At 46.0% G+C, this 1,153,433-nt stretch overlaps 5 protein-coding genes, 1 long non-coding RNA gene and 1 pseudogene across 15 annotated transcripts; 4 read left to right on the plus strand and 3 right to left on the minus strand.

Annotated features, from left to right (window-relative positions):
* The first annotated feature begins 33,747 nt into the window (after window positions 1–33,747).
* On the plus strand, window positions 33,748–74,869 carry COMMD5 (COMM domain containing 5). 10 transcript variants are annotated; one of them, XM_061563760.1, is made up of 8 exons: window positions 33,748–33,841; window positions 35,455–35,609; window positions 39,583–39,764; window positions 48,541–48,569; window positions 58,734–58,784; window positions 61,156–61,251; window positions 72,990–73,065; window positions 74,152–74,869. In XM_061563760.1, the coding sequence occupies exons 2-8, from the start codon at window positions 35,483–35,485 to the stop codon at window positions 74,251–74,253; spliced, it is 663 nt and encodes a 220-aa protein (XP_061419744.1). In that variant the 5' UTR covers window positions 33,748–33,841; window positions 35,455–35,482; the 3' UTR covers window positions 74,254–74,869. The 10 variants fall into 10 exon arrangements, with proteins under 10 accessions (XP_061419744.1, XP_061419747.1, XP_061419748.1 ...); XM_061563763.1 differs by having other exon boundaries at window positions 33,770–33,841; window positions 35,463–35,609; XM_061563764.1 differs by having other exon boundaries at window positions 33,771–33,885; window positions 35,463–35,609.
* A 27,859-nt stretch (window positions 74,870–102,728) lies between these two features.
* LOC133349903 (LON peptidase N-terminal domain and RING finger protein 1-like) lies at window positions 102,729–204,028 on the plus strand. Its single transcript, XM_061563757.1, has 12 exons — window positions 102,729–104,351; window positions 146,749–146,867; window positions 167,047–167,169; window positions 170,286–170,432; window positions 182,351–182,597; window positions 183,877–183,985; window positions 190,934–191,048; window positions 191,998–192,119; window positions 194,354–194,512; window positions 196,735–196,897; window positions 197,678–197,827; window positions 198,518–204,028. The coding sequence occupies exons 1-12, from the start codon at window positions 102,860–102,862 to the stop codon at window positions 198,674–198,676; spliced, it is 3,105 nt and encodes a 1,034-aa protein (XP_061419741.1). The 5' UTR covers window positions 102,729–102,859; the 3' UTR covers window positions 198,677–204,028.
* A 28,056-nt stretch (window positions 204,029–232,084) lies between these two features.
* On the plus strand, window positions 232,085–243,781 carry LOC133350130 (uncharacterized protein K02A2.6-like; annotated as a pseudogene).
* A 119,733-nt stretch (window positions 243,782–363,514) lies between these two features.
* Window positions 363,515–879,497, plus strand: LOC133349904 (neurobeachin-like). The gene is given in 60 exon segments (XM_061563758.1): window positions 363,515–364,249; window positions 486,758–486,989; window positions 499,979–500,079; window positions 500,709–500,804; window positions 509,907–510,028; window positions 511,675–511,801; window positions 526,052–526,087; window positions 528,458–528,577; window positions 540,654–540,800; window positions 614,702–614,899; window positions 616,541–616,674; window positions 652,118–652,226; window positions 660,849–661,001; window positions 687,962–688,130; window positions 727,264–727,274; window positions 727,276–727,344; window positions 736,809–736,871; window positions 737,037–737,057; window positions 745,907–746,004; window positions 750,618–750,710; window positions 751,767–751,875; window positions 752,434–752,515; window positions 755,947–756,070; window positions 761,807–761,999; window positions 766,001–767,014; window positions 767,801–768,021; window positions 770,256–770,409; window positions 785,050–785,230; window positions 786,746–786,873; window positions 789,100–789,201; window positions 797,800–797,968; window positions 798,998–799,658; window positions 800,209–800,360; window positions 802,892–803,012; window positions 804,670–804,797; window positions 812,748–812,809; window positions 821,737–821,801; window positions 822,970–823,078; window positions 824,028–824,194; window positions 829,221–829,345; window positions 830,519–830,665; window positions 837,778–837,914; window positions 847,159–847,215; window positions 847,217–847,277; window positions 848,185–848,287; window positions 849,956–850,071; window positions 850,205–850,317; window positions 853,338–853,478; window positions 854,869–854,988; window positions 857,464–857,616; window positions 859,702–859,869; window positions 863,595–863,684; window positions 864,515–864,707; window positions 867,845–867,916; window positions 869,322–869,477; window positions 870,315–870,485; window positions 873,690–873,791; window positions 876,120–876,316; window positions 877,496–877,647; window positions 878,188–879,497. Coding segments are annotated over 60 exon segments (8,865 nt in total). The 5' UTR covers window positions 363,515–364,090; the 3' UTR covers window positions 878,279–879,497.
* On the minus strand, window positions 800,347–819,130 carry LOC133349907 (uncharacterized). Its single transcript, XR_009755997.1, has 3 exons — window positions 818,799–819,130; window positions 802,923–803,039; window positions 800,347–800,462 (listed from the first exon to the last, which is right to left on the minus strand). It is a non-coding gene; the product is annotated as an uncharacterized LOC133349907 (long non-coding RNA).
* LOC133350106 (protein mab-21-like 2) lies at window positions 839,162–842,274 on the minus strand. Its single transcript, XM_061564128.1, has one exon. The coding sequence runs from the start codon at window positions 841,812–841,814 to the stop codon at window positions 840,360–840,362; it is 1,455 nt and encodes a 484-aa protein (XP_061420112.1). The 5' UTR covers window positions 841,815–842,274; the 3' UTR covers window positions 839,162–840,359.
* A 3,463-nt stretch (window positions 879,498–882,960) lies between the features above and the next one.
* Window positions 882,961–1,033,016, minus strand: LOC133349908 (protein Shroom3-like). The gene is given in 13 exon segments (XM_061563770.1): window positions 882,961–888,072; window positions 889,280–889,552; window positions 890,573–890,732; window positions 891,608–892,204; window positions 892,969–893,195; window positions 895,439–895,629; window positions 896,267–896,414; window positions 896,984–897,126; window positions 916,487–916,580; window positions 919,781–923,411; window positions 925,188–925,319; window positions 1,032,648–1,032,871; window positions 1,032,873–1,033,016. Coding segments are annotated over 13 exon segments (6,240 nt in total). The 3' UTR covers window positions 882,961–887,796.
* Window positions 1,033,017–1,153,433: the final 120,417 nt, after the last annotated feature.

Here is a 1,153,433-nt window from a genome sequence, read left to right on the forward strand (position 1 = left end):
TTTTCTCCAGGTCCTCCGGTTTTCCATCCACATTTATAAACATGCGTTAAGAGTATTTGGCTGCTATAAATTTCCACAACATAAGCCGTTTCGGTGAGCTATCATTTGTTGGCAGGTCGCTTCTGAAACATAGCTATATAGCCCAGTGGGCCTTACCTGGTAAATAATTAAAATAATAGTAGTACTGTATAGCAGTAGTGTATAGTGACTATCTGACAAATCGAACTGTAGAGGTTTTCTTTATTTATTATTTAGGGTGCTTCACGCAGATAACTCGACTTGGACAGGGATAACGCACAGATCACTTGGCCCAAGGACAATGCACAAGTGACTTCGGCTAGGGATGGCACGCAAGTGGCGATGACGCGAAGACAGCGATGACGTAAAGACAGCGACGATGCGAAGACAGTGATGCGAAGACAGCGACGGCCCGAAGACAGCAACGGCGTGAAGACAGCAATGTGAAGACAGTCGACCTCGATCCCACGGCAGCCCCGAACCTCTCCTCTCACCCTTTTTATTCCAGGCATGGCCCTCACTATGCCCCCGGCCACGCCCCCTTTCTCGAATTGTCTCGCACGTTCCTGAATTTCCCAGATGGTTCCCTTCTGTAATTACCCCTCGTGACCACTCGGCCACGCACTATCTCTGCACCTGCACTCTCTCTCTCCCGGCACTGTCCCTACATCAATCCCTCCCCCTTCTCAAAAAAACAGTTGTATCGGCTAATAACGACAGTGTCCCGCGTCAGGGCCGAAGAACCGCATCAGAATTTTGTTTTATGTTTACCCGATGTCCGACGAACATGAGAGCACCCGAACTGCATAAATAACCGGATGCCCGACACACGTTAGGTCGGAAAAGCCCGCATGTGTAGTGGTGTAACGCGCAGGGATAGCAAAGACAGGGTGCAACTGAGGTCGCGCAGGTAAGCGGGGAGACATGGATTAGGCACCGGAGAGGAGGCAGCAATTAGGGGGAAAAGCATTAATTGAGCGGGTGCATTTTGGACGAACAGGTGTGAGCGTTGGAACACGGGGTAGACGCTGGAGAGGCTGGAGATGGCCGTTTCGTGAGCTTCAGAGACATGACGCAGCGTGACCTACAGGGGAACGGGCATGGCTGCTTTCTTCTTCCCGGAGGCCATACCCAATTGTGTCTCAATGGGGTTTTGTTTTCCCGTCCGTACATGAGAAAAAAACGGGGAGAATCCCATAGAGGTGTGTGGGGCCATCCTGTACACTTCCAGGACTCCCGGAACATGTAAATCCCAATCCGTCTGTGCCTCATTAACTACCTGACAGAACATCAATGTAAGGGTTCTGTGCAGGCGTTCCACCATACCATCTGTTTGGGGATGGTATGGCAATGTTCTAATCTTTTTTGTGCCCAGCACATCCCACAATTCACGCAGCAGCTTGGACGAGAAATTTCGACCTTGGTCCGTGAAAAGCTGCTCGGGGGGCCCCCTTATCCACATTACATAGCTGTGCAAAAATGCATCAGCTATGGATGCAGCTGTTTGGTCAGGAAATGGCCAGGACATTGGCCACCAGGAAAAATACTCAACCCCGACAGGGATACATTTATTCCCTTTTTGCGTAGTCGGGAAGGGTCCCAGGATGTTCAGCGCAACCAATTCGTTAATGCGGGAAACCATTATGGGCTATAACCGGGGTTGAGATTTTTGCGATGGCGGCTTGCGGCACGCGCAATCAGTGCAACCTTTGATCAAATGGAAGACATTGTTCGACATTCCCAGCCAATAAAAGTCTTTTGCACGGTTAACAAAGTTTTCTGATGCCTGAGGTGCATAAACTTTTCTGCATGCACTGCCCATGTTAATCTGCCTCGCAGGGAGGTGTTGACCACAATACACAACCGTCGCGAAACCTCCTGCCACCTTATCAGCAGACCTTCTCAAAGAATTAACTGCGAGATTCTCTTAGGCCAGGGGTTCTTGTGGTCAGTTTATGCGCGGAAGGCGCAAGTTCCTCCATCTGTAGCTGGCCCCATTCGGCATGCATGAGGCCCAACGTGTCATCCCTATGTGCGACCGCCATGGCTGGTAGCGGGTCACTACAGGCTACTACGACTCCCGGTGACTCAGCCATAGGCTGTTTACACCGGCCCGCACCCGACGAGCACACGCAGCATCTGTTCAGCGGCAAGCGGGATAATTCATCGGCATTACAGTGTCTCACACCACTGCGGTAAACGACTCGAAAGGAATACTCCTGGAATATTTACAACCAGCGTAAGAACTGGCCAGAAGGCTGGTCCACTCTCAGAGAGTACTGGAGGACCGCGTGGTCCGTGCGGACTACAAAGTCTCTGCCATAAAGATAAGGCCTGTATTACTGGATGAAGTATACCATGGCCAACAATTCCCTGCCAGTGACACAGTACCGCTCTCTACCCTGTTTTTTACCTGGGACAGGACAGCCCCTATGCCCATGTCACTAGAATCTGTGTCCAGTATGAACGGCAGAAAAAATTTGGGTAGTCAAGAGGAGGCGCGTTGGAAAGGCGATTGCACAGCGCAGCGAACGTGGCCTCCTCCTCCTGGCCCCATTTAAACTTCTGATTTTTACACGTCAGGGCATGTATGGGTTTTGCGGAACAAACCTCCGGTAATATGACGCAAACCCAACAAAACTGCACACTTCACCCACCGACTTGGGGATTGGCCAATCGCGTACGCACGCCGTCTTGTCCAGATCTGTGAAGATTCAATGAGCACTAACAATGTGGCCCAAATATCGCACCGAAGTCTGTAACAAATGGCAATTGACGGGTTTTAATTTCAGATTTGCCGACCGTACCCTGGAGAGCACTGTCTGAAACCTCTGTGAATGCTCCTCGAACGTGCAGCCAAACACGTTGATGTCGTCTTAATGTGGCAGGAATCCCACTGCCGTCCTACCAGCACCAACTCCATGAGTCGCTGGAAAGTGGCCGGTGCTGAATGCAATCTAATCGGGAGACAGTTAAACTGGAATAGTCCCTGGGGCGCTCGGAACACCGTTTTTGGTCCAGATGACTCATCTAAGGGAAGTTGCCAAAATCCCCACAATGAGTCCAATGTGGAGAAAAACCGAGCACCCGACAATGCGTCCGTCCAGGGAATTGTCTATATGTGGCAGCGGTTAAGCGTCTGCAACCAATACTTTGTTCAGTTTATGGAAGTCGATGCAAAACCGTAAGCTGCCATCCTGCTTTTTCAACCAATACCACCACAGGAGCTCCCAAGGGCTGGTTGATGGTGAAATTATATCCGCTGCCATTTCCCCCACTGCCTGGTGTACGTGCTCCTTTTCGACAGTGCTCGACTGATGTGAGTTCTGGTGAAAAGGAGCTGCGTCGCCAATATCAATGTGGTGTAGCAGCAGGAAAGTTTGACCATTATCAAATTTGCCCTGACTAAATACATCGTAAAACTCTCGAAGCAACGACCGTAGTTCGTTCCATTGTGCATGGGACAAATTTGGATTTCCTCCACACAATTTATCTGCCCATGTCCCATCTGACTCCGCTTGCTGTTGCACCGCCCTAATGACCTCCCCCGCCTCGGAGTCAACAGCCTCACAGCATGCCGCTGTCACGTGAGCTACCACTGTACCCGCCTGAACCACAGCCGTCCCCAGACCTACATTCAGGACCTGTAATAAACGTTCCTGATTCCCCCAAAGGATTGTCTGCGCCCCCACTAATGCAAGGCCACGGGTTGCTGTGTTAGATGGGGTAAGGAGGAATCCTGCCTCGGGGTCAGCCAACTAAACGCGTTTGCAGTAGCACAAAGGGACTAACATTTATGTTCCTGGCGGAATCTATATAGATTCCCTCGCCAAGGCCTGAACAGTAACGTTCGCCACGGAGTTCCTATACGGAGAATCCAAAAAGAACACCCGTTGTCCCAACGGCATCTTAACACAACCTTAATCCGTCAAAATCTTCAAGGGCATCCGTCTCAAAAAGTCTGTTCCTAAGAGGCAAGGCACCGCCAGGGTCTTTGAAATGAAAATGGGCCTCTCAATCTCCCCTACTCTTACGCATGCCTCTATCAACCCCACAATGTCCATGCTTCCCCCATTAGCCGCAACACACGCATTCTCCACCGGCATAACACGATGATTCCTTAAGGGCAACAAATTATAAATAATGTCCGAGATAATAGTAGCCGAGGCCCCTGTGTTAATCAAGACACGTATCTATATTCCCTGGATGGAACCAACTATTGCCGACGAACCAGCCACGGCTGCTATCACTCGGGGCGCCAATTTGCTCCACCGAGTGCTGGAATTTGGCCACCCATCTGTGATATGAACCCACTGTTCGCGCGCCCCAACCGGGGAAGGGGAGGTGAGAATACTGGACAGAGTGCGTGAAGGCCTAGATGCATGAGGTGGTGATGGTACGGGCCAAGTGTCCGGTGTGTTGCGACTTGCTTGCTGGGGAGCAGTCGTTGGCAGGATGGGGGATGTCGGTGAGGTTGTCCATGGCTGGGCGGCGTCCTGGCATCCCCGTGCAATGTGTCCCGGTTGTCGGCATCGGAAGGAGGAGATGGAGGGTCTGTGTGGCGGAGGGGTCGCCGCTCCCCTCAGGATCCGCCCTGAGGTGTCCACTCGCCGTCGAGGCCACCCCTGCGCCGCCGCCACCATCTCCTTTCCCAGCTCCGGATCCTCCTCTGCTGGTCTTGGGGCACTCCTTGTTGCTCGGGCGGTCAAGGTGTCACCCGAAACGGGCTTACCTGACCACACCGCCACCTGGGTCCACCCGTTCATGTTCTTGTGGACCTGCAAGGATCTGGCCATCCACATGGATGTCTGTGTCTCCTCCTCGGCGATGGGCAGCACAATCTCCATCTCTTGTGCCAGCACCAACAACTTTTCCATCGTCAGAGAGGCTATTGCCGCTTGATCTATACGCGGGTACGCCGCCTGCCCAAGTGCCATCAGTGCGCTGCGGTAAGCAAGGGGCGTCTCGGCCTCCCCTCGCCTCCGCTGCAGGAACTTTCTCCGCGCGGTGGATGGAGGATCAAAAACGGCCGCCATTTCTCCGTACGCCTGCCGAAGAGTGACCCACTTCTCTCGTGGGATTACCCAAAATGCTGCAAGAGCGTCGTCATCGAGGGCCATTGGCAAGGCCTGTAGAGCCTCGGCTTCCGTCCATGCGATAGATGAGAAAGCAACCTCAAAACGACGATTGAAGGTGGCCCAATGCCATGAACTCCCTGACAGGAGTTAGCTTTCTTGGTCGGTCCGTTGCTCCTCCGTGCATTGTCAGGAACAGAGTCAATGCCGCAGCCACCTGGATTAGTGGCGATTGCGCGGGCTCCGCCGCGTGAGCAATGGCAGCCGCTGATCGCGCATGCTCCACCGCGTAGAAGGTGGCTGCCAGCGACCGCGCGGGCTCCGCTGCATGGAAGGTGGCAGCCGGCGATCGCACGGCCTCGGCCGCAGGGCCGATGGCAGTCGACACCCGCGCGGGCTCTGCCCTGTGGCTGATGGTGGCCGACAACTCCGCGGGCTCCGCCGCGTGGGAAATGGCAACCGCCGCATGCTTTCCGTGGCTCCTCCACTCACCGCCGTCATGCCCAACAGCAGGGAGAGCTGCGCGACGGCCACAAGGAGTAGGTCCAGCCACCCCACCACCACGCGCCACCTCTCCGTGGCCCGAGGCTGCTGACCCGCAGCCCCTTCCTCCTCCGACTCCACGGAGGAGCATCCATGGGGTTCGATCACCAGGACCCATGTTCCCAGGGCTGCCTGGAGGGGGATCTCCTCATTGTCTTCACCCTCGTCCGAGGTCGATGCAGGTGGGTTTTTCTTCCTTGAATATAGTGACATACTTCTGACACCAGTTGTAGTAACTCACGGACAACTCGAACTGTAAAGGTTTTCTCTATTTATTATTTAGGGTGCTTTGTGCAGGTAACTCGACTTGGACAGGGATAATGCACCGATCACTTGGGCCAGGGATGGCACGCAAGTGGCGATGATGTGTAGACAGCAACGACGCAAAGACAGTGACGGCATAAAAGATAGCAATGTGAAGACAGTCGACCCCGATCCTGCAGCAGCCCAGAACCTCGCCTCTCACCTCTTTTTATTCCTGGCATGGCCCTCACTCTGCCCCCGGCCAAGCCCCCTTTCTCGAATTGTCTCGCCCGTTCCCGAACTTCCCAGATAGTTCCCTTCTATAATTACCCCTCGTAACCACTCGGCCATGCACTGTCCCTGCACCTGCACTGTCTCCACACCCGCACTATCTCCCCCCATGCACTGTCTCTCTCCCTCCCCTATTCCTACTGTCGTTAAACCCCAAATGCAATTATGGTTGACGTGGACAACATATTACAAATGGACTGTCAGCAATATACATTGCTGCTGTATCAAACATATTGATCAAATGTTTATTTGCCTGAGCAAACCTAATCCATTCATCACACAAAACATATTGACGTTTAAGCAATACGAGTAATTCGGATTTAAGTCTGGATAGATTCAGTTGTTATTTGCGAGCAACTATTGTGGTTGGATAGGCATGAGTCGAAGTGGTAAACATGATTAGAATTACACCCATGCCAGCTGGTCTTCCAGCATTATGTGCAGGCAATACAACTGCGTTAGAGAACTTTAAGTAAATGGGAAGCTGCTGTGGTTCACTGGTTAGCCCACTTGTGACCCAGAGGTCAGCGGTTCGATTTTCGGCACAGCAGTTGAAACAAGGTGCAAGTGTTTTTTTTTATTCCACAGCCTCTGTCCACCCAGCACTATACTGTGGATGGGTGCACTACAGATAATCGATTTACAGTTTGCGAGCAGTGGCGTAAAATGTCGGTATGTTTATGTGAGGGTCGCTGGCCCCCGAGATCCCTCTCTCTGTACCGCTAACGGCCGGGTTAACCTCATTATTAACCTCATTACTCGCCCCCTCGCTACTAGGCGAACCGCTGTTGGGTTCTTCACCCATGGGGTGAGAGCCGTCGCTCGAGGATTCCCCTCCCCCGCGGGTCCGCGTAATAGGCATGGTTAATTACGTACGCGCACACCCACACACAGCTCTGCGCGGCACTCACTCAATACAGACCACTCACGTTAGGATCGCGCACCTGTATTATACACGTAGTGAACGTGCGCGCACACACGCATACAGCTCCACACGCGATACCCACTCTTGCGCCGCTCTGCGCAGCGCTCGCCGCCTGCTGGCCGCTCACGTTATGATCGCGCACCTGGGGTACGCCGATTACGCACGCCGCGAGCTTACGCACACACAGTACCACACGCGTTCCCACACGCTCACACTGCACGACAAGATCACGCGAGACCACGCTTCGCTATTAATGATTTATTACCTGGTAACTAATGTTGAATCAGTGAGTCGACGAGGCTGGCCTATTCCACTAAACCGGCACCTATTCCCTATTTATCGGCTATTATCCTACTTCACCTCCCCACTCACTGTTTGGCGCCCGCGGAGGTTCGCTGCTCCCTGCGCTAACAACGTACCTCGATGCGTCTCACGGACGTCCGGGTCGCTGGCTGGAGCTGCTGCTGGTCCGCTGGCCTGGAGAGAAGAGAGCCCTTTCCCCCTTGCGCCCCCCCTATTTATTCTCCCTACCTCAAAGGGATGCTGCGCTGAACAATGGGCTCGTGCACCTCGAGCCCGCGCACGGCGGTTCCGGGCGCTTTTGATCTGCTAATCAGTGAGCGGCGTTAGCGGCGTGCGCGGCGTAAATCCTAATTAATCCCTTTCTCACGCGGGCCCCCATCATCGAGGTTCATGCGGCGGCGTCCATTACAAAGGTGCGCCGTGGGAATTTGTGCACGGCTGCCCGCGTGACCCCGCTCTCCAGGTTATTTATACTAATAGCCTTATCCTTTAACTCCCCTAACAATGGTGCCTGCGTGCCCGAGCGTAATTATGCCGTCACTCCGCTGCCTGTGCGGGGGTGCCTGATTATGCAGTTCAGATGCGCTGCGTGTTTTCTAATGATGCTCCTCCATCACAATGCTTATTCCCTCTGCCTGCCCCGTCGATACTGGCGTGTGTGGGGGGAAATGCGCCTCAACCGCGGTGGCCGAATGCCCCACGCCGCGACCATACCATATTAAGGCCGGTCGCAGCGCCGCGGCGCAACGTAGCACGGGGGAGGTCATCCAATTCCCTGATCGCCGGAAACCGTGAGAGTTGATCCCGATAAGGGTTTCTCGGATTAAAACCGGTCGGCCAGGCGACCTCCCCTTGGAGCTCTATGGGGGGGGGGGAAATGAGTGCGGGTGTGTTCATGTGAGGTGAGGTGAGGGAGACAAGGGGTCGGCTCCGTTGCTTGGTGGTGGCGAGGTCGGGGATTTGGCGCCTGCCGAACGGCTTCGCGGCGGCGGCATCACATTTACCTCTTCCAAGATGTCTGACCAGCCTGGTTGGCTATGTTAGGTGCAAAATATTATCACGGTTGTCTATGTATTGTGCTAAAGAAGTTCAACATACATACATACGGAAGAGTAGGACAAACACCCGATAAAGGGGCTCTCTAGAGCTCCCTCTGGTGGAGGCCCTTGTGCCAGTTGTGGTGTAAACCAGCATGTTGCATGGCTGCACTGTTACCTCTTGAATGTATGTTGAACTTCTTTCGCACCGTACGTAGCCAACCGTGCTCATCGGAGGTGTGTGGGAAGGACAACAAACTGAACACAAGTAGTTCTAAAGAAATTCGTTTTCAATCTATATTGAATGTTCTGCCTCATGGCAGGTGTTTTACTCGACAACCAGTGGGGGTGTGGGTATACAGGAATTTCCTGTTTTGAGATTGAGTTTGGTCACGTGACCAGGTAGTTCCGATTTGGCAGTCTTTCAACCACGAGGCTAGGGGTCCGCCATTACACAGAGTTCAAGATGGCGGCACACATCGCATCCCAGTGAAGCCAGCTGAAATTGGACATTGTGGAACTTTAAGAAGCATTGTCTGTAAGTTCATTTACGTTCTTGTAATTCTGGGAATGCTGTTATAATGTTAAAATGGCCGTTATAATGCTGTAAATGCCTTTATAATGCTGTTAAATTGTTATGATAAATACGAGGCCTAGTTAACAACGAAGCCTGCAACTTGCCTTATTGTGAATGTCACTTGTAATTGAATAAGTCGAGTCAAACTAGTACCCAAGTAACTATATTGCGATCTTGAGAGCAAGGATGACGAAATGTCTCATTCATAGTGCAGTGTTATATGCAGTGCTGTACATCTGCGGTGCAGTGTGATGATTGCAGGATGTGCCTTTGTTTAACACAGTAGCTTGTTCTCTTGTATAGCTGTTCAGTGCTGTTGTGGGTACCTGGTCCATCCAGGATATATTGTCAAGAAGCATGTTATCTAGGACAATGTTGTGATGCTGTAATGTTCATGCATTGTGTTGATGTTTCCAAGTATTAACAGATGGTGTATCTGTGCTGTGTTTTTCCACCAGTTTTACCTCGTTTAATTCAATAAATTAGGTTTGGAGTCGGATGTTCACCCTGGCTTTGAATGTTTATTGGATGCGAGGTTAACTAATCGGATAGCGGTGCAACGCAGCGCACAGCGAGGCCGAGATAGTAAAAATACACTCTTCTTGAAGCCTCGAACCAGCTCTGCAGCCAGCAAAAATACATTCTTCTTGGAGCTCCCAACCAGCTCCTCAGGCTTGGAGCTCTCAAGCAGTCAGCCTGCAGCAAGCAAGGATCTCTAAATCAGTCAGCCCTGCAGCAAGCAACCAGCTTTGCAACGAGTCTACATTAAAAATTGTGTTGCAAGCATCGCAGCATGGAAAGCCACCGTTCAGCAGGGAGAGATGCTGATGAAAGTGATTTAAGCAATCCAGGACCTCCCATCCTGCCTCAAGAGGACCAAGGGAGTTCAAGGCCCCAAAGAGAGGTCAGGTTGACACAGCGGGCCTTGGAAAGCTATGATGCTGAGAAGCAGGACCTTGGAGCCAGGATCCAAAGGGCATGGGACCGGGTTGAAGCAGATATATCTGAAGCTCAAAACGCCCCAGACACAGTGGCCTCAATTCAGCGGGCCATACAGCGAGTGAAGGTGAGCAGTTCAAGCTACAAGCTGCTGGCAAATAAATACATTTCCCTCCTGATGAAGGTGAAAACAGACAAGGGCATCGAGGGAGCGTGCATGCAAGAGCACTTCCTTGAACTGCTCGATGATAATGTGCAGGCAGTGATACAAGACGCAATGGACCGTGTGGAGGGCTTAAGAGAGACACGATCTCAGCACTCTGTCTCATCCAAGTCCACCACAAGATCTAAAGGCTCAACACACTCACAGATATCATCCACTAGTATGGCAGCAGCTCAGGCACGTGCAGCAGCAGAAGCAGCAAACGTCCGTATCTCCTACATGGCGGAAGAGGAAGCCATGCTAATTAAAAAGGCCTGCATACAAGAAGAAGCAAGCATAGCAACTGGTGCCGCATGGAAGGAAGCAGAGCAAGAGAGTATATTAGCAACTGCTGCCGCACGAGAACAAGAGAGTACATTAGTGGCTACTGCCACACGGAAGAAAATCGAGCTGGATGCTAAGCTAAGTACCCTATAGCTCTAATAAGTATAACCCGTGAAAACAAAGTTTTTCACTATAAATCCTTTATATGCTTGGCAGCGAACTTAATATAAAGGATTTAAAAATATATTCGCTTGTGGAGAACGCGGGGATCGATCCCGCGACCTTTGGAATGGGAAGCGAGGGCGCTACCAACTGCGCTACTCCGCTACGGCCTGTGGATGGGTTACGCTCAGGGCTCTTATATTGTGACGTTCAGCCAAAGCGACGAATGAGTTGTATTTGAATATATGTAAAATAAATTTTTTTTGCCTAAAAAGTGTAAAATTTTGGGAATTTTTTTTCACGAACATTAATTGTCTGGCACAACGAGTCTGTGTGGAAAATGTCAGCTCGATTGGATCACGGGAAGTGGGTTAAAAAACGACCGAAAGATTTGCACGGTCGTAAGCAAGCACGCAAGCAAGCAAGCATGCGAACTTAATATAAAGGATTTAAAAAGAAGCAGCTGCTGGTAGGGCCCAAGCAGAGGTGCTCGAAGCAGCAGCCAATCTGGATAATGAAGAGAAATGGAGTGAATTTGGCACCCAGATGCCTGTCAAGGACCATGATCAACTTACCAGAATAAATATTTTGGACTGGTCTGAACAATGCATCAATACTCCTCCACCAAACGATACTGAACAAAGGGTGGACGTTCAGGCATCACCATCTCCACACCGAATAAACATGAATGCTGTCTACGGGAATGGTGGAAATGCATATCCTGCCCCTGGCAGTTAATCGCCGACTCAGCGTCGCGCACATGGGATCAGACATGGATGTACCAAGTCAGACCCACATTTCAGACAGTCACATAAAGGTATCAAACCAACGTGATCGAAACCTTTTGGGCTCACAATCCAACACCATCGCGAATGACGGCATGCAAGGCAATGCAGCCAATAATGGCACCTCACAAGTGACAGTATGGACACACTCTGGATAAGCAGGCTTAGGGGACTTTGTGAGGTACCTGGCTCACCGCGATCTAATCAACACAGGACTCGTTAGTTTTCAGAGTGGTCATCAAACTTATCAAGCCTGGAGATCTACATTCAGGAATGCAACCAGATATGCAGACATCTCTGCTAGTGAAGAACTCGACCTGCTGGTGAAATGGTTAGGAAACGAATCTGCAGAGTACGCAAAGAGGATCCGGTCAGCAAACATAGACGACCCTGCCTCAAGCCTGCGTGCGGTGTGGGAGAGGCTCGAGGAGTGCTATGGTAAGCCTGAAACCATTGAGAAGGCTCTCTTCAAGAAGTTGCATAATTTTACAAAAATCTCTAGTAGAGACAATCAAAGGTTACGAGAGCTTGGAGATCTTTTGATGGAGCTTGAATCAGCCCAGGCTGACCCCTACTTACCAGATCTCATTTTCTTGAATACCTACCATGGCGTGAACCCCATCGTAGAGAAATTGCCATTTGACGTGCAGAAAAAATGGAGAACAGCGGGTTCAAGATGCAAGTCAGAGCATCAGGTTGCATTCCCCCCATTCTATTTTTTCTCAAAGTTTATCCGCAACCTCGCTAAGACCAGAAATGACCCGAGTTTTATGGTCGGCACCACGGGGATCTCCAGTCCAGATCTCCCAAAAATGGAAAGAGCAATTGCGAAACGAGGAACAGCGAGAGTGCCAATTTCCGTACACAAAACTGAGGTCTCTCCTGCGACATTCGCAAATTCCGTCCAGGCAACCACCACAAAAAAAAAGATAGAGGATCCAGAAAAGCAATGCCCATTACATGATAAACCTCACTCCCTCCAGAAATGCCGTGAGTTCAGGAGGAAGCCATTGGATGAGCGGAAGAACATGCTGAAAGAATTTGGAGTGTGCTTCAAATGCTGTGCTTCTACAAACCACCTTGCAAGGAATTGCAAGGCAGATATCAAGTGCCAGGAATGTGGCAGTGACAAACACGCAACTACTCTGCACACATTTTACTCCAAACCGAGAGGCACTAAGGCTTCCGATCCCGAAGAAGAGCATGGCGAGGGGCAAGGCGAGACCGCCGCACTCACTTCGTCAATCACAACCAAATGCACAGAAGTCTGTGGAGAAGGTATCAAAGGAAAGTCTTGCTCAAAGATATGCCTTGTCCGAGTGTATCCCAAAGGACATCCTGAAAGGACAGTAAGGATGTACGCCATAATGGACGACCAGAGCAACAAGTCTTTGGCAAGGTCAGAGTTCTTTGATCAGCTAAGCGTATGTGGGAATTCCTTTCCATACACACTCAGAACATGCTCAGGACTGATGGAGACAACGGGAAGAAGAGCGAGCAGCCTCATGGTGGAAACCATGGATTGCACCATGAAGCTAGCCCTTCCTACAGTGATAGAGTGCAATGAGATACCGGATGACAGAAGTGAGATTCCCACGCCCGAAGTCGCACGTCACCACCCACACCTGAAACCCATTGCAGAGTTCATCCCGCCATTGGATCACGGAACTCAGATTTTACTTCTGCTTGGCAGGGACATGCTGAGGGTCCACAAGGTTCGCGATCAACACAACGGACCTCACGACGCTCCCTATGCCCAGAAACTCGACCTCGGTTGGGTCATCGTAGGTGATGTCTGTCTCGATGGAACACACAAACCAGACCGCATTAGCACATTCAGAACAAGTGTGCTCACGAATGGACGCACGTCGCTCCTCAAACCATGCCCCAACCACTTCATGATGAAAGAGAAACTCGAAGAGAGAAGTCAAGGCTGTACCATGCAAACTTACAAAGAAACCACCACGCTCACCACAACTTCGCTTGTACATCCACCATCTTCGCTGGATTTTGTTCCTCCACGTTTCTCCAAGCCAGTCCTGACTGACAAGAAGAAGTCAAAGATGAAGCTGCTGCTTGTCGCTCTGCTGGTGGTCGTGGCGGTGGTCGCTGTGGCCGTGGCCTCTCCGTTCCTAGACCCGGAGCTGTCATCCGAGTGGGAATCCTGGAAGGAGTTCCACGGCAAGGCCCCACAACCAGAACATACCATCCCAAGGCTCGAGCTGTGTGGAACCGTTCGAGCTACAGAAATGGCGGAACTGATCTTAGACGAATTGGATATTAAACTTGATGCGGTCAAGTTCTACACTAGTGGTTCTTAACCGTGTTGGAGGTACTGAACCCCACCAGTTTCATATGCGCATTCACTGAACCCTTTTTAATTGGAAAAATAAAATATGATTTTTTCAAATTCATAACATAGGTATATGTTTTACTGGTGCACAAAATGAACCGTGCATCAACATCACTGTGTTCAAAGAACAAAACCAGCAAAACATGTTTTCACACAAAAACATAATAATGAATGCTTACTGCAAATCAGTGTAACTTCTGCTGTTGCCTTTCAGAGACCAGTTCAGAAATGCGCGGCTTCACCTTGGCAAGTGCCATTCTCATGTCATTTTCGCAACAAAGTCTGTTCCTTTTCTTTGTTTCTATTTCCAGCATCCTCGAAAAGGATTGCTTGCAAAGATATGTTGTAACAAACGGTATGAAAATCTCCAGGGCTTTCTCAGCAATAACAGGGTACGTTACCATTTGTTGACACCAAAACGTTCAGAGCGTTGTTGTTCTGAAGAGTTGCTGTTGAACCTGGCTCTGCTGAATTTCAATGATTTCGTCGAGGTATTCATCATTGACATCTGCTGTCTCGACACTAAACGTGAACGGCTGTCTCACCCATTGTGGATATGACTCTCTTGTAGGGAAGTATCCGTCGAGAGACTTTGCAAGCTCATCTAAGTGCGTGGCAATTGCTTGCTTCATTTCCGTGGGTACAGAAATGTCTCTGATTCTTGATACATCTTCCATCTTACTTACATAGTCGTCCAGCAGGGGGAAAGTTTGCGAAGTTATCGTCCTCTGTTCGTCGTTTCCATAACGGTAGCTTTTTTTGAAAAGCCTTCAGGTTTTCTTCCGCTTCAATCATGTTCACTCCACCGCCCTGCATCTGCTGATTGAGATGATTGAGAGCTGCGAAGATATCAGCCATGTACGCTAAAATGAGACTGAACTCAGAATTTTTGAAGCAATCTGCATGACAATGTTGGTGCTCTTGCAAAAACAGGGCTAATTCCACACGCATGGCAAAAACACGATTCAGCACCTGTCCCCGGGATAACCACCGAACGTTAGAATGGTACAGAAGTACCTCGAATTCAGAGCCCATTTCTTTACACAGCTCACTGAAGATGCGGTGCCTCAGAGCACTATTTCGCACATAGTTCACGCATTCCACTACAATTTTTAATACTTCTGTCAGTTTTGGAGGCAAGGTTTTTGTTGCCAACGCATGCCTGTGCAGAATACAATGCGTAACAATGATGTGTGGTGCATCGGCTTTCACTAGCGCACCAAAACCAGACTTTCTTCCCAGCATGACTGGAGCTCCGTCCGAACAAACTGCAGAAACCATATCCCATGAAAGATTGTTGTCTTTGAAGAAGTCATCCACAAGTTTCTTCACATCGGCTGCCTTAGTTGTTGTTGTAAGAGGCTTACAAAATAAAAAAAATCTTCCTTTATCACGTCGTCTTTCACATAGCGCACGAATACAGCAAGCTGGCTTAGATTGGAAACGTCTGTGGTCTCGTCGAGTTGCAGGCTGAATTTTGCCGGGCTTGAAATCAGATCTGCAACTACTTGAGCCAAGATGTCTTTGCTCATGTTCTCTATTCTGCCGCTGATGGTGTCATTTGAAAGAGGAATTTGGGATAACTTAACTTCAGCCGCTTTTCCCAGCATGATATTCGCCATCTTCAACACAGCTTGTTTTATGAGTGTTTCACCAATGGTGTGTGGTTTGCCCTGCTTTGCGATCAGGTAAGCAACTTCGTACGATGCTGTGAGGATCGGTTGTTGATGGGTACAAAGCCGAGAACAGGCAGAGTAGCCTTTTCATCGAATCTGGCTCTCTTCACCTTGAATTCAGCGAGCGTTGTGTTCTTGTATTCCCCATCTCCATGCAGCTTAAGGAAGTGTTCCCTTAGTTTTGCCGGTGCTAGACTAGAATTGCTCAACTTGGCATTGCAAATCATGCAGTTAGGACGCTGACTCCCATCACGTTCCGTTATACATGTGAATCCATATTGTACATATTCGTCCGACCACTTTCTTTTTTTGCTCGACATAATTAGTATGAAGTGATTAAAATATTAAGAAAGAAATCACACGACGTACCATCACGACAGTCACAAGTCGACTACCGAGCGCACCAAATTCCCTGCAGCACAGATAGGCCAAGCGATGTAGCGTGATCACTTGCAGCCAATGATGGCCAAGCCGGACGTGTCATCACGAATCCTATGAGTCGGGTGTGTGTCTTAACCTCCACCGAACCCCTGAGACTGACTCACCGAACCCCTGGGGTTCGATCGAACCCAGGTTAAGAACCACTGTTCTACACGGACAGTAAGGTAGTACTAGGCTACATAAACAACCAAATCAGAAGGTTCTACACCTACATCAGCAATAGGATGGAACGCATCAGGAGATCAACGCAGCCGGAGCAATGGAATTACGTTCCAACCGAACAGAATCCAGCAGATCTCGCAACTAGGTGCGTCCCTGCATCTCTGTTGAAGCAAACCATCTGGCTGACGGGTCCAGCGTTCATCTTGCGACGTGACGGTAGCCCATGCACTACCAAAGAGACCTTTGGACTCGTAAAGCCCGAGTCAGACAAGGAGATTCGTCCTCAAGTGACAACTTTCGTAACAAATGTGCCACCAAGAAGTCCACTGAGTCCACACCATTTTGAACATTTCTCGAAATGGACGACGCTCGTTCGAGCGATAACACATCTAACGCATATCGCAGACTGCTTCATTGCCCGATGAGAGGCACCACTGATAGCTGCAATGGATGGCATCACTGCACAGTGCCACGCACTGAAGATGAGCTTTCCAGAGCAAGGAAATCAATATTCCGCTGTGTGCAACAGGCAGCTTATGCAAGTGAGATCAAGGCCATCAACAAGAGAGAAGACCTTCCTATGGTTAGCACCTTCAGGAAGTGAAACCCCAGGATGGACAAAGACGGCTTGCTCAGGATCGGTGGTCGGCTAGGGAATGCAAAATTAGATGAGAATGAACGAAACCCCCTCATAATCCCGAGCCATAGCCACATTGCAATTTTACTTGTGCGCTACTACCACGAGAAGGTAAAAGCACCAAGGTCGGCACTTCACAGAAGGAGCAATCCGATCTGCAGGGTTGTGAATCGTTGGGGCAAAGAGGTGCATCACCAGCACAATCCACAAGTGTATCAGGTGTCGCAAGCTACAGTGAGGGAAAAAAGTATTTGATCCCCTGCTAATTTTGTACGTTTGCCCACTGACAAAGAAATGATCAGTCTATAATTTTAATGGTAGGTTTATTTGAACAGTGAGAGACAGAATAACAACAACAAAATCCAGAAAAACGCATGTCAAAAATGTTATAAATTGATTTGCATTTTAATGAGAGAAATAAGTATTTGATCCCCTCTCAATCAGAAATATTTCTGGCTCCCATGTGTCTTTTATACAGATAACGAGCTGAGATTAGGAGCACACTCTTAAAGGGAGTGCTCCTAATCTCAGCTTGTTACCTATGTAATGCGGGCGTAAACGGCCCTCCGGAGGTGACGTCATGAGGGGAGGAGTTAGGTCACGTGGGGGGAGAGGGGTTAAGCTATAGAGGGAGGGGAACCGGAAGAGGATGGGGAGTGACGGGGGACCAGGAACGAGAGAGGCCACGAAAGGCGAAAGCGGAGGGTGGCGAGATCGCCACGGGCACGGGGGGAGCGAGGATCGGCACCGTCGGCCAGCGGTGACCGACCCGAAGCAGCGAGGAGGCTGCAGTCAGCAGCGGGGCTGCATACAGAGTCAGCAGCGGGTCTGCACACGGAGTAGCAGCCAAGAGGGTCTGCATATAGAGTAAGCAGCGAGGTTCTGCATAGAGAGTCAGCAGCGAGTCTGCAGGGAGAGGACGGAGGTTACAATAGAGAAAGGAGAGAGTCTGCGGAGAGAGGAAGGAGGCTACAATAGAGTAAGCAGCCGGGGGCTACAAATACAGTGTCTATAAGAGAGTGCCGTGTGGGAGAAGACAAGAACCCAATAAAGGACACGAAGTCAGAGAGAAGCGTCTGAGTCCTTTTATTACACTGGAGTCAGAAGTGAAACGGCATGGCGAAACAATTGAGGAAAAAGAATATTCCATCTCCGGCGTCGGCTTCATCTTCCGACGACGACGATCTTCCTCCTGCAGTCGGCTTGACTTCGGCAGAGGAAGAGATCCGTGAAGGTCCGGGTGTCGAGGAGGTTGCCGCGTCGTCGGACCCATCTGCTCCAAAGGACGCTGATTTAAGATGGAACCAGATGGCGGAGCAACTGGTAACTCTCAAAAACGTCATCACACAATTGTGTGACCTTGTTACGCCAAGGGCGGCGTTGGAAGGTGATGGTGGTGATCGGCAGGAGCCCGGGTCGTCTTCGATGGCGCCGCCATCGGCCACGCGGCGCGAAGACGCCATCTTGGGCGTGGCGCACCACGGAAAGCGGGAAGCCGCCATTTTGGGACCGCCGCGACGGCCGTCCGCCATCTTGTCGACACCGCGTTGCGACGCCTTGTTGAATTTACCACCAGAGGAGTCAGCGGCGGAAGGCAGCAAGCCAAGGAGTCGCAGTCGTCACCTAACAACCGTCAAAGAATTCTCCATCGGGGGCGATTGGAGTGCGTTCGCCTGTAGATTTTTGGCGGCGGTACGTACAGCGAGGTGGACGGACGCTGAGGCACTGGAGGTGCTTCCGACTCTTCTTGATGATGAGTCCGTTCGTTTTTTTCGCTCTATAAAAGCTGCGAAGAAGAAGACTCTGCGAGGGGTGTTCGATGAAATGGCGGACGCGTACGAGCCACCGGATGACGCCCATCGCCGATTCGTGCAACGGCAACGCGCACCTGAGGAGTCACCAGTGGCGTATAGGGGCGCCGTGTTGGAACTTGCTATGGCCGCTTACCCGGAGACGGAGCCTGACCTGCTGGAACCTCTCATCCTGGGGAAGATGTTGGAGTTGTCCCGAGATCTTGGCATTCCTATGCCGGCGTGCGGTCACGAAAAGCTCACGTCCCGGACCGCGGCCAAGTGTCTGGACGCCCAGTTTAATCTCCGCCGCTGGAAACAGGTCACGGCGTGGACGGGCGGTCCTGTCGTCGATGGGGGTGCCGTAGGGTGGGACCCTACAAAGGCCGTGTACGTACCGGATGGGAGCGGCCAGAAGGAGTTGTCGGCTGCCTTTGCTCCGTGGCCGGCCCGAAGCGAGCCGGGGCCGCGGGCTGCGCCGCCGGTGCGGCCGCGTCGGGACGGGGTGCCCGCTGCGCGCCGCTCCGACGTCGAGTGCTTCCGCTGTGGCCGTCGGGGCCATTATGCCAGGGACTGCTGGGCCCGTGTTCCGGGTCCGCCCCAGCAGGAGGCCTCGGCAGTGGACACTCCAAAGAAAGATCCTCCAGCACAGGCAAGTCGGTGCGCACCAGACACCCGGCAAGGCCCGACACCTCACTCATCGCCGTTGTTGTGTGACGCGGATGTTGTTAAATACGGGAGGCCAGTATCTGCGCCTTGTCGCTCGATAACGCAGTGGCGTAAGCTGGCTCGACGGGTTGTCGCGGCCGCTACCGGTTCGTCCACTGTACCTGGGTCGATCCAAGGGGTGGACGTACGTATTTTGGTGGATTCCGGTGCGTCCGCGACTATTATTTCGGATGTGATATTCCATCTTTTGAACATCCCACCGGGGGCCGTGAGGCGGCTTACACTTCCTGCATCGCTGCAAACGGGGGTAGTATGGGCATCGTGGGCCAGGTGGACGCTAACATTTCTATCGGGGGAGTCTCGGCCTCGGGCGTTGTATTAATTTCGAGGTCCCTGGCGGTTCCTTGCCTGTTGGGTACTGATTTTTTGGCTAAGATGCCCATTCTAATTCGAATCAATGAAAATTGCATTGAACTACCGGGGGGCCGGAAATTGGCATTTTTACAGTCCGCCTGGGGGCGACCGGCTCCTGTTGCCCAGGTGCAGGCGTTATCGGAAGTTTCGGTTGATATTCCACCTGGCTCGCAGATGCTCATTCCCTTACGATATCGGAAGCCGGTTCCGGGTCGGCAGGGTGCTTTTGGGATTTTGCTGTCGCCATCCGCCGCTGTTACGGGCGGATTGGCGCTAGTGGGGGTGCAAACTATTGTCCGTCCAGATCAGCGGCCGTTTTTGCAGGTGCTAAATGCGAGTACTGAAAGCGTGTGTGTGCCGGCTGGTACCGTTGTGGCACATGCCACTACGGCGTTTACGGCTCAGAGTGATCTGCCGGACGGAGGGCTGGTGGGTGGTGTTTCACACGATGGAGGGGTGGATGATCGTTGGATCGCTGAATTATGTGGGGAAAATTCGACCCTTTCCGCCGAGCAGCGTTGTGCGATTCATAAATTATTATCGAGTTATTCGGATGTGTTTAGCTCCGACGATTTGGACTTGGGACGCACCTCGCTGCTTTATCATCATATCGACACAGGGGACGCTGCCCCTATCCGCTTGAACTCGCGTCGGATGAGTCCGGCTGAGCGTGAGCATGTTCGAGGGGCAGTGGATGACATGTTGAAAGCGGATATTATATCTCCGTCTAATAGCCCGTGGGGCGCGCCTGTTGTGTTGGTTAAAAAGAAGGATGGTAAATTGCGATTTTGTGTGGATTTTCGGAAGTTGAATAAAGTGTCGGTGGCAGATGCGTATCCCCTGCCGCGTATGGACGATTCTCTCGACGCCTTGTCAGGGGCTAAGTTTTTTTCAACGCTAGATCTCTCTTCGGGCTTCTGGCAGCTCCCCCTTGACGAGCCCTCGCGAGAAAAGACTGCTTTCCGTACGCCGCAGGGGTTATTCCAATTTAACTGTCTTCCGATGGGGTTGAATGCGGCCCCTGCCACTTTTCAGAGGTTGATGGAGTTGGTATTAACGGGGTTGCAGTGGGAGACATGTCTGATTTATTTAGATGATATTATTGTCTTCAGCCGCACATTTGATGAGCATTTACTGCGGTTGGAGGCTGTATTCACCAGAATGCGTTCTGCTAATTTGAAATTCAAGCCAAAGAAATGTCACCTACTGCAACACTCCGTTCGATACTTGGGACATATTGTTAGTGCGGACGGGGTGGCCACGGATCCGGAGAAAACTGCGTGTGTCCGTGATTGGGCAACCCCGGCCACGGTGGGTGATGTGCGTCGGTTTTTGGGGTTCGCCTCGTATTATCGGAGGTTTGTTCCGAATTTTGCTACTATCGCGAGGCCTTTGCATCTCCTTACTGGGAAGGGACACAAAATTGCTTGGGGACCGCCGGAGGAGGCGGCGTTTCGGAGCCTGCGCGATTTACTGGCTACTGCACCGACGTTGGATTATCCGGATTTTTAACATCCTTTCATTCTGGATACTGATGCAAGTGACACTGGTATTGGGGCGGTGTTGTCCCAGTCGAAAGGTGGAGTTGAGCGCGTGGTGGCGTATGGGAGTCGGGTTTTGTCTCCCGCGGAAACCCGCTACTGCGTCACTCGCAGGGAACTTTTGGCCATTGTTTTTTTTCTCCGCCAATTTCGACCGTATCTGTACGGTCGGTCGTTTATTGTCCGCACGGACCATGCAGCCTTGCAGTATGCTCTTAAGATGGACCAGCCATCCGGACAATTGGCGAGGTGGCTGGACACGCTGCAAGAATTTCCCTTCCAAATTCACCATCGGAAGGGTGTGCGTCACGCTAATGCGGACGCACTTTCCAGGTTGCCGCAACAATCCCCTTGTGCGTGTGCGTCGGGGACGCATAGGTGTGGACCGATTCAGCTCCCCCCTCAGCCTGTCGCGCTGGCGGTGGATGTTCTTGAAACTCCGCCTACACCGGGACCGGTTGATGGGGGACCGGCTGATGGGATTTTGCGTCTCCCGCGGTCTGTGTGGATTCGGGAGCAAATGTTGGACGATTCCTTGGTGACGTTACGAAAACAAACGGAGAAGGCAAGTAAGGGGCTCGGTGCGGGGGGTGTACCGGAAACTGCTCTCCGAGATGGGTTGCTGATGTGGAGGGAAGGGATACAGGAACACTGGCGTCTCGTTGTACCTGCGTCATTGCGGTACGAATTGATTAGATCTCTGCATTGTGACACACTTTTACATCTGGGGGTGCAGAAAACCCTATTGACGCTGCAGCGAGACTATTATTGGCACGGCATGACGACAGATGTCGTCGGTCACGTTCGCGCGTGTCCCGATTGTGCCCGCCGTAAGCCGCCTAAACATCCATATGTTCCGCCGATACAATCGATTCAAGTATCTCGGGTTAATGAGCTGGTGGCGTTAGATATTTTGGGACCCTTTCCGCCATCCGCTAAGGGAAATAAGTATTTACTGGTGGGGGTGGAGTACCTCTCCCGCTGGCCGATGGCCTGGCCTTTGCCTGACCAGTCAGCGGCGTCTATCACTGACGCCTTTCTATTTGGGTATGTGATGGACAAGGGGGCGCCGGAGAGGCTCCTTACAGATCAAGGGCGTAACTTTTCGTCCAAATTGTTGGGGGAGGTGTGTGCGGCTCTTGGAACTAAAAAAATACGGACATCCCCCTACCACCCACAAACGGATGGTATGGTGGAACGGTTGAATCGGACTCTGTCCGCCATGCTGTGCCATACAGTCGGGGAAAATCAATCTGATTGGGATTTGCATATCCCTGGGGTGCTTTCGGCGTATCGCATGACGCCGCACGCGGCTACTGGATACTCGCCGTTCTTTCTTATGTACGGCCGTGAAAATGTGCCGCCGATCAATGAGCAGTTGGGAACCGGTGCGAGGGGACCTGTTAAGCCTCTTCCTGAGTATATTCAGGACAACGTTCGCCGTGTCACTGAGGCGAGGGAAAGAGCCCGCATGGCTACGGCCAAAGCCCAGGCCAGGAATGAGCGGTGTGCCCGACGTTCAAAGGGGGAGTGCCCCTGGAAAACGGGGGACCTGGCCTGGCTTCATTGCCCACAGGTGCGGCCAGGTACCTCCCCTAAATTACATAAACCATGGCAAGGACCGGTCCGCCTCATTGAGGTTCCCAACCCACAGTCGGCGCGTGTTCGGGTTGGTTCGCGGCGCTGGTTCGTGCATACATCCCGGTTGAAGCCGTACATTGCCCCGCGACCGGATGCGTCATCTCCCGAGGTTGCCTTGCCGGGGTCTGTTGCTGCCGACTCGCCCTTGCCTGTGCCTGCTGACCTTGCAAGAGCGCCTGTCGTACCCTTTACAGACAAGCCGGCCGTGACGCCGCACGAAGGAGGACGTTCCGCTCGTGGGATGCCGACCGGAGCCGCAGAACCTACGGGACCTGCAGCTCTTCCTATCCCTCCGCGGACGCGATTACGGGACGTCTCTGAACGTGACCGGGACAGTGGCGGGCCTCCAATGGCGACGGATGAACTTGCTCCCGTCGCCCTTAAAATCCTGCCACGTTCCCGCTCGGCGGGTGGGCTGCCGGCCGTCCGGGACGGCCCGGCTACCCGTACTCGCTCGAAATCCCTCACGTTTCGTTAAATTGTGTTGTGTTGTGTTCTTGTTATATTGTTGTTGCATGCTTCGTGTCTTTTTACGTGTTGGTCCTTTACACCCGCATTGCTTGTCAAGTTGCATTTCAGCCGAGGTCGGCTGGATTTTCTTTATGGGGGAGGGTGATGTAATGCGGGCGTAAACGGCCCTCCGGAGGTGACGTCATGAGGGGAGGAGTTAGGTCACGTGGGGGGAGAGGGGTTAAGCTATAGAGGGAGGGGAACCGGAAGAGGATGGGGAGTGACGGGGGACCAGGAACGAGAGAGGCCACGAAGGGCGAAAGCGGAGGGTGGCGAGATCGCCACGGGCACGGGGGGAGCGAGGATCGGCACCGTCGGCCAGCGGTGACCGACCCGAAGCAGCGAGGAGGCTGCAGTCAGCAGCGGGGCTGCATACAGAGTCAGCAGCGGGTCTGCACACGAAGTAGCAGCCAAGAGGGTCTGCATATAAAGTAAGCAGCGAGGTTCTGCATAGAGAGTCAGCAGCGAGTCTGCAGGGAGAGGACGGAGGTTACAATAGAGAAAGGAGAGAGTCTGCGGGGAGAGGAAGGAGGCTACAATAGAGTAAGCAGCCGGGAGCTACAAATACAGTGTCTATAAGAGAGTGCCGTGTGGGAGAAGACAAGAACCCAATAAAGGACACGAAGTCAGAGAGAAGCGTCTGAGTCCTTTTATTACACCTGTATAAAAGACACCTGTTCACAGAAGCAATCAATCAATCAGATTCCAAACGCTCCACCATGGACAAGACCAAAGAGCTCTCCAAGGATGTCAGGGACAAGATTGTAGACCTACACAAGGCTGGAATGGGCTACAAGACCATTGCCAAGCAGCTTGGTGAGAAGGTGACAAAGTTGGTGCGATTATTCGCAAATGGAAGAAACACAAAAGAACTGTCAATCTCCCATCGGCCTGGGGCTCCATGCAAGATCTCACCTTGTGGAGTTGCAATGATCATGAGAACGGTGAGGAATCAGCCCAGAACTACACGGGAGGATCTTGTCAATGATCTCAAGGCAGCTGGGACCATAGTCACCAAGAAAACAGTTGGTAACACACTACGCCATGAAGGACTGAAATCCTGCAGCGCCCGCAAGGTCCTCCTGCTCAAGAAAGCACATATACATGCCCATCTGAAGTTTGCCGATGAACATCTGAATGATTCGGAGGACAACTGAGTGAAAGTGTTGTGGTAAAATAAGACCAAAATGGAGCTCTATGGCATCAACTAAACTCGCCGTGTTTGGAGGAGGATGAATGCTGCCTATGACCCCACGAACACCATCCCCACCGTCAAACATGGAGGTGGAAACATGCTTTGGGGGTGTTTTATGCTAAGGGGACAGGACAACTTCACCGCATCAAAGGGATGATGGACAGGGCCATGTACCGTCAAATCTTGGGTGAGAACCTCCTTCCCTCAGCCAGGGCATTGAAAATGGGTCGTGGATGGGTATTCCAGCATGACAATGACCCAAAACACACGGCCAAGGCAACAAAGGAGTGGCTCAAGAAGAAGCACATTAAGGTCTAGGAGTGGCCTAGCCAGTCTCCAGACCTTAATCCCATAGAAAATCTGTGGAGGGAGCTGAAGGTTCGAGTTGCCAAACGTCAGCCTCGAAACCTTAATGATTTGGAGAAGATCTGTAAAGAGGAGTGGGACAAAATCCCTCCTGAGATGTGTGCAAACCTGGTGGCCAACTACAAGAAACGTCTGACCTCTGTGATTGCCAACAAGAGTTTTGCCACCAAGTACTAAGTCATGTTTTGCAGAGGGGTCAAATACTTATTTCCCTCATTAAAATGCAATCCAATCTATAACATTTTTGACATGCGTTGTTCTGGAATTTCTTGTTATGCTGTGTCTCACTGTTCAAATAAACCTACCATTAAATTATAGACTGATAATTTATTTGTCAGTGGGCAAATGTACAAAATCAGCAGGGGATCAAATACTGTTTTCCCTCACTATACGTGGAAAACAGCAAGAACAGACAGCGCATCTAAAAGTGCTAGATCTAGCGACCGTCTTTGTTCGATGGTTAGCCAAAGCTGCTGCAAGGATGACTGGACTTTTGCAAGGAGTCATGTTTGCATAAAAGGTGTCAGTTTTGTTGCCAGATAGAAGGGTAAAGAACCAATTATCATATTTTTACTGGCAAATGAGGTCCCCATAGTGTAGATGCTTGCCCCGAGCTCTCATACTCTGATGGTGCATTGTCCTTGAGTTGTGCGCCTTTTGGCGTCATCTGGTCCAACCCATATGAGACTAGGCTCGAAGGAAAGCTGTCTCGGGTGTGGACCAATCAACTTCAGGGACAGTGCACATTATCAGAGTTATGTCTTTTGTTTGTATTTATGACTGCAGGTATTGCGGTCTATGCAAACATGACTCCTTGCAAAAAGGTGTCAGTTTTGTTGCCAGATAGAAGGGTAAAGAACCAATTATCATATTTTTACTGGCAAATGAGGTCCCCATAGTGTAGATGCTTGCCCCGAGCTCTCATACTCTGATGGTGCATTGTCCTTGAGTTGTGCGCCTTTTGGCGTCATCTGGTCCAACCCATATGAGACTAGGCTCGAAGGAAAGCTGTCTCGGGTGTGGACCAATCAACTTCAGGGACAGTGCACATTATCAGAGTTATGTCTTTTGTTTGTATTTATGACTGCAGGTATTGTGGTCTATGCAAACATGACTCCTTGCAAAAAGGTGTCAGTTTTGTTGCCAGATAGAAGGGTAAAGAACCAATTATCATATTTTTACTGGCAAATGAGGTCCCCATAGTGTAGATGCTTGCCCCGAGCTCTCATACTCTGATGGTGCATTGTCCTTGAGTTGTGCGCCTTTTGGCGTCATCTGGTCCAACCCATATGAGACTAGGCTCGAAGGAAAGCTGTCTCGGGTGTGGACCAATCAACTTCAGGGACAGTGCACATTATCAGAGTTATGTCTTTTGTTTGTATTTATGACTGCAGGTATTGCGGTCTATGCAAACATGACTCCTTGCAAAAAGGTGTCAGTTTTGTTGCCAGATAGAAGGGTAAAGAACCAATTATCATATTTTTACTGGCAAATGAGGTCCCCATAGTGAATAATTGAACTGTTAACCTTTTGATTGGGAGCCCAGCGCTCGGCCACAGTGCCACTCCACTACTTTGCATTGAACCATAACAAAGTAATTCCAATAAAAACATAATTTCGTAAATGCTAAATCTCTGTCAGATGCCAAAGTGCACAGTATATGGCAGCGTATTGATATGTAGTTACACTCAGATTCCCTAAAATCCATGTTTTATATTCTTGTCTTTATACAGACTTCTGCACCATTACCGGTACCAATGTAATGCACGTGAGAAATTAACGTGAGATGCACACAAGTAGAGCCGCAAATAGAGCGTGGATCACAATAGGCTCTTTGGATGATATCACAGGCCTTGGACAAGGTCACTGAAAATGAGCTGTATTACCTGCATTCTTGCAGAACAAAGTCAACAGAAATAGCACGAATCCACTTCTCACACAAAGTTTAATTATTAAACTGCAACTCCAAACATTTAACAGACTTTGCATTCATGTTTCCATCATGCAATTAAATTCTGTTTGCTGAGATTTGTCCTGTTAGTGCATATATGCATTCGACTAATCTCATTTTCTTCATTCATAGTGAATTGACGTTAATTAGTGATGAATTAAGAATGAATTTAGTTCTTTGCTTGACGTATATGCGAAGTGCATTCATACATTTAAGCTGAAGTTGTGATCTCATGATGTATTTTAGCGGTGACATGAAACCTAAAACCGATTGTAAAGACAATCCTTGGAAGTTGATTAAATTATACTTATGATGCCAAGCTGCCTAAACGCGTTTCGCTTAAGCATGCATTGTATGACAACTGTGTTTCAACATGTTTGAGGTAAATGTGAATTTTGGCAGCCATGAATGCTCTTTCATTTGTGAAGAGATATGCTTTGAAGCGTTTAGCAATACACAATCTCTCAGAGAGAAGGCACTTCATTTAAGTACATTATTATGATAAATTACACAGGAAAGCCCCACTAGGTCTTAACGCTTTTTCATGAGCGTCCTGCCAGGTTTCCGCAGGAGGGGGCGATGTTGTTGCTGCGTGTAATCCAAATTGATTGATTTTCAGGTCATTTTTTAATCCTTTATTAAATCCTTTATATTAAGTTCGCATGCTTGCTTGCTTGCGTGCTTGCTTGCTTGCTTACGACCGTGCAAATCTTTCGGTCGTTTTTTAACCCACTCCCCGTGATCCAATCGAGCTGATATTTTCCACACAGACTCGTTGTGACAGACAATTAATGTTCGTGAAAAAACACATTTTTTTTTACACTTTTTAGGCAAAAAAAATGTATTTTACATTTATTCAAATAGAACTCATTCATGGCTTTGGCTGAACGTCACAGTATAGGAGCCCAGAGCGTAACCCCTCCACAGGCCGTGGCGGAGTAGCGCAGTTAGTAGCGCCCTCGCTTCCCATGCTAAACGTCGCTGGATCGATCCCCGCGTCCTCCACAGGCGAATATATTTTAAATCTTTTATATTAAGTTCGCTTGCTTGCTTAGGACCGTGCAAATCTTTCGCTCGTTTTTTAACCCACTTCCCGTGATGCAATCGAGCTGACATTTTCCACACAGACTCGTTGTGTGTGACAATTAATTTTCGTGAAAATTTTTTTCCAAAATTTTACACTGTTTAGGGAAAACGAATTCAATATTTAATTACCAATTGCTTTATACTGGCAGACAATCATCTGACCCATAGATTGCAGCCATCTCAAGCCAGAGGACGAGAGGACTCTAGCCGCCACGCATATAAAGGATTTAGAGTGAAAAATTTTGTTTTTACGGGTTTACTAGTTCAGTATCGGGTTGTTTGGCCAATACCACTTGCGTTGTGTGTGGGGTTTTATGCTATGGGAAGAAACCAGAAAACCCGGAGGAAGCCCGTGTATAACAGGGGAAGAACATTGAAATTCCACAGTAACGTGCCCGAGTCGAGAATGTAACCCAAGACCATATTGCTGTGTGGCACGAGTGTTGCCACTGTGCCATGCTGCCACCCAAAAAAGCGCAGTGCATTTTTTATTGTAAAGTTGACTCATCCTTAAGCCCCGAGTTGAGAGTATGTGTTCATGTACGCATGGCAGGCTTGTTTAATTGAATTGTTAAGCTGTCTGGACGTGAGCCGTGGACGTGCGTGTGGGTGTGCATCTCTGCAGTGCGCTGTGCATGCTGATGAGCTGAATAATGCAATGGGACACCGACACGGTAGATTTATCACTGCGCAGATCTGTGGGGGTGATTGAAGAACGACAGGGACTAAACACCCAAACACCAAAGATACAGGAAACGTAAAATTATGAAAGCTGTATTTGTGAAAGAGCTGGCATGCACACAGGTGTAAGAATGGGGGGGGGGGGGGGGGGGTAGGGCTTTAGTTACGATTGGAAAATCAATAAGGGGAAATAATTGGGTTCGACAAAGCATTGTTCAAGCGAATAGCCACTAAGCTCAATATACAAATGAACTTCAAACGATCAACTATTATACTAACAACTATGCAGGTTATGTGAAACATCATCAATTACAATATCACCAAACGTATGTGTACTGGACACACTTTAGGATCCCATGCGCTCTCTGAATCATGGAAACCTCATACCTTGGTTTAAATTCAGGGGCTTAAAATAGTGCATGGGTTTTCACGACAATAATTAGAATAAACTTTTGTCGGGATAATCTGTTCCAACGGCTACACCTGCATTACTATACTCCGAATGCACAAACTATTTCCAGTGGGAGATAACAACCACTACATAAAACAATTGTCATGAACCCGCATGCCTGATAGTAAAAAAATCATTAAAACAGACTGTTTGATTGTCAGAGTAGCTCTTTTATGGCATTACTGCATCTGCACTGACACACTTCTGTATCATGTGCATGTACTCGCATTATGCAAATTATTGTGAATTTAATGGTCAATATTAAAAGTGGTTGCCCTATGGAGCGACTTACCCTCACCAAAATATTACAGTATGGAATTTGTACAGTGGTACGGTATACGTCGTTAATTCGTTCCAGAAGGTAGGATTTATACCGAAAATGACCTATACCAAACGATTTTTCCCATCAGAAATAAAGGGAAAGGAAATAATCTGTTCCATAGTATAATAAATGATATTTTATATGGCATATTATACATTAATGGGGTTGTATAAAATAATTTAGACACTACTTATTACTAAAATGCATACATAAATTAAAATAACTCCCCAAACAAATTCCTTTGCAGCGTCTTTGTTGGCACTGGCCGCCTCCCCATGCCTCACAACACTATGTGTGTCAGTCATCTTATTAAAATTATCAAACCAGCCATGGCTGTCTTTAAACACTTCACTAATATCTTCACTCGTTCCTGGCATGTCTTTTAAAAGATCAGCATGCAACATTTTTGCCTTCTCGAAAATTATAGCCTCTGAAACACTATCGCCAGCTAACTGTTTTTCATTTATCCATATTAATAACAATTTTTCTACTTGCTCTAATGTCTGTGATCTTTGTTTTGATATAAATTTCACCCCCTTTGCAACGTTAGCTAATTTGATGGCTTTTTTTTCACAATCGTCGACATTGTTGTTCTCGGCATACGGTATGCCACCGCAAGATCAGTGACGTGCATGCCGCTTTCATACTTTTCTATGATCTCTTTTTTCACGTCAATAGTGATCCTAACAATTTTCTTTGTAGCTTGGCTTTTCTCACTAACCTTCTTAGGACCCATCTTGAATTAATTCGCAAAAAAATCACGTTAAAATGACAAAAAACACGTGAAAATTCACGGAGAGTTATAGCAAGGATTGTGCACTGAACGAGATCTGCAGGCAGACTGAGGAGCGGCGCTATGTTTCAGTCGTTAACGGGGTATATGTGGGTACGCGGTGACTAATCCCGACCCATACAAGTTCTAGCAAGCGCGTCGTATCCCAAGCAAGACGTCGTATCCCAAGCAAGACGTCGTATCCCAAGACATTTTTTCGCGTCAAAACATGACGTATACCAAATTCGACGTATTCCAAAGCGGTCGTATACCGAGGTATGACTGTACATCCCTAGTTCAGGCCTTCACCTTAGAGGAAACACTATCCCATGTCTCGCTTGAGAATGGCTACGGATTAAATTGTAATAGGCTAAATGTCTATGCCAGCTCACCTTGTCCAGTGGTCATGTGACACTGGCAATTACATCACGTGCCTGCCTATTCTGAGAGGTTCACGAAGGGCGTGGCCTACCGTACCACCCATGTATCCTAAGGCAACAGTGACCCAGCAACATTCAGAAAGTTTAACAACCACGAATTATATTGTAGTGCGAATATATGCACCATTTATCCGTAACGCAACCACACTGGTAAAACTGCAATGCACACCCTAAGAGAGTTTATGTTTGAACAACTGTATCAATAGGACTGAACTCTTCATCTCATTCACAGCTGTTTTCATTCCTTTGTGTTTAATATATTAATAATCAAATTAACAAATTATTGTAGCCGTTTTTGAGTCCACTGCTGGATGAAGGCCTCATCATGCCATGTTGATCATGGAAGTTTGAATGATGCTGGAAGGCACTTGGCAAGGATGGCCAATGTGGTGGTGGTGGCGGCCCACTGGCTGTTTGAAGGACGTGTGGATCTGGGAGAATGCATCCTGCATTCGTAGGTTCAGATTGTGGAGCGTTTGTATGCCCATTTAATAACACGTAACAACACTTATGAAATACAATTATCGAAGGATGTTTTATTTTCAGCTTCATTGTGTCTAACGTTAGTAACATGTCACACAGTCGTAAACGCCGAGTGATAAACGCCAAGTGATAATCACTGCTCAGTGGTGTTATATTGCCCCCTGCAGTTACATGTGCCGATATCAAGCCTACAAAACACTCCCTAAAGCCCTCTTCGTCGTGGTGAACAGACCTCAACATTTGGCATCTAGAACAGCATATCTCGATGCAAGTGAAGCTCTAAAAATCAGGATGCACTATACCTCTCGACATGGTATATTAAGTCAAAATCAGTATTTAGACTCGAGGAATCCGATGAGCTATGAAGCTCTTTTTCACAGATGTCTCGTATGGGCGGGTCAGCAAGTTACAACAGCAAACAATATAAACACATTCCTGCGGAGGGAGCTGGTAGGAACGTTGGGTTCCTCGGTCAATGGCCAGGGTCAACGGCGGCGTGGTGTATTCCGCAAATATGCCCGACTGTGAGGGCGGGCACAAGCCGGCGTGAGTAGGTTAAACGTTGAGTTTTATAAGGGGACCACGGGGTGACCAGCCCCTCCCAACCCAGCCCCACCCGCCACCTAGCCCCTCCCCACCCTCCCCACCCAGCCCCACCCTCCCCACCCAGCCGCTCCCCACCCTCCCCTCCCCACCCAGCCCCTCCCCACCCTCCGCTCTCCACCCAGCCCCACCCCTCCCATTGTTGGATGCAGGACGGACGGACACAATAATACCCTGTGGGCTGGTGGAACCAGGAGGTTCCTACCAGTAATATGTCCGTTGTATCAATATTTGGCAAGGCAGCAAAAACAACAAAACATCTCTCTGGCCTTTATATCCATATGCTATGAAGAACGACCATTGCCCAGAACGTCACCTATCTATATATATAAAATCGCAAATCTGTTTGTCTGTCTGTGGGTCGCCGGACCATACGCAGTTTCATTGGACGGCGGTTGCCCCTGGCAACCGGTAGCGACGCCTTCGCCGCGGGGTGGACGCCATTTTTAATTCCCGTTAAAAATAGGCGCCCGCATTAACACGCAACTCTGAGGTAAATTCATCAAAGTTTCACGTCCTCTTCACTCCCCCCACCACAATGTGTGCAATTACTATTATAGGGTCGGTAGATTATAAAATTATAGCGATTAGACAGTATTATTGTAGCGCGGGGGGGGGGAACGGCACCCGTACCCAGCCTCTGCCGGGTGGGCAATTTAGGCGAGGCCGGAGGCTCTGCACGCTGCTAGGCCTCGACACCCACCACGCGACTCTGAGGTAAATTCATCAAAGTTTCACGTCCTCTAGAGAGTGGTGAGGGAGGGAGAGTGGTGAGGGAGGGAGAGTGGTGAGGGAGGGAGAGTGGTGAGGGAGGGACTCAGCCTCAAAACGAGTAACTGGTGTGGCGTATTAACATCGCCACTGGGGAGACAAAGGCGGCCGGGCGTGGTGGATCCAAGTCCCGAGCGAAGCCGGGTAGTACAGCTAGTTATATCTGTATAACCTTTCAGGACCACAGTGTTATTGGTTATTGGTCAGTTGCAGTCGAGATAGAGAAAGGGAAGTGATTTGGAGAAATGTGAACCCAACCTCTGCAGGGAACCATAAAGAAAGGAAGACCTCAGAGAATGCCTTGACGACGACATAAAAGATTGGTGCCAGAAAGGCGTGGCACTGCTTGAGTATCTTGGCATAAGACAGAGGAAAGTGGAAACAAATGACAAAATGTGCAGTGTACACTTACGGACTATCTGCTCATGGATCGTGCTGATGCAAACATGGTTGCTGGTAGGAACATTGGGTTGCTCGGTCAATGGCCAGGGTTAACGGCGGCGTGGTGTATTCCGCAAATATGCCCGACTGTGAGGGCGGGCACAAGCCGGCGTGAGTAGGTTAAACGTTGAGTTTTATAAGGGCACCACGGGGTGACCAACCCCTCCCCACCCAGCCCACCACTCCCACCCCCACCCAGCCCCTCCCCACCCAGCCGCACCCTCCCCACCCAGCCCCTCCCCACCCCACCCTCCCCACCCAGCCCCTCCCCACCCAGCCCCTCCCTGCACGACGGACACAATAATCCCCTGTGGGCTGGTGTAACCAGGAGGTTCCTACCAGTAAAACAGCTACGTAGCCCAGTGGACCTTACCTGGGAAAATTTAAATAGTTTTAGTTTAATTGCCAAAAGGTATAGTTACTGGGTTACATTTAGCAACCACGTGTTAAGAATGAAAACTCAGTTTTTTTTCATCCACATTTAGAATCAACATGCATACTCTTTGGTTCTTTCGGTAAAGTCACGTAGGTATAAAATAAAATAATGTAATCACGACGTTTCGGGCGCAACACAAGCGTCCGTCATCAGGTGGGACAACCACAGCAAGAAACAATTGCTGAAGTGGGCAAAAGGGCTGCTGTAACAAGAGGCTATATCGGTAAGAGAGGGGGGAGGGGCAAGGGGGGGGGGGGAAGAGATACAGAAGGGGGGGTAGGGGGAGGGGAGTGCTGCGAAAACGTTTAGAGGACGAGCAGACAAAATGCTGGAAATTTCTACGTGATAAGCCACTTCGTTGAGCTGTTATATGTGATGGCCAAGTCGCCTCTGAAAAAAAAGCTATGCATAGCTCAGTGGGGGTCTGACCTGCCCAAAAAAAAATTTGCTTACAGTTTAGTTTTGAGATTTGTGAATCCAATCTCTGATGAAACTCGGAGGGATTTCTCCCTCTGTTCTGGCACCGGGCTGAGGGCGCGTGCACTTGGTCACGTGACGCGTCACGCGCCCTTCCGTCGACGGCAGGAGTCGAAGCGGCGCGTCCCTCAAATCCGCGATCCCGTGGTAAATTCACCGCGATCCCACGGTGAATTCACCGCGATCCCACGGTGAATTATCCACGATCCCACGGTGAATTATCCACGATCCCACGGTGAATTATCCGCGGCGAGGCGAGCGAGAGTGCCGCTCTTGTCTGTGAGTTTGAGCTTCGTATCCCCGCCATTGAGTTGGTCCCGGCTTGTCGCTCTCTGTGCGTTCGTTATCATCGGGTTCTGGTATCCACTTCTTTGTGTTTAAGCGATTTTAAAACGTCAAGCGGCTAGCAACAAGCATCATTGAACGTCGTGCGCTGCTCAGGGTCGCCTTTGCTCACGGGATGTGGGGGGGCGACGTGGCGAGTATCGTTCGTGGGGCTGTACCGGCTTCTCTCACAACGCGCGGCAGCTTCGTTACCGTGGTTTTTAAATCCTTTATATTAAGTTCACTTGCTTGCTTACGACCGTGCAAACCTTTCGGTCGTTTTTTAATCCACTTCCCGTGATCGAATCGAGCTTACATTTTGCACACAGACTCGTTGTGCGAGACAATTAATGTTCGTGAAAATTTGTTTCAAAAATTTTACACTTTTTAGGACAAAACTATATTTAATTACCAATTGCTTAATGGTGCAATGCAATCATCTGACCCATAGGTGGCAGCCATCTCAAGCCAGAGGACGAGAGGACTCTAGCCGCCACGCATATAAAGGATTTATAGTGAAAAACTGTGTTTTTACTGGTTATACTTATTTGGATTATTGTAGTGGGAAGAGCGGCACGTGAGCGGTCTACATTGGGTGCAGTCGCGCGTGGCCAGGGTGTAAGAGTAGGCTAACACACGTTCTCGAGCAGGGAGTTCGGCAACCTGCGGTTCTTTAAGGATTGCTTCGTGACGTTATTTATTTAGGGCGGTCTTGTATTCACTACGTACATTGAGACTCTTGATTTTTTTTACAGAATTCGAAAAAAATTGGCAGTGCTGAGGTGTCAGGTGGCTCGTGGGCTGCAGAAAAATCCTGTCCCAATTGGGGTCTCAGCCAGGGCTGAAATGATATTTAGTGCTATCAAGATGTATTTAAGTCTGGTTTGAAAATGCATCTCTTTTAACTGGCCTTCCCTCTTTAGCTTGGTCGGTTGCCCTGGTTCTGTTTTTGTTTCATGCTTTCCCTGCGTTGCGCATTGAGATCCTAAGATGGAATGCGCATTCTAAATTTGAATGATTCTTGATGATATGTATTCTTGCACCGCATAGTCAAAATCAAAAGAGAGAAATGAAAAACGACTACGCATATGACTCATCGATTAGTTAATGTGTATACCCGTAATGTGAGCATTACATTGTTGGTAGAAATGTATTCGTTATTTATGCTAATTTTATGGCTTACATTACTGCTAATGTGACCAACAAATCTGAACAAAATACAATACAAACGAGACGGTAAATAAACGAAACTATAAAAATAATCCGTCTTTGGTTTGAAGTGCGAGTTAAATTCATGACAATTCATTGAATGGTGTGAAGGTGAATCCTACAAATAAATGATGGCTGGTTTATCCACGTCTTCAACTCTCTGAATGCTGCCTCCCCCACCACATACACCCTCCTCCTGCTGCTCATTCCCTTTCCACCTCTGTGAGCTCGTCAGGCTGGTGACCGCTCTTGCAGATGGCCATGGCTGTGGCCGTTGAGCAGCGCATCTCCTTCCTGGGCTTGAAGCCGCCCCGAGAGGTTGAGGTCATGGTGGGCCTTGTCCGAGATATGGACGCCAGTAGCTTCTGCCTCATACTCGATGGTGAGCTGTGTATGTGTATGTATGTTGAACGTCTTTCGCACCGTACATAGCCAACCGTGCCAATGGGATCTGCGCACGAGCACCTGGTGCCTGCTCATTTGGTGTAGTGTGATTACCGTTTAGTCGAATTTTGCCAACCGGGTCGAATCAATCTTTCCGTCATGTGGCTCAAGGTTTTCTCTATGGGGCGATGACGTGGCCCGTTGGTGGCGTGTTCGACGCTTGTTAGAGAGGTCCGTAGTTTGCATCGGGCAGGCCTCCGCAGTTATTACTGTGAGTATATGAACGGTAAATTACGATTAATAAACCTGCAATGAACGTTAAAGATCCCATGGCATTCTAAGAGAGGAGGCCATTCTGTAATGGCGTCATGGTCCAATTTAGCCATATTTGAAAATTACAGTACTTGCAAATGTCTTAATTGGGATTAAATTCCAATTAGCTCAACTGGGGTTATACATAGCAATGTCGCCACCGACTAAGAAATACTCCACACTATGTGAAACATAGAGCCTTTGTGATAGACTTGCGCTTTAAGAATGCTGCGAATACCAAATGTTAAATAATTGTTACATGATTAGTCTTTGATGACTGCGGTGCCTTTGTCATTAACCTTCCCTATATCCTGCATAAGCATCCCAATCACCACAACCTCGTTGTCTGCTGGCACGAATTGGAATCACTGGGGGCTTGTTATCTGCTCCACCACGAAGCCCTTGCTATATTTTCCATGCCATGTGCATCACATAATATAATTGTTGCTTGTTAAAAGCATTTTCCCCAAAATAGATTTCTAAGATAAACCGAAGAGTCACAATATTTGTATTTATCGTATTATCCTGTTTAGAGTGCACATTATGCGACAGTACATCACACTCCATTAAATTGACCCATTTGTACCTGGCACCACTCAAACAGCCTGTTATCTTGAAATTATTAACCACGTTAATCAGTCCCTCCAGAAAAACGCGGAGTTTTTTGGTGATTGTTGCGGGCAAAAATCGTTGATTATGCGGCACGTTTTCTTAAAAAATGCGATGGAATATGCGGGATATTTATGCAATTTTATGCGATTAAATTGCGGGAACTTGCAAAAACTGCGGTTTGATGAAAAAGAGAAAAAAAAGTGATTCCCCCAACACCCTATTCACTAGGCTACTACTTTAATGTAAAGAGTCATTTCTTATTACTTCCTATGATAAGCAAGCATACTACATCACAGAAAGGGCTGGGAATATTTAAGTTCTCATCTTGTTTTATTTCAGACCTTAACAAACAGATGGCTCAAACTTACAGAACATTGAGTCGAACAAGTTCTGTAGCTTTACAAAATGAATATGCTACAACTTCTGTAAAAATGAATAAATAAAATGTAAAAAAATAAAATGTGTGCTTCCTGTTTTACAGAGGTAGCTATACAAAACAGACATCTTCTGTTAAAATAAGTGTTTTTTTAGTGCACAGTAACGTAAGCAATACAGTAACAGTACAGTCTTACATAACGTTCCCATGGCAACAGGGGAAATGGCTGCGCTTGTGTGAAGTAAACGCAACATTTTTCAACTTTCTGCTAAGATATATGTGACTTTTTGCAACGAAAATGCGGGGATTATGAAATCATGCAAGCCCGCATATTTTGCGCGCGGAAATCTGCAATTTATGCGGCGAAAGTGCGGCGTATTTGAAAAAACGCGTTCCCCGCATAAATATGCGGACTTTGGCTGATTTTGCGTGGAATCTTGCGATCGCATAATCGCGTTTTTCTGGAGGGACTGGTTAATAGACAGAGTTAAAACCCAGCAATCCATATCTGAGTCATATGGCTGGAGATTAACCAGTTGTGCAGGTTATTTGATTGCACTAGTGATGTATTTTGTCTCCAGTTGGGTGGAGTTACAAGCAAGTCCTTGGCTTTCTAATTGAGGGAGGGAACACAGCAGTGGCATAATCATTCACTGCAATTCAGTTCAAGAATTATGTTTTGGTCTAATTTGTAAGGATATCAATGGGGGAAAAGATATGTGACCATACTCCACTCCATTGGTCAGTACGGATTATCTTCTTGGTTCTTTCGGTAAAGTCACGTAGAAGGGAAGTAATAAAATAATAAAAATAAAACATAATAAAACAATTCTCACGACGTTTCGGCCACAACGCAAGCAGCCGTCCTCAGGTGAAAACCAGGTCCGTCGAGGCGACAGAGTCTGAATAAAACAGCACACGAGCTTGGAGCATATATATAAGCTGGGCGCATTGACAAAGGAATTTGCATAGCAAAAGGAATTTAGCATATTTATGGGAAATGCAGGAATGTGATTAGTACTGCATATGCATGTGCATTATGCAGGATTAACAGCATCAAAGGGAGCTGCAGTTACTGCTGCTGCAGCAGTTGCTGCAGCATTAGTGAACATTAACAGGTTTAAGACATTGTTTTGCCCATTATAGAGTTTTTTTTGGGTTAGATCGCATAAATATATAAATGTGTCATTAAAACCCGCCACCACCCAACACAGTAAGGGTTGTCACGTGAACAGAACATGCCAATTCGTCACTAGTACAGCACACCGGTGTGTTGGAGAGCCAAGCCACAACATTTACAATCAGAGTTTCGCCAGTAATTACAACTAGCTTCATCTTCTTGGTTCTTTCGGTAAAGTCACGTAAAAGGAAAATAATAAAATAAATAAAATAAAACATAATAAAATAATTCTCACGATGTTTCGGCCACAACGCAAGCAGCCGTCTTCAGGTGGAGAACAGGTCTGTCAAGTAGACAGAGTCTGAATGGCACGCCCCAGGCTTGGAGCGACTATTTATGCTGGGATGGAGGGGCGAAGAGCGCTTGATATGCAAATTATTTTGTCAAAGCGCTCTTCGCCCCTCCATCCCAGCATAAATAGTCGCTCCAAGCCTGGGGCGTGCCATTCAGACTCTGTCTACTTGACAGACCTGTTCTCCACCTGAAGACGGCTGCTTGCGTTGTGGCCGAAACGTGAGAATTATTTTATTATTTTTTATTATTATTTTATTATTTTCCTTCTACGTGACTTTACCGAAAGAACCAAGAAAATGAATCCCTGCAGTCACGAAAGCTTTAAATCGAAATACAACTATCTTCATTTGGTGACAGCTAAATTTGTGGAGAAGTCTAACTGTTTCGTTCCTTATATGTGGGGACCACGCTTCTACACTCTTGCACAAAGTGGGGGGGGGGGGATTACTGAGTCAATGTACATTAAGCATGTGCATTTTGCGAGCCCTTTGAACTTGTCCTTCCTGTCTATTGTGTGTATTAAAATAGCCTACCAGCGGTAATCCCTATTGAAGTATACTGCCCTTTATCGGCATGCATTCAAATAATGTATTATTTGATGATTCGCAGCACTAAGGCGGTAGCTATCCGAACGGTTACAATTATTTTTAGTTATTTCGATAGATTCTCTAATTAGACTTGGCCAGTAGTAGCTAGTTTTGCATAGAACTTCAACATTATCAAAATCAATTGAGTGTCCTTGTAGGCACGTATGTTCTGCTACTGCTGACAGTTGTATTTGGGAGAATTTAATATTTTTCTGATGTTCTTTTAGTCTCGTGCTGATCATTCGTCTGTTTGCCCAACATAACATTTTCCACACGTGCGGTTAATCCTGTACACACCTTCTGTTGATAACTTAGGTAATACATCTTTTGTATCAGATATGAATTTCTGTATTTTATGTACTATGCCAAATCTGACTCAGATGTTTTGTTTTTCCAAACATCTAGCTAGTTTATCAGTTACTCCCTCAATGTACGGTATTTTGTTTGTTTTGATTACTTAGGCAGTTTCAATGCTCATGTTATTTGATTTGGTTTTGGCATTCAATGCCCTGTTTTGTGCATCATTTGCAGCGCTTCTTTAAAGATATTAAGCTTAAACCTAATTATATTCTCAGGCCATAGTCCTGTGTGTGAGAGACTCTCCCATTAGCTGGCGTGGCGTTGGGTGCTTTTGCAGTAGTGGCCGCATCTCTGGAGGGGCGCGACTGCTCCCGAGATGTGCAGGCGTTGGCCTCCTCACTGCCGCTGTCTCGTGAGCACCTGAGCCATGTCATCTCGGGGACATACACCATCCTACAGACCGCTCTGCGACTCTCCACGCTCAAACAAGAGGTTAATTATGGAAGCATGACATACACTATAAACTATTTACCAGGTGAGGCCCATTGAGCTATATAGCTCTTTTTTAGAAACAACCAGGCCACAAATGATAGCTCAACGAAGTGGCTTATCACATGGAAATGTATAGCAGCCAAATATTCGTAAATGCATGTTGATTCTAAATGTGGAGGAAAATACTGGAGGACCCGGAGAAAAATCCATGCGACTACAGGGATAACATGCAGACCCCAAATATGTAAGCGTCAGGGTCTGGATTGAACCCACGGCTTGCTGTATACTAGACACAAGGTATCTTCTTGTTTCTTTCGGTAAAGTCACGTAGAAGGGAAGTAATAAAATAATAAAAATAAAACATAATAAAAACAATTCTCACGACGTTTCGGCTACAACGCAAGCAGCCGTCTTCAGGTGAAGAATGAGACACTACCAAGCTAGGAGCTTATATATACGCTGGGTTGGAGGTGCAAGAGCGCCTTAACAAAAAGAATGTGCATATGAAGAGGAATTTAGCATATTCATGGGAAATGCGTAGGAGGTGGGTGGGGGGGTTTTCATAGTCATATTATGCCCATGCATTATGCAGGATCAACAGCACCAAGGGGGGGTGCAGGGAGTAGCATTAACAAAGGAAAGGAATGTTGATAGTATGTAGCTGCAGTTACTAAACAACAACGTAGAAAACTAAAGTATAAACTACATAAAAAACTAAAGTATAAACTGCATAGCACCATCAGTATACTTACTCTACTCTACAATAAGCTGAGTTACTAACAGCAAGTAATACATTACAATTCTACGTCGTAAAAATTATATAATATGCTTCCATCTAAACTTTATTCTCTTACATCACACGAGCATACACCGTACTATATACTGCCATAGATAAACCCAACATTAAATTATATCAGTTTAACACGTAGGCTTTCGCGACCAATGTTATTCATAATCAACGTTTTTGGGTTTAGATCTCGTTATTTATAAATGTGTCGTAACCCTCCACCACCCGACACGGCCAATCAGTAAAAAAAAGTGTCACAACATTTACAATGTGGCTTCAACACACCGGTGGGCTAAAGCAGTGAACTATTTGTCTTTGTCAACGTGACACTTTTTTACTGATTGGCCGTGTCGGGTGGTGGAGGGTTACGACACATTTATAAATAACGCGATCTAAACCCAAAAAACGTTGATTATGAATAACTAGTAACGTGCACTAAAGACGAATTACCTAAATTATCAACAGAAGGTGTATATCGGATTAATTGTGTATGTGGCAGATGCTATATTGGACAGACAGGGCGTAACGTTAGTGTAAGACTAAAAGAACACCAGAGAAATATTAAACTATCACAAACACAACTGTCGGCAGTAGCAGAACATGCATGCCAACAGGGACACTCAATTGATTTTGACAACGTGGAAGTGTTGTGTAAAACTAGTTACTACTGGCAAATACTAATTAGAGAATCGATTGAAATTGAGAGAAACAGAAATAACTTTAATCGCTCAGACAGCTACAGGCTTAGTGCGGCCTGGAAGCGTATTATTAAATAAGATACATTACAATTACTTATAAGGGAAACAACCACTAACTGATTGCTAATGTAGCATAATCACAATAAAACATATTCCAAATGATTACTAATCTACAACTCGCATTGTAACAATAGCCTGATTACTAATCTAGTATATAATTACAATCACCCCCCCCTTGAATCTTTGCACCTGATGAGTTAATGAGTTAATGATGACGTCACCCTGCTGCTGCTCTATATAAGAACGGGAGACAGCAGAGCCTCACCATTCTGGCGAATTGCCCGATGATGCTGGTTGCAATTACCAGCGAAACGTCGTACTCAAATTGTAAATGTTGTGGCTTCAACACACCGGTGGGCTAAAGCAGTGAACTATTTGTCTTTGTCAACGTGACACATTTTTACTGATTGGCCGTGTCGGGTGGTGGAGGGTTACGACACATTTATAAATAAACGCGATCTAAACCCAAAAACGTTGACTATGATTAAATTATATACTGTATTGCTATAAACCACCCTATACCTTATACATTTTAATATAACACTATGTATTATTCTACTCACCCTAATGTGTATCACACTGCTATATGTTTACTATACAATTACGATACTATATATTACTTTGTACATTGTATTAAGCATATAAATGTTATACTATTTGTTATTATACGCTGTACCATTGACCGTCGTGTCAATGGGTGAGTCGTGGGGGGAAAACTTGCAGCGGAGCAAAGAATCCATTCCCTGCGGAGAATACAATGCCAGTGAGTGGAACGCGGTCTGAAAGTCACCGTAAACGTGAACACAATCAGTTAAGATCCGAAATGGTTTATTACGTCCTTCCAATGATTGCTAAGCCAGAATCCATCTTCTCGGTTAAAATTGTCTCTGTGTTTGTATATGTGGATCGCCTCATGAACGAATCTCTCATGATAGCCAGATGGCTTGCAGAGAGCCTCTGTCTTGGAGAAGTCAATGTCATGTGAGCCCACTGAGTTGTAACAGTGATCTGCCACGGGCTGAGGTGTTTGTCCTACCGTGTTTCAGGTCTGCTTTATGTTCACGGATGCGGTCCGAGACATGTCGTTTGGTTTCCCCAATGTAACTGCTACCACAGAGGCAACTTAGTTTGTAGACGCCAGGGTACTGTATGTCTGGAACCACATCTTTTACAGACGGTACCAGATCACGGATTTTATGTACTGTGTTGAATCGGACCTGGATCTTGTGTTTAATCAGGATTTTGGAGATCTTTTTTGTGACCCCAGCAATGTAGGGTAAGGTGATGGTCTTGAAAGGCTCCTCAACAGGATCCTTCTTGATGGTTGGAGTGATGGCTTTGCGGATTGTGTAGTCGGAGTAACCATTAGCCTTAAGAGCTTGGCGTACGTGTTTGAGTTCACTGGCAATGTGTTCCTGGTCGGAGATGCATTGGGCTCTATGATATAGAGTCTTGATGAGGGAATTCTTCTGGGATGGATGGTGGTGGGAATCCGGTTTTAGGTAAGCATCCGTATGGGTGGCTTTCCTGTAGACAGAGTGGCTCATTGAACCATCAGGTCTCCTTTTGATTAGGACATCCAAAAAGGGTAGCTTGCCATCTTTTTCGACTTCCATGGTGAATCTGATGGCTGGGTGTATGGAATTGATGTGGTCGAGAAATTGGTCTAGAGTAGGCCTGCCATGTGGCCAGATGACAAAAGTGTCGTCTACGTACCTCTTCCATAAGGTCGGGCGTAGAGTGGCAGTCTGGATGGCGTCAGTCTCAAATTTCTCCATGAAGATGTTGGCTACAACCGGAGATAGGGGGGAGCCCATTGGGGTGCCCTCAGTTTGCTTGTAGAAAGTTCCATTCCAGGTGAAGTATGTATTGGTTAAGCAGTGTCTCACCAGGGGGGGTACTCCAGCATTCAGTCCTTCATGAACCAAGTCTTCAATGATTGCGATGGTGTCAGGTACAGGAACCTTGGTGAATAAGGAAACCACATCAAAACTGACAAGCAGGTCATCTGGGGACAGGGCAATCCCCTTGATTGTCGATACCAGGTCAGTAGAGTTTAGTACCGCAGAGGTGGTTTTTCCAGTGAAAGGCCGTAGGATTTCAGACTAAAAACGAGCCAATTCATAGGTGGGGGAGTTGATAGTAGAGACAATGGGACGAAGAGGTGTATCTTCTTTATGTATATTTGGCAAGCCGTATAATCTTGGTGGCCTGGCTGCAGAAGGTTTCAACGAGAACTGTTTGGTCTGATCAATTAATGCGGTTGAATCAGAAATGATTTTGTTGGTTTTAGTGACGAGGCTGTTGGTGGGGTCTCTTTTTATTTTTGTATAGCTGCCATCGTTGAGTAGTTCTTGAATTTTGTTGTTGTATTCTATTTTGTCCATGATGACAGTGGCATTGCCTTTGTCGGCTGAGAGGATGACAATGTCATCCCTCTTTTTTAATTGAGCTAATTCAAAACGCTCATCTTTGCTGATGTTGCTAGCTGGCATCTTAGCGTTTTTGAGGGTTGCAGAGATTTCAGATCTTGCTACGTCTGCAGCGATGTGACTCAAGCCCTTGAGAGCCACATCTACTCGAGCAATTATATCATTAACTGGTATGTGTCTAGGTGTGACTGCAAAGTTTAGTCCTTTAGCTAAAACGGATTTCAGACCTTCAGAAATAGAACTGTTACTGCGATTAATTACGACTTTGTTAACATCTAGCTTTTCAATGTGTGGGTCCGGTTTCTTGTTTGAGAAGCGGTTGAATTTGGAAATCAAGTTGTCCTTACATTTAGTCGACATAGCGGCAGCTGAAGAGGCAGTCATTTTTTCTACACGATCCCAATCCGATGTGGACATTGTTGCACTCAAAGATAAGTGTGATTTGTAGAGTGTCTTGTCTAACTGATCTAGTTCGGTGCGCGTAAGTCTGATATTCTCTGAGATAAGAGCTAAGCTAGTTCTAGACAGAATTTGTTTCGCATTAGAAGAAGTTACAGCAGCAGATGTTAGTGTACACATAACTTTGAGATCCTTCAACAAGCTCCGTGATAAGAAGGCTCAGCTAATCGAGTCTCTCACCTTTCTGAAGAGATGCCGCGACTCTAAGGTAATACCAAACGCATTTACACTAACATCTGCTGCTGTAACTTCTTCTAATGCGAAACGAATTCTGTCTAGAACTAGCTTAGCTCTTATCTCAGAGAAAATCAGACTTACGCGCACCGAACTAGATCAGTTAGACAAGACACTCTACAAATCACACTTATCTTTGAGTGCAACAATGTCCACATCGGATTGGGATCATGTAGAAAAATGACTGCCTCTTCAGCTGCCGCTTTGTCGACTAAATGTAAGGACAACTTGATTTCCAAATTCAACCGCCTCTCAAACAAGAAACCGGACCCACACATTGAAAAGCTAGATGTTAACAAAGTCGTAATTAATCGCAGTAACAGGTCTATTTCTGAAGGTCTGAAATCCGTTTTAGCTAAAGGACTAAACTTTGCAGTCACACCTAGACACATACCAGTTAATGATATAATTGCTCGAGTAGATGTGGCTCTCAAGAGCTTGAGTCACATCGCTGCAGACGTAGCAAGATCTGAAATCTCTGCAACCCTCAAAAACGCTAAGATGCCAGCTAGCAACATCAGCAAAGATGAGCGTTTTGAATTAGCTCAATTAAAAAAGAGGGATGACATTGTCATCCTCTCAGCCGACAAAGGCAATGCCACTGTCATCATGGACAAAATAGAATACAACAACAAAATTCAAGAACTACTCAACGATGGCAGCTATACAAAAATAAAAAGAGACCCCACCAACAGCCTCGTCACTAAAACCAACAAAATCATTTCTGATTCAACCGCATTAATTGATCAGACCAAACAGTTCTCGTTGAAACCTTCTGCAGCCAGGCCACCAAGATTATACGGCTTGCCAAAGATACATAAAGAAGATACACCTCTTCGTCTCATTGTCTCTACTATCAACTCCCCCACCTATGAATTGGCTCGTTTTTTGTCTGAAATCCTACGGCCTTTCACTGGAAAAACCACCTCTGCGGTACTAAACTCTACTGACCTGGTATCGACAATCAAGGGGATTGCCCTGTCCCCAGATGACCTGCTTGTCAGTTTTGATGTGGTTTCCTTATTCACCAAGGTTCCTGTACCTGACACCATCGCAATCATTGAAGACTTGGTTCATCAAGGACTGAATGCTGGGGTACCCCCCCTGGTGAGACACTGCTTAACCAATACAGTCTTCACCTGGAATGGAACTTTCTACAAGCAAACTGAGGGCACCCCAATGGGCTCCCCCCTATCTCCGGTTGTAGCCAACATCTTCATGGAGAAATTTGAGACTGACGCCATCCAGACTGCCACTCTACGCCCGACCTTATGGAAGAGGTACGTAGACGACACTTTTGTCATCTGGCCACATGGCAGGCCTACTCTAGACCAATTTCTCGACCACATCAATTCCATACACCCAGCCATCAGATTCACCATGGAAGTCGAAAAAGATGGCAAGCTACCCTTTTTGGATGTCCTAATCAAAAGGAGACCTGATGGTTCAATGAGCCACTCTGTCTACAGGAAAGCCACCCATACGGATGCTTACCTAAAACCGGATTCCCACCACCATCCATCCCAGAAGAATTCCCTCATCAAGACTCTATATCATAGAGCCCAATGCATCTCCGACCAGGAACACATTGCCAGTGAACTCAAACACGTACGCCAAGCTCTTAAGGCTAATGGTTACTCCGACTACACAATCCGCAAAGCCATCACTCCAACCATCAAGAAGGATCCTGTTGAGGAGGCTTTCAAGACCATCACCTTACCCTACATTGCTGGGGTCACAAAAAAGATCTCCAAAATCCTGATTAAACACAAGATCCAGGTCCGATTCAACACAGTACATAAAATCCGTGATCTGGTACCGTCTGTAAAAGATGTGGTTCCAGACATACAGTACCCTGGCGTCTACAAACTAAGTTGCCTCTGTGGTAGCAGTTACATTGGGGAAACCAAACGACATGTCTCGGACCGCATCCGTGAACATAAAGCAGACCTGAAACACGGTAGGACAAACACCTCAGCCGTGGCAGATCACTGTTACAACTCAGTGGGCTCACATGACATTGACTTCTCCAAGACAGAGGCTCTCTGCAAGCCATCTGGCTATCATGAGAGATTCGTTCATGAGGCGATCCACATATACAAACACAGAGACAATTTTAACCGAGAAGATGGATTCTGGCTTAGCAATCATTGGAAGGACGTAATAAACCATTTCGGATCTTAACTGATTGTGTTCACGTTTACGGTGACTTTCAGACCGCGTTCCACTCACTGGCATTGTATTCTCCGCAGGGAATGGATTCTTTGCTCCGCTGCAAGTTTTCCCCCCACGACTCACCCATTGACACGACGGTCAATGGTACAGCGTATAATAACAAATAGTATAACATTTATATGCTTAATACAATGTACAAAGTAATATATAGTATCGTAATTGTATAGTAAAGATATAGCAGTGTGATACACATTAGGGTGAGTAGAATAATACATAGTGTTATATTAAAATGTATAAGGTATAGGGTGGTTTATAGCAATACAGTATATAATTTAATTTTGGGTTTATCTATGGCAGTATATAGTACGGTGTATGCGCGTGTGATGTAAGAGAATAAAGTTTAGATGGAAGCATATTATATAATTTTTACGACGTAGAATTGTAATGTGTTACTTGCTGTTAGTAACTCAGCTTATTGTAGAGTAGAGTAAGTATACTGATGGTGCTATGCAGTTTATACTTTAGTTTTTTATGTAGTTTATACTTTAGTTTTCTACGTTGTTGTTTAGTAACTGCAGCTACATACTATTAACATTCCTTTCCTTTGTTAATGCTACTCCCTGCACCCCCCCTTGGTGCTGTTGATTCTGCATAATGCATGGGCATAATATGACTATGAAAACCCCCCCACCCACCTCCTATGCATTTCCCATGAATATGCTAAATTCCTCTTCATATGCACATTATTTTTGTTAAGGCGCTCTTGCACCTCCAACCCAGCGTATATATAAGCTCCTAGCTTGGTAGTGTCTCATTCTTCACCTGAAGACGGCTGCTTGCGTTGTAGCCGAAACGTCGTGAGAATTATTTTATTTTATTATGTTTTATTTTTATTATTTTATTACTTCCCTTCTACGTGACTTTACCGAAAGAACCAAGAAGATGAATCCCTGCAGTCACGAAAGCTTTATATCGAAATTTAGACACAAGGTAGTTAGCATCTTCTCACTGTGGCGCCCAACAAACGAGAAACTGAACAAACAAGGACCTGTGGAAAAGAGCAATGCCCTCGTGGATACTGGTAGCACTTGAGTGACACTCTAGGTTATATGAACTCAGTTCAGATGGAGATGCATTGGTTTTTGCCTTGGGGGTACAAAGTCTTCCTTTACAAAAAGACAACCAAGAAATACAATTGAATTGTTTCCCTCCTCATATTAATTCCCTACTCAACTGAGCTTGGAGTCGTGCTTATCTCCATTTGGTATCCTGAGCTGTTGAAAACTTCACAATTCTACGGAAAGAAGCAGTTTCTCAAGAGAGCAACCCCTGACCGGGATTTGCAATTGCAGCCTTCAGATTTAAGAGTTGAGTGCTCTGCTGCAGTACTACCTTACTGGATTGTTCAGAATAATACTTTCAACTTTTGCAATGTAACTGGAGATGCAAAACCTACTTCAATTGAAAATAATGTCAACTTTGGCTTGTCAATTTAATTTCTTGTCCCGGTACACCCTCCACCAATCCGCTTGACAGTGCCACTTAATGAGATACGACCATACGGTGGCGCTGTTGTAACACTAGTGCGGGGGTGGGCAACCAAAATAATGCATTTTTTGTCGATTTCGTTAACAAAAGCCGCAATGCTTGTGGTGTTCCTGAATAATTAACATCAGGAAGCAGCCCCTAAAAGAGCCGCATGCGGCTCCGGAGCTGCAAGTTGTCGACCACTGCACTAGTAGTGCATCGAATGTATGGTATAGCATTCAGGTACCACTGGCTTACAGCAGTGGCTCCCAGTGCTTGGTGTAAATGCAACATTCTCTAGGGAGAAGCCGCGTAATCTGCTCTGGCTCTCGCTCTCATGCGTCACAATTCATTTTGCCTGTCTCATTACCCATGATTTATTCACCTATTTTTTTTTTTTACAGATGTTCAAAGATGACCTGCAGCACCTCCGGTAATTACTTCTTATGCTTGTGATGTCAGTTCATTACTTCACGTTGTTATGCATCATCTCCTCGAAGCCTACCTTACAAGCGCATTGTGAGGGCGGGGGGGGGGGAGCCCTGGAGGAAACTAATATTTGACATTCTTATTTATCAATAAATGTCATCAGGGTTAAGTAATATGAATTTGTGCCAGGTCTTGGTTTAAAGAGGGCACACCAACTTAACGCTACTAACGAGTTGTTTAATATTCCGAAGGAAGATAGAATGTAAAATTTAACAATAACAATTTTTATATCAGTTGCCTTTAAATTTGCTATCGTATGTCACATTCTTAGCACTTTTTTTGCTTTGGTGTACTTGAAGTTTGAATGAAGAATGCTTAAAAGTTCTTGTGACGAGGTGAAATTCAAGAGTCACACCCCTAACGTCCCTCTGTGGTAGTTCTAGCTGGTGGGACAGTGGTTTATGAGTATAAGTGTGGAGAAACCTGATTATGCAGATTTACCTGCTATAAAAGGGGCAACAAAGAAGGGGTTTGGGGGCTTGGTGGTTGCAGCAGCCAGGAGCCGGACGCCTCTACCTACTGCTGGAGTGTGGAAACACCACACAAAAGGGAGGCAGCAGGGTTCGACATACTGTGAGTGCAGAGACACCACCCCAAGGGTGCCACCTGCTCTAAATACTGTTGATGCGGATACACCACCCCAAAGGAGCTTACCTGCTCTTATCTACTGCTGCAGTGTGAACAAACCACCCAAAGGGAGCCACCAGTGCTCTACCTAATGCTAGACTGTGGAGACACCACACCAAACAAGGCACTAAAGCTCTGCATATTGCTACAGGCTAACTATTAAGAACTGGCACACGCAAGACCATGAGTCCCTGTAAACGAGCTTGGCGGTAGGTGTATAAGGGTGATAGAGTCGTTTGGTTGCATTGTGTGCACAAACGGGTTTTCTTTTTCTTTATTAAATCACATACAGAGCACACAACTCGAACAATACTTGTGGCGTTCTGCCTGATCTATAAAAGTGTGACGAAACAACCAACCCGCCTGGTGTGTTACGTCTCTCCCCAAGGAATCACACTCCTTCCAACTATTCCGAATTGTTACATTTGTAGTGCCGATGGGGCGGGAGACAGGATGCTTGAGGAAGTACCTTCTTTATTAACACTTAGGTTCACAGGTTCACCCTCGTTCCTTCCAAGTCATATAGCCTAGCCTAGACACAACCTTGACACGCGTTACACTGACGATGGCGTCAACCGAGACAGTCAACAACGATCCGGCCGCGCAATTATTGAGTGAAGGCGGCGAAGAAGACAGTGACGACGAGATGAGTCCACTTCCCAGAACCGGCAGCCCGGAGCTCTCGCTCTCCGCTGCTTTTATCCTACTCGGCATGGCCTGGCTCCGCCCTGGCCGCGCCTCCCTTCTCGAACCCACTAGCGGGTTCCAGGGGCTGCCAGATGAGGTTTTCCGTGACCCTTGCCCCAGTTCCTCCGCCCTGCCAGCACCCCCGTGTATATGCTCAACGGCGTGTGCGCTAACTGTCCACCGCAGTTGCCTCTGCTGTCCAGCAGTCGCCGCTGCTATCCAGCAGTCAGCGCTACGTCACTCCAGATTTAAGGGGGGGAGGTCCAGGATTTGTCCAGCCGTTTGTAATTATTCAGAGGCATAGCTTCAGAGAAGTGTGATTCCTTGAGTTGGGAAAAACCACAGGATGGATTGCGAGAAAAATTATAGAACTTGAAGAGTTCGTGTTCGTGAACATAAGGCAGATCTGAAACAGGGAAGGACCAATACCTCGGCCGTGGCTGATCATTGTTTTCATGCGATGGGCTCACACACAGCCACCTCTCTCACAGAGCTCAAGGTTTTTGCTTTGTGATCTTCCATTAACATGCTAATCTCTCACATTAACATAGCCACTTTAGGGCACCCGCCGTGAAAGCCTCTCAACGATCTTACATTATCATGCAAATTTTTACTGGGCAGCCCTTTGATTGGTGGGAAAACCCACCACCACCGCGGTCACTGCCCACCACTTACATTAACATTGGCTGCTGACATTTGGGCTATGCCCATTTCAAACCTTTCTAAACAGTTTACCTTTAGAAGCTAACCCCCTATTCCTGATGACGACCGCCTGTGTTGTGATCGAAACGTTATAGTTTTTTGTTGTTTTTTTGTTATTTTCGTCAAACCTATCTACGTGACTTTACCGAAAGACCTAAATAATTTGAAGAGTTGCGTAAATAGGTGGAATTACTGGGATATCAAGGGCCAGAACTCCAGAAGTTTTTTTTTTTAATGGGAGGAAAGAGTATTACAGAGAGAAGTGAGAACGAGAGAGAAGAAGAGAGGAGAGAACAGCAAGAGTGGAATTGTAAGTCCTGAAAATAAAGTCTGAGGCTATGACAACTGACTAGGACACAGAGAGGACAAGGGTTTGAGACAACATCTGTGATACAAGCTAAGGCTAGTATTCTTAAACTACCACATTTTGAGGAATGCAAGATTGTTTGGATTCATTTTTTGTAATGATTCGAGATATATGCTGTTTGCCATAAATGGCGATTTGCCAGAATATCCTGGCGAATTTCTCGATTATGCTGGATGTAATTACCAGCGAAATATCGTACTCAAATTGTAAATGTTGTGGATTTTCTCTCCAACACACTGGTGGGCTGAAGTAGTAACTATTTGGCGTTTTGTTTACATGACAATTCCCTTACTAATTGGCTGTGTCGGGTGGTGGAGGGTTACAACACATTCATACTTAAGTGATCTAACCAAAATATCAATACGTTTTTGACTTACGGAATCGGTTGGAGGAGACATTTCAGCTCGCGCAGCAAAACCTTCAACACGCAGCAGCTAAACAGAAGCGACTACGACCCACGGACTAAGGACAGGAGGGTGGAAGTCGGGGACAGAGTGTTGTTGCTATTGTCTACTGATCACACCAAATGACTAATGGGATGGAAGGGTTCATTTGTAATAAAGAAAATTGGAGAGGCTGACTACGTCGTGAATGTAAATGGGACAGAACGCGTGTATCATGCAAATTTACTTAAGAAATGTGTCGAACGGGAAACTTGAGGGTGAAAACCAAACTGAGCAGCTACCAGTAGTCAAGTGTGGAGTAGTCCACGTGGAAATTGTGAAAATGCCGATATATTGCTGGATGCTGAGGTAAAGACCGGAGAGCTTGAAATGACTCGCATGCCATCTCCAGGACCTCGGGAGGCCTGGGAGGATGTCATTGCGAATTATGATTTATCCACTAACCAAAAATCACAATTGATCTCCATATTAGAAACATACAGCTGTTCTAACGGACCAGCCCGGTAAGATTAATTTGGCCGAATTAAAAATTTCACTTATTGATCCAAAACCAATTCCTCAACGTCCATATCCAGTGCCCTTGGAAATTAAAAACCAAATTGATAAGGAAATAGAGAATATGATTGACATGTCTTCTTGATTTTTTCGGTAAAGTCACGTAGAAGGGAAGTAATAAAATAATAAAAATAAAACATAACAAAATAAAATAATTCTCACGACGTTTCGGCTACAACGCAAGCAGCCGTCTTCAGGTGAAGAATGAGACACTGCCAAGCTAGGAGCTTATATATAAGCTGGGTTGGAGGTGGAAGAAGAGCGCCTTAACAAAAATAATGTGCATATCAAGAGGAATTTAGCATATTCATGGGAAATGCGTAGGAGGTGGGCGGGGGGGTTTCAAAGTCATATTATGCCCATGCATTATGCAGGATCAGCAGCACCAAGGGAGGGTGCAGGGAGTAGCATTAACAAAGGAAAGGAATGTTAATAGTATGTAGCTGCAGTTACTAAACAACCACGTAGAAAACTAAAGTATAAACTACATAAAAAACTAAAGTATAAACTGCATAGCATCATCAGTATACTTACTATACTCTACAATAAGCTGAGTTACTAACAGCAAGTAATACATTACAATTCTACGTCGTAAAAATTATTTAATATGCTTCCATCTAAACTTTATTCTCTTACATCACACGAGAATACACCGTACTATATACTGCCATAGATAAACCAAACATTAAATTATATACTGTATTGCTATAAACCACCCTATACCTTTTAATATAACACTATGTATTATTCTACCCACCCTAATGTGTATCACACTGCTATATGTTTACTATACAATTACGATACTATATATTACTTTGTACAGTGTATTAAGCATATAAATGGTATACTATTTGTTATTATACACTGTACCATTGACCGTCGTGTCTATGGGTGAGTCGTGGGGGGAAAACTTGCAGCGGAGCAAAGAATCCATTCCCTGCGGAGAATACAATGCCAGTGAGTGGAACGCGGTCTGAAAGTCACCGTAAACGTGAACACAATCAGTTAAGATCCGAAATGGTTTATTACGTCCTTCCAATGATTGCTAAGCCAGAATCCATCTTCTCGGTTGAAATTGTCTGTGTTTGTATATGTGGATCGCCTCATGAACGAATCTCTCATGATAGCCAGATGGCTTGCAGAGAACCTCTGTCTTGGAGAAGTCAATGTCATGTGAGCCCACTGAGTTGTAACAGTGATCTGCCACGGCTGAGGTGTTTGTCCTACCGTGTTTCAAGTCTGCTTTATGTTCACGGATGCGGTCCGAGACATGTCGTTTGGTTTCCCCAATGTAACTGCTACCACAGAGGCAACTTAGTTTGTAGACGCCAGGGTACTGTATGTCTGGAACCACATCTTTTACAGACGGGACCAGATCACGGATTTTATGTACTGTGTTGAATCGGACCTGGATCTTGTGTTTAATCAGGATTTTGGAGATCTTTTTTGTGACCCCAGCAATGTAGGGTAAGGTGATGGTCTTGAAAGGCTCCTCAACAGGATCCTTCTTGATGGTTGGAGTAATGGCTTGGCGGATTGTGTAGTCAGAGTAACCATTAGCCTTAAGAGCTTGGCGTACGTGTTTGAGTTCACTGGCAATGTGTTCCTGGTTGGAGATGCATTGGGCTCTATGGTATAGAGTCTTGATGAGGGAATTCTTCTGGGATGGATGGTGGTGGGAATCCGGTTTTAGGTAAGCATTCGTATGGGTGGCTTTCCTGTAGACAGAGTGGCTCATTGAACCATCAGGTCTCCTTTTAATTAGGACATCCAAAAAGGGTAGCTTGCCATCTTTTTCGACTTCCATGGTGAATCTGATGGCTGGGTGTATGGAATTGATGTGGTCGAGAAATTGGTCTAGAGCAGGCCGGCCATGTGGCCAGATAACAAAAGTGTCGTCTACGTACCTCTTCCATAAGGAGGGGTGTAGAGTGGCAGTCTGGATGGCGTCAGTCTCAAATTTCTCCATGTAGATGTTGGCTACAACCGGAGATAGGGGGGAGCCCATTGGGGTGCCCTCAGTTTGCTTGTAGAAAGTTCCATTCCAGGTGAAGTATGTATTGGTTAAGCAGTGTCTCACCAGGGGGGGTACCCCAGCATTCAGTCCTTGATGAACCAAGTCTTCAATGATTGCGATGGTGTCAGGTACAGGACCCTTAGTGAATAAGGAAACCACATCAAAACTGACAAGCAGGTCGTCTGGGGACAGGGCAATCCCCTTGATTGTCGATACCAGGTCAGTAGAGTTTAGTACCGCAGAGGTGGTTTTTCTAGTGAAAGGCCGTAGGATTTCAGACAAAAAACGAGCCAATTTATAGGTGGGGGAGTTGATAGTAGAGACAATGGGACGAAGAGGTGTATCTTCTTTATGTATCTTTGGCAAGCCGTATAATCTTGGTGGCCTTGCTGCAGAAGGTTTCAACGAGAACTGTATGGTCTGATCAATTAATGCGGTTGAATCAGAAATGATTTGCTTGGTTTTTGAGACGAGGCTGTTGGTGGGGTCACTTTTTATTTTTGTATTGCTGCCATCGTTGAGTAGTTCTTGGATTTTGTTGTTTTATTCTGTTTTGTCCATGATGACAGTGGCATTGCCTTTGTCGACTGAGAGGATGACAATGTCATCCCTCTTTTTTTTAATTGAGCTAATTCAAAACGCTCATCTTTGCTGATGTTGCTAGCTGGCATCTTAGCGTTTTTGAGGGTTGCAGAGATTTCAGATCTTGCTACGTCTGCAGCGATGTGACTCAGGCCCTTGAGAGCTACATCTACTCGAGCAATTATATCATTAACTGGTATGTGTCTAGGTGTGACTGCAAAGTTTAGTCCATTAGCTAAAACGGATTTCAGACCTTCAGAAATAGAACTGTTACTGCGATTAAGGACCAGGCTATGCGTTAATTGTGTGTTGACCGACTCTCTGTGTTGTATTACATAACATTTCGATATTTTGCTAGGTTATTTAATTTAGTGTGTTCTTTCTCCCTCTTCCCTAATGTTCAAGCTTGCGTAATTGACCACGCGTCGCCGCACTCATTGACATGTTCATATTTTCTCTAACCTCTCCCTCTCTCCGCCCCCGCCCCCCCCCCCCCCCCTCTGTCTATTTAAGGCCTCGCTACAGAGACGATCTCCCTCTCTGTGCCTGTGTTACTCTCTCTATGTATCTTGGTGATATCTGTCTGCTTATATGTCTATCTATAGTTTTCTGGTTAGATTTTTGTTGCTATTTCATTTATACCTGATGATGATTGCTTGTGTTGCAATCGAAACGTCGTATGCTAATATTTAATTTATTATTTTATCTTTATACGTGACTTTACCGAAAGAACCAAAGAGTAACCAGTTAAGCTCTCTCTAGAACCTTAGGCTGCTAGACCACCCAGGTGTTATGGCCTTCCAAAAATCCATGAAGAAGGTACCCCGCTCCATCCTATTGTCTCCACCATTAACTCACCCACCTACAAACTGGACCGATTTCTGTCTGAAACCCTGCTTCCTTTCACGGGCAAGACCACCTCAGCTGTATTTAACTCGGCTCACTTGGTTTTTCTAATCAAGGACATCTCAATGTCTCCAGATGATTTGCTTGTCAGTTTTGATGTAGTCTCCCTGTTCACCAAGGTATCTGTACCTGACACCATTGCAATAATTGAAGACTTGGTCCAACAGGGACTGAATCCTGATGTACCAACTTTGGTGAGGCACTGCATTACCAACACTTACTTCACCTGGAATGGTACATTCTATAAACAAAATGAGGGTACCCCGATAGGTTCTGCCTTATCGCCAGTGGTAGTGAATGTTTTCATGGAGAAATTTAAGACAAAAGCCATCCAGACATCCACCCTATGTCCCTCCTTGTGGAAGAGATATGTAGATGACACGTTCGATATCTGGCCACATGGCCTGTCAGCACTGAACCAATTTTTCAACCACAAATTCCGTACACCCAGCCATCAAATTCACCATGGAGGTGGAAAAGGATAGCAAGCTACCATTCTTGGATGTTTTAATTGAAAAGAGACTAAATGGCTCAATGAGCCACTGTCTACAGGAAAGCCACTCATATGGATGCCTATTTATAACCTGACTCCCACCACCATCCATCCCAGAAAAACTCCCTCACCAAAACTCGTAGAGCTCGATGTATTTCCGACCATCATCATATAGCCAGTGAATTGAAACATGTACACCAAGCTTTCAAGATGAATGGATATTTAGACTACACAATCCATAAAACTATTACCCCAACCCTTGGGAAATAACTATCTGAGGACCCAATCAAAACCATCACCTTGCCATACATAGCAGGGGTTACCAAAAAGATTTCCAAAATCATGAGCAACCACAATATCCAGGTCCGATTTAACAGAGTACATAAAATTCGTGATCTGATCCCATCTGTGAAGGATGTGATCCCTGACATGCAATACCCCGGCATCTACAAACTAAGCTGTGTCTGCGGCAATAGCTAAATTGGGGAAACTAAGCGACATGTCTCAGACCGTGTTGGTGGAACATAAGGCAGATCTGAAACATGGTAGGACCAATACCTCGGCCGTCGCTGATCATTGTTTTCATGTGGTGGGCTCACACGAAATGTATTTCTCTATGACGAAGGTACTTTGCAACCCCACTGGCTATAAACAAAGATTTGTTCATGAAGCCATCCATATATACAGACACAGACACAATTTCAACCGAGAAGATGGGTACAAACTGAGCAATCATTGGAAAGACGTTATCAACCAGTTTAAGGCATAAGTGGCTGTGATGTTCCCATCCTACCACCTTCGAATGTTAGTTGGTATTTTCGGCTTTCCGATTTTACATTAACAGGTTAAATTTCTCACACACGCTCACCTTCCCGCACCGACCTAGAGCTTATGGCTCTGTGATCTTCCATTAACATGCTAATCTCGCACATTAACATAGCCACCTCAGCGTGCTGGCCGTGGAGGCCGCTCACCGATCTTACATTAACATGCTAATTTTTACCTGGCAGCCCTTCAATTGGTGGAAAACCCACCACCGTCGCGGTCACCGCCCACCACTTACATTAACATTAGCTGCCCCGCCCATGCTGCTGACATTTGGGCTATGCCTATTTTAAACCTTTATACACAGTTTGCCTTTAGAAGCTAACCCCCTTTTCCTGATGACGACCGCTTGTGTTGCGATCGAAACGCCGTAGATTTTTTGTTATTTTCTTTGAACCTATCTACGTGACTTTACCGAAAGACCCAAAGAGTATCATCGATAAAAGTGTCAAAACGACCCGCCTGGTGTGTTACGTCTCTCCCCAAGGAATCACACTCCTCATAAACCTACTATTCCAAATCGTTACAGTTCTTCAACTGTGTTTCACTCATTCATCCTGTCATGTCTTCTAATTATTGAAAATGACAATCTGTTGTGAAATTGAATATGCCAACAGAAAATGTGCTGTCATTACTGGAAGGCCATTAATTACTCCTGAGTACTTTTTACAAGGCAAAAAACATCATGAATTGTTTTTGTGCACTTGCGTTATTTCCTGAATATGCTGTCGTTAAATAAAATTTGAAAGAACGTAAAATTGCCACAGATAATTTTGATATAACAATATTTTGCTCAGAGGACAATACGATTATCAAGGACCTTGTATTGTACGATCTATGTTGTATTACCATATTTCTTTATTACAGCATGCTATTACGCTGCTGATTCATAATACACAAATAAGCCACTTCATGAAGCACAGGACTGTAGTTCGACCGCCTCACTTCCATGTAGATGTCCATGAAATTTGGGATGTCAGTGCGATTGCCTCATTATCTGCTTATCTTTGTTGCCGATGTCTTGTTAATGAGTGTGTGTATAATGAGTGTGTATGCAGTCGTGCAGGAAGGGCAGAGAGTGTTTAGCCCAGTAAGTGGGGGGGGGGTCGCAGCACAGTTGGCAGCATAGTTGGCCAGGAGGTGCGAATTCCAGACTGCATAGACAGAAGTCAAGCAGCAGCTGACAGAGGTTTTCGAGAGAAAAACAGCTTTGTTACTGTTGCGAAGAGCACATAATGGACAGTAGATGATAGGGAGGAGATATGAAGGGGCCAGTTCCTTGAAAACTTTGAAGATTTTTAAGAACATTTTATTTTACTCAGGAGTGCATCAGGACCCAGTGGCGGAGGATTGGGGGGTGGTGTGGTCTAATTTGCCAGTGTGGGTGTGAAGTCTTGTGTTGGTGCATTGGGCCGTTTGGAGAGGAGGGATTTAGTCATGTTTAGCTGGGGAAAGATTGAACCAAATTAAGATGAGACTAAGCAGTATGAGATGACTGTGGTGACTCACTATTCGAGGTTGGGTGGCATTTTCACTATTCGAGGTTGGATGGCATTTTGCTTGATTTGGACTTGATATTTTGTATTTTTCTCATTGTTCAAATACTTTGAGTGATTGTAAATATTGCATATTTGCTAATGAATTTCCATTACCAAATTGTAAATTGGATTTGTTGCATGGCCATTTGGATTTTAGGCTGATACTGATATTAATTGCACATGAGAATCCATGTTACGTATGGGTTGTTATTCCTTGGACACAAGAATCGGCCGAAAAGCCTTTTGGCCCATTCAAAATTGTGGATTTCCCGAGTTAAAAACTCAACTATTAAATTAGAAAACAAGATATTTTATAATTATTGCCACATTCATTTGAAATGTTTTGTTTCAGGTTGCATGTAGATTAACACAATCTTCTGTTTCTGTGTTGTTTAATGATTTCAGGATACCTGAAAAACACGTGGCCGAGTTTGTGAATGTCCTTTATGGGAAAAAGTGAGTGCAATTAGAGACTTAAAAAGACACCTCGTTTACGTGGCTCGAAAACATACTTTTTTAGGAGATGCACAACAAGGCCTACCCATAACCAGTCTGATTTCTGTGCTATGTTTTGCAAAAGCCATTAAATGTAAATCAGGGCAGTTATGTCACTTGGACCATGTGTCCAATGGTGCGTGTTACGTAACGTGGCTCACATCACACGGCACTGCCCACATTGTTGGATGCCACATAACACAGTGCAGATTGTATACTCTGCATGCTCTGTACAAATGGTGATGTGTAAGTATTACGATTGTAGGTTATGCCTACAATCGTAATTTTCAACACTTAACTATTTGCCAAGGTCCTGCAAAAATATTGTAGTACTCAATTATGTTGTGGTTGTGGACCAGAAACTTCAAGCTTTGTTCAAACGTTGTGGTTTTCATTACTACTTGAAAGAAATCTTATTTTTTACGCATCTTTTTTATAGCATATTTTTAAAAAAAATTACGTGTCAAAATTACCTTTTCCAAACAGTATGGTAACATAAATAAAATATTTTTTTTGGGTTAGGTCGCGTAAATATATATGTCGTTAAAACCTGCCACCACCCGACACAGCCAACTAGTAAGGGTTGTCACGTAAACAGAACATGCCAATTCGTCACTAGTACAGCACACCGGTGTTGGAGAGCCAAGCCATTTACATTGTAAATGTACTAGTTGGCTGTATGGATGATATTGGTCGCGAACACCTACGTGTTAAAGCAGTATGGGAACAGTAATTATATGCTGGGTCTTGCGTGAGATGACAACTGCAATAATATATTGTTACCGTACCACCTAAATTAAATCACTGGCCAGACTTACCAACACCTCATTGAATGCTAATGCCGTTACTGATATGCTTTTATATTCTTGGATCTTTCGGTCAAGTCACGTAGAAGGGCAGCTGCTTGTGTTGTGGTCAAAACGTCGTGAGAATTTTATTGTTTTATTTATATTATTTTATTATTTCCCTTCTACGTGACTTTACCGAAAGATCCAAGAATATGAATCCCTGCTGTCCCGAAAGCTTTAAATTGAAATTTGATATTCTTTTGCAGTGACTCGGACAATTGTAACTATAGAGGTTTATTTATTTATTATTTAGGCACTTCACGCAGATAACTTGAAGTTGGACAGGGATAACGCACAGATCACTTGGGCCAGGGATAACGCACAGGTAACGTTGGTCAGGGATGGCACGCAAGTAGCAACGACACGAAGATAGCGACGGCCCGAAGAGAGTGATGGCATGAAGACAGTCGACCCTGATCCTCTCGCCTCCTTTTATTCCCGGCGTGGCCCTCACTCCGCCCCCGGCCATGTGCCCTTTCTCGAACTTTCTAGCCCATTCCCAAAATTCCCAGATGATTCCCTTCCGTGATTACCCCTCATGACCACTGGGCCACGTACTGTTCTTGCACACGCACTGTCTCCACACACGCACGCACTGTCTCTACACCCGCACTGTCTCTACACCCGCACTGTCTCTACACTTTTACCAGTTTGTAAGCAGATCACTTGTAAAAGGGGACACCAAATGTGACATGTTTAGCTTGGCACTTTATGGTATCGCATCTTGATTCGGATGAACCGTTAAGTTTATCTAACGTCGCCGTTTTGGTATCTTTTTCACGTCTTACGTTACGCAATATGGTTTATGTTACGCAGAGTCGTCAACAAAGCAAGTGGCCATATTTTAGTGTTAACATATGGGTGTTTAAGGCAACAGGAGTGCGTTACAGTGTGGGTATGAGAGCTTTGCTTTTAACGAAGCAGCTATAAAGCATCTTATGTTTCTGTACGTATAAGTATAGTGCTGTTGAGTTCATTGAAGAATAGGGTAATCAACTTTTAATTTTAGAATAGAAAAATTACGTTAAAGTGGTGCAGACGTAATTTGCCCTCAGGAGTTTGCGATACGTGGGGTAGATATGCAGATGTAAAGGCATTGTAGTGGCACGCATGTCAGGACCGTTCATCACCAACATTGCAAAAAATATTAATGATCTGCACAAACATCTTCACGTGACCTTGCCCATTTTTACGTAGCCTAAGCTAAATGTGAATTGAAGACCCTCGAGATTTTACGAAAGGCGCCATACAAGCTGCAACATTATTTAATTATTAATCATATTGGCTGCTTAAAACTATTTGTTGAGTCAATTTCAAAACCTTTAAACTATAAACCAAGCAGCTTCGACGTCAATCTTAAAAGCTTCGACGTCGTTTATCATTTGCTGCATGTGAAATGCTATGCGGAGTGCGTAGCAACATGCTAGCTATCATGGAAATGATGGAATAGGAATGTACCAACTGTGCCACCTGTGTTGATCCAGGCGAGAGGCCCTGGATGCCGCATCGCTGCAGCCGCAGAGGAGTTTGCCGCAGCTGGAGAGCTGCCGATGGCGAGTGGATGTGGCAATCTCTACCAGGTGCTTACACCTCCCATAGCTTTACTTTTATTGTTGTGAGCCACCTGTAATGTCAAGATCCGACTGTGTCCATCCGGTGCTCGCTGAACTGCATTGGCTTCCCGCTGCTGAACAAATAAATGATAAGGTTCTGCTCATTACAAAGTGCTTTCCACAAATGAACTACATGCCTTGCTGATCTCGTCAAGGAGCATAAACCATCACACAAACTCCGGTCTACCTCAGTGGCTTTTGTATATCCATCGAACAAAGAGTCACTGCATCGTGCACTTTCAGATACGCTTCTGAGGCCATCTGGAACGCTCTTAACGATATGAGGAAACCACTGGAGCTGTGAACTTTTAAATATAAGTTGAAAACTAATTTCATTTCGTGTTTAGTTTGTTGTCCTTCCACTGGACCTCCGATTAGCATGGTTGGCTACGTACAGTATAAAAGAAGTTCAACATACATACATTCCACTGCTCCGCCAAGTTCTCTCACCAGTGTCTTCCATTCCTTCTTTTGCTTAGCTGCTTCTGTCCAGTTTTGGCCTCTGAACTGTTGGTTTCATCTTGATATCTCTTCACCTCCGAGGTTCCCAGTAACGCCACAGTTGTAGGGTGTTGGACGGATGTTTAGACTTGCTTGGGGTAGAGGAGGAACACGTGTTTTCTCGTGCTGTTACTTACAGGGGGAGCCACATGTGGTTTATTTATGTGCTGCAGGATAACTAATGATGAATCACTTACAACTAAGCACAGTCACTCTAGCCAATGTGCTAACATGTTCACCACCCTAATCATTTTGTTAATTCACTGAAAGCAGGCACAGTGCTTTACCCACGATGAGTGATATCATGAGCCATGGAAATCCATGTTTTATTTACTGCAGTGTGTAGTTGTGAGTGGATCTGAAGCATTAATTAAAGATTGCATTTGGGTTATACGTTCATTCTCTAATTGGCCAGTTAAGTTACGTGTGTTCAACTCACTTATTTGCCAGTATAAATGGTGGCATTTAGAGGTACATTTGCATATACTATTTAAATTTACATTATATATTATATATAAGATTGCGATTAAGTAATGTAAATTCTAATTATGGTCGAAGGCATATACCGTATTTTCCCGCATATAACCCACGCAGTATACCACTTTTTACAAACAACAAGATTCTTTGGGGTATATGGAGGTGCGGGCTATTCCAAAAATATTTTACACGCGTGACATGTCATAACTCTCGATTTAAAGCTTTCGTGACTGCAGGGATTCATCTTCTTGGTTCTTTCGGTAAAGTCACGTAGAAGGGAAGTAATAAAATAATAAAAATAAAACATTATAAAATAATTCTCACGACGTTTCGGCCACAACACAAGCAGCTGTCCTCAGGTGAAGACCAGGTCGTCGAGGCGACAGCGTCTAAATGAACACCACGACGCTTGGAGCATCTATTTAAGCTGGTTTGGAAGGGGGGGGAAAATGCGCCTTGACAAAATAATCTGCATATCAAGAGGAATTTAGCATATTTATGGGAAATGCAGGAATGCGACTAGTGCTACTTGTGAAATGCGTAGGAGGTGTTTGGGAACGTCCCAAACAACAGACAGGCGCAGTCGTTCAGCCTTAGTCACTGGCCTGTTTTTTGGTGGCGGAAACTACGACGGCCTGTTTTGAGTTCTTATTAGTGACACCACGCTCCAGGTGGCTGCAGCAGCCGGAGCAGCCCACGCACGTCAACATAGCGTGGCCTTCATTTAGCAGCATTTACTACAAGGCTCACTTATACGTGTACGTCGCTCGTACCTTATATTTGAATACTCACCTGTATTAAGTTTCTGGTTTCACAAAATTTGGCACTACGTGGCCATGAGGAAAATTTTAATGCGGATGAGGATAAAAATGTTGGAAACTTTCTCGCGCTGATCAAACTCGTTGCTCAGTATGACCCATTGTTAGCAAAACACGTACAGCACGCAGGAGAAAATCCGGGATCAGTTTCTTATTTGTCACCGGAAATCCAGAATGAATTTATCCACATACTTGCGTCGACTGTAAAGAACCAATTGTTGAGTGATATCAGGAAAAACAAGTACTACGGTATCTTACTTGACTCAACTCCTGATCTAGGACATCGGGAACAGCTTTCTCAGGTCATAAGATTTGTGGATGTGGATTTTCAAACTAAAAAAGTAACTATCAAAGAATCATGTTTAGGTTATATCGAGATACATGCAAAAGATGCAGCAAGCCAAGAAAGAGTCATCGTCGAGAGACTGAAATCTGACAACATACCTCTAGCCGACTGTCGGGCACAGTGCTATGACAATGCTGCTGTGATGACTGGGCATATATCTGGCCTTCAACAACGAATATGTGACAACAATCACAGAGCATTGTTTGTCAACTGTGACAACCACAGCTTAAACTTAGCAGGAGTACACTCAGCTAAACAGGATCCACTTATCGTCACATTTTTTGGAACAGTTGAAAGTATATTTGTTTTTCTCTCGTTCAACAATTCGTTGGGAAGAGTTAAAAAAAAGCTGTGCCCATCACAGTAAAGCGGGAGTCTGAAACACGCTGGAGTTAGGGGTCGGCACGGTTTGGCTCAAACCACCAAACCGCGGTTTGAACCGAACCAAATCGGTTTGGTTTGGCTCTGTTTAAACTGGTTCGGTTTGGTTTGGGGCTACGAAAACCGACTCGGTTTGGCTCGGACAGGGTGGAACCGGCTCAAACTAGTTTGGTTGGTTGTAAAGGCCGAGTACAGCAATATCAAGGACATGATGACGGACATTCTCAACCAGCGCTACCCAGCATTGACGACGGACGCGGCGCCGAAGGCGTCGCCGCGTGGCGGCATTAACATCCTCTTTGACATGGTCTACGCGCCCAACGCTCACGACGGCGCCGCCTCCGAGGTCGACCGCTTCCTGCTTGAGCCGACTCAGGACCTGAGCATGGACGTCGTCGAGTGGTGGAAGCTGTACGGCGGCAAGTACCCGCGCCTACGACGCGTGGCCCTCGACTATTTGCCTATCCCGGCATCGTCTGTGCCCTCCGAGAGAGCAAACTCGGCCGCCAAGCGCTCCTTTCTCGACCGACCAAACCTGCACAAGTGCACGTTCAAGGCCGAGATGTGTGTGCGCTCGTGAGCGCGGATGTTGCCTAGTGTTGGGGTTTCACTGCCATTGAACTACCACACTGCGTTCAAGGACATTGGGCGTGCCAAGCTTGAGGAGATGGCTGTGGACGACATCGTCGTCCAGTACTTGCTAGTGAATCTCAATATGAAGAAAGCCTGCGTAGAAATTAGCGATTAATACACTTGATATTTGTATTGAATGCGAATATTGTTTGCCGCGCATCTTTTCGGTTCAAGCCAACTCAAGAGGTTTGGTTTAGCTTAGTTTGGTTTGGTTTTGGTTTGGTTTGGTTCAGTCGTCGCTGGTTTGGTTTCGTTTGGTTTGCTCAATTTGAAACCAGTTTGAGTCGGTTCAAACCGTGCCGACCCCTAGCTGGAGTGCACGATCAGAAGCTGTTAAAGCTATCTATGAAGGACTGGATGAACTAGTAGGGTTGCTAGACAAATTATCGGAGGACGTAACTATGATGCCTGAAACCAGAAGTGATGCAGAACAGTTACAGGCATGCGTATTAAATTTTAACTTCATAGTTTTATTACATTTCTGGAATGTCATTCTTGGGAAAATTGATCGTGTTCAGAAGCGCCTACAGGATCCTACTATGAATTTCAAGGAAGCAGCAACTGATCTTGAATCTTTGGAGCATGAATTTGTCAAGCTGCGTGATGATTTGAGCCAAGTTTCTGTAGAAAGCCTGGGGGATCGATGTGGACAGAAGAATTAGGTGACGTCGGAAGATGCCAGGAGAACTGGCAAGAGATGCAGGACTTTCAGCAGAAGAAGAAATTGTGCGCGTTATGAAGAGCGTATTTTATCGACTTCATCAGGAGATGTCAACACGGTTTTTACGACTAAAACACTTGAACACAAAATTTGGATTTCTGCTGGAAATTGCACAAATTTTGGAAATTTCTATGACACCGACATCAATGGCCACGAACTTTTCACAGAAATTGGAGATTGCAAAATGCTGCTCAGTAACCGGAATGAAGTTCTACCAGAAACTCCTTTGGATCTTCTTGGTTTTATTGTGTTTTATGGAGACGACATATTTCCGAATTTGCGAAATTCACTGCAAATTGTATTAACAATAGCAGTTTCAATTGCAAGCTGTGAGCGGTCGTTCAGCAAATTGAAACTTATTTTGTCGTATTTGCGTGCTTCAAACGGACAAGATCGTCTCAGCGATCTTGCTCTTCTTAGCGTTGAAAGAGAAACATTGGAAAAAACAGATTTTGATTACGTGATTGACCAGTTTGCGACAGTGAAATCAAGAAAAAATTATCTTTTGTAGACTATGTCAACCAGTCTACGACAGTGACTGAGTGAGCCATGTAATATAATTTCTATAAATTAGCTTCTTTAAATACAATGTTTCATTAAAATTTTAATTGTTATTCCTTATTCGATGTAATAGGAAAATGTGATTAAACGGGGGGGGGGGGGGCGGCAATTTTATAGTTGGTCCGCGGGCGCAAAATATCCTAGCTACGCCTCTGTACCCACCCAACTGTATACTGCTGTATATTCACTATACAATTACGATACTACATATTACCTTATACATTGTATTAAACATTACACTTTAATACTATCTTCTTGGTTCTTTCGGTAAAGTCACGTAGAAGGGAATAATAAAATAATAAAAATAAAACAATGAAATAATTCTCACAACGTTTCGGCCACAACGCAAGCAGCCGTCTTCAGGTGGAGAACAGGTCTGTCATGTAAACAGAGTCTGAATGGCACGCTCCAGGCTTGGAGCGACTATTTATGCTGGGATGGAGGGGCGAAGAGCGTCTTGACAAATTATTTGCATATCACGAGGAATTTAGCATATTTATGGGAAATGCAGATATGTGATTAGTACTACTTGTGAAATGCGTAGGAGGTTTGGCGAGGGGTTTAAAGTCATTATGCCCATGCATAATGCAGGATTAGCAGTATCAAAGGGAGGGAGTAAGGTTAGAATTAATAAAGGGAAGGAATGTTAATAATATGGCGCCACAGCAACTAATATGCTTATTGACTATACCTTGTCATATTACACTATGTTTTATTCTACCCACTCAACTGTATAGCACACTGCTATATATTCACTATAAAATCACGATACTATATATTACCTTATACATTGCAATAAACGTTACACTTCAACACTATTATTATATAATATGCTATACACTATTCCATAAACCGTGGCGTGAAAGGTACTAAGAGGAAGCAACGAAATATGTCAATGGGAGAGTGGTGGTAGGAAGCTTGCAGCGGATCAAAGAATCCATTTCCTGCGGAGAATATAAGATATATAGTCAATGTCAGTGAGTGGAACGCGGTCTGAAAGTCACCGTAAACGTGGACACAATCAGTTAAGATCCGAAATGGTTTATTACGTCCTTCCAATGATTGCTAAGCCGGAATCCATCTTCTCGGTTGAAATTGTCTCTGTTTGTATATGTGGATCGCCTCATGAACGAATCTCTCATGGTAGCCAGATGGCTTGCAGAGAACCTCTGTCTTGGAGAAGTCAATATCATGTGAACCCACTGAATTGTAACAGTGATCTGCCACGGCTGAGGTGTTTGTCCTACCGTGTTTCAAGTCTGCTTTATGTTCACGGATGCGGTCCGAGACATGTCGTTTGGTTTCTCCAATGTAACTGCTACCACAGAGGCAATTTAGTTTGTAGACGCCAGGGTACTGTATGTCTGAAACCACATCTTTTACAGGCGGGACCAGATCACGGATTTTATGTACTGTGTTGAATCGGACCTGGATCTTGTGTTTAATCAGGATTTTGGAGATCTTTTTTGTGACCCCAGCAATGTAGGGTAAGGTCATGGTCTTGAGAGGCTCCTCAACAGGATCCTTCTTGATGATTGGAGTGATGGCTTTGCGGATTGTGTAGTCGGAGTAACCATTAGCCTTAAGAGCTTGGCGTACGTGTTTGAGTTCACTGGCAATGTGTTCCTGGTCGGAAATGTATTGGGCTCTATGGTATAGAGTCTTGATGAGGGAATTATTCTGGGATGGATGGTGGTGGGAATCCGGTTTTAGGTAAGCATCCATATGGGTGGCTTTCCTGTAGACAGAGTGGTTCATTGAACCATCAGGTCTCCTTTTAATTAGGACATCCAAAAAGGGTAGCTTGCCATCTTTTTCGACTTCCATGGTGAATCTGATGGCTGGGTGTATGGAATTGATGTGGTCGAGAAATTGGTCTAGAGCAGGCCAGCCATGTGGCCAGATGACAAAAGTGTCATCTACGTACCTCTTCCATAAGGTCGGGCGTAGAGTGGCAGTCTGGATGGCGTCAGTCTCAAATTTCTCCATGAAGACGTTGGCTACAACCGGAGTAAGAGGGGAGCCCATTGGGGTACCCTCAGTTTGCTTGTAGAAAGTTCCATTCCAGGTGAAGTATGTATTGCTTAAGCAGTGTCTCACGAGGGGGGTACCCCAGCATTCAGTCCTTGATGAACCAAGTCTTCAATGATTGCGATGGTGTCAGGTACAGGAACTTTGGTGAATAAGGAAACCACGTCAATACTGCCAAGCAGGTCGTCTGGGGACAGGGAAATCCCCTTGATTGTCGATACCAGGTCAGTAGAGTTTAGTACCGCAGAGGTGGTTTTTCCAATGAAAGGCAGTAGGATTTCAGATAAAAAACGAGCCAGTTTGTATGTGGGGGGGTTGATCGTAGAGACAATGGGACGAAGAGGTGTATCTTCTTTATGTATCTTTGGCAAGCCGTATAATCTTGGTGGCCTGGCTGCAGAAGGTTTCAACGAGAACTGTTTGGTCTGATCAATTAATGCGGTTGAATCAGAAATGATTTGCTTGGTTTTAGAGACGAGGCTGTTGGTGGGGTCTCTTTTTATTTTTGTATAGCTGCCATCGTTGAGTAGTTCTTGAATTTTGTTGTTGTATTCTATTTTGTCCATGATGACAGTGGCATTGCCTTTGTCGGCTGAGAGGATGACAATGTCATCCCTCTTTTTTAATTGAGCTAATTCAAAACGCTCATCTTTGCTGATGTTGCTAGCTGGCATCTTAGCGTTTTTGAGGGTTGCAGAGATTTCAGATCTTGCTACGTCTGCAGAGATGTGACTCAGGCCCTTGAGAGCTACATCTACTCTAGCAATTATATCATTAACTGGTATGTGTCTAGGTGTGACTGCAAAGTTTAGTTCTTTAGCTAAAACGGATTTCAGACCTTCAGAAATAGAACTGTTACTGCGACTTTGTTAACGTCTAGCTTTTCAATGTGTGGGTCCGGTCTCTTGTTTGAGAGGCGGTTGAATTTGGAAATCAAGTTGTCGACCAAATGTAAGGACAACTTGATTTCCAAATTCAACCGCCTCTCAAACAATAGACCGGACCCACACATTGAAAAGCTAGACATTAACAAAGTCGCAGTAACAGTCTATTTCTGAAGGTCTGAAATCCGTTTTAGCTAAAGGACTAAACTGTGCAGTCACACCTAGACACATACCAGTTAATGATATAATTGCTAGAGTAGATGTAGCTCTCAAGGGCCTGAGTCACATCTCTGCAGACGTAGCAAGATCTGAAATCTCTGCAACCCTCAAAAACGCTAAGATGCCAGCTAGTGACATCAGCAAAGATGAGCGTTTTGAATTAGCTCAATTAAAAAAGAGGGATGACATTGTCATCCTCTCAGCCGACAAAGGCAATGCCACTGTCATCATGGACAAAATAGAATACAACAACAAAATTCAAGAACTACTCAACGATGGCAGCTATACAAAAATAAAAAGAGACCCCACCAACAGCCTCGTCTCTAAAACCAACCAAATCATTTCTGATTCAACCGCATTTATTGATCAGACCAAACAGTTCTCGTTGAAACCTTCTGCAGCCAGGCCACCAAGATTATACGGCTTGCCAAAGATACATAAAGAAGATACACCTCTTCGTCCCATTGTCTCTACGATCAACTCCCCCACATACAAATTGGCTCGTTTTTTGTCTGAAATCCTACTGCCTTTCACTGGAAAAACCACCTCTGCAGTACTAAACTCTACTGACCTGGTATCGACAATCAAGGGGATTTCCCTGTCCCCAGACCACCTGCTTGTCAGTTTTGATGTGGTTTCCTTATTCACCAAAGTTCCTGTACCTGACACCATCGCAATCATTGAAGACTTGGTTCATCAAGGACTGAATGCTGGGGTACCCCCCCTGGTGAGACACTGCTTAACCAATACATACTTCACCTGGAATGGAACTTTCTACAAGCAAACTGAGGGCACCCCAATGGGCTCCCCTCTATCTCCGGTTGTAGCCAACGTCTTCATGGAGAAATTTGAGACTGACGCCATCCAGACTGCCACTCTACGCCCAACCTTATGGAAGAGGTACGTAGATGACACTTTTGTCATCGGGCCACATGGCCGGCCTGCTCTAGACCAATTTCTCGACCACATCAATTCCATACACCCAGCCATCAGATTCACCATGGAAGTCGAAAAAGATGGCAAGCGCTACCCTTTTTGGATGTCCTAATTAAAAGAGACCTGATGGTTCAATGAGCCACTCTGTCTACAGGAAAGCCACCCATACGGATGCTTACCTAAAACCGGATTCCCACCACCATCCATCCCAGAAGAATTCCCTCATCAAGACTCTATACCATAGAGCCCAATGCATTTCCGACCAGGAACACATTGCCAGTGAACTCAAACACGTACGCCAAGCTCTTAAGGCTAATGGTTACTCCGACTACACAATCCGCAAAGCCATCACTCCAACCATAATGAAGGATCCTGTTGAGGAGTCTCTCAAGACCATCACCTTACCCTACATTGCTGGGGTCACAAAAAAGATCTCCAAAATCCTGATTAAACACAAGATCCAGGTCCGATTCAACACAGTACATAAAATCCGTGATCTGGTCCCGTCTGTAAAAGATGTGGTTCCAGACATACAGTACCCTGGCGTCTACAAACTAAGTTGCCTCTGTGGTAGCAGTTACATTGGAGAAACCAAACGACATGTCTCGGACCGCATCCGTGAACATAAAGCAGACTTGAAACACGGTAGGACAAACACCTCAGCCGTGGCAGATCACTGTTACAATTCAATGGGTTCACATGATATTGACTTCTCCAAGACAGAGGTTCTCTGAAAGCCATCTGGCTACCATGAGAGATTCGTTCAAGAGACAATTTCAACCGAGAAGATGGATTCCGGCTTAGCAATCATTGGAAGGACGTAATAAACCATTTCGGATCTTAACTGATTGTGTCCACGTTTACGGTGACTTTCAGACCGCGTTCCACTCACTGACATGGACTATATATCTTGTATTCTCCGCAGGGAATGGATTCTTTGCTCCGCTGCAAGCTTCCTACCACCACTCTCCCATTGACATATTTCGTTGCTTCCTCTTAGTACCTTTCGTGCGACGGTCAATGGTATAGTGTATAACATATTGTTAAATAATAAATAGTATTAAAGTGTAATGTTTAATACAATGTATAAGGCAATATATAGTATCGTAATTGTATAGTGAATATACAGCAGTGTGGTATACAGTTGGGTGGGTAGAATAATACATAGTGTAATATTACACTATTATTCTAAGACATAGGGTAGTGTATAGTAATACAGTATACAATTTAATGTTGGGTTTGTCTATGGCAGCATATAGTACGGGATAGACCCGTGTGATGTAAGGAAAAAGTTTAAAAAGTTTAGCTGGAAGCATATTATATTTTTTTGCGACCTAGAATTGTAATGTATTACTTACGGTTAGTAGCTCAGCTTATTGAGAGTTTATTTAGCATACTGATGATACTATGTAGTTTATACTTTAGCTTTTTACGTGGTTTTTGAGTTACTGCAGCTACATACTATTAACATTCCTTCCCTTTATTAATGCTACCCCTACCCCCTCCCTTTGATGCTGCTAATCCTGCAAAATGCATGGGCATAATATGACTTTGAAAACCCCCCGCCCACCTCCTACGCATTTCACAAGTAGCACTAGTCTCATTCCTGCATTTCCCATAAATATGCTCAATTCCTCTTGATATGCAGATTCTTTTGTCAAGGCGCATTTCCCCCCCCCTCCCCTTCCAAACCAGCTTAAAAAGACACTCCAAGCGTGGTGGTGTTTCATTTAGACGCTGTCGCCTCGACAGACCTGGTCTTCACCTGAGGACGGCTGCTTGTGTTGTGGCCGAAACGTCGTGAGAATTATTTTATTATGTTTTATTTTGAATTATTTTATTACTTCCCTTCTACGTGACTTTACCGAAAGAACCAAGATGCTGAATCCCTGCAGTCACGAAATCTTTAAACCCTCTAAAACAATTTTAAAAAATCATTGATCTAATTTAAATTTGTAAACTGGGAATTATGGTATGTGATTGATACCATTCATTGTTTCAGTGTAATTTCCAAAAAATCGATTTTGTCAACCCAATCGTACAGTCTAGTGATGCAACAATCCATCTGGCTGTAGCACACAAGATGATCTCATCTCTCCATCTCAGTGGCAAGACATCCTCTCTAGCGTGCTGCCTGCTTTGTCTGCCACTCCAGCCTCGACCGCAGGCCATCATCCCTTCTCGCAATGTGCCCTGCAGCAAGCTCACGTATCTTTGTTAACAGTGAATGTAACGTTAAATGTGACCTTGCTTAGGTTTTCTAACTCGTATGTTCCTTCTTCCTCTAATCGCTGTCATTCCAAGCATGCACCACTCCATGCTTCTTTGCACCCTTCTCAGCTTTTCCATTTTCTCTTGTCAATGGCCACATGTCTGATTGTCTTAGCAGGTAAAATACACTGATTAAAAACTATTTTTAGGCACATTGGTATGCTGTTTTTTTTTATGAAGTTAACATTTTAAAAACCACTCCAACTTGCTTTCATCTGCATATTAATTAAATTATTTTGATCCCCCTAGGCAGCATATGCTGATATTATATCTAGTTGTATCCATCCAGTAAATGTCTTCAATTGCTAAGCAAAGCCAATTGTGGCTATGTAATAACTGTAATATATATCTATTGCTGCTAGTTTATTGTTCATTAAATACATTGCTGTAAATCTTGCCTTAAAGCTTTTGTGATTGCAGGAATTCATATTCTTTGGGTCTTTTGGTATAGCCACATTGATAGAACAAATAATGAAAATAATAACAATATCACGACGTTTTGATTGCAACACAAGCAATCGTCATCAGGTGACAAATATAGCTCCCCCACTATATTTTTCACCTGATGACGATTGCTTGTGTTGCGATCGAAACGTCGTGATATTGTTACTATTTTTATAATTTGTTCTATCTACGTGGCTTTACCGAAAGACCCAAAGAATATAAATTGCTGTACCAACTTGATCTTCAAAATTGCTGCAAAATTTTCCAGTTTCTAGGCCTACAAGTAAATATTAGAGTTTTGAATTGCAAGTAAATGTACTTTGTCCACATTGTTCGTACTCATCAAGCAGCTCCCTTGTATTAAATTGTGCTTGATATAATGGATCCTGAGGCCCTTTGTATGTATGAACATTGAAAATCTTTCGCACCGTGCATAGCCAACCATTCACATGAGCCTTTGTTGCCAATGTGTGTGTATGCAGTGTTCTGGCTCGTGCCTTGCGTCCCTCCGTGTTGATGCAGTTCTCATTGACCGATGGCTCCACACACCAATTTGAGGTAAAATGAATGTACAGTATTCCTTCGTTCTACACGAATTTACTATCCACGATTTTGGCTATCTGTGAATCGTACCTGGAACTCTACACGACTGCATTGAGAGACAGAGAAAGAAACTGATTAGATACAGTGATGAATAATAGTTTAAACTATTATTTAATAGTTTAATAGAGGTACAAGAACAATGGGCTTGCATTAAGTGGTTTATTACCATATAAGTAACCTAACAGGCAATGGATACCCATTGTCATTTAAATGCATTCATTAATCCCCTCCCCCCATTTCGCTCAAGAAGGGCTCAAGAGTGATGTCATCACATCTCTATTTAAGGAATGAAACAGGAAAGATTTCTCCACAAATCTGGCTGTCGCCTGATTAATCTAGTTGTAATTACTGGCGAAACGTCGTACTCACATTGTAAATGTTGTGACTTTGCTCTCCAACGCACCGGTGTGCTGTATTAGTAACGAAGTGGCATGTTGTGTTTGTGACAAACCTTACTAATTGGCTGTGGCGGGTTTAATGACACCTGTATGGTGGATATTTAATGCTTTAATAACCATGTTTTATTAACTTTTTGTCTATAATTAAAAAATAGTGTTATGATCATTTTAACGTATTTAAGAGCTTGTTTACGTATTTAAAGTAATTCATTAAAAAATATTTGTTTTCGTAGGCCTATGTCATTATCTACGAAATGTGCTGGTCACAAGCATCTCTGGAATGTATCCCTCCCGAATAATGAAGGAATACTGTACAAATACATACATACATACCTAACTTGTAAACATGTATTTAAAAGAAATATGAAAAATCGGGCCTAGATATAACATTTCTGATGATTCAGGATTTTTTTTTATAGAAATGATGTGAAAATGTCACATGACAGAATGCAAGATTGGCATGCGCTGTTACATCAAGAGTGAAGCTGTAAGTGTATTCAAAATACAAATTCGGCCCCTGATCCTTTTGGTGGGAATTCCACATTTCTATGGAAAGGGACAATTGTAGGATGACCGCTGCTGACCTATCACAGAGTTAACTTATTTTGTATATATTTTTTGCATTTTCTTCCACGTTCACCAGGTCCCCGTGAGTAAGTTCCAGGAGCTGCGATACAATGTGGCACAGCTGCTCAAGGAGATGTCCGATCTGGAAAAACGAAGCATCCTCCGCATCCAGGACTGAGTTCCCGCCGGCCTCAAAATACTGCACCCCTTAACGTCCCAATCACAATCTAATCTAAATTATTTTATTTCACTCGGCAAGGCCCACTGAGCTATATAGCTCTTTCTAAGAAGCAACTTGTCCACAAATTGGAGCTCAACGAAGTGGTTTATGTGGAAATGTATAGCAGCCAAATATTCCAAATGCCCGTTGATTATAAATGTGGAGGGAAAAACCAGAGAACCAGAATAAAAATCCACGTGGCCATGGGGAGAACATTAAAACTCCAAATATACAGGGTTCAGGGTCGGGTTCAAACCCACGACCTTTTGCATACCAGGTGAAGGAGATATCATCTCACCACCGCAGCTCTTCAATCTACCCTCCAACATCCCGTTCGCAAACCTTCCCAATCTCTTATCCATCACCTGCAATATACTGTCCATTATACTTCACTTTACTGAAGCCAACTTAACTCTTAATGCGTAATGAACTCTGAATGCACCATTGTATATTCTGGAGTACTTCTGCTATAGACCACGTGGTGGGCAGCAGGGCGCACTGTGGAAATCCATTGTACTGTACAGGCAAATGTTTTGATGAAATTCTGATCCAATAAAGCTCACCAGTGGCTTAAGACTTTTCATGGCTGGATTTAACATCAACATACGACGTTTAGCTCAAACTGCTTCGAGTTTCTTCAGATAGCGAACTCTGGAATCGAGTGTGCTGCCTCAGCTGCCTTTGCCCTCATTTACCTGTCGTGACATCACCAATGGATGGGTTAAAATGTAATTAGATCAAATTTAAACCATAAAAGGCCTTTTATTGTTCAATTCCCAGTCACAGTTAACACCAGAGGTGCGTGATATTGGAACCAGGAATTCCCTCCACCAACCCACGCTGAAGAGATTGGTGAAATATGGTCAAACAACCTTAATGACTGACATGGTGTGGGGGAGGCTTCTATCCAGCAGTAGTGGATTGACAAAGGGCTGTAAATTATTTTTAAAAAATATTTTGGCATGATGTGCACATTTGGCATGCCAAACAATCATTCACAGAGCACCACAGAGTGCATGCATCAATGTTTATTTAAACAACCCCCAATAATTCTATTTGCAGCTGTTAATACTGGGTGTGGTGGTAGTACATTGGTCAATGCAAAGTTTTTATTTGTGATGACAGGGCCTAGCGTTAACATGTTTGCCGCTTGTTGCACGGGTCCACGGTTCGAATCCAGCGGCTGCCGTGGTAATTACAGAAACAATATATGTATTTATACTGGAGGAATCCGATGAGCTATAAAGCTTTTTTTCATAAATATCCAGTAGGCGGGTAAGAACGTTACAACAACAAACAATACAAACACGATAGTGCAAAGTACAGCAAAGGTTAACCGCTGAAAAACATACCAATAAAACTAAACCATCCCCATCCTACCAGGCAATGGCGGAGCCAGGATTTTCAGGTCGGGGGGGCAATTTTATTAGCAATTAAAAATGATAGAGGAGTTGTTTGTAAGTAAGGACTTGTCCCTTGCTTTTTATTCGACGCGTGTGCGGCGATTGCGCAGTCATCGATCGAGGGTCGAATTCGAACCGTATGTGATCGGCATCGCGCTAGCTGAAGGTATACCTTCAGGGAAGCCGTGTCCTGTATACGCATCTGCGGACAATTCTGAGTCACTTATAACTGCTTTGCCGTTATTGCCAATTATGGACTCAGACTATTATCTCATAGAATCCCTGGCACGTACTAATATGCCACAGAGTGGAAGTGGGGGTTGCAAAATGCCAATTTAGTACTAATAAACCCCAATGATCCGATTGAAATTAGGGATTTTGATCGGATCATTGGGGGGGCACGTGCCACCCCACTCCCCCCCCCCCCCCCCCCACTGGCTCTGTCAGTGCCGCCAGGCAAATCCCACAATCCCACTGAGTTTATTGGTGTGAGGATCACGCCGGAAAGTCAAACTTGAATTGCAGGTTTCAGCAAGAGGCGTGACACATTGTGAAATGTTTCCCACCTGATGGGCACGGCGGCACCTGAGAGAGCACTCCTGTAATGTGTTCAACTTAGTTATGCAACCATTCGCAATGAAGTACTCTGTTTTCCTTGCACTCTTCGACATGCAAAAAAAATACGACAGGAACTGATCAAACATCCAAGGCTAGATCAATAGAGTCTAACAGCTCATACGGTCACGAATATCGTGGAGTAGACAACACTAGTGAAACACTAAATATATCCATGCTGTTGTATGCACACCCAAAGCTTTGCAGCCCCATGAATAGTAGAGTATGAGAAACCCATGCATGCTCAGCTCAATGTGACAAGAAGTTATCAGTTGATTGATTTCCATCTTGTTGAACTTCTCTGTGACTGGGGGTGGTTGGTGGGTATTGTGGATGGGTTGTTATAGGTGTGGGTAGGGTTGCCAACACATACGTAAGCTGTTTGTGTTTAGTTGTCTTTCCCCGCACCTCCAATTACACTGTAACAATTTTTTTGTTCCTGGGTAGTGTTTTTTCCTAATTGCTTATGCCTGAAAATTACAGAAAATGGCTATTCCCCACAAACTTTGCTTTTGTGACCAGGACAGTGATATTTGAAATTTACCTATTTTCCAGAACATTCCAGATAGATTCAGTGCTGAGTAAACTTGGAGTAACTTCTAGAGCATTCGAGAACTTTCCAGTAATATAAATAGTATAAATACAGGGGCCTTAAGCCCACCAGTTCAGTTTAGTTCCAGCTGCCTAAGTAGATACATATCTGCATTTTTCTGAGATGCCATCAAGAGGCTGGCAAGCATCCGACAGACGCATTTTGAAATGTCTGGCCAATTTATCAAGACGAGCGAAAAACTACTCTGTGGAAGCATCTGCTAAGATGTGTGAGGCCGACAAGGCATATTTCACCATGCCTGTCGGGGATCAAGACAAACTAGGCACTTCATTTCACCTGTGAGCAATGCAAAAAAACTCTGAAAGGTAAGATGGACAATTGTTGCTCGGGATTTTATGTTAAAAAATTTGTAAACAAAAAATTTAAATTGTAAAAAGTTTTTTTATTTTAAAATGGTTTCAAATTTCCAATGTTATTTAAAAATATATATGAAAAATGTTGCGAGAATCTTTTACACATTAGCATGGGTGAAATAAATATATTTTTGTAGGATGGTACAAGGGGAAAAGAGGGCCATGAAGTTCGCTATTTGGCGGGAACCCACTGACCACTCAAGCAACTGCTACTTCTGCATGGTGGACCCTTCCAAACGTCGGACTGGCAAGAATGTACCTGCTATCACGTATCCAGACCTTCCTTCATCCATCGCCCCGGTGTCACACTGCCATGGGCTCCCCGTACCCACTCCTCCGGAGAGAGAGCAACCGTCTTTAGAAGAGAGCAGCAAGTCAGAGAGCGAGGAAGACGTAGATCCAGATGACAATTTCAGAAGTGTGGAGCTGAGGAGAGAAACCCATACTACAACCAAAAATACCTCAACGACTTGATCAGATATCTTGGTCTCACTAAGTCCAATGCCGAGCTTTTGACGTATAGGCTCAAACAGTGGAACTTGTTGGATGAAAGTGTGCAAGTCGTAGATCAGAGGAAGCGATGTTTCGGCCTCGCTGTCCGCTGCGTTGCACCACGATCCGAGTAGTTAACCTCGCATTCAATAAACCTTCATAGCCAGGGTGAACATCCGACTCTAAACGTTTTTAATGAATTGAACGAGGTAAAATTGATGGGAAAACAGCACAAAATACAGCATCTGTTAATACTTGCAATATCGATACAATTAACTAGCAGAAGTACCCGGCGTTGCCCCGGTGAAAAATATATTTCTTAATAACCTTACATATATACACAGATGGGCTGCTACCCCTGCCCCCCCCACCCCCAGCCACGATCTCCTCGGCCGCTGTGCAGTAATATGTACGGCCTATAGTGTGGTGGGGTGTCGAGGCCTAGTACCGTGCAGAGCCTCCGGCCTCGCCTAAATTGCCCACCCGGCTGAGGCTGGGTACTGGGGCCGTTACCCCCCCCCCAACCCCCGCGCTACAATAATACTGTCTAATCGCTATAATTTTATTATCTACCGACCCTATAATAGTAATTGCACACATTGGGGTGGGGGGGGAGTGAAGAGGACGTGACACTTTGATGAATTTACCTCAGAGTCGCGTGTTAATGCGTGCGCATATTTTTAACGGGAATTAAAAATGGCGTCCACCCCGCAGCGAATGCGTCGCTACCCGTTGCCAGGGGCATCCGCCGTGGAAAACCAAACGGACCAATCGCGTCTCGCAAATCCCTCACATTTCGTCCAATGAAACTGCGTATGGTCCGGCGACAAACAGACAAACAGACACACACACAGAACACACAGACAGACAGACAAACTGACAGACAGATTTGCGATTTTATATATATAGACTAGCTGTACTACCCGGCTTCGCCCGGGACTTGGATCCATCACGCCCGGCCGCCTTTGTCTCCCCAGTGGCGATGTTCATACGCCACACCAGTTACTCGTTTTGAGGCTGAGTCGACCTAGGGGAGGCCCAGGACCGGTTCAAATAATCGTCACGGGTGGTGGCCGTGAGCGGGAATGGAACTCGGGTCGCCGGGTTCATAGCGCGGCGCGCTAACCACGACACTACAATGCGTTACGCTTCCGTTGTAGGGTTTGTGTAAGGCGCGCCGATCCGTTGTAGGATTTGTGTGAGGCGTACCGATCCGTTGTAGGATTTGTGTGAGGCGCGCCGATCTATAATTTTATTATCTACCGAGCCTATAATAGTAATTGCACACATTGGGATGGCGGGGGAGTGAAGAGGACGTGAAACTTTGATGAATTTACCTCAGAGTCGCGTGGTGGGTGTCGAGGCCTAGTACCGTGCAGAGCCTCCGGCCTCGCCTAAATTGCCTACCAGGCATGAGGCTGGGTACGGGTGCCGTTCCCCCCCCCCCCCCGTGCTACAATAATACTGTGTAATCGCTATAATTTTATTATGTACCGACCCTATAATAGTAATTGCACACATTGTGGTGGGGGGGGAGTGAAGAGGACGTGAAACTTTGATGAATTTACCTCAGAGTCGCGTGTTAATGCGTGCGCCTATTTTTAAGGGGAATTAAAAATGGCGTCCACCCCGCGGCTACCTGTTGCCAGGGGCAACCGCCGTCCAATGAAACTGCGTATGGTCCGGCGACACACACACAGACAGACAGACAGACAGATTCGCGATTATATATATATATAGATGAACACAAGGAGCATCATAACATTGTCTTAGAGAACATGCAACTGAACAATAGTTTCTGGATGGACCAGGCACCTACATTAGAACTGAATAGCAATACAAGAGAATAAGCTACTGTGTTCAATAAGGTCACATCGTGTAATCACCATACTGCAGCCTAAATGTACAGCGCTGCACATAACACTGAACTGTGGATGAGGTACTTCTTCATCCTTGCTCTCAAAAACGCATTAAAGTTACATGGGTACAAGTCTGGCTCGACTTATTCAATTACAGTAACAAACTATATTTGAAGCTTTCGTGACTGCAGGAGTTACTCTTTGGTTCTTTCGCTAAGTCACGTAGAAAATAAAATCGAATAATAGAATACGACGTTTCGATTGCAAAACAAGCAACCATCATCCGGTAAGAATGAATGATAAAACACAGACACAGAAACAACATCGGCAGACACACATGCAGAGAGATACCAAGACAAACAGAAGGACAACGAATCTGTGCCGAGGCCTTAAATAGAGAGAGGGAGGAGGGACTGGGGCAGAGAGAGGACTGGGGAGGCGGACAAACGAGGGGACAAGGAGCAGTGTGGAATTCCGGACCACAGTGGTCGGAGGAGAGAATGGTTTAGAGCAAGAAAATTGAAAGTTTGAGAATGCAATTTTAGTCAAATTTCTCCTTGCTTGTCTGTTCCACACTTAACTTCTAATTTAGCAATCTTTGGAGGAACGTTAATCAACCAGGCTATGCATTAACTGTGTGTTAACCGACCCTCTGTGTTGCATTGCATTGCACTTAATTTTACTCAATTTGCTTTCTCAAACTTTCGATTTTATTGCTCTCAACCATTGTCTCTCCTCCGGCCACTGTAGTTTGGAATTCTACACTGCTCCTTGTGTAACACCCTGCCTCATGGCTTAGAGAATGTTAAATCGTTGCTTCCTGGTCACGTGACCAAACTCAACACCATATCAAGAAATTCCTGTGTACGCACACCCCCATACCTGCCGCGAGGAAAAACACTCCCCATCTGGTTTATTTTCCTATGTCATCAACAAATGTACAACAAACTTCAATGGGTCAACTTATTTGTCCATATCTGCCATTTATGTTCCTATGTCATAAACAAATGTACAACAAACTTCAATGGGTCAACTTATTTGTCCATATCTGTCTCAGCTATAGGCCTGACGAAAGTTCTTGCGACACCTTGCTTCGCTATCATAATCTCAACCTTTCGAACTTTTCCATCGGCACTGGAAATCGTCTTGAGGATGCAGCCCATTGGCCACTCATTCTGTTTGACTTGGTTGTCCTTCAGTAGGACGAGGTCACCTTCTTGGATGCCTGGTCTGTTCGACTGCCACTTGCTGTGCACTGGAAGTGTCGTAAGGTACTCGTTTTTGCAGCAACGCCAGAACGTGTTGGCGAAGCTCTGCACTTGTTTCCATTGACGTCTGTAGAGGTCTGCAGTGCTGACCTCCACGGTGGGTGCTGTGAGCACGTCTGTCTTCTGGGTAAGAAGTGTAGCAGGAGTCAAAATGATTGGTGACTCCGGGTCGGTTGAGACGAGGATCAGGGGTCTTGAGGTAATTATAGCTGAGACCTCGGCCATGAGAGTGGTCAAGACCTCGTGAGAGAGCCGTGTGGACCCGACATCACACAGCATGGAGTCGAGAATGCGTCAAGCAATCCCGATCATGTGTTCCCAGGCTCCACCCATATGTAAAGAGTGAGGAGAATTGAAGATCCATGTGCAGCCCTGGTCAATAAGGTATTTTCCTACAGAATCATCTTCAACATTTTCCGTATTGATCTTTACATGCTCCGGTGAAATTGGTTCCACAATCAGAACGGAGTTGCTTGGCCAACGCTCTGATGCTGAAGAATCTCCGGAGTGCATTTATAAAGCTCAAAGAGTCCATGGACTCGATGACTTCGATGTGTACTGCTCATGTACTCATACAGGTGAACAGCACTGCCCAACATTTGCTGTTCGCGAGCCCTCCTCTGGTGCAGCGGGAGATGACTGTCCATGGTCTGAACACGTCGATCCTTACAGAGGTGAAGGGAGGTTCCATACTGAGTCGATCAGCTGGGAGGTCTGCCATTTGCTATTCTTCCTGTTTTCCATGTAGCTTGCGACACCTTATACACTTGTGGATTGTGCTGATAATGCACCTCTTTGCTCCAACGATCCACAACCCTGCAGATCGGATTGCTCCTTCTGTGAAATGCGGACCTTGTTGCTTGACCTTCTCATGGTAATAGCGCACAAGTAGAATGGCGATGTGGCTCTGGCTTGGGATTATGATGGGGTTTCATTCATTCTCATCTAATCTTGCATTCCCTAGCCGACCACCGATCCTGAGCAAGCCATCTTTGTCCATCCTGGGGTTTAACTTCCTGAGGGAGCTGACCCTAGGAAGGTCTTCTTCCTTGTTGATAGACTTGATCTCACTTGCATAAGCTGCATGTTGCATACAACGGAAGATTAATTTCCTTGTTCTGGAAAGCTCATCTTCAGTGCGTGGCACTTTGCAGTGATGCCACCCATTGCAGCTACCAGTGGTGCCTCTCATCGGGTGATGGAAGGAGTCTGCAATATGCATTAGATGTGCTATCGCTCGCACGAGCATCGTCCAGTTCGAGAAATGTTCAAAATGGTGTGGACTCAGTGGACTTCTTGGTGGCATATTTGTGACCAAAGTTGTCCCTTGAGGACGAATCTCCTTGTCTGACTCGGGCTCGACGAGTCCAAAAGTCTCTTTGGTAGCACATCGGCCACCGTCACGTCGCAAGAGGAACGCTGGACCCGTCAGCCAGATGGTTTGCTTCAGCAGAGATTCAGGGACGGACCTGGTTGCGAGATCTGCTGGATTCTGTTAAGTTAGAATGTAATTCCATTGCTCCGGCTGCGTCGATCTCCTGATGCGTTCCACCCTATTGCTGATTTAGGTGTAGAACCTCCTGGTTTAGTTGTTTATGTAGCCTAGTACGACCTTGCTGTCCGTGTAAAACTTGACCGCGTCCAGTTTAACGTCCAATTCGTCTAAGATCAGTTCCGCTACTTCTGCAGCGAGAACGGCTCCACACAGCTCGAGCCTTGGGATGGTATGTTCTGGTTGTGGGGACAATTTGGCCTTGCCTAAGATGAACCCAACGTGCTGGATCCCTTCAGCACTTGTGGTTTTTAGGTAAGCTACAGCTGCCACGGCCATCATAAAAGCATCTTCAAACACATGTAACTCCTTACATTGGGTTACGGAAAGAGATGTGGGTGTGTAGGAACACGGCATCTGTAGCCTGTCAAGTACCTTTAATTAATTTATCCAAGTTTCCCATTCTTGTTGCCTTTCCTCAGGCAACGGGCTATCCCAGTCTTGTGTATCAGCACAAAGATCTCTGAGTATCTAATGGCCTTGAATGGTGACCGGCGTTAAAAATCCTAGTGGATCGTACAGGCTGTTTACCATCGACAAGATGCCACGTCGAGTGTAAGGCTTCTCTCCAATTGATGCTCGGAATGTGAATGTGTCCGCTTTCAGGTCCCAACTCAGTCCAAGGCTGCATTGGATTGGTGGTCTGTCGATGATAAGGTCCAAGTCTTTCAAGTCCTTTGAACGATCGTCTGAAGGAAATTCTTTAATCACTTCTGCGTTGCTGGATGCTATCTTAAGTCCCAGGTTAGCAGTTGCTATTATTCCTTGCGTCCTTTGGAGCAGATTGATGGCTTCTGAGGCCGTGGGCATTGATTTAAGTGCATTGTCAACATAGAAATCTCGCTTTACAAATCGCTTGGCGTCTTCCCAAAATTCCTGTTCTCCTGCTTGCGCAGTCCTAAGTTCATAGGTGGCTACCGCTGGGGATGGGCTGTTGCCGAAGACATGCACTCTCATTCTGTATTCAACAATTCGATCATCAACGTTGTTATTGCGGTACCACAGAAATCTGAGATAATTTTTGTTGTCTTCTCGGACAATGAAGCAGTGGAACATTTGTTGAATGTTGGCTGTTACAGCGATTTACTCCTTTCTGAAAGGGATGAGTAATCCTAGGAGACTATTGGTCAAGTCTGGTCCGGTGAGCATTACATTAAAGGAAACGCCCTTAAATTGAGCACTTGAATCAAACACCACTCTGATCTGATCCGGCTTCTTCGGGTGATAGACGCCAAAGATTGGTAAGTACAAGAATTCCTCTCCTTCTATAGGAGGGGTTGCTTCAGCGTGACCACTGTCAAATATGTTTTTCATGAAGAACTGAGGCGTTTTGAGCTTCAGATATATTTGCTTCAACCCGGTCCCATGCCCTTTGTATCCTGGCATCAAAGTCTTGCTTCTCAGCGTCATAGCTTTCCAAGGCCCGTTGTGTCAGCCTGACCTCTCTTTGGAGCCTTGAACTCCCTTGGTCCTCCTGAGGCAGGATGGGAGGTCCTGGATTGCTTAAATCACTTGCTTCAGCATCTCTCCCTGCTGAACTGTGGCTTTCCATTCTACGATGCTTGCAACACAAGTTTAATGTAGACTCGCTGCAGAGCTGGCTGCTTGAGAGCTCCAAGTGTGAGGAGCTGGCTGGTTGAGAGCTCCAAGAAGAGTGTCTTTTTAAATCCTTTATATTAAGTTCGCTTGCTTGCTTGCGTGCTTGCTTGCTTGCTTACGACCGTGCAAATCTTTCAGTCGTTTTTTAACCCACTTCCCGTGATACAATCGAGCTGACATTTTGCATACAGACTCGTTGTGCGTGACAATTAATGTTTGTGAAAAATTTTTTCCAAAATGTTACACTTTTTAGTACAAAAATATTATATTTAATTACCAATTGCTTAATGGTGCAATGCAATCATCTGACCCATAGGTGGCAGCCATCTCAAGCCAGAGGACGAGAGGACTCTAGCCGCCACGCATATAAAGGATTTATAGTGAAAAACTTTGTTTTTACTGGTTATACTTATTAAATCCTTTATATTAAGTTCGCTTCCTTGCGTGCTTGCTTGCTTACGACCGTGCAAATCTTTCGGTCGTTTTTTAACCCACTTCCCGTGATCCAATCGAGCTGACATTTTCCACACAGACTCGTTGTGACAGACAATTAATGTTCGTGAAAAAAAAATTCAAAAATTTTACACTTTTTAGGCAAAACATTTTTATTTTACATTTATTAAAATAGAACTCATTTATGGCTTTGGCTGAACGTCACAGTATAGGAGCCCAGAGCGTAACCCCTCCACAGGCCGTGGCGGAGTAGCGCAGTTGGTAGCGCCCTCGCTTCCCATGCCAAAGGTCGTGGGATCGATCCCCGCGTCCTCCACAGGTGAGTATATTTTAAATCCTTTATATTAAGTTCGCTTGCTTGCTTAGGACCGTGCAAATCTTTCGGTCGTTTTTTAACCCACTTCCCGTGATCCAATCGAGCTGACATTTTCCACACAGACTCGTTGTGTGTGACAATTAATTTTCGGGAATTTTTTTTCTCCAAAATTTTACACTGTTTAGGGAAAACAAATTAAATATTTAATTACCAATTGCTTAATATTGGCAGACAATCATCTGACCCATAGATTGCAGCCATCTCAAGCCAGAGGACGAGAGGACTCTAGCCGCCACGCATATAAAGGATTTAGAGTGAAAAACTTTGTTTTTACGGGTTTACTTGTTACTGTCTCGGCCTCGCTGTGCGCTGCGTTGCACCACGATCCGAGTAGTTAACCTCACATTCAATAAACCTTCAGAGCCAAGGTGAACATCCGACTCCAAATGTATTTAATGAATTGAGCGAGGTAAACCTGATGGGAAAACACAGCACAAAATACAGCATCTGTTAATACTTGCAATTAGGCCTCGGCAAGGTAAGGTAAAAGTTAAAATATAAAAAAACAAGCCTACCTTTACCTTATCTTTTACCTTACCACAATGCAATCACTCTACCCTACCTTTTACCCTTTAGCAGGTAAGGTAAAGGGTAAAAGGTAAAAAGCAACGAGCCTACCTTTACCCTACCTTTTACCCTTACCCCATACAAATTATCCGATTACAGGGTAATTACTAGGGTACTACTACACATGAGCAAGGTTTATAACGGTAAATGCTAGGTAGGGCGCTTTATTCACATAGAATACTCCCGATTATTCCAATTTTACACGCTTGTTGTCGTTGTTGTTGTCGTTGTCATCGTTGTTGTATCCTCAAATCTTGTAACTCAATTTTTACCCACTTCCTAATGTGGTATCGACTACAAACTTGGTATACTTATGTCATACTGATGACAACACTATCATTAAAAAAAGAATATATTTTTAAACATTCTTTTGTATATGTTATGTTTCGGCTTGGGTCTAATTGTCCACGCTTAACTGACGTTGGCTGTAAATCACCACGGTCCCTCACGTTATGGCAAGCTTTGCGGCCACTTCCTGGAGTCGTGGAGTTCTGCCATTACTAGTACATTTAATAAAAGCGTGTTTTTTTAAAAGTTGTTTTAAATATTACTTATTAAATGGAGGCCACGGACTGCGCCACGGAGCTTTTAGCGGTAAACAAGGTACTGTATTTACCGGGTAATACTTCGCGCTACCTTTACCCTACCGGGTAATTCTTCCGAGCTACCTTTACCCTACCCTTTACCTTACCCCTTGGCATGTTGACACCTTTACCTTATACCTTTACCCTTTTACCCGGTAAAAAGGGTAAATTACCTTACCTTGCCGAGGCCTACATTCCACAACTGAGCGCGTTCTCTGCTCACCTGCCGCGCCCTACTGGCCTCGCTCGCTCCATTCTCTCTCTCTTTCTCTCCGTCTCTCTCTCCCCGACTCTCCTCTCTGCTTCGCCTGTCTCGGCTTCGACTGTCTCGCTCTCTCTCGGCTTCTCCGTTTCTCTCCAACTGTCTCTCCCTCTCGTCTCCGTCTCACTCCAACTGTCGCTCTCTCTCGGCTTCTCCGTCTCACTCCGACTGTCTCTCCCTCTCGTCTCCATCTCGCTCCAACTGTCACTCTTTCTTGGCTTCTCTGTCTCACTCTCTCTCTCGTGTCGTCTCTGTTCCCGTTCCACTGCTAGCCTATCCTATCCCTCATCTCTTCTTCTTCTCCTGCTCCACTGCTAACCTAGTCTATCTCTCATATCTTCTTCTTCTGCTCCACTGCTAACCTATTCTATCTCTCATATCGTCTTCTTCTCTGTCTCCACTGCTAACCTATTCTTCTCTTCTCTGTCTCTACTGCTAACCTATTCTTCTCTTCTCCGTCTCTACTGCTAACCAATTCTTATTCTTCCCCCCGACTGTCTCCGTCCAGCTCCCAGCACAACTCCCCGTCTCACTCTCACGCTCCCATGTTTATCCCCGTCCTCATTAATTACCAATTAATTAACCGGCGTCCCCACCGACGCCCCGCGCCCACGGCCCCCGCCACCACCTGCTCCCATCCCCAAACTTGCTGGCGCCACCTTGTCCCTGACAACAACCGGCCAATCACTGCCCTGCGTCCCATAATCACCTAACGAGCCGTCTCTGTCCGGCCGTTATCCACCCAGCAACACCTGCTTGCCCTGATGCGACCCCACTGTCCATAACCCACACGTGCTTCCAATTTCCCCTCTTGGCACGCGTTAATCCACTACACAAGTACCCATCTCTTATTCTTTTGTTCTTTCGGTAAAGTCACCTAGATAAAAAATAAAATAATAAATAATAAAAAATAATAAATAAACAAACAAAAAGTCACGACGTTTTGATCGCAACACAAATGGTCGTCATCAGGCGGAGAGAAAAGAAGGGTTAAGCCTCTAAATGCAACTGTTTACAAAGATTTAAAATGGGCGTAGCCCAAGTGTCAGAAGAAGTGGGGGCAAGAGCCATGGAGCAGCATGAATGGACGAGCTAAAGTTGGGAGTGGGCAGGGCACAAGAGCCGCGGAGCAGCATGACCGTACGAGCTAGAGCTGAGCAGCGAGCGGCGTAGTCCAAATGTGTCAGCAGCATGGGCGGGGTAGCTAATGTTAATGTAGGAGAAGACAACGGTGGAGAGATTTGGTCCAACAATGATTGATTGCTGATGTACCGGCCCTGGTGAGACACTCCCTCACCAATACATACTTCACCTGGAATGGAACATTCTACAAACTGATGGCACCCCAATGGGTTCTCCCTTATCTCTGGTTGTAGCCAACATTTTCATGGAAAACTTTAAGACAGACGCCATCCAGGCATCTACTCTACACCCGTCCTTGTGGAAGAGGTAGGGATGACACGTTTGTCATCTGGCCACATGGCCGACCGGCTTTGAACCAATTCCTCAACCACATAAATTCCATACACCCAGCCATTAAATTCACCATGGAGGTAGAAAAGGATGGTATGCTACTTTTCTTGGATGTCTTAATAAAAAGAAGACCAGATGGCTCAATGAGCCATTCTGTCTACATGAAAGTAACCCATACTGACGCCTACCTAAAACCTGATTCCCACCACCATCCATCCCAGAAGAATTCCCTCATCAAAACGCTACACCATAGAGCTCAATGTATCTCCGACCATGAACACCTATCCAGTGAACTCAAACACGTACACCAAGCTCTCAAGGCGAATGTATATTCTGATTACACAATTCACAAAGCTATCACTCCAACCGTGAGGAAGGAGCCATCTAAAGATCCAATCAAATCATCACCTTGCCATACATAGCAGGGGCAACCAAAACTATTTCCAAAATCATGAACAAACACAAAATCCAGATCCGATTTAATACAGTACATAAAATTTGTGATCTGTGAAGGACAATATTCCTGACATGCAATACCCCAGTGTCTACAAACTAAGCTGTATCTGCGGCAGTGGTTACATTGGGGAAACTAAGCGACATCTCTCGGACCGTGTTCGTGAACATAAGGCAGATTTGAAACAAGGTAGGACCAATACTTCTGCCGTAGCTGATCATTATTTTAATGCGGCTGGCTCACACGAAATAGTTTCCTCGAAGACGATGGCACTTTGCAAGCCGACTGGCTATCAACAAAGATTCGGTCATGAAGCCATCCATATATACAGACACAGACACAATTTCAACCGAGCAATCATTGGAAAGATGTCATCAACCATTTTGGGTCATGACTTGACTTGTAATTTCTTGTCAACCTCCACCGTCAGAAGTGTGGATGTGTGGAGCGAGGTGCAATGCCCCCCATCTCTACCCCCTCTTTCTCCCCCTATCTCTACTCCCTCTCTCCCCTTATTTCTTCCCCCTCTCTCTCCCCTATCTTTCCCCCTATATTAACCCCCCCTCTTTCTCCCCCTATCTCTAACTCCCTTCTCTCTCCCCCTATCTCTACCCCCTCTCTCTCCTTCCTATCTCTCCCCCTCTCTCTCTCCCTATCTCTACCCCCTTCACTCTTCCCGGTTGTCTTCTTCTACATTAACATTAGCTGCCCCGCCCATGCTGCTGACACACTTGGACTACACTGCTTGCTGCTCAGCTCTAGCTTGTACGTTCATGCTGCTCCACGGCTCTTGTCCCCCACTCCTTCGGACACTTGGGCTACGCCCATTTTAAACCTATGTAATGCGAGCAAAGACAGGGTCACGTGAGTGTGGGCGGAGTCAGGGTCACGTGCGGAGGAGGAGGAGTCAGGGTCACGTGAGGGGGAGGATATAAGGGGAGAACCGGAAGGGGATCGGGAGTGGAGACAGAATAGAGAAGGGAGAGACCACGCGGAGTGCTGGCGAGGAGTGGCGCGATTGCCACGAGGCAGGAGTCACGGCACCGTCGGCCAGCGGTGTTTGTGGGGCAGCGCGGGTGTCTGCAGAGTGTGCGGGAGCACACGGAGCAGCAGGGTGGCTGCTGGGTGTGCGGAGTCACACGAAGCAGCAAGGGGGCTGCGGAGTGTGCGGAGCACACGAGCAGCAGGGTGGCTGCAGAGAAAGAGAGCGGGAGTAGAGGACTCAGACGACGTGCGGAGGCACGAGGCGGAGAAGGTGCGGGTCGGAGCGGAGACATCGCGGGGTGCGAGCAAGAACCCAATAAAGGACACGGAGAACAACATCGGCTGAGAGTCCTTTATTACACTGGAGTCAGAAGTGAGACATGTCGAAACAGTTCAGAAGAAAGGCCATACCTGCACCATCTTCTGCGCCATCTTCTGAAGAAGACGACGACCTCTCTCCGGCGGTGGCGCTACCAACAATGGAAGGCGGAGGCGAGACAGGGACGGGCGACGCACCGAGAGTCCAGGATGTTGCCGGCGCAGCGGGACCGTCTCCGGGGGTGGGCGCCGAGGAAGGGTAGCGACACGTGGCGGCCCAACTTGAGTTGCTGAAGGCTGTTTTAACTCAGCTTTGCACCCTGGTGACGCCCACGACAAGTCCGGGGAGCCCGAGCAGAGGGCAGCCGAGTGGGGCCTTGTCGTCGCTTCCAGCCCTCTCCGCCACGCGGCACGGGGCCGCCATCTTGGGCGTGGTCGGGGAAGAACGGCGGGAAGACGCCATCTTGCCGCCTCCAACGCGGGAGGACTCCATCTTGTGAGTGGTCGGAGACCAATGACGGGGAGTCGCCATTTTGAACACGTTGCAACATGACGCCATCTTGTCGCTACCGCATGGGACATCATCGGCGAATGAAGGCGGCGTGGGGACCGGCAGCCAGCGTCTGACGACTGTGAAGGAGTTCTCCATTGGTGGAGATTGGAGCGCATTCGCCTGCCGTTTTCAAGCGGCGGTACGATCCGCTAAATGGACTGATGCGGAGGCTTTGGAGGTCTTGCCAACGTTCTTGACGACGAGTTCGTCCGGTTCTTTCGCTCCATCAAAGCCGCTAAGAAGACGATGCTACAGGGGGTCTTTGAGGAAATGGCAGAGGCGTACGAGCCCCCGGACGATGCACACCGCAGGTTCGTGCAGCGGCAACGGGCACCTGAAGAATCGCCGGTGGCATTCCGGGGCGCAATGATCGAGTTAGCAATGGCCGCATATCCAGAGACTGAGCCCGATTTGTTGGAACCCCTGATACTGAGCAAAATGTTGGAGTTATCCCGGGATTTGGGCATCCCCATGCCCGTGTGCGGCCACGATAAGTTAACGTCCCGGACTGCGGCTAAGTGCCTGGATGCCCAATTCAATCTTCGCCGGTGGAAACAGGTGACGGCGTGGACAAGGAGCCCCACAGTCGACGGTGGTGCAACAGGAGGGGTCACGAAGGAGGCCGTCTACGTTCAGGACGAGAGGGGTCCTGAGGAGCTGACGGCGGCATCAACCCAGTGGCCGACTGAGGGGGGAGCGGGGTTGCGACCAGGGCCGCCGGCGCGGGAGCGACAAGACAGAGGGGGTGCTGCGCTGCACAGCGAGCCGATCTGGCGTGTTTCCGCTGCGGCCGTAAGGCCACTTCGCCAGAGAATGCTGGGCTCGCGTTCGACAGCCGCCCCAGCAGGAGGCCTCGGTCACGGACGCGACGGGGGAGGACCACCCACGACAGGCAAGTCGGTACGCATCAGACACCCGGCAAGGCCTGTCACCTCATGCATCACCATCGATACGCGGGCCGGGTGGTCAGCGTCGCTCGCTGACACAGTGGCGCAAATTGGCACGGAGAGTAGTTGCGGCCGCTACGGGCTCGTCGACCGTGCTGGGGTCGATCCAAGGGATCGACGTGCGCATTTTGCTTGACTCGGGAGCGTCAGCGACCATTATCTCCGACGTGATATTTCACCTCTTGTCCATTCCGCCAGGGCGCGTGAGGCCGGTTTACAACTCTTGCATAGTGACGAACGGGGGTAGTATGGGCATTGTGGGTCAGGTGGACGCCAATATATCAGTTGGGGGTGTTTCGGCTACTGGGACAGTGTTGATTTCCAAGTCCCTCGCGGTGCCCTGTTTGTTGGGAACCGATTTCCTAGCCAAGATGCCAATTCAAATAAGGGTGGATCATAATTGTATTGAATTGCCGGGGGGTCGGCGTGTTTCATTCTTGCCGTCACCCTGGGGCCGGGCAGCTCCTGACCGTCAGGTGCAGGCGCTGTCCGAGGTATCGGTCGATATTCTGCCTGGCTCGCAGATGCTTATTCCGCTGCGGTATCGGAAACCGGTGCCTGGAATCGAAGGGGCGGCGGGTGTTTTGTTATCACCGTCCGCTGCTATAACGGGTGGCTTGACGCTGGTGGGGGCACAGACGATTGTCCGGCCGGGTCAACCTCCGTTTTTACAGGTATTGAATGGGAGCGCGGAAAATGTTGTTGTACCGGCCGGAACGGTTTTGGCTCACGCTACAACTGCTTTCACGAGCCATGGCGATCATGACCGTTGAGGCCTTGTAGGGGGGGTATCGGTCTCAACGTCACAGGACGATCGATGGATTGCCGAGTTGTGCCGTCAAAATACGTCTTTGACTGCGGACCAGCGGTCCGTGCTCCGCGCACTGTTGGGGAGGTATTCCGACGTCTTTAGTGCGGACGATTTCGATTTGGGTCGCACCTCCTTGCTTTCCCACCACATTGATACGGGGGATGCCGCTCCGATTGTGATGAACCCGCATCGGTTGAGTCCGTCGGAGCGGGATCACATTCGCGGCGCAGTGGAGGAGATGCTGGCCGCCGACATTATTTCCCCGTCAAACAGCCCGTGGGGTGCGCCGGTGGTCCTTGTGAAAAAAAAGGATGGGAAGCTGCGGTTTTGTGTGGATTTTCGCAAATTAAATAAGGTGTCGGTTGCGGATGCGTACCCCCTGCCGCGTATGGACGATTCCCTCGATGCCTTGTCTGGGGCGAATTTTTTTTCTACTCTTGATCTCTCATCGGGATTCTGGCAACTTCCCCTAGATGAGTCCTCGAGGGAAAAGACGGCCTTCCGGACGCCGCAGGGATTGTTTCAGTTTAATTGTCTTCCCATGGGCCTGAACGCCGCCAGCGGCTGATGGAACTCGTGTTAACGGGTCTGCAGTGGGAGACGTGCTTGATATATTTAGACGATGTTATCGTTTTCAGCCGCACGTTTGAGGAACATTTGCGGAGGTTGGACACGGTGTTTGCCAGAATGCGTTCGGCCAATTTGAAATTTAAGCCCAAAAAGTGTCACCTCTTACAACGATCCGTGCGCTATTTGGGCCACATTGTTAGTTCCGACGGGGTCGCCACGGACCCGGAGAAGACGGCGTGCGTCCGTAACTGGCCGACTCCGGCCTCAGTGGGCGACGTGCGTCGGTTCGTTGGGTTCGCCTCCTACTACCGCCGGTTCGTTCCTAACTTTGCCACGATCGCGAGGCCGTTGCACCTTCTTACGGCTAAAGGCCGGAGATTCAGCTGGGGACCAACGGAAGAGGCGGCGTTTCAGGGCCTGCGCGATCGTTTGGCATCGGCACCGACGTTGAACTATCCAGATTTCACTCGACTTTTTATTCTGGATACTGACGCTAGTGACACCGGGATTGGGGCTGTTCTCTCCCAGTCTAAGAACGGCGTTGAACGCGTGGTTGCGTACGGTAGTCGCATGTTGTCTCCTGCGGAGACCCGTTACTGCGTTACTCGCCGCAAACTTTTGGCCATTGCACATTTTCTTCGCCAATATCGGCCGTATTTGTACGGTCGTACGTTTATTGTGCGCAAGGACCATGCGGCTTTGCAATATGCCCTGCGAGTCGACCAACCGTCTGGCCAATTGGCACGATGGTTGGAGACTCTGCAGGAATTTTCGTTCGATATTCAATATCGAAAGGGCACGCGTCACGCAAACGCGGACGCACTCTCCAGATTGCCGCAGGGGTCCCCTTGCGCTTGCGCTTCGGGCACGAACAGATGTACGCGGGTTCAGCAACCCCCTCGGCCTGTTGTGTCCGCTGTAGAAGTGCCCGAGACTCCCGTTTGCCCGGGACCGGTTGAGGTGCCCGGGGTTCCCGTATGCCCGGTACCAGCTGAGGTGGCCGAGGATCCCGTGTGTCCGGGACCGGCTGATGGCGTTTTGAACCTGCCACGTTCGGTATGGCTTCGCGAGCAATTGCTCGATGAGTCGCTGGGAGCCATGCGGAGTCGGGCTGCAAAGGGGACGGGGGGCCCGCTGTCCGGTGGGACGCCAGGAGCCGCTCTCCGGGATGGGTTGCTAATGTGGAGAGAAGGGTTGCACGATCGCTGGCGCCTGGTGGTGCCGTCATCGTTACAGTACGAGTTGGTTCGGACTCTGCACTCCGAGACGTTGTTACATCTCGGGGTGCAGAAAACCTTGTTAACGTTGCAGCGGGACTACTTCTGGCACGGCATGACGACCGATGTCGTCGGGCACATTCGGGCGTGTCCCGACTGTGCCCGGCGGAAGCCGCCTCAACACCCATATGTTCCACCAGTGCAGTCCATACAGGTGTCCCGGATTAACGAGTTGGTGGCGTTGGATATTTTGGGGCCTTTCCCGCCGTCCGCTCGGGGGAATACATTTTTGCTGGCCGGGGTGGAATATCTTTCCCACTGGGCTATGGCTTGGCCCTTGCCCGACCAGTCGGCGGCGTCTATCACGGACGCGTTCCTGTTCGGATATGTAATGGACAAAGGGGCGCCGGAAAGGTTGCTCACAGACCAAGGGCGAAATTTTTCTTCTAAATTATTGGCTGAGGTGTGTGCTGCACTGGGGACCAAGAAAGTTCGAACGTCTCCCTTACCACCCTCAAACGGATGGCATGGTGGAACGGCTTAATCGGACCCTGTCGGCTATGCTCTGTCACACGGTTAGCGAAAAGCAGGCTGATTGGGATTTGCACATCCCTGGGGTGCTCTCTGCATACAGGATGACGCCTCATGCGTCGACGGGGTACTCACATTTTTTTTTTATGTACGGCCGTGAAAATGTGCCGCCGATGGACGTGCAGCTGGGTACGGGGGCGAAGGGTCCTGTTAAGCCTCTTCTGGAGTACATTCGGGACGCCGTTCGTCGCGTGGCGGAGGCATGGGAGGGGGCCAGATTGGCTACGGCTAAGACCCAGGCCCGGAACGAACGTTGTGCTCAGTGCTCGGATTGGGAATCCCCCTGGAGAGTGGGGGACATGGCCTGGCTGCACTGCCCGCAGGTGCGGGTGGGGACCTCCCCTAAGTTGCACAAACCATGGCAGGGGCCGGTTGTGCTTATCGAGGTGCCTAGTCCGCAGTCCGCGCGTGTTCGTTTCGGATCGCGGCGCTGGTACGTACATACATCTCGATTGAAACCCTACGTGGCCCCACGGCCGGATGCGTCATCTCCTAACGTTGCCTTGCCGGTGTCTATTGCGTCCGACGCGCCACTGACTTTGCCTGTTCAACCTGCAAGCGCGCCTGTCGTGCCTTCTACAGACGGACCAGCCGTGACACAGACAGAGACAGTGAGTTCTGCTCCGGGTGGGCCTACCACGGCGACGGGGACACTTGGCCCCGCCGCCCCTCCAACCCCGCCGCGGACGCATTTGCTGGAGACCCCGGCGACGGGTCTCTCGGGGGTACGGGACTCTGACATTGGCGAGACGCCAACAGCGCGGACGGTTCAGATCCCGCTGCTCCTAAAATCCTGTCGCGGTCACGGTCTATGCGGGGGCCGCCCCCCGTTCAGGACGGGCCGGCGACCCGCACGCGTTCCAAGTCCCTTTCCTTTGGTTAATTGTGCTATTTATTGTTGTTGTTGTTGTGTTGTTGTTGTTGTTATAATCTCCGTTGTCTTGTTATGCCTGTTGCTGGACTTTTGCTCGCATTATTTAGCTCTGTTGCAGCCGGGGACGGCTGGGTTTTTCTACACGGGGGGGGGGGGGGGTCATGTAATGCGAGCAAGGACAGGGTCACGTGAGTGTGGGCGGAGTCAGGGTCACGTGCAGAGGAGGAGGAGTCAGGGTCACGTGAGGGGGAGGATATAAGGGGAGAACCGGAAGGGGATCGGGAGTGGAGACAGAATAGAGAAGGGAGAGGCCACGCGGAGTGCTGGCAAGGAGTGGCGCGATTGCCACGAGGCAGGAGTCACGGCACCGTCGGCCAGCGGTGTTCGTGGGGCAGCGGGGGTGTCTGCAGAGTGTGCGGGAGCACACGGAGCAGCAGGGTGGCTGCTGGGTGTGCGGAGTCACACGGAGCAGCAAGGGGGCTGCGGAGTGTGCGGAGCACACGAGCAGCGGGGTGGCTGCAGAGAGAGGGAGAGAGCGGGAGCGGAGGACTCAGACGACGTGCGGAGGCACGAGGCGGAGAAGGTGCGGGTCGGAGCGGAGACATCGCAGGGTGCGAGCAAGAACCCAATAAAGGACACGGAGAACAACATCGGCTGAGAGTCCTTTATTACACCTATATAAACAGCACTTAGAGGCCTACCCCCCCCCCCTCTTTCTCTCCGCCTGATGACGACCGCTTGTGTTGCGATCGAAATATCGTGAGTTTTTTTTTTATCTAGTATTTTTTTTTCTATCTACGTGACTTCATCGAAAGAACCAAAGAATATGAATTCCTGCAGTTACGAAAGTTTTAAGTCAAAATTTACCCGTCTCTTCCCCTGGCTCACTCAGTGCACCTCAAAGAGGATTACAAGAGCATCAAGACCTTGCTGGATACCTTGAAATATGATGAATACGGCTGGGAGGTCATCAAAGACTTCAAAATGGTGGCATTTCTGATGGGTCTTTAAGGTGGTTTTACCAAGTTTCCCTGCTATATTTGCCTTTGGGACAGCAGGGACACCAAGGCGCACTACCACAGGCAGGACTGGCCACAGCGGACCGAAAAACAACGTCAAGTGGGCGCCATTGGTGGACCCCCGGAAGGTGCTGATGTCACCACTGCACATCAAGTTGGGCCTTATGAAACAATTTGTCAGAGCTGTAGATAAGGAGTCGGTAGCCTCCAAGTACCTTCAAGACTTCTTCTCTAAGCTGTCTGAGGCAAAGGTCAAAGCCGGTGTTCTTCGTCCTACTACAGATAAAGATGATCCTGGAGCGCAATGAATTCCCCAAGAAGCTCACTGGTAAGGAGAAAGCAGCTTGGAACAGCTTTATCGCAGTGGTTCGTGGCTTTCTGGGCAATCACAAGGTTGAAAACTATGTGGAGCTGGTTGAGACTCTGGTGAAGAACTACGCACAACGGGCTGTAGGATGTCCCTCAAAGTCCATATCCTTGATGCTCATCTTGAGAAATTCAAGGAGAACATGGGAGCGTACTCGGAGAAGCAAGGCGAGCGCTTCCACCAGGATATACTGGACTTTGAACGCCGCTAACAAGGATAGTATAACGAGAACATGATGGGAGACTACATTTGGGGGCTGATACGTGAAAGTTATTTACATTATAATCTTAAATCTTGAAAAACTACTCACTTCTAAATCTTTTGTAGTCATTCTTACATTACTTTAGTATAAATATATGTAAATACTTATTCCTATGTTGTATTTTTCTGACTTTATTTGAACTAAAAGACACAAATTCGCCCGTTTTCGCATTGAAAATAGGTACATTTCTAAATATCACTGTCCTGGTCACAAAAGCAAAGTTTGTGGGGAATAATAGCCATTTTCTATACTTCATGGGACATCCTTTGCCAGTACCAAAATATGAGAACAGGTTTTCCCCTTTTTTCTGGCAACAAACAGGTGTTATGATGTTAGAACACCAAACTGAAACCTTTTAAAAGGAATCATGTCTGCATTAACCACAATGCTTGTGGTCAGAATGCAAACAAAAAACATACTCTGATAATATATGCATTGTCTCTTAAACTGATTGGTCCACACCAGAGACAATTTTCTTTTGAGCCTAGTCTCAAAATGGTGTTAGACCAGAGGACGCCTTCCAGGTTTCAGTTTGGTGTTCTAACATCTTAACATGTTTGTTGCCAGAAAAAAAAGGGGAAAACCTATTCTCATTTTATATACCTTTTAGGCATACGCAATTACGAAATAACACTACCCAGGAACAAAAATTGTGTTACATAGTGTTATTGGCTACGTACGGTACGAAAGAATTTCAACATACATTCCGGGAGTTTTTTTTCTTTTTACAAATATCCTATTAACATTTCCTGCATTGATTTGAAATAGTCACCGGGAGATTGATACAAATCCGGGAGTGTTTGCAACCCGACGTGTGGAAGGAATTGTGTGTGTATCCCCCTTGTCTTACTGGTTTTCTATTGGTCTGAGAGCAAATCAGGGAGTAGGGAGAGTAGGCCGCTTATGCACGAAGTGTGATATATTTTTTGTCTATAAATGCACACACGGGGTTCTAAAACAAACTATTTGGCGCGGGTGGGGGGGGGAATCTAGTGTTCAGCCCATGTACAGTAAATGGCAGGATGTGCCACGTATGTAAAACGAGTACCGTGTGCCATACATAGGTGCTGTCTTGCAATTATGAAACATTATGAAAGTACTCCGCCTCATTTACCCACAACTCATTTACCTACAAAGACGCTTCGGGGACGAGGCAGTTTTGACCTGCTGCAGCTATCGATACACGTGCTCACAAATGAGGTCAAATTACTGTATTATTTTATTTATATTATTATTTCTATTATTTGTATTATTTATTTTTACCTACGTAACTTTACCGAAAAAAACCTAAGAGTATGAATCATTGCAGTCACGAAAGCTTCACATCTAGAATTAGGTCAAATTACATTTTCATGGCTTTTTTTGGATGAAGGACCCCAACCCACGCTGTGTTTGTCACAGCGGGGGGTTGGGGTGGTTGATTGACCATACTTCACTAGGCCGGTCAAGTGTGGGTGTGGTGCTCAGAGCACAGCACTCAAAAGCCAAATGGCGTTCGCCGTGGCCATAAATGGCAAACTGAGAGGGGTTGCCGGGTTCATAGCGCACTGCGACAGCAAGCCCTGGGGGATGCACAAACACGGGGTTCGGCTTACGTAACTTCGGACTGTACGCAGTATTTCCCCGAAAATGTTTTTTTTCTTTTCCCCCGGAGTAGAGAGAGAGGAGGAGTAAGAGGAGGATGGGAGGGTGTAAACGGTATGGTTTGTTTTACTTTTAAACGAGGGTGAAACGTCGCGCGAAGATCTCGTCCCCAATTTAGAGAGGAAACCACAGAAGGGGAAAAAAACCCCGACAATATTTTCAATGACGAAATCAAGGACAAAGACGCTGAGAGTGCGACGGGCTCGGGAGGGGGGGGGGGTAGCTTCGTACACGTACTGAAACGTATGATGTACTCATATATTTGTGAATGGGTGCACGGCATCTGCTGATAGCTGCCGTGATAGCAGCAGCAGCAACAAGGAAGTTGTTGCTTCTTCTCCCTCTCGTAAGGCTGCCGATGTTAGACGCAGAGCAACAACTACAATGTCACATTCAGGTGTTCAAGCCAGACAACCGCAGCGTATCGCTGTTGGATGATACCTCCTTCGTATGTGTGGATCGGGGGGCTGGGGGGGGGGCATTGCGCCGTTCTACGTTGTACCACGGTCGCACACTGCCCGGGAAAAGTTGTTTTTATTATTTTACATTTGTGCCTCGGGTATCCGCATCTGCTGCCGTGATCTGTGCATAGCGTATGCGATTTCGGGTTGGAACACGAGCTTCGTGGAAGATCCAACCCAGTGAAGTGTTCTGCTGTTGTTGCTGAGAGCAGCAATCTCGAGTCTCGCCATGGAGGCGTCTGCGCGGTACAGTTCGAGGGGAGGGGTGAGGGGCGGCGGGGGGTTGGCGCGCGCGCGCGCATGCGCACATACGCGCGCGCGCGCGGGGTCGTCTGAGGTAACCGAGCGTCACGTGACCGCAACTCCAATGCGGGTCACGGGCGAGACGAGCGCCCGGGTGACGCGCATTCCCCCCTCCCCCCACGTGCCCCGCCCCTCACCCGTTGTGGGCGGGACCCCCCCACCCACCACTGCGCGTGCTCCACCCCCTCCTCCCATGGCGCGTGACGTCATCCCCACACAACCTCTCTGCCACACAACCCACAAGCCATCATCCCTTTGCTTGACACTACTATAATATGACAAATCATCATGATATGTTTAAGATGTTTTGGTTTCCCATGAATAACATCACCAATATGTGAAATGGATAACGTTACAATTATATCCTACAAACAGCATTCTCAAATCCCTGGCCCATAAGAAATACCAATGGGCAATGGTATTGATTGCTATAGCTGTAGGTGGGACGTATGGGATGCACAGATATGATAGAAACATATACTATTAATTGAAACTAAGGCGTTATCAATGCGATTAAATTATTTGCTTAAAACATGTTTTAGTGTCGTGTATGGAAGTTGTAACGTACGTATACATATGATATAAAAAATATGTTTTTCAGCTTTAATTGTAGGGGGTGGTGGTGGGGGAAATGCGACCTGTATACTCTTTGGTTCTCTCGGTAAAGTCACGTAGGTTGTCTCACCTGATGACGATTGCTTGTGTTGCGATCGAAACGTCGTGAGCTATTATTTTTTCGACCTACGTGACTGCACCGAAAGAACCAAAGAGTATGTATTCCTGCAATCACGAAAGCTTCAAATCAAGATTGAGACCTGTATACTGAAAAAAGTCAGCCATTTATCGGCAGAGGAGAAAATTAAGGTGCTGTATCAAGGAGGCATCATCACCGTGTAGCTGGGACAGGAGAATTCCACACAAATAAGGGGCAGTAGAGGAGAATGAGCGACCTCTCACTGAGCAAAGAGAGTGAGTTGACTGGAGTGAGTTGAGAAGGGAAAGGTAGAAGAGTTCACAATAAAGCTTTTTGTGGGGGGGTTCGATTGCATAAATATAAATGTGTCGTTAACCCGTCACCACACGACACAGCCAATTAGTAATGTTTGTTACGTAAACAAAACGTGGCAATGAGTTACTACGTCAGCACACCGGTGTGTTGGAGAGTAAACCCACAACATTTGCAATTTGACTTCGACGTTTTGCTGGTGATTACAGGCGATTTATCTTTTAGTTTTAAATAAAGTAAAGGTGATTTCATCACTGTGATCCTTATCACGTGAAAAGAACATACGTGATCTATCCAAAAAAAAAAACCTTTATTATGGTATAATATTGGTCGAGAAAACCTACGTGTGGAGGGGAGTCGAGAGAAATGAGAGGGGGAGTTCGGGAGGCTGAGTGAGGTGAGAAGGAAGATGTAGGCAGGGGAGAATCACGGATGAACTTAAAGATGGTGAGGACGATCTTGAAATTGATTCAGGATTTAATTGGTAGGTTCGATCTGTCAGCTGCAGGATTTTTTTACGGAATGGATTTTTGGAAAACCAGGCCAAAAACATGAATAAGGCAGAATTATTTTCTTTGGGTCTTTCGGTAAAGTCACGTAGATAGGTTCAACGAAAATAACAACCGCTTGTGTTGCGATTGAAATGTCGTAGTTTTTTGTTGTTATTTTTTGTTATTTTCTTTGAATCTTTCTACGTAACTTTACCGAAAGACCCAAAGAATATGAATTCCTGCAGTAACGAAAGCTTTAAATCAAGATTTAAGGCAGAATTACTTTTAGGGGATTTTACGCAAAATTCCGGGTAAAAAAAAACTCTATCGTGTCCATGAATCAGGCCATAGGTGTGCTCCCATTACATCACAACAAAAACACATGCAGGTACATTGACAGCCTCGGGTTCATCCATACCCGTTTTGTCTTTTAACACGTAACACTGCAGACAATGAGATTAGCCATGGTCTTCAGTGTCAATGAACTCTCCAATGTGTTTGAAAAGTGTGCAGTAGGAGAACGTTTTGAGGAAATACATAGCATTTTCCCCAAGGCAAGTCTGGGAATCTCACATATATTGGATTCTGATAGGGTTATTGTAACTAGACACTGTTAAATCTGGGATGTGGGTGATGTCGAATCACGTATTGTAGACAAACTATATATTGGTAGTATACAGTGCATAGCAGTACGGTATACACATTACCATGTAAGCTGTATACAATATGCACACATATCATATGTGCCTCTCAGCTTCTCACTCTAAAGGGTGGTTCAGATGTCTTGTGACCCCCATTTAATAATAAAAAACGTAATGTTTTTAAAGCTGAAATGAATATGCAAAGTAGACAAAAAAATTGGGACCACCCTGTACAATGGCTCTGGTGAAGAAGACTTGCATGGTGGCATAGCTTCCCCTTGTGCAGGAAACATCTCGCCATCAATCTTACTCCTCGTCCGATGGAGGCAGAGAACAAATCCAATGTGGATTCATTCTCTTTATGGTTATGCGACTCAATCCCTTTCTTTCCCACATACCTCAACCCACCCACCAGGCCAGTCGAATTCTCCCACCCCACTGTGGCCACTCGTAGGGGGTTGAGATATGCCGGTGGAAAGTGGAGGGAGGGTGCAGATGCGGTGAGGGGAATGAGGCAGAGGATGGCAGGAAATGGGGAAGTGGGTGAACAGGAGCGGTAGGGCTAGTGAGGTGGAAATGGAGGGCTTAGCTTTGATAGAAGAGTCAAGAAAAAGTAGACGGGAGGTGGGATTGGCAAGGGGGTGGCATGGGTGGGGATGGAACTGTGGAATTGAGAAAGTATTGGCGGTGGTACAGATACGAATGTGGCATGCATGGGGTCAGGGGTATCGATGGGTTGGTGATCATAGACAAAATAAAAAATATAAATAATGGGAGATCGACGTTAGCCAGGCAAAGATGTAAATGTGAGCACGCATGGGTGTGTATAATTGGACGTGCAGACAAGGATAAGGGTGCTGCTGATAATGCGTTGCTATGGCAGAGTTACTCGTGAACACTGCTACTGTAATATCTGTTGCTGTCTGTGTTGAGTGAAAGGGAACGGTGTTGAGGAGCGTGGGCGATGGAATTGAGAAAGTATTGGCTTGTGAGTCAGCGGCTGTGGGCCGGGCTCTCGCCTCCTCCTCCCATGCCCAGCGTGGTCCCTCCCTCCCACAAGGACAAAGGGCCCCCGTATAGCCTCAACAGACGTTTGGGGCAAGTGCTGTTAGCGAGTAGCAAACCACATATGAAGGCCGGCATGGTACACGAATAGGTGTGTTTGTCAGTACCAGTGGCGACGATTTTACACACTGCATCAGGTATACTCATTTGAGGCTGAGTCGACCTAGGGGAGGGCCCAGGACCGGCTCAATATGATCGCCACCCGTGTTGGTGGACGTGAGCGGGGGCTGGGGGGGGGTCGCCGGGTTCGTAGAGCTCCCCTCCCCACACATCCCTCCCACCCACTTCCTCATCACCCACCCACCCCCACCCACCCACCCCACCCCCTCCACTCACCCACCCCCAGCGCACGCAGCACCACCACCCCCACTCACAAAAGCCTCAGCATGGCGCGGTAACACACGGGTCCGAGAGGCTCGCTCGGCTCCCCTAGCCAGGGGTGGCAGGGGGGGAGAACAGCCGACTTGCCTCTACACAAACAACAACAACATCAACACTTGCAGCAGCGCACGGCGAAATGGCCACAGCTCCGGCGGGCCCCGCGTCTGCCCCGGGTTCCCCGTCTGCCAGGGACACCAACAACATGCTCTTCCTGGCAGCCGAGGCGTCCAGCGCCGGCAACTTCGAGCTGGCGGCGGACATCTACGGCTGCGAGCTGCAGAGGCGTTTGCCGCCCGGTTCGAGTCCCGGTCCCGATGACAGCGGCGGCGATGGCAACAGCAGCGGCAGCAACCTCCAGCATTGCCACCAGCATCACCAGCAGCAGCAGCACTGCCCGGCCACGCAGGAGCTGCTGCTGCGGCGCGCTGACGCTTTGGCCGGCGACGGCCGCCTCCGCGCCGCCCTCGACGACTACGCGGCCGCGCTGCGCCTCGGCCGCCTGCAGCCCGGCCGCCTCGACGCGCTCATCGACTGCCTGGCGCAGCGCCTGCGGGCCCACAGGGGACTCGGGGCCGCCACGGGGCCCGCGTCTGGGTCGGCGTCAGAGACGACTCGGAGGGGATCCGTGTCTGCGTTCGCAGCGGAGTCGAGGTTGGACACCGGCTCTCAGTCGAGTTCTGCCGCGTCCGTGTCCGGGTCTCGGCAGGAGCCCCCCCACCACGTGTCGGGGAATGCGTCCCCAACCTGCTGCGGTCACCTGTCAAGTTTGGAATCCGGTGCCGGCTCTGGGTCTGGTTCGGGGACCTGCTCCGGGCAAGGGTCAGCAGCGAGACCACAGGCTGCTGCCACCGGAGTCGGAATTGGGAATGCGGTTGGCCTCGATGCGGGGCAATGCGCAAATACTCAGCCGCCGGTGAGAACCGCGTTGAGAAGTAGCCCAGAGGCACCGACTGACACGCATTCTGAGACTGGGTCGGGATCCGAGCCGGGGGCTGAGGCCGTGCCGGGCAAAGGGGGGGCGGGTGGGACTCTGGAGAGCGGTACAGGACCCGGCTACACGCGGCCAGGAGGATTGGGCACTGGGGGGGCAGTAGGACACATGGAGGAGATGGCTTCTGGCGCAGCGGCCGAGCAGGGAATGAAGCTGGGCACTGGGCAGGTGCCCTCGTCCGTCCTGGGGCCTCTCCTGGGACCTGGTCACGGAGCGGGCCAGGCTGTGTGGCCGTGCCACGGCGCTCCGGGCGCCGGTGCAGCCATCGGGCAGTCGCACGGGGCGACGAGAAGCCGCGCTCAGCTCCTCCAGGAGCCCAGCGGCGGCTGCTGGGACCCATTGAGCTGCCCGCTGTGCCGTGGCCTCCTGGTGGAGCCGAGCACGGGCCCCTGCGGCCACAGCTTCTGCCGCCGCTGCCTGGAGAGGGAGGGCCCCGAAGTGTGCCGCGTGTGCGGCGCGGAGCTGAGGCGCATGGACGTGGCGGTGTGGCGGGTGAACGTCCTGGTCAGCGCACTGCTGCAGAAGCTCTTCCCGGCCGAGAGCAAGGCGGCCACGCTGCGCTACGAGGGCAACGCTCTGTGTGGCCTCAAGAGGCTGGACGAGGCGCTGGTCACCTACACAGAGGCGCTGAAGCTCGGTGAGCGTCGTCGCTCCGTTGGTTTGTTGCCGCTTGGTTTGGTGTGTCATGTCAGTGCGTGTTTGGGGAGCGGTGGTGTAGTGGTTAGCGCGCTGCCCTTACGACTCCTGCGCCCCGAGTTCGATTCCCTCTCACAACCAACACCGGTGACGATTATCTGAACCGGTGCTGGGCCTCCCCTAGGTCGACTCAGCCTCAAGTGAGTACGTGGGGTGGTGCGTAAACATCGCCACTGGGGAGACAAAGGCGGTCGGGTGTGGTGCTGGCCATCAACCACCTAGTGTGCCGTGCTGGCCTTTATATGTGCTACTCGCTAACATAACTTTCCCCAATAGTGTGTTGTGGGCATACGGGGGATCTTTGTGTGTGTGTATCTATTTTTTTGAATGAAGTTATGCAGTGTGCGTGGTCCTGCTGTGCTGAAAGGTGATCGATGCACCAACAAATAATTCAAAAAGAGGGACAATATTAGAGTTGTGATTCCGAGATGGCATCTTCCATGAGCACGATTGGCTACGTACGGTGCGGAAAAAGTTTAACATAAATGGCTCGGAGCATTGGACCGTTTTCTTAAAATTTGTGGAGAAGTCTATTTCGTTCCTTATATAGAGGCGTAGATGTGTTGTAACGAAACGGTAAGACTTCTCCACAAATCTGTCTGTCGCCTGATGAAGCTAGTAGTTGTAATTACTGGCGAAACGTCGTACTCGGATTGTAAATGTTGTGGCTTGGCTCTCCAACACACCGGTGTGCTGTACTAGTGACGAATTGGCATGTTCTGTATAGTGACAACCCTTGCTAGTGGGCTGTGTCGGGTGGTGGCGGATTTTAACGACACATTTACGCGATCTAACCCAAAAAAACCCTCTTATGGATGTTATTGGTCGCGAAAGCGTATGTGTTAAATAAGATATCCCGCTAACTCACAATCTTTGCAGAATGGGGACTGTAGGTTTTAAAAAAAAATCGTGAGGATGGTGAGATGGTCTGTTGAGCTTCAACCTCTGCCTTTGTGGTGGGAGCTGTCGATTAAATTAATCTCAATGCTGCTCTTTATCACTGGCAATTATGGAGAGCTTGGGGCCTGATTTGCCTGCTGGTGCAAGCCACTTTTATGCCGATTTTTGATACAAATTGCGTTTCTGCCAACAAATGTATGCCCTTGGTCTCTGCTTTGTCAAAATTAACTTAAGCATGCATGGTTAATTATTTTGGCCCTTTGTGCATTGTAATACTGTGCAGTGTGGTTTAACATTGTACGATTGTTAAATTACATTTTACAAAAGCTCGACACATTGGTCAATGACACTGCCCTAAAAGTATTTTTGTATAAGTTTAGTTTTGGGGAACAGCCCTTCTTCATCGCACAAAGAAGAGCACATGGTCTGTGTGCTATGAAGGACAATTTCTGAGCATGTCACCTATTATTTTTTTTGTTCATATTATAGGGCCAATGTTATTGATTAACGTGTTCTTGTTTCTTGTGCTAATACACCAATGCACTTATTGAAAAAAATGATTCGATTAGATTTAGATTGTCTACATTATAGATAACATCAGACCATTGGCTGTGCCCAGCACCCACATTGTAAATTTGTTTGCATTGTGTCACGTTGTGGATGGGTTGACCAACATAATTTTCCTAAGGTTCGTTTTTTAGTGTTTGATTAATTGTACATCAATTTCATTTTGAAAGGCAAACAGCTTAAATTTGCCTTAATGTGTAAACAGTTGATGGGTTTATTTAGCAAATTGTTATGTAATTGTATTTCTACCCATCTGTGTGTTCATATAATTCGACATGTAGTGGCATACTTTATGTAATCGGGGGTGGAGATAGTCAGTCCCTCCAGAAAAACGCGATTATGCGATCGCAAGATTCCACGCAAAATCAGCCAAAGTCCGCATATTTATGCGGGGGGCGCGTTTTTTCAAATACGCCGCACTTTCGCCGCATAAATTGCAGATTTCCGCGCGCAAAATATGCGGGCTTGCATGATTTCATAATCCACGCATTTTCGTTGCAAAAAGTCACATATATCTTAGCAGAAAGTTTAAAAATATTGCGTTTACTTCACACAAGCGCAGCCATTTCCCCTGTTGCCATGGGAACGTTATGAAGTGTTAGAGGCTACGTAGTTAGTTTTATTCAGGAGTTTATGCAACTTTACAGTTGTAAGATTGCACTTTTTTGTTAGTAGTATGTAAATTTACATTACTGTAAGACTGTACTGTTACTGTATTGCTTGCGTTACTGTGCACTGAAAACACTTATTTTAACAGAAGATGTCTGTTTTGTATAGCTACCTCTGTAAAACAGGAAGCACACATTTTATTTTTTAATATTTTATTTTTTTATATTTTATTTATTCATTTTTACAGAAGTTGTAGCATATTCATTTAGTAAAGCTACAGAACTTGTTCGACTCAATGTTTTGTAAGTTTGAGCCATCTGTTTGTTAAGGTCTGAAATAAAACAAGATGAGAACTTAAATATTCCCAGCACTTTCTGTGATGTAGTATGCTTGCTTATCATAGGAAGTAATAAGAAATGACTCTTTACATTAAAGTAGTAGCCTAGTGAATAGGGTGTTGGGGGAATCACTTTTTTTTCTCTTTTTCATCAAACCGCAGTTTTTGCAAGTTCCCGCAATTTTTGCAAGTTCCCGCAATTTAATCGCGTAAAATTGCATAAATATCCCGCATATTCCATCGCATTTTTTAAGAAAACGTGCCGCATAATCAACGATTTTTGCCCGCAACAATCACCAAAAAACTCCGCGTTTTTCTGGAGGGACTGGATAGTGGCGGTGGCGCATTGATTCTTGCACAATGCTATGAACTCAGGACTTCCATTCATTTCACAGCCACTGTTTACATAAGTTGCGAGTGAATGCTCTGCTGTCCTGGACAACCCCTCTAAGAAACTATGACGATCAACGTGGTGAAATATGGTCAAGCAACCCCCATGACTGACAGAGCATGGATAGCCTTTCACCCAGCAGAGGATTGACAAGGGACTGTAGATTAAGATTATCGCTTCATATATTTACGTCAAATGTTCTTTTTACATAAATGCACAAGTAATTAGCTACATAGAAAGGCAAATGGGGAAACCGGAGTGACCATGTTTTACTGCCTTTGTGTTCAAATACTAGGAATGTGTTGCTTGGCTTTCTTTTAAAATTCTAAATTAGTGCACGAAGAAATGTCACACTTAGCCTGACTCAAGACCATTGCATCTACACTCTATTTGCAGTGGCTTTGGTTGTGAAGCCTTATTGGGGAAGCTGCAATAGACGTGTTGACCAAAAGCCATTAAATAATTCATCCTCTTCTGGTCAGGCAGTCGAAACGTTTTACTGGTAGAAACCTCCTGGTTACACCAGCCCACAGGGGATTATTGTGTCCGTCGTGCAGGGGGGGGCTGGGTGGGGAGGGAGGGGCTGGGTGGGGAGGGTGGGGAGGGGCTGGGTGGGGAGGGGAGGAGCTGGGTGGGCAGGGTGGGGAGGGGCTGGGTGGGGAGGGTGGGGAGGGGCTGGGTGGGGAGGGTGGGGAGGGGCTGGGTGGGGAGGGTGGGGAGGGGCTGGGTGGGGAGAGGCTGGGTGGGGAGGGTGGGGCTGGGTAGGGGGGGTGGGGCTGGGTGGGGGGGCTGGTCACCCCGTGGTGCCCTTATAAAACTCAACGTGTAACCTACTCACGCCGGCTTGTGCTCGCCCTCACAGTCGGGCATATTTGCGGATTCCACCACGCCGCCGTTGACCCTGGCCATGAATGTGTTTCTCTGACCATGAAGTAGGAGTTCTGCGACAGCAAAACACCCCATAGATGTGAGCCTCATTCGGTGTAGTTTTGTGCCAGTGTCACATTTTTCCTAGTGGTGGGTGAGTTTTCTGATGCCATTGGCATAAATGTCGTTTTTCACTTTATGTATGTATGTTGAATTTTTTTCGCACCGTACGTAGCCACCAACCGTCCTAACCGGAGGTAAGTGCCCCCCTTTACAAATATACCCTCGCAGTGGAGCCCCCCACAGATATGTTGTCGCCTTTTCAGCGAGTCTGTGGGCTTCTGCGCCTGGGACAATGCATATGTTATCAGAGTATGTTTTTTGTTTGCATTTTGATCACAAGCATTGTGGTTAATGCAGACATGATTCCTTGTAAAAGGTTTCAGTTTGGTGTTTTAACATCTTAACACCTGTTTTGTTGCCAGAAAAAATGGGAAAAACCTATTATATTTTGGTATTGGCAAAGGAGGTCCCATGACGTGTCTAAATAGATTAGGATAAAGACAATAAAGTAATAAATGTAAGGATAACATTAGGCACTGACTTCAGTATGTCCAGTAATCACAAATTTTTTTTTTAATGCTCAGGATTGAACACTTCTGTAAGAGTTTTTTTGAGCATCGGTTTTAACCCTGAATGACAGCGATTTGGTTATTGAGCAAAGCACAACACATTGCTGTGTGTTTTTCTGTAGTTGTATGAAAAGGTGGTTGAGCATAATATCACAATAGCAAGATTAGAATTGGAGCTCAGTAGTGTAGTAGGGTGTGCCCTGGATTTTTAAACCAAAGACCAGAGTTTAATTCCTGGCCATGACCAACATCAGTGGCAAGTGATATCTGAACTTGTCCTGGCCCTCGCACCTTTATGTTAAAATATAACCCTAGTGACTGAAAATCTATGTGGGGGAGATTTTCATCCTGTTGAAAATTGCTAAAAGGGCAATTTTGTTAATTGATTGTATTGTGAATAGTTGCAATATTCAGCAATAAAAACTGTTTCAAGTGTCTACTTGTTCCAATTAGAAAAATGCAGCTCACATGCCTGTTGATAACCCAGGGCCAGCGATGGAAATTCCACATTTCTCCCATAGCGGGGACCTCTATAAATGACAACTGTTGACCTTTTACAAAGTGGCAATTTATCTACCAATCCACCACCAACGGGATTGTGCCAAGTTCCCCTCTCCTGGGATTTGAACTTCTAAAATGTAAATTGCAAGTGAAGTGCTCTTCCTTAGCACTGCCCAGCCAGATGAATAATAAGGTTAACTAACTAAACCAATTTAGTTCCTTATCTGATAAATAAAATATTTTCCACTACACTTAACAAGTTCACCATCACACACATGTTCAGATCAATATGCATATCCTTAAATGTGACTCAAAATGTATGCAATTATGTGATTCAGTCCAGATATTGAATGCTGACTTTCCATTTCAGTTAAGGATCTGGCCCTAAAGTCCAGGGGTTTTTCAAACCTTATGTATCTAATAATTTACACATTTGGATAGTGCAAAAGTTAATGGATGATAATTTATCTTTTTTTATTAACCTTGTGAGAACCCATTAGATTAATTATATCTTTTGAAAAGCATAACTGGGAACCTGGCATTACATTAAAGCGTTTACTGTTGTTTTGTATTACATATGTTACAAGACAAATGTGATTCATTGGATTCGACCTTGAACACTATGATAGTTTCCTACGAATTTTAATTAAATTTACAAATATTCTATGCTGTATGATGTGGTTACTCTGTTTTATTAACACATTTGAAACATAAAAACCTCATAAAAGCTTAAAAACATCAGAATGTTCAGTAATGTGTTAAAATTGCAATGCTCTGAGGTATTGAAGAGTTGTTTTTAATGTTTATATTGTTGTAAGAACACGAACCCGGTATAACGCACCAATTATTTTTGGAGGGGGTGGGTGACAGAAAAACGATGGGGGGAGGGGGGCTATCGGTGTGTTTCAGAGGCATATTCAGGGGGGGGGTATGCTCGATTGCTGGTATTGAAGACTTTCATCATGAGCATGTAAAGTGATACAATTTGTTCCAATACTCGATGAATTAATAACGTATGTAAAAATGACAATGTGTTTATATTCTTCTCGTTCGAAGCATTGTTTTGCTTACGTGAGTCATGTAATCAACCGGGGGGGAGGGGGGGGTGTTTTTATAGGGAAGCCGAAAGCATGGCAGGACACAGCGAGGATGGAGACAAATGGAGCAAATATGGTGCCCCCCCACAATTTCCTCTACCCCCTCACCTCAATCCCTATCCAACCCACATGTGTGTTGGCAGGTAGGTGCCCAAAGTGTCTAGAGGAGCAGTTTTGCCAAATTACACCGATGTAATCCTCTATCTTATTTGATTGCCATACACCTCTGCACCTGTAACTGTTATCGTCATTATTATCACCAGCATCAGCATGCTCTCATAGTCATCAGCACTCTTTCTATTAATTTAAACGGATTCCCCCCTCGTCCCATGAAATGACAAGCACTTCACAGTATCTGCACGCAGGAGATTCAGTGCACTCTTTTAACATCAAACACAGTCGTCGCTGGCAGCTTTGCAGACAAATTTGTCCACTTTTTCAGCGCAGTGACACTGAAAAAGTGTGTCATTAAAATTCACAAAAAGGAGAGGTGTGAAATTTAAAGAACAAAATTAAAGAATTTGAAATGAGCATGTTGGACATCTTAAAATCCACCGAGCCAACCCCCAGCCATGGATTGGACTGAGAAATTGCACATTGTGGGTTGAACCAAAGCAAATCTGGTAATGAATTTTGTTTTTAGAGCAATGCGTGTTGGGTAACCCAATGTGCCTTGGCTCAATCTTGTAATATTTGTTTATTCCCCTCTAAATAAGTAATTATCATAATGAGTCCCAAAGGCAAGGAACCAGTGGTGTGCAATTATACTCCCGTGCACAGCTGAAGAACATGCTGTGCAAAAAAACAAGAGTAATTCTAGATTTGAAGCTTTCGTGACTGCAATGATTCATATTCTTAGGTTTTTTCGGTAAAGTCACGTAGGTAAAACATTAAAATTAATACAAGTAAAATAAAATAAAAATCACGACGTTTCGGAGGCAACACAAGTCTCCGTCACGTTACCATACATAGAAGGCGTGACCAAAAAGATCTCCAAAATTTTAACAAACATAAGATCCAAGTCCGATTCAGTACAGTGCATAAAATCCGTGATCTGATTCCATCTGTGAAGGATGTCGTTCCTGACTTACAGTATCCTGGAGTCTACAAATTGAGTTGCATTTGTGGTGATTGCTACATTGGAGAAACGAAACGTCATGTTTCTGATCGTGTCCGCGAGCACAAGTCAGATCTGAAACACGGCAGAACTGATTCTTCGGCCGTTGCCGATCATTGCTACAACTCGGTGGGCTCTCATGAAATTGTCTTTTCCGAGACGAAGGTTCTCTGCAAACCTCCTGGCTACCATCAAAGATTTGTACACGAAGCCATACAAATATACAAACAGACATAATTTCAACCGTGATGATGGGTACAAACTTAGTAATCATTGGAAAGATGTTATCAACCACGCAAAAAAGACTTAATTACACATTTTTGGACCATCTTATCTGACAGGCACTATTTTACTTTACTTTACCGAGTGTTAACATCCCCAGTGTTTAACAGTACTCTCTTCATTGTTCAGCCAGCACTGGTATAAACATGGGCATTTTCGTTCTTTTCTATCATGTGTATCAACAGGTGCTTGTACACACATGTCCACGTACACTTGCACCCCACACTCTCTTTTGGCCTCCCCTCCCCCTCTCTGTCCAATGCGTTGGCGTGTGCAGCAGTAGTTGCTTGCGCACAACCACGTCCACGCCGCCGACTCTCGTGTACCACGTCGTGCATTCTTTTGGCCCCGCCCCCTCCCCCTCCCGATGCGTTCTACGTGGCACTTAGTGCCGTCTTTGAGCCCCGCCCCCTCCCTCCCAATACGTTCCATTCATTGGCTACCACATTCTGATGAGCTCCCCCCCCCCTCTCCTCCCCCCTCAACTTACTTTTAAGGGATTACATCTTGAATCATTGCCTCATTTGATGCAGCAAATCTGGCTGTGACGGTCCCACCTGATGACGGAGACTTGTGTTGCCTCTGAAACGTTGTGATTTTTATTTTATTTTACTTTTATTAATTTTAATGTTTTACCTACGTGACTTTACTGAAAAAACCTAAGAATATGAAAACAAGAGTAGACAAATAGTTTAAATAAACTAGCTAAACCAAAGTTATATACTTTAATACAGGTATATACTAATACTGCATTTAAAGTGTGGTTAGGATGTATATGACTAACTTTTAATATTGTGACAGAAATATTGGTCAAAGCAACTGGTTGTTAATGTAATTATGGAATTGCTTCCCATTGAAGAGAATATTCAGCCTTCAGATACGAATAATATTTTGTTATTTGTCATTCTATATATACAGTGAGGGAAAAAGTATTTGATCCCCTGCTGATTTTGTATGTTTGCCCACTGACAAAGAAATGATCAGTCTATAATTTTAATGGTAGGTTTATTTGAACAGTGAGAGACAGAATAACAAAAAAATCCAGAATAACGCATGTAAAAAATATTATAAATTGATTTGCATTTTAATGAGGGAAATAAGTATTTGACCTTTCTGCAAAACATGACTTAGTACTTGGTGGCAAAACCCTTGTTGGCAATCACAGAGGTCAGACGTTTCTTGTAGTTGGCCACCAGGTTGGCACACATCTCAGGAGGGATTTTGTCCCACTCCTCTTTGCAGATCTTCTCCAAGTCATTTGGGTTTCGAGGCTGACGTTTGGCAACTCGAACCTTCAGCTCCCTCCACAGATTTTCTATGGGATTAAGGTCTGGAGACTGGCTAGACCACTCCAGGACCTTAATGTGCTTCTTCTTGAGCCACTCCTTTGTTGCCTTGGCCGTGTGTTTTGGGTCATTGTCATGCTGGAATACCCATCCACTACCCATTTTTAATGCCCTGGCTGAGGGAAGGAAGTTCTCACCCAAGATTTGACGGTACATTGCCGCATCCATCGTCCCTTTGATGCAGTGAAGTTGTTCTGTCCCCTTAGCAGAAAAACACCCCCAAAGCATAATGTTTCCACCTCCATGTTTGACGGTGGGGATGGTGTTCTTGGGGTCATAGGAAGCATAGCCCCACAAGGTGTGGTGGCTGTTAAAGTTACCTATGTGGATGATAGGGTGGCTTGGCTGTGGTAATGCCAGACATGGCCATTCCATACTTGAAGGCTTGTAGACATTGACCACTGTCACGTCGTTGATCTTGATGGCGACCTAGTGTGGCGAGGTGTGTGGCACAACCTGGACCGTGTCCTTCAAGTCGTTCTTTACGTATGTTGCAAGGACATGTTTAGCATGGTTGGCTTGCAGCAATGAGAGTGTATCCGATATTTATCTTTGATCGAGGGCACTGTCGATCCAGATGCGTTTCTTCCAGTGCAAGGACGTCGACGTCCTGAAACTGGAGAAACTTCGCGATGCAATCGTATTTTGCACTGGAGAGGCCCTCGATGTTAAGCTGCATGATTTGCAGCAATGGGCCAGCATTCATCATTGCTCTCTTTGCTGTTGTTTTTCAGGCCGGGATACCTTTGTCGGGCATTCGGCCGCCAGTGTGATGACATTCGTTGTGCGTTCGCACGTAGCAGGGAAGACCGCGAGCAGCTTGTCATCTTCTTATTGGACATCTATAAGAATTGTAGTCCAACTTATTGGCAAACATGCTAGCTGCCAGTTGGAAGAAATATTTGTATGGTTCTTTGCATCGTCTTTGCCAGGGTAAAGGCATCAGCACACAGGTCAATTTTAAATTATAGGATAGGTACTGAAAATTATCTGCAGTATTTAAGAATTGCCACAGCTTTACTGAAAGGAGTAGCCTACTGTACAGACTAATAATAACACGGCTTAGAAAGGTTAATAACAAAATGAACGTGCTTTAAGCTGCCAAATATACTTGCCCCAAAAGTATATTTAGGCTATACGGGTATCTTTGTATTTGTTATAAAATCAAATAACAATCCTGAGGTATGAGTCATGCACTACACTGTAATAATGTAGTTTTATAGCATTATTTATATTCAGTTTAACACTCGTCATTCTTCACTAAACCTTCCGTGCTTGAGCTTGCAAGAGATGTCCTCGCGCGAAAGGTGCAGATGAAACCCAAGCTGCGCTTTCCCGGGAGCGCAGTGCGAGTTTGCAGAAATTAATCGTCTACAAATGCAGAAAACTGAAGCCGTGTTCCATTTTTTTTTCTCCATTCGCAATGTGAAAAAAAATCAAATCTGTGCCCTACATTTAGCAGGTTTAATGTCCTATTTGATATTGCGAATCTCTTTTTGGAAGATGCCAATATTATCTACGGAATGGAAAATAAAAACGCTCAAACAAATGCTGTATAATTAGCGGGGAGGGGGGGGGGGTCTACAGCTTATTTTACCTAAACATAATTAACAGGACGTTCTCACGAGAGTAAGAGTGTTATGCTGGCAAGGTCTTAACAGCCACATTCCAATTGCAAAAAATATTTTCGACTTTACTTTGGAGAAATGCTTGAAAGAGACGATGTCTTAATGACTTATGTTATGGCATTTTTGCTCGTGATGATTGCAATTGCAGTCTTATTTCCCATATTCATATTATGTTTTATGGTATGGGAACTGTGGGTTGCAATCGTAAAACTTGCATTCGCAAGGCTATGAGGAGTTATAATCCCAGCCGGGGGGGCGGGGGGGCCCCCCAGTCACCTGGGAGTGGTATGACGATTGCAACTTGGCAAGTAAATACTTTCCGGCAGTGGGTATCCTGGAGAGAGACGTAATTAATGATGGCTCTACACCAGGCCTCCTAAAACTGTAGATTCGCTATAAATAGCGCCACATATCTACAAACTAAGCTTGGCTGCGTCTACAAACTAAGCTAGTCTGTATAGTTTGTAGATATGCACAGTTTTAGGAGGCCTGACGTATACGTACATGGCAACAATCAAGAACGAGATGCGCTTCGAGCTCGCCATGGACCACGTCGGTGTCGGCATGTCGTTCCGTCAAACGGCTGCTGCCATCGATCATGCCAGGATCCGCACCAACACGCCGAAGCTGCAGGGCATGAACGACCTCATCGTCGCACAGTCAGTCCGTGTTCTGGTGGCCGTCGGGCTGCAGATGATCGCCAGGATAATCGACGATCCATCGGTGTGGGCCTTCTCTCTGGCTGGCGACGGCAGTACTCACCGCGGCTAGTCGTTCTTCGACCTGCGCACCCACGTTTGTTACCGCGGCTTCCTCGTCAATCTGCACCTGATCGCGATCCCTATGTTCGAGCGTCACACTGCTCAGAACATCTTCCGCATGCTCGTCAAGTTCCTCGACGCGCTGTACCCCAACTGGCGCGCCAAGCTGATCGGCTTTTCATCGGACGGCGAGAATACGATGACTGGGCGTCATGGGGGGCTGGTGACGCTCATTGTGAAGGAGGCCGAGAACGACGTCATTCGAATCTGGTGTCCGCCTCATCAGATCGATATTGTGGTCAAGAAATCCGCCGAGTGCGTCTTCGATGGCAGCTGGGTGAAGATCGTGTACGACTTTTCGGTGTACCTCCGCGCCCAAAACAACCTGATCATCAAGATGAAGGTCAAGTGCCCCAGGAAGGCTAACCGATGGGCCAATCTCGGGAACGTGCTCAAGTTCTACAAGCAGTACCGCCGAGCATTGATCGAGTACACTACTGAGAACAACCCCGCGAAGCTGCCCACCGCCGATTGGTGGGTTCTTACCTACGCGCTCGCGCCCGCCATCGACGCCATCAACGTCACTATCGTCCAGCTCCAGAGCCAGTCGCTGCTCATCGCGCAGCAGGAGGAGCATATTCAGTCGCTTATCGGGTCGCTCACCGTTTTGTTCAGTGTTGAGATTGTTGATGGCGTCACCAATCATGATGAGGCGTACGTGTCGTATCATGATCAGTCGATGCGCATCGCGTCTGCCGCGATCATTGCCCACATTGAGGACCAGGGATCGTTTGCGCAGGAGAGCTACGAGGGTCTCAATGAGGTCGACAAGACAAGGATCGTCAAGGAGATCTCGATATATGCGATAACGCTGATCGCGGGTCTCAACGACGTCAAAGCAGAGCGTAACGACGCCAATCGAGCTCTCGACCAGGATGCGGCGCCCGTGATGCCCGCTCAGCTCGTGAAGATGCGTCCTGGTGTGTTCGTGAAGGACGTGCTGGCAGTGCGTCGCGTGCATGTTACGAAATTCTGGTCAGCTGTGAAGGTCGACATGGTCGAGGAGGAGCATCGCCAACTGGTCAAGCTCTACAAGGAGGACACGATCATTCACGACGCCATCAACAAGCACACCAACACGACGACATTCAACGACGCGTGGGATGTGCTGCCGAGTGGTTTCGACAACCTCCGCGCTTTCAGCGGCGGGTTGGCATCGGTGCTCGCCAACACGACGGCGGTCGAGTCGGACTTCTCGATACTCAAGTGGGAACTCGACGAGTTCCGCAGTTCTATGATGCATCTGTCCCTTGAGGGCATCTTCCAGACAAAGCAGCATCGCCTCCTGGTGTCGTTGCTTCGTTAGCGAGCGTAAATCAATGAAACAATGGGGCTCTATAGATGATCTACATTTATTCTACAAACTAATCCTGGCGGTGTCTACAAACTAAGCTAGTCTGTATAGTTTGTAGATATGCACAGTTTTAGGAGGCCTGCTCTACACCACTGGCTCATGGCCACAAACAGACGAGAGCCCACCCAAATGCTTATGGGAGCAGGGAGATTCTTTGCCTTTTGAAAGTTGGATACCACCCCTCTTCCACGAACCTTTCACCGGAGTGACTTTTGCCATAATATGTGCTCGTATATACAGTCGTGATTACTGAAGATATATACGTGGCATAATAAAAACATACTTAATCAATCGCATGAAAAATTCAACCCACCATTGTACAATATGTGTACTCTTCCAGATTCACTGTAAACGTGGACCTTGGCATGTCCAATGAATCTTAAGTGTGACCAGGACTTGGCTCACAGCCTTCAGGCACAGCCACTGAATCTTAATAATGCTCTGGCTCTGTGCCAAGCATAGTTTCGCAATATATAACGCCTTGTCCTCAAATGCCCCCGTGCCGGCCATGATCTTTTTTTTTGCTGTTCGAGGCCGTTTGCAGAAAATGGCGTATTTTTCCTTCCCCTCTATTACCATACGTGATTATTTTTTTCCCCTGTAAAACTCAGCAACCGATACTCAAATAACTGTCAATGTTGTCCTGGCTCAAACAGGCGTGGAGTGGTGATCCTCTCTGTTGACGGCCCCGAGTCCGCAGGAGACATTCCAAATTATTATGCCAATGGTCGTTCTGTCCATAGGACAAGCAATGTTGACTCTTTAACAAAGCGGTATTTGCTTTGTCAGGCATAGGCGATTGGAAAGCTGAGTCAACCTCCAACCAGGATTTGAAACTTGATTCCGAGTACCTTGCTCCATTACATTGAAGAGCATGCACTTGCATTCCAGAACCAGTGCTTCTGCAGGTGGTGACGTTACAGTGTGCGATGCCATTCATAGTCACTCATGTCCATGCTCTTGTACCAAACAAGATTGGTGCCTCTTATTGGCCAACGCCTGGCCATATTATGTCAGAGATTGTAGCAAAACATTAGCACAGGACCAACCTTTGAGCCTCATGTCAATTTGTATTTATACTTGAATGAATTTGTTATGAATCATTCTTTGGCCGGTCAGTCTGACACTTAAAAGGCAAGGGTTCTCACCGTTTCTGGGGCAGAACATGTGGAGTGTGAAGTGTGCATCAGGTCAGAGACGCACACAAAATATATGCAAGTACAGTTACGTGGGTCCTAGTTATATCTGAGAAATTGAGTATGACTTTACCAAAAGAACCAAAGAGTAATCCCTGCAGTTACGAAAGCTCCAAACTAAGAATGAATGTATAACATAGGGGTTATGTTATTTGCTATGAATACCAACGAAAAGGGTGTGCCTTTTATAAGTTACTATTTGTACAAGGAAAGAGTCATGCCATGCATTTTTTACAGTTTAATAATTCTGGGGATGATTGGTTATAGACAGGTATCCGAGTATCCTGCGATGGAGTGAAATTAACAAGCTTTAGCATTTGAAGCATAACTTCTGCAGTATTCTCGACAAGACACTTCATTCCAACCGCCCCTCAAAACACGTTCTCTTCTGCCGTGAAGCTGATTTACGTCTCCCTGCGGTCAGCCCTTTTTTTTTCTTATAAACGTTACAGTGCGGCAGCCCACATTACGAGTGCCTCTCGCCTCGCATGACCCCAAAGCACGGGGGCCCGCAGGCAGCAGCGAAGCCCAGGCCGACTCCCTTTCACCATCAGGCCCCCAGACTCATAAACACATGCGGAATTTACAAAAAACTAAATAAAACGTTGGTACGTTTTTAAAAGGTGACATTTTAAGTGTGAAAATGGTTACCCTTGACCTTTGCAGTCACAGTTTTGAGCATTGACGCAGTAGAGGGATAGTCGAGAATGAGTGCTACTTAGTAGGAAGTCGAAACCGTGGTCACCCTGTGGAGATAGCGGTGTCTACCATGCGGATTTTCACCCCTGGCTCAAGCTTTGCCTGTGGAAACAAGTGCTGATGCTTGTTTGAGGAGGGTTACACAAAGAGTGACCTGATGATACAGGTAGCGATGAGAAGGAAACTGGCACTATTGGAACACACGTGTAGGATGGACAAGAACAGAAAAATTAAAAGTGTGTTCAGAAAAAATGAAAAGAACCGGAAAGAGAGGAAGACCTCCGATAATGGCTTGACGACAACATAAGAGATGGGTGCCAGAAAGATGTGGCCACTACTTGAGCATATTGGGCACAACACAGAGAAAAGTAGAAAAAAATTACAAAATGTGCAGTGGACACCTATTATAGGATATCTGCCCATGGACAGCTGTACTTAGCTCACTTGGTATCGATAATTAAGGACATCTCACTATCTTCCGGTGATTTGCTCATTAGTTTCGATGTAGTCTCTTTGTTTACCAAAGTTCCTGTGCCTGACACCATTGCAATCATTGAAGACTTGGTCCAACAAGGACTGAATGCTGATGTACCGGCCCTCACCAACACTTACTTCATCATGAATGGAACTTTTTATAAACAAGTTGAAGGTGTTTACACCATTGGAACCTCCTTTGCCAGTAGCAAAATATGATAATTGTTTTTTTACCCTTTTATCTGGCAACAAAACTGACCCCTTTTTCAATTTTGTTTCCAGATAAAGGGGTAAAAAAACAATTATCATATTTTGCTACTGGCAAAGGAGGTTTAAATGGTGTAAATGCTTACCCCGAGCTCTCATACTCTGATGGTGCATTGTCTTTGAGTTGTGCGCCTTTTGACGTCATCTGGTCCAACACCATGTGAGACTAGGAGACGAGGCTCTAAGAAAAGCTGTCTCGGGTGTGGACCAATCAATTTCAAGGACAGTGCATACATGATCAGAGTTGTGTTTTTGTTTGCATTCCGACTGCAGGTATTGTGGTCAATGCAAACATGACTCCTTGTAAAAAAAAGTGGTCAGTTTTGTTGCCAGATAAAAGGGTAAAAAAACAATTACCAAGTTGAAGGTGCCCCAATGGGTTCGCCCATATCTCCAGTTGTAGTCAAAATTTTCATGGAAACATTTGAGACAGATGCCATCCAGGCATCCACTCTACGTCCGTCCTTGTGGAAGAGGTACGTAGATGACACGTTCATCATCTGGCCACATGGATGACCAACTCTGAACCAATTCCTCAACCACATCAATTCCATACACCCAGCCAACAAATTCAGCATGGAGGTGGAAAAGGATGGCAAGCTACCATTCTTGGATGTTTTAATCGAAAAAAACCAGATGGCTCAATGAGCCATTCTGTCTACAGGAAAGTAACCCATACTGACGCCTACCTATAACCTGATTCCCACCACCATCCATCCCAGAAGAATTCAGATAATCAAAACACTACATCATAGAGCTCAATGTATCTCCGACCATGAACACCTAACCAGTGAACTCAAACACGTACACCAAGCTCTCAAGGCGAATGTATATTCTGATTACACAATCCGCAAAGCCATCACCCCAATCGTGCGGAAGGAGCCATCTTAAGATCCAATCAAATCATCACCTTGCCTTACATAGCAGGGGCAACCAAAGATATTTCATCTGATCCCATCTGTAAAGGACAAGATTCCTGACATGCAATATCCCGGTGTCTACAAACTAATCTGTATCTGTGGCAGCAGTTACATTGGGGAAACTAAGCGACATGCCTCGGACCGTGTTCGTGAACATAAGGCAGATGTGAAACACGGTAGGACCAATACCTCGGCCATGGCTGATCATTTTATTATGTGGTGGGCTCACATGAAATAGATTTTTCTAAGTCGAAGGTACTTTGCAAACCCTCTGGCTATCAACAAAGATGTATTCATGAAGCCATCCACATATACAGACACAACTTCAATCAAGATGATGGGTATAAACTGAGCAATTATGGAAAGGACTGTATCAACCAGTTTAATCCATAACTGGCTGTGATGTTCCCATCCTACCACCTTCTGATGTTAGTTGTTATTTTTGGATCTCTGAATTTACATTAGCAGGTTAAATTTCACACACTAACACAGCCACCGAGCTCGACGTTGTTGCTCTGCGATCTTCCATTAACATGCTAATTTCTCACATTAACATCACTAGCCCCGCCAACTTTGTTTATGACCCTTGGGCTACACCCATTTTAAACCTTTAAAACAGTCTGCCTCGGCAGCTTTCCCCCTCTCTTTTCCTCCTGACGACGATCGCTTGTGTTGTGATCGAAACGTCGTCATTTTTTGTTTGTTATCTTTTTGTTATTTTCTCTTAATCTATCTACGTGACTTTACTGAAAGACCCAAAGACTATGCAAATGTTGCTGTTAACTGGCTGCAGTAAGTAAATTAGCGGTACATTTTCGAGATTGATCCAAACACAACTCGACTCTACCCTCTTGTGGTTCGATATCACAATTTCTCAGTGCAGGTTACTTGCTATAGCAAATTTGTACATGGAAAACTTTGAAACCAGAGCACTTGCCTCGAGCACATTAAAACCATCCTTTTGGTTTAGATATGTGGATGACACTTTGGTTGTCTGGCCACATGGTAAAGATACACTTAACGATTTTCTAAACCATCTCAATGCACAAAACCCGGCCATTCAGTTCACCATGGAAATGGAGGTGAATAACACACTCCCATTCCTGGATATTTTACTTGGGCATGGCCTAAATGGTAAAATAACACACAGCGTTTACAGAAAGCAAACGCACACTGATGCCTATCTGAATGCAGATTCGCATCATCACCCAGCTCAGAAATCCTCTCTTATCAAGACGCTCATACATCGGGCTAAAACAGTGTCAGATGGTGAAAGTCTAGTGAGAGAGATTAAACATGTTAAAGAAGCACTAAGACAGAATGGCTACAATAATGCTCAAATTAACAGAGCACTAAATGCCAAATTACGATCGCAAAGCAACACTGCTGAAAGCGATCAGATTATTAAAACAATAAAAATACCATTTATCTCAGGAGTAACTGACAAATTAGCCCGTGTTTTGCAAAAGCAAAACATTACAGTAAGATTTGGTACAGTACACAAAATTCAACAACTAGTAACGTGCACTAAAGACGAATTACCTAAATTATCAACAGAAGGTGTATATCGGATTAATTGTGTATGTGGCAGATGCTATATTGGACAGACAGGGCGTAACGTTAGTGTAAGACTAAAAGAACACCAGAGAAATATTAAACTATCACAAACACAACTGTCGGCAGTGGTAGAACATGCATGCCAACAGGGACACTCAATTGATTTTGACAACGTTGAAGTGTTGTGTAAAACTAGTTACTACTGGCAAAGACTAATTAGAGAATCGATTGAAATTGAGAGAAACAGAAATAACTTTAATCGCTCAGACAGCTACAGGCTTAGTGTGGCCTGGAAGCGTATTATTAAATAAGATACATTACAATTCCTTATAAGGGAAATAAACACTAACTGATTACTAATGTAGCATAATCACAATAAAAACACATTCCAAATGATTACTAATCTACAACTCGCATCGTAACAATAGCCTGATTACTAATCTAGTATTAAATTACAATAACTCCCCCCTCAAATCTTTGCACCTGATGAGTTAATGAGTTAATGATGACGTCACCCTGCTGCTGCTCTATATAAGAACGGGAGACAGAGCAGAGCCTCACCATTCTGGCGAATTGCCCGATGATGCTGGATGCAATTACCAGCGAAACGTCGTACTCAAATTGTAAATGTTGTGGTTTCACGCTTCAACACACCGGTGGGCTTAAGCAGTGAACTATTTGTCTTTTGTCAACGTGACACTTTTTTACTGATTGGCCGTGTCGGGTGGTGGAGGGTTACGACACATTTATAAATAACGTGATCTAAACCCAAAAACGTTGATTATGAATACTTGCCCACAAACAGAGGAGCATCGATTCTCCCCGTGTGGCCAGTGCTGTGTGTTTTGGAGGTGATTGAATGTCATGGTTGTTCAGGTTTAGCCAAAGCTGACTTAAAAATAACATTTGAATTGTCGGCTATGATTTGCTGCGATTTACAAACAATAACATTTGCACCACCAGCTAAGTTTGAAATCATTGAAAAACTAAGCACAGCATGCCGCCGTCTGTGCCAGGCTGATGCTTATTCATGGCGCTAGCTTATCAGGTTTGATGTTAGTTTCTCTTGGAACTCGCTGTTGGTTCCTGTTAATTTATTTTGCTTTGGGGCATGTGATATGTGATATTGATGAAGTGCCAATTGCTTTGAATAAAACATTTATAATTGAAACGTTACCTACAAATATCTGTTTTATATCTCAGGTTAAAAAAATCTATATATCTCCCCTGGTGTCCCTGAGCCAGTGGAAAGAATTCCAAATTCCTATGACAGCAACCATATGACAACCACTGTTGACCTCCTATAAAATGATAAGCATTTTATGGAACCAAGTAGACGATTGGATGCATCGGTGTTGGCTATCATTTGAACTGTCAACCACTGAAAGTCTGTTCATCACTCTGTGACGATTCCACTAATCTGAATTTGTTTTGTATGTACATCAGAATGCATATTTTTGTTGACTCCTTTCAGGAGGGTCCTTCCAGGTTTTGATGCGAGTAATTTGTGGGTACATTTTTTTCAAATGTGGCACGTTTTCACCATGGCCTACTCTTGTGAATTATGTCACGGGATCTTTAATGTCTACTGTGAAGCAGACGGCCTGTATTTTTACGGTTGTCACACCCGTAATATTAACCAGGGCTGCCCCTGCTATCGAACCGTAAACCTCTCCAACAAGCGATGAATGTGCTACTGCACGAGGCAGTCACCACCCAATCTGATCCATGCGGATGTGGGGGACCAAATTAACTAATCTTCATTATATTACTCCACTTATCCGTGGGAAATAATCACGGATAATCGTGGATAATATGAATTTGCCACTCAGCTCCTTTTTTTCTGCAAAAAAAATGAAAATAGGAAGCCATTCCACAAAGCAGGATGGGTAAATATAGTTTCAGATAAGAACAGTTCTGTATACTATATCTGCTGTAGTCCACAGTATATGTGGAGAGAAGAAACATATTGGCCAGTATGTAGTCAGTGGGGCACCATGGTGGCGAGATGTTAACTCCCCCGCCTGGTATGCAAGAGGTTGTGGGTTCAATTCCGCCTGTATATTTTGGGTTTGCGTGTCTCTCTCCTCGTGGTCACGTGGATTTTTTTTTACAGTTCTTCCGGTTTTTCGCTGCACATTTATAAACACGCATTTCGAGTATTTGGCTGCTATCAATTGCCACACGATAAGCCACTTCGTTGAGCTAAAATGTGTGGCCATGTCGCTTCTGATAAAGTAGCTATATAGCTCAGTGGGGGTCTTACCTGGTAAATAAAAAAAATGGTTTATAGGATAGCGTGGCACTCGCGTGGGAGTTTGGTGTTTAATACCCACTGGATGTGGCAACTGACGGAGCGAAGCGATGTCCCTCCCACACTCCGCCTGAGCATTGGGGACGCTTACACTTAACCTTTAATTTCTGTGAATAAGAGCTTAATAGCTCATCGGATTTCTCCAGTATGAATAAATATTTGTTTCTGGTTGCATATACGGTATAGCTCTACGCAATCGAGGGGAAATACCTTTCGATTGATTGAAACAAAATACCTAAAACAGGCATTAAAAATGTATTTGTTCAAATTCTAAATTAGGATGTATTTGTACAGTGCCTTGAAACAGTGTTGTGTACTCCCTGTAATGTCACTTGGGGTATAAAATTGTCTTGTTAGCCAACTTCCCCGAGAGATGGAAAACTATTTTACGGTCGCCAGGATCGGTTGTGTTTCTCGAGAGCGGGCTGTTTGGCGTGAGGCCCGGCAAACATTGTTTTGTGTTTATGTATTTTAATGCGAAGTTACGAATGTAGAAATAATAGGATATCTAGCATGGTGCCAAAAACGGAATGGCATTCACCACAATAAAGGGTTGGACTCTCGACTACCGTCTATGGAATATGTCCTTGAATATAAAATATAAATATGCAAATTAAGCCTTGAAAGTGTGTATTTATACATTTTAAAAAAAGAAAACATATCCTGTCATCACATTTGTTTGTTTCTTTTTTTCTGCATGGAAGGTTAACATTGTTACGACGTCACCTCCACATCTGCCAAATACATACACATATCGCAGGTAAATGTGCCCACATGTTTACGACATGTTTTCACTCCGCACTTCCGATTAGCACAGTTGGCTACATACGGTGCGAAAGGAGATCAACATACATACAAAGTGTGTGTGTGTGCACAGCAACTGTAGGATGAGTTGGTATACCCATCTCCACTTGGTGCCCAGACGGGTCTGCACCTGTGCTCAGTCATAAAGAAAATAAGAGGAGTTGTAAGCTTAGGAATTAACATTATTTAGCTAACTGGTGTTGTTTGTTCATGTGCATTAACTGAGTGTGGCGGAGTAGCCCAGGTTACCGCTGAAAACACAACTTTTAAAAGTTAGCCACGAATACCGGTTCTTTGATTGGTCTATTTGTTTATTTATTTTCGTGAAAGAAAATAGAGACATTTCTTTCGAGGATTTGTCTCACTCGGTGGGGATTCGCTTTCATGGTCCTCCCGTCTCTCCCAGAGCCTTCAATCCCATCTCCACAATAACACCATATGTTCTTACGAAAATCAATAATACGATGAATTATTAAATGATAACATGTATTTTTGCTTGTTTGAATTTGCATTCAAAATGGCCTTTTTGGCCGAGGCCTTTCTCTGACCGCCCAAGTAGGGCATCCCCTGGTGACATAACCATCCATACGGGACTAGTTGGACTCGTTGGTCAGGCTGTAGAGAAGGGACTTTGAAAGATTTACAAAGCACCCACCATGTTGTCTAAGACATCAACATACGTGGCTTTCGTAGACAAGTTCATCTTGTCTTGGAAATGTGTACCTATTTGACTTGGAGAGAACAAAGAAGCAGCATCAGTGTGAGGATGTGGGCCAGGTTCTCTTGCAGATGTGGGTTTATTTTGCCTCAGTTTACAGTGTTCGAGCTGACCGGACGTGACTGGACATGCAGCCTGACAGAGGGGCTGCACTGTATGAATGTTGAACTTATTTCGCACCAACTATGCTTATTGGAGGTGCACTGCCACCCTTCACAAAAATACCCTCGCAGTGGAGTCCCCCACAGATACGCTGTCGCCTTTTCAGCGAGTCTGTGGGCTTCTGCATCTGGCCGTAAAATAAGTTATTCCCAGCTTCTATTGAAAGTGTTTCCTGGACTTGTGCAAAATACCTCATGACCAAACCCACACTCGGGGTTTGAACTAGGCATTACTTGTAAAACGTGTCCGTTTAAACATCCTGGTGAGCTCAATGAAGGTTGGCAAGCTCACAAGGAAGATGAGTGGGCTACACTAACACGTCATACCTATGATAATTGGTTCTTTACCCTTCTATCTGGCAACAAAACTGACACCTTTTTGCAAGGAGTCATGTTTGCATAGACCGCAATACCTGCAGTCATAAATACAAACAAAAGACATAACTCTGATAATGTGCACTGTCCTTGAAGTAGATTGGTCCACACCCGAGACAGCTTTTCTTCGAGCCTAGTCTCATATGGGTTGGACCAGATGACGCCAAAAGGCGCACAACTCAAGGACAATGCACCATCAGAGTATGAGAGCTCGGGGCAAGCATCTACACTATGGGGACCTCATTTGCCAGTAAAAATATGATAATTGGTTCTTTACCCTTCTATCTGGTAACAAAACTGACACCTTTTTGCAAGGAGTCATGTTTGCATAGACCGCAATACCTGCAGTCATAAATACAAACAAAAGACATAACTCTGATAATGTGCACTGTCCTTGAAGTTGATTGGTCCACACCCGAGACAGCTTTTCTTCGAGCCTAGTCTCATATGGGTTGGACCAGATGACGCCAAAAGGCGCACAACTCAAGGTGTAGATGCTTGCCCCGAGCTCTCATACTCTGATGGTGCATTGTCCTTGAGTTGTGCGCCTTTTGGCGTCATCTGGTCCAACCCATATGAGACTAGGCTCGAAGAAAAGCTGTCTCGGGTGTGGACCAATCAACTTCAAGGACAGTGCACATTATCAGAGTTATGTCTTTTGTTTGTATTTATGACTGCAGGTATTGCGGTCTATGCAAACATGACTCCTTGCAAAAAGGTGTCAGTTTTGTTGCCAGATAGAAGGGTAAAGAACCAATTATCATATTTTTACTGGCAAATGAGGTCCCCATAACGTCATACCTACACAAGATGACGGAAAAAAAAAACTTGCTCACACTTATAGTGAGCAGCGGTGTCGTCAATACAGAAGTAATGGAAAATACTTTACAATTGTCGTGGTTGAAGCCTGACCGAAATACACAGGTGGGATGGCAGTTTTCTTTCAGAGACAATATATGAACCCCTATGACTTACAAGTCTTAAGTATCTCACCATTTGAATCGGCATATAGCAGTTTTTATTTCTCAAAGCCCAGAGCTAGTGAGAGGAAGTTTTACATTTATATGTCTCGGCCCAGTCTCTGCGTAGGATAACCACCATAGTGATAGCCTTGCCTCTTTAGGGTTCTGTGGCTCCCTAGATGTCCTGTTCTACATTATTGAGGAAAATCTACACAATACTGTTTGAACACAGTAGAGGATGGAAAACGTTTCGTAAATGACTCGCTGCTCCAGCCAAAGCAACAAAAACTTGATCCATTTCCAAACAGCTTAACGAAGGACTGCATCGACCTGATGGTACCGCATGTCACAGATCTCTTAAATTCGTCACTCGCCGCGGGACTTGTCCCGACAGCATTTAAACACCCACACATCGTTCCTTTACTCAAGAAGCCTGGGCTTGCTGATGTTGTTGTGGGAAATTACAGACCAGCATTAAATCTTTCGGTGCTCTCGATTCCAAAACGGAATGTTTTTCGCCAGATGGAAGTTGATCTCGTTGAGGCCAGTGTCCTGCTGCATCAATCCACCTACAGAAAGAACCACTCGAAGGAGATGGCTCTCGCCAAGGTATGCGCTGACCTGATTGACGCCACTGACAGAGGCAACCCATGATTTGCTTGTTCATTTTGATCTGTCGGCAACGGTTGACAACTGTCGACCACGAGATCTTGCTTGAGCGCGACCACTGGCCGATCACAGTCAACCAGTTTCTTTTCGGTTGATCATCCACAGCACGCAGAGTCTGTGACAGAGTTCCTGTTCTCCACTGCCAACATCGGCAGTATTGCATCAAGAGACGGCACCGGCTCACACTTCTACGCTAAGGACCTTCAGATGTGTCAACCCCAATGCAGTGCAGTGCCATTTACTTGTCTGCATCGATGACATTGTCCTTTGATGGAGTCCAACTGACTGAAACTGATCCCATTGAAAACTGGCTTCATGTGGTAACAGCCACTGCATGTCATCAACAGCAACTTGAACACAGTTTTTCCCCTGTTCAGAGGTGCATCTGTCATGCCATCGCTCTCAGTCCATCACCTTGGCATGATACTAGTTTTGAAGCTTTCATTCAGGCCGCATGTAAGCCAGCAAGTCAGCAGATGCTTCTATGAACTACGGCGAATTAATAACTGTATTACTGCACTGCCTTTTCAAGCCATATAGACTATTAATAGCTTTGTAGTCCCTAGAGTCGAATCCTTAAATTGTCTGATGGTTTGGGAGCCTTAACCACTACTCGATTGCCTACAGTCGGACATGAATGCTGCTGCAAACTTGATCGTAGCAACCAGAATCTTGACCACGCTACACAGCTTCTGCGTGACGAAGACAATTGGTCCTCCGGTGTCAAGTTACATTTTGCTGACCTACAAGGTGCTGCACTGCGTACCAGTGTCCACCAATGGGCCCAGACGTCGCTTGAGGTCTGCTGGTGTATGGCGACCAGAGTTTTCTAAAGATGAAAACATCAGAATCAGAATATTTATACTAGAGGAATCCGATGAGCTATGAAGCTCTTTATCACAGTTGTCCAGTAGTTTTCACAGATGTCCAGTAGTCAGTGATCGCATGTTGCCAACCCACATCCGTGGAACAGCCTGCCACTGCACATGCAAGCTGCTGAGTTGTGGTCATCAATCAAAATTCACTCAAAACTACTCCCCTTGTCACTAGCCATGAGCGGTACTGCATCTATTTCTTATTATACTGAAGTAATGACTCATGTTTCCGTCATAAATTCAGCGCTGTTGTAATGCCTTGCCATGTTTGGGCACTCTAGACATGTATTTATTTATTTATTAGGTATGGCTACACAATTTTACAAACAGCATATGCCTGTAATAATTCATTATATTCTGAAGTTTATTTTTGGCCTACTCTTGCACGCTTGCCAGATGTCTTGGAAGAGGTGTGAGTACCCGATCGGCAAGCTGATGCACCCAGTCTCGTACTGCTGGATGGACAGAGGCAAGGGAGGATTGAAGTAACTTGCAGCAGTTTCAACTGCCTTTGCTGGGAGATCGAACCAGAAACCTATAAATTGCAAGTTCATTGTTGCTCATCTTTACACCACGGCAGCATCTCAGTTTCGATTTAAAGTTTTCGTGACTGCAGGGATTCATCTTCTTGGTTCTTTCGGTAAAGTCACGTAGAAGGGAAATAATAAAATAATAAAAATCAAACATAATAAAATAATTCTCACGACGTTTCAGCCACAACGCAAGCAGCCGTCCTCAGGTGAAGAACAGGTCTGTCGGAAAGACAGCGGCTGAATGACTCAGACGCTGTCTTTCCGACAGACCTGTTCTTGTTGCGTTGTGGCCGAAACGTCGTGAGAATTATTTTATTATGTTTTATTTTTATTATTTTATTATTTTTATTCTACGTGAGTTTACCGAAAGAACCAAGAAGGAGCATCTCAGTTGTCAAAAGAATGAATCCATAAATTGAATTGGAGAAGACTTAAAAGTGGACGCAGGGAAGGAGGAGCGGGAGGGACGAGGATGAGATTCGTCACAAAAATAAAGGACGCGAAACGCATCGTGAACAAAGCATTGCCATTATGAGGGAAACACAAGGGAATTGTGCACACGGCACCCACCTGTATGATTATGCGTTACCGCTTGCCTATGAAGTTGCTCCCTTAGTGTGCTCTTATGTTACCGGTTTCATTGGCCAAATGCGTACGTGCTGCAATGGCACCAGGGTTGCCAATGTGTGCAGCTGACGGTGGCTGACTGCTTCTGTTTCAGCCGCAACACTCGTTTGTGCACTACAGCATACGTGTGCGTGCTTTCATGTGCGTGCGACGTTGAACTGATACGCAGCAGTGGGGCGCTATGGCAGGGCATTAGGCTAATGATTAGAAGGTGGCAAGTTAAATTTTCTTCTTGGTTAGGGGTTGACCCCTCCCATCATCTCTCTTTTGGGTCAGTTACATGAGTAGTATTTGGGATGCTATGGAGAGACTGGCAAGCGCCATAGTAATTCAGAATCTATTTTAGTAGCTGGAGATAACACTGCTTTTTGAGCATGGATACACTTCAGCTTGTCTTGATTTTACAAAAATGTGTTCAAAATTAAAATGTTGAGTTCACAGATTTCTGACTTTTTAAGAGATCACAGGTCTTGTCTCGGACAGACATTTTTTGCGGAACAACTTTCAACAATTTGATGGCTGGAGTAAATAGGTGTAGGGCACCTATGTTGTAAATATTCTCCATTATTTAAAAAAAAAATTCCCAGTTTCTATCGTTGGTATGGAAAACAGCATTTTTCAGTTTGCTCACCACAGAAACCTGTTGGATTCATAACGTGAGTATAAAGCTCCTACTTGAGTGCGAGCCCCTGGGATTAATGAAAATAGGCTGTGTTGAGAACCAGCTGGATCCATGCCAACCATGCTGTAGTCACATGACGAGGCATCTGTGGGCAATCTATGAGCTCACTGGAAACGAGTCGTGGTATACGTAATATGTCTGGAATTTTGCAAACTTGCATGCAATTATTGAGGGCGATGGAGAGACCAATTTAACATGTGTTGAGCATATACTTTATGTGACTGGACATGAACACTGTAGTGCTCACTATCACAGTAAACCTAGCATCTCTTCCCCCTTGGGACTGGAAAAGGGGAGACTAAGAGATCCCACCAACCGCCTCGTTACGAAAACCAACAATATCACTGACTCGACATCTTTGATCGAACCAACCAAGCCGTTTTCCTTAAAACCCTCTGCTGCTAGACCACCCAGATTGTATGGCTTACCAAAAATCCATAAAGAAGGGACACCCCTTCGTCCTATCGTCTCCACCATTGACTCACCCATCTACAAACTGGCCCGATTTCTGTCTGAGACCTTACAACCATTCACTGGTAAGACCACAAAGCTGTACTCAACTCGGCTCACTTGGTATCGTTAATTAAGGACATCTCACTATCTCCAGGTGATTTGCTCATTAGTTTCGATGTGGTCTCTTTGTTTACCAAAGTTCTTGTGCTTGACACCATTGCAATCATTGAAGATGTGGTCCAACAAGGACTGAATGGTAATGTACCGGCCCTGGTGAGACACTGCCTCACCAACACTTACTTTACCGAATGGAACTTTCTACAAACAAGTTGAAGGTACGCCAATGAGTTCTCCTTTATCTCCAGTTGTATCCAATGTTTTCATGGAATTATTTGAGACAGATGCCATCCAGGCATCCACTCTACGTCCGTCCTTGTGGAAGAGATACGTAGATGACACGTTCGTCATCTGGCCACATGGCCGACCAGCTCTGAACCAATTCCTCAACCACATCAATTCCATACACCCAGCCATCAAATTTACCATGGAGGTGGAAAAGGATGACAAGTTACCATTCTTGGATGTTTTCATCGAAAAGAGACCAGATGGCTCAATGGGACACTGTCTACAGGAAAGCCACCCATACGGATGCCTACCTAAAACTTGACTCCCACCACCATCCATCCCAGAAGAATTCCCTCATCAAAACTCTACACTATAAAGCTCGATGTATTTCCAACCGTCATCACCTAGCCAGTGAACTGGAACACGTACACCAAGCTCTCAGGATGAATAGATATTCAGACTACACAATACTTAAAGCTATCACCCTAACCGTTGGGAAAGAACCATCTGAGGATCCAATCAAACCATCACCTTGCCATACATAGCAGGGGTCACTAAAAAGATTTCCAAAATCATGAGCAAACACAAGATCAGTACATAAAATTTGTGATCTGATCCCATCTGTGAAGGATGTGATTCCTGAAATGCAATACCCCGGCGGCCACAAACTAAGCTGTGTCTGCGGCAGTAGTTACATTGGGGAAACTAAGTGACATGTCTCGGACCGTGTTGGTGAACATGAGGCAGATCTAAAACACGGTAGGACAAATACCTCGGCCGTGGCTGATCATTGTTTTAATGAGGTGGGTTCACACGAAATTGATTTCTCTAAGACGAAGGTACTTTGCTAGCCCACTGGCTATCAACAAAGATTCGTTCATGAAGCCATCCATATATATGAAGTACTCTTGAAGACGCGTGGACAACGTGGTAAGGCACACGTATTTATTTGCACAATGTCTTACAGCACTGGAGGGATGTATCGGCCCCCTCACCCGTATAACTGGAAATTCACCCCTAGCTAGCCTTCCTAGCCGATTCCTCCGCTAACGGGCTAGGGGAGGCTGTCTGGCCCGACACTGGTCAGTCGGGCTACGGTACCCGGAATCCCAGAGGTCTAACTCTGGTTCCGGGACCACGCCACTGGCTCCAGCCTGCGCTGCCCTTACAAGGGCGGCGTCCCAGGGGGAGTCCAGGGCCTATCTGGCCGGTCTTCCGTCTTCCCTTAACTACACTAAGACTGAGCCCCGAGCTCTCTGGCTCATCCCTTTTTATACCCCCCTAGAGGATCGAAACCCCCCTCACGCCGTCCAGTGCGGACGTCGTTGCGGGCACCACCCCGTGTGCTCACGGAGTCCCCGCCCACTGTGTTTGTTATCCGTTAGCTCCTATGCAAACAGCCCTACACAAACAGCCCCTCTGTAACAGCCCTACATCACCCCCCCCTGTACAGCTCGCAGCAGTCCCGGCTGCAACAACTTCAATAAAGGTTATTTAACCCCTGGATCCCCGCGTGTACCTTAAAAAAACGTTTTTAACGCTAACATGAAGGGAACAACAGCAACAACAACAACAACGACAACAACAAAACCCACAACCCCGAAGGGAACAATCCGACGCACCCCCCCTGAATAAATACGAATACCGTAAGAGCGACGTATATATACAGGTTTAGCAGGGAACTCCTAGCACGCATGCAACACAACAAAAAAAATGTGGTAGGAGCTCCCCACCGACGCAGCACCACGCAACCGTACGTAAGAGAAAAAAAAATGTTCGTCCAATGCATTATAAGAGTCTGCGCATTTTTGCGCGTGTCCTTGCTGCAGGCCCGTCACACGGGGCAATCCCGGGTGGCGAACCCGCCGGTGGCGGTTGTTCATTTTGTATAGAGTCCGCGTCTGACGTCGCGAGACCCTCGGCATCCCTCGCAGCAGTAGGTGGGTGCGAGCTCGTCAGTCCCGGTGCACCTGTGGGTGGGACAGCCGGCGACACGTCAGGCGAGGGCAGTGAGGACGGACCCTTTGAGTCGGCCGACCCCCCACATGTTTGGCCATGCGTGTGTGGAGTGGGGCCTCGCACCGCAACGAATGGTTTTAGCCTCGAGGGGTGCACAAACCACCGGCGCTTCCCCCATTTGATGCGAACACACTGAGGCCGCAGAACCTCGACCACCTCCACAGGCCCCCTCCACGGCCGCGCCAGTTTAGGGGATGTTGCGAGCGGTACCTGGGGGCAGTGCAGCCATGCTCTGTCCCCCGGCTTCCACTGCAGCACGTGCGCGCGACCCAGTCTGAGGCGCTCGTTAGCTTTTTGACGCTGTTCCGAATTTAACATGGCAGCATCCCGTGCCTCCGTCAATTTTTCAAGGTTGAATTTGACATGGTCAATTAATTTAGTTTTACCCAGTGGTGTGGGGATCTGCAGCTGCGCCCGAATGGGTGGGTCAGGGTCGCGCCCATACATGAGGAAGAATGGCGAAAATCCCGTTGCAGCATGGGGGGCCAATCTGTATGCTGCCAAGACCCCTTGGATTTTCAAGTCCCAATCCGTCTGTGAGTCCGAAACCTGCTGTGATAACATAGACGAGATGGTACGATGCAGACGCTCGACCATCCCGTCAGTTTGCGGGTGATAGGGGGAAGTACGAATCTTTTTCGTTCCTAGGAGCTCACAAACCTGTTGGAGGAGTTTTCCGGAAAAATTTCTACCCTGGTCGGTCAGCAGCCGCTCCGGGGCACCTTTGTCCATGACATAGCCTTGGACAAAGGCGTCGACGATGGCTGCTGCCGACTGATTGGCCAGGGGCCAGGCCATAGGCCAGCGCGTAAAATACTCGACCCCGGTTAACAAGTATCTGTTTCCCCTAGGGGTGGCGGGGAATGGGCCCAGAATATCCAGCGCGACAAGTTCGTTTACTCTGGAGACCCTGATAGACTGCAAGGGCGGGTTAGATTCTCGCGCTGGTGGTTTTCGCTGTGCACACCGCGGGCATGAAGCCAACAGATCAGAGACATCCCTTGTCATTCCTTGCCAAAAGAAATCACGCTGGAGCAAGGCGAGGGTCTTTTGGGTACCCAGGTGGAGGAGGCGCTCATGAGCAGCCCACACCACCCTACCCCGTAAGCCCGAAGGGACCACCAGCCGGTGTCGGTGGGATTTCCCGTCCCAGTGCAACAGCAACCCCGCGTGCATTTCCCATGCGTCGGCATCACCCGATCCCCGCCCTGCCTCCCCGGCGCGACGACGCAACGCGAGGAGGGAGGTATCCTCCATCTGGAGGCGCCCCCATTCCTGGATGTGCAAACCCAGCAGGGAATCTTTCCCTTGTTGTTCAATGGAATTCAGAACAACTGTCCCGCCGTCGGCGGCAGCCGCAAGGCCCGGAACCGACCCGTCCCCTGCTGGTTTGCAACGTCCCGACCCCAGGAGGCACGCGCATTCCGAGGTGGTTGGCATGCGCGACAGAGCGTCTGCGTTGGTGTGGCGGACGCCCTTACGGTATGTGGTGTCAAAATCAAAATCCTGGAGGATCTCCAACCATCGGGACAATTGTCCCGATGGCTGTTGAACTCGCAGGGCGTACTGCAGTGCCGCATGATCTGTGCGGACGGTGAAACGCCGACCGTACAGATATGGGCGATACTGTTGGATGAAATAGACAATTGCCAACAGTTCTCTGCGGGTAACACAATATCTTTGCTCTGCTTGAGACAACACCCGACTGCCGTACGCAACCACCCGTTCGACGCCGTCAACCACCTGGGAAAGCACGCCCCCAATACCCGTGTTGCTCGCATCGGTGTCGAGCAGGAACGGCTTTGAAAAATCAGGGTAGATCAAGGGAGGAGCTTTTACCAAGGCGTCCCGAAGGGAGCAAAAAGCAGCCTCCTCCTCTTGACCCCAGTGGAACCGAACCCCCTTTGATGTTAATGCGTGTAGGGGTTTGGCAATTGTTGCAAAGTCGGCGACGAACCGTCTGTAATATGACGCGAAGCCGACGAAACTCCTGACCTCTCCCACCGTGGTGGGAGTTGGCTAGGAGCTGACACACTGCGTTTTGGCGGGATCGGTAGCAATACCCGAGCGCCCTACGATGTGCCCCAAATAATGCACGGAATCGCGTAACAAATGACACTTTTGGGGTTTGAACTTCAAATTAGCAGCCCGCATCTTTAGGAAAACCGCCCGCAACCTCTGGAGATGTTCGTCAAAAGTTTTAGCGAAGACAATAACATCATCCAAATAAATCAGGCACGACTCCCATTGCAATCCAGCCAAAACCAATTCCATCAAACGTTGGAAGGTTGCCGGCGCTGAGTGTAAGCCCATCGGCAACCGGTTGAATTGGAACAGGCCGTGCGGTGTACGGAAAGCAGTTTTAGGTTTCGATTCATCATCCAGAGGAAGCTGCCAGAATCCCGAAAGTAAATCCAGCGTGGAGAAGAATCGCGCTCCCGCCAAGGCGTCCAGCGATTCGTCCATCCGTGGGAGCGGGTATGCGTCGGCAACCGAGATTTTGTTAAGGCGCCGAAAATCAACGCAAAACCGCAACGAGCCGTCCTGCTTTTTAACCAGGACGATCGGTGCTCCCCAAGGGCTGGTAGAGGGAGAAATAATGTCGGCGGCTAACATGTCATCCACAGCCAATTTGACATGGTCCTTTTCGGCGGGACTCAACCGAAACGGATTTTGGCGAATTGGCGCGCTGTCACCCGTGTCAATATGGTGACGCAGCAGGTGAGTGCAACCCAAATCATATTTATTCCGACTAAAAACGTCGGAAAATTCCTGCAGTAGTGCTCTAAGCTGTTTGCGCTCTGAATTTGACAGGTCCGTCGATCCCGCACAAAGCGCGTCGAGCCACCCGTCATCGCTGTCCGAATGTGGGTGCAGTCGGGTGGCGGTGCCGACGTGATTCGCAACCGGTTCCTCGCAGGGCATCGGCGTCGCGTGCGCAAGCACCGTCCCTCGAGGAACAACAACAGGTTGCGATCCCACATTGAGGACCGCGATGAAAGGGTCCCCATCTCCCCTCACAACGGTCAGGGCCGGAATCAAATGCGGTCCACTAACCCCGGCCCTAGACGGTCCCAACAGGATCCCCTGGGCCCCGATACCCTCTGCGAAGGGCCGACGAAGTTTTAGAGGTACTAACATCTGAGCCCCCGGCGGCACACGAACGGTTTCGACGACGGACGCTGGTATAGTTACGAACGCCGTCCGAATCACCGAAGGGGAGGGTAAAAACGCCATGCGCCGTCCCGACGGGAGCTCAATACATCCCTGGTCTATTAAAATACGGATCGGCATTTTACCCAAGAAGTCTGTCCCCAGCAGGCACGGAACCGCCAGTGAGGAGGAGACAAAAATCGGGCCTGATAATTTGATATCCCCGATACAAATTTGCGCTCGAATTTGTCCAATAATACCAAGGGAGCCCCCATTCGCCGCATAGAATGGGACATTAACTGGTAGTAAGGGACGGCTTTGGACAGGCAAAATGTTGTAAATCAATTCGGAAATAATGGTCGCCGATGCCCCCGTGTCAACCAGGATGCGTACCTCAACCCCGTCAATAAGTCCCACGACGGCCGACGACCCTGACGATGCGGCCACAACGCGATGGGCCAACGCGGACCACTGCCCGGGCTCAATTCGAGTCCCCACAGTGGTACGCGCCGGCCCGTCGCGATGCGACGTCGTCCCCCCATTCGATGCGATGCGAGAGTGTGCGACAGGTGTGTGTGTTGGCCAAACATGTGTGGTGTCGCGACTCGCCGGATCATGCTGATGGAGCTTGGGAGGAGGAGGAGGCCCGGCGTCCTGGCGAGGCGTCGTCCCACGCTGTCGGGGAGAGCGGCACCCCGAGGCGACATGGCCCCGGACGCCGCAGTTGAAGCAGCGCGGAAGCGGCGGCGGCGATGACGGACGGTCGAAGCGGCTCGACCCATCCCGGGCCGGCCGCGCTCTCGTCCCCTGCTGCCGACGATGGTTGACGGCGAAGACCTCCTCCGCCGGAAGGGTGGCTGCCGCCACCGCACGCCCAGCCGCTGCCCTGCTGGCCTTCCGCCGCTGCGACAGCAAGTTGGCGTGGAGGAGTCGCGCCGCTTGTAGAGAAGTCATCTCAGTATCCTCCTGTGCCACGACGGCGATGTCCAGGTCGTCTGCTAGCAGGAGGATTTTCTCAGTTACCATGGCGTCGACCCCGTCCTCGTCCATGCGAGGAAAGGCTGTCTTGGCCAACGCCAGGAGGCTTGTTCTGTAAGCCAGCGGCGACTCCTTCGCGCCCCGCTGGCGGTCGTAGAACTGCTGCCTACACTCCGCGGAAGGCCCGTAGACTCCGGCCAGCAGCTGCAGCGCCATCGGCAGCGTAGAGCGCCTCTCCTTCGGCGCCGATGTTAGGGCGGCGAGCGCGTCGCCGTCGAGGAGCGCCGGCAGCGCGCTGAGAGCTTCAGCGTCTGTCCATTTGGCCATTTCTTGGTGGGCGAGGAAGCGTCTTTGGAAGCCGCCCCAGTCGCCCTCTGCGCCCACGAATTCTTTAAGCGGGGGCAGCCTTTGGTGCAGCGCAGCGGTTGCCGTGGAGTCCCGTGGGCTGCTGTCTCCCCGACTCGGCTGTGTCTCGGCGCGAACGGCAGATGGTATCGCCTGTCGCAGCCTTGATGACGCGCCCTCCTCCGTCGTTGACGCGGCAGCCCCAGCGCGGCCGATGTCGGACCCAAGGTTGAGGTCGGCCACGCCCTTAGCGGTTGCCGCGTCGATGGTGGGAAATTCAAAGTTTGAATCTTCAGAAATGGCGGGAAGGCGCTCCGGACGCCGGCTCCCCTCGCCCCGCGGTGGACCACCAGCCCCCAGCCGTGTGATGTTTTCCAGCGTGGCGGCAGCGGCGTAGAGCAGTTCAGCCAGCCTCTCGTGAGCCAGCCTCAGGTCGTCTGTCCGCGGCTCCTCTTCATGCCGACGCTCCGGTAAGAACGCGTCCGGCCCCGGCTGCACGTTGTCTAGTTGAGCCATCTCGGGCTCAACAATTTCGGCGGCGTCTTCCGTTTGCTGTACTTTGGCTCGAGCTGATTGGCGCGTGTCCATGTTCTTAGTTCTTCTGACGCCAGATGAAGTACTCTTGAAGACGCGTGGACAACGTGGTAAGGCACACGTATTTATTTGCACAATGTCTTACAGCACTGGAGGGATGTATCGGCCCCCTCACCCGTATAACTGGAAATTCACCCCTAGCTAGCCTTCCTAGCCGAGTCCTCCGCTAACGGGCTAGGGGAGGCTGTCTGGCCCGACACTGGTCAGTCGGGCTACGGTACCCGGAATCCCAGAGGTCTAACTCTGGTTCCGGGACCACGCCACTGGCTCCAGCCTGCGCTGCCCTTACAAGGGCGGCGTCCCAGGGGGAGTCCAGGGCCTATCTGGCCGGTCTTCCGTCTTCCCTTAACTACACTAAGACTGAGCCCCGAGCTCTCTGGCTCATCCCTTTTTATACCCCCCTAGAGGATCGAAACCCCCCTCACGCCGTCCAGTGCGGACGTCGTTGCGGGCACCACCCCGTGTGCTCACGGAGTCCCCGCCCACTGTGTTTGTTATCCGTTAGCTCCTATGCAAACAGCCCTACACAAACAGCCCCTCTGTAACAGCCCTACATATACAAACACAATTTAAACTGATAAGATGAGTACAAGCTGAGCAATCATTGGAAGGACATAATTGGCTATGATGTTCCCACCCTACCACCTTCCGATGTTAGTTGTGCTTTACGCCCATTTCAAACTTGCGCTTTCACAGTCACTTCGCGCGCCAACCTCTTGGTTGCGGCTCTGCGATCTTCCATTACCATGCTAATCTCTCTTTAACATACGAACTTTCACCTGGCAGCCCTTTCATTGGTGGAAAACGAACCACCGTCGGGTTGGCTGCCCAGCATTTACATTATCATTGGCTGCTGACAATTGGGCTAACCCTATTTCCAAACCCTTATAAAGTCTGCTTTGGAAGCTAACCCCCCTTTTCCTGAAGACGACCGCATCGCGATCGAAACGTCGTAGTTTTTTGCTATTTTTTGTTATTTTCTTTGAACCTATCTACGTGACTTTACCAAAAGACCCAAGAGTATGCTCTTACTTATCGGAAAGAGAGCAGCATGAGAGACTTTCACCAAGGGAATGTATGCAGGTTCTCCCTGTGGTCGCATGGATTTTTTTCTCCGGGTCCTGCAGTTTTTCCCTCCACATTTAGAAACATGCATTGAGATTATTTAGATTATTTTGCTGCATTACATTTCCACATGATAAGCCACTTTTGTTGAGCTATTGTTTGTGGCCATGTCGCTTCTGCAAAATAAGCTAAAAGGTCAGTGGGCTTTACCTGGAAATAAAAAAATACTTTCGTTTAATTTGTATATGTTTTTTTGTAATTTGTTGACCTTTTGTATATTTTGCACACCTATCGTGTTTTTGTGTTGTTTTTTGTTACGTCCTGACCAGCCCTACTGGACATTTGTGAAAAAGAGCTTCATAGCTCATCGGATTCCTCCAGGATAAATAAATATTCTGATTATGATTTTGTATGTTGAACTTCTTTCGCACCGTACGTAGCCAACCGTGCTAATCGGAGGTGCGTAACATTATTAAGTTGATTTCCTCCCTTAAGGACAAAGTTCAGAAGTAGTAGGTGAAACACTCCCACAAGTTATGAATTGAGGGCACTCTTCATTTAAATGCGTGGCTTCACATGATGGCCCACATGATGGCTGTACTTCCATAACAGCAGCAGCAGCAAAAGGCAGCCAAGTAGTTATGTGGTCGCTAAGTTGAAATTTACATTCGTCCATTTGTGTAGGACAACCCGATGGCTTCTAAGGCTCTTCTCTCGTTAGCCTTTTATTCCAGAGGATCCATCGGCCAACTTGTTATAAGCATATACAAATATAAAGGGCAGGAGAAGAGCAATGGGGATGGAGAGACAAAGGTGTAGGAATATATTTAGGGGACTGCAAGTTTCCCAGAGACTCTACCAGGTACTATACCACAGTACGGCCTGTGGTACTGCCTTTGAAAACCGGCAAGAGGAAGGTTTTAACTTAACTTTTTATTTTATTTTACCAGGTAAGTACCACTGAGCTATATAGCTCTTTTTCAGAAGTGACCTGGCCGCAAATGATAGCTCAACAAAGTGGCTTATCATGTGGAAATGTATAGCAGCCAAATACTCTAAACACATGTTGATTCTAAGTATGGAGGGAACAACTAGAGGACCCGGATAAAAATCCACATGACCACGAAGCGAGAGAACACGCAAACTCCAAATATTCAAGCCTCAGGGTTGGGATTGAAATTACGACCACCTGTATACCAGGTGAGGTAGTTAACATCTCGCCACGGCAGTGCCCTAAGATGAGAAGAGAACCGTGGGAGGGTGTCGGTGTAACAGGTACTGAGCGAAAGGAAGTTCCAGTCTGAGGTGACGGAACGATGAAAGGAGCGTCAGCCAAGAGAATTTAGATTAAATTTACATGTGGATATTAGGGATTTGTCAGAGGACTATAGCTAGTTATAAGAGGTATAGGGAGAGGTGCTTATGCCCCCATGGTGAGATGTCATTAAAAAAAATAGGACTTGTGGTGGAGCTCGGCCCAAGGTCATGTGCATTATATAACATTATATGCTGAAGGCTGCCTCGGGAGACAAGGTTTCGGGTGACTTTAAACCTAGTTTCTCGTCTTTTTTGTATATTCAACTTTTGTATACAGATGTGGCATGTCCTTTGGCAATGTGTCATGGGGTTAGAGTGGTCAACCCCAAAGCACAGAACAGCCTCTGATTGGCTCCACGAATGTGTGCGTAAGTTACTTGACACTCCCGGTTGGGGACAGTCCCACTGTGAAAAGTATTGGCTGTCCTCTGCCACCATTATATTCCTTGGAGGTCTAATTTCCTTCTTACCCATCTGCAGCACCCAAGTGACAATTGGTGTCCTCTGAACAATTCGTTGGATAAGTGCTCATCTTTTATGAGCAGCCCTGAGCCAGTTACGAGAAATTTCACATTCCTAGAATAGGGGCCAGTCTCTCCCTCTGAGGTCAACCACTGTTGACTTCGCACAAGTGGTCGTCTTTGACCTTGGAGGAATTATGGGCAAGGGTCATTCGAGGCTGGGCATGTAAAATCATGACCTTTCGATTGTAATTTGAGCACCGTGGCATGAAGCCACCGTAAATTATTTTCCGTACCTAGAGGCATTTTGCTTATAAAGATATTTCACTGCCAACGCTGCCGTGTCGTATTCAGGAATCCAGCCACCGCTTGGGCAGCACACAAAGCTGCTTTCAAGGAAGCGGTGTTGTGACTCATTGAGTCGGCATGGTGTCAGGGAAGCAGTGCCCTGAAGTAGCAGGTTTATTGGCTGTAGAGCTGGGCGGATTGGTCAATTCTATTAACAAAAAATCTCAATCGACTATTCTTTTGTTGTCTATTACGTGTGCCCCCTTGATGAACAATCTCCGGAGTAATCGGTGACTGAAATAATATGATTTTTGTAATAAATTACTACTATAATAATGTATACTAATAAGAGAAGATAGATATTTACACCATCACACTTAAACATCACCAAAACGTACAGCAAAAATCGAATATTGTTTTTTTTATTACCAAACCTTTGTAATGGTTAAATTCTGACCGACAATGAACCTGTGAGGTAACCATAACAGTTGTGCTCTGCCCCAGTTGAGGTGCCAGAGCCGTGACTATTGTTGAGCCTTATGTATTATTACTGGAAAAACTAGGATAGGAGATGGTGAATTAAGAGGGTCGCTCGGAAGTAAATGCACATATTTAATTTGTCTTCAAGGGTCGTCCTACTTGCTCATTTAATCTTGCGTTTGTAATTTATCCACTTTTTGATAGGATATTGAAACCAAATGTGGGTCGGATATAACTGATTATGTAACTCTTTGGGAATTAAACAATAAATGAAAACAATACAATAATTGGTTCTTTCAAGCATATATTTTTTGTATTTTTTTCGATTTGGCATCTTTCATGACTGTTATTTATTGGTCTTGTTCTGGGTCGACCGTATCAGATAGAGATGCGCAAAAAAGGAAGGCTGGCTGGTGACCTCGCTGTGAGCTGCAGCGTGCGAACATGACATTTTGGTCCTCTTGATCACAGCACGAATGCCTGCGTAATTTAATTGCGCAGTCAGTTCGATTAGCACAGTTGACAAGGTACGGCGCAAAAGAAGTTCGACGTACGTACATAAGAAACAACTCTCCAAACGAGAAGACATGTAGCAAAGCAAATATCGCTTGCAGAAACGAAAGGACATTGATCATTTCACTTCAGTTTGTACAATAAAATACTGATGTGGTCTTCATAAGATATTTATGAGAAAGAAATTTATGGGATATGAGGGCATTGTAAAATAACCTAAATTATTGATTGCACTTGGTGTTCAAAGCATCACTTGGGGACATCGATCGTTTCGATCGTCGGCCTTGAATATGCGATGCAAGTTTAATATTCGGAGCGCTCTCGAATTTTGGCATGGCCAATGTGTGGGACTCAGTGATCGGCATTACATGGCGGGTGACCATTGTCAATCTCACCTTTAACCTCTAGTTTGGTGGGGGGGGGGGGGTAGTGCTAGTGTATTGAGACGACTTGAGAGACACGACTGTAGAGGGTTTCTTATTTATTTCTTAATACTTTAACGATAGGATCACAGAGTAACATAAGCGTTGACTGACTTATAGCTTAGCCATCCATACAGCGATGTCGGCGACATACAACTATATAGCTGGCTGACTATATAGTGACGACGGCGATGAAGACTGTATACAGTGAGGGAAAAAAGTATTTGATCCCCTGCTGATTTTGTACGTTTGCCCACTGACAAAAAAATGATCAGTCTATAATTTTAATGGTAGGTTTATTTGAACAGTGAGAGACAGGATAACAACAAAAAAATCTAGAAAAACGCATGTCAAAAATGTTATAAATTGATTTGCATTTTAATGAGGGAAATACGTATTTGACCCCCTCTTAATCAGAAAGATTTCTGGCTCCCAGGTGTTATTTATACAAGTAACGAGCTGATATTAGGAGCACACTTTTAAAGGGAGTGCTCCTAATCTCAGCTTTTACCTGTATAAAAGGCACCTGCTCACAGAAGCAATCAATCAAGCAGTCATAAAGGGAGGAAGTAGGATTAGCAGTAATAAATGGAGGGAAATTTTAATAGTAAGGAGCTGCAGCAGCCAAACCACCACGTGGTGGTTTGCTAATCCTACATAATACACGAGCATAATATGACTTGGAGACCCCCCCCCCACCACCTACACATTCCACAAGTAGTGACTAATCCCATATCTGCATTTTCCATAAACATGCTAAATTCCTCTGTTGATATGTAAATTTCTTTGTCAAGGCGCTCTCCTCCTCTAACCCAGCTTAAATATACGCTGCCAAGCTTGGTGGTGTTCATTCGGACGCTGTCTTTCCGACAGCCCTGTTCTTCACCTACTTGCGTTGTGGCGGAAACGTCGTGAGAATTTTATTTAATGAAGTTTTATTTTTATTATTTTATTATTTCCCTTCTACCTGACTTTACCGAAAGAACCAAGAAGATGATGAATCCCTGCAGTCACGAAAGCTTTAAATCGAGAATTACTTCCTTTGTTAAACACATTCGTAATCATCATCAGTCGCGATCATTCCACTGCTGGATGAAGGCCTTCCCCTAAGCCACTGCTACCTCTAACGATCCTGCGATGCAACAATTTACCCAGAACCTGCTCATGAACAGTGACCGATGCGTTGCTGTTGAATGATCAGATGTTATTGGCAAGAGTCCACTCTAAAACTTCTCGGACCCCATTGCACGCAAAAATAAATCCCGTAAACAGACTCATTATGCGCTGTCACGGGCATCATGGATAAAACAAATATAATTATATCTGCAGTACTTAATGTGTGTGTGGAGAGACGGAATGGAGTTCTCGTTCATTGCATCGAGTCTTTGTGCCTTGCAGCTCACCCATACAAGTTCCGTAGAAAGTTTTCACTTCATTGTGGCAGATTTTAAGCTCTTATCTGGTTATTTAAAGCTGTAGTTTGCTCTGTTTAAATGCTGTTCTGTGTTCTCACTGGTGCAAATGGAAGGTAGATTTTTTTTTATATCTATAAAGGTGATTTGAAGCTTTCGTGACTGCAGGAATCCATACTCTTTGGTTCTTTCGGTAAAGTCACATAGGTAGAAAATAAAATAAAATAGATCACGACGTTTCGGGCGCAACACAAGCGTCCGTCATCAGGTGGGAAAGCACCTGATGACGGACGCTTGTGTTGCGCCCGAAACGTCGTGATCTATTTCATCTTATACATACGTGACTTTACCGAAAGAACCAAAGAGTATCTATAAAGGTACTTTATAATAATTTTAAACAATTACAGCCGTTTGTCAATCTATTGTTAGGTGGAGACTTCAACAGCGCTGCCAGTTGTGAGGGTTATATGACCATACTTCACCGTGCTGGCCAGTGCTGGTTGATGGAGAGTGGATAGGGAAGTCACATTAGTTATCCACCTTGGCTGGAGGCAACCCATTTGGCTGTTAAGTTCACTCAGGAAATCAACCACTCTATTTGGGAAATGAATCCGTTCATGGAGGTCAGCTATGTATGTATGTTGAATTTATTTTGCACCGTACGTAGCCAACCGTGCTAATCGGATGTGTGAGCCTATTCTGATAGGCCAATACCACAGTGGCTTGATGCTCATCTGAGGGGGGAGTACTGTCGTAAATGGGATTTGCCCAAAAAGTATTATGCTGCTTGCGTTGTGGCCGAAACGTCGTGAGAATTATTTTATTATGTTTTATTTTTATTATTTTATTACTTCCCTTCTACGTGACTTTACCGAAAGAACCAAGAAAATGTAATACATGTTGGGCATTCAGCATGGCGTTGCATGGATGAGCATGTGTGTATTGATGTATGGTTTTAATGACAGATATGGCTATGTTGTCTCATCGCTGAGCACTACTTGATTCTTAATTACCCATTGCTAACCGATTTTCATGGTCCATGAGAATAGAAATAGGCTTTTCAAGTGAATTTGTGGCAGTAGTGGTTTACTTAACTGCAAAACTTCACTGGTCCCATTTTAAGAATTTGAGTCACTGATTGTTATCACTGAGGACTTATCGTCTAATGAAGTGGTACACCAGGGATGCTTAGCAGAATCGATGCTCAAGTGGGATTTTGACTCGTGGTGTTTCGATTTGGGGTTGAGCACTCTGCCAAAACACCACGTGGCCGGATGTTACTGGTCAACATTGCAGTCAATGTGTCGTGTGTGTATCAAATGTGTGTACAATTCTGAACCATGGTAAGTCAATAGTGGTGATCAAGTGGACAAACCGCTGGCTGCCTGTGTTTCTCGTTAATGATGCCGCAACGGCATTGCATGTTGATTGTCGTCGATGTTATTCAGGTCACCGATGCACAAGAGCCAATGTTGTTTCATGGGAATCAATGGGTTTATTTCATCTGCTGATTAAGGAAAGGATACAACAAACAGCAACAAATCATACGCCTTACCCAGTTCTTGAAATAATCAAGTAATTTATGTTTGTGTTTGTTTACCAAGTAAAGCCTCACTGAGTACCACTGTTTTAGAGCAGTCCTGTCAAGTTTTCACAGTCGGGGGAGATTTTGCTATGTGCAATCTCTAATTAGTAATTTTTAGGTACTTTTTGAGCATTCGGATGTTTAGCCAATACCAATGAAATGTTATGGTTTTTGTTAGGACATTTGGCTAGTCCAACATACAAACATACAAATCTGGGAACCCAGAGGAAGCTCATGGGTGAACTTATAAAATCCACTCAGAAATGTGTTCGAGTCGGGAATCGAATTGAGGCCCTTCTTGCAGTGCGAGGCACAAGTGTTATTACTGCTGTTTTTGGGCTGTACCGTGTCTTGTTCCGCATGATGTCCGATGATGTCTGGCGTTTCGCTGCACGTGTTGCGAGCTTCTTTCGGAACCTACCGATTCCTGAATATCATTCCCGCAGAAGCGCCTCCAGCACAGGGAGAGAAATGTTGGACATCGTGCCGAATAGCATGCGGTACGACCCCCAAACTAACACATTAGAGCCAATGAGTGTAACATTGAGAGGCGACAGTCAAGGAGTTGTGCTGCCACACGTGGAATGAGCTGGAGCCGCTGTGCCTGTGCTGCGCACGATTTGCAGTGCCCCACGACCACCTGCTGCTCAGCAACCGTGCCCAGGTGCACGTGGCGAAGCGCAGCTACGAGGGTGCACTGTGCGACGCCGAACTCGTGTGCCTGCTCCAGCCGCTGTGGTCCAAGGTGGGTGGGCATCATCCATACCCTACCCAGCCTCACACACACGCACACCTGTTCTGCTGTTCCACAGTGGCGAGATGTTCACTACCTTGCCTAGCTATACAGGAGGTCGTGGGTTCGATCCAGACCCTGACGCTTGTTTATTTGGAGTTTGCATGTTCTCCCCTTGGTTGTGTAGATTTTTCTCCGGGTCCTGCGGTTTTTTCCCTCCACATTTAAACGAGCCCCACTCATCTGTTCCACCTGCAAAACCACCGAGGTTACTTACAAACAGTGCACGTGACTTCATGAAAGGCAAAGGTGCAGTCCTGCAATGTCATGGTGGCAAGATGTTAACTGCCTGGCCTGGTAAACAGGAGGTCGTGGGTCCGATCCCCACCTGTATATTCGGAGTTTGCATGTTCATGTGGATTTTTCTCCGGGGTCTCTGGTTTTTTCCCTAAACATTTAGAATAAACCTGTGTTTCGAGTATTTGGCTGCTATAAATGTGCACGTGATAAGCCCCGTCGTTGAGCTTTCATTTATGGCCACGTCACTTCTGAAAAATAGCTATTTAGCTCTGTGGGCATTACCTGGTAAAATAAATAGTTTAGTTTAGTTCATAATGTCATCCTCTTCCCGGGGCAGTGATATGGCCGAGCGGTAACGTGCTTATCATGTGTTGGAGAGTTTCACGGTTCGAGGCCAGCGGCCGCCCTGATTAATACTGTGGAGTTATTACCTAAAAGTATTGTGGTCTTGTCTGCGTCACAAAAATGGCGCGAATACCAATTGTATTCATGATTCTGTTTTCATCGTTTTTATCCGTAACATAATAATGCTCATTTATTCCGCTATGGTGAGATATTCTTCTTCCTGAGCTTTGTCCTGGAGTTTTATACCTCAGAGCTAGAAACCCTTCCCCGCAAATGACGAGAGTTCTAAAAGGGACAGTTGTTGCATTGCTCACGCAACGGCTGTCCCTTTAGTTTGGAAATCCCTTCCCCTGGTCATCTGGGCTGGTGGCCTCCTCTAACCTGTTCAAACCCGGGCTGAAGACATTACTAATTTGCTCTTCCTATAACCGACTTGTCTCTGTATCTGCCATCTCAATTTCGTCCACGCTCGACTGTAATCTGTTTTCTTCCTACCCTTTTCTCGGGTCAGTGGCTATATTCAGATGAAAGTTGTTTACCGCGTAAACCAGCAGCAAGTGGTCTTTACGTAACTGGGACACACGACACTCGGACTCTCTGAAAGTGCTTTCCCCCTTCAGGACTTGATGGAAAGTCACTACGACAGTGTACATACAGTATTGGATAAAACATTTTCTTGTACTCATCTGCAGATGGGCCTTTATTATAAAAACACAAGCACAAACTTTGCTGAATTTCTAGATAACCATTCAGGAATTGTTTGCCTGCAAGAGTTTGTGATCATTTGTCAAACATTCAAATACCCATTTCCCCGACGCAACTTATGCTTTTGCAAATATTATCTATTTTACACCAGAGATTCGGTATATCTTTGGTCCTGAGGGAGGGTGGGCCGATGATGCGGATATCACTTGCCTACAGCACAGCAGCGAGGTGCCTCTGAGGTAGTACAGCAACTAGGTCACTGAACTGTGAGGAAACTTTGAGTGGAGTCCCCTCGTATGTATCTAAACTAAACTATTTTTTATTTTACAGAGTAAGGCCCACTGAGCTATACAGTATAGCTCTTTTTCAAAATCCATATGACCACGGGGAAAACATGAAAACTCCAAATATACAGGCATCATCAGGGTCAAGATCGAACCTATGTCTTCCTGTATACCAGGCAACGTATGAACATCTTGCCATCATGGCGTTCCTAACTAACCCATTCAAACATCCCAACGCTGAAAATTTGCCTCCAAATTACTCATATGGGATTATCCGCAGCAGCATTGCCTCCCTCCTGTGAAAAACTTGACAGGACCCTCCTGATAAAGAATCTCGGTGAGGTTGTTGCTGGATAACATAATCGTGATAAAAAAAAATATATATATATGTGGGATTTCTCCAGGCACTCTGGTTTCCTCATAAAAGCACAAAACTATTCAAAAAGGCAATTACCAAACAACCAAGGTCACAGCATCCACTTGGATATGAGACTTGAGCCTCAAGAGGGATCTCGTGAGATAATTTAAAACAAGAGGCCCGTTATGTTCAATGCCAGTGGTGCCAATTGACCATAAAAGTGCATACGTGCATCACAAAAAAGTGAGAAAACATGAACAGCCGATGTTTGTGAACTTCAGGTGGTGCTCTTCATCCAATGCAAGAATGCACAATGCCCTTTGCAAGTGAATATTTCTCTTTACAGGGTCGATATGAGTGTTTCATTCCACAGGAGACGAAAACACCATTGCTGGGTCTCAGTCTTTGAGTTGTGACCAAGCCGTGTGTAGGTATAGCAATGAAGAAGCGCTGTGTTGGGTGGGGCATGTATGCAGGATAAAGAGAGGCTGTCGAAAACATAAATTATATTGGAACCCAGAAGTTGGTAAGTATGTAAATTGAACCTTGTTCGCACCATACGTAGTCAACCGTGCTCATCAGAGGTGCAAATGGTGGGACACTATAAACATACCTTTGCAGGTCAGTTGTGGGAGGTCCAGCCGAAGGAAGGGAAATTGCGGTGTAGTCGCATCAATTGCATTGACTTTGGTGAAGTGTTTATCCTCGAGTGTGTGCTGCTGTGCTATTCTTAGGTAATTGCAGCAGTGGAATAAGTGCATTCCGCTAAAAGTTATGTCATCGAAAATAACCTTCTTTGAGAAGAAGCCTCAAGGGAAGCAGACTGGATTTGTGCGTTTGAGCTTGCGCCCTCTCAAGCTTGTTGGACTCGTAAAGTTAATTGGTAAAGGTGCAGCCCTGCAATTGCACGCTCACGTCGCTACTGGCAGAAGGGGCTCCACTTGAGGGGGCTCTGGAGCAGTGGCAGAATTCCCTTTATTGAGGATGATTTTTGTTTTGGCCAGACAACATTCAGGGTCAGAACTCACTGCAATCGGTGGGGATACCCAGTCGTTACTCCAACACACGTAACCTGTCAATGATATCTGTCGTGTATTGGACATAGGCGAGTGGGTGTGGTGGGGGGTGGATTTAAGAAACTTGCACCACTGTTTCCAAGTGCCGCACCTGGAGATTGAGCTGGCGACCTCCAGATTGCAAGCCCAGTGCACCAACCGTGCCACTACCGTAGCAGCATCTGATGCGACAGTAACCTGGGAAATGTGCCAGCTTTCTATTTTCAGCAGCTGGAATCTGGCCCTGGAGCAGGATCAGTAATGGCATGTAGCTGCTCATTATGAAAGGTGAAAATGGAGGGCAACAATAATCGCTCTTGTAAAGGGTCTCGGCGTCCAATTGGTTCATATTCCGTGGAAGGTCACAGCGATCATGACAATTGCTAGAGGCTGATTGATCCGACAATGCCAGATCTGATTGGTCAAACGACTTTCATGATGGACAGAGTGTGGTGAGGCCTTCTTTCATAGTTGGATTGATTGTTGCATCCTGCATTTAACCACGAGATAAAATGATTAAGATAAATAAAACAAGTGGCATAAATTATTATCATTAGTCTGAGTACACATAAACAATACATAGATAGTGTACTCTCTATGCTTACAATTCATCCAGATTCCCAAACGTATCGTATATATGCACATAAACTATACGAGCACAGTATATTTAACACACACAACAACAACACCTGCCTTCTGTCATTACTTGGAGAGGTGATGGTTCCACATTCCCTGTGACAGACTTGGTGCACTTTGAGGCCACATGAAGTTTCAAGGGCTTTCTGGCAGGAGATTGTGGGATAGGTCCATGTGTTATGGGTCCATGTGTTGTGGGTCTGTCTATCTAGTACACCGTTCTCAAATGGGCTTTAGGATTAAATATCGCACCGTTATCGGGATACGGCACTTGAATGACAACGTGCACGTTTGCAACAAAAAAAATATTGGACTACAGTCCTTACACATTCCTTCCATGCACACTTCACATTAAAACAATCCACAACAACTTGTTATGTAACGTTTGTTTTGTATTGCCACTGCCTCTGCAGTGCAAGGGGCTGTCTCGTGAATATTTTATTTTATCTCGGTGGGTTCAGCCAGGTTCTTTCTCGGCTAAATATACTCGGTTAGAATATTTTTGTCAAACGCGGGTATGCTGCCATTTGTACAAAGGACGTCTGCTATCCAATTCCCTCCAATCCCCGATTTGGAAATCTGTAATTCACCGCTGTGAACAGTTCATTAATCACCCTCGTGTATGACAGTGAATAAGTTATTGCATTTATTTCCCCCATCGCACAAACTGTTATAGTTGTTTTTTAGCGTAAGCTGGATATCTTGTTTACATTGGATAGCATAGGCAAGGATTCATGTTATGCTGGAAGAGTGTAATGACTTCTGAAAATGGAATATTTTCAATTCATAAGCATAAAGCTTTTGTGTAAGAGGCACTGAAATTGCTGGCCTGCATGTAATCTGTACAAGATTTGTCCCTGCTGTTGTGTGAGGACACGTTACACCAATCCAGATAATTCTCAACTGGTTCGCTATCCAATCACGGATTGATATAACAAAGATCACCCACACTGTATTTAAAATCCTTCATTGATTCGCCCTCGCACAACTCTTTTCTCACATGTTGGTCTCTTCTTCTGTACATTCTGTTCAAGGACGCTGGGATTTATGTCAGCACCACAAATGAACTCCACTCTGTGGGTGGTCACCTGTTGTCTGTGATCTCCATTCCCTGCTGAGTCTGCCCCTAGTTGAATAACTTTGTCAACACCACAGTTGCCTCCAATCGTGACAGTCCCTCCACATCGCACTCTGTCCCACGATTGCCCTTTGCCACATACCTACCTAAGGGAGGGGGCGGTGGGGGCAATCGCCCACTTCCACCCTGATCATTTTCTAGATCCACCTCTGCCACTACTCTACATGTTATTTCATATTTGTCCTACATTCATGGTCGGAACCCATGCGTTTCCTAGTGTTTGCGATACATCGCCACCCATAGCGCCACCTAGTGAAATACCCTTCCCAACTGTCACTTCTGCCTTACGAAAGATCCAACGCAGAAGATTGATCTTCCACGAAGCTCATGAGCTACCCTAAATCACATGCACTGCACAAACCATGGCAGTAGATGCCGATACCAATTGCACAAATGGAAAGTTAATAGCTCTGCAGTGTGCGACTGTGGTCATCCAGAACAGACCATCCATCATATAACGACGCAACGCTCCGATCCACAAATATGAAGGAGATATCACGGCAATACACTCCGCTGCTCCTGACGTGGTTATCTGGCTTGACCACCTAAATTTGAAATTGTCGTTTTTGCTCTGCATCTACATCAGCCAAACGAAAGAAGAACAAGACTGCAAGGGTGAAATGTCCAGAGTGCCTGAGAGCTCCCTAGCTTGGACTTTTCAGTCTAAAAATATGTTATTGATATTATTCTAGCTATTCAATGAGCAATAGGATGTAGGAAATATTTTATCATCTGAGCCAGTGTACTTTTCACCATTTTGCTATTTTGGGTTTCAGGTTCTTTTTGTTGGTCTCAAATAATAATATGCCCACACTTTCAGCTCTTTTGAGTTGGTGGTCTAGAGTAGGCTGAGAGCATTACATATGCTATGTGGTGATCACATGGCATTCATGCAAGGCATGATGGGAGTCATACCTTCTTGCTGTTTGTAAGCACACCTATGCAGATACTTATTCTATGATTGAAGAACGTACATTTAGTTGAGATAACATTTTTGCATTTGGGATTTGGCGTGTTGTACCAAAAGACAAAATATATCACTGGTCTTTCCCCTCAATGTTACAGTGCATATGTTTCTATAAATGTTCTCTGTACTGTATAATGTGGTAGAAGTGGAATTTAACTCGTAAAAGCATTACATATGGTACTATATTTGGTTCCGCCAGGACTAGACTTTCATAGCAAAAACATTTCTCACTCCTGCCGTAAATGACTAGCAGATTACGATTGACAACTACAACCTTTTTCTGCTTGACCGAGGGTCTAAATGAGGTGGAATTGCAATCTATGTTCGTAATACTATTGCATGTTCACCAGCTCACTCCTTGTTAAAAAAATTTTGTTTTGAAGGTCTGGCTCTCAGAATAACTCTCCCAAATAATAAACAGATATTTGTAGTGTGCTGCTATAGACCGCCTAGTGGGAAGGATGTTGAAGCTGTGTCTGCACTGAGAGAGCTTCTTGGGGGCCTCCCTAAAGGTGAAATAGTTTTAGTGGGTGATCTAAATTGGAATTGGCTAAACCTGCCGGCCGTGGCCACAAATTTTACAGATTAATTTCTTCTCTTCTTTAGTGCTGCCTAACGGCGTGTGCGACTTCACGATGATATTGGTCCCGGTCTAGCACGGCGTGTAGAGTTTGTGCTGTTGTTAATTGTAGCCATGTTTTGATGTTACTGAGCCATGTCGTTTTTGGCCGTCCTGGTCGTTTTTTCCCTTCGATTTTTCCTTCCAGGATTTGCTTTAATAGCTGGTATTTGTGGTCGTTTCGGGCAATGTGGTATAGGTAGTAACACTTCCTGCTAATGATGGTCTTCAGCAGTTGCCTGTCAGTGCCCATATCTTGCAGAACTTGTGTATTGGTGGTTTTGGCTGTCCATGGGATTTTCAACATTCTTCGATACAGCCACATCTCGAAAGCACGAGCCTTTTTGTTGCTGTTGTTGTCAGTGTCCACGTCTCTACTCCGTACAGCAAAATTGACCAGATGTAGCATTTCAGTGTCCGCAGTTTCAGTGATGTACTCAAGTTGCGGTCTGCAAGGAGTGTTTTCCATTTAATAAATGCTTGCCTTGCTTGTTCAATTCTGCTCTTGATTTCGACTTCATGGTTCAACTGATCGTCAATGATTACACCAAGGTATTTAAATCGGTGTACTTGTTCCAATTTTTCGCTGCCCAGCTTGATTGTTATTTCGCTTGTGGTTCAGCTGACCTTCATAACCTTTGTTTTCTTTTTATTAATTCGTAAGCCCCATATTTGACTCTCTGTGGCAACCTCGTCCAAGATTTGTTGTAGGTCTTGTTCTGAATCGGCCAGCAGTGCAGTGTCGTCGGCATACCTGATGTTGTTGATGTGTTGTCCATTGACTTTAATACCAATGTTTTTATCTGCTAGTGTTCGATCAAAAATCTGCTCCGAGTAGATGTTGAAAAGACTGGGTGAAAGTGGGCAGCCCTGTCGTACACCTTTTTGTATTGGTGTTGGGTCTGTCAATTCGTTGTCATATCGGAGTTGGGCTGTTTGCTTCCAATAAAGAGCAATGATGAAGTTGATGTCGTTTTTATCTAGTCCCAGTTGTTTTAATAGAGCTGCTAGTCGGTCGTGGTCGACTGAGTCAAAGGCTTTCTCGTAATCTATGAAGCAGATGTACACTTCTTTCTGATGTTCGTAGCATCGCTGTAGTAGTATCTGTAGACAGAAGATTGCTTCTCTTGTGCCTAGTCCTTTACAGAAGCCAAACTGTGTGTTCTTCAATGCATTTTCGCATGTGGAGTGTATGCGCTGTTGGATCACCTTCAGGAAGACTTTCAGCACGTGGCTCATCAAGCTTATCAATCTGTAGTCCTCGCATTTCCAGCTTGTTGCTTTCTTTGGTATGGCCACAAAGATGGATGGTAGCCAGTCGGATGGAATTTTATTGCCATTGTATATTTGATTGTACCAATTAGTCAGTTGTCGTATGTTGTTGCTGTCTAATAGTTTGAGCAATTCTACATGGATTGTGTCGGGCCCGCACGCTTTGCCTGACTTAGCTGTTTTGATTGCATGTTCTACTTCTGATGTTAAAATGTGTAGAGCGTCTTTCGACATCTGTTGGTCTTTTTCTGCAGGTGTTCTCGCGGCGCCATAGAGCTTGTGTATATAGTTTGTCCAGGTGTCCATTTTTTTTTGTTTATTTAGGATTGGTTGGTTGTTGTCTGCATACAAGGTAGCTGTTGGGGCTGGTCTGTAGATGTTACCAGCTTCTTTGAGCTTCTTGTGCAGAGTAAAATTGTCATGTTTTTTAATTAGTTCTTCAATCTCGGCGCATTGTTCTTCCATCCACTTTTCTTTTGCCTGTCGGATTGCTTCTCTGATCTTCTGTTGCATTTGTTTGTACTTCTCCAAGTCGTTATTTTTGTACATTCTTCATTTGCTCATTAGATCGAGAATATAACGTGTCATCCATCGTTGTTTCTTTTTCGGTGGCTGATGTCCCAGCATGACTTCTGTTGTTTCTGTGATGCATTGTTTGAACGAGCGCCAGTACTCCTGAACATCTGCTGTTTCTGTTGTTATTGAGCGGATGCTATCGTTGAGATGTTGCTGTACTTGTCTTTTATCGGCGCTGTTCTTCAGTTTCTCCAGGTCTGCTCGTCTCGTCTTTGTACATTGTATTGATCGCAATTTAAGTCTTATTGTAGCTGTTACTGGGTTATGATCTGACGATATATCGGCTCCAGGGTAGGTTTTTGCTGTAATCACACTGGACTTAAACCTGATGTTAATTAGGATATAATCGATTTGGTTCCTGACGATGTTGTTGTCGGAGTCTTGCGGCGAGGTCCACATGTACAGTCGTCGAGGTGGTAATTGGAACCACGTGTTAGCAATACTGAAACGTTCTTCTTGGCAGAATTGAACCAGTCTGTCGCCTCGTTCATTCCTTGTTCCTAGTCCGTGTTCTCCGACAATGTTCTGCATTCGACCGTGGCCAACCTTGGCGTTGAAGTCGCCGAGGATTATAGTGATGTCTTGCTTCTTCAGCGGCTTCAGCGTGTTGGTTAGTTGCTCATAGAACGATTCGATTTCATGATCTTGTTCATCTGCTGTTGGAGCATAAACCTGTAGAATGTTCACGTTGACCTTATTGCCTGCTAATTGTAGTAGTGCTATTCGTTCTGATACTGGGGTAAAGTTGTTGACTTTATTTGCTAATTTCTTGTGTACTATAAAGGCGACACCGTATGTTTGTGTGGTGTTTTCTTCTCCTCCGGAGCAGAAGATGTGGTGTTCGCTCGATATAAACTTTTTTGTTCCAGGCCATTTAGTTTCGCTTAGACCGATTATGTTGATTTTAAGTCGATCCATTTCTTGTATGACATTGGCTAGTTTTCCGGCTTGAAGTAAACTTCTAATGTTCCAAGTTGCTACTTTGAAAGGGTTCTTTGACACAAGCTCGGAGATTCTTAGCACCCCTGTCCTATTTAAAGGACGCTGATACTCAGGGCCTGTGTTGATGTTGCTTGTCATCATTGAAGTTTTCAAGGGAGAAATTATCCAAGTAGTTTCCCGTTGCTTTCTTGGATCACAATTTATTTGAAAAGGTCATGTGGGGACCTTTCGAAACGGGGTTTGTCTGACGTCTCCACTGAAGTCTTCCCGCCTTGGGTGACCCTTCTGAGAGCACTAGGCTCTCGACGGTATAGCGATCAGCTTCTCAGACGTACACAAACTATCTCGCCGCATTAAGGCACCGTTTCTCGAGAGAGCAGATTAACTTAACCTATTTCAATTAATAAACGTCCCCACAAGACCTAACATAAAAAAATCCAGGACTGTCATCTCTGCTTAACGTCCTATTGACAAATGCCCCTCACAATTTAGCACTGACTGGTGTTCTGGGTAATAACCTGAATGATCACTCCTTCATATTTGGGGTGAGATTATCAGCCAGACCCAAAGCCCCCCCCTAAATTGGTTGAGAAGCACTCCATGAGACACTTCAGCTCTCAAGCATTTATAAATGATGTTTTTCACTCGGATATTGACAAGGTTATCCCAACCTGACTATGGCTTGGGAGACCTTCAGGTACACGTTTCTCCAAATTATTAACAAACATGCTCCGTTGGTTAGATTTAAAACTAAAGGCAACCGCCCACCATGGTTTGATCCTTTGATTACTAAGCTCATGAAAACTAGGGACAAGGATTGGGCATGTGCTCAGCAAAGTCATTTGGTCAATGACTGGCTAGAATACAGGATTTTAAGGAATATATGTGTAGTATCGTGAATTACAGCGGGAGACCACTTGACGGGTAGCACACTTTATTAACTCTTCTCTTGGGCACAATGACACGTGTGGACAACTACAGCTCTTCCTTAGCCACAATAACACGTGTGGACAACTACAGCTCTTCCTTAGCCACAATAACACGTGTGGACACTACAGCTCTCGCTACACGTTCCACCCGGCTACACACACACGGGCTCTCCAGCCCCGTAGCTTCCAGGGGAACCTATAGACCCACCCCAGCTTGGGTATGGGTCACGACCACTGGGTCCCGTGGCCCGGCCCTCACACGGACGTCCGGCCCCGGGTCCCAAGGTCCCGCCTCTGAGCCACACAGGGTCCCGGCCCTTACAAGGACAGCGGGACTAGGGGTCTCAGGGCCCTACCTCTTCTTCCTCCGTCTTCTGTCTTCACTGGTCACCAACTCCCCGAGCGCCCGCGCGCACCGCCTTATATAGCCCTCCGCTCCCGAGGAGACGGAGTCTATGCGGACCGCGATGTGAGCACCCACTAGTCGACCAATCACGACGCGCTGTTCCTACGATCCGTTTTCCCAGCGCGTGTTACCACCACACAACCAATCGCCCCGCGCTGCCACACGATCACTCCCTGTCAGCGCGCGTCACCAACACACAGCCAATCACCACCACATAACCCATGACCGCGCGCTGCCCTATGATCCCTCACCATCAGCGCGCGTCACCGACACACAGCCAATCACCATGCGCTGCCACACGATCCCAACTGTCAGCGCGTATCACCACTACATCACCCCCTCCCACATAGCTCGCAGCCGGCCCGGCTGCCAAAAACCAAAAAAAAACCCCACTCACCAAGTGTGCCCCGTAACATTAACCACTATGCAACACAGCAACACAACACAACAACACAACACCTGCACGTTAACTAGTAACAAGAACGAACTATGTACAAACCGACGAGTAACCGAATAAAAGTTATTTCTAAAAAGACCGACGAGTCCAGTGTCTCCTCGAATCCCGATCCCCCTCCCGCTTGCTCCTCGAACGGAACGATAGAGCGGTCGAACGGACGGGGAACGCCGTGACGAGACGATCCGGGCGACTCGTCCCGCACCTCCACCTCATTTATTGGGTCAGGAAAAGTTGCGCGATCTAGCGCGAGTCCGCCTGGCCGGTCCGTCGTACGGGACAGGACGCTGTCGACCGTCCGGTGGCTCCGGCAGCCCAGGAAGGCACGGATCGGGCCTGGAAGAACCGTCCGTGCCGCGGGGATCCGGTCGCCGGTCGTCGGCAGCCGTCAGTTCCAAGACACCTGGGAGTGGATCAGGCGAAAACATGTGAGGATCAGGCGGAGACATTTCCCTCCCCGGGTCGTCGGTCACATCACATGCCCGGTCCTCCCGACACAAAGGAAGGCCATATGGTGGCGAGAACGGTTTCAGCCGGGAGGGGTGAACGTACCAACGCCGCTTTCCCCATTTTATCTGCACACACTGGGGGCGTGCAACCCGCACGACCTCCATGGGTCCCCGCCATGGCCTCAATAATTTAGGCGACGTAGCCAAAGGTGCATGAGGGCAATGCAGCCAGGCCCTATCGCCCGGTTTCCAATCGTGCACGGACACCCTCCGTGCACGCAAGCGCTCGTTGGCGATTTGGCGAGACCTCGAATTAAGCCGTGCGGCCTCCCGTGCCTCGGCCAGTTTTGCAATGTTAAATTTAATATGGTCGGCCAACTTGGAATTAAGCCGTGGCACGGAAAGTCCCAGCTGAGTCTCCATGGGCGGATCGGCCTCCCGACCGTACATCAGATAAAATGGGGAAAATCCCGTTGCTGCATGGGGGGCCATTCTGTACGCGGCGAGGACCCCCGGGACCTGCAAGTCCCAGTCAACCTGTGCCTCGCACACCTGCTGGCACAACATGGAAGTTAAAGTTCTGTGGAGCCGCTCCACCATCCCGTCAGTCTGTGGGTGGTACGGGGAGGTACGCACCTTTTTTGTACCCAACAGGTCGCACACCTCCTGCAGCAATTTGCTCGAAAAATTCTTTCCCTGGTCGGTCAGCAAGCGTTCGGGAGCCCCCTTGTCCAAGACGTAGCCTTGGACAAAGGCGTCTGCTACGGCCGCCGCCGACTGGTTGGTGAGTGGCCACGCCATAGGCCATCGGGTAAAGTATTCCACACCAACCAACAGGTACTTGTTACCCCTAGGCGTGACAGGAAAAGGCCCCAAAATATCCAGCGCAACAAGCTCGTTAGTGCGCGAGACCTGAATGGACTGCAGCGGTGGATTCGGCGCAACGGGTGGTGGTTTCCGTTCGGCGCAATCCACACACCCCTTCAGTATATTGACCACATCGCTCCCCATCCCCGGCCAATAATAGTCACGCTGGAGCAGAGCGAGCGTTTTGTTTACACCCAAATGCAAGAGGCGCTCGTGTGTGGCCAGAACAACTTTGCCCCGCATAGCGGAAGGCACGACGAGTGCGTGCCGCTGGGACATATTGTCCCATCTCATTAGCAGGCCCTGCTTGAGCAGCCAGGAGCCAGCTTGCTTTCGACCCTCCTCGGGACCCCCCGCCCTGCGACGCAACGCGAGCAGGGAGCTGTCAGCCATCTGGAGTCGGCCCCACTCAACGAGAGACAGTGAGAGTAGCGAGTCCCCGCCCGCAGGGGTAGCGGGAATGTCAACCATCGGCGCATTCGCGGCCGTGACCAACTCACTCTCAGGTACAGCACCTGGCGGTTTACAGCGCGCCGAGACGGGATCAACATGTGCAATAAGGCGCTCCTCCGCAGGGACCCGTGACGCATGAGCAAGCACGGTGCCCTGCTGAATAACGGCCGGCCGCGAACCAGCGTTCAAAACCATAACAAACGGGTCCTCGTCAGCCCGAACCAACGTTTGAGCCACCCCCAAATCCAGACCGCCGACAGCTCTATTCGATGGACCCAAAAGCACGCCTTGTCCCGCAGTCTCTCCACCCAATGGCTTCCGCAACCGGAGGGGTATCAACATCTGCGAACCCGGGGGCACGTGCACCGTCTGTGTCGCTAGCGCTTGGATCGTCACGCACGCCGTCCGTATTTCAGTAGGGTTAGATAAAAATGAAATACGGCGACCCGATGGCAGCTCAATACAACGTTGATCCACGAGAATTTTAATGGGCATCTTAGCCAAAAAATCTGTGCCCAACAGACAAGGAACCGCTAGCGAAGAGGAGACGAAAACAGGTCCCGCCAATTTAATATCCCCTATGCAAATGGTCGCCCGAATCTGACCGATAATACCCAACGAGCCCCCATTTGCAGCGTAAAATGGCACGTCCACCGGAAGCAGAGGTCGACATTGGGCGGGGAGAATGTTATAAATGAGGTCGGAAATTATAGTCGCCGACGTTCCCGTGTCCACCAACACCCTGACCTCGACCCCGTCTATGAATCCCGTAACGACCGACGAACCAGCCGACGCAGCCACCATTCTGTGGCCCAACTCAGACCATTTAATTTCCCCCGGGCCCCGTACGAACCCCCCTTTCCGAACCGAATCCCCGGCCCCCAATCGCACCTCCTCTGCCGCAAAGCGACGGCCCATGTGTGTCGTGTATGTAGGCCGAGCATGTGAAGTGCCGCGACTTGCCGGGGGTAGTTGGGATGACTTGGGGCCATGTTTGTCGTCCAGCCGAGGTCCCGTGGCACGCTGACGTGGAGCGCGGCACCCGGACGCCACGTGGCCCCGAAGGCCGCAGTTGTAGCACGTGATGAGGGACGTCGGAGGTCTCGGTTGCTGCAGCTTGCGGGTCGATCGCAGAGGCGAACGACCCCCCGACCTCCAATCCCCCGGTCGTGCTGCAGCGAACGCCTCCTCCCGTGGGTGAACGACCTGGGGCTCGGTGACCACCGTGGCCGGAGCTGAGACCCCGGCAGCAGTGCAGACGACCACCTGTTTCCGTTTCAGGACCTCGTGCGCCTGGATACTCGTTGCAACACGCAACGAACATATGTCGACTTCGTCGGCTGTGTTGATGGGGACCCCCAGGTCGTGCGCCAACTTCAGCAGTTGTTCCAAAACCATAGCGTCCTGCCCCTCCTCGTCCATACGAGGGAACGCGGCGTCCGCGAGGGCCAACAACGCCGTGCGGTAGGCGAGCGCGGTCTCCGTGTCCGCCTTCCGTCGTTCGTAAAATTGGTGGCGGCAGGCCGATGGTGGGCCGTACACCTTGGCCATGAGGCCCAGCGCAGCCCTGAGCGTGGAGTGGGCCGATCTCGGTGCGGACCCGAAGGCCGCGAGCGCGTCGTCGTCCAACATGGCAGGCAGAGCCCGCAGCGCCGTAGCGTCGGACCAGGCCGACATCTCTTGATGGGCGAGAAATCTTCGCTGGAATGCGCCCCAGTCACCCCCTTCCGCTTTGAAGGCTGTCAACGCGGGAAGACGCTGCTGGAAAATAATGTCGTCCTCCGCCTCGTGACTCTCCCGCGCCGCCCCGTCGACATGCAAAATGGCGGCCCCTGTGGCGGGTGGCTGATGGCGGCCCGTAGCGCGCGATGATGACGCGAGCGGCAGAGATTGGAGGACCCCCGCCACGTGTTGCTCGCAGTTCCCGCCAAAAGATGGCCGCTCAGCAGAAATGGCGGGAATTTCAAAGTCATTTTGGCGGGAATCAGCAACGCGAGCCCTTTCAATGTCCGTCGACGTTCTCGCTCCTCCAGACGCGGTGATCTCCGCTAGGATGGACGCCGCGGTGAGTAGTAGTTCTGCCAGGCCGGAGTGCGCGTCGCGGAGTCCGGCATCAGCCCCCAGTCGCTCGTTGGGCGCCCATGAGGGTTCCTGTGGCGCCGGCATCTCCTCCTCTTCTCCCCCTGATGCCTGCTGGCCCAAGTCGTCGTGGTTTTCCTCCCGGTCACGCTCGTGAGTCCGATGAGTCTTCCTGGTATCCATGGCAGGAAGACTGTTTCACTCCTGACGCCAGTTGTAGTATCGTGAATTACAGCGGGAGACCACTTGACGGGTAGCACACTTTATTAACTCTTCTCTTGGGCACAATGACACGTGTGGACAACTACAGCTCTTCCTTAGCCACAATAACACGTGTGGACAACTACAGCTCTTCCTTAGCCACAATAACACGTGTGGACACTACAGCTCTTCCTTAGCCACAATAACACGTGTGGACACTACAGCTCTCGCTACACGTTCCACCCGGCTACACACACACGGGCTCTCCAGCCCCGTAGCTTCCAGGGGAACCTACAGACCCACCCCAGCTTGGGTATGGGTCACGACCACTGGGTCCCGTGGCCCGGTCCTCACACGGACGTCCGGCCCCGGGTCCCAAGGTCCCGCCTCTGAGCCACACAGGGTCCTGGCCCTTACAAGGACAGCGGGACTAGGGGTCTCAGGGCCCTACCTCTTCTTCCTCCGTCTTCTGTCTTCACTGGTCACCAACTCCCCGAGCGCCCGCGCGCACCGCCTTATATAGCCCTCCGCTCCCGAGGAGACGGAGTCTATGCGGACCGCGATGTGAGCACCCACTAGTCGACCAATCACGACGCGCTGTTCCTACGATCCGTTTTCCCAGCGCGTGTTACCACCACACAACCAATCGCCCCGCGCTGCCACACGATCACTCCCTGTCAGCGCGCGTCACCAACACACACCCAATCACCACCACATAACCCATGACCCCGCGCTGCCCTATGATCCCTCACCATCAGCGCGCGTCACCGACACACAGCCAATCACCACGCGCTGCCACACGATCCCAACTGTCAGCGCGTATCACCACTACAGATGCATCAAAAAAATACGGCATGCAAAAAATGCTTACTTTTCCTTCACTCTCCTGGAATCACATGGAAATGCCAGGATCTTCTGGAAAACAATCAAATGTATTGAAAAGGCATCCAACACAGATAATCTGCCCATTGTGCTTAACCAAAATGGGGACTATTTTTCAGAGCCCCAAAAAATTGTTGACAATTTAACCTTCATTTTTCTGAAGCTGATGACCTTTTTGATAATGTATTGGGAGTCACCCCTGCTCATGCAATTTCCTCCACCCCTGTCCAAACATTACGCGAATTTAGTTTCCAGCCTATCCATGAAAGTAATGTTCTGAAACAACTGTCCTACCTCAAAGGGTCCTCCTCTACCGGAGCAGATAGTATTCCCGTCTTTGCTCTGCTAACTGTTGGTCACCTAATATACAACCCTATAGCCCATATTTTCAACCTGTCCATCAAAGAAGCATCAGTACCTCTAGAATGGAAACATTCATGTGTTCGTCCAATTCTCAAAGGGGGCCCTGAAGATGATCCAAATAATTACCGACCTATCTCAATTTTGTCCCCGTTGATGAAATTTTTTGAAAAATTATTGAACTACCAAATTAGCAATTTCCTGTCCGACAATCTATTACATCCAAAACAATCTGGGTTCTGAAAAAAATACAGCACCACATCTGCTGCATTAGACTCTGAATCACATTTACAGTAGCCTTGATAATAAGTAGTACTTATTGACTTGTCCAAAGCCTTTGATACAGTCGACCACAACACCCTGCTTAGTAAACTAAGTTGCCGCCGTTTCTCCAAACACGCAGTAGAATGGTTAAAAAATTACCTCTCTTCTCGCACCCAAACTGTATTCACAGATGGTTGGAGGTCAAACAGTGTTAAGATAACAAAAGGGGTTCCACAGGGTTCCATCCTCGGCCCCCTCTTGTTTTCTCTTTATGTCAATGACTTGGGCACTGACCTGGATCATTCCAGGGTAAATCTGTTTGCAGATGACACGATACTGATTACTGCTGGCCGCTCACCAGATGACGTGATTGCTAAGTTCCAGGGTGATTTCAACAAACTACAACATCAGCTAGTTGCTCTTAAACTGGTTCTGAATACCTCCAAAACCAAGGTGCTATGCTTCTCACCAGGACTAAAGCAGGAATTTATTTTTCCCCAATTATATTCCTTAAGTAATCATCAAATAGAGCAAGTCAATATCTATAAGTATCTTGGGGTCATCTTTGATTCAAAACTGAATTTTCAAGATCACATTGATTATATTGGTAAAAGAGAAAATTAAAAATTGGTTTTCTGTATCGACACAAGCACTGCTTCCCATCTATGTTCTGCTTGAAATTGATAAAAGCTACCATAATGCCTCGATTTGATTATTGTGACATCGTATATAAATCAGCCCCCAGTACTTTACTGAAGAAGCTTGACTCAATTCATCACTCGGCCTTAAGATTTGCATTGAACTGCCCATATAGGACCTACCACTGCGATCTCTACATTGGGTCAAACTTAACTTCCCTTAATGATCGACGGCTTGTGCATCAGATCTTATTTATTCACGATGTACTTACAAAAAAATCAGCAGACTACCTGCTGGATCTCCTCACTGTTTCGAAGAACAAATGTGACCTAAGGTCTTCGCTCACTTACCAGCTTACATTCCTTATTGCCGTACAATTTCTATTGATGCCCCCAGGGTCTGGAATGCTATCGCCAATAAACTGCAATTTGGATCACTACCTGTGAGATCTTCACTCAAAACTGCTCTAGAGGAGTTGTACACACCTAGCTGCCACTGCTATTCAGAATGGCCTGAAATCAAATGTATCATTCCGGATGACCGCTGCAACGTATGATCTTGAGTTTTGATTGTGGTGTGCATGATCTTTAAAGGTGTATTGAGAAATTTGTATTCTGTTACTGATGCTCCTGCTGTTATGGAGTGACTCATGCAGCCAGCTATGGCTGCGGGGTTTGGTCGTACATGTTATGTATATCGTTTGTTGCATTTGAATCACAGTTTCTATGATCACTGTTACATTGTTTTTTTGGCTTTATTTTGGTGATTTTGAGGACGGTTTGGTCTGGCCATGTTTGTTTGTTGGAGTACAGAGTTGGCCTGATAACTTTAATCTACATTGTCTTATGGTTGTTTGTGTTTGACTTGCATCTCACTGGGATTTTTGCACACAGCGTTGAAATGCGGTGTTTTTTCTGGAAGGCTTTGCTGTTTTTTCCAGGATTTTTTCTGTTGAGTATAGTCACTTTAAGATGTTTCTTGTTCATGCTTTTGTTTTGTTGCGGTTGCACCCGAGTCAAGAGCCGCATGGCTCTTGAAAATGAAACTGAAACTGAAGAGCACCAATGTTGTACGGTATTTTAAATAATAGACCTCCTTTCGTCTCTCCACATACAAATAAAACACATTTTTGTCCATCACGGCATTCCGGATCCATATTTTACAACGGCGTTTGGTTAAACAAGAAAACTCTGGACCGATTTCGACCTTCAGGGTCTCATCAGAGAAATGGTAGAATTAGTTGATCCCTGACCAGGATTTTTTGTAAGTGAAATGCTTTACTAGAGCACAGCACTGCTCGTGCTGGTTAAATAAAAACAAGCCAACAAATCCAATGTTAATTTAAGACTACCGTCGGCGGACGGATTTTAATGTTCGAACAAACGGGGCTGGATGATGTGGGTCATTTGACATTGTTGCTCGTAAAGACATTTCTAGAAGAGTACACTACTTGCTGCAGGATCATTAGTGGTGCTCGGCAGGGCTCGCAATGGGGGGTATTTGGCTGCGGAGGGGGCTTTAGAGGTAGCAGTGGTATGCGGCCAGTCGACCCGTTGCCGCCGAGCTTAGGCCCCAGGGAGGGTGGCCTCGTGCGTGTTTCGCTTGCACCTGGTGCGGCAGAGCACATTAGCTCGGGTCCACTTCAAATGCCCACTCGGCATATATTGCCGCGGGGCATTCACTGCTGTAATGTGCATACGTAGATGGCAATAATATACTCTTAGTGGCACACTTGCAACACTTGCCTCATCCAGATTGTATGTAGCAATATTAGATCCTAACTGTTCTGTCAACGTGAAAAAAATCCTTTAGTGAGTGATTATAATCACGCTTCTGACCTCACCCCTTTAAATTTGCGGCCTTCTGTGCTGTCCTTTAGCAGTTGGCTTGGATTTTTCTCTCATGTCCTCAAGCTACATGGGGTGCCATGGTGGCGAGATGTTAACTACCTCGCCTGGTATGCAGGAGGTCGTGGGTTCGATCCCGACCCTGACACATGTATATTTGGAGTTTGCATATTCTCTCCCCGTGGGTGTGTTTTTCTCTGGGTCCTCTGGTTGTTCCTTCCACATTTAGAAGTGACCTGCTTTTTGGGTATTTGGCAGCAAAACATTTTAACACGAAAACCCACTTTGTTGAGATATCATTTGTGGCCAGGCCGCTTCTGAAAAATAACTATATAACTTAATGGGCATTACCTGGTAAAATAAATCTAGTTTAGTTTTAAAGTTTATTTTATATTCACCAAAACATGTTTACGAGTTTGCAATTCATGCTGTCATTAGAGTACAATTTTCCCATACTCAAGTTTTTGCGAATGGCCATCTCAACCAGTGGACCTCGAGGCAATGCTAGAAAATCCACATTCTTGTGCAAGGTAGCTATTCTCTCAAAAGATAAAACACTTGTTGGCCTACTAGTGGTGGCAGGATTAGCCTTTGCAAAAGGTCCGTGAATAACACTGCCGCCTGGCAGTTGAAAGCAGCTACACCCTAAAAACGACAGGAGGCAGGAAAGTGCTGCTCGTAATAACACGCAGGGCAACTAGATGGTTATGCGCATCAATTTGGCTCACCGGGGGAAAAGGTTTGCTGTATCTGCCAGGAACACATGTCTTTTAACCAATAACTGGATGTGTTCTGTGACCTGCCAAGGAGGCTTCACTACTCCACGTGGCCTCGAAGTATATCACTGGCAATTAGGCTTTTTTTTGGCGTATGCATGTGTTTTGGGTGTGTGCATGCATCTGTACGTACAGACACAGGAGTTTGTGTGTAGGGAGAGCTATGGTGCAGTAAATGTGCACTTCACAACAAACCCAGCAGCTTTGGTAACATCACTGACATTGGCCCTGTGTTGAACCCTGAGATTATGTGGAGTGGTGTGCAAACATCAGCATAGGGGAGAATATCACAGCCGGTTCTGATAACGTCCACATGACCGCGAGCACTCGGCACTTGTGCCTATGATCGTTTAAGGCTAAATATCGATGTTTATGTGCATGCGTGCAGGGTTACCTGCGCAAGGGACAGGCTCTGCGAGGCCTGGGCCAGGTGGAGCGGGCCCTCACGGCGTTCCTCACGTGCACGGCACTGGAGCCTGGCCTCCGTGCTGCTCGCACCGAAGCGGAGAAGGTGAGTAGGTGGCCCATGTCCCGGGCACCACCATTTCCCTCATGGCTACTGGAGGGGGGTGTGGGGTGGCAAGCCTTACCCTTTGAAATAAGTGCGACACGGGATGTTGCATTTCCCTTTCCTTTTTTCCACTGCTCAACTGTGCCATGCCGGGGCCATCCCGAGGCACAGCTTCAGAGGCTCCAGTTTGTTTTTCCACTGCAAAACATCTCGCTTATTTGTGAATTGACCTCGATGGTAGAGATTTAGGTTTAATTTAATTTGGCTGATATAAATGTTCACGTAATAAGCTACTTCGTTGTGATAGCTAGGGTGCTTCTGAAAAAGAGCTATACAGCTCAATGGGCCTTACCTGTTAAAAGAAAAAATGTTTAGTTTTAGTATAGTTTTAATTTGCCGGGAATGTTGTGCATAGCCAATAAGGGGGAATGATGGCACAACACGTGAATCACTACACCACCGTGGAGCTGTCGCATATGGGCACATAAGTGTTCTTTTAGCGCTGTGCCATTCCCCGGGTTTTGCCAGCAAAATCTAAAAGTGTTTAGTGACTGCGGCGACCGTTTAATTCTCACATTTTTGCACGGTTACTACGAGTTTGTAAAATGTGTTTGACCGTAAAGCGTGCTCGAAAGAAGTGAACATTTGGTTTGCTGTGCATGTTGCGCGTGCACACAGTACGCACATTTCACAAGCCGTCAAGGCCTCCCTTGGAGAGTTCTTAATGCAAAGCGTGCTTGCGGTGAACCATAACATTTTATGCAGCCCGATCCATTGCAGAGAAACGCAACTCAGCGCTTTCATGAATCCCCAGCCTGACCTGTGACAACTGCGGTTCAAATCGCAGCGTTGGGGTGGTATCCAGGTGGCTTCGGACATCTTAAGAGTGCTGAGCTGAGCCCTGCTGAGATCCAAAAATCAAATCCAGGCAGCCCTCGTGATTAAACTGGCTTTCGAGTGCACAGAGAGTTGATGGCGTCATCACGGACACCAATTGTGCATGAAAGAATCGTGCTTAAGTTTTGTTTTGCAATTAATTTAGCTACATTGAAGTTCTGATTATAAAGTAGCATTTTCACTGCCATGCGACAAACATGTATCTCTTTAGTAGAGCAAGGGTAAAAATTCTCTCCAATCGTGTAAACGAGGTAAATTACCTTTGAGAATTTTAGAATTTGTTACGTGATATCTTCTTTCTCAGAGTTTTCTAAAAGCACTCCAACCTGCTCTTGTACGCCACTTTGTTTCATCATTCGGAACCCGGACTGCCTTCCCTAACTGGCTGAGATACAAATACTCCAATGTGCTTTCCAGTTGTCTCTCTGTAGTGACTTGTAGCATCACAACCGTGTGGACCCACACACACACGCACACGTGACGTCACTACGCGGTGGAGCGTCACTACCACGCGGGTCCACACACATACATACATGACGTCATCATGTCTGGATGCGGAAATGACGTCACGGCCGGTTCGGGGGATCTGGAGGCCGTGGGTCAGTGCCGCAGGGGTTGTGTGAGGCCGTTGCCCTGGGGGCTCCGGGGGCACCTTGGGGGCCACGTGGACAGGAGAGGAGCCTTCTCGAGAGTTCTCGAAGGTGGGCGTGGCCATGGTGTGGCCCGGACACGCCGAAGCGCATATAAGCGGCCTCCGCACCGGGTTCGGGGCTGCTAGTGTCCAGGATGAAGATGCCTCATGAAGATGCCTCGTGAAAAAGAGTCAAGCCTCAAGTCAGCGTGGCCAACCCGTAGCCCTCCTGGCTTGGCCAGGCTAGTTGTATCCGAGAGTCAGTGTTAGCGAGCGATGATGTGTTTTAGCGAGGATAGATCGGTGGTCACTACCCTATGTTAAGAGTTGCCGTTGTGTTAAATAAATAGTGTTGCCTCCCAAGATGTTGTGTGTGCGCTTACTCTGAACCCATTACATCTCCAACAATTATTGCTTTTGTTCAATAAACTCGTGCATATCGAGAGCTATGCTAGTATTTTTTAAATCCAATTTTAACCTAAAATTTTATGAAAACAAAAACATATTCCAATGACAATTTTCGTGGGACAGACTCCTAATGTAATAAAAGCTGTAAAATAAACCAGAGAGATTCAAAAATGCATAGTGGCTTCCTAATATTGGAAGGAAGAGTGTTACAGACGGCCGCAGAAGTGCATCTCAAAGCGCATGATCCAGTGACCGTATTTGTTTGACGGTTCGCCAAAAGCCTGCTGCTGAGAGGATGACCGGAGTTCGCGTGATGGTTTATGCTCTTTAACGAGATCATAAATGTATTGTGGTTCATTTTTGGCAAGCACTTTGGATGTGAGTGCTTTAATTATTTTTTTTAGAAAAAATCACTCCAATAACAATGATAGTGGGGCAGACTCCTGTCCCACTATAATTACCGGTGCAGGTGCAGCCTGCTGGGATCGGACACCAGGCTTTACCTGGAAAGCTAAAATAGATTTATATGTGTTATATTTGTGATTTGTTTATCTTTCCTATACTGTGCGCTCATATTCTGTTTTTTTATTGTTTGTTGTTGTAACGTTTTGACCCGCCCCTACTCTATATCTGTGAAAAAGAGCTGTAAAGCTCATCGGGTTCCTCCAGTATAAATACATATTCTGATTCTGATGGGGCGAATGGGATGAGTCTGTATGAATGCAAGGTACCAGCGTCGTTCGTGGCCCGTTCTTTCCTATTTTCCACTGTTGCGGCTGTATTGAGCCAGCCCGGCGTGGGCCAGGAGGCGCCAGGTTGTTTTTCACTGCAGAAGCCGAGCTGTGCTGCCGACGTCACATGCAATCAACGAGTCGAGACGCACGTAGAGGACGCGGCGATGCCGTGTATTTGAGTTGCGTACTCGCGTCACACGCCCTGCATGAGCCCCAAGCCAGATTCGGATGTCTTGTAAGGCCGTCGTATCGCTTTTCGGTTTCGGCTTGGCACGCAAGTAGCCAGTGGAAAACCAGCCATAAACGGGAGGGCCCCCGCGCTGGCTCTGCTCGGATGTGCCAGTGGAAAATGGGGATTAGAATTCATCGTGGGAATGTGGAAAGGAAAAGAGGCCTGACCTGTCGTGTCTCCATGGGCAATCTCTTTTTTTTTTATTTTTTGCCAGATTCTGTGGGAGGTGCTCGCCCCCAACACGGAGAGCATGTGCGAGGGGCTGAGGCCCCCCTCTCCGCACAGCCGCAGCAAGGAGACGCTGTTCTTCCCTCTGGCCCAAAACCACTGGGACCCCCCCTTCGCCTCCGCACGTCACATTGTGAGACCCTCACTCGCATGCGTGACACCTAGCAGGTGGTGAGTGTCGCGTGGCCGTAATAATAATAATTTACATTTGTAAATCGCCCTTAAACAATCGTTCTCAAGGTGCTATGCATGGAAAGGCGGGAAATATCTAACAACAACCAAGTAAAGAAAAAGTGAGAAAGACGGCTGAAAATGACTAAAGAGAGAAAGCCATTTTAAACAGATACGTGTTTAGTTGAGATTTGAAGATTTGGAAGTGCTCTGCATTCGTGCCCTCGAATGGGCAAGGAGTTCCAAAGTTCAGGTGCCGCAATTGCAAAGGCACGATCACCCTAAGTGTGAATCCTCGACCGTGGGACAGTGAGCAATGTACAATCTGAAAATTTTAATGATCTAAGTGTCATGTGACTGTAGTGCTTTCAGCACATCGTGAAGTCTGCCTGCTATTTGCCCATCGGGTTCAGAAGCGTTAATCGATGCGGCTTGCGATCTGTCGCTGATCCCCTTCTGATTGTCATGTGCTGTTTAAATTGACAGCAAATTGCCGATTGGAAATGGTGACCTGGAAATGACATTGCATCTCACACGGCACGGAATTTGACTTTTGACCAATTCTACACTGATAAAAGTACCCAATTTCCAGTTTTAAAGGTTCTTAACTCAGGTCTGGGTGAGAGCTCAGCTCAGGCCATCGCATCTGTTGAGTCGACAAAACGGTGTAAATTTGTGTGAATCGTGGTGTGATCCTATGGAGAAATCTGGCCTGTACTTCATGTGGGTCAACCATACTGGCTGGGTACAATTATACACCCTCCAGGGTGGCTGGATAACCAGCGCGGTCAGTACCTGTGCCACTGAGCCCGGTTGCGTAGGTTCCGCACGTGTCCATGGTGGGCTCTTCGATGTTTTTAATTTTAGGCTTGTGCTGCGCATTGTTCGGCATTACGTCTGACGTTTTGCTACACCACGTGCGTAAATCAAATCACTGAAACTTCAGGAACTCGAATTCGGTTGTTGAAGAAGCTCGCGGGTGCATGGAACGAAATGTCGGACCTCGTGCCGGACAACACACACGGCATAACCCGAACGCATGTCGGTGAACTGTTACGGCACAACTGCATATACCTGGTCCTGTAGGTGGAGCACGGAGATTAGTATGTCGCCTGATGAGGTTGGTTGTAATTACCGGCGAAATGTCAGAGTACTTGAATTGTAAATGTTGTGAGTTTACTCTCCAACACACCGGTGTGCTGTACTAGTGTAATAAGTATTTAGGAGGCTTGGACGACGGGGTCGGAGGCACACTTATTTATTAACACCAACTCGTGCACAGTAACGGGTACACACAGTACTTAAAGGGATATCGTCCCCTTCACTCGTCTAACAGGGAGACACAACATCTAACCCCGCTAACCTACGCCCGAGTCCTCCACTACGGAGCTAGGGGAGGCTACCTATCCCAGCCCTGGTCAAGCTGGGATCCCGGCACCCTGAGTATCCAGACCGGCTCTTATAAGAACGTCAGTCTGGGCTCTCGGGGCCACGCCACCGGCTTGCCCTGGTCGGCCCTGACAAGGACAGCGAGCCAGGGGAGCTCCGGGGCCTATTTTAGCTGGTCTTCCGTCTTCGCTGGTTTAAGCTAATACTCGACCTCGAGCCCTCCGGCTCACCACCTTTTATAGTACTCGGCCCCCCCGGGAGGGGCCCGTGGGGGATGAGTGCGGACGTCGGTGTGAGCACCTTCTCTGTGTACGGCTCTAACCACGCCCCTAGTGTTTGTTAGCCATCCGTGCCCATGCATAAATACACCTCTACATCACCCCCCCCTGTACAGCTCGCAGCCGTCCCCGGCTGCAACAAAATCAGAATAAAGGTGCTCCCCACCCCAAAACCGTGTGTGCCTCGTGTAATTTTAACAAGAACAATGACAACCATAACAACAACAAGAAGAGAAAAAAAATAACCCGACGCACCCCCCCGAATAAATACCCCATTCCCCAAAACCAACATATATACACACACTCCGGACGCCTCCCCCCACTGTCCGCAAGGGCCCCCCAACGGCCGACCTCACAATAGTCTGCGCGTTTTGGCGCGCGTTCTCGCGGCGGGCCCGTCACAAGGGCCCGTCCCGGCACGCTCAGTGGCGGTTGTTGACGGTCCGGGTGCGAGAGAGTCTGGCTTGGCAGCCGAGTGACCCCCGACCCCCCCGGAAGGGGTTGGCGGGCGAGGACCCATCACTCCTGTTGCACCTGGAGATGGAACAGTTGATGTCAGGTTAGGCGAGAGCAGCGACGTCGGGGAGTCGGCGGACCCCTCACACGTTTGGCCATGCGTGTGTGTGTGTGTGAACCACGGGGCGGCGCAATGAACAGTTTCAACCTTGAGGGGTGCACGTACCACGGACGCCTCCCCCATTTGACGCGAACACATTGCGGCCGCAAGACCTGTACGACCTCCACGGGCCCCCGCCACGGCCGTACCAACTTTGACGAGGTCGCCAGCGGCACCTGGGGACAGTGCAACCATGCCCGGTCCCCTGGTTTCCATTTGAACACATGTACCCGCCCCAGCCTAAGCCTCTCGTTCGCCTTCTGGCGGAGTTCAGAATTTTGCACGGCCGCTTCCCGCGCCTCAGATAATTTGGCGATGTTAAATTTAACGTGTTCGGACAAGGTAGACTTCGCCTGAGGCACCGAGAGCTTGAGCTGGGTCGTCACAGGGGGGTTAGCCTCGCGGCCATACATTAAAAAGAAAGGGGAAAATCCGGTGGCCGCGTGGGGAGCCATCCTGTAGGCTTGTAACACACCGGAAATGCGAAGGTCCCAATCTGTCTGGGATTCCGATACCTGCTGGGACAGCATGGACGTGATAGTCCGATGCAGCCGTTCCACCATCCCATCAGTTTGTGGGTGATACGGGGAGGTCCGAATTTTCTCCTTACCCAAGAGGTCGCACACCTCGCGGAGGAGTTTCCCCGAAAAATTCTTACCCTGGTCAGTCAGCAGCCGTTCCGGAGCACCCTTGTCGAGGACATAGCCCTGGACAAAGGCCTCCGCGATGGCTGCTGCCGACTGGTTGGCCAGAGGCCAGGCCATAGGCCATCTCGTGAAGTATTTGACCCCTGTCAATAAATACCTATTTCCCCTGGGTGTAGCGGGAAATGGGCCGAGAATATCCAGAGCAACGAGCTCGTTAACCCGGGAAACCTTTATGGACTGCAGCGGAGGGTTGGACCCCCTCGCTGGTGGCTTCCGCTGCGCGCATTGCGTGCACGACCCCAGGAGATCCCCCACGTCCTTTGCCATGCCCGGCCAGAAGAAATCGAGCTGGAGCATGGCAAAGGTCTTGTGAACCCCCAAGTGCAGGAGCCGCTCATGCGCAGCCCATACCACCTTACCCCTCAATGCTGCAGGCACCACGAGCCGTTGGCAGCGGGATTTTCCGTCCCAGTGCATTAAAAGCCCCTGGAACAACCCCCACGAGTCAACGTTCGCCACCCCCTGACCAACCCCCCCGGTGCGACGGCGCAGAGCGCGGAGGGAGGTGTCCTCCATTTGGAGGCGTCCCCACTCCGCAACCGATAACCCCAGCAACGAATCCCTCCCTTCTTGCTCGAAGGCGCATCGGCGGCGGCCACGAAGACCGAATCGGTGGTCACGTTCGGGGGCCTACAACGCCCCGAACCCAAGAGGCAGGCGCACTCCGAAGTGGGTGGCAACCGCGACAGGGCGTCAGCGTTCGTGTGGCGGATGCCCTTACGATATGTGGTGACAAAGTCGTAGTCTTGGAGAATCTCCAACCATCGAGACAACTGCCCCGATGGTTGTTGAACCCGCAAGGCGTACTGTAGAGCGGCATGATCTGTACGGACGGTGAAACGCCGACCGTACAGATACGGGCGGTACTGCTGAATGAAATAAACAATTGCCAATAATTCCCGACGGGTAACGCAGTACCGTTGTTCCGCCGGAGACAGTACTCGACTACCGTAAGCCACCACATGCTCTACGCCCCCAATGAGCTGGGACAGCACGCCCCCAATGCCCGTGTTACTTGCGTCTGTATCGAGCAAGAAGGGTTGTGAGAAATCGGGGTAATTCAACGGCGGAGCCACCACCAGGGCATTCCGGAGGGCGCGAAAAGCAGCCTCCTCCTCCGGCCCCCAATGAAACCTGACTCCCTTGGACGTCAAGGCATGCAATGGTTTCGCGATCGTAGCGAAGTCAGCCACAAACCGTCGGTAGTACGACGCGAACCCAATGAAACTCCTGACCTCTCCCACCGAGGTGGGAGTTGGCCAGGAGCTGACGCATTCCGTTTTGGCGGGATCAGTGGATATCCCCGAGCGCCCCACAATGTGACCCAAATACTGCACCGATTCGCGGAGCAAATGGCACTTCTGCGGTTTAAATTTCAAATTGGCAGCCCGCATTTTTAGAAAAACAGCACGCAACCTCTGGAGGTGTTCATCGAATGATTTGCTAAAGATGATGACATCGTCCAAGTAAATTAAACATGAATCCCATTGCAAGCCTGCCAAGACCAGTTCCGTTAACCGCTGAAAAGTTGCTGGCGCAGAATGTAAGTCCATCGGCAAGCGGTTAAATTGGAAGAGGCCTTGCGGTGTACGGAAAGCCGTCTTAGGTTTGGATTCGTCATCCAGAGGAAGCTGCCAGAATCCAGAAAGTAAATCCAGGGTGGAAAAGAATCGCGCCCCCGCCAAGGCATCGAGCGACTCATCCATTCGAGGAAGCGGGTACGCATCTGCCACAGAAATTTTGTTCAATCGCCGAAAGTCGACACAAAACCGCAGTGAGCCGTCGTGCTTTTTCACCAAAACGATCGGCGCGCCCCACGGGCTGTTGGAAGGGGAAATGATATCGGCGGCTAGCATGTCATCAACGGCCGATTTGACATGATCCTTTTCGGCGGGACTCAGTCGGACAGGTCCACTGATCCCGCGCAAAGCGCATCCAGCCATCCGTCATCACAGTCCGAATGCGGTCGCGACGGAGGATCGGTGCTTACCTGACCCATGAGTGGTTCCTCACAGGGTACCGGCGTTGCGTGTGCAAGCACGGTCCCTTGAGGAACCACGGCCGTTTGCGATCCTACATTAAGGACTGCAATGAAGGGGTCCCCATCCCCTTTCACCATGGTCTGAGCCGCTAGCAAATCGGGTCCATTGACCCCGGCCCGAGATGGTCCCAACAAGACCCCCCGATCCGCAACCCCTTCAGCAAACGGCCGACGCAACCTAAGAGGGACGAGCATCTGAGCCCCCGGGGGTACGCGCACAGTTTTTGTCACGAGCGCCTGCACGGTGGCAAACGCCCGACGCTCCGTGGCGGGGGAAGACAAAAATGTAACACGTCGGCCCGACGGGAGCTCGATGCACCCTTGGTCAATCAAGATACGAATGGGCATTTTGGCCAAGAAATCCGTCCCCAACAGGCACGGAACGGCGAGTGAGGAGGAAACCAAAACAGGGCCGGATAATTTAATGTCTCCAATGCAAATTTTGGCGCGGATTTGCCCAATGATGCCCAGCGAGCCCCCGTTAGCGGCATAGCATGGCACGTCAACGGGGAGCAAGGGACGACTTTGAACGGGAAGGATGTTATAAATTAAATCAGATATAATGGTCGCCGATGCCCCTGTGTCAATTAAAATCCGCACCTCTACCCCATCAATATGACCGACCACGACCGACGATCCCGCCGACGCTGCAACGACACGATGGGCGAGCTCCGACCACTGACCCGGTTGGAGCGCTCGCCGCATTTCAGAACAATCCGACGCAACGGCCGTCGATTTTCGAACCCTGTTCGTTTCAGCGCGTGAGTGTGTGTCTGATGTGTGCATGGGCCAAACGTGTGAGGTGCCACGACTCGCCGTATTTCTCTGCTGGAGCTTGGGTGGAGACGGCGCGGCGTCCTGACGAGGTGTCGCCCCGCGCTGACGGGGAGCCCGGCATCCTGAAGCAACGTGGCCTTGAAGGCCACAGTTGTAGCACCGTGTGAGCGCCCCAGATGGCCTGGGCTGCTCCTGGCGGCTCGGGTCCGTTCCGAGCCTGTGGTGCCGCCGATCTCCATTCCCCCCGCCGCTCCACCCCGCAGACCTCCTCCGATGGGAGGGTGGTGGCCGCCATGGCATGGCCGGCCACCCCCTTGGCGGCCTTGCGACGCAGGGACCGCAAGCCCCCGTGGATGTGGCGCGCGACCAGCAAGGACGACATCTCTGCGTCGTCTTGAGCCAGGACGTTGACGTCCAGCTCATCAGCGAGTAGCAGTAGCTTTTCAGCCACCATAGCGTCCACTCCCTCTTCGTCCATCCGCGGGAAATCAGCCTTCGCCAGGGCCAAGAGAGCAGTCCGGAAGGCCAGGGGCGATTCGTTGGCGCCCCGATGACGATCGTGGAATAGCTGCCTGCAGTCCGAAGGCGGGCCATAGACAGCTGACAGCAGCTGCAGCGCCAAGTGCAGCGTGGCGCGCTTTTCCTTAGGCGCCGAGGTGAGAGTAGCCAGGGTGTCGTTGTCCAGCATCGCCGGCAGCGCGCGTAGTGCTTCGGCGTCCGTCCAGTTCGCCATCTCCTGATGAGCGATGAAGCGCCTTTTGAAGCCGCCCCAGTCTCCGTCGGCGCCCACGAATTCTTTGAGAGGCGGCAGACGCTGCTGTACCGCGACGTCCGTGGCTGCAGATCGCGCTCCGTCGTTCCCAGCAGACGTTACAGTGTGGGCGGGCTGCGAGCATGGCATCGCCGGTCGCACCGTTGTTGACGCGCTGGCCGGTGGTGATGATGTCATGGCTTGTGCTTGGCCCTCAGCAGTCACCTGACGCGGGCCGGCCCCGCCCTCTGCTCGCACTGTAGTGATGGCGGGAAATTTAACCGCGAGCCGCGTCGGGGTGGCGGGAGATGTCGCCGCGCGTCGGCTGCTGTCGTCGTCCCGCGCAGCCCCTCCAGCCCCCAGCCGCGTGATCTCCTCCAACGCGGCGGCCGCAGCGTAGAGCAGCTCCGCCAGGCGGGAGTGAGCCAGCCGAAGTCCCTCGGCCGACGCATCCCCTCCTTCCTGTCGTAGCAGCGCGGGTGTACTCGGCCCCGGCTGCTCCGATCCGACCTCGGCCATCTCTGGTGGTGATTCGGCCGTGGTGTCTTCCATCTTTGACTCTCTGGTACGTGTCGTCCCTCGTGTGTCCATCGTTGAACGTTTACTTCTGACGCCAGATGTAATAAGTATTTAGGAGGCTTGGACGACGGGGTCGGAGGCACACTTATTTATTAACACCAACTCGTGCACAGTAACGGGTACACACAGTACTTAAAGGGATATCGTCCCCTTCACTCGTCTAACAGGGAGACACAACATCTAACCCCGCTAACCTACGCCCGAGTCCTCCACTACGGAGCTAGGGGAGGCTACCTATCGCAGCCCTGGTCAAGCTGGGATCCCGGCACCCTGAGTATCCAGACCGGCTCTTATAAGAACGTCAGTCTGGGCTCTCGGGGCCACGCCACCGGCTTGCCCTGGTCGGCCCTGACAAGGACAGCGAGCCAGGGGAGCGCTGGGGCCTATTCTAGCTGGTCTTCCGTCTTCGCTGGTTTAAACTAATACTCGACCTCGAGCCCTCCGGCTCACCACCTTTTATAGTACTCGGCTCCCCCGGGAGGGGCCCGTGGGGGATGAGTGCGGACGTCGGTGTGAGCACCTCCTCTGTGTACGGCTCTAACCACGTCCCTTGTGTTTGTTAGCCATCCGTGCCCATGCATAAATACACCTCTACACTAGTAACAAATTGGCATGTTTTGTTTACGTGACCAAACCTTACTAATTGGCCGTGTCGGGTGCCGGCGGGTTCAACAACACATTTATATTTACGCGATCTAACCCTAAAAATCGTCTTATGGATAATATTGGTCGTGAAAGCTTACTGCTTGTTAAACAGTATTGGCTTTGACCTGCGAACACGGCCGAATAGTTGAACCTGTTTTGTGGGTCCTAGCCTTCTCGTTGACCCTGTGTGCAAATCTGTCACTGTGTATTAAAAAATGAAAGCACCCTTATGTAACAGTGCAAGCCGATTATTCCTAACAGGATGTGATGGTGGGGCTGTTGTCACGAGGTATCAGGGCTATGCATAGAAGAAGAGGCGCCCATACTGAAGCGTGTTTTCCAGAAGAGACAAATTAACAGCAGCACAAACCACAATTGTGGGATTGAAGACACCCATCATGCTTACCCACGGGTTTTCATCTGCTTGACGAATGAGAATTACGAAAATTACGAAATGGGGCATAAACAGTTGTCTGTCATTGGAAATTACACTTTCTGTTATTTTCAAATTTACATTTATTAAGTGACTCCTTGGTTTATACGTGGCTGTTGAGCTTTATTGTTTGTAAAAAAAAACAGATATACAGCAATCATATAAACAGATAGAAAGCAGTTGAAAGCCAGTGCTCATCACGTCGAGTTTTATTATTGTCATAAACCAAGTCAAATTGCCTGATTGCTCATCTCTATTGATGACCCTGAACCAGAGGATGTCATGTCTATATTTATTTTAGGACAACCACCAGTGTCTCCCTGCGCAAACATATATTGGGCCATTGCTTCCATCTGTTGGCAGTTTTGGGCTGTCATTGGAAATAACACATTCTCATGTCAAGGGCCTGTCTCTTTTACAAACTTCTGTCGAGTGGCTACAAAGTAGGACTCATTGAATGTGGAATTTCCCTGCGTAGATCATCGCTAATGTACCGTTATTTTAACACCTTACGAACCCCCCAGATCTCAACGAACGGATGGAGGACCATCTTGTACATTGTAAAATCTGGCGAGGATTTATATTGTATTGATTCGTGCGAGTGGCAGTGATCTCGCTGGGGAAAATGAATACGAGCATTGTAACTGGTACGAACACTAGAACTGGGTTCCCTACCTGACACCACCACTCCCTGTTCTAAACCGCCCACCATTCCACAGGAGAACCGCTTGTTGGTATTAGGGTGTTTGTTTCTGTATTATAAATTCAAACTATTTAAACAATACATTTTTATTTTATATTGCCAGGTAAGGCCCACTTATAGCTCCGTTTCAGAAGCGACCTGGCCACAAATGAAAGCTCAACGAAGTGGCTAATCACGCGTTAACTTTAAGCATCCAAGTATTCAAAGTCTCACATGTCACCCGGGCAAAGCGACCGTGAAAGATCTTGGCTTCACTCTATGGAGTCATGAAGATGAACTATGTGCTTGCACACTTGGTCATGTGGATGGTACCATCACCACACCTCTCGATCTAAAACTAAACTTTTCATTTTTCCACGTAAAGCCCACTGAGCTATATAGCTCTTTTAAAAAAAAGACCTGGCCACAAATGATGGCTCAGTGAAGTGGCTTATAATGCGGACATATATAGCAGCCAAATACTCTAAACTCATGTTCACTGTAAATCTGGAGGGAAAAACCAGAGTATCCGGAGAAAAATCCACACGACCATGGGGAGAGAGAGAACATGCAAACTCCAAATATTTAGGTATCAGGGTCGGAATTGAACCCACAACCTCCTCCATACCAGGCGATGGAGGTAACATTTCGCCATTGGTTTGGCATGTTTATCATGAAATTTTGATTCCACGGTCCATGATCTGGTGCTATGGTTGAGGATGTGGGAATATTTGGATAGTGTTGATTAGTGACTGTAATATCTTGGCACATGAGTTAAAGCGTCAGTGCAAACAAGTTGTTATTCAGAAACTTTCCACACTTTTTAACCCGTAATTAGGGGTCGGCACGGTTTGAACCGACTCAAACTGGTTTCAAATTGAGCAAACCAAACCAAACCAGCGACGACTGAACCAAACCAAACCAAAACCAAACCAAACTAAGCTAAACCAAACCTCTTGAGTTGGCTTGAACCGAAAAGATGCGCGGCAAACAATATTCGCATTCAATACAAATATCAAGTGTATTAATCGCTAATTTCTACGCAGGCTTTCTTCATATTGAGATTCACTAGCAAGTACTGGACGACGATGTCGTCCACAGCCATCTCCTCAAGCTTGGCACGCCCAATGTCCTTGAACGCAGTGTGGTAGTTCAATGGCAGTGAAACCCCAACACTAGGCAACATCCGCGCCCACGAGCGCACACACATCTCGGCCTTGAACGTGCACTTGTGCAGGTTTGGTCGGTCGAGAAAGGAGCGCTTGGCGGCCGAGTTTGCTCTCTCGGAGGGCACGGACGACGCCAGGGATAGGCAAATAGTCGAGGGCCACGCGTCGTAGGCGCGGGTACTTGCCGCCGTACAGCTTCCACCACTCGACGACGTCCATGCTCAGGTCCTGAGTCGGCTCAAGCAGGAAGCGGTCGACCTCGGAGGTGGCGCCGTCGTGAGCATTGGGCGCGTAGACCATGTCAAAGAGGATGTTAATGCCGCCACGCGGCGCCGAAGGCGGCGCCGCGTCCGTCGTCAACGCTGGGTAGCGCTGGTTGAGAATGTCCGTCATCATGTCCTTGATATTGCTGTACTCGGCCTTTACAACCAACCAAACTAGTTTGAGCCGGTTCCACCCTGTCCGAGCCAAACCGAGTCGGTTTTCGTAGCCCCAAACCGAACCAGTTCAAACAGAGCCAAACCAAACCGATTTGGTTCGGTTCAAACCGCGGTTTGGTGGTTTGAGCCAAACCGTGCCGACCCCTACCCGTAATCAATCATTTTTTTTTCATCTAAATTTAGTGGAATGTAGCTTGCTGTGTATTATCGATATCACAATTCACCTTATGACTAAACTTTATGCACGGAGGTAAAAAAACTGTTCAGATGAGTCTCTCATTCAGTGTTTAAATAAAAGTCGAACCATTGATGCGGTGCCATTGTCTTGGTACAAGCTTGAAGCTGTGGATTTGTTTAAATATCAGTTGTAAGGGACCAGTGGTGTCAAAACAAAGATTTGAATAAAAAGCCAATGTATGGCATTTATATTTTACTGTCAAAGTGTTACGTCGTAGAACCACGCGGAGACGGAACGTCTTGTAAGGGCTTTCGCCGTTTATTAACACGGTTTAAACACTTGGCTTACACCAGGGGTAGGTGTTCTCTATACTCGGTCCTTCCCATGGACCCCCAAGCTCTACTTGTCCTAACCTCGGCTATGCCTTGGGCTCTCTCACTCGGGCCCAGACGGGGGTTCATCCAACACCGCCCGGCCGAGGAGAGAAGAACCCCACTCACTCTCAGCCGATTCTCACAGACTTCTTCGAGCCCTACTCTCGACTATCTCTTCGGCTCTCCCACTCGTCGATCCCAGACGGGGGTTCAGCCAACACCATCCGGTCACGAGCGGGAGAGACCTCTTTCAGCCGATCCACACTCCGGGCTCCCACAATGAACCCCGCCTTCGTCATGGGGTCCCCCTTAAGTACCCCTTGGGCGGCTCCTCCCCTTTACTCGGACCCGCCCCTGTTCTCAAAGTTGTCTCCTTACAGCGCTCATGACATGACGTCATCACACCTTACAGCGCCCATGACATGATGTCATCACACTACTCCTCATTCATGTCAGTGCCATAATTGAAATCTGCTTCTGTGAATTTAAATATATCACCCCTCAAATCTCACCTTCTGTCCATTGGATGACGTTCAGATTTCCTCTAACAAGCCAGGCTTTTATAAGAGTTAAGTGACACAACTCCCTCTGTGTCCTCTGCGTCACGACATAGCTGAAGCCGCACATCTCCACTTTGCGGTGCAAGTTCAAGGACTCTAGCTTGGCCGGGACATCACCAGAGGTCATGATAGCAGCGTGTCAGAAAGTCACGGTGGTTTGTTGAGTAAGCTCCCAGGCTGTTGTCGTTGGATGCACATGCTAGCTATGAACGTACAAAATAAAATCGTTTTTTTTTGTTTGGGTTGTGTCTCCCTCCAAAGAATATCTGTTCTGAGCAAGATGGGGAGAGTTGGACTGAGCAGGAGGAGGGAGCTGGGTGCAGCGCCCGAGCAGGGTCCCTATGCAGTGAGGGCCCAGCCCAGGCCCCTGTGGCAGCTGTCAACGCAGCGCATGGCAAAGCGGCGCCGGCAGAGCGGGAGAGGGCGGCCGAGTTGACCGCCCGTGTTCCGTTCAAACGGAAACTCGGCGATGCGAAAGACGAGATCACCAAACGGCTCAAGACGGAAGGTGAGCGGCCTCGCTGCTCTCGCCGCCATCATCGTCGTTGTTGTTATCGTCTGCTTAAGTCGCGCTACTTTCATGGTTATCCTCGTCTTAGAATCCTCATCATCGCATGCAACATTGTCGCCATCGTTATAATCTGGTCAACATCATCATGATCATTACCACCAAAAATAAATGCAATCACAAGCACCACCGCAATAACCTCCATCATTTTCATCTCCATTAACACCTATAACTATCTTATAATCACCATCAATATATGGGGTTGAGATTCGTTCAAGGCCTTTGTTCTCAGCCATTGTGCAAAGCCTTAGTCTATCAAAATTTTTCTGTCATGAAGCAGTGCAAATGAAGAATGGGATGACCTTGCTTTGGAGTTTGCACTTGAATAATGCTTTGCTGAGTGAATGTGGCCAAACAAGAGCGGAGCGTGTTTGTGCACCTGTCTATCGCCGTGTGCTTGTTGGAAGACCCACAAGGTCATATGTAATATAAATAAATCAAGGGACTGGTCCAGTCCCTGACATTAACATCACTCTGAAAATCAAGGAGCAAGCACAGCTCTGAGCGAGTGGAAGCACAATAAACGATCCCAATAAGTGCTCTTCCATTGTCCAAACACATTCACTGTGTCACTTGCATGTGTTGTCAGTTTTTTAAAGAACTAATGCCTTTTATGAATAACTTCTCTGTATTTGCCAGTGGCAGTGTTAAGACTTTTAGAGACTGGTGCGCATTCGTAGAGTTAATTATAATAAGGCTTTTGCGGTACCCCAGGGAAGTGGTGACCCTTTAAAGTTGTTTAATAAGTCTGATACATAGCTATCCTAGTTACCTTATTAAATAGATGTGTTTTAAAAATTATTATATAAATGGCAATCGTCGTAACTAGCATAAATAAAAGGTAGAAAGTACTATGCTACAAGAAGTGACTTGGCTCAGACCATAATGAATGTGCAGGGGAAATCACATGGAAGGCCAGAATCACATCTTAAACGTCCAAAATGCACTTTTACGTGGGTGATTTGCCCCACCGACGATGGCAGAGACAGTGGCACCTCTTGTAGTTCAAAATTGGACGCGCGCAAATGCGTGACATTGGCTTTTTGCGGTGGAGCTCGGGGACACGTTTCCAGATGGCGAGACAAAGACGCGGGGGGGGGGGGGGATTGGTGGGGCGTGTGTCGTGCTGCCGTCTTTTCGCCTGCCACGTGGATCTGCGCCTGTGTGCAGAGGGGAAGGGGTGTGTGCGCCCTTTTGACAGACCGTCTTTGCGTCATAGGTGGTGAACCGGGAGCCGACCTGCAGCAGGGGGCCAGCACGGGCAGGAGGTGGATGGTGCAAGCCAACCTCATCGATGCCTCTGACCTGGAGTGCTCCCTCTGCATGCGGTGAGCCCATCGCTCTTTTCACAGATGTCCAGTAGGGGCGGGTCCGTTACGACAACAAACAATACGAAAACGCGAACAGGAGTGCAAAGTATAGGAAAGGTAAACATATCGCTTAAAAAATATATACAAATAAAACTACCAAAAAATTCGTATCTTTCCAGATAAAGTCCTTTGAGCTTATTAGCTTCTTTTTCAAAAGTGACCTGGCCACAAATGACAGCTGAACAAAGTGGCATTCACCTGAAGCTGCCAAACTCTCGGAGCCAGATTAACCCATGTGCAATTGTTGTGGATGTAATGGGCTCAAAATGTGCATCCTCATCATCGTCGTTGTCACCTATCCACTGCTGGATAAACGCCTCTCCAAGTCATTACCACCGCTTATAGTTTTGTTGTGCCACAATCTTGTCTTCACCTCCTCCTCCTGCACATGGGCTGATTTGATCACTGCATCTCCGCTGTGGTCTTCCTCTCAAGAGTGTTCCCCCCTGTGGCTGCAACTCTGTTCCACACGTTTCTTCAACTAAATGGCATTGACAAAATTTGCTTTCTACGATGCGTACACAGTTGGACGAGAACTTTAGTCCGCACCCACCCCCCAAAATATTTTTAGCACGTTTGGTTACGTACGGTGCGAAAGAAGTTAAACATACATATATACAGTCCACACGTACAATAAACATCAGCCCACCACACAGGTTTTATGTTACGCTTTGTCCCGCTTGTGCTTCATAACATTGGTTGGATCGTTGAGCATTGTCCTTGCATCATTTTAAGCATAGGGACTCCCAGCCTGGCTCGTGCAACAGAGCAGAATTAACTTGGAGCCATCGAGCTACATTATAAACATCCTTGCACAAGGACAGAGCCTGAGTCCTCTGGCAAAAGGTGAATGGGAACCTGTTACGAAGGTGACACAAGGGTCTGTGTGTATGGGACTTCCGAGTTGAAGTTCTCTTCGGAAAGCAACGACTGAGAGCCTCATTCATTCGTTCATCTTTTGGAAAGACAGCTTCCAGCAGTGTTGAGCTCAAAATGGTAAAGTTGTCAAACTTCTGTACGGATTTTATTTTACCACAAAAAACTTCAGTTATTTGGTTTCTGCCAAGACATGAATGTGACAGCAAGGGCGGATACACGAAATGAACAGATGGGTGAATCATCAGTCTGTTGAATAACGTATTTCTTAATGGGTTCCGAGTGGACTGTTTAAGCACAGGGTCGATCTGCTGGATTACGACCACACTTGATGCGCTGCTCGCCATGCGGCCCTCTCTTACTTATCCTTGTTAACTGATTTAATTATCTCAACAAGGTTCAGTTTGTAGGAAAGCGAGGATTAAATGACAGAGGCTCATGATATTTCCATTCATTTTATTTCTCCTGGATGAGGTTTGTTATTGTTTGCAATGGTTCCTTTTGGTGGCTAATACAATCCATGGTGTGTGTAGTGCAACGTTACTTCCGTGCCAATGTTTAAATTGCAGGAAAAGCCCATTGAGTGTTGGGCGTCCGTGCTCTCATGTGTAGAGTATTAAAATCACGGTGTTAAATGTGCTGGTGTATTGTTTATTATGAAAAACAAAAACAGTATTTCAGGAAACAAATTAATCTGGACTCTAATTATTCTTTGATTCATACTGCTCTCTTTTTCGGTGAGGTACGTCTACTTTAATTGATTGCCTCTTCATTAGCACAAACCAATACAGCCTTTCAGTTGAGTTCTTGGGTTCCTTTATCACCCAGAAATTTGTAAATTAATGAAAGGTAAATTAAGCTACGTGTATGCATGTGTAAGTCAGTTTCTAGGTGTCTAGCCTGAAATGGGAAAGAAAGATCGCAAAATAATTTCATTCAGGTTGCGGAATCTGACCGTTTCTATCAGAAAACGTGAAAAGGTCTCCCAGCTGAAAATATCTCTGGATGACAGAAATTCCACATTGTCTCATAGAAATCCCACATTCCCATGTGGAATTCTACATTTTCACGTGGAATTTCTACCTGTGGAACCGGTTTCTCCATAGAAAAGCGACCCTTAATGTTCCACAAAGCAGTACTCGGTTTATTGATCTGGAATCTATTCTCGGCTAAATTGCTGAACGACTGCAGATGATGTCTATGAAACACAGCAGCACCTTTGTGATAGCCCTAAGCTATACGAATGGCGTGAATACCAAATGTACTAAATAGTAATTGTTATGAAATTGACCGAATTTATATATGGCAACATTGCAATGGTGAGCCGATAACTCTGAACCAGAGTGTCGTGCAACCAGTGGGAGTCTCACTCATGAAATAGAATCAGAATATCCTGGAGAAATCCGATGAGCTATGAAGCTCTTTTTCACAGATGTCCAGTGGTGGCAGGTCAGAAAGTTTCAACAACAAACAATACAAAAACAACGATAAAAGTGTAAAGTATAGCAAAGCTACGTAAATCACTAAAACATAATTGAAAATTAAGAAATTTATAAACTAAACTATGTCTTCGTTATTTTTCATAAGCAGCCTGGCCACAAATGATAGCTCAATAAGGTGGCTTATCACATGGAAATGCATGGAAATGTAGCAGCCAATAAATCAACGATCCTGACAGCCCTGCCTCCAAATACACTCAAATGCAGAAGAGACCGATCATCACAGATATGAGTCACCACATCTAGAGTTGGCTTTGAGCTGAATGATTCAGTGTAAGGTTCTGCTGTAGGCACGGTCATACCCATTAATCATGAAATGTAATTTATTTTCAGCGTAATGCATAGAGGTGCTCGCAAGAAAATGAAATGACCACTGGGTAATGCTGTGGCAGATCTCTTGACCCAGAATTGGAAGATTGAGTGATTTCAGTTGGGGGTTGACTCAGCTCTTACCCGCTTTTGCGCTGATAGAATGAATATCATTATGTGAAAAGTCAGCGGGGACTGTGCTACATTATTTGCCATAGGGATGGGAAATTGTATTCACTGGCTCAGGTTCACCAATGACCCTGAGCACCAATCAATGTTTTTGCCAGGAGAAAATTCAACTTGATTCTTTGACTGATGTGGGTTTTTTCTTTTAACTAATTCTCATTTATATCTCAGAAATATGTAGCTGATTTTTGTTATGTGGTAATTCCATAATTCATAAACTTGACCAATTTACTTCGACAGCATGAGAAGACTATAAGCTTACAGGAGGTAGTCTCAAGCTAATTAAGACTGCCTCTCGTAGAGATATTGTGTTCACTTCCACTAATCCCTCTCCGCACTGCTGCGATGCAGCTGTCGCGCCAGGAAATACAAGACAAATGGGCTTCTTACGCAATTCATTTCGTACAACACTCCTGTGATGAATTAGAACGAGGGCACCACAGTTGTGCCAGATGCAGTGACAGTCTGAACACTGGTTCATTTTAAACTAGCTGTACTACCCGGCTTCACCCGGGACTTGGATCCACCACGCGCGGCCGCCTTTGTCTCCCCAGTGCCGATGTTCACACACCACAGCAGTTACTCGTTTGAGGCTGAGTCGACCTAGGGGAGGCCCAGGAGCGGTTGAAATAATCGTCACCGGTGGTGGTTGTGAGCGGGAATCGAACTCGGGTTCGCCGGGTTCGTAGCGCAGCGCGCTAACCACTAAACTACAATGCGTTACGCTTCAACATGCGCGGGTCACGTGACAGATTTGACGTCACAGCTCACTTGCCGTGCAAAAATATATGCATTATTGAGCTCCCCCCCCCCCCCCCCCCCAAAAAAAAGTGTATTTTTATAATTTTTGCATGGTGTACAGTCTGGAAAGTACCCACATGTCAAATTTTAAGTTTGTTGCATGTCGGGAAGTACGCTAAACATTTTGAACAGACACATATTCACAACTTTTCCTTTTATATATATATATGGAGACTACCTTTTTTTTTTTACTGCCTTCCTGTTTCCCCTCTATCCAGCTGTGATGAGAGCAGTCCGCTCACCATTGTTAGGCTGCAAGTTCAATCCCAGTTGGGGTTGCCACTCAACCCCGTGAGATATACGTACGCAGGACATATGAGAATGAACGTGGGAGCTTCCGGACACAAAGTCAAAATGTTTCCTCTCCTCTGAAAAGTGTGGCGTGGCATTCATCTCTGTCGATGGCCGTGAGTCACTGGCTTAAATTCCACATTTCTGTGGCAGGGGTCTTTCACGAGAGAGAACCGCGGTTGATTTTTCACAAAATTATACTCATTTGATACTCAAAAATTATACTCATTTTGTTGACCTTACAGGGATGAAGGGCTGAGTTGACCCCTACCCAGGATATTAACTCGCAACCTTATGACTGTGAATCAGGAGTTTTAACTAAAGTGTCAACAGTTGTCATGATGTAAAAACGTCTTGCATGATTTTCCAGCTCTGTTCCTCATGCTCAAAATTATATTATTCACCCTCTCGTTTTTATTCAATTCCACAGACATGTCATCTCCATCAGTCATGTAACTTATTTATATATAAACACATTATTTGGCTTTTGTAAATTTACACATGATAAGCCACTTCATTGAGCTATCATGTTTGCCCAAGTCTCTTCTGAAAAAGAGCTATATAGCTCTGAGCTTTACATTGTAAAATAAAAAAAATGTTAATCTCTAAAATAGTTAGTTAATCCTATCACCAAAGCACCCAGAATATGCCCAACCTGATCACATCTTAACCTGAGCAGTTTTTTAGACTGGAAAGTGCTTGGATGGGTAACCACCATGCATAGCACAGGCCTCAGAGGCTGCTGCTGGCTGTGTTTGTGCAGCAAAATCCATTGTTGTGGTATACTTGCTCCAGTAGTACCTACAACCAGCACTGACCAGCATGGTGAAGTATGGTAAAAAAAATTCCCATGGCCCGCATGCCTTGGGGAGGCCATTATCTAGCAGTGGATTTACAAAAGGGCTACACACACGTGCACACATTCACCGCGAGTGAACGTGAAATTTTATTGGATGCATTTTCCATAGCCTTTCTTTTACCCCTGGTACAATGAAAAAAAAGGCTTATTTGCTACATGGGAGGCTGGTGCTCCGGTCCCGATGGTGCCTTGCAGCTTGCAGTCTTGAGCAGTATTTTATGCAGGTGCCTAATCGGCAAGAGCCATCCTGGATTTCACTCCCCGTGGTTTTGGGTTCCGCGTGTCTTAAAAGAATGCATTCAAGCCTGGAAAACCAGGCTACGTGTCACTGCAGTGAGTTAATGTTCTTTGTGGGAGCTCTCCATAGAATTTCTCCTTAGCGTGGCATCGTCTTTTTGCGTATGACAGGAAAAGTTTAGAATGTGATGTCTAGGATGGCGATCCCCTCAATTGCTTCCCGATATGCTAAGTGGAGAAACGAAGTGCCTCTCACACCAGATCTCAGTGGGCAGGTTTATGCGATGTGTCTGGGACTCATGGCCACAGACACACTCGGGGTCACATGCTGGACAGGGCATGAAGTACCAGGTGTCCTCCTGCTGGTGCCGTTGAATTATCGTATTGCACTGAGCCCAGGGAAGACGCGGAAAGTGTTGTGATCTGGTGAGATAAAACAGTCAGTCTGGTAGGACCTTTAAACTATAAGCTAAACACATTTAAAAAAAAAATTATTTTACCAGGTAAGGCCCATTGAGCTATGTAGCTCTTTTTCAGAAGCAATCTGGCCACACATGATAGCTCAATGAAGCAGCCAAATACTCTAAATGAATGTTTCTAAATGTGGAGGGTAAACCGGAGGACTCGAATAAAAATCCACACGACCACGGGGAGAACACGCAAACTCCAAATATACAGGCATCACGGTCGTGATCGAACCCACGACCTCCTGCATACCAGGCAAGGTAACATCTCGCCACCGTGGTGCATGGGTGGAGGAATCGATGAGTGCTTGACTAAAAAATGGAAGGATGCGAGTTTAAATCAAACTCAACTTTTGGTAAAATGAGGACTACTTTGTAGGACACCAACCGTGGTTGTCCTGTGCAGAGACTGTGCCCTACTCGAAGAATGTGGAGTTTACACCACTGGCTGAAGCCTGCCGATGGATGATAAGCACCACCCAATGCTTTTGATTTAATATGAACTGCATTGAAAATTAAATGTGAACATTATTCTTGATGCTGTCGTCTAATCTAGGTCACTTGGCGATATTGTACATTATTCAAAGACAGGCTGAATTAATCCTCCAGAATCGAATTATGCACAGCTGATCCAAAGGTTGTGCGGTTGTCTAATCACGGTGATCGGTCTCATCTGATCGCCAGACGGTGCTGTGCCCTTTTACTTAAGCCCATAACCTGTGTCCGCATTACGCAACTATTTTCTAGGTCTCTGAGCATTCGGACCGCTTAGGTAACACCGCTTAATGGCTTACCATGATAGCGTCACTCCTCAAAACCCACATCAATGCATAACAATTGTGACTTGCCCTTATTTTTTCTGCTAGAGCTTTATTTTAATAGTTAAACAAAACCGGGTGAAGCATCTCTCCTCCGCATTTTCGAGAAATGGAGCTACACCCATTACTGTTCGCAGATCTTGAGCCGGTAGTGGAATTCCATTTTCCCATGGCAAAGGCCAGGCTTTCCATAGAATGATCACTTTTGCTGAATTATCACAAAGTGGTAGTAATTTTATTCACCCAGGATTAATGGTTGGTTGATTGAATAGTCTTATGTACCACATGTATATAGTCTTAATTATATCTGCTTATGAAAGTGGAAAGAATCCATGGTTAACAAAGTTGTGCATACCGAGGAAGGTATTCTGGGTAAGTTGGTTGTAGAAAAAATGAGTATATTGAAATATGAAATCCCCATCTATTAATCATGGGAGAAGATTCCACCAGCGAGTAGTGCCTTGGAGTGGATCATGGTGCGTCGTAAATGACCGTCCTTTGAGTTTGCTCGTCTATGTGTCGGACCCCCCCTACCTCCCCACCCACACCTCCTCTTCCCACTGCAGCCTCTTCTACGAGCCGGTGACGACCCCGTGTGGACACAGCTTTTGCCGGAAATGCCTGGAACGTTGCCTGGACCACACCCCCAAGTGCCCCCTCTGCAAGCAGACACTGGCTGAGGTGAGGCGACTGCACCCGACTCGCAGTCGGGAAATCAGAAGGCACTGAATTCAAATCAGAATATTTATAATGGAAGAATTCGATGAGCTATAAAGCTCTTTTTCACAGATTTCCATATCATTGCCCCAGGTGGGGGGGGGGGGGGGGGGTCAGCTCGACTCATCACGACTCTGGGGTGAAGAAAATTCGTACCCGTTTCGTGAAAAGTCAATGACTTAAACCAGGAGTGTAATTTACACTCTGCCATTGCAGGAAATAGTTTTGGGTAGAATTACCACTGTTGCCTTTCCATAGAGTGATACTCATTTTATCTACCCCAGAGGGATAATGAACTGTCGTCTACTGACTCCGTGACCTGGGTTAAATTTACAGTCATACACAAAATAGTGACATCGTGTAGGTCAACTCAGCCTTTAACAAGTGACCTGGTGCAGCGTGTAACATGAACCCGAGGGAGACGGATGCGGCCAGGTGTGGTGCTGGTCACAAGACGGCTTCATGTGCCACGTCAGCCTTAAAAAAAAAGTGCTCTCTCTCAGCATTTTTCACCCTGTGGGCTGTAACAGCCCTCTTCCACTGGCACATCAAAGCCACACCAGCGAGGTTCCCTCAAGGTGCAGGTGGTTTTCCACTGGCTATTTGCCGAGGCGAGGCAGAGCCAAAGCGTGAAACTGGCGTCGCAAGACATCTGAGTCTGGCTCGGGCCGAAGCAGGTCCAGGGGCGAGGTTAATCATTTTCGTCGTAGGCGCGCCTCGACTCGTTCATTGCATGTGACGTCATCAAATGTGGCTCAGGTTCTGCAGTGGAAAAACCCACCTGGCATCGCTTGAGCCACGCTGTGCAGGCCAGACACAGCTCCGGTGTGACCCTGTTGCACAGTTGAATAAAAAAATTGGTTTGAGACTAAACAAGAGCATGGGTGGTGGGCATGGTGCGTGTGCGCCGCAGTACCTGGCACAGCGGACATTCCCCCAGACTGTGCTGCTGGAGGACATCATCTCTACCTGCCTCCCTAACGAACTGGCCGAGCGCAAAAGCACACACGAGCAGGAGCTCGCTGAGCTCGCCAAGTAAGACCCAAAACCCCACACGCGCAATCGCTGTCCAGCAGCAGCAGGAGCTGAAGCAGCAGCAAGAGCAGGAGGAGCGGCAGCAGCAGGAGGAGCACCATTGGCACACAGCTGGCTCTGGCGGTTCACAACGCCCTCGTGCCAGCAGTGACTTTCATTTGGTTCATTTTTACGTTAAGAGTGAAAAGCCTGCCCCGCGGCTGTCTGTACAATACACACAGCATTGACACACTCGAACTACAACGTGCATAGGATAAGAGATGCGCTGTCAGGGACCCAGGAACGATAGTTTGCTTTTGCACAAGTTGAACAAGTAAACCCGTAAAAACAAAGTTTTTCACTATAAATCCTTTATATGCGTGGTGGCTAGAGTCTTCTCGTCCTCTGGCTTGAGATGGCTGCCACCTATGGGTCAGATGATTGTCTGCCAGTATTAAGCAATTGGTAATTAAATATTTAATTTGTTTTCCCTAAACAGTGTAAAATTTTGGAAGAAGATTTTCACGAACATTAATTGTCACGCACAACGAGTCTGTGGAAAATGTCAGCTCGATTGGATCACGGGAAGTGGGTTAAAAACGAGCAAAAGATTTGCACGGTCCTAAGCAAGCAAGCGAACTTAGTATAAAGGATTTAAAAATATATTCGCCTGTGGAGGACGCGGGGATCGATTTCGCGACCTTTGGCATGGGAAGCGAGGGCGCTACCAACTGCGCTACTCTGCCACGGCCTGTGGAGGGGTTACGTTCTGGGCTCCTACACTGTGACGTTCAGCCAAAGCCATGAATGAGTTCTATTTGAATAAATGTAAAATAATTTTTTTTTGCCTAAAAAGTGTTAAATTTTTGAAAAAAAATTTCACGAACATTAATTGTCTCGCACAACGAGTCTGTGTGGAAAATGTCAGCACGAATGGATCACGGGAAGTGGGTTAAAAAACGACTGAAAGATTTGCACGGTCAGTAAGCAAGCAAGCACGCAAGCAAGCAAGCACGCACGCAAGCAAGCAAGCGAACTTAATATAAAGGATTTAAAAAGACGAGGCAGTCGAGTAGGATAGCTCTCGTGTGGTAAATACAGCACCTATGGATTTGGAATTACATTTTCCAATTAAAAAAAGGGCACCTACAGTTATTAGTAGTAACTATTTGACACGAAATGAATACCCGATAGGCCTACTTCATGTTTTAGTATTTTAAAAAAACATAAAACCTCCTTGGCATGATGTTTATGATTGTGAATAACACTGATGTATGTATGTTGAGATTATTTCGCATCGTACGTAGCCAATTGTGTTAATTGGAGGTGCGACGGAAGGACAACAAACTAAACAAAAACGCTGTTCTCAAGATTTTTTTTTTCTGTGTAACATTGAATGAGCCCAACGAACCTTACTGGATAAATACATGACAATTTGCCTGGCTTTTGCAAACATCTTGCTGGGTTTAAAAAAATATATATATCATTGTTGCTTTGCACAGCCCCAAAGGTCCAAAACATCAGGGCATCCAGCAACAAACGGCACGATTGAAAATGTAACAGATGTTCGATCTTACCTTTCTTAAATTGAGCAAGGCTATATACGAAGTTGGGAAAATTAAGTTTTGGTGGAAATTCCAAAGTGGCGTATTGTGAGGAAACGAGCAGAAGGAGAAGTGTCATGACCTACAGTCAGGCTGCTAGACCAAGTCCTCGGTGTGGGTGGAGGAATCGTCGAGCATAGTTAACGGGAACAGTAGCAATCGTCATTGCACAAGAAGAGTCAAGTTTATTTGATTAGCCAGGTGAGAACTCAGGAGGCCAGGATGAGTCTCGTTTGCAAGAGGGACTCGAGTTACCATAATGACAAACGCAAGACGAAACAAAAAGTACAGCAATGAAGCAAATAGAAATCGGAGAAAAAAATACAATTTCACCCGAGAAGTCAAAAAAATTGCAAACACAGATTAACGTTAAATGATGCATTCCCTCTTATGGCGTAAGTCTTGCTCCAGCAGATTATTTTAGACCAATCATAGTTTAAGTACAATTATGCCCCTGTACAGTTCCCGTTCCACTAATGTGCATCGGGATGCCCACTTTTTATTGAGGGCGATATTGACACGTACAATAAACATTGAATGATTGAAATTGCAGAAAGCATCGCGCAGACACAGGTGGCCCGCAACTCTTGCGCCGTGTGCTCGTGTGTAACCGCGTGCGTGCGTGTCCCCCCCACCCTTTGCGGGTTGCAGCCTCAACAAGGACATGCCGATCTTCGTGTGCACCATGGCATTCCCCACCGTGCCGTGCCCCCTGCACATCTTTGAGCCGCGCTACCGCCTCATGGTGCGGCGGGTGGTGGAGGCCGGCACGCAGCAGTTCGGCATGTGCCCTGCCGACAACGTGCAGGGGTGAGATGGGGGAAGGAGAGGTGACCCCTGGCTCGGGGGCGGACATTGAGATGGTACCGCTAAATTGTGCGCACGAGTTGGCACCCCGGGTGTTCCAGTTACTCACATCAACTGAGTTGTCGAGCGCAGTGAGTTGATGGTCACTGCCTGGTCACCAACGATTGCACATGCGCACACACACAAAAAATTATCGACATCTTCCATGTTGTTTTATTTTAACTTGCAAATGTAGCGTTAAGATTCAAATAATGTAAATATTCTACCACCTGGCTGGGTTTTAATCATTTTGCCACAGTTACATTTGTACATATATATACATATATGTATTTCCATGTGAAAGGCCTTTAAGATACTTGAGCTTTAAAATACACCGATTCACAGGACTTCCACAAAAGTCGGTCTATTGAAGATGAAATAGGTATCCTGCTATTTTCTCAAGTATGTATTTGAGTGTGTACACCCAATGTGTGGACAGTGGTATATGTTTATAGGTTTCGATATTCTGCACCTCTGAATAGCACCTGCACCTACGATTTGCACGGTTGACTATGTACAGTGCGAAAGAAGTTCAACATATAGACATCCGTACATGCACATTAGTGGAATGCAGTATCTGAACATAGTCCTATGACTTCCTAGGTCAACTCAGCCTTAAATGAGTACTGCATGCAGTGTGTGAGCGTTCGCACTGGAGAGGCGTAAACTGCAGGCCATGGTGCTGTGGCCATCCCGTTCCCTATTGTGCCTGTGTTGGCTTTCGTAAGCGCTCGCTGTTTAAACAGCTTACGTGGCTAAATGGGGGATCTTTATCCTCTCTGTGCGTGTGTGACACATTGCAGTTGTATCGTGTTGCTAATGGGCCGCCTGCATCTGTGTTTATTTTTTTAGTCTGTTTGACCTCTCGGAAACAAGGACGTGTATAATGAAGCATTCCCTGGCTTCTGTGTGTTTATAGAGCCCCTATTTGGCAGACACAGGCAAGGAAGTGCTTTGCGCATTATAGTCTTACGAGGGGGGGGGGGGTGTGGTGGATGCAGTGATAACCTTATCTTAAGAATATTGGGGATCAGAGCCGATAATCAGTTGAGCTGTCTGTCCCATTTGTAGATTGCAGATTGCACGTGTGTTTAGTTTTGTTGTTGCAATGGCTATATAGTCCGGTTAACACTTTCAGGTGGCTCGTGGGTCATCTGAATGCATTATGGAAACAATAATTGACTGTGTGTGGCTCCGTCTTCATCATTGACTCAAGCACCATTCAACCTTGGGAGGTGTTAACTTGCTAGTGGCCCACACCCAAGCGAGTGGCCCATGTCGGCTAAAAAGGATGACATTTGTCTACTGTGGTAGTGTGAAGTGGAATGGTAGTTAGCAACTCGCATTACATTGATGTTCGCATACACAAGAGGGACGTGGTTCGGGTCTTCTCTGGGCCCCATTGTGCCCCTTACATGTGCCTCTCCGCCCTTCATAGGCACTCAATAGAATCCCCTGCTTTCACAGATCATATAGATAAACAGTGTGTATTGTTCGTGCATGTGAGGGATTGCACCGTGGTGTCACGGTTAGCACATTGGACCTACGATCCAAAGGTGACCACTTCGATATGCATCTCCTGTAGCTGCAGGTGCAAGTTTCTGACATGCACCGACCTCTGTCCATCTAGCAGTGTAAATGGGTGATCAGCAGGTTGTGTATCGTGCATTAAAGAGTGGAGTACTCCCACCTATTCAGAGATATCGGACCACAGTCAGAGAGTCCATCATCATCATCATCACGATCCGTGGGCAGATAACCCGTAGGTGTCCACTGCACATTTCGTCTTTTGTTTCCACTTTCCTCTGTGGTCACATCATTCTGGCACCAATCTCTTATGTCATCGTCAAGCCATTCTCTGTAAGGTTTTCCTCTCTTTCTGGTTCCTTCCATTTTTCTGAACAACACACTTAATTTTCCTGTTGTCCATCCTACATATTTGTCCAAAAAGTTCCTTTTCATCACTGCCTGCATCATCAGGTCTTCTATATGTGCAACCTTTTTCTTACTTTTACGTTGGTCACTCTTTGGGTCCAGCTTAAATGCAGAAGAGTAGGCGGTAAAATATCCTCCGGATGGGGCTGTCAACAGCTTCCTCTCTAGAGCTGTGGAACGAAGAAGTTAATTTCAGGGCTGCACCTTTACCTTGCGTGTGTATGGTACGGTGCATGCGTGTACGAGAACAGGTTTGCGGATTATGGATGTGTGCTCAAGATCCGCAGTGTGGAGTTCTTCCCGGACGGACGCTCGGTGCTGGACACGGAGGGGCTCCGGCGGTTCAGGGTGCTGGCACGCAAGCAGAAGGATGGCTACAGCACAGCCGACATCGAGTACCTGGAGGACACCAAGGTGAAACGCATGAATCACGCAGGCTTGTTAATGGCGCACACAACGGCAGTTCGCCCTCACTGCGATTCCACGCATTGCCTCGATTTGGAGGTCATGGTTTGACATGTTAAGAAATTATTTGTTCAGGGTCATTTATATGGTCCACCATCTTTGTTAACTTTTGTTCGTTAATCTTGGAGAACAATTTTCATGTAATTTGCATAAATTGTAAATATTCTATGGACAATTTAATGTTTGTATCATAAGTAATAGAATGTACAAGTTGATGTGTTGTTACATGTCCAACATATTTAGGTGCTGGCTATGTCCAATCCCTTTGGACATAATTATTTGAACCTGGCCTGACCTGCCACTATGTCAACTCGTGCAAATATGAGTGTCTGGTTTGGGGACTCTCCGAGGTCCACTCAACTATAAATGATTACCTGGTGCAGTGTGTAAATATTAGCAAAGACAGCAGAGCGCAGTGACGGTCAAAACACCCGCCTTGTGCACTGTTACGGCCTGCCTAGTGCTTGCTAACAGCACTTGCCCCAGCAGTCAATGAATTAGGCTACACGTGGAATCTTTGTTTTGTATGGATCTCTGTGTGCGAATACCTGGTGTGACGTGTAAACGTCGTCACTAAGGGAGAAAAAGGCGGTCGGGCATGGTGCTGGCCACCCACCTCCGCGTGTGCCATGCCAGCCTTCATAGGTCCTCACCAACAGCGCTTGCTCCAACAGTCTGTTAAGGCTATACGGGGGATATTTGTCTTTGTCCTCTCTGTGTTCACTGCAGGTGGAAGGAGCTGCGCTCACGGATCTATGTAGCCTGCACGAGTCTGTGTACAGCCAGGCGAGCTCCTGGTTCTCCATGCTCAAGGAAAACATGCGCCACCAGATCCTGCAGCACTTTGGTCCCATGCCGGGCAAGGAACCCGATCCCCAGGTACCCTGCTGCCTCACTGGCAATGTCTTTATACAGGAACGCACCATGACGTTAGAAGATACGCATCGGGCATTGAGAAGACCTGCAATGCTGTGCCGACCTGCGACGGGGAGTTTTCACAGTGCAAGGTGGTCAAATGTGGTGCTGATCATACCAAAGACGAAGAGACAAAGATCCCCCTGTATAGCCTTCACAGCCTGTTGGGGCAAGTACTGTGCAGTTAGCAAGCACCTGTAAAGGCTGGCACGGCACACGAAGGAGGGTGGGTGGCTAGCACCACACCCGGCTGCCTTTGTCTCCCAAGCAGCGATGTTTACACACCGCACAAGGTACTAATTTGAGGCTGAGTCGACCTAGGGGAGGCCCATAACCTGTTCAGATAATCATCGCTGGTGTTGACCGTGAGCGTAAATCGAACCTGGGTCGCCGGGTTCGTAATCCATCGTGTGACATACAACCCTTAATGGCGCTCCAGTGTGCTGTTTGACACGATGTCCGAAGTTTTTCAGCACATGCTGGAAGCTTCTTTGGGAACCCAAAATCACTTCGGATAGCTTAACAGTACATCTGAGAAAACCCCACGCAGTAGCAAGCCTTGACAGCTACTACCGACAATTCACCACTCTTAGAAATGTGTGGCTAAACATGGTATCTTTGTGCATACCTGTGTGTCTTTTATGTTGACCGAAGCTGGGCCCCGACGGACCCAGCTGGTGCTGGTGGATGCTGGCCGTGCTGCCGCTGGACATCCGAGCCCAGATGTCCATCACGTCGATGACGAGGCTCGTGGAGAGGCTGGTGGCGATTCGCCGTATCCTCATACTCATGACCCGCACACGTGCGCAATAGGCAAGACTGCATCGCGCACGAACATGTGATGAGGCAGCAGTCGCCTCCGCGGGACCGGTGTCGGATTGCTGCACGCCAGGCACATCAGTGCTTCCTCACCCTTATGCAAATAGCCATGATGTAGTCGCTGGGCACAGCGTCTAGTTTGGTAACATGACTGCGTTGTACTTATGCAGAACACTGGTGGGAGGGAAAAACAATGCCTTTCGGTGACCAGGCAGGGGCAATCAGATCATCTCCTGGATACTGAATTTCTGGAGAGCTGCGCGCATACCCTCCAATGGGCATCACCAAGTTCACTAATGGTCACTTGCCGTACCCAACCATCGATGCCTACTGATCTTAAGTGGCTCTATAGTTTTCTTGATTATGCAGAGAGCAGGTATTTGCTAGTTCGGTTGGTTGAATAATAAATGTACGGTTTAATCTGTTACTTCGTAGGCAATAGAGTGCTCTTTATGTACACAATAATTGTATATATCTGTATATAGTTGTGTGTGTGTATATATATGTTTGTAAATGTGTACATTTGTGTGTTAGTATCTGTATAGGTAAAACATTCAGGTGCAATGAAAGAATAAAGCATGGGCTGTACAGCTCCAGTAGATATGCCTCTGTTAGCTAACAGATTGGTCTCATAGGGATTGGACTGATCTCCCGATTGTCTTAGATGGTCATTGTGATTAATGAATGGGACAAATTGAAACGGAATGCAAAACTACGCAACGTTGAGAACACGGGACTCTGCTAACAAGAGACATCACAAATCACGCGCACTTAAGTCTTCACCCAACTGAGCTACACAAACACATCCTCGATGTACAAGATCAGATGCTGGACATAGTCTATGTGACACTCATTTATGCAATAAACTCTCGCACACGTGCAGTAGTTTTAACGCAGATGCTCAAAGTGACAGCCGTGGATTTTGTGTGCATTTTTTTTTAGTGTAATAGTAATATGCACACACGCACGTGGTAAGGCCGATTGATACATTTTTTAAAAATAAGGTGCCGTGGCCAGCATCACACTTGGCTTTCGTGTCCCCGTAGCCGATGTCGGCACATAGCACGAGTCAACTTAGGCTGAGTCAACATAAGGGAAGACCAGGCAACATTACATACAAAGATCCCCCGTATAGCCTGAACAGACTATTGTGCCAAGTGCTGTTAGCGAGCACCTATCAAGGCCGGCACGGAACATGAGGGGGTTGGTGGCCAACACCACGCCCTGCCGCTTTTGTCTCCCCAGTGATGATGTTTACACATCACACTTGGAACTCATTTAATGCTGAGTCGACCTAGGGGAGGACCAGGACCGGCTCAGATAATCGTCACATTACATATACACACTAAAAGAGATACACACACACAAACACATCCGTGTCTCTTTGACAATCCAGTATGCGTCTAATTTAAACGTGTGTTTAGGTGTGCTTTGTATCGCCTCTCGTGGCAAGCTCGGGCACAATTAAATACGAGCATTGAACACAGAGGAGGGGGGCTTCAAGTGACAAAATTGTCTGTATGCAATGTGAAGCATATTTTTTTCTATTCCATGCCTCACTCTTTCTAAGAGAAAATGCAGCCAGGAAGTGCTGTGGACATGACACTCGTTGAACGTTGACTGCATGTGTGATGTATCTCAACTCTTGCGAGAATATGTGCTGTGAATAAACAGTCCTGCAGAGAGTATCTCAAGATGACCCTATAAGTGTTGGAATTACATTTTATGCAGCAATTTTTTTCCGAAGGCTTGCGTTGCTCTCATTTTCGCCTGCTGCGATTTCATTTTAAAGCAGCTGCGGTACATTCAGCGTGCCAAGCCAAGCCCGTGCAATTATTGCAGTTGCGTGTGGTGGGTTGGAATTGGTCACGTGTTAAATGTGGGCTCATTGCATACCGGTGGAGTTATGGTGGCGTTTAAGCTCTTGTTTTGATGGGACACATTTAAGTGGTAATGAATGTGTAGAATTGGATTTAAAAGGTGGGGTGATTAGGAGCCATTACTTACTTCATTGTGTTACAGATGGGACTCATAATCTCTGTACTTTGCATCCCTGTACATACAGCTCACCTGACCCACTGATGCAAGGGTAAAATGGGTATTACAAAGCAGCGAACCATAGTATGCGAATGTCTGTAATTGACACATCAGATCCTTTTATAAAAACACATTTTGAAACCCTACTACAGCCCACCGTTGAATGTCGCCAAAAGTTGAGAATGTGGGGCAAATTTAGTCGGAACCTAACAATTTAAATTTGGTTTGAGAAGACTAATACACTTGGTTTGCAAGCTAGTTCCTTGGATAAAAGCCAATTTCCCTTTTTTATGAAGTTATGAGCAGATTCCTGAATTATAAAATGAAGTAACGAACCTTTTTATAAATCATGCCTGATCTGCCATACTAGAGTGACTTAGGGTGTTGGCTCTATACAAATCTGGATTTATATTGGTATCGTGATGCAAATTTATGGACGGAATGCTGCAGTAATCTCCACTGACTATGATCAATGGTGAGACAGTAAAATATGTAATGCCTTGGTTTTCAGTTAATTGGAAATGCACCCAAAGTCCCCCATTGTGTGGTTGTTCCATGGATTGAACCCTTGTCCCTTCACACAACAAACGTGTCCTCTATTCCTTTCGTTTAAAATAAGGCAGCTAGTAAACCAGACAGCCAAGCACGCTGTGGCTACATTGGACTCTAGTGAGGTCAAATCAACACGTCTTGCTATTCAAACGAGCAATGGTGCAGAAATCCGATTGGTTTTTTCAGCCCTGAGCCACAAAAACTTACACATTCATGTGGCAGGAACAAGCATATTCATAGAACAACCACCATTCGCTTAAATCATACGATCGACACAAGTTGGATAACTCGACCCCTAACTGTGATTTAAACTCGCAACCCTCTCGTTGCGAGTCGAACGTTGTAACTCCAGCACTGCCTGCCAGATAGGCCCCATATCATGATGCAGATATGATCATTGCAGCCCAACAAGTGCAAATAAGTCCTGGCTGCACCGCATACTTGTGTTGCACTCGCTCTTATTTTGCCATGTGCTTGTGTGACGGTCATGGGAAATTAAGTTCTCCAACACGTCTTACAAAACGGAGTTCTACAGCGATTGCGTCGGGAATGATATTTCTTTGTTAAGGGTCAAAACTGTGCTACAAAGGGACAAATTAAATTTCGTGGAAAAAATTGTCAATCGCTGATTGATTTGGGAACTGTCACAACCAAATCAAGTAATTTCATAACAAGCATACGAGCCGACAGTTGTGCTAAAAATCCAACCATTGCATCCAGCAAACTCACATTCATTTGTGATATCGGTGAGAAATTGCAGTCACGATAAATAAAATGATCTCATGTTAAGTTACTTTTCTTTGGGTGAATGCATAACGTTGTACAAAATCGGCTAAAAAGAATTGCGCAGCGTTGAATGTTGCTGTCAAAAACTGCAAAAACTCCAATGGCTAAAGACCAACGGTTGCAGCCCTTAAAGGCACACACATCCAGAGGAGGTTGCTCTCCCTCTCTGTAAAGTAAAACATAGTTCAACGTTGCCCATGGTTTAGTTATGATAATTCCTTGATAGTGTGAAAATACTTTTTTATATTCCATCTTGATACAGGGTATCAGCACGCAACTTGCATACCGCTACGTATGGTGCAAAAGAAGTTCCACATACAAATAGAGGTAAATATTTTCTTATTTAGTTCCAGTAATGGGAAGCAGCAATGTCTTGAAAAATATTGCGAGTTTTTTTTCACGTTCACAAATTGGCAAATAGAATGGCCTCCTGAAGGACGGGATAATTACTGCATTTGGAAACGTACCTCCTGTATTGTCTTGATTAGCACGGTTGGCTAAGTACGGTGGGAAAGAAGCTAAACATGCATACATAGACCCAGACCCCAACTGCACAGGCCATTGGCAACCCATGTAAATCTCCCATGAAAAACCCCATTGTAGAGTTAATATGCTACCCACACACACATAGGTAATGTACCACTCCGTTTATACATTCTAGATTTGAAGCTTTCGTGACTGCAGGGATTCATATTCTTAGGTTTTTTCGATAAAGTCACGTAGGTAAAAAACATTAAAAAGTAAAATAAAATAAAAAATCACGACGTTTCGGAGGCAACACAAGCTTCCGTCTTCAGGTGGTACCGTCACAGCCACGACAGCTGTATCAAGTAAATGAGAGATTGCAGTAGCTACCACTCCGTTTATATAATGGTTGGAGAAGATCGTGGGGCAAGGGGCACATACTTATTATTAATATGGTTAAGGTGAGGCTTAAGACTAAGAATAGACTGCATAACAAAGGCTGAGCCTTTGTTACATGGTTCCAAACCCTGTACAAATTGGTGATATACCACCGCCATACACATTTCCACAGAGGTCGTGTACCAACACCCTAGAAACCACACGGTTGTCATATATAATGTGAGGTTGTGGTGGTGGCGGTGTCACTGGCAGAATGTTGGTTTGGAGGGGCTGAAGGTTAGGTGTTCACGCAATAGGTGAGGTGGTTGTGGTGTGGGAGCAAGAAGTGGGCAGCCGGTTTGGCACTGCAGGCCACATGGCCCAGTAGTCTGCATACTGGCATTACTCTACAGGCCATATCGCTCAAATTTGAAACCGCAATGGCCGTGTGGACTACAGGCTTATTGGTGTCACTAAACGTGAAAATACATGTTTGTGCATCTGGTTTTAATGGGCGCAGTTCCTAGCTCTTAAAAGTTGGATGGGAAGTTACCTGCCCAGGCTCAAATAAAGAAATTATGCGCCGCAATCTTGTGCATCGTTCAGATTCGCATTTTCCAGAGCTATTGTATGGCTCGCGTGGAAGAAACTGCATTTCTGCATAAACTCGAATGGTGAGTAACTAGATCAGGGGATCACTCAATAATATAGGAAATAGAAACTTAAATGAATGCATCCAGAATAGTTGTATGCCTTGTAAAGGGTACAAACAGTTAATGAAATGGTGGCAGTTTTACCAATATGAATTTGTATTGACAAATTGTTCCATTGCAGTGTCTGGCCACAGTAGACTGAAACGTTAAAACGAAAAAGTCCATTTGAAGATGTGTTAATGGAACTGTAAAAGTAGGTAGTTATTTTCATATGATGGAGAAAATCTGTTTTTTAAACGACAATCCAATTACAGTGCATTTATTTTAAACGTGTAGATTTCCATAACGTCAGTTTTTCCCCCCGTACACGATACTGACAACGTATAAATGCATTGTGATATTAAAAAATTAACCCGTAAAAACAAAGTTTTTCACTATAAATCCTTTATATGCGTGTTCAATGGGCCACAACCCAGCCCACATTGGTCTTTGAAACGGGCGGCTAGAGTCCTCTCGTCCTCTGGCTTCAGATGGCTGCCACCTATGGGTCAGATGATTGCCTGCCACCATTAAGCAATTGGTAATTAAATATAAAAAAAATTTTACTAAAAAGTGTAAAATTTTGGATTTTTTTTTCACGAAAACATTGTCACGCACAACGAGTCTGTGTGCAAAATGTCAGCTCGATTGGATCACGGGAAGTGGGTTAAAAACGACCGAAAGATTTGCATGGTCGTAAGCGCGCAAGCAAGTGAACTTAATATAAAGGATTTAAAAAAAGTTTTACCCCGACACTCGAAACATCTGGCCCTGCACCACATCCGATAGAAATTCTTGGGAAAGCAGCAATATTTTTTTGGTTTACTACCAATGGTGGAAATTCGGCATTTGTCGTATGGCCATGTCATGCCAGTCTTTCCCGAGGACAACCATTGTTGACTTCACATTTCACAATCCCAAGAGATTATGAGACGAGTGGACTGAGATAATGTAACGAGATTCTTTCAGGTACAAAACAGGGAACATAGAAATATCGAGCGCAGCCGAGGCAGGAGAGGGGTGCTACATTTAGTTGGCGACTCCACGTGTCATTAGTTCAATACGTTCTCATTCCGTTTTTTCTTAAACTCCACAAACTCTTAAGCAATTCATGCAATTGGCAACCAAATCAGCATAATAGTGCTTTGTTGCCATGTGCAGGTCTTCTCTGGCTTTCCCTGATGCGAGTTCCTGCCCTCATGTATATCAGGTCACTGCTCTTTTCAGTGCAAACCTTGGGCTACCACTTAACTGTGCTTTGTGGTATAACTCACCGTTTTCGGCCGAGGGGAGTTGATCGTGAACACAGGAGTAGCTTTCGGAGCACGCTCGCTCCTCCTCACGAAGGTGAACATCGCCGCCCAGGAGAGAACTTTGTGTGTGAAGAGCAACAAGCTGCTTCTCGGAGTGACCCAAACGTGGCTGCACCCGCTGTCTGCACTTTATGAGATGCGTTGCAGTCTCCCGCTAAAGGGACTCGCGTGCGAACGCGCTGCAACTCGGGTTTCTGCAGTATGCCGATACTGTGATATTGTGCGACGTAAGACCCTACGATGATTGCATCGTCCATTTTGTAAAAAAAAATGATGAACGTGATCATTAATCGGTGCACGTTTTTTATTAAGTGTATGTCAAAACTAAATATTGAACAAGTGCAATAATTTATAAAAATAAAACATCTATGTATACTGCTGTTAACCATAACATCGGTCCTTTGCAAAATGTATTCCAGAATAACTGATTAGCATGGAGGTTATATGGCCTCATCATTCGCATGGTTCGTGTAATTAATTATTTTGTAACCCATCACGTGTGTTATGATCATGATAGATCGTTTGGTCGTAATGGTTAGATAAGTTACGGCAGGCTAATGTGCAGTGAACTGAAGTTTCGGAACATTTTTTTTACTAATCTTTATTCGCACTGGGAGTATAGCAAAACATAAATAGAAAATACAATTGTGAAATACAATTGCAAAGTTATTGGATACTGACATCACGACAATAGTCACACCGTTACAATTAATATTGCATCGTGAAAAATGAAGTAGCAGCAACCCGAGTTGCAACTCGTCGCTCGCTTAAAGACACGTTCTGTACTCGACCCTGCGTTTGCTCGAATACTTTGTAGACAACCGAGCGAAAGCAATGAGATGCTCCGAACGCGGCCATTGATGAGACATTTTAATCACTTGTGTAATATAGAGGGGGTTTTGAATTGAACAAAATCACTTTTTTAAATGGCCTCCACCAGTGGAACATATTGTGTGTGTGTGTGAAATCTAGAAAATACCCTCTCTCCACTTAAACTGACTGCAAAGCAGACAGGACATATCGTAGCTTGTTGCGGTAAATGCAGGACGGCTGCGGATGTCTCTTTTCGCTTGCTTGCTTGCTTACGACCGTGTAAATCTTGCGGTCGTTTTTTAACCCACTTCACGTGGTCCAATCGAGCTGACATTTTCCACACAGACTCGTTGTGCGTGACAATTAATGTTCGTGAATTTTTGTTCCAAAATTTTACACTTTTTAGGCAAATTTTATTTTATTTTACATTTATTCAAATAGAACTCATTCATGGCTTTGGCTGAACGTCACAGTGTAGGAGCCCAGAGCGTGACACCTCCACAGGCCCTGGCGGAGTAGCGCAGTTGGTAGCGCCCTCGCTTCCCAGGCCAAAGGTCGCGGGATTGATCCCCGCGTCCTCCACAGGCGAATATTTTTTTTTACATTTATTCAAATAGAACTCATTCATGGCTTTGGCTGAACGTCACAGTGTAGGAGCCCAGAGCGTGACACGTCCTTAGACCGTGGCGGAGTAGCGCAGTTGGAAGCGCCCTCGCTTCCCATGCCAAAGGTCGCGGAATCGATCCCCGCGTCCTCCACAGGGGAATATATTTTTAAATCCTTTATTAAATCCTTAATATTAAGTTCACTTGCTTGCTTGCGCGCTTACGACCGTGCAAATCTTTCGGTCGTTTTTTAACCCACTTCCCGTGATCCAATCGAGCTGACATTTTGCACACAGACTCGTTGTAAGTGACAATGCTCGTGAAAAATTTTTTCCAAAATTTTACACTTTTTAGGACAAAAATATTATATTTAATTACCAATTGCTTAATGGTGGCATGCAATCATCTGACCCATAGGTGGCAGCCATCTCAAGCCAGAGGACGAGAGGACTCTAGCCGCCACGCATATAAAGGATTTATAGTGAAAAACTTTGTTTTTACGGGTTATACTTGTTTTGCGGTGGTGTTGTGCTCACTGTGTGGTGTTTTAAGATCGTCTGGAGTTTTCGTGTAAAACGAATTCTTTTCGACATACAGGACCGACAGACAAAAACTGCTCCGTTTCATCACCGCGGACGTTTAGATCGCACGCTCAGCCAGAAATAGCAGGCCCCTCTTAAAGCCCCCGCTTCTTAAACCTGCGTGACCTACACTTTTCAATGAAGTCAAAAGAAATGGGGTGGGGGGTGGTGTGAACGGAACAATTCAAATCATAAAGTTAATTCATTTGTTAGTAATACAGCCTCCACGCTGTCCGTGTAGACCGCACATGGCCTGCGCTCACCACCAGTGTTGCGTTCTGTCATGTGGTTTGTATAAAAGTCACAGGAGGGGGATTGAGATGACCGTTGCCTCTTGCGCAATATGCACTCCCCTACCAGCCAGCCACAGAACGGCCTGCCGGGTACAGAACTCTACAATCGCAATGCATCGATTCACAATAACAGCTCGGCCGGACCCCTGTTGCGCTCGCCAAAAACACATAAGAGTCTGCAGGCAGACTTTTTTTTATATCAGGTAGCGTCTGGATAAAAATGGTATTGCTTCATGGGCTGGGACTCACCACAAGGATCCTCTGAATCCCAACAGCTTCAAATGAGTCAAGCCCCTTTGTAGTTTACCAACACGCAGCGCTGGTGTTTGTTGTGCGCGGCGCTGCTTGACGTTTGCGGCTTGGCCTCCCGAGTTCTGCTCGTCGCGTTTTTCTGCGTCGCTTGGTTTAGCAGTGGTCCCGCAGTGCCGCCCTCCTGTCCACTCCCTCGCCATGCGTCGCACGCGTTGGTGTTTTTTTGGAGCCACGGGGGGGGGTGGGGGGTAAAGTAGTGCACACAGGTGGCAGTGGACAAGAGAGGCTGGGTGTGAGGGCGGAGGGTGACGGCAGGATGATTGCATTCACCGTGAAGCAGTTTGTCAACAACTACTCGTGCGAAAGAGAGGCACAGGGAGTGTGTGCTGGTTATTTCTGCGTCCCACTTGTACTCATCACAGGAAAGTAGTGTAATCAATTACGCAAACTGTCGTAATATTTTTAAATAGTTTTGACTTAGGGGCCGTCCATGAATGACGTCACGCACCTGGGGGGGGGGGGGGTCAGACATTTGTGACGATGTGTGACAAGGGGGGGGGGGGTTAAGAAATGTGACGTCACATCAAAATGCGCAACTTTAAATAAATATAGACACGTTCTACTTAATTAAATACATTTTTTAATAAATGTTTTCTCCTACAACGTCAGAGTGCGGCGCCATATTAAATAGGCACTACAATGACAATAGTTTAAAGCGATTTGAAGCATGTTTTATTTTCTTTGGGGGGGGCAGAGCGTTGTGACGTCATATTTGAGGGGCGGTCTGACTTTTTGTGACGCCGTGTGACAAGGGGGGGAGGGGAGCAAAAATCGTCAAATCGCGTGACGTCATTTATGGACAGCCCCTAATCAATTTCGCAAACTGTCATAATAGTTTTAAATGGTTTTGACTTAACGGTCCCTGTGATCTCGGTCTTATAGGGGGCACAACATTGTATTGTGTATTTCTGTTTCAAATTCCCCAATATCGTATTTAACAACATCATTCTAACATCATTAACAAGAGAGTGAAATAAAGTGCTCAAGGGTTTCCAATTCCACCTCTGACTTTTATCCAGTTTCACATAGCGGCGGATAGTCTCCCCCCATTTAAATACATCTGAATTCAGTTGGGGGTAATCTTGGTGTTATTTGCTTGTGAACAATGTGTATGTCGGACTACAACGCACCCACTACCAAGGAAAACGTCTTCTGCATGTAAACGTGGACTTTCAATATTTTATGCTTGAGTCACTTTTGGGAGGTGCCAACACAGCCATGGTGTATTTGAGCAAGGTTACTTAAGTTTAATCAAACTAAGCTTATATACAGTATATCCAGTATTTTTTTGATTTTTCATTATAAACGGAATAGCGTTTATGTTTTTAAATGTGTTTACAACTCCAACCGTTCAGGCCTCAGAAGTTATAAGGGTAAGTATATGACTTGGTCCTGGCAGAACATTGATGCCAGGGCCCTGTTAAAACCTCAAGGATGGCTCCTTGTGCCTACAGGTGCCACATGCATGTTTGCGTCTCAGTCCCCATGGCCCCTCAATGACCATGGTTCTCAGCTACAGTCCCCTTGACGCTGCCACGCAGTCCAGCCTGTCATGTTTGCCTACCAACAGCATTACGCCGTGCACATCAACCTATTTTTTTCCCCGATACGTAACTATATATAACGGCGTCGATATATTTGGAGCACACCGTCCAGCCAGCAATATGAAAGCAACTTAATTTTAACGCGTGGGGTTTTTGCGGCCACTTGTAAGGCGAGTTTGGTTTTCTCTGGGAGAGGCTGCATGATGAGTAGTTCTTCGCTCGAGCCTTCGGCGAGTACTGCCACTGGCTGTTTCATGGGTTGAAGTCGAGGATGCCCGCAGTATTTGCGTGGCGATTTGCTCGAGGGAAGAATTTTCTCTACACCGCAGCCCGATCGCAAAACCATGCTTTTCAAAACAGTACCGTACAACTCTCTCTGACGAGTGGTAATTTTCTTGTCGTAAAGTGTGGGTAGCCTCACTACTTGTGACCCATCTGGCAGATTGATGCCCATTGAAACGATTGCCTTCTCATTGTGGCGTTCACAGTATGTGCAGGATCGACCTTTACTTTCTACCTCCAGGAAGATTGTCACATTGGTCAACGCGTTGTTGTTTGTTGTTAGACTGCATTCTAGGTGACGAGGTTGCGGGGACTTGAGTTGAAAACCGCTGCCTTACTGTGCCACTTATACCCATGGCATTAGTGACAACTAGAGCCAGATGAAATTCTCAGAGAACAATTAATCACTGCAAAATAAATATTTTAAAAATAATATATATTTTTTCTAGATAAAAGCAAAAAACACCTAAGCAGGTAAATCCAGCAAGCATGCAAAATTTTTACATTTGCTCCACTTGAAATCTAGCTACAAACATGCATCTGGACACGTGGATAAAAAAATATGACTACATAATTAAGGCGCTTCGAATATTCTCTGTGGATATCAGGTGGCTCTAGTGTTAACCTCAGGAATCTATTTTACACAACCCGTGGGAAAGACTGCCGGTAACGCTTTCTCCTGCAGTTGCCACCCCACACTCAACCCACACGTGCCACACATACACTGGAATCGTTGCTTGGGTGACTGACCAATATTGCCATGAAGTTGTGTATTTGAATCAAAACAAGACGAACGTATGTTTCCAATGTCATATTTCATAATGCCGGGTCACACACATTTCCATCTTGTTCGAAGTGTCCTCTCGCTTCTTTACTTTGCAGCTGGTGGTTTTTATATCAGTCATTGCTTGAATATACATAGCCCTGTGTACGGCGTTACAGGTGTGTCAAGTGTTTACATAGACGATATCGTTAGCTAAATTCTACGTTGACGTCAATAAGTTAAGGAATAACTTTCATGAAATGTTGCGATATTGACATTTATCTTTTGTTTGTATCGTTACTTTATACCTGTTTAATGTTGGCTTGCTCAGCATGCGGTGTGTACAGATGAGCATATGTTGTCATTTGAGCCTTTAATTTATTTGCATGTAGTTCAATAAATGTTCATCCCATTTATTTTGAATGTAAGTACAGTAGATACATGTCGCTATGAGAATGTGATTGCCAGCTTGTCCAAACATTGTTTTCGTAACATTTGTTGTAATGTTAGGATATTTATACACGTAAATAAAAACAAACTCTGATCTATTCCTCAGTCTTGTTTTGGATGGTTTTAACAAAGTGTTGTTCTGGGATAATAGAAAGTATTTGCCCACATTTCGTGAAGGCTCGGATAAAAGGAAGAATGTGGCATACAGGTGTAATAACTGACTTCCACGGCGATTGTTGCAAGTGTAATATCTTGAATATGGCGGGAGACGAGTTGACGGGGCAGCACTTATTTATTAACACGATTAACACAGTAACAGATACAGCCGAGATACAGCCTACGCTACGCGTGCCTAACTCGGCTACGCTCTCAGGCCCTCCGGCTACGTGCTTCCTAGGGGAGGCTATCTGACCCGTCCTAGCCAGGGTACGGGTCTTGAGCCCTGGGTCACACAGCCGGCCTTTACAAGGACGTCAAGCCGTGATCCCCAAGATCTCGCCACTGAGCCGCACAGAGTCCCGGCCCTTACAAGGGCAGCGGGGCTAGGAGTCTCAGGGCCCTATCTCTTCCTCAGTCTTCTTTCTTCACTGGTTGATGACTCCCCGAGCGCTGCTGCGCATCGCCTTACATAGCCCTCCGCGCCAAGGGGCGGGGCCTATGCGGACCGCGATGTGGACACCTGCCTGCGGACCGTGATGTAGCCACCCACTACGCGCTGTCTCACGATCCTCCCCGCCAGCACGTACCACCTCTACACAAGGGTGCTTCTGTATTAACTGTAGCACTGCATAGTTCCTCTCCTTCCCTCTTCGGATAATTTCCCTCTCGCAACGCCATGGACGAAGCGTCTTTCTCCGGTACATCAACGAGGTTCACTGGGGAACCCGCCACGTGGTCGGTGGCGAAGAGAGGAGATGACGAGCAGCGACGTAGTCCGGAATCCAGGCTCCCCACACCAACCACGAGTCCTCCCCTGCCCCTGCTTATATTTCCCCCAGCGGAGCTAGGCTCCGCCTCTAGCCACGCCCCCTCGTGGAACCTTCCTGATGGTTCCCGAAGCATCTCTCTCGACTCCTCCCGTCACCTTTGGCCCAGATGTTATTCCCTCTTAGGATTGGATGCCGATTACATAATAGTGCCGATGTAGTGGTGATACGCGCTGGGGTAGGGATCGTGTGCCAGCGCATAGTGATTGGCTGTGTGGGTGGTGACGCGCGCTGACGGTGAAGGATCAGGGGTCAGCGCGGGGTCGTGGGTTATGTGGTGCTGATTGGCTGTGTGCCGGTGACGCGCTTGAGAGGGAGTGATCGGGTGGCAGCGCGGTGTGATTGGTTGGGTAGTGGTAACACGCGCTGGGGAAAACGGATCGTAGAGATAGCGCGTCGTCATTGGTTAACTAAGGAGCGATGCTCACGTCGAGGTCCGCATCCGCTCCGTCTCCCGTGAGCAGGGGCTATATAAGGGGATGCACACAGGCGTAAGGGCAGTGTGTAACCAGCGAAGACTGAAGACGGGGACGAAGAGATAGGGCCCTGCGGTACCTAGTCCCGCTGTCCTAAAGGGACCGGGACTCTGTGTAACCCAGAGGCGGAATGCAGTGTGTGTAGCCAGAGGCATAGGGTCTACATGAGTCGAATGCAGTGTGTGTAGCCAGAGGCATAGGGTCTACACGAGTCGAATGCATTGTGTGTAGCCAGAGGCATAGGGTCTACACGAGTCAAGTGAAGTGTGTGTAGCCAGAGGCATAGAGTCTACACGAGTTAAGTGAAGTGTATAGTCAGAAGAATAGAGACCACACGTTGTATCGTGACACGTCAAGATTTAATAAAAAGTGTGTTACCCGTCAAGGAGTTCCTGCCGTCATTTCCAATACTTCAACTGGCGTCAGAAGTGAAACGGTCTTCCAAGCATGGATACAAGGAAGACCCGTCGGACCCACGGGATTGACCGCGAGGATAACCTTGACGACTCGGGCCAGCTGGCATCGGGGGGTGAGGACGAAAAATTGCCCACGCTGCAGGATCCGCTGACGGCGCCGGCCGAGCGACGGGGGACCGATGTCGTGCTCCGCGAGGCGCACTCCCGTCTGGCGGAGCTGCTGCTCGCCGCCGCGTCCATCCTGGCGGAAATCAGCTCGTCGGGAGGAGCGGGGACGGCGGCGGACATTCTACAGGGTCGCCCCGCAGATTCCCGCCAAAATGATTTGGCGATTCCCGCCATTTCATCTGTGCCGACTTTTGGCGGGAACGGACACCACCACGTGGCGGCGGTTCTCCAAGCGCGCCCGCTTACGTCACCAACGCGCGCTGCGGACCGCCATCAGACACCCGCCACTGGGGCCGCCATCTTACACACCGACGGGGCGGCGGAGAGGAACCACGAAGCGGAGGACGACTTCATCTTTCAACAGCGCCTTCCCACATTGTCAGCCTTCAAGGCGGAAGGCGGGGACTGGGGCCAATTTCAGCGCAGGTTTTTGGCGCATCAGGAGATGTCCGCCTGGTCCGACGCTACGGCGCTGCGGGCACTGCCTGCCATGCTGGACGACAACGCGCTCGCGGCCTTCACGTCCGCACGGAGGTCGGACCGCTCCACGCTTAAGGCTGTGCTGGGTCTCATGGCCAAGGTCTACGGACCTCCCTCGGCGTGTCGCCATCATTTTTATGCAAGGCGGAAGGCGGACACGGAGACCGCGCTCGCCTATCGCACGGCGTTGCTGGCTCTCGCCGACGCTGCGTTCCCTTCGTATGGACGAGGAGGGCCAAGATGCGATGGTTTTGGAGCAACTGCTCAAGTTGGCGCAGGACCTGGGGGTCCCCATCAACACGGCCGACGAGATCGATATTTCTTCCTTGCGGGTCGCTACAAGTATACAAGCGCACGAGGTCCTTCAACGTAAACAGGGGGTCGTCTGCAACGCTGCCGTGGCCTCAGCTCCGGGCCCGGTAGTCACCGAACCCCAAGTCGTCAGCCCACGAGAGGAGGCGTTCACCGCGGGACGACCGGGGGACTGGAGGTCGGGGGTCGTTCGCCTCTGCGATCGGCCCGCAAGCTGGAGCAACCGAGATCTCCGACGACCCTCATCACGTGTTATAACTGCGGCCTCCGGGGCCACGTGGCGTCCGGTTGCCGCGCCCCACGTCAGCGCGCCGTGGGACCTCGGCTGGACGACGACCAAGGCCCCAAGTCATCCCTACAAACCCCGGCAAGTCGCGGCACCTCACATGCTCGGCCTGCATACTCGACACGCATGGGCCGTCGCGTTGCGGCGGAGGAGAGCCGGTTAGGGTTCGGGGATTCGGTTCGGCGAGGGGGGTTCGGCCGGGACCGGGGAGACATTAAATGGTCGGAGTTGGGGCACAGAATAGTGGCTGCCTCAGCGGGTTCATCCGTCGTTACGGGATCTATTGATGGGGTCGAGGTCAGGGTGTTAGTGGACACGGGGGCATCGGCGACTATTATATCGGACCTCATTTACAACATTCTCCCCGTCCAATGTCGTCCGCTGCTTCCAGTGGATGTGCCATTTTACGCCGCTAATGGGGTATCGTTGGGCATTATCGGTCAGATTAGGGCGTCCATTTGCATTGGAGATATCAAATTGTCGGGACCCGTTTTCGTTTCGTCCTCCTTGGCGGTTCCTTGTCTATTGGGCACTGATTTTTTGGCAAAAATGCCCATTAAAATTCTCATCGATCAGCGTTGCATTGAACTACCATCGGGTCGCCGTATTTCATTTTTGACGAACCCTACTGAAATTCGGACGGCGTGCGCTACGATACAAGCGTTAGCGACACAGACCGTGCACGTGCCCCCGGGTTCACAAATGTTAATTCCCCTCCGGTTGCGGAAACCATGGGTGAGGGAGACCTCGGAACAAGGCATGTTTTTGGGTCCTTCTAATAGGGCTGTCGGAGGTCTCGATTTGTCGGTGGCTCACACTTTGGTTGGGGCTGACAGGGATCCGTTTGTGATGGTTTTAAACGCTGGGTCGCGGCCGGCCGTCATTCAGCAGGTTCACCGTGCTAGCTCACGCGGCACGGGTCCCTGCGGAAGAGCGGCTGGTTGCGCAGGCTGATCCGAGCCCCACGCAGAACATTAAACCGAAGGAGGACCTCGAATGGGTCGATTCGCTGTGCGCGGACTCTGACGATTTGTCAGCGGTACAGTTGGGTGCGCTGCGCGGGTTGCTGATAGAATTTTCTGATGTGTTCAGTAAACATAAGTATGACATTGGGTGCACGGACCTGTTACGCCACCACATTGAAACGGGCGATGCGGCACCGGTCAGGCTAAATCCCTTCCGACTGAGTCCTGCTGAGAAGGAACATGTTCAGTCGGCCGTCAACGATATGCTAGAAGCCGACATTATTTCGCCTTCTTCCAGTCCTTGGGGAGCACCTATTGTGCTCGTTAAAAAGCAGGACGGGTCCTTGCGATTTTGCGTAGATTTCCGTATCCTGAATAAGATCTCTGTGGCTGACGCGTATCCGCTCCCCAGGATGGACGAGTCCCTCGATGCATTGTCTGGTGCGCGATATTTTTCGACTCTTGATTTATTATCGGGATTCTGGCAGTTGCCACTCGACGAAGAGTCTAAACCTAAGACAGCATTTCGGACTCCAGGGGGCCTGTTTCAGTTTAACCGGTTACCCATGGGACTTCACTCCTCTCCCGTGACGTTTCAGCGCCTTATGGAGTTGGTTTTGTCGGGTTTGCAATGGGATACGTGCTTGATTTACCTTGACGATGTCATTGTTTTCAGTAAAACGTTTGAGGAACACCTCCAGCGATTGAGAGGGGTGTTCTTGCGAATGCGATCGGCTAAATTAAAGTTTAAACCGGCCAAATGCCACCTTCTTCGTAAGTCCGTTAGATACTTGGGTCACATTGTCGACTCTTCGGGGATTTCTACCGATCCCGCGAAGACGGACTGTGTCAGTTCATGGCCGACGCCCACATCAGTTTCGGACGTGCGCAGTGTCATCGGTTTTGCTTCTTATTACCGCCGATTCGTTGAGCACTTTGCCACCATTGCAAAACCCTTGCACGCTCTAACGGCGAAAGGAGTGAAGTTCCGATGGGGACCGGAGGAGGAGGCCGCATTCTGCTCCCTCCGGGACGCCTTGGTGGGTGCCCCACCCTTGCGCTATCCTGACTTTGCGAGTCCCTTCTTGCTAGACACGGATGCTAGCAACACGGGCATTGGGGGGGTGCTATCCCAAGTCGTTGGGGGGGTCGAAAGGGTGGTCGCCTATGGTAGCAGGGTGTTGTCGCCTGCGGAGCAGCGCTACTGCGTCACCCGTCGCGAGCTGCTTGCCATTGTTTTTTTCGTACAACAATTCAGACCGTATCTCTATGGTCGTCACTTTACGGTCCGGACGGACCACGCGGCGCTCCAGTATTCATTGAGGGTCACCCAGCCCTCGGGCCAATTGTCACGGTGGTTGGAAGTCCTCCAGGACTATCAGTTCACGACTACATACCGTAAGGGGTTGCGACACACAAATGCCGATGCTCTGTCGCGATTGTTGCCTTGTCACAAATGTGCGTGCTTATCGGGATCGGCGCGCTGTAAACCGCCGGTTACGGAAGGTATGGGGGCATTGGTTGCGACCGCGGGCGCACCAAATGGGGATGTTCCCGCTACCCCAGGGGGTCAGGACTCGCTGCTCTCACTGTCGCTGATTGAGTGGGGCCGTCTCCAAATGGCGGACAGCTCCCTGCTAGCATTGCGCCGCAGGGTGGGGGGTTCCGAAGAGGACCAGGAACGGACTGGCTCCTACGTACTTAAGCAAGGCCTGTTAATGAGATGGGACAGTTTGTCCCGGCGGCACGCGCTTGTGGTGCCTTCCGCTGTGAGGGGGAAAGTTGTCTTGGCCGCACACGAACGCCTCTTGCATTTGGGAGTAAACAAAACGCTTGCCCTGCTTCAGCGTGACTATTATTGGCTGGGGATGGGGAGTGACGTGGTGAATATTCTGAAGGGATGTGTTGAGTGCGCCAGACGGAAACCACCGCCCGTGGCAGCTAATCCACCGCTGCAATCTATTCAGGTCTCGCGCACTAACGAGCTCGTTGCGCTCGATATTCTGGGGCCTTTTCCAGTCACGCCTAGGGGTAATAAGTACCTGTTGGTGGGGGTCGAATATTTTACCCAGTGGCCTATGGCGTGGCCACTCGCCAACCAGTCGGCGGCGGCTGTGACGGACGCCTTTGTCCAGGGCTGCGTCCTGGACAAGGGGGCTCCCGAACGCTTGCTGACCGACCAAGGAAAAATTTTTTCAAGTAAATTGCTGCAAGAGGTGTGCGACCTGTTGGGTACTAAGAAGGTGCGTACCTCCCCGTACCACCCGCAGACGGACGGGATGGTGGAGAGACTCCACAGGACTTTGACTTCTATGCTGTGCCAGCAGGTGTGTGAGGCACATGTTGATTGGGACCTGCAGGTCCCGGGGGTCCTCGCCGCGTATAGAATGGCCCCCCATGCAGCAACGGGATTTTCCCCATTCTATCTGATGTACGGTCGGGAAGCCGACCCGCCCATGGAAACGCAGCTGGGCCTGCCCGCACCACGAACTAATTCAAAATTGGCAGAGCATATTAAATTTAATATTCATAAGCTGACAGAGGCAAGGGAGGCCGCACGGCTTAATTCGCGGGCTCGCCAAATTGCAAACGAGCGGTTGCGTGCACGGAAGGTGTCCGTGCACAACTGGGAACCAGGTGACAGGGCCTGGCTGCATTGCCCTCAGGCACCTTTGGCTACGTCGCCTAAATTGTTGAAGCCATGGCGGGGACCCGTGGAGGTCGTGCGGGTTGCACGCCCCCAGTGCGTTCAGATAAAATGGGGAAAGCGCCGTTGGTACGTCCACCCCTCCCGACTGAAACCGTTCTCGCCTCCATATGGCCTCCCCTTGTGTCGTGAGGGCCGAGCATGTGACGTGACCGACGACCCAAAGGGGGAAATGTCTTTGCCTGATCCTCACATGTCTCCGCCTGATCCGCTCCCAGGTGTCTCGGAACTGACAGCTGCCGACCACCGGCGGCCGGATCTGCGCGGCGGGGCCGGTCCTTCCAGGCCCGATCCGCGCCGTCTAGAGCTGCCGGAGCCACCGGACGGTCGTCAGCGTCCCATCCCATACGACGGACCGGCCAGACGGACTCGCGCTAGGTCGCGCTACTTTTTATGACCTACCACGTGAGGAGTCGAGGCAGCCGGAGCGCCTCGTCACTGCGTTTAGTCACAGAGACACTTGGCGCGTTCGTTTTCTGGAGTTCGCTTTTATTGTGTTGTTCGTCGGGCTGTACATTGCTTCTTATTTAAGTGTTGCTGTTGTGTTGTTGTTGTTGCGTTACGGGGCACACTGGGGGGTGGGGTTTTTTTTTTATTGTGTTGACGTTGGGTTGTGTTGTTGGTTAGCAGCCGGGCCGGCTGCGAGCTATGTGGGAGGGGGTGATGTAGTGGTGATACGCGCTGGGGTAGGGATCGTGTGCCAGCGCGTAGTGATTGGCTGTGTGGGTGGTGACGCGCGCTGACGGTGAAGGATCAGGGGTCAGCGCGGGGTCGTGGGTTATGTGGTGCTGATTGGCTGTGTGCCGGTGACGCGCTTGAGAGGGAGTGATTGGGTGGCAGCGCGGTGTGATTGGTTGGGTAGTGGTAACACGCGCTGGGGAAAACGGATCGTAGAGATAGCGCGTCGTCATTGGTTAACTAAGGAGCGATGCTCACGTCGAGGTCCGCATCCGCTCCGTCTCCCGTGAGCAGGGGCTATATAAGGGGATGCACACAGGCGTAAGGGCAGTGTGTAACCAGCGAAGACTGAAGACGGGGACGAAGAGATAGGGCCCTGCGGTACCTAGTCCCGCTGTCCTAAAGGGACCGGGACTCCGTGTAACCCAGAGGCGGAATGCAGTGTGTGTAGCCAGAGGCATAGGGTCTACACGAGTCGAATGCATTGTGTGTAGCCAGAGGCATAGGGTCTACACGAGTCAATTGAAGTGTGTGTAGCCAGAGGCATAGAGTCTACACGAGTTAAGTGAAGTGTATAGTCAGAAGAATAGAGACCACACGTTGTATCGTGACACGTCAAGATTTAATAAAAAGTGTGTTACCCGTCAAGGAGTTCCTGCCGTCATTTCCAATACTTCACCTGTACCCAGTTACCCTCTGGCACCCACTGGATGGCGCTCTCTCATTACACAGGTAATATGCATCGTGCAGAGTGCACAAATAATATGAATGAATCAAAGGCAATTGCTTGAGTGGTTTTGCAATTATGTCAGCAGTGAGATGGGGACGCATGTGCTTCATCTGTTGACCATTATCACCTGTGCATGAATCACATCCTTCCAAATTTTAATTGAACATGTATCACAAATTAGGAACAAGTTAAACTGTTATCCACTCAATTGCTTGTCCTCGGCTTTGGCAATTCACCATCGAGTTGGCTCGCCCTGTCCACGCCACACACCATCCCCAGCACCTATCAGATTTCATGAAAGCAGTCTGCTTGCCACTTTATACCTGCACACTTATTTTCCATCGGACATAAACAGAGAGACACGGACAAATTCACAAGCCCTGATGCACATGCATGTGTAATAAAGGTCGCGGAGGCAACTTCTGGAATCCGTGTTCTTTATTAGCTTTCTTCCACATCTCTCATCGTACGGGCTCCTCTGCTATCTGGCTCCTTCACGCTGTTGGCAGACAGCGTGAGAGGGAGGGATAGAGAGTGAGAGAGATGACTGTCGCGGTCACGGTGACAGTCTCTGGACCCCGTGCTCCAGCGTGGCTCCGTCCTTCATTCCAGCTCTGACCACGTGTTGCCCGTCTTCACCCCTTTTAATCCCTGGGTCATGTGGTGCCTCTCAGCCTATCCTGGGTAACCTCCCTGGAACCTTCCAGATCCCATCCCACGGTCCCAGGACCACGCCCCTAACTCGTCCCCCCATTGGCTGTGGCTGAAGCCAGCAGAGCCAATCATCTCCTTCCAGGTGTACCCTTCGCATTACGTCAGGGCCACGCCCCTACTCTTCTCCCCATTGGTTATGGGTCGGGACCGGTAGAGTCAATCATTATCAATCAGGTGTGACCACTTAATCACCCAGGTGTACCCTCACATTACACATGCACACAGAGATGGTTACTGGAACCAGCTGGGATAGTGATGCGCGAACGCTTCGGACTGCCACGCTCGCCCTCCCATATTCCACGGGAGAGTATTGCTCGCTCGAGTTAACGACACGCGATTGAACATTGGTGTAAAAAGCCAGCCGTCTCGGCTGGGAAAAGGGATGATGGGCCGATTCCTGTGATTAACGTTTAGGGCGTCCATGACGCGTAACAAGATAAGGTGACTAGGGCACTAAACAAGGCACAGATGAATTAAAACATTTCAGGGCACGAAACGATGTGCGATGGAAGAACAACATTAAGGCGCCCCTGTAGCGCGGTAACCACAGGGCGACAGACAGAAATGGCAACGGTGTTAGCGAAACGGGAGGGACTTTGATCGCGTATGCGACGCCGGTCCCTCTCCCTCCATGGAGCGTGGTTGCCTCCCCGACTGTTCAGTAGGGGGGTGCAGCGGAGAAGGAGTGGTTTCGGCGTCCTCCATAGATGGAACAGGCGTCGCTGGAGGTAGGTCGTCAGGGGCCTCGATGTTCTTCAGGACCTGTGTGTCTGCGGGGGGTAGAACACGACCCCGCTGGGGATCAATTGGCGAGGCAAGTGGCACATCCGGCACGTCAGACCCCGGCAGGTCAGCAAGTGGGGATGAAGGGCCAATGCGTGGATCAAAATACGGTTTGAGACGCGACGAGTGAACATACCAACGACGTTTCCGTACTGGATGCGAATACTCTGGGGATTCCGAACTTCCGTTAACCTCACAGGCCCCCACTAAGGCCTGTGCAGTTTAGGGGACATACCCACAGGCACCTAAGGGCAATGGAGCCACGCTACATCGCCCACCGACCAAGGCATGTCACGTCGCGATTGACGTGCGTACCTCTCGTTCGTGCCTGCGTACGGGCCGTTGCACTCCTGGCGGCCTCCCGCGCCTCCGTAACCCGTCAAAGCGAGTACCGCCCGTGGTCGGGCAAGGAAGGGGAAGGTTCCTTTCCCGCCGCACCAAGTTGCACATCAATCGGGGGCACGTTTTCCCGCCCATACATAAGAAAAAATGGCGAATACCCTGTGGATGCGTGCGGGACCATGCGGTACGCCAATAGGACGCCAGGTATGTGCAAGTCCCAGTCAGTCTGCTTTTCGCTCACCGTGTGACAAAGCATGGCCGAAAGGGTACGGTTAAATCGTTCCACCATGCCATCCGTCTCCAGGTGGTAAGGAGAAGTGCGGATTTTCTTCGTACCCAAAGCAGCGCAAACGTCTCGGAGCAATTTAGAAGAGAAGTTACGTCCTTGATCTGTGAGCAACTTCTCGGGCGTTCCTTTATCCATTACATATCCATTCAAGAAAGCCTCGGTGATGGATGAGGCCATTTGGTCGGGTAGAGGCCAGGCCATGGGCCAACGAGAAAAATATTCGACCCCGACCAAAAGGTACTTATTGCCCCTAGCGGACGGAGGGAATGGGCCGAGGATACCTAGAGCTACCAGCTCATTGATACGAGATACCTCGATCGATCGCAAGGGTGGAACGTAATTTTGGTGTGGCGGTTTCCGCCTCGCACAATCTTGGCATGACCAGATAAAGCTGGTGATATCCGCCGTCATGCCCGGCCAAAAGAAATCTTGCTGCATCGCGAGCAATGTCTTCTGCACGCCGAGATGCATCAGCTTGTCGGCGTGCAGCATGCGGATCAGATCATGGTGAAGGGATGACGGCACAACCAGGCGTGAACGGTCCGACAACCCATCCGTACACATCAGCAACCCAGCCTGGTCAGTAAACAACTGCCATTTCCACCCCGACAAGTGAGATCTCGGTTTCCCGACCAGATCCCGCAGTGGAGCCAAAGAGGCATCAGCCCTTTGTTCGCGCAGCCACACCGAGTGTGGCAAATGCAGCGTGCCATCGGCCCCAACGGGCGTACCACGGACATCATCCTTTGACATCGCACCCATAACTGGACAGGGCGGAGTAGGCAGTGCTGCACAGCGGTGCGTACCCGTCAGACAGGCACAGGGAGGGGTCTAGGGCAATCTGGAAAGAGCGTCTGCGTTGCCGTGGCGAGTACCTTTACGGTATGTGATATCGAAGGAAAATTCCTGCAACAATTCCAACCATCGAGCCAATTGACCGGATGGTTGTTCCAATTTTAATGAGTATTGCAAGGCAGCGTGGTCAGTGCGCACAAGGAATTTCCTCTCATACAGGTACGGCCAGTACTGGCAGACAAAATGGACGATCGCCAGCAATTCCCGGCGAGTCACGCAATAGCGCGTTTCGGCAGGAGACAAAACCCTGCTGCCGTATGCCACCACTCGCTCAACCCCGTCTTTCCGTTGCAACAAAACGGCCCCGATGCCGATGTCGCTAGCATCCGTGTCCAGGATGAATGGCTGGGAAAAATCAGGGTAGTCGAGTGTCGGAGCGGTGGCCAAGCGATCCCGGAGAGACTGAAAAGCACGCTCCTCTTCTGGGCCCCATTTAAATCTTTGATTCTTTCCCGTCAGGACATGCAGAGGCTTTGCCAGCGTCGCGAAATTCGTAACAAACCGGCGATAGTAGGATGCGAAGCCTATGAACCGCCGCACGTCGCCCACTGAAGTGGGCGTCGGCCACTCACGAACACATGACGTTTTTTGAGGGTCAGTGGACACACCGTCAGAGCTGACGATGTGTCCGAGGTAACGGATAGAACGTTGCAATAGATGGCATTTTTTCGGTTTAAATATGAGGTCAGCCGATCGCATCCTCTGGAAGACAACCCCTAGCCGTTGAAGGTGTTCCTCTGTTGTATATGTTGGGTTAAGAAAATTTGTTATGTTGTATGCGTGCGTGGGTGAAATTATTATGTTGTACCTGTGTGTTATGAATATTCAGTGAAAATAATAATTATTAAATGAAATCTGGCCAAATGTGTAATTATCCGGAAATATGTTAATTTATGTAATTACGCACATTTTAATTATGCCAATTCGAGAGGTAATCGGATTAATTATGCGAGTGGGTGTAATTATGATAATACAAGTCGTTATGATAACCAGACCCCGCCTCGGTGACGAGGGTGGGTTATCGATCGGAAGAAGGCAATTAATCGTATGCAGTTATGCAGGTGTGGTGTAAGTATGCAAGATTAACTTAGATTAACTCGGCATCGTTATCTAGGTTCGTCTCATTCTCGCTTTAACATTCCCAGAGTTTTATTCGTGGTTATATTTTTAGGTCCCCGGTTCACCCCGTTATCGCTTTAACATTTACTGAGTATGTATTAGTGTGTTTATTAAGGTCACCAAGTTCAAATCTCAACGCAGAAGCAGATCTTATGCATAGATTTCAGGAAAGAATCACACAACCACTTCTGTATTGATCAATTTATTACTAATTCAACCTTAACTATGATATAATATGCGAACTCTCAATCCCGGAACGTCAACACGGCATCAATACAGTATCATCAACGATTGTCTGATTTCACTTTGACAACTGCACATGGATCCCGCATAACGCGATGGTTGTTAGTGAGAGAGAGAGTCGTTAAAACACGCAAATACTATGCTAAGAAAACCTTAATGTTAATGAATGATTATACTCAATATTGTTCATAACGCGATGGTTGTTAGTGAGGGAGAGAGTCGTTGAAATATGCAAATACTATGCTAAGAAAACCTTAACGCTAATGAATGATTATACTCAATATTGTTCACGCAGTACCACACTCCTTATTGACCATACGCAACCCTTATCACGTTGTTAACACCTTGGGTCACGGGACAGTTGAATATTCTGTAGAGGATGCGAGTACGTGCGGCGATTATGACTGAAAGATACTTGAAAGATTATACGGCGATAAAAACACAATCAAAAACAGTTATTATTCTTAAAGGCACCAATCTCAACAGATACATCGGCAGGTTATCTGACAACAGAACGGCCCGGAGTAAGGGCCTGCGACGGTGCTCCTTTTCCGAAGCTCGTTATCTTATACCAAGTTTACTAATTGGGGACCAGATCACCTGATAAGGATCCGGTGGGCCACCACTCCCCACGTGAGCGTGGCTCGGCGGAAGGAGGTGCCAAGAATCAGTTCGTATTGATGGATCTGTTGGGAATTTATGCGATTAAGAGTACAGCCCACTAAATATTAAAGATAAAAATTAAGAATACTCTTATAAACGACGGAGGGCCATCACTCGGTCTCGTTGCGATGCTTTCCAGCCACGGATGGCTTATGGGTTCGAGTGTTTTTGAGTGGTAAGAGTTGTCTTGAATAGTCAGTGTTCGGAGTCGATTCTTTAGGTCAAACAGACGCCTGGTGGTCGTGTGGTGAGGGGGCGGTGCGCGTCATACGTATCAGTCGATCCCCTGTCACCGTGGCGAACTGGTTCGGATGGCTGTTGATACGCTGTCGCAGTTCGGAACCCGGTCGGTAGGTGGCGCCCACAACTCGCTCGCAGCGTGCAGCTCTGGGTTGTCGTCGAACAGCGATGCTCACCACTCCGGTGGCAGCAGAGACCCCCGATTCGGCAGAGGTTGACGAGCTGAAGATGAGTCGAGCCGACCCGCTGGTCGCAGCTCGCTCCTGAGTCGACCCTCCCGGTCGAGCTCGCTCCTGGGTCGACCCGCTGGTCGCCCTCGCTCCTGAGTCGACCCTCTGGTCGCACTCCTGAGTGGACCCGCTGGTCGCACTCCTGAGTGGACCCACTCTGGTCGCACTCGTTCCTGAGTCGACCCTCCCGTCGCACTGGTTTCCAATGCTCAGGATCCTTTACTTTATGCCGAAAAATCCCCCTGGATCCCGCCCACAAGGCGGGGCTTCTTCCGATTTTTGCTGTGTCAGGATCTGTCCGTAGGCAGGTGTGTCCATGTGTGTGTCCGTACGTCCGTGTGTCCTTGTGTGCATCACTGACGGTATATTCCGTTGTCACACTCCCTCCATAAAACCCACGAGCAAACAATCAGATGTTACAAATTGCCTCGAAGTCGTCTCTCTGTCTGGGTGCAATATTATCTCTTGTCTGGCCTTCTTCATGAACCCAAAACACAGACGTTACAAATCGTCTCATAGGCGTCTTTGTTCGTGTTGCACAACCTGGAGGGAGGGGCAACACTCTCTCCGACCCGGCGCACAAAGAAATGGTTAAAAGTTTTAAGTTAACATTTGTCCCTTACTATTTCACAGTTATGATTCTGTATGTAACCTAAGGTCTGTCGTTTCCCATCGTGGTGCTTGACTCCAGTGGAGGTGTTTCCCCGAGCGTATACACACTCCTATCCCGCGCTGCGGGAATACAAAGACGGCCGGGATCTCCCTTTCTCTCCGACCCTGGGTTTAACATCGTTTTTTTTTATTATGTATTTATATTCGACCTGGTGGTGATTCATCCCGTTATCCTGGCTTTTCCATAAGTTTTACTTTTGTCTTTTCATGCATATACTTATTACTATTAATTTATTTCCGATATCTTAGGTTAAGGGGTAAGTTTCTTGATCCTAGAAATTCGTATTCCTTGGTGCCTGCATGGTTATATAAGCGGAATATAGTTTACGGTGAATAGCGTTAACATTGATGTTATGTGCGATATTATGTATTGTGATGTCTTTAACTTAACTTGTTTGTCAGAGCTTTACTGACACGAAGTTGCATTTCATAGCCCGCAGTCTTTGCCCCACCCTATCTCTGCTCGCCGTTGTTGTTGCCGTCCAGCTGCCGTTAATTCAAGGCCTCATTAATTTCCGTCACTCCTGAGTAGGTGAGGGCGGTTGAACCTTGGAGTCAGTTCTGGTTTTTGTCTGCCTGCTTCTTCTTGTGTCCCCTGACCCCGGGAGTTATTATTCTACTTTATGGCCTGTCGAAGCCCCACTCGCTGTTGCTGGGCTGGTGTTGTTCCCGGCTTTTTGCTTACGTTTGCAGTTCGCCGTGCTCTTGATTTCCTTCCCTCTTCAACCTTATATTGACTATTCGCTCCTGTCTGGGTGCGATTCAATTTTGACTTAGGAAGGTTCTGATTGTCATATGCTTCGGGTCGAGTTGTATAGAAAGTATTAAAGTATGGAAATAACATTTCATATTGACTTAATAATGGTGATGGTTCAGTAGGCGTAACTTGTGGCCTGGTTTAATTGGAGTGGGTGTGAATATCAATAACTTTAGCCTACCCTGTTGTTAAATTCCGAATTTTGACGTTACTTTAAAACCATGCAGGATAGTTGGGCTTTTTGCCTTAACTATGTCTGGCTGACACTCCCACTGTCTCTGCCCTTGCACGGGTGACATGTGCCCGTTCATCAGACCTTATCTTCCCTTGAAGCAAGGTTGCAAATTCTGCCATCCTAGCCCTCCTCCGGTTCATTACTTAACAACACCTGGTGTTTTGCAGTTTGCTGCGCTTGGTGTGTTTCACTCATTAAAAAAACAAGTAAAAAGATAATATATAAAAATCATCAAATATTATTAATCTCAATTATGGAAGAAGGGTTAGGATACAACACCTCGAAGGTGCGGCTGAACACAATAATATCGTCCAAATATATGAGGCACGTTTCCCACTGCAGCCCTGCTAGTACCAGTTCCATCAGATGTTGGAACGTCGCCGGTGCGGCATTCAAGCCCATGGGTAGGCGGTTAAATTCAAACAAGCCTTGCGGCATGCGGAACGCTGTTTTCGGTCTGAACGCATCATCGAGGGGGAGCTGCCAAAAACCCGACGACAGGTCGAGAGTAGAAAAAAAATTTGCCCCCGACAAGGCGTCCAACAAATCTTCCATCTGTGGCAGGGGGTATGCATCCGCCACGGATATTTTATTCAATCAGCGAAAATCCACACAGAACCTCATCCCGCCATCCTTCTTTTTAACCAACACCACCGGTGCACCCCAAGGACTGTTGGACAGCGAAATGATATCGGCCGCCAACATGTTGTCCACCGCGCCACGCATGTGTTCCCTTTCCGCAGGGCTCATGCGGTGCGGGTGCATACAAATCGGTCCTGCCGCACCGGTGTCGATATGGTGTGACAAGAGCGAGGTATGGCCCAAATCAAAAACATATTTACTGAAGACGTCGGCGTATTTCGACAATAGTGAATGCAAGGCGTTCCGCTGCGTGGATGACAAAGACGTATTCTCACGGCACAATTCGGCGATCCATCGATCGTCTGAATAAGTGGGCCGTGACACGCCAGCAGCCATTACTCTCGGTTGGCCGCCATCAAAGCTAGTGAAATCGGTAGTGGCATGGGCCAATACCGCACTAGCCGGAACGACAACTCGGTCCGGGCCCCCATTCAACACTTGTAAGAATGGGGCTTGCTCAGGCCGAACGATAGTTTGAGCCGCAACAAGGGAGAAGGCTTTAGCCACGGAGTTCGACGGGGACAATACCACACCCACCGCCCCGTCCACGGCCTCCAACCGCTTCCGGTAACGCAGCGGGATGAGCATCTGTGAACCCGAGGGTATCTCCACAGTGACATCAACAATCGCGTTAACGGTGTTCCCTGGGGTTGACCGGCCCAACAGGGATGGCAAGAAGGACATCCTACTGCCCCCAGGCATTTCTAAACAACCCTGATCAACAAGGATTTTAACGGGCATCTGGCGAAGAAAATTGGTGCCCAACAAGCATGGAACAGTCAACGAATGCAAAATCAGAACCGACCCTGACGCGGTGATATTCCCTATAGCAATGCGTACATCCACTCGTCCCAGGATACCCATGCTACCCCCATTAGCAGCAATGCATGTGTAATGGGTTCCGGAGACACTTGTAGAGGTAACTTCTTTATTGCGATCCAACACTCCAACACTCCAACAGTCCAACTACTCTGTTACAGCCTAGGTACACAGCCTAGATACACTACTCTGGATACGCTCTGGAACTCACCCTCACAAGGACGTAGAGCCGGGAGTTCCAGAGTCCCACCACTCGTTCTCACAACATCCCAGGGTCCTGAGATGGCTGGTCTTGGGTCTTGGGTCTTGAGCTACAACTGGCCCTGATCGTCCAGGGAGCTCCCCTTTTATGCCTAGTCCCCAACGAGGGGTGGGGCCGTGTGCGCCCCCAGATATCCCACAGAGCACACACAGCCACCCCCCCCGTTGGTGGCGCCAAGCGGCTTAAGCGCCTGGGCCGCCCGGGAACCCAACGCCTGGCGCCAAGAGGCTTAAGCGTCTGACCCGCCTGGGAACTCAGCGCCTGGCGCCAAGGGGCCCAAGCGGCTGGCCCGCCCAGGGTCCCAGAGCCCCCAGCAGCCCCTCCCTTCTTATGTCACTACATTACCCCCCTCTACGTAGCCTCCAGCCGTCCCGGCTGTCAATAATTAGAAAGTTTAAATTAACGAAAAGGAGAGAAGAAAAAAAATACGCGAGCCTCAACAGGAAAAGAAAAGAGAACAAGAAAGCAACCATAAATACCATAACCAACCTGTACAACTTGACACTATATACAAGCATCAATCAACAAAAAGGTGAAGCAATGACACGTGAACAAACGACCTGCGGCACACCTAACTCTCCTCGGGATCCGCTTAGAAAATGGGGAATTAACAACAACAAATATACAGATTCCGACGCATTGGATGCACAACCACCGCATGGATGGCAGGGTTCCACACCACCCTGCCAGCCTCCCATCCGTCAGGTGGAGCGAAGGCGAAGACCAACATGTCGAGCATCCTTATACACAAACTAATCCGGACGTCTGTCTACGTCCCGGGTCGAGAAGTCGTACTTCAGTGCCGACCCATGTACTGGGCAAAGAAGTCGCACTTCAGGGCTGCTCCAGTATCTACATTTTAAAATATATATATAAAATTGACATGACACAAACAAAATAAATCTGCCTGCTCCTGTCCAGAAATGGTGGCCGCACGCGCGAACCGCATCTTTAAGGCATCCCGTGCTTGCGTCCCAGCAACCCTCAATGAGGACCACCACCGACATTACATGTCAACCGTTAGCACCCCCCGCCTTTCCAACGTGGCATCTCCATCCTAAAACCGCGCACGTCGGCCATATCGGGGGGGAATTTCCGTGTTACCACCCCACCGCCTTTCCGACGCGGCATCACAACCAGTAGCACGCGTCGGCCATATCGGGGGAACTTCAACCCAGTCTCTCTCCAAGACTCGCATCGCAGCATATAGCTGTACCGACCGAGCTGAGACCCAGTCTCTCTCTAAGACTCACATCGCAGCATATAGCTGTACCGACCGAGCTGAGACCCAGTCTCTCTCCAAGACTCGCATCGCAGCATATAGCTGTACCGACCGAGCTGAGACCCAGTCTCTCTCCAAGACTCACATCGCAGCATATAGCTGTACCGACCGAGCTGAGACCCAGTCTCTCTCCAAGACTCGCATCGCAGCATATAGCTGTACCGACCGAGCTGAGACGACCCAGTCTCTCACCAAGACTCGCATTGCAGCATATAGCTATACCGACCGAGCTGAGACCCAGTCTCTCTCCAAGACTCACATCACAGCATATAGCTGTACCGACCGAGCTGAGACCCAGTCTCTCTCCAAGACTCGCATCGCAGCATATAGCTGTACCGACCGAGCTGAGACGACCCAGTCTCTCACCAAGACTCGCATCGCAGCATATAGCTGTACCGACCGAGCTGAGACCCAGTCTCTCTCCAAGACTCACATCGCAGCATATAGCTGTACCGACCGAGCTGAGACCCAGTCTCTCTCCAAGACTCGCATCGCAGCATATAGCTGTACCGACCGAGCTGAGACGACCCAGTCTCTCTCCAAGACTCGCATCGCAGCATATAGCTGTACCGACCGAGCTGAGACGACCCATCGTTCACTCCCTGCACAACATGCACCCTAACAACTGAGGGATACAGTCCCAACGTAACGGGACAACTACACCTGAACACCACGAATCTCCAGCCCACTATTTCAACGTGCCTCGGAGTGTTTCAATCTCCGGGCCGTCAGGGCGAACCTACTGCTCCAGACGCACCACGGAGGGTCTCAACCTCCGGGCCGTCAGGTCAAGCCGTCAGCCATTCCATGACGGGACCACACTCTCCGAGCCATGTGAGCGCACAGCCCACTAGGCTAGACATGCCACGGAGTGTTTCAATCTCCGGGCTGTCAGGTCAAGCCGTCAGCCATAGCATGACGGGACCACACTCTCCGAGCCATGTGAGCACACAGCCCACTAGGCTAGACATGCCACAGAGTGTCTCTATCTCCGGGCTGTCAGGTCAAGCCGTCAGCCATAGCATGACGGGACCACAACTCTCGTGTTAGACACGCAACACCTGCTGGGCCATCCTGGTCAGGATCTGCACCCCAAGATATATGAGAGCCAGCATGACAATTCCAAATCCTTGGCAGCATGTCACCATCTCAAGATAAATGCCCCATACAGTCTATACATCGTTAACAATGACAGCACAAGCTATACATTAACAATCACGAACAAAGCTCAATACAAACCATACATTGTTAAGAATCACAAGCAAAGTTTCGCACACACATTGACAACACTCATGAGCGAAGATCCACACAGTTTACCCAACAACAATCACGACTCCCCGACGACAACGAAGAAAATGTCAACAAAAATCATTAATCCGGAGTGCGTAAATGGACGAAGTGTCAGGGGCCTGGTCTCCCGACCTCCAACCTTTGGCCAGAGCAAAGGCGACGACCAGCGTGTCGGTCGATGTGCCGGACCCGGCGATGGTTACAGTAAGAATGGCGCTCTCACTGTCCGGTCGCAGCGATGATGACGCGGTATGCTAGGTTGAAGACAGCTGTCGTCCGGCGGTGAAGGTCGCAGCGCTGATGACACGGTGTTGTTTGGTTTGACCCTGCTGGGCCTGGAAATGACGTTGCTCCCAGCGGTCATTGCTCCACCGGCAGAAGTGACGACACACCCGGAAGTGTCCCCCACATTTGTAGCGGGAACGGCGGTGGCGTCCACCATGTTTGTGGCGGCGGCGGCGGCGGGCTCGGGCGAGCGCTGCGCCACTTCTCTCCCTCCCGCCATCGCCTGTGAGTGCCGCATCTTGCCCAGGAGGGAGGCGGTGGCGCAGAGCAGCTCTGCGAGGTGAAGCAGCGCCTCCTCCATCCCTGCTCCCGACGCTGGAGAGGGGACGGTCGGCAGGAGCAGACAGCTGTTCAGCCGGCGGTGCGGCGTGGTTGTCGGCCGGCGGTGCAGCGTCGCTGTCGGCCGGCGTTGCAGCGTCGCTGTTGGCCGACAGTGCATCGTCGCTGTCGGCCGGCGGTGCAGCGTCACTGTCGGCCGGTGGTGCAGCGTCGCTGTCGGCCGGCGGTAGAGCGTCGCTGTCGGCCGGCGGTGCAGCATCGCTATCGGCCGGCGTTGGCCGCCCCATCGCTGCTTGCTCCTTGACATCGCCGTCAGGACTGAAGGTACGTGACTTACTTCTTGTCTCCATGGCCACTTCTGACTCCAAATGTAATGGGTTCCGGAGACACTTGTAGAGGTAACTTCTTTATTACGATCCAACACTCCAACACTCCAACAGTCCAACAGTCCAACTACTCTGTTACAGCCTAGGTACACAGCCTAGGTACACAGCCTAGATACACTACTCTGGCTACACTCTGGAACTCGCCCTCACAAGGACGTAGAGCCGGGAGTTCCAGAGTCCCACCACTCGCTCTCACAACATCCCAGGGTCCTGAGATGGCTGGTCTTGGGTCTTGGGTCTTGAGCTACAACTGGCCCTGATCGTCCAGGGAGCTCCCCTTTTATGCCTAGTCCCCAACGAGGGATGGGGCCGTGTGCGCCCACAGATATCCCACAGAGCACACACAGCCCCCCCCCCCCCCCCGTTGGTGGCGCCAAGCGGCTTAAGCGCCTGGGCCGCCCGGGAACCCAACGCCTGGCGCCAAGAGGCTTAAGCGTCTGACCCGCCTGGGAACCCAGCGCCTGGCGCCAAGGGGCCCAAGCGCCTGGCCCGCCCAGGGTCCCAGAGCCCCCAGCAGCCCCTCCCTTCTTATGTCACTACAGATGCATCATTAGCCGGTCGGATCCGCGACGTAGCGACGGATAGAAGATGAAAAATCACATCGGAAATTATGGTTGCAGACGCACCGGTATCAACCAAAATACGCACATCAACCCCTTCAATAGTACCCGGTACCGTGGAGGACCCCATTGCGGCTGCCACCACCCTCCGAGCCAATTTTTTTCACTGAGTAACCGTGTGCGGCACCTACCCAGCTGGCCCACAATTACCATCAGAAATACAAACAGGGGTGCGAGTGGATGCGTGAGGTGTTTGGACCTGCCGGGTGTCCGATGTGTGCCGACTTGCCCGAGGGTGTCGTGGATCCACGTCCGGTGGAGGAGATGGAGGGAGGCCCGATGGGAGCTGAGGAGATCGGAATCGGCGCCAACAATCGCGGGCGAAATGGCCCCGTCGGCCGCACTTGAAACATGTGGCGGCCGCCCGGCGGTCGGTCGCCTCGGGCCCCGCCCGTGGGCGTCCGGCCCCGTCGTGCTGCACGTCCCGCCAACGTTGCGGGACCCAGCGAGGAGCGGCAACAATCAAATCGTCGTCGCTGGAGTCGTCAGGGATGTGGATGACATGACGCAGAGCCCATCCCAACGGTTGACTGTCTTTCTTGGGGTCTCCCGTCCATGCCGCCATTTGGTCCCAGCGTCTGAGGTTGAATTTGGCGTCTAAACAGTGCGCAGCCCAACGAGACGTCAGTGGCTCGTGGCCGCACACCGGTAGCGAGATGTTCAATTCCTGGGATAGTTCAATCATCCTTGCAAGGATGAGAGGATCTAGGAGATCGGCAGAGGACTCGGGGTAGGCGGCCATAGCGAGCACTAACAGCGCACCGCGGTACGCCAAAGGTGATTCTTCCAGTCCTCAACGTCGCTGCATAAATTTACTATGAGCAGCCGATGGTGGCTAGTAAAATTCCGCCATTTCAGCAAAGGCGTCCCGTAGCGTCTTCCAACAGCGTAGGTAGAGCCTCTAGCGCTTCCGACTCCGTCCACCACACAGATCGGAAGGCGGGCTCGAATCGCCACGTGAATGTGCTCCAGTCGCCTCCAGCGACGAAATCTTTAATTTGAGGAAGGCGATGGCTGCGGCTACTGTCGGAGGCCTTGGGTGTGTCTGTTCCCGCCACCCGCGCAGCACGCGGCTCCGCCAAGATGGCGGCCGCCAGCAGTGTGGCAGCGGCCCCGCCCAAGATGGCGGCCTCCCCCTCCGCAGCAGGTGCAATGGCGGACGCAGTCACCCGCTGGAGATCAAGGTCGTCCACACTCGGATGCGTCGCACGAGGCCGACCCAGGGCGGTGGACGATGCGACCACCGTCACGAGGTTGAGCATCACCACCCGGAAAGACTTTATCTGGTCCGCCACTCGACGCCACCCCTCGTCCGCAGCTGGAGACGTCTCCGCGCCCTCCTGTCATTTCTGCGCAGCGTCGGGGAGACAGGCAGACGGCGGCAGTGGTCCTGTTGCTCCCAGCAGCTCATCCCCGTCCGCATCGTCATCTTCTTCCGATGGAGGGTCTGGTGGGTTTCTTTTCTTGAGGTGCTTGGACATTTCGGGTAGAGGTCCAAACGGTCTCAAGATGTACTGCTGACACCAATGTAATAAAGGTCGCGGAGGCAACTTTGGGAATCAGTGTTCTTTATTAGCTTTCTTCCACATCTCTCATCGTATGGGCTCCTCTGCTATCTGGCTCCTTCACGCTGTTGGCAGACAGCGTGAGAGGGAGGGATAGAGAGTGAGAGAGATGACTGTCGCGGCCACGTGGCAGTCTCTGGACCCCGCGCTCCAGCGTGGCTCCGTCCTTTGTTCGTTCCAGCTCTGACCACGTGTTGCCCCTTCTCCACCCCTTTTAATCCCTGGGTCACGTGGTGCCTCTCAGCCTATCCTGGGTAACCTCCCTGGAACCTTCCAGATCCTATCCCACTGTCCCAGGACCACGCCCCTAACTCGTCCCCTCATTGGCTGTGGCTGAAGCCAGCAGAGCCAATCATCTCCTTCCAGGTGTACCCTTCACATTACGTCAGGGCCACGCCCCTACTCTTCTCCCCATTAGTTATGGGTCGGGACCGGTAGAGTCAATCATTATCAATCAGGTGTGACCACTTAATCACCCAGGTGTACCCTCACATTACACATGCACACAGAGATGGTTACTGGAACCAGCTGGGACAGTGATGCGCGAACGCTCCGAACTGCCACGCTCGCCCTCCGATATTCCACGGGAGAGTATTGCTCGCTCGAGTTAACGACACGCGATTGAACATTGAAATGCATGCACTGAAGTCCATGCCGACCCAGTGGCTCTCAGTGCTCACCCCACATCGCGCCGCCGCATATCCGTCGTGAAACATCGGCCGTCCGGGAGACCACAAAATTCTCGTTAACCCGCAATCCTCCGATACATCGGGACATAAACACAGCGCCGCCTCTTCGCCTAAATTCACGCCACCCCTTCTGGATCACAGCAGCATCATTTCACGCCACAAATGCAAATAAAGGCGAGAGATGGAAGCAAGTCTGGACTGTGGCCAACGTCAAAAATAAGCATCTCGTCAGCGACCCTACCGTCGAACCTCCCCGTTTGAACCTTTCCACACTGCAATGGTCCGACCATCAACCGAACATACGGCGGCCTGCGAGTGCGGCCACCAATCCCAAACCAATGACCGCATTGTAAGTGTAGTGCTCGACTTGACACGACAGCTTCTTGTTTTTCTCTCTCACTTTATTTCGCTAATACCGATCAACATTCCTCCTGCTAACACCAATCAACATTCCTCCCCCGCGCTCTCTGCTCGCTCGCCGCGTTCCGCCGGCCTCGCTCGCTCCGCGTCTCTCCTCCGTCGACTCTCCTCTCCACTCTCTCTGTCACAGTTCAGCCGCTCTTTATCAGCTTTGCCGTCACACTCAGCCGTATCACTATCAGCTTCTCCGCCACTCTCCAGCCGCTTTCTGCTAGCTTCGCCGTCACACTCCAGCCGCTTTCTGCTGGCTTCGCCATCACACTCCAGCCACTCTCTGCTGGCTTCGTCGTCACACTCCAGCCGCTTCTGCTGGATTTTGCCTTGCTACTTTATACTTCTCCATTGCTACCCTATACTTCTCCACTGCTACCCTATACTTCTCCACTACTACCCTATACTTCTCCACTGCTACCCTATACTTCTCCACTGCTTCTGGCTCCGCTGCTTCAGTTCCAACATCCTTCTTCTTCTCCCAGGCACGAACCCCTCTCTCTCCAAAACCCCCCTCTCTTTATCCCCAAGCCAATTAAACTCCAATTAACCGGTGGCATCCCCCGTGACGCCCGTTGCCCCCTAGCCCCCGCTGGCACCTGCCATGTTTTCTCAGACAATGCGGCGCCGTTTAGCGACAACAACAACTTCCCAGCCAATCAGCGCCCTGTGTCCTAATCGCCCCCTACCCGTCTCTGGCCTTCTCCTCACGCCTAGCGACAATAACAACCTCGACCTCGTTTGCTCCCACTGTACTCTGCGTGCGCGTACATCCACACCCGCGTGTGACGCGTATTTCAGGCACTACATAAGCACTCCTTTAAAGGCGGAATGGACGAGTTCCACTCTGCTTCTGAACAAGAAATTGAGTGGATAACAAATCTAAAATTACATGTTTGATCTGCTGTTCTTAATCCATATGAAGGAAGAAGACAGAGACACACAGACAAATTGATGCAACAGATAGACACATATAGAGAAAGCCACACACAAACACGACCCACGTTTTCTTGCATGGAGGTCAATCAAAGTTGGTAGGATAGGCAAGGGGTTAAGGGATAGGAAACTAAATTATTCCGATTAATTTATTGTGTAGCGGCCGATTAATCAGGGATAAGAGGAAGCCTGTAAGTTGCAGGGGAGCTAATGCGGGTGATTAAAGAGATGGGTCGGCAGATGCAGTCGGATGTGGAATACAAGCATAAAAATTCATCTTGACTTAAAGCTTTCGTGACTGCAGGAATTTATATTCTTTGGGTCTTTCGGTAAAGTCACGTAGATAGAATAATAAAATAATAAAAATACAATTTTTTATAAAGTGAATAAAAAATAATAAAAATATCACGACGTTGCGATCGCAACACAAGCAATCGTCATCAGGAGAAAACAGAGGATGACGATTGCTTGTGTTGCGATCGAAACGTCGTGATATTTTTATTATTTTTTTATTAACTTTATTTTCATTTTTATTATTTTATTGTTATTATTTTTTCTATCCACGTGACTTTACCGAAAGACCCAAATAATATAAAAAAAGAAACGCATGCAGAGAGAGAGGGAGTGGCGCTAAAAGCACAGCTGGCCTGTATATTTCTACAATACTCTTATGTGCATTGACTAAGCTAGTTGAGTCTGGCTGTACCTCTGAAGGCAGAAAAGGGGGTGATTCTTGCCGGAAGAGGCAATTCTGTTGCCGCTCGTGATTGGCAGCAAAATGTTCAGGAGCTCGATGCCAATGTCGAGGTCTGCTGGTGGCCATGACGAGAGGGCTTCAGCAGTGTTCTGTGGTGCCACAGCGACGGGGCCGCTCTGCCGAGCCAGGGAGCCGCCCGGCTTCCCCCACCGCACTGCCCCCCATCACCCGCCCCACATAAGCACACACCCGCACGCATCCCCCCCCCCCCCATAGAGCTGGAAGGGAAGGTTACCTGATCGACCGGTTTTTATCCGAGAGACCCTTATCGGGATTAATTCTCACGGTTTCCGGCGATCAGGGAATTGGATGACCTCCCCCGTGCTACGTGGTACCGCGGCGCTGCTGCCGGCCTTAATATGGTGTGGTCGCGGCGTGGGGCATTCGGCCACCGCGGTTGAGGCGCATTTCCCCCCACACACACCCCCACGAGTCGACGGGGCAAGCAGGGGAGGCACGAGACAGCATGAATAGCGGGGTCACAGGGGCTGTTGCGCATAGTCATGGAGGGTTGGGATAATTGCGCTTGAGCGCGCAGGCCCCATTGTTAGGAAGGGTAAGGGAGTAATTAGGATGTACGCCGCCAACGTCGCGCACTGATTAGCATATCAACAGCGCCCGGGAACCGCCGTGCGCGGGCTTGGGGTGCACGAGCCCATTGTTCAGCGCAGCATCCCCTTTGAGGTAGGGAGGATAAATAGAGGAGCGGGGAGGGGAAATCGCCCCTTCTCTCCAGGCCAGCGGACCAGCAGGAGTTCCAGCCAGCGACCCGGACGTCCGTGCGACGCATCGAGGTACGCTGTTAGCGCAGAGAGCAGCGAACCTCCGCGGGCACCAAACAGTGAGTGGGGAGGTGAAGTAGGGTATCGTAAGCCGATGAATAGGGAATAGGTACAGGTTTAGTGGAATAGGCCAGCCTCGTCGACTCACTGATTCCACATCAATTCGCAGGTGGCATATAATAAATCATTAATAGCGAAGCGTGGTCTCGCGTGATCTTGTCGTGCAGTGTGAGCGTGTGGGTGCGCTGTGTGCACAGTGGTTTGCCACGTGAGTGAGCGCTGCGCGGAGCTGAGCGCGCGGGTTGCGCGTGGGTACGCAGTGATTCTGTGGTGCTGCGGCTCGCCTCGGGGGAGCGCTGCGCAGAGCGGTGCGAGAGTGGGTGTCGCGTGTGTTCACTCCGTGTGTGATACAGGTGCGCGAGTATAACGTGAGTTGAGTTGGAGTGCGCGGAGCGGCGTGTGTGTGGGCGTGCGTGCGTAATCGGCGTCCCCCAGGTGCGCGCTCATAACGTGAGCGGCCAGCAGGCGGCGAGCGCTGCGCAGAGCGGCGCAAGAGTGGGTATCGCGTGTGGAGCTGTATGCGTGTGTGCGCGCACGTTCACTACGTGTATAATACGGATGCGCATTGGGAACGTGCCGCACAGGGCTATACTGCGAGCACGGCGTTTGATCGACGATGATGTGCGCACGTATGCTCGCAGCGTGGGAGCGCGGCGCGAGGCTGTAACCGTAGGGGCGTCGCGTTCGAATGCCGGCGAAACCGTAGCGGGTAATAGGGAGGTGGGGTAACGTAAACGAATAGGGGATGCAGGCGGGAGGGACCCCGGGGGCCGACGGCCCCCACAAATTGGTGTCAGAAGCGGTACGGACCCCCGCGTTACCTCACGCTAAAATAAGACTAATATTTACCGGCCGGGGGGCCCCTTCGTGGAAGGCATTCGCCCGCAATCTCTTAGGGGCCAAGGAAATTAATGGATGGACGGACGCGCAGGCAGTACGTCAACTTAATATGAATCTTGATGGGCGGGCAGCCGATTTTGTAGAAGCGTTACCCGCGAGCGCACAGACACAGCTAGAGGAGCTGATGCGCCGACTCGATCAGCGTTTTGGCACGCGTGACGAGGAGGAAGCAAAATCGGCCTTAGAGGCGCGCCGGCGCCAACCTGGCGAAGATCTACGTGATTACGCCGAGGATGTGCGCGAGTTAACAAAGATCGCACGCCCGGGGTACGCAACTGATGTTATTGAGGAACTGGCCGCCGAGAAAATCCAGCGGTACCTGTCTCGCACGGCGTGGTGGCAGCCAGACATGAGCTGCCCACGTCTTCCCTTTAACACCCTTGTCGAGCGCGCACGTAAGTGTGAAAGAATTCACAGCGAACGCGCGCAGCTCCGGGGGCTGGGACGAGAGCGCGCCATTGCGAGCCTGCTCTCGGAAGACGAGGAGGAGGAACAGGAGCTCGCGAGGACGGTAAGGGGCCGGGAAAGAGAGCCTCCAGTGTCCCGCGAGACAACCCCGGGATGGGTTGCCGGTATACAAACGGGTATAAAGGATGTCTCCGGCCAGGTAACCCAGGTACGCGAGGAAACGAATAAAAATATGACCCAACTGCAATCCTCCGTTGAGACCATCCGATCCGAGATGGGGGAACTAGACTCCACGGTAGGAGGGCTAACTGGAAGGATAGCGCGACTAGAAGCAGAGTATGAGCAGCAGCGCACTGGGGGAGGAGGGAGTGGGCAGAGAGCCCATTACGGAGCCGCCACCCCTCCCCGGGCATGTTATATGTGCGATCGCCGAGGGCATCTAGTGAGGGACTGTCCTCAGGTCGCCCGAGCTAGACAAGAGCTAAGGTCAAACACTAAGGCCCCCCTAGAGAGGGGACCACCGGGGGGCGAAATCGACGTAGCCCCGACACAAACAAGCTGTGAGAATAATGGCGAGCGAGTGATCTCCACACAGGTTCCAGCAACAACGCCCACAGAAACGGTGACTCCTGGCGACTGGCTGCGGGAGCTGGTGGCGGGGATCACGGGGGCCACGTCGCTGGTGGAAGGGGAGGTAAACGGAGTGCGTACCTGAATCCTGCTGGACACGGGGGCGGTGGCCTCGCTCGTGAGCGCAGCGCACTGCAGCGCGATCGGGGTCGACGTGCGTCACCTGCAGGTACCGGACCGCGCGCTGCACACGGCGAGCGGAGCCGGAATGGGGCTGCTGGGGAGAGCCACCCTAGAGGTCCGCATAGGCAGCCAGGTGTGCACGCAGGAGTTCTACGTGTCGAGTGCGTTGTGTCACGAGTGTATCGCAGGCACCGACCTCCTAGAACGGTTGGGACTCAACGTGCAACCCCGCCAGCGATGCGCCACCATGGAGAGCAACGGCGAGCGGATACCGTTCCTGGGACGAGAACCAACGCACCGCCGCTTTGCACCTGTGGCCGCTATCCTGGCGACGGCAGTCACCATCGGCCCGCTCACCGAGATGCTGGTGCCGGTGGCAACATCCCCCACCGACCCCGCGCTCCGACCATCAGGGGAGGTAATGCTAACTCCTCACCCGGAGTTGGCAAAACGGTATGGGATAGTGGGATCCGCCACGTTGGTAAACGCAGATGGGGACCGATTGTTTATGCGGATGTTTAACCCCCACAATACCTCAGCGATACTGCGACGGCGCACCCCGATAGCCACAGTACACCCCCTGCACGCACGCCACTCTAACGACTCGGTGTTCGCACTCTGGGCTGAGGACCCCGGTCGTCCTGAGGGTGAGCAGGACCTGGCCTGGCGAGTCGACCCGACTCCCCGAGCCGAGGTCGTTCCCCTGCTCGACGCGTTACATGTACCATGGGCGGACTTACCTAAGGGAGGGGCCGATCGGCTGCGCGAGTTACTGCGGGAGTATGCCGACGTGTTCAGCGAACACGACTCGGACGTGGGTCGGACCGACCTTGTTAAGCATCAAATTGACACCGGTGCAGCCCGACCCATCAAACTCCCTGCGTACCGAGTGGGCGCACCCGAACGCGCCCAAATCAAAGAGGCAGTTGGGGACATGCTTCGCGATAACATAATTCAGCCCTCGGCGAGTCCCTGGTCAGCCCCGGTGGTACTAGTAACGAAAAAGGATGGGTCAACCCGGTTCTGCGTCGATTACCGTAAACTAAATGCAGTCACGCTCGGCGATGCCTTCCCCATACCTCGCATCGACGACACCTTCGACAGTCTCGCAGGAGCGCGGTATTTTTCCACCCTCGATCTGGCGTCCGGTTACTGGCAGGTGGAGATGACGGAGGAGGATCGGCCAAAAACAGCATTCACCACCCCGATGGGCCTGTTTGAGTTTCGAGTGTTGCCGTTCGGACTCACTAACGCGCCCGCGACGTTCCAGCGGTTGATGGAGTTGGTGATGCGGGGCTTGCAGTGGGAACAGTGCCTGATTTACTTGGACGATGTGATAGTGTTCAGTAGATCTTTGTCTGAGCATTGGTCCAGGCTTCGAGAGGTGTTCCAGCGACTGCGAGCGGCTCATCTCAAGCTCAAGCCACGTAAGTGTTACATCGCACAACGCGAGGTGGGGTACCTCGGGCATCGCGTCAGCGAGGCAGGCGTGCACACCGATCCGGAGAAGGTACGCGCCGTAGTGGAGTGGCCACGGCCAAGGAATCTGACGGAGATCAGATCATTTTTGGGGCTCGCCACCTATTATCGTCGATTTGTAAAGGGATTCAGCGAGATTGCACGCCCCCTCACCCAACTCACCTCCCCTAAGCACCCCTATCAGTGGACGGGGGCCTGCCAGACGGCCTTCACCACTCTCAAAGATCACCTCACCCACGCCCCCACCCTCGCTTTCCCCGATTTTACCACCGATTTTATTTTGGACACCGACGCCTGCAGCAGCGGGCTGGGCGCGGTGTTGTCACAGGTACAGGATGGGACGGAACGAGTCATCGCGTACGCCAGCCGGACCTTGAGTGGGGCCGAGCTGAACTATTGCGTGACCCGCCAAGAGTTGTACGCCGTGATTTTCGCATGCAAACAGTTCCGGCCGTATTTGTACGGCAGGAGATGTCGCGTACGCACTGACCATTATGCTCTGCAGTTTCTTCTTACATTCAAGGAGCCGCGGGGGCAGATGGCCCGGTGGTTGGCGCAGTTGCAGGAGTACAACCTGCAAATCGAGTATCGGGCTGGCCGGACGCATGCAAACGCGGACGCCTTGTCGAGGCGACCCACGGTGTACGCCGAGACGAGGGCGGAGGAGGCCTGCCCCTGTTTCACGGGGGGACGCTGCCGGCAGGCAACGGACCCCCGAGAGGCCGCGGCCACTGACCCCCCCCCCCAGCGAGAGAGAGTGCAGTGTGCGCCACGGAAACCCTCACAGGTGGCACTGAGGATCCCGTCGACCGCCCGGCAAGCGCGGGACCCGCGGCTCGGGACCCGATTGGACGGATCCAGGAGGACGTCGGCTGCGCCTTCCCGGGCCTAAACGACGAGCAGCTGAGACAGACCCAGCAGCGAGATCCGGATCTGGCGGCAGTGGAGGCGGCACTGCGGGAGGAAAAGAGCGCCCTACCAGGACCCTGGAGCGGTTTGTATGCCCGGTTGTGTGTGCAGAACGGAGTGGTACGGGAGTTAACCGAGGCCGGCCAGCCGGGGTGCATCTGTGTTCCTGCCCAGGTGCGACCCCAGCTGCTACGGCTGGTGCATGACCACCCACTCGGGGGCCACGATGGGGAACGACGTACTCGAGAGACCCTGCGTCGCCAGTATCTCTGGCCCAAATTGGCACAAGACGTGGCGGCCTGGGTACAGGGCTGCCGCGCCTGTCAGCAGTGCGGGCCGAAACCGGCATGATACCAGGTACCCCTAAGGCCGTTCCGCGTCAGCCGCACGAATCAGCTGGTCGGGATCGACCTACAGGGGCCATTCCCGCGATCCCATCGAGGCAACCGATATATCCTAGTCGCAGTAGAGTATTTCACCCGCTACCCCGTGGCAGTGGCCATCCCTGATAAAACGGCCTTGGTGGTGGCCCAGGCATTTGTGGAACACTACGTACTTAAGCACGGGATCCCAGAACGAGTCCTCACCGACCAGGGTAGCGAGTTCGAGGCCGAGTTGTTCCAGGCACTGTGCCGAGAGTTCGGAATCCAGAAGGACCGAACCACAGCGTACCACCCCCAGGCGAACGGGATGGTGGAGCGCATGAATCAGACCTTATCGGGGAAACTCAAACGTATGGCGGCCGCAAATCAACGGGATTGGGATGAACACCTCCCCTACGCCCTTTTCGCCTACGCCACCACCGTACACACGTCGACGGGACAAACCCCGTTTTTAATGATGTTCGGCCGTGAGTCTCGTTTACCCGCAGATCTGCTATTCGGCGTCCCTTCCCCCCAGCCGGAGGAGGGAAGCCGCCCCGTGGAACACCTGTTGGAGACCCTACGAGAAGCCCGAGGCCGAGCATACCCGCAAGGGGAAGCCGCGCATCGGCGGCAGGAACAGGGCACCCGACCCCGCATGGAACCCCCCTTATTCCTGACAGGTGCTAAGGTGTGGCTACACACCCCTCGCGTCGGGGCCGGGCAGGTGGGGAAACTGACGACCTACTGGCGGGGACCCTGGACCGTGGTGCGACAGATCTCCCCCTGGACGGTACTAATTGATGGCGGGGAGAGGGGTCGAGAGACGGTGGTCAATGTCCGCCGCTTAAAACCGTGGAAAGCGGCCCCGGCGAGAGAGAACCCCGTCACCCGAAGGCCCCGAAATCCCGGAGTACCCGCATCCCCCGTGCCCGGGGGCCTCGCGCAGTATATGGGCCCCACGGAGCCCAGGGCTCCGAGGGGCCCCGGGCGGGGCCGGGGGCGACGAGGACGGCGACCCTTAAACCCCACCGCCCCTGAGTTTGTTCCCCAGCCCGCAGGTGCCAGGGGCCGAGGGGAGCCGTTGGAATGGAGGAGGAGACCACCGCCGGAGCCCCAGGAGACGGAGCCGCCACCCCCGAGGCCAGCCACAAGGGCCGGGCGAATCCCGCGGACCCCGCGGCGATACCTCGTGGGGGCAACCCAGGCGAGGTGCTCAAGTCAACCCGGGACGGGGACTGGCACCCCGGGGGGCTATGTGGTGCCACAGCGACGGGGCCGCTCTGCCGAGCCAGGGAGCCGCCCGGCTTCCCCCACCGCACTGCCCCCCATCACCCGCCCCACATAAGCACACACCCGCACGCATCCCCCCCCCCCCCATAGAGCTGGAAGGGAAGGTTACCTGATCGACCGGTTTTTATCCGAGAGACCCTTATCGGGATTAATTCTCACGGTTTCCGGCGATCAGGGAATTGGATGACCTCCCCCGTGCTACGTGGTACCGCGGCGCTGCTGCCGGCCTTAATATGGTGTGGTCGCGGCGTGGGGCATTCGGCCACCGCGGTTGAGGCGCATTTCCCCCCACACACACCCCCACGAGTCGACGGGGCAAGCAGGGGAGGCACGAGACAGCATGAATAGCGGGGTCACAGGGGCTGTTGCGCATAGTCATGGAGGGTTGGGATAATTGCGCTTGAGCGCGCAGGCCCCATTGTTAGGAAGGGTAAGGGAGTAATTAGGATGTACGCCGCCAACGTCGCGCACTGATTAGCATATCAACAGCGCCCGGGAACCGCCGTGCGCGGGCTTGGGGTGCACGAGCCCATTGTTCAGCGCAGCATCCCCTTTGAGGTAGGGAGGATAAATAGAGGAGCGGGGAGGGGAAATCGCCCCTTCTCTCCAGGCCAGCGGACCAGCAGGAGTTCCAGCCAGCGACCCGGACGTCCGTGCGACGCATCGAGGTACGCTGTTAGCGCAGAGAGCAGCGAACCTCCGCGGACACCAAACAGTGAGTGGGGAGGTGAAGTAGGGTATCGTAAGCCGATGAATAGGGAATAGGTACAGGTTTAGTGGAATAGGCCAGCCTCGTCGACTCACTGATTCCACATCAATTCGCAGGTGGCATATAATAAATCATTAATAGCGAAGCGTGGTCTCGCGTGATCTTGTCGTGCAGTGTGAGCGTGTGGGTGCGCTGTGTGCACAGTGGTTCGCCACGTGAGTGAGCGCTGCGCGGAGCTGAGCGCGCGGGTTGCGCGTGGGTACGCAGTGATTCTGTGGTGCTGCGGCTCGCCTCGGGGGAGCGCTGCGCAGAGCGGTGCGAGAGTGGGTGTCGCGTGTGTTCACTCCGTGTGTGATACAGGTGCGCGAGTATAACGTGAGTTGAGTTGGAGTGCGCGGAGCGGCGTGTGTGTGGGCGTGCGTGCGTAATCGGCGTCCCCCAGGTGCGCGCTCATAACGTGAGCGGCCAGCAGGCGGCGAGCGCTGCGCAGAGCGGCGCAAGAGTGGGTATCGCGTGTGGAGCTGTATGCGTGTGTGCGCGCACGTTCACTACGTGTATAATACGGATGCGCATTGGGAACGTGCCGCACAGGGCTATACTGCGAGCACGGCGTTTGATCGACGATGATGTGCGCACGTATGCTCGCAGCGTGGGAGCGCGGCGCGAGGCTGTAACCGTAGGGGCGTCGCGTTCGAATGCCGGCGAAACCGTAGCGGGTAATAGGGAGGTGGGGTAACGTAAACGAATAGGGGATGCAGGCGGGAGGGACCCCGGGGGCCGACGGCCCCCACAGTTCCTCTTCCGTTAGAGCAGCGCAAGACTTCAGTGGTTTTACTCTATGCGGTCCATACGTTTGGGTTGCGTGGCCACAATCGCAATTAGTGGGGGCCCACTGGGTGGTGGTGGATGGGTGCAGAGAAGGGGAAGGGATTGTTGGAGACCTAATTGGCCAGGGTTGAAGAGAGCGAGGATCGGCACAGAAGCTGAAGGAGCGATGGCCGGCTGGGAGGAAGAAGGATCATTGTTTGTGTTCACCAGCATCAATCTTCTGGCCCTCTCTGTCGTCCCCATGGCACATTGACCTGTCCCGCGTGACCACGCGCTTGCCAGAAGCAAGCCTTCTTTCACACTTCAAGCGATGGCCTCAAGTGCACCATACCTTGGCACAAGCGATGTGGGGACGTCACCGCGGCTATTGTTGTAACGTCCTGACCCGCTCCGACTGGAAATCTGTGAAAAAAAGCTTCATAGCTCATCGGATTCTTCCAGTTTCAATAAATATTCTGATTCTGATGTGGGGAGAGCAGTGGTGGAGTGGTTACAACCCTACGACCCGAGTTTGATTCTCGCTCACAACCAGCATCGGTGACGAACATCTTGACCGCTCATGGGCCTCCCATAGATCGACCCAGCCGTAAATAAGTACCTGGTGGGATATGAAGACAGCTGGGCATTGTGCTGGCCACCCAGCCCCATAACACTGGTCTACAATATTTTAGACGTCTGCTTCAGAGATGAAATGTGCTGCTTATTATGGATTTTGATGTGCTGAATTCAAGTATGACAATTAAAACAATTGATTGGCTACTGTTCTCAATATATTTAAGTTTGTACAAGTTACATCTATTTATATTGTGTAGATAGAGTTTTACTCATAAATTGTAAAGCTAGGTGTTTTAATGTGTTTATGGTTGTTTTGCATGATAACATGTCACCGGTCCTGTTCATGTACCACTTTAAAAAAATCAGTAGATAGTTTAGTCCTTATTCAATGTCTACTCAGCACTTCTTGGCTTGTCTCTTCTATTCATTAAATGAAGCATCTCTTGTCACTATCCAGCAATAGTCTTCAAGCATTGATGGGCTCCATTTGCCCTGATAGCGTTTCTCCATTGTTGCAATGTCCTGGTGAAATCACTCGCCATGCTCGTCGCTCACTGCTCTGCAGTTCGGTGGGAAAAAATCTGGATGAGAATGCAAAAAATATATCTTTAGTGACATGTTGCAACCAAGGCTTTTGTATGCCTTGAGGAGGTTTGCCACCAACTCCCTGTAGTTGTCTGCCTTGTTTTTTTTCCAAGAAAATGTGTTGCTACAAACTGGAAGGCTTTCCATGCTGTCTTTTCTTTGCCACGCAGTGCACTGTCAAATACAGCACCTCGAAGAAGTTCAGGAATCTGAGGACCAACAACGACACCTTACTTTATCTTAGCTTCACTTAACCTTGGAAATTTTCCAGGGAGATATTTGAAAGCTGCTTGTCCTTTGACCATGGCTTTGACAAAGTTCTTCATCAGACCAAGCTTGTTGTGTAAGGGTGGTAACAAAATCTTCCTTGATTCAACAAGTGGTGGATGCCGAACACTTTTCCTCCCAGGCTCCAATGACTGTCGGAGTGGCCAATATATCTTGATATAGTGGCAATATCTCGCACGACTATCCCATTCGCATAGAAAACAGCAGTACTTTGTGTATCTAGTCTGCAGACCAAGCAAGAGAGCAACAACTTTAAAATCGCCACAAAGCTGCCACTGATGTTGGTCAAAGTTTATGCACCTGAAAAGTTGTTTCATGTTGTCATAGGTTTCCTTCATATGAACTGCATGACCAACTGAATTGATGGAAAAACATTGCCATTATGAAGCAAAACAGCTTTAAGACTCATCTTGGATGAATCAATGAACAATCTCCACTCATCTGGATCATGAACGATGTTAAGGGCTGCCATCACACCGTCGATGTTGTTGCAAGCTACAAGATCACCTTCCATGAAGAAGAATGGGATAAGATCCTGTTGATGGTCACGGAACAAGGAAACCCTAACATCACCTGCCAGGAGATTCCACTGCTGCAGTCTGGAGCCTAACAGCTTTGCTTTACTCTTGGATAGTTCCCAATCCCTGACAAGGTCTTTCAGTTCACCTTGTGTTATGAGGTGTGGTTCAGAGGAGGAGGAGGATTGGAGAAAATGTGGGTCATGTGACCTTGATGTTTCAAGACCAGATGTTTCATCCTCTTCCTCGTCTGACTCAAGTGAGAATGATTCTGGTGCATCAGGAACAATCAGTGTGATTTCAGGAGAATATTGTCTAAATTATCTAGTTCAAATCGGAGCAATCTTATTCTCTCTGAGATCAGGGCTATGCTGGCCCTGAATAAGCTCCATTTAGCATTGGGAGAAGTGACAGCAGCAGATGTCAATGTAAAGGCGATCGGTATTACCTTCGTGTCACACTTAACATTGACGGAAAAAAAATGTCTACATCTGATTGGGAACATGTTGATAACATTACAGCCTCTTCAGCCGCCTCAATGTCAGCTAAATGCAAATATAACCTGATTTCCATGTTCAACCTCCTTTCCAAGAAGAAGCCAGATCCACTCGTTAAAAAAATAGACATTGACAAGATTGTTATTAATCAGAATAGCATTCTAATTTACGACGGCCTAAAATCGGTTCTATCTAAAGGGCTGAATTTCGCAGTCACTCCTAAACACATCCCAGTGGATGATATCATTGGCCAGGTTGACGTAGCCCTTAAGGGTTTGGGACACATCACTGGAGACGTGGAAAGTTCGGAAATTGCTGCAATCCTCAAAAACGCTAAGACACCTATTAGCAACATCAGTAATGATGAGCGCTTTGAGCTTTCCCAATAAAAAAAGAGAGATGACATTGTCATCCTCTCAGCCGACAAGGGCAATGCCACAGTTATCATGGACATAACCACATACAATCACAAAATTCAGGACCTGCTTAATGATGGTTGCTATACAAAAATTCAAAGAGATTCCACCAACAGCCTAATTACGAAAACCAACAATATCACCGATTCGACATCTTTAATCGAACGAACCAAGCGGTTCTCCTTAGAATCCTCTGCTGTTAGACCACCCAGATTGTATGGCTTACCAAAAACCCATAAAAAGGGTACACCCCTTCATCCTATCATCTCCACCATTGACTCATCCACCTACAAGTTGGCCCGATTTCTGTCTGAGACCTTACAACCATTTACTGGTAAGACCACCTCAGCTGTACTTAACTCAGCTCACTTGGTATCGTTAATTAAGGACATCTCACTATCTCCAAGTGATTCACTCGTTAGTTTTGATGTAGTTTCTTTGTTTACCAACGTTCCTGTGCCTGACACCATGGCAATCATTGAAGACTTGGTCCAACAAGGACTGAATGCTGGTGAGACACTGCCTCACAAACACTTCACCTGGAATGGAACTTTCTACAAACAAATTGAAGGTACCCCAATGGGTTTTCCTTTATATCCAGTTGTTTCCAATGTTTTCATGTAATAATTTGAGACAGATGCCATCCAGGCATCCACTCTACGTCCATCCTTGTGGAAGAGGTACGTAGATGACACGTTCATCATTTGGCCACATGGCCGACCAGCTCTGAACCAATTCCTCAACAACATCAATTCCATACACCCAGCCATCAAATTCACAATGGAGGTGAAATAGGATGGTAAGCTACCATTCTTGGATGTTTTAATCGAAAGGAGACCAGATGGCTCAATAGGACACTCTTTCTATAGGAAAGCCACCCATACGGATGCACAATCCTTCCCAGAAGAATTCCCTCATCAAAACTCTACATCATAGAGCTCTATGTATTTCCGACCATCATCACCTCGCCAGTGAATTGAAACACGTACACCAAGCTCTCAAGATGAATGGATATATCAAACGACACAATCCGTAAAGCTATCACCCCAACCATTGGGAAAGAATCATCTGAGGACCCAATCAAACCCATCACTTTGCCATACATAACAGGGGTCACCAAAAAGATCTCCAAAATCATGAGCGAACACAAGATCCAGGTTTGATTTAACACAGTACATAAAAGTCGTGATCCCATCTGTGAAGGATGTGATCCCTGACAATACCCCGGCATCTACAAACTAAGCTGTGTCTGCGGCAGTAGTTACATTGGGGAAACTAAGCGACATGTCTTGGACCTAGTTCGTGAACATAAGGAGGACCGAGAGAAACACGGTCGGACCAATACCTCGGCCGTGGCTGATCATTGTTTTCATGCGGTGGGCTCACACGAAATTTATTTCTCTAAGACGAAGGTACTTTACAAACCCACTGGCTATCAACAAATACTCGTTCATGAAGCCATCCACATATACAGACACAACTTCAACCGAGAAGATGGGTATAAACTGAGCAATCATTGGAAGGACGTTATCAACCAGTTTAAGTCATAACTGGCTGTGATGTTCCCATCCTACCACCTTCCGATGTTATTTATTATTTTCGGCTCTCTGATTTTACATTAACAGGTTAAATTTCCCACACTAACACAGCCACATCGCTCACCAAGCTCGACGTTGCTGCTCTGAGATCTCTCATTAACATGCTAACTCTCACATTAACATAGGACACGGCGATGCCACATCTGGTTTGTATGCAACGAGTGTATCAAACAGTCATTTGGCCACATGGCCTGCCAGCATTGAACCAATTTCTCAACCACATCAATTCCATACACCCATCCCTCAAATTCACCATGGAAGTGGAGAAGGATGGTAAGCTACCATTCCTGGATGTTCTGTTTGAGGAGAGGCCTGATGGCTCGTTGGGACACTCTGTCCACAGGAAAGCCACCCACACAGATTCCCATCTAAAACCTGATTCCCACCACCATCTGGCCCAGAAGAATTCCCTCATCAAAATACTGCACCATACGACCCACTGCATCTCCGACCAATACCATCTAGCCAGTGAATTGGAACACGTACACCAAGCCCTCAGAATGATTGGGTACTTGGACTGGATTATTCACAAAGCTGTTTCTCCAACCATGGAGAAACAATCTCCTGAGAATCCAATCAAAACCATCACTTTACCATATATAGAAGGTGTTACCAAAGAGATTTCCAAAATCTTAAACAAACACAAGATCCAGGTCCGATTCAATACAGTACACAAAATCCGTGATCTAATCCCATGACATGCAATACCCTGGAGTCTACAAACTGATTTGTACCTGCGATAGCAGTTACATTGGGAAAATGAAACGACATGTCTCGGACCGTGTTCGCGAACACAAGGCAGATCTGAAACATGGCAAAACCAATACCTCTGCCGTAGCTGACCATTGTTATAACGCTGTGGGCTCGCATGATATTGTTTTTTCCGAGACCAAGGTACTCTGCAAACCTTCGGGCTACTATCAAAGGTTTGTTCATCAAGCCATCCAGATATATAAACATAGACAAAACTTCAACCGAGAAGATGGATACAAATTGAATATCCATTGGAAGGATGTTATCAACCAGGTAATGCCTTAACTTGGTGTTGTTTCCATCATTACCTGCCGGTTTACTAGCACATTTTTTATCTGTTCTTCCCTAGCTTCCCACTGCTAGCCCCGCCCACGCCCCCCCCCAGCCTCACGTCTTCTATCTGTTCTTCCCCAACTTCTCACTTATAGCCCCGCCCACCCCCCCCCCCCCCCCCAGCCTCACGTCCTCTTCCCCTAGCGCTCATGCCCCCCCCTCCCCCTACCCCCCCTCTCTCTCCCCCCTTGCCTCCTCCCCCCTTTCTTACCTATATAATCTCTTGCCACGGCAGCTCTCCCGCCGACTTCAGCATTTTCTTGCTGTGGTTGTCCCACCTGATGAGGATCGCTTGTGTTACGATCGAAACGTCGTGATTTGTTTTATTTTATTTCGACCTACGTGACTTTACCAAAAGAACCAAAGAGTATCAAACAGTAGTTATACAATTTTAGTGAGTTCCACAGAAGTGCACACTCGAACTTGGAGGCAACACGTTTATTCTTAATATAATGGGGTAACCATATAACCACTTGACAGGATAATGACTTAGGGTGGTGACCACCACGTTTAGCTACGTAACCACTCGACGGGATAACTATATATTTGGACCAGGTCAGCTTATACCTTGCCTGGTACATGATGCCGTGCGTGAAGCCCGAAGACCGAAGACGTAGCCGGCGGATTCCATTCCCAGAGACGAAGAGCCAAGATCGCTCTTGCGACTCAGCCTTTATGGGTTACGGCGTGGCCAGGCTCTGCCCTTGGCCACGCCTCCCTTCCAGATCCTTCTCAGAGACTCTAGGCCTACATCATGTGTCCCTCTCACCACCTCTTTGGCCCTCGTTACTACCTCATCCGGTAATGTGACTTCTCGGGTCCACCCAGACTACCATGTCCTCACCCGACCTCTCTCTCACTGTCACCCGAACTATGCCCCCTACGGGCCCTTCCGTTCTATACTCATCCCGGTGCTAGAGAGAGACTCCACACCTACAGTACCGCCCTTCTCTCGGTACTGGCGTTATACCACATAGACACTATACACGCCACTACACAATGTATGCTATTTGTGTTCTCTTGTAGATAAACTCCACACTGCAATATATGTATTCCCACCACCAATGATACATTTTGATTTAATGTATGATATAGTATCAACCAGGCTATGCGTTAACTGTGTGTTAGCCGACTCTCTGTGTTGCATTGCATTACATTTCCAAAAAAATTGCTACATTTTGTTTTCTCAAATTGTATATTTCTCTCTCTAAAATTTACCAGGCTCTCATAGGTCCATTCGCTCTTTCTCTCCCTCGGTCGCTTCGGGGTGGATTTCCACACAACTCTCTCTAAAATGTACCAGTCTTATTGAGTCTTTTAATGACATGCCAATTTCTCTGCTCCAGCAGCTGCTCCAGCAGACCCACCTCTCTCTCTATTTAAGGCCACGACACAGAGGCATTGGGTCTCCGTGTGTCGATGTTGTGTGTCTCTCTCTGTATGTCTCTGTGTTGTCTCTTTCTGCTTGTGTGTCTGTCTGTGTGTCTCCGTGTCTGTTTTTTGTCTCTCTCTCAAATTTAGTTCTACCTGATGACGGTTGCTTGTGTTGCAATAAAAACGTCGTATTCTATTATTTAATTTATTTTCTTTCTACGTGACTTTACAGAAAGAACCAAAGAGCAATTGCTGCAGTCACGAAAGCTTCAAATCAAGTATGATATAGTATGTTCTACGTTTCCCTCTGCATAAATGTCACCAAATCTTGAGGGAAAAGAACTTCAAGTGAAATTATTTCATGAATCTAAGCCACTGTTCTTCACTAATTTTCAGAGGGGGGCCACTTTCGCCAACAAGCCATCAGTAGTGTGAGGGTCGCCACCACCACTTGCAGGGGATGCTCTTGACATGTTGTGCATTGTTGGGGGCCACGCGTCATGGGCCGCACCGAAGGCCACCAGGGGCGGCCAGTGGCCCTCCGGCCTTGTAATGAAAAACACTGCTCTAAGCAATGCTTTGGGACCAATGTTATCAGCCTGTAACCTCCCGTTGCTGGACAAAGGCCTATCTTTTTCCAACCATTGTTTCCGTAGCTGTTCTCGTCCCCAGTTGTGGGCTGAGAATGCTTTGATTTAATTTTGCCATCTCCTCCACTGGCTTGCTCCAGTCTGCTTCTGTTTGGTCAATCGGCGTTTTATATCGAGCCAGGTAGTTGTCGTAAAGTGCCTGACTCGGAATCAGAAGGTTAACATTAAAAAAAAATTGCATTTGCAAGTTAAGTATGAGGTCGAATGTTGCATTCTCATTTGGAAGTCAAGTATAATAGTACGCGGAATAATGTTTATGAGAGGAGGTAACACCTTGCAATGAGGCGTAGTATGACAAATAAAGAATGGAACCAGCACATAATAAAACTAAAACTTTTTTTTAATTTTACCAGGTAAGGCCCACTGAGCTACATCGCTATTTTTCAGAAGCGACCTAGCCATCACAAATGATAGCTCAACGAAGTGGCGTATCATGTTGAAATGTATTGCAGCCAGGTAATCTAAAAGCATCTTTTTAAATGTGGAGGGAAAAGCCGGAGGACGCGGATAAAAATCCACACGACCATACAAACTCCAAATATACAGATGTCAGGGTCGGGACCGAACCCACTTCCTTCGAGATACCAGGTGAGGGAGATATAATCTCGTCACCGTGGCACCTATTTCACCTTCCAGATACAATAACAAAGTCATGCAGGAAATAAATTACGATACGTTCAACTTGTAATCCGTAGAGTATTTGCTCACTCACATCGCGAGGATAAGAGATGCGAGGAGGAGCCACAGACAGGCGGGAAGGCAGCCACAGCCACGCGGCGAGCCTGCGCCAAATTCCCCTCCTCCCCCCCAAGTTCTGTGGTCCTCTATATATCGAGGGGTTTAATCAGAAAATCAATGAGTGTTTACATGTGGGAGAAAAAAAACCGGAGCGCCCAGAGAAACCGCACGCATCGAGAGGGGGCAACACTCGATCCTATACAGATGGAGCTGGTGGATCCTCATTTGGTGTGCATCCTTCTCGTGGCAAGCCAGGTGTATGTAGTGTGGCACCTCGTCCCCTATCGGGAAGGGAGTTTTACAACAGTCGTGCGATCCGTCAACCGTCGCCTCCGCTGCGCTGGATACCAGGCGGGCACGCTACCACCGTCCAGATGGAGAGGTCAACAGGGCTGTGGCAAGAGTTCAGCTTCTGACGGATTCCCCAACGTTGCCTCATCTGGGCGTGTGGAACTAGCCAGGCCTGCCTGGAACCAGCAAGGATACAGCTTAGACTAAGTGCCGCACTGTGTACAAATCAAAGATCCCCCGTATAGCCTGAACAGGCTGTTGGCGAGCACCTATTAAGGCCGACACGGCGCACGAGGGGCTGGGTGGACAACACCACGCCCAGCTGCCTTCATATCGCACCAGGTACTTATTTAAGGCTGAGTCGATCTCGGGGATGCCCATGAGCGGTTCAGATGTTCGGCACTGATATTGGCTGTGAGCGGGAATCGAACTCGGTTCGCCGGGTTTGTAGCAGAAATATCTCCCGTATAGTCTGTAACAGACTGTTGGGCAAGTGCTGTAAGAGGAGATGGGTTGCCAACACCACGCCCGGCCACCTTTGTATCCCTAGTGGCGATGTTTGCACACTGCACCAGGTACTCATTCAAGGCTGAGTCGACCTAGGGGAGGCCCAGGACCGACTCAGCCTCAAATGAGTACCTGGTGCAGTGTGTAAACAGTGTGTACAACAACAACCGCCATTCGCCACTAAGAGGCGGTGACATCACCACGGCACTTGTGCCAGTCTATGTGTACGTTGAGGCCACGTGAAGTGTCGAACGCCCGCTGGCAGGTCATGGGGCAGATCCAGGTGCCATGGGTCGACTGAGATGACTGACTGATGCACCACCTGTCCTCCCTACTGCGCCAACTTGCTGTGTTCTAACCGCCCTGCGCTCCACTCGTTGTTGTGAGCGTCGCTCCTCTGCCCTCCGTTGTTGTTGGAGGGCGACTGCCTTCAACTGCCCAGTAGCAGTATCCTTCACGAGCCTCCTCCACAGAGGCCGATCTTGACACCGCTGGTACCAGTCATTGGCAAGTCCACTCAGCTCCACATCCTATTGTAACACACCACTCTATCTCTTCCCGTGCCGCGCCCGTTTAGCCCCCTCTATCCGGCCGAACAAAAGCTGTTTAGGCATATGGTGGCTGGGCATGCGGGCTACATGACCCAGCCAACAGCCTTGCCTGCCGAAGGAGCTCACCGATGGGACTTTGTCCAGATGTTTCAAGGATTTGTGAGCTCCTCACACAATCCAGCCTGGTTAAACCCAGGATGGATCGTAATCAGGCCGCCTAAATGTATCTAACCGGCGAAGATGTTCCATTACGAGGGGGGGGGGGGGGGGGGGTCCACGTTTCGCAAGCATAGAGAAGGGAGGGCATGACTGTGGCCGAGAAGACCTGAAACTTCGTGTGCAGCAACAGATCAGGTAGCTTCCACACAGCGTGATGCAACTGATGAAAAGATAATGCCACTCGACTGATTCAGAGCGAGACCTCTGCTGTCAAACCGGAGCCGATCATGTACAGACACACACACCACATTTGTGTTGTATAATTCATGGATCTCATTTAGAAAGTGCTTCATATCTCTGTCCACATTATGATGGGGAATATACCCATTGGGTTTGTATAGTTGTACAACAGCCACCAACGCAAACACAAAATGGTAGCGTTGTCACCGTAGCACTTGTGCGGGGTTTGGTGCGCTTTGAGGCCCATTTGGTATGTGCATACCTGTCAACCCCTTATTAGTGCCTACCTTATTACAGACCAATTCAGACCTTATTGGTCACCCTGTACCCGTATAAATCTCAACGTTCATCCTACCAAGTCTATCACAAGGGAGAAACACAAACAAATAGACAAAAAATGTTTCCCTTATTGAAACGGCTCTACGCCGTATGAACCTGAAAACTAAATTTCCCTGTACAAGAATAGCCATAAACCGTATGGGTTGACAAGTATGTGACTGGCACTTAAAATAGTCCCCCAGCAGTCCTCTATCGCCACCTACAGGTGAGAGGTGACTGGGATGACTGCTGGTGATGGGTGGAGTGCAGTGGTTCTCAAAGTGTGGTCCGACCTGACCTACCAGTGGTCCGCGGTCTGTGATGCAAACGCAGGTTATAGCGGATGTTTATATTATACTTACGGTATTTAATAATACAAAAAATAAGTGAGGTAAACTAACCTGATTAAACTACCCAAGTCCCTAAGATCTAAATGCCCCCCCTGAATAAAAATTCTAGCTGGCTTTTTTATGTTCCGGCAATATGAAACATTTTGTTTTGCTGGTAATTAGAGAGATAAACGACTGCGTTTTGTCACCAGTGCTGGGATGGCTGGGCAGTTCGCGCAAATATTTGCATCGCTCTATGTACGTACGTATGTATCGTCTGTGTGTATGGTCGTATGTATGTTGAACTTCTTTCGCACCGTACGTAGCCAACCGTGCTAATCGGCTGAGTGGTCCGCGGCCCAAACAAATATTAGGTGTCGTGCGTGGCTCCTGGCTACGGCTTGCACCGTCGCCAGGTGATGTGTGAACCGGTCCGACCCGCGCTCGCTGACCAGCGTGGTGGAGTATGGTCAAGCAACCCGCATGATGCGCACGTCACGGCGAGGACTTCGTTACAGCAAGTGGATTGACAATGACTGATATTTCTTCCTTGAACATTGCCTGGTTGCAACGTCCATTTGTTTAATGCTGCCATTTGTGAATTACTGAAGTTATTCATTTCATAAATTGTATTTGAGGGGGGAAGTAGTGTTATTGAATATTCAGCATTCACAGCTAGCCCATCCTGCCCTAATCAGCTGACAGTGGAACTAATAAAAACTACAGTATTATCTCGCTATTATTCTTTTTCAAAGTCTGCAGTGTTTTTGTTAGTGAGGTGCAATATTTCCGTCTAATTACGAATTATATATATTTAATTCTTTATTCTCACAAATCAATGGGCGGTATGTATAGCCTTTCAGTTGTTTAGCCGTTTCAAAATTAGTCAAGTCCTGGTTAAAGATTCATAAATCAGCTGCGTTCATACAGTACTGTAAACGCAATCCTCGATTTACAAAGATCCGGTTTGCGAAATTTCGCGTGAACGCAATTGACAAATTATGGACACTTTTCGATTCACGAAATAGAATTTCCACGTGAACGAAATTTCACTACGGCACGAGATCATCAAACAAGAAGCCATCGTGAGGCTGCGTTGTCATTCATCCACAACAGCGTCACGGTGTCCCTGCAGTGCAACAGTAACGCCTCCACATCGACTTGCCAGTCATTCCAACATGCAGCAGATCTTTTGGCGAGTCCCCTGAAAACGTTAATTATTTTAGTTTTAAATTAATAACTATTCAATCGTTTTTATAGTTATGTTTTAAATTGTAATTTGTGATGTGAAAAATGGTACAGGTGTATGTTTTTAGGTTGGGAGTAGAGTTAGAACGACTGTTCGAAACACATGCCTGACTTTTAGCATTGCATGTGTAGTAAGTTCGAGGAGACGAGGTCGGAGTTGAGGCACACTCTTTTTATTAACTCAGTGACAGGCACAATAGTTGAAGGGGTAACGGCCCCTTCACCCGTACTATGGGGAACCCACCCTAGTACTAAGCCCTCTGTCCTGTTCCCCAGTCCTCTAATGGGCTACGGGAGGCTGACTGATCTGGCCCTGGCAAGCACAGATCTCGGCACCAGCTAAGCCGGCCTTGCCCTCACAAGGGCAGAGGTCCGGGAGCTCTTGGGCCGCGCCGCTGGCTTACCCAGCTCGGCCCTGACAAGGGCAGCGAGACAGGGGAGTCCCAGGGCCTAATCTCCGAGTCTTCGATCTTCACTGGTCAGCTTCGTGTCGAACTGGCCTCGAGCTCTCTGGCTCCCCGCCTTTTATAGAGATCCCCTCAGAGGGGCGGGGTCGTGGGGGATAACGGATGCGGACGTCGGTGTGACCACCCGTGTGTGTGAGTGCAGACACCCCTGTGTTTCTCGTCCGCCATTTCTCCCGTAATAACCCCTACACATGAATGGGATGAGCAGTTCCGATTTACGAAATTTCGTGGTACATGTGCTTTTTTTGTAGAACGCATTCCATTTCGCAATTCGAAGGACACCTGTACTTGGATTGATCTTTTTGGGGAAATTGACGTTGGCATCATTGCCACTCCCACCGTGACTGCCCTTTTCCATCAGCAACACTGACAAAATGAATGTGGCAGACATAAAATAAACCGATGAAGACATATCGGGATCGAAGAAACTCAAATGGCCTCCGCTTAATTAGTAAACAGGGATGCGTAAAATATCAGCTCAAATGAATATTCTAACACACATAACAAGCTCATTGACATAAAAACACCATCTATCGCTATGATCTCCATCCTGTATGAATCATCTATCATCCCACCACATCTCTCATGAAATGATTGAATGTCTATCTTCACTCTATCTCGTTCCCAGGCTCGAATGTCCCTCTCTAGGCCTCCCTCGCACTGCGCCCAGTCTTGCTTTCAGTTAATTTCCCTTCTTGCTCCCCCTCACTGGAACAAACTCCCACTGCACATCAATCATCGTCACTAACCTGCTTCCTTTCTTCCATTAAAACCCATCTCTTCTCCCTAGCCCATCCTCCTGCTACTCCCTGACACCCCCAGCTACGACAAAGCTAACCCCAACCCATATCACTACCCTAAACCCTCCCTCCTAATCTCTCCCAACTTTCACCGTAACTACACCACTACTTTTAATAGCCCACCCTTTATCTCAACCACAGTCATCACATGTACCATTTGTATACATTTATGATTGCTGCAAAGCATCTTGGAATAAGGCCCTATGTAAATCTCAATACGATATATTGTCTGTATCACTTCTGTCATCTCACTGGAATTTTGTAAAGACAGATTTTCTGTGGAGATCTTCGCCGGCCAAATTGGTTTGCACCCCCACTCCTACTGTCCTACTGTCCATGATATTCTACCTAATAATACTACTCTGTGTTACATAATACGTTTTTATAGCTGACCCACATAATCATTGCAGCATTTATTGACGGCAATGAAGTTCAAAAAATAATAGATCACAACGTTTCGATCGCAACACAAGCAACCGTCATCAGGTGTGAAACAAACACAGCAGGAGGACTGCTGACGTAGGAGAAAGAGCTGCTGCAACAAGAGTTTATATAGGACTAGCTTATATACCCGGCGTTGCCCGGGCCAAAAAAAAATTTCAAAACTACTCTTAATAATCTAACAGCAATGCGTACTGTGGTGGTACCTGCTATGATTACAGCAGTGCATACCAACTGAACTGTGGTGGTACCTGCTATCACTACAGTAGTACATGCTTACTCTATAGCAGCATTTATCGACTCTATCGCACAAAGTACTCACCTGACAGAGTGACATGGTGAGGCCTAGTCCCGTGCAGAGCTTCCGGCCTCGCCTAGGTTGTCCAGCCAGCCGAGGTGGCACCTTGGCAGGCTAGGGCTGGGCTGCTACCCCTGACCCCCCCCCCCCCCCAGCCACGATCTCCCCAGCCGCTCTGCAGTAATATCTATGGCCTATAGTGGTAGCATCTACCGAGTGTATAGTAGTAATAACTGCACGCATCGGGGTGGGGGGGACATCACACAGTGAAGAATTAACGTCAGCGTTTATTGTATTTTTATAGCATTTTAACGCGAAAAAAATGTCCCCCTCACTCCCACCGAAGGGGTGCGACTTGTCATGGGCTGTCTCCCCCACCAAAGGCGCGTGAGTTGGTATGGTCGTGCATGTGTCATGAATAAATAAATACATGTGAAGCGCACAAAAATCGCACTAAATCGCTAATTAAACTAACTCAAAGTTGACGGATGTAAAAAAGGAATATCGCGTGCTCACGGCAGGGTTTACGGTGTAGTATCTGGCTATTTCTATTTTACGTAAACCCCACCATTGGAGAACGAAATCGTTCACAAGCGCGCGAACACACACAGAGCCACAAACCGACAAACAGACAATTTTTGACTTTTATATATATAATGTTTGGTGGGCCCAACCCAAGGGTAATTGAGCGGAGCTTGAGAAGGAATTTGTACATAAATCTTGATTTGAAGCTGTAAATGTGAAAGATTAGCATGTCAATGTGAGACGGCCCAACCAGCAGAGGTGTGCCAATGGAAAGATTAGCATGTCAATGTCAGAGAGCTGGGCAACAGAAACAAAAAAAACCTAAGAGCAAGAGGTACACATGATGAGAGAGAAACACACAGAGAGAGATACACACACACAGAGAGTCGGAAATAACAGCTGACATAGGCAGGTAGGATGGAAACATCACAGTCAGTTAAGACTTTACTTAGTTAATAACGTCCTTCCAATGATTGCTCAGTTTGTACCCATCATCTTGGCTGAAGTTGTGTCTGTGTTTATATATCTGGATGGCTTCATGAACAAATCTCTGATGATAGCCGGTGGAAAAATCTATTTCGTGTGAGCCCACAGCGTTAAAACAATGATCAGCAATGGCAGGGGTATTGGTTCTACCGTGTTTCAGATCTGCCTTGTGTTCGCGAACACGGTCCAAGACATGTCGTTTCGTGTCTCCAATGTAACTGCTGCCGCAGCCATAACTTAGTTTGTAGACACCAGGGTATTGCCTGTTAGATGGGATCAAATCACGGATTTTGGGTACTGTGTTGAAACGAACCTGGATCTTGTGTTTGTTTATGATTTCGGAAATATTTTGGTAACCCCTGCTATACAGTAAAACCTTGGATTGCGAGCATAATTCGTTCCGGAAACGTGCTTGTAATCCAAAGCACTCGTATATCAAAGCGAATTCCCCCATAATAAATAATGGAAACTCAGATGATTCGTTCCACAACCCAAAAATATTCATATAAGCATTTTTTATACAAAATACCTTTTTAGATTTTTATTATTTAAATTTAATATAAAGTAATCAAATTTATTAATTACATTTAATCGTGGCTGGTGTGAGGGAGATGAGAGAGAGGAGAGGAGGCGGCCATTGTTGCAGTACAGTTACTAAAGAACAGTCACTACACTTGGACACAAAATATAAAAAATGCTTTACGCACACACACGTGGTCACAACACTATAGTAAACAGTATACGCTCGCACGGATGTTGAATATACGAGTGAGGCACGCCGACTGAGACCGAGCATGGGAGATGATTACCCACAATCCTGCAGCAAGAGAGAGAGAAGAACCATCGGCTCAGTTGTGATCACGTGACACTTGGCAGACAAAGCGTATACTGTACGTACTACTCGTATTGCAAGACCTCGCTCGTTTATCAAGTTAAAATTTACATTTAAAAAATGTATTGTCTTGTAAAACACTAACAGACCAAGTTACTCACAATCCAAGGTTTTACTGTATATAGCAAATTGATGGTTTTGATTGGATCCTCAGATGGTTGTCTCCCAATTGCTGGGGAGACAGCTTTGCGGATTGTATGGTCAGAATATCCATTCATCCTGAGGGCTTGGTGTACGTGCTCTAGCTCACTGGCTAGGTGGTGCTGGTCGGAGATGCAACGGGCCCTATGGTGTAGTGTTTTGATGAGGGAATTATTCTGGGCTGGATAGTGGTGGGAGTCAGGATTTAGATAGGCATCCGTGTGGGTGGCCTTCCTGTAGACAGTGTCCCAACGAGCCATCAGGTCTCTTCTTGATCAAAACATCCAGGAATGGGAGCTTGCCATCATTTTCCACTTCCATGGTTAATTTGATAGATGTGTGTATGGAATTGATGTGGTTGAGACAAAGGTTCAGTGCTGGCAGGCGATGTGGCCAGATGACGAACGTGTCATCTACGTATCTCTTGCACAAGGAAGAACGTAGGGTGGATGTCTGGATGGCATCTGTATCAAATTTCCCCATGAAAACGTTTGCTACCACTGGCGATAAGGGAGAACCCATTGGGAAACCCTCATTTTTTTGTAGAATGTACCCTTTGTAACGGGTTCTGGAGACACTTGTAGAGGTAACTTCTTTATTACAATCCAACAGGACTCCAACACTCCAACTCTCCAACTCTCCAACAGTCCAACTCTCCAACAGTCCAACTCTCCAACAGTCCTGATACTCTGTAACAGCCTAGGTACACAGCCTAGATACACTACTCTGGCTACGCTCTGGAACTCGCCCTCACAAGGTCGTAGAGTCGGGAGTTCCAGAGTCCCACCACTGGCTCTCGCAGCGTCCCAGGGTCCTGAGATGGCTGGTCTTGGGTCTTGGGTCTTGAGCTACGACTGGCCGTGATCGTCCAGGGAGCTCCACTTTTATGCCTAGTCCCCAACGAGGGGTGGGGCCGTGTGCGACCCCAGATATCCCACAGAGCACACACAGCCCCCCCCTTTGGCGGCGCCAAGGGGCTTAAGCGCCTGGGAACCCAACGCCTGGCGCCAAGAGGCTTAAGCGTCTGCCCCGCCTGGGAACCCAGCGCCTGGCGCCAAGAGGCTTAAGCGCCTGGCCCGCCCAGGGTCCCAGAGCCCCCAGCAGCCCCTCCCTTCTTATGTCACTACACATTCAAGGTGAAGTAAGTGTTCGTAAGGCAATGCCTTACCAAAGTTGGTACATCTGGATTCAGTCCCTGTTAGACCAAGTCTTCAATGATGGCAATGGTGTCAGGTACAGGTACCTTGGTGAACAGGGAGACTACATCTAAACTTTGTCTCATCTTCTCATAGGCACGCCTCCGGTGGCTGGGCCATCTCACATTGACATGCTAATCTTTCACATTTACAGTTGCAAATCAAAATTTACGTACAAATTCCTTCTCTAGCTCCGCCCACTTACCCTTGGGTTGGGCCCACCAAAAACCTATATAAACTCTTGTTGCAGCAGCTCTTTCTCCTACGTCAGCAGTCCTCCTGCTGTGCTTGTTTCACACCTGATGACGGTTGCTTGTGTTGCGATCGAAACGTCGTGATCTATTATTATTTTTACCTACGTGACTTTACCGAAAGAACCAAAGAGTATGGATTCCTGCAGTCACGAAAGCTTCAAATCAAAAATGAAGTTCAACTCAAGGGGATACTTGTAAAAACTTTTTAAAAAATGGCCCGCAACCTGGTAAAAAGAACTGTTTTGCAAATTAAATCAGTTCGTCAAAATATAAATTGGCAAACGCAACCGATGCACTTGCTTCTTCATTGTATGAGCCAACGGTCCGATGACAGCAAACAAACTGGCTATGACGTTGATGAATAAATGCTTGTGTAGGACTCGTACTGACGCGACAGCTTCTTTGTCTTTCCTTGGTTCTTTATTAACTTATATAGTTCCACATCTCTTCCGTCGACATCATTCAACATTCCTCCATACACTCCAACTCACAACTCCCCGTCAACATCACTCAATGTCCCTCCGCTCGCTCGCTGCGCTCCGCTGGCTTCGCTCGCTCTCCTTTGCTCCTCCAGTAATTCTCCTCTCCGCTCTCTCTCTCTCTCCAGCTCGGCTGCTCTTTGTTAACTCTGTCGTCCCACTCCATCGTAACTCTCCGTCGTCTCTCTTTCCACTAAGGTCCGTTACTCCGCTGCTATCCTACGCTGTACTCGCTCCATCCACTGCTACTCTATACTGTATTCTCTCTATCCACTGCTACCTTATACTGCACTCTTCCTATCCACTGCTACCTTATACTGGACACTCTCTGTCCACTGCTACCCTATGCTATACTCACTCTATGCGCTGCTCCGTCTCTTCCATCCGTTCGTATCTCGTCCCAGGCACCAACTCCCCGTTTCACTCCACGCTCTCCACCTTTATCCCTGAACCAATTACCCTTAATTGATTGGGTCATCCCCCGCGACGCCACTCGCCCCCAGCCCCATGTGGCGTTGTTGTTGCAGACACGCCGGCGCCAATTCCAGACACCAATACCTCTCGTCCAACCACCGGCCTGCGTCCTCAATTACCCCCGGCCACCTGCAGCCCCCTTAACTATCACACCACCTTAATAAGTACAATAAGAACAGTAAGTCGATCAGCGCCCTGTAGCCTCGTTTGCCCTCACTGTCCGCCACGTGCACGCATACCGACCCAGCGCGTGACGCGTGTTTCTCAAGCCTTACATTTGCATTGGCCCCGAGAGATGTGGCCCGAAGAATAAGTCTTGTGTGTATTTTTTTGGAAAGGGAGTCCACGCGAGTCGTACTGGTCGGGGAACTTTTATTATTCTGTTGATACCAACACGAACACTTGTAGGGCAGGGCAAGAAGATTGGCAGGGCAGGGCACGAACACTGGCAGGGCACAAGCACTCACAGGGCAGGACACGAACACTTCTATTTGACTTCCAGTCTTTTCTGCCCTACACCTCTTTATAAACCATCTCTCAATGTCCTCTTTTGTCCCACCAATCCCCTTTTGACTTTTTAGCACATTTCTTCTCGTCGCCTTTACTTCAGTATTTTTTGTTACCCCTGAACGTGGTCCCTTGTCCCCTACACGTGACCCCCCCATATCTAACCTCAACGTGCCCTCCCCGCACGACCCCTCTACGTGCGTTCACAGGGTGATATCTTGACCTAGTCTGTCGTCAGTAGGGGCCTGTTGTTTCCAGCTACGCAGGCGTATACGTGTTCTGACCCCCCCCCCCCCACCCAGTGGTTCTCATCTCTTCTGTTAGTATTCTTGTGCTCACGACATTTGGTCTCCAACAACAGCCAGGGAAGGGGTAACGGTGACGCGCATTGACCCCCACAACGGAGGTGCCCCCTGAACATTTCAATATGACTGTGACTCGTGTGGAGACTCGGTCACGACGGAGAATGTCACGCGCGCGAAAATTAAATTGCATCAAATTCAAGGGAATGAGGCAACACCGTCTGTTGATAATGTTGTGAATGGTCACAATTGCATTTGTTAGTCGATGCAGTGTGACACACGTGTGGCGCTGACATGTGCGCAGTGTATATGTGTGTGTGTGATACAAGAGGAGGAGGAGTTCGTCGTTTTAAAACGCAGTTACATTGAGACTGCCCGATCCTTCTGATGCACTATCCCAGTGGTTCCTCAAAGAGTGGTCCGAGACGATCCTCCAGGTGGAGTGCGGGGGCTGTGACGCAAATGCCCAGATAGATCCGGACAATCATGACAACGTTAATTATACCCTTTTGTTTCGGACATTAATCAACATTTTAACTTATGAGATTTAATAACAAAAAACTAAGATAGGTAAACGACCTAACATCTAAATACGCTTCCGGAAAACAGCACACCCTTATAGCTGCGTTTAACAATAAAAAAAAATATCGGGTAATACGAATAATTTGGTATGACTGGTATTGAGAAAGAGAGATGAGTGAAAGAGTATGAGTGAATGTGTTTTGTCACCATGGGTAGGGGGGGGGGGGTTCGGCGGTCTGCGGAAATGTATGCACCGGCTGTGTGTACAGTGAGGGAAAAAAGTATTTGATTCCCTGCTGATTTTGTACGTTTGCCCACTGACAAAGAAATGATCAGTCTATAATTTTAATGGTAGGTTTATTTGAACAGTGAAAGACAGAATAACAATAACAAAATCAAGAAAAATGCTTGTCAAAAATGTTATAAATTGATTTGCATTTTAATGAGGGAAATAAGTATTTGACCCCCTCCAATCAGAAAGATTTCTGGCTCCCTGGTGTCTTTTATACAGGTAATGAGCTGAGATTAGGAGCACACTCTTAAAGGGAGTGCTCCTAATCTCAGTTTGTTACCTGTATAAAAGACACCTGTTCACAGAAGCAATCAATCAATCAGATTCCAAACTCTCCACAATGGCCAAGACCAAAGAGCTCTCAAAGGATGTCAGGGACAAGATTGTAGACCTACACAAGGCTGGAATTGGCTACAAGACCATCGCCAAGCAGCTTGGTGAGAAGGTGACAACAGTTGATGCGATTATTCCCAAATGGAAGAAACACAAAAGAACTGTCAATCTCCCTCGGCCTGGGGCTCCATGCAAGATCTCACCTAGTGGAGTTGCAATTATCATGAGAACGGTGAGGAATCAGCCCAGAACTACACGGGAGGATCTTGTAAATGATCTCAAGGCAGCTGGGACCATAGTCACCAAGAAAACAGTTGGTAACACACTACGCCGTGAAGGACTAAAATCCTGCAGCGGCCGCAAGGTCCCCCTGCTCAAGAAAGCACATATACATGCCCGTCTGAAGTTTGGCAATGAACATCTGAATGATTCAGAGGACAACTGGGTAAAAGTGTTGTGGTCAGATGAGACCAAAATTTAGCTTTTTGGCATCAACTCAACTCGCCGTGTTTGGAGGAGGAGCAATGCTGCCTATGACCCCAAGAACACCATCCCCACCGTCAAACATGGAGGTGGAAACATTATGCTTTGGGGGTGTTTTTCTGCTAAGGGGACAGGACAACTTCGCCGCATCAAAGTGTAATGGGTTCCGAAGACACTTGTAGATATAACTTCTTTATTACAATACAACACTCCAACAGTCCAACTCTCCAACAGTCCAACTCTCCAACAGTCCTGATACTCTGTTACAGCCTAGGTACACAGCCTAGGTACACAGCCTAGATACTCTACTCTGGCTACGCTCTGGAACTCGCCCTCACAAGGTCGTAGAGTCGGGAGTTCCAGAGTCCCACCACTGGCTCTCACAGCATCCCAGAGTCTTCAGATGGCTGGTCGTGGGTCTTGGGTCTTGAGTTACAACTGGGCCCCGATCGTCCAGGGAGCTCTCCTTTTATGCCTGGTCCAACGAGGGGTGGGGCCGTGTGCGCCACCAGACATCCCACAGAGCACACACAGCCCCCCCCCCCCCCCCCGTTGGCGGCGCCAAGAGGCTTAAGTGCCTGAGAACCCAATGCCTGGTGCCAAGAGGCTTAAGCGTCTGGACCCGCCTGAGAACCCAACGCCTGGTGCCAAGAGGCTTAAGCGTCTGGCCCGCCCAGGGTCCCAGAGCCCCCAGCAGCCCCTCCCTTCTTATGTCACTACATTACCCCCCTCTACGTAGCCTCCAGCCGTCTGGGCTGTCAATAATTAGAAAGTTTAAATTAACGAAAGGGAGAGAGAGAAAAAAAATACGCGAGCCTCAACAGGAAAAGAAAAGAGAACAAGAAAGCAACCATAAATACCATAACCAACCTGTACAACTTTACACTATATACAAGCATCAATCAACAAAAAGGTGAAGCAATGACACGTGAACAAACGACCCGTGGCACACCTAGCCCTCCTCGGGATCCGCATAGAAAACGAGGAATTAATAACAACAAATATACAGATTCCGACGCGTTGGATGCACAACCACCGCATGGATGGCAGGGTTCCACACCACCCTGCCAGCCTCCCATCCGTCAGGTGGTGAGAAGGCGAAGACCAACATGTCGAGCATCCCTCTACACACACTAATCTGGACGTCTGTCTACGTCCCGGGTCGAGAAGTCGTACTTCAGGGCCGACCCATGTACTGGGCAAAGAAGTCGCACTTCAGGGCTCCTCCAGTATCTAAATTAGAAAATATATATATAAAATTGACATGACACAAACAAAATAAATCTGCCTGCTCCTGCCCAGAAATGGTGGCCGCACGCGCGAACCGCATCTCCAAAAGGCATCCCGTGCTTGCGTCCCAGCAGCCCACAATGAGGACCACCACTGACATTACATGTCAACCGTTAGCACCCCCCGCCTTTCCAACGTGGCGTCTACATCCTAAAACCGCGCACGTCGGCCATATCGGGGGGCTTCAACCTAGTCACTCTCCAAGACTCGCATCGCAGCATATAGCTCTACCGACCGAGCTGAGACGACCCAGTCTCTCTCCAAGACTCGCATCGCAGCATATAGCTGTACCGACCGAGCTGAGACCCAATCTCTCTCCAAGACTCGCATCGCAGCATATAGCTGTACCGACCGAGCTGAGACCCAATCTCTCTCCAAGACTCGCATCGCAGCATATAGCTGTACCGACCGAGCTGAGACGACCCATCGTTCACTCCCTGCACAACATGCACCCTAACAACTGAGGGATGCAGTCCCAACGTAACGGGACAACTACACCTGAACACCACGAATCTCCAGCCCACTGTTTCAACGCGCCTCGGAGTGTTTCAATCTCCGGGCCGTCAGGGCGAGCCTACTGCTCCCGACGCACCACAGAGGGTCTCAACCTCCGGGCCGTCAGGTCAAGCCGTCAGCCATAGCATGACGGAACCACACTCTCCGAGCCATGCGAGCGCACAGCCCACTAGGCTAGACATGCCACGGAGTATTTCAATCTCCGGGCTGTCAGGTCAAGCCGTCAGCCATAGCATGACGGGACCACACTCTCCGAGCCATGTGAGCACACAGCCCACTAGGCTAGACATGCCACGGAGTGTTTCAATCTCCGGGCTGTCAGGTCAAGCCGTCAGCAATAGCATGACGGGACCACACTCTTCGAGCCATGTGAGCACACAGCCCACTAGGCTAGACATGCCACGGAGTGTCTTTATCTCCGGGCTGTCAGGTCAAGCCGTCAGCCATAGCATGACGGGACCACAACTCTCGTGTTAGACACGCAACACCCGCTGGCCCATCCTGGTCAGGATCTGCACCCAAAGATATTTGAGAGCCAGCCTGACAATTCCAAATCCTTGGCAGCATGTCATCATCTCAAGATAAATGTCCCATACAGTCTATACATCGTTAACAATGACAGCACAAGCTATACATTAACAATCACGAACAAAGCTCAATACAAACCATACATTGTTAACAATCACAAGCAAAGTTTCGCACACACATTAACAACACTCACGAGCGAAGCTCCACACAGTTTACCCAACAACAGTCACGATTCCCCGACGACAATGAAGAAAATGTCAACAAAAAAATCATTAATCTGGAGCGCGTAAATGTACGAAATGTCAGGGGCCTGGTCTCCCGACCTCCAACCTTTGGCCAGAGCAGCAAAGGCGGCGACCAGCGTGTCGGTCCATGTGCCGGCCCCGGCGCTGGTTACAGTAAGAATGGCGCTCTCACTGTCCGGTCGCAGCGCTGATGACGCGGTATGCCAGGTTGAAGCCAGCTGTCGTCCGGCAGTGAAGGTTGCAGCGCTGATGACGCGGCGTTGTTTGATTGGACCACGTTGGGCCGGGAAGTGACGTTGTTCCCAGTGGTCATTGCTCCTCCGGTGAAAGTGATGTCACACCCGGAAGCATCTCCCACATCCGTGGTGGGTACGCCGGTGGCGGAAATGGCGGCGGCGGGCTCGGGCGAGCGCTGCGTCTCCTCTCTCCCTCCCGCCATCGCCCGCGAGCACCGCATCTCGCCCAGGAGGGAGGCGGTGGCGCAGAGCAGCTCTGCGAGGCGAAGCAGCGCCTCCTCCATCGTTGCTCCCGACGCTGGAGAGGGGACGGTCGGCGGAGCAGACAGTTGTTCAGCCGGCGGTGCAGCGTCGCTGTCGGCCAGTGTTGGCCGCCCCATCGCTGCTTGTTCCTCGACATCGCCGTCAGGACTGAAGGTACGTGGCTTACTTCTTGTCTCCATAGTCACTTCTGACGCCAAATGTAATGTGTTCCGGAGACACTTGTAGAGGTAACTTCTTTATTACAATACAACACTCCAACAGTCCAACTCTCCAACAGTCCAACTCTCCAACAGTCCTGATACTCTGTTACAGCCTAGGTACACAGCCTAGGTACACAGCCTAGATACTCTACTCTGGCTACGCTCTGGAACTCACCCTCACAAGATCGTAGAGTCGGGAGTTCCAGAGTCCCACCACTGGCTCTCACAGCATCCCAGGGTCTTCAGATGGCTGGTCGTGGGTCTTGGGTCTTGAGTTACAACTGGGCCCCGATCGTCCAGGAAGCTCTCCTTTTATGCCTGGTCCAACGAGGGGTGGGGCCGTGTGCGCCACCAGACATCCCACAGAGCACACACAGCCCCCCCCCGTTGGCGGCGCCAAGAGGCTTAAGCGCCTGAGAACCCAACGCCTGGTGCCAAGAGGCTTAAGCATCTGGACCCGCCTGAGAACCCAACGCCTGGTGCCAAGAGGCTTAAGCGTCTGGCCCGCCCAGGGTCCCAGAGCCCCCAGCAACCCCTCCCTTCTTATGTCACTACAAAAGGGACGATGGACGGGGCCATGTACCGTCAAATCTTGGGTGAGAACCTCCTTCCCTCAGCCAGGGCATTGAAAATGGGTTGTGGATGGGTATTCCAGCATAACAATGACCCAAAACACACGGCCAAGGCAACAAAGGAGTGGCTCAAGAAGAAGCACATTAAGGTCCTGGAGTGGCCTAGCCAGTCTCCAGACCTTAATCCCATAAAAAAAAATCTGTGGAGGGAGCTGAAGGTTCAAGTTGCCAAACGTCAGCCTCGAAACATTAATAACTTGGAAAATATCTGCAAAGAGGAGTGGGACAAAATCCCTCCTGTGATGTGTGCAAACCTGGTGGCCAACTACAAGAAACGTCTGACCTCTGTGATTGCCAACAAGGGTTTTGCCACCAAGTACTAAGTCATGTTTTGCAGAGGGGTCAAATACTTATTTTCCTCATTAAAATGCAAATCAATTTATAACATTTTTGACATGCGTTTTTCTGGATTTTGTTGTTGTTATTCTGTCTCTCACTGTTCAAATAAACCTACCATTAAAATTATAGACTGATCATTTCTTTCTCAGTGGGCAAACGTACAAAATCAGCAGGGGGTCAAATACTTTTTTCCCTCACTGTATGTACGTCCTGTGCGTACGTTGAACTTCTTTCGCACCGTAAGTCGCCAAACCGTGCTTCATCGGCTGAGTGGTCTGCGGGCCAAAAACAGTTTGAGAAGCAGTGCGGGGAGGAGAGTGAGTGGTGAATTAATAAAGCGTACTGTGGTGCAATAAACGCAGATGTGTGATTGACAGTTGAGTTCACTCACACGAGGGTTAAGCACGCAAACACGCATGGCGACCCACGCTATCACTCGACTTGGGTGCATCGTCTGTGGAGGCGACGTTGTTGTCCAACCCTCTTCTTAACCTGGGGTGCATCTCTCACACCCTGGGGGTGCGAGATGCCCTTTCTGGGGGTTCGAGATATGGCCAGATCTGTTTTTAAGTAAAATAACTAAAGACAAATTAAGCACCGGCACGTAAATACAACTACATTGTTTCATCAACCTTATGTATTCATTAACATAAAAAAATTATTGAAAACCAAAGTGGTGCAAGGCTGCAGTAAAGGTTAAGAACCACTGCTGTAAATTATTTGAAACGCCTTGTAAATGGCTCTCCAAGATGGGAATGCACCAGTGACAGACATTTTGTGTGTCCGCCTGCAGAGGCAAGTGCAAAAAAACAACAAACGGTTGCGTTTAATGAGGGAATGTAACTCCCCTTTTTAAATCCTTTATATTAAGTTCACTTGCTTGCTTGCTTGCGCGCTTACGACCGTGCAAATCTTTCGGTCGTTTTTTAACCCACTTCCCGTGATCCAATCGAACTGAAATTTTGCATAGACTCGTTGTGCGTGACAATTTATTTTCGTGAAAATTTTTTTCCAAAATTTTCCACTTTTTAGGAAAAAAAATTCACTAACACAATCATATATTTTTCCTAAACACAGAAAATTATTCTGGATGTGTGTCAACACACTATAAAAATTAAACTCTTACTCAAGAAAAACAGAAATGAATAAAAAAATAAAACCGATGCCATGCATGTAAAGGATTCATAGTGAAAAACTTTGTTTTTACGGGTACATTTTTTACCTTTCTCGCTGCACGCTTGTAATACCTGCCCAATGCACAAAGCCTATAATGTATTTCCTGTACGTTGAACTTCTTTCGCACCGTACGTACCCAACCGTGCTATAATCGTAGGTGCGGGGGAATAACAAACTAAACACAAAAAATGACGGTTCTAAATAAATGAATTTTCAAACTAGATTTACTCCTAGGCTGTTGGGAAGCTCTCACACTCCAGCAACAATGGAAGGCAGAAGAGCGACGCTCAACAGCAACGAGCAGAGCGCCTGACAACTAAAACACAGCAGAGTGCCATTGCACAGTGAAGTGCAAATATAGTACCATCAGCGAGTCATTTCGGTAATTAAATGGCTTCGCAAATCTCATGATACAAAGTTCTCAAAAGACAACAACCGCCAATCGCCACGAAGTGGCGGCGATGTCGCCATGGCGCCTGTGCCAGGCCACGTGCACTTTGAGGCCACGTGAAGTGTCAAAGGCTCGCTGCTGGCAGGTCACAGGGCGCTCTGTTCGTTGTTGTGAGCGTCGCTCCTCTGCCCTCCATTGTTGCTGGACGGCGACTGCCTCCAACTGCCTAGCAGGAGCGTCCTTCACGCGTCTCCTCCACAGAGGTCGATCTTGACAGCGGTGTCACCTGCCGATGTCTTTTGACATCGGCAGGTGGCACCAATGAGCTAAATTCTGCTACCATCAGCCGCAGAAGGAGGTGGCAGTCTCCATCCGAAGCACGGTGGCACGTGTACTGCGTCACGTTCTAACGAATGTTCGTATCACCTTTTAATCATTTAGTTGTGGGGCGTTGAGTACAGCGTTTAACGAGAAGTCAACGATGATCATTCCATGCCAATAACTGTTCCCGCAAAGAGATTGTAAACCCGCCGCCACCCGAAACAGCCAATAAGTAAGGTTTGTCACGTAAACAAAACATGCCAATTAGTTGCTAGTACAGCACACCGGTGTGTTGGAGAGTAAACCCGCAATATTTACAATTCGACTACGACGCATCGCCAGTAATTAAAACCTGCATCATCAGGCGACAGCCAGAGTTGTGGAGAAATCCTCCTGCTTCGGTCTTAATAGAGGGGATAAATGTGAGTCGTCACTTGTGAGCCAATCAGGTGTGAAGGCCAGATTGGGGGGTGGGGGGGAGTAATGTCTGCATATACATTGTGAACGTTTCACCATTGGCTCAGAGCCATCGACAGGGGTTAACGTGGTCCCATTTATATCAGTAGGGACACACGAGCTTTGTTACTTTTTAAAACTTGGAAGATACCAATGTAGGATTGTTTTAAATTGGTTCACACCGACAAAGTGCTTTCTCTTGCAAAATATAATCACGGTCAATACAAGTTTCAAACTGACAAGCAATGACGAAAAGTTATGCAAATATAGAATAGCAGATGACCCCTTACTTGCTCATGATAAAAAAAATAAACATCTTAACACGGCAGAGGCGAGGTTCAGACTTTTTTGACTGAATCATTTGACATTAATCTGGATATACACGTATTACTGGTTATATATAAAACCCCGTGACCAGGACCTTAATTAACAACAATCACTGCTATTGATGTGAGTCAACCTATCAGAATTTGAACTTTCAACCTGTCGATTGTTAGTCAAGCATGCTGACCACAACACCACCGGTCCTCACTAATGGATTGTGCTCGTGTTAAATCTGTACCAGTTAAGAGTTTTTAACCTATAAGCCACTAATTATAGCTTCTAACTCCTTCTCCACACTCATTAAAAAAAGTATTATCCATGCTGCAAAATACTGGAATTGTTTTTCATTTGTGCCCTATGACGGATAGATCATTATTAATCTGACGATTGTAGGGCGATTCGGTGGCTTCAGGAAAAAGGCCGGGTCATCGGCACCCAATATTTGCAATATTTATTCATTCATTACCGTGAATCTCACCATCTATATTTTAAATGCAATTCTCTGCTGCTGTGCGATAGCAGCGTCTCTGGGTGGACGACGTGTTAGCAGAGGCACAGCAACGGAGGGGCGTAGTCCACAGCTAAGGAAATACAGTGAATCACATTCGTTTTCTCTCCTACTTAGCATGCAGGTCCCCTTCCACTGAGCCACCCGCACGTGCATTTATCTCTGGCCTGCTGTTCGGGTTGCAGGACAAAGGACAGAAAGTTGAACTTTTGAGCGAGTTTCTTCAGGCCATTACACCAAGATGGTGGAGCCTGCTGTAGTGGCTGAGATACTCACAAGGAATGCTCGGGTGGAAATGGGTTTCTTCTGTTGTCTCCTGCACCTCGGTGTCCCATTGGCAAGAGAAACGACTGCGTGATAGTGCAATCAGAAGGTCCAGCTCACCAAGCCATCTAACTGCCCTCTGTGTTAATATTTTATTTCTCCAATAACCACAATAGCTACAAGGCCCCCTGCTTTCGCTCCATTTTTACAATCATGGCAACAATACGTGCGCACCCCTGCATTGCAATGTAGACGCACGGATAGTGGAGACGCGCTCGGCATATGAATAAACATTCTGATTCGATGGAAACTTAAAAATGTGCAAATATACTTTAAAAGCAGTCTGGGAAATGTGGGCTAGAATATATATGTTTAATCAAAGTAAACATGCCAATTAGAACGTTTTACTTTTCAGCAATACATTGAACGTCTCCCCTTGATATACTTCAAATGCAACATCAAAACTGAACATGTACTTTAAAAAAGTATCTCACTCGCTCTGTCTTTCAGTGAACATTTTTTTGGCTTCACTGTTTTGTAGCTTCACTTTGGCCAAATACAAAAATAACTCATAACAAATTTTTTTTCGGTTTGATCGCGTAAATATAAATGTGTCGTTAAACCCGCCACCACCTGACACAGGCAATAAGTACGGTTTTCCACGTAGGGAAAACATGGAAATGAGTTCCTACCTCAAAACACCGGTGTGTTTGAGAGTAAACCCACAGCATTTACATTTCGAGTAGTGTGACGTTTCTCTGGTGATTAGAACAACCAGCCTCACTCATCAGGCGATTAGCCAGAATTGTGAAGTCCTACTATTTCGGTCTCAAATAGAGCAATGGTAATGTCATCAACGAGTCTGTGTGCAAAATGTCAGCTCGATTGGATCACGGGAAGTGGGTTAAAAAACGACCGAAAGATTTGCACGGTCCTAAGCAAGCAAGCAAGTGAACTTAATAAAAAGGATTTAATAACGTCCGTTATCTGGTTGAATTCGAAAGTGAAGGCAATATTCAATGCATCGCGAATTCAAAGTTAGATTAGCATAAAGTGACACATATCTAGTGGTGGGAATTCCACATTTCTATGACAGTGGCCAGACTCTCCAAAGGGTAATTACTCTTGACTTTGCACATTGTCATGCAAATTGTATCACCCCCAGAAGAGATGATAGGCTGTGGAAATTTCTAATGCCTGAAAGCTTTTGATCTTTCGAAATTCCATCAGGTTATGTTTGATGTGCTTATTGCACAATAGGTTAGGGTTTTTCGGTTTTGTTAAAATGCAATCGTAGCATAGCGCGCATATATCCACGACCAGGGGTCGGCAACCTGCGGCTCCGGAGCCGCATGCGATGGCTCTTTAAGGACTAATCTAGATTTGAAGTTTTCGTGACTGCAGGGATCCATACTCTTTGGTTCTTTCGGTAAAGTCACGTAGGTATAAAATATAAAATAAAATAAATCACGACGTTTCGGGCGCAACACAAGCAGCTCTTTTGCCCACTGCAGCAGTTGTTTCTTGCTGTGGTTGTCCCACCTGATGACGTCTTTAAGGACTACTTCGTGACGTCATTGATTAAGGACCACAGTATCGTATTCACAAGCATTGTGGCTTTTGAAATTTTGTGTTCTTTGACCGTTTAATAAATAACATGTCTCTTTTTGTTGGTGTTTGCCGACCCCTGTCCATGATCAATTCAGTGTGATCCGAGCTTATAATTTGCAATGAACAACGAGATTACAAGATAATTAAACATTTTGTAACCAGTGATCGTGTTGCATTCTCAGTGCTAATGAATTACATGAAAGTAAAAATGTATTGCAGTCCTTGGAGACGTTTCAGAGTGTAGCACTATTGAACTGTCAATAACTCCTGTATCAATACAGAGTTCAATCTTGATTTGAAGCTTTCGTGACTGCAGGAATCCATACTCTTTGGTTCTTTCGGGCGCAACACAAGCGTCCGTCATCAGGTGGAAAAACATGGTCCGCTGCTGAGGCAGACTGTTTTAAAATGTTTGAAATGGGTGTAGCCCAAGGGTCATAAATAAGTGGGTGGGGCTATTGATGTTAATGTGAGAAATTAGCATGTAACTGTAAGAACTGAGAGCGGCCTCCTCGACGAGGGCACGGAAGTGGCTATGTTAATGTGAAAGATTAGCATGTTAATGTGAAATCGAAGAGTGGTGCAATCCAAAGGCATGAGAGTGTAACTCAAAGGGTGCAATCTAACGGGCACGTGAGTATGAGAGTGCAATCCAAAGGACATGTGAGCATGAGAGTGCAATCGACAGGCATGTGAGTGCAATGCAAAGGACATGTGAGCATGAGAGATCTAAGAAAGAGGCATAGAGAGAGAGTGGGAGACACAGAGAGTCGGAAATAACAGCTGACATAGGCAGGTAAGATGGAAACATCACAGTCAGTTAAGACTTTACCTGTTTAATAAAGTCTTTCCAATGATTGCTCAGTTTGTACCCATCCTCTCGGTTGAAGTTGTGTCTGTGTTTATATATTTGGATGGCTTCATGAACAAATCTCTGAAGATAGCCAGTAGGTTTGCAGAGTACCTTGGTCTTGGAAAAATGAATTTTGTGTGAGCCCACAGCGTTAAAACAATGATCGGCAATGGCAGAGGTATTGGTCGTACCGTGTTTCAGATCTGCCTTGTGTTCACGAACGCGGTCCTAAACATTTCGATTTAAAGCTTTCGTGACTGCAGGGATCCATCTTCTTGGTTCTTTCGGTAAAGTCACGTAGAAGGGAAGCAATAAAATAATAAAAATATTATTATTTTATTGCTTCCCTTTTACCGAAAGAACCAAGAAGATGGGTCCTAAACATGTTGTTTCGTTTCCCCAATGTAACTGCTGCCGAAACCACAACTCAGTTTGTAGACACCAGGGTATTGCATGTCAGGAATCACATCCTTTACATATGGGATTAAATCACGGATTTTGTGTACTGTGTTGAAACAAACCTGGATCTTGTGTTTGTTTCAGATTTTGGAAATCTTTTTGGTAACCCCTGCTATGTACGGTAAAGTGATGGTTTTGATTGGATCCTCAGAAGGTTGTTTCCGCATGGCTGGGGAGACAGCTTTACGGATTGTATGGTCAGAAGATTAATTCATCCTGAGGGCTTGGTGTACGTGCTCCAGCTCACTGGCTACGCGGTGCTGATTGGAGATGCAACGGGCCCTATGGTGTAGTGTTTTGATGAGGAAATTCATCTAGGATGGATGGTGGTGGTTATCAGGATTTAGATAGGCATACGTGTGGGTGGATTTCCTGTAGACCGAATTTCCCAACGAGCTGGCAGGCCATGTGGCCAGATGACAAACGTGTCATCCACGTATCTCTTCCACAAGGAAGGACGTAGGGTGGACGTGGATAACACGTTCGTCATCCGGAGGTCCCGGAGAAAAATCCACACGAACATGCAAACTCCAAATATACTGGTGGGGATCGGGCCCACGACCTCCTGATTACCAGGTGAGGCAGTTAACATCTCGCCACCGTGACATTGTTTGTAAGTAACCTAGGTGATCGTTCAGGTGGAACAGATGAGTGGGGCTAGTCGGAAGGACACATTTGCAACACCCATTACCGCTGTATAATTAAATACCCATTGAGATACGAAGCCACTGAAGTATAGTCTGGGAGGAAATAGGCGTTGAGAAATATTTAATACCTTGTAAAAACGCTATCTGGGGAAATATTGGAGGCAAGGGCATAGCCACAATGCCAATTGCAGGTGGGTGGGCAAACTTCTGACTATCGGCGACAGCAGTGCACCGACAGTACCTGGGGAACTGGAACACGCTCCGTCCCCAGTGTCTTTAACCACATATATTCGTTGGAAATTCATGCTTTTTTAAATCCTTTATATTAAGTTCGCATGCTTGCTTGCTTGCGTGCTTGCTTGCTTACGACCGTGCAAATCTTTCGGTCGTTTTTTAACCCACTTCCCGTGATCCAATCGAGCTGACATTTTCCACACAGACTCGTTGTGCCAGACAATTAATGTTCGTGAAAAAAAATTCCCAAAATTTTACACTTTTTAGGCAAAAAAAAAATATTTTACATATATTCAAATAGAACTCATTCTTGGCTTTGGTTGAACGTCACAGTATAAGAGCCCAGAGCGTAACTCCTCCACAGGCCGTGGCGGAGTAGCGCAGTTGGTAGCACCCTCGCTTCCCATGCCAAAGGTCGCGGGATCGATCCCCGCGTCCTCCACAGGCGAATATATTTTTAAATCCTTTATATTAAGTTCGCTGCCACGCATATAAAGGATTTATAGTGAAAAACTTTGTTTTTACGGGTTATACTTATTAACGTTTGTGCTTACGGGCTTGAACATATGACCATAGATTTAAGTGACGATGGTACATTGTACACAAGGACAGCTACCATGGTATCGAAACACTCGGTGTAAGTCCTTTGTTAAAAAGAGTTCAACTTGGTTTGCCCCACGTGTTCCAAGGTGGTGCTTGTCTTCTGTACAACAAGAATGGAACCGCTGCTATGAGCAGGGGACGAGCTGCACATGAGAGTGCCTTGCTTGGCTGTTTTAACATCTTAACACCTGTTTTGTTTCCAGAAAAAAGGGGAAAACCTATTCTCATATTTTGGTACTGGCAAAGGAGGTCGCATGATGTAGATGCTCAACCCGAGCTCTCATTACTCTGATGGTGCATTGTCTTTGTGCTGTACGCCTTTGGCGTCCTCTGGTCTAACACCGTTTGAGACTAGGCTCGAAAGAAAACTGTCTTTGGTGTGGACCAATCAGTTTCAAAGACAATGCATATATTATCAGAGTATGTTTTTTGTTTGCATTCTGACGACAAGTATTGTGGTTAATGCAGTCATGATTCCTTGTGAAAGGTTCCAGTTTGGTGTTTTAACATCTTAACACCTGTTTGTTGCCAGAAAAAAGGGGGAAACCTATTCTTAGCGTGTCCGCTGTGCCTAAGTAAATATATTTAAACAAGAGGTTTATAATCACGTCGTAAAAATGTTTTAAAATTAATGCCGCATTGTAAGGGACATGACATTTCGACAATATTGAGTTAATATGCAATGTGACTGTGAATGATTGACCCGTATAAATAATTTATTGTGTTTTATCAGTTAATAGCCAAAAGATTTTTGATGGTACCGTTAAATTAAGACAAACGGTGAATATCTCTTCGTGTCTAAATTCTGCAGTCTTGAATTAGTAAGCGCATTCGTTTCTTAAATTAGGTTACATATTATGCAAATGTTATGATGGTACTTCGCGTTGCTGGCAATGCGTTTATTTAACACATAAGCAGGCGTTCGTGACCAACTCGTAATTGATGTTTGTGTCAGATCGCGTCAGGGAAATGCGTGTCCTACACCCTCAATCCACCTGACGCAGCCAATAATGAAAGTTGCCACGAGAACAAACGCGCTAATGTATCACTGTATCGCGACATGGGGCACCACGAGAGCGATACAAAGACTTCCCTGAAGAAGTCCCTCACTGCTTGCTGCATCGATCACCGTCAGTGGGCAACACAAGCAGCTGATCGCAACTCCTGGCGGCACACAGTCCACCAGGCCACCTCCTTCTTCGAAGATACCCACAGGGCCCGTATGGAGGACAAAAGGAGAAGGAGGAAGAACCATGATCCCTCAGCACCCATCCCAGATGAGACCTATACTTGCAGCTGTTGTGGCAGGACCTGCTTGTCCCGCATAGGCCTCTTCAGTCACCAGCGTGCCTGCAGAAGACGTGGATGTCCTTCCTAGATCTTCGTTCGCGAAGCCAAGCCATGATGGTGATGTATCACTGCCTCAGTACTCCGGTGTATTGGAGGGATAGCCACAACATTTAACAAGTGGGGAGTCTGACGGTTCGCCAGGAGTTACAACCGGCATCATCAGGCGATTAGCAGAATTGTAAAAACGCCCTCCAGCCTTGGGCTTGCAATTATAGCTTCATTGCCAACATGGTAAAACGTTATAACGCTGTGGATGTATTTTGTCCTGGGTGTTATTAATGGAAGATACATTGCTATTGAGGCTGCTATTTTATGAGCATAACACGTCCTCAGATGAAGGCTCTCTGGATCTCTACACCTGAAAATTGTACGTATGTTGAACTTCTTTTGTGTCGTACGTAGCCAACCATTGACATAATGACACTGATTCCTCTACCCATGCCAAGGACTTGGTCTACCTGTTTCGACTCATACACACTGTGTTCAACCACCACACTGCAGGTTCCAACATTTCTCTGTCTGATTCTTCTCTTGTGCTGCTGCATGTTGAAACGTCCCACTCCCCCCCCCCCCCCCCCTTGGCCGTTCGCCATCCCTTTCCCCAAACTCTTATGACCTTGTTCAACTCAAGAAACGTCTTTAATATTTATTTATTACAACTTTGATAGTGTCTACCCGAGACACAGGGGGGTTGCTCGACCATACATCGACATACTGCTCAGTGCGTGTTGACTAAGGTGAAAATTAGTTCCGGAACTGATTTAGTCGCCGCTTGCCTCCTACGTTAGCTGCGGCAGGGAAATGAACTCAGTTGTCTGCGTTCACAGTGCGATGGGTAAACCAATGCACCACCGCTCCACCGTGTTTTGTAACAATTACGCATATTTAAAAATGCGTTGGTGGACGGTTAGAAATAATTTTACTCCTTGGATCTGAATTCACCATTCTAAACACACGGTCGACACTTGTTCATTCGCCCGTGATATGTTGTCTAATCAGCATGGTGTGTTGTAATACGGGGCGATATAAAGGATCAAATTACATTGTTTCAGAGAATAGGTCATCGGTCGCTTGCGTGGTGGAAAATGATCAACCAACTAGTCATGTCTAGTGAAGTTACTGCATTTGACATTTCTCAACACTTGCCGACACAAATTGTGTTTGTGTCCTCTGAGCTGAAACCGGGTGCAAGGCAATGTTCAAAGCAATTCAAAGTGTCTCTCTGGTGAAAATATACACGGAATGGAAATTCCACATTCAGTTGGCATGGATTAGTCTGTCCACGAAGGCCAAATGATGTGCTCCGAGCAATGGTAGTCGTGGTAAGTGCACTTTTATCTCGGTGATTTGGGTTCAATTTGCTGGCCATGCACAACACCTGATGGCCTTGGTGTGTTATAGCTAATAATTGGCGTTGGGGAGACAAAGGCGGATGGGATCAGCTGCTGGATACACGTGGGCCGTGCCAGCTTCCTTGGAAATCGCTAAAAGCACGTGCACCTAGAGTCTCTGTAAGGCTTGGCAGGTGCATGTGTGTGTGTGCCATGTGTGTGTGTGCCATGTGTGTGTTTGTGGGGAGTGGTGGTATAGTGGTTAGTGTGCTGTGCTCTGAACCCCGGCAACCCAAGTTCGATTCCCGCTCACGGATAACACCAGTGATGATTACCTGGGCCTCCGCTAGGTCGACTCAGCCTCAAATGAGTACCTGGTGTGGTGTGTAAAAAACATCGCCACTAGGGAGACAAAGGCGGTCGGGCGTGGTGTTAGCCACCCACCCCCTCGTATACCGTTCCGGCCTTCATAAGTGCTCGACAGTCTGTTAGGCTATATAGGAGATATGTGTCTTTGTCTTGTGCAATGCAGGTATGTGGGCCTATAAAAAGCGTCACCGGTATATAAATGCAGCATTCGATATTGTATTGATCTCACTCTAAGTCACACTCACTGAAATATAACTAAAAGAGCGCCAAATATATGAATGCTTGGTTAATGTCACCAACAGCCCAGGTTGCACAACCACTGTGTTATTCTTACATAAATCATAACTAATCATTTCTAGTTGTCTTCCATGAGCACCTAATGTGCATGGGCGTGTGTCTACATGCATTCATTTGCAAGCGTATATTGCATCAAGTTATTAATATAATTTAACGTGTGTCTAAGTAAAGTAAAATATGCTCAGAACTGTTATTTTATAACATGAAATTGGCTGACTACATCTTAATTCGTTGCAATCTTATAAGTCAAAACATTGGTTTACATGACCATACTCTGAAAATTCCAAATATTGGATTGCCACTTTTGAAAACTGAAGTAATCTCGGAAAGCTTTCTCTCCGATGGTACCCATTCAAACTGTGAATACTTCAGTTGTTGTCAGCACACAAGATTACTATACATACGGTGTAAGATTTTGCAATTGTACAATTCATGATCTTAAATCAGTTTTTTTAACTCTCAGATGCCCCTCCACAAAGCGTTGGCCAAAATCACGAAAGCAAAGTTGTCGTCAAATCGGAGTTGCTCTGGAGAGCAAGGATCGTGGTGTTTTCATATTCGAGCATCACAAGCACCGCATAAGTATAGCATCAGTGCTCTGTGCACATCTTGGTGCACGATCACACCACCCAGGTGTTGTGCAGCTGCATATACACTTTTTAACTTTTTTTTTTACCAGGTCAGGCCCCACTGAGCGATACATCCATTTTTCAGAAGCAACATGGCCATAAATGATAGGTCAACGCAGTGGCTTATTATGTTGAAATTTATAGCAGCTAAATACTCTAAAAGTCTAAATGCATGTCTCTAAATATGGAGGGCAAAACCGAAGGACCCGGAGAAAAGTACACGTGACCACGGGGAGAACATGCAAACTCTAAATATACAGCAGGGATCAGGCTTGGGATCGAACCCACGATCTCTATACCAGGCGAGGTATTCAACATCTCGCCACCGCACAGCATGGTGCAGATGACTTGGGACCCCCAATGAAATTGACCCCTAACATTGTTTTTCCTTTGCATATTCATTTATTTTTAAATAAACCTTAAACAACATTACGTTTTAGAGAATTAAATGGTGGTCACAAGAAATGTAGACCACCCTGTACTTGTATAGATGTTAAGAATGATAAGGCTTTGTTTTTGATACAGTCCATCGTTCTTGATGCCAGGGCGTCTCGGAACGCCTTGCACGCGATAAGCGACTTGTATCTCGTATCTCTTCCCAAAACACATGGAATGGGCACAACCCCCAATGGCAGCTGTCCCTGTGGGCACAAACAGACTCGGCACCTGGTCTGAAAACGGGCATTAGTCTCCCAGCAGGGGGGGAGTGATGATTGTTACATGTAATTCCAATTTAGTAATTTTTGGGTAGCGTTTGAATTTGGAAAACACAATATTCTACCCTTGGGAATGACATCAGGGGATCTTTTAACATTCAATGTGAAGCAGACATCGCGTTGTATTATTTCGGCTATGACACACCACAGTAACGATCAGGGCAGCCACTTGATTTGAGCCATGAACCTCGGCAGTAAGTGGCGACTGCACTACCGCTGGGCAATTTCACTGCCCCAAACTAAACCCAACGTTCCCTCCAGGTACTCTGATTTCCTACCACATATATAAACACTCATGAATGGAGTTGGCCAAATATAGGACCACAGAGCTTTGGCAATTATTGGAACCAATACTGGCTTGCTTCCCACTTCTCTGTATATTCTCGTTCTTCACAAATTCTAGAGCTAAAATATTTTATATATAGTTATTAATATTATTCTTTGTCCCTTATATCTTGGTCAGCGGATGCTCATTGGCATTGTCTCCCTATGCCCTGTGGTGTCCAGTGCAACCTGGCTTTATCTCATCTACATTCATTTCATCTACGTTATTTTTAGCTGATGTATATTAATGGAAGAATTAAATATAACAATGGCATAGCACAGATTAATCAGATGTATATACAAGCCTGTGTAAGTATGCGAATATAATATGTAGTGGACTGCAAGGGCCATTTGTATATTGAAAATTAAATATATATTTAAGATATTTAAAGTGTAATTGCTTGTTACATGGTTTTCATTGTGCTAATGATGGGCTCAGTTGACCCCGTTCAGGATTTGAACTCGGGAAACCGATTGTGAGGCATGTGATCCAGATTCCCTGCATCACGTCCTGTGCAGGTCACACCTTCTCAACGTGGTCTCGGACAACCCATCATCCTTTCTTGACCGATCATAAATTGTAAAAATTTTGGAACCTTCGTTAAATATTAAATCCACGCTTCATGCCACCCCTTTCCTCAATTCATTTTTATTTCATGGAACAAATATAGGTAGACTGAAGAGGAGCACATATATTATACTGTGCATGCAGTAAATAACTAGGTTTAAATTAAACAATGGTTGTCCTGTTAAGAGACTGATCTCTGCCATAGGAATGTGGATTTTTTTCCACGACTGCGTTTGGGCTACTCCATCGCATAACGTATTTTTTTTACCAATACACAAAAGTCATTTTTGATTGACATTTTACATTGATTAAAAATGTCACATCTGCTCAAAGTTATTAGTTGAAAAACTATGAATGTGCATTTTTATTTAGCATTTTGTTTACGTTATTTTAATACATTTTGATAAAAGGTCTGGTTAATAAAGGGTCGATTTGACTGGTTGGCGTAATTGGTTGGAACATCACATGACTAAAACAAAGCTCGTTGACTGCAATGAAACAACATAAATACCATGGCCATTACCGTACATTAGTAGGGGTTACCACTACCCTTGAAGATTCGGCTAAGTTTCAACGTGGAAAAAAAGACTCCACTTGCACTCAGAAGATTGTGACTTCAGGTTCTGGTTGGGGATTGACTGAACACATCATCCCTTCATGCTCAATACAATTAGTACTGTTTTTTGTTGGGGTATAAAGTCGTTGTCCTATAGGGAGACTGTCCTCTAGCATAGGAATAAGGAATTACCACTTCTGGTTCGGGGCAACCGTGACAGATGAGCACTGCCCGTTGCTCATTTGAGCAGAGACACACCGATATGATTGAGTTCCTCAAAAATATGAACCTTCTTACAAAGCATGACCAGGGCATGCAATGCTCCATCATCGTTCCAAATCCTCGTTTATGGCATCCTGTCGTTTGAGTTTACCTATTTGCCGCCACTCATCTTACTTGGTAAGCTCCTCGGAGACAAGGACACATATTCATGTTCGAGCCACAACTTTCAAATAGTTTTTTTTGTCATTAACCAGTATCCATGGGTCACTGGGCCAAGGTTGTTCAACTCGCTGCACACATAACTTGTCAGCTGCCATCAGAGTGGAATAAATTCCATATCGCTGCTCCCCAGGGCCACGGTGGAATTAAAATCGGGATCTCGAAGGTCCCTCTCATGGAACTGAGACGGTGGTTTAGCCAACTGAGGCAGCCATCCATTCTCGTTTAAATACAGTAACAATAATAATAAAAATAACATTTAACACGTTTGTTTAAAATGGTATTAAATGTGGAGGTCTGTGATGCATGATTTCACTACCAAGTTGTTTTTTCTACACTTGACATACTGTGATCAGTTATATTTCCTCATGTTGTTTAGCTTAGCATGTGAATCTGTGAATTACAGTTAGTCTGTATACTGATTACATCCTTACCTAGATTGTTTTGGTGACTATCTTATTTGTTCCTCCACAGTAATTCGCTTTGTTGAAATCTGACGTGTTGCATTGCACCAGCCTGTGATCGATCTGGGGGTTGTGTCCACGAGAGTCAAGTCATAAATACTGACTCTAAATTTCACCATTTGGGGGTTCTATTTTCATTGTCTATAATCTTTGCTTTTGGAAAAGCTGTTTAACTACTCACCTCAGTGTCAGTCGTGTTGGTTGTTTTTGACCATAATTCCCATACTAGTCAAATGCGAGTTGGTAAAGAGGAAGGACTCCAGGACTGGTTTGGATATCACTCATGGTAACCGTGGCCAGGAATGAAACTCAGGTTGCCGGCTTTATAAGCACAGTGTGCTAACCAGTGCGCCACCACTCCACTCGATAGAGTAACGTGCTTATTCACTTGTCACGTTTTGAATTTGATACATTCGCACGCCGGTTGTTGGATAGAATTTGTTATAAATGTAACACACTGGATATATCTCGACCGAGATGCATTTGTCTCATATGCGGGGAGCGTCCGAATCCCATAAGGTGCCGTTTATTGTCAGAAATGTCGATGCTAAAGGACGTTTTGTCACAGGCTTGAGATCTTTAGAACTGCATCAATATTTTTTTTCCTCCGGAATTTAATCGTTAACTGTTAACCTGTCAAAGTACGCTATTAAATATTACATATCCATAAACAAGTCGGGACCTTTATTTAACCTTAAAAACACACACGTTATAAAGGATGGGATCCTCCTCTCGCGAATCAGAGGCAAAAGTCGAATTTTAATCCCAGGCAGAAAACTGGTCCCCTTCACGTAAAACATCAGCCCCAGGCCCACCCCATGCAAGCACGTGTTATCCCTAGGATGGTTCTCCGTTGAAGGATGATGCAGCCCCAAAATGAGTTGCTGCTATTTTGTAGGTAGCCTTTGAATGTGCCCGAGCCCGTCAGGTTTAAAAAGCTAAGCTGATTTTGAGCCTGGGCGAGTGCTTGGATGGACGACGATCGTGCTGTATCAACAGGTGTCGTTGGCTGCTGCTGCCGCTATGTTGTCAGCAGAGGACGGTGCAGCCAAATGCATTGTTGTACTGTACTATAGCCGATGTCAAACTCTCTATGTCTTCACCCACCCCCACCGACCAGCCTGGTTAAAGGATCGCCAAACAACAATCCCCATGACCCAACGTGGCGTGGGGAGGCGTACGTCCAGAAGTAAGTTGACTAAACGGCTGTGCATGCGCATGTTGTAGGACAATTATCACGAGCTTGAAACCTCGTTAATGAGAGAGGGGGGGGGGGGAGATGCGCCTTTGCGATCCACATCCGTGGCACGTTCTGCCAACATCGCAACCACTATGCAGCCCCTTCACCTCGACTATCCACAAGGTGGGAACTTCATGACCTTTGACCATGCCATGATGTGCGGTGCATGGTAGGAGTCATCTCCGTCTACCCAGCGGATTTTAAATCCGTAATGCCAGCACCAATGCACTACAGCCAGGAGCCAGGATTTGACAAGGGAATCGCCAATACAGAAGCAGATTTCTTCTGCTCAATTGCCATTTGGATCTGTATTATTTTAAAAACATAATTGGTGGCAGAAATCTTCTTGGTTCTTTCGGTAAAGTCACAAATAGTATAACATTTATATGCTTAATACAATGTTCAAAGTAATATATAGTAATATATAGTATCGTAATTGTATAGTGAATATATAGCAGTGTGATACACATTAGGGTGGGTAGAATAATACATAGTGTCATATTACAATGTATAAGGCTTAGGGTGGTTTATAGCAATACAGTATGTAATTTAATGTTAGGTTTGTCTATGGCAGTATATAGTACGGTGTAGACTCGTGTAATGTAAGAGAATAAAGTTTAGATGGAAGCATATTATATAATTTTTACGACGTAGAATTGTAATGTATTACTTACTGTTAGTAACTCAGCTTATTGTAGAGTATAGTTAGTATACTGATGATACTATGTAGTTCATACTTTAGTTGTTTACGTGTTGGTTTTAGTTACTGCAGCTACACACTATTAACACTCCTTCCCTTTATTAATGCTACCCCTCCCTTTGATGCTGCTAATCCTGCAGAATGCACGGGCATAATTAGTACTATTCACATACCTGCATTTCCCATATCCCCTCCCTTTGATGCTGCTAATCCTGCATAATGCACGGGCATATGTAGTACTAATCACATTCCTGCATTTCCCATAAATATGCTAAATTCCTCTTGATATGCAAATTATTTTGTCGAAGCGCCCTTTCCCCCCCCCTCCCAACCCAGCTTATATATATGCTCCAAACTCGTGTGCTGTTTCATTCAGACGCTGTCTCCCCGACAGACCTGGTTTTCACCTGAGGACGGCTGCTTGCGTTGTGGCCGAAACGTCGTGAGAATTATTTTATTGTTTTATTTTAATTATTTTATTACTTCCCTTCTACGTGACTTTACCGAAAGAACCAAGAAGATGAATCCCTGCAGTCACGAAAGCTTTAAATCGAAATGGTGGCAGAAAATTGTATTTTTGCTTGCATCTTCCTTTTGATGCAGTAATAAAATCTGACCCTACTTAGCATCTGAGCTCATCTTCTTCTTCTTTAGTGCTGCCTAACGGCGTGTGCGACTTCACGATGATATTGGTCCCGGTCTAGCACGGCGTGTAGAGTTTGTGCTGTTGTTAATTGTAGCCATGTTTTGATGTTACTGAGCCATGTCGTTCTTGGCCGTCCTGGTCGTTTTTTTCTCTTAGATTTTTCCTTCCAGGATTTGCTTTAATACCTGGTATTTGTGGTCGTTTCGGGCAATGTGGCCTAGGTAGTAACACTTCATGCTAATGATGGTCTTCAGCAGCTGCCTGTCAGTACCCATATCTTGCAGAACTTCTATATTGGTGGTTTTGGCAGTCCATGGGATTTTCAGCATTCTTCGATACAGCCACATTTCGAAAGCTTCGAACCTTTTTGTTGCTGTTGTTGTCAGTGTCCACGTCTCTACTCCGTACAGCAAAATTGACCAGATGTAGCATTTCAGTGTGCGCAGTTTCAGTGATGTACTCAAGTTGCGGTCTGCAAGGAGTGTTTTCCATTTAATAAATGCTTGCCTTGCTTGTTCAATTCTGCTTTTGATTTCGACTTCATGGTTCAACTGATCGTCAATTATTACATCAAGGTATTTAAATCGGTGTATTTGTTCCAATTTTTCGCTGCCCAGCTTGATTGTTGTTTCGCAAGTAGTTCGGCTGACCTTCATAACCTTTGTTTTCTTTCTGTTAATTCGTAAGCCCCATATTTGACTCTCTGCGGCAACCTCGTCCAAGATTTGTTGTAGGTCTTGTTCCGAATCGGCCAGCAGTGCAGTGTCGTCGGCATACCTGATGTTGATGTATTGTCCATTGACTTTAATACCAATGTTTTTGTCTGCTAGTGTTCGATCAAAAATCTGCTCCGAGTAGATGTTGAAAAGAATCGGTGACAGTGGGCAGCCTTGTCGTACACCTTTTTGTATTGGTGTTGGGTCTGTCAATTCGTTGTCATATCGGAGTTGGGCTGTTTGCTTCCAATAAAGAGCAATGATGAAGTTGATGTCGTTTTTATCTAGTCCCAGTTGTTTTAATAGAGCTGCTAATCGGTCGTGGTCTACTGAGTCAAAGGCTTTCTCGTAATCTATGAAGCAGATGTACACTTCTTTCTGATGTTCGTAGCATCGCTGTAGTAGTATCTGTAGACAGAAGTTTGCTTCTCTTGTGCCTAATCCTTTGCAGAAGCCAAACTGTGTGTTCTTCAATGCACTTTCGCATGTGGAGCGTATGCGCTGTTGGATCACCTTCAGGAAGACTTTCAGCACGTGGCTCATCAAGCTTATCAGTCTGTAGTCTTCGCATTTCCGGCTTGTTGCTTTCTTTGGTATGGCCACAAAGATGGATTGTAGCCAGTCGGATGGAATTTTATTGCCGTTGTATATTTGATTGTACCAATTAGTCAGTTGTCGTATGTTGTTGCTGTCTAATAGTTTGAGTAATTCTACATGGATTGTGCATGTTCTACTTCTGATGTTAAAATGTGTAGAGCGTCTTTCGACTTCCGTTGGTCTTTTTCTGCAGGTGTTCTCGCGGCACCAAAGAGCTTGTGTATATAGTTTGTCCACGTATCCATTTATTCTTGTTTATTTAGGATGGGTTGGTTGTTGTCCGCATATAAGGTAGCTGTTGGGGCTGGTATGTAGATGTTACCAGCTTCTTTGAGCTTCTTGTGCAGATTAAAATTGTCATGTTTTTAAATTAGTTCTTCAATCTCGGCGCATTGTTCTTCCATCCACTTTTCTTTTGCCTGTCGGATTGCTTCTCCGATCTTCTGTTGCATTTGTTTGTACTTCTCCAAGTTGTTATTTTTGTACATTCTTCGTTTGCTCATTAGATCGAGAATATATTGTGTCATCCATCGTTGTTTCTTTTTCGGTGACTGGTGTCCCAGCATGACTTCTGTTGTTTCTGTGATGCATTGTTTGAACGAGCGCCAGTACTCCTGAACATCTGCTATTTCTGTTGTTATTGAGCAGATGCTATCGTTGAGATGTTGCTGTACTTGTCTTTTATCGGCGCTGTTCTTCAGTTTCTCCAGGTCTGCTCGTCTCGTCTTTGTACATTGTATTGATCGCAATTTGAGTCTTATTGTAGCTGTTACCGGGTTATGATCTGACGATATATCGGCTCCAGGGTAGGTTTTTGCTGTAATCACACTAGACTTAACCCTGATGTTAATTAGGATATCATCGATTTGGTTCCTGACGATGTTGATGTCGGAGTCTTGCGGCGAGGTCCACGTGTACAGTCGTCGAGGTGGTAATTGGAACCAAGTGTTAGCAATACTGAAACGTTCTTCTTGGCAGAATTGAACCAGTCTGTCGCCTCGTCCATTCCTCGTTCCTCGTCCGTGTTCTCCGACAATGTTCTGCATTCGACCGTGGCCAATCTTGGCGTTGACGTCGCCGAGGATTATAGTGATGTCTTGTTTTTTCAGCGGCTTCAGCGTGTTGGTTAGTTGCTCATAGAACGATTCTATTTCATGATCTTGTTTGTCTGCTGTTGGAGCATAAACCTGTAGAATGTTCACGTTGACTTTGTTGCCTGCAATTTGTAGTAATGCTATTCGTTCTGATACTGGGGTAAAGTTGATGACTTTATTTGCAAATTTCTTGTGTACTATAAAGGCGACACCGTATGTTTGTTTGGTGTTTTCTTTTCCTCCGGAGCAGAAGATGTGGTGTTCGCTCGATATAATATTTTTTGTTCCAGGCCATTTAGTTTCGCTTAGACCGATTATGTTGATTTTAAGTCGATCCATTTCTTGTATGACATTGGCTAGTTTTCCTGCTTGAAGTAAACTTCTAACGTTCCAAGTTGCTACTTTGAAAGGGTTCTTTGACACAAGCTCGGAGATTCTTAGCACCCCTGTCCTATTTAAAGGACGCCGATACTCAGGGCCTTTGTTGATTTTGCTTGTCATCATTGAAGTTTTCGAGGGAGGAAAAATCCAAGTAGTTTCCCGTTGCTTTCTTGGATCACAATTTATTTGAAAAGGTCATGTGGGGACCTTTCGAATCGGGTTTTGTCTGACGTCTCCACTGAAGTCTTCCCGCCTTGGGTGACCCTTCTGAGAGCACTAGGCTCTTCACGGTATAGGGATCAGCTTCTCAGACGTACACAAACTCTCTCACCGCGTTAATATCAATTACAGTGATCATACTGTGAGTATAAGAAACTATCTACGTGTTTCATACTTGAAATGAAGGACGTGGGCAGGTTCTCCAAATCGAGGGCAAACACATTTATTGTGGTAATCTGTAAAATGCAACAGCACGTGTGCCACACACAGCAATTCTCAACCGAGTCGCCATTACCCACGTGACTGGTGTACCGATCAGGTTACTCAATAAGTTTCCTTTCAACCCAATGCCACTACTGATACACCATCTTTGTATTTAATCATAATCTTTACATTTCACTATTCGAATTTTACTTTAATCCTAAGCTGTATGTCTATATATACCATCCACTTATATTGATATCTTACACCCATTATCTGTATTGCATATGTACTGTACTTGTCACCATTGTACAACTTACTGCTGTACAGGTGTTCTATTCTTAATAGCATTGCAAGTAGTCGTACTGTGGGTGCATGGGCATGGTTATAGAATAAACAGTATTAAGGTTAGAGAATTACCGGTATTAACTACAGTACGTCATCCTTTACAGTGTTAAACCCCCTCCTATTGAATATATCACAAACTGCCAATTCAAAGCCAAGCTTAAAGACTAGAACATTTATATAACTATTAAAAACAACATTTGGATCCTTTATCTGTAAAATGCAACAGCACGTGTCACAGCAATTCTCAACCAAGTCGCCATTAACCACGTGACTGGTGTACAGGTCAGGTTACTCAATAACCCTGCCAGCCACCTACAGGCTCAACTCAGCATCGCATGCTGGTGTACACACGTGCCTTTATGTACTGCACAGCACATAAGGACCTTCACAAAACCACACTTTACTCCATTGCTGCAAGAGGAAATAATTAAAAGAGGGGTCCATTCCTAATGTGCCACATACGTAAAGTGTTAATGTGTCGTACATATCTCAAAGATGCAGTCATCATCACCCTGTACAAGAACAAAGGGGAGAAATCAGACTGTTCCAATTATCGTGGCATAACACTTCTGTCCGTCGCCGGCAAAATCCTTGCAAGAGTACTGCTGAATAGACTGGTACCCGCAATAGCTGAAGATCACCTCCCAGAGACCCAGTGTGGCTTTAGAGCCAACCGGGGAACCACAGACATGGTGTTTGTCCTGAGGCAGATTCAGGAAAAGTGCCGGGAGCAAAACAAAGCACTGTACGTCACCTTTGTGGACCTGACAAAAGCGTTTGACACCGTGAGCAGGCAGGGACTTTGGAAAATCCTGGACAAGCTAGGCTGCCCACCGAAGTTCCTCACCATGATCGTCCAGCTTCATGAAGACCAGCTTGGACAAGTCAGACATAGCAACAATCTCTCGCAGCCCTTCCCTATTGCAAACGGCGTGAAACAGGGCTGTGTTCTTGCTCCCACGCTGTTCACCATTTTGTTCAGCATGATGCTCCAGCAGGTCACAGAGGACCTCGACGACGCTGATGGCGTATACATCCGTTTTCGTCTCGACGGGAGCGTGTTCAACCTGAGGCGTTTGCAGGCCCACACAAAGACCATGGAGCAACCGATCAGGGAGCTGCTTTTTGCTGACGATGCCGCCCTCCTTGCTCATACAGAGGCAGCTATGCAGCGAATTACGTCCTGTTTCGCAAAAACAGCTCAGATCTTCGGCCTTGAAGTCAGCCTGAGGAAGACTGAAGTTCTTCATCAGTCCGCACCCCATGAGGAGCACCATCCACCAAGCATCTTCATTGAACAAACAGAACTGAAAGCTGTCCACCAGTTCAGCTACTTGGAGTGCGTCATCTCGTCTGACGCCAAGATCGACAACGAAGTCGACAACAGGCTGGCCAAGACAAACAGTGCATTTGGCAGACTATACAAACGTGTCTGGAACAACAGAAACCTTAAAAGAGCCACAAAGGTCAACGTCTACAAAGCTGTTGTGCTGACCACTCTCCTGTATGGCGCTGAGTCCTGGGTCACGTACCGTCGTCACCTTAGTCTCCTCGAGCGTTCCCATCAGCGCTGCCTCCGCACAATCTTCAATATTCACTGGAGTGACTTCGTCGCCAACACTGAAGTCCTCAAGTCAGCGAAGGTCATCAGCATCGAGGCCATGGTCCTCAAGACACAGCTTCGTTGGGCAGGGCACATCGCCAGGATGGAGAACCACCGCTTACCTAAGATTGTGCTGTATGGGGAACTGTCCTCTGGCCATCGCGACATAGGGGCACCACGAAAGCGATACAAAGACTCCCTGAAGAAGTCCTTCACTGCTTGCTGCATCGATCACCGTCAGTGGGCAACACAAGCAGCTGATCGCAACTCCTGGCGGTACACAGTCCACCAGGCCACCTCCTTCTTCGAAGATACCCGCAGGGCCCGTATGGAGGACAAAAGGAGAAGGAGGAAGAACCATGATCCCTCAGCACCCATCCCAGATGAGACCTATACTTGCAGCTGTTGTGGCAGGACCTGCTTGTCCCGCATAGGCCTCTTCAGCCACCAGCGTGCCTGCAGAAGACGTGGATGTCCTTCCTAGATCTTCGTTCGCGAAGCCAAGCCATGACATACGTAAAGTGTTAATGTGTCGTACATTGGCTGGGTGCTGCATATAAACTGGTGAACCGCTATGAACAGAGAATGTGCCAACACGAGTTATATATCTACATTGAAAGCTCATTTCTAATTTGAATCAGTTCTTTCGAACTGCGTGTTTAGTTTGTCATCCTCCCCCCGTACCTTCGATTAGCACGGTTGGTTACGTATGGTGTGAAAAAAGTTCAACACGTACGTAAGTTCAACACACATAGTTATCTCCAGCTTGCTGGAGATTTAGACTCCGAGGCTAAGGGCAGTAAACGCGCAGCCCTGGAATTTCCTGCTCACGTACTGCTGGCAGACGATGCCTGAACTAGGGCAGGGGTCAGAAAATTAAATGACAAAAAGAGCCGTTTTTTTCGAATTCGGTAAAAAAAACACAATATTTCAAGAGCCGAAAGGAATGTGAATACGAGGTGGTGGTCCTTAATAAATAACGTCACAAAGCAGTCCTTAGAGAGCTGCATGCGGCTCCAGAGCCACAGGTTGCCGACCCCTGCACTCGGCGAAGCTCGATAGAGCCTCACTAAATAATATTTTCATAATACAGGTTTTTTTTTGGGTTAGATCGCTTAAAATGTATAAATGTGTCATTAAACCCTCCACCTCCTGGCACAGCCAATTAGTAAGGTTTGTCACGTAAACATGCCAATTCATTACTAATGTAGTTAGTTCAACTGAGTTGCAGACGTACTCTTTGGAGGCAACACATTTATTGATACCAACACAAAGGGGTAACTGCCCCTTCACCAGATAACAACCTATGTTGTTGGACCACCAGGCTAACTACACTAATACACACGGAGTAGCTACAACGGACAGGACCCCAGCTTGGGTCCAGGTCCACGTGTTGGTGACTCTTCACGGACGTCCAATGTAGATCTTCAGATGACAACAGCAACGCTCTCCCCCGGTCCCTCGAGGGACCCGGCTTATATCCTCACTGGTTGTGGCTGGCTTCGCCCTTGGCCACGACCACCTTCTCGAATCCTCTGGCAGGATATCGCCCAGACACTTGACCACCCCTAGCCCTCCACTCAGGGCTGCTATGCAGACTTTACCAGTCATATGTCCTCCGGGATCAACCAGAGTGCCATGGCCTATAGTAACCCTATTCCATGGCTGACACTCTCACACCCCATCCTGTAGGGGTCGACACTGCACGCCGAGCGTGGTGCCACTCAGCGCTATGACTCAACGCTCACCTAGCCCCTCTAGGGCCGGTATTACACCCACATATACGGGGTGCCCACGATGTGAACACATTGCATGCTGTGCCTCTCTAGGGCCGGCCTTACAGTGACATCCGCGATGTCACTACACTAGTACAGCACACGGGTGCGTTGCACAAATCTGGCTGTCGCCTGATGAGCTAGTTGTAATTAATAGCGAAACGTCGTACACAGATTGTAAATGTTGTGGCTTGGCTCTCCAACACACCGGCGTGTGTACTCTCTGTCCACCACAGTTTCTGCTGCTGTCCACCAGCCGGCGCTATTACACTACATCATCCCCCCCTCCTTGTTTAAAAAAGCAGCCGTCTCAGCTGATACACAGAAATGTAACCGGGTGGACAGGCAGAGCAACCCCAAAACCGAGGAACGTAAAAAAAAATACAGTCGCAACACTCCCCGTGAACTGACAAGCACAACGACCAATCCACCCTAGCACAACTCGGCGCGCGGCACAGGCAAAAACCATCGGACAACAACACAACCGCAATGTCCCCCGCAATCCGACAAGCACAACAGCCAATCCACCCGGTCACACTCGGTGCGTGGCGCAGGCAAACTGCCGAACAACAGCATACAACACGATCCCTTCTCAGCGCCTATTACCCTTTATACACCTTTATCCTCAAATCACATGGCACAAAGGAAATGTTGCATTTACCGGAACGTAGCTCACATGAACCGGGTACCTGAGGCCGGTCTCCCGCCTTGGGCAGGATCTTGCACATCTTGGGCTCCGAGGAAAACACAAACGGTCTAAAGGGCACGGACCCTCCCTGAATTCATCAGTAGAACTTGACCAGGCTCCAGCCTCTGATCCCTCACCCGAAGCGACCTCGGGACATTTTCCGGGCATCAGAGGCTCGAATCCTGTGAGGCTTCGGGAGCAGTTGCCGGCGGGGTGGAGGGCGTTGGTGGTGCCGCCGACATCCTGCTGGCACCCTAGCACTCTCTTGCGACGTGGCCCAGCCGACCACACCTGAAGCAGGTGGCCGTGGGTCTCCAGGGTGGAGGGTGTTCATCTTCCCCCGACTCCAATTTAGAGGCCGTCCCCTGGAGCCTTTCCCGTGCTGCCCCTGGCCATACAACGCAAACGCCAGCTCCATCTCCCACAACGTGGGCCCCCATGCCCCTTTGGCATCCCCCGTCCAAGCCGCCACCTTGGGCCATTGCTTTAAGTTCTCGTGGGCCTGAATCTAGTGGGCCACCATCAAGGACGTCAACTACTCATCCTCCGTGATCGTCAGAACGACCCCCAATTCTTGCGCCAAAAATAGCAGTCTTTCCACTGCTAAGGAGTCGAGCACCGTCCTGTCCATGTGTGGATACGCCTCTTGCCCAAATGTCAGAAATGTGCTACGAAAAGCGAGAGACGTCTCGGCCTCCCTCGTTTCCGCTGCAAAAATCTCCTGCGGGCGTTGAATGGCGGGTCGAAAACAGCCGCAATCTGGGCATATGCCCGCTGGAGGGTTGACCAATCACTCTCCGGGATGGCCCGGAACACCGCCAACACATCGTCATCGAGGGCCTTCAGTAGGGCTCGCAGGGCCTCCTCTTCTGTCCACCCGACGGACAACCAAGCTGCTTTGAAGTGACAACGGAACGCCGTCCAATCGCCTCCTGCCGCCACGAACTCCCGGACTGGAAGCAGTCGCCGTGTTTGGCACGCGGCTCCTTCCAGTCACCGGATGCGACGCCTCTTTAGCGTCGTCCCGCGTCACACTCCAAATGGCAGCCGTCGGCCATGCCGTCCTCCCCGCAGGCGAAATGGTGAGCGACGACCACGTGGTCTCTGTCACAGGAACCGTCGCTGCAGACGGCAGCTCCGGTGGGCCCCCTCACTGTCCCCTAAATGGCAGGTGTGGACGCGGAGAGCTGTGTGACCAGCTAGCCGATGGTGACAAGGAGCAGGTCGAGGCAGCTGGCCACCTCGTGCCACCCATCTTCGGCACGTGACTGCAGAGGATCGGTGCCCTTCTCCCGATGTTCGGCAGCCCCTGCTCCTGTGCCTCTGGGATTCATAACCGGGGTTCTGGATCCCGGGGCTGTCGGAGAGATGACCATCTCGCCGTCCTCGTCCTCCGATGACATTACAGTTTGGGTTCCTCTTCTTGGTTAACTTCGACGTGACGATTTAACAACTTATAATGCCAGTCGTATAATTTCAACGACTTCTGACACCAGTTGTGGTGTCAGTGATTAGGAGGCGAGGTTTGAAGGAGGCATCTTTTATTTAGAACATCCACGGCCTCGTCTGCACACTCTCGACAGTCACTTAGCCTAGCCTATGCACAGCACTAGCCGTCTAACACTAACGGCGCTGACTGAGACAGCCAACTACTATCTAGCAGCGCAATATCGAGCAAAGACGGCAGGCATGACGGCAATGAGACGACAGCAGCGACGAGATGAATCCAATCCCAGAACCGGCAGCCTCGAGTTCCCGCTCTCGGCTCCTTCTATCCTACCAGTGTGGCCTAACTGCGCCTTGGCCGCGCCTCCCTTCTCGAACCCACTAGCTTCCAGACAGGGTCCTCTGTGACCCTTGCCCCAGTTCCTCCGCCCTGCCAACACACCTGTGCACACGCTCACTGGCATGTGTACTGTTTGTCCACCACAGTTGCCACTGCTTTCCACCAGCTAGCGCTATTACACTACATATTTAAACGATCTACCCCCCAAAAAAAACCTGTATTATGGATGATATTGGTCGCGAAAGCCTATGTGTTAAACAAATTATATATTGTTGACTAACCAACGCTGGAGGTGGAGTGCCTACACTTTACCCCACCACATGTCGTGGGTTCGATCCCGAGCCTGACGCCCGCTGTATATTTGGAGTATGCATGTTCTCCCTGTGGTTATGTGGATTTTTTCTCCAGGTCCTCCGGTTTTCTCCTCCACATTTAGAAGCATTACACATTTTGAAACAACATCACACGTTAAGTGTATTTGGCTGAGAAGTAATAAAATAATAAAAATAAACATAAACAAAAACATAATAGAATAATTTTATTATGTTTTATTTTTATTACTTCCCTTCTACGTGACTTTACCGAAAGCACCAAGAAGATGAATCCCTGCAGTCACGAAAGCTTTAAATCAAAATGTATTTGGCTGCTATAAATGTCTATACGATAATACCACTTCATTGCGCTATCGTTTGTGATAGCCAGGTAGCTTCTGAAAAAGAGCTAAATAGCTCAGTGGGCCATACCTGGTACAAATGAAAATTAGATTTTAGCTTTTATAGTTTTCACAGCTGCGAGTTACCATTAAAATGTACCAAATATACAACCCATGGGCTCTGTTTTCGGGCTTCTGTCCACAACATTTCTGTGCCCCCCCCCAACCCCTCTCCATTGTTATTGCTCGCGTTCTGTCCCGGGCTCTTGTCGAAAAAATACAATAAAATATTTTTTAAATCCTGTCTGAGATCAACACAGCCCATCATCTCTGCAGGGGCATGCCTACACGATGAAGGACCAACGCTATTGAAAACAGAAGCTACCCCACTAACCATAGGAATGTAAAACATTCAACACTGACTCAGTGCCTCGGTGCCTCATGCTCACTTGAGCAGGGCAAGTTATTTCATTTTCCATTTTCCATACATAATCAATAATAGTGGCTGAGTCTATATACAGTACCGTGGTGTTGTCTTCTGTGTACGTAATGCAAAGTAGAAATTGTCCTTTCTGGAAATAGGGTGGTTGGCCTCTTTTACAAAAAAGGTTTTTATAGGGGGTTAAATTGCGTAAAAGTGTCGTTAACCCGCCACCACCCGACGCAGTCAATTATTAAGGTTTGTCACGAACGCCTCCGCGTTAAATTGGTTGTCCCCGTGACCTCCAGTGCCCTTACTTTTACGCTGCCTTTCCAAGAATAATTTTGGGCTAAAGATCAATACCACGAGTGTGGTGACGGAATGCACTGACAATTGCCCATTTGTTTTGGATAATAGTTTGTGCCGAATGGCACCAATCTTTCCCAACAATGCTGGGTGTAATTTGCATTCACCTTGTCCGTCTAATCGGCTCTAAGAGGCTGACGTAACCGAACGAGAGTGATGTATGTGCACAAGTTGTTGTTGGGAAAATGGTTATTATCTGGACAGTCATTTTTGGCATTGGTTCGAGTGGAATCTCACGTTTCACCTCAAGAGATCACAAACAGTAGCTTTCGAGTTCTGGCTCAGATCCCCGGGATTGGTCTCCCAGAACTATAATGTAACCTCCACATTCCAGATGTTTCGGTTGCCAAACGAATACATTACAAGGTCCCACTCATTACACACAAAGTGCTTGTTACAAATGAACCACAATATGTTGATGATCTGGCCAAGGAACAGATCCGGTCATCCTCGCAGCAGCTGCTTTTGGCTAGCCATCGAACAAAGATGGTCACTGCATCATGTGCTTTCGGATGCGCTTCTGCGGTCGTCTGTAACGCTCCTCCTTTGGATATTAGGAAGCCACTGGAGCTGTACACTATTCAACCTACATTGAAAACGAATTTCTTTAAAATTAACTGCTTTTTGTGTTTAGTGTGTTTTCCCATCCCCCGCACCTCCGATTAGCACGGTTGGCTACGTCCAATGCGAAATAAGTTCAACATAACATATGTAGTGTGCGTCTCACGAGACACACGCAGAAGTCTGGAGGCACCACGATTTATTAACAACTTAACAGGGCTATGGGTTAACAATACTTGGGGTTATTCTAGACCCCCAAAAGGGGTCTCTACATAAACTGACGACCGACGCTCCAAGACCCCTGAAGCAACACCGCATGGTCAGCTCTTCCCGCCAGACTAACCCCGATCGCTCCGCCTCCGTCCCTCTTATCCCCTCGAGCGTGGCTTCGCTCCGCCTCCGGCCACGCCCCTTCCTCGGCCTCTCGCGACAGAAACCTGCTCTGTAGGGCCTGCTACCCCGCCACGTCTCCGTCGACCACATCGAGAGGTACGTGTGCACTCATTCACCAGTTGTGGTTGTAGTCGGCTTATATGCCGTAGAGACGCTGTTTACGTCTCTACACATACATACAATTTCAAACCCAGCAAATAGAGGATATTTGAAGGTAGAGGTACAGCCCGGCAACTGCTTTCTCGCACCACTGCTGGCAGAAGAGCCACTGCCAGCAGGGGCTGGAGATTTAAGACATTTGCCCAATATTTCAACTGCCCTGCCTGGGGATTCTGGACATGCCAGCGTTCTTGACAGTGGTGAACTGAGAATGGAGATTCACCATTTACCCCTACAAGGCACAGTGAAGGTTGTGAAACGCCAAAGATAAGGTCAAACTGCCTCCATGCTCAAATGAGCAATGGGGTAGTGCTCATCTAAATTGTAATCCTAATTGGGGGGGGGGGGGGGGAGGCATTCCACTTTCCAATGATAGTGGCCACATTTTATATAGTACGAGCAATATTGACTTAATGCAAAGTGGTACTTATTTATCAACCCCCAACCAGAAAATGGGCTCGCAACCTTCCAGTTTGAGTCGGTTGCTCTGAACACAGCGCCACCTGGGCTGCTATAAATTTCCACGTTATAAGCCACTTCGTTGAGCAATCATTTGTAGCCAGTTGGTTTATAAAAAATAGCTACATATCTCAGTGCACCTTACCTGGTGGTGGTAAAACAATATAAACATTTGAACTAGATTCTTAGAGTGAAGGTTGGGTAAAAGTTGTAGTCAGACCAACTATTAGTCATCCTGACATTTCACATCACACTCTGGGCTGCTAACAACTACAGGGGACCTCTGTGGCCACGTCTTTTTCCCCTGACAAATCATACTGCACCCCCCTCCACCTCCTGGGGGGCACAACACGTCAGCCCTCACCATCAAAGTGCTCCGAGGTCGCTGCTCCTGGTTTCAACTGCATGTGGCCCCAGCAACATTGCTGTGGCCCGTGGCCTGGGCATCGTGAATCGGTAATCGGAGGGTGTGCTGGGGCAGACCTGGACAGAACTGTCAGATCATAAATGGATTCTGTGGAAATCATTTTCCGTGTCTTCACGTGCGCATTTGCAAAACGAAAGTAAAAGATTAAAACATGATCTTACAATGTGTATTTGCTTTTTCATCGTACCTTTGTATTGGCTTTTTATCTTACCTGTATATTTGCTCATGTTTTTTTTGCTGTGTATTTGCTGCTAATATTAAACAAATCCTTTGGAATTGTGACGTTATCATGGGGCCTTGCACAATTGAGCGCAACGTGGAGAAGACGCCGTGGCATGTCAAATATTTGTGTTTTGCACCAGCTGCCAAGGATTCTGGAAATGTATGTCCTCTACCTTGCGCAAACCATACACTGTTCTCCAAAGTGTATCTCCGTCAGATGGAGTGTGTCAGTATATTCTGCGGTGTCCTCACAAAGTTCAATAGCCTTCAAAATAAACTATCCCACAGTCACGGTGCAATTTCTCACAGACCTCAATTGGCTGTGTTTTTCCCCGGACCGGAGATGGCTACTTAAGCAAAATGTTCCAATTGAAAAGTGGATCGCTCTGTAAGCTTTCCGGGGAACTATATTATTTTTGAACAGCCAATCGTGGAAGCCAGTGCCATTATTGCTCAGCTTAGAGACTGGAAACGCATAATGAAGTGCAATGTTTATCACAGTATCTACTGGATATGTGAAAAATAGCTTTATAGCTCATCGGATTCCGCCAGTATACATAAATATTCTGATACTCACATGGATGTAATCGAACACAAACGCATATGCACTGTTATGTAATGAATGTAGAGTTAGTCACTCACTGTTCATATGCATCGGCAAAGCAAGTTCATACTTAATTTTCTACCTATTGATACATATAATACCATATGCAATCCAACATAAAAAGGTAAATACATTTAAATGTAACACATGCTTACATATCAACAGTATATTCATTACGCATTCTCTATGCACACGTTTAATGAATGTGTAAATAAATGACTGCGTGTTCTGTCTCCTGAAATAACCAGGAGGTTGTGATGTGTTCTTGTTTTGATTTATTTCACGGTATATAAATATTTAAATATGCTGGACGTTACCCCGCCCCGCCCACCCCCCCCCCCACAAAAAAAGATCAAAATTAATTTTTGTTTTAAAAATCTTTCTGATGTCTGCTGCTGCCTGCTTGGGTATTTGACTCCGCATGCAGCTACCAAGCTGCTAATATAGAGAGCACATTACCAATACGTTAGGTGTAAGATGTAGAATATTAAAATAAACATTATGCCTTTGAAAGACAGCACTTGTTTTCATGACTGTTGGATTCATTCAATAAGGGGTGTTGTGCTCGGCACAATTTTATATTGCTGGGCTTGCAGGCAAGTGTCCACCAACTGCACTTCCTACGAGCAGTCATCATGTCTATCCGTGTACAAGCTCTTGTATACCACTACAGTCTTGTTCTATTATAACACCGCTGTAGTAGTTGCGTTCCTGAAGAACACCGCGTTATGGAAGAATCGTTCTAATAAATAATACATAGTAGTGTAGGGTAAAGCACAGGTCCACGATAACACGTGAGATGCTTACAGTATGCAGGCTGAACAAAGACTGAGGCGCGTGGGTAGCATCTAGAAGCATCTAGCAGCATCCCATCTTGTGGGATGCTACGTCGAGGCAAGCATACAGCCGCGTATTCCTACTCACGTGACGTAGTTCCATTTACTCAATCCCGTAATATCCAATTCGCATCCAAGTTATATATCAAAAATTCCCCTAATACAGTAGAACCTCTGGTCACGAACGCTTCTGACCACGACCAAATCGGGTTCCGACCAAAAAATTCACAAAAATTTTGAATCTGGTCACGAACACAAACTCGGGTGGCGATCAAACACCGCCGCGGCCGATTTTCCCTTCCTCGCCATTTTTTTTGTAAGCGCCAAATTTCCTGTTTGTTTACAAGCGAGACTGACTGAGCAAGCGGCAACACGTTGGTCGCTGTTGTTTGTTTGTTTACAAACAATAGCGATAAATAAACAAACAAACAACAGCGACCCACGTGTGGCCGCTTGCTCCATACATACATAGCGCTAATAATTAGCGGTGCAATTTTTCAGGTTTGTCAAATTTTGACCCAGATGCCGGCACACAGTGGCTTGCTTAATTTGAATGTCGTCACGGGATCATCAGCATGCACCGTGAAGCAGGTGGTGCACACAGAGTAAGGTCCATACACTCGCAGTCATAACCAGGGCGGCCTCTGGAAATCGAACCGTGAAACTCAATTGGCGGCTAACTGGATACCGCTGGGCTCTCACCCCCGCTCGCCCCGCCCCTCTTTCCTCCACTCACCCCGCCCCTCTACACCTCGCTCGCCCCGCCCCCTCTACCCCCCACTCGCCCCACCCCCCGCTCACCCCTCCCTCTCTCCTATTCTATGTTGGATTTATCTTGCTCTCTTTCCAGGGCACCTTACAACAGAGACCCACGGCGGTACACACAGGGGGCAAAAGGGGAGCGACGGGTGGAGTTAAGCGGCTGTCAGTGAGGGAGGTGACGGAAGAGATGGAAGGACAGGGGCTGGGAATGGAGCTGTTTATGTTGCAGGGGTAGGGAAGGAGGAATACGGTGGAGTGTGATGGTGAGTGAGGGTGACACATGGGTGCAACGTGGACGAGAGGTGCTGTGGCTGGGCATGGGTGAGGGTAGGCGAAGGGTGGTGGCCGGATAGTTGAGCTGAATGAGGAGCACAGCGGAGGGCTGGGGGAGAGACGTGGTTAGGTGCAGATGGAGAAAGCGAGACGTGGGAGCCGGGTCAGGAATTAGGGTCGTAGGATGAAGAGGGCCGGGGCACTGGGAGTGGGTTTTAGGCGGGGGAAGAAACGGGTAGCGAAAGGACGTGAGGGTCTCTATCCCCCGCTTGCCCCCCCCCTGCCCACACCCCCCTCTACCCCCTTTCTCGCTCGCCCCCCACTATCTCCCACTTATCCCTCCTCTCCACCTCCTCCCCTCTCCTCCCCGCTCGCCTCTCCCTCTCTACTCCCTGCTCGCCCCTCCCCCACTTCCCCCCACTCACCCCTCTCCCACTTCCCCCCACTCACCCCTCCCCTTTATCCCCCGCTACCCCCCCCCACTCGCCCCTTTTCCACTATCCCCCGCTCGCCCCTCCCCTCCACCCCCCGTCCACTATGCCATTTGGACACCCGAACTCCTGCGTTGACATTTTTGGATGAATCCGCCTCCTAAAACTTTTTCATTGATTATTTACTTGACAAAATATCAACAACAGAGGCAGGCCTCTGTTGTAACACTTTGACGAGTACTGCTAATGGATACTTTCCTCAAGGAGTGTAGAAGTGTACTTCGGTTTGAGGAAACAGCAATATTGCGCTTTGTGTTTTATCCATTCCGCACGTCAGCTGTGGTCGCTGTAAATGAAGAACGATCTTGGCACGTGGCGAAAAACGTCGGACATCATCGCAAACAATGGGCGCCACGGTGGCGAGACGTTAACTACCTCGCCTGGTTTGGAGGAGGTTGTGCGTTCGATCCCGACCCTGACGCCTGCTGTGTATTTGGAGTTTGCATGTCTGTGTCGCCGTGGTCGCGTGGATTTCGGGTTCTCCGGTTTTCCCTCATTTAGAAACAACGTGCGTTTAAAGTATTTGGCTGCTATACATTTCCATGTGATAAGCCACTTCGTTGAGCTATCATTTGTTTCAAGGTCGCTTCTGAAAAAAGAGCTACATAGTTCAGTGGGCCTTACCTGGTGAAATATATATTTTTAATAGTTTAAACAACACCGCAAAACCTGCACAGCATTTAAAACGCAGGGGTGTCACCTGGATTCTACCACAACTGACATGGCCAGTAAAATTAGAGTTAAAGATCAAAGCTTCTTCATCATCTCCCTTTGCCAGTCACGGGCATTCTCTGTGCTTTTGGCCATGAGCCATTGGAGCTATGCACTTTAAAATGTACTTTGAAAACTCATTCAAGTAAGAACTGCTTGAGCACGGTTGGTTACGTATGGTGCGAAAGAAGTTCTACATACATATAGTACAAGCAATGGCCACATGATGGACTGTTTCATGGCACATGCCAGGGCTAGGTGATGGATCATTGCGTGTCCATTTGGCAGGGTCATGTCCCCAAACATGATCATGTTTGGGGACATGACCCTGTGTGTGAATGTTATTGTAAACTTCATTGAGGCACTCCTACAAAAGATTTCTCAAGCCCCAGAGACAGGATGTGTGTGTGCCACCAGACCCATGCCTTCATGGAGTACGTATTCACCTGCACTTTCCACACCGCTAACAATGCACTCATTTCGTGTGATATTTTATTCATGCTATCTGCAGGTTATGAGGAATGTGGCATCAATATTTTAAAGATTTAATTTTTTCATTAAAAAACGATTGCATTTAACAATTTGGTTCAGAAATGAGTACAGCCTAATTTGTAATACCCTGCCATCAAAACCTTGGAAAATAACTTAAGGATTACTCAAATATAATTCTCAGTTTTTAGGACAAAACCTGGATCTGCAGTTGATGTTTAAAAATGTCACGAGTGTATTCACAATAATGATAATGTTACTCATCTATATAACTTCGCCTCCATGCTGTTCTTCATCAGCATAAACATGTAATTTGACACCTTCAAATCAAACATATTTACGTGCAATAAATCTTAGACCAAGGACAATTTCTAATTATATTTAAGTTTACATCATAGCGCCGCTTCACAAATCCCTTAATATTTAATGTAGGTAAATCATGAATTATGAAAATCCCTTTCCTGGAATTAATAGCCATCTTAATAATCCAGGATGTTGCATATTATGAGACTGGAATAGAGAGGCTAGCCATTGTTGACGGTTTTGCTCACCTGAAAGTCTAATGTGGGGTTTAACGATACCAGCATTGCACTCAGTTGCATGTTGTTGTACTCACGGTTTGGAGGTCAAATCAATACGAGGTGGAACATGCACGCGCAGCGACTGAATCGGACACAAGCTCTCCGATTCTGAAGTGCTACATATTCTGATTTAAAGGTTTCGTGACTGCAGGGATTCATATTCTTGGTTCTTTATTATTTCGTATTGTTTTAGATTTGTATTATTTAATTATTTCCCTTCTACGTGATTTTACCGAAAGAACCAAGAATATTGCTACATATTCGTCAAAATAAAGCATTGGAACAATGACGTTACTCGTCTATGCTGTGCTACTATCCAGTACAACCATACTGAGTCATTAAAGCTATTCTTAAAGCTATTCGACCATTAGTAAATAGATATTGTAAATAGATACTGTGAGCTCACTGTGATATATTTGTGTAAATCGGGAACTGCTAGACCACCTGCCTTCTTTGATGCCGTTAGATAATCACAATGCAATGTAGCTTCCCGTGGTGCCAAATGAAATAGGAAATCAATTATTAAAGGTGAGTACTGTAAATACATTTTGGATTAAACATTAAGAGGCGTAGAACACAGTCACACCAGCTTATGGAGAATGGTCATCATAACGCCATTTATTTTGCCGATAAGCGAGAGAGTGGTACTGATTCCCATTATCTGAGATGATGAAAGATGGAGCCTCGGGGGAGGTGGGAACATTATGTTGTAGGAGTCCATTCATAGGCGGTTGTAAGGCGCAAATATTTCAGTTGGGAGGCTCTCCAGATGAATGGGAAAGTCGCCCTTTCCCAACTGTGGATCTCCTGGGAGGAGAGGTGTATGTATCTGTGTGTTCGCACCGTATGTAGCCAACCGTACTAATCGGAGGTGCGGGTGTGATTACTGACGTGCATGACTTCAGCTGCAACGTGACCTCTAACCACAGAAATGGGGGCTGTCGACTTGAATAACAGATGAGGCATGCCAGCCCACAGGAGCTAGAATGCTGTCTATCATCTTTAACTGTCATCCAATCAGCAGATGCATGCCAGGATTGGTGCCATCTACAAGGACGGGAGGCACCTTCTGCTTATCACGGGGTTTGTCTCTCACTTCTTCATCCTAAATGCATGTTGCAATTAACACGCGAGACCACGTGAACACAATGCAAAGTTGTTTGGGAGTCCATAATTTTCTTTCAAAAACTCGTAAAACCACCGGTGCCCTTGAGATACATAATATGACCGAGCAGAGTGCTACTCTTATAATGCACGACGATTGGGAGTTCAAATCCCGATCGAGATTCGCCTCTGCTATTCATCCACACGAATAGCCGGCAAGAAATCAGTGGGGAAAACGACTTGCTGTACTCACTACGACAGGTGCCTGTTGGGCTCTGCATGTGAATGCAAGGGCGGTGATGTGGTTAAGCGGTAGTGCCTTCATTACGTACTGGCATCATGTTCCACATTTTGTCTCGTTTGTAAGATTACCCTCAAATTACTCAAATATCGCCCTCCACTGAGAAAACTTGCCAAGACCCTCCTGAAAAAGGAGTCATGAGACTCAGTGAAGCTATCCGGGACAAGCAAGCGTAATGTATGTGTAGTGTAGTAGAACGACACTACTGTATTGGCTCGGTATGGGGGCTGTAGGCAGGTGTCACGGGGGTCGTGTCGGGCCGTGACACTCTGCGTGAACCCAACAGGACACGTGACCGGATAAAGGGGGGCCAGGGGCCCCAGGGGGGTCACGTGGTTGGGGTTTGGGCCTTCTCGAAGGATCGGGAAGGGGGGCGTGGCCTGGGACAGAGCCGGCCACGCCGGAGTGGTTATAAGCGGGGCGTGGACAGAGATCGGGGCTGTTCTGTGCTCTTCTGCTGGGTCAACTCTGGGTTGAAGCCACCATCCACGATCCTCGGTTTCCGGTCCAGTAATGTAGTATCCCCGTGTGTTAGCTAAGTTAGGAACGGTGGTTACCACCACCCTATGTCGTTATCCTGTTAATGTTAAGAGTTACCCGTTGTGTTTAGCTAATACATAGTGTTGCCTCCAAAATTCCAGTGTGCGCCTGAATCCAACCCACTACATATGTACAGTATGTATGTTGAACTTCTTTCGCACCGTACGTAGCCAGCCGTGCTAATCGGATGTACAATAATAGTTGTGTATGATCGGGCTCTATTTTACATAATTTGGCATGTTGGATCAGTGGTGATCTCGATTAGATGCTGTATATTTCCCATAACTAATCAGTATGCTGTATTGTATTTAACCTGGAGAAATCCATTGAGCTATTACGCTATTTTTCACAGATGTCCAGTAGGGACGGGCAGCTGCAAACATCTACATCTATTTGTGTTCCACTAACCCCACCCATCTCCCAAGTTCCAGGATTACAGGAGATGTTACTGCCCACTCGAGTATGCTGTGATAAATCTCCAGCCTCAGCTGCAGCTCGCATTTTCTCGCGATTCTCCACTGCATTTGCTTTCGCATCATTTACCAGGTAAGGCCCCACTGAGCTCCTTTTTAGATTTGAAATGTCAACGCAGCAAGACACCGACGTGTATTTTGAAAGCACTCCCTTCTACACGTCAAGCACTTTGTAATACTGTAGTGCCACTCAGCTAGATCAATGTGCCGATATGATGAACAAAAACCTAAAGCCAGATTCTTACTACCGTGTTTTCCATAAGCTTCTCCAGCCTCATCATCATTCACGGGACAGGATAGTTAATTAAATAATAACGATCTGCCTTGATATCGGGGGTGTCTGGATATTGTAAATGACCACTCGCTCCAGATTGTCATGTTTTATCAATGAGGATTACAGATTGGACTGATAAAGAATGTTCGCACATATCCCTGCCACACCAGTGCTTGTAGCTACCTGCGTGGCTGAATTTCTGGGCCAACGCGGCAGCCCTTACAGATTTTTACACCCCAGTGAAGCAGACGAGCAGGCGAACACATGCGCCTTAATTATAATGTAATGTCGAGTTAAATTAGCGCCTTTGTTTGATCGTGGAATCTGTTTGTTCACGAAAACTGTACGCTGCACTGCTCCTTCGTTGGACCGGGGACGGACACGGTCTGTTGCTGAATGTAGCTCGCACAAATCGTCTCCTATTGTGAGCATCTGCAGCTATTCAAAGTAAAAGGCTGTCTCCATACTCAAACGAGGCGGGATCGGGAGAGAGAGGTCGTTAGCTCCCTGAATGGCCTGAATGGCACAGAGCGAGTGGATGAAATTATACATTCGTGTAGAGAGGCCAATCTCCCTTTAAGACAATCACCGTTGACTTATCATTAAATGGCGCTTATTGTATTCACCCCAGAAGAATGATGTTGGGTCGTCAAGTAGCCGCATCAAGTATTTTGTTGGTACGTTTCGTTAAAGTAAGCAATGTGCATGCTCATTCTCAGCTCATGAAATATATGATTTAAAAAATATCCATGTAATGGCTACATTTAATGGACAAAAATATATATTATTGTGCTTACAGTGCAACATGTTCTAGTCTAGTTTTCAAGAAAGCCTTCATCAAAAGTGATTTAAATTCATTTTTAATGAGGCAAAACTGTCTGCAGTAAATGCTGGGTGTGGTAGTAAATTTGTGTGGTCGTGAAAAAAATGTCAATTGAATAAAATGGCAATGCCAAGATGATGTTTGAGCCACATTTATCGTTGCTTTTATTGCTTACAATTTATATTATTGTGTTCACAACGCTAGTTTTATTACTGACCTGAGGAAATGTAATATCCTGCATTTCTGTTGGTTACGGCCAATTTTAAACCATTCATATTAACAAACGTAGCTGCGGAGAATAATTATATTGCACGAGTGAATGCAAGAGCAAATTGATTAATAATATAATTATCAAAGCTGAAAGTGTTGCAGAATCATAGGGGTGGCGATATTTGGAGTCATTCATGCAGCAGTGGATTGATGAAGGCTGATGACGAAGCTGTGCTTGATTCTTATTGGGCATTCACCTATAGTCCAGCACTTGGAGGCAGCGTTGGTGGATCGCGTGCTAATGCTTCCATCTGTTGGCCTTGGAGGTGGCTAGAATATGGTAGTTAAGCGAATATGGTAAGTTAAGTTGTTTAACCAAGTAATAACTCAAGAGAACATGGTGGTCTCCTTTGTAAAACTTACCTAACCGTAATTTGTTTTAGTGTTGCCACCTCAGAAATGTGCATTCTCTCCAGGTACTGTATTTTCCATCCATGTACAGAAAGATTTATATTTGAGAAACTGCCCAAATGTTAAATCTTGACTTAAAGCTTTCATGACTGCATGAATTCATATTCTTTGGGTCTTTCGGTAAAGTCACGTAGATAGGTTGAAAGAAAATAACAAAAAACTACGACGTTTCGATCACAACACAAGCGATCGTCATCAGGAGGAGAAAAGAGAAAAGCTGCTGAGGCAGAAAAGAGGAAAGCTTCAGCAGCAATGTAGAATCCTCACGAGAGTGTTGATAATCGGTGAGGATTCTTAATTTAATACTTTCATCTGCAGGAGGTTGGCCACTGCCATCACTCCCGACAGACCTCGAAAGCTAAGCGGGTGTGAGACTGGACACTGGTTGGATGGTTGACCACCGCACGCAATAGACGAGTGCAGTAGGCACTGTGAGGAAGGGCCTTTGCTATTGATGCCCACAGGATCTGGAATGCTATTGCCAATAAACTGAAACTTGAGTCACTACCTATGAGATATTCACTCAAAACTGCTTTAGAGGAGTTGTACACCCCTAGCTGCCACTGCAATTCAGTGGCCTAAAATACAATGTTTCACTCCGGATGATCGCTGCAAAGTATGATCTGTGTTTTGATTTAGTGTGCTGATCTTAAAGGTGCATTGAAAAATGTTGACACTCCGACTGATGCTCCTGCTGTTGTGGAGTGACTCATGCAGCCAGCTATGGCTGCAGAGTTTGGTAATACATGTTGTTTACGTCGTTTATTGTGAAAATTCGGTCACAGTTCCTATGATCACTGTTCCATTGCTTTTATGGCTTTATTTTGGTGATTTTAGAAAAGTTTTTCGGTTTGGCTATGTTTGTTTGTTGTAGTACAGAGTTAGACTGATGGCCTTAATCTAAGTTGTCTTGTGGTTGTTGTTGTTTGACTTGCATCCCACTGGGATTTTTGCACACAGTGTTGGTGTACGGTGCTTTTTCTGTAATATTTTGCTGTCTTTTCTTGGATTTTCTGTTTGCACATAGTCACTTTAAGATGTTTTCTTGTTCATGTTTTTTTTGTTGTTGCGGTTGCACCCGAGTCAAAAGCCGAATGGCTCACAGGGCTATACCTAATAAATGAACTTGAACTTGCACTTGAGTCGAGAGCAGTGCAGCAAAATCCATTGTTCTTCTGCACTCCCCCCCCACCACCTTCACCAACCCGTACTGACTGGTGTCGTCATATATGGTAAAATGAACCTTATGGCCCGGTTGATTGTACGAATTAAGAATATGTCTTCAAGAGGAATTAAGAAACTACGAGCAAATCCCTAGACAATTCCTTGTTTTATAAGCCTTTATTAGAATGATAGTGAGTGTAGACTTTTTCCTTACATCTCACATCGGATTCCTCCAGTATAAATAAAGATTCCGATTGAGTTTGTCGACAGCTTTGTCTTTAGCAGCGCTACTTGTTTAATAATTTGGAGCAGATGTGACACCTTGACCTGATGCACCTCCCTATAATAACAAGTTAATGAATGAGAGCCAAAACAATACGGTATTTAATATCTATGGAAAAATGGAAAATTTCAGTAAATGAGATGAGATTACGTTCAGGGAAATGTAAATCGTAGTGCATTCTTAACAACCCTCGTGATTTGGGAATTCAGGACGAATCTCGTGAAAATAATTATGCGTGCATCTGTGCAGTGCCTAACCATTGGCTGGAGCGCAATTAATGTTCAGGCTTTGATGCCTAATTAACTGTTGTTGCACATGCAACGTAGTGGAACAGATATATAAAAAAATTAAAGTTATTTTATACTCAAATGTACATTGAGGCGACAATAATCTTCCGTTTACAGCCCCGACGCCTGTGGTGGAAAATCCACGATCTTATTGCAGGGGGAAAATATATCCATAGGACAACCACTGTCGTTCGCCGCTCCTGGATAGGCCGAGTCAACCCTTGGCCGGGATTTTAACTCGCAGAACCTTCTCAATTGCGAGTTGCTCGCTCCAATGCCGAGCCACCTGGCATGGACAGAAAACAAACGAATTCAACGCTTGTAAAATGAACGCAACGGAGATGAGCATACTCAATTGAAAATGGAGACCTCTGAAGTATTTAGACAACAGACCGTCAAACAAAGTCACTCTTTCGCAGCGTTTAGTTTGTATGCAGCTGCCAAAAGTGTACTTATGGCTCGCCAAGTCTTCTCAAATACGGCCGCTGTATGATATTTAAAAGAAGCAGATAGTGCATGTTGTGAGAAAATTGCCTCCCCACCAAGATCCCAGTGTATTTTGTCAATAATTATTGCTCTCATCGAACATCACTATGGCTACAAACACCGAGCTCTGCTAATGGCGTGACCATGTGCTGTAATGCACCCTGCCCACCGCCCGTCGTTACAAGAGGACTCTGCTCGCCGCTGCGCACGCGGCCCAGGATTCATGCAGCACTTAGCATTCTGTGAAACAACACCTTGAAGCCTGAGACAAGTATATCAACAACGTGTCTCCTTTGAAAATGCAAGCACTGATTATTTAATCAAGCATCCTTGAGCCTACGTCCAGAATAACAGTATGGTTTCCATAATGCACATTCCAGCCTGGGTCCTTTCCCAAACCAAATCCTGCTCTTCCGTCACCTCGGCAGTTGTTGCTTTACCACCAGGAGCCACGCGAAGAATACGTTGTGCCCCCCCCCCCCGCACGAGTGTGTTGCACCACACGCAATGGTTCTGAACCTGGGGTACACGCACCTCTGGGGGTGCGAGATGCCCTTTCTGGGGTTGCGAGACATGGCCAGATTTTTCTAGAAAGTAAATAATCGAAAACACAAATAAAGCACGGGCACGTAAGTACAATTACTTTGTTTAATCAAACCCTATGTATTCATTAACATTATACTTTTTGTTCATTATTGAAAACCAAAGGGGTGCAAAGCTGCGGTAAAGATTAAGAACCACTGCACTACACGATCCTTGTCCTCACGTTCAACTCCACCGACGGCCCCCTCCTGACCTCTGCAATCTTCTTCTGCACCGCCCCGCCACGACCCACCCCTCCGGTGGCTCGCTCCACAGATATAATTATCTGGATAAATCCTCCTGGCTTCCAAGGTGCGCCACTCTTTAGGACAGTGTTAATTCACTCATTTTCAGAAGGGGGCCACTTTCGCTGATGAGACATCATTTGAAACTATCAGGGTTCTACAGTAGCACGGCAGTGGGGTGTTTTCACACGTTGTGCATTGTCGGTGATCGCACATCAGGGGCCGCACTAAAGGCCACAAGGGCCGCCAGTGGCCTGCGGGCCTTGTAATGAAGAACATCGATCTAGGACAGGACGCTCCCACTCTGTGGAAACACCAGGCAACTCTCTGTATTTGCAAGTACTGCATCTCTACATACTATGTTTAAATCATTCTCTCAGATCCCTGTAATTTATTATTTTCTCTCCTCCCCTTCCCTGCTCGGTCCCGCACGTCCCCCCCTGGTATCTCTATGCCCTGCTAGGATTGTTTAAAACTAAACTATTACTAGACTATTTCTAGTTTTACCAGGTAAGGCCCACTGAGCTGTACAACTCTTTTTCACAAGCGACCTGGCGACAAATGGTAGCTCAACGAAGTGGCTTATCATGTGGAAATGTACAGCAGCCAAATACTCTAAAAGCATGATGTTGATACTAAATGTGGAAGCAAAAACCGCTACCACGGGGAGAACATGTAAAATCAAAATATACAACAGGCGTCAGGGTCGGGATCGAACCCACGACCGCCTGCATACCAGGCGAGAGAGTAAACATCATGAATAAAGTACCGTAATATATTGTTGTAAAGATGTACAATGCAGATTGAAGGAATGAAAATGGTGAATATTTTTTTTGGTGCAGGTCAGCAAGCGTCACAATGCACCTCAAAGTGCACCTATCATGGCACAAGCGCCGCGATGACGTCACCACCACCACTCAGTGGTGAACGGCGGTTGTTGTTGATGCCCCCTCTGAAGGAGTGCCAACGCTGTGCTGTTAATGCAGAGTGGCGAACGGGCCTTACGCAAGCGTCATTGCAGATTCCCTGTCTGCGTGAGCCCACAGACAGTGATATATATATACGTACGGCAGGGGCTGCAGCACACCACAGTCACACACGGTGCTCTCGCCGGCTGTTTCACATTTACAATGCGGACTAAATTATTTAAGCTCGTTTCAGATGCATGGGTAGTGCCGCCGTCACACTGGGATGTGTAATCCGCTATCATAGTAATGCATGTAAAGTATGTTTGATATGCAAATGACAAAACAGCAAGGTAAATAAATACCCACATATTTAAGATGAATGCCGTTATGCCGCTTATAATTAGATGTTTGTGTTAAAATATTCGTAGTTTTTAAAATATATTTTTTTGGGAGGGTTTTTAGTTTTTACATCACGTGGTGGAAAGGGTATATTATACATTCATATTGAGCCAATTTAAAATTAAAGTGATTTCTTCCTCAAATGCGCATTGAAGCGGTGCTCATCTCCCGTTTACAGCTCTGAGCTAGTTGTAGAATTTATACATTGCTATGGCAGGGGAGAGTCTCCTCATAGGAATACAACTGGTCACTTCCCCAAAATGTAATACATATTTTATATTTTATCAACCCAGGAGGGATGATGGCTGAGTCAACCCCCAACCAGGATTTGAACTCGCAGACCTTCTAATGGCGAGCCGCTCACTCGAGCGCTGATCCACCTGGCCAGATTGATTTAATTTAATGTACTGTACATTAACTTCTGGCTCGATAATCCTATGGTTGCTGTACTTGACCCCGTCAATCAGCAAGATTGACGGGAGACTCAACCCACCGCTGTCGGAAATTAAATGTGACCGCTCGTTTGATGAACCGTTATAGGAATGTGGAGTTGTAACCATCGAATCGTGATAGAAGTGGCCCACACTAGGTTTTCTGAAGACAGGAATCTCTCATCACGCACTGGAATGTGATGGAGTAGTGCAGCACTGGAACAGATCACTCTTGAGCAGTGGTTCTTAACTTGGGGTGCTCGCACCCTGGGTGTGCGAGATGCCCTTTCTGGGGTTGTGAGACATGGCATATTTCTTTCGAGGGTAAATCATCGAAAACACAAATTAAGCACAGGCACGTAAGTACAACTACTTTGTTCCATCAAACTTGTGTATTTATTAACATTCTAATTTTTTTACGATTAAGACCCAAAGGGGTCCAAAGCTGCAGTAAAGGTTAATAACTACTGCAATCTATCGTAATAACGTTGCACATGTATACAGCATAACAATAACCTGTGCTGACAGCTCTTCTCAATCCACTGTTGTATGAATGCCTTCCCACACCGTGAGCACACTTTGAATGAACATGTTATGGACATACTCTTTGGTTTTTTCGGTAAAGTCAGGTAGGTAAAATATAAAATAAATAATGAGAACAACTAAATTAAATCACGACGTTTCGGGCGCAACACAAGCGTCCGTCTTCAGGTGGGGACAACGTAGCGAAAGCACAACCGCTTAAGTGTGTCTAAGAGATGGCTGTGACGAGGAATTATATAGTTGCGGGGGAAGGAGGGGGGGGCATGGTGAGTGTGGGGGCGGGGTGTGGGCTGGGAGGTAACCTGGAGTTCAAACTGAAGCTTTGTGATGCCGGGGGCGGAAGTAGATAAGAAAGCTAAGTTAAGCCGAGTGTGGGGGCGGGGTGTGGGCTGGGAGGTAATCTGGAGTTCAAACTGAAGTTTTGTGATGCAGGGGGTGGAAGTATATAATAAAGCTAAGTTAAGCCGATTAAAGACATCCTTTGTTATGCTGCAGGGGGGGTAAATTGGAGTTGTGCAAGCTAAACTTGCACGCTCGAAACGACGTGTGGCAATTTTTTTCTCAAGTGTTGGGAGTAGGCCGGGCTTAGAGCCAAATTTCATAGTGATGGTAGTGTGTAAAGCTGGGAGTAAAAGACGGGGAATATGGATATGAATATGAAAATAAATATAAACTGGCTGCCTTGCAGTAAACTGCACAGCAGCTAAAGTTTCACTTGGTTAATTACATCCTTCAAATCATTGCTCAATTTGAATCTATCCTCTCGGTTGAAGTTACGTCTATGTTTGTATATCCAGGAGGCTTGCAGAGTACTTTGGTATCGGAGAACACAATATCATGAGAACCCGCAGTGTTATAACAGTGGTCTGCTACGGCTGAAGAATTCGTCCTACTGTGTTTCAAATCTGACTTGTGCTTGTGAATGCGGTCAGAAATATGTCATTTCGTTTCCCCGATATAACAATCACCACAGGTGCAACTCAGTTTGTAGACACCAGGGTACTGTAAGTCAGGAATGACATCTTTTACGGATGGGATCAGATCACGGATTTTGTGTACTGTACTGAATCGGACCTGGATCTTGTGTTTGTTTAGAATTTTGGAAACCTTTTTGGTAACGTAGTGGGAAAGGTAGTGGAGTGTGTAGTGGGAAAGGTAGTGACCACACGTGTCAAGTGAAGTGTGTGTAGAGTGAGGAATAGTGACCACACGTGTCAAGTGAAGTGTGTGTAGTGTGAGGAATAGTGACCACACGTTGTATCGTGACAAGTCAAGGTTTAATAAAAAGTGTGCTACCCGTCAAGTGGTTTCCTGCCATCATTCCGAATACTTCAACTGGCGTCAGAAGTGAAACAGTCTTCCAGGCATGGATACAAGGAAGACCCGTCGGACTCACGAGATTGACCGCGAGGATAACCTTGACGACTCGGGCCAGCTGGCTTTGGGGGGAGAGGACGAGGAAATGCCGACGCCGCAGGACCCGCCGAGGGCGCCGGACGAGTGACTGGGGACCGATGCCGTACTCCGGGAGGCGCACTCCCGTCTGGCAGAGCTGCTGCTCGCCGCCGCGTCCATCCTGGCAGAAATCAACACGTCGGGAGGAGCGGGGACGTCGGCGGACATTCAACAGGGTCGCCCCGCAGATTCCCGCCAAAATGACTTGGCGATTCCCGCCATTTCAACTGCGCGGACATCTTTTGGCGGGAACGGCGAGCAACACGTGGCGGCGGTTCTCCAAGCGCGCCCGCTTACGTCATCAACGCGCGCTGCGGACCGCCATCAGCCACCCGCCATTGGACCCGCCATCTTACAGACCGACGGTGCGGCGGAGAGGAACCACGTGGCAGAGGACGACTTCATCTTCCAGCAGCGCCTTCCCACATTGTCAGCCTTCAAGGCGGAAGGCGGGGACTGGGGCGCATTCCAGCGCAGGTTTCTGGCGCATCAGGAAATGTCGGCCTGGTCCGACGCTACGGCGCTGCGGGCACTGCCTGCCATGTTGGACGACGACGCGCTCGCGGCCTTCAGGTCCGCACAGAGGTCGGACCGCTCCACGCTTAAGGCTGCGCTGGGTCTCATGGCCAAGGTCTACGGCCCTCCCTCGGCGTGTCGCCATAACTTTTACGCCCGACGGAAGGCGGACACGGAGACCGCGCTCGCCTACCGCACGGCGTTGTTGGCTCTCGCCGATGCCGCGTTCCCTCGTATGGACGAGGAGGGCCAGGACGCGATGGTCTTGGAGCAACTGCTCAAGTTGGCGCAGGACCTGGGGGTCCCCATCAACACGGCCGACGAGGTCGATATTTCTTCTTTGCGGGTCGCAACAAGTATACAGGCGCACAAGGTCCTCCAGCGTAAACAGGGGGTCGTCTGCACTGCTGCCGTGGCCTCAGCTCCGGGCCCGGTGGTCACCGAGCCCCAAGTCGTCAGCCCACGAGAGGAGGCGTTCACCGCGGGACGACCGGGGGACTGGAGGTCGGGGGGTCGTTCGCCTCTGCGATCGGCCCGCAAGCTGGAGCAACCGAGACCTCCGACGTCCCTCATCACGTGTTACAACTGCGGCCTCCGGGGCCACGTGGCGTCCGGTTGCCGCGCTCCACGTCAGCGCGCCATGGGACCTCGGCTGGATGACGACCAAGGCCCCAAGTCATCCCTACTACCCCCGGCAAGTCGTGGCGCTTCACATGCTCGGCCTACATGCACGACACACATGGGCCGTCGCGTTGCGGCGGAGGAAGGCCGGTTAGGGATCGGGGATTCGGTTCGGCGAGGGGGGTTCGTGCGGGACCGAGGGGACATTAAATGGTCTGAGTTGGAGCACAGGATAGTGGCTGCGTCGGCGGGAGCATCGGTCGTTACGGGATTCATTGACGGGGTCGAGGTCAGGGTGTTAGTGGACACGGGGGCGTCGGCGACTATTATATCAGACCTCATTTACAACATTCTCCCCGTCCAATGTCGACCTCTGCTCCCGGTGGACGTGCCATTTTACGCGGCAAATGGGGGCTCGTTGGGCATTGTCGGCCAGGTTAGGGCGTCCATTTGCATTGGAGATATTAAATTGTCGGGACCCGTTTTCGTTTCTTCTTCCTTAGCGGTTCCTTGTCTCTTGGGCACAGATTTTTTGGCTAAAATGCCCATTAAAATTCTCATCGATCAGCGTTGCATTGAGCTACCATCGGGTCGCCGTATTTCATTCTTGACGAATCCTACCGAAATTCGGATGGCGTGCGCTACGATACAAGCGCTGGCGACACAGACCGTGCACGTGCCCCCGGGTTCACAGATGTTAATTCCCCTCCGGTTGAGGAAACCATTGGTTGGGGAGATCTCGGAACAGGGCATGCTTTTGGGTCCTTCAAATAGGGCTGTCGGGGGTCTCGATTTGTCGGTGGCTCACACTTTGGTTCGGGCTGACAAGGACCCGTTCGTGATAGTTTTAAACGCTGGTTCGCGGCCGGCCGTTATTCAGCAGGGCACTGTGCTAGCTCACAGTGGCACGGGTCCCTGCGGAAGAGCGCCTGGTTGCGCATGTTGATCCAAGCCCGACGCAGAACAATCCATCGAGGGAGGACCTTGAATGGGTCGATTCGCTGTGCGCGGACTCGAACGATTTGTCAACGGTACAGTTGGGCGCGCTGCGTGCGTTGCTGATAGAATTTTCTGATGTGTTCAGTAAGCATAAATATGACATTGGGTGCACGGACCTGTTGCGCCACCATATTGAAACAGGCGATGTGGCACCGGTCAGGCTAAACCCCTTCCGGCTGAGTCCTGCTGAGAAGGAACACGTTCAGTCGGCCGTCAACGATATGCTGGCGGCCGACATTATTTCGCCTTCTTCCAGTCCTTGGGGAGCACCTATTGTGCTGGTTAAAAAGCAAGACGGGTCCTTGCGATTTTGCGTAGATTTCCATTGCCTGAATAAAATATCCATGGCTGACGCGTATCCGCTCCCCAGAATGGACGAGTCCCTCGATGCATTGTCTGGTGCGCGATATTTTTCTACTCTTGATTTATTATCGGGATTCTGGCAGCTGCCACTCGACGACGAGTCTAGACTTAAGACAGCATTTCGGACTCCAGGGGGCCTGTTCCAGTTTAACCGGTTACCCATGGAACTTCACTCCGCTCCCGCGACGTTTCAGCGCCTTATGGAGTTGGTTTTGTCGGGCTTGCAATGGGATACTTGCTTGATTTACCTAGACGATGTCATTGTTTTCAGTAAAACGTTTGAGGAACACCTCCAGCGGTTGAGAGGGGTGTTCTTGCGGATGCGATCGGCTAAATTAAAGTTTAAACCGGCCAAATGCCACCTTCTTCGTAAGTCTGTGACATACTTGGGCCACATTGTCGATTCTTCGGGGATCTCCACCGATGCCGCAAAGACGAACTGTGTCAGTTCATGGCCAACGCCCACGTCAGTTTCGGACGTGCGCAGTTTCATCGGTTTTGCTTCTTACTACCGCCGATTCGTTGAGCATTTCGCCACCATTGCAAAACCCTTGCACGCTCTAACGGCAAAAGGAGTCAAGTTCCGATGGGGACCGGAGGAGGAGGCCGCGTTCTGCTCCCTCCGGGACGCCCTGGTGGGCGCCCCGCCCTTGCGTTACCCTGACTTTACAAGTCCCTTCTTGCTAGACACGGATGCTAGCAACACGGGCATTGGGGGGGTGCTCTCACAGGTCGTTGGGGGAGTCGAAAGGGTGGTCGCCTATGGTAGCAGGGTTTTGTCGCCGGCGGAGCAGCGCTACTGCGTCACCCGTCGCGAGTTGCTGGCTATTGTTTTTTTGTACAGCAATTTAGACCGTATCTCTATGGCCGTCACTTTACGGTCCGGACGGACCACGTGGCGCTTCAGTATTCATTGAGGGTCGCCCAACCCCCGGGCCAATTGTCACGGTGGTTGGAAGTCCTCCAGGACTATCAGTTCACGACCACATACCGTAAGGGGTTGCGCCACACTAACGCCGATGCCCTGTCGCGATTGTCGCCTTGTCACAAATGTGCGTGCTTAACGGGATCGGCGCGCTGTAAACCGCCAGCTGCGGAAAGTATGGGGGCGTTGGCCGCGACCGCGGATGCACCGATCGGTGATGTTCCCGCTACCCCTGAGGGAGAGGACTCGCTGCTCTCACTGTCACCGATTGAGTGGGGCCGTCTCCAAATGGCTGACAGCTCCCTGCTAGCGTTGCGTCGCAGGGCGGGGGGTCCCGAGGAGGGCCGGGAGCGAACTGGCTCCTAGGATACTCAAGCAGGGCCTGTTAATGAGATGGGACAATTTGTCCCAGCGGCACGCACTCGTGGTGCCTTCCGCTGTGTGGGGGAAAGTTGTCCTGGCCGCACATGAATGCCTCTTGCATTTGGGAGTAAACAAAACGCTTGCTCTGCTCCAGCGTGACTATTATTGGCCGGGGATGGGGAGTGATGTGGTGAATATTCTAAAGGGGTGTGTTGATTGCGCCAGACGAAAACCGCCGCCCGTGGCGTCAAATCCACCGCTGCAATCTATTCAGGTCTCGCGCACTAACGAGCTCGTTGCGCTCGATATTTTGGGGCCTTTTCCAGTCACGCCAAGGGGAAATAAGTACCTGTTGGTTGGTGTCGAATACTTTACCCGGTGGCCTATGGCGTGGCCACTCGCCAACCAGTCGGCGGCGGCTGTGACGGACGCCTTTGTCCAGGGCTACCTTCTGGACAAGGGGACTCCCGAACGCTTGCTGACCGGCCAGCAGGTGTGTGAGGCACATGTTGACTGGGACCTGCCGGTCCCGGGGGTCCTCGCCGCGTATAGAATGGCCCCCCATGCAACAACGGGATTTTCCCCATTCTATCTGATGTATGGTCGGGAAGCCGACCCGCCCATGGAAACGCAGCTGGGACTGTCCGCGCCACGAATGAATTCGAAATTGGCTGAACATATTAAATTTAACATTCATAAGCTGACCGAGGCACGGGAGGCCGCATGGCTTAATTCGTGGGCTCGCCAAATTGCCAACGAGCGTTTGCGTGCACGGAAGGTGTCCGTGCACAACTGGAAACCAGGCGATAGGGCCTGGCTGCACTGCCCTCAGGCACCTATGGCTACGTCGCCTAAATTGTTGAAGCCATGGCGGGGACCCGTGGAGGTCGTGCGGGTTGCACGCCCCCAGTGTGTTCAGATAAAATGGGGAAAGCGCCGTTGGTACGTCCACCCCTCCCGACTGAAACCGTTCTCGCCTCCATATGGCCTCCCTTTGTGTCGTGAGGGCCGAGCATGTGACGTGACCGACGACCCAAGGGGGGAAATGTCTCAGCCTGATCCTCACATGTCTCCACCTGATCCGCTCCCAGGTGTCTCGGAACTGACAGCTGCCGACCACCGGCGGCCGGATCCCCGCGGCGCGGCCGGTCCTTCCAGGCCCGATCCGCGCCTTCCAGGGCTGCCGGAGCCACCAGACGGTCGTCAGCGTCCCGTCCCATACGATGGACCGGCCAGGCGGACTCGCGCTAAGTCGCGCAACTTTTCATGACCAACCGAATGAGGGGCCGATGTGGCCGGAGCGTCTCGTCACTGCGTTCCTCATCCGCTCGACCGCTCTATCATCCCGGTGGAGGAGCGAGCGGAGGGGGGGGGATCGATAGTCACAGAGACACTGGACACGTTCATTTTCTTGGACTTGCTTTTATTGTGTTGTTCGTCGGTTTGTACATAGCTTGTTGTCTAGGTGTTGTGTGTTGTTGTTGACTTTTATTGTGTTGGTTGTCGGTTTGTACATAGGTTGTTGTCGGGTGTTGTGTCGTTGTGTTGTTGTTGTTGCGTTACGGGGCACACTGGGGGGTGGGGTTTTGTTGTGTTGTGTTGTTTAGCAGCCGGGCCGGCTGCGAGCTATGTGGGAGGGGGTGATGTAGTGGTGATACGCGCTGGGGTGGGAATCGTGTGCCAGCGCGTAGTGATTGGCTGTGTGTGTTGGTGATGCGCGCTGACGGTGAAGGATCAGGGGTCAGCGCGGGGTCGGGGGTTATGAGGCAGTGATTGGCTGGGTATCGGTGACGCGCGCTGACAGCGATGGGATCCTGGGGCAAGCGCGCGGGGATTGGTCAACTAAGGGGGATGCTCACGTCGAGGTCCGCATACGCTCCGTCTCCCGAGAGCAGGGGCTATATAAGGTGGTGCGCACAGGCGCACGAGGAGTTGGTGACCAGCGAAGAATGAAGACGGAGGAGGAAGAGATAGGGCCCTGCGGCACCTAGTCCCGCTGTCCTTGTAAGGGCCGGGGCTCTGTGTGACCCAGAGGCGGGACCCTGGGACCCGGGGCCGAACATCCGTGTGAGGGCCGGCCCTCGGGACCCAGAGGTTGTGACCCACGCCCAAGCTGGGGTGGGCCTAGAGGCTCCACGGACGTTACGGGGCTGGAGTGCAGTGTGAGCATGCAGTGTGAGCATGCAGCGTGAGCCATAGTAACTACACGTGTCAAGTGGAGTGTGTAGTGGGAAAGGTAGTGGAGTGTGTAGTGGGAAAGGTAGTGACCACACGTGTCAAGTGAAGTGTGTGTAGAGTGAGGAATAGTGACCACACGTGTCCAGTGAAGTGTGTGTAGTGTGAGGAATAGTGACCACACGTTGTATCGTGACAAGTCAAGGTTTAATAAAAAGTGTGCTACCCGTCAAGTGGTTTCCTGCCGTCATTCCGAATACTTCACATGTACCAATGAAATACTCGAATTTTCGTGCTTTCTTTTTAAGATGCGCACGTTAATTTTCCTGACATTTATCACAAACCATAGCTGTAATGCGTTCGGTAAAGTTTCTTCTCTAAACGAAATCGCACACCCTAGAGTAACCTTTGGTCAGTAATGAAAAATACATACGTGATGCCTGAAACACAGCAGCTTAAAAACAACACATTTACAATGCAATAAAAGCTCCCTTGCAGCTATTACATTTTATAGGGACCGATGCGGCACAGCTCTAAACCTGTGCACTGGTTTGAGAAACAGATGAGGTAATCTGTGGCTAAAAATAGCGACCTGAAGATATGACGATTTTCTGGTGTCAGAAGAGAAGTGGAGCGATATGAACCAATTGTTTAAGCGGCAGACGATTTCACAAGCAGAGCCACTCCGTAGTTGTTATGAGCATCCCTGGAGGGGTTTCTCTGGCCCCTGACAAGTCCACGTTGTTTGCATCAATATCCAAATGAGAACATTTTGTATCGTTTGGCCTCTCGAGACCAAACGCCCTCAACGGATCTCAAAAGCCTCCCCCTGCACCCTTAACACCTAATTGTTTTACTTACGTAACAACCTGCTCGAATGCAAGATGCATTTATTTAGCAAGCGAGTAAGCATCTCAAGTATTGACACCCGCGTTGCAGTGAGTGAGCTGGGCGAAGGGGATTTTTAATAGCAGCACCAAGGCTCGTAATGCAACACAGATGTATTCAACATTGGGAAACTGTAAAATTGAAGCGACAGCTGTCAATGTCCGGTGCATATGACAGAGCGTTAACTGCAGTTGAATCAGAGCCTGTTTTTTTCATATCTGATCTGATCACAGAAATGGGTAGGTGAAATGCATGCACTCATTGTTTTAAGTACATGTTTTATTTAGATTCTTCAATTTTTTTGTACCTCTGTACACTAAATGTATGATGTGCCAGTTACACTTAATGGTATGAACGTGTGCACAAACATAAATGTTGGCTGAACTCTTCCACGCTATCTATATATATAAAATCGTTCATGTCTGTCTGTCTGTGTGTGTGTGTGTGGACTTTGGCCCATACGCACTTTCATTGGACGGCGGTTGCCCCTGGCAACGGCTAGCCACGCCTTCGCCGCTTTCATTGGACCTGGCAACGGCTAGCCACGCCTTCGCCAAGGGCTGCAGTTTCATTGGACGGCGGTTGCCCCTGCCAACGGCTAGCCACGCCTTCGCCACTTTCATAAGCTCCGTATTTAATTAAATAATAGCCATTACACAGTATTGTTGGAGCGCTAGGGGGGGGGGAAGGAACGCCACCCGTACCCTGCCTCTTCCAAGCCGACAATTTTAGGCGAGGCCGCAGGCTTTGCACGCTACTAGGCCTCGACACCCACCACGCCACTCTGAGGTAAATTCATCAAAGTTTTTCCTACTCTTCACTACACCCCCACCACAATGTGTGCTATTAATATTACTTTTAAACCCAACGCGCCAACAATCGATTACTTTAATGTTCACTGTACAAATACTCATTAAGCTGGGTGAGCGTACTGCCAGTCTATCATGTACACTGTAGCCTGCTTATTAAGCTCGGTGAGCGTACTGCCACTCTATCATGTACACTCTAGCCTGCTTATGAAGCTGAGTGCGTGTACTGGCAGTCTATAATGTGGACTCTTGCCTGGTTATTATAATCGATTCTTTATATGTTCTTTGTACAAACAGTCATTAAGCTGCTTGAGCGACCCCAGTTCGATTCCAACTCACGCCCACCACCGCTGACGATTATTTGAAACGGACCTGGCCCTCCCCTAGGTCCACTCAGCCTCAAAAGCGTAACTGCTGTCGTGTGTGAACATCGTCACTGGGGAGACAAAGGCGGCGGGGCATCGTGGATCCAAGTCCCGGGCGAAGCCGGGTCATGTGTATGTGTGTTTGTGTTTATGTGTATGTCTGTGTGTCTCTATGTATGTGTGTATGTATGTGTATGTATGTTTTGTGTGTATGTGTGTGTGTATGTATGTGGGTTTTTTTTATGTCTTTATGTGTATGTCTGCGTGTCTCTATGTATGTGTGTATGTACGTGTGTGCATGTGTTTGTGTGTATGTATGTGTGTGTCTATGTATGTGTGTGTCTATGTATGTGTGTGTATGTGTGTGTATGTATGTGTGTTATGTGTCTGTCTGTGTCTGCATGTATGTGTGTGTGTATTGTGTATGTGTTTGTGTGCATGTATGTGTGTGTTTGTGTGTGTGTGTATGTGTTTGTGTGTATGTGTGTGTATGTATGTGTGTGTATGTGTTTGTATGTGTTTGTGTGTTTACGCTCGCATTACACAAATGTGTTGCTGGTCTAAGGCGTTCCTCGCACAGCATTGCCGCTTTATTATTTCAGTCGTTTACTGCCTTACGCACCCTGAAAGTCGTGTGTGTCTGCAGCAAGCGCGTGTATGTGTACCTATGGACGCGCGCGCGTGTGTTGTGTAGGGGGAACGGTAGTGTAGTGCTTAGCGTGCTGTCTGTGTCTGTGTGTGTGTGTGTCTGTCTGTGTCTGTCTGTGTGTGTCTGCGTGTGTCTGTGTGTGTGTGTGCGTGTGTGGTGTGTGGGGAGCGGTAGTGTAGTGCTTAGCGTGCTGTCTGTGTGTCTGTGTGTGTGTGTGTCTGTCTGTGTCTGTCTGTGTGTGTCTGCGTGTGTCTGTGTGTGTGTCTGTGCGTGTGTGGTGTGTGAGGAGCGGTGGGTGTAGTGCTTAACGCTACGATGCGCTACCAACCCGGCGAACCCAGTTCCATTCCCGCTCACGGCCACCACCGGTGACGATTATTTGAACCTCCCCTAGGTCCACTCAGCCTCAAACGAGTAACTGGTGTGGCGTATTAACATCGGCACTTGGGAGACAAAGGCGGCTGGGCGTGGTAGATTCAAGTCCCGGGCGAAGCCGGGTCATGTGTATGTGTTTATGTGTATGTCTGTGTGTCTGTATGCATGTGTGTATGTATGTGTGTGTATGTGTTTGTGTGTATGTCTGTGTGTGTATGTATGTCGGTTTTGCCGCCGTGGTGGATCCAAGTCCCGGGCGAAGCCGGGTCATGTGTATGTGTTTATGTGTATGTCTGTGTGTCTGTATGCATGTGTGTATGTATGTGTGTGTATGTGTTTGTGTGTATGTCTGTGTGTGTATGTATGTCGGTTTTGCCGCCGTGGTGGATCCAAGTCCCGGGCGAAGCAGGGTCATGTGTATGTGTGTATGTGTTTATGTGTATGTCTGTGTGTCTGTATGCATGTGTGTATGTATGTGTGTGCATGTGTTTGTGTGTATGTATGTGTGTGTGTATGTATGTGGGTTTTTTTGTATGTGTTTATGTGTATGTCTGCGTGCCTGTATGTATGTGTGTATGTACGTCTGTGGATGTGTTTGTGTGTATGTATGTGTGTGTCTATGTATGTGTGTGTATGTGTTTCTGTGTTTGTATGTGTGTGTATGTATGTGTGTTATGTGTCTGTCTGTGTGTCTGCATGTATGTGTGTGTGTATTGTGTATGTGTTTGTGTGTGTTTGTGTGTTTACGCTCGCATTACACAAATGTATAATGCGGGTCTAAGGCGTTCCTTACACAGCATTGCCGCTTTATTATTTCAGTCGTTTACTGCCGTATGCACCCTGAAAGTCGTGTGTGTCTGCAGCAAGCGCGTGTATGTGTACCTATGGACGCGCGCGCGTGTGTTGTGTAGGGGGAACGGTAGTGTAGTGCTTAGCGTGCTGCCTGTGTCTGTGTGTGTGTGTCTGTGTGTGTGTGTCTGTGTGTGTGTCTGTGTGTGTGCGTGTGTGGTGTGTGGGGAGCGGTAGTGTAGTGGTTAGCGTGCTGTCTGTGTGTGTGTTTCTGTCTGTGTGTGTCTGCGTGTGTCTGTGTGTGTGTCTGTGTGTGTGTCTGTGCGTGTGTGGTGTGTGAGGAGCGGTGGGTGTAGTGCTTAACGCTACGCTGCGCTACCAACCCGGCAAACCCAGTTCGATTCCCGCTCACGGCCACCACCGGTGACGATTATTTGAACCTCCCCTAGGTCGACTCTGCCTCAAACGAGTAACTTAACTACTGTAGCGTATTAACATCGCCACTGGGGAGACAAAGGCGGCCGGCCGTGGTAGATACAAGTCCCGGGCGAAGCCGGGTAGTACAGCTAGTCTATATATATAAAATCGTTCATGTCTGTCTGTGTGTGTGTGTGTGGACTTTGGCCCATACGCACTTTCATTGGACGGCGGTTGCCCCTGGCAACGGCTAGCCACGCCTTCGCCGCTTTCATTGGACCTGGCAACGGCTAGCCACGCCTTCGCCAAGGGCTGCAGTTTCATTGGACGGCGGTTGCCCCTGCCAACGGCTAGCCACGCCTTCGCCACTTTCATAAGCTCCGTATTTAATTAAATAATAGCCATTACACAGTATTGTTGGAGCGCTAGGGGGGGGGGGGAAGGAACGCCACCCGTACCCTGCCTTTTCCAAGCCGACAATTTTAGGCGAGGCCGCAGGCTTTGCACGCTACTAGGCCTCGACACCCACCACGCCACTCTGAGGTAAATTCATCAAAGTTTTTCCTACTCTTCACTACACCCCCACCACAATGTGTGCTATTAATATTACTTTTAAACCCAACGCGCCAACAATCGATTACTTTAATGTTCACTGTACAAATACTCATTAAGCTGGGTGAGCGTACTGCCAGTCTATCATGTACACTGTAGCCTGCTTATTAAGCTCGGTGAGCGTACTGCCACTCTATCATGTACACTCTAGCCTGCTTATGAAGCTGAGTGCGTGTACTGGCAGTCTATAATGTGGACTCTTGCCTGGTTATTATAATCGATTCTTTATATGTTCTTTGTACAAACAGTCATTAAGCTGCTTGAGCGACCCCAGTTCGATTCCAACTCACGCCCACCACCGCTGACGATTATTTGAAACGGACCTGGCCCTCCCCTAGGTCCACTCAGCCTCAAAAGCGTAACTGCTGTCGTGTGTGAACATCGTCACTGGGGAGACAAAGGCGGCGGGGCATCGTGGATCCAAGTCCCGGGCGAAGCCGGGTCATGTGTATGTGTGTTTGTGTTTATGTGTATGTCTGTGTGTCTCTATGTATGTGTGTATGTATGTATGTGTATGTATGTGTTTGTGTGTATGTGTGTGTGTATGTATGTGGGTTTTTTTTTATGTCTTTATGTGTATGTCTGCGTGTCTCTATGTATGTGTGTATGTACGTGTGTGCATGTGTTTGTGTGTATGTATGTGTGTGTCTATGTATGTGTGTGTATGTGTTTCTGTGTATGTATGTGTGTGTATGTATGTGTGTTACGTGTCTGTCTGTGTGTCTGCATGTATGTGTGTGTGTATTGTGTATGTGTTTGTGTGCATGTATGTGTGTGTTTGTGTGTATGTGTATGTCTGTGTGTTTGTATGTGTGTGTATGTGTGTGTATGTGTTTGTGTGTATGTGTGTGTATGTATGTGTGTGTATGTGTTTGTATGTGTTTGTGTGTTTACGCTCGCATTACACAAATGTGTTGCTGGTCTAAGGCGTTCCTCGCACAGCATTGCCGCTTTATTATTTCAGTCGTTTACTGCCTTACGCACCCTGAAAGTCGTGTGTGTCTGCAGCAAGCGCGTGTATGTGTACCTATGGACGCGCGCGCGTGTGTTGTGTAGGGGGAACGGTAGTGTAGTGCTTAGCGTGCTGTCTGTGTCTGTGTGTGTGTCTGTGTGTGTGTCTGTGTGTGTGCGTGTGTGGTGTGTGGGGAGCGGTAGTGTAGTGCTTAGCGTGCTGTCTGTGTGTCTGTGTGTGTGTGTGTCTGTCTGTGTCTGTCTGTGTGTGTCTGCGTGTGTCTGTGTGTGTGTCTGTGCGTGTGTGGTGTGTGAGGAGCGGTGGGTGTAGTGCTTAACGCTACGCTGCGCTACCAACCCGGCGAACCGAGTTCGATTCCCGCTCACGGCCACCACCGGTGACGATTATTTGAACCTCCCCTAGGTCGACTCAGCCTCAAACGAGTAACTGGTGTGGCGTATTAGCATCGGCACTTGGGAGACAAAGGCGGCCGGGCGTGGTGGATCCAAGTCCCGGGCGAAGCCGGGTAGTACAGCTAGTCCAGATATATTTGAATGGTTGGGTGTACCCACACTTTATCCCACCACACGTGACCTGCCAATCGACAAACTGTGGTACAAGACATTTATATTGCTGCGTGGACAAAGGTCATCCAGTGACCTCTGGATTGCATGTCCAGTGTGCTCACCGTTCACACCACGGCAGCATCCCAGACAAATAGCAAAGGGAGTGATAAACCTTCATGTTTTGTCACTGGAGCAGGCATGTGTGGATTATCCACAGCAGCGAGTTGAGGAATCGTTAATCTATAATTGCTGGCAATTTTGTTTGGTTATTTATAGTGCACGACTTAATTGGGTCATTGTTGCACCGGGTCATTGGAATCCGATGGCTAGATGAACAGGTGCGCTAATTGATCCACACGGCGCTTGTGATTAATTCGCACCTGATGATGGAATTATAAAACCCATCTTACATGGATATACGTGTGTAGTGCTGAACTTGACATGACAGATTCTTGCTTTTCTCTCTCACTTTATTTTGCTAATACCGATCAACATTCCTTCCACTTAACATCAATCAACATTCCTCCAGCGCGGTCTCTGCTCGCTCGCCGCGTTCCGCCAGCTTCGCTCGCTCCGCGTCTCTCACTCTGTCGACTCTCCTCTCCACTCTCTCTGTCACAGTTCAGCCGCTCTTTATCGGCTTCTCTGTCACACTCAGCCGTGTCTCTATCGGCTTCTCCATCACACTCCAGCCGCTTTCTGCTGGCTTCGCCGTCACACTCCAGCCGCTTCTGCTGGCTTCGCCACTGCTGCCTTATACTTCTCCGCTGCTACCTCATACTTCTCCACTGCTACCCTATACTTCTCCGCTGCTACCTTATACTTCTCTACTGCTACCCTATACTCCTCCACTGCTACCCTATACCTCTCCACTGCTACCCTACACCACTGCTACCCTACACTTCTCCAATGCTTCTGGCTCCGCTGCTTCCACTCCAACATTCTTCTTCTCCTCCCAGGCGCGAACTCTCATCTGCTTCAAAACCCCCTCTCTTTATCCCCAAGCCAATGAATCTCTAATTAATCAGGTCAGGTGGCATCCCCCGCGATGCCCCTCACCCCCAGCCACCGCTGGCACCCGCCACGTGTTCCAGACAATGCGGCGCCACTTGGCGACAATAACAACCTCCCGGCCAATCAGCGCCCTGTATCCTTAATCGCCCCCTACCACCTGTTACCTTCTCCAGACAGTGTGGTACCCCGTTTGACAATAACAACCTCTCAGCCAATCAGCGCCCTGTGTCCTTAATCGCCCCCTACCGTCTCTGGCCTCCTCACGCCTAACGACAATAACAAACTCGACCTCGTTTGCTCCCACTGTACTCTGCGCGCGCGTACACCCACTCCCGTGTGTGGTGCGTATTTCAGGCACTACACGTGTAATGGGTTCAATTCAGGCGCACACAGGAACTTTGGGAGGCAACACTATTTATTATTAACACAACGGGCAACTCTTAACATAGGGTGGTGACCACCGACCTATCCTCACTAACACACACCATCACTCGCTAACACTCGCTAACCCTGACGCTCTGATACGACTAGCGTGGCCAAGCCAGGAGGGCTACTGGTTGGCCACGCTGACTTGAGGCTTAACTCTTCTTCACGAGGCATCTTCAGCCTCGAACCCGGTGCGGAGGCCGCTTATATGCGCCTCGGCGTGTCCGGACCGCACCCCGGCCACGCCCACCTTCGAGAACTCCCGAGAACTCTCTTCTCCTGTCCACGTGGCCCCCAAGGTGCTCCCGGCCCCCACCTTGATTGGTCACGTGTCCAGCCAGGTTCACCCAGAGTATCACGGCCTCACACAACCCCCGCGGTACTGACCCACGTCCTACAGACCCCCGAACCGGCCGTGACATCATTCCCGCAACCAGACGTGATGACGTCATGTGTGTGTGGACCCGCGTGGTAGTGACGCTCCCCCGCGTAGTAACGTCATGCGTGTGTGTGTGTAGGCTCACACGGTAGTGACGCTCCAAGTCACTACATATGATTAACAAGATTTGCTATTACCGTTGGCATACAATCTTTATTTTTTAAAAAGAAAATGATGCAACGGGTGCTTTGTTAAACTGATAATTACAGCAATAATAAATAGCAGGTTAGTACAATTCACTCTCATTAAAGTAACTTACAATGTATTGTTTAGTTTTTTTTAATTGTATAGTTTGTTCCCTCTTCGAATGTATTCCAGCATTACCAGAGAATTTGCTGAAATGTATTTCTGTTAGAGCTGAGCGTAAGGCCATGGTGGAGGTGGTGTTGAGGGCAAGGCCATGGTAGAGGAGGAGCTGATGGTAAGGCCTCGTGGAGGAGGTGTTAATTGGGAAGACCATGTGGAGAAGGATGAGCCTGAGGCCATAGTGGTGAATAAGTTGCTGAGGATCACGGTGGTGGAGGAGAAGAAGGAGGTGCAGAGGCCAGTTAAATTGGACATTCTAACTCTGGTCATGTTTGCCAATGGTGGAAATTCCATGTTCCCATGGCAGAGCCCAAAAATACAACACTGGTCCAACTAAACTGATCTGTTGCTGCCTACTAACGTGCTTATTTGTTATCAGATATGAGCAATAATCGTATACAAACACTTGTCACGTTTAATAAGCACAAATACGTGTCAGTGCCCTACAGAATGCCATTTACTCTGGTCTATTTTTTCTTTAGCACTGGTTACTCAGGGATATGCATTCCCTGGTGAAGAGCTGTATGCATTGGTGCTTAGCTATGGGTGTGATGGCTCTTGTAGCTGGCAGACTTATCGGGTCGTGGCCTTGGCTCAGAGAATTGGCACAGAACGGATTCCTCCTTCCTGCATATAAAGCAGTGTTTAACTGTTTAAGCCCTTATGTCGGTCAAAATACAACATCCCATTTAATAATAATGATACTAATTTCGTACAATTTGGTATTCGTGCCTTTCCTATAGCGCAGGGGTCGGCAACCTGCAGCAACCTGCGGCTCATGTGGCTCTTTCAGGACTGCTTCGTGACTTTATTTATTCAGGACCACCGTCTCGTATTCACATTCCTTTCAGGTCTTGAAATATTGAGTTTTTTTTAATATATACCGAATAAAAAAAAATATGGCTCTTCTTGCTATTTTGGTTGCCGGCCCCCTGTTATCGCGCAAGGCTATCATGAAGGAAGGCACTCTGTTTCACAGAGATTTGTGGCAGCTTCACAATAGCGGGGCGATGCTGTGTGTAATACCAATCGAGTAATTTGGCGGTAATTTAGCAACATTTGAAAGATAACGCCGGCATACAGCAGCCTACTCTTTCCGAACGATGTCGCGGGATCTTTAACGTCCAATCCGAAGGAGACGGCTTGTGTGGCTTAACTTTTTTATTTTTACGGCTGACACATCCCCAGGCATTAACAAGGGCTCTGCCTTCTGGATTCAATTCACGAGCCTCCGTAGGAATCGACAAAACGCCATATTGCCACCCTTTTATCTCCACCTCTTTTCAGTGCAGATTGCCACCTAACTATTGTAAAACGTCGTGTTGATGCGTTCCTGAAGGTGCAACGATGAATACCGAAACTACGTAAATCAGCGCCACGGTGGGGAGATGTTAACTACCTCGCCTGGTATACATGAGATCGCGGGTTCGTTCCCGACTCTGTCACCTAAGTTTGCGTGTTCTCTCTCCTCGTGGTCGTGTGGATTTTTCTCCGGGTCCTCCGGTTTTTCCCTGCATATTTAGAAACATGCGTTTAGAGTATTTGGCTGCTGTAAATTTCCACACGATAAGATACTTGGTTGAACTATCATCTATGGCCAGACCACTTCTGAAAAACAGCTATAAAGCTCATTGGGCCTTACCTGGTAAAATAAAAAAAAATAGTTTAATAGTTTTTTTACAGTTTTTAATGGTAACGTTTGATGATATCTCACCATGCTGGTTGACATTGAATAGATAGGCGCCCTAGTTGGGAATCGAAGTCAGGAATTTATTGTTGTGATGACAAGTATTACAACTGCGCCACCCTGCCACCCAAATTCCACTGTTGGCATGAGTGTCTCCACTAGAGGCAGTTATAGAGAGCCTCTCTCGTAATAACCACCCAGATCCATGCCATAGCCAAACAGCATTTCATATCTTTAGTTTCATATAAAGTTATAAAAATGTAAACTGTTGTTGTAACAAAAAAAATATCTCAAGGTCATGAGAAGACAGGTAAGACACGTGTTTCATTGCATCCATCAATGGGCCTTCATGACCAATGATTCCAAGTAATATTTATTTTAACGAAGCAATCTCCACATTTTTCTACTTGTTTGAGATTCAGAAATTGGTACAGGGTTTGCATCGTATAAACAATTGCTACAGGGAAACATACAGTACTCCAAATGGCCCACTCTTTAATAGACGTAAAATGCTATTTTACGTTGGTGATGCTACAGACCATTAACGCAATGTTTTTTGTTTAGTCTGGTTTGTGAGATGGGGTTATGGAAGTGTGCAGGTTGCACAGCATGGTAGTTGAAATCAACCAACCAACTGCTCAAACTCTATTTGTCAGCAGCAGAGAACCCAACGAGACAGTAATTTTCCTCAGCGAGGAATGCGGAATTGTACTTGCTGGCAGAGCAGCTGGTCAAGTGAAATTGGGTAAACATGGCAGAGCTACATGAGCCCCGCAGGCTTCCGGGAGTGCTTTCGCCCTCCTTCCAGTCTCACGGAATATCACAAATGGCCCCTCACACTTGCCTCAAGGACTTTCTAAAGTAAAAAAAAACCTTGTCGTGTTGTCCCTGACGTGACATTGGCTACGTATCTTTTTACCATTTTAAACTTCCCTCGGTGTCTTTCACCTTGCGACTTGTGAACACTCCTCTTCATTGTTGTGCGTTTTTAACCACTCACAAAATGTATTTTATTTTTGCTGTTGTAAAGTCGACTGAAAATACACTTAATTAATTGTCAATGTGTAACCGTTTCTCTCTATGTCCACTAATATATTTCCGTGCAAGCCTGAACAGGAGTTGTGTGAATATAGAACTCCTTTTATCCGCGACCCGATTACCCACAACTCTTCTCATCAGCTGGAGCTGTAGGGTACGCAAAAAAGTTGATTGTTCCTGTACATTTCTCAGAGATAAGTGGAGTCCCATGACAAAGTGGAGTAGATTTGTGGATAATCCCGCGGATAATAGGATCCATCGTTATGTCCCCCATATCACAACGGAACAGAGAATTTCTGCTAACGCAACAAAACACCGATATGAATATACATCATATACTCTGTATACACTGGATACTTACCAGTTAGTTAAGATATGCGAAAACACTCAACCTCATTTAAAATCCACATGAATAGCCAACAAGCAATGGCGACTTGGGATCTACGGATGAAATGTGCCTTAAAAATGTAAATTATTATTATTGTATCCACCTTTCAGCATTGGATATCATAATTACACTCAATAGTGAGGACACGACCCTTGATGATCCAAGTCCATTTTAATTGTTCATGGACTCCGTTGATCTCCAATCAAGGCTTACGTTTAGTAGTTAGACCGAACGCAGAATAACCCTGTGTTTGATCTTCCACGAAGTTCATGGTCCACCCTAAACCGCATACACTGTACAACACATGGCAGCAGATGCGGGATACCTGATGCACAAATGGAAAATTAAAAACTCTCCAGTGTGCGACTGTGGTCATCCAGAACAGATATATTACGATGCTGGCACTATATGAACACATACGAAGGAGACATCACAGTGATACACTTCGCTGTTCCTGACGCGGTTGTCTGGCTTGAACATCTGAATGTGACATTATGGTTGTTGTTCTGCATTTACATCAGCCGTACGAAAGAAGAAATTAGAGACGGCACCATCCGGCTTGTTCAGCTCTTTGCACAAAGTATATATTTCACTAATTATTATCTACAACTATTATATGCATTGTAAATTACCACTAACGTAGCAGTTAACATAATGCCATTGTTATATCCTGTGCAAAAAAAATATTTTGACACTATTTAATTTCAACAGCCATGCGTAGATTCACCCAATAAATGTGACCATAGTGATCCCCAATCTCCATTAATACAATGCAAGTGCCAGTCGAGATTGAATTTAACATAGTATGCAATGCTCAATTCACAAACATATATCAGCTCCACCTGAGATTTAACACGTAGGCTTGCACAACCAATATCATCCATAATAGAGTTATTTTTGGGTTGATCGCGTAAATATATAAATGTGTTGTTAAAACCCGCCACCACCCAACACAGCCAACTAGTAAGGGTTGTCACGTAAACAGAATGTGGCCAATTTGTCACTAGTACAGCACACCGGTGTGTTGGAGAACCAAGCCACAACATTTACAATCTGAGTACGACGTTTCGCCAGTAATTACAACTAGCTTCATCAGGCGACAGCCAGATTTGTGGAGAAAACTAACTGTTTCGTTCCTTATATAGAAGTGTGGTGACCACACTTCTGCGCTCTTGCCCAAAGTCAAGGGGGGATTACTGAGTCAACGTACATTATGCATGTGCATTATGTGAAGCCTTTGATCTTGTCCTTCCTGTCTATTGTGTGTAGTGGCATAAATGGAGTCACTATGGCGTTTAGCACCAGCTACTGTCACAAGTGTGGAGCTGTGTGTCTTGGGCCTCTCTCTGGCACCAGAGTTGGTATGCCATGGAAGCGGGCCCTAGGGGGCATAGTCCTGGTGACAGTGAGAGAGGTCGGGTGAGGACGTGACAGTCTGGGTGACCCCGAGAGGACACGTGTGGTCACCACATCTACGCTTCAAATATGGCAGTTGCCTGATGAAGCTAGTTGTAATTACTGGCGAAACGTCGTACTCAGTAAATGTTGCAGTTTGGTTCTCCAACACACCGGTGTGCTGTACTAGTGACGAATTGGCATGCTCTGTCTACGTGACAACCCTTACTATTTGGCTGTGTCGGGTGGTGGTGGGTTTTAATGACACATTTATATATTTACGCGATATAACCCACAAAAACCTCTTATGGATACACTGAGATTGTATGACGATAAGGCACGCATTTCCTCCTCCGCACTATTTTTTGTTCCAAAATAATTTTATTAACAAAACGAAATCAGGTACACAACACAAGATATGAAAGGAGGTTGACACCACAACACATTACAGATTACAGTGCAATGGAAACTTGTCTAAACCGCAAGTTTCAATAAACTGCTTCAATAAACTCTACAACCCCCTGGTGTCTTCCTTAGCTTTGATACCCCTGTAGGAGAAGAAAATAAAAGGAGGGGGGAGTGCCTAAATGCCCTAATGCATGCTCTTAAAAAGCAATGCCCACTGGAAGAGGTAGTGAAGGGGTTCAATGTTGGGTGGTAAGCCTCCTTCCTGCCCCTTAGTTTTGCACTTAGATGCTCTAGAGTGGCAATTTTTGACAATTTATTGGCCCATTCCTGCAGTGTTGGGGGGAACGTGCTCTTTCCAGTTGGCTATAATGGTGCATTTTGCCATAACATAGAACATTTGGAATAACGTATTTCCTCGCTGGAAAGGCCTTAAAGGTTCAACCCCAACAGGCACACTTCTAGTGAGGGTGAGACGCTTGTTTTGCCCTGTACAGTATTTGAATGCAAATTTTTGGCATGCATGTTTATAAATACTGATTAATTGGCTGAAAACATACTAATATAGAGAGGACTACAGAACTTGGGCAATTGTTCATGCCAGCTCACTACCGAGCTGACTTCCAGCTTGCCTGTGATTGTGAAATGCAAATTTGTACGAACGACGTTACTGTACATAAAACTAAACATTGTAATTCATATTTTTTACCCAGAGATTGCACCGGTTTGCAGAAGACATTTTATACATCTAGCTTTTTAAAATCATCTTCCAGAAGCCCGTTTTCACATTACTACCCAAAGGGCAGATAACCACTAAAGATGGAGTCGCAGCTAAAGGGCTTAAACATGGCCAAGAGGATGGATTGATGAATTCGGCTAGGGAGCTGTGGCATGATGGGAGTTGTTATGCAGAACTATAAAAGATGGCGATAGCTTGGTGAGGCGTTCATCCAGCAGTGGATCGACCATGGTCGATGGTTAATTGGATTTAAACAGCTGCATGTAATTCACACCTGACACGTGGCCACAGTGGCCCCCAATCTTCACATATGTAATACAATGATCATCGCATGTTGAATTGTTACTTGCCTGCGATTGAATTTTTTTACCCAAGAAGCTAACTTTTGTAATAAAATTAAAGTTGTTTATATATATATGTTTCATGGTGAAGTATCAATGATTAGCACGGTTGGCTACGTACTCTGCTATAGAAGTTAAAAATACATACATAGTGTCAACAATATAGAGACAGAGTTTCTAGGAGGCACTTTCTTTATTAACAACTTTCACGGTCTTGTCCGCACACTCTCCACAGTAGCTCAGCCTAGCCTGTACACAACACAAGTCGTTTAACACTGACGGCACTGACTGAGATAGCTGACTACTCTCCTTCATAGCGCAATATCTAGCGGAGACTTTTAGCGACGATAGCGACGAGACGACAGCAACGGCGAGACGAGTCCATTCCCAGAACCGGCAGCCTCGAGCCCCTGCTCTCGGCTCCTTTTATGCTAGCAACGCGGCCTGGCTCCGTCGTGACCATGCCTCCCTTCCCGTCGGCCTTCTGAAGTGGCCCATCCGGCACGGCCCATAGCCGTACACTGCAGCCACCATCTCTACCTCCCGGCACGTGGGCCCCTGTGCCTCTGCGTCCCCCATCCAAGACGCTACCTTCAGCCATTGCAGCATGTTCTCGTGGGCCTGAATCCACCGGGCCACCTTCAAGGACGTACATTTTTCATCCTCCATGATTGTCAGGACGACCCCTCAACTCCAGTGCCAACAATAGCAGCCTCTCCACTGCTAAGGACTCGAGCGCCGTCCAGTCCATGTGGAGATATGCCTCCTGACCCAACGCCAGCAGAGCACTATGAAAAGCGAGAGGTGTCTCGGCCTCCCCCCGCTTCCGCTGCCGCTGCAAAAATCTCCTGGGGGCATTGTATGGCGAGTCTAAGACTACTGCCATTTGGGCATATGCCTGCTGGAGAGTTGACTGATCACCTTCCGGGATGGCCCAGAACGCTGCCAACACATCGTTGTCAAGAGCCGTTGGTAGGGCTCGCAGGGCTTTCTGTTCTGTCCACCCGACGGACATGCAAGCTGCTTCGAACTGATGATGGCAGAGAGGAGAAACTAGGGTAAGGGTCATGGAGGACCCCATCTGGAGGCCCCTGGAAACTTGCTAGCAGGTTCGAGAATGGAGGCACGGTCACAGCGGAGCCAGGCCGCGCTGATAGCATAAAAGGAGCCGAGAGCGGGGGCTCGAGGCTGCCGGTTCTGGGAATGGACTCGTCTCGCCGTTGCTGCCGTCTCATCGCGGTCATCGCTAAAAGTCTCTGCTAGATATTGCGCTACGAAGGATAGTAATTGGCTATCTCAGTCAGCACCGCCAGCATTAGACGGCTATTGTTGTGTACAGGCTAGGCTAAGCTACTGTGGAGAGTGTGTGGAGGAGACCGTGGAAGTTGTTAATAAAGGTGCCTTCTATAAGCTCTGTCTCCGAATCATTGACACTACACATATGTAGTGACTGACTCAGAGACACTAAGAGTAGGAGGCACTCTGTTTATTAACAGCCTTCACAGTTCACACTTTAGTAATGCCGGTTCCCAGTCAGGACAGCTGGCAGACTGCAACACCGAGATGGTGAAGACGGAGATGGCAGCGAAGACTCCTGCAGCATGACGGGATCCCACTCCAAATGACAACCCCGAGGTACCCTCCCGGGGCCCCTCTTATACTGTCAGCATGACCTGGCTCCGCCCTGGCCACGCCCCCCTTCTGGAACCTACTAGCAGGTTCCCAATGTGTCCCTTCCGTAACCTTTCCCCTACATCCCCCTCTGGTCTATCACATGACCTGCTGGCAGTCAGGGCTGCTGTAGCTGCAAATGCCCTTTCTTGCCAGCAACCAGCACTATGCTGCTAAGTGACCGAATCTATGTCACTACACGTACATAAAAAAGTACTAAGTATAACTTTAGAGATACGATATCGCCGTATTCCCTTTGTAATCTGTATCGGTGAAGCGTGTACAACAATCATAGATGGAATACAAATTAAACTTCACATACACAGGAGTGGTATTGTGTTATCGATCGGCTTTGCACAAAAGGTATGCAGATTTGCAAAGCAATGAATGATGCTTAAACACACACTTTGGGAACAGGTTATTAAAATCCCATTTTTTTTAGATGCAGTGGGTCCAATCAGGCGCACACTAGAACTTGGAGGCAACACGGTTTATTAACTGACATCACCTAATCCTTAACGGAATAACAACATACGGTGGTAACCCACCATTCCTACACTTAGCTATATACACTTGGAGTAGATGGCTATTTAGATTCTGGATGGGCAACGACAAACCGGACGAGGTCAGCCAACGCGCTGACAAAGGTTTCTTCCAGCATCATCGACGCCGGTTCCCCCCCCCCCCCCCAGGGCTCGGCCAGGCCCCACCTTTGGCCACGCCTCTTTTCCCGATCCTTCAGGAGGGTTCAAGGCCCACCTCATGTGTTACACAACCCTGGCACCCCCCATCCACACCACCTCCAGTCACGTGCCCCTTCCTGTTTATCCAGCCTCCCCTGGTATGCCCATCTGGTGTCCGGGGAGAGGCTCCACCCCTACAGTACCACCCACACTATACTGTCTCTACACAACGGTACTCATATCAACAACACTACATAGATATACACTACGTTAAGTATATTAATACAGTGGTACCTCCGTATACGTCGTTAATTCGTTCCAGAATGTAGGACTTACAGTGAGGGAAAAAAGTATTTGATCCCCTGCTGATTTTGTACGTTTTCCCACTGACAAAGAAATGATCAGTCTATAATTTTAATGGTAGGTTTATTTGAACAGTGAGAGACAGAATAACAACAACAAAATCCAGAAAAACGCATGTCAAAAATGTTATAAGTTGATTTGCATTTTAATGAGGGAAATAAGTATTTGACCCCCATCTCAATCAGAAAGATTTCTGGCTCCCAGGTGTCTTTTATACAGGTAACAAGCTGAGATTAGGAGCACACTCTTAAAGGGAGTGCTCCTAATCTCAGCTTGTTACCTGTATAAAAGACACATGTTCAAAGAAACAATCAAACAGATTCCAAACTCTCCACCATGGCCAAGACCAAAGAGCTTTCCAAGATTGCCAGGGACAAGATTGTAGACCTACACAAGGCTGGAATGGGCTACAAGACCATCGCCAAGCAGCTTGGTGAGAAGGTGACAACAGTTGGTGCGATTATTCGCAAATGTCAAAAACACAAAAAAACTGTCAATCTCCCTCGGCCTGGGGCTCCATGCAAGATCTCAACTCGTGGAGTTGCAATGATCATGAGAACGGTGAGGAATCAGCCCAGAACTACACGGGAGGATCGTGTCAATGATCTCAAGGCAGCTGGGACCATAGTCACCAAGAAAACAGTTGGTAACACACTGTGCCGTGAAGGACTGAAATCCTGCAGCGCCCGCAAGGTCCCCCTGCTTAAGAAAGCACATATACATGCCCGTCTCAAGTTTGCCAATGAATATTTGAATGATTCAGAGGACAACTGGGTGAAAGTTTTGTGGTCAGATGAGGCCAAAATGGAGCTCTTTGGCATCAACTCAACTCGCCGTGTTTGGAGGAGGAGGAATGCTGCCTATGACCCCAAGAACACCATCCCCACCGTCAAACATGGATGTGAAAACATGCTTTGAGGGTGTTTTTCTGCTAAGGGGACAGGACAACTTCACTGCATCAAAGGGACGATGGACGGGGCCATGTACCGTCAAATCTTGGGTGAGAACCTCCTTCCCTCAGCCAGGGCATTGAAAATGGGTCGTGGATGGGTATTCCAGCATGACAATGACCCAAAACACACGACCAAGGCAACAAAGGAGTGGCTCAAGAAGAAGCACATTATGTTCCTGGAGTGGCCTAGCCAGTCTCTAGACCTTAATCCCATAGAAAATCTGTGGAGGGAGCTGAAGGTTCGAGTTGCCAAACGTCAGCCTCGAAACCTTAATGACTTGGAGAAGATCTGCAAAGAGGAGTGGGACAAAATCCCTCCTGAGATGTGTGCAAACCTGGTGGCCAACTACAAGAAACGTCTGACCTCTGTGATTGCCAACAAGGGTTTTGCCACCAAGTACTAAGTCATGTTTTGCAGAGGGGTCAAATACTTATTTCCTTCATTAAAATGCAAATCAATTTATAACATTTTTGGCATGCGTTTTTCTGGATTTTGTTGTTGTTATTCCGTCTCTCACTGTTCAAATACACCTACCATTACAATTATAGACGAATAATTTCTTCGTCAGTGGGCAAACGTACAAAATCAGCAGGGGATCAAATACTTGTTTCCCTCACTGTATACCGAAAATGACGTATACCAAATAATTGTTCCCATAACAAATAAAGGGAAAGGAAATCATCCGTTCCAGAGTATAAGAAATTATATTTTTTATGGCATATTATAAATTAATGGGGTTGAATAAAATAATTTAGACACGACCTATTACTAAAATGCATCCATAAATTCAAATAAATGCATAAATGAATTAAAATAAATTGAAATAATTTAGCATCACTTTACCTTGCTGGGAGGAGTTGATAGCCTACGAGGATGGTGGTGAGGAAGGGGAGGAGGAGATGTTATTTTTTGGAAGGAGAGTCCCCTTCCATTAAAACTTCAGGAAGCTGAAATTCTGGGGTTTTTTCTCTTTCTCTTTTATGTCTTTTTTCTTGACTTGGACCTGGTTGAGGCTCACCAGATTTGAGTTTTACTAAAAACCTGTCCATTGAAGTTTGTTTTTTCCTTCTTATAAGAATGTTCCTGAAGTGTGACATTGTCTAGTCATTCCACACAATACTGTTACAGCTTGTTAGATCCTTAACAGTATTGTGTACGCGGGTACTGTACGTGGTGACTCATCCCAACCCATACAAGTTCTAGCAAGCGCGTCGTATCCCAAGCAAGATGTCGTATCCCAAGACATTTTTTCTTGTCAAAACACGACGTATACCAAATTCGACGTATTCCAAAGCGGTCGTATACCGAGGTATGGCTGTAGTTCTGTTTATGACTTGGTGGCTCTCAGATCATAGCATTCTTTGACTCATTTGGGCAATTGTAAGTTCAAAATCTTCCAGCGTACTAGCAACTCAACCTATCATCCTCTTGCGTAAATAATTATTTTATACAACCCCATTATCAATTTTGTGCGAGATCAGCAGAGGTTGTTTGACAGAGACTGTCTACTACCTTGGCAACAGCCATGAGAGATGGTGATATCTCGAGGAGGCCTTTTAATCTAGCAGAGGATTGAATCAACTCTGCACATGTATTGACCACAACAACGCAGCATGCTAAGTCTCTACAAAGGGATCCTGCAACTTTGTGTGATAAAGGCTCCCAAATAAACTCAACATTTAGTGTGACTTTTAGTTTGTAGTATCCATCATTTACGTACAAACATTGAAATGTATGGTGTGTTTTCTGCAAGTGTAATCTGGCAAGTAGTAGTTAATTATCAGCCAGTGAATAAGGGACAGGCTGTAGAGTGGTCAAGACTTGAACAATTGCAACCACTTCCTCAACGTCCACATTTTGACGTGTCCACCTTCTACTTGATATCGTCAACGTGTAGACAACGCGATGTACTTGTGCAGCCCGTTTGGGTGATCCACTGCTGCACAGGGGCCTATTCGACACCGTGTCTGCCTTGGTGGGGCTTTTTTTGCTTGTTTTATTGCCATACTTAACCACAGTGGTCCGTGCCTGTTGATGAAGGCATGAAGCACAGACGTTAGAGCAAAGCGCAGAACAACAATGGATTTTGCTGAACTGCCCTCTGCGACCTACGGCGCCTGTGTCATTGCACGGTAGTTGCCCATTAGAGCACTGTAAAGGCTCAAACTTGCTAAAGCTTCGCTGATATGACGAGACTGGGCACAGTCCGGGTGAGTTGGTCATAGGCTTGCATATGCAATGACAGTAGAGTCAGCCTACGGTGTGAGTGGACTAGTGGCCACGGGAGGTAATGACAGGGGAGTCAGTCTACAGTGCGAATGGACTAGTGGCCACGGGAGGTAATGACAGGGGAGTCAGCTTACAGTGCGAATGGACTAGTGGCCACGGGAGGTAATGACAGGGGAGTCAGCTTACAGTGCGAATGGACTAGTGGCCACGGGAGGTAATGACAGGGGAGTCAGCTTACAGTGCGAATGGACTAGTGGCCACGGGAGGTAATGACAGGGGAGTCAGCTTCCAGTATGAATGAACTGGTGGCTACGGGAATGATCGAGAAAGGAGCGTGACCAGGTGACGGAAGAGGATGGTCGAATTAGCTGGTAGAGCGAGCATTCAGAACCAGCGAGAAGGTTCGGGAATGAGAGCGTGGCTACGGGCCGTATATAAGGAAAATGCGCGGGAGACTCATGGCCGTAGCAGTGGGGTCTCCGCCTGTTCAAGTGAACGTGTCCTCAATAAAATAAACCATCTCAAGAAAGTGTTTCAAGTCGTCTTTACACATATATAGTACAGTAATACAAAGGATTATCTCGCGTAATCATGTCATTTAGTCGATAATTAGCACTGCCACATCGAAGTAAGGAAAAGGTTTTGCACAGAAGAAGACCTGATGATGCAGGTAGTGATGAGAAAGAAGCTGGCACTATTTTGACACAAGTATAGGATGGACAACAACAGGACAATTAAAAGTGTTTTGTTCGGAAATATGGAAGGAACCGGAAAGAGAGGAATACCTCACAGATAATGGCTTGACGACGACGTAAGAGATTGGTGTCAGAACGATTTGGCCACTACTTTAGCATATTGGCACAAGACAGAGGAAAGTGGATACAAATGATGAAATGTGCAGTGAACACCTAAGGGATATCTGCCCATGGATTGTGATGAGGATGACGATGATGATGAATTAGCACTGAACAATAACGGTTATGACAATTATTGTAAAATGTCTTATTCTTGAGGCATTTGTGTCAGTCTGTCGTGGCGTCTGTAGTAACTTGTGTGTGTCAGCAGATGTCAATGGTGCTCTGTTTACAGTGCGCTAATAGTAGTTTCTCTGGGCTCACAGCAGCCACATCCCTTCGATTGCATTGACGAAATCATTTGGCAATTGTTAATATGTTATAAACTTTTAGTGCTGATATATGAACATAATTGGAAGCCACGAAATCGGCGCAGGTGGATTGTTGCACCGCAGAATGGCGTGGGGGTGCTTGGCGGCGGCTGCTTGAGAAGGCCCTCATCCAGCAGTGGATTGACCATGGCTCAAGATGATTAATAGTATATGACATTGTGTTATGCTCCCTACGATAAAGCGTACTGCATACAATAATCACAACTTACAGCCTTTGTCAGTCCTCCGTTGGATGAAGTAGGGGCTGGGCCACATTGGAGTAAATGATACCCGACGATTATTTGTTGCAATATAGATGCAGAGTAAACTAGTTATTTGCTAATGCTATCAAGAAAATAATGTTTGTCACGCTAATTTTAGTAAAGTGCTGATTATCCCTAAGACGTGGTTATATTTGTTTTTGTGAAAATGTTGAAGTGCACTCTCATGATTGTTGCTGTCTGCCCCCGCACCGTCCCCATTGCTTTGTAATGTGCACTAATGCCGACTTTATTGAGGGCGATATTGGCACGTAAAATACAGATTGATTGATTGTGAAAATAAGGAGTTTGAACAAATCAAATGTTGAAAAAAAAACAACTTGAGACTTTCAGTTTATACATCTTCACACTTCCAACTCCAGTTCGAAAGCATCATCTGTGTCACCGCCACCGACTCGCGTGTCTGTCAGTTCCCAGCGGAGGAAACCCATGCAGACCCGGGGGGAGAACATACAAACTCAGAATGCGTATGAGGTTGTTTTTTTGGGTTAGATCGCGTAAATATAAATGTGTCGTTAAACCCGCCACCATCCGACACGGCCAATTAGTAAGGTTTGTCACGTAAACAAAACGTGCAAATTAGGTAATAGTTCGGCACACCGCTTTGTTGGAGAGTAAATCTACAACATTTACAATTCGAGTGCAACGTTTCACCAGTAATTACAACCAGCCTCATCAGGCCACAACACACTGGTGTGCTGAATTCGTAATTAATTGCCACGTTTTGTTTATGTGACAAACCTAACTAATTGGCTGTGTTGGGTGTTGGTGGGTTTAACGACAAATTTATATTTAAGCGATCTAACCCCAAAACAACTCTCTAATCGACAATATTGGTCGCGAAGGCCTACGTGTTAAACACTCAAGTCAGGAATCGAACCCAGGTCCATGCTGTGAGGCCCCAGTGTTACATTGTGCTCACCTGCCGATGCCAATGATGTCACCAAGTCCCGCCGATCACCTCCCGACCAGCAGGAATAGAGGTGAGTCATCGTCGAAACGATGACGGCGACAGGAATCGGACGAGGTAAATAATTGGAATTCCCTGCTCAAAATGCGCTGCAAAGTGTACACGCATAGCGAGTAAACACATACCTCACAAACGTGTCACATTAAAGGATTTTAACTATGATTGCAAATACCGAACAAACACAAAGCTATCCACAAGGTTTCAACTTGCACAGGCATGATAACAAGCTACGCAGACAGCATATGCGCGTTTAAAAAGCATCCTAATAATACAGTGTTAGTGCTAAATTATGAATTGTAAAAATTTCTAAAGTATACATTTACATGATCCAGATGATAATTTTAAAGTTTTGGTAATGAACGATATTCTTTATTTTAAAATGGCATTATATTTCCATGACAAGAGAAAAACACGTTTTAACAGATAACAGATTGAAAAATTGACCAGAGCTGATAAGATATGTTGGCCCAGATCATTTACTGTGTATAGCAATGAGATAAGGGCTTTAAAGCCAGCCAACCCGTTTATCCTTTCATACTTTTATCAGTCCTATTGTCAACAGAGATCCCATGACACTATTCACAGAAAAGGCATTGTTTGCTGGTGTCATGGGTAAAATTGAAGGATTTTTCAACTCACCAGAATGTTTTCCTCAATTCCCAACAGGTTTAGGATGACACGAGTGAAATAGGACTCTCTATGGGTCTTCCAGAGGGCAGACCAACCCCATGGCATTTTTGGGGGGCCCTTTTAATATTAATATTTGTTTCAAGTTTAATGAACATTGGCTGTCTTGCCCACCAGTGGGTTGTTGTATGTCTCCCCTTAAAACAAGGTCATGCTAAAGGTTTGAAGAAGATACGTATACAGTATTCATTGTCATATTACTGCAATGTTACGTAGAGGGTGGGTGATTAGAGGACTCAAATTAATGGGCCAGGAATACAATTACCCATAAGTAGTCGGGTCCAATAATTTTATCATCTTTCTGGGGTCAATAAAATTAAGTAGCACTTTGTGGGACACCAATAGTGGTCACCTTTGCAAGTGCGCTCTGCGATTAGTTGTCTGGCTGTTCGGCACGGTGTCCGACGTTTCGCCGCACGTGCCCAGAGCTTCTTCAGGAACTGAACTAAGCAGCAAGCTCACTTTCTCCCGAGATTATATAACGGTGCCTGTGGTGCTTGCTGCAGGTGGCCGATTGGCTCGGCGATTCAACCCCCTGACCCCGAATGTAGCTCCCCAACTTTCCAACTGTGAGACGTGTACTGTGACACAGCTACACAAGAATTCTGCACGTTTTGAACATTTCATTACTATGTAAAATGCCCATATCTCTGTGAAATGTCATTAAAAAAATCTCTAATGGGCCAAACGCCTCGTGTTCAGCATGGTTTTCCCCGCTATGTATACGCTTGCCAGGCCTCTTTAATTCACATTACGGTGGCTGGCTGGCTGCTAAAGGCAGGGAGGAGTGGTTGGTGTGGGTGGATGGTGGGTGTGGTGACACAAGGCCCCTTGCGCATGGGCATAGCGGGCCGGCGGCCGCCAAGATGGCTGAGTGGAAGGGATCAAGAGAGGAGACGTGCGTAGGGTGAGGGGTGGGGAGGATGATATTCTCTAGCCGGCATGAGCACACCCACCAGCACCCACCAGCAGCAGCAGTATCAGCATCCCGAGAAGCCTCGCCCCTCCATCAGCCCCAACAGCCAATACTAACACGCCCACTCGGCCCGCACAGCTGATGCCGGTTCTTAAGGGGTTCACACAATCACAACGCAGTGACTGGCATTTTTTGCTCGTTTATAATGTTGAACTGTTTCTACCAATTTAGAAGAGGTCCTGTTTAATGAGATACCGTTTTTGAATTATGTATTAAAATGATTTTTTTTGCACCGGGACAATTTCGACCAGCCCTTACGTACAAACTGTTAATGCAAATGGTGTCCCGTGAATGTGATGATCAGTGTGATATACATAATGAGGGAAATTTTTAAAATAAGTGCCCCCCATGGCTGCCCCCATGACTAAGGCCATAATTAGAGTGGCGCTCATTGTCGTTTGAACAGCCTGAATCAATGGTGGAAACTCATTTTCATGACAGGGTTCAGGCCTCAAAGGAGCTTGGGTCTGTCATGGGGTTTTTTAAAACAAAATGTTGGCACATCTGGAGGAATGACGGGCAGAGTCAAACCCTGAATGGAATTTAAATGTGGAGCTTTCTGTCTTATGAGTCAAGTGCTCTGCTTATAGTGCCGTCTTATTATGGATTACATACTGCACTGTCAATTAAGATTAAATGAAGATTATGAAAATTTATGTTGACAGTTTTTAAGACTGACCACCACATTTGAAATCTTGAGTTTCAGGTAACCATTTAAGAAAGTGATCTGACATTCAACAGGTGCAGTGGTTTAATGCCGATTGTTTCCACAAACTCATATAAACTACATTACCTCAATTTTAGTGAGGTACATCTAAGCGAATACAAAATCTATTAGCAGATACATATTTAACAGTTATATACACTGTTAAAGCATGTATTTATCCATGGTACTATGACATGGAGCAAAAAATGAAATGTGCAAAAAAGCATGAAGAAATACATGCTGGGAAATAAAATGAGAGACAGAGGGACATCTGAATGAGATAATACGCGCAAGTATAATGACATGATTCAAACTGTTTAGAAAGTTACGTGGACTTTCAAAGTACACGTCACTCGAAGGGATGATGGACGATATAAATGACAAGAGTGGCAGCCAAATAAGGCAATGCGTATATGAGGATGTCTACCGATGAGATCGAGCCATGTAAATCTGGTCGTATGGGGGTGCAGTGTGGCTTACCCCGTGTCGGTATCGTGAGAGAAGCCAGCAGCTTGGGGAAGCATTTATCAAGCGGTGGATTGACCATGGCTGATGACTGTATCAAGTGGCCATTGCCCACTAAACCTTACTTTGACTTACATTTGCCTCTGCCCACAGCTGTTGAGCAGTCAATGCCAAATCTCCAAAGCAGTGGCGGCTCCTGCAAAATCTCTCAGGGGGGGGGGGGCAAATGCCTGGATGATTGATAAGGATAAGGTCCACCCATGCAATGGATAAATTAACAGCTTAAGCATGTAAAGGCAACTTCACTTCTTTAATATTAATGAAACATAAAGTGTCTCTTACAATACATCTTGTTTGTTTCTATACTCACTATTATTACAATCCACTCAGTTTCTTTTATTAAAGATTCCACTAGGTGGCGACAAATAATATTGTTGACTGAAACATGCTTACGTATGATGACGTAAGCCATAGAGAATGCATTGGAGTGCCCGCCGTTCGAAAAAAAACATCTTTGAATGTAAGTCTATGGGAACACTCTGGGCGATTCTCAGCCAGAGTGAAATCGCCCAAAAAGAGGCGGTACTCCTACAGAACGTGACATGACGCTGATTGGACTATATCCAGAGGCACAGTAACGGCTCGCGTAACTCTATGGTTCAATGACATTGGTGGTGCGTCGCCCAATCGTCCTAATGAAGAAACCGCCCCTGCTCCAAAGTCTGCTCGAACATTATTCCCTTGGTCACTGACCTGCGCTGGCCCACTCTGGCGCCTGTCTCTGTCACCTTCCCTTCCTGTATCGAGCAGACATTTCCCGTTGCCACATACGTCACACTGCTGAGGTTGATGCATGCCGTTAATGTCCCGTTCTCAATGCGTTTTAAACTACTCTGCATAAGCCCGTGCTCACTAAACTGAATAATTTGATTGCATAAAATTGTGAATAAAGTAAATTGGAAGCACATCACTGATGGGCTACGCAGGGAAACGTATTAAAACATTTGTTAAGCAATGCATAAGATCATTCATGCAAACGCGTAAGGCACATTACACTATGTAGCACAATTTTTGTTCCTGGGTAGTAAGTGTTATTTCGTAATTGCTTATGCCTAAAAAGTATATAAAATGGCTATTATTCCCCAGAAACTTTGCTTTTGTGACCAGGACAGTGATATTTTGAAATGTGTAATGGTTCGACAGAGGCAAACACTATTTATTTATTGCAACTGCAACACAACTGTAACACACCCTATACATAAGGTGGTGACCAACGTCCTAATCTCACTAACACTCAGGTACTACTTAGCGTGGCCAAGCCAGGAGGGCTCCTGCTTGGCTACGATGACTGGAGGCTTCTTCTTCAGATTCTTCATGAGGCGTCTTCATCCCAGGCAGGAACAGCCCAGCTCTGTGCTGAGCCGGCTTATAAGCCCCTTAGCGTGGCCGGCCATGCCCTGGCCACGCCCCCCTTCTCGAACCCTCGAGAAGACTCCACTCCCCGACCACGTGACCCCCAACGTCCACCGAGGGCCCCTGGCCTCCACCTTGATCCGGCCAAGTGTCCAGCCGGGGTCACTCAGAGTGCCACGGCCTGACACGACCCCCGTGGCACTCGTCAACAGCCTCCATACTGTAGTAATAGGTTTTTACCCTTTCAACTAGTACAAAAACTGACACCTTTATACAATGCATCATGTTTGCAATAACCACAACACAGGCAGTCAAAAATGCAAACAAAAAGAAACAACTCTGATGATGGTAATGATATGCACTGTCCTTGAAGTTGATTGGTCCACACCCGAGACAGCTTTTCTTAGAGTCTAGTCTCCATTGGTATTAGACCAGATGACGCCAAAAGGCGTACAACTCAAAGACATCTTCTTGGTTCTTTCGGTAAAGTCACGAAGAATGGAAATAATAAAATACAACATAATTAAATAATTCTCACGACGTTTCGGCCACAACGCAAGCAGCTGTCCTCAGGTGAAGAACAGGTCTGTCAGAAAGACAGCGTCTGAATGAACACAACCAGGCTTGGCAGCGTATATTTAAGCTGGGTTGTAGGGGGAAGAGCGCCTTGACAAAGGAATTTGCATATCAAGAGGAATTTAGCATATTTATGGGAAATGCAGGTATGTGATTAGTACTACTTATGCCTGTGCATTATGCAGGATTAGCAGCATCAAAGGGAGGGGATAGGGGTAGCATTAATAAAGGGATGGAGTGTTAATAGTATGTAGCTGCAGTAACTAAACCCACCACGTAAACAACTAAAGTATAAACTATATAGTATCATCAGTATACTAAATATACTCTACAATAAGCTGAGTTACTAACAGTAAGTAATACATTACAATTCTACGTCGTAAAAAATATAATATGCTTCCATCCAAACTTTATTCTCTTACATCACACGAGTCTACACCGTACTATATACTGCCATAGACAAACCCAAAATTAATTATATACTGTATTGCTATAAACCACCCTAAGCCTTATACAATGTAATATTACACTATGTATTATTCTACCCACCCTCCGGCTTGCCAATCTAGGTGAGGCCGCGGGCTCTGCACGGGACGAGGCGTCACCACGCCAATGTAAAGTACAATTTTATTCAATTTTCGCTAAGAACTCAGGTGTATTGTTTACTATTATTAAACAAATACGTTTACAAATATTACACATAACAACTCTGCTTCATTCTTTACTATTATGAAACTAATAAGTTGCCTAATACTCTATTACTATTAAAATGTTCGTGTGCAGAAACTACATGCGTGTGCCTAAAGTCGATGTCTGTGTGTGTGAGTACATATATGTTTGTGTGCGTGTAAGTCGATGGGTTTCTATGTGTGTGGGTCCATGTCTGTGTGTAAGTCCATATGTGTGTCTGTCTTTTTCAAACGGACAACGCCCCGTGTGTGTGTACGTACAAATGTTTGTGTTTGTGTGTCAGTCCATTTGTGTGCGTATCTGTCGCTGTGTGTGTGTTAGTCCACATGTGTTAGTCCATACGTGTGTGTTTCACTCGATGTGTGTAAGTCAATGCGTGTGTGTGAGTCGATGTGTGTGCATGGCTTCATCTGAGTGTGTAAGTCAATGTGCGTTTGTGTGTCTATGTGTGTCAGTCGATTTGTGTGTGTTAATCCATGTGTGTGTATCTAAAGTAGATGTCTGTGTGTCACAGTCCATATGTCTATGTGTGTGTAGGGCAATGTGTGTGTCAGTCTATGTATATGTGTGTAAGTCCATGTGTGTGTCAGTCTATGTGTGTAAGTCCATGTGTGTGTAAGTACATGTGTGTTTATGTCAATGTGTGTGTTAGTCCACGTATGGCTGTGTGTGATTCCATGTGTGTGTGTCTGAGTTGCTGTATGTGTGTACGTCCATATATGTGTGTGTAACTCCATGTGTGTGTATCAAAAGTGGATGTCTATGCGTGTGTGAGTCCATATGTATGTGTGTGTCAGTCCATGTGTGTGTGTGTCTTAGTCCATATGTGTGTGTGTAAGTACATATGTGTGTTTACGTCAATGTGTGTGTGTCAGTCCACGTATGTGTGTGTGTGAGTCGGTGTGTATGTGTGTGTGTGAGTCGCTGTATGTATGTACGTCGATATGTGTGTGTAACTCCACGTGTGTATGTCAAGTGGATGTCTATGTGTGTGTGAGTCCATATATGTGTGTGTAAGTCGATGTGTTTGTGTGTGAGTCGATATGTGTGTGTGTCTCAGTCCATGTGCGTGTGTGTTAGTCGCTTTGTGTGCGTTGCTCCATGTGGGTCAGTGTAAGTCCATTTCTTTGCGTGTCTGTATGTCCATGTGTGCGTGTGAGTCAATGTATGCGCTTTATTGACCTGATCAAGGCCTATGATACCATCAGTAGACCTGGCCTCTGGGTTGTTCTTCGTGCTTTCCGAGTCCCTCACCCACTGCTAACCATCCTTAAGGACCTTCATGATGGTGAGCGGCCCCGCATCAAACTACGTGGTCGTGAGTCAGTGCCATTCCCTGTATACCTTGGGGTGCAACAGGGATGTCCTCTGGCTCCACATTATTTTACATATATTTGGACCACGTAGTTCGTTAAGCCTTCAATGGCTGTACCGATAGAATTTCCATCTGGTACAGATACAATGGGAGGCTGATCGATGCCCGGGTGCAGTCAAGGGATGGCTCCCTATTGCTCAACCACGTTACGTATGCCGATGATCTGCTAATTGCTGCTCACTCGGAGGAGGAGTTCGAGGTGCTGCTGCTGAACCTGGAGCTTGCCACCAAGAGGTGGGGCCTTACCATCAGCCTCACCAAAACTAAGCACCTGCCTGGGTATTTTCTACCATCGGACACTCCACCCCCATAACTTCCAATTGGTGATGGGGCAGTTGTGGAGACAGTGGAGAGTTTCCCATACCTTGCCAGTGTGCTAATGACCGGCTCCGGTTTAGCAGCAGAGGTCTCACTCCGAAACAGTCGAGCCACATTATCTATTCATTGGTTGCGTAACACTGTTTTTTGTGTGGAAGCTACCTGGTCTATCACTCCGCATGAAGCTTCAGGTCTTCTCGGCCACGGTCATTCCCTCCCTTCTCTACGCTTGCGCCCCCCTAATAGAACATCTTTGCCGGTTACAAATATTTAGGATGGCCTGCTTACGATCCATCCTGGATTTTACCGGGCTGCATTGTGTGGTGAGGAGCTCACAAATCCTTGAAAGATGTGGACAAATTCCCATCGGTGAGCTCCTCCGCCAGGTAAGGCTGCATTGCCTGAACCATGTAGCCCGCATGGCCAGACACCGCATGCCTAAACATCTTTTGTTCGGCCGGATCGAGGGGGCTAAACGGCCCGGCACGGGCTAGACAAGACATGGAGTGATGTGGTACAGGAGGACATGGAGCTGAGTCGACTTGCCGATGACTGGAACCAGCCGTGTCAAGATCGGCCTCTGTGGAGGAGCCTCCTGAAGGATGCTACTGGGCAGTTGGAGGCATTCGCCCTCCAACAACAACGGAGGGCGGATGAGTGACGCTCACAACAACGAGCGGAGCGCCGGGTGCCTAAAGCACAGCAAGTTGCCACAAGGGGCACAGGTGGTGCATCAGCCAGTCGTCTCAGGCAGTCGACCTGTGCCATCTGGGTCTGCCCCGTGACTTTCTGCCAGCGGCCTCAAGGTGCACATAGCCTGGTACAAGCGTTGTGGTGATGTCACCGCCACTTACTGGCGAATGGCAGTTGTTGTTGTTCAGTCTGTGTATGTATGTGAGTCGATATGTGCGTGTAACTCTACGTGTGTGTTTCAGTCGATTTGTATGTGTAACTACATGTGTGTCTGCCTTTTTCGCCCGGGCAACGCCGCGTACTTACCGCTAGTACCTAATAAATGAACTTGAACTTGACTTGAGGCTGCCGACTCCTTATCCACAGCTCTGACAAATTGTTTCATAAGGCCCAATTTGATGTGCAGTGCTGGCAGCAGCACCTTCCCGGGGGCCACCAGTGGCTCCCACTTTACGCTGTTCCTCCCCACAGATAACTCCGCTGTGGCCAGTCCTGCCTGTGGTCGTGCGCCTTGGTGTCCCTGCTGTCCCAAAGGCAAAGATTGCAGGGAAACTTGGTAAAACCCATCATGAATGCCACCATTTTGAAGTCTCCGATGACTTCCCAGCCGTACTCATCATACTTCAAGGCGTCCAGCAAGGTCTTGATGCTGTTGTAATCCTCTTTGAGGTGCAACGAGTGAGACAGAGGAAGAGACGGGTACTGGTTACCATTATGGAGCAGCACGGCTTTGAGGCTCCTGGATGAGCTGTCAATGAAGAGGCACCACTCATTCTGATTACAGGTGATTCCGATTGCCCATCTTGACCGGTGAAGAAGCTGCAAAAAGGTTGGTGAAACTTCCTCTGATCTGCGACTTGCACACTTTTATCCAACAAGTTCCACTGCTTGAGCCTAGACGTCAAAAGCTCGGCATTGGACTTGGTGAAACCAAGATCCTTGATCAAATTCTTTGGGTCTTTCGGTAAAGTCACGTAGATAGAAAAATAATCAAGTCGTTGAGGTCTTTTTGGTTGGAGTAGTATGAGTTTCTCTCCTCAGCTCTGGCTGAAGGAAAGTCCAGATACGTGATAGCAGGTGCATTCTTGTCAGTTCGTTTGGAAGGGTCCACCATGCAGAAGTAGCAGTTGCTTGAGTTGTCAGTGGATTCCCGCCAAATTCTAGGGATAGAGAACTTCATGGCTTTCTTTTCCCTTCTGTACCATCCTACAAAAATACATTTATTTCACCCATGAAATGTGTAAGAGATTCTCGCAACATTTTTCATATATGATATATTTTTCCAATAACTCTAGATTTGAAGCTTTCGTGACTGCAAGGATTCATACTCTTAGGCTTTTTCGGTAAAGTTACGTAGGTAAAAAATAAAATGTATAGAAGTGTAATAAAAGGACTCAGACACTTCTCTCTGACTCCGTGTCCTTTATTTGGGGTTCGCGTTCTCCTTCCCACACGGCACTCCTCCTGAGACTCTCTCCCTGGCAGCCCCACATCTGCCTTCGCTCCCGTAGCCTTCCACGCTCCTGCAGCTCCGCTGCAGGCTCTTGGTACAGCCCTCTGGCTGCTCCCCCAGCAGCTCCATCTCTGCTCCCTGTTCCTCCGTGCGTGGCGATCTCGCCACCTCCCAATGTCAGCCCTTCGTGGCCTCTATGGCTATCTCGCCATTTCCTACCTCAGCCCTTCGTGGCCTCTGTGGCTATCTCGCCACTTCCTACCTCAGCCCTTCGTGGCCTCTGTGGCTATCTCGCCACTCCAACCTCAATCCTCCACTCTCTCTTCCACCCCGCTGGCTGGCGCCGTCATGAGCCCCTCAGCCACCAGGCTGAGGCACGGCGACCACCCAACGTGTTCACCACCCTTCACTCCCCCGACTGACCCAGATAGCTTCCTGTCTCCCCGCTATAACTTCTCCCCCACGTCACCCTGACTCCTCCCTCTCGGATCGTCATATCCGCCCCGCCCATTTACGCCCGCATTACACTACCCTCCCCCGTACAGAAAATCCCAGCCGTCCTCGGCTGAAACAGAACAAAATAATGCGGGCGAAGGCATCACAATCAGGAGTCCCCCAGACACAACGGAGATTATAACAACAACAACACAAGCAACGAAAGGGGAGGTATCAGGAACTGGAACAGAACACCGGCCTGTCCTCCGCGCAACATCAACAAGAATAAGAATGGCACAATGAACAAAACGGCAACTGACACGCAAGAACGGCCAACGCGCACAACCCAGAAATGTGATGTTTTAGTGCGTGTCCATGTTGCAGTTCCATCCGCTCGGCTCAAGTCCAACGTCAAAGAGCAAGTGGTAGAGCAGAATGACGAACGGCGCTCAATTGCTCCTTCAAGTCCTCATCCAGCTAGCACACCAGGTAACACCCAGTGCGACGGGAGCTGAAGAATCTGTGACGAGAAGGAGAATCCAATCCCCTGAGGCACAGCACAACAACGCACATCCGCATGTCGTACACGACAGCCACCCGGCCTCAGGGTAGTGGAGATGATGTAAATCCAGCCCGCTTAAAAAAAAAACTCCCCATAAATACCCAAAATAACGCAATGGATGCCCCAGTATTTACATTTTAACAACAATATTATTTACACGTGACAACAACAACAACAAAATTTTCTGCTCTTACCCACCAGCAGTCCTCCCTTGAGGACCAGCACAGACATCGCACGTACACAGCATGTACCCACGGTCACTCTCAGCAACCCAACAAAACGCCTAATCGCACACCCTCGCGTGGAGAGAGCCACGCTCCCCAGCGGTAATGTTTAACTCGCCCTAACCCCCACCGTGGTCATCAACCCACAGCAACATCCACTGACCATACTCTCAGCTAGTGCAATTTCGGGGATGAGCAGCAACTCGGCCACGCTCCTCCCTTACTATCCCATCAGAGATGGACACACACCAGCCTCGTATAGTCCGATGCTTTATAGCCCAGGGAAGGTTCATCCCCCAGCAATGCCAGACCCCCTGTACTCCCCCCACGGGGCAATGTTCTCTTATAGAGACAATAACACCCTAACCCAGATCCCGTGAGCCCCCGGCACACCAGGTTCAGTCTGCCACCGCACAACTGAACCATGACTCCCCGAGCCATATGAGCACATGGCCCATTAGTTTAAGACATACCACGGAGGTTTCGCCTCCGGGCTGTCAGGTCAGCCATCAGCCATAGGCCGATGTGACCACAACTCGTGCATCACCCAATCAACAATGGCAGGCATAACAGATGGAATATTTGCCCCACCCCGGTTTTTCCCGCGCGCTCAAGAATGGCGTCCCCCTTCGCCCAGCGCGTTCGCGCAATCTCTCGCGCGCACTCAAAATGGCGGCCCTTTCCGCAAAGCGCATCGTCACCATACCCCGCGTGCGCGCAAAATGGCGGCCCAACGTGCGAACACGTGGCCAGTTTTCTCCATTCGTGCACCCCAGCTTCCCTTAGCTGGGGGTCACAAGACGCATCCCCCGTCACGTTATAACAACCCCACCAACGATAGACGCACAGCCCCAGCTTGCTGCGCACAGCTGTCATATTGTGGAATTTTTAACCAATATTTTACCAACCACATTAGTTACACAACCCAACTCGCCAAGCAACTCGTGGTTGCATGCGATCAACCGAATACGCGACGCCACTTGGCGCCAATTTACGGTCCCATTAGCATTAACCTTTGAGACACCCACAACGGCGTCATCACGCACCCTCAAAGCGCGCTCTCTCTCTCAAAAAGCGCAATTACCCATAATATACACGAAATCTCGTGTGCACAACACCAATACAACCGAATTTTAGGGTCCCCCTCTATAATATACACGCAATCTCGTGTGCACAACAACCATACAACCAATTATTTGGGTCCCCCTCGAATTTGTTACCAATTTCCAACAGGTACGCACAATATAATAACAATCCCAATTCCAATAATCAACCACTGCATCGCACCCCATAACCATACAGAACGGTATAACAGCACATGCAATCAGCATATCGCGATCACACGCGTACATTTACATTTAAGCACAATAGCAAGCAGATCTGCAGGCAACCAACACACCATTAATCCTGTCGTAACTTTGCAGCAACAACACAATTATTCTCTCTCTTGCAACAATCGCATCGCACACATCACCTCGCAGCACAATACACCAAAAAATATATATATTTTTTTCCAATTAAGCCCATCACACAAGGTAACCCACAAATAATACAGCGCAAGATACCCGACGCTCCCAAGTTAATAATTAACTTCACCATCAAGATAACTCCACGCAGCAGCGCACACACACAATTTGACACTCAGCAAATACAGCAGACTCTCCGTCCATTCTCAACACACGCACACACTTACATTGACACCAAGCAACAAGCAGATAGCGCGTTCATCGTTATTACACACATATACACACAGTCCGAACCGCGCTCCGCACAATCGAGTCATAAGAGAAAACCAAAATAGCCCCCCGGCCCTCGAAAGATGAGTGAGGTGTGTGTTAAGGCCGGGTGCGTATCGTTATGACTCGCCCGGGGCTGCAGCAAGAAGAGGACGGCAGGGTGGCAACTTGAGACGCCTCGCAGAACTCGTTCGGCGACTTAACGGCTCCGTTGTCACGCACCCGAGCCAGGACGGGAAGCTCCCGCCCCAGCAGCTGCAGCATCGGCGTCTTCTCCTCGCAGCACCCCCTCGAAAAACAGCAGCTCACAGCAGGCTGCTCACCCAGCGGCACCTCCAGATGGCAGCGCAAGGCTGCCTCTCCGCCGCGATGTTGAAGATGGCGGCGTCCTCCCGCCGCGGTGAAGACAAGATGGCGGCTTCCCGCCTTTTCTCCCCTGCCACGCCCAAGATGGCGTCTTCGTGCCACGTGGCAGATGGCGCTGGCAGCGCAGGAAAGGCAGAGGCCTGCGGATCACCACCGGGCCTCCCCGACGCCGTCCTCGGCGTGGTGAACTCACACAGTTGCGCCAGCACGATTTTCAAGGTCTCCATCTGCGCCGCCATCTGTCTCCATCGTAAGTTGGCATCCTCCGGCACAGACAGGTCCACCAACGCGGCGACACCTTGCTCACCCGGACCCGTACTCGTTCCAGCACGGATCTCCTCTTCCATCGCAGGCAGGTCCACTGTCTGAGGAAGGTCGTCGTCGTCCGATGATGTAGCAGATGATGGCGCAGGAATATTCTTTTTTTCTTCTTTCTCTCAGTTGTTTTGAGATGCCGTTTCACTTCTGACTCCAGTGTAATAAAAGGACTCAGACACTTCTCTCTGACTCCGTGTCCTTTATTTGGGGTTCGCGTTCTCCTTCCCACACGGCACTCCTCCTGAGACTCTCTCCCTGGCAGCCCCACATCTGCCTTCGCTCCCGTAGCCTTCCACGCTCCTGCAGCTCCGCTGCAGGCTCTTGGTACAGCCCTCTGGCTGCTCCCCCAGCAGCTCCATCTCTGCTCCCTGTTTCTCCGTGCGTGGCGATCTCGCCACCTCCCATTGTCAGCCCTTCGTGGCCTCTATGGCTATCTCGCCATTTCCTACCTCAGCCCTTCGTGGCCTCTGTGGCTATCTCGCCACTTCCTACCTCAGCCCTTCGTGGCCTCTGTGGCTATCTCGCCACTCCAACCTCAATCCTCCACTCTCTCTTCCACCCCGCTGGCTGGCGCCGTCATGAGCCCCTCAGCCACCAGGCTGAGGCACGGCGACCACCCAACGTGTTCACCACCCTTCACTCCCCCGACTGACCCAGATAGCTTCCTGTCTCCCCGCTATAACTTCTCCCCCACGTCACCCTGACTCCTCCCTCTCGGATCGTCATATCCGCCCCGCCCATTTACGCCCGCATTACAGAAGTAATAATATAAATAAAATAATAAATCACGACGTTTAGGAGGCAACACAAGCTTCCGTCTTCAGGTGGAACCGTCACAGCACAATTGCTGTATCAAGTAAAGAGATACAGCAATTGTGCTGTGATGGTTCCACCTGAAGACGGAAGCTTGTGTTGCCTCCGAAACGTCGTGATTTATTATTTTATTTCTATTATTACTTCTATTAATTTTATTTTTCAATAACATTGAAAATTGTAAACATTTTAAATGAAAAACTTTTACAATTGTAAAAATTTGAACAAATTTTATAACGTCAAATTTCGAGCAAGAATTGTTCATCTTACCTTCCAGACTTTTGTTGCATTGCTCGCAGGTGAAATGAGGTGCCCTGGGTTTGTCTTGATCTCCGACAGGCATGCCGAAATATGCCTTGTAGGCCTCCCACATCTTAGCAGAGGCTTCCACAGTGTACTTTTCGCTCTTGTCTTGATAAATTGGCCGCAGACATAGCAAAATGCGTCTGCCGGATGCTTCGAGCCTCTTGATGCCATCTCAAAAAAATGCAGATATGTATGCACTTAGGCAGCTGGAACTAAACTGAACTGGTGGGCTTAAGGCCCCTGTATTTATACTACTATTTATATTACTGGAAAGTTCTAAAATGTTCCAGAAGTTACCCCAAGTTTACTCAGCACTGAATCTATCTGGAATGTTCTGGAAAATAGGTCAATTTAAAAATATCACTGTCCTGGTCACAAAAGCAAAGTTTGTGGGGAATAATAGCCATTTTCTGTACTTTTGAGGCATGATAAATTAGGAAAAAACGCTTACTACCCAGGAATAAAAAATTGTTTTGTTACACAGTGTTATTAACGGCGTTCATTGAGAAATCTTTCATAGACTCTATATTTACAGTGAATGTGTTTTTTTGCCACCACCTTGCACAGTCCAGTTCATTGCATTAATATTACACACATGGTTAACAAGTTTAATGCAGGAGAAATGTATTGTATCGTGCAATTCCGTGACCGCTGAAACATGGTGAAATAACAAGAGAAACGCTCACTGAGTGGCTACATTACCACCATATTTTGAGAAAAAAGGTATTAATGCATCAACAAATTAGGTGCGGAAAATGTTTGTTTTAAATTGTGACACTAGAAGCTGTTTCTTTTATGCGTGTAAAACCTTTAATGCCAACCGGGGTTCCTTGGAAATAAACAAAATTCATTGCATAATGAAAATATGCTGTAAAGCATTATGCAGTCTTAGCCAAAAAGAAAATGTAATAAACGCTAATAGGAATGAAGACTTTTTTCTTCAGCAATGTGATGATGTTATATTTTGGTTTAATCATTGTTCACTGTTAAACAGTGTGTCACTAAATATGTTACATAGTGAGTGTGGGGAGTGGCAGTGGAGCAGTTAGCCCGCTGCGCTACGAACCCGGCGACCCGAGTTCGATTCCCGCTCACGGCCAATATCGGTGACGATTATCTGAACCGGTCCTGGGCCTTCCCTAGGTCGACTCGGCCTCAAATAAGTAGCTGGTGAGGTGTGTAAACATCGCCGCTGGGGAGACAAAGGCGGCCGGGCGTGGTTGTTGGCCACCCACCGCCTCGTGTGCCATGCCGGACTTCATAGGTGATCGCTAACAGCACTTGCCCCAACAGTCTGTTGTATGTACAGTATGTTGAACTTCTTTCACACCGTACGTAGCCAACCGTGCTAATCGGAGATGCGGGAGAAGAACAACAAACACAACATAAAACAGTTCTAAAGAAATTAATTTTCTACGTAGCTTGACTAGTGCACATCTTCAGTGGCTTCCTAATATCGGAAGGAAGAGCATTCCAGACGGCCACAGAAGCACATTTGAAAGCGTGAAATGCAGTGACCGTCTTTGTTCAATGACTAGCCAAAAGCCACTGCGAGGATGACTGGGGTTCGCGTGATGGTTTATGTTCCTTGACGAGATCAGTAAGGCATCGTGGTTCATTTTTGGCAAGCACTTTGTATGTAATGGGTGCGACCTTATGTATTAGTGCGGCAACCGGAAGCCAATGCAGCTCAGTAACCGTCAAAAAGGCTATACGGGGGATCTTTGTCTTTGCATGTCAGTGAGTGGGGGTTGTGCTCTCGCCCAGCTTTTGCTTGAGATATCTCCTTTGTTTCGCATAACTCTTGACGTGACTTTTTGCAGTGGCTGACAGTATTCCATTGGTCACAATCCAAAACATCAAAATGAGATATTCACTTGCTGAATTTTATTCGGGGAATGGATTTAGCTGCTGGAAAACAGTCACGGTTTAGGCAATACACTTTTCACAGTGGCTACTACACATGTTCCATGGATCGATATTGCACTTCCGAAGATTCAAGTCAATGCAACAAATAACCTCTGACATACAGCATCATTCATACCGCGGGAAACAAATTATGGCTCCACCTGCAGGAGTATACGGAGGAAGTTTAATTGGGGCAGTGACGTCATTGCTAATGAGTAGGCTACTTGTGTGCCGGTGTTTATGATCAATATTTGAGCAAATTTCGAAAATGACCCATAAATGACTACATTTGGATGTTCAGAGCAGTCATAGCCCCGTACTGGACAGCCATGCCCAATTGCAGGCCAGGTGCTAAATCACTTTGTTGCCCACAGGGATAGCTACCACTGGGGGTGCCCTCTCAAATGTGTTGAGATGAGATGTAAGTCGCTGAACACGTGTAAAACACTCTGAAGTGCCACCGGCACTTCAGAGTGTCATCAATGGAACATTCAACAAGAGTTGCATGAAGAGAAGTTTCTCAACAAACAACAATATACAAATTGTGCAGAGTTTTTCTTTCTTTCTGAAATGCAAGACACTGCATTCAAGAGAGCAGCTCAAACAAGTACTTTTGATTGCAGATAGAGTGAATGGAGCATGCCTTGACTGGATATCATTGCATTTCCTTTTCCATTCATGTGCAAACAAGTTGATGCATGCATATTGTGGAGTGAATGTAAGTGAGTGTGAGTCTGTCGCCGGACCATGCTGCTGTAGAATGCTTGACGGACATGTAGAAAGTTGTGAGTTCAAATCCTGGCCAGGGCTAGATTAAGTTAAATATGGGCCTGGGGCTGTTCTCGTTTTGGGGGCCCTTGTTTGTATATTCACGTACTTCACTTTAGTGCGTTTACATGTTGAATACGAATTATAAAGATAAATGAAAGTTAAAACAAACTAAATTTATTTAAGCACAACACCAGTGAGGATATTGTTTGACCAAATGGCTTCTAAGATTCATAATAGTGCTACAGTATCACGTTTAAACCATTATTAAGCGTTATGTATTTTTGAAGCTCTTAAAATCGGAGGACCAGGCTAAAGTGTTAATCGGATAACATTGTGAAATGTCAATGGTTCTTAAGATGGGGTGCATGCACCTCCTGGGATTGCGAGATTCCCTTTCTGGTGGTGCGAGACATGCCAGTCATTTTCAGAAGGTAAATCATCGATACACGAATTAAGCATGCGCGCGTAAGTACAACTACCCTGTTTCATTAAACCTATGGATTTATTAACGTAAATTTTTGTAACGGTTGAGAACCAAAGGGGTGCAAGGCTGCCGTAGTGGTTAAGAACCACTGCATCTAAGGCTATACTTGGTCCCAGTCCAGGCACATGGAGTTTCCACAATTGGCTCAGGACCTGCAACAATGATGAGACATGCTGAATGTTCATTTGGTTATGAGAACGCTTTTTCTTTGACTTTTTTTGCATGTGCACAGCATTGCAGAATTTTCACAATCATTCCCAGCATCAGTCTCGACGATGTTCCAAAATGCCCATATGGTATTTAGGCTGTTGAGTTTTGATATTAGGTGTAACGCATAAAAGCAAGATATATATGTGTATATTATCACTTCATTTAATTGACTTATCTACTAATAACTACTACGTATTACAGTTAGGAAGGGCAATGATTGTAATGAAGAGGACTGCATTCTCCAGATTATAAGATTCCCTGGAAAGTAAGATACACCCAAAACCTGCGTTCCCAGTGTTAATAAAGTTAAACAAATCTCGTCTCACACATATCGGATTCTAAGATGCACCCCCAACTTTTGCTTTTCAATACAGGGGAAAACAGTGCACTTTATAACGTGGTGAAGACGGATATATTGTTACATAATTATTTCATGCAAAATAGCTGGGGTACGAAATTAGCATACTTAATTGTAATATGTATTGTTTCAACGTAATTATTATATTCCCAAAGATAGTACATGTGCAATTTTTTGCAAAAAATACTCAATCATTATCAGCCATGATCTATCAACTGCTGGATTCCAATGTCACACCTCACTGTTTTGTTATGCTATCTGGATATGAATTGAGATCATAACAACTGTTTCTGATCCATGGCATAGAAGGTTAAATGTAAGATTAAATCTTTATTTAAGCACATTAAAGTGGTTTGTTGATTTTTATTCTGAAAATAAATTTGTACAACAGGTATGATCAACAAGATATTTGTTGAGATGTAAACAGCTGTAAAACACACCAGAGTATGTATTCCGAGGGGAGTTTTTGAAGGCTGATTTGGATAAAAATTATGTAACAGAGAGGTGAATAAGAGCCGATTGGAATACTTTTGAAAGACTCAATTAAATAATGAAAAGCAACATACCCAAGTGTACGAATAATGAAGTGTGTAATCAGTGTGTGCGTTACCCGCAATGACATATGGATTAGCACTGCGGTCCATCTTGCATTCTGAATGCACGTGTCATAACGTATACATTAACGAGGCACAGGCATCCTTAAGAACAAAGAGACCCCAGCCCCGGCTCTGTAGCCTCCATCTCTCATTGGCTTTCAGCTGCACAAGGCGTGATTCGTGGGCGGGATGTGGCTGGGAGAGAAAAAAAAATCTTCTCTGCGCACATCATCCAAGCCTCCTCTCCTGCTGCTCTGAAGGCCGGGAGGGCTGCACCTGCACCTCCCACACCACCCCTCCTCCACCATCCCACCCCCACTACCCATCAACATCATCACCACCACTGCTACCACCAGCATCAGCAGCAGAAGCACCACCACCACCGCCCATCCTTCCCTCCCTCCACTCTGCCCTAACGGGCAAATCCGGCCGGATCGGCCCCGAGTTACACCCACCGTGCCACACCTCCCAGCCGACCCTGGCATCTACCTGCCAACCGACCTGCCTACCCACCTGCTTTGCCTGCCAACTACCATTCAAGCCGCAGCGTGGAGGCCTGGATTAGAGATCCAGAGAGAGAGAGGAGGGGAGAGAGAGTGCGAGGGAGGGTGGTCTGACTCTCGCAAGGAGCCCTACACGAGACGCGCGGACATCGCACAGCTCGTAGCCTGGAGACGACGGTGACGCGAGGCTGCGCGCAACCAAAAGGAGGAGAGCGAGCAGCAGGAGAAGAATTTGAAGAAGGACACAGACGGACAGACAGAGAGACTCAAGAGAGACACGGAGGGAGGCTGGGGGAGAGACACCAAGGCATGGCGGCGGCCGAGGCTGCCGCTGCTGCCGCCGCCGCTGGCGGCCTCGCGCCGGCGCTGCCGCTGCGCAACATGCGGATGAAATTCGGTGTCCTCATTGGGCTTATCCAGGTTGGAGAGGTGTCCACCCGCGACATCGTGGAGACCGTGCTCAACCTGGTGAGCTAATTCCCACGTACTCACCCCCCCCCCCATACCTCTCTCTCCCCACACTCCTCCGCGTGTCTGCGTTGTTATTGCTGCGTTGTTATTCCTCCAATTATAATAATATAATACCGTAGCGGCAGATTTGGATGTGTCCGTGCCCATCCGCCGGCCCCATCACCAGTAGGGTACACCTCAAGTGACAATGGGCATCTCTGGCTCGGGATCTTTTTGTGTCGCTTTGCAAATTCTGTGTCATATAGCGAGGCGCGGTACGCATGTGTGTGATGGACACTTCACGTTTCTATTCGCCTCCCCCCCTCTTCTGTAGTTACTCATCTCGGAAGAGATCGCCGAGTCTCATCGCTCATTTTCAGGAGCGGTCGTGCATTGCGATGATGTTTGGCCAGTTCCCGCGTTGGGGAGTGTTCCAACAGCGCATGCACGACGAGTTACAGTCCCCGCTGTAGCTGTGACCATTGTACAGGGAGTTGCTATTGATATCACGGCTGTCCTTCATTCACCGACGACTGTGAATAACACCGCCATCCACCTTTACTCCATATTTGACACACACACGCGTGCCCATCTCGCGTGTAAAAGTCATTCATTCATTCGCTCGCAGTGAATTCCCTACGAATAACGGACACATCATAACTGTCCGGCGCGGTACGTCCAGCAGAGCGTCTTGGGTAGGGCACTATACATTGTCACTGTTGTTCGTGGGATCATTGTGTCCTATGGATTTGGTCGTGTGCTCGTTTCGCACCACCCACCCGCGTTACGCACGAGCCCCGTACGCAGCTGACACGTCTCGTGGGTGCGTCTTGAAAACGGCAGGGACCAACAACCACGCGGCACGTGCAGCAGACGAGCACGGGCACAGTACTGTGTATGGAGGTTTACCATACATGTGACAGTGACGATGATGGTGATGCCGGCTGTAATTCTGACATTGCGTGTGATTACGTAGATTGTCGTGGTGCGGCGGTTAGCGCTGCGCTGTGAACACGGCCACCCGAGTTCGATTACCGCTCACGGCCACCACCAACACCAGTGAGGCTTATTATGACCAGTCGCGGGCCTCCCTTGGGTTGACTCGGCCTCAAATGAGTATCTGCTGCGGTGTGCAAAAATCGCTGGTTGGGAGACAAAGGTGGTTCTGGCCACCCCACCCCCTCGCCTGCCACAGTGCCGGCCTACATCGGTGCTCGCTTACAGCACTTGCCCCAATAGTCTGTCACGGGCTATACGGGGGATCTTCGTCTTTGTATCTCCCCTATCTATACGGACACCTCGAGCCACTCAATAGATGCGCGCACCCGACACGGATACGAGATTGACGAGCGTCGCGCACGCAAATGCCCACGTGCATCATTGCGGAGAGTGACCATGCGAATTTTGGGAATCCAGGCGGACTGGAGCGTTGTTGTGGTTAAAACGGTGCCCTTTGCGGCCATCCCTTATAGTGCCCGAGAGTCGTGTGTGTTTTTGTCCGCGCGATGTTTTTGTTTTAGTGGAGCGCATTGGCCTAGACTCGGATGGGTTGTTGAATGGCACGGAATCCTTGATGCCGCTGTCAGTGGGCGCAGCGGATATAACATTTGTGGGGTTTTTTTTATCGTAGCATTTTGTTTCCAATTGCACGGGAAACGCGACGTTGTTACAAATCGTGAATAGGGGACTATTAATACACGCGTGTTGCCACGTATGCGCCTAATCCATTGTCATGTTGTATGGCACTGCTATATATATAATGTAAGTGGCACAGGGTATTAAATGCAGTGCGGCATATGTCACATAAAGGAGAATTGTTCTTTTGTGCCTGCTGTCATTCTGTTATTCTTCTCGTTCGTGTGCACCATAATTGTGTATTGTCAATGTGAATGGGGCATTGGGCTTTTGTTGGTAGTGGGGTCGTGGGTGTGTGATTTCAGGCTCTCTCATTTGCATTGGGGTCTGGGACAGCTGGTCCCATAGGATCCCGGTCACACATACACAGCACCCCCCCCCCCCCCCCCCCTCTGTTCATGGTGACAGCAACTTGCATCAAGACAGCAGGAATAGCCAAACCAGTGATTCCTTTCGCTTTGGAAGATATTCCCTGATAGTGGGGTGGAGGGGAATACATATCATCCGGAGCTCAGCACCGGTCAGCTCCGGCTGAAATGAAGCTCTGATCCAAACCGTTGTCCATTCCGCCGCCAGCGCTGAGCTGGGACGATGAGGCTCGTAGACTCCACGTCTGTACGGAATGCAAGCAGTCCTGTATTCAATGTGCGTGTGGAGACGCCTTGCATAGCATCCAACGCACGACATCTTGCCCACTTTGTACAGTCGTCAGCCATGATCAATACACTGCTAGATGAAGGGAGGCCTTCTCGATTTCGGCGACGTGATGATCCACATATCGCCCGCACGCAAGCTGATTGTATCGCTCCATCTCGGCGGTGGACGTGCTCACACCGCACACGCGTTCGCTTCCTTGGCTGCAACTCCGTCATTCTTGTTTGACCAAAAGCTATGTATGATCCGTTTTATCAACGTGTCCTCCTCTCGCCCGCTGTATTGTTTGTATATTGTACACAATACTGTCGTGTGTAAGATGACGATGTGTGTTAGATGCATTGGACTTGTGGCTTGAGTGACAGCAGTTCAATGCCTTTAGGCTATTGTATTTGTAGAATATTGGATTCATTCATTAACACATGGCGTTTGAAGGTTGAATGTTGTGCACCATAGCGCCAGCCCACACTTAAGTAGGCGAATGAGCCCACAAGGTGCGGATTGTAGTTTGATTTGCCTGCCAATTGAACACCGTTGCACTACTTGACTTGGGTAACTGGGAAAAAAAATAATGCGAATACATGTACACAAAATAGATTGGGCACCTTCCCCACAGAAACCCGAATCACCCGATCCTACACCGAGGCCCCAATGTATTATTCACGACTGTGCAGAGCAACGGGAGGGTGCTGCTGCTGGTTGTGTGGTGTGTGTGTCTACACTGTGGGGAGCGGTAGTGTAGTGGTGAGCGCTTGCTGCGCTACGAACCTGGTGACCCGGGTTCGATTCCCGCTCACGGCCGACGCCCAGTGACGATTATCTGAACCGGTCCCGGGCCTCCCCTAGGTCGACGCAGCCTCAAATGAGTACCTGGTGCAGTACGTAAAAATATCGCCACTAGGGAGACAAAGGCGACCTGGCGTGGTTGCTGTGGCCCCAGCCCACCCATCGTGTGCCGTTCTGGCCTTCATCGGTGCTCGCTAACAGCACTTGCCCCAACAGTCTGTTATAGGCTATACGGGGGATCTTTGTCTACACTACACCATGCCGACGATGTACATTATAAAATGGGCGGAAAGTCCCCAAATCCCCTTTTTGGTTCTGTGTAGTCTCGAGGCGCGTTTCAAACAGGGGTATAGGGTATTTCCGCCCACCCCATACACACACAGTATGATAGTACACATCCACCAGTGTATGGCACGACGACGTGTGTGCATATATGTGTAATTGTGTAGCCCCTGCTCATCAGTCCACTGCTGGATTAGGGCATCCCCAAGCCGTGAGGGTTACTTGACCATACTTCACCACGCTGGTCGGCGGCGATTGGTAAGATGGGGGGGCGAGTGCAGCAGAACGGCATTGGGGGTTTGCTGCACCGTCCTCTTGGATTTGTGGTCGTCCCCAATGCTAGCACTTACATTGTCCCCCTGCTTGGCTTGCGATGTATGTGCTGGAGTCCAATGCGAGTATCCTTGTACTGGTGTTGCGGTGGTTGATGAACATTACAGAATACGCACACCTACAACCGCGTATGCTCACAACAGTCTACACCATACCTGTTCCACAACACGTGCGTGCCACGTGCGCGCCACTGTGTTTGGCCACTGGCTCAGTCCAGTTTCGCTCCACAGCACGTGCTGCCTGGGGTCACCTGCAGTGTGCAGGGTAGTGGTCCAGATGTCTCATGACCACCTCCCACCCGATTAATTGACCCCTAATGTGTTTCCCCCCCCCCTTTGTCTATTAATTTCTGTTTTAGAGAATTAAATGGGGGGGGGGGGTCACAATACAACTTGACCACCTTGTACACGACAGTAACCGCTACGCGCGCACTTAGTGTGAAAAAGGATCTTCATAGCTCACCGGATACCTGCGGGATGAATACGCATTCGGAATCTGACACAGCGCTACAATCCCAGGGTGTATCGATAGCGGCAGCAGCGGCGGATGCGGCAACAACAAAGGGCTCTGAGCTCGCTGGGACAAAACGCTTCGACGCGGCGAGCCGCGGTGTCTGTCGCGCTCCGCTCACCATTTGCTCCCTGTCTTCGCGGCGCGGTGGGGGTGATGCGTGGGAGCTGTCCACCCCCCCCCCCCCCCATTGTGCCTTAACTTTGGTAGTGGGGGGGGGGGCAGATACGCGATTTAGAAATCTCCGGCAGCTGCGCGAGCCTCGCCAATGCACGACGACTACGGCAGGTATCGCACCGCGGGACTCGTCTTGTTACTGGGCGAGTTAATGTCGTGCGGTGGGTGGTGGGGGGCAGCAGCGTCCTAACCATGATGATGTTGATTCGTCTGTGGTTGATGGTGGTGATCGTGACTCTCATGCCGCTATGCGCGTGTGCTCGTTTGCATTCTGAAATGAGCAACTCCGCAGTGCAGATGGATGGTTTTGCGGGTCTCGAAGCACGATCTTACTCGTAAGCCCCCCCTCTCTCTCTCTATTGTCTCTCTCTCGCCATCCGTCGCATTCACCTGCAGCGTTAATAACAACAGGATGTCGCTTCTTGTTCCTTGCACAGATAACCCCGCGAGTTCCATGCGTTTGACACCGCCACTTGCTTTTGTTCGAGGGTTCAGTATCGGCGGCTTTCACTAATAAGGGGCACATTTCTCTCTCTCTCTAAAGGTATATATCGCTTTCTCCGGGGGTAACGATAGCATCCGTATCTACTTAGCATTTCGCGCTGACCTTGCCAAGCAAACGAGGCGTCGTTTGTTTCCACGCTCTTAATGCCAGACACGTTCTAATGCTCTGCGGACGTGGTGCCGTTCACTGTGGTTTTTTTTCTGCATGCAAAATAAACGAGATTCCTCTTGTGTACCTCGCTGCCAAAGACATTGCACCGTACACACGCCAGCGTGTCCGCGTGAGTTGCGCCTGCACGGCATTACATACGCAATGCAGGTTACGTTCAACGTGATGGTACGCATAACAATAATAGTGGCTGAGATGTATGGGGGGGGGGGCATTGCGAATGTGGCTCATTTTCTGAATAATTAACTGCAATTGTGAAGCATGCACTGTGTGGCTGTACCTGTCGGCTGCAGTCCGTTTGTAAAGCCACTGCTCGACGGGTAGGGTCTTTGCCACACTGTGGAGGTCATGGGGGTTATTTGACTACATAGCACTCCACACGCTGGTCAGTGCTGGTTGTTGAATTCTGGCAGCATATTTGTTGGGGCATAGTACATCACAACAGTGTACAGGCAGTCCTCAACTTACGGACGGGTTACGTTCCTGAGACCCGTTCGTAAGTCTACTAGTTCGTATCTCGGAACTCAATATTTAATTGTACATACGGTCAGTGTTATACAATGTGTTATGGTTCAACAAAAAAAGGAAGCCTAGTTAAAGTGTCTATTAAATAAATAAAAAACACTTACCTTGACTCGATCGGTTCACTGACATTGTGCATCAAGTGTAATGCTGGGACTCCTTACATCTCGTGCAGGATCGCTCCGGTCTGGAAGCACGACCGAACATCCACAAGTTGGAGGGTTAAAATAATAGCACCTTATGGTGGTTCGTTCGTAAGTGCAGATGTTTATAAATCGAAAATTCGTATCTCGGAGACTACATGTGCAGTCAGTTTAACACGTATGCTTTCGTGACCAATATCATCCATAATACAGGGGTTTTTTTGGGTTAGATCGCGTAAGTTAAACTCGACCCCAGCACAGTTGGAGAGCAAATCCAGATTGTAAATGTTTGGAAATGTTGATTGTCAATGTAAATGTTGTGTATTTGCTTACCAACACACCGGTGTGCTGTACTAGTAACGAATTAGCATGTTCTATTTACATGACAAACCTTACCAATTGGCTGTGTCGGGTGGTAGAGGGTTTAACTTTTAAATGTGGCTGTGCAGTGTTGTAACTTGCTGTACTGCCCCCTGCTGACAACGTAGACCCAGGTGTTATCGCGTCACGAGCACTGCCCCTGCAATTTGCGTGGGACATAACTTAAGTGCATTGCAATCGATATGGATGTCTTGCTATTTCTTTCCCAGTGACACTCGCTGACCTACCTTCAATTTACATCAACACCAATAATGATTGCTTAGCCAGGCGCCACCCTCCTTGGCTTATAAGATCTGATGAGATTGGATGCATATCAGGTGAATTGGTCATAGCCAACTGCAACACAGTAACTGTACGTTGTGATGCTGTGTATACATTTTCAATGAAACTGGACACAGTCCTGCATTTTAAAACCACTCGTCTATTTATTGTGGCATGCATTGTAGGGTCTGATTGTGCCTGTGTTTGAGAAAGCAATTTTGGAGAATTGGGAATTTATTATTTTATGGTGTTGCATTATATATTTTCCACAGAACTTGCAATTAGATTTCAGAGCGTAACACATACGTAATCAACCAATGCAATTTGTTTATTTAAACTTGATTTTATTTGTGCCCATTGTATTAAAATGAATTACGTATATTTAGACCTCTGGTGGAAGTACTGTATCTGTCATGAGGTCGTTTTGGAATGTGAGGTTGTACATGTGCGTGCTATATAGTATTCCAAACACGTTAAATGCCCAATCCATGTAGTAATTAGGGATCATCATCCGTATTGTCCTGTTTTTTTAATATATGCTGTACCGTATATACTGTAGGAGATTCGTATGAGCATGTGGAACAGCACCGGCATGTGCATCTTTGGCAATGTGCCAGGATGTTCATGAGCACTTGCAGCAAACGTATGGGGGAGGTGTGGGGGACAAGTAGATATCGTAGCTGCTCAGATATCATGTGGCCAAGTAAGAAGACAACTGAACTCTATCGTTCCCTAACAGGTGGCATGAAAAGCGTTAATAAAGGAGACGGTGAGACAATGTTGGTTGGTTCTGCTCACGTGAATAGTGCCGCCACTGTCCGAGGTAGGTAGATATTAGCTGCATTTTGTACAAAGCGATGGGAATGCTTCGATGTCACACCTCTTGTGATTACGGTTCGCTCGGAGGCAATAGTCACGCCATGCGGATGGACGTGCGGTGAGATTTGTTAGCTCTTGCCCCATTCAGGCTATGATGGTGATGACAAGCAAGGAAATAATGGATCTCCCCCCTTTTTAAATGTAAGTGAGATGTGTATCATCTGGGGAAAAAAAGATGAGTTTAAAGTTTTGGTCAGTGGGGACCTTCATTGTCATAGACATAACTTGGCGATTGTTTTTTTTTAAAGAAAGTTATATCATTCCTTTCAAAGTTTTTCTTAAACATATGGGATACTGTATCGCTAAATAGTTTCCATGATGAAGTTTGTTTGCCATACTTTAATTGATGTCTCCGAGCCAGCAGTAGACATTCCACATTACTTCAGCGGTGGCATCCTTCGTATGATCACTGTCAGCTGGCAACAAAGTGGCACTATACATATCCATCTATCATGAAAGCCCGGCGTTCTGTTTGTCCATCAACTAAATGATAAGACCCTTTCAGAAGACCTGAATCAAAAAGTTATAGAAAGTAGACACCCCCCCCCTCTCAGATGTGGGGGTAAAAAGTTGCAAAAAATTGTCGCGACCCCCCCCCCCTTCAAAAAATTATATAACCCCCCCACCCCAAATAGATATTTGTTTCATAGGCTTATATACCTACACACCCTACATACAATAGTCAGTCAGTAGTGTCTGCACACATTTATGGGGGAGGGGAGAAAACAGAAAGGTAATGGGCAAAGTTGACTACCCAGTAGGTAATTTCCAACCATGTAGTTATGAGTTGAAAGCTCCTTCACAACATGGTCCGTTAAATAATGGCGTATTGAAAAATGTCGATTGATTAAAGTAGTTAATCTTCGTGGTTATAATATATTACATTTAATGTTATGACATCGATCGGGCGCTACTGGAATACAAAATTGAGAATGTAGAGGAGGCCACCTATCGTACACTATCTGAATCTTAGCTGCAATATAAAAAATGTGCATGTAGGACACATATGTGCTTGTAGCATCTCGGAGGTTATTAATGCTATTCATGTTTAATTTCGCCCATTAAAATTGAGAAACAAACTCTGCTGAACCCAGAGAATCAACCACCAAAAACAAAAAGCATTCCTTTGGGGCACAGATACATTGACTGCAAACTGATATGCGTTGTGGCGAGGCGATGTTTTAGTGAGGCAAGTGTTTGATGACAACAATGAAAAAGATCAATTGGTCAGTTTGTGTGCTTGTGGCCTGTTGTCATTATTCAATCCATTTAGCCCTAACCACGAATCTGATGTATAAATATTTAATTACTGGGTGGTTTTCTGGCTTTCTCTGACTTTTTGACATTGGCGCATCAAAGGGGCCGCTGGTATTGGTGTAAGGTACCATTATCTATACGATTTAACAGACTATCATACTCCCTAGAAGGATTTATTTAGCGTGCTGTATATCATGATTTACAATACGGTATCCCTCACCAGGTAGCACCATTAGATTGCGATGCTTCTTGGACAACATCCGGCATTCAGCATTGTTTCACAAAATTTAAATAATTACCGTGACATGGAATCTTTAAGTAGATAAAACTAAACTATCAACAATTTATTTTAATTTTACCAGGTAAGACCTACTGAGCTATGTAGCTCTTTTTCAAAAGCAGCCTGGGCACAAATGACAGCTTAACGAAGTGGCTTATCATGTGGAAATTTATAGCAACGCAATACTCTGAACCCATTTTTTGAAATGTGTAGGCAAAAACCAGAGGACCCGGAGAAAAATCCACGCGACCACAGGAAGACAGACATGCAAACTCCAAATATATAGTTGGGATCGAACCCAACGACCTCCTATATACCAGGCGAGGTAGTTAACATCTCACCAATGTGGCTATACAGATGCTCAGTGCAGAGATGTGCTTCTATCGGAAAATATTGTACACTAGATAGCATCATTCTTAAGATGATGTCATTCACCTGATTTTTCCATATGAAATTCTTAACCAGATGGGAAATTTACGGAATTCTTTTTTAAAATTTACGAAGGACAAAGCTTATGCTGTACAAGCACAATCAATAGTTGCTTTACAATCTTGATAAATTATAGACTGTCTTATAACAATATACAATACCTAGTATTTTTTCAAATATTAGGAATAATAATGCACAACTTTTTGTCAATCCACTTATGAATGAAGGCCCTCCATACGTCACGTCATTCATGGCGGAAGTATGACCATACTCGACCACGCTGGTCGGTGCTTGTCGGTGAAGGGGAGGCCCAGGACCAGTTCATATTTCTCTCGCCACTGATGTTAGACATTGCTGGGAGACAACCTCAGGCCGCTGGGTTCATAGCACAATGTGCTACCACCACTCCACCACTGTTGATTCACTTCCTTGTGTAGAATGTATTTGCTTTCGTATTTTCATTGGGAATTTTTACAATTTACACGTGGATAACATTACTTTTAACGGTCCCAATTTAAACACGTGACAGCCCACTCGGATGATCCCGTTTGAAAGGAAGACGTGGGTAAAACTGTAGCCTCATGTATTTACTGAAGCTATTTGCAGAATGGACATGGGTCGTGTTTCAAACAGCCAGCTCTTGTGAATGAAAACCACATGATTTATTGGCAGGCAGTATTATTTAGGGTGGTTTACTTCAAAGAAAGATGTTGTGGTTAGCTAATTCCATATTTATACAGCAGGTGCCCAGTCCAAAGCAAACCAACTGTTGACTTGGAGTCTCGTATAAAAGCTCGTGTTCCTTTATAGCGGAGGGAGCATGACGTGCGTGATCTAACGAGCAAACATCTGGATTAGTGCAAAGTAGGGGTTGCACAGTGAAATATTGAAGCCGGCTTGAGCTAATAACCATTCTAAATAGAGCTAGTGGGAGCAGTGTGACAGCGCCTTGGTGAGGCACATAAAGCACCCCCATGCTGAAAGTCTTTAAGGATCATGGGCTGTATTTGTTTTGTTGTTAAGGCACTAGAGGAGGGTGGGTGAGCAGCACCCTACGCTGGATCGTCTTTATTCCCTCTTCTGCATCACAGCGCTGCACGATTAGGTCTGGTTTCAGGCTGAATTGACCTGAATGGGAAGGCCTTCACAGGGTAAAGTTTCTTAAATTGAGTCTTGGCTAACTGTCATGGTTGCAGTCATGCTATCCCTTCACAATGTTTGCAAGACATGGATCCCATTACAAGTACAACTACAAGGGCTTGAAGCAGACTTGCTCTGCCTGCCCATCGTTCTGAGTCTATTTTTCTCTAGGTTTGATTATGCGAGCAGATTAAAGACACTAGAATAATGATTGGGGAGGAGTATGTACTTACACTGCCCTTTATTCAGCAGAAGATATGGCTCAACCATGTAGCCTTCGTGCCCAGCTAAAATTAGATAATAATCATCTTTCACCAGATAGAGATGGAATAATAGTGAAACCCGCCACCACGCGACACAGCCAACTACAACGAGCTTCATCAGGCGATAGCCAAATCTGACTGTCGCCTGATTAAGCTAGTTGTAATTACTGGCGAAACGTCGTACTCAGTTTGTAAATGTTGCGGCTTGGCTCTCCAACGCACCGGCGTGCTGTACTAGTGACGAATTGGCATGTTCTGTTTACGTGACAACCCTTACTAGTTGGCTGTGTCGGGTGGTGGCGGGTTTTAACGACACATTTATATATTTACGCGATCTAACCCAAAAAAACCTCTTATGGATGATATTGGTCGCTAAAGCCTACGTGTTAAACAGAGATGGAATAGTGGGTACAGCAATGGTTGGAGAAGCGCTGGATCGTCCTGTGCAGGAAGATAGATAACTAATGGGACTTGCTGACTCACGTCAGCTGAGACAGGGCCAGGCTCGGTGGAAGAGGGATGTGAGTGATGCTGCTTGGCAGCCGGTGACAGCCGCATTCCAGCAACAGCAGGTGGAGGAGTGACACTCAGTAGTGAATGGGGAATTCAAAAACATGGCGTCTCTTGCTTGAGTGAGTTTTGGGCGACGCTGGTCTCTGTTGGTGGTGGCTCTGTTGCTGGGTCAGAGTATGTATAAGACAACCATTAACCTACCACGTAGGGTTATTCATTTATCAACCGTGTAGGGTAGACGGTCGAGCTGACCAATAATTACGGTGAATTTTGAAACTCGAAACTTTCAATTCTGAGACGAGTCTCTTCGCACCTGTGCAACCTGGTCAAATGTAGCGATGAACAGACCAAATAGGGGTGCCACGGTGGCGAGATGTTAACTACTTCGCCTGGTACACAGGAGGCCGTGGTTTCGATCCTGACTGACACCTGTATATTTGGAGTTTACATGTTCTCACCATGGTTGCGTGGATTTTTCTCCGGGTCCTTCAGTTTTTTTCTCTCCACATTTAGAATCAACGTGCGTTTAGAGTATTTGGCTGACGTAAATTTCAACAAGATAAGCCACTTCGCTGAACTATCATTCGTGGTCAGGTCGCTTCTGAAAACGAGTTAACTAGCTTTACCTGGTAAAATAAAATAACTAGTAAAAATGTTTAGTAAACACAGGTGACTGAAATCCCCGTGATGCCATGAGGGCGTAGACACTCGTAACCTCAGGGCTTTGTTCCTGAGCTGTTTTGAACTTTCATCACTTTAGATCTTTCTCTCCATAGATCAAGACAGAGTACAGGTGCTGAGCCACTTGACAGTCGGACGGCAGTTGCTGTTTCTCGAGTGGTCTTAATGACAAAAAGAAGTTGTCTCTGAAAAACAGTTATGAAAGGCAGTGTCCTATTCCAACAGGGATTGTACCCAGGATGTCAAGCACTTCTAGGTGTGGTGAAGGGTTTTTAATGAAAAACCGCAGCAAAACGGTTGACCCTATCATCGTCATCATGTTTTAGGCACTGCTGGATGAAGGCCTTCCCGTACTTTTGCCATCCTCCATGACCCCTGTATACCAGGCGAGGTAGTTAACATCTCACCAGCATGGCTGCACAGATGCATAGTGCAGAGCTGCGAATCTCTTTAGAATAACATTGCACACTAGATGGCATCATTCTTAAGATGATGTAATTCACTTGATTATTTATTTTCCAAATTAAATCATTTACCAGATTAGAAATTGATGGATTTTTTTTTTATTCACGAAGGGCGAAGCTAATGCTGTACAAGCATAATCAATAGTTTTTTTTCACAATCTTCATTAATTATATTGTCTTCTAACAAATAATATGTGATACCTAGTACAGTATTTGTATTTGTTAATACACATGACCAGATCTTGTCATGCCATGTCCACGGTGCCATCTTAAGGTGTTTTCCCTCCTTTGGCCGATATTCTCTCACCAGTCTCATCCATTGGCCATCATCCTCGTAATGTGTCTTGCCCAAGTCCATTTACTTTTCTTCACGGGAAGTAAGATGACTTGCATTTGATTTTCATATTCCCATATCTGTCTCTGTGTAATGCCAAGCATTCATCTCCTCCATGCTTCTTAAATGTTTCGTATCTTTTGTTCCACCTTCTTTGTCAGTGTCAAGGTTTCTAATCCACATTCATAGTGGAGTATGAACACTGATTGAAAACTTCTGTAGGAACATTGGTATGTTGCTTTTCATGATAAAATTCAGTTTTATTTTTAAGTATTCATATCCTGCTCACCCAATTTCACCTTCAACAAATGTCCTCGGTATACAGTACACACTCCATTATTTCCCATTGGATTCCCCTTCTAATTATTTTGTTCCAGAAACTTATTGTCCATGACTTTTGTATTGTACATATTTATCCGTAGCCCAACATTTGCAGCCTTATTTGTTAATTTCTTCAGTAATTTACTGCAGTTAATTTCCACCGGTTGTTATAATGACTTGTCAGCTCAACACGAAATTGTTAATACTTTATCCGTTTATATTTAATACTTAATTTCGCCAATCCAATTTTCAGAAAATGTATTCAGATGTCTCTGCGAATGGCCTTGGTGAGATTTCACCCACGCTATTCAAGCAGATACATGTATTGGGTTGTTAACTCCACATCTGGTTTGTATTTTATAACTTGATACAGCCGTTGCATTTTAAACGTTTCTGTTGAATTCCGTTATATTTTTTTGAGGGCTTTAGTTTGTGAGCTTGGATAACCGCCTCACTTTCTCCCTTATCATTTGGCTTTTAGTCATCTACAAAATGCAGGCGCAGTGGTGTTTATATTAATTTGTCTTTTCCAGAATTTCATCGATACAGTAAAGCCAAAAAAGGGTTTGGGCTTCTGCTCACACAAGCAGCAACGTAGGGGCTCATCTCGTTGGCCCTGAACCAGTGGTGGAAATTCCACATTTATTTGGCAGGGGAAAGTATCTCCCTAGAAATACTCCTGTTAACTTCCCGCCAACTGGAGTCATCGACTGTGGAGCGATTTATAACGACTGTAAGAAAATAATCTAAATAAGCACAGCTATAAATACATAGGCAATTAGACTACGAACCTTCAGCTTGACGGTCATCATGACCCTAGTGGGATGAGAGCTCAGGTTTTGCTCCCTGGAAATTGCTCAACCAACCATTTAGAATTGCCTAGCAACAGACGCCTGCCTGCCCGCCCATAACTGTGCGCGAGTGTTCTGGATACGTTTGCACCACTAAATATATCGGGCATTTCCAACTCATGTAGGACTGCTTGAAATTTGAAGGTTTTTGTCTTGTACACGCTATAATTGTACTACCGTACAGCATGTCTAGCAATAAGGAACCTCGCTAAAATTGTTCCCCAACAGAATGGGAAACTTTCCTTGTCAACTCTTAGGGTTTTTGATATTTCCACAGGATTTGCTTCAAGTTGTTTTCTCTCTCAAAGTTGCAAAATGTCAAATATTGTTATAATGGTCTTCATACATACATACATATACAAAGGTCTTGATATTACATTTCTGGTATAATGGTCATGGAACAGTAAAGGACACCACGGGGGCATGTTTGGGCTAGCACTGTTACCATATTGGGTTGCACACACAGTATTGAGCCAAGCCATAGACAGAGAGACAGTCACTCTTTGACCACAACCAATTTTGGCGCCGAACATAAGCTTTACCACAAAATGCGGTTTAAAATATTGGAGTACTGTATGTAACCAACATTTGCTTGTTTGAGCCATAGAGTCCAGGATTGGGCATCTGTGTTCAAGTGCAGCAATTGATTTGGAGCGAGATCTGGTGTTGATAGATCAAGGCTGATTTGAGAAATGTGACTGGGATTGGTCTCCTGGGAAAGGTGGCAACGTGACCGACATGGTCTTCATACAGCATTGCACCTGTTGACTCTTGTAAGGCAAAAGTGGGCCACCCGATCCCTAGCGCCGGGCCTCCTCGTATGTACGTATGCATGCATGTTGAATTTATTTCACGCCGTACATAGCCAACCGTGCTAATCAGAGATGCGGGGAAAGAAAAACTAAACACAAAAAGCAGTTGTAAAAAATGTGTTTTTCAATCTATATTCAAAAGTGCATTGCTCCACTAGATTTCTGATATCGAAAGGAAGAACGGTTCCAGACGGCCGCAGAAGCGCATCTGAAAGTGCGCGATGCACCGACCGTCTTTGTTTGATGGCCAGCCAAAAGCCGCTGCGAGGATGACCGGAGTTCGCGTGATGGTTTATGCACCTTGATGAGATCCACAAGATATTGTGGTTTATTTGTGACAAGCACTTTGTGTGTGTAATGAGTGTGAACTTGTAATGTATTCGTTCGCGTGATGGTTTATGCTCTTTTATGAGGGCAGGAAGACAATCTGACTCGACAAACCATAAACAGTGATGTCATGCCCTATATTATAATGTGCATTCAGGCTGTTGGAATACTGTAGAGTATTAGCTAAATACTATACCAGGTTAATTCAGGGATGGGTTGCCACTGGTATATCAGTTTATTCCTTTCTCTCTACAAAGCCCTGTTATTTCCACCCAGACCATTCGGCCACCAATTAACAGCTTGTGATATTACTGCTGGGAGACTTGCACTTGCCATAGGAATTTGGAATTTCCAGCTCAGGGTTGCAAACAGGAAGGTGAGCACCATCTCAATGCCAATTTAAGCTTAGACATCACTTTCACATGGAGAATGACTGTCGAGTACAGTACAGTACTGCACGACAAATGGTTGAAACGTAATAGGATAGTTTAACACGTATGCTTTCACGCAAAATAAAGGTTTTTGGATTAGATCATTTAAGTAGGTGTCGTAACTCTCCACCACCCGCACAACGAGTAAGGTTTGTCACATAGTAACTAATTGACGTGTTGTTTATGTGACAAACCTAACTGGCTGTGTTGGGTGATGGAGAGTTGCGACACATTTATACTTACGCAATCTAACCCAAAAACTTTTACTATGAACGTAATAGGATTTTGGCGCCGCCACCGGAAAACGTTTCTGCACAATCCGCCTTCGCTCGTTAACATATGGCCGCATCTGCGGTAACTAAAGCTCTGGCCGCCTGCTGCCACATATTCGATGTTAAGCTTTTACCTTAAATCAACAGGAATGTTCAACCTTGATTTGAAGCTTTCGTGACTGCAGGAATCCATACTATTTGGTTCTTTAGGTAAAGTCACTTAGGTATAAAAGAAATCACGTAAATTATTTTATACCTACGTGACTTTACCGAAAGAACGAAAGATTTAGGAATGTTCAACCACTGTAGGCCCCGCCCCTTCCTCTTTAGGCTCCACCCCCTCATTCATTCAGCTCCACCCCTTCCTGATCAGGCCCTTCTCTTGCAGGTTTGCCTCTTTCCTCCTTAGCACTCTTCTTTAGGCCCTGCATCTTTTTTTTTAGGTCTCGCCATTTCTGCCGGGCACAACATTGGGACTGGTTTGGCTCGTGGTTGGGTTTGTGGAAGGCGGGGGGGGAGCACTGAGTGGGGACAGTAGAGCTAGGGGTGGGTAGGCTTCATGACCATGACCAAAATCCCTCTTGGAGCATAAATATAATTACAGATTCACATTACCTACAGATCATGTATCTGCGATGTCTGCTGATGATATCAAGGCCGCAGATGGGGCCATGTGGCTGGACATAAAATGTATTGCAATCAGTTTTATAACGCAGTGGTAATTGGGTTCCTGAAGAACACCGCGTCATGGAAAATCGTGTTATATTAATACATAATATAGGGTAAAACACAGTTCGCGAAAACACGTGAGATGTGTATGCAGGCTGAACAAAGACTGAGGGGCATGGGTAACATCTTAAAGCATCCAGCAGCATCCCACCTTGTGTGATGCTATGCTGAGGCAGCCATGCAACCGCATAGTCCTACTCGCGCGACATAGTTCCGTTCACTCAATCATGTTATATCCAATTCGCATCCGTGTTATAAAAAAATGTGTTCCCTGATACATTCATCGTGTTATATCCAATTCGTGTTATGAAAACACGCGTTACAATATTTTTGCAGTTATGTCTTTTTTACATACATGGTTCAGCAAACTAATGGAGTGATATATGTCCAAGAGAAACGTACACATTCTGCTGGTGAAAAGAGCTCGTATGGAGAAAAAATTAATGGGTCAACCATAGAAAGGGCGTTATGTCTTTTAAAACAGCCTGGTTAATTCGGGTGCAGTCGGGGTCTATTTGGCTACGCTTTTCAAACTTGACACTCCCGAGAGAAATGGTAAAGGTACTAAAAAAATATTTTAACTTTACCAGGTAAGACCCACTGAGCTACATAGTTTTTTTGTAAGTGACCTGGCCACAAATGAGGGCCCTATGAAGTGGCTTATGTGGAAATTTATATTGGCCAAATACTCGAAACGAATGTTTATAAATGTGGAGGGCGAAACTGGAAAAAAATCCACACAACCACGGGGAGAACATGCAAACTCCAAATATACAGCAGGTGTCAGGGTCAGAATCGAACCCACGACCTCCTGTATACCAGGCGAGGTATTGAATATTTCGCCAATGTGGTGCCCATGAGACGTAGACGAAGACTTATTTTTTAGAGTAATGTGTCTATGAAGTATTGCATTGGTCTTTGCGAAGCCAAATTAGATTTTCTTGCAACCGCATAGTGTGTTTTTTAAAAATTAAATAACCGCGAAGGTGCACCAAGATCCGTTATTTTCATGGAAAAAGGTACGTTGCGTCAAAGACTATATACAGAATGGGTAATTGCAATGCCAATACAAACTGGCTTGCAAAAAAGTCCACATGCTGTCAGATGAGGGTATGTATGTGATAGCCAGTTAATATGGTTGATTTGTCCACATTGTGTACGTAATGGCATTATTTTGTCATTTGGTCCACTGGCTGAAGGCTAATATATAAGAATGTAAGAGTAAGAGGTTTCGTAAAATGTAAGTGGAGTATTTTTTGTGTATGATGCACCTTGTTACAATTGACACAATGTGGATAGGTTGTGCTGCAGGTAAAATGCCTGACCTCAATATAAATGTATGAGTTCAAGTCCTGTTTTGGGGTCGACTCCGCCAACCATCTGTCTGGACTCTATAACTATGACTGCAGTTGAACTAATATTATCCATGGTGATTTGCGGGGATGAACATATAGTGGCTCTTGTTATCCGTTGGGTTATCTGTGAATTTACACCACTTAGCCATAATGTTTTTATGCAAATCTTTTTAAGTTCTGCAATGATGGGTAAAAAATGTGGATAATCGTTTGTAATTATAAGAATAGGACACGGATAATAGGAGTTTCTGTGGACCATACAGCTCCGGCGGATCATAGGAGTCACATGTAATAGGGTTACTGATAACAGGAGGTCTTTGTACTTCTTATTAAGAGGTTAGCATTAGTGCAGGGGTTGGTAACCTGGGGCTCCGGAGTCACATGTGGCTCTCCAGGGACTGCTTCGGGACGTTATTTATTCAGGATCACAGTCTCGTATTCACCACAAGCATTGCGGCTCTTGAAATGTTGAGGGGTTTTTTTTCTTACCGATTTCGGAAAAAATATTGCTGCTCTTGTTATTTTGGTTGCAGACCCCGTGGCCAAGTGGCTGTGTATGCCTGTTACCCAGCACTGTGGAGGAGGTGAGGTTTGGTGGATCACACAAATTATAAAATGTTGCGAGAATCCCTTCCCATGGGTGCTGAATTGCCATATCCTGGCTTGCCAGCAGAATGCAGTACAGTGAACTCTCTCTATCCGTCATTGAAAACGTAACGCAAATGCAGAATTCGCGGTCGCAGAAACCGCAAAATGCAGAAACCTTGATGCAATGGGGAAAATGGGGTTACGTTCCTCGCACAAATGAACATAGGAGGGAAATGGCAAATGTTTTATAACAATTACTACAATAAAGAAATAATAATTTATAAAGAAGAATGTGTTTTTTTAAATTATCTTTACGATGATGATTTGACGACGACGACGATGGAGGTGGTGGTGATGGTGATGGAGAATGACTCCTCGGGACATGCAGGTGTTGATAACACCGCACAGTTGTTATCATTCTAGCACTCTGGGGAGCGTCAGCCGCAACACTTGCCCTGATTACATTCACGATCTTTTTAATGAGTCTCAGTCGACTAGTTTATACCAACATGTATAAGCGAGTCGACTGCAAGTACGTGTAAAGTACAAATGCGCAATAGCGAGTTCAGAGCGGGATGACAGCGAGACTGAGATCTCAGCGGGCAGCCAAGGGGCTTAATCTTCGCAGACCGTTTCAAATGTAACAACATTCTGCACGCACCTCCCCCGTGTCGGCGGTCTGTAGGCATTCACGGACACTGGAGTTCGCTGAGTCGCGAATAGGGAATTGACATACATTTAGTAACTCGCAAATATGTGAAACTTGCGAATCCAGAACTCGCGCACAGTGAGGGTTTACTGTACAGCAAAGTGTGTATGTTTAACGTCTATACTCCTTGGTTCTTTCGGTTCAGTTCACGCATGGTCTGCTGCTGATGCAGACTGTTTTGTCTGCATCAGCAGCAAGCCATGCTTTCCCACCTGATGACGGACGCTTGTGTTGCGCCCGAAACGTCGTGATTTTTTTTTATACCTGCGTGACTTTACCGAAAAAGCCAAAGAGTATGGATTCCTGCAGTCACTAAAGCTTCTAATCAACATTGTTAAACGTCTTTCGCAACATTTGTAGCCAACCGTGCTAATCGGAGATTATATAATCTGTTCCTTCTGTATGAGAAATAGCGTTGCCCGCACGCATGCGTGAGCTTTCTCTGCGTGCTCCGGTTTTCTCCCACATATGGGAGAACATCTTAATATATAGATAACTGCAGAACAATCGTTGGCGCCGGCTCACTGCCTGGTAGCCTTCCAGCTCGTGTCTGTGGTTCGTCGGCGATTGTGAGATGCAATTTACCGGAACGACGCTATCTAAAATGAATCTTTTTTTTGAAGAAAGCTATAGTGCAATAGTGCTGTGCTGTGCTATAATGCAGAAATTGCACATCAAGGTTTTGAGCTGCCACTGACTTGCATGCCACGTTTGTCAATAACCCCGCCTTAACGTGGAAAACGACAATAGGTGACATTACTGGCGATGGTTTCTGCCATGAAGAAGGGCCATTACATGAAACGTCGCCTATTACAGTACAGAAAAAGCTCTGCCATCCGGCTCTCCATTAGGGATGTAGGGTTTTGGTTGATGAAATATACCGGTTATTTGAGAGTTATACTTATGGTTCACGACATTTTCCAAGCACGGATCACCTTTCAAGAGAAATTAAGCCTACACTTTAACTATGATATGTGAAATAATATACAATTTTACAGAGACACTTACCAGTCAGTTTTAGAGCGTTCTCAGTTGATTGTAGAGAAACCGTACGGTATACAGTAGCATAGTACTGTGGATACAGACTGCCCTTAGCACCACCACTTGCCAGCGCCCTTGAAGCTCCCATAAACAACAACAGCGCATCTATGAGCGGTGCACGGCAAGATGCCAGATGGCTATCAGAATCTTTTTCCCGGATATGTGAAAGAAAATGTGTGTTCCTGTCTATGACAGATGCCGGTTAATTGAGCATTGCTGATGGTAAAGTGCTGGACAGCAGAGGTTTTGCTGTTATTGATGAACGAGTGGAGTTTTTTGTTGTTTTGTGATCCGTGCTCTTGCACCACTGGAAACGCAGTTTTGACAAATAATTTGCATAATAACTTACACACATCTCCTTTCTGTCTCATAAGCAAGTGTACTTCTTAGCATAATTTGTATTCCGCTTAAACATCCAATGCTCAAAAGGGCCAAACCATTAATGCAATGCAGTTGGGAGGAACACGGTTTTTGCCTGTTCAAAGGCATTCAAGATCCCTTGAGAAGCCTGTGAAGTATCCTATAGTTTGGTGGAGCAATGAACAAATTAATGGCCAATTGTTAGAAGGCATATTCCCGACTGCAACCACTAATCAGGCTAATAAAGTTTGCCCACGCATTGTGTTCACATTTGTAAAAATGAGAACTTGTACAGACACACCGATAGCGCAACTGAGCTGCTGTTGCAATAATGACCTTGTAAGGAAATACTTTGCAGTTTGATGAAAGAGTTGTAAAATGTATTCTTTCACCTGTGATCCTGATTGTTTGTTTTATGCGAAGAGTGTATGCATTTTTTTCTAATCTAAATGTTACATTTTAGGCGAAGGACCTAAATGAGATAGAGAGAGCATGGAATAAATCACGGATTATTCAGACGGCACAAATGAGGATCTACAAACCAGACAAAAATATATTGGTAAAATATAAATAATTGAATCGAATAGCAATCTCGAATCATGGTGATTAATTGAGAGGTGAATTTCTATTTGTGTGATGCAGTTTCAACTTCAGTTCATACCTGGCCGTTTTGCATTACTGTGAAAATGTTCCTCGTTATTTTGTTGGGGTCAAGAATTAAAGGATAAAAAAATAAACCAATATTCATGGTCAATACCCTCTGCCACTTGTCCCTATAATGACTCTACGTGCATTATGTGAATAGATATTTCAAGGCATCTTGGCCAGTATCGAAGAATAGGCGAAAATACCTTATAGACGTTATAGATTAGAAGTTTTTCGTGACTGCAAGGATCCATACTCTTTGGTTCTTTCGGTGAAGTCACGTAGGTAAAAAATAAAAGTAAATTAAATCACGGATGTCTGTTTCTGGAGCTCCCTCCAGTGGAGGAGCTTCCACCAGCAGCGGTGTGTGAGGTAGCCATTGCAGGGCAGCCACCGTTACCTTTAAACATTGCACGTGTGATGAACTGGAACACAAAGAATAACATATCCAAATAACCCACGACTTGCATAATACAGTCAGTGCCGGATTAAGCCAGTGCGGGGCCTGTAGCATGTTATTAAGGGGCCATAAATAAAAAAAACACATAAATATTAAAACATAAATGTTTAACTTGCATAGTAAAGTAATTGTATTTTTTAAATTTGCTATACAGTCAGATAATACGACAAATCGCTAACCTTAAACACCCAGTCGTTCATAAAAGTTGAAGGCAGTATAGTACTATAGTAATAGAGCACGTGCAGAATCACTGAACCGGAATTGATAGCTTGAAAGAATTTAACACGGGGCCCTTGAAAGTGCGGCGCCCGTAGCATTCGTAGCATTTGTAGCTGTTGCTACGAGGATAATTCGGCACGGAATACAGTAGAACTCCTCTTAACGACCACCCCCGTTAACTAATCGCTTCACGATGGACCTCCATAGAGCCCAATGTATAGTGTAGTGTTTAGTAGTGCATAGTGTAGAGTAGAACCCCTCTGAACAACCACCCCTGTTAACGACTAATCAATCGCTTGACGGGCCTGTATAGAGCCCAATGTGTTCACTTACCGACCATTCCCCTGTTAATGATGGGCTGTTGTAGGTACAGTAACTAGTAATCAATGCATTGATTAACCATGTTTCTTAAAACATGATGTGTTTTATAATGTTTTTAGTATCTTCATGTATTAATATCCATTGTTTAAATATTATAAAGTAAGTTTTTTTGGGTGAAAAGGAGTAACTTTCGATGATATCTGAACGAATTCAGAAAAAAGTCGGGGGACTGCTTTGGTAGTGGGCGCCAGTAAAAAAAAATGAACAAATACAAAAAACCTCATGATCACATCTACATCGACGCCGGCACAACACAAACACGGATGGGGTATATTCAGTGGGAGGCGGATATTTGCTGGAAGTATTGTTTGCGGCAGTTGAGTGCTTGACTCACGAAAGCTCAACTCACCTCGCTGGGTTTGGTAAAATATAAATCAGCAGGGCTTGTCTTCTTCTGCAAACTGGTCCCTACCACAGGAATATGGAATTTCCACCAATTGTGCGCAAACCAATTTACCACCACTCCACCCAATATGCATTTACTGCACGTCTGCACTGGACGTCTGCACATACTACGCTATTTATAAAAGAGAACCCAAAGAATATGAATAAGAACCCTCTCTGTGTGTCACGTTTTGTTTTATTTTATTATCCTGACATTATTTTTGTTAAAGCTCAGTAATATGATCAAGTAGCGCAGGTCGCATGCCGTGCTGGCAGATGTCGCAGTCATTACACACAAAGTGTTTGCCACAAATGAACCACGATTACCTTGCTGATCTCGTCATGGAGCATAAACAATCACGTGAACTGCGGTCAACCTCGCAGCAGCAGCAGCTTTTGGCTGGCCACCGAACAAAGGCGGGTCACCGCTTCACGCGCTTGCAGATGCGCTTCTGGGGCCGTCTGGAACGCTCTTCCATCCGATATTAGGAAGCCACTGCAGCGATGCACTTTTAAAACATTTAGATTGACAAACTCATTTCTTTAACAACTGATTTTTGTGTTTAGGTTGTCGTCCTTCACCCATACCTTCGATTAGCATGGTTGGCTACGTACGGTGCGAAAGAAGTTCGGCACACATATACGTGCACGAGGGCTGGCATTGCTCCTATCGTTCATTGCGCCACGGGGCTCATTGTCCAGTGCTTTGTTTTTACAGTGCACAACCCGCATGAATTATCAGACTCATTGCATTACACGCACCACTCTTTCTGGCCATTGTGTCGAAGCGATGGCTGACCTTTGCCACTGCTCCCCCCATCCACAGATCCCCGTTTGTTTATGCGCGCATTCATTACGTTTTGCGTACATTGCCCGAACTTAAAACGTCGGAGACGTTTTTTGTCGCTGAACGTGAGCGCCGTGAGTGAGTATGTCAGGCGAGTGATGTCATCTTCTTCACAGTCGCAGCCTCAGTGCCACACCGGGCAGGAGAGGACCTTTGTTGGAAAGTCGAGAATCGTTTCATCCGGAGACCGTCGTTCGCGCCCCTTGCAGTGGCAAGTTGTGGCGTGACATTAAGGCGCGCGGGATGCGGAGAGAATCTCTCTGCCACCAGAAATGAAGGGCAAGGGACCTTCTCTCACGACTGACTACGTGAAGGGCCAGAGGTCTATTTTTGAACACAAGTGTGTGTGGGTGCTTTCGCTCGCTTGTCCCTGACGTGTTGTATCTGCAGTAGCTCTCCGACACGTGCTTGTAGGTGAAGTACCGGTGAAGACGCTTGACGCCGAGGTTGAGGCACACGTATATTTATTTCACAATACGACAGTGGGCATATACACACTCGAGGGGGTATCGGCCCCCTCACCCGTATAACTCGGGATACACCCCTAGCTAACTCTGTCCTAGTCCCGAATCCTCCACAAATGGGCTAGGGGAGGCTAACTGGCCCGACACTGGTAAGTCGGGCCCGGTACCCGGAGTTCCAGACCAGCTCTTACAAGAGCACCGGCTCTGGCTTTCGGGACCACGCCGCTGGCTCAGTCCTGTCCGGCCCTGAAAAGGACATCGAACTAGGGGAGTCCAGGGCTCTATCTAAGACGTCTTCAGTCTTCTTCCCTTAGCTTAAACATAACTGCCGAGCCCTTTGAAACATCCCCTTTTATACCCAACCCCTCCCTGAGGGGTGGGGCCCCGGGGGATCATAACGTTCGAACCAGCCCCCCCCCAGGGTGTCTGGCTCGGACGTCGTAGAGGGCACTTGCTCGTGCACTTACGTAGCCCCGCCCACTGTGTTTGTTTTCCATAGGCTGCCATGCATAACGGGCCCTCTCTTTAACACCCCTACATAGGTAGTGTATGACAATGCTGCTCTAATCGTCACATTTGGAATACAGGATAGCATTGTGTATGCACGTAGAACCGTTGCCTATGCACTCGGGGGTCAAACGATGATTGGTGCTGGAGGAAATTCAGTAGCACACTGCTACACTGTACTGTACTACTTTTTTCCACGCCATTTTAGAGGGTTGTGCAATGAAATGACGCTTTTTAAATTGTGCACAAGGGAAACGCTCACACAATGTGACAGCTGACGTCACCCCATAATGGCATCACCGCCATAACATTGCGTTTGGTAAATATTGCGTTTTGGAATTATAATTAAAAATTTATTTCAGCCTCATTTAATTGAAATCAAAATTTATTGAATGAGATGACACCATGGTCAGAACATTTATAATTTGGAAATGTTTGCAGTGGAAATTTGTGACACTAAAGTGTTGCGAGTTGAATGGTGGATTTTGTAAATTGGATTAAGACAGCGAATGCGTTAAATGTATTGTAGAATATGTGGTCTGGTGCCTCCAGTTTATAAACAGGAAGCAGGGATATCTCCTTGCACGTATGAATTGAAAACTCTCATTAAATCCTGCACGATATACAATATCAGACCAGAGTGATGTGGTGGTCGGTGCACTTGATTCACAAGAAGAAGGTTGAGAGTTCAAATTCATGTTGGGGTCCAACTCAGCTCATCGTCCCTCTGTGGTCAATAAGCGGTGTACCAGTGTGTGGGAAATCAGCAGTAGTCTTTCTAGAGAGTGACTGAAACCTGTGATGGGAATATGTAATTTTCACGATTGGCTCAGGGACGCTTACAAAGACGACTGCTGACATTGTTCATTCTGAATAGGGAGGCACTTTAATTTGACTGACAACATAATGCGTGCAGTATTATCGTGTGCCCAATATGGATACTTAATCAGAGACCCAGGGATTAACCTCCGGATGCAGGCAATGATGCTGCAGATTGTATTTATGTACGTCCAGCACTGTATATTGTGTGCTACCCCTCATGGGTTCACACCAAATACATCAGACCTTGTGCAATGGTATTAGTAGTCCCCATTAAATAATGGTATTATTAAAGAAGTGTATGCAGAGCTATGAAGATGATAGAAAATCTGCCCAATATATCCACAACCACTGGCTGCCATTTTGCAATACAATATAAAGAACCCCTCTGAACCAGCTCATAAATAAGGGCCTTAACTTTTCCTTAAATAAAGGAAATTGGGGGGAAAAGCACGGCATGCGATAAACATCGATTAATTTCATACTCTCGTGCATGTTGTGTTTTAATGACATTAACGATGGTCAATGTAACCATCGTCAATAATAAATGCGTGGCGTATAATGTAAATGTTTAAAATAGCAAATCATGCTGTGCAGCTCATCAGCTCATGAGGACAGCTGCTTGCGGCCGGCATGTTTGTCTTCTCCTGCCAGCATTTGAAACAGAGCAGAAGGATGACTGAAGACTGCCACGTATCATCATTATGAAAACTCACAAGTCGTGCATTTAACATTGCACACGTTTAACCGTACATATTTTGGAAGCTGGGCATCTGTGATAGGCACTCCGACAACTTGGTGAGATGCAACTCCGATGTTGATTGAGCACGTGAGAAAGCATTGGGGATGGTAATGTGTAAGCAAAACTTTCGTTTGTAAAAGTGCTCAAACAAAATGATCCGTACGAGTTAACAAAGCTTGTGTTTAAGGAAACCACCTTACGTGGATTTCAGCTGCACAGCCTGTTAATGAGTAGTCTCAAAGCGATTGCCATCTGATGCACAAACGTTTAAAACGCCTTATGGGTGGCAATCTCTGCTATTCTGTTTACTCTGTTTATGAGCAATCTGTCGCCTTCTAGTGTACATAGTGCGCACACCTCTACCTGGCATCTGTTACAGGCCTATCCATCACCGCACTGTGTTCAATCACAGCTGATGTGCTGCCTAAAATCCCTGGTTCCATAAAGACACTTATCGCTGTTGTCAAAAGCAAAATAAAAGATGTGCCGCTTATTCCCCCACCTGACAATCTCATATCAATAAAAAAACATGACCAAATGGTATAATTGACTTCATGCACTACACATAGCGCCTTTGATTAGCACAGTTGGCTATGTACGGTGCGAAAGAAGTTCAACATACGTACATACAATGGCAGATTTTTTTAAAGTTACCATCAACAAAGCTGGGGAGACTGGGAAGACGGCACTCAATAATAGATGGGAATGAATGCAGAAACAGCAGGGGGAATGGCTCAATACTGGAGGGAGATGAGAGTACTCATCATGGATTGCCATAAAGTCCACCATTGGAGTGTTGGAATTTCCACTGACTCGAGGCCACCCAGGACCACCTAACAATGCTTATTTGAGCTGTTTTATTATAACGCGGCGGTAGTTGCGTTCCTGAAGAACACAGCGTTATGGAAAATCTTGTTATGATAAATAACATATAATATAGGGTAAAGCACAGAACCGCAAAAACACGTGAGATCCGTACATAGGCTGAACAAAGACTGGAGCACGTGGGTAGCATCGAGAAGCATCCAGCAGTCTCCCGCCTTGTGCGATGCTACGCCAAGGCAGCCATAAATTTGCTTAATCCTACTCGCGTAACGTAGTTCTGTTCACTCGATTGTGTTATTTCCAATTCGTATCTGTGTCATTAAAAACGTGTTCCCTAATACATTAATCGCGTTATATCCAATTAGCGTTATGAAAAAACGCCTTATAGGAAAACAGACGTTATATCACGATCACAAGTTTATGTCCCAAGGAAAGCCCATATATGTATACGTGTGCAGTATAATTACAAATTTGTGTTGCACGTAGAAAAACTTTGTTTTAATTCTACAACGTGGTTCCGTGACTTTATGAACGGCGAGAGTGATCTCTCTCACTGGGAGCTCTCTGAGCTAGTTGTGGAAATTCGATTATCCCTGTGGTGGGACCAGCCTCAGTATGACAGCCACTCTGTAACTTTCTACCAAGTGGGAACTCCTAAGCATATTTTGGGATGAGTCTACCCTGACCTGGATTTCGCCTCGAGATAACCCAATGCTCGACTGAGTGATAACTCAAGATGATGGAAATAAAGACTTGGGAGTGAACCTGCCCACACATACATATTGGAGTCAAAACGTGGCAGCACCTCTCTGTTCGTGTGAGCATTGCTCAGTGCTCGTCACCATGATGGCCTTGAGCCAGCAGTGGAATTGCCCATTCCTACTGTGGTGGTCAGGCTACCTACAGGAATTCATACTCTTAGGGTTTTTCGGTAAAGTCACGTAGGTAAAAAACCTAAGAGTGTGAATCCTTGCAGTCACGAAAGCTTCAAATCTAGAATTAATACCTACAGGAAGACCGCTGTTTACTCTGCACAAACCGGTACTCATTTTCTCAACCCCCAAAAAGGGTGACTTCCTGCGTGGGCCCTGACGAGGGTTTGAGCTCGGGCCTAGTCACCGGGGCTGAATAACTTGACACGTAAGGCCATATTCAGATATTGATGAAAGTGCACAAACGCAATGGCATCGCATTTTCTCCCATTGTTGGTCATCGAAAAGTCTGCAGGATTTTGGTCAACTATTGAACAAAGAAAAATATTCGCCGACATGTGAGCTGGGGCAAGGGGTGTGCGCACAGAGGGGAACTACGTAAGAAGTCATTGTATTGCTTATGCATGTGCATACGGTAGGCCATTACATTTTTGTGGAATGTATATACACACATGCCTACCTTGTTAGATGGATTCCATCAAATGTTTATTCCATCATATGTTGTCTTATTTATGCTGCACATTTTGAGCATGTATGCTCTATTTTATTTACACATTTTTTTACACTGAGCTTCTGTTTATACCTCGACATTAATAATCAGTCATGTGCTCAGGCAGCATACTTTAAAAGATATATGAATAGCAAAGAGGGGCGAGCGGTGATGGTGTGGTTGGCACACTGCACTCTGGACGCACGGTGGTGAGATGTTAACTACCTTGCCTAGTATACAGGAGGTCATAGGTTCGATCCTGACACTGACGCATGTATATTTTTTGCATGTGTCTCTCCTCATGGTCCCATACGTTTTTCTCCGGGTCCTCAGGTTTTTCCCTCCACTTTTAAAAAGATGCTTTTAGATTATTTGGCTGGGATACATTTCCACACGAGCTATCATTTGTGATGGCCAGGTCGCTTCTGAAAAATAGCAATACAGTAAACCTTGGATTGCGAGTAACTTGGTCTGCGAGTGTTTTGCAAGACGAGCAATTTTTTTCAATAAATATTAATTTGATAAACGAGCGAGGTCTTGCAATACGAGTAGTATGTGGACGCTTTGGCTGCAGAGCGTCAGGTGGTCACAACTGATATACGAGTGTTTTGATATACGAGTGCTTTGGATTACAAACACGTTTCTGGAACGAATTATGCTCGTAATCCAAGGTTTTTTTGTATAGCTCAGTGAGCCTTACCTGCTAAAATGTAAAACATTGTTTTTAGCTCCAAATCTGAGTTCCATTCCCAGCCACGGCAAACATCAGTGGCGAAGTGACCTATGAACTGGTCTCGAGCTCCCCCACTTCACCAGCATGCACTGACAAGTGTGGTGAATTACGTCAAACAATCCCTCATGACCCACGTGTTTTTTATGTTATTTATAAACAGCACATGTCTACTCGGTCCCGTAACTGATGAACTGGAAGCAAAACAATATTTCGTGGAGCGAATTACGTCGCTTGTCGCCATCATGTCATAATAGATATTGGTTTGAGTAGAATTTCGGAAGGTTTTTGAATTGCTGAATTCAAGACAAACAGCTACAAAGGGGACATTCTTATGAAGTTGTTGTCAGGAATTAAGCATTGGGAAACAATGTTTGATCAGTATTTTTCAACGTGAAAAAATGCTGTTTTAAGTTTTATTTCACGACTAGCAATGTTTTGTAATTTACGGGGTAATTTAAAAATAATGTGGATAAAATGCAAATGTTACATAAAAGTGATTGAGCTTTGGGACCAAGAGGAAACACATTAAAAGGAGTCACGTGATGATTCTGTTATATTTTTCCTACTATCATAATTAGCCATCGTCTATTCGCTGGTGGTTGAAGTTTTTCCTTGTCAATGCAATCCCTCATGATTCTATAATGACGCAATCCATCTTACCCCATGCATCTAATTTCTCCATCTCGCTCCACCTCTGCAGTGGATGCCTTTCTTGGGTGTTTTCCGAGGTCGGCTGCCACTTTTTCAGCCTCAACTACCGGCCCATTATCCCTCTTGCTCTGCTTAAACCCAGATGACTTTCCAACTGCGATTGAGGACTTGCTATACAGTCACATCATCAAAGGTATGCCCACACCTTGGTTATGAAAAAAAAAGTGATACAAAAGCCCTTTCGGCCAAGGTGATAATGTCAAACACCTTGCATATGCATTTTTTTTCATGTTTTTGTTTATATTTTTGAACGAGTATTTTTCACCACTGGTTTTTATACAGCATCTCGAGTTGTTATATAAATCCACTTTGCTGTTGGTGTTGTTGTCACTTTGTGGCACGTCAACAGTGATCGTCTTACAGACAACACTGGGCCTCCAACCATAGCAATGTGTAATCTACACCATTACCGCAGGGCCTCCCACAAAGATGACTAGGACTGAACAGCCCCGCAGTCACTTCAGCATAGACACGTGACGACAATGCGGCACACACTCATATTCGACTCAAAACTCGCTGCACACAATAATGGGAATTGTCATCGGCTATTAACCTGTCTCGCGCCTGCCCGCTCCTCCCAATTGACCCTTGGTTTTGAGATGCACAGCAGGTGAAAGGAGAATGCACATCGCTGTACGATTACTTATTAACGACTTCTAAATCAACCGATCACTTGGGTGTCTCTCCAAGATTGCTATTGCGCTGTAGTTTCAATGGCATTGATTGCAATTACTCGGAAAAATACCTGATCGGATAAGCGGGAGGCCGCTTTATTCTGCGTTTATAAACGTGCTGTTAGCAATGAGAAATGCATGCTCAATAGGTCACAAGTGTCACCTATTTACTCTATACAGTGCTGGCTCAAGTCCAGGCTACATTAGTATGCGGCTTCGAGGAAGATGAATTGCCTTTCCTCCTGTTTGTTACATTTGATCGAAATAGTTCCCGAGGAATACTTTATTTTACTCGATCGTAAAAAATGAAACCCCATATAGCCCATGGTTAATGCACTGCTGGATGAAGTCGTCCCCGTTCCGTGCCGTTAATGGGGGGCTGTTTGACCATACTTCACCAATGCGTATCGGTGAAGGAGGCGGAGGGAGGTGGTGTCCAGGATCGGTTCAGATGTCGCCCACCACTGTTAGCTGGGACCCGTATTGGAACTTAGGTCACAGGGTTTATAGAGTTGTGCGCTAACCACTTTGCCACTGCTCCCTCCTTTTGATTTATAGAACTGTTCTTAACCACGGCCCCATTACCCGCAACAATTTTACTTAAAATGCTTAGTGAAGCGGCTTCCAAACTCTCGTGAATCTTTTGCTGATAAGATGAGTCAATCATTCACAATAATATTTTTTTATCCCGCAGATAGGAAGAGTAAAATAGAGAATAACGTCGTGGATAATAGGATCTGCAAAATTGGTCTCCCATTTTATTTCATTTAAAAAATGTGCATATTGGACATTTAATATATTTTTCGTTTACAACTTGAATTATTTGAAGTACAATGAATCAAAGTAATGTGTGCATTTGTGGTGTAGCACTGTACTTTTTCAGTGCTGTGCATTGCCGTATTCACAGAAGATGATAGATGTGTGCACAGACAGACGTCCTGACAAAACATGCATGAGAGTCAGTTGAAGTGCAATGTGCCGTGTTACGTAGGGGTGTCTATGTTTTATCTCGTGGGTTTGACAACTGTTATTCTAACTTGAATTTTGATGGATGGCACACTTTAACGGCATTCATGAACAAAGGGCGATGCATTTAAAATGCTCTCTTTTACAAGGGCAAATGCCAAGACCTTTCCCTTATATGCTCCTCTTAACGCCAATTAACCTTTATATACATATCCACTGCTGGCTCAGGGCCTCCCCACATTATCTGGGTTATGAAGGGTGTTTTTATTTACCATACTCCATAAGTGTACGTTAGGGAGGGCAGGCAATTTAGATATGGGAACATTGACGGAGGAATATAGATCCACAGCACGATGTATAAACCTCCAACAATGTAGCACCACTGCATACAAACTGTATTCAAAACACTGATTTGAAGTGAAAGCCATTATTAATCAATGTGTTGGCAAGATAAGGCTAATTATCCTTGTGGTTATAAAGCACGTTTAGACACCGTGTTATAATGATTGAGTTTGAAATGAATAGTGAATTAAAGTATTAACTAATATCTTGTCATGTTGCAGTTGGAAGCTTGCTACTGCAAATCTCAGTGAGGGCTGGACTCTCTGGGCTTTAAAAAGTAGCACAGTAGGGTTGTTTGTCCTGGGGGTGACTGGTCTCTGGCACAGAAATATGTAATTTCCATCAAGGAGGAGATGAGCAGGGAGCCACTTTCACATGACTGCTGAATATATCTTAGCCGTCACAGTTCAAGTCGATTATGGGAGCGTACCTCACGATTGCATCTTAACAGCATTCACCCTCCAGTGGCAGGTCCTCGGGCCTTCCCTGGGCCCAAGCGCCCAAGCGAGAACCCCCTTTATAGGGGTCTCTCTTGGTCCCAAGTGCCCCCCCCCTCCCATAATTAGTTCCCTTCCTTGGTTGTCCCTCCTGGCAAAAGCCTCCAAGACAGCTCCCGTCCTATCCCCCCCCCCCCCCCCCCCCAGAGTCTGGACGGCAACTTTCATCTCGGTCTCAGACTCTGCCACATTAGCTTACAGTTGGAGACCCATTCATCTCAGAGGTGCCCCAAGATTCTGTGCAGTCAAGCTCCCAATGATCTCAATCGAGCAAGAGAGGAAACCCCAATAACCCTGTGTTTGGTCAGCACCATGGATGCAGATATAAGGTTTTAAAACCCTGAGGATGGACAAGATAAAAACGCACACTGATGGAAATGTGATGCAACCTCAATCCTCAAAATACCTCTTTTGAACAGGTCTTCACAGTCATCACCCTTCACAACCTTGGCCCATGTCGTAATGCTTTGCACACCATCTAAAATCTATACAAAAGTACATTAAACTGTACAAGCAAAGCAAGGATATCACCGCTGCTGTTTTGAGATCAAGGCCCGGGGACACGCAGTATCCAGTGTCGGGTTTATTTTAAGGCCAGTAATCCGCGTGTCTCAAAACGGGGGTCACTACAGTGGGTCAGTATTTCAATGTAAAGTGCAGTAATGTACGAGGTAAGCGATCCAATCGTTACCATTCATTTCAAGTGCAGCTCCTGTTATATGGGGGGGGGGGGGGGGGGTAAAGCTGTTATATGTGGGGGGCACCGACCGTTTCGAGTATTTGGCTGCTATACATTTCCACACGATAAGCCACTTCTTTGAGCTATCATTTGTTATAGAGCTATATAGCTCAGTGGGCATTAATCTTTTGAAATAAAAATAGTTTATTGCTTGTTTTAATGTATTTTTTTCATTTGTAATAGTGATTAGCTGCTCAGGAGAGTGAATTTGTATGGCCTAAAGGGACATTTGGTGGTTGCAGTGGCTAGCTCGGTGCTGTCTCACTCACGTGGGCCATGATCCACACTCTGGACACTTCATGCAAAGTCATTCTGTATACAGTACAGGTTGGTCCAGATGTCTTGCGACCCCCGCCCCCCATTTAATTCTCTAAAACTATTTTTTTTGTATACCAATGAGTGGAGAAAACAGAAATGAATAAGCGAAGGAAAACAAATGTTAGGGGTCAATTATTTGGGGGTCATGCGACATCTGCACCACCCTGTACAGTGTATAAACATAGCCCCCCCCCCCCGCCAAAGTGTTCTAAATGTTACACGGGCTACAGTAATCTTCAACCATAACACACTACGTGATAAGGCACAGCCCTTTGTTTAATCCACTGCTGGATGGTGGCCTCTCCACACTGTGCACGTCATGCAGGTTATATGTCGATACCTCATTCTGGTCAGTGCAGGTTGGTGGAGGAGGATTATCAACCTTGCGCAAGTACAATATGACAACTGCCCCGTCCATGCATTGTAGATTAAACAGCCCATATGTGAAGCTTAGATCTTCGACCAAACTGCAGCGAGGCAATATAGTAATTAGTATGTTCTATATATATGTGAGGGTTTGTTCCGTATCAACATTCCCCTTAATTTTGTTAAGTGAAGTCATGCATTTATAGAAATCCGGATTGTGCTCACAAGAACAAAGGCTGTTTTTGTTTCCATTAAGCCAAAGCATGAGGATAAGGCATACTTTAAAAAAAGAGCCTCGGTATTTCCTCAGCCATCCTATTGGTTAATTATCAATTCATGGAAGTGTAACACACATAGGTGAGTAAAGCTGCCTCTGACCAAATCGCCTGGAATTCGTTTAAATCTCACCAGATCTAAGAAGCTAAGTAGATTTGAGCCTGGATAGCACTTGAATGGGTGACCACCGTGCACATCAGATTGTCATAGGTGACTTAGGGGCTATGTTTTGTAACCTATTTAAACTTTAAACACAATGAGCCCAGGCATGCATATATATGTATGTATGCTGAACTTGTTTCGTGCTGTACGTAGCCAACCACGCTAATCGGAGGTACAGGGGAAAGATAACTTACTAAACACAAAAAACTGTTCTAAAGAAATCAGTTTTCAATATAGTTGTAAAAGTGCATAGCTCCAAAGGCTTCCTAATATAGTAAGGAAGAGCGTTCCAGACGGCCGTAGAAGCGCATCTGAAAGCGTACAATAAAGTGACCGTTTTTGTTCGATGGTTACATTAGCACATTATCCGACTTATTACTGATTTCGTGAAATATGTACTCTGGGCTGGTACAGTAAACTGTTTCATTTTGAGCATGGTGCCAGATATGCCGAACTGTAATAATGTTCTATACAACAATCCTAATGTACTGTCCCCACACATCCTAGGAAAGAGACTTTTGAGTGTGGCACTCCCATCCCTGCAGAGGGTTATCCAATTATATATTCAAAAAAAGATTCTCAGCCAATCACACACCTTCCTTGGGTTGTGCTTATTCGTCAACGGCTCTTTCTAATCTCCACTTCTTTAACCTTCAGTTGATGACATTTTGAAAGGACATCACTAGTTTCCATGTAGGGTTAGAGTTAGGGTGTCGTACAGTACGAGTGTATGAAAAAAGTAAAAGGGGTTATGGGTTCACGGGTCGGGGGTTAAGTTTAAGTGTGAGGGCTTTCAGTTCAGGGGTTTTGAATTAGGGTTTAAGGTAGGGTGTTAGATCTTAGGGATAACACTGTGGTGCTTATTAATTATGTGTTTAAGTAAAAAAAAAATATTTTGAGATTTTCAGTTTTGTATGGACAATTTTTGGACGTTTTTCAGATTTTCAGATGTTCTGATCCACATTCTCTACGAATGTGAAATGTCTTCGTACTAACAATAGTGAGATCTCCTGATGCCATACGACAACACTCAACGGGGAAAAAATGTCTTGCCCCAGTATCTGCAGGTGGTTTAAAGTTGTACATTATGTGTATTTATACATTAATCATTAGTATAATTCCAGCATGGACCATTCCATTCTTTTGACAATTTTCACGAGTTTTTGTTCCATTATATTTACGAATGGCCACGTTTCAGATACGTACGTCATTTCAGATAATATCCATCGATTAAAGCATTTCTTCTTTATGCACATTGATACAGAACATTGGTTTTCATTATTAAGTTCAGAATGAAAAAAGATCCAACCTACTCTCATTCACCTGTATTCATTTGGTATCCTGGACCACCTTCACTAAGCTGTGTTTTCCAGTCGTATTCCACCAATAAAAACCAACAACTATCTGGCAAACTTGTTGTAATGTACATTGCTTTAATTTTATATGTTACTATTTTATCTATTCTGTGCAGGCGGTGTTCCATTTACAACCAGTCTGATTTAAAACGATCCACATTTACGACGTTTATATGATGCCACCATGGATCCATTTGCGACACAGAAACTTGATTTATGATGCGACTCCGAACACATTTGAACAGAGTTAGTCTGGTTTCTGATGCGACTTTGTGTGGAGCTTTTGTTATTCTGAAGTGGATTTTTACCTTTTAAACTATGTCAAATATGGCTGATGAAAGGAAATAAAACACATTGGCAAAGTGATGTTTCTGCTGTTTCTGCTGTCTATGGGAAAGCAGGGTCTTATTTACGACATTCCGGGGTTTCCAGGAACGCATTGTGTCATGGAGAGGAGGGACTGCCTGTATTATCTTGAGTCTGACTTTGCAGTCTTCTTCATCAAGTGAATGAACACTGAATGTGGTAAAACCATGAAACAACTCCCACCAGCACGTATGTCGTTGTGCGTGCCAGTACTTTATGCAAACACTGAGACAGGAGACGGCACAAAGCTGCTGATGCTGCAGCTGCCGCTGCAGTGCTAATACATCCTACACGTTTGGCTCTTTCAGTCACTGGGTTTTTTGCCGAGAGAGCTCTCGTACCCAATAAGGTCACAAAGGTACATTTTTACTCCCCTCCCCCCCCCCTGCGGTAAAGTGACACGGCCAGGCATTCCCAAAGCACGCCCGTCAGGTACACTCAATACAGGTAATTGAATGATTGATAGTCTTCATACAATTCCCATTAACTTGCCGAGGACACGATTGACGTAAGCCACCCAGTAAATAATAATACTTTATTACATTTGGTATTCCGGCGATTCTTAAGGCGCAAGACTATCGCCAAGCTGCTGTGTTTATCAGATAGGTAGCATCTGCAGTATTTTCATAGTACGGGGCAGTGTACGCATGTATGTTGAACTTCTTTCGCACCGGATTTAGCCAACCGTGCTAATCGGAGGTGCGATGTTGCTTTGTATTGTCACAATTCAATAATTCTGTGGGCAATATATATGTTTTTAATTTGGCGGCCTGTCGGATTTGAAAGCGAGCCTCTTCGACAAACGGTAAAGGCTCTTACCGCTGGGCCGCGTCACCAGCCGAAATTCCAAGCAAAATTCAGAGGTGATTCATGTGGCTCACGTTGACGCTTGTTTGTACGGAGGCAACGATCGTAGGGCCGAGACGTGGAGGACGCACCTCCATCGCGGATTCACCATTAACTGCTTGACGTGGATCTGCGGCTTGGAGGTACAACATTCACTGACATGCAGGCTCGTCTCTGCCCAAGAGCTGGGGCATAGCCATTGCCTTGCGTACGTATGTATGTTGAACTTATTTCGCACCGTACGTAGCCAACAGTGCTAAACGTAGGTGCGGGAGGACAATAAACTAAACACAATGCCAGCATTTGGTACGGAGTCAATCCCTCTGAGATATTAACTTCAATGTATGTATGTTGACCTTCTTTCGCATCATGTGAGCCAACCGTGTTAATCGGAGGTGCGGGGGAAGGACAACAAACTAAAAAACACAAAGCAGTTTTAAAGAAATTAGTCTTAAAATGATGTGTCAAGTTATCAAAGCAAGGGTCAATATGATGTGCATTTGCAACATTGAGTTTAATAATGAAAAGCAACATACAAATGTGCCTAATAACAAAAGTTTTCAATCAATCAATATTCTCTGCTATGACATTAGGATGAGAAGCATGGGGCACTGGCACAGAAGATTGAACAAAAGCTGAAAAGTACACAAAGAAGCATAGACAGATACATTATGGGAATTACACTGAGACAGACATATGCACCTTATAGCGGGACCCCGGGGTTCCGAATAAACGAAAGTCAAAATCGCAATGAATTAATTCATTATTGGCGACTCTGTCCCACCGCGCACATAAACGCCGCGATCCACCTGGCGCGTATCATTCTGTTGTCATGTCGTCCAAGCACAGCGAGGACGAATGTGCAGAAGAAACAAAACTTTGAAACTTTGATTAGCGCATCGTATAGAGCTCGTCGAGAGGAATAGACTGCCGTATCATTTGCCTTCAACAGACATAAAATGAGGTCGCAACACAGAGCCGGGAGAGAACAAGCACATCTTATCGACCGACATGAAGTGTTGGCAAGCTTTGGTATTGCACGCCACTAAAATGATGGTAAATTGATGAGACTGGTGACAGAATGACAGCTAAAAGAGAGAACGCAGGCTGAGAGGACGACTACCGTGGAGACGGAGTGACGAGAGCAGTCGCGAGACACATCGTCGTATCACAAGACTATGGGGGATGGCAGCCGTGCTGGCAGGCCTTCATCCAGCAGTGGATTGATCATGGCTTTTGATGATTGTATGACGCTGTGATTTGTGCCAATAGATACTCTCCACCGCACTGAGTATGGTACCCTTTGAGTGGATGACAACGTCTTCCCACCAAACAAATCCAACTATACTGCAGTGTTTCTTAACCTTGAGTGCAGCCTTGAATCCCTTTGTTTCTAAATCGTTAACATTTGTATAATGCAAAAAAATGCGCAGATTTGATGAAACAAATCAGTTGCACGTACATGCCCCTGCTGAAATTGTGTTTCAATGATTTACCTTCGAAACAAATCTGGCCATGCCTCTCACCCCCAGAAAGGGCATCTTGCACTCCCAGGGGGGGGTGTGTGCACTCCAGGTTAAGAACCACTGAATTCGAGTGTGTGGATGGTAGTGCACAGACTAAGGTCTCCCAGTGTTTGTGCGGTGTTGGTTCCATTCGTAACCTTGAGTGTCTGGCGCAAATAAAATTATTAAGTACTGTATACCGCAGCTGTGCTATTTTGTCACGCGTAGCTGCGTTTGACTTTCTAAGCTTGAAGCATTTCCACTGAATCCCAAGAGATTAAAATCAATTGATATATACGTACGTAAAATGTGTTTTTGTGTGCAAGAGTCTACTCTTGCAGAAATGAACATATAATGACAAATGCGGGTCCCACTGCAACAAGAATGACCGTGAGAAGATTATCCGACAATGAAATTGGATGACCTAAGACCTTTTTGGAATAATAATGTTTGCATAAGAATATCTGGAGTGAATCAACTACAAACATTACAACAGCCATTTGAGCCGACTAAAATTGCATCTTTAAGCCTTATATATATTATGAACTAAAGTGTCAGGTACTGTATAACATTGACTCAATGTCAGACAGACCGAAATATATTGCATCATTTAGATGTTGTCAAGGAACTGATAGACCATTTTCTGATTTTGTGACGCATAATTAAAAAAACCCTACAATATTTGGTCGCATCAGTATTCGCTGTATTATTTTGATGTAACCAAAGTCGATGTACAATTCAGCACAAGCCTCCACATCGAGAGCTTAATATTTCATCATTGTCCACAGCGCTTAGGTCACCATCGTGGTTCACTGCTTAAATGTCTCCCTCGCTGCTCCAAAGTGCGATGGGCCAGTTTGGCCATCTCCAATGATAGCCCTGAGCCAGCGGCAGGGCCAGGTGGAGGTTCTTGTGGGGGCACTAGGCACTTCTGCTTCGTAGGCCATCAGTGATAGCGTTCTCCAGTTGGTACTGCTGCCCTATGTTGCTGTCTCCAATCAACCATAGGATAACAAGGCCTTGTCTTCCCCTGCACTAACTACTCTCTGTTGAGAGCGAGATTGTGCGAAAAATACCATTTGAAAATGTCATGTCATAATTTTGCAATGTAAAATCTCTAAAAAGTTAATCTCTGGTGTTAATGTCTCTCAACTTACGAAAACAAAAACGATTGACATTGATATGACCCTGCTTCTTTGTATAGACACTGTGCCTATCCTTGCTATATGAATATATTTATTCAAAAATACATCTTGGTTACATTTTTTATCATACAATAAAAAGTCATATTTTTTTCGTAGGCCCCTTTAGTTTTTGTAGGCCCAGTAGGCACTGTGCCTATTGGATAATACTGCTATTGCCAGCAGTGCAAATTCCACACGTTCATGGTTTGATCAGCTAAAGCAAATCTGGATAATACGAATACAGTTCATACCGTTGCGCAGTTGGCTATTCTGGCTGTCAGCGCATCTTGGCGGTGCTGCTTAACGCAATACGTGTGGAGGGCCTTTTTTTTCTAAAACATATCCAGCTGGTTGCCATAGTTGCGAGAATGGTTAGCATCACCGCCCCCACCAGAAAACACAAAAAATAGAGCCCCTTTTGAATTTGCACCTGAAGATTGTCAAATCGGCTATGAAAAAATACGGCCTCTTCAACCGGCCTCCTCAACCCCCATGTCCCCCCTTTTTCACTTCAGGGAGCAGCTGTCGGGCAGCTTGCTTGGATTATGAATGCAGTCGTCTGATTGGCTGCAGCTGATACTGTGGGGGGCAGGGGGGGCAAGTCTCATTCATTGGTGCCACAAGGAAAAATAAAAAGCTCTGCACATTTATTCATTACTAGTATTTTTCACAAAGAAACCTTGCAACCTTCCAGGGAATTAATCAACTTAATGGCAACCCCGGGGGGCGAAGGGAAGGCATCAATAATCTAATACATCTTTATTGGCACATTTCCTATCCGTGAAATTATTGTCCACTGTACAGTCAGGAGGTTGTGCATTTCCTTGGCAATAATGGGAAGGCTGCTGCTAAATACGTCCTGTTTCTGGTTATGGCGTTAATTGCGAATTGAAACGAAGACCGTGCACATCATTTGACCGATTGGGTTTCAGCCAGTGCTGATAATTACAATTGTAGTGAGTCCAACTGAGTTGCAGACGTTATCTTGGGAGCAACACTATTTATTCCGCATTAACACATAACACAACACAATCTACACTCGGGACTCGAATGCCCATCTAACCACGCTACGGCTGAACTAGACACGATTCGCTATCCCGGTCCGGACCACAAGCTGGGTCCCGGACCGTGTGGCTAGAGGCTTCTTCTCCCCAACGTGGATCTTCCAACACCAACACTTGAAGAACCCCGAGCGCCTCACGGAGCTCACATTATATGCTCCCGGGCTAGGGCTGGCTCTGCCCCTAGCCCCGCCCCTAGCCCCGCCCACCTTCCAGGCTTCTCGAGCTCCTTCTCGAATGTTCCCGAGAGCTCTTCGGGACCACGTGACCGCCCCTCCCTCATGGCCAACACCAGTGACGATTATCTGAACAGGTACTGGGCCTAACCTAGATTGACTCGGCCTCAAATGAGTACCTGGTGCGGTGTGTAAACTTCGCCACTTTGGAGACAAAGGCGGTCGTGCGTGGTGCTGGTCACCTTCCCCCTCGTGTGCCATTGCGGTCTTCATAGATGCTTGCTAACAGCACTTGCCCCAACAGTCTGTTAAGGCTATACGGGTGATCTTTCTCTTGTAGGAAACGGTAAACTGCATGAAATATTACACTCACTTATCACTTCCATGTATTGACTGTGATTGTTCTGTTTGGTAACTGAACGTTCTGACCCAAATGTTTACAGTATTGTACTATTACGTGATCTTTTATTCTCTGGAAAGCTGCTGAATATATCCACTATCCATTTTTGAATGAGATTATAAGTAGCTGTAATGGATTCACGATAACCTCACCACACTTAACTGAGAAGTAATAAAGATGTGACAATTCGCAACATGTTGCTACATTAATTACGGTAAGCAATTTAACCTTCTTAAAATACGCTTAGATTATTCTGCAGATACCATAGCATGCTGTCAGATAGTTTTCCTCAGGATAACGTTACACCGTACAATTTGTTTAGCCTTGACTAAAATTCTAATATTTATGCACAAGTGAGCAATCGGTCCAATGCTTTTCTCTTTCCAGTGGTGGCAATTCCACATTCCCATGGTGGGGACGTGTTTATCCATTGGACAGCCACTCCTGACTTACCAAAAAGTAGTGCTCTTTAAAGGACACCAGTTGAATGATGGGCTGACTCAACCACCCCGACTGGAATTTTAACTCGCAAACATTCGAACCACAGGGCCATCCAGCTGCAGTTGAATACAAAATCTGAACAGTCAGCTGCTTCAGCTGTCTCAATCGGTTGAATTAATGTGCCCTTCAAAAGGTTGAGGCTTTAAGAGATGGTTGTGCTTCTGTCTTTATTTGAGCCACTTTATTTCAAATGCAAGATGCATCATGCGACTCCTGTCGTTAGTTTTGCCGAATTTATACGTCGCTCCGTTCAAGGCCCCGGTCGTGGCCTCGTCAGCGGTGAGCGATATCTGAACCGGACTTGGCCCTCGCTAGCACGCATTGACCAGCGTGGTGAAGTATGGTCAGACGATCCCAATATTCGTGGGGTTCGCCTTCATCCAATTGCCGTGGTTGACTATGTCGTGGTAAGAAGATAAACGCACATCCAGCAGTGGATGACCAAAGGGCTGTAAAAGTAAAACCTCTTTCATTCGTGGATTTGTTTTTCTTTTGCGAAATTCTCCTGTTCGCGTTTTCACATCGCTATACCGGTTTTAAGTTTTGCGCCTTCTTTTCCCCTCAACCGGTCGCGACTTGGCAGCGTGTGTTGTGTGCGTGCCCACGCAAGCCATCGTGTGGAAGGAACGCTGCTCACCCACGGCGCCAATCCGCACACGCACCGCCGTGTGTGCATCGAGCTGTCCAGCACGTTGAGGACGTCGGTCATTCGGGCGCCTAGGTGGCCGCGTGGTTAACGTTGGAGTGGTTAACGTTGGCGTGGTTAACGTTGGCGTGGTTAACGTTGGCGTGGTTAACGTTCGAGTGACCATGACGTTTTGTGTTGAGGTAAATAAAACCGATAAATTTACAATGTAATTTATTGATGTGGTTTATGCATTCTATTTTGTTGCATTATTTGTGTTATTATCTATTTGTATAGTACAATTGTATTAAGTATATGGGTGTTATTTGTGTGTACAGTACAGGATTAGTGTGAGGAAACATCTTCATTTTCTCCTCCCGTATATTCAGTCTGACACGGGAAGCTACCCCCCCCCCCCACCCAAAATGAATAGAGTATCTACATTCACAAATTCTACTTCTGCGCAGATTTCAAGAACCGAACCCTCAAAAATATCGAGGCCATATCATATTAGCATAAGGACTTGCAGTAGGCTTACACTGAGTGCTAATTGTGTTGTGAATCGCTGAAGCGTAATAGTTTTTTTTTGCAGAGCTCCCTTATGCCCTACTACACCGTATTGGGAAACTCAGGTGTGTTAATCGATAGGGCCCCCCTCATTGTTAATCTGTCATGCAGGACGGCAGTGGGGCCAATTGGCATGACCGTTCCAAAGCCCTGCTGCCTTGTAAGCACAAGCGCTGTCTGCCCTGCCGCCACACAGACCGCGCGCTCGTGTGTGGGCAAAATATGAGTTTAAGATTCAGACCACCTGGGCGTGCGATGTAGACTTCGCATTTTTTTTTTACAAATGCAATGGAAGTGGAAATTCGGAATAATTAAAATAGGGTAATCTCAGCAGAGCTACACATCGTGAAGTTAATTAATACATTCCTGTTGCAGGGCTTTCATTTTTTTTAAACCGAGGATCGCTCGCAGAAAATCCAAGGAACGCAGTAATCTGCAAACCGCTGACACATCGGCATTATACCTCACAGGCCTCCGTTTGTTTGCCTGCCACAGACTCCCTGCCTGTTCTCATGAATCGCCACGGTAATCATATATATATGTATTTTAATACGAATTCACATTTTATCAGAGACCGTTTCTCAGCCTTCTCTTGGGCTAAGTGACCGCCGGCCTTCGGTGGCTTCGCAACACCTCCCGGGGAAGGCGGTGGCTGAGTTAGAGCGCAGGTCAAACGTGGCCGACCAGATTCGACGTGAGCTGCACCGCAGACGTATCGATCGTGAAATTAAAATGTATTGAGCAAACCCATGGCGCGCCGACTTCTCTGCGGAGTTTTAAATCGAAGTCTGGTTGGGCAGCTGTGCCAAAACTAATCAAAAATCGTGCATCTCGTTGAAGCCACGTTACGGGAATAGGATTTGCACTGCGTCGAGCTGTGATTGTCGTCGAAAGTTATTTGTTATCGAAGCAAAGGTGGAGAGACTTCATTTGCCTACAGTATTGCTTCTCGCCCCATTTAATGTATGTTGAACTTCTTTCGCGCCGTACATAGCCAACCGTGATAATCGGAGGTGCACTCAAAGAGTTGGGTACATACAGGGCAATTGACACACGACTAGCTTTGTAAATCATGATTGTAAAGATGAAGCCCTGCAATTGCTCTCTTGCGCTGCTGTTGGCAGAAGGGCCTCCTTAGAGAGAGCACTTGGTCTCCCTTTGTCCAGACGTCTTGGAAGAGGTGGGAGAACCCACACTTGACTCCACTAAACACGATCTGCTGGTTAGCCAACTGTGGTGTACCCATACATACTTCTGGGGTGGGAAAAAAAAGGAGCTGATTAAATAAACCCTGCACCGTAGTTTCAACTGCCGTGCTGCCAGATCGAACCTGGTGACCTCTGCAAGTCCGGTGTACTGACCATTACACCACGACAGTATTAAATTTCGATGACAAAATATCAAATTGAGAGTACCTATCTGCTCAAGCAAGCCGTGGTGTAGCACCCATCTCTAAATTCCACCGTGTCGTGGAGGGATATGACTTTTTTCAGGACAACCACAATTTGGTGCAAATTTAACTCCGCAAGGAAAGATCATTGGCTGAGTTGACCTTAAATCCAGCTTGGAAATTATAGCATTTCAGTCGTGAGTCGAGCACCCTAAGCGTTACGCCACCCAGACCAATGTACTATTGATAAAGATCAAAATAAAGTTCATACTCCCGGTCCAGATTATGGCAGCCATCCCTTGCCCAAAAAAGGGAACTCCATTTTTGTCTCCAGTTGTTGAGCAGAAATTGGTTCACGAATGATTTTTTTCTGTGCAGCAGTGACCTCTCTCTTTGATTACATGATTTTCACATAATAGGAACCACTCACTTAGTCGCACACCATGCGGTTTTTTCAGGCCTCGTGCACACACGCACGCACAATCCATTAGCCTCACTCACAATGTGGCTTTAACAGCACATACAGACACACTGACACACTGACACACAGCGTCGACGTCCTCTTTGTGTCTTCGCTTAGGTGTTTCTGACACATGGCGATTCCTATTGGAATTAAGTGATGCAAAAATAAAAACGGCATTTGTTTGAATTTCACAATTACGTTAATGGAGGTGAAATCTGTCTGGCAGCCTCGGCCTTAATCTTTACAGCGAGATTTCATAAAGTGCATTCCTCGTGGTCCGCCAATCTCCCTCCGTTCAGATGAGACCGCTCGTTACGAGCAGCACGCATGTGCACCATCACGGTGCATGGCAAGTGTTGGAATTCTGGAAACTCTGCTTTACGTATTCGACACGAGTTCATTTAATTGTTTACTAAATATATATTTTTAATTTATTACTCTTATTGTTGTATCAGTTTGTAGTTTTGGACGTGACAGTTTTACGGTGATTGAGCTCTCATCTGCAATTGCATGACCGTGACTTTGATTCCGGTTCAAGGTCAGCTTGGCCTATCTGCGAAGTCGGCAGTGATCGTCCAGTGGAGAGACTGGTTCCCGTCATCGGCATGTGGAATTGTCACCACTGACCTCAGATCAATAAGCGGGACGAGCACTGCCAAATGCTCGTTTGAAAATGAGAATACGCTTGTGTGGCTCCTCACTTTTACCTGTTCGGCGCTCGACATTGCATTGTAACATGGGCATCGAGTCTCGTCTCCGGTAATCAACGTTGCCCTGAGCCTCAGAGTGTTGCAGACTCGGTTCGCATTTCATCACGTCTCTCGTGGGTATCCTGTTGCTTAAATGAATTCCCTGAGATGACACCTGAGTCTGTAGGTAAACGTGTTGAGCAGGTGTTGTGGCGTGTGGTTCAACTTTTCACGCGGTGCGTGCATAATGTTTCGTTTAATTGACTTTTTGGCTCTAAAGGGACAAGGGTCAGCTTCATCGTGCTGAATGGAGCCACTGCCATAATTTCAATGGAGCGTTCTTGCCAATAACACAAAATAATTATACCATTTACATTTTCTATAGCATCCAAATGTGACCGCATCTCCAGATGCTTCGCATGGAATCTAAAGCATTCAAAGAGTTTAGTGCAAACAGGGCAATTGACACAGAACATGAAGTAAAAACCATAAAACACATTCATTTTTTAGTTCTATGTGGACGAAAACAAACATGCCTCAATGCTGCAATCTGGCAATACAGCAGCATTCGTTAAACGAGCCTGATGCCGCTGATGAGACCCAGGAGCTCAAAACCGGTTCTGGGTTTCCTTGCTTAAACAAATCCTGCTTAATAATATTGATCTTGAAACCCAACAGACTGATGGACTACAACCTCCGATCAGCACGGTTGGCTATGTACTGTGTGAAAGAAGTTCACCATACATACAAAATATGTTTATTTATTTATTGAGACAGAATCGAAGTTATGCTTGTATACATATATCTATTTGCAGTGCTTTTCTGAGTGACCATCTTAATCAACAACAAGGAGAGTCTCAACATTTAATCATTCAGTTACGGTGTATGATGCGGAGTTTCAATGGATGTTTCCAAGCTGGTGTATATATGGGCATATGCGCATGGGTATGGAAGTAAATTTGTCACTAATACACAACCACTTTGGTTGAGCACTTTCGTGTTTAGATGTGGGTATCGGATCCGGGCAAGAGTAATATATTCGTTACCATAAGGGTCAGCTGTCTTGACTTGTAACGAAGCAGCTAAAACTAAGCTTCTAGCCTTTGGCTTTAAGCTATATATAAGGGGATGCTAACAATTTCATGGCAAGATGAGATAGCTAACTTCGAAGTTTATAATAGAACGTGGCAGAAAATCATTGTAGATGCGATCAGCAAGGCAGGGTTACAATGGATGGGGAGTGAATACGTGATGGAGAGAGGCAGATTTCTGAGAAATCGCAGTGGCCCCCAGAGTTCTGCGGGGAAGATCTAAAACCTGAATTGCGGAAGGCTCTCAGTTGCTGACTTTGGACACCAAATGTTGACCGTGCAACAGGTGCGGGATTTGGTGGGGGGGGGGTAACAACATCGGCATTGAGTGCGATGAGCCTTTTCTTTACCAAACTGTGGTTTGGGAGCTCGTGGTAATGTAGGAGGGAGGGCATTGTGAGACCTGAAAAGATTCAGAGATTCTGGTTAGCAGTCACAAGAAGTACCGCGTGATTTACACAAATGCCATTGTTTGGACGTTGATGTATTGTGTGTCAAACTACAGTTGGACGCCGCGAGGACAGATAGTCGACTCCTTGTTGCGTATAAAAATGTTATTCCGAAAAATAAATGGTCGCGCGGGTCACGCCGGTTTCACAATTATTAGCCGCTTCTCACTCGTCGTGGGTCAGCGACTCGGTGTGCTCACGTGACCACAGCAGACGCGTCTGACAAACGTTGTGCAGTCATAAAAATAAACACGGACGACGACCGTTGTATGTCTTCACCCCCCATTTGTCGTAAGTAAATAATAGTTTATGCATCGCTTAATTTACATGTGTTTTGCATAACCTATGTTTTTGTTTTATCTGGGCCACCTCTCGACCCTCCCATGATCTCGGGCAATCGAGAGTTGACCGTAAACATCAGACGACAAAGGTGCACGCTCCTCGAAGCTAATTATAACACTGTGTAACAATTTTTGTTTTTATTCCTGGGTAGTAAGTGTTATTTCGTAATTGTTTATGCTTCAAAAGTACAGACAATGGCTATTATTCCCCTCAAACTTTGCTTTTGTGACCAGGACAGTGATATTTAGAAATTTACCTATTTTCAATGAGAATGTGGGCGAATTTGTGTCTTTTCGGTCACATAAAGTCAGAAAAAAACAACATTACTCAAAATTGACATGTATTTATACTAAAGTAATACAAAAATATAGGTAAATGTCGCTAAGTTTGTGGGGAATAATATCCATTTTCTATTCTTTTTAGGCATAAGCAATTACGAAATAACACTACTCAAGAACAAAAATTGTGTTACATAGTGTAATCATCCTCGGGGTTTTTTTGAACACTTGTTCTGCTTCTGTTCCAGGATGTTTTTCTCGCATTTGTCTGGTCGGAATTTCAAATCCTGACCCAAGGGTTCCATCCAGCTCATCGTCCATCGGGGGTTGTAAAATGAGTTCCATTTGTGGGACGTCAACAGTTATCCTTTGTGTAGATTGGTGCCTGCCAAAGGAATATGACATTTCCATCACTGGCTGAAGGTAACCAGATGGGGATGAGCGTCCACTGCTTGTTTGAGTTTGGAAATTAAACTACTCTTTAGAATTTTGTATCAACGAAGCAAAAAAATTCCCTCGCCGTAATCCTCCTGTCATATAACTTGACGTTAAAAGCAGCATACCAATGTGTCGTCAGAGGAAAGTCTTTAACCGTTACACATTAGCTGCTCCGAGAGATTACACTTCTGACACAGGAACACGTGGATTAGAAAGCATACATCGGTCGAAGACATCATTTTGAACGTTGCAAGAAGGGTGCCGGGTGGATTTTGCACCGCAGGACATTGACCCAGCAATGGATTGATCATGATCGATGATGATAATATTAATATATGAGCCTAATTTTCATAGCAGAAGAAGGGACTGTGTACAGAATATAAAATATCGGCCGATTATATGTTTGGCTTTTTTGCTACAAGGTACGCTAATGTTGCTGCTTGTGTAGTTGCCTTCTGTATGTTCACACATCACTGCCAATGGCGTTTCTGTCGTAAGTCATGTGGCTGAGTGATTGCTTGGTTATTCCATGCCTCTCCATTTTAAATTTCAGCCAGAAGCTAAAGGCATGTTCAGGTCTTCAGGGTTGCTTCGTCAGCAAATTCTGGAGCCGAGCCTCCCACTCACCACTGTTAGGCACTTGTGTGATAGTATGGGGCGTGGTTAAAAACATGTCCCAATACTCCTTTTCAAATAATGTTGCGTGAAACATTTGCTGGGCCACCTGACCCAAGTAGCATCTTTTGGTAATTTTTGTTATAACGTACAGCAAGATAGTTATGGAATACAGGGTGATCCATTTGGAAATACACCACTAATTCTACTGACTCCGCTGTATTTCCAAAAGGCAAATTTAGTCCTGTATTAAGAGGGATGGCTATATAAGATTTTTTTGTGTTTAGAGAATCAATAAGGACATTGCTATTGCTGGGACATATATAGAGGCTTTTAAATTACATGTTGTTGCCCTGAATAAATTATCCCTGATATATTAGTCGGATATCTGTAAACGGATCACCTTGTACGGCCACTGATCTGATAAAGTTTTGGGTAGATTATATTTATCGGTCTATGAATGTAATGTTTTCGAGTGTGGTATTCAAATTTGAGAATAAATATAGGATCTTATTTTTATATCTAAAGCGCATGAAATCGCATCTGCAGCAAATTCTGGTTTCTCGACTGAGCTCCAGCCCGCAATGGAGAGTGCCCCCTGTTGGGTCGAGAGTGGAGCAGCCATTACAACGCCATCCAGTCCATGGCTTGTGCCATTGATAATAATGTATGGCTCCTATCACGTCTCCCCGTGGTCGCGTTGTTTTCTTTTTTCTCCGGGTTCTCCGGGTCCTCCGGTTCCTCCGGTTTTCCCCTCCACATTTAGCAAAATGCGTTTAGACTATTTATATTATTTTGGCCAGATCGCTTTTCAAATATAAGTGAATACCTCGGTGGGCTTTATCTGGTAGGATGGGGATGGTTTAGTATTATCTGTATGTGTTTGGGTGATTTGTTTACCCTTCTTGTACTTTTAATAAATATTCTGATTCTGTATAAAGAAATATTCTGATTCTGAATCTGACCTCTATGCCCAAAGCCTTGCTTCTGTGGCTGAGTGAAGACGAGGCCACTCCAGCAGTGTTGGCCATCATTGAGAATGTTCCCAGCATTCACGTGCTTGACCTGACGTAAACATTGAACACATATTGAAAATTGCGCACGCTTTGCCTGTTCCCCGGGCACTGGGGAACACGTTATATAGGAGTTATTAGGTGGAATAAAAACAAAGTTTTTCAATTAAAGAAAAATGTGTGTGGTTTACTCAAATGTTCAAAATGACATTTCAAAGTAAGCACGAGTTTTTTTTGTCAGTCATTTCCATGGTAATGGAATTGCAACATTAGAAAAGGGCACATGATTTGCTTTTAAATTATCCAAATACTAGTCTCCTATTTTAAAATGTGAAAATTAGATGTTTTTTTCCCCCCTCCTCTCAGATGAAATCATTCACTCCGTATCGATAGAGCCTGCGGCGTTTCTGAATGTGGAGCTCGCGGTTGCCTTTCCCAGAGGTGCCGTGGAGGATAACAGAACTCCTAAAGAGGGAAACATGTGCCACTACATCATGAAGAGACACATCCGTCAGAACATGTTGCCCCAGCAGTTACAGTGTGGCGTGGGCCAGGGGCGGTTTCTTCATTAGGGCGATTGGGCGACGCACCACCAATGTCATTCAACCACAGTCACGCTAGCCGTCACTGTCAGCCTCTGGATATAGTCCAATCAGCGTCATGTCACGTTCTGTGGAGTACCGCCTCTTTTGGGGCGATTTCACTCCGGCTGAGAATCGCCCCGAGTGGCCCCATAGACTTACTTTGAAAGATGTTTTTTTTCGAACGGGGGCGCTCCAATGCATTCTCTATGGCTCCGGGAGGGCAAGCCCCAACGTGCTTACGTCATCATACGTGCTTACGTCATCATACGTAAGCACGTTTCATCCAACAATATAATTTATCGCTACCGAGTGGAATCTTTAATAAAATAAACTTGAGTGGTTTGTTTTAATAGTGAGTATATAAACAAACAAGATGTATTGTAAGAGTCACTTTATTTTTCATTAATATTAAAGAAGTGAAGTTGTCTTTACATGCTTAAGCTGTTAATTTATTCATTGCATGGGTGGACCTTATCCTTATCAATCATCCAGACATTTGCCCCCCCTGAGAGATTTTGCAGGAGCCGCCACTGGCGTGGGCACGTGTGTGTGTGTCAATGCATAGTTAGGTGTGAATCCCACATTGCGGGTGAATAGGCAATGTTGAAACTAAACTAAACAATGTTTATTTTACTAGGTAGAAATCACCTGGCTATCAGAAATGATATCTCAACGAAGTGGCTTATCATGTGGAAATATATAGCAGCCAAAAATTTTAAATGCATGTTTCTAAATGTGGAGGGAAAAACTGGAGGACTTGGAGGAAAATCCACGTGACCATGGGGAGAACACGCAAACTCCAAATATACAGGCGGTTGGGATTGAACCCACGACCTCCTGTATACCAGGTGAGGTAGTTAACATCTCGCAACCGTGCCAAGTACTAACATGACACTTGTTCAATGTGACCACCGCTTTTATCAAATTTACTGGAGAGATTAAGGGACAATGACAGCATTTAAGGCGCCCACTTTTCAAGTTATACCAAAATGACCGTAATTTGCTTAAAATTGTTTCGGAACAATTATTCCGTTCATCAGTCGAAGTACGGAGTGATCTAGAGCGCTGGTGGTGTAAACCCACGAACACACGAACAGTTGTGACGTGCTTATACACCATGAACCCGGGCGTGGTTAACAGCTGTAGTGAATGATATGTGTGCGGGTTATACTGGTAGGAACGAAGTGGACCAGCCTACAATAGATTATATCGTCCGTCCGTCCGATGTCTGATTACGTGTAGCAACATCGCCCCCTACTGAAAACACTTGGCATGACCCTACAAAAACATTTAGACTCTGAGGCTTTCCTGGCTAAACAAGTGTAACATTCCCTTATAATTCCCTCAGATAGCTTTTAATTAAAACATTTAAATTAATGAGGCTTTCCTGGCTAAACACGTGTAACATTCCCTTATAATTTCCTGAGATAGCTTTTAATTTAAACTTTGAAATTAAATAAAAAACTCACAGCACCCTAAAGCCTACAGCTAGGCTTAAAGCCTAGAACTAGGCCTCAAAATCTCCCTTTCGGATCGTCCGATTAGGTGTAGCAACATCGCCCCCTACTGCAAACACTTGGCAGGACCCTATAAAAACCTTTAGACTCAGTGAGGCTTTCCTGGCTAAACAAGTGTAATAATACATTATGTTTCTATTCTTTGGTTATTCGTTCCTACCAGCCCACCCCGCAGGGTCCTGTTATTTAGTGATTACCGCGTTGGCAGTGGTGTCACACGTAAACAACAAACAAAAAACTCAACACATTTTTCAATGACACCGCCTTAATACACAGTTAATATTTTTTTATTGTAATGCGTTGAGTTTTTGTTTGATTTGTGAACTGGAATTGGACGCCCCCCCCCCCCCCCCGCTTCGCCAACCAGCTCTGAACAACGAGGTCATGTCCGATCAAATACTCCCTATGACTGACGTGGCCCAGGGGGGAGAGGCCTTCGTTCACCGGCGCATTGACAAGGGCCTGCACTTTATTGTGATTCTCTTCTGTTCTACTTCCAGTTAGATAGAGCACCAGGGAGCTTCATCTAGAGGGGGGGGGGGGGGCTATTGTGGCCTGCTTATTAACACTGGTAAGACGTCTGGGAAGAAGTAGGTGTACCTACAGTTTATCCCACCAAACGCAACTTGTTGATGGACGAACTGTGGTGTGTACCCACATGCTGCTGGGTGGATAGAGGTGGTGCGATTTCAGAAGCCTGCTCCACTGTTTCAACTGCTGTGCCAGGAGAATCAGAATCTTTATTTATACTGGAGGTAACCGATTAGATATCGAGCTCTTTTCACAGGTGTCCAGTATTTCCACAGATTTCCAGTACCGGTAACCTCTGGAGTATAAGTCCAATGCACTCACCATTACCCCATGGTAGCGCTCATGTACACACAGTACTATTATGAAAAGGCCATCTATATGCCGTAATAGCACAGATGATGTGTGACGTACAGCATACGACAGTCGCATGTTTGTTGTATTGTGCTTTCTGTACGGTATTGCACATTGCTTTAGATGTGAATTATTTTCTCAGACCGTGGCTAAGTGGAGGAGAACCGACTTTGTATTGAATATCTGTCAAAACATTTCTAGTCTTTCGGCATTGCGACAAAACATTCTCCAGCGGCCGTTTGACGGATGTCAGGTAGTAACCGGGTCCCTGGCTGAGTCACCGATACTTACACGGCCACACACAGGAGGATCTGTTGTCAGCTAAAGGACCCATTCATGTTTGCCTGCTTCAATGAATGCTTGCTACTCGTGCATCAGATCAGTGTAAGATCCCCTTGATTAATTCCTTTCCCACATTAAAGAAGGAAAATCTCAAGCTTTTATTGAAGGGCTTGACGATATTCCTTTGTGATTGTAGGCAAATATGTTTTGTTTATATTGTATTAACTTTTAATTCCATTGAATGGAAATGAATGCAAGAGGAATATTTTAATTTGCGAGGTTTACAATTGAGGTGTTTTGTACAGTAATTTGACCACTTATGTTTAAGATGCAGCATGCAAGACTGCCGATCAAACATTTTGAATTTTTTTTTTTATCTTGTGAAGTTGTTAAATTACATGAGATGTTTTGTTACGGGGAAGGAGGAATACAGCTCTGCATTTATTACTCTGTTCTACAAAGGCCTTAATTTGGTGAAATCAAATAAGTTATGTGAGGAATTATCCTTATAAAGCACAGCCATATTTGGCATGTTCATAACTCGGTAAACACTAAGTATGCTGTAGACAGAGTAAAACGTCATGTATCGTGCTTAGACAAACGTTTGGGCAAAATGTTGTTTTAACATTTTGGATCATGCAAGGAAAAGCAGACATGATATAAAGGTACCACCACAGCAAAGTATGGTATAGCAATAATGTAAATATGTCTATATTTTTATGTAAAAGGTCAAAGGAAACATTTTCTTTGCATAATTGACATTGATCCCATATTGGAGAAATTAGAGGCATGCAAATTTATTACACCGTTTTTAGTGGAGTGTGGATAAGATGTAATCTAAAAAGAGAAATAGTATAATACGTAGGTCCCTTGACCAATATACAACTTTTGGACTAATTTACCAGTCGCATTTGTTTACACTGTGAACTGGTCGATAGACTCCCATTTTATTTCACGTTGAGGTTTTCAGTTTAACAAAATAATTTTCCTCTCATAAAGATGGCAACATAATTTCGTGTCTATGGATTGCCCCGTGCCAAACAACTGCACCCGTGTATGATTCGGGTGCGCAGGGAGGATTCACGGAGACTCTGGTCTCTGCTAAGACTGTTATAATTACTGCTCTCTCCTCTGCTTGAGCCTTAACTAAACGCAGGGAATCGCAGATGTGGCTCTGTACTCGGGGCAGATGGGGCCCCATTATGATGCAGCTAATGGGAGTGAGTGGGTGGGGAGGGGTGGGGAGGGGTGGGTGGGGAGTGCAGCCAGCGTTGTGGCGTGCATGCGAGGTGCAAATGAAAGCAGCTGGTGCTGGTACGTTGTTGGTCCAGGCACCTCTGAGATAAAAAGAATAATAATGGGGGAAAAATAATATCTTACATCACTGGAAGTGGTTTGAGGAGAAGTATGTATGTGTGTTGAACTTCCTTCGCACTGTACATAGTCAACCCTGCTATTTAGAAATGCGGGGGAAGGACAACAAACTAAACACAAAAACCAGTTCTGAAGAAATTAGTTTTCAATCTATATTTAAAAGTGGCTTTTTAATATCGGAAGGCAGAACGTTCCAGACGGCCGCAGAAGCACAAGTTGCATGTGAACGCTTTGTCTCTTGGGTGCTATGAAATTGTCCAATTGCTCCAGAAAGACTTGCATATTCTCCCCGAACAGGTATCTCAAGGAGATCGAAATTCTGGTGAAAAACTAGAACAGGGTGGCAACCGTCGTGGCGTAAAACAAACAAAATAACCCCCCCCTCAACGAGGAGCAGTGAGAGCGAGTGAGAGTGCCTCCTGTCCTTCCCCACCACCGCCCTCGTCGGCTGTGTCCATTTCCTGGCCTATTTCCTGGCCGGTGGAGCCAGGCGCACGGCGTACACGAAGTGGAGCTTTGTCGTTGTCGTTGTCCCAGCTCTGCTCGTGCCACAGCAGGAAAGTGATGAGGTCAAATCCACTGGCTGGGGGGGGGGGGTCAACTGTGATAGATGAAATATAAAAAAGCAAACAAAATTATGTCACCTTGCAAATGGCAAATATGAGATATTACTGCACGTTACACGACGCTGAATAAGTAATAATTATTTGCAGCCCTGTGTCAATCCATGCCGTGTTGGTCGTAGAGGTTGTTTGACCATACTCCTCCACGCTGGTCAGTGCGGGATTAGTTCAGATGTCACTCGGCACCAATGTGAGCCATGGCCCGGAATTGAACTCGGGATGCTAGTTCATAGTGCAGCGCTCTAGCCACTGTGCCCCAAGTTACAGTACTTACAAAACCTGGAGTAGTTTGGAATCTGGGGCCCTACTATATTATCTCCCTAAGCTCACAATATAATTAAATCTCATACATGAGCCTATCAACATAGGAGCTATAGATATACAGCACAGTTTTAACGTTTAAAGCATATACATCAAATTGCATCTCAAAAGACGCCGAAGCGTGACGCAAAAGATCTGGAATAAACGAGTTTGTGATCCTCTTTCGTGCTCACGGTTGTCTTATTGACGTGGCTTCAGCGTGATTTAACGTGGCACGATTTCGAACGATAATTAATTACTCCTGAGGTAAAAATTGCCTTCACGCTTAATAGCAAAACAACAAGCATAGTTTTTTTTTAATCTGCATTGGTATTAGTTGTGTAACATTTTAATGGCCCCCTTTAATTTAATGAAGTACATTTTGCTGAGAGAGCCTAACATTTAACAACCCTCAATGTCACTGTGGTGAAGTAGAATAAGCAAATGATTTTTTTTTATCTCGTGCATAGTGCTCTGGGAAATTCCATCACTTGACGGGAGAGTTTACATTCACTCGAGGCGATATTAAAACAATTTAATAGTTTGGCATCTACTCTTAATTCATTAAGCTTATGTATTGTTCTTTCCATGACATTACGAAGGTCAAATATTTTTCAGGTGCATCAGAAGAAATACGAACATGCATGGATTAAGCGTGTCGTAGTTTTTGTGAGTGTAATGAATGTGCCACATGATGAATATCAACACGAGGCTTAATGATGAACTTTACTACCTTTTCCATTTTATTGTAAGCGTCTCTTGTACACAGTTGTAAGATATGCATGGCATCACGAGCTTATTCTACAATTACGCCATTTGTAAAACCAAATCATTTTATGATTATATTATCCAAACTGGAGCACATATTTCCTCCCAACAAAAATGCATTACGTTATCAAGCTCCGAGGCATTCACAAAGGGCCAGTTTAAACATTGCTAAAGGGTCTTTTGCTTGCTTTTTTTCAATTAAACCCTTTGCTTACAAAATGTGTCGTTAATGTACAACGGGGAGGCCCCTAATTTGCTCGAAATAATTTACCAGACCAGTCGGTATTACAGAGTTCTCACCAGCAACCATCTCCGCTGGGGGTCCCCCATCAGCTATGTCATCTGCATTGGTGAATATTGTCCACACATCCTTACAGTCCCCCTCCCCCCCCGACTACATAAAACCACCGCTATTATGTACCCAGTGTGAGTTTATGCATTTATCCAATTGGAGCTAATCAGCTGGGGTTAATTGAAAAAAGACTCAACGGAGAAGATCCCAGGGTTTGATCTTCTACGAAGCTCATGGTCCACTCTAAACCGTATCCGTACAAACCATGGCAGTAGATGCGAATACCTAGTGCACAAATTGAAAATTAAAAACTATCCGGTGTGCGACTGTAGTCATCCAGAACAGACGTATATGGATGCAATGCACCGATCCAAAAATACGAAGGAGACATCATCACAACGATGACACTCTGCTGCTCCTGATGCGGTTGTTCGGCTTGATCATCTGAATGTGAAATTGTAGTTGTTGCTCTGCATCCACATCAGACATACGAAAGAAGAAGACTAAATAATTAATTTAAAATCTGCATTATTATACACTATAAGCCTGAACCTGAACCCTGATAGCTGATGTTGTCAAATGAGTTTCACTGCTAACGAGAGGTGTGCCTATGACCAAATCACCGAGAATGCTCGCAGTCTCGTCGGATCTCGGAAGCTAAGCAGATGTTTGAGCCTAGGTTAGTGCTAGGATGGTTGATCACCATTCACAAAAGCCGGGTTTAATAGGCACTGTAGTCGGTTGAGGCCAGTGCAGGAAAATCAATTGTTCTGTGCTCCCACCTTCAACCCTCACCATTCTGCACGAGCCAGCATGGTGAACAGTGGTGGCTCCTGCAAAATCTCTCAGGGGGGGCAAATGTCTGGATGATTGATAAGGATAAGGTCCACCCATGCAATGGATAAATTAACAGCTTAAGCATGTAAAGGCAACTTCACTTCTTTAATATTAATGAAAAATAAAGTGACTCTTACAATACATCTTGTTTGTTTCTATACTCACTATTAATACAATCCACTCAAGTTTCTTTTATTAAAGATTCCACTAGGTGGCGACAAATTATATTGTTGGATGAAACATGCTTACGTATGATGACGTAAGCACGTTAGGGCGAGCCCTCCCGGAAGCCATAGAGAATGCATTGCAGCGCCCCCCGGTCGAAAAAAAACATCTTTGAATGTAAGTCTATGGGGCCACTCAGGGCGATTCTCAGCCGGAGTGAAATCGCCCAAAAAGAGGCGGTACTCCACAGAACGTGACATGACGCTGATTGGACTATATCCAGAGGCACAGTGACGGCTAGCGTGACTCTGGTTGAATGCCATTGGTGGTGCGTCGCCCAATCGCCCTAATGAAGAAACCGCCCCTGATGGTGAAGTACGGTCAAGTATCCCTCCCAGTCCACAAGGCGTGGGGAGGCCCTCATCCAGCAGTGCACTGACAAGCGAACCGTATATGCACATGCTGGGAAAGGTGTATGAGGAATGTGTGCTGTTTTTCGTATTTACATCGCTTGAGTGGAAAGTGTATCCATGCTCTAAGAAGCATAGATCAGTCCTATTCTCTGGCAATACTAAAGCTACATGACAGCCATCCCTGTAATCAGAGGGATGATGGGATAAGTGGACGCCTGTAAAGGCTTTGAACTCCGTACCATGCAATTGTGAATTGAAAACGCCACCACTGGATAGCGTACTTTTGTACTAAGGTAAATGTGTAGCGCAGCAATTATTTTCCCACTCCAATGCTGGCAGAGGGGGCTCCACTCGAGGGGACTATATAGAACCCCTCTAAATGGTATTTGGTTTACTCTTCCATGCTTCCCAGACATTTTTTGGCTGTGGTCTACTCATTCGTACTGTTAAACACTGGCCAACGCTTCAATGAACATGGTGACACTTTTACCTGAACACTTTTTTGAGCTACAGGCATCATTGGATATACTTTACAACTGCACAGGAAAACTGCACAGGACTTCTCCTTTGCAGAGCTGGAATTATCCACTGTTCTGTATATTCATAGATTCCATAAATCATGAACAATAAACTAAACCAATCTTGCATTGTACCAGGTCAGGCCCACTGAGCGACGTAGCTCTTTTTCAGAAGCGACCTGGCCGTCACAAATGAAAGCTCAACGAAGTTGCTTATCGCGTGGAAATTTGTAGCAGCCAAATACTCGAAACGCATGTTTATAAATGTGGAGGGAAAAACTGGAGGACCCGGGAGAAAATTCCACGTGACCACGGGGAGAACATGCAAACTCCAAATATGTAGGCTGTGTCGTGCTGCGCTGTGTAGGTCCCTCTGTTGAAGTGTAATCAGTTCTAGTAAAAAGGTCGGTTGTCATGTGGCTGTCGGAGTTGTCATAGAAGCTGCATAGCAGAACCATTAACTCAGGGTAAAATATTCTAACTTTAATGAAACCTGTTAATCAATTACTCGTGCGCATCAGTTTAATTGCTATGATTACAGCTTTTCTAGTTAATTCTTAACCAGATTGCTATCATCGTATAACGCCGTACGCTTAACTAAAGTGAGTTTGGGAGTATGGTAAAGAAACTAAATTTGCATAAGGGACTCACCCCCCCCCCTCCTTAGAATTTCAAATCTTTAAAGTCTGTAATGACGTTGCATCGCTACGGTCTCTGGTGCGAGTTTGGAAATGAAACTCCAAGGATTACTGATCTGGGTGCAATACGAACATGAATGCCGAATATGCTCTCGAGTGCAACCCGAAAACAGAGCGGGAGTGACGTTAGAAAGGAAACTCCGTTAGGATCCACGCACCGTGTCATTCATCCGAATGTAAACTCACGTGGAAGTTTAATCTGATTTACTTGAACATGCTATGATCTTGACTGAAACGTTTTCATTACTTTGGTAAATAAACTTGTAATTTACGGCAGTTAATAAGCGCGTTGTTTGACAATGTGGGAAGCCGCTGACGTCAGCCTTGAATCTTGCCCTTGTGTACAGAATGTTTCGGATGGAAAACATGGAAATCGTGTCAAAGTGCTAAAATCAACCCATTTTCTAATCGAGCCCAGTCAATAATGTTGGGTCTAGTTTAAGTGACATTTTAAGATGCTATGCAGTGTGTATATATGGAAGCCTATGTAAATGTTCAAACGCTTATTTGAAGGATCATTGTGAAAATTGGCAGTTCAAAAAATTGTTAAGTCTTAAGTACTTTTTTGTGTTTATACCATATCTGCATTACATGAATGTACGTTGAACTTCCTTGGTGCAGGGGAAGGACGACAAACAAAACACAAAAAGCCGTTCTAAAGAAATTAGTTTTCAATCTAGATTTAAAAGTGCATAGCTCCATTTGCTTCCTAATGTCGAAAAAATACTGCATTAGTAAATGCTTTACACGACTGTGCTAAAACAGACATTTTGCACTGGCGGGGCCACAATTTTATTCAACAATTGCTTTTCTATTGTGATGAATGTAGCGGCCTCTAGTGGCAGCAAGTGGTCGCACGAATCCATCGCATACAAAGGTGTACACTGCAAGTGTAAAAATCATCGAATTTAACGCGCGCAATTCAATGAATATGTAATGGATCGATTGAGGCGCACACTCAACTTGGAGGCAACACTATTTATTAACACGTTGCAACCAACTTGAACACTATACATAAGATGGTGACAGGCTGTCACGGACGAAGATCGGAAGCTAGAGGACCGCTGATGGCGTCTTCATCCCGGGGTTGAACAGCCCAGCGCTCTGTTCACAGTTCACACCCCGCTTATAACTCCCGTGGCGTGGCCGGCTCCGCCCCAGGCCACGCCCCCCTTCTCGATCCTTCGGGAAGGTCCGGGCCCCCAACCACGTGACCACCAAGCTCCCCCCTGGAGCCCCAAGCCCCCCCTTTGTCCGGTCACGTGTCCTGTCGGGTTCACGCAGTGTCACGGCCTCCGTGACACCCCGCCTCCAGTACCCGTACAGAGCCAACACAGGACTGACGTCATGTCACTACACATACGCATTATTTAGCGTGAGCTCAAGACTGCATTGTTACACCCCCTACCCACTAATTGGTGGTGGTGGTGGGGGGGCAGTTCCTATTAAACAGCGGTGGCCAATTACCCTTCACCCACCACACAGGGCGTGCGTGATTACTGGCGCCTGCGCTAATCCCGCACTCGGCCCCACCTTTAGAATCCCTGTGCCTCTTTAGCAAGAAGGGGACCCCACGTTGTGAAAGAAAATCCATGTTTTATACAGCGTTATGGGGGAATATTTTACCAAAAGTGTGCTCATGAATTATGAATCGTCGTTTAATGCATGGCCTCGCGTGTGCAGTACGCTACACGCGCAGATTCCACCGTGGAAACGAAGGCAATGCTGATTCGGTTGGAAGTGAACGCTAATCGGTGGTGAAAATGGTTTTTAAAGTAATAATCCCCGACTATATGGTAATATGCCTGCAGCTGCTTGTGTTGATGAACAACTGTAAGTTCAATGTTTTCCCACTGATACACGCTGCTAAATAAGCACTGCTTTAAACGATCATCCCTGCTCCCATGGAATGCCTTTTGCGCGTGCAAATGCAAATATAAACACGCGCGCTGACCTTTTTCTTAAACTATAATCAGATATTTGACCAGCGTGGTGAAGTATGATCAAATGGCTCCTACGATCCGCGAGGCATGGGGAGACCCCAACCTCTGCCATATGAATGTGGAATTTTCACCGCTGATTTAAGTCCACCGGTAGAAACGTACCACGCATTGCTCGTTTGTGCATCTTCAGGACTCCTTGATGGAAGAATATAAAAAAAAGTGTTGCCCGCACTGCTTACGTGCGGCAGAAGGCATCACCCACTCTGCTGATGGCTTCATACGTCTTTGTTGGGCAGAAAATAGAGCTGTTGCGTTATGCTAAGGTGTCTAGAAGCCGCAAGGACTGCTGGCTGCTATCATGGCCTTGCACCTGCGATGTATTTGTACCCGTGCAAGCGGCTCATGCTCATCTCCAAAACGATTTGCGCCCTGGAGTCGTGGGTGTGCACGAGCGTGCATTCTGTGCTGTCGGCCGAGCTGTGTGCGAGGCCCAGAAGCGGAGCCATCGTTTTATTCACATCAAGCACTTTAACCAGAACTGTTCCCCTCCAAAGTGACCTTAATAAAGTGCATTGCCATAAGGTGGCGTATTAACGTTTTAACAGGTTAATGCTTTGTCAGAATATTTATTTACAGCGTTGCACATAAGCAACTAACAACGCCGGGGGCAGGGGTCGCTTATATTTTTCGTTGCTTAACGGCATTGCCTTCCGGCGCACACGCTGAGCTGGCTAGCCATGTGAGCTCCGGGCCCTTTTCCGCTTTGCCATGAGAAAATCTACAATCGCTCGCTCATGCATCTTGAGAATAGTACAAGGTGCCATTCGGACTCCTCGAGTTCAGACAGTTGCCGACTACCCCGAAGCTAGTGCGAGGGTTCGTCGTCAATGCGCGTGGGACTTTGTAAGTTTCAAGAGTATCGTAGCCTTGCGCAGCCAGATAATTCTGCAATAATAAAACAGCATGTAATGCCGTGCTACGGTTATAGGTGTTGGTGCTTTTCATAAATTTATTCAGAAAGGAAATGAAAGATCTTTGAGTGTGAGGCCAGTAGTGGCTATACAAGGCAAAGGTGGCAACCCCGCAATTTCTCCTGCCACTGGTGGCGAAAGGGCCTGTATGAGAATATGCTCTAAAGTGGCCTTCTGGAGGGTATTTTTGGCCTACTCTTCCACGCGTTTTACTTGTTTTATGCCGGTTGGTCACCTACCCAAGCAAGCAGTGTCCAGGCTCAAACCAGCTGATCTTCTGAGGTCTGACGGGATCATGATTTAATTTAATACATTCTTTAAAACACGTATTACGTCCTGTACCTCGAGTAGAATACCATAATGAAAATAAATTTGGATTTATAAATTGTCTTCACACAATCTAATCATCTCTGAAGCCAGTGGCACAATGCAGACAGTTCAAAAGGTCACATCGCTCCCCTGTGATAACGAGCAATGGGGAGGCGCTCTTATCTGCCTTCATGGCCCTAGGCCAGTAATGGCAGTTGACTATTCCCATGACGGGGCCCAGTCTTTCCAAAGGACAACCACCGTTGACATTCACAAAGCGGTATGAATTTTGTCAACCCCAGGAGGATGATTAGTTGAGATGACCCCTCACTTTAATTGTCCTTCCACCTTCCAATTGGGAGTCATGCTATAACTACTGTACAGCACCATGAGACTGCACTAAAATAGCAGCACCAAATGGCAGTGTTGTATGCCTCCCCAAGTAAAGGACTGAGGGAACACATTTTCCAATGATCGTGCGGGCAGGTTGTCAGCGAATTCAACCTCCGGTGGCATGGGGATTGTAAAGAACATTTACGATTCTGCTGCCGGTTCCCAGTGGAAAGGATTCTAAATCAGGAAGGAAAAAGTGAAAAGTCCTTGTAGCCTGCAGTGGCCTATAGGGAGACGTCACCTTGGAAACGTCTGTATACAAATGTTTCCCGAAGGACGGATCAAATGTGTACACAGCATGGACAGTTGAGTCCCCTGTGAAGAAATATTTGGCAAGGATGCATTGTGTGTTCTACCATCTCACATCTTATCCTTAAGAAAGACGAAAAACTATTTAAACCTTTTTTTTACCAGGTAAGGCCCACTGAGCTCTATAGCTCTTTTTCAGAAGTGACCTGGCTATCAGAAATGTTAGCTCAACGAAGTGGCTTATCACGTGGAAATGTATAGCAGCCAAATACTCTAAATGCATGTTTCTAATGGTGGAGGGAAAAACTGGAGGACCCAGAGAAAAATCCACGTGACCACTTGGAGAGAGATATGCAAATTCCAAATATACAGGCGTCAGGGTGGAGATCGAACCTACGACCTCCTGTATACCAGGCGAGGTAGTTAACATCTTGCCAACGTGGAGCCCCAAACCAGACCACACCTCTACCTACCCTTTAGCTTTCGACCTAATTGACCGTTCCCCTGGCATCGCTTAAATACCTAGTATACTACTTGTAGAAAACAATGGCACTGCCATACGAATGAGGCATTTCCAGTATCATCGATGTGGCACCCACAATGCTCATTTAATAATGGACAAGTGTTCACTTATTGACCCGTCCTATAATTGTGCGTATTGATTTGATGTTATAATTTCTGTAAAGTTGAAACAGGGTAATTATGACTGGACTGTGCTGTTGATATGACTAAATGCGGGTGAATCAAGAAGTCACTTTGGAAAAGGCCAGATCATTAATCTTGTGACCTGATAACTGCAATGTGAAGTTTATTGAGATTAAAAGTTGTCATTGATCCTGATATAGGATACATGTTTTGCTCGTTCTGGTAAGCCATTACAGTATTATAAAAGTTTTACAGATTTAGGATGCTGTGAAAGTATTTTTTTATTGTAATTTTAGATTTTTTCCAGGTATGTAGTTTGGAGATTTTGAGTTTGACATTTTAGCCGAACCATTGATATTTAAAGAAGAATTTCACTCAAATAAATTAATGTCAAATTTTTTTATTGGTACATCTACGTACTTCATCTATGGCCCAGGGACAAATACAGCTTTTAAGATAAACATAATGGGTCTTAATTAATCTCAAGTATGGCAGCAAAGCAGCAGTCCTGTGCAAAATGTGAAATATCTGTGCACCTCAGTGCCTAAACTCCAACTTTATGGGTCGATTAGACCAACAATGACGGGTGCAACCTTCTCGAACGAGAGGCAAATGAACGGCTGTGAAACCTCGCGGTCAGTGCATATACACAAAACTAGTTAAACGCCAAATCAAACTCAGTAAATTATTCATGCTTTAAAAATAGAAAAAAACGCTGAAAAAAAGGTCAGTCGATAGTTGATAGCTATTGTCTAGATGAGTTTCTCGTAATGACTTGATTTGTAACAACGGAAAGAGAATCAACAGACCAAACTTTTCCTCACATAATGGAATTTTAAGTAGATGCTGTGATGGTATTACGACTGCCTGGATGGTTTCTGGTTTCCTGGCTTAAAGTCTTGTCCACACATCACCTGCTTGTGTGAAATTTGCCTCCTCCTCCCCATTGCTTCGTCTCGAAACATTGTGTGACAAGGTCCATGGATCTTTAAGGAAGACGATACAATATTCGTTGTAAAATGATCGACTGTTAGTTGTATTCTGATGATTAAAGCCAAGATCGTCAGTGATCTTATTACGATAGTAATATTAAACAGTGCTAATCTGGCATAAAAATGTCATGTGACACATTTTTTAACTCAATCGGTAACATGTCATACAGTTATTCATACTGTCGTTTATATTTACAGTCCATATTATTAGGTTAAATCTGCTGTTGGCAACTGAACGGCATGTGGGGGGAGATGGCACAACAAGAAACAAATTTCGATTTAAAGCTTTCATGACTGCAGGGATTCATATTATTGGTTCTTTCGGTAAAGTCACGTAGAAGGGAAATAATATTGTTTTATAATTATTTTATAATTTCCCTTCTACATGACTTTACCGAAATATCCAAGGATAAGAAACAAATTCTAATCATGGTTACATTTTCACTTCATCTTGACATTCTGTAAACCACAGAGTGGCACGCATAGTGACCAAATAGGCAGTATCTCTTGCAAGTGACACGATTGTGCGCCGAGAGCCAGAACACAGCACGGTATAGGTCCCCATGGTTCAGTGGTAATATTTGAGACTCGGAGAGCCAGTCTCGAGTGAGGTGCACAGTGCATGATTGATTGGCAGGTTGCGCGTGGTAGGGTAAAGTGTGGGGGCACCCCCCTCCCCACCTGTCTCAAAATGTACGGTCAGTGTGGAAGAGTAGGCCAAAATACCTTCTCAAGAGGAGCTCTCGAAAGTTACCTCGAGTGGAGGCCATTTTGCCAGCAGTAGCGTGGGGAAGCAATTAAAGGGCTGCATCTTTATCCTGGACTCTAAACTTAAACCAAACTCTTTTTTATTTTACCAGGTAAGGCCCACTGAGCTATGTAACTCCTTTTCAGAAGCGACCTGGTCGCAAATGATAGCTCAACGAAGTGGCTTATCACGTGGACAAATACCCTTAAACGCATGTTGATTCTAAATGTGGAGGAAGAAACTGGAGGACCCATAGAAAAATCCACGTGACCACGGGGAGAACATGCAAACTCCAAATATACAGGCATCAGGGTCAGGATCGAACCCACGATCTCCTGTATACCAGGCAAGGTAGTTAACATCTCGCCACTATGGTACCTCTGAAAGGGGGAATAGTTGATTGGTTGAAGGAATGTTGTTCCTACTTTGTATTGCTGTATTGGAAATTAAGTTAACCACATGAACAACACAGAAGTTAACTGTTAGGAAATTTGTGGAGGTCTCATTTATCATTTATAAGACACTTTTACACTTACCTGAGCAGGTTATGTGCGTGATTATGGAATTGATGAGTCTCGATGAAGTCGCCAATTCATCAGCAGTGCAGCATGCCTGGTGAGTTCAATCATGAGCAGAGGGTTGAACCGCGTGGGCTGAGATTAATTCAGAACGCGTAGAGAAAAGGGCGTGCATGTATCTTTGTATTCAAAACCGGTGCATGGCTTTATTTTAGCAGGAAACTAACCAATGGAACTTTCCAAACCCAGCCCACATTTCATAGATACGGGAAACCCTCCTCCCACACAATGGCGTTTCGGGGAATAGACCACCAGCAGCAGGACACTAACCACGAGAGAGGAGTGGACCACGGTGAACAGCCGAGCTGAATTCTGCAAACCGTGGCACTGCGTCACACGAGGCTGGGTGGTGAAAGGATGGTTGTATGCAGCAGAGCAGGGTCGTAAATGAAGAGTCCCCTGCCTAGGGCTCAGGCGGTGTCATCTGGTCAGGGGAGCAGCAGAGCCGCGCGGAGGTCAGAATTTCAGCAGTGGGCCGAGGGCAAGGAGGCCGCCTCTGGCACCATCATGCGGGTGGCAGAGGGGGGGGCAGTGTTGCAGTCGAGCCCACAGAAGCAATAATTATCTGCTGTCATTGCCCGACCCATGCCATTCACAGTCCGGCATTGTACTGCTGAGCATGGTAATTGTGGTGCATGTGAATTAGAAGGGGTAGTCCGGGGATTGTAGTGGACTGCATCTCGAGAAGAGCGAAACTGTGGTGAGTTGGTTTACCGTTTCGAGATCAACATCGAGTTCGTTAGTCATGGTGAGGAGTGCCATCTACCAGAGTGGTCCGGTCACTGTGTGAGCACCCAGTGGGAATACTGCAGTGTAAGGAGGTGTCGGATTAAAAGTGGAGATGTTGGAGACCCTAGCGCGGGAGGGGGGGGGGGGGTCCAACAACTCTGAAGATGCACTGAGAGTAGAATTGTGAAAGTGCAAAACCCAGCGTGACGCTCGCTCCTGTGGCGGATAGTGGGGGTGCCCCATATCCGGACGGATTGGTAAACAGTCTCAAGAGCCAACGGTGGCTAAGGTCGCCTTATCCGTGAGTGTACGAGTTCTGGAATGCGCTAGGACATCGGTGTGAGTGGGTGTATGTTTGGTTGTAACTGCTCATAAGATACTGTGTGTGTGTGACCTTGCTCTTTGAATTTGCGCTATGGCGTACAAGTGTGGAGGATGACTGGCCTACTATTAAATATTGTCAACCCGAGTGATGCGTCAGCCTCAGGTTAAAATTTGCCTCGTGCTCACACGGCTTAAGCCACCGTAGGAGCACTCGTGGCCTGGTTGACCAAATATACCATAGCGGCTACGTCACAGACACTAACAAAGATTTTTTGGCAAACATGCGGCAAGTTGGGAGCATTCGTTTTGTCTGAATGAGGAGCCGTGTAATTTCCCTTGAAGACAAACATTTCACACAATCCTATCTTGTTCAGTTTTGTATTTTCTGGCTAATCATAAATTATGGCATACGTTGCCTTAAGCAAGTCTCCCTTTAACAGTTTTTTTATGAATTCATAATAAATAAATGGATATACAATTAAAAGGGAAAGGACATCATTTGCGATGTTTTCAACTCCATGAGAATCACTTTGGCCCTCGGGTATATCGTGTTTTATTTGCCTGTCGTTTTTTTTCTAAGTTTAACAATGTTGGGCATATAATACAGGATTAAAAGCATTGCTGCTGGCAATAGTTAACCTTTAAGTTTGTGTTTCAAGAGCACAAATGTTTGTCGATTTTCCACACTGATACTGTCATTTAAGTATTACCAGGCACAGGCAAGGATAATCTGACTCAGCTTTCTTTTGGCAAATGATTATTGGCTAATATTGCATGATAGGCATGTAACAAGTTACCGTTTAACACCATTTCTCCAGCTTAGAAAAAGTTGATTAAATTCGGTGTGTGGAGGAATCGGTGACTCTTTTTAAGTCAGATTTTTATGTTTTACAAATATTATGTAACTGTCAAATTTATGGGAATTCAAGGAACGAGACTCCGAATGAGAGCTATTACACGAGGCCGTAAAAATGATTTTTCATTTGACCTGCGACCCCGAATCCTGACTTATTACTATCAACCTCACTACTACTTTGTTTATGCCGTACAAATCTAGAGGTTGCTGGTTCGATCTCCCATTGTGGCAGTTGAAGCAACGGTGCAACTTTGGGTTCAACCACAGTTAGTCGTTCGGCAAGTCAATTGTGGCGGAGTAAAGTGAGGGAACTCCCGTGTCTTCCAAGACGTCTGCCCAGCCTCGAAGAGTGGGCCAAATATTCTCTGGGGGGGCTCTCCAAGAGGTCCCTCTCATGGAGGTCCTTCCACGAGTCATGGTGCGAGCAAGCAAGGGCCGCACCTTTGCCTTTTAAAAAATACAATCATAACCCCCCCCCCCCCCCCCATTTGTGTCTCCCCTTTTTTACGTCGTTTCACAAATACGTCGTCACTTTGTTATTAATATCGCGATCCGATTTACGTTGCCTCAACCCCACGCTTATGTCGCTGACGGCATCGTTCGTCCTCTCTCGTTGTCCCTGGCCTCTCAACCTTCACCTCCACCTACTACTACCCTGTAAATCGCTTTGATTTACTCCGTTTCGATATCCGTCGTTGCACCTTTCAGGAACGCATCAGCCCGATATAAAGCAGGGTATAACTGCCCTGCATAATAACAACAACCATTGCCATTTCAGAACTAAATACAAAATAGCTTGAAAGTAAATACATTATACTTATTTCATGAGAGTACTGGTGAGTTGTAAAGAAGACAACCCAAATGATATGAACAAGTTAAGGCCATCCTAAAAATCTTTACTTAAAGCTTTCGTGACTGCAGGAATTTATATTCTTTGGGTCTTTCGGTAAAGTCGCGTAGATAGACGTTTCGATCGCAACACAAGCGGTCATCATCAGCATGACGACTGCTTGTGTTGCGATCGAAACGTCGTGGTTTTTTGTTATTTTCTTTGAACCTATCTACGTGACTTTACCGAAAGACCCCAAGAATACCGTCCTAAAAACTTGAAGCAGAAACGAAATTTATATTGTATCGAGATTAATACTGTACACTATCCTATTCTGACTATCTATGTATAGTATGTATGTATAAGGCATTTTAATTTAATCGGGAACTTTCAGTGTCATTCTAATATTTGTGATAAAGAATTAGAATTTTAATATACCAAGATTCAATTACGTAATCGTGATGAGTTCCCCCCTAACGTTCTGGATTCATGATTATAGTAATTTTAAAGTTATTTATATAAGAAATACTTTTTTTAATGTCACATTGATTCGCTGTGATCAAAGTCTGTGACTTGAAATTGTAATTTCTGTTGGTATTTCACGTACGTCCTTCAAAGAAGTCACTGGCCATCAATTTACTTTGATTTTTCTGTCTGCCTGGCATACCGCACACACCATTACGAGCATGGCATCACTTCTCTTGGCTTTCTAAGGACTCTGGCCATGCTGACATTGGCCGCTGTTACTTTTTAATATATCTGTATTTTTATGTTTTGGATGCTAGTTTCTTTTTTCGATTTTGGAAGCTTTAATAAAAAAGAATGTATTTAATTGTATTAGTTTTTTTCTCACACGCTGCACATTTGCAAACACGTCAAGGGTCAAGGGTCGACTCATTCTATCATCACTTTGGAGGAAGTTCGGAGAAACTGACCTCTTCCATAGCAATGTTGAATTTCCACGACTGACTCTGGGCCATTGGAGAGGAGTGCAAACCGACGGCTGGCTCAAACAGGCACACACTTTTGCTTAAACTTGTCACCGCATACATGAGCCCGGTTTTATGCAGTACAAGGACTCCTCTGCTTACGAACGAGTTAGGTTCCAGAGGTCTGTTCGTAAGTCGATTTGTTCGTAAGTCCAACTTTACTCCTGTCGAATCCAAACGCGTTGTACGGCATTTGCACTAAACACGGGGAATGGCGTTACAAGTTGTATAATCTCCTGTAGATGTAGATGCCACTGCTTCTTCACGTTCTGCAGATGTAGATGCCACCACCGCCATCTATTGCGCGGCGGTTGAACTTACGACTCTCGGTCCGAAACAGGCAACTGGATATACGGTCAAGTCTGTTCGCATCTCTGAAAGTTCGTAAGTCGAACGTTCGTAAGTAGACGAGTCCCTGTATCAGAAATGCCATGACATGCGACTCAGATTTCACGTGGAGTACTGTACTTATTAAAAACTGGCCAGAATCATTTGATGTGTTTGTCCATAAGAGGTTTTTGGCTTAGATCGCGTAAATATAAAATGTGTCGTTAAAACCCGCCACCACCCGACACAGCCAACCTAGTAACGGTTGTCACGTAAACAGAACATGCCAATTCGTCACTAGTACAGCACACCGGTGTGTTGGAGAGCCAAGCCGCAACATTTACAAACTGAGTACGACGTTTCGCCAGTAATTACAACTAGCTTCATCGAAACGTTGTACTCAGTTTGTAAATGTTGTAGTTTTGCTCTCCAACACATTGGTGTGCTGTACTAGTGACGAATTGGCATGTTCTGTATACGTGACGACCCTTACTAGTTGGTTGTGTCGGGTGGTGGCGGGTTTTAACGACACATTATATATTTACGTCTGTCGGTGAGTGCCGTTGCCGCTTCTGGAAAGGTAACATTGGCGCGCATACCTGAAAATAATGAATTATTGGCACCGTGATTCGGTGCATGTGTCGTTTGCATCTCGAATTGTTTTCCATTGATGCAACATTCTGGCCCGTATTATGAAAGAGGTCTCATCACGGTCAAGTATTGCATTTGTCATTGATGAAATGTATCCGTCTTACTGTGTCTTATCATATTTAAATGGTATGTTGCACACTTCATATTTCGAGTGCTTTCATTATTTACACAGGACGTTGTTGACAAACACAGAGTCGGACACGGAAGCTGAATTGGGATTGCAACGTCACGCTTTGGAGAAGCTCAATTATTAAAATGGATAATCCATATTTTATTGTGCCTCGTTGGCCAGAGCTCAAACATTGAGTCATCCAAGTCGGTAAGCGTGCATTGCGTCCCCCTAGCAGGCCATTTAAAGCGGGCAAGTGGGCTCACGTGTTGTGGGAACCGTCCACTCACATGGCCTGTGTCTCTGTGTGGAGCAAGGACACGGGGAATGCGTAAACGGTTCAGATTGTAAGGTGATATCATGGGATCTGTTTGTGTGAGGCGCACCTACAAGGCAATGACATTCTTGGCAGTAAAGCCACTACGTTGCAGTGCGCTCTATCCTGTATGTGCAATTAGAGTGCTTTCTTCTGCAGAAATATGGGTATTCATTATCCTCCTTTGAAGAGTGTTGTCACTCAAAGGAAATTCATGGCAAACAAATAAAGAACAAATTACATTTGATAAATGATTGTGCTTGCAAGGCTATGATTTCATGCTGTCGTATTATGTCCGTTTTTACTTGATTTCTCCTTCAGTACATTACAATAGTGATACAATAGTGGATTGCAGACTCAATACGTAAACTTGTTGGTGACGATTCCTACATATAAAGTTGATTTTGTAATTATTCACCTGACATTCTTTTCATATATTCTAACGTGACTCGTGACTAAAATTAGCTGGGTATTTCACTGGCAGGAATATCTTTTGGTGTAACCTTTTGTTGAAACAGATATTCAGGAAAAGCATGGCTTGTACAACATATCCATCTACTGACGATGAATTATTCGAGTTTCGCCAGATTTTTTGAAGCACACCTGTAACCTCACCATGTATTTAGACATGTAAAACAAAACTAAGCATGCAGATATTGTAATTGTTTCTAATTGTAATGTCAAGTGATTGCAGAGCTAATCGTACCCCATGCAATTCATGATTGCGGTGTCATTTTGATACAACCAGTTATTATCATTTGTGTAATCAGGTTTTTTAAACGTTGTTAAGATAAGAATGCTTGCTACTGAAATCATTCTGTTTAATTCCATTGCCATCGTCAGGCAGGTCTTCTCAAAACTAAACGTTTTACATTAGGGGGGACCACATCGCACATTCTGTAATGCGCTCGTGCACCACGGAGGTCGGGGCCTATAATCCGCAAAAAATTGACGCCGGCGCGATGTGCTATGGATTACAGGAGGAAATAACCACGTGATTCCATAAATCCGAGAAAAACTTGGAGATTACAGAAGAAGGGCACATGACGGGGGGATAAATTGATCTGTGTGTAGCGTACTAGTGACGATTTTTCTTTTGGGATTCGAATGGTGCGTACCTGCCACCGGTGGGCCCAACACGGCTCGTCTGCTGGTACGCAAAACGAAAAATTTCCGTAAAAAAAAAGAAACCCCTAACCTCGGCGGTTAGTTTGGCAAGATCCGCGTTAGGCCCCGTCCACTTCTATGGAGCACGGTTGCCGCTTGGCAAAGCGGGCTCTTGAATGAAAATAATAATTTTTTAAAAAGTTGGAATTCTGTGGTAATGACTAGAATCTTCGTCATATTTTGTTTATTCACTGATGCGTAATATGTATCCTATGCTTTGCATAATTTAAACTGGCTTGATGCAGTGTGAATTTACAATTTTACCTCCTCATTAATCATACATTGTAAAGTATTCTTGCTTCTCCAGCCTGCATTGCCACTGATTGTACCTTGAACGATCACTCCAGTTATTGATTTCCAAATTCTTAAACACCCTCGGTGAAAAGGTCATCGTGGTCAACATCGCTAACATCCTTATACATCATCGCTTCCTCCCTGCTGCTAGATTTCGCAGTCGATGCAAAGTCGACACGACCTCCAACGTCGATTCAGGTAATAGCCCACCATCGGGCTCTAGGTCACTTTGTCAATGACCTCTGGGTGCAACTCCCAATGTCTGTCTCGATAAACTTCCCCTCCGTCCTGTACATGTCCCCGGTCATAGCGAATTCTTATTAATTACATCTACCACGCTTTATTGCCATGCTCCATTCCGAACTTCCAAGTTGCATATCCTATTCTGAAATTAAAGTCCTAGAACCCATCTGCATCCCCCTCGGTATTCAAAGGCCAGACGCTGCCTTTCTAGTTGTTTTGTTAAAATTCTGCTTTATCATGGACTGTATTATAACAGACACTGCTCCTGCGTCACTGCTTTGAACGACTCGAAGGGACAGTGGTGGCCTGCTGGAGGTGATGAGGCGCCTCACATGCGAATGAGTACAAGCGGCGTGCTCTGCTTGAATGTGTCGCGCTTGAGGGGATGGGCAAGGGGCCATTGAGGTGTTAAGACTTTGAAATCGCTGCGTCTCCAGTGTGTTTTCAGGTCGTTACCGCGTGTTGTTCGGCATGTTGCCCAACGTTTTGCTTCGCGTGCTGGGAGCTTCTTCAGGAAACGAATTGAGCGTTTTGCTTTCTCCCACGATACCGTAGCATCGCCAGCTGCTGCTGGGATGGCTCGATGGCTCCTGTTCTCTGACGTTGGCCAGTTACGTTCGATGTTGTTTTCTTATCCAAGTGTAGAACTATGCATACAGTTTAACGCGTAGGTTTTCGCGACCAATATTATCCATAATAGAGGTTTTTGGGTTAGATCGCGTAAATGTGTCATTAAACTCACCACCGCCTGACAGCCAGTCAGTAAGGTTTGTCACGTGAGCAAAATATGCCAATTCGTTACTAGTTCAGCACACCGGTGTTTTGTAGATTAAACTAATTGTAAATGTTGTGGGTTTAATCTCCAACACACCGGTGTGCTGAACTAGTAACGCATTGGCATGCTTTGTTTACGTGACGAACCTTACTAATTGGCTGTGTCGGGTGGTGGCGGGTTTAACGACACATTTATATTTACGCAATCTAACCCAAACACCTTATGGAATGTTTGAAATGTTCGTCAACAACACTCCCCTAAAAAAAAGAATATTGCCCAAAATGTCAACTGTATATTATTTTCATTTGGGCCAGTGACGAATGTATGTATGGGTCTCTTTTTTTCATCATCTTGCCAAATGCGAGTTTATTTGTTGGTTGTGCTTGTGCTCCACTGCCAATGCACCACCACCAAATAACTTCATACTCGTTGAGAAAAAAGTTTTTCTGGCTGACTGGCAGGACGTCACGTCGGGAGGGACGGACAGACGGTCACGTTCAAATCACGTGCGGGCTGCCTTTTATTTACAATGGGTACTTGGCAGTAGATGGCAGTGGAAGGGTTTATGGTCCCATTTGGAGGAACTGCTATTTTCTTTGTTTGCACTGCAGTTAGAAAATATTTGAACAGCATATTGAGTGATTGGGCTATTTGAACCCCACTCCCTTATTCCTTGTGAGTGAACACATCTCTCAGCTTCAGAAGTGCCCATTCTGTATTCATAATTGCATTGCACGCCCGGCCTGGTGGTGCTGTGGAACATCACATGTAATGTGGTCATTGATCGGCTCAGCCCTTTATCCAGGGTCATTAAAATTAATGCCAATTCGTATGAAATTAGCAGAACTGGTCGCGATATAGAAATGTATAATGTCCACCATTACCGGAAGAAAAGAGGACTGGCCTAGCAATTTAATGTGGATCCATACCCAGATTGTTTTTTCACTTATAATTGACATTTATTGAAAATGTGTTGTTCATATTAGTCACGCGTTTTTTTGCTCTCTTAATAGGTGTTCATCTTGAAGTGCACCTAGCCTGGCACAAGGGCCGCTGTGACGTCACCGTCACTCCTTGGCGAACGGTGGCTGTTGTTAGCAGTGGCAGTCTTGTGGTTGACACACGATCGCTACGAATTCTGCGACCTGGGATCGATTTCCAGTCAATGCAAACTTAACTGTCATATATCTGGACCGATCGTCGGCTGCACCCCAGGTCTACTCGGCCTAAAATGAGTACCTGGTGTGCGGAGTAGAATAATCGGCACTGGGGAGACAAAGGAGGCAAGTGGGGGGGGGGGGGGGCATGCGTGCGTTTGACCGCACTTCCCGCTCGTGGGCCGTGCCGTCCATCATCGGTGCTCCTAGCAGTTGCCCGACCGGTTTGAGGCTACACGGGGGATCTTGTGTGTTTACATGCGGTTGGTAGAAAAGCCCAGCTGTACTGATGATGGGGGGGGGGGGGCTCTTCCCTAGATACACACTGGGGCCGGTGCCACGTAGATGATTAGCAGGGGGCCCAAGCGACAGTCTGCAGGAGATTGTGGCGTCCCCAGTCTGCCGGTTGCTCCCACTGGGGAGCTCCTCGTGAGCAGGTGGCATGAACCACGCTGAGCCATTCGCGTGGTTCACTCAACCTACCGCGCGCGCGCGCGTGCGTCACGGCCAGCCCCGCAGAGATTACTGCCCTTCCGGCAAATTAGGAGGCAGCGTGGATTTGTGCGCAGACGCGCAATTTCGCATTGCGCAGTAGTATTTTGCTCATTAATTGCAACTGCTCATCGGCGTGTTATTATTCCATCACCTTTCAGAAAAGTTAGTGGGCTCGGGCCACGACACGCCACGGCTAGAAGGGACGACAGCTGGTGGTTAAGAATAATGATGGCGTTGAAGCCAAGGATTGGAACGCGTTCCAGAGTACGTTCACCGGGCAGGTACTGGGTAGATTGATACATTACAGGGCTGTGAAAGATCGTGGCGGCGTGGGGATACTTTCATCCAGCAGAGGATTGACCATGGCTGATGGTGATTATTCAACAGCTGATGTGTTATCAGTTGGAGCAGCATGGTGTGTTTTTATTGTTTGCGTTACAATGGGATGGATGTGGTCTAGTTGCGGCCCGAATTAGGCTTTATTTCAACTGTTGAGGGGTCATACTCTTTGTTTTTTTGGTAAAGTCACGTAGGTAAAAAATAAAATGAAAACAACTAAAATAAAATTAAATTAATTCAAATTAAATTTATTTAAGTTTTTTCATTCTATTTAATTTTATTGATTACATTTTTTACCAACGTTACTTTACCGAAAAAACCAAAGAGTATGAATCCTTGCAGTCACGAAAACTTCAAATCTGTTGAGGGGTCTATAAAAGAGAAGTCAACGGTTGTTATTCTACGCAGTTCTTGGCCCTTCCATGGGAATGTGGAATTTACAGCTCTGCATCTTCATTGGAGATGAGTGCCACTCCATTGCTCCCGTCAGCAGGTAAATTTTAATTAAGAGGGGCCGTTAACCTGTTTTAAGGCAGTGTTCATGACGAACATAGTGACGGAGGCATTTTTGTTCATATTTAAGCTTGTGGTGTGCATGTGTCAACGTGATCATTAGCGGCGGAGTGGTTATTAGCACACAGTGCTGCACTCCTAATGACACTGTAATTTGGAAAACGGTTGCTATCCATGGTACCAGCCCCGCATGCTTCCGAGTGGAACGGGTCATATTCATTTCAGCAACGATCTTCCCACTGCTGGATTACAGCCCTCTCCAGGCTGCTACCCTTTTCATAATCTCGTGATGCAAAAACCATCTCGTTCCAGCGCCGCCTCTCCTCCTCTGGCTGCCATTCCCCAGCATGAGTCTCGACCACTGGCCATCACACGTTTCAGCGAAGTGTCCTGCACAAGCCCACTTACTATTCTTGACAGTGAGCCTGATGTTTCTAGCTTGGGTATGTTCTCAAATCCACGTGTTTCTTTTTCTGTCTCTCAGTGTAATTACAAACATTTTATCTCTCCACGCTGCATTGTTCACTTTGCAGCTTCTGTTTAATTATCTTTGTCAATGCCTACTGTTAGGATGAGACGCAGAGGGTGGTATACACACATTGCTATGCTTTTCATGTTTAATTCATGATATCAGTTGTCCAAAAGTTCTCCAGTCACCTCTTGTCCACCTTTATTTCATCATTTTGATCCTGATCCACGTGAAATAATTACCTGATGTATACAGACTCTGTGTTTTCCAGTCTCCATATCGTCAATCGTTAAAGCGCATTTTTTGTGTTGACTTTTATATTAGACTTTTTTTTTATCGTGAGCCCAACTTTCCCCGTGGTTAATTGAAATTGGTTGTTAATTTGTCTGTCGTCAGCAAATTTGAAATGGTGAATAAGTTCTCCATCTACGTTAATCATTTGTCCAAGACACCTTATGGAGAACATCCGCATGATGCTTTAAATAACTCTTTCACGAAGGTAATTGGGAACGGAGTTATGTAATTTTGCTTAGCGCAGGCAAACCAATCACACGAGCAAGTACAGTTTAGGAGAGGATTCCTCTCTGCCAAGAATCAATCAATCAATATTTATTTTCTGTGCCAATGTCTCCCTCAATAAAGTTGGCATCAGTGCACATTACATCAGAACGGGAGCGGTACAGAGGGCATAGAGGAACAGGAATGAAGAAATAAACCCGTCGCTACCTCAGCAGCTAACACAGACTGAGCAGAGTAAACTGCGACCGCACGCAAAATAAAAGTGCAACCGTGCGCAACGAATAATAAAAGAAAGGTAAGTAGTGAATACAGATAAAACAAGTCAAGAAACTGTTTTTTTTATTTCGATTTTATGAGAAGGCAAGTCTGAGTCGATGTGTCTTGAACAGTGCAGGACAATACGCATAGTATCAATCACATTCTGGCAAAGAATAGTTGATTATAAGCAGTTATTTTCGACTCTCTGAGTTACATTACCAGGTTAAATACCTTTACATTAACAGGCTAAATGTCTCACTAACACAGCCACCGTTGCTCGTTGGCCTCGATGTGGTGTTGGTTTTCGGTTTTCCTCCATTGACATGCCAATCTCTCACAATGCAATGGCCACCTCCTCTTCGTTTTTCTTACATTGACATGCTAATCTCTCACAATGCAATGGCCACCTCCACAGCTTCGTCGTCGTGGAGGTAGCCCAGCTCTCATATCTTACATGCAAATTTCATCTCTAGCCACTGCCTACTTCGCTTATGACCCTTGGACTACACCTATCTCAAACCTTTATAACACCCTGCCTCAGCAGGGCTCCCGCTATGTATTTTCACCTGACGACGATTGCTTGTGTTGTGATCGAAGCGTCATGATATTTAATTGTTTTTTAAAAATATTTTTCTATTTACGTGGCTTACCGAAAGACCCAGCGAATAGTTGATGTTTGTTCATGTGTAGTAATTGTTATTTTCTAATTGCTTACAGAAAATGGCTATTATTCTCCACAAAATTTGCTTTTGTGACCAGGACAGTGATATTTTGAAATGTACCTATTTTCAATGAGAAAACATGTGCATAAAGTCCTGGTCACAAAAGCAAAGTTTGTGGGAAATAATAGCCATGTTCTATACTTTTGAGGCATAAGCAATTAGAAAATAACACTTACTACCCAGTAACAAAAATCGTGTTCCATCAAACACCATTACTGTATGCCCCAGCCTTTGTATATTCTTGAAAGCATATAACTCATTGGAAGCTGATTCAGTCGTCCAAACTGTCACGAACCGAGAACTGCAACTACATTAAAACATATTTAAAACATTTACAAACGTGGAAAATGTACATTGAGTTTGCATGACTAAAAGTAAAAAAATGCATAGAAAGGCAACCAGACAAGGAGATGCACTTTTGGTTAAGATATTTACAGGGTCAATATAGCCGTTTACGAATAACTAAATTATACAAACAATCCCTGCAGTCACGAAAGCTTTAAATCGAAATTTAACTATACAATTTTTTATTTTACCAAGTAAGGCCCACTGAGCTATGTAGCTCTTTTTGCAGGAGTGACCTGGCCACAAATGATAGCTCAACGAAGTGGCTTATCACGTGGAAATTTATAGCAGCCAAATGCTCTAAATGCATGTTTCTAAATGTGGATGGAAAACTCGGAGGACCTAGAAAAAAGTCTGCGTGACCAAGCGGGGAACATGCAAACTCTAAATATACAGACGTCAGGGTCAAGATCCACGACCTCCTGTATACCAGGCACCTACTAACTTTGTCCCCAAAAACATTGGCCCCATCTCGATTTAAAGCTTTCGTGACTGCAGGGATTCATCTTCTTGGTTCTTTCGTGACTTTACCGAAAGAACCAAGAAGATTGGCCCCATCGTTATGACTTACCTTCGAGGAGCTTTTGTGTGATTCCATGAATGTGTTTGCACTTCCTTATCTGCCATTACAACCGTGATGACAAAACAGTAAAGGCAACCTGTCTGGTGATGCAATAGCATCGCCTTTGTCCAAACAAACTGTATGGATATTCAAAACAAAGTTGCGCAGGTGCATTGATGACAATTTCAATCCAAGTACCTTTTTGTTATTTCCAAGTGGGTCTGGAAATGTGTAAGGTATTTTGTAAAGGGGGGCACCACAGTGGCAAGATGTTAATTCCCTTGCCTGGTATACAAGAGGTCGTGGGATCGATCCAAACCCTGACGCCTGCTGTATATTTGGAGTTTGCTCGTTCTTGCTGTGTTCGCGTGGATTTTTCTCCAGGTCCTGCGGTTTTTCCCTCAACAATCATAAACGTGTGTTTACAGTATTTGACTGCTATATATTTCCACGTGATAATCCACTTCGTTGGGCTATCATTGGTGGCCAGATTATTTTCTGAAAAAGTGCTATTATAGCTCAGTGGGTCTTACCTGGTAAGATAAAATAAAACATGAAAGTCTTCCCCCGTGTGATGTAAAGAGTATTCTCTCAGCCAGTTGAATGGCATTGCCGCCTTCCCTTGTGCAGCGCCCACACTCCTCGCCCAGTATGTTATGCGCATTGATTTTTTTCTAAGCAAACGTATTACAGTCAAGCCAATAAGAAAATCTGGGTGTGACATAAATTACAGAATATGGTTCAAATGCTGCAGGTTTATATGAAATTCAGGCACCATACTGGAAAGTCTTTAAAACTAATGTCCCATTTCTAAACCGATGTTTGAGATTCTTTACTTTAACATTTTCAAAATGGTTTGTGTTTTTTAGATGAGCATTCATGGATTAAACCTAATTGAAATTCTGCTACTGAATTAAAGTGCATTTTCCAGGCAGGGAGTCAACTCAACCCATCATCGCTCCGTAACTGGCTCCCACCATGGGAATGTGGAATTTAGACTGCCAGCTTTAAATGTGTGCTATCCACAATGACATTTGAGCAGGGATACGCTTTCTCTCTTGGCCTAGAAGGCTAGAGACAGCATTTCTGAATGCATTGGCTGTGGCTACACGGTGTTAACTATGTACTATATATCTTCTTGGTTCTTTCGGTAAAGTCACGTAGAAGGGAAGTAATAAAATAATAAAAATAAAACATAATAAAACAATTCTCACGACGTTTCGGCCACCACGCAAGCAGCCGTCCTCAGGTGAAAACCAGGTCCGTCGAGGCGACAGAGTCTGAATGAAACAGCATACGGGCTTAGAGCATATATATAAGCTGGGCGCATTGACAAAGGAATTTGCATATCAACAGGAATTTAGCATATTTATGGGAAATGCAGGAATGTAATTAGTACTGCATATGCATGTGCATTATGCAGGATTAACAGCATCAAAGGGAGCTGCAGTTACTGCTGCTGCAGCAGTTGCTGCTGCTGCAGTTTCTGCTGCTGCTGCAGTTGCTGCTGCAGTTGCTGCTGCACTTGCTGCTGCTGCTGCACTTGCTGCTGCTGCTGCACTTGCTGCTGCTGCTGCAGTTGCTGCCTTATCCATTTTAATATAACACTATGTATTATTCTACCCACCCTAATGTGTATCATACTGCTATATGTTTACTGTACAATTACGACACCCCAATGGGCTCCCCCCTATCTCCGGTTGTAGCCAACATCTTCATGGAGAAATTTTAGACGGACGCCATCCAGACTGCCACTCTACGCCCGACCTTATGGAAGAGGTACATAGACGACACTTTTGTCATCTGGCCACATGGCCGACCTGCTCTAGACCAATTTCTCGACCACATCAATTCCATACACCCAGCCATCAGATTCACCATGGAAGTCGAAAATGATGGCAAGCTACCCTTTTTGGATGTCCTAATCAAAAGGAGACCTGATGGTTCAATGAGCCACTCTGTCTACAGGAAAGCCACCCACACGGATGCTTATCTAAAACCGGATTCCCACCACCATCCATCCCAGAAGAATTCCCTCATCAAGACTCTATATCATAGAGCCCAATGCATCTCCGACCATGAACACATTTCCAGTGAACTCAAACACCTACGCCAAGCTCTTAAGGCTAATGGTTACTCCGACTACACAATCCGCAAAGCCATCACTCCAACCATCAAGAAGGATCCTGTTGAGGAGCCTTTCAAGACCATCACCTTACCCTACATTGCTGGGGTCACAAAAAAGATCTCCAAAATCCTGATTAAACACAAGATCCAGGTCCGATTCAACACAGTACATAAAATCCGTGATCTGGTCCCGTCTGTAAAAGATGTGGTTCCAGACATACAGTACCCTGGCGTCTACAAACTAAGTTTCCTCTGTGGTAGCAGTTACATTGGAGAAACCAAACGACATGTCTCGGACCGCATCCGTGAACATAAGGCAGACCTGAAACACGGTAGGACAAACAACTCAGCCGTGGCAGATCACTGTTACAACTCAGTGGGCTCACATGATATTGACTTCTCCAAGACAGAGGTTCTCTGCAAGCCATCTGGCTATCATGAGAGATTCGTTCATGAGGCGATCCACATATACAAACACAGAGACAACTTCAACCGAGAAGATGGATTCTGGCTTAGCAATCATTGGAAGGACGTAATAAACCATTTCGGATCTTAACTGATTGTGTTCACGTTAACGGTGACTTTCAGACCGCGTTCCACTCACTGGCATGGTGCAGTGTGCAGAGTAATGTATGGTGTCGTAATTGTACAGTAAACATATAGCAGTATGATACACATTAGGGTGGGTAGAATAATACATAGTGTTATATTAAAATGGATAAGGCAGCAACTGCAGCAGCAGCAGCAAGTGCAGCAGCAGCAGCAAGTGCAGCAGCAGCAGCAAGTGCAGCAGCAGCAGCAACTGCAGCAGCAACTGCAGCAGCAGCAGAAACTGCAGCAGCAGCAACTGCTGCAGCAGCAGTAACTGCAGCTCCCTTTGATGCTGTTAATCCTGCATAATGCACATGCATATGCAGTACTAATTACATTCCTGCATTTCCCATAAATATGCTAAATTCCTGTTGATATGCAAATTCCTTTGTCAATGCGCCCAGCTTATATATATGCTCTAAGCCCGTATGCTGTTTCATTCAGACTCTGTCGCCTCGACGGACCTGGTTTTCACCTGAGGACGGCTGCTTGCGTTGTGGCCGAAACGTCGTGAGAATTGTTTTATTATGTTTTATTTTTATTATTTTATTACTTCCCTTCTACGTGACTTTACCGAAAGAACCAAGAAGATGAATCCCTGCAGTCACGAAAGCTTTAAATCGAAAAAAAAATATGTACTATATAACCGATTGTAATTCAATACAGCATTTGAAAAAAATTATCTGCAATATATAGTGTAGACAGGACAACGTCGCACATCCGGCCATCACACAGCTGCCATGACCAATTGACTGCCTGCATCGAGTGCAGAATTCGTGCACGGAGTGAATGTCATTTAAAAAAAAATAGATGTTCACATAGCTGACCTTTCCACGTCTGCCTTAACCCGAGTCCCCAGTGAGTGGGATATGTGACGTATTGTGCTGAGATTGCATCGTACACTGCAACTTCTCCCTGCCCGGTGTTGTCGACCCCCAACCCTGCAAGGAGTTCTGTCATCAACATCGACAGCCGTGAGGAATAATCGAGTTGGTCAACGTCATGTATTGAATGTTGAACTTCTTTCGCACCATACGCACGTAGCTAACCATTCTATCGGAGGTGACGGGGGAAGGACAACAAACTAAAGACAAAACGCAGTCCTAAAGATGATGAAAAAAGTCGTAGACTTTACCCCTTCCGGCAAGAACACAGGCGTTAGGATGTTCAAACACCCAAATAGACACCTATTACAAGGTATCAAGTCTGTATTAACCACATAATGGCACAACGTGAGGTGACCAGAGTTACTCAGTGAGGTTAGTGACGTTGACAATTATGTGACGACATTGGTGCGGTCTCCTCTCGATGGCTACTTTGTTCATGCTGATATAGTACTCAATGCAGCGCCACTGCACCACTGTGTGCTATTATGGTCATGTGCAGGCATCTGGGCACCCGGCCAACCATTATAACGTTCTAAGTTATTACTTGTGCTAACAAAGCTGGGTTGCGGCGGCCTGCTTTTAACGCTTTCATCAAGGGCTCGTTCACCAGCGCTTGTCTCATCGGCATAGCAGTTTGCAAGAGAAGCAACATACGGGCGAGTTGTGTTCACAGCTTTGCACATCTTCTGCAAAGAACAAGGCCCTTTTTATGATGAAATGCAAAGTTGATCATAAGAGTTTTAAAGTAGAGTGCACGTACTCTAGTTTAGCTACCGCGGTGTTAATAATACGTGAAGCAAAATAATACAATCAGAGTGATGATTGTGGCCCTTAACACGCAAATCCTTTCCACTTTGTGGTACATCAGCCCTGGTCATACATTTACATGATTGTTTCCTGAAGAAAAAGATGTATGTTTACCAGCAATTGCACATGTGTAATACTTTTCATGTCACGAGTTATTAAGGATGTCTTTCGTTCAACTACCATATAAAGTGATAAAGTTCTCTAATTACTATGTTAAAAAGAAAACTCGTAAAAACACAATACGTTCTTGAAAACCAATAAATGGTTTTTAAACTCCTGGGAAATTTGCATCGTTTATCACATTTTTGTGAGATAAAAACGATAATTCTGTGGCCTATTTTTTTTTACCAGTTCAAACCTCAAGAGACAAGTGACGTTTCCTTTTCTAAGAATCACTTGGGCCAATGGTGTTGTCCTTATTATAGCATTATATCGTTTTAACCTGGATTTGTCCTTTAGTCTGTGTGTTGAATTCCTTTCGCGCACCGTACGTAGCCAACCGTGCTAATCGGACGAGCACTACTGTAATACAATACTATATATACTGTAAATGGTGCACCCGAAAATGAATAGCTGCCTGTAATGAATGTGCCTTGGCATTCCATGGCATTCCTACGATACCTCCTCAACCGGTTGTTGTACCCTTTTCTCTCACGGTTGAAACTTGATGTTGACCTGCTGGCTAAACGATAGCTCTCATTCAACCTGTGAGATGACATGTAACAACATCCCCCCCTCCCCTGCAGCTCCAATGATAGCTTTAAGTTAAAGGAATGGATCGCTAGATGCCTTACAGCCATTTGTCACCCCAGGGATGCCTTGCTTGAGAATAGGGCTTGCTTAATTCAGAGTTTTCCTATTTGAAAGGTGAGAAAGTAAGCCAGTCGTCTGGGGATTGTTACCTCGGGTTTGTGTCACTCGCCAGACAATCCCAAGTTTCAGGGACATCATTGACTCTTTAAACTGTGGCAGAATGCTTTATTTGAAGGCCTGGTTTTCATTCGACACGGAGAAGATGTGTAAGGTATGTAAAGCAGCCCAATCTATACACAAGGCTTATGAATGGGCCTGTTGTTAATCCACGACGGGGGTGAAGGCCTCTCCATGAAATGTCGGTTCTTGGGGGTTGTTTGACCCTTCACATTGTTTGCGAGGCTTGGCCAAGAGCGGTTCGGACATCACTCGCCGCTGGTGTTGGCCCTGGCTACGAATTTTCATTCGGTTCGCTGGGTTAATAGCGCAGAGCGCTTATCAACACTGTACGACCGCTGCCATTTGTGGACATGCCGTACTCTATTTTAAATATCCAAAATGTGAGATTAATTTGAGCTCATTGCAGTTTTAACTCTCACCCGCATTGGTGAGATGCCATATCGTGTCAGAAGCAATATATTATTATCCGCAGGTGTGTGTATGTGATATGCAGTACTCCAAAACGCCGTGGTCATGTGGGGCGGAGGGGAACCTTCCTGCGGGCCCTGTCATCTGGAAATATTCCGAAAAATCCGTGACGAGAAATGCAGCCGCGTGGGGCTTGGTGTACAGCATTGTGCATTTTCACAACCAAATTGATCTGTGAGGATTGCTCTTCAACTGAGCGGTGGGAGGGCTAAAACAATGCTAGCTGGCGGGTTGGGGGGATTCGTGGCGAAAATTTGGCCAGATCATTACGCGGCACAAACTCACATGTCAATTATGAGTCTTATTATTGGCTGTTGAGATATAATATGGAAAAAAAACTGCATAACATGGAGTTGGGTATATTTGTTTTGCCCCTTTACCTCAATGTGATCTCGATTGTGCTTGCCAGTGCCAGTTCATGAAATGAAGAATCTGTTCAGAACCCCCTCAGCGCAGACAAATGGAGATACAGAAACAACCTTTTTGCTATCCAACAGGTCCACGTGTTGACGTGACCTGCTGAATAGTAGAGGTTTTTGTTTACTTGGATATTAAGTCTAAAAACATGCTGAATTCCTTGACTTTCAGATTTGCTTCGTTGTGGGTTCTGAGGAAAAGCAAAACTCCTTTAGCCGCTGACAATCCTTCACACATTATTCGAGTGGTTAAATGTGGGCCTGGCTGCTCTCGTAATCCGCAGTTTTTTCCGCAAATTAATAGGAGACGCACCATAATATTCCTAAAATCCGCAAAAAAGCCTTCCAAAGACAAAGATCTCCCATATAGCCCGCACAGGCTGTTAGGTCAAGTGCCGTTAGCGAGCTCCTATGAAGGCCGGTATGGCACATAGGGGGGTGGGTGGCCAACACCACGCCCGGCCGCCTTTGTCTCCCCAGTGGTGACGTTTACACCCCCACACCATGCACTCATTTGAGGCTGAGTCGACCTAGGGAAGGCCCATGACCGGCTCAGATTATAATCGTCACTGCTTCTGGCCGTGACCAGGAATCGAATTGGGGTGGCGGGGTTCGTAGCGCAGCGCGCTGACCGCTACAACCACCGCTGGCCACACTACACTGTGCACACGACACGTTAAATGCATGATAATTGGTTCTTTACCCTTCTATCTGGCAACAAAACTGACACCTTTTTGCAAGGAGTCATGTTTGCATAGACCGCAATACCTGCAGTCATAATACAAACAAAAGAACATAACTCTGATAATGTGCACTGTCCTTGTCTCGGGTGTGGACCAATCAACTTCAAGGACAGTGCACATTATCAGAGTTATGTTCTTTTGTTTGTATTATGACTGCAGGTATTGCGGTCTATGCAAACATGACTCCTTGCAAAAAGGTGTCAGTTTTGTTGCAAGATAGAAGGGTAAAGAACCAATTATCATATTTTTACTGGCAAATGAGGTCCCCATAACGTTAACTGCATGTCGTGTAAAAGCGTGCCCTGCTACCGTGAATTTTCTTCATTCATTTTGCCTCCAATGCGGGAGCGACGGCGCTGCCGTTCACTGCGCTCGCTCTGCGGAGGCCGCCCGCACATCGCCACGCAATAATGGGGAGGGTAGGGTGGGTGGTTGCGTTATTCGCCGGTGTCATTGAGTAAAGGTTATCTGACACAGCACAGCCAGCAGCAGCAGGCTGATTATATGCGCACGACAAGCATTTACAAGCACGGGATATTTGTATGCTCCACCCCGCCCCGCATCGCCAGCCGCTTTGTCGCAGTTTCGGATGGGAATATGATAATAGCCTCGTGGCAGAGTGGTTACATGAGCGTACTGGAGTATGTAAATACAGCATGGAGCATATGGGTGGGGAATGACATTGACACATTCCTCCCCCCCCCCCCCAAATTGATCACGATTTGTGCGATCAGTGTCGGAGAAGTACAAGAGGAACAGCCTGCGGAAATGGGTATAGCAGAACAACTTCTGAGATCCCATCCAGCGGGGCACCCTGCTACAGAGCAGTGTCCATCCCATGACGTATGCACGTGTGTATGTTGAACTTATTTCGCACTGTACGAAGCCAACCGTGCTAATCAAAGCAGTGTCTTTTTTTAGTTCAAATCCTGCTTGAAGGTTGACTCAACTCATCAACCTTTTGGATTAAATAAAGTGTGTGCCACTTTGTAGGAAGTCAGCAGCGGGTAATGTCGATTTTGGACTTATCCCTATCACGGGGATGTTTAATTTGCACAATTAGTTATATGTCATCCGTGGGGATAAACTGCACCCCAGCTTGTTTAAATATTGACTATTGATTTGATGACACATGTATTAATTATTTAAATGTTGGTTTAATTTAATGGTGTAGATACAGTACACTGTATTTTTTTCAAATTTTACTCAGCATTAACTGTTTCCGCAGAGGGGCCGTCCATAAATGACGTCACGCACCTAGGGGGGGGGGGGGAATCAGACATTTGTGACGATGTGTGACGAGGGGGGGGGGGGGTTGAGAAATGTGACGTCACATCAAAATGCACAACTTTAAATAAATATAGACAACACGTTCTACTTAATTTGACTTTTTAATAATGTTTTCTCCTACAACATCAGAGTGCAGCACCATATTAAATACGCACTACATTGACAATAGTTTAAAGCGATTTGAAACACGTTTTAATTTTTTTTGGGGGGGGCAGAGCTTTGTAACGTCATATTTGAGGGGGGGGGGTCTGACTTTTTGTGACGCCGTGTGACGAAGGGGGGTCAAAAATCGCGTGACGTCATTTATGGACGGCCCCAGAAAGAGAAAGTAGGTAAATGAAGTGGTGGCTTTTACAAAGTCATTAATTTGCAGTCGAGTCGATGGAAGTCATGAGTCTGGATTTGAAACCATGATGGTTTAAATGAATGGGGAACAGCGGGAATGCCGATACAGGGGATGTAAGCATCCGTGTAGAATAATACATATTCTGTAACTCAGAAACTGATGTGTGAATAAGATAAATGTTAACTACCTCGCCTGGAATGCATAAGGTCGTAGGTTCTATCCAGACTCCGATGCCTGTATATTTTGAGTTTGCATGATCTCCCCGTGGTTGCGTGGATTTTTCTCCAGGTCCTCCAGTTTTTCCCTCCACATTTAGAATCAACGTTGAGAATATTTTTCTGCTATACATTTCCACGAGATAAGCCACTTCGTTGGGCTACCATTTGTGGCCAGGTCACTTCTGAAAAAGACATGTATAGCTCAGTGGGCCTTATCAGGTAAAATAAAAAATAGTTTAGTTTTTAGCTTTAGAGAAATCATTGGTTTGTGGAGGAGAGGGATCCAGAGAGAGATAGCTGGCATTGGAGAGGTAAGCCAGAGGAAACCCTGAAAGATATTGCAGCCAGAAATGTAATTTATGGTTGCTCCTCCGGTGAACAAGAAGCACGAGTGAGGGCCAGAGTGTTGCTCTTTTGTACATTCCATTGGGAATCATAATTGTATCGTACAGTCGTTCACCTGAAGCGTGCGTCCGAGTGATTACGTTGTTGAAAATTCCGATGTTCAAATAACGAAGGCAGAAGGTAATTAATGTAGGATTGAGTGTTTCCAATTGAAAAGGTCGAAGTGGCATATGCTGTGAAGGTGGTAATAGGCACTTTTACACAGCTGAGACGTCCGTGTCTTTGTGTGATTTCTGAATTTAGGCACAGTAAGGGGTACAGCTGGTGCATCTGACAGTCATCTCAGTCAGCCAACCCATGGCACTGGCGGAGTCAGTGGGGGGGGGGGGGGGGGTGGCACGTGCCCCCCCCCCCCCAATGATCCGATAGAAATCCCTAATTTCGATCGGATCATTGGGGTTTATTCGTAATAAATCGGCATTTTGCGACCCCAGCTGCCACTGTGTAGCATATTATTACGTGCCAGGGACTCTATGAGATGATAGGACAATTGTCTGAGTCCATAATTGGCAATAAGTAGCGGCAAAGCAGTTATAAGTGACTCGCATAATTGTGCGCAGTTGCGTATACAGGACACGACTTCCCTGAAAGCAAACACCTTCAGCGAGCGCGATGCCGATCACACAACGCGGTTCGAATTCGACCCTCGATCGATGGCTGCTCCATCGCCGCACACGCGTCGAATAAAAAGCAAGGGACAAGTCCTTACTTCTTCTTGGTTCTTTCGGTAAAGTCACGTAGAAGGGAAATAATAAATTAATACAAATAAAACATAGTGTCCCCTGACCTCCTGTTTTATTTTTATTATTTTATTATTCCCCTTCTACGTGACTTTACCGAAAGAACCAAGAAGATGAATCCCTGCAGTCACGAAAGCTTTAAATCGAAATTTAAGTCCTTACTTACTGATAAAAAAATTCATTGCTGGAGGGGTTGCCCCCCCCCCCTACCTGAAAATCCTGGCTCCGCCATTGGGTCTGTCCCGTGACCTCCTGTCAGCGAGCCTTTGACACTTCACGTGGCCTCAAAGTGCACCTGGCCTGGCACAGGCACCTTGGTGACGTCACCGTCACTTAGTGGCAAATGGTGGGTATTGGTTTCTGAATTAGTTTTAAATACTCAGCGAGCACGGTTTATGTTGATCACCACACGGTATCTGCTGACCTGTAAGTTAACCTTCACGATGTATCTTATTTGGATGTGTACACAAACATGGTTTGCTCAACCTGTTTACGGGGTGGGACAATAGTTTTAACAATGGATTTGTATGCACAGCCAGAGACATGCTATGTCTGTGCTGCACTTATAAGCTCTCAACCAAGTCATGTATATCACTGCAGTGTTTGTATATTAACTTGGCCAGAATAAATAACGAAAATAAATAAGCAATTTACAAAGGTTGCCTCACCTTGCCCAGACTGTTGCGTAACGATAATTGGAATGCAGGTGACTGAATTAAATAAAAACCTCTCGGCTTTTAAGGAACCAACATCTTGTCAGCAGTCCACAACAACTTCGAGCCTTTCAGCCCATTCTGCGATCAGCGAGTAGAGTCCGTGCAGACATTTCACATCCGTTATTTTCTGTGGTCAGTTATCAGCAACAGTTCCCAAATATGATTCCAATTAAAATTGTTCGCAGCACTGATGGGCTGACCAATTCCCTGTGTGCCACGACTGAAGAAACCAATCAATTTAGTGGTTGATTTCTGTCCACGGATAAGCGGATGCAGAGATAAAAATTGGGTCACATCCCACTTTGTGAAAACATGTTTTATACATATACAAGGTACAGTGTGTGGCTACACACATGCACTGTAAGTTTTTTTTACTGTAATTAAAAAAACATCCATTTGTGATAAAAAAAAAAGATAGGCCTCACGTGGTGTATTTTTGGTACGTTTTAATGGTATCTTGCAGCTGTGAAAACTTTCACACGAAACTATTTTTTTATTTTACCAGGGAAGGCCCATTGAGCTATGCAGCTCTTTTTCAGAAGCGGCCTGGTCACAAATGATAGCTCAACGAAGTGGTGTATCAAGTTTAAATTTATAGCAACCAAATACTCTGGTCACACGTTGATTCTAAAAAGTGGAGGGAAAAACCGGAAGACCCGGAGAAAAATCCACGTGACCACGAGGAGAGTGAACATGCAAACTCCAAATATACATGTGTCAGGGGTGGGATCGAACCCACGATCTGCTGTATACCAGGCGAGGTAGTTAACATCCCGTCACTGTGGCGCCCCAAAACGAGTCTCAAGACTCAGTCAGGCTTTCCTCGGCCCCGGTAAAGTAGCGTTCCTAAATAAAAAATAATAATACGCATGTTTAATTCGTTTGATATTTTTCTGGCCATTGTATGTACGTATAACAATAAATCCGATTTTCAAAGTAAGTTTCCTTGGCGATTGTGTGGACATCGTATGGCGGGGCACTTTGTCGAGCTATCATTTGTGGCCAGGTTGGCTTCTGACAAATAAGTGAATACCTCGGTGGGCTTTGCCTGGTAGGATGGGGATGCTTTAGCTTTATTTGTATGTGTTTGGGTGATTTGTTTACCTTTTAAATACCTTGCACTACTATCATATTTCTGTATTTGTTGTTGTAATGTTCTTACCCGCCCCTACTGGAAATCTATGAAAAAAAAGCTTTATAGCTCATCGGATTCCTCTAGTGTCAATAAAAATTTGGATTCTGCATCAAAAGGTGGGGGGGGGGGGGGGGACACCAGTGGACTTAACTTAAAGGTCACGTGAAAGCCAAAGCGGGTGACATGCGGCAAGGGGACATTCAAGGGGAAGAAGAAGAGATGAATGAAACGAGGCAACGTGCAACAGCTGGAGGGAATACAAATGTGCACAGTCTGGGGTTGACGTGGTGCGCTCAACCGCATGTTAGAATGGAAGAAAACGGCTATTGCTGACGGCGATCAATTTGTCATGCTGTATGATTTGTATTATTAACGATAATAATAGCCGGAAGGTGACGCCTTCGACAGCACTCATTTTCTTTCGCGATTGATAAAATGGTTAACGTTTTGCGTGAAGTCACCAGTTGGTTTGTCCAGTGGATGCACATATTCCTGCCATGGAGTGTAAAGTATAACTCCCCCTGGATCCGGGTTGCCGGCGAAGATGAGCAGTGTCATATTTTACACATGTCTGAATGCAAGAAGAGACGTTGACTTTGAATACTCTCGTGTCTCTGAGTTAAGAGTCAATTCATTGGAATTGTGGCCATAGTCTTTTATTTATTTATTTTAGAAAAGTGCTTTTCTGTGCATGAATGATCTGCAAGTCTGAGATACGTCTCAACTATTTACATCTGGATGATAACTCGGGAATGAACATTGCAGGACAGAGACAACCAAAGCACTGGGTTTATAATAACCGGCTAATAAGATAACCGGCTAATAAGATAAACATTTCGTGATTTCTGAAAGGAAAGTTTGGAATTCCTTTCATTGGGGGAGCGTGACATTCGGACACAGGATGGGGTATTGCCTCTGCTGGAGAACAGACTAATCGATGCTCTAAATTTTCTGGGCCAGTTTGTATGATAAGAATGAATAATACAATAAGAAGATAAGTCATGTAATGTTTATTGACTTGAAAATCCGACGCTTCTGAAAAGATGCCCTCCGAGATTGCCGTGCGGCTGATGGATGTAAATAAAAGACTTTTAGATTTTTTTATGTGGAGATACACAATTGGGAAGGAGCCATTCTCTGATTTTATGTTGTTACTTTCATTTTAAACAACAGCGCTCAATAATTGTATTACAAAACTGACATTGTTCTGGAATGCAAAAAACAAGCTTAAACTCATTATGTGCTGTATAATGTAGTATGGTTAAATGCTTTACATTCACACATGCTTCAAGCACGCATAATTTTTTAAAGATGTTTCATGCGGCAAGCATTTGGATAAAATGTATATATCTTTAACAGGGATGTCGAACCACAAAGTGGAAGGATTGACGTTCTGTAGAAATTCAAATAAGAGTGACAAGATGTGTGTGGTGCACTCCTTTGTCATGTCAAATCATCTTTGCTGTACACAGATAAGATTGTCTGTTGGTAACTTTTCTAAAATATTGCTTTTTCCGGTAGCATTTCTTCAAGAAATGTAGTTTTTTTTTGGAAAAATGTTGTCCTGAGGCGTTGGTTTTTAGCAACCAATGTCACAAATCCGTATTTACAGCGATCTGCCACGCAATGTTAGTATCTTTATTTATTAATATCCATTATTTAAATATAAAGTACGTTTATTGGGTGAAAAATGGTAACATTCGATGCTATCGGAACGAAATAAGCCTTCAAAATGTAATTCCTATACTCTCTTAATGACCAAGTCGCTTGACGACCGGTTCGTACTAACCAATTGCCATCATTAAGAGGCGTTCTACTGTATTGTTGCCCCCTTTTAGCGCATGGGTTTTCTCCAAGTGCTCCGGTTTCCTTGCCACATGTCAACACTCACTAATTGGCAGATTTACACCTTAATATATAGAGGACCACAGAGCTTGGGCAATTTGTTGGAGCAGACTCGTTGCATTGCTGCCTTGCTGCTTGTCGTCTGGGTTCCCTGTGCCTCCTGAGTTGTTCTCTTCTCTGCGAGAGTGAGAAAATGTGCATGTTTCAAGTTAAAATTATTGTTATTATATTCTTGACATCACGAAAAATTTGCATTTAATTTATTTTTCCCAGAGGAAATACACTGTTTTTAATAAACCTGAGTCTGGGACCGCCCACCCCCCCACCCTGCTTGGGAAGTTTTGAGATCTGCCTCTGCTCATTACATATACACACGGCTGTTATTTGATGTAATTTTGCTCACGGAACATTGTGGAAATGAACACATGACAGGTGAAGGACTTAAAGCGAGAGGTTTTAAGAAATGATTCGTTACACAAGAACTCTGGTGAAATAGAGCCTAACAGCTCATTCTGGCCCTTTCTGCTGAAATAAATAAAATCTGAACAAATAATCTAAATATTGCAAGCCATGTCATCACTCCGTTGGCGACCTGGAGCCATTGGTGGAAATTCCACTTTCCTGCAGTGGGGGGCCATTCTCTGCATAGACCAGCAAACAAGATAACAGGAGCCATTTTCTTCGATTTCGCAAAAAAATAAATCAGTATTTCGACAGCCACGATGTACGTGAATACGAGCCACATGTGGCTCCGGAGCGACTGGTTGCTGACCCCTGGCATAGATAAACCACTGTTGATTTACAAAAAAACTCGGTGCTCACTTTATCTACCTCAGAGGGATGATGGACTGAGTCGACCCCCTGACCAGTAATTTAACTTTTGCCAACCTTTATTAGAGTTAGTTGAGTGCTATCCTACTCGGCTGTCATGCAACTTTAGCAGCAATGCATCCTGTGAGTTCTCCATTTCACTGACCTGTTTGTGCTCTTGTCGTTGGTGTTGTGTGCCTCGCTGTGTGACTTCCGTGCATCCTAAATGCACGTAGTGCCGAACTAAACGGTGCCTCTTTTTCCACTGCGCAACTGAGGCTAAGGCCATGCCGAGCCAGCCTGGCCCATCTAAGGAAGGCACCAGGCTATTTTTCTACTGCAGGAGCCGACCGTGCCGTTCGCGTCACATGCTATGAATGAGTTGAGATGCGTGCAGGTGGCACTGTGTCCTGACACTCGGGGGCATAACGACTTATTTCAACGGGTGGGCCCCACTACTCTCTCCTGACTCACTTTTACTGAAATAGCTACGGATGTCTTTAACCCATAAACAATAATACATAGGATATAACTATATACATTATCTTGATTTGAAGCTTTCATGACTGCAGGAATCCATACTCTTTGGTTCTTTCGGTAAAGTCACGTAGGTATAAAATAAAATAAATCACGACGTTTTGGGCGCAACACAAGCGTCCGTCATCCGGTGGGAAAGCATGGTCTACTGCTGAGGCAGACTTTTAAAAAAAGGTTTGAAATAGGTGTAGCCCAAGGGTCATAAAGAAGTGGCCGTGGCTAGTGATGTTAATGTGAGAAACGAGGGCACGTAAGTGGCTATGTTAATGCGAGAGATTAGCATGTTAATGTAAAATCAAAGAGTGGTGCAATCCAAAGGCATGAGTGCAACCCAAAGGGTGCAATGCAAAGGACATGTGAGCATGAGAGATCTAAGAGAGAGGCATAGAGAGAGAGACACAGAGAGTCGGAAATAACAGCTGACATAGGCAGGTAGGATGGAAACATCACAGTCAGTTAAGACTTTACCTGGTTAATAACGTCCTTCCAATAATTGCTCAGTTTGTACCCATCCTCTCGGTTGAAGTTGTCTGTTTTTCTATCTGGATGGCTTCATGTTCAAATCTCTGAAGGTAGCCGATAGGTTTGCAGAGTACCTCCATCTTGGATAAATCAATGTTCACGCACGCGGTCCGAGACATGTCGTTTCGTTTCCCCAATGTAACTGCTGCCGCAACCACAACTCAGTTTGTAGACACCCGGGTATTGCATGTCAGGAATCACATCCTTTATAGATGGGATTAAATCACGGATTTTGTGTACTGTGTTGAAACGAACCTGGAGCTTGTGTTTGTTTAAGATTTTGGAAATCTTTTTAGTAACCCCTGCTATGTATGGTAAAGTGATGGTTTTGATTGGATCCTCAGAAGGTTGTCTCCCCATGGCTGCGGAGACAGCTTTGCGGATTGTACGGTCCGAGTATCCGTTCATCCTGAGGGCTTGGTGTACATGCTCCAACTCACTGGCTCGGGTGGTGCTGGTCGGAGATGCAACGGGGCCCGATGGTGTAGTGTTTTGATGATGGAATTATATATATTATTTTAGTTGCACTGTGTATTTGGTTTCGTGGAAGACAGTCTTACAGTGACAGTATTAATACAAACATGTAAAGGTACAATACTCACAATTAAGTTATCATGCGTTTTGTTTTCATGCGCATGTGTTATCAAAAAAGCTGGGTGTTCAGTAACAAACACCAGTAGCGCTAGTATGTTCTACGTAGGTATTTTTTGGAAATATTCTTTTTATATTTGTAGCAATGTTTTTTTAGCATTCGTGGTCAATTGTTGAAATAAAAATAATAATAAATTATTTAATTGTTTTACTTGTTCATCTATTGATTTAGGTTCCCCTTGTGGCCGACTGGGCCCCTACGCGTCGCATAACGATGCTTACCCCACCGTGGTGCCCCTGCTGAGTGTCCTGACTGACATCACATTCGCGCCACCTCTGGCCCTGTTTGGCCCCAAGTCAGCTCCAGGTGTCTTGTGAGGGGCCAGCGTATCTGGCTTGGTTTGTCAAATAGCCATTGGAAACGTACTGTGAGACACCCACACTGACTCGTATTGATGTGGCAGGGGGAGCCATGGTAGTGTGTGATGCGTCCTGGTTGACTAATCAGTGGGCCGCCAGCCAATTAAGTCTAAAGACGTCAAACGTTCACACCTGTTTATTTTCCATTCAGGCATGTTGAAGTGCACTTTAAATGTATAGATTTTCTGTAACATGGATCGATGCACATCTGATAGCCATGCTGCATCTAGCAGAGACAGATGACGATGTTACATTTGCAGGAAGAATGTTGTGTCTCCAAATATATTTGTCTGAGCTTAGTCACGATTCAAAACCCATTCCAGTCACTACAGAGTCACAAAACACAAGCTTTTGTGTGATCAGGTTATTGCAGATGAATAAATACAGTGTATCAAAAAAGTGTTTTTTAAATATCTTTTTTCACTGGGCTAGGAGGGATTCTTTCACGTTGTTCCTCATAATAACATTCGACCTGCAGCTCTTTGGTCAATGTGTTATGCATATAATGCCAAGGTGATTGACACATGGATCATGTAACTCAATTCACACAGCATTTCTAAAAATGATCTTTAGTTGTGTTTTAACCTCGGCACAAAATGCAAGCAGGGGTTTACAAATATAATGCAAATCCATTGAAAAGGGTATCTCACAACAAATTTTTCAGTCGGGTTCTGCATTGAAATGTTTGAATATTTTTGAAGGAGTTTTTTTGTTCCATGGCAAGAAATCAGAATACCAAGCAAATTCCCATGCATACGAGGGGGTAACTTTCAAAGATCCAACAGATGGGCTCAAGGACCCATTTGTTAAACTTCCATCGCTTGGCCAGCCCATAGCCCAAGGGGGTTTCAAAGTCTCACAAATCTCTGATCCACCGACGCGTGTCTTCAAAGCACTGGATTACCTGGGTGTGCACCACCACGCACAGCAAATCAACGAGCGGAGAAGCTTGTGGCTTTTGAGCGTGGGTACATCCGGAGGATGCTGAACATCTCACGGCAGGATAAGGAGTAAAGCAGCTTAGAGGTTTGGAACAGAACGTTGCAGTAGAGCAGAGCAGGTGAAATTAGGAAGGCGGAATTAGGCAGGGTGTGGCATGGCGATCGAGAGAGGCGTTATTGTGGGCACCCTAATGATAGCGGCCATGGGGAAGAACTGAAGCTGAATGGCCGGATACTGACTGGAAGGACAGACCGTTGGAGGTTGGGTGCAGCGAGTGTTTTGGTCTGGCAGGAGGAAGAATGAAACAGCAAAGGTGTGTTGCAATTCATGGTGCTAGCCCTGCTGGCTTCTTGAACCTGAGAAGTTCTCAACGAGGGGTTCTTGTAGGTCTATCGCCGCACCACGGTGAAGGGCTGCAAAAAGGCTCAGGAGCCTGCAAGCCATTTTGATATCTGGGTTCCCCAGCAGCAGAGTCTGATGTTATGGTGGTTGTAAAGGGTGGCCAGTCCATTAAAGGTGGAGACTTCTGTAATTGCATGGGAAGATGTCAGTGATAGCACACATCATTCTGTTTTTTCCAAAACACTCGAGGCTACTCTCATTTACAAGAGCTTGGGAAATGGTTTTCAGTAATCAAGCCGCATTTAGCTTCGTGGAACCTCCAAGTATTAACTAATACTGGAACTGATAAAACATTCGTCCTAATGATGCACTCGTGCACAGTATATTTTTACAGCCGCCTGAAAAAGGTGAAGTACTATTAGGGGGGGAGCTCAGCTCTTATTTTCACGCAGGAACACACACACACGCACACGTGTGCGCCTACATAAAGATGTACACACGCTGCCTAATGACCAAAAGGTGCAGCTGCACAGTAGTTTGAGCGTGCAGTCCGTTCTTCGTATTGAGCGTAGAAGGCATCAGGTCGCCAGGTCGATGTGTGTTTGTGGAACAGTAATTGAGCGCAAATGGTTTGGCAGAGTTGAACAACATTAAATTGGGCTGGTATGATACATGCTGTCGCTCTTTGTTTCCCGTGAGATACAGCTGGCAAAGACGGATCATCATTTTTATTTTGGTCCCAATTCAGCTCTGCTATGTGTTCCTTCCAGGGAACACGCTGTATGCCTGCAATAGAGATTAGCACGGTTGGCTACGTGCGGTGGGAAAGAAGCGCCACGTACATACCGAATATGCAGGCAGTGCACGAGTTAGTATTCAGCGGGATATTAATTTGTGACTTAATTTTTAGTTGTACGGTGGTTGCGGTGGTGTTGGTTTTGGTTGGTAATGGCAGTAGTGGTGGCGACGATGATGATAGGTGGTGATCGCTTTGGTAGCAGTTTTGTAGTGGTGGCTATGAACACCATTTTGTGGGATGTCAACAGTGATCGTCCAATGGAGAAGACTGGCTGTTGCCATAGAAGTATTACATTTATACAACTGGCTCAAGGCTGCAAATGGATATGTGCATTGTTCCATTGCATATTTTTTTGCAGGGAGACGCTTTGACTCTAGCTCTGATGATACTGTATTGACGATTTTGGTGATAATGGAGCATAAACCATCACGTGAACTCCGGTCATCCTCACAGCGGCTTTTGGCTGGCCATCGAACAAAGAAGGTCACTGCATTGCGCGCTTTCAGATGCGCTTCTGCGGCCGTCTTGAACACTTTTCCTCTCGATAATGGGAAGCCACTGGAGCTATGCACTTTTAAATAGAGATTGAAAACTAATTTTTTTGGAAAAAATGTTTGTTTAGTTTGTCTATCCCCCACACCTACGATTAGCCTGGTAGGCTATGTCCGGCGCGAAATAAGTTCTACATACATGCATACAATGGATATGTTAGTGGCGGCAGTGAGGGCAGCACTGGTACATACAGCCCATTGGTGGTGTGATGCACATCATGGTGACGGCACAAGTTGTGTGTTTGTGACACCAGTCGCTTGTGAGCACCAGTGCACATGAACTAACTTCTGCAGAAGACCGTAGAGTGCCACTAAAGCTACGGATTCACGACAGTTAATCTGGATGGCAAAAAGTAAAATTCCCCAAGTAACGCGTGCCTTTTTTAAATCCTTTATATTAAGTTTGCTTGCTTGCTTACTTGCGTGCTTGCTTGCTTGCTTACGACCAGTGCAAATCTTTCGGTCGTTTTTTAACCCACTTCCCGTGATCCAATCGAGCTGACATTTTGCACACAGACTCGTTGTGCGTGACAATTTATTTTCGTGAAAATTTTCTTCCAAAATGTTACACTTTTTAGGAAAAAAAATGTAATATTTAATTTAAAATACCAATGTGATAAAAATGAAACTCTTACTCAAGAAAAACAGAAATGAATAATAAAATAAAACCGATACCACGCATATAAAGGATTTATAGTGAAAAACTTTGTTTTTACGGGTTAATTTTTTACACGCTTTTTATTAACTCACTCTGTTGTTGTTGTTGTTGTATCCTCAAATCTTGTAACTCAATTTTAACCCACTTCCCAATGTGGTATCGACTGCAAACGTGGTATATTTATGTCTACTGATGACAATACTATATTCTATCATAAAAATATATATATTGTTAAACATTTTTTTTTATATGTTATGTTTCGGCTTGGGTCTAATTGTCCACAGTCAACTGACGTTGGCTCTAATTGGCCACTGTCTCTTACATTATAGCAAGCTTCAGGGCCACTTCCTGGAGTCGTGGAGTTCTGCCATTACTAGTACATTTCGTAAAAGCGTGTTTAAAAAATAAGTTTTTTAAAATATTACTTATTTCAGCAGCAGCAGATTTTAGTGCGTATGTGCTGCCATTTTTAGATAATAACTTTTAACAGGTATTGATGCCGAACCTTGGCCACCTAATAACTACCCACAGTCTATATCTCATGTAAAGAACCCACTTTTCTCATTACCTTGGGAATCTTACAAACTCGCTCCAGCATATAATGCACCACTACAGTTTTTGGACGTGAAAATGAACGCTCTTGCTTTGACCCTGGCCCAGATTCTACTGCTTGTGTTACTCATAATGTTATTTTCAATTGTGAACATGCTCAGATTCATTAGGAGTAGAACACAATGTTGAAAACACATCGCTTGGACCCTAGTAGTCATCCTTGGTTGGAGGATAGAATGTTAATTGTTCATAGTTGGAGGATAAAATGTTAATTGTTCATGGGCTGGCTAGCAGATGGATTTCACTATTTAACATTTGTTGCGTGACCAGACACGAATATGTTGTGGCAGTGGTCAAGGTACATTAGTCTCTATTTTCCCACTTTCTTGGAACTATATTAGTTAGCATAGCTTATCATTTGCAGTTTACTTTGTGTAATGTTTTGTTTACTCTGCCGTAAAAAAAAACTGCCAAAACAGATTGAACAACTAAATGTAAAAACAAGAGTCTAGCCAAGTGTAGCAAGCCAAGTTAACTTTGTTGGCTGTACGAATACAACAACTGAAACTTCTCTTATCCGAGACTCTAGATGCTTCTTCCTCTTATCTGTTTCAACCTACACTATCTGCATACCCTCCCAATATCTGTGTGCTGCATTCACCACACTTTTTGGGTAATCACGTGGATAAGAGGATGGCGTGCAGAAGCGTCAGCAAATCGAAGGTCTTACCCAAGATAAGAGAAAGTCCCAAAGTTGTTGGCAAATCCTTGATATTATCTGCGCTTAGCCACAGCGGGGGAATATCCGCACAGATATGCGGACTGCACGCAAAATGTGTGGTCACCAACACATGACGCATTGCTGATTATGCTTCTCACCTGCTGGTGGTGCTAGTGGTGATGGTGGTATTGATGGTGGATTAATGATGGTGATTATGGAGTTGATGACGATGGTGGTGATTGTGGGTGATAATGATCATGGTGGTGGTGATGGGTACGATGGTGACAGTTTCTGACAATGGTGATGGTGTTGTCGCTGGCAATACCATCATCATCAGTTTTGCAACACTGTCAGCAAGTCGATGATGGTATTGCCAGTGACATTGCCCCCGCTGGAAGTCGTCGCCATGGCAATGATGACGCTGCACAATCACGCAAATGTGCGGAGTGACTCACCAACAGCAGCAGCAGCAATCCCATCGTGTTTGCAATGTTTATTCGCATCTTGCTGTGGGGAAGAAAATGCACATAGATAAACTGGGATATATATTTTAAAAAATAGCATCCATGTGCCCCAAATGCAATACGTATATGGAGATTACTTGCGTGCGTTATATAGATAATGTGGCCCTGCACTTAGTCTGTCAATGTCACGTTAAAGTGTCCCCCCCCACCCTGCTCCGATGGGCATGGGGCGGTCATCATCACGATCCATGGGCAGATAGCACTGGTCTACAATTTTTTAGACGTCGTCTGCTTCAGAGAATGTGTTTATCATGGATTTTGATGTGCTGAATTCAAACAGGACAATTAAAACAACTGATTGGCTACTGTTCCCAATATAGTCTGTAAGTGTCCACTGCACATTTCGTCATTTGCTTCCAGTGTGCTCAAGTAGTGGCCACATCCTTTCTGGCACCAGTCTCCTCTTATGTCGTATTCAAGCCATTCCCTGTGAGGTCTTCCTCTCTTTCATGTTAAAAATTCCACATTCCTTTGGCGAGGGACAAGACCGACAGATAAGAACTCCGAAGAGACATGGGCTAAGTTGACCAACAGACCCGGGATTGGAACTCACGACTTTCCGATTGCGAGCTCAGCACTCAGCGCTCTGGCCCATTGTCACCCATCGTGTCACCCAGGTGTGTGTGTGTACAGGGCAGGAAGTTCCATGGCCATCGCTCGTATATATCGTCACGGTGACGTGGTTTGTTGCTGTTGTTGCGGCCGTGGCTAATAGTTCGCCGCCGCCTGATCACGACACCGTTGCGGTGAGAACGCCCCGCACACGGAGATGAGAGTCGAACTCTTTGTTGTGCCTCCGCCGTTGTGCGCGCGTCACCGTCGTTGTAGTGTCGGCGTGCGAGTTAAACGCGGTTGTACTGCGTAGGCTTGTGTTGAGCAGACCGCTGTGCTGTCTGCTAATGAGTGCACGGTTTTGTAATCCATTAATTCGTGGGCAACAGCAGGAGGAGGGGAAAAATTATGCAGAGGTGAGGCATTGCTCCACTGAGAGGCTGAGTGATAAACGGCAAACGAATCTTGATAAGTAATGGCAGGAAATAGAGACCCCCCCGAACTCATTCATTCGCGTCTGCTATTCATTGTGGGTATCTGCTTGCAACTGTAGACGTGAACACAAAGACAAACGTGTGAAGGAAATACTGTAACGAGATGCAACGTTTAGAATTTAGAGCAACAGGTGAATCGCACGGGTAACGTATCGAATTCCACGCTCGAATGGCCTTGCTGTGAATGTGATTTTACACAGGAAATGAAGAAACGGGTTTGATTTTTTTAAAATCGCATTTTAGGCTCTGATTCACAGCATAACATCACCTTCATTTAAAAAAAGACTAGCACCTTTGGCAGAATGGTGTTGGTTCTTGGCTCATTCCCCGACGCTTTAAAAAAAACTGCGAGTTTTGTGTTACCTTGCACGGAGAGCGCTACAAGCGGTGTGTAAGCAGCACGGAGCCACCCACGCCAATAATGCCGCAAGCCGAAGATGTCGGCTGCCAGGGCCCTGAGGTGTGTGAAGTCGGTGAAAATATGACCCCAGTGGATGTTGAACTGGCGATCTGTCGTTGTTAGACACCATGGAGACAACATGTTTTGATCCATTTCAAGAGGTCCTTCGTTTTATCATGAACAACAACAAAAAACCCGACGAAAAATGAAGTCGAAAAATATAATTTATTATCCAAACATTACATAGCATGCATATTAATTATTTAGCTCAGCGTCCTATTTTATCACCAATCCTATTCCGTTGGTGCAATGGAAATCATTACAGTGAGCAGGGCACTATCTTGCATGGGGAGATTTGTCCCGAGAAGACTTCGTGAAGCTACTTCTGGAGCTACTTCTGGAGCCACTTCATGATGCCACTCGTCCAACTCTTTGCTCCGTATGTCACCTGCGAACCCTTTCTCAGGTTAAATATTTTGACGACAATCATAATAAGAACAACAAACATTTGACACACCTTTCTTGCCCTGCAAACAAGTGTTTTCTGCCAGCATTGTAGTCACAAAAATATATGTATTTTTTTTTGGAAAAACCAAAATATTACATGATTCATTTTGTGCAAACATTGATGGACCCGATGGAGGTCGGGGGCTATGTCAAACACTTTACGCGCCAGGATGTTGACCTCTGGAATGCAAGTGCAGTGTGCTCGCCATTACATCACGGCCTCCGCAGCACCATGGACTCCGATCTACCTGCTCTTAAATAACCAGTGTCGGCATTGGACAAGTTTACTGGGTTTTTTCTCTCTCTCTCACAATTCTGCTGCCTCGTTGGCCCTTATCTAATGACGGATTTACTCCCCAATCGTGCTGCCCCCCCCCCCCCCCCCCTGCATGCAGTCACGCAGCCAAGAACCCCCCTGCTGCCATTCTCTCTGCCGGTTGCCAGGAAACCTGCGATTTTAGGTGAAGTCTCAGCTGGGAGTCCCAGTGATGGTTGTTTGTTGTTGAATTGCTGACCGAAGAGGCACATTGACATTCAAGCTAGATTACCTGGGCTGTTTGCGTGCGCGTGTGTTCCCCTCTGCATTTATACATGACCAAGCTGTGTTCTGCAGTGGTACCGGCTCGACTTGTAAGTTTTAGTACGGTGTCGCTTAGAGTGTTTAGAAATGCCACCAGCAAACCACTGGGCCACCCTCACAAATGAAGCCGCTTCACTCCAATCCTCGGAATTCCTCCACTTGCTCCAAAGAGCATTTTTATACAAAACTCAGTGAACTAAAAAGTAAACTTTTTTTATTTTACCAGGTAAGGCCCACTGAGCTATATAGCTCTTGTTTAGAAACGACCGGGCCACAAATTATAGCTCAACGAAGTGGCTTATCGCATGGAAATTTTAGCAGCAGCCAAATACTCTAAATGCACGTTGATTCTAAATGTGGAAGGAAAAACCGGAGGACCTGGAGGAAATTCCACGCAACCACAGGGAGAAAGTGCAAACTCCAAATATACAGCAGGCGCCAGAGTCGGGATCGAACCCACGACTCCTGCATACCAGGCGAGGGAGTTAACCGTGGCACCCCCTGAAACATCGCCCTCATCGTCATCAAGATCCGCCATGGACTCTGCCGCCTTCCTCTCCCACTTCATCTCACTCTCCACTTAATGGGAGTTCTCATCTTCTCCACTGCTGCCCTCACGGTCTGGAACACCCTTCTCGTGTTCTCCTTTAATGCTGAATCCCTTTTGCAGTTCACATGCAGGGTCAAGATTGAGCTCTTCTCCATTGCTTGGCCATTTATTTACTTATTTCCAATGTCTTAATTTGTCAGCTACACTACGGTATACAGCCATTTCTCTTTCCATCCCCACGTCATTAATTAAACATCCCTCTTACGCAAGCCCTCATGATGTACTTATTTCCCTGCCTTGTGTAATGTGTGCTTATACCGTGACGTTGACCCAACCTTTTCCTGCAGCACAATGAACGGGATGTTTTTTCACATTTTCATTCATTCAAGCAATGTGTAGTCTGGATATTATTGTAGTAATTTTTGGTGCCACTGAAACATTGCCTATGTATCGCTACACAATGGCCAAAGCAATATGTGGCAGTATTTGAACTTGGGTCCTTCTTTATCTTGGCAACAAATAGTGCACCTCTGAGGCAAGAAGGTACTGTACATACAAGTCAAATACAGTCTGTTCTCCAATAACGCGGTAGTTGCGTTCTTGATGCACACTGCGTTATGTAAAAATCGCGATATAATATATAATATAGGGCAAAACACAGTCCGCGATAACACGTGAGATGCGTGTGCAGGCTGAACAAAGACTGAGTCGCCTGGGTAGCATCTAGAAGCATCCAGCAACATCCCATCTTGCGTGATGCTATGCCGAGGCAGCCGCACAACCATTTATTCCTACTTGTGCCACGTAGTTCTGTTCGCTCAATCACGTGATATCAAATTCGCATACGCATTACACACAATTTGTTCCCTCATTCATTCAGCGCGTTTGATCAAATTTGCGTTATAAAACATGTGGCGTTATAGGGGAACAGACTGTAGGTCAAAGCGATTCCCTGGTCAAATGAGAAATGGGGCAACGATGGTCTTCTTTGGTGATCCTGAGCCAGTGGTGGGAATTCCACATTCCACGCCGGTTTATAACTTCCCACAAAGCACTTATTATTTATCTTTACAACCATGGAGCTGGTCTGTGGTTAGAACACTCAATTCACAATGGGAAGGTTGGTAAGTTTCAAATGCAGTCACGGGTTTGCTCTCATCATCATCTCCCTGGGGTCGATACAGTGATTACCACTGAGTGAGGCCAGGTGGCTGCAAGTCGGCACCATTGAGAGCCTGGGTTTGAAAGCAGACATAAGACACCCACGATGAAACCAGGTTCTCAGCTGTAGTAGCCCCATTCACCAATGACCGCAAAAAATAACCACGGTGAATTATATTTAAAAAAATTAATTTGGATAAATTTAGGCGAAGCAGTAAGAATTAAAACATTTTGGTTTGATTGACAGGCAATGAAAAATACAGAATTAGCCCAGGATAAAAATGTGGGCCTAGAGCAGGGGTCGGCAACCTACGGCTCCGGAGCCACATGCGGCTCTTTACGGGCTGCTTCTTGACGATATGTACGTATGTACAGTATGTACTCAGATGCATTGCGGCTCTTGAAATACTGAATTTTGTACCGAATTGGAAAGAAATGGCTCTTTTTATTATTTTGGTTGCCGACCCCTGGCCTAGAGTGTGAATGAAGAGGTCTACTCATGTGAAGTGGTGACTTCAGTGCAGCGTTGTTACGCCGTTCTCCAAAACAAGATGATGCATTGTTACCCCACAGAGTTTGAGTGGAAACCTCTTCATCTCGTGAAACGAGGCTGAATTTAATTGTGGTAAAACGTCAAAAGAATATAACTTTTGAGAAGTCCAACGGAAGTTATCCCGCAAACAGACCGGGCCCCCCGCAATGGGCTGTTTTAAGGGAGATATTTTTTTCACCCTTGTTGCTCGTTCGAGTATAGAAACACTTCTTGACTTTGAGGTATGGCTACGGCTCACTGACGAGCGAGCCCTCGTGAGAGCAACACACACGAATGTTTAATGCCACGAAAGGCCTAATGCCGTTTTTTGCGACATGTTCGGTTTGAGATGTACGGTATTTGTTATTCGCAAGCAAGTTAAAAGTGCCCCTGCAGTGTGGTGTACAATGGAGACAATGCAACGACTGTAGTTTGACATTGTAAATGCGAAGCATAACTATTAAGGCGTGCGGTAGGTAGCTTGCTGCAAGAGACCCCCAGAGTTATGAACATAACTTATATGCATGGCTTTCCATGCGTGTCCATTGCAAGACGTCTATATGTTATATTGCGCCGGGGGTGGGGTGGGGGCGGGGGGGTTCCAGGGCTTTGACAACAAAGGCTTTTCAAGATGGAGCACAGGCTAAGTGTTTATTGTTTTAATTTCCGGTTGTGCGGTCTCCCCGCCCCCGTGCAATAAACAACACAACGGTATTAAAAGTTGGGGCGTTGTGTTTGTTAAAAAAAAATCGCATTTGTCAAGAGCCTCTCGAATAAATTGGAGCTTTTTAATGCCTGTTATTATGTTTCTCCTCTATGATGTACATGACATAGATTTTAATGCAGAGTAAAAAAATTAGATTGTGGATTTTAATCAAATAAACTTCGTGCAGTGTTCATTTCTGTTGGTGCCTTTTAGCCAGTATTATATATTCTTTATTCCCAAAGGAGGGAGACCACGGTGGCAAGATGTTAACTTCATAGACTGGTATACATGACGGTCGTGGGTTCAATCCCGACCCTGACGCCTGCTGTATATTTGGAGTTTGGGTGTTCTCCCCGTGGTCGCGTGAATTTTCTTTCGGGTCTTCCAGTTTTTCTATTTAATCCATGCAGAAACGATCAAGGTTTAATACTATTAACGTGTTTAAGCAAACAGCCCACCGCCGGACTATTTAACTCGTTTGAAGGCCAATGTAGACAAATTATAGTCGAGGCTTCACCCCCCCCCCCCCTGTTTCCTGTGCGTATGTACATTGTCAGTAGACCCCCCATAGGCAAGCGTATGCATTTGGGTTAATCCCCCCTCCCCCCTCCACGCGTACGTACTAAATGGATGGCCCTTTAGAGTGTTTGGCTGCTTATTAATTTCCACACGAATCGCTGATCCTAGATGCAGAGCAACAACTACAATTTCTCCACTTCGTTGAGCTGTCGTTTGTGGCCCGAGTCTCTTCTAAAATAAGAGCTACAGAGCTCATGGGGCCTTACCTGGTAAAATAAAATAAAAAAAAGTTTGGTTTTTAATAGCTTAGTTTATTCAATGGGCAATTACTGTTACGTTAATTGAATTACGTTAATGTAATACATTTTCAGTCGTCTGTCAACCCAATGCTGAATGAAGGCCTTCCCTCACTGGTGATGGGGGTTGTTTGACCATGTTTCACCATGTCTTGGCACGGTTGGCTACGTACGGTGTGAAATAAGTTCAACATACATACATCTTAATGCTTGTTCGCGGGGGAAGCGGTGGGGGGTTCCGATATAACTCTCCACGAATGTTAACTGTGGCCAAGAATCAAGCTCAAGTAAATGGGCTCACAGCGCAGTGCCCTTACCACTGTGCCACCACTCCACTCCCCGTTGAGGTTCTTTGTCAGTTAACCGCTGGGTGAGAGCCTCCTCATGCTCTGTTGGCTATGGGGGGCTGTTTCACCGCACGTCACCACATTGGTTAGTATGGGGTTGGTGCCCAGGACGAGTTTAGATATCACTCGGCGCTGGCATTAAATTCGGGTTGCAGGTTCATAGCGCAGTGCGCTAACCTCTGCGTCACCGTTCCACCTTGCATTCATATTACATAATACGACACATTTTTTTTCACAACACTTGAGGTGCTTGCCTTGATCACTGGATGTCTATCCACCAGGGATTTTGCACTGATCCTATGAAAAAAGCTCTCACTCCCAATTACCATATTAATTAGTCGATAAAAATGAACTTGTGGCCAAAGAAAGAAAATAGTTGCCGGTATCAACAGTGGAACTTACACGGACACCAACAGAGGTGTTTTCTGAGCGTCTGTTTTCCCGTGAAAAACAAACACAAGAGACGTGTGCCACCTTCTCTCATCTGACACTTGGTATAAACACCACGTGGTCAAGAGGTGATTTGTTAAGCACAGATTAAACACAATTAACGCCCGTGTTTATGTATACAACTGCTACTATGTATTTGCTTGGCATTAATTGCATATACTCTCTCAAGTCCAGTGAGATGCGGTGATTACTTTCCGTATGTTTGATTAACTTATTTCACACTGTATGTAACCAACCGTGCTAATTGGAGGTGTCGGGGAAGGACAACAAATTAAACACAAAAAAATCAGTTTTAACGTAATGAGTTTTCAATCTAGATTTCAAAGTGCCATAGCTCCAGTGACTTCCTAATAAAAGTAATCAATTTCTGATCCCTTAAGGTCACCAAGTAACATTACTTTGGTAAAGGTGCAGCCCTGCACTGTGTTTGGAACTCTCAGAGCAAGCAGAGCACCCACCTTGTACTCTTAAGAGACAAACATTTGACGCCTTTGTAGTTGATGATAATACACGAGTCTGCAAATTGGTGCTGCCATTTTCACACCAACCCAATCTGCTCGCGTGATCATTTTTTGGGAACATTAAAATGTATTTTTTTTAATACAGCAATCCTATAAAGTAGTCGAAAGGTAGAAACTCTATGCAATACACTAATCTGTTTGAGAAGGAATTTACGGTAATGATGAGCTTTCTGGTACTAACCTTCCGTAATGTTTACATTACATTGACCACTTAACAGCGCCGTGCATCTGAGCTGTTGTGTTGATACAAGCACATGCACGACTACTACTGTATGCAGCTGACATTATTACATCTACAGTGATACCTCGGTTCACGAACTTAATTCGTGAACCGACTCTGGTCGCGAACCGAATTGGTCGTGAACCGAGGCACATTTTCCCATAGGGTTCAATGTAAATCCGGTTAATCCGTTCTGACCTTTTTTTTTGGGTTTTGAAGCACAAAAATATGAAACAAATTACAATACACATTAGTACTGTACAGTATAGTAATGTATAAAGAGAGAACACTAACCTTGCTTGAGATGACTTCAGCAAGCACTCAAACGGGTGAACTGTACAATACAGTAAGTACAGTATTGTACAGTACAGTAGTACAGTACAGTACTGTATGTGCTAAAAAACACACCAAAAAGCAAAAAGTCACTGAAAGTGTCTTCACAGTACTCACAGTACTTCTTTCTGCGTCTTCCTACAGGAAGTCACGACCATGTGACAGCCTGGCAATAGCATTAAAATGGCCGCGGCTCCTGTTCGTGAACCGAAGCAGAGTTCGTGAACCGGAGCATATTTTTATGAACTTTTCTGTTCGTGAACCGAGTTGTTCGTGAACAGAAGCGTTTGTGAACCGAGGTATCACTGTACAGTGTTTATTATCTCTCAGGACGCTGTAGGTTAATTGGGCACTGTGGAAGAGCGCGTGTTCACATGCAGGTGTTCTTTGTTCCGACGCACAATTAGTCCGCAACCCAAATTCAACTTAAGACACTTATTTTTTCTCTTCCTTCGATCTGCGATTGCCCGCAGACTATTGCGTGTGATCGATTTGCCGAAGACGGAGAGCAAGGTGATATAGTCTCTCGGTGGAAACAATGGAAGCAAAGTTTCTTAAATTCCCGGCCACTCGGCAGTATAAATGTGTACACTGTGGTTAGTCGATCGGCAGGTCCCATGGGGGGTAAAGTGTGGCCCATCGATGAGTGGGAGTGGCCATGCAGTGGTTGGCGCACCGGACTTACGAAACCGACAACCCATGTTCGATTCCCAGTCACGACTATCACGCGTGAGTGACATCCGGACCAATTTTTGGGCCCTTCCTCTCACCCTTGGCTGTTCACTAACCTGCACGGACCAGTGTGGTGAAGTATGGTCAAACAGTCCTCATGACTGACTCCATTTGGAGAGGCCTTAATCCAGCAGTGGATTGGCAAAGGGCTGTAAAAGTCGTACTAACCCTTTTCAATTCCGATGTACGTCATCGGAATGGAATCCGAAGTAAAAAGCCATGTGGGGGAGGGCGTGTGGCACAGTTTGGTGCCAGCTATCATAGATTGCGGTCGTGTTGCTATGGTTCTCTGCGGTGAGTACAATGTCTTGAAAAACGGCCACGCGACGCCTCTCTTAATAAAATTAATGCTGAACCGCTTGCGCGTTCCGAGATTCAGCGGTGAACGGGGCTCCCCACTGCACACGGGAAAGGGGTTAAAAGTTTCGAGTCAAGGATAATTGGAAGTGCATTCCAAAGTGAGCACTGGGGCAGTGCTCTTCCTCCGTTGGAGGCCCTAAGCCAGTGGTTGACAATCCTAAATTCACATGGCAGGTGCCAGGCTGTACATTGGATGATCACTGACTTTCTGACAAGCCGGGAGAATTTGAACTCGCAACCTCCCGATTTGTGAGTTAAACGTAGTACGGTGACCACCTCCTTAAGGTAATAAAAAACAGGACATATGATAGTAAGTAAAATATATCAATACCAGTAAAGTGGTGAACTGTGCATCTGCTGTAAATGCATTGGCTTGAGTGGTGCGTGTCGTTTTGCAAGACTGACATATTTTCCAAGGACACATCCACCTCTGAAAGGGAACTTTCTCGGGGAAAGCCAGGACAAGTGGCTACCCCGGTTGAATGCTCTTTCAACATGCCCAACCGGCCAGATGAACATTGACTCACAGACTATGTATCCAACAAGTTTTTTCCTGCAGTTGCAATGATGTGCTTTGGGCTCTTCGTGAGAGATGACAGCAACTCAGCCCCCCCTTCTGGCCACAACGGGGATATAAAGAACCAACAACCCTGCTGATTAGTCCACGTTATGAGCATTGTGGTTATTCATTGGGCCAAAACCTAACCCCAACGTTCGTCCAATAAACGAAGCGTCGTTCATTTTGAATGTTAAGCAACACAAACAAATGTCTGATCTAAATGCGCCCAATCTCGCCAGATTTGGAAAGCTAAGCAGAGTTGAGCCTGCTTAGGTCCTGTAGTCGGGTGGGTGACACCACCCCGCCCATCCAGAGGTTGGCAGGAGTTTATTGGCATGGGATTGAGGAGGCCAGGAGATGACATTGCTGAGTTGTCACCCCTCGTACGCGTCGTGGGGTTTCACCTGGCACTCCGGTTTCCTACCCCATGCCAACGTCTGAGAGCAAGGACCTTGTGATTCTCTATTGGTTAATTAGTTGGCATTAATTGGATATTAATTATGGATATTTCATATTTCACAAATCCTCTCGTTCACGCTATCTGCAAGCTCAAGATATTACTGGGTTGGGGTCGTTCATTGATGGCTGCTGAGATCCTTCGGGGAAATTCCACATTCCCATGACAAGGGCTTGTCTGGGTAAATGCATATATATGAAGTCCACTTTATTTCTGATAAGGGGGAATTAACTTCCTACAAAGTGGCACTTTTAACGACCGTAGAGGGATCATGGGGCAAGTTGACCCTTGACTTGTATTCGCTACCAAGTGTCACTCGACCAGATGAATTGTTTTGATCTGGGTGGATTGTATTGTTCAGTATTTGTGAGGTATATTTGAATAATAGTCTGACATATCTTTAACACGAACAATTATGCTTTTTCGACATGGATCAAAAAGTTAGAACTTGACAGTAGGGTTTAACTTATTTGAAAAGCTTATCGAAAATGGATTTCAGTATAGTCTTTTGAATAACCGCTTAGACTGTGAACGATACTCTTGAGTTTGGAAAGGGATTGGGAGTTGAGCCAGTGTGCGTGCCGTGTGCCAGTGTAGGCACAACTTGACATCCTTGAAATAGTGCCACTTAGGATGTGTATATTTGTACATGGCACACAGCTTTTTTGGATTAAGCTAAGTCAAAGTATTTACAGTACAGTACATTGTAACAATATGTGAATTGACACACTTTATAGAATGTTGTCAATGTTGTCAAGTCATTGTCGTATCACCGTCTCTGTGCTCCATAACATGAGCACTGCTCTCACCAGGAAGATGATACCATCGAGTAATTTAATATTGAGAGGTGGACCTGACCATAAGAATGTGGAATTTCCACTACAGGCCCTGGTCTGCCAGCAGAGTTAAAGCTTCTTCCCCATGGGGACTTTTAATAAGTGAATCGCTTTAAACAAATTTCAAACAAATCATTGTGGTAATATAAACTCTGTGTTTAAATTAATCGGTGTGATTTTTTTATATTACTGTAACAAGATTCTGTTTGACAAATCAAAACCACATGGCTTTTGAGAGGGGGTGCTATACGGGACTTCATCACGAAATGAGCCAAAGCTTTTGTCCTACAACATGCTGGTAATTGCATGTTGACAGGATATCTCGAAAGCACATGCAGAGACAGAATATCTGTATGCTGTCTCAGATTAGCACGGTTGGCTACGTATGGTGCGAATGAAGTTCAACATACATGCAGTAAAACCTTGGATTGCTAGCATAATTCGTTCCCGAAACGTGTTTTGTAATCCAAAGCACTCGTATATCAGTTGTGATCACGTGATGCTCGGCAGACAAAGTGTATACGTACTACTCGTATTTCAAGGCCTCGCTCGTTTATCAAATTAATATTTATTTTAAAATTTTGCTCGTCATGCAAAACACTCGCAGACCAAGTTACTCGCAATCCAAGGTTTTTACTGTACATGCTACACTCTGAATGTGCTGTATACAGATACTTGTTGACCCTCATCAACTGGCATGGGAAATGTAGGTTTATTGAGAAGCACATATATGCATATAACAATACAGAAACGTATGCTTATTCTAAAAATAAAAAATAATTCAATGAATAATACTCAGCTGGAATGGTTGAAGGCGGTCTTGAAAATATTGCACGCATTTGTTACAGTTGATGCCATGAAGTCAAAGTATTCCAACACTAAAAGCAGAGCATTGGGTGGCGATGGAGAATTCCACACTCCCATGACAGGGATACGTCTACAGGACATCCACTGCTGAATTCCCACAAATGGTTACTTTGTTTTGATCAACCATTGGGGGATGGTGGACTAAAACTTCTATTGCGAAATTGGGACTCATCCACAGCGCCAGCCAGAAGCCTTCTTGTACGACAGAATTACCTCCTGTGGAGAAGCCATTATAATCAAGAACGGTGGCCTGTATTGGAACCCAGACCCTCATTGGTGCCAGCTTAGTGCCTGATATAGAATTAGCCACTTAAGTCAGCTCGTCTCCCCTTGGATGACATCTTTGTTTACTACCTCGCCTGGTGTACAGGCGAGGTAGACCCTGACGCCTGTATATTTGGAGTTTGCATGTTCTCCACGCGGTCGTGTGGCTTTTTATCTGGGTCCTCTGGTGTTTCCCTCCCCTCCGGGTCCTCTAGTTTTTTCCTCCACATTTGGAAAGATACGTTTAGAGAATTTGGATGCATCAAATTTTCACGTAATAAGTCACTAAGTTGAGATATCATTTGTGGCAAGGTCGCTTCTGAAAAAGAGCTATATAGCTCAGTGGGCCTTACCTGGTAAAATAAAAAAAATGCAGTTTAGTTTAGGATGAACATTAAATTATATAATTACTTGACTCATAGCAATTGCAATTATATTATCTGTTGGTAGCAAAAAAGAGACGTGTATGCTGAGTGTAATACCTATCGTAACACGTACGCCAGCTAATGCCCCACATAAATCTGGCCGAGCGAAATCTATATATATAAAATCGTGAATCTGTCTGTCTATCTGTCTGTCTGTGTGTCTGTGTGTCTCCGGACCATACGCACTTTCATTGGACGGCGGTTGCCCCTGGCAACGGCTAGCGACGCCTTCGCCGCTTTCATTGGACCTGGCAACGGCTAGCAACGCCTTCGCCAAGGGCTGCAGTTTCATTGGACGGCGGTTGCCCCTGCCAACCGCTAGCCACGCCTTCGCCACTTTCATAAGCTCCGTAATTAATTAAATAATAGCCATTACACAGTGTTGTTGGCGCGCTAGGGGGGGGGGGAGGAACGCCACCCGTACCCTGCCTCTTCAACGTGGACAATTTTAGGCGAGGCCGCAGGCTTTGCACGCTACTAGGCCTCGACACCCACCACGCCACTCTGAGGTAAATTCATCAAAGTTTTTCCTACTCTTCACTACACCCCCACCACAATGTGTGCAATTAATATTACTTTTAAACCCAACGCGCCAACAATCGATTACTTAAATGTTCACTGTACAAATACTCATTAAGCTGGGTGAGCGTACTGACAGTCTATTATGTACACTGTAGCCTGCTTATTAAGCTCTGTGAGCGTACTGCCACTCTATCATGTAGACTCTAGCCTGCTTATGAAGCTGAGTGGGTGTACTGGCAGTCTATAATGTAGACTGTAGCCTGGTTATTATAATCGATTCTTTAAATGTTCTTTGTACAAATAGTCATTAAGCTGCTTTAGCGTACTGCCCGTCTATTATGTAGACTGCTGCCTGCTTATTCAGCTGGCTGGGTGTACTGCCAGTCTATCATGTACACATTAGCCTGGTTAGGAAGTAAAGTTAGTCAATTTGTAACACGTACGCTTTCGCAAACATTATTCATAAACAACGTTATTGCGTTTAGATCGCCTTATTTATTAAGGTGTTGTCACCCTTATCCACCACCCGACACGCCCAATCTGCACAAAATTGTCACGTTCATAAAAGACTAAGACTTGACTGCTTTAGCCCACCGGTGTGTTCAAGCGGAAAACCACAACAATTACCATTTCTCATGAAAAAACTACTGTATAATTTTGTTTAAACCCCACGCGCCAATAATGGATTTGTTTAAATGTTCACTCAACAAATACTCATTAAGCTGGCTGAGCGTACTGCCACTCTAGAATGTACAGTGTAGCCTGGTTATATTTCTGGGTGGCTGCACTGACAGTCTATCATGTACACATTAGCCTGCTTCTTAAGTAAAGTGAGTCTTTTTGTAACACGTACGCTTTCGCAACCATTCTTCACAAATAACTTTATTGCCTTTCGCTCGCCTTAATTATGAATGTGTTGTAACCCTCCACCACCCCACACGGCCAATCAGTCAAAAAGTGTCCCGTTGATAAAACACTCATAAGTCTCTGCTTTGGCCCACCGGTGTGTACAAGCGTAAAACCACAACAATTCCCATTTCAGAGTACGTCCTTTCGCTGATGCTGGATGCAATTACCAGCCAAACGTCGTACTGTTCAGTTGTCTGTCCATCTGTGTACGATCGCTTGCGAGGGATTTTCCGGGAGGCACGTCCCGTGCCCCGCGATGGGAATAGGCATGTCACTGTGTATGTGTTTGTGTGTATGTATGTGTGTTTGTGTGTATGTGTGTGTCTGCGTGTATGTATGTGTGTGTATGTGTGTGTCTGCAGCAAGCGCGTGTATGTGTACCTATGGACGCGCGCGCGTGTGTTGTGTAGGGGGAACGGTAGTGTAGTAGTTAGCGTGCTGTCTGTGTGTGTGTGTGTGTCTGTGTGTGTGTCTGTGTGTGTGCGTGTGTGGTGTGTGGGGAGCGGTAGTGTAGTGGTTAGCGTGCTGTCTGTGTGTGTGTCTGTCTGTGTGTGTCTGTGTGTGTGTCTGTGCGTGTGTGGTGTGTGAGGAGCGGTGGGTGTAGTGCTTAACGCTACGCTGCGCTACCAACCCGGCGAACCCAGTTCGATTCCCGCTCACGGCCACCACCGGTGACGATTATTTGAACCTCCCCTAGGTCGACTCAGCCTCAAACGAGTAACTGGTGTGGCTTATTAACATCGGCACTGGGGAGACAAAGGCGGCCGGGCGTGGTGGATCCAAGTCCCGGGCGAAGCCGGGTCATGTGTATGTGTGTATGTGTTTATCTGTATGTCTGTGTGTCTGTATGCATGTGTGTATGTATGTGTGTGTATGTATTTGTGTGTGTGTATGTGTGTCTGTATGCATGTGTGTATGTATGTGTGTGTATGTATTTGTGTGTGTGTATGTGTGTGTGTATGTATGTGGTTTTTTTTGTATGTGTTTATGTGTATGTCTGCATGTCTGTATGTATGTGTGTATGTACGTCTGTGGATGTGTTTGTGTGTATGTATGTGTGTGTCTATGTTTTGTGTGTATGTGTTTCTGTGTATGTATCTGTGTGTATGTATGTGTGTTATGTGTCTGTCTGTGTGTCTGCATGTATGTGTGTGTGTATTGTCTGTTTTGTGTGTATGTATGTGTGTGTTTGTGTCTGTGTGTATGTATGTGTGTGTATGTGTGTGTATGTGTGTGTATGTGTTTGTATGTATGTGTGTGTATGTATGTGTGTGTATGTGTTTGTATGTGTTTGTGTGTTTACGCTCGCATTACACAAATGTGTTGCAGGTCTAAGGCGTTCCTCGCGCAGCATTGCCGCTTTCTTTTTTCAGTCGTTTACTGCCGTACGCACCCTGACAGTCGTGTGTGTCTGCAGCAAGCGCGTGTATGTGTACCTATGGACGCGCGCGCGTGTGTTGTGTAAGGGGAACGGTAGTGTAGTGCTTAACGTGCTGTCTGTGTCTGTGTGTGTGTGTCTGTGTGTGTGTCTGTGTGTGTGTGTGGTGTGTGGGGAGCGGTAGTGTAGTGGTTAGCGTGCTGTCTGCGTCTGTGTGTGTGTGTCTGTGTGTGTGTCTGTGTGTGTGCGTGTGTGGTGTGTGGGGAGCGGTAGTGTAGTGGTTAGCGTGCTGTCTGTGTGTCTGTCTGTGTGTGTCTGTCTGTGTGTGTCTGCGTGTGTCTGTGTGTGTGTCTGTGTGTGTGTCTGTGCGTGTGTGGTGTGTGAGGAGCGGTGGGTGTAGTGGTTAACGCTACGCTGCGCTACAAACCCGGCGAACCGAGTTCCATTCCCGCTCACGGCCACCACCGCTGACGATTATTTGAACCTCCCCTAGGTCGACTCAGCCTCAAACGAGTAACTGGTGTGGCATATTAACATCGCCACTGGGGAGACAAAGGCGGCCGTGCGTGAGTGGTGAGGGAGGGAGAGTGGTGAGGGAGGGAGAGTGGTGAGGGAGGGAGAGTGGTGAGGGAGGGACTCAGCCGCAAAACGAGTAACTGGTGTGGCGTATTAATATCGCCACTGGGGAGACAAAGGCGGCCGGCCGTGGTGGATACAAGTCCCGGGCGAAGCCGGGTAGTACAGCTAGTGAAGATGATAGATGCGTGATGTAAAAAATGTAGGACCCCGATATACAACGAAGCGACTAACCACTCATTGTGGTTCAATGTAACATCTCACTTGAGTGACCTTGCCTGATCACTATGACAAAGGGGAGAGTTAACAGGAATTATTGATGACATGCAGCTTTTCTGGCAGAAGTGTTTGGAGGTGGGGGGAAGGAAAAAATCAGTCTGTATTTTTAAAACGACATCATTGAAAGCTTAAGATGTTTATTGCTGTGGAAAAACATATTAAGATAATTTATGCACATTAAGCACACAGTCACATGTATCATTTTCACCATCATAACAGATGCTTAAAAAAAATTTACGTTCATAAAGGTATCAGCAGTGGTAATCTAGCACTCAACATCTGACAAGCATCTTAACAATGATTGGAAGTACCTTTGCACCCAAGTCAAATGTGTCCACGTGAAAATAAACATTCCAGTTGCATTTGCAAAGCGTGCGATGGGAATTTCCACATATCCTTGGAGGGGAGGGGGGGTCAGCGTGGGAACCCATTAATGATCAACCTATAAACACAGAGTGCTACTAAATGTGTAGGCCCCATGTGAATGATAGTGTAAGTTTTACCGGAGACTGAAATTTAAACCCGCAGCCTTCTTAATGTGAGTCGAGCCCTCGGATCAACATTGCCACTGAGACAGCTCTCTTGACTGACTTCTCACGGAAGAACATTTGGAATGAAGTCGATCTCTCAATGGAAATCCAAAGTGATGCAATTGCACTTTCATATCGAGAACTTTGGTTTAAGGCAAAATGTGACGAGAGGAGCAAGTTAGTTTTATTTTTGTTTTTAAAGCAAAACAACTTCTAAAAGCATGTATGAGCGCAGAACTTTGTTCTGTCTCCAAAACATGTTTTTTTAGTTCATCGAGCTATGGGCTTTGCAAACCAAGATTGTTCAGCAGAATTGGATTAAGCGAGCAAAGTTAGGTGGAGTGCTCTTGCCAATAACACTGGTACTCAACAGGCCTGGCTCTGCTGTTGAGATCCAGAAGATCTCGAGTTTACTTGCATGAAAAAATATTTACCTTCATTTGTAAAGGCAGCTTAAATGTAGCATTTATCCAATCATGACCTTCCACTCAGCCAACAAGGAGTGATAGAGCGGGATAGCCTTGTCCACACCATAGCTATGTGGAATTCCCACCACTGGCTCGGAGCCATGAGCAGGAGATGAGCACCAGCGCAATGAACTCAGCACTGACAAATCACCCTTTCCGGCTTGCCCTCGTGGCAGCGTAGGCTGTTAGACCGGCGGTGGAGTTGTATGAATGGGTCGGACATACTAATACGGCGAGGAAAATCTATGACATAACACCTGTCAGCTAGCCATGGCTTGTTCCGTGTTGAACGCTGGGAATTATCAGGCATTAGGTAAGTGTTCAGCAGAGGTTACGAGGGCTAGCTGGACCGTTCAAAGTGCTTCACTTTCACTTTTTAACTGCCTGAAGTTTGCAGTTATGATGCTCTTGAATCCGCACAAAGAACAGCTCCACTGTGCGGGTCGCTTCAACTGTTAGTTGGGACATTATACCCCATGGTGTCATCGTGACATCCATGCCAGCTCGAGTTGCTTTCAAATGTTTTCCAGGGAAGTGGCTGTGTTCGAAAGCTTTCTCCGTGCAATTTGTTTTTTTTCCCCCACTGGCGTGAAACATGCCCCTGACCCAACCTTTGCAGAAACAAAATAAAAGATTGGGCAGAAAAATATCACCCCCCCCCCCGCCTTTTTCTCGCCTGCACGGCAGAGCCCCCGTTAAGCCGCGGTGTGAGTGTCTGTCACTAGACGGCACGACCAGCGCTGGCACGCCTTTACCTCGAAGCAGGGGGCGGGGGGCAAAAGAGCCACGTTATAATGCGACACTGAGCCTCTTTCCTGTCACTTGGGGTTGCTGGACCCATTTACGAATCTCAACGGGGTCGGCTGTCAGCGGGCACACACGCACAAAGACGAGCCTTGTTCGGGCAGCACAGTAGACTCGGGAGGTAAAAGCCCTTCGCCCAATCGATCAAAGGCTGGCTCTCTCTCCTGGGTTTCGGGACGAGACACTGGGACCCCTCTGTGCTGGGTGGAAAGGTCACCACTCGGAGACACAGCGAGGGTGTTGGCAGTCCCACGATTGCAAAAGTTAAGCGTCGCCTAAAGGTCACGCAATTTCATAATGATTCGAAGGAACACGAATTAATGTGTTGCGTGTCAAAACAAATATTTCCTTATGCTGAATATCTAACTGTTCGATATGTATTGAGGGTTTTTTTCCCACCTCCCCCTGCCCCCAATGTATTATAGTTCTGCGGTGTCATGTCTCAAGGCAGAGAATCTATTCCGAAATCTCACCGATAGGATCACCTCGCATGTCAGAAAACTGCCCAGGGAAGACGATTTTTCTCAGGACTTTTTATATTTTACACAGCAGGTGTCGCAGTTATCCAACAAACTTTGCTACGAGATCGATTGTCTCATGAGATTCAAACCATTATTATTATTCATTGTCACAGCTGGAATTGTCGCCATACCAAGTGCAAACCAGGTTTATTATGACGTTCCATTCTGTTGTTGGAGATTGGGTTGAGACCATAAATTCATTACGCTTGAGACCTGGCTTAATCACATGCAGCTGCCTGGATTTGAACCCAGGTTCACAGCAGTGCCAACTCAGCACTTTGACCTCCGAAACACCGAATTTTGTATAGAGAGATTTGTATATCTATATAAATAAATACCTTAATCTGTATGTATATATGTCTCCAAAACCTATGGGGTACAAGGTAGAAAGCTGAAATTTGGTACATACGTAGCTTTTAGGACACAAACAACAGGAAAAAAAAATCCGAGAATTTTCATTTTAAGGCCCCCAAATATTGATTTTAAGTGGCCATAAATATGTTTGAGCGTGGTGTCATTCAGAAACCGTTAAAGATATAAGAATGAGTTTGATAGAGCGTAAACAGCAAATAACATTAAAGTACGAACCATTGTTATATCTTTCATTGTTTTTGAGATATTTCAGATTAAAGCGGTTTTGAATGGAAAAAACTGATTTTATGATGTTCAAATCTGAATAATTAGAAAACGGTAAAAGATAGGAGCTTCCTCACAGAGTATTAAGTTCATTATTTTTGTTCTTTCAAATTCAAAAGAACCGAATATTTCAATTGAGCGGTTTCCGATGGGGTACGTCTTTAAATATAACAAGTTCAATGAAGTCAACAATTTTAGTTTTTTTGTGTGAAAATTTTTTTTTCTTGTAGTTCTTCGTGTCCGAACGTAGATAAAAATTGTAAAAAATCATGTCAGGTTAATTATTAAATGATTGAAAACTTTTGCCTTGCGAAGAGAAGCTTGATGAACTCGTAAATATATGTTTGTTGTGCATATTCTGCATTGATATTTTGAAACTATTGCCGTATTTATAAAAAAAAATGCATTGATCTGTGCATATATAGCCAGGCAATGCGGTGCTTCAGGAAATCAACTGACAATTGTATTGTGCTGATTAGAATGTCGAGTCAATATTTGACTCACTCCATAATAGGTTCACGGTCATTTAAATGAGTACCCACTGCTTTGTTGAAAGCAAACGGTAGCTGTCCTCCGGAGAGACTGGCCCCCGCCACAATAACGTGGAGCTTCCACCAATGCTCAGGGTCACAAATGCGTCGTGGGTGCCACTCAATATTTGTTTAAGCGGTGAGGCAATTTGACGTGTTGATTCTATACCGTAGTATACGCACGTGTGTCTCAGGATCTTGTTCTGCACGTGTCGATTCCTCTGGGTGTGTGGTGCTATGTATTATTGTCTGTTTATATATCCCAACATCTGAATTATTTGTGCACTTGGGATTCGATGTGCATTACATTACTGTATATCCATTTGGACTATCTATCCACATGCCCATCCACCATGTAATTTTATTTAGAGGAGCCGATGAACATCTTGCCGGTGAACAGCCGTGACAGGGTGTTAACGGCATGAATGATCAGCCTTATAAGCGCACTGGTAATTGGCCTCTCGATAAGCTACTCCTGACTGCGATGCTGCCTAGCAACCGTTGCTATGTCTGTCAAATCTGTCAGGGCCACCAAACCGCAGTGATAAGTCAAAGGCTTTTTCCTAATGGTAATGTCCCAAAAAAACATGGGAAAATTAAATGTTTTTGTCCGTAATAGGTATTTTTTTCCCTTCCCTCTGCAAAGTACGCATTACATTAACAGCCCGGCATTTAACATCGGATTAGAATAAGCATCCCATTACCTTAAATTGATGAGCATTGCCATGAACAAGCATGGCATCCGGTTTTATCCTACTGCCTTGCACCGTGTCCCATAGGGGTGAAAGTGAATCCCAGGGCACAGTGATTTCCAGGTCTCGTTACCCACCTGGTTGGTGTTTCAAGGCTGTTGTATTCAAACTCGCGAATTCCAGGCCACAGCTAACATCAGTGGGAATGTCGAATCTGAGCCAGTCCAGCCCACCACCCTCCTCACCAACCTTCACCAACCCACATTGACAATGAATGGTGAAGTATGGTCAAACAGCTCCCATGGCCAACACTGTGGATGCGGCCTTTATCCAGCAATGGATTGAGAAAGAGAGGTAAATTACTATTCATTATTGTGCACTTATGATTGTTTAACATACTGTGCAACCTTAACTAACAATTGGTGAACTTCTCTCACGAATATTGCCAGGTGGCACTGCGGTTAGATTACTCTGAAGTTTGCACATTGATTGGCTCATCATCCCTGCTGAGGTTGAGAACATAGCTCCCTTTGAAGGGGATGCGAGTATTTTTGCCACTTGCTCAGGGCTGCCAATGAAGATGAGCTCTGCCCCACTCTGTTTTTTTGAGAAGGAAGACTCTCTGCTTTTTGACCATTTGCCTCTGATGGAGTTGAATCAATTGTCAAAACTAGTAAACGGCCAACTTCCCCCACCGCCCCTCTTCTTGAATGCTGCTATATTAATGTGCTGGCTGGTGCCAGTGTGCCTTCGTGTTGCATACAATTACCGTCCCGGGAAAAACACCACGTTTAGTTGGGGCTCATTACAGCGGTTCGCTAGGCGTTGGGGGAATTGGGTGATCATCACAGTTTGTGCTCGCTTAATAATAACATTGACTCTGGCCTGCTTAATATTTGACAATGCCAACCTGCCTGTGCCATTGTAGCAGGAGAGATGCATCGGTCCAACTGTCGAGAAGCAAGGCAGAGTGTCTCATTATTCAAATTGGAAATTAAGAAACATTAATACCATGGATTAGTATGTCAAAATCCATCTAAAGAGGCTCTACATAGCTCCCTTTTAGCAGAGGCCCCTCTACCAGCAGTGGTGCAAACAAGCAATTGCAGGGTTGAAAACTGAATTTATATTGGCGGCCTGCAGACCTTGGTAAAATCACAGATTCCTATGAAAGCAATAGGACAGTCACTGTTGACCTTTCCCAAATGAGTACGTTTGTGACCAATAGGCTGAGGTGACCATGAATGGGATCTGAACTCCGCAACCTTCCGATTTGATCGTTGAGCACTCCAGCCACAAAGCCCCTCAGCTGGACAATGCGATCGTCACAAGTTCTGCAATATATTTTACTCTGACATACGGTACCTACTCCCATGTGTGAAATATCCAGCAATTTTATTAAAATAAATCTACTCTTGTGTTTGCATTATTAAAATAGACTTCGATTGAACGGTAGCTCTGTTAAAATGCGGTTCCCCGTTGGCCTTTGGGCCAGTGATGCAAGCAACTGTTAAGAAACTGCTGTTGTTTGAATGCAGGTACTGCACATATGTTGACCTTCTCTCACACTGTACATAGCCAACCGTGTTAATCGGAGGTGTACATGCAGAGGATGCCAGGAGTTTCATAGCAGGATGGGATGAGCAACTTTGCAGTTCAGAATAGAAAGTGTGGAAAACCACTGTCGGTGTTATCGGTAGAGGGTTGTTGCAAGAGGTGGAGCGCACGTACAGGCTGGATGGAGACAGGTTACCAAGACAGGCATTGATGCCGAGTGTTTGGTGACCAAGGAGGCGGCCTACAGTCAGAAGATGTTGCTGTTATCAGAACACATCTTGAAGGTTGGGTGCCAACGTTGGACACATGTGGGATTTGGCAAAATTACAGAAGTGATGGCAAGATGTGGCAGCATTGTTGGCCCTGGCTGTGATGTCCTCTTGGGAATGTGGAATTTCTACTCTGGGTTCAGGGACTTCAACTGAAACAAGTGCTGCCCAATTGTCTCTTTTTTTGTACTTTTTGCTGACGCGGCGCCCGCACTCGTTTGTTCCCCGCGCCAACAGCTCGTCGGCGGAGAGTTTGACCTGGAGATCAACTTCATCATCCAGGACGTGGAGGGCGTGGGCTGCATGGTGGAGCTGCTGGAGCACTGCGATGCCACGTGCCAGGCCGAGATCTGGAGCATGTTCACCGCCATCCTCCGGAAGAGCGTGCGCAACCTGCAGGCGTGCACCGAGGTGGGCCTCATCGAGCTGGTGCTGCGCCGACTCGCCTCCACCGACGACATGATCGCAGGTAGCGCCGCGCACGTCGCACCGCCTGCTGTGTCGCACCGCACCTCTGGTTAGCAACGGTTGGCTACGTATGATGCGAAAGAAGATTAGCATACGTACACCCGCGCACGGGCACGTCGAGCCGCCCCGCAGTGCAGCAGCCACTCTCCCTCAGGCCCTGTGATGACAGGCCCCATGCCGATTTTCCTTCCTCAATCAAGCTACGGTATTTTGCACGCTCTTCCGAGTTTAACTTACGATGTGCCTGTATATGCTAAAGCCCAATCCACTAATGCTGCCGTTGGATTTGCAATCCGGAGGTCACCTGTTTGACCTCCTGCCGTGGTAGTTGAATGGAATCCAACTGAGGTCATCGGGCTCGCAGTGCAGTATGCTAACCACAGAGCCACCATTCCACCCTCACGACAGTTAGTGCACCTTGTAGAATTTTTATGAAAGGCCCAGTGTTTTCTTTAAATAACGCAAACCAAGTGTTTAACTAATTCAAGCTTCGTTTCACAAAGCCTGCGTCTTTATTCAAATCAATGTTGCACCCTCACGGCCTTTACCAGCTCCTGCTTTCATCAGCTTCACAGACGCTTCAGATGCAGTGGCATTTTGCAACACCGCTTCAGAGAAGGCTGAGCCACGAACAAATCAATACTTCGATTGCAACCGCTTCAGGGCAATACAAACGTAGTTCCGTGCATGTTTATGGCGGGATATGCTGGAAAAGCGGATGCTCCTCCTGCCATAGCAATATGGAATTACCATCACTGGCTTGGGGGAGGTAGCCATTGTAGATGAGAAAGTGCCCCTACGGGCGAGGAGATGGCCGCACGGCGTGCGACGTCACGCGACATCGACTCGTGCAACTCTGACAGGAATGTTAATCATCAGCCATGATCGATCCACTGCTAAATGAAGGCCTCCCTGAGCCTCCTCCACACATCGCCCACGCCCCACCTCCACCCCCACATGGTCCCGTGATGTAACGTTTCATCCAGCAACTGCAAACGAGCAGATCTCATTGCTCTGTCTTCGCGGTAAATGTACGTGATCGCCAACACGCAGTGTAACTGAATAATTGCCTGCAAATTACTCAATTGGGATGGCACACTGCAGCAACATCGCCCCCTACTGAGAAAATTTGGAAGAGGCTTTCATGGGTAAACAATTGGAATGCAGTAATAATGATAATAAATAAGGCCTGTTTGTTCTTTGACTTGCATGTTTTATTTTATGTATTCATAATGGCACACAGACGAAAAAATTATAATAATAATAGTTTTTTTGTAATTGCCAGCCTGAAATAAGAATCACATTTATCTAAATCTGTGCACAGCAAGAGATGGGTGAGCAGACGTGAAAATAGTTGGGAGATACAGAGATGTTCATACCGTGGGGATAATTTTATACCCAGACCAAAAAATTCAACCTCCAATGAAACATTCTTATCTTGTAGACATGTTGAGATTTAATGTAGATAGTGGAATTTAGCTTATTCAATACTACATAGAAACTTGTATTAAAAAGGTGCAGGTGTTGCGAATCCTTTTTGAGTTTTGGGTGGTGCTCCTCTTTGTTGAATAACAGCAGAAAGCTCGCATTCTGTGGCGAGCACAGTTAATCTACAACCTGGATAATCTTCCCGTTATGTCTAAGTATGTTGAGCTTCTTTCGCAGCGTACGTAGCCAACCGTGCTAATCAGCGATGCAGGGGAAGGACAACAAACAAAACACAGTTCTAAAGAAATTAGTTTTCAATCTCGAGTTAAAATTGCATTGCTCCCGTGGCTTCCTAATATCGGAAGGAAGAGCATTCCAGACGTCTGCAGAAGCGGACTTGATAATTGAGAAGTAACAGAAATTGGAATGTATTTGCTCTCTAAAATATTACAAGCATCTGAAAATGCTATACAGAATAACAATATTAATGTAAACAGTAGATTTAGATAACGCGAATAGTAAAGCAAGCAAAAACCTAAAATCAAAACACTGTCCACGACAAAGTGGCAGTTGAAAGCTGCTTTTAAAAGTTAAATCCTGCCGATCATCCTCGCGAATCCCAGCTGGTGGCTAGACGACAGCGGGGCCTCTATTACGCAATAATGCCGGGCTCTCGGAGGCTAACGTTCACTCGACGTTGTGACTCTGCGCGGGGTCACGATGGATGGTGGATGCGATGGGACTCCAGGGTAGTGTGGTACTATGTCACTTTGAGGGCGTTATTATGGTGGGACTGAAAAGTCGCTTGTCTCTTTCCGACAAGTCCCGTTTTTCTCATTCACGACAATTCAACGTCAGTGGGATTCGAGTCGGTGTGCGCCTTTTTGCAAAATAAGTGCTTTTTTGTTTTGTTTTTCAGCTCCATTCTTTTCGAAGGGGCTTGAATGATTTTTTTGTTCATGTCACGACGATAATGTTTGGGAGTTTAATACGATGAGCCAGAAAATCGTTGCTCTGTCCTCCCTCCTATATTGTTTATTCTTTGGGATATGGAACTTAACTGCCTCTGGTGTCTTATGTCCCTTTCAGAGGGGCTGATTAGGTGTCATTGTAATAAATGGTAAAAGAGTGAGCTCTGTGGTGAGTCAAATGGTGCAGCTTTCATTGGAGGGACTCCACATTTTCTGAACAGATATTACAAGGCAGGGGCGGTTTCTTCATTAGGGTGATTGGGCGACGCACCACCAATGTCATTCAACCACAGAGTCACGCTAGCCGTCACTGTCAGCCTCTGGATATAGTCCAATCAGCGTCATGTCACGTTCTGTGGAGTACCGCCTCTTTTGGGGCGATTTCACTCCGGCTGAGAATCGCCCCGAGTGGCCCCATAGACTTACATTCAAAGATGTTTTTTTTCGAACGGGGGCGCTCCAATGCATTCTCTATGGCTTCCGGGAGGGCATGCACTAACGTGCTTACGTCATCATACGTGCTAACGTCATCATACGTAAGCACGTTTCATCCAACAATATAATTTATCGCTACCTAGTGGAATCTTTAATAAAATAAACTTGAGTGGTTTGTTTTAATAGTGAGTATATAAACAAACAAGATGTATTGTAAGAGTCACTTTATTTTTCATTAATATTAAAGATGTGAAGTTGCCTTTACATGCTTAAGCTGTTAATTTATTAATTGCATGGGTGGACCTTATCCTTATCAATCATCCAGACATTTGCCCCCCCTGAGAGATTTTGCAGGAGCCGCCACTGTTACAAGGTTATGTTGACCGTATTTCAACGTACAATGTGTACATATTGTATAGCATACTCAGTGCATGGTATACACCGTTTCCAGTATATTAAGGGTCCATTTATCACTCACTTAAACAACCATATTGTAGAGGAGTTTATATCGTTCAACATGGAGACTTTTGCGATCAAAATCATCCATAATATATCTTTTGGGTTAGATCGCATAAATAGAAATGTTGCGTTAAACCCGCCACCAACCGACACAGCCAACTAGTAAGGTTTGTCACGTAAATAGAACTAACCAGTTCGTTACTAGTACAGCACACCAGTGTGTTGGAGAGCCAATGTTGTGGATTTGATGTCCAACACACCAGTTGTGCTGCACTAGCAACGAATTGGCATGTTCTGTTTACGTGGCAAATCTTAATAATTGGCTGTGTTGGGTGGTGGCAGGTTTAACGACACATTTATATATATGCGATCTCACCCAAAATATATATTATTGAGGAGTTTACATAGATGGCGTGGTAGTTAGCACATTGTTTCTATGAACCTGTATGCATGAGTTTGATTCCTGACCATGGCTAACATCAGTGGCGAGTGGTATCTGAACTGGTCTTGGGCCACCGTTCATCAACCTGCAATGATCTGCGTGGTGACGTATGGTCTAAAGAAACCCCCACAACCTACACGGAGGTCTTCATCCAGCAGTGGAATGACAAAGGGCTGTAAATTATAATTGTTTATAATTTTTACAGTTTACAGTAAAATGGAGATCAGTTACTTCTGCCCAGTGGTATTTACAAAAACATAGCTTACTGTGTGATTTATTAAAACCCATTCGCAGAGTTTGTATCCAGGATAAAGGTACATTTTCCGTTGAGTGATGAAGTGAGAGCCACTTCATGACAAATAACCTGTGACGGTCCTTTGGATAAACTTGGCCCCATCATAAGACTAGAATATTTACTACTACTATCATCTGAACAATTTTTTTATATTTCCAGGAAAGGCCCACTGAGCTATGTAGTTCTTTTTCAGAAGCTACCTGGCCACAAATGATAGCTCAACGAAGTGGCATATCATCTGGAAATGTTTAATGCACCTTGATTCTAAATGTGGAGGGAAAAACCAGGAGGACTCATAGAAAAATCCACGCAACCGCGGGGAGAACATGAAACTCGAAATATACAGGTGTCAACGTCGGGATCGAACCCACAACCTCCTGCATACCAGGCGAGGTAGTTAACATCTCGCCAACGCGGTGCCCTACCCTAGTGGCATCCATCTAATAAAGATCTAATAAAGATGGATGCTACCTAGTGCTAGCTTCGGTGTGGGGGCACGGACTCTTTTTGAAAGAATTTTACATAAAAAATGCATAATCACTTCTGGATGGGACACCTTTACAAGGAAGAGCAGGGGCACTGGGGAAAAATGTGAACCCAGGGCCTTCTCTCTGGAAAAGTAATTTCGTTCATGCACCAGTCCCTCTCTCCTGACCTAGGATTTGAGACGGCATATTCAAGGTGAAGTCCTGGTGGGAATGATCACATTTGAAATGCCACAAGCCCGCCAACCATTACCAACCCAGAGCATTACATATTAAAAACATTAATGAGATTGGGTCAAGCAGTCATCCAATGCTTTTTTTTTTTTCAAATAGCGATGATGATGGAGGAAATCTCTGAGCTGGATGTAATGCGTTAATACATCTCCTTGAGTACGGGCTGCGGCCCTCATCACTTTTACAATTGTGTCAAGCCAGTGTCTCCTTGATTAAATGCGCAAAAGCCAATGCTCATCTATGCTGTTGGTCCTGAGCCAGCGGTGGAAATACAACAATTCCATTGTAGGAGGCAGTTTGTCCACAGGATGGCCATTTTAGAATTTCCACAACTCCTTATTATACGGTAACCTCCGATGAGCATGGTTGGCTATGTACGGCACGAAAGAAGTTCAATATAAATTATAACACAAATTGTCAAAGACTAAGTTCCCCCGTATAGCCTACACAGACTGTTGGGGCAAATGCTGCTAGTGAGTACCTAATGAAGGCAGGCACGGTACACGAGGGAGTGGGTGGCCAGTACCACGCTCAGCCACCCTTGTCCCCCTAGTGGCGATATTTACACATCTCACCAGATGCTCATTTGAGGCTTAGTCAACCTAGGGGAGGCGCAGGACCAGTTCAGCCAATCGTCGCTGGTGTTGGCCATGAGCGAGAATCGAACCCGGATCGCCGAGTTCATAGAGCAGCGTGCTCACCGCTATACCACCGCTCCCCGCACTATACAGTACTCATGCATAAACACACGCACGCTAGTGGTTTTCAGAACGAGGATCCTGCCTTAGCATGAAATATTTCTGTTTGTGGGTTGGACATGCAAAAAAATAAATGCACATGCTCTCTGTGTACCCATGTGGCACGGTCTATATTAGGGTGCAACGTGACCTACTGACCCCTCATCCAATTGCACGCTACGTTGGAGAAGGCCTATGGGCTGCACGCTCGCGGTGAGGTTAGGGGGGTATCATGTGACCACGTGCACCACCCTTCCCCTGGCTGCACCTTTGACAGGTTCTAGAAGTCAACCCACGACGCACTTAAGGCGGCACGCGTCCAACATCTGCGCTGATGACGTGGTACGGACAGACTGCGACAGGCCGGCCTGAACCTGTCATGGTGATTACAGGCAGTTATGACACGACAATGTCGCCAATGACTGCAGCGGTTTGTAAAGCATCATATTTTTGTGGTGGAAGAGCAAGATAAACAATTTAATCAAGGTGGATTTAAACCACCAACATTTCCATTATAGTGTTCCCGACGATCATTGGGGGCCATTTATATTAAAGCGATCAAAAGAAAATGGGTGCATAGTTCTTCCAAGTCCGTTTTATCACCGTTTTTGCATAGAAGAATGATCAAGGGATCATTCAAATCTTGAAGTGTTTAATTTCTGTGTAAACATTTAGTAAAATAGGCTCAATAATTTTGCTCCAACAACTGGTCCGCATCAATTTATAATGCAACCAAGACGACGAGTATGCCAGGGTTATGAAACATGTCTCCATCGAGCACACATCCATAATATCAATCGGATTCTGGAAAAGAATAGTGAATATCAATCACCATTATTGGGATTTTCACTGAGAAACAAAGAGGAAGATGCATTAGCGAACATATACACGCAGAAGCATAATAGTAACCGTTCAAAAAAGTAAGTGGCCTTGGGTAGGACATGCTGCTGGAAAGGATGGTGGCCAGTGGTCAACACTAAGAACAGTCGCAACCAAAGAGAATAAGCCCAAGAGGACGTCCACTACAGAGATGGAGTGATGATCGGATTAGCTTCCATAAGAGGTATTTTGGGGTTATATCGTGTAAATATAAATGTTGTTAAACCTGCCACCATCCGACAAAGTGACTTAGTAAGGTTTGTCAACAAAACATGCCAATTAGTTCAACACACTGTGTGTTGGAGAGTAAACCATAAAATGTACAATTGGTGTACGATGTTTCCACGGTAATTACAACCAGCCTCACCAGGCGGCAGCCAGAGTTGTGTGGTTGCGAAAGCCTACATGTTAAACTGGAATTAGCTTGTGTGCAAGAAGACTCTTCATAAAACTTAGAATTCTTATTAGGTAGAGGGATAATTGAATTGTGGCACCATTCAAGATGGCGGTGTCTTGCATAGGCCTTCATCCAGGACTGGATAGATCATGACTGCTGATGAAGAACTCATGTACTGGCGAAGCACGTCATCTGAGGCCCAGATTTCAGTAAAGCCACGTTGCGTGTCAACGAAATCAAATTGGGTTCTTCACAAATTTGGACTGTTGCCCATCCCAAATATGAGAATAGGGTTTTCCCTTTTTTCTGGCAACAAAACAGGTGTTAAGATGTTAAAACACCAAACTGAAACCTTTTTACAAGGAATAATGTGTGCATTAACCACAGTACTTGTGGTCAGAATGCAAAGAAAAAACATACTCTGGACCGTTGTTTTTACTTCCAAGTACCATACATATTAATGCATGCGATTGTATGGAAGAACAGTGCAGTGTTTGGAGAACTGTTGATGAAATAAGCAAGCAAGAACCCTGTATTTCATAGCAAGTTGGGAGCCATGTTAAAAGTGGGAACAAATTGAAGGTTGTCCTAGTAAGTGTGACATTGCATCGACTAAAGAAATGAACGGGTTCTAAGCCCCCAATGTATTTGTTTGATGATTTATGAAGGTAGGACACAGTTTATATACTGAACCACGAATGTGTACAAAACGCAGTTCCTTTGTTCGTCATGTGTTTTTTTTTGCAATAAATTTTGTGTATTGCACATTGACAAAACACCAACAGAGCCACCGGTTGGATTGTGTATGAAATTATTTTATTATTCGTCGGGGACAATTCCATGCAGTGACAGATTAATACAATGATTAGTCTGAAAGCTTTTCAAATTTCAGCTTAGTTGATTAGTTTTTTACGTCACCGGAGGCAATGCAAAACGAAGAGAGGCAATTTTTATTGCCTACGAATTGTTGAGAAGTCAACAATACCCGAACTGGGGGTGAGGTGGCTCCGTGGTTAGGTCGCTTGGTTCCTTCATCCAAATTCCAGACGACAGATGGCTAAGGTCGTCATTACTCTGGGGTTAATAATCGTACTGATTACGTACGGATACTAAAAATGCAACATCCGAGCAAGACGCTCACTGTACGGGAGTGAAGAACTTGTTGTATTCTGGAGGGACTGGCCCCTGTTGCAGGAATGTGGAATTTTTACTCACGGTCCCAGAGCCACCAATGGAGATAAGCATATCCCCACGATGGTGTGAGTTCATTTGTTTTTTTGTCATTGCGTAGTATGTATACTTAAATGAATTTGTAATCTTGAGCCATTTATCCAAGAATTTCGCAATGAGGCTGGATACTTTTATGAGAGGCCTGCATTGTGATGTATGGTCAATTCTATTCTTAAGGAGTTTTGTATGTAGGAGGAAACCAGAGGACCTGTGGAAAAGTCATGCATATAAGGGGATAATAAGATGGGGGTCATGGACCCACCTGTTGTACTGCCATCTTCTGGACAGATCATGTGAGTTTCAGAAATCCACATGATTCACCAACTATTGCCTCCAAGCGCTGGATTTAAGGCTTGTACTGCCATACCTGGCTAATGTTTGCGATATGGGATAGCATGCATTGTGGAAACATTGCTTCCGGAGTGAACAGTGGTGATGAAGAGGTGCTAATTGTGCAGGTAATCTTCGACGCTGGCTCGATGTTTCGGAAGCAGTGGGAGTGCCCACATTCTACTCCACCACTATCGACCTGCCTGGTGTACCCATAAAACATTCTGCTGGGTGGGAGAGAGGCCGGGGTATTGAAGAAGCTTGCTCCATTGCCTCAACTGCCGTGCCAGGTGATCGAATCTGCGATCTCTCGATTGATCATTTATCCACAGGAGCAGGGGGATATGATAGCAGAAAAAGAAAAACCGAAAAGTCCCTATAACCAATTGGGACCCATGAGAATCCTAAAAGCTTGAGGGCAACGGCAGAGTTGTCTTTTTTTTCTAATCTTATTATTCCACTTTTGTACTGGAGCTCGGTGTAAAAAAAACTTTCATTTGGGATTTGTCAGATTAATTTCTACATTCCTGTAGCTCGCACAGCAAAAGGGTGGGCCCCATCTGTGAGCCAGAACGATACCACTCCCGGAATGTCAATGCTCCGCATATTAAAAGAGCATTGCTGGACTGAAAAATAAAATACTGTACAAGTTATAAAATGCACCCAAGCCAGTGGTGGAAATTCCACATTTATATGGTGGGGGCAGTCACTGTTGAACTACCACTCTTGACTTTCCCAAAATTAGCACGCATTTTTATCAACGCCAGAAGGATGATGGGGGAGTTGCATTTGCAAGCTGCTGATTGCGAGTCACATTCCCTCGCCATTGTGCCATTGGGCCAGATCATAAACGGCAATAAAATACAGTAATTTTGCATATTTTTTTTTCATTAAAGGTGGCAACGTGTTCTCGCTGTGAGTCTCTGCAATGTGCCTTGACAATGTAGCATTCGGCTCCCCACCGCTGTCCATTACATTTATAGCGATCAGCGTGGCCCAGCCTCGTCGAACGACTTTGCGCTTCATACGTCTGTCTTTGCCTCTCGCTGTGGTCGCCGTCCGCTTCGCACGCTCCGGCGCGGTCTGATTAACGGCACCGCTGCGATTCACAGTGGCCGGGGCAAGGAGGGTGTTGCCGTTGAGCTGAGTCTGGAGTAATGGAGAGCTGTCCTGTGCGTATAAAAAAAATCCGCAGATGGATGCGAGACGGACCAGGTTCATCGTAACGCTTTAGCGTTGGTCAATGACTGTGAGCGAAATGGAAGCGTGGACGGATGTCTTGGTGGCTTGACTGTGTTGGTGAGCGATGCGGGCAGCTATACGAGCTGATGGACGATTTCCTGAATTTATTAACGTTTGAGGAGCAGCATGGTTCGGGGAGATGTATGCATGTACAGTACAGTATAACGGATAGGTGGTGGATAACTAAAAATAGTATATTTTAATAGTAATAGCGATCATGTATTTTATTTGGCATTCATAACCACTGGAAGACTTTGACTTTAAACACTGGAATATGCTGTCCATTCTCTTTGTAATTCTTTTTCACCTTGCCTGAAGCTTCACTTTGCAGTTTATCTCTTTAACTTACGATGTGGGTTCACGTGTATACATTTGAGCAATTATATTCTGTATGTAAATATTAAACCTATTATGTATATATTTTTTAAACATCTCCAAAGTGTGATGTTGTTCATTGGTGGCCTTGACGCACTGCTGGAAATTCAACGTTCATCTGGCTGGCACAATGTCCATAGAGGAAGCTGCTGCCGCCGCTGACTTCCGATGCAGTGGTCTTAGAGAATAATTATTTTATCGACTTCTGACTAGGATTCGAACTCCGGTTCGTCCCATTGCGAGTCAGGCACTCCGTGCCACCTGGGCCAGTTCTATTCTTAATTAATAAACTGAATGAATAATGCGTGTTTTTCTATATATTTTTTATTTGTGCATACTACTTGATATATAATCTAGATTTGAATTTTTCGTGACTGCAGCGATCCATATTCTTTGATTCTTTCGGTAAAGTCACATATGTATGAAATAAAATAAATTAAATCACGACGTTTTGGGCGCAACACAAGCATCCGTCATCAGGTGGGACAACCACAGCAAGCAATTGTTTCCTGCTGTGGTTGTCCCACCTGATCACGGATACTTGTGTTGCGCCCAAAACGTCGGCATTTAATTTATTTCATTTTATACCTACGTGACTTCACTGCTATATAATATATAACATGAATGAAGTCATGAAGGAAAAACTTTAACGTGTGCAAGGAAGCACGGAGAGTTGCATGCTTGTGAATACATTAAGTGACAAAAAGAGGAACACGTGAATTAGAGAACATGAGGTTCAAGACATCATTATAACCATGAAATAAAGTAAGTGGGCTTGGGTAGGAGATGTCAAGAAGCGATGCTGACCAATGGTGAAGAACAGTGAAGTGGCAGGCAGGAAATAGAATGCATCCCAGAGCAAAGCCATCGAGGGAATGCAGCAAGGGAAGGTGCTGGCTGGATTGTCTGAACGTGGAATCGTGACAGATAGTGGCATCTTGGGCAGGCCTTCATCCAGTAGTGCATTGACCATGGCTGATGTATTTTCTTTTTTGCTTTTAAGTTGGCATCTGTGCTGCATTTGGTTGCTTCAATTTGGCTCCCGATACTTTGCCCTTCCATCAAACCCCAGCGGTTAAAATCCTACGAGGCTTTTTGAGCAAATAATAATAGTCACAACACATGCCGAGGGCAGATGAGTGCACTGGAGAAACCAAAGAAAAATCCATCTCTTTTGCCCATAAATAAAGATAAAGGTGCAACCTGCAATTTCCATCTCGCACCATTGTTGTGTGTATGAATGTTGAACTTATTTTGCACCGTACGTAGCTAACCGTGCTAATCTGAGGTGTGGGGGAAGGACAACAACATAAACGCAAAAAGCAATTCTAAAGAAATTAGTTTTTAATCTAGATTTAAAAAAGAGCCTCCAATAGAGGTAATCTCTCACGAGCCCTTGGAGAGAGTATTCTTCCACACTGGCATGCTGACCAAACCAAATGTAGTGTCCCACCTCTGCCGGGCGGATAGAGGTAGGGAGATTTTGAGGAGCCTGCTCCCTTGTTTCAACTTCCGTGCACGAGCAGATCGAACCGGCGAACCTCTGGATTGCAAAGTCCAGTGTGCTGACCGTTGCTCTCCTGTGGCTTCTGCCTAACGGGTTTCATTGAATTCCGCACGGGAGCTTGTGTTCAGGGCGGGCGGAGGAAGGAAAGCGGTAGTGCCATTTTTTTGTCGCAGCGTATGAGCGTCGTGCGGGGCGTAGATTTCTGCACGCGTTATTTACAGTGCTCATTACTCTCGCTGTGGAATGGACGGTTTGATGGATGGATTCGAACATTGTTGGAGCCAATTTCACACCCGTGAGCTCGGCGATCTCGCTACAGCGGAATACGGGGGGGAAATTTAAGCGGCGCGCTTCTTTGATTGGTCGTGTTTGTTTGTTTGTCTCGTTGCGGTTGACGAGCAGGCCCGAGTGAAATGCATTGCCTTCAGCTTTACATGCTGATTACGACGGTTAACCCCACGGTAAAGCGTGAGGCAAATAAATTAGAGTAATGGTCTGAATCAGTTGTACGGTGCCATTAAACAGTAAAGAGGATCGAGTAAACATGACTGAAAAAAACAGCGCTGATCAATCACGCTCAAAACCAATGCAGCCACTGGCAGTGGAGTTGGCTGCATTGGTAGCGTGTACAGTTCACGTAATACACTTCCACGACATGCTCAGCTTTTTTTGTAAAAAAATCAATTTGACATGCACACATGTAGTCCACAAACCCTCGCCTCCAAATCTACGACTGCAACCATTTGACTTCTCGCTTACTGGTACACAATTGTGCTCCACATTTTAATGACTCCGGTGCGAAGATGGGCCGTGCCTGTCCCCTCATTCTGGATTCGGCCCACTGTGCATTGTGGGGGGTCTACGTAGAACTGGGGTGGCACAGCCCTGCAATTACTTGCGCACACCGCTGCTGGCGGAAAGGCCTCTACCGGTGGGCACCGCGGTGGCGAGATGTTAACTCCCTCGCCTGCTATGGAGGAGACCACCGTGGGTTCGATCCCTGACCCTGACGCCTGTACATTTGGAGTTTGCATGGTCTCTCTCTCTCTCTCCCGCCGTGGTTGTGTGTGGATCTTTCTCCGGGTCCTCCGGTTTTTCCCTCCCACATTTAAAGACATGCATTTAGAGTATTTTGGCTGCTATACATTTCCACGTGATAAACCGCTTTGTTGCGCTATCATTCGTGGTTTATAGTTTACCTTTGAAGTTTTGTTTGGCCTCCTGTTCCACACTAGCTAGATGTTTTTGGAAGCGTTTGGAGTACCCACGGTCGACGGTGGGGGTGGTAGTGGGGGTAGCGGTGGGGTTGGCGTTGGGGGTGCGGGCTAACAAACGGGCCTGCCGTGTTGTGGGAAGTCACTGAAGCCCTGTGTGCTGACCATTACATCACGTCGGTAAACGGAATTGAGACGCAGATTAAAATCAATCCTCGCCACCAACATTGCTGTTTCTCTGTTTATAGTGGTGTCGGTCAATGCAGCGATTTGAAATGTGCTCCGCCACGTGCCTGACCGTGCGCTCTCTCCCTGCTGCCGTGCCGGCAGACCTGCTGGTGGACATGCTGGGCGTGCTGGCGAGCTACAGCATCACCGTGCGGGAGCTGAAGCTGCTCTTCAGCATGCTGCACGGGCACGACGGAGTCTGGGTACGGTCACACCGAGAGACGTGCGGGTGGACGCGGGCGGGAATCGCTGGCTGCGTGTGCAGATGCCATTGTGGAGGTTATCGCAGGGGTAGTGTGGGCAGGGGCAGTGGTGGTGGGAGCAGTAGCAGTGTGGGGGCAGTGCAGCGGTGGGTGGGAGTGGTTGTAGTGGCAGCGCTTGGTTACTGCGTGTCCAGGCATTCCCGCAAACGCACAGAGGAACGTGCATGTGAATGCGTGCCCGAAGGGGAATGTGCACATTGGAAGCCTGCATCAAAGTAAGCACTGGATCGGTGGTCATCTCCGCGAGCGGCCCTGAAGCCAGTTGTGGAAATCCCACCGATCCAGGAGTTGATTTCATCACAAAACGGGTACCTATTTTATTGACTCCGATCTGACGATTGCATCGTCCCTGAACCTACACACAACTTAAACCCATGGCCGCAACGTCGCCAGTTCATATCAGCTTGGAGTGGTGAACCGCGTGTGCCGAATTACATTTTTTTCGTTCTTTTCACCCCACGCCTCCCGTCGTGTGCCCCGTTGTGCCGGTATGGTCTCACGGTGGGGCTTTGCCGTCCTCGTTGTGGTGGAACGCGTCCTCCTGCCCGCTCGCCCACCTGCTCGCTCAGCCGCGCCACGCCATCAAGCTGCTCACGGTGCTCACGCAGATGACGCAACGTCAGGGCCCGGATACCTTCTTCAACTTCCCCGGCCGCAGCGCTGCCGTGAGTGGCTCGCATATGCCGACACGCATACACTATATGTATATAACATATATATTGTACGTTTGCCCACTGACAAAGAAATGATCAGTCTATAATTTTAATGGTAGGTTTATTTGAACAGTGAGAGACATAATAACAAAAACAATATCCAGAAAAACGCATGTCAAAAAGTTATAAATTGATTTTCATTTTAATGAGGGAGATAAGTATTTGACCCCCTCTCAATCAGAAAGATTTCTGGCTCCCAGGTGTCTTTTATACAGGTAACTAGCTGAGATTAGGAGCACACTCTTAAAGGGAGTGCTCCTAATCTCAGCTTGTTACCTGTATAAAAGACACCTGTTCACAGAAGAAATCAATAAATCAGATTCCAAACTCTCCACCATGGCCAAGACCAACGAGCTCTCCAAGGATGTCAGGGACAAGATTGTAGACCTACACAAGGCTGGAATGGGCTACAAGACCATCGCCAAGCAGCTTGGTGAGAAGGTGACAACAGTTGGTGCGATTATTCGCAAATGGAAGAAACACGAAAGAACTGTCAATCTCCCTTGGCCTGGGGCTCCATGCAAGATCTCACCTCGTGGAGTTGCAATGATCATGAGAACGGTCAGGAATCACCCCAGAACTACACAGAAGGATCTTGTCAATGATCTCAAGGCAGCTGGGACAATAGTCACCAAGAAAACAGTTGGTCACACACTATGCCGTGAAGGACTGAAATCCTGCAGCGCACGCAAGGTCCCCCTGCTCAAGAAAGCACATTTACATGCCCGTCTGAAGTTTGCCAATGAACATCTGAATGATCAGAGGACAACTGGGTGAAAGTGTTGTGGTCAGATTAGACCAAAATTGAGCTCTTTGGCATCAACTCAACTCGCCGTGTTTGGAGGAGGAGGAATGCTGCCTATTACCCCAAGAACACAATTCCCACCGTCAAACATAGAGGTGGAAACATTATGCTTTGGGGGTGTTTTTCTGCTAAGGGGACAGGACAACTTCACCGCATCAAAGGTACGATGGACGGGGCCATGTACCGTCAAATCTTGGGTGAGAACCTCCTTCCCTCAGCCAGGGCATTGAAAATGGGTCGTGGATGGGTATTCCAGCATGACAATGACCCAAACACACGGCCAAGGCTACAAAGGAGTGGCTCAAGAAGAAGCACATTAAGGTCCTGGAGTGGCCTAGCCAGTCTCCAGACCTTAATCCCATAGAAAATCTGTGGAGGGAGCTGAAGGTTCGAGTTGCCAAACGTCAGCCTCGAAACCTTAATGACTTGGAGTGGATCTGCAAAGAGGAGTGGGACAAAATCCCTTCTAAGATGTGTGCAAACCTGGTGGCCAACTACAATAAACGTCTGACCTCTGTGATTGCCAACAAGGGTTTTTCCACCAAGTACTAAGTCATGTTTAGCAGAGGGGTCAAATACTTATTTCCCTCATTAAAAATGCAAATCAATTTATAACACTTTTGACATGCGTTTTTCTGGATTTTGTTGTTGTTATTCTGTCTCTCACTGTTCAAATAAACCTACCATTAAAATTATAGACTGATCATTTCTTTGTCAGTGGGCAAACGTACAAAATCAGTAGGGGATCAAATATTTTTTTCCCTCACTGTATATACGGTGACGCTGCCGCTGGCAGTGGCGCGCGCAAGCACAAATAACAAAAATTCAACACGTTAGTCAATTAACACTGCCTAGGGTAAAAATATATATATTTTATCAGTGACGTTTTGGCACCTGACTGTGCAATGAAGAAGTCACCCATTGCATATGTGTTCCTTCAAGGCCGTGTTATGCACGAATGTGTTAACAATATGCACGGTATGTATTTTGTGCAGTTGAAAATCTCTGAAGCTTTTACACTTTGTAGCATATACCCTTTATCTTCCATAACCCAGTTTTCAACTGTACAGTTCAAGCTGCTGTCTCATTCTCATGATTAAACGATTGCCGATAATTTTCGTGGACGTGCTGCGCACTGTGTATTCATGATGGAATTTCCCTATTAGCCTCCTATAAATTTGGACCAAGGGCTGTCAGCAAGCACCTATTAAGGTTGTGAACTGGCATGTATATGATAATTGGTTCTTTACCCTTCTATCTGGCAACAAAACTGACACCTTTTTATAAGGAGTCATGTTTGCATAGACCGCAATACCTGCAGTCATAATACAAACAAAAGAACATAACTCTGATAATGTGCACTGTCCTTGAAGTTGATTGGTCCACACCCGAGACAGCTTTCCTTCGAGCCTAGTCTCATATGGGTTGGACCAGATGACGCCAAAAGGCGCACAACTCAAGGACAATGCACCATCAGAGTATGAGAGCTCGGGGCAAGCATCTACACTATGGGGACCTCATTTGCCAGTAAAAAATATGATAATTGGTTCTTTACCCTTCTATCTGGCAACAAAACTGACACCTTTTTGCAAGGAGTCATGTTTGCATAGACCGCAATACTCTGATGGTGCATTGTCCTTGAGTTGTGCGCCTTTTGGCGTCATCTGGTCCAACCCATATGAGACTAGGCTCGAAGGAAAGCTGTCTCGGGTGTGGACCAATCAACTTCAAGGACAGTGCACATTATCAGAGTTATGTTCTTTTGTTTGTATTATGACTGCAGGTATTGCGGTCTATGCAAACATGACTCCTTGCAAAAAGGTGTCAGTTTTGTTGCCAGATAGAAAGGTAAAGAACCAATTATCATATTTTTTACTGGCAAATGAGGTCCCCATAGTGTAGATGGCATGTATATGTTGTAGGGGTAGTGTAGCCCACACCACACTGGGCCACTTGTGTCTCACCCGTGTTGAGGGAGGCTCAGGTGAGGTTCACACAACAAGTATCGGTGTTGTGCATGTCCAACAATTGGACCTGGTTGTGTGGGATAATCACCATTACTCTTCCATTCCCCCCCCCCTTCTCATGTATGGTAGGATGCATTTACATGGAACTCTAAGAGGGATTGTTTATTAAACATTTGTATTCATTTCAATGAATACAGTTATGTAAATCAGAAATGTTCATTATATTTCGGTTGATTTATTTTGAGAATGCCCAAGCGTAATAGGATTTGCACGCACACCAAAAACAAGTCTGCGTGCCACCCTGCTCACGTGAGCATTAGGTAGTGGCTCATCTCCATCTTGGTAGCCTTCGGCCAGTGGTGAAAATTCCACGTTTCTATGGTGGGACCTTGCTGAATTCTAGGAAGCACTCATTGTTGGTTGGCTACGTACTGTGCAAAAGAAGTTCAACATAAATTGTTGATCTCCCACAAAGCGGTGTACCCATGTTTGTGAGCACAGAGGGATAGACTGAATCTAATGTGTCCTTTGCGAGTTGATCATTCTGCTATGGCCCCAGATTTGCCACATTTCTCTACGTAAATTCACGGTCGCTGAGGGTCGGGCTGAGAGGGCCCCAAACACCAAGCAGGCCAGTAATAAACGGCACTATCGAAGGTGTAATAGAATTTCAGCAAGGTGAAAAAAGAGCACTTGGACAAAATGTACGATGGGAAGCAATTCATATGTGGAGCAGTGCGAGGGAAGAAGCAGAACGAGAGAGGTGGGGTGACCTGCAGTGTGGTGACTGAACACGGTACGTGTGAGATTAGATATACACATACACACATTTACTTGGAAAATATCATTTTCTCAGCTAGCAGCTGAGATTCTAAGTGACATTATCTGGAATCTTGCAGGACCTCAATCATAGCTATTCCATTTTCCCCTAGCAAGGGTGTGAGGAGTAATGTGATTGGTACGCGTTTATTAGGTAGCAGAAACATCGTAGGGAGTTTAAAGGGCCTGAAATTTATATAATGTAAAATTATAAATCAATGTGCATATGTGCTAGACTGGTAATAAAGAAGCATTGGTACCATATTAAAGTTACGTGATAAAAACTATAATCATGAACTTGGGCTTTTTTCTTTTCGTCTGAACGATGTTAAAATATGAACATTTCACATCGGTACAATAAAATCTACATTTTATAGTCTAGATTTAATTAAGTATCCCAATTAAGTATCCCAAATAAATAGATTTGAAGCACTGGTGTCAATACAGTAATGAAGACATTCAGTGTATGGTGAGCAATGTCTATTTATGCTGGTAATTAATGATTCATATTGACGATTGTGGTGATGGATGGATACCGAGATGGATACCTTATCTATGCTATAATGTTACTGAAGATTGTCCCTGGTGATTTTAACCTTTTCCCGTTCCGAGACGTCTGCAAATTGCTGAATCTCGGGAACGCGTAAGTGGTTAGCATTAACTATGTTTAGAGATGCATGTTTTTAAAGACATTGCACTCACCGTAGAGAACTCTAGTGACACGATGATAGCTGGCGCCAAGCTGTGTCCAATGCCCTCCTGCATGGCCTTGTGGGATCCTCGGGACTGGTGAAGTTATTTTGTTGGTTTTTCTTCCGATTCCGTTCCGATGATGTATGACCTCTCGTGAACCTGCTTACAACTAAGATTAAAAGCCAAAACATCTTCTGTTATCCCAAAGGCATCAGATGTGGGGCAGTGCTCCTTTCATTGGTGGCCACGATCCAGCAGTGAACACTCCTCATTCTTATGGCAAGGACCAGTATCTATATAGGACAACCACTTTTTTCTCATAAAAAAGTCATATCTATCTTATTAGCACCAAAGGAATGTGGCGTTGAATTAACCCCTTACTAGAATTCTTTCCGATGATGTACAATTACGTTATCGGAATGGGAAAGGGTTAACATCCCACTCTGGGCTGCTGCTCCACGCTCCATAGCACACGATGAGAATTGCATCCCCATTTTGGTTCACTTCAAAATTGTCGACTTTTGTCATGCGGGTGAGCAAAACAGGATTCATAATCCCCGTATCTACGGTTCAGTAGCTGTATGTATTAAAGGGATTTTTGATTTTACACTTCCTATTTTGCCAAACTTCTCAAGACGATGGAGACACTGTGAAGAAGAAAGTCTAACATTCCTTGTTTTAAGTTGTGAAGAAATATCGCGCATAAATGTGTGGCCAGTGGTACACTCACATCCACATTGGTTAGTTTGACTATAACGGAACACTCACTTTTGCCCCTATCGAGTTACCCCAGAAGCCTTAACTTAGTGCTGAGATGAAATTGAACTTAGGTCACTGAGACAGGAGAACGCTTGACTTTAAATTAAATTCTAATATGGCTTGTGAACCTTTGCCACTTCACGAGAAAAGTCAAGTGGACTGGCACAGGCAAAGCCATCTCATTACCCTTTAGGGTGTTGAGAATTCAGCATAAGAGACCACTGCAACTAAATATATACATCAAAATGACAAAAAATGTATCTCCTTAGTATCTCTTTCTCCCTCTATTCCATTATCGCTGTATTATTTGCCATTGTCAATGAGTTGTTGTTTTGACGTGCAAGCTGAGAATTTACAATTAAGAGTTGCGAATCAATCGAGATCAGGTCTTCGTGTTCGTTGTTAATTTGTGTCCCTCCTTGCTCCCTGCGGATGTGGCCAATCTTATTCTATTAAGTCAACCTCCATCTTTCCTCGTGGGAATCCCACTGTGTACGTGCAAGGAGCTTGCAGTGTGTCACTTGACACACTAGTATGGAGAAATGACGCTCCCAACAAATGATTCATTATTAAGAAATGCTCAACCCTATCGTGCTGTCAGCGGCAATTTCTTTCTTTATAAATTTAGTGTTGTCAGTAAAACACAATTAAATTATGTAACTACACCTCTCAATCCACCGTGACAATCATCACGAGAGATAGGTATTATTAATAATAACTACTTTTTGTCTTACCAGGTAAGGCCCACTGAGATAGAAAGGTTTTTTTTTCAGAAGCGACCTGGCCACAAATCATAGCTCAATGAAGTGGCTTATCATGTGGACATTTATACCAGCCGAATACTCGAAACACATGTTTCTAAATATGGAGGGAAAAACCAGAGGATGCAGAGAAGAATCCATGCAACCACGGGGACAACATGGAAACTCCAAATATAAAGGCGTCAAGGTTTTCCTGTATGCCAGCAGAGATAGTTAACATCTCGCCATCATGGCGCTCTATGAATATGCACTGCTCCTCTGAGCTTAGGAACTTGTGTAAAATATAAAAATGGTAAGTAACATTTATGCGATTGGTGATTTTGCTGTAATAGTTGATGCCCACATTTTTTTAGCTGTTGGGGTGACTGACTGGTAGATACATAAAAATGCCTCTAAATCGTACCGTCCGCAACCATGTCATAATTCAAATCTTCCATTTGTCAAATTACCAATCTGCTTTGGCTTTGATGGATTATGTGTTGGCGTTGAATTGCTCACTGAATCTAATTGTACATATCATTATCTTAGAAAGTAGATGCTGTATTTCAACAGGAGTACCACTTATTTATCTGAAGAAGATAATAATTAATTTGCATAGTGGCAGATTAACTGTACCGCGTAATAATTTTCAGTGGCCCAAATGCCCTCTCATGAACCTGCTTATAACTAAAATTAAAAGTGAAAGTCAAACATCTCCAGTTATCACATAAGCATCAGATGTGGGGCAGTGCGCATTTGATTGGTGGCCACGACCCAGCAGTGAACACTCCTCATTCTTATGGCAAGGACCAGTATCTATATAGGACAACCACTTTTGTATTATAAAAAGAAGAAACTAGTATCTATCTTATTGGCATCAGAGGGATGTTGAGTTGAATTAACCCCTCCCTAGAATGTTTTTCCTGACACTCTCCTGCTGTCGCGAACACAATTGCTCCCTGGCTGGGTATCATTGAAATTTACAATTATGCAACGGGGCTACTTGGCCTTTACTGCTGTTTACATGCTGGCATTGACAACAACTGAGTACTGTAAAGAAACTGGCCAGACCCACTTGAGCTCGCTCCTATTAAAGCGTGTCACCGCAGTCAATGGTATTGATGGCACCACATCTTACGATGGCTTGCTTTCTTTTTTCCCAGATCCCACGGCTTTTGCATGGTCAACATCTGACCTCCTAAAGGTCCAATCTTATATGGGAAAAGCGGTTCACTCCGAATTTAGTCCAAAATCTGGCTTCCAATTTCCCCCTTGGTCACTGTGTGCCATGGTGGAGAGATGTTAACTACCTCGCCTGGTATATAAAAGGTCGTGGGTTCGATCCTGACCCTGACGTCTGTATATTTGGAGTTTGTATGTTCTCCCCGTGGCTGCTTGGATTTTTCTCCGGGTCCTCCAGTTTTTCCCCCCACATTTAGAATCATGCCTTTAGAATATTTGGCTGCTATACATTTCCACATGATAAGCCACTTCATTGAGCTATAATCTGAAAAAGAGATATATAGCTCAGTGGGCCTTACCTGGTTAACATTTTTTTATTCTTTAGTTTTTTATACTGGCCTCAGGGTGCTCCTCCATCCTGCACCCGTGCCCCCGCAAACCTCTCTGTCTAATTATATCTGGAGAGCTTTCCTACAAAATATTCGGTCCTTTAACTTAATAATTATACTAATTATTTAATATTTGACCAAAACTATGCACCATTATTTTATTATTTTCAATGGCTGGAATGTGCTGGACCATGGGATTGGAACAGGGAGAGGGGAAATATTTAATTACAGTGAACCTCTAACCAGAAGTTGAACATGCCATCTACTCATTGAGAGCTTAGGGCTCTAGGCACAGGGCCATCTTAGCTGGGTTAAGATTTTCGCAACAGAAAAAACAAATCAATTCAGTGGCGCTGTGCCAAAATGACGATGAGGCCTGTGCACTTCTCTCTCAGTGGTCTTGAGCCAGTGGAATAATTTCCACAGTCCTATGGCGGGGGGGGGGGGGGGCATATTGTCAATTGTACCACTGCTATTAACCATTGCTGGTAGAAGGGAACCAATGCAGTTGTGTTAGGGCGTGGAATCCCTCAATAATTGGCCAGTTTCGTGGACATCCCGGGCTGCTGATTCCCTTCTATTGCTGCATTTAATTAAGTTGTAATAATTTTACTAAATACATCTACAGTATAACTCTAAAAATGCCCTTTTGTGTGCCAATTAGACCAGAACCCTTTGTACTAAACAAAGAGTTTCTCCAAAGTGATTTGGTGACATTTGCAAATGGATTGAACGCCGTTATGCATCGGAGCATCGTGCCGTAAATGTGTGTGTGTGTGAGGTACAATTTTATTTGTCTTGCATCAACTGTGCCCGGTAATCGGTGGGCTGGAGCAGAAAGCGTGGCTTTAAAATTGTGTAGTTCATATGCGGACATTCCATGCTGTTCCCTCAGGAATGTGGTATAGCTCTAATTTGCAGACACACAGACATGCATAACACATTTTCTATATGTGTACAACAAAAGTTATACTTTATGTTTGTTTTTAATGCAAGTCAAAGTGTCTGGTATGTGCTTGAGTTTAAATTTAGGCGCATATGAATCGTGTTTTCAGGTTATGTATTCGGTTTATGCATTCCTAAGCAGTCGTGGTTTTTCATGACTGCATATTTTACGAAAAATGGCTTTCGATAACGTGGTCATAAGGAATCCATGTTTACGTGATAGAAAAAATGGAGAGAAAAAAATTATTGTTGGAAATGATCACATAACCATTTAAAGACCTTTCGCAAAACTCAATACCATACCAGAATAAGGAGATAAGGGTGGCTGATCGAGATTAAGGGAGAGAGATGATGAAATTATAGGAAATAATTGTTTTGTACGCTTTGATTTGGTTAAAATACCGTTCATCTTTCCTGATAGTTCGTGTAATTCCTTTGCTGTATTGCTGTATCATCATTAGAAAGGTATGCATGGTTGCAAAGCAAGAATATTTTACCGGTAGAAAATGTCTGTTATTCAAAGGAAAAACGTATCCCATTTTCTGCCACTGTTGTCGACTTCTGGGAATTTAACAGTAGTGTTTTTATCATCGCAAAATTTACCTTTTTTGCTTGCAGACTTTACACAAAACCTTTTATGTGAAACATTTTGGCAGCTTCACAGTAGCGGCAGCACTACTAAAATAATGTCGTCCCATACGGGATGAGACCACGAGTCTCTGTAGCTTGCTGTGCGCATCCCATTCTGTCAACAGGCGATCGCCCTGCCACCCATTGCCAAGTGGCCCTACCAGAATGGCTTCACCTTCAATACGTGGTTTCGCATGGACCCGCTCAACAACATCAACGTGGACAAAGACAAGCCTTACCTGTACTGGTACGTGCGGACCACTATTCCACGCGCACACTTTTGTTTGTGTGGAACGGTATCGACAAGGCTTGAGACGTCTGGCAAAAACATAACCAAGCTTCAGCATGCACAACATTCTCTGGCACGTACCGTGACGGGTACTGCAAAATCCAACCTGTGTCCATCCAATGCTCGGTGAGCTGCATTGGCGTCTGGTTGCCGAATGAATACATTGTGAGGTCGCACTCATTACACACAAAGTGTTTGACACAAATGAAACACAAAACCTTGCTAATCTCGTCAAGGAGCATAAACCATCATGCAAACTCTGGTCATCATCGCAGCAGCTTTTGGCTAACCATTGAACAAGACGGTCACTGCATCATGCACTTTGAGGTGCGCATCTGCGACCGTCTGGAACTCTCTTACTTCCGATATAAGAAAGCCACTGGAAATATACATTGTTAAATCTAGATTGAAAACTCATTTCTTTTTATGTTTAGTTTGACCGTACCCCGCACCTCATATTCGCACAGGTTGGCTATGTACGGCAAGAAATAAGTTTAACATGGACAGTGGTGCACAAGCACCTTCCTTTGTCAATGCGCCCAGCTTATATATATGCTCCAAGCTCGTGTGCTGTTTCATTCAGACTCTGTCGCCTCGACGGACCTGGTTTTCACCTGAGGACGGCTGCTTGCGTTGTGGCCGAAACGTCGTGAGAATTGTTTTATTATGTTTTATTTTTATTATTTTATTACTTCCCTTCTACGTGACTTTACCGAAAGAACCAAGAACAAGCACACATCAATTGACAGAAAGCTCAACGCATCTGTCAATAACACCAGTGCACTAAAATAAAAAAATATATATATTGGCCTCTCTTCTTCGCAGTAAATGATGATCTCGAAATTTTACTATTGTCCAAAACCTTCCCTATCCCTATTGTGTATTGATGGATATTACTCGTATATGTCTATCCTTTTAGGGCAATGTTATTGAGGAATACGTTGAGTTGGCTTGTTTCAGGGGAAGGGGCCACCCATAAAAAAATGAGGTGGATGGGAGATGAGGAGATGGCGGTACATGAATGAGCTTCCAGAGCCTTCTGTGCAGAGTTGTCAGTGGTATCCCTTCGTGTGTGTGTTTTCTCTCTGGGTACTTAGGTTTCATTGAAGTAAATTTTATTTGATGTCAAGAGCCGTGAGATGACTGTTTTTGATGTGCAGAGTGCACGATATGAAAAAAGACCGATTGATTGATTTCCTCCTACCTTTCTTAACATCCCAATGCAGGACTCTGGTGACAAAACGAGTCTTGAGACGCAGTGGAAGCTTCTTTATAAATTGCAAAGACATCTCATTATCTGTGACACGATGGTGATGATTGACGAGGATGATGACAATGACGAAAAGCGGTGCGTGTGTGTGCGCGCGCACGTGCTTGTGGGGATCGGTCGTCTAGTGGTTGGCGCCCTCCGCTACAAACCCGACGACCCGAGTTTGATTCCCGCTCATGGCTAACACCAGTGATGATTATCTGAACCAGTCCTCCCCTAGGTCGTTAACAGCACTTTCCCCAACAGTCTGTTAAGGCTATACGGGGAATCTTTGTCTTTGTCTACCGTTTGGTGAGGCTATAACGGGTGATCTTTGTTTCTGTCTCGTGTCTAGCTTCAGGACAAGTAAGGGCGTGGGTTACTCGGCCCACTTCGTCGGGAACTGCCTCATCGTCACATCGCTCAAATCCAAAGGGAAGGGCTTCCAGCACTGTGTCAAGTATGACTTCCAGCCCAGAAAGGTAACTGCATCCCCCTGCAGACCACATCTATGGTTCGTTAACCCCGCCCTCCACCCACACACTTTCAAAGCGCCGTTGGCGTTGAATCTGCAGCAAGGGCCGGCGCTCACGAACGCGTGAGCAGAGGTCGACCAAAGCGCGCACCCACAGCCACTTAAGCCACTCGCTTGGACACTCGGACACTTGGTCATCATTCTGTTCGTGATCCACCGGGGCTCCGCTCAGCCTGTTGGCAGCATGCAATGGGCTCGGCCTTGACTGTAGGAAGGATGTGTGAAGGTGGAATTTGCTGGTGCATTGAGATGCATGGTTGTGCTCCGTGCCAGTGACATCAAGTAGCAGATTATTTCAGCCGCCGGTGTTGTTTGTCGTTGGTTGAAGCTCATTGTCCTGCCGGGCAGTGCTGTGGTTAGAGAATGGGGTTGTGATGTGAGTCCGAAGGCTGTGCAGCTCACTGTCACATGTGGGGTAAAAATAATACAGTCGTGTCGGAAGTCAACAGTTGTTGTCCTATGCAAAGATTGTCTTCTACCATGGGAATGTAGAAATTCCAACATTGGCTGCTGGCATCAGTCGGAACTGGGTTATATACCTCATTGCTCGTTTGAAGGTGAGGAACACTCAGACACGTCACTTGTGTCGAGATCTAACAGCCAAAAACTACAATTTGGCAGATGTATTTTTCAAAGTCTTCATATAATTTGTTGCTATTATGGCCTTATTGAACTGATATTATTATTGATTGATATAAAAGATAATTTTGAGTTTCTTATTTGAAGGTAATGTGCGGTTATACGATTTCCCACATTTATTTCAGTATTGGCATGAATTCACGTCTCATCAGTGTGGTGACAAACCATAGGACCAGGAAGCCGGGCTCCCGTGTGTTCATTGCCAAACCTCAGAAATTTACGTGGAAGCTTTAATTTACAATGTTGAAGTTTATTGTATGATGTTCAGTCGATCCAACCGTACATATATTGGGTGCCCATGACAATTGCATAACACCACACCCTGCCCGAGCTGTTGTCGCACATCAGTGGAACACCACGTGTGTATTTTGAAGGCTTTATCATAATTCAATTTTTTGATCGTATTCTCTTTTCAGGCGAGGATTGTAGGTGTGTCGTACTGGGTGGTGCCCGACTTAGGATGGATTCCCACCGCTTTTTTGACTTTCGTTGCGACCTTAGAACATGCTCACTCCGCCACGGCGCAACTTAGCCAAGCGGCACGGTCTTACCGTGGCCCCCCATTCGGGGGAGAGTTTCCCAGAGGGGCACGTCCTCCGTTCACACGTTTGCCGCTCGCGAATTTGTATACCCTCCTTTGTGATCATGTTGCGGGTTCAATAAAAACATTAAGAAACAACAAAAAAACGAAGCGGCAGGGTGGCAGCGCAGTGGTAATACTCGTGCCTTGTCGCAAGAAGCGCTTGGGTTCGATTCCCAAATTGGGTGGTTCTCTGTATGAAGTTTATTCTCCACGGGTTTCCTCCACGTTTGCTAGGTTCCTCTCAAAGCACACAAACATCCCAATGCTGATAAATTACCTGCAAATTTGTCAATTTGGGTAGCACACAGGAGCAACATTTCCCTTGGCTCCACCCTTCTTCACGCCACCTCAACCCCGTTTGGCCTGCCGGTTCACGCGGCATTTCAAAAGTACACCATCTAGAATCTGGGACGCCCGTGACTTCACTTAAGCGAGATGTAGGTGGGACGTGGCGCGTTGAGTAACCCAGAGTGAACCCACCTTCACTGTTCACGTTATTGAAATGTCAATCAAGGGTGATCTCACGTTGGTCGTTTTTTTTGAGGCTGCTTAAATGAGTGGTTCCATGGAGAGACTTGCTCCCTCACCATAGCAATGAGGAATTTCCATCGCCGGCTCAAGATTGCCAACGGGGATGAGCGCTGACCCAAATGTGCGTTTGAGCGTGGAGACACTTTAACTCAGTTCCCAGTCAGCTTTCACCCGGTATAATTGAAAAGTATCCATACGCTCGTGCGTTTTGTGCACACAGCCGCGATGCGGCATTAAATATTCTCTCATCTAAACGTGAGGGCGAACAAAGCGTGAGGGTGTTCAATGGAAAGAGCCATTCCAGGGGTCTTGTGCATCCACCGCATGAACCTCTTTTACTCTCACCAATGGTACACCATTGCTCCTACAGCAAGTTCCGCCCACCATGCGTCTGCTGTACAGAGGTCATAGCATTTGAACCGACGGTGTTATTACGGAAAAGAAAGGCTGCAATCGTGGCAAGGCAATAAACCGTTGCAGCAGAGGCACACTCTGAGGGGCTCTTTTCGGTTGGTTGCATTAACATCACTTCGGCGTGACCAGAGAGCTGTGCCTCTTTTTAAAAATAAGGTGATTTCATCAAGGCTGGCCCCGTATGTGATCAGGGGGCCGTGAGTCTAGCTGTTTGGATATATGAGCTGGCTCTGACCTCATCTTGATCTACAAAGTCTGCGAATATTGCGCCTTGCAGCTTGCACGCAGGCAAGCTGCGCGAGTGATGCCGTAGCGTCGAGCTCGGTGCGCAGCAGCAATCCCAGTCGGCGGGCGTCCTTGCCTCTCCGATGTAAAAAAAAAACCCATCATCATCAAGGTGGGCGCTCTTCTCTCCTGGCGCCCACCACTGGCGTGCGGTGGAATCCACGTTCCCATGGCAGGGCCATTTTCCCTAGGAAAATTACTGTTGACTTTGTTACTCACTTTAGTACCAGTAATGGTTATTAGAATTGCAATTACAGCCTGGAGGTTGCCAGTTCAATCTGTCGGTGTGGCAGTTTAAACAGTGGCCATGTTTATTAATTCCTCTGGCTTCTGTCCACCCAAGTGGTATGAATGGGCACATCAGAGTTATCCGATTTGCCGGTTGAGGTTGGTGCGCGTTAAAGTCTGGGTACTTTCACCTCTTCCAAGAAGTCTGGTCGGTGTGAAAGAGTAGGCCAAAATACCCTCCGAACTTCAGTCCTCCGTGCGTGAGCTGGCATATTCCAGGGCTCCACCTTTACCTTCTTGATCCAGAAGGGAGGCACAGAGTAAATCAACCCATCGCCACGAGGTGGTAAACTCGTAATCTTGCAGATGTGAGTCAAGTGCTCAAAGCACAGTGGCACCCAGCGGGATGTAACATGTCTCGATAAGAGATCCGATATACTCAAGCCACTCTTTGTTGTCGAAATGCAATTTTGTTTCCCAGCTACAGGGAAAGTTTTCACAAACGCATCTGTTTACATCACTTACTATCTGGGCATGGGCCACAGCAAGAGTTTCTCCTGTCTGCATACTCTTTGGATCATTCGGTAAAGTCAAGTAGATAGATTTATAGAAAATATATTAAGTATTAATATATAAAATACGTATATAATTATATAATGGTGCCTATGTAATTATATAATAATTCTTAGTTTTCTATCTACGTGACTTTACCGAAAGACCCAAAGAGTATGAATCCCTACAGTCACGAAAGCTTTAAGTCAAGATTTCTCCTGTCCTTGTGTAACCAGCTTGGAAACCCTGTTGCCTCTTCCTGTCATGCTCACAGAGTTATGGCCTTTCAAGAAAAATCAGAAAACTTTCACCATTAGTTGGCTTATCTGCTTCACTGCCTGAACTCATTGTTTCCTGGATTTGCTGGCTCAGGTCCATGACATGGCCCATAAGTCCTTTGATCCAACAAAGCTGCCACTTTCTGTAATTTAATTGAAACTCCGAGGTGGTGGGGGGTCGCAATAAACGCCTAACCCCGAGGTGCAGTTTCGCTGGTGCGGTGCGTCGCGGGGTCAGAGATACACAGAATATTTCTGGATTTTTTTTCGTTTCCTTTAGAATTAAATTATAAGCTGACGGATGAACGATGCTATTGCCTCTTTCAGACGAAATTATGGATATGATAACAGCAGGATTGCTGATAGAACTGCATTTGGCACCGCGTATTATTATTTGTGACGTCGCATACATTGTATGGACAAATAAAATAAATCACACTGATTTATTTTATTTTATACCTATGTGACTTTACCGAAAGAACCAAAGCATATGGATTCCTGCAGTCACGAAAGCTTCAAATAAAGATTGTGTGGACAAGTTGTTGCTTGAGAGGGAATGGAATAAGGAAGCAATGGGGGAGGCTTTCACATCTGGTAGCTCTTGGGCCAATTTTAAGGCAGTGATTTTCTCTTTTGTGCCTCCTCAATGTTTGGGCCAAATAACATTCTGGCATAATGGAACAATAGTTTGTGAAATTGAATCATCACTTCAAATTGGAATGACTCATTTCACGTGAAAATGGAGTTTCGGACAAAAATAAATAAATATAAAACAATAAAAATTCATTGCCAGCAAATGAATGTAGCGTAGTGTCGCTAACGCTGCTTCCTGATAAACACACACCCTCTCTGCTCTGTGCAATAAACATTTCCCACACCACATATAAACACAGCTTGCTTATGTGATTGATACGCTGGCAATACAAAATGAAATGTGCAACAACAGAAATTTGATGTGTTCTTAGCTTCCAACAGGTTTTCGTCACCAATGCGATGCTCCGTATTCATTTTTGGTTGAGGCCACGTGGTAGATTTATGCCAAAATTCTTGCCGTGAACGAGGTGCGTTGATGTTGAATCCAGTCGTAAAAACTTTAATGGTTAGAATTTAATCAATAGATTGGCACCTATAAATAATATCTTTAAACGTGACTCCTGTGGCCTAACCCAGACCTCACGTCGAAAACATTTTGATAAATTAAGAATAAAGATGGAGACTTTGTAAATAAACAAATCCTGATTCGCATTATCCACATTTCCATAGCTGCTGCTTCGATACCTTTCCCAGACTATGCTGATATTGTATAAAAAAGGAACCTCTATAACCACAATGGAGATACAAAATCCTAACTTTCCTTCTGCGTAATGCTTTAATCTTACAAACTGGCCATTTCACTCATCACTGCGATCTGCGCTCCAAGACCAGTTAACTAACTCCCTTATTCACTTGAGGATTATTCAGAGCAACCATCGCCCCATTACTGGCAGAACGGTGCCTCCGGCCACTCCGTGAATTTGAACCTTCTCTCAGATCGGGGGGTCGATTCACTGGGCCAAGTTCATCTATAATGCACGCACAAAGTACATTTGTTCCTTGCCTACCCAAAGTGTTCAATCAGGACCAACATCCAAAAAATCTTACATGCCCTTATTCTCTGCAAATGCTCCAAACCCCATGGATATCCATCGCTTCCAAAACGTCCATGGTTTACCTTCTCCATATAAATTCACAAATTCGTGCCGAGCTGTCGATTGCAACCGCTTTCGACTCGTACACCCTTCTTTATATCTTCGTGCAATAGTCACCCTGTGTCCAGTATAACATTTCCGTAACTTGATTGTAATTATACTACGATTAGTCTAAACATACTTTATTAACGTTCTTTTATTTTGCAGAATATTTAGAATTAGTTACGTGACGCAGGTTTTTACACAGAATATAATTTTTGCCCTGATTTATTTGTTTTTCTTTTGTCATTTTGGTGACCCAGTGTCACTCTTGAAAATGAGACACACCCTGCTCTTTTGAGTTCTCATCTGGGTCAACAAAATGAACTTGGCAGCTTTAAACATGTTGAAATTATTTCCGCTTATGTACCGCTTGTTGGCACTGGATATATTTTTGTGTCCATTTTTCCAAGGGATCAAATAATGGAAGCTTGAAAAAAAAAACACTAAACAAAGAATTTAGGAACCCATTCTGATACGTTTCATATTCACTTGGCTTTCTGGAACACGGCTTGGTTCACAGCCGCATGTTGTATCTGAGACAAAGTGAGCTCGTCATAAATGCATTTCACTGCAGTCAATGTATTTATTCAGAGGTCAGAGGCGACAGTGGCAATAAGTAGGTTGACACGTTATGCATTGTACACTGCTTTTCCTGATTGCATGTCAATGTTGAATTATTTTGTGTATGTTTGCCTGCAATTTACCGTTGCTGTATGATTTTACTCAATTGTATTAACGGTAAGCTTTTGCAATTGATGAGTAGCAAATTTTTGAGACCAAAACGTACGGGTTCCGGAACAAAACGCTTATTAGAGATGCCATATTTATTGTAAATAAATGTAAGTGGGCTTGGCCAGGAGCCGTCGCGAGGGGAGATGATCGTTGATGAGCAATATTGGTGATGGAAATGCCACCAAATTGGAGAGCACGCATCAGAGTATGATCACTGCAGAGGTAGAGCGATGAGTTCAGATTATGCGTAGGAACAAGATACAGTATCGTGTCTCAGGATGGTGAGGAATGGCTGTGATTACTGAACAGATGATCACTTGATTGCATTTCTTATGTCATTATTCAACATCACACGATTGCTTAATGGTATTTTTTCACTCTATAATTAGCATTGCTAAAGCCCACCGCTGTTGAGATGTAAATGACCGGGGGCTTGGGTCTCCCAAATGAACTCGCACGACTATTTCCCTCGGCTTACCCGCTCCATATGTCACTCCGATGTGTCGGCACGCTCACGGAACACCCGAGCATCCATTCACGGCAAAAATATATTTATAAAAAATGTTATTAGAGAAAACCATATTGAGTACGTGGAAGAATCACGAACCCCCCTCCCATGCTCAATTGTTGTATACATTAGGCCCAATCTCAGCGCTGGAGCATCTGAGCTATAAGCTCAGCGACAAGGAAGAAGAATACACACGTGCATGGGGTCCATTCCTAAACCTTAGAACAGTCTTATATACCTGAGCCCAGAATGGCAATGCCCCCCCTCCCCCCTCCCCCAAAGAAAATCCCCCCCCCCCCGCCTGCTCTGACGAGTTTGGTGTGCCTGATACTGTCGATGCAACTGGTAATGCCGTCTAGAATGTCAGGATGTTGCAATGTAAGATATGAGGGAGGATGTGGAATAAAACATATTTTTACCTACGTGTTAAACTAAAAAATGTTTAATTAAAACAAAACATTTTATTCGAGAAATTAATACGTTGGGCAGATGGTAATTAATCTGCATAAATCCACACTGCAAAGGGACAATATTACTCCATCCTAAGGGGGGTCTGGGAACCGTGTTGGCGGAATACAGGGATGCACTTTATTGTAATATCGACTCCAATTACTTAAGAGTAACCACTTATTTCCCCTTGGAATAGTGAATGGCAAGCATCCTGTATATTAACGTCATCAAACTCTAATTAAGCTTTTGGTTGAGGGTGAACCATTATACTCAGTCTTCCTTCAGGTTGTGGCCACTATATTCCACCAGGCTGCAGGCAGCAGTAAGCAATCAAACTATGCAACGACACACACGAATATAAAAATGTTAAAAGGATTAGTTGTGCCATCGCACGTCGGTGCAACGTCGAGGGGATATGCCCCGATCTATCCTTGATGACGGGACGCAGAAATCACTGGGAAGTGCACGCTCGATGAAAAATCTGCGGCAGCCCCAGAAGTGGTTCCTCCACCTCCCTTTGAACATCAAACAAAACGGTTCGTGTACCATTGACACCGCTCTCGATCCGCAGCAGCTCTGGGGTGAACGGCCGCGTTATAGCACAAGCAATGGTTATTCGCTTATTTGATCAGGAGCTCGCAATAGCATGGCTGCTTTAATGAGGCTGATTGCTCGGTGTAGTCGTTGCTTTGTCGCGCTATTTGTGAAAGGCTTTGTGCTCCTTGAGGTTGATGCCTTGTGTATGCATATGAACGAGTTTCCTCTACGTGATGCACACGCCACCTATATTATGCAAGTTCAGTGGATGCTCAGCTTGGTCTTGGGTTTCATTTATTGAACATATTTGAGCAATCTACTCATTGTTTAATGACGCAGCTGTTGAGGAGGCCTTAGCCTGCCCAGCAGCTGCTGTCGCAGGCCCAGCTGGTACCGTATTCTCCAGATTATAAGCACATTTTATTTGGGGGAGGCGGGAGGGGGTTATAATCTGGTTGGTGTGTGACAAGATTTGTATAACCTTTAATGACACCCGGCACAGGTTTGGGGGCGCATCTTACTTTGCAGAGCATCTTATAATCCGGAGAATGCGTTAGACGGCAGTATGCACCAGGCAGGCAGTGAGCACCTGCAGGCAAGGAGTAGAAACGCAAGGCAGCAGCAGCATTGCTGATGACAATAACACGGCAGGGGCGGTTTCTTCATTAGGGCGATTGGGCGACGCACCACCAATGTCATTCAACCACAGAGTCACGCTAGCCGTCACTGTCAGCCTCTGGATATAGTCCAATCAGCGTCATGTCACGTTCTGTGGAGTACCGCCTTCTTTTTGGGCGATTTCACTCCGGCTGAGAATCGCCCCGAGTGGTCCCATAGACTTACATTGAAAGATGTTTTTTTAGAACGGGGGCGCTGCAATGCATTCTCTATGGCTTCCGGGAGGGCTCGCCCTAACGTGCTTACGTCATCATACGTGCTAACGTCATCATACGTAAGCACGTTTCATCCAACAATATAATTTATCGCCACCTAGTGGAATCTTTAATAAAATAAACTTGAGTGGTTTGTTTTAATAGTGAGTATATAAACAAACAAGATGTATTGTAAAAGTCACTTTATTTTTCATTAATATTAAAGAAGTGAAGTTGCCTTTACATGCTTAAGCTGTTAATTTATCCATTGCATGGGTGGACCTTATCCTTATCAATCATCCAGACATTTTCCCCCCTGAGAGATTTTGCAGGAGCCGCCACTGTAACACGGTAAGCTCTTTTGGCAAGCCCTGTGTCAGTGGTAGCCATTCAACGTTACTCTGTTCCGTACCAATCACCACTGCCTGCTATGAACATTGCTACCAATTGTGTCTCTTGTAATGGTAGTCCTTGACCAAGGCAATACGTGACTGTGATTTTGAACTCGCATTCTCTTCTGATGGAGCTCTAATCACAGCACCGTGCCACCAGTAAAATAGATCACTGTCAAACGTAACCAAAATTATTAGGTTATATACAAATGGCTAAGCGCAGACCTATGGGACTATACAATAGATATAATTTCCTTTGTCTTCGCAACTGAGTGGCAATAGCATAGCTGAAACCCATAGAGCCTGCTGGGATGAATTGGATTGCCATAGTGGTTAATGCACTTGCCATGGCATGTGAAGTCTCTCTTCCATCAGGCAGATGCTGTGGGGCGCCGTAAAATAGTGTCATCTGCTACACAGTGAGCATCACTGACCCTGACGTGGCATTTGTAATCGTATGTCTTTCTGCGCTTGTTATCTTCATTGTTAAAATGCCAGGCCTCAATTTGAACTGATGTACAATCGTGTATTTCTCCCGTTAGCTAGGAATTATCCAAATGTTCCAATATAGGATGCCGTTAAAATAGACTGGGCTCTTCAGATTCAGTGAGGCTTGGTTGAATAAATGATGTTATGGTATTATTAATATTATGCATCCCATTCTTGCAACTGACCAGGTGGCATTTTCTCAAAATCAGAAGGTTTGAAATTGAAATCTCAATCAGGTGTTGATTCAGGCGATCATCTCCTGCATCATAAAAGTGAGTACTGTCGTTAACCAATGGAAAGATTGGACCCGCCATAAGAACGTGGAATTTACACAACTGGTTCAAGGCTTCCAATGGAGATGAGTAGGGAGAACAGGGCTATGCCGGTCTCCGAGCTGAAAAGAGAAATCAATGGTACAACCAATTATAAATTACAGTGATATCAATTGATTTTAAAAGGATGATACCCTATCAGATATTGATTGGGAAAACATTGTCAATGGTTTGCATGGAAACATTTGACATCTTTTTTTTGCCTTTCTATTTTCGTTCTTTCCACGAGCTCGGTTGATGGGAATGTTGGGATGTTAAGAATACAGACAATTGGGAAGGAGAAATAAGGCCAGCTTTAGGTCCTTAGAGTGCACGACTTTATTCCTTAAATGTGTATCCTGGACATGCCCCTAAATTATGTTGCATTCTTCATGTTTGTGTGAATGTTGTTTATTGCCGTTCATTCCATTGGTCTGTGACAGAACATAATCCTGCTAAGCCTCGTGCAATCCTCAGCCTATGGGCAAGCTGGCAGAACAGCAAGCTTCGCCATTCTGTGACCGAGTTCTCATTTTAATAAGACTGGAGGACATAGCGTAGTGTCTTAAAATGACATACATCTTATCTGGAGGTGAGCACAAAACAGTATAACCCGTAAAAACAAAGTTTTTCACTATAAATCCTTTATATGCGTGGCGGCTAGAGTCCTCTCGTCCTCTGGCTTGAGATGGCTGCCACCTATGGGTCAGATGATTGTCTGCCAGCATTAAGCAATTGGTAATAAAAAATTTTTTTCTCTAAACAGTGTAAAATTTTGGAAAAAAAATTTCACGAAAATTAATTGTCACGCACAACGAGTCTGTGTGGAAAATGTCAGCTCGATTGGATCACGGTAAGTGTGTTAAAAAACGACCGAAAGATTTGCACGGTCTTAAGCAAGCAAGCAAGCGAACTTAATATAAAGGATTTAAAAAAACCTCCTGCAGCAATGGTCCCTCATCGTCACTTTACAGTTGGCACTGAGCATTTGCATAGATCTCTCTGAATGAAAAAGTAATTTGGATCTCCTTTCCACGTCTCCTTCTGCTGCTCCTGCCCCACCCTGCTCGTCCGGTGAGTTTTGCACGGGAATTCATGAACCACTTTAGAGAAGCATTACTGTCAACTTTAGCCTTGGTAGGTGTGTGTGTGTGTGTGCTTGAGCTAAGTGGGGAGCAGTAATGTAGCAGTTAGCACGTTGCGTTAAGAACCCGGCCACCAGAGTTTGATTCCTGCTCAGCCATCACCAAAGTGACGATTATTTGATCTGGTCCCGGGCCTCCCATAGGTCGACTCATCCTCAAATGCTCACTAACAGCATTTGCCCCAACAGTCTGTTAAGGCTGTACGGAAGATCTTTGTCTTTGTTTGAGCTAAATGGCTGCACGACACAGACGTGAACTCCATAAAAACTGCAGGAAAGGAAGCCTCTGCCTTTTTTATGATTTCAGGATCTGGCACGTTTGGAATATAATGTGGAATGATGGAACGGTAGACGTGAGGAAGATGAGGTTGTATCGTACGTGGAGTATCTGCGCAGAACTGGGTAGGCCGAGTGACCAAGAGAGGCGTTTGGTGGCATGCAGAGTGTGGTGGAAATGAGAGGAAGGACCAAAATCCAGATGGTGGGAAATTACAAGAGCCTATGGCTGGGATGAGTTTTGGTGTAGACGGTGCAACAACGACGAAAGGATCTGGTGGAAGAGTGGTGAGATGGGTTGAGAGTCAGCTGCCTTGGTGAAGGATTCACCTCTTGATCAACTTGCTTCGAAGCGTTTGTCCTGGTTCACTTTGTTAATGAGTGAGACATTTTGATTCTGCCCAGGTTGGGGCCCCTGGGCTGTTGTTTGCGCCAAAACCACAGGGAGAGGAAAAAAATATGCATCCTGTTCAGTTTCAGTTTGCATTTATTTGGTGTATAGCCCTGTGAGCCATTCGGCTCTTTAATTGGGTGCAACCGCAACAAACAAAAAACAAAAACATGAACAAGAAAACATCTTAAAGTGACTATACGCAAACAGAAAAATCAAGGAAAAAACATCAAAATCTTCCAGAAAAAGCACCGTATACCAACGCTGCATGCAAAAATCCCAGTGGAATGCAAGTCCAACAACAACCACAAGACAACTTAGATGAAAGCCATCAGTTTAACTCCGTGCTACAACAAACATGGCCAAACCAAAAAACGTTTCGAAATCACCAAAATAAAGCCATAAAAGCAATGTAATAGTGATCATCGGAACAGTGACCGAAATTTCACAATAAACAACATGTCCCACCAAACCCTGCGTCCTGTTGGTGGGTTGCTCCGCAGCGACGGCACAATCTTTATGACAGGCCCTTTTGCACAAATCCTTTGTTGGTTGCACCACGTTGCTCGTCAGCACCGGCACCTGCCAGGAGACTGGTTGTGGAGCCAAGCCCTTTGGAGACGGCAGGGAATTTGCCTTTATGCATGCACACGTTTAGCCACTTACACAAGAAAGCACTGCCACACAGCATCAGCCGCTCAAGTTTTTTGTTGTACGTATGTGTGCGTGCGTGTAAGTTCTGTAGATGTGTAGGTTTTTTGGGTCGTACTGGGATGGGTGGCCACTCAAGCACACGAGAGAGGCGTGGCAGGCAGGTGGGGCGGTGGGCAATGCAGCAACATCCATTGTTGTTCTGTACTTGGGACTGTGCGACGAGGGGAGGACCTCATCCAGTAGTGGTTTAACTAAGCGTACTGTGCATGCATGTGGTTTTTTAACCTTTAATCCTTAATGTGGCCTTAAAGTGCACATCGCCTGGCACAAGCGCCGTGGTGACGTCACCACAACTTAGTGGCGAATGGCGGTTGTTGTTGTATTTAATCGGCTCATATTACCACGTGGTTAAACAAGCAATTCACTGTTGAGTTGAATCATGGCCCTTAAATAGTGATTATGCATTGAACTGTGAGGCCGTTGAATAGTTGCGGGTCTCCTTTACTAATTATCGCGCTCATTACATGCACATGAACACTTAAAAGTGCATAAACCGAGACAGCCAAATAAGCCAAAGCGTCTCCCATCTCAAACAAGCAATGGGGCAGTACTAACCCGCATTAATGGCCCAGAAATATTTGCTGGAAAATCCACATTCTAAGGGGCAGAGCCCAGTTTCTTTATATGACAATCACTGTTGACTTCCTACATCGTGGTAGGATACTTACTTTATCAACCTTGCAGGATATTTCACCACAATTTGGATGTGTGAACTTCCTTCTTGTGAGGAAAACTCTAACAGCAGTCAATCCAGCCAGATATATCTGTTCGTACCTAGATTGCTGTACGTACGACTGTATTTTCCACATTTGTACTATTCAGTTTCAACTTATTACACTCATTTTACTGTACATTGCATCTTATAATTCACCAATAGATGTAAAGGTGCGTGTCCCTGCAATTGCTTTCTCGACAGTCTTCGGCACCGCACGGGAGACGTTCATTATTCTCTGCAACTGTGATAGCACATTCGATGTTATGCCCCTTCGATAGAGCCGCAATGTGGCGGATCAAAGAGCCTCATGCGGCTTGGGGTAGACGCTGGTTAGCCACCGCTGTCTGAGTGGAAGAGCCTCCACTAAGAGGTGGTTCGCGACACCCCCTAAAAGGGGTCTTTGGCCTACCCTTTCACGCTGGCCAGACAATCTTGGAAGATGTGGGGGCGGGCCCGTTTACACTGCTGGGTGCGCGAAGGCAGTAGGAATTTGTTTGTAGACTTGTTTATTTCTTTATTTCTCCTGAAAGAAATTCAGCTGGATAATTCTTGGAGATAGGGGGCACCTTTGTACTCAAGGGTGTTCGGGCAAACACATGGGGACACATGTACAGACGTTCATGCCACCTGCCCGTTGTTTCAACTGCCACATGACGACACGTGTACGCACGTTCATGCAACCTGCCCAGGAGATCAAATTGGCGACCTAGATTGCAAGTCCAGTGTGATAGCAGCCACTACCACAGCAGCAGCATCGCTCCGAACGCACGTACACACGCGTATATTTATATGTTGATGTGACTCGTTCACAAGCGTGCGTGCAATGTAATCGCGGCGTCAGTGTGTGAGTGATCAATGGTTGGATTATGCATTGCGAGAGAGTGATTTGAGTTGTATTAGCTGTGACGTGACGTGACTCTTAATTCCATTCAATTTCATCAGTGCAACAAGATATTTAATGGCCAGATGTGGCATCGTTTTCAACAGCGGTGTTTTTCAACAGATCTGCGGGTGCAGCCTTCATCATAGAATTATACAATGCATTTCCCTTTAGATAACCAGTCCTTACTGAATTTAGCATTTTTCTTCAATTACAGAATTTCTATTTTATTAGTAAATGAACTACCCATTGGATAAATTACTCAGTTGGGGTTGCGAATACCATTTTTTTGCCCTCATTAAAAAAAACTGAAGTTTGCATCGTAATTTTACCACATCAATCAATGTTATCTGCGAAATCATCACCTAATGACATGATGTACATTTCATCTGTTTTGTGATATGAACCGACAGAAATGAGATCCTGTGTCTCCATCTGTGTTTTTTGTGCGAGTCATCTTTTTTTTTAAGAGCACGGTGTGAAAAATACATTAGTAATTATTTGTTCATGTCTCCACATGTCTCCCTGTCTAAACCCTCTCCTCAGAGGTTTAAAGCTGCCGGTGCTGCAACTGAAAATTTGGTGCTGTATTTTTTTTGTTGTTTACAATAATTACCTTTGCTTTGTGAGCTTTGTTAGTCTCTTCCTTGTAGTGCGATACAAAGGGTGGTCAAATCATTCAGTGAATGAGAAAAAAAAATAGAAATAACATCATACGTGAGGACACTCGTAATTAACATGACTCCTTCCCGCGATGAATCGAAATTTTACGAAACGGGACCAGAAGGACTAAGAGAAAACCCGTTCATGCAACTCCGTGGCGTCTTGTGTGCACACTTCAAATGCTCATCACTGGAATTTGACCGCTCTGTGTAACTCGATAGCTTTTTTTTGCTCTCTTTCAAAAATCTTTTCTGGTTGTAAATATGATCAGCATTTATGGTTGTAAAGTTTACGTTTTATTATAGAATGTTTAATTGCATCTGTGGTTTACACCATCGGACTAATTAAAAGTGTGTTTTATGGTGATCCTTTCAATTACCGCAGTATTTATGAATTTAAATATAAACTCAATAAATGTCTCATTCTGTGCGGTATATGATTTACTTATCTACATGTCTATTGTTAAATGTGTTTCTGTTATGCTGCACTTTTTTTATTTCGCTGTGTTTCAAGTAATAATGCTTGTTTAGCTCTCAATGTTTAACCAAATGAAACATTACAGAGGATTATCTCAAATTGTGCATGGTACACATTTTTTTTGTCAATCTTGTACTGTACTTTCCATACCAGTTCATTTGCAGTGACTCAAATCTGGATAATTATTAATTCACTTTTAATTCCTTCCCAGCTTCATGCAATCCCTATTTATTTTGAAATGACTGATTGATTAAGTCTCTGATTCGTTGAATTTAATGTCGTTATAACTCGATCACTGCATGTGTGCGTTTATATAAAGAGGACAAATTTATATGACGTCTTACAAAGGACCAGCCAAACTGAATATGAGATGCGGGAAATGTCAAATCAAACAATCGTGTCATTGAGCATTTTTCGGACCTTTAAAATATTACATTAGTTGTGTTTAAAAGCACAAGGCAGTCGAGGTTGTCACGAGGCTTTGTTTCACACAGTATATGTATAATCAGTGCAATCAGAATATCAAAACCAGGAACCTACACTGGTAAATCCCCCAATGTTTTTTGTTTGTTAGCGTGCAATAAGATCGCCGCACCTTCGCGTGTACTAGTTGATTACTTTTGGTTATTACGTTCATGTTTGTAAAATTACAACATCATTTTGAAAACAGGTCAATGTTGGAAGCGATCGAAGTCGGCTGCTTCGGTTGATGTGGAAACATCAAGCAGCCAATGCATCGCAGTAAAGATTCATCAGCTGCTCACGTTTCTACCGAACACATGAATCTGAGTAAAGTTCATGGTAAAATTAATCAAGTAGTCGGATTACATAATTACAGTGCTTTGAAAATACCAAATATAGAATGATGTCACCTTGCTTCTGAAGGCTCACATAATCAGTGTATTCAGGGCGACTATTGAAAAGTAAGCCTTCCAGTGAGTGCGGCTTTGCAGAAGGGCACCCTTTGCGTTGTAAATTAATTTTAAAATTGAATCAAATTGGCCATCCATTTAGGCTTTCAAAGAAACTTCTCACGTGAGTTGGCATCGACATCTCACTTAAATTAGCACTGCACTCCGTGCGTTTGCGAAATGGTTGCACCTTGGTGTGGCCTCTGCAGTGCTGTTGCCAAACATTGAAAAGATAATCCTTGTGTTCTGCAGAAACAAGCACACGTCTGCAGATAAAAATTTTTTTTAAATTTGTTTTTCAAATCAACATTGCATAAATTGTTAGTGTAACATTTTAAAGAGAACTGAAAATTGTGAACAAATCAAGAGGTAGTGCTCACATATTGTTGGAATTCCCAAAGCCAGCGGCGGAAACTGGACATTCCCATGACGAGGGCCAGTTTATTCGTGGGCCTTTTCCGCAAAGTTGGCACCTCCTTTTTCTTAACCCTGGCGAGGGGAAAATTCGAGTCAGTCTTCCAATGGGATTTGAACTCAGCCTTCTCATTGAGTCAATTTCACCACTGTGCCACGGGTCATGACCACCGCAACCCAACTCAAAGCGCCTCCACTTTCGGAGAAACCACTTGTGCCATTGGTGACTCTGAGCCAGCGGTGGTGGTGTTCGTTTCGCTAATCACTTCGGTGATTAAAACATTAATAATCGGAAAGCTACATCGGTAAAATAGTCTACTTGCCCCATTATCTCTACCCTTATTAAGGGCCATTGTCCTAAACGTTTAGTTATCCAGCTGCTGTTGATCATGATAGTGGGGCGTTGGACTCGCGTTAAGCCGTATGTGGTTGGAACTTTTACCTGTCTAATGCGAGCTCTGCGCTGCTTCTTCTTCTCCCCTTGCAGTGGTACATGGTAACCATCGTTCACGTGTACAACCGCTGGCGGAACAGCGAGATCCGCTGCTACGTCAATGGGCAGCTCGTCTCCTACGGAGACATGGCTTGGCACGTCAACGCCAACGACGTGAGTCTCCGGCACCCTCTCGCGTCGCTTGAGATAATGTTTTGTACCATCACTCTCCACCCTGTTTCCGGGCTGCGCCACGTGTCGTTTGGCTCAAATGTCCGACGTTTCGCGTCACGTGTTGGGAGCTTCGCTGGGGAATTGAGTTGCAAAAGCTCTCCCGGCACATGGAACAAAACGTCGGACATCGTGCCCTAACTACATGCGGTACAACTGGAAAACACATCGCAGAGTTCTACAGCGGCACAATCGCGAAATCCTACGCAGTAGAATTTACGTGAGCTTTATACCTTTAGGCAAAGCCATGGGCCTCGCTCAGGCATCCCATTAGCACGGATGGCTACGTACGGTGCGAAAGAAGTTCAACGTACATACAGGCCTCTAACCTAGTTGGCAAAAAACTATGACCAACTCAAAAAGTCAAAGATGAAAGCAGTCTTCCTGTACAAATGAGCAATGAACAAAACTGAGCCAGTGGTGATAATTAAACAGTGGGGAGGGGGGGGGGGTGGACTCTCCTCAGATCAATTATTGTTGACTTCCTGCAAAGCGATAATTATATGATTGACCTCAGAGTGGGGATGGGATGGTTTGAACTTGCAAACCTCGAATTGCAAGTCAAGTGGTCCAACCACACAATGGTCTTGCCAGACATTGGGAAAATTATACTAGAATTATTGAAGCTATTAAAAGTGTCTTGATTTCTAAAAGGTTGCCCATTCATACAACAGTTGGGAATTAACTTAGCCCATCTTCCCATTAGGTTCATGAAGGTGAGTAACCCTTGTGGGTAGTTTTATGTCACCTTTTTGTTGACGCTGGTGCCACGATAGCCTTGTGGAATTACTTCCGCTGGCTCGGGGCCAGTGGCGTCACTAGGGGGGAGGGGGGGCCGCACCGGGTGACACCATCAGAAGGGGTGACACCAAAATGACTGTCTATACAATTTTTGTGCAGTGTTTCAACAGAAATGTCTTTTTTTATATATAAAAAAATATCCCTGTAGTAATAACAACAGACATTTTTTTCGTAAGTCCAGCTTACATGTACTGTATCAATATACCTACAGGGCTAAAACTCTATGCTAATTTTATTTTTGAACCTTCTAATGCGGTCAGAGGTGTCATTATTAACCAATTACAATAACGCTTCGAATCACGTGGTTTCGTCTGCACGCGCTACAAATACGCGCTGGTCGTGTTTTTATAGTCGCTGATTTTGTCAAATTTTTTTATGTTTTAGCTACAATATTGTGGTAATTAGTATTTGTTAACATATATGAATAACTTTTTTGAGAATGAAGTAGCAATTAAAGGAAAAGGAGAAAAATCTAAAAAGGCTTCCGTTCCGTTACTAATAATGTTGTAACTAATAATGTTTTAATTCAATGTAGAAAGATTTTACAAAACAATGTTGTTGGTATTCATATAATCTAAGAAATATTACATTTAAGCAATTTACAACTATATCACGTATTATTCTATGATAAAAATTATTAATAAACTTACACGTAGAACAATTTTCTATTATATAACTATTTGATAACTAAATAGAGAAATTGACAATTGAAAACATGAAGTGGGGGGAAATGCTCCATTTCTTGATATATGTTTAGAAATATAACTTAAATCTAAAAAAAATTATTTTAGTCTTTTAAAATTTTCTTTAAAAACATCAGTCTTGCAAATATATACATATGATTTAACGTAGTTCTTAAATGTTTATGCGTTTTTTACTTCGAATTATATTGTTTTCTTACCGAATTTTCACTTTAACCACGTTAAACTACGTAAAAGTAAAAACGTCACTAACATGCCATTACATTCAGTAATACACGGGAATTACGATTTACGATTAACATTAGTACAAAAAACATTACTAAGGATTCTATATGGTCTGGTATGGGCAGAGGTCCATGGGGGGTGACACCACGAGTTATCGCACTGGGTGAGACATCAACCCCAGTGACGCCACTGCTCAGGGCTACTACAGAAGATGTTGCGCCACCCCAACTCATTTGATTTGGTTAATGCAGAGTACATAGCGACAAAGTCATCTCCACTTCTCAGTTGCTCTAAACCAGCACTAATATGAACAGAATCCATCCAAACGACATAAGCTAGCGAGCTAATGAAAATGGATGTGAATATGCATGCTTATCTAATGCACTTTGCCACCGTCTGGCTCTACGTTGTTACATTATATACGACTTGTGTGATATTTTCAGGACTTGGGTCTTGAGTGTTTCACGTTGGCAAACGCTGACTATTGTGCACCTCGAGTTAAATAAAGGGATACATGTAATTTTGTACGTGAACATACCAAAAAAACGTTGAATGTGAGAGGTTGGCAAAGAAGGGGTGGTCCGGTGGTACGGGCTTTGCAGCCTTTAGGACGCTTTTTTGCCCGATTTTTCTCGTGGTGGTCCAGTGGAAGGAGGGAGGGGGGAGCCACTGCCAACTGCTTCCAGAGTGGCACTGAGAATACGGCCCACAAGTCCGTCAATTAGCGTGCCCTGTGCCTGAGGGCCCCCAGGATTGTGTTTCGTCTTTAGGGCACTCTTAGTTAAAAGATGTAACCTCCTAGATACTCGCGGCAACACACTTGTGTTTTTCAGTGTTCGTTGTAGTAATAGTAACAATAGGCTCCTGTGATAGCACTGCTCTCGTTTGACTGATCAGTGATACTCGGGCATTCCAGCACAATTTAGAAAAAAAAACATGGCCAATTTTTTACTGTATGCATTTTAGACATTCATTTCAATTTAATGTGTCGTGGAAAATATAAGAAAAAAACACCTTTTAAAAATGTATAACTTTGAATATATTTACCAGTGGTTGCCCTATAAAGGAACTAAACCTTGCCCAGGATAGTGGAATTTCCACAAGTGGCTCAAGGACACAGGCAGATACATAATCGTGGCCACGTGTAAATTTGAGCAACCAAATTCTTTGTGATTTTTTTGTAATATAAATATTTTCACAGTAGTTCTACAATAGATTATTTGTACCATGCTATCGGAATGTGGAATTTCCATTCCTGGCTATTCGGCACCAACGGATCATGAATGCTGTCCCACGCTTACTTGAGCATGGAGACATATTCACCCCCTGACTCTCTTCCTAGCGTAGACCAGGAAAGGCTATGGCATACGTGGTCCTAATGAGATGGATTTGAGAAAATTAAAAATTTCTGGAGTGACCGTGAAAGAAACCCTTGTGGTGGGAGCAGCTGGTGGAAGCAGACTAGGGCTATTGTTTGTCCCAGTGGGCCTAGAGGGTTTAATTAGCTCATGAGGATTACTCTTCTTTTTTTAATGCCATGGTATACGTAGAATTATGCAACGTGTGTGTATAATATATAAATGTCAAATGAGTGTGGGGCCATCGCTCCGGAGCCAGCGGTGGAAATTTCAGCTTGACATCGTGATGGCCGTTCTCTCCGTCGGACATCCGTCGTCGACTTCCCGCCAAGCATTTTTCCACGTCGACCTCCCATCGGAGTTTAAACTCTCAAATTTGTGACGATTGTGAGGCGCGCTTAAGTGCGGCACCATCCGCCCTCGCAGAATTGTAAAATGGACGGATTGACTCTGTATCCAGTGACATCACACGTTTCCCGACCGGTGATGGTTTTTTTGGTGCACTGTATTTAAACAAGGTCGTAATTCTGCCTCACGCCTGCCAGTGAGGTTAGGTTATATTCCCCCTCTGGTCCCGCACGGAGGAAAAAATCCCCACGTTTACCTCAGGGCCCCTGTGCGCAGTGAGCCGTGTGCTCCAACCTCACATGCAAGGACACATTTGCCTTATAATGCCACCCGAGGTGCCATTCAAACACTGCGCATGGGGCTGTCAGAAATCAGGACGTAGTGATGCAGTGTGATAGGAATTAAATGGAATTAAACGGATCACATAATGAATTGGAGCCCTATTGACCCAATTCATTTAAATTCTTGAAATTAAATTTTTTCATATGCTGACATGTACTCAGCCAAAATGGCAGGCATAAAAGTAGGTCATATTATTATAGTTATAAGATACACACTCTATACATTTTAGAATATAGGCTCATTGTACAGCCTGGGTTATGGGAAATTTACTGAGCCTGCTCTCCAGACTGTGCACTCTGAAAACTATGAACACATTCACAACTGGGAGCAATGCATCAGAGCCAACACACCCTGCCATCACTTCCTTATGCCAATTTCAACAAAAGCTCATCTCCAAACCCTGCTCCTGCAGTGTCTTAGCATCTCGGGGTCTTCCTCTAAGTTGCTGACCTCTTGCTGTCTTGGCCACTTATGGAATAAAAATAATGATGTGCGCACACGGTGACTTTCGAGAAAGAGGCTCGGATGTGCCCCGTTGGCCCGATTCTCCCATCACTCCTCGCATGTCACGTGACTACCATGCGGAATGTCCTGCATATTTAAATTCTCAGCGTTTCTTTTGCGAGCACCATGATTCAATTTGTTGTGGCCATATTATTTCTGATAGCAGCAGAACAATGATAACCCATTGGCATCCTTGCCAGACTGATCACTCTGGTGTTACTACCCTTGGTTCTTTCTAGCCTACAGGCACTTTTCTGCCTAAGCTTCTCATCATTTACATAAATGGTTGTAATTGATTTAAGAAAGCAATAGTTAATCAAATAGGTAAACTATCTGTATCATTACCAAAATATAATTACATTCGGTTAGTTGAACCACGTGGGCGAGTGGGTTGCATGATTGCGAGAAGTTAACTCCCTCGCCTGGTATGTAGAACGTCGTGGGTTCAATCCCGACCCCTGGCGCCTGTATATTCAGAGTTGGCATGTTCTCTCTCCCCGTGGTAGCATGGATTTTTCTCCGGGTCCTCCGGTTTTTCCCTCCACATTTTAGAATCAACATGCGTTGAAAGTATTTGGCTGCTATTGATGTCCACTTGATTAGCCACTTCGTTGAGCTATCGTTTGTGGCCAGATTACTTCTGAAAAAGAGCTATTAAAAAAATAGTTTTAGGGTCTTGCGAATTACTGTCTTAGAATTTGATTAAATAATACAACCCCTGCCTCAGCTTATCAGTCTCTGTAATGGTTTATCTTGTTCTAACAAATTCCATTGGGTTCCCATTAATTAGGCGAGAGCCATATTCCCAGTTGTGTTTGTTTTATGGCCACGCCATGAAGCTAAAACTCAGGATTTGAATTTTTTAACAAGTATTTGGTCCAGAGGACATATCGGTATAACGACTAAAGGTTACTTCATTTTTTCCACATTGAAACACATACCCGGTCCCCTTTCAATGACTGCAGTTACTATTTTTCTTATTTATTTCCTGGCTGGGGTAGTGTTGTAGATACTTCCAGCGTGGTGTCACATTTTTGTTTCATTAAATCGCCGAACACATTGTTGTAGCAGTCTGCCCCATTGCTGTTCCTGGAGACATTGCCGCATTTTTCCAAAAAGCAGATATATAAAGGGAACATTTTTCAACACGTGAATCTTGCCATGACAGTTGGTGATTTGTAAACTTCAGCAACGACGAATATAAATGCCCATTATGGTCAGGCCTTTCCCTGTTAATGTGTGATTCATGCAATCATCGCTTAATTGGTTAAGTGCTTTTCTGGCCAGTGTTTGTCTCGGCTGAGTGATATGCTTAATGTTGCTTGATTAGGGAAGGTTATTATCATGTACGGTACATGCGTTTGGTAAAGGTACGTTACGAAGAGTTTGAGTGCAGGTACAGGGAACATCCTTTCACTTACCTAATCGTCACCAGCAATTAGTGTCACTGCATAACAAAGCAAGCGGGTTAAAGGGTCCTTCATTACAATTGATAGCGTTTGTGATTCACGGCATTTACAGTCATACATTTCGGTCCACGTAGAAGAGGAGGCCAAATCCTCTCTTGAGGGCCTTTTCTGCTAGTAGTGGCCTGAGCAAAGCTACTGCAGTGCTGCTCTTTTACATTCAGGGCAAGTGGAGTGTCCCCTGGCTTCAGGAAGTGGCAGTGCTCTTCACTATTACCAGTCCTAGGTTTAGTGTCAGATATTCGACATTCCTATGGAAGGGACCAGTCTGCGTATAGGTTCATCTGCCATTGACTTCTCGCCCTTAGATGGTGTTGTCATGCATTTATGAATTAAATGTTTCGTAGTTGTCTCGGTCAAAAATAAAATACAATTTGAGTGCAGCATGACAAACGACGCTCCATTCTAAAGAGTTTATTACTTTCACGATTTGTAGTCTCAGAAGCTGTTTATCAGGGTGTGACTGTGTGTTTTGCAGAAGCTTAATTATTGCGGAGACGTTTTGAGTTTTGGACTTGACATTTCAATGTCATTCCTTTGACTCCTCTGCACAGAAATAGTCTCAGAACTCATAACCAAAGTTCTGTGCTCTGACAATCAATCAATCTTTTATTTTAAGTGGCAATATCGCTCTCAGTAAAGTAGGCATCAGTGCACATTCATGCAGCACGGAAATGGTACCGGGGGCACAGAGCAACAGGAATGAAAAAAAGAAACCCATCACGACCTCAGTTTTTGGACCCTTCTGTAATCTTCCACTGGAGGCTTTCATAACTATGAGTCAATAATCCTGTAAAAATGTGAAAAGTACACTCTGTCCTGTCTGTCAAAGATATGTTTAGAAGTGGAACGGTACACTGGAACACTCATGCCGGGTATATATTCATATATATTTAAAAATACTTGCAGAAAACCAAGGAGATTGACTTGTACAAGCTGTCACTAAATCGTTTTTGTCACAAAGTATAGCTGTATCACTAATCTGGCTAAGAAGGCATCAAAGAAGTTGCCTTCTTTCCTGCGCCAAAGCCTTCTTTTTTTTTACTCTGGAAAATTTCTAATGCTATGCAAATCATACATTTAGTCAAAGTTGGGATCCTGTTTTCATGTCTGGGGTGGAGTGTACTTAGTGACTACCTCACACTCTACTCGATATAATTCAACTTCAAGCAGTCCAGGGTGATTGATGATCCAGGACTCACTGAATCACTCCAGCCACTTGCCCAGGGTAATTAATCAGTCATTTCCTTATCACTGTCCTTTCTCGACTTCCATGGTTCCTGTTCCCATGAACTGCACTCGTTGATTCCAACCTGCATGTCGAGGGCGTCTGTCTGCCAGACAGACTGTTTCAGCCACGCTGTGTTCACCCACCCAGCAGATCAGCACCCTTCTCTTTCTGCTTCATTCCTAGTACACCTCGGCTTTGAATTTCCTTCCATCATCTTTAAAAAGATATATATATACCAAATGCATACAATATCCATGCTTAATTCAAGAAACGTATTAATGCTTATCCATTACAACTTCAATATTGCTACAAAATGGGACGTTTTTTCCATTATCAAAGTATGAAAAAATAAGAGTGGATTTTACCCTTTCTGTAAATTAAGCAGGTGTTAAGATGTTCAAACACGAAATAGAAACCTTTTGCAAGGAATCAAGTCTGCATTAACCACACGTTCTTGCGGTAAACATGCAAACATCCCCTGATCATTATTTCATATATCCATTGTCTTTGAAAGTGATTGGCCTACACTAGACAGCCTTAGTTAGGGCCTAGTCTCACCAGTGTCAGACCAGAGAACGGCAAAAGGCGAACAGCACAAAGACAATGCCACTATCAGAGCAATGGCGGACCCAGGATTTTCAGGTAGGGGGGGCAACCCCTCCAGCAATGCAAATTGATAGGTGCTGTTAGTAAGTAAGGACTTTGTCCCTTGCTTTTTATTCGACGCGTGTGCGGCGATGGCGCAGCCATCGATCGAGGGTCGAATTCGAACCGCGTTTGTATGATCGGCATCGCGCTCGCTGAAGGTGTTTGCCTTCAGGGAAATCGTGTACTATATACGCAACTGCGCACAATTCTGAGTCACTTATAACTGCTTTGCCGTTACTTATCGCCAATTATGAACTCAGACTATTGTCCTATCATCTCATAGACTCCCTGGCACGTAATAATATGCTACACAGTGGCAGTGGGGGTCGCAAAATGCCGATTTATTACTAATAAACCCCAATGATCCGATCGAAATTAGGAATTTCAATCTGATCATTGGGGGGGGGGGGGGGGGGGGGGGCACGTGCCACCCCCCCCTGGCTCCGCCCAGTGTATCAGAGCATTTTAGTTCGGGGTGAGCGGCTACAAAATGGGACGTTTTTGGCAGTATCAAAGTATAAAAAAAATAAGAATACATTTTACCCTTTCTGGCAATAAAACGGGCGTTAAAGATGTGCAAACACCAAATAGAAACCTTTTTCAAGGAATCAAGTCTGCATTAACCACACACATATATATAGCTGTGGTGTAGTTCATTTACATAAACATATTAAACATATCTGATCTTATAGCCACCATCAAAGTCTCACCCATGAGGATCCCCTCCGACTTTTAAAGCAAAACTTTTTAAAAGCAAAGCAAAGTAAACCACGCTGTTATCCCGAGGGAGATTTAAAAGCCCACAGTTAATTAGTGTTTTCACATGTTTGGATAATCCAGGGCTTGTGGTTGCGGCCCTTGCGCAGTATCATTGGGGATTACGTCCTGCGGTTACTGCATCTGGCCAAAAGCCTCATTCTATAAACCATGCGGGTTTACGAAATGGCAGCTCCAAACTAACATTGCACTGTTTGTTTTCAACTGCTTGTGTTTGCTTTTTTTTACTTACACGTGCAGAGTGTTGTTGGTCTTAATGCGAATACATAATCAGATAAAGTAATAAAAATCGCCCTGAAAATGTTTACGTGGGCTGCACATCATGTATAGTCGTCGTTGAAATTGGCCAAATCCCTCAGCTCGGCATTAAATTACTTGTCACCACGAATTGGCAAGAGGAAAGCGAGGGCATGGGAGCACACAAATTGCAGTGCACTGCGACGTGTTGTCAGGTTGTACCGTGGGTGTTATTCAGCGTGATGTCCGACGTTTCGCTGCACGAGCTTCTTCAGGGTCTGCAGAAATTTTCAGGAACGACATTGCACACAACGACAAGCGGCGCAATCCGAAAACGCATCGGAGAGTTATCCAGCAGAACTGTGAAAACCTAAATTTGAGGGTAAATTATATAAATGATCGTCCTGATAATTGATTACATTTAGTAAAAATCAGTTATTGTGATAGGTTCTGAGCAACTACTGATTTAGTGTTTTGAGCCAATTCCGTCCAACATCATTTTAGAAGCCCTACTTGTAATATCTCTATTAGGGAAACAATTTTTTTTGTATTTCTGCCACTTTCTAAAAAAAAACCTCCACTTCATAGGATCATGGCCAAGAATGTATTGTGGCTGGTGCCTTTTGATGCCATCACGACTGGGCCATAGCCTCCTCCTCCACTCTTTTGCCAGATTTTTTCCACTGTTGCCCTTCACCTCTGCACACCACTCAAATGTCTGCCGATGCCAACCTGCCCATTTTCCTTCCAGCACGCAGGGCCCCACCCCGTTGCAGCCTTCCTTTTCCTGATTTTCGTCTGCAGTTCTTGACTTTCCAAGTTCGGAGTCCGAACGTCAAATTAGCTTTTACCCTCTTCTGGTACAAAACCTACACATTATTTGGTGATTATTGTATTGGCAGTGGTCCACAAAGCACAGGTAAGAAGAACTTTTAAAAAACGCAACACGTTCATAAATAACACTGCCTTAAAAATAAAAAGTCGGTCATAGACAACATTTCGGACAGCAGCCCTCCCTTCAGCGCATACAGAGGCCAGAGAGGTGACCTCTTCTTGTGGTGTGAAGAAGGACCATTGCTCCAAAACCTCGGATCTGCCCTAAAATATTTCAGACATTTTTTTTTTAATACAAAATTGTAGCAGTTGCGTCTCTCATCACATAGCAAAGTTTATTCATTTGTTCAATACGTAGCTCAGTGGGTCAATTTAGGAGATTAGCCTCATGGCACTGACATGCAGTTGTAAACAGTGCTTAATAATGCTGACACTTCACTGCTATATGTGCATGTACGATAAACGTCTTGTCAAGTGCAAGCGTTGAAACTGGACAGGCACATCGATGTTACTTTTCTTGCAGGAAAGCCAACTTCACGATCGTACGTGCACTTTAGGAAACAGGCTGAAAATCTCTTCGAAGACTTGCTTGCTATAACAACCCTGTGCTCTTATTCTCTCTCGCTGTTGTGCACCATTGTCTACGTGTTATATGCTACATGGGAAGAAGTGGTTAACTATTTCCGCCAAGTTTCTCATTGTTAAAACAATCTGGGGCACTTTATGCTCCCTGAGAGACAATTGTTGAGGCCCAAACATCAATATTCTATTATATTAGAACTTACGCATTTGAGAATCACAGTCTCTAAGAGGGGTCAAAGAGTCCACCGGCTCCAATGATCGTTATTTGACGGTGCTCATCTCCATTGATGGCGTAGAGCCATCAGTGTTAACCACCAGTCAAAGGCTTAAGCTCAAGAGCGCATTAACGCAGACGAATGCAGAACTTTAACAGTTTCAATGGCGAATATTTGTACACATTTGTAGTCCATGACAAGGAATAGGAGGGCACTTCTGTTGCTCCAATCATTTTAAGTTTCTTAGTATGTGTGGTTGCGCATGTGTAAGTGTGCACGTGCACCAGGGTTACCACTTCCGAGACTCGACATTGCGCTTGTATCACGGTGAAGACAAAATCTCACGACACCGCAAAAGGGGAAAAGTATACATGTAGAGTACGTGCGTTGTGTCGAGTGGCGTATTATTACGCAACTGATAAACAGATCTCCCAGGACAGCTACCACGAATAGAGAATGTATGGGGAAAATGAGACCCTGTGACATTCCTAGTGTACACAGGCGTGTGTGTGTCTGTAGAATGCAGCGGAGCGGTAGTGTAATGGTTGACCCACTGTGCTACGAACCCGGTGACCCGAGTTCGATTCCTGCTCACAGCCAACACCAGTGACAATTATCTGAACCGGACCTGGGCCTCCCCGAGGTCGACTCGGCCTCAAATGAGTACATGGTGTGATGTGTCAACATCGCCACGAGGGAGATAAAGGTGGCCAGACGTGATGTCGGCCACACACCACCTCGTGTGCTGTGCTGGCCTTCATAGGTGCTCGTTAACAACACTTGCCCCAACAGTCCATTAAGGCTATATGGGGGATCTTTGTAGACTGAAGGCATAGTGGCTATTTTCTGTACGTCAGCTTAACCTGGCCTGTGGCCCCCGCCCTCGAGTTTTACTTCGCTGTAACTCAGCGGTTCTCAGCCTTTGGGGGTACGGGCCCCCCTTGGGTGAATGTCGAAAACCTTCTCAGAGGGGTCGCAGGTTGTGGCATTGATGCCATGCAGGATCAATCTTTAACTTGCGCGGGGAACATCAGCGCCACGTTGAGTTCAATGTACATCCTGCAGTCACGAAAGCTCCAAAATTAAGATTCAATGTACATCGTCGCAACAAAACTCGGCAATAGACAAGGCGATACGAACGCCTTGCTAGCACCGCATTGAGCATTGATCAGCGTTGTGGACGCGACCTCTGCCACTCGTGACATTGTGGCCTTGGCGAACTTGGTTGTATATTTGTTTTGCTGGGCAGGGGGGGGGAGCAGGGGGCGGGGAGGGAGGCATGGGGACCGGTTTTCTTGATTGGGGGGGCTACCACACAAAAACTGGTTGAAGCACTGCCTCAGAATTGAGTACCTCCTGCTATTTAATAAGGGTGACTTTGGGGAGGGAGACCAAGGCAGCTGAGTTTGAAAGCTTAAATGCAGATCATTGCCCTTATGTTTACGGCGTGTGTGTGTGTGTGCAATATGCTTATATCATTGGTTTAATATTGTATTATTATTCATGACTTGCTTACCTTTTCTCTATTTTGGATGTAGGTTGAACGTCTTTCGCACCATATGTAGCCAACCGTGCTAATCGGATAGGAGGTACACTCCTATTGTTTGTTTGTTGGTGTAACTTGCTGACCTCGTGCCCTTTACTGGACATCTGTGTAAAAAGAACTTCATAGCTCATCGGATTCCTTCTCCTGCAGTTCAAATAAAGATTCCGTTTCTGCTCGTACCTACCATGTGTGCTTTGCTTCTAGACCTTCGACAAATGCTTCCTGGGATCATCAGAGACGGCCGATGCGAACCGGGTCTTCTGCGGGCAGCTGGGCGCTGTGTTTGTGTTCAGCGAGGCGCTCAACCCAGCACAGATATTTGCCATCCACCAGCTGGGGCCCGGGTACAAGGTAACCGCGCGTCTCCCCTTCTCCTCACCCTGTCTCCTTCTCCCCCAGACCTCACTCCTTCAACGTTCAGCTCCCCCTTCCCAGGTCTAAGTGCAACACGTGCTGCGTCGTCCGTCCGCGACCCCTTCGTGAATATTGCTTTGGAGTGGTGGCGCGGCCCAGCGGAGATTGGCGGCACGAATCCGGCAGGCTGCCCTGGTCATTACTGGGGGTGTATTAACCGTAAGCGGTATTCGAAACGAGAAGGCCGTTGTGTGTCGGCATTGGGGTACATGTTTGCCAAGTCGTAGGAACAACCGGGAAATTACTCAATTGGGAAAACGCAGAGCAGCATCACCGCCTTTCCTGTGAAGTTGGTGCAGACCGCATTCGTGACAGCCTTGAGCTGTAACAACGGTGCGGATACCAAATGTGTGCCCGCAGCCTGCGTCGAAAGAAAGAGGCGGCAGCAGACGCCGCACACGGCGGTCGTGATACGAACCCTAAAATCAGAACGTAAGATGGACAAATATGTTGCAGAAGAACAATAGAACATACCTGGTGAAGTAGGAGGTGTTGGATTGTTTAATATGGCACGTCTGTGTTTAAATAAATGGAAAATAAGTGTTTGACCTTTGAATGCGGTTAATTCAGAGGATGCTCGTGATTTTATGGCAGAACTGTATGTATATATGTATGTTGACTTTCTTTCGCACTGTACATATGCAACCGTGCTAATCAGAGTTGCTTAATAGTGTGAACAACTTCAAAGCTAGTTTGCAGATTTGATGAGGAAGAGAAGATTGTGGCTGGGGGGGACGCGTGCATTGTGGAAGAAGGCAGGTGACTGAGGCAAGCATTGTACTGGGCATGCACATATTAGTAACTCAGGGTAAAGCCAACAGCCAACTCTATTGCGCAGACGTTGGGGATTGCGTGTTGAATGCACAACAGCCAAAGATCTGAAGTTAATGCCGAGGTGTTGTGACATCCGCAGCGATGGTCGTCATGACCTCTTGATCTTGACCCAACATAGAATTCTGTAATGTCCGACATTATCACTCCCCACTGTCTCCGTCTTGCTCAAGCTGTGCGTCTCCTCCATGTCTCTTTTATTGGCTCCTTTGTCCCCTCCCCTTTCTGTGTTGTTCCATCCTTCCCTCATTACATCTGTTCTCTCCCTTAAACTGCCTCTCGCAGTCTTCCTCGGCTGTGCTTCGTCCTTGCCTATTTCCTCTCCTCTCCATCTGCTCAGTGCTTGCTCATTGAGCTGCCTGTCCAATTCTCTTTAATCTCTCTCCCCGGCACTCTCCCTTTCTCTGCCTCCCCCTTGCCCTCCCTCCCTCCCAGGCCGTAATTGGCTCATACTGCACACAAACTCTAACCAATTGCACCAAGGCTGCGTTATGACCGCGTATACGTCCCCTTGCCATGCACGGATTGCCGATCCACTTGTATTAACGTCAAAACAAGTGACGCGATGTTAACCACTTCTGATAAAGCCTCATTTGCCAACGTGTCAAACCGCACTCGGGGGGGAACCCCTCGCCGTGCACTCGCTCGCTGAGTTGCTTGGGTGCACCGCAAACTGTGGGGAAGAATGCTTCTTTATCTTTTGACTGCACGACCTGTTGTCAATGTGACCTCTGACTAGAAACAAAACTAGGTACTTCCTACACTCTGCATTACGTACGCAGTATGTACGTAATTTATGTATGTTGAACTAATTATACATTGAATGGTATAATGTACATATGTGTGTTGAACTTCTTTAGCACCGTACGTGGCCAACCGTGCTAATCGGACATGCGGGGGAAGGACGACACACTAAACACACTGCCTTGTCCTGTGTTTTTAAACTGTGCGCACATGCTCTTGAATGCAGTGCTCGCGCAAGCCCGGCTTGCAAATGAGGGGCCCACAAAGCAAGGCGGGTAGTCCGTCATGCCAGAGCAAGCTGCAGCTCCCTGCCGCAGTTGACTGACACAGTGGTAGGGGGGTGACCTTAAATGTAACAAATGCGTGGGTTGTGTATCGGTTATGTGCACTGTTTATAATGTCTACAGCAAAGCGTGTTTAATAAGACAGACACGAGTGAGCCAAATATATTCCCGAAGCTACACAAAATAAATAGATAGATACATAAATAGACAGGTAAACATTAACAATAAATTCTAATCAAGCTAACGAGTGGTAGAATACAGCACGTGTGGTCGCTGACAACGATAAAGCTGTATACTTATTCATCTTGTGGAATCATGGAACCTGTGCGAATTCACTACCTCATGTCGTAGTGATGATAGCCGAGTGCTTCATCATATGTCAGTTGTCATAATGGTTAATTATAAAAATGTATTATAACTGTGATTTGTATTTGTTTTAATTGAACAAGTATTTATACATTCAGAATAGGACTCTGCATGAACACTTAATGTCGCGATTATATATCGCCCACTAGTGGGAAGTACCCGGCGTTGCCCGGGCGAAAAAGACAGACACACACATCGACTTATACACACAAATATGGACTCACACACAGACATCGACTTTAGATACACACTAATGGATTGTGCACTTTGAGGCCAAGTGAAGTGTCGAACGCTCGCTGGCAGGTCACGGGGCCGACCCAGGTGCCACGGTTCGACTGACTGAGACGACTGTTTGATGCACCACCTGTGCCCGCTACTGTGCCAACTTGCTGTGCTTTAGCCACCCGGCACTCTGCTCGTTGTTGCGAGCGTCGCTCCTCTGCCCTCCTTTGTTGTTGGAGGGTGACTACGTCCAACTGCCCAGTCGCGTCCTTCATGAGCCTCCTCCACAGAGGCCGATCTTGACACCGCTGGTACCAGTCATTAGCAAGTCCACTCAGCTCCACGTTCTCCTGTACCACATCACTCCATCTATTTTCTAGCCCATGCCGTGCCCATTTAGCCCCCTCGATCCGGCCGAACAAAAGCTGTTTGGGCATGCGGGCTATATGACCCAGCCAGCGCAGCCTTGCCTGCTGGAGGAGCTCACCAATGGGACTTTGTCCACGTCTTTCAAGGATTTGTGAGCTCCTCTCACAATCCAGCCTGGTTAAACAGGATTGATCGTAGGCAGACCAGCCTAAATGTTTTTAACCGGCGAAGATGTTCCATTAGGGGGGTCCACGTTTCGCAAGTGTAGAGAAAGGAGCGAATGACCGTGCCTGAGAAGAGCTGAAGCTTCGTGCGGAGTGATAGACCAGGTAGCTTCCACACAGCGTTACACAACCGATGAAAAGATAATGCCGCTCGACTGATTTGGAGTGAGACCTCTGCTGTTAAACCGGAGCCAGTCATGAGCACACTGCCAAGGTATGGGAAACTCTCACTCGCTCCACAACTGCGCTATCACCAATTGGGAGTTGTGAGGGTGGAGTGTCCGATGGTACAAATACCCAGGCAGGTGCTTAATTTTGGTGAGGCTGATGGTAAGGCCCCACCTCTTGGTGGCAAGCTCCAGGTTCAGCAGCAGCACCTCAAACTCCTCCTCTGAGTGAGCAGCAATTACCAGATCATTGGCATACATAACGTGGTTGAGCAACAGGGAGCCATCCCTTGACCGCACCCGGGCATCGATCAGCCTCCCATTGTGTCTGTACCAAATGGAAATTCCTCTGGCACAGCTATTGAAGGCTTCACGAACTAGGTGGTCAAAATAGATGTTAAATAATGTGGGACCTACCCGGGCCCGCTCACCATCATGAAGGTCCATAATGATCATGAGCAGAGGGTCAAAGCACGAAGATCAACCCATACTGATGGTATCATATGCCTTAACCAGGTCAATAAAGCAGAGCTGTAGGTCTGCTGTAGGAGACAGACAGAAAATATGGCATCTGTGCAGGACCGCCCCTTCCTGAAGCCACATTTGGGATCCGCAAGCCTCTCCTCAGCGTGCCTAGCAAGGCAATGTTGAATAATCCTTGCTAGGACCTTTCCCGGCACATTGAGGAGTGAGATGCCCCTGTAGTTGTTACAGTCTGTGCTGTCTCCCTTCTTAAAGAGGGGGGACCACAAGGGCATCCTTTCAATCCTGCGGAACCCGTCCAGCGGTCCAGACTCTTGTTATGATATCATGTAGGGCAGTCTGTGCACAAACACCACCCTCCCTCGGCATTTGGCTTGGGAGATCATCTCTGCCCAGTGCCTTTCCTGGTCTCAGACTCTGGATCACCTTCATTACTTCCTCAACAGATGGCACCTCAGCCAGCCACTCACAGGGGGTGACTTCCTCCTCCAATATTTGAGGCACCGCAGCCTCAGCAGGGTAATCCCCACTTTGTCCCACGCTATTTTCCTTGCTGAGGGATTTCCCCACCACCAGGATCTCACAGAAATGCTCAGCAAATATGCAAACCTGTTCCTGGGGATCGGAGATCGGATCACCGTTCTTTCCCCTAATAATGGTAATAGGTGTGGTGCTGCAGGTTACTTTTTTGATGGAGTTAAATAGGGATTTGTGATCGCGGGCCATTGAGTCAGACTCCATCTCCTCAGCAACCCGCGGCCGACTCCATCTCCTCAGCAACCCACTACCACCACCAATCCTTGCAGCGCCTCATGGCTCTCCGAACCTCCGAGCGAAGGCTGCGGTAAACCTCCTCATTCCTGATGTAGTATGCTGTAGACGATGAGAGTGGGCCTGTCGGTTTTTCTCAGCCAGCCTGAACACCTCCTCTGTCAGCCAGGGTCTCTGGGGAGGTCTGGACCACGTACCCAAAGCAGCCATTGCAGCTGCCTGAGTCATAGTCCTAAACTTCGCACATTTACCCTCAACATCTGGAGGAGTGTGGGACGATGCCAACCCCAGCCGCAAACGATGATGAAATTCTCGCTTGCAACTTCCATCAGCTAGCTGAGACCAGGCCACCTTAGGTTGGAATGGGGTCCTGGGTGTACACCCACCACCGGAGTGGAAGAATGGCAGGCGCATCTTACAGATGACAAGTCGATAGTCAGAGGGCAGATCAGCTCCACGGTAGGTCCTGGTGTCATTCTCCTGGCTCCGCAAAATGGGGTTTGGCCAGGAGACGTCATAGACGCCTGTCCCCCCAGGGCCTCCGGCACAAACTTATTAATTCGATATTTTAGACGTGGTTTAGTGGTAATGTATTGAAGGTTACCAGCCCCTCACACCCATCCAGAGCCCCCATTTAGCCACTGGGGTGGCTACAAACGCCCTGAGGGGAAAGGCCAATCAGAATTGGCCCTCCCCCCATGGCACTGTCCATGACAACATTGCCCATCCGGCACCACGAGGTAGGGGGTTGTTTTTGCCTCTCACACACACACATCGACTGAGACACAGACATATCAACTCACGCACACACACATCGACTCGCACACACCGACTGATACACACACACACGGATATAGGCACACAAATGGTGGCAGACACGCACATGGACTCACATGCACACAAGGACATGGAAACAATAATATATTGACCAAGTAAATTTAGAAATATTAGTTGTCAGCACACAAACAAAATATTTTAATATTTCCAAGGTGATTATTAAAATAATTTGTTTCTATGTACGTGAGTTTAGCAAAAGAAGCAAGGAATATAAATATTAGTTGTCTGCACACAAACATTATTAATGTAATATTTGCAAGGTGATTATTTAAATAATTGGTTTCTATCAACGTGAGTTTAGAGAAAGAAGCAAGAAAATTGTACTTAACATTGCCGTGGTGAGACCTATTCCCGTGCAGAGCCCCCGGCCTCGCCTAGAATGCCCAGCCGGCCGAGGTGGCACCTTGGCAGGCTGGGGGCTGGGCTGCTACACCCGCCCCCCCAACATCCCCCCGCCCGTGCTACAATAATGCTATGTAAGCGCTATAATATTAGTATCTAGCGAGCCTATAGCAATAAGTGCACACATTGGGGTAGGGGGGGCATGTAACTTTGAAGAATTTACCTCAGCATTGCGTGTATTTTATTTGCATTTTGAAGGCGAACGAGAAATCCCCCCCCCCTCCACCGATGACGCGTGTGCGTTGCTAGGGGCAACCCCCGGTTCGCCGAGTCGCGTAATAAATAAATAAATATCTCACACAATCGCTAAATAAAGTACTCAAAAGTTGACGGATGGGAAAACGGAATAGCGCTTGATCACCACGGGGCTTACGGCGTGGTACCTGGCTATTTTTTTTTACGTAAATCGCACCGTTTGAGAGCCAAATGCCTCGCAAGCGTGCGCACACACACAGACAGACAAAAATGCCTTTTATAGGTAAAAAAATAAAATATATTCCTACAGCCTCACCCATCCCTCACATTGACATCGTGAACACCTTGCCAATGTTACGAGGTGTGATACATTCCTTCCGAAGTCACGTCGTGCATAAGCTAGCACTGCATTTAAATCAATCACAGGGGCGTATATTGAACACACGGCTGTGAAACAAAAACAGCCGGCATCTCCCTGCTAAATTAAATTCAATATTTCGGGCCGTGGTTCGTCCTCGTTCCTGTGGCGGGGGGGGGGGGGGAGGCACAATACTTTTCATAATCGTGACTTCCAACGTCGCTGCTCTCAATGTTGTCGACACCAGAGATGCGGCTTGTTGAATCGACCCCCGACCAGGATTTGAACTTGCGATTGTGGATCCGAGTGGTTTACCAAAATCGCCAGCTGGCTGGCCACGTCAACTGCAGTGCTGTCGCTTCTCAACTCATTCATCAGTTGTCTGCCATATATTGCCTCGTGGGATTTTTTTTCTGGGTTTGAACCCTGCTATAGTTTAACATTCAGAATGATTCCCTTAGAGAGCATGCACAGTGATTGTTATTTGACACCGTTAACCTAAGAAAAAGGTTCATTTAGGCAGCTGTGGGTACATTAAGATGCATGAAGTTGCAAAGACAGCTACGAATAAACACAATTGCTAAATGGTGCTGAGGTTTAGTGATTTGCAGGAGGAATATTTGATCGACGGTCTGTGTCTCAGTGTATGCTGCTGTATGCAAACATTGCATTCGTTTTCGTGAGCCTGAACATTTGTTGTCATGCACTCGTAGGGGTCCAGTCCATTCCTAATGCGTGCCAACCACGCACAGTAATCTCTTCAGAACAACATTTTTTAAAAAGTCTATTGCCAAACTGGCTCAGAGCTCAAGGATGGATTCCGAAAATCTGCCGCCTGTAACTGGGGTCCAGGTCTGGGCCTGGAGGGGACCCCCCGTGAAACTGCACTGGCTGCATCGCAGGACAAGGTTTGCGCAACGGTTGGTGCGGCGGCAGCAACAGCGTGGGCTGCAGTTCGTAAGCGGCGTCGATTGTGGCCCGGCGGGGGGGGGGGGTACTGCTGATTGAGGCAGACTCCTCGATGCAGAGCCACAAGGGAGTATTTGCTAAGCAACCGATACAATAACCCGACGTGGTTTTGTTGAAAAATGGCGAGCTCACGCTGTGCTTCAAGCTGCACAAGAAAGGCAACATCATGCCTTGTTGTGTACCAGAAGCCTGTCACTTCAGCCAAACTTCTGTTCAATGCAAATTCGATTCAACGTTGATTTGAGGATGAACACCTATTTGTTACACAGTAAATTTAAAAAAAACTATATATAATTATAACATGGTCTCTATCATTTAAAAAACACTTTCAGCAACCATATTGGCATAGGTATAAGTGTATGTTGTTTCTCTGGCTCGGGCAATAAAAACGGATGTTCCTGCAAGTTGCTGACTGCTGTCAAACACATGCACTCGTTACGATGGACAGCATGCTCCATGAACGTCTTGTGCTCCCGTTAAGCATCCTCCACCACCTTCCAAGCCTCACAGAGCAGTTGTGAAACCTGGAACCTATTTTGCATCTTGTACAGTTGTGGTCGTGTGGGTGCACTCCAGTGGCTGCAGTGGTGAGATGTTATCTCCCTCGCTTGGTATGCAGGAGGACGTGGGTTCGATCTCAACCCTGACGCCTGTATATTTGGAGTTTGCGTGTACTTCCCATGGTCGCGTGAATTTCTCTCGGGGTTCTCCGGTTTTTGCCTACAAAATTTTGAACGTGTGTTTAGATTATTTGGCTGCTCTGAAATTCCACAGAATAAGCCGCTTAGTTGAGCTATCATTTGTGGCAGGGTCGCTTCTGAAAAAGAGCGAATAGTATGCTTGGAAAATAAAAAAAGAATAATAAGCAATTTTCAGCCATGGGATGTGAGTTGTCATTGCCTCCCGTGGTTCTCTGCTGAATGAAGGCCTCCTTCCCTTCTAATGGCTATTGCTTGTGGTATCTTATTGTTATATGGGTTCTCACTTCATCTCTCAATCTTGTCGTTTGTCATCCCATTGGTCACAGTTCCTTCAATTAGTTTTGTCCTCTTGAGTATTTTTCTTGTAGCTAAGTGCTGTGTGCAGCCCCATTGCTCATCATTACAATAATGAATCTGATGTAAGAAATAGTCATAAGTGTTTCTAAAACCAAATGAACGTTGCTTAATTTGTCTTCTCTGTTTCTGGCTCTGAGCCAATGGTAGAATTGTCACAATCTAATGGAAGGAACACAGTTTCCGCAATGTAAAACGACTCTTGATGTCCTACAGAACTGGTGGTGATTTCATCAAAGCCGAAGCGAAGATAAACTATTTTGTGATACCGCTTTGGCAGTGGTGCACAAAGCACAAATAGCAAAAACTCAACACGTATATCACAAACATTGTGACCTTAAAATGAAATTATATTAAGAGGGATGATCAGTTGAGTCGAGCCCCACATGGGACTCGCAACCTTCGGATAGTTTATCACTCCTCCGCAGTCCTATTGGGCTGGCTATTATTAATACAAACCGTATGAATTTATATCGATGTAAATGTAATGATTATCGTACTTTAACAGACGTGATCAATATTTGCAGGCCATGGTGAAAACGAGGCGGTTCGGCAGTTTGCGCTATTTGATGTTGTTAGGTTGTGTTTCGAAAAAGATGTAATGGAGCAATCAAGTGAGAATCGTGTGAGATGCCATAGCGCTCTCTAGTGCTGCAACTGCTGCCATTGACAATACAGGCAGAAAGAGCGCACGCTTCCCGGAGCCGATCAATTACATAGGGGGCATCTGCCAACAAGAAAGCCTGCCGTGGGACAATTATATTTGGTTCCATATTTAGAGGTTGCTTAATTACTCGAGGTTATGGAATACACTGCCAGCCGATGCATTAAAACCCCCACAAGATCAATGTGCTAATGTAACGAATGAATAAAAATGGTTGGAGGCTTATCTGCTGAAGCACACCATTAAACCCACTCTTTGATTAGCAAAGCCGGGCATCTCACGTTGGTCGTGGCTGATGCTTTCCTATAAAACCAAGGTTCATTTTCCCATAAAATCCATGGGCACCCTGAGAGTTCTGCAAAACCTGGCTCTAATGCATTGTGCTCAGCAAAGTGGAATATTAAGCAGCTTGTTGGGATGCCCCCGGCTCTACAACAGGGACCTCCGATTAGCACGGTTGGCTACGTACGGGTGCGAAAGAAGTTAAACATACATACAACAGGAAAACAATACTGTATACATTTATAAACATGCGCTTAGGTTATTTGACTGCGATACATTTCAACGTGATAAGCCGTTTTGTTGAGCTACCATTTGTGGCAAGGTCGCTTCTGAAAAAGAGCTAATAGCTGAAGTCGGCTTTACTTGGTAAAACATAAATAGTTAAACAAATAGTTTTAGCATAACCATGTAAATAAAACAGATTAGCAAGCAATGCCCAGCCGTGTTATCCGAGTTGTCATTGCCTCCGTTTTTTATTTATACTGCCAGAAAGTTGTCTATGAGAGGTTCTGAATAATAACGAAAAGTTACTTGGAGATTGAAGACTCTCTTTCAGGAAGGTCCTGCTTTGTAATGTTTGGCCAATACCAATTATATTGTATAAGTTATCTAGTTTTAGACGTGTGGCTGACATACTGGTCCAATCATCCTAAGTTGTCCGTTAAAGAGATCCGTGTGATTAACATGGGAAGGTAGTGATTTAAAATCCTAATCAAGGATTATCTGTCCACATTGTGGAAAAGCAACAGTGGCTGTCTTGTCAAAAAAATGTAAGGGAAGAGCTGCAGTTCCATAGCATCGTGCTCTTGCGAAATGCTGGCAGAATGGCCTATGCTAGAGGGTGTTCTAGAAACAAGTTCTATGGTATTTCGTTGACTTCTTCACACTGGCCAGATACCTTGGAAGAGGTGGGAGTTACCCACACTTTACCCTTGCCATAGGAATGTATAATTTCCCCCGTTGGCTCAAGCCCACCAAGAGAGAGAGAAAAGCGCCAACCATCCCGCACGCTTGTTTGGGCAGGGACTAGTGCAGGGGTGGCAAACACCTGTAACAAACCAAAAGGTACCCCATGAGTTCTGCAAAGAGCCAAGTATGTGTGTGTATATATTGACAGTACGGGATACATTCATTATTCGCGTGTGGAGGATTAAAGAGCCGCACAGAGCTCAGAAGACGCCAGTTGGCCACCGCTGGGACTCGTGCACTGTGTGGCGAGGCTGGCACTTGCCACAATAGTTTGGGATACCCATCATTGGCGAAATGCCTAATGTTCATTGTATATTACAATGAACATTAGGCAGTTTATAGGATCATACATTTTCAGGTCAATAATGCACCTCATAATGTCCCAAGGAAATGCCTCTCTGTTCATCGTAAAACAGTTTACTCTTCAAGAAAACAACACCTGAGTCAATCGCAATGACACCTACCGTACAGCTGCCAATTGCTAAGATGGGTATCATGTTTGGGCAATGAAATCGTTTTAACAAACGTCAAGGAAATGATGCTGCACGCCAACACGGTGAGCCTACAGTATATAATAGAATGTGGTGTGAATCTTGCGGCCGTTTGCACATCCATTTGCCTGATACCGCGATCATATTGTTTCGTGCGCAGTCGAGTCCCGCAATATCAAGTGGAGGCTCCCTTATTGGACTGGCTTTTGCTCGCTCACGAACTATTTATAGGGGTAAAGTATATTCTTAATAAAATGATCTGAAATTATAGTGCTGCCTCAATTACGGCTGCGCAGTGTAACAGCCATTGCCCAATTATTTACTGCGGAGAAAAGGCTGCCTGCGATTGCCACTGAAACGTTAGAAATGCATGAAAAAATAGTTAATCCACTGAGCCTCAATTGGATTTCCTTTAATGTTAAAGAAAAAAACCAGTTCCATTTGGCTGATAATATGATGCTTATTTTCTCGGTGGTGTGTTTTGTTTGTCAGTGCATGCTTTATTCTCATTATGTTGAGTGTTGCAATGTTGCTAATTGTTACTTACTCGAACTGTGTGGCCTGCATATACGGTCGTGCTGTTGGCAGTCTGCTTTCTCGTTTCTCGAATAGAGCAGCAGGAAATCGGAACACATGCCAGATACGTTGCGTAACAGATCCCTGTAATCATCTTGCTGGTGTCTGTGGCAGGGAACTCGGCTCACAGTCACAAGGTTCCACGTTAAAATCCTGGTTATGGATTGATTCTGTAACCACGCATCTGAGGTTTATAACTTGAAATCTATGTGGGCAGTCAACACTTTTCAGACTGATCCCGTCATAGAAATGTGGAATGCCTTCGACTAGCTCATGAAAATTGAGCATGAAACCAAACTCATATGAGTACAAAGACAATTTAATTCTATAAGTGTAATGATTTGCATTTATAGGTCGCTGCAATGTCTCCGCATCCAAAATAACCTTCCATCGCATCTCAACCATTCCGTTGCTATATGGCAGGCTAGCCTGGGGCCCTTCGGTGGCAACTGTTATTATACGGCACAAGGTGTATGCAGCACCGTGGCCTGCCAATGGATATCGCATGCCAGTAGCGGCCGTTATTGCATTGTCATTTTCCTCAAACTCCTGAGTTTTTTTTCAAATTTAGAAAATTTGTACCATGATGCAAGCACACGTGGGGCTACTATTTTTTCAAAAACATCATGGGATCTTGAACGTCTACTGTGAAGCAGACGGTGTATATTTTTTGGCGAATAAACTCACAGTATTAACCAGGGCAGCTGGTGGAGGATAGAGAGTATGAACCTCTTTAACACGCGGCGCACAAGCTTTTGTTTGGCCACGCTCTGTGGGGAGGGGGCGGTGCACATCTGTAATCCATGACTCAAGGCTCAGTGCGACTCACACTGAGATCATGCGCTTGAGACGCTTATCTGAAACGGGTATTGACGAGACGCCTGTAGGAGGCCTCGCAGCAATTTTGGCGCTGACCTACTTTCACAGTTGTAGTTTACTTTTCTTTTTCCGTACGGATTTTCTCCAGGTACTCTTATCTCACCCTGCACACACACAACATACTCGAAAATAAATTGGCCAAACAACCCCGACAAGAAACGCAAGGCTCTTCTGAGTAAAATGTAAAAGGTCAAAACGTCTCCTCGATCAAACCAGTATTGTGTATCGCGAATCTGCATTGACAGCCCTGGGCCAGTGGTGTAAATTCCATTTTCCAATAGTGGAAGCTATTCACTCCTTTCACACCGTATGTAGCCAACCATAGGGAAAGACAACAAACTAAACACAGAAACCAGTTCTAAAGAAATTAGTTCTCTATCTAGATTTGTTTTTAAATGATGAGCACTGTTGATTTCTCTCAAGGGAGTGAGTTACTCGTGAACTACGGATGGAGGATTGGCTGGCTTGACTTCCATCCAGGATAAGGACTTTTGTGGCCATGTGATTGTGAGTCCTGCCAGCGGGCGTTCGACACTTCACGTGGCCTCAAGGTGCACATGGCCTGGCACAAGCGTCGTGGTGACGTCACCGCCACTTAGTGGCGAATGGCGGTTGTTGTGAGTCGGGTGCTCTTGCCAGCAGTGCCATGCGGCCTATTGATTACTTTGACCCTGCGTTCGCCGTAATGTAAATCACGTTCGCGTCTCCAATCGGCGTGGCTCTGATGGTGGCTCACGGTTCGTCGGTTTTGCAGGCCTCTGAACGTGCGCGGCGGGTCGGGCCACGCAGTAAATTCCCAGGCGCGTTGCGCAAAGTGAAAAGTTCACCGCACGGCTAATCGCTCGCAGCTACCGTAAATCACTTACCCCCGATGCAGGACGCCGCAGGTCATTGCAGCTGGGCTGTTACATTTGACAATAGGACACCGCGGCAACGGGTTTTCACACCACGCCCGTGTGTCGCCTCGCGTGAAAGCCATCCGATCGGGCAAGCAATGTTTGACGAGCAAGAGAGGTTGAAGTCTGCTCAATTTGTTGGGAAGTTGTGTTTAAAGAAGTCTCTTCCGCGAGGCCTGTACGTACAATGGACTTGATTGGTTTACGTCCCACGTGCGTGTGGTCGTTGGTAGAATTCTCCATGAATTGCGTTCCAGGTGTATCGTGAGGTTTGAGTGGCAGGTCACGCACGGCTCGCAGCTCAGTGTAGTCAAGATGGTCTTAGAAGGTTGTGTGGGCCAGCAGCCAATCATGGTTGGGTGGCTCGAAAGGGGGGGAGGGGGTGAAGCCAAGGGCTCTGAAACAATTGATGCACACCACGTGACCCAGGTAGAGACGATGTTCCACTGCACAATGAACATCTGTGGAATTAAATACCTACAAAAGCAATCCTTTCCACATGCTTTATTGCAAGCTTTCTCGTTGCTATTAGGAGGGTGACGATGCGTCGATTTATCAATTAGAACTGATTCTCAGTTTAACACATAGCAGGCTTTTGCGACCAATATCCATAATACAGGTTTTTTGGGTTAGATCGTGGAAATATAAATGTGTTGTTAAACCCGCCACCACCTGGCACAGCCAATTAGTAAGGTTTGTCACGTGAGCAGAACATTTCAATTCGTTACCAGTGTAGTGACCATCTTGGACACGTTACTCATTGAGGCAATTCTTTGATTTAACACCGAGCACACTGTTACACACTCTCTGCTCTTACACAACGCTCTGTCACTCTCACTCAAACACAACTCTCTACTGGTTGCTAGCCGTCTGACACTGACGGCGCTGAGCTAAGACAGCCAACTACTGCTAGCAACGCAATCATCAAGTGGACGATGACAGCGGCAAAGGCGACAACGACGACGAGGGGATCCCACTCCAACGACGGCCCCGATCCCCCGTTCGGGGTCCCCTTTTATCCTGTTAGCGTGGCCTCGCTCCGCCCCCGCCCCGCCTGCCTTCTGGAACTTACGAGTGGGGCTCTCGACACGCCCCCTCCGTAACCTTACCCCTAGATGCCTCTCGGGTCTATCACGTGGCCTGCTGTCAGGGCTGCTTCACTCTGCAGCACACCATTGTGTTGGAGAGCAAATCCACAACATTTACATTTGGAGTACGACGTTTCACCGGTAATTACAACCAGCCTCATCAGGCTGCTGGGTTATTTATGTGGTAGTCAACGTACATTATGCGTGCACGTTATGCACCGAACTGATTCTTACTCAACCGATTCTTACACTTGAGACATTACGTATCAAACTGAATTGCGCATTTGAGGAATGAATATTTACGATTCATGCAAAGTCTGTGGTTGTTTTTACATTTCAAAAACCAGAGAGTTGGAAGAAAAAATGGGCCAAAAATTAATCATTGAATTGAATTGTGAGGACAAATCGTGACGGTTCATCGAATTGTCAGAGCATAATGACCGCTTGGTTGAATAATCGTTGTGGCACAGCTAAAATGGTACACTTATGTAGGAGATCTTTCCTTCACATCAGAGGGTCATGGCAGACAAAATTTTAGCCTTATTGACTACATTTATACAGGGTGAGTGCCCATTACGCTTAATAAATAAAAAAATATGCACACTCCTTCACTTCTCTCCACCCGGATGCTGAATCAATAAAAATGCATTATTTGTTGAAAGTTGGCATCAGTACCGTAATGGGTTTGGTCAAAGCCAGCTCTTCAATGAAGATTTAGATCCTGTGATGTAGCTTGTCAGGTTTACGGTCCAGTGCATCGTAGCTTTTGGATAACAAGATTCTTGTTGTGCATGAAGTGCAAACGCGCAGGTAACGTTGACTAATGGGCCCATTACGGAAAAGACAGTTTGGTTTACTCTCCGCGAAGGGTAGTTGAAGGCACTATGGTTAGCCATGTGTTCGTGTGAATGTATCGTCGTGAATGTACCTATCACAACATACGCACGTGCTTCTGTGTGCGCACGCTTGCGTGTATATGTGCACATGCATACATGTGCCAACAATTTTTAATGGTTAGCAGTTCATATTGAGGTTTATAGGAACTCCTATTTACGTGTCATTGGATGGTGAATTAGGCTATTTCCAGCACCACACTTAGCCACATTTGACCTGGTTTTAATGCAGCATGCCAGCTACTCGTATAAAGAGTGTCCAGTGCAGGGTCAGGATAAGTTCAGATAGCAATTACTAACATGGGCCACGTGCATTACAGTAATGCCTCGATATTACCATTACGTTCATGGAAAAATAAATAACGGAAAATAACAAATAAATGCACTGAAATTAATAACTAATGCAGGTATACATCAATAGCAAGATATAAATAAGAATCAAATTATAATCAGATACGTTTATTGAGCGTTGCACATGGTGATAGGTCATAAAATGTTGGTTTACATTCGTTTCGACCAATCAGAGTGCACTATGTTATGGAGAAGTGGTGTCTGATGGGAAATGTAACCTTGTGACTGCACCAAATACCACACTGGTGAGCGTGAATATATTTTACAGTACACTGTTTATTTTATTTACGTAATTTTTTTATTTTAATACTGTACAGTAGAATATATAATATTTTTTTCAACATACATTTTCTTTGTTTGCAGTATGAATGGTAAGTTTCAGAAAGTTGTATGTCTCCTCCTTCGCTTTGAGCCAGGGATATAATAATACCGGTTTTGGCTTTGTATGCTGTGAGTTGAGATTCCGTTGGGAGACGAGGCATTATAATAATTGGCAACCAAACGTTGATCTGCTTGGCTCGCTGCTCTCGCTGAGATTCTAATTTCTTTGCCTCACTCCCTGCTGCTTTAGGGCCGTCCATAAATGACGTCACGCGATTTTGGACCATTTTTGACCCCCCCCCCTCGTCACACGGCGTCACAAAAAGTCCTCAAATATGACGTCACAAAGCTCTGCCCCCCACCAAAACCATATTTACATTTTGAAAATTAAACATGCTTCAAATTACTTTAAACTATTACCATTATAGTGCGTATTTAATGTGGCGCTGCACTCTGATGTTGTAGGATAAAACACGTATTAAAAAGGCGTTGGAAAGCTTAAATTTAGCATAAAACTGCAGATGTTCAGAATATTATATTTAAATTATCTTATAATTATAAAATATTAAAAGTAATTATAACTATTAAAAAATACTTGAAACTTCGTAGTAGAACGAAGCAAAATGGAGAGTGCAATTATAACAATCACATATTCATTCCACAGAATGAAAAGTCCTGGTAGAATAATTAGAATCAAAATGTTTAATAACAATCATTAAAGTAATGTTCAAAGTATGCTTCTCCATTCTCCCATGTGGAAGCAAAATGCTCCATCATGGAATAAATAAAAGGTGACCTTAGTAAATTGAAATAATAAAATAGTTAATAATGAAATTAATAAAAATTCGTGTTGTTATATCAATTATATATTTATTTAAAGTTGCGCATTTTGATGTGACGTCACATTTCTCAAACCCCCCCCCCTCCCTTGTCACACATCGTCACAAATGTCTGACCCCCCCCCCCTCCCCCAGGTGCGTGACGTAATTTATGGACGGCCCCTTTGTCGTTCATTATTTCCCCAAACGATACAAACAGTTATCTGAGCAAACACTGAATCCTGAAAGAAAGCGACACACGTTAGGGTGTTTCCTTTTGATCATCTTTCATTGCACCAAGTGCAGCTGCGTTTGAAATTATGGCTCCTGTTTCTCAGTCATTGGAGGATTGCCGTAACTTCAATCGAGATTTAACATTAATCAAATGCAGCCAGTTCCTGCTTCATGTAGCAGCAACAATAAAGGGTTGTGGTGAGAAAAGATACCTTCTCGTAATGCCTTGCGCATCGCCAGACATGTTCGTCAACTTTTTAAGAAAAAAGTTCCATCGAGTTTTACTTATACACGTTTGCACATGGACGCTGTTATGGAATGTTACTATCTCCCCTGCATTCACAGCCACCTAATGAGCGAAACATACCACCAAAACTGTAGCCGCGTTGCTCTGAACACATAAGATTGTTCCCTGTTATTCCATTTTAGCGTGAGTCTGGATGCATTTAATTATGATGTCTTCGTGAACCTTATCCAATTATATTTGTTATTCCATCAACTAATTGACTTATCATATCAGGATATTAAGTAGTGGTCTTTTTGGGAAAATAATGAGTCCCTACTACTATCTTGGTAGAGCTTTCTGTCTGCATTAATATATTTAATACAAACCTCTTTCTACGTGACTTTACCGAAAGAACCAACGAGTATGTGCCTGTGTTTAATTTGTGTTTTGATTATTTACCTTCTAAAAAGATCTGGCCATATCTCGCAACCCCAGAAAGGGCATCTCGCACCCCCAGAGGGTGCGTGCACACCAGGTTAAGAAGATCCACTGTTCTAAGATATCTCCCTGCGTAAATAGCACGTAATAATATGTATATAGTCTGTTTTGTGTCTATAGCCATTTCAGCCCAATTTCTCTCTAATCACAGTATCGACACGAATGTCCCAGGGTCCTGTGACTTGTGCTTATGTATTGCCATGCCGCTTGGCTTTCTTCCAGAAATATGGCCCCATTCAAAAGTGCAAAATGTGTTTGTGGAGGAGAGAAGCTCCTTGTCCTCCATCAGCTCCTGTCGGCCAAGTGCAATAATAAAGCACAAATCCCAACCGCGAGTTGTTTTTTTTAAACCAGCGATAAACACAAAAAAACATGTTTATGACACCTACCATTAAGTCTGTCAAGCTGTCATAAAAGATGAGCAGCCTCCATCTAGGAATATGCCATGCCTTCCATACATGCAGGTACATTTATTTACTTATGTTTCAGAATTACATTGCTTCTCCACAACTAGCAGTAAAAAAATAAGAATATCAGAATTTGTCCATTCCGAGTGGAATTTGTCAAATTAATCAAGTATCTTTAAGCTGTTTGCAGATGTGTTCCAATGCTCTTCTATAAACACCCTTCCTGAATGCCAAGCTATTATGAACTTGTCTGTTGCAACAGAAGGGGATAATAAAACTGGGTGCCAATTTTTAAAAGCGTGTTGCTTGCAATTAGGTTGTAAGTTCAAATCCTGGTCATCGGTTAACTTGGTTTCACATCTCTCTGAGGTTAAGAAATGAGTACAACTTTTGGGAAGCCAACAGTGGTAAATCTATTTGCTAACTGGTTCCTACCGTATAAATATGGAATTTACACCTGGCCCAGAGCCTCCAATGGAGATGACGTAGCTGTAAAACAGGAACATTGTTTCAAGTTAAATTGACATCTTTGAATCAAGTGAAGCGGTCTGCCTGCTCAAGTGTGTGTTGGACAGTAATCATCTCCATTGGTGGGCTTGAGCCAGTGGTGGGAATTACACATTCCTATGGCAGGGGCCAGTTAACTTCCACAAAAGCAACAGTCAAATTATGAACTTTGTGGAAATGATGCACTGAATCGAGGCTCAATCATGACCTGAACATGCAGCCTTGTGATTGTGAAGCAGCTTCTCTGCCAGATATCTATAAATGTTTGCTCTCTATACACTATGTTAAACAAGATTGCTCCTCTTACACACGGCTTAATGTGTCTCCAGAAAAGGACAATGCTGTGCCCAATGCCAGAATGTCCCACTATTATCAAGACGGTCTCTATCTGGTCAGTTTATGAATACGTTCATTTGTATATGAAATTACAAAGGACATTCATTGTGTTGCGACCTTGCCTAAGGGTCATCGAATAAGGACATTTAAGAAAAGTTGCTTTTCGGCAGGCGTTGACCTCGTCTTTCCAGGAGGCAGTTATGAGTGTGTGATTATTTAATCTCCTTGAAAGGGCTCTTGAGAGACACTTCCTGTCGCAACATTTGCTAATTGTTTCCCGTGCAACTATTAACTAGCCTCTTCCACTCACCCTCCTCGCAAAGCTTTACGGCAGCCGGAGTATCCCCATGACTTCTGTGGGTGACTGCTATTTAACGCCCGTGTATGCTTTTAGCCTAGCTGTTAGCATCCAGACATTAAGACCACGGTCTGCTGGTATTGTGCACCGGCCCAACTCTTCAGAGTGAGGGTTCAAGCCTTTTGTGCTTTTTCATGAAAGCTAATGTATATATGAGAGATGGCTGACAAGGTTCCTCGCTTGACTTGAAAAGCAATGATTAGTGACCTTGCTGCAACTGGTTATTTCCTCACACGGTACACGTGAAGTGCACTTGGACCATCGTTTTGAGACTCCTCAAACCACTAATCCACTGCATTTCTCACGAGGAGATTGATTCTTCGATGGTGATTTGGGACGCCGCACTGACAAGATGTTAACTACCTCACCTGGTATACAGGAGGTTGTGGGTTCGAATCCGGACCCTGACACCTGTATATTTGGAGTTTGCAAGTTCTCCCCGTGGTCACGTGGATTTTTCTCCGGGTCCTCTGTTTTTTTGCCTCTGCATTTAGAAACATGCGTTTAGAGTATTTGGCTGCTGTGAAATTTCACTTGATAAGAAATTTCGTGAGTATCAATAATGGCCAGGTTGCTTCTGAAAAAGAGCTAATAGCTCAGTAGTACTTTCCTGGTAAAATAAAAAGTTTTTTTTTTAGTTTAAATTCCTTAGCTGTGGTCACACGTGAAGGGTTATATGGGCTAGGTCTGATGTGCATGGTTTTTCCTATAGATTTTCTTCTTACATATCTGCATATATTTTTTTCACTGGATTATTTGAATTGTTTACATTTTCCCATTAACAAAAACAAGACAATATCAACTACCCATAAAAATTGCTGATTATTATATATATGTAATCTACTGATAGCTAAGAAGTTTGGTAATCATAATCATTGATCTTGATTTGAATATGCTTTTAACTGAACATAACATTCATATTTTTTTTTGTATCATTCCTATGCTGGGCCAAATATATTTTGTTTACCACTTGAATCTTTGATAAGCTGTCACTTCCTGGTGATATGCCAACAGCAGATCAATGTCCATAGCAGTCTCTGTAAAGATGTGAGCTCTCCTTGGGTTCTTTGCGAACAGGATAATGCAAACATCAGCATCAGTGAGACACTGCATGCTAGAAAGGCTGCTATCAGGAATATTGTTCGATCACATCTGAAAGCTCTCCCTGCTGCTCTTTTCCCTTCTGACAGATGTCACAACTTTTTGATATCCAATGAACAACGTTACACCTGTCGCTTGACTAATTTCTCATATTGCGAAGAGTCAATTAGTGCAGAAGCTTTGCTTAAGGCCCAATTTTCAGACGTGTGTCATGCACTGCAAGCTGTGATTATGACGATACTAAAATACATAGCACGATATAATCTGCAGAATAATCGTATACTTTTCTCAGGGTTATCGTCGCTCTTTATACTTCTTAACTGTTTTTAGTTTTATGAGAAAACAATGTAATTAATTAAAGTTGTAACTCCATAGCTATCCACCATTAAATCAATGCTTTGCAAGAGGTATTTCTGAGTAATTGATGGCATGGGGGTTGTATGACGTCATCATTCAGTGGTTGGTAGTCCACTATTCCTGTTTTTACGTGCATTATAAGAATTATAGGTTGTAAACTTTTTATTATTAGAAGACTTGGCAGGCTTGTGTTTAGCAAACCACAATTTAATAACTTTTTAAGTGATCTTTATTCATTTTCGGATGTACTACAACAAACAAACACTTTAAATTAATACATACTACAAAGTTGTGGGAAAGTAATATTACAATAAGCCATCATATCAGAAAGTTTGCTACCGTATCGCACCATCAAAATTGAGATTGCTGCAACCCTCACGCCAGCACATCACTGCTGGCTTGATAGTAGTTTTGGGGTTAACCTGCAAGACTCTTCTTCTTCTTATTCCTAGCGTTGTTCCCGCTGTGGCGCAGGGTCCGCTTTTCGGCATTGTCTTCTCCATTTGGCTCGGTCCAGGGCATCTTCGGGGGATGCGTTGACCGTCTTCATGTCTTCCTTTATTCTATCCATCCATCGCTTCTTCGGACGTCCGCATGGACGGCGGCCCTCTGGCTCAATACGCATGGCAGTCTTGGCCACTGATGACTCTTCACTTCGCATCACATGGCTGTACTACCGAAGCCTTGCCTCAAGCATCTTGTCCGCAATGGGGGCCACACCAAGTCGCTTCCGAACGTCTTCATTCATGACACGATCCCATCGAGTGAGTCCGAGGCTCCATCTGAGCATCCTCATCTCCATGGTGTGGAGAGCTTGTTCGTGTACAGTTGTAGCTGGCCAGCACTCAGATCCATAGAGTGCCACCGGTCGGACGATGGTCTTGTACATTTTTCCCTTCAGCCTATCCGGCATTTTCCGATCACAGAGGACTCCGGTGACTTGCCTCCACTTCATCCATGCCGCATTGACTCGTGACCTCACATCAGTCATGATGCTACCATCTGAGCTGATGGTGGAGCCCAGGTACTTAAAGTCCGTCACTTTCTTCAGATCTTCTCCGTCAATGCTGATGGTGCCGTCGGTTTGGGGGCCACACTCCATATACTCCGTCTTTTTGATGTTGAACCTCATCCCGTTTTCGTCCAAACGTTCCTTCCACAGGCACGTTTGTCTTTCCACTTCTCCTCTCTCTTCATCTGAGAGGAGGACGTCATCCGCGTAGAGAATTGACCATGGCAGGGGCGTGTGCAGGTCGGCAGTGATCGTGTCCATGCACAGGATAAACAGGAGTGGTGACAGGGCCGATCCTTGGTGCACTCCAACGCTGATGGGAAATGGCGGTGATATGCCCACTGCACACCTGACTGCACTGGTGACGTTCTTGTATAGGAGTTGCACCCAATGCACGTAGGTTTCAGGGACTCCATGGGATCGAAGCGAGTGCCAGATGAGGTCGTGGGGGACCCTGTCAAATGCCTTTTCAAGTTCGAGGAACGACACATGCACAGCTTTGTTCTTCTCTCTGTGCCTCTCCAGCAGGAGCCTCGCCGCGAATATGGCGTCCGTAGTGCCACATCCTTTGACGAAGTCGCATTGGTTGGGTGATAGAGTGATGATGTTTCTAATCCTCGTGTCCAAAACTCGCTCAAAGATCTTCATCGCATGACACAGGAGCCGGATTGGCCTGTAATTCGAGCATTCTGCCACGTCCCCTTTACCCTTCCAAATTGGAACCGTCGTGCTGGTCGACCAGGCTTCTGGGACCTCACCGGTGCTCGTGATGGTGCTGAAGAGCTGGGTAAGGAGGGCAGCATCCTGCCTGCCAAGGATCTTCCAGGCCTCAGCAGGGATATCGTCCGGGCCAGTCGCTTTCCCATTCTTCATTCTCTTGATAGCTTGTTCCATTTCGGTGATGGTGATAGGTGAAACCGGACCGAGGACGTGTTCAGCGCTAATAATAGGTGGGTGGGGAAATTCCTGGTTGCAGATTCCAGAGAAGTAGTCGCTCCAGCATTGAAGGATGGCGGGTGGGTCTCTGAGAGCGCTGTGATTCTCATCCTTTATGCATTGGACCTGACCAATATCTTGAGTCGAACGATGGCGCGCCTCTGCCAGTCGATAGATCTTATTGGCACCTTCTGGGGTGTCCAGTTCGACATACAGTTGGTCGTATTGAGCTAATTTCACCGCTGCTACTACTCGCTTCGCTGCCGATTTGCAGTTTCTGTATTGTTGGTAATCCAGATCTGCGAGCGTTTGGCGCCACTTCTTGAAAGCTAGCTTCTTCTCTTTCACTGCTAGCTGAACTTCTTCGTTCCACCACCATATTTGCTTGTCAATGAAGTGTTTTCCCGGCTTAGTTAGCCCCAGTGCTTCCGTTGCTGCTGTGCACAGTTGGCCGGCGAGATCTTCCCAAATCGCATTCGCTGGTCGGTTGGTGTTCACGTCAATCTGATTGAGGGCGACTCTCAGCTGATCCTTGCATTCCTTCATCCGCCACCACTTTATTCGCTGCTGTCCCGTTGTTGGTGGGCGATGTCGCTGGCCAATGTCCATTTTCATATCCATGACCAGGATGCGATGTTGTGGGGCGATGTTGTCCGATGGTATGACTTTAGTGTTTGTCACTGTTTTCAGCTTATCCCGCTTGACAAGCCAGTAATCAATTTGAGTTGATCTCCCACCACTGGCGTACATAATGAGATGGGATGGTCTCTTCTTGAAGAAGGTGTTGGCGAGGACAAGATCATGGGCTTCCGCAAAGTCCAGGGCTCGGTTTCCCTCATCGTTCCGGGTACCATATCCTTGGCCACCATGGTTTCGAGGGTATCCATCCCGGGCGTTTCCAACGTGTCCATTTAGGTCTCCACCAATTACTAACTGCTCTTCTCCATTTATCGATTGCATGTGTCCATGAAATTGTTCCCAAAATTCCTCCTTGGTATCTGCTCGGCAGCCAGGCTGCGGTGCATAACAAGATACCACCCGGAGGCGTAGGTCGTTTGAGTCGATTTCGATGGACATGAGGCGGTCGGAAACACGGTGGACGGCCACGACGTTGTCTCGTAGATTTTGGCTGACTGCGATTCCAACGCCGTTCTTGGTGTTTCTTTCACCGTTGTAGAACAGTTTGTATCCTTCTCCAATCTCCCTGGCCTTTGCTCCACTCCACTTTGTTTCTTGGATGCATACGATGTCGATACGACGGGCCTTTAGGGCAGCTGACAATTCTCGACTTCTCCCTGTCAATGTTCCGATGTTGAGTGTTCCCAGTCGTAGTCGGACTAACTTCTTTAGCCTGCCCCATCCATGAGCAGGTAGCCCTCGTCCACTTCTCGCGTCGTTTGGGCGAGGACGGCGCGCGTTTCCCCCGGGGGGCGCCCTAGCTTGTTCCAAGTTGATTTGATGTTGCCATAGATGCGACACAGAAATACTTTGGCCGGTGGGTCACTCCATCTGACGCCAAAGACCCTCACCGTTGGTTGGAATCCAGCCGGCACCGCGTGGAGGTGGTGATGGTATTTTCGTTAACCAGCAAGACTGAACGAATTTATTCGAACAGATGTAATATCATGTGCCACACACAGATGTTTGTTGCACGATTGATTAGCTCAACCATGCTTGATGGTGTAGGTGAGACTCACTGCAGTAATGTGACGTCTATTCTATTATATGTTTGTATGTTGAACCTCTTTTGCACCGTACGTAACCAACTACGCGAGTCAGAGAGTGACTCAGCCATTTATTCTGCTGGGGAACATGGTCCATGCCATGGCAATGTGGAATTTATTCAACTTATTTAGGGCCATGAACTGAGATAAACGCCGCTCCACGCTTCTTGACTGGGGAACCGCTTAAATTTTTTGTTGTTGTGTAAATTAATTGTTTTATTCTTAGTAATGCAAAGGGCTTGTTGAAAATCAGTATTTCTTTTCCAAGTATCTGTCATTTGAGATTCATCGGACTCCAAGAATGCCAAGCCAATAATACTTGCACCACGAATAATACGCTGGAAGCACTGAGAGGTCTTAAATCCTGTCCCTTAGCTATCATATTATGTGCGTCCGACTGTTCCACTCACAATAAGCTGGCTGAAGCTTGCTCCTTATTTAAAGGTCGTTTAACAGATTATGTGAGAAGCAAAAAACTTTATTTAGGAAGTTTTTTTCCCACAGGTTACGAATGCAAACCAGCAAACTCACTTGCTATTCTAGAAATAATGTGGTGTTGTTGGAAATTGAAAGTCAATCATGTAAATATTTTTTTGTATTGTCTACTGACCAGCCATTTTGAATGGGCCATATAAGTCCCTAAGGTTTGGCTGCATGCAGTAATGCAGCACTCCCAGCAATACAGACCTCTTTATGTGGTTGTCATCATAGCCACATTACACGCACATTAGTTTTCAATGACTGTTCTACAGTATTCAAGCCAGTATGCAGTTGCAGTAGTGAGTGAGCAAGTCAAACCTACGTTGAGAGGTGGGCACAGCCATGAAATTTGTGGAGCTACAATTTGTATAGATGTCATAGTTGAATGTTCAGGTCCTTCAACCAATCCAAGGCGGCAGTAGATGGTGTATTGACTGCAGCGATACCACCAGGGTGCACTCGTCGGTGATGAGTTTAATGGTTTGGTGACTCTTTAATTTTCGCTTTTATGGAACAATGTGCAAGCCGCACATCTCCCGTGCTGCGTCCAAGTGCAGTACAGCGTGGTCCACAGCCTTCGCGAGAGAGATAATCCCAGCACTTCCATGGTCTGGTTCCCAGATTGAGTTTCCTTTAGTCCGAGGTTTCAAATTCTGGTCACAGTTTTATTCAGCGCGTCATCTCTGTGGGTTTGACAGTGCTTACTATGTTTGGGTAAGTTATCAGGGATAGTCATGTGGAGAAACTGGACCCTGACAAATGAGTGTGGAATTAATACCTCTGGATCTAGTATGACTGTTTTACTAATCAGAAAGACATTTTGATTTTTTGGTGGGATATAATTTCTAGTAGTGGGTAGTGTGTTTTGTGGAATGTTGAATTTACAATGATCTAGGACTGCCAATGCAAATGAGCGCTGCCCATTGCTGATTAGAGTGTGTCAATCCCACATTGGTTTTTACATTACACTCTGGCTGTCAGCCTGCTTTTGTACCTTACAAGGAAACTGAGCGTCACACTGCCTTGTCTCGATGCCACCCAGCCAATAGCGTTGCAGATGGAAGGCGGCAGCTCATAAAGGAAATCAAAATCCATTTTGTCAAAAAGATTGCTGATGAAATAGCAGCCTAATGAAAATAACTGTGGAACACAAGAAAGTCCGCGGTCTCTCTCTCTCTCTCACGCCTTGACGCTTAGCGCAATTTAGCTGGCATTGTAAGTGACAGCATTTTTATTATGTTGTATCATTGCAATGCTCACGGAACCAGCAGAATAATCGCACTCGTAGGTGTAGCTCAGACATGTAGGAGGACTTGCTATAACCACCCACATTTTGCAGGGATCGGACTGTTTTTCCACCAATCATTCAACAAGATAAAATCCCTTTATCCATTGCTTTAATCTTTTCACCGTTCGTTTAAGATACAATTGCTACAAATCCAAACGTGGGCCTAACGTTCATTGGAAAGCACGCCATTATATGCTCGGTGCACGGCAGTGACAGCTCATCGGTGGGTGATGGACAAGCTCTGTGGAGATGGCAGCAGGGACGGGTGCTAATTATACAGGGTGTTCCAAAAAGATGGACCCGATTTGAAATCGCTATGTCTTTGAAATTTGGTCCATCTTTTTCAAACACCCTGTAATTTAACTCTGCATGACACTGTTATTGTTCTTGTAGAGTGACTGTGGCCCAAAGGCCTCAAGATGGCTGCTGTCGCGCTTGTTGCACGTGCCACAAAGTGGAGCCACCTTTGTTCATCCAATTAACGTTGTCCATTACCCTCCACTTTGCTTTCTTGCTTGCAATATGTATTTTTTGTCAATAATTCTATAACACACATTTGCGTGATGAGTAATGTACGGATAACTTGTAAAGTAATTGTACACCATCATAGAAATAGGAACACAAATAAATGTTCGGTCTTCTGTTAGTTAAACTATGAAAAAGAAAGTTAGGAATTGCCGTGCATATATCTGTATACTTTGGTAAGCTACAAGGTTAACAACGACAAAATCTCGATTTGTGAAATTCAAGGCACGTATTGTAACAATAAATTGTTCTAAAAAGTGTTTGCCTTCTTATCTGATAAAAAAAACACAAGTACTCTACTATTATAGGTTAGAATGGCTGTTCTTGCCTTATGGATACATAGGAATGAAGGGCATGTCTTTGATGCATTGCTAGTGGTGTTTTGATCGTCGTCTTGTCAAGTCAGGGACAAAACGACGAACATTTTCGTATAAATTCGGAAAAAAATAAATTCCCGCTTTTTGTAATGCACGTGTAGTTAATTCAAAATAAAAATGGCACACGTTCTGCCACTTCTCTTGCCACAGTTATGGAATGGATGAAAGTAAATGCATGGTTAGGGGGGTACCTAACAGTGGCAGAATTGTTTTTATGTTCAGGAAGAACATTGCAGAAACTTTCTGCCGTTGTGCAACAATCTCATAAATCAATTGCCGGCTCACGCTGCAATTCGGTTGAAGTGTGAAAACAAACTGCAGGAATTGGGCCGAAATTGTCTACAAGACTTAACGAGCATCGGTGCCATGTTTCTCTCGATGGGCAGCCCGCGGCCAGTGGTGTAAAACTTTGCTTTCACAGAGCGGAGATGTCATCTTCCCCATAGGACAACCGAGGACTGCTTTCAACAAAGCAGCGCTTAAAAGTAATCACCCGCTGCGATCCAAACTTGTGACCTTTAAGTTACGCATGCTGTGCCACAGTGCTGGCTGGCCAGATAATGTGACGTAAATAACCGTGTTTGCTTACTATTGTAAGAACATTTACGCCCGCTTATTGAACTGTCGCTGGCTCGTCATGATCTTCCCCCAGTCCAGATTGCACGTGGAGCTCAGCGTAACTGGAAAGACCTGGATAAATCTCCCACGGGTGTCGATAATGTCAATCTGTGTGGTTGGTAACATGTCTTGAACAGAACCTAGACTTGTCGAAGGCTTTAGCCAATGTCACTGATATTTAGGTTCTTAGAAACAACGTCCGAGCACCATCCCTTGTTTTCATCCATGCCTATGCTTACAGCCATCCATATTTACTTATTACAATACGATACGTTATTTCTAAAGCTACAAAAATAAATACTTTTCGGTTACAGGTGGCTAGGCATATTGTTTGTATGTATGCTAAACTTCTTTCGCACCATATGTAGCCAAGCACACTAATTAGGGGGTGCAGGATAATGTCGCAACAGTTGATTAAAGAGCACGTTGCAATCATTATTCCTTCCCATTACCAAGGCTGAAGTTCAATGATATATGAGTGTGAATGAACTTTACAATGTGAGCGAGTGTGTGTGTGTGTCTGCATTATATATACAGCGATAACTTGACTTTTGTCACTTCGCTCTTTCGGCCATTCTCAACTTTAACCACATTTCAAATTTCGTCCACGCGTCTTTCCTCTTTCGTCCGATTTCATCCCAAAGCTTCCACGACGTTCCCACCACGCGCCGTCTTTTTCGTTCAGTCTTTGAATAGAAGCCGTTCAGTGAGCATCTCTTATATTTGTGTTTATTCATATATTATTAATACTGTACTTATGTGATTATATTGTAAACAATTCATAGTTATTTTTGTGATAACCGTATAATACTACGGTGTTCATAGTTATTTTCGTGATTATAAAACACGTGTACAGTATTCATACTGTGCTTATTTTTGTGATTACTGTCAAATACTTATTTTTGTGCTTTCATATATTCATAATGGGTCCTAAGTGTGGTGATAGTAAAGCTAAAATAACCCTAAGGTTCTCAATTTGCAAGAAAAGCTTGACATAGTCAAACTTAATGAGCAAGGCATGTCCCATGCTGATATAAGTTGCAAGCTCGGCGTACCTCGCAAAAATTTAAAGTGTTAGAGGAAATTAAAAACGCTACGCCAGTGCATATCAAACTCATTAGAAAACGTCACAGTTTAATTGGTGAATACAAATATTTAAAGGTATAATTTTGTTTATTTATTTAGTTTTGTTTATGTATTTAGTTTTGTTTATTTATTTAGTTTTGTTTATTTATTTTTTGGTTTATTTTTCTTTTATTTCTGTTTATTTAGGTTTCGCACGCACGTCTTATGTAGTTACTGTAGCTATTTGCATGTACGTTTTTATACTTACTGTATTATTTGAATGCACGTTTATATATTTACTGTAGTTATTTTCATGTACGTTTTTCACCGGCCATAATAAATTTGCAGGCTAAATTAAGGCTCTGCTTTGACATCTGTCCATTTTTGACATTCGTCCATGCTCTGGTCCCTGACTAGACGAAAGTTCAAGGTATTCCTGTATATGTGTGTGTGTGTGCTCCCTAGAGCGGTTAGCGCGCTGGGTTACGAACCCGGTGACCTGAGTTCAATTCCCGTTTACGGCCACCAAAACCAGTGACGATTATCTGAACCAGTCTTAGGCCTCCCCTAGGTCGACTTGGCCTCAAACGAGTATCTGGTGAGACAAAGGCGGTTGGGCGTGGTGCTGGTCACCCACCCCATTGTGTGCTCTGCCGGCCTTCATCGGTGCTACTCGCTAACAGCACTTGCCCCAACAGTTTGTTTAAGGCTATATGGGGGGTCTTTGTCTTGTTCTTGTTCCCACAGAAGGAAATTTCATTTTCCCACAGAAGATATTAACAAGCATGTATGACCTGATTAATTTGAGGATATGTTATGTGTATAAAAAATAACTTTTTTAGGAACTATGTTTAAATCACAAGTGTTTTGAGGTAATCTGGGTTCCTCGATTCTCGAAGCCAGCCACCAGAGTACATCACATCTTCATGCAACCAGTTTTACTCATAAAACGTTTGAAAACGTTCCAAAATGTTTGTTTAGACAAGATAAAAATTGAGTTTTGTAAAAGTAAATAATGAAACACGTGGTTTTGTGACTTGAGAATATTTTATGATGACAAAATCTATCCGTTGCAAATAAAAATAGGACCTTTTTTTGCCAGTATCAAAAAATGAAAAAATTATAATAGATTTTACCCTTTCTAGCAATAAAAAAGTGTTAAGATATCCCATTTTGTAGCTGCTCACCCCGAGCTATAAATGCCCTGAGAGTGGCATTGTCTTTGTGCTGTTCGCCTTTCGGCGTTCTCTGGTCTGACACCGGTGAGACGAGGCCCTAAAGAAGGCTGTCTCTGGTGTAGGCCAATCAGTTTCAAAGACAATTTATATATTATCAGAGCATGTTTGTTTGCATGCTCACCACAAGTACTGTGTGGTTAATGCAGACTTTATTCCTGGGAAAAGGTTTCTATTTGGTGTTTGAACATCTCAACACCTGTTTTATTGCCAGAAAGGGTAAAAGCTATTCTTATATTTTCGTTGCAAATCATTAATATCCTCGGGTTTTCTCCCTGTGACAAATGCCCTCGCATTCAACTAAATCTGGGAAATGTTTAACATGGCGGAGAAAACATCTTAAACAAATCTGTTTTAAAGCACTGCGTTGCTCATTGAAATGTATTAAGACACCAGCATTATTACTCGTGAAAAAAAGTTTCCTGTAGCTTAACTGGCTTCTCATTATTATATAAAACATTGTCTCATTCTATTTAATTGCAACAATCAGTCTTCTCATGCTCGTACATTTTCTTACGTTGGCTTTCCGTAGATGTTTTCCCAGTCGGTCATTTAAACTCAATGCACACATTTCAGAGCATGTTTGTATGCATGTTCACCACAAGTACGTGTGGTTAATGCAGGCGTAATTCTTTGCAAAACGTATCTATTTGGTGATGGAAAATCTTAACACCTGCTGTTTTTTTTGCCAGAAAGGGTAAACCCTATTCTTATTTTTCATACGTTTAAACTACTGTAGTCATCTAATCTAATTAAAATGTATAGAGCACATTCACGCATGAAAGAGTTGGACTGAACACAAGTTATTTTAAATTGATTTACTCCGATGTGGAGCACTGGTGTGGTGAACCTCTCTCGCGCGTGTAACCCGTGCCCAGCGTTTCTCGTCCTTCATGTCGTGATCCTCGCACAAAATCAAATTTTCAAAGTTCGGCAGTGCTCATGCGCTGTCCAACTTGCTCCTGCGCTGCGTGGCTCTGTCATTCGAGGGCCCCATAATAGCCGGTCGGTTGAACGGGCCATTGGAAGGCTGTACCATCTGCAAACAAAGACAAACACCTCCGTATAGCCTTAACAGACTGTTGGGGAAAGTGCAGTTAGCGAGTAGACCTACGAAGGCTGGCACGGTAAAGGAGGGGGTGGGTGGCCAGTACCACGCCCGACCACCTTTGTCTCTCCAGCGCACATATTTTTACGCACCACACTAGGTACTCGCTTGAGGCTTGCGTCGACCTAGGGGAGGCCCAGGACCGGTTCGCATAATCGCAACCCGTATTGGCCGTGAGCGCGAATCGAACTTGGGAAGCCGGGTTCGTAGCGTGGCATGCTAACCGCTGCACTAGCATCCCCCACTGTATCGCCAACAGCTGTCCCACGCGCAAGTCTTCGCATAACACCGCATACTGCCGTTTGTGATGTATTTTGCATTGATGGAAAATCCACGTCCTTCCTAAATTCCTCGTATTTAAAATATGGCACAACAACAGCACCGTGACGTGCCGTGGTTCTTATCCCGAAAGCTGCACAGGCATCACCCGAGGAGGAAGTGTCCTCGTCTTATTTTGCTTTATTGTGCAGTAATGTAAAACCCCCGGTTGCAAGAAAAGACTAACAAGGCATTTTAGTCGTTTCGTGTGTATGTGACGGTGGAGTGGTTCAGGGCCTTTAATCCTGTATAGAACACCTCACAATGATTCCATTCCTGAGGATACGTCGCACCAGCAGATATTGGTATCATGACCTCCTCACTTGCTCTGCTGTGAACGTGTTTGTCCTGGGTTTGCCCCAGGTTGACTCAGCCTAATATTTGGACCTGGCACGGCATGTAAACACTCACTAACACCATTAGCCATGACATTCTCGTATACTAAATAGTGGAGCTTTGCGTTTGTCGTGGGCGAAAGCATAATGCAGATTTTTATATTCAAATCTAACGTGGACCATTGACACATGGACCATTGTTACAGGCTGTGGTTGCCCAAGGACAGACGTACATGAGGTCTGAGTCTTTTGTTACTGGATAATGTGTTTGACCAATTGTTGGTGTGAAGTTGGTTGAATCTGCTTGCATTCCAGCCCACATGTGTAACCCAGGGTGTTTATGTATGCTGTGTATACAGCATACATTCCTTCTATGGCAATACAATACCACTTTTCGCAAGTCAAGTGCTTGCTCTATAGATTGAATGGACAATTTTATGCAAATGTAGAATTCGAACCAGTGGCTCCACGGGTTCCCAACAAAGATGAATGATGCCCTCTATGTATTTGTGTTGAAGCAAGAATTGTTAAGAATTATGTTCGATGTGGGGCTACATCATACAAGTGAAAACGTAATATGTTGAAGTACGTATTAACACGTAGATTTTCCCAGCGAATATTACGATTCAAAATCTGACCACATTTGTGTTCCTAAGATCCTCCACCACCTGACAGGTGCCAAACAAATTAGACTACCTCGCGTACAAGTGTTGAACAACGTGACAATTGTTGGTGTTTCAGTTCACCGATAATTTGAAGAACGATTCACACAATCAAATGTTGCAATAACATACAACGTATAATTTGAAACTACATTGAAACATTATGGGGACAAGATATAGGGAGTCGGCATGAACATCCGGGTATTTAAATCCAAGGGCCATTGTCCGAAAGGTCGCCTCTTGTGGATTTTTCCTTTAAAGGCCACGGTGTTATTGACGGACGGATTGAGGGTTGTTTTTGTTTGTTTCGTGTGCTTGTGCACCACTGCCAACTCGGTCGCATCACCAAATAATTTGTCCCAAAAAAATTCTAAATGTTGAAATACACATCATGATGCTTGCTCTGTGATTGTGTCTATGCATCGAAAATATCTGTGCAGCCAGTAGCTTCGCTCGCATGCGCTACCTTATGAGGTTAATGAAGAGGAAGGCTTGCACTCCAATGCATGGAGACTATTTTTAACATCTTATTTTCTGTTTCATTAACCTTGCTCACTAAAAATTTTCCAAATTAAATTAACACTTCTGAGGTCAATGTACGGGCAATAACTTAATAACTTTTTTTTTATAAAAAGCAATCACAAAAGTTTATTTTCATCATTAAATAATCCCATCAATTATGTTCTCGAAAAAATAATCCTCTTTATCTCACGATATGTGCATCAACTTGTGCAAGTGTAAGAATTGAAAAATTTCATTTGTATACGGTGATTGTGAGCGGTTCACTTCATCCCTGCAGTGAATAGAAGCTCTACATTCACCACAATGGCATGAAATGCAGCCCTGAAATTCCGTCACATCGTAATCATACAATTAGGTTACATTCATGCAACATTTTTAGATATGGTGCTGAAAAATAATGCATTTGGTAGCGATTGCCAAGGCAGGCATTTGAGTGGTCTCCACGACTCTGGTGACTGAAGGGAAGAGAATACCTGGGAGCAGACGGTGGTGCGAGACTATTTGGGCAGATCTTGAAGGTCATGCATCCTCTGTGAAGCTGCTGCATGACCTGGTAAAGAGTTTTGGCCAGGTGTGGCGGCATCAATGGCTTTGGTCGAATTGATATTATTGTTTAAACTAGATTAGAAGCTTTCGTGACTGCAGGAATTACTCTGGTTCTTTCGGTAAAGTCACGTCGAAAGAAATTAAATAAAAACACATTTGAATACGACATTTCGATTGCAACACAAGCAACCATCATCAGGTACAAATGAATGAGAAAACAAACATAGTAAATTTGTAAATATAATGCAATACAACACAGAGAGTCGGCCAATAAAACAGTGAACACCCCACCTGTTTCATTAGTTCTTCCAAAGATTGATAAATTTGAGACAAAGACAAAACATAGACACGGAGACACAGACAGGAATTCCACACAAATCCCCCTCTACCCCCCCGTCTCTCTCTATTTAAGGCCTCGACACAGAGACGTTGTCTCTCTGTGTGCCTATGTGCGTGTCTCTCTGTTTGTTTCTGTGCGAGTCTCTCTGCTTGTGTGTCTGTACGTTTTTTAAGTTTAACGAAAAAGACGTTTGCATAACCTTACTCCGACGTGCATGTGCATCGCTATATAAATATACACCAGCATATAAACATAGCGGGAGTATAATTTAAAGATATTAAAATGCCCCAATGTTAGAACTGTCATATAATTTAATAATAATAATGTGTAGTCTTTGTACAAGACACGTGCAATAATGTGTCTTGTAGTATAATCAGCCTTCATCTAGTGGGAGATGTAGCATGGCTGATGAGAATAATGGTGGTGGTGATGATTATTATTATAAATAATGATGTCCACAAGTACCATAATTTCACACCGAACTTGCGCTGGTGAAATTGCTCCAAGGGGAGGAGTCTGTAAAATTACACCATTACGATGAACACCATGCTTCTATATTAATAAGGGTGTGTCAATTTTAATTGGTATTGGTCTGCTTTCCAGTTGATAAGATCCGCCTCTGTGCCTATTTAATGTGGTGTGCACAATTGTATGGATCAAGAGCAATCGACTTCAATACATTTTATGGATCTGTGTCGTGATAAATGGGATCAGTTTAATTTTTTAAGATAATAATAAATTACATTTGTAATTCGCATTTTATCTGTAGATTCCCTATGCAGTATAATGAGCCATTGAAATGCATTCTTCATATTCAAATGCATTTCATTTCCTATTTACAGCAAAATACTTTGTTTTCCTGTTTCAACACTGGAAACTGCATGTGCAGTTTTACGAGATCATTAACAAACTGGCAAGGATTTTTCCCTAGGACTGCAAAAGTCAACCCGTGAAGACAGAGTCACATTTGTGACCTTTCTTAACAATAACCAATTACAATTCAATGGAATAATATGCGCCCACGAATTAATTAATGCCCTTCACCACTGACACACGTACAGTGAGGGAAAAAAGTATTTGATCCCCTGCTGATTTTGTACGTTTGCCCACTGACAAAGAAATGATCAGTCTATAATTTTAATGGTAGGTTTATTTGAACAGTGAGAGACAGAATAACAACAACAAAATCCAGAAAAACGAATGTCAAAAATGTTATAAATTGATTTGCATTTTAATGAGGGAAATAAGTATTTGACCCCCTCTCAATCAGAAAGATTTCTGGCTCCCAGGTGTCTTTTAATCAGGTAACAAGCTGAGATTAGGAGCACACTCTTAAAGGGGGTGCTCCTAATCTTAGCTTGTTCACCTGTATAAAAGACACCTGTTCACAGAAGCAATCAATTAATCAGATTCCAAACTCTCCACCATGGCCAAGACCAAAGAGCTTTCCAAGGATGTCAGGGACAAGATTGTAGACCTACACATGGCTGGAATGGGCTACAAGACCATCGCCAAGCAGCTTGGTGAGAAGATGACAACAGTTGGTGCGATTATTCGCAAATGTAAGAAACACAAAAGAAGTGTCAATCTCCCTCGGCCTGGGGCTCCATGCAAGATCTCACCTCGTGGAGTTGCAATGATCATGAGAACGGTGAGGAATCAGCCCAGAATTACACGGGAGGATCTTGTCAATGATCTCAAGGCAGCTGGGACCATAGTCACCAAGAAAACAGTTGGTAACACACTATGCCGTGAAGGACTGAAATCCTGCAGCGCCCGCAAGGTCCCCCTGCTCAAGAAAGCACATATACATCCTTTGCCAATGAACATTTGAATGATTCAGAGGACAACTGGGTGAAAGTGTTGTGGTCAGATGAGACCAAAATGGAGCTCTTTGGCATCAACTCAACTCGCCGTGTTTGGATGAGGAGGAATGCTGCCTATAACCCCAAGAACACCATCCCCACCGTCAAACATGGAGGTGGAAAAATTATGCTTTGGGGGTATTTTTCTGCTATGGGGACACGACAACTTCACCGCATCAAAGGGACGATGGACGGGGACATGTACCTGTCAAATCTTGGGTGAGAACCTCCTTCCCTCAGCCAGGGCATTGAAAATGGGTCGTGGATGGGTATTCCAGCATGACAATAACCCAAAACACACGGCCAAGGCAACAAAGGAGTGGCTCAAGAAGAAGCACAATAAGGTCCTGGAGTGGCCTAGCCAGTCTCCAGACCTTAATCCCATAGAAAATATGTGGAGGGAGCTGAAGGTTCGAGTTGCCAAATGTCAGCCTCGAAACCTTAATGACTTGGAGAAGATCTGAAAAGAGGAGTGGGACAAAATCCCTCCTGAGATGTGTGCAAACCTGGTGGCCAACTACAAAAAACGTCTGATCTTTGTGATTGCCAACAAGGGTTTTGCCACCAAGTACTAAGTCATGTTTTGCAGAGGGGTCAAATACTTATTTCCCTCATTAAAATGCAAATCAATTTATTACATTTTTGACATGCGTTTTTCTGGATTTTGTTGTTATTCTGTCTCTCACTGTTCAAATAAACCTACCATTAAAATGATAGACTGATCATTTCTTTGTCAGTGGGCAAACGTACAAAATCAGCAAGGGATCAAATACGTTTTTCCCTCACTGTACACCTTGACATGCTTGTGTTGTTGTTGCTGATAATTAATCAGCCACTGTCTGTTGAATGACCACCACGGGGGCACCGCGGTGGCTAGGAAATGTTAACGCCCTCGCCTGGTATACAGGAGGTCGTGGGTTTGATCCGGACCCTGACGCCTTTGCATGTTCTCTCCGTGGTCGTGTGGGTTTTTCTCCGGTTTTTTTCCTCTAGATTTAGAATAAACATCACGCGTTTCGAGTAGTTGGCTGCTATAAATGTCCCCACTTCGTTGGGCTATCGTTTGTGGCCCAGGTTGCTTCTGAAAAAAGGCTATGTAGCTCCAGTGGGCCTTACCTTGTAAACTAACAAAAATAGATACAATAGTTTATGGAAATAATGATAGTTTAATAGTTTATAGACTGTCTGATAAAGGCCTCCGCCATGTCGTTTCCATTCGACATTGTCCCGCGGTGCCACGATCACTCTCATCACCCGCGCATTGGAGTGACATTCCATTTCCCCGATCTCTGGGGTCGTTGTTGTCGTGAATTTTCTCAACCACAGCTGCCTTTTGAGTTGCTCAAGCTGATAAAATTATAATTCACGAGTTTTAACGACACGTCAGCTCGTGCCCCCCTGCTGATATGTCTAAGCCTCGCCAGCGGATTGCAGCCGTTGAAATCTCTCGGGATTTTCAAGGTGATTAAGCCATCCAATAACACAAACTTTTAGGTGTGATATTAATGGATCCACCTTATGCATGTCTCGAGGAGTTACCTTTATGCAATTGGGCCTTACCTGGTATGAATATATTTCATATATATGAACATATATAATTTAAATTGAGAAGGAATAGCAATGAGGGGGGCTGCCATACCTATGGAAACCAACGCAACAACTGAAGCAGTTTTCAGACGAGTTTGGTGATACGAACAGGCGGCAGTCGTTTGCTGCTGACGGGCAGGAGAGTTTTCCACTTCCATCCACCCACACGAAATGCCGATTAACTTATTTTGCTTGCGGTTTTGCCGAGGTAATTTCACGTAATGCTGTAACCGGTATCTTCATAGTAAAATAATCCCTTCGTTTTATCACTTTTATTTTTAACGCATTCCCAATTAATCTGGAAGTAACAGCACTGTGCGATGTGATAAAATATAATGGATTTATAACGCGCTCCATATCCCGTTATAAATAAATAACATAATGGGGAAAATATCTCATCAAACCACGCCATGAGTTTGTAAGCAGAGATGCCGCCTGACATGATTGTTTTTACCTGCTGAGAAAATAGGACGTTCAGCCCATCCACAATACTGTCCATGCTGTGCAAAACAGATGTTCTCAATTTACCATATGGCTCGTCACCGTGAATTAGTGCACACTTCGTGGTGTTTTACAGAGACAATGTTGCAGTGATTGCAGTGCGGGATGCGCATAACGTGTGGCCAGCCACGTAATCGGAGCAGGTGGTGCTGTGGTTATTCTGTTCAACTCGCGTTTGGAAGGTTGCGAGATCAAAACACTGTTTATGGTTTGAGCCAGCTCATGAATCCCTCCAAGGTTAATGAGAATGGGTCCCACTTTGTGGAAAGTCAACACTCGTTTGTCCTGTGGAGGAGTCACCAGACGATGCAATGCACGCGGACTTACCTCATTGCTCCATCTCCTGAGTGGAAGTCCTCTCGGACGCGTTCCATATCAAGGCTGCCATTCCATCATGATTCTTGCCCATCGTCCATCATCCCTTGGAGCGACGCGTATTTCCCAAACCAAAGCTTCTTTACTTAATAGGATGATGCCATCAACCTGCGCGTAACATACAGTACTGGACGTCTGTGAAAAAGAGCTTTATAGCTCATCGGATTCCTCCAGTATAAACAAAGATTCTGATTCTAATCTATTTGAGAAATAGTTATACAGCCATTCAATGTATTCATTGAATAACTGTTACACTGATATTTTGTTTGTATTTTGTTTATATTTTTATCTTTAAGTTTTTCCTATTAAACCATTGTATGCTTTGTGAAATAGCCTTCGTATTTTTTGTTGCAAAAAAAAATATTCCTCAATAAGCTCTCAAATTTCGTCTTTAATAAAGGATCTCAATGTACTACTATGGGAACCTCATTTGCCAGTAAAAATATGATAATTGGTTTTTTACCCTTCTATCTGGCAACAAAACTGACACCTTTTTACAAGGAGTCATGTTTGCATACACCGCAATACCTGCAGTCATAATACAAACAAAAGACATAACTCTGATAATGTGCACTGTCCTTGAAGTTGGGTGTGGACCAATCAACTTCAAGGACAGTGCACATTATCAGAGTTATGTCTTTTGTTTGTATTATGACTGCAGGTATTGCGGTTTATGCAAACATGACTCCTTGTAAAAAGGTGTCAGTTTTGTTGCCAGATAGAAGGGTAAAAAACTAATTATCGATCTCAATGTACTCGCTGAAAATGCAAGTCCATTAGGTCTATGCACACTCAAAAACTTAAACCAGATATGTAGTCGGTTCAGATATTCATCACCAATGTGACACGGGAATCGAAGTTGGGACGCGGCTCTTCGTAGTTCTGGCCACTCGCCACTGCAAAACCGCTCCCCCAAACACTCCCGGCACACGCACACGCAGAGCCAAACTCATTCACAATAAAGTGCAAATAATGAGATTGTAATTAATGTTTGTATAATTTAATAACTTAACACTCCGCAGGTGTTGATCCGATGCCTTTGAAATGCAAATTATATACTAATAAGCCCACAGGAAAGTGCTGTTTGTTGTGGAGTGCTGGTTCGACCTCGTATAAAAGCAGCCCGAAGATTAGAGGGAGGCACGAGCACACGGCACACATTCCATGTTAAGAGCTCACTTTTCAAAGGCAAAGTAGATTATAACACGGTAATCATTCTGCTGCTGTCAGTTCTTTTTATTTTAATGAAAACCCGCTGGGGCGGAGCAGTGGCTCAGTGGTTCGCGCACTGCGCTCTGCGCTCTGAAACCAACGACCTGAGTTGGATTCCCAGGCACGGTTAATGCCAGTGGTAAGTGATGTCTGAATCACCAACCTGCACTTACCAGCAAGTTGAAGAATAGGCAAACATCCTCCTACAGTCTGGGAAGCCTCCAATGAAAAGATATATAGAGCACACCACAATTTGTCTTGATAACATCCATGTTTAACCATGTACATGCATTCATTATTTGAGTTGGCACTTGCATCCCAATGAGTGTAACTAAACTGTGTAAAGGAAAATGCCCCGTTAATAGTGTAGTGTTTCATTGCTTGTGAGTTTTCAAACCAAATGATAACACATGCGTTGCTGAAATCCACATTTATGAAATGTCACATTCAAATTGTACAATTGGGCAGTGCTCATCTCTGTCGGGAGCCCAGAGCCGGCAGTGCAACAAATTCCAGACTGCCGCAGTGAGAGCCAGTCTCTCTGCTTGGCACCGCTGTTTACGAAATGGCATACTTGTGTGTTGTTGTTTTACTGACAACGAATAAGACTTTGAAATCACGGGTGGCGATTTTTTAATATTCGACGGTTAAAGGCTGTAAAGCCACATGTAACACAGCCTCCCTTGTATCTATTTTTACACAAGTAACAAATGCTGTTGATAAATTTAACCCAAGCAGAGCCAATTGATTACTTTGCACTTTCGAGGTGACCAAGAGCTATTGTGCAACGTACCGCATGTGCACTCTGTATATAAATAGCGTCAGAAATGCTGGCCTGTAAACTGGAGGCAGAGAAGAGAAAGCGTTCCAAAAAATGTTAACGGGTCATAAAATTTTAACGAGCATGCTGCAAAGGTGAACAATTACTCGTGGTATTAAAAAAATGAAATGTTAATGTTTATATTTCTCTACGGTTAAACCAAAACAGTTTCTTGTGCCCGTAATAGGGAAAGGATGAGTTTTGCCAAGAAAATTAATCTTGGCCTAGGAGCAATAATGTAAATAAGCTGCGTCAGATGAATGCTGTATCATAATCGATGTGTTTAATGAAACAATAGTATAATGTTTTATGCATTATAATGCTCCGACACAAACGCATTATTGATACAGAAGGGTATGTGCAATAGAAAATTGACCATATTGACTATCTAACAGAAAACACCGCTACGTCTCCGCAGGTGGTCCTCCTCTCAGGCGCGTTTCCCTCTGGTGGCTGCTATTCCGCCGCCAGTCTCATCCCCCACAGACAGCGGTCGGCAGCCTGTGGCTCCGGAGCCACAGGCTGCCGACCGCGCGCATTGCGGCTCTTGAAATATTTAGTCGTCTTTTTTTTTTTACGAATTCTAATAACAAAAAATGGCTCTTGTTAATTTGGTTGCTGACTCCACATCTCACCGGGTGGGGGCTATTGATAGAGGGCCACAGCTCGCGGTTGGAAGGTTGCAAGTTGTGATCCCTGTTTTTCGGTCGACTTGGCCAGTAATCTATTTGGAGATGGCACGCAGTAAAGTGCGTGCATGTACGTGTGTGAGTGTTTGACACAGAGCACTTGCTAACTGCCTCTGCAGTCAGCGAGAGATAGGGGGCCAGAAGCGTCAGCATGATGTCAGACACTGCTGGAATCCATCACAACATGTTCAAGTGTCTGATTTTCTTGGTAATGAATGCTGGCTGGTTAGTTGGATACTTTTAGGAAAATGTTTCAGAGCATGTCAAAAGACATCCGTACGTTTCATTCGTGGCTAGCATGGCACTTCCACTAAATAGCCTCCAGTTTATAGTGGCAGGCAATTTTCGCTTGAGTTGCATTAAATAAAAAAATTGCAGAACAGAAATGCATTTATAGCGGCAATTTAGAGGTGTGTGTGAAGCACTGTTGCAATGAAAAGGATGTTTCTCCCAAATAGATTTTGATATTGTTACATTGTAATTTCCATGCCATTATCTAGTAGAAGGTTCTTCTAAAATACGTTTCGCCTCACCGTGCAGCTGTATCACACTTGTGCCGCGTGCGTTAATTGTCGAGGTAGCTTGTGTACAGCTTTGCCATTGAGAACTCATTGCACTTGAGTGGCAGGAAAATATGGTTTGCTTTATAAAAACGCACCACATTAGAGCACACAATACAGAATCTAACGTTTCTCGACATGGCGCAATCTCTTTATGGCCCACATGGAATCGGAATTCATACGATACTGCCACAAATACATTCAGCATGATTTATCAAGGCAGTACTATAGTGAGGCTGGGCAGCGGTGTGGATCAAGTGCTCGAGTTAATATTGGAAGCTTGCAAGTTTAGATTCTGGTCAGAGGTTGACCTTGTCCATCATTGTTTCTGGTGGATAAAGTTCGTACATGTTTGTGGGAAGTTAATAGTGGATCTCCTGCCTGAGGAAAGTGCCTCCAATGGAAACATTGAGTGGGAAACGTTTGCGATTTGGCTACCCCTGTACCATTGTTTTAAGATTAGCTCACTCCCTGCTGATGAGATGCAATTGAATAGAAACTGGCACTGGCTTGTTGTACACAACTGGTGCTGGGAAACACGAATCTAGAGGCCAGTTTACTTCAGTCTCCTCGCTTGAACGAGCATTGGTGCGTCGCAATCAGGGGCGGTTTCTTCATTAGGGCGATTGGGCGACGCACCACCAATGTCATTGAACCACAGAGTCACGCTAGCCGTCACTGCAGCCTCTGGATATAGTCCAATCAGCGTCATGTCACGTTCTGTGGAGTACCGCCTCTTTTTGGGCGATTTCACTCCGGCTGAGAATCGCCCCGAGTGGCCCCATAGACTTACATTCAAAGATGTTTTTTTTCGACCGGGGGGCGCTCCAATGCATTCTCTATGGCTTCCGGGAGGGCTCGCCCTAACGTGCTTACGTCATCATACGTGCTTACGTCATCATACGTAAGCACGTTTCATCCAACAATATAATTTGCGGCCACCTAGTAGAATCTTTAATAAAATAAACTTGAGTGGTTTGTTTTAATAGTGAGTATAGAAACAAACAAGATGTATTGTAAGATTCACTTTATTTTTCATTAATATTAAAGAAGTGAAGTTGCCTTTACATGCTTAAGCTGTTAATTTATCCATTGCATGGGTGGACCTTATCCTTATCAATCATCCAGACATTTGCCCCCCCTGAGAGATTTTGCAGGAGCCGCCACTGGTCGCAATCTTCCAACGGCAGGCCCTAAACGAGTGGTGACAATTCCGCATTCTGGTTGTGAGGGTCAGCCTCTGGAAAGGACACCCAATGCTGATTGCAGAAAGTGTCACTCAGTTATCGACCCCAGAAATTTTGGGGGGCTTCGTCCTTCACCTGTGTTTTAACTTGCAGCGTTCAAATAGGTAGTTGTGTATCCTGCCAACAGCGCCACCTAGCTTTGATGGACGTAACATTGTTTTTATTCGGTCATGGTGATCTTTAACTTAACCTAAATGATCATTTAAAAAACATTTCTCCTGATGACGATTGCTTGTGTTGTGATCGAAACGTCGTAGTTTTTTTTGTTATTTTTTGTTATTTTCTTTGAACCCATCTACGTGACTTTATCAAAAGACCCAAGAATATGATAATAAATAATAATGAACATTTTTAAGGCGCATTTCACCCATAGATCCCAGTGCGTCTTATTCATTCTACCCTGTGGTCATAGACCTTGCCCCATTTGGTGCCCACGGATGGTGTTGACATTGGGGTTGCTCAAAACTACATCGATCCCAAGAAGGCTGGGAAGTCAACTGTGCGTGATCTCACCCAAGTGTCTGCGCTCTGAATGGAGAGCTCAAGTTAACCCGGCGACCTCAGTTCGATTCCTGCTTATGGCCACCAACACCAGTGACGATTATCTGAACCAGTCCTGGGTCTCCCCTAGGTCGACTCAGCCTGAACAGTGTACCTGATGCAGTGTGTAAACATTGGTACTCGGGAGATAAAATGCGCTCGGGCATGGTGTTGGCTACCCACCCCCTCGTGTGCCGTGGTGGCCTTCATAGGTGCCGTTCGCCAACGGCACTTACCCCCATCAGTCTGTTAAGGCTATACGGGGAGGGTCTTTGTCTTTGTTGTGTGTGTGTGTGTGCGCGCATGAGACGGGAGGGATTGACCGTGGTAAATGTGGAGGCATGTCTCGGTCATAAATAACGCGGCTAAAATAAAGCCGTCCCCGCAACGTGACCGTGACACCGAGGCCATCCAGGGCTCCGTCACGCATCGTGCTGCCATGACAGACGGGCTGCCCAGCTGAGCCGGGAATTATGGGCACCTATTTTGTCAGATGGAGTAGATCAGTGGCACGGTGGTTAGCACACTGTGCTATGGACCCAGCGAATTGAGTTTGATTCGCGGCCGCGGCTTGATGTCTGTGCTTGATATATGAACCTGGTGACTCCTTCCCACCTCCACTTCACCAACCTGCACTGACCAGTGTGGTGAAGTATGGTCAAACTGACACAGCGGGGGGGGGGGGGGAGGCTTTCATCCAGCAATGGATTGCCAAAGGGCTGTGAATTGTTATTGAAATTAAAAGACAAGCGGAAACGTTGGTTGTCAACACAGCCAGGACACACGTACAGGGGGATGTTACTGGGATTTTAAATAATTTTAGCTTCTTAGTCTTCTTTTGTCGTTGGCCATAATTGTGGAAAATAAGCTTCTGGGCTTTGAGTATGACTGCATCTGAAGGAAGCTAGAGGAAGAAATATGGCTGTAACGATTTGACGCATTTTCACACGTGCTTTTTGATTCACAACACCATTCATTCTTTGCCCATGCGATGCATGTATACTTGAAATAAGATGTGCGTATCTATTTTATAGTGGTAAGAAAGCGATTATCTAAATCCAATCAGAAACAGTCTTGAAGCACAATTTGGTGCATCTGTCATGATCTAACTATTTTATTTGAATGTCAGCATTTTTAACTCGAATGTTCAAAAGAGATTGTGGCAGGTGAGCACTGCACACCCTATCAGATTAAGGAGGTTGTGATGAATGGGGCAATATAATAGCACAGTACAGAGGATAGGATTCACTAGTAGAAATCCAACATCTCCACAGAGAGTGCCACTCTGTCTTTAGGACGTCCACTTATACCTACCTCTAAAGCGGTACAGATTTGATCGACCTCTAGTTGATCATCAGACCAGTTGACCCTGGAACAGCATTTGAACTATCAGCTCTTATTTGAATAAAAAGGCCAGGATTTGGAGGTACATTCTTCTGGTTTAATTGAATGCTCCAACCACAGTGGCCACCCAGCTAAATGATGAACGAAAATTAGACAGCGCTTCACTGGAATTGGAATTTCATTGTGAATATAGCACCAGGCTTCCATGTGAGCGCAAGTGATAGACCGGCTCGCTTATTTATGCTACCTAATTGGGCGATAACTTTTGCACACAATGCAAACACGGGCAGCACATTTCTTTGCTAATGTTTTTTGCCGCATCAAAGTCACTGTGGCTGCTTTGCCACGTTAAGGGGAATCAGGATGCCTCGTAGAGATGTATTCATTTGAAACGAGCGCCATTGCAGGTCGTTCTTGAGAATCCACGAAATGACAAGCTTATCTTGACACAGGACTATGGTCAGAAGGAGAAAAAAGGGTCTTAACACAAGCTAATTCATTCAAACAGTTGGAGTAAAATGCTTTAAGGCTACCACTTGCATTCGGGACATCAATTTCCAGGTGGTTGAGCGGATCAAGGGGCTCATCATGGCCTGATCAGTGCACTGAGCCAGCACCGCTCGAGATCCTCGGTTAGAAACGGGGGCAGCCGCCCACGATTACAGCTGATTGTCATGGGGAGTTTGGTAGTCCTAGCATGGTTGCCAATGACAGCAAATGCCAAAAAGTGGATTTTTTTCCGCCCACAATTCAGTTTAGGCTATCTCCTGAGTCACAAGTCAATAAGTGAAAGTATTATCTAATTAAACTCAGTGTTTATTTCCTTTTACAGCGCTTAGTAGAGTGGTAGAAATGATATGTTCGTGTGACAGGAGCCAGGGTCTACATTCGACGATTGTTGAATCTTCACACACACACACAGCTAGGTATATTACCAACCAGGGAGAGATTATGGGTTTAATATGAACTCATAACCTTCCAGTTGCAAGTCAAGCACTCTTACCTCATCGACACCAACCATATAATGAACAGTAGGGCACAAAATAGATGGGTTTTTATCGAGTGAATACTTATAGCGGATTGAGCCTACGTTAACAGGACAGCCAGAGAGTTGATTAGTACTTAGAGACTACATAAGTCAGGGTGTGGATACGGTTAAGATAAAGTTAATGTATGGAAAATGTTTCAAGAATAAATGCTATAGTTTTACCATGATGAAGTGATTAGATAATTATCACCACTTTAAATAAAGAGATTTTAAAAAACCAGAGAAGACAAGTTAGCAGAAACTGCAAAATGTCTGATGTGAATTGGATGAAAATTTCCCACAATAGATAGAACACACAACCATTCAGGAAGAAAATGACAACACATTAGAGAATGTGACATAACGATGATGAACGATGTCATAACACGTGGAAGCATGAGAAGCAAAAAGGAATTTTATGATTGTTAATTCCCAAAGAGTAGCCATTTGAGAGAATGATCTAGTCATAACGGATGATGGAGATGGAATTTCAAATGAAATTAATGTGGAAATTCTATGAAAAAAATATACACAACCCAGGAAACAATATTTTGAGGTAAAGAGGTTGTTCTAGATCAGGGGTGGGGAACCTTTTTTCAGCCAAGGGCCATTTGGATATTTATAACATCATTCGCGGGCCATACAAAATTATCAACTTAAAAATTAGCCTGTTATATTTTGTCAAACATTTAATTAACTCATCCCTAATGTGATGGCTGGAACTGCTTCTCTTTGGTGAGGCGTGTGATGTTAGCTGGTATTGATGACGTTGCTACTCGCAACTGCTTTTCCAGATTTGCTCCTAGATTTATTGAATTTCGAGTCCTGCCTGCGGTTGCCTTGGCAGGGCCACACCAAATGATTTCGGGGGCCTTGTACGGCCCGTGGGCCGGACGTTCCCCATCCCTGTTCTTGATGTTACATCTGAAGAGGTCATCACTGCCCGGCCTCTTTGGAATATATACGAGCATTATCAAAGAAATGAGACTAGCTGTGGGATGAAAATGATGACACCTATTTACTAAATGCCTACACAAAAACTAAACACTTCAATCGTGGAATGAAGGCTTCCTCAACCACTCTTCCAGTTCAGAAAACGGTGATAAAGCTGACCTGAAGAATTACAGTGGATAAATAACTCTTCATTTTGTTTTGCTACTCATGTCACGGTGCCATATGCATAGATCTCACAAACACTCGGTCTGTTAAACTGTCATACTCGAGTACACATTCACACAAATCTGGTTATAGACAACACTGTGGAGGTTACAGGCAGTTTGTAGCAGCAGTTCAAGGGCACAATGTGGGCCATCGACAGTGGACACAGGCAGGGATTTACGGAGCACTGAGCAGCATACAATACCGCATGATGACGTTTTAATGTCACAACTCAATATAATAGCAGCTGGCCCGATTCTCACGATTCCTAGTCTGGCATGATGATTCAATTTTCACGTAGAATATTATTAGAAATTGTATCATGGGTATTGGTGGAACCCTGGAACCGTGGATATGGGGCTGAGTCGTGCTAAGCCCAGTTGGCCAAGCGGGCAAGAGAGAAGGCTCATGGGGACATGGTAGGCCTCGTTTAATCAACATCGCAATATATGACTAATGCCTACGTAATGTCCTGGACAATTCTGGTTTATATCGACCACCTTGAACTGGCCAAAAATTATCTGGATAGCTAAAATTCTAAACAAATCGGAGGCTCAGCTAAGCTATATTCGCAATGCAATCTCAAAACATTTCCATTTCTCGTGCATGCATTTTCACAGGGCAGAATTTCTAAGGAATGTTGTTTCAAACATTGGAATCACCCATCTAAGAATTGTGATTCTTGCAGGGATGATCTCGGGCAGAATTGTTGAAATGGAATACTATCTCGGCACAAATTTTCCAGCTCTAGCCACCAACCAGAGTGTGGCAATTCCTCAGGGTATATTATTACAAATAGGTTTTTTTTCTTCAAATATTTTGAAATTGGTTTAATGGGAATGCATAAGTGGTGCTGTCACATCCATCAAACTTATCTATATCCGCCTGAATTCTAACAGACACTGTTTTAATACACTACCTTATGAAAGGCAATCACTGTCGGCCATAATCGTGATAAATAGTGAGGCTGATTGCACGCAGCGGGACTCGAAGAATGTAGCAATGTGAATCGTACGTTAAGGGTGCAGTAGCGATGTTTCGTTGGGTGGCATGAGCAGTCGCGCAACGACGAAACAAAGTCCTTCTTTGTTTAATATGGGTGAACTGGAAAAGTTTGGTTCATTAACATTCTTAACCTTTTTTTTTAAACTGCGTCCGTGAAATTACACTAAAGCGATTTCCATTTGTGTTTTTTGTAGGTTGCTACACACGGTAAAGAGTGATGTCAGTTTGATTTGCTGTTCAAATGAACATTGAGACAGTGCTCGTCTCCTGTTTACAGCCCTGAGCCAGTGGTTGAAATTCCACTTTCCTTTGGCAGGGACAAGTCCATCAATTAGGAAAACCACTGCTGGCTTTCACACGAAGTGGTACTCTTGTTTTCGACCCTGGAGAGATGATTGGCTGAGTCAACTTCCCCAAACCAGGATTTGAACTTGCAACTTTCTGATTGTGAGCCACTCACTTAGCTGAGTCACCTATTTATGAATTGCACTGGAGCATGCGTAGATGTACAAATAATGGTTGCGATATGCCCAGATATTACCTGTCTGAGTGGCGCTGTAGCATGATGATTGGCTAACAATCGGAAGGTTGCAAAGTCCTGTGTCCGAAGATGATGTTGCCCTTCATCCTGACGTGGATAATAAAACCAGTGCCAGATTGTGGGAAGTCAAACACATTCCTGCGGAGGGAGCTGGTAGAAACGTTGGGTTGCTCGGTCAATGGCCAGGGTCAACGGCGGCATGGTGTATTCCGCAAATATGCCCGACTGTGAGGGCGGGCCTAAGCCGGTGTGAGTAGGTTAAACGTTGAGTTTTATAAGGGCACCACGGGGTGACCAGCCCCTCCCCTCCCCACCCAGCCCCACCCCTCCCACCCCCCACCCAGCCCCACCCTCCCCATCCAGCCCCTCCCCACCCAGCCCCTCGCTCCCCACCCAGCCCCTCCCTGCACGACGGACGGACGGACAGAATAATCCCCTGTGGGCTGGTGTAACCAGAGGTTCCTACCAGTATAAGTGATTGTAAAATGGTAACTGGCTTCTGCAATAGGAATCTGGAATGTCCATTGTTGGCTCAGGGCCACCAACGGAGCTGAGTGCCATACAATGCTCATTTAAGCAGAGAGAGGCGCTGGCTTAATAAGCATTTGTTCATACACGGCAGTCATTCTTAATTAAACATCCTCGTCCCTCCGCATTCCCCAATTATTCTCGGCAAGCTCAGCCTTGTGCTTTTCTACAGGGCATTTTTTCGATAAAACCTTGCTGTTTCAGTAGGACCTGCCGGCATTGTCTTTAAATCACTGACCCTTGGCTTGATAATATAATTGCCACAACGAGTCAGGCCCCCCACGCCTACCCAAAGTCTGGTGCATTCAACCGGGACCCTGCCCATGAAACCAGTGCTTGTTTACCTATGTCTGTATGTTTGCACGTTTATTAGTATTGCACACCTTTTTTATCTCGCGAAACAAAGCATTTGTTAAAACCAATGTCTGTCATTGAGGGCTTTGGTGGAATCACACAACTCTATAATGATATTTAACGTTTGGCAATTTACAGGCATCATTTCAAGCAGCCTGACTGCTGATGAGGCATTGAATGCCAATGCCGGTGTAGCGTTTGCTTGTGTTGAACCAATGCGACTGATATTTTGCACTCCCAGAAGGCCGTGTGGCTGATGGGACACCCGAAAAATATTGACATTGTTTGTGTGGAGGGGCAGGTACGTGCAGGCGTATGTTGCTAGATATATCCTCCACAGCAATGCGAATGGATATATTGTGTTCTATAATTGAGCCTTCTAAGCTTTTATCTTAGGGAGTAGATATGTGGGAGACTGACTCAAATGTCTCCCATCGATGAGTCTGATTCCGGACTCACTGTAGCATGGCTTTCCAAATCTACACTGTAATGGTTTCTTGGCTGTTTGTAAATCAATTCTGTAAATGATGGGACAATCCATCATAACAGAAATGTAGCACAGGCCAAAAAGCACAATTTTCAAACAACACACAAAAACGTATCCAAAATGACTCTGCATATATACATTATGCAAAAAACAATCAGCGATTCTTGAAGAACTGCATTCAGGTCCCCTCGTGTCTGAGGTCACCATCAAATTACATTTTCGCAAATGTGACTGACTGAGGGGAACGCGCATCAACTTGTTGTTTTTGTAATATTTAGTGTGTTTTTTTTTAATATACAGTTGTTTGGACCAAATAAATGTAATTGTTCTGAAATGCACTTTATATGATCTGATAATATATCCTACTTTAAATAATTCCTTTTGTTTAGATAATTTTTACTTTTACTTTTGTTCATTATTGTTTAATTTTATTCCGGATGTTTTTTCCCCATGAATGCTTAAAATCCAGTTTTTTAAGGTATGTATACAGAATTAGTTTTACTCATCGATTTTCCGCCCGAGGTCTCCCTTTAAAACGCGACGTTCCAGTCTCATAGGGGCCTAATCTGGGATAGGGAAGTAGATGAAATTCAGATTTTATTACACATTGCGTTGTATATAAATTGGGAAACATGGAGGAGTTGTGAAATATTCCTTAAGGACCGTGCACTAGCTCTCTGCAACGTTGTTATCTTTGTTTTTTGTGTTGCTGTGCTCGCACATCACGGATTTCCCATCCAAAATAACGGGATTTAAACTCAACTATTTGTATTTTACCAGGTAAGGCCCCACTGAGCTATATAGCACCTTTTTAGAAGCGACCTGGCCACAAATGATACTTCAGTAAAGTTCCATATCATGTGGATATTTATAGCAGCCAAATACTCTAAACGCAGGTTGATGCCAAACGTGGAGGGAAAAACCAGAGGACCCGGAGAAAAATCCACGCGATCACGGGGAGAGAGACACGCAAATTCCAAATATACAGGCATCAGGGTTGGATCGAACCCACGACCTCCTGCATACCAAGTGAGATAGTGAACATCTCGTCACCATGGCGCCCGCATCCGTGTAACAAATACAAATAAACTGAAACTATATTAATAATACTCCACCTACTTATAAGCACATATTTACAAGGCAGTCATCACCATGGTGATATGAAATTTCGGCTGTTGGCTGTGGGCATAATTCCTACATTTTATCACTAGCAACAGGACATCATCTAAAATGTGTTTAATGTTTTATTTGTGTTTTTATCGAACATTTGGGTCATGCATACTGGTCGTAAAATTATGCAGCTATCTGAATCTCATCTTTACAATGCATTATAAAAATGGGATTTGTCCTTCCTGATAAATACATCAACTGCAAATTGGAAATTGGGCTGGAAATGAAAATGAGGCCAATAACCTGCCAGCAAGAATCTACACACATTCGCTTTATTTGAATGTTAAATCCAAGGCATTGAATGATAATCGGTGGTGCTGACGATCGACATTTCTTTTTTAATAAACAAGGCTCACTTTCCATAAATATGCTTTTTGTGAGCGAATATGTGGGGTTTAATCAGCTGCAGAGATCGAATTTCATATATTTATTATATTGTAACCATAAACATGGTTTTGTCTGTGTTTATGTTATTCCAACCAGTGTAGTATTGGTGGAAACTTCATACTCCTATGGCAGCGGTCATTCTTTCCATAGAATGACGATTGAATGATCATAGAATGACCGTTCTCTCCATACAATATCGACCATTGACTACCATCCATGAAGATCGTGCTAATTTCCTCAAGCCCCAGGAGAAGGTGGGCCCAGACTGGCATTTGAGCTTTGGCTTAAAAAAAACCCTCTTGGAACTGCCTACGCTAATTACATAGCTGTCTTCATTTGTTCATTAAAGTCACTACCCTTAATGCCCAATAGGGATCCTCTTACAGGTTACTGAGCCACGGGATGTATTATTTAAATGTTAATTTGGATGGCTGCGAGCTTGTGCAGCAGCAGCGGCGGCGGTGGCGGTGGCAGCAGCCAACGGTTACACGAGCAAAGCACATTTCACCCAGTCGTTTTATCTTCTGCAGCACTGCTGGGGGATTGTGGGATTTACTTGACATGCCTGCGGCTAAGGCATAAAAACTAGGCCAGCACAGCAATGTCTTTCTTGCACGGATGCCTTTCCATAGGAGGGAAAAAAAAAGACGCTAGGTTAAGTCACCTTAAATATGGATTAATCCAGAGTTAATGCCCACTTTTTGCCATCTTCATGAGCAGGGCTGAGAGCTAATGTAATGCCACATCGCATTTGCCAGTATTTTACTGCTTTATTTACAAAGGAGCATTGGGCCCAGAGCCTCAATATTTCTTTATTCATTATCCAGCATTGCAAGGCTCAGTACCAGGCAAGAGCATGACATTATTATTTGGTGTGGAGCCCTTTGGTCAGAACAGTTGAAATCCGTTTTTGTCTGACAGCGGTGGTATTGTTACTTGGTAAGAGGCTTCCTGTTACATAGTGCCTCCCCACTGAACCGCTAATTTAGTGACTTTAATAAGCAATTGTGGTCCTGAGCCAGTGGTGGAAATTTAAGTTCTTTTGAGGCAGGGAGTCGTTGCTCCGCACGACAATCACTGTTCACTGACCACAACGTGGTCTACATTTGATCAGTCCAGGCTGAATTGATCTCTGACCAGAATTTGAACCGGCAACCTACCTGTTGCGAGTCGAGTGCTGAAACTGGAGCATCACAATTCGAGTGTCTAGTGCTGTGTTTGAAGGCACCAGGGACGTTAGAAAGGAGAACACGAAGTGCTGACATGTGTATCGCATGTGTCCTTAGCCTATCACGATTTTATTAGCATCACTTTCCCTACTGCCCCGAAGGGTAATGTGAATGTATCGCCTTTGCAAAACATTAATAGAGTACCAATATCATCGTGAAGTTGCACACGCCGTTAGGCAGCACTAAAGAAGAAGAAGTTTAGAATTAATTTAAAGCGTCATTAATATCATGATTATACTGTAAGTCCTCGCTTTGTGTGTGTTCACGTGACGCCTTTTCGCCACAACGTGGTCCTTCTATTCGGGAACATGTTTCGCATAATGTGTAACGCGTCAGTTATAATGCGTAATGCACACCGTAATAACACGGAACGTGTACTGTTATAACATGAAACGTGCACCGTTATAACGTCAAATGCGCCCTTTTTAACGCGGTTTTATGAGCGCCCGATGACTAATTACTTTCCTGAACTGAGCGGTGTGGGAATTCTGGGTACTCTATACGCACGGAATGATACAGCATGCGGCAGCCTACCCGCCATAGGATGACTGCAGGCTTACTTTATAGTCCAAAGGTGATTCGAATTTGCATTGTTTTTTTATTATTCATGCCCCCTAATGTTAATACAGTAATTCCTCGCTTAACCGCATTTTCGTTGAATGCGGAGATTTTTTAGCAGCGTGTCTACTGTGTTCAAATGAGGAATAGCAGCAGGTGCAGTGAGTCGTGTGGAAGAGGTTGAGCCATCCTGACCTTTGCTCGTCTGCTTTTGCGATTGTCCTCTCGTTCATGAGATTGCACCGCTGCGAGCCACGTCTTTTACGGAGTGCCACCTTTGTAGTCGCGCCAACGTTCACAAAATGGCCAAATGCAATCCCGAACATCCAATCGCTTTGCCTACATTTTATTCCTCAATTTACATCTGCAGTCGGCGGCTTTTGGAAGGGCAATTGTGGCCCAAATAAGCTTGCTAAGTGGAATGCGCATATTTCACTTTGATGCTTAAAAAAAAAATAGCACACGATGAAGGTGCAATTTAGTGTACATTTGTTTTATGCTCCTTTTTTGTGGATTTAGTTCATTGCAAAATGTTTGTATTGGAATTCTTTAGTGACCTATTTTATATAAAAAAAAAATTATTCCAAAGCTGTTACAATCGCATGAACATACGTCTTTGTTAAATACATGCAAGTCATTGATTAACATACAATTTTAAATCTCACTTTCACACACCTGCATACCTTCAATTTCAATCCAAACACTTTAAATCATCCGGCTTTTGTTTACACTTTTCCCAAAAAATACACATGCATCAATAAATGTCCTTTATTATACCAAGCTAGCGCTCATTCATAACACTATTTAAGACAATTTTTGTTCCTGGGTAGTAAGTGTTATTTCCTAATTGCTTATGCCTAAAAAGTATAGAAAATGGCTATTATTCCCCAAAAACGTTGCTATTGTGACCAGGACAGTGATACTTTGAAATTGACCTATTTTCAATCATAAAACATTATCGAAAGTCAGAAAAAAAGCCATATGAATCAAAATTAACCTGTATTTATATTAAAGTAATAAAAAATGTACTACAAAAGATTTAGAAATGAGTCGCTTTTCGAGGTTTATAATTATACTGCAAATCACTTTCACGAATCAGACCCAAATGTAGTCTCCCATCATGTTCTCGTTATACTGTCCTTGGTAGCGGCGTTCAAAGTCCAGTATATCCTGGTGGAAGTGCTCGCCTTGCTCTTCTGAGTACGCTCCCATGTTCTCCTTGAATTTATCAAGATAAGCATCAAGGATATGGACTTTGAGGGACATCCTACAGCCCATTGTGCCGTAGTTTTTCATCAGAGTCTGAACCAGCTCCACATAGTTTTCGATCTTGTGATTGCCCAGGAAGCCACAAACCACTGCGACAAAGTTGTTCCAAGCCGCTTTCTCCTTACAAGTGAGCTTCTTGGGGAATTCATTGCACTCTAGGATCTTCTTTATCTGTGGTCTGACGAAAACACCGGCTTTCACATTTTCCTCAGACAGCTTAGGGAAGAAGTTTGAAGGTACTTGAAGGCTGCCGACTCCTTATCTACAGCTCTGACAAATTGATTCATAAGGCACAATTTGATGTGCAGTGGTGGCATCAGCACCTTCCGCGGGTTCACCAGTGGCTTCCACTTGACGTTGTTCCTCCCCACAGAGAACTCGGTCCGCTGTGGCCAGTCCCGCCGATGGTAGTGCGCCTTGGTGTCCCTGCTGTCCCAAATGCAAAGATAGCAGGGAAACTTGGTAAAACCGCCTTGGAGACCCATCAGGAATGCCACCATTCTGAAGTCTCCGATGACCTGCCAGCCGTACTCATCATAATTCAAGGCGTCCAGCAAGGTCTTGATGCTGTTGTAATCCTCTTTGAGGTGCACCGAGTGAGTCAGGGGAAGAGACGGGTACTTGTTACCATTATGAAGCAGCACGGCTTTGAGGCTCCTGGACGAGCTGTCAATTATTAGGCGCCACTCATTCTGGTTACAGGCGATTCCGATTGCCTCGAACAGACTGGTCACATTGTGGCAGAAGTAGAGCCCATCTTGACTGGTGAAGAAGCTGCAAGAAGGTTGGTGACGCTTCCTCTGATCTGTGAATTGCACACTTTCATCCAACAAGTTCCACTGCTTGAGCTAAGACGTCAAAACCTATGCATTGGACTTGGTGAGACCAAGATCTTTGATCAAGTCGTTGAGGTCTTTTTGGTTGAGGTAGTATGGGGTTTTCTCCTCAGCTCCAACTCTGAAATTGTCATCTGGATCTACAACGTCTTCCTCGCTCTCTGATTTGCTGCTCTCTTCTAAAGAATGCTGCTCTCTCTCCGGAGGAGTGGGTACAGGGAGATCATGGCAGTGTGGCACCGGGGCGATGAATGAAAGAAGGTCCGGATACGTGATAGCAGGTGCATTCTTGCCAGTCCGACGTTTGGAAGGGGTCCACCACGCAGAAGTAGCAGTTACTTGAGTGATCAGTGGGTTCCCGCCAAATTCTTGGGATAGCGAACTTCATGGCTCTCTTTTCCCCTCTGTACCATCCTACAAAAATACATTTATTTCACCCATGACTAATGTGTGAGAGATTCTCGCAACATTTTTCATCTTTGACATTATTTCAATAACATTGAAAATTGTAAAACATTTAAAAATTAAAAACTTTCATAATTAAAACATTTGAACACATTTTATGACATAAATCCGAGCAACAATTGTCCATCTTACCTTCAAGAGTGTTTTTGTATTGCTCGCAGGTGAAATGAGGTGCCCAGGGTTTGTCTTGATCCCCAACAAACATGCCAAAATATGCCTTGTAGGCCTCACACATCTTAGCAGATGCTTCCACAGAGTAATTTTTCGCCCTTGACTTGATAAATTGGCCACCGACATAGCAAAATGCGTCTGCCAGATGCTTGCAGCCTCTTGATGCCATCTCAGAAAAATGCAGATATGTATCCACTGAGACAGCTGGAACTAAACTGAACTGGTGGGCTTAAGGCCCCTGTATTTAAACTACTATTTATATTACTGGAAATTTCTCGAATGTTCTAGAAGTTACTCCAAGTTTACTCAGCACTGAATCTATTTGGAATGTTCTGGAAAATAGGTACGTTTCTAAATATCACTGTCCTGGTCATAAAAGCAAAGTTTGTGGGGAATAGCCATTTTCAGTAATTTTGAGGCATAGGCAATTAGGAAATAACACTTACTACTCAAGAACAAAACAAATAAAATGTGTTAGTGTTATAATCTTTTTTTTTGCAAAGCAGGTCTGTCTGAACAGTTGTTTACGTAATGCCTGTTTAAGTAATTTTAATTTATTTGCATGGATCTGATTACTTGTTTTGCACAACACGAGTGGAAAGTATCGTCTGAACCTGGTCTGGGCTTTCCCTAGATCATCTCACCTTTAAATAAGTGCCCGGTGCCGTGTGTGAACATTTTCACAGTAAGAATGACGGTGACTTCGTGTGGTGTCAGACACTTCTTCACCCCCTTCTAGAAGCACAATGGGAAATCTGTGTGTGTGTATATATCTACAATGTATGTGAGGACCAGTGCTGTAGAGGTTAGCATACTGCGCTATGAACCCAGCAACCTCGGTTCCATTCACTGCCATGGCTAACTGCCAAATGGTAGGTCGACTCGGACTTAAGTGCTAGATATGTAGCTGGTGCAGTCTGTAAACATCAGCATTGTGGATTTAAATGTGGCCATGCGCAGTGTCGTCACACAACAGCCTTGTGTGCCATGCCAGCCTTCATAAGGTGCTCTCTAACAGTACTTGCTCAGACAGTCTGGAATGGCTATGTGGGAGATTTTTCCCCATTTTTTTCCCATTGTGCGCTGTATCACAAGTTTGTAAATGTGTTTGGTTTAAGTGGCTTTAGGTTTACTGTGAGGCTGCATCAGGCATTTGCACTGAATCAAGCAAATCCCAGGTTGCCGACTACTACTCGCGTTGCCCCAAGCCAGTGGTTCCATTGTACGAAATCATAGAGTCAAAGGTCACAGTCAGAATGCTCTCTACAAAGCAAAGCATGGGGACATTGCTCTCCTTTCTGGAGAGCCCTATGCAAATGGTGGCAATTCCACACTCATATGATGGGGGGCAGACAACCCTTTGACAAAGACTGTGTGCTTTGTACAACGTGATACTCGTTTTAACAACTATAGATGGATAGAAGGACTGATTTGTCTTCTGACCATTATTTGACCTCCGGACCATCCAAATGTGAATAAAGCAGCCTTAACGGATATGTCACTTTGCCAGATATGATATCAAAATAGCAATGATCAACAAATAATGGATATACAATTGAAGCATCTTTATTTAATTTATGGACAGACAGATACATTGTTAGATGTAATGCAAACACATGCATATTGTGAATGATGATGGAACTGTCATACTTACCATGTCAGCTTTAATGATAGCACTGGCTTGTCGATTTATTACTGAGTGAGAGATTTTCTGTTCCACTATTATTCAGAACCATAACCTCACTTCACCTCGCTTAACCGGACAGAGTTCAGAGGGCCTTTTTTCCGCTAATATGACTTGGCAAATATATACACACTATGATAGCAGTTCCATTCTGCAGGCAACGTAAAATCTCGCATAAAGTCATTAGAACCTGAAAAGGCCATTTGGCACTCCAAGGAATATTTATCATATACTGGGTAGGCACGTGGTGTTGATCAGGCCAGTGGCGATTGGCCTATCTCAAGGCCTCGACAGAGCACTTTCATCTATGTATCTCTCTTTCTGAACCCCAGTAATAAATAGGGATCTCTGACCATTCTACATGATAGATCTCTCGACACTCCAAAACGTGTTACTCTTTAATATTGCTTGCCTATCATCAAACCCCTGTTTCTCGGTGCTCTTATTCCACTTTACCAACTCATCTAATTTCTCATTAAGTTGAATAATGCAATTTCCAGGCCCAGCACATTTTGCAATTTCCAAAAATGCTCGCAAGAGATGTGGTTCCAAAAACACGAGGAAAATCTACACTTATATTTAATATACCCATAGCCAGGGCTTGGTTAGAGTCTGCACAAGACCTTTTACAATGTCTCCATCTCGTTCATCCTGATTGCCTTATTGCTGTGCTAATGAAAGAAGCCTTGCTTGCTCCTTTCCCATTGACCACGTTCATTTATAAGTGGTTAGTCACCGCAATTGGATCACTTGTAATGTCACGCTACAAACCCCGTGTCGATCTCTTAGTGCAGTCAAAGTCATTTCCTACAGAAGCGAATCCGGAACGATGCCCATCTCGTATTTACCACCCTGTGAGAGTCATTGTAATTCCACATTCCTGTGATGGGGGTTAAAGAAATGTACGATACACGTTGCTTTAGCATGTGCATTGCCCGGCGGCTCGACTCTAGCGTTGCAAAATGTACAAGCAACTGTTTCTCTTTTCTTCAAAACCTCCTCAGAAAAGTAGAATTTCCCCTTGGGTCACCTTCTGCTCCTGAGTTTAAGTGCAGTGCTTCATGTTTAACGCTGCATCTCCCTTGGTTTCCTTGTGTGCAAGTACACTCGGCACCCATTTGCAGCTTGTGGGGGTGAAGTGGTAAAAGCAGTAACATGCATCGTGTGCTTTAAGTAGCACCACTTTGTTTTTGGAGGGCAGACTGGGCATGGGTGGGTTTGTTAAACTTGCTTCGATGATCTGGCTGCTTGTGCCAGGTTTACCATCATGCTGTGAATCCAAGTGTCAGTTGGGGTCAGCTCACTCCATCGTCCACCCACTCTCAACGGTATAGTGGTCGGCCTGAGTAGAGACAGGCCTCCATTATTAAAATGTACGTTATGAGCGCATTCTTAAAATTGTAACAACCAGTAATGCTGTTGCTGGGCCCAGCCTTGGAGACGATGTTTATGCATTTCCATTCCTATGGCATTAAAGAGTTGACTTGCAAGAGGCTGTCTGTCAGGTCTGAATTCCATTTCTAAAAGAAACACACTTTTTGGCGAGGCACACTATATATTTTCCGAGAAACCGGTGCCAAGAAGAAAATCCCATTTTCTCTGTAAATGAAATTCTGCTCTTCCACCTATAGCCTAAGTGCTCATTGTTTATTACATTACAAGCAATCTGCTAATATAATTCGTGCAATGTAAATAGAGCTGTTGCGGTAACAAAGGTAATCTTCTCCAGCTCATCTCCATTGGCAGCTTTGAGCTAGTGAGATATGTATTCCACATTTCTATGATGGAACAATTCTCTTCATAAGATGACCTCTGTTGACTTATCAAACTCAGAAAGATGAGAGGTGGCTTCTGGGATGTGACATTTTCTACATTGTTGGAGGCATTCTAGCAATCACGTCTCCTGGCCAAATGTATACAAATAATATTTTTTGGAGCAATGTCCTGTACACTGACTTAACATTATCGACCTAATTATGTTTAGTTTCAAATGTACCCCAGTGTGTGATGGTATAATGACCAAGTACCCATTATTAAACGTCAGGCCTTCATTGTAAATTAGACATGTGTGGTTATAATGGATTTTAACTGCCTAAACTTTGAAGGAAAGTTAAGAAAATGCATGGTGGCAATAATTCACCTTGCACGCAACAATTTCAGTCAGCTCATTTTACAGTGCTGTCGGGGACTTTTTGTCTTGGAAAATATCCAACGCGCGTGTTTATTAACCTTGCTCACAAGTCACGTAACTTTGGTGACTTTGATGTTGCAAAGGCTTCCAACTTCCACAATACATACTTAAAACATATTGGAAGGATGCAAATGTTGGGTGTGAGAGCATTCTTGTCATTGATCATCATGATCTCATTGATTTATAATTTCTAAGAATGTGTTTTATCGTATGTGTGTTTCTATTCATTCTGTCCATTGTATTAGTGTTTATAGTTTTAAATATTTAAATTTGAGTCTTTGTTTTTAGTCCTGCGAGGAGGATTGTCGTTCGTGTCATAAGTTAGTTTGCTCCAAGAGGCAGTTCCCCTTGGTAGCATCACGTTGTGAAAACGCTGTAGAATGATCAGCCTCTGGGATATGTAAAGTTGTTGTTGGATTACTGTTACAGTGAGAGGAAATAATATGAATTAAAATGTATTCATCTCCTTGCTGATATCATACGTAACTTATTTAATACTAAGTGGTGTCCCAATGATCCATGGTACCAGTTTCCGTTGGCAGTCGTGAGCCGGCGGTGGAAAATCAACATTTTGATCATTGGAGGAGTCCCCTTATTCATCGATAGATCACTGCTGACCTCCCACAAAGGAGTACTAATTTTAACAGTCCAGGAGGGATGATGGGCTAATTCAGCTCTGCCGCCGCTGTAATCTGACCTCGCAACCATTTGAATGTCAGTTTACCACGTACTAGGCTTTCACGACCAATATCATCCAAAATAGAGGTTTTCGGGTTAGATCATGTAAATATAAATGTGTCGTTAAACCTGCCACCACCCGACACAAGCCAATTAGTAAGGTTTGCTCACGTAAATAAAACGTGGCAGTTTGCTACTCGTACAGCATCACCGGTGTGTGTTGGAGAGTCTCGTACAGCACCACCGGTGTGTGTTGGAGAGTCTCGTACAGCACCACCGGTGTGTGTTGGAGAGTCTCGTACAGCATCACCGGTGTGTGTTGGAGAGTCTCGTACAGCATCACCGGTGTGTGTTGGAGAGTCTCGTACAGCACCACCGGTGTGTGTTGGAGAGTCTCGTACAGCACCACCGGTGTGTGTTGGAGAGTCTCGTACAGCATCACCGGTGTGTGTTGGAGAGTCTCGTACAGCATCACCGGTGTGTGTTGGAGAGTCTCGTACAGCACCACCGGTGTGTGTTGGAGAGTCTCGTACAGCACCACCGGTGTGTGTTGGAGAGTCTCGTACAGCATCACCGGTGTGTGTTGGAGAGTCTCGTACAGCATCACCGGTGTGTGTTGGAGAGTCTCGTACAGCATCACCGGTGTGTGTTGGAGAGTCTCGTACAGCATCACCGGTGTGTGTTGGAGAGTCTCGTACAGCACCACCGGTGTGTGTTGGAGAGTCTCGTACAGCACCACCGGTGTGTGTTGGAGAGTCTCGTACACAACCACCGGTGTGTGTTGGAGAGTCTCGTACAGCATCACCGGTGTGTGTTGGAGAGTCTCGTACAGCATCACCGGTGTGTGTTGGAGAGTCTCGTACAGCACCACCGGTGTGTGTTGGAGAGTCTCGTACAGCACCACCGGTGTGTGTTGGAGAGTCTCGTACAGAACCACCGGTGTGTGTTGGAGAGTCTCGTACAGCACCACCGGTGTGTGTTGGAGAGTCTCGTACAGCACCACCGGTGTGTGTTGGAGAGTCTCGTACAGCATCACCGGTGTGTGTTGGAGAGTCTCGTACAGCATCACCGGTGTGTGTTGGAGAGTCTCGTACAGCATCACCGGTGTGTGTTGGAGAGTCTCGTACAGAACCACCGGTGTGTGTTGGAGAGTCTCGTACAGCACCACCGGTGTGTGTTGGAGAGTCTCGTACAGCACCACCGGTGTGTGTTGGAGAGTCTCGTACAGAACCACCGGTGTGTGTTGGAGAGTCTCGTACAGCACCACCGGTGTGTGTTGGAGAGTCTCGTACGGCACCACCGGTGTGTGTTGGAGAGTCTCGTACAGCATCACCGGTGTGTGTTGTAGAGTCTCGTACAGCATCACCGGTGTGTGTTGGAGAGTCTCGTACAGCATCACCGGTGTGTGTTGGAGAGTCTCGTACAGCGCCACCGGTGTGTGTTGGAGAGTCTCGTACAGCACCACCGGTGTGTGTTGGAGAGTCTCGTACACAACCACCGGTGTGTGTTGGAGAGTCTCGTACAGCATCACTGGTGTGTGTTGGAGAGTCTCGTACAGCACCACCGGTGTGTGTTGGAGAGTCTCGTACAGCACCACCGGTGTGTGTTGGAGAGTCTCGTACAGCACCACCGGTGTGTGTTGGAGAGTCTCGTACAGAACCACCGGTGTGTGTTGGAGAGTCTCGTACAGCACCACCGGTGTGTGTTGGAGAGTCTCGTACAGCACCACCGGTGTGTGTTGGAGAGTCTCGTACAGCACCACCGGTGTGTGTTGGAGAGTCTCGTACAGAACCACCGGGGTGTGTTGGAGAGTCTCGTACAGCACCACCGGTGTGTGTTGGAGAGTCTCGTACAGCACCACCGGTGTGTGTTGGAGAGTCTCGTACAGCACCACCGGTGTGTGTTGGAGAGTCTCGTACAGCACCACCGGTGTGTGTTGGAGAGTCTCGTACAGCACCACCGGTGTGTGTTGGAGAGTCTCGTACAGCACCACCGGTGTGTGTTGGAGAGTCTCGTACAGCATCACCGGTGTGTGTTGGAGAGTCTCGTACAGCATCACCGGTGTGTGTTGGAGAGTCTCGTACAGCACCACCGGTGTGTGTTGGAGAGTCTCGTACAGAACCACCGGTGTGTGTTGGAGAGTCTCGTACAGCACCACCGGTGTGTGTTGGAGAGTCTCGTACAGCACCACCGGTGTGTGTTGGAGAGTCTCGTACAGCATCACCGGTGTGTGTTGGAGAGTCTCGTACAGAACCACCGGTGTGTGTTGGAGAGTCTCGTACAGCATCACCGGTGTGTGTTGGAGAGTCTCGTACAGCACCACCGGTGTGTGTTGGAGAGTCTCGTACAGAACCACCGGTGTGTGTTGGAGAGTCTCGTACAGCACCACCGGTGTGTGTTGGAGAGTCTCGTACGGCACCACCGGTGTGTGTTGGAGAGTCTCGTACAGCATCACCGGTGTGTGTTGGAGAGTCTCGTACAGCATCACCGGTGTGTGTTGGAGAGTCTCGTACAGCATCACCGGTGTGTGTTGGAGAGTCTCGTACAGCACCACCGGTGTGTGTTGGAGAGTCTCGTACAGAACCACCGGGGTGTGTTGGAGAGTCTCGTACAGCACCACCGGTGTGTGTTGGAGAGTCTCGTACAGCACCACCGGTGTGTGTTGGAGAGTCTCGTACAGCACCACCGGTGTGTGTTGGAGAGTCTCGTACAGCACCACCGGTGTGTGTTGGAGAGTCTCGTACAGCACCACCGGTGTGTGTTGGAGAGTCTCGTACAGCATCACCGGTGTGTGTTGGAAAGTCTCGTACAGCATCACCGGTGTGTGTTGGAGAGTCTCGTAGAGCACCACCGGTGTGTGTTGGAGAGTCTCGTACAGCACCACCGGTGTGTGTTGGAGAGTCTCGTACAGCACCACCGGTGTGTGTTGGAGAGTCTCGTACAGCACCACCGGTGTGTGTTGGAGAGTCTCGTACAGCACCACCGGTGTGTGTTGGAGAGTCTCGTACAGCACCACCGGTGTGTGTTGGAGAGTCTCGTACAGCATCACCGGTGTGTGTTGGAAAGTCTCGTACAGCATCACCGGTGTGTGTTGGAGAGTCTCGTAGAGCACCACCGGTGTGTGTTGGAGAGTCTCGTACAGCACCACCGGTGTGTGTTGGAGAGTCTCGTACAGCACCACCGGTGTGTGTTGGAGAGTCTCGTACAGCACCACCGGTGTGTGTTGGAGAGTCTCGTACAGCACCACCGGTGTGTGTTGGAGAGTCTCGTACAGCACCACCGGTGTGTGTTGGAGAGTAAACTCACAACAACATTTGCCATTCGAATACCGTGACGTTTCACTCGTAATTACAACCAGCCTCACCAAGCGACAGCCAGAGTACTTCTGTTTCGGTCTTAAATATGTTAGTCCAGTGGTTTACCATCAGTGTCGCCTAACCAGAGCATGAGAATGTTATTGAGGTATTAAAAAAAGAGATATGAAAACCCTCAAATATAATCGATCATTATTTAACATGTTGAGATGACTATAAATACATTATTAGGAAGACAATATCATTGACGATGCCCACTTATGCACAATTTATTCAGGAAAGGCTCATTGAGTTTTCAGAATTTTTTTTCAGGAGAATTCTGATTTGGAAATTTGGAAGCAGCGAATGCACTACTTAAACCTACTCAAACCTCCTCCTCACTCCAACCTTGGGTTTGTTTCATCTTCTAGACGTGAGAGGGACACTCCCTCTAGTGGAGACCCTTCTGCCAGCAGTGAAGAGAGCATCACATTGACAGGGCCGCACCCCAATTACCTTCACTGAGGAAGAAGACGTTACATTTCAATTGATTACAGATGTATATTAATTGCTTAGATGCTTTGAGGACGGATTTTGGAGGTGAGGTTTCGACTGAGCTAGCGGCCACAGGGAGGAAGGGAGGAAAGCGGTGGCCAAGTATGGTGGCATAAATAATGTTGGCCATGACGATGACCTCTTGATTTCACGTTGTGTATAAAAGTATGCATGTTGAAGATATTTTTCACCGTACGTAACCAACCGTGCAAATCGTTGGTGTAGATGCTGTAAATTGATAGCATACAGTAGCAGTTGTGGATCGCGAATTAACGATGTTTTCTAATAGAATGAATGTCCTTGGGCACAACATACATAGGCAATAAGTACATATTATATTAAAACAAGGTTTCATGGTTTTACTGAACTGATGTATGCAATGTGTGTTTATAGTGAAACTGACACAATCACACTTGTGCAGGAAGTCTGGTTGTGAAGTATCTCATTAGTGCACTTTATTAGTGGGGCCAAGGGTGGGTGGGGTGATGGGAGATTGATGACTTTAAGTTGCAGGAAAGGTTTATCCATTTTTCAATATTGACATGAGAGTGAGGATGTCGATTTCTGCATCAGTGTTTATTTATTCCCGTTATATAGAATAGAATTGTGTTTAAACTAATTATGAGGACAACAGCCATAATAATATCATGTACAATAATTACACATGATGCATTTTGGCAATACATGGTTTGGCTTGGTTACTATTAAACTTTTATGTAACGATATATTTGAATGACCAATCCGTCCAAGCAATGAGCTGCACTTCAGTTATGGATCCCACTGGTTCTCTAAAGCTTTGATAACTCAATATGTGTTGTGGCACCAATGGATTGGCAGTAATCATATTAACCATGGATGGATTATTTATATTATCCACTAATTTTGGAGGATAATGGAAATGATGTATCAAATTAATTATTTTGCCTGCATTTATCCATTATGTCACCTGAAAGTGGTCTCCAGTTTTGCTAAATGATCCGGTTATCTGTATTTCTTCACAGGTAAAAGGAGAGTCCCAGAACTGGAGGCAAAATCAACCCGTTTATCTGTGTTTACGTGCAGATTATCATACCCATGTCAGGAGTTATTTTCGCACATAGGCACCAGTTTTAGGGTCTGTCATTAGTTCCCCTATGTGACCCAAATAAAAGGACTCTCATTGTGTTGATACACATTTGCATGTGGGTGTATATAGTGCGTATATAATGTATATATTTTACCACATAGGCTTTGTGCCGAGTAGTAGTGTCGTGGTTCGCATGCGGTGCTACAAACCCGGTGACTCGAGTTCAATTCCCTCTCATGGCCAACACCAGTGACGATTATCTGAACCAGTCATGGGCCTCCCCTAGGCCGACTCAGCCTCAAATGAGTGCCTGGTGCAGTGTGTATACATCACGACGCGGGGACAAAGGTGGCCGGGCGTGGTGCTGGCCACCCATACCCCCCTCGTGTGCCGTGCCGGCCTTCATAGGTGCTACTCGCGAACCGCACTTGCCCCAACAGTTTGTGAAGACTATACGGGGGAAGTTTGTTCTCTCCTGTGTTGATAATCGCTGTGTGTCTATGAATGCCTGTGCATCAGAAGCACAACTTCACGCCGCCCGACCTTGTTTGGTGCGAAGTGCATTCCCGGTTTGCCTGGCACAGCAGTCTGGTACCTCTAGGAGGTGTTGCCGCCCTACGAATAATCAATGTGGAAAAGTTTAGGGCTCGTGGCCACGGTGGGGCGGGGAGCTACGGGGAACTGCTGAGGTTGGCTCTGACAAAAGAAACTGTGACTTGTGCCTAGACAGCTGAGGGCTTCTTATGCCATGGACAGATCAACTCTTAGGCTCAAGGCATGCCCCTTTAAATCTGACATTACACTGGGCAGTAATTATTCTTAAAGATAGACCGGCTCCTACTGTCACGATCATTAGCGACGGTCAATGTCCACGGCTCCTGACACAGGAATGTGTAAAAGGTCTACCACAGATCAATGTTTGCAAATGGAGATGATCACTACCGCATGTGTTTGAGTAGGCAGACACTTGGACTTTGCCTTGCAGCTACATGACCGTGAAACTAGACGCACAAATAATGGCGGCAATGTCACCTTTCGCTCGGTATTTTTGTTTATGCAGCGCTGTTGCACGGTGTATGATAATCACAAAGTGCCCTCTGTGAGTACACGTAAAGGATGTGCGTGATGCCAAACGAATCGTACACATTGCGATGCAACACAAGAACTGCCTGCTTGTAATCGGAGTACAGGGAAGCTTTGCCCAACGCGGTTTACCGAACGCGTGTTCGGCCCTACACGTTGTACCTAATGAGGAAGGTTTTTTGGAACATGGTGGGGGTGGGGGGGCAGTGATGCTATGTCTGTACGCCGTTGGACGCTCTTAAGATTCTCCTGTCCACGTCGAACAAAGTAGTGCCGTGAGAGTGCTGCATCCGTTTGGACGGTGGGAATGAATCAACTGTGAGAATCATTTATTTACCTGCGCATGTCCTTTCGTGTGATAATGTAACACACTCCACACACACAACACAATTGTTCACACATCGCCATGTGCATCTCGTCATCCACTCGTTGAGGACGTTAGTCATGCAGACGCCTCGGAGGAGAATCGTTAACTTTCAAGTGACAGTGTTAGGGGAGAGCCTCGTCTTGGCAATTGTGACAGGGGCACAATGATCACTCTCTTTGTTTGACCAACTCTTCAAGATGCTGAGTCACTCTTAATTTCTTCTGTGTATGTGTACGCTCTTGATTTTTAAACTTCACCGAAACATAAAATCCCCATCTTCATTCCTCTTCCTGCACCCCGGCACTCAAGCCCAACGCTCGCTCCTGACACTCAATCCCCAGCTCGATGCTCGCCCATAACGCTGTCACTCGAACGCTAATGATTCACCATCTAGGCATCTGTCTAATGTCCTCAACGAGTGGACGACTGCGGCAATGTGTACACATTTGTGTTGTGCGTACGCGTGTTGAATGTTGCATGATTGCACAAAAACTGTAAAAAAAACAACAAATGAGTGGAAATGTGAGCAATATTATGAACACATTAATGCATGGTCGTCTTCTTTGGTTAAAGAGTCACGTGGCTTCAAATCCCCTCGATTATCCAGTCGCACTGCAAAGACAAAGGTTACGTGCAGATGAGTATCATAGAAACAGTAATATTTTACTAAGGCTCTATGTTCTGCTGGTCTAATTGTTTTATACAGAATATATATATGGGTGGAATGGTGGAGCAGTAGTTAGCACACTGGACCATGCACCCCGCTGCCTGAGTTCAATTCCTGGCTATGGCTACCATCGGTGGCGAGTGATACCTGAGCTGGATGTGGGCCTCTTCACCGATCCGCAACGATCAGCATGGTGAAGTTTAGTCAAAAATGAATTCGTGACTAACGTGGCGGCGACCAGAAGTGGAATGACAAAGGACCATACATTTTAAATATATAACTTTTTACAAAGCATGGAGCAAAGAAAAAAACATTGTGTGTCTGGAAGATACATTACGAATCTGATGGGTCTTGACACAATTGAATGTAAGTGCATGGAAACAGAAATAAAAGCCTTGCAAGATCTTCTTGGTTCTTTCGGTAAAGTCACGTAGAAGGGAAGTAATAAAATAATAAAAATAAAACATAATAAAACAATTCTCACGACGTTTCGGCCACAACGCAAGCAGCCGTCCTCAGGTGAAAACCAGGTCCGTCGAGGCGACAGAGTCTGAATGAAACAGCACACGAGCTTGGAGCATATATATAAGCTGGGCGCATTGACAAAGGAATTTGCATATCAAAAGGAATTTAGCATATTTATGGGAAATGCAGGAATGTGATTAGTACTGCATATGCATGTGCATTATGCAGGATTAACAGCATCAAAGGGAGCTGCAGTTACTGCTGCTGCTGCAGTTGCTGCTGCTGCAGTTGCTGCTGCTGCAGTTTCTGCTGCTGCTGCTGCAGTTGCTGCTGCTGCTGCTGTTGCTGCTGCTGCTGCTGCTGCAGTTGCTGCCTTATCCATTTTAATATAACACTATGTATTATTCTACCCACCCTAATGTGTATCACACTGCTATATGTTTACTATACAATTACGACACCATACATTACTCTGCACACTGCACCATGCCAGTGAGTGGAACGCGGTCTGAAAGTCACCGTAAACGTGAACACAATCAGTTAAGATCCGAAATGGTTTATTACGTCCTTCCAATGATTGCTAAGCCAGAATCCATCTTCTCGGTTGAAATTGTCTCTGTGTTTGTATATGTGAATCGCCTCATGAACGAATCTCTCATGATAGCCAGATGGCTTGCAGAGAACCTCTGTCTTGGAGAAGTCAATATCATGTGAGCCCACTGAGTTGTAACAGTGATCTGCCACGGCTGAGGTGTTTGTCCTACCGTGTTTCAGGTCTGCCTTATGTTCACGGATGCGGTCCGAGACATGTCGTTTGGTTTCTCCAATGTAACTGCTACCACAGAGGCAACTTAGTTTGTAGACGCCAGGGTACTGTATGTCTGGAACCACATCTTTTACAGACGGGACCAGATCACGGATTTTATGTACTGTGTTGAATCGGACCTGGATCTTGTGTTTAATCAGGATTTTGGAGATCTTTTTTGTGACCCCAGCAATGTAGGGTAAGGTGATGGTCTTGAAAGGCTCCTCAACAGGATCCTTCTTGATGGTTGGAGTGATGGCTTTGCGGATTGTGTAGTCGGAGTAACCATTAGCCTTAAGAGCTTGGCGTACGTGTTTGAGTTCACTGGAAATGTGTTCATGGTCGGAGATGCATTGGGCTCTATGATATAGAGTCTTGATGAGGGAATTCTTCTGGGATGGATGGTGGTGGGAATCCGGTTTTAGATAAGCATCCGTGTGGGTGGCTTTCCTGTAGACAGAGTGGCTCATTGAACCATCAGGTCTCCTTTTGATTAGGACATCCAAAAAGGGTAGCTTGCCATCATTTTCGACTTCCATGGTGAATCTGATGGCTGGGTGTATGGAATTGATGTGGTCGAGAAATTGGTCTAGAGCAGGCCGGCCATGTGGCCAAATGACAAAAGTGTCGTCTACGTACCTCTTCCATAAGGTCGGGCGTAGAGTGGCAGTCTGGATGGCGTCCGTCTCAAATTTCTCCATGAAGATGTTGGCTACAACCGGAGATAGGGGGGAGCCCATTGGGGTGCCCTCAATTTGCTTGTAGAAGGTTCCATTCCAGGTGAAGTATGTATTGGTTAAGCAGTGTCTCACCAGGGGGGGTACCCCAGCATTCAGTCCTTGATGAACCAAGTCTTCAATGATTGCGATGGTGTCAGGCACAGGCACCTTGGTGAACAAGGAAACCACATCAAAACTGACAAGCAGGTCGTCTGGGGACAGGGCAATCCCCTTGATTGTCGATACCAGGTCAGTAGAGTTTAGTACTGCAGAGGTGGTTTTTCCAGTGAAAGGCCGTAGGATTTCGGACAAAAAACGAGCCAGTTTGTAAGTGGGGGAGTTGATAGTAGAGACAATGGGACGAAGAGGTTTATCTTCTTTATGTATCTTTGGCAAGCCGTACAATCTTGGTGGCCTGGCTGCAGAAGGTTTCAACGAGAACTGTTTGGTCTGATCAATTAATGCGGTTGAAGCAGAAATGATGTTGTTGGTTTTGGAGACGAGGCTGTTGGTGGGGTCTCTTTTTATTTTTGTATAGCTGCCATCGTTGAGTAGTTCTTGAATTTTGTTGTTGTATTCTATTTTGTCCATGATGACAGTGGCATTGCCTTTGTCGGCTGAGAGGATGACAATGTCATCCCTCTTTTTTAATTGAGCTAATTCAAAACGCTCATCTTTGCTGATGTTGCTAGCTGGCATCTTAGCGTTTTTGAGGGTTACAGAGATTTCAGATCTTGCTACGTCTGCAGCGATGTGACTCAAGCCCTTGAGAGCTACATCTACTCGAGCAATTATATCATTAACTGGTATGTGTCTAGGTGTGACTGCAAAGTTTAGTCCTTTAGCTAAAACGGATTTCAAACCTTCAGAAATAGGACTGTTACTGCGATTAATTACGACTTTGTTAACATCTAGCTTTTCAATGTGTGGGTCCGGTTTCTTGTTTGAGAGGCGGTTGAATTTGGAAATCAAGTTGTCCTTACATTTAGTCGACATAGCGGCAGCTGAAGTGACTTTACCGAAAGAACCAAGAAGATGAATCCCTGCAGTCACGAAAGCTTTAAATCGAAGCCTTGCAAGAGTAAACTCTGAACACCAGTGTGTTGTTCTCACTTTTGAGAAGTATGCAGTGTAAAAGACAAACAGAGGGAAAATTGCCCCTTACTTTGGTGATCTTCTAAAATAACTCCATTTATCAGATATGCTCGTGGTTCCGAAGCAGTGCTCAAGGCTCTGATATAACAGAGTTGCGTCATACTGCAGTGTGTACCCAAAGTGAAATGGGAGTAAAAAATAAATGCTTCCCAAGCATGTGTCTGTAATACATGGAGAGTGGGTTCGCTACAAAGCACCAATATCCTGTGTCTTCCCGAGGTTGACAAAGCCTTAAACGAGTACCTATTAGAGTACACATGAAGGTTTGGGATATAAAAGTGGTTGGGTCTACTGCACGCCGCACCACTCACGCCTTCAGGGTTGTGATTCCAACCCCTGATACCTGTTGTATGTTTGGCGTTTGCATGTTCTCCCCGTTGTTGCGTCGATTTTTTCTCCTGGCTCTCTGGTTCTTCCCTTCACATTTAGAAACGTGCGTTTAGAGTATTTCACCGCGAAACATTTCCACGCGATAAGCCACTTCGTTGCGCTATAATTTGTGGCCGGGTTGCTTCTGAAAAAGAGCTGGGCCTTACTTGGTAAAATAAAGAGCTGGGCCTTACCTGGTAAAATAAAAATAGTTTAGTTCATGGTTTAGTTCAGTTGTTTGCAATGTCAGCTTTAATTCGTGACCAAAAATCGTACTTGCACCCACACTTGAGGCTAAAGAGGAGATTTCTGTGGTTTGTGCTTCTGTACTCATCCACTGTTGGTGGATTTTGAGATTTACTCATTTTAAAATATGAAGATGTAGCTGCTTCTCAAATCCCTTGAACAACTGCAGAAAATAAGCAATTTGTCAAATGGTCGAAGCAGCAAAAACAATCACATTCTCTATCTAATAATGACAAATGGTGAATCTTAGTATACCAGTAAAGTTTTATGTAACTTATTATACCTAAAATTTAATTTATAACTATACACAATGTATCTCCGATTTTGTTTGAGACCTGGTTGACTCTCAGTTTTTGACTATTTGCCTAATTATTTCAACAAACCCTGTCACCCTCTGGCCAACATTTGAGACATCTACAAATCGTGGGATAATTGGTTTTGCTTAAAGTGGACTTGAGTTGGTATTTTCTTGGGTGGGTGGAAGCTTGTCACAGAGTGGTCAACACACGAACAAAATATCGCACGTTAAATCCTGGTTGTGAATCTACCCAGCCTATTCCATCCTTTCTCCAGAGTCACTGAAGGCAACAGTATTCCGAGACATCTGCAAGTTGCTAGGTGGGAGTCATGTTCACCACTAAATCTTGGAATGTGCAAGCGGTAGCATTAATTTAACTTCGAGAGGCATAGCTCCGTTGTTTTAAAAGAGATTGTACTTTCCGCAGATAACTGTTGTGACATAACCGCACTCTATGATAGCTGGCGCCAAACTGTGCCACACCCCCTTCCGCGTGGCCTTGTGGGAGCCTCGGTATGTCTTCTGACCTGAAGTCATACTGATAGAATTATTTTATTTTAGTTTTTCGTCCAATTTCGTTCCAGAAAAAAATGATGATGTACACTTACGTCATCGGAATGGGAAAGGGTTAACGGACTCGTCCCCGCCATAGCAATGTGACATGTCCGTGACCTGCTCAGGGTGCAGCCAATGGAGATTATCAGCAAATAACCAATCTTTTGAGCATGGAGATACTTGATCACTTGTTCTATTTAAAGTTCAACTTGTTTATCAGTACCGTATAGAACGCTGCAGTCATGAGTTAATTCATTTCAAGCATGCTAAATGAATGTTAAGTTGTAAATAAAAGGAACATTAATCAACGTCTCGCCTGGTTCCACTTGCCCCCGCACAGCCGAGTTAGATCATTCACAAGTGCGAAAGGGTGTTTGTCTTTCCTGCTTTAGCAGTTCAGCAGTAATTTAAAACAGCTCATGTAATTTATAACCGTGTATCCTGTTGTATCAGATCCATTTACTGGCTTCCAACCCACCTGCATAATGCCCCCTCATTAGCTTTATAAGGCTCGAATACTTAGCTCCTACTTGCCCATCTTTGTCGCAAAGCTAATTTAATACTATCAAGAAGCTTTTGAAAAAGGCCAAATAATAGTTAAGAGCGCAGAATGATTCGTTTAAGCCTGTCATTCAAGCAAGATTCCTTTGTTCCAGATTGTATAGGTCGTGGCTTTATTAGCATTGGCCACCCAATAAAATGCTACTCAGGCTCATTTGATTACACCTAAGTATTTGACAATGTTTTTCAAATTTAACACGTAGTAGACTTTTGCGACCAATATTATCCATAAGAGGGTTTTTTTTGGTTAGATCGCGTCAATATTAATGTGTTGTACTCGAATTGTAAAGTATTGTGGGTTTGCTCTCCAACACACCGGTGTGCTGAACTAGTAACTAATTGGCATGTTTTGTTTTCGTGATAAATCTTACTAATCGGCTGTGTCGAGTGGTATTATGGTTATTCAAATGATTACTTTTCTATTCAATTTGTGTTATTAATGAAGCCAATTCATATCCCAAAAAAAGTGATTCGATGCTCAAATATGTATTGGACATTACTCTCCTCCTATGGTGCTCCTGAGAGAATGGTGGGAATGCCATCGTCCGATGGCAGAGATCAGTCTTTGTCTTTAAAAATATCATTAATGGCAACCAACAGAGTGGTATTCGTTTTCATAAACCCCCGAGTTGGATTTCAATTTGTGGCTTTCCTCTTAAAAGGCAAGAGCTCCAAACCAAAGTGCCACCTGTCCAGGCAGCCAAGGCAATTAGTGATTCTTCATCAGGTATCTCAGTGTGCGGAGCACTAAGCCAACCACTTAGATCCTGGTATACATCTACAGTAGAATTAAACTGGATTCTCAAATGTGATGAGTTAATGGTCTTGGTCCAGTCATGACTGACTGCACGAAAATACCATCATATTTAATTTGGTTTTTCACTGAATATGGTGAAGTTTCAGTTCAGGTTGACTGTCAAACAACGAACGTAACAGTCGAACCATGTGCCCCTCCTAGTGTCGATATGTGGATATATATTCTACGATGTCTCCTCTTGCAGGGATGGTCTCTAACACCCGGGGCGGCAGACTGCTCCTTGACAGTTCCCAATGTATACTTTGTCTGAGGACGTGATGCTGACAGCATTACTCGTATGAAATAAGTATAACCCGTAAAAACAAAGTTTTTGACTCTAAATCCTTTATATGCGTGGCGGCTAGAGTCCTCTCGTCCTCTGGCTTGAGATGGCTGCCACCTATGGGTCAGATGATTGTCTGCCAGTATTAAGCAATTGGTAATTAAATATTTAATTTGTTTTCCCTAAACAGTGTAAAATTTTGGGATTTTTTTTCACGAAAATTAATTGTCTCGCACAACGAGTCGGTGTGCAAAATGTCAGCTCGATTGGATCACGGGAAGTGGGTTAAAAAACGACCGAAAGATTTGCACGGTCGTAAGCAAGCAAGCAAGCACGCAAGCAAGCAAGCAAGCGAACTTAATATAAAGGATTTTAAAAAAGGCAAATTATTTTAAAAATATTTATCGCTGTGCATGTGTTTTTATTCCCCCCCCACCTTGCCCCATATATATTTCAGAGCACTTTCAAGTTCAAATCCGAGAGCGACATCCTGCTGGCTGAGCATCACAAGCAGGTGCTGTACGACGGCAAGCTGGCCAGCAGCATCGTGTTCACCTACAACCCCACGGCCACCGACGCACAGCTCTGCCTGGAGTCATCCCCTCGGGACAACGCCTCCATCTTCGTGCACTCCCCCCACGCGCTCATGCTGCAGGTGAGCACCCGTGTGGCCGCTCCAGAGGCTATTTGCCTGCCGTGCCGTGAAATGTAAAGTTCGGCTTCGTTTCGTTTCGGTGCGGGTGAGATCTCAAAAGGGGTCGGCATGGTTTCGTCTTGTAAGAGCGACCTGGGGCGTTGGTGGTCTGCCAGCAGTGGGCCATGATTGCTGCGTACTGTCTAATCCCAATCGAGAGATTTGCGGGTCATTTTTAAATTTGGCACATTTTGTGGACCCTGACACCGGGACACGGTGGCCTACTCTTGTGAATGACATCGCCAGGAGTTTTAACGTCCACTGTGAAGTGAAGTGGACGGTGCGTAGCACCATCACGGTGATTCCACCCGCAGCAATCACCAGGGCGGCTGCTGGAATCGAACCGTCAACCTCTGCAACAAACGGCGACTGCGCTGCCGCTGGGCTGTGTCACCGAGCCTGATTCATAACGAAAGATGCCCTATCATTGCCATCGATGATCCCGAAGATTGTTGCATTTCTTTCTGCAAAACTGCCATTCTTCCATTGTTCTCCTTGTAATTTTTTCGATTTTTTTTTTATACATTCCTGTATTTGTCAAAAACTTGTTGGTAGCCTTGTGTATATACTACCATTCAGTCAGTTAATAAAATTTATTTTGAAATCCATGTCCGATGCACATCTAACTGGAGCACAACACAAAAAACGCAGTCCATTGAAACGGGGCTTTTGAAAAATGGACTTAAACCTCTGTCACATGGTTGAACTGTCTCCTGTTTTCGGATAATCTGGCGAGGCAATCGCCCAGAAAATAATACGTGGTGGGAAGCACAAAAGCAATGATATGAGAGATTATAGCAGAGGGAAATGAAGACCAACCAGCAGAAGGATGCAGTGAATTGATATTTCTCACAGGCGTCACCTTTTCACACGTGGAATTATGTAATTCTCTTGATTGCTCGCTTATATCTGAATGCTCCTGCACTGCACAATTGCACATGATTAAATAAAAAGCCGTGGTTTGCGTTTTCAGTAAATTTTCTTGACTGTCCAATGCATTCATCTCACCATATGATTGCTGCAGGCTCCAAAAATGATGTAAAAAATATGTATATTTTGAATCTGCCTCCTGGTATTTTCCACTCGTCTTCCTAATCAGAGAATTGTAGGTACTTCACTCGTCTGCATTATGCCAGACAAGATTCACGAGATACCAGTTCACCTCTTCTCCATAACACTAAAAGATGGGGGCTCTCACCCCGCATGTCATCGTGCCATCAGAACGTCTTCGCCTGGATCATTGAGCAGAGTGCAGCTCCACGCACTCGTAAACAGCATATCTAACCATGGTTCAAAGATACAAGTTTGACATACATATAAAAAATGTTATACCATTAACTGAACATTATGGATTGTGATTTGTCCACCCATGGCCCTGAAACAGTGGTGGAATTTCCACATGCCTTTGACAAGAGCCAGTTTTTTCTTTTTTCATATGAACCTTATGGCAGGGCGACTCCGTCCCACCGCGCACATAAACGCCGTGACCCACCTGGCGCGGATCATTCTGTTGTCATGTCATGTCCAAGCGCAGCGAAGACGAATGCACAGAAGAGCTGAACAAGCGAATGCACTCCATGCTCGCGTGTCTTGCCTGCACAGGATGTCAAGGCCATCATCACCTACTCGATCCACAGCGCCATCCACTCCATTGGCGGAGTACAGGTCCTCTTCCCACTCTTCGCTCAGCTCGACTACCGGCAGCACAGCGAGGAGCACACGGACACCACAGTCTGGTGAGCGCCACGCACCACGTGTGCGTATGTACGTTGAACTTCTTTCGCACCGTACGTCGCCAAATCGTGCTGATCGGAGGTGCAGGGAAAGGACAACAAACGAAACAAGTGGACATTTAGGTGGGAGGGTGGTCGGATCAGGGTGGTTAATGTCTGTGTCGAAACACCGAGCCACATTTCTCACCCTGGTATTGTAGATTCGTCTATAGCAAATATGTAAAGCACAAAGTTTGGCTGAGATTGGAATAGAACTGCCATTTGGAGTTGAGCGGTCATCCAGTGGAAAGTCGTCCACCTGCTTTACGATTTAACGTTCAGCAACCCGCGTCAATTTCTCTCTCATCGTCGTTCTGTTTGCTCCTTGATACTTTGCTGCGGCTTCTTCTTTCATAGTCGTTTTTTTTAGAGATGTGTGCCTTGATTTCTGCCTTTGACTTCTCTGACGTGATCTGCACATTGACGCGTCTCGTACACAGTGCATGCAGCTGCATCAATTCAGTGTCTCACCTTTCATTCCTCGCACAGCACAGCGTTAATTTGAGAAATGTGTCGGCTCTCAATTGCCATCCTTACCCGAGTTCTCTTTGATGCTCACATAATTTGTATTACAAGCGTTGTAGCCTTTGTGTAACAACTGTGATTGCTAATAGAGTACACGTTCGTTTGGTTTTTTTTACTCCCAATTTTACTCAATCAACATTTTTTTGTTTTACTCCATTAGGGCACCATGGTATTGAGGTGTTAACTACCTTGCCTGTTTACGCAGGAGGTCATGGGTTCGATCCCGACCCTGGCGCCTGCTGTATATTTGGAGTTTGCGAGTCTCTGTCCCCGTGGTCACGTGGATTTTATTCCTGGTCCTCCGGTTTATCCCTCCACATTTAGAAGCATGTGTTTAGAGTATTTTGCTGCTATAATTTCCACGTGATAAGCCACTTCGTTGAGCTATCATTTGTGGCCAGGTCGCTTATGAAAAGAGCTATATGGCTCAGTGGGCCTTACCTGATAAAATGAAATTAGTTTAGTTTGTCGTCCTTTCACGTGTATGGACCATATGTCACATCTCATTTGCATATGCTTCGTTCAGTATATTTCCAGCTCGATAGATATTGTGAAGTGTAACGCACGCTGGCATCTGTCACTTTGTTGTTTGCTGCTCATGCCGCAATGTGGCGGTGGCCGTGATCGCTTGCCCAACGTGGGTGAATGTCCATCACTGCAGGGAGCAGCCGCTGCTGCTGCTGCTGCTTGCAGTGATGGGTTCAGGGGCTGTGCCTGAATTCTATGCACCTGTCCACTCCTGTCTGTGTCTCCGTGTGTGAATCCACACATCCCTGCTTCTCCTCCCCTGCCCATTTAATCTCCGGCCACTGGCGTGCTCACGACGTAGGAGGCAGTGGAGGCAGATGGTTGAATGGGTTGCTTCAGGAGTTCACCGTGCTCATCTCGGTTCACTGATCCAGCACTGCTGAGACCCTGGTTCCGAAGCTGGGCTGTCGCCCTTGATCACCTAATGGCACACTAAGTGATCCAGTTCCTTTACTTTCTCTGGTTCTATGTCAACATCCTCTCAGTGACAGAGCGTCTTCCTCCATGAAGTCTTCTTAGTTGGTGTCCTGTCATCGTTTTCTTGGTCTCTCCGATGCTCATCTGTCACATCCGATTAGGTCCCACACCTCCGATTAGTACTGTTGGCTACGTATGGTGTGAAAGAAGTTCAACATACCTACAAGTGGAACCCATTCCACGCACTGTTTTTGGTGTTCCCTCTCTTTACATTCTCAGATAATGACCAACCTATTCAAGCACCTCATCGTCTAACCGTTGTTTCAACCATGTAATAAAATAGCGTGAGTTGATGGATTTTGCTCAATGGACTATCGCTGCTTGAAAAAAAGCCTCTAATGTCGATTGTTGTGTACGCTATTTATTTAATCCAGCCTATCATCGCTCTCAATGCTGAAATGCAAAGCAACTATCATAATATCAACACATAGCAGCTGAATACTGTGTATAGGAGAGCTCTGTATCCCGCGGAGCCATTCCTCATGATATGAGGCAATGCCCGCACAACGTTCTCAACATCGCTTCGTTCAACTCGCAACGTTGCAGTGCTTCACTCGCCACAGCTGGACTATACTTTATAATCGTGTAAAACCAGTGTTCATAATGCAAATTAAATAATGCGCATTCCATCCTCGGATCCCAATGCGCAATGCATGAAATGCAGGAAAAAAAACAGAATCAGGGTAACCTACCAAACTAAAAAGTGAAGGCCACTTTCAAGAGATGGGGTTTTCAAAGCAGACTTAAATATATCTTCCGGCTCTGATTGCCCAAGTTCAAGTGGCAAGGCGTTCCATAGCTTGGGTGCCACGCTAACGAAAGCAGCGATAACCAAAAGAGCGCAACCTGGACCTGGGAGTGCTGAGCAGTTGGAGATCAGAACATCTTCAGGACCTTGATGGTCCACCCAATCCGTGCATTTGAAGTGTATTCTTATTTGGCCGTTTTCAGAATATCACGGGACTGATCCCCACAAGGACTTCTCATGTCAGAATGTGTGGCCATAGGACGGAATGCTTTTGTGGTCATGTGTTTAGTGTTTTAATAATTCTGCCTACCTATGCGCAACAGTCTAGAGCAGGGGTCCTCAAACTTTTTAAACAGGGGGCCAGTTCACTGTCCCTCAGACCGTTAGAGGGCCGGACTATAGTAAAAAAAAAAACTATGAACAAATTCCTATGCACACTGCATATATCTTATTTTGACGTGAAGAAACAAACGGGAATAAATACAATATTTAAAATGAAGAACAAGTAAAGTTAAATCAACAAACTTGCCAGTATTTCAATGGGAACTATGGGCCTGCTTTTGGCTAATGAGATGGTCAATGTCCGGTTCCATATTTGTCACTGCTAGTCGTAACAAGTGATGCAAGTGTGCATCCATTAGTCTAGATCTGGTTGGAGATTTCAAATGTTTCATTCTGGAAAAAGTCTGTTCACAGACATAAGTATTGCCAAAGATGGTTGCCATTTTGAGTGCATGGTTCCTGAGATGAGGATATGTCTCAGAGGGGAGAGATGCATAGAAATTATGAAGGCTGCTTGACTTGAATGCGTCTTTCAGAGAGTCACAATTCTGCAGTTCAGCCAGTTCCAGTTGGTAAATTGTATCCACATTTTCAATGTCAATAGAAAATGGGTTACGGAAAAGCTGTATGTCCTGTTCATGGAGATGAAGCTCTTTAAATACAAATTGGAACTCCTTTTGCAATTTTTCCAGTGAATCCACACGTTTTGTTTGGGAATGCAACCAATGTTTTTTCCGCTAACAGATTTTGAGTTGTGGGGAGATGGCAGAAGTTTTCCTCCTTCACTTGTTTGATGAGGAGGCCTAATATTACTTAAAATGCTTTGACATGTGATTGCATATCACAGATGAGCTTCCCCTTTCCTTGAAGTTGCACATTGAAACTGTTGAGTAGCTCTGTTACATCTGTCAGAAAGGCAAGGTGCCATTTCCATTCTGCATCATTGAGCTCTGGTACTTCTTTCTTTTTTTAAAGCAGAAAAGCTGTAATCTGTGGAAGTAAGTCATAGAAACGTTTCAAAACTCTCCCTCGACTCAGCCAACGGACTTCTGTGTGATACAGAACATCTTCATAGTCAACATTTAGCTCAGACAGAAATGCCTGAAATTGTCTGTGGTTTAGTGCATGAGCTCTAATGAAATTAACACAAGATACCACAAATTTCATAACCGAGTCCCACTTCAGTGATTTACTACACAGCGCATGTTGGTGGATGAGGCAGTGTATGGCTATTGGATGAGAATGGTTATGTTTGTCCATCTCTTGGTTAATGCGAGCAATTACTCATTTCTTAGACCCCACCATGCTAGGAGCACCATCAGTTGTCACACTGGCTAGTTTAGCCCAGTTAAGCTCCAAACCATTCACAGTTTGGCAAACCTTTTCATAGATATCCTCTCTTCTTGGTTCTTTCGGTAAAGTCACGTAGAAGGGAAGTAATACAATAATAAAAATAAAACATAATAAAATAATTCTCACGACGTTTCGGCCACAACGCAAGCAGCCGTCCTCAGGTGAAAGCCAGGTCTGTCGGGGAGACAGCGTCTGAATGAAACCGCACACGAGCTTGGAGCATATATAAGCTGGGTTGGAAATGGAGGAAAGAGCGCCTTGACAAATAATTATAACATGCAGGAATGTTATTAGTACTACATATGCAGCACGGGCATATGTAGTACTAATCACATTCCTGCATTTCCCATAAATATGCTAAATTCCTCTTGATATTGAAATTATTTTGTCAAGGCGCTCTTTCCCCCGCTTCCAACCCAGCTTATATATGCTCCAAGCTCGTGTGCTGTTTCATTCAGACGCTGTCTCCCCAACAGACCTGGTTTTCACCTGAGGACGGCTGCTTGCATTGTGGCCGAAACGTCGTGAGAATTATTTTATTACTTCCCTTCTATGTGACTTTACCGAAAGAACCAAGAAGATGAATCCCTGCAGTCACGAAAGCTTTAAATCGAAAGATATCCTCTCCTGTAGTTGTTCCTTTGATGCTTTGCAGTGCAGCAAGCTCTTCTGTGACTTCGAAATAGTCATTCGTCGCACGAATAAAAATTTGAAGTTGTGCAGAATCACGAACATCATTGCTTTCGTCGAGTGCCAAGGAAAAATAGGAAAGTTTTTTTGTGGAGTTTTGCAAATGCTGATGCAAATTGTCTCCCATTTCTTCAATCCTCCGTGTAATTGTAGGTCCTAAAAGACTCACTGTACTAAATAAATCGGCCTTCTCTGGACACATCTCTTTGGCAACAGAAAGAAGGCACTCTTTGGCAACAGAAAGAAGGCATTCTTTAACAAATTCTCCCTCCACGAATGGTCTGCCAGTGCATGCTATTAGCTTGGCAACTTGAAAACTTGCACGCAGTGATGAAATATTTAGCTGCTTCTGCTTCACAAAACTATTTCGCTGAGTTGTTAATGTATTTTTCAGTTTTAATATTTTATCTTTTCTCACTTCTCCGACCAAACAAGCATATTTATCTTAATGTTGAGTTTTATAGTGTTGACGTAAATTGTATTCGTTGAACACAGACACTATATTCTGGCATATCAGACACACAGCTCTTTTCTTGTACTGCATGAAAAAGTAATCATAAGTCCACTGTTCTTTGAATATCCTACACTCCGAGTCAATTTTTCTCTTTCTTGACATCATTGTTTCCTAGGGAGTCAAAATTGCTATTAGTAAAATACCAATATATATACAGCGCTACAAAAACAATATACCAGCAATAACTTTGCCCACACAGAGACATACAGACTGCACTGCCCATCAATGCAGTCTGATTGGGGGAAACTCCGCCCCCTCTCCCTCTTCCACCAATGACCGTCCTTCTCATGTAGAAAAAAAGTAACAGACAGGCAGCGGCGGCAAAAACACCCGGCGGGCCGGATAAATGTCCTCGGCGGGCCGCATGTGGCCCGCGGGCCGTAGTTTGAGGACCCCTGGTCTAGAGTGTTGGTTGGTTGTGTTTTTAATCGCAGAAGCCAAAAGTTAATTTTAAAGTCTGACAGTGTACATGGCATTCTTGGTAAGGGCACCAAGTTATGTCGAATATGTACGAGTCGTCCCGAGTGCCGTGATATACGCACGGCTGGGTAGACTCGCGGAGAGTGCAGTGGTCACTGTGCCAAGTGATATAGTTAGAACCCCCCACTGCCTGTGTTTGTTGCAGGGCATTACCAACACACGCTCCACCCTGCAATGTGAATTCTAGAGCGCCATTGCTATTCACCAAAGTGAGAAACTGTGTGCTTGTGCCGTGACCGTATGCAACTGATTGGGTACACACGCCAATAATAAGTGTTACCTGTAACTCGCAATCAACATTTTCAAATTCAAATCCTGGTGAGCCTATCATCTCTATTTTGTCATTAAAATAAGGTACCACTTTGTGGGAAGCAAATGTTGGCCACGGGCACCCGCCAATTACATTTCCATCACTGGCTGAAAACCACCACAAGCAGTAATGAGCACCACCCCATTGAGTGTGGATTTCATTCTTTGTATAGCTGGGTATTTTTTCACTTGCAGAATTGACATTGCATCTCAACATTGTCTTGCCTGTGTATCAGAATTGATGGAATCACCCCGTTGTGTCTGTTTCTAGTCATCCAGAAGATTTTCGAGACAGCCGCATCTTATCTGAAACTAAAAAGCCATCGAACACCTGAGTGTATATGGGTGATAATCAGATTCCGAGGTCATATAAGCAGAGGACAAAAGGTCACCTTGACCAAAACTGTTGATATCACTCACTGCACTTTGGCATCATTTCTGTCAGCTGCTGATGGTCTTGTAGAGTCGATACTCAACCTCCAGTGATCCGACTGTGGTTTTTCCCTGCAGTAAGTGTCACTCAGCCATATGTATTCTGCTAGGATACAGGTTCCCCCCTAAACTCAGCCAAAACCCCCCTAAACTCAGCCAAAGCCCCCCTAAACTCAGCCAAAACCCCCCTAAATTCAGCCAAAAGCCCCCTTCATATCCGCATCTCCAGTGTCTTTCTCCTCCCACTCCCAGCCCCGTGCACTTCTCCCCCCCCCTCCTCTATATCTCCTCCCTGGCTCCTCCCCCGTCTCTTACCTATGTAACGGGTTCCGGAGACACTTGTAGATGTAGCTTCTTTATTACAATACAACACTCCAACAGTCCTGATACTCTGTTACAGCCTAGGTACACAGCCTAGCTACACAGCCTAGATACTCTACTCTGGCTACGCTCTGGACTCGCCCTCACAAGGTCGTAGCGTCGGGAGTTCCAGAGTCCCAGCGCTGGCTCTCACAGCATCCCAGGGTCTTCAGATGGCTGGTCGTGGGTCTTGGGTCTTGAGTTACAACTGGGGCCGATCGTCCAGGGAGCTCTCCTTTTATGCCTGGTCCGACGAGGGGTGGGTCTTGTGCGCCACCAGACATCCCACAGAGCACACACAGCCCCCCCCCCCCCCCCCGTTGGCGGCGCCAAAAAGGCTTAAGCGCCTGGGAACCCAACGCCTGGCACCCAAAGGCTTACGCGTCTGGACCCACCTGGGAACCCAGAGCCTACAGCAGCCCCTCCCTTCTTATGTCACTACATTACCCCCCTCTACGTAGCCTCCAGCCGACCCGGCTGTCAAAAAAAAATACAATTGTACAAGAAATTATTTGTTAACCATCAGAATGAGTGTGTGACAATCAAGAAAAAAAAATGAGAAGAAAGCGCCTCTCCCCCTCCTGTGGTCACCGATGCAGAACAACACTGTATAAACACATATATGCAGGATGAACGCACGCCCCAATCGCCCACTATACATGATGGCAAGGTGAGTGGCGTCGCGTTGGGACGAGAGTTCGTGGGCGGGGGTCATGAAAATCGTTTGAGTTTTGAGCGAGTCCGAGTGGCAGGTCCATCGGTCGCGACGGAGGCGGGAGGGGACCGACGACCCGCTGTTGCGCTTGTGTCCTGGGTCGCTGATCCCGCGGGCAAGCTTGTTCCCGCTTGGTCGGCCGTGGCGGATTTCATTCCCAAGGCACCTGAGGGCGGGTCAGCGGGACCTGCCCGAGAGTTAGAAGCAGCATCATCGCGGCGCGGCTCGTCAGACATGTCGCGCCCTCGGCCCCGGAGAAGAGAAGGAGGTGTGTAGGGTTGAATGTAAGGTTTTAGACGTGACGGGTGCACGAACCAACGTCGCTTGCCATGCTGGATCCTGACACACTGCGGGCGGAGAACGCGAATAATAACAATCGGGCCTCTCCAAGGCTTAAGCAGTTTTGAGGAAGTAGCCAATGGTACCTGCGGGCAGTGGAGCCAGGCGCGGTCCCCTTCCACCCAAACGTGGCGGGATGTGCGGAGATTCCGCAACCGCTCGTTGGCAAGCTGACGGGCTTCTGAGTTATTTTGAGCAGCCTCCCGGGCATCCATGAGACGACGCACATTAGCACGGATGTGGTCGGCAATCTTAGCCTTAGGTGCGGGCTGTTTAATGTGCAATTGTACGTCGATTGGGGGGCAAACCTCCCTACCATACATAAGATAGAATGGCGAGTACCCCGTGGCAGCATGGGGCGCCATTCTATAGGCGGCCAAGACACCAGGTATGTGGAGATCCCAATCAGTCTGTGACTCAGACACCTGGTGGCTTAGCATGGAGGTAAGTGTCCTATGTAATCGCTCGACCATACCGTCAGTCTGGGGGTGATATGGCGAGGTGCGAATTTTGTGTGCCCCTAGCAGGTTGCACACATCCCGCAACAGCGTGGAAGAGAAATTTTTCCCTTAGTCGGTCAGCAGGCGTTCGGGAGCACCCTTGTCCAGGACGTAGCCCTGGAAAAAGGCCTCCGTAATGGCTGCTGCAGACTGGTTGGGGAGTGGCCAGGCCATGGCCCATCGGGTAAAATATTCGACCCCAACCAAAAGGTACTTACTACCCCGAGAAGTAGCGGGAAACGGACCCAAAATATCCAATGCGACGATCTCATTGACCCGGGAAACTTTAATGGATTGGAGCGGCGGGCAGGACGGCCTAGCAGGTGGTTTCCGCCGTGCACATTCTGTGCAACCTTGCACAAGGTCAGCCACATCGTTTGCCATGCCCGGCCAGAAAAATTCCAATTGGATTTTAGCTAATGTTTTCTGAACACCCAAGTGCAAGAGGCGACTGTGGGTTTCCCACACAAGTCGCCCCCGCAGGGAGGTGGGCACCACCAATGTGTGGGATTGGTACCCCCCATCCCAATGCATGAGGACGCCTTCCCGGATGACATATGATACGGGGCCCCCCTGCCCCCTGTGACCCTCGGCATCCCTAGCGCGGCGTCTCAATTTGAGGAGGGAGACGTCTTCCATCTGAAGACGTCCCCAGTCGTCCAACCCGAGGCCCAGCAATGCGTCCTGCGGAACTTGCGTGGAGAGAGCCCCGTGGTCCCCGACCCCATCCCCGGCCGCGGCCGCAAGGGATGGGGGCGGTACCCCGTCAGGCTGCCTACAACGCCCCGCACCCAAAAAACAAGCACAGCGCCCATTGTTCGGCATCCGCGACAACCCGTCGGCGTTCCCGTGTTGAATCCCCTTGTGGTAAATGACAGTGAACGCAAAGTCCTGGAGGATCTCGAGCCAACGCGAGAGCTGTCCAGATGGTTGGTCCACTCGCAAGGCGTATTGTAGCGCCGCATGGTCGGAGCGTACTGTGAAATGCCTGCCATACACGTATGGCCTGTACTGCTTTATGAAAAAAACGATAGCAAGCAATTCGCGGCGCGTCACGCAGTAACGTTGCTCCGCGGGCGACAGCACCCTGCTGCCATAGGCGACGACGCGCTCCACTCCATTGACAATTTGCGACAGCACCCCTCCAATTCCGGTGTTGCTGGCGTCTATATCCAGAATTAGCTGTACTACCCGGCTTCGCCCGGGACTTGTATCCACCACGCCCGGCCGCCTTTGTCTCCCCAGTGGCGATGTTAATACGCCACACCAGTTACTCGTTTTGCGGCTGAGTCCCTCCCTCACCACTCTCCCTCCCTTACCACTCTCCCTCCCTCAGCACTCTCCCTCCCTCACGACTCTCCCTCCCTCACCACTCACGCACGGCCGCCTTTGTCTCCCCAGTGGCGATGTTAATACGCCACACCAGTTACTCGTTTGAGGCTGAGTCGACCTAGGGGAGGTTCAAATAATCGTCACCGGTGGTGGCCGTGAGCGGGAATGGAACTCGGTTCGCCGGGTTTGTAGCGCAGCGTAGCGTTAACCACTACACCCACCGCTCCTCACACACCACACACGCACAGACACACACACAGACACACGCAGACACACACAGACAGACACACACACACAGACACACAGACAGCACGCTAACCACTACACTACCGCTCCCCACACACCACACACGCACACACACAGACAACAACAACAACAACAACAACCGCCATTCGCCACTAAGTGGCGGTGACGTCACCACGATGCTTGTGCCAGGCCAAGTGCACCTTGAGGCCACGTGAAGTGTCGAAAGCCCGCTGGCAGGAGGTCACGGGGCAGACCCAGGTGCCACTGGTCGACTGACCGAGATGACCGAGATGACTGGCTGATGCACCACCTGTGCCCCCTACTGTGCCAACTTGCTGTGCTTTAGCCACCCGGCGCTCCGCTCGTTGTTGTGAGCGTCGCTCCTCCGCCCTCCGTTGTTGTTGGAGGGCGACTGCCTCCAACTGCCCAGTAGCGTCCTTCACGAGCCTCCTCCACTGAGGCCGATCTTGACACCGCTGGTACCAGTCATCGGCAAGTCCACTCAGCTCCACGTCCTCCTGTACCACATCACTCCATCTCTTCTCCAGCCCGTGCCGCGCCCGTCTAGCCCCCTCGATCCGGCCGAACAAAAGCTGTTTAGGCATGCGGTGGCTGGGCATGCGGGCTACATGACCCAGCCAACGCAGCCTTGCCTGCCGGAGGAGCTCATTGATGGGACTTTGCCCAGATCTTTCAAGGATTTGTGAGCTCCTCACACAATCCAGCCTGGTTAAACCCAGGATGGATCGTAGGCAGGCCAGCCTAAATGTTTCCAACCGGCGAAGATGCTCCACCAGGGGGGTCCACGTCTCGCAAGCGTAGAGAAGGGAGGGAATGACCGTGGCCGAGAAGACCTGAAGCTTCGTGCGGAGCGACAGACCAGGTAGCTTCCACACAGCGTTACGCAACCGATGAAAAGATATTGCCGCTCGGGCCCGCTCACCATCATGAAGGTCCTTAATGATCGTGAGCAGAGGGTCAGGGACTCCGAAAGCACGAAGAACAACCCAGAGTCCAGTCCTACTGATGGTATCATAGGCCTTGACCAGGTCAATAAAGCAGAGATGTAGGTCTTTTTGGAATTCCCTACACCTCTGCTGTAGCAGACGGACAGAAAATATGGCATCTGTGCAGGACCGCCCTTTCCTGAAACCGCATTGGGGCTCCGCAAGCCCCTCCTCAGCGTGCCTAGCAAGGCGATGTTGAATAATCCTTGCCAGGACCTTACCCGGCACACTGAGGAGTGAGATGCCCCTGTAGTTGTTACAGTCTGTGCGGTCCCCCTTCTTAAAGAGGGGGACCACCAGGGCATCCTTCCAGTCCTGCGGAACCCGTCCAGTGGTCCAGACTGTTGTTATGATGTCATATAGGGCAGTCTGTGCACAAACGCCACCCTCCCTCAGCATTTCGCTTGGGAGATCATCTCTGCCCGGTGCCTTCCCTGGTCTCAGACTCCGGATCGCCCTCAGTACTTCCTCAACAGCTGGAACCTCAGCCAGCCACTCACAGGGGGTGACCTCTTCCAATATTTGAGGCACCGCAGCCTCAGCAGGGTTATCCCCACTTTGTGCCATGATGTTTTCCTGGCTGAGAGAATTTCCCTCCCCCAGGACCTCACAGAAATGCTCAGAAAATCTGCAAACCTGTTCCTGGGGGTCGGAGATTGGATCACCGTTTTTTCCTCTAATGATGGTAATAGGTGTGGCGCTGCAGGTTACTTTTTTGATGGAGTTAAATAGTGATTTGTGATCACGGGCCACTGAGGCAGACTCCATCTCCTCAGCAACCCGCGACCACCACCCATCCTTACAACGCCTTATGGCTCTCCGAACTTCCGAGCGAAGGCTGCGGTAAACCTCCTCATTCTCTGACGTGGGATGCTGTAGGCGATGAGAGTGGGCCTGTCGCTTTTTCTCAATTAACCTGAACACCTCCTCTGTCAGCCAGGGTTTCTGGGGAGGTCTGGACCGCGTACCCAAAGCAGCCATTGCAGCTGCATGAGTCACAGTCCTAAACCTCGCCCATTTACCCTCGACATCAGGTGGAGTGGGGGACGATGCCAACCCCAGCTGCAAGCGATGATGAAATTCTCGCTTGCAACTTTCATCAGCTAACTGAGACCAGGCCACTTTTGGTTGGAATGGGATCCTGGGTGTACACCCACCACCGGAGTGGAAGAAAGGCAGGCGCATCTTACAGATGACTAGTCGATGGTCAGAGGACAGATCAGCTCCACGGTAGGTCCTGGTGTCAAGGACATGGGTTCGCATCCGCTGGTCCGTCACTATGTAGTCCAGCAGATGTTCTTGCTTGGACCCGGCATGTATCCATGATGTTGTGTGGATGCGCCGATGCCGGAAGAGCGTGTTGGTAATTACAAGCCCATGGGCTGCACAAAAATCTAGCAGCCTCCTACCGTTATTATTGAGCTGATCTGGCCCATGCCTTCCAATCACTCCAGACCAGGTGTCAGCATCATGACCAACTCGGGCATTGAAGTCACCCAACAAGATGACTCTGTCCCGAGTGGCCACTTTAGCCAGCACCTGTGACAGGAGGTCATAGAAAGCGTCTGACTCATCGGCTTTGCTTGCATCCCTCCACGGATGTTCGTCTTCGGTGGGGGCATAAGTAACCACGACCACCACTCCTCGCCTCTGGTTGATGGGAAGGCGAGCCCAAAGTATCCTGGGGCTTACAGCTTCCCACACCTCACCGCCACGCTCCCACGCCCCCTTCATTCTTTTGTTCAGAAGAAGAGCCACACCCTGTTGTTTGGCAGTCTCCTGCCCCGAGTAGAGGACTGTCCACCCCTCATGGTGGCAGGAGCCAGAACCGGTCCACCGGACCTCCTGAATGCCACAGAGATCCAGGCGGTACCGGTCCAGCTCCCGACAGAGGAGTGGCAGCCTCTCCTCCGCAGTGAGCGTTCGAACATTCCACGTGGCCATCCGCAATGGTTTTTTGTTGTTTCTGGAGGAGCCCCGAGGGTGAAAATTCAATCTCCTGGCTCCGCCAAATGGGGTTTGGCCAGGAGACGTCATAAAAGCCTGACCCCCCGGGGCCTCCGGCTGTTTAATTCGTGGTTTAGTGGTAATGAATTGAAGGTGGAGGGGTTACCAGCCCCTCACACCCGTCCAGAGCCCCCGTTTAGCCACTGTGGTGGTCACAGACGCCATGAGGGGAGAGGCCAATGGGCATTGGCCCTCCCCCCACAGCAATGTCCACGACAGTGTTGCCCGTCCGGCACCGCGAGGAGGTAGGAGGTTGTTTTGCCGGACAGACACACACATAGACACACACACACAGACACACACACAGACACAGACAGCACGCTAAGCACTACACTACCGTTCCCCCTACACAACACACGCGCGCGCATCCATAGGTACACATACACGCGCTTGCTGCAGACACACACGACTTTCAGGGTGCGTACGGCAGTAAACGACTGAAAAAAGAAAGCGGCAATGCTGGGCGAGGAACGCCTTAGACCTGCAACACATTTGTGTAATGCGAGCGTAAACATACAAACACATACAAACACATACACACACATACATACACACACATACACACAAACACATACACACACATACATACACACAGACATACACATACACACAAACACACACATACATACACACAAAAACATAGACAATACACACACACATACATGCAGACACACAGACAGACACATAACACACATACATACACGCAGATACATACACAGAAACACATACACACAATACATAGACACACACATACATACACACAAACACATCCACAGACATACATACAGACACGCAGACATACACATAAACACATACAAAAAAACGCACATACATACACACACACATACATACACACAAACACATACACACAGACACACAGACATACACATAAACACATACACACATACACATGACCCGGCCTCGCCCGGGACTTGGATCCACCACGCCCGGCCGCCTTTGTCTCCCCAGTGCCGATGTTAATACGCCACACCAGTTACTCGTTTGAGGCTGAGTCGACCTAGGGGAGGTTCAAATAATCTTGACCGGGGGTGGCCATGAGCAGGAATCGAACTCGGTTCGCCGGGTTGGTAGCGCAGCGTAGCGTTAACCACTACACCCACCGCTCCTCACACACGACACACGCACAGATACACACACAGACACGCACACACAGACACACACACAGACACACACACAGACACACACACACAGACACACACACACAGACACAGGCAGCACGCTAAGCACTACACTACCGTTCCCCCTACACAACACACGCGCGCGCGTCCATAGGTACACATACACGCGCTTGCTGCAGACACACACGACTTTCAGGGTGCATACGGCAGTAAACGACTGAAATAATAAAGCGGCAATGCTGTGTAAGGAACGCCTTAGACCCGCATTATACATTTGTGTAATGCGAGCGTAAACACACAAACACACACAAACACATACACAATACACACACACATACATGCAGACACACAGACAGACACATAACACACATACATACACACACATACAAACACAGAAACACATACACACACATACATAGACACACACATACATACACACAAACACATCCACAGACGTACATACACACATACATACAGGCACGCAGACATACACATAAACACATACAAAAAAACCCACATACATACACACACACATACATACACACAAACACATGCACACACATACATACACACATGCATACAGACACACAGACATACACATAAACACATACACATGACCCGGCTTCGCCCGGGACTTGGATCCACCACGGCGGCAAAACCGACATACATACACACACAGACATACACAAAAACACATACACACACATACATACACACATGCATACAGACACACAGACATACACATAAACACATACACATGGCCCGGCTTCGCCCGGGACTTGGATCTACCACGCCCGGCCGCCTTTGTCTCCCAAGTGCCGATGTTAATACGCCACACCAGTTACTCGTTTGAGGCTGAGTGGACCTAGGGGAGGTTCAAATAATCGTCACCGGTGGTGGCCGTGAGCGGGAATGGAACTGGGTTCGCCGCGGTTGGTAGCGCAGCGTAGCGTTAAGCACTACACCCACCGCTCCTCACACACCACACACGCACAGACACACACACAGACACACGCAGACACACACAGACAGACACAGACAGACACACACACACACAGACACACAGACAGCACGCTAAGCACTACACTACCGCTCCCCACACACCACACACGCACACACACAGACACACACACAGACACATGCAGACAGACACAGACAGACACACACACACACAGACACAGACAGCACGCTAAGCACTACACTACCGTTCCCCCTACACAACACACGCGCGCGCGTCCATAGGTACACATACACGCGCTTGCTGCAGACACACACGACTTTCAGGGTGCGTAAGGCAGTAAACGACTGAAATAATAAAGCGGCAATGCTGTGCGAGGAACGCCTTAGACCAGCAACACATTTGTGTAATGCGAGCGTAAACACACAAACACATACAAACACATACACACACATACATACACACACATACATAGACACACACATACATACACACACACATACATACACACAAACACATGCACACACGTACATACACACATACATAGAGACACGCAGACATACACATAAAGACATTAAAAAAACCCACATACATACACACACACACACATACACACAAACACATACATACACACAGACATACACATACACACAAACACACACATACATGCACACAAACACATACACAATACACACACACATACATGCAGACACAGACAGACACATAACACACATACATACACACACATACACACACATACATAGACACACACATACATACACACACACATACATACACACAAACACATGCACACACGTACATACACACATACATAGAGACACGCAGACATACACATAAAGACATTAAAAAAACCCACATACATACACACACATACACACAAACACATACATACACATACATACACACATACATAGAGACACACAGACATACACATAAACACAAACACACATACACATGACCCGGCTTCGCCCGGGACTTGGATCCACGATGCCCCGCCGCCTTTGTCTCCCCAGTGACGATGTTCACACACGACAGCAGTTACGCTTTTGAGGCTGAGTGGACCTAGGGGAGGGCCAGGTCCGTTTCAAATAATCGTCAGCGGTGGTGGGCGTGAGTTGGAATCGAACTGGGGTCGCTCAAGCAGCTTAATGACTGTTTGTACAAAGAACATATAAAGAATCGATTATAATAACCAGGCAAGAGTCCACATTATAGACTGCCAGTACACGCACTCAGCTTCATAAGCAGGCTAGAGTGTACATGATAGAGTGGCAGTACGCTCACCGAGCTTAATAAGCAGGCTACAGTGTACATGATAGACTGGCAGTACGCTCACCCAGCTTAATGAGTATTTGTACAGTGAACATTAAAGTAATCGATTGTTGGCGCGTTGGGTTTAAAAGTAATATTAATAGCACACATTGTGGTGGGGGTGTAGTGAAGAGTAGGAAAAACTTTGATGAATTTACCTCAGAGTGGCGTGGTGGGTGTCGAGGCCTAGTAGCGTGCAAAGCCTGCGGCCTCGCCTAAAATTGTCGGCTTGGAAGAGGCAGGGTACGGGTGGCGTTCCTTCCCCCCCCCCCCTAGCGCTCCAACAATACTGTGTAATGGCTATTATTTAATTAAATACGGAGCTTATGAAAGTGTCGAAGGCGTGGCTAGCCGTTGGCAGGGGCAACCGCCGTCCAATGAAACTGCAGCCCTTGGCGAAGGCGTGGCTAGCCGTTGCCAGGTCCAATGAAAGCGGCGAAGGCGTGGCTAGCCGTTGCCAGGGGCAACCGCCGTCCAATGAAAGTGCGTATGGGCCAAAGTCCACACACACACACACAGACAGACAGACATGAACGATTTTATATATATAGATGAACGGAGTGGTAAAATCTGGATAAGACAGGGTAGGAGCATCGACCAGTGCTTTTCGGACGGCATTGAAAGATGCCTGTTCTAACTCTCCCCAGCGGAATTTGACCCCTTTGGCCGTTAATGCGTGGAGGGGATTCGCGATGGATGCGAATCCCGCAACAAATCGTCGATAATATGAGGCGAAGCCGATAAAACTCCGCACCTCCCCAACAGAGGTAGGAGTTGGCCATGAGCGCACGCAATTTGTCTTTTCGGGGTCCGTGGCAATTCCCGAGCGGCTGACAATATGGCCCAAATAACGAACCGAATCCCTCATGAGGTGGCACTTTTGCGGTTTGAATTTGAGGTTAGCCGTTCGCATTTTAAGGAAAACTGCCTTCAATCGCGTGAGGTGTTCATCAAAAGTTTTGCTGAACACGATTACATCGTCGAGGTAGATTAGGCAAGAATCCCACTGGAGCCCAGCGAGGACCAGCTCCATCAGGCGCTGGAACGTCGCCGGGGCCGAGTGAAGACCCATGGGAAGTCTGTTGAATTGGAACAGTCCCTGCGGCGTGCGAAAGGCCGTCTTTGGTTTGGATGCGTCATCAAGGGGTAGCTGCCAAAACCCCGAGAGGAGATCCAAGGTGGAGAAGTAATGCGCACCTGCTAAGGCATCGAGCGACTCGTCCATCCTGGGAAGCGGGTAGGCGTCGGCCACAGAAATCTTATTAAGTTTCCTGAAGTCAACACAAAAGCGGAGGCTCCCATCGTGCTTCTTAACAAGAACGATCGGCGCCCCCCATGGGCTATTTGATGGCGCAATGACATCGGCCGCCAACATATCGTTGACGGCCACCCGTACATGTTCCTTTTCGGCCGGGCTCAACCGGAATGGGTTTTGACGAATTGGAGCGGCATCACCCGTGTCGATGTGGTGGCTTAGCAATTTAGTGCAGCCAATGTCGAATTTGCTTTGACTGAAAACGTCGGCGAAATCGCTCAGCAGCGTGCGTAATTTAGCATGCTGTAATGGTGACAAATCGGCAGAAGTGGAGCAAAGCGCGTCGAGCCATCCTGTGTCAGGACCTGGCTTGGCAACGGAAGAGAACTCGCCCCCTACGTGACCCACGATCACATCTTCTGGCGGGGCTGGCGTCGCGTGAGCAAGCACCATTCCCTGACAGATAACGGCCGTTTCCAATCCCGCGTTAAGGACCTGGATAAAGGGGTCGTGGTCGCTTCGCACGAGCATTTGTGCACACACGAGGTCCGGCACCCGCTCAGCTGAACGCGAAGGCCCGATCACAGCACCCCCCATGAACGCGTCGTAATCAAGGGGTTTACGAAACCGGAGGGGAACTAACATCTGAGAGCCAGGAAGAATGTGAATTGTGCACGCCGCCAACGCCTGCACCGTCGTAGATGCGGAGTGCAACCGAGTGGGTGTGGGTAGGAAGGCCATGCGTCGGCCGGAGGGGAGCTCAATACACCCTTTGTTAATGAGAATTTTAATGGGCATCTTCCCCAAGAAATCTGTTCCGAGGAGGCACGGAACGGCGAGGGTTGATGAGACCAAAATGGGCCCAACTAATTGGACGTCAGCAATGCGGATCTGAGCATTGATCCGTCCGGTGATGCCCAACGAACCCCCATTTGCGGCATAGCATGGCACATCAACTGGCTGCAAGGGACGGCATGTATCGGGAAAAATGTTATAAATTATGTCTGAAATGATGGTCGCCGACGCACCCGTATCGATCAACATACGGACATCAACGCCCTCGATGGAACCCACTACGGCAGAGGACCCTGCCGCAGCGGCAACGACCCTATGGGCCAACTCGGACCATTGACCCGGTCCGAGCGCCCGGTTGTTCAATGATGGGCCCGAATCCCCCTCCTCCGAAGCATGACCCCCCTGTGTGGTGTGAGGGTGCGTGCTTGTTGTAAGTGGGGGCCGAGAGTGCGAGGTGTCGTGACTCGCCTGGGTATGCCGAGGATAAGGTGGTGGCCGAGGCGCCGGAGGTCCTGAAGTCCGGCGTCGGGGGACCCGGCAGCCGGACGCCACATGGCCCCGAAGGCCACAGTTGTGGCAGACGATGGACGCTCCGTCCTGGCGCGAGGTTGGCCAGTCCCGCTGGTGGTGATCTCGCTGGGATCGCCAGTTGGACGATCCGCGATTTTCTGTTGCTGCGAAGGCCTGATGAGGCCCCGAATGCACGTCATAGGCTTGTGCATCAGGTGGGCCTGCGCAGGCGGCGATGGTCGTGTCCTCATCGCAATGTAGGTGTGCTTGGATGCACCTGGCAGCACGTAGCGACGTGAAGTCGTCGTCGTCGTCGTCGGCTGTCGGCATGGCAACTCGAAGCTGGCGGGCCAAGCTCATGAGCTTCTGCAGCACGAGTGACTCCACAGCGTCTTCATCCATGCGAGGGTAGGCAACCTTCGCCATGGCCAGCAGCGCGCTGCGGTACCCCATCGCCGACTCGGAGGCCTTCTTCCTCCTCGCATCGAAGCGGTGACGTGCTTCGGATGGGGGTCCATAAATCAGCCGCATCTGATGAAGGGCATCCGTGAGCGTGGCACGTTTCACGCGTGGCACAGCAAGGAGTGCTGCGAGGGAGTCGTCGTCGAGCATGGCCGGGAGGCCCTGGAGCGCTTCATACTCCGACCAGCCGGACGTCTCTATAAGAGAGACGAACCGGCGTTCGAACGCTGCCCACTCACCCCCCTCTGAAGAAAATGCCTTGAGTGCCGGCAGGCGTTGTTGGACGTGAGCCAAGCTTCCGTTGCCTGGCAACCCGGCTGAAGCTGGCTGCGCGTTCGCAGCGCTCTCACTCGGCGGTTGCCAACAGCTGTCACCCGGCGGTGAGGGACGCAGCGCTGATGACGCGGCGTCATCGGGATGGCCCACGCTGGGCCCGGAAGTGACGTCGCTCCCAGCGGCCACTGCTCCCCCCGCAGAAGTGACGACACACCCGGATGTGTTTGTGTTGGAGCCGGCGGGATGGCGCGGTCGCTGCGCCGCCTCTCTCCCTCCTGCCTCCGCCTGTGAGCGACGCATGTCGTCCAGGATGGAGACGGTGGCGTGGAGCAGCTCGGTGAGGCGAAGCAGCGTTTCCTCCATTGCTGCTCCCGACGCTGGAGGAGGATCGGCAGGTGTGGTGGACGCCTGCTCAGCCGGTGGTGCAGCGTTGTTGTCGGCCCGAGTTGGCTGCCCCGTCGCCGCTTGCTCCTCAACATCGCCGTCAGGACTGTCTCCATTGCCACCTCTGACGCCAAATGTAACGGGTTCCGGAGACACTTGTAGATGTAACTTCTTTATTACAATACAACACTCCAACAGTCCTGATACTCTGTTACAGCCTAGGTACACAGCCTAGCTACACAGCCTAGATACTCTACTCTGGCTACGCTCTGGACTCGCCCTCACAAGGTCGTAGCGTCGGGAGTTCCAGAGTCCCAGCGCTGGCTCTCACAGCATCCCAGGGTCTTCAGATGGCTGGTCGTGGGTCTTGGGTCTTGAGTTACAACTGGGGCCGATCGTCCAGGGAGCTCTCCTTTTATGCCTGGTCCGACGAGGGGTGGGTCTTGTGCGCCACCAGACATCCCACAGAGCACACACAGCCCCCCCCCCCCCCCCCCCCTGTTGGCGGCGCCAAAAAGGCTTAAGCGCCTGGGAACCCAACGCCTGGCGCCCAAAGGCTTACGCGTCTGGACCCACCTGGGAACCCAGAGCCTACAGCAGCCCCTCCATTCTTATGTCACTACACCTATATAGCCCCTTGTTACAGCAGCTCTTTTGCCCACTTCAGCATTTGTTTCTTGCTGTGGTTGTCTCACCTGATGACGGACGCTTGTGTTGCGCCCGAAACGTCGTGATTTATTATTTTATTTCTATTATTATTTCTATCATTTAATAAAAAAAATAATTATTTATTTTTACCTACGTGACTTTACCGGAAAACACCTAAGAGTATAGGTTCCACTCACTCACATTTTTGCAGCCATGTTGGTGCTTAAATAAACTGCACACTCCAGGAGTACCCATGCTTTTCCCCTTGGGCTTGTGGGTAGAAATGTGCCTACCCCAGGGTAATTTTTGCCAATTGCTAATGCTGTGATTATAGAAGTGTGACAGCTCAGGTGGTAAATTGCATGCAACACATCAAGCGAACGAATTTGTCTTCTCCCTGCTACTCTTAAGTGTCAACATTGGAACAGTTTATTAAATGTTAATTGATGCCGTGTGATTTGTTTTCTCTCTCTCTCTCGTGATTTATGAATTCGGATGAACTTTTAAGTGGGGACTGATTGTGTCCTGATGCAAGAGCCGCAGTGCGTTTTTTTATTTATAAAGAGCACTCATTCCCCCAGTCTAATCGAGAAAATTGCAGCGACTCAACACCGATCATTTATACTTAATGTCAGGCCAGTTCAAATTATTTTTACAATAATTTGAATATAATTAATACCACTGATTGACAATTACACATACATGCATGCATGTTTCAGGGAATTCATTTTAGCATAGTTCATAATCCTTTTCGGAACTGGCTGGATTATATTTGTCAATGTATGGATGGACCTGCTCCCGTAATAGGACATATGTAGTCGCAATCGCTAAACAAAACTGCTTTTTACGCGAAGTGTGTTGTCGTACCCCTGCACCTCCGATTCGTACAGTTGGCTATGTACCGTGTGAAAGAAGCTCAATATAATACGTGTAGGGAATCATTCTGACTAAGACATTGCAGTTTCGGCTGTTTGCTTACCTTCCACTTTCAAAGCACCGGGCATTCATTTCGATGAATGCAGTTGAAAGTCGGACAAACATTCTCGATCTACCATTTCATCCATTTACGAAGCACTGAGAAAAAATGAGTGGTTTTGGGCCGAACACATCTTCTCGAAGGGACAATGGTGAGCGGTCACGGCTCACGTCAGAGTTCCAGCCCAAGGAGGGAATGCGTCTAGTAGAGTGTTCGCCGCTGAGATGGAGCGATCAAATCAGTGCATGAGTGTGTGTGGATTACTACATCACGGGACCATGAAAGCGGTAACGGCTTGGGGGGAGGCCTTCCTCCAGCAGCGGTTTGTTCATGACTGATGGTGATACGAGGTTGATTGTTGTTGTGCAAAGATAAAGTAGTTGGGCCGCAATGTAAGAAGAGGTCGAATTCCCCTATAAGAGGAAAGGACTTGATCTATGTTGGTTTGAGCACTTTCGGATTGGTAGCCTTTGCTATATGCCTCTCGGCAATATCATTAAAATAATACTAAAGGACAATATAGGCAGGCAGCTGGATTCTTCACATTGACAGTATAGCTCTGTGAATATAACAACGCACGTAACTGCACTGATAATTGTTCAATACCTGTCAAGTTGGTATCACTCTTGTTATTATTGTGAAAGAGTAACTTGGCATCGAGGCATTGTAACCGTTTTAGATTAACTCTGTTGTCGAATCCCATTCGTGTCAAGCATTATCGCCGTCTCCAGGAACGTTGTGAATACGAGTCTATTAGCTCTAATAGCTCGTGGTGTTTTTTGAAGTGTCGCAGAATGTGGCAATACAGCCCAAGTGATAGTGCCTTCAGTGATGGCCCTGATCTAGCAATGGAAATGCAATATTGCCATTGTGGAGGACAGTCGATCTGTAGGACCTACACAAAGGCATACTGTGTTTTTTTTATTTTAGCGATCCATAAGTGTGAGTGAGCTCTTAAATGTGAATTGAAAAACATTTTCATATCGTGTAATAACAATAATAATTTGTGACTGTGTAGACTTCACATTGGTCTCGCGTGGGTGATACAGATTTGCATCAAGCAAATAATGCACTGTCTGCGGAGTATTTTGGAGGATAAGATAAAAAAAACAGGTTCCTGCGGGGAGGGCTGGTAGAAACGAACAATTGAATGGCTATAATAAAATGAAATGGCAAAAAATGGCCGCCAATAAGTGGATGCCCCGTGGCCCCGCCCTCCACCCGCGTAACCCCACCCCGGCCACCCGTGGCCCTGCCCCATCTCGGTGTCCCCGCCCCCAGCTCGTTACCCCGCCCCTTACCGCCGTAACCCCGCCCCAACCCCGCGTAGCCCCGCCCTCTACCTCGTGCCCACGCCCCCTGCTGCCGTTGCCCCGCCCAGCCCCGCGTAGCCCCGCCCCCTGCCGCTGTAGCCCCGCCCAATACACCCCAAGCGGGGGAGAGATTCCCAGGCCTGGCTCGGCTGGAGAGCCGCCGACGAGGGGGGTGGTAGGGAGTTGTTTTTAATGTAAAAGCTTTAAATATAAAATTTTCTATTAAAAAAACATCAGGGAATGTAACATTGTTAAACATTAACTCCCTTTCACACACGCGGGGGTACGATACGTAGGGAGAGTTTGAGGCCTAGGTCTAGGCTTTAGGCCTAGCTGTAGGCCTTAGGCCGCAGTGAGTTAATTGTTAATATGTTTTAATTATTTATGTAAAAGCTTTAAATGTAAATGTTGCTATTTAAAAACATCAGGGAATGTAACATTGTTAAACATTAACTCCCTTTCACACACGCGGGGGTACGATACGAAGGGAGAGTTTGAGGCCTAGGTCTAGGCTTTAGGCCTAGCTGTAGGCCTTAGGCCGCCGTGAGTTAATTGTTAATATAAATGTTTTAATTATTTATGTAAAAGCTTTAAATGTAAATGTTTCTATTTAAAAACATCAGGGAATGTAACATTGTTGAACATTAACTCCCTTTCACACACACGGGGGTACGATACGAAGGGAGAGTTTGAGGTCTAGGCTTTAGGCCTAGCTGTAGGCTTTAGGGCGCTGTGAGTTTTTTTATTTAATTTCAAAGTTTTAATTAAAAGCTATCTCAGGGAATTATAAGGGAATGTTACACGTGTTTAGCCAGGAAAGCTTCATTAATTTAAATGTTGTAATTAAAAGCTATCTGAGGGAATTATAAGGGAATGTTACACTTGTTTAGCCAGGAAAGCGTCACTGAGTCTAAAGGTTTTTGTAGGGTCATGCCAAGTGTTTGCAGTAGGGGGCGATGTTGCTACACGGACGGACGGACAAACGGACGGACAAACGGACGGACGATATAATATATTGTAGGCTGGTCCACTTCGTTCCTACCAGTAAAAGCATACTTTTATTCAGAAGGTGAATCAGCTGATGGCATGCATTTTTCTGTTTTATGCACAGAGAAATAGAGAGAGATATGAATACAAGTTTGCGTATTTTATTATCATTTTTTTGCGTTCAATATTAAAGTAGATGGTCATGTTACTCTGGAAGCAAAATTACATTTTGCAGCGATACAAATAACAACAGAAGCCAAATTGCTCAGGCTGTGACTTAGCATTGGATGGGAAAGGGCATAGGAGTGAGGGGGTATGATCATCACTAAGTTGATGGTTGAGATGCAAGTGCAATATATGTAGTGGAATTTTCATCATCACTGGGGGGGGGGGGGGGGGTGCATGTGATTTGAATAGATGGGAGAGGGGTAAAATTGCTTTCACACGTTTCCACCAAAAAATCTCAGGCTTTGCTCTTTTTGACAACCGTCAGCGATTAAAATGTCAGGTGGTGAAATGAATTTGACCCATTTCACACATTTAGATGCTTTATTGTACGTATGCCCTTGACCATGGTTCCATTATTTATTTATATTTTCTGTCCATGGCTCAATAATGCATAATTAAAGCCAAGGGTGGCATTCTTTCAAACAAACTTTTAAATATTGTAGTTCTACCCTTTCAAAAAAGTCACCTGCGTCATGATATTATGAATGCATCTTTGTTCTTTTTTGTCATTGACACTTATACACACGCATACATGCACACAATATTCCTCTTTGTTCCTGTAACATATACACAACGTTCCCCCATAAAACCCATAGAGGCTGTTTTGGCGTTTGCTGTTTTTTAACGAGCACCTATTTTGCCCAACAGCGGTGGACCAAGGGTTGCTATGGTCAGAGAAACAACCGGTCCGTCTCCCCAGAGCTGATTTTGACACATGCAACCAGGTATGCACTCATTTAGGGCTCAGTTGACCTAGAGGGGGCCCTGCATAGATTCTGATGGCACTTGCCACTAATGCTAGCTGAAGCTGTGTATTGAATTCAGATCACTGGTTTCGTAGGGCATTGTGCTAACCAGACGGACACAAACCAGCACACATGTGGACAAGCTTAAGCTGGGTATTATTTGTAAACACATGGATGTATATAGCGTGTGTACAGCACAATTAGTATCCACATGATGCCATTATTGTTAAGCAAGAGAGAATGAGAAACAATCGCTACTTTGCGATGAATTGTTTATCAGGAATCTCGAGCGCAGTGAAAATATTGGTGGTGTTGTCGAGCACAACTTTTACATTTCCAGTATTTTATTAGTTTTGCAATAACCATAAAAAAGTACCGACACTCTACAAACCTATCGCAACGCGAGCCTGAAAGTAGATTGCAATAGAGGCCAATTGCCAGCAATTGGCCTCTAGGTGTTTCCCTCCACTTTCAGAAACATGCGCGGACGAGTATTTGGCTGCTATCAACGTCCACACGAGATCAGCCGCTTCATTGGGTTATCATTTGTGGCCAGGTTGCATATTTAAAAAATGGCTCAGTGGGCCTTACCTGGTAACATAACAATGTTTTTTTTATAGTTTATAGTTTGCACGTGGATGGGGTAGAATCTTTATCTGTGTAACACAGCAGCTTTAGTTGGCAGCAGCTCCTAACACAGTTCTAGATTTGAAGCTTTCGTGACTGCAAGGATTCATATTCTTAGGTTTTTTCGGTAAAGTCACGTAGGTAAAACATTAAAATTAATGAAAGTAAAATAAAATAAAAAAAAATCACGACGTTTCGGAGGCAACACAAGTCTCACACGATTGTTTCCCACCTGATGACGGAGACTTGTGTTGCCTCCGAAACGTGATTTTTTTTATTTTATTTTACTTTTATTAATTTTAATGTTTTACCTACGTGACTTTACCGAAAAAACCTAAGAATATGAATCCTAACACAGTCCCTGTGTCGAGGATTCGTGTGAGCAACCGTGAAGGGGCGAACAGAAGGAGGTGCAAGCGAGTTGACAGGCGAGGATGGCGTCACGTCACGGGTGCTGTAAGGGGGTTACTTGAGCGGGACCCCGTGACGAAAGCGGGGTCGTCGTGGGGAGCCAGGGAAGGAGAGAGAGAGTAGGGTCCGGAGTATTCGGTTGGGATCGGCTGGGAGAGGGTTTCTCTCTCCTCGTCCCCGAACGGTGTCGGAAGAGCCCCCGTTCTGGGCAGATGAGTGAAAGAGCCCTAAAGGATAGCCGAAGGCAGGACCAGGCACTGTTGAGAGTTCAGGGTGAGGACTCGGATAGAGAACATCGACCTCTGGTGTGAGTTAGAACGTTGAGTTTAACAGTGTTGAATAAATGACAACAGCCCTTTTCGTGAATCCCATCTCCGCGTGGTGTCACAGCACAACGCGTGTATGCGGTGTACCTGCCCCAGGGTGGAGGAGACAGCACCACCCCCACTTGTGGGCAGTAGATTGTTGCCGTCCATACTAAAACATCTGGAGAGAATCACATACATATCCTGTCCTTATTTTTGATGATTTCAGTCTCGTCCGTTTCATTTGTGCCTCCGTCCAAACGCCAACGTCTCAGTTTCCACGTGCCTCTTCTGTGCTCAGTGGTTCCTTGGCAACCTGTGGCACAGAGCACTTTTATTCACTTTCCGCGCGCTGTCGCACTGCTCCTGGAACCACGTGACCATTGTTCTGTCTTCCCACTTAACTCTATCGAGCAATCTTCGAATTTCCAGAGTCAGTCTCCCCAGTGCTGCTTAGGTTTACAATTGGTCTCGGCCTTTGTTTTGGAAACTTTTAATAAAGTAAAGGATTGATTTTTATTTTATTTTAGAAAAGCAGCGCAAATGTTGTTTCTTTTCAATAAGAAAGAAAAGTTACGGTTGTAACAAGAAATGCCGTGGTAACCAACGACTTCCTTTTATCCCTCACGGCAATTGTCACACCATTACAGTAACTCCTTTCATAACAAAATCAATTGCAGGCTGTCTAGTCGTATACGCATCACATTGGATGTGACAACATCCTATAAAGCTGAACAGAAATGTCAATTTGCACTGTATCAAAACTTTCATCATTTGTTGTGATTATTTCCCATGTGAAACATCTGCTGAATTCCAATAATGAAAGTTGTGTTGATTTTGTATAGTTAAGGAGGTATTGTTGCAAAAAGTACCTCAATGAGAAATGGAATGATTAAATCGTTGGATTATTTTCTTTTCCCTTTCCAGGGCCAGCAATGACGCCAACCTGTCATCGTGTTTGCTTGGCGCTCACGTTGTCGATACGGCATCGGCAGCCGGTTTGCAATGTCTGGTATAAACAACAGCCAGTTTACACATGCCAGAGGAAAACGCCTGTGAAAACCCTGGATGTGACATTTTTGGGGAAAATGTATGGTCAAACAAATGTGCTGCTGTCCTTGCATTAACGTGAATGTACTTAACCTTAAACGTCAATCAGGAAATTGTACTGGTAGGAACCTCCTCGTTACACCAGCCCACAGGGGATTATTCTGTCCGTCCGTCCATCGTGCAGGGAGGGGCTGGGTGGGGAGGGAGGGGCTGGGTGGGGAGGGGAGGGTGGGGAGGGTGGGGCTGGGTGGGGAGGGGAGGGTGGGGAGGGGCTGGGTGGGGAGGGTGGGGAGGTGCTGGGTGGGAAGGGTGGGGTTGGGTGGGGGGTGGGAGGGGTGGGGCTGGGTGGGGAGGCGCTGGTCACCCCGTGGTGCCCTTATAAAACTCGCCCTCACAGTCGGCCATATTTGCGGAATACACCACGCCGCCGTTGACCCTGGCCATTGACCGAGCAACCCAAAGTTCCTACCAGCTCCCTCCGCAGGAATGTGTTATGAATGTAACATTCGTTCACTCGTTTATGAGAGATATGTATGAGACCCCTCTGCTTTTTATCGGTGTATGCAGAGAGCGAGGAATTTTGCCAAGCAAGTTGGAAGTTCAAATTAGACTGTGGAAGGAGAGGAATATTGAAGACTAGGTTGCATTGCTTATGACACTGCACAGGAAGGAGGGGGGAAGGTAGCTGTTATTGAGACAGGCATTGAAGTAGCATTGACACCCAGCGGTCGGAGACCAAGGGGAAGTCATTGTTGGGAGGCTGTGTCAACTGTAAAAAAGAATCAAATCTGTGGGATTTATAGCAGAAAGAATGAAGTGATGGCAAGGTCTACATTCATTTTATCTAGTGCGGTGCAAGAATAGGGGACTTTGCAATTGAACAATGCGTTGCGATAGCTTACCAATGCATAAATTGCTACCATTTTATGTGGATAGCACACCTACTGTTTAATCTTGGATCTAAAAAACATTGTTTCTCTCTTAAAATGCACGTGCATTAGCGGTCTTTATTTTCAGGAGGACAATTATGTTGTCAGCATGTGATGTCTTTCTCTTATAATCTGCACAGCAAGGCTATTGAAAACATAACTATTCTTATAAATGCTCCGCATGGAATCGAAGTTGCTTATATATTATTATTAAACCGTGGCTCCTAGTGTGCTAATGTTGCCATTGTCCGGTTCGTAAGCTCACACACAGTCGAAGCACAATGCCGTGCAAATAAAATACTCCAACGATTGCAATGCGTAGACGCATTTGCACGTAAGCAAATGCCGTACGAGTCCACTATTTTCCCATACTGCCTTCCCCTGGCGATCCTGGCGATTCAGGATATGGTACCTTGACACCAACGGGATGGGAGTTTCGCAAGGTTCGTGTGATCCACGAACTCCTCGTTACCTCCATAGTGTTGGATTACAGGCCATGTGCATAGCCACCACCGGCGTTGAATGTCAATGTTGTTGCTGGGTTCCATTCACGAGGCAATTACACTGATAACTCTGTCACCACGGATGTACGATTGCATATTGACTATTTGTCTTGAAGCCTCGTCACAGATGTTAGCCCACTTGTATGTATGCTTTCTCACGGTGTTATGTCGTGAAATTAAAGTAATCGGCTTTCAACGGGAATAAAACGAAAATGACAGATTGAATGAAATTAAATAGACGATACTTGGGTCTGACTAGCAGATCTCATTATACCATCGTTAATGGCAAGTTAAAGTCACATAAATCATGATTGTAAGTACTTCGTGCATCGGCGCATAACCTAGACGCAGGGCCTCACGCTCTGGCGACGTTTGCTCTGGTTCAAGTTTCTCCTGAACGACGGCGTTGACAATGAAATCTGAAAGACTCGCTACTTACTCAGATGCTGTTCCAGTGTTCTTCACTCATTTTCGGGGGGGGGGGGTGTTTTCACACGTTGTGTATTGTCGGTGGCCGCACATCGCGGACGGCACTAAAGGCCACCAGGGCCCGCCAGTGGTCCCCCGCGGGCCTTGCAATGAAGAACATCGTGCTACTCCATAGGCAACCAAATCACACGACTGTGGTTAGAGCACTCACCTCAACCAAATGATTGCAGGCCTACTTTTCCTGCAGGTTCGATATTATGAGTAGTGCTTTGTGGGAAGTCAACAGTAAACATATTATGGCAGGACTGGGCCCCACCACATTAATGTGGAATGTGCACCACACTTACATGTGTAGAGGGGCAGTTTGAGTTGATTGGTCTTATATTTGTGATTTAGATATGTTTCACCTCCTTGATTATTACAATAGTAAATATGGGGTATCAACTTGGATTCGTTATTTTAAAACCGATAGAATTGAGGACCGAGGTTTCTGTCATCGTTTTTGAATATTAAAGTTATCCGACATTTGCCGAGCGCTTTCGTAATTGCACACGATGCACCGTGTGTAAACATGAGTGCACATTGCCCGGCTGTTGCGTTTACACTGGAATAGAATGCCAGGTGTCTTTAAATTAAAATCTACGCTCTGCTGGCTTCATGTGCAGCATAACCAGATGTTGTTTTGGCCGCTGTGAATGTAAATACTACTGTCTATACCTTGACTCCGTTTCCCCACACATGGCATGGTCGTAAAACACATGGCAGTCACTCCACTCCACTATCTTGCATGTACTATATAAATATTGTATATGTGTGTGAGCAGTTACCTCTGTCTGCACCTGATGCTGATGGTTATTATATATAGGACAGTTATAGAATTTGCTTGATGCATCGGTTTATGATGCATTGAATCATGTTACTATTTAAGGTTATTGAAGTACTACCGGCTCTGCAAGCTCATTACTCAGAACCCCTTAACTGTATGGCAAAACTCCTGTCGGTGTGCATTAATGTCATGCGGAACACACAATCCCCACCATGCATGAAGTCTCATTCATAATATCCCGGTGTTTATGCATGTGCAGTGGCTGGAGGCTGTGCTGCTGTCTTTGTTACTGGATTGCAACAGCCCAGCTGTGCCTTTGCCGTGACTTCAGCCTTTTGCCAGGTGTATCCGTCGAGCTGCACCTGGTCTGCATGATGCTACGGCTTGGCTTTTATTTCCAGTTTTCGAGGACTGTTCATTGGTTGGTGGACCGTAAAAGAAGGCAACCCATCCCAGCCATCCAGCTATCCATCCATGCATCCAGCCACTCCCCGTGTAAAAGGCACTTTCACAAAAATGGGTCTGCTCAATGCTATATCAGTTTGACAGTCTGAGATGCATCACTTCACATGGAGGGGGCTGCTTTCTTGAATAATGCATTTGTGCTGGAACCCTTCCTTTTCAATGTGGTTTGTGCTGGACCAGACGTTTTGCTCGTGATATGTACGTATGTTGAACTTCTTTCGCACCGTACGTAGCCAACCATGATAATCGGAGGTGCAGGGGAAGGACAACAAACTGAAAATAAAACGCAGCTCTAAAGAAATTAGTTTCTCAATCTAAATTTAAAAGTGCACAGCTCAAGTAACTTCCTAATATCGAAGGAGAGCATTCCAGGTGGCTGAAGAAGCGCATCTGAAAACACCACGTGACGCGTCACCGCCTTTCTTGGATGGCCATGATAAAACCACCGCTTGATAAAGCCTCCCAAAGCCATCGCCATCTTTCACAGCCCTGTGATGTAACAAACCACCGATAGCACCTGCACACTTGCAGACTTCAATTTACGGTAGTCCATTTCATTCAGCTAATGCAATTACAGGCCTTTGCAAGTCTCAATTCTGATTGTGATCAATGAAGCTTTTTCAAATATGAACAAAATAAATCTGAAGACGACGTCTGTTACGACTACACCCGCCTACAGAGGACTCTAATGACTTCACGCATTACCAAAAACAGGTCACGCTTTTTAAATACCGTCGCTCTAACATGGCACCCAGAGGGGGAGGTGGGATTGAAGGTTTCAAAGTTACAAAAAAATGTTTTAAATGGGCGCAAGCTTAAATAGACCACACGTTAAAACCCCACAAGCGTTGCACCTCATGATGTTAAAAGACATTAACGGGGTCACAGCCAAATGGGCTTGTGGGAGGAGGGCACACACATCACCAAGATGCAATCAGACGTACAGACAAATGCAAGGGAGCTGCAGGGCATCATATTCAAGTTGCCACCATTGTCACCCTCTGGTACATTCGGCAACCACGGGAAAGTTCAGAGGCCCGCGTTAAGAGGACTTGCCTGCAGGCTGCAAGGGTCTCTGCGTATTTGTCTGTATGTTTATTTGTCTATTTATTTATTTTGACAATATACATGCTGGGAATATACACTGAACTTTGTGCATATTTTAACATGAACGGCATCGCTGTTATTTATATATATACAGAAATACTTCCGTCTGCAGTAAATCAGGGCACAGCAGATGTTGCTCGTATCGTTTCTTCGGTGTGTATCAGGCACAATAAACAGAAAAAAGCTGTTGTCAAATGAGCAGCGAGCCATTTCATTGGTGGCTCTGAGGCAGTGATGGAAATTCCACATACCTATGAAGGGTTCCAGTTTATCCTTTAGCCATATATCATTGACCATGGAATGATGATTGGCTGCATCAATCCCTGATCCAGATTTGAACTTGCAAATTTCCATCTGTGACTTGAACTCAATTTGGCTAGATTACGCATATAAAATGCAGTATTGAAGCATTACGGGTTTTCTTTTTATACATCCATGCATTATTTTGGTATTGGACACGAGATTCGCAGTGGCTAGTTTTCACGGGTTGTCGAAAACGTACCTGTTTTAAATGGCTTTCTCTAAGTTATTTTCAAACGTCTTTGTCACTTATTCTTTCCTTGGTTGATGTTAAAGTATTTCCGCTTTTCCATGCATAGCGCCCTGAGAACGATCGTTTAAGGTCGCTTTTATAAACTTAAATGATAATTATTACGGGTGCTGTCGTGGGGTATATTTTAAAGCAAAATCATTCCATGGCAGTTAGCACTCTGCATGGCCACCCGGGTTCAATCACTCCGAAGAAGCAACACTGGTAGAAATTGACACTTGAACCCACGAGGCCATCACCTTGGTCAACATAGCCTCCAGTAGAAAGTAAGTGCCACTTGTGATTTATCAACGTTCGCACTTGATAGACAACGGCTGGACGGGTTGTTGGCCACACAAATGCCTCGTGTGCTGTATTGTCCCGAGTAGTCATCGTCACTTGTGATGTTAATAGTCGCGATGTGAACATTTAGGCGTTGGTGCTCATCTCCTTTTATGCAGCCCTGAGCCACTGGTGGAAATTCCACCGTCCTATGGCAGAGACGAGTCTTACCCATAGGACGACTACCGTTCACTTGACCACAATGTGGTAATCATTATATCGGTCCCCGGGGAGATGTTGCCCGAGTCAACCCTCCTAACCCCAACCTTAACAGAAGCTCACGAAAGGCACTTTTCCTCTGAACGATTTAACTGGCCCAGCAAGGCATTGTCGCTGTAGCTTTGCATCTGCGTGGTGCAATCTGTCGCCCAATTAAATAGTGCTTGGCAAAAATCCCGCAACATTTTCAGTCGTCACGTGTCTTCCGAGGAATAATTTGCGTATAATTACAGCTCGCAGTTTTTTCGGAGGTGTGAATGAATAAATAAAATTAATGTTTCATGTTGGGTGAGCCATTTGCCAGCCAATGGCGGCACACGTGGTAATTGGTAGGGCGCCTGCAGCTGGCGTTGTGATTGTGTGGCATTGTAGAGGTGCCCTACTGATGTCCCTTTCTCTGGGGCTTCTGTCGCTCGCACACCGTTTGTTTGATGCAGGTTTTTATTTATTTGACTTCACACCAGGATTCGGTAAACAATGTTGCATGTATGGTGTGTGTGTGTCTGTGCACACGTCTTGTGCATATGTGCTTGTACATGTGTAGCGGTTATGTCATGGTTAGCACACTACTCGATGAAACTGACGACCCAAGTTCAATTCCTGATCACAACCAATTACAGTGGCGAATATTTGAACCAGTTCTTGGCCCTTCCTCTGTCGGTTTGGTGCGTACTTCATAGGTGCCCGCTAAAAGCACTTGCCCCAATAGTCTTAAACACTCTACGGGGGATCTGTGTCTTTGTGTGTGGGATTGGTGGCGGAGTGTTTCCCGAACCGCACTACGAACCAGGCGACCTGAGTTAGATTCCTGCTTGTGGCCAGCAGGAGTAATGCATATTTGAACTGGTTCTGGCTGCTCCTAGATTGGCTTAGTTTTTCATCTCTCAGAGTATGATGAACAGAGTACCACGTGTCAACAGCGGTTCTTTGGAGTGATTATCCCCTGATCAGAGTATTCTAGAATTCATACCACCCACTAATGGCTGCAAATGTAGAGAAGAACAAACCCCGCTCTCGATTGGGCGGTGGGAAACTTTCGACTTTCGCCTCGATATAAATAACGAAGAGTCCAGCGGAGTTTGGCAGCGGCTCTGTTATTTGGCAATGGTAATTGTGGCACGACTGCTCATCACCCATGATGCTCTGCGTCCCCGGGGTTCAGTCTCCCAGGCCCCATCCAGGACGGCTCCTGCCGTGCGCCCATTTGCATGACGTCCGGTGGCGATTGATGGACTCCAAACGGCGCAATAATGAGGGGCCACGAAAAGGCCCCCCCCAGGTTACCTCCGAAGAGCCGCCGTGATTTAGCGCCGCGACCAGCGGCACACCAAAATCTAAGAAGCGCGATCGCGTGCCCCCAGACGCCCGCTTCGCCCCCCATTGGGGGGGGGGGGGGGTGGGGAGATGGATGGTGGGGGGAACAGTTGCTCACCCCCCTGGCAATTTGAGGAAAGATGCTTTTATCAGCTGCGGGGTTGATAATGCACAGCTCGTTCTGCTGTGATTATTCTTATTATTGACGACTGGATGGATGTATTGGCAATGGAAATGGCTAATGTGTCGCTTTTTCTGGCGTGATTTGTCTTTGTTAAATACTTACGTGCCATACTTATTGACCGCAGCTGATGAAGACAACAGCTGCCTTCCAAACCCATTGTGTGACTGTAATTGCAGTTAATAATAATATTTTCGTTTAATATACCGCCATTATTTCTAATAGCATCCCAATACGCTGTTGAAAGAAATTTTCACTTGCGGGATAAAGTATGTGTGTTGTTTGTGTGTGTGTGTGCACGCACATGAATTTGGAATTTCATATAAAAAAAAACTTAACTATTTTACCAGGTATGGTCCTCTGAGCTATCTAGCTCTTTTTCAGAAGTGACCAGGCCACAAATGATAACTCAACGAAGTGTCTTATCAAGTGTAAATTTATAGCAGGCAAATACTCTAAATGAGCAATTACCCATTGCTCATCACGCGGCGACCACAGAAATCCACGTCGTATTTCTCGAACATTGTGCGCAATGCCACTGTTGATGGTAAGAGCCCAATATGAGTATCTGATACGATGTATAATCAACATCAGGACTCTGGAAATAAAAGGTGGCCATTTGTGTTTTTTTTATGGCCACACCACCCCCAAATTGTGAGCTGGCCTCTGTAAGTTAAAACATTGGAACACAGAGCTTTGGTGGCCCAGGAAAGGCCCAGTTTCCAGTGTCCTAGGATAAGCGGCACGACCTGGATCCGCGTGGAAACTCATCACGAGTCCTGCGGCGCCATCTCCTTTAGCCCTGCCCTCTCTTTCCCCACTATGGCCAGGGATATATAGCGGAGGGCATAACTAAGTTTAATGTAGGCGTGGGTTAGCTTAGCCTTTACTATGTTGAGTGTCTATTTAATTTTCATATTTTGCTCTATGTGTATGTTTTAAATTTTTTACACGAAACTGGGCCTGAAGTTGAATCCAGTGAGTACCATCACAGACAACGTGCACTCTGTCAACGATGCCCCTTTGGCATCACAACTGATTCCAAGATTGATCCATGTAGAGGTGTGTAACTTGGTGTGCTGGGTTGGATCAGTGGGATAGCCATAGAAGCGTAGACTGAGCCACTGGGCCCCTGTTCTGAACCAAGATATCCTAAACAAATACAAATTTCTATATAAACCGGAGATGTGTTGTTTTTGTGTACATGTGTATTTACAGAACGCTAAATGCAAACCATGTTTATCGACAGACGCGTCTGTATTGCAAGTTTGTGGTGATAATGGCGTTGCTGCGTTTTGCTCTGTTTGTGTCCTGTAGCGGTACCCTGCTGGCATTTCTGCTGGACCTGCTCAAGAGCTCTGTGGCCATGCAAGAACAGATGCTGGCCAGCAAAGGCTTCTTGGTCATCGGATACCTGCTTGAGAAGGTGTGGTGGCTTCGCACATGAGCGCTCACACACGTGCGTGCACGTGTCGTACAACGGCCTGCGTGAACACGCGTTCACGTTCGTATGCGTGAACAGAACGATTGGGTGAAAATGTACCGAATAAAAGTTAACAGTACCCCTCCCCGTTCAAATGGGTAAATTGGCCTTGAGTCGTAGAGGAAATTGCACATTTTCACGCGCGTACTAAAGCCGGTTACAAAAGTCCTCTGTGTACACCACACGGGGCCACGTCACCTGTGCTCATTTCAATGGAGCTTAGCTATGCGAAGGAATAGGGTGAACGTACAACAAAAATTTACAATTGCGGGAAGAGCCAGCCTCAGTTTTTATTGCACACAGAAGTTCCTCAAAGAGCAGCTCCGTAGGACGTGTTGGCTGATAACATCGCAAATCAGCAACCCTGGGAATAAGCTAAGACGCAACAGTAATGGGGTTTGATTTGTCATCTTCAGGTTGCTTTAATGCCCCTTGACGTAATGGCGAGCGCGGACCAGTGACACGTTTCCATGGCAGTCATCGCAGCCTGCCGCTAATGAGGATGGATTGTGAGCAGGGCCCGCGCATCAATGTGAAATAGTAGCGATGGGGGGGGGGAGGTGTGGAACTCTGGAGGGAGGTGGTGACACGTGCTCTCTACAGCCAATGGCAGTAAGACAGATGCATCAGAGTGGTAGCGAGAATTAATAATAATTAATAATAATGTGCATCACAGCAGGTAGGCAGCTGATGAGAAGATGGTTTCTTTTGGAAAGCCATGTGAGACACATTTGGTTGAGTTGAAAATATGAGCAACCAGACTCATGCAAGCCGCCATGAGTCTGCTAGTAAGGGGCAACGATTGTCATATGGAATCCCAATTGAGAATTTTGTGAATAATTTTTTCGAATTTGGTAAATCTGGACCAGACGACAGATTTTATATGGTTAATATACCCGCAGTAATAACTATAGTTGCCTACCGGATTTGAACCACGAACCTCTGCAATACCACCTCCGATGATACTGTGCTGTGGCAACAATATGTCATACAGAGGAGACGTCCGATTTGCCGTTGCATGAACATAAATGCTTCGATAAATGATATTTGTGGTGGTGCATGCTTGTATTATGGCCCAAAACATTGTTTGTAAAAATTGCCCACAATTCTTTCTTTGTAAAATGAAATCTTTATGGTTAGCTTGGCTCTTCTGTGTTTTTTTTTTTTACAAAACATAACAATTCCATGAAAATAACTGCAGAATTACGATGGAACACAATGCATGAGCAAGCATTGTAGGCTTCTCATTAAAGCACAAATGATGGAACATCAAGTCAAAATGCACTGCCAGCTTTTGTTGAACTCGAGGTTAAAATGTAGGACAGACAAAATGTGCCAGCCGTGCCTATTCCACCAGTCAAAGTGAACACCGAGAATGCTGTGAGGGCATCATATTCATCCAGTGGAATTGTCCCCAGACTTAATTAATTGAAGGCTCCTGTTGTTATACTGACCTCCTTTTGTGGGGGCCCACAGAGCTCCTTCGGCCAATCAGTGCTGACCTGGTATTACATGTATCACTTCTGGGTGGATTATGGACAAATCGACCCTGACTGGGATTTAAACTCATAAACTTTAGGTTGTGAATAGAGGGCTCCAACCAACTGGCCAGATTGATATGAGCCACTATAGCTACCTTAAGACTTGTGATTTAAGCAAGTGGCCATGTGACTGGGACGATTACCCAAATTATCAAATCGAAGGGCTGATTAGCTGATGGCATCTGTACAAGTTGGACGCATGGATGTCTCTGCACCAGTGCCTTTAATGGTCCCTTTAGTTATTCCAATGCATGCCATGTCTTGTAATGAGCAATGCGAAATCTTTCTGAGAAAACATCTCTCCTTCCATAATGTCTGCCAGAGATACAAATAAATATTGATTATTTTGCCGTTTCATAACCCGCCCGGGTGGTGCTGTATCAGAGCGTTTGCCTCGCAATCATTTCATCGTTGTGAATTCAAATCTTATTTGGGGATTGACGCGGCCCATCTTCCAACCGAAGTTGATAAAACGACGAAACCCTGTGTGGAAAGGCTGCAGCGGTTGTCTTATGGAGAGCCTCGCCCTGGCTCAAGGAATAATGAATCTCCACCACTGGCTCCGTGCCAACAGCATTGATGAAGCACCCGCACAATGATTGTCTGTACAATGTAGGCTCATCCGCAATTATATCCAATTTTTAGATCAAAGTTACGTCAAGAACCAAAGATATATAATTATTCAAACCAACGTTCAGTTTCTACATCTATTCATAGGAGGAGGCTTTTTTGGCGGTTTCCTGGGTAATGATCGTGTTCATGTAATGAGCCAGAATCTTTGAGATGCTGGGCTCAAGGCAAAGGTTATTTCCCTGGATGAAATAAATACATATATACTCGCTGCCCTTATTCAAGGGAAGTAATAGAGGTCTGTTGAGTCCAGCAAAGGTCAACCAAGCTGCCATGTACAAATAATAAAGAAACCTTTTTGGTAAAATCAAATTCTGAAATATACGAGTCTCACTCACCAAACAATTGGGATATTGAGAATGATATTGAGTGAGCTGAGACCACAATTGGAGGTAAAAGTTGATTAAGAGTAATATGTGGACATAATGACATGAATCGAGATAAAGCATTTCAATTAAATATGGCTTGCGGAACTGGAAACCATTGCAATGTCTATAATTTATAATTGGACAGTGATTTTTATGAGACCATTCTCAAATGGCGTTGTTAATTTCATGAGCTCGACAGTAGTGTTATGGAGTTCACATGAAATAGGTCGTAGAAAAATCACTTTAAAGTAGTCCAGGTTAGCGAGGCATCGAGTAGCAGTGAAACACAAGAGGCTATTTTTTTATATTACTAATCAGAGGTGTGGACTCGAGTCATGTGACTTGGACTCGAGTCAGACTCGAGTCATGAATTTGATGACTTCAGACTCGACTTGGACTTGCATAACAATGACTTTGTCCCACCTCTGAGGTGTGGACTCGAGTCATGTGACTTGGACTCGAGTCAGACTCGAGTCATGAATTTTGATGACTTCAGACTCGACTTGGACTTGCATAACAATGACTTTGTCCCACCTCTGAGGTGTGGACTCGAGTCATGTGACTTGGACTCGAGTCAGACTCGAGTCATGAATTTGATGACTTCAGACTCGACTTGGACTTGCATAACAATGACTTTGTCCCACCTCTGAGGTGTGGACTCGAGTCATGTGACTTGGACTCGAGTCAGACTCGAGTTATGAATTTGATGACTTCAGACTCGACTTGGACTTGCATAACAATGACTTTGTCCCACCTCTGAGGTGTGGACTCGAGTCATGTGACTTGGACTCGAGTCAGACTCGAGTCATGAATTTGATGACTTCAGACTCGACTCGGACTTGCATAACAATGACTTTGTCCCACCTCTGTTACTAATAACTGTGCACATTCTCTCATTAAGTACGGCGTTATGGGATATAGCAGCTATCAAATATAATAGACCCTTGTTACAAATCTTGGTTCACTTTCTCAGTTAAGTGAAATGTCACGGGATGTAATAGTAGCGATGGAATATGAGATGCTCCTATTATCACAAACCACTGTGCACATGAACCAGTGGAGAGGAAGTCTGGGATAGAGTGGTCATCAAATACAACACTCTTAATTATTGTAATCACTGTGCACATTCTCCAGTGACGTGAGATAGTAGCTATCACAAGTCAGGGGCTCGCAGTGTCGCCAATTGCTGTGCACACTCTGGTGGAGTGGCAAAGCGGAAGAAGGCTCCATGCAGTAAGCAGAAGTTGCAAAGTTCAAATATCAGCCAGAGGTCAACTCGGCCTATCTTTTCCCAGAGCTCAAAAGAACCAGAATCAGAAACGGTTTTAATCGCCATGAAAGTTTGCACATACACGGAATTTACTATGGCCGGAAGGTGCATACATTCAACATGTAGGAATCTTAAAAACTTAAATAGGTGATATACAGTCTTACTATACTAACGTTACAAAGTATAACTAATACTAACGGGCTAAAGTATGTAAAATTATGAATAAGTAGACCATATAAAATGCGAAATGTAAAATGTGAATTAGCCGTAATATACAATCTTTGAATACAAAAATACAAATAAGATAACACGTTGTAAGTATGACAAGGTGTAATTATGTAGATAAAATGTTATAGTAAGTGTAAAAGTCATTTTAAGTGTAAAAGTCATTTTAAGCCCTTTGCGTTGTTTAGGAGGCCAACAGCGGATGGGAAGAAAATGTTTTTATGATGTGAGGTTTTGGTCCTGATGGACCGCAGCCTTCTGCCGGAGGGGAGTAGCTGGAACAGAGTATCCAGGGTGAGAGGAATCGTCCACAATCTTCCTCGCTCGCCTCAGGGTCCTCAAGGTGTGCAAGTCCTCAAGGGTTGGTAGATTACAGCCAATCACCTTCTCAGCAGTGTGGATGATACGCTGCAGTCTGCTCTTGTCCTTGGCAGTGGCAGCAGCGTACCAGATGGTGATGGAGGAGTTGAGGATGGACTCAATGATGGCTGTATAGAAGTGCACCATCATTGTCTTTGGCAGATTAAATTTCTTCAGCTGCCGTAGGAAGTACATCCTCTGTTGAGCTCTCTTGATAAGGGAGCTGATGTTCAGTTCCCACTTGAGGTCCTGGGAAAGAATAGTGCCCAGGAAGCGGAAGGACTCCACATTGTTGACTGGGGAGTCGCACTGGGTGATGGGGGTGAGTGGGGCTGTATTCTTCCTGAAGTCCACAACCATCTCCACGATCTTAAGAGCATTAAGCTCCAGGTTGTTCTGGCTACACCAGGTCACCAGGTTGTCAGCTTCCCTCCTATAGTCAGACTCATCCCCATCAGAGATGAGCCCGATTAGGGTGGTGTCGTCCGCAAACTTCAAGAGTTTGACGGACGGGTGACTGGAGGTGCAGCATAGTTTCTCTATGCACGACGGGCTCAAGGCCACTAATTTAGATCGGCAGTGCCCAACACTGCGAGCATCACCGAGACGCCTTGTTTCGATTTTTTTTGCCATCTGCAAATTTTGTCGTCTGATGAGAACACATTTGTACATTTAGGCTTGGAAAGGTAAATCAAATGGGGTATTCAGTCTATACTTTCACTCCAACTCATTCACTAGCAAACATATCTTGTTTTAAATGAAAACTTTTTAATTGCAATGTGCCTCATCGTCAGTGCAAAGCTGCTTTGTGAATCATTCTGGAGATAATTGTTCAATGCAAGCATTGGCCAGAGCATCTAGTGATAATTACAGATGTTAAAAATACACAAACGCATGTGTTGGCACAAACTCACACAATGGTAAAAGTCTTCAGTGTGTAGCTATCCAGACTGTCAAGGCAAGCACTTTTAGCAAGCACGCCATTATTGCCTGCAGAGTGCGCAAGGGCCGCTCCTACGCCCAGCGTTGTCTACCCAATGCTGATGGTTACACACTCAGATGCACGTACTCATTTAAGGCTGAGTTGACCTAGAAGAGGCCCAGGACAAGTTCAGATGCCACTGGTCCACCGGTGTGTATAGCCAGGAATCGAAAGTGGGGAAAAAAACACTCCTTCACTGCCCTCTCCGCTACACAAAATCACGTGCATGTGTGGACACACATTCACAAAATGAGCTGTACACTGTAGTTGAATTAAATTCTTCAAATATTCTGTAAATTTGATCAGTTTTCCAATTTATGGCAGAATGTTCAACGAAGATATGTCCAGTTGAAGACGATCACAGCTTCTCAGTGCTTCCTGCACGAAACCATGCTCCGAACATTGTAATGGACACGATTCCACGCATTGGTGGAAATGTTTCATCTCATGGCAAGAGAAGTGGTCGAATGGCTACGTTTTATGGGAACAATCATGATATGCACATACATTCTGAACGTTCTGAGTTTGTGCTAAAACAGCCATCATTCCGGCAAAAAAGTGGCGGACTGATGGCCAAGATAGCTACATCAATCGGGGCCCCTCATTTATTTCGAGACAGGTATGTGCGGCAAGGGAAATATTTCTCCAGAAGGGGACAAGCAGAAGGAGCAACCTCTTCTACCTCATGGTGATGGATGCAAGGTTAACAGAGAAAGAAATGTCTGTGCAGCAGAGAATTAAAATAACTTCAGCTCTCTTTCCTACTTTCAATACTGTCAGGAGGTGGTTTTGCAAATGTATATTGTGGCGGCAGCTTTACTGGGTACACTGGGATCCGAAGTAAGAGTAATTTATCTTCTTGGTTCTTTCGGTAAAGTCACGTAGAAGGGAAGTAATAAAATAATAAAAATAAAACATAATAAAATAATTATTTTATTATGTTTTATAAAAATAATAAAATAATTATTATTTTACTTTTATTATTTTATTACTTCTCTTCTACGTGACTTTACCGAAAGAACCAAGAAGATGAATCCCTGCAGTCACGAAAACTTTAAATCGAAATTTAAGAGTAATTTATTGACAACATGGCATCAGCCCACAAAATGCCATGGATTTTGATCCACAAGCCCACAGGCTCAGTGGCACCGCAGCCAAATCCTCAACTAGGCACAACAAATACAGCTGCTCATTCCATCCACAGTATTGAACCAGCAGTACCGTGCCCAAAATCAGAATCACAATCTTTAATTATGCTGGAGGAATCCACAGAGCTATAATGCTCATTTCCCACAGAGGTCCAGTAGGGTTGGGTCAGAAAGTTACAACAAACAATACACAAAAATGATGGGAGTACAAAGTGTAGGGAAGGTAAGCAAATCACGAATACATTTAAGATAAAATTAAACTTTTTATTTTACTGATTTTTCAGAGAGACCTGGCCACAGATGAGAGCTCAACGAAATAGCGTATCATGTGGGAATGTATAGCAGCCAAAAAATCTAAATCATCGAAATGCATTCTAGATTTGAAGCTTTCGTGACTGCAAGGATTCATACTCTTTGTTTTTTTCGGTAAAGTCACGTAGTAAAAAAAAATGAAAACAACTAAATTAAATCACGACGTTTCGGGCACAACACAGGCCTCCTTCTTCAGGTAGGGACAACGTAGCGAAAGCACAACCGATTAAGTGTGTCTAAGAGATGCCTGTGACGAGGAATTATATAGTCACGGCAGCATAACAAAAGGCTGCTTAATCTTAGCTTTCTAATCTACTTCCGCCCCCTGCATCACAAAGCTTCAGTTTGAACTCCATGCGTTGCCTCCCAGTGCCCCCCCCCCCCCCCGTGCCTCACAACGTTGCCTCCCAGTCCACAGCCCGCCCACACACTCACCATGGCCCCTCCCCTCCCTCCATCCCCCGCGACAATATAATTCCTCATCACAGCCATCTCTTAGACACACTTAAGCGGTTGTGCTTTCGCTACGTTGTCTCCACCTGAAGAAGGACGCCTGTGTTGCGCCCGAAACGTCGTGATTAAATTTAGTTGTTTTAATTTATTTATTTTAATTTTTTCACCTACGTGACTGAATCAAAATGCATGTTTGTTAATGTGGAGGAAACGCTGGAGGACCCGGAGCAAAAAAATCCACGCGAAGATGGAGAGAATATGGAAACTTCAAATATATATGTGTCTTCCTTTCCCCTGTCATACCAGTATTGATGCCTGCCAACGTAACATATATTATGGATGCGTGCTAGGGCACGCATTTCCCAGTGGTTGCGGCGTTAACATCTGAGTTCTGCGAGCTCCTTGTGCTCCATTGTTATTAGTGCCGTTAGTTTTATCGAAGTCCGAGGTCAAGGGAAGGTTTCTCCTTGCTCAAACAGGCAAAGGAGCTTTGCGCGATTCGGTTTGTGACTCTGAGCCAGTTTAATTGTGTCTTGTGTACATTTAATGGCAGTGAATCTTGCACAAAACAAAGTCATAAAACGCTTCACTGCAGTTCACTGTAGCACTGTATTAATGGCAGTGATTCTTGCACAAAACTTTCATAAAACACCTCACTTCATGTCACTGCAGCACTGTATATAATTGACCTTGAATTTGTTCAAATTCACTGCTCTGATAGTTTATTATCTTCTGCTTTCAGTCGCTGGGGTTCAAATACATTGGAAATCGGTACAACATCTGAAAAATCACTGAGAAATGTCTATTTTACCATAATGTAGAAGCATAAATTAGACTAAACACTGGATTGCTATGCAGCAAACACAACATGCAGGACGTACACAAAGTACGCCAATTGGCGTGGATGTGAGGTCTATTGAATATCTTCAACACAGGGTGAAGATCTCTGACACACGGTGAGATTACGCTGGGCAGCGTGGAACTTCCACAGAAAATGTTATTCTTCCCATGACAAGAATAATGTTGCGCAATCGCAATGAGAAAACAGTAAAACAGCGACAAACAAAACACGTTTTTGAACAGTGTTATGAAAATGATGTTCGTTTCCGCGCACACCGGCAACAAGTGGCGTCCGGGGTCTCTCGTAGGTCAACTCGGCCTTAAACGAGTTCCCAGCCCGCTCATCGCGTGCTGCCGAACCTGCGCCCAGCTGATGTTCTGTGTCTACCCCCCCCATGCTCCCGTGCCCCCCCTACGCCTCCCGTGCGATGCACAGTCCTCAAGGGCCCACGTGTCGCGCGCAGTGCTCGAGCACTTCCTGTCGTTCGCCAAGTACCTGGACGCGCTGCCCCACGGCGCCCCCATGCTCAAGCAGCTGTGCGACCACGTGCTCTTCAACCCCGCCATCTGGATACACACGCCGGCTAAGGTAGGGCTGACCCCCAACACAGTACTCCTCCCCCCCCCCCACCACCCCCCCCCCCCCCCCCCGTGAACTTCGCCCGTTGATACCTCCACCCTCGTTGAGGACCCCCTCCCCACGGGTCTATGAACGTGGCTGACGTCCAAACATCCCAATGCGGGACCCTCCTTGGAAAGAAGTCTTTGCGCTCGGCGTGAAATTTTCTGGGTGAAAAATTCTACCTGTACCGTGTTCGACCACGTGCACTGCTCTCCTCGTGTTATTTTGTCGCCCCCATCGTCTCTCGTCTCAAGCGCTTATCGCAACAACCTTGCTCAATTCAGGAAACGTGTTAACGCTTCCCTCCGACAATTTCAATGTAGTTCTGTTTGTTGCTGGCCGTTTGGCGTTTAACCTTTCAGCCTTTGCTCGGCAACCGTGTGGACTATCGCACCCACACTTGAGCTGAATGAAAGGCGTCACACGCTCATATGCATGCAACTAAGGTGCATATATGGCTTAGGCAATTTGGGAGGGCATAATGATAATTATGAACTGTAGCAGGGACCAGTATCGCACTTCTTGGCTTCTGCAAAATTGCTCCTAAATGTAATTGAGCCTTAAATGGATGTTGGGCTGAGTCGATCCCCGACCGAGATGTGTGCTCAAAAAGTTGTGCTTGCGAGTCCCGTGTACTAACCACAGTGCCAGCCTTTTGCTCGTCAGAGCGCGGAGAGACCCTTTGAGGATTGTGGCCCAGCGCTTTAACCGTCAGGCCACCGTTCCCCACTCACAGTATCGCGTGTGCACGCTCAAATGTGAGCGAATTTCACTCCGCTATTGGCGGAGCTCGCAGGTGCTTTTCTGCCGCCGTAATTGTAACAAGGCCCAGTACCTCCGTCCGAAATGGGCCCTCTTGTGTCACTGCCCGCGGCGGCCAGATGCGGGCTTGAAGCCAGAGTTGCACGTGAGACGATGCAGGCCACACGAGGTCCGCTGGGGGACGGCTGGCTAAGCGACTCGCGCGGCGGAAGAACGATTGTTACATAAAGCTTCATCGACCGTAAACGCTGTCTGCCGAGATGTACTGTAGAACTTCACAACCGCTTGATGCAGCCCATTAAACACGTGCGACGCAGCAGTGGGTAGTAGCCGCTTAAGGGTCCCCCGCACTTGACGGATGTCTCCTCTGCCGTGGAGAATTCTGTCAATGGACTGTGTTGATTGCTGCCAATATAAACGTGTCTGTGTGTATGTGTGTGGGGGAGTGGTAGTGGAACAGTTAGCGTGCTTGGCACCCCGAGTTTGATTCCCGCTCATGCCCAACACCAGTGACGAATATCTGAATCAGTCCTGGGCCTCCCCTAGGTAGACTCAGCCTCAAATGAGTACCTGGTGCAGTGTATAAACATCGTCACTGGGGACACAAAGGCGACCGGGCGTGATGCTGACCACCCACCCTCTCGTGTGCCATGCCGGCCTTTATATGTGCTCGCCAACAGCACTTGCCCCAACAGTCTGTTAAGACGATAGGGAGGTTCTTTGTCCTTTGTGTTTGTTTCAAGGAGTGGTCGTGGTGTGACGGTTAGCATGTTGCACTACGAACCTGGCGACTTGTGCTCGACTTCCACTTATGGACGGCACCGGTGACAATTATCTGAACTGGTCCTGGGCCTCCCCAAGGTCGACTCGGCATCAAATGAGTACCTGGTGCGGCGTATAAACATCGCCACTGGGGAGACAAAGGCGAACGGGCATGGTGCTGGTCACCCACCCCACTCGGAGTATCGTGCCTGCCTTCATACGTGCTCGCTAACAGCACTTGCAACCTGCATAGGGGGATCTGTGCCTTTTTGTGTTTGTGAGAGTGGCGGCACAGCGGTTAGAGCACTGCACTATGACCCCACTGACCCAGGTTCAAAGCGTGGCTGTGAACAACAGTGACAGGGGTGTCGGAATTTGTCATGTACTCCAGGACGTCAAACCTCCCATGAAATGACTGCCAACATCCAACAAAATAATGTTAAACTTCAACCACCGGCCCAGGGCGACCGACAGAGATGAGCGCAGGCTCACGCTGTCTTGAACGTGGAGATACGTCGACTTTATTACTTTATCAACAAAATCATCATCATTGAGACTTAAGACTCCCTGTCAAGAGGGTCTTACATTGCGATATTTTGCCTTTTGCTTTTTTTAAATATAGTATTTTAGGATGGAGGAAGTCACAGTATTCCTGAAAAAGCTTACACACACAGGGTCGTGGCAGGTTGTAATGAAGGATTTATATTTAAGCGCTCTAACCCCCAAAAAACTGTATTATACATTGAACTCTATTGGGGGGCAGGGGGAGGGTGGTTACACTCGTGAGTTGGCTTAGAATGGTGATAGTCAGCAGCTGCACTCTTGTGCCATACTGACCACAACAGTTGCTCGCCAACATCACGACCATGCGTACATCGTACAGAAATGCGGGCTCGCTTAGTTTTGTGTTTGTGTGGCGCGTAATGTGCGGTCGGTGAATGGCGTGGCCAGTCGGGCATGAGCAGGGGCAGCGGAGGGGGACCCCCAACAAGCTCTGTGATCGGATGGTGACACCATTTGCCATTGATTTGTGGCGATGGGAATTGATTGTGAGTCAAGAGAAGCGAAGCGCAGTGTGATGGCCACTAAGCCACTGTTCCCAGCAGCGCTCGCACACATTCACACACAACCAGGCACACTCACACATACACACACAACCAGGCACACTCACACATACACACACAACCAGGCACACTCACACATACACACACAACCAGGCACACTCATACATACACACACAACCAGGCACACTCACACATACACACACAACCAGGCACACTCACACATACACACACAACCAGGCACACTCACACACACGCACACACAACCAGGCACACTCACACATACACACACAACCAGGCACACTCACACATACACACACAACCAGGCACACACACACATACACACACAACCAGGCACACTCACACATACACACACAACCAGGCACACTCATACATACACACACAACCAGGCACACTCACACATACACACACAACCAGGCACACACACACATACACACACAACCAGGCACACTCACACATACACACACAACCAAGCACACTCACACATACACAACCAGGCACACTCACACATACACACACAACCAGGCACACTCACACATACACACACAACCAGGCACACTCACACATACACACACAACCAGGCACACTCACACATTCACACACAACCAGGCACACTCACACATACACACACAACCAGGCACACTCACACATACACACACAACCAGGCACACTCACACATTCACACACAACCAGGCACACTCACACATACACACACAACCAGGCACACTCACACATTCACACACAACCAGGCACACTCACACATACACACACAACCAGGCACACGCACGCACACAACCAGGCACACAACCAGGCACACACACACGCACACATACACACACAACCACAACCAGGCACACACAACCAGGCACACACACACGCACACACACAACCAGGCACACGCACACACACTCATACACAAACAACCAGGCGCAAACAACCAGGCACACACACGACCAACCACACACACGCACACACATAACTAGGCACACACGCGCACAACCAGTCACCCTCACATACACACACAACCAGGCGCACACAACCAGAACCACACACATGCACACACCCAGGCACACGTGCGTACATACATACGTGTAACGTCACACAGTTTCCCTTCGTGGCTTGGTTTGACTGTTGGTGTACGCTATTATCATAAACAGCTAAGACCGAGTCCCCTCCACGGTGCCAGGGCTCGCACTGCGTGCTGTTGTCTTGCCACCAGTTCTTTCGGTAAAATAAAATAATACAAATAAAATTCTCACGACGTTTCGATCGCAACACAAGCGGTCGTCCTCAGGTGGAAAAAATATCATCCAGCAGTGGAACTGCTGAAGCAGCGAACCAACCAGCGATTCCACTGCTACATTATATTTTTTTACGCCTGAGGACGGCCGCTTGTGTTGCGATCGAAACGTCGTGAGAATTTTATTTGTATTATTTTATTATTTCCCTTTTACGTGACTTTACCGAAAGAACCAAGAATATGAATCCCTGCAGTCACGAAAGCTTTAAATCGACAGACATCACAATATTAAGCAGAGGAAATCTCGAGGCAGTTCAATCCAGCTCGGGACCACGGATACCAATTACCACGAAGTTTATGCATTTAAATCAAACCTGGCGTTCTGGGAATAGAGGGCAGTGCCATAATCATTGTTACATTCCTACAAAGACCCCCCGTATAGCCTTCACAGACTGTTGGGGCAAGTGCTGTTCACGAATATCTATGAAGGCCAACACTGCACACGAAGGGGTGGGTGGCCAGCACCACGCCCGTCTGCCTTTGTCTCCCTCGTGGTGATGTTTACACACCCACCAGGTACTCTTTTGAGGCTGAGGCGACCTTGGGCAAGGTCTAAGACCCGTTCAGATAATGGTCACCAGTATTGGCCTTAAGCAAGAATCGAACCCGTGTCGCCCCCACTCATCCACACAAAAATACACGCACGCATACTCATTCTAAAACAAAGATCCCATGTTTAGCTGTTTAGGTTTTAGAAGCAAGTCAACAAATAACTACGAAGGCCAGCAAAGCGGAATTATACGATGTTAGTGAGCACCATGCATGAGTTGACCTAGGGGAGATGCTGGACAGGTCAAAAATACGATACTTGCCACCGATATTTGTCCATGGTTGCTAAACAAAGTCAGGCCTTTGGGATTATAGTGCAGCGCACGAGCCCGTTAGCTCTCTCCGCTCTACACACCGGACATTGCACACACGCACATACACACAGCACACACAAGCGCATGCACACAGACGCAGGCTGCGTGTGTGTACACGGGAGCACGTGAACGCACTTGAGCAGGGGACGTGGAGAAGGTGCGCCGGATCACTACCCAGACTGCTGCTCCAGACACGCACGGCTGGGTTTGTTTAGGCAGTGATTGATTCAGCTGCACTCACACGCTCAGGGAATATTAACCTTCACCATTTACACGCAGTGCTTGACGATTATTTGGCAAGTGTTTTCGCAGTTGAGTCGTTAAATACATCTTGAGAACAAACTTCAGATGTGCTCTCTTCTATTGGCCTATTTCAACGAAGCTCATTTCACAACAGGAAAGTTGGCAGCCTCGGCATATCATAACTCTGGGAATCAATAAAAGGAGTAACACTTTGTCAAAATCAGACTTGCCGTGCTGTCATCTGCTGGTACTGCACAGACCCCTACAGATGAGCGCATTATGTATAAGACCTCAGAGCAATTAATCAACTCTAATATCTAATGACTAGATTGCAGGCACGTGTCAACCTGCAATCTACAGTTGTGCACAGCACAATCCTACCGCTCGTGCTGCAGGGAGTTTGGTGGCATTTCTTTGGCGACTTTTGACTTTCTACAAAGTGGTACTTATTTTATTGACCCCCCAACGAGATGATCGGCTGAGTATCCCCAACTGGGATTTTAACTCTCTCTCTCTCTTCCCAATGCGAGCCAAGTGCTGCCACCTGCATGACGCGAGGACAGATATTGTGTACAATTAATATTTGACCACAAAACTCGGAACATCCCTCTGGAATTTTAGATCAGGGTTCGGGGTTGTTAAGGAAGTAGACACTCGTGCGTTAAAATTGCATTTAGCACTTCATCATATCGTGAAAAAAAGAATGTATTCTCTTTCATTATCTTAATTATGGAGCTTTCGTGACTGCAGGAATTATTCTTTGGTTATTATTATTTTATCTTTTATCTTTAGACGTGACTTAACCGAAAGAACCAAAGAATAACAACTCTTTCATTATATCTTTGTGGCAGTGACTAATGACATTCCTTAACAATAAATACAAATCACTGGCACTGATAGGAACTTTTTAACTTTAATTATTGTTTATCATCAAAGTCAACGATAATGTAAACGCAATGCCCCTGAGCACTTTCAAGGTATCACTTTGATGAATAATTGCGTGCAGATGCTTTGCATTTTGTAAACTACGTCCACCCACCACAGGTGTTAAATACCTGTCATGCCGCTGGCAAGCAACGCTTGTCAGACGGATTAACATCCCGTATTGAGACGGCAAATTAACATGCATATAATTCAATTAATTAACAACATTGATCATACGACTGCCGTGAAGACTGATAAACAAGAGCTTACCGAGTGACTGGGCTGTCACTGAATATTACCCTCGTTGGAGGAGCAATCTAAATTCTTTAAAGTTTCTAATAAAAAGGCCAGACCTACTATGCACCCAATCATTGCGAGGAATGCAAATTTGAATGCGGCAAGAAATTGACGCGAAGAAACAGGTGGCTCAGCGGTAGAGTGGAGCAGCTCTCGCATCCGTACGGTTTTCCCATGGATAGCCTCACCCCCGCCATAGGAATAAGGAATTTCCACAGCAAGCTCAGGGCTGTATGCATGTATGTTGAACTTCGTTCGCACCGTACGTAGCCAACCGCGCCAATCGAAGGTGCGGGGGGAAGGACAACAAACGAAACACGCAAAGCAGTTGTAAAGAAATTAGGTTTCAATCTAGATTTAAAAGTGCATAGATTCACTGGTTTCCTAATACCCAGAGGAAGAGCGTTCCAGACGGCCGCAGAGGTGCCCTTGAAAACGCACGATGCAGTGACCGTCTTTGTTCTATGGCTACCCAAAAGCCGCTGCTGCAAGGATGACCGGAGTTTGCGTGATATGTATTGGAGTGGCACTCAGAAGTCGGTAAGCAAAGGGAAAATCAAGAGGCAGATGGTCGCGTGTCAACTGCACAAGAGCGATTAGAACTGGCAGAAGGAAGGAAGCGACGGTGAGGTATCGTGGCATTGTCAGCGTTGACTGTGGTGACCCTTTGATCTTGACACAGGAAGAGTTCTTGTTAAACTGCCCCGATATTCTGTAATGAGTTATTTGATATAAAGGGAAATTCCCTTGTGTGCGGTCACACACGTGAAGTATGCAGTGGCTGTCGCGCTGTTGACAACGCCATAACCAACAATGGCACGGCTCTTGGGTTTTGACATTACTTTGAATAATGGAGGTAGGCACGCTTGCCAAAGGGCACGACTTAAAGAGCATTTAAAGGTGATTGTTAAGCTGCATGACTTTCACAGTTACATACAAGTTAATGCGGACAAAATCCGCGTGAGCATTTGCCCTTCCCGCGCCTTCTCCAGCCACCGAGTGTTTGAGGTTCGATAGCTTTATATATCGACTTTATATGTACGCGTGTAAGCTCTTAGCCCTGCTCGAATGATAACATTGAGAGACGCTTGCAAAGTCACAATCGGTCCACAACACCTCCTCTCCTTCACATCCCCCTGATCACCATCCCGGGGGGCCTCGGTGAACATTCCGCACACTGACATGGCCAGTGCCACTCTCTCCGGACGGTAAAACAAACTGTTGACTCCACTCTCATTGCTCCTGCGACGATTTTATTGAGTTCTGAATTAGTGATCGGCCGTGTCGAAGCCCCGACCAAGATGTGAAACTTGGAGCCGTTCGTTTTGTGCGAGCGATGCTGTGACGACAGCACCACACAGGACATCTGTGAAAAAAATTGTTTTATAGCTCATCGGATTCCTGCAGGAAAAATATTCTGATTCTGGATGTAAATGGGAGCTATCGATGAGTTCGGGAGCAGACACTGCAGTGACCTTCGTTAAATTGAATTTTGCAAACAATTGTCCGTATCTAGAGCGGCATTGTGGGTTGGATACGGCTATTAGACGGATCCTAATGCATAGCAACGTGAAATTGCCTCGCTAAATTGCGCCATGCACATAGGAGTGCAATTAGACAACACTGGCTATAATTCCAATTATTCGGATTGAAGTAGTGCAACATGATTGTGTCTTGGTTTGCAGGGACATTTCATTAAAACATATTGAAAGCAAAGGAAATCACATAAATTGCTTTGATAAATAAATGCAGGTAATTAGGCAATTTCATACGTCCATCGACCCAATTATTGTTCCCAGTGACAGAATCATTTGCTAATTCTGTTTTCACAAACGAAATGCGCTTATTTTTACGTCACTTTGTGGAAGGCTGCAGAATTTGCACCACTAAAGTTTAACGCTGGCCCGGTGCGTTATTAGGAAGCCACTGGAGCTACGCATTTTCCAAGCTAGATGGAAAACGAATTTCTTTGGAACTGCTTTCATGTTTAATTTATTTTCCTTGACCCACTGGATTGGTTATGTACGGTGCGAAATAAGTTCAACATACATACGGTCACAAACCGCCTCTCATGGAAAACCTCATCAGGTAATTATTTTGGGTAGCGGTGTAAATGTGAACCCCCTTTATACTGAACCGACTCATGTAGAGTTTACTTCGTGGAGTATTGTTCAGTCTGCAAATGTGGACCAGATCATTGGGGGGGGGGGGGTGGCGGGGGGAGGGCTTCATGATATTGGTTCATATGACATGGCAGCTTTTAACAGCTGATGTTGAATGTCCATGCCAATTGCTCTGGGACTCAAATGCTGTGCTTGAAATCAGGTTTAAAGATTTGTTTTATGACGAGGTGTAGCACCGTGATTAGTGGACTGCACTTTGAACCCAAAAATCTGAGTTTGATCCCCAGCCATGGCTAACACCAGCGGTGACTCCAAACTCGTTCTGGGTGTGCCCCCTTTCACCAGCTTGCACTTACCAGCATGGTGAAGTATGGTCAATCAAGCTCCATAACGGACGTGGTTTGAGGAAGCTTTCATCCATGAGTGGGTTGACAAAGTGCTGTAAATTATTATTATTATCATTTTTTGCACGGCAAAGTTAGTAAAATAGCATGTCAGGAGCGGTGGGCTGAATGTGGATACTCCCAACCTCTTTCAAGACGTCTGCCCTGAATGGAAGAGTAGGCCAACTTACCTTATAGAGGGGTCCATCCGAGCTCCCTCAGCCGTGGCATGAGCAACAAATTGCAGAGCTGCACCTTCATTCGGTGGCAGAGAACATTGTCTCCATAGGACGACAACAACAACAACTGTTTACTTCCAAGAGACCGGTACTCACTGCCTAAAATACAGTGGAGTGATGGGCTCAGTCGATCCCTGAACAAAATGTGAACTCGCAACCTCCCTGAATGTAAGGCGAGCAGTCTTCACCGCCGCGTATTCTGTTGTCCTTCGCCCGCAACTCCGATAAGCGCAGTTGGCTACGTACGGTGCGAAAGAATTTCAACATACATAAACTAGCCACCGTTGTGATCTTTTCTTTGACCTGCGACTTTGTACGTGCCACATGTATGCATGTTGAACTTCTTTCGCACCGTACGTAGCCAAACGTGCGTATCAGAGGTACGGGGGGAAGGACAACAAACTAACACGAAAAAGCGGTTCGAAAGAAACGAGTTTTAATTTAGACGGAAAAGTGCATCACTGCAGTGGCTTCCTAATATCAGAAGGAAGAGCGTTCCAGACGGCCGCAGAAGCGCATCTGGAAGTGCGCGATGCACTGACCGTCTTTGTCCGATGGCCAGCCAAAAGCCGCTGCTGCGATGATGACCGGAGTTCGCTGGATGGTTTATGCTCCTTGACGAGATCAGCGAGGTATTGTGGTTCATTTGCAGCAAGCACTTAGTGCGTGTAATGAGTGCGACCTCACAATGTATTCGTTCGGCAACCGGAAGCCGATGCAGCTTCGCGAGGACTGGACGGACACAGGTCGGATCTTGCAGTGCCCGTCACGACACGTGCCGAAGGATTTTGTAACAACTCTGCAGCTTGCTAATGTGTTTTTTTTGTGTGTGGAAGACGTCCAGTCGGGTAGTGAGTTGCAATATTCGAGCCTCGTCGATGTTACACCACACGGCCACTATCTTGGCCATGTCACGACTCAGCAGTGGTCGAACGCGTGTGTCGTTAGAGCCCTGACGTGAAGATTGCAGGACACTGACCTCTCCAATGGTTGTGCCCACATGGTGTGGCGTCAACGTCACACCGCTGCTCAACAGGGATGAAGACAGGGTCCGTTGTTAGTTGTGGAGACATCGGCACATTTTTTTTCCTGAAGGTATATGCATACATTTTTTTGCATTCTACCGACGTTTATTAAACGGATCGTTTGTAAAGCGTGAGCGGAGGAGGAGGTGGGTGCGTGCGATGTCTGGATGTACGTGGTTTCATCTGCCGTGCTTCTCCCCCCCCCCCCCCCCCTCTGTCACCGTTGTCGCGTGCGTAATTGCACCAAGCATGGCTCTGGGAGTACACGAGGCAGCAGCTGTAATTGCGGTAAATAACCCGGGGCACGCCGGTAATTAAAAAGTAATAGAGCCGCAAATGTCCCCTCTCCTGAGTTTGTTTAGCGAAAAGGATTTGATTTTTTTCATGAGGTTATAAGAGTTGATCGTTTAATTGTTTAAATCCTTGAAGCCCATCCACCTGTGCTAATCACTTGTTGATGTAATTGCATCATTGCCAGTACATGTTGTCTTGCTTACCCGGGTGTTTGTGTTGCGCTGCCTTCCATCGCCAAACACGTGATTACCGTGCCGTGCCTATTACTGGATGGTATAGGGCTACATACCGTGTCTCGATGAGCTGTATATGTTTTGGTGGTTTTTTTCCTTCCCGATTGATGGATGTCTACCTATAATCCCTCGGAGGTCGATAAAATTAATACTACTTTGTGAAACGTCAACGGTGGTTGTCCTGTGGGTAGACTAGCCTGGCAAAAGTTTTGCCAACGAGAGCACTTGCCACTGAGTGGTAGATGGTGGCTATAAAGCAGCTCCTTGAAGCTCCTCGACTTATTCGCAGTCCCCCGTCAACGCCTGCTCTTTTTAACAAAGATGTTGGCTTCGTGGACACAGGTGTGATCGCATTGCTATCGGGTGGCCCCATTGTCATTGTGGGGATTACTTAGCGGCTGCTTAGTATTCTGAGCCACATGCAGCTGCGGCACTAGCCAGCACAGATGATTTATTAAGTCGAGGGTAGACTGGCCAAAGAGTTGGCAGTGTGCTGTCTGAAAATATAACTTTAATGTCACCGTACTGTGGGCACAATTTACAATTTAGTGATTACAAAACCAAGTGGACTTGTTGGTGACCTGTCACCAGAAGGGATAATGGTCAGCGATCTGGAATAATGATGGAGTGGCAGTCGACGGTGGAAATGCGATCAAGAGGACATTTTACCGCGGAGTTTGACGATGGAACAATCCTGTATTCGGATGCGAGGTGTTGCATCACAGGATTGTGAATGTTGGAGATGATTTAGGGAGGCTTTCATCCAGCAGTGGATTGCCCATGGCAGATGATGATGATAACGATGATGAATATTATTGCATCAACATGGATTACATTGTGGTATGAAACTGGGGAGAAAAACGAGAACTCCACGAGGCAGGTTGTACCTCCAGCACAGCAGGTACAGATATCCAAAAGGCTCAATTATAATGTGAAACTATGACAGAGAGTGCTGTGTGACTTTGGAAAAGTTTGAATCTCGCGGATTGGAGGTGCGAGCCACGAAACCATGGCAGTATCACTGTGGGAGTATTGCTTTATATTTAAGGGTTTTTGTTTTGTTTATCACGATTGCTGAGTACAGTCCCTTGAGGCTCAACAAAAGTAGCAGCCAGTAACAAACAGCACCGTCGAAGTTGTAATAGATAGAAGTTAGTACATGCCTCGATTCGAGGAAGGTTACAAGCTTATTTAATCCGAGTCGGTTTGTGTGAGGTTGGAAAGACAAAAATTGAGGGAATTGTAAAAGGGAAGCTGCGAAGAGAGGAGAGAGAGAGAGAAATGATCTGTCATGCGGTGAAGAAGCTGCTCGCAGCGCAGATGAGCACAGTCGGTCAAGCGTGGAAACTGCATCCTGGAAAACAGCAATGCAGAAGCACACAAAGAGATGACAGATCGAGAGGTAAGGAGAGGTTTTGGTGAATTAGCCAACATAGAATGATCGATCAATCAGACAGACTACTCCTTCATCCGGGTTCAATTCTCTCCCTCGGAGCCAGATGTGTACCAGGAGGTCGATGCCAAATGTGGTGGCATTAGGACTGATGGAGATTAGAGAGGCACAGCATTTTAGGCCTGTAAATATCCATCGATTCACAAAGTAAAATGGATTCTTACGCTCGTGATACATGCATCGAATCACGCGCACCAAAAATTAATAGCGATGAGTTATTTTTGATAAGGTGCCATTTACACTTAATGCAGACATGATTCCTTGCAAAAGGTTTCAGTTTGGTGTTTTAACATCTTAACACCTGTTTTATTGCCAGAAGGGGTAAAACCTATTATTATAAGGGAATCGATTGTTTGAGATTTACGCACATTAAATGTAAACACTTTGCTCACTTATTTTCTATTTACTCCAATGGAGTGAACGAAACTGTACAAACCTAGACAAAAAACACAGACAATAACAGTTAGACAAAGGAGGATAGATTTCAAAATCTGACAGAGATGCTGAATCATTATGAGGTGGGGGGCTCGGTGGGTAATGGTTAAGTGTTTCATGTGTAACAAATAGAATACACACATTGTATATTTTTAAATAATTTAGCCCGACCAGTTTGACACAATGATGTATGTATGTTGAACTTCTTTTGCACCGTACGTAGCCAGCCATGCTCGACAGAGGTGCGGGGGTACGATAAAAATGTCAGTTTGAAAAGCGTGAGTTCAGGAAAACCTTGCCCAACGCAGTTTTATTGAGCACGCGGCTCTGACACGGAGTACCTCATGAGGTCTTTTGCGAAACATGGGGGTGATGTGTCGGCTGTATGCAGGTTTTGACTCTGCTCAGGTGCTAATCTCCTCATACAAAAATAATCCTGCCGCAGCGCAACACTCGTGAACACAATACCCACGGTGAGAGTGGGATTGGGATTTTGCCTAAGGAAACACTGGGCAGTGAATTCAGGATTTTTTTTTACGTTTTCCATGTCATTGATTAATACGTCTAGAGAAAGTGACGCGCTGTATTGCCTCAAGTGTTTGGCAGATACCATGTAAAGTTAGAATATCTTCCGTTAAAGCAAACATAAATCGTCCCATTATCTCCGCATATTGGTTGTGACAGACATTTTATGAGACGCACTTACGATTTAATAATACGTAGAACATAAATGCCAAGTTTTTCGCTCGTAATAAGTTTTAATATTCACGTATCATTTCCTTATAAAGGTGAATGTTAATTAACTTTACATTAAAAGGTCAGATTGGAAAACATCGGGTTATCCTCTTCTGTTATTAAAGAATCTCAAAAGGTACTCAGGCCAGGTCCTTGCATAACATCTCCTGCAATTTGGAGCACCTTGTAGTACTGCCATTGTTGGTCGGGGGGATAATTTTGGAAAGGAATCAGATTATCTTTGAATCAGATATTCTTAGTGTTGTGGATTATTGATCACTCAAGGTTACTGTTGACCGCCTAGCCAAGGTAATCTGATTACTTGAATCATTATTGTCTTCATATCATATTTAGAAGAACCGGAATTATACTACGATCACATTCATTGGCATTACTTACATGGCTTCAGCTCCTGCTTATATTCTCATTTTGTTTTCAGAATGTTTTTTTTGGGAAATTAAAGTAACACTGAATAGCAATCTCTATACAAATGGTCACTCCAAGTGTGAATTCTGTCCAAACACTTTTTTATGATGGGATGCTGCTTTGGCGTAACGGTTAACATGCTGGACTTTCAATTTAGAGCTCACCATTACAATCTCCTGGCACAGCAGTTAAAACAATGGGCAAGTTAATGAATCCCCCCCCCCCCCCGCATTTGTCCACCCAGAAGTTTAAAATGGGGGGGGCACCGCAGTTCGTCGATCAGCAGGTGACATGTGATGGAGTAAAGTGTTGATAACTCTCACTTCATCCAATACATTTGGCTACTATGGAAGAGAAGGCCAAAATACCCTCGAGGGTGGGCAGTGGTTCTTAACCTGGGGCGCACGCAACCCTCGGGGTTCGAGATGCCCTTTCTGGGGGTGAGAGACATGGCCAGATTTTCTTAGAAGGTAAATCATCGAAACACAAATTTCAGCACGGGCATGTAAGTGCAACTACTTTGTTTCATCAAACCCCTACGTATATATTAACATTATACAAAATTTAAGGCGGCAGTAATAGTTAAGGACCACCGCTCTCAGGGGTTCTCCAGTGGACTTTTCTAGTCCAGGCCCTTCTGCCAGCGGTGGCAAGAGCCAGCAATGTTGGGGGCTGCGTCTCTACCTCATACAAGGGCACTGACCTCGCCACCTCCGATTAGCACGGTTGGCTATGTACGATGTGAAAGAAGTTCAACATACATCGCACCACACGCCAGCTTTCCTTTATTTAACCTCAGATTTTATGACGCTATCAAGATAAAGGTGATTTAAAATCCTCCCCATGTAGATGTCCTAGTAATTGCTTTTAATGCACTCTGTTGCAGGGAAGTTGATTTTTAAAAATCTTTTCATATATTTTTTTGCAAGGAAACGTGTAGTTTGTGATTTTTCCCACTTGAAATGCATTTAAATAATGCATACAATCTAAAAGGCATGGGATGGAATATTTCAATTGCTAATTTAACATTAATGATTGCCCCCTTTGAGAATAGTCGCTGTCTAATGGGGAGTAATCATAAAATTAACATGATTAACAAAAGGTCAGCGAGTCATCGGGCTCTTACTGCTGAGAGCTGCACATGTCCCCATGCATGCACCCTTTCACCTGAGTGTGGAACAATGAATTCCAGTGGCCACGAATGCAGTTAAATTCACTGATCTTTAAAAATAGAGCTAGCGACCGTCTGCCATGGAGTAAGTAATAAGACCAACACCACCTCAAGTCATCTCTGTTCTGAGTCGTTGCCGTCATTGCAATGTGGTGGTGTAAGCCTTTCATTATTGGCCGTACTCATCAGTGGCAAGTGGCCTCTGAACCTGTCCAGTTATTGCCCTAGGTCGACCCAGCCTTCAATGGGGTTGCGCATAAACAATGGCCATGGGGGTGACTAAAAGCTAGGCGATTCCCACGGTTCCAAGCCTGGAATTGTGACTCGATTCTTAAAATAGAATACGATTCCTCGTGGGATTGTGGGAATGGTGGACTCGTGGAATCATGGAGTAGCTGGGCCGTGTGGAGCCTGGTGTGATGTTCGGGCAAGGAGGGAGAGGGCCTTTTGGAGCAGCGCCAATTCAATTGAGTGATGATTGAACTGGATGATCTCTAGGCTAGCTCTCAGAATCCCTACTCATTTAATTGAAGATGCAGGAATCGCCATTGAAAACAATGGGGATTCTACGAAGCCATTCCGAGCCTTTCAAAGAATCCCATTCATTTGGAATTGATCGACATGCTGTATGAAATGGGAACGCGCAGGCATAATGATACCTGGTTGAGTCATCCAGAGTTGAACTGTATTTAGATCTGATTCTGGTTTGAATTGCCCAGCACTAGTGCTTACCACACCATCACATCGGGTCCCAAACTAACCTTATTAGGTGCTCACCAACAGTCCTTGCCCATTGAACTTTAACATGGGAGTACAAATCCTTTGTTGTGCATAAAGTGAAGTGAGATGGGCGTTAATGGATGTTGCACTTCTCTAAGATTCCAGCAATATCGATCTAATTTCTGGCCACGTATTTCACCAAATACGTTTTTCGATATCAACCTGATCTGGGATTCCCCTAGGTCAACCCAGCCTATATTTGACCGGTATGACCGCAGCATGTGGTGAAAAAGACAGCCAGGCATGGTGCTGACCACATTGACCCCTCATGTGCTGAGCTTGCCCTAATAGGAATTTGCCACCAGCACTTTCTCCCATAGCTTATACTGAAAAATAACAGCACTGTGCATTTCTGTGAGAGCGTGAGGAGAAAGGGAGTATTCATTTCTGCAATTGTCATGTTGACCTGAATCTCCATGGAAAATGTCACATTAAAAAGTCACCTGTGTAGGCCTACCACCATGTCACCTGTGAAAAATATTAATTGGTTGATACCAGCACACCAAAAATGATGGCTTTGCAGATATTTGCACTTGCATTAGAAATGTTGACAAGGTTGCCATTTCAAAAGGCCAAAATTAATGAGGCTCATGAAGCAACATTGAATATCACCTTCATTACTACTCAAAGACTTATATACAAATATTAACATTCATTTCAGACACTTTGTATGTTGAACTTCCTTCACACCATACGGAGCCAACCGTGCTCATCAGTTAAGATCTGTCAAGATCAATGCCAGCTTGCAAGTCCAGCTTTACTCCTGTCGATTCCAAATGTGTTGTACAGCATGTACACTAAACACGGGGAATGTCTTTAAAAGTTGTATGATCTCCTATAGATGTAAATGCCACTGGTTCTTCACGTTCTGCAGAGGTAGATGCTGCCACCGCCATCTATTGCGCGGCGGTTGAACTTACGACTCTCGGTCCAAACAGGCAACTGGACATACGTACAGGTTTGTTCGTATCTCTGAAAGTTTGTAAGTCGAATGCTCGTAAGTAGATGAGTCGCTGTATTTTAATTAAGAGTGTCCTGCTCCGTATACACAATTTTGTTCCGGATAATGAAATGCACCAATGTAGAGCGTTTCTTCGATTTGTTTTATTCATCAGCCCAGTTATTGACAGTTGATGGTATAAATAATGTGCACCTTAAGTTATTTTAAAATACAAATCATCGGAGCACAGAGAATGAAGAAGCAGTACTGTGGAAGGTTTTACAAGTTTCAAGGGTCATAAGATTATCTGTGAAATCACGTGAATTGCGAGTAACGTGGTCAAACCACAGCACCGACCCAACAGATGTTTTAAATATTGTGCACTTGTAATTACAATTATTCCAATAGATTAGAAAAGATGATTATGGTTCAGTATTTAAGATAAATGCCCTAGATGTCGACTTAAAACTAAGTAGCTTCGGTCTTTCCAAAATTACCTCGAGAATATGGGAATTTATTTACACTTTAAATACTGCTGGATTAGTTTTGGATAAGCAACTAAACTTAATCACTATTAATTAAAATAATGAAGTCACTGATGATTGATTGGGAGGAAAATAGTGAAGGTCAATATGACATTATTTCCACATTGCAGATGCAACTTTTGCCATTGGGGAAAAAACTACTGAAAAAACACAACTCAATATTGCAATTGTGCATTCATGCATACAAATGACCATGTGAGCACCCATCCTGCTTCACCATGGCATTCATTGCGAAAAATGGGAGAGTGCACAAACAAATGTATCTTTACACCACCGTGCCATGCTTGGCCCGCGGCTTTCTGTTCCACTACTTTATTGTCCCCCTTACAAACCTGGAACCAATAAACCACCGAGGACTGGAACGGCTGCAGAAGAACACACGTATAAGTTATGACATGTTTGTCTTCTCCAGCAGAGCGAGCTTTGCAGAACGTTGCCACGCAGCCAGTGGATTTGGCAATGCGGGAATGTGTAAAAGTGTGGGCCTTGCACACTCAATTGTTTTTGGGTCTCCTTATAAATACAAATAACGAAATAAATTTCGTTATTTAACTGGATGAAAGCCCATGAAGAAACGTATCTTGTAAGGTGACCTCGTACCAGTGGTGACCGGTGGGTATATATATTAGCAGGCCACATAAACCCTCAGGGGTGGAGGGGGTATGAGGAGGATGAAGTGGCACTTTATAATCTGTATCATGAGCAGGGAAGTACATTTTTTTCATGTTTTACTTTTGCACCAGTGGGGCCAATGAAGAGGGGATGCCACAGCCTGGGACATATATGCAAATATCAGTTTTATTTTTTCTCGAAGCAGCCGTGTGCATTGTGGTGAAAGTACTTGAGTGCCATGAAGAATGCCTCGCATCCCGGTTTGGGGTTGACACAGGCTAGAATTTCTCCGGGATTATAAAATATATCTTTTGAGACGCCAACAGTGATTTATTGTGGCTTGGTATACTGTGGGAAGGAATTCAACTTGGTGTACACTGATGCGGTCATCCAAGCTTTTCACACATCACTGTCGAGACAATGTTTTTGTCGTTGAAAAGTTTCAAGGATACATGAATGAAATAGAAACATTCCTCTCGTGCTGTCAAAACATATTAATTGTAAATATAATTTATTATTTGATGTATACTCTACGTAGCATTTGCCATGATGGAGAAACTGCACCACATCCTAATCCTCATTTTTTTAAATCATGCTTCACTCACAAAAAACAAAGACAAAGATCCCCCGTATAGCCTTATACTGTTGGGGCAAGTGATGTTAGCGAGCACCTATGAAGGCCGGAATGGTACATGAGGGGGTGGGTGGCCAGCACCGCACCCGACCGTCTTTGTTTCCCCAGTGGCAATGTTTACACACATCACACCAGATTCTCATTTTAGGCTGAGTCGACATAGGGGAGGCCCAGGACCAGTTCAGATAATCGTCACCCGTGTTGGCCGTGAGCGGGAATTGTACCTTGGTCGCCAAGTTTGTAGCGCAGTGCGCTAACCACTACACTACCGTTCTCCACACACCCACAGGCACACGTTATATTTAACTTTTAATCTGTGCACCTTGAGACTTTTGACAAGACATGTCTCAGTGTGGGTATATGTATCCACTGTCACACAGACATCAATATGTCCGAATGGTTAAAGAGGATTGGATTGAAAATGAGATCTTGTTCTCATACTCAGAGAACAGCATGGCAGAATCTGGAGGATCAGGAAGGTTAAAGGCTCCTCCTAGCAATCTCGGAGATTGCGTCATTGAATCCTTGACAACCTCTTTAATCAGTTTTAGCTGTAAAATCAATGAAGTTCAGTTGGGCCACGGAGGTCAGGAGCAAAGGTCGCTCTGGGAGAAGCTAGGGTGCAGCATGTAATTGTGAGCAGGCAATTGAAGTCTGTGTAAGGTCTCAAACTTTTTTTGTTCCCATGCAGGCCATTCAAGTTTGAAGTTTTTTTTTTCCAGGTGAAGTCCACTTCGCTCTGTAGCTTTTTTTTAGAAGCGACCTGGCCACGATTGATTGCTCAAATAAGCGGCTTATCACATGTAAATGTATAGTAGCCAAATACTCTAAACGCACGTTTTGAAATGTGGAGCGAAAAACCGGAGGACCCGGAGAAAAATCCATGCGACCACGGGGAGGGAGACACGCAAACTCCAAATATACGGACGGAGTCGAGATTGAACTCACGAACCTTCTGCATACCAAGCTTAGGAGATAACATCTTGCCACCATGACACCCGAAGTTGATTTAACCAGGTGAGCGTCTGTCATTTGCAAGAGCGACTTAGCTCACCATAATTACCGAAGCAATGCCATGACACAAAGTACACAAATATTAATCTTAGCAAAAAACAACCGGACCACATTTTCAGGCATGAATACATGTTTAATTAAATGCATTTCCTTAAATAATATGTTGAGCATTGTAGCTCATGCTATGTAGGGTAGAGGGCAAGTGTGGTACAAAGTTGCGTGTGAGTCAAAAGATGTGTATTCACACGGTCGTACACAACAGACACAAATCCTCGTGTGTTATGGTTGCTGTTGGTAGTCGAAAGGGGAAAACGTCTCCTGGCATTAGCGATGGGGGCTGCTCGCCCTTTCCATTGGGAGCCATTCCACATTCCCGTGGCTGGAGCCTTGCTCTTCAAAGTGCTACCACTGTCGACTTTCTGCAAAGTAGTTCAGATTTAACCACAATGTCCATATAGTAATTTCCTCCTTACCCAAGGCATTATCCAAGGCACAGAGAAAATAAATATCAAAGGCTCGAACATGGTTAAAGAGCATCACTCTCCTGCAGATGAAAAGCAAATCACAACACCACAGAAGCAACACACGATTAATGTACACTTTTTTTTCTCCTCAACTGAAAAGAGAGAAAACAGAAAAGCAATTGCTATGAGTTCCAAATACAGCACTGTACAGCTCCCAATATTTTTAAAACCCCATTCTCAAATGCTCACCTTCCCCAGGGGTTCTTTTCCCCAGGACTGCAGATGTACAGACCTCCCGGGTTTTATAAAAAAAAAACACAATGGAGACCCGCTTGGGGTTCCCACGCGAGCTCGAAGCTCCCTGCAGGACATGGCCCAGCTGCCGGCATGTTCCAGGGATTGCCTGGTGGCATGTGCGCCTTTCAATTCGCTGTGAATGTGTCGCATCTTCCCATGTCCAGCTAACCACTGCAAATGTTGTGCATATCATTGTATAAAGCCGTATGTGGAGCAGTGTGTGTGTGTGTGTGTAAGTGGTAGTGTAACGGTTCACGATTTATGGCTGCAATGGAACGTTCTTGTTTTTTTCTCCCTGCAAAAACTAAAATATAACAAACCTGTGCTGTGAAATGTATTGCCAATTTCTGTCCGTGGATTTGATCTGTAATCCTCATGGTGAGATGGATTCACAGAGCATGCAGGCCTGCAGAGAATTAATAAACCAGTTCCATCTGGCCACGTATGACTGTAACTGTAATGTAATGCACTTTCTAATAATAATGTGTCATGTGCCACTGTTTTAACCGAAATTATATAATGCAATATATTTAGCGTTTTAAATTATTTGAAAGTATTTAGGGGACACGTATTTATGAGCTGAATAAGAGACATTTTACGGGAGGGAGGGACGGAGGGAGGGAGAGGGCATGTCGCAGAGTGACAAGAAGATCGCAATCTGGAATATGGGAAAAGGAAGGCAGTGGACAGCGAGAGATGGTCATTCAGCAAAGATGAAGAGGAAGGTCTTAGGCCTGAGCTTCAACAAGTGCAGGCTGTCCCTGTTTTTGTGTGTTTAGTTTCTTGTCCTTCCCCCGCGCCTCCAATTAGCACGGTTGGCTACGTGCGGTGCGAAAGAAGTTCAACATACATAGATACAGACGGGTATGGTCGCAGCAGACCTCCCATTGAGTGGATGTTGATCAAAGCTTTTGACAGAAGGCCGTTCTTGCGTAAGCAGATGGCAATGGGAGAGGAGAGAGGGAGATGAGGATGGTAGTTTCCCCTATGGAGAGGCAAAGTCAATGCGGTATTATGCTCACATGAACGTGCAAGTGTCCTTGAGCCAGTGATGAAAATTTCGCATTCCCTTTCCAGGTTCTGGTTTATCACTTTCTGAAGTGCTTCTCACTTTATCTACCCCAAAGAGATGAACTGCTGAGGGTGACACTCAAATGGATTCAAATTCAGCAGTCTTCCAAGTATGAGTCGAGCATTCTAAGCACAGCGCCTGACTGTTGCGAGCGTGCAACCAATAACGTAATAGCATTATTAATAATAACCAGTTGATTTACGACTGAAGCCCATTACTGTGTTGTAGGAGCAATGGATCCAAGCAAAGCCAGATTCAATTTGTCGCTTCAGAGCGCTTCACAGTCCTAAGCCAATGTCGACAGGCGTGGTGGATTCGGACATGTAAAGTAAATGCGTCCAAGGTGTCGTGTTTGTGAAGACACCTTAAATCACTCTACCATCACAATATCCCCATTAAAATTGTTAATCCGGCTTTATTTCGGATTACACACTGGCGACAGAATGTTATTACATCTGACAAATCCTTTGTGAACCACGGGCTCGGTGGCTGGACTTAGCAGGGTAAACAGGGCAATTGTGCCACTGTGAGGTGTCCCTTGGGTCATTTTAATGTCACGAGGATTAAGGAAATCAAGGTGGCATTAAAGGCTCCTGTCGTAATTTGGCCCTGAATCCGCAACCTCCTTATCACAGCCGCTTTGTGTGAACCAGGTTTTTAGGAATGGGCGTGTCTCTTCTTTGTGGGTGGCTCTGAAAGTCCCTGAGCATTTAATGGTGCAAGGCGGTTTTTTTCTTCTTCTAAGTTTTAAAGCACGTTTAAATGCCCTCTGCTTAGTTGAAGGCCATTGCGTACTAATGATGTGTTGTATCTAAAATATTGTGCATATTTTCCTACACTAATATGCGCATTGAAGAAGAACAGCTGCGATCGAAACGTCGTGACTTATTTTATTTTATACCCACGTGACTCTACCGAAAGAACCAAAGAGTAAGAACAGCTATTTATGATTATTCTCATAAACTGAGTTGGTTTCCTGGTCACAACTAACATTGGTGGCGAGCGATGATATCTGAACTGCTTCTGGCTTCCCAACAAGTGCTGATTAGTTTGAAGTATGGTGAAACAACCCCCGTGGCCGACGGGGCATGGTGAGGCCTCCATCTATGTATGCATGTATGTTGACCTGTTTTCACACCACACGTAGCTAACAGTGCTAATCGGAGGTGCGGGGGAAGGACAACAAACTAAACACAAAAATCTATTCCAAATAAATGAGTTTCAAATTTTGCACTTGATTGACAAAGGGCAATTCGTTATTAATATGACCAATCGGAATCTGGCTGTGTGTTGCACTGGTTAGAGGACTTTTCTCACAATCAGTGGTTTGAAAATTTAATTCCTGCTTGGGGTCAACTCAGATTCAATTCCTGGTTAGAGGCCATCTTCACTCTGGGGTCAAATTAATGAGAAACACTTCAAGAGACTGCAACAGTATTCACCCTACAGAAACACTGGCTCCCTCACCACGCAAGTGAGGAATTTACAAAACGCTCAGTGCCACCGAGAGAAATGGAAACCTCCCCACACGAATTGGAGCAGGCAGACCCTTTGACATTTCGGCTATTTTGAATTGGGCAAGAGCTCGGCGAAGTGGAATATGTCTTTAGGCAAATAGATGCCAGGTAGCAGACACTGCTGTTAAACACTGTCATCAATAGTGTACGGCAGTTAATTTCTCTTAATTCAGATTAAGCCCTTTTTTGATAGATTAGGTGTAACTGTTTTGTTCTGGTGTTTGGATTCATTCTCCTGTATTCCCCATAAGATGCTATGTCAATTGACTGACAGTTGAATCTGCAAAGGTTGAACATTCGTTCAAGTTCTGGCATTATTTGAAATATCGATTTGGCTACAGAGAGATCTGAACAAGTGCTCTGCAGGCAATATTGGCTTTGGGAAAAAAACCTGCATTTGGCAGTGGGAGACCTCTCAAACTGCACTCAGTGGCAGGTCCTGCAGGAACTTCATTTCAGGACATTGCCTCTCATTGCGATCTGCATTCAGGGCGCGTGAGAGCAAATGAGGCGCAGTGCCTCTAAGGGGAGGCGAGCCATTGATCTCATTGTCGGTGCATGCCTCATTGACTGCTGATGACACAGGGGTTGGGCGTTTTGTGGAAGGTTTGGTATGTGGGAATGAAATACAGAAAAAGAGTTTTCACTTTTCGCGGCATGATATGGTTATTGCCCTTTCAGAACAGTGACAGTGCCTCGGACCTCTTACTTGCGTGGCGTTGGAAGCTCATTGTACCGCGTTCGCACCTCTCAATTCACCAATATTATGATTCCATTGTAAAGTATCATGGGCAAATTCCATTTGATCATTGGAAGAGTGAACAGAGCCTGCCCTATTTCCGCAATGTTCATCTTGTGAGCGTGCAATTTTTACTGTTTAATAAACATCTTTTCAGGGCACGTAAAGGTGCACCACCTAAGTCTTTATAAGAAGCCTTTGAATGTGATTTAGCAGTGGTTTATTGGTATCTTCTGGAGGCCATTATTTGAGACAACCTGATTCACTTATTACCAATGACATTCCAATTATACATTTCTTTGTCTGAAAATAAATTCCAAGTAATTAGTGGTGTTTTTGTGCTGGTCAGATTCTGAGTTTATCTGGTCATGGTGGCTAAAGGCAGGTGCAAGTTGACCACTTCAGGGTAATTCTACAATCTTGGTAAACGTCCAATGGCAACGTGAATATTACCATTGGGATTAAAATTAATATTCCAGCAGCTGTCCCGGACTCTCGATAGTTCCTGCTGGGTGGTGTTGGGACGTTGTGGTGAAATAATTCATTCATAATGCAGGTTGGGAATTGACCTGATGTCCCCTCTGTTAAAGTGTAGGCAGATTATGATAGAGGAAAGGAGATTTGGGACTCATTCCTGACGTTAGCTTCCTTAGAGTAATAATTGAATGATTGTTGTTGGAAATGGCTTTAAATGTAATGTCTAATGATGATAATAATTACAGCATTAATTGTGATAAGAATTATAATGCCTTGGGTAATATCATGACGACAGGTCATTAAGTTGGAGTATGACCGAATTCCACTCAACAGTCTCAGCTACTAAATAAACTCTTACACTGTTGAGATCAAACAATCCTCCAAATAACATACTTGAGCCAATTAATTAAAGACATTTAAGAACAAAATGAATAATTTGCATTGCAAATTTGCATTGCCGGTAATAGTTATGATTGTTATGCAGATGGTGGCTGTTGTTATTGTTGGCTATGTAGTCGAGAGTGATTATGCAAAAGTAAAGTGGTATCGGTGGTGTTATTGATAATTGATGATGACCACGGTGGGTATTACTTCTATGGGATGTAATCCCAATGACAATGGTTATGTCAATGAAAGAAAATGAACACAGAGCTTCTGTACTGTCGCGTGTACTTCATGTCGAAATGTCAGCGTGTTTCCGTGCTCAAATGACCGATGAGGCAGTGTTCAGCACTTGTGATGTGGAAATTCCACATTGGTTTGGCTAGGATGTGCATATTCATACAATCATGTGCAATCTTTTGATTTTGAGTTGTGTGTTCTTTGCAATTAAAACTATGTAACTATTTTATTTACCAGATAAAGCGCACTGAGCCCATTAGCTCTTTTTCAGAAGCTACCTGGCCACAAATGTGTCAACAAAGTGGCTTATCATGTGGAAATTTATAGCAGCCAAATGATCTACACTCACGTTTCTAAATGTTGAGGGAAAAAAGAGAAGACCTGGAGGAAACTCCACGCGACCACGGGGAGGACATGCAATACATAGGCTTTGGGGTCGGGATTGAATCCATGACCTCCTGAATACCAGTCTTAGTTCTTCTAACATCTTGACTTCAGATTTCATCACTTCTAACATCTTGACTTGAGATTTCATCACTGCAGGAATTAATATTATTTGGGTCTTTTAGTAAAGTCACGTAAATAGAAGTTTTTTGTTTTGTTTTTTCTAAATGGAAATAAAGTAAATAAAAAAGAATACAAATATCACGACGTTTCGATCGCAACACAAGCAATCGTCATCAGGAGAAAAACGAGTGGGAAAGCTGCTGAGGCAGGCGGTTTTAAAGGTTTGAAATGGGTGTAGCCCAAGGGTCATAAATGAAGTGGGCGGGGCTAGTGATGTGAAAGTGAGAAATTTGCATGTCAATGTAAGATCGGAGAGCTACCTCCACGACAAGGGCGTGGAGGTGGCCATTGTATTGTGAGAGATTAGCATGTCAATGTAAGATGGCGGAACCGCCGACACATTGACGTGCTAATCTTTGATTTTACATTAACAGGTTAAATGTCTCGCACTAACACAGCCGCCGTCGCTCGTGTCCTCGATGTGTCGGTGGCTCTGCGATCTTACATTGATATGCTAATCTCTCACAATACAATGGCCACCTCCACGCCCTCATAGTGGAGGTAGCTCTCCGATCTTACATTGACATGCAAATTTCTCACTTTGACATCATTAGCCCCACCCACTGCGTTTATGACCCTTGGGCTACACCCATTTCAAACCTTTAAAACAGCCTTCCTCAGCAGCTTTCCCCCTCTTTTTTCTCCTGATGACGATTGCTTGTGTTGCTATCGAAACATCGTGATATCTTTATTATTTTGTATTCACTTTATTTTTATTTTTTTTATTTTATTGTTATTTTTTCTAGCTATGTGACTTTACCGAAAGACCCAAATAATATTCTCCTAAGATGTTTTTTTACGGAAAACAATAGTACTGCTGTAAAATATATTAAAGTGAGAAGATGTGAAATATTTAGAATGAGGTTAAAATGTCCACATGTCTGTATAACAGGACCCTAATAATGCAGGCAACAATTATCAAATTTTAATTGTTGCATTTTTCATTTTACAACTTTTAAACTTAAAAAATGTTTCCGTATGAATTAGTTTTCATTATTTATAGTTTTTACTCTTAATCTTTTGCTCAGGTATTGGTATAGTCTTGCGCAGGAGATACCTCCTGCTATTTTGGCACTTACCTTATTTTTCTCCTTTATCCTTCGACACTTCCACGAAGATTGATGTTGTGTGCGTGCGACACGATGGATGTTAACGAGCTAGCAAGGGAAGCCAAAATAATAATTAAGTGGCTGGTCTTATGCACCATCTCATGCCAGCCACCTTCTACTTTTCCATAAGAGCGACTGGCTCCGTGATTAATGCGAGTGTTTATTTATTTATGCAGTGACCCCTTCCTTTTCACACCATAGAATGTACAAATTAACACGTGTTTAAAGGTCAATTGTATTCAGATGCATTTGGTAGTTAATGGGGGAGGGGGTAGGGGCAGGACTTTTGCGATTTTAACAGTATGCCCTTTGTTTGCAGAGCCTCTTCAAATACAGATAAATGTATATACGCATATACAGGGTACTTCAAAACAAATGTGAATACTTCAGAGAATTTGCAACAACACCACAAGAAATGTGCGTCCGGGCTCTGGAGACCACCTGGAGAAGATTCCAGGCACGCGTTGACAATGATGGCGAACAAGTGGAGACTCTGACTTTTTGAAGCTATTAACATACATTTGTTATCATGTTACAGTGTATTATCCGTTCTTTTTCATTAAAAACAATAGTCCCATATAAGTGTTAACGGTTTTTTTTAAGCACCCTGTATACGTAAATACAGCGCGGGGTGAATCGAATCGACTCCGAGTGATGTAGAGCTCCGCTAAACTCCAAAAATGCAGGTAGCATAGAGACACGCACGGTCCTGCCCTTCGTCTCTTCCCTGTGGCTCGTCTCTACGCAGCAGGGCGACACAGTGAAGTTGCTCTGTTTCGCTTCACACAGGTGCAGCTGTCCCTGTACACGTACCTGTCAACGGAGTTCATCGGCACGGCCACCATCTACAGCACCATCCGCCGAGTGAGCACCGTGCTGCAGCTCATGCACACCCTCAAGTACTACTACTGGGTGGTCAACCCCACCGACCGCAGTGGCATCCAGCCCAAGGGCCTCGGTAGGGAGAAACGCGAGCCTGCACGAACACGTGTGCGCGCACATGCGTACGCACGAACACGCGGGCACACGCGGGCATACGCGTACACGCACATAAAACAAAGATCCCCCGTGTAGCCTTAACAGACTGTAGGGGCAAGTCCTGTTAGCGAGCACCTATGAAGGCCGGAACGGCACACGAGGGGGTGGGTGGCCAGCACCACGCTCGGCTGCCTTTGTCTCCCCATTGACGATGTTTACACACCGCACCTAGGGGAGGCCCAGGACCGGTTCAGATAATCGTCACAATGGTGTTGGCCGTGAGCGGAAATCGAACCTGGGTCGCCAGATTCATATAGCACAGCACATTGACCGCTACACTACCGCTCCCTACATGCACACGCACATGCACACACACATGCACACACACATGCAGAACAACAACCGCCATTCGCCACTAAGTGGCGGTGACATCACCACGACGCTTGTGCCAGGCCATGTGCACCTTGAGGCCACGTGAAGTGTCGAACGCCCGCTGGCAGGAGGTCACGGGGCAGACCCAGGTGCCACGGGTCGACTGACTGAGATGACCGAGATGACTAGCTGATGCACCACCTGTGCCCCCTACTGTGCCAACTTGCTGTGCTTTAGCCACCCGGCGCTCCGCTCGTTGTTGTGAGCGTCGCTCCTCCGCCCTCCGTTGTTGCTGGAGGGCGACTGCCTCCAACTGCCCAGTAGCGTCCTTCACGAGCCTCCTCCACAGATGCCGATCTTGGCACCGCTGATACCAGTCATCGGCAAGTCTACTCAGCTCCACGTCCTCCTGTACCACATCACTCCATCTCTTCTCTAGCCCGTGCCGCGCCCGTTTAGCCCCCTCGATCCGGCCGAACAAAAGCTGTCTCGGCATGCGGTGGCTGGGCATGCGGGCTACATGACCCAGCCAACGCAGCCTTGCCTGCCGGAGGAGCTCACCGATGGGACTTTGCCCATGCACACGCACTCGCACATGCACTCGCACATGCACTCGCACATGCACACACACATGCACACACACACATGCACACGTGCTCGGGATGTGTTCCCGATTTTTGCATCCCCAGTGCATGCACACGCATACAGGCACACACATCTCTCTGTGAGGCATGCATACAAAGTCAACATTCAGGTCAAAGTGTCCCTTTCACACTGACTTGTCTCTTTCAGGAATGATACATCAAGTTGGTAAAGAGTTAAATTGTACGGCGATGTATTATTATTTTATACAAAGAATGTTGTTTTATTGCACAGCCACGTTTTTTCCTTATTTCCCCATTATTGATATTGCTCATGATGAGGGATTGCGCAATGCATAGGGGATTGGAATCACGATCAGAAGATTATGATTTCATTTTGCGGTATGGGTTTGCTTCAGCCAATCTTCCCCCCCCCCCGGGCGGCAGGTTTGCACAGTGGTATCTCTTGTGCCTTGCTGTTCAGATATTCGTCACTCATGTTGCCTGCGAGTGGGAATTCAACTTGAGTCGATGTGTTCATAGCATAGTGGGCTCAACATTGTGCTTACGTTCCCCATTCCTGAAGGTATGGCCAGTGTCCAACTAACATATCGCTACATTGTCTTGAGCTCTTGCATTATGGTGTACACATTAATATTCCAAGTATATGCCACGTTAATATATTTATTTTCAGTTCAAACGAGCGGGTTGATTATCATGTCATCGTTCCTCCAAAATGCAATTTGATTTTTTAAAAAATTGTCTTAAAATTTTAATGAATATTTATGGTGCACCAAATGAATGTGCCCGTCGTCACATTGAGATTGTTCATGATGAATACAAAAACAAAATGCAGCCTCAATAGAAATGGCAATTTACTTTTGGCACCAGAGGGGATTTGCCGGTAAGCACACCGAGCACGATGGGACTTTACAGAGACGGGTATTTAAATTGCGATCTGCATTCACTCACTGTGCCATCAGGTGTGAACAAAACATTCCAAAAAACGCAGCTCCTACTATGCACACTTCATTCGTTTCCATTGCCAACTTTTATCATTTGCTTCATTTGCTCTGGCAAGATATTAACTTCCTCGCCTTGTGTACAGCAGGTAGTCGGTTTAATTCCGACCCTGACGCCTGTATATTTGGAGTTTGCATGTCATGGTCTCCTTGTGGTGACGTGGATTTTCTCTGGGTCCTCCGGTTTTCCCCTCCACATTTAGTAGTATTTGGCTGCTATATATTTCCACGTGATAAGCCACATCGTTATCGATTTGTGGCCAAGCCCCTTCTCAAAAAGAGCTGTATAGCTCAGTGGCCCTTACCTGGTACATCTTCAAAAAATATACAACAAATATCAGTAAATATTCTTAGCTAAAAATAAAAGTGTGGCCCTGTATTTTTCTGCTCATGCCACTGCTAGTGCAAGGGCCTCCACTAAAGGGAGCCTTGACACCCTGACTGTAGTCAATAGTAATGTTTTATCCACTGCTAGATTAAGGCCTCCCTGCGCCATCGGCATCCCGCACGGTCTAGCGATACCAAACTCCATCTTGCTACTGAGCTGCCTCTCGTCAGTCAATTCCATGGTCGCCATCCCTCTCTCTCTCGGCTGCGTTCCCTCTTTAGGCTGTCATTCCATAACCAGTCTTTTCCACCTGCTACCAACAATACATCTCGCCCAAGTCCACGAGTTTTCCTGAACAGCCGTGATCTTAATTTGAATCTTGATTTGAAGCTTTCGTGACTGCAGGAATCCATACTCTTTGGTTCTTTCGGTAAAGTCACGTAGGTAGAAAATAAAATAAAAATAAATCACGACGTTTAGGGCGCAACACAATATCTTAATTTTAATTTGTTTTCCGAGCCACGTGTACCCACCTATCTCTATCAGTGTAAATGCCAACATGCATATCTCCATGCGTCTTTTCAGCTTTACTTCTACATTCTTTATCGAATTTCACATATTTTTCATCCATATGTCATGGCAGGTAACATGAACTGCATTGATACTGGTTGGTAAGTTGTTTTGCATCATCAAATTTAATTTTACAAAAGCACTGAAACCTGCTCTTGCTGTTCTCTTTATTTCATAATTGTGTGATGCCCCATGGGTACTAATCACTGTGAGGACCAAAATAACGAGTACTACACATCCCTTTAATATAGGAGGGAAGTATCAAATGCACAAATTCTCTGCTCAATTGACTCATGGGCCAGCACCCTTGCCCATTGGCAACTCTGAGTCAGTGGTGGAGATTCCAAATTATCGTGGCAGAGGCCGGTCTTCCATGAGACAACCGCTGGTGACCTCTTCTCACAAAGTGGTAAAGATTGTATTACTGCCTGTGGTGGGGTGACGGGCTGAATTTTTGCCCAATTGAAATTTCAACTGTCAAACCTCCAATTGTGAGTCACGTTCCATAAACACAACACACCGTGCAGCCCGATTATTCTTAAAACACTTGTTTTGAAACAATAAAATATTCTACTTGGGTTAATGTAATTCCTACAGAATTATTAGGACATTAATATCTCCAATAATTAGGAGTAGAAAGCATTACACCTTTATTTTCAATTAACCGTTTTTATTTGTATAGAACTTTGACTTTAAAAGTGCGTTTTACAAAGTGGCTCATGCATTTGTCATAAAAGTGCAGCGATTCAAGATTAACGAGCTGCGTAGGAGTACAGAACAGCTAACTCTCAATTATCTCTCGCAAATGCAAAGTGGTGCGTCGTGTCCGTTGCAACAACGCGTCTCTTGCTTACCTACCTAGAACAGAGCACGTTGTCGTTGACGTGAAACAATCGCCCCCACGTGCCGAGATGGCTGCAGTCACTTGGGGCACACGTCACTGACCCTTCCACGAGTGATGAGCAGTTCATTGTGGGACCGGCCGACTGTCTGAACACATGTGCCGTGGGTGATTTGGCGAGCATTGCTATTCTGCAACTTGAATAATCTGCCCACGGGTAATCGAGTGTCCGATGGCAACCCTACTCTTGCCAGTTCAAGCAAACTGTTATTCTCCTCGTACATGATTTAAATTTGAGCTGCTCCCTCTGAATCATTATGATTTTCAGATGGGTTTGTTATGGCCGTGAAAACTCAATTTGCAGCTGATGTCATTGCCTTTTCAAATGTAATTGTGTCCCATTGATTATATCTAAAAATAAACCCCCAGCTGTTAATGTAGGCGGCCCTATAGCCTAATTAGCAAAATCCACAGCAATGCATGGGAGACGGTGTAGGAATAACAATGGTTGCTGTGGATGTGTATGAAGGAGAATATTAGCAAAGGGTGACTATGAATGAGGGTGACTAAACATCAATGAGATTTGTAGCTTGGAGTGACTAAATACGAATTATCATGGTAGCCATAGGTAGCCCACGAAAATGAATGTCAGATACGAGTCTCTGTGAAGTGCAATTAATAGCTATGAGTGTAAATTTTGATTTAAAGCTTTCGTGACTGCAGGGATTCATATGCTTGGTTCTTTCAGTAAAGTCACGTAGAAGGGAAATAATAAAATTAAAATAAATCTAAAACCAAAATTAATTCTCACGACGTTTCGACATCAGCTGTGGATTTCACACCTGATGATGATTGCTTGTGTTGCAGTCGAAACGTCGTGAGAATTTTTATTGTTTTATATTTTTGCTATTTTTTTTATTTCCCTTCTACGTGACTTTACCGAAAGAACCAAGAATAGCTATGAGTGTCTTAAGTATTCAATGGAATGGATGCGAAGGATGAGTACACGTGCATAAGATAAGAACAGTGATAACTGTAGGTTGTCTTAACTATGCAATGGGCAAGAGAATTGCGGATAAGCTATTTCCCGTGCAGCCTTCAGACTCTGGAACTCTGTTCCAGGAGATTTCAGAATCTCCGAGTCTGTGGAAATGTTTTCTCTATTGTTATTATGTTTTATTGAGCAAAACACGAGCCCGTTTACAATCCGTCGCGCAAAGTCAAGTCCAGGAGTCAGCAAGTCGCGAAGAGCCGTCCCGACGCAACTGAACCGTACATAGGAGATGGGGGGGGGGAGTTGGAAGAGGGGGGAGGGTGGAAAGGGGCCCCTGCTGCCCCAGCTGAGTGAGGCCATCAAGACGGGGGGGGGGGGAGGTGAAACTTTAAATGGGGGATGACGACCAGAGAAGGGAAGTATAACCAACCTAACGTGGCAAGATTAGGGTATGGGGGGGGGGGGGGAGAAACGGGAGAAATGGCAGAGGAGGTAATGGGGAGGGAGGGGGAGGATAAAGAAAACAACCCAAAAGCAGCCAACGTACACGCGACGTTTGATTGTTGCTCCTGTTCCTTCCCCTTGCCGAGTTCCTTTCTCTGTCTTCCGGCTCTCCGATCGGACTTGCATATCTCAATCTCGCCATGACGGGGGCACCACCTAGCCTCCAAGTCCTTCTCCTTTTCCCATCAACTTGTGACTCAGATATTCCACATGCCCAAATGCGCAAGAAGTGTGTTATGCCACTGTTTCCATGAAGGGGGGGGGCAGGGGAGGGGGGTGCTCGTCGTCCTTCCAATTATCCAGGGAAGGTCTTCCTACCTATTATGTTAAAGGTCCTGGAGTAGAGGTCTCGTCGCCGCACCTGGTTTCCAACCCCACAAGGGTTTCTTCAACCGTTGAGAAGAGAGAAGTTCGTGCCGCATCAGTCATTGAAATAACGCGACATTTCCAAGTGGAGTTTCGCGAAATCTGGGCAGTTGCCGGAAGGCATGGAGAGATTTGTTTGTATCATGCCCGGCAGGCATCCGTGGCCAGTCGGCAGTCGAGATTCTCCATAAACTTCGCCCTTATCTCATTTGTCATGTGTGCTCCGTGCACAAAAAGTCTGTGGACATTAAAAAAAAAACTCGTCTTGAATATTATGCATGTACATTTTGTTCATTCATTCTTTTAGCTAATTATTATTTGGCATTTTTTTCAGTTGCGTGAGTTTTTGTGGTGCTGAGTGCCCGCCATTGTGTCTATCGCGCTTTGAGCTCCTTGATGAAAGGTGCTTTTGCAATCCAATAAATTTTATAACTAAGTTGGTATTTAAACTTGGGATTGACAGATATAAAAGTTGAATTTGGTAATGAACGTACGGATTCTACAAGCGTAAAGGTCTATGCCACAAAGCCACTGCTTGCCTTTCATGTAGAGTGCTCATTTACGCACTTCAATAAAGTTGTAGCATTTCTATCACGTCCATAGAGCTTTGAAAAAGTTCTTCCCATCTGAAAAGGAAAAAACAATCAACTATTTGGGGTTGTTTTTGGCATTGCTAGGTTTTTTCAACAGCCCAGTATTGAAAGTTATTTCCAGTAAACAAATCTTATTCTCCCTGGTTGTTTTTTGTAGAGCCACTCATTATTTAAGAAGAAGTGACTCATGCAAGATGCATAAGATGCAGCAAGGCGAGAGACCATCTGTCCCATCTCCTGTGAAGACGCAATGGCTAAGGCCCGTGGTAGCTGTGCAGCCTCTTTAGAGTGGCCCATTTTACCATTACATGTACACAGAGAAGTAGGCATACAGACAAACCCCGGGTTGCGGAAGACCCGACTTATGGAAATAAGACCTTACAGAAATGCTCCCATTAATCATGTTTTAGAAAATGTCAATATGTGGAAATGTTTGCGTTAGCTACATACACGCGGTGAGGTTGCGGATGAATACCGTGGAGTGAGGCATAAGGCGGGCAGCATTGCGGTGGTGTATAGCCACTCTGCACTCACACTGCGACATTGTTACAGTGCATAAACCTGCCACATCGTCTCGTAACTTTCAGTGTAATATCACCCTCAATTGCATTGCCATAATGACTGGAAAGCGAGCAAGTGCTAGCACTTGGCTATGGGATTTTATCTTGATTTTGGGGGGAAATTGTTCAGTTTCTGGCAATCGGATCATAAGAGTTATGGATCAGTCTTGGGAACCTAACCTTTACATAACCCGGGGACTGTCTGTACTCATGTCATTCTACAGAGCCTGAATGAAGTTGCTTAAATTATGCTTAAGATTGTCTAAAATCAACAGTTTAATTTATCTCGTATATCATTCATTTTATTGATCGAGATTAATAATTACTAAAAAATTACTTCATTTTTAAACTGATGAATATTTAGAAAGCCAATTGCAAATATGATCAACTCAGTAATGCTTGATAATTGGTTCTTTACCCTTCTATCTGGCAACAAAACTGACACCTTTTTGCAAGGAGTCATGTTTGCATAGACCGCAATACCTGCAGTCATAAATACAAACAAAAGACATAACTCTGATAATGTGCACTGTCCTTGAAGTTGATTGGTCCACACCCGAGACAGCTTTCCTTCGAGCCTAGTCTCATATGGGTTGGACCAGATGACGCCAAAAGGCGCACAACTCAAGGACAATGCACCATCAGAGTATGAGAGCTCGGGGCAAGCATCTACACTATGGGGACCTCATTTGCCAGTAAAAATATGATAATTGGTTCTTTACCCTTCTATCTGGCAACAAAACTGACACCTTTTTGCAAGGAGTCATGTTTGCATAGACCGCAATACCTGCAGTCATAAATACAAACAAAAGACATAACTCTGATAATGTGCACTGTCCTTGAAGTTGATTGGTCCACACCCGAGACAGCTTTCCTTCGAGCCTAGTCTCATATGGGTTGGACCAGATGACGCCAAAAGGCGCACAACTCAAGGACAATGCACCATCAGAGTATGAGAGCTCGGGGCAAGCATCTACACTATGGGGACCTCATTTGCCAGTAAAAATATGATAATTGGTTCTTGTGAAGAGCATCGAATATTTACATCCAGGGGATTTCCATCTCTTACACCAGTGACCTGTGGTTGCTTACGGCTTTCAACTCAAAATACTGATCGGGAAAATTGACTCAGCCCATCAGCATTTGTGGTGTTTAAAATCATTAAAGAATAATGTGAGCGGAGAAATTAAACTGAGGAAGAAGTCATATCAGTGGTTATCCCATGAGTATGCTTACCAAATACCAACTACAAATTGTACAAATTTGGATGCTTTGCTTCAATGTAAGAGTGCCTTTAATTTAGTATAATTTCACACGTGTTGGTTTTTAATCATTAAAACTACTTGATTGCACTCACTTATTTTTACATGCGCAATTGAATTTTCACATTTTGATGCAAAATACAAGTACAATTAAATACCTTTGTAAAGTTTGACAACCGTGAAAAATGTACTGTCATTTTAAAGTGACGTTATCGCACTCAAACAGGTGGCAAGTGTCCTCTAATTCAAGGACTCATATTACATGTACCAATTGTTACGTAAAATATGTTATACTAAAGTTTGCGGTAAATTGCTTCTGGTATGGAGCAGTTTAACTACAATGGATATGGATGCATTTGTCACCAATAATTTCAAGAATAGCAATGTATTGTGCTCTTGTCATACATATGTAGTGAGTGACTTCCGAGACGCATCGAGTAGAAGAAGGCTTCTTATTTATTAAGAGCACACCGGGCAATGCATTGTGTAACACAGCTACACATAGGCGATCCTAACACGTAGCCCCATCTCCGGCTTCACTATGCAAGCTGTTCGACCAGCGACAGCAACGGACAGAGTCTTCAGAATATCAGCCACGTGGTCGGAGACGAGATGACAATGAGCAGCGATGCAGCCAGGACCCAGGACCCGTAACAACCACGAACCTCTGGTTCGATCCCCCTTATATCTATTCCGGTGCGGCTAAGCTCCACCTCTGGCCATGCCCCATTTCCAGAACCTTCGAGCTGGTTCCCGGAGCTCCGCCTTTCATCTTTACCCCAGATACGCCCCCCTTATAATAAGGCATTATATAATGTAGCTATGACCGTAATTACCACTCCCAGATAGCCGTCCCGGCTAACAACAATAACCAAACACACGTAAGGCAGAAAAAGTTCCGCCATAATTGGAACAATGTAACAAAATTCGTTTCTGAACCATCTGCAATAAAAGGAAAGGATTCAACCAGCAACCCAGAGAGGTAAGAGAACAATGATAGGAACAGAGTGGGGAAGAAGAGAAGAAGAAAAATTAGTTCGATAAAACACAAGAACGCAACCCCCTCAATCCCCACATACATACACACGGAACCAACGGCGTTATTGAAATTTGACACGCCGGTCCGTCCATGGGAACAATTTTCACATCCTTGACAGAAGACGTGGGCTCCGCCTGGAACCCCAAAGAAGGTGGTTTCCCTCCTGGCTTCGCAGGTGTCGCGGCTTCTATCTCGGTCAGCAACTCCGCGCATTCAGCGAGATCACAGGCCACGTCGGTTAGGGTTTCGGAAGCTGTGGGCGGCACAATACAGTCCTCCTGACACACACTCTCCATTGGTGTCTCCCCTGGCTGGTCGGACACAACAGACACCGGCCGTACACAATTTGGAGATGAGGTGTCAGTCCGAGGAGGAATATGAGGCTTCAACCGCGACGGATGAACAAACCAACGGCGACGGCCAACTCTTATGCGCACGCACTGCGGCTGTTTGACTTCCACCACTTCCACAGGACCCTGCCATGGACGGTACAGTTTAGGGGACGTTCCCAATGGCACTTGCGGGCAATGCAACCATGCCTGATCCCCCACAGCCCAATGCAACTCATGGTCCCTTTTTCACGAATTCTATTCGTTGGCCGCCTGCGCTTTGGCCGTGTTTAATTTTGCTGCTTCTGGAGCTGCCGAGACACGTTCCAGAATAATTTCCAAGGGTGCAGGCAATTTAGATTTTCCTTTTTTTCAGACAACCACAATTACATCTCTATAGGAGGTTCACTCTTCCTCCCGTACATGAGTAAAAAAGGCGAAAATCCAGTGGAAGCATGGGGAGCCGTTCTGTACACAGCCAACACTCCCCGAACATGCAGATCCCAATTGGTTTGGGATGTGCTCACTGCCTGATTGATCATAGATGTCAGGGTTTGATGCAGCCGTTCTTCCATCCCGTCCGTCTGGGAATGGTATGGGGATGTTCAACTTTCTTAGTTCCTAGCACTTCTCAAACTTCTCGTAGCAGCTTAGAGGAAAAATTCCGCCCCTGATCCGTGAGAAGCTGCTCTGGGGGGCACCTTTGTCCAACATGTATCCATGCAAAAATGCATCCACAATAGAGGCTGCCGACTGGTCGGGCAGCGGCCAGACCATAGGCCATCGCGAAAAATATTCAACCCCGACCGAGATAAACTTATTCCCCCCTGTGTGGCAGGAAATGGCCTGAGGAATCTTAGTGCGACCAACTCATTGATGCACGAAACCGAGATAGACTGCAATGGAGGCTGTGACTTTCTCAACGGTGGTTTCCTACGCACACATTCCGTGCATCCCTGAATGAAATGTGCACGTCGCTCGACATCCCCAGCCAATAATAATCGTGTTGCACCCCCCGAGTCAGCTTGCCTCGGAGGGCAGTGGGAACTATAACATGGTGACGGCAAGAACCATTCTCATCCATCATCAAAAGACCGTCCCTTAGCACCGGTCGCAGGCCGTCGGAGGGAGCGGACCCCTTTCGTCCTGCTTCTGCTTGATGACACAACCCCCCCCCCCCATTCGGTACGTGCAAGGTGCAAAACACTATCCCCCAGCACGACCTCCTCAGCGGGCTCTAATTTCTCAAGCGCCACCATGACAGCCGAGTGCCTCACCGCTGGAGGTGTACAATGACCCGTGTCCGACGCACACGCACAACTATTGCCTAGAGACAAGCGGGACAATGCGTCAGCATTCAAATGCCATATTCCTTTACGGTACATCACTCAGAACGAGTACTCCTGGAGAATCTCCAGCCACCGAGAGAGCTGCCCGGAGGGCTGATGTACTCTGAGGGAGTACTGAAGGGCCGCATGATGAGCGAACCACAAATTCCCTGCCATAAAGATAAGGCCTATACTGTTGTATAAAATATACAGTGGCCATCAGTTGCCTATGGATGACACAGTAACGCTGCTCAGCCGTAGACAAGACACTGCTACCGTACGCGACTACTCTTTCCACAGCATTTATAACCTGGAAAAGGATGATACCTATACCCATGTCGCTAGCGTCTGTGTCAAGAATAAAGGGCAGTGATAAATCTTGGTAATCGAGTGGGGGCGCGTCAGCTGAGCGTTCACGTAGAGCTATAAATTTGGTCTCTTCCTCCGACCCCCACTTGAACCTCTGGTTCTTAGCAGTCAAGGCGTGTAGCAGTTTAGCCACTGTAGCGAATTGTGGCACAAATATATGGTAATATGAAGCAAACCCAACAAAACTTCGGACCTCCCCCACATACTTGGGGGTCGGCCAGTCCCGCACACACGCCGTTTTCTCTGTGTCCGTGGCTACCCCGTTTGCACTGACAATGTGGCCTAAGTATCGCATGGAGGTTTGCAGCAAATTACATTTAGCAGGCTTTAATTTAATATTAGCCGATCGCATCCGAATGAGCACCGCTCGCAGTCACAGGAGGTGTTCTTAAAAAGTTTGGCTAAATATAATGATGACATCTAAGTATATGAGGCAGGAGTCCTACTGCAGGCCTACCAAACCGAGTTCCATCAACTGCTGAAAAGTGGCCGGGGCCGAGTGCAATCCCTTCGGAAGGCAGTTCAATTGGAAGAGTCCCTGGGGCATACGGAATGCGGTTTTATGCTTCGACGACTCGTCAAGGGGAAGTTTCCAAAACCTCGTTAACAAGTCAAGAGTAGAGAAAAAACGTGCGCCGGACAATGCGTCCAGGGAATCGTCCATGCGAGGGAGCGGGTACGCATCGGCCACCGAGATTTTGTTAAATTTTTGAAAGTCCAAACAAAATCGAAGACTGCCATCATGTTTCTTAACGAGCACAATGGGCGCTTCCCAATGGCTGGTAGAAGTTGAAATAATATCGGTGGCTAACATCTCATCTGTACATGTTCCATCTCCAGCGGTCTCAGCCAATACAGGTTCTGACAAATGGGGCCGGCCTCCCCTGTATCAGTGCGATGTTGCAACAGGGAGGTACAGCCAATATCGAACTTATTCTTACTAAACACGCTGCACCGGAGACAATTGCAGGTTCTCATGACACAACACTCTGCCCACGTCTCGTCCACTGTAACATCCTTTTCCACCGAGCCAACAACCTCGTCATGCACAACACCATCACCTTCGTGAAACGCGGCTGTCGCGTGAGCCAACACTGTCCCCGCCTGAACCACAGCCGTCTCCGGGCCTGCATTGAGCATCGACAGCAGTAGGCGTGGCTTCCGGCGAATCACCCCCGTGTCCTAAAATGGCGTACCCCGACCGCGCTTCTCCCGTGCTGTACATAATGGCGGCCTCCAGCCGCATGGTCTCCGCGCCACTCGTAATGTCGGCCGCTCCGTCCGTGGACATTTCCGCCCGCGCTTCGTCCTCCGGCGGTTGGACTTGTGTCCCCGGCGAGGTCCGTGCAGTCAACTCCGCCATCATGGTCGCCATCATGAGCTCCACCTTCTGCGAGACCGTCGCCCTCAGGAGCTCCAACTGCTCCGATACCATGCGCCATCCAATTTCAGGCTGCTGCCGCAGAGGAGCTATCGCCGGTCCCGCCGTCTCTGGCTCCGCCAATTCTTCCGCCACGGCTTCGGTAACCAGGACCATTGTCGACATCGATTTGTAAACAGAAAAATGTATTTAAACAAATCCGCCATTTTAAAATATTACCTCGCAGTCAAAAAGCTTTTGAAATCATACATTCAGAGAACTTTATTTGTTTATTATTGCATTCCTTTTTAATAATGCCAGCCTGTACGCCATTACGCCGAGTGCATTTACGTCAGTCGGTGTGTGTTTTGAAGATCGTCGGTCTCTTTGCAAGGCAGAAATGGAAAAAAAAACACCAAGTACACAGGCATGGGATAGAGACAAAACGGGTCAGGCTTGAACCAACGACCTCCTGCATACCAGGCGAGGTTTTCAACATCTCGGCACCATGATGAGATATTAAATCTGCACAACATTCACAGCACGTTTAATAATTATTATCAGTCGGCACCACACTAAATGTCCATGCCATGATGGGCAGTGGTCCTCTTTCATAAAGTGGTTATATATTGTGACCATCTTCAAATCTAGGGCACCTTACTGACAAGCGGACAGTAAGTAAAACAACATGTGTTGGCAACTGACAGTTGAGCTCGTGACATAATTGAACTCGAACGATTTGTAGGAGAGTGAGAAGATGGCAACATAAATGCACTGGCCAAAAACAAGTATTTTTGGAATTGTTCACCAAAGTCTTGAAGTTGTTGTCGCATCTACTTTGTTTCAGCATGGCTAGTGGGGCTTTACAGGGATAATGATGTCTCATGACCTGTGACATTGAAAAGGCACATTTTGAAGGACATATAAAGTTATAGGAACATACTGCATCTGTCATTGGTAATAGGTTTAACTATTGTAGTTGGTTACAATTCTAAAGGATTTAAACATTTTACAAATCCGTTTATTTACTAAGATGTTGTATTAGAGTTGCCATTGAGGGATGAATGTATCTTTACTATAATCGAAGCATGTTTGGTATAAAAGCAATCGGGTCATTTAAGTTGTCTAAAAAGTGTTATATTTTTTATATTATCACTGTGAAACAACCAGGAGGATTCTAGATTTGAAGCTTTCGTGACTGCAAGGATTCATATTCTTAGGTTTTTTCGGTAAAGTCACGTAGGTAAAAAAATTTAAATTAATAAAAGTAAAATAAAATAAAAATCACGACGTTTCGGAGGCAACACAAGCTTCCGTCTTCAGGTGGAACCGTCACAGCCACGACAGCTGTATCAAATAAATGAGAGATTACAAGAGCTACCACTCCGTATATATAATGGTTGAAGAGGGGAAGGGCCAAGTACGGCACACTTTTTATTAATATGGTAAGGTGAGGCTTAAGACTAAGAATAGACTGCATAACAAAAGACTGAGCCTTTGTTATGGAGAGGTACGGTTTGTGACCACGCCTAGCCTACATAACAAAAGTGTGAAAAAAGAAAAAACTAAACCTGGTAAAACAAAACTGGCTGTCTATCAATAACCTGTAATAGTTGTCTGTCAAATAAGATGGTCCAAATAAGTGTAGTTAAATGTTTTTTGCATGGTTAATCACATCTTTCCAATGATTACTCAGTTTGTAACCATCATCACGGTTGAAATTATGTCTGTGTTTGTATATTTGTATGGCTTCGTGTACAAACCTTTGATGGTAGCCAGGAGGTTTGCAGAGCACCTTTTTTACTTTTATTTTAAATTTTTTACCTACGTGACTTTACCGAAAAAACCTAAGAATATGAACCAGGAGGATGTTGTAAATGAGCGAGAAACATCCGTGCAACTTGTTGAACTAACTCCACAAAGGCATTCTTGGTCGGTTCGCAGCCAGAATCCCAGCCACCAGAGTTTGCTTCGAAGCAACTAATAAGATCGGTGACGAGTGATAACCCGAACCTGTCCCGCTCCTCCCCTCGGTCAACTCTGCCTTAAATGAGTACCTGGTATTATGGGTAAACGTGAGCAACTAGAGGGACGAAGGTGACCAGCCATGGAGTTGGACAAACTACTACCCCCATCCTCATGGGCTCTGCCGGCCTTAATCACAGTTCAGTCGGTGTTCATTTGGTATATTAGCTCTCCCAGCTGTGTGGAGACCTAGTAATATGTGTCCTGTGAAAGGAGAATAACATTCTAAGAGATGTATGCGATGAGGATTGTTATATGCTGTTGAGGGTTGGAATCCGAGACTTAAATATCAATCGGCTTGGAATCGGATGTGGGTTGTGATTGCATCAGAGCTGAACCAATGTCCGTACGTTGACTATGACAGAGATATTTTTTTGTCTTCAGGATACTACGTGACTCTGAAAGGACTTAACTGATACCATTTTTTCTTATACTTGTGGAAACATTGGCAGAAACTGCCTTTTTGCCAACATTTAAGTAGTCTCTTGGTGATTTGCCAAGACATTATGTTGCTAAAATTAAGTTTTGTTTGGTGACCCCTCCAGTTCAAATAATGACCAGTTTGCTTGTTCAACTTTTGTTTAACCAGGTTGCATCTCCAGAGACCAGGATAGCATCATTTGCAAGAGTGACCTCCTGGGTCACCAAAATAACATTAGATAAAATACGAAGCCACTGTATCACTTGAGGAATTGGAGGTGTTGCAAACATAAGTATAATATTGAGCAACAGATATAGATTTACGGTAGTATTACAGTACCTATCTAAAGAAACAGGGCTATTTGTCAAAAGATTAGCCTTTTGAAGTGTAACCATGTTATGACTGCAGGAAGATGTTATGGCGCACTCTGGACATTGCTATCAGGTACAAACGTGCTGCAATAATGTATGGAAGTGGATGGGATGTGGAAGAGAAGATAACGCTAATAAGCATATGGGAATTTCCACATTAATGGAATGACAAGATCAATGCAGGCGCACACTGGGCACATTGATGGAGTAGGCTGTTATGAATCGCACAAACCTGCTGTGTTAGGAATATTCAGAAATTCTAAAAGAAAAACGACACACCAAAAAAGCTTTGCGATTGTCACAGATTGTGTCGTGTGCTGGAATTCCATTGTCATGCATTAGACGATATGTCCACTTTACAGCTGGTAAAATTGGAGGCGTTAGATTTGGCTCATCCACCACAGTGACCCCATCTCATTGCGTTCCAAGGGTGCAGGGCTTCCACAGGAATCGACTGTAAGCAGGTTATTTTTTTTAAGTACCGTATTTTCCCGCATATAACCCGCGGGGTATCCCACTTTTTACAAACAAAACAAGACCCTGCGGGGTATATGGAGGTGCGGGCTATCCCAAAAATATTTTAAACGTGTGACATGTCATAACTCGTTTAATTGTTTCATGGTAGGACTATCCACTATGCAACACTTACCTTTGACTAAAGCACTGCTGAATAAACCACTCACACTAAAATTGCACATGGTATGACGTTTTAAATGATTCGCATTGTTTGTACAATGAAACGACAATGTTTGAAGTGAGTGCACTTTGTTTACCGTAATACTTTCAGTGGCTGTAGGGGGGTGTGAAAGTTTCAGCTGAGGCTATGGATTGCACAATGGGAAGGGCCTTAACAAGCGTCTACCAGACGCGGAATCATAATTGCTGAATCCCTTAGGCCGTTGCTATTAGCTGAGCACTACACAGTCGCGACCATGAGCTTTGTTTCAAACTTCCAATGGCTTTGTTGCCAGGAGGCAATGGCGTTACCGTAGTGCCGCTATTGTCTGCGCAGTGCGCAATCTACCAGTGATAAAACTATACAGGGGTAACTACCGGTCCAGTAGCTGTAACATGATGAGGTCGAATGCTGGTAAGCCTAACAGTACGCTTACTTTCGGTACTTATCTACCAGTTATGTGTTACTTATTTGGACATTTACTTTTGTTACTTTTTTACCGTTTTAAGTTCACTCGTTTCTGATTAGTTTGTTTTCTTTCTGCACGTTATGATTTTAACATTAACAATTGATAGTGGAATGTATTACAAATGTAAACTTTGTATTAATATGATGGAATTAAGCTGCGGTAACGACGTTAAATATATGAATGCATACGGGGTATATGGAGGTGCGGGCTATCTAAAATTAGTTTTACACAAAACGCTATTTTTGCGAGGTATATGCGTCTGCGGGTTATATGCGTATGCAGCCTTTTTGCGGGAAAATACGGTACTGACACCAAAGCTCAGTATAATGAGGTATTTCTCCGTCGGTGATCTCTGACTTTGAGGCAGTTTGCATAGCTCGAATAAAAACAACCTTATCGTCGCCATTCGCGATGACTTCATTATCATCATCAGCCATTGTCTATCCACCGCTGGATGAAGGCCTTCACGATGCTGTAACGAACCCTCAGTCCTGCGATGCCACAATCCACTACTGCATGTGAACTTATCTCACCACCCCCATCTCTATGGTGGATCATCTTGATTTCTAACAAAAGATGCACAATGCACGGTAATATTTTTGGAATGGCCCTTCTTTTAGGGCAGAGTAATGGTAGTCAGGATGCCTTCCAGTTGCACTTAATCAAATAGTTTCCAGGAAATCCAGGAAAATTTGAAGACGTTTGCTTTTTTTTCCACACTCAGATATACTGTATAACAAGCAAACACCACAAGTGAACGACTTAATTGGTGCGAATGAAAATATAGGTAGATTCATGAATTTGAGACTACTCAGCCGGATCATGAGATGTCAAGAGACAACATCCTGTTGTGGATGCTGCGTTTGAATTTGGCTTAGCCAGCTGCCGTTAAGTTAGCCCATTCACACCCGGGCTATTTGCAAATGTATTAATGTCGGTTGCCAACACGTATGTCCACACCATCGCCTGTTTTTTTTATATCCTCAAGCATGTTATGAGATTGTTTGTTTGCATTGTGATGGGTTTTTTTTCGTCTTTCACAAACGTCTTATTTTTGGAAACCCACTTCACAGATGTTGAAGTGTGCAGCTTCCATGGTAATTGCAGGGTGAATGGTTTTGGTAATGCGGTATTGATGTTTAATACGTAGGCTTTCACGACCAATACCATCCATATTCTTGGTTCTTTCGGTAAAGTCACGTAGAAGGGAAATAATAAAATAATATAAAACAATAAAAATTATCACGATGTTTCGACTGCAACACAAGCAATCATCATCAGGTGTGAAATCCACACCTGATGAAAATTTTCACATTTTCTTGCTGTGGATTTCACACCTGATGAAAATTTTCTAATTTTCTTGCCGTGGATTTCACACCTGATGATGATTGCTTGTGTTGCAGTCGAAACGTCGTGAGAATTGTTATTGTTATATATTTGTATTATTTTATTATTTCCCTTCTACGTGACTTTACCGAAAGAACCAAGAATATGAATCCCTGCAGTCATGAAAGCTTTAAATCAAAATATCATCCATGTTCTCTTTAGGTGACAAACCTAACTAATTGGCTGTGTCGGGTGGTGGCGGGTTTAACGACACATTTATATATTTACTCAATCTAACCCTCCACAAAAACCTGTATAATGGATGGTATTGATGTGTTGATTCTTTATCAACTCCCTGCCCGCAGACCATCTATTTCAACACTCAAGCTTGTATCTCGACACTGCTTCTTCTCTCTGAGCGATTGTCTTTTACTTCCAAATCTTTCATTTTTTTTCTCCTTACAAAACTTCAAATCACTCCATTGCTTTGAGCCGTTCCACTGCTGTGCGTTCAGCCTCTACCTGTATCACGTCACCTTTCCACGGATTAGTTTCCCTTCAATTAAAATGCCATCCACTTGCTATTCAAGCTTACCATGTTGTCTGGCACAAGTGGCTGAGCCATTATCGTACACAAGACAGGCATTAAAGTGCCCCTGTGTGTCTCTTTTCTCATCTCAATTGCTCATCTTTTTGCACCGATCCTTCATGAACTTTAATAATAATAATGCATCCTTAGCAGTCATACATAATAATAGCTGTGCTTTGAATAGATGTTGATGTATTTACCCTGAATAAAAAGCTAAAAATGCAATCGGCAGTGCACTCACAGCAGGGGCTAAAATAAAAAGTATACAGGAAACTATTTACACCCACAAAGAGAATAATGATGAAAACATTAAATAATATGCACAGAACTCTGGAAAGAACTATGAATGAAAATAATCGTATTTGGAATTGGTGATCTCAAAACCGATTGAAGATGTTCCATGATAATGGGGGCATGATAGCAGAAAACAGGATGATAATTGGTAAATCACAAATGCTTACAATTAATTTGATTTTAAAAAAATGTAATTTCAAGTACCACCTGGCTTGTGCAGATTCTAAAAAGGCACGAGGTTCAGTGGATATTGTTGCAGTCATCTAATATTTCACAAATTGAAGGAAACATGGATTTATTTTAATCCAAAATATAACCTAAATAAAGCCGTATTATGCCATATAAATTCAAGTAGTGAAATACGGAATGCCTTACATAGCCGTAAGATCTACTGCCCCCCATGTCAAGTCACCTTGACCTCTGTGCTGATTTATTTGATCTGTTTATTTCTACCCAGCCTGTGTTCAATGCTGCCTGCTGCATGCATCTCAGATGTACTACGGGGGTCATGCCTCCAATAAAATATTTCATCCTCATGTCTAACATATGACCACTGCTCGACGTTTCATTGACGTGTTTAAAAAGAAAATATTCTCAGATTTTTAAATAAAAAATTAGATTTTTTTTGTATCTCACCTTTACGAACATGCATAGGGTTGTGCTCATCTCCATTGGTGGCCCTGAGCCACCAGTAGAAATTCCACATCCATTTGGCAGGGGCAAATCTATGATAACGACTACCACGCTTGGCCTCCTACAACAATGACACCCATGTATCGTCCTTGGAGGGATGATGGGCTGAGTTGACCTCTCACTGAGAGCTGAACTCACAGTCATCTGATTGCAAGTCTCGTACCCTGCTGCAGGATCACCGCGGCCTGATGTGGTCTTATGGCACAGCACAGTGTCCGTGCTGTGCTTTGACAATAACTAAAGTGAAATCGATGTTGTTGTGGATTTTTTTTATGTTTAACTGTTTTTCCCCTCTTATTATTCAACGAGCTTGGTTATGAATGCCCGATGGGAAAAACTGTATCTTTCAACCTTGATATGGCTATAAATAAATGTAATGGAAATAGATACCTTCGTGCAATAATGTGCACATCAGCAAGTAAGTGACTGCACTGTTTTCTAAGGATTGAAAATATATATATATATATAGCTGACCCATCAGTATAACGTATGTAATAGTATTCACCATGTCAACATAATCTGGGTGGGTGGCACTGTAATCTGAAAGTGGTGAGTTCACATCATGCTAGGAATCGACCCAGCCCCTTCATTCTTCCTGGTTTAATAAAATAATTACCACTGTTTGAGAAGCTGATGGTGATTGTGCTATGGAGAGATTAGACATTGCAATAATGAGTCATTTATAACCATAGGCATTGCTGGAAGAGGCTTCCCCACTAACGACTGATGTTGGCTGTGGCTGGGAATCAAACTCGGCTCACCAGGTGCAGCCCCGCATTGTAATACTTGTGTGGAAATTCTATCAGTGGCTCCGGCCATTTGAACAGGAAAATACATTTGATAATTATTATAGCGCAAAAGCATGTGTGGCTGCACACAGTAATTACATTGTGCGCCACAATGTGAAATTGTTAGTCTTTGCAATCTGTCGGATTGACCTCGGGTCACGATAACTTCCCAGATAGCTGTTTTTCACAACAAAGAGATGGCTCAACATAAGTCACACTGAGAAGGGGTCAGAGATTATTGATTAATTATCTAGTAACGAGTGGTATACGAGTCAGATTTAGTCCATGCCTACATTTAATTTAGTGTCAAGCCAGATTCACATTTTCTTGATTTTAGCCTGTAATTTAGTGGCATGTGATTCATCGTCGGTGAAGGGCCAGAGTGTAGAGCTGTCGGCAATGCCACCAACGATGATTGACGCCACTGCTTTGAAAGAGCTTCCAAATGTGGCCAAATTGTATTCACATCGCCTGTATTCTGCAAATGTATGCGGGTATTTTGCTGGTCTTTTCGCACTGTAGAGGGCCCATCTCACAATGGGAATGTTGCAAATTGGAATCCTGGCTGGGGGTTTATTCAGCCCATCATCCTTATTTGGTTGTTAAAATAGTGCACAATTTTGTGAGAATAATTTGGTGGTTGTTTTACGCCTTTACTTCGTTTGTGAAGGGTTTTCCTGCAATTAGAGTGGATACATGAATTCACAGCATGGGGCATGTTTAGAGCATGCCAGTATGGGTTAACTTCAACGTTATTCAGGTGATAATGATTACATCAGCATGGGTTAATATACTGTATTCATGAAGGAATTGGCCAAACATTCCATTGCAGCATGTATCTAAAAAGTGCCTGTTTAGACTAAGCAAGGCTTTCTTGGATAAATCCAGTTCACTATTCGTATGGGTTTAGAAGCAGTTATAAGTTTTGTGATATGTATTACATTGATTTATAGATATACATGTTCTGCAAAATTGTTTATTGAACATAATACGATTATGAACCATGTAATTACTTATTATGGGCCATGGTTGATTTAATGTCATAGTTTCGTGAGTTAATAGGCATTTATAAATATATGTTGACAATGAAAATAAATGTAACATGCACAAAGGCAGGAAACTCCTTTTGGACATTCACACATAGTGAGTATTTGATCTACAATGATTTCACCACAATACTTTGTTCATTTCCAGCGTGTTACTAACAGTACGACGTAAGTGAGCTGTCCTTATGAAGATAAGCTAAGCGGACTGCCCGTTTCTATCGCTGGTTTTGAACAGTGATGAAATTACAAAGTATGTGCACGATGCATTTTGCAAGGGGAAGGTGTAATGTGGTTGTCAGTCATCTTCAGGTGATAAATAAACTCCGTGACAATAATAGTACAGCATTGCAGCACTGACAGCCATATACAGCATCGAATAAAATGCATAAAACAAACATTATGCACTTTTCTATTTAAAGCTTTCGGGACTGCAGGGATGGTTCATATTCTTGGTTCTTTCGATAAAGTCACGTAAAAGGGAAATAATAAAATAATAAAAATAAACCATAATAAAATTCTCACGACGTTCCGGCCACAATGCAAGCAGCCGTCCTCATGGCCGTCCTAATGGACGTCTCCTATTACCGCTGTCTTTCCGACATCTCTGTTCTTCACCTGAGGACGGATGCTTGCGTTGTGGCCGAAACGTCGTGATAATTTTATTGTTTAATTTTTATTATTTTATTATTTCCCTTCTACGTGACTTTACAAAAAGAACCAAGAATACATTATGCACTTGTAAATAATGTGTGGCTTTATTGAAGCTTATCAGTTCTGATATTTAATAAGTAAACAAAGCCTCCGTGTGAACTCCCTGTCTTCTGCATTTAGGGGATGTATTTGCGGTGGTGTGCAGACAACTGAAAGAAGGGGGAAAGAAACGTTGCACACGAATGGGTTCTGTAATGCTTTGCAACGTGCATTTGTTCTCACATGCGTTGCATTCGCGACCGTGTTACAATGCAAGCCGGCAACACTGAGGTGATGCTGCGTGGCGCCTGATGCGTCTCGATGCAAGATGACGTCACATTTAATGACATCATCGGGAGGGCAGTGGCTGGGGGTGTTTACTTTCAGCACTGGCTTTGTGAGTGCTTTTAGCACTGGTTTTTGGTTTTTGTCTCCATGGTTTGGGCAGCCATTTTATACATTTGTTCTTATTTTCTAGGGTAAGTCCCGCATTGCAGCACAACTTTAAACTCGAGAGTTACACAGTGCCCTTCCCCTGCTACACACAGGGCTAATGTATTAATTCTAGAATTGAAGTTTTCGTGACTGCAAGGATCCATACTCTTTGGTTTTTTCGGTAAAGACACACTTAAGTGTGACACACTTAAGTGTTTGTGCTTTCGCTACGTTGTCCCCACCTGAAGAAGGACGATTGTGTTGCGCCCGAAACGTCGTGATTTCATTTATTTGTTTTCTACGTGACTTTACCGAAAAAAACAAAGAGTAATGTATTAATGTTTAAAACCTTAGTTGGAAATCTATATATTTAAAAAATGCAGCACCTTTATCATTAACAATGTCTTGCACTGGGTTTCCATAAATAAATCATCTATTAAAATAGATAAATATGTATAATTAGGCAGCAGTTTGATCTGCATAGTTCAAATGTTGGTAGGCTATTTCTTATACTCATGTGGGAATTGTTTTGACCTAGACGTGTAGGTGATCTTGAACAGCACTTTTCAGGCCCACTCCACCAGAGTAGTAAATATTAATCACCTGGGACACATGATGTGATGCGTCTCAGTCAATGCCATGGTAGATATACGATGGTTTAGACGGATGAAACTCGTCCAATGTTTTTCTACCAAGTTGGTGTATTATTGGTCATCCTCACTACCTTCATGGACACCCTATATACTTGTAGATTAGTTTGCTATGTATGCTTTTGTGTAATGTTGTTCAGGTGTGCCCACTGGTTAAACAAAAATGGGTTACTCTTGGACCAGCCTCATTGCATTGTCTCGGCGTTCATTTCCCCCCCCCCAATAAGCAAAGTTTATTCGTAACAAAACATAATGAGAACCTAAATCAACGATGGTTGTGTTAATTACCTTTGCACATCATGCAGAAAGTGGTCTGTCAGAGTATCGTGCCAGATGTAGGTGAATACAACCCTCTTCCTGGCCTTCACGTGATACAGTTATCGTTGAGAGAACTGACGTTTCCTGGATAGTTTACTCAATACACAACATTAGAGTTTCTAATTGTAGAGGGCATGACTTTCTTGTAATTGCCCTAGGATTCTAATCGCCATCGAGGGCGTCTGGCTCTGGCCATTGGGAAGAGAAGTCCTGCTGTGAAGAAAACATCGTTGTCTTTTAAAGAGACATTTTTGAATGGCCTTTGTTCAATATCTTTGCACCATTGAATGAAAACAAAAGGCACGTGATTAATTATATATTTTTAAAAAATTGCACACCCAGGGAACACTTTGGAAGAAATTGTGGCACATTTGTACATTAAGTGTTTGGGAAATGTGTCGTGTGAATTCATTATAAAAATAGAAATGACTGGGACACAGGACACAAGATAGAATGAGCAATATGCAGTGTTTGATTGCAGATTTTTCACAACTGCAGTGTGCATTTTGCCAAAACAAACCAGCAAGGGTTCTCTTCAAAATATGAAGCCATTTATTTTTTTTATCTATTTGAGTCAAGGATTGCTTTTCTCCAGTGTTTTCTGTTTATTGGTTATGTTATTCTTGGTTTTATCCAAAACAAAATATATGTATATATACGTAGCATCATGGTGGCAAGATGTTAACTACGTCGCCTGGTAGGCAGGAGGTCGTGGGTTTGATCCGGACCCTGATGCCTGCTGTATATTTGGAGTTTGCGTCACGTGGATTTTTCTCCAGGTCCTCCGGTTTTTCTTACCTTCCCATTTAGAAACATAATTTTGGAGTATTTAACTGCTAGAAATTTCCACATCATAAGTCCATTCGTTGAGCTATCATTTGTGGCCAGGTCACTTCTGAAAAAGAGATGTATATAGCTCAGTGGGATTTACCTGGTAAAATACTAAATATTTGTGTCTGTACATGAATGCGTGCAGCAGTTCATGGCGAGTAGTAGTTCAGCGGTTATCGCGCTGCGCTATGAACCAAGGGACCTGAGTTTTATTTCCGTTCACAGCACCAGCACCAGTAACAATTATCTGAACCAGTCCCTGGGCCTATCCTCGGTCGAGTCAGCCTCAAATGCATACCTAGTGCAATGTATAAACATCGTCACTGGGGAGAAAAAGGTGGTCGGGAATGGTACTCGCCAACCATTATGGCTTTCAGAGGTGCTTGCTAACAGCACTTGACCCAACAGTCGGTTAAGGTCATACGGGGGGAGAGAGGGGGGTCTTTGTCTTCATAGTAGTTAATGTAGTTTACAAGCTCAATGAGACATTTTTGATTTCATCGGCGGTTTGGTAGTTTATTTTCTATGTATAAACACTCAGCTCATCATCCCCCCGGCCGTTGATTAAATAAGCACCATAAAACAGTTTTTTTTGGGTGAGATTGCATAAATATATAGTTAAACCCACCACTTAGTAAGGGTTGTCACGTACACAGAACATGCCAATTCGTTAGAGTACAGCACACCAGTATGTTGGAGAGCAACGCCACAACATTTACAATCCGAGTGCGATGTTTCGCCAGTAATTACAACTAGCTTCATCAGGCGGCAGGTCAAGGGTGGTTGCCTTGTGGAGAGAATGGTGCCCCTCCATAGGAACGTGGAATCTCCGCTACTTGATCAGAACTGCCATGGGAGAAGAGTGCTGCTCAACATTCCTGTAAGCGAGCAGACGCTGCGATTCCCGACATAAAGCAACAGCAGTTTCTGTTAAATCAGGACCTTTTATAATCAGTCAAAAGTTATGATGGCTGTAATATGTATTTGTAAAAAAACTCACACATTTACTTATATACCTATACTTGAGTGCATAATACCATGAGATAACCCGTCAGCCCGTCACTCTTTATTTTGCTATTTTACGACTTGGTGAAACTTTAAGCACACGTTTCTGAGAAATTGTTAAATTTGTTTTTTTCAAAAGGAGGTAGTCACACACATGCTTGCATGGTATGATGAGTTCTCCCAAGTAACCGTCTGCAACAATATGGCATTATTGAATGCACTGACTTAGTTTGAATGCAAATCTAAAGTATACTTTCCCATTAAATATACTAAATAAACTACTATGATCATCGATGTTGTGGACTTAGACAATGCATTTGACTCTGTGATTCGATTCCCGCTTAAGGCCAGCACCAGTGATGATTATCTGAACCGGCCCTGGGCCTCCTTTTATCGACTCAGCCTCAAATAAGTACCTGGTGCAGTATGTAAAACATTGCCACTCGGGAGACAAAGGCGGCCGGGCGTGGTGTTGGCCATCCCCTCGTGTACTGTATCGGCCTTCATCGGTGATACTCGCTAACAGCATTTTCCCCAACAGTATGCTAAGGTTATACGGGGGATCTTTGTTTTGTATCATGTGTGCCAGTGTATGCTGGCACAATATGCACAGTACATGCTAAAGGGTTGGTCTTTTTTTTGTCATTGGTGCATCTCAGGCCATCGCATGGTAATTCTGTTGTGTAATTGCTCCCATTGGGGCCCCATTTAATCCCACACTGCCGTGATGAGCAGCCCAACTCCACCGGCAACTGTGTGACCCGTACCATTTACACACGAAAACTAACAGCCATTATCCATTTGATTAATGAATATTTTATTTACATATGTTTGAGCTCTCCCACACAACAGATGTGTGGTACGTATAGGAATCGTTTTTTTTGTAAGCAGGGACGCTATTGTACGTAAGAGTATGTTATGAGGCTGTATCAGGATGCCAGTGCTGGTTTTAAATTGTAAATAGTCGTGCATTAATTGGCCTGTTACAGTCATATTTGGGATACTGTCGAGCTCGCTTTTGATTAAGAGTTGACAGTGCTATTAAATCTGCCCGTTTGGCCTCGTGTGTGAGGTTTGGTGCTGCAAGGTTGCATGGTTGCAGTCACTAATGACTTGGACTTGGTGGAAAGATATGTTTATCTTCTTGGTTCTTTCGGTAAAGTCACGTAGAAGGGAAATAATAAAATAATAATAAAACATAATAAAATAATTATTACGACGTTTCGGCCACAACGCAAGCAGCCGTCCTCAGGTGAAGAACAGGTCTGTCGGAAAGACAGCGTCTTTTTTGTCATAAAAGGACGGCTGCTTGCGTTGTGGCCGAAACGTCGTGAGAATTATTTTATTATGTTTTATTTTTATTATTTTATGATTTCCCTTCTACGTGACTTTACCGAAAGAACCAAGAAGATGAATCCCTGCAGTCACGAAAGCTTTAAATCAAAATTTAAGATATGTTTAGTTATTTAAATAATCGCCCAGAAATTTTCCCAGACATGACATGTTTTGCATCATCTTATTGTCGGGGTGGCATGCTTGCGATAAAAATACACAATACATTTTCTGTAATCGTGTCTAATTTGTAAGTGTTAATGTAATCAAACAACTGTCTAAGCATTAATCCGAGTACGCAATGTCTAGAATTTTATTAATTTCTCATAGCCTCTCAGCAATCACACTCGTTGTCTGTGTATTGATACATACGTCTTGTATAGAGACAATTGTACATTGGATGAAAACATTACATACATTGTACTTACAACATGTAAAACACATCACCTAATTTATACTTTTTTATTGATATTTTTTAAGCACCGTGAAAAGTAATTTAATGCCAGTCATTATTTGTTGATAATTCTAAATTTGATTTAACATTAGACGTCACATTTACATTTAAACCAATCTTCTTCCAACTAATTGATATTATTGTTAATAGTACACTAGTTAAACTGTAGAACGTTACGTATTCAATTATGATTTCGGGGTTGGCTATGACATCTGCAAGCAACCACTCTCACTTGAATACAATTCCTCGTGTTGTTGATGTCCTTTTTAGACCAGTTGGTATGCTTTGGCAATTCAGCAAAAGAGAAAATTGCTAAGCAACCAGAAAGTGTATTGCTGATTGTGTTAAACTCCTATTATGACCATTATTATTTTGCATTGTTATTTATTTCATCATTTATTTCTTTGTGCCAAGCACATCTCTTATTATGTGAGTGAAAATCCATCTTTACAACAGCAGTTTAATTCAGGCTTGTTAGACCTCTAATGGGATATATCAGCTTTTAAGTTTCGCGCACATGTGGTTTGCATGACAAATAAATATATATCGTGAAATTAATTTGGCAAACGCATTCATCTTGCTTCACTTTGCTTTCAGTGTGAACAAAATGTAAAATTGGTACCTGTCACCCCAGCTTATCACTGGCAGCCTCATTAAATTATTATTTCTGGCCTTTTGCTCCGCTGTAATGGTTTCGAAATGCAAATTATGCACCGGACAAACGCAAAAATCGCTTGCCTCTCTGCTTTGTGTGATCCCCTCCCAACTCATTGTATTGTCATCTGAGCTGTAAACTCGACGGTTTCAACCTCTCAGCTCGGTGAGCTGTTTTCTGACTTTCCGTCCAGGTGTCTCTCGCCACCTACCGGCGGTGTGGCTCTCTCGTCACGGCACGTGGCCGTCGCGTTCTCTGTTCGTGCCGCTTCAGGGCCATCCGTTCAGTGCGTACGCATGGAGGGGGGAGGTTGACCCAAATGCGTTCGCTTGCGTATGGGGGGGGGGTCTACTGACAATGTGGGTACGCATAGGAAACGGGGGGGGGGGGGGGGGATGAAGCCTTGATAATAATTTGTCTACATTGGCCTTCAAACGAGTTAGATAGTCCGGCGGTGGACTGTTTGTTTGCTTCAACACGTTAATATTATTCATCCTTGATCGTTTCTACGTGGATTAAATATCGTCCGTTCTATAGGATCCGGGGGGGTGTGTAAATAGTACGCGCGCGTACAGGGAGGGAGGGGAGTGGTTAAGTTTTGACGGATTTTTTGCGTAGCTACTAAATGGATGGCCCCCTCGTGCGTTGCCTGATTTCTTGTGCCCTCATGCTCTGCGTGCGGCTGTGGCTGGCTCGAGGGAGACCGAGGTTAAAGTCTCTGAACTTGTAAACGCGTGGCCCTTTTTGTTCCCATAGATCTGGTCTCCTTGGCTTGGTCAATCGGCCGGGTTATTTCGAAGCGATATATCCCACGTTGTTCCGGAAGAGGAATGCGCCTAATGTCGGGTTGTGTTGTTTTGTCGAGCTGGATCGGGTTCGTTTTGTGTCAAATGTGTTTAAATTAACTGGAAAAATGCTTCACGAGGATTTGTAATTGTCACGTGTTTTTGTGACAGGAAAAGGATATTGTGAATATGACTCTAAATTAAGGAATGCCATTAACAAAACTGCCATGACCTAATCAGCTGTTGTGAAATAATCATTCCTGTTTTATTGCAATGCAAGAAATCTTTAAAAACCTCTGTGTTTTTCCAATTAATTTTGGCATTGACAGATAGCAATTAATCATTGCCTGCCTCAGCGAATGTTTTTTTTCTGATTGCTGCAAATATAACGCACGTCGAAGTATTGTATGGTTATATCCACAGATGCTTGTGCCTTCAGGCATTAATTGTAGTGATTTTAAAAGGGACGTTACACGAACATAATTTGGTTTATTGCCTTAAGGATCAGCCTTGGATGATGAAAGCTGTTTCAATTCTGGGTCTTGACGGTATACGTACATCATAGATCTTTCCTAAAGAAGCCAGTGGGCTTTTCGCTGGGATATGATTGATTATTTTAATCGTAACCTCTTTCCAAAGTCCTTGCTGTCTCAACTAAATTCACGTAACATTATAATCGGCCTGGCACTGTTCGCCATTGCCTTTATCATCTGATGAGAGTGCCAAGCGTTGCCACGCAGTAACATAACATCCCTCGGGCTCGGGCAATATTTCATCTCATTAATTTGTTGCTATAGCTTAGCGGGACATGGAAACCCAGGGCTTGTTTATACATAGCTGCAGATGTGATGAGTGCAATAAAACACACAGCACAGCCGCTTGCTCAACAACAAAAGGCAGTGTTTTCAGGAGCAGATGTGGAATCGGTGCATCAGTGGCTGGCTCATGCTGTTTGTAAATCCACATGCAATGCACAGGAGGCGGATAAGCGAGTATATAACAGTGAGATTTTTATGAACCGTATACTTTCTAGTTTTTGCATTTTTTTATTGAATTTAATAATGAAAAGCAGCGTACTATTGTGCCTAAAGAGAAGCTTTTATCAACGAGTGCCTTTTACCGACTGTGTCTTGCGGAATAGAAATATGGGCACTGACATATATAATTTAACAAAAGCTGAAAAGTACACAAACAAACAATGGAGAGATGCATTATGAGAATTGTATAACCAGACAGAAAAAAGAACACATTGGTCAGTGGACAAATGAAAATCATATTAGGCAGGACATCCTCACTAGAAGCGACGATAATGGACGTATGAGACTGGTGATGCAATGGTCGACAAAGGAATGAGCGTGCCTGTCAGGGTGACCACTCAGGAGATGGAGATAAATTCACGTGCAATGTTGAGATGGATTGCGGCATCGCAAGACTGAGGGATGGTCGTGGATAGGCGGTGGCTGATAATGATGCTGACCTGCGTGTTTAGTAGTTGGAAAGCTTTCCAGATTTCAGGGTTTCACCGCTTCAAATTTCACTTTTGTTCCGTAATTCTTGAAGGTATTATCAACCTACTGAAAAGTGAAGAGTAAAATTTAACTATGAGCTAAACAATTTTTATTTTATTTTACCAGGTGAAGCCCACTGAGCTACGTAGCTCTTTTTGAGAAGTGACCTGGCCATAAATGATAACTCAACGAATTGGCTTTAAATGTGGAAATTTATAGCAGCCAAATACTCCAAAAACATGTTTATAAATATGAAGGGAAAAACTGGAGGACCCAGATAAAAATCCACACGATCACGGGGAGAGAGACATGCAAACTCCAAATATGTGGTAATCAGGGTCAGGATCGAACCCACGACCTCCTGCATACCAGGTGACGTAGTTAATATCTCGCCACCTTGGCACCCAATTTTAAAGTAGGAAATTATTCACGAAAATAGATGATATGCCGACATACAAACAGATATTGATCATAACAATTCCCACCCAATCCTTCCTTAAATGCCTCGTGTATAATAATACATTTTACTGAGCTCAGATAGCTTTTTCTTTGACTGAAACAACAGCAACTTTTCATGTACCGCAGATGCTTCAATGGCATTGGAAACTGTGGTCCGAGTTTCTTAAAAGCCCTACATGGTCAGTGAGGAAGAGTAGACCAAATACCTCCTCCAGGGACTATCAAGAGATCCCTCCAGTGAAAGCTTTTCCTTTAGCAGTGGCATTCGACAGCAATTCCAGGGCTCAAAATAATAACTCAATGAAGTTGCTTATCGTGTGGAAATGTATAGCAGCCAAATACTCTCAACACGTGTTCATTCTAAATTTGGAGGAAAAAAGCGGAGTACCCGGAGAAAATCCACGCAACCACAGGGAGAGAGACAATGCAAACTCCAAATCTACAGGTTTCAGGGTCGGGATCGAACCCACGACCTTGTGTATATCAGGCGAGGTAGTTAACATTTCGCCAAAGTGTACGTATATGTTTTCTGTGTGCCTGCATGAGAATACCTTCCCTGCTCCCTGCTTGTATGTAAATATATCATCTTTGCCCCTCGCTCACCACCATCCTGTTTCTCCGACACCAGGAGTACATCATGGGGCTTCAAACACTGGTGCTGCCTCTCTGTAGTGGTAATATGGCCCCCATACCATATTCCATCTGGCTACTTGCTTGTGGAGTTGTGCAATCAGCTGTGCATGCCTGGCACACAGGACGTGGATAGAGGCGAGCAGTATATATGCTCGATGCAAATTCTTGAGAGTACAGAGCTGATGTGCGGTCCATTGATTACAAATTTTTCAGGCCATTGAGACGGACTTGGACATTTAACGAACCTCGAGAGTGAACCAAGCGTGCAGGTTACGTTTACAGAGCGAGTATCTGAGCAAATATATCCAAGGTCAAAAGGTCAGCATCATCTCCTCGCGCAGAATGAGCAAAGGGGCAGCTCTTATCTCCATCTGTGATCCTGAAGCAGTCGAGGAACAGCCACAACTTTGTGCAAGGGCCACTCTTCCCACAATGTGGTGGTGCTCATTTTTCATTACTCTGCAAGGATGATAGACTCAATAGATCTCTGAATGGAATTTGGACCTATAATCGTCTGATTGCGAGAGTATTAGGAGTGTAATGATGCACTGATTCAATTAATATTGATTACAATTGGTCAACACACTTTTCTGGCATAAGGTATTCCAACGGTTTTAAGGTAATTTTGGGGTGCTGATTCCAAATCTGGCATCAGTTTTTGTCTATCACATCAGGTTTTTGAGATATCAAATATTGCATTTTCAATAAAAACTGCAGAAGAAAAATAATAAATAAATGTGGATATCTACATTAATGATATAAACACACTATCCTAAAAATACAGCACCATATTTTAACACTAAAGCAGTCACTGACTCGCAACAACTTGCAATCATAAGTGACAGTTAATTTCGGGTAAAATCAATGAAAATGGGGTATGCCGATAGCATTAAAATTATGTGATAGAGCAAATCTGAGATCAGATTTGGAATCAACACCCTGAAATTAGTCTAAAACAGCTGCAAAAGTCCAGGCCAGAATTTTTTTTTTGTTGACCAGTGTTATTTAAACTCATTGTATGCACGTAAGATCATGCATCTGAAAATGTTTAATCGATTGATATATTTTGTATTTATTGACTGTACATGCTCCCCGGAAGCTATAATTAGCTACTAAATTGGCCGCAGTGTTAAAAAAGGATGAATTCTACAATGAAACCACAACCCTGGATAGAAACATTCATTGCATCGCCAGGGAGGAAGGGGTGACGTGTTAGACATTCGGGGTAAGTACTGTTATAGAGTATTTACCTGGGCTAACAGAGAGGCGGGCAGACACGTGCTCGCGAGCATTATTGTGGACACGTGGAGCCAACGAGCAGCGTGTCTCCCTATTGGCTGAAAGAGCGCAATTCATGAATGAGTAGCTCACTCGCCGTTGGTGGAGGGGAGACGAAATGACGTCGGACGTACCTCCCGACGCAGAAAGTGAGAGGTCAGAAGGTGTGCGCAGCAGCGTATGGGAGACGTGAAGAGCTGTGACGAGGGACGGGAGGAGAAAAGTGATCGGATGGAGAGAAACTGGAGGAAAAGAACGGGGAAGAGAGGAGTGTTTCGGGGCGCTTTAGATGGTGGAAGTTGAAGTGAACGCACGCTGCAGAAGATAAAGCTTCTCACACCTTTTAAACTCAACCAACGTGTCGGAGTCGTTACGCTGTGACCACTGCTCTCCCCGGCTGAACGCGTGCAGCCCTAAGTGTCTTGGCAATGGTTGTATACAGTACTCGGGTATCATCAGATGTTATTTCTGTGTTGTTAACTGTTTAGCACCAATGGTATACACACCCTGCGTATCGTCTGCCTTGCGGTGCCGGCAGATGTTTCGGCCAGAATTACTGGTTACATTTGCGGACCATACGCGAGGTTATCTAACTGGCCATTCATAGTCGACATCTGATCTGCCACATGCTAAATCTGCTGCAATGGCCATCCCAGCCGCGATATTCAAGGTTTTAATTTATATGCGCTATTTGCATGTAAGTGCACGCCATGTGCACAGGCCAGCTGTGGAGGCTTTTCAAGGTCTCCATGATTAACCACGACTTTGGCATTGCCAAGTCCAATTGGTTGACGTGCGCTTGTGCTTGAAATTGCACGTCTTTATGACAGAGGTCAACCTCTGCAAAGGGCAGTCACTCGACTTTCTAATGAGGCAGTACTCGTTTTTTTTAATCAGTCGAAGAGGAACAATGGGCTGGCTTGACTCCAGATCGCTATTTGAACTCGCAACCTTACGACTGTGAAAGAGGCGTGCTCGCCATATCACCACACGTGTGATTACATTTTGCGCGAATCCACAGGTGTGCAACACCGCACTCTATTAATATTTGCAAAGTGCATGCTTACCTCTGCACAGAGCGTAGAGTGAAAACCTGCTTGCAATTCCTCTCTCTCGTATCCCTGCTTGCGGGAATCTCTGCGGGGGGGTCAACAGGTCGAGATATGTAGAAGGCTCCGATGCAGGATGGGGTGCGTGTGTGGCGCAGGTGTGGATGCTCTGGGGGTCGAGGTAGTCGTGACTTATTGCTCTCCGCTGACACGGCAAGGCCACCGCCCTCCCCCACATCCCGCACTTCGACTGTGATGAAGCCAGCGGCTGAGTGAGCTGACGGGTTGATGAAGACACGGAGCAGCTGTCAGTCTGTCTGCACGTACAGACCTGTCACCATAGGGGGGTCCAGTCTCCCGGTGTCACTCCATCGTTAACTCCAAAGTCACATTCACGGAACAAACCATTCAGCCCTCAAAGCTGCAGGAAGCCGAGTAGCCACCTGTCCCAGCCACATTTGACAGGACTGCTCCTCAAAGCATGGCAGTTGAATTTTGTTTGATTTCATTTCAATATCGATTCGTGCAATAGTCTCCACCGCACAAACGAACGTTTTTTTTTATCAACGTTCATCTTTTATTTATGGTCTCAGGGGCAGCAGTGGAAAGTCTCACAGTCAGTCTCTGTGTGGGATTACGACGTCTGTCCGTTGGCCACAGAGTGGCCGCTTATTGTACCGCAATGCTGGAGGGGATGATAAGCTGGGTTTGAAACTTCCCAATCTCCACACGGCAAGTCGCACCGCTCTGTTTCAGCACCCCTGGGCTACGCTTAATTATGGGCGTTACGTCATTACTCAGAGAGAGAAATGCATCCTGCCAGCAGCACGGATGCATCCTGGCAGGAGACTTACATGGATAAGGATGCCTTTGGGCCTTTTCCCCACTGTCTTTTCAAGGAGATCTTAACGTCCCTAAGTATGCTTGCTTCATCTGTGCAGGAGTCTTACATTTGGTTCTCGTTGACACTGCATATCTTAACCTCAGCAGCTGGATATAGCTTAATTCGTACGCATACCAATTTAATATGGGGTTCCATACAATGTTTTTTTTTTTTTATCCTGGGCTCAAACCATCAGAAGCACAAGACACACGAGTGGCATTTTACCACTCGTACTGCAGGCATTTATGCTGTAGGTGCTGGCATCTTACCTAAGCAGACATCTGCTTTCAAAATATGCAATTTTTTAAAAATGTTTTTAGCTATGTACCTTTTGAGTTTTCAAGCCAAAGTAGAGCATTGTGATAGCACTCGTTTGTGTCGTCGGCCCAGATCCAGGGGTGGAAATTCGACATTCCTATGGTAGGCACCAGTCTACTCATAGGATGATTCCTGTGGATGTCTCACCAAGTGGTATACATTTTATCGGCCTTAGAGGGCCGATGGGCCAAGTCAACCCCTGACTGGGATGTGAAGTGGCAATCTTCCAAGTGTGAGCCAAGAGTTCAGCCAACAGCTCAGCACTGTGACTTCTTACTTACTCACAGCCTTCATTACGTAGATTCGTGAGAGATTTGAATCAACACGTTGAGTTGAGTGTGGAATCAGGTGCTGCTAAAGCCATGAACAAATATACACCACAATGTTGTTTGTTATTGTTTCACATCCTTTATAATTCCTCAAGGAAAAGTATTAATTGTGCTTAATTATACCCATTACGGTGGTTCTCCTCTATAATGTCTCATCATTGTTGGTTCCGTCTGTTTGCCATTCGAATCCTGCCTGGTCATTAATTAGGGCAGTTGCTAAATATATTTTTTCCATACCGTGGCTGTTTAAGACCTCGTTACATATTTGTAAGACGAGACGATTGTATTCTGAAGATTACGGTTAGACATTTAAAATTAGTGTACTCAATTTTAAAATTGAGAAACATAAACACGTAATAATCCTATGCTTTCAGCACAATAATTGGGATAGAAATTAATGATTTAATTTATTCCTGCATACCTTATTTTATATGTCATTATGGAAAGCTATTATAGTGCTTAGGAAAACAAATATATGCAAGTCATTTGGGGCATTATGCAAGGAGTTTGACGATAATACGTTTTAGAGGCCTATTATATTTCATGTGCTCGCTGTTCACTGAAATATTCAATGGTAGCAGAAGGAAGCATTTTTTCCACCGGAAAATCAAAACGTAAAAAACGCTGCCAGTTCATGTCCAGATTGAATTTGTCAACTTAACCCATCATCCCTATGCAGTTGCTAAAACAAACACCGCTTTGTGGGAAGTGTACAAGATGGCTGCTCTCCTGTGCCATGAGTTGCGGATTCACCACCAGCCACAGAACTTGATTCACCACCAGCCACAGAACTTGATTCACCATCAGCCACAGAACTTGATTCACCACCAGCACACACGACTTGCCGTCCACGATGCCCGAACCCGACAAGCGCCAAACGAAATCGACGTCATTAAGGCTGATCCCCGACGCTGGAACGAACACACGTCGCTTCACCCTTTCCGCTCCCCGCACACGGAATTCATTTCCAGCAGATTTTTCACAACGAGCCAGCGGTCCGACGCACTCTGCTCAAGGCAGTTGCAGAATTATCCGCGCGGAAGGGCACTCGGGCGAAGCTCGGACTTTGCCCCGACGCACCCTCTGGCATGTGTTGGCGACTCGCTGCAATGAATCCTGCGCGCCTTATAAATCGGACACGTTTTAATTTATTATTGCGAACAACAGTTGTCTCGTGGAGAGGGCTGCTTCTTGAATCAGAATATTTATTTGTACTTGAGGAATCCGATGAGCTCTTAAGCTCTTTTTCAGTATGTCCAGTAGTAAGAACGTTACAACGACATATAGTACAAAAACATGATGGTAGTGCAAAGTATAAGAAAGGTAAACAAATTACCACTGGGTCTGGGCCACGAGTCAGTCGAGATGAGCGCACACTCGTTTACGGTCACTCGAGCAGAGAGACGCTCTTGAAGGGTGGCTTGAATGTGCTGCATTGAACGTCATTAAGTGAGAAATGTGACATTTAACACGGAAGCTTTCGCAACCAATATTATAATTCATGAAGTTTTTTTTGGGGGGTGCGATTAGTTGAGTTCAGGCCCTCTGTATAATTTATATAACATATGAGATGTTATAAATAGACATTATTTATTTATCTATCAACTTTCATGGGTCTTCCATGCCTCTGATGTAGAAAGCATATGGACACATTGTAATGAATACTTTAACATCAGTAACTTCTATGATGTCCGCTTAACCTTACACCGCATACTCTAACATCAAAATGTAATTGTCCGTTGTACTCGTACATGCAGTGCTTCCTTGACTTATTTGGTATGCAGTGCTGGCTATTTTATGACATTCTTTCATGCTCTACGGAGTGACCAGCCTCTGCCAGGGGAATGTGGAATTCACCCCTCTGAGTGCCTCCCAATTGCTCTCTGAGCTGGGAGACATTTTGAGAGGAATGATTTGAGGTTCCTTTGCATCACCTCGCGAGGGCTGTGGATTATGTTTACCTATACCTCACGCTTGAGAAGCGTCTTATCTTCTCCAGGCCAAGAAATAAGTAGGTGAATAAAAATTGCCAAATAGAATGCTTTTCATACATGCTTGGCTTGAATTCAAGCGGCGTCTCTGACAGCGCATGATAAAAATTTACAGCCAAAGGGTGCTATTATATTGGCTCCTGCAGTGCTGTCTGAAACGCTTTGTCCAACTGCTGCTGTTTGTCATTTACAACCAGGCCCTCCGAGTATTGCAGAGAGAGATGCTGCCGCTGGCAGGATTGAGAACATTACCTGAGCGGTGTTACATTAACACGAGTAGCAGAGGGCAGCGGTCGAGTTTGCACGCACAATATGTGCGCTCGTTAAAGGGAGCTTCGCGTTCTTAATTTTTTTTGCTGGGCGGGGTGCTTTGTTGCATCACAGGACCGTGAAAGGATGGCGATGGTTTGGGAGGCGTTCATCCAGCAGTGGATCGATCATGGCTGATGATGATGAGAATACTGCATGAAATAAAATGCTGCCACTGCCATTCAATTGTTGACCTTGCAGTGTTATGGTTATGAATTCAATACCAGCAATAGGTTGACTCAACCCATCATCCTTAACGAGTCCATAGAATTGGTACTAATCAGGTCTGATCGTTTGTCGAGGCTGAAGGCCTGTATGGAATTTTGTAATTTCCCACTCCTCTCAACGTGGGTGAGCACTGACCCTTGTTCATTTGAACAGGCAGGTTCCTTTGCATTACTATTTTAATGCAACAATTCATCCAGCACCTGTGCATGAACTGATTTCATCACTCCATCTCCTTCTCTCGGGTGCTTTACAATCATTGGCTGTCACACTTGACCATCATCCAGCAATGCTCTAGTGATGTCTTCATGCCCAATCTAACTTATTTATCTTAAATAGTGTGGATGATGGCATTAACCCGTGGATTGTCATTCATTATTCATTCAACACAACTCAAATTAGCACGGTTGGCTATATATGGTGCAAAAGAAGTTCTAAATACATAATTCATATTGCGTATAATAATAATGCCGATAAGTTTTCAACAATCGTTTTTATAACATGAAAGTTGGACACACCATATGGGTCCGTGAGGTAGGTGTGTGGACAGAATGCTTTCCCTGGAGCCTTGGCACTGACAGAAGGGAAACAATGATGAAGAGGCAATTTAGTTGTACAGCGCAAGAAAATCACACCACGATTAATTGGAAAACATTCTGCCAAGCAAGCAGGGACAAATGTAGTCGCGAACCTTGATGGGGATGGTGTGTAATAAATAGCGGAGAAGGGAGGGCAGGGGTGCATGGGTTGGATGGATGTTGCATTATTTTTAAATGGCGTTTCCACGAAAAGAATAAGGATGGCGGGAAAGTTTGTTAATAATCATGAGGACATCACAGTGTAGAAATAAATGGCGAACATATCCAGAAACCCAATGGAACCGTTATAAATCCATCGTCTATGATCATTGGACCAGGATAAATAGTTCACAGCCATTCTGTATGCAAACTAAATCGTGGTTTAGGATTCATTTCCTTATTTTGAATCCTATTTTTTTTCACCATTCTGGAATGCGTTGCTGCTCATTGCTGTTGTGCAAAGCTGCTGTGGCAATATCTCGCGTGCAGTGCTGCCACACCATGGAGTTAGAGCACACTGTCACGCAATGCTGCTGCACCAAACCAATGTTAGTGCACATCACCGTGGCAAGTACGATACATCACACCGCACAGATACCCGACCGTGGCAAGGAACATTATGCTCTTGAAAGATGGGGTGTGATTGTGCGGAGGGGAATAATGGAGTAGGCAAAGTACTAGACTGCCAACGAACAGCAGTTGATTTCTGGCCATGTGCATTTACAAAGTAACACATTCCTGCGGAGGGAGCTGGTAGGAACGTTGGGTTGCTTGGTCAGTGGTCAGGGTCAATGGCGGCGTGGTGTATTCCGCAAATATGGCCGACTGTGAGGGTGGGCACAAGCCGTCATGAGTAGGTTAAACGTTGAGTTTTATAAGGGCACCACGGTGTGACCAGCCCCTCCCCACCCAGCCCCACCCCTCCCACCCCCCACCCAGCCCCACCCAGCCCCACCCCTCCCATTTTTGGATGCACGACGGACGGACGGACACAATAATCCCCTGTGGGCTGGTGGAACCAGGTGGTTCCTACCAGTAAAATTGGTATCTGAACAAGGCTTGGTGCTCCTGCTATGTCAGCTCAATCTTGTTCTTGGTTTGGTGTGATTGGTATCAGCACTGGGAATTGGCTGGATGCAATGGCCCCACTTGGCCGCCTCGCATTTTACGACGGCCTCAATATGTGCTCGCGTACAAACCTTGCTATAGCAGCGGTCTCTGACTAAAGTGGTGGATCTTTGTGTGCTATGTGTGTTATGTGTGCGATGCGTGCGATCGACAGACGGTCCTCGGCCCTACCCAGAAGGAGGTGGTGTCACTCCGAGCCTTCATGCTGCTGTTCCTGAAGCAACTCATTCTCAAGGTAAGTGTAGCCCGCAATCCATTGGAGAACCCTCTTCTTCCCATGGAACAGCTGAGCCAAATTACGTGTGCAAAGTATCCAGAATCCAATGACATTAAATCTAAAGTAGGCAGAAAACTATATCTCCACTGTTAAGCCTCAGAGCGTGATCTTGTCCAGTCTCAAGAGCTAAGTGCAAGAAAATTCTGGTTGGTTAATGCAACATGGCGGGGAATACAAATGGATATCTGATGGTTGGTATAGAAAGTGGTGTGGGTTTTTGAGTTGTGGCTATCATTGCTGTCATCTTTGTTGCATCTATACCAACAATCAAGAAATGTGTCATATGCTCAACATCTTATGAACTGCAAAATTAATTTTATACATATATAATTTTTAAATGTTCACATTAAAATGTATTATCTAAAATTTGGCATACATAGGTGTTTAAAGTATCATCAAAATATTCAGCGACCTTCGATTTATTTATAATGCCATGTGGCAAAGTTATAAGATCGCAAGTTTGAATTTGACAATGTTTTGGCTCATCATCGTAACATCCGTATAGGGCACATAAAATTAGTACTATTTTGTGGGAAGTCTACTATTACTATTTGCTAGTATTTAAATTTTACCATGTAAGGCCCATTGAGCTATATAGCTCTTTTTCAGAAGCAACCTGGCCACAAATAATAGCTTAACGAAGTGGCTTATCATGTATAATCTATAGCAGCCAAATACTCTAAATGCACGATTCCAAAATGTGGAGTGAAAAACCAGAGGATCCGGAGAAAAATCTACGCAACCACAGAGAGAGCATGGAAACTCCAAATATACAGGAGGCGTCAGGGTCGAGATTGAACCCATAACCTCCTGTATACCGGGCGAGGTAGTTAACATTATGCCACCATGGCGTCCCCAAACAATGGAATTCTTCCCATCACTGGTTCAGAGCTGTCAACAGAGCTCAGCACCGTTCATTGCGCATTTGACCAGGGGGACGCTTGACATTTTACTTTGTCCATTGTTGTGTGTGGCGATTGCATCCTGGAATGACACTTACTATGATCCAACTGGATTGATTCTCGTGTTGATTCGCAGGTCTTGCTGTAAAAAAAGGTTTGACTTGTTATTGGTTCTCACCTGGTTGTAAGCAGAGGGATTGCCTTGGAAAAATATTGCAGATCGAGACTTGGGAAGGCAAAGCAAAATCTTGACTTTCCAAGATAGTTTTTGACAGTTCCAAATACACAATCACCTATTTGCACCCGTCACAATCAGACCGCGATTGCCCCCTTTGCTGAATGAGATAACCAATTTCCACTGTGGGCGAGCGTGCTAAAAAGCGTCCTGTGGCTGAGACGGCAAAATTTAAGTTGCAATATTTGGAGGCATTTCACGTCTTGAGCCCTGTTCTTGGTGGCCTTTGAGCTCAGGCCCCATTCAATTTGAGCCGAACAAAAAAAAAGTGTCAGGCAACGACTCAGGGGTTTGTTTGCAGGGACCGTGTAATGGTCAGCACACAAGGGGACAACGTAATTGAATGCGGATGAACTGCTACAAAATTGATCAATTGCAGGATATCTCATGAGTGTCTTCGAGGCAATGATGAAAACATAAGAGTGCACTGGTTGCAATACAGGTTCAATTGAAAGGTAGGTAAAGCAATAAAGCAAAGTGCGGGGGGGGGGGGTCTTACTGAGCAACACACATTCAAGGTGTGTGTACATCACAAGCATATTCTGCCGTGTATGGTACAATTGAGGTGCAGTATACGAGTTTTGTCATGAGACAACCTTTATTGCAAAGCGTCTTTAGTCAACAGCACATCATATTAGATATGGGGATGGGCCCTTAAGATGGACACCACATAAATTATTCTGAAATCTCTTCGATGTAGTTATCTCTCACGTGATTTAATTGGTCACTTGATAAAAGTAAGTTCTCAAAGCTTGTATATGCTTATACCAGTGGTGCTAGCTATACACCTCTTTGCACTTAGTCTTTTTTTAGCAAATCGCACCTTTTTTTTTAAACCTAACCAAATTCATCTTCAACATTGTCTTATAACAGAGACACACGCGGTAGTAAGTAAACAACCATATTAGGCCTTAACCTTCAGAATTGATAGAGGACAGCATACTGTAATGCAGTGCCTCTAAAACACTTTGAAATTTGAAGAGAGCTGCGGTCATAATAACAATTATGATTTGAGTTCATGTTGCATCTAGATTGTACGCATCTCAAGATGCTGCACAGGGCAAGTGCGTGCACGTATACAACACGTTCAAAGTCATAGCTGAAAACAAAAGGAAAAAACACACAAATTACGCAGATTGAGCAGTCAGTGGCGAGACACAGCGCACTGTTGTCATCTCGACCACTGCAACCTCACACAGTCGGTGAATTTCACGGCGAGATGTAATGATCGAGGGCACAATATCTCCCATTTAAATTTCGATTTAAAGCTTTCGTGACTGCAGGGATTCATCTTCTTGGTTCTTTCGGTAAAGTCACGTAGAAGGGAAATAATAAAATTTAAACATAATAAAATAATATAATAAATTAAATTAGTATTATGCTTCATTTAATAATTAAAACAAATTTTTATTATGCATTCGTTTTATTATTTTATTATTTCCCTTCTACGTGACTTTACCGAAAGAACCAAGAAGATCTCCCATTTACTCAATCAGAAGCAAAACCAGGAGGGGGAGATGATGTGGAAGGAGATGGAAGGGGAAGGGCGCATCATAGTCACGGAGTGATGAGGATGGAAGTGAAAGGCAGTGCACACGAGTCGTGCCGCTCACGGAATTTTATTGTTCCGCTCAGCGCCAACGTGAACACGTGGAGAGCACCTTCCCTATTGTTGACGTCCATCCTTTTCTTCTCCGGTGCCCCGAGTCTTTGTCTCGCATCTCCTTATAAACGCTCTCTTCTTCTCTCCTCTCTCCCGTCAATCTGTATGTTTCTGGATTTTTGTGGGGCGCCACGGTGGCTCGGAGATGTTATCTCCCTCACCTGGTATGCAGCAGGGCGTGGGTTCGGTCCCGACCCTGACACCTGCCTCTTCGGAGTTTGCATGTCTCTCTCCGTGGTCGTGTGGATTTTTCTGTGGGTCCTCCGGTTTTTTCCCTCCACATTTAGAAACACGCGCTATACATTTCCACATGATAAGCCGCTTCATTGAGCTGTCTTTTGTGGCGAGTTGGCTTCTGAAAAAGAGCTACATAGCTCAGTGAGCCTTACCTGGTAAATTAAAAAATGGTTTCGTTTTTCCCCCAAATCCCCTCGCGCCCTTCTTGAATGATTTCTCTGGGCGTGGTCCCGTGCCCTTTTCGTGACCCCCAGACTCAAACCTGGCGCGTCCTTGCAAGAACTCTACATAAGTATTCAGGGACAGAGGAGAGAAGGGTAGAGAATCAGCAGCGTGGTTATCTTCTGGGGACATTCTGAACATCTGAGGAGTGCCCTGCCACAGTTTGGATGTCAGATTTTAGGTTTCACCAAACAGTTTTAGATGCCATTAGTTATTGCGTAGCAAATGAAACCTTAAAGAGTAGAACATAGATAGGTAACGTTATTTTAATCCAAACTTACATCTCTCATATGTACAGTGCAGTGTCAACTTTGCTACATCATCGTGGCTCTGAAAGCCAGGTTTGCAAAATGCATTTGTGCAGTGTCCCATTGCGGCCATTGTTCAGTCAATGCTTTGGCATGAATACTTCAAACTGGAGCTGCCATCTGAGGATTTATTTAGACATTCCTTACAGGCTAAGTTGCGAACCGAGGGCTTCTGAAGTGCCAGCTGAGTTGGCTACGATTCATTACATTTAGCCCACAGCTGCCTAGAAAAGTGAGCGCGCCGTTTGATTTCCCTGCACTGACATGTAATCTTACCTAAATTGGTGAAATTGGGCCAGGGAGCGATCTTTAGGAATAAGTAAATGTTTCCTTAACATAATAAAAAAAATACCTACTCTGTACTCATTATAGATGTTGTTACAATGGATTTTTATATATCGTTATCTTCTTGTTTGGTATTTGTTGATTGTAGCTTCTTGAAATGCAATGACGAATGCACACCATGGTTATTTTTTTTTGTTAGCTTTACTACCCGGCTTTGCCCGAGACTTGGATTCTTGTCTTGGATTAATACACGGCCTACGCAGAGGGTGGGAAGGGGGTGCGTGACGTCAGCGGGCACACTGCGTGACGCTGCCGCATGCGGGTGACAGTCACAGATGTGACGTCACCCGCTCACTTGCCGTGCAAAATATATTCATTATTGCGCCCCCCCCCCAAAATACAAAATTTGATACGTTTTGCATTGTTTACAGTCTGGAAGCTGTCCACATGCCAAATTTCAAGTTTGTTGCATGTTGGGAAGTGTGCTAAACATTTCGAACAGACACATATATTCACAAATTTCCCTTTTTTATATATAGATATCCAACCCTTATTTCCCTCCTCTGCATGGGTGATGCTCTGGCTCGTGCACTTTGCCTCATATTCTGGAAGTTGGCACTTTAAATCCCGGTTTGGGGTTGCCTTAGCCCATCATCCTTCTGAGATCGATAAAGTGAGTACAGTAAAGCCTTTTGAATCCATGTACGGTGAGGCTCCTCCCCCCATTAACAAAAAATCAACGGCACGAGCGGCGTGGGTGCACTCATGAAGCTGCTCGCAGGCAAATGCGGCATCTTGTCGCCACTTTGCACCACTTTGCGCTACGGTGGCGAGATGTTAACTACCTCGCCCGGTATGCAGGATGTGTAGTGGGTTCGATCCTGACCCTGACGCCTGTATATTTAGAGTTTGCATGTTCTTCTCCGTGGCCACGTGGATTTTTCTCCAGGTCCTCCGGTTTTTCCCTCCACATTTAGAATCAACATGCGTTGAGAGTATTTGTCTGCAATACATTTCAACATGATAAGCCACTTCATTGAGCTGTCATTTCTGGTCAGGTCGCTTCTGACGAAGAGCTATATAGCTCAGTGGGCCTTACCTGGTAAAATATTCATAGTTTAGTTTGGCATGCGGCACCCAAGGGCACGTGTCCGTTGAGTGCCCCAGTCTATCACATGGCCTGCTATTGGTGACCTTGCACCCTCTCGTTTATAAATGTGTTTAAGGTTTTAACGAGATATATTTCTTTATCATTGCACTCAATTTATTGCGACAATCAATATTCCGAAAACGAAAGAGTGAACCTCAGAATTCTCACTCTGGTGTTTGTTAGAGACTCAATTTAAGCCATGGTGATGTTTGCACTGATGGTAAATTGTAAATATTTACTTACTATTCATTGCATGTTTATGCAATTTAAGTGGTAAGTGATAATTACATTTCATTCAAACGTAAATTTGCTGAAAATAATTTTCAACATGCTGGAAAACCACATTACTGGAAAGGCTGATTCCCCCCCCCCCCCCGCCATTATTAATTCATGACGACATTGTGAGTGGTCATCACAGGTTACCCTTGACTAGAGGCTCGCGCGAGCCAGAGGAACGTGAAAAGCTCACCACCGGTTAAGGCAGGGGTCGGGAACCTTTTTGACTGGGAGAGCCATAAAAGCCAAATATTTCTAAATATCTTTCATTGAGAGCCATATAGTATTTTTAACGTATAATAAATTAAATATGTCTTACTTTTAATGCGACTTCTGGTCACGGGACCCGTGACCCGTGAAATTTATCTTCATAACTCATTTCTGTTTACTTTAAAATGACACAGTATTATTAAGCAATATCACAAGTATTTTAAAATCAGTTTCAAACTGATTTATTTTTTTCAACTCAAAATTGTCTGGGAGCCATATGCCGTCACCGGAAGAGCCATATATGGCTCGTGAGCCATATATGGCTCGTGAGCCATAGATTCCCGACCGCTGGGTTAAGGGCTGCCAACAGAGATGCGCACCACTCTGGCTTGAGAACGGAGAGGCTTCTTCACTTGAACATCTCTTTCGCTGCCTCTCATTTTCCCACCACGTGCAGGCATGCTTTTTTTCTATCAACAGCGGCAGGCAATTTCTCTCTTAGTACAAACTATACACTGATACATCCCATGCCATAGAGGGCACCTGCTAAGTCAGATATCAGAGGGTGCTCCCCTGTTAAATCAGACGCTGTAGAGTGGAACAGCAAGAAGCCACACTGCATGATGCAGTACGCGCAGCCTTTGATGAAATTGCAAGAAACCATAGCAGTGGCATGGTGCAGCTTAAAGGCTCTTGTTGCTTCATGGACACGATTAGCTCAGTTGTCCATGTACGGTGCAAAAGAAGTTCAACATACATACATGCATACGTGTCTGTTGAATGGCGAGTGCAGGCATTGTGTGGGTAACCCGTGTATGATCTCTGCTTTTCTGGATGTTCCTCTGGCATTTCAATCTGCACTCTAGACCTGTGGGTAACTTCATTTTCTTCCACTGCATTGCTCAGACTCGCGAGTATGCATGAGATGTGCCACTCTTCGTGCGTTATGAAAATTACTGCCAGCTGGATAGCTCCTGAAAATAACAAAGTTCAGCGGATGCATTGGTTGTTTATCTGGAATATGTTGGTTTTTTTCCCCATGGTGAATGGCTTGGACAAGATTGACATTTAAGAAGTGAACTCTGCCATGGAAGGGGAAGCAATCTTTGGGGAGAGTTTAATTGCGAGCTCATGCATGCGTGTGCATTTGTCAGCATGGGTGGGCATTACAAGGCAGTGTTATGTACGCTTTCTGCACGCTGTCTCCAGCTTTGTTCTGTAAATCTTAATAATACTTCTGAAAATAATAAGTTACGATCACTCTTTTGCGAACTAGCATATAACTGAGGAATTGCTTAATATTATTTTTGATTGACCGTTATGATTCAACACCATGCATTTTCAAAACAACACAATCAGCCAACACAATCAGTACAGTTGGCTACGTAGAGTGCGAAATAAGTTCAACATATATACAGGATAACATATTCCTTTAATATCAACTCTTTATAATATATAGTTTATGTCATGTTCAAAAAGCGAATTATATAACTTCATGAACACTCAGCAGTCTTGCCATAACTAATTCGCTTATTTGGCAGTATTGGTTGACTTCTGTCAGCTGCAAGACAGTAGTGTACAAGGTTAAATACACGTTTCATCGGAAGCGTCACAAATTATTGGCACATGTGAAAGCAACTTGTAATCGTTGGCGAACTGTGCTATGAACTCATCCACCCCATGGCCTGGGTTCGATTCCTGGCCCTGCACGTGGAATTTGAACCTGCCCCGAGTCTCCCACTCTGTCATTTAAGCCTCAAATGACGAGCTGCAAATGGTGCTTTGTAAACATCAGCAGTGGAGAGACAAAGATGGCCGGTTGTGGTTCTGACCACAGCACACCCTTGTCCGTCGTGCTGTCCCTTTAGAAGGTGATTGCTCGCAGGACGTTTGCAGCTGTGGTCTAGAATGATAAACACGGATTTTGTGGTCTTCTGTTGCTGGCCATTTATGAACTTCTGTCGGGCTTTAGCACAATGTCAAATTACTGAGCCAACAACTCTTGACATCCAGTGACCTCATTAAAATCCAGAAATAAGTTTTAGGATATAAAGTTTGACTGTTTATTAATGATGTAATCAAAATGTAATTTTATTCCTGTAAAAAATAACTTTGCCTTTTTTTAATTATAAATAATAACCCAGCATAACAATTCCTTCTTTTTCATTTTAGAGATACCTATGCTGAAATAGTCCACTGAAATGCAAACATTTCTTTTGCAGGGATGTCCAGCCCCCATTTACAGAAGAAGACTTAAGTTTATGAGAAATAGCCAGGTAGGGGGTATTTTGTTGAAGTGAGAAAAACAAAGACTTGTAATATAATTTGTGAACAAAAACCGGGGCCATCATTCTCTGCTACGGAAGAGCGCCGCTGCAGGATCTTTCATATCCATGATATCGAGTAAAGAGTACTAAAGCTTCACCGAACTCAGAACACGTAAACATTTCTTAAAGTGCAGTATTATCTTTATTGTCTCTTAATTTTAGGCTATTAGCTTAAGGGAAAACAGTACTGCCAGTCCACGCACTGGGCAATCAAACACCACTTCAGTGAAAAACAAAAACATTTCCCCCTGATAGCCACGGTCAACACCAGGGCCCCAAAGAAGCTTAACGTCCATAGTGTTAAATAAATAAAACTTCCAAGATCACATTATTGCAGACACATTATTTGAGGCGATGCTGCTTCGTTAGCAGTGGTACAACAGGCACAATAAAAAAAAAATGTCAACACATTCGGCAATAACTTTTCGTGGCCTTAAAATAAAAAACAGGTGACGTTTCAGTGACGTTTCGGTCCCATTTTGGGCAATGGTTCTTTTTCAGTGCACATTCAGTCACGTTATTGCAGACAAATATGTTTCAATGTCACTCTAACGCAGTAGTAATATTTCATTCTAATTTGTGTGTTCGTTGTGTTTATAGTTTTACTGAAAATTAGCTTCCTTAACAGAGTATGGAAGAGTATGTGTAAGTGATGCGAGTAAGATAATTGGTTCTTTACCCTTCTATCTGGCAACAAAACTGACACCTTTTTGCAAGGAGTCATGTTTGCATAGACCGCAATACCTGCAGTCATAAATACAAACAAAAGACATAACTCTGATAATGTGCACTGTCCTTGAAGTTGATTGGTCCACACCCGAGACAGCTTTCCTTCGAGCCTAGTCTCATATGGGTTGGACCAGATGACGCCAAAAGGCGCACAACTCAAGGACAATGCACAGATGTATTTATGACTGCAGGTATTGCGGTCTATGCAAACATGACTCCTTGCAAAAAGGTGTCAGTTTTGTTGCCAGATAGAAGGGTAAAGAACCAATTATCATATTTTTACTGGCAAATGAGGTCCCCATAGTGTGATGCGAGTAAGTTAAAAGGTTTAGCAGAAGTGGTTGAATCAATCGAAATCTGAAATCAGATCTGATTATTTCAGGCTGGTCACAAATGGCTGCTGAAAATAACCAAAATAAACTTCCGTCATAATAAACGTGCCTTGTCACTTAATTTCGGAAATTTCAGCTGTGAAGTGAATTTTTTTGTTCTTTTGATTGCTATGCAACACACATTTTTGTGGTGCACATGAATAGGTGTCAACCATTGTGGATAAAAAGCCTACTCACGCGAATTTCGAAGTCGTTCTCTGATGACATTTTCTCGAGGCCTGTTGTACGGCACGTGCAGTTTGACGCAGGGATTCTGAACGTAAAATATCCCTGTCTCGTGATAAAACGCACCAACGGGATGTGATCAGCAGAGCAGAGAGACGTTTCGCTCGTCACATCGAAATGCAGCGTGCTTGTGCGCACACCGGCTCGGCCGGACATGCGAAGGAAGACAGAGAAAAATGCTTTTGCGAGGAGCGTTGCGTGCGTGCACGTGCGCGTCCGAGGATTCACGTGTGTGTGTGTGTGTATTGTCTGCGTGCGCAGGATCGGGGAGTCAAGGACGACGAACTACAAAGCATTCTCAACTACCTGCTCACCATGCACGAGGTGCCATGAGCCCCATGACCCCTCACCCCCACTCCGGTCCCTGCCGTCCCTTCTCTGCACGCACTCGCAGATTTCCACCGTTGCCACGGAGGGATGTTGACTCCTAATTTTGTGTTCTTTTTTTTTCTTTGTCTGGACCCCTCAACTTTCTTGTGCCAAAAACAGACAAGCAGAAAGAGCTGCAAGGTTGGTTGCATCTAGCATCAAACAGTATATGTTCGCTCTGATATCTCGAATAACAATGTAAGGGGACGTATTAAGAGACATGAAGGGAAGCATCAGTTTAGGATATGCTATATATGTGTTTGTGTGTACGCGTGAATAATGTGTACGCATGCACACAGGCACATATATGCAATCCATTCTGGATTCTACCTATAAACTGTGTTTACCACTACATGTTTTACATGTGTATTCCACTCTAGCCTTTTGCCTGATTGGCAATTTAGCAAGACTAGCAAAATAGTTTTGATTTTGCCCAATCTTATCACTTGGTGGGAAGTCAACCATGGCTGTTTTTTTCACAGATTGGCCATAGTCATGTGGAATTCTACCACTAACTTAGGAGCAGTATCAGTTAAGAGCACAATCCCATGCACATTGGAGCAGGAAGATATACGACGATTAAAATAATAGCAAAAACGAAAATGCGATGCAACTATGCATGATAACATCCTCATGGACAGATCCGTCTGATGAGCCGGTCATGTTCGGAGACGCTATGCAGATCTGCTTCTGAGTTTGCGAGTAAAGTCACGGTTAACTTCTGCCCTTGACTGATGGCACGGATAGAAAATTCTGCTCTCTTGGCTTTCAAATCTGTAAATGACGGGGGAAAAACCCATCATAGAAAACTAGCGCAAGCCCGGAAAACCGGCTGGCTTTTCAAGGAAACGCCATGAAAGTAGATAGTCTACGGCCCTCGGTTATTATTTCACAGAGATTGAAGCATCCCGAAAATGATTGCACTGATATTTGATATGGCATCTCTATCTCAGTGGGAACTAACTGCAACAGTGTGAATAGCATACATTGTGAAAAAAAGTTTTAAGCTACAGATAGCTTTTCTAAGAACTGGGTCAAGGCAGATTAGCCATACATTGGAAGCATTGATAACTCTAATTCCTGAATCTTTGCTTTTCCTGCACTCCATTCCATATGACATAATTTTAAATAAATACGGATTTATTGCATTCGGCAGCTGACCAAGATATGTTGTCGAGTGCATAAAATGGTCATATAAATGTGTTGGACCCGAATGTGTGGCATTGAAAAGCTCATAGTCCTCTTTTATTGTAACCCTATGGTGAAAGTAGCAGTAAAGGTGGCACTAGTTTCATCCCCCCAGGATAAATGATAAGTTGCCGCTGCCCCTGACCACAGTTTGAATTTACAATCTTCCGATTTAGAGCTGAGCTCTCTTAACCACAGAGTTACCCAGCCAAATGAAGTAAAATGATATCATAATGACAAAAAAATAGAAACTAATAATTAATATAAGAGGGGGGGTACATTCATTTGTGTGAATGTGGCCTCATGGGTGATGAATTTTTCATCACCCACTCGCTCCTAAGTGCATACAATCGTCTCAAATTGTTGTTTGAACTAAGTTTTGGTCAGACTCTATTCTGGGAGTCGTGAGTGACCACAGATACCCACTGACCAGTTAGAGCTGTGTACGTTTCCCTGTTAAAGATGGCCGGCCAGCATGGTGGTGAGTTGGCTGATGGGATTTGCCATTCCCATGTGGTGGTGTCCTCGGGACCCGTCTGCCACGAGTGTTGGTGTACTCTGCCCAAGGCTTACACTGCAACAACCTTGACTGGGATTGCTCGTGCCTCTGTGCGATACGTTTATGTTTAATGCACACATTATAGCCCTCCGATGTGCTTTTGGGTCGTACCGGGTGTTGTCAGCGTGCTGCTTGAAGTTTTATTTTGCATGCTGGGAGCTTCATTAGGAACTAATTTGGGTGTGTATTCCACTCCTTAATTGAGCGTTCGGTATTCAGCGCTTGAAGATGCTTCCAGAACGTGAAGCGAAATGTTATACATCGTTGCAGACGACGCGTAGTACAACCTTAAAGCACATCAGAGAGGTATACAACGCAGCCACAACATCTACACATTGGTCACGCAAGATGTATTCACGTATATAAAATATACGGTATATTTACCAAGAGAAGTTTTTTTTCTGGGTTTTGACGACTTCTGCAAAAGCATAATGAAACTGGAATGCCCCGAGGGAGACCCCCCGCACACATTCTCGAAAAGGTTTCCCAAACTCTGTGCACACCGTGAATATAACAGCTGCTTGATATCCCTCGAATTCTACCTCGCTGGATATGCATGTAAAACATGGGCACACACCACCACCAGTCAGTGTGGACAACTTGAAAGGCGACTTTCCCACAGATTGGCAGCAAGTCAATAAACCATTGGCCTCAGTGGATTGGTGCACTGCTCGGCGCTTGTAAACTGCCAGTCACGTGACGACAATGACAGGCTCTGTCAGACAGTGGGATTGACAGCGTTGTGGCACTCCCATACTGGCATTCTACTAAGCAGTCCAGTGGCACCACGATGGCCAGGTGTTAACTAACTCGCCTGATATACAGGAGATCGTGAGTCCGATCCTGACCCTGACGCCTGCTGTATATTTGGATTTTGCATGTTTCTCTCGCCGTGGTCATGTGTATTTTTCTCCAGGTCCTCAGGTTTTTCCCTCCATTTAGAGTGTTTGGCCGCTTAAAATTTCCACGTGATAAGCAACTTTGTTGAGCTATCATTTGTGGTCAGGACATTTCTAAAAAGAGCTATATAGCTCAGTGGGCCTTACCTGGTAAAATAAAAACATTTCGTTTATAGTTTCAGTTCACTTTAAGAAAGAGGGGTCCTCTCTACGCTCGCTCACAGCACGCAGCAGTCGCATGCATCGGTGCTCGTGTATTAACAGGGAGAGGTTAATGAATGGGACAGCCATAGAAAATAGGTCTCCTCCATTGTGGGATGAATTTAAAGTGACTATCTGCCTTGTTGAGGTTATTTATGGTGTAAACAAATATGGCAATGACTGTTATTGCCCTATTATCATCTTCCAATGTGCACTTTACAATATTAGTGGACATTGAAATTAATTTTTCCTTCATATATCTGCATGTGGCCATAGCCTGAGGCAGCCATATGTGCTTCAGTACTACACCATGTCTCTTCAATGATGCCTAAACTGCATAAGATACTTAAAGGTTAATGACTCAGAAAATGGAATGCATAGTTTTTTCCAATGCTCCCATGCCTGGTCCCATGGCATAAAAAATACAGGCGTTCTCTGTTTCGCAATGTCGACCGTTAAGCCACCTGCTGTTGACAAATGCAATTTTAAGAGTGAAACACGAAATGAGAGTGGTGATGTGGCCATCGTCACATCTCAGTGCTCACGTCTCACTCTGCACCTGCCTGGGCATACCCTAGGTTAACTCAGCCTTAACCGTTTAACTTGAGCAGTGTGCATTTAGGAGGTATGGATTGGTGGGTCGTCACAGGATGGGGGTTGCTGTTGCAGTGGCAGTGTTCACATCACCATCACTAACGCCTTCAGTCATAACCATCATTGTATTTTTTTTGTCTCAAGCATCCTAACGTCTTCGCTACCTTCGCTAGACATATATGCATACTGAAATTAAGATCAAATTGGGAGAAAAAGGCGTAACTTATTGTCAGTTTAAAAAGACATGAGCACAAGTGCTTCTGTAATTATCCCATGCAACAAAAAAACGATTCCGTAATCTTCTTTAACCACAGTGCAGAGTACCTTTACTTCCTCCACAGGCTGCCGAATAATTAGCAGTTGAGTGTCAGTGGGACACTGATGTTATAGGCCATTTGGCTCCTTCCTAGCTGTTGACTGGAAACCTGCAGCTGCGTGGCACAGTTGCTTATTTAACCCGCTGTTAATGAACGGTGTTCAGGGTGTGTGGAGATACAATTACGGGAGCCACCTCTCTGTTTATATATCCTGCAGGTCTCTACGTCTCAGAGAAGCTGCCATAATTTGTCTAAGACCCGTTGTTGCCTATTTATTCACATCAGCGGGAGACTGTCTACATTAAGATGGGACTTTTGATCTCCCGCTGGGGCAAGAAAGTGCCTCGCTTTGTGCGTTTTTGCTATTTCACGAGGATAGTATAGTGCAGGGAGCTCTTTCTCGAGGCATTTTCTCACTCTGATTTAAAAGCGTTTAGTTTGACGGTTGCAAAGATGCTGCAGGTCTGAGGTGGATGTCAAGAGCCCCAACTCTTTGGATAAGAATTATAATTCAAAAAGATGAAAGTGAGCGATTGTGACAATAACCTCTGTTGAGTCCTTAAACAAGAAATCACATTTTGGGTACAGAAGCAAAATAATAGCCGCATTAAAGTACATTTTGCAACGATGATTAAATTCCACTTGGAAATAAACAACTCTAAACGTTTCCGCTATCGCGTTGCGAGGGGTTAACAGTCACAACAGGGATGGGCACTCTTGCCTGACGCCCAGAAAGGGTTTGATGGAGAGGCTCCAGATGTCTTGGAAAGGCTTCTCCTTACTCTCAAATGCCAGGAAAACATTTTGCCAAGCCATCTGTTAGCTGAAGAGTTCTCAGCTTTTCTCAGGTGCAGAGGATACTGGCAGTTAGTTTCCATTCTATTTCGTAAATACACTTTTTTGTTTTGATGTCAAGATTGGAGCTTAGTTAATTTCAGTGATGATGTAAAATATTTCCTGTGAATCTGTAAAGTGATCATGCATATGCGAGCAGTAGTATTAACGGTTAGCGTGCTGCGCTACAAACCCGACGACCCGGGCTCAATTCCCACTCATGGCCAACACCAGTGACGATTATTGAAACCGATCCTGGGCCTCCCCTAGGTCGACTCAGCCTCAAATGAGTACCTGGTGCAGAGTGTAAACATCGCCACTTGGGGAGACAAAGGTGGTCGGGCGTGGTACTGGCCACCCACTCCCTAGTGTACCATTCCGGCCTTCATAGGTGCTCGCTAACAGCACTTGCACTTATACGGGGGGGTCTTTATCTTTGTATGTATATTTCTGAGAATGTCAGGCACGTAGTTGCTTTTTATTTTGGGGGTTGGGGGGGGCTAAGTAGTCGTGGGAAACCGGGTTGAGGAGCCAAGGGGACCCATGAAGGCTGTGTCTTGAGCAGGGTTCTAGCAAAGGCTTGATCTCCCTTTGATAATTAGTTACCCCTCCTCTGACTCTCTCCCGCCTCATGCTCCTCTGCTCCTAGTGCGTGTATTTAATGGACCGTGACCTTCGTTCACAATTTTACTTTTTGCAAAGTGGCACTTGTTTGATCAACCCACGAGAACGGCCGATTCAACCTATGACCAGAATTTGGACAGAAACCTTCAGATAATAGCAAAGCACGCTGTCACGCCACCGCGCCACCGCCTCGTCATTGTAAATCAGAATCAGAAAATGTATTTAGACTGGAGGAATCCGATGAGCTATTAAGCTCTTTTTCACAGATGTCCAGTTGGGGCACGGGGTAAGAACGTTACAACAGCGAGCAACACAAACACACGGTAGTAGTGCAAAGTACAAGAAAGGTAAACAAATCACTCAAACACAAACAAATAACACAAAACCATCCCCATCCTACCAGGCAAAGCTCACTGAGTTATTAACTTATTTTTCAGAAGCGACCTGGCCACAAATGATAGCTCAACATAGTGGCCCATCATGTGGAAATTTATAAAACAGCCGGGGCAAAGACGCAAACATTCACTGCATTGCACACGAATTGCATCTTCATTGTTACATCGCTATCATGCTTTATGAGATGTTCATTCGCCTCCTGTGACCTCGGTTAAGCCAACCACAGTGTCTGCATGCTGCTCAAGCTTTCACAGCCCCATCCCATCCTCACAAATCTTCCTCTCCTTGAAGCAAATTAATTAATTTACACAGTAACACGTGTAGATATAAAAATGTTTAAAAGACTGTTTTTAGCAATACTTTGGAAAGAGCAGTGGGTAGTCAACTCATCCCGTCATTATTCCAGGGTCAACAGAATTAGTATCACTTGGTGGAAAGTCATCAGTGGCTTTGCTGTGTTGCAGAAGATGATATCCTCCCAATGGATCTCAAACTATGGACCACACCGTGAACCACTGCAGTCTGCGCACCTTCACCAGAGGAGGAGGTCTAGCAAAACTACACAGAGTATTTGCTAAAGCCCTCTCGTCGTGGCTAGCGGACCTCGACATTGGCTGGCAATTAGATCCTCAAATGTATTGCCATACGCTCGAATAGAAACCTCCCCGTGCATGGTTGAGCGGTGAGACACTGATTTGATTTGACATTGTTTGCAGCCCTGCAGTTCAGGTAAAGCTCACCGATCGACATGGGTGGCAAGTTGGGAGAGCAGATTTCAATTCTATAATTCTGATATCGATAAAAATAGAAATGCCTCCACTTATTTTACGTGGGCTTATTTGTAAACACTTTCTTTTTTTACTCGTGTTGCCCTTTTATCAAAAGAAAACATATTTGTGGATCACCAAAACAAGGTCCATGTTTGCACTGATCACTGTGTAACAAAAAAAATCATTTTGTTCCTGGGTAGTAAGTGTTATTATCTATTTGCTTATGCCTCAAAAGTACAGAAAATCGCTATTATTCTCCACAAACTTTGCTTTTGTGACCAGGACAGTGATATTTTGAAATGTACCTTTTTTCAACCAGGTAAGGGTGTGTGTTGACTGTTGTGTTAGCTGGCTCTCTCTGTTGTATTGCATTACATGTCTAAGTTTACTAGGTTTGTTTTCTCATTCATTCTTACCTGATGAAAGTTTCTTGTGTTGCAATCAAAACGTCGTATTATATTATTTAATACATTTTCTTTCTACATGACTTTACCGAAAGAACCAAAGAGTATTTTCTATACTTTTGAGGCATAATCAATTAGAAAATAACACTTACTACCCAGGAACAAAAATCGTGTTACAAGGTGTATAGTTTTTACAAACGAAAGGAAAACACAGTATTGATTTTGTTTCCTGCTTATGTTTGTATGCATCCTTCCATTCACACCTCTCGAAGCAGGGAGATCGAGCAGAATACTCGCCTAGACAGCCAGGATAAACTGCATATAATTCCCCAGTTGTATGCATGCCGCACTGTAATACAACAACCTGAGATCTCCCTGTGCATCTTTACCCATCATCCACAGCCTCCAAAGAGCCGGCTATTCTTAGCTACTCCTTCACCTCCTGCCCCCGAGGAAATAAGCTCCTGCACTCTGTTTGAATTAAGCGTGTTCTGTATGGAACCGGCAGTGGTCCTTCCTCAACTCTGCCATCACTTTCACAGAGAATCGCTTCAACTGTTTGCTTACTAAGAATGAATGTCTAGCAACAGACGGGGGGGATGTGTTGTAGTGCCCGCTAGGAAAGTGATGATGCATCGATGGCATCAACAGCAATATGTATTATTCAGTTTCGCGTTGCATGCGTTGAATTGTGCATAGAAGAATTGCTTATTTTTCTATTTGTGTGTATTGTATGTAATAGGGTCATGTGAGATCTGCAGCCACTAGAAACACATTTTCCACGTAGATTTTTTTACAGAATTGTGATGATTCATTCCACCGCAGGGGGCACGGGGTAGGTAGGGGGGTACGAGTGTACATCCCTATATCTATCGTATCGTAGAATTCCAGGCACTCATGCAAACAGGTTTCCCATCCTGTACTCTCTGATGATGAAATATTTACACCTGTAGTTCACACTGTAGAGGATTCAGGCATTGCTTCACAACTTACCAGTGCTGGAAATTGGAAGAAAGTACTGGGGGAACTCATAAATGATTCCCCCCCCCCAGCCCCCCACTAGGAGGATGAGCATCACTTCATGTGTGTGTCTCTGTGTGTGTATGTGGGTCTCTGAGCATGTGTGTGGGGTTTTGTGTGTGTCTGTGGGTCTCTGAGTGGGTCTGTGGGGTTCTGTGTGTCTGTAGGTTTCTCTATTAGTCTAGGAGTCTATCTGTGTGTCAAGTGAATTAAAAAAAAGATAAATTCTTAATTCCTTACAAAACGCAGTCAGTCGGGTTCAATTTTTCACTCCCACCACGGCGTTCCAACAGATTCTGGCCCATTTCCATCACTGCAACATACATCACTAGAAAACCAGTCTCAGATAAGTTGATGTAAACTGAATTTTCTGTTTACAGATTACAAAAATAATTGCTTTGCTTACTAAAACTAGAGCATCAACAAAGTGCAAATTATAATGGGAATTAAATAAATGTATGCCTGAGATTGATAGTAAATATTGTGAACCTCACCATATTTAACATTCATTTCTCTATTTTGATGGCTTTTACTTATTGACTGTTATCATATGATATCTTTCACTTCACGACGAACAGGATCCTTTGGTAACAATTGACGGCATGCATTCGAGTAGATGCACACTGGTTGTGCAAGCAAGTGGGAACCCCTTGGAGGGAATGTTCCAAATTCCTAGAGGCCTAACATAGGCCTGTCAATGGACGTTGGCATGGCCCAGTAGCTGCGTGCGCTTGCCACTTTGATGCAGAGGGTCGCAGTCCAAACCCACCGGCCACTCTGGTTAATACTGTGGGTGCATTAACCACATATGCCACGCGCCGCCTGCTTAATAGGTAGACGTTGAAGATCCCGTGACATTATTCAAACGAGAGGAGGCCATGTGTGCCGGCGTGACGGTCCGAATTTTTAAGAACAACTCGCAAGTTGGTCATTTGGGGTAAAACCACACGGCAACATCGCACCTCACTGGTAGACTATACTCGTCTGTGAAACATAACGCCTTCCCGTTAGCCTTGCGCTGTAAGAATGGCGGCAAAGCCTATGGTTGCCGAATGATAATTATTACCGCTCGCTGTGCCATTGTGCGAGTTAACGTTAACCGCGGTGTGCTGATTGTACACATTAAGTGCTGGCGGGTGTTAACGGTTATAAACCAGGCCACTGTTGTGTCCTTGTGTCATCAGGATGAAAACCTGCACGATGTCCTGCAGCTTCTGGTTGCCCTCATGTCGGAGCACCCTGCCTCCATGATCCCAGCCTTCGACCAGCGCAACGGCATCCGGTAAGAGAGGGGTAGCATTTAAATCCCGACCACTGAAAGATATTCACATTGTGACAACCCACATCCAACATCGCGATGTCTTTCGTACAACCGTCACCGAGTGGGCTGAAGGGGCAACACTCCGCTCCACTTGGAGAGCGTGCTTTAGCTGTGGGTGGCTGCGCAGATTAAAAAAAAACTCACAACCTCAACAGAGGTCCGAGCCGGTGTCAGCCCGCGGAGCCACCCGGCCCAGCAGTGGCGTAGCAACGACATTATTCAACTTAAGGGATTGCGACAATCGGTCAGGTGGGACCCCCCCCAATATTTGATTTGTCTCACACGGTCGCACCTGAAGGCTATTACATATCGTGGCTCCTCTTGCCTAATCACATCATCGTTATGTTCACGGTCTCGAACATTTAACGCCGTTGGGGGCGCTCCTTCTTCGCAAAATGCCGCCACTACTGTATGAAAATTTTTCATAAAAAGTATGTAAACCGCGTTTTATACAAGTTTGTTGTTTTTTTACACTGCTGTTGAAAAACAATTCTCATGGTGGTTGTCAAGGGGAGCCCCAATTCGTAGCTTCGGCCACCAGCGTGGTGGGGGGGTGCAAGACACCCCCACACTTCATTACGCTACTGCTGCCCTTATTTCCAGGAGGTTTCCCCTTGCGCTCACCGCGCGGGTTCCCGCGTTCATGTCGTCTTCCCCTCGCCGTGTGCTCTACAGCGTGCTCTTGAGCATCGGCGATGTCGATGCCGACGCTCCTGACGTCCATTTCCCCCTGCGACTGGGCCCTCACTGTATGGGCTCCTCTCTTGCAGAGTATGGACACAGCTCACGCATGCTCGGCGGTTTTTTGGCCGTGTGTTGTTCAACTCTTTTCCGGCAGTGGCTCCGTGCCGTGCCACTCATGTGTGCTACCGGTGGTCATATTTGGCAAAGATCCCGAGGAAAAAATCCGCATGCTCTCTCCGCTTCAGTTCTCTTAATTAAAGTGGTCAATGGGTACTTAACGCACATCCTCGCTTACTTTTGTGAACGATATTTTTTTCGTCACGTTACGGGGAAAACGCTTTCGAGTGAACGTTGAGAATGGTTTAAACGCTATCAGAGTCTGATTTGAATAACGTTTTTTTTTTAACAACGATTGTTGCAAATAGCTGAGTGCTTTTACAGCTACAAATGTAGGGCATTGAAAATGGCCTGGAACTGAACACAGCTTTGTACATTTAAACTGACCATGTGGCTAATAATTGCATGTGCTGTGCTTATTTTTTAAACCTTATTTTGGTTTATATTTTGGATTAAAATATACGTATCAAGCGACTGAGTTAGCAGTTGTCTACAGATTAAAAGATAGAAAACGTGCCACCTTTGTCAAAAGGAATCGCTGTCTTATCAAATATATTTATAGTAGACTGTTTGATTTCAATGGTCTTTCTTCAAACAGAGCCATTACTCAAAACCGGCCTCTGCATAATAAATGAGTTTACTATATATACTTTTCTGATATAAGGCAGTGTCATTGGCGAAGGTGGTACGATTTATTTTTCGCTTCTATTTTGGGGAAAGGTAAACATTTTTGGATATCGGACCAAAATGTGGCAGCCTGTTTTGGGATGTTGCACGAAATAAATGTCGACTAAGCTTCATACAGAGGTAGAGAGGTGAAGACATGAAATTAAACATTTGAAAGTCATATCCATCAATCATAATGCACCGGGTTGTCAATTAATTTAATGTAATTTAACATAATGTGTCATCCTGCAAACCGTGCTCATGAGCTCAACTTAATTCCAGTTCATATACTCTTAACATCAATGCCATTAGTGTAATGTGTTTTAATGTATTTTCATAGCTTACACGTAGGGTCAGACCACATAAGCACACACCTACATAGGTAAAGCTTTATTCTCAGGAAGTTTTTCTATTATTTTTAACTTATTTTCATTATATAATGTATGAATACGATTTTAAAATGGCTGTCTGGAAAGTAGATATAAAATAGTGGGAGCATTGTGTCTCCTTTTGTTGGCTTTTTTGCTGGCGAGGAATGTGTTTGTGGGGAAATGTCAACCGTTATTAATATACATTGTTGTGAGTTCACAGGAAAGCCATAACAAAACAGCGGGAATGGGTCTTTGTTTACAAAGGTCTAGAGTAGACGCTGTTTTCACCGAAGTTATTTTAAGATGCCATTTCCTAAAAGGAAACAGTATTATGATAAAAAAAATGATACCCCTTCTTTTCTTCAAAAGTTACAAAATAGTGTCAAGTTTACAATGGATTATTTTTCTTCCAAAGTTGTCATTGTAGTTTTATAATACATCAGACCGTTAGTGTAAAATAAGGCTAACTGATGTCTGAAATGTCATAGCCCTGGGTTTGTCAATCATTTTCAACATTAACAAACAAGAGGAAACGTGATTGTGATACAAATACAAAGGCTTACTGGATATTTACCAAAACAGATGATTCGTCACCATAAATGTAACGTGTGTTCTTCATGTTCTTTTAAATTGCATTTGTTTAAAATAAAGTTTACGTGATTGAGTTTTATGTAACGACCAACATCTTAGATGGGCAGCACCGCTCTAGCTATATTTAGTTTGTAATGTGTTCATATATAGATATACATATACTCTTAGTGAAGCTGATTTTTAAATACAGCAAACCACGAGTAACTAACCTAATATTTATTTTGGCACATTATGGAACAACAATGTTTTATATTGGTGAGAAAGGATCCCAGAAATGGCACTGGAAGTTGTTTTGTGTTCAAGGGTTCTAAGAAAAATGATCACAAGCGCCTGGAGAAATAAACATTTTCATGAATGTACCAGTCTCTGACAATTCTTTCCCAAAATGCAATATTAAATAGGGCACTCAACAGAACTTTGTTCACCAAAACTGAAAGATCTTGCACATTTGACATGAAAACAAATTAGTCTTATTTCAGTTAAACATTTTTAGGCGGTAAAATAATTATCTATTAAATGAATTAAACATGTTAAATTATAACAATGGATTTATTTTGATAATTCACTCTTGTGAGTCACTAAAATTAATAAAATATGAGCTCACATCACAGCGTTAATGATGTCTATCCGCACCTCCATGAAATATTGCAGTGCAGCGTATTTTGTGTGCTTCGCAGCATCGTGATGTGACGGAGGATTGTGACGGCTTGTTTTGTAATCGGTTGTAAGCAAAGGACACGCTGCAACTTTCCCCATGAAATGTTGATTCCCGGTAGTCAAGTGTCCCTTTGAAGTCCCTGTTATTGCGTTTCATCTTATTGCTAGTCACGGCTAGCACCAGTGGCAAGCGATATCTGAACCGATCCATCCCACCACCCCCACCCCTTCACCAACTTGTACTGAACAGCTCGGTGAAGTACCATCAAACACCCCGTCGCCCCCCATCAATAGCTTTTAGAGAGATTTGATTGAAATGCGTGGAGTCGTTTTGTGTATTTTTAATAACACTTAAAGCAATGAAGAGCTATCAGTGTGCCCTATTCAGGGATTGAATATGTAACTACGTCGTGTGGCACAATGGTGAGAACTGGAAGGCCGTGCCTCACAGTTGGGAGGCTGTGTGTTTCACCCTACATTCTTCAAAGGCCAAAACAACAGAGTTCCATTCTAGATTTGAAGTTTTCGTGACTGCAAGGATCCATACTCTTCGGTTCTTTCGGTAAAGTCACGTAGGTAAAAAAATATAGCAATAAAAAATAAATGAAAGTAAAATTAAATCACGAAGTTTTGATTGCAACACAAGCAATCTTCATCAGGTGTGAAAATCACAGCTAGAAATTTTTTTGTAAAGTTTTTAGTAAACATTTTCTAGCTGTGATTTTCACACCTGATGATGATTGCTTGTGTTGCAATCGAAACGTCGTGATTATTATTATATTTTTTACCTATGTGACTTTACCGAAAGAACCAAAGAGTATGAACAGAGTACCACTTTGTGGGAAGTCAGCAGTGGTTATGTTGTGGATAGACTCGTCCCAACTGCAGGTATGTGGAGTTCCACCACTTGTTCCAGGATATAAACATGAACACCGACCCATGCTTGTTCAAGCATGGGTCGGTGTTCACCTCCGATTAGCACAGTTGGCTATGTACGGTGTGAAAGAAGTTGAACATACATGAATCTATACAAGTGGAAAACTGCTTTCTCTTAATTCATCCACCTGCCGTAAGCTAATGTGTCTTTAAGACTGCCTATTTTGATACATTTCTCACAAATTACTGAATTGGAAAGTCGCATCGCAGCATCGGCCCCTCCTGGCATTCTAATTCCCACTTTTTGGCTGTTGCTGCTGCTGTGTTCACCTTGTACCTCACAGGGACACCTGCCGCTGGTGGGTCCCCTGCCACAGGTTGCCTCGAGAGCTACTATATGGGAGGCGTGGTATAAATATTCAGTGATGACGATGTGTGTAAACTATTTCGTGTTTCTTGCTTTTTTGCTGGCGAGGAAACTAAACTATTATCCCACAGCCATGGACAAAGCTGCCTGAAATGACTGCTGTAAAGGAAAGCTGCCGTGCGTTTCTTGCCAATGCCCTGTGCGTGTGCTGTCTTTGGGCCGCACCGTGCCCCGTGCTGCTCTAGGGTTGTGTACAAGCTGCTGGCCTCCAAAAGTGAGAGCATCCGCGTTCAGGCCCTCAAGGTCCTGGGCTACTTCCTCAAGCACCTGGCCCACAAGTGAGTGCCACGTGGGCTGTGCCTGGGACCAACTTACGAGCGAAATAATTCCACCGTAGCCATCACTCGCTTTGTGTCTGTCTCAGTGGTCAAGCGTACCGGGATTTATTTAGCAATCTTATCGTTTCTTGTGTTGTTTTGTTGTAACTTGCTGACCCGCCCCGACTGGACGTCTGCGAAAAAGAGCTTCATTTCCCATCGGATTCCTCTAGGAGAAATAAATATTCTGATTCTGACTTTTAATTGGAGCAGTGTTGCAGTGGTCAGTGCACTGTGTTATGAACCCAGCAACTTGAGTTGTATTACTGTCCATGCCGATCATCGATGATGAGTGGTGTCACCACGAGGGAAACTAAAGCAGCTGGGCATCGTGACTCCACGTTTCACCGACCTTCACTGTACCAGCGTGGGGAAATACGGTCAAACAAAACCTCAGAACAGACAGTGTCGGAATGCTTCCACCTGGAAGTCAAATTCCAAAGGGCTCTGAATTATTCTCTTGTTTTTTTTATTCAGTTTAAGCATTCGCTGTGGCCAGTTGGCACCGCTGGAAGGGCACTCAGGTCAAAATCGGAAGGTTGCCAATTCTAATTCTAGTCGACTCGGTCGACTTCCTGCTAAACAGTACTTCATGTTGTTGAGCCTGAAGGCATAAAGAGCTGAGGTGAACCCCCCAACTGTGAATTGAATTTGACAACCTTGCGAAGGTGTGTTGGACTCTATGTTTGGCTGTTTAATTGGTTGCTGTGATTAAAATAATATTAACAATTATAAGAATGCAACAATCCTAAGTCATAAGTTAACATTACAGTTGTATGTCTATTTAATAGACGTGAAAATACGCGGAATATTTCAAACAATTTCTAAATTAGAGGAAGGCTTTCCCTCCATTGGATTCAAACCCCAGGGTAGGGTTCCTATTCCTGAGCACAAAAGTGCAAATATCGAATTACACAAAATTAAACTTTCACATTGGAGTTTCAATCGAGGTAAAGACGTCAGTACGTGTATGTATGTGTGCCTGTGTCTCTGCATCGGCCGTGCCTTGGTGTGTAGGCGCAAAGTTGAAATCATGCACACGCACAGCCTGTTTGCACTGCTGGGGGAGAGACTGATGCTCAACACGAACACGCTCTCCATGACCACCTACAACACCCTCTTCGAGGTATGCAAATTGCGAGACTTGATCAGAGGTCTCCTACATGACGCTAAGGCTGGTTCACTATGCTTACTGTAGCTAGCTGACAAAAATTACCAAACAATTACATTACAATGGCTTGGCCATTTTATGCTGCAGTGCCTCCACCCAATGTGTTCGCTTCCTTACCATTCCCCTGTTAACGACGGGCTGTTGTGGGTACAGTAACTATTAATTAATGCATTGATTAACCATGTTTCTTTTAATATTATGTGTTTATAATGTTGTTAGTACCTTAATGTATTAATATCCATTGTTGAAATATTATAAAGTACGTTTTTTTGGATGGAAAAGGGTAACTTTCGATGCTGTCGGAACGAATTAAGCCTTTAACGTGTATTTGCTATACTCGCTCAACGACCAAGTCACATAACAACCGGTTTCGTGGAACCAATTTCCGTCGTTAAAAGGGGTTCTACTCTACTCTGAACGCACATTTCTCATCGTATCGCTGTGTACAGCATTGCACAGCGAGTGTACTGACGCTTCGTCCGATTACAAACGGTGGTGCTGCTGTGCATGCAGATCCTCACAGAGCAGGTGTGCACCCAGGTGGTTCACAAGCAGCACCCGGAACCCGACTCGTCTGTCAAGATTCAAAATCCGAGTACGTGTCTCCTCCCCTGCACCAATTATGTTTATTTCTCGCCAAGTACGCTTTCAATGGTGCTGTTTGTTGCTGTGCTGCCTGACACGTTGGGACTTGCGTTCGGAAACCGTGATTGTTTCAAAATAAATTGTGCTAAGTGCAGTGGAATTCCTCTACTCTAACCTGAAGTCATAGCCAAGGGGGTGATCGATCACAGCCAGTGGCATTGGTGCTTCCGCACAATACCTTTGCTTCCTGCCTTCTTCAAGATACCTCCACTGTTGCACAATCAACACCTGGGTCTTATAAAATCTGTTCAAACATCATCCTACCATCGGTAATAGCTGAGCCACTCCATCGCCTCCAATGTCTTGGTAACTTGTCGATCTTAAATGTGTGCCCCACCTCTAACATAATGTTAAGATTTACTACAACAGTATGCGTGTTATACAATATTTATTATTTCAGCACCCTTGGTTAAACTAATTTGAAAATTATTTAGCTATATTCCTCAATTCTTTATTATATAAATGGCATAAGATTGCTAACCCTGTCGTCATGAACTTCACATTAATTTCCGTTGCAAGGGAACTGGACTATCAGGTTATAATTTACAGCTCTTCTGCTCATGTCCTTCTAAATACCACTGGTTGTGGACTGAGGGCCAAAGCCTTACATCATTTTTACACTGAATGTGTACGTATATATCCGTATAACTGCAACATGTTTTACTGCAGATTTCATTTATTGATTGTTTAGACGAGCCTCTTATATAAAGGTTATTTCTCACCACTCTGGGTCAATATTATGGATCAGTTTTCACATACAAATCTTCTTTCTAGGCTGATGTGTTGGTCGTATATTCCTTGGCTGCGGCGTTTTAAAATACATACTGGTCCTCTGTCACGCTGTGTAATTGACACACTTGCTTCTCCTGCATGAATCACCGAGTGAAGGGTGGGCAGGTGCCTGGCCGTGCTCTGTGCAGGTGGTATTTGTCCAAAAGACAGCGATTACTATATCAGGCGCTCTTTTTTGTGTTTACCAGGATCCCACTGGTCTGTGTTTGAAGACGTGTTGTGCGCTCTGTGCACAGTGGTTTATTTGTGTCCCTGAGAAACGGCGACCGCGTTTTTCCAGCCATTAGTGGCTTCGCACACTGATCTACGAACCTTATCAGCTGAGTTCGATTCCTGGTCAAACTAAAATAATTTGTGAGTGAAATCTGAACTGGCCCTTGGCTGCCCTTTCACCAACTTGATCTGACCAGCATGGTGAAGGTGTGGTCAGTCCCATGACCGAAAATAACATGGGGATGCCTTCATCAGGCAGCTGATTGAGAGGGATGTAGATTATTATTATTACTAAAGAAAAAATGTCAAGCCAGATGGTGCAGTTGCAAGAGTTTGGAGGTTGTGAGTTCAAAATCCCACCCAGGATCAGCAACATGATATCATCTTCTTGGTTCTTTCGGTAAAGTCACGTAGAATGGAAATAATAAAATAATAAAAATAAAACATAATAAAATAATTCTCAAGACGTTTCGGCCACAACGCAAGTAGCCGTCCTCAGGTGGAGAACAGGTCTGTCGAGGAGACATTCAGACTCTGTCTACTTGCGTTGTGGCCGAAACGTCGTGATAATTATTTTATTATGTTTTATTTTTATTATTTTATTATTTCCATTCTACGTGACTTTACTGAAACAACCAAGAAGATGAATCCCTGCAGTCACGAAAGCTTTAAATCGAAACATGATATTACTTTGTGGGAAATCAACAGTGTTGCTGTTGTCAAGAGACAAGCTACTGCCATAGGAATATGGAATTTCCACTTCTGACTCTGGACCTCCAATGGGGATAAATATTGCCCCAATCTTGTTTGGGCAGGGAGACAATTTCACGTTCCCTTGAGTAGATCACAAGGTATGGATTAAAACTTAATGGATGAAAAAAGTCTCAATCTGTGTCCATATTTACATTACATCAAAGATCTATCATTTGCTGAATATGGTGATTGGGAAACTTAAGCACTAGGTAATTGCATTTCCGATATCATTATTCTGCAAGGTTATTGTAAATGCACATTTTTAAATGCACATCTTACTGTGATGGGAGAGACATTGAATTGGCTGGAAGTGTACTGCTAATGAATTCTACGACCACCAACACCAAACATCACAACTTTGATACTGTAATGCGATATGTCCAGGGGGTCCTGTGGTTAGAATTCTGGGTCAGGCATAGCCACCTGCTAGTTAAGCCCACTGTCGGGGATCGACCCAGCCAATCGTTTTTTTTTGGGGGTCATTAAAATGGGTCTCACGTTGTTGGAGAGGTCAACGGCAGTTGTCCTGTGGAGAAACTGGCCCCCCCACCTTGGGGATGTGGCATCAGTCAAGGCTGGCAATGGAGCTGAGTGCCCCCAATGCTCACTTGCACAGGCAGACACTTTCGACCCAATTCATGTGGCCATGTTGGGCCAAAAATCCCCATTACATTGGCATTTTGTAATTCATGTGCAGCCAATTCCACCCAAAAGCGCACACATTTGCACCATTTGCAAAATTGCTAAATTGGCAACATTTGGGCATGGTTAGGGTAGAAATCATACTGCAAACTCGTGTGCAATCCGCAACTTTTTTTTCCATTCATGGAGTTTTGAATGCTCCTGAAAGGAGTGAAATGCTTGTGCAAATGCAAATGTATGTGAAGATGATCATGATGATGAAGCTAAAATATATTGATGAAGATGATGGTAATGGTGAATTATAATGCTGAAGTTGATGACAGTGATAAATGTAATAACGTTGATTATGAAAAATGCATGCTAATGATGATTCTGTACATACTGTACGTTTTATAATCATAACCTCCGATTAGCACGGTTGGCTGTGTACGATGTTGATTCATTAATTTATAACTTCAATCATATGTCATCTTAATTTATTATCATCTTGTGTCATCATCACTATTGCCTCCATAATTGTTTAGAAGTAGCATTTGGCCATCTTTTGCATCGTTCTACATTCCACACCACGGTGTCGGGCAGAGAATCCTCGACACTGACGTTAGCGGACGCGTGTGTGTGAGATGGACGGAGTCTGAATGGTCGGCTTGGGGCTCTATTCAGCGGTGAATTAGGTGTATTATCTTTTGCAACAATTGCTATAAATTCCACGAACGTACGAAAACAATGTCCGCATGAACTGAGCCCTCGTAAGAGTCATCGACAACAGAAACCTCTCCACAGTGCTCGCTATACGAGCGAGGCCGCCACTTACCATGGGATGTAGAACGTGCACTGCTGGCAGCAGAGATAAATGTCTTCCTCGTGCGTGTTTGAGGTTTGAGCAACACGGGGACGCTGTGAGCCCACCTGTCGAAACCCTCTGTTAAGGAGCTCTGACACACGTGGCTGTGCACGTGTGACCGACTGCCGCGCCCACAGTGATCCTGAAGGTGGTGGCCACGCTGCTGAAGAGCTCGGCGCCCAGTGCAGAGCTTATGGAGGTGCGGCAGGCGTTCCTCTCCGACATGATCAAGCTGTTCAACAATAGCCGAGAGAACCGCCGGTGAGCACCCAGCCCCCACGGCTCCACCAAGCTCACCCGGACTCATCCCACCTCATGCCACCTTCGTTCATGTTAAAAGTTGCGCGTTTAAAATGCTTGCGCACGCGTCGTTCCGTGTTCGCTTCGTGCGTGTCAGATGACACGCTGGGCACCGCGGCGAACGAGGTGCTGAGTCTCGAGGGATTTTTCAGGTGAAATGTTTGAGTTCATAAATGTGTCTGAAACCAGCCCTTAAATTCTGACTGCCTGCCTATCTACTCACATTCCCGTGAGGTTGCCCATTTTATTATGACAATACGTCCCGCTGGAAGTGTCACAGGGCATCAATTCATCGATGAATATCAATTGTTATGCCCTCTATGCATGAATCACAACGCATATATAAGGATCAGTGTTTTTAGATTTGTATTTGCTGTGTCATACGAGTTTATGTGACCCCTGCAGCCTCTAGTGACGGCTACATTCACCACGGTAGTACATAGAGAGATTCGATAATTTGATCGATTTGAGACAATTCGACGAATCGCCACAGGGCGAATCATTATGTTTCCACTGGCCAACTGTCATTACAATCGTTGCGTTTGTCTTTCTGAACCTCGAATGACTATCTGTCATTGCCCAGCCCTGTTCATCAGACCATCGGTGCCTCTGCGTCGTACGCATGCTCGACTTCTTGCGCACCGCACGTAGCCAACCATGCTAATCAGAGGTGCGGGGCATTATTCCCGCATGCACTCCTGCAACATAAATTTACCAGTGTACGTCAGTGTTTCACCTCATTGGAAACCAAGCGATAAATGTTCAAGGGTTAGAAGAGCTGACCGCGTTTGTGGGCCGAGGTCAGAGCTTGAACCCATGGACACTGCTACTGGGAGGTGAAGTTTCTGTACCAATGGAACACCCAATCACACTTGTCACTCTCCTCCACTGTGCACCTGGATATAAAAACAACCTGACGGTAGCGGTGTACGTACGAATGTGTGTCGAGCTTCTTTTGCGCCCCACGTAGCCACTCGTGCTAATTGGCTGGTGCACAGCAACAAGCGTACGCTTGTTACTATGCTTGTTGCTGTACCAACTCCCCTTCGGATTGCTCTGATTGTATTTGCGTGAACCCATTTGCATCGTGACATATTGTGCCTGCGATATGGATTCTTAAAGAACAAAAGGTGGTGGTCAGGGTTAGTGCCGACTTGATTGATTCGAGCACCACTTAGTGAGTCTCATTAGTTTCCTATTGGCTACAATCCAGGTTTAGAATTAGCTAACCCATTGAGTCACTTAGCTGTATACAGCCAATTTCAATTCCATTTCGAAGATAAAATATGGGCAGCATTGTTGCGTGATTGCTCATGCATATGTGTGTATATGTGTGTGTGGATGTGTGTGTTTGTAGTGGTAGTGTAGCAGTTAGCGCTGCTCTATGAACCCAGGGACCGGAGTTCGATTCCCGCTCAAAGCCAACACCTGTGATGAATATCTGAACTGGTCCTGGGCCTCCTCTAGGTTTACTCAGCCTCAAATTAGTACCTGGTGCAGTGTGTAAATATCGACACTAGGGAGAAAAAGGCAGCCCGGGTGTGGTGCTGGCCCACACACCCCCTCGTGTGCCGTGCCGGCCCACACACCCCCTCGTGTGCCGTGCCGGCCCACACACCCCCTCGTGTGCCGTGCCCGCCCACACACCCCCTCGTGTGCCGTGCCGGCCCACACACCTCCTCGTGTGCCGTGCCGGCCCACACACCCCCTCGTGTGCCGTGCCGGCCCACACACCCCCTCGTGTGCCGTGCCCGCCCACACACCCCCTCGTGTGCCGTGCCGGCCCACACACCCCCTCGTGTGCCGTGCCGGCCTTCATCGGTGCTCGCTAACAGCACTTACCCACTAGCCTGTTAAGGCTACATGTGGGGGTCTTTGTCTTTGTAGGAGTTTAACACTGATTACTACACTGACCTCTATTCCCAGAATGCCAGGTTTGATTTAAATGCATAAACTTCGGTGGTAATTGGTATCCCTGGTCCCTAGCTGGATTGAACTGTCTCGAGATTTCCTCTGCTTAATATTGTGATGTCTGTTATGGTTTGTAGGCAGTCAGGTGGTGCTGCGGTTAGAGTGCTCGACTCAAAACTGGAAGGGTTTCTTTCGGGTTCAAATTGTGGGGTTGCGAGATTAAAGTAGGCCAATTTGTGGAAGTGAACAGCGATTGGAAGACTGCAAATCACCAAAGACCGTGTACAAGGGAATGTCCACCACTGACCTAAAATGTGTTTGTCACATGACACTGACTTTGACCACCCTTTCAGAAATGTGGTGTTATCAACTTCGTTGAAGGAAATGTAATTTACATGCCGTGCAGGTCACGAGGGTTACTTAACCGTACTTCCCCACACTGGTCAGTGCCCGTTGATGAAGATGGGGAGCATAGACGTGCAGTACAACAACGGATGTTGATGCACTACCCCCCTCTACTGCTCAACATGTAGCCATATGACTAATTCACCCGCAATGCACCCAATCTCATCAGACCTCGGAAGCTCAGCAGGTTTGGGCATGGTTAGTGCTTGGATGGGTGACCACCGCAGGTTCGTCATAGGGTTTGCAGGGATAAATGCAGGTATTGTAACAAGCGGTATTGCAATTAACGCCACTTGTTGATGAACCAGCGATTCGACGCTGCCGGCCGGGGTACAGTAATTGTAAGGTGGTTCTGGAAATTGCACTTGCCAGAGTTCAAATGCCGTTCCCTTTTTCCTCTTCTAGCCTTAACAACTACAACAACTACAGCCCGCATTGTAATAATTGACCCTTCACCAATAAAACCGCAGCCTCTTATTAATCACATCGTAACATTTATATATATATCTTTTGTTTGTTAATTTTCTATGTAGCTGTGAATTGAAGGCTTTTTTTTTTTACAAAACACATCTCTAACGACATTCAGGTTAATTAAATGGTTAAGGTTATAAGGTCGACCCTGAGACTTGGACCAAAATGATTCCCCCAAAGTCATGTCCATTTGTTTAATTAAAGGTCGTGTTGGGGATGTGATTTATTGCACCGTTTAACGCCGCAGCAACGTCCGTGGACCTTGATTTTTGCAGGCATTATCTGAATGCTTGAAAAATGAGACAACATTTTAGTGCGGTGCAAATGTGTTGAGAATAAAACAAACACATCGACATACACAATCTGCACGCGCGCGCACACACACACACAATGAGCCAATTTCTGATTCCTAAAATTCACAACAACCAAGCTTCTCAAAGTATCTTGTTAATTTTATTGTGTACGTGCCCTCAGCAGATGTTTTTTGCCTAGGTGATATATATAATGCATTATTTATTCTGGAATCTGTTCTAAATACGTATTCAGTTGTTTTTCTTTTAATTTTTTAAAATCATGTCACCGCTGTTATGTTATTTTAACTTGGGTTTATCGGCAAAATACTTTTATCCTCGCTTCATGCCAGTGAACAGCCTCTCAAAAAGGTTGTCAGAGAACTACTTCTAATGTTACTACGGTCGCCTCTTGTCCACACTACTCGATTGCTGCACATGCCTTGCGAAAGTGGCTTGTTTTCACGTGGCAATCAAACCGAGGCTGAAGTAAGCCAACAACCATATTTAATGAGGGAAGTTTTTGTTTGACTTGGCTCAGATCATTACCTCTCTGCACTTGAGAATGTGGTTTCATTCTAGTTGGTTTCTTCGAATGCAATCCAAGATCTCAGTGGTGTCAGCTCGTTGCTCTGTTGGGGTATTACTGTTTTGTACCAGTTGAAAGGGTAAAAACCTATTACTATATTTTGCCACTGGTAAAGGAGATGTCTCATAGGTATTACTCTCCTCGTGGCTACCTCACAGAAGAGCTCAGATTGGTTGATGCAGAGCCACTTTAGAATTGCCGAATGTGGGTTGGAGGGTGTTCGTGATTGAGCCGAAATCTACTTCACGATAAAGTTATCTTTAAGTCATTTCCCATATTTAGTGATAAGAACAAAGGCACCCAGAGCTGGCGGTTCATGACACTTTCATTATTTACTCTTGAACCCACCCAACCACCCAGCAAACATGGGATCGTTAGGCCAACGGTGGTCCAATGCTTCCAATCACATGCCAATGTTGGCCCAATGTCACTTTTTTTTTGGCACCTCTTGGAGGCCACATAATAATATACATCTAAACTCAACATGTGGTATCCAGCATTTGCTGCTACTATCACTGTTTATGAATTTTTGTTAGACTTTCACTTGGTGCATTTGTAATTGTTGATTTTCCACAACTGCCAAAAAAGTTTACTGGGAACTGTGGGCAACACCATGAAGACTCGTGACCGATGTTTGCAAAAGTAGTTGTGCGATCTGTGTTGGAAACATCTGAACTTACCCCTGGACCCTGCCCTTTACCAACCCACACTGACCAGCATGGAGAAGTATGGCCAACAACGTCCCATGATAAGCCCAGAGTGAGGAGGCCTTAATCCAACAGCGGATTAGCGAAGAGTTGAAAATTATCTCCTTAATTAGTTGTGCTGTACGTTAATTAAGAAGGTAAATTCAGATTTGTGGCCAGTTTGAATCTCATTTGAGTACAGAGTGTAGTTTTTATTTTACTCTGCGTGGTTTAAGTTGAATTGTGATGGAACTACAACAAAGTTTTACACTTCATCTTCAAAATACGTTTTTTTAATATTCTGTTACCATTCCATTGTGCACGTTGCTCCATATATCTGTGTTTAAAAATCGTTCGCTGAAGAGAAACCTAGGAGGCTCAGGGCTACTGGAGCACTCATCCTATGCCGGTGGCCTCAGAGATCCTGATTTAATTCCCATCGTTGGCCGTTAATAATTTGGCAATGACTTCTTCGGGCAAAATGGTTCCCATGTGTAACAAGCTTTAATGGTTTCACACCATTGCACCATCGAAAGCCCAAAAATATGCATTTTTGAAAAAGTATTATTTCCAGTCGATTTGGCTCACCCAGCTTTGTGGACTTTGCTTTTATATTTAGTCACAGGGATAGAGCACATATTCTCCAGCTTATGTTTGCCTTATCATGTACTGGCCTTATTGGGTAAGCGGAGGGATTGGAATTTTTTTAGAGTGAATGAGCCCAATTGAATCTAATGTTGGTTCTAGGCTTCGTTGAATAATTCCACGCTATCGTTGGGACTATAATAATATTTAAAACCTTCCCTCGCGATATAATCAACGGAGTTGTGTATTTTCAGTGATTAATAAGGCAAGGCAGTAAATAATATACTGTACATTTCAATCCACTAGTGCATGATGTTTCTTCCAAATCATGCAGATGGGGATAGTCAGTTTAACACGTAAGCTTTTGTGACCAACATTATCCATAATAGTAATCGAGGTTTTTTTTTCTTTATGCATAGATTAACCCCCCCCCCTACACCTGCCTTCGCACCTGATTGGTTCACAAGTGACGACATCACGTTTATCTCTCTACTTTAGACCGAAACAGGATGGCTTCTCCACAACTCGGGCTGCCCACCAGATGACGCTAATTGTAATTACTGGCGAATCGTCGTACTCGAATTGTAAATGTTGTGAGTTTTACTCTCAAAAAGTTTTACTCTCAAAAAGAGCCATATAGCTCAATGGGCCTTACCTGGTACAATAAAAAAAATTGTCGGTATTTACCGGTATATGTTTGAAAGTGAGTCTGCACGCGGCGGGGGGGGCGCGGACGTGACTGCTTTACGTCTGTGCGCAGGTGCCTGCTGCAGTGCTCCGTGTGGCAGGACTGGATGTTCTCGCTCGGCTATATCAACCCGCGCAGCAGCGAGGAGCAGAAGGTTACGGAAATGGTGTACTCCATCTTTCGCATCCTCCTCTACCACGCCATCAAGTACGAGTGGGGTGGCTGGCGCGTCTGGGTCGACACGCTATCAATTGCCCACTCCAAGGTCAGTGCACGGGAACGCCGCGCAGTGCAAGAGGGGAGAGGAGGGTGGGGGGGGAGCGCCCCTCCTTGTGAGGAATGCAGTGCTGCTCGACACGGAGGACGTCAAGACAAAAGGGGGTGGTCGACAGTTCTCCTTCACGGCTCGTTTTCCCGGCACGTGAAACGGCAAGGCCTTACTCTTTGGTTCCTTCGGTAAAGTCACGTAGAAAGAAAATAAATTAAATAATAGAATACGACGTTTCCATGCAACACAAGCAGCCGTCATCAGGTAGAACTCAATTTGAGAGAGAGACAAAACACAGACACGGAGACACACAGACAGACACACAAGCAGAAAGAGACAACACAGACACAGAGAGAGACACACAACTTAGACACACAGAGACCCAATGCCTCTGTGTCGAGGCCTTTAAATAGAGAGAGAGGTGGGTCTGCTGGAGCAGCTGCTGGAGCAGAGAAATTAGCATGTCACTGAAAGAATCAACAAGGCAGGACTGGTACATTTTAGAGAGATTTGTGTGGAAATCCACAAGGCCTTGTTTACACGACAGCTTGAGTGGGCCCACCCGTCTGAAAAGGCATCGGCCTCGGGGGGCTGTGGGTGTTGTTATAACCTAGCGCGGTCCCGACAAGTAACGCGGTCATTTCAAGCAACACCGCTTTGCCGATTTGATACTTGCTCATGTCACTGAAGCCAAGGTCGAGGTTCAAATAAGTAATTGTGGCCTGCATTCATCACGGAAAGTTTCTTCAATACCTGCCTAACCTCCGAGATCCGCACTTCCAGTATCCCTACTCTTAGTTCTTTCGGTAAAGTCACGTAGGTAAAAAATGAAATTAATAAAAATAAAACAATAAAAATCACTACGTTTCGGAGGCAACACAAGTCTCCGTCATCAGGTGGGACCGTCACAGCCAGATTTGCTGCGTCAAGTATCCCACCATTTATCTGCATCTTTCCCTTGCTCACTTACCTCCGGGTGTCACTCCAACGTCTGTCAGGGTAAACTGGGGCATCATGGTGGCGAGATGTTAACTACCTCACCTGGTATGCAGGAGGTTGTGGGTTTGATCCCGACCCTGACTTCTGTATGTTTGGAGTTTGCATGTCTCTCTCCCTGTTGTCGCATGGATTTTTCTCCGGGTCCTCCGGTTTTTCCGTCCAAATCTAGAATCAATATGCGTTTTAGAATATCTGGCTGCTATACATGTCCGCATGATAAGCCACTTCGTTGAGCTATCATAGCCCAGTGGGCCTTACCTGGTAAAATAAAAAAATAGTTGAGTTGAGTTTGACCTGCACCATTCCTTCTGCACACGTGCCTCACTGATGGGAACTACACCTTCCTGGTCACAGCTGCAGCATAACCCTATCTTGCCATGTTATATTCTCATCAGAACTTCCAAGTTCCTTCTTCTACCCCTGTCATGGATTTCCTGGCGTCCTCCTTCTAAGTCTCTTTGACGACCAACTAATTGTACAACTGCGGATGAATTGGCAGCATTGGGAACAGTATTACATAGTGAAATCATCCGCTATTATGCTCATGTCACAAAACAGGGCAAGCCTGTTGCCATGTGCAGCATTGCATTGCATCACTCAACTTGCGCAATCCTCCACACCTCGAAAATCACCCGCAAATTACTAATTTAGGATTATAGCAATCATCAACCCCTCCCAGTTGACTCGCATCCCGCTGCCTGGTTAAACAAAATAAACTTGAATTCGAAACCTCAGTGCATGCCAGCGGTTTCCACATTTTTCATATTTGACATGCTCTCAGCACATTTTTACATCGAATCTAAATTCTCACCATGTAATGTGGCACGGTGGTTAGAGTGCTTGACTCAAAGCTGTGAGCTCAAATTCCAGTCAACTCAGCCCACAGCCATTCTGGGCAGATTAAAATAAGTACCAATTTGTGGAACGGTAAAAAGAGTTGTCCTCTGTATATACTGGCTCCCACCATCGCATTGTGGCAATGTCACCACTGGCTTAGGGTCTGTAGTGGACATGAGCACCCATCTTTCACTTTATTAGGAAAACGCTTTTTGTCACTGCTGTACGATTAGAATAAGCAACGCCACAACGACAATGGTCTCCAGTCAAGAAGCACGCAACACGTTCATGAAATATTGAAACAGCGGTAATCTTTTGAGTCATGCAAGTGTAGAAACAATGCCCCTTGCCCTCGTAGCACTTCACATCGACCGGCTGCTGTTCGTGCCGGGGATTCTTGGGGCCCAGGTAATGACACCGAGCTGGAGGCAGGAATTTAGTTTACTTGCTAAATAAGCCATGAGTGTCAGAAAACAGGGAGTGCATTGCTCTTTACTGCTTGCAGCTTGGCACCTCCAGGCCCTGGCACTGACATGGGCTCTTATAATAACCTCCAGAGCTTCAGCAGCAAGGTACAATTATTGTCCTACCTTGCTGAGAAGCAGCATCGGGAGTCCCATTATTAATATCAACCACTTGTCTGGCTGTATAGAAGTTGTAGGCCAATCTCATTCCATTGCTTTGTACAGCTTCAGAAATTGTTCATTCTGAAATATTCCTCGATTGTGTCAATTCGGCTGGTCTATCGTCACGACTTTAATACGTGACGTGCTCAATGTTCTGGATGTCATTCGATCATTACTTGTGTCCCTATACTGTGTTTGCTCACGATCTAAAGAGGACAAGTGGTCCTCATGATCCAGTAAGCAGTCAGTGTTGCTCTTCTTTGTGCTGTGGCCGTGAGCCATTGGTAGAAATTCCACATTCTTGTGCTGGGGCTAATCTATCCTGAGAGCAACCAATTTTGACTCTTCACAAAGCGGTACTCGTTTTCATTCTTCATCCTTAACCAGCCGATTCGTTTTTACAAAAATCATTTATCTGTATTTGTGTATATCTGCTAATGCTGCACTCTACTCCTTTGTGGCTTTTTGAAGTTTTAATAATTGTCTTTGCAAGAGAGTACGATATTACATTCGTATTTAATGCAGCGCAGTAGAACTCCTCATGTCTAAACTGAAAAGGGGATGCGATTGGCAGACCCTATGTCTCTGTTTATCCACACACTATACACCTTGTCCACTTGGAAATGCGTGGATAAACACAAGGACGTTTGGGAGCAACATCTCGGTCACTCATCTTGGCTGTGATTTTGCATGGATAATGAATTATATCCTCGTGGGAAATAACTTTCACGTCAGATGTGGGTTAGGTCTGCAAAAAAGCATGCAAAATAGGACGAATTCGCCATCCAATTCTGCGTTTTTTCATTTTATTCCTGCGTTTGCATGGATAATAGAGATGAATTAGTCGTGCCTGCAGTGACCACCTCTGGGTGACTCTTGTCCATGGAGAAATGTCACCATCATCACTTCTGCTCTTACCACTGCCTAGGCATCATCATCATTGACATGACCGTTGCTGTTGACTAGGCCAACCCACCACCTCCACCATCAGCACCGCCATCAGCACTGCCACCACCACCATCACCACCACCACCTCTATCACTGCCACCACCAGCACCACCTCCACCTTCACCACCTCCATTACTGCCACCACAAGCACCACTATCACCAACACCACCACTAATACCACCACCACCCCCACCACCATCACCACCGCCACCACCCAGTGAAATAATTCAGAATATAATGAATATTGGTGAAAAGTGAAAAATAAATGCAAGGCGTATAGACCGAGCCACTTAGTGATATTTTACGTTAAAATAATGGTTGATGGTCATTTCGGTAAGTAATATATCTGGCATTAGTAAACAAGGACCACTTTGTTGGACGTTCATAAATGCTCTATTATGAAGTGGCCGGCTCAATCCGTAGGAATTCACAATTCCCACCAGTTTACTCGGGTCCCATGACAAGCGCGCTTGCAACGATCGTCGCGTCACAAACAAAACGAGCAACAAGCCGAGCTGGCCGATGGAGCTCATGACAATCTCGCGCCACCCCGTGTCCCCCCCCCCCCGCCTCCCCCCCCGGGGTCAGGTGACCTACGAGGCGCACCGCGAGTACCTGGCCAAGATGTACGAGGAGTACCAGCGGCAGGAGGAGGAGAACATCAAGCGCGGCAACAAGGGCACGGTGAGCACCATCTCGGGCCTGTCGGCCGCCCAGCTGCGCAGCGCGCTCGACGGCCCGCAGCTGCGCGAGCTGGAGGAAGGGGCCGACGCGCGCGCGCACAGCCCCTCGGACGGCGAGGTCGACCTCCGGCCACCCCCCGTCGAGGTGCACAACTTCCTGGCGGAGAGCGAGACGGCCTCGGTGGGGGCGGCCATCGTGGCCGTGGGTGTGGCCCAGAGCCGAGGGGCGGTGCAGGCCGTGAGCAGCGGCACGCAGGAGCTGCAGGACCTGCTCGGGGGCGGGGATGACCTGCGTGCCGAGAAGGTGGAGGCCACGGAGGTGAAGATGGATGAGGCGGATCTGACGCCAGAGACGCCCATGGCCGGCATCCTCCTGCCCAATTCGATGCTCAACGACATCGACGCGCCGGCTCCTCGGCCGCCTTCCTCCTCGGCGGTGGACGGCAACGACATCTGCAAGCTGGACGAGCTGGGCGAGTCTACCCTCACCACGATGGTGCAGGGCTCAAGCGACCTGCTGATCCCTGGCGAGTTTTTGGTAGAGAAAAGAACATCTGAATTCCCCTGCATCCCTCCCCCCGACAGCACGAGCTCAGACTTGAAAATCCTCGACTCTGAGCCGGACCCGCCGCTCATTGACACCGATGAGATCTTGGAGGGTCCCCTCAGCACCATAAGCCCCAGCTCCGACCTGAAGCCTCCGGAGGAGTTTGACCAGCAGCTGGGGGCGGTGGCTGATGTCACCAAGCAGGCGTCGCTGTCCTCTGATGCAGGGGTGGAGTGTGCAGATGTGGAAGTCGGTGCCGTGAAGGCCATCTCCAACCTGGACGCTGCCAGCGTCACGTCGGACGCCGAGAAGTCCGACGATGGGAAGGAGGTCGGGAAGGAGCTCCGGAAAATACAGACGACCTCCACCCAGGTACCAGCTGTCCGCACGCATTCATCCGCATATTATGGCAGATCGAATTCTTGAGCTGCGCAGGTTTTAGACTGTATTCATGTTTTAGCATTAATCTAACTTGTCTCCGATTAGTGGTACACAGAGCATGCCTACATTGGTGGCTCAGAGCCAGTGGTACACATTCCACATTCCTACAACTCGAGCCAGATCATCTATAGGATAATCACTGTTTATTTATTGAATCAACTGCCACTCGTGATGCAAGCACTCTCATTGCAGTGCCATCCAGTTGTATACTTTTGGTGTGGATAGAACTTCCTAAAGTTTTTTTTTTCCTGAAGTGCAATGATGGATTTTGTGTTTCAACCAACATGTCATTGTTTAAGCTTATGTTTTCATAATCTTCCCACAAGCACGTTATTCCTTGTGAGTTAAGCTATATTTAATATTCTATGGCCTTTAAACAATATATGTTATAGGAGAGTGAGTAAACGTTTAACACGTCTAGTGGTGCTCTTGGCAGAGCGAGTGTTTGACTCCCAGTTGGAATTCCGTGAATTTAATTTCCTGTCTGGGTCAACTCAGCCCACCATCTCTCTGGGGTTAGTCAATTCACTCTGCGGGACACTAAAAGTGATCATCCTTTCGAGAAATCTACTCCCACCTCATTAAGAAATGCTGAATTGTCACCGCTGACCGTATTTGAGAACTGTCTCGGATTTATTTGGACATGGGAAACGGCTTACAGCTTGAGACTCTGAGAGTTCATAGCGGTTCACGCTCGTTCGAAATGCCCGCACGCAGTCGATGCAGCAGGGCAAGGCGGGCCTGGTGAAGGAGCGGGATCTAGGCGTGGACCTGGGATTTCGCGGGATGCCCATGACAGAGGAGCAGCGTCGCCAGTTCAGCCCAGGACCCCGCACCACCATGTTCCGCATCCCAGAGTTCAAATGGTCGGCCATGCACCAGCGCCTGCTCAACGACCTACTCTTTGCCCTGGAGACAGACATTCACATCTGGAGGAGGTGGGTGAAATCAAGAAAAACATGCGATTCCTCAGTGAGCGGTTGTTTGGAGATACACAATATGGAGGTCGTAAGGGATCAAGGTACAGGTGGCAGTCCCTGCAATTTCTTTGTCACGGAACTGCTGGCAGAAGGGTCTCCACTCGAGTGAGCTCTAGAGAGCCCCTCCAGAGGATATTTTGCCTGACGGAGGTCTTGTAAGAGGTGGGGAATACACACACTTTACTCCACTACGCAAGGCCTTCCGATCGTCTCACTGTGTTGTACCCATTTGTACTGCTGTATAAAAAGTGCTCGCAATAATTGTGCTCTGTTTTGGAAAATCGTGGGAAATAAATGAACAGTTGAATAGGTGTTTAACACGTAGGCTTTCACGACTATGAGTTAAATGGGTGTATTTACTTGTTTGGATGAACTGAGATTTAATCAGGAAAGCAATGGGACTTCCTGATCTGCCGGTAGCATTGTGTATACAAGTCAAACCCTGTGCTGGCTGTGACTCAGCCCTTCGTAAGCCACCGACACGTGACACACGGCGATTTGAACCCCACCATGTTGTTGGGTGGAGTAGAGGTCACTGCATTGCATTCATTTATTTTACCCGTAATTGACTGTAGTGTCTTATGCATCATCAGGTTGCACTCGTTACACACAGAGTGCTTTCCACAAATAAACCACAACATTTTTCTGATTTCGTTAAAGAGCATAAACCATCATGCAAACTCCGGTCATCCTCGCAGCGGCTTTTGGCTATCCATTGAACAAAGACGGTCACTGCATCACGCGCTTTCAGATGCGCTTCTCCGGCCATATGAAATGCTCTTCCTTTCCTATATTAGGAAGCCACTGGAGCTATGTACTTTAAAATCATCTATATTGATAACTCATTTCTTTAGAACTGCCTTTTGTGTTCAGTTTGTTTTCCTTCCCCGGCCCTTCCAATTAGCACGGTTGGCTACGTACGGTGCGAAAGAAGTTCAACATACATAGATCATGATGTTTCAGAGAATCCCGGCTATGTTTCTGATACTGAGTGTGGCATTAGCCTGATTGAAAAAAGTTAAAAAGATTGGTCCAAATTTAATGAAATGCCCATGTATGTTGAACTTCTTTGTTGAACTACGTAGCCAACCGTGCTAATCGGAGATGAACCGCAAGGCTAAAATCGCTCTAAAATCTCTCTAAGGAACGGGAGCTTGTCAGCGACGTTTGAGGCCACCTCCCGCTGCAATCCTGTATTCAATTTTAACTCGCTCAGAAATTCTCATTTTTGCCAGATAAAGCAAAAATCCCCGTAGGCTAGCATTCTTTAAGGTTTCTCGGCTGGAGCCCTTTCCTTTCTGTCTGGTTAGGTCTCACCTCCCTTGCAATCAAGGCATTGCCTTAAAGGCTGAAAGATCTGGGACTCTAACCAATGAACCTTGACCTCGGAGGCGCGGAAGCTACCACCAGACCGGAACGCTCGTGAGCGTTCGGGCTTTCATCGACCCGTGTTGTGAAATCATGACCTTGTTTCGGGTGCTGGAGCTCTCCGTAGTTATCAACAGCTCCTTTGAGAGGCGCTGCACTCGTCCCGAGCTGGCTGTCTCGCAAACAAACACAATGAGGGCTTCTCTTTTGTATGGCCTCGGCAGATTGGGGCCACATTTTACGGCACCTTCATGACACGTGATCAAAGGTGGCCGACGATCTCGGATAATCTGAACTGCAGCGTGTTGTGATGTGTCATTCATAACACCTGCGCTAGTGTTATTTTTGTTTGCGGTGTGCGGTGGGAGCTGCGGTGCAGCGGTTATCATCACCTCTCTGCCGCAAAAAAACGGTGACTTGAAATCGGTTCCATGAGTAACATAACGGAGGCGGGCGATATCGCAACGTCTCCCTTGGTTCACTCGCCCTTAAATGAGTACCTGATACAGTCTGTGAATGTCAGCACTTGACAGACAAACGTGGCCAAGCATGGTGCTGACCACCCCGTCGGGTGATATGCCGGCCTTAAGAGGTGCTCATTCAAAGTACTTTTCCCCCAGCAGTCTCTGTGGCCACAAGGCATTTTATGTGGTGGGTTTCTAGAAAAACCACCAATTAGTGGGACTGTGCCTACCTTCATAGGCGTCCGCTTACAACACATGCTGCGGCAGTCTCTTAGGCTATGACGGGGAATGTTTGCCTCTGTGTGTGCTCCTCGTGTACTGCCCCGGGAGGGTGCTATCAAGTGCTTCCTCCTGTTTCAGCCACACGACGAAGACAATCATGGACTTCGTCAACAGCAACGAGAACATCATCTTTGTGCACAACACCATTCACCTCATTTCCCAAATGGTGGATAACATTATCATCGCCTGTGGGGGCATTCTGCCCCTGCTGTCTGCTGCAACTTCCCCTTCGGTGAGCATCCCCCCCCATCCTCCTCCTCCTGCCTTACAGCTGCGCATGAAGCACCTTGAATCAGAATCAGAAAATGTATTTAGACTGGAGGAATACGATGAGCTACAAAGCATTTTTCCCCTGGTGTACAGGAGGGGTGGGTAAGAGCGCTACAACAATAAACAATACAAAACACACGATAGTAGTGTAAAGTACAAGAAAGATAAACAAATCACCCAAACACAAACAAACAACACTCAACCATCCCCATCCTACCAGGCAAAGCCCACCGAGGTATTAACATATTTTTCAGAAGCAACCTGACCACAAATGATAGCTCAACAAAGTGGTCCATCATTTGGACTTTTCTAGCACCAAAATAATCTAAATAATCTCAATGCAAACTTCTAAATGTGAGGAGAAAAGCCGGAGGAACCAGAGAAAAAATTCACGCGACCACGGGGAGAACATGCAAACTCCAAATGTATGTCTTTCACTTCTTACCCAAGACTCTAGTCCTGGACTTCACATCACGGTTGTTATGCAGAAGCATCATAATCATCATCATCAGCACTTTGTATTTTATGTTGTGGAGAACACGAGACACAAAATAAATAAGCAGACGATGTGCCTCCTTTCAATATCTGTCCCTCTACCAAAGAATATAACTGGCCCAGAGTTTGCTTGTGTTGTTTAAATTATGCATTCCCAGAAGGCTGTTCACCTGATGGGATGTGTCAGAAATCCTTGCGTGTTTTTTGTTGTTGTTGTATATCTAGAGACAGATATGTGAAGGCGGCGGCTTGTCTGCTGATTTATTTTATAGGACAGCAGCTTGGCTGAAAGGGGGATGGGTGACCCAGAATGAAGGACATAGTTACCTCAGCCAACAGTGTCATGGGAACAATACGTTTAATTATCACACGAGGTAGCTGAGTGCGTGCTTGCATGATAATGAAATACATTGCTCGTGTCAAGAGGCTGGATTTGAGAATGTGCACCAGACAAAAAACGGCAAGGCGACCAAACACACAGCCATCTAGCCCACACCACACAGTGCACGATAATTGTGGTACTATAAATACGATCTATTGATACAATTTGAAATCCGATTATAGAGTTTAAAAGCTCATGGCTGAGCCAGAATATTTACTGAAATTAATGATGCGCATGAAATTATTCTGATAGATTCATCAATTCAAATCAAGCACTTTGCTTCAAGTGCACGCACTGCATCACAAATTTAGGCACCCTTTACTCCAAACTCACACGTGCACGCGGTTCATGAAGATTCAAAATGTTTGTGTAAACTTCACAAAATATTCTATATTTAATTTACAGCTTTCGTGACTGCAGGGATTCATATTCTTGGTGCTTTCGGTAAAGTCACGTAGAAGGGAAATAATAAAATAAAGCAAATATATTATATTGTTTTATATTTTTATTATTTTATTATTTCCTTTCTACGTGACTTTACCGAAAGAACCAAGAAAATATTCTATATTGAAATGGAACCAAAATGGCGCATTGACAAAACTTTAACATTCACACTGCCTCGTATAGCATTCGGTCTTTCTAAAAATCACTGATTGTGTTTTAAAAAATGGTATTCAGTTACTGCTTGTTTTTGAATTAATCCGATTTCGTGTTCTCTCCTGTCTTTTGCCTTTTTCAGGGTTCAAAGGTCAGTAACGATTCTCTATTCATCATCTTGTCATCTTTCAGACCAGTAGGCTTGTTGACATTTACATACATTGTTATGCTTTGTGCTGCAATCAACGTTGCAAATGTTGTCTCATTGTGTGCCACTTCACCGAATTCGAAATAAATACCATAATGGTGCTTCCATTAATTTTAGTTGTATTATGAGCTTGATTGCCATGTGACTCGCATGGCCTTTGTTCACAACAATTGTCAACCATGCAGACCTCGAATGATGACATTGTATTAATTCCAATAGACGTAAATGTGTGGTGGCTCGAACACAAAACAAAAGTCTACTTTTACCATCCAAAATGTATTAAAATGTATTATTCAGGTCAGTGGTAGTATGGTTAGAGCGCTGAACTATATTGTAAGCAGAGTGAATTCAAACTAAGTGATGAGGTTGACATCGTGTATCATCCCGCCTGGGTTCATAAAATGGGAAACTCTGTGGTAAGTCAACAGTGGCCTTTTTGTGCAGAGCCCGGCTCTGCTACAGGAATGTGGAATTTTCACGACTGTCTCAGTGTCACTAAAGTTCGTGCTCCCCTCCCATTCAGCAGGGACACAATGACTTAATTTAAACACGACCGAGGTGCTTATTTCCCTAAAGAAGAAAGATTGTAATCGATGTGCAATATCTTGTAATAACACGCAAGGGTCAGAAGCCGTAGACATTGACACAAAGAGACGGAGCTAAAACCGCGACAAGTTGTGTAAAGCAGCACGGAGGGATGCATTCTTGGAATTAGACAAAGATGTAGCGTGAGAAACAACGGGATCGGAGAACATACGCAAGTCAGGGACACGTGACGGTGACTTTAAAGGAAATAATGTGGGCTTGGGCAGGACACGTTCGCTGAAGGGGAATGACTGCCAACGGGATTACCGGTGGCGTGTGTGACGGCCGAGAGAGCGAACCCCACCGAGAGGACGTCCGCCATGGAAATGGAGCGAGGGGATCAGGTGGCTAGGTGGATTGTTGCGTGCATTTCGAGGCTGTGATGTTTGGCATCCGCTTGCGGATACCTACATCCAGCGCCTCCGATTTGCACGGTTGGCTACGTACTTTGGGAAAGCGGTTCAACATACGTACATACAGGTTTGCTGATGATGATTGTGTCAATCCACTGCTAGATGAAGTTCAAGTTCATTTATTAGGTAAAGCCCTGTGAGTCATTCGGCTCGGTTATTTGACCAAACACTGCCATGTTGGTTTGCGGAGTATGGTTTTGGACAAATTCAGGTTATCACTAACCTTTGATGTTAGCCATGGCTGGGGAATCGAACTCAGGGACTTGTTTGTAATGTGTATTTGTTTTGAACTTTTGAAATCAATACGAATCGTTGCACATTGTGTTGTACCTTCTTCTTTGTATTGTCCACGTACTGATCGCTTGTGCCAAGTGTTCCATGTGCTTCACTCATCACACATTTATTTTCTCTCCGGTCAATGTCGGCAAAACTTTATCTGCCACCATTAACAAGCAATGGCTTTAACATAATCATCGCGCTTTTGTTAATTTATCGAATTTAAATGATACATTTATTAACAACTTTAATATCATTTAGATATCTGACTTTTGATGAGTCATCGTGTAATAAAATCTGAATGCATCCAATTTTCACCAATCTCATTGCAATTACTCATTTTCGTAACGGTTAATCTGTCTTCAAGTGATTTTGTTTTGAAATGACAACTTGGCCTCGTGCAATGGCAGAGCGCTAGAACCACTGCTGCAATGGGAACCGACAGAGCCCCTGTGTTGGAATCCAAGTGCTGGTTTGTGTATCAACTAGGTTTCGGGGAAATAGACTAAAAAATTGGCTTAAAAACAGCTTGGGTTTTGGGTGTAAAACAAAGTTAAGTTCTTTACCAGTTACCAACAACTTGACAAAGGAACCATTCAGTATTGCATTTGTTTCTTTCACTAATAATCCAATTCACTGTACGATTAAACATTGTGGTTTGATTGACAAAACATTGGGCACTATCAGGAGCCCCGTGCTGTATGGACGCTCAATAAATTCTCGTCACCAAATGATGTAAATGGAAGAAAAATGTAAAAAAGGGGTTTTCAGATAATTGAGTCATTTCATTTGCTGAACTATGCTTTCATCGCTTCAGTGATCACTGTGTGTGTGTTATCACTGTGTGTGTGTGTGTCATCACTGTGTGTGTCAACACACGCGTGTCCATGAGTGAGAAAGCAGAGAAAGCAGAGACATTGCACGTTGTAAATTGGACTTCTGATTATCGTTGCACACACACGTGACAAGAAAACCACGTTTTATTGAAGACAATTTCTTCAGCATTTTCTCAAATATGAAGTAGTAGTATTCTCAAGTGGATAATAAGCTGTGTCCTTGGATTCCAAGACATCCTAAAATAGAATTGTGATTTGAGGGTTGCAAGGAATTTCACGGCAGGAATGGGGTAAGCAACTTGTAAGTTTGGCACAGAACGTGGCTCGAATTTTCGTCGTTTCGGACGCAATCGGGAAAAAGAGGAGGTTGCGATGGGCTCAGTGCCACATGCGTTAGGTGAAGGGGCAGGAATTACGCGTCGCGCCCAGAGGTCGGATGGCGAGATACCGAGAGGGGGCATTGACTGATGGACTATGAAACAGCTGTGGGAGATGTGGGCAGTTTTCGGTGGCAACAATGGAATTGGCGATATTGACCGTTTGGATAAAAAAAAACAGTATTTGGGGGGGGGTGGTTGGGTGTGGATAACCAAAATTGGTTAAAATTTGCAAGAAAGCTATCCATAAATGACGTCACGCACCTGGGGGGTGGTCAGACATTTGCGACGACGGGGGGGGGGGGGGGGGTGAGAAATGTGACGTCACATCAAAATGCGCAACTTTAAATAAATATAGACAACACGTTCTACTTAATTAAATAGACTTTTTGATAAATGTTTTCTCCTACAACATCAGAGTACAGCTGCACATTAACTACGCACTACAATGACAATAGTTTAAAGCGATTTGAAGCATGTTTTATTTTGTTGGGGGGGGGCAGAGCTTTGTGACGTCATATTTGAGTGGGGGTCTGACTTGTTGTGACGCCGTGTGACTAGGGGGGGGGGGGGGGATAAAAAAATTGTCCAAAATCGCGTGACGTCATTTATGGACGGCCCCTAAGCCAAAGTAAGTGGACGGCGTGTGAGCAAGGTGCTGCCGTGCAGAGAAGGGGCGGGTTGTGCAGAGTCGATGAGAAACACCGTGACGTGACGCCACCTACAGCTCGTAACGACTCGGTGCCCTTGGGGGGGGGGGGTGGTGGATTTGCCAAGGAGCTTCATCAATAAAACAGTCAAGGCATCAGCCCTCTCTCATACACACGCACACCGCCTTGAACAAGCAGCACGCAGAAACGTTGTTATCGTCGCATTTGCCCTCTCTGCTTGACTGTAGCCGGACATAATAGACGGTTGTGATATCTGTCTGCTTATATGTCTATGTATGTTTCTAGTTCTGTGTTTAATCTCTCTCTCAAATTTAGCATTCTCAGGAAGAACGTAATCAACCAGATAGGGTGTTGACTGTTATGTTATGCGACTCTCTGTTGTATTACATTACATTTCTAAGTATACTAGATTTGTGTTTCTATTTAATTTATACCTGATGATGATTGCTTGTGTTGCAATCGAAACGTCGTATGCTAGTATTTAATTTAATTTATTATTTTATCTTTATACGTGACTTTACCGAAAGAACCAAAGAATAATTCCTGCAGTCACGAAAGCTCCAAATTAAGTTTAGACGGTTGGGGCTTACGCCATGGATTAACTTTGGACTTGAAAGAAGTCGTGATTTTGAAATTGTAAATCTTTTTTTTCTCCTCCGAATTTTCTGATAATTTACATTGTCAAAAAGATGTGACCCGTCTTCCTGTAACAAGCATAACGCCACGTTTTCAGATCAATCCGAAACAAAGGACATTGCATCATTCAAATGTATCTAGGCCTGAAATGTTCTGATTAATCCAAAAATCGGATAAACATCCCGAGCGTGCATATATCTTACACTAAATCATAGTTGTGTTGTTATTTCATCCAAACATTGTTCAGCATTTGGCCACTGCAAGTCAGTGAATGGTGGATCTCCGATCCATCCAAGAGAGTTTGTAATTCCCAGTGAGTTTTGTGCGTCAGCTCCTGTCACAAATATGCAAACCCGGATGGGATCACGTTGTCTTCTTTGATTTCACATCAGAGTACTCGGACTACAATTGCTCTGTTCCTTTCCATCCTCTCCTCTATAAATCATATTTACATCTCTAATGTATGTAATGTGTGTGTGTGCGTGTGAACCTCGTAATTTCTCATTACATTGAAAAAATTTAAATCGGCTTTAAAGTGCACTTAATTGCCATTGAAAACGTGCCGCTCTGCATCGCAATAACTCTCTCAATTATGGGGACCTCATTTGCCAGTAAAAATATGATAATTGGTTCTTTACCCTTCTATCTGGCAACAAAACTGACACCTTTTTGCAAGGAGTCATGTTTGCATAGACCGCAATACATGCAGTCATAATACAAACAAAAGAACATAACTCTGATAATGTGCACTGTCCTTGAAGTTGATTGGTCCACACCCGAGACAGCTTTCCTTCGAGCCTAGTCTCATATGGGTTGGACCAGATGACGCCAAAAGGCGCACAACTCAAGGACAATGCACCATCAGAGTATGAGAGCTCTTATACTCTGATGGTGCATTGTCCTTGAGTTGTGCGCCTTTTGGCGTCATCTGGTCCAACCCATATGAGACTAGGCTCGAAGGAAAGCTGTCTCGGGTGTGGACCAATCAACTTCAAGGACAGTGCACATTATCAGAGTTATGTTCTTTTGTTTGTATTATGACTGCATGTATTGCGGTCTATGCAAACATGACTCCTTGCAAAAAGGTGTCAGTTTTGTTGCCAGATAGAAGGGTAAAGAACCAATTAACTCTCTCAATGTTTCCTGTCGGTGGTGAAGAGTAGGAAACGAGAGTCTGCGTGTAATAGAGTGCAACAGTTGATACCGCGTTGGCTCGTCTGAGATAAATGTCACCGGACAAGACGAATGGTAGCGAAACAAAAGTCACGGAGAAAAAGTTTGCTCGACAATAACAGTGAAACGGTCGGTTTTCATTGGTGTTACGCCTCCACTTTCCTGCCTGAAACAGTGGCCTCCTCCATTGTGCATTGTATATTCATACATACCATTACAACGTTCATTTGTCTACATTATCTCGTCGTCGTGGTGCTGCGTGATATCTCCTGCTACCGTCAAAGCAAACTTGCAACGCATTTTTGTTGTGATTCACGAATCGAGCGCAAATGTCATATATTTGCCGCTGTTGGTAATATCAGCTCGCCTCGAAAGTTCAATTTTTGTTGTGCTTAATTGTTCATTGCTATCCACGCACATGCGCATGCATGCGTGGAAATCATAATGAGAAATCATGCATTTGTAACAGAATCGCTTTACAATTATTTGGCATTGCTATTTCAGTGCGTCATTTAACCCACTTAAAAGCCAATAATGGCGCAATGACTTGTGTCTGCACATGTATGCATAAGGCTGAGAATTATTATTCAGCGCTCTCTTCGATAACTAAGCCCCTTTACCCACCCTGCTTCCTCACCCCCCCTCCGCCTCACCCAACACCAGCCCACCCAGCCCATGCCACCCTCATCTCCTTTGCATTCCAGCACGATGCTTACATTAAACTTTTCCTATTCCCATGAGATTCCCCCATCAGGTGGACATGGATTGCACGTCTCTGTTGATTAAACTGTAATTGACCCTCTGACAGCATGTGTACTTTGTCTTGCAGTAGTTCCTGCTGAATAACTATTTCAATTTGTGGGTTCACTGGCAACCGTGATACCATTAAGCTCGGAATATTATACTGTGGAAACGAAAATTGCACTCTTCGTGTTTACAAGACTCTGGGTCATCAAATATTTTTACGAGTTTTTTTTTACTGTCAACTTTAATCAGAGGCGATGCAGTCCCACCTCGTAGAAGGTAGAGTGCATGCGGTTTGCATGCATGTGTGACAATGGCCCTTGTGTAACCATGAGACATTCAACAATCCAACCCAAGTGCTTCGATTAATAATTTTCGTCACAATTTAGCATCACGGTCCAATAAGAAGAATCGATCCTTTTTGTTACATTTTTACTGTCTCATTTGTATTGTTTATTGGGGTTCCCTCCCCCCTCCGTGCTTGTTTAGATGCCTGCATCTTGAACTGAAGGGTTTGTTACAATGGGTGAATTGGTGCCTTATTGCATGCCGCATGTGTAAGCATTGAATGTTATATGTACCGAACAAAAAGGCAGTGCACTATTATACATTCAAGGTCCTAGCTCAGTGGTGAGAGAGCCAGTATTTTTTCAAAACCAATCTGTACGTACATAGAAGATGTCGAGTACTCGTTATATTCTCCCTGGAAGGATGCGAGGCGAGACAAGAGTGGAGCCCCAACCAGGGTTTGAACTCGCAACCTTTCCGAGTCGGATACCCTAAGCACAGCGCACCACCCCACGGGATCACGTGTTTCTTACCTGTGTTAGCAACAACTGCAGTGGGATGTTTACAAAAGTGAGTCCGTTTCTTTTTCTTCCCTCCGCTGACCCAACGTTCTGTTCTTCGTGGCACCTCCTCATGCATATTAAGTTCATGAATTATTCAGTGGCAAAGTCCACAATGAATTTAGCATTCATCCATGTATGCTCATACCTATGCGTGCAGAATATGTACACACACCCCTGTCAGTCTGCAGTTGACATGAGTGACTGAAACCGTGTGGTCCAAGTGTCGCTGTGTAAAGCTCACATGAGTGTGTATGTTCCCTTGGTCATATGAGAGCGTCTTGCATGTCCCTCCGGTTATACATTCCTCAGCCTTGTGTGCATATTCGTGCTCAGTTTGTACGCGTGCTTGTGTGCACACTTTTGCATGTTGTGCACGTCACTGTGAAAGCAGAGCATTCTGTTGACGTGCGCACCTTTGTCCACACGCGTTGCACTGCAAATTAATTTGGGGGCGCATTATGGAAATTTAGAATACATTTTCAACCATAAAAGTTCAGCTTAATTTTCTAAACGGTTCCCACGTGCATTTTATTCACTGCTCTGAATAATATATACACGTATTTTTTTTAACTCTTTGAATTAATAACAGCAAAGGTGGCAGTGGGGTCCAAGGGCCAGAGGCACCAGTATCAGAACAGAGAAAGTTGCTCTTTGATCCTGGGTTTGGGCCCGAGGCAGGGAAGCTATATAATAAAAATTGCCCTCTATCTAAAACTGTTTCTACGTACATAATGTTGAATAGTTTCAAGGTGTAAGCGTTGACAATTGTCTCAAATAATGTTGTCTTCACACTTACATATGCATCGACTGTAATCACGGCCGTAGTTCTAGCTCGTTGTGTCATCGTCAGAGATGAGAGGCTCGACTGGCTGGATCGGGCTGAAAAGTGGTGTCTTTTTGAGGTTGTCACTTTTTCTGCAGGGGGATATTCCATTGAGGGTTGTGTTTACGTTGTGCGTCCTTTTGATCACGTGTATCGCTTGGGCAGAGCACGTGGCAAGGACGGGGACGATGGCCGGTAGTCAAGAGTAGTGGTGGATTGGCAGGCAACGGCTGCAACGCGTCCAGGATGTCATCTACTGTGGTGATGCAGAGATGAGATCAGCTCGTCGGGTGTACTCGCTTGGCGTGTTGTTTCGTTTAGAGTATTTGGCTGCTGTGACTTATCCATACTTTAAGCAATTTTATCGAGCTATAATTTGTGGCCAGGTCGCTTCTGGAAAAGAGCTACGTAGCTCAGTGCCGCTTTACCTGCTAAAATAGAAATAGAACCGTGAAGGATGGTGACGACTTGGGGAGGCCTTCATCCTGCAGTGGATTCACCATACCCAACGATGATGATAACGATTCATCACAGTGCTTTCTTTCGTATAGCACCAGGATGTGGATATCACGAATCCCATCGCAGTCTTTGACAATACGTTGGCACGTTAACGGTGCTGCTCTGGATACACTCTCATGGCAGCCTAGCGGGAATGTACGACTTTTTTTCTTGCTTAGAATTTAAATGAAGCATTGTTGAGCAAGGTTGGCACAGCCAACAAGGTCCAGGTGTATCGGTGTTTTTTCAGCGTTTACGTAAATAAAAAGGACACCATGGTATGTCATCTAGGCTGTTTTAATCCAGATTATCCCACTTTACTCAACATTCCAATACGATTCTCAAACGTGTCTTAGTTGTGTTACTTCGCAGTAATGGCTCTATCTTTAAGCCGTAGGAAGATACTTGGGCGTGTTTCAATTCACCACTCTCAGAATGTGGTGCATGGGAGGCTGCGGTGCAATTTGTGCATGATGGCATGACAATGCGTTGTTATGATTTAGGGTCAAGATTCCATTGAATAATAATGATTAGTTATTGATTATTTAATATTATAAGTTGTTGATCATTATTATCATGTTTTCAGTTGTGGTGCATCTAGAGCCTTAAATGACTGCTTCAGTTACACGAAGCTTTTGCGTGCAACAAATAGAAAGTCCAAATGATTGGTTTTCACTCACGATATGTAAAACTCAATCGTGAGCATAATACATTTGAATCTATGAATGCATGCATTGTTACATGCTTAGTAGGTACCCATATTTGGATTCGTAAGTATTAGTTTCCATTCATAAACCAATGATTTAAAGCTATCATTCAGCATTGTGTACTTTTTTCTGTGGTTATTTGTACATTATTCTATAAAAATTGTTAGATCCTGATTATTGATTACTCTGATTACTCGATTTTCTTTGATTTACATTTATACATCTGTGCAATTGTATCCTCATGTTGGTGAAGCCAAAGTAGGGTCTCCCAGCACATACTAGGGCTTGATTCCAAATGCGTGCAACTCGTTGCTTGACCTGGGCTGTCAATGTATATTCTGCATTCCTGAAGCAGAGGCCACGATCCCCATAAGATGTCCCACAAAGTGTTACAGAGTTTAGTGACCCAGAAAACGCGATGGGGGCCGAGTCGACTCTTCACCGAAATTTGAACCCGTAACTTCCTTATTGTCAGTCAAGTGCTTCCAGCTGCAGTGCCATCCAGCCGGATTATTTACACAAGCTTGCTCTTTGCAGTTGCTCTTTTTATATGAAGCCTGCGTTTATTGAGGCCAAGTGAGGCGTCCGTGGGCCTCGAGTTCACCAGAGAATATTGTTATTAATTAACAGAACATTATCCGCCCGTGCAGTAGTAATCAGGAATTATGTGTAGGTGATTAAACTTGGATTGGATCCAGGGATTGAGCACTGCTTTAAAATAATACCCACGGCTTTGTTAGAGTCAGAGGCATCGTATGATGAATGCGTATCCAGTCGTGCGTGCACCTATCTTCGCAGGCAATCAATGCGTGGGCTTTTTGGGAGATGTTCATTATCATAGTTTTATTCCAGGATGTATGGGATGTTACTATGGGTTCATAAATCAACCAATTTAGCATAGCACAATGGCCAAGGGAAATAGGTATTAAACGTGCTTGAATTATACTAGCGCATCCTGTGTGACCACTTGCAACCCTCTGCATTACTGTGCAGGATGCAAATATAGGAGGCCAAGGGCGGTCGCAGAGCAGAACGATGCATTGAGACGCTTGTGTGTATGTATGTTGAACTTCTTTCACACCGTACGTAGCCCAACCATACTAATCAGAGGTGCGAGCATTAAAGCTTCCGATCACCATCGCACAGAGGATCCCACGCCGTGATTACAATACGGACACGTCTGATTTGATTCCAAGTCGAGGGCAAGTTTTGTTTCGTTATTATCATTATTTTTCTTCTTCATTTTTGCCCCATATGATAATAATTGACTGATGTAATGTTAATTGGATTAAAGTATAAAAGATATTATGTATGGCCAGAAACGGTTGATGAGAGTAAATAGTGAGCAGAAGCAGTGCACCATTGTGACTAGCACATGATTCTTATCATTGGATATATCAGTTTGGTTATGTTTAAGCTCTGATGGTTGTCATTTACAGGTTTGAAATTAAGTTTCGTTCTTGCATCGTTTGATTGGGGGCCTGTTCAGTGGGGGTTGAACATCTGTGCTGTACAAGTTTGCAATGCCATGTATTTAACTGCAGCATTCACATGCCACTTGAAAACGCCATACGAACTAGTCTACCCTTGTTCCTCCGCCAAACAATTAACTCGCATTTAGTGCTCTCATCAGTACCGTCATCTTCCTCTCATCCCGTTTCTACCGAAAATGTCCTGACGTGTGTGGGACACTAATTTCATACTCAAGACGGATTGTCAACGACTCGGTATCACCATTGACCCTTTAATGATGATGGATGTCTTCTTTAAGTCTTAACTGCTTTTGCCATTGCATTATCATAATGAGCACGTCACTTCAATGTCACCGCGGGGAAACTTGCACATCGTATATCCAAGAATGATTGCAAGCAATGCGTTTGTAAGGATGCAGCATTTCTGTGAAGTTTTCTTGAACTTGTTATCAAGATAGAACCACACACCATTCGATGCAATGGTGCCAAATAACATAACTGAGAAGATACTTGACATAGCAGAAAGCCAAACTCCCTCTGTTCAAATTCTTTTGGGTCTTTCGGTAAAGTCACGTAGATAGGTTCAGATTAATAAAAATAAAGTTAACAAAACTACGAGGTTTCGAAGACAACACAAGCGATCGTCATCAGGAGGTAAAAACAAGCCCCACCCCACCGCCCCCCTTTGTTTTCCTGCAGTCACGAAAGCTTTAAGTCAAAAAAGTTTAATCTGTTCAAATTAAGATTTGTGTGCTTATACCTCCAAAGGCAGCACCGAGTTATTGCTGGAAATTCCATTAGTCCTTGACAGGGACCCGCCTATCCATAACGCTACCACCGACAACCTTTTACACGTGAATTCACACTTTATTGACCGTGGAGAAGTGAAAGACCGAGTTGACTCTGGGATGCTGATTAGCATGGTTGACTACGTACGGTGCAAAAGACGTTCAATATACGTACACGCATGCTCTTAAGCACAGCAGCTCCATCTGTCCGCGTGTTCACTGGAATTGCTCTCGGCTTAATGAGATGTCTCTGTGTGACGTCGGCCAAAATATGCGCTGGAAATTCAGAGGTTGTGGTGAGCTTTGGTGTTGTAGCTGCAAGGCAGAGATCAGCATATCTGTGTAATTTAATATCCCGAATCCATCGATACTCAATTTAATAAGGCTTTCCATAGAAGAGGGTAATAGAAGATCTCGTGTTGAGATGTATTAAATCAGTATCCGTAACATTCTATTGTGTGTTTTATATATTGCAATGATGTAACCCTAACATTAGGGTTTTAATATAGTTAGTGTTATTGAATAATAAATACAAGATAAGCATATTTTTCATACAGTAGAACGGAATGCAAGTGAAAGGTGGTTACTTAATGCACATTTAAAAAGCGAATGGTGTTCATGTAAGACGTTGGTTATGCTGATCTTTCTCCTCACAGCACCACGATTATTTTGTATGTTTATTCTATAGCTGCAAAGTCAGTCGTGTTGGTGCAGTGTAATATATTGCTCGACATTTCCTGAAGGCTGCTGAGAAGCCATTTCTCATTCCGTAAAATGAATAATGCATTGATGACATACGTTGTCCTGTGGCTGGGGACTGTGAACAGGAGATGAACACCATCCCATGCTCCTTGGAGCAGGAAACCACTTTGATTTGTTAATGTATGTTAATCAGAGGTCCGAGCAACTAAATGTGCGTTGCCGTGGCAACTTTATCATCGTCATCATCATCTTGCTTTAACCAAATCGTCGTGCAGATAGCTGCTGTGTTCTTTGCAAAAGGCCTGGCCTATATGGCAGTCTAAAAACAAATAAGATTTCTTTAAATATGACAAGGATTTACTACATTGCATCAGAGGGAATGGTATCTGTTTGAATTCTGAGCTGAAATAAGCACCGTCATCTCATTACAGTGTTATGCCGGAATCATAAACGCACTCCCTGGGGCTGTAAAATAAAAAGGGCCTCCGTGGAGAGCAGTGAGTAAAACAGTAATTGCGTCCGGGTATGGCTGCCGCTGCCTTGAAGCTTGACCTAATCAAATCTCGGGCGTCGTTCGGAGTTGGAACTTTTCTCTTCTGCTTTCTTTTCCATCCCAGTTATATTTCTATCGTGCCCTGCGTGTGAAGTCACGAGACTAACATTTTTTCCCGTTCCAAACTCTGGCAGCTATCAGTGCTCCATCCCGCTTTAGAAAACGACCTCGGGAGAATGTGAAAGAACTATGCCTCCTTTCCACAAATTATGGGGCGGCCTATTCTGTATGTCCTGGAAAGAGTGTTCCTTGAATATCAATGGCTCAAATGTGACTTCATAATCTTCAGAGCTGACATGTGCCAATTTAAGGGATATACCAGTTTTACTACGATACATTTGTTTGCGTGGTCATCAGCGACTGGGCTGTGACCGTCACTCACTACAGTTGAATGCTCGACATAATCCCGTGCACGTGCTCCGATTGAAACCTGGCATTGCAGTGCGGCTAGTTCGATGTGTTGACCCGGCATTTTAATCCCCTGCGTAGCCGAACCACCTGAGCGTTGGGGGGGATGGTGGGAAAGATGGCGGGTGGGATGGATGGATGGCTGGCTGGCTTGAGGATGAGGTGCAAGGATGGATGGAGAAAGACATGCAATTATAGAGGGATGGAATAATACACGGAGGATATGGGGGAATGTATGAAGGGGAGGGTTGGATGGAGGGCAGGAGGAATGAATTTGAAAAGTAATGTAGAGAAGGATGGATGGAGGGCTGACGGGATAGATGGAGGAATTTGTTGGAGGGAGGGAGAGATGGATGGAGGGAAGATAGATTTAATCGTGTGCGTGTTTGCGCACGGCCTGTGCACAGGGCGAGGTGGAGAGCATGGAGCCGACGCAGGGCATGTCGGTGGAGACGGCCGTGGGCTTCCTGCAGCGCCTTATGGCCATGGTGGACGTGCTGGTGCTCGCCTCCTCGCTGAACTTCAGCGAGATCGAGGCCGAGAAAAACATGTCCTCCGGGGGTCTCCTGCGTCAATGTCTGCGGCTCAGTGAGAGGCACCCTCCCACACCCGCGGCTTCTCTCCCCCACCGTTTGTGTGTTTGTGTGTGTGTGACGGACGCAGCCCGATTGATTGGCTCGGGCCGCCGGTGGGGCGAGGGTTGCCAATAGCAGCCGCACTGCCCCGATTCCCCTCGGCAGTCCTTCCTCTGCTGCTGCTGCTTGGCTGCGGGATGGGATGCCTTCTAGTCCACCCTGATAATTTGGGCCAAAAGCCTGGACATGGATGTGGTACAATGGCATCTGCAGAATCCCCACCTCTTGGTGGAATTCCACCGAGCGCGACACCAAATTCTACACGCGTATGGCGATACGTCTGCGTGTTCTCGTAGGTTTCGGTAATGGTGCTCTTCCTTGGCGCCAGTACTAAACATCTCAAGTTTCACTGGTGGGGGCCAGTAACTCCATAGGACCAACACCTCTATTCATTTTATTGTTCCTAAAAGGGATGATGGGCTAAGTTGAACCCCCTGTTGGGGTTTGCACTCGTAGTTTCCCGTTTGTTGAGCTGAGCACGTTTAACCAGAGGACTAACGTTTTTTTCCTTCAAATGTTGCAATTTACATAGCAACGTTAACACCTTTTCAAAAATAACTCCCTTCCTTCTCGCACAGTGGAGATGAGCAGCAGAGCCCAACGCTCGGCCGAGCGTGGACACTGGTGCTCTGTTTCCGTGGATGCAGCAGTGGCGGCTCTTTGCGTGTTACGAGTTGACCCACACCTCCAGAGTGTTGCGTTGCCCATTGCTAAGCCTTAGCGCGTGGGGACAGCCATTGACGGGTGACGGAGATGGAGGAGGTCAGGGTCGGTGTGTTGATTTACGAAGCCCACAGGGAATATTGGCAACAGCTTTCCCAGTGGAAAATCATTTTTCATCCTGTAATAAACACGTAACCTGGAAGTAGGTGTCAGCACCATATATAACGCTTGAAATCTATTAGCAATTACCTGGAAGCCACCTTCTATGGGATATAAATGTTTTAATTGGGATGCTGCTGTATTTAAATGGGGATTCTGGGTGGTGTACTTTATTTTAAAATAAATATCCACTTGCAATTTGATGGTGCAAATTCTAAAACCTGTGGACAATTACATCGCCACTGGCGAGGCAAAGGTGGCCGGTGTGGTGCTAGCCACCCACCTCGTACGCCTTGCCGGCCTTAATAGGTGCTCGGTAACAGAACTTTTTCCAACAGTCTGTTAAGGATATATGGGGGGTCTTTGTGTGTGTATGCATGTGTGGGAGCGGTATTGTCATGGTTAGCATGCTGTGCTACGAACACGGCAACTCAAGTTTGATTTCTGCTCACATCCAACACCAGTGGGGATTATCAGAACCGGTCCTGGGCCTCCCCTCGGTCGATTCAGCCTTAAATGAGTACCTGGTGTGCGCGTGCCCACCTTTATAGGTGCTTCTCGACAACAGCGCTTGTCCCAACAGTCTGTTAAGGCTACACGGGGGATCTTCGTGTCTGCGTGCGTGTCGGTATCGTCGTGCGCCCAGTCTGCTGCGTGGCCGTGCGGAACTGCCTGGACTGCCGGTCGCGGCAGCGCGGTCGTGGTGGCCTCACCCGGACCAAGTCGCAGGAGACGGTGCACAGCCTCGTGGGCACGGCCCAGAGCTCGCTCAAGGTACCGCAACGCGGCTCACGGGCCACGCCTCTGCCGGGGGCGGCAACGTGGCCGAGTTCGCCGCCCGTTCGTTGTGAGACGGGTCGCGGTTCGAGAACCCAGCGGCCGCCCCGATTAATACTGCGGGTGCATTCGTGCCGTTCGCTTCGCTGTGGGTGTTCAAGAAACTCGTGACATTCTAAAGAGAGGAGAGGACCACGTGTGCTGGCGTCACGGTCCAAGTTTGATTGGTTACTCGCAAATTAGGAGCACAGCCCCGTACTGGCAGACCAATACCCATTTGCAGGCCCGGTGCTGTGTAGATCTTGTGTTGCCACATGGGAACTGCTGCCACTGACGTTCGCCTCAACTGGACCGCAGCATGGCATTGGAACTGTTCTAAGCCTGTTAATGAATGAAGCAGTTATAACATTTCATCTTCAAACGACGCTGCATGATCGAGATCAAGAGGAATAGGTCATCGGTGCCACCATACCTCTTGCTCATTCCCTTCTCAAGGAGTCCGTATCTTTGTACTACAGTTTAGCTTCAACCTCCGTGGATAGTCTACACTGCAAGTGAAGTCGCCAAATCTGGCTGCATTAATTGGTGACCACTTAAGTGCAATTCCTGTGGCTGCCTCTGTAACGAGCCATCGTCTGTTCTCCCCATCCCAACCCTGACTTTCCGGGTTATGTCCACGAACTCAATCGCAAACTTGTATTCTGAATTCTCAAGTTGCTTACCTCTTGAACACACCAATGCTTCTTTTTGAGTTAATTTCTCAGAGTTCACTGACCTGTAAAACCAAAAAAAACAGACATTATTTAGATACTGGCATATTTACATAAAAGTGTAACCAAAGGGCTTTGTGTAGTCTGTAAATAAATTAATACATCTTCACGTTAAATCATAATTGTGTGAAGCTCTTCCCCAGTGCCTCCCGTGATGTTTTTGCCGTGTGAGATTGCATCGTGCCGCACCATTGGAGTTCATCGAATGTTTACATGATGTTGCATACCTACGCTGTGCAACAAAATGGCCGCGTGAATATCTTGTAAATACTGGGTGTGAAAAAGAGGAGGGACATTCTCTCGTGGCTACAATTCAGTGGGGAAGTATACGATGTAGAAGAAGACAGCGCCGAGATGGAACAGAGACACCAGCAGCATGCCAGGGGAGAATGACGACCCTTCCTCGAGACAAACGGAAGCAATGTGAACCTTAGAAATGCAGTGGAGGCATTGAAGGCATCCATTGAGCGCTCCCCGAGGCCGTGCTTTGGCTATCAGTCATGGACATTGACTTACGAGTTTCTACACAAAGCGAGAACAAAAAGAGGCAGACTCCCGGTGCAGTCAAGCAAATTGATTTTCCCCACGTATGAGCGCTTAATGTGCCAATTATTATGGTTTCAGCTCACCGGTAAGTTTAAGAACAATTCTCTCAACCACGTTTAACAATTGGTTAAGACGTTTCTCTTCAAACGGTCAGGTATATTCAGGAAATCCCAGGAAGTAGAATTAGCGTGTCATCTTTCCCGACTTTTTAAATTGGTGTCATGTACGTATATATATTGAATTTATTTTGCACCGTCCGTAGCCAATCTTGACCACACAATCTTGAAGCTTTTGTGACTGCAGGAATCCATACTCTTTGGTTCTTTCGGTAAAGTCACGTAGGTATAAAATAAATCACGACGTTTCGGGCGCAACATAATCGTCCGTCATCAGGTGGGAAATAACCAAAGAGTATTGACCACACAAACTCATGACCACACAAATTCTGCCAGATCGTTACTTGTGGCCTAACCAAAACAAATCCATTATGAATCATAATATTGGCTGGGAAAGATGTACGTGTTAAGAGACAGACAGTCATTTATAGGAGAAGAGGAAAGATGTAATCCTCACAGCGGCTTTTGGCGAGCCATCGAACAAATGCCGTTACTCTTTGATCGCTTTCAGATGCGCGACGATATTAGGAAGCCACTGGAGCAAGGCACTGTGAAATCTAGATTGAAAACTCGTTCTGTAGAAATGCTTGTTGTGTTTAGCTTGTTGTCCTTACCCCACACCTCCAATTACCACGGTTGGCTACGTAAGGTGCAAAAGAAGTTCAACATGCATACACGCATACGTAAGCCTGGACCTGAAAACAGGGGCAGGGAGATGGCAGGGAGTGCCGCTGGCCAAGTGACATCGGTGTGCACCGCTGTGCGCCGTGACTCGTCGTGTCGTTCTGCAGAGCCCAGTGGAGAGCAGCTGCATCTCCCCGGTGAAGGACACGGACCGATTGCTGCAGGATGTCGATATTGGCCGTCTGCGTGCCGTCGTCTTCCGTGATGTGGTAGGGCAGCGTGCGGCGGGTGGCACACACGGCAACACAGCGGGAGACACTCTCTGTTTGGCGCGTACTCGTCCGTCGCGGCACGTGGCAGCCAGCGCAAGCTGAGTGTGATTGGAAAGTATGTAGCCAGGCATTGAAATGGGCTGGCGAGGGAAGTGGAGAATGTAGTTGGACACAACAACAAAGGTAAATGTCGGTTATAAGTGTATTATTCCCAGTTCGTTTCGTCTGTGGCACGTCTTCATATGAAGAATCCGTTCGGAGCAATGCATCACCCCCCATAACAGAGAACAAACTGCAGAAGGAGATATCACAGAACTGCTTCTGAAAAATCTTCGCGTGACTCCTTATCACTCAGAGGCAGCACTTCTCACCTGCCATGTGATTGTTTGCCATGTGACCATAAAACGAATATTAATTCCAAGAGCTAGACTTTAGCTTACTGAAGTGCAAACCCAAATTTAACATAATGGTGGTGTTTGTCTGTGCAGTCAGTTGTGACCAAGCTTAGATAACCAACTTACTACACAGTTAAGAACCTGGGTTAATCATAGATGGCTGTCCAGATTTGAGGCCGGGATATGAGCATTTGTTACCTGCTTGGCGCTTTCACCTTTGAGGCACTCGGCCACCCAGCCACCGAAAATGCTTTACTTTTAGAGATTATGGAATTTTCAAAGCAGTTTATGAACTCTCTTTTATTTTACATGTACATGAATCACCGTGCATGTGCGTGTGTTGACTGTAAAATGGAGAAATCTGAAAAACTTCAGCGTTATCTGGAATTTTCCACTTTGAACAATCGCTTGTGGGGAAATCATTTTTATATCGACAATAAAGTTACTCGTGCTGTGAATAGAGTTTTAGTTTTTTTTCTTTTTCAAACAGGGACTGAAGCCTTGAAATAGAGAGATGGGGAGAGCATTTCGCTTCAAGGAGACTGGCTATAAAAGTATTAACAGTTTCATCAAGGCCAGTCGAGGCTTTCTTACTCAGGCCACAGACTTTTCGATTACTCCATCGTAGCATTACGACACCCAAGATCGGCACAGATTGTGCTTCTCAATATGCAGCCCCCGGGCTTGGCACGTTCGGCGCAGCCGAAACGCGCCACTCCGATCGGATGGGAACCAATCCCTCTTGTCCGAACGCTAATTTGCTATTTGTGGAATGTAAATAATAATGATGATGATAAAGAGGGGAAAAAATCAGGGGAAGAGTGGACTAAGATTAAGTGTCCCTCTGATCCCATTTGTATTGGGTGCCATTGTCAATGGACCGCCCTGGTTAGAATTCTGTTATGTCCTATATATATATTTAATATATAATTATCTGTAGTGTATTTACCAGTTGCTTCGTCAATATAGTTATTGGTAAGTCAATGCAAACTGGGAATCATCTTTGATTCAGAAAGGATTTATGTTATACAAATTTTGAATCAACATTCTCGCGTAATAATTCATTAAACAATAGTGTATTTGAGATCCCTTTGTGAAGAATACGTTTTAGTTTTTAACTTGAAACTCATGAGGGCTATCATAAAAAAAACACATTTTAAATGAACACGGATATACTTATGACATATACACCACCAACATGTCCTCAGCTATACGCTGCTGCTATTTACGTTAACCATAACGTTTGCCAACATAATTAGGGAACGTAATTCGATATAAAATGCATTCATTCTCACTACAACAGAGCCCCCCTCGCCAGCTGTCAGGCCTCAGTGTCTACAAGATCGCAGCCGTACTGTGAACTGGACCATGTCGCTTTACGGGTAACTGCACCACCGCGCGCTTTTAGATATGTGCTGCAACAGGATAAAATGAATCCGCGACAGAATGAATGACAAATTATGCTTAATTTTCTAGGCCCAGGGCGCTTTTGCAGCCGTCTGGAACGCGCTTCCTTCCGATGTTAGGAAGCTACTGGAAATCTATGCAATTTGAAATCATCTTGAGTGAAAACTGACTTGTTTAGAACTGTCTTTGTGTGTTTAGTTGTTGTCCTTCACCCGCAATCTCCGATTAGCACGGTTGGCTGTGTACGGTGCAAAGGAAGTTCAACATACAGTACACACTGGATACCATACTACCCATAGCATTCTAGAAATGGGGCACAATGAACGCACTGTGTTTTTTGTGCCGTTAAGTGGTGTGGGTTAAAAAAACATTTTTTAATCGTTTATCTCAATAACTAAATCTTGCAACTAAATCATTTATGGACACTAATGTTCAAAAAGCACTCGGCTTTTCCAGAGTTGAAGTTTTGACTGTTTGTGACGATTGCAGATTACTTGTTTTCGTGCAATTAGCATAAGTCATGCCAACCAGGGACCATCTCCCGTTAATTACCTCGCCAGGTATACAGGGGGCGTGGGTTCGATCCCGACCCTGACGCCTGCTGTATATTTGGAATTTGCGTATTCTCCCCTTGGTCTCGTATATTTTTCTCCGGGCCCTCCGCTTTTTCCCTTCACATTTAGAAACATGCGATGCAAGTATTTGGCTGCTGTACATTTCCACATGATAAGCCACTTCGTTGAGCTATCATTTGTGGCCAGGTCGCTTCTGAAAAAGAGCTATACAGCTCACTGGGCCTTACCTGGAAAAAAAACTAATTCAATTGTGATTTGAAGCTTTCGTGACTGCAGGAATCCAAATTAGTAATAATTTAAATTGTTTAATAGAACGGCCTCAATTCTATTTTGAGCAGGGAGGCACTTTTGAAGTTCATCACTGTATATGAGCACGTGCTTAATGGATGAGCATCAAACAACCAAACAATCCAAACACTTGAGAACACTATTAGGCACTTTTCACTTCTCAAGGAAGGCTCTCATATGTTCTTTGCTACTGTTATTAAAAAATAACAGAGGTCTGTAAGGCACATCTCCAATCTGATGACGTCAAACAGTGTTCAGCCACTTACTGCCGCCGTTATAGTTAGGACTTTCCCAATTTGGAAGTTTACCATTCGCATAAGGATGTCTGTGAGTGCCACCCCAACACTCTCCTGAGTGGGAAGACACTTTTGACTTATCGTTTTAGAGACGTAATTTTATAAACATTAATAAATAGTTATCATTCATAGCACCTGTAAATTGCATATATTGTGGGAGTAGGCCATAATATATGACGTAGATTTCTTCATGGTCTAAATACCGCTTCCACTTGTAATATGGATACAAATTATTATTAGGGCAATATGGAATTTAATTTAACTGTCATCTATAAGAAATGTCAACAGTATGGTGTAATTAAGTTTTCTTCAAAGGCTAACATCATTCCCGGAACTAGTGATAATCTCTGCATTGCTGATTGTCCTTTCTTTATAAAGCCACTCATCCTTTCAAATTTTGATTGACTTTGCATTTCCATAAATAGTGTTTAAATTCTATTCTCTTTAGATTTTATATAGCGCCTTTTAGCTGCTCAACAATGCTAAATCATTCATAGTTTATCATTCAGTTTTATGAATAGTTTTTTTGCAAACTTCACTATTACTGTCTGCAAAGTAAAACAAACGATAAAAAAATGAAATTTTATGCAATTTTGCATAAAAGTTGTCGTTAAATTTAATTTGCAGCCCTAGCAGAAGAGCGGCCTATAAAAAAGTAATGTTGACAGGCTGGCGCATTAGATTTATGGATGTGGGTAATGGGACACCGAAGCCCAAAAGGCCTTGGAACATTGGAAAGCAGTCGGTCAACTAACTCCGAGCAGATTGCCGCCGCTCGCTGCTCGCCCAAAATTCTGCACGCCGCCTTTGTGATCCAAAATGCTGTTCTGCCTGATGGACGGATGGCTGTGCTGCAATGCGATCAACTGAGCTTCAAAGTCGGTGTGAGATAGCAATGGGTTGTTTTTTTCTACGGCTATGGAGACGTGCTCAGCAGAGGGGTTGTTGCAAGGCCGTAGCCATCGAGTTAACATTGGGGGGGACCAAATCTTTCAGGGGGTCCCCCCCCCCTAGAAAAAAAATCTAAATTTGAAAAAAAAAATCCTGCCTAAAATCTTAAAAAATTCATTAACACATAGGATGGACTTTTTATATATTTTTTTACAATAATGTCTAATAGTGTATTGTATTACATTGCTCTGTTTTTTTCATTTTTTTTTACCTTTTTATGTTTCACTGTATGTAATGGCAGAGATTAGTGATTAATAAAGTACAACCATAACCACCATCATATAAACATAAATATATTTTCTAGCAATATATGGGGGGGGGGGGACATTTTGAGCATATTTGAATATTAGGGGGGAGATGTGTCCCCCCGCAATATATATTATAATTATGGCCTTGGGTTGTTGGGTTGTTGGATGTGCGGTGATGGGAGGGGAGGGGGGGTGTCATGAAGACAGGCATCGCCCTCAGTGTTTAGACCCAAATTGGACAACATGACACTCAGTATTCAGTCGAGATGTACCGTCATATTGGGTCACAAGTGGAAATTGCACGATCCCCGACACGTGTGACCTACGTGTTAAAGTGACATGTGAAATGTTGGTTCTGGTTACAATCAAAATTGATTGATCACATGACGTTGTATACATATTCTTTTGTTATGCGTTATGTACAGTATGTAATACAATAAGCTTTAGTATTGTTTTACATTTATTTATTAGATTAAGAATTTGTATTTGTGTCATTCATATTGGCTTCAGAGTGCAGCATGTCACATTCACTTAGATATATAATGTAACAAAACAAATATTGTCCTCTTTGTAAAATATGATCCGGACTATACTGGGCAGGATTGAGTGACTGGTTCTGATTGATTCCATGGAACTGTAGGTCGGATGAGTTGTGTTCAAAATCAGATTTTCTATATAATCCAGGCTATGTAGTTACGCAAAAATGGTGTGACACTCACTGCCTATGGGCATTGAGTTGCCGTGCCCACCCATTCCATCAGATGGGATGGAGTCCTGTCCCCTCGCATGCGCGGGTTTTCTGCATGTGCTCCAGTTCCCGCCCACATGTATAAAGAGTCATTAATTGGCTGAAAGCATCTTAATATGTAGAGAACCACAGATCTTAGGTAATTGTTGGTGCAGACTCACCGCCTGGCTGCCTTCCCGCTTGTTTGTGGTTTCTTGCGCCTCCAAGTTCTTCGAGAATAAGCGAATACTCTGTGAGTTAAAAGGTGATATTATTATGATTATTATGGTTAGATGTAAAAAATACGATATACTATTCAACAAACTATTTATTATTTTACCAGGTAAGGCCCACTGAGCTATATAGCTCTTTTCAGAAGCAACTTTTTCACAAATGATCGATCAACAAAATGGCTTATCATGTGGATATGTATAGCAGCATGTTTATAAATGTGGAGGGAAAAACCATAGGACTCGGAGAAAAACCCATGCAACCATGGGGAGAACATGCAAACTCCAAGTATAAACGTGTCAGGGTCAGGATCGAACCCACGACCTCCTGTATAGCAGGCGAGGTAGTTAATATCTCACCATTGCGGCAACAATCCTCAAACCTCTACTACACTATTCAACGATGTTATTGTGTCTTTCAGCAGGGAAACTCTGTATTGTGGCTGTGTTGCGCAGTGTGTGAGATGTTAAGACCACTTGGGACCAGTATTGATCACCACATGTGCATCACGAAGCCTGATTTTGTTGAACTGCAGATGGCTAGCTCCTCACGACAAGTTGTTTTTGTTAATAAAAAAAGATAAAAACTTTATTACGTGTGTAGAAATATAGCTTCATAAAAACTTTGGCAGCAGTTATAATTCCTCGTCAGGCATGATCTATCCATTGCTGGATGAAGGCCTCCCCAAACCATCAGCATCTTTCACTAACCATTCAAATGACCACTTGATTCACGAACAAATATCACTTAAAATGTAACTATTTTAATGTATCAGGTAATGCCCATTGAGCTGTATAGCTATTTTTCATAAGCGACTTGGCCACAAATACTAGCTCAACGAAGTGGCTTATCACGTGGAAATGTATAGCAGCCAAATACGCAAAATACATGTTGACTCTAAATGTGGTGGGAAAAACCAGAGGACCTGGAGAAAAATCCACTCGGCCACGCAAATTGTTGACTGGGATTGAAAATCTCAACCTTTCAATTGCAAGTTTAGCTCTGAAGCTACACAGTGCCACCCAGGTTAATTTTCAGATGCGTTGCCAGTATTCAGTGAGAGTAGCATGAGGGGAATTAATTGAAGAGTCATTCAGAAAGTGCACTCTTATGAGTCAATTATCTTTCGCATTCTTTTACTTCAGCGAAAGCCTGAAACAATTAACAATGTGAGCAGCGACTGGAGCTGCCATATAAACTTGTTTTTTTTTTGGAAGTGTAATTAAGTTGGCAATAGTATTTGTATTTAAATTAATCTGGACACTTTTTTTTTTATTCGGCAGCAGCTACAAAGCAAATCTAATTTAGTCAGTGAATGAAGGGAATAAATATCATGGGGGAATTGCATTAAATAATTTGAGTCCCCGTGCAGATTTGTTCTGGTCTACAGAGAAGCTTTGTGTGCACGCTGATGAACTGCTGTGGACTGGTATTTTTGGAGGCTGTTTGTTTACAGTGGTTGGAATATAAATGCATAAGTCTTGGTGTGAGACGTTTTCATCGTGCAAACCGAATTCAGCGTGTGGGCCCGTGTTCACTGCCCTGTGGAAGCATCGTGTAGAGTAGGAGCAGGAGTCGTTCTGAAAAGTGCCGGTGTACACATTTGGTGTTCTGCCAAGTGCATATGTTGGCCCATTTCTAGCACTGCTTGTATGGGAATTAGGGTTCTGACCTGTACAGTATTGCGGGGTTCAAGCACGAGGGAGGAGAAACTTGTTGAATTGTACAATAAAATGCCATGTCTTCTGGTAACGCGATGCTGTATGTAAACTCTGCATACGCCACGTTGAATACATGGGTTTGAGAATGTCACCTTTTGGGAGAATGAATGGCAATATACTGTATTTGTAATTTTACATGGAAAAGTCCAAAATTCCATGGAGAAGATATTCATAATATAAGTTTTTTTTTTATATAACCAATTTTTTTTTAAACATACTTTGTTAACTTCATAGCTGGAGTGGACTGACCGTTTGGGCTACGGGGCACAATCCAAGTCTCCATTGAGGATAAGAGCGAGCCCAAAAATGCTCGTGTCATAATTGTAACGCCCATCAGGTTTACAGAACTGATCATTTTTGCGTTATGCACTGGTTCATCAATACATCTATAATCGGTTTCAGAGTTCATTATCAATCCCAAAGTCACGGAATTGATAATTATCGAATCCGGTTCAATTCTATTCACGACCGGCACCAATTGTGATCGTTGAAGCCACACGGCGCATTCCAATGTGGTGAGTCACCTTTTCCAAAGAGCAAACCCAGAACATATTCCTCAGTCAGCCTAGGTCTATTATAAAAACAAAATTGTGCAGTGTGCTACACATTGAACTCATTTCTTTAGAAATGCGTTTTTTACGTGTAATATGTTGACCCCCCCATACATGCATACAACGCACACAATGTAATAAAGTTTAACACAAGACCGGTACCATATCTCGGTACAAATGAATTCCTGCCACCCGAACACTTTAGTTGCCAATTCCCAAACTCTGCAAGTCAAACCCAGACAGGTGGCAACCCTACAATGGATCATTCTGTACAACTCTTTGACCTTGAATTTATGGTCCGCAGCTGGTATACTGGTCGTGATACAAGCTTGTGCTACGTGACCGCACGCACTGCCAGTGTCAATATCTCTCTCCAGGCACTCGTTACATGCACACGCAGCATCACTGCATTTTTACAGGCGTGGCATGTTGTATTGAATGATATGTTTCATCTCATGCCTTAATGCCCCTTCCAGATCGAGAAGATATACTGTTGGACGTTTCTGTAATCATACACAACTAATGATACAAGGGGGTTGCGTCTGCAGTGACATAGACGTGTAATAAAACGTGTTATATGTTATCGAATTAAAGCGCCACCATCTGCATCTTGCAAGTTGTGAAGATGCAGATTCGTCAGTGTTGAGTGCCACCTAGTGGCGGGGCGTGGGTATGTGCGTGCTTACCTGAAGAGCTCTGATCTGAAGAGTTCTGATGCAGTACAATAGTACGGATGAGTTTGTCGGATTAAAAATACATTCTGATTTCGGATTGTTCGAAAAAAATGACATTCAGACTTTTGCATCATTTTCATTATGTTCTATATATATATATGTGTGTGTCATTGGGCTAACAAAATGGACATTACTCAATGCCATGTAACACCACTGTTGGTGGGAAAACAGAGGAATGTGACATTGTATGAGTGGCATCACTTTCCTTCGTGGAATGTTGTTCAGATTGTCCAAGATGTTGCATCTAGTGAAACTGAACCTTCCTGGGATGAGACACTCGGCCGTGGGGAGCAGCGGAACACAATGGGGTGGACGTGTTGAGTTCGAGGCAGGTCAGAATGAAAGGCCACTTGACTCGGTCTGGCTCTAGGGTGATCTCAGCCGCGCGGTCTCCGCTCAACGTGCCGCGCTCACGAGACGCGAGCTGCAAGTGGCGAACGTGCCGTCTGGTTCTTGTTGCGACGCTTGCAGGAGGACAGCAAACAGGCCCAGTTTCTGGCGCTGGCTGTTGTCTACTTCATCTCTGTGCTCATGGTGTCGAAGTACCGTGACATCCTGGAGCCGCAGCGCGAGATGGGCCGACGCGACAGCCAGCGCAGCAAGGGCACGCGACCCGACCTCAACTCCCCCTCCAGCGCAGGTACCGGCCTCCCCGCGTCCTCGTCCCACGCGCTCCATGGCTCCCCCATGTCAGCAAGTGCATCTCTTCTCGTGTGCGCACACGCACGAGGGCAACTCGCGTGAACCGAGGGCATCTCGCTCAAATGAAAGCGTCACACGCAAAGATGTTTTGCCCGGGTGAGGGCGTCTCGTTTAAACGAGCACATCCGATTAGCACGGTTGGCTACGTACGGAGCGAAAGAAGTTCAACATACGTATATACACTCGCTTAAACGAGGATATTTATTTTAGGCATTGCGGTTATGCTGCAGGGTGGTTAGTAATTTAGTAATCGTGCCAAATAGCTAGTGTGTGATTTTGATCAGTTGAATCCCCCTTTGTGGTGCATTATCAAAGTACATGTTCTGATGTGAAGTGGCCATTTAAAACTGTGATTTATTGTCCGAAATGAGTAAACGTGTCCCTCAAAGCCTTAAAAATCCAAAATTAAAACATGCCCCCGGATATGCTAGACAACATTAATATTTCAGCTGACCTAGTTGAAGCATTGGCTTCAACTAGGTCAGCTGTGCTTAACATGAGTGCCTTGTGTGGTATCATCACCATCGCAGGAGAGGCTGCTGTTAGGAGTGGTGCTGGCCACAACATCTACTATCTGTGTCGTGCTGACATGAGCATGTTGATGCCAACAGCACTTAATCCAGCTTGGTGCTATTGTAGTGAGTGCAATTTTGTGACCTTATGTATATAAGCTATAAGGGGACCCTTGTCTTAATATGAGGCTTTTTTGAAGCAGATGTTACATTGGAATGTTTGGTAATTTCTATTTAAGAAGTGTTTTGCTTTGTATGGGAGAAGACCAGAGTATCCGGAGAAAACCCACACGAAATGAGGTGATAACACTCAAGGGTCGACACAGATGGACTCATGAACACATTTGCTTCATCTGAGTTGCTGTCACACCTGGATTTGTATGTCCGCGTGACTACATGCGTCCGAGTTAAAACGCGCGTCAACGTGACTCTGCACGTCCGCGCGACTCTGCTAGATGCCGGTGCCCTGCGAGAGATCACGGGCAGCAGCAGCGGAGGCAGCAGGGACGTCACGTCCCCCGCCGCCGAGTCCCGGCCGGAGCTGTGCATTCCGCGCACAGACTCGGGCATCGGCGACGATCAACCGGGCAGCGCGCCCAGCCTGCTCACCTCCCCCGAGCAGCCGGACTCCGGCAACAACAACAACAACGGCGGCGGCGGACACGGCGGCGGAGGAAACGGCGGCAACGGCGCCGTGGCGACGAGCGGCAGCGCGGCGGCCACGTCGGCCGGCTCGGACGCCGTCAGCCAGCTGCTGTGCAGCCTCTCGGGGGAGGTGAGGCGGCCGCCCCCCGCGCCCTGCGCCGACGAGGCCACCAGCAACGGCACGGGCAGCGGGCCCGCGTACGCCCCCGGCTCCCAGCACGGCGCCCAGGGGCTCGCGCAGCAGGCCGCCGTCGCCGCGCCGCAGGTGACCGTCGGCGCGGGCGCGGCGCCGGGCGGCGGGATGCCGGCGGGCGGCCCTCCGCAGGGGAAGGGCGTCAGCGTGAAGGACATCCTGCGCAGCCTGGTGGCGGCGCCGACCGGGGAGCTGGTGGGACCCGCGGAGCCGGCGCCCAGCTGCGAGGTGGTGGAGCCGCGCTTCATGCTGCCCATGCAGTTCCACTCGTTCGACAGGTGCGCACGCGCCAACGCTGCACGCCCTGACTCCAAGCCTCATATATCCTCTTTACGATCCTAACTAGAAATTCAGGATCCCAGTCGTGAGTGTGATGACCCTAGGTTGTGCTTGTTTTTAGTTAGCCCAGATATTTTTTTTTGCACAATATGCATTCGTAGTTTGTTTAATTGTCACATAAATTAGCTTATATAATAGCAATTAAATGAAGAGCCCTCTTTGTAATGATGAATGTTACCTAACTGGGTAAGTTCATCTAAACTTGTTCCTCAAAACTAAGTACATTTTTTCGTGATACTGCATAGGCAATGGTGCACAAGCACAAACAACTAAAATCCAACAAATTCGTCAACAACGCTGTGGCCTTAAACATATCATTATGGTGACATTTTGGGTATCGGTCCTTCCATGCCCATGAAGGAAGGCCATTGCTCAAAACATTGCCTTTCACGTAATATTTTTTTCCCTTTTAAGGCCACACTGTGAAAGTGTTGAGTTCTATTCATTTACTTTGCTTTCACGCGTTTATGCACGTGCGTGTCTGCTCAGGAGTGTTGTGGTCCCAGCCAAGAAGGGCAGCTCTGGGGGGCTCGTGTCCACCACCGGGGAGCTGCTGGTGGAGGGGGCTCCGGGCAGCGCCGCTTCTGGATTCGCCAGCACCATCTCGGCGGCGTCCCAGCGTGCCATGATCAACACCACCGGTGAAACGCTGTGACCTGTCTGCCCTCTGCTGGACCCAGTGCCATCAGCAAGGCCATTTTCTGCGAGAGTTTGTAGTTCCTAAAAAAACTCGCCCTGGTGTGCTGAAATGATAGGAATTGGCACGTTAAAAACAAACGAGCATTTACGTGGCCAAATGCAACTATGGGTCAAAGTAACTTTTCATAAGCCACGGTCTAACGTTACTAGAAACCATCACGTGAACTCTGGTCAACCTCGCAGCGGCTTTTGGCTTGCCATCGAACGAAGACGGTCACCGCATTGCGAGCTTTCAGATGTGCTTCTGCGACCATCTGGAATGCCCTTCCTTGCGATATTAGGAAGCCATTGGAGCTATGCACTTTACAAATCTAAATTGAAATACATTTGTTTAGAACTGTTTTTTGTGTTTAGTTTGTTGTCCACCCCCCGCACATCCTATTTGCACGGTTGGCTACGTACGTTGTGAAAGAAGTTCAACATACATACATACAAAATCCAAACATCCAATGCCGACGATATGCTACCACATCCTGCCATGACTTTCTTGCTAATGCTGGATCACAAGGACGTTGTTGACACCCAACCTCCTAACTAGGCGATTACATGTTCCTGCTGTCCAGTTCCAGGGATTCCTTCCCCCTGATCACTGACATCTTAGTGCCGCTGCAGTGCTTGACTCTTCACCCGATGCATCATTTGAACTTGAATTATTTATCTTCATGTTAGTTCACTTACCTTTCAAGTGCTGTGTGCCCTGCCTATGGGAGGCGCGGTATAAATATTAAACGATGATCGTGACGATGAAAGGCATCGTCGTAAATTAGGTTGAGAATATTTGGTTACGGATTTTTGTTTTAGAGTCACATCATGTTCCATACATCCAAGTCGTTTACCCGACTCTGCCATGAAATTTTTACCATCCTTGTAGTGTACTTTGATGACTTGAGGGTAAATAATTAATGTTGCATAATCCTTCATTTGACATTTTAAATGTAATAATGTAAATTCGTAATCACATTCAGAAAAATTACATTATTAAATAAATACGTTGTGATTACTGTAAATATTTCCTTAAAATGGATGTTACTTTGAAAATAAGAACACTATTGTGATTGTCGGCTTTGCTGATATTTATGCATTCGTACGATCCATTTTTGTCCATATCTCCATTTAAATTGAAGGTATTGTTTTCAAGTACAACATGAGAGTGATCAAACAGTGCATTGTATATAATGATAATCTAATTGCAAGCTGAACACTAATGTACAATATTAGCGACATTCGACTTTGTTAGTCTGATTACCATAATGCATTGCTGCTTGTAACGCATTACTCCTCGACTTGGGCTTTAAGATGAAACAAACAAATTAGTGTTCTTTATTCAAGAAATCCTCACTGGGTCTCAAGAAATTTGAACTATAGAGCCCTTAACTTGGATGTTTTGCAAATGTATTTTATTTGAGTGCATGCTGGAGGAAACCAGACGAGCTGGGGGAAAAAAACCCAGACATATGAAGGGATTATACAAATCTACACACATTGTTTGAGAACCCATTTGCTGTACTCCCATCATCAATTGCCGAATAACCCAGCAGGATGGGAAATATTAACGTGTCATTAACCCACCACCATCACTCGACACAGCCAATTATATTAACGCGATCTAACCCACAAAAAAAGTAATGTTTCTGATGAGTAATTTTGGTCACGTGTTAAACAGGCATGGGAAATATCTCAATCCCGCTTCTCCAAAGCGCCAGGTTTGCACGCGTGTGCCACCACGCTCTGCGACTTTGCTCGCGAACATACCCCAGTGTTTAATCATCATCATCGTCGTCGTCGTCATCGTCGCACGTCCCGTATTGGGTATCACAAATTACTTGCACTGGACGACGTTAACATCCTAAAGAGGGAAAAGGGCCCTCAGGGCTGCACAGCGATTCATCAGCGCGGATCACGACGGTCATGTTCTGTCTCATAAGTCCGAATGTCTTCATAAATACGAGATAAAGAGACATAACATGCACATTCAGTCTCGCACACACACACACACACCACATCCCCAAGGCTGATAAATTATGAAGGGAGCCAACCTAGTTGTGGTACATTAAACATGACCCGAAATACCATGAACGTGAGAATTAATGACAAGAACCGAGCACCAAGCTGCTTATAATGTGTTGCACTAGGGAGACAAAGTTGGATATGGACGATTACCAAGTAGGCCCACAGCCTATAACACCCATTATGCACGGTGGCCGCCCATGTGAGTCGTCTTCAGGCTCAAACACGATTGATTACCTTCCGTGTCGCAACGAGACTCGGCCCATTCGATTAGCATGGTTGGCTAGGTACGGTGCGAAAGAAGTTCAACGTACAGACGTACATACTTTATGTGCGACTTGTTTACGGGGGAAATATGCTCGTTATTGCAAGCCGACCAGTCCTCGCCTAGGGCACAGCGCTGCATCGCAACGTTAGCGGGCGGTGGGGACACGATTCGAGCAATCGCGCGTTGGGTCTCTTGCAGGAGAGGTGGCCCCAGCCCCAGCTCCACCCACCTCCAGCTTTGTGAACGGAGCGACGAGTCGGAACCTGCCCGCGGTGCAGACGGTGGCGCCGCTCCCAGAGGACTCCATGGAGAACACCAGGTTGCTGTCCGTCTGCTGTCTGTCTCTCTGGCCAAGCGCAAAAGACCACGAATGTCTCAGGCGGCTTTAGAGACGTCGTCACCGGCGGTCGTTGCTGGTTTAAAGTTGCCACCCCACTTTCGATGTGGGGGGGAGGAAATAGCATTCTGCAGTTGCCCTAATCTGGACAAAACTGATTGCTGCTCCCAAGAATGGCCAACTGAACAAATCGCTCCACGGTTCTGCCCCACGCGATCTCGCTTCTCTTATTTATTATTGTGTCCCAACTCGGCCCCTGCGTTCACAATCTCTATTGTCCCTCACTATGTCCCCCCCCCCTCCCTGTGCTCAGTCACGTTTCTGCTCCTGTTCCCTCCTGGCTCCCCTCCATTGGAATAAACTCCCACTCCAAGTCGACCAGGCCACTTCACTCGCCATCTCTCCCTCTACTACTTCCCCACCTCGTGTTTAAAACCTTAACCATCCTCCCTCTTTCCTTTCGTAACCTCGCTCCTCCCTTTCCCTATCATCACCCTTCCTTGCCATCGCTTCCCATTCCCAACACTCAAACCCCATGCCTTTACCCCGATCAGCCAATGCAAATGTACCATTTATAATTATTTTAAAGCGCGTTGACAATGATAATAGGTTTTCCCCCTTTTTTCTGGCAACAAAACAGGTGTTAAAATGTTAAAACACCAAACTGAAACCTTTTACAAGGAATCGTGTCTGCATTCACCACAATGCTTGTGGTCAGAATGCAAAAACCCGATATTGTGTACTCTGTAGGCCAAACGTATTTCAAATGCGCAAACTAGTCAATAAAAGATTTTTCATTGGTGAGACAGAACTCGGCTACTGGATTCCATTGCCACCCCGTAGTTTCTCATAATACATGTCGGTAACAAGTGGCCCGTAATGAGTGCCCCAGAGTTTCCCCAGAATAATTACGGGCCTTATGATTTAAATGTTGACCCCCTCTCGCACACCTGAGAACCATTCACCGCAGAGATGACAGGTGGCTCACAAAGCCAATGCCCATATAAGAGGACTGAATCGGCTTCCTTGAAAACCTTTGTTCGAATCCTGGTATATACCACTCTTTATTAAACCAGGCAGTGAAACAGCGATCGGCAACCCAGACGAGTCGGTGGGCCGTGCGAGCAGCCCATCTTAACCTCAGCGGGCTGCAAGCTTGACATCGTGCTCTTCCACTAACCATGACCCCCACGTGTCACCCAAGATGCACTTAGACCAGGCCACCGTAAGAGGCGCTGCAGGTTGCCCACCACTGCTCCAGCACGTGACAAGATGATGGTATTCGTAAAATAGCGGTCGGATCATTATAGTCGAGTCCGAGTCATAGTGGCACTCTGGTTGGAACTTAACTCACAATGGAACATTTTCGATTTCAAATTCCAGTTGGGGATCGACACACCTCTGTGGCGCATAAAAAATGATACCGCTTTGTGGATATTCAACAGTGTTTATCCCATGAGGATACTGGCCCATTCCATAGGAATGTGGAATTTCTACTGTTGCCTCTGGACTGACATCCCTATAATGCTCATTGTGACAGGGAGACACGAATTACTCGATTGTTGTGTGTATATATACATTTGAGTGGCGCTATATACGTGGTGATTTTGGTCTGCTTTACGATCGTTTTTGTTGACAGCATCACGACCAAGCTGGAGCGTGCGCTGGAGAAGGTGGCTCCTCTGCTGCGCGAGATCTTCGTGGACTTCGCCCAATTTTTGTCGCGCACGTTACTGGGCAGCCATGGCCAGGAGCTGCTCATTGAAGGTGCAGAATCCAAGTGCCGTCTTCCTCCATTCCAGACGGGCCAAAGTTACTGCTCCACACAATGCAAACAGTCAGCCGCAGCATCACCATTGCCACAGCACCCTCGCCGCCATCCTTGTCGACACCGCTACAAGCACCGAAAAGGACAGAGTGTGGGAGCCGGGAAGGTGGCCCATGGGCTGATGATGCTTTGTGGCACTAAGCCGACGCTCGTGAGATCCTAGGTTTCATCCGTGTCTCAGCCTCCCGTAATTAAAATTAGTTCTCAAGTGCGGTGAGTTGATGGTCTCCTCTCAATGACAATTGACTCTGTAAAATATACTCATTTAGCTTTTTGCTTAATTTGGAATTTTATAGTCATGAGAATCCGAGACAATTTGTAGTTTTTGATCCTTTACGGCGGGCGCCTAAGAAGCAATTCAAGAAACCTCAGAAGTAGTTCTGTGATGATGTAATCTTCAAGAGATTGTCCTGCAACATGGGGTGATAAATTGAGCTCAAATTTAATTTGGTCTGATGACATGATACCAATAGCACGGCTAGAATATGTTCGGTGGGTAAAATCATCTATATTATAGAATAAGATAAAGCATCTCCAAATGCATCACATTTGATAGCCGTGAGCCAAGTGGTGGGAATCCGCACACTCATAGGAGGGACCAGCCTCTCCTTAAGACAACATAAATGGCATCCCACAAAGTGGTCCTTGTTTTAGCTGCCCAAGACGGATGACTGGGTCACTCCAAACTTTCTACTTACTGGCTGTGAGGCAAGTGCTCTAGCCCTAACTCGGTACATACAAACATGTATTCTGAAAGCATTTGTAAAACCAGAAATAGGCTAGCTTCCTCGTGTAATCACACTGGAGTCAGTACACAATGTATAAAGCCCGTTGTTCCAGTATTTTTTTTGCATATTTTAAGATGTTTAGGCAAAGAGTAACAGTTATATTTTGTATGCAAGCAACATATTATTGTCCTCAGTGGATGTCGAATTGCACATGAAGGATTTATTAAAGGATTCTCGGAATGTAATTGCATGGCAATATTGCCCCCGGGAGCGTCTGTACTACATCATGTCCTTTGTTCCTGCACTGACACCGTAATATATTCATTAGAATGCACGCACACACCTTATCTTGAGTGCAATCATCTCCACTGGCCTCATGGGTACTGCATGGCAATGCTGTAAACAATTGTGATGAAGTATTGCACGCTGGCCTCTGTAACAAAAGCTCCTCGTAAATTTTAACAAGTTGTCCGTGTGCAAACGTTTTGCAAAACGCTGATAATTGGCAAATTGAATCGCACGTTTCGCTTTGAGATGTCTCGATTTCGTGACGGACAACACCTTAAGAAGTAAGATAAGCAGGCCTTGTTATTTGTCGTCGGCGCCTCTACGTGTTTCTCATGACTGAAAATGCGTTCATGCATGAATAGATCTGACTTCATGAAAATGTAAATGTGGCATCCCCCCTGCTTTATATGAGCAAAGAGGCTTCTCTGTTGGCAGCCCTTGGTTCTTCGGGGAAACGTCATATGACTCTGGCAGTGATCACTATTGACTTTAAAAAGTGTCATTCATTTAATCAATCTCAGAGGAGGGATGGTTGTCTAAATGGACTCCCAAACGGGATTTCACTTCATGCCCTACTCTACCATTGTACCACCTGGACAGATAATACCACCTGGCAAGAGTGCAGACAGTGAAGTCTACAGAAAATGTCACCTATATATAATAGAGTCCCAATGGGTTTTAAGACTCTTTTAGGAGAGTTTTCTATTGCAGTTTTTGGCCATTTCCATTCAGGAGTGTTTGGCTTGTGGGAGGAAATCAGCGTACTCAGAAGAAAGCCATATATCTATGGCCATCTTGCAGTCTAAGCCTACAATACCTCCCATCTAAGGACTCAGCAGGCTCAACTCTCAGTAACTTTCCGAATCTGGATGTGGTCATAGGGAATGAATAAGTACCTCTTGGAGAGACTCCGTCCATCTCTGGCAAGCATTTGAACTTGCAGCATCCGACTGCTATTTTTATGTAATAATACGATTTACATTGTATATAAAGTGTTGCATAATCAGTGTATCTTCATGTGTTTACAAGTGTGCAAATATTGAATTACATTGCTGTTTGTAGTGTGGAAGAGTAGCCAGTGCTCAGCACTATGATACCAATATTTCAGATTAAATTTCAAGCCTACAAAAAGCAATGACTATTCGTACTTGGACCTGACCTTGGCATTCCGTAGGTTGACTCAGCCTAAAATGCATACCTCGTGTTGTATGTCTACATCAGCGATTGGGGTGAAACGGGTGCTGAACGTGGCATTGACCGTAACTTCCCACTCACTTATGGTAGCTTCAATAGGTGCTCTACTTGAGCATATTGGCACAAGACAGAGGAAAGTGGAAACACATGACGAAATGTGCAGTGGACACCGACGGGCAATCTGCCCATGGATCGTGATGATGAATAGTTGCTCACTGACAGTGGTAGCACTCGACTCACAATAGCGAGGTAGTGACTTCATAATGTAGTCTGTGGTAAAGGCAGCCCCTTACTCTTTTTGCATCAATTAACTACATAGCACTTTAGCTGAGCAAAGACTGGCCTCCACCATATGAATGTGGAGTTACCTCCGCTCGCTCACAGACTCTGGTGGAGATCAGATTCAGAATCTTTAGTTATACCTGGAGGAATACGATGAGCTAAGAAGCACTTTTTCACATAGTCCAGTAGCGGTGGGAGTCAGCCAGTTACATCAACAAACAATTACAACAACGATACGGGTGCAAAATCGAGAAAATGCGAGCAAGTAGAATCTTGACTTAAAGCTTTCGTGACTGCAGGAATTCATATTCTTTGGGTCTTTCGGTAAAGTCACGTAGATAGGTTCAAAAAAATTACAAAGAACTACGACGTTTCGATCGCAACTTCATCTCCACCTGATGGCGACCGCTTGTGCCGCGATTAAAACGTCGTAGTTTTTTGTAATATGCATGCAAGTCACTAAACAATAATAAGCACATATGTACTAATTGCATACGTAGATATTTTCCTGCCAATTTTTCAACACTAAATGCAAGCTTGGGCAAGGCAGCAAAAACAGTCGCAGACCACACCAAGACAACACGCAGTAGTCCCTCATAGAATTGCGCATGAAAATGTAACTATATCGATACACGGGTGGTAAGGATTAAAGTTACAAATCACATTTGCAATTATGGTTGTACCCAGTAGAAATCTTCTGCTTCAGGATATATTTTTGAAGGAAGATTTGCGGTGTTGAGGGTTAGGAAACAAGGTTGTTCCAAAACGATGGTTTTTACAACTGGGAGAAAGAGGATTTTTTGTCACCTACAATTATTCTTTGGTTCTTTCGGTAAAGTCACGTAGAAGTAAAATAATTTCAATAATAGAATGCGACGTTTCGATTGCAACACAAGCAATCGTCATTAGCTAGAAAACAAACCTAGTAAACTTAGAAATATAATGCAATACAACACAGAGAGTCGGCTAACTAAACAGTCAACACCCTACCTGGTTGATTACGTTCTTCCAAAGATTGCTAAATTTGAGAGAGAGAGACAAAACACAGACACGGAGGCACAGACAGATACACAGCAGAGAGAGACAACACAGAAACACACAGAGAGAGAGACACACAACATAGACACACAGAGACACAACGCCTCTGTGTCGATGCCTTAAATAGAGAGAGAGGTGGGTCTGCTGGAGCAGAGAAATTATCAGGTCAATGAGAGAGTTGTGTGGAAATCCACCCCGCAGCGGCCGGGGGAGAGAAAGAGCAAATGGACCTATTCAAGCCTGGTAAATTTTAGAGAGAGAAATAGGAAGTTTGAAAAAACAAACTTAGCAATTTTTTTGGAAATGTAATGCAATGCAACACAGAGAGTCGGTTAACACACAGTTAACACATAGCCTGGTTGATTACGTTCTTCAAAAGATAGCGAAATTAGAAGTTGTATGGAATTTGACAGAGACACACAGAGAGAGAGAAAACAAACTTAAATCATCCCTGTAGAGGTGGTTCAAACTTGAATTGAAGCTTTCGTGACTGCAGGAATTACTCTTTGGTTCTTTCGGTAAAGTCACGTAGAGAGAAAATAAATTAAATAATAGAAAGCGACGTTTCGATTGCAACACAAGAAATCGTCATCGGGTAGAAAACAAACCTAGTAAACTTAGAAATACAATGCAATACAACACAGAGAGTCGGCTACCACAACAGTCAACACCCTACCTGATGACAATTGCTTGTGTTTCAATCGAAACGTCGTATTCTATTATTTAATTTATTTATTTTCTACGTCACTTTTCTGCAGTCACGAAAGCTTCAAGTCAAGTTTTCTCCAATTATTGTTCTGGCCCATTGCTTGTTTATTTAGATAATTTTGTTGCTATAAATGTTCAATTGATGGGCCACTTTGTTGAGCTATTATTTGTAGCTTTGTCGCTTCTGAAAAGCAAGTTAATACCTCGATGGGGTTTTCCTGGTAGGATGGGGATGATATTCTTTGGGTCTTTCGGTAAAATCAAGGAGAACAACATTTTTTTTTAAACTGCTGCAGTCACGAAAGTTTTAAGTCAAGAATGGGGATGGTTTCGTGTTATTTGTTTGTGTTTGAGTGATTCTTTTACCTTTCTTGTACTTTGCACTACTATTTTGTGTTTGTATTGCTCGGTGTTGTAACGTTCTTACCCGCCCCTCGTGCACATCTGTGAAGAGCTTTATAGCTCATCAGATTCCTCCCGTATAAATACATATTCTGACTATGATTTTCACTTGACACTTAACAGCACTTCAGTTCACTCAAGACATACAAGGGGATGTGTACATTTGCGACGCCTGTGTGTCTAGCCTAGCCTGGGTGTTTACAATCACTGAACACGTTGTGCCACCAGCCATGGATTCTCTTTGCAAGCGAAGGGTTGATCGGCCTTCATGCTTCACCTTGAAATATCCATAGCGTACTTGCCTGCTGCCGCGATAGACGCTCGCATGACGCCGTGTGATCCATTTGTTGTGAAGGCGTCCACAGGCGCCGGCAATGACTCCCGTGTTGGTGTCCAACAGCAGGCGGCAGTGTTGGAACACATCCCGGAACGATTGAAAGCGATCCGTTTACAGATACCCCACCAAAATAATACGGAGATAATTACAGAGAAAACAATATTGGAATGTAAAGCCTCTTGCATGTCTCCCACCAATCCCACGACACTTATTCAATATTTTACCATTGTCCTGATAAGCTTTGTACAAAATAGCCAGTCCTTGTTGTGTGTTGCTATCAAAATATTCGGATTATTAGGAAACAACGGGGTATCTATAAATGGATCGCCCTATGATTTTTATTTTTGTTATGTTACCCCAATGGTTCATTTCACAATCCCGGCTGATATAAAGTAGTCAAATTACAACATAGCACCGCACCGTATATGTATCCACAATGCAATGTGGCATTGTAGAGTGTGCACACGAACCCTTTCACTTTGCATTATCACGAGCGATGGCGGTGGCTTGGGAAGACCTTCACCGAGCAGTGCATGGACCATACATGATGATGATGAGCGATGATGATGATGATGAATGTACCTGGGTCTCCAGACACTGCACAAAACAGGGGCGTCTGGCAATGGAGGGGGAGGAATTATTTTAGCGGTTATTATCAGAGGAGGGAGGAAGTGAGGGTAAGGGAAGCCAGGGCAGAGAGGGTCAGGAGATAAAAGGGAGTTGAATGTTGACAATTCATAAGCGCAGCAGGCGAAGGGAGGAACGTCTCGAGGCTGAACTTGATTATGGGGAGTGAGTCTGCAGGGCATATGGCCAGGAAGGTGGAGGGAGTTCCAGACTACTGTGTGCCATGAACACATCTGAGATTGAATGTTGCTTGTTACGACAATCTAAACATGTACAAAGGACCAGAGCGAGGGGCATGCCTGGAATTAAACTTTAAAACTTTTTTATTTTACCAGGTAAGGCCCACTGAGCTATACAGCTCTTTTTCAGAAGTGAACCTGGCCACAAATGATAGCTCAACGAAGTGGCTTATCACGTGCAAATGTTTCGCAGCCAAATACTCTAAACACATGTTTCTAAATGTGGAGGGGAAAACCAGAGGACGCGCAGAAAAATCCACACGATCACGGGGAAAACATACAATCTCCAATTTTCAGGCGTTATGGGGTGGGATGGATCCTACGACCTCCTGTAAACCAGGCAAGGTAGTTAACATCTGACCACCGCCACAAAATGACGAGATACTAACTATATTACCTTGACAGCAATGAATTGCATTGACGGCAAGGGGAACATGTAAATAAAAAAACATAAGCAAGTTAGAGTGGGCTTGGGCAGGACATGTCACTCGAAGGGTTTATAGCGAGTGTTCGAGACGAGCGACGGGAGTGCCAGGCAAAGAAGGAAACATCACGATCTAATCAGAGTTCAGAGTTCAAGTCCCAGTTGGGAGTCAACTCGGCCAACATCCTGCTGTGGTGAATAAAATCAGGATGTCACGAGTGGCTATACCCTACTTTGATAGACTAACCCTGCCATCACAATGTGGAATATTCTCCACTGACTTCGGACCACCAATGAAATCGAGAGCCATCCTATTGCTTGTTTTAGCAAGGAGATCCTCGATTCTGTACGGGTCCAAGACTCAGCCGTTCATGCTGCTAGCAATCATTACCTTAATAGGGGTGAAAAATGCACACCGGTGTATTTTATGCGGACGCATCAAGTTGCATACTTATATCAGCACAGTAAATGAAGCTAACACAACAGTCAACATTGTAGCGTATGCGTACGAGTAACTGTTACACCTCCTTTCAGTCCAGACATGTAATGTTTTATTCCAATATGCATCCAACTGTAAAGTTAAGCGAATTCTTTCGTGTATGAATACTCTTTAGCAGACGAGCCTTCAAATAAACAACTTGTCATTGGATATGTTTTTCCCCCGAAGCTGTTGAGATCAGCAGCAGTGTGCATTAATTGTTTAATGCAACGTGAACAGCACGATGTAAACCACACTGGAGAATGAGGACGATGATGATATCATTTAGTCGCAATGCAATACCTTGTGGACTCTCAACAGCTGCACATGCTGTGCTTCTTTTCACATCAATAATGCAGCTTCTTTGCAAGAGAAAAAAAATCAATACGTGAGTGCTTCCTAATGGGACAGAATATTGGATTGTGGGTGCGCGTGTGGAAGCCGATAGCTGATACGGATGCTTTGAAAGGATCCTGGCTCGCCCTGATGTCTGCCTCCTGCCGCCTGCGCCTCTAGTCGCCAGTGGCCTTGTATAGACCACGGCTTCATGAGGGTTGACTACTGTAGGTCATTTTGATGTCGAGAGAGAGTGCGTGTGTGTACGCTTTGTCAGTGGCACGTGTCCATTGGATAAACTGGTCCCTACCATTGGAATGGGGAATTTTCACCACTTTCTCAAGGCCGCGAGTTGAGGACAGCCCCAGTGCCCTGATTGAGCTGGTAGATCTATGAGTTTTGACTTTCAAACATCGACTTGCTTGTTGTAACAGTTGCTTTCGTATGCTTATGTTCTCATGCTTTTCAATTTAAATTAACAAAACTTATCTTTTTATAGGCTTAACGCTACATTGGCGCGACTTGTTGTGTGTGCAATTTCAAACGTTTTGCTCTCTTTTGTACACATCAAAAGCATATCAACATACATACCATGTTGGGGAAATCACTACTCGTAATCCTGACCCTGGCAGTGACTGCCCCTTCCCTCTGTGCCACAGTACAGCATCACCAAGGTCCGTGTGGGGCCTGGCTCCATCTGGCTTCGGCTAATAAAACAATGGTGTCAAATATGTGCAGTTGGTAGTTGGTGTTGGTGTTTATGCTGCCCCCTGACACGTGTGTGTGTGTGTGTTTCGATTCGCTCCAGGTCTGGTGTGCATGAAGTCCAGCACGTCTGTGGTAGAGCTCGTGATGCTGCTTTGCTCCCAGGTATACACACACACACGTGCACATACGCACACACGTGCACATACGCACACACAAAGACAAAGATCCCCCGTATAGCCTTAGCAGACTGTTGGCGAGCACCTATGAAGGCCAGAATGGCACACGAGTATTTGGGTGGCCAGCACCACGCCCGGCTGCCTTTGTCTCCCTAGTGGCAATGTTTTTACGCACCGCACCAGGTACTCATTTGAGGCTGAATCGACCTACGGCAGTCCCAGGACCGGTTCAGATAATCGCCACTGGTGTTGGTGGCGAGCGGGAATCGAACTCGGGTCGCCAGGTTCATAGCACAGCGTGCTAACCGCTACACTCCCGCACACACGTGTACATATGCACATCATGACATACGTAAACTCTCTGTGTTAAAGGGAAAGGTTTTATTTTTTACATGTTTTTGTGACTTGCTTACCTTTCCTATGCTTTGCACTCCTATCGTTTTTTGTATTGTTTGCTGTTGTAAATTGCTGACCCACCCCTACTGAACATCGGTGAAGAAGAGCTTCATAGCTCATCGGATTCCTCCAGCCTAAATCAAGATTCTGATTGTGAAGGTGCAGCCCTGTCGTAGTTGCGTGGTCACACCACTGATCACAGAAGGGCTTCCACTGGATGATTCAGAGAGCCCCTCTAGAAGGTATTTGGCCTAGTTGTCCATGCCGGCCAGATGTCTTGGAAGAGGTGGGAGAACCCACACGTTACTCCACTGCGCGCGACCAGCCAATTGAGCGACTGGTGAAACCCATTCATACTGCTGGGTTGGCAAAGGCAGGGGGATTTAAGAAACGTGACCCATTTTTTCAACTATCGCACCAGGAGATTGAACCGGTGACCCCTGCATTACAAGTTCAGCGTGCTTACCCGTACGCCATGGCAGCATCCGTACAATATACGTGTGTGTTTGCACTGAGATACAATGATCCCCTATTTATCCGTACAGACCACAGAGGCAATTGCTATCGGTGAACCTGTTCAAGGCTTGTGGTGTAGCCAGCACCACCCTGCTGCCCTTGTCTCCCCAGTGCTGACGCTGACCAATCGGCATCAGGTGTTCGTTTAAGGCTGAGTTCACATTGAGGAGGTTAAGGGCAGCGTTTATATGTCGTTATATGTCACCGGGATTTGAACCCAGGTCCATGTGATGGTAGTAGCACTGTGCAGTGACCGCTAGCCAGGGCTTAATTTTAGCCGGGTTCGCCTGGGTTGGCAAATGGGAAAATATTTCCGCGTCCGGCACACCACATCCACTATCATCATGATCATCACCACAGCCATGATCACTCCACTGCTGGATGAAGGCCTATCCTGCAAGTGTAGTAATCTGCCTCGGGGTAACTGTTGCTAGAGCTGTGGCTACCGGTCAGTTGTCTGCTCCAACCTGCCGGGGGCCTGGACAATATTCAGTGAGAAATTGAGCCCTCAACCTGCCACACGACTCCCTTTCCTTCCTTTTTTCCCCAGTGCAAAGACAAAGACAAATATCCCCATATAGCCTCAACAGACTCTTGGAGCAAGTGCTGTTAGCAAGCACCGATGAAGGCCCCAACAGTCTGTTAAAGGCTATACGGAGGATTTTTATATTGTCTTCCCGTTGCACACACACGCTGACAAATATTTGCCATGTTTTCCTTTACGGACCGACCACACAGATACCCGCCTAAACTGGACATTTGTGCAAAAGAGCTTCATAACTCATCGAATTTCTCCCAGATAAATAAAGATTCTGACTCTGACAACACAGTTTCACAGAACTTCCATCTGCGTAGTTATCTCCCACATCATTCACATCTCTGCAATAGGCAGATGTGAGGAATGGAGGACAAACGTTTGGGAGGTCTCAGTCGCCGATCTCTTTATGGCGCAGTTATCAATAACATCCCAATAGCTCCTCCTTGAGCGAGCTACCCAAGGTAAGTTAATTGTATGTTTAAGCTCTCTTTAGCTGCTATCCTTTATTTTACATTACAAACCAGGTTAGTCCCCAATTGGATAAGTGTTGCGCAATTACACCATCCCAAAGTTTAACGAAATGCTTCGAAAACCGTTTTATATTTCTTGAAGTGCAGCTGTTGCTTCAATCAATTGACTTACACCTACATCAAAAATAAAAGGACTATACCTGATTGACAATTGATTGAGTTTTGGTGCAGAGATGGAAGCTCCGCATCCCCGATTGGCACGGGTTTGGATACGTAACGGTGCAAAAGAAGTTGCATCCTGTATGGTAATAATCTCGAGGTCATATACAGCACACGCATTGATTCACATCATCACCTTTGGACGACTCCAGCCACGATGATTTGATTGAGAGCTGCGCGAGGATTAACGCACCTGGGCAATTGACCTGTGGACACCACTCGCCCCATAACTGGGAGGATTCTCGCGGCACGAGATCCCTCATCTCGGTTCTGCCTGGCGCCAGTTTCGAGAGGAAGGCATTTCCTCCTCCGCGCGGAGTCCCCGGGTAGCGCGTTGCTGATGGATGCCGAAGGTCGTGACTTTAGAGAGTGTGCATCAGCGGCGGTCTGCGATTCGGTTACGGGTGTAACTGCGGAGCAGCGCCTCCCTCCCAGATCCCGTTACGCTGAGCCCTGATCAAAGCCACAGTGAGCGGCAGGAAAGAGGCCTCTAATCGGAGCCAGACGGCAACTTTGACGCCCTCCTACTATCCCGCCAGCCCTCGCACGTGCGCCGTGAGCGGCGGTCGCGAGCTGGCCAAGCTGACTCCAACAGAAGAAATTTCAGCAACTGAATCATGCACGTTTCAGTCATAAATGTAAGACATATTTAAGGCATGTATAGCATGTTTAAAAAATAATAATTTCTTTCGTTTTTGGTAAGAGGTGACTGCGTTTTCTTTGCACTTTTCATTTAACACGGCTCCATGTGCGTTTTTCCACGAGCTAATTTCGAGCGCCGTGAGCAAAGCCATGCACAATAGTTTATAAGAGCCCACGTTGTTGCGTTGAGGCGGAGCGGTGGCGCCGCGGTTTGCGCACTGCGGTATGTGAACCCTTGCGACGCGAGTTCGATTCCCGGCCACCGCTCACGTCGCTCGTATCTGAATCGACCCCTGGCCACCCCCCCCCACCCCGCCCAGCCCACACGACCAGCATGGTGAGGTATGGCCAAACAAAATCCATGACTCGCACGTTGTGGGGAGGCTTTGCTCCAGCGGTGAATGGACATATGTGTGCACTGGTTTTATTTATTAAGCTACAAACTTACGTGTCGTGTTGAATCATGAACGTTTCATGACGGTGATCATAGTTGTTGTTGGGTTTGGTTGAGTGGTCGGTTTACGCCCAAAATCTCGTCGTTGACACTTCACCACCTGACAAGATTGTTACGTTCACAGAGATGTTCTTTATGCGAGGCCAAATGTATTGGACAAGATTTGTGGCACAAACCTACTGCGTGGCCGAACCCAAAATGAACATGTATTGTATTGGCTAAAATATAAATACTAATTTTAAATTATGCACTCAAACATGACTAAACACTCATTCCACAATTATATATTGTTTCATCACGACTGTTTATTTGTCCTCAAATGAACGATTAAACGTGACTAAGTTAAACTTTACCAATCACATTCTTCGGTGCCGTGCGTTATCGCAGAATTTGCTCGAAGCAAATAGCGTGTTCTTATTGGCACCGTCTCTGGCCAGTGGGGGCTGCGATTAGAGCGCTTGACTCACAAGTTCATATCCTGGCCAGAGGTCAGTACAGCCAATTGTTCATGCGGGGTTGTTTTTTTTATAATGAGCACCACTTTGTGTAAGGTCAACATTGATTGCATTGTGAAGACGCTGGCTCTGCCATTTGAATATGGAATGTGCTGCCAGTGAAGATTAGCACTGGCCTGTTCGCTCATTTGAACTGGGAGATGCACGAGCCGACATGTTTTACTTCCTGTGAGGCATTGATATCTTTGTCTGCTGTAAAGTGGTCATTAATGGCTGTGACAATCGTCTACATAAGCTATTGCGTCCTGATAGATTGGTCCTTATTTTCGATTTAAATGTTAACGCACATTTTTTTTTGTTTTGCTGGGGCAGGAAGGTCTTATGATAAATAATTAGGTTCCTCTAATGGCCAGACTGCTCAAAATCAGCAATGGGTGTACAGATTGAGACATTAATATCAATTATTTTACAGTCATATTACAGAATATCTTTGCGAGGTTGATGAATTAATGTATTGAATTCGGATAAAGCAATCAAGTTGGCTAGGTCTGCTGATCAGAGAAACATTTGTCAACTTAATAAAACTATGCAGAGCTCGTTGTAAAATATGGTTTTAAGCAACCACAAAACAACTTATTCATACTTGTTTGAGAGATAAATATTCATATGAAGTGGTTTCCTGATAACTATTATAATATTCTACTTGAATTATATTTGGTAAACTGAAAATATATAAAAAAAATTGACCTAAATATGAAATATTGCTAGTTATTAGACCGGAAAGGATACAACATTTAAGACGCATTGCTTTGTTGATGCAAATTCACGAAGCAGAATGACTAAAATATTCAGCCGGGGCCTTAAACAACAAAATGAGAAGTCAGAGGGGGAAAAAAGTTAAAAGAGTTAACCACCATCGTTATTAATTCCACTCACATTAATAAATTTAACCCATACTCTACCCAATATAAAAACAATTATCAGGTCAAGTTTGCGTTGCTGACAAGGATGGCCCTATCTTTCAGCTAAGCCGCTGTCTCCAGCATGGGAGACATGATGCCCCCACAAAGGCCCATCAGGCTGCCACACCCAGTTTTGAATCTCTCTGCATCAGCTTTAATAGAATCATGCTCTCTCCACGACCATCATTTGGATTGCGCTCATCCATTACGGCTCTAGAAACAGCATCTTTTATAACCATCATGCTATCACGATATCTCAAGCATTGCTATACAAGTCAACGTTTCTCCGTATTTAAACTAAGATTGCCAGTGGTGATAATTCCACATTCCTATGGCAGAGGCCAGTACATTCACAGAATGACCGCTGCTGACTTCTCACAACGTGCTTATTTTATGAGACCCTCACAGGGAGCGGTGGGTTGAGTTAACGCCCGACCGGGTTACAATCTTGCAACCTCCAAAATACGTTACAACCACACGCATACTCTTTGGTTATTTTGGCAAAGTCACGTCGGTATAAAATAAAATACATTAAATCACGACGTTTCGGGCGCAACACGAGCGTCCGTCATCAGGTGGAACAACCACAGCTAGAAACAAATGCTGTTTCTGGCTGTGGTTGTTCCACCTGATGACGGAAACGTCGTGATGTAATTTATTTTATTTTATACCCACGTGACTTTACCAAAATAACCAAAGAGTATGGATCTCTGCAGTCACGAGAACTTCAAATCTAGATTGAACCACAACACAACTTGGCCAGATCTGTGCATCACATATGAACCTAATTTGGTGTTTCAAAACTGGTAAAGCCAAGCCAAACATCTTTTCAAAATTAGAGTATAAAGAGAGCCCTTTTAGGAATGTTTTTCCTCTCAAATAAAATTGCATAGACTGGATTTTTTTTCTAAGCTGTTATGTTTCCTGCAATTTTTGAGGAATTGTGTAAGGGTGTGTGATGGAAAACACCATACATTTCCTCATTCTCAAGCAGGGCATGGCAACTCGGATATTAACTCGTGGTGCCTTCTACCAAAATAAATATCACTTGTGCCTTTGACTTTAAGGCATCTCTCGAATACATGACGTGCAAGAATTCAGGCCCACCAGTGGCGAAGCAGTCAATCACAGTCGCGGTTATTTTCACGGTGAATTGAATAAACCAGCAGAACACTGGTTCATGTAATTTCACGGGGACTGGCTTAATGTTTGCGAAAAAGAATCGCGGTGTACTCTTGCAATGCAATTACACTTAGCTTGTTTATGGTAATGAAACAACGTGCGTGCACTTGGGCTCTGTAATGCAAAAGGTGTTGCACTCACAGTTCTCACGTGGAGCCATCCATCCCTTGCCACTTGGTCCCCCCCTTCTTGAGAAACGTCCCAACTCTTGTCCGGGTTGTCCTCTCACGAAAAGCTGGTCCCGTCTCGTCACAGCAAGTAGGGTCCGCCGCACCCCCGATTTTAAATGTGCGCAATCATGCGTCTCGTTTTCATTAAATAACGCACATTGATAAATGGACTGATGAGCTGAAGGGCAAGTGGGTGATGGAAGTTAGCAGCGGGTACTTGTGCGGGCTACGCAAGTCACCGGCAGGACAAGCGTGCACGAGCCTGCATATGAGCGTGGCCTCTGCCACTCGGGGCTGTAGAGGGGTAATGATACCATCTGAGCCGGGGCTGTCTGTGGGCGAGAGGCTGCACTCTGCTCCCTCCTGAGGGCTCTTATCTGCGCGAGAACATCCCGTATCGATCATTGGAGGGGAAATGGAACGGGCTCGCTTCTCCCGCTCACATTTCAGCAAAGGGGAGGAATGGGGGGGGGGGGTAATCTAAAAAAGCACAGAGACGAAAAATAAAGTAATGTGTAGCGAGGATTATTAAATTATCCAAAGTGCCGCCATACGTTTGTGTGCGCTATTATTTGATTGTTAATTTGGTTCAGTTTTATTTCCACACTCTAGCTCCGCAGTCTGTGATGCCAGTGATAGTGTATCAGTCATGTTTAATGGTATTTTATTTATTTTTTCATAGGATGCTATTTGTATTTTATATTCTGAATTTTTGCAGGTACATTTAATCTGTCAGGTCAAGATACTTTTAGATAAAGAATTCAGGGAATTATTCTTCTACAAGCATTGACATTGCCATGTCATCTACATGACAATGGCAAATACAAGTAATGTTTTGAACGAGAGGTGTTCACATGTAACCCTTCATTGATTAAATAGTTGTTTCCTTAAGGCGTCACTGAGAAACAATAAAAGGAGCATTAACTCTTCGTAAACAGATTGTTTTGAAGAAAACTGTATTAATTATATGTTGTTCAATCGCACCCTTAAGCATAGTTCATGGTTAATCTTTGGGTCTTTCGGTGAAGTCACGTTGATAGAAAAACAATTAATTAAGTAGATAGAAAAATAACAATTATAGTTAATGGTTGTTTGCATTTTGTCGCAATAATACTGCAGTGCCGTGAAAAGGGTTTCTATTTGGTGTTTGAACATCTTAACACCCGTTTTATTGCCAGAAAGGGTAAATCATATTCTTTCCTTTTATCATTGTCCCAACTTGTTTATATGTTGCTTGCAAGCACTCCAAGTATAATGCTTTCCTCACGCACCGGCTGTTGTATAAGGGCCCGTGCAGGATAGATGGCCAGAGAGAGAGAGAGATGTGAGATTTTTGTTTGATCAACAAGGGAAGTGGCAAGAGATTTAGGCCGTCAATTCTAGATTTGAAGCTTTCGTGACTGCAAGGATTCATACTCTTTGGTTTTTTCGGTAAAGTCACGTAGGTTAAAAAAATCAAATAAGACACACTTAAGCGGTTGTGCTTTTGCTACGTTGTCCCCATCTGAAGTAGGACGCTTGTGTTGCGCCCGAAATGTCGTGATTTAATTTAGTTGTTTTCATTTTTTTTACCTACGTGGCTATACCGAAAAAAACAAAGAGTATTTTGGCCATTGTCTACTTCGCAGGCAGACGTGAGCGTCCATAATCAACGTTTTTGGGTTTAGATCGCGTTATTTATAAATGTGTCGTAACCCTCCACCAAACAGTAAAAAAGTGTCACGTTGACAAAAGACAAATAGTTCACTGCTTTAGCCCACCGGTGTGTTGAAGCCACAACATTTACAATTTGAGTACGACGTTTCGCTGGTAATTGCATCCAGCATCATCGGGTATGGTGAGGCCGTGTCGGGTGGTGGAGGGTTACGACACATTTATAAATAACGCGATCTAAACCCAAAAACGTTGATTATGAATAACATTGGTCGCGAAAGCCTACGTGTTAGACGTGAGCGTAGCGTTGCGTTGGCTGCCGTGTGGGCAGTGACCGCCGCCAGCCTCAGGCCTTGTTGATGCAGGATCCCTCGGGGGAGCTCCTTGTAACTGTGCACTGCTCTTCCTCACCACATTTGGCCACTCCACAAAACTAGCAGCTGCCCAAGAAAAGGCATTTTTCTATTTTTTTTTTACCACAGGGCATATGGCAACTTCCATTTACTCAATCTCAGATAAATTAGATCAACTACATTTTATTGTCCAGCAGACAAGGTCCGAGTTCATTGTCAGTCTTCAAGATGTTTACGATTGGATTTATCTTCGATTGATAAATTGTACGGTCCCACAGAAAGAAAAAAGACTCAGTGAGGGTCTGCTGGAGGAATGCATAAAATGACTTTTGCACGTCAAATAGACATTCGGTGACTGTAATTATTCATTGGTTAGATATATCCTAGTTGAAATTCCAAAGTGATTTGGGCCAAGCATACTAGGAATCATATTGACATACAGAAAGAGGAATACACCGATTAGATACATACAAGTGATTATCTTCAGTTTAACATGTAGGCTTTCACGACCTATATTATCCATAATAGAGTTTTTTTTTGGGCTAGATCGCGTAAATATAAATGTGTCGTTAATCCCGCCGTCACCTGACACAGCCGATTGGTAAGGTTTGTCATATAAACAAAACGTGGCAATTCGTTACTAGCACAGCACCACCGGTGTGTCGGAGAGTAAACCCACAACATTTACAATTCGAGTACAACGTTTCAAACTGGTTCTCAATAATGCACAGTGCGCTAACCGGCGTGCTGCCGTTCCTCCCTGAGTAATAATAATTACGTGCCATGCCAAGTTGAATTTGCACTAAAACTGGAGACAATGGTTAATTCACAAAATGTCAGCGTCAGTCGTTAACGTCTGTCGATGGTTGTCATCAAGTCTCGACTTTTCCATTGCCTGTGCAGGAATGGCAGAACTCCATCCAGAAAAATGCCGGCCTGGCGTTCATCGAGCTCATCAACGAGGGACGGTGAGTGCAGCTTTTTGCCATCGTGGGCTCGTACATGCCGCATGCTTTCATAACAATTTACAATGTACATTAAATCCACATTTTTCTTGCTGAAGCTAGCAGCGATATATCCTTGACGTAAACTCATATTTTTGATAGCTCTCATTCTATTTCAGTCAAGCTTAATTGTTGGTTACCTCTTCTTGTGTTTTAGACATTCAATTAGAAAAAAAAGTAACATTATATACTTTCCATTTTTAGTCTATTGATAACATACCTCTGAATGAGAAATTTTAATGAAAATATATTATAATGTTCTTATTATATTCGCTCCGACCCTCCACAATATTATTACGCTGACATTTTATGAGGTTGTTTCCGTGAAGTCAAATCTTACACTTCGTCACATGCACGTGTGTCGCACGTGCTGAAGCCAGAGTACATTCCGACACACACCACTTGTGTGTTGTGCAGAGTGTCGCTTTGTGCGATACCTCGTTCTCAGTACCACGGGTGCTGCGAGCACTATGCTGCTGCAGATTGCCGAGTGAGCTGCCTGTGGTGTGCTTCTTGCACCGCGTGCCGTTGCGTGCAGAGCGTTATTGTCTTGCCGAACACAATGTGCTGCGATCCAAGTGACGGCGCATTTCAAATGCCCGTCGTGCACGCAACTGGCAAATTGCGTGTGAACCCCCCCCCCCCCGGTCCCCCAAGGAAGACACAGCCTTAACTGCGTGCATTGCTGTCACCACGTAAATATCGGCACTGGATAGACAAACGCTCACTGGGCATGATACTGAGCAAGCCGTCCCCTTGGTATGGCACATGGCCGAGCGGTCGCGTGCTCTCCTCGCTGCTTGTTGTTGTTGTTGCAGGGGTTCGCGGTTCGTTCCCAGCGGCGGTCGCCCTGATTAATATCGCGAGTGTAATGACCATAAAATGCCCGTCACATGTATCCTCGGCATAGGTCCAAATTAGTTACATTTGAATTAAATGCTAACGCCCTCTACCTGCCAATCATTCCCGTCTGAAGCACAGCGCAATCGCGCTCGCTAGCCTCACTCCATGGGAATGGCACCAATACCGATCGTAGGAGCCGTTGCGTTGCGAGCGAGGCTAAAAGGAGCATCTGCGCGCCTCTGCGGCACGCCGTGTGCCCCGTGTGTGTCTCCCGCACGCCCGGCGCCAGGCTGCTGTGCCACGCGATGAAGGACCACATCGTGCGCGTGGCCAACGAGGCCGAGTTCATCCTCAACAGACAGCGCGCCGAGGACGTGCACAAGCACGCGGAGTTTGAGGTGCGTCCCTCCCGTGACCTCCCTCTGTGGATGAGTCACTGTGTATGGCGGTGTTCTTCATTGCAAGGCCCGTGGGCCAATGGCGGCCCCTCGTGGCCTTTAGTGCGTCCCCTGACGTGCGGTCCCCAACAATACACAACAACACGTGAAGGCACCCCTTGCAGGCGGTGTGGCGGCCCTCACGCTGATGATGTCTTACCGGCGAAAGCGGCCTCCCTCTGAAAATTAGTGACGAACACCGGTATATGGCATTGCTTTGGGTGGATGACAAAATAAGCACTCGATTTTAAATTCCCAACAGCAGTGGGGTACCCGCTCCACTAGACTGACACATGCTAGATATTTAAACCTTGTGAGGCTTATTTAATCTATTGCGTTGCGACAAAATTGTAATTTTCGTGGGTGCGCCCAGAGGTACTAATAACCTCATGGAGCACAGATCCACAAGTTTGATTTAGCTACGAATCTCATATTCGCTGGAAACATCCAACAAATCTTACTGAAATGTCAAGTGACTTGTCTAACTTTCCTTTAGTCCCATTATTAACAAAAACATACTTAAAACGCGATGCTATTTGGCAAAGTTTAAGTCAGTTTCCACAACACGGTCCCCATCTATGGGCTCTCAGATCGAAGGTTTAACTTGCACATCAAACCACACTCAATTGCACCCGGTATGCACATTTCAAAGTTTATTCTGCAGCATTAAACTTAAGTTGTGTAGCTTTCAGTTTTGATCTGGAAGTTGTTGTTTTTCTCGCTGTGAATTCCTGTAAACTTCGTGTACATGGGAAGTGCATGCACTTACAGCGTGCAAAGGGAAAATATCTATGGAGAGTATGTACATGGGGAATATTTGGAAGTGAATGGGTACAAGGGCTTAATGTTTTCATTCCCCTCTCTACCTCTGTTCACGACCTTCCACCTCCATCCCACCGCCTCCCCACAGTCGCTATGCGCCCAGTACGCAGCGGAGCGGCGGGACGAGGAGAAGATGTGCGACCACCTCATCGGTGCTGCCAAGCACCGCGACCACGTCACGGCGAACCAGCTCAAGCAGAAGATCGTCAACATCCTGACCAACAAGCACGGCGCGTGGGGCAACGCCACGGCCAGGTAAAGCTCGGGCAGCGACCACCACGGACGCGCGTGTCACCTATGGTCACTGCCTGTCCTGCCTTGCCGAGCAATCATACTTTCTTTGAGGTTGCTGCCCTTGGAAATGTGTGTGCGTGTTTCCCAGTACATTACAAGGTTTTTGTCAGTTCTGTAATTATGCATCGCTCAGGACATGGAATTTTCGTGTTGTTTCGATTTAAAGCTTTCGTGACTGCAGGGATTCATCTTCTTGGTTCTTTCGGTGGAGAGCAGGTCTGTCTACTCGACAGACCTGCTCTCCACCTGAGGACGGCTGCTTGCGTTGTGGCCAAAACGTCGTGAGAATTATTTTATTATGTTTTATTTTTATTGTTTTATTATTTCCATTCTACGTGACTTTACCGAAAGAACCAAGAAGATTTCGTATTGTTTTCCCATCCTCTGGTGTTGTGCGATATTTATGCCATCTATGATATGTCCTGGTTTTTTGTACATCAGTGGTAGCACTCCTAAAACCATGGGCATGTTGAGCATGGAAATATAAAGGAGATGGATTGGCAGAGAGCTGCCATCCTAACTTTTGGATGGTGGGGCCAAGCCTTTTGCTGTGTCACCTAAATAATTGTTTCACAGTCGTCAGGGGCTGCTACCTTGGCTACTCATCCTTTGATCCCCTTCTAACTTCAACATTGTTCCGTGCCACTGCCCCTGCACAGCACACTATTAATTTACTGGTGTTGACCCTCAAGTTTAATGTTTTGTTTATTCATGTTATGTAAGGGAGACACTATGTGATCTACTTGCACCTGATACACTTGGGATTTGATGCTATTATGCCTCTTCGTGCTCCTCTGGAGTGATTGGAGTGCAGCAGAAACCCATGCCGCTGGAATTATCTTGAGAAGCTGCTGCATGTGAACATTACGTAAATCCCAATTGCAAGTGTCATTCTGTGTAGTTTTTTTCCATAAAGTTTCCTGAATGTGAGATGCATTTCGATATACAATTCTGACCCTTCAACTCAAATTACATCAGCAAATTCATATTCACCTTTATTTGTCCGAAGCAACTTTATTTGTCTTTCATCCTGGCCATCTATCTGTCAAGTTTTTCTGGATTGAAAACTAATTTCTTTAAAGCTGCTTTTTGTGCTTAGTTTGTTGTCCTTTCCCCCGCGCCTCCGATTATCACGGTTGCCTATATAGGTGCAACAGTAGTTGAACACACAAGCCAGACCATTTACTTCGCTAATTTTTTTCATACAGTTTTCAGTTTGACGTTAGTCTGGCCAGGAGAATCCAAGGACCTACGCGATGGAATTGTAGCCGCGTGCGACATATTACTGATCGATAACAATACTGTCCGCTATTTGCAATGAGTGGTGCCTGCATTCTGCACATGCCTGGGTAAACAAGCGTGATAAAAATATAAATATATAATGCTAGCTCGGATTTGTGGCTCCACATGTTGGTGCCTGGGGCAAGGTGCCACCCCCGAGTGCTGGACTGCTGGGGCTTCCCAACCCGAAAGGGAATCGAGCCACCAGCTGTCGTAGCTTGCTTTGTTTCCAACAAATTGGCTCCCCATTCAAGTGGCGTCCTCCTTGCTTGTGCCACCTATATACAGTACTGCAGGGTAGCCTATGCTACACAGCGTAATAGTTGACTGGTGAGTGTCGGGTGAGTGTAAAGTGAGTGTGAGCATATGGTGCGTGGTGTCTGTTGAGTGTGATTGTCCAGTGAGTGTTAATCTTGCTGATGAGAGTCTGGTGAGTGGTGTACGTCATCCTGTCCTTTGGACAGGCTGCCCTCTGTTGTGATATATTTAAAAAGCATTGTTGGGTTATATTACCCACATTCTGCTGTCTAGGTGGGATTGTGGCTGATCACTTGACTAACATTCTGAAGGTTATTGTTAAAATGATCGAAGGTCAACTCAGCAACCATTCTGCATAATAAAATGAGTACCACTTTGCTTGATGTAATCAGTCATTGCCCACTGGATAGACTAATCCTGATCACACACATTTGGAATATTCACCATTGATTCAAGGTCATCAGTGAAGATAAGTATCATCCATAATTCGTTTTAACAGGGAAATACTTTGGCTGTGCTAAAACAGGATTGAAAATAAGTTGTGCATTCCTAACACGCTTCTGAAGGAAAAGCACCTCCTTGAACTATTAGTCAGGACATTCATCCAAGGCATGTTCCAGTGCTCCGACATCGAGGCTTACAATACATGTACTGTACTCCACACAGCAGCGGCAGTTGTGGTGGAAAAAAAATCCCCAATGCACGAACAGTCCTCTGATCTTGTAGACAACGAGCCCGGAGGGACGCGTGGAACGCAGACGATTGTTCTCACCGTCGTGCCCGACGCTGGGTTCTCGCTCACCCTGTTCACGTCTGCCCTAATGACTGTGACCCTCGACTTAAAAGTGAATGTCTGGTTCGTTGTTTGGCACCGAGCGTTCTGAAGCAACTTGTGATGAATGCATCCATTCAGTACAATTAGGAGTACTGTGGGAAACATCGTCCTTGCCTTTGAGTAACAGCTGACCAGAGCCCGTTTCTCAAGCCATGTCATGATCTTTGACTCCACTTACAGTTACTTGTTGTGTCTTTGGACATTCGATGGTTTTGGTAAAAGCCCTACTGCTTGTTGGGCAATGTTGACATGTTTGAGAGTATAAAGCATCCTCCACATACACCTGTACAAAATAGTAATAACAATAGAAACTCCTTTGATAATCCACTGCTGGTTGAGAGCCTTCCCATGCCATGTTAGTCATGGGAATTCTATGCCCATATTTCGCCATGCTGGTCAGTGCGGGTTGATAAAGGTGGAGGGCCCAGGACAGCTTCTGAGATCACTCACCACTGATTTTGCCCATGGCTGGGAATCGAACTCAGGGTCCAGCTCCACCCATACCAGATATCGCACTGAGACACATATTACCATGACTAGTTTAAGTCCGAATGCCCTCACTTCGCAACGCCTTATTGGTGGCCTGATACCATGGAAACCATGGGGTAAGTCATGCACAGCCGGTGGTGTTCCCGATCAATGTGTGTTCCTGAGCTTACCAGGCGAGACAGGAATGTGGTTGCTGCTGCTGTCATTTGTGGTGTGGTGCTTTAACTTGCACGTTGCCCCGACGACCGATGTGTATCTGTGTGACCACACTCATGTAACAGCGTATCTGTGTGACCAACTCATGTACGATTAAATAACCCTGATTGTTAAACCATTTATCCTCTCTGTGCCACGCCAACATTGCTCTTGATAGGCTTGCGATTGGTGATTTAAAAAAAATTAACGTTATTAATTCACGCGAATTGCATTTGTAGCAATCGGGTTGGCCAAGTGCTCTCCGATGGCCGGATTCGATGTCTCCAATGCGGGACAATTAGCAGGCGGGGGAATGTTAATAAATAAATAAATGCATTGTGGTTGTGCTAACACTGCTTTGATGTGTGCAGTCGGCAGTTTATATACAGCATGGCAGTGCGTGTCAGCAGTGCTGTTTTTTTGCTAGCTGCTTTTTGGTTTTGGGCTTTTGTGCCTGTGCTCAGCAACCATGATTTTTTTTTTTACCCATAAAAAAACATAATCCTTTTGGGTTGGATACAATTTTTACTACTATTTCGGAAGTCAGCGGTAATTTTTACCCCCATCAAGAGAGTCTGACCCATGCTATAGAAATCTCCTATTTCCACCCCAGGATTGGGTGGGTGGGGGCCAACGGCGGGGATTATTGCCGCAATAAAATTCGTTTTAGCAGGGTGGGGGGGGGGCGACACTTTACATTTTTTTATTGTTTTTTGTTTGTTACTGGATGACTGCCACGCTGCGATCAAAAGAATAAATCGGCCGCAATTTACGTTGGTGGAGAACGAAGCCCACGCAAATGGATGAAAGGCACGCACCGGTCTTTTCGACGTTTTCCGCTGCTCTTTTACACGTTAGATTGTTTTTTAACCACACGGTTGGCTAACGTTGCCGCCTTATTAGGGGCACATTACGGGCCTGGGCGCGAGCGTGGCCGTGGCCGCGTGCGCGAATGTTCTACGCCTGTGGAGCGTTCTCTCCCACGGGCACACGTGCGTAAGTGTGTGTGTGCGAAGCAATTTTAAAATCCACACGAGAACATTTTGAACGCTGTATGAGAATTCTGTCTTTCCTTGTTTCCCTCTGCAACAGTTTTCTTTAAATTTCCCCAGCCCTATGTACGATTCTGAGTGTTACCATTGCAGGAGGATTGGAACCATCGCAGTGTATGTGACCCGCTAGAAGAGCTGGGGGGGGGGGGGATATTGCCATTGTAACCATGCCCCACGGGATGCCCTGCACCAAAGTGGCTTGACCGCTGATTCCACTGCTCGCTTATTTGATTTGAATCAATGCCCAGTCTCAGATAATGATGAGCTATGCCTTAGCCGTTTGAGGTTGCAATGCCTGTGGAAGTGCATTCCCTCTAAATTATAGACAGAACATTGCATGCCGATGTGAAATAGGTTTGGAAACGTACTAAAGATACCCGACGTCAATATTCACATCGGTTAGTTAACCTGCATAAAATAAATTGACCAGAACGTGTTCCAAATGTGAGCAAGGGTCATGCTTTCAGATGCTTAATATGCCATGTCACTTCGAGATGAGGTGCATCTACTCAAATGGATGTGGGACAGTACTCGTCCATATTTGTAGCCCTAGGGTCTGTGGTAAAAAAAAGACAAACACTTTTTTACGGTGAAAGCCAGTCTCCATAGATCCACAAAGTGGTACCCATTTATTTGGTTGACACTAAACGGATGACAGGCTGATTCTACCCCCGACTGCCCTTTGCACTTGCGTCCTTCCAAATCTGAGTCACCCGATCAAACCACCGTGGCACGTCACCATTAACCTGGCCGACTTGATGCTCTCACACGGTGACAACCATCCCTCCGATTGGAGCTAACTGTCGGTCACTCCGCGTGCGCTGCACACCCGCGCGCATTGCCATCGGTCCGACCCTGCGCTGTCGCTCCCACTCAGCCGCCTGCAAGAGTTCTGGAGGCTCGACTACTGGGAGGACGACCTGCGCAGACGCCGGCGCTTCGTGAGAAACCCCTTCGGCTCGGCGCACTCCGACGCCACCCTGCGAGCGGCCATCGAGCACGGTGAGCGGCGAGTGGCAGCGCCGCGCCGACCTTGAGCCAGCGATCCCTTTGCGATTATTTCTATTCCACTGTCGGGGCCGCTCATTCGGTTGCGGTGATGTTCTCAAGTCAGAGTTGAGGAACATTCGGTGGTCGCGTCATTCGTTCGGCGCGAGGCTATCGTGAAGAGGCCGTGTTTTATGGTCACAGCCTGCAGGAGTATTATGGGGGGGGGGGGGGGGCCGATGTCGCTGTGCGTCATCCCAATTGAGTGATTAGCGTGTAATTGTTTGATGGCGACTTCCGACCATGGCCGGCCCACTTTGAACGAAGTCAGGAGATATTTAACGTGCACCGCTCTGAATCGGCCTGCACATATTTAGTGGTGGATACAAGCGCAGTAATAGCCAGGGCTGCCTGCCAGATTTTCCGCAACAAGGGACGAATGCCCTACCGTTAGCAGATCCGCTCTTGACTTATTTTGTTGACCCTGAACAAATTTGACCTCCGACTAGTATAGGAACGATTGAGTACAGCGCCGCGATGAAATATTGCAATGGCATTTATGATCGCAGTGGAATGGCCACGAGACGTTGGGCAGTTGCCACCTCCCCTGCAGGGGGCGCTGTCTCATTACACAGAGCCACAGTGCACGTGCCATCAGCCCTCGTAATCCCACGGTTATTTATGTGGTGCTCGTCTACATTGGGGGTTTGGAGCCAGTAGTGGAACACACAAACAAAACTAAACTTGCCAACCCTACCGATTTAAGCGTAGGCTGCTGATTTTTAAACCCTTTTACCGCACACCGATTTTTTAAAATTAAAGTGTAATACATTTTAAAAAAATCAGTCCTAATGTCTCTCTGCGGTTGATAAATTGTATACTCTATTTGTGGAAACAGCATTCCTTGCAGAGACTATTCCCCAGCCCAAAAATAAGAAATTGGCTCAGGGCAGTGAAGAGAGATGAACACCAACCTACTTTTCACTTTTGCATGAGTAACATTTCTCAATTTTCACACACAGTGCTCCACGCATCACCTTTATTCTTTATTTGTAATTATATTTGTTGGAAATTTTCGTATCTTATCAATACTTTTCCAACTTCCTTTTAAGCGGGAAGGTGGGTACCTCGACTCACTCTAAACTCCCCTCACCTTGAGCTCTGTGCTGTGTGGCGTTGCCTGTGCAGGAGCGGACGAGGATGTGATCAAGCAGGCCCGCAAGGCCTTCCGCGCCCAAGCCCTCGCCAACCAAAACTCAGAGAGCGAACTCCTCTTGGAGGGAGAGGACGATGCCCTCAGCCTCATGGAGGAGAAGGAACTCGACAGCATGACCGGTCAGTGGGCACGGCGGTGGGGAGTTGACGTCACGTAGCTGGTCTGACAACCGGGCAATTATTGTACGAACACGTGAGTGAGTGATTACACGTGTGGACGAGCGTCCTAAGGGGATATGTGGGTGAGTCCGTGAGTAAACGTGTCAGCAGTTGGATATCTGAATCAGAATCTTTATTTAGACCGGAGGAATCCGATGAGCTGTGAAGTTATTTTTCGCGAATGTCCAGTGTGGGTGGGTCAACAAGTAATGCGGCCTGGTAGTGGGAGTGCTGAGGTAAGCGGATGCATGAATACATTTCCTGTTTGAAGGTACAGCATCATGGTGTATTGACGAGGGGATTTGTGAGTGGGTATGGGATGAAGATTTTTCTGGTGAGCGGTTAGATGTGCTTGCGCCTGTGTGTGTTTAAGTAAGCAAAGAACAGTAATGCGAATTGAGTAGAATCCGTGGTCGTATTGGCGAGAGAGCCTGTTGATGAATGTGGATGGGTGAGCGTGTGATGAGAATCCAGCACGGTGGGAGAATGAGAGGGGAGGCAGCGGGATTGGTGGAATCATCCACAGCAACAGTAAGTGGGAACACAGCGTGTCCAAGGACCGTAGCTTCTGATTTGCAAACCAATATTTGGAGTACATAAAAACAATCGTCTAAATATGTCTTCTTTTCTGCAGTGCTGTGCACCTCGTACAAGCTCTGTCACATTTACCGTTAAATTTTACGTTTTATGGATGCTCCCTGAGCTTAGATGATGTGTTGGAAGAACGGCCATTAATTTCAGCACAGGTTCTAAGCACATATCCTGAGCGAAAAGATTCTCAGAAATCAACTGCAGAAAGGACCTGTGTAACAATGCTGCAATGTTACAGTATTTTGTAATATAATGGCTAATTGCTGCTATTTTCTGTATGTACATTAAGAAATGGTGGATACACCATTTCCATCAACACATTACTGAGTCTCTTATTCTTGAACACTATCCTTAACGTATCTGGTCTGCGGGATGGCTAAAGCTGTTTGCAGGCAGCCAGACTTTTACCGTAATGCCTTATTTGCCAGATTATAACAAGCTCCAGGAAAGTAATACGCGTCCCAAAACCTGTGCCCGCTGCCAAAAAAGTTCCACAAATCTGGTTACACTAACACCTCGACAAAGATTCCCCGTATAGCCTCTAAACGACTTGGGGCAAGTGCCATGAGCGTAACACCGATGAAGGCTGGTACCAAACACGGGGGGGTAAGTGGCCAGCACTACACCCGGCCACCTTTGTCTCCCACACCAGGTGCTCATTAAAATCTGAGTCGACCTAGGGGAGGCCCATGACCGGTTCAGATATTCATCAACGATGTTGGCCGTGAGCGGGAATCGAACTCGGGTCACCGGGTTCATAGCGCAGCGCGCTAACCGCTACACTGTCGTTCACACATACACATACACACACAGACACACATACACACACATACACACACAGACACACACATACACATACACACACAGACACACACATACACACACATACACACACAGACACACACATACACACACATACACACATACACACACAGACACACACATACACACACATGCACACACATACATACACACACATGCACGCACACCAACCGCATTACAAGATGCGCGCTCAGCTTTTGATTTAAAATGCATGAGGGGGGCAGTGCGTCATCAGCTGGAGAACACAGTGGACAGTGTTGTATTATCTTAATATCACGATATAAATCCGCTAAAGTGGTCCATGTGACATCCTTCTTGCTATTGTTTATGCTTGTTTACGTCGGTGAGCCATTGCATCACTTTTATTGTTTCTTCTCTTGTTTCAGCTTTTATGTTAAGGTTGTCGACTGCAGGCAAGTGTTGTGCTGAAGCAACTCCATCCTGCTGTTCATTTATTTGACCGGTCTCTAATGCTTTGGATAACCTTTCACTAACTACGCTTTTTTCCTTACCCGTAATCATTTGTTTTTGTTTACGTGTTTTTAACATTTGTTCATATAAAGGTTTATTTATTTTTATGTCACCGGTTGAGGATCTAAAGATACGTTGGCTCGAGTACTCAATTCACATCATGGGACCTCCTTTGCCAGTACCAATATATGAGAATAGGGTTTTCCCCTTTTTTTGGCAACAAAACAAGTGTTAAGTTGTTAAAACACCAAACTGAAACCTTTTACAAGGAATTATGTCTGCATTAACCACAATACGTGTGGTCAGAATGCAAACAAAAAACACACTGATAATATATGCATTGTCTTTGAAACTGATTGGTCCACACCAGAGACAGCTTTCTTTTGAGCCTTGTCTCAAAACGGTGTTAGACCAGAGGACGTCAAAAGGCATACGCCAAAAGTCCTTGTAAAATGTTTCAGTTTGGTGTTTTAACATCTTAACACCTGTTTTGTTGCCAGAAAAAAGGGGAAAACCTATTCTCATACTCAATTCACAATTGAAAGGTTCACAGGTTCACATACCGGATGGGAATTATCTCAGTCCATCATCTTACAGGGTTGATAAAAAAAAATGGGTACAACTTGGGTAAAAGTCAACGGTGGTCATCCTGTTCAAATACTTGCCCCGTTCAATGGAATATGGAAATCCCCCTCCCGGTTTAAGGTGTGACCATCTAAGTGTCACTCCAGCATCAATTGAACAGCGCAAGACGATGAGATTTGAGGTAGGGTCACCGATGACGGGCCTCTTGATCCAGGTGTGCACACAGGCCGAGTGGTGGCGGGTTTAACAACACATTTATATTTACGCGATCTAACCCGACAAAACCTATATTATGGATGATATTTGTCGCAAAAGCCAATGTGTTCAAGCACACAGGCAGGGCGCAGATGTTTGTAAAATGTTTGTGTTTGTGACGTTTTTCCAAAGCGTTGATTTTTGTTTCCGCCAATCGCGTCTCACTTTTTTGTACGACAAAAAAATGTCGCGTGGGTCAATGGTGTCCAACGCGTTTGGGCATATTGAGGTGTACTTCTGTACTCCTGTTGGTTATATGTTTGTAGATTTGAAGCTTTCGCGACTGCAAGGATTCATACTCTTTGGTGTTTTCGGTAAAGTCACGTAGGTAAAAAATAAAATAAATGAAAACAACTAAATTAAATCACGACGTTTCGGGCGCAACACAAGCGTCCATCATCAGGTGGGAAAGCATGGCCTGATGCTGATGCAGACTGTTTTAAAACAGATGCAGCAGTAGGCTATGCTTTCCCACCTGATGACGGACGCTTGCGTTGCGCCCGAAACGTCGTGATTTAATTTAGTTGTTTTCATTTATTTTATTTTATTTTTTACCTACGTGAAAAAAATATATGTTTGTACTTTAGTTGCACTGTTTGTTACACAGGGTTTTTAGCAATGTAATGGATAGTTCGTAAATGTGTGTTTACTGTCACATGTAACCATCTATAGCGGTAGAATGAATAGACATTGCATCTTTGCAATGTACCACTCACATTGTGTTTATCAATATATACACATTCTTTTTGAATTGCATTGATGAAACCAAAGGAGATTTGGTTATTTGAATGCAATAATGCTTTGAACAAGTGTGCTCTTTATATCCAGTTCCTAATTAATTGTATGCAACGATGTGCTACTCCAGTGACGGCGGCTCTAACGAGGAGGCATTGATAGACTTAGAGCCAAATCAGGCTATCGATTGAAACTCTTGCTCCAAGCATCCCAGACGTACATCTGTCTGTTTGACAGAGCAACCGGCCTGGCAGCTGACAGGCAACAGCTATCCTGACAGGGATCAGGACAGCTCAAACTGAAATGCTACGTGCAGCAACACGTTACTTTACATAAAGGTAAAGGTGCAGCCCTGAAATACCCTTGCTCTGGCCACTGCTCACGGAAGGGCCTCCGTTAGAGGGCATTCTATAGAGCCGCTATCGAAGGGTATATTGGCCTACTCTTCCATTCTGGCGAGACCACAAGGAGGCGGTAGGAGTACCCACACTTTCCCCCACCACACACGGCCTGCCAATTGACTAGCCGTGGTTGTGCACATTTATATTGCTGGGTGAACAGAGGTGAGGGCGATTCAATAAACTTGCAGCTTTGTTTCAAATACAGGAGACGTATTTTAGGGGTGAGACAATTGAACCCCACCTCCTTCGCCTTACGATTCCGTGATTTATTGTGATTCAGCGTTGCGATTCCATTCAAGATGCACTCTTTTTATTACAATGTGGTGAATATAGCGGCCTGAAATGAATGCGGTGGGGGGAGGGGTACATGTGAAGCCATTGCATCCGACGTTCAAGAATGAAGAACACAAGGATGTTTTCATATACGTGCACGTGCGGTTTAAGTGGATTAGATATATCACATTTTATCGTGCGGCATTTGTCAAATATTCATCTCTTGTTTTTATTTCTATAAGCAAATTGGCTTGTTTACAGTTTACTTAGTGACTAATATATAATAAGTCTGGTTTATAATACGTTTATCAGTATTACAATATGTAAGGTATTATTATTATTATTACGTGCTGAATAATGACACGATATATGTATTGACATCACGTATTGCTCACTGTGGGCAAGACAAATGAAGTAACTGTGTTGGCAGTAGTAGACAAGCACCAATCATCAAAACTCATTACTTTCAACACTGGCACTCCTCATGGCAGAAATATGTTTTCTCGGGTAACAGTTTGGCCGCTCTTCAGAGAGGCGACTGCAATGGAGTACATCGTATTGTGTCGAGGCAGCTTTAACATTAAAACGTTGCTTTTAAATGACCTCATAACAGGAGTCACACAATTCATGAGTATCATTTTGCACGCGAAGGCAAGGCAGATAGGTTGTAAAAAGTCCTGGATTCAGATTGAGCGAAAGCCTGAACAGCCGTCTCGGCGTACATTGAGGTACAATAAGGGAGAATCAACGCCCACAGTAACCAGCCGATTTATTTGAAGAGATGAAGGGGGCAGCCGTATGTCTTAGGGCCTAGGGGTATTGAAGTTATCTACCACAAAAACAGACATCATCTACGGTGCCTGGAATTCCGAGCAGGTTTCCACTGCTGCTCCGGAGTGCACCCTGAAACGACTCTTCGAGTATTGCATCAGTGCACAGGTTTGTGTTTAATGTCAGTCTTCTTAAATGTTTTATGCAATTTGAGAACCACGAGACATTGGCATCCAAGACACTTGTGAATTATTTAATTGCCGAATCTCATCTTTATTGCAAGATCAGCGGTGGTTAGTTATGGAGGGTAAATTGTATGACAGCAGACAACTGCAGCTTTTTGGAACTTGATCTGCCAAATCCATATTCATGGGAAATTGCACAGATGAAATGGATACAGAAAATCCTCAATTGCAGAGTCTTAAGGTTATATTTTCAGGTCGGACTGCATTCCATTGTTTTGGCAAGTTGTGATTTTTAAAGGGTGATTTTACATGTAGGAAAAACTTGGAGTGTTCGGAGAAAACCCCACGCATTCGCGGAGGTAACTTAGATCTTAACGCAAGCAGATTCACAACCAACTGCTGTGCTGCTATCTCATGCAACACCTCACAGTCAAGCCCTTGCCTCCAGGATGATGGGCTTCCACCGCCGTGTCCAGATTTTAGATGTCATTCATCACGTGCAGTTAGCTGTGACTGGGAATTTAACATGTGTCGATGGGTTCATTGCGCAGTGTGCCGAACACTGAATCACCGCGCCCCATTGAGAATGCATATAGCACATTATTCAGTGGTGGTCACACTGTGTACCAACACTCTCTTTTGGCATTTGAGTTTACAAAGCCATTTTTTGGCATCCTGTCTCATCCTGTTCTTCCGCAGTGGCGAGATGATAACTACCTCGCCTGGTATACAGGAGGTGGTGGGTTCGATCACGACCCTGACGGCTGTATATTTGGAGTTTGCATGTTCTCCCTGGAGTCGCGTGGATTTAAAATCAACGTGCGTTTAGAGTATTTGGCTGCTATAAATTCCCACATGATACGCCTCTTCGTTGGGCCATCATTTGCGACCAGGTCAATTCTGAAAAAGAGCTATATGGCTAAGTGGGCCTAACCTGGTAAAATAAAACAATGTGTAGTTTTAGTTTGTTCCGGGGAGGTTGTGTAGTGAAGCGTAATTTCCATGAGGAAGACTGCTTGATTGTGCAACAACTCTGCCTCGTCAATTCTGCCATTTAACAGTTATGATTGCCATCGTGGAGTCTCATCAAAGTTCGCCATTTGCTGTGAATTTGAATTTAAATATCCTGTGGCATCATTTAGAATCCATTGTATGTTGTTGAGGTCATAGCCCAAATGACGATACTTAAAATGTACCTACAATGGCTAATTTAACATTTAAATATCACATTTGCAAGCTGCACAGCATTGTAATGAAACCCAGCTTGAATAATCTTAGTGTACACGTATGCTTAATGTGTATGTCTGTGTGTGCCTATAAATGCACAAAATACCTATATGTGCGTGGCTACTTCTGTGTGTAGTGCATACTATGAGCATGCATTTGTGCATATACGTGCATGTATTAATGTGTACTTATGTGTGCGTACGGCTGCACACACGTGTGCGTGGTACATTTTGCCTCCCCGTGTGCATTGTGTGCCCGCACTCGAGAATTCCCCTGTGCCCTCCATTTGTTGTGCAAGTTGCAGTTTTTTTTAAACCAGGTGAGCGCTCAAAAGACCAGGGATAGTCTGTCATTTGCAAGGGTGTAACCTGGGTATGGGGCGATGATTTTCATGCGTAATCTCGATTGAGTGATCTGTGGTGTAATTCTCGAACATGGAAAAGTGGGACTCTGACGCCGGCGCACGATGGACCTTACTCTTGCGAACAACATCGGGGGGGATCTGTAGCGACGTCCGGCGTGAAGCAGACGGCGCGTCGTAGCTTTATTGCCGGTTATCACGCCGGCAGTAATAACCGGGGTTGCCGCTGGATTCGAACCGCGAACATCCGCGATGATTGGCAACTGCACCCCCCGCTGGGTTATTCCCCCCCACACCCCCCCCGACATCCCACCACATTGTGTTGTGTACTTAAACCTTGGCGTACGTACGGATGAACGAGTGGGTTTTGTTTGGTTCGTGCGTGCGTGCGAGCAGGACCAGTTGTGATCAGCACTCCCGCCCAGCTGGTGGCACCGGGGCTGGTTGCCAAGGGGACGCTCTCCATCACGGCCACGGAGATGTTCTTCGAGGTGGACGAGGAGGACCCGGCCTTCAAAAAGCTCAACCCCAAGGTAAGCTCCCTGCAAAACTGTAAACTCGCAAATGTGATATTTATAAATGCTAAATTACCTCCCGCACCTCCAATTAGCATGCTTGGCTATGTACGGAGCTAAAGAAGTTCCAAATACATATAAACCATTTTTTTTACTATTTAAATTTTACCAGGTAAGGCCCATATAACCCCTTTTCAGAAGCGACCTGGCCCCAAATGAAAGCTCAACGTGGAAATGTATAGCAGCCAAATATTCTCAACACGCGTTTATAAATGTGGAGGGAAAACCAAAATGTGTTTTATCCGTTTTTGTGCCGGGTTGTCTGTACGCTGTGTGCGGCCGCGTATCTGCCTCAAAGTTCAAATATCTCAAACCACGATTGGTGGCACTGAGCCAGTGGTAGATATTTCCCCGTTCCCATGGTCCGTTTATGCTGGGTATGTACTCGAATCTCGACTCAATCCATCATCCTCTAGGGGTCGATAAAATAGGGTTATACACCTGTGAAACGTTAACGGTGATTGTTCTTATGGATATGCGCTGGCCCTGAGTGGAAAGATGTGGAGGGTTATACTAATGTCTCTGGTCTGCCTATGAAGATGAGGACTGTCAAATAATTGATTATAATCAATTGAGGAATATGGGACCTTTTGGTGGCTATGTTTAATGTATCTTTGAGAAAGGCACCTACTCAGCCTGGTCAGCATCGTGCTTGATCTCCGATGCCTGCCCAGTGTTTATGTTGACCAGAGCTTGCCCAGTTACTCATTTTAGGCTGAGTTGACTTCAAAGCGACTCAGAACAGGTTCAAGCACCAACCGCTTTTGGTGTTGTGAGTGCCACGTGCGATGTGATGCACACTCACATGCTGACGTGAATTCCCAAGCCATCTTCAACTCACTGGAAGAACCTTACCAAAGTAGCTATTTAACATGGTGAGATAATTTTTTTTTATTGAGAGACACGGTAAATATTATAGATACATTACACTTCGACATTCCATCTACATAATTGTTTATAGATGTGCGTCATTTACTACATTGTTCATCGGTTAGTTTAGGTCTTGTACACAAATCAAGAAAATCACAAATATTCCTTTAAACCTTCATCAAGCGTCACACGTGTGTGCAATGTGCCACTCTCACATATACTAAACAAAAGTAAATTGAAGCTTAAATGTGAAAAATATAGCAGGAGAACTGCTCTCCTGCTATATTTTTTCACCTGAAGACGATTGCTTGTGTTGCGATCGAAACGTCGTGATATTTTTATTTTTTATTATTGTTTTTCTATCTACGTGGTTTTACCGAAAGACCCAAAGAATATGAATTCCTGCAGTCACGAAAGCTTTAAGTCATAAATTACTATGATAAGTCACTTTCTGAAAATGACACGGTCCAAATTTGTAATTTCCATTTTATGCTGTTATGATTATAGCAGCCTCTCGTGGTGGGGGAGGGATCACGTGAACACATTACGTCCAACACATACGGCTTAGAAAAGGTTGATCCTCCCACAGGAGTCTGTGTTACGTGATGCATTGATGTATCATCACACGCCTAATGAGTAGCTACCGCTGCTCACATGCAAGCTGTATGTGATGGCCGATCGCAAAGCCCGCGGGCCTCATCATAAAAAGTGGCGCCACTTTTCAATTCACAGCACAACCGTCGTTATCAGAGTCCAAAGCAATACATTGATTGTCATTTTTTGTTACAGCTAGTTCAGAGTAATCTTGCATGTTAAGGAAATGTGATCACTTTGAACGTTTCGTATACATCTGCAGAAGGGAATATCGATTCATCTGAGTGAAAATCTCTACTCACCGCACCTGGCTCCAAGTGACTTGCCAACCGTGTCGATTTGCTTGTGGGCAAAGCGATTTTACAGTGACTTTGTGCTGTGTGAATGAGTGGCTTGAGGTGAGCGATGACAAGTTCGAGCAGGCTGGCAATTCAACATCGGAGCATCGATTAACCAAGTGTATTGCACTTTAAGTGGACTAAACTAACCCATTTTTTTTATTTTACCAAGTAAGGCCCACTGAGCTATATAGCTCTTTTTCAGATGCGACAAGGCCACAAATGATTGCTCAACAAAGTGGCTTATCATGTGGACATTTATAGCAGCCAAATACTCTTTAAGCAAACTGTCTAAATGTAGAGGGAAAAACCGGATTAACCGGAGAAAAATCCACACAACCATAGAGAGAACATGCAAACTCCAAATATACACACGTCAGGGTCAGGATTGAACTCACGACCTCCTGCATACCAGGCGAGGCAGTTAACATCTCGCCACCGTGGACTCTATAAGATAAATAAAAAGAAACACCCACCGACACCAGTGCCTTCAAGGTCACTCAGCTTTCTCCCACGTCTCGACGACAGGCCACTGGCCGATAGACCGCCCCCTCGTACGCCGAACGTTACCCACGGCGCGCACAGCCGCCGTCCGAAGCCATCAGAGCGTGTCGACGCTCGCCGGGCCGGCGATGAGCAGCCTGGCCAGCCTCCACGCCTGCTCAGCCGCCCTCTCCAGCGCCGCGCCGTCCCCGCCGCGCAGCAGGTCCGTGCCGCGCACGAAGAAGTGCGGGCACCGGCGGCAGCGCAGGCACGAGACGAGCTGCAGCAGCGCGCCCAGCAGGCGCTCGCCGAGGCACGCGTCGGCCCACTCCGCGTCGCGCGGGTGCTTCTCGCACTCGTGCAGCACCAGCGTCCGCACGAGGTAGCCGCCCAGCGCGCCGGGCAGGTGCCTCTCGCGCAGCGCCGCCAGCACGGACAGGCACTTGCGCCTGCAGCCGCCCTCCAGCAGCAGCTCTTCGGCCTCCGTGAAGCGCAGCAGCCACGCGTCACCGTCCCCCGCTCCCGCTGCTCCGGGCGGCTTGGCCCTGCCCTTGCCCAGGAATGGGTCGTCCTCGGCAGACAGCAGGGTAAAGCCGGCCGCTTTTATCTCTGCCATTCGCCTTGGGCCTGGCCACTGATGCATCTTCTTCATCATCATGAATTGCTGCTGCTGCTCTTGATGATGGTGGGGGAGCTGCTGATGGTAATGCTTCAGAAGCTGCTGCTGCTGGCTGTGGCAATAGTGAATTTGCTCATAGTCACTCTTCTGCTGATAGTGACCCTGCCGATCGTGACTCTGCTGATGGTGGATGTGCTGGTGATAGCCCCGATGAAGAAGGCTTTCGTCACAGTAGCCTTGTTGTTGTTGCGGCTGCTGCTGCGGGAACCACTGCGAGGCGCACCGAGGCCACACGGTGCCCGAGCAGCGGAACGCCGGCGTGACCTTCACCACCCCGTGGTCCGGCACACCGATCAGCACCTCGCCCGCCTCGGAGGGCACGAGGCGCACGTCGTCCCGGCCGCACGGGAGGCGCCTGCCCAGCGCCTGCGCCACCAGGGCGTGCAGGCGGGAGCGCAGCTTGCGCGCCGACAGGCTCCCCGACGCCGTGATGAACTCCACCCACAGCGACATGCTCCTCTTGCGCCCGTCCGCCAGCTTGAGCAACGCCCGGCCGCCTCCCTCGTTGTCTTCGTCCACGAGGCTGAAGACTCCCGAGGAGGTCTGCAGGTTCAGGTAGAGCAGCATCTCGAACTCGGAAGAGGGCAGCGCCCCGTCCGTCACCCGCAGAAGCCCACCGCAAACGTCCACGGCCGGCCGATGAGGGCTTCGATGGGGGTGATGTTCGCCCGGCGAGATGACGAAGCGAGGCTCCCTGGCTCCGACCTCCCGCAGGACCGTGGCGACCGCTCGGGCGATGTCGCGCGCTGCCCCGCACGGCAGCTCGGGTCGCGGGGCGCAGTGCTGCCGATGGAAGGCGTCGAGTCGCACGGAGAGGCTCTGCTGCCACGGCATCATCACTCCACTGGGACGGCATAGCCTCGCTCGCTCCTCATCCTCCTCCCTCTCATCCATAGCAATGCGGCTTCTAACTTGACTCAAGACGCACACACGTGTGTGTGTGTATATATATACACACAGGCTTTTAAAGTCCTCGCCTCTTTGTTAGTAAGTGGTACCCAAATCAAGGGTACAATTTAAACTTTTAGCAGAAATGTCAACTTTTCTTGTGAACGTATATGCATACACTTGTCTCAGAATGTTATCCTGTAAACACTCAACATTGTATGTTACACTTTAATTCATTTTATTTTAAACCATAAATGTATTTTTCGTAAATTTCACCCGTGATATTTGACCATTTATCAACTTGCTACGTACTTTACATGAGACGGCGAAATAACAGTAGCCTGCTCTTGACGCACGACTTTTAAACCTACAAGCCAGGCTGCTCATTTACAGCAGCAGCAGCTGATCAACAGCGCATCATCAGCAGCAGCAGCAGTCCTGATGAGCAGCGCCACTGGTCCCGCTGCGCTGCTGGCCGCGTGGCTGGCTGTGTGAGCACCCTGGCTCCGGACACAGCCGCTTTTCATTGTGACCCCCCCCCCCCATGCTAACGAGGGCGAGGGAAGCCCCCCCCCCCCCTTGCGGATTGGGCGGGGCCTAGCAGGTAGTGGGCAGGTCTGTCGGGGTCAGTGGAGTGGGTGGGGGGGCTATGATGTGGGGGGCTATGATGTGGGGGGGCAGGGGTGTTTGATGGGCAGTTATGCGCTGACGGACATTTGTGTAAAAAAAAGCTTTGTCGCTCATCGGATTCCTCCGGTGTAAATAACGATTCTGGTTCTGTAAGCTTACTGCGTGTGCTTGCACGGTCGTGCTGCTGCTGTGGAGCTCGCCACGTGCTATGTGGTGGCATCGCGTGCATTATGGTGGAGTACAGGAGGTCGTGGGTTCGATCCCGACCCTGACGCCTGTCCAATATATTTGGAGTTTGCTTGTTCTCTCTCTCCCCATCGTAGCGTGGATTTTTGTCCGGGCCCTCCGGTTTTCCCCTCCACAGTTAGAAACATTCGTTAAGAGTATTTGGCCGCCATAAATTTCGTGTATTACGCCACTTTGTTGAGCTATCATTTATGGCCAGATCGCTTCTGAAAAAGAGCTATATAACTCAGGGGGCCTTGCCTGGTAAAATAAAAAATAGTTTAGTTTAAACGAAAATATAGTTTCATTCGGCATGGTGTCCTGGTAGCTTCTTCAAGGAGCGTGCAGGAAACTTCTTCAGAGCCTGTCCATGAGAAGCTCCCAGAATGTGAAGCTTAACATTGGGATATCATGCCTAATAGCATGCGCTATGCCTGGGAAACGCATCGGAAAGCTGTAGAGCACAACCGTGAAAACCCACACAGGTTACGATGGTGGGAGTAGATATTTTGGAATTGGGTGACAGTATCGTATGGGGCAGCTGAGTGTTGATCACCATAACATGGATAAAGGAATCCAAAATGTTACCTGCATCCATACATTTTCGGGTGTATGGCATTGACATTGTGGATCACGCTCGTTAAGATTGTTGCGCGATCTTTAATCTTCTCAGGCGGGGCAGCACAATCGGCTAAATGCCCACGTTCTAGATTTCTCCCTACCGTTGGTTGTACACAAGAAGCAGTTGGATTTGTTGGCGTCCAGTTGCCATCACGGAACAAGAGGAGGCGAATGATTGCTTCCAGCAAGTTGCGATCCCCGTTACGAAAATTTAAGACTTCTGCGACACGACAGGGCATACGAACGTCAGCTGGGAAGTGCGTCACTTGAAGTAATAGAATACGCATTCAGGCGACTGCGTGGTCGCAATAAACAAGCGCAAATCAAACAGAAACCTCTCTTCCATATTCATCGTTAATGCAGCTCAATAACAGAAACATTCACAGTGCATTGACAAGTCGGGCAACGGCCCTTGCTAGCGGAGGGCAGCCACGCAGCGCTGACATTCAGACCGCACTTTACAATGCGGTATCTTGAAAGCAGAAAAAAACGACATGAGATAAACACCATAGAACAGTTTTATTATTAAAATAATTGAATAGAAAACACGCTTTAATTTACTCTTAACTACTTAAATTGTTTGTTTGATAAAAATGTATAAATTGTTGTGCACACACACACACGCACACATTCCCGCGACTTAACAGTTATCACGTATTTACGTATGTATGTATGTTGAACTTCTTTCGCACTGTATGTAGCCAATTGTGGTAATCGGAAGTGCGGGGGGAAGGACAACAAACTTAACACAAAAAGCAGTTCTAAAGGAATGAGTTTTCAATCTAGATTTTAAAGTGTATAGCTCCAGTGGCTTCCTAATATTGGAAGGAAGAGTATTCCAGACGGCCGCAGAAGCGCATCTGATGCTATGGCGCTTTAATTCTAGGAGCATCTCTAAAATCTCTACAGGACTAACGGTTCACATGGAATAATGCAGATGAAGAAGCAGCAGATATCTTAGAAACTCTCTAAGGTGACTGAGCAAACGTCGCAGTGAAATGGAAAATTTAAATGGGGTTAAAATTGTATAAAACGTGAAAGCCAAAATGCAGCGTCTGGCCAGACATACGCAGTTGTCTTCTGCCCCAGAGCCTGCTCGTGAACACATTCTTGCGGAGGGAGCTGGTAGGAACGTTGGGTTGCTTGGTCAATGGCCAGGGTCAATGGTGGCGTGGTGTATTCCGCAAATATGGCCGACTGTGAAGGCGGACACAAGCCGGCGTGAGTAGGTTAAACGTTGAGTTTTATAAGGGCACCACGGGGTAACCAGCCCCTCCCCACCCAGCCCCTCCCCACCCTCCCCTCTCTACCCAGCCCCACCCCTCCCATTTTTGGATGCAGGACGGACGGACACAATAATCCCCTGTGGGCTGGTGTAACCAGGAGGTTCCTACCAGTAAAAACTGTTCATTTAAACCAAGGGAGGATTCACTTGATCAGCCTCAACAATGATAGCTCCCTGCTGATTGTGCATTATTCCAGCTTGATCCCTGATTGACTCTCTGGGCTGAGGAGTGGCTGAATGGGAAGGGGTGGGGGAGGAGGTGGGGGACAGAGGCTGAAAGGTGGAGTGATGGCGCGTGATGGGTGGCCACAACTATTGATTTGCGTGTGGTAAAGCGTGTGTATGGACGTGTGTGTGTGGCGCAAAGGTTAGCCCGCTGCGCTACGAACCCAGAGACGCGAGTTCGATTCCCGCTCACGGCCCACCAACACCGGTGACGATTATCTGAATGGGTCCTGGGCTTCTCCTAGGTCGACTCAGCCTCAAATGAGTACCTTGTGCGATGTGTAAAGATCGCCACTCAGGAGACAAAGGCGGCCGGGCGTGGTGCTGGCCACCTACTCCCTCGTGCGTTGTACCGGCTCCATCATAGGTGCTCGCTAACAGCACTTGCCCCAACAGTGTGTTGGGGCTACATGGAGGGTATTTGTCTTCTGCTCATGTGGAAATGTGTAACATTCACCGTAGCAGACACACAGCACTCCGAATGCGTTTGATTATTGGTCGTGGATGATGGCATCATTGGAAAGTGGTGTCGGCATCTGTTCCTCGTCTTCCTTAGGCCAAATCTGGTGTGATTGCAAAGTCTGGCAAATGAAGAGGCATAGATATCTGGGCTTGGTGCTACCCACGCCACGCCTTGAGTGTCGTGCTGGCCTTGATAGATGTGGAGCATTGCCCTGCATGACCCTGAGGTGGAAAATGCATCTTTTGCGTGTGTATCATCAAAGTGTGTGTTTAGCTGTGTGCACCGAATACAAGCAAGAATCCGTTTCGCACGTACATTCAGTATGCGTGGCTCGATCATGAGGACTCACTCAGCGTGTCACTTTCCTTGGCTGTGTGCGTGGCATATTTGCTGTAGCACGTAAATGTGACATTAGCAGACACATACATTGAGAATATATGGGAAGCCAATGTGTGTGTATTCTGTGTGTTGGAAAATTTGCATAGGCTGGGTCATAACAGTAAACAAAGGTGCAGCTTTAGCAGCAAAGTAACGCTAAGCAAAGATGTATATACGGAATGGAGATGTCGTCAATGTCATGCAATTATCAACATTCAAGAGAAATGCATACTCGGATACGTTATGCACTCACATCGTATAACACGGGCGAGAGTGATTGGGTGTTACTGGTAGGTCACCATTTGAACTGTAATTATATCACTAATTACTAAATGCGGCCAGTCGAGAGGGAAAATGAGCTCATGCCACTCGTTCGGGTTGCCCGTGTGTGTGTGTACATTAAACACATCGCAATACAAGTAATCATGACATCCGAATGCGCTCTCATCTAACTTGTATACTCAAGTCATCTTTCAGAGCCAAGGAGTAAAAGTTGTCTCGCTGCTGACGCAAGTGCTGGGGCATTGCTCCTGCAAGTGCCATTTAAACCAGTGGTAGAAATTCTTAAATCCCGTCAAAAGGGGCCATTGCCATCCGTGGGTCGATCACTGCCAAGTTCCTGTAAAGTGGTGGTAGTAGTAGTAGTGGTAATTATAGCATCACCACCAGAAAGATGATAGCCTAACTTGACTCGCGGTTGGGGGTTTAAAACTTGAACCTGCCGGTAGTGGATTGTGCACTCAATCCGCAGCGCCGTACTTAAAACGCACGTGCAGCGTAATGTAGACGTCTCCATTGTCGTCGTCAGCTACGGTCGATCCACTGCTAGGTGAAGGCCTCCCCAATCTGCCGCCACCTCTTGCCACTCTGCGATCCTATAATCTGCTCGTAGTATAATGAGTAATTATCATCATAATCGGAATTTATTGATAAGCCAACGTAGCTCTGTATTGTGGAGCCAAGAAGCTAAACCCATGCAATGCGCCTCTAATCCGGTTTAAATTTACCGACAACAAAATGAAAGCCGTTAGAAGAAGCTGCCACCTCAGTGACTCTGGCAAGCGTACGCCATTCTGCACCGGCTCTCTGGGCCACTAATGATGAGACAGATGAATGGGCAAAGCGGCTTTCTCCACTTTGGAGGTCTTTGCATGGGCACTGGAGCAGCTTGACGTCTGTTTCATTGAGTTACTCTCGCCTGAGTGGCCACAGCCAGGGCCCGGGCTAGAACCCCTCGGCACCTCTTTGAACACGGCGGTGGGTGAACCAAGACCCGAACTTCTGTTTAATGAGGGGAGGTTATTTCCTTTATTTTATTAACCCTCCTGATGGAGAAAAGCTCTTTGATGTTCTTGCATCGTCTGTGTACTTGCGAGGGAGACTTCGTGATCTCATTCGGCTCTTACATGGTTAATCATATTTAGAAAATATGTTACGATTGCACTGCAGCGCGTATGCTAAGTAGGTGCACGGTGAACAGCGGAGGTCTCCTCCGTTCAAGGTATCGATTCATCTGTCCACAGGTGCTGGCCTACACAGAAGGGCTGCACGGAAAGTGGATGTTCAGTGAGATTCGGGCATGTCTTCTCACGTCGATGCCTCTTGCAGAACTCGGCGCTAGAGATCTTCATGGCAAACAGGAGTAAGTAGATACTCAACAAAGACAAAGACCCCCCCCCCCCACGAATAGCCTGAACAGACTGTTGGGGCAAGTGCTGTGAGCGAGCAGCACCTGTGAAGGGTGGCACGGCACGCGAGAGGGTGGTTGGCCGGCACCATGCCCGGCCATCTTTGTCTCCCTAGTGGTGATGTTTACACATTGCACCAGGTACTCGCTTAAACACACACCGTCACGCATTAACACACATGCATGCACTAGGATCCTTCATAAAGACTACGCAGGCTGTTGGGGCAAGTGCCGAGAGTGGGCACATGTAAAGGTCAGGACGGCACATTTCCATGCAACAACAACAACGGGCGCCATTCGCCACTAAGTTGCGGTTTGACGTCACCATAGCACTTGTACCAGGCTAGGTGTACTTTGAGAGCACATGTATGCACTCACTCACACACATACGTGTGTGTGAGCATACACAAGCATGCGGATGCACACACACACATAAATGTATTTATTTACAAGTGTGCACACCATCACGCACGTATGTGTGCATATACGTAGAAGTGCACACGCACAGACACGCAAAGACAAATGCACACACGCACATCCATCGTTGTTAGAAGAGTGCTCATTATGAGGATCTTTAAATATTGAACAAGCTGAGTTGCTGTTCACATTATGCATTTACTAGCTGAGGTCAAATTGAGATTCAATGGAGTGTATTTGAAACTTTAAAAAACACTAAATAAAAAAGATTTTTTATCAATAAAAATCGAAATTGTGCATTGCATTGCACAACTTTTTAAAATTGTGTATTGCAAATGACAATTTTTATTTTTATTTATTTATTTTTAAAGTTTGCTTTATTTAGTGCTTCATATTGAATTACAAATCTAAATTGTATTAACGTATTGCATCGTTTCATTTCCAGCCTCGGTGATGTTCAACTTCCCAGACCACGCAACGGTCAAAAAGGTGGTGTACAGCCTGCCACGTGTTGGAGTGGGTACCAGCTATGGCCTCCCTCAAGCCAGGTAAGCCCCAGAGATATACGTTACATGATCAATAAAATATACTCACACTCACAGGATCGCACAGAGCAACGAAAATGCGCACGCATGCGATAACGACAGCAGTACCATTCACCGCTGAGTCAGGGACGATGACACGACCATGATCCTCGTGTCAGGCTAGGTGAACTTTGTGGCCACATGCAGACATCCATTGAGGCAGCAATGTGTCAAATGCGCAAACGTAAGAGACATTTGCTATGAGCGAGTTGCCTGTTAAGGCTGGGAAGATACAAAGGAGGTGGTGTAACCAGCATCATGCTCAGACACCCGTAATTATGTCTGCACACCATAATTAATTTTAGGCTGAGTTAACCAAAATCAAACTTACTTTTAAAATATTTTTTTCTAAAATATATATTTTGGTAAACAGGAGTTTGTGGGTTCCATCCTGACTCTGACTCCTGTATATTTGGTGTTTGCGTGTTCTCCCTGTTGCCGCGTGGATGTTTCTTCATCTCCTCTGGTTTTTCCCTCCACATTTAGCAACATACGTCTCGAATATTTGGCAGCGATGCATTTTCACACGATTCACCACTTCGTTGGGCTATAATTTGTGGCCAGGTCACTTTTGAAAAAGAGGTACTGAGCTTAGTGGGAATTTCCTGGTAAAGTAAAAAATTAAATAGTGACTGACACGTCGGAGCACAATCGTAGTGGTCAGGGGAAGCTCGCAAGGGGTACAATTGAGAGTTTGTGCGCAGTTATCTCTGTTGTAATTATTAGAATGTTTGTTTACCTTGGAAAGCCTCACTCAGTCTCATGACTCTTTGTTTTTAGGAGATTCCTGCCAAGCTTTCACTGCAGGGGTCGACATTGCGATGTGTAATCCCAATTGAGTGTTTTGCACGTATTTTTTTTAGTCAAATGCAGTACGGTAACCACTGTACCACAAATATTGCCTTGTCATACGAAAGTATTGGCGGTACACCGGTGCGCGGTATAATAAAAGCAAAATTTTCCCCATAATTATTTATTTTCCCACGATTCACAACCCCAGTTAGAACATCTTGCAGGGCGGTGCGTCAAAATCAGTTCCTGCGACTTCGAGGCAGTAGGAAGACGAATGTTATGAGCAGCTGAACATGAAGCTGTTGCCGTAGAGCAGCACCCAGCCTGATGACGACTGGCTGCTCCGCGTTCCAAAGGCAGATTTGACTCCTCGTGCCCAAGACTTGGTCGGACGGTTCCTTGATTCAACAGACCCAAATCAACGGTCAATAGACCTTTTTATCAAGTGTCGGTAGACTGAATAAACCTTGGAATCGTGTCAAACTGGGCGACATGGTCAATGAAAGACCGATAAACAGATTTGCTGATTCAAATTTAGATTTTACACTGTTTTATGAGGACTGGTGTGTTATGCTACACCGTCAATTTGTCCATATATTGCCACTGTTTTTGAATAAGGAGTTGCTGAATGGATAGGTGCACCGTTGCCATAGCAACGTTGAATTTTCATCACTGGCTCAGGGCTGCCATTGGAGTTGACCACCATTTTTGAGCAGGGAGATCATTTTAATGTTAATCATTTTGGAAGGAAATCGTTCTGTAATTGTGTGTTATTGCCTTGTGCAGGTGGTGTCCTGTGACGCTGATGATTGTTCTTACTCTGTCATGCCTCACTGGCAGGAGGATCTCGCTTGCTAGCCCCAGGCAGCTCTTCAAGTCGTCCAACATGACGCAGCGTTGGCAAAGGAGAGAAATCTCAAACTTTGAGTACCTCATATTTCTCAACACTATTGCTGGTGAGCATTCATCATACTAAACCTTTTCATCAGCAATACACGTCCGTCTCATGTCTGTGGTGCCACGTAATAATATAAAAGTACTTTTACACATCCCATAAGCCACGAACTGCATGCTTTTTTCTCTTCACAGGCCGTACGTACAATGACCTCAACCAATACCCAGTCTTCCCCTGGGTCATAACCAACTACGAGTCCGAGGAGCTGGACCTCACACTGCCCAGCAACTTCCGTGACCTCTCTAAGGTACATTCCACCTCGTGGTACATTCAGACCTCAAGGAGCCTTGAGTCCAGCACCTCCGCCGGCTGAGATGGGGCAGCTCGGCCTCTCTACAGGGTTTACTTGGCCCTTGCCCAACCAGAGCCATGTAGTCCTCGTAACTTATACCCATCCCTATATTTAACCCTTTCCCATTCGGAGATGCCTGCAAGTTGCAGGGTGGGTGTCCCATTCACCGCTGAATCTTGGAACGCGCAAGCGGTTAGCGTTAATTTTATTTAGAGAGGCAAAGCGCCGTTGTTTTTAAAGACATTGTACTCACCGCACATAGCTGTAGTGACAAAACTGCATTAGTATGACAGCTGGCGCCAAACTTTGCCACACGCCCTCCCGCATGTCCTTGTGGGAGCCTCGATACGTCTTCAGGTCGGATATTTTATTTTCCGAAGACTGAATCTGAATAAAAACTCATCACGTACATTTACGTCACCGGAATGAAAAGTGGTTAAGTTTGGAAGCACTGTCTTTAGATGTTGCTTTTTCATTGACAATAATCACAGCCAAATTTCCAAACATCTATGTTCCTAGATGGGATTTATTTTTTTCATTCAACGGTTTTACTTAACTTGGCTCCTATGTCGTGGTCAAATCCTGCAACCTAAATTTAGTCTACTTCCTGTTGTGCAATCAATTCCAAATTTTGCACACGTACTCAGATCTGGTGACATTGCATGCCCGTATCAAAATCGGCATCAATTAATCAATTCATTCGCTACTTTAAAGCAATTAACATTTTGTAATGGACGCCTTATTATTTACATATATATTTGTGTAGGTCAAAAACGCCGCCCAAGAAGCAGGCGCCACGTGTCTCAGGCGCTAGTTGTGAATAAAACCGTTAAAAAAATTTTTGAAGGAGTTTATTAAGTTCAGACCTTCAGTCATCAGTGTATTACTACAGTGCTTAGAAAGTAATCTGGAAGCAGATATAATTCTGCTGCTTGTCAGACAGTTGTTGAATTTTCTTACCCCTGGCACAAACTGATATTTTTCTAAGCAGTTGGTGTGATTAATTTATTTCTCAAATAAAATGCTGCTAAGTCAGATGTGGCCAAATCAACTCCTGTACAGCACAACTTTGACATCGTAGTGTTTCTGCACTGACAGAAACATATCCATGAGGGACCCTTTTGAAAATAATCTTAAGACTCGGGATTGCTTTTCTACACAATAAAGGACATCATTTTTAAACATGGGCTGTTAATCCGCGGCTTGAATCCGTAATCTCAAAAGTGTTTGCTTAGTAGTCCTCTTATGAAGGCAGCAGACCCCTCAACTCCGCACATGTCTACTCCGCTTGTACGTTTAGAACAGATAACAAAATGATGAATGGGGCATGTGCCAATTTTCCCCATGTTCCACCGTGGAATGTTGAGCCCAGTTGAAAAGTTAAGTCTTGTGTGTATACACGTATTATCCATGCAGGGCCCTTTAGATTTTCTAATTCACTTGTATGTAGAACATAGGAGTACCTCACAGCACTAAGAATAGATTGTGTCATCGTGTACAAGAAATGTGAGGCAGATTAATAATTGAGTGTGAGTTACGGCGCATATCCACAAGTGAAGCGCAGAGAAGCAGCGCTGCTCCCAGGCGCCGTGTTCTATAAACCCGGGTGACATTTTATTCAGGAAAGTGAGCGCTTGAATATTGACCATGTAACCATCGTAGCATGGTAGTTTGCAGCTATGGTCATGTAGTCAGGACGTGAGTGACCCAGGCTACTCATTTCTTACTCTCTGGTTCTTTCGGTAAAGTCCCGTAGATAGAAAAAATTATATAAGAACACGACGTTTCGGTCGCAACACAGAAATAATGATCTGCTATTGTGGCTTTATATAGGCACGGGAGGGGGGGGGGGAGGTTTGTAGAGTCGTGGTTGCAGGAGTTCACGAGGGGGGGGAGGGTTTGTTGTGTGCAGGGATGGGTGGGGGCTGGGGAAATGAGCATGTCCATGAGCTTGAGTCTCATTTCTTCACAATACATCTGTTTTGATGTGGCAGAGAATGAGCCTTCTCAGAGAGTGGCAGTCTCACACTTGCTGCATCCAAGGTTTAGCACAGGTTGTGAGTGTTTGAGATTGGACCTCAAAATTAGTAACGGCCTCAAAAGAGGAAAGAAAATAAATTAATGTGCAGACTACTATAATGTAATGTTTCACGGGACATTTTGTTTGCCAGTATCAAAGTATAAAAAAAAGTGTCCATAAAGAAGGCTGTGTCTGGTTTAGGCCAATCAGTGTCACAGGCAATGCATACACTATAAGAGCATGTTTGTTTGCATGTTCACCAGAAGTACGCGTGGATAATGTAGACTTGCTAAAGGGATCTATTTGGTGTTTTATTGCCAGGAAGGGTAAAAGCTATTTTTTATAATGTAATGCATTGCACTTTCACATCACAGAGGCAGGTCCCGCTGTGCTCAACGTACTGAGTACAGGTCCTGAGGACTCCTCTGAGCTATCTCCATCCATGCTGGCAGCGTGTAGCCTCCGGCTGCCCCCACAATGCGTGCCCAGAGGATTCATGGACGGCTCGCAGTGGGGGAGGTTGCAAATAAAAAATCTCGATCACAAGTCAACTCAGCCCACCGTTCTTCTGAGTTCATTAACATTAGCACCGCTCTTGTGGGAAGTCGAGAGTTGTTTTTATCGAAACGTGCTTCCACCATGGGTATGTCAAATAAGACATGCTCTTCTAGGGTCACCAGTGGAGAAGTGCACCATCCAAATATTTGTTCGAGCTTGGAGACACCCCTTTTCTTTGACTTGATATGACGACAGGCGGCATCATTTTATGAGTGATCGTGGCAAACGCTGAACACGTGGTATCTTCAGTGAGGTGAAGCCATGCTTGTGGACGGTTATTTACTTATTTTATTCTATCTTATATGAGGGCCAGCTTGTCCCCCTTGTGATCTCACGGTGAAGGCACCAGTGCTCCAACCTGCCCGTTGCTGCTCTCTCCTTCTCTCTTCGGTTGCAGCCGGTGGGAGCCCTGAACCCAAAGCGTGCCGCTTTTTTTGTGGAGCGCTACGAGAGCTGGGAGGACGAGCAGGTGCCGCCCTTCCACTATGGCTCGCACTACTCCACGGCCGGCTTCACGCTCACCTGGCTGCTAAGGATCGTACGTTCTCTCCGCGTGCGCCTCCCCCCTTTCACGAAGCACCCCCGCCGCTCTCTCACGCCCCCCTTGAGCGTTTGTCGCCGGCCGGCCTATTCGCCATACGCAACGGTGACACGGGTGCAGGCATCGAGAAACCTCTGTGTCTGTCTCTCCCCGGCTGCCTGTGTCTGCGTCTCCCTGCATGTTTCTCTTCGTGTCTCTCTAAGTTTCTGTCCGCGTATTTCTGTCTCTCGCTTATCTTTGTCTTGGTGTCTTGTTTCTCTCTGTGGCTCCTCTCTGCCCGTCTGTGTGTCATTCTCCCTCCATGTATTCCACTGTGTCTGTCTCGTATCCCTCTGCCCCTTTTTGTATTCCCCCCCATCCCCTAGTGCTGAACTAACCCTGACTAGGCAGTGCAGTATGTTGCTAAGTCAGAGTGCAGAGCTAGCATCTCTAACGTTTGTGGTTTTAATCCAGCCGCACTTCCGATTAGCACGGTTGGCTACATACGGTGTTCAACATACATACAGCCTTCTCAAGTTTAGTGAGTTGATGACCTCAGCATGCTCACCAAATGACTGCGCAAAAAAAGCATCGCGTAAAATTTAGTTGCGCACTTAATGTGGACAAAATCCATCTCTGATAATGAAAAAGGTGGGTTTGATGAACAGTACTCTTGGTGGCAGAGGAGGTGTCAAAGTGCTGCCTGCTACTCTGAAAATCAGGGGTCATTGTAATGCATCTCTGGAGGTAGTTCTGTAGTGTCTGCTTCCACTGCCCGAACGGAATGATTCGTCTCGTGACGCGACGGCGATAGCACAGACGGCAAGACAATGGGGAATGAAATCCTTAAATAACGACCACGTTTTGCATGCAATGTATGGTATTGAACAAATGTTTAACTTATTATTTGGGTCTTTCGGTAAAGTCACGTAGATAGGTTCAAAGAAAATAACAAAGTAGTCGATCGCAACACAAGCGTTCGTCATCAGCGACATGACGACCGCTTGTGTTGCGATGGAAGCGTCGTTTTTTTTTCTTTTTCTTTGAACCTATCTACGTGGCTTTACCGAAAGGCCCAAAGAATATGAATTCCTGCAGTCATGAAAGCTTTATCTGATTGTACTTGAACTAGTCCAGTTGAAGTTTAAGGTGTATTTGTTTAACCAGGGTGAGAACTCAAGCGACCAGGATAGGAGTCTCATTCCTAAGAGTGACCTGGATTACCAAAAGTGACACACACAAAAAAAGTGATACAATTGTACCAATCTTTGGCCCATCTTAATAGCAGTAGCAACAACAACAACAACAACGAAGTGAGCAAACTGCAGCAGCAGCAGCTGTGGGGATGTTGACCTGGTGCCAGTGCTCATGGCGCAGTGCTCAGCCTCCACTGTGACCTGTCCTACAGGAGCCCTTCACCACCTTCTTTCTCAACATGCAAGGAGGAAAGTTCGACCACTCCGACCGCACGTTCTCCTCCATCATCCGTGCCTGGCAGAACTGCCAGAGAGACACCTCCGACGTCAAGGTACGAGCCGACTGCACGAGCGAAAGAATTTCGTCGTTCAGAGCAAGGCAATGGGCCTGGTGAGATGCGTGACGGAACTTGCCGTGGAGGCGGTGCAACTGCACTGGGGTCCATGGGCCTTCCAGGGCCTAGGTGCCAGGCCTCAGATGGGGGACACATTTAGCAGGTGTCTCTCATTTCAATCCTTGCACCAGGGCCCATGCCAACCACGCTACGTCACTGATGGGAGACCTTTACGTAATAACACCTCATGATTAAACCTATTGCACCTCCGATTAGCACTGTTGGGTACGTACGTTGCGAAAGACGTTCAACATGCATACATAAAGACCAAATGGAAGGTTGTTGTCATACAACGCTGAATTTTTCAAGGAAGGTTTTTGGTTTGTAACTGCCTCAACGTAGAAACGCTGCGTTGCGATATTGAAAACACTCTGAGGCTTAGAAGTCACGGGTTTAAAATGAATATGATCATACCCACCAGTATGATCGGGAAATATAGTTCAAATATATTTTAAAGGTTTTTTGGCCAAACAATACACTTTATGTAGAAATATTTGTAAATATGTGTTGTGTTATTTGTTTACGCATGTTAAAGATCTCATGACGGTTTTTTTGTACAAGTAGGTTATTGTGTTCTTCAATGTGTATAGTTGTCCACAACTACACACAGAGATGCGTTGTGCTGTGAGGAAGGGCGATTGCCCAGAACGTCACCTATTCTTTTTTAAAATCTAGAATGAAAACACATTTTTTTATAACTGCTTTTTGTGTTTAGTTTGCTGTCCTTCCACTGTACCTCCGATCAGCATGGTTGTCTACGTACGACGCAAAATAAGTTCAACATACATACATCTACTTTTTAAAGGCACAATGTTATTGACAAATAGGTTGGCTTTTCTCGTTACATTGTTGTGAAATGTATGGTGCAGAGATCATTTTAAAAACGTATCCTCTAACAGTGGTGCAGCAGCAGCAGCAACAATATCTGCTGAGTGTAGATTCCCCACTAGAGGGTAGTAAATAACATCTTTACCAAACTATGTAGCGTGGGTGAGGCTTAATCGAATCGTGAGACTAAATTAAATCATAATCTTCACGGTGTTCTTATAAGAAGACGATTGCTTGTGTTGCGATAGAAACGTCGTGATATTTTTATTAGTTTTCTATCTACGTGGCTTTACCGAAAGACCCATAGAATATTTCTTGTAAGAAGTTACTGAAAATTGTTAATAAATAATAGTCCTCTCTCAGTCCTCACCAAGCTAAGTGGGTTTTCTGACTATGTCAGAGCATCAAGCAGGCGAGATGTTAACTCCCTCACCTGGTATGCAGGAGCTCGTGGGTTCGATCACGACCCTGGCGCCTGCTGCTGTATATTTGGAGTTTGCCTGGTCTATCTCCTCGTGGTCGTGTGGATTTTTCTCCGGGTCTTCCGGTTTTTCCCTCCACATTTAGAATCGACGTGCGTTTAGAGTATTTAGCTGCTATAAATGTCCACGCGACAAGCCACTTCGTTGAGCTATCATGTGTGGCAAGGTCGCTTCTTAAAAAGAGATAAATAGCTCAGTGGGCCTTACCTGGCAAAATATATATATATTTTGTAATAGTTGTAATATGTCACGTAGCTCAGTGCGGTTTGGGATAGAGGGCGTGGGGCAGAACTGGTTCATACATGTCACTCGCCAGTCGCCACTGATGTAGGCCGTAGCCAAGAATCTAAACTCGGGATACCAGGTTCACACCCCACTCTCACCCTCGCAGATTGTCGAGATCCTGCGTTCAGTTCAACAACAGAGCTACTCTCTGTAAACAACTCATTGTGTTTCTTGTGGTGGATTCTGGGTATTACGTGAACATATCAGCACATTGTCTGTGTCACTACATAAACGTTAAATAGCATTTTAGTCCATCAGCCTATGGGCCCTATGACATTACTACTCTGTGCATAGTTGTTCAATAAAGCCTTCACACCAATGATGTGCAATGCAGCATTTACCCACATGCGTTGTTACAATTAACTGCATGGGATCTAGAACTTATACAGAGTAGAGACATACTTTTCATTGTTAATACACGTATATGCACTGGGCAGGACATGTCACTAGACGGCTGGCAGTAGCAAATAATGATGGAGCGACAGCCAAATGACGAAAAACCGCCTGGCAGGAGGCGCCCCATCACGAAAACGGAGCGATGAAATCAACTCGCGTACAGGTGATAGGTGGATTGTTAGATCGCAGGACCATCAGAGATGGCTACAGCCTGGGGAGAACTTAATCCAGCAGTGGATCGAACATGGCTAATGATTTTGCCGCGTGTGAAAATAGGTGAACGTAATGACCGTGGTCCAAGTTCCCTGCTGCTGCTGCTGCGTGCGTGTGTGGGCCGTGTCCCCAAGTGCTCGCCAACAGCACTTGCCCCAACAGTCTGTTAAAGGCGACATGGGGGGTACCTTTGTGTTTGGTGTCCCAGGAGCTGATCCCCGAGTTCTACTACCTGCCCGAGATGTTTGTGAACAGCAATGGCTACACCCTGGGCGTGCTGTCGGACGGCACGCCGGTGTGCGACGTGCTGCTCCCACCCTGGGCCAAGACGCCAGAGGACTTCGTCCGCATCAACCGCATGGTGAGTGTCCTTGACCTCCGGGCCTTCGCGGCCTTCTGTCTTCCATTAGTCCTCCACCAAAACTTTCTTTCCTCTCCTCTGATGAACACGCTTGGCGACGTACGGTGCGAAAGAAGTTCAACATAATACCTCTTTTCTGTTACCCATTCGCTTCGTCTTCCCTCCCCCCGCCCTCCACTCCTTCCTGTCCCTCCCCCGACCCTTTCGTGACCCCAAAGTACCCATCAACCCCTGGCACTCCTTCCTCAATCATTGTACACCCCTGCTATCTAAATAATTCTGTTATTCTGTCACCGTCCTGTAAGTTACGTCAAGCGGCTTGAAAGAAGGTGCTCTACGGATCTAGATTTGATTAGGTGAACTAAAGTATGTTTTTATTTACCAGGTAAAGCCCACTGAGCTCTATCGCTCTCTTTCAGAGGTGACCTGGACACGCATGGTAGCTCATCGGAGTGGCGTATTTCATCATCATCATCACGTGTGGCAATTCATAGCAGCCAAATAAACCAAATGCACGTTTCTAAAAGCGGAAGGCAAAACCGGAGGCCCCTGGAGAGAAATCCACGTGAGCACGGGGGAGAGCGGGGCACCGTTCGTGTTGGGGTCGTACCCACGAGGGAGATAACATCTCGCCAATGGGGCACCAACTCCTCGGTGTAAAAGTTAAATTTATTTCAAATCGCCAACGAGGACGGCTCTCATCTCCGTGTGCGGCTTCGAGTCGTTTGTCGAAGTGTTATGTTCCTGTGGCAGGGGTCAGTGTAGAGCAGTGGTTCTTCACGTTTACTGCAGCCTTGCACACATTGAGTTCTCAATCGTGAAAAATGTGTAATGTTAATAACTACATAGGTTTGATGACACGTGATTGTACTTGCGTGCACGTGCTTCATTCGTGTTTAGATGATTTACCTTCCGAAAAAGTCTGGCCATGTCTCGCACCCCCAAAAAGGGAATATCGCACCCCTAGTAGTCATCCTGTACACCATTGGTGTACAGGATGACTGCTGTTGAATTTCCTAAAAAAATTATTTTCTTGACCCCAAAGTCGTTGTGGGAAGAGTTGTCCTCAGAACAAAGTTTGAATGAGCAACCTTGACAATGTAAAATACGCACTTTGACCACCAGCCACCAAGCATGATGTGCATAACCAACTCGTTAATTGAGAATGACCATAGTCGTGTTTAAACATCGTATTAATAAGAACTACAGCATGGGGTCTAAGTTAATTTGCCTCGTAACTGACTCATTTTGTTTCAATAAAACAACAATCAAATTGAATATACTTTTTTAAGATACAAATGTAATTCATAATCCCTTGCCATCAGGCCTTGTTATGCGTCTACCACACTTGCCTACTTTATCCAAATGCGCCATACGAGGGCATTAGTCACCACGTGGTGCCTCTCCTGATTGCTGGTTGACTCAGCCCTACATACCTTGACGGTCAATAAAATACGTGCTGCTCGATGGAAGTCAACAGGACCTGCCCTATTGAGTAACTAGCTTCTCTCCATATTGTCTGACGGTCAAAAGTCGCCCTTGAATGGGAGTTTTATAGTTCGATGGGCTGTACTCGAGCCATAAACGTCTGAATCAACGTCCCAAGAAATGTTGAATATCCGCCACATCCTCCGAGCTGCCATTGAGTTGAGTCTTGAATTATTGCGCATCTCGGTTGGCAGATACCTGGACTTGAAAGGTAAATGCATAGTAGATCAATGAAAACATTCTGCCTTGTCCATCGTTGATCTCATGTTGTGAGTCCCTTTCCTGTGTCTGAGTTCTCTGCGTCCATTTTATTGCCAGGCTCAGTGGGCCTTACCAGGTAAGGCCCAGAAATGAAAGCTCAACGAAGTAGCTCATTTTGTGGAAATTGATAGCAGCCAAATACTCTAAACGCATGATTCTAAATGTGGAGGGGAAAAACCGGAGGACCCGGAGAAAAATCCACGCGGCCACGGGGAGAACATGCAAACTCCAAATATACAGCAGGCGTCGGGATCGAACCCATGACTTCCCGTATACCAGGTGAGGTAGTTAACATCTCGCCACCTTGACCCCGCGTGGCCCTGCTTTTGCCCGCAGGCGCTAGAGAGCGAGTTCGTGTCGTGCCAGCTGCACCAGTGGATCGACCTGGTGTTCGGCTACAAGCAGCGCGGACCCGAGGCCGTGCGAGCCCTCAACGTCTTCTACTACCTGACGTACGAGGGCGCCGTGAGCCTCGACGCCATCACCGACTCGCTAAACCGCGAGGTACCGCCACAACACGCGCACACACGAGTACGCCGGGCATTGTCTCGCAGCCGTTGGTGCCCGAGGGGGATATTCTTGTAACCCGAGCTCAGTCCAGGGATGTCCAGACCTGGCAATGGTCACGGGGGTGGGGGCGGGGAGGGGGACAGATTCGTGTGGCTGTTTTTGCCGTCATTCTGCTACTTTTTGGCAGACTGGAGACCGTTTTCATGCAACCTTGGAAACATTCCACATTTTACGAATGGCGAATGTAAAAATGTGGTCACCATATCTGTCTGAGATGAACCCAACCCTTTAATGTAAAGCAATTCCTTGCTGTATGGCCTCTGCGGGTGAGCTTAATTAAAGCATGATTAGCTTAGATTGAAATTATTCAACACTCACACAGGTACAAGGCTGATGTAGCTGCACCAGTGTCCTATATGTACCTTGATTAGAACAGCAAAGAAATATAATGTAGGGCTAAAAACTCACAATTGCCTTCTAACAGAAAAGAATGTACCGTTTAATGGGCTAATATTTCAGGAATTAGTACTTCTGCAGATTATAAGAAGTCATTGCCAAAAATGTTGGTCTGTGATATGTTTTCGTTTGTGGTCGGGCAACATTAATCAGGAATGTGGTGGACTTCTCTTTGATTAGTTCTTGTATTTAAACAATAGTCTCAAGGGAAGTAAGGCATTCCAAACCCCTGTCGTCCAAGTATCCCCTTCTTCACTGCCGACTGGGCTTGAAATATTTGCTCCCCATACACGTGGGATCAAGGACCAAAAGCAATCACCTTAATGAAAGCTAATGGGAAGAGGTGATACGGTTCAGTTGGTGAGGAACAGCATGCACTGACACTGCATTCTGTTCAATATATACCAAAAAAAAAAATACTATTTGCTCACGAATAATCTATATTTAAAATTTTGGCCAAGAGGAAATGCCAGCTGACTGTAGGAGCCCCTAATTGTATGGTCAAGTACAACAGGGAAGAGACTGTTCAGGAATCTTTAATGAATATTTAATTTCCACATTCATTTTGACAGAGGGTAACTGGGGACAAGATTTTTTTTTTAATGTTTAGCTGTGACAGGTGCCTCCGAATTCTTTCACAGAATTCTGCGGTTGGTGGGGAGAATCTGTGAGTAGAGCACAGCACATGCCGAGGCTTTCTGCCTTTCAGAGCTGACCCGAGCTGATTAAACCAATCAGGCTTCCCCCATGGTACAGGTTAGCAGCAGGCGGCAGGTGCAGCTGTGGGCAAGCCCAGAATCTCAAACTTCTTCGCATATGATGGACAGAGCAAAGGAATTGCGGTCACGGCTAAACCGCGCTCCCTTCCAGCTGCTAATCACGTGTGCGGTCATGCGCAGCGGTGGCGCGATGTTAAACAGAGATCTCAAAAGAGGGAGCTTCACAGAGTGTGCCTTACTGTGCGGATTAAAGTTAGACGCCGCAATGGATGAAAGACGGGGGGAGGGGGTGGGGGAAATAAAGGGTAAAATAAATAAACAAGGAGTTGCGTTGTACGGGCAGGTAGTGGCGGGGAAGTGAACGCTGAGCGTGCAGACACGCAGACAGTTTCCCGAAATGAAGTGACCGCATTTTGTGTTGTTCGTGACCACATAGCCCGTAGTGAAGGCATAGCGGTTTGGTGTGACTTCACCAAAAGGAATTTGGTCAACTAAATAGCCTGAATTTGCGATGGGATACACGTGTGTTTAAAAAAACACCTGAGATAGAGACCTCGGTGTACTGGCTGTTGTCAAAGGGCTGCCAACTGTCATTAGAGTGTTTCAATGTCTGCATTAAAGACCAGAATTTTGCATCTTTGCAAAATAGGCAAAACACATTTCCTCGGTTACTTGACACCTAATTGTTTCAATTGAACCAAATTTTCATCTCTTGTTTTGCCCCAAAACATCTCCCTGTAAATGTAATCAACTCCGTTAATAATTAATGGCATCATTAATTAAAAAAATTGAAGTAGTGCACCCGCTAATTACCCTGTAGACAAGTGTTTAAAATTGGCTATCGGCAGAGGCGCTGTAATATGTGGAACAGGTTGCGGACAGGTCTTGTGCGCGCGTTTGTGTTTAATGTCACCACTGTTTCTTCTCTCCCCAAGATCCCCGACGCGTATTTTGTTAGAGATTCTTACACGTTCCTCCCCACTGCTGAGTTTTGTGAGGTACACACCCTGTGAGGTGCACACTCTGCCTGTGCCAGTGTGACCTAGTCGACTGCAGGAGAAGCCCAGCTATGATCCACCTAACACGGCTACTGGATTCTTAGCGGTTGCACTCCATCCGCAGTGAGCGTAATCGGAAACCAAGGACTTTGCAAGTGCTCCCATGCCAGTGGCATTAATACGCTCTCTCTCTCTTTGTGTATGTATATATAAAGTTATATTTGAGTGCCCAAGAGAAATGATTAAAGTTAAACGAGAAACTATTTTATGTTTTACCAGGTAAGGCCCCACTGAGCTATATAGCTCGTTTTCAGAAGCGACCTGGCCACAAATGATAGCTCAACGAAGTGGCTTATCACGTGGAAATTTATAGCAGCCAAATACTCTAAACGCATGATTGTAAATGTGGAGGGAAAGACCGGAGGACCTGCAGAAAATTGACGCGGTCACGGGGAGAGAGACATGCAAACTCCAAATATACAGCAGGCGTCAGGGTCGGCATCGAACCCACGGCCTCCTGTATACCAGGCGAGGTAGTTAACATCTTGCCACCTTGGCGCCCTTAAATTAGTCTTTGTTTATATTGGAACACACTGATATCCCATCGTATCTATGCTTTACATGTATCAAAGAGATTAAGCCCACTTGATGCTCGTTGGAACAGAGAGACACTGACCTCTTTCCCTCAAATTAATTACCATTTGTGGAAATCAGTGTTTTCTCTTAATGAACACTGCACAAGTAATTGTTTTCTTATTATATTCTTTATAACTGTGGAGCTTAGTACATTCTTTTAGGTGAGATCCATTTCATGAACGATTATTAAAATGTTTAAAAATGTTTATCCAGAGGGACTTGATTGAGTCCTGGACACTGTGACTGGAACCTGCTGCGCAATAACTCGACTGGTTGACCGTTTCACTCTATTTATCGAAAACACAGCAAGAGGTTCAGAAGACGTGATGCTGCCAGGCTTCGTGTCACTTTCTTAGTAGCAGTGACAATTCCCGTCTTGGTTGAGCTTCGTGAGCTGCCTAGTGCCCATAAAATAGACACGTGTTTAGTGAATGACACTACCAATAATTAATTCGAAAAATTGATAAATGTCCACAAAAAATCACTTGAAAGCAAATTTCATGAGTTTCCGAATGCGCCCGCCGTGGTATTAACCTGCTAACCCTCATGATGCTGGTGTGTGCACTCTGGACTTCGGCATGCGTGTCTCCTTCCTGCGTGCTGCCCTGGGGGTGGCTGATTTTTGCACGTGACCTTAATAACGCACTGCTCATCTCTCCCATCTTTGCCAGTAACACGCGGGTCCGATACACACAATGACGCGACCCGCCAAATAACAATAACCTGTGCGCCGTATTTGTATGCTTTCAAGCGTGTACATTCGAAAGCATTCTTACGCAGTCTTGCATATGGCGATGCTGTAAATTGATAACAAACTTGCTCTCAACCACAAGCAATAGCTGGTGGGCAATTTCTGAGCGGTGGTGAGCAACGCGGAGTGATTCACATCGTTTTCTCTGCTCCCTTTTAGGCCATAGAGTCTCAGATCCGGAACTTCGGGCAGACGCCATCACAGCTGCTCATCGAGCCTCATTCGCCTCGCAGCTCTGCCATGCATCTGGTGGGAACATCCCCGAGTGTCCCCTCTCCAACACATACACAAGCACAGCCAGCCACTTGCATCCGCACATGCATGCTGTTCGGTCGTGCACAGTCAAGGAGAAGCCGGGGGCATCTACGTACAACCATGGGCATCCACCCGTAACCATATGCACTTGGTCCAGCCCTTTGGAAGCTGAATTGGTGGATTACACAGAGAGCATCGTGTGTTGTGAAATTCCCATCCTCTTGGACTTTAAAGAAGACAGTTTATGGCAGTGCATTGATTCGGTTGCTGAACTATCTGTTACCGATTGTTAACTGTTGTTTTCTGGATGCTCCCAGTTGCTTTATTCCACACGTTTGTAAAAAAAACCTTTTTTGCACAATTGGCCAAACATCCGAATGTATGGCCGTTATTAAACTGGGTCTTGAAATTCAGTGGGGTTTTTACCTGGATATATCAAGGTTAAATTGTAATACAATTAAATAGGATTTTACATGTAAAAAAAATATTCTGGTTATTGTCGCGATAATCATATAAATGGTCTCATTTATGACACGTTCCAGCTTTATGTTTAATCACATTAAATGTGCCCTTATCAGGTTACTTCTTCTATGCTGTAATATCGATACTGTGTAATTCACCATATCAATTGCACCTTTTCCACCGTTCCTTCTCATTCCTGAGAATCCAGTAAAAAAAAAATATCTGACCTCATCACTTTTGTTCTCAACTGGCTCCGTTGTTTCGTTTCGCGACCACAAACTAACGCCCGTGCGCCTTCTTTGTCTCTCCCGCTGTCTTTTCCTTTTTTTTACCTTTTTGCCTTTTATTTTTTGATTTGAAAGTGTTTCCTCCCGCAGAGCCCGCTGATGTTTAAGGACCAGATGCAGCAGGACGTCATCATGGTGCTCAAATTCCCCTCCAACTCGCCCGTCACTCACGTCGCCGCCAACACGCTCTCGCACCTCGCGCTGCCCGCCGTCGTCACAGTCACCTGCAGCCGGGTCTTCGCCATCAACCGCTGGCACAACACGCTCGGTAAAGGCCTGGCAGGAGGGGCGTGAAACGCAGTAGGGAAGAGACGGCGGGTGGGTAGGTTGGTGGGGGGTGGTGCGGCGGAGAGACAGCCGCTGGAAGGGAGCAGCGTCGTGGCCGAGGGCCAGCGGTATCTTCCGCTTGGCGCGTGTGTACGTACGCGTACGTCATCGCAACGGTACTGAAAAGGAATTTAAGCTTAAATAACTTTACAGGTACCGAGCCTCCCACAAGGCCATGGGGGAGGGCATGTGGCACAGTTCCGCGCCAGCTATCATAGAGTACGGTCGTGTCGCTACGGTTCTCTGCAGTGAGTACAGTGTCTTTGCAAACAACGGCGCTACGCCCCTCTAAATAAAATAAATGCTGAACCGCTTGCGTGTTCCGAGATTCGACGGTGAATTGGACACCCACCAGCCTGCAACCTGCAGATGTCTCTGAGCGGAGAAAGGGTTAATACTGCAGGAGCCTCGTTAACCATCAACGCTGCACAGTCTGCTTCACGGGAAATGTTCGAGATCCCGTGAGGAGGCCGTGTGTGCCGTCGTCACGCTCCCAATCTGCCGTGTTGTGGAGAATTGCCCAAAAATTATTCAATTTGGGAAAACACAATAATAATCGCCCCCCCCACAGTGAAATTACTGCAGACGAGTGAAACATAGCACCTTCGAGATAGCCTTGCGCCGTGAGGATACCGAGCTTGCGGATGATTTGAAGGTTTGGTTTTACGGAAAGTGAAGGAAATGGAACGAAGAGGCAGCATTGCAAAGATTGGGGCAGCCAGGGGATAGTGAAAGAAAGAGAAAGTAAGAGTAACTGGTTTGTTGTTGTTGTTGTTTGAAGTCAAATTGTTTCCCTGCTCCCGAGTTCATGGGACAGTGCTCATTTCCATTGGCAGCATTAAGCCAGCAGTGTATATTTCACATTACAGTGGCAAGGTCTCATATCTCGATGTGACAATGGCTGTTGATTTACCACGAAATTGGACTCACTGACCCTAGAAGGATGATGGGGCCAAACCATACATGAACAAGATTTGAAATTGCATCCTTCTGCTGGTGAGTTTGAGTGAAATGCAGCTGTGCCAACTGGCTGGATTTGGACAATCTTTTTAACGTTTATTTTTTTTCCCCTTGCCATGTTATCTCTACTCTTACTTGAGCGTTACAAATTAACCGTGAGTGTTCTACGGTGAGTCTGGCCCCTTCCATACTAATGTAGTATTTAAACTACTGAAATAAGCAGTGTTGTCTGATGCAGTTGCATAAATGACACTCTCTATAAAAACTCGATAATATTATTATGACTGGACCAGGGTTGCCAATAAAGATGAGTAGTGCGGTATTCTCCTTGAAGCAAGGAGACAATTGCATTTTTAACACAGATTATAATTTTTGTTGTTGCTTAATAGTGATTAATAAGTATTTATTTGGTTATAATTTAGGTAAAGCACGTGGGATTCAGCATCGTATGTACGTACTGCATGTTGAGCTTCTTTCGCACCGTACGTCGCCAGCCGTGCTAATTCGGAGGTGTGGAACCATTGGGTAGAGAGGCACTTAGTGAGTGGAGATCGATGCTGAGCCTGAAATGTGAGACACAAGTGGGCCGATGCGGTGCCGGGCATAGGACGAGGGGTGTGCGGCGCAACACGGAGGAGGAGGGCAGCTGTCTAACGGTGGTGAGCAAGCAGCAGAGAGGAAGACATTTTGGAACAGAAATAGACATTTGAATTGGGGGGAATCTACACGGTGGGGGTGGTGGAGGGGGTGGGGGAGAAAAGGACACGGAGATTTCTGGGAGATGCAGAAGGCAGGGGAAGAGTCTAATGAGTGACAGGCAGAGAGGCATTAGTTCAAACTGTAGGGTAGATGTTTTCAGACTTTTAAAACCCAAGAGATCTATTAATGCAGTCAAAATACTCATGACCGCAGCGGCCTTGACTTGTGGGGTGACGTCTGAGCACAAGTAATTCTGACAATTGATGGGCTTCAATGTTGTTCGTAAAATTAACGAGTTTTTATTTTACCAGGTAAGGCCCACTAAGCTATTATTCAGAAGCGACCTGGTCACACATGATAGCTCAGCGAAGTGGCTTATCACTTGGAAATTGATGTCAGCCAAATTAAAGCGCATGTTTCTAAATGTGGAGGGGAAAACCGGAGGACCCAGAGAAATATCCACACAACTACAGGGAGAGAGACACGCAAACTCCAAATATACATTCTAGATTTGAAGATTTCGCGACTGCAAGGATTCATACTCTTAGTTCTTTCGGTAAAGTCACGTAGGTAAAAAAATGAAATAAAAATTTATAAAAATAAAACAATAAAAATCACGTGTCTCACTTGATGCAGCAAATCTGGCTGTGACGGTCCCACCTGATGACGGAGACTTGTGTTGCCTCCGAAACGTCGTGATTTTTATTGTTTTATTTTTATAAATTTTAATTTCATTTATTACCTACGTGACTTTACCGAAAGAACTGAGAGTAAGAATCCAAATATACAGCAGGCAATCAGGGTCGGGATCGAACCCACGACCTCCTGCATACCAGGCAAGGTAGTTCACATCTCGTCACGAGGGGCGCCCTGTTATTTTTTGGTGAATCTTGAACCCCTCCACCCCCGCTCCTTGGTGACAATGGGACCCCCCCCCCCCCCAGGGGGGCGGTGGGTCCACAGGTCACAACCTACATTGTGAGAAATGCTGCTGTAAGTAAGAGGAGAATGCTAAATGTGGGTAATTGTCAAGGTTGTATGTATGTATGTGAAACTTCTTTGCACCGTACGTAGCCAGCCGTGCTAATCAGAGGGTTCGGGGGAAGCACAACAAACTAAACCTAAAAAGCATTTCTCAAGAAATTAGTTTTCAATCTTGATTTAAAAGTACATAGTTCCAATGGCCTCCTTAATATTGGAAGGAAGAGCATTCCAGACGGCCGCAGAAGCACATCCGAAAGCGCGCGATGCGGTGACCTCCGAACGAAGGCCGGAAAATGGTTCAGAACACAGGCAAGCGAAGTGTGAGCATGGTAACGACATTGAGCCTTCCAGCTGTTTATCGTCACCTGCCATGAAACCTGCTCTTACTTGCCGTGCTTGTCATGTTGTAACTGACTCGTGCCCTTTGATTGTCAGGTCTGCGCGGAGCCCCAGGCTACTCCATCGAGCAGTCCCACCATCTCCCCATAGAAATGGACCCTTTGATCGGTTTGTACCCGGATTCTTTTAAATTATGGGTTCACAAAACTAGCTCAAGCTGCCTGTACCTTGTCAAAGTGTTTTATATCGGACATTTCCTGCTTTCACACACCTCGTGATTGATAGGACTTGGGGTTAAGGTAAATTCGTCTCCAATGCTTGGATTTTGCCTGTCTTAATGATGCTTTTAAGATTCAAATGTCGACATACCCACGAATACTAACGTCATCACCTCAGTGCCAATTAGTGCTCAGAGGCGATTTGACCACAGTGTAACCGTTTTAGCTCGGCACAGAGATCCAGCTATTGACTAGGCTTTCCAGTAAGCATGCAACATTGAATCAATCAATTGATTATATCGATTCTTATACTCACCGTAAATAGAAATACAAGCATGCAACACGGCATTATTTACGATTTGTGCAAATAATATTCTTGCGTTACATTTAGGCTCATAGAGTGAAGAAATCTGCACAACGCAGACAGGTGAGAAGAAATACTAACGAGGTGGTTAAACAAAAAAAATTGTAATTACTTAATTGAATCTTGTCACCATAATGTGAAATTGTAATAAATCTTCAAAATCATTACAGCGGATGAATCATTACAGTTGCAATGATGGTCGGAGCTGTACTCAACCAATGATCTCTCCGTGTAGAAGGAAATTTAGTGCCGCTTTTGTGTGAAGTCAGCCGTTGTGGATCGCCTGGTACCGGCTGCATGAACGTGGCATTTACATCACTTGCTCAAGATTGACAGAACAGAGATCAGCACTGGCCGATGCTCGTTTGCGCAGGGGAGAGCATTGACTTCTCTGAGCTGTCAACTTGGAGCTCCATCATCATCATCCATGGTCAATCTACTGCTAGATGAAGGCCTACCCAAGCAATCCATCATGATTATGCGATACAAAGGTCCACCTAGCTCCTGCATTTACCACCGACACTGCAACACAAAGTGACTTGGGTGACGCAGGGCCAGCTGGAGTTGATGTGTGGCCGTTGGCTTCCCATCAACGCAGTGGTGTCATTTGTGCAGCTCTAGATCAACTGTTAACAACAACAAATTAGGATTTATCCTTTCTGGCAATAAATCAGGTGTTAGGATGTTCAAACGTCAAATAGATACCTATTGCGAGGCATCTAGTCTGCATTAATCACACACACTTGTGGCGAAGCATGCAAACAAAGATGCTCTGATAATAACATATGCTTCGTCTTTGACACTGATTGGCCTTGTGTCGCCAGCGGTGTTAGACCGGAGAACAATCCCAAAAGGCGAAAGGTACAAAGGCAATACGAGCTTCGAAAGTATTAAGAGCTCAACCCGAGCTGACAAAAAAAGTTCCCGTAGATATGAACTGTTAAGCGTTGATCGTCACCTGGTGTGTCCACGTCGTTTTTTTTGTCTGCAGCGGCGAACACGGGCTTACATCGGCGGCAGATCACTGACCTGGTGGACCAGAGCATCCAGATCAACGCCCACTGCTTCGTGGTGACGGCCGACAACCGCTACATCCTCGCCTGTGGCTTCTGGGACAAGAGCTTCCGGGTCTACTCCACGGACTCGGGTACTATACCTAAGCTTCCCGAAATTAAGCTTGGCATGCGCACACACAAGCACGCACGCACGCATGCGACGTAGCAGTTATCACGTATATGTACGTATGTATGTTGAACTTATTTCGCACTTTACGTTGCTAACTGTGTTCATTGGAGGTATGGGGAAGGAGAGAAAATGAAACACCAAAAGCAGTTCTAAATAAATCAGTTTTCAATCAAGATTTTAAAGTGCACAGCTCCAGACTTCGACAGAAGCGCATCTGAAAGCGCCCAATGCAGTGACCATCTTTGTTTGATGGCTCGCCAAAAACCACTGCTGTGAGGATGGGTTGTCGCCTTGTCGTTGTAGTGAAGCTTGTGTGCCGCCATGACCCAGAGAGAAAAGCCGGCAGGAGCCTTAGGTTCCCAGCAGTTCCAACCATGCCGGACTGGTCAAAGGGTAGAGGACAGACGAAATGGACAACCCCTGGTTGTTATGGAAACTGCAACAAGAAAACATTTTCAAAACCAACTAAAGAGCATGGGCCTGTCTTGGGGTGAAGCAGAGAATAGCTGCAAAAAACCGTCGCGGCATGGCGTGGGCTTGTTGCGGCCTTATGCTCCACAGGGAGCGAAGAGGAGTAAGTAAGTAAGTGAGAATGACCGGAGTTCGCGTGATGGTTTATGCTCCTTGACGAGATCAGCTAAGGTATTGTGGTTCATTCGTGGCAAACACCTTGTGTGTACGGTGCGAAAGAAGTTCAACACACATACGTGTCGATGCATGTTCTGCAGAGTATCAACGTTGACGAAGCAAGTAAGCAAAGCAGCACGTCAGCATGTGAGCATGTGGCGTCTGCATGCAGGCAAGCTGACGCAGGTGGTGTTCGGGCACTGGGACGTGGTGACGTGCCTGGCGCGCTCTGAGTCCTACATTGGCGGCGACTGCTACATCGTGTCGGGCTCACGGGACGCCACGCTGCTGCTGTGGTATTGGAGCGGCCGCCACCACATCATCGGGGACAACCCCAATAACAGTACGTCGGGATGGGGGGGCAAGGGTGGCACCTTCTCGTTTGTCTGACTCCGGCGGTGGCCCATCATCAAAACAATATACCGTAGTTCTCTTTGACAGGCAACCTGTTTCGCTAAACAAGGGACAGTTGTGGAGGGGGCGGCGGAGGGTTGCAAATGTGTTGCTCGTATATGTAAATTACAAATTTGGACCGTGTCATTTTGACAAAGCCACTTATTATAGTAATTGATGACTTCAAGCTTTCGTGACTGCAGGAATTCATACTCTTTGGGTCTTTCGGTAAAGTCACGTAGATAGAAAAATAATTTAAAAAATAACGACTTTTTCGATCGCAACACAAGCAATCATCTTCAGGTGAAAAAAATACAGCAGGCGAACTGCTGAGGCAGGAGAAATATTATTATTATAACTTTACCGAAAGACCCAAAGAGTATAGTAATTAATGTCCCACTGCCGCTCGCCGCAGTTTTACAGCTATGTCGACAAAAGTGGTTTGAAAGGAAACCCCCAAAATGCTGTTACCAAACGAGCCATGTTGTACTGCGTACGCAGGACATGCCACTTCACTGCCGTCATCAAATTGCTTTCCCTGGAAGTTGTTCTTTAACGGCGGCAACACGTGTGAAGCGCTGGGAGGCCAGGCGTGGTGTGGGTTTACTCCAGATTTATCTGCATTAAGTTTTTTTTTGTTACATGATGGATGATGTCGTTTCGTCAGTTGCCCGGCTATTTTACAAGGGAGGTCTGGGGTGCGTGCGTGCAGCAACTAAACAAAGACAAAAAGCATTAACGTTGCAGAGAATGAGTACAGGGTCCTCAAGGAATATTGCACAAGGAGCAAACCAGGTATTTTACGGTCATAAACTCCTTGTCAAGATTATTTTCCACAATTATACATTTTCCAGGTAACATACAAATTACATGATTTCAAACACCTGTGAAAAACGTAATACAGCAGTTAATCTCTGTAATTGTATAATTTATTCCAAATACGTACATTCGACGTGGCTTGGCCCCCTTGGGCGCCGCCGCCGGCGTCGCGGCTTGGATCAGAAAAGTTCAAGACGGTTGCTTGACACTGCCCCCTGCTGTAGCCGCCGTTTGTTCACAAAGTAGCGGTCACTGCTACTGCTCAGTGGGCAGGTGCACGTGAGAGCGAGATGGGCGCCGTGGTAGTGAAATGTTATATCCCTCGCCTGGCGTACAGGAGGTCGTGGGTTCTATCCCGACCCTGACAATTGCATATTTGGAGTTTGCATGTCTCTCTCCCCGTTTGTCCCCTCCGCATTTAGAATCAACATCCGTTTAGAGTATTTGGCTGCTATAAATTTCCAGATGATTAAGCTTCTTTGAGCTATCATTCGTGGATTCTCGAAGCAGTCCTTACAGAGCTTTGAGGGTCATTCTTTGGTCTGCGCGAGTTATTTCTCCAGATAAGTCCGGTTCCTCCCACAAGGCAAACACTCAAAAGTGGAATTGGTCAAACATCACGGGACCCTCCAAAACAATGAGTCTTGAGACTCGGTGGGTAAATGAAGAACATTATTAGAGTCGTGCCACGCATCGCTCGGCATGACGTTTGGCACGACGTCCGACGTTTCGCTCCACGTGCTGGGAGCTTCTTCAGGAACTGGAGCAACACAGCGGTGCAGCACAACCACGAAGCGCTACGGGGTGGAAGAGCGTTATTCTTCTCCTTGCCGCAAGAGCGTGTCACACTTACTTACTAGCGGTGCTTGAGAGAGTCGCCTGCATGCAACAACAATGGGAAGGACTTGGCATTAATTCAGCAAAAATAGACGGGAGTGCATGGTGTTCTGGGTGTGGGCTTGGCAACCACGTGACATTGTCGAGGTGTGGCTGTGTCTGCTGCAGGGTGGCTGTCTGTGGTTTGACATCGCACATGCCTTGGCTACCCATGACCACATGATTTGAAGGCTTCAAAACAAGCAATTATTACATGCCAGCTCACGTACATACACGTAGGCCACAATGCAAAAATAAATAAATAAAATGTTTGGTTGTTTCAACTAAAAATGCACTGTTTATGTTCTTGAGTGGATTTTGAAACATTTATTTAATATCCACATAATTTATTTAAAATCGTGCATGTGCGGGGCCTAATGCTTAGGAGGAGATTACACGGTGCTGGCGTTTATCATTTTACTGCCACTTTCTTACAGACAAAAAGGTGGTCAGCACAATTTATGGTAGCACCGCACTCAAATGAGACGCGTGTGTGATCGGCGACGTTGTGGACAGTGGCCCTGTCCACTGCGTAGCCGGGAGATGGTCTGAGCGACGCTGCTCAGTTTGTGCAGCGCCCGCCAATGCAGTATCTCAAAAAATCAGTGCGAGTCTCCAGATTGTCCTGTTCCCAAAGGAGAAGGGTTCTCGAATGCTGGAGTTAAAGGGTGTACCCAGATAAAGCTCGCACAGTGAGGGGATAAGACTCAAAGGTTCGTGGGCCACATCAGTGCAGAATATGGGTTTGTAATTCAGTTCACTGCCGTTTATAAATAGTTATGCAGTACTGTAAAGACCTCTGCTATTGCGAAAGCGTGATTTATAGCCTTCTTTAGGCCCTGCAGTAGAGCCAGATGACTCGGATTATGTAGGCATTGGGTTTGCAGTGTTTTAAAAAACGTGTTTGTGTGTGCATGTGCATACACAAAGAGGCGGAGTTAGCGCACTGCTTTACTGTTTCTCGCAATATGGATTTAATTCCCACCCATGTACAACATGTGTGTGAAGTAGCATCTGAATCTATTCTGCAGCAATATGAAGACACGCTGAGTTGGTGTGATGCTGGCCTCACCACCCTCCTGTGTGCAATTCCGAATGAAGCAGGTGCTTCAACTGTGTGTACGTGCGTGTGAGAGCGGGTAGTGTAGCGGTTAGCGCGCTGCGCTACGAAACCCAGCAAACCCGAGTTCGATTCCCGCTCACGCCAGTGACGATCATGTGAACCGGTCCTGGGCCTCCCCTGTGTCAACTCAGCCTCAAATGAGTACCTGGTGCGGTGTGTAAACATAGCCACTGGTGAGACATAGAGGCGGTCGGGCGTGGTGCTGGCAGCCCCCCCCCCCCACCCTCGTATGCATGTACCGTCCTTCATAAGTGCCCTCTAACATCACTTACACCTACAGTCTGTTCATGCTAATTGGTTGATCTTTGTCTTCGTGTGTGTGTGATGTCCCTGCAGGCGATTACCCCACACCGCGAGCCATCCTCACGGGCCACGACTGCGAGGTGACGTGCGTTGCCGTTTGTGCCGAGCTCGGCCTGGTCATCAGCGGCGCTAAAGGTGCAGCACGCCTGCACAATGGGCCAAATCTCTTTCAAAGAGGACTCCGTGGCCAATGTGCCCCCGTGGCCAATGTGCCCCCGCATACCACCCACATCTTGCCGTCATTCACTTCCTTCCACGAGAGCTCCCAGCTTAATTTTTGCGCTCAGGGTTTGCCCACCATCTGGCTCCTGTCGCCCACATGTGCCCATTCCACTGCAACCACTGAAACGCCATCGCTTGCGATGATTTCTTGCGGCACGTTTACACTGCTGGGTATGCGATTGCTCGGATCATTCGCACGGAGCACTAATCGGGAGACCACGAATCCCTCTTCTCGTTGCTAAATCAATTGACAGCTCTGTGACGTGCCCACGCATTGCTCGGGCCGAACAAACAGGTCTGTGCGCACTAACATTAACCTGCGTGACCCGACCAAAGTGGTTTAATTTGCGTGTTAAGAACTGTTGATGCAATGCATCGTGACCTCCTTTTCACAAAAATGCAGTTGTATGCACATTACTGCTTAGTTACACAAAAACCTCACTTCAGACAGACACGGGATTCACCGTTTGTTGCTGTTGCCTTTCGAAAATTCAGTCTGAGGGTGTTAAAGTGTCAGTCCATGGGGATGTGGATGCGGCTGTGGTGTAGAGGCGAGCACACCGGACTTCGAATCCAGGTAGTTGCCGTTTCAACCTCCCGGCGCGTTCCTTCATTCCTCACACCTCTGTCCAGTATATATGTCCACCCGGCAGTCAGTATACACAGGGCACACCACTCTTCCAAAGAACACCCTTAGAAGCGCTCCTTAGAGCTCCTTCTAGTGGAGGCCCTTCCACGAGTAGTGGTGTTAACAAGCAACTGCAGAGCCTGTACGTTTACCTTGTACACAGCGATAGAGTAGAGCCCCTCGTAACGACGGCAATTGGTTCCATGAAACTGGTTGTTAGTTGATTTGGTCGTTAAGCAAGTATCGGAAGTATTCTTTGGTTCTTTCGGTAAAATCACGTAGAAAGAAAATAAATTAAATAATAGAATACGACGTTTCGATTGCAACACAAGAAACCATCATCAGGTAAGAATGAATAAGAAAACAAACATAGTAAACTTAGAAATATAATGCAATACAACACAGAGAGTCGGCTAACACAACAGTCAACACCCTACTTGGTTTATTACGTTCTTCCAAAGATTGCTACATTTAAAAGAGAGACAAAACACAGATATGGAGACACATAGACAGACACACAAGCAGAGACAGACGCACACAGAGACACACAGAGAGAGACACATACAGAGACACAGAGACACAACGCCTCTGTGTCGAGGCCTTAAGTAGAGAGAGAGGGGGGGGCAGAGAGAGAAGGGGGGGAATTGGGGTAGAGAACAATGAGAGAGTTGCGTGGAATTCCTGCCCATAGCGGCCGGAGGAGAGACGATGGACTTATAAACAAGCAAGCACGGCAAAAATTTAGAGAGAGAAATAGGAAGTTTGAGAAAAAAATTTTAGTTAAATTAGGAAGTGCAATGCAACACACCTGATGATGGTTGCTTGTGTTGCAATCGAAACGTCGTATTCTATTATTATTTAATTTATTTTCTTTCTACGTGGCTTTACCGAAAGAACCAAAGAGTAATTCCGGCAGTCACGAAAGCTTCGAATATAGTTTTATAGGAATTATATTTTAAAGGCTTAATTCGTTCCGATAGCATAGAAAGGTACAATTTTCACCCAAAAAAAGTACTTTATTATATTTAAACAATGAATATGAATACATAAAGATACTAACAAAATTATGAACATGTAATATTACAAGCAAACATGCGAAAAAATGCATTCAGAAATTTTTACTGTACCTACAACAGCCCGTCGTTAACAGGGGAATGGTCGGTAAGCAAACACATTGGGCTCTTCTTCTTGGTTCTTTCGGTAAAGTCACGTAGAATGGAAATAATAAAATAATAAAAATAAAACATAAGAAAATAAATCTCACGACGTTTCGGCCACAGAGTCTACTCGACAGACCTGCTACTCGACAGACCTGCTCTCCACCTGAGGACGGCTGCTTGCGTTGTGGCCGAAACGTCGTGAGAATTATTTTCTTATGTTTTATTTTTATTATTTTATCATTTCCATTCTACGTGACTTTACCGAAAGAACCAAGAAGATGAATCCCTGCAGTCACGAAAGCTTTAAATCGAAACATTGGGCTCTATGGAGGCCCGTCAAGCGATTAGTCGTTAACAGCGTTAGTCGTTAAGAGGGGTAACGTGATACACGCGGCATCGCTCGCGCTCACCAGAGCCACGCTCAACCCCGCCTCGTGTTTTCCGCGCACGCAGAGGGCCCCTGCCTGGTGCACACCATCACGGGGGACCTGCTGCGGGCCTTGGAGGGCCCGGAGGCTTGCCGCTTCCCACGCCTCATCTCCGTCTCGAGCGAGGGCCACTGCGTCATCTACTACGAGCGAGGCCGCTTCTGCAACTTCAGCATCAACGGCAAGGAGCTGGGACACATGGACATCAGCGACGCCACCAAGGTGGGTGGCGGACGCGTGTGGACTTGAGCGACGCGATTCCACTCGCCGAGTCGTTGCCGCCCTTCCAATGCAAGACCGTTCGGACCGTTGCGGCGGAAGAGAAGAGCGAAACGAGAACGTGGTTTTATCTCACTGGGCTGTGTGGACAGGGAAGGGACTACAGGAATGGCGATGGGGAGTGATCGGGAATTGAGGAGGAGCCGGACTTGATGAGATTGTGGAAGAGGAGCAGATTATATTAGAAGATGCTAGGCCATATCGTTTACTCTGGGCGATCGCTGCCTTCCGAGGTCAAAGTTTTACCAATGTGTGGCACTGTGCAATGAGACTCTGTGTCGTAGGCAGTGTCATTTTCAGCACTAGATATCAAAACAGCTTTCATCTGCTGCATTAGCATTACATATCCTATGACGCTGCTGTATAAGCGTGAGATTTTTAACACTGGTGTTTTATGGATAATTTGATGTGTATGAACAGTAGGAAATTGACAGTATTTTTCAAAGCAGATGCACTTGTTGATGTGCGGTGTTGGTGGTGATGTCTGCGTGCATTCGGTGAGCGAGAGCGTAGTGGATTGTGCACTGAACTACGACCATGATGACCTGCGTTTGGTTTCCGAAACACGCGCATGAGTGTCAAGTGGGCTCTGAACCTATCTTGAGCGACACCTAGGTCACCTCGGCCTTAAATGAGCACCTGATGCTGGTGTCATCATTGGGGGATACACTGCCAGGCGTGTGGTGCTGTCCCCACCGACCCAGTCAGCTGTTCCGCCAGCCTTGACCCTTTCCCTGTTCCGAGATGTCTGCAAGTTGCAGGGTGGCGTCCCGTTCACCGCCGAATCTCGGAACGCGCAAGCGGTTAGCATTAATTTTATATATAGAGACATTGCACTCACCGCAGAGAACTGTAGAGACATAACCACTCTATAGCTGGCGCAAAACTGTGCCATGCCCTCCCGCATGGCCTTGTGGGAGCCTCGGGACCGATAAAGTTATTTTATTTCACTTTTTATTCCGGTTCCGTTCCCATGACGCAAATATACATCATCGGAATGGAACGGTAAGAAAAACTGACGAGGTGTATGTACGTCATCGGAATGGGAAAAGGTTAATAGGTGCTCGCAAACAGCACTTGCCCCAACAGCCTCAGCGGTGGGTCTCTGTCTGCGTGGCGCAGGCAATGCTGATGAGCAGCGACGGGCAGTACTTGGTGATGGGCGGCGAGAGCGGCGTGGTGGAGGTGTGGCGCGCGTGCGACCTCAAGCAGCTCTACATCTACCCCGGCTGCGACGCAGGCATCCGGGCTCTCGACATCTCTCACGACCAAAGGTGCGCGCCACCCACCTTGCCTGCGTGTATGCGAGCGTGCGTGCAACTCAGCCTGTGGACAAGCCATTGAGCTTTGTGGCTCTTCAGTGGGCCAGTACGCGATACTCTGCTCTTGGGACGTGTTGCTAATATTTTGGGTTAATCCACGAACCTCTGCGAAACTTCACCAATAGCCTCCCTCCACACACACACACATCTCTCTCTCTCTGGCTCCGCACCTCCGATTAGAAGGGTTGGCTATGTACGATGCGAAAGAAGTTCCACATAGTACATACATGGGGCAGTGTTTGATGATGGTGTTGAAGTCTTTAAGTTTTGACCTTTGTAACACGAGTAATGATGAACTCTACACACGCACGGAACATTTAGCCCAGGGAAGGCGCAGTGCAGGTTTGGATATCATCGATCGAAGTGTGCTCGCCGCGATCACAGTGCAGTGCGCTACCCACCACGGCGCCACTCCCCATCACGTACGGACGTCTGCTGATGAGAGTGAACCTGATCTCATTGTTTTCTTCTCTTCCTTGCCCGTCTGCACAGGACTCTGATAACAGGCATGGCTTCTGGCAGCATAGTGGCATTCAACATTGACTTTAACCGGTGGCACCTGGAATACCAAAACCGGTACTGAACGGAGCACATGGCTAATTCCCACCCACCCACCCACCTGCTCGCGAGCTCCCCGGCCAGCCCTCTTCCATGTGCAAAACTAGCGACAATGAGGATGCCTCTGTGAGATTAGCCTGTGAGGCACCGCTGTGCATTGCCCTCCCTCAGAGGAGTATAAATACCTGAGCAATAGCAATGGTTGATGTGAGAACGTTAACTTAAGACTGTTGTTGAGCCAAGTATTCCTGATCACGCTGTACATGAAAAACAAAAACGAGTAAAAAAAAGGTCATAGTTTATCGTGAAGCACTGCAAGATACATGTCAATTAATTAGGGACACTAGCTTATATTTAAAACAGTTGCAACAATTGCATTAATGAAATATAGTATTTAAAGACAAAACTAAAAATTCCACAATTGTATGATCAATGTTTTTGACGTTAAAATTTATAAATAAATTAAATGATCACGGATGGAACACGATTTCTGATTTACTCAGTTGTTTAAAAATCACGAATTAAGATTGTAAACTTATGAACTATAAAAAGCGATGAATTTTTTGTCTGTTCTCTCGATGATTTGCCACTCCAGAATTCAATGTTATCACAAAACCATGATGCTGCATGTCGCAGCCAAACACTAATGCCCTTCCCTGGACTTCTGCGAGTTCAAGGGCCCATTTAATTTAGAATGGGCATTGAGACCCATCCTTGTGTACTGCCACTACTCTTATGAAACATGTACCCTGGCATACTACGGTAAAGCATAATATATTTTACAGAGATACTTTAATGTTAGTGGTTCTATGGTTTAAACCGTGGTGTTCTATGGTTTAAAAATACATGGTAAACCATAGTATTAGCATAGTTAATTTTAGCAATTGCACAATAGTACCATGGTGTACAATGACCAAAACGCCACTGTAAAATGTTTATGGTTACTGTAGTAAACCTGCTTTTATTTTTATAAGGGCAGGAAAATTATGGGTTAACTTATTTTTGTCCTGCAGCATTTCATATGGTTAGCCCCTTGTGTTGTTTCATTCATCTTGTAGACGTCTGTATTTTAAGGAGCATGGATCATTTAATATAATATCCTGTTTGTTGTGATCATTGAGAAGGTGGCTCTTAAGTGTTGGCTGTATATTTCAGTATGATGCAGGAGGGTCTTCTGAAACATATCATGTGTATTTCTTTTTGTTTGTAGATTGTCAAAATCGAATAAAGTCATATAAAGAAAATGACCCGATGTTACTTCTTTGTACCCGCGGGTTGCTGTAAACTTCAAAGGGTGACAGACTGTGTAATAGCTGCCTTGTGGAAGGCGGAGAGCCGAAGCCCGATTTATAGAACACTTGTTGCGTTCCCCCAAGTCAATGACACCGGGGGGGACGATCTGCAGTGCCTGGTATGTAGGAGATCGTGGGTTCGATCGCGACCCTGGGGATTACACGTTCTCTCCCCGTGGTCGCGCGGATTTTTAAATCCTTTATATTAAGTTCACTTGCTTGCGTGCTTGCTTGCTTAGGATCGTGCAAATCTTTCAGTCGTTTTTTAACCAACTTCCCGTGATCCAATCGAGCTTACATTTTGCACACAGACTCGTTGTGCGTGACAATAAATTTTTGAGAATTTTTTTTTTCCAAATTTTACACTCTTTAGGGAATTTTTTTTAATATTTAATTACCAATTGCTTAATGGTGACAGACAATCATCTGACCCATAGGTGGCAGCCATCTCAAGCCAGGACTCTAGCCGCCCCGATGCCATGCATATAAAGGATTTATAGTGAAAAACTTTGTTTTTACGGGTAAATTTTTTCTCGAGTATACTCCGGTTTTTACCCTCCACATTTAGAAACGTGTTCAGGTGATTTTGCTGCTACTTTTAAATCCCACATGTATAAGGTGATAAGCCACTGAGATGGGCAATTATGTGGCCAGTTGGTCACCTTCTGAAAAAGAGCTAATAGCCTCAGCGGGATTTTCCTGCCAATAAAGTTCCGGTTTACATCTTTTAATAGACAGGGAGATGCCAAGGAGAATTGTGGTCCATGAAGGTTGATGTCAGTGTGCTCGTCCAACCAGGAGGCAGAGCCAACCAAACAGACTGTTGGGGCAAGTCCCCTTCGCGAGCGCCTCTTAGGGCCAGCAGTGATGCATCCATTTGCGCGCAGTGCTCAGACCCAAGTTCGAATCCTACTCACGGCCACCAACACCAGTGACGATTGTCTGAACTGGTCCTGGGCCTCCCCTAGGTGTGTGTACACAACGCCACGAGGAAAACAAAGTCGGCCCGGGTGCGGTGCTCGCTAACATCCCTTAGGGGCCATCAATTTAGTACGTACGCATGGAGGGGGATTTAACCCAAACGCGTTCGCTTGGGTATGGGGGGGGGGGTCGACTGACATTGTACTAATTTGTTGACATTGACCTTCAAATGAGCCACAGTTCAGTTTATTCAGCTGTCAGACTACCGGGAGAAGTGGGACTGTGGGAGAGGTGTCACTTGTGTGACTGCTCGCTATCACACAGCTCGGCAAAATAAGTGGCCAAGGTACGCAACTTAATTCTTCAATGCAGCCGGCTGTGGACTATCTTTTTGCTTAAACACGTTCATATTCATATTCTTGTGTTTTTTCGGTAAAGTCACATAGGTAAAAAAAAATTTAATAAAAGTAAAATAAAAAATAAAATAAAAATCACGACGTTTCGGAGGCAACACAAGCTTCCGTCTTCAGGTGGAACCGTCACAGCACGATTGCTGTATCAAGTAAGTGAAAGTCCAAGAAAACCGTCCTTGTATATATACTGGTTGACGGTGGGAGGAGCCAAGGCAGGCTCCTGGATCGGAGTTTTGTATTATTATTAGTGCGAGGTTTAGCAGCGGCTTAAGCCGCTGCTAGGAATGAGCCTTTGTTGTGTAGACTGGTTGAACTGGGAGGTTCCAAGAGTTAAGGTGCGGCTGCTGTAAAGGTGCGGCTGCTGTAAATGGGACTGAGTCTTTGTTATGTAGATGAAACAGCCCTTTGCTACGTTGCTGGGATTAATTATAGATTTGCCAAATATGTGTGGTGAAACTTAAAGCAGGAAACCAGTTCTAGATTTGAAGCTTTCGTGACTGCAAGGATTCATACTCTTAGGTTTTTTCGGTAAAGTCACGTAGGTAAAAAATTTTAATTAATAAAAGTAAAATAAAACAAATTAAAAAATTCACGACGTTTCGGAAGACGGAGGCTTGTGTTGCTTCCGGAACGTCATGAATTTTTTAATTAGTTTTATTTTACTTTTATTAATTTAAAATTTTTACCTACGTGACTTTACCGAAAAAAACCTAAGAGCAGGAAACCAGTGTGTGAAAAAAGAAGAAACTGTACGGTAACTGAAGAATAGTGCCTGTCAAATAAGATGGTCCAAATATGTGTAGTTAAATCTTTTTTGCATGGTTAATAACATCTTTCCAATGATTACTTAGTTTGTACCCATCATCACGGTTGAACGTTAATATTATTAATCCTTGATCGTTTCTGCGTGGATTAAATATTGGCCGTTCTATAGGATTCGGGGGGGGGGGTGTATAAAGTACGCGTGCGTACAGGGGGGGGAGGGGTCAAGTTGACAGATTTTTGCGTACCTACTAAATCAGGGGTGGGGAACGTCCGGCCCGCGAAATAATTTGGTCTGGCCCTACCAAGGCAACCGCAGGCAGGACTCGAAATTCAATAAATCTAGGAGAAACCCTGGAAAAGCAGTTGCGAGTAGCAACATCATCAATACCACCTAACATCACACGCCTCACCAAAGAGCAGTTCCAGCCATCACATTACGAGTGAGTTAAACACATTCCTGCGGAGGGAGCTGGTAGGAACGTTGGGTTGCTCGGTCAGTGGCCAGGGTCAACGGCGGCGTGGTGTATTCCGCAAATATGCCCGACTGAGGGCGGGCACAAGCCGGCGTGAGTAGGTGAAACGTTGAGTTTTATAAGGCCACCACGGGTTGACCAGCAACTCCCCACCCAGCCTTTCCTCACCCAGCCCCACCCCTCCCACCCTCCACCCAGCCCCGACCCTCCCAAACCCCCACAAAGCCCCACCACCCTCCCCTCCCCACCCTCCCCACCAGCCCCTCCTCACCCAGCCCCTCCCTGCACGACGGACGGACACAATAATCCCGTGTGGGCTGGTGTAACCAGGAAGTTCCTACCAGTATTAAATGTTTGACCAAATATAACAGGCTAATTTTTAAGTTGATCATTTAGCATGGCCCGCGAATTATGTTATAAATATCCAAATGGCCCTTGGCAGAAAAAGGTTCCCCACCCCTGTACTAAATGGATGGCCCCTTATTCCAAAAGTCTGTAAAGGCTGTACAGGGGATCTTCTTACAGGTAAGAACAGTTCCACACGGCCCACCAGGGATTGTCTGTCTGTCGTGCATGGCCCCGTCCCACCAGAGCCCTCCCATTGGCTCGGGGGCGCCGACCAATGAGAGCGGTGGGTTGTGGTTGGTAGAGGGGGGGGGTTCGTGGTGGGGGGGGGGGGGCACCGCCGCGACTCGGGCCAATGAGGAGACGGAAGATGTTTCATTCACAAAATTGAACTGGGGGAGTGGTGACTCCATTCATAAAATGGACCGACTCGCACATTAATATATTCTCATTCACACCGAAGAAGTTGAAACTCAATGAATGAAACGAAGCCAGGAATTGAAGGCAAAGACTTACATTAATACAACTTGGCTTGGCAGTTTCAAACAATATGTACACAGATTTACAGAACAAAATAAACGAGTGAGGGGGAAAAACACATCTGAGCAAGCCGGTGGGTGCAGCAATCGCCGTGCTATGGAGAGAGGCGGGTTGCAACGTTGCAGTTGCACAACAGATTTCGCCGGAAACTATGAAAATGCAAAATGGTGATAAACCAAACACCACGAACGCAACAACAAGTTTGTGGTACGATATTCAGAAAGCGCAGGGCCGGGCATGACTGTTTTCACGACGCGGCAGCAATCTCGTGAAAGGTAATATCACTTTGTCAGGGAATTACACGTTTCAACAATTGGTGGTTTAAGACAATTACACGTCGTCGTCACCGTTCACCTGAACGTCAACGAAGAAGTAACTTTGAAACAAAAAAAACCGTAAAATGCCCACAGCATTATTTGAAGCAGGACTAACAAGATTTTTTTTTGTTACTTATTCTCAACATTAAATCAAAGTGTTGCAGCTTTACTCTGCTTGTTACTCAAGAGTGCACTTTTATATATATAACCTTCCAATCTTTGCACGGTCAGCATCACACGCAGAACTTTGTAGGGGCAGGGGAACATCGGGCTCACTCTGCGTGGCGCAAATGTTTACATCTACGAACATTTACACTCCTTACTCAGTCCCCCGTCACAGTGAAGTGTGCAAATATGAGGGCTTAATGTCAAAAGCTTTTCGTTGCCAGAAACTGAGCATTTTTTTTATCAATCAACAAAACACGAGTGATTCTTTTTTTTTACATTCCTTGCCTGCTACTTCAGAAACGGTACTCATATCAACTTTGGTGAATGCTCAATTATACCGAACAATTTCCATACACCGCACACCTCCGCCAAGTGATGTTATCAAACTGGAATATTTATTAAGCGCACGTTAACTTTCTGGATTTTTTTGGAAAAGTAGAAATATTTTTCGAAGAATTTTTTTTTCTGTTACGCACGAACAACATTCGACGTTTCATCGGAGCTCACGGTGCCAGCAACAAAAACCAGACCATTCAGTGGCGCTTGAGAAAAAGCTCGTGGCAGTGACTGGTGACCAAATCACACGCATACATGGCCATGTGCTGAACAAATAAATACAGCCACGTGTAATGAAATGCTCTTCGGGGGGGGGGGGGGGGATCACGCGGACAGACCCATGTTTGCATATAAATTATTCACACCGTGCTGTACACCTAAGTCAAATGATACCAGAGTGCAGTAGAGCTCCATTTTAATAACACGACATTGAGAGCCTTTGGTTGTAAGAGGTACACCGAGCCAGAGACGCGCATAATTTGAAGGGCTTGGCGGTACCCAGGTGGGCTCGACATTAACATGCAGTGCGCGCAAGGATGCCGCCAACTTGTTCCTACATTAACCCATACGCATGGCGATGTTCACCATAAGAGACAACCAAAATAGCCATCGTCAAGTGCGGGGGGGGGGGGGGGGTAGCGATTACTCAAGCCCGCCCCCCCTCGCAATTCCAGTCATTATAATGAGTTCTACTGCATTGCAATAGTATTACGTTGCCGAGCAAATTCATCTTCGATTGAGTCAACAAAGCAATCTCGGTTGTGTTTGATTACTCCTATGCTTATTTTAAAATGAAACCTTCCCATCATAGCCCATCCGGCTCTCAAATCGCAAATTACTTTCACCTTGCGAGTGTCCAACTCTGGTAAACATCGACAACGAAACACGACACATTTCGTGAGTTAGAAATCCAGATCCATCCATTACTATGGAACCAAAAAATATCAATGACCTTCCTATGACATCCAAATCAAACTACTCAAAAGGAGGCACACCATAGCACGTTACATTCCCAAGTAATGAACATCATAATGCCTCTAACAGTGCCTTGATACTCACATTGGCACTCACGAAAGTGAAAGAATGTGACTATAGAGGATGCAGCAGTGGGATGAAAGTTTTCTAGTTATATGCATTTAGATCTTTAATACGGACTAAGAGATAAACATAGCATCCTGTGTTCAAAACACAGGGCGTCACCAATAATAATCCCACGCGTGGACTGTATATTCATTTACGAAGTTTGTGTAATGAGGAAAAGGCATTTAAATTAAATCTATTTAAATTATTGACCAAACATATACCTTTATGTATATTTATATGTTGACGACTCCTTGTTGTCTCTTATTTTGTGTATTTTTAAAAAACAAAACAGCATATTCCCATCTAACTGCTGTGACAATACCTTGCGCTGCTGCGTTGGCCACCCTATTAGGGGATGCAGTGTTGTCTGTACCCTGTTACACCGCCTGCAAATGGCTGGGTCCATGACGTGCGATTTCATCTTCACAACCACAAGTGGCTACCACTTGATGTGAGAAGGCAATAAAACACGATCATCAGACGGCACTGCCTCCATAATATTGCCTCAAACACTTTCCCACCTAGTACTCGCAAAGTAAAATAAATCCTTTATGCAACTCCAAAAAGCACAGAAATTTCCACACACCCACACCTGTATTTAAACTGAACATAATTTTGGTTCCTAACACCACAGCCTTGGGTTAACGGCCAGAAAGATAATAACACATCATGAACTCTAACATTAAAACGCATGCTGTCAACGGAATTATCGAGTTATTGATAAATGGGATACTTATATCGATGTCATCTATCGTGCTAATGCTATGCACAGCCACAAGCCTACATGGCACGCTTGCGGAAAATGAAATCAAATAAAAGAGTGAATTAAGTAAAAGTTTCAGTACAGAAGCCACGTATAACAGCTATAAATATGCATGTGCAACAGTTGAAGGCACTACAGTATAATTATACAATTCGATCTCTCATTTTTTTATATTTTTTTAATCGTTTGCTAATGTAGTTCTACGACATCACGTTTATTGCCATGGTACAATTCTCATCCTTTCCCTTCCGCGAGTCCTTTTTTGCCAGGCAGCGCTCCTCCCAACGGCTGGCACGCCACACGAACCCGCGACACCACCGCCGTGGCACCACAGCGACACAACGGGCACGGTGTGGCCGGCCAAGTGTTCCTACAAGCGCACCACGCACCGTGCCGCTGCCACCTCCATTGCCACCGCCGCTGCCGCGCAGAGAATGTACCTTCGTTTTGTACACAAAGTTTTACTTTAACACTTTCATAAAAGTGGCAAATTTCGTTGCATAATTAACTTTACATCTGCCAAGCACCCACGGGCACCTTCAGTTTGCACGAGAACATCTCCGGGTAACTTTCCTCGTACGAATCCACTTTTGCAGTTTGTTTTGTTGCTTCTGGTTTTTTTTTCGTCAGGAAAATTCCTTTGTCCGCTTCCAAAGTTTAGCGTGGAAGTCTTTTTTCACGTCAATGGTTGGTGCTCATGCTTTGCAAGGATGCGCCGCGCAGATGTTCTCCGCTCATTTGGTGCGCGCTTCAAGAGAAGATTTTGCGATGGCTAATCGGAGAGACCACTTCCTCCGTCCACACCCTTTTTACAAGCAGAGCAGGCCTCGAGCGATAAAACGAAATTTGCAGCCAATATTAAGTGGGTTGAACAATTCGAGCATTTTCTACACCGCGAGCACATGTGTTTCAAAGCATTCTTTTTATCGTTTACATTATCTTATTTTTTTTAACACGCAATATCCCTGCGCTGGAATGCCAGAGCGCAGCGGTGACTTATTCTAGAAGCATCCCCCCCCCATCCTTGGCACATATGCCCAGACCATCTTGAGGCCAAAATATTGTGGGTTGTAATCACCGATAGACGGTGCACATCCACATTGCAGGAGAGCAAAAACACACACAAAGATTATGCTCTCGATAATGTTCAGTCAACCGGACCAGATGGAATTTCCACCAGGGGCTCGGGGCTGCCAATGACCATCCGCACAGCGCCACCGCTTATTCGTATTTCGCAGAGTGCATTCAAAACTTGTATAAGCACCGACTGAGGCTGTAACTCGAGGCCCAGGAGTTTTCACAAACGCATTACGTGGAAAGCGATGTCACAAAGTGTATGTTTTATGCATATAAAAAAATTAATCCTGTAAAATAATGCTTTGTAATACAATAAAAACGATAATGGTAAAATGTGAATGGACAATTCTAATCAAAGTGGTTTGTTTGTAACTTAAAATAATAAATTAAAACTGCTAACAAGAATAATGCTATATAAATACATTTCAAAGAAACAAAAATGGGCCACGAAGAAAGTGAGGAAGTCCATCAACTCCTGGCTCAACGAGCGCAGGGTGGCGGCGCTCGCTCGATCCGACCTATCAGAGCGAGCGGTGGAAATACCGCTTCCTTCCGGTGGAGGCCAGGCTTCCCACGTCAACCACCGTTGAATTCCCCCCACAGAGTGGGTATAACCAATGAGAAAAAAATAAAAATGTGAAGAGTGCGTGTAAAACAATAAAATTCATCTTGGGTGGCTCTGCGGTCATAGCACGCGCTTGATTCGCCATCAACTGGGCCAGATTCCTAACCCAGCCGGGGGCTCATCATCTCTCAGGATGGTCTGTAACATTAAAAGCCTCCACATTGTGGGAAGTCAACCGTAGCTGTACCGCAGACAAAGTGGACCTCCAAGATGGGAAGGTGTAAACTCCAGCGCCGGCTCGGTGACCGGCAATGGAGCCGAGCACCACCGCCACCCCCCCATTATTCCCTCGAGCACTTTGAAGACTCTGAGCAATCAAACAACGCAAAGGAGGAACCCACACTCTAACGGACGGTGGGTGGGGGGGGTGTGTGAGCCCCTCGCCCGGTGGCTACTGGGCGCTGGTTCCCGTCTCAGTTGGCATCTCAGTCCGTGGCGGCACGGCACTCGGACGGCATGCTCTCCCGCAGGCAGCGGAGCTGCTCCTCGCCCAGCTTGATTTTGTCGTCGAGCTCTCGCCGCTCGATGATCAGCGCCGACTTCATCTTGACAAAGTGGCGGTAGTCCTGCAGCTGCTCGGCGCTCAGGTGCTGCGCGAGGATCACGTCCACCGCGCGCTCCCGCCGGTCCAAGTTCTCCTTGAGCTCGCGCGCGTCCTCGTGCTGGCTACAAAGCAGCTTGCGTTTCTGCACCAGCGATTGCTGACGAGGGGTGGGTGGGTGGGACGGGGGGGAATAGAGGGACACGTAGAGGAGGGATTTCATTCGATGTCACGCCCACCACCCCCCCCGCCGCCCCACTATCTCTCCACCAAAAACATTGATTGTGTGTGGTTCAACTCCACCCATTGAAGCGCACAGATAATAAGTAATTTTTAAAAATACTTTTTTTTTTAAACAAGCTTTTATTAAATGTACCCTACTAGTAATGGCAGAACTCCACAACTCCAGGAAGTGGCCCCGAAGCTTGCCATAACGTAAGCGGCCGTGGACATTTACAGCCAACGTCAGTGGAAACATAACATATAAAAAATAATGTTTTAAAATATATATTAAATTTTTTTATGATAGAATATAGTATTGTCATCAGTATGGCATAAGTATACCAAGTTTGCAGTTGATACCACATTGGGAAGTGGGTTAAAATTGAGTTACACGATTTGAGCATACAACAACAACAGACAGTGAGTTAATAAGAAGCGTGTAAACAAAAGGGAAACAACTCATCTTCTAGCTACACACCTAGTCTGCATGTTCTACGCTGTCCACACATTTTGTAAATCTTTCATGAAAAAACGGACTTATGATCGGGAACACCATCATAGCACTCTAGATTGTAGTATTCTATGATCTTGAAGAATCTAAAACCTCCAAAGCCCTTCTGCACAAGTCATGTAAACAACGGGCACACCCCAAAGTGTTATCTCACGGCACGATGTTCATTGCAAATGCAGACGGAAACGTCGATTTGTGGAAACCTCCTCTGCAATCTGCAAGCTGTCTCAACGCAAGGTCCCAAGTAGAGCAAGGCGGCTATGGGCAGATGATGTCAAGCGAATGGACGGAGGCGGGCAGATCGACAATGCGGCGAGACCAGTGGAGGACAGAGACCAGCGGAGGGAGGCGCTGAAACGCCACCATCTAGAGCAGTGTTCTTCACTCATTTGCAGAGGGGGTTCCACTTTCACTGATAAGACACGAGTGTGAGGGCCACCACACGTTTGAAACTATTGGGGTTTGACAGCACTGATGATAGGGGGGGTGTTTTCACACGTTGTGTATTGTCGGTGGCTGCACGTCAGGGGCCGCACTAAAGGCCACCAGTGGCCCGCGGGCCTTGCAATGAAGAACACCGCTCTAAAGGCGGCCCGCGGCCACCGCTTACGACGACGACGAGAGCCACGCTTACCCTTTCCTCGGCGGTGGCGTCGGCGCCCAGGCTGTTGATGGCGTTGTCGACGCGCGCCAGCCTGCCTGCCAGCGACAGCAGCAGGCTCACCACCTTGTCGAGGTCGCCGACGAACATGCGGAACTTGTCGAGCTCGTTGGGCTTGCACGAGGCCTCGGCGGAACCCTCCACCTCGCGGCCCAGCTCCTCGTTGTCGCGCACGTCCTCCAGCAGGAGCTCGCGGGCCTCGCGCAGCGTGCGCAGCTTCCGCCCGATGCTGGCGATCAGCTCCGCCTGCCCGCACGCGGAGGTGGCAGCGGCCCGCGCTTGTGAGTGCGCGTGTAAGTGCGAGCGTGCGCGCGTGTAAGTGTGTGTGCGCGCGCACCGAGAATCGGTGGCACCTCGACGCCAATTCCACTGGCCCATCTGAGCCGAGTCGGCACCAGGGTCCTCAGCAGCTATTTGCCACACAGGGCCAGAAACAAACTGCGATATGCTGCTGAGTTCTGAAGACATCTGAATTGAATCTGGAACGTTAGTGGCACGGCTCGGCTGCAGTGGAAAAAATAAACCGGGTGCCTCCCAAGCCACGGCAAAACTTCATAAAGGTGAGCCCACAATGTGTTCTGTTATAAGAAAATGACGAAGGTGATAACGTTTTTAATGGTCTCACTTTATCCCTTACATCCATATCAAACATTGCCTTCATCTGAACATAATACAAGCTAAATTTGCCAAAGTGAGAACAATGTTTTACCTTTTTATCGCCCGATCTGAAAAATATTAACTCATAATAACTTGTTTTGGATAAACAACATTTCTGTGATGGACACTGTTAATGTGTCACAACGAGAATAATCATTTACGTATCTAGGAAAGCTAAATCAGCTATATCTCCATATAGTCCTGTAATTTTCCACTTGAGCAATTCCACTTTGACTCATGATCTGAATAAACTACGAAAAAAAAAATTCACCCACTGAGCTATGTAGCTCTTTTTCAGAAGCGACCTGGCCATAAATGATAGCTCAACGAAGTGGCTTATCACGTGGAAATTTATCGCAGTCAAATACTCTAAATGTGGGAGGATACTCTGAATGTGGGAGGAAACGGCAGTACCCAAAAAAAACCCATCGCAGGCCATAACACACAAACGCACCCACTGCATTGCCATCTCCTGTCCACCTTTCATTCCGGAAAGTTAGAGGAATCTCGGTACTAAATCCACGCGATTTACCAACCACGGGATGAGAGGTGTACACGCTCCACCCCCTCCCCACACCACGGGCTCTGCCTCCTGAGCGAGTGTCGTACCTTCTTCTCTGTGAGGTCCGGGTCGATTTCCTCGTCCGCGTCGTCGTCCACCGAGGGTACCAGGTCCTTCATCTTCATGAGCAGCTCGGCTTTGGGTGCGGACACACTATAGTAGGCCGGGCACGGTGGCAGCGCCGTGGGGGAGACCGCTTCTTCTCTCCTGCTCGTGCAACAGTTGAAATAAGATGCCACGGTTACATTTATAGAGGCTGATGTCCCGAACCAAATGTGTACCAACGAGCAACGATACAAATGAGATTGACAATGATATCTTCTCGTTTGTGAGCACCTATTAATTCACGGACGCATTTGATGGGGAGTATAATAGTGGGCATAAAAAAACATCAAGCCTCATCTACTGTGCACCTAAGTTCATTGACCGGCTCGAGATCGGACGCCAATTCCCGCTGCCTTTACAGATCAGGGAACACGACAGTTTTTCTGGGATCCCAGCACAGCACAAAAACAAACATTTCAAAGTATCCACAATCTCTCACACGCACACAGACAAACACCCACCCAGGTATCATAAAAATAAACCTTGCAGTTCACGTTTTCCAGAATTTCCTCCAAAAGGCTCTCCCCTTTTCAGGCGCAGGAAGTCAAATGAGCAATCATTTCAACACCGACTTGATCGGTTCCTGCACATATTATTACTTGACTAATTGTCTTGCACATTGTTCCAACTGTGCGTCAACATACAATGCTATTCCCAGTGCTTCTGATCTCACCATGGAAACTGTGTTTTCTTGCCGCATAGCGGCACAGTCCCCCATTTGCCTTCTTCATTCCATTTCGTTAAACTCGCTCATTATCCTCCTCTTGTCTTTCACACCTCAACACAACTTGGTCGTTTAGGCTTACACTTGCCACTTTCAGATCTGCATCGCCAACTTTAAATAACGCTCACAACAGACGCAGACTACGAATCCTCATATTCCAAGAAGTAAACAAATCAGTTTAGGAGCCAAATCGGCGACGCAGCGCGACGCAGCGCGACGCAGCGCGACGCAGCGCGACGTCGCGGACGCCCACCTCTCTGCCCCGTCGCCGGCGGCCTTTGCGGCACCCGCCCCCCGCGGCTGGGACTTGCGGCGAGCCTGCAGGGCCTCCCCAAGCGCCGGGTCGCTGTGCGGGAAGATGCCCTCCATGAGCTCGCGCGCCGTCCGAACGCCGGGCGCCAGCACGTCGGCGAGCGAGCGGTCTTTGCCGACGATCTCCTTGGCGAGCTGCTCAGTCTTGCGGTCCTCGTCCTCCTGTTGCCTCTGTTCCTCCTCCTTGTCCACCACCTGCTGCTGCTGCTGCTGTTGACTCCTGGACGGCTGGAAACTCACAAACGCCGACACCGAGCTCTCGCCTATCTTCTCCGGTTTGCCGAGCTCCTCCTCTGCCTCTTGGTTTGCCGTGGAAGCGCGCTCCGGGTTGGTCTCCGCGGCGCTCCTCTCTACGTTGGCACTGTTCTGCGCGGACGTCAGGTGCAGCTCCACGACAGAGGGCTCCGGCTTCGTGGTGGACACGAGGCTGTCGGGGGCAGCAGCTGATTGGTGGCTCCTGCCATCTTTTGATTCGGATCTGATGATCATCACTGGGACCATCTTCACAGCCTTGTTGTTGTCCATGAAGCTTTCAATCCTAAGAGAACAGCGGAAAAGCATCTGATGAATACGTAATACACAATTAGTAAATACTTACACGAGCAAATATTTTTACATTCTATAATAATATGTAGCTTGATCCAGCCAAGCTGTATCCCGTCACGAATGAAAGGGTGCAAACGCTAAAATTGCCTTGGCCCCAGATCACTCCTAGGTAAAAATAGCATACTTCTAAACGTATTAACAAGAATGTATTTAACACCAGAGGAGCAATGGTATCACCTAAGAGCTTAAAAGTAAAAACCTGAAGCATTTGTTCAATCGCACGAAAGCTTTATCTGCCCCCCCCACCTTCTCCCACACTTGCAAGTTTTATGAAAGGGGTCACTTGTCCGCAAACGATGACAGTAAAAAATACATTTCTGGGAGGCTCAGCCAGGACACATGATGATCCGGTAGCCTCCTCAGTGCATCAAACTCGCCAACTTTTACACAGCCAATCACCTGCCACACACAGTGAGTGGCCTTGCACCTTTGTACATTGGCCCTTGCTCTTGGTCAGAAGCACAGCCTAATCCCTCTGCCAACCCCGCCGACTACTTACTCTCAGTCACCGTTGCCCATCAGCATTATCGTGAGTTAAAAAACATTAAACCGGGGGGGGGGGGGGGGGGGGGACCATCCTGATTTTTACCGACATTTCAGAAAAACCAGGACGAGCCTTCAGCATCCCGGCTAAACCAGGGAATTTTCTGTATCCCTTAACAAGGGCAACGGACTGCAATGCCCTTTCGTACGCACCTGGGAGTAGCGGACGTGTCCATGGCTGTGGGGGGCCTGTCCGTCAGCTGCTGGGGGGGCAGCAGCAGGGACGGCGAGGGAGCCGGAGGGGGAGACGAGGAGATGGCGGGCGCCAGGGATGGGCGCGGTGGTAGGGACGGAGACGAAGGGGGGAGAGGGAAGTTGCCCGGTATCACCTCCAGCGTGGCGGGTGGCGGTGCCACGGGCTCGCCGCTGCTCACGCCGAGCTGGGCAGATTAAACAATCGAATGTCACGACGTGAATCACCTACGGTTGACTTCTGTTTTTTTGTTGCTTAATAGCCACAAATAAATACCTAACAGATAGCGTTTACACACTTGGCCAATTACCGCCGTAGCTTTAAAGGAACTCGCAAATCGAAAGGGTCGTGAGATGCAATCTCAGTTGGGGGTTGACGATCTATATTGCTGAATCTGCTGAACTACAAAATGTGATTGTCCAAACATGCGAAAGGAAAGGGCCTTGTGACTCAGTGAGGCTTTTCTAGAGAAATAAAATTGTTTAGAATTATCTTGGTAGGTACTGCCACGCCCCTTCCCGACCACTTCCAACAACCCACACTGACCAAAGTAGGGAAGTAAGTCCGACAGCTCCCGATAGAAACGTGGTGTGGATGAGGCCTTCATCCAGCAGCGGATTCATAAAGTGGCTTAAATTTTATAACGATTATTACCGTGACGAGGACTGCTTGCGTTTTCATAAAGTGGCACTAACTTTATCAACCTCAGAACGGTGGATGCCCACGGAGACAAGCAACCAAGAGCCAGAATAAGAACCTCCGCCCAAGTGATGGGTTAGACACACAAGTGAGCAACAGCAGCGAACATTACACTTTCTATTTGCTTCACCAATTCCCACTGTACCAAGCGAAGGAGGAGGATAACCTCATCGTTCATGCACGCGCGATGTTTTGGACTTTGCCAGCACAGATAGAGGGAGAGTGGTCCAACGCGCACACAATGAAACACACGGGGCTACATTTGCAAATATTGACACACGGACGAACTGATTAAAAGTGCTGGCTGCGTATTCCTATGCTTCGTTATTTTTCTTAACTGTACCATTGAGAGCATGGTCACCGTGAGCTGCTCTGCACAACGGGGTGACGTCAACCGTCGTTTGTGTCAGCCGTTGTTGTAGCAGTAGCAATAACAACGGCCTTTTATTTACCTAACAAAGCCTCATTGAAACTTCTTTTTTCAGAAGGGGTTTTTTTGCATTGAGGAAATTCAGCCATTCCCTTCAGGAACGGGAGGAAAACAATACCTGGAGAAAAACCCAGATTCGACGAGGGGGCAAAACATTCAAAGCTCGGCACAGATAGATTAAATATTCTACCGTTCCGCTAAAACCGTTTACTGGACATTGTACAGGCTAAGTCGACAACATTTGGTATTCTCAGGCAGTCTCCCATCCAATACCTTGGATCTACCTGGCTTAGCTGAAGACAAAATCAAGCACATTCGATTGGGCCATATGTGATGGCAAAACATTATCAAACTATAACTGTGATGACAGTCACCCCTCAAGAGAACAAGTAGAATTTAATTTCAATCAAACTATAAAACCAATCGATGTTACTGGTTTTTTTTTATGTTGCGAAGTATTGATTTCATCAATTCATTAAATTTTGGAAGTTTGTGCATTTCTATTGTTTGCATTGCGTACGATTTCATTTCGCCTGTAATTTCCCATGCACTTCGCCAAGATTGGCAATGCAATGGAGATGCGTGCCCCTCAATGGCCTCCCGTGTCTTTAAAGGCCATCTGCCCACACATCTGGGCAAGCGGTGCTCTAGCAGAGCACCCGACTTGCAATCAAAAGGCCCCCCCGAGTAAAAATCTGAGTTGGTGGGGGCGGTGGGGGGTAACAGGCACACAACGCAGCCCTTCGTGTCCCTGAGGACAATAAACTGAGCGCCACTGTCTGTGTGGAATGTCAAAACGGCTGCCCTAAGGAGAGCACGGCTCCCACAATGAGGTTGTAGAAATCCACCCTCCCCCCCGCCCCCCTCAGTGGAGCTCAAGAGGTGCCAATAGAGATGAGAGTCGCCACCAACGCTTAAAATAGCAGGCAGACATTTAGACTTTAGATCCTTCCCTTTATCTCTCTTAACCTTAGCGCAAGACCTAACGGCCAAGCTGCCGCCAACAGGTCCGGGCTGTTTACCATCACGTCACCCGTAACCCGAGTGCATCAACTCCTCCTCCTACTTTGCACGGACTGGCGTCGGTGTAGAGCAACGACCAGAATTGTACAATTATTGCAGTTGCTGCCTGGGCCAATCGCAGCGCTGAACCTTAAGCAGGCTTCATCCTTACCCGCCTAACAGACGCACCATTGTAATTCCCAGGTCCAATTATTCTATCCCAGGTACACCGTTCCCCTCCTCCCCCACCACTCCCCGAGGGCCCACAGTGCAGCTGGAGGAGCAGGTCAAGGCCGTACCTCCGCAGACGCGTCCACGGGGACCCCTCGGCGACGCTCGCCGTGCTCCGTGGCTCTGGCCTCGGGACTCCGCTTGCCCGCGCCGTCTCCTGCCGAGGTGGCGGCCGTGGCGTAGGGCTCGGAGCCGTCGCGCTTCGCCAGGAACTTGGGAGGGGGCGGCCTCTGCGGGGGCGCCCCTTTCTTGGTCGCTGCTGCCGGGGGGCAACAGACGCACGCGGGGCGGAGGGGTCAGGTCGGTGGCACGGCCCGTCGCGCGACGACCCGTCATCTTGAGAATTTAATTGGTTGGCTCACAGTGTGAAATGTAATTATCCCCTGCGGTAAGCCGTTCCCTTAATTGGAAAGGAAGAGCGCGCCAGGCGTTTTGCTCGCGAGGTAACAGCCAAGCACGTCGCTTTATAGTTTTCAACGCATCAACATTCGTTAATCTCATAATCTCGCTTTTTTCGCCGTTCAGCAAAGGCACTCGCATTATTTGTTACAACACAAAAGCCTTTCTTATTTAAGTCCTTGTTAGTATTCGTGCCCCAAATTCTTTGAAGTTTCATGTCGAGCTCTCGTGTACAATTCACAAACTTTATTGCATCGATGTCGGGAAAAAGGTTAGAAGAACAACTACAGACCGATTATATAAAAGCCTTTGAAGTACGTTTCTGAAAGACGGCAGGTTTCAATACAACGCAAACTCATTAAAAAAAAAAAAATCACACTTCCGGATCAGCATGCATCGGTCGCTGTGGCAACATTACGCAATATGCACTCGCAGCACCGTCGGGATCAATGGAAAATAGGGAAAAAAGATCCGACAATAACAGATATTGCGAATACCTAAGGGCCTCTGCGTAGAATCTTGGAGACGTGACGCTGCCGTGTGCGCGTCTGACCACGCCCCGGAGCTCACGCCGACCCCAGGCAGGTCCAGAAGCCCGGCAGAAGCAGCCCGCTCGCGCCGCAAACGCACAGAGCCCTCCGACTCCTGTAGAACAACGTCAGCCATTGTCGTGCCGTCAGACAGTCTAAATATTCCAAGTGCCCTCCTCCGCTCGAATGAGTAACGCGGCGGCGCTCTTTGCCAGCGAGATCCCTAAGACAAGGGTGGAAATTTTACTTTTGCGATGGCGGGGGGCCACAGCCTCTGAGGAGCGAATGAATGGGAAGAACTATTCGGTACAGAACCTCTCTGGAGTTAATCGAATTATGTAGAGTCTTGCGGAACATCAATTGCGGCTGTCCTATGCAGAGACTTACACTTGGCCCCTTGCAACAGGAGGAATTTCAGCCACTGGCATTGTACCGCAAATGCAAAGGAACACCGCCAAAAGACATTCTAGCGACTATATACAATATACCCCATCCATCAGGAGATAACCGCTCGCACAAAACTATATTAAACAATGACTGGAGCCTCCTACACTCGTAATGCAATGATGTAACCATTGTGTTATGTATTACTATTATCAGTGCAGTGTACAGAATGGAGATGTGTGGCATTGCTCAAGAAGCAAATGCAGATGCTCATATGAAGATCGCTGTTGACGGGCTTACCTCAAGGTTGGCACGCTCAGGCTTGCCACTGGAGTGGGTACCCCGGCCCCACCGGGCACCTCCAGCCGGAGCAGCGCAGCCGTCTCTGCTGGGTCCGTCTGGCTCCCTCACTCTATCCAGGCGCCCGACCTTCGACCAACTAGAAATTAACAAGACGAGAGATAGGGGGAGAGAGAGATGACATGTAAAACTATTTTATTTTACCAGGTAAAGCTCACTGAGCTATTAGCTCGCTTTCAAAAGCAACCTGGCCACAAATGATAGATCAACAAAATGGCGTATCATGTGAATATGTATAGCAGCCAAATAATCTAAACACACGTTGACTCTAAACGTAAAGGGTAAAAACTGGAGGACCCGGAGAAAAATTCCACGCGTTCATAGGGAGAACATGCCATTTCCAATATACAGGCGGAAGGGTAGGGATCGAACCCACGACCTCCTGCATAACAGGTGAGAGATATAACATCTTGCCACCGCGGTGCCCCAAAGACAGTCACCCAAACGCGTATCATTATCCAAGCTCTGTATACAAAGCTGACTCATCACAATTATATATGTTTTATACTGAAAAGGTTAGGTGCGTCCCGATCGGTATTTTGGTTGTGGGCGGAAAATCTCAAAAAGTGCACGTCTGGAGAAACTCGCCGCGCGGCTCTGAGGATCAGCGCCACATCCCTCAAAAAAAAACTCAACATGGTTGTAATTAAACTCGCACAGCTGCAAAGCTAATCTCATGGAAATCATCAAAACAATATTGTAGTTTCTCTGGCACCAAAGTCCTCTGGCCATTTTGACTAAGTGGAAATGTCGTAGTGTGAGCGATGTAATAGAGCAGCAGTTAAAATAAGTTACGGAGTTCGTATCGAACTATGCTGCATTGAAAGGCGCTACTGGATAGTGTTTACATCCAAAATATGAACCTCAAAACAAGTTGAAGGTATTTACACGAGTGCACGCCTTCCACGAGACACATTCAGCAGGTAGAGTTTTATCTTCAAAACATTATTTATATTCTTACTTTTTTTTGTACTCGTGAGGACTACTGATCCAGAAGATTATATTCGTTTCAGCGCACCACCTCTGCCCCAGGCTATATTCAAAGCTTGACAACAACAAAAAACACTGCAACCCTGTCTTACGCTCGAAGTCCTAGGTCTCAATACATAATACACTGTTCCAATGGAGCGATTATATTTTCTCAGATTGCCCAGAATTAAGAGTTGTATTTTCCTTCAATAGTTCATCTGGCATTTCAAAATGCCAGATCAATGATCATTTGTAACCAAAGCCTGCCACATTTGAAATGACTTATTTGTCAATAAATATAAAGAAAATGATCAAACAATGTGCCTCTTCATTCGAGCATCTGAACTTTACTGCTTCACATAAATGTACCACTTGTTCACTCCGAATTATTATATTTTTTTGAACAGTCTTTCCATTGAACTGCAACAATTATTTTACAGTGGAAGCATTCCATGTGCCATCTACTGAATATTTTTAGTAACTGCAGAAAAAAGCTAAATTTGGAGCAAAGTACCATCCTGTACTTAACACACAAAGGGGCAACTGTGAAGTGTAAGTGTCTCAAGTTCAATCAAATGTAAAGCTGTGTTCATCTCCATTGGCCCTGTGCCACTGGTGGAAATTTCTGATTCCAGGAGTTGAGACCAGTCTCTCCACAAGATGACCGACTACTGTTGGCTTCCCATAAAGTGCTACTTACTCACTTTTGTAATTCACAAGAGCCGATGGGTTAAGTTGACCACAGACCACAATTTTAAAGGAGGACCTCCCCTACTGTGCGACCCTGACAGAAGTGGACTCCACAAATTATCATGAGCGTGCAAATTTCACTCAATTTCGCTGCTATTGAACATCAGGAAAGGAAAGAGCAGTGCTTGAACTCATCATGTTCAACTTAGATGCAAGTGCAACAGATTACCATTGCCTGTTTTCTATCACAACATCACGACTACTTTAAAACACTGTGGCTTTTGTTACTGCATCATTGCTGCAAAAAAACATCTACAGTGGTGTGAAACTACATAGGGCAAATAGTATGCAGTGAAAATAGAAATTGTGTGCACGTACAATTGTGCTCGTGCTTAAAGTTTAGTTTAAGAAGTTAATGAATCGCCGGTGCGAGTCTGAGCAGGATTGAAAATAAAACATCGGATTCCCTGGCTGTGATCGCTGGGACAGTAGCGGTGGCATCAAACCCGCCCAGGCAAGGCCCAACGCCTCCGGCCAAAGAGCACAGAAATTAAATTCTATTGGATTTTTTTTTAATGAAAAATATATTAATATTAACGTCTTTGCATGGAATTTACTTGGGTGAGGGGGTTGGGGGGGGGGCGACATCATGCCATTGTTAGATATAAAAGTGTCACTTGTATAAATCTACAGTGTTGAGATCCAGTCCTACCTGCCACATTCGGATTAGAAGACCCGCATTTTTTTCCTGCATCTTGAATCAAAAGTTTGGGGTGTGTCTTTAACATCTGGTAGGTATACAAATGTGCGCGAGCACATTACAGAGACATTTGTGGTTCGTGTTAGTTTCCCGAGTGCCTTATAAAAACCAGAGGATATGGGCAGTTGGCATTTCACGCTGTACGCAAGTTCTGCACCAGCTCTGCTGTTGTTGTGAATTCCAAAAATGCTCAGAAGCTGCTTTGACACAAGGATACGATGTGCATTCAAATTGCTTTAATCAAAGCGCTGCGTCTGCCAGTGACTAATGAGATTGTTGCCTTTGTGCAAAGCTGTTGCAGACCTCTACAAACTCGACTGCTGCTGCTGCTGCACAGTTGCCTCGTTAAACCATCAGCATGCCCAACGATTGACGCGAGGCAGTTTGGCCAAAGGGGTTATCTGCACCCAACGACTCTACAGTTTCACCGCAGAGGCGTCTTAATATGTCAAGAGCTACAAAATATATATCCACTGACACACACGGAACAACATCGCATATCCAAATGTCACAAATCCACATTGGCCAATTATCCACCGCACCCAGTGCGGTGTGTGGGTGGTGCACTGGGTGTGCGGGTGTGCATCGCGTAACTGTCATCATTCTATCGACATTCACAAATACGACCTTTTCACACACGGTCGTTTTCTTAATCTGGCACACATTACATTTTGACTGGCACAATTTCGCTTACTTACTCTTTGGTTCTTTCGGTAAAGTCACATATCGTCGATTGCTTGTGTCGCGATCGAAACGTCGTGATCTATTTATCTTTTCTACCTACGTGACTTCACCAAAAGAACCAAAGAGTATGGATTCCTGCAGTCACGAAAGCTTCAAATCAAGATTCGCTTACTTCTCAAGCACAGCGCAACATGTGCCCATGTTTAGAGCAGTTTCGTGCTTTATTATTGTGGAATGACCTTTCAGTTTCTTGAGATGTATCAGGCGTTCTTTAGATGACCCTTTCCACAAATCCTCTCGACACCTCAGTCCCCTGCGAGTTGCATACAGGACTTGGCACTGGGCGGTGGTATATAAATAATGAGCTGTATTATAATGGCCTCGGCCATGGGGCACAGCAGCAGAACGTGCAGCTTGCAATCAGAATACTGAGTTCAAATCCCATTCGGGTGTTGACTCAGCCAATTCATCACTTCAGGCTAGATACAACAAGCATCACTTTGAAGGGAAGGTGACGGTGGCAATTTTGTCAGATGGTGGAGGGTTTTGACAAGCGTTGGTTAAACAAAAACTACACGGCCTAGATATGGATTATATTGGATACGAACACCTACATTGTAGATTAAGGCGACAGGGTGTCGACATGCAAAGACTCACCCGCACACCATAGGAATATGGAAAAGGCAGTTATTGGATTATATAATTAGCAGAGAAACTGGGTTGACAGTATAAGTATGACATTGGGTTGCTGTGGCATTTTGACTGCCGTTTATACCGAGGATATATATAGAGCGTATCATTTCCACTTCCCTGCTTTTTTCACTCACATATTTTTGTTTACACACTCGAAACTATAACACGCTAAGGCATGGATGGTCCCAGCAAGTATTTGAAATGCATTTAGGTATGTTGAACTTCTTTCGCGCCGTACGTAGCCAACCACTGATATATATTTTACATGGCACACCATACAGAGCAGAGTGGTTAAAATGAAGAAAAATGTTTAATGGTATCCGTGGTAACAGAGCAACTATTAAGGCAGCTCATAGTATTTATTGCCGATAAAGGATGCCATCAATGTAATGCACACTGTGAGGAAATGGAAGAGTTGATGTTTTATTTGTGCAAATAATGCAACCAAAGGAGCGCATGTTTTCTCACGTAAACACTGGAACCATCTTCCGTTTTATGATGGCATTTTTACAGTGCTTTCTAACTATGCCATAAAGCTTGTCAATAAACATCATGAGGGATTTATGCTTTTATTTTTTTCTGCTATCCTTACATTTTATGCCTTCTTCAAAACTGTTATTTGCAAGTTAATGGTTACAAACGTGGCAAAAACTGCAAATATGCCTTTCCGCCTCCATCTAAAAAACATTGGAAAACTATTGCTTACGACGTCTGTCAAAACTTTACTCATGACTACATCTTCTGGAAGAAAATGCCTGCACGAAAAAATAAAACATTTCGGGAATTAACCTCGTTCAACGTTCTAACGGGCAACAATGTGCAAAATGAAATAGGACTCAATACATTTGTTCGTACTATGATTGGAGCGCTTGATTTTCAATAAACTTTTTTTCACGGTCGATAAGCCGGTAGCACTTGGTGGAAAATCAAGAGTGGTTGTTCCGCTTGGAATGGGCCCCGCAATAGAAATATGGAATATTTCCACCACGGACTCAAGACCATGAAATGTTCAGAAGCGTCACAACGGTGCTTGCTTAAGCAGAGAGACTCTTTGCGTTTGCCAATTACATGTAGTCCGTGGAAAGACGAATGTTCAGAATAAGTGGAAGGGTAAGGAAAATAATAAATAAGGAAAATAACAGGGGTCACAAGACACATCATGAGAACAACTGACAAGAGGTGAGAGACAAAAATAACTCCGGAGGAGAGAACCAGAGGAAGACAGTGGAGAAGACAGCAACAACAAGACGACATTACACAATTCGGAAATCCCAAAGGTTGCTCCTGGTTAGCAGCAACTGGGAAGTTACAGGCAGACAACAATAACATAGCCCGTGTAAGTGTCGCCAAGGAACATGTTATACATTTTCAAATTAACACATCTGTGCAGAGTACGTTCACGTTATTTACATCTGAATGTAAAATACTTGACACTAAACAAACTAATTGAGCAAAGGGAGGTGAACGCCTCCTGGATCTCAATGATTTAGAAAACTTTAGCCGTACTATCCTTGGTACCGGCTTCACAGTGAGCATTACTGTGACACATCTCAACAGCTCTTGCAGTAGCCTCGGTACAAGCAGCGGAGAGAAAAGGCAGAGCGCGCTACTTGTGCGAGGTCGTGTTAACAAAGTCTGCTTGTCACAGCATGAGAGGCAGTGGCCCAAGACAGCCGCGTGTAAGACGCTCCAACTAAGATGCCATCGGTCAATGTAATCACTCATCCCGTTGGCATCCTACTCGTACGTGCTGCCACGAATCGTCTGTCATGCAAATCGATTCGAATCCCACTGCACAACTGCTGCATCGTTCTGAATGCAAATGATATACCGTGAAGATTATAAAAAAAAAGTGTGATGTGAAATAAAATAACAGATCATTGAAATTTCATTATTTGAGACTGAAAGAAACATGAGAGTTTGAAATTAAACTGATCTGTTTTTCATTTCAATGCACATTTAGAATTTGATTTATTCACCTCATGGCCAAACTGCCACTGAAACTTTCCATTTCTCCAATAGGTAATATTATAAGGTTCCTTTCAAATGACAGCTCCACTCGATACTGATAAATGGCCAAGCTGCGAAGGACTATGTATTCCAAAACACAATCCCGCACTGTAGCATATGGTGAATAAAATTACTTCTGTAAGTGTCCTGGCCAGGTGTTTCTGTCAGCCACTCACCTCGACACTTGCAAAACCACACACTTTAAAACGCTGCCTCAGCGTTGGCAGCCTCAACGTTCCAAGCCACAGATTCTTTCGGGAAATTAGAGTGGAACGAAATATAGACAATGAAGGAGTTCGGGTAGCTTAGGGAGGATTAAGCCTACGTGAGGGTAATGATCGAACATAACACAGACAGTAGGGGGTTCAAGGCCCAGGCCACTACTCAAGGTGAAGGGGTTATCTCATGTAGGGAGGAGTGAAACGATCTCAGCTGCATGGCTGACAACCGCACACAAAAACCCACGGTTATAAATAGGTCAAAATCAAGTCACCATCTCTGCTCAAACGTGTAATGGACTGAGCTCACGTTCATTGGTGACAGTAAGGTAGTAGTGATAATTCCACATTCCTATGCTGGGAGTTAGTCCATCCTCGCTCTAGGGATGAGGAAAAGGTATTCGAGGCAAGGGAAGAAATGTTCGCATGCACAGCAGGAAAGTGGCATCTGGCAAAAAAGTTAGAATTCGTCTAAAGTTTCATGGTGGGAGCGTTCATTGTCGACAAACGGTCTTCAGGAACTTCGAAGAGCCACATTCTTAGCAGATATTTGATTCCAAAAAGGTTTAAATATTAATTAGTAATTAATTGAAATTCCATGTCACAGGAACGTGGAATTTCCACTAATCGTCGCCAAGGGCTACGGACAGGAATGGGTACCACCACAAGTCTGACTGAAACAGGGAGACGCTGACTTGATTTTGAGTTAGTGATAAATAAGGGACCACATCCAAAATAGGGTTTAAAGAAAAAACCTCAACCCTTACATATATAGCAGTGACACCCACACTGCTTTCCGAATTAAGAATCTATTTTAGGAATTCAAGAACTATGTGTTCATGTTCCAAAGGGGTAATCGCTACAGATGTTTTTAGGCCAAAACTGGATTTTTTTCACCACCCCCCCCCCCCCCCCTTTAGCTTTCGTATCCCATTGCTGCAGGGGCTGATTACAAAGCAGACGCGTGCCCTTGTGTGCACGCAGACCCAGTCGCATGGAACAGAGTTCAAACTCCTGCGTCTGACTGCATGACAGGGTGAACCAGACTCGTTCTAAAGGGGCCTGCGAGTTGTGCAAACCACCACGAGACTTTTCTAGCTTTGTGTTGAGTTGTCCTTACCCCGCACCTTCGATGTGCATGGTTGGCTACGTACGGTGCGAAAGAAGTTCAACATACACACATACTAGGCTCTCGGCATCATTTGTGCACTGTATATTTTTTCTTTCTCAAACTAGCTATTGAATTGAACTCATTACTAAATTACCCCATTACATTTGCCAAGAAAATGCATATCTGTACGCAAACTTTTTTGGCAGGAAATCCATAGGAAGGACTAGTATATGTCACGTTACTTTTCATGACATTAAAAACACAACTGTACTTCATCTTACAAAGAAGAAGCATGGGCACAGCAACGGTAAACATAAAAAAACACGAATGGGCTGGTACTGCATGCCATGTACATGATGTGCAATCATAACTCACACAAATACACCTTGGAGGCCTCACTCCATTTTGTTAACATCCGCAAAAAATGTTTTCAAAATAAACAAATTCACTATCCGCGCATGGCAACACGCCGTGTTTAAGGATACCAGATATTATTTTGACCGTGAACATGTCCACGCACCGCCCAGCACTCTGTATGCAATGCTGCGCTGCATTTTCAGCCACACGTGATTTGGGGTCAAGATTTACACATTTCCGCCAATGCAACTTCTTCCTTCGTGCGGCTGATGTAGATGCAGAGATGCAGGGCATCCACATGAGATGCACCTCCGATGAGCACGGTTGGCTATGTATGGTGCGAAAGAAGTTCAGACTACAACTTCACATTCAGGTGGTCAAGCCAGACAACCACGGCAGGAGCAGCCGAGTTGTATCGCTGCGACGTCTCTGCCAATGCGACCGTTTAGTTTGCTGTCTTTCCCCCAGCGCCTTCCGATTAGCACAGTTGGCTACATACGTTCAACATACAGTACATAACCACACCTTTCCATCGCTTCCCCTTCCTTCTTTCCACGAGTTCCCACAACCGTCTCCCTACACGTCACCTGCTGCCCCCTCCTCGTTGCTAAAGATTGTGGGTATCATGAGCTGGAGCCATCCGAGTGTGGCCAGGAGTTGAAGATGCTAGGCCCTAGGATTGTGGGACTCTTAATTCGTAGAACAATCACCAACATGCACACAAGCCCTCCCATTTGGCCAATGGCAACCATACAACACAGCGTGGGAAAAGAATCTTGCGCCCAGACTCTACCAGGGTGGCGAGAGAACTCCACACGCTGGTGGGAACGTTGAGGAGAAACACCCGGTCGCATTCAAATACAAGAATCGGAGGCGACACATCCTTGATTGTGAGAAAATTGCCGTGCGGGATTAGTGCGAGCCATCTCACTTGTACAACACAGACCACACACACACACAGGTGGACAACACCCAGTGCAAATGTGAAATGTGCTTCGCCATTAACGTCAATAACAATTGGCAACAATATTGTAAAACAAAACAATTATTTTAAAAAAAACCTGTTGATTAAGTCAGCCAGGCATGCAATATGATGACTTCACGACAAAAATAATATTCCAGGGAGTGTTGATGTATTTAAAAACACCTCATCGTAACCTACTGGCAGATTTACAATCCAAGCTCCCACCTGGGCAGCCTGGAGGCTCGAGAGCAGCTCCAAGGAGCCGCTGTTCACCTGCTCGCCCCGTCATAGTTGCAGATCAACGCGCCGCAACTTAAGGCAATGTGACATACGCGAGCTTACATTTTCACTTTCATAGCCTCAGTGGCGGATGCAAATGCATTAAAATGAATTGCAGCAGAGGCTGCGATATGTCTAATCGTTAAAGGAGATTACTGTGGTGTAAAGTAAATTACCTTATCCACCCCCCACCGCAACACATCGGGGTACCTTGCAACAGTTTCCTCCGGAGCAAAAGTACACTTAGTCTATTGGCGAATTCCTAGGATAACATTACGCACAGTTGCACCCATTAATCCCCATCTCCTCTAATCCGTCACCTAACTCGAAGGGGGAAAAAAAACAGCAGTGGGATTTTGCCACTCGTGTGTGCCCGAGCTAAACACTCTGGCGCACTGTGAAGCCCCCGCCGCCCAATACACAGCAGCAGGGTCATTTGTAGCGGGGGACAGAACGCCAGTAACAGAGCCGATATTTACAGAGGAGTTACGTACCGTTTCTCTAACCCTTGTGCATTCTACAAACACTACGGTCGATTGGCAAATAGTGACACGATGTGATGTAGGGACCTCCAGCCTGTGATCCCAACTCCTCGATAAGGATTCAACTCCAGGGCCAAAATAACTAGGCCGCACTGTATGCCGCATGGAACGGTGCTGTGGCTGGTGTGGAGCTAGGAATATGAATATTGCGCTAATGCACACAGCCAAACAACACCAGGGGGCTCCGAATGAATTTAAATATAGGGGTGAACCAAATATACATTTTTATTCAAATTCTAATGAGCATAAACAGAATCGAATAATTATCTCTCACCCATATCTTGTCTAGTTCGCCTCTTCCATCTCACTCCATGCGTATCTCTACATCTCTGATTTCTCTATGCCTTTGTCTCATCTGTATCCCTACACTCTCATCTCAAGACGGTTATATCGTGTCTACATTGCGCTAATCTCACATCACTCTCTCTTGCCAATGTCTCTTCTGTCATGTCACTCAAGAGTTTACAAATGAAAAGGACTCCCCCCCCCCCCCCCCACAGAATGTTTTGCTTATTGCCCCATTGGGCCTGCACCAGCGCTGCCGCAGCAATATTTTCAAACTCAAGATGTCTTCTCAAACACACATGGGGCAGGGCCCAAACCAGTTGGCGGTTGGGAACCAGTGGTGGAAATTCCACAATTCTATGGCAGAGGCCATTTTCTCTACAGGGCAACCACTGCCTTCCCCATAAAGTGGAGCTAATTTTGACGGGCTGATGCTGAAAGTTGGATTTTCACTCATGATCTGTTTGAATGTGAACCAGTAATGGGTTACTGTGTTAGATACAAAGCATCCTCATCATTGAAATGCACATGTGGCCCAGTCACTGTGTGACACCACAACTAGTGTTTAAAACTAGACACAGGTAGACAAGAGAAAACAAGTAACGAAAGGGTTAATAGCCATGATGTTGGGACGCTTCAGTTTAAGGAAAGGTTGAGTTTACAATAGCAGAAAGCTTTGTCCACCATTGCCCACGAGGGGATGCCCATTGGCAAATAATAATCATCATCGATACACGGAGGATAAGTTACCTTAAGTGTACTAAAAAACCTGGCATTTGTGGTACGAGCAATATCGGGATGTATGCGACCCAAGTCAAACAACGCACTTGGTACCAGATATTGTAAATATGCGCATGGTGTAAAAAAAACAGGCTGCTGTGAAATACCCATGGAAAAATAAAGGCAACAGAAATGTCGAAATTCTGGACATGAAACGCATTGGGCAATGTAGCTGGGGCACAATTAAGGGTAGCCTAGCAACAATTCCACTATTTTTATGAGGCTTTTATTTGCTCAACAAATGGAAGGGAGCGTGTTTAAGTCCTGGTCAGGGGTCAACTCAGCCCATCACGATGTAGGATGATATAAATTGAATACCTCTTCAGAGGAAGTATTTATCCAATGTAAATAATGGTCTTTGCCGTAAGAATGTGGAATGTCCACCAATTACACAGAGCCGTTGATGGAACATCACCCTGTGTTTAATGGAGTAGAAAGAAATTGATTCTTCGCTTTGACGAGTACCATAACTGTAAAGTCTTATTTGTCCTAAAATTAAAAAATGTCAAGATATTCAACATTTCACGGTGCACTGAAGGTATGTCCAACTCGTCGACAAGTTCAAGGTGTCTACTTAACCAACATTTAAACTTGCTACACGACAAGAACACATCCCAACTGTGCACCAAAGAGGAAACATGCTGTGTTACACAATTCATCAGCAATCACAATTGCTGATCAAATCAATATGGAATTGGCCAAAACGTAGGAGGAAAAATTATTCTCAAAAATTTGAGGCCAAATTAAACTATGTAGCTCTTTTTCAGATACGACCCGACCACAAATGATGGCTGAACAAAGTGGCTTATAATATAGAAATGTATAGCAGCCAAATACTCTAAATGCATGTTTCTAAACGTGGAGGGAAAAACTTGAAGACCCGGAGAAAAATCCACACGACCACGGGGAGAGTGAGACATGCAAACTCCAAATATACAGGCATCAAGATTGGGATCGAAAACACGACCTCATGTATACCAGGAGAGGGAGTTAACATCTCGCCACCGCAACGCCTGGTTTAATAAAGGGCAGTAAATTGTTTTGGCAGTTAAACAGGCATGGAATACTGTATTAAAATAATTTGTTTAGAAGAGGCCTTCAATTATTTGCACACAAAAAGTACACAACAGAATCCATTCCTTTGTGCCATTTTTACAGAGGGGAAGTTTGCGTCACAACATCTTTGAGAAATACATTCAAGTTTGACCCACAACTAAATGGAACATGAACAATAGTTTTTCAAAAGGACCTTAGAAACGTGCGTAGACTATTATTATGCAAGCTCAGTTCAATTAGTCACAACGCAATTTAGTCTTGCTCAACAGCAAGGCTTCCCCTGGAGGCATTTCCATCAAACAACCATCCCTGTATACATGCAAGTAGTTCTGCAAGTTTACCTGGGTTAGACCTCCGTGTATATTTTGCCCCAGCGAGCCTCGTGTGACTTGGGAGTACAGAGTCACTAATTGCAGTGGTGCGAGTGTTTCCAACACGCAGCAATTCACAAAACACAACGTTGCAAAGCAGTGACATTTATCTACATCTCCGATCGGCCAGCCCTCGCCTGCCCTAGAGGGACGGCCACTCTGCATGAGCGCAAACGCCGTGCCAACTCCGGATTCCCAAGCCAAACGTTACCGCGCGAAGTTTGGCCAAACCAAAGTGTAAGATGTCTCTCCTTCGCTCGGAATTTTTATTTATAGAAAAAAAAGCCACCTTACCTCGGCGTTTAAGGCAGACAAGAGAAATAAGATCCGCGTGCGGAGCACCGCCGAGCCGGCGACGTTATCGGAGCGAGGGCGCACGCGCTCCTCGAAGCGTGCGCGAAGCAGGAAGCTGCTCAACTGCGATCACCACCGGCTGCCGAGCCCAGCCCTTGCAAAGAGAAAACTCTGCAGGGCCCTCCCCCCCCCCCCCCCTTTGGCAAACGCACGCCCACATGCGAACACGCGCACACACTCTGGCCAGCCCGTGCGTGCGCACACACACACACCTATCGTAAGCCCTCAGGCATGAACGCCACAAAGGCAGAAGGCCAGGCCAATTAAAGGGCAAATATTTCCATGAGATTGTGCCGCCGAAATAAGTGCACGGCAAAACTACAGGAGGCAGGCATAGTCAAAATGTGTCCAGGATGAAGTACCGATGTGAAAGTAATATCCGTTGTAAAAGCCCACAGAATCTCAAAACTATTTTATGTTGAGAATCCTATGTTAAAGGGTTTTTTGGCAAATTTCATGTTTAGGGTGTTACACGTAGGACTGACTTATTTTCACCACCTGTCACTTTTCTGATGTTTCAAACATAGTTTTAGTGACATTACATACAGCCACAAAAGTGATTTAAATATAATAGGCTATTAGATGATGAAAACAGCAAAAGCACATAGAAGGTTGGTAAATCACAAATCGTAGGCGTTAGAGACTAAAACAGAGATATAATGCACGTGACGGAATCGTAAAACGATTGGAGGAATGATATGAAGGTCTCTTTCACGGTAAAATTAAGACGACGTTCCAAAGCTATATTGGAGAAATAACGGGGCAAAGGTACAATTTTACAATATTAACCATCTCAGATGTGCACATGACATGGCGAACAGAAACCAACTGCAGGAAATGATCAAAGACATTTTCAAGAAAGGCTCCAATGTCGGGCTCGATAAAAATATCATCAAAACTCAAGCCACGTACAACCAGTTGGCTCAAAGATTAAAAATATTTTTTGGAGGGACCAACTGGAAAACACGCTAAAGTTAGCATAGCAAGGGTAGTTTTTTTTAAGGTGGACCGCAATCAAATTAATAAAATAAAAAGTGGTTGAGATCAGGTTGCAGTGCTTTTTGGGGAAAATAATGAGCTACATACCAATGTTTCTGAATCTTTTTTTTTGTTAATCAGTGCATATTTTTACCTGCATTGGCATGTGGATCAGAAACACGGACGTTGACAAAAGAGCAGAGGACAAAAGCTAAAATTGTGCAAAGCGGCAATGGAAATTGCATGCTTGGCATTACACGGAGAGACAAGAGAAAGAACAAACACACGGCTCAGAGAACACACGCCCAACAAGTCGGAGCCTCTGTATGAATACAAGTGGGTTTTTGGGGAAAGACATGCCGCTAGAAAGGACGATGGCCAGTGGTCAAGAACAACATGACTGGCCGCCGCAGGAGGGAAAGCGTCCGACAGAAGTCCACCAGAGAGAAGAAGCAATGAAGTCCGCTCATTGTGTGCGGGAGTTGGTTGGGAGTGCTGTATTGTGAGACTGGGTGAAACATTGTAAAAATGGCTTGGGAAAGAGATCCATCCAGCAGCAGATAAAATGGGCCTGGTGACGACGATCCGAAAAAATAAAATCCCATTGTTTTGTTTTTGTTGCACGTCTCTCCACCCCTGTTGGCGATACTCAGCGATGAAAGATATCCTACAAGTCCTGCAAATGTTTTTAGCAGCCATACCCAGGGAGGTATTCATCACCCAGACTGACAACCCTGCAGTATAATGAGAGATCATTTCCTGGACCCATCTCATGGAGGGTTTTTATAAAGAGGACTTATATGGCCCGACACGAATGTGCCACATCGCCTTTTAAATTAGGCACGGTATGCAATGCATTTGAGGGGACTACACTCTGCAGTAGAGTTTTCACATATTTCTAATTCTAGTGCAAATGCCGTTCTGTTTTGGGACAAGTATTACTGCTTTTTTCCCCATTGCCACATTCCTACTTGAGCGTGCTCCATAAATAATGTATGCATTTGTGCTTTTATACATATGACCGTATAAATGCGAGTACTGTTATGATCAACAGTCATTGTTGTATGGCTAGACCGGATGCATTGCAGCAATGTGGAATTTCCACAACTGGCTCAGAACTGAAAACAGACAAGTGCCAACTCATTGCTCGGCTGAACAGGGGACACACTTTGGATTTTTGTATAACCGATATAACAAATGGGACCGTTTCATCATTGGCCACATGTGTATTTATGTTATTTCAACTCTAGTTTTGGCTCAGGAGTAATTACTATGGGTCAACAACATGGTCAGCTGGGAGAATGGGCCATGCTCCTCGCTTCAACAGCGCCTGAGCTTTCACACATTGCGGCTGGTGCTAATGGCTCACATGCAAAGCTTCAAAAGCCTTGGGCACAGATGGGCCAAAAGCCTCCTTTTTGCACCCTCATGTACCCATACTGGTTTACATAAATCCAAGCTTTCAAAGCACAAACTCCCCTTCTTGTGGTGGACACGTGTAATGACATTTCCATACCACAAGCAAAAACATTGGAAAACTCACCACAAGGCTCAAAGTTTCACCACTTTGCACAACAGAGGGTTTCTAAAATCAAGTCGCTCTGAGAACAATTCAGATTTAGTCAATAAGCTCGAAACGAAATTTCACTCATCGTTCCACAATTCTGATAAGCGAGCAAAACGCTTCTAAAAATCTCTCACAATTGTCAGTTGCAGTAAGTTTAAAAGATGAGCACTGCTTGTTGTTGTGTTTTACCGCTTGGGAAGAGCCAAGACACATTTCCAGCATCACACAAGACAACAAGCAGGAATCGTGTACAGATGATGCTTCCTTATCGGCATTCGGGGAATTGGCGTTCAGTCCAAGTGGTGCAAATTTGGCGCTGGAATTGCAATATGTGCACTGGGAGGGCCTCTATATGGCTGCCCCCTGCACAGAACACGACTAATGGCAGGAAGCGATACTGGAGGGAATCGGAAGGTAATGGGTAAAGCAGCTGTGACAATGAGCCGCCTTCAACACCGCAAGCTGCTGCCCTGTTTTCCTTCACACATTCCAAGCGGGGAAATGCTATCTTATCCATCACTCTTCTTTCCGTAATCCCGTGGTCTGAAAGGCAGGGGTCGGCAACCGGCAGCTCCTCGAGAGACGCATGTAAGGGCTGCATTGGGATGTTATTTACAGGGTGACTAAAAAAAAACGGGCCCCAACTCTAATAGGCCCCGTGTGCACGGGGCCCGTTTTTTTTGGGTCAACCTGTATTAAGAGCAGTCTTGTATTTACATGCATTGTGGTTCTTGAAATCGTGTTTTTCTTACCGGATGGAAAAAAAAATGGATGTTCTTTTGATTGGGGTGCCAACCCCTCTAAGGGAAAGATTGAGGACCTAATGGGTCTCGGCCAATTAGAAGTGAGCTGAAGCACCCAACTCGCCGTTTGTTGCCAAGCCGCGGCTATTAATGCAAAGACAAGCACCGATTATAAACACACTGGTCAAAGTCACGAAAGCCTGTCCAAACGGCGTTGTGTCACACGAGTGCCAATATTAGCTCCAGTCATTTTTAGGGCTTGAGATTTTTCGACCGAAACCCGAACTATGCGAGTCAAACGTGATCAAGACTCGGCTCCATGAGACTGCGCCACAGCAAACGCCAGCAAGCACGGGCACACGAGTCTCTCCACCTGAGGCAGCGGTCTGTGAGCCACAGGTTGTTGGCAAATGCAAAAGACGTGAGTTTGCGTGTCAGTGCCTTGTGCCAACCCCGTCTATGATGTGGAATGAGTAAGATGTAGATTATCTTGAGGGCTTCCTGTACCCACGCCATTTCATCACCGGTGGCGAAGACCACCACATCTCAATCTCCCTCCTTGAGCAAAGTGACGACACTATTGTATACTTGTCTTCGGAGAGCCGTGTTTTATGAGTATCATATATACTGATAAAACAAGGTCCAAGTGACCTTCTGCTTAAGTGAGCATGGGACATTGATCATCACCATTCATAGTGTGAGTCAGCAGGTGGAAATTGAAGTCTCCTATGGCAAGGTCCAGTCTCTTGATGGGAAAACTACTCATGACTTCCTGCAAAGTAGTACTCTGACTACCAACCCCAGGAGGCATGAAAAGCAGAGTTAACCCCCAACTGGGATTTGAATTTACAACTTTCAATTGCGAGTCATGCAACTCGAACCACATTTCTGCCCAGAATATGGTTTAATAATAATAATAATAAAATATAGCACTTCCTCAATCCACTGCTGGCTGAAGGCATCAACACCATGCTGAAATCAGTCACGTGAGTTAACCATACTTTAACAGGTCACTGGGTAACAGTGCAGTGTGCTAACCACTGCACCACCGCCCCCCACTCCCCACCACCCAGAATGTGAGGTGCGAATTAAACTAACAGCGTCCAAGGATTTCTAAGTGATTGCAATAACAAGTCCGACCACAGAGGCAAAGCCGTAAGATCAGCTCTTAGCACAGAGTTATTATAAACCTTACTACCCTACAACAAGCGGTCAATGAACAGAACAATGCTCAAGTCCAAGTTCTAAGGTTTAGGCCTTGGCTTTCTTTCAGATTTTAACAAACGTGCGCCGCCTGCTTGCATATGTTAACAATCGCATCCAACTCCCTTTCACAATAGTGGTGAAGGGAGTGCCGATGTAAATGGCTGTGAATGTTACTGCAGAGAAACACCCCACGGACTCACATTTGGAAGAATGCAAGTTAAAATTTCAGTTCGTAGTCCACTGGGACCAGTTGATAATTTGATCAGATACGGTGTTGAGAAATAATGTCTGACAGTACACATGCCACGCACAAGTTGAGCAAAGTTTGAAAATGTGGATTGTGCCATGATCTCAGAGACCTTTCATAGTTTCAGGGACCTTATTGTAAGCCACAGGATCTGATCTAAGTGACTAACTCAATTTACTCATGAAGAATGATTGTTTGGTTATAAGCCACAGGATCTGATCAAGGCGACGAACTCAATGATCTAATTTAGACAATGATTGTATGGTTATATAACCTCGAAATGCCACCAAAAATGTTGCGTCCACAATTTTCACAAGGGACTGCTCTGCCTGTAAGCTTTATTTCAGCCAGTGAAATGTTTTTGGCCAGGCACTTTTCTTAAATAGTTTCCCACAACATTGGCCAACCACCACAACACGTTTACCTTGTTATTCCCCAAGCATAGTTGTTGATCACAGCTATTTGCATGCACTTTTAATAAATGAAATAAAATAACGGATAATGGATATATATATTTTTCTTGCACCCTTTTCACAAACAGAAAAATATCCTAGACTACATACTAGGAAAAATATATCTTAAGAGTATTCAAAATGTTGTAAAAATAATCTGCCATGTGCAATACGCAGAGATGAATGTGCAATAAAACATTTTAAAGATTTTGTTCAAATGGAAAAGTTACATTCATGCTTGGGACAACTTACTGTACCACAACTCGTGGTTTGCTGAACATCACTAAATAGGGCTGAATCACCCATGCATCTGAGCCCCACCTCAGAGTGAACATCACTCTGAGATTGCACATTGCAATTCAGACCATGTGCTCGAATGTTCCGCAGAGACAGCCAGTAGTTGTTATTGTTACGGACCGGATACTCCGCTGCTAGGGATGACATGCAGACGTGGGGGCACTGCACGTGATTGTTGTTGTTATTATTTGTGGTGTTTTCATCACATCAGGGCTGGCAAGTATCTACCTCACACGTGACCCAGACAACACTACAAAAACCACTTAAGGTTCATAAAAACAACCCGATGCTTTTATTCTCTCCGTTGGCTCAAAGTGCATTTTTCTAGTATGCATGCTGAAACAAAATAAAATTAACGATGCATTCTGCGCAATCCCCACAGGAGTGGGCACCGCGGTCGTAACGACAATATGTCCACGATGGAAAGTGCAAAAGGGAAAGACACTTTGCTTGAATGTTACACTTACCACTTAAGGAAATGAATGAGCCGAATGACACACCCTGCCCCTCCTCCCACGCCATGCGCCATTGCATCCAATTACAGGACTCCCAACCCCGCAGCAACAAATACAGCGGAACACCACTGCCTATTCCAGTCCACTAAAGGCACTCCCCCGACGGCTGTGGGTACAGCTCAACTGAATTCCAAACAAGTTCCCTCTTGCGCAACCAACCTCTGAAAAACTAAACACTTTTGTTACAACCATAACTACACACCACACCATTAGTCACAGCTTACATCTGGCTAATAGGACCAATGCGAAATGATCATCACAATCTGTGGTAGTTGATCTCTTCTTACGCGAGGTTACCCACAGAGTTACATCACAAATTACGGTATTGCACTTGCAACGTGCCACGTACACTCTTATGGGTACGTCAGTTGTGTGCTGCTTGTGGATTATTTTCTGACAAATATGTGCATATGTGCCGAGGTGTGTATAACAACGTGCTGGGTGGTGAATATACATCATCATCCTCGCACAGCAAGAGTGCAGTCGATGCATCTGCCAGCCACCGTTTTCTGTTAACACTTAACACCTGGGTCTGTCGTACGTTGTGTGCTATATGGAGCCTTAATCATTCCACATGGCCTCCAACTGCACCTAGTCTGGCACAGGCTCTATGGTGAAGTAACGGTCACTTAACAGCGAATTGTGTGCGTTATTTCTATTTATTTAAAAGCCGGCATTTTTTTTTCATCACTGGTTTAGAACAGATTGGTGTTAAAATTTAGAGCAATGTAAAGATCACATCAAACTCTGCCGTATCTCAAGATGAAAATGTTTAACGATCGCTACTCATAAACACAGTACTGTAATTAGCCTCTGTGATCATATGGAGGAAATGCTTTATTACATTAAAATGTTACAAAAACAAGATATACCACACCATGTATAAATTACAAAAACAATTACAATGTAGAAAATAAGTGGATAGTGTAATAGTCCATTTAAAAAACAAAGTCAAGTACATTCCTGTTCAACAAGCAATGGGGTTGCACTCATAACCTCTGGCAGCTCTAAACCATTCGTATCAATTCCACATTTCCATGGTTGGGGTAAGTCTAGCAGGAGATCCGACAGCGCAAATAATTCCCAAAACGTGGTACTTATTTCACAGCTTACGGGATGAGTCAACCCGTAACCTAGATTTGAACTCGGACATTTCCCCCTTGTGAGTCGAGCACCGTAAGCACAGTCAGAGTGTCACCTGGTCACAGGTATTGACTGGACGAGACCTCGGGCGCGCCGTTTGTCCTTCGCGACAACGACGACATCCACGGCGAGGTGACGATGATGTGGGGAAGTGGGGGGGGGTAAGTACCTGCCGCTGAGCCATGCTGCTCGGGGTTGGCGTGCACCGGGGCGTGGTCCTCATCCCTGCGGATCTCCAGCTTCCCGAGACGCGCCAACAGCTCCTGCTGGACACACGGGGGGAGGGGGGCAGCCGTGAGCAAAGCTCTCGCCGGGGCGAGCGCTCACTCCACGCGCTGCTCGTTCATTGCACACGCTCCTCCGCGTCCAAGGCAGGCCCCATTCCACATGTGAGAGGCGAGGCCTACACATTCCACCGCGTGAGTCCTATTACTAATGCCACTTGTGCAAGTGGTGCGCCGACTGGTTCTTGGATTGTTAGGCTTCTCCCCATATAAACTGCCGAAACCCACCTCAGAGAGATCTGCAACAAATGCACTTCCTGATGTCGATGGAAAAACCCAAATGGAAATCTGAGGTATTGCTAAAATATAACGCGATGCTGTTTGGGTTGCAACACATACGATGTGTATGTTACGTAATTTACTGCAAAATTTTTTTCAAAAAATAATACCTGCCAAATAAAAGAAAATTTGACAATAAATAGCGGAAACTCTTGCTCTTAATAGTTCAGGATAATGTGGCTCGGATTTAGGAAGTTTTTAACTTCTTGAATGAAATGGACAAAATCGGTTTCACTTGATCGGTTAATGTTGGCAAAATGTGAACGCACTACAAGTGCCGGACCTGAGAAACGCCACGTAAATCCCGGCAACAACACAATCGTCTGCCTCCCCACCACAATCCAATGAGTTGTCAATACTGACAGTCACAATTGAGACTGGAGATTCGATTATAATCGAGTGTGGCATGTTTGCAGGCTTTGGTCGTACTGTTTTTTGTGTCGCAAGCCTCATTTGTACAGTCTAGTTCACCCCGCTAGCTTAAACGTAATACAGTATCCCATTTGCACACGGGGTAAATCGTATGCATTTTTACTTATCGATTCTCAAATGCACGACCGTGAAGGCAAGAATCGACTTTATTTGACGAAACTACGCGTTGTCACGTGCCCAATAAAGAATCTAAGGAAGAAGAAGCGCGTCCTGAATGAACACCACGTGTTTGGTTTCGGACATTAACTTGATACTGACGTGACAGCACAACCGTTAACTCAGCGTCACGCGACCTTTGTGTCAGCAAGATCGGCAAATATTATTTGCTAACAAACACGTTAACCGTGGGCACGATGGCCAATTAAACCAGCTGAAAATTAGGCTTATGTAGAACACTGATACTCTAAGAACATTCGGTAAGCTGGTACGGCATTTTAAAATGTGATATTGCTTAAAATAAAATTCGATCTTTGTGTATTTTATTTTATTTAAACACTTCGCTCAGTAATAATGATTAACTGAAAATTAAGTACAATATTCTGCATATCAAATGTCTCAACTAGTCTCCAGACAGTGGGCTTCTTGGTAGAGACATATCTCAGAAGATTTCAGGAATTGTCTTTCAATAAATACATGTGCATTAAAGTATTTAAATAACCAAATAACAGTTTGTAACTTTGTGAATTCAAAAAACCATCTGCAAAGTAGATCAATGCATACACCTTGAACAAGTTTCGTGATTATCACGATGCCCACAGCACACATTCTGATAAAAATTCTGAGGCTAAATTATTGAAGCGCTATCAGGTCAATACAGAAATATACAGAACATGTAAAACAAACCACGAAAACGCATGCAACCACCCAAACATCATGCCACAAAATTCCCCCGTTATTATTTAGTGGTATCCATTACCCACTATCACTTAAGACGGCGAAGTACTGTGGGACTAACTTGGCATGGTGTCACGCTCTTGTTTACATACAAGTCCAGATTGTCAGCAACTGCCATTCCAGAGCCACGTCTAACATATTTTAGTACATTACCACCATGGTGCTGGGTGTAAGGAAGACTGCAGCTGTAAACAGCTTGTGCCGTTTATTGATGGAGCACTTTAAACACATGCTGGCAATGAATCGCTGCAAAAGTTTCACTATTTGTTTTGGCAGTGTCATTTCGAAGGCTGCATGACCAAAAGCCCACGAGATTATTTAATTGCCTGGCGCCCAGTACACAGCCTGACCACACATTGCACAAAGACAAATTGCCTACACAAGGCACAATGATGTGAAGGGCATTAGGGACAATTGTTAAAGCTTCCCCGTTGCAGAAAGAACACTGCTGACGAAACATTGACGCAGTTGCTCAATATCCCCACTAGGGGGTAGGAAAGGACCGACTGAGAGAGCGAGCGTGTCCGAATACCGCAGAGGATTTTCGATATTGCGCCGAGGGACGCGCTACAGGCCTGCTGTAAAAAAGCTAAAATACTACGGCAAAATCTCTATCTATCAGAGCTTTGCCAAGTCTCATCCAACGCCGATGTAAGTTATGTTTTGCACGTGGGAAGAAAAAACTGGCGTACTGAGAAAACCCACACACACAAATACGAGGGTTATATTCGGAGGTATGAATATACTGGGCCCATTACCAAATCGATCATCTCCTGACCACTCGCAGACCAGGTTTTTTTTGTGTTCCAAAATTCGACGCGAACCCGCCAACCCTTCGCTCCCTAAAGTGGTGCGCATTATAGGCGTGCCCCGCCACCACGCCCAGCTCAAAGCGTGCGCATGTAATACACTCGGGGGAGGGCTCCTCTATTCCTTCGTTGACGCAGGGCAGCTCAGCCGACCTTCACACCGGCTAACGTGGAGGTGGTGGGCCCATGCCCTCCGTATAGAAGAATGTCATAATTGCCGGTGATTTTCCATGCGGCTTTTGGGCCACGAGACCAACTCACAAAGGGGCCCCCCTCTCCCTTAATCGAGCGCTACCGGGGCCGGTCGGCCATTGCGGCGTCCTCACCAAAAGCGGGGGTGGGGGGGGGGGGGTGGGGAGGGCTGGAAGCAATGATTCGATTAGGTCCTGGGTGCACGTCATTACCGCAGGATTAACTCGAGTGGGGGGCTTTGGGAGAAGGGGGTGGGGGTTGGTTGGTTCACTGCGTGGGTCACTGCCTTTGAAATTGGAGGGAGCGTACAATAAACGCCGAGGGCCACCCCCGGCCACACGTGTCACCCACTCCACAGAATCTGAATCTTTAGCGGAATCATTATCTTTCTTAGAAAAATCCAATGATCTCTGACACTCCTTTTTCACGGATGTCCAGTAGTTTCACAGATGTCCATGGCGCACCCTCAAATCAGCACGGTTGGCTACGTACCGTGCGAAAGAAGGTCAACAACACGTAAAAAAACATACAAACGGGGGATGTAAGGGTGCTGGTGAGGGGGGCATGAAGACTCACCTTGCAAGACACCTCCGAGGTAGGCGAAGAGCGCGAGCGAACGTGCACGTGTCTCCTCCCGTCAGCCTTCCAGCTCGTCAGATTTTCGCTGGACACAAACTTTTCGGAATTTCGTGGGGGCAGCATCTCCAGGGACATCTGCTGCTGCTGCTGCTGGTGCAGGTGCGCCTGCTGCGACCACGACGGCTGCTGCAATTGCTGGCGCTCCCTACCACGGGCGCCCGTCGCCGTCTGATGATCGGAGTTGCCGAAGCCGCCGTCGTTAACATTCAAGTCGGAGCCGTAAGGTTGCTGCTGCTCCAGCCCCTGGGCACGGCCAGCAGACGTGAGCTTTCTCTCAGAGCCGGCGTGTTGCTGATACGCAGGAGGGCTCAAGTCGGAGTACGCGGCCATCGGTCTGACGTCCTCTCCGTGGGGCCTCCACAGGCATTGCTGCTCCGACGAGGAGCTCAGGCTGGAAGAGGATGACGAGGAGTGGCGACGGGCTTCCATTTTTGCCAAGCACAGCTCGGGATGACCGTACCAACCGTATCCATCTTTCAGTGCATCGTGCCGTTCGGATTTAGTGTTCGAAGAATTTGAGACATGCTGCTGATGCTGCTGTTTTGCCTGTGCCCTTTGCAGGAGAGACATCTTGCTGCCGTCCTTCTCGAAAAATTTCCGTCTGTCTGCGACAGAGCCGCGGTCACCATTGCTGTTGCCGCAAAGAGCAGCGCTGCCCTCCGGGTAGGCAAACGCGCCATCGCGCAACTTGCTTCCAAAGGCCGGGGAAGTGTCACTCTCTGAACCCACACCCACCTCGTTCATTTTCTCCGGCTCCGAATACGACCTCTTCTTCTGCTGGTCCGTCAGCCGCTTGCGACCACATATGCGGGGAACGTGGTGCGCCGGCAGGCTCTCTGTGCTCTGGAAAGCACTGTCCAGTTGGCTCCGAGTGAGCGGCGGGTTGCTCAGAGAGCTCGACCTGCTGTGATTGCCCTCCGAGTTCTCAAGCGTCCGCGACTTCAGGCTCGAGTCGAAGGGCAGTCTGATTTCCAGGTCACGGCGGCGGAAGGACGTCGCTCTGAGAACCTTGGTCTGAGCCTCCTTCACGTGCTCCTTGTAGGCCTCGCCGTACGCAGCATCCAGCGGGGAGTTGAGCTCATCCTTGGCGGACTCTCCTTTCCACTGGCTCGTTAGTGACTCCGCGGCTTCATTCTCTTCCTCCTCCTCCTCCTCTTCCACGAGCTGAGAGGAACTCTTGCTCTTCTGCAGCTGGGCACGTTTCATCTGGATCTCGTTACGCAGTGTGGTCGCGAAGCGGTCGCTGCGCCGTATCTGCTTGCCGGGATCACCGGCGGTCGCCGCCGCTGCCGCCGCCCTGCTGCCACCCTCTGCCGCACCGAGCACCGTCAGGTGATGCAGCATAGGCGTGCGCTCAGCACTAATCACGTTGCGCGTGCCCAACCGGTCCGCCACGCCGCCGCCACCGCCGTTGCGAGGGTCTTCTGCAAAGCCGTAGAAGCCGCCACCCCCCCTATCGAAGTCGGTGTGCGCCGACTGCCGGCCGTCGAAGCTGGAGCCGGTCTCGGCCGAGCCACCGCTCAACTGCCTCCTGCCGCTGCTGCTGGGGGGGCGGCCGTCCGTCGGCGGGAAGCTCGTGGGTTTCAGGTCGACGCGCGCGGCGATGCTGCCCTGCGAGCTGTGGCTGCTGCTGCTGCTGCTGCTGCCGCTGCTGTTGTAGCGCTTCCGGCTGGCCGAGTCCGGTCTCCGGATCTGGTCCGCGTAAGCGTAGGCCAACGGCTGGACGGCCTCGTCGTGCCACTGCCTGTACTCCCCCTTGGGCGGCGGGCACGGGGCCACCTCCACCTGCGTTGGGTGGTTCATGGAGATGCAGTAGTACCTCGCCGCCGCAGCACATGGCTGGTTCAGCTCCAGCATGCTGGCCGACTTCAACGGCTGCCCTCGGAGCGAACCGACGTTGGACTCCGCCGCCCCATCTTGATTTTGATACGAGCTCGGCGGGCCCAGGCTCTGCCTCCCGCCGCTACTGTAGGATCTCGGGGGCGGGCTTTGGCCGAAGCCACCATCCTCGCAGTGCCTGCCATGCTGAGGCTTCAGGCTCTCGGCTGTCACAGGAGGCTGATTGTAATAAACGTCGGAGCACTGCTTTCCCACAGCCGGATAGCCATAACCGCCGGCGCCTCCGGACACCGACAGCGCGTAGCGAGGATCTTGTTGCTGCTGCTGCTGTGCCGAGTAGACGCCTGTGGGGGCGAGGGGCTGCCCGGGGTAGGCCTGTGCGGGCTGCGGGGATGGCACCGGCTTGCGTGGGACCATGGGGCTGGCCTCGGGGCTGCGCTCTGGCACCGTGTTGAGCGGGTGCGGCTCCGAGAACGCCAGGAGGTTCGAGGCCGAGCTGCCGCGTGGCGGAGGCCGGGGGGTTGGCGCCGTGGCGTTGGGAGGCCCCGGCGCGACCGCCGCGACCGCCGGCGGGAGGTAGCCGTCGGGGCCCGACCACGACGGCGACTTCTCGTGGTTGCGCGTGGCGATGAAGCTGACGCTGCGGATGGGCGGCGGCGGCGGCGTCCCCACCGGCGAGGAGACCACGCTGTCCACGCTCACGGCCGCCTTCATCGGCGGCTGCCACAGCTGCCCGCTGCTCCGCCGACTCGACTCTGAGCACCTTCTGTACGACGACTGCTGCCCCTGGTGGCTGTCGCCGGCCTCCTTGCCACCGCCGAGCGTCTCGTCACAGCCCGAGTGGAGGCGCTCCTTGCCGTACCTGCTGGGGTAATCGAGGCTGTTCGCCTGCTTGCTGTTGTGCATCAAGCAGTCCTTGTTGCTGTAATGGTCCGCCCTCTTGAGGCTCTCCGTGTGTCTGTAGCCAAGCTCGGAGGCGTAAATGTCGCGGGACTTGCCCTCGCCCGGCTCGTCCTTGCCGTAGTAGTTCTTCATGGCGCTGTTGGTCAGGTTCTCCCTGATCTCGTACCGGGCCCTGGCCGAGCCTGCTCCACAGATGTCGCGGTTCCCGTTCTCGTACGTGGCGGCGGCGACACCGGTCGCGGATCCACGCGCCTCCCCGTTCCTCGGCACCTCAATTTCACTGCGCCGTGACGCCCGTGTCTCCGGCTCCTCACGCACGCTGCCCGCCTCTCCGTAAACAGTCCGCACAAAGCGCAGGTCAGCCGGTGGTGACAAGTTCCCACCGCCGCCACCGCCGCCGCCACCGCCGCCGCCACCGGTACCATCCCAGCAGCCCACCACAGGGGCGGCCGCCACATTCTCCGCCGATCCCGAGCGGTCGCTCACGGAGAAAGAGCTGTAGGCCGAGTCGCGCTTGCTGTCCACGCTGCTGGACGACTTGACGTGCTGATGGTGCTGCTGCTGCTGGTGCTGCTGCTGCTGTACGTGGGGATAGAAGCCGTGGTGCTGCCCTGAGGTGGGGTGCAGCAGCCCGTCGCTGCCGTGGGGCGGATGATGCTGGTTGTGGTGTGGATGGTGCGGGTGGAGGTGCTGGTGGTGCTGGCTCGGCTGCGTGGGGTGGTCGAGGCTATCCATGCTGCCCCGGGAGCTGTACTGGTCCGGGCTGAGGTGGTGCCCATATCCCGCCATGTCGTACGATCCGGAGAGGTCACTGGTAGAGGAGCTACTGCGAAACAGTCACATGGCAGCAACTAGGTTAGCGCTACGATACAAATCTAACGGTGAGTTTTATATATCTAGCGGCATGTCATGCAAATTGCATATCACAATCACCGAGGAACCACAGACAAGCTGGGGAGGCTGCCAGGCGTTGAGCCGGTGCCAACAATGGCTCTGCAGTTCTCTATATATTAAGATGCTTTCAACCAAATAGTGAATGCTTACACATTTGAGAGGAACCTGAAGCTGCCCGAAAAAAAACCCACGCATGCGAGGGGGCAACACTCTTTCCCACACAGAAGAGAAAGTTGAAGTTAAGTCCCCACACTTCGCTGTACTGCATTCTGCTGGCGAGCCAGGGTTACAGGCACCTCGATAACCACGGGAAGGGACCCTCGCGCCTCCAGTGCTGGATTACGGGCCACATGCAAGCACAGCCACCAACTGCCTGGCAAGGATGTGCAAACCATGACTGAAAGCTTGCGGACTTGGGCAGAAATGGAAGGTTGCAAGTTCAAACCCAGTTGAATTCGTCGAAGCCCAGGTTCTTTTATGGGCTCAATAAAATAAGTACTATTCTGTACAGGCAACCATTACAATGTCATGGGTAAATTGATCTCCAGAATATGAAACGTGGAATTTCCACACCTGACTCAGGGCCACTTCGCACAGACGTTAAAGCCATAAGGTAGCTCTCGTTTGAGCAGGGCGACACCTTTTCCTTGTATGTGAGAAAAGCCCTCACACCATGGTTGAGCTGAATTTGGCAATATATTCTTACGTGTCAGTAGGCGACCAGTAGATGGCGGTCCATCAAGTGGGTTGGTGAACCTTTCTGTACAGTACTTTTCCTTACAGGGCTTCTCAACGTACGACTCCCACATGCCAAATAAAAGTAACGATTTGGCCAAACATTGTACTGCATGCCCATCTCGAAAAGGGCCTCGACACCCACGGAGCCTCTCCTGTATACACGAGGCTACTATTAGCACAGTGTAAGGTTAAACCAACCTAAAATAATCCTTTAATGGCTTAGGATACGTGACACTAATCCGGCTCAATAGGGTACAAGGAATAGAACCTAAAACTCGACACAATTCAAATTTCCCTTGCTCAACCATCACCAATCTGCAGTGCCTAAAAATAGCTTCGGGTTTCAACTACACATTGTGTTGACCGCACATCAGTGGTCAATCCAGCGTCACTCTGCGGAAAGGCGAACCGTTACTGTTAGAAGCCGAGTGAGATTTGATTTTGCTTGAACCCCTGTGAGCGAGCATAGGCCTAACGGCACATTCTGTGGGACGCTCCGGGATTGTTTAACAAACCGCAATTGTAAATACTGCGTCGGAAACCACAAAGTATTAAATGAGGCCGCAGACTCATAGGGACATTAGCTATAAGTAGAATGAGTTTTAAAAAATTATGGTGTTAAATTTAGTTCCGTTTGATGAAATTAGGTCTATTAAAAAAATGTATTTGCTTCCAAGTACTCTTGCACATTTGGGCTACAGAAATGAGCGAATGCCTTTAAATTCCCCGCACTTTACGGAAGTAAGAACCACCCCGGTGAGTGCTACCGACAATGAAATCAACATCGACATACACATATATATACACACATGCGTGGTACAGTCTACACGATAACATCCAAATGCATATGCTGTATAATATGGTTATCCGTTCATATTGGTCTGGTAGATTGGGAGTACTTCGTGTGGTAGACATGGTGTACCTGCTGCGGTAGTGGAGCAACGCAAGGTGCGGCAGTGACCCGGCGTACCTGGTGTGGTAGGTCGGGTGCCAGGCGGTGCTGGCGCTGCCCTGGGAGATGCGCATCATGCCCGTCGCCTCCTCGTCCTCCTCGTGTTTGGTCGAGTGCCACGAGTGGGGGCGGCTCACAGGGTCGCTCCTCCTGGAACACGCGGGGGGAGGCGCAAAACGAGGGGGCGTCAACGTGGGACCCACGATCACATGTGCACACCATCGCCACCTCCCCGTCATCGTCATCATCATCATCAGGCACCTTCCTACAAATCTACTTGCATCTCATTCTAAAATTGCTCTCAATTAAAATTCCTGTGCCCATTTATCACCGTGCTGTGATACCAATGGCAAATCCAATCAGACAGCACTGTTGGTAAAAAGCTTTACAGTACTTACGATCAGAAATGTTAAGTGCTGGTCAGGGGTCATCGTAATCATCAACAGCCGCTCTCTATCCACTGCTGCGTGAAGGCCTACCCACACAGCCACCATCCCATCATGGACCAGCGCTGCGACTCATCCATCTCACTCCTGAACGTGAACTTAGAAGCCTTCTCTCCATCGGCCGCCACTCCCCGTAAGCAGTCTCATCCATCGTGCTACCCATTGCTTACCAACTCCAGTGCTCATGAAAACGAGTTATCGTTTCTTGGCATCGCGAGTCATATTTACAAGTGTTACAAGTCACACCGTGTTGCCAACCGTAACCACATATAATGTTAGCTACACTGGCACACTATGAAAACTAAACTAAAACTACCAGTTAAGGCCCACTGAGCTGTGTAGATAGTTTTCAGAAGCGACCTGGCCACAACTGATAGTTCAACGAAGAGGTTTTTTAGGTGGACATTTATAGCAGCCAAATACTCTAAACGCACGTTGATTCTAAAATGTGGAAGGAAAAATCCAGATAACCCGGAGAAAAATCCACGCGACCACAGGGAGAACATGCAAACTCCAAATATACAGGCATCAGGGTCAGGATCGAACCCACGACCTCCTGTATACCAGGCGAGGTAATTAACATCTCACCACTGCGGCGCCCCACGCAATCTCATGCTTCAGACCCAGTACTCCACGTGCACAGCCCAGCCCATTTCACCATCAAGTTCAGCAACTCATTTGAGCAGTGACAAAGCTACCATCATTCAGATATCAAAACAGGTTTATGCCCGTTGAAATTTTTCAGATCCGTGATAGTGATCAAGTAAACACTGAATTTACGGTAAAAACAGCCAATGCGGGGGAAGAAATGAAAAGGTCAAATCGAGAGACGTTTCATGGACGTGCGAAACGATTTTGCAATTTCCAGGAAGATATCAAAACAGGTGTATGCCCGTTGAAATTTTTCTGATCCGTAATAGTGATAAAGTAAACATTGAATTTACGGTAAAAACAGCCAATGCGGGGGAAGAAATGAAAAGGTCAAATCGAGAGACGTTTCATGGACGTGCGAAACGATTTTGCAATTTCCAGGAAGCGGCAAATCAACAGAGGGGTTCGGTAAAGCGCAAATCAACGTGCAGACAGCGGACGGCTCAGATGTCACTAGTGCTCGGGTGCAGATATACAAAAAAGAACGCTCGCCACGCACAGAAAAACCCACGTTCTGTGTTTGTGCCGCACTTTGCGACTCACTTTACGAGCACGCGGTAATGCACTAAAAGATACTGATGATAAAGCCAATCATTTTGACACATCTACAAAGTACAGGGTTGTTGCTGTGGTTATAATTCTTTACTGGTCTCCCTCGGAAGACGGACTTTTGTGTTTCATTGGGCTATCACGTGGTTACCAAGTTGTTAATTTACACTGAGGAGTTGAAAACCCGATGAGGTGTTGACCTTGTCCATCACTCTCCGAGGTTGATAAATAATTATACTTCGTTGGAGATCAATAGTGAATACTTTATTGCATTAAAAGCATAACATTAAAATAACTAGAGCACAGTAAATATATATTACAATAATTATTTGTATGTATCCACGTGAATATTACAAAGCCTGAATTTAATGAGGGTACATTGTATTTAAAACAGCAACGTTTTAAGAGACCAGTGTTGTTTGTGGACTGTCTAGTATAATTCATTAGTTTTAGATTTAAAATTGTGTGTTGCACGTGTATCGATAAAAACAAATCTGATGATGAAGACAAATGTTTGCCTGGCAGGGCGGTGTTTTTCCTGCAAGCAGGAGCTTTGAGCAGAGATCATATGTGCAAGACACCTTTCTGACCCGCCCCAACTAGATCTATAAAAAAAAGCTTCAAAGCTCATCGGATTTCTCCAAATAAAGATAAATTAAGATGCCGATTCTAAGATTGTACAGTTGCCAGAAGCTAGCAGTACGTGTCACCGAACTATGGCTTCATGCAGAGATTCTCTAGGGATTTCAGAATTCTCCCGAATGTAAGAATACCCAGTCACGACATGACCAAGCATATATAGCAGACTTCAAAATGGGTATGATATTCGTTGAGGCGTTTCTAAGGTCAATAAGGTACATTTATTTACATGCCAGGAACAAAATTTGACACTTTGAAGTGCAGAACTGAAACTTAAAAAAAAACATTACTCGTAGATCTATATTAGTAATATTTGGTGGAGTCTGCCGCATATTTTTGTTGTCTTCTATATTTACCAACCAAGTGTAGGTTAATGGAGTGAACATAAGGGCTGTTCTGTAACGTGCAAACACCCACCAACTATTGTCAAGAACAAAACCAAATGTGACATACGTCACACACGACCAATATTGGTGACATTATTTTATTTGGGGGGGGGGCCACATCGGTTAAGTGAAATATTGAGCCAGGTCCGTAACATGGCCAGATCCACCGGTCGCAAATGAAGGTCATTCAAATGAGCGGAACTCGATGCGGGCTTCACAAATAAGCAAATAAAAGATACCAAAACACGAGACATCGTGCACAGGTGTGAACGAGACGTTTTTTTTGGGGGAAAAACTGAACAAAAAATGTCTATTGTAAATAAGAGAGCAAGGGCCAAGCCTTGTTTTGGCATTCTTCGCGTCCATAAACATTGTGGAAAAATGCACAGGAAAAAATGCCCTCGCGAAAATTACGACGCTGGAATGGACACTCACAATCGGTGTTAAATGCCTCCTCTTCTCAGTCTTAGGCCACCCCTAACTTCCAGCAGTAAAACCATCCCATCCTCTGAGAAACTTGCACAAAATAAGCCAAATAGAACGTTCAATATCCGCCGGAAAAAAATCCCTTGCGCGTGCCATAAAGCAATTAAGAGTGAATTTCCGTACCGTGGAATTTTACAGCATGTAGTGGATTTCCGAAGACCGTTGAGAGGGAGACACTTTGTGAAGAAACTTTGTTACACGAGCGAATGATCTTGTTGAGTTCAAATAAATAAAAATTGTATTGCCAATTATAATTACAATAAATCTCCAGATCAGGGCTCGTGGTCTTGTTAAATCACCAACGTTTTGATACTCACATACATGCAAATTCCAGGTTTAAGATAAGGGCATCATCTCTTCACGATGATGAAATTAATCCCACTTTGAGGGACGTCACTTACTGTGGAATGTCCGAACAATGTGGAACTCTCATTTCTGGCTCAGGCCCCCAAAGAGGGAGATGAGTTTTGTCCCATTACTTGTTTGAGCCTTGGGTACCCTTTGACTATTTTAACCAACTCACAAGTAAACGTCAGTAAGCCACTACACGTGCCACTCTTGTTCATAGCCCTGGTCACACTTGCTGTATTACCGTCTGTGGTTAAGTTGATCGCGTCAACCGAGATATTGCATACTACAACTCAAGCGTCGAGAGCAAGCCGTCCCCCAAGCTATGGACAAGGCTGAGTTAATGCCGCTGTCTCCAACGGGCTGGCACTCTGTGATGCGGTGCCGACAACAAAGCGACAAGGTCGGGCTTGATCTTTCCGCAGGCACAATCGCTTTGCTTACAACCAACGGAGTGCCGTGCCTGACAGCCCGGGTTGTTTTTAACGCGGCATTAACGGACACATTAAACAACTTTCTTTGAGCAATAAAAGCATTCATTCATGTCACACGTTCAAGCGGTGCGGAGGGAGGACACGTCGGGGAGTGCTTCGGCTGAACACAGGAATGGCACAGCGCTACCACAAAAATCAACAATCTCGTCCGTCTTCAAAGACATGCGACGTTAGCCGTTTTAAGGATTGCATCACGCATTAACAGGCAACAGCGAGCGAGGGAGGAAATTACGCAGCGGCAGTAAAGAACCAGAGGGAACTGCGGAGAGACAACAATCACAAAGCAAAGGCACGAACGAACCAAAACAAGAAGCAGAGATGAAAATGCAACTAAAGCAACGTCCGAAACGTACTACATTCACTACGGTGCACGCAGAGTCGGAAGGGACGAGCAGAGGGTACAACTACTGGGCTGTCCCCCACGGACGACGACCACTGGGGGCTTGATCGGTAGACGCGGGCGAGCGATTCTGGGCGCAGGACAAGCGAGGAGCAGAATTACCTCATGGACTTTCTCAGGATCTTAGAGAGAAATCGCCGCGCCGACCCAACCGCCCTGTCGCACGGAGGCTCGCCGGGCTTCGAGAGAACGTCCACCATCTCGCCTCCCAGAGCTCTGGGTGCCCGGGGGCCAGCAGTGCAAAGAGCCGAGCGGAGGCGAGTAAGGAAAAATAGAAAGAGGAGGGTCTGAGGCAGACAGGAGAAAAAGCCCCCCTCCGGCCACTTCCATCCCAACCACCACTTCACTTTCCCACCCCCTTTCTCAGTACCCCCCCTGCTCAGTATCCAACCTCCCTCTTTCCCCTCCACTTGCTGCGTCCCACCCCTTACAAGCCCCCGCCTACTCCTCTTCCCCTACATCATCCTCCTTACCGTGCTCTGAACCAAAGGTTCCAACGCGTCTCCCTACTCAAACAAGCGTGGGGTGGTGCTCTTCTTTGTTGTGGTGGCAGTTTCACATTCCCATGGTGGGAGAAAATCTCTCCAGGGGCCTACCGCTGTTGGACTTCCAACCAAGCTGAAGTTCACTTTATTTGCCCCGGAAAGGATGGCAGGCCAGAAAAGCTGACTTCCGACTTAGATTTTCACTCGCGGTCATTCGATCGCGAAAAATCAAGCGCCCTGACTGGAGCACTGCCCAGTCGGCTGGCGTACACCTAACCGGACAAATACCGGGACGCTTCCTTGCACTCGGAGAGTCGCAGAGACAAACCTTGACGCACACACGCAGCGTGTGTACGTCGGCGGAAATGCGTGCGGTTCTATTGAAATTATGCTGCATTTGGAGTGAATCCCCAAGACGATGTTTGGGTTGGTTTTTTTACGGCCACACCCAACACAACAAAACCTTCCGTTCGAACATCAAAGTGCAATGTTTATCTAATGAAGCCTGTGCCGTTGGAATTTCCAAAAACGTTTTATGGAAAAATTATCAAATTAATGGTTCATTACGGTCTACATTTTTTTCACAGCGAGGTGACTATTACAAATGTTCTGTAGTGTGACTATGTTATTGTTACTTCATTCGGAACATTTTCTAAATCCATTGGGGAAATTCTTTCGTGACTAAAGGGCACTCATTCTGTAGTTTATGAAATAGAAAAACAAACACCCTCCCGTATGCCAAATATGCCGGTGACTTTATGGGCCAAACTAAACCAACGCCTGGCACAGACGAAGAAAGGGAACTCTGAGAGTTTTGCTCAAGGCAGAAAAACACTCGATGCACTTTTCAGAGCAGAAATGTATTCTCTCTCTCCCCTCTCAAAAGTCTTCCAGGGGGACTTTAGGGACCATTTGACATCCAAATTAGACGTGAAGTCCTGAGGAATGGATTTAGTGGTAGAATGCGACAGCCTCCAGAAAGGCCTCATTCACTGACCTACAATGAACGGCGTTTTTTCATATATGTTAAGCATATGAAAATAACATTAGCGCGGCGAACAAGGCTGTTGAAAAATTAGGATTGATTTCGTTTTGAAGGAATTTGTTTACTCAAGGTAAGGAATTAGGGCTCTTGTCCTTGTGTGTTTATGTAATCACACGCATGAATATCATTCAATATTGGTTGTCTCAATTTGTACGTTGATTAAACACTTTGAAAAATTAAACGGCCAGACGAGTTCTAAGACGCACTGCTGGGTTTGAGAAATGCTAACCCATGCTACGATTCAACATTACTGAGCAAAGTCAAGGTGGCTCCCATGCTCCAATACAGAAGGGGTGTTGCCGATCTGCATCCATCGCCCAAGGCCCATGGTGTAAATTGCACGTTCCTATGGCAGGGAACGTATATCCACTTTACAATCACTGCTGATTTCTAATGAAGTGTCACTCGTTGCATTGACCCCAGACGGCTAATGGGCTGAGTTAACCCAAGATTGCGATTTGAACTTTACAAATTAAAGCAATCGAACCGTAGTGGCAACATCTGGACTGAGCTCAAATTCAGAAGGCTAAAAAAAAAAACTATGAACGCAACTACAGTCTACGAAACATGTGCGATAACAGAGTGCTTACAACTAAAGTGTGTGCATGTGGTAGACACCGAACTGTATGCTATTTTACAGAGTAAAATGTTTCTTGTTGAGAGGGTGCACACCACTTCAAGAACGCAGGAGCTAATTTCCCTCCAACACAGCCTCATGTCTAACGGGCGAGGGGCATATCTCTTCGGCAAGTGGTTCCATGAGGGGCGAGGCCAAGGACACCAGACATTGCTTCCCCACGGATCTCATTAGCAACAGGAAGAGAAAGCCATTTGAGTGACCCTATCAGCGACCAAATCTACTGTACTAAAGACACCAGTCCCCGAGGCTCCGAATACCCAACACGAGATTTTTTGCTATAAAACATGAACCATACGATTCCACACGCGGAAGGCAACGGGTGTGCATCACATGGAGAGCTGCAAATGAAGTTCACACGTAAATGAGTTCTGGCGAAAATGCGCTGTTAGAGAATACATTAATTTCAGTCGTGTGGAAACGTACTAGCCAATGACACAACCGGTGTATATTGAAACTCCATAAAGGTAAACAAAGCTCGACAGGACTATAGAAGTTTATCCGCTTTCCGAAGAAATAAACATTTAAGCAAAAAATAAGCAAGCGCCTCTACGGTCCAAGTGGAAATTATCCGAATAAACAAATAACCGCCTTCAAGTGAAGAGGTTAACAGCTGCCTTCAGTGTTCCACACGTTGCAATCAAGGGACGAGATTTCACCTTTTTGCCAACGAAAGCCTGCCCAAATGTTTCACGGGCTAACGTTGTAGCTCCTCCAGGTGTACCAAGTGCCCAGGCTGCAGGGCAAAAACACAAGCATTTTATTGTACATTGTCCGACCACGCGCCATGGGCTAGTGGAAATGTCTCGAAACAAACGAGATTATTATTGGGGGAGGGGGTGGAAGGGATGGAACAAGAGGGCGAATGGTGGGAAGAGAAAGGTGGGGGGGAAGGTAGGAGGATTGGCAGGGGAGAGGGGATGGATTGTAATCCATCAAGCTACCCCCACGCCTGCCGACAAGCCAGAGTGTGGAAGGGTTGGCCCGGGCCAAATCTGGTCAATCGACCCCCGACCCTGACGACACAACGGCAAGGCCCAGCAGGGCCACGGTGTGGCAGCCCCAAGGTCAGAGGTCATCAACAGAGACACGGGCAGCTTTAACGGCCTGCTGGGCCCATGGTTGCAGATCCACTAATCAATCATTAACCCTGCAATCTCCAGGCTCGTTCACAGCTTGCACAGGCAATACAAAACGCTGTTCCAATTGAGAGCCAGAAAAAAACACAAACAGCCACAATTGTTGTTAATCATTATCACAGATTGTAAGTAAGGTGATGTAGAAAAAGAGAGACTTCAACTGTGATTTTCAAATGCAATGCGACAATGAGGCAGTGCTCATCTCTACTGACAGCTTGGGCCAGAGTGGTGAAAAATCTACATTCTTATGGCGGGGGCCAAGATTACACTAAACTCAACTATTTTCATTTCACCAGGTAAGGCCCACTGAGCTATGTAGCTCTTTTTCAGAAGTGACCCGGCCACAAATGATAGCTCAACAAAGTGGCTCATCATGTGTAAATGTATAACAGCCAAATACTATTTAAACGCACTCTGATTCTTAATGTGGAGGGAAAAAGGGAGGAAACTAGAGAAAAGTCCACACGAACACTGGAAGAGAGAGACATGCAAACTCCAAATATACATGTGTCAAAGATCTGGATCGAACCTACGACCTCCTGTATACTAGGCGAGGTAGTGGAGATCACACTACGGTGGTGCCTGAAAATTGTGCTGCCCAAAGTCGTCAGTGCAATTACACATATATAACTGGTTAAATAACGTCACCAGAGGCAATGATGACATTAATTGTAAAAAAGGGTTTAATTGGAGACAAGGTGAGGCCGTTTCATCTCAAACCACTGAATGATGAGGCAACATCGAGCTCTTTTCAACTGAAACATTAATTCGTGTGACCACATCCGTGGAGAAACACAATGTTTTGTCATGCAAATAGGTGAACTAATCTAGGTCACACATAGGGATGACAAACACGATGCATGTGGCATAAAAGGATATTCGCCCTCCAAGAATCTAAAGTCATAATTAGTACGGTTGGCTCTGTACGGTACGACAAAGGTTTGACAAAAACACACAAATTGTATCAAAAAACCAACCCAACAAAACCGATCCAATCAAGCACAGTTCGGATCGGATTTGAGACACTTAATGGGCTAAAACAATAACACAACACAATAATAGACTGACCATAATAATATCAGGCTAACACTAAAAACACAATACTGTCATAGTATTTTTATGCGGCTCCTCTTTAGAACTAACTTTAACTGCTTGAGCTCTCTAATCGAATGCGCTATTAGCATTGGGATCATACAACATAACAAAGCAACGCAATTACAAGGGGGGCATGTGCCTCCCCCTGCCTGCAGCGGCCTCATTCAGCACCAGTCACGGTCCAGTGGCTTCTGTTCAAGCCGAGGAATAAAGCACCATTAGCATAATCTCAGTGTCGGAGGTCACTTCGTAGGTAACAGCAAAGCAACTTGGCTTTAAGTCTCTATTTTCAGTTAATGTTATTCCATTTCACGGACAAATGGACATGCATTTACGTATTCCTTACGTGTCCATGATCCGCAAAAAACACACACACTACAAACACCTTCCCCACACTGCGTGCACCCATCTCCCACACGCATAACACTTCCCACTGCAAGTGCAACATTTAGCTCACGGTTCAAACCAATTATGCACTCCCTCTTAATAATACGTGTGGTGTTACCTTCTTCATGGAACCTCTGTGTGGCATTCCACTGTTGTAAACGGATTGTATTATCCCCCTTCTTTAAGCCTTGGATTGTGACGGCCTAGTTTTAGCGGCATCAATCTCCACCGAAATGAAAATTCTGACAAATGCCGTAGCTTGGAGTGCTCTTGGAAAAGTGAACTGAAAAATGAAAAGCAACGTACCGATAATGCTCCCGACAGAGAGAGGATTCAATCAGTGTGCGTCACCTGCTACGAAAGACATTGGTCAGCAAACGTGGACATTGGCAAAAAGAGACGAAACCGAAGCTTAAAGGTGCACAAAGCAAGCGTGGAGAGGTGCGCGCTTGGAATTAACACCGACAGGAAAAAAAAGCAAGCACACACGGAACGACGACCATGCGCAGGGCTAGAGACATCGGGTACAAAGACCTCTGAGGAACACCAAGGCGTTTTCCGCGAGGTGACGTTGGGAACAGGAACGGTGACGAGTGGTCAAGACTAATGACAGAATGGCAGCCCAAATGAGGGGGGCCATGCCCGCGATGACGGGGAGCGATGGAGGCAACTCATTGCATCGCGAAGGCGAGGGGATGGTGAAGGGCCTGAGGAAGTTCTCATCCAGCAGTGGTGATGATGATCATAGGTGGTGATGATGATGAGTGGCAGTACGACGTGCTCACGAAACACAACGTGGATAGAATATTTATACGGTTTGTGCAAAAATGATTCATTACATCACAGTTTTTCTGCGCGGAGACATAGGAAGAACCCATTCATTTACAATGAAAATATTTATACACGTAAAGTATAAACAGGGTCGTACATTTCAATATAAAACACGAACACTGCGCATTATTATATAATGAACATTCGGGCGCACTCAACAAAACAATACCGACATTTTCTATTCAGCTTCATAATCTATACGGCTAAAGAGCAGTTATTGAGGTGGCGGCAAGGCACACACGAGGGTGGTGTGGCAAGCATCACATCTCTCTCAAGCACTGATAATGCCCCCACCACACCAGGTAGTCGTACAACGACTGCGTTGAACTCGGGAGAGGTCAAACACAGGTCCAGATAACTACTCGTGCCACTGAAGGGCATGGACCAACATCAAACCCAACTCACCGGGATGGAAGTGGAGTGAGAGAATCCCACACACACTGGACCCTGCTTTCACATGCGTGCGCGCAGCCACAGACACACACTGCTCAACAAACACCCATTCAGCCAGTCGCCTTATTCTTATTCCCTTCAATTAAGCGGGCTGCGTACACGAGGCAATCCTCATATCGGGGGGGTGGGGGGGGGGACGTTCACGCTCGACCTGCCTTCGTCCAAAAAAGCCTTGCGCCGTCTCTTTAATTTCCCTCCCGCTTCGTCCGTCCCTCTCGCAGAGCCGCCGCCGACACCACCACCACCACCTGTGTCCACGCCGCCGTCACCGCTGCCTCGAAAGAGCCCCCTGCTCCTTCTCCTCCTCCTCCTCCTCTCGGTCGCCTAGCGACGCCTCGTCGCCTCGCAACCAACGCCGCCGCGCGCCCCCCGACTAATCCGCCCGTGTGCCCGTGGCCCAGATGTTTGCGCGTCGCCGCCGCCACCGCCAGCGCCAGCACACGCACTGTCCACACATCATCACACGCACGGCTCGCGAGGCCACAACCAAATGAATGTAACCGCAAAGGAGGGCCCCCCTCCTCTCTCTCTCTCTCTCTCCCCCGTCCAGCGACACAAATGATGAACTATCAACAGTTGCTTTTTTTTTACCCCTTCTGCAGCCTCGCCGGCCATAAACCACTGCTTACCAGTGACAGACTACGTCGTGCTGAACAGCATTGAAGATGCATTCATAATCAACGATTTTTGGGTTTAGATCGCGTTTATTTATAAATGTGTCGTAACCCTCCACCACCCGACACGGCCAATCAGTAAAAAATGTGTCACGTTGACAAAGACAAATAGTTCACTGCTTCAACACACCGGTGGGCTAAAGCAGTGAACTATTTGTCTTTGTCAACGTGACACATTTTTTACTGATTGGCCGTGTCGGGTGGTGGAGGGTTACGACACATTTATAAATAAACGCGATCTAAACCCAAAAATCGTTGATTATGAATAACATTGGTCGCGAAAGCCTACGTGTTGAAGATGCATGTTTAAGAAATGGCTGCAACGTGTATACATTTTTACATACACTCTTAAACCGGCATTCAGAGTGGACACCTCATTCGAGACCCATAACACCGCGCCTCCTGGCTTTGACACTCGTCGAAGACACTTGTGGACCCATCAACCACGACAGAACATCAACAGGCAACGCACGCGTTTCCTTCATACATGGAAAATGAATGACAAGCTGCAGTGGTGCGCTATTGCGGCCATGCAACCCAAATGTATAATAATATAGACAACCCACTGTAGTCTACACTTCTGCAACAGAGGAATAGCAATGAACTCTCTGCTGAAGCTCTCTCGTGGCTAGCCGACCACAGCATTTAGCTCCGGAACGTAATGCCATACACGCAAGCAGAGAAATGCACTCTTGGGAGTAATGGTACCACGGTGGTGAAATGTTAACTACCTCGCCTGGTGTGCAGGAGGTCGTGGGATCGATCCCGACGTTGACGCCTGCTGTATATTTGGAGTTTCGGTGTCATCCCAGTGGATGCGTAGATTTTTCTCCGGCTCTTCCGGTCTTTCCGTCCGCATTTAGAAACATGCGCTGAGAGTATTTGGCTGCGATAAATGTGCATACGATAAGCCACTGGGTTGAGATGTCATTTGTGGTGAGGTCGCTTCTGTAAAAGAGCTACATAGCTCAGCAGGCCTTACGTCGTAAAAACAAGTTGCTAGTTTTTAAGTTTTTTTATGTACTGCACTTTCAGGTGGTAGGCAGTAGAGGGCAGTACAGCAAAAAATCAACTGTTGCACTGTGCTTTCCATGATCCCTGCGTCGTGTGAAGAGGGCCCTCATATGCAAGTTGATTGACAACAGGGCTGTACTAAGACTGACTTGTCAGAATTTTATTTAGGGCCCGCTGTTTTGACAACAGTGGTCATGATATAGACAAACTGGCTCCCACATCCGGCATGTGGAATTGACACCATTGGCTCAGAGCCACCAAGAGAGATGAGCGCTGTCCAATTGATAACACTGGTTTAAAATGTCTTAGACGTCGTCTGCTTCAGAGATTAAATGTGCTGTTTATTATGGATTTTGATGTGCTGAATTCAAATATGACAATTAAAACAACTGATTGGCTACTGTTCAAGATATTAAAGTTTTTATATTTTACGTACATGTTTAGAGTTTCACGCATAAATTGTAAACCTAGGTCTTTTCATGTGTTTAATGTTGCTTTACACGATAACATGTCACCTGTCCTGTTCATGTAACACTTTAAAAATTAAATTTCGATTTAAAGCTTTCGTGACTGCAGGGATTCATCTTCTTGGTTCTTTCGGTAAAGTCACGTAGAAGGGAAGTAATAAAATAATAAAAATAAAACATAATAAAACAATTCTCACGACGTTTCGGCCACAACGCAAGCAGCCGTCCTCAGGTGAAAACCAGGTCCGTCGAGGCGACAGAGTCTGAATGAAACAGCACACGGGCTTGGAGCATATATATAAGCTGGGCGCATTGACAAAGGAATTTGCATATCAACAGGAATTTAGCATATTTATGGGAAATGCAGGAATGTAATTAGTACTGCATATGCATGTGCATTATGCAGGATTAACAGCATCAAAGGGAGCTGCAGTTACTGCTGCTGCAGTAGTTGCTGCTGCTGCTGCAGTTTCTGCTGCTGCTGCAGTTGCTGCTGCTGCTGCAGTTGCTGCTGCTGCTGCACTTGCTGCTGCTGCTGCACTTGCTGCTGCTGCTGCAGTTGCTGCCTTATCCATTTTAATATAACACTATGTATTATTCTACCCACCCTAATGTGTATCATACTGCTATATGTTTACTGTACAATTACGACACCATACATTACTCTGCACACTGCACCATGCCAGTGAGTGGAACGCGGTCTGAAAGTCACCGTTAACGTGAACACAATCAGTTAAGATCCGAAATGGTTTATTACGTCCTTCCAATGATTGCTAAGCCAGAATCCATCTTCTCGGTTGAAATTGTCTCTGTGTTTGTATATGTGGATCGCCTCATGAACGAATCTCTCATGATAGCCAGATGGCTTGCAGAGAACCTCTGTCTTGGAGAAGTCAATGTCATGTGAGCCCACTGAATTGTAACAGTGATCTGCCACGGCTGAGGTGTTTGTCCTACCGTGTTTCAGGTCTGCCTTATGTTCACGGATGCGGTCCGAGACATGTCGTTTGGTTTCTCCAATGTAACTGCTACCACAGAGGCAACTTAGTTTGTAGACGCCAGGGTACTGTATGTCTGGAACCACATCTTTTACAGACGGGACCAGATCACGGATTTTATGTACTGTGTTGAATCGGACCTGGATCTTGTGTTTAATCAGGATTTTGGAGATCTTTTTTGTGACCCCAGCAATGTAGGGTAAGGTGATGGTCTTGAAAGGCTCCTCAACAGGATCCTTCTTGATGGTTGGAGTGATGGCTTTGCGGATTGTGTAGTCGGAGTAACCATTAGCCTTAAGAGCTTGGCGTACGTGTTTGAGTTCACTGGAAATGTGTTCATGGTCGGAGATGCATTGGGCTCTATGATATAGAGTCTTGATGAGGGAATTCTTCTGGGATGGATGGTGGTGGGAATCCGGTTTTAGATAAGCATCCGTGTGGGTGGCTTTCCTGTAGACAGAGTGGCTCATTGAACCATCAGGTCTCCTTTTGATTAGGACATCCAAAAAGGGTAGCTTGCCATCATTTTCGACTTCCATGGTGAATCTGATGGCTGGGTGTATGGAATTGATGTGGTCGAGAAATTGGTCTAGAGCAGGCCGGCCATGTGGCCAGATGACAAAAGTGTCGTCTACGTACCTCTTCCATAAGGTCGGGCGTAGAGTGGCAGTCTGGATGGCGTCCGTCTCAAATTTCTCCATGAAGATGTTGGCTACAACCGGAGATAGGGGGGAGCCCATTGGGGTGCCCTCAATTTGCTTGTAGAAGGTTCCATTCCAGGTGAAGTATGTATTGGTTAAGCAGTGTCTCACCAGGGGGGGTACCCCAGCATTCAGTCCTTGATGAACCAAGTCTTCAATGATTGCGATGGTGTCAGGCACAGGCACCTTGGTGAACAGAGCACTGGACTCAATTAGCTCAATTAAAAAAGAGGGATGACATTGTCATCCTCTCAGCCGACAAAGGCAATGCCACTGTCATCATGGACAAAATAGAATACAACAACAAAATTCAAGAACTACTCAACGATGGCAGCTATACAAAAATAAAAAGAGACCCCACCAACAGCCTCGTCTCCAAAACCAACAACATCATTTCTGCTTCAACCGCATTAATTGATCAGACCAAACAGTTCTCGTTGAAACCTTCTGCAGCCAGGCCACCAAGATTGTACGGCTTGCCAAAGATACATAAAGAAGATACACCTCTTCGTCCCATTGTCTCTACTATCAACTCCCCCACTTACAAACTGGCTCGTTTTTTGTCCGAAATCCTACGGCCTTTCACTGGAAAAACCACCTCTGCAGTACTAAACTCTACTGACCTGGTATCGACAATCAAGGGGATTGCCCTGTCCCCAGACGACCTGCTTGTCAGTTTTGATGTGGTTTCCTTGTTCACCAAGGTGCCTGTGCCTGACACCATCGCAATCATTGAAGACTTGGTTCATCAAGGACTGAATGCTGGGGTACCCCCCCTGGTGAGACACTGCTTAACCAATACATACTTCACCTGGAATGGAACCTTCTACAAGCAAATTGAGGGCACCCCAATGGGCTCCCCCCTATCTCCGGTTGTAGCCAACATCTTCATGGAGAAATTTGAGACGGACGCCATCCAGACTGCCACTCTACGCCCGACCTTATGGAAGAGGTACGTAGACGACACTTTTGTCATCTGGCCACATGGCCGGCCTGCTCTAGACCAATTTCTCGACCACATCAATTCCATACACCCAGCCATCAGATTCACCATGGAAGTCGAAAATGATGGCAAGCTACCCTTTTTGGATGTCCTAATCAAAAGGAGACCTGATGGTTCAATGAGCCACTCTGTCTACAGGAAAGCCACCCACACGGATGCTTATCTAAAACCGGATTCCCACCACCATCCATCCCAGAAGAATTCCCTCATCAAGACTCTATATCATAGAGCCCAATGCATCTCCGACCATGAACACATTTCCAGTGAACTCAAACACGTACGCCAAGCTCTTAAGGCTAATGGTTACTCCGACTACACAATCCGCAAAGCCATCACTCCAACCATCAAGAAGGATCCTGTTGAGGAGCCTTTCAAGACCATCACCTTACCCTACATTGCTGGGGTCACAAAAAAGATCTCCAAAATCCTGATTAAACACAAGATCCAGGTCCGATTCAACACAGTACATAAAATCCGTGATCTGGTCCCGTCTGTAAAAGATGTGGTTCCAGACATACAGTACCCTGGCGTCTACAAACTAAGTTGCCTCTGTGGTAGCAGTTACATTGGAGAAACCAAACGACATGTCTCGGACCGCATCCGTGAACATAAGGCAGACCTGAAACACGGTAGGACAAACACCTCAGCCGTGGCAGATCACTGTTACAATTCAGTGGGCTCACATGACATTGACTTCTCCAAGACAGAGGTTCTCTGCAAGCCATCTGGCTATCATGAGAGATTCGTTCATGAGGCGATCCACATATACAAACACAGAGACAATTTCAACCGAGAAGATGGATTCTGGCTTAGCAATCATTGGAAGGACGTAATAAACCATTTCGGATCTTAACTGATTGTGTTCACGTTAACGGTGACTTTCAGACCGCGTTCCACTCACTGGCATGGTGCAGTGTGCAGAGTAATGTATGGTGTCGTAATTGTACAGTAAACATATAGCAGTATGATACACATTAGGGTGGGTAGAATAATACATAGTGTTATATTAAAATGGATAAGGCAGCAACTGCAGCAGCAGCAGCAAGTGCAGCAGCAGCAGCAAGTGCAGCAGCAGCAGCAAGTGCAGCAGCAGCAGCAACTGCAGCAGCAGCAGCAACTGCAGCAGCAGCAGAAACTGCAGCAGCAGCAGCAACTACTGCAGCAGCAGTAACTGCAGCTCCCTTTGATGCTGTTAATCCTGCATAATGCACATGCATATGCAGTACTAATTACATTCCTGCATTTCCCATAAATATGCTAAATTCCTGTTGATATGCAAATTCCTTTGTCAATGCGCCCAGCTTATATATATGCTCCAAGCCCGTGTGCTGTTTCATTCAGACTCTGTCGCCTCGACGGACCTGGTTTTCACCTGAGGACGGCTGCTTGCGTTGTGGCCGAAACGTCGTGAGAATTGTTTTATTATGTTTTATTTTTATTATTTTATTACTTCCCTTCTACGTGACTTTACCGAAAGAACCAAGAAGACTTTAAAAATTATTTAAGCGTTTGGACATGTTGACTTTACAACTAAATCCAGCCCTGTACAAAAAAAAAACAAAGGATCCCACATTTCATATCTCCACCTCCACCGGCTTCCATTATGTTTGTCAACCTTACAGAATCCTAGAAATGTGAACTAAAATGCACAATTTGGGCAATTGAGGTTGTTGCACAAAATGTAATTTAACTCGCCGATAGTTGTGTGGCAAGAAGAGGACATGTGCTAATTGAGATTGTCAAAGAGAATATAGAAAAAATAAATACATTTTTGGAACTTTCCATCAAGCGGTGAACTGCAAACGGTAGATAACAATGATTACATGGCGCTCATCTAAGTTGGCAGGTCGAAGCTCGTGGTGTAAATTCCACATTTCCATGATTCAGGTCAGTTTCACCGCTAGGACAACCAAAGTTGATTTCCCAAAACCACACACATTTCTATCGACACTTGAGGAATGATGGACTGAACACCCCATGAGTCCAGTGCTCTGACCAGTGTCACCTGCCCAGACAATACAGCAGGCTTATTTAGATACCATAGACTGTGAGGCCATTGTATTGCTCTACAGGGAAGAGACAAATCCCGCTGATAGAACTCATTACTAGTACATAATGGGATAAGCTAGAAACCGGTGTATTGGTGTATGTGGGGCATTATCATTAAAGGCATTTCTGTAATTGCGTGCTTAAGCATGAACCAATCATATAAGCATTCAGATGAGGCAGGGACATTAAGTCTAAGGCTTATTTAAAATGGAAGTCATCGATATCGTACCATTGAGAAAAAATATGTAGAGATCATTATAACAAGTGTTCAAACGTGCAGAGGGCATGTTCATCTCCAATGGCGGTGCCGAGCCAGGAGTATGCATTCTACATTATTGTGGCAGAGACCAGTCTAACCATAGGGTGACCAATATTGAAAAAGATTTCACCAATCATTGATTGATACGATGATACAACTTATCAGATTTAACCAGAATTACGTTTTTTGGGGTTAGATCATGTAAATGTGTCGTTAACCCACCACCACCCGACACAGCCAATTCGTAAGGTTCGTCACAAACAAAACGTGCAACTAGTTATTAGTTCAGCACACCAGTGTGTTGGAGAATAAACCCACGTTTTGCTGCTGATTACAACCAGCTTCATCAGGCGATGGCAATCACCATACAAAAAATTGTAAATGTCATGGGTTTATTCTCCAACACACAGGTCAGTGCTGAAATAGCAACTAATTGGCACATTTTGTATACGTAACAAACCTTACTAATTGGCTGTGCCGGGTGGTGACGGGGTTAACGACACATTTATATTTACGCGATCCAACCCACAAATTACCCCTTCATTAGGGATAATACTGTTCACGGAAGGCCACCACTACGTCTTGAACAGATCCAAATATGAGCGAGGGGTTGTACGAGGCTGCATGGGGAAGAGACGAAGCGTCGGTGTCACGACTTGCGCATCACACGTTGCTCAGTGTCGGCTGGAATTACACCGGGGGGCGGGGGGAAGGCAAATCAATGTTGAAGCTTCAAAATCGCCAACACATGTTGCATGTGCGATTGTGAACATCGCGTGAAGAGTAAACAAACGTTTGGTTTGAGAGCTGGGGTCAAAAGTGCAACGCTGCAAAAGTAAAGCTTGGATAAGTTGTAACTCGCTTACATTTTTTCACTATTATTTCAAGCTCAAGTTTTGTAACGAGTTCCACAATGCAGTTAGCTGTGAGCCTTCCAAATAACTTAAAAGCCTGTGTTTATTATTAGAAATAAATAAATCACCCCATTATGTTTTCCAAGGCCAATAAAACCGTTTTGGAAGCAGGATGCGAAAAGTACACCATTTTCGTTGTTCTTACTTTTCAACAGTAACCCCTCATTATGTCTCAATACAGAATTATGTAATGTACCACTATTACACAGAGTTTACATGAGGACCTCATTATCCAAAAGCTTTTGACTAAGCTGTGATTTTCTCTTGACAATGGTGGTACCCTAGCCACCAAATTTGACAACCGACTTTATGATGCTGTGGCCGATGTAGATTACAGATATTAACATGTGAAAATGTGCGAGAGCCTTCTATCAAAAACCTTATGTTTTCCCATCATACGCCTTAAAATACAGCAGGCAAAAGTGAAAGTCTGTCACTGCTCAAACAACTAATGAAGCGAATGTTCATCTTTAGTCGCAGCTCTAAGCCAGCGGTGGACATTCTGCATTCCCATTGCAAGGCCCATATTCTCCACAGGACGACCGCTGTTTAAGATCAACAAAGTGGTACTTATAATTATCAACCCCAGCGGGATGACAGGCTGCGAGTCATAACCTTCCGATTATGAGTTAAGCGCCATCTGGAAGTACACATTATAGAATATACCTGCGCATTCGTGTATAGGGGGTGACCACATGGATGGCCTGGTGATAAGTTTATTGCTTTAGATGATTTGCAGATGTAAATCTCCAACCGAGGCCACATGGCGGGCTGCCTTGAGGATAAGTACCGTGGCTATTGAATGAGCATGCCATCTGCTAATTTGTGTGGACACACGGACCCATTCGACAAACATTTATCTTTACATGCTCGACAACGCAGCAATTTGTCTTAATGAGATCAACATTTTCACAACAATTATGGAAAGGGGCTTTCACGTGCGCAAACAGCGAGACAAGTCGCAAGCCAGGCAAAGAGGAGACTGACTTAGTCTTTCGGAGGCATTTGCCGGGATTTGCCCCCGGCATGAACAGCTTGGTAACACATCCTCGAGAGGAGGAGAAAAAAACAACAAAACAAAAACAAGGAGAGGTGGCGACGGGAATGGGGGGAGGGAGAAGTAGGAATGTTCTTGAGACGGTGCCTTGACGGATAAGCCAGCCCCCCTGTTTAATCCCAGTAGGGGTACCACACAGCAGGGGAACGGGATTGAGAGGGATTACGTTTATTGCTAAATAACTTGCTCAGGGTGCTGGGGGAAAGCTCAGGAATTCCTGCACCCTGGCTCGCTCACTCTGTAACCTCTGCCGGGGCAAGCCTGCCGGCCCCCTACAACCTCCCACAAGCGACACAAACCCTGCCATTTATTTTCTTTCGAATCAAAATGCATTTTCCAAAACGGGGAAAATTTGTTCGAGAGAGGCAGCGAGGTGGGGGGGCTGGGTGGTCGCGCTACCGCACGAGGGCAGGGTCATGAAGGATTTGAAAAAAGGCGCGTGAAAATGCCAGCAGACTAACATCGAACCTAATTCCGCTCATGCCTGTTGCATTTCCCACAATTTGCTTGCCCTGTGATGGCAAAGTGCAAGATCGTGCAAAACGCAGAGGCAGGTCGGCTCAGTTCCTTAGGGCCCTCCTTTTACAAAGGAGCTCAGTAAAGCTTCCCTTTCACGCTGCATTATGGTCGCCGCGCTTGACATTACTATTATGAAGTTTAACCAAAACGGCGTGAAAAGAGCCACGATTTGGCATTATTCTACGGACAATGGCATGATGCAGGCACTATGGAGACGCACAATGGGCATATAGGCAAAGTTATTGTATAGCGCTGATGGTTGACTTGCTGCATGTGCTGTGAGTGTAGCCAAAAGGACAAAGTGAAACACTGTATTTATAGTTGCGAAGATTGCACCATACATGATAAACAACGCTGCATTGTGCTGTACAGATATACAGTATAGTACAGCACTAATGTACAGGGTGTTAAAAAGCCAAATATACCAGCAAAAGTGAAATATTTGTATGGTTATTCGAGATACGGACACAACTGTTATAGTAATATGTGCATTAGACATACGTTTCAGGTTGTTTTGGATATTGATTGGTACTTTTTTTTTCAGGAGAAATCCCATTTTCTGATATAATGACAAGTCCACACGCCATTTGATGTTTTTTTTGTCTCTGGGTTTTTTTTAAGTAAAGTCTGCAACTTGCAAACCAAGGGACCTTGAAGAGTGTAAACATCGTGTTGTTGATGCTGCTGCTGCTGCATCTGCGTCCTCCATCCCTGCAGCTGTGTTGGAAAATGTTTTCTCAAGAGTTTGAACGGCGAATTCGATTGATGATAGCGAATGATGGATGGCATGCGGAGGTTTATTAACAATTCGAGAATATCGAATCAAGAGCATAACAATTTTGAAATAACTCAAACATACAAGTCGATGACATGTATTTATATTAAAGTTATGCGAGTTATTTGAAGGACAGTAAAACTATATACTTGGTCAGCGGTCGGGAACCTATGGCTCGCGAGCCATATATGGCTCTTCCAGTGACGGCATATGGCTCCCAGACAATTTTGAGTTGAAAAAAAAAATCAGTTTGGAACTGATTTTAAAAATACTTAAATAAATTGCACGGGTCACGCCTGCATGAAGCTCAACCTCACCACGTATGAACCAGACTACAAGGCCATCAGCAAAACCATGCAGCACCAGAAGTCGCATTAAAAGTAAGATATATTTAATTTATTATACATTAAAAATACTATATGGCTCTCAATGAAATATATTTAGAAATATTTGGCTTTTATGGCTCTCCCAGTCAAAAAGGTTCCCGACCTCTGTTCTTGGTTCTTTCGATAAAGTCACGTAGAAGGGAAATAATAAAATAATATAAATATAAAACAATAATAATTCTCACGACGTTTCGACTGCAACACAAGCACTCATCATCAGGTGTGAAATCCACAGCAAATTTTCTTATTGTTTTATATTTATATTATTTTATTATTTCCCTTCCAAGTGACTTTACCGAAAGAATCAAGAATATGAATCCCTGCAGTCATGAAAGCTTTAAATCAAAGACAGTAAAAACTATTCAACGTTATTTTCGGTCTCTTCGTTTTCGGACACCCCGTGTATATATGGCTTATATTGCTGCATCTGCCATTGACGAGTTGTTTTTTTGTGGAACAGCAACCTATTAATCCGCAAAAATTAGCAAGAGGGGTCCCCCCCATCAGCCCAATCCATGGCGTTATCCGTGACTGCAGCATGCACAGGGCAGGTGGGTGGCGTCAGTGCACGAACGGACACGCCGCCCTCTCAACACGACGCCAAACAAAAAAGGAATATTTAAAAAGATTTTTTTTTTTAAACACGCTTTAATGAAATGTACCCTACTAGTAATGGCAGAACTCCACGACTCCAGGAAGTGGCCCCGAAGCTTACCATAACGTAAGCGGCCGTGGACATTTACAGCCAACATCAGTTGAGCGTGGACAATTAGACCCAAGCCGAAAGATCTAACCTATAAAAAGATTGTTTAAAAAAAAATATATTTTTATGATAGAATATAGTATTGTCATTAGTATGACATACGTATACCAAGTCTGCAGTCGATTCCAGATTGCGAAGTGAGTTAAAATTGAGTTACAAGATTTGAGGATACAAAAAAGTGAGTTAAAAGAAAGTGTGTAAAAAAAGGCGCAGAGTACAGTCGCAGCTACCTTGGTAAATTAAAACTGCACCGCACAGCGTCGTTAGAAACGCCTCAACAGCGATACAGCAGAAGGCAACGTTAATAATTTATACCAAGCGGTGAATGAATTAATAATGCAACAGCCGAGGCACCAGCCTATTGACTCGACATTCAGTCCCCAGGGTCACAGGAACACGTGGCAGAATGCAAACAGCAGATGCCCCATTTGCCATTAAAATCCTTTCGCCATGACCTAGCCGTATCATCCCTTGTGACAATGACGCACGCTTTAAAGCGACACTTCACTTAATTGCACGACCAGGTTTGTTTACTTATTAAATAGCGCCCGGCACCGTTTGATTTGAGCCCGAAAAAGGACCAGCGGAGACTAATGGTGTAAACGTTCGTGAAATTATTGTTTTTTTCTGACTCAGAATGTTTTAAATTGTTGTTACATTAGGGATTCTTTCAACACTGACGCATTACTACTATAATTGATCATCAGATTGCAAATATTATGATTCTCTTATTCAAAATATCCCTAGTACAGCGCTTATTACTTTTGAAAGTTATTTGGTAATGCTGCTGCATTGGCGGCAGTGCACAGAGGCACAAGTTACCGATAACAAAACAACTCATTTATCACCACTCAAATGTGGAGTTTGTTTTGTATATATTTCCATTGGTAGTTCGAAGCCAGTGGTGGAACTTCCATTTTCCAGGGGTGAGGCCTATTCCCCACGTAGGGCTTCATTCACAGAGCAGCACTGTTGCACGTTGTTAGCATTGTGCTCACGCGTTTGAACACATTTAAAAGTGTTTTAAAATATAACAACAATGCCCTTTGTTATGGTTCCGCACCTCAGCTTAGCACGGTAGACTTCGTTCGGTGTAAAAGAAATTCGACATCACATGTACTTGGTTATATGGATCGATCACATTTTGTACCTATTGCATTGGGGAAATTTCAACCTGCTGATGAGCGATTTGTCACCACAATGAATGCAATCCTGGACGAGTCCATTCGTCAACTGCGTATGAACACCAGACGTCCTGGGCGATGACTATTCCTGTAGTTACAAATTGTCAATCCACTGCCGGAAAAAATTCCTCCCAGCATTGCATCGGTCAGGGTGATTTATTTTGACAATACTTCCCCATGCTGGTAAGTGCAGGTTAGGGGTTGGAGGGGGTGCCGAGACATCTCTCGCCGATGATGTTAGTCATCGCCACCGAGGAATCGAGCTCGGATCGCAAACCCACTGTGCCACCGCTCCATATTATTACAAATTAATGCGTTAATATCCTCAAGTCTGCTTTATTCCCACCCCCTCAGGTGCCTTGTGGCATGCAAATAATTGAACAACGTTCCATTGTATGAAGGAAACATTCAATCGTGACAAAGAAGGCCAGGCGCTAAATTTCCAGTAAGCATGCCATTTATGCAGAAATGCAGAACAATGGACATTCTTCTTCGAGGCATAAAGAACTGCCCTTATAAGAACTGTGTGGCACATTCCTACCGCCACCAGTTCCCACCAGGTCATACCACCTCCTGCGGGCGATGGGCCAACATCATAATAGGAGGGCTTGTGAGTGACCTAACAGGAGCACACAAAGAACCGAGCACAACAGGTGAAATCAAAATATGAATGAAATTAACTCAACAATACTGGACGAGTTCGTTCGTCAACTGCGTATGAACACCAGACGTCCTGGGCGATTACTATTCCTGTAGTTACATACTGCAAGCACTGCAGGCCTTGTGCACACGGCAATACAAAGACAAACGTAACACCTCAAGGTGTCTGTACATGCACAGCTGTTCAAATCTAAAAGTAAATGGAAGGTGTCCAACATCTGCCAATTGCCCCACGATTGAAGCTGGATACATTTACGACGTGACTCCTTGCCAGTTCCCGCACCCATTTTTCACCACTTGTAACCACCAGGGAACACCTTTCAAACTGCACTCACAATCTGTAGTCACCAGAGAGCACGGGGGGTTGGGGAAAGAGGTCCAAAAAGGAGTGGGTGACAGATTCTTTGAAAGCCTCACGGCTCATAAACCTTTCCAACACACACATCAATCCGGCGGGTTGCAATTCCGTAATGAATGGTTGTTTGGCAGGGATCAGGTGTCTGCTTTTAGAAAGCGGAGGGCAACGCGCACGGCTCACGAGAATCGCGCGTTCGGACAATCTCCGAACATAAAGAAAGCTGAAGCATGACCGAGTTAACAAGGCCCACTGTCCGCCTGCCAACGGAATTAACTTCAGTGCCTTGGGCCAGCACGCATTTCAAACAGCGGACGCACGCACACTCTGGGCATTGCACGATATATATTGCCACATTTTTAGGATGTTTCATTTACAGCTAACGTGAAGGAGTTGCCAGGCGAGCTCAATCCAATCTCCACTGGCTGAGCGCCTGAGGGTGCCACTCGATAGCACCGTCCGGCTGGTACAGAGCTCCACACTTGGGCAATGTCGTTTTCAAAAAAAGTTGAAATGGTACCTCAGACTAAAAGCACATTATGAAGGCCATAACTAAATTATACTGACAATGTTTGTGCCATGAGCAAGCATCAAACGCGATTGAGAGCAATGCATTATCACGCTTGCATAAATAAGACAGGTTTGTGCGCGACTGTATTTCTGTCATAACCAAAAAAGTAGTCGATGCACATATCTATGGTTGTATGTACGTTGAACTTCTTTCACACCATACGTAGCCAACCGTGCTAATCGGAGGTGCGGGACATTTAATTTGAGATACTTAACATACAACATTTAACGTTTCCACAAAATATGATAAGTATGCACCTCCGAGGTCCAAAAATAGACGCGATGTTGACCAAAAACATTGTATACAGTATTTCTGATTGTGCTGACAGTCCCATATTTGTGGTTCTACGATAACGTAGAACTACAAACAAAAATGTATTTTTACAATCGCACATTCAGCGGTTTGCCAGATAATATAATGTTGTCAACTTAGTGTCAAACCTGAGCCAGTTATCTTACTTGAGCTGGCACTTGGGATGCTGCCGAGAGAAACCTGTTATTTTATTTCTTGAAAACACGTTCCCATTAACACGTTGACATAACCCTTTCACATTTCCTGGTTCGTTGTTCAATGCGACCTCGACGGACGGACATCACTGCTGCCCGTTGGCCTTTTGACTCTTGCCATGCCACCTTTCAACACTCAGCATTCTCACTGTGAGAATGCTGAAAATGCCCCATGCATTTCTCCTACTTTAACCTCTCTCTGTTAAAATGCGTGACAAAAGCCAGAACCCGCAGAAGTGGCGTCTCGTATGAAATGCATTGAAAAGAAGTGCACTCACTTTGTCTAAGGAGTTGAAAATGATATGTATTGTATTGCACATCCTGCAATAGCAAATCGGCACGAAGATCTGAGCAAATTTTCTCAAGTTTCTAGTGGCTCAAAAGGCTTGGAGCAATTTGTATTTTTAGGTTAATGCTTACCGGTTGAGTTCTTTAAAGGTCACAATAGCAAATAACAGCTTGGATTACGGTATTTTTGTGCAAGTCTAAAACATGGTGTGGCAAAGTGCCACAATTTAACTTTATTGACGCTGTTGTGAAGAGAGGGACCCAGGTTTTAAAGAGGATTGAGAAAATTAACGAGTTTATATTTGATACCTTTGGACTACTTCTAAAAAGAAAGACAAGAAAAACTGTATTATTATCAAGACATGCGCTGCACATATGTGGCCCATTTCAAAATGGTACTCCTCCCTAAACAAAACGGTTTCAGCATTTCACATTTGACGAGCCCCTTTTTTGTGGAACCACTCTCTAAACCATGGCCGCAAAAAAGCAAGGGAGAAGGGAGGCCTTCATACTGAACACGTCTATTAAGCTTTCCGGAACGTTTTAAACGTAGTAAAAACATTGCAGGTCGTCTTCATCCTCTGCTTGGAAGGACGAGAGGCGGCGTGCCATCGAAATGTCTGCGCCACTCGCTGGCATTGCCCGAGGGAATGAGAACTTAAAAACTTTCCTGAACACACAGCACTCTGCCTAATTCACAAACACAGTGCTGTAGCAACAAACCAAAGCAATCCCACGAATGTTTTACAGCGTACAGACTTACTCTATAATGAAATGGATACACTGGAGATAAATCTGGATTGAGGTCAGCATAACAGTAGAAGGTCCAGGTGGTTTAAGTTAACGCACTAGGCGGCCTGACCGGATGTGGCTCACTGAGAAAATGGAGGTAATGTCGATTTTTTTTCTTTCTTACAAAAAGAAAGATGTTAAATCTTATCCACAGGTCACTTCGGAACACCAGCGATGGGATCCATAAAAGCCGCTTGAAGAGAACGTAACGCCACGCGATTTAATAAAAGTAGTCAAAACTCAGCGTTATTCCTTCTGCTAATCCTTCCTTCCTGTGTTATGGCACAAAGGAGACCGAGTCAAGCCCTTACACGGCCTTCGAGCAGGGCGGCTGCTGATAAAACAAGAGAGGACAGAGGCTGTCCACAAAGGGCAGGAAATGTCCCCGAGTCTATTTGGCAGAAGAAAAAAAAAGCCACCTCAGTGCTCTAACCAGGGGAAGGTCGGCCATAGAAAATGAGGGACATAAAGAGACTTAGCCTGGGTTCGTGCCAACCCCCATGGGCAAGAAATGGTGCCGTTTGGAACTTTCTGCCAACAAAACTTGTTAGAAATTCAGCAAACATTTGCCCTGGTCGTGATACTATATTGTCCGAAGCGGAAAGCAGCGTTAATGCAGTGTTGTTTGCACAAGCACTTGCACACCCGGCAAATAAATGAGTAGCTCGATACGGCATTAAAATAAATTTCGCATTGAACCTCAAATATGAAGACCACTGGCAGACATTATTTCACCTTGTAAAGCTTCTCACTAAACAGTAACTTTCATGCCTTGTAGTTTATTTTCCATTCAAAAATGCATAAACAGTCTTTTTTCATAAATCCAAGGTGACAAGTTTCACATCTTTCAAATGCCATCGCAGCACAATAGTTAGAATGAGGGAGAAACGACTTAAATACCACCGCAATTACACTGAGCTCCTGGTAAGCTCCTTGTTTGTACACACATTTTCAAATGGGAGGTTCATTTAGGAAAATGACAGCCTTAAAATTCCAGAGTATCTCTTATCTTCTCCACAATGGCCTCTTAAAAGCTGCCGTCTTCCTCGCGCTGTACAAACATTCCCAAATGCTTTAGCCAAGATAACACAAGCAGCGGTGTTGTCCAGGGATTATGAAACTCAAAGACACAAACGCGGAGACATCAGGACCGGCTGGGAATTAAGGCAAAGAGCAGGAGGGGGTTGGAGAGACGACTGTGCATTATGTTCATGGAGGTAAACAACGAGTGGACCCTGAGAGTTTCAAAACCTTATTGTCCACGAAGGGCTTGTGTTGAAAAATTCAAGCCACAGGAAAAAAAAGGCCACAGGATAATGTTGCAATGCAGAGTAAATGTAAAACAAAGTTTGAATGCAGTCGCGGCTAGCGGCTTCAGTTCCTTTGAGCTCTCGGTGCCTGTTAGTTCAGGTGATTTTCTACAGAAATGTGAAGATAATATGTAAATAGTACATTTTGACAAAAACGATACAGTATGTCTAACAACATCCTAAAGGGCGGTATATCGCCTATTACAGTAACGTTTTGAAATTACTTGCTGTCGCCAATCTTCTGCAGCAGTCTTGCATTTTTGGTAATGAGCATTAAAGGAACCTAACCACCATTCATAAGACTTGTTTTTTTGATAAATCACAATGCAGTGCATTTTTTCATGCTCAAGCCTGCAAAAATGCCAATCACACGTCAACTCGAATTAAGCCACGCAGAACACTACTTGAGACCTGTATAATCAGTGGATTAGTCTGATACGATTAATTGCCGAAGGCATTTAGAACAAGAAGCTGGAAGGAAAATAAAATGCAGGAAAAATGTTTGGCTTGCAACATTGCTGCTTGTCAGGTCCTCGATTTTTTTCCTTCTCCGCTGGCTCCCAAGGCTGCCCTGTCCCCCGCCGCTTGATATCCCAGTCACAACCACAGCCTGCAGGCAGCGTCAGTCCCATCCCTCAACGCCTCTTGGTGCCCGAGAAGAGGAAGGATGAGAGACAAATCGATTGTTGGGAGGGTGGCGGTTGGCAGGGAGTCGGCGTGGCTGTCACGCGCGGTGGCTAAGTGGCCCTCCCCAACCCTGACGAGCTATGCCACAGTTCATTTCCTCTGCCAGAAGAGTCCGCTGCCAGCGCTGAGAGACACAAGCATGGCGCAGTGGTGGGAGGCACGGGGATAAGCACACTACCCCCAACCCAGCAGAACAATTTCATCTTGCAGAGTGAACGTTAAGCATTTTATAAAACCAAGTAACAGAGGATTATTATTTTTTGTAATACGCCGCGTGCCTGCATAGCCGAGCAAATATTACACGCAATTATCCATGAGGGGTATCATATGCCCAACAATGCATACAATATAATATATGTATCCAGGAAAGCCTAATTTTTTTTAGAAATTAGCTGCAATGGAATGTTTGGCCAAATTATTGTGGTCCACACAAACGAGGCATGAACCCATTTGCTGTACTGCCATCTCCTGACAGCTTTGGGAGTCTCACCCCACACGATACAATCTGCACAATAGACCAACTCCGCCTCCAATGCGCTGGATTAGAGGCAAGTGCTTGTTGTTCTTCAGCAAATGCTTCATTGATTAAAATGACAATGTCAGTTTAACACGTAGGCTTTCGTTACCAATACTATTCATAATAAAGGTTTTTGAGTTAGATCGCGTTATTCACCAATGTTAAAAGCATGTTATAAAATATAAAATAATTCAAGTGACGATGTATCAATCTCTAAAAGACAGCAGAAATGAATGAGCAAACGTTAACATGTTCCTTTTGAAAAGCATTGAGGTCATGCTTCTGTATCATCATCAGATAACTCAATTGGGATTATTGTATCAATTGTCACCTCCTACCAGCAGACTAATGCCCATTTGAAAGCCAGGTGCTGAGTTACCTTGTGCCCAGTGACACCTGCCACTGGGGGTACCATTTCAAATGGGTTGAGATGCAATGTGATGTGTATAGGAGGGCACAATATCAAAAACAAATCACTGTCATCATCTGCCCCCTTACGCCAGCTCATGAGCGACGATGGGGCCAAATGAATATAACCGCGGTTATCTTTCCTGAGCCAGCATTACTGCTGCGCTCAATCCCAATCCTTTTGAATCACAGTGCACTTTTGGAATGGCTTTATAGCTTAATCATACACCGCAGTTGAATATTGCACTTTTCGCACATCTCAAGCAAACGAGCGATGGGCATCTAAAGCAATGGCTACATAACCACGACGATAAAGGCAAGAGGCCACCATTTCTCACAGCCGACGCAACATTTACCCATGACGGTAGAAAGCAACATTTCCGCAACGTGCGTGTCTGTGTGGCGGCGGTGGTGTGGCACATGTGCCAGCGCGAGGAGCCATTTGCGACCGTGAAACATTAGCCTCCTTTGAAAGCGAACAGGCAGCCAGCTCAATTGGGAAGGGGAGCAGCCCCTGGCCGGGATTGCCCCCCGTGCCCTGTGCCCTCCACCGACACGTGTGGTGGTGTGCCCCCTTTTGGAGCCGGCACCCAAATAAGCAAAGGAGTTTAACGTGACGACTAAAAAAAGCACTCCCCCAGCGCCCGCCTGCCCGCCCGCCCGAGGGGGCCGTCTGCACTCTCAAAAAAGGTAAACACGGCAAGTCACCCAAAGTGGTTGGGCACTGCAGGCCTGTTTTAAATCACCATTTTGCTTTGGCAGCGAACAAGCAGGCGCTTGCATTCACGTAGGATTGCGTTTTTGTAGTTCCTAGGGCGGAGATACTGCATTCGTTCGCTCAGAAAATCACAAACATGCCCCCCCCATTATAATTGACGTAACCTGTAAACCAACAAAATCTGGACCCACAGCATCCCAACCATGCCTGGTATTTCCGACAGCCTTCCAATGTTCCAAACGAGGAGGGGGGGGGGCATATATCATGACCACTTAACTGCTTAAATAAGGTTGCAATCACATGTGTACACTTCACTATGCATAGTTTACAGTACAAGACATCAGCCGGATCTATCCATGCTGGATGAAGGCCTCCAACGAGTCTCTCTCGCCAGTGTTATATGTTAGAGTACTACGTAAATACAGTATGCTTAGTGTGTTATACATTAGCTGTCAATTTACGTGAATGGCTGAAGTGCTGTTTGCACGAGTCACAATTTCCCGTGACATTGCTTTAATCCCATAGCATATCACCAATACAAAGGCGAAATAATCCAGCCTCTGGGCAATGATGAGTTGCCTATTCTGATGATAAGACCTGCGCACCAACAGCTGGACTAAAGGTATTAAAACTCCATATCAACCTACCGAGATCAAGTTACACGTTCACACCACATGTCATCCTTCAAATAATTTCAGCAACTATGGGTCGTGTAACAATTGAAATCGGATATTTACATTGTCAGCCTACATTTTTTCCTTCAACGGTGAATGCGTCGATCGTGAATTTGAAAATGCTACAACCTGAATCGGTGGTGAGATTTCACATTTCCATGGCTGAAGGGGCCAGTCACCACTTAGGACAAGCCACACGAATTACTATATATAGTCAATTGCCTCATTAAATACCAGGCATCTGATTGTACAGCATCCCTTAATGTTGAACAGCAATGTATCTGATTCTGGTTCTATATTTAGAGTCCATTGCTTGAGTAGAGTTACTCTTTTGCAGTACTGTACAATAGCTGTCACATACAAAAGCTGGCCATGACAGCACAATAGTTCCTTGTGACTTGCTTTATATTATTCAGAATAACAATGTTTTCTTTTCCCTGGGAATCAGAGTTAAAATGTAACCCAGTTTAAACAAATTGCATGGTGCAGGTGTTCAATACAATCTGGCTTCAGTGTGCATCTAATGTCCGATGACAATGCTATTCTGTACTTTACGACTCAAGCCCTAGTAGTAGATGGACGCACACTCACAGAAAATGCACATTGTGAGAATATTTAAGTACATGTAAACAAATGTCAAACACATGAGAGTACTTTACAAGTACATCTGGGTGACTTTTGCAAAGCAGCGATGACAAACCCGTATCTTGCCTGCATTATAAAAAGGTACACTTTGCATCTATTGGCCAATCATTCGCCTTCAAACATTGTTCAATGCTAAAACGTGCTGCAATTCAAGCCTCCAGTTTCAACCGGCAAAATGGATTCGTTTTGCCTCTTTATGGAACCTTATGAAGGACAAAGTTCTTTCAGAGCAGGATAAATAAATTGCTAGGGGCCAGAAATTGCATAACCAATTACACAGCACTGGCCAATGGCAGAAAAACTACTTCCTTCAAAGAGACGAAAATTAAAACTTTTTTTTGCCTCTGGTTAAAATCTCTGTCAATGGTGGAGGGGGCTTAGATATTCGCGGGATCTCGCACTAAGGTTTAATTCACGTGGCTCCATTTAATGTTTTCTGAATTTTAATTAGGCGAGCGGTCTTAATAAGAAAGTATTAAAAACTAGGGAGTGCCATTTCCAGTGTGCCCGTGTGAGCACTGACCCAGGGATTGTGTGGGGCTCTCAATGCATGTGGGAAAAGGCATTTTAGACACCAAACACGTTTCATTAGTGCCAGCGCACACAAAAAGCCACACACATTAAACACCAGCGCCTTTCCGAGCAAAGTGATACTTGTGCCACTCGTGGCTAAAACTAACAATTTTTAATGCAGAAACGGCACAATGTGGTACTCTGTAAGTTATCAGTAACACGTTCCCTGCGAAAACACCACGTTACCCGTGTACACACAGCCTATACAGTGATAATACACTAGTGCATATATATTCTAGTGTGCTTGATGGCAAACAGTGAATGAATGAATGCAAGCTGCTGATATGTTATAAACTCCTGGCAATATAAACACACGCGTGCAATGGAAGTATTTAAACACTCCCAGCCCTTAAACAACGTGGAGATAACCTGCCCCCTATGAAGGCAGCAAAAGAGGCTGATGATGGGTAAATTCACAAAGAGGTCATCGCCGTGGGAGAGAGATGCAACCATAACTCACGATGGAGACATATAAACACACCATCTTAAAATCAGTGTAATCATGTTTGTGCAGTAATAACGTATACACACTTTTATATATACAATATATACACCCTAATATACTTGAGGGCAAACACGGTAATGTATCAAAGCTTCTGATATCTCACACACCCCCTAGCTATATAAACACACGTGTACGAACAGGGACGGAGGGAGTGGAGGTGTGGGGTGGACAGGGCCCGGTCATGCCTTCTGATCTGCTGTTCTAAACTCCCAACTTTTAAAAACCACAGAGCAACCTGCTCGCTTTGAAAGTGTCATTGAGTTGTACATCTCGAGTTCCTTTGCTTCAACCGACCCGTTACCTGCACTTACCTATGCTTTCTTTACTCTAGTTCTTTCGGTAACGTCACGGAGACAGAAAATTAATAGATCACGACGTTTCGATCGCAACACAAGCAACCGTGATCAGGTGGGACAACCACAAGTCTACATGACTTTACCTAAAGAACCAAAGAATATGGATTCCTGCAGTCACGAAAGCTTCAAATCAATATTGTACTTCCTTTGCTTAAAAAATCCTTAATACGTTGTGTGTGTGTGCAGCACATGCAGTGCAACTCCCTTGTCTGCGACTTCACGATGCCTGCGTGCTTCATAAAAACTCAAAACGTTTGCTAGAAGTTCGCAAATTTAGGCTGAGAACTGCTCTCTACGAAGAATCACTTAAAAATCACGGACGATTGGGAGTTTTGGCTATATGGAGACTCCCCACTCCACGAAAAAGCCAGTCTTCTTACGAGGTTTTTTGTTTGGTAATTTCAAACTCCTCCACGATTTGGTGTGTTTTCCGGCTATGACACCTCAAGGGATGGGCAGTGAGTGTGAGTGTGCCCCTTTTCCCTGCCGATGTGGCACTAGAATTGCACTGCCATGGTTCGCAGTGACCCGTGACAAGATGTTTCGAAGCAGGCACAGCATCACGTCCACATTCAGCAACGAAGTGTAACAAACACTGCGCCTTATAACCCCACACACAACACACCCACCAAAAGCGTGCCCACACACTGGGCAAAAATGTAGAGATTTCTGTGACTCATTGGCAGCCAAGTGCTATCAAATTATCAGGGTGGTGAGATTATACTTGAAAAGGTGATGACGGCCCACACACTGCAATGCACTCTAGATAATTGAAATACATTAAATCATTGTGGGCGTAGCAGTGCTTTACCGTAATCGGCTACGAAACCCGAGACCTGAGTTTGATTTTCCGATCAAGTCTAAAATCAATATTTGTGTTGAACTTCTTTCGCACCCTACATCGCCGACCGTGCTAATCGGAGGTGCGGGAAATCGGAGCTGTGGGGGGGGTGATTGATATCTCCTTCAGATATCAGATATCAATTATATCTTAACCAGACCTGGGATCCCCCCCCCACCCCCATTCAATCGGCACTGACCAGAAGAAAAATAGCCCTACAAATAACACAACGTAGGGTGGACTTCATCTAGAAGTGGATGAAGACTGTAAGAATCATAAACACTGCAGTAGAACTGATCATTGTCAAATTACGACGCGATATTTTACCAGCTACCACGTAAGAACTGCAACATCACAATGAAAGAATTATTCTCCAACAGGAAACCACATTCTTAGCTTTAATTGTTCAGCACATCCTACAAACTGCTGCTTTAATTAAGCCGAGGCAAACTCATTTTATCCCACCATTCTAACTAAAAGCCACATGTTCGAAGTTTCATGTAAAGTTTACCATAGACAAACTCTTTTCACAATGGCATTGTAAAAGAAGTCGCACATACCCAGTGGTAACTCCTCACATCAATACACGTATTAATAGAAGCACACTAAATGGGATTATTAGCACATCAAGAAGGTGCTTGGGCCCCATAACCAGAACTATGTACAGTACTGCACATCACATACAATGCCACACCAAACTAAAACAACTATGGAAATCAGAAGCACTTGTCACAAAAGACCACATACATAAATGCAGGTATTCTTTAACTGCATTAACCTATAGAGATGTTGGGTGTAAAAGCAAAGGAAAAGCCATGCTCCTGTACCACATCATAGAAAGTGTTCACCATCACATGGCACAACCAGTGAGAGCGTCTGAAAACAAAGCAATGCGTGTAACAGGACTCACCAAAAAAGATCAGCTTGCAGGTACATCGCCACTCCTGAGTTACATTTGAGTGAACAAAAAACTAATGGCAAACCAAAAATATTCTAAATACAAATCACACGGCCTTCAGGAGAACATGTTGGCTGGCTGGCTGGCAGGCAGCTGTGGATGGTGTAGATCGCCAGCGAGGAGACGTGGTGGTTACTGGAACAAACAAAGGGCTCTAGAGTTTTTCCCTTTCTCTGGGGAGTAGGGACGAGAGAAGCACATGGGTAAAGCTTGCCACTAGGAGCTACCAACACAGCCGGCAGCCATGGGGGGGGGAGTGGGTGAGGAGTGGGGTGGGTTGTGTGGTATGCTGGAGAAAAAAACTGTAAACCCAACATTGCATTGCAATGGGGATAAGCTTAGCATTTTTAAAATAAATAATCTACTGGTTGGAACAAATTGCACAAGTCAATAAATAAAGCTTATGGAATAAGTTTTGTTTTATAATAACGAAAAAAAAGGTTTTTCACTTTCTACAACATGTTCCACCCCCTGTGAGCTTCAGGTGGCGTGGCCCATGTTGTTGATTGGCTGTATCCCTCGGCTCGCCTCAAGTTTAACATGACAATGGACCGGCGGCTCTTCCCTTCAGACGAAATGCGCGAGGAATGCCAGAGGGCGGTTCGCATTTGAATGGAGTGTGTTGGGTGTCAGAGTGGCCAAGGTGACCAAAAATGCATTGGCTTGGATTGTTTGCTCTAATACATGACACGCACACACGATTTCACCTGGGTTTACAAAATATCGACCACCAAATCTATTAAGAAAATAATACACGTTTAAAATTTATCGACATGTCCCGGTAAAACAAAAATGGTTCTCAATGGTGAACTAAATAGTTATGCATTTGTTTTTATCGGGGTCACGGAGCCAATTTAAAATCCATATTCACATGGCAGAATCAATATCTTCATACTGCAGGTAAAATACATGTTCTAAGCTCAAATTAAAACTACTGTATCCTGCAGTAGTATCATAATCTTTGTTTTTAATACATTCCAATACAAAATACTGCAATATTATTTATATTCCTTAGTTAATTGATCTTAAACATGACATTTAAAAAGTAGTAAAAAAAGGTTACTGTTTTAAATTCCAAAATAAAACATTTTTTGGATCTTTCACACATTTGAACTATGGGCATTAGGAAGAGAGAACAATCATACATGCTTGGAATATGTCGAGGGGAAAAAAACTTGACTTGAAATAGCCTAAAATGAATTTACAAAATCCAAACCGACATTTGAATGCGTCAAATGTCAATGAAGCAGACCTTGTGAGGGTGGTAATTATCAAATTCAATTGTAACCTCATGTTTGTGACATGTGCGGCCACTGTAAATACCCACCCACATAACAACATTTCATTTTACAAGCATCTAAATGCAGCTACATCTCAAAATAGTGATTATAGCAGTGCAGCTTAATAATCAATGCATGGGAGTTTTAAAAGATTATCAATATTCTACCAGCAACCAACATTTAGAATATAGAGAATTCAGATGTATAAAGAAATATACTTGCACAATGCTGACAAAAGGGGAAATATTTTCCCTTCTCCAATAAACTTGGATGGTAAACATTTTGATTGTTGACCAGAAGCTAATATGTAGTGAATATGCTACATTTTCATAGCTGATGCTCGCCTCTCAATAGAATGACCACTGTTGACTTACGAGTGATGGCACTTGCAGTATTTTATCAACCACAGAGGGTTTGAGAGGCAATCACCCGCATTGCAATTGTACATTTTGATGAACGCATTCAAATACAGCGTGGGAAACAGATGTTTTAAATTTGATTTGCACCCATCGAGTAGCACTCGAGAGGGTTCAGTGGGCGCAGTGGGAGGCATTCAATTGGGAGGCTCCCTCCAGTTCTAGCACACTGGAAAAACAAGTACGCCTCACCGGGAGGGCCTGGGCCATGGGGTAGCTGTCCAATGCCAACATTGGAATCAACACTCGCGGTATCACAACACAGCCATTCCCACGTGAACATATGCACGTGTAAACGTGCCAATATGAAACAATAGCACAAACATGTGCACGCACAGGAGGAGGCATCCGTTGCGTAATTGTGTATCTAACACCAAAAAACTCAACATCACTGCCTTGAAAGAAAACACACATATATATATAAAACCGGTGATGAAACATCATCGCAGTAGCCCTTTTGAGGCCACTGTTTAAAATTGAATATATTTTTTAATACCACACTGTTATTGACAAGTGTGTTGAGTTTGTTTTTTCATCATAAGATTTATTCTGCATTATACTTCAAATGTTATTAATTCATTGTATAAATCTTGACTTAAAGCTTTCGTGACTGCAGGAATTAATATTCTTTGTCGGTAAAGTCACGTAGTTATTTTTTTATTTTCTTTGAACCTATCTACGTGACTTTACCGAAAGACACAGAGAATATAATTCATCGTATGTTGCTGTAGTTAAACGCACAGGCCACGGTACACAATAATAAACAGATGCAATAAAATGGCGCAGTCAAGGAGAAAGTGGAGTGTCCATTTTATGACATTGTAAAAACAACTGTGAGCTAACTATAGTATGTTGAACATTTTAATCCACAAGTGTTTCCTGCTAATCCTAAACATCTTCAAGCTTTAAATAGCGAATTTAGTTCATCGGCGTCTGCCCGTCTCTTCAATGACACCGTGTGCATACAGTAAAGTATTTTTAATTTTAATGACCATGTTTTTGTTTTCCCAAGCCACAAGAATTTCCCCAGAATCTTGAGAATGTCCCAATTACCACATGTACAGCACTAACAGGAGATGAATAGAAATAACACAAAGGACAGCTGGCCCTAATGCCGAGTCAACATCGAGCAGATCCCCTTTGAGCGTTGGGTTACACCCCACAGTGGACAGGCCGCATTAGGGGCCGGTTAAAAATGCCAGGGTAAGAGCGAGGAGAGGAGAGAGGCTGACCTAGGAGAGGAGAGAGGCTGACCTAGGACAGGCAGCCAGGGGACTTTATTAACCCAGGAAACAATTTCCTGCAATTGTAAAGCGCTAGCGTTGGTTTTGAATTACCGGGCACAAATGTAAGGTCAGTGTTCCGCACCTGTGCAAACAACAGCGTGCAACCCTAACACCACGGACACAAAAAATGTTGGGGGGGACAATCCCAACTGTGCTTCCCCAACCCCTTCAAACCCCCTTGTCCCAGCCCTGCTTGTAAAAGGGCCAGTGGCTGGTGCCACGGCAACAGCTGTACAGTGTCGTGGTACAGCACCAGAGGCGACCTGGACGGCTGGAGAGCCACGCTTGAAACACAATGGCCCCGCCGACAGAATGCACAACAGTCGAGTAATGGGAACGTATATCCACAACAAAGCTCTCCCCGGGTCAGGGGTCTGAATGCACATAAATGCCCAAATGCAATCGTTTGTCTCTATCTAGCTCGTCTTGATTGTTTTAAGTGGAAATTAGATAACGATAACGTGGTTACGGGTTGTGTCTGCAATACCCCATCCATGTATTGCACACAATGAGTGGAGTGTTCTCATAATATTGTACATTAGGATTTGGCTCAGTCCTAAATCAATGAATGTTTCGGTCCCCACATGCCTACAACTTACGTTTCATTTCATAAGTCATTGCCAATTAAACAAATATGGACATATAACATTACGCTCGGAAAATAACACCTGGCTCGACATTTTTTGTTATTTTTCAGAGATTTCCTCCCGACCCACGATCCACAATACAGCAGTCAGTTTGACAAATTTAAATAACCTTTTTCTGATGGATAATTTTTCACGTTTGAATAATTAATTGCAGTGTTGGCCGAGATCTAGCACTAGAAACCATTTGAAAAATATAGAGGGCCAAAACAGTGCCCAAAAAAGCTTCCTATTCATAAAATGTTGGACTTCTGGTTGTGAAATTAGGAAACCAAAATACTGTACTGTAAACTAAAACGTGCCCTAATTAACATCTGCTTTGCTGCTGCTATGCCCTTCAATGCAAAATGAATGAAATTTCGGGAAAACTACAGAAATGGGTCAGACAAGTTCTATAGCCCTCCCCCCTAGCCCCGCTCAATACTTACACCCTGGGCTAGACTGAGAAGGCCACAGCGGGGCGATAATGTGATAGCTGGAAGCACAGAGAAGCATCTCAGCAGGGGGTCCGGATTCCTGAAATGCCCTCAAGCCTCAGGGAGGCTGCGTGGTGTTCTCTGCGATTCGCATGGCCTCGTGGCTTTGGCACGCTCGGCCGCACACGCAGAATCGCCGCGCTGTAACGTTATTAAACACCCGCTCTCCGTTGCCGAGGCCCACGAGATCAGAGCTGCAATCTTTCTGCAGCCCACCGTACCGTTAATTCGCCCTCACTACAAAGCCACTTTTGTGCCACTCTCATGCAAAAGGATTTTGGGGGTTTTTCGTTTTTTATTCAGCATTCCTTTTGAGAAGAAAAAAAGCATCCTAGTCACCCATCTTGCGTCTCATTTTTGTTAATCGAAGCTGAGACAATGTAATCCTCACAATGCCATCACAGTGAACCGGAATAGTTGTCACTCCAGCAGTTGTCTCCCCTTGATCTTTGAAAATAGCCACATTTGCTCCATCGAGTTTCCTCGGATTGGCAGTGGGCAATGCTCAGTTATAGCTGTGCACTTCTTCAGTGACGTTCGCTAATCATTTTGACATCTGTGGTAAAAGAGCTTCATAGCTCATCGGATTCCTCCAGTTTCAATATTCTGATTTCTCCAGTGGACTGATTAGCGAATGTCACTGAAGCAGCGCACGGATTTTCTGGCTGCACATTTAAACTCGCATGCAACCAAACAATAAACGCGAGATTACCCACCACGAGACCCCCTTCTCCAAGATGCTGCCGTGAAAAGAGCAAGGTTAAACAATAAAAAATGATTTTTTTTTCCATTCGTACGCCTCCAGATTAGCCTGGGACATTATGCAGACTCGGTAACAATAACATTTAAGATTTGGGCAACGTTAAACACCCAGAAGAAATAACCCATTTTCACGAATTCCAGTGCCTCTCTTTTCACGCTAAGCTTTTATGAACTCAGGCGAAAGTAACTGGGCTGGGGGATTCATGACCTTCCCGGCAACAATGACCTAGACTCGGCTGAAGTGTTGATTCACTGCCACAAAGTATTTTTTATACAGTTTTGTTGCATTTTGTTTAAAGCGAATTGCGGCACCACGGAGTTTGAAGATAGCGCTCCCCTGCAACGACTGCAAATCTAGGAGCCGTTTTTTTTATGGGTCACACACCCTAGCTGATGAGATTCAGAAAAGTAAAACATTATCCTAGGACTTGCTTTTATTAAACAAATGCTACGATATAAAAAAGAAAACTGGTCAGGAAACCCTACTGGTCGTATTATATAAATGTTGGTTATTTAATTCAGTGACGAAACAAATGCCTCTTTGCTTATTGATGTTTCAGCAGTAGTTCCATCTGTGTCTCAACACAAACTTGAATCTTGGGCTGGGTTGAAGGCCAGCAACATTCTTACGTGCATTCCAAATGATGGAATGGCAAATATATATTCAAATGTGAAGACGTTTTATGATTGAAAAGAAATAACTCAGCAGTTTTATTGGGCAAATGTCAACAAGCCAATTTTCTAAATGTTTTTATAGTAAACTGAGTGATAAGTTGCATGCACGTACTCCCTGATATATGAAACTAAAAACAGAAAAACAAATGCATACTTGCCATTTATCAAAATAGATTAAAAGATAATAAATTCAGTCAGAAAGAAGAATAAATTACAGCATATATAAATTACATTTTCAAAACAATCTAATAAGCTAAGCCTTGTACATCTAAAAAAAAGCTATGAATTACAATTCAACAGCGCAAACAAAAATTGGAATTCGGGCTGTGGAATTCACCGACCATAGAACAATTCAGCGCAAGTACTTTATGTGCAAGCTCTAAGTTTAACACTTGTCGTATCGACATTTCGCTGTTACTGCGAAGTCACATTTTCCCATCCGTTCTTTCACACGCACACACGCTTGTAGCAAAGCTTCAGACCTTACCTCTGCTTTTTACTGTTCTTCATGGTGTCGCGGCTACGGGAGCACCGAAACACATTCCGTATTTACTACAGTACACTGAAGTGTGCGACACACACGACGGAGGAGCACCTCTTCACACGAGCCTCCATGTCGACCGCTGCGTATTTCAGCACGTTTCGTTCTCTCCGAGTGCAATCACTAAGGGCTCGGTGCTAACGGCTCCCCTTGAGCGTGGAGCTCAAACCCAGACAAGGAAGGCACGAGTCACACGACCAGCCAGCGTAGATTTTTTTTTCTTATAACATTTTTTTTTATAAACGCACCTCCGGCAGCTCTAGAGGGTGGGCCTTACAACCCACGCTGTGGCTTCCTGCGAGAGAAAAAAAATGTTTTTACATCCAGCAGCCCTGGATCGCGCAAGAGTAGAGGCCCCACCTTAACTGCCAAGGCACTTTGTTTCCACTCCGTCGCACCAAGCAAACACGCAGTTGTAGCTGCTGCTGCTGCTGCAAACGAATTTGACAATTCCTGCCCTTTGCAGCCTTAATCAAGCGCAGAACTCCTGGCACGAGGTGGTGTGATTGAAGGGAATGGAGATACCCTGTTAGAATGCCTTTATTGCTTTTGCTTGCAAGCCAGGAGCGAGCGAGTCCAAAGGTTTGTGGGGGCGTGGATCCTCGATTGAGCATGTTGGGAGCCTGATGCAGAACGTGCAAAACAAGTGCACGGCTCTTCTACGGCACTCTAAATCTGTGCTCCCTCCTGCTGTTAACTACCTCGCCTGGTGCATAGGAGGTTGTGGGTTCCGACCCTGATGCCTGTATATTTGAAGTTTGCACATTCTCCCTGTGGTCGTGTGGATTTCTCTCTGGGTCCTCTGGGTTTTTCCCTCCACATTTAGAAACATGCGTTTAGAATATTTGGCTGCTATGAATTTCCACATGATAAGCCACTCCGTTAAGCCATCACTAGTGGCCTGGCCGCATTTTGAAAAATAGCTACATAGCTCAGTGGGCTTACCTGGTTAAACAAAAATATAAAACTAGTTTAGTTTTAGATTCAAAGATGGACCGATGTGGTAAGCAAGAATTTACCATGAGCTGGCAATCGCCCATAATTCCCTTCCCCATTGGCAGCGTTCAACATAATTCACAGATGATGTTGTGCCCTGTAAGTACTAAAGTCAAACTCGCTTGAATAGAAATCATTCATAACTGCCTGCTGAGTAAGAACTGATTTTAATGGGGGGTCAAAACTTAAAATCACATGTAACTCAATAAATGCAGGAAGTTTAAAGTTGTACACTATAATACAAAATGCAGTCTTTAAAAAAACATATAATTCTTGACTTGTTTAAATAAAACCAGAGAGGCTCATTGACTAATAAAAACCTTGCCTTATTTTTTTAACATAATGGCAAAACACAATACATTTTCAAGGATTATTTTTGGAAAGCAACATTTAAAAAATGTAATAAGTTAATTTTTTTCGTCCCTTGAAATGCATCGTTGTACAGTGCAATCATCCGTAACGAAAACACAACGAGAGTGGCTTCTTGTATAAATAATTTATCAAAAGCTTTTTACCCTAGTTTTCCTTGCTCCGAGTTGGATATTTCTTTTGGCAGCGCTTTGTTCCCAAGCAGCCTTATCTTTGACGCGCACGGCATAAGGAAAAGGAGTTGCTGTTTTGAACATCGCGCTGCGCTTTTTTTCGCTCGCGATGGATGGCCAAACTTTGCATGCACCCCGTGCAGGCTCCGTACTGCAATGGCGCGTGAGAGCAGCCACCACCACCAACCTCCCCCCCCCAATGGGGAGGATGTAAATGAGCAAAAGTCATGCACAAAACAAGTGGTGGGTTGTGTGTGAAGCTCACGCCACTCCGTCCACCGCGATCGACCGCAGTGCGCAAGTGTCATTGCGCTTCACAACGCGTCGTCAGGTTTCCGCGCGGAAATATCAACGCAAACGCCTGTTGCGTTAAAGTGGTTCGAATGCCTTGAACCTTTGCTCATCGCGCAAACTCAGAAGATGACTGTGTTTAAGCCACGTACATGTCGATGGACTGATTATAAAATCTGGCCGGATGGCATTGTGGTTAGAGAGCCCAACTCAAAATTGGAAGGCTGTGAAATTAAATCTAGATTGGGGGTTGACTGCCCATGAACCCTCGGGAGAGACTAAAAAAAGTACCGCTGTGGACAGCTTCCAGTGGCCATCCAATCGAGAGCACTTCCAAAATCCCAGTCTCGATACCTTTTGACTGCCCCTCCAAGATCAGTGACAGATTTTGTCACTTGGATACGGTAATGGGGCGGTTTACCTGCCACAACTCACACGCAAATGCTATGAACATAATAATGCTCCTTTGGATAATAGTGCACTGTGACATTGTCCACGGCGAGGAAACTTGGAAATCCTGTAAACTCCGCATACCGCAGGCTTAAATCCTTTCCGCAGGACAAAACCAACACTGTTTATTTCCTACAAATATTATCAAAGGTCTCCGGCGTTGTTTGCAGGAAGAGCCATGCTTTGTTATATAAGTAATTGTTTGCTCTTTTGCTATTTTCATGGGCAAAAACATTTTGCAAGCTGAATAATGGAATTGCTGATATTGCCTATTCTTGTTTTATCATAGATTTGCAATTGCTCTATGGTTAAAGAGTTGCTCTATGCATCTGCCTTGTCTGTGCGTGTTTATTCGGCAAATTGCTTCATTTAATTTGTCATGTAAGATGTAAAGTTGACATATACCAGTGTCTTAATTGATATTCTCTCCACCGTTTCACAGCAACACAATGCCTTCAACAGCACATTAAAGACTGCCTTGCAATTAGCTACAGGGTTATGAATGCATTCATTGCATTTCAGTTACTGTCATAAAAGTAACACTCACGAATTTCTTACTGCTGACCAAGATAAGAAAGCTCACATGCTTTCAACTTAATTTCAGCAAAGAAATGTTGCATTTTCTCACCGATTAAAGTTTACTTTTAATTGCAGAGTACAAATTACAGTTGATTTTAAACTTGTTTTGATAGCCTTTGAGTGTATGTTTACAATTCCACAATGTGACAATATGTTAGGACAGCAAAGGTGTAGTAGGTGTGATCCTCGCTATAAAGCGACTGTAGCAGTGGCAGATTTCGACTTCAGTACAACAGGGGGGGGGGGGGTCCTGCCTAAAGTCCCGTGTTGAGACAGGGAAAGTGCGACGACCAAGCGCGTCTGTGTGCATCGTGGTGTCAACTGCTGTCACACAGTGCCACAATTCCATGGCCAAATCTGTTGGCCATGCACAACCACAGCCACATTGACATTTGAACCTGGTTTGGGGTCGGGCCTCCCAATGGTCAATTGAGCCTAAATAAATATACCAACTGTGGTGCGTGAATATCAGTGGTGACCGAGTTTGTTGCGAGCCAGGCTACTCGCTTGCATGCCACGCTAGCCCAGATTGGTGCTCATGATCAACACTTGCTCCAACAGTCTCTAAATTCTATGTCTTGGTGTGTTCCAATGCCTTGTTGCCACAACCACTGGGAATCAAGCCATGCCGGCCCAGGAACAGCTCAGGTTTTGTGTTCCCACGCTTCATGAGCAATGAGTCTCCTCGAGCTTCAGCTCTCCTGCTCCGTCATCCCTGACCCCAATCGTTCTCTACCAGTTACAGGTGAACAGTTGGAGTTGGGGAAACAAAATGAATGGCAGTAATATCATAACAAATTACATTCAGATTTTTTCTTCAGCCCACGTTTTTTTTTTAAACACGAAGATGACCCGTCATTTAAACTAAGCCAGCGACACCAACATCGCACCCATCTGGATCCTGCGTTGATGGCGTGACGTCACGGCTGGTCCAGGCGACAGTGGGGGGCTACGGTTAGACAAGGGAGCCCCCCCCAGGGGCACGGCTGAAGGAAGTAGACGGGGACCGGGGAACCGTGCCGCTGGAACGGATCCCGTGAGGACACGAATTCTTCAGCCCGACTCATCCCCACGACGGCTCCCACACGTTGAGACATCGGCTGTCCACTACAGCAGGGGATCGGCACGTGTGACCGGCACGGCCTTCCCTGAAGTCAAATGAGCCCGGAAGCGGTAACTGCATCTGCTGAGAAGTGTTTTCCACCAGTGCTGGGAAGACAAAGCAGGCTGGGTGTGTTGCTGAGCGGCCCGACTATGGGCACAGCACTTACACTTCTTTCAAGTGACATTATTGCAGGTCTCGCAAGGGCAGCTTTGTCTACTTTGCCTCCGCGCGCGTTCGTGTGGCCGTGTGAATGAGCGCGCGTGCCCGCGTGTTCACGTGTGAGGGTGAGTCACTCGGGGTGCCCATGGGAGACTGAAGCAATCGACATCTTTTTCGTTCCGCTCCATCAACCCAGCGTCCAAACGGCAACGAAGCGAGTGCACTGAAGGTCCACTCGCTTTTTCCTACGAGATGTGAAAAACAGAACGGCTGTACCTATGGGTGTTTTAAGCGTTTTTGGTACAAACATTACATCTTAATTAAACTGCACACCACTCCCCGAGGACTCGGCATAAAATGAATATACAAAGCTGCATAGAACAGTAATAACATAAAACTCAACGAAGAAAGCCGTCTCTGGTGTGGACCAATCAGTTTCATGGACAATGCATATATTATCGGAGTGTGTTTTTAGTTTGAATTTTGACCACAAGTATTGTGGTTAATGCACACATGATTCCTTGTAAAAAGATTTCAGTTTTGTTGTCAGAAAAAAGGGGAAAACCCCTATTATTAAGCTCATCAATGACACTGTGGCCTTAAAAGGAAAATATATAGTATAGTAAGTGACATTTTGCGAAAAACCAGTAGATTCGTGCCTTTTATCTCATCAATCTATTGTTCCATCAGAGTGCTTTCTGGTTCAAGCAAAGGGTGGAGAAGGCACTCATTTACCGGCTGCCCTGACTTCGTGCTGAGCATTTCACATTTGTACGCCTGGAACTGGTCACACCTTAAAAAGGAACACTGCTGAATTGCAAAGTTGTATCCAACTTTATTAATATCATCTGGATGATGCGCTGAGTTGACCCCATGACCTGAATTTAACTGGTAATTGAGTCACACGCTCGAACAATGGCATCGCCTCGCTGGATCATGTTGTCTTAACTCGTTATTTAATCAGGTGTGAGAACAACTTTATCTACTTTGTATGAAAAAGGTAAACATTACCTCTGTGTGTTGAGCTCACTGAATAGTGGGGGGGGGGGGGGGGAGGATTTAATCACGGGGCTTGGTGCTCAACTGTGAATTTGATGCTCTAACGATGACTTTGGAAGATCATATGATGGATCAGAATGTTGGTCATTGTGCTCACCTGTAATTTTGATTCTCTAACGATGACTTTGAAGATCATATGACGGATCAGAACGTTGGTCTTGGTGCTCACCTGTAATTTTGATGCTCTAACGATGACTTTGGAAGATCATACAACGGATCAGAAAGTTGGTCTTCGATATCGGGTGTCACGCATTTTATGTCAGGTACTTCAAAAGGTCCTTCCCACGCCCGGGTTTAATGTGCGCGAGCGGTTTTCTGTATTGGACAGGTTTAATGTGTGCGTGCGGTTCCGTATTGGACAGGTTTAATGTACGCGAGCGGTTTTCTATATTGGACGTTAAACAGGCCAAAACGTGAGAAAGGTGGTCGATACATAAATTCCCGCTGAAGTATCCCAATAACAGAGAGCCCAGCTTGTCCACCTCGCCAGCGATGTTCTACAATATCTGAACGCTAAATCGTCGTGGAACCCGTGAACCCCCCCTAAATGTAAAACTTTACAACTTCACTCGAGTATACAAACAACACGAGCCAGCCAGTGCGGCACACGAGCCTGCCTTACCACTCGCTGGGGTGACTTAGGTGACGAAGCGCATTCACGTGCCGACGTGCACACCTCACTCAAGTCAAACAAGCCGCGCTCCTCGCTAGGGCGCTCACGTCATCTTCTATCAATAGCTCGTACCTGCGGAATGAGTCACATAGGACCGACCTCCTACACAGCGCGACAAATATGTGCAGGTTTGACGCGGGTTGGGGAGGGAGGTCAATAAAGATGTGCGCGAGTCGGTGCCCCAACGTAGCCTGCAGTGATGGGAAAGGAAGAAAAAAACAGCCTTACAACTATTTCGTGTAGAGACGTCAACATTCCGGTGTTTACTACGATCAAAGGTGCCGAGCACAAACACAGGTGATGTATTTAATTGCCCAGGTAAAGTCAACGCGATTAAGTCTCCATGTCACGGGATCCGCGTTGGATTGGTTCCCATCTCGGATTTTGTCTCTGCGACAGACACCTTCACTTAGTTTCCCGCACCTTCGATCAGCACGCTTGGCTACGTACGGCGCGAAAGAAGTTCTACATGCGTACGTACTTCTTCAGCAAACTTGTGCGTGAATTCAGTTTTTTTTTGCCCACATGTATCTTGGCCCCAACTTTACAGCCTCATTCATAAAGAACTTCAATAATCTAATGTGGTGAATTACCGTAGGTCGTTGTGACGATATCGTCGGTGAAATCTGAGATGGTTAACATTGTATCAATTAAATTTGCCACTCCCGATCACCATCCCCATGATGGTCGGGCTGTGAGCCCCAAGTGGTTCCAGCAGGTCCCCTTCTGAGGGGGGTTTCACCCTAAAATGTGACGCGTTCATGACCAGTGTTTTACTCGCGGGTGTTCGTTTGTTGGGTTCTTGAACAACAAAAATGTGTTTCCCTGAAAGTCTTGATTTATCCAGTTCAGTTTTCAGAAAACATCTTTTGATGTCACTGTGAATTACTTTGGCAAAAACGTGTCGAAAAGGGCACCACAGTGGCGAGATGTTAACTACCTTGCCTGGTATACAGGAGGTCGTGCGTCCGATCCCGACCCTGACGCCTGCTGTATAGTTGAAGTTTGCATTTCTCCCTCTCCCCGTGGTCGCGTGGATTTTTCTCCTGGTCCTCCAGTTTTTGCCTTCACATTTAGAAACACGCATTTAGAGTATTTGACTGCTATAAATTTACACTTGATAAGCCACTTCATTGGGCTATCATTTGTGGCCAGGTCGCTTCTGAAAAAGAGCTGTGTAGCTCAGTAGACCTTACCTGGTAAAATAAAAAAAAAATAGTTCATTGTGACTCCTTGTCTGACTCGATTTATAATAAGTGTTTGTTAATGTCTTCATACAATCTCACTTTTAGCCATTCTATGTTTGTGAATGTAATCTTTTATTTCAAAATGTGCATATATATTTTTTTGTTAATTCAGGCCTTCGAATTTTTTGACAACTTGGATGACTGCATCAGTTTCCACTGAGCCCAAATGTCTACCCATGATCTAAAAGGGAGTGGCATAATTGCTCCGAGCATGCGGTCTACAACTTTAACTCGCCAACGGAAAATGCAGTTCACATTTTTAAAATTATACCAAGGTAATCACATCAAATGTCATGTAGTCATTTGGCCGGAGGAGCGAACAGCTGTGCTTGCTGGAAAGACGTCTCCATTGTTCAAACACTATTGTGAGGAAATGTAATCCTCCGCACACTGCATCTTTCATCAAAGCCTTGTCTCAGCCAGCCACCCGGCACCTGCAGGCTATGCCACAGGTGTGCCTGCCCGAGGGCTTGGCTCACAATCACAAGGTTGTGAGTTCAAATCACAGTCGTGGGTCAGCTCAGCCCATCATCTCTAAGGGGGGGGGGGATCAATAAAATAAGAACCACTCTGTGAGATGTAAACAGCGGTTTTCTTCTGGAGATATTTGCCACCGCTATGAGGATGTGGGATTTCCACTGACGGTTCAGAGATGAACGTTGCCTCCTTTATCGTTTCAACGGAGGCACTTTGACATTTGTGCGCGTGTGCACATGGTGGTGCATTGGTAAGCACACTGTGCTCACAGAACTCATAAACCTGTGTTTAATTCCCAGCCACAAATGGCATGTCAGTGATGTCATTACCTGTCCTAGGCCTACGTTAGGTTCACTCAACCTTAAACAAATAGCTGGTGTGATATATCAGTTCGCTGTCCTTCCCCCGCACCTCCGATTAGCACGGTTGGCTACGTACGGTGCGAAAGAACTTCAACGTACAGGTGTACATACATACACAGACCAAATCAGGCAGGTGCGCTTGCGTGTCGTGCGGGCATTTAATAATTGCTCAACGGTCTGCACGGCCACGCATGCGATCGCTGTCCTTGTGCACGACCGCGCGTACCACCGCACGTGCACACGTGCGCACCTACGAGCTTTCGGTGTTGCGCGCGTACCGGGCGGGCCTGCACGAGCAAGGAGGGACACGAACAACTTCCAAGTGCAAATGCGCGAGGCCGAGCGAGCAAGCGAGCGAGCGCGCGGGTGCGTGGCCGGGCTGCCGGCGCGGCAGGGTGCACGCGCCCCACTGTAAGCGTCGCGTGGAGTCCAGCCGGGCACCACAATGCTGCCCTTTGACGTTACAGGAAACCCTCGCGAAGCGGGTAGGATGCGGAGGAACAATGGGGATTAGGCTGCACAATGCCCGGGCAGCGGAGCGCCGGTCCTCCGGGAGGCGTAAATCTGCTCGCTACTGAATCTGTTGCCAAGCGCCTGCGCTCAGCGTCTGTGCTCTAGGATGGGCTGCGCTGCTGCTGCTGCTACTGGGCTTTGGCAAGTTGCCGCGCTGAGCCACTGTCTGTTTGCACCGTCACGCGAAGGCAGGTTATGCCATGAGGGTGTTATAATATAATTGGTTCAATCCCAGCTATGGCTAACAAAGTGGCAAGTGATAAATCTGACTGCAAAGGTCCTAGACCGCACATCCTGCCACTCCTTCACCAATCCGTACTGACCAGCATGGTAAAGTATGGTCAAACAACCCCCAAAACTGATATTGACCTTAATCCAGCAGTGAGTTAACCAGAGGTGTGGACTCGAGTCATGTGACTTGGACTCGAGTCAGACTCGAGTCATGAATTTGATGACTTCAGACTCGACTTGGACTTGCATAACAATGACTTTATCCCACCTCTGAGGTGTGGACTCGAGTCATGTGACTTGGACTCGAGTCAGACTCGAGTCATGAATTTGATGACTTCAGACTCGACTTGGACTTGCATAACAATGACTTTGTCCCACCTCTGGAGTTAACAAAGGGGTTTACGTTAACATGGTCATTATTTAAATTTTACTTGGAAGAAATGCACAGAATAATGCTCAGCCAAACTTTGTTTGTGCTTCCACACCATTTTATAACTGTTTATTTTCTCATTTTAGTCTCAAGGCAATCATCGCTACCTCCAAAGAATTGTGTTAAATGACTGAAAACCTGTTTAAATATAAGTAATGGTGTATTATAACTGTAACTGGCTAAATTTCGATTTAAAGCTTTCGTGACTGCAGGGATTCATAGTCTTGGTTCTTTCAGTAAAGTCACGTGAAAGAGAAATAACAAAATAATAAAAATAAAACAATAAAATTATCTTATTTTGTTATTTCCCTTCTACGTGACTTTACCGAAAGAACCAATCTTGGCTAGTCACAAATCTCATGATGGTGTCACAGATCAATGCAATGCATTACCGGTCCCATGCTCCAGTGATAAGCGGGTCTGTTTTACGATTGCGTTTACTCAACGTAACTGAAAGTTTGACACTTGGATAAGTGTGAGGCAATCGACCTTTACACAGCATGCATTGATGACCAAACGGGGGCAGCGATATGTACGAGTGGGATGATTATTGCTGCATATGGGTCACCACAGTAGCCAGAAGGGGCGTTGCGGTGGTGAGATGTTAACTCCTTCACCAGGTATGCAGGAGGTCGCGAGTTTGACCCTGACCCTAACACCTGTATATTTGGAGTTTGCATGTTCACCCCGTGGTCGCGTGAATTTTTCTGCGCGTCCTCTGGTTTTTTCCCTCCACATTTAGAATCAACGTGCGTGTAGAGTATTTGGTTGCTATAAATGTCCACGTGATGAGCCACATCGTTGAGCGATCTTCGTGGACAGGTCGCCTCTGAAAAAGAGCTGTACAGCTCAGTGGGCCTTACCTGGTAAAATAAATAAAAAAAATACGAATAATAAACACGCCTATTAACAGCTCCCAGCAGTAGACTATGGTGGGTGGAGTGGTGACACAGTTGTTAGCACACAACTCCAGACCCAACCATCTTAATTTTATTCCTGGCCAAGACTAACGTCAGTCCCCCCCCCCTGCCCTTTACTAACGAGCATGGTGAAGGAATGGTAAAAAAAATCTCCATAACCAATAGAGCATGGGGAAGACTTCAATCAATCAGTGGATCAACAAAGGGCTCACTATTAGTTTTGAATTGAGCATGGCTGACGATTATATTTTAAATACACAGCTACATGTTTGTAGTGAAATCACACTAAAAAGAACAACTGAAAGCAATGAATGAGGAAAACTTTTGTTCACGCCATTTACAAACATAATGGGCATGTGCGTGCAGTAACACGGACTCGTAAGTTCTATTGGAAAGCTGGAGTGAGGGCAAAGGTGCAGGTAAGATGAGACTCACTCGTTCTGTGCGTGCACCCCATAATGGGACTGCACTCAGATCCATAGCGGTTCTGGTCTAAACCAGTGTGTATATTTTCATTAGATTCACAATAGAAAGATTGTAGGCTCACAAGAATTGGCTCCCGTGCACGGGAGTGCTACCATTAGCGGTTGCAATTTGACTGCTGCGGTCGAAAGGGCTTCCACAACTTGCTCCATGGCCCAATGCACATGGGAGGAAGATGGTGGCTAACAATGCAACGTCCAGTCGCTTTCATTCCTTGCCGGACATTTGTGAACCGTGGCATTCGCGGGTGCCGGTTTTGAAGTCGGCTCTGGAGAGGGCCTCACCGTGGTTCGGAGGTCACTCCAATTTCTTGCCAAATGTTGGCCTCCAGAGGGTGGAATGGAACCTGGGTCAGGGCAGTGGACCGTGGGTGGTGTGCGATACCCCTTGGGAGCAGACTTCCTTCAAAAAGTCAGAGGTGTGAGCTTTCGCACCCTTGACCCCATGGTACCACCCTTTGACCCCAAGCCTCGCAAAGACCGTAAAGGTCAGGCTTGTCTTTAAGAGCTGGACACTATGTCAGAGAGTATGGAGCTGAGCAAAAGCTGTTAAAGGTCACAATCATGGAAGCCACTGGAGCAAGCAACTTTTAAATCTAGATTGAAAACTGCTTCTTGTGTTTAGTTTGTTATCCTTCCCCACACCACCGATTAGCACGGTTGGTTACGGACGGTGCGAAAGAAGTTCAACATACATACACACGGACACGAGTCTCAAAGTAAGGTTGCAGATGCAGCAAGCTTCTACACAGTTAAAACCACCACAACAGGCATCAAAACAATAACATTCAACTGTGAACATAAGCACTGCAGCCCTGGAGTAGCGAGGGGAACTAAAAGCTCCTTTCTTACGGAAGCATTTCCATAGCGAGTACTCTAATGAAATATGTTTATCACTTCAGTACAGTAATTGATTTTCCTGGAAAACACACATTTTCCAGATGAGCTCTACTTAAAGGCATTGAGATCACTCATCTTTGCCCCAAGCACCATCTGGTATATTTGATTAAATGGCAATGTTTTGGAGCTTTAAAAAAAACAATAACAGTGCATGACTTCCGAGCTTTGCACATTGTAAAACAGAAATGTTTTCGAGTGTTTCAAACGAAAACATTTGAGTTAGTGAATTTAAATAGCAGCCAACAGGGAATAAAATCGAGTGAATAATGCACAGATACAGTACTGTCATCAGTGTCAGCTTCGCTTACATGAGTAGCGGGTGTGGGTACTTGCTAAATCATTCATGCGAAACTTGGAATGAGTTTGTAGACTTGGCCGTGTCTATTGTACCGGGAAAAACACGACTCACCATCCGCATTTACACTGCGTCTTGCACACCACAGGGAATTTAAAAAAAAAACACCATTGTAAACATGGTTACAAAACAAAGATACTGTCACTCTTTGGTTCTTTCGGTAAAGACACGTATAAAGAGAAAATAATAAATTAACTAATAGCATACGACGTTTCGATTGCAACACAAGCAACCTTCATCAGGTAAGAATGAATGAGAAAACAAACCTAGTATACTTAAAAATATAATGCAATACAACCCAGAGTCGGCTAACATAGCCGTCAAACCCCCGACCTGGTTGATTACGTTCTTCCAGAGAATGCTAAATTTGAGAGAGAGATAAAACACAGAACTGGAGACACATAGACAGACATATAAGCAGAGAGAGATAACACAAAGACACATAGAGAGAGAGAGACACACACACATATTTCTAAGAATACTATGTTTGTCTTCTCTTTCATTTATACCTGATGATGATTGCTTGTGTTGCAATCGAAACGTCGTGTGCTATTATTTAATTTATTATGTTCTCTTTATACGTGACTTTACCGAAAGAACCAAAGAGTAATTCCTGCAGTCACGAAAGCTCCAAATTAAAGATACTATCATAAAATAATAATACATTTCAGCTCCTTATCTATCCACTGCTAGATGAAGACCTCCCGTTAGCCCTGTCAGTCGCGTGGAGTTTATCTTACCAAACTTCACTACGCTGGTCAGTGTGGGCTGGTAAAGACGGGCCCAGTGCTGGTTTAGATACCACTCGCCACTATGGTTAACTATGCAGCAGTGTATGCTAACCACTGCATTACCACTCCATCCCAGTAACACTGTAATAACAAATAGTATTAATCACCATTTAATTTACAAGAGTGGAAGTGTCAGATGCAAGTCGAAGGTTAGGGGACAACTCAACCCATTATACCATCAGGGTCAATCAAAAAAAGTTAAAACGATTCGTCTTATGGAGAGATAGGGAATGTGGAATTCCCACCATTGACTCAAGGCCGCTAATGGCAAAGGACCACCACTGCTTTGCTTGTTCGACAAAGAGGGACTCTTCGGACTCGACGTTGCGATGAGACTAATTCCAGTACCACATGGGGGCAGTGTGTAGGACCGTATAAAAAACCACATGAAGGATCAATGAACTCGCCGAGCTTCAAGAGCATAAAGTAGTGCATTCAAATATATATATACCGTCCTTACCCAAGAAGTCAACATAAATGCATTTACCATGCACAAAAACTTCAAACACAATCTTTACATACAGCTTATTTTGAGTTGAGTGTACTCTGAGCTATCGGCTCAATTTGATCCACTTATATTGAATGTAAGGCTAACAGATCTGTTACGTGTTTGCTGTTGTTGTTGCAAAAGCCTTAAAATTGTATCTACCACAGTCAGGAGTTAAATTCAATTTTACATTATAAATAGTTATTTACATCAGCTACAGTGTGGGCAATGATTTTTAACTCGCTGATAAGAACAAACAAACTAAAATTGATGTTCAGAAAGGTCTGGCCTCGTCAGTTTTCTTTTTGCACACAATCCAGACGCAGTCTTGTGATGGCAAGCGACAATCTGTGATGTGAAACAGCTCCCCCCCCCCCCCGCGCTCCACGCACCACGTCGGCTTGAATTCCTCTGCGCGGAGCGAAGATGCATCGCGAACCCTCCTTGTCCTCCTCCGAGGTGAAATATTATAACAAATTGCACGCAGCTGTGTATAGCTGCCGTGGTGTAGCCGAGTGCTGCATCCGCTGAATGGTGAAGCTGCAATTTGAATGCACAGTTGCTGTCGTGCAAACAACTGGCATTTTGCAGATATTTTGAATCGCTCGGGGGTCACGCGGTGCTGTGAATAATTAAGTGACAGTCACAGTTCTCCAAACAGTTCTTGCTTCGTTTAAATTGACACATCTGGACCTTTCAGCACAAAACGTTTATTTAGGCGGCCCCGTTGCCTGGATACGCAAGGCATGTCCCCGTTCCATAGCAACTGCATCATCGAGGCCATTATGAGGATTACGAGCCCATTTCCTATGCAGAATACACATTCATGCTTGTCCATTATTTTAGCTACATTCGACTTCTGCCGCAATGCATATACTGCGCAAAACAAGCATTATAGAAAAAATGACATATTTAGAAAAGGCCTATTTTGTGCACGACTCCCAAAGACCTCAATTTCACTTTACAAATATTTCACACTCCTCTGCAAGACACAACAGCCATGGCTTTTCACAGCAGTCAATCGGCATAAATCTGTGCGATGTCTTTCAGTGGATGATCCCCTTTTGCATGTTTGCATCACGTAATCAGTCACGATGTGCACACATCCTAATGCTGCACACGCTTCTACGAAACATTTATTTTGCCGCAGTAAAATAAAATGTGCAATCTCCTTGCGGTTTCACATGCATTAATAATCACGAACGGACCTGCAAGGAAGAAGAATAATAATATTATATCTTTTATGCAGCATAATATCGACCGGTGAAACTGGAGTGTTCACAATCTGGCGATTTCTAAAAACCTTGGAGGAGGCAATTGATTTGAAAACCATGCACATGGCCCTCATGCACCAGCAGTGCATTGTTGTTGCTTTCGTGCAGATGAATCCCCACTCACGAGGAGCCACTGAACCAAGACAGCCTTGGTTTGTTGTTTGTGAAGCTCTACTGCGTATAGAATTCAATAACAACGTGGATCTGTAATCACAACAAACACATTTAATATGAAGGTCCGTAACGAGAATGTACGTGTCAATCAACTGGGGCTTGAGGGCATACCCATACCGTCCAGATTGTGGAGGGGGGGGGGGGTCTATTTGGCCATACTTCACCACTCTGGCTATTGTGGGTCGGTGAAGGCGGGCAGCATAGACGCAGAAGTGCAGTAGAATACAACAATGGACTTTGCTGCCATCTGCTGCCCACCGCGTAGCCACGCAACCTATAACAACCTGCTGTACGTGTGGTGGTCATCGCCCATTCAAACACTATCCAGGCTCAAACCAGCTTAGCTTCTGAAATCTGAAGGGGTCGGAGGGCATTCCACGTGATGTGGTCATGGACAGAGCAATAAATCATACAATAACGCAATCCAATAGGTATTTCTCAGAAAACAAAACACCGCGTTGATGTCATTACATGTTAAAGACTTAGTACACATTCACCAACTCAGACTCCACTCTTATTATTACGCTTGTTTACACAAGAAACCCTCACAGAGCCTCACAAACTTTCCAGGAAGGCACTGCCAAGCTTTCGCAGGGACGTTGCTATGTATAATCCAAGCGGAGTAATTTGCACGTAAATTTTGAGCATTGGGATGTTTGGCAAATACCAGTTAGGTTGCATAATTTTGTTTGAGCAAATGGGAGGAAACCAGAGAACCCAGAGGAAACCCACGCAGAACAGGGGGAGAGCACAAAGATGGCTAGCCATCGAACTTCTGGCTAGCCATTGAACAAAGACAGCCCCTGTATCGCGCGCTTTCAGATGCCCTTCTGCGACCAACTGGAACGCTCTTCCTTCCAACATTAGGAAGCCACTGGAGATGTTTGTCCTTCCCCCGCACCTCCGGTTAGCACGGTTGGATACGTACGGTGCAAAAGAAGTTCAACATACTGTACATACAGAAAGGTGCCCAAGGCAGGCAGTGAAACCCAGGTCCTGCTTGCTGTGGGGCACGAGTAAGCTTTAGTCATCGCCAGGTGAACTACGCTCGGAAGTGAACTTGTCATGAGATTTCTGTCTTACTGAACAAATTGCGGTATGGAATCTTGCTCTGCGCGCAGCGCTGACGTCCCCTTCATGCTGTTCTCTTCACGTATGGGCCCTCTTAAAAATCATCCCGACGTGAATGATGAGTGCGCTCTTAAACGCGACTAAAGCGGAAAGGCGTGGAAGTTCAAAGCCAGAGCCGGCCAGCGGAGATCAAAGCCAGGGTGAAGGAGAGAGGAGAAAGAGAAGAAGAAGAAGAAAAAAAGGAAGGGAACATTCTGCTTCAGCAAGTCCTCAAACAAAGTCAACAAGCGAACGGCACTCCTTGTGAGACAAGAGGTCGGCAGCAAAATCAGCTCTCCGCTGCAGGAAGACAACTTGACTTTGCTGGGATAATGAGGTCTGCATTGCACGGGTTGCTTGGGCAATCCCAAATATACCAAAAAAAAGTTCATCGAGTTTCTCAAAGAGAATCTGCAGCACTGCGGCTGCCACTGTCAACCGTGTCGGCCATTGGTCACCGTCCCTTCCAGCCACGTGACCTGCTCAAGCCCACGCACTTTTAACAGTCAACATTGGTGTCTCTAATTTGCATGTGTCTCTTAATCCATGTGTTCCTCTAATTGTCTATCAGTGTCATTAAAAGCACGTAAGCCTCCAAGCTTCCTGCTTCATGTTCTTGATCCATGTCATCGCAATGTAACATATATCGATTAAAAGCTTTCTTCTGCAAGGAATTGTCTCCTTGAAGGTGTCCCAGATGCATTTAATGGACAAAAACATATATCGCACATGGTATCCTGTTTGTTTGTTAGGCTATGTTGTTTGTTAAAAGGAAGTAAACATTGTCCTTTCATGTTGTAGAATTATCAAACTGTGTTTTAACAAATAAACATTACTTGAACAAAACAGTAAATCGGGAAACCTAGCAATAGGCAGCTGCCACGGAAAGAAAGATGAAAACTTTTAATCTAAGCAATGGATATTAAGTTACAGAAACACAGAAGGTCCAGTCTGCCAAGTAGCCACCTGCCTCTTAATGAGCCTCACGATGCAGCCTCCTGCACCACAACAGTCTTGAGACAGAGCGCAGGTGACTCAGGCATTTGCAATGCCGCACGACTCTGAGAAGGTAATGTGGCTAGATTTGCGTTCCATAGTCATAACGAAAATATGACAATTGCACGAGTCATAATTCGCGGCGTTAGCCAGAGGGCTCATCGCTTACGCAGAGTGAACTCATCACCAATGGACTAATATAGAAAGCAGCACGTCAAACAACTCGTACGCTTAGAGTCAACTATGTGCTGACAATGAATCAATGCAATCTACAGGTTACATGTTATCTGAAGTGAGTTGGTGCCTGAAAAAGATGTAGTTTAGAGACACCAATGGCTATACGAGTCCTGCCACACACCTATTTGAGTGAGAAAACACATCAAGCGTATGTTTAACTTATTTCCCACCGTACGTAGCCAACCGATAAATGGAGGTGCAGGGGAAGGACAACAAACTTAACACAAAAAGCAGTTCGAAAGAAATTCGTTTTCAATGTATGGTACATTATTACACGGACACATTGTAAATATATTAAAATTATCTACGTAAAAACACATTTGTATTCACATAAGCAGGAATAGGCAAATGCAAATCCAAATGGATAACATACAATCAAATAACGCAAATTTGAAACCGAGGTCAAACTGTGGCTGCTGCAAGCTGTTAATCTGTGCTTGGCGGACCCGTCGGGGTTGTCTGCTTGTTTATTGCGATGTCCATTACCAACGCGGTGGCGGGCGAATGCACGAAACCTCATTCATTGTTCACCCATCCTCGCACAGAGCTGCGGCCATTTGCGGCAATGAACCATGACGCCGGTGCCCTCTTAAAACAGGGTTCTAATCCAGGCTAATGCACTTTTAATTGGCACATGGGACAATTACCCTCTCCCTACCCTTCCGTGTTTCTCGAGGAGGACGGGGGCAAAGGGGCGAACGTGGGGGGAGGCTGGGTTGGTGGGGGCGAGGGTAAGATCCGCCGGGATCTTGGTTGGGAGAGACAGGAATTGCGTCCCCGTGATAAAGGGCCCATGTGTTCGGTGCGTCGCAGGGTGAAAGTGGATCGGCGCTCCTTGCAAACAAGCGCCACGTCAATCAGGATTTAGGGGTTTACGAGGTTGACAAAGCCGGATCGGCGGCTGCAGAACGACGCGGGCGTTGGAACGAGACCCGCTTCGCCGTGTCTCGAGATTGTCTGGCAGCTACGCCCCAAAATAGCCCTGTCTGGCCGGACACATCCTTTGCAGGGAGGGATGGCACCAACATTTGGAAGACTACAAAACAAATGGGTGGGGGTGGTGGGGAACTCAATCATTTGAGGCCAGTTCAACTGTGTCATCGGTGAAAATTGAGAGAGTAATACGGCACTCAACGTCACTGTGCAAATGTGGCTTATCATGTCGAAGTGTACAGCAGCCAAACACTCTAAACGCATGTTTCTAAATATTGAGGGGAAAAACCAGAGGACCCGGAGAAAAATCCACGCGATTTTCAAACTCCAAATATACAGGCGTCAGGGTCAGGATCGAATCCAGGACCTCCTGTATAAGAGGCGAGGTAGTTAACATCTCGCCACCGCAGCAACATGTTTGTTAAAATGCGTCAACTTAAAAGTAATCGAACCTATGCAGCACTGCCCCGTAAGCTCTTATCGACATAGAGCAAACAGGGCGTCAAGGACAGTGCATCCATGGCAACCAAACGGCCCGCTGTAATCCTCAAATTTACAATTTAAAGAGGACCCGTGCTGAATTTGACTCGCTCAAAATTGATATTCTAAAACGCCATCGTCACTTATCTGGTGAAACATGCGGTAAGATTATTTGGCTGTGAAACATCTCCACGTGATTAGCCACCTTGTTAAGCTTCTGAAAAATGGCTGCATAGCTCAGTGGGCTTTACCTGCTAAAATAAACCTAACACGTAGGCTTTCGCGACCAATATTATTCATAATGTAGGTTTTTGGGTCAGATCGCTGATTGTAATTAACACGAAACGTCATACTCAAATTTTAAAATGCTGTTGATTCTCTCTACAGCACACCGGTGGGCTAAAAAAAGTTAATCATTTTGTCCTTTGAAAAACGTGACACATTTTTTACTGTTTGGCTGTGTCGGGTGGTGGAGGGTTACGACACATTTATAAATAACGCGATCTGACCCAAAAACCTACATTATTAATAAAATAAACCTATATATTTCAGTAATTTTCTTTCCTTTCCTATAATATGCACTGCTATCGTGTTTCTGTATTCTTTGTTGTCGTTACTTTCTGACTCTCCCCTACTGGACATCTGTGAAGAAGAGCTTTATAGCTCTTCGGATTCCTCCAGCACAAATACAGATTCTGATTAAGTGAGGTCACCTTCGGGTATGAGAAGGCTGCTGTGAACCACCGTCACGTCAAGCAATCAGCACGGCTGGTCCTCTGTGGGGGGCACCATTGTGCCCCCCACTGTCTCTGCTCAACCCACACCGGCACTCACCCCGACTCGATCTCACTCGCACACCGCTGCGGATAAACCAGTGAACCCGGGGGATAGGGTTGCTGCCCAGCGAACACTGTATTTACGCATTAACAAATGTGTGTCCCTGATCCAAAAAGCAATAAAAAACCTCGTACTTAATATACATTGTAAAACAAGTACTGCTGCGTGTATTTCAAGCAAGCCATGGATTACTCTGCAGCACATTTCGAAGACGGTATATAAAACAACACATTCTTGGGCACCCAAATCAAAAGCCACGCGTCAGGTGTTTCGCAAACGCTTGTCAGGATTATCCTAAGCCGATGTGCTCGCGGTGACGCATAGTAGCCGATGATGCCACGCCAATGAAAGATCGTGCTGCAATCGATAGTCAGTGGCTCTCCTCCGTCAGTTAAAACTCGCACAAAGCTTTTGGAATGTTGGGGAAAGAAAAAAAATAGAGAGACACCACAGCGCCCAATCCATACAGAACCAATTTGAGGAATAACGCAGGCCAAGCTTGCAAGTTGAATCAGGCGGTTGTATTTGTCTGGGCTGAAAAATAGTGTATGTTTTCATCTGCATCGCCTGCCTGGCCCTCATCCCAACCATCACGACATTCCTTACGTCTCGGATTGCCAGTGCCACACCGCGGCAGCGGCAGCTTTGCGTGGGGCTCTTTGAGGGCTGCATGGGACGATGTGAAAACATAAAAATCAAGATAATGGCACACAGTGGGGAATACAATACATCGAAATCAGCCCCCAGCTCCTGCATTAAAGGTACAATTTAGAACAAAAAGTATCATTGGAAATGTGTAGGATCTCAATCAATCAATGTCTGACACGTGAATCCCAGCAGCCCATGGAGAAAAGAAAGCAAACAAACACAGAAGTGACACTGATAGGCCGACCTTCACTTTTACGGAATATCCCCAGAAATATCTCCAAATGGAAGCAAAGGTCTGCTCGATTTGTCACCGCCATATCTCTGCTGCCAAATACGCGGTCTTGGGATCCCCCAAGTTGCTTGTTTGTCTAGAGTGAGGGGGCATTAGCGTGAGTGGCAGCAACCGCCACGGAAATGACAGAGTCATTCCAGGCCGCTTTTGACTGTGGCGATAGAGCGACGTGGCTGGGAAACTGATAAAAAGTGTGGCTCGCGAGCATAAAACGCAAAACTTTACTCGTGAAACATTACGCGCAAATGTGCACTTAATGCTGTTAAACTGAGGGTTAATTGATGTTGTCAACTAAATTATTTTTAAAAACCTCTTATGAGCATCCCACTGTGCTACTACTGCCATATGTTGGAAAAGTTGATGGGGGTATAGAAAGTAGGTTTGCAACCGATCTGCGGATTATTGAGCATTATGCGCTCATTTTGAGTAAAACTTTATGGATCACTGAAGTCTCCTTTCTTACACCAAACTACTCGACGTCGAATTAGTAAAAACGTTCGCAATGCATGAAATTTAGTGATGTTTACCTGGGAGAAAATAAAAGGTCAGCGTCTAACTCTGCTGGACTGAGTTATTGAGATGTTCTCATTGCCATCGGTGACTCCAAACCAGCAGTAGAAAATCCATCTTCTACTGGTGGAGGTCTTCCCATTCTAGATCCATAGCCGACTTAATACAAAGTCTTTCTTATTTTAGCCGCCCCCCTCCCCCATCAAGGAGTGATGAGCTCAGTAAACCTCTGCCTGGGATTTTAACTTACAACTTTCACATTTTGAGTTGACCATTGGCAATTGGTCGAAATTTCCTTTATAAATGACCGTTATATAACAGAACTCATTATAATTATAATTGTAACCAACACCACCAAATGGGGCATCACTTCGGTGAACACCTGGTGTGCTCACGCAAACAGGGTCCAAAGTGTTCTCGGGTTGCCTTGAGGCAGGCACTTTCAGCTTCATTACACCTGAAATGGCAGTTATTGACCTGAGTTACGAAATAATGGGAAATCCCCTTCCTCTGTGTCACTGGACGTGTGTAAGAGACTCCATGGGTGAGACTCTCCTCCCCCACGGAGAGAATGAACAATTAGCCAGAACGCTGGAGAGCATCCCAAAAAGACAGGCAAATTGTGCCCTGATGACTCCTATAGAGGGGCAGGTCAGGGGTCATGAGAATAGACAACATCAAAGTTTTCACTTTTTCATCGCTCTTATAAGGAACACCACGGGAATGAATGTAATCTGCCCCCGGGGATCTGAGTGCTGACTGCAGGAGCTGAGCCTGCAATTACACCGGGGGAGAGAGAGTCAGAGGGCCCTCTCTTATCACTCCCACTATGGCCGCTCACCGGTCCGTGTCTTATGAAAACCCCTTGGTGGGGGTGGCAGTCGAAGTAGTGGGGGAGGGGGGTCAATAAATGCCGACACCCCGGCACATATACACTGTGAATGTGAAACGCAACTAAAAATCCATACAGTATTGAGACACAAAGATGAATGTGGAATATGTTGTTACTTTATCGAACACCTGCTCGCACATCCGATTTGCATGGTTGGCTACGTACGATGCGAAATAAGTTCAACAAACATACGCACAAGCTGTCTAATACACGTGACCTTGGGAATGTCGAAACATTCATGAAATACATTGTCGTCGTGCGCCGATCGACAACAAAGTGCAATGCAATCATCGACGGGACACTGCAGCTGCATCCGGCCGCGTGGTACGCGTGGTACGTGTCGCTTCTGAGTGGAACACCAAACCATAATGGGACATCCCTTGCCAGTATCAAAATATAAGAATAGGTTTTACCCTTTCTGGCAATTAAACAGCTGTGTTAAGATGTTAAAACACCAAACTGAAACCTTTTGCAAGGAATCATGTCTGCATTGACCACATATACTTGTGATGAAAATACAAAAAAAGCATCCTCTGACAGTATATGCATTGTCTTTGTGCTGTTCGTATTTTGGCGTCCTCTGGTCTAACACTGTTTGAGACGAGGCTCTAAAGAAAGCTGTCTCTGGTGTGGACCGATCAGTTTCAAAGACAACGCACACACTGTCAGAGCATGCGTTTTTTTGTTTGCATGTATATGTGGTTAATGCAGACATGATTCCTTGCAAAAGTTTCAGTTTGGTGTTTTAACATCTTAACACAACTGTTTTATTGCCAGAAAGGGTAAAACCTATTCTTATACTAAGCAATAATGTAATGATGAAGTTTGGCAAGTTTGGCAAGACAAGGTGAATCGCACGTGTGGTAAGATGATGGGACTAAGAACTGAGATGAGGGTACGCCACGGTGCACTGTATCATTCTGCGTACTGCCTCATTCCGTGTGTAGACACAGAATCCCCATCCCGCTCAGCCACGCAGCTTAAAGTTGTTCGTTGTCGACCGCTCAAAAAACGCGTCATAACGGGCGTGTACCACGTCATAACGGGCTCCTACGTCATAACGCGTGCGCACCGCGTCACAACGGGCGCGTTGCACGAAGTGTTCCCGAATGAAAGAACCGCACTACAGCGAGAACGCGTTGTGTGAACATTCGTCAAGCGAGAACTGACCGTACGTGCATCGAACTGGGTGCGTAAGAATAAATGTTGCGTGAAATGGGTTCCCATGTGAGCCCTACACCAACAAGTGTCCACATTTTTTTTAATCACAATCTTAAAAAGAGAACCGATACCAGAGATGCGTGAATTTTGTCGCGAAACTGAATTGTGGAAATTCTCAGAATCTTGGGGTGGTTGGATTGGGAACTGTTAGGGCTCTGGCGGTCGTCTGGTTTCGTGCGGCTGATGTTGACGCAGACCGACAACGACAATTTCACATTCAGGTGGTCAAGCCAGATAACCGCGTCAGGAGCAGCGGTGTGTGTATCACTGTATTTGTGGATCGGAGCATTGCGTCGTTATGCGGTCTATTCTGGATGACCATAGTCGCACACTGGAGAGGTTTTAATGTTAAATTTGTGTATCAGGTATCCGCATCTGCCATGGTTTATGGGTGGACCTGGCTCTAGCAGCAAAGCGGCACATCAGCCAACACTCATTCATAGAAATGACGAAACATCCCAATGATGGACCCTCCTGAATGAGATTTGAGACTCAGGCCCTTCTGGGTAACTACACACACAACACAAAAAATACTATAAATGACACAGACAAATGACTTTCTTCTCAGAGTAAACACTTAGAGGTGGCTACATTAGATAAGGATTAATGGGTAACAATTGCTGTTAAAGAACAAAGACCCGCAGTTTTCACAGCGTGTTCCCCATTGTCGACACAAACCGCGACGAAATGTTGACGCCGGGAAGATTTAGAAAGTATTGTACGAGAAAGTATTTATATCTGCGGCAACCAGTCCTGCAGGCTTCGAGTCCGAGATTGTGTGCGTTTTTTTTCAAAGTTATCTTGATAAGTGTTTGTTTTCATTTCCTCGCATTCTTGTCGACTGCAACACCACGGGCACCGATCGAGAGACCGTGGAAATTCACCGCTCGGGCCGATGATGACGTCCCCGGTGACGCGAGTTCGTCACGCCGAACCCGGTCGAACCCGTCCGTTGAGCTAAACAGAACTGGCTGGAAGCAACGACAGTTTAGATATTGGGCCACTCAAAAGTGTCAGCTTTCAATGAACACCGCAACACATTAAGATACTGGCTAACAACAGGGTGTTTTTTGATGCTGATGATCAAAACACAAACACGTTAACCCTAATTCAGAACCGCACATATAGAGCCATTTGTCAATCGGCTGATGGATGAGGGCATCCTCAAACTGTGCGGGTCATTATGGTTGTTTGACCATACCTCACCATCCTGGTCAATTCGGGTCGGTGTAGGTGGGGAGCATAGACACGAGAGCAATAATTAGCTCAAAGCCTGACGAGTCATTTTAAATCGCCTCTTTCATGCAAAAATCCATCTCACAGTTGCCGAGTAGGAACCACGGACACGAGCTGGGAGGCTGGCAGACTGCGAGCCCGGCGACAACGATCGCTCTGCGGTTCTCTATATATTAAGCTGTTTTCAGCCGATGAGTGAACGTTGTTTGTACGCGAGGGAGAAAACCTGAACACCGGGAGAAACCCCAGGCGGCATACGAGGGGGCACACGCTCTATCCCGTACAGAAGGGATAGATGATACTTTGCTGTACTGCCGTTCGGCTGGCGAGCCAGGAGGGGATTGCACCTCGAGGCGCGCGAGGAGGGAGCCTCCCAACATTGTGTGCCATTCGTCCTTCCGATCCACCGACCCTCGCTGCCTCCACAGTGCGGGGTTATTGTACAGGCCACGTGCAGCGTGGCCACCAGAGTACACAGGTACAGTACAGGGTGCTTCAACAACAATGGAGAAAGAACGGATAATACACCGTAACATGATAACAAATGTATGTTCATAGCTCCAAAAACTCAAAGAGCCTCCACTTGTTCGCCATCATTGTCAACGCGTGCCTGGAATCTTCTCCAGGTGGTCTCCAGAGCCTGGAGGCACATTTCTTGTGGTATTATTGCAAATTCTCAGAAGTGTGAACATTTTTTTAAAGCACCCTGTACAACAATGGATTTTGCTACAGCGCCCTCGATTGACTGTGTATGGCGGTCACCCATCAAAGCATCATCCAGGCTTCAAAAAAATCCCTGCTGAGCTTCTGAGATCTGATGGGACTGAGTACATTGTGGGTTATATAGCCACAGGCAATCGCATAATTTACTCATCTTCGCCGCATATTCAATGAGCTGAGATCAGGTTTGGTAGCTTACCGTGGGCACCTGATCCCTTGCTGTGTTGCACGCCGTGGTCTTAAAGCCTCCGAACTGATCAACTGCAAGTTTAAACCAGATGAAGGATCGGCGCTCGGGAAAATGCCACCTTGTCGTTGACATTAGCAGGTGCTAAGCGCTCCACACCACAAGCGGAAACATCAATAGCAGGTCGTGAGAATGTATTTATACCGCAGTGCAGAATTTCTTAAGAATCTATTTCGGGCGCAGACACATTCCGTAGCCCTGAAATCCATTTTCTCGTTGACTTTTAAGCTTAGGTGAAGGATCCTTGTCCCTCGGTATGTAACTATTAACCGCCCTCGCGATTGGACAAACTGTTATGATTTGGAGTCGTGATACAATTCAGAGTATAAATAATTTTGCGTCTCTTTGCGACCATCTCATTGATGCGCTCTATTCCGACTCTTGTTGTATAATTGCCTAGACTGCATTGGACGCGTCGGCTCGGCAAGTCGAGTGGCTTGCGATCGGAAGGTTGGAAGTTCAAATGCTGGTTGGGGGGATTGGACTCGGCCCATTATCCCTCGTAGAAATCAGCAGTGACGGCCTTCTCCCCTGCCATAGCAATGTGGAATTCCCATCCAGGCTCAGGGCTGTAAACAGTAGATAAGCACACCCTCAATGCTGATTTGAGCATTAACTTTTGACTGTTCATAGCATTGGCCTAAATGTAACATTAGCATGCCATCGTCATGCAACTTGCATACGATGCATATGCAAATTGCATGACGATGATTCAAGCGAGTGATTCAAAGCAAATATCATGGGGGTAAGAAACCATCTGATGATGCATCATTACATGCTTACACGCTTCTGTGGTTATTGAAGCCTCTGGATATATTTTTTAAATAATAACTTTTATGAATGCGACGCAATAATGCACATGCATGGCCAAAAGGAAACAACCAATTGTTTTTTCCCTTTTGTATTAGAAACGAATTTATCAACGTAACGTACATTTAAGAGGAAAGTCCTAAAATAACATGCTGCACGCTCAACATTATTACACGCACAATGTACCTGCGATTTTTGCGCGTTAAAATAATATTAAGCTGTTTTGGGGATGTTTGAGTATAACTTACAGATTGATAGCCTCGGGCCTCTGTCGCTGAGACCGATAAACCTACCCCCGCATTGTCACGAAGAACGCTCCACAAAGGGAGCCTCTTACAAGCCCGTCATTGTGACGGGGTGACCAGGAGTCAAATTGTCCCCATGCCTGAACAAGCAACGGGTCGGCGCGCATCTCCCTTGGCAGCCTCGAGCCAGCGGTGGACATTCCACGTTGCCGTTTTGGAAAACGGTCTCTCCCTAAAGGACAACCACCTCCCACAGTGGTCGCCATGGGCAAAATGGCTGTACTGTAAAACTACGGCTATACAGTGGTACCTCGGTATACGTCTTTAATCCGTTCCACAAGGTATGATGACTTATACCGAAAATAACATATACCAAACGAATTTTTCCCATAACAAATAAAATGAAAGGAAATAATCCGTTCCAGAGTATAGGAAATGATATGTTATATGGCATATTATACATTAATGGGGTTGTATAAAATAATTTAGATACTACTTATTACAAAAATGCATACATAAATTAAAATAAATGCATAAATTAAAATAGATTTAAATCAAAATAAAATGCAACATCACTTTACCTTGCTGAGAGGAGTTGATAGCCTACGAGGATGGTGGTGAGGAGTCTTGAACGGGGTCTACGCGGCTACGCGGTGACTCATCCCGACCCACACAAGTTCTAGAAAACGCGTCGTATCCCAAGCAAGACGTCGTATCCCAAGAAATGTTTTTCTCGTCAAAACACGACGTATACCAAATTCGAGGTATTCCAAAGTGGCCGTATACCGAGGTATCACTGTACAAGCACATGGAAGGTTGTGATTTTGAATAGTGGCTGGGGGTTGACTGAGCCTATCATACCCTCTGGCGTTGATAAAATAAGAACAACTTTGTGGGAGGTAAAGTGATCATATCCTGATTTGAAGCTTTCGTGACTGCAGGAATCCATACTCTTTTGTGCTTTCGGTAAAGTCACGTGACTTTACCGAAAGCACCAAAGAGTATGATCATATCCTATGCACATACTGATGCCAGCAACAGAGATATGGATTTTTCATCACGGGCTCAAGAGATATTCTGACGTTATCGAAGATAACAAAAACAAAACAGACTGATGAGGTCACTAAGTTTTCTCATTAAGTCAGAAAATGGAACGAGAGAAGGGTTATTTGGCCTTCGTGAATACAAAAAACGCAGCGTGCCAAACATTCTCGCTTTGTGCCGCAAGTAATTCCAGATAACATTCATGTAGGCTGCCCGCCACATTACACTCGGGGCTTCTAAGGCTCTGAAGTGGCAGTATTTCTTGCTTAAGATAATCGCAGGCACAATACATCACTCGAGCGGCACATGGCCAGTGTGCCCTCAACATCATCACATTCCACTCCGACATCGGAGCGCAATATTAAACGGCAGCTATCGCAAGACCGTGTCATTGCGTAGGGGTGAGTCTGCCTTCTTGTGTTGGGTTGATGCACCGTGCCGGAGAAATTAAGAATTGGGTTTCCATGTGGGGCAATCAGTCCTCGTGGCCATGAGATGCATTGCATCAGCGCCAATGGTTTACGCTCACAAAGTCAAACCATGCCACCTCATAATACAAATGCACTATAAATGGTGACTTTCTATCACCAGTTAGGGTGATGTTTTTAAGACTTTATATAAGCACGAAAACCCACGCATTAATTGATCACGTGTTTAATTGGCCAATTTATTTTTTTCCTGCCACACAAATGGAGAATGCCCAGCACTGCCTTAGGGTTGCCAGCAAAAATAAATGTCGCTCGCAAATCTCACTCGAGCGGAGACACCAACGATGAGGCATTCTACCAAATCAGGTCATAAATGGATACATTATACGTCACCTATCTTTATAGATCTCTTAAGAGCAAACCAATCATGTTTATACTGGATGATATTTACCACCATCAAACAAGGCCATTAAACAACCTGAGCTACATTTCAAGTAATTGTAAAGTTCGTCTCCCGGTGTTCTCATTACATCATGCATGCAAGGCACTGCGGAGGAGGTGCCCTGTGTTACAGTTGTTCACACAAACCATGTGACTGCCAACTTTAATCATTTTGAGTAGGACTCGAGATATAAACTGCATTGTAGTTAACTTTTTGCAACGCGTTGCACAACCCATTGAGATAAAAACGTGAAAAAACACACATTCGCCTTTTATTACGAGCCAACGCAGGAAAGCCTTAGCCAGGCTGTGTCCTTGGTATGTTAACGTTGATTTAAGTTTGAGAAGGCTGGCAAGCTGCCTGACACCCACGCCTATGGGAAGATAAACTTAATGTGTGTAACTTGCCGCAGGCTAAACACACACTGGTTGATGATTGTACAGTTGTTATGCCCCACTTATTTGTCCAATTGTAATCTACTGCCCACCACTTGGCTTATCTGGTTGGGTGTTGCTGTGGTTAGAGCACTCAACTCACACATTGGTAGGGCCCTGCATTCAAGCCCTGCTTGGGACTCAACTCAACCCATCATCAATTGTGGTTGTCCTATGGAATTATTTGCCCTTGTCATTGGAATGTAGGATTTCCCACCACAGGCCACCAACAGAGATGAGCACTGCCCAATCCTTACCTAAGCCAGGCGATAATAAATCTTGCATTCACCTTTTCCGTCCTCGACAGTACACCGCAAACGTTCTTTACTCGTTTTTACCGCTTATCGTGGTGTAACTGGTTTACGCTTAATTATGTTCGTATCATTCAGAGAGAGCGCCGTTCTTGAAACAAAAGTGGCAGATTTTTTTCAACGATGCGAATGGCTGCTAAATCTTTCGCGTCAAATTGCCGTTGAATCTTATCTCGTTCTGTCAGGCGCTGGCTACCTTTGTTTCCAGAAATACTTCTGTCCCAAATGGACCCAACTAGAACACAAAGGTTTTTTTTTTCATTAAACGTAAATGAAAAATGGTACGCGTGTACAAACATTCCATGCGTTAAAGTTGCGTTGAATCCATGATTCCAGTGCAAGGATTTAGGTGGCGGTCTTCTTTGCGAGGACGGCAATGGCACCGTCACCGTTAACCCTGAAGGCGGAACACTGCAGCCCAAGTGCCCTGGCTTCTTTAAAAGATTGCACTCACCGTGAAGCCTGACATCCCTAATCCAGTTGGGCGGCCAATTTCACTTTAAATATAACTTTTCCAGAGCTGATGCGCTGCAGACTTAGGACTAGGTAGTTCTTACAAATATCCCTTAAACACACACACACACACCGTGACATTCCTAGACTCTTAAAGCCAGGAAAATATTGGCAGAAGCGTTCATTTTACTTAAGACAGACCATCATTGTTAATCGGCTGCCATTATCAATCAGTTTAAGTGAAGTTGTTTAAGTGACGTATTTCACTTTTAACAACAAAAACATGAATATAAAAATCACATATATGAGATGGCATGTTGGAAAATAACCCCTTCTTCATGTTTAATTTAACTTCGAGGCAGTGTTGTTGAGAAATGTGGTGATTTTGCCATTTGTGCTTGCACACCACCGCCAATCCAATATCACCAAACACTTAGTTTAATTCCAATTTAGGCCAACGGCAACTGCATTTACAATTCAATAACGGTTCTGTGGGAGCTTGCAACCCTGGCTAGGAATGTTTTTGTTGGTACTTCTGCAGATTTCTACCGGCGGGGATTAAGCCTCCCCTTCTGACTGCATGAACTCTCGGAGTGGCTACAAAGGTGACACTTATAGATGGGATTGCAAAACCCTTGGCCGCATACTTTAAATAGCTGGGAATTCTTCAAGCCGGCAAGGGAGGGGGGGCGGCATGTGGGAGGTGGGGGTTTGTGGAGCGCTGGGTCTGAAGCAGAGGATACAAAATCCGAGAGAAGTCAGTCTGGAGTGAGTTCTTATCTGCTGGCAATTAGCTTAAATAACATTGGAGGCACTACCCACTTAGCCTGATTTGCACACAAACATACCAATGTGCACACATGCACCAAAATACAAAGATCCCCCTATAGCCTAAATAGACTGTTCGGGCAAGTGCTGTTAGCGAGCACCTATGAAGGCCAGCACGGCATACGAGGGGGTGGGTGGCCAGCACCACGCCCGACCGCCTTTGTCTCCCTAGTGGCAATGTTCTAATATGCTGCACCAGGTACTCATTTGAGGCTGAGTCAATCTAAGGGAGGCCCAGGACTGGTTCAGGTAATCGTCACTGGTGTTGACTGTGAGCGGGAATCGAACTCGGGTCACGAGGTTCGTAGCGCAGTGCGCTAACTGTTGCACTACCACTCCCCATGACTTGGTACACACATATATATAAACATAGCTTTTTCATTATGTAACATGTGCCATAATAAAAAAACGCCATGATGTACTTGATGCAGTCCATCATCCCTCTGGGTGCTAAACAATTATTACAGGTTTGTAGGACGTCAAAAGTAATTATCCTTTCAGATAAACAATTTTTATTTTACCAGGTAAGGTCCACTGAGCGATGTAACTCTTGTTCAGAAGTGACCTTGCCACAAATGACAGCTCAACAAAGTGGCTTATCGTGTAGAAATTTTAGCAGCCAAATACTCTAAATGCACGTTTCTAAACGTGGAGGGAAAAACCAGAGGACCGAGAAAAAATCCACGCGACCGAGAAAAAATCCACGCGACCACGGGAAGAACATGCAAACTGCAAATATATCCAGGCATCAGGGTCGGGATCGAACCCACGACTTCCTGTATACCAGGCGAGGTCATTAACATCTCGCGATCCCGGCGTCCCATGGTAACACTGGCACCACCACGGCCATGTGCAATTTCCACCATCAGCTCAGAACTTCCAATGGAGATCATGGTCACCCCATTGCTCAATTGACCAGGGAATTTTGCTTTGACAATTTGACTTCATAAACACAGTTTAACAAAGAGCACGTTGCATATTCAATACGGTACATACACACCTGGAAGGATGAAAGTTGGAATCATTATGACAGTGGCATCTAAAAGAGCAAATTGCAAGGTCTGCATGCCAGCCGTGTGCTAATCTCCTGCTCTGCACACTGCAGGTATAAAAATACCCTGCTGGAATGTTGACATTTTATGCCAAACACATTCCAAGGCACGAGCCATGCGAGACTCAACAAGCAGCAGCAACAGAGCAGGATGTTTACCCCGTAATCTGTGGCTACAATCCAGAGTCATACCCAAGATATGTCACGGTCAGCATCCAGAACATATGGGTCCATTTTTTTCTGATTTTGGCACACGTGCACGCGCACTTTATAAGCGACTTCTACTGCTATTGAAAGCAGAGGAACTGGAAGGGCTGGCACATTTGCCCGATGGACATGCAATGGAAATTCCAAATGTGATGTTATACAGCTTCGTGGTGAATTAGCCCACGCGCATCCGAGACCTTGCGAGTGTCCTAGACGAGTGGCAGAGCCGTGATGCATACCAGGCAATCTTAAATGCCACAGTTAGAATTCATTCCGTGTAAAAAAAAACCCAAATAACGAATAAGAGCTCATGTTCCACACAATGCATTTACACCACGTACCCTATTCCACCTCACTCAACACATAGATAATAGTGACGGAGAAGCAGAGAAGAGTGCCCTCGCTCACAGAAATAGAGACAGCTTCCAATTTTAGCCGCGAGAGTTTCCAAGTGCAAGTGCCGTCAGCGAGCACGGTCTAAAGCTGGCACAATAACGGAGCGGTCGGTGTGGCTGACGCCACACGCACGACGACAACATTCGTCTTGCTCGGTATTGACAGTGACATGCTGCCTCAGGTCCTCGCTTTAGACCGAGCCAACCCGAGGCCCAAAGATACCTTCAGACGACCGCTGTGCACGGACAGCAGAGCAAGCCGGGTCAGTGGCAATCGCCCTCACTCGGCGCTACGAACCACGGCGCCACCGCTCCCCACGCAGCGGCCAGCGCAGTGCAGTGCGGGCGTGGAGTGGGTGCGCAAACACCAGGCCGTGTACACACTCAGGGGGGACGGCGCATTGAAGCAGGCGCGCGTGCGGGCACCTACGACTTGTCGAGCGGTGAATGTTCCTGCAGTGGAAAGAAGCCCTTCTCAAGAGCGACTGACAAAGTCAGGAGCATTGGAGAAGTGGCACAGAGAGAGAGCCCCGGTCCACACTCCTCTCCCACTGTAGGCATTCCTGACGTTCCGAGGATGGCGGCCAGGGCACCCAACCCACCCACCCCGCCTCACCCACGCCAGACTGCCTGCCGCCCTGCGTCCTGAGAAAGCACACGGGTGCTGGAGGCACTCGGCTTCTGGGATGCTATGGTCAGCTTTCTTGCACGCGCGTGCGTGTGTCAACGCTTGTCCATACTTCCCCGCGCGTGCTCACTGTGAACAAGGTTAGCAATTACAAAAAAACCGGGCCCACGCGGACGGGCACACGTGTTCCATGATCAACTGATCAACTGAGCAAAATGAACTCCATAACTGTGTCCTGAAGGATGTGTGGACGTTAACAGAGTGCAACGCGGTGCAATGTCAACCTCTTGATTTATTATTTTATTATAATTATGATTACAGTTGTTTACCCAGGAGAGCCTCACTAAGTCTCAAGACTCTTTTTCATGATGGTGATATTGCTGTTGCTAAGGGGCACCACGGTAGTGAGATGTTAACTACCTCGCCTGGTATACAGGAGGTCGTGAGCTCGATCCCGACCCTGATGCCTGCTGTATATTTGGAGTTTGCGTGTCTCTCTCCCCGTGGTCACGTGGATTTTTCTCCGGGTGTTCCGGTTTTTCCCTTCACATTTATAAACACGCATAATTTTCCACGTGAGCTATCATTTGTGACCAGGTCGCCTCTGAAAAAGAGCTATACAGCTCAATGGGCCTGGTAAAATAAATAGTAAAAAAGTAAATTAAACTACAATACAGTTAAACTGTGTATGATCCCAGTGGGCTAATGTTTCAGCATTGTGTGTGAGCCCGCAGTGCTTTATGTAACCTCTGCGAGTAAGACACCACGCCACACCGCATCCCGCAGCAATGAAGCGCAAGAACTGGTAAAAGCAGCCCATTATTTGCATTTCGTTGCTTTCGTTTCCGTATTGTGCAATGCCAGTGGAAAATTATGAGTTTTTTTGGATGTCTTTATAGTTTACTGTGTGTGGCATACCACGGAGAGGTAATAAAATATTTACGTAGCAGTTTTGCTTAAAAGATTTCCAAAGTCAAAGTGTCCGCCATGCCCGCATTCATTCTCGGGCAGTGCTCCTTTCTGCCGATGGCCACCAACCAGTGACAGCAGGTCCACACTTCCTTCCTACCGTTGGGGTGTCGTCTCTCCACAAGATGTGGTCACTGTTGACTTCCCAGAGTGGTAAACATTTTATTGACGCGTTATGGATGATGGGTTGCAGTTGGCCGCCCGCTTCAGGGTTTTAACTCGTAACCTTCTGATTACGAGTCAAGGAGTCTGCCCCAGTGCCACAAGGGCAGATACATATTCACTTACATTTCACGAAGTGTGATGTAGAACAACCGTGCAAATCGCCCCTCCGATTAGCACGATTGGCAACATACGGTGTGAAAGAAGTTCAAGAGACATAGCACCTCTGATTCGCACGGTTGGACATGTACGGTGCGAAAGAAGTTCAACATACGTACGTACATAGCAAGGCACTGAATGTTACGGCACCTTTACGAGAACAGCCAAGGCTTCGTGTGAAGCTGAGCTCGTCTGACAGGAAGGTGCTTCCCGCTCTCTCCTGACAACGGAGAGGCTCCCATTGTGTGCGGAACCAAAAGATGCAACGAAAAATATGGAATTGTAAAAAAATTGGCATAAGCACGGTTTCAAAAGTGTGTATAATTCAGAATTTCAGGATAGGGAATAGGCCGTGTGCGGTGGTACACACCTGTAATCCAAAGATGTGGGGCTGGTGGATGACACAGAGATGAAGCCTTTTTTGAGATACCCACCTGTAGGATGACGAGGTGGTTGGTTGTTGGAGAAAGTTCAACGAGTAGGTTGCCAACAAGTCTGTGTAAATTTGTGTTGTGCACCGTCTTTGGCTATTCTGGCTTTGTTCCACGTAAAAGCTGTTCATAAATAGGAATTAGTTAGACATTTCCAGCAGAAACCTCTTGAAAAAGTCTTGAGATTGAGTGAAACTTTCCTTTGTATTTAGTCAAAACTACACGATCGAACCCCCACCCCCAAAAAAATATAATTGTTCGAATCGTAACATTGGTCGTGCAGGCCTACATATTAAATTAAAACTATAGGCGTGAGGGCGAGATTAGTGTGTTTAACACGTAGGTTTTCGCCACCAGTATTATTCATAATAAAGGTTTTTGGGTTAGATCGCGTTATTTATAAATGTGTCACAACCCTCCACTACCCGACACGACCAATCAGTAAAAAAAAGTGTCACGTTAACAAAACGCCAATTAATTACTTCTTCAGCCCACCTGTGTGTTTGAAGAGTGAATCCACACATTTATAATAACGCGATCTAACCCAAAAAACGTTACTATTAGAGATTAGTGTGGCCAAGTGATGAATCAAAAGGCAACGACGAATTCCCCGACGTCATCTCGGTGGTCACCCAAGGGCCTTGGTGGTCACCTGGACAACGAGTTCCAAGTCCAGCACACGCTCGCGATGAGTCACACCGCGTGGCTAGACGTCCGCGCGCCGCGGCATTGGTAACGGGCCCGATCGGCGGACAATAAAGTAAAGCGGGCGAGAAAAATGACCGACCTTTATGAGCGCAGTGTCTCGGCACAAGAGACAAACACTACCGCCCACACTTCCCCCCCTTGTGTACATTATGGGCACGCGGTTATTCAAATGACTAAAGCGCCAAAATAAAGGTTGCATTTGGGAAAATGCGTTTTCAAATATTTGCATTCTTCCCTTTTCAGCGCCAGCTCAAGCAGTGGCATTACTTGCCGCCCAACACAAGAGGCTGACGTAATGGCTTCTAGGCATTTTATAAACGCAACCCAATTCGGACAAATGTTATGCGATTCATACTTTAGCGTTCTCAGACTGGGCTCCGTGCATTATACCAAGCTAGATGGTCGAATAATAATAATAGGCAGTCCCTCTGGCAATTCATTGTTGCAAGAGGGCCTTCCCATGCCACGTTGTCTGACCGTATCTCACCATGCAAGTCAGTTCGTGTTGGCGACCCTGGAGGACACAGCACCGATTTGGGTATCACTCACCACTGGTGTAAGCTGTGGCAAGGAATTGAACTAGGTGTCCGGGTTTATGGCACACTGCGCTATCCACAAGACATCGTGTGTTTCATTGCAAGTGATTATTTTTATCAGCAAAAAACACGCACCGCATCAACACCACATCATGTGAGAGAAAAGAAGATGTGTGTGGCATTGGCTCCAGCCTTGATAGGTGCTCGCCAACAGCATTTGTCCAGACAATCTGCGAGGTTAAATTCAATATGGACCTGGGAGCATGTGCGTGTTCAAGGATATGTGAAAAAGTGACTACGGTATGTACAAGCATGCCTGCATGTGCCTATATGTGTGTGCACACGTGTGTGGGGAGCGGTAGTGTAGCGGTTAATACGCTGTGCTACAAACCCAGTTTACCGAGTTTGATTCCCGCTCACGGCCAACACCAGTGATCTTTATGTGAACCCGTCCTTGGCCTCCCCTAGATCGACTCAGCCTCAAACGAGTACCTGGTCAGTGTCAATATTGGGAGACAAAGGTGGCCGGGGGTGGTGCTGGGCACCCACCCCCTCGTAAACCGTGCCGACCTTCATAGGTGCTCGCTAACAGCACTTGCCCCAACAGCCTTTTGAGGCTATACGGGGGATCTTTGGCTTTGTCTTTGGAGCGGTAGTGCAGCGGTTAGCGTGCTGTGCTACGAACCCCCGCAACCAGGGTTTTATTCCGGCTCACGTCCAATACCGGTGACGATTATCTGAACCAATTGTAGGCCTCCTCTAGGTCGACTCAGCCTCAAATGAGTACCTGGTGTGTATTCTGCTACGATTCCAGAAAACAAAGTTCGGCTCTTGGCAAGTGGTACTTGAACTCGTACTGGGCTTCTGTGGGCGTCAAGTCAGCCTTAAATGAGTACCGAATTTGCTGTTTGGGTGCGGTGCTGGTCATCGAATCTCAATGGACGCTACGCCAGTGTTAATAACAGGTGCCCCCTCGTCAGCACTTCCCTTACAGTCTCGCCAGAGGCGGTGACAGCTCTGTGATACAGTATCAATATTCGAAGACGGCCTTGGAGCGTGTACGTGTCTCTCTGTCTACGTTTGTGATATAAAACACAAGGCGTGCGTTTGCAATGCGTTTAGGCACGCGCGCTCTCGCAGATGCAAATGCCATCCCCATCCCGTGCCATTTGCGTTGCCATTTACACGGATGCCGCGCACCGGGAAGTGGGCGCACCTGTTGCACAGTGGCGAATTGCAGAAGTTCATGGGCTCAGGTGCCCCCCCCCCCCCCATTCCACCTCCCGTCTGTCTCAGGGTCGTCTGCTCGAGAGAAAACATCAATCTTGCCTGTCAGCCCCCCCAGCAACGCAAAAAAACCGAATGCCACCCACCAACCACCCACCACCCACCCACCAACCATCCACCCACCAATCACCCACCAACCACCCACCCACCAATCACCCACCCACCAACCACCCACCAATCACCCACCCACCAATCACCCACCCACCAACCACCCACCAATCACCCACCCACCAATCACCCACCAATCCCCCACCCACCCACCAATCACCCACCCACCCACCAACCACCCACCACCCACCAATCACCCACCCACCTACCAACCACCCACCAACCACCCACCAACCACCCACCAACCAACCACCACCCACCCACCCACCAATCACCCACCCACCAATCACCCACCCACCAATCACCCACCCACCCACAAATCACCCACCCACCCACAAATCACCCACCCACCTACCAACCACCCACCAACCGACCACCACCCACCCACCCACCAATCACCCACCAATGCCCCACCCACCCACCAATCACCCACCCACCCACCAACCACCCACCACCCACCAATCACCCACCCACCTACCAACCACCCACCAACCAACCACCACCCACCCACCCACCCACCAATCACCCACCCACCAATCACCCACCCACCCACAAATCACCCACCCACCTACCAACCACCCACCAACCGACCACCACCCACCCACCCACCAATCACCCACCCACCAACCACCCACCCACCAATCACCCACCCACCAACCACCCACCACCCACCTACCAACCACCCACCAACCAACCACCCACCAACCAACCAACCACCCACCAACCAACCACCACCCACCCACCAATCACCCACCCACCAATCACCCACCCACCTACCAACCACCCACCAACCGACCACCACCCACCCACCCACCAATCACCCACCCACCAACCACCCACCCACCAACCACCCACCCACCAATCACCCACCCACCAACCACCCACCCACCAATCACCCGCCCACCAACCACCCGCCCACCAACTCGAAGACAATGCCAGGGTCACAGGGGCTACAGACAGTGCCACCTGTCCTGTGTCTTGGCGGTCGGCACCGCGACACTCACACGTACGACATGTCCACAGCAGTGCCCTGCGCGGCGGTTTACTACGAGAGCATTCGTCACCGGTGCTCTCGTCCCACTACGGGCAAAGGGCTTCTCTTTATTCCGCGCGTGAGAAAGTCAAAGTTGCCTCTCTGTGCTCGCAAAAAGTACGCCGGGAGCGGTGGTCATAGCTTTACTTTGATTGCCCTGAGCCAGTGATTGGAAATTCCTAATGCCACTCCAGGGGGGGGGGGGCAAAGTCTAATGATGATGGTTGTTTACTTTACATGAAGCGGTAGCTATTTTATCTACGACAGAGGGATGATGGGACGAGTCGATGCTGGGGCAGGATTTGAACTCACAAACTTCGAGCCATGTGTTCGAGCACTCCGTCACAATGCTGTCGGGATGCGCGCATTAACATTCATGTTTTCTCTTGTTTTATTTAGTACGAAACATACGCTTCGTACTAAAAACAATTCCCGTCCGTGAAAATGCACGTGCGGACATAAAAACTAAAATTACCAAACACAATCAACCTGTCAAACGCAAGCGGGCACTCCGTACGGAGCGCGGCACTAGCATGGAACAGCCAAAGACAGCCCTTTTTAAAAAAAAATTGCTCTTTAAAACAAAAACTACTACACACAACTCACCTCCGCAGAACCTTCTCATCACGGCGCCGCCGCAGCTCGTTGAGGACCTTCAGTCTCCCGTAGGCGGACGCGGCGCGCCTCGCCTACTCGGCTCGCGAAACGGAGGTGGCGCTACGGGGTGGGGTGTGTCGGTCGCGGTGGGGGTGTGTAGGTCGGGGTTGGGGCGTGTAGGTCGGGGTGGGCTGGGGCCTGTAGGTAGGGGTTGGGGTGTGTCGGTCGGGGTGGGGTGTGTAGGTCGGGGTGGGGTGTGTAGGTCAGGGTTGGGGTGTGTAGGTCGGGGTTGGGGCGTGTAGGTCGGGGTTGGGGTGTGTAGGTCGGCGTGGGGTGTGTAGGTCGGGGTTGGGGTGTGTAGGTCGGCGTGGGGTGTGTAGGTCGGCGTGGGGTGTGTAGGTCGGGGTTGGGGTGTGTAGGTCGGGGTTGGGGTGTGTAGGTCGGGGTTGGGGTGTGTAGGTCGGCGTGGGGTGTGTAGGTCGGGGTTGGGGTGTGTAGGTCGGCGTGGGGTGTGTAGATCGGGGCTGGGGTGTGTAGGTCGGCGTGGGGTGTGTAGGTCGGGGTTGGGGTGTGTAGGTCGGGGTGTGTAGGTCGGCGTGGGGTGTGTAGGTCGGGGTTGGGGTGTGTAGGTCGGGGTGTGTAGGTCGGCGTGGGGTGTGTAGGTCGGCGTGGGGTGTGTAGGTCGGGGTTGGGGTGTGTAGGTCGGGGTTGGGGTGTGTAGGTCGGGGTTGGGGTGTGTAGGTCGGCGTGGGGTGTGTAGGTCGGGGTTGGGGTGTGTAGGTCGGCGTGGGGTGTGTAGATCGGGGCTGGGGTGTGTAGGTCGGCGTGGGGTGTGTAGGTCGGGGTTGGGGTGTGTAGGTCGGGGTGTGTAGGTCGGGGTTGGGGTGTGTAGGTCGGGGTGGGGGTGTAGGTCGGAGTGGGGTGTGTAGGTCGGGGTTGGGGTGTGTAGGTCGGGGTGGGGGTGTGTAGGTCGGGGTTGGGGTGTGTAGGTCGGGGTGGGGGTGTGTAGGTCGGGGTTGGGGTGTGTAGGTCGGGGTTGGGGTGTGTAGGTCGGGGTTGGGGTGTGTAGGTCGGGGTTGGGGTGTGTAAGTCGGGGTTGGGGTGTGTAGGTCGGGGTTGGGGTGTGTAGGTCGGGGTTGGGGTGTGTAGGTCGGGGTGTGTAGGTCGGGGTGGGGGTGTGTAGGTCGGGGTTGGGGTGTGTAGGTCGGGGTGGGGGTGTAGGTCGGAGTGGGGTGTGTAGGTCGGGGTTGGGGTGTGTAGGTCGGGGTGGGGGTGTGTAGGTCGGGGTTGGGGTGTGTAGGTCGGGGTGGGGGTGTGTAGGTCGGGGTTGGGGTGTGTAGGTCGGGGTTGGGGTGTGTAGGTCGGGGTTGGGGTGTGTAGGTCGGGGTTGGGGTGTGTAAGTCGGGGTTGGGGTGTGTAGGTCGGGGTTGGGGTGTGTAGGTCGGGGTTGGGGTGTGTAGGTCGGGGTGTGTAGGTCGGGGTGGGGGTGTGTAGGTCGGGGTTGGGGTGTGTAGGTCGGGGTGGGGGTGTAGGTCGGGGTGGGGGTGTAGGTCGGGGTGGGGGTGTGTAGGTCAAGGTGGGGGTGTGTCGGTGGGGTGTGTAGGTCGGGGTTGGGGTGTGTAGGTCGGGGTTGGGGTGTGTAGGTTGGGGTGTGTAGGTCGGCGTGGGGTGTGTAGGTCGGGGTTGGGGTGTGTAGGTCGGGGTTGGGGTGTGTAGGTTGGGGTGTGTAGGTTGGGGTGTGTAGGTTGGGGTGTGTAGGTTGGGGTGTGTAGGTCGGGGTGTGTAGGTCGGGGTCGGGGTGTAGGTCGGGGTGGGGTGTGTAGGTCGGGGTGTAGGTCGGGGTGGGGGTGTGTAGGTCGGGGTGGGGGTGTAGGTCGGGGTGGGGGTGTAGGTCGGGGTTGGGGTGTGTAGGTGGGGGTGTGTAGGTCGGGGTGTGTAGGTCGGCGTGGGGTGGAGTGGTGCCGATCGCGCGCCGCGCTGCCGTCTTCCCCGCGGTCGCTACCTTTTTCTCACCGTAAAAAACCACGACGACACCCCTCCTCCTCCCCTGCCGTCCCCTTCGCTGCTGCCTGCGCCGAGACCAATTGGGAGCGAGCGAACTCGTGCGGTCCCGGGGTGCGGAGACCCCCCCCCCCCCAGACAGGAATGCGATGTCATTAGGCTCAGGCATGTCACCGCCGGGCGGTGCAGAGTCCACGGCGCGAGCAGGCGGGCCTGGAGGCACGGGGCTTCCTTCCCCCTAAGGTGACGGTTCAAACCCCGCCGCTGGCTACCGGCGCTAATTGTTTTCGCTCGTTCTCTGTCAATACACACTCCCCCCACCCCCCCAGCTGGCGAGTTGGTTGACAGCAGGAAACAGAAGTGACGCTCACCTGCCCCGAGCAGTGGGTTTCTTTTGTGTGCGAAGAGGGCAGCGCCTCGTCGGGCATTGTGCGTACACGTACAGGTTGTTTGTCAATCCGCTGCTGGATGAGGCCCCCCCCCCCCCACCTCTCCCATGCCTTGCGGGCCATTGATGATGCCTGACCATACTTCACCAAGCTGGTCAGCACAGGTTGATGAAGGTGGGGGAGGGGGGGGGGTAGAACAATGTATTTTGTTCCACTGCCCTCTGCTGCTGGCAATGCCTACCGCACCTGGCTCTAACACGTGGTGGTCACCAGCAGGCGTACGGCACAGGCTCAATCCGCTTGAGCTTCTGGAATCTGATGGGGTCGGGCGCATTGCTGACGATTTGGCGACGGGCACTTCTTAGGCCGACTAATTCAATTGATATTGCACAAATTCAAAAGTCAATTTAGCGAAAGGGTTATACCCACATTCAATGGCAGCCCTGACTCAGTAGTGGAGATTGGACATTTCTATGGCGGGGACCAGTCTATTCATGGGACAACTGCTGTTCGTTTCCCACAGTGGTCGGTTTATCGATTACAGCAGGATAGAAGGACTAAGGCGACCACCGATAACTATTTAAACTTGTGTATATTAAATAGCTTTTTTTGCCATACCCTGTTGGTCATGTGGGATTATTGATGATTCTTCACCATGCTGTTCGGTGCGGGCTGGGCAAGGGGGAGCCCAGGACCGGTGCAGCTATTATCTACCACTGATGTTAACCATGGCTGAGAATTGAACTAAACTAAACTTTCTATTTTAGCAGATAAGGCCCACTGAGCTATATAGCTCTTTTTCAGAAGTGACCTGACCACAAATGATAGCTCAGCCAAGTGGTTTATCATATGGAAATGTGTAGCAGCCAAATACTGTAAAAGCATGTTTCTAAATGTGGAGGGATAAAACCAGAGGAGACCAGATGAAAAAAAGCACACGACCAGGGAGAGAACATACAAACTCCAAATATACAGGCATCAGGTTCGAGATCGAACCCACCTCCTCCTGCATACGAGGCGAGGTAGTCAACATCTCGCCACTGCTGCCCCCCAGTGCACCAGCACTGCCCAGCCTTATTTCACTTAAAGCTTCACTTGGATCATTATATACACGTAGATGTAAGGGGACAAAGGGTGACGTGTTTAGAGCACACACCTCATAATATAATTGGAGGGTTGCGGTTTGTAATCAGTGTCAGGGGCCATCACTGGGTATGATGAAATATGTCCCAATTCCCAATCTGAGTTGAACTCGGGTATCCAAGGTTCATAGCAGAGTGCAGGAAGCCCTCTTCCATTGCCCCCCCCCCCCCGTCCATGCAAATTAGTGGAGAGGATTTTACATAAATTATTCGACTTGCCTTATTTGTGACTCATTCACCCACATTTTTTTAAGATGTGTGTGCCTTTGACGAGACAAAAATTGTTTCCTGCCCGTTTAAATGGAGACCCAGGCAAGTGAAAGATGAAAAGCCAAAATGTGAAATCTAGGCAAGGGGACGACAAAAGCGGAGATGGAGTGAGGATAGCACATCGCATGCAGATGTATCTGATAGTTTGTAGATGATGATGATAAAATGACGGGCTTTCCACGTTACTGACTACGTTTTGCATGGTCACAACAAACTACGTTATTTTGAACTTTGATACTCTGCCCAGGGTCACCGTAAACATTACTGAACAAGCGAGCGGCCAGGTCTCGTGATCGACAGTCGGCTTCTGAATAGTCCGATAGGTACAAGGCCTCTCCGTATACGGGGCTCCCAAAGGTATATGGCAGCAGTGAACACTGATGACTGGACTATATTGATGAGTCCTAATGAGGATGAAATCGGTCTACAACTGCATCTCCGTTTCACCACTGCCTGTTGTTGAGATGGCCACATTTTTGCAACTCTTTCAGTCGGTGGTTCTAAACGACAAAATGTCCACACACACAGTTCTTTTTGTGCTGGTGGTCTGGACAGGGCTGAGAGCCTATTGCACGTGCAGTGCTGCACATCTCTGTGTTGTTAAAGCGAGAAGGGGGAATGCGGGGAATCCCAGTGAGTGGCCTTCTACAAAGATCCGCCGTATAGCCTGCAACAGACTGTTGAGGCAAGTGCTGTTAGCGAGCACTCTATGAAGGCCGGCACGGCACACAAGGGGGTGGGTGGCCAGCACCACACCCGACCACCCTCGTCTCCCCAGTGGCGACGTATACGCACCGCACCAGGTACTCATTTGAGGCTGAGTCGGCCTAGGGGAAGCCCAGCACCGGTTCAAATAATCGTCACTGATGTTGGCCGTGAGCGGGAATCAAACTCGGGTCGCCGGTTTCCTAGCGCAGCGAGCTGACCGCGACCCTACAGCTCCCCACTTCTGCAGAGCAGACACACACAGCCTGGGTAACGGGAGCAAAGCAAGTGGAAATCCCCCGAGGCCCCAAGTTACCAACAGTAGAATGGAAATAGCCAACAATCGCCTGCCCTGCTTGCTAAGACAAATGCACATGAGCGCATTTCTAATTTTAACTTCACGAACGTTACTAAATATCACCGTGCGTGGTTCGACGTCAAATTTTGCAAAGCGTCTCCACGCCACCACGGGTTTACGGCAGTGTTCATCTCGAATGGCCACGAGTCCGTTGTGGAAATTCCACATTATTATGGCAGGGGCCAACATGTTACATGTACAAGCACCACGTAATTTATTCTCACTAACTTAAATTATTTTCTTTTTCAGCTTAGCTTCGTTTGTCTGATAGGTACAAAATAGTCATAATATAGGGATACCATTTTTAATGAAGACTGTTTAAACTACCAGTAGAGATGTTTATATGAACTGAACAACCTAACAGAACAACGTAAATTAATAAGAACAATAAAAAAAATATTCCCTTTGTCAATCCACTGCTGGATGAAGGCTTCCTCATGCTGTGCTCGGCGTGGAGGTTGTTTGACTATACTTCACCACGCTGGTCCGTGTGGGGGATGGTGAGAGGGGAGGGCCAGGACCGGTTCAGATATCGCTCACCACTGATGTCAGCCGTGGCCAGAAATCAAACTCACATTGCGTCACTCATAGCTTTAACCACAGAACTGTCATTTTAATATGTACACGTATTTGAAAGTTAAAAGCTAGTGGCGAAAACAAAACAAGTTACACATGTGTAACGCACTGTACAGTTTCGGTAGATTCAGAGGCGCGGAAAACCACGGACAAGCGGGAAGGCAGCCAGAAGCGGCGCCAACGATTTCCCAAGCTCTGTGGTTCTATATTGAGATGTTTGCCCAATGCCATGCATCTGGAGAAAACCCATGCATACTAGAGAGAGGGGGTGGGGACAAACAGATGGAACAAATGCCAGTCCATATTTCTTTTGGCGAGCCAAGGTATGGCACCTCAATGCCCATGGCAAGGGAGTTTCGCAACATTCATTCAATCCACCAACCCTCTCCTCCAATGATAGGAGTTGTTAGTAAGTAAGGACTTGTCCCTTGCTTTTTATTCGACGCGTGTGCGGCGATGGCACAGCCATCGATCGAGGGTCGAATTCGAACCGTGTGTGATCGGCATCGCGGTCGCTGAAGGTGTTTGCCTTCAGGGAAGTCGTGGACTCTATACGCAACTGCGCACAATTCTGAGTCACTTTGCCGTTACTTATTGCCAATATGGACTCGGACTATTGTCCTATCATCTCACGTAATAATATGCTACACAGTGGCAGTGGGGGTCGCAAAATGCCCATTTATTACTAATAAACCCCAATAATCTGATCGAAATTAGGGATTTCGATCGGATCATTGGGGGGCAAGTGTCACCCCACCCCGCCCCAACTGGCTCTGCCAGGTAAGGCCAACTGAGCTATCTAGGTATTTTCCAGAAGCGACAGGGCCACAAATGATAGCTCAACGAAGTGGCTTGTGGAAATCTGTCGCATCCAAATACTGTAAAACGCATTTTTATTCTAAATGTGGAGAGTACAAACCGGAGGATCCAGAGAAAAATGCATGTGACCACGGGGAGAACAAACAAACTCTAAATACACAGGTGTCATGGTTTGTGGTTGAACCCACAACCTCCTGTATACCAGGCGAGGTAATTAACATCACATCACCGCGGCGCCCCAGTGCACCCGCACTGCCCAGCCTTATTTCAGTTAAAGCTTCATTTAGATAATTATATATATATACATATATAAATGTAAGACGCTAAGAGGTGGTGCGCTTCGAGCGCACAACTCATGTTTGGAGGGTTGCGAGTTGAAATCGGTGCCAGAGGCCGACACTGCGAATGATAAAATAAGTGCCACTTTGTAAGCAGTCAATGATAATTTCCCTTGAGCGTAACCTGCCCCTGTCATACGAATGTAGAATTTACATGTCCTGCCTCTGGGGTATAAACCCAGATGTGCACAGCTCCATGCTTATTTCAGTGGGGGGGAAAAAACGTTGACTTGACAATATCACATGTCATTGAAAAATATAGCTAGAGAGTACTTTTTATGTTATGGATTTAAGTTCACTTGAAATGCCAAGAAAGTGTTCGATATTAACAGTACAAGATATGGCTGAGCCTCTCTCCGTCTGTACATAATCGGTCATCTTTATTATCCATGCCATAAAAACCCTAAGCAAAGCATCTCCGCCTTAGTGGTGAGTGACGACCTGGTGGGGGACTGGCCACTCACTCGGCTATAAAACATCTCAATGAACAACTGGAATTTACCCCCCCCCCCCAGTCTCCTAAAAATAACCTCCAGGCAGAGTCAGCTGGATAACAAAAGGGCTTTGAAAAACAACCAACATCAAACGTCATAAAAACATTGGAAATATCTTTCTGAAACACAACAACAACCGCTCCTTCTACTGACGATATAACCTTGAGCGTGTTTTGTCGGCTGACTGTGCAAGTAGACGAATACAGAAGCAACCTGGCCACAAGAATGTGGGCCATTAACTCATGCCTAGGGCTCAGTACCTTTGGATATGTTTTTTTATTCAACTGTAAACAATTGAGCCGTGTATGCGAGAGATACGTGACTCAACGCAAACAGGTATGTTTGATCACCTGGGATTTCTACATCTCTCTTCTCCGCCGCCACGAACGCCAGAACGGTTCACGTGGCACGCGGTGGAACACGCTCGCATGTGGTTGGCTGCCCGCTCGGTTTACAAGCAGGCTCTGGGGGTTTAATTGTGATCCGCATACTCCGCGTTCCTCGCCGCCTCACCCCTAACACCGACAGTGTGACCAATATGGCACAAATAAAAGTGTTCACGTTACAAAGTCAGTTCACTGCTCGCCAGGGATTGCCCTGTGGAATTTTCACCACCTCTCACTCCATTGACATCATCCAAAGTATAAGGACGGAGTGAGCGGGGCTTGGGCAAGGCATGTTGTTGGAAGGGACGACGATCAAAGATAATAACGGAGCGGCAGCCAAGGAATGGAACGCGTTCGTCATCCGAGGAGATGGAGTGATGAAATTAGTTTGCGTGCAAGTGGAATATTATTCCATCGCAGGATCGTGCGATGCGGCATCAGCTTGGGGAGGCCGTCATCCAGCAGTGGATTGACCATAGCTGATGATGATGCTGATGACCCAATGTGAGCAAGCAGTGGCTTTGTATTCTTATAAAAGATATGAGCCAAAGTTATTCGTCATCTAGACTTAGAGATTAAACATACACCATAGTTTATCACTCCACATGAAACATCACAGACACTGAAGTCTGTGGGTCCATATTACCCTCTAATGTTCACTCAGTCCGTCATTCCTATGGCATCAACAAAACGAGAAAAATGTTGTGTGGGTTTAACAGTCGTTTAAGGAGCAGACTAAATCCCACCATAGCAATGTGGAATTTTCACCAGAGACCCAGGGCTGCCAATGTGGGCGAGAGTCTCGCCCACTGCTAGTTTAAGCAAGGAGACACTGGCGTTTGTGAATGATTATTTACACATGTATGTATGTATGTTGAGCATATTTCGCACCGCATGAAGTGAACCGTGATAGTTAATCGGCGGTACTGGGGAAGAACAACAAACTAAAGACAGAACAATTACTGTACTCTCTGTACACTCTCGAGATATGATCAGAAATCTGATTTTTTTTAAACATGATCAGCCAGTGCTTATTACATCTGACTCATTTCTAGTCTATAACATATTGGCCAAGGCTCAAACTAAAACTAACGATAATCGTTATTACCACTACTTGGCATTCATGCTAGAGTGAATCCACGCAGTGCCCTCTGCAGTAAATCATGCATAAACAACCCACCGAGTTCAACACAAGAGGAAGAATAGTTATTTTCTGAGTGCACTCTGGGTCCTCATGGCCCAGCTTTACCTGTTCTATGTTTAAGTCGATTGTTTGTCTCTGAATGACGAGGGCGTGTTGAAACACAGTCAACTGTGATAAAACATCACTTGCAAATATTTACCACTTTTGCTGCGCTAGCATTCTCTCACGTGTGCGTGCAGGCCACGCAGCTACTAAGAATAGACCACGTTTATTGCAAGCTGCTGCTGCTGCTGCCTCCACGGTGGGCTTACGTTGAATTTAATTCGGCAGTGTACACAAGCTATATTGGCCCGTCTCCGCAATTAAATATAAGTTTCGCTTGACACGCGATCTCATCGCCAAGTGACGTAGGGCACAGCAGCATCGGTTTCCCGTTTCACAAAAGCAACGGGAGAGAGAGAGAACAGGAGAGTCGTAAACTAATGTGGCGATGGGTGTGATTAATTGGCACAGAGAAAAATGTTGCTCAGTGGTGCATGTAAGGGATGCTCATTTATGCATTTTTCTTCCATAGACCTCTTTGCACACTGGGAGTAAAGGCAGTTTGACTTATGGTTGATAATAATTAAAATGTCTGGAACAAGTTCCATATGCTGCAGGAAACGTATGGTAATTCGCAGCATATTTATAGGCCATATTTACATGAAACACGAGAATCGGGAAGGGGGGGGGGACTCACCTCCACTTGCAACCGAGAGGCAGTGGTGGAAATTCCACATTCCTTTGACTGGTCAGGGACGTGTCTCCCTGCAGGAGGACCACTATTGGTGTCTCACAAAGCGGTGCGAATTTGATTGAAACGCGGGTGGACCGAGTCGGCCCCCTAATTGGCGTTTGAAAATCGCAACCTCCCAATCGCAATTCGAGCACACATCGTGCCGGTCAACCAGATCTCACACTTTACAATGCCAAGTGAAATTTTTTGTGGTCGATATTGGCCACAAATTGGTCACATATGCCTCTTTGTTAATCATAATATAAAGCCCTTTGTCGTCATTGAATGAAGGTCTCCCAATGCCTTCGTGTGGACTGGAAAAGGAGGAGGAAAAGGCAGTGTCCCCAGAACCGTTTAAGATATACCTCGCCACTGTTAACTAGTAACTTTTTATGTTTTACCAAGTAAGGCTCACTGAGCTTTTTATCTGTTTTTCAAAGAAGCGACCTGAACACAAATGATAGCTCAAGCAAGTGGCTTATAACGTGAAAATGTACAGCTGCCAAAGACTCTAAACGCATATTGATTTTAAATGTAGAAGGGGGAAAAAAAACGGAGGACCCGGAGAAGAATCCACGCGACTACGTTGGAGAACATGAAGACTGAAAATATGCAGGTGTCAGGGTCGGGATCGAGCCCACAACCTCCCGTTTACCAGGCGAGGTAGTTAAGATCTCCCCACCATGACACTCCACCACTGACGTTAGCTATGGTCAGGAACTGAACTTAGATCGCTAACCACTGTGCCGCTGTATAAAGACACAAACAACAGGTAAGGACGTAACTTGCTTTCAGAGCTCCCCTGTTAAATGAGTGTCGTGGATACAAAGACTGAGTAGAGAAGCGATATTAAACTGTACTGGCATGCGTGGCACACGACTGAATTTACTTCCCTTGGTGATGGGCAATGGGGAACCGGCAAAAACTCAACAGGACAATTTCTCAACCATTGCAATTGCTCCCGTGAAAGACATCATGCATTTTAAACGGAGTGTGACGCAGACGTAAAAATTAGACTGTGATGGAGTTCGGAATGGATTAACCGTGGGCTTTTTGAATTCCAAACCACCGTACCTGCCCCCTGGACCATTTTGGCAACAAAAAAACACATTTCAGGCCATGCCACCACAGTGGGAGAGAAGATGGGTGGGCCTTTTCTGGAAGATGCATCTGCAGTCAAGACAAAGCTGCTCAAAGAATCAGGGGGTCCGGAGCCAAAGTACATGAAGCCTGGAGGCGTTCGTCAAATCTGACGGCTCGCGTTAAAACGATCCTGTCAGTGCTCCCAAGTGCACCGTGGGGATCATTTGGCCGAAACGAAGTGGATGAGAAGCAGTTTATTTGTCTCAGAAATGTTTTCAGAAACATTCAGTTCTGCTCAAAATCAAGATGTTGGACGTGTTCCTCGGTGGGGCAAGGGTTAGAGTGTGCATCGTTTAAGGATTAATACGAAGAGTGTGGATTCAGTGTCAGGGAGTAAAGCATTCATGTAATCGGCTTATCCAAGGCAGGTACCACGTAATCCCATTTAATTACTCCATTTTAAGTTGTTATTCAGATTACAAACGCGCAGTAAATACCCATGTGTCAGTGATAGAGCAGGCGACTCGCAATCGGAAGGTTGCGAGTTCAAAGCCTGGTTGAGGGGCAGAGGTGTGGACTCGAGTCATGTGACTTGGACTCGAGTCAGACTCGAGTCATGAATTTGATGACTTCAGACTCGACTTGGACTTGCATAACAATGACTTTGTCCCACCTCTGTTGAGGGGTGATGATAGAATACCACTTTTTAGGGAAGACAACAGTGATTGCTCTGTGGAAATACTCACCCCTACCATAGGAATGTGGAGTTTCCACCACTGGCTCAAGCCTGTAAACAGGAGATGAGCACTGTGGCAATGCTCATTTGAGGAATAAATAACTTTCATTTTATATTCTTTGGTTCGCGTAGATAGAAAAAATGAAAATAAATAAAATAAAAATAAAAACTACGACGTTTCGATCACAACACAAGCGTTTTTATTTTAAAAGAAAGTTTTTTTTAATAAGTTTTTCTTTCAAAATAAAAATAAAAACCACGACGTTTCACGCAAGCGTTTTTATTTACTTAAAATGTTTCTATCTACGTGACTTTACCGAAAGAACCAAAGAATATGAGTTCCTGCAGTCACGAAAAGTTTTAAGTCAAAATGTAACTTTCTTTTTACCTTTTTGATAAAAAAAAATACTCAAGGGGGAAATGATGACAGCACAGCAGGAGATAACATCATAGAGAGAATGCTAAAGTCTACAACAATAGTACTGTCCATTTCTTGATATCAAAGGTTGAAAACTTGCCCATAGTAATCCCCCCCCCCCCACCCCAAAGGCTGTATGAGAAAAGAGCCTGAGGTAATGATAATTAATGCTTCTGAAGTTAAATTACTTTTGATGGAGTGTACTGCTGTTTGGACTGTGAGCACATCCCAGGAGTGGCAATGAGTTTTTTGCATTAAACATGAACAGCAAAGTGAAACTTTGGCCAGAGTAAACAACACCATCTTGCCTGTTGAAAGAGCGACTCGGGAGGGTTGGCTGGCACGTAAAATGAAGGACTATTGTTTTATTTCAGCCGTGCATTCAAACTTGTCAGAACGCACGCACACAAGAAAGGCAAACACCATAACATGAGTCATTCGCACAAACGTAAGACGCTTGAATAACTCAACCGTCATTTTTTGACGTGATGGAAGAAAAAAAAACATTGTGGTGCAACTCAAGAGAATTCTGCAATAAAACTTCAAAAAACAAATGTGTATCTGCCGATCAAAACGTGCATCTCTAGAGGGCATTGTTTACGTTGTCCTGAGAATAGGATCGGGCTGGTTTGCATGAGAAAAGAAAACAACCCACTTTGCACAATGTAATTGTTTAAACAATAAACCCGTAAAAGTAATTACCGAATGCCTGTTTCACGCAAAAGCAATAAGTGACGTGACAGGATGTGTTCATGTAACACTACCCATAAAACAAAGCCTCAATGATCTATTTCGCCCGATGTATTTCTCAGGTCAGGGTGTGGTGGCAAAAAACAAAAGACAGTGAGTGGTTTCCTGCTCAAATGAGCATCCACACGGTACTCATATTCTGTTGAGCCTGAGGCAGTGGTGGCAATTCCTCAATCCTATGGCAGGGGCAAGTCTCTTGCATAGGACAACCACAATTTACATGACTTTTCCACAAAGTGGAACTCATCTGATCGATCCTAGACAGACGATGGGCCGAGACCTTCCCCAACCTGGATTTGAACTCGCAACCTTCCGATTGCCAGCCACTCGCTCTCCCGCTGAGCCACGTGGTGATCAAAGTTAAGTTAATAAACATGAAACTCACATATTTAGCGATCAGCACAAAACAAATTAAAAATAATAAGTGCCACCTGCCCAGTCTGGTGGTGGGTGGTGAGTAGCTGTGGAACTGTAGCCACTCTACTCACAATATTCCTGGATGCCATTGACCCACTGGAGGCTGGTCTGTCTTTATTTAGCACTAGGAGGTCATGTAGAGGTTTATGACAGAGGGGAAAGAGCTAAAATCGGATGGTGGGAGATGCCGAGTATTGACTGTGCAATAATTAGTCATTAATTCTAGCAAAAAAAGAGGTGTGGCGATGGCTGTATCAACGGTATAGTCTGCCATCACAACCTCTCAGCTTTATTTCTAATGTGTCGAATGGGGTGCCATGGTGGTTAGATGTTAACTACATCGCCTGGTATACAGGAGGTTGTGGGTTTGATCCCGACCGTGACACCTGTATATTAGATGTCTCTCCGTGGACGCGTGGATTTTTCTCCGGGTGCTCCATTTTTTTTCCTCCACAATTAGAATCTACAAGCGTTAAGAGTAATTGGCTGCTATACATTCCCCCGTGACCTATCATTTGTGATAGCCAGGCCGCTTCTGAAAAAGAGCTATTTAATAGCTCAGTGAGCCTTATCTGATAAAATAAAAAATAATTTCGTTTTAAAAACCTTACCACTGAAATCCATGCTTTGTTCACAGCCAAAGACGGCTCTGCTTTCATGTAATCAAGCCCGGTACAGACAGTACACACAGCACACAGGGTCCGATTCACATCGGTATTTTGACCTTCATTCTGTCGCCTCACGGCACACCGATGGTCGATTCCGCCTTAAATATTTGGAGAGAAAAAAATCTCTCAATCTCCAATAACCACGTGGCCGATTCTGCCAAAGGACAGCACCAATCAATGTGCCGTGACTGCTGGCACAAACTGTGGAATGGAGCAAAGTGGCCAGAGTTAGGGTCAAAATTATAGACATTTGCATCAATCACAATTTTGGAGGTGCATCTTGTTCAGGCAGCGCTGGGAGGGATGTGGCGGCCCCTACGAAATGCATTCGTGAGTATGTTTGGCAACTTTTGATCCATATTCTCACGAGGAAATTGACAAATATATTGGTTCTCCAACCTTCCCGCCAAATGCCAGAATTAATACACGAGCATGTGCATGCGTGCATGTGTGTGGGAAATGGTTAGTGCGCCCCGCTATGAAGCCGGCGACACGAGTTTGCTTCCCACTAATCGCCAACACCAGTGACAATTATCTGAACCAGTCCTGGACCTTCCCTAGGTCGTCTCAACCCCAAATGAGTACTTTGTGCAATTTGCAAACATCGGCACTAGGAAGACAAAGGCGGGCGGGCGTGGTGTTGACAACCCGCCCCCTCGTGTACCGTGCCTTCGTAGGTGCTCGTTAACAGCACTTGCCCTGACGGTCTGTCACAGCTATACGTGGTATATTTGCCTTTGTGTTTGCCGCGCGTGTGTGTGCGGGTGTTCGTGCGCGAGACGGATGGAGCCCGATTGGTCGACTCGGTCCGTCGGTGGAGGGAGCGTGCGGACGTTCTAGGCGCTCCCCAGGCTACCGATTGGCTGTAGGATTCTTTTGGAATGAGGCCTCCAACTACGAAGTACATTTTAGCGGAGCATTACCGTACTTTCGTTGCGGGAATGTACATATATTCCATTGGAATTTCGCGCACGTGTGGAATAATAAATCTGTGCATGATTTGCAAAATAATCCCACTTAGTCCCTTGGGAGGAAAAGGTGAGGCATCTGACATGTGTGATTGCCAGCTACAATGCACAGGAACACTTGCATACACTTGAGGTTGCAATTGCAGACAACTAAGTCCGTTTCCTTTTCACGGTGCCTGCTGAGGTTTGTTCTTTTAACGCAAAAGGCAATTTCAAAGTAATCCTCGAGGTATAAGCCACTATACATCACGACCACACGAGAGGTTTTGAGACTTCGACGGGAACGTTTGAGGCTTCGCGCAGAGGAGTTTTGTCAACCGGTTTAATCGCACCGAAAGAAAATACGGTTCAGGTGCGAGTCTCTTTCATTTTACTGTCGCTCATCAATATTTGCCAGCTTAAACGTGCGCTCGCATAAGTTTATAAAGATGATGGATATCCTCCGTCGCTTGCACCCGGTATGTAATTTTAAACCAAGCAGTACACGTTCAATCATCAGTTAATCAATTCTCTTTAAGTCAAAACTGACCTTTGGGTCGTGTAGGAGCCTATAATTAAAGTCAAAGAGTCTATATATTATCAAATGACTGTTGGGCAGCGATCATCTCTGTCGGCAGGCAGGAGCCAATGATTTTTTTTTGTATCCATATTCCCATGGTGGACTCAGCCGCAGCAAAGCTGACCACTGTTTTGCTTCCTACAAAACGGTACTCATTTTCTCAACCTCAGTCGGATGATGAGCCGAGTCGATCCCCGACGGAGCTTTGAGCTCACAACCACAAAATTGCGAACCACCGCACTGCCTAGCCACGCGAGGATACATTTAATCGCTCAATACACTTGGCACCAACGTGGCAAATTTACATTTGACAGCAATTTGAAAGCCGCAGATCACGCAGCGAGGGATTTCAGACCCTCCAGCAGACACCTTCCATTTGAAAGCGGAGACCCGGCCAGCCCTCGCGAGCCGTTAATAAGACGGGAGAGCCCTGTCGTCACAGCAGCAGCGCGGGCACGAGGTCTGCCGGGACACGACCCTCGAGACGGCTTTACAGGTCAAGGTTTGTTGCTTTGGGGTCTCGGACTGAGGCCCCCTTCAGAGCCAGACAGACGGGGAGGGGCGCGCCTCTGCGAGGACGAACGCTGTCACAGGGGGCAGCTCTCGCCGTCGGCAGCCTGGGCGGCGGGGGGTGCGAACACGGAGAAATGACAGCAAACGCTAAAGTAAACAGTGTGGCGACGTGTGTACAACAAGCGCCTCCTGTCTGTGTGATCCGGTCACTTGGAAGGCCACAAAAGTGTCTCGCTTCTCAAGTGAGCAAAAAAAACACTGTCGTGGTCATCTCCCTTGACAGTGCCAAAGCCGGTTATGGAAATTCCACATTTCCATGAGGAGAGCAGTTTAACCAACAGAACGCCTTTGGAGATTTTGAGGGTTGATGAGCTGAGTTGACCGGGATTTGAACTTACCTTTCAAATGTGAGTCAGTCTGACCACAGTACCACCCTGTTGGATAATTACGTACCGCCATTTATTATACAAGTCTCGTCTACATGTCACATAACCCACAGTCTGGCGCTTTTCTTGTTTACCGACCGACTGAAACAAGACAATAAGGTTTCCTCCACGTGGAAAAAAATGTGAATGTACAGCTGTCTGAAACCAACGAGCACAGGAAAAGTGTTTTGAATTAAATCGTTTTTGTTTCCAGGAAAGGTGCAGGCCAGTTTGTTGTGAAAGTACCAAGTGTACATCTGGACATGGCAGCTCTGATAGAGTCAAAGGCCGACACAAGTTAACAAATGCGCAGATGTCAGGCAGCCAACACAAATAACATTAGCTTCGTGTTTTCTTATTATATCTGCAAAGTGGACGCACGAAGTTTATTTTCTACAAAGAGTTTGCAATCTTGAGCGAGTTCCTTGCGGAAAGAGCACTGACAGCCACATAAAGAACACCTCGAAAACAATAATTCTCAACTCTTTTCCGAGAGGTGTATTTAAAAGCGGAAGCACTGTATTAATTATACTCAACAATGTAAAACGTAGCGGTCCACTTTTAAGTGTTTGTACAACAGACGCGCTCCCCTCCATGCGACCAAGCGAGCGGGCGAGGGCTTGTTTAGACTGGCCACCGCATTCCCGTCTGTTCGGGATGTTTGTCCCGGCCTCGGGAAGTCAAACATGCTGTGAAAACACGGGGCAAAGAAAAAAAATCTCAATGCGGCCGCCCCCTTACCTCTTTACGCACTGCACCGAACCGAACCGGGAGAAAGTCAGCCGCTGTGAAGGAGCCATTTTTCTTGTGCAAAACAAGCGGCTCGCGACATCGTCTTTCTCCCTGGGTCATAGCCATTATTATTTGTTTTCTCGAGGTCAACGGATTCTGGGTCGCCTGCGACAAAAAAAAAGCGCCCCACGAAAGTGGCCCAGAGCGGAGTCTGCGTTTGCCTGAATGTGTCTGGGGTGGTCATGCCGGACAGCACATTAATGACTGCTGAAATAGATATTTTTGTTTCTGAGGTAGCAGAAAAAACCTAAAGCGCTCCTTATAATACAACAATTACATTTAAACTCCATTTTTAATTCCCCACCACATGTGTGCTTTTTTTACGGTTACATAAAACAGAGGTGAATCTCTTCGTTGTAAATTAGATGGACGTTTATAATAATAATAAAAACCGGGGTTGCCCTTTTTATTGAAAATAATGTTTTTGTTGGGAATTTTCTTTTTTCTGTAAAATCATGGGTGCCATTCGGAGGCGGCCTGCCACACAGGGAGGAACTGAGGTCACGGGCAGATAATGCAGCGCATACCAAGGCACAGCACTGAACTTTTCAACCCAGAGCTCCCCGAGCTCCCGTGATCCGAGAGCCAAGCTAAGGCAGGAGGGTGGAGAGAGAGAGAGAGAGAAGGGGCCTTTTTAGAAAAGGCAGCCAAAACATGCACCGCCGATGCTTTACAACTTAGAAAGGCTCATTACGAGCACAAAACACTGCGGGGGGAAAAAAGCGCAAGCAAAGGCGTAAACGCAAGAGAACTAATTTATTTGTCAACTTCAAACAATGTGCCTGTGATGCGCGTGACAATGTTAGGCTGGGCGAGCGATAAATTAGAGTCGTCGCCGCTTGAAACGGCACAAAGAATCGATGCGTGAATAAGTTGCGTTGAGCCAAGTTGGGGAAATGTTTCATGCTCAACGAATGCATGGCACGTGATGTCACAGAGTCAAAGTATCTCCCGGCTCAAAGGAGAAATGAGTAGGCACTCATCTTCGTAGATGGCCTCGAGTTAAAGTGGCGGAAATGTGGCATTGCCATGGCAGGAGCCAGTCTATGCGCAAGGAAAATAAGCAATGTCGACTTCCCACAGAGTGGCACTCAATTTATTGCCATGGGAAGAATGACAGATTCGTTAAACTCCAAAATGGGCTTTGAACTCGCATTCGTCTGACAATAAGTCAAGTATACTGCCAATGGCACCACTTGGCCAGACCCTATATGATGAACAGATACTAATTTACAGGCTAAAGTACAAGTGATGGAAAGCAGAGTCGAGCAGTGTATTTGCAACAATTGCGTCCATGTGTCTTCCTGCACATAGCAGGGAAGAAGCCTGCAACGCATTACTGCATGCCGATCATCAAACAGCAAGCGGTTTATGTGAATGACAGACACATTTATAAAAGTTCGCTATCATGCTGGCTCAGACATAACATGGTGAGCCTGGTTGCACACGTGTCACAGGCCCCGAAGAACCCTACCATGCCCAATTGCTACAGTGTTGTTAAGTAAATCATCCCAGCAATTGTCATCATACAGAATGGATGTTCCGGTACGACGAGCAGTTTTGCCCCATCAACGCACTGGAAATGTCACCAGAGTCCAACGCTGTTGGTGTTGTTGTTTAACGGTTGGCCAGATGGCGCTGTGGTTAGAGCATTCGTCTCAAAGTCAGAGGATTGCGAGTTCAAATCCTTGTTCGGGGGACAACCCAGCGCAACGGCACGTCTGCGGTGATAAATGAAGGACACTGCATCGCTGCATAGAAGGCCAACAGTGGCTGTCCTGTGGGATATAAACTTCATCAGTGGCTTGGTGCCATCAACAGAGATGAAAGAGTACCACCCCAGGGAGATGCTCTGACTTGACATGGGTTCACAATTGTGTACTTGCGTGTCAGTGTCTGGACTGTATTCCCACAAGCTTGTCAAGACACTGAGCTATAGCAATTAAGGTTCAAAGACCATCCTTTGTAGTGTACACTCATTGCATGGTCTGGCCTCACCCCATATCAATGTGGAATTGCCACCACTGGCTCAGGACCAGACATAGTGATAAGTCGTCACACTTAGATTTAGTTTTCATTTCTTACTCTCAAATGTATTTCATTACTCCAATTGTACAGTATGTAGTAGGTTTTTACCCTTTTAAACTGGTACAAAACTGACACCTTTATACAAGGCATCATGTTTGCAATAACCACAACACAAGTAGTCAAAAATGCAAACAAAAAGAAGCAACTCTGATAATGATAATAATATGCACTGTCCTTGAAGTTGATTGGTCCACACCCGAGACAGCTTTCTTTAGAGCCTAGTCCCCATTGGTGTTGGACCAGATTACACCAGAAGGCGTACAACTCAAACACAGTGCAATATCAGAGTATTGACACTGGTAAAAGAGATCTCATAGTGTACAGTAAGTGTAATGTTACGAAATGAAGTGTCAATTTGGAAATTCTCGTCGGCCAGTGCATACGGTGTGTGCTAGATAGTGGCCTGCAGAAGAAGATATCAGAAAACTACTTCGGAGGTTAATTTTTTTTACCAAATGTCTGTTTAACCACAGACCAGAGAATGCACTTTTCCACACTGCCAGCTACGAAGAAATGTTCATCGCATGGCAGTCAAATTGATTTAAAAAAATTAAATTCTCAGAGCAGATATTTAGCCAAATTAAGTAAGATCCCAAATTTAACGTGCCGACTTTTGTGCAGCCATTGGTGACAAGGCTGAGGACCATAAACTCACTACACTTGAGAACTCATTTAATCACAGGTGGCTGAAACTCAGCCTTGCATCTGGGATCTCCACGGTACCGGCTCAGTACGAAACACCGAGCCACCAAGCCACATCAGTTTGTCCTTTACTACAGGAGCTACACTCGGTGTCATTGAGATGTGCGTATGACATGTACATAAAAAAAAGGAAACGGTTAAATGGTATTTTTAATTTAGCAGAATGGACGTTAATAAGTGGGTTGTTGGACCAAATTAATTTCCTCAAGTCACTGTTTGAAAGCGGCTTTGTGTAAATCACCGGCAGGACTTGGCAGAGTGGAAAGGCAGCCGAGACAACCACATATTAGGGCCTCAAAATGACGGTGTGTCAGATTACCGATCATCTGACAACCCCAGCACATTTACCACTTAAAAACCTCGTTTTAAATCAATCACTGTTACCTAATTACAAAAATGCTCATGATAGTAACTTTGAAACCAAATTTGGAAGTTAAATTGAACACAGTTTGCTGAATTTTTGTATTGTGTTCCGGACCACAAGGCTGCTCTGCAGGACAAGGTGTCGGTATCCCTCAACGCCTTCACGCACTCTCCTCTCCATGCCTCTCGTCAATAGTTTAAACATTCAGATGCCGACGAGAGTGCCCCTAATCAAACAAACAAGAGGGCAGCACTCGTATCAGTCTGTGGTTCCTAAGCCATCGGTGGAAATTCCACATTGCAGGTGCCAGCACTTGCATAGGGAAATCACTGCGAACCCAAACAGGAGAGAGGCTTGGGGTTGAGTCAATCCCTCCCCCCGCCCCCAAATGTGAACTAAATCTGCAACTTCACAATTGTAGGCCATGCGCTCGTGAGCTGTAAAACAAAGTCTTGCCGCACTCCACTTCAACTGAACTGCGCCACTCAGCTGTGGAACTTCAATGCACTGCGCGCCAAGATCTGATGCTCTACGACAACACAATGGCAAAGGACAGAAGAAGAGAGCGAGAGAAACCAGTTTAATGGAATGAAAGGGCACAAGTCAGCACCAGCTTATCTCTTGGACTAAGCCACAGATACTCAATACCCTCTGGCAGCATCAGTTACCTCTCAGCCCCACTTAAGTGAAAACGTTGACTCTTCATTTTTTTTGCAGTCCCCACTAAATATGCAATGTCTCGCCATGCCTCTTCCACTAACTCTAACATTATTTCCATCATGACCAATGATTTAACAAGTGTCTTGTCCTCATGCTCAAATGCATGTTCGGTGTGCTTCAATTTGAGCCAGGGGTGGAAATTCCACATTCCAATAATGGGGACAAGTCTGGACAATTAAATGTTTAATTTCCATTATTTAACCTATAACGGCGTTTCTCCTTTAAAAAGAATAGATACCTCTTGCAAAGCCACCCCCACGACTCCCTGGCTAGCTTTACTCAAGCGAGTCAGTGGCTAATAGGGGCTAGGAGCAAAACCATACCAGGAATCTTGGCGTGTGAGCTTTAGGGAATTTTAGGGGTTAAATATCAAGGGTTAAAAAAGCATGCGGGTCGACTCAAGGGGGGAAAATCCGCTTTGATTCCAACCTGTCTTGACGGATTTTGCCATTTTGAATGGATAACAGAACCTGGCCCATACACGTTACTTTGATCTAAGTGCCACGTGTAGATTTTGAGAATTCACAAAGGGCGTTTGGCATCTGACACCGGCACGAGTGCCGTGATATGAAACTGCGGTGGAAGTTATAAAGCGTATATTAATGAGTAAAATAAAAGTCCAGCTCTGCACATTCAAATAAAATCATCAATTGAATCTATATTTAATTGCAGCATCATTATTATGATTTAAGCAGACGACTGAACCAGTTTTGACTTTCTGGGTCACATCAGCGCACGCACACACACGCACGCACACACACGCACACACACACGCACGCACACACACGCACGTACACACGCGCACACACACGCGCACGCGTTAATGTGCACATGACCTTTGCTTAGCCCCGCTAACGCTTAGCGGCACTGAAAAACAATGTCGATGATGATGGATGATGTGGATGCTGTGGAAGATGATGATTTTCATGATGGATAATGACAATGATGACCATAGTTCGAATGGGAATGAAGATGATGGGGAAGATGGTAATAATTAATGAAGATGGAGAGAGTGATAAAAGTGTTAAACAAATTAACATAATCCCGACAAAAAACCAGCACCGTTTCAACTAATCCACACGAACGCCTATCATGTGATGATCCACCAACTCTAGCCAGATGTTTGTATCAGGCCAAGTCTCCCCAGGGCAGACTCAGCAGGGCCACCACTCATGTGTGTGCCGAGGCCAGCAATCGGACGTATTTTGCTCGAACCACTCTGACACCTTCTCTCCCCACAAAAATACATGCGCATAGATCACCAGCAGTGGATTAAGTAAAGGCTGTAAATTTAGAGCAATAGTCTATCAGCGACTGATGAAATGAGCCGAAGACAGCATGCCTGAATAACAGCCATGCCGAGATCGCTTGTCAAAGCGCAGACAGTGAAAGGCTACCTTACTCCTTTGGTAATAATAACGATACAGTAAAACCTTGGATTGCGAGTAACTTGGTCTGCGAGTGTCTTGCAAGACGAGGAATTTTTTTAAATAAATATTAATTTGATAAACGAGCGAGGTCTTGCAATACGAGTAGTACGTGTATACGCTATGTCTGCCAAGCGTCACGTGATCGCAACTGATATACGAGTGCTTTGGATTATAAACACGTTTTCGGAACGAATTATGCTCGCAATCCAAGGTTTTACTGTATATAGTTTACGGATTTGTTTTGCAATCCACTCCATGAGGGTTGTCGACCATTCCTCATCACACTGGTCGATGCGGGCGAGTGAAGGGGGTTCAGGATATTTAGATTATTATTTGTCTGCGATACATTTCCACGTGATGTGCCGCTTCGTTGAGCTGTCATTTGTGGCCAGGTCGCTTTTGAAAAATAACCAATAGCTCAGTGGGCTTTACCTGGTAAAATGAAATATTTGAGTTTTAGTTCATTTATGTTTAGTGATTTGCTTACCTTTCGTATCATTTGCACTATCGATGTTGCGTACTGTTTGTTGTTGCAACGTTCTGACCCGCCCCGCCCTGACATCTGTGAAAAAGAGCTTCATAGCTCATGGGATTCCTCCAGAATAAATAAAGATTCTGATTCTGATCACTCGCCACTGACTGTCTTTAGCTGTGGCCAGGAATCGAACTCAGGTCATCACAGTGCTGCCTCCTCCTCTACCGCCCGCTTATAAGGCTACGTGAATGGCTGTGCGTGTGTGTGTGCTACTATGACATCTGGATCAGAAATATGAAGACTGCGGCAAAGAAAATGGAACAAAAAATTTAAAGTGTACAAAACGCTTGGAGAAGTATTGGTTTGGAATGACATCGAGAAACAGAAACATGAACACATGGATTAGAGAACAAAAATGCAAACGATAAATATTATATTGACTGTTAATAACAGTGGACTTTTGCTACAGGGGATGATATCCAGGGGTCGGCACTACGTATGTATGTATGTTGAACTTCCTTCCAGCCGTACATAGCCAACAGTAATAATCGAATGTCCGAATGTCCTATGAACAGACTGTTGGGGCAGGTGCTGCTCGCGAACCTCTATGAAGGCCGGCACAGCACACGAGGGGGTGGGTGGCCAGCACCACGCCCGGCCCCCTTTGTGTCATCGAATGGCGACGTTTACAAACTGCACCATGAAGTGGCAGCCAAAGGAGGTAACACACGCTTGAGTTACGTCAACCTTGGGAGATGGAGCGATGTCATCAGCTTGTGCGTGGGCACGAGTGGACGCGTTGTCGGGCTGGTCATCGTGGTAAATATAGCTGATGCCAATGCACATCACCGTTGCTTCCTTCCCTCTACGAGATCTCACAGCATTGCACATGCAGCTCACCAACAGACAAAGCTCCCAAGTATTGAGTGCACTCTCCAATGCCGAAGCACATTCTCCAACATTGAATGACTCGAAAGGAGAGTGATATTTCAATGCCACGGTATTGCTTTTCTTTGGCCACCCCACAAACTAATAAATCTGCTGTGGCCCGGAGGTAGACGGCCAGGCCAGCCGGAATAGAATAATATGTACAGAGAAAACACAGCACAGTTTTGTAAAGCCGGCCAATGATGAAATGCTGCCTGGCCAAGTGTGTTCCCAGCTGATAAGGCTAAACTATGGCAAATCCAAGTCTGTCGGAGCCATTCGCTCAACAAACGTTTCCCATTATAGCCGCGAGAACCGCTCTCGCGACAATGTTTGCGCCGAATATTTGGCCGAGTTTTCGAAAATCAACGTCCTTCAAACGCTCGCCGACCAATAGCCCTCCCATCCCAGAGCGGCGGCCGGTGTAGGTCACCGATGATCAAGATAAAGCCAAGAATTGGCTCGTAATTAGTGACGTAGACTAATTACTGAGTTCAATACGAATACAGCATAATCAGTGGTTTGCTATAGGCACATCGTATGCATTTAAATCTGTTGAAAATGCTATGTATCCTGTTAGCTGATACTTGGCCTACTCTTCCATACTGGTCAGACATCTTGGAAGAGGTGGGAGTATCTACACCTTCCTTCATGCTTATGGCAATACTGTACAGGTGATTAATACTATTAAAATGTGGTTAAAATGTGAACGCTGTCGCTATAGTATGTAGAATTATTATGCTTCAAAACGGATGCTCACTGCGCGTGGAGGGACTCCGTAGTCTTGGATAATTTGAAGACCCCAGGTGCAGTCAATGGAAAATAAATATATGACAACACAATTTGAGTTAGTTTCGCAAGCTAACGTGTGCGTATGCATCTGCATTTCCCACAACCACACAAGCCGGCACTCACCAAGTGAAATCAAAAGGCTTAGCCCGTGCCCAATTTCGCGTTGGGAGATCAGCGAATGACCACCGTCACCGTTTAACGTGCTTGCCATTTTAAATTGAAAATGTAAACGCGAACCTGCAGAGCCTTTAACTTCGGTCGTCCTGTGCCACGGGCATTATGCCCACTAAGATCCGGCAGAATCGCAAAGAGCAAACACATCTGGGGCTACCTCGGCGCACGATACGAACGGCTGACAAAAGCGCTGTTCATAAAAGGGAAGAAGCCATTGGTCAAGTGTGGCTTGGGGGGGGGGCGTGGAGGGAGGCACACGCGCACACTAATGGATTTTCCGTCGCACTTCACGTTACAATAGCCACTGTGTTTTTTAATGGGGCCCCCGCGATGCTCTCTGCTGCACTGCCCCCCCCCCCTTTGCGCCAGCATTGGAGAGGGGGCAGTGGAAGGCAAGGTGCCTGGCTTACGGGTGCCACGCCCATGCCCCCCGAGTGTGCGTGCGTGTGTCCTCCTTATTCAGATAAAAAACTAAAGTGTTCATGATAATTGGTTTTTTACCCTTTTATCTGGCAACAAAACTGACACCTTTTTTGCCAGATTATTTATGTTGCCAGATAAAAGGGTAAAAAAACAATTATCATATTTTTTACTGGCAAATGAGGTACCAATGGTGTAAAAGTGTTCATCTTTAGCAAGTCACAGACAAAGACTGCGGTGGATGTGATCACCCCGCCCCCTCCTCCCCATTTGCGGTTTTGAACCAGTGGTGCAAATCCCACGTTCTTATGACAGGGGTCATATTGTTAGAATAATAATCATGTTGTTAAATGTTAATGGTGACCACCACGCTTGACACAGCAACTCCGAGTTGTCTACACTGTCCTTCAGCCTCCCCCTGTACCCAATGAACGTCGTCGCGACATCGTTGGACGACAAACCAAAAAATGCACACTTTGTCATTTTCATCCACAGGGTTTCAAAATCAAAATAAGGTGTGGAATTTGTTTTCTAAAAATAAATCATCAAAATTTGACAGGGAGGAGAGGGGGAAAAATGGGGTACATTTTTTCTTGTAAAAAAAACAGTGGTCTTTTCCTAGAAATGTTCCATCCCTAGGGTGGGTTCCGTGCAGAAAATGCTTGAAATGTGGCCAGATTTCCTCTTTGCCTGGCTTGAAAAACGCAAGGATATAATAAAAAAAAATCTAATACAAAAAATTCATATTTTATTTTACCTGCCCACAAGTGATAGCCCCAACTAAGTCGCTTATCGTGTGGAAATGTATAGCAGCCAAATACTCTCAATGTATGTCTATTCTAAATGTGGAGGGGAAAACCGGAGGACCCAGAGAAAAATCCAAGCAAATACGGGTAGAACGTGCAAACTCCAAATATACAGGGTCGGGGATCAAACCCACGATCTCCTGTATACCAGGCGAGGTAGTTAACATCTCACCACCGTCGCACCCCAAAATAAAATGTAATCCTGCCAACTAATGTATAACAAATGGGGTCTGTACCTGTTAACTGTAATTTTCCCTCTGTTATCTTAATAGAATAAAATGTCATTTACAATCTAAGTTGACCATTTAAACCAATATTTTTTTTCTTAACGCAGAGTAGTAAAATAGTCAATGCATAATCTGTGCACAGCCCTCGGCCACATCACGAAGCCTCCCCAAGCCAACTGTCACTCATGGTGGTTGTTTGACCATACTTCACCATTCTGGTCAGGGTAAATTGGTGAAGAAGAGACCCATAATCGGCTCCGATATCGCACGTCACTCATGTTACCCATGGTTGGGAATGGAACTCCGCTTACCAGATTCATAGTGTGGTGCACTAATCACTCATTGCACCATCGCTAATGCAGTGCAAACCAACCACAATAATCCCATAGAGGACTGTGCATAGAGTACGCTTCTGATCTGTCTGCATGGATTTCAAGTGTTTTTAAGGTACTCAGGTTGCCAAAAGGTCGGACAAAGATCCCCTGTATAGCCTTAACAGACTTTGAGGCAAGTGCTGTTAGCAAACGCATATGAAGGCCGGAAAGGTACACAAGTGGGGGTGGGGGGGGTGGCCAGCACTATGGTCGACCGCCTTTGTCTCCCCAGTGGAGATGGTTACACGCCGCACCGAGACTGAGTCCACCTAGGAGAGGCCCAGGACCGGTCGAGATTATCGTCACCGGTGTTAACCCAGAGCGGGAATCGAACCCGGGCCGCCGGGTTTGTAGCGCAGCGCGCTCACCGCTACACTGGTCTCCTCCCAGACCACGTGCACACAGCCTGTCCCAAGCGGGACCTTCGAGAAGTAGTATTGAGGTTCGCTGAGGTTGTGATATGCTGAATCAAAGTAATAAACGTGGTGCCTCCCTCCATTGCTGGCCTCGAGCTATTTGTGGAAATTCCACTTTCCTCTCGCACGATCCAATCTCTCCAGAAGACAAATACTGTTCACTTTCCACAATTATACTCCATTCTCACACTTTGTACTGCCAATTTGTATACGTCTCTGGCCCAAATTTAATTTACGTGTGTGTGTATGAAAACAAAACTAAATTTATCCAGTGGAAGTAATGGCACATGGTAACAAGTCAATTCGAGGATGGTTTGTAGCAAAGTGTGATTATGCCCACCTGTCATATTGAGCAAGCCAACATAGAAGGTGAATTGATCGTGGAAAGAGAGAAGTGTTGTGACTGGGTGCGGGTCACAATGTCACGAAGTGACTGCAACCACCTCCAGAAAAATGGATTGATAAGAAATGTTCCTTTTTATTTATTTCAGGAATATAACCCATAGTAGGATGCGCTATGCGACTGTGCAGGCCTAACAACCATCATATCATGCACTGCCCCAGACACGCATCTGCCAGAGAACGTTTTTATTTTTGTTTCAGGCCTGGCACTGCCTTTTCCCATTTTCCTCAAACCTGCCATCTTCATTATTATTTCACGAGCAAATGTGTAAGGCGTTTTTTGTTTGTTCTTCACGGAAGACATCCCATGCCCACAAGCATGAGAACACTCACAAAGGGAACAAAGAACACGCTCACAGGTGCAAGGCTGATTCAGAGAAACAGAGCTGTAGCTCACTAATGTTACGTTTGTTAGTTATTTTAACAGTTGTTAGTACGTATACCTCTCAGACGAAGACCTTCTTTTTGTTTAATTCCACGGGAAGTTTAACAGCTGTTCATGTGAACTACGAAACAATCCGCTTGAGAATGTTTTAATTCTTGCAGAGATTAATTTGAAACGTAAACCGAGTATGCAGTCGACTACACACTGAACAATACGCATTCATGCATATAACCACATGCCTTACCTGTGCATGGCACCCCTTACCTGTGCATAGTGTACCTTACCGGTGCACAAAATAGGTTACCCAGGTGCGGTATAGGCGGCCTGTGTGCGGCACGTGTTACTGTGTGTGTGACACGTGTTACTGTGTGTGTGACACGTGTTACTGTGTGTGTGTGACACGTGTTACTTGTGTGTGACACGTGTTACTGTGTGTGTGACACGTGTTACTGTGTGTGTGACACGTGTTACTGTGTGTGACACGTGTTACTTGTGTGTGACACGTGTTACCGTGTGTGTGACACGTGTTACTGTGTGTGTGACACGTGTTACTGTGTGTGTGACACGTGTTACTGTGTGTGTGACACGTGTTACTGTGTGTGTGTCACGTGTTACTGTGTGTGTGTGACATGTGTTACTGTGTGTGTGTGACACGTGTCACTGTGTGAGACACGTGTTACTGTGTGTGTGACACGTGTTACTGTGTGTGACACGTGTTACTGTGTGTGTGACACGTGTTACTGTGTGAGACACGTGTTACTGTGTGTGACACGTGTTACTGTGTGTGTGACACGTGTTACTGTGTGTGTGACACGTGTTACTGTGTGTGTGACACGTGTTACTGTGTGTGTGTCACGTGTTACTGTGTGTGTGACACGTGTTACTGTGTGTGTGACACGTGTTACTGTGTGTGTGACACGTGTTACTGTGTGTGTGTAACGTGTTACTGTGTGTGTGTGACACGTGTTACTGTGTGTGTGACACGTGTTACTGTGTGTGTGATACGTGTTACTGTGTGTGTGTCACGTGATACTGTGTGTGTGACACGTGTTACTGTGTGTGACACGTGTTACTGTGTGTGATACGTGTTACTGTGTGTGTGTCATGTGTTACTGTGTGTGACACGTGTTACTGTGTGTGACACGTGTTACTGTGTGTGATACGTGTTACTGTGTGTGTGTCCTGTGTTACTGTGTGTGACACGTGTTACTGTGTGTGACACGTGTTACTGTGTGTGTGACACGTGTTACCTGCGCACGGAGAGCCGCAGGGTCTTGTGGGACCCCTTGACGAGGCAGATGGCCTCCTGCCGCAAACCGCTCAGCCGAATGCCGTTGATGACGACCACCTCGTCCCCAACGCACAGAGCGCTCGCAAGGTCCGCCTTGCCACCCTCCTCCACCTGCAGCGCGCAATCAGGCAGCAGGGGATTCAAGCGCCGCATGCCGACCGTGCATCGTACGCATCGTCGGCGCGTAAACGCGCGGCGGCCCTCTTGACGACCCACTGCAGCACGACAGCCTCCCCACGCCGTGCGGTCCGTGAGGGTCATTTGAGCAGACTACACCACACTGGTCAGTGCGGGTTAGGGAAGGCGGAAGGCATGCAAGTGGGCGCATAGAATTACAGTGCAGTACAACAATGGGCAATTACAACACAGCTGTATGTCGTGCTTTGCATATTTTTCGCGTTGATATAGCATCAGGGTGAACGAAAGCCTTCATACAGCAGGCGATGGACAACGATAGCTGCTGATGATGATGATTAATGTGATGATGATTATTTTCAAAAATGGGTCTTATAGTTCACAGGGATGTTGTAAACTTTAACATGTGTCTATATATGAATGTATATACTCTGTGGAATACAATTGCAAAAAGTCAAGAGTCTCCATGCAAGGATTGGGTTTATTTCCATTGGCAGCTTTGAGCTGGTGATGTAAATTCCACATTCCCATAGGAAGGGCCAGGTTCTCTACAGGACAACCACTTTTGACTTCCCAAAAAGCAGAAATCATTTAACGGCCCCAGAGGGATGGCGGGCTGAGTTGACCTCTGACCGGCATTTGAGATTGCAATGTTAGGATGGTGCGATGGGTGCTCTAACCACTGTGGCACCTGGTTCACATTTAATAACGAGATCAGTGGAAATGTTGTGCATGCAGAGATCCCCAACTAAGCCTTCACAACTGTGTGCATTGTTCCAAGCTAATCTAGAACACATTGCAAAGCCTTCAGCCACTCTTGACATTTCAGGAATGCAGTGGGACCGTTTTTTGTGCATTTCACTCAATTATCTACACAATCACATTCCTGGGAGGTGAACATTACCTTGAAATGTCAAGGCTCTTTTTCTAACTATTCATTTATCCTCGAGAGTCATGAAAAGCCATTCTAAGGGAAAATAATGAAACAGGAAGGGCCAAAAGATGGTCATTTGCACTGAATTTCATTAGTTGTCGCATTTGGGTCATGTTCTGGCCACACAAAGATTTCTAGTTAGTCAGCACGTCGAGAATCACGCAATTTCACAATTTTAAGTCACAATTAAAACCAATTGTTTTTATATCACAATTTTGGTCACAATTCGATTCAAGAATCTCGTATTGTTTGCTTCATCTGTGTTGTCGGATTTGTTGTCTCCTGGTTAGTCCCTCCTATTGATTTCACTTGCATCGAATTACAGGTATCCGCTGAGTTGTCAAGCGTACATTCTCACGCACACAAGCGTCTACCTCAACCTCAAGTGCAAGAATCGGTTTTCGTTCATCCACAATTCTGGTAAATCGCCCGATGATAGTCGATGTAAATACCAGCGAAACGTCGTACTCAAATTGTAAATGGTGTGGGTTTACTCTCCAACGCACTGGTGGGCAGAAATAGTAACCAATTAGCACGTTTTGTTAACGTGACAAGCCTAACTGGTTGGCTGTGTCGGGTAGTGGCAGGTTACGACACATACTCTTTGGTTCTTTCGGTAAAGTCACGTAGGTGAAAACAAAAAATAAAAGATAACAATAAAAAATAAGAATAAATATTAAAAAAATAAAAATAACTAAATTAAATCACGACGTTTCGATTGCAACACAAGCAATCATCATCAGTAGTGAAAATCACAGCTAGAAAAAAAAATTCACACCTGATAATGATTGCTTGTGTTGCAATCGAAACGTCGTGATTTTTATTTTTTTTATTGTGAAGTACCGGTGAAGACGCTTGACGCCGAGGTTGAGGCACACGTATATTTATTTCACAATACGACAGTGGGCATATACACACTCGAGGGGGTATCGGCCCCCTCACCCGTATAACTCGGGATACACCCCTAGCTAACTCTGTCCTAGCCCCGAATCCTCCACTAATGGGCTAGGGGAGGCTAACTGGCCCGACACTGGTAAGTCGGGCCCGGTACCCGGAGTTCCAGACCAGCTCTTACAAGAGCACCGGCTCTGGCTTTCGGGACCACGCCGCTGGCTCAGTCCTGTCCGGCCCTGAAAAGGACATCGAACTAGGGGAGTCCAGGGCTCTATCTAAGACGTCTTCAGTCTTCTTCCCTTAGCTTAAACATAACTGACTCGAGCCCTTTGAACATCCCCTTTTATACCCAACCCCTCCCTGAGGGGTGGGGCCCCGGGGGATCATAACGTTCGAACCAGCCCCCCCCAGGGTGTCTGGCTCGGACGTCGTAGAGGGCACCTCCTCGTGCACTTACGTAGCCCCGCCCACTGTGTTTGTTTTCCATAGGCTGCCATGCATAACGGGCCCTCTCTTTAACACCCCTACAATTGTTATCTTTTATTTTTTGTTTTAACCTACGTGACTTTACCGAAAGAACCAAAGAGTATGGATCATTGAAGTCACGAAAACTTCAAATCTAGAAGGGTTACGACACGTTTATACTTAAGCGATCTAACCCAAAAACTTTTATTATGAATAATATTGGTCGATAATTTTTTACATGCCTACTGATTCACATTGTCACACACACCATTGTTATCACTATTATTATTATTTGCCATGAGCCAAATATCTTGCTGACAATGATAGTTCAGAGAATGTAAAAAGAAAAAAAATTACATTATTTAGGTTATTCTATATAGCCCCACAAATGAATCACAATACTTTTCTGATCTCATCAACGAGCATAAATCGTCAAGCAAACTCTGGTCATCCTCGCAGCGGCTTTGGCTAGCCATCGAAGAAAGATGGTTACTGCATCGCGCAATTTCATTTGCGCTTCTGCGGCCGTCTGGAACACTCTTCCTTCCAATATTAGGAAGCCACTGGAGCTATGCACTTTTAAATCTAGATTGAAAACTCATTTCTTTGCGAACTGCTTTTTGTGTTTAGATTGTGGTCCTTCCCCTGCACCTCCGATTAGCAAAGTTGGATATGTACGGTGCAAAAGAAGTTCAACATACATACATACATACACACATGATCGCAATCAAACCCTTTGTCAATACACGGCTGTCGACCAGACCACTAACTAATGGCTGTGCCACAGGGCTGGAGTCTCGTGATCGCCAGCATTTGGCTGCCACACATTTCCAATGATAAGCCACCTTTTGGAGCCATCACTTGTGGCCAGGTTGCTTCTGACAAAAGAGCTATACAGCCTAGTGAGCCATACCTGGTAAAATAAAAATAGTGAATAGTTAGTTGATAGCAGTAGCAGTCCTTCCAGTCCACTCAAGGTTAACCGAGGTCGTCTCAATAACACCTCGTAGCAAATGCTGCTGTCTGCTCAATTGCGTGGAGTGAAAAAAAAACACGCAAAAACTTGCTTGTTCAATCTTTTCCTTGGACAGGTTATTTCTGGCAGAGTCTCGTGTCTCCGCAGAGCCACGAGGCGGATTACCATGGGTCGGCAAGCCAACGAGCGCCGCCAGGCCACATCCTCATCACCAGGGCCCCTCCCTGGAGGCACGCGTGGGCTCTCACTCGCGCTAGAACGACGGAGAAACCGCTCCGCTGCAGATTTTTTGCGCACACGCGCATCCTGAGTGTTTTAGAGCGCCGCACTTTCTAAAACGACAAAAAGGGGGAGGATGCTACTGTGTTGTAATGATTATCACGCTGGACTTACAATCCAGACGTAGGTGGCGGTCTGAGCTCCCAGCGCAAACGGTTGACACGATGGCGCGAAAAGCCACACAACGCCGAATGAAACGTGAGGCCATTCAATGTAATGGAATAGCATAAATACATACTCTTTGGTTCTTTCGGTAAAGTGACGTAGGTAGAAAAAATAATCGATCACGACGTTTCGATGTATTATTTTTTCTACCTACGTGACTTTACCGAAAGAACCAAAGAGTATGGATCCCTGCAGTCACGAAAGCTTCAAATCTAGATTGAGTAAAAATACACTCGGAATCCAGCCTGAACTTCTCATCCAACCACTGGGGCTGCATTCTCGTATGACGAGGGGCTATTGCTGGCTCCCCTGAGAGGCAAGCAGCACAATGCACCCTGGCCACTCGAATGGAAGGTTATGCAATGCATCCGTGGTTGAAAATTCTCTGAGAGTGAAACAGGACTGCCAGGCAATCATCGGACACCACAATTAGGCTAAACAGAGAGAGAGAGAGGGAGCTGCTTAATAGGAATGTATTTTTTTGGGAGAAAACAGTAATTGTATAGGCCCGCCAGATGCACAAGGGAACGGACGCGGACATGTCGCGAGTAACTACGTCCACAATGGAGGGCAAATCGGACGCCAAGTTAGAGAAGCGTGGCAGAGCAGGCTTCGATAGAAGGGTGCCCCACTCGCCTGAGATCATAGCTTTCCAGCCAGAAGTCTTCATAAATCACGAGCCATTGTGAGAGAACGGTGAGATGCCGATTTGCTCAAAAAATGAAATCTTGGCATGAGTATACAGAAAACAAAACTAATGAACATAACATCCTTCAGAGCACGCGATTCAACGATACTTCGTATCCCTAGCATATACACTGGCAGATCGACTCAGCCCAGCGTTCCTCCAGGGTTGGAGGAAAAGAAGTTTCACTTTGTATAAAATGCAAATCAGCCGTTTTATTGGGAAAATAAACTACTACTACTCATAACGGTGTTTTTAAGTTTCATGTCGTCCGTGCAAATCAGAAGGCAGCCAGGAAAGTTGGAAAGCACCAAAACAATTGCCCAAGCTCTGTGGTCCTCAATATATTAGGATGTTTTCAGCCATTTCATGGGTGTTTATATATGTGTAGTGACGTAAATGGGGTCACTGGGGTGTTCACACCAGCTACTGTTGCAGGAGTGCAACTGTGCGTCTGGAGCATCTCTCTAGCACCAGAGTAAGTGCGGCATGTCAGCCAGCCCCAGGCGGCATAGTCCTGGTGATGGCCTGAGAAGAGGGCAAGTGAGGACGTGGTAGCCCGAGTGAACCCGAGAGGGCACTTGACCGGGACAGGGTAGTGAGGGGGGCCCGAGGGGGGCTTGAGGAGCACGTGATGCTGGGTTGAGATCCTTCGGGAAAGGTCTCGAAGGGGGCATTGGCCGAAGGTGGAGCGAGGCCACACTCGAGAGCATTCTTGGCTCGTCTGTGGAATCAAGCCTGGGTCCCGCGTCTCGTCGGTCTTCGGTTGTCGTCATGCTCGGCGTCGTGCGTCAGGCAGGCATCGCTGGCCTGACCCGGTTATCCAGTTACCCCGTTAAAGTGGATAAAGTTTACGTTTATGTAGTTACCCTGTTGGGGTTGTAATCAACATAGTGCCTCCGAATTCAAGTGTGTGCCTTCGTGAACACTACTACACATGTGGCAAGAAACTGAAGCACCAGCAAAAAAACTATGTAAGAGAGGGGGCAACGCTCTATCCCATGCAGAAGGGACAGATGATATTCGGCTGCATTTTGCTATTCTGCCTTCACCTCGCGAGCCAGAGTACTTATGGCTCCTCGATTTCCACGGGAAAGGAGTTTCGCAACATTCGCGCAATCTACCAGCTCTCACCTCCGCATTCCTGGATTACAAGGCATGCATAGCCACCATCGCCTGGCTGTGCTGACCTCCAACATAGAAATGCGGGATTTCAGCCCCTGGTTCAGAGCTCCCAAAGATTAAAATAATTCCCAATACTCTTTTGTAGAGACTCACATTCACAATTTTATATAAAATTTGGCAATACCCGAATATGAAAGAAAAATGATGGCTTGAAACAAATGTCTGAGTTTAATAATTATTATCCATCGGTAACAACATTATCTGTAGCAAAGATTTGGGCCTCCACCTTCCATCACCAACCCACACTGACCAGCATTGTGCAGTACGGGCAAAACCAGCCCCAGGACAAACACAGCATGGGGAGACCTTCATCCAGCAGTGGATTGAAAATAGGGTGCAAATTATTTTTTCAGTTACTTAAAAAAATATCCAAAAATAGCTTTAAAAGTTTTAACATTTCCTGAATATATATATTTTCGCCGCGACAAACTTTTATTTTTTACAACCCCGAGTAAAATCAGTAAAAATAACAATTTGCAGTAATGCTAATCAAAAATATTTTCTAAATATATATAAATACATACACAAGAGTTAACCAGGAAAAAGGCTGATCACAGAAAAAATCTGTAATTTACTCGTGTAATTATTTTAGAAAAATTCCATCCTAAATAGAGAAATCTGTTGAGAGCCTCACTGGAGACTGGTATTTAATCCCCAACACCTTCCACCTACCACCTACATTTTATTTTCCACCAACCACTCTGATCTGTTTAATCTCTTGCCGGGCTAACATCTGAATAATAACAACCACTGAGAAACAACTCGCCAAAGGCCATCCTTGCACAGAACCCTCCATAGCCACGGGCCCAGCAGTAATTTTTCACGATTTGAAGGCTCTTTTATATATATATAGTATCTGTTAGAGAGCCCTCGTGGCGCTCATAAAAAGCTGGTTTATTTTCCCAGCAGGCCGCTCCTCTGCCTCTGTGTGCTGTGCGGCCAGACCTCGATAAATGACAGTGTCTCCCAAATGCCCATAAATCCTCTCCGGCACACAGAAGGGCCGCCCGTTCGTTCTTGGCCCAAATCTGCAGGCTCTCTTATTCCATAGCAGCGGTGGGGGGGGGGGGGTGTTGGTGCTGGATACTGCCAAAGTCAAAAACAACCAGAACCTGAATGTCCCGGCAAACTTCTCTGGTCTTTGGCGAGTCTCCAGGCTAACAAAGTGAAAAGTCCTATGGGGTTTATTTCGGAATGTGCATTACCCTTGCTGTAAAGATGCAAGGACAATCATTGTACTCCTATAAAGTTCTTGCAATGCCAATCCAGCCATTCTAACGTAAAAAAAAATCAGCTGCCGGGGAGGTGACATTTCAGAACTATGGCACTTCTCAACAACTCTTCTCCATATTAGGTAAACACACATTTTCAAATACCCCTCAAACAGTGTTTGTCACATGGCGATCGAAACTAAATGTTTAATCCTCAGATCTGGAATCCTTTGAATTACGTGACAAACTAACGTTCACGCGATGAGTCTGTTTGTTGTGCTGGTACATGCATTGCTGTACTACAGGAGATCTGTGAAGAAAAGCTTTATAGCTTATCGGATATCCTCTAGGACAGGGGTCGGGAACCTTTTTGACTGGGAGAGCCATAAAAGGCAAATTTTTCTAAATATATTTCATTGAGAGCCATATAGTATTTTTAACGTATAATAAATTAAATATGTCTTACTTTTAATGCGACTTCTGCTGCTGCATGGTTTTGCTGATGGCCTTGTAGTCTGGGTCATACGTGGTGAGGTTGAGCTTCATGCAGGCGTGACCCGTGAAATTAATCTTCAAAACTAATTTCTGTTTACTTTAAAATGACACAGTATTATTAAGCAATATCACAAGTATTTTAAAATCAGTTCCAAACTGATTTTTATTTATTTTTTCAACTCAAAATTGCCTGGGAGCCATATGCCGTCACTGGAAGAGCCATATATGGCTCGCGAGCCATAGGTTCCCGACCGCTGCTCTAGGATAATTAAAGATTCTGATCTCCGGTTCTGCTGTGATCTCGGGTGCCCTTGAGAACCAATCTCATTGGTGGCAGCTGTCCATTCGAAAGTCAGAATCTCACTGGCACCGGCTCAGGACTCCGCCGTGGTGTGAGCCTCCCTGGGACACTGAGCCACCCCACGGCAATGTACCTGACATCACATTCATTCAGCTACCACACGACCCTTCCCCTTTAACAACAATTCTTCTATATGACAATTGTTCAATAGCTTCACGTTATATAAAACTACATTTCTTTACAGGAAAGCTTTACATACATGTAAAACTAAAAATGCTGACATGCTTAATACACGTGTTTAAACATACGGCACCCCAGGCATCTTGACACAATGATATTATTTCAGTGGCATGGATTATGAACCTTATAAATTACTTCTGCAGTGGTTGGAAGGAAATGTTGAAATACACTTAAAAACAAACCTTGCTTGTGTGATTAAAAACGCCTCTTTATGGTAGCGGCAGCGATTGCAAATGTTATTGAAAAGCTCTTTATCATGCCTGGAAGGACGTGTGGCTAGCACAGAGTTACGGTCCAACTATTATGCCGGCTACAGCCAGCTGGCGTTGTTTTCCAAAGACATTATTGCAATCATTTAAGTCATTTATCCATCTCAAACTACTTCCCTGGACAGCTTTTGACTTGGGAAATGGCATTACAGTGACCTTTTGGACCTCCAGTGCGCTTGGTGTTGGTCCAAGTTACACAAGGCTTGGCCAGAAAAAACCCGGCGGTGCGGGAGTCAAAGCACAAACTAGGAGATAGAAGCGTAAACTCTAGGAGCGTGCACTCAACTCTGATTTTAAAATATTTAAAATAATGTTCAGGACTTTGTCAATCCACCACTGGACAAAGGCCTTGCCCCATGCCATACCAATCGAGGTATTTTTATTTTTATTATCATACTCACGTCAAGCAGCATAAACCATCACGCAAACTCTGGTCATCCTCACAGCGGCGTTTGGCTAGTCATCGAACAAAGATAGTCACTACATCGCACGCCTTCGAATGCGCTTCTGCGGCCATCTGGAACGCTCTTCCTTTCCGATATTAGAAATTCCACTTGAGCTATGCACTTTTAAATCGAGATCAAAAACTAATTTCTTTAGAACTATTTGTTGAGTTTAGTTTGTTGTCCTTCCCCGCACAACCGATTTGGCACAGTTGGCTACATACTGTGTGAAAGAACTTCACCGTGCATACATGCCAAGCTGCTCAACGCAGGCTGGTGAAGTGGGGAGCTCAGGACGGTTTAGCTGTGGGCAAAAACCGAACTCGGGTCACCTGGTTTCAGCATCATCATTCCAGCACCACTGCTCCACCCCACTCACCTCTGAACCCAATGAATAACCCGATTCGAAACCCAAAGACCAAATGTCAACCGTTGCTCAATAGGGGGGGGGGGGGGGAGTTACTCCTTCTTCTTGGCTGCCTCCACCATCGTGTGACCCCCCCCGCCATTCCAGCCCATGTTCAAGTCCACGTTCAAGACTTCCCCCTTTGCCTCCGGCTGGCTGCCTCTCTCCTTTCCAAAGTCAACGTGCCCGCGGTGTTATTATTTGTCGTCTGCTGTCCTTCCCCCACACCTCCGATTAGCACAGCTTGGCTACGTACGGTGCGAAAGAAGTTCAACACACACACACATACAAATGGGATTGCATTTGGTTGCTACAAAAATTAACCCTGTAAATTGTATTTTTTTTGCGTGACAAAAAATTAAAAACAGAAGTCCGTTCACTTTATTAACCATAACGATGGACGCGAGCGTAGAGCGGATATTTTTTACGCACTTATTGACCGAGTGGCAAAACGCTGACAGCTGGGAAGCGAAAATAACAACGCAATATTTCGGCCGAGAGTGAACACATTTGACGTATTCTATGCCCACATCACCGATGTAAAGTTTATATGGAACAGTAACTCATTCTCAAGAAGGCAGCTGCGTCTTAACGTGCGATGAAACTAGAACGGAAGTGCACTCGCAAAGGCCATGTTAGTCTGGATGAACTATCAGCAGAGAGACAGGAAATTAAATCCTGCGGTGCAGACAGGATTACAGTTCAATGCATGTGTACGCGAACACGCGCACGTGTGTATGTATTCGTAAGCATTGATGCGTTTTTATTTCCCCGTCCCAAAATTCTTCTAATGAGGCCAAATTCCTACGTCTCAACAGCCCACCTCCTCACCGGTTCTGTACGGTGTCAGCGGTCAGCCATGGGCAGCCTTATTTTCTTTTCTACCCCCCCCCCCCCGCTTTACACTTTTCACCGTTGGCATTGCTTGCTAATCCTCCGCAGTGTTGGTGGCTTAATCCGCTCGCTTTGCCGGGCAGCTGCACCGTTGCCTCGCACCTGGTTTTGAGTGCAGAACAAAAGAGAGCGTTTTTTTCTTTTTACCCCAAGGGGAGGTGAGGACCGACAAAGAAGGGGGAGAAATGTGTTGGGCCCGGTGGAGACAACCTCCCTCTTATGCAGCCCACCAAACGTAGCTGTGACAACCATGAACTCGCGCCTCATTGTTGAGACTGGTGCAATGCCGCGAAATTGTAAGTTAAGTCCAAAAAAATTGCCCATCGTTCTACGAAGTAGATATTCCCCGGGATGACTGTGCCTGTCAGAGTCCACCAGGCAACCACTGTGAGACCAGAATTAAAATTATGGATAACCGTAAAATGTCATTTTCAAGTTCCCAATACTCACCTGATTGGTAGAAGCTCTTTTTTTTACTGTAAGAGTTTATTGTTGTTTGCAATTTGTGTTAAGACAGGATTATTTGTGCGCCTTCTAAAGTTTAAGTCAAGTCAAAGTGTTGCCATGTTCAAACAATGGTTTGAAGCCAGTGGCCTGAAATTCCACATTGTCATGGTGGGGCCCAAGTATCTCTATGAGATAGTTGCTGACGATTTAAAAAAAGAGTTATAAACGCTTTATCAACCCTGGCGAAATGATGGGCTGGCACAAGTTAACTTCTAAGTTAAATATTACGTATAATGAGTCGAGTGCGCTAGCTAGCACAGCGACTCCTGGCTGGATACATTCAAATAAAGTAAAAACATGCCTTAGGGTTAAAAGTTAGTTTATTATCGTACATGTTTATAGTCATGAAGTAAAATGGAAATCACAGGTACCTTTCACCCAGATATTTGAGGCCACTTGGGAAATCCTTGCCGACTTAAGGAGCTCTGCATTTTTGCTCAGCTTTGGATCACCAACGTACAACACTCATCATCATTATTATAAACAGCTACTAACAGAATGTCTTCATTAAATCTAACCACAACATTTATTTGTCTTTAATGCTCCATTGTGAAGGGGGGATTTTTTAATGCTGTGGGAAAATTCTGCACTGTTATCCCTAACATTTCACGTGGTGCCACGATTGGTATTTTTATGGCTCTGCTCTTGGGACACCAAGAATTTTGTGGGCTCCTGAACACACAACAGTGCCCATTGCCTACCTAGTTGCGTAAAACCACAACGAATCAAATACATTACTGCCATCTACGCTTCTATTTAAGGAATGGAACAGGAGGACTTCTCCACAAATCAGGCTGTCGCCCGTTGAAGCTAGTTGTAATGACTGGAAAAACATCGTACTCATATTGTAAATGTTGTGGCTTGGCTCTGCAACACACCGATGTGCTGTACTAGTGACGAATTGGCATGTTCTGTTTACGTGACAAACCTTACTAGTTGGCTGTGTCGGGTGGTGGCGGGTTTAACGACACGTACATTTACGCGATATAACCCAAAAAACCTGTATCATGGATCAATTTCTGCCAGCAAACATCGCCAAGTCTGCTTCGGGACAAAAATAACGCCGACGCAAACCGACCACGGCGAAAAATCATCGTGTTACATCAAAGCACACAATTGGAGTTTCAATGCAGATGGAGATACAGAATATGGTCTCATCATGTAGAAATGCAAATTGTAAAGTTAAATATCCTTCTGTCGTGACTATTGCTTTGAGGTTATAATTGTAGACAAAGTTGTGTTTTAAATGCAATGCATATTCAATTCATGCATGCTACCTGCTATGAATGTGGAGCAGAGACATGGACCCAGATGAAGAAAATGAAATGATTTATGCAAAAATACGCAAGTGAATGGGAAGAGACGCGGGGAGGAATTTACACTTTGGAGGTGAAAAGAGAAATCTTTGTATCAGAGAATGCACGGAAATTATCGGCAACATCTTGACTTTCAAGAAAAGGTAAGTGTCCTTGGACGGAACACACTCCCAGAGGGGATGATGACCCATTCAGGTGATGACCTGGCAAGCAAAGGAGAGAACGTGCCCAACAGAACGGCCACCATGGAGACAGAGCGATGAGATCACCTCACCTCACGTGTGGGAGCCAAATGGATTGTGGCGTTGCAGGCCTGAGGGATGGCATTTGCGTAGGGAGGCGTTCATCCAGCAGGGGATAGATTGTGGCTGATGGCACAGATTATATATATTTGGAAGATGTGTCAATTTAATGTAATTATCAATACCGTACATTGTAGCACGAAACTATGGGAAAAGTAGCAAGGTATAAATAAATAAGTAACATGTTTGCACAGAAATGTGTACGAAATGTTGTTATGCGCCGCCACAGAGGATTGTGGGTAATAAATAATACACAAGCAAAAGTCAAATTTTCCACGTATAAAATGAAATAGGGAAGAGAAAATTGAGTTTCAGCAAGAAACCCTGGTCTGGTTTAAACTTTAAGTCTCGTCAGCAGTCAAGCAAATGCACATGGTAAACATTTGCACAGGAGGTCCATGGGCTGCTCCCTTTGCTCTGAACTTTGATTTGATTTTCCGGTGGAGAGGGTACCTTCTATTCTGTTTACTGACTCGGCAAAAGTGTGCGATATAGAACAATAAAACGCAACAACCTTTACGCTTTAAAAATAAGGAGCAGTCATGTATTAGCCCCATCAACCACGCAGGACACCGTTTTTAAACGAGAGCATCGTGAATTATACACCGCACCATATATCAAATTAAACTCAAAGCTGCTTCATGGCTGAGACTACCAAGGTAGCATCTTGGACAGTGTGCTTTCACTTATCGCCGCCTCTCATTAAGGGGGTAAAGAACGAGGGTTTGCGTTACACTCGCCATAGTTGCGGTTAAAACACGAGCAGCCCACATTTCCTGAGAAGGCTGCAAGGATGAGGAAGAGCGAGCACGCGATTCCCCTTGTCGCTGCACGAGACTCTTGCGGGGTGCACTCGCTTTTTATGAAGTGCGTGTCTGTGCAAGAAATTACGAGCCAATTGTCCCGTGACTCCTTGTTCCGAGTTCAACGACATACCTGGGAGTCTTAAAACAATACAAATTCCATGAAAACAACTGAATCTGTGCAAAGCCCCCAGGCGTAATTTGTGCGTCAATGATTAATATCCACATTCCCCGAGTAAATCCATCTCCCCAAAATGCCCCAACTCCCAGTCAAAGGTCTTAAAGGCGACTTGTGAACATCCATAGAACGTGACTATGACTGCACACGAGTGAGACGTACTGCGTTGGGTGTGGGTGGTAATCGTAGGAACCTCCTGGTTACACCAGCCCACACGGGATTATTGTGTCCGTCCGTCCGTCGTGCAGAGAGGGGCTGGGTGGGGAGGGTAGGGCTGGGTGGGGAGGGTGGGGCTGGGTGGGGAGGGTGGGGCTGGGTGGGGGTGGGAGGGGTGGGGCTGGGTGGGGAGGGGCTGGTCACCCCGTGGTGCCCTTATAAAACTCAACGTTTAACCTACTCACGCCGGCTTGTGCCCGCCCTCACAGTCGGGCATATTTGTGGAATACACCACGCCGCCGTTGACCCTGGCCATTGATCGAGCAACCCAACGTTCCTACCAGCTCCCTCCGCTGGAGGAATGTGTTTATTTGGTGAGGGCGGATATGTGCCGGTCGGGCATGCGATGCTGTACTCTACTGTATTATGAATTACTGGTTCATAACGCTCTATAAGACAAGGCTGCTGCCATGAAAATCCAAAGTGTTCCCCCGTTTAAATGAGCAATGGGGCGCCGCAGTGGCGAGATGTTTACTACCTCGCCTGGTATGCAGGAGGTCATAGGTTCAATCCTGACCCTGTGATGCCTGCTGTATATTTGGAGTTTGCATGTTCTCTCTCTCCCCGTGGTTGTGAGGGTTTTTCTCCAGGTACTCTGCTTTTTCCCTCCACATTTAGAAACATGCGTGTAGAGCATTTTGCTGCTATACATTTCCACATGATATAAGCTACTTTATTGAGCTATCGTTTGTGGCCAGGTCACTTCTGAAAGCTCAGTGGTGCTATTCTGGTAAAAAAAGTTGAGTTTAGTTTAATGGGGTAGCAACTCATCCCTTGCCGTGGCCCGGAGCCAGTGATTACAATTTCACATTCCTAGGATTCTCCAAGTGATGGCAAAAACGAAGTAGGGATGACGGGCTGAGTTGACATCCACCAGGGATTTTAACTAATAACCTTCTAATGATAGGTAACGTTCTCAAACCGCAGCACCACCACCAGACCAGATTCTTGCAGAAGGATGAGAGAAACATGCGTGACTTAATGTGTTTGAATTTATTACGGCCCATCAGCAGATTCGTTTCAATGACAAATGTTGTAAACATGTGCAGAACCATCCCCCGTTCTCCTTTCCAGAATACCGAACATGCCTCAGCAAGTTGGTGTAAAAATCTTCCCAATCGTTGATTTACGACTGTCCACTGCCAGGCCGAAACCCCACCCCACGTCCCATCAACAAACAATGAAATATATCTCAGTTTGTAGCAAAACACGACAAAACGGATCGTTTACCGAGCAACTGTAAATAAGCAACTCCTGCTTCGCTCGTCCCCGACACGGGGGGGACAGGGTTCAGCACGAGTCACGGCGATCGACGACGGCATCACGTGGACAAGTCTGACGGCGTGCGAGTGCCCTCTTGTGGAGGCGAGAATCTCCCTCTCGGGACAGTGAGGGGCCCTACACATCACGAACGTTGACCGTCCTCCCCACAAGGCTTTCGTGCACAGAATTGGAGAGCTGGACCTGGACCACCCGCGGTCTGAGTGGGATGGAGTGGGGGGGTGAGCACCCCCCCCCCCTTCCCACTACGAAGAACTTTACTTGCATATGGAGTGTTATAAGTAAAAAAAAAAATCACATTTTGGAGGTCGATTCAACCTCCATCCCTTTGCGGGAGGTGGGTCACTAAATTTAGGACCACTTTGTAGCAAAGTCAATCGTGGTCGTTCTGTGGAAAGACTCCATCCGTCACCCCCACTGAAGGAATGTGGATTTTCCACCGCCGACTCGGGGCTTTTAAAACGGAGGATTGTTGCCCTGCACTCAAATTAGCAGGGAGACCACTTCAGAGAGTCCCCTGTACACAGCCCTCGATCGTTCAACGAACTGAGTGCCTGCCAATGGAGGCTCTCAGCTCCGAAACCCCTTGAATGTCATCGGTTCCATCGCTCGGCGTCTTTTCGGTAAAACTGTCAACACGAGAGAGGTGGACGCACTCGTCGTCGCCTTCCCAGGAACGCTGCCGTGAAAGCCGACCCAGGGCTCTCTGGCCGCCAAGGTGGCGTGACGAGCCTAATGACTGAGCAGGACACTGTCCTTGAGCGAGGGCCACACAAAGCAAGTTTATCTGTGCACGGTCAATGGGGGGGGGGGGCAATAGAATAACCACCACATTCAGTGATTCTAAATTGTGCATGGCGTGCCGTTTACCGGTAACGCAGGTGACGATGGTAAAGCGTAAATATATTAGTTTTTGGTATCTACCAGTCAAATGATCCTTCCCCCCCCCCTCCAAAGCTATTGTAATGGTCCGGGAGAGCAGGCACTGCATTGTTTCATAGCCAAATAAGGCCCAACACTGCAGTGGTCGCCCTATGGGTGGGATTGGCCCTCGTGAACGTGAATGTGGCATTGCACTGCCGCTGCTGCTGCTGCTGGTGGTGCTGCTCCTACAAGACCACCGATGGGGAACGGCGACACCCCACTGCTCGCTTGAGCATGGAGACACTTTGCAAATGGGACTTTAAATACCAAAGCTATTTAAATTCAAAGCATTATGGAGATATCTGGAGCCTGTAAAGGATAATGGTGCTACAAAAAAAAGTTAGTTCCCTTCTCCCAATAATAGCTTCTTGCAACTTTGATCATTTGCTGTGTTTATTGGACATATCAATGATGAATGAGGAGCTTACATTTTTTTAAATTAAAATACCTTCCTAGCATTTCATTAACGACGCCCAACGCATTGCATAACTTTGTTTACGAATTCCAAATCTATTTAAATAACACGATGCTTACGAAATAAGAGGGTAGCTGCGTTTTTGCCAAGAGCTCGGCATATGGGTGGCAGGTTAGCACAGCGCTAACACAGCAAGAAGGGCCTGGGTCCAATTCCCAACTCAGGTGCCTGTCTGCGTTGAGCTTGTATGTTCACCTCCTGTTCTCCTCTGGGTTCTCTGATTTCCTCCCAGAGCTAAAAAGAACCCCCATACAATGTGACGAGCATTGGCCAAGCAAACATCCCAACTGAAAAATAATTTGCACATTACTCAATTGGGACTGCATAGCAGCAACATCGCACCTTAGTGGCAAAACCTGGCAGGACCCTCCTGAAAAAGAGTTGAAACTCCTAATAGGGTTTTTCCCCTTTTTTCTGGCAACAAAACTGACACCTTTTGCAAGGAATCATGCTTACATTAACCACAATACCTGCAGTCAAATGCAAACAAAAAACAATACTCTGATAATTTATGCATTGTCTATGAAACTGATTGGTCCACACCAGAGACAGCTTTCTTTGGAGCCTAGTCTCATATGGTGTTCGACCAGATGACGCCAAAAGGCGCACAGTTCAAAGACAACGCAATACCAGAGTAATGAGAGCTTGGGGTGAGCAGCTACATCATGGGATCTCCTTTGCCAGTACCAAAATATACTAATAGGGTTTTTCCCCTTTTTTCTGGCAACAAAACTGACACCTTTTGCAAGGAATCATGCTTACATTAACCACAATACCTGCAGTCAAATGCAAACAAAAAACAATACTCTGATAATTTATGCATTGTCTTTGAAACTGATTGGTCTTTTTTTTTTATTTTGGTACTGGCAAAGGAGATCCCATGATGTAGCTGCTCACCCCGAGCTCTCATTACTCTGGTATTGCGTTGTCTTTGAACTGTGCGCCTTTTGGCGTCATCTGGTCGAACACCATATGAGACTAGGCTCCAAAGAAAGCTGTCTCTGGTGCGGACCAATCAGTTTCAAAGACAATGCATAAATTATCAGAGTATTGTTTTTTGTTTGCATTTGACTGCAGGTATTGTGGTTAATGTAAGCATGATTCCTTGCAAAAGGTGTCAGTTTTGTTGCCAGAAAAAAGGGGAAAAACCCTATTAGTATATTTTGGTACTGGCAAAGGAGATCCCATGATGTAGTTGAAACTCCGTGAGGCTTTTCTGGGTAAACAAGCATAATACAACTATATTAAGCAATTTTTTTTATTTAACCAGGTAAGATCCCACTGAGCTATGTAGCTCTTTTTCAGAAGTGGCCTGGCCACAAATGATAGCTCAACGAAGTGGCCCAATCATCAGCAAAATACTCTTAATGCACGTTTCTAAATGTGGAGGGAAAAACTGGAGGATCCGGAGAAAAACCCACACGACCACGGGGAAAACATGCAATCTCCAAATATACAGGTGTCAAGATCGGGATCAAACCCAGACGAGGTAGTCAACATCTTGCCACCGCGGCCCCCGGTCGTCAATATAGAGTGTAGCTTATTAATAAGGAATCTTTGTCATAGAGTTATGAGGTTGCTATTTCAGCAAGAATCCACAACACAGTTTAATACTCCTCATCAGATACGGTTTAGTGGTTCCTGGGACAATGACGTGAAGCTCGATGGTGGGTACGAGCAGACGTTGAAGCTGGTTATGGATCTGTAAAGGAGGTTTGATGATATCAACGGCGCTGGCCATGATCACTTTGTGACTTTGAATATTTGAGAAAATAATTATCGTGCGTGATGTTAGCATCAGGGGCAACCTCAACTGATTCACTTTTAATGGACGCGTCGCGTGAAATCCTGCTGCCGCACCCAGATTTATATATGTGAACGATGACGAATTTTCATAAAATGTGTTCCCTAAAAGGAACTCAACATCTCTTGAAATGAACTTGCCATTCATGCATCCTGTTTACAACTTTCATGTAATGTTTTCCAGATTTTTTTTTTAAAGGAAATGTTATCAAAGCAATCATTTTCTGACACACACACTCCAAACTGTGTACAAACTGCCCTATTTATGAGCCTGCCACTGGCCAGGCTGCCAATTTAAAGATATATGTGTGCTCCAGCATAAACAAATATATTTTGATGGCGCATGAACGCACGGCACAGACAAGATCTCTTGTTAGGAAGCAACTCTCTCTAAAGAGCGTTGTGAAATACAAGGCACGGTCTGTGTGTAGCATTCCGCAAGTTATTAGCTGCCTGGAAATGGCTTCTACCAATAACTACAAATCATGGAGACCCAAACACTGCTCGTCTTCATTGCTAAAATTGCTCCCCCTGTAAACTCTCGCAATATAACTGCCGCAGGACTTGCACACCAATTTGGTCAGCTCGATGTAAATAGTTGCTCGATTTTGTGCTCGTTATCGTTAAAATTACTGGGATTTAATTCCGTGCAATTATTTATGCAGAATTTATTTTAAATTGCTATGCCTTGCCAATGCATTTATTTTATTTTACCAGGTAAAGCCCACTCAGCTATATAACTCTTTTTTCAGAAGCGACCTGGTCACAAATAATAGCTCAACGAAATGGAATATTTATTAAAGCAGTGTACAGAGTCCTTAAGAAATATTGCACAACAAAGGAGCTATTTAACGGTCATAAATGACACACGCAAATAAAAAAGTGCAAATGTAACTTGAAGACAATAGGATCCAGAAACAAGTTAAGTGCATTTCGATTTAAAGCTTTCGTGACTGCAGGGATTCATCATCTTGGTTCTTTCGGTAAAGTCACGTAGAATGGAAATAATAAAATTATAAAAATTAAACATAATAAAATAATTCTCACGACGTTTCGGCCACAACGCAAGCAGCCGTCCTCAGGTGTAGAACAGGTCTGTCAAGAAGACAGACTCTGTCTTCTCGACTCTGTCTTCTCGACAGACCTGTTCTTCACCTGAGGATGGCTGCTTGCGTTGTGGCCGAAACGTCGTGAGAATTATTTTATTATGTTAAATTTTTATTATTTTATTATTTCCATTCTACATGACTTTACCGAAAGAACCAAGATGAAGTTAAGTGCAGATCCAAGTAAACTCTAAATTGTATTCTAATAGAGACATAAACACACATAAATCAAAACAAGACCGTCCAAACATAATATGAGAGCAAGAGGCACCAGAATAAAAGATTTTAAAATACTTTTTTTTAAACGCGCTTTAATGAAATGTACCGTACTCGTAATGGCAGAACTCCACGACTCCAGGAAGTGGCCCCGCAGCTTGTCACAGCGTAAGTGACCGTGGTGATTTACAGGCAACGTGAGTTGAGCGTGGACAATTAGACCCGTAAAAAAATATTGTTTTAAAATATATATTTTATTTTATTTTTAATGATAGAATATAGTATTGTCATCAGTATGACATACCTATACCAAGTTTGCAGTCGATACGACATTAGGAAGACGGTTGAAATTGAGTTACAAGATTTGAGAATACGACAACAGACAGAGTGAGTTAAATAAAAGCGTGTAAAATTTTTAAAAACATATATATATATTTATAATAGAATATAGTCTTGTCATCAGTATGACATAAGTATACCAAGTTTGCAGTCGATAGCACATTGGGAAGTGGGTAAAATTTGAGTTACAAAATTTTTTTAAGGACACGACAACAGACGGAGTGAGTTAAATAAAAAGCGTGTAATAATAAAAAAAGTTTAGGTACAGGTGCAAGTATATAAAATAAGTAAAATAACAATGCATCTAGCAGTCGCATAGCATCTGAATGTACAATTGCAGCTCACTTCATTACATCAAGAAAGTAGTGCGATTATAGATGAGAGTATTTTTAGTTCAACACTGCCACATTTGTCGCAGTGCTCAAATCTGGCACAAGCAGGTGTCACAGCACATACGAGACTTCATCTTCGCAAGCAATCGGCTATGCGTAGCAATTTTGCGCGATGTTGCATTTCACGAGATGGGAGTGGACAAGAGGTGGAAACCATATGCTTTCCACACTCGTGTTATGAAACATTAATTCACCAAAATTGTTGCTCCATTTTCTTAAGTGTGCGTGTCCAGCTCTATATCAATAAACTGCATTGCAAGTCCAGTGTGCTAAACATTAGACTACGGCAGCACCCCAAGTGTATCTCAGCATCTACATATTCCCTTACAGTGTACGGTTTGCAATTAAAGCAACAATGTATGCATGTGCACGATCTAAAACTTGGCACTGTTAACCAACTGCATTAGGGCGCGCGCTTGTGCTGACACAGCATTGAAATGGACTAAACATTGAATGCACGCACGCTGATTAATGCTGAAGCCTCCGTTAACGTTGTTCTTCAACCTCGGGCATAGCCCGTCCCAGCGCCTAACCTTTTGACCCTGAAGTCACGAACAAGGCTGTTTCATTGCTCATTGCTAACTTCATGTATGCATGTATGTTGAACTTATTTCGCAATGTACTTAGTCAACCGTGCTCATCGGAGGTGAGGAAGTCAACTAAACATAAAAAGCAGTTCCAAAGAAGTGAGTTTTCAATTTAGATTTGAAAGTGCATAGCTCCAGCGGCTTCCTAATATCGGAAGGAAGAGCGTTCCAGACGGCCGGAGAAGCGCATCTGAAAGCGCGCGATGCAGTGACTTTCTAGATTTGAAGCTTTCGTGACTGCAAGGATTCATACTCTTAGGTTTTTCGGTAAAGTCACGTAGGTAAAAAATAAAAAATAATAGAAATAATAGATTTAATGTCTCACTTGAGACAGTAAATCGAGCTGTGATGGTCCCACCTGATGATAGAGACTTGTGTTGCCTCCGAAACGTCGTGATTTATTATTTTATTTCTATTATTATTTCTATTATTATTTTTATTTTTTACCTACGTGACTTTACCGAAAAACCTAAGAGGATGCAGTGACTGTCTTTGTTCGATGGTGAGCCAAAATCCGCTGCAGTCCCATCCTGCTGGGCTTTTGCAGTCACGTGAGCCTCATCTCACCTCAACATTAGGCCACGTGGCACTGAGCTCGACTCACGATCAAAAGGCTGCAATTTCAAATCCTAGTCACGTGTCAAATGAGTTCATCATGCTTTCAGGGTTGTTGAAATGAATACCGCTTTGCAGGAAATGACGAGTTCCAAGGATGGAATAATGAACCATTGCTGGTGAAGTTCTACCAACGGAGATGAATGCAGCCCCACACACATGAACCAGGACTGCAATGACTCACAAGAGCATTTAAACGATAGATGGGCCACGTGATCATTGATATACAATGTGTACGGACGCGTTCAGATTGATCCCAAAACGTAACAAAAAAACAGGCCTTGATACAAAATTTCGAAGCAAAGATAATTGTTTCAGAATTGACATCACTCATACGACGTCACGTCTGCGTTGTCTCCTCTGTCAAAAGTGGCATTAGGTGACACCACGAAGGTTAGGACAAAGACATTTTAAGTTAACACACAATGCAAACGATGAAAAAGCCAAGAGAGATCTGAACATTTCCTTTAAAATCTCAACTCCGGTGTTTTTAATCCGAAAGTCGTCTCCACTGCAGTGTAGTTCAGTATGCCAATGAGTTTGATGTCAAGCAGCGTAACAACGGTCAATCACCTGACTTCATGAAGGTCTTTACTGGACAACCCTCTATAGCATGACCTTGTTTCAAGGGGATCGCATGCAAAAACCCAGAGAGGGCACAACAGTCAATGCTTATCAATGTTTAACGCTAAACTTTTTTTTCACGTTTATAAGTGTTCTGAGAACTTTGAAGGTAGAATGCCATTGGAGTTGAATATCGCACCGCCAATGCTTTGGGCTGCTTGGGGATGTTGAGAGTCGCCACATTGCTGACACTGATTGGACAGCACCGAACAATTATTTGTTTCAACACAATGTTGTTGCCAACAATAACCACTTTTAATGATCTACAGAGTAATGACTACCATGTAACGAGCCGCAGACAAATCTGACACAAGGGGAATTTAAATATGTGGAAAAGAGGAGGAAAACAAGCACAGCGTGATGACACATTGACTTGAAACGTTCTACGATGTGCCGTAAATGTCCTGCGGTCATTTCAATGCCATTAATCACGTGAGAAATCAGTAGAATCCAAGTCTACAAAAAAACAAGCTTCCTCCAAATCGCTGCTGCACGTTGATCCACAATCAGCAGTTTTGCAATCGCAGCCAAAAGTGTTATTATCCCCTAAAAGCACATTTTTTTCTGGTTGAATAAAAAAATGTTGCAATTCTGAGTGATACTGGTATATGCTGGAAATACGCGAAATATCGAACATGATCCCATGGGGAACAAACATGGAAAGGATGCTGGATTTATGATCACTTCCCTCTGTGCTTTTGTCTCGTCAAACTCAAAGTTTTACGTGGGCTGTGTCAGGAGGGGGAAACTATGTTGTAGTAATAATAAACTCAGAATGTGCGAGTGTGCGTGTGCCGGCAAGGGGGAATGGTGGTAAAGTAATTACCACATTGTGCCTCAATTCCAGCATTCCTCAAACAACCAACAACAGCCTCCATGTCTTGATACGAACATTTGAATACGTTGCGGAAACAAATGATTCATTTGGCATTGTGATGGCGCGAATATATATATTTTGTTGAAGAAAAAAAAGGAAGTCTTAACCACACCGCGCTTCCTATCCAGCGGCGGGATATGCTTTTGTTGACAAGAGATACATCTTGAGGAAGAGAAGATGCCACCTGCGTGATGTGATGAGATGCACCACGATGTGCCAGAACAACCCCAAAAGATGGAACCACCTCTGAGGTCACTTCAATAGCCCCCTTTTAATCCACACCGAAGACCACTCGCAGAGTATATCCGACAACAAGTATTTTCTCGCCTGTCACTCCAAGCGCACTGGCGGCCGGACTGAAACCATCAACTTGCTCGGATTAAACCCAGGATCCCAATGTTGCAGCTCAGTGCTCTGACTCCTGAGCCATCCAGCCACCTCCACACTGTCAGTATCAACATTTTGCCCAAATACACTGTGATTCAAAGGGCGGACCTAGATAAAGAATGAAAACATTGAAGGTGACAGATCTTGGCTTTACAGCGCATGGACCATTAATGAGATTTAAAATAAAATAGCACGTTATTTTAATTCTTATTTTTAAGAGTATATATGTTTGTCTGGAAACGGTGAGTCTTAAATATGTTATTGCTAAATTTTATTTTAGAGTAGAAACACTTGTGCTCTCCAGTTGCCTGGGTGAAAAGTGGGATAGGTTTTGCTAAAGTCCACTTCTCAAATGTACCTCCGAGGTTGTCAGGCTCACGTGCTGTCTGCCATTATCATTCTGGAAAAGGACCTCTACCAAGTGATTGCAAGGACAACGTTTTAGAATATAGACGTTCAATATCTTCACGTTCTCACAAAGGTAAGTGTGCAACATTGTCTAAGGAATAGGTTCATGTTGGTCGAGCATTGACCATAATCGGCGACCTTCCACAAGGTTCTTCCATAATGGCCTCTTTACTCTCATACGAATACATGAGCGATATACCGAACGCAATTTCCAACAGGTTCGTATGTACGCTGACGACAAGTTTCGCCACAATCAGCACCATCCCCATCGCTCACCTCATGGCAATGGGGGAATACGTTTATCTTCTGGTGACTGCTGCCACCCATCAATCCTCCACCTTCATAGCAATGCCATCAAAGAGCCACTCGATGTCAACTTTTGTGACCAACAGGTAACAATAGAGACAAAGCTGAAATACCTGGGCGTGACCTTAGACAGGACCTTGACCTTTAAAGGCCACTTTAAAAAGTGGCCTTTAAAGACGCTGTCTTTCCGACAGACTTGTTCTTCACCTGAGGACGGCTGCTTGCGTTGTGGCCGAAACAGCGTGAGAATTGTATCTTATTATGTTTTATTCTTATTATTTTATTATTTCCCTTCTACGTGACTTTACAGAAAGAACCAAAAAGATTAATCCCTGCAGTCACGAAAGCTTAACATCGAAACAGGATCAGCTTCATACAAAAACTATTCACCAGGTGACTCATGATGCCATCTATTGGCTCACCAACTGCGATTTGGACATAAATATTGCTGATCGACAGTGAATAGTCCCAATGATCGATGAGCCCGATAACCTGAATTAGATTCCCAGCTGCAGATAAACATGAGTGGTGATTGATATCTTGACAAAATCCAGTCCCCCAGTTCATAAACCTGCACTGACAAGTGTGGTGAAGTATGAAGAAACAACTCCATTACTGACACGACGTATGGCAGCCTGATTAAACAATGATTTAACAAAGGGATGGAAATAATAATTATTTTATCTGTAGACCAACCTGCTGGTCATTACCAATGATCCTTTGTAACAATGTACCAAAGAATCTTATTCTCAGTGTGTAGGCATCGGGCATGTAGTGGCACGCCTATTCATCATCATGGGATGTTTGACAACAGGAATACTTTGCACTTTCGTCTGGTTAGGGACCAGAGCATGGACGAATGTCAAAGCAGGGACTTTATTTGAATTGTTTACAGTATAATCACAGAAATGAGTACAGTATTAATAAACACAAATATAAGAGATGCTCACTGAACGGCTTCTTTTCAAAGACTGAACGGAAAAAACGGCGCGTGGCGCGAACGCCGTGGTAGGTTTGGGATGAAATCGGACGAAAGAAGAATGGACGTGGACAAAATATGAAATGTGGTTATAGTTGAAAACGGCCGAAAGAGCGAAGCGACGAAAGTCAAGTAGATGAAAGTCACGGTATCCCTGTATAAAGTTCACTATAAATACATCGAAATATGTGAAAATCCAATGTGACTTATGACACGTATATGTAAATGTATATGCTAATATTGCCCATTCTGACTAGCTGTAAATGGCATAATTAGCTAAGCTATGCGTATCCGAAGCCCAGCTAAACTAGATGCACAACATAATTGAAATAGAATTTTCCATGGCAGAACCCTATTTCAAGGAATGGAATTTTGCATTAAAATAATCCACAGAAGAATTGAGATTCCTGCAGTAAGCACCCAGCCGCGGTGGCGAGATGTTAACTCCCTCGCCTGGTATGCAGGAGGTCATCGTTTTAATCCTGACCCTGTGACGCCTATATGTCTGGAGTTTGCATGTTCTCCCCGTGGTCACGTGGCTTTTTCTTCGGGTCATCCGTTTCTTTTCCTTCACATTTAGAAACATGCATTTAGAGTATTTGGCTGCTATAAATATCCACATGATGAGCCACTTCATTGAACTATCATTTGTGTCCAGGTCGCTAATCAAAAAGAGCTGTATAGCTCAGTGGGACTTACCTGTTAAAATAAAAAAAAACATTTTAATCGTTTTTAATAGCTGTTATGTACGTGGCTCCATGCTACAACCCACATGGCAAAATTGACCGAGGCTACAGGTGAGACAAAGCAGCAAAAAAAAGTTTTAGATAATCCTCGCTCGATGTGATACGGATTCTGTAAATGGAATTCTTCCATCGTATTATAATTGCAGATTGTTCCAGCTCATTGCTCAGGTTCTAAAGGCTCACAATATCATTGGGGTAGCTCCCCGACCCCCACGATATTGCCCCCACCTCCCTCCCCCTTCTCTCCCTGCCCCGTGCTCCTCTGTCACCACACTGGTCAGTGTTCTGGCAGAGAAAGTGGGATGCCAGAGCCGGGCAAACATCCAGCTGCTTTTCTTTTTTTGCAAACACGCCATTCGCCCTGAGCACAGGGATCCAAGGTCCGCTTGCCGAGCCAGCATTCCTGAATTTTTAACTAATGGGTTGTTTTTTTTCTGTGCTGTAGAGGGCCTTGAAAAAAAAAAGTATTTAAACATTTTTTTTGCCACATTCATTGTTGGAACAATGGGTCAAACTCGCAGAACTAAAGGGGGCTTGGGGGCTAATCTGTTATGAAACATGCCACATGTGACTGCCCCGAACAAACAACAGTTATAAATGAAGTCACATCCATCTCGGGCCACTGGGTTTTAGTGGCAGCAGTGTACCAACTGCAACTAGTGGCCGAGATACCTCCCCTACCTTCACAATTCTACACACAGTCGTCTATTTATATTTACGTAATCGACCTCTGTTTGTAAATGTCTTCATTTACAAGTGGTTAGTACAACACGTTTCTTGTTTTCTTTGTATGCATTAAATACAATCGCATTTGGGTTTATAACGTCACCCTCATTTTGCCAACACTGTAACCTAATGTCATAAACAAATTGTCGTTTAACCAAATTGTTTTGGCCAAGTCACAGTTTTTCCAGCATGAGTGTTCTTTCTTGTTGGCAAAGACACCATTTCTTTACTCAGTTTGAAAACATTATATTCCAGGCATGGAAGTCAAACATTAAATAAGTTAATTTCATTCTGTGTTGCAGTAAAAATGTAAGTCTGTGTTTGAAACACACGCTCATTTTCAAATATGGCTCAAGTCTCCGATTGTTTATTTCCTGTGGCGTTACTATTATTACGCCCATTTACCGATAAAAGCCTCAGAGTCTTATGACTATCCAAATGATTCATTAGCGGGTATTAAAATTTGGACCATGAGCCTGGCATGGCGAATTACGGCACGTGATCTTTAAGGTCCGCTGTTAAGCAAACGGCATGCAATATTTTTGTAGTATTGTTGCGAATACACCCACGATATTGTGCAGGGCAGCCCGCTGGATTCGAACCATGAACCTCTGTAACAAGCGGTGAACGTGCTTCCGCCAGGCCACGTGTCACTGCCTCATTCTCTTAGAGGTGCTTGACCTTGACTTTTCCCTTCTGCTGGAGGCTTTTTTTCCAAAGGCTTGGTTCAAAGCCTTGATGTAACCCTCTAGCCCTTGTCATCAATGTGTGCGTCTAAAACATTAACCACCCACTATGTTTCAATCAATCTCCGGCTCCTTTGAAATGAGTCCCCGCGTATGCCACAGTGTGCCTTACACTTCTGAGCAAAGATAATACTTCTCAACGCACCAGCGTAGTGACGGCCTTCTAAATGTTGAACAACATCTGTGTGGAGGTCAGACTGCATTGAAAAAAATACAAACTGGACATATTAGAATCGGCATTCTCTTTGACTTAGGAAAATATATTATCCGATCATGTGCGCACTGTTTGTGTTGGAATTATTAATAGGTATCATATGAATAGAGTGACCTTGCCATGGGCAAGTGGAATTAACACCATCTCCTTGGGACACCCATGGAGCTAAGCCGTGCTCATCGAGCACACACACACATATAAACGTTGCATTGCATAAAATAAAATAAAACACGAGAAGCAATTAAATGATACAGCATACCAAGTTCTTTAAAAAATAAAACTCACATTCCTTAATCATAATGCAGACACAGCATCTTTGTATTTTATTCACCTGCTTAAATAAAGGCTGGTTGAGTGAGTTGTCATGGTCTTCTTGGCCTAAACAGTGCACCCGTTCATTTTTTTTCATCCCATTCATGTTGTTTCAATCCTGTTGTATTTCCCCAATATATTTAAAAACCACTGATGCAGCGGAGTTGGGAACAGCTCATATTACGTGTTGAGGGAAGATTCCTGTAATTAAAATATTGGAAAATGAAAGACATTTGGTCCCAAATGCCAGACGATTTAGTGGCATCTGCACTTGGCAGCTACCCAAGAACTATATAGCTTAGGCGTAGGTTTTCACGGTTGTGCCGCACGGCTCTCCAACACTATTACTATCATGGGGGTATGATTTGGCCTAGAGGGGCATAATTTGGCCTAGGCCATAATATACCCCAGAGTATGAATTGGCCTGTTACACCGGCACGGTGTAAGCTACGTTTCACCGTGCGGAGCAGACGTCAGACGCCGTGCCGTCGAGCTGGGCACACCCGTACCGTCGCTGTCCGCACGGTAAATACGGCCGACTCCTAACAAACCCTGACCTTTTATTTGTATTTTATTACACGCTTTTTATTAACGCTGTCTGTTGTATCTTCAAATCTTGCAACTCAATTTTTTCCCACTTCCCAATGTGGTATCGACTGCAAACTTGGTATACTTATGTCATACTGATGACAATACTATATTATATCATTAAAATTTAAATATATATTTTGAAACAATATTTTTTCTATGTTATGTTTCGGCTTGGGTCTAATTGTCCACGCTCAACTGACATTGGCTGTAAATGGCCACGGTCCCTTACGTTATGGCAAGCTTCGGGGCCACTTACTGGAGTCGTGGAGTTCTTCCATTACTAGTACATTTCATAAAAGCGTGTTCTAAAAAAAGTCTTTTTAATTATTACTTATTTGTTTACCATTTGTTGAACGTGCATCACTGTGCCGCCACCGCTCCTCCCTTTCGCGAATGCGGTTACAGGCTTCGACGTGCACAATCGTACGGAATGTCCTTCTCCTTCACGTCCACCGAGTGCGCACTCACACACTGCTCATTTATTTGGAATGTATTATTTTTTTATGGCTTTACTTATTCGCTATTCTGGCAAATAGCCCGATGATGCTGGATGTAATGACCGGCGAAACGTCGTACTACTCAAATTTAAATGTTGTGGATTTACTCTCCAACACTCCGGTGGGCTGAAGTCGTAACTGCTGTTCGCCTTTTGGTGTTCTCTGGTCTGACACTGGTGAGGCTAGGGCATAAAGAAGGCTGTCTCTGGTTTACATGACAAACATTACTGGCTGTGTCGGGTGGTGGAGGGTTACGACGCATTTATACTTATGCGATCTAACCCAAAAACCTTTATTATTAATCATATTGGTCGCGAAAATCTAAGTGTTGAACTGATTTATATAAAATAGGTTTTCCCCTTTTTTCTGGTAATAAAACAGGTGTAAAGATGTTAAAACATCAAACTGAAACCTTTTACAAGGAATCATGTCTGCATTAACCACAACGCTTGTGGTCAGAATGCAAACAAAAACAATTCTGATAATATATGCATTGTCTTTGAAACTGATTGGTCCACACCAGAGACAGCTTTCTTTTGAGCCTAGTCTCAAACGGTGTACTCCTTTTGGCGTCCTCTGGTCTAACACCATATGAGACTAGGCTCGAAAGAAAGCTGTCTCTGGTGTGGACCAATCAGTTTCAAAGACAATGCCATATATTATCAGAGTATGTTTATGTTTGCCACAAGTATGTGTGGCTAATGCAGACTTTGATACCTTGCAATAGGAATCCATTCGGTGTTTGAATATCTTACCACCTCCTGTTTCAATTGCCTATGCTGATTTCTCTTCATCATTATGCATTTCACTCGTGTAGTCTGGAGTGGTTTTAGCAAATGACCAAACAAAATCACGTGATCAACATTGATCGCGTTATACTGCCATGACAAGGGCCAGGTTCATCCTTCCCAAGTGCTCGCTGCTGCCTGCGTGCATGATGGATGGACAGCCGTCTGTAGAGGCGCTGCTGAATGTCGGCCTCTCTATCATGGAGGGTTTTTAACGAACACTTCGCCGTGCTGGTCAGTACCGATCGGCGAAAGGGGAGATTGGCCAGCACCAGTCGAGGGAGCGTTCGCCTACCGCGGTTAGCCCTGGTTGGCAATCAAACTCAGGTAAGGGGCACCACTCAGGTGTATCGCAGCGCAGGCAACACTGCGCCGCCACTCCACCCTATCGCAGTATGTGCCGTACTATAAAGGGGACACGAAGTTTGATTACAAAAAAAAAACAAGGAGATAATTTTGAGTTAATGCAATGAAGCAGCACCATTGGGCCACACGTTTGAGAAGAACTGTGACGGTAAACAATGCTAAAAGCCTTCCCCACTGTGGCGCCTAAAACAGCTTAATCATCAAGTGTAAGTGCTCTCATCTTTGTGAGAGTGTCTAAGCAAAAGCGGCTGGTGGCAAGATGCCTTCATGTCGCTACCACCTCTGACCTATGACATCATCCACACCCCCCAAACAGAGCCCTCACATTAAAGGGGGCCTCTTGGTGTTTTTTCTCCCCCTCCACCCCCAATTGTGCTCTTGGTGTCATGTCGCGAGACAGAGAAGCTTTTCGGTTCCATCGCAAAGCGGCGTAAACCCTTCACGTTCGAGAACATCCCGCGGAAGCAGATATCACAGAACTTCCTATGAGATCCCTTCAACGTTACCTCTGGTCCACACAGTAGAGGGAAGCAGTTTCCCTACCTGCACAAGCACATTGGTGTAATGTTCTTCGCACGACAGTAAATTAATTAACATAAAAAAAATGTATCATAACATCAGACCAGGTAAGGCCCACTGAGTTAAATAGCTATTTTTCAGAAGCGACCTTGCTATCACAAATGATAGCTCAACGAAGTGGCTCATCACGTGGAAATATACACCAGCCGATATACTCTAACCGCGTGAAGTTAATTGAAAATGTGATGGAAAAAAACCGGTAGACTTGGAGAAAAATCCACGCGATCACGGGGAGTGAGACACGCAGACCCTAAATATACAGCAGGCGTCAGGGTCGGGATGGAACCTACGACCTCCTGTGTACCAGACAAGGTAGTTAACATCTCGCCGCGATGGTACCCATGACCAGCAGATGACAGCGCAGCAAATGGGAGTGTTCATCTTCTTGTTTCTTTCGGTAAAGTCACGTAGAAGGGAAGTAATAAAATAATAAAAATAAAACATAATAAAACAATTCTCACGACGTTTCGGCTACAACGCAAGCAGCCGTCTTCAGGTGAAGAATGAGACACTACCAAACTAGGAGCTTATATATAAGCTGCATTGGTGAGTAGGTTAAACGTTCTACGTGACTTTACCGAAAGAAACAAGAAGATGAATCCCTGCAGTCACGAAAGCTTTAAATCGAAATGGGAGTGTGTAAATGTGTACGCGACAGCCATGAATATTGATGGTTTTCTCCTCGTTGACTCCCCGCTTCCTCCGCCAGCAGGACTCCCTTGTGTAAGTCTGGATATTAAGTGAGGCTTTCCCACATAAATAAAGATCATTGACTATTGGAGTAACTACACATCAATTGATCGATCAATAATGATCCTTAAGATCATGATATATCGATCGAATCAAGTGTAAAAATGTGTTTTTTTCAGTTCGTAAGTGTTGCATGTAATGGGTTCAAATAGCCCCCGCAGACACTGCAAGCTGCAACATTCACGACAATGTAAAACAATATATATATATAACGCGTTCTCGCAACTAATTACAATGCCAAACGACAGCAATCGAGCCATTCGGCGGATATCATTACACCTCCAGTCAACACCACATGAGATTGTATGCAGCAACGTACTGTGCTACGATTGCAGTGCCTTTGGCATAATGACGAATCCATTGTACTCGGTGATAACCTTACAGAAAGACTGACCTCTGGCAACACGAATGTGAAATGTCCACCTCTCACAGCCAATAGGGAGCAGTGCTGTAACCGCTGCTCTCATGAGCATTAGGACACGACAGGACTCAAAGTCAAGACAGTGGCAGCACTGTCAGTTCAGCAATTGAACTACTCTGTGTGAAAAATAAGAATAGGTTTTACTGGTAGGAACCTCCTGGTTACACCAGCCCACAGGGGATTATTGTGTCGTCCGTCGTGCTTCCAAAAATGAGAGGGGTGGGGGCTGGGTGGAGAGGGGAGGGTGGAGAGGGGCTGGGTGGGGAGGGTGGGGAGGGAGGGACTGGGTGGGGAGGGGCTAGTCACCCCGTGGTGCCCTTATAAAACTCAACGTTTAACCTACTCACGCCGGCTTGTGCCCGCTCTCACAGTCGGGCATATTTGCGGAATACACCACGCCGCCGTTGACCCTGGCCATTGACTGAGCAACCCAACGTTCCTACCAGCTCCCTCCGCAGGAATGTGTTGCCCTTTATGGAAATAAAAAAGAGATGTTAAGATGTTCAAACAGCAAATATTGGCAGAAAAGGTAAATCCTATTCTTGTGTTTCAGACTTTGTGATACTGGCAAAAGAGGTCCCGTAGATATAGCTGCTCAGCCCGAACTATGAATGCTCTGATACGTGTGGCAGTGTCTTTGTGCTGTTCACCTTTTGGTGTTCTCTGGTCTGACACTGGTGAGGCTAGGCCATAAAGAAGGCAGCTGTCTCTGGTATAGGCCAATACGTTTCAAAGACAATGCAGATATTATTATTGCAGCATGTTTGTTTGCATGCTTTGCCACAAGTACGTGTGGTGAATGCATACTTAATTCATTGCAAAAGATATATATATTTAACCCGGTCTACATTTTCACTGAGCTGCTGCTTGACTTAAAGCTTTCGTGACTGCAGGAATTCATATTCTTGGGTCTTTCGGTAAAGTCAGGTAGATAGGTTCAAAGAAAATAATCAAAAATAACAGAAAAGCGGGCGACGACCGCTTGCGTTGCGATCGAAACGTCGTAGTTTTTTGTTATTTTTTATTATTTTATTTTAACCTATCTACATGACTTTACCGAAAGACCCAAGAATATGAGCTGCTGCTGCTGCTAGTGGGGGCATGACGCGGTTCGCCCGCTAGGGGGGCACCTTCCCCATCCCCCTCTCCCCCCCCAGCAAGGAACTCGAGCACGCAGCATGCCGCGAGAGAGCGTGGTAAGGTAAAGGTGGCCCACATATCCACACAGAGATAGCAGCGTTTTCTCACGGAACTTGAGTCGGTTTTCTCTCCGGGTTCTGTGGTGTCCTTCCACATGTAGAAAAAATTATTAAAGAGTTAAATCTTCATTTGAAGCTTTCGTGACTGCAGGAATCCATACTCTTTGGTTCTTTCGATAAAGTCACGTAGGTAGAAAAATAATAGATCACGATGTCTCGATCGCAACACAAGCAATCGTCATCAGGTGGGACAACCATAGCAAGAAAAAACTGCTGAATTAAAAAGTTGGCCAAACATTTTCGGATGTAGGACCGGCCTGAAAAAAAGTATGGATATTAGGGCAGGCTTTCAAGGGCAAAAACGAATATTAAATGCCGTGCAAAGAGCAGTCCTATGGAGAGACTGGCAACTGCTGTGGGAATTTAGAATTTCTACGACAGCCCAATGCACCTTTGAGCAGGGAAACACTTTTGCCGCAGCGGTGCGGTGCTATCTTCATCGCCTGGTATACAGGAGGCCATGGGTTCGATCCCGACCCTGACACCTGTATATTTGGAGTTTGCATGCCTTCCCTCCCCGTGGTCGCGTGGATTTTTTTCTCAGCAGGGGCCTCCATTAGAGGGAGTTCTAGAGAGCTCCATCTAGATGGAATTTGGCCTACTCTTCCACACTGGCCAGAAACATTGAAAGAGGTGGGAACACCCACACTCGACTCTGTCACACGCAACCTGCCGATCGACTCGGCAGGGTGGACAGAAGAACGGGACTTTTTTGTTAAAAACGTGCTCATCCTTTGAACTGCCACTGCCGGGAGATCCAACCGGCGACTTGCAAGGCCAGTGGTGCTGACCCCTATACACCGTGGCGACATCCTGCGCCAACACGTACGAATTTACTTTTATTCTCGTGTCTCTCGCAGCCCATTTTTCCAATATCCCGGGGCCCGCTCACCCCCGTCACACACCGCTGGGCAAGCGGTTATGCGAGGACACCAAAACTCGTTAATACCGGCACCCGTCGTCCCTTCCTGAAATGACTGTGTCCAGCCCACACTATTAACCCCCCCCCACGCACCCATACACAGCAGGGTAAGCTTCGTTATTTTAAGAAGAGCACATCATTTGCCATGGCACTGCGCGGAATGCGAGCGCATCTTGATCATTTCTCTCTCGCCGTGTCAGTCCATTTTTTTGTTTCACTCACAGGTCCCCTTTTAGGGTAGTAAGCAGTGCAGCAACAGCTTCACAAAACGTCAGACAATTATTTTCTTGGCCAAAGAAATACATCTACACAGCATCACCGTGCTAAACTCATACAAATCGGCAATAGCCAATTGTGCCGCTGCTTCATTATATTAAACAAGAGATGCAACAATATCCGGAAAAAAAATTGGTGGAATTATTCACGACTAGAGAACACGCATCCGTTGTCGACGGATAAGCCGTGAGACTGCCATGGTCACGTGCTCCTGAGTACCACGCAGCAGCGGTGCACTGGTGCACACTGCCACGACACCGCTGCGCCTTGGCTTCGGGTTGCCAAACCAACAGCATTGCAGGGTCGCACAGCATTCAGCAGAGTGCCTCCATGAGCCACGTTCACCACGTGAATGCACGGAACTTCGTTCGGAGCGCTGACACGAAAGCAACGCGGTGAAACAATTCCGCAGCGGTGCACATTGTGCACGTCATCCACTAAACACGCGGCGTTCTGATGACACCGTTGGTAACGTTACGCTCAAGAGCTGTCGCGTGCGTCGCCCATTTGGGGCAAGGTCGCATGGCCCACATCGGGGTCTATCAAAAAGAATCTGCCACTGCCGTTGGGCCGGGTGTTCTCCACCGTGTGGCTGGCGGTGCTTGAATGCACCGCAGGGCCTTGTGATGTAAACGGGCAGTGCGTGCTTCAAGTGCCCCCGGAAAAAAGTCCCCCACATGCAACTTGTGCAGAATTGCATTTTTGATGTCCCTGAAGAGGAGCTGCCCTGCAATGTTGCATGCGAATATTTCCCCAGTCGCCAGGCGCCTCGTTCGTGGAATGCCTGGTCCCAGACCGCGGGGGACGCTCCGTCAGTCGAGGTTTTCACGGCTCGTCTGAAAACCACGTTTATTTTCTCTCGCGTGTCCGTCCGTGTAGGGTTGTTTGCCTCTTAGTTTTAATGTTAAGAGTTTTTTTTTTTTACTGAGAATCTGTCGTAAAGCGCCGAGAGGCCTCGTGTGAACGTCGCTGTATAAAACTGAGTTTTACTTTACTTAATGATGTAGACAACTTACATTTCGTCGTCATGTTAAAGCTGGCAGAGCCATTCTCTTACGGCCGTTTTGGGACTGTGCGGCGGAGATATGCTGCGAGTCGGAGTGAGACCGTACTTTGTGGCTGTTCGCGTTTTTCATCATTATTAAAGAGGTTATTTCTTAAAAGGCCATCTTGAGTGCGATCATCCTTGACTACACTAGTTAGTTAGCTGCCAAATTACGAAATAGACTACACTTGCAACCTATTACATTGAATCATTGTGAAAATGCTACAAAATACACAAGACGTCACAATTTATAAGTGACTCCATGGGGAGATGCTCATCTCCAATTATGGCCACAAGTGAGCGGTAGACTTCGACATTAGTATGGCAAGCACCGGTCATGCCAAGATGATTATCTAGCAATGTAGGAGGTGGTTAAGTTGCCGCACTGCAATGATTGGCTCACGCCACTGCTGGTGAAAGCTCCTCTGAGGGGGAGAACCTCAGGAGCCTATAAAGAGCTTCTCTAGAGGGCCTGCTCGTGACATGGCTGTAAAACCTTCGAAGGGCTGCGACCTTTAAGAAATGGAACGAAAAGACAAATTCACCACCTTATGCAACTGACCCCAGCCTCTACAAGCCATAAAACCTCGTACACATTGGCATAGGTCTCAGCTCTCCATGGGGTTCATGCATAATGAGAGAAAGGTTCCAAGATGTTCCTATGGGTACGGGTTTTTACTTTTTATTTTACTACTATTTTTATTTTACCTGGCTTGGCCCACTGAACTAAATAGTTCTTTTATTAGAAGCGAACTGGCCACAAATGATAGCTCAACGAAGTGGCTTATGCGGAGAATTTATATCAGTCAAAACTACTCTAAATGCACGTTTATAAATGTGGAGGGAAAACTGTAAGACATTGATAAAAATTCCACACGACCACGGGGAGAACATGCAAACTCCAAATATACAGCAGGCGTCAGGGTCTGGATCAAACCCACGCCCTCCTCCATACCAGGCGAGCGAGTTAACATCTCACCACCACGGCGCCAGTAATAGTGAAACTTAATAATGAGCCCACGGCAGCCGCATTACCAATCTTAGTATCCAGGCAGCTCATGATTATTCTTATATAATAGGCAATGTCCCCTTCATATATCTGTCAACCCACTTTTTAAAAAAATGTAAGTATTTTAACACATGCAGATAGCTCAGAATCCTACTTGCTGTACTGCTGGGATGCCACCTTGCAGCCTAGTCGTAGGTTTGGGAACAAATGATCACATCTGCATGACCCACAAGCTCTGCCTCCTGCATAGTGCCGGCGATCTGACGGGTCAGTGCTTGCGTCACTATCATGCAACGTTCACACTAATGTCACCACCAGCGACCTCACAATCCTCCAACTCGGATCTAAGATCCCGTCCTGCTTAAATCGGATCCAGACCCTCCATGGAAGATGTGAACACTTTCTCCATGATTGGAAAATCAGGCCGTGCAAGGTGTCGTGGACGACTGCCCCAATCGGATCATTCAACGGCGATCCGAAACAAATACACGCGGCTACTCCCGAAGCAGTCGAATGGATATCAAATCTCGGCATCAATTTGTAATTCGTTGCGATCCCCAAAAGTGCCATACGAAAGAAGAAGAGGAACCAATGCTACAGAGGAGGGGCTGTGACTTAGATTAGCGATGTGTGAACAGGGTTTAGGCGAGGACCCCACGCGAAGGGAGAGCGGTGGTCTTGATGCTGCACAAGAGTTGATCATTCACTAGAATCCAGCAGCACCCAGGCGCAATCTGCCCAAACGCTGACTTCGCACTGAAACAAGGTCAACGCTTTTTTTTTCTCATCGACTCTCCACACTGCGTATTCTTCCATTACATTCATGCTGCGGTGAAGATGTCGTAAAATATACTTCACGATTCGGTATATTTGACACATTTCATTGCTATTGTTGTTGTGTATCCCCTACGGTTTTGTAAGGGACGCCACTTTAATTTTTTCCAGGTAGTCTGGCCATTTCGTTATTGGCTTTGTGTGTATGTATGAGGAAACGTGAATACTTGCAGAAAACCCACGTGTACCAACTGAAAAAACCAACACGAATTTATGTCACCAATCTACTAGTTACCACAACTCAGCTTCCTACAAAATGTAATGAGGCGGTAAAGCTGCAGCCCTGCAATTGCTGGCGAACGCCAGTGCTGGTGGAGATGCACCCATAAGAGGGAGCTCTGGAGATTCCCTTCAGAAGGAAACTTTCTGACCCACCCCCACTGGATATCGTTGAAACAGAGCTTCATAGCTTATCGGATTTCTCCGGGATAAATACGAATTCTCGTTCTGATTCAGTGTACTCTCCCACACTGGCCAGACAACCCTGGAAGAGATGGCAATATCCACACTTTACCACGCCACGAGCGTTGCGACCTGCCGATCAACAACCTGCGGTGCACGTATTTGTTCTGCTCCTGGGAGGACAGAGGCAGTGGGGAGATTTAAGAAACTTGCCCCGTCGTTTCAACTGCTGTGCCGTGATATTGAATCGAACCGGCGACCTCTGGATTGCAAGTGCAGTGTGCTAACGACGACATAAATTACATGTATGAAATAAAAAAAGGATATGCTTTTAAATCACTGACTCTCATTATCCAGAACAACTCCGTCCATTCCCTATCGTTGCGGCTGCTAGGTCAGCAGCCGCAACGGTATGGAATGGACGGACGTCACTGGCAAAAATACAAGTGCCAAGCAGCGAGGTAGCCGATCATTGCCAAGGCATGAGAGAAAGCTGTAAAACTCTTTAATGATTCCAGGGTGGGCGCATAGTTTTGTTAGCGAGAGTCCAGCCTGCTAACTGCTGTGAAATGCAACACTACAGTGCCATGCTCAAAGACACTATATCTACTTGCATAACACTGCAACAACAACAACACCAATTTTGAACACTGTGCTCCTTTGTGCCCACATGCAAATGGATCACTGGTCAGCGTTAAGGTCAAAGAGAAAGTACAAAGGCTTTAAACCGTCTCGGGCTACGGACGGAGAGTATTAAGCCATGTCACAGAGAGCGATATCAATGAGCCGCAAGCATCACAATTGGAGGCAAGGATTTGTAAAAAAATTAACATTTGAGGAACCGTTTCGAAATGTGTAACTGTGCCGACGATCACACGTAATGAAGTAAACAATATCATGAAAGTGTCTCTCGAGGTCAAATCGAGCCGCGCTCGTCTTCATTGGCAATCCCCGGTCCAGCAGTGGAAGTGTGACCCATGCACGGGCGGGGGGACGATCTCAACACACAACAACCGCCTCTGACCCCTCGCAAAGAGTGGCAGGCAGTTTCATGGGCTCGCGGGCAGATGACGGGGTAAAAGTAGGGCTGAACGATGAATCGATTTCAAATCGCAATTTTAAACAATGCAATTAGCAAATCGCAAAGGCTGCGATTTTTTGCGATTTGAAAAGTCCGATTACTTTGTTATTGGAATTGTTTTTTATTATTATTATAACTTTATTTATTTAACTTAACAATTGTTCTATGTTTGATTGTTCCATTTCAATAAAGCATTTTAATCCTTGCATTAGAATATATAGATCAGTTCATATTTTAATGGTATAATGTGGTAATTCTCCATCACGTTTTAAATCTATATACAGTGAATATTGAACTGAAGCTTAACTTTTTATTATCGCAAATCAAATCGCAATATCCGTCAGCAAAAATCGTAATTAGATATTTTCCCCAAATCGTTCAGCCCTAGGTCAGAGTGGACCACAAGCGGGAGCCCATTTCGCGAAGTTGAGCTCTCGAACCACAGCACCAACTTCGAGCCGATGCCCTCCAATCTCCCGTGCGCTCAGTTCCATGCGATGGCATTTCTCTCTCTCTATGTATCTCTGTGATATCTCTCTGCTTATATGTCTGTCTATATGTCTCTGGTTCTGTGTTTTATCTCTCTCTCAAATTTAGCATTCTCAGGAAGAACGTAATCAACCAGGTAGGTGTTGACCGTTATGTTATCCGACTCTCTGTTGTATTACATTACATTTCTAAGTATACTAGATTTGTGTTTCTATTTCATTTATACCTGATGATGATTGCTTGTGTTGCAATCGAAACGTCGTATGCTAGTATTTAATGTATTATTTTATCTTTATACGTGACTTTACCGAAAGAACCAAAGAGTAATTTCTCACCCCCCCCCGCACCCACCCCTTGGGTTGGACAAAATAAAAAGGTCATGTCTCCTCCCAGGCAGCCCACAAAACGCCAACAATGACAGGGGCCCAGTCCCCATCCTTCATGGGTCTCTGCCACTCGAAGCGATGGAGATGATCTTTTCAATTGCTCCACTGTATACGCCACTTTTGTTTTAAAGGCCCTACAGCTACCACGACTCTTGCAACGGTCGCCGCGGCAACGCTGCTCTATATGCCGATGTTGTTTCCACATCAGTGTGCAATAATAAAAAAAGTGGGGTTGTTGCGTTTTCTTTTTTTTAAACGTCCAAACAGCTGTGTCAAGCGTGGCCCAGCCAAACTGCACCGCTGCACTGCTGTTTCTCCTGCTGGCCCAATAAGCACCGCCCGTTTCCATAAATAACATCAAGCAAACGGATTCATGCAACAGTTATCGGCTGTTAATTCCGTTTAAGCGAATTACTGGATACACACCGAGCGGACACGTCGGGCAGTGGTTCGCACGCCGTGCTACGTATGTGTGTATCAGGGACGTGCGGTCAGGGGAGGCAGGGGAGGCAGAGCCTCACCTATCATATCATACTCCAATGAAAATAGATGTTACGAGAAGTAAAAAATAAAAGAATAATCAAATCAAATCAATATTAAGATTTTTACACTGATCTGTGTTATAAATGTCAGTTCTGTACGATTCCAATCATTTTTACAGTCAAAATCGCCCACTTTGCGGAGCTCCGTTGCAAATACAGGAAGAGACGAGAGGTGAGGCAGCGACGAGCTCAGCCTCCCCTCTGATTGCGCAACCCCTCAGTAACTGGATGGAGCGCGGGCAGTCAGCGCGTGCCTGTTACTATCTCAGTATGTCACCAATGTAATGTTTGTAGACCCCTTCATTTCATGTCCTCGCCTTCCATACTCCAGGTAACTTATTTCACGTGTGTGTATAAAGATATTTAGTCTCGCTGGTCTCGTCGTGAAACTGCAATGAAAAAGCACCAGGGGAGGCAGCAATCACATCTGCCTCACTCCATGAGGCCACGCCCCCCTCAGTGTGTGAATCTTGCTCTGACACGAGCCAGTGCCTCCCCAGCCATTAACCTCACAGCACAGCACGTCACTGGTGTGTATGTATGCTGAACTTCTTTTACACCATATGTAGCCAACTGTGCTTATCGGAGGTGCGGGATAAATAACCCAATGTCCCAAGTACCAGTCCCAGCCATGACACACATTGGTTTTACATTTCTTCTTCCACACCCATCTTGGAAGAGGTGGGAGTACTCTTACTTTGCCTCACCCGATGCGACCTGCCGATCGACGAACTTTAGCGCACCCATTAATACTCCTGGGTGAACAGAGGTGTTCGTGGGATTTAAGAAACTTGCCTCATTGTTTCAACTGCCGTGCCAGGGAACTGGAAGCGGCGACCTCTTGATTCCACATCCAGTGTGCTGACCATGATACCAGTGACAGCATCACTAATCATTATCAATGATCAATACTACAAATCCAGTCGTATCATTGATTACTATTGTGTCTTCTTTAGCATCTGTTGGTCTCCATCCACCACTCAATAACGACTGGACGTATCAACATCCGATCCTACAAGACAACAATACACCTCACGACCCCTGATGCCATCACTCCATCAAGCCCTTCAACAAGCACCTCTGAAAATGTACCCTTTTTTGGCTGAAATTGCATACATAATCGAAGTTTTTATCCTCAATCACAAGATTTTTCCACAACAACTGGTCATCCTTCTGTTACCCAAATCCTATAAATGATTTCTGCATTTTTTAACTAAAATCTTGAGGCATCATTCCATGATTTGAGGTATTTAATTTTCTGTGAGACACGGCTGCCTGCTTTCATCCTGTCCCCTCAATCCACACACTTTTAGAATACTTTCATTTCATCCCGTGCTCTAAAGTTCAGAGCGTTTGTGCCATTTTATTTATTTCTTGGTGACCATAAATCCAGTTCTACTTGCGTCAGAGCTTGTATGTCACTATTGTTTTAAAGACCTCACTTACTTATCTGCACATGGAACTTTGTAATAATGGATTTCAAATTTGACAGCGATTCATTTGACGATTCTAAAGTTACAGTTGCCAGAAAACGAATATTTGCTTAACTACAAAAGACTGACAGACGTGCAAATTAGTCGATGGTAACCGTAAACCACGCTATTTAATGCTGCCAAAAAACTGGCAGGGCCATAAGTGTGTAGCACAACCAACATCCAATACAATTTCCGACCGTCAGTTCTGATAACCAACAAGACGAAACACTCACAAACTTGCGATCGGCTTCCAATGCATTGCCTCTCACGATTTTGTAACAAAAACGCCGATGAGCCAAGTTACGGGAAATGTTTCGTGGAATTAGTCAATGCCAAAGCAGCAGAAGTTTGTTTATTAATGCTGACAACATAAACGGAACATTACCAAATTTAACTACCAACATATTAATTTATTTACATAAATAAAAATGTGTTTTGCCACTGCATAATTCTCATGTCACAAATTGTACAGATTGCACATTAGATACACAAGCTATTTTTAATAAGCTTTTATTACCAATAAACGAATCCAAGTTGTGGCGTCTTCATGGGAACTACACACATGGGATTTAAAGATTTGAAAAGAAGCAAAGTAAATTCCTTTCCTGTAATTTTCCCAAGTGACTATATCACACTTTTTCAAAAATAAACCGAACAGCAGATTTCTCTTCGTGGCCGCCGATCGGCTAAAATTCCTCTCGCACCACGGGCGCAGAGGCACGCAGCAGTTAAACTCAAAAATGTTTTCCATCCGGACATGCCATAGAGAGAAAAAAAAGAAATAAGAAAATTTTACTTGCCTAAATCGATATCTGAGACCCCAAACAAGAACCAATGCCTGAAAGTCATAGCTATTTTAGCTATCATTCTGCCGATGGACAATTCCCTGTAAAGTAAGAAACCCTTCTGCAATGCGCACTTGACGGAAGGGGCACTCCACACAACCATTGTTGTCACTGCCCATGGGCACGTTCGCTGAATGGCCATAAGTGGGAGAGGTTTAGGGCAGAGCTGACGATCTGCGAGCGTGCGGCATTGCACCGATTGCAGGTTGCAGGCAGCGTGGTGGCCCCTTACACACAAATCCACGATAATTTGTATTGTTTCAATTCCCCAACTCTCTTCTTAATTTCTACAGAAACTTTAGAACTGTGCCCCCCCCTCCTCCCCACAGGCACATGAAGATGATTACGATAATGGTGTGATGATGTAAATGATGATAATTGATGCCTCACCTTTGGTAACTCAGCCTTAAATGGGTGCCTGGTTCAGTTTGTTCTTTAAGAGGTGAGGGTCAGTGGATAGGGATTGTTGTAGATTGGTGAATCAACATTAGTGACAGCAGCCCCATCATTATTCATTATCATCATTATTATATTCACCTATTACTACCATTGTGTTTTACATGCATCATAATCACTCTCTTCATTGCTGTCACCATCATTGCAATTATTATCGTCATCATCAACTTTGACTTCATCATCATCGTCATCGGTTTGTACCGCTAAGCCGTCTTTGGCTTAGCGCAGAATCCCAAAACCTCGGCGGAGTGCAAAGCAACTCTCAAGCTGAGGTTTCGTATCGCAGTCAAAAACTTGTTTTCACAGTCGGTGTCGCCGTCCACAGGACATCTTCCATACCACCAGCCGTGTCGTGTGGGTGGCAACATATGAGTGTGCATGTGCCAGACGAATGAAAGCGCCCGATTGGTTGGCTCGGTACGTCAGCGGAGCGAGCCGATGCGGAATTTTTGACGAACCTTCCCAAATAACTGCCGCGTGAATTAGGCGGAAATAAACTTTGCAGAATTTAGTGGACAAATTGTATGAACATGTGGAAATACACTCTTCATGAATCAGGGCCAAAGTGTCTTGGTGCTTAATTGAGTATTGGTAGATGCCCTATGCAGTTCTGAAATGGTGATGAAAAATACACATGATGATGGTGGGGTCTGGTGTGTTCAAATGAAGAGCACCTTTAATGTCACACACGAAAGAGTACTTATTTTATATACCTTGGAGAGGTGATTATTTAAGTGGACACCCAGCCAGGATTTTAACTCGTTGTCAGAATGTGAAGTTGGTTCTTCAGAACGCTCACCCAACCAGATACTAGAACACCTGTCCTCAATATTCAGTAAAATAATAATCATCACCCTGACTGTATAAAAGATATCTTCCAACAGTAGACACAAGAATAATACATATTAAGAAGGAAGTTCTGGATTTCCACTCAACGGATCAACACAAATGCCAGAATAACTGGTGAATTCTGAAGTACTGGATTTGACCCACGGTGGTGGATAAATAGTAAAGTGAATTGCCTTAATATTAATATTTTGTAGCGAGTTTGAATCGCTGAGTCCAGACACCAAAAAATTGACGCAAGCATTAGGAACTGAAATTTTCACTTCGTTTGGTGGATTTTTGTTGTCTGACAGTACAAGCAGTAGCAGCGGATGACAACCGTTAGCACTGTGGCCAGTAGAAGTGATTTTTTTGTATGTTATGAACATTGCAGCAATGCAGTTTTGGCAGACATTTTACAATAGAGTGCTTTAATAACACAGTTGTTGTTGTTGTTTGACTTGGATCCTTGAGCACACCAAGCACGCAATAATAATGGAGTTTCCTTCTCATCTCTGCTACTCGCCAAACTGGCAGGAACCGAGGAAAAGCAACGCTATTTATTTTAAACATCTGATTTCTCATAATAACTATATATATAAAACGTACATTATTTTATAAAGTTTATTGAAACTCCATTGTTTTCATTTGAACCTCAACACTGAAAAATCCGTCACGGTTTGAGATGCATTTAAAACACACAACCTTTGTGATGGGTAGCAATTTTAATTGGGCAATTTTGTCACCGATGATGAAATAAACAAGAGCATTGTCCATTGTTTTTCTGTTCAAAAGCAGCATCTTTTTTGCGAAAGACTCATTCGGGAATTGGTATAACATCCATACAAGACAAACCCTCCTGAGGAAAGTCCAGAGTGACAGAGGCTCTCCTTAACATCCCACTGGGATTTTTGCACACAGTTTGGTGTACGGTGCTTTTTCTGCAATATTTTTGCTGTCTTTTCTTGGATTTTCTGTTTGCACATAGTCACTTTAAGATGTTTTCTTGTTCATGTTTTTGTTTTTTTGTTTGTTGCGGTTGCACCCGATCCAAGAGCCGAACGGCTCACAGGGCTATACCTAATAAATAAACTTGATGTATGAATGATTGCATGTTGAACTTCTTTTGCACCATACGAATCCAACCATGCTAACTGGAGGTGGGGGGAATACATAAAGGCATATAATACACATTTCCAATATATAGAAACACAGTATATACGTATAACAATGGACAAAAAATATGCTAATTTATACAAATATATTTGTACAGCTAGTGATCCATTTTAACAATGCTAAATGTAACTAAATGTAACCATTTAAATTAAAGGCAAAGACTCATGAGGCAACACGACTATCAGATTTATGATGAGTCATGGACATCATTAAATAAATTCATCGCATTTGGCACGCTCTTTTTTCTCTAAAATAAAATCTCAGTAACTGACACTTTAAACCAAAAAAATCCTTTCAACCTGGATATGAAAAGTTTATCTTGTGAAATTACAAATGAAAAAATAAGGCTTCAAATTCTCAGAAACATGAACTAATCTCGACAGATTCTCCTTGCTTCTTCACGTCAAGTAAAGGACATAAAGGACTCAACAATGACGTATAATAGTGACAGGCGATTATGTTAATACTGGGTGGCACAGCCGTGAGCTCACCCGTCAAATAACAGGAGAGGTCAAAAGTTCCACCCCTGATAGGGCTTCAGAGCCCATCGTGCCTCTAAAGTCAACGAGTACCACTTTGTGGGAAGTTAACTGTGGTGGTTCTATGGCAGTTGATGGGCTGGGCCACATCAAAACGAATGTGGCTATCGCCACAACGTTGAGACCTGTGCAACGCTTATAGCAGCAGGGAGGCTGTGACCCGACTGCATACAACGCCTCACGTTAAGGACAAGACGCACATTTAGTGAGAGACTGCTAACCACCCCAGTGTGTGGGTGTGCACATTTAAATGTATTATTGCATTCCAAAAAAAAGGTTGCGTGGTTTAACAAGAGCCGGGGTGCAATGGGGCAGTGTGTCCCGTGAAAAATCTCCCAACAGGTCTGGGTACAACTGCCGACCGGTCAGCACACAAGCGTGGCCTCCAGCCGCGTGCGAAATGCAGGACGCATCAATCAGCTTCGAACCAACAACACATCCGTCGCCGCTTTCATAAACATTTCCGACCCGTTTTGTAAATGTTCACCTTGCCCGGGAACGGCTTCCTTTTCAAAAATAGAGATAGGTGAAAAAGCTGCTTCCCACCGCAGTATTTTGGCTCAGCCCAACAGCGAGCTCACAACCAGTTCCAAACTCCTGTCTCTCCCTGGCTCTCTTGCTCTGCCCACGCCCTACACTCGCATGTCCCTTCCCTCGTAGCACACTGCAATTTCAGTGCCATTCACTCACAAAGATGACCCTATATTTAAATTGTTCTCTTGCGGACGACAATTTATGATAAGTACCGCACTTATCCGCGCCTGGGTGGCACTGGAAAGTTGTGAATTCAAATCCTAGTCTAGGTATCAACTCATCCATCCTTGTCCTGGGTTCATAAGTTGCGTATCATGTTGTATGAAATGAACATTGGTTGTCTTCTAGAGAGACTGGTTCCCACGATAAGAATGTGGAATATCCATCATTCTTGCAGGGGCACAAACAGGAGTGAGCACCATCCCAATTGCTTTCCTGAGCAGGGCAAAACTTTACCAGGAACTCCAGCAGATGAAGTGTCACGTTCAAGGTTTCAACCATATGGACCAGAGGTCAAACATGGGAGTGTTGAGGCAATTTGGTAGACTACATCCCTAGGCAAAATGAAATTAACATTGAATTCACCTGTTGAATTCGTTCAAAAGAGGGATGTACTGTGGATATGTGGGATCTAACGTGCAAGGGCTGGCCCAGATGTAGGGGACAATACGGACAGCAAAGGGTGCAATGGTCTCATGCAATGCGGCTCAACCACACACATACACATTGCTGCTAAACATCCCTTTTGTTTGCCCTCAGTGAAATCGAAGGCCCCAGTTTGTCTCTCCGACTGGACAGGCATTCACTCCCTCTGCTTTGTGCATGAAAGGACCTGAAGCTACTCAACGTGTTTACGAGCCTGTAAAAGGGTGATGCAGAGAGCAGTATATCCATAGGCAGCTCCAACAAGAATCCAAGCACTCACTCTCCTCCGCTGATGCTGCCAAACTGTTATTCTTTGTTACTTTTGCTCTGCGTCTCGCTGCCTTTATCACACAGCCAGCAGTGGTACCGGGCAACCCAGAGAGCAAAATAAACACACGCGCTTCATTCTTTGTATAATATAATCCTCTTAATACCGGGATAAAATGAACAATCATGAAGGTATTTTTTTTAGGTTTTGCTGTTTAGCAGTGGCAGCTGTTAAGCCTCGGAGTCTGCTTGCTAAGGTTGTTGCTTAATGTGTGGCCAAGGTAATAGGACTTTCATTTGTAAGCAGTGCTGCTGCTGCTGTTTTTGGCAATTGGAAAGGTTACAATCAGTCTGCAGCATACATGCGACCCGGCTACAGACGTAAACCATTGCAGCCACTCTCTTCTTACTCCATCCCTTCCAAATTTAGTGGGAAATCTTTCGTTTCCCCCTCCCGCACACAGGTGTACCAAGTGGCAGCCAATACCCTGTCATCGATCACGTCTTCATTGATCGACTTCTCCCCAGCTCAAAATCGTTAAGCACAACATACAAAAGAATTTTCAGCCTAGGATTTACAAAGCGACCAGGGCACTTTTGTGGAAATTGTCGCAATGTGCACTTAAAACGTGGGTTTTCTTCGCTGATAAAACGGTCGATATTTTTTTGTCACGTTTAGATAGATATTAATTATACGTGGCCGATGTATCGATCAAATTCCGACCGATAAAGCTGCTCAGCGGTGACTAAAGACTCTTCATGACTGAATTTAACACAGCTGTAAACGTTTGAAATCTCGTTGGGTGGTGGAGGGCTAGCAACACGAATTTGCGCTGAAAACTTCCACCTCATCATGGGGCATTATACACCAGCTTTGCGTAAAACAGCACGGTTTAGTAATTCCCAAACTAGCGTGCAAATTGAACTGTTGACCCCAAATGCACATTGGCTCAAGCGCCGGCTATCCGGCCACTTAATTATGAGATGATAAGGAATGGCAAAACGTTGCAGTATGTACTGTAATCACAACCAAGTTCATGCCTCGCAATTCACGGCACACCCAGCCAGGACACATCCCCTTCCCCTGCCTAATGTATGTTACAGCTTTGGCTGGATGTGCCGTGTAATGCTTTTGTTCAGGCAGCTGTTCAAAGGTTTCTCTGCCCTGTAGCATTCCATTTTATCGGTGCGCCTCACACACATGGCACTGGCGGTGATGGCACTGTCTCACAATTGCAACGTTGGGAGATCAGATCCCAGTTGGGGGAATGCCATCCTTCCAAAAGGTCAGTGACATTCAAGAACACAGTCAAAAAATTCGGGGGGGGGGGGGGGTGGGGGAATACCACCTAATATGGGCAAGTAGGGGGGCACCTGTAGCTTAGTTCATCAGGACCAACAGAACAATACAATATTTTCATTGTGATAGACTAATCTTACCCAAAGTTAACTTAAAGTAGTATATGTGTATATATGCACAATGTATTCCCTCCAGTCGTTTTTTTTCCCCTCCACGTTTAGAAACAGGCGTTTAGATTATTTGGCCGCTAAAAATGTTCACACCGTAAGCCACTTCGTTGAGCGATCATTTCTGATAGCCATGTCGCTTTTGAAAAAGAACCAATAGCTCAGTGGGCTTTACGTGGTCAAATAAAAAGAAATGCCGAGTTTTAGTTAATTTATGTTTAGTGATGTGCCTACCTATCCGATACATTGCACTCCGATCGTGTGTTTTGTATTGCTTGCTGTTGTACCTTTCTGACCCGCGCCTACTGGACATATGTGAATAAGAGCTCCATAGCTCATCGGATTTCTCCCGGCTAAATCAAGATTCCGATTCTCAAGGAGTACGGGATACCGAGTTCGAGTAGTTGGAGGAACCCAGCCCACGGAGCCACGTGGCTCACCGAGTGTGGGCACAGGATCTGAGCCTCCCGCAAAGGCCCCGGTGGCTATTCCTGGGGCCACTGAGCGCACTCGCCAATGGGCATGCGAACGCAACAAGAGGCCTTGCAAACACGCACGCACGTATTTTTATATATTAATTATGAAGGGAGTGTGTGATTGACGGAGGCAATTTGAGTCAGTGTGTAATTTTTGCCATCGCAGTGCACTCAACTTAACACGGCGAGGCCCGCCAGAGAGAGGCTACCAAGAACCCTTCAGACACAATCAAGGAATGTCGCTGCACTTGCACCCAGAATCCCGTGGCACGATGGTTCCTCCATAGGAAATGAGCAACCACGACTTAAAATCCATCTCGTGGGACGCTATATTGCGTTTCGATTAATTGCACGCACATTAGCGTAACCGCGTAGGGACGCGGGAATGCAAGACAATCTCTCCGGACGTTTGCACAATCGCTCGTGATTTATTCACCGTTCTCCCATCACTTGCGTGACCCTCTTTGGGACAGAGCATGAGCAGAGCCACACACATGATCGTTCCGTGAGAGAAGAGCGTCTGTGCCCAGCCTCACCACCCACAGTGAAGTTGTTTTCGCTTGGGGTAAACAAACAAGGCCGGCAATTTCTCCCCTTCCTCATTTTGCCAGACAATCAATTCTGTTAGCCACCCACAGGTTTGTTTTTTTCAAGCCACCAGGCAGTTACAACAACAAACTGAAATAAGGGGGTCACAGCAAATCCATTTCTTCGGGGGTAAAAAGATGCACCAAATGACAGCGCCGCAGTGTAGCACGCACACACAATACACACACACACATATTAATGTACGCACCAGGCATGTAATGATGCGTCATTCAACAATAACAGACAAGTGTGTTGTTTTTGTTGTTGTTGTTTGTGCTTGAACACCACTGCCATTGCAGTGCCACCAAATCATTTGAATCTCCCAGTTAAATACAGAATACAGGCAAACAGGCAAATTAAAACGGATTCTAATTCTCTCGACGCATGCATTGAAAAACAAGCATGAGAATGAATAATTTAATGTCTGAAAATGGCACGCATGTGATACGTAGATTTTGCATTTGGGCTAATGGAGGAAATAAAATCAAACGAAATGGGACCAAAAAAACCCCCAAATAAACACTGCAAAGGAGATGATAAAAATTTCATGCATTTTTTTAAAATTCTCCAATTGACTCATGGCTCTGAATCTTGACCATGTACTAAATCACTGGGAGGGTGAATCAGTACATATCTAGTACATGAAGATATATACAAAGATCTCCCGTACAGCATTCAAATACTGCTTGCGAGCACCTAGTACACACACACACACGTACATCCAGCCAGACCACAGAGCAGGGGCTGTTCAGTGAGCACCCGCACAGTGGTGATCAGCAACCATGTCATGTTCATACATTACACCAAGAACTCGCTTAAGACTAAGCTGGCAAATTAGAATCCTGCTCCAGATACCCATTGCCACTGTGGTTGTGCATGGCCTAATAATGTCAAAGAGATTTTAGTGCGGTTACACCAAAGACAAAGATCCCCCGTATCGCCTGAACAGGCTGTTGGGACAAGTGGTGTTAGCCAGCACCAATGAAGGCCGGAACGGCACACGAGTGGGTGGGTGGCCAGCACCACACCCGGCCGCAATTGTCTCCCGAGTGGTGACGTTTACACACCACACCAGGTACTCATTTGAGGCCGAATCGACCTAGGGGAGGCCCATGACCAGTTTATATAATCGTCACTGGTGTTGGCCATGAGCGGGAATCGAAACTCGGGTTGCTGGGTTCATAGCGCAGCGCGCTAACTACTGCACTACCGCTCCCTGCAGTTACACCAACTACTGCACCACAAAAACATAGACAATAGACACACACAGCTCACTCACACATGCAAGCACTCATAATTAAGATTCTGCCTGGGAGGTTGAGACCAATAAGTGTCATTATGCAGTTAAGTGTGCAAAAGTCCGTTCCCAATTATCTGATAATAGTACTGGGAGAACCAGGGTATGTAACGGATTTAAATGCATTGCATTAGTAACATCTGGGAAATGGACACAACTTTTAATGGCTCCAAATTTGTCTCTCTTATCCAATGGACCTGGCAGTAGTTAAGAGTAAAAATCCACCAATGATATGATCTTAATTGGAACAGCCCATCTCCTGGCCGAACAACAGAAGTCAACATGGGTCCCCCGTTGGACAAAAGAATAGAGCTCACCTTTGTGATAGCGGACGGTGTGCATGATATAGCAGAACCCACGGTACAATGCTTTTGCGAAGAAGATATTTGCAACAGCTACTCACATTTCAAATGCATCCTCAAACTATGTACTCTCGCACATAAGGAATATAAAGAGGCGATTCAGTTCAATTATCCCATCTTTTCAATTCCAAATCCCGTATTTTTAAAGATATAGACTGTGCCTGTCCACTAATTAAACGCCTTTGCTTGGGGCTGCCTAACAAATGTTCATGGCTCTTCCTGTAGTGTCCCCAACATTTAGAGAAACTGGCTAAAGTTCAAAGCGCCTAGGACACGCTGAAAGAAGAAAATACGGGCATGTGCAATTAACTTGATATATTTCTAGGGAACAATTTAGCTTAGGTGTACTCAAAAGATGCAAGTGAACTCCAACCATGACACAAGGAACCTTTGTGCAGTTAAATTAATCAGTTTCCACTTTTGTGGTGTTCTCTTTTTTTTAATGCTCATAATTCCCTGGTAATAAAATCATAGAGCAGCAGAACATGTTCAATGGGATTTGTGGTCTCTCATCAGCATCTCAATTAAGGTCGGAATGTTTGGTCTTTGGTCCTCAACCAAAATTGTCCAATTAGTATTTCAAAAGAGGTTCAAACAAATATATATCAATCTTGTAAATGACCTATGTTTACTCATTCAACGAGCAAGCCGGGCACACCGGTATAAATTTATATCAATTAAAACAAATATTCGCGAAAAAAACACGCAAATGTGCGTGCAAACAGGCTCTCTTTGTCACCGCTGCCAAGGAAAGGAGTTGCAGCGGCCACTTTGCACAAAAGCATCAGAGGTCCCTTGCTTTAGCGGCTTTAGACCCCACCCTCCATTTCACTTTTACAACTCTCGTGAAAACTCCGAAACAAAAGAAACAAAACGCTTCGTTCAGCGAACTCCAATCGAAACACTCGTGCCCCTCTGTGTGCGCATGCTCTCTCTCACCGATCTCACCTTCACACCGCACACACCGCCCCCCTTAAACGAGGCTAACACTCACCATTTCCGCTCACCATCATCAGCACTAGCCATGATCAATCCACTGCTGGATGAAGGCTTCTCCCCTCCCCCTCTCATTTGCTGCCGCAGGCATCCCTTACAATTCTGCGATGGAGAAATCCACCCAACACCTGCGCACGAGATGATTGATTCCTCCCGTGGTGGGACAACGCGCATTAATCCACGCGATTTTCTTGTTGCCGAACGAAAGTCGGGGCCGTGGCGGCGGCAAGATGTTAACTCCCTCGCCTGGTAGGCAGGAGGTCGTGGGTTCCATCCCGACCCTGACGCCTGTTGTATATTAGGAGTTTGTGGTGTCTCTCTCTCTCTCTCTCCACGTGGTCACGTGGATTATTCTCCAGGTCCTCCGGTTTGTCCATCCACAATTAGAATAAAAATGCGTTTAGATTATTCGGCTGATATACATTTCCACGTGATAACCCACTTCGTTGGGCTATCATTTGTAACCAGGTGGCTTCTGAAAAAGAGCTACATAGCTCAGTGGCTCTTACATGGTAATATAAAACAAAGTTAAGAATTTGAAGTCAAGTCAATGCACTCCCCCTGCTCAAGTGACCAGCCGGACGATACCTGTTTCCGTTGATGGCACTGGGCCAGAAGTGGATTCCACTATATATATAACCCGGTCTTAATACACCATTCCTCAGGCAACACAAAACGCTTGTGGGTTTAATCAACATCTTACTTCGAAGCACAGAACCTGCTGAACTTATCATGGGGCGTTGCTTGATCGTTTATCGGCGATTGCTAAATAACTGTGGTACTGGCATTTATAAATAGATACAAAGTTTGCCCACCAGCGGAGAACTGGCAAGCTTAAAAAAGAGTCCTAACATGCTATCATGTGTGTATTTATGTAGATTTTTTTCGAACCATACGCAGCCAACCATGCTAATCGGAGGTGCGTAGAACATGCTTTCTGCACACACGGACAATATTCAGAGTGTATTAACAACAAATGTATCAAAAAAAAGCGTGAAGGGCAGTGCCTCTTCAAGCAACACGTGGCCACGCCAGACGCACGCAATCGAAGCTGGTATCTTGCCTTACGTACGTTCTCCCATCCTTGCCATAAATGAACCACAACGCCTCGCTGATCTCGTCAAGGCGTGATGAACCATTAATTATCACGTGAACGTCAGTCATCCTTGCAGCAGCAGTGGCTTTTCGCGAACCGTTGAATAAAGATGGTCACTGCATCGCACGCTTTGAGACGCGCTTTCTGTGGCCGTATCGAACGCTCTTCCTTCCGATATTAGGAAGCCACTGGAGCTGTGCACTTTTAAATGTCGAATGAAAAGTAATTTCTTTAAAACTGCTTGTCGTGTTTAGCTTGTTGTCCCCTTCCCCTGCATCTCCGATTAGCACAGTTTGCTACGTACGGCGCGGAAGAAGTTCGACATACATCCATACGTGCGTTACCCTCTCTGTCTCTCAGTCTAGGTGTGTGTCCCAAAAAACGTGGCTAATCGATTCAGCACTGTAGTGAAGAGCGTTCGACTCACAATTGGAAGTATGCAACCTCAAATCGAGTCGTGGAAGGGTGGAGTGAGAGGGGTAGGGTGGGTGGGTGGATTCAGCCAAACATCACACCAACGTTATCAGTTTCAGTTTCATTTATTAGGATTTACCCTGTGAGTCATTCGGCTCTTGTGAACTACAACCAAGGCCACTCTGAAAATCGACAGCATTCATCCTATGGGCGGAGTCTTCTGTCATGAAAATGTGGAATGTTCACCACTGGCTCCGAGCAGCCAACAGAGATATTTTGTTCTTTGTGCAAGAAGAAGAAAAAGATATCCTTTGGCTATGGAACTGAAGCAGAGATGAGAACGCAGCCAGGTAGTCCAGGTGGTCTGGGCATTGCTGGCACGACATAAAAGCAGAGTGGTGAGCACCGTGCCCACCGAGGGCGATTAGGGAGTGCTAACGGGCCAAACGCATTCATCATTCAATACTTCCTTGTCAAGGTCCACGCGAGCTCACTTCCAAGAAGTCTCAAATTCCTCGACAACACGACACCGTGCGTGCATTTCACCGTCTGCCTTCTAGCTGTGTGTAATGAGCGTGCAAAACGGTTTTGAATTTATATCTAGATAGACACTACGCAGTACGCCTAGGCCCACAGATGTATGCATGTATTTTGACCTTCTTTCGCACCGTATGTAGCCAACCCTGCTAATCGGGCATGTGGGGAAGGACAACAAACCAAATACCAAATGCAGTTCTAAAAAAATGAGTTTTCAATGTGGATTGAATAGTGCATAGTTGCAGTGGCTTCCTTTTATTGGAAGGAAGAGCGTTCCAGACGGCCGCAGAAGTGCACCTGAAAGTGGCCGTCTTTGTTCAATGGTTAGCCAAAAGCTGCTGCGAGGATGACCGGAGTTCACGTGATGGTTTATGCTCCTTGACGAGATCAGCAAGGTATTGTGGTTCAGTTGCAGCAACCACTTTGCGTGTAATGAGTGCGACCTCACAATGTATTCATTCGGCAACCAGAAGCCAATGCAGCTCGGCAAGCACTGGACAGACAAGGTCGGATCTTGCCGTACCCGTCACGATACGTGCCAGATACACACACACGCACAAGGGCTCCCACGTCAGGCGTGGTGCATAAAAGAGTGGTGTGGGTAGAACCTCATTTATCTCACTGCACTTGGACATCTCCCAAAGGCAGATGTCCAAGTGCGGTGCTCATTTAATTAAGGCTGAGTGGACATATCAGAGGCACTGATAGGTTCAGATGCCACGTCCCAGTGATGATGTTCAGGTGGCCAGGATTGCATGTGGTGCAGTGTGTTAAACACCGGGAGCGATGGGAGAGATTGGTTTGGATGTCGCTCCATACAAAGCTCCAGGTCTTCATGGCCACAGTTATGCCCCTCCCTTCTCAATGCTTGCGAAACGCGGAGCCCTCTAAAGGAACATCTTTGCCGATTTGAAACATTCAGGCGAGCCTACCTACGATCCATCCTGGACTGGATGAGCTCACTGATCCTTGAAAGATCTGGACACAGTCCCAACAATGAGCTCCGCCGGCATGCGAGGCTGCTTGGCTGGATCATGTAGCCATAATGCCCAGCCGAGGCATACCCAAAGCAGCTTCTGTTCGGCTGGATAAATGGGGCTAAATGTGCGCAGCACGGGTGAGAGAAGAAATAGAGTGATGTGGTACAGAACGATGTGAAGCGGATTGGACTTGCCGATGACTGGTACCAGCAGTGTCAAGATCGGCCTCTGTGGAGAAGGTACGTGAAGGACGCTGCTGGGAAGTTGGAGGCATTCGCCTTACAGCAGCAACGGAAGGTAGAGGAGCGACGCTCACAACAACAAGCGGAGTGCCCGGCAGTTAAAATGGAGAGACAGTTAGCACAGTAGGCGGCACAACTGGTGCATCTGCCAGTCATGCCAGTCATTTCAGTCAGTCAACTCATGGCACTTGAGTCTGTTCCGTGACCTCCTGCCAGCGGACCTTCAACACTTCACGTCGCCTCAAAGTGCACCTAGCATGGCACAAGCGCCGTGGTGACGTCACCGCCACTTTGTGGTGAACGCCGGTTGTTATTGACCATCGGGCCACCACTCCGCTCACACACAGCCAATGTTTTCTTGAATTTCATTTCCATTTTGCACAATTGTGCACACGTCTAAATATCAAGGCATTTCAGCAATGTCAATAAATTAATAAGTTTGAAAAGCGTGAACTATACAAACCTGGCGGGCTAATAAAAAAAGGCATAAAAGGCCACGTCAGTTTCACTCGAAACAAAAGCAGACTCAAAAGGTCACGTCGGAAGAGGCTTGCAACAGCAGTATATCTAACACCGACGCATTCCAGCAGCGTGCGTGTATCCTGACTAAGTGGGTCTGCTACGCCGTACACCCACATAGCCCCCCTCGGCCAGTTGCCTCGGACTTGGGAAGACAATGGCAGCTTTGTGTAGCGAGCGCGCTTCTGCGGTTAACCAAGTCAGCCGATTCAATTGTGGACAGAGAAACAATGCAAAGGGGACGGGGTGGGGGGAGGGGCTTGGTGGACGAGATTTCTCGGTTGAATGGGGAGGAGGAAGTGAATGGTGCAGAAGTGCAAGGATAGGTTTGGGGAAGGATGGGCATGTGTTGGAGGGAAAGAGAGAAAAATTATGGAACGGCAGAAATGCTTTTTTGTGTTTAACTTGTTGTCTTTCCCCCACACCTCCACTTCGCACGGTTGGCTACGTATAATTCGAAAGAAGTTCAACATACATACATACGTGTGGGAGACAAAGTCACAGAGTGAATGGGATATCCATAGGTTGCTAACACGCAGATGATACTGGAATGGGAAGCAATAATAGAGATGGGTCGTTGGATGAATAAATGATGGCTGGTGGACGGGCTGGCACATGAGCAAATACGTGAATTTCATTTTTAAAAAGACGTGGTCTCCATATACAGACTCACCCCCGCATTGAGAATATATAATTTCTATAATTGCATCAGTAATGCCAACGCATAAAATCGCCATTCCTTTGCGCATATGTCCAGGAATGCACTTTAATTTAAATGTCTTAAATTGCATTTGAATAATAGCATTTGCGTATTAATAAGAACACAGCAGTGACATGAATGTGATAGCCAAGTGGAAAGCAAACCTCAACCAGACACAGTGTACAGACACGCCGAGTCTTCAACAGCATTTCACAATTACCAAACACGACAATCTGTGGAATGCATTAATGAGAATACACTGTGTTCTCTCCCCGTGGAGGCTTGGCGACTTGCTTAGCACACTGCACTGTTAAACTCAGCCATGGTTAACATCAGAGGGAACCCTAGGCTCCACACCTTCACTGCGAAGTACGATGAAGTATAGTCGAACCTTCCCTACAATGTACAAAGGGCTGTACAATTATTATGTTTGACTGTATTTATTAGTTGGTACTGCAAGCAAGGCAGAAAGGTGGCTAATGTACGGTGGTTAGGCAGGCAGCTGACTGGCAGGCATGCCAGTGCACGGTAGGTAGATGACCGATGCCGTAACGCATCGGTGCAGTATTGATAAAAACAGAGGACAGGCAAAGTGGTGGGAATGTGCACAGGCAGGCATCCTTGCAGATGGCATGGACTTCACAGGCAAATATAACAACACGTGCTCAAATGCTGCCAGTGGCCCACAATCCGCAGAATTGGTGGAAATGCTTGATGATACTCATCATGCATAAAACACTTTGAGGATGGTGATATAACCAAGCCAAGCGCTGTGCGCTGTCTTTTATCAGCAGAAAACAGAGGGCAGAAAACGGAGGCCGACCATTAAGGTGAAGGCCGAAGGACTTTAAGCGCAAACCTTGGAGGCCCAGATATATCGTCAACGCAACAGGTGAAGAGACCTAGCAGCCTCGTGGAAGCGATTGCGTGGTGTGGTGGCATCAATCACATAAGCCATGACGACCTCTTGACCTTTAAGGTTTACTGCTGGAATCAGCTCGTTTCTGTCTCCAGCCAGAGTTGCTCTCGCACAGTAATTAAGCGCCCGTCTGGAAACGCAAAGTCGCAAACATGCGTCTGTGACTCCAGGAGGGGAATTGAAAAACAGCAGGAAGCAGCAGGTCAGTCCCAGAGATTTTCTGTTATTAGGGTCCACTCAAGTACAAATAGCTGGTCACCCGGGGGGGGGGAGAGGTTGAGAGGTGGGTTTGGAAGAAATAATGGGGGATGGGTCATAGTCGGTAATGTTCTCCATAAGCCAGTGGCTATATTGTATTTCCACGATTGTGTTGTTTATGACTGCAACAATAAAACTCAAGAGGGGAACAATAACAGCGAGTGACCCGAGACAGGGTGGTTTTTTTATTGTTATGACGTCTGAGTCATTCATCCTGTTGGACATTCTTTTATGGCCCGTTACAACAGTAGTTTTCAATTATTTTGGAAGACGATTATCAAAGTTAAATCCTCCGTGCTCACGCAATTGGGTGAGCACTCTTCTCCACTGCAGGCCCAAATCCGGCTGTAGGAACTCCAAATTCGCTAGGCAGTGGCCAGATATTCAGGTTGTCCCTGAGACATCAACCCTGAAAGAATGGTGCGAGAATGCATTGAACTCACAACCTCAAGAATCGTGGGTTGTGAGCGGCATTAATTTAGTACCACCCTGCTCGATTCGAATATATCCACAAGTGAAGCGATACTTTCAGATATATTGGACATTTGATCAATCCACATGGCCATCTGGATATAAATTTTGAATTCGAGATATACAAAACTATTCCCAAATGCCATCGCTGATGACGCCGACCTTGATATCATCGCGTTAGGTGGGGCGTCAACAACATCTAACGGGGGGAGTGACTTTCAGACAATGCTTGTGGAATTGGAGCGCGATACTCGCAATGGGAAAGGGTGCGGAGTTTGTTTTGCTTTGCGAGACATCAACGGTGGTGATTGGGGCCTGTGGAGACACCGGCCTCCAATGCTGAAAGAGCGTGAAATTGTCACAACTTGGCGCAAGTGACACCGGTAGCAGCAGCAGCAGCAGCAGCAGCAGCAGCAGCGAGAGCCATCCAAATTGCTCACTTGAGACACTTTAGACTTGTTTCACAATTGGGCGTGATGACAACAACAATAACCCTCTAGATTTAAAGTTTTCGTGACTGCAGGGATCCATACTCTTTGGTTCTTTCGGTAAAGTCACGTAGGTATAAAATAAATCAAATCACGACGTTTCGGGCGCAACACAAGCGTCCATCACCTAATGATGGACGCTTGTCGCTTGTCGTGATTTTATAAATGTTATACCTACGTGACTCTACCGAAAGAACCAAAGAGTAACAATAACCCTGTCTACACAACGTGCATTGCAGCCTTTATTTTCATTCCCGCCGCCGCCGCCCCCTCAAAAACCGTTTGCAGTGGACAATAAAGCCAATCGCAGCGAAAGCCCCCTCATAGCACAGCGCAACTACACGATTATAATTATAGTATTTTCTGTAAGCCCCTAGGAGCTAGGAGTGGAAAAAAGAAACAACGAAAAAAGTGCCGACCGCGTTTCAGCCTCGGCAGCCGTGAGAGTCGGGGGGGGGGGGGGGTGAGGCCCAGTCAGGGGCCTCAATGCAAATCAGCTGCCCGAGGGCTCATCATCTGTCGTTTCACGTCCTAAATTCGGCACCTTACTAACTTGACGGAGGCGAAGAAGACCGCACTCAGGATGCTCCTTCATAACAAACAACAATACAAAAAACTCTTTAATAATATCAACAGCCGCGGCCCTGACTCCCGACTCGGTTCTTGAGGCTCCTCCAACTTTCCTCTCTGTCCCAAAAAAAAAAAGGCGGGAAGAGAAATGGCTCAGCCCCTTGTAACGTGACGAAAAAAAATATATATAGTGTATATAATGTAAATTAGTCTACACATAATGAGTAGTGAAGGAGCGAATGAATGACGTGAAATGCCGCTGTTCAGAGCCACGGTTTATAATCCTCATTTGCCTGGGCAAGGCGGCACGCACGACTGTAAATCCAGTGCCAGGAGTCGGAGCATCGCATGGGTCACGTGTGGCCATGGGCAGACACCTTGATGAATTTACCTTCAGTAGTTTACCACTAAGAATAAATACATTTACTAGACGCACCCGCCGTTCCTAATGTGAGGGAAAAAACGAACCCCTGCCACCACCACCCCCCCACCCATCCCTCCCAAAATACAGAAGTCTAAACTCTGCCTTCAAGTGTGGCGCTCCCAAACCCAGGGCTGAGTGCAGGGGGGCCCGGATTCGGGTGCTTGTGCGCCCTGGCCACTTCTGCTTTTAGTTGGCATTCAGTGATGACTTTCTACAGTTGGTTACTGTTACTGCTGCTGTCCATTGATACTATTGCTACTACCGCAAGCTGTGACTCGCTTTGATTGCGTGCAAAAAAACACATTTTGAAGATGTTTATTTGCTAATGTTGCAATGAAAACATCTCGAAAAGCTCATGTCCGGTGTTCGCTTCTCTCTGGTGGGTTTACGATTTGAGAGCTCTACTCACAATAGGGGGCACCACGGTGGCGAGATGTTAACTACCTCGCCTGGTATGCAGGAGGTCGTGGTTTTGATTCCGACCCTGACGCCTGCTGTATATGTGGAGTTTGCGTGTCTCTTTCTCCCCGTGGTCGCGTGGATTTTTCTCCAGGTTCTCCGGTGTTTCCCTCCAAATGTAGAAGCATGCGTTGAGAGTATTTGGCTGCTATAAATGTCCACATGATAAGCCACTTCAGTGAGATATCATTTGTGGCCCGGTCGTTTCTGAAAAAGAGCTATAGAGCTCAGTGGGCCTTACCTGGTTATAGTTTACAATTGCAAGGTTGCAAATATTATTTTATGAGAAATCCAAAGTGGTTGTCCTCTGGAAGCACTGGCCGCATATGCACATACATCATTTTATAAATACTATGTAAACAAATATACAGGAAAATAAAACAGGCTATAACGCAACCGAGACAGAAAGCTATTGAAAATAGCATTGCCAGCACGTGAATACAATCTCACAGTCAAGACACTGCAAATGCTAAATGAGCATCGGGCAATACTTATTTCTACTGGCATTCCTGATCAAGTGATGGAACTTCCACATTCACCTGGCAGGGACCAGTCTGCCCAAAGGACAACCCAACCCCAGGATTGTATAAAATAAAATGTAAAAAAACGAATCATACAGACTATTGCTGGGTGATAAATACATCCAAATAATTACTAATAAGAAAAGAAAAATGTGAATGAACAAGAGAGAGGGTTACAGAGCTCCAAACTGCACTCTTGTGAGCGAGAAGACAAATCAATAGACCGAGATGAAAGCCCAACCCCTTGCAGAGCCCCCTGCGGATGGAGCCCCCCCTTGTCGGGCATCTGCCTCGTGACAAGGGGGGGCAAGTGTCACAGCTACCGGATGACGGGTCAAGTAAGAAAAAATAAACACATCCATGCGATTTCGCTTAAATATACTTTTATTTCACAAACATAAATGGTCCTCCAAACTATCCGTGTGCAAGAGGGTAATGGGGAGGGAGACTCCTCCACATTCAGCCAGACGTGGAAATTCTACGTTCCCTTGGTGGCAGATAGTATCGCCCATTGATTAATACTGTAGTCATACTAATATAATTGTAATTTCCTGAAATTTCCTTTTATTCATATGCATTTTGTCCAACTTGCGGGAATGGTTCAATTGGCCATGGCACGGGATTTAATGATGTTACAACGTTTGTGTTTCGGATTCCTTTCAATGGAACGTTTTGCGTGTGGGAGGAAATCGGAGAGCCCGGAGAATATCCAGCCATTACAAGGAGAAAACAGTAAACATGAAATCCTTGAAGCTGGGTTCACAAACAGAATCAGAATATGTCTTCATACTGGAGGAATCCGATGAGCTATAAAGCTTTTTTTCACATATATCCAGTAGGGGCGGGTAAGAACGTTACAAACACACACTTACTGCCCCGTCATCTACTGGCCACCCCAGCGCAGCAGATTTCAAAGTTTCTCAAACCTGAGAATTGTTTTTTTACCCTTTTATCTGGCAACAAAACTGACGCCTTTTTTTCAAGGAGTCATGTTTGCATTGAACACAATACCTGCAGTCGGAATGCAAACAAAAAAACATAACTCTGATAATATATGCACTGTCCTTGAAATGTATTGGTCCACACCCAAGACAGCTTTTCTTAGAGCCTAGTCTCACATGGTGTTGGACCAGATGACGCCAAAAGGTGCAAAAAAACAATTATCATATTTTGCTACTGGCAAAGGAGGTTCCAATGGTGTTTCACAAACCTGCATGATCCACCAAACCTTGCCTCCAAAGCAATGGACGTGTCGCACGTTGGAGTTGAACTAGAATCCATCTTTTTGTGAGTCAATTTCTCTTAGCACAATGAGACTTGGATACCTTGGTGTCCACACAGAGAAAAACAATAGTTTTTTCCTAGTTGTTTAATAGTTTCATATTGTACATGTACAGCCCTTTCCTCAATCCACTACCCTTTTGTCAACCCACCTATGGCAGCCATGAAGGTTATTTTCAGCAGACTTCTGCACGCTGTTCAGTGTGGCTTTAGTGAAGGTGAGGAGCATAGACATTGGATCAGAGTACAGCACAACTATGGGGTTTCTTCCTTGCGCTCTGCTGACAACGTAGCCCCACAGCATCAGCAGCAGCAGCAGAAGCTGCACCAGTGGCAGCACCAACAACAACAATAGCAGCAACAACAGCCACAACAAAAGCAGCAGCACTAGCACCACCAGCAGCAGCAACAACAAAAGCAGCAACAACAACAAAGGCAGCAGCAGCAGCAGCAACAACAACAGCAACAACAGCAACATCAGAAGTAACAACAACAGCAGCAGCAGCAAGAGCAGCAGCCTACAACTCCTCTTCCCATGCACGGTGGTCGCCCATCCAAACGCTAACCTGGCTCAAACCCACGGAGATTCTTAAATCCCACGAGGTCAGGGGCATTCCGGGTGATTTGCTCACATTTTATTGGCAAAAGCATTAGTTTATAGACCTTATTTATTCACTCTAAGCTATTTAAACTACTCCAAAGTTGTATTAAAATAAAATAAAAAAAATATGCCTCTGAATCCGCAACTGCCACGGTATTTTAACGGAGTGTAAAACCCCAAATTGTGTTTGTTTGCTCCTCCAATTCCCCTGGGCCATTGAGGCATTGCCAAGTCGCGTGCATTAGAGTAAGCCTCCCTCTTCATCGCACTCGCCGTGATGACTCCCATTTAACGATTCCTCTGATGTTGCGTCATTCTAAATCACGTCAATATCATAAGTGCTGGCCCATTTCATCACCTGAGGGCACCAATGCCGTGCCCTTGTGGATTCACCACAGGATTCTAAAATAATTACGGGATACGCGATACTTGAGAAACATTATACCCCACCATCAACCTCGGAAGTGTGTAATGGCATTGTGTTCCAGCTGATCACCACAAAAATGACAACGCTGTGCCACTGATTTGAATGTCAATATATTATAATGATTATGATGATTGTTTTTTTTTTCCCAGGAAAGGCTCACTGAGTTTTAAGATTGTTTTGCATGGGGGGGGGGGGGTGTTGTTCTTCCAAGTTTCACAGCAATGGGCAATGGTTGCCTTGAGCTCAGACTCTCTATAAATCTATATAATCGATCTACATAACGTCTCAAAAATATCTGGGGTGCTTCCCAACAAGATAGAAAGCTGCAATTTGGCACATAGGTAACTTTTAGGATGAAACAAGAAAAATCTGAAAATCCGAAAATTTTCATTTTAAGGCACCCAAATTCCGATTTTATGTGCCCCATAAACATGTTTGTGATGTGTCGTTCAGAAACCGTTTAAAATATAATATTGCGGGGTTTTTCGTTTGATAGAGTGTTACACAGAAAATAAAATGAAAGCGAGAACCACTGTTCTATCTTGTATTGTTTTTCAGATATTTCGGATTAAAGTGGGTTTGAACGAAAAAATACGCATTTTATGATTTCGATTTAAAGCTTTCGTGACTGCAGGGATTCATCTTCTTGGTTCTTTCGGTAAAGTCACGTAGAAGGGAAGTAATAAAATAATAAAAACAAAACAACCAAAAAACATAATAAAATAATTCTCGCGACGTTTTGGCCACAACACAAGCAGCCGGTCTGTCGAGGCGACGCTGTCGCTGTCGCCGTCGCCTCGACAGACCTGGTCTTCACCTGAGGACGGCTGCTTGTGTTGTGGCCGAAACGTCGTGAGAATTATTTTATTATGTTTTATTTTTATTATTATTATTTTATTACTTCCCTTCTACGTGACTTTACCGAAAGAACCAAGAAGGGGCATTTTATGATGTTCAAATCTGAATAATTTGAAAACCGTAAAAGATAGAAGCTTCCCCTCAAGCCTATGTGTTAAACTCCCCTCACAAAGTATTGCGTTCATACATTTTTGTTCTTTCTAATAAAGAAAGAACAGAATCTTTAATGTGAGCAGGTTCCAATGGGTACGTGTTTAAATATAAGTTGAATCAAGTCATCAACAATTTTCGTGTTTTTTTTGTAGAAAAATATACATTTTTGGAGTCGTTGTTAGTGTCTGATCATAGATAGAATGTAAAAAAATATCATTACATTTATATTAAAAAAAAGTTTTTCGTGGCAAAGACAGGCTTTGTAAACTCGTTTAAAATAAGATGCATAATCCCAACTGAATAATTTGTGGAAAATTTTCAAGTGTGGGGAAATTTGGACCACGACGATGGAACACAATGGTCTACTCCTGCCAAGAGCATCACAGGAACTTTAACATCCATTGTGAAGCAGATGGCACGTAGTATTTTTTTTACGGCTATTACACCCACCGGTATTAACCAGGGCGGCTGCGACTATCGAACCGTGAACCTCTGCAGCAAGCGGTGAATGCACTACCAAAGGAAAGAATGAGAAGCGGTAATGAACCCTTTCCCATTCCGAGGCATCTGCAAGATGCTGGAGGCATATCGCCGTTGTTTTTAAAGACATCGTATTCACCGCAGATAACTGTAGGGACACGATCGCACTCTACGATAGCTGGCGCCAAACTGCGCCACACTTCCTCCCGCATGGCCTTGTAGGAGCCTCGGTACGTCTTCCGACCTGAAGACATACCGATAAAGTTATTTTATTAAGTACGTGTACGTCATCGGAACAGAAATGGAAGAAATACCGACGGCGTACACGTACGTCATCGGAATGGGTGAAATGAGTTGGTGTGCACGTGCCAAGGTGGCTTGTCACATCGCAGGGCCATGAAGGGTGGCGATGGCTTACGTATGCCTTCATCCAGCAGCGGAGAGCACGTGGCCGATGAATAAATAAATTGTGCACGTTCATTCATTGCGGTGTTTGAATCCACAAGCAATGCAGAATGAAACACAGGCCCTGCACACTGTGCGTTGTTTTGTAATGTCCATCAAGGATTTAGGCCTCGTATTACATTCTTAAGAGCTCTAAACGAGTCATAACCAAAGCAGCTTTATCAGAATGCCGATAACACCAACGATAATCCCAAGAGCAGCTGCTCGGAACAACACTGCCACAACTTTACGGCAATAATAGTTGTCAGTGTGTGCTCGCACGCCGTGTGATTACCACGTCATTATTAATATTACTACGACCACCAATATGACCAACAATGCGGGTAGTACACGGGGTCGGGTGGAGGAGGAGACGGCGCCGCAGGAAATCGCGAGGCGTTGTTTTTCTGGAGGATGTTTGCGCTTCGCTTGGCACGGAGGAGCGATTGTCGTCCGCTCCGTGCGCGGGGGAAGCTCGCGAGAAAACAAGCGGTGGTGGCGGTGGCAGTGGCAGTGATGGTGCAGGCAGCCCGGTGGTAGAAATGAGAGCCGCGAGCCGCCAGCCCGGAGATCGACCGGGGGGGCGCTGGGGGGGCTCCCTCTCTGCGCCGTCGTCACCCCACGAAGTTTAAACGATGGCTCACAATGGTCGTAAATTTAGCTGTGACGGTCCCACCTCAAGACGGAGACTTGTGTTGCCTCCGAAACGTCGTGATTTATTATTGATTTATCATTATTTTATTTTATTATTATTTTTTACCTACGTGACTTTACCGAAAAAAAACCTAAGAGTATGAATCCTTGCAGTCACGAAAGCTTCAAATCTAGAAAAAAATAACCCACTTTGGCAGAGATAAATGCAACTGAAATTCTACCCAAATTGCGATTGGCTTTACTGGAGAACTGCGGCCTTAGCTAAATTCAGATGGAACAGGTCAAACCGCACACACGCACAGCGCGTTGCAGTTATAGAACTTGGTGGTATTCTCACGTGGGCACACCCGCAGATGCATGGACACGTGGAGACAGACACACGCACACAGGAGACGGACTAAGAGCCACCCCGACGCAGCTATAAGCTAACGCCGATCATCGATGTTTCCAAAACACACCAAAACCACACCAGCGGACCTCGGGAATAGCCCATGGAATGTATCATTTGCAGCTGTCTTGCTGCGTCAACCACCGACGTGAATTTAAATTGAATCACGTGCAAAAAATGAGGTTTTGAACATTCCGGCCAAACCTCAAGGCAAGAGACACGCTGTGGTTCCCTCCTTCTGGATTGCATGGCAGGCCTGCAGTACCAACGGTGGGGTTACATTATCGTTCAAGCAGCGCTCCGGTAGAAATTCAATCAAATGGCACTAAGACAACGGTGGAAATTCCACATTTCTATGACAGGGGCCAGTCTCAAAGAGGAAATGTGGCACAGCAGCGTACTGCATGTAATAGTTGTGGTGTTATTTCATTTAACTGGTTGCACCATTCTTAAGCCATCGATATAAAAATATGTAATAACTAAATATGAACAGATGTATGCATCATGCTGTGAACAGTCAATGTGGTCGCATATCTATTCAATCTATTTCAATTAATTTCACTTTGGTTCCTAAATACACTTTAATGTACATCGAAAATAAAAGAAAAAATGTTGAGTTATTGTCGAAATTATAATACAAGTGACAATACTCTGCACTTTTGGTACCATGTATGAATTTGTATTTTCACTTAAAACTTTCGTGACTGCAGGAATTCATATTCTTGGGTCTTTCGGTAAAGTCACGTAGATAAAAAAAAATTTAAAATAAAAGATAATAAAATTAACTAACAAATAATAATGAATTAGAAATAATAAAGCATTATTTAAAATGTATTATTGAATTTTTAAAATTATTTTATTATCTTTTATTTTATTTTCTATCTACGTGACTTTACCGAAATAACCAAGAATATATGAATTTGTAGTTTTATCACGACTCCTAAAGCTCACGGTATATACGTTGAACACTGTGCAAAAGGATCCATGCTTTTCGGTTCATGCACGTTGTATGTAATGGGTTCACGTCACCCTCGCAGCCGCGGGAGGTGCAACCATTCCCTGCAATGTTAAAAACAAGAATATATTTCTGTACCCCCCGCCCTTATCACGGTCTTTGCCATTTAACGGGCTCTTGTAAATAAAAATTAAACAAGAATAATATCTTAAATGTATTAAATCGTGACCATGAATCGCAACAGTTAATCAAATTACAAGGGCGACTGAATCGTCCCACCACACCAGACAACCCAAGCAGAACTTCTTTCACACCCTACGTAGCCAGCCGTCCTCATCGGAGGTGCGGGATATTCGCATTGTAATTCCACGGGCCATTGCCAATGTCACGGTGTACCAGCAATAGTAAATGTCGTGCAAACTCAAGATCGCATCTTCCATCATCTCTTCCCCAACTGCTCAGTAAATGTTGGTGATTTTTGTTTTAACGGGAATCTATTAAATGATAGTACGCTAAAGGTGGGCCACTGCCAAAAGTCTCAGTCCATGAAAGATTGTTTTTGTTGTAAGACGGTCTTAATGACGAAACCTAGTAAAATTTTATGAACGTCTATTTACCACTTAATCATTCTCTAAAACGTTTCGGTTTATTTCATGCATGTTTTACCACCTGAATGTGAAATTGTAGTTGTTGCTCTGAATCTATATCAGCCATGCGAAAGAAAATTAAAAAATTTGTTCGCAAAAAATTGCCGTAGCACTTTTGCGAAGGATTCTTAAATCGGGGATCTCAAAGTTGAACGATCGATTAACGGAAGTCTTGCCAGTTGTTACCAGAGGCTTCTGGAAGGGATCTCTGGATAGCTCTGTGATGTCGGCTCCTGTGTGCTGTTCTATCACAACAAGGGGCTGCCACTGCTCTCCGGGAGATATGAATGGAAATCTGCGTTTAATTACACGGCGCCAATAGCACGATCAAGATAAACTTGGGAAATCAGAGAACACAACACAAAACCGAGCGTAAACATCGTAGCAAGCGTCAGGAGCACACGAGCAGCAACACAGAGGTTGACGATCGCAAATTAACACAAATCGATGGCCCCTAGAGAGAGAGAGAGCTGGAAACCATAACTCAGCGTAGTGATAGAATCACAAAATGTAGGAGGAATCTCCATCGCTAAAAAAAATGGGACGTTTTAACAAGCATTTTTATGCATGTGAATAGTATTGGCATTCTTCAATGAGAACGCACGCCAAGTTGCCGCCATGCAGGCGTGCGCACGGTTACGGAGCGCACACAAGTGCTGGGTAACGACCTGGCTGGCTTTACGCAGGAATCCCAATCATCCAGACACATGGCGGTGGTGGCGGTGGTGGTGGTGAGCTTCGCAGGCTCCAAACATCCTGCAGGTTTACTGACAAGTTCTTAGTCTGTATTCAATCACTCAGAGGGGAATTTAAATAGAATCAGCGTGTGAGGGAGTAGAGATCGGTGATTAGTAGGGGCGTAACGATTCACCTGTCCCTCGGGGTGCCTTGATCGGCATGGTCATTCAATAAACTCATTATTATGTTTAACATCGTCAGCCACTCGTGGCTGGAGGGTCATATTCACTCATTATATGCAGCATGGACATTTGAAACCGTTGATTGTTATACGTGTGCATTATAAGATTAAGAACCAATATTAAGCGATGAATCGATTCACTGTTACAGACCGAGTGTTTATTGTGCTCTCCAAGACACTCTTCCAATGTACTGTTGTTATGGGTGTCTCTGTGGCTCGCTCGCCTGGTTTGCAGGAAGTCATGGGTTCGATCCCGACCCTGACGCCTACTGCTGTATATTTGGAGTTTGCGTGCCTCGCTCACATCATCATCACAGTGGTTAGGAGATGTTAACTACCTTGCCTGGTATACAAGAGGTCGTGGGTTTGATGCCGACCTTAACGCCTGCTGCTGTATATTTGGAGTTTGCGTGTGTCTCTCTCTCTCCCCGTGGTCACGTGGATTTTTCTCCGGGTCCTCTGGTTTTGTCCCTCCACATTTAGAATCAATGCGCGTTTAAATTGTTTGGCTGCTATAAATTTCCACATAATAAGCCACTTCGTTGACCAGGTCACTTCTGAAAAAGAGCTGTACAGCTCAGTGGGCCTTAGCTGGTAAAATAAAAAATGTGTATAGTTTAGGGTTTTTTTTATTATTATTTAGTTCCTTTATCTTCTCCAAATTATTACGAAGCACTGAGCGGCAGGGGGACAAGATGGGAGCTCGGTGGCCCATTGGGAGCTCACAACCTCTGCTAAGTGAACACGCCCAGGTCGTGTGTTGGATTGGCACCCATGGGTGTGCGAGAACAGGAAAGGACTGAGAGCCAGACAGTGAGAAACTGTTCAGAGCTGACTGACCCTGGAGGTCAGGTGCCAATGCTTCAGAGAGATCTGGCAGAAGGAAGGAAGTGCTGACGAAGGATGTGATGCGAGCGGCATTGCCAACATCGGCTGCGATTGATCTCGTAATGAGCAAAGGAACAGTCCTCATATATATAGCGTATGTTAAAGGTGTGCTGATTCCACAGTAGCTGCCAAAGATTTCAATCTGATTGAAATCACACTGAGATGTGCCCTTCAGATTTAGCAACACACAGAGGTGCGCAACGTTGTATGTGCAAAAGTCTTGTCCAGACCATCGGCTTAAAATAACCGAGTGTGTGGCCATTTAGTCGTTTAGACCACAGACTCAAAAGTTGGTTAATATGTGAACAATCAATAAACAGCAGCGAACCAGAGACAACTGTACACTGGTTTTACCCTCATACGGACTCACCAGTACAGTAAAGTCGTCGGTGTTCACTGCTGCAGTATGTCTCTGGCATGTTCCACGCAAAAAATAGCGTGCAATTGTTTTGGAGCTTTGACATTTACAGGTGTACTGATGAAGGTGTACGAAAATGAAGGTGTGGGTGTCAGAGGATAATGAAGATTATTTAGCGGTTCAAATGTTCCCCAAATCTCTGGCAATTGCAGCTTTCCCACTGTTTTTCATTACGAATTGTAAATTTAAAGGATGCCAAATAAATCAGGCATCGGCAAATAATTTAGAAACATCTTGCCGCTGTGGACCACAATGTCTGTGGGGCAATGGAGCCCAGATGTTTATTTTATTTTATTGTTTTGATTTTCACGAATTTAACACGGCCATCCCTGTGTAACAAAAAAAAAAACACCTCTGCGTGAGCGATCGAAGCCCCAAAGCCACACGATCAGGAAAAACACGATCCGTTTCTGAGGCCAAATTCCATGCCCCCATTCCCATAATCCCCCCTAGATTGCAACCGAGCACTGCTTTGCCAAATCTACTGGGTCAAGGCGTCGGTAATTACTCTGTGGCTAACACACATCTGGAACAAATGGGAGGGGATGCACTTCAAAAAGCAACAACTGAAGTTACACGTCGGGGCGCTCACCGTCTAACAGAACGCCAGAGCAAACGTTGAGAGACGTACCATCTGACAGGAGTATATCCTGTGTCCAAAGTCAAAAAAGGTCAGCCTCTTAATTTTTTTTACTCGTTATTAAACCCTGAAATATCTCGGTGTTAAGGCCCGAATAAAAAGGTATTACGGTGGTGTAAATCTCATTTAACGAGGAAAGCAATGACTCACGTAGGTACTTTTTGTTTAAATTGCTCCTCAACAAGCCAATGAACAAGCTTGACAGGCAAGGTGTTTAGTTTATGCAGGAAACGTGGTGCCACGTGGTGCCGCACGGGGCCAGCTGGGGCCTCACTCACGGGGCTGGGTTTTTTTTCACCGCGCTGGCTCAATCGCTCCGAGACGTTCGGCAGGAAAACAGAACTTTTATAGCAGGAAACAAAACCCCAGCTTAATCCGTTGCCCAGCAGGCACGCTTGCTGAAGTGACTTCTTGCAGAAAATGTTTGCAAAGCCAAATTAGTGTAGTTATATATATTACAAAAAGGCAACATTATTTTTCCGCTGAAATGAGCGTTGCGGTGGTGCTTATCTCTCGGAGAAATTCCACGTTCCTATGGTGGAGCTACCAGTGACCAACCGCTGATACTCATTTAACTGACCCCACAATGATAATGGGCCGAGTCAACCCCCAACCAGATTTTAACTTGCCATCTTCCGCTTGCGAGCTGCTCGCTCTCCCGTCGAGCCATCTAAATAATAATAATTTACTGCGACGTGCCAATCCACTGCTGGATGAAGGCCACCCTGTCCCTTGCCAGTCTTTGGGGTTGTTTGACCGTACCTAGCCATGCTGGTCAGTAGCAGGTTGGTCACCATTACCGGTTCGAATATCACTCGCTGATGAAGTTAGCCATGCCAGGGAATCAAACTTATGTGGCTGGGTTCATAGCACAGTGCTATACCCAATTCACCACTGCTCCATCCCACAGAGCAAAAAAAACAATGACAAAATATCTGAAATGCCCCTGAGGAAGCTCAGTTTATTTCACAATCAGCAGTGGCCCAGTTGAATGCTTGCAAAGTGCAACAATCAGGTGTCCCAAAGTAGGTCACGGAGCAGAAGTCACATCAATGATCACGTAAGCCTCGTGATTTTTCAAAAAACAATTAAGAGGCCACGTGATGCCAAGCGCGCTTGCAGCATGTATTACATAAAATGGGGGAAAGCCTGGCGATGCAGCGATGCGTGTAAACCAACGGTAAAACCTCATTGACGAAAGAATCCCAATCACTTGCCACGGATTTTTGTGTTGTTGTTTCGTTGCACAAACGTATTCTGCGAAGAAACCATACCCGCCGGGACTAGAGGCTATGAACATTATAAGGGGGATCCATCCAAAACTGTTGAGTACAGCAGAGCATGCAGATGTCATATCCACCACTCATCAGCAACATTGAAAAAAGGTAAGGGTGCAGCCCTGCAATTCCATGCCCACGACACTGCCGGGAGAAGGACCTCCACTATTTGTAAGTTGTTTTCAGCCAAGTGCTCTTCCTTCCAATATTATGAAACCACTGGAGCTACGGCACTTTTAAATCGAGATCGAACTCCTTTTCCTGTTTAGTTTGTTGTCCTTCCCTCCCCTGCACCGCCGATTAGCACGGTTGGTTACGTACGGTGCGAAAGAAGTTCAACATACACACACTAGAGGGACCTCGAGAAAGAAGCCCCTCTGGAGGGTATTTGGCCGACTATTCTACACTGGCTGTACACATCTTGAAAGTGGTGGAAGTACCCACACTTTACCCCACCCGTGAGATATACCACTAACGCCTCCGTTTTGTCTCAGAGGGAACGCCCTCTGCAACAAGAACTCGAGCGTGTCGTTCCAAGGAAGGCACGCACTTCTGCAGGTGTGACCTTGTGGCAGGATCATGTAGCGTGGGACCCAAACCCCGACCCCCCGTGGTCTGGCAGCAGCTAGGGACCTTGTAAATGGAAAAATTATGCTGCATCGCATGACCGTGGGCCACTGTTTCTATCCACAGCCGTCAACGGTGAACATGAGCCAGTGGTTTATAGTTCAAATGCGTTTCAAACTTCAAGTTCATTTTGTTTAACCAGGTGGTGAGAACTCAAGAGAGCAGGATAGTTGCAACAATGAACTGGGGCATTAAGTCTGCCAGTATGGGGGAGATGTTAACTGCCTCGCCTGGTATACAGGAGGTCGTGGGGTCAATCCCTACCCTGACGCCTGTATATTTGGAGTTTGCATGTTCTCCCCGTGGTCACGTGGATTTTTCTCCGGGTCCTCCGATTATTCCCTCCACATTTAGAAACATGCTTTTAAGAGTATTTGGTTGCTATAAATTTCCACATGATGATAAGCCACTTCGTTGAGCTATCATTTTGTGGCCAGGTCACTGCTGAAAAAGAGCCATAAAGTGCAGTGGGCCTTACCTGGTAAAATAACAAAAAATAGTTTCATAGTTTTAGTACAGGACTATACAATCCCAATTGAGTAATTTTAAGTATCATACTCGAATTTGCCAAATTTGGACCCAGACGCGGGCGCACGATGGTCTCGTCTTGCGAATGACGTTGGGGGGCGGATCTCTTTAGCGTCCACTGTGAAGTGGATGGACCAGTCGTATTGTATTGGTTAATACACACCGCAGTATTAACGGGGGTGGCTGCTGGATTTGAACCGTGTTCCTCTGCAACGAGCGGCGAGTGAGCTCTCACTTGGCCATGTCACCACTTTTATCATGATAATAAACCATGATAAAAGTATCTTCTTGGTTCTTTCGGTAAAGTCACGTAGAAGGGAAGCAATAAAATAATAAAAACAAAACACAACAAAATAAAATAATTCTCACGACGTTTCAGCTACAACGCAAGCAGCCGTCTTCAGGTGAAGAATGAGACACTGCCAAGCTAGGAGCTTATATATAAGCTGGGTTGGAGGTAGAAGAAGAGCGCCTTAACAAAAAGAATGTGCATATCAAATGATAAAAGTAATAATAAAATATGACAATACTTCAAGGAGGTACACTCGACGCCCATGAGTGGCTTTTTGGCTTTGGAACAACTGACATATCTTGCTTGTGATATGCAACACTTTATAATGCATATGGATCCCCTGTTATACAATCTCACTTGAGTATAGATATCAAATATTTTGTCCGCAAGGTGTATGAAAATGTTCAATGGACCATGAAAACACACAATTGAGGACATTTAAATAAAATCGCTTTCATCGAAATCTGCCACTGCCGCTCTACCGCTGTCAGCATTTGCGTTTGGTATTGCATGGGTTTGATGAATGGCTGATGGACAGAAACAAAATCAAACCAGCAAAAGTGTTTTCGAACTTACACAGCCACAGGTGGCCTGGTGGAAAGAATGAAAACACAAACCGCTGTCAAAAAAAGCAAGACAGAGTTTACCAGAAACCATTCTCATTATAATTTCTATGTCACGGTGTAATGATTAATTAAAAGTGTTGTATGGTATGTGGTAGCAGGCACATTTCTTTTGTTCCACATTAACAAAAAAATAACTTTGCTTATAACACTGCAGACTTGAATGCTATTGTACTACCCAGCCGTTTTGACATTAATTAAAGCTTAACTGGACACTTAAAATGCCTTCGTTCAGCAACTACGGGACAAACAAGTTTAATGCTGGCTTGGCTAATCATTATACACACGCAAGGGTGAAGCTGTGTAAAGGAATCTATCGGTTTTGTGTGAACACTTATCATTAGATGTTCTTGCTGTGATATGCTATATATTTACATTTGAACATGTAGGCTTTCGCGACCAATATTAGCCATGATATTGCTTTTTGGGTTAGATCGCGTATAAATGTAAACCCTCAACATTTACAATTAGAATTGTAAATGTTGTGGATTTACTTTCCAACACACGCGTGTGCTGAACTAGTAACGAATTTGCATGTTCTGTTTACGTGACAAACCTTACTAATTGTCTGTGTCGGGTGGTGGCGGGTTTAACGACACATTTATATTTACGCGATATAACCCCCGCCCCAAAAAAACCTATTATGGATACATTTGCATTATTCCTCAAATGTAATTATAATCTGTAAATATATTACTTGAGTAAGGCAGTACTAGATATACACATATATTGGTTTCACATTGAACTGGAACAAACGTTTGGGAAGTTTAACCAGTTTTATGGCAATGAAAAAAAAGATTTGGAACACCCTCTGCACTCCATCTGGCTTGCTGTCAGTTGAAGGTAAAAAATGTTCCAGCACATAACCACAACTCCACATTGGGTGTTCATTTAATATAAAATAACTTGCTTATTATTACGAAAAACAAGCGTATGCGTGTCCCGTTGTAAGGGGACGTCGTTAGGGCTACTCCATTGCATCACCGCAGTTTAATTACAACTGCCGAGGAAGTGAAATCATTCACAAAGCAGGATTGGACATTCAATTCCCGCTGCCCAAGTCTCCACGAGTCAACTAAATCAATACACTGACCTTATACACAGCCGGCAATACGTTAGGTAAATGAACGCTTGTGAAGCTAACACAGTATAGGTGTAGTGACGTCATTGCATGTCACTGTGTGAAGCCGGCACGGCGCGCGATGAATCGACATCGCCAACACCACCGAAGGCGGATGCAGTGCCGGCCCTAGATTGGTTCGAGGTACACGGACTGATGGCAACCAGTCGCACTGCGCGCTGCGTGCAGTGCCAGCTCCTACAGGATCGGGTGCGGGGGTTGCCGGCCCCGGAACGGGGTTTCAAGGGGCCATGGCACTCTGGTTGACCCCGGAGGACACGTGACCGGAGGCGTCTGCCCGGGGACCAGCCAAAGGGGGGGCTGGGGGGACCACGTGTGGAGTGGAGATCATCCTGGAGCATTCGAGAAGGTGGTCGTGGCTAAGGGCGGAGCGAGCCCCGCCACACAGAATAAAAGCCGGGTCCCCCAGTGGGACCGGCTGCTGTTGTCATCCTCAAGAATCTACGTTCTACGCCTACGTCCGAAGACAAGACCAACACGGGACCTGGATCCAAGCTGGGATCCCGTCCATCGTAGCTACTGCCAGTGTAGGTGGTGTAGTTAGCCTGGTGGACCACCACCGTAGGTTATTATCTGGTAAAGGGGCAGCTACCCCTTTGTGTTAGGTGTTAGCGTTAATAAATGTGCCTCCAAACAGTACGTCTGAGTCTCCGTTTGAGCCCACCACACAGTAATAAACGCGCATTTATACTAATGGGGGGGGGGGGCACGTAAGTTGCAATTGCAAGACAACGAACAAGACTATGCTTTAAAAAAAAATTGCAGTTTCTGACAAGTTGTTATGCTCGGCGTCGAAATGATGGGGAAAAAAACAGGCCCAGATGGCATGGCATCCACACAAAGCCAGATTACAAGGAATGTTAAGCCACGGCATTTTAAAATCAGAGCCAAGTGTTGTCCCAACAGCCATTCCACCCTCTGAGGTCGTACGTAATGTAACGGGGTCACCATTTAGGACCACTTAAGATTTCAAGCGATAATGCGGAACAAACAGGTGGAGTTAAATGGATGGAAGTAAAGGTGAACTAGAAGTGGCTCAAGTGGGATAATGCCCATATCACGGTAGCGAGACGGCACCCGCGAGGTTCTGGCCTTAAGCCCCGGGTTAATACGTGGCAGGGGGGAATCAAGGGCTTGTCGTAATTACAGCCGCGGGCGATTCGAGTCGAAGACGGATCGTCTCCCGATTCGAACGTGAACCGAAACGTAGATCGCTTCCGTAAGGTGTAGACGTGCGCAAGCGGCATGAATCCCATGCTCCCGCGGTGGAGGGATGGGTCTACATCCATAGCACCTACCACTGTGGATTTCAGCATCGGTGACTCAAAGTATCGTCCCGCAAAATCATTACAGGTCGAGTTAAGCATTTAATGGGCAAGATACACGGCGCAAATAATCCATTACAAATTGGTAATTGCAAGACAATACAATTTAAAAGTATACAGTGTCTAAATGGTTAGCGATACTCAAGATGCCTCGAAAAACTTTGCTTTAAAAAAACTCAAATACAGTCCAAGTAAAATCAACGGCATAGACAAATGAAACGACGGGGACCGCAGCAACACTTTGATTTTGTCATATCCTGTAACGTTTACAAAAAACTATCTCCTGCAAAGCTACGTGACATGATTGTCAGGAACGTGGAGCTCTTCGAACTGGTCCAGGATGTTGCGAGTTCGCAGCCACCCCACTGCCAGGCTGAGTGTCTCCACTGTCAGCACGGGGTGTCAGAGACAGGGCAGAACTTCTCTTATTGACAAAAAAAGACGGAAGCACAGTTGTCAAAAAATAATTCAGAAGGCGCCGGAGAATAAGGCGTGCTGCTATTATCATTTTGTTATGTGCGCTTGCTTACTCAGGAGAGCATCCATGAGTATTTTGTTTTAAGAGGGCCCGGCCAAAATTTCACCGGAGTGCTTTGTGTAGTCCCAGTTGAGTACGTTGTAGGGAATGTTCAGCATTGGAGTGACTGGCCAATGCCAGTTACGCTGGGTGCTTGTTTGAGCTATGGGTGAAAATCGGAGAATCCAGGAGGAAACCAACTCAGAACAGCGGAAGAACATACAAACTCCACAAAGGCGCCTGAGTCAGGAATTGAACCCAGGAAATTATTGCTGTGAGGCACAAGCGTTACCACTACACCACCCTGCTACACGAAATAAAATAATAAAACCTCTCAAATGAGCGCTGAAAGCTACATGTGGTCCCTTCCAGGCTCTTACATGAGACCTCAAAACACATTCATTTTTATGAAGGATTTTTCTATGTCACAGAATGAGGATTTGTTCAGGCCTACACTGCACGGTTCTCAATGTGGGTCAGCTTGGTCAGTGGTCAACACACGTGAGCACAGCAGGAGTTCCGTGCCGTTATTCATTCCCGAAGCAACACCCTCGTATTTACTGCGGTGCTTAAACCACACGCGCACGGTCGCACTCATCACACACAAAGTGTTCGCCACAAACAAACCACAATACCTTGCGGATCCCGTCAAGGAGCATAAACCATCACGCAAACTCCGGTCATCCTCGCAGCAGCTTTTGGATAGCCATCGAACAAATGGCGGAGACAGGATTTTCAGGTAGGGGGGGGCAACTCCTACGCCAATGAAAAATGATAGGAATTGTTAGTAAGTAAGGAGTTGTTAGTAAGTAAGGAGTTGTTAGTAAGTAAGGAGTTGTTAGTAAGTAAGAAGTTGTTAGTAAGTAAGGAGTTGTCCCTTTCTTTTTATTCGACGCGTGTGCGGCGATGGCGCAGCCATCGATCGAGGGTCGAATTCGAACCGCGTTGTGTGATCGGCATCGCGCTCGCTGAAGGTGAATGCCTTCAGGGAAGTCGTGTGCTGTTTACGCAACTGCGCACAATTCTGAGTCACTTATAACCGCTTTGCCGTTACTTATTGCCAATTATGGACTCAGACTATTGTCCTATCATCTCATAGAGTCCCTGGCACGTAATAATATGCTACACAGTGGCAGTGGGGGTCGCAAAATGCCGATTTATTACTAATAAACCCCAATGATCCGATCGAAATTAGGGATTTCGATCGGATCATTGGGGGGGCACGTGCCACCCCCCCCCCCCCACTGGCTCCGCCAGTGCATTGAACAAAGACGGTCACTGCGTCGCACAGAGTTCAGATGCGCTTCTGCCGCTGTCTGGAATGCTCTTCCTTCCTATATTAGGAAGCCACAGGAGCTATGCACTTTTAAATCTAAATTGAAAACTAATTTCTTTAGAATTGCTTTTTGTGTTTTGTTTGTTGTCCTTCCCCCGCACCTCCGATTGGCTTGGTTGTCTACATACGGTGCGAAAAAAATTCCACATACACACACACATGATTGTAGAGCCAGTGGTAAAGTTGATGGTGAAGGTGGTGATGGCGGTGGTGTTCATGGTGGCAATGATCGACTCAACTGACAACAGTGGGAAGTTTGAATTTCATCGACAAGATCTGCTTTAGACCTTTGTCGTACCTCAAAAAAACATCACAATTAAATTCAGGGTTTCCTATACATTTCGAATATATTCTCTGTATGCATTTGCAGCATTTCTTGGCCGATAGATTTTTTTAAAACGCGTTACTTATATTAAAAGGCGGGTGTTTTGTTGAAGAGGGGAGGTCAGAATGAGGGGCCATAGGACGAATAGAGATGATTCTACAAAATAGAGATGATTCTACAAAAACTCCGCCTGGTCAAAAATACGTCGACAGTTACGGTGGGTACAGGACATCATCAATAAAAAAAAGAGGTCCCATAAATAGAACTGCTCAACCCGATCACGAGATGCTCTGATGCTTTCATTGTCTTTGTATTGTTCGCCTTCTGACGTTCTCTGGTTTAACACTGGTGAGACAAGGCCCTAAAAGAAGGTTGTCTCTGGTGTAGGACAATCACTTTCAAAGACAAAGGATGTCTGTTTACATGTGTTGCCACAAGTATGTGTGGTTAATGCAGACTTGATGCCCTGCAAACCCTATTCTGTATAGCTGTCTTTATTTTCAACTTATGACTTTTTTTTAGAATCTGCATTAGAAAAAAAGCACGTTTAAATGGTGGGTATGACACGCGTGGACGTGGTCGTCCTAAGAAAAACATTAACTTCACAGTTGACCTATTAAGAGACGGCGAAAAAGAGATAGCGGTGAATCGAGGCAGCTGAGCAATCAGTGGAATCATTCACACGTGCACGCGCGCTCAATTTAACGCTGAGGTTGTATTATGCAGGAACCTATAGGTTTTGGCAGCAATTATTATTTCTTCTGCCCAGCAAGTCTGTTTTTGATGGGGAAGAGAATGCACGTGAGGCATATTCAATCCAAAGTTGCTGTAGCCTCCCAACTGAGTGTAGGGGGTAGTCTAAAGCGGACACAAATGGTGTACAAAATCAGCTTGAAATACATAATGGCCATCGTTTTAACAGATAATGTTTGTTCTATGAAAACATACTTTGTTGTCATAGTCAAAAGTCTCCCTGGAATTCACCTCTGCTGGTGGCCCTGGGCCACCAATGGAAATTACTCATTCCTATGGCAGGGATCTGTTCATCTAGAGGACAACCAACGTTAACTTCACACAAAGCGGTACCGAATGTATAGACCACACAAGGATGCTAGGTCAAGTTGAGCACAGTTCATCAAGGATGATAGGCAAAGTTAGCGCTGCGGGGTGGCGAGATGTGAACTCCCTCGCCTGTTATGCAGGAGGTCAGGTCGCTTCTGAAAAAGAGCTGCATAGCTCAGCGGGCCTTGCCTGGCAAAATAAAAAATCAATTTATAAGCTCTTGATTTTTATAGTTTTGATCCAAAACCATTCTGGATGCAAGTCAAGCACTGACCACGAGGCTAGGAATGTAAAAAAGACGTATTTGTAAGAAACTAAGCTCCTCCTGTCTCACCCAAATCCGAATGCACAAAACACTTGCAAAGTTTGGTCATGAACCAAAACCCGATAAAAATGTATTCGAGTGTATAAAGGAAATAAATCAACACAACTTATCCACGCTTTAATAACCTTGGATGGACGACGAACTGAACACAAACTTGATCATTTTGGGGTTTGTTCTTGTAAACTGCGCACAGAGCAGTCGCGGAAGCGTTGACATCGAGAAAGAATTCCAGCCTCGAGTCAACGTCTCCTCGGCAAAAGCCGCCCTGGCGAGCAAAACCCAGCGACCGCCGCTGCGGTTACGTCTCGCGTCCTTCCCGTGGGGCTGTTATTGAAACGCTCCAATCGCAGGAAACCGCAGGAGCCATCCCCGGGGTGGGTGCAGTTCAGAGCCGCCTGCGTTACATCTGAGACCCCGGGAGACGACGCGCCATGATGGCGAGATGTTAACTTTGTCGCCTGGTATGCAGGAGCTCGTCGATTCGATCCCGGTCCTGACGCCTGTATATATATTTTTTTCTGGGTCCTCCAGTTTTTCCCTCCGCGTAGTTGAGCTACCATTAGTGGCCAGGTCGCTTCTCAAAAAGAGCGATATAGCTCGGTGGGCTTTACCTGGTAAAATAAAAATATAGTTTAGTTTTCGTTTATGCACCCCACCACGGCAAATCACCCGAAACGGTGTGGCTCCCTCCGCCGTGGCCTTCGCAGAGCGGTCAGACCTGACGTTTGTTTCCACGGCACGCGAAGTTAAAAACACTTGGCGGAGCTTGGCTCTATGCCGCGGCGCTGTAAACGGTGCCCGTGCTCGCACGAGCGGGTCTTGCGGAATTCAGACTCGCTGCCACCAGCAACCGTACACGTGGACCATCGGTTCAGAACGCTGGAAATCCGAGGTGTTGTGTCGGCAGTTGTACTCTGACCGAGCGGACACGTGGGAACGATCATGAAAGATGTTCATCGAGGGGGGGCTCAGCATATGGCAAGATCCCCCCCCCTCACCCTCAAAAATTGTCAACGGCAGTCATGTTCCCGCTGCCATGCCTCGATTCTGGCTGCAGAATAAGTCCTAACGTCATGGTGCCGCATTGTTATTATTAGCGACTTGGAATCCAAAAAGAGGGTCTGTTATTTAGAATGAGTTGCGGATACATTTTAAATGTTGGATAAAAAGGGACGTGATGCCAAATACCACGACTGACAATTGTGCATTATTACATTAACAGCTCCCCGCATACGCTCTGTGCATATGTCCAGTACCACCGCTTTGCATGGCGTTGCTTGAGAACGCCGTGGGGCTAATGTCTGCAATGAACATCACACAGCAGCAGCAGGAGCAGCAATCTACAACGTTCCAGAACGGGGTAACCACAAGCTCACACAACAAGCACACACACACACACTGTGTAAAGCATTATGCTGTGATAAAAAAAAACGCTCTTCCCAGCTGACATTGGATTGCATCCGTTGCTTATTCTGATAATTACGAAGGATGTTATTCGAAAGCACCTGGAATAGTTTTTCCAAAGTTATTAGAAGGGTTTGAACTTTACGTTGCAAGGGGTTTCCACAAAATGCCTCATCCGTTATTAAAGAATTATCGACTGCACTCCAAACTGTGTGGTGGAATTATGGGTAACATGTATACTTAAGTTTTTAAACCGAATAGCTGGGATGATATTCAAGAGCAAATATCATAAACATTCGAAACAGTCGCTCCTAAAGAACAATGAAAGACACCTGGGATTCCCGTAATTCTCAATGTGTCACCAATACCAAGGCGGACAAGTGGAAGCTCAGAGAGAAGAAGCCCCAACGATACCATCATCATACCGATAGTTTCATCAACATATCAGACACAGCTGTCGAATTATACTTCTTTATGGACACCTTTTAGATTGTGGGCTGAAAGTATTTCCACATATACGCGGTTTACATACTTTGGTCACATCTTTTGAATGTGATATAATGTAGCTGTGGAAACACACGCACACTCGCACACACGCACAAATCTTAAAACAATAACTATTGGAGGCTCAGCTGCTAAATCCAGAACCATACAAGGTCAGAACTTTTCACGAAATCATTTTCTCCTGGACCAGCTACAAAATTTCATCTTTTGGTTGTGCACAGGCCATTGGGCATACATGAGAATGTTTATCAGAGCAATAATTTCAACTATGTGCTCTCACAGCTGGCAAGAATATGTCTCCGTCTTTAACGTCATTGTAAAACTTGGGTCAAAACAACGAGTCCGCATTTTACTGGAATCCCAGCCCTGTGAGAATGTCCCTGCTGCCACATAAGGCCGTTCCGTGGTTGGCACTCCACTCCACCAGTGCACGCAGTGTTTACTATTCAGCCGTACGCTGACCGATGTTCCATTAACAGAATAACTATGCCTATTAAGGACACAACAATGAGTGTTACTTCAAGACTATTGCTCTGTTTTTGTAGACTATACCTTTCTGGTTTTAAAAATAATCCCAGTTACGAGCGGATTGAATAAGGCTGATAATGATTTCAAACTTTTTGAATGACCAATGCAAGGACCCAATTTTAATGTAGAATTAATTTTCTTTTTGTAACACTGGTGAATGAAAGCACCTCTAGTGCCTGCAAGGGTGACATGAAACCATTACATGCCACATATATGATTTGAAAAACATTGATTCTTAACTGCCGATGCAATCGGTCATCTCGCCCCGACAAACCAAAAAAACTGTCGCATTTCAAACAAACGGGGAATGATCTGAGAGGCCGATCGAAGGCGAGACGTTGAGGATCTTCCTCATTCGTACCAACTGCAGTTCACCCCAAGTATGCGCTCTCAGTGAGGAGGGGCAAAATACCAGCAAACATGTGATCGCAATCGGGGGTCACCCTGGGGTGATATTACTTCAATGTGCCCAATATCCTTTACGGATCCGTCTTATCTTCATTACACAACTATGTATGGTCCCTCAGCGGCAGGAGTGTCAAGTCAACGAGTCCCTCGGCTCGAATGCTGCAATGCTTCAGGACTAGTCTCAAGAAAAGCCTCAGACGCCATTCATCAGCGCTCAAGCAAAAAAGCAAACAAATGTTATATGGAAACAGCTAATACAGGCACGTGTCAGACGACAAGTATGATGTATGCATTGATAGTGAAATAGAGAGATTGAGCTCCAGCACAGGAATGGGGAATTTCCACCACTGGCTCACCCAGTGGAGAGGAGCCCCATCCCACCTTCTCTAGCCTATGGTAGACGCTGCGACTTCTGAAAGTCTTGAACCCCCCTGGGGCAAAATTATCCACGCAAAAAAGGCATGGGTGACAACAACGAAGTATCCCCTGAGTACAGGGGTACACATTTGTCTGGTTTTCTTTGCTTTAGTGCTGAAATAAAAACAAGTGCAAAGCTGCCAAAATCCTCGATTTGGGTCCCCGGTTAGGCAAAAGGGGATTGCACAACAACAATGCATTGCAAACGTCGACAGGGGGTTCTTTTCCAAACCATGAGCTTTTACGGCTTCTCCAAGTACAGCAATCGTTCGAGACCGCCCGTGGCCCACTCCGAATAAAGCATCGCATCACGACCGAGGATTGTTTGAAAATAGTCCAATGGGACGCGAGCGTGGTGGGGAGGACGCACAGACGCGTGCGTACATCGACTTACTGGGAGGAAGACACAACGGCCGCTGGACGGGGAAGGTCTCGCACAGAGATGACCCACTGCAGTGGGTCTCTGGCACCCGGGGTATGTGCGCCCCGTTGGGAGCTCTAATCAACGTTGAAAGCGATAGAGCGAAGCTGGGGGTGAGATACTGTATATATATATATATTTTTTTAGAGCCGCAACTATGTTGATGGGCCAATTCGTTTACTTTTTAAAGAAAAATCGGACGCCAAAAGTGTTTAATTTCTCAGTCGAATCGAAGTTATATATCCTCCCTGCTCCAATGAGCTAAACTTACAAAAAAACAAGGTTTTAAATTATACAGCCAATCCTGACGCCAACAGGAAAGGTGCGAGTTTTATTGCACTTCAACTTTACGGCTGCAGTATGACGAGGAGTTGCTTTGTCACATATGCAAAGTTACAGCAAAATTGGAATCAAGTCAAACCGTAAAAGTGTCTCAATGAGAAGTGGCTCTGACAAGCTGTGGGTAAAAAAAGAATCCACATTCACATGACGGGGAGCAAACTATCTCCAAGACAACCGCTATTAGCTACCCATGCAACAGTACTGGGTCACCACGGTGGTGAGATGTTAACTACCTCGACTGGTACACAGGAGGTCGTGGGTTCGATCCTGACCCAGACGCCTGCTGTATATTTGGAGTTTGCGTGTTCTCCTCGTGATGGCGTGGATTTTTCTCCGGGTCCTCGGGTTTTGCCCTCCACACATTTAGAATCAACGTGCGTTTAAAGTATTTGGCTGCTATAAATTACTATGTAATAAGCCTCTTCGTTGAGCTATCATTTGTGGCCGGGTGGCTTCTGCAAAAGAGCTACATAGCTCAGTCAGTTTTACCCGGTAAAATAAAAGTAGATTCAATATTTTTCTATTATAGACCCTTGCGACACGCAGACCTCGTGTTCCGAATCGAGAACTCGATTGCGTGCCACCTGGATGGATAATTCTCGTGCGAAGGCCCTGGCTAGGGTCTCCCTCGCCCCCCATGCAGCTCCGTTGTCTGTCAACGCTGCGTCTCAGTCCTCTGCCACTGTTGACAAGTGTGAGTGATGTGTGAGTGATGGTGCATCACTAAGCTGGAAACCATTAAGGTTGATGGTGCATCACTCACATCACATCCAAAATGCACATTATTTTTTATTTTTACCAGCGTTCATAGTGCTCTCAGCGCACCACCGACACATGGGTGTGTTGTCTCAGAGCATTGAATGGCGTAGCAGGATGGATTTTTAATATAAAAAGAGCGCAAAGTGACATTGCAGCTTTACCGTCTACGTAAATAAGAGTATTACAATCCGGTAGCTTGGTGACTCGTGAGAGCAATGCCGTGTCAACGTGTCAGAGCACTAAGCTGGAACCATCGATATTCCGTCTCCAAATCCAAAATAGAACATTTCTCCATGGTCCACGTGGCTAGGCTAAGATAAAGTTTCCCATTCTTAGGCAGTATTATTGATTAATACTCTGGCTTTGTATAATGTTTTTTATGTATGTTGTCATTACTTTCATCCAACAGAGCTGTTTATCCTTGTAAATACAGTTTACAGACACAGCCCGTTATGTCAATCCACTGCTGAACGAATGTCTTCCCACACCTTGCAGGGCATGTGTGCTATTTGACCATACTTCACCACATCAGTCAGTGCCGGTTGCTGAAGGCGCGGGGGGAGCCCAAAACAATGGATTTTTCTGCGCTGCCCGCAGCTCCTGTTGCCGCCACCCACCCATCTTTGGCGCAGCGGTGGCCGTCCCGCCGAGCACTCTGCAGGCTCAAAAAATCCTGCTTAGCTTCTTAGATCTGATGAGATCGGGCGCATCTTCACGCGAATCGGTTGTGAGCTCTTTGTGCCTCTACATTCTGGCCGACTTTGACGCACCACGTGTCACGCTCGCTTTTCCCGTTTAAAAAACCATCAGTCCTGCGAGCGATTCGAAGCAGCGCAAACCCAGCTGTATAAAATAATCCGTGTAAATAAGAAACCCGGAACAATGAATAAATTTTGCAGTCGGTCTCACAGTACAGTATTACAGTTTTTAATAATAGCCTCGACTTGACGAGCACGGCTGATGAAGCCTTGCAGAGAGAGCTCTGCTCACAATTAATCCAACTTGAAGCAATGCAGATTTTCCAGAGTAAAAAAAACATCAAATATGTCAAAATTTATAACATCACAGCACAGTGCTGGAAAAACAGAAATCCCTTTGAGTTACAGTAAACTCGGAATTACCGGATAAAAACAATATCTGGGTAATCGGTATGTAGTGGTTTTATGTTTCCTACCAATGCCCTTCAGATATTTAACTGTACCCAGACCTGGTCATATCCTATCCGAGTGTCAATTCCCTCACATTGTTCACTAGGAATTTCAAGGAAACAAAATCTTCCCTTTGAAAAGCTAACCAGAAGCACAACCAACAAATGGCAGCTACCTCATGGACCCGAACACAAACTGTTAATTCTCAAATGTCCTCGTGTATAAATAATACTTAGAATTAGATTGACCGCAGTATTTTACTGAACTAGTTAGCTCCGGATAGGGTTTCTAATTACGCGTCTGACCCTGGGCGCTGTCTGCAGATCATTTCTACAGCTGCGCCAGCACTGAGAAAATTCCCAGAAGCAGCGGCGGGGGCCGTAGTTGTACCGTCCGTTGTCACCATCGCAAGCGTCTCAGGGCCTCTCGGGTCACCAAAGGGAGTCGATGATAAGCCCCCGCTGCCTCCACCGACAGCCACCTTTGAACTGAAGGCGGAATGCATATCCAGCAGCCCTGCTTCAACTTTATGGCTGCAGTATGACGACGAGTTGCATTGTCACATATGCAAAGTTACAGCAAAATTGGAATCAAGTCAAACCGTAAAAGTGTATCAATGAGCAGTGGCTCTGACAAGCTGTGGGTAAAAAAAATATTATCCACATTCTCATGACAGGGAGCAGACTATCTCCAAGACAACTGCTATTAGCTACCCATGCAACGGTACTGGGGCACCACGGTGGCTAGGAGATGTTAACTACCTCGACTGGTATACAGGAAGTCGTGGGTTCGATCCTGACCCTGACGCCTGCTGTATATTTGGAGTTTGCGTGTTCTCCCCGTGATGGCGTGGATTTTTCTCCAGGTCCTCACGTTTTGCCCTCCACTCCTGCCGTGACTACTATGGCGTATGTACAAGCGCTGTTTGTTCATTGTTCTATCATCCGGTTCAATGTTCAAGTTCTATTTTATTGTTTCTGTTCCTGCCTACAGTGTAAGATGAGACAAGAAGAAGAAGAGGCATGCCTCTGGTATTGTCATGAAAGACAAAAAGGTATCCATCGAAAAAGCGCCCCCCCCCCCCCCAATCATGGTAATGTACGCTCTGCTCCAGTGGATCAGGGCTACCAGAGATGGCTGAGAAGAGGGCCACAATTCGATTTTCACCGTGAATTGAGTGCAAATTAACGTAAACAATCTATTATAGTAGTTGCTCAGTCACCGTTGACATCGGTTCACGGTTTTTCGGTTAACGTTTCGCCTCCTATAGGACCCTGTAGTTTCGACTAACGTAACAATGTTGATCAATGGTAACGTTTACGTTATGCACGCGGGCGCCAATTTCGGCCAATAGGAGCGCTCGTAAGCGGGCTGAGCTGTGTCCTCAGCCAATCAGCAACGCCCATTTACTAGCGGTTAGACCTCGACTGGCTTTGTTTACATTGTGTTTTCCCTCTTGGCAGTTGAAACAGCTCTGTAATTTTTATATTTGGTTAATAGTTATTTCGGTTAACAGTAGTTTTCGTGGGACGGATTAAACACTTGAACCGAAGGGACTACTGTATTACTATTTTATTTTACCAGGTAAGGCCCACTGAGCAATATAGCTCTCTTTCATCAAGTGACCTGGCCACAAATGATAGCTGAACGAAGTGGCTCATCTTGTGGGAATGTACAGCAGCCAAATACTCTAAACGCGTGATGTTGATTCTAAATGTGGAGGGAGAAATCGGAGGTCACGGAGAAAAATCCATGCGAACACAGGGAGACATGCAGACTCCCACGACCTCCTGTATACCAGCCTACATAGTTAACATTTCACTACCATGCCGCCCAAAAACAACACTGCCATACTTCAAAAGTCAGTCAAATTACCTGCTTGTTCAAAAGAACATTGACGGTGGGAAATTCCACATTCCCATGGCAGGCGTCCAATGTGTGGTGTATATATTTACATGAGATGGTAAAAAAAGTGCCATTAAGTTTATTTACTTGGAACACTTGGAACAAATTTCCTTGTTGCAATTGTCCTATGGACAGACTTTCCCCGACCATGATAATGTGGAGTCATTGATGGCTCAAGGGCATCAACGAGGATGGACATGATGTTGTATATTCGCCTTGACCTTTAACTGCTGTTGTCGTCGCAATGCGCATTGCTGCAGAGAATTCACTGCACTCAGTACAAGGTGATTGTGAACCGATGTATTTGAAAGAGACTGCGCATTGTAACGATGTACATCAATTGTCAAACACGTGGTCCCGGAGCAGAGTTCTTGAATTTCACTTGCGCCGGGTTTGACCGTCCGCTCGTTAGTTCCCGCTGCGCGTGGCTCGTCAAAAGCCCGCGCTGGCACCGGCTCTCGCGTGCCTGCGTTTTGTTTTCACATGGATTAACCAGAATTTAAAAAAAGGAACCAGATGCTGCTTTGTTCACGCACCACATGGCCATTGGACGTGACGCCCAAGACATCTCTTGCTAAACGGCGTTCTTTTGGTCCGCGCCGTTCAATGCAATCCCAAGGTTTGCGCGTGCACGGCGGAGCTTTGGGGTGCTTACACGAGCTGGTCTGACCCGTGACTTCTATTTGTGTAAATTAGGCTAACACCCTAAGTAGAAATTGGCTATGTAAGTTAGGTACAATACTTTACTGGCATGGGATAATGGGAGTTGATATCATTGGTTAAAAATGTGTACCACGCATGGAATTTACGCCATGGACTCAGGACCACCAGATGAGATGAGCACTGTCCCGTTTTTACTTTTGAGTACGGAAACCACACTTTGATGTCGCCACAATTAATGTTCTAGATTTTAAGTTTTTTGAGACTGCAAGGATCCATACTCTTTCGTTCTTTCGGTAAAATCACGTAGATGAAAAAAAAATGAAAATAACTCAATTAAATCACGACGTTTCGGAGGCAACACAAGCTTCCGTCATCAGGTGGAACAGCCACAGCAAAATTACTGTAGCTCTCTCTACTCACGACTAATTTATTTCGAACCGCTTTTTGTGTTTAGTTTGTTGTCCTTCCCCCCGCACCTCCGATGTGCACGGTTGGCCACGTACTGTGCGAAAAAAGTTCAACACACGTACATCCGTACACACACTCGCACGTAAAGATAACACAACGTTTACACAACTGCACTCCACGTTAATTTAACGCGCCACAATACCTCAACGCTTCGCCACTTGGCCAACGTTCACAGGGTCATTGGCACGACCCTTCACAACTGCCCTGTCACGCATTCTGCCGGGCAGTGCTTAAGTGTTGCCAACTGGGCATTGTACGCCGCTGTTGAATCACATTGTCCATCACACTGTGACCTTAAAAGAACAAAAAAATATACTGACAAAAAATACTTCGCATATTTTTCTTATTTGAAGGTCAAAGCGCTATTGACGATGCATTGCATGTTTTTGTTAATTGCGCTTGTGTGACCACTGCCAACGCACCATCAACAAATAATTCGTGCAATCATTTGCATCAACAGAACATTCTGTGCCGGTATCTTCATCCAAATTTAAAATAGGAAAACAGGCCACAACTCAATTAAGAAAAAATTAACAAGAACGGTAGACACCTGCCTTGTTTGGGCATTCAGATTCGTCCCGTACACGCGAGACTGCACTGGAGCAAGCTATCGCACGGTTATAAATACGTCTAGGGACAAAAATGTAAATTAACTTAGAGTTTGACAGCTCTGTATATTTACACTGGAAGCTGAGCGACTCATCTTTCAAGTGACTCGCAACTAATTTGCCGCACTTCTTTCGGAGACGAGTGTTCAGCGGCCCGTGTCAGACACCGGTTGGAGTTTGCGCCACGGTATTGAAAGCTGATCTTTGACATGTGTGGGCTGGGCACCCGGCCTATGCTCATGATCATCCCAGGACACTCCGCATACCTCCACAATCCCCGCAGAGTCGATTTGATTAGTGACGCTCTGGGCTGCCAGGAGCAGTGTGGGTAAAAAAAAACGGTGGTGCATGCACACCCACACACACACAGGGCATGGCGAGACGCAGCACACACAGCGTGGCAAATCATGGCAAATCATGCTGCATCATATTTGCAGCACGAAGAGGAACAATGTTGCACACAAAAATCCTGGCCGGGAGACACCGATGCTTGTAATTCCCGAATAAAAAATCAGAAATGCGGGAGCTCAAATACCAGTCGCTTTAAATTTGAAGTTTTCGTCACTTCAAGGATCCATACTCTTTGGTTCTTTCGGTAAAGTCACATAGGTGAAAAAAAATATAAGAATAAAAAAGAATACAAATAAATGTTTTATTAATTAGTTATTTTTTATTTTCATTTTTTTATTCTTATGTTAATTTTTTTGTTTTCACCTACGTGACTTTACCGAAAGAACAAAAAGTACCAGTCGCTTGTTAAATCAATGCATCACTCATCTGGGATCGATAATTTAGTACGACTTCATTAAAACTCCAACTATGGCCCGCGATGACCAAATCGCCCTTGAGCGTGCGTGGTTTTTCTAACAAGGGATCCCACACATGCCAATCACTCGTCAAAGGAATTAGCAGAACACCCCAAACGCAGCACCCGCCTCGAATAGTCTTGGGATTCAGTGAGGCTTTCTTGGATAAATAAAGGTCACTCTCTCCGTTTGTCAACAACGCTCACCACTGTGGGAACGTCCAATGTCCACCAGTGACGAATTGCTGCCTACAGAGATGAGCGATGTCCCACTGCTCGTTTGAGCAAGCAGACAATGGTGGCCTAGTGCAGAAGACAAAACGGACTCTCGACAGATCTTACAACAATAAAGCGTTCCACCACAGTGCCCCACCCCCCAACAACCATCCGTGGATGTTCCAGTATAGGATTCGTGTCTGGTGGTGGCCAATGTGCTTATGGTAGCGCTTGCACTGATGTGACGAGGCAAGGCGTTAGGCAGTCTATGACAGCGCTGCTACTGTATTCCACAAACTACTGGTGAAGGAATAATGCCATTCTAGCAGAGCGAGCATGAGAAGCTCAAGTCTTAAGAGAGCACTGGAGTGGAAATTGAAGAATTTCAGCCATTATAAAATAAACCTTGGGGCTGTTTACAACAAGCACTTTTAATTAAAATGTTTTTTTTATTTAAATACAACGTACATCTTTCAGTGTTAAAGACAATTACTTTTTCCCATTACATAATGGGGTTTAGTGTTAATATCCAGCTAGATGGCAACGTGACAAGCGGCCTGCGTCACAAAGTGCGGGGTCACGAGTTCAAGTCCCAGTTGGATGTCGATTAATCCTATGATCTTCACAGGGTTGATGAAATAAGTATCAGTTGGTGGGAAAAAATTAAACAGTGGCCACCCTAGGAAAGGAATGGCACTGGCTCACCACTGGCTCACCACTGGCTCAGAGCCATTTGTGAATGGGGCGTAGGAAAGTTTTGAGCTCTTCAACAGAACATAAAAATCGTGAGTTAAAAAAATCCTGGGTAGGTGTCAACTTGGTCCATCACATTTCCAAGGCAGACCAAAAAATAAATACCATATTGTGGGAACTAACAGTGGTTGTCCTCTGGAGAGACCGGTCCTTCCCACGGGAATGTAGGAATTGTCATCACTGATTTAGGAATGAATGCCAGTGAAGATAAGTGCCAACCCATTGGTCATTTGAGAAGAGACGCACTAACTTTTCAAATAAAAGCAAACTTTTTTTATTTTCGGTTGAACCATTTTTATCACGAGAACTTGTTGAAAAGGAATAATTCAATTACTATTGAGTATATTATTATTATAATCATCATCATTATATCATCTGCAAGACATTGTGTCCAATTTTGGCCAAAGGGGGAAACCCTCTTAAAATATTAGCAGAACTTTTTAGCATTATATGAAAGTACTGTATTTATTAGGTTTTCATAATTGGGTAATGGTGGGCAATTTCTGCAGTTGGTAAATTGGAGCCATACCAGTCAATGCAGCAAGAGGCAGCAACATCATCGCTGAACACTCCACAGAAGTGCTGAACCTTCTCTCTCTCGACAGAAGCACAGAGCGCCGGGAGTGCACGAGTGGGCACCCAGCGGGTGATGGGGTGTCTGGACGATGTGGTGTCCGGGTGATGCTGTGACCGGCTGTCACGTGAAGGCTGGAAAAACCTCACCAGCCATTATTCGCCGAACAATGCTGGCCGGTGTGCAGAGCATCTTTTGATGCTTAGAGCAGTCATGCTCCACTTACCTTGGTCTCACAAACAAAGATACCCCGTATAGCCTTAACAGACTGTAGGAGCAAGTGCTGCTAAGCGAGCACCTATGGTCTCACAAACACACATGCGCGCGCATGCATACAGACACCTACTCGCAGGCACTGAAACCGAGATCTTTCATTTAGCAGCAACAATGGTACAGCCAAACGCTATCAGCACGAAGCTATTAGCACACATAGGTGTTGTTTAGCCAGGTCCCGTACCTGGCCACCTTTGAAATCTGAACACTCGCACACGTTTTCGCACGGTACCAGTTATTCGACAGAGCTCAATTGCCCTTGGAGAGGTGCAGGACAGGTAGCACTCAACAGTTGTACTGGGATTGTAATGCAATAAACACAGCACAACCCACACACACACACACACCCTCACAGGAACAGCATGAAATCCCAAGTGAAATTTCCGTTAACATCAACGCAGCTCGTCCCTCACAACGAAGCCACAGTAGCAACTCACCGAAGCAGTGAGCGTATCTGTATAACAAATTATATTGGATTTCTTTTCACTGAGAATGAGTACGTAGGGTCCCCACATTCGTCACGGTCTAACGCCGGATTGGCACTTGGCGGCGGCGACGCTGTAAGCTGCTGAACAGTTCGTTTACATCACCGCACTGACAAGGGACCTTTGCTCTCTCTCTCTGTATAAAATCCAAACGTTATGGTTCGTGCAGATGGCCGTAGCAATAATGTAAGAAACCGCGAAAAAATTGCAGCATTGTGCATTTGTGTCAAGTCAAAGATGCAATGGAGCAGCACTCATCGCTGCGGAGACAGCAGTGGACATTCCACATTCCCACGGGTAAGACGGGTCTTTCTATGGCAACATATTTCAAAACTCCAGTACTCTTGACCACCCCACACTCTGCTCTTTCACGTTTACTGATTATTTCTATTCACATACAAATCAGGCTGCCACACGCTCGAGGGGGGGGGGCGAATACAAGGTCCTGAGTTTCACAAAAACCGCTGATCTACACATTGGACACCATTCACTCAATTCAATACACGGTACTTGGTTCAATACGATTCTTAGAATCCATGAAAAGAAAACTTTGAACCTCGATTTCCTAGTTTCTCAAATGTAAAATGGCAGTGGTTGCATAAAAGGGACAACTCCCATTATTTGGAGTAAAAAAAATCACAAAGAGGTTACGCGAAAAGTATAACATTTCGTAAGTTTTGCGAAGAATATGTAGGCGATTTCTCCCAACATTATTTAACACTCTTGAACATGACCCCTACATTCCTATGAACACCACACTGTACTGGGCCATGCTATGCTTAAATATCTACGTAACTTCCTCTAGTTTTCTGCTTTTGCCAACCAGCTTGGTCTGGACACCTGTGATAAAGTGCTTCATAGCTCATCGGGTTCTTCCGGGAAGAGGCAGTGAAAAGAAATGTTGCGTGGAGGGAAGGGCGGGGAATGCGGCAAGCACATGAACGGCATAGGTGTTTTTGCACCTCCAATTTCCCGCACCTCCGATTAGTACGGTTGGCCACGTACGGTACGAAAGAAGTCCAACATACACGCATGTTTATTCCTGAACATTAATGGCCAATCCCTTTGACATTAACCGTTTTTGACTTCGTCTTATTTTGCCTTTAACCCAACAGAATAAATGTTTTTTTGCATAAACCGATTTTACACTCTATAACTCTCTCCAGTATCTTACATTCAATTAATTGTTTCTCTTGCGGAGCGGCATCACGTGCGGCTCGCGTGTGCAACCGTCGTTGACGTGCGTCAACGATGGTTGCACACCGCGACCCGTGTTGCGAACTGCGCGGCACAAAGCCGTCGACGATGATGACACGGCAAGCCGTAGGTGGGCACGGGGGGCGGAATGCCCCTCCCCTCTTCATCCCTCTCCCAGACGCGGGGCTGGCAGGCGGTGTTGCAGAGAAGAGAGCAGCAACATTCGACGTGCAAGTAAGCCGACTTCATTCAACGCAAACCGTTATTTCTACCTCTTTGCTAACACCGAGCGAACTCTTTGGAAACCTGCACGGGCCCGAGTATACCCTCCATCGCCGCTGCGCTCGAAACATTTGTGTACGTTGCCCTGCAATGTTTTAACACGTGCCTGCAAAGCGCGGAGATTCTTCCAACCGCTAGGATAAACTTAGCGAAGAAAAACATCGCACCGGAATGTCGAATCAGATTTTCCAAGGGGACGTTAAAAGATGGCCCACCATCGCCACCGGCAAGAGGCACACGTGAAAATCGCACACGCACCGCACCACGTACAGAGAGCTGTTAATACAACGGGTCTGCATACAGGACTTGGAACCATGGAACAGAAATAGACAATATTACTTCGAAATGACCACTCTTGAGCCAACCTGTACAATCTTAAATTAGGAACACATGCATAGTCACAACATCCTTCTTCCGTGGACTTAATACATTTAAGATAAAAAAAACTCATTATACACCAAAACTGCGTGGAAATGGATGCAATTTTGTCCTTGATAAGTCCCAGTTCATAATTTGATTGCTGCCTTATGTGGTGGATTACACAAGTTTGATGTATAAATTGTCAAATGAGCCTCATCTCAATGGACCGTGAAGAAATAAAAAAAGCGTAAACATAACCCCGAGAAATGGTTTGTCTTACAGCGGGGTAGACTTTCACAGATAAGGGAGGGAATCAAGGTCACATTATGACACGAGTGCATATGAAGACACACTATATAGAGTTCGTCACAGCCAAAAACGAAAAGCATTGAGAGCCTCGACTTGCACAGACGGGAGGGCCTCGGCAGTGTCAGTGGTCAAAAGGGGGAGAATTCCAAAACAGTGGAAAAGAACAGCAGAGACCTCCGCTAAAAAGGTTTGGGGCTTTTTTTGGGTTAGATCGCATAAATATAAAGGTGTCGTTAACCCGCCACCACCACCCGACACAGCCAATTGCAATTGGTAAGGTTTGTCACGTAAACAAAAGTGCCAACTAGTTACTACTTCAGCACAGCGGCGTATTGGAGAGTAAACCCACAGCATTGACAAGCCTGACGTAAAACTGAAAGAGTGACCTCGTGTCAAGCAAAGATTGAGTGAGAGCTTTGACATAAGGCCTTAGCTGCTGGACCCAGCACCAGCGTGCAATAGTAGGCACATAAATAAACCGCCGGTCATGTAAGCACTGGGGTGGTATTTTTTTCCAGTGGATACTCTGAACTGATGGAAATTCCACATTATTCCCATATTCCTCCATAGAACCTCTGCCGACTTCCCATAAATTCGTACTCGTCACACAAAGTCGACCCCCAACTGGGATTTCGGGCTCGTGTCCTTCCTATTGCGAGCGGAGCGCCGTCATTTAAAATCCAAATCGCCGTTCTACGGCCGAGACACTGCTTTGTTACCTGCGATCCTCCTCCTGGTCACGCTCACGTAGACGTGCACATCCCACTGCGCCGTGGATCTGGGGGCGCTGGTTGCCATTGTAGCCACGGGATTATCCATTACCAGTTTTACGCGGTAAAACAAGCTCGGTTATCTGGCCGAGTATTGGCCACGGCAGCCCAAGCCTCTGAAATCGGCACGGATGAGGAACCAAAAGATGCGTAATGCTGCAGCGCTCCTAATCTGAGGAACACGGCGACACGTGGAACAATTACAAAACGTCTACTGTCAATGATACATAGAGGAAGAATTTTGAACTCGAATGGACCAGATTTGGGGGTCGGGGGTGGGTTGGCAGGAGGCTACATTCACAAGTGCTGGAGGATCTGACTTAGTGCCGATCTGGCAGGACTGTAGTGCTGGGAGGATCCATGAGTTATAGTTGCTTCCTGGAAGTGGCCTCTGGCTTGGTGCGCTGGACACTACAGTGTGTGTGTGCTCATTCTCTGGACTCTCCCCGATGCCGGGGCACTTAAGCGTTTACCGTCACCCCCACCCGGTTCGCGCTGTGTCTCTGTGGTGCTCTCTCTGGTTCGTGTTGCCTTCACCTCCGTAACCGTGATCGTGTTCGCGTTGTGTCTCTGTGGTGCTCTCTCTGGTTCGTGTTGCGTTTCACCTCTGTACCTTTCACATCAATAAAGGGATGTGGTGTTCACATCCCTTTATTGATGTTAAAATATGGTTCGCCATATTCAGCGTTTTGAGATGCAATTTGAGAGAACGGCGCCAGATAAGAGGATAATAAAGGGACTAGATTTGTGTTGATTTTGTTTTATATCACAATTACACATGCCACTGTTGAGCTACGGGGGGAGTGTTTTAACGCGTCAATATTACAGTTAATGTAACCTGCTGTAAATATTTAACGCTAATATGGCATGCGTGCGTCGCAGGTTCATAAGACCTGACCTAGAAAACATATTTTATCACGTGCACCATGTGCACATACCGTCGCACTCGCAAAGTGACATTTACCCACCGAGGTCACCCAAGTTATTCTTTGCACGGTACGGAAAGTTACTATCAATAGAAAATAATTTCTTTCTACGGTTTCGCCATGGTGCCCCCCCCCCCCACCCCGCTGACAACGTGACATTGAGTGTTCAGGAATTCACCCCAGTGGAAGAGGTGCTGGTGAGGGCGTCTCCCTGTTGCAATGCCACCGGTGGCGTTGGCCCCGTGGGTGGAGGTGGTAGTGCCGAGTGCAAGGGCTTGATACGCCACCGGCGCACTCAGCTCTGGGCCTCAGTTCAAAAAATTAAACAGCGTGGACAACGGACAATTTACAACCCCCCATTCCCAGCCTCCCGGAGTCCCCAGTCCTCTGGAGGACCCCGGAGTGAGCGACTGGAATGCGGGAAAGGTCACGACCGTGAACTCTATCAAAGGGAGGTGGAGAGAAGGTGGGGAAACTCGAGAGACAAGGGGATCCGGTAAGTGAAAGCTCTCCGAAAAACTACGCTTTGCATGAACAGCAAGTGGGATATAATCTTACAAGGGCACAGTACAGTTGAATAGCTGTTATTACGTTGGGCGGAAAAAAACTCGACAAGGCTAGCCAAGGTAGAGATTAGAAGCGGGTTATGGTAAAGGTGCAGCCCTTCAATGACTCACTTAAGCACACTGCTGGTGGAAGATCCTCCACTTGAGGGAGCTTTAGAGAGCCCGGCTGGAGAGTGTGTTGACTTACTCTTTAACGCTGGCCAGATGGCTTCGAAGGGTGGGGAGTACCCGCACTTTACCGCACGCGACCTGCTGATGGACTAACTGCGGTGTGTCCGTTTCTACTGCTGGGTGGACAGAGGCAGGAGAATGTAAGAAACTTGCTCGTTATGCTACTAACCATTACACCATGGCAACATCCACAGCACCATTCATCACTTATTGGTATTCTAGCCAAAAATATCTATCAAAGGTTCTTAAATATATTAAATATTTGCACATTTTTGTTTCCTGCAAGACACCAGCTCTAGACCGCAGCTCTAGACCACAGCCCCGGCACCAGAACCACAAAAGCACGCGGCAGGATTCAAACGGAATGACCTCCGGATTAAAAAGGAAAAACACTTAACTACTAATCCATCATCGCCATCATGCTGATTTCTATTATTTCATGAGAGTAATGATAGATATTTATATTTGGCCAGATGTCACCATGGCAATAAATTCACAATTGGATGATGGAAAGTTCAACTACCAGTTGGATATCCCATGATTTATTCGAGGTCAATAAAATAGGTAACGCTGTTGAAAATCAACAGTAATGGTCATGCCAAAGATTCCTTTAAAATGGAGTTGGACAATGTATTAAACTTATTTGGCACCAGTACGTAGCCAACCGTGCTAATCGGAGGTGCGGTGGAAGAACAAAAAACTTAACATAAAAAGTAGTTCGAAAGAAATTCGTTTTCAATCTAGATTTAAATGTGCATAGCTCCAATGGCATCCTAATGTCGAAAGGAAGAGCTTTCCAGACGGCCGTAGGGGTCTTGAGATTCGCCGAACCCATTTCTGTATAAATGAAGAGCATTGTCACGAAGAGTATTTAGAGAAGACCGACTTCTACCGTGGAAATGTGGACTTTCAACAAATGGCTCAAGACCACCAAACCGGAGGAGCAATGCCCATCGCTTTTTTGAGCAGAGAGACAATATGAGTTGGGATTTTTTTTTTTGGGAAATGTACACTTATGCAGAGAACAGTACAAACTTTGTGTAGGTATCTAAGAATAAAGGATTGCACTGCAGCCAATAAGACTTTGACTTTTAGTACAACTAGAGCATTATGCTGCATCATCGTTCTCTGTAAACATCAATCCAGAACCACGTCAACCACAGGGTGCATGCCAAAGGTGAGTGTTATTGTTGGAATCACCCAGCACGCCTTTGTGCTGTACACGAGGCAGAGAGAGAGAGAGCATGCGACAAATATTCCGTAGGCTGGCAGCTCAGCACCGCACGCTCCAGGGACAAGGCCGGTGTCCCAGTACAGCCTCGGAGCCCTCTTGCTCTTTATAATAGGCACGTAGTGCCAAGTTTCCTCTACGGTTGCCAACTGTCCCGGTTTTCCCAGGAGACCATAGGTTTTTTTTTAGGCATCTATTGTCCTGCTGGGAAATCTGCGCGTCTGCCCCGGGACATTAAAAGTCCCGGTTTAGGTAAGTTGGGTAATAATACGCCACCCACAAGACGACGCATTGACGTGTAGTTCCCTCTTCCGGCGTTGTGAGATATTTGTCTTCCCACGGTACGTTCTGAGTTTTTTTACCAAGAGGAGTGGCAACCTCAATCACGCTGACCCATCCTCCTGTGCGGCGAGCGAGGTGTGTGCCTGACGCTTGGCACTATGCAAATGCAAGGTTCAAGATACAGTGGGAAAGCTTACACGCCCCCCCAACCACCCACCGCATCGTCCGATTAAGGAAATTAGATTAAGCAGCATCAGCCTGAATTGGGCATCAAGCAGGCGTGGGTGGGGGGGGGCGAGGCATTCCACCGGGTGGTGGGGGACGCAGGAGCTAAGTTAGCGGCCCCCCCCCCCCACTACACTTCGCACCCTGCCAGAGAGAAGCGTGGGCGTGTGGGAAGTGCTTTCAACACGCCGCCAATACCACCGCTGTGGGCGTGCAGCCCGAAATGGACCTTCCATTGAGTGGCGATCTGAGGGGCACTCAACGAACGGATTCCGAAAGGACTTTCTGTACCGTGAGTCAAAGTGAATTAAATGCCACCCACCTACTTACTCGACCATCAACCTCGAAGATGCAGGCGAGCCTCGATGCAGTCTTTTTTGGGGCTCGTAAATAAACGCCACAACTTATTGTCGGATAGGTCAGTAAATCTAATCTAGATTTGAAGGTCAGGAAATGCCAATCTATGCGTGAGCGCTGCATGCGCGAGCTGGTGACCCGGCCCCAACATCTCGGCTCTTGAGCGGTGACAGGGCCTCGAGGTAGCGCGATTGCCGCTCGTTGCAGAGTCCGGCCTGCCACCCTGGTTATTACTGCGCTGTGTACTAACCACGATAATAGCACGCACCGTCCGCTTCACAGTGGACATTAAAGATCCACCGACGTCATTCACGAGAGAAGGCCATTGCGGACTGGCATCGGTTGGCTACGTGCGGTGCAAAAGAAGTCCAACATACATACATCGGGTCAATATTTGGCAAACTTAAAAATGACCCACAAATTATCCAGTTGAGATTTTAGAGCAATTCAAATATGTACGTATAACTCCTTGCGCGCCGTACGTAGCCAACCGTGCTTATCGGAGGTTCGGGGAAGGACAACGGACCAAAAAAATCCATCACCCCCTACATCCTGGTCGATTGAGTTCTCATTTGGTTCAACAAAACAAACATGGAAGATGGGTGACCGCTTCGAAAGGACATGTGATGTTCAGTTCTACCTTTTGGATGCATCCATGAATCGAAACTGCACACAGCTACACAAAGGTGGCTGCGTGAATTTTTTTTCCCGGCACCCCGTTTATGGATTCTTGTAACAGCATCAATAAAAAAATGCTTTTATTAATTAGTTATCCTTATGTAATGACAATAGAGCCTGCATGCGGTGGGAGGGGACTAGTGGCCAAGGGAGGTAATGACAGCAGGGGTATCAGTTGTGAGTGTGAAGGGACTGATGGCTACAGAAATGTTTGAAAAGGGAGCGTGGTCAGGTGACGGAAGAGGACGGTGGAGTCTGCCGGTAGAGGGAACGTCCAGAGTCAGCGAGAATGATCGAGAAGAGGGGCGTGGCCTCGTGTTGGTATATAAGGGGGAGATGCGCGGGAGACTCGGGGCTGTTGCAGTGGGGGTCTCTGCCTGATGTCAAGTGAACGTGTCTTCAATAAAGTGCCATCTCAAGAGAAGTGTGTTAAGCCGTCATTACACTTACACTGATACCTATTTCATAATGTCAGCATTTTTTTTCATTGCACAATTTCAGTAAATACAATCCCGTATGGAGTATACACGTTTTACGAGTCAGGCAATCTGAGATACTATTTTGTAAAGCACTTTAAGAAGGGTTAAATGTTCACGGTGTTATGCACTCCTGTATTTGACTATAATCCATTGGAACTGGCTGGGCAGAGCTACGATTAGAAAGCATGAGTCTCGATCAGAACGTGTCAAATGCAAATGCCATCCGGAAGTCGCCTCCTTTTGACTGCCGGAATTCTACACCGTTCACCCCTATTGAGGTCGATAAAATGTATACCATATTGTGGGAGGTCAACAATGGTTTTCCTCCAGAGGCCACAATGCAGAATGGGGCATTTCCACCACTGGCTCAAGAGTTCCCAACTGAGATGAGCTCTTACTCCATCGCTTGTTTGATAGGGAAGTCACTCCAAATTTGAATGAAGAGGTAGCCCAACACTGGACTGAAAACATTACAAACCCTCTGTTGTAGTACATGAGTCTATGACGATAAAGGCTGTGCAATTAGTGACCCCAGCAATTACTGTACTATACATGTAAACGTTATGGCCATACGCAGGTCTGAGCACCACCCTATCCTCAGAGTGGGATAACACTTCCGCTCTCTGACTGCGAGTGCACTGAAGCCAAAACAATAATGTATTTATAGAAACAATTGTTATCGCTTCACTATCATATCAAATTCATTCTCCCCTGCCGAGAAATGGCTTTTGAGTTGTCATGTACCACAGCAGAGACCCACCCTTTTACATAACAGCATGGCAAAGTCCCAAATGGCATGTGAATAAAGCATTCGACCGTACCAGCTCTGTGCTGAATGAATGTCCCTTGAGTAGAATTAGTTGCACGTTGTAAGCGTGCGTGTGTCTGCTGGCGGTGTCTGAAAACACCACTGAGAGTAGCCTCGGCCGATTTCCACCACGGTGCCAGGGTACGCCACCTTCATACTCTTTGTTTTTTTCGGTAAAGTCACGACGTTTCGGAGGCAACACAAGCTTCCGTCTTGTGTTGACTCCGAAACGTCGTGATTTCATTTATTTAAATTTTTTACCTACGTGACTTATACCGAAAAAAACCAAAAAGTATGAATTCTTGCAGTCACGAAAACTTCAAATCTAGATTTACGCCACCTTCGTCGGTCACGGAGAATGCAATTTCGTGACATTTGTGCCGTCCACCAGCACCTGGCTGCAGAACGAGACGAAGGAGTCGATTCTCTAAATCGCATGACAACCCAGAAATCGTGACAATTATATCGAGTCGCTAGGGAAAGCGAATGGTTACATTTGTAGCAAATAATGAGCACTGTAATCCGTCTTGTCAGTTGACGGTCGGAAAGAATAGCAAAGGAGGACGAGGATTTTCCATAGGGAAACTCACCCCCCCCCCCTCACACTCACTTGTGCACGCCCTGCCTGAAGATATGGTGCAAAGATACGCCCTGCCATGCACAATTCACGTTAAATATAATTCTTGGCCAACAGAGGCATGGTGCGTTACTGCATTATTCAACACGTGTTCGTCATGATGAGTCGCTAGCCCACACTTGGCCTTAGTTCAACAAGTCATAGCCAACTAAGGTTAATGATGAATTTCCTCCGTACTTTATAGACGCATATACATGGAGTTATGGCTGTGTTATTGTCCAGGTCGGAGAGTGGGACTTCGACAAAACAACTTGAAAATAAGCATCTGCCCTTTGAATAATTGTGCACGTGGGAGATGTGAGGATTGTCATGGAGGGGTAGGGTAAACAACTTGGAAGTTATGAACACAACGTAAACATTGTGGATATTATCAGAAAGAAGAGGTTGTGATGGATGGGGAATGTGTGCAGGACAGAGGGCAGGGTACCAACAAGGACATTAATGTCGATCTAGATGGTGCGGTGATGCAAGAACAGAGCTTGTAGGTCACAGATCTGAGGAATCTAGCAGATCTAGCAGAAAGGAGGGAGCGATGTCATCAGTGGCAATGGCTGTGATGCCTTCTTGATTTAAAACACACTTAGCCACCTGAAGCATCCAGCCATTATCCAAAACAATAAATATATTGTAATAATAACCTGTGATGAAAAATACTGCAATTTTGGTCTTCAAATGTGGTAAGTCGGCTTAATTGGTAATGTCACGTGACACACAAGGCATGATGGGACATCCGATGGTCACAATTGTGTCATTTTCTGCCTCTAAATTACCTAATTGCGGGTAATATTTACTCTTTTTACGTCTCTAGCCTGCACACACTCTTCTGTATGACGAGTTCCTCATCGTTTACAGAATATATTGGAACTGGGTTACAGTCGCCATTAGACAGTGCAAAACTATCCCCATAGTGCCTTGAGGACTTATGCCTTGAGGCATAAGGCAGTAGTAGGCAACAATGGCTACCCCATCTTGACGATTCCTAACAAAGATGAAACCAAAATTATGTAGTCGTTTCATTGCCCTGCTGCAGTCTAGAATAATATGGTAATAATTTTGACTCTTTTGAGTTGGTGGCCTAAAACGAGGCTGTTTGGTGATGTCACGTGACACGCAAGGCATGATGGGAGGAATTATCCAGTGGTCTCAATTACCCCTGGTCACTGTCTAAATAAACACCTTAATTATTACTCCAATGTTTCTCTCATAATTTACAGATAATATTAGAAATTAGAATGTCTTCATTGCTTGTAAGAGCCAGTGGACTACAGGGACATCAAGGAGTTCACACACACACACATGGAAAGCAAATATTTAATTTGTTTAAAAAAATAACACGCACGCAACTGCTGATGTTTGTGCTCAACTGTGTCTGACTTAATTTACGATAATGTCCACACACCTGTTCCACGTGCTTAAACAACGTGTCACCATGGGGCTGCGGGAAACATCAATACATTCACGTCACTTCGCATAAGTACTTGCTGCATACGTGCAAATTCCTCTGCCAATCAACCTTCGTGTCGTCATTTGGGATCTAACAAGTATTCATTTACATGTTGCCTGCGATGCTTCACACAGTTGTAGTCCCAGTGCTGAAATGTATATTTTTTAGTGAGTTTTGTCAGAGCGTACCTATTAAATACAGCGCATGCCTATGAAAACCAAAACATTCACCGCCTGTTTTCATCACGCGTGCCCTGGAGTTGACAGACTGCACCAGGCACTCATTGTCGCCTGAGAAGACCTAGAGGAGACCACGCCAAATACAGATTTTTGCAATGATGTGCATTGCTAAGAATTGGACTGCAATTGGCTACGGATAAGGAATATTGACATCATTACACACAGACAAGGCAGCATCTATGCCCAAAGGTACACAGTATGGGAAGGCAAACAGTTTCTGAATATTATTAATCCGAATTCTTCATACTCTTTGGTTCTTTCAGTAAAGTCACGTAGGTAGAAAAATAATAGATCACGACGTTTCGATCGCAACACAAGCAATCATCATTATGATGGGTAGGGTTGTATGCAGTATATTTTGACAAGAGTGTTAAAGACAACCCGACTGAAAGAGCCTATAGACACACTCGCTCAAAATTAAATTACACCGACATGCTTTGCACATTTGCAGCGTACGTGCACGCCAAAAACAACAGAGCTATAAATCCTCCTCACACGTGTACAAAAGGTTCCGAGTGCAGTCTGCATAGATTTCTGAGTCAAGTACGACTGTCAGCGAGCACCTATTAAGACCAGTACAGCACACGAGGGAGCGGTATGGAGAGGACTACACAAGGCCACCTCTATCTACCCACGTGCTGATGTTACTGGTAGGAACCTCCTGGTTACACCAGCCCACAGGGGATTATTGTGTCCGTCGTGCAGGGAGGGGCTGGGTGGGTGGGGAGGGGCTGGGTGGGGAGGGGCTGGTCACCCCGTGGTGCCCTTATAAAACTGAACGTTTAACCTACTCACGCCGGCTTGTGCCCGCCCTCACAGTCGGCCATATTTGCGGAATACACCACGCCGCCGTTGACCCTGGCCATTGACCGAGCAACCCAACGTTCCTACCAGCTCCCTCCGCAGGAATGTGTTTACATCAATCACCATTACAGGCACGGGCAGTCCTCAATTTACGAACAGGTTCGGTTCCTCAAGCCCGTTTGCAAGTCAAACGGTTCGCAAGTCGGACTACAACAATGTACTATGTTAAAATTGACAAACACTCAATGGTATAAGATGTGTTGTGGTTGAACAAAAGGAATTATTGTTAAATTCATAAATAAAAAATATTGCAAATTTTCATGTAGCACTGTAAATAATTTGGCGGTTCGGTTCGCGAGTTAGCAAGTCGGATTATTAGGAAATAAATATCTCATGGAAGTTTGTTTGTAAGTGCGGATGTTCTTAAGTAGGGAGTTCATAAGTCGGGGACCGCCTGTACTCATTTGAACCATAGTATCCTGGCTCTCGCATAATGTCCGTGATGCACTCATTATTATTAAACGCTTTTATTTAACTCACTCTGTTGTTGTCGTATCCTCAAATCTTGTAACTCAATTTTAACCGACTTCCCAATGTGGTATCGACTGCAAACTTGGTATACTTATGTCATACTGATGACAAGACTATATTCTATCATTAAAAAAAAAATTTTAAACCATCTTTTTTTATATGTTATGTTTCGCCTTGGGTCTAATTGTCCACGCTCAACTCACGTTGGCTTTAAATCACCACGGCAACTTACGTTATGGCAAGCTTCGGGGCCACTTCCTGGAGTTGTGGAGTTCTGCCATTACTCGTACGGTACATTTCATTAAAGCGTGTTTAAAAAAAAAAGAATTTTTAAATATTACTTTTTTTTAGTCTGTTGATGGGCGGCGATGCGGCAATCGACTCATCTCGACGAGCTGTACACGATGCACTTTTCAAAGATAAATGTTTCAATAAGATTTTTTTATGCTCATGTTTGGCGTTTCGACATCTCGTAGTGGCACTGATGTCGGATTGATTGGTACCCCAGTCACGGAGTTAAGTACACCCCTGGAAAAAATAGTGTCCCAGAAATAAAATATTTAATTGCCTTGGCTATTTTTTCTTATTTGGTTACCCCGGGTACCGCCATAAGGTTCATTTGTTGAATACGAGTTGACCTCAGGGAGGCCCAGAGACCTACTGCAGATATCACTCACCATTAATCATAATTGCGGCCAATAATGAAATGCAGGTCGCTGTGCTTGTGCCACAGAGCGCTAGCCACTACACCACCACTCCCCAGACAAGGAAGCACATACACACTAAGACACAAGCATGCACACAATAACGCTGAGATCAGCTAGACTACGAATTCAGGAAGCTCAACTGCAATAAAACATTTGAATATATATTATTCAAGTATAGATTGTATCAGCAGACAAATGGAATCCTTTAAATTATGCAGTTCATGAAGACACTGAATGTCCATTATGATAAATACAAATGACTAAAATATAAATCAACTGGCACATCACTGCTCAACTGAATAAAGTGCCTTAAAGGCTTCATTATGTAAATAAATGGGTTCATATATATGGCAATTCATTGGATGTGCCACTTAAAAATGTACACCATGTAAATAAAATTCACTTGGATAACCAGGCCAGCTCGGATTTGTTACTGCCTCCTGTTGCTTCACTGCGAACTCCAGAAAATGTGATAATTTACTGCGGCAATTGAGAAAATGAAAAACTATCCATCATTCCATTACCTTGAAATTAAGCACACCTGTAAATTTGGCACCGAGAAACATTATGATGCGATTTGCTCTCTCCAGAGTGGGATTGATGAGACACGGTGTTATGAGCGTTTACAATGCATATGTGCCTTTGGCACAGTGATGGCAGAAGTACATTTAATGGATTTTGTGGCCACATGTATAATAAACCTCGTCACTCATTTGTAATAACATTTTAGATGTGAAATGCAAGAATATGCAAGTTTTTTCCAGTGTGCATGTATGATTTTCTCGCTTACAAGTTGACAAATAGCAATTTGGATCATTATCATTCATGTTTTAAATGTATCGGGTATGACTGCGTGTGTGACTTCACCACCAAATGTTAGCCATGACCAGGAATCAAGCTCTGGTGGTTGGTTCGTAGATTACTACACACACGCCGCTGTGCCACCATTCACCAACAATAAACTCATACACTTATCATAAAACCAGGGCTCTTGCTCATGGTTAGTGGACCGATCATAAACAAAAGAAATTGAGAGCCAGACAAATGGCTAAAGCGTTGAATGGAGTGGCCAGTGTGTGAAAGGGGTGGCTGGAATGTGAAAGGGATCGATGTGATGTCAGTGGGATGGCTGGAATGCCGAGGGAGATGGCCAGAATATTAACACCGAGGCAGGAATGCAAGAGCGGTTGCTGCATTCTTCAAGGAGCCACTTTGAGGCTAAACGTGTATTCGATGCAGTATTGGCACTTGTAAATGCGCCCATTAATTCACGAGATGTATTTGCCTGCCTGGTAAGAGGATGGACGAGTATTCCTCAAGAAATAGGAAGAGCCTGGTGGCTAAGGGAAGCGGAGTTCTGGCACTTAATCGCATGCCGAATAGCAGAGACAAAGGAAGAAGCAGTTTCTTAATCTAAACAGAAGTCACACCATAGTCCGTTTTATGGTATATATCCATTCGGTCTCCGAAAAGACCCCGTAAATATCAATCGAAAACAGAGTAATAGCCCAGGCTGGCAAAAAAAACACGAGTCTCAAACAACACACAGAAACGTGGACATAAAGCACTCGACCTTTGTGGATTTTATGCAAAAAAATCAACCACAGCAGCTCATGGAGTTCTGCATTGTGGGTCCTCTGGTCTTAGGCCACCACCAAATATTGCAGCAAATGTGACAGCATGACGGGCAGTCGTGAGACAAGTGTTAAATGTGTTCCATTTAATTGGCATCTAACCTCGGCAGACAGCATCAGAGGTATAGAGAAACAGTGCAAACCCCAACAGCAGCTATGTGGACGTGTTAAAAGAAGTCTATTGAATGAGACCGTGATGGATTGTTCTGTGGCTGGTTTCTGTCAAAGATGTGTTGCGCTGCAGCCTGAAATGTGTTCTGAACCAACACGGCAAGCGATGCATTGTAGTTCTATAAATAGAGGATCTCTGCGAGGATCTATTGATCAAAGGGTGAGAAGTATTGTTCGTGAGAAGTTACCTAACGACGAACGCTATTACCTTTCATGTATGATAAATTATGTATCCAGTATAGACAAGTGTTACACACAGCAACATGTGTCTACTATACAGCCTCGACGGCGCACACTCCATGCACACCACAAAGATCCCCTGTATAGCCTTAACAGAATGCACACCACGCACACAGTAACACACACACACAGTAACACACACACACACACACCACACACAGTAACACACCACCACAGTAACACACACACAGGAGCACACACACAGTAACACACACACCACACACACAGTAACACACACACACAGTAACACACAAACAGTAACACACACACCACACACACACAGTAACACACACACACCACACACACACAGTCACACACACACACAGTAACACACACACACAGTAACACACACAGTAACACACACACCACACACACAGTAACACACACCCACCACACACAGTAACACACCACAGTAACACACACTCAGTAACACACACCCCACACACACAGTACACCACCACACACACAGTAACACACACCACACACCACAGTAACACACACACACACAAACAGTAACACACACACCACACACACACAGTAACACACACCACACACAGTAACACACACCACACACACAGTAACACACAGGAGCACACACACAGTAACACACACCACACACACAGTAACAACACAGTAACACACACACAGTAACACACACCACACACACACAGTAACACACACAGTAACACACACCACACACACACAGTAACACACCACACACACAATAACACAGTAACACACACACCACGCACCCCCCCCCCCCACACACAGTAACACACACACCACACACACACAGTAACACACACACAGTAACACACCACAGTAACACACACCACACACACAATAACACACCCCACACACCAGTAACACAGTAACACACCCACACACACCCACACCGTAACCCCCCCCCCCCACACCACACACCACACACAGTAACACACACAGTAACACACACACAACACACACAGTAACACAGTAACACACACCACACACACCGTACCCCCCACCACACACACCACACACACTCCACGCGCCGCACCTTGGAGATGGTGAGCGCCTCCCCGTGCTCCAGCCCCCCCTTGAGGGTGAAGCCCCAGGGGGCCCCCCCGAACAGAGCCACCTCTGCCAGCCCCTCGGGACTCCCCGCTCCTCCGGGCTCCATGAAGAGGCGCAGCGCTGGGCAGGGCAGGAGCTGGGGGCACGGCTTGGATGACACAGCCTGGTTCTGTAGCGAGTGTCCACCTGCACCCAGCGGGTCCCCCCTATTGCTGTCTGGCTGACGATGTCGCTATGAACCTGCGAGGCGCCTCTTCATTCACAGTCTCCGCTCTCTCTCTTCCACAAGTGTCCGCTGCAGACGACGACAATGATGATGATGATGACGACGATGATGATGATGATGTGGGACCGCCGCTCGTCGAAGGGTCCTCCCCGCAGCACAGCATCCACCGGTGGCATTAATCCCGCGGCAAACACCGCTGCTGCTGCTGTTGTTGTTGTTTGTTTGTTGTTGTTGTTGTTTGTTTTATGCACGGGCACGCGCGCGCACGGGCACGCGCGCAGTGGACGCGCTCGACGCGGCCACGAGGGGGGGGCAAGAGGCGATGCGCGGCTCGCTAATGTCGAGACAGGGGGCTGCCATCCCCACCCACCACCCACCCACACACACCACTACCCACACACACCCCACCCACACACACCACCCACACACACCACCACACACACACACCCCACCCACACACACACACCACCACACACACACACCACCCACACACACACACCACCCACACACACACCACACCACCTACCACCACACCACCCACACCACACACCACCCACACACCACCACCCACCGACACACTCCACCACCACACCACCACACCACCACACACACCACCCACACACACACGCTACCTACCACCCACCCACACACCACCACCACACCACCCACACACCACCACCCACACACCACCACCCACCACACCACCACCCACACACCACCCACACACCACCACCCACCACACCACCCACACACCACCCACACACCACCACCCACACACCACCACCCACACCACCACCCACACACCACCACCCACACACCACTCACACCACCCACACACCACCTACACCACCACCCACACACCACCTACACCACACCACCACCCACCCACACACCACCACCACCCACGGGACGCGATGCCTCCTCTGCTGCTATTGATGACCGACTGCCTGCCTGCGCCTCCTGACACTCTAACCCGAATAAGACACTTTCTCCTCCTCCTCCTCGAACGGCGTCAAAGTTGACGGCGTCTCGCACGTGGCTTCTCACGCGTCTTCCTCTGCGTTGCCGCGTGCTTAGCAGCAAATAAGAAAGCCGATGCTTCTTGTGCGCCTTCCAGCGTCTTGCCCCCTTGGCTCTCTCTCTCTCTCTGCGTTTCCTTCGGCACGCGGTGCCTCTGTGCCTCTGTGCCGCTACAATGGCAGGAAAGGAGAGAGCAGGATTGTCAACCCGGACAGACAGCGCTGAGAGGAGGGGTGGGGAGGGGTGGGTGGGTGGAGTGGATGGGCGAGTGGGTGGGTGGGGGGCTGTAGGGACACACGCACGGAGCGCGGAGATCCTCCTCCACTCCCTTCGACTCCCCTCCGCGTCTCTACAAGTTGCTCTGAAGCGGCGCTGCCAGACGCATGCGCGCCGAGCTGCACCTCGCCCTGCCTCCCCCCACCCTCACCCCCTCCCCCCACCTTCGCCCCCTTCCCCCACCCTCGCCCCCCACCCTCAAGCCCCCTCCCCCCACCCTCGCCCTGCCTCCCCCCACCCTCAATCCCCCTCCCCCCACCCTCAAGCCCCCTCCCCCCACCCTCGCCCTGCCTCCCCTCACCCTCATTCCCCCTCCCCCCACCCTCAAGCCCCCTCCCCCCACCCTCGCCCTGCCTCCCCCCACCCTCACCCCCTTCCCCCACCCTCGCCCCCCACCCTCAAGCCCCCTCCCCCCACCCTCGCCCTCCTCCCCCCACCCTCAAGCCCCCTCCCCCCACCCTCGCCCTCCTCCCCCACCCTCACCCCTCCCCCCACCCTCACCCCCTTCCCCCACCCTTGCCCCCCCCACCCTCAAGCCCCCTCCCCCCACCCTCACCCCGTTCCCCCACCCTCGCCCAACTCCCCCCACCCTCGCCCCCACCCTCACCCCTCCCCCCACCCTCACCCCCTTCCCCCACCCTCGCCCTCCTCCCCCCACCCTTTCCCCCTCCCCCCACCTTCGCCCTCCTCCCCCCACCCTTTCCCCCTCCCCCCACCTTCCTCCCCCCACCCTCGCCCCCCTCCCCCCACACTTCGGATACCAAGCGGATGACGTCTGCCCCATAATTGATGATTAGCGTGGTCCTGCAGTTGGTGATGGTGCTCCGTCAGTAATGATGCGTATAATGGTGATGATGTTTTGATAAGTTTTAACGATCGGGGTCGGTTATGGCAATAGTTGTGAATGTTGATTTTTGGTGATGATTTTATGATCAGCTGTGGTTACTGATACAGTCTTTGATGATGATGATCAATAATTGTGATGACAGTTATTATTGATGATTAATAAGTGTCCGTGAGTGTGGTGTTATACTGTAGATCACTATCATACTGGTAAGAACCTCCTGGTTACACCAGCCCATAGGGGATTATTGTGTCCGTCCGTCTTGCAGGGAGGGGCTGGGTGGGGAGGGGCTGGGTGGGGAGGGGAGGGGCTGGGTGGGGATGGTGGGAGGGGCTGGTCACCCCGTGGTGCCCTTATAAAACTCAACGTTTAACCTACTCACGCCGGCTTGTGCCCGCCCTCACAGTCGGGCATATTTGCGGAATACACCACGCCGCCGTTGACCCTGACATTGACCGAGCAACCCAACGTTCCTACCAGCTCCCTCCGCAGGAATGTGTTTTTGTCCGTCCAAGGACGGGTGTTTTGCAGTAAATCTGAAACGCGCAAGTGGAAGGCAGACCGCGACAAGATATGCATTGCATCCACCCGTGTGCAATTTGTAAGGGCGCGGTGACAGACTTATTTAATTTAAAGGTGAAAATCCCTTGTTCATCATGACGTCCTTTTTACTTCTATGTCTCAAGTGTTACGGATGTAGTGGGTTCAATTGAGGCGCACACTCAACTTGGAGGCAACACTATTTATTAACGCATAACAACCAACGTGAACATTATATACAGGGTGGTGACCACCGTTCCTAATCTCACTAACACTCGGGGAGTACTACACAGCGTGACCAGGGCAGGTGATGGGTGGCCTGGTCACGAACGACGATCGGAGACTCGAGGACCGCTGATGGCGTCTTCATCCCAGGGTTGAACAGCCCAGCGCTCTTCTTCTTGGTACTTTCGGTAAAGTCACGTAGAAGGGAAGTAATAAAATAATAAAAATAAAACAATAAAATAATTCTCACGACGTTTCGGCCACAACGCAAGCAGCCGTCCCCCGACAGACCTGGTCTTCACCTGAGGACGGCTGCTTGCGTTGTGGCCGAAACGTCGTGAGAATTATTTTATTATGTTTTATTTTTATTATTTTATTACTTCCCTTCTACGTGACTTTACCGAAAGAACCAAGAAGATGAATCCCTACAGTCACGAAAGCTTTAAATCGAAAGCCCAACGCTCTGTTCACACCCCGCTTATAACTCCCGTGGCGTGGCCGGCTCCGCCCAGGACACGCCCCCCTTCTCGATCCTTCGGGAAGGTCCGGGCCCCCAACCACGTGACCTCCAAGCTCCCCCCTGGGGCCCCCCTTTCTCTGGTCACGTGTCCTGTCGGGTTCACGCAGTGTCACGGCCTGACGCGACCTCGGTGACACCCGACTACAGCACCCACACCGAGCACTCTTCTCCATTGGTGACCATGAGCAGTTGCGGAAATTCCACATTCCTATGGCAGGGGAACATTACATTCCCAGGAATACTACTGACGTGTCCCCCCGCAAGGTGGCATACACGTTCACAAACGCCAGAATTGGCCGAGTTCAACCTCTTACCACTGAAAAGTATTTTAACTCTCAACCCGTTTCACCAATAATAAAACTCATGATAGCGGGGAGCATGTTTGACTTGATGCGCTTAACCAACCAGGTGTGAGCGACCATAGATTCATGGCATCGCTACGTTGCAAGGGAGACCTGGATGCAGTCGACACAGCCCCCCCCCCCCCCTCTCTCTCTATTTAAGGCCTCGACACAGAGGCATGGTTTATCTGTGTGCCTATGTATGCGTCTCTCTCTATGTATCTCTGTGTTATCTCTCTCTGCCTATATGTCTGTCTATATGTTTCAGGTTCTGTGTTTTATATCTCTCTCAAATTTAACATTCTCTGGAAGAACGTAATCAACCAGGTCGGGTGTTGACTGCTATGTTAGCCGACTGTGTTGTATTACATTATATTTCTAAGTACACTAGGTTTGTTTTCTATTTCATTTGTACCTGATGATGATTGCTTGTGTTGCAATCGAAACGTCGTATGCTATTATTTAACTTATTTATTTTCTCTTTATACGTGACTTTACCGAAAGAACCAAAGAGTAATTCCTGCAGTCACGAAAGCTCCAAATTAAGTTTTTTACACAGCCTTTACAATTCATTGTCATCAGCATTGGTCAATCTGCTGCATGGGCAAGGGCCTCCACAAGCCGCTGCCATCTGCCACAATCCATCTGGCGCCTGCACGCGAGCTCGGTCCATCGCTCCATCTCCTCCGGCAGATGATCCCTCGGACGTGGGCCATTTTCCTGGGTGCTGCTCCGTCAGGATACTTGACCAAGAGCCATAATTACCCCCCTTCGAGTGAACGTTTGCTGAACAAGCCCACTTACCCTTATTAACAGTCTAAACGATGCCATTCATTTTCGGTGGTTCATTTTAAGGTGAAGACTGTGCCGTTGGAGCAGTGTGCCATATGAAGTGGCTTGGGGTCCTCTGTCCAATTTACAATTTTTCACGTAAATTTTCATCTACAGGGTGGTCCAGATGCCGTGTGACCCACCATTTAATTCTCGAAAACTTTATCTTTTTTTAAAGTAAGGTTTATTCCAAACAGAAATGAACATGCAAAGAAAAAACAAATTCAGGCGGCAATTAATTGGGGGTCAGATGACATCTGGACCACCTTGGACACTGCTCCAATGAAGTGCGTCCTGGACCACCATTAAGCTACCCAGCTGCTGATAAGCTACCCAGCCCAACTCCACCGTGCGTTCGCACGGTAAACCCACCGCACGACAATCCACGCCAATATTGACTGTATAAGGAAGTGTGCACAGGTGAATTACGTGTGTGCACCCGCGGTTGTTGGCTGCCCGTAAAGTGTCAGTAATCGTGATGTCAACGGGGTACGGTTCAAAGCCATACGGCAATAAAAAAAAGAGCTGTATCCGTGTGAATATTCTCGAATGGCATTAATAGCTGACGTGTCGTGCATACGCGCTAACCGTGCCGCGCAACAACACGGGGTGCTCCGTTCGATTGTGCAAAGGGGGAAATATTTCTTCCCTGTAATAATCACTGGGCTTGTTTGGCAGTGAGCCACAAACAGTAGGGTGTTATTATGCTTCGTTGTGTTTTAAGAGTACACATTCACCTAAGTTATTCAAGGACAAAGAGCAGTGGACTATGAGGCTCCACTGTAATGAGATGCCGGCTCCTGTGGTATGCATTTTGTTCTTAAACCAACACATCAGGGAGAGCTTTCATTTCCTAGCACTGGAGATAAAGTTTCATTTACAAAAAAAATTCCAGCCATTCTCAATCCACCGATAGATGAAGGTTTCCCCATGCCATGTCAGGGAGGGCAGCACCAGTTCTGACATCATTTTCCACTGATGTTAACCGTGACCGGGAATCAAATTTGAGTCACTGGGTTTATAGTGCAGCAGGCAACTTACTGTACGACTGCTAAATATGGGTGATTTTTTTGGGAAAGTTAATATTGCAGTTTAGTCTATTGCTTATTAAGTTATTACTAGTGTACAGTGTATGTTAAGAGGTGTGCATAAATATAAAAAATGTAAATGTTGGAAACCTTGGCAAAAATGTTTGTAATGGGGCAGCATTTATTCAGACAAGTGGTAATTCATGTAATGCAGGCCCAAGTACCAACAAGGCACTCTCCTAGCGTTGTCATGTTGGTGTGTTTAAAAAAATTGTCGCCACCCTTTTTTCCCTAACACAGTAGAGAGTTAACGAATCATTAGCATCAAGGCTGGGCACTTAAATCAAAGTTGAAATACCCAGGAGAAGCTAATGCAAACATTCTTTTATTAAATAATAGGCTGATGTGAGGTGCACAAGTCCTGTTTTCGCCAAGATAAATTGACGTGCATTGCTTATGTCAAACATCCCATGTGAGTAGTACTGTTTGCCAAGAGGTGGTGTTAACTGTGGACCAGAATCGGATCACTCGCACCGTCACAGGGATGACCCCGAGGCCCACCCCACTGCCTTGGTTGCCGGTGCCGAGCAACGTCACCGCTCTTGGCATTCTTTGTGAGGAGGCAACGGCCAAGATGGTCGAGAAGATTCGTGCAGATACAATTTTCCCATCTACACCGAGACATGTTTGGACCGTCCACGAGCCCGCCCGCGAATGGTGTCAAGGTGGCGTAATGAGGAATGGTCTCACCCAAGACATTGAGGACCAATGCCTCATCGCCGACCCCATCGTTCGTCTTTCTGCCTTCCACCTGCCACGCTGGTCACGAGTCTGTGTGCAACCAAATCCCTTCGTCTGGGGCCAACGTGACCATGGCCCATTCATTCTGAGGATGTGGTCAGCAACAGACCCCGTCACACGTATCGACAAGTGACCCTTAACTGGACTTGACATTGACAGGGGCTGTCGCCTGGCTCGGCAAGATGAGCAAACAATGATAGGAATAAGAGCTGTACATTGAAATAACTACATGTATTTAACTTAAACTATTATACATGTGTAGTGATACAAAATGGATCACTACGGCGCGTAGCGCTATGTGCTGTAAAACAAGGGAATATGGGTGCAGAGGCTAGCACACTGCAGTACCATACAGTGGGTCACGAGGGGCGTAGCAGAGAGAGGCAAATGAGTCTTACCAACAGAATAGGGAATAGCAGCCACTCTGCCAGCGCAGCGAGTAATTGCTACATACTTGGTCACGGGGGAGCGTGGTGAGGGCTGCTGGTGGAGGGGGGCAAGTGAGGATGAGTCACCCTGGCATCGGGTGAAGCACGTGATGGGCCAGGGTGAGGAGTGGGGGGAAAAGGTGACTAAGGGGACACGGAAAGTGTAGCCAGGAATCTTCTGGAGAGTTCTTGAAGGGGGCGTGATTAAGGGCGGAGCCGGGCAGGTGGCACGTGCAAGGTAGTCTGGAACCTTCGGGAATGTTCCAGAGGGGGGCGCGGCCGAGGATGGAGCCAGGCCCCGCCGAGAGGGATAAAAGGGGAGCTCCGATAAAATATCGGGGCTGTCTGCAGGTGAAGTGGAAAAAGTGCTATGTCTTCGTCTTAATCTCCGTCGCCGTGGGTCTGACCCGTTTATAGATATCCTGTATGCGCAAGAGATAGGCGTGTTATAGTCACGTGTGTAACAAGTGCAAGAGACAGGTGTATTGTACTCTCCTGTGTAATGGTGTTATGCAATGTAGAATAAACGTTGTTGCCTCCTAAAATAATAGTTCCTTAGTGACTCACCACATTTGGGGTCGGAAGTGTTAACGATACATTTTAAGTAAGTAGTCAGGAAAGATTAGTTAAATAAATATGTCTACGTCGACGCGGAGGAATGACAGTCACCGTGGTGTCTTCGGATGATGAAGACGGTGGAGGGGTGATTCCCCAGACAGCCCCAGGGACCGGAAGCCCCGAAGACTAATCCCGCGGAGGCGCTCCTGGCGGAGCAGCGTGAGGAGGACTGCACCTCGATGCTGCGGCTGCCTGGAGGGGGACGCCGGATCCGGAGCACGTGCCTCACGGACCTGCTGTCTACGGCGGCGGCGCTCGTGACTGAAATTTTAATGGAAAAGCTGGATGAAGCGGTGGGGCGAGAGAGGCATGAAGACAGCCCGGCCGCCGCCGCCATTTGGCGCGCGCAGGAAGCAGCAGAACCGCAGCCCACGTGGGCGGCCGCCATTTTGTCGGCGGGAAAGGAAACTGCTCCCGCCCAATTTGACGCGACACGACTTTGTGCTTGGAGGTGCCCACCCTGGGGAAGTGGCTGCCCTTCACAAGGGGGTTCGCGGCCGCTGGGGGTGATTGGGCGGCCTTTCAAAGACGAATTTTTTGCAACATGCGAGTTGGCGGGATGGACTGACGCCAAGGTGCTGCGAGCGCTGTCTACGTCCTTGGATTACGACGCCTTTGCAGCTACTCTTTGGTTCTTTCGGTAAAGTCACGTATAAAGAGAATATAATAAATTAAATAATGCCATACGACGTTTCGATTGCAACACAAGCAATCATCATCAGGTATAAATGAAATAGAAAACAAACCTAGTATATTTAGAAATGTAATACAACACAGAGAGTCGGCTAACATAACAGTCAACACCCTACCTGGTTGATTACGTTCTTCCAGTGAATGCTAAATTTGAGAGAGAGAGATAAAACACAGAACCGGAGACATATAGGACAGACATATATAAGCAGAGAGATAACACAGAGACATAGAGAGAGACACATACATAGGCACAAAGAGAAACCACAGCCTCTGTCAAGGCCTTAAATAGAGAGAGAGGGGGGGGCTAGAGAAATTAGCATGTTAATGAGTGGCACGGAGCCTGCGCTAAAAAACGACTAAACGATGAAAATAAGGGGAGACAGAGAGAGAGATAGACACACTAAATTAAATAACCTAGCAAAATTTCGAAATGTAATGCAATGCAACACAGAGAGTCGGTCAACACAATTAACGCATAGCCTGGTTGATTACGTTCTTCCAAAGAATCCTGCAGTCACGAAAGCTCCAAATGAAGTTTGAGCCTTTGCAGCTTTTTACGCGATTCTCCCGATGGACAGGACAACGTTGGCGACTGCGAGCACGCAGATGGCATCTATTATTGACCCGCCGTCCACCGTGCGACAGAATTTTGCCACGCGGAGACGGGGGGAGGCCGAGACGCCCCTCACTTTCCGCAGCACGCTGATGTCGCTGGGCCAAGCTGCGTACCCTAAAATGGACCATGCGGGGTTGGACTCCCACCACCATAGGCTGTTATCCAGTAAAGGGGCAGTTACCCCTTTCTGTTAATGTGTTGGTACAAATAAATGTGTTGCCTCTAAGAAGTACGTCTGCGACTCAGTTGAATCCACTACGCATGTGTAGTGTACTAATTCACGGACACTTGTAGGAGGTACTCTCTTTTATTCCAGCCTTCACAGCCTTAGGGGATAACTACATACCGGGTCGGGACAGCCAACATGCTGCCAACCCCACAGCTTGAAGAGGGCGAAGATCATGACGACGACGACGACGACGACGCCGACGGCACAACGCGTTCCATTCCAGATCGCAGCAGCCCTGACTGTGAGTGGGAGCTCGCCTTTTATCCTGCCCAGCGTGGCCAGGCTCCGCCCTCGGTCCAGCACGCCTCTGGATCCCTCAGGGGGCTCCGTGCCTTGCCCACAGGTCCAACTGGTAAAACGGGCTGCTACCCCTATTCTGTTGTCTACCAATCTCCCAGCGGCACGCGCTACAGTGACTCATTCAATGTCACTACACATGTGTAATAACGGACTTCGCCACGCACTGCTTGGTCTCCGTCAGTCTTTATTTAGCTCCTTGCCCGCACCCCGCTGGTCCCGACAGCGGACCAGCTGCTTCTCACGCGCGCCCCGCACGCGCTCTCCTGTCAGTCGCTCCGCTCCTCCCCGCTCCGCACACCGCTGGCCGACGGTGTGCCGAAGCCCCATCAGCCACGTGGCTGATGGCGCGGCGGCCACCCAACGTGGTCCCGCTTCTTCACTCCAACAACTGACCTGGAGCCCTTCCGGGCTCCCCCCTATATCCCCTTCGCCACGTGACCCTGTCTCCTTTCTCACACCAGGTGCCTTCAAACCTTCCAGATCTCGCCTCTCCATCGCGCCCTGCTGGCTCCGCCCCTAGGTTCCGCCCCCACTCACCTCGCTTCCGATTGGACCCGAGGTGAGCGGGGACCTTCACATACACCCCCATACTGGCTCCGCCCCCCAATACCCCGGCCCATGTGATTGGCCCAAAGGCCAGCAGCGAACCCTGGTTGGGCTCGCATTACACATGTATAACATTTCAGTTACAATTTTGCACTTAAGTTAAATAATGTATGGACATATTACGTGAAGTTCCTTCGATAAATATAAAATTACAGCGTTGAAACACACAGCTTGCTGTATTAGCATGCTCCAAGCGAGCTGTTAGCTTGTTTAAAGAGATTGCATGGTTAGCTTGCTAACTTGTTTCCCTATTCTTTTGTGTTGTTGTCCATGCAGCACCGGCTAGCTTAATTAATGCTGCCTTCCGATTTTAATATTGCTTGGCATTGTTTTCAGACATTCCATCACGCGTGGATCACAACATAATGGCTGAGCACCACAGAATGCGTACTTGTCAGCGCAGCTGTGTAAAGAATTTGTGTTTTCTCATTAGCAACCTCAAAACCGGCCAGGTGGCCCAGAGGCAGAGTGAATAGCTCGCACGCGGAAGGATGTGAGTTCTAAGCCTGGTTGGGAGTTCGCTCGGCCCATCATCCCTCTGGGATTGATAAAATAATTACTGCTTTGTGGGGAAGGCTAAACTAAGCTTTTTTTACAATTATTTTTTTAGCAGCTAAGGCCCATTGACCTGTATAGCTATTTTTCAGAAGCAGCCTCGCTAACAAATGAGAGCTTAACGAATTCGCTCATCACGTGAAAATGTATCGCAGCCGAATACTCTAAACGCATGGTTTTAAATGTCAACAATCAACAGTGAGTGTTCTATGAAGTGACTACGTCCTGTGGTTTTTGTCCGAGTTTCCACATCTCATTGTTTATCTATCACGTTGCCCATCTTCTCGTGCCGTTATTGGTCGAGGCATGACAATAACATTAGCATTGACGCATCGAAACGTTCCTGACAATGGTCTTCTGTAATAGTAAATGAGACTCTTGCGTGTGAAATAGGTGGTCAGTTGTTAAAGCATGCGGCTCGCAATGACAGCATCGCAAGTTCAAATCCCGCTTGGAAGTCGACTCAACTCCTTAATCTCTCAAAGGTGTAAAAATGAGTACCACTTTGTGAGATGTAAGCAATGGTCGTCTCTTTGATTAACTCACCCTTGTCACAAAAATGTGGATTTTTTTGGGCTCAGTACTGTGAATTGGAGAAGGGCATGTCCAATGCTTGTTTGATTGAGATATTACTTTCACTTTGAATTATCTTAAATGTCTGTGTGGAATTGCCAAAGTATACCATCAGCTTAAGACTCTATGACATTGGCTACAAGAGGAGGTCATTGTGTGCCAGAATTTGGACAAACCTTAACGGTAAAATAAGTTGCAAGTCCTGCACATCATATCGAGGTTAGTTTACTGCTGTTTGGCCGCCCTGCTTAAATAATGATAAACATTAATTAAATTCGTTTTAAAATTTCCATGATAACAGGACGTAGTGACCGCATTGTTTCGTGTGGCTGCCACATTGTGCAAGTTGCTCCCGCAGAACGTTCCATTGTTCCTCAAAGAGCATTGTGTGGGTGCATGTACTATATTAACTATAACAAGCACGGCATTACATCACGTGGTGTCCAATACAATGCCAGCGTCCAAGTTAATTAATGGCATCTGCAGCTCGGACGCAATATAGCACGACTTAATTTTGTTATTGGTGGTAATCATTCTCACGCATTCTCTTTGAAAATATTAATTGGTTAAACTGGCAGGGCCAGATAGCAGGACGAATATCATAACTGGATGTATTCTTTTTAAAGACTGAACATAGCATTGGAAAACATAAATATAGTGCATGAATGAATAAATAAAAATTAAAGTATGCTAATTGGAAAACCTTGTAATCTAGCGGGCGAGTGTAGTTCTATCATACGGTTAATGTGTTGTGGTACCAACATTATTTATAGACCAAACCTTAAGGAATGTGTTGTCAGTTTTGTACATTTGTAGACTGGAAGAGATCTTTTCAGCTCTGAACATTTAATTGAGAGAGGTTATTGCCAAATGCAAGCAAACTCGATCATATGTATACGCTCAATGCTGTGATGATGGTGGTGACATGTTTTCAGCCTCTCCCTACTTGAATGCCTGCATTCAATCGTACGATAACTCCTCAAACTGAAAGGTCCCCTCACAGCATGACAATGTGTGTCAGTGGCTCGGCAGTTAATCTACCCATGGCAAGACCTGTCAACCTTTCAGAACGTCCAAATTTAAGAGAGGCAAAGACGTGTTAGGGGGCAGGGTCAATGGTGTCGGATGTTGGGTGTCGACAGGCTGGTTTGTGTGTAAGCTGTAGGAACCTAAACAGGACAAGTTTATGCAGTGTCCTCGTTAACTAGATGGTGTTTGCTACAATCACGAGTCAAGACACAGTTTCTCATGTCTACTTGTAGCCCTTGGCCTGTGTTGGTATAATGTTTTATTTCGATGATAGTGGTCAGTCTCTCTATAGAAGAACCACCACTGACTTCCATCAGCCGATTGTTTCATGGGCAAACTGGGCCCCATAGTCGAGAATGGAGTGAGCTTGTCTACAGCATCTGGC

Source organism: Lethenteron reissneri, chromosome 32, assembly GCF_015708825.2.
Source record: "Lethenteron reissneri isolate LAM-NWPU_2019-01 chromosome 32, ASM1570882v1, whole genome shotgun sequence".
Lineage (NCBI taxonomy): Eukaryota > Metazoa > Chordata > Hyperoartia > Petromyzontiformes > Petromyzontidae > Lethenteron > Lethenteron reissneri.

Excerpts from the sequence above, each read along its gene's own strand:
- LOC133349903 (XM_061563757.1), top strand. The coding sequence starts at position 102,860 with ATGGCCACAGCTCCGGCGGGCCCCGCGTCTGCCCCGGGTTCCCCGTCT. Across the intron at positions 146,868-167,046 it reads TCCAGCCGCTGTGGTCCAAG|GGTTACCTGCGCAAGGGACA; the intron begins GTGGGTGGGCAT and ends GCATGCGTGCAG. Across the intron at positions 183,986-190,933 it reads GAGTGCTCCCTCTGCATGCG|CCTCTTCTACGAGCCGGTGA; the intron begins GTGAGCCCATCG and ends TTCCCACTGCAG.
- LOC133350106 (XM_061564128.1), bottom strand. The coding sequence starts at position 841,814 with ATGGATGAGAGGGAGGAGGATGAGGAGCGAGCGAGGCTATGCCGTCCC.
- COMMD5 (XM_061563760.1), top strand. The coding sequence starts at position 35,483 with ATGGCCATGGCTGTGGCCGTTGAGCAGCGCATCTCCTTCCTGGGCTTG. Across the intron at positions 35,610-39,582 it reads CTTCTGCCTCATACTCGATG|CTGGCGTGGCGTTGGGTGCT; the intron begins GTGAGCTGTGTA and ends CTCTCCCATTAG. Across the intron at positions 73,066-74,151 it reads GCTCCACACACCAATTTGAG|GTCCCCGTGAGTAAGTTCCA; the intron begins GTAAAATGAATG and ends CACGTTCACCAG.